The 1,131,121-nt window shown below is 40.1% G+C and overlaps 48 protein-coding genes, 5 long non-coding RNA genes, 1 other non-coding gene and 1 pseudogene across 121 annotated transcripts; 28 read left to right on the forward strand and 27 right to left on the reverse strand.

Annotated features, from left to right (window-relative positions):
• Positions 1–1,252: 1,252 nt before the first annotated feature.
• On the reverse strand, positions 1,253–4,490 carry LOC118279885 (uncharacterized). 4 transcript variants are annotated; one of them, XM_050702772.1, is made up of 4 exons: positions 4,352–4,490; positions 2,896–3,115; positions 2,206–2,421; positions 1,253–1,840 (listed from the first exon to the last, which is right to left on the reverse strand). In XM_050702772.1, exons 2-4 carry the CDS (start codon positions 3,103–3,105, stop codon positions 1,469–1,471), a joined length of 798 nt encoding a protein of 265 aa, XP_050558729.1. In that variant the 5' UTR covers positions 3,106–3,115; positions 4,352–4,490; the 3' UTR covers positions 1,253–1,468. The 4 variants fall into 4 exon arrangements, with proteins under 4 accessions (XP_050558729.1, XP_050558728.1, XP_050558731.1 ...); XM_050702771.1 differs by having other exon boundaries at positions 2,896–3,112; positions 4,352–4,480; XM_050702774.1 differs by lacking the exon at positions 4,352–4,490 and adding an exon at positions 4,112–4,329 and having other exon boundaries at positions 2,896–3,112.
• Positions 4,491–4,920: 430 nt separating this feature from the next.
• Positions 4,921–26,647, forward strand: LOC118279868 (protein ERGIC-53). Its single transcript, XM_050702746.1, has 12 exons — positions 4,921–5,139; positions 12,761–12,915; positions 13,518–13,690; positions 14,403–14,518; positions 19,086–19,250; positions 20,019–20,134; positions 20,667–20,795; positions 21,655–21,753; positions 22,343–22,428; positions 22,905–23,051; positions 23,618–23,746; positions 24,601–26,647. The coding sequence occupies exons 1-12, from the start codon at positions 4,974–4,976 to the stop codon at positions 24,635–24,637; spliced, it is 1,518 nt and encodes a 505-aa protein (XP_050558703.1). The 5' UTR covers positions 4,921–4,973; the 3' UTR covers positions 24,638–26,647.
• Positions 26,648–33,136: 6,489 nt separating this feature from the next.
• On the forward strand, positions 33,137–35,978 carry LOC118279731 (cytochrome P450 6B7-like). Its single transcript, XM_035599451.2, has 3 exons — positions 33,137–33,301; positions 34,112–35,545; positions 35,739–35,978. Exons 2-3 carry the CDS (start codon positions 34,183–34,185, stop codon positions 35,918–35,920), a joined length of 1,545 nt encoding a protein of 514 aa, XP_035455344.2. The 5' UTR covers positions 33,137–33,301; positions 34,112–34,182; the 3' UTR covers positions 35,921–35,978.
• A 481-nt stretch (positions 35,979–36,459) lies between these two features.
• Positions 36,460–42,182, forward strand: LOC118279837 (uncharacterized). 2 transcript variants are annotated; one of them, XM_050702765.1, is made up of 8 exons: positions 36,460–36,980; positions 37,864–37,982; positions 38,457–38,575; positions 39,139–39,229; positions 40,019–40,134; positions 40,662–40,743; positions 41,308–41,426; positions 41,790–42,182. In XM_050702765.1, exons 1-8 carry the CDS (start codon positions 36,832–36,834, stop codon positions 41,970–41,972), a joined length of 978 nt encoding a protein of 325 aa, XP_050558722.1. In that variant the 5' UTR covers positions 36,460–36,831; the 3' UTR covers positions 41,973–42,182. The 2 variants fall into 2 exon arrangements, with proteins under 2 accessions (XP_050558722.1, XP_050558721.1); XM_050702764.1 differs by having other exon boundaries at positions 36,537–36,980; positions 39,136–39,229; positions 41,790–42,180.
• A 2,344-nt stretch (positions 42,183–44,526) lies between these two features.
• Positions 44,527–48,919, reverse strand: LOC118279835 (cytochrome P450 6B7-like). The gene is made up of 3 exons (XM_035599646.2): positions 48,788–48,919; positions 45,881–47,305; positions 44,527–45,479 (listed from the first exon to the last, which is right to left on the reverse strand). The coding sequence occupies exons 2-3, from the start codon at positions 47,244–47,246 to the stop codon at positions 45,301–45,303; spliced, it is 1,545 nt and encodes a 514-aa protein (XP_035455539.2). The 5' UTR covers positions 47,247–47,305; positions 48,788–48,919; the 3' UTR covers positions 44,527–45,300.
• An 18,219-nt stretch (positions 48,920–67,138) lies between these two features.
• LOC118279613 (polypeptide N-acetylgalactosaminyltransferase 1) lies at positions 67,139–92,401 on the reverse strand. Of its 5 annotated transcripts, none has more exons than XM_050702680.1 (19): positions 91,878–92,401; positions 85,090–85,290; positions 84,217–84,376; positions 81,011–81,224; positions 78,204–78,295; positions 77,571–77,698; positions 76,816–76,911; positions 76,250–76,329; positions 75,434–75,744; positions 74,111–74,343; positions 73,473–73,530; positions 72,827–72,935; positions 71,952–72,158; positions 70,454–70,618; positions 69,687–69,935; positions 69,279–69,543; positions 68,519–68,706; positions 67,818–67,927; positions 67,139–67,650 (listed from the first exon to the last, which is right to left on the reverse strand). In XM_050702680.1, the coding sequence occupies exons 1-19, from the start codon at positions 92,278–92,280 to the stop codon at positions 67,524–67,526; spliced, it is 3,396 nt and encodes a 1,131-aa protein (XP_050558637.1). In that variant the 5' UTR covers positions 92,281–92,401; the 3' UTR covers positions 67,139–67,523. The 5 variants fall into 5 exon arrangements, with proteins under 5 accessions (XP_050558637.1, XP_050558635.1, XP_050558638.1 ...); XM_050702678.1 differs by lacking the exon at positions 81,011–81,224 and adding an exon at positions 83,024–83,237 and having other exon boundaries at positions 70,427–70,618; XM_050702677.1 differs by having other exon boundaries at positions 67,140–67,650; positions 70,427–70,618; positions 91,878–92,399.
• Positions 92,402–93,305: 904 nt separating this feature from the next.
• Positions 93,306–108,400, reverse strand: LOC118279622 (vacuolar protein sorting-associated protein 53 homolog). 2 transcript variants are annotated; one of them, XM_035599280.2, is made up of 10 exons: positions 108,185–108,400; positions 107,221–107,427; positions 106,615–106,833; positions 106,162–106,285; positions 101,505–101,623; positions 100,859–101,026; positions 100,249–100,372; positions 99,724–99,941; positions 99,211–99,379; positions 93,306–95,265 (listed from the first exon to the last, which is right to left on the reverse strand). In XM_035599280.2, exons 1-10 carry the CDS (start codon positions 108,308–108,310, stop codon positions 94,319–94,321), a joined length of 2,421 nt encoding a protein of 806 aa, XP_035455173.2. In that variant the 5' UTR covers positions 108,311–108,400; the 3' UTR covers positions 93,306–94,318. The 2 variants fall into 2 exon arrangements, with proteins under 2 accessions (XP_035455173.2, XP_050558691.1); XM_050702734.1 differs by having other exon boundaries at positions 106,144–106,285.
• A 258-nt stretch (positions 108,401–108,658) lies between these two features.
• Positions 108,659–155,760, forward strand: LOC118279689 (cilia- and flagella-associated protein 410). Of its 6 annotated transcripts, none has more exons than XM_050702754.1 (12): positions 108,659–109,239; positions 141,820–141,885; positions 145,543–145,783; positions 146,525–146,590; positions 147,394–147,489; positions 148,255–148,311; positions 151,868–151,939; positions 152,262–152,318; positions 153,403–153,497; positions 153,678–153,843; positions 153,923–154,005; positions 154,265–155,760. In XM_050702754.1, exons 1-12 carry the CDS (start codon positions 109,160–109,162, stop codon positions 154,296–154,298), a joined length of 1,113 nt encoding a protein of 370 aa, XP_050558711.1. In that variant the 5' UTR covers positions 108,659–109,159; the 3' UTR covers positions 154,299–155,760. The 6 variants fall into 6 exon arrangements, with proteins under 6 accessions (XP_050558711.1, XP_050558713.1, XP_050558715.1 ...); XM_050702753.1 differs by having other exon boundaries at positions 108,661–109,239; positions 147,391–147,489; XM_050702756.1 differs by lacking the exon at positions 152,262–152,318 and having other exon boundaries at positions 147,391–147,489.
• A 1,285-nt stretch (positions 155,761–157,045) lies between these two features.
• On the forward strand, positions 157,046–161,338 carry LOC118279972 (protein artemis). The gene is made up of 5 exons (XM_035599835.2): positions 157,046–157,335; positions 157,424–157,740; positions 158,309–158,544; positions 159,580–159,779; positions 160,517–161,338. The coding sequence occupies exons 2-5, from the start codon at positions 157,485–157,487 to the stop codon at positions 160,968–160,970; spliced, it is 1,146 nt and encodes a 381-aa protein (XP_035455728.2). The 5' UTR covers positions 157,046–157,335; positions 157,424–157,484; the 3' UTR covers positions 160,971–161,338.
• A 1,409-nt stretch (positions 161,339–162,747) lies between these two features.
• On the forward strand, positions 162,748–164,504 carry LOC118280046 (40S ribosomal protein S21). The gene is made up of 4 exons (XM_035599916.2): positions 162,748–163,055; positions 163,142–163,200; positions 163,825–164,016; positions 164,434–164,504. Exons 2-4 carry the CDS (start codon positions 163,151–163,153, stop codon positions 164,441–164,443), a joined length of 252 nt encoding a protein of 83 aa, XP_035455809.1. The 5' UTR covers positions 162,748–163,055; positions 163,142–163,150; the 3' UTR covers positions 164,444–164,504.
• A 3,663-nt stretch (positions 164,505–168,167) lies between these two features.
• LOC118279570 (uncharacterized) lies at positions 168,168–171,813 on the reverse strand (annotated as a pseudogene).
• A 10,856-nt stretch (positions 171,814–182,669) lies between these two features.
• On the reverse strand, positions 182,670–189,866 carry LOC126912091 (uncharacterized). Its single transcript, XM_050702450.1, has 2 exons — positions 189,862–189,866; positions 182,670–183,339 (listed from the first exon to the last, which is right to left on the reverse strand). Exons 1-2 carry the CDS (start codon positions 189,864–189,866, stop codon positions 182,670–182,672), a joined length of 675 nt encoding a protein of 224 aa, XP_050558407.1.
• Positions 189,867–193,149: 3,283 nt separating this feature from the next.
• On the reverse strand, positions 193,150–195,206 carry LOC126912092 (uncharacterized). The gene is made up of 2 exons (XM_050702451.1): positions 194,772–195,206; positions 193,150–194,664 (listed from the first exon to the last, which is right to left on the reverse strand). The coding sequence occupies exons 1-2, from the start codon at positions 195,204–195,206 to the stop codon at positions 193,150–193,152; spliced, it is 1,950 nt and encodes a 649-aa protein (XP_050558408.1).
• An 18,858-nt stretch (positions 195,207–214,064) lies between these two features.
• Positions 214,065–224,106, forward strand: LOC118279489 (mucin-2). Of its 2 annotated transcripts, none has more exons than XM_050702674.1 (11): positions 214,065–214,401; positions 214,612–214,746; positions 216,322–216,376; positions 218,114–218,244; positions 218,327–218,477; positions 218,571–219,132; positions 220,116–220,454; positions 220,544–220,876; positions 221,387–221,546; positions 221,631–221,691; positions 221,758–224,106. In XM_050702674.1, the coding sequence occupies exons 1-11, from the start codon at positions 214,184–214,186 to the stop codon at positions 223,171–223,173; spliced, it is 3,561 nt and encodes a 1,186-aa protein (XP_050558631.1). In that variant the 5' UTR covers positions 214,065–214,183; the 3' UTR covers positions 223,174–224,106. The 2 variants fall into 2 exon arrangements, with proteins under 2 accessions (XP_050558631.1, XP_050558632.1); XM_050702675.1 differs by having other exon boundaries at positions 221,390–221,546.
• Positions 224,107–233,616: 9,510 nt separating this feature from the next.
• On the reverse strand, positions 233,617–240,612 carry LOC118279919 (RYamide neuropeptides-like). 2 transcript variants are annotated; one of them, XM_035599771.2, is made up of 5 exons: positions 240,524–240,612; positions 235,593–235,723; positions 235,410–235,491; positions 235,000–235,167; positions 233,617–234,727 (listed from the first exon to the last, which is right to left on the reverse strand). In XM_035599771.2, the coding sequence occupies exons 2-5, from the start codon at positions 235,675–235,677 to the stop codon at positions 234,688–234,690; spliced, it is 375 nt and encodes a 124-aa protein (XP_035455664.2). In that variant the 5' UTR covers positions 235,678–235,723; positions 240,524–240,612; the 3' UTR covers positions 233,617–234,687. The 2 variants fall into 2 exon arrangements, with proteins under 2 accessions (XP_035455664.2, XP_050558738.1); XM_050702781.1 differs by having other exon boundaries at positions 235,593–235,761; positions 240,524–240,569.
• Positions 240,613–248,934: 8,322 nt separating this feature from the next.
• On the forward strand, positions 248,935–250,717 carry LOC126912132 (uncharacterized). The gene is made up of 3 exons (XR_007706774.1): positions 248,935–250,335; positions 250,414–250,490; positions 250,569–250,717. It is a non-coding gene; the product is annotated as an uncharacterized LOC126912132 (long non-coding RNA).
• Positions 250,718–250,756: 39 nt separating this feature from the next.
• On the reverse strand, positions 250,757–375,379 carry LOC118279625 (neogenin). Of its 6 annotated transcripts, none has more exons than XM_050702673.1 (27): positions 375,108–375,379; positions 265,443–265,632; positions 264,944–265,074; positions 264,580–264,761; positions 264,038–264,192; positions 263,298–263,398; positions 262,941–263,028; positions 262,340–262,648; positions 261,802–261,923; positions 261,051–261,219; positions 260,439–260,562; positions 259,946–260,098; positions 259,523–259,738; positions 259,171–259,389; positions 258,360–258,480; positions 257,753–257,908; positions 257,021–257,205; positions 256,559–256,769; positions 256,147–256,317; positions 255,394–255,849; positions 254,991–255,134; positions 254,169–254,282; positions 253,129–253,232; positions 252,092–252,212; positions 251,709–251,874; positions 251,197–251,447; positions 250,757–250,906 (listed from the first exon to the last, which is right to left on the reverse strand). In XM_050702673.1, exons 1-27 carry the CDS (start codon positions 375,190–375,192, stop codon positions 250,764–250,766), a joined length of 4,587 nt encoding a protein of 1,528 aa, XP_050558630.1. In that variant the 5' UTR covers positions 375,193–375,379; the 3' UTR covers positions 250,757–250,763. The 6 variants fall into 6 exon arrangements, with proteins under 6 accessions (XP_050558630.1, XP_050558627.1, XP_050558626.1 ...); XM_050702670.1 differs by having other exon boundaries at positions 255,400–255,849; positions 261,051–261,423; XM_050702669.1 differs by having other exon boundaries at positions 253,135–253,232; positions 261,051–261,423.
• A 626-nt stretch (positions 375,380–376,005) lies between these two features.
• LOC118280075 (mediator of RNA polymerase II transcription subunit 16) lies at positions 376,006–393,542 on the forward strand. The gene is made up of 20 exons (XM_050702291.1): positions 376,006–376,215; positions 377,046–377,223; positions 377,546–377,678; positions 378,158–378,287; positions 378,836–378,987; positions 379,523–379,711; positions 380,137–380,253; positions 381,001–381,068; positions 381,408–381,554; positions 382,010–382,108; positions 382,613–382,727; positions 383,367–383,493; positions 384,983–385,069; positions 385,657–385,816; positions 386,352–386,491; positions 391,003–391,166; positions 391,872–391,975; positions 392,743–392,843; positions 393,140–393,280; positions 393,415–393,542. Exons 1-20 carry the CDS (start codon positions 376,154–376,156, stop codon positions 393,449–393,451), a joined length of 2,451 nt encoding a protein of 816 aa, XP_050558248.1. The 5' UTR covers positions 376,006–376,153; the 3' UTR covers positions 393,452–393,542.
• Positions 393,543–394,607: 1,065 nt separating this feature from the next.
• On the forward strand, positions 394,608–407,129 carry LOC118279718 (DAZ-associated protein 2-like). The gene is made up of 6 exons (XM_035599426.2): positions 394,608–394,775; positions 400,535–400,627; positions 401,129–401,259; positions 402,021–402,161; positions 404,827–404,945; positions 405,497–407,129. The coding sequence occupies exons 1-6, from the start codon at positions 394,760–394,762 to the stop codon at positions 405,504–405,506; spliced, it is 510 nt and encodes a 169-aa protein (XP_035455319.1). The 5' UTR covers positions 394,608–394,759; the 3' UTR covers positions 405,507–407,129.
• Positions 407,130–413,080: 5,951 nt separating this feature from the next.
• On the reverse strand, positions 413,081–493,206 carry LOC118279909 (glutamate decarboxylase). 7 transcript variants are annotated; one of them, XM_050702297.1, is made up of 14 exons: positions 493,056–493,206; positions 457,093–457,182; positions 456,084–456,159; positions 445,248–445,357; positions 444,134–444,260; positions 434,024–434,221; positions 433,335–433,453; positions 432,457–432,597; positions 431,453–431,563; positions 426,346–426,413; positions 421,435–421,513; positions 417,755–417,904; positions 416,860–417,054; positions 413,081–416,367 (listed from the first exon to the last, which is right to left on the reverse strand). In XM_050702297.1, exons 2-14 carry the CDS (start codon positions 457,156–457,158, stop codon positions 416,185–416,187), a joined length of 1,623 nt encoding a protein of 540 aa, XP_050558254.1. In that variant the 5' UTR covers positions 457,159–457,182; positions 493,056–493,206; the 3' UTR covers positions 413,081–416,184. The 7 variants fall into 7 exon arrangements, with proteins under 7 accessions (XP_050558254.1, XP_035455644.1, XP_050558253.1 ...); XM_035599751.2 differs by lacking the exon at positions 493,056–493,206 and adding an exon at positions 457,513–457,735; XM_050702296.1 differs by lacking the exons at positions 457,093–457,182; positions 493,056–493,206 and adding an exon at positions 482,102–482,162.
• Positions 470,287–480,944, forward strand: LOC118280119 (uncharacterized). Of its 2 annotated transcripts, none has more exons than XM_050702303.1 (5): positions 470,287–470,387; positions 473,885–474,173; positions 476,762–476,911; positions 478,679–478,780; positions 479,184–480,944. In XM_050702303.1, the coding sequence occupies exons 2-5, from the start codon at positions 473,894–473,896 to the stop codon at positions 479,342–479,344; spliced, it is 693 nt and encodes a 230-aa protein (XP_050558260.1). In that variant the 5' UTR covers positions 470,287–470,387; positions 473,885–473,893; the 3' UTR covers positions 479,345–480,944. The 2 variants fall into 2 exon arrangements, with proteins under 2 accessions (XP_050558260.1, XP_050558259.1); XM_050702302.1 differs by having other exon boundaries at positions 470,381–470,469.
• Positions 493,207–497,169: 3,963 nt separating the features above from the next.
• On the forward strand, positions 497,170–498,704 carry LOC126912068 (uncharacterized). The gene is made up of 3 exons (XM_050702304.1): positions 497,170–497,272; positions 497,770–497,914; positions 498,565–498,704. The coding sequence occupies exons 1-3, from the start codon at positions 497,261–497,263 to the stop codon at positions 498,672–498,674; spliced, it is 267 nt and encodes an 88-aa protein (XP_050558261.1). The 5' UTR covers positions 497,170–497,260; the 3' UTR covers positions 498,675–498,704.
• Positions 498,705–498,990: 286 nt separating this feature from the next.
• LOC118279960 (gastrula zinc finger protein XlCGF26.1) lies at positions 498,991–502,768 on the forward strand. Its single transcript, XM_035599825.2, has 2 exons — positions 498,991–499,865; positions 500,460–502,768. Exons 1-2 carry the CDS (start codon positions 499,105–499,107, stop codon positions 501,346–501,348), a joined length of 1,650 nt encoding a protein of 549 aa, XP_035455718.2. The 5' UTR covers positions 498,991–499,104; the 3' UTR covers positions 501,349–502,768.
• Positions 502,769–503,678: 910 nt separating this feature from the next.
• Positions 503,679–505,825, reverse strand: LOC118279994 (gastrula zinc finger protein XlCGF57.1). Its single transcript, XM_035599857.2, has one exon. It carries the CDS (start codon positions 505,715–505,717, stop codon positions 504,098–504,100), a length of 1,620 nt encoding a protein of 539 aa, XP_035455750.2. The 5' UTR covers positions 505,718–505,825; the 3' UTR covers positions 503,679–504,097.
• A 1,218-nt stretch (positions 505,826–507,043) lies between these two features.
• Positions 507,044–510,806, forward strand: LOC118279969 (gastrula zinc finger protein XlCGF57.1-like). Its single transcript, XM_035599833.2, has one exon. It carries the CDS (start codon positions 507,160–507,162, stop codon positions 508,774–508,776), a length of 1,617 nt encoding a protein of 538 aa, XP_035455726.2. The 5' UTR covers positions 507,044–507,159; the 3' UTR covers positions 508,777–510,806.
• A 952-nt stretch (positions 510,807–511,758) lies between these two features.
• Positions 511,759–514,409, forward strand: LOC118279738 (oocyte zinc finger protein XlCOF7.1-like). The gene has a single exon (XM_035599463.2). The coding sequence runs from the start codon at positions 512,007–512,009 to the stop codon at positions 513,768–513,770; it is 1,764 nt and encodes a 587-aa protein (XP_035455356.2). The 5' UTR covers positions 511,759–512,006; the 3' UTR covers positions 513,771–514,409.
• A 2-nt stretch (positions 514,410–514,411) lies between these two features.
• Positions 514,412–517,529, reverse strand: LOC118279741 (zinc finger protein 567-like). Its single transcript, XM_035599466.2, has one exon. It carries the CDS (start codon positions 516,872–516,874, stop codon positions 515,051–515,053), a length of 1,824 nt encoding a protein of 607 aa, XP_035455359.2. The 5' UTR covers positions 516,875–517,529; the 3' UTR covers positions 514,412–515,050.
• A 3,660-nt stretch (positions 517,530–521,189) lies between these two features.
• Positions 521,190–525,414, reverse strand: LOC118279739 (presequence protease, mitochondrial). The gene is made up of 2 exons (XM_035599464.2): positions 525,225–525,414; positions 521,190–524,912 (listed from the first exon to the last, which is right to left on the reverse strand). The coding sequence occupies exon 2, from the start codon at positions 524,878–524,880 to the stop codon at positions 521,836–521,838; it is 3,045 nt and encodes a 1,014-aa protein (XP_035455357.2). The 5' UTR covers positions 524,881–524,912; positions 525,225–525,414; the 3' UTR covers positions 521,190–521,835.
• Positions 525,415–525,827: 413 nt separating this feature from the next.
• LOC118279740 (nucleolar GTP-binding protein 1) lies at positions 525,828–657,931 on the forward strand. 2 transcript variants are annotated; one of them, XM_050702293.1, is made up of 15 exons: positions 525,828–526,002; positions 526,111–526,263; positions 526,920–527,041; positions 527,678–527,813; positions 528,565–528,666; positions 529,311–529,403; positions 530,016–530,165; positions 530,846–531,003; positions 532,312–532,453; positions 533,231–533,408; positions 534,131–534,240; positions 535,510–535,628; positions 536,791–536,924; positions 540,041–540,173; positions 657,611–657,931. In XM_050702293.1, the coding sequence occupies exons 1-15, from the start codon at positions 525,955–525,957 to the stop codon at positions 657,678–657,680; spliced, it is 1,848 nt and encodes a 615-aa protein (XP_050558250.1). In that variant the 5' UTR covers positions 525,828–525,954; the 3' UTR covers positions 657,681–657,931. The 2 variants fall into 2 exon arrangements, with proteins under 2 accessions (XP_050558250.1, XP_050558251.1); XM_050702294.1 differs by lacking the exon at positions 657,611–657,931 and adding an exon at positions 541,437–542,093 and having other exon boundaries at positions 540,041–540,177.
• On the reverse strand, positions 544,325–668,218 carry LOC118279742 (protein daughterless). Of its 6 annotated transcripts, XM_035599472.2 has the most exons (15): positions 668,106–668,218; positions 638,725–638,777; positions 630,224–630,331; positions 564,971–565,136; positions 564,194–564,333; positions 563,646–563,828; positions 563,157–563,282; positions 560,810–560,875; positions 559,020–559,122; positions 558,614–558,700; positions 557,965–558,073; positions 555,946–556,059; positions 549,639–549,784; positions 549,022–549,131; positions 544,325–548,537 (listed from the first exon to the last, which is right to left on the reverse strand). In XM_035599472.2, exons 1-15 carry the CDS (start codon positions 668,185–668,187, stop codon positions 548,484–548,486), a joined length of 1,647 nt encoding a protein of 548 aa, XP_035455365.1. In that variant the 5' UTR covers positions 668,188–668,218; the 3' UTR covers positions 544,325–548,483. The 6 variants fall into 6 exon arrangements, with proteins under 6 accessions (XP_035455365.1, XP_035455366.1, XP_035455362.1 ...); XM_035599473.2 differs by lacking the exon at positions 630,224–630,331; XM_035599469.2 differs by lacking the exons at positions 555,946–556,059; positions 630,224–630,331; positions 638,725–638,777; positions 668,106–668,218 and adding exons at positions 550,712–550,807; positions 573,817–574,414; positions 589,510–589,690.
• Positions 668,219–668,821: 603 nt separating this feature from the next.
• On the forward strand, positions 668,822–692,700 carry LOC118279743 (ATP-dependent zinc metalloprotease YME1L). Its single transcript, XM_050702280.1, has 17 exons — positions 668,822–668,989; positions 669,093–669,274; positions 673,936–674,112; positions 674,768–674,916; positions 678,511–678,663; positions 679,536–679,668; positions 680,343–680,445; positions 681,063–681,273; positions 682,872–682,972; positions 683,791–683,919; positions 686,091–686,254; positions 687,388–687,553; positions 688,348–688,430; positions 688,970–689,070; positions 689,477–689,628; positions 690,404–690,510; positions 691,560–692,700. Exons 1-17 carry the CDS (start codon positions 668,954–668,956, stop codon positions 691,726–691,728), a joined length of 2,316 nt encoding a protein of 771 aa, XP_050558237.1. The 5' UTR covers positions 668,822–668,953; the 3' UTR covers positions 691,729–692,700.
• On the reverse strand, positions 683,931–685,383 carry LOC126912063 (uncharacterized). Of its 9 annotated transcripts, none has more exons than XR_007706678.1 (4): positions 685,229–685,383; positions 684,665–684,890; positions 684,214–684,439; positions 683,931–683,989 (listed from the first exon to the last, which is right to left on the reverse strand). It is a non-coding gene; the product is annotated as an uncharacterized LOC126912063 (long non-coding RNA). The 9 variants fall into 9 exon arrangements; XR_007706679.1 differs by having other exon boundaries at positions 683,943–684,101; positions 684,214–684,326; positions 684,665–684,777; XR_007706674.1 differs by having other exon boundaries at positions 683,943–684,101; positions 684,665–684,777.
• A 979-nt stretch (positions 692,701–693,679) lies between the features above and the next one.
• LOC118279744 (uncharacterized) lies at positions 693,680–703,788 on the reverse strand. The gene is made up of 10 exons (XM_050702283.1): positions 703,224–703,788; positions 701,318–701,459; positions 700,739–700,873; positions 700,150–700,363; positions 699,260–699,428; positions 698,183–698,331; positions 696,726–697,633; positions 695,563–696,071; positions 694,414–694,533; positions 693,680–693,827 (listed from the first exon to the last, which is right to left on the reverse strand). The coding sequence occupies exons 1-10, from the start codon at positions 703,400–703,402 to the stop codon at positions 693,701–693,703; spliced, it is 2,652 nt and encodes an 883-aa protein (XP_050558240.1). The 5' UTR covers positions 703,403–703,788; the 3' UTR covers positions 693,680–693,700.
• A 297-nt stretch (positions 703,789–704,085) lies between these two features.
• LOC118279965 (BTB/POZ domain-containing protein 10) lies at positions 704,086–721,390 on the forward strand. Its single transcript, XM_035599828.2, has 4 exons — positions 704,086–704,622; positions 715,997–716,193; positions 717,578–717,831; positions 718,328–721,390. Exons 1-4 carry the CDS (start codon positions 704,262–704,264, stop codon positions 718,662–718,664), a joined length of 1,149 nt encoding a protein of 382 aa, XP_035455721.1. The 5' UTR covers positions 704,086–704,261; the 3' UTR covers positions 718,665–721,390.
• Positions 721,391–722,058: 668 nt separating this feature from the next.
• On the forward strand, positions 722,059–722,377 carry LOC126912064 (cytochrome b-c1 complex subunit 9). The gene has a single exon (XM_050702284.1). The coding sequence runs from the start codon at positions 722,147–722,149 to the stop codon at positions 722,354–722,356; it is 210 nt and encodes a 69-aa protein (XP_050558241.1). The 5' UTR covers positions 722,059–722,146; the 3' UTR covers positions 722,357–722,377.
• Positions 722,378–724,208: 1,831 nt separating this feature from the next.
• LOC118279832 (uncharacterized) lies at positions 724,209–760,644 on the reverse strand. Of its 16 annotated transcripts, none has more exons than XM_050702475.1 (30): positions 760,476–760,642; positions 756,327–758,905; positions 755,240–756,160; positions 754,360–754,422; positions 752,386–753,726; positions 751,772–751,904; positions 750,770–750,812; positions 749,556–750,687; positions 748,969–749,064; positions 748,681–748,758; positions 747,838–747,918; positions 746,916–747,272; positions 746,196–746,411; positions 744,532–744,636; positions 743,745–743,863; positions 743,064–743,330; positions 738,835–742,805; positions 738,159–738,354; positions 737,456–737,570; positions 736,386–736,822; positions 735,794–735,991; positions 735,145–735,249; positions 734,389–734,493; positions 733,744–733,894; positions 733,275–733,364; positions 732,543–732,659; positions 731,884–732,011; positions 731,014–731,170; positions 730,327–730,446; positions 724,209–725,002 (listed from the first exon to the last, which is right to left on the reverse strand). In XM_050702475.1, the coding sequence occupies exons 1-30, from the start codon at positions 760,496–760,498 to the stop codon at positions 724,923–724,925; spliced, it is 13,524 nt and encodes a 4,507-aa protein (XP_050558432.1). In that variant the 5' UTR covers positions 760,499–760,642; the 3' UTR covers positions 724,209–724,922. The 16 variants fall into 16 exon arrangements, 13 of the variants coding, with proteins under 13 accessions (XP_050558432.1, XP_050558431.1, XP_050558434.1 ...); XM_050702474.1 differs by having other exon boundaries at positions 743,064–743,327; positions 750,770–750,816; positions 751,770–751,904; XM_050702477.1 differs by having other exon boundaries at positions 743,079–743,330; positions 750,770–750,816; positions 751,770–751,904.
• Positions 760,645–764,010: 3,366 nt separating this feature from the next.
• Positions 764,011–770,060, forward strand: LOC118279855 (uncharacterized). The gene is made up of 2 exons (XM_035599679.2): positions 764,011–764,312; positions 769,885–770,060. The coding sequence occupies exons 1-2, from the start codon at positions 764,127–764,129 to the stop codon at positions 770,041–770,043; spliced, it is 345 nt and encodes a 114-aa protein (XP_035455572.2). The 5' UTR covers positions 764,011–764,126; the 3' UTR covers positions 770,044–770,060.
• A 1,182-nt stretch (positions 770,061–771,242) lies between these two features.
• LOC118279886 (testis-expressed protein 9) lies at positions 771,243–777,787 on the reverse strand. Its single transcript, XM_050702595.1, has 6 exons — positions 776,908–777,787; positions 775,619–775,991; positions 774,859–774,976; positions 773,857–773,977; positions 771,913–772,080; positions 771,243–771,471 (listed from the first exon to the last, which is right to left on the reverse strand). Exons 1-6 carry the CDS (start codon positions 777,010–777,012, stop codon positions 771,262–771,264), a joined length of 1,095 nt encoding a protein of 364 aa, XP_050558552.1. The 5' UTR covers positions 777,013–777,787; the 3' UTR covers positions 771,243–771,261.
• A 453-nt stretch (positions 777,788–778,240) lies between these two features.
• Positions 778,241–842,530, forward strand: LOC118280034 (protein FAM214A). Its single transcript, XM_050702452.1, is given in 12 exon segments — positions 778,241–778,475; positions 834,303–834,488; positions 835,668–835,698; positions 835,767–835,849; positions 836,223–836,347; positions 837,227–837,358; positions 838,232–838,745; positions 838,747–839,687; positions 839,921–840,033; positions 840,754–840,917; positions 841,649–841,890; positions 842,097–842,530. Coding segments are annotated over 11 exon segments (2,823 nt in total). The 5' UTR covers positions 778,241–778,475; the 3' UTR covers positions 842,389–842,530.
• A 1,145-nt stretch (positions 842,531–843,675) lies between these two features.
• On the forward strand, positions 843,676–852,174 carry LOC126912093 (uncharacterized). The gene is given in 11 exon segments (XM_050702453.1): positions 843,676–843,750; positions 843,753–844,483; positions 844,713–844,840; positions 845,766–845,929; positions 846,663–846,904; positions 847,077–847,365; positions 848,529–849,265; positions 849,481–849,593; positions 850,192–850,355; positions 851,280–851,521; positions 851,741–852,174. Coding segments are annotated over 11 exon segments (3,162 nt in total). The 5' UTR covers positions 843,676–843,690; the 3' UTR covers positions 852,033–852,174.
• A 1,156-nt stretch (positions 852,175–853,330) lies between these two features.
• On the forward strand, positions 853,331–857,180 carry LOC118280035 (protein FAM214A-like). Its single transcript, XM_050702524.1, has 5 exons — positions 853,331–854,128; positions 854,369–854,481; positions 855,407–855,570; positions 856,305–856,546; positions 856,747–857,180. The coding sequence occupies exons 1-5, from the start codon at positions 853,335–853,337 to the stop codon at positions 857,036–857,038; spliced, it is 1,605 nt and encodes a 534-aa protein (XP_050558481.1). The 5' UTR covers positions 853,331–853,334; the 3' UTR covers positions 857,039–857,180.
• A 1,161-nt stretch (positions 857,181–858,341) lies between these two features.
• Positions 858,342–862,105, forward strand: LOC118280037 (protein FAM214A). Its single transcript, XM_050702525.1, has 5 exons — positions 858,342–859,139; positions 859,377–859,489; positions 860,170–860,333; positions 861,222–861,463; positions 861,672–862,105. The coding sequence occupies exons 1-5, from the start codon at positions 858,346–858,348 to the stop codon at positions 861,961–861,963; spliced, it is 1,605 nt and encodes a 534-aa protein (XP_050558482.1). The 5' UTR covers positions 858,342–858,345; the 3' UTR covers positions 861,964–862,105.
• A 1,246-nt stretch (positions 862,106–863,351) lies between these two features.
• On the reverse strand, positions 863,352–889,704 carry LOC118280039 (uncharacterized). The gene is made up of 7 exons (XM_050702531.1): positions 889,391–889,704; positions 878,658–878,781; positions 874,168–874,532; positions 872,438–872,553; positions 871,818–871,913; positions 864,626–864,724; positions 863,352–863,523 (listed from the first exon to the last, which is right to left on the reverse strand). Exons 1-7 carry the CDS (start codon positions 889,629–889,631, stop codon positions 863,431–863,433), a joined length of 1,134 nt encoding a protein of 377 aa, XP_050558488.1. The 5' UTR covers positions 889,632–889,704; the 3' UTR covers positions 863,352–863,430.
• Positions 889,705–896,324: 6,620 nt separating this feature from the next.
• Positions 896,325–918,674, forward strand: LOC118280061 (androgen-dependent TFPI-regulating protein). Of its 2 annotated transcripts, none has more exons than XM_035599931.2 (4): positions 896,325–896,585; positions 915,973–916,113; positions 917,440–917,660; positions 918,264–918,674. In XM_035599931.2, exons 1-4 carry the CDS (start codon positions 896,361–896,363, stop codon positions 918,559–918,561), a joined length of 885 nt encoding a protein of 294 aa, XP_035455824.2. In that variant the 5' UTR covers positions 896,325–896,360; the 3' UTR covers positions 918,562–918,674. The 2 variants fall into 2 exon arrangements, with proteins under 2 accessions (XP_035455824.2, XP_035455823.2); XM_035599930.2 differs by lacking the exon at positions 896,325–896,585 and adding an exon at positions 910,504–910,996.
• A 7,934-nt stretch (positions 918,675–926,608) lies between these two features.
• LOC118279834 (proteoglycan 4) lies at positions 926,609–985,991 on the reverse strand. Of its 7 annotated transcripts, XM_050702511.1 has the most exons (10): positions 960,946–961,074; positions 960,173–960,248; positions 959,860–959,997; positions 941,700–941,756; positions 937,866–937,993; positions 935,039–935,269; positions 934,246–934,379; positions 930,721–930,903; positions 930,033–930,101; positions 926,609–929,732 (listed from the first exon to the last, which is right to left on the reverse strand). In XM_050702511.1, the coding sequence occupies exons 4-10, from the start codon at positions 941,740–941,742 to the stop codon at positions 927,377–927,379; spliced, it is 3,144 nt and encodes a 1,047-aa protein (XP_050558468.1). In that variant the 5' UTR covers positions 941,743–941,756; positions 959,860–959,997; positions 960,173–960,248; positions 960,946–961,074; the 3' UTR covers positions 926,609–927,376. The 7 variants fall into 7 exon arrangements, with proteins under 7 accessions (XP_050558468.1, XP_050558471.1, XP_050558473.1 ...); XM_050702514.1 differs by lacking the exons at positions 960,173–960,248; positions 960,946–961,074 and adding an exon at positions 985,844–985,991; XM_050702516.1 differs by lacking the exons at positions 960,173–960,248; positions 960,946–961,074 and adding an exon at positions 985,844–985,990 and having other exon boundaries at positions 959,860–960,015.
• LOC126912107 (uncharacterized) lies at positions 932,325–933,942 on the reverse strand. 3 transcript variants are annotated; one of them, XR_007706742.1, is made up of 4 exons: positions 933,733–933,942; positions 933,081–933,404; positions 932,649–932,972; positions 932,325–932,540 (listed from the first exon to the last, which is right to left on the reverse strand). It is a non-coding gene; the product is annotated as an uncharacterized LOC126912107 (long non-coding RNA). The 3 variants fall into 3 exon arrangements; XR_007706743.1 differs by lacking the exon at positions 933,081–933,404; XR_007706744.1 differs by lacking the exon at positions 932,649–932,972.
• Positions 985,992–994,695: 8,704 nt separating the features above from the next.
• Positions 994,696–1,017,243, reverse strand: LOC118279895 (uncharacterized). The gene is made up of 6 exons (XM_050702586.1): positions 1,017,195–1,017,243; positions 1,002,969–1,003,098; positions 1,000,954–1,001,076; positions 999,187–999,297; positions 997,969–998,054; positions 994,696–994,940 (listed from the first exon to the last, which is right to left on the reverse strand). Exons 2-6 carry the CDS (start codon positions 1,003,056–1,003,058, stop codon positions 994,796–994,798), a joined length of 555 nt encoding a protein of 184 aa, XP_050558543.1. The 5' UTR covers positions 1,003,059–1,003,098; positions 1,017,195–1,017,243; the 3' UTR covers positions 994,696–994,795.
• An 8,228-nt stretch (positions 1,017,244–1,025,471) lies between these two features.
• Positions 1,025,472–1,032,145, reverse strand: LOC126912104 (uncharacterized). The gene is made up of 3 exons (XR_007706736.1): positions 1,032,082–1,032,145; positions 1,029,867–1,031,973; positions 1,025,472–1,027,075 (listed from the first exon to the last, which is right to left on the reverse strand). It is a non-coding gene; the product is annotated as an uncharacterized LOC126912104 (long non-coding RNA).
• A 7,267-nt stretch (positions 1,032,146–1,039,412) lies between these two features.
• Positions 1,039,413–1,062,009, forward strand: LOC118279871 (uncharacterized). Its single transcript, XM_050702580.1, has 6 exons — positions 1,039,413–1,039,589; positions 1,050,562–1,050,713; positions 1,057,691–1,057,793; positions 1,058,357–1,058,600; positions 1,060,009–1,060,094; positions 1,061,815–1,062,009. The coding sequence occupies exons 2-6, from the start codon at positions 1,050,648–1,050,650 to the stop codon at positions 1,061,904–1,061,906; spliced, it is 591 nt and encodes a 196-aa protein (XP_050558537.1). The 5' UTR covers positions 1,039,413–1,039,589; positions 1,050,562–1,050,647; the 3' UTR covers positions 1,061,907–1,062,009.
• Positions 1,062,010–1,064,319: 2,310 nt separating this feature from the next.
• LOC126912105 (uncharacterized) lies at positions 1,064,320–1,066,086 on the reverse strand. Of its 2 annotated transcripts, none has more exons than XR_007706738.1 (2): positions 1,065,402–1,066,086; positions 1,064,320–1,065,040 (listed from the first exon to the last, which is right to left on the reverse strand). It is a non-coding gene; the product is annotated as an uncharacterized LOC126912105 (long non-coding RNA). The 2 variants fall into 2 exon arrangements; XR_007706737.1 differs by having other exon boundaries at positions 1,064,320–1,065,045.
• Positions 1,066,087–1,067,352: 1,266 nt separating this feature from the next.
• On the reverse strand, positions 1,067,353–1,073,069 carry LOC118279492 (uncharacterized). Its single transcript, XM_035599126.2, has 4 exons — positions 1,071,321–1,073,069; positions 1,069,018–1,070,707; positions 1,068,268–1,068,556; positions 1,067,353–1,067,645 (listed from the first exon to the last, which is right to left on the reverse strand). The coding sequence occupies exons 1-4, from the start codon at positions 1,072,981–1,072,983 to the stop codon at positions 1,067,355–1,067,357; spliced, it is 3,933 nt and encodes a 1,310-aa protein (XP_035455019.2). The 5' UTR covers positions 1,072,984–1,073,069; the 3' UTR covers positions 1,067,353–1,067,354.
• A 709-nt stretch (positions 1,073,070–1,073,778) lies between these two features.
• LOC118279864 (uncharacterized) lies at positions 1,073,779–1,079,976 on the reverse strand. The gene is made up of 5 exons (XM_035599699.2): positions 1,079,809–1,079,976; positions 1,077,604–1,077,726; positions 1,076,611–1,076,696; positions 1,075,969–1,076,116; positions 1,073,779–1,075,070 (listed from the first exon to the last, which is right to left on the reverse strand). Exons 2-5 carry the CDS (start codon positions 1,077,712–1,077,714, stop codon positions 1,074,480–1,074,482), a joined length of 936 nt encoding a protein of 311 aa, XP_035455592.2. The 5' UTR covers positions 1,077,715–1,077,726; positions 1,079,809–1,079,976; the 3' UTR covers positions 1,073,779–1,074,479.
• A 12,502-nt stretch (positions 1,079,977–1,092,478) lies between these two features.
• Positions 1,092,479–1,094,474, forward strand: LOC118280019 (zinc finger protein 493). The gene has a single exon (XM_035599891.2). The coding sequence runs from the start codon at positions 1,092,591–1,092,593 to the stop codon at positions 1,094,199–1,094,201; it is 1,611 nt and encodes a 536-aa protein (XP_035455784.2). The 5' UTR covers positions 1,092,479–1,092,590; the 3' UTR covers positions 1,094,202–1,094,474.
• A 5,791-nt stretch (positions 1,094,475–1,100,265) lies between these two features.
• LOC118280007 (angiotensin-converting enzyme) lies at positions 1,100,266–1,125,241 on the forward strand. The gene is made up of 15 exons (XM_050702523.1): positions 1,100,266–1,100,693; positions 1,107,639–1,107,715; positions 1,108,883–1,109,102; positions 1,109,633–1,109,990; positions 1,110,684–1,110,875; positions 1,111,098–1,111,212; positions 1,112,354–1,112,506; positions 1,113,677–1,113,801; positions 1,115,672–1,115,756; positions 1,116,220–1,116,313; positions 1,117,891–1,117,965; positions 1,119,480–1,119,554; positions 1,120,284–1,120,417; positions 1,124,191–1,124,289; positions 1,124,828–1,125,241. Exons 1-15 carry the CDS (start codon positions 1,100,583–1,100,585, stop codon positions 1,125,000–1,125,002), a joined length of 2,088 nt encoding a protein of 695 aa, XP_050558480.1. The 5' UTR covers positions 1,100,266–1,100,582; the 3' UTR covers positions 1,125,003–1,125,241.
• Positions 1,114,743–1,114,814, reverse strand: Trnad-guc (transfer RNA aspartic acid (anticodon GUC)). Its single transcript has one exon. It is a non-coding gene; the product is annotated as a tRNA-Asp (tRNA).
• Positions 1,125,242–1,131,121: the final 5,880 nt, after the last annotated feature.

Raw genomic sequence — 1,131,121 nt, forward strand, 5'->3', positions numbered from 1 at the left:
CCCGAAACAACAACTTGTGGATCACGCAGAGTTGCTTTGTGCGGGAAACGAACCCGAGACACGTAGGACGGCAGCCAGTTGCCCAGCCACCTCGCCCACTGTGCAGTTACAGTCTACACGTTACGCGGCAGTCGGTCACCGTTTCCTTGTTAATATTTCATCAGAAACTTTTATATTTAGTGTCTCGTTAGACTAGCTGATGGATCACCTGATGGTAAGCAATGGACGCCTATGGACACCCGAAACTCTACAGAAATTGCAAGCTTCATAATCGAATATCTCTATAATATTATACACGCAATAAAGTAAACTTATTTATAATGGATAAAATAAAATTCTTTATTCATTTAATAACTTTATAATAGATCACTTTATACCAGAGACGGATTATACCCAGCGAGCGCCCTAGGCAAGCACCGCATTGGCGCCCCTATTGTATGTAGTCCCCACCGCCACACTATGGGCAGTCGAGCACGTGGGACTCGTGGCGCCATCTGTAACCTAGCGCCCGGCACTTGTCTAGTTCGCCTCAGGTATAATACGACCCTGCTTTATACATAATGTACTAAGTACTATGGCCAACATTTTGTGGTGGGTAACAAAACTATATGAGATCCAGACACTATTTATTTTATGGGACAAGAACGCCACATCCTCCCAAAACCGCTGCAACTCCTGTGCACCAGGATCTACAGTAGATACAACCATGAAAACACCGGAACACTAAAGTCCGGCGCGTCCCAGGGACATGAATGACTGTCTTGGATCCCGCAACGAAATAAATCAATTAAGAATATGACTGGTATTTCCTAAAACTGCAACCAATCGCCGTGGGATATGCAGTAGTATGCTTTAACTAAACGAATGCTATCTGTGATGCCCAAACATTGTGTTAAACAAATAAACAATGTGCTCATGTCTTGACTAGATATTTTATCAAATCAATAGATTTTTGTTTCTTTTCCTTGCACAAACCATCATCCAAGGCTTTCTTCTTGCGCAAACAACCAATATTTTCATTGCGCAAACTACATCACATCTTTTGCTTCGCAAACAAATTATCTTTTCCGTATTACGCCAACGACCGTCCTTTCGATTTTACCCTTTGCGTAAACCGACTTCTTCCATTCTTTCCACCTATTTCTTGTGAGCCATCAGACCACCACAGATGGGGCCCAGTAGAGCTGATGCCTGATCCGGAGCTGCCGACCACTGGGGCTCCGGCTCGAAAAGCAGGAGTAGGAACGGGGTGGTTTTTCGTCAGTAAGAATCTGACACTCCCTCTCGCCTCGCCCAAAGCGACTGAATCGACTGCATGATGTTCCCCCCTTAAAAAAAATCCTTTTTCTTGCGCAAACATCCTTCAGCTATCCCTTTTAGCGCAAAGCACTTTTATTTAATGCGCAAACAGTCTTTACATTGCGCAAAAGACTTCACAAAACTTGTTCCAGTTTAAAAACATTTACTGTTATAACTTCTTCAACTCTTTGACCATCAACTGCTTCTTCAACCTCAGAATAGACATCTCCATCTCATGTTTCTCTTTCTTAAACTTTTTCTCCATCTCAAACAACTCTTTCTGCTTTTTTAACTCAAACTCCACTAACTCCCTTCTCAATTCTTCTACTGATTTCTTCTCTTCTGTGATTAGGATCGGGTCTGTGTCCTGTTTCATTAAACTTATGTTGGGTTTGATGTCCGAGGGGGGTAAGTCTATGTGTTCAGTGACGGGGGATGACGTCACTAGGTAGTCGTCCTGTGATTGGTCGTCGGGTATGTCGAGGCCCCCGCTGTCGTCTATTTTTGTGTTTTTCTCTTTGATGTCCAGACCGTTGGTTTTCTGGAAATTAGAAAGTTGTTTTTTAATTTTTCATCAATGAAGACAAATTGTCGCTTGGAATACTACTTTAATAAAACGCATCAAATTTTAGGAGTGGGACCAAACCGGCCATTTCTACGTATAAAATGTACCTCAGGAGTGAATCAATATATCTTCGAAAATATTTGTTTCCGTAAGAATATAAAAAATACGTGTCTAATGTTTTAAAATAATTTGCAAGACGGACAAAAATAAATTGTAAACGAAACTATGATTGAAACTGAAAATAAATATTAGAGTGTGGTTACGTTTTCATGTTTTTCAAACACAATACCAGTCACAGATCACAATTATTTTTTATTTTCAACAACTATTATTCGACTCACCGCCGCTCCTTTCAATGGGTAATGCAAAGGGTGGTAGCTCTTCATCTGATGGTATACCGAGGCAGTGGGCAGCAGGTTCCCCTCCTCGTCCGTGAGGATCTTGATGATCCTCTCCTCCAGAGGGTTCAGGTGGACTGCGCAGTGGGTGCCCTCCGCCAGACATTTCTGTATAACGGCATACTTCCTCCTGATCTTGAATTTGAGATCGATCCAGTACTGAAACATGGTAATATATATTTTATTTAGTTTTTTTTATGGTATCAGTCGGTATACGAGCAGACGGATCACCTGATGGTAAGCAATCGCCGCCGCCCATGGACACCCTTTCGGGTGTCACTTGAAGCGTTACAAGTGCGCTGCCGACCTTTTGGGTGTTACGAATTAAAGGGTTGTTGGGGAATCGGAGATTGGGAAGATGGGGGGGGGGGGGCAATTGGTCCTCCGGTAATCTCACTCACACAACGAAACACAACGCAAGCGTTGTTTCACGTCAGTATTCTGTGAGGCCGTAGTATCATTCCGGTAGAGCCGGCCCAGCAGTGCCGAAGCATGCCTCTCCCACACTTCAGAAATCAGTCGTAGCTAATAAGTAAAAAAAGAATCACGCAAATCGGTCCAAAAACCTCGGCGTAATCGATAAGAACCTCCTCCTTTTTGGGAGGTCAGTTAATATATATTCTAAACACTCACCCTAGCCCAACACTTGCCACTCTTCGTAACATTCTCATCAATCCTATTCAGGGTCCGGGCGATCTTCTCCCACATCCTCTTGGACTGTATGTGCCCCTCCCGGGAGCGCGCACTGGCCAGCGCCAGCGGCGGGTAGCGCTCCATGTACTGAGCCAGCACCTCCAGGTGCTGCCGCGACACTTGGCGCCGGTAGAACATCTCCTCGGTCATGTCTTGTCTGCTGGAAAAATTTGATTGAAAATATATTTTTTTTATGAGATAAGCCGATAAACGAGCAGATCCATGGATATCCGAAATTAAATCCTTGGATACCAAAAGCGTTACAAGTGCGTTGCCAACAGGGACTGCATACCGGTATAAATTTCTGTACATACTTTTTTTTTCTGTATGACGTCATACCATAAAATTTCTATTATTCAAAAATAACAGTACAGATATATTATTCAAACAGAAATGATTTGTGTATCTTAATTATTCTTGTATCGTATGATTTTGGGGTTAGGAATTTAAGGGTTGTTGGGATTTTGAGGATTATTTTTTTTATTTTCTCATCATTACTATCATCATCAACAGTCTGTGACAGTTCATTGCTGGACCATGGACCTCCTCTATAAAAGGTGGGTTAAGCTTCATCGCTATGCTTAGGAAGAAGGTAGGAGATTGCAATTTAAAGTTTAAACAGATTAGGTTTATTAATAAAATATCATATGATAGTAGTAAAACTGCATTGTTGGTCACAAAAGGCAATGTGCCTCGGACGAATTCTCAGGATGTACAAAATATTACTAGACTTCTTTTCAGATTTACAAAAAATTCTCAGTAGTAGAACAGTCTACAGAAAATACTCCTGACATATAGCAATAGGCTCAACCTCTATCATATGGGACTTATAAAAAAAATGGCTCCCGGGATATAAGGTGTGACTATAGTTGATTTATAAAACCCTTCTATTACTGACGACTGACTGACAGTGAGTAGTCAGAACATATACAATGCTTATTGGAACTTATAGAGTATTCTGTGCTTATAGGGACTGACTAATAAGATAACAAAAGAATCACCTCCTTTTTGGGATGTCGGTTAAACAAATCTAGGTCATTGTGGATTTTAAGTTTTAAAAAAGAAGCAATGTATAAAACTATTTCAATAGCTTCGTAGATCGTAAGTAAGACTAAATGTGTCTAATAATTAATGCCAGTGCTCATAAAATTATTACCTAAGTTAATTTCAAGTCACAGAACTTTGTTTCGGTTCCTTAATCGGCAAATAATCGTAAATACAGCTACATTATCAAACTACTGAAACAATGAAAGTGAAACCTACTGGATTCTTATCGGAAATTTGATAGGAATTAACGCATAAAAAATCAAAACAAACTATTATAGCTGTTTTGATTTGAAACTACTCGTTTTCTACTGAAACTAGGTCATGAGCATGAATCAGAGATAATACCTACATTGATTATATATTATTATTTATAAGCAGTACCGCTTCATTTATTTCAAATTATATTCTAATTGGAATTTTGCGAAATTTTCATTTTTTCGCTCAACATTCCGACCGAGACACCAAGTACCTTTGACATTTGATTTGACGTCGATTGATTTTGCATTTCTTTCATTGAAACGTAGGCTTTTTGAAATGCCACGCCATACCAACGCCTTAATATCCGAACACAAAATCAATAACTTCATCAAAAGGTTACAACTTTTAAATATTAAAGAAGATGTACAAAATCTTAAATTTTATAATAAATACTACTTCTCATATAGACCTATCAACTCAATAACATTTTTTTTATTTATGTACAAGACATAGGCAACCCGTCTAAGCTGTCTGTACCTGTATAAGTAGACTCCAATCTTATACAATCTTATATACGTTTTGTCTTTTGTGTTGTTTGTGTACATAAAATTATAATTTCTAATAAGAAAATATTATATCAACAACTTTCCAATTTGAACATTTTTGTTTACGTGTATCCGAACGTTTCGCAGCTGACAAATCACGAACGAATAGCGATCAACAATTTTTTTGACTCTTGACGTGAGCGAGTACGGTTGTTATAAGCCGTCGATATGTCGTCGATTAAATTAAATTTAGTATTGTGCAGTGTAATATTATGCATTTTGGTGTGCGTCAACACACAGTCCGTGCACAGACGCTTTGAATACAAATATTCGTTCAAGCCGCCGTATTTAGCGCAAAAAGATGGATCCGTTCCTTTCTGGGAGTACGGAGGCAGTAAGTATAACCTAATTTCTCTTATTCTATCAATGATAAATGGTTTTTATTAGTTTTGAGCTTGTACAGGAACTTCTTAACTACATGTCTACGCTCATGCATACGTAAGTTATGTTATAAATACTGAATTAAAAATATAAAATCATTTGTTGTTTCGGTCCATACGATTTGACATCGACACGTCAGTGAAATCTGTCATGGATGAAAGGGACAGTGCTATACGTTTTTGCAGTTGTTAAAAAGAGAGATGAAATAGTTGCCGAGATCATGTTTTTTGGTTCCACGAAAGCAGTCGACACGGTTAAAAAAGCTTAAATAATTTTATCATAACATTAAAATTAAATAGTTATTGTTTTCGCAATTTGTTCGGTAATGATTGTGAACTATTATTTAATGCGCGTAGCTGTGTATGACACATTGCTGACATTGTTTTAGCAAATGTTGATAATTTCTTTCTTTCTCTCGATTTTAGCGAACTTTCTATATAATAAACGTGTCAGCATCGGCCTGCAGGCGGTTATTATCTTTAATGTCAAATTCGCAAGTCGACGCATCATTCACTTGTAGCGATAATTGCACTTACACTGCCTTCTTGAATATATTAATTTTGTTGAATATTTTTAATATTATGCATAACTTAAGTTATTTATTTATAACTAAGCAATCTCTACTTTATTTAACACAAAAATACAAATTCAATAATGTTATCTATTTTAGTTTACGTGGTAATCTTAAAAAAAATATATGTTTACCCTTTATTAATTGTTAATCTTCATAGACAATGCATTTTATATGTTTCTTAGTAATTCCTATTAGAATCCCATTAATTATCAATGAGTTTTCCTTCCTTCTCATTGGTAATAAAACATGCTTTACATTCTGATAAAAGTTATTTAAAACTTTATTATAGTATTATAGAATCAGTTCTATATAATCATTATATTCTATAGAATCAGAAATTATAAATAATTTCTCCCTCACTTCACCCAAGACGGGTGAGCCTTCTCCCTTGGACTGGATAATTTTTCCACCCTCAAAATAAAAAGAATTAGGTAATATTTTAGCATTGCGACTCTGCACACTACTAACTTATAATATTTCTTTTTTAAATCAACACAAGATTATTTGGGCACCACTGACAAACAGTGAAGGAAAACATAGTGAGGAAACCTGGGTTTATAATGTCTAATTGTAAGTTTCAAATTGCCAACCAGCATTGAGCAAGTGTAGCGATTAATGCTCAAATCTTCTCCGTGTGGGATGAGGCATTAGGTCAACAGTGGCTACTTACAAGCTGTTGAAGTAATATTATTCTTATTAGAAAACAGTTAGATGTATCCTAGCTACTCCTGTTTTATCCACTCTGCTCACCTCTTATTGGTTGCAGCCTGATGTTTTAGAGCCTTGCAGGATCTAGACACACGGCAGTGTGTCCGCCAAGTTCGAGCAAAAAAACCGACACACCGGCCGTGGGTTATATTACACGAACCATTTCGGGCCAAGTTCGACCCACCTATAACTCAAAATCTATTTTATCTACGCATATGAAATTTCTAGAATCTGTCAAGATCTACTTACTTATCTAAAATACAAAATTTCATTAATGTACCTATTGTAGGTCTTGAGATATTGACGTCAGAAAATCGCTATTTTTACTATACACTCACTGACTGACTGACTCACTCACTCATCAAAAACCTAGACCACTTCCAATGGTCGTATTGACTTGAAATTTGGCATGGAGGTAGGTCTTTAGGTCAAGGTAAAGGAAAAAATCTGAAAATGGCCAAGTGTGAGTCGGTTTTAAAAATAATGAAGGTGTAAATTCATACCCCTAAGGAACTAAAACAAAAAATTTATCTATATCTTCCAATGGTCATACCGACCTAAAATTCGTTACGAAGGTTTGTATTTAGTCAAAGTAAAGTAAAATAAGAAAAAGAGAAAATAAACCTTACAAAAATAAATGAAATCCCACCCAAAACATAAATGTGAAAGGCTGCCAAGTTCGATAATATTGGAATGCTTCGCCTATAAAAGAAGTGAGATCTAAATAAATACCAAGTTCCATACACAGACCTCAGTTAAAAATGATATAACTTGGCAAGTTTTAATAGAAAATTATATACTTGACTCATTGCGTTTAGTAGGTTTATAACAAAGTGTGTGAAAACTTGCCAACTTGTTATATCATTTTTAACTGAGGTCTGTGTATGGAACTTGGTATTTATTTAGATCTCACTTCTTTTATAGGCGAAGCATTCCAATATTATCGAACTTGGCAGCCTTTCACATTTATGTTTTGGGTGGGATATATATTTTTTTATTACTTTATAAAAAACATTGTCACACTAAGATTTTCTGTCTCTCTAGGTGCATTTATAAACATACTATTGTTATTGTGTGGGATAGTCTATTTATCAAGGAAGTCTATAAATCATGCTACAATCAATAAGATCAGAACGGCTGAAACCGTGCGGAAGTAGCTAGTATGTAAATATGCGTATTGACTGACATTACCACTCACTCAAACATCTTCATTGTGAAACAACTGGTATTTGAATATTGAATAACAATAACTAGTTAGTCAACATTAACATGACAATCAAACCGTTACAACTGTGCCTACTGAGCAGACTGTGTGTGCTTGTATGTTTGTTAGGCTGTTATGTGAAAACTGCTGAGCTAAATTTGATAAAACTTTGCAAAAGTGTTGGTTTTAGTCTGAGGTTTCAAGCCTGCCTATCAAAAACTATGTGTTTCTTAGTCAGTTACATAAAAATTGCTAAACCAATTTTGATGGAATTTTACAAAGTCTTGAGGAAGCTTGGTATATTATCTACATACACAGGACACTCTTAATTCCGAAGTATTAAAACATACATGCACTACAGTCTAAAACATCGAAAAGTTTTAACCAATTTCTCAAAAAAGTGCTTCCCAAAATTTTTCAATTACGCTGATGTTTTTTGAATTACCATTGGTATTCCACATGGCCCATATCAGCCAGTGTGCCTTCTGAGCCCTGTGCTTATTCATCCATGGAGCCAGTACTAATAATCTACATTATTATCAGAGTACTAAATGATACAATATTTATTACTCAATAAATAACGATAAACAGTCGTAAAGATTAATTCTACTGAGAACCTTTAGTTTTTATATATTTTTCTGTAGCAGGAAAAATATTGTATTTACTGACTACTCCCGCACTGGGTCACCCGCTCTATCTTATAGCCAAAAGCCTTCCTCGATAAATGGATCTATCCAACGCGTTTAAGCAAACAAAATTCTGGGGGCACGGCAGTGCCCCGCCAAGTCGAGCAAAAAAAAAACGGCACGGCCGTACCATCCTTTTCTCGAAGCAATTGGGGCCTTTTTCGACCCCCTATAGTTCGGTTGTGGATAAAGCAAGAAACCTGAATCTTCAGTAACTAATCCGGCATTGTATAAACACGGAATATTTAAAATTTCAGTCAATTTGAACCAGTAGTTTAAGAATGACAACTTGTTAAAGTTTCTAAATTTTGTCACTCACTGACTCACCGATCATCAAAAGTCCAAGGCACTTCTAGCAGACTTAGAAGCTTCATATTTGGAATACATATAGAGTTTAGTGTCTTAATCATGGGAAAACTTAAATATTTTGTAATTTCGGTCCAGTTTTCCAAATACACCAACTGCATCAATAACTTTGTAATCCCATATAAATATATGGGATTACAAAGTTATTTATGCAGTTGGTTATGTTCATCGCGAACAATTTCCCATATGTATAGCCTATGCTATAACTATACATAAAAGTCAGGGCCTAAGCCTAAGTAATGCGCTGATGGATATAGGTTCTGCAGTGTTCACATCCGGTCAAGCTTACGTGGCACTTTCGAGAGTTACAAGTCTGGGCGGTTTACATCTCATTAATGTCGACTTTGGAAGTATTAAAGCGCAGGAATCATCAATTTGTGAATACAACAGATTAAGAAGTATTTACCGTCCAGACTTGTCAAAAATTGAGACATCAAAGCCTCCGAGAAAAGCCCATAGAGACAGGGAGTGGGCTTTGAGAAAAACTGTGGCTGAAGCTCAAGAAGTAGTACCGGAAAAGAAAAAGAGGAAGACTACATATAAAAATAAGAAAATATCATAAGACCTTTAACAAAATTCGTTAGAAGTAGATGGTATCAAAAAGAAAGGCTCTACAAAAAGAAGTGAGATCCCATCAAAAACATCCTGTAAAAAACCCAAGTCTCGCAGCTCAGTCTTTCTACCGTCAAAAGTTGTGAGATCCATGTAATACCAAGTCGGTTAATCTATTTAGTGTCTACTTGAAGGACCTTCTGTCTTAAGTTATTACATAAGTTATTATCATGCCAATATTAAAAATATTTAACGTTTTAAACAAATAGATCGACTTGGACATCGCATGAAAACAAAATTAATATTACAATATTATATTAGATTCTTTAGTCTCTCGCGCCTCACGCGATTGAAACTCTCGTTCCTGTTGGTCGCTGGCCCGTCGTGCTGTGTAGTGTGATACATACTAATAATCAAATCAAGCGATGTCCAAGTCGATCTATTTGTTTAAAACGTTAAATATTTTTAATATTGGCATGATAATAACTTATGTAATAACTTAAGACAGAAGGTCCTTCAAGTAGACACTAAATAGATTAACCGACTTGGTATTACATGGATCTCACAACTTTTGACGGTAGAAAGACTGAGCTGCGAGACTTGGGTTTTTTACAGGATGTTTTTGATGGGATATGTATTTACTAGTTACTCCCGCACTGGGTCACCCGCTCTATCTTATAGCCAAAAGCCTTCCTCGATAAATGGATCTATCCAACGCGTTTAAGCAAACAAAATCAGATTTTTAATATAATAGCTACTTCCGAGACTCCCTCGCTTCGCCCAAAGCGCAAGAACTCATTGGATGACTTTCCCCTCTTAAAAATGGCTACTACCGAGCGATTTCTCCCGCTGCTTGTCTCCAATTAATCATAACATCAGCGTGATGTTTAATAGCCTAAAGCCTTCCTCGATAAATGGACTATCCAACACAAAATATAAATATTCACTTCGGATCAGTAGTTCCAGAGATTAGCGCGTTCACACTGATCAGCTTTATAATAATTGTATAGATTGTCAATTGCGGTAGCTACACATGTGTTTTGTTATCGCTCGTTATCAGTGTGCTACCAGTGAACACTGAGCGGGGGAAACTCAATGCACCTTACTTACCCAGCAGTCGATTCCCGAGTCAGACAAAATATATAACTTAAAATAAAGTCGCCCTTTATTTAGGTAGGTAAAACTCCACATTTTTAACCGACTTGAGGAGGAGGTTCGCAATTCGGGCGGTACCTTTGTCTTTTTTAATTTAAGTAATACCTACAGCGCGACAGGAGTGATACCACGGCCGAACAAAACATACCGACGTGAAACAACGCTTGCGTTGTGTGAGTGAGGTTACCACTTACCGGAGGCCCAATTACCCCCTTCCTAATCTTCCCAATCTCCGATTCCCCAACAACCCTTAAATTCCTAATCTATCGCAATCTCGCAACGCACTTGTAACGCCTCTGGTGTTTCGGGTGTCCATGGGCGGCGGCGATTGCTTACAATCAGGCGATACGTCTGCTCGTTTACCGGCTTATACCATAAAAAAATTGTGCTGAGTCTAAGCGCAAAGAAATAATAACTTATAACATTATTATAACATTTTATTATTTGATTAAATTATAACACAGTCCAAAGTAAAATAATTTACTCGAACACTGCATATTTAATCTATGAACCGTGGATAATTTTATCAAAATCGGTGTAGCTGTTTATGATGATTGTTACAACAGAGTGACATTCGTATTTATTACACATACGGTTTATGTGTTAATAATCTAATCTGTGACATAATTTATGGCGTTATTCTATCTACTGGGTATTTTTATTGTCACCTATGTACTACCAATGTATGTATAATTTAATTGTAAAATTATGAAATCGGCGTGCTATCATTGGCCTAGTATGATATTAAATTCTTAGGTCGGACAAAGTACTATTTTGTATTAAAAATTCTAGCTCAAAAAAGTCGATTCTATAGGTAATAGGAAGTAAGTTAAAGATTTTCTTATGAGATAGACCGGCAAACAAGCATATCACCTGATGGTAAGCAATAAACGTCGCCCATTGACACCCATAACAGTAGAGGAGTCGCATGTGCACCTTCTACCTACCCCTTAACTAGACATTTGAAAAGTCAAATTGAATTGTCCGTCCGTCAGTCTGTCTGTCAGTAAAACTAGGTGTTCGTTCCAAAGTGTAGCTTCGAATGGAGAAGAACGAGCAAGAAACTCCAGTCGTTACTCTTTTAAAAAAGTCGTATCATTAATTCCAACTCCAATATATCGCATAGATAACATAAAATATTGATTACTTATGTAAAAAAAATATATAAATCCATATTTATGATACGCACGATAATGTGCTCGCCGGGTAATAGAACCTGTTTCTCGTTAGGTCAAGGTTGTAGTTGTGCCAAAATTATCTAGGTTACTGGTTTTTGATGTATGCATTAAGATTTTTATAGTGCCCGTGGATGATCATGTGTTACGATAGTGAGTTCGGTATTAAATTAGGATGAACACAAATCACAGAAAACTGACGTGAAACAACGCTTGCGTTGTGTGAGTGAGGTTACCGAATAACCTGCTTCCCCAAGTCTTCCCAATACACAAACCCAAAAGTGTGGGAGAACCATGCTTCGGCACGAATGGGCCGGCTCGACCTGAGTGATACCACGGCCTCACCGAAAACCGACGTGAAACAACGCTTACGTTGTATGAGTGAGGTTACCGGAGGCCCAATTACCCCTCTTCCCAATCCCCAACAACCCCCAAATTCCTAACTCTCTTGAGGCCATCCATAGTATTCCATAGCACGCACCTTTCCATATAAAAATAGCTTAGCTAAGCGCTAAGCTATGTGTACCAATGAATATGATTAGTGGAAGCCAAACGCATCCACAGCAACATAGCATATCACATCTCTGGTGGTCTCAAATTAAACTTATGTCGCGACAGTAAGAGAAGCAACTGATGCAAAAAATACCAATCCCACTTTTACTAATATTCGCAGTAAGCAAAGCGGTAATAAAATGGAAGTAATCAGTAATTTATAAATGTGCAAATGTAGCGTGTCCGATATTTGAAGATATTGTACAATTGTATGACGAAGCATTACGTGTTCCACTGCTGAGCATTCATCAAATAAACTATTGTTTTATTTTTTCATAATAACTATCGTGAGACATACTAAATTAACTAAAAATCACGGTTTACTCACGTACGTCAATGGAGAATAGCTCTAACTACTAGTTTCGAGTCACAGAGGGATGTCTCTTCATCATGAGCAACGTCGCGCAGCATACATTTTTCCATTAATTTAACTATTTTTTTTTATTGAAAACCTTAATAAATTTTATTTGAAAGAACATTGTAATGACTGAATGAACAATGGGCTCACTAGGGTATCTGATTCTATTCACGAATTACTTGAAAAATGCTCTTGTCTTTTTGGGGTTCTAACTAGTCCTAACCCCAATCTTGTCCAATTCCAGATGCCATAGCATCAGGGGAGAGCGTCCGACTGGCGCCGTCGCTCCGCAGCCAGAAGGGGGCGATCTGGTCGAAGCAGCCGCTCAACTTCGACTGGTGGGAGATCGACATCATGTTCAAGGTCACCGGCCGAGGCAGGATAGGGGCTGATGGGCTGGTGAGTGGGTTTTTTCTTATGGTATCTAGGCTGGAGGCAACCGCAAGGGTTACTGGGACTCCGGCTCGAAGCAGGAGTTGCAACGGGGTGGTGTTTAGTCAGTAAGAGTCTGACACTCCCTTTCGCCTCTCCCGGAGCGAGAGGAGGCACTTAATAATGATGATGATGATTTTTGTCCCTCAAAAAAAAAGGATACTCTTCACTGTACGGTTGGTCCAATGGCAACCGGCTTCCATGCAACCTGTAGCCGGTTAGATTCTCGCACGGAACAACTCTTTGTGTGATCCACAAATTGTTGTTTTGAGTCTGTGTTAAGTATATGTGAAATTGTATGTTTTGTAAACGCACCCACGACACACGAGAAAATCCTAGATTTAAAAAAAAACTTAAATATAGTCACAGTATATTATTTCTCACTTCACCCCCTATTACATGGGACTTATATCAGAATGGTGAAAAGGGTAAACGCGGGCGCGGGTGCCTCGCTGCACAGGGTGTATATTGTATAGCGACATTAGGTGGCGTAATGTGCATCTCTACCTACCTCTTCAGGGATAAAAGGCGTGACGTTGCGTTAATCATATAATTGTTGTCTGTTCCAGGCGTTCTGGTACACGACCCAGCGTGGCGACTACACGGGCGAGGTGTTCGGCTCGTCGGACCGCTGGAACGGGCTGGCCGTCATCTTCGACTCGTTCGACAACGACAACAAGCACAACAACCCCTACATCATGGCCGTGCTCAACGACGGCACCAAGGTCTTCGACCATAAGAGGTGAGGGGACTCTATTGTTATTAGTATCATAGGATTCACTTAATTTTATTTCGTTGCGGGATCCAAGTCATTCATGTCCCTGGGACGCGCCGGACTTCAATGTTTTCGGTTGTATCTACTTTAGATCCTGGTGCATAGGAGTTGCAGCGGTATGGGAGGTTGTGGCGGGCTTGTCCCAATAAAAAAGGTTGCTTATAGGTGTTAGGTAGGCGAGCTCCATCGTCAGCAACATCATCGTTTACCACCAGGCAATATAGTGGCCAATCACTGAAAAATAACTTTTTTGAGCGGTTATCTGCACTGCCTCGTTGGTCCAGCTGTCGAAAATGCCACTGTTGGGCAAGAGCTACTTTCCCCGACCCGGGAATCTAGCCCCTATACCCCTTGCTCGGCAGATTTCTCAATTGCGACGAACTCGACTAACGAGGCATTCGGTAAAAAAAACTAAACACTGTTTTCTTTTAATTTCGTTCAGTGTATCTCGAATTTCTGTACCCTTAGTACGAGTCTTCGAAACGAGAGTGCGTTCGGCGCTCTCATTAGTTGGTTAATTTGAGTCGGCCAATCAGAGTGTTGGACGCGCTTTCGTCTCGATTAATTTAAACGTAAAGCAAACTCATACTAAGGGTTCAGATGACTACAACTCATTGCCAAACGAACACTCCTGCTTACCTTGGACATACATATAAATATATGCTCCTGTTGTCCCCAGCGACGGGTCCCAGCAGCTGCTGTCGGGCTGTCTGCGCGACTTCCGCAACAAGCCGTTCCCCACGCGCGCGCGCATCGAGTACTACCTCAACACGCTCACCGTCTACTTCCACAACGGTAAGTTATATAGCAGACTACTGCCACTGCTGCTGCCCTAGTACTTGTCTGTATACTTCCATCGAGTACTACCTCAACACGCTCACCGTCTACTTCCACAACGGTAAGTTATATAGCAGACTACTGCCACTGCTGCTGCCCTAGTACTTGTCTGTATACTTCCATCGAGTACTACCTCAACACGCTCACCGTCTACTTCCACAACGGTAAGTTATATAGCAGACTACTGCCACTGCTGCTGCCCTAGTACTTGTCTGTATACTTCCATCGAGTACTACCTCAACACGCTCACCGTCTACTTCCACAACGGTAAGTTATATAGCAGACTACTGCCACTGCTGCTGCCCTAGTACTTGTCTGTATACTTCCATCGAGTACTACCTCAACACGCTCACCGTCTACTTCCACAACGGTAAGTTATATAGCAGACTACTGCCACTGCTGCTGCCCTAGTACTTGTCTGTATACTTCCATCGAGTACTACCTCAACACGCTCACCGTCTACTTCCACAACGGTAAGTTATATAGCAGACTACTGCCACTGCTGCTGCCCTAGTACTTGTCTGTATACTTCCATCGAGTACTACCTCAACACGCTCACCGTCTACTTCCACAACGGTAAGTTATATAGCAGACTACTGCCACTGCTGCTGCCCTAGTACTTGTCTGTATACTTCCATCGAGTACTACCTCAACACGCTCACCGTCTACTTCCACAACGGTAAGTTATATAGCAGACTACTGCCACTGCTGCTGCCCTAGTACTTGTCTGTATACTTCCATCGAGTACTACCTCAACACGCTCACCGTCTACTTCCACAACGGTAAGTTATATAGCAGACTACTGCCACTGCTGCTGCCCTAGTACTTGTCTGTATACTTCCATCGAGTACTACCTCAACACGCTCACCGTCTACTTCCACAACGGTAAGTTATATAGCAGACTACTGCCACTGCTGCTGCCCTAGTACTTGTCTGTATACTTCCATCGAGTACTACCTCAACACGCTCACCGTCTACTTCCACAACGGTAAGTTATATAGCAGACTACTGCCACTGCTGCTGCCCTAGTACTTGTCTGTATACTTCCATCGAGTACTACCTCAACACGCTCACCGTCTACTTCCACAACGGTAAGTTATATAGCAGACTACTGCCACTGCTGCTGCCCTAGTACTTGTCTGTATACTTCCATCGAGTACTACCTCAACACGCTCACCGTCTACTTCCACAACGGTAAGTTATATAGCAGACTACTGCCACTGCTGCTGCCCTAGTACTTGTCTGTATACTTCCATCGAGTACTACCTCAACACGCTCACCGTCTACTTCCACAACGGTAAGTTATATAGCAGACTACTGCCACTGCTGCTGCCCTAGTACTTGTCTGTATACTTCCATCGAGTACTACCTCAACACGCTCACCGTCTACTTCCACAACGGTAAGTTATATAGCAGACTACTGCCACTGCTGCTGCCCTAGTACTTGTCTGTATACTTCCATCGAGTACTACCTCAACACGCTCACCGTCTACTTCCACAACGGTAAGTTATATAGCAGACTACTGCCACTGCTGCTGCCCTAGTACTTGTCTGTATACTTCCATCGAGTACTACCTCAACACGCTCACCGTCTACTTCCACAACGGTAAGTTATATAGCAGACTACTGCCACTGCTGCTGCCCTAGTACTTGTCTGTATACTTCCATCGAGTACTACCTCAACACGCTCACCGTCTACTTCCACAACGGTAAGTTATATAGCAGACTACTGCCACTGCTGCTGCCCTAGTACTTGTCTGTATACTTCCATCGAGTACTACCTCAACACGCTCACCGTCTACTTCCACAACGGTAAGTTATATAGCAGACTACTGCCACTGCTGCTGCCCTAGTACTTGTCTGTATACTTCCATCGAGTACTACCTCAACACGCTCACCGTCTACTTCCACAACGGTAAGTTATATAGCAGACTACTGCCACTGCTGCTGCCCTAGTACTTGTCTGTATACTTCCATCGAGTACTACCTCAACACGCTCACCGTCTACTTCCACAACGGTAAGTTATATAGCAGACTACTGCCACTGCTGCTGCCCTAGTACTTGTCTGTATACTTCCATCGAGTACTACCTCAACACGCTCACCGTCTACTTCCACAACGGTAAGTTATATAGCAGACTACTGCCACTGCTGCTGCCCTAGTACTTGTCTGTATACTTCCATCGAGTACTACCTCAACACGCTCACCGTCTACTTCCACAACGGTAAGTTATATAGCAGACTACTGCCACTGCTGCTGCCCTAGTACTTGTCTGTATACTTCCATCGAGTACTACCTCAACACGCTCACCGTCTACTTCCACAACGGTAAGTTATATAGCAGACTACTGCCACTGCTGCTGCCCTAGTACTTGTCTGTATACTTCCATCGAGTACTACCTCAACACGCTCACCGTCTACTTCCACAACGGTAAGTTATATAGCAGACTACTGCCACTGCTGCTGCCCTAGTACTTGTCTGTATACTTCCATCGAGTACTACCTCAACACGCTCACCGTCTACTTCCACAACGGTAAGTTATATAGCAGACTACTGCCACTGCTGCTGCCCTAGTACTTGTCTGTATACTTCCATCGAGTACTACCTCAACACGCTCACCGTCTACTTCCACAACGGTAAGTTATATAGCAGACTACTGCCACTGCTGCTGCCCTAGTACTTGTCTGTATACTTCCATCGAGTACTACCTCAACACGCTCACCGTCTACTTCCACAACGGTAAGTTATATAGCAGACTACTGCCACTGCTGCTGCCCTAGTACTTGTCTGTATACTTCCATCGAGTACTACCTCAACACGCTCACCGTCTACTTCCACAACGGTAAGTTATATAGCAGACTACTGCCACTGCTGCTGCCCTAGTACTTGTCTGTATACTTCCATCGAGTACTACCTCAACACGCTCACCGTCTACTTCCACAACGGTAAGTTATATAGCAGACTACTGCCACTGCTGCTGCCCTAGTACTTGTCTGTATACTTCCATCGAGTACTACCTCAACACGCTCACCGTCTACTTCCACAACGGTAAGTTATATAGCAGACTACTGCCACTGCTGCTGCCCTAGTACTTGTCTGTATACTTCCATCGAGTACTACCTCAACACGCTCACCGTCTACTTCCACAACGGTAAGTTATATAGCAGACTACTGCCACTGCTGCTGCCCTAGTACTTGTCTGTATACTTCCATCGAGTACTACCTCAACACGCTCACCGTCTACTTCCACAACGGTAAGTTATATAGCAGACTACTGCCACTGCTGCTGCCCTAGTACTTGTCTGTATACTTCCATCGAGTACTACCTCAACACGCTCACCGTCTACTTCCACAACGGTAAGTTATATAGCAGACTACTGCCACTGCTGCTGCCCTAGTACTGTCTGTATACTTCCATCGAGTACTACCTCAACACGCTCACCGTCTACTTCCACAACGGTAAGTTATATAGCAGACTACTGCCACTGCTGCTGCCCTAGTACTGTCTGTATACTTCCATCGAGTACTACCTCAACACGCTCACCGTCTACTTCCACAACGGTAAGTTATATAGCAGACTACTGCCACTGCTGCTGCCCTAGTACTGTCTGTATACTTCCATCGAGTACTACCTCAACACGCTCACCGTCTACTTCCACAACGGTAAGTTATATAGCAGACTACTGCCACTGCTGCTGCCCTAGTACTTGTCTGTATACTTCCATCGAGTACTACCTCAACACGCTCACCGTCTACTTCCACAACGGTAAGTTATATAGCAGACTACTGCCACTGCTGCTGCCCTAGTACTTGTCTGTATACTTCCATCGAGTACTACCTCAACACGCTCACCGTCTACTTCCACAACGGTAAGTTATATAGCAGACTACTGCCACTGCTGCTGCCCTAGTACTTGTCTGTATACTTCCATCGAGTACTACCTCAACACGCTCACCGTCTACTTCCACAACGGTAAGTTATATAGCAGACTACTGCCACTGCTGGTGCTCTAGTACTTGTCTAAACGAGTAGACGGATCACCCGATGGTAAGCGATCAGTCTCCACAAAGGTAAGTCATGTGATCCAACACTGTTCACTGCTCATGCTCTAGTACCTACTTGTACAGTAAACGAGTAGACGGATCACCCGATGGTAAGTAATCAAAGTCGCTCATGGACATTCGCAACACCAGACGAATTACAGGTACCGAATTTGGGGGTTAGGGATTTCAGGATAGGAAAGAAGACTAGGGGAAGAATTGGGCCTCCAGCAAGTCCCAGTACACGTAGGATCCGGAGCTGCGGACTGCCTACCGGGGCTCCGGCTCGAAGAGCAGAACATAAGCCTATCGTTTGACATCCATAATGGAAAAATATAAAAAGCAGCCATTTTATCCTGAACTCGCTTTGTATGATCTTGTCATACAATCGACGGTCAGTTTATAACTGGTCTTGCATAACTTCATATGTAGCCCTATATACTCTTGTATTAGTTGTAACAAAGTTTGTTTGTGTAAATCCCCAGGAATGACGAACAACGAGGCGGACTACGAGCTGTGCTTCCGCGCGGAGAATGTAGTGCTGCCGCGCGGCGGGTACCTGGGGCTGTCGGCCGCCACGGGCGGGCTGGCCGACGACCACGACGTCATCCACCTCCTCACCACCTCGCTGCACACGCAGCAACAGACTGGTACACTCACTCACTCACCTACTCACTTGTTTACTGGGGCTGTCGGCCGCCACGGGCGGGCTGGCCGACGACCACGACGTCATCCACCTCCTCACCACCTCGCTGCACACGCAGCAACAGACTGGTACACTCACTCACTCACCTACTCACTTGTTTACTGGGGCTGTCGGCCGCCACGGGCGGGCTGGCCGACGACCACGACGTCATCCACCTCCTCACCACCTCGCTGCACACGCAGCAACAGACTGGTACACTCACTCACTCACCTACTCACTTGTTTACTGGGGCTGTCGGCCGCCACGGGCGGGCTGGCCGACGACCACGACGTCATCCACCTCCTCACCACCTCGCTGCACACGCAGCAACAGACTGGTACACTCACTCACACACTCACTCACTTATTTATTTATTTTACCTCACACACTTATTTATTTTACCTCACACATTCACTCCCTTACTCACTCACTCACTCACTCATTCATTTATTCATTCGTTTACCCAACCGCGCACACACTCATTCTTTCGAGTGAGTGGGTGAGTTAGTGAGTACCCATTCAATCACTTACTCACATTCATTATAGTACCGAGCTATAAATATTGTACGTTGAATCTAAGTCCCAAAAGTTTAGATATATTTTTACTCGGAAAGCTTTTCAAAATACATTTTAATGTACATTTTTCATTTCTCACTTAGTTATTCACTCATTCATTCACTCACTAACTCGCCCAATCACACACCCACTCACTCACTCCCTCCCTCACTTGCAGGCGGCGGCCAGCAGATGAGCTCGGACGAGCAACAGAAGCTGTCGCAGGAGTACCAGGAGTACCAGAAGAAGCTGGAGCAACAGAAGGAGGAGTACAGGAAGGAACATCCTGATGAGGTATAGGACCGTCATTATTTTTTTATGGTATAGGCAGGTAAACGAGCAGACAAGTCACCCTGATGGTAAGCAATCAGCGCATAAGGACACCGGTAACACTAGAGGAGTTACAAATGCGTTGGCGGCCTTTTGGGGGATGGGGATTGAGTGGTTTGGGGATAGGGGATGGGGGAGGATTGAGCCATTTTAAACCTTATTGTAAACTGTGACAATGAATGATTTGTTCGATTTTAATAAAGAAATATACTTGTAATCCTATAAAAAAATACTTACTTTCTGACTTGAACATTATAAGACTTGAGTCGTATAGCTACCGATCCTAAAAAATGACATGAAATATCAAAAATATACTATATTACTCCCTGAAAAATATTTTTTCCAATGGTTAAAATACATTATAATCGGTCCAGTAGTTTCGGAGCATAATCAATACATACAAACAACCAAAATCTAACTATAAAACAAGCACAAACATTAAAAAACGTACTGAGAAACATATACCCATCTCCCTCTAACTGTATACAAATTGCAGGTGCGCGACAAGGACGGCGAGTTCGACGACTGGTTCGAGTCGGACGCGCAGCGCGAGCTGCGGCAGATCTTCCAGGGACAGAACCAGATCCACGACGTGCTGCGCGGGCTCAACAAGAAGATCGATGAGGTAACGTATCATACATCATACCAGCATCCTCATCATGGCCACCTCTCGCGAGGGGATTGGTTCAGGCCATGGTACGGTGCGAGGGGGACTGGGATGCCGTTTTTCCCCTTCAGCGAAGCAGTCATGCTAACTAAGGAAGAGGTGCCCGGAGGACACGGTAGAATGTACCGTGGCGATGTGCCCTGCGTGGGCTGAGCACCGCCAAGTCCTCAGGGATGTGGTCGGCGACGGCGACCTCTCCGCATTGGTACAAGCCATGGTGCGGAGCGAGGGGGACTGGGATGCCGTCTCCTCCTTCTGCGAAGCAGTCATGCTAGCTAAGGAGGAGGCGGGGCGCGTGAGAGAACGAACCTCCTCACGCCCCAGCCGTCGCGAGAGACACTCCGGGCGTCGGGGATCGCGAGACGATCTCCGGCCACCGTAAGTGCGGGCCTGCGGACGGCGAGCAAGGGTAGTTCGCCGCCCGAACAACGAATGGCTCAAAGAACCATCAGACCACCACAGATGGAGCTCAGTAGGGCTGATGCCAATCCGGAGCTGCGGACTACCTAGAGGGTTTACCGGGGCTCCAGCTCAAAAAGCTGGAGTAGAAACTGGGTGGTTTTTAGTCAGTAAGAGTCTGACACTCCCTCTCGCCTCGTGCAAGGCGGGAGATCTCATTGGATGATTATTCCCCCTCAAAAAAATAGCCTATAAGTCCCTTCAAAAAATTTCTAGCATCACTGAAATGATTTGAGCTTGTTCGAAAACTTTCGAGTATGACCGATTTTTCAATGAACAGAACGAACATTTGTTACTGTTTTATTATAATTATGTATAGATATATGGAGTGTATAATAATTGCTGATGTTTGTTGCAGGTGATAGGCAAGCAGATGAACTCGCTGTCGATGCTGACGGCCGTGTACTCGCACACGCAGGGACAGCCGCTGCAGCCCGGCGCCGCGCCGCCCGCGCAGGTATACTTACTAATTATTTAACACTCATCTTAGGTGGAGGTCACCCAGAAGGTGCCCTAGGCAAGCCCCTCGTTGGCGCCCTAGGCAACCCTCTTTTGACGCCCCTAAAGAATGTAGTCCCCGCCTCCACTCCATGGGCAGTTGGACACGCGTGTCTGTAACCTTGAGCCCGATACTTGCCTGATTTACCTGAGTTTATCAATTTAGTATTTTTGATCTAAAACGAAAATGAAACGAGACCGCATTTGGCGGTTTTGGCTCTGATTGGTTGGTTCAATCGTGCCGGCCAATCAGAATACTGAACGCGCTCTCGTTTCCTTTTCATTCAACGTTAAACAAACTCATACAAAGAGTAATGATTTGTTCGATTATTGGAGCCGACCACCAATCAGTGTGCCGAAAGCTTACCGCGTTTCGATTTCGCTAAACGTAAAATAAACTCTTACTAAGCCTTTAAAAAATAAATATACCAACGTTACACCTTTTATCCCTAAAGTGGTAACAAAGGTGCGCATTAAGACATACCCGTAAATAGCAAAATAAATGTATGTATATAAATAATATGTATGTATGTATGTATTTGTTCCAGATGCCGGCGCTGCCGATAGGGCGCCACGACTGGGACGCGCTGGTCGCCAACAACCAGGTCATGATCAACACCATCGCTGAGCTCAAGTGAGTCCACCACACTACTCGTACGGCCGGGTCCATTCCCGGGTCGTAATATTTTGTAATACATTACTGAGATATTTTAAATTAATAAGAGAAAAAGAAAAGCAATATTCTATGGACTACTATGGAGTTTCTTGCTCGTTCTTCTCCATAGAAATCTACAGTTAAGAACGAGCAAATAGAGCAACTAGAGGACTGACCGACAGACAGACATTTCGTTTTCTTTATATTGTAATAGTTGCTTTGCAAAAGTACCTTCCTGGGGACTTACTCTAATTCAAGGAAAATCGAAGCTTCGGACGAAACTTCGATTTCGAGAACCGGAGTAGACCTACTATTTGAAATAAATAATTTTGACTTAAGACTTATTTATAGCAATCAGTTTATTATTTAATTATTTTTTTCTGTTCCAAAAAAAAATCTGCCAGTGATCAAATGACTTATTGTACAATCAAAAACCACCTCTCTTCCTTCTACAGAGGCTTCATAATCGAGGTGTCCCGCAAGTCGGACGCGATGGTGGCGGGGGGCGGGGGGGGCGGTAGTGCCATCAACCCGCAGTTCCTCAACGAGATGAGAGACTCCATCAACACGGTCAAGGCCACCGTCGCCGGGGTCGCGCAGAGGTAACTGTACTTTATTTCTTACACTACACGGTTTTATTTAGCTTACCACGTTTATTTGTTTGGTTCTTTAGTATGTAATTCACACAAATTGAAAGTTTTTTGGTTAAAATATAAATATCATTAGGTTCGATTCAGCTTTTTATTCTGAACAAACTAATTTCTAGTTTCACTAAATTAATTTAAAAAATCACGGTTTTCTCACGTAAATTAATGGAGAAAAGCTCTACTAGTTTCGAGTCACAGAGGGACTCTTCATCATGAGCAGCGTGCGCAGACGCGGCGATGTCACGCAGCCTACTCTCTGTAGTAGCTCAGTCCCTCAGTGACTCGAAACTAGTAGAGCTTTTCTCTTGAATGTACGTGAGTAAACCGTGATTTTTAGTTAATTGGAATTGCCGCCGTATTCAAATTAATCCAGTTGTTAGCAATTGTTTTGGATATAAAATCGTTGCTAAGGAATGGCTAAAGTAATCATTAAATGACTCTGAGTACGACAGTCAGACTGTTTACTGCTATATTTTAAGTTTATCATAATATAATAAATAATGAATATCCCCCCCCCCCAGGATCCAGTCGGGCGCCCCCCAGCCGCAGGCGGTATCAGGCTGCCCGGAGGTGAGCTGCGTGAGCTTCACCGGGCTACTGGTCGTCGTCGCCGCGCAACTCACGCTCATGCTCTTCTACGCCATCTACAAGTACGTAGCATTCTATTATACATCTTTTTTATGAAACAAGCCGGTAATCGAGCAGACGTATTACCTGATGGTAAGCAATCGCCGCCGCCCATGGACACTTGAAACACCAGAGGCGTTACAAGTGCGTTACCGGCTTTTTGAGAGTTAGGAATTTAAGGGTTGTTGTTCGGGAATGGGGATGATTGGGAAGGGGGGAATTGGGCCTCCTGTAACCTCACTCACACAACGAAACACAACGCAAGCGTTGTTTCACGTCGGTTTTCTGTGTGAGTTACATCTATGTATCTGTTCACAACCCCCTCCCCCTCCTCCTCCATACCGCTACAACTCCTGTGCACCAGGATCTACAGTAGATACAACCATGAAAACACCGGAACACTGAAGTCCGGCGCGTCCCAGGGACATGAATGACTGTCTTGGATCCCGCAACGAAATATTAGAGGAGAAGAAAAAGAATATATCTATCTAGTTTTAGCTACACCCTCTACTCGGCCTATAAGCAGTATACGAGTAGACGGATCACCTGATGGTAAGCAATCTCCGCTCATGGACATCCGCAACACTAGTCTATCTACACCTGCAACGCCTGAAGAATATTGCTAGTGCGTTGCCCCCCTTTTCGGGGATTTGAGGATTATTGAGAATTTGGAAATTGGGCAAAAATAATGATAAAATTCAGAGAGAGTGGCAGACTCTGAGATACTGAGAAATTTGTCACATAATCGTCAACAATACTTTGTCTAACCCGAGAATCGAACCCGATTCGTGACTCGCGACCACTCAACCAACAAAGCTGTTGTTGTCGTAGCTTATTATATATTTAAATTAATAATGTTTTCTCTTTTTGTCCACAGAGAAAGAAAAGAAGCGCAAGCGAAGAAATTCTTCTAAAGTTATCGCTAGGAGTCGCTAGGTGGCGCCACTAGTTCCATGCAACTCACTCACCCCGGGCTTCCGTTTCCGTCAGAAATATTATGTTCATACTGTTATAATTATATTAGTATTATTATTTTTTTACTCTGGTCACACTTGCTAGTATGTTTTTTTAACTGGTCACACTTTTTCTTCTAGATTGTAATGTAGAGGTAAATTAGACTTTAATGCTTTAGTTACAGAGTCTATTCTTCCTTAGCAAAGTATTTAGTTATGCGAAAACCAACCTTAATTTTAAAGTAATAAGGTCTTATTTCCTATTGAAATGTCTTATTAGCTCTACTGTAGTATTATTAAGATTTAACAACAGTAGACACATTCAAAGACCAAATGTAACATATCATACATTTAATAATTATTATTATTTCAAATACGTATCAAGAATCGTAGCAATTGGCGTTCCATAGTCTCTGCCTACCCCCATGGGGGAAAGGCGTACGTATTGAATATGGGCTCAAATAATTAAATAAATATTCAATACAATAATTCCACATGAAATTTCAAATTGCTTATAAGGCTCTGTTTCCCTTGCTTTATATGTATTTAATTTTAGTACAAAATCTAGCATCGAATTGTCACATTTTTCAAACGATATTCGACCTTATTGCATAACTAGCTTTCTGTTCGGGACTTGACAGAAAACTACTGAATGGATTTGGATGGAATTTGTTTCAGAGATAAATACACATAAGTACCCTTAGTATGAGTTTGCTTTACGTTAAAAAAATCGAAATGAGGCGCTCTGATTGGCCGGCTCCAATACCTAAAGGTAGGCGTCCACAGACCCGCATCGTACGCATCGGACGAATCGCATCAAACGGATAAAATTTTCAGACTGCGTCCACTGTATCGGCAGCGATCGGATTGCCGACGCAAGTATTAGCAATCGGATTTTTGACATCGGCATTCCGTATGACGTCATCAGTACGCATCGCATGTAGGCATTGCCAATAAGCGGTCCGTACGATGCGGATCAGTGGACGCAGTTGTATGAGTTTCTATACAAGACAAACTAAAATCCGATGCGTACGATGCGTGCGATGGGCCAAACTGTGTTTCCTGATGGTAACCTGGGTGTCTTCAAAGCCCGAGTGAATAGGTTGCTTATGCGCAGACGTGCTCCATCGTAGGCCGCATCATCACTTACCATCAGGTGAGATAGCGGCCAAACGTCGACTCATTAAAATATAAAAAGAAAAACGCGTAAAGCAAACTCATACTAAGGGAAAAGGTACTTTTTATCGAGCGAAACCGCTAGTTAAAGCTAGTATGTAGTAAGATTGAATATTTTTTTTCTTAATATTTTTTTTTTCTCTCAAAGTGCAGTTCACAAGAATATAATATGTAATGTATGATCTCAGTATTGTCGGAACATCAGTCAGTTGCATGGAATTAGCGGCTGTTAGGTTTTTTTTACCAATGTGAGCGCGAGACTGTCTGTCTGTCTGTCTGTACATAATATATTTATACTGTTCCCTTGTTCCTTGATGTTTTATTATTTTAATTATTAATTTTTTTATGTAGGGATGGTTTTAACATCGATTTTGTCCCGAAAAATATTTGACACGTATTTTTTTATATGAAAAATAGAGTTTAAAAAGTTATAATTTGACTTCACGGTTGTCTCTGTGACTGGGTGATTGATATTATGTAGTGAATTCGATTCCTATACGATGTTAAAAAACTAATAAATAATCATTTTCAAAAAGTGAGTGCTTACTACATATTGCTTTTTTTAAAAAATACGTGTCTAATGTTTTTCTCAATTCAACTAGATGGACAAACAAACTAATATTATTATAAATAATTATATGAATCGTCCCTATGTCAAGAATTTTGTTATTTTTCTATTAAATGGTGTTGTCTCGCGATGTGCGCGCGCGCATGTGTGTGCGGATGTGTGTATGTGTGTGTGCGTCTGTGTGTATGTGTAAAGAGGTTGTAAGTAAAGATTATTTTTTGAGATTATCTCTGTTTGTGTTTTATTTATTATTATTTTGTATTTTTAGTGTCGATTTAAATCCTGACGTATTTTACCAATAATTTAGTTATAATACTAATCAGAATACTATTTATTAACGCTCTTGGTAAGGACGAAACCGAAAAAGGTGGATTTGTACTGCTTATTTTTATTATGGGGTAGACAAGCAGAAAACTCACCTGATGTTAAGCAATCGCCGCCGGCAATAGACACTCGAAACACCACAGCCGATTGTCGCGGAATGCTGCTCATGAATATGAGCCTCTAGCATGGCTTGAAACTAGTCGAGTTTCTCGAATTCAGAAGGAAGGAAGAGGAGTAAACCGATAACATAATAATTATATTTTTTAAGTCGAGATAGGTGAAGGAATAGACAATGACATAGGCTACGTTTTGTCTCTTCCTAACTCCCCGTTTACCTACAATGAGAGATGGTGGTTTGTATGGAGCATTTCGCAATTTTCAAGGTAGAAAGCTAAAAATTTATTAGCAGAATATATGATAATATTTATTCAGGGCAAAGGCGTGCTTACCCTACTTCCACTCCTCTCTGTACAGATCTTTCTGCGGCCAAACATCATGCATATTTGTTACCAACAAAAATAAAACATGGACATATATATATTTTTTTAATCTGTCTCATTCTCTTAAAATAACGCTGCGAAGCCGCGGGCAAAAGCTAGTTTCAACAATTTGTTTCAAGTAAATAAAGATAACAGTGTTTCGTTATCTATGTCGTATGTAAGAGGTAAATAAATTGTCGGGAAATCCGAAAGTAAATAAACAATTGAACATCAGATGGTTTGGGAATCCACAACGCTGGTATATTGTCGGCTTAACACTAATTGTGTGATGACTGAACGAGTATGACACTATTCATATCATGGGGGCCTACTTTAATTCAACGAAAAACGAAGTTTCGTCCGAAACTTCGCAGATTGCATACTACAATTCTATTTATTGCGAACTTTCGTGAACTAAAATGAACGAATGAAATGAAGATAAATAAATAGGTTTTGATATGAAATTAAAAATAAAACGTTATTTTAAGTAATTCTATTAGTAAATCAGGTCAGTAGGGGGGGAGCTAGGGTAAGGTTTGGTGGGAATCGCTGTTAGTGAGATCAGCATTGCCTATAAAATGCCAAGATGCCTTCTGCTGTACTCGTGGCGGAGTACCGTAACAAGCAGAGCCCTAGCCAGTCCGCGTCATCCACGTCCTCGCCGTCCTCCCTGGGACCTGCTGCAACCGCGCCGCCGCGCGACCGCCACCTCGAGTTGCAGCTGAGCTAACGGATGCAGGGCGCAAGGCGAGTATTCTGCGCCTTAAAACAGAATCGACTCACTAGGGAGGAAACCCGACACAAAACTGAGCATATCCGCAGGCTCTGAAGCGGCAGCCCCGCTAGCGGATTAAGGCACAGTGGGCTAATCACCTGCTTGCCCGACAATCATCGATTAAAGAAACTGACACAGAGATAAACCGGACCGATCACTTACCAACGACTTTTGGCATGAAAAAACGGACACGAATTGCTATTTGGAATGTGCGAACGCTTGTCGATGACAGCAGACTAGCCCAGGCAGAAGCAGTGATGCTTAGATACAATCTGCAGATACTCGGACTGAGTGAAGTTAGAAGAAATGGTTTCGGGGACCTGAGAACATCCGGGGGTTTGACCTTGCTGTATTCAGGTAAAGAGAGTGAGGAAGAGGTGCGTGAGCATGGAGTAGGGTTCCTACTTTCAAATGCAGCTAGGAAAAGCCTTTTGGATTGGAAACCGATCTCGGACCGGATCATATACGCTCGATTTAACTCAAACGTCCGCAAAATTTCAATTATCCAGTGCTATGCCCCAACAAATGCAGCAACAGAGGATACCAAAGATGACTTCTACAATGCTCTGAATGCTACCATCAAAAAATAAAGAAGCAGGACATTGTCGTCGTCATGGGGGACCTAAACGCTAAGGTTGGCAGCGACAACACTAACCTCACGAGGCATATGGGTACACACGGACTTGGGGTGTGTAATGAGAATGGTGAGCGATTTGTTGAGTTTTGCCAGAACCATGATCTGACCATCGGAGGGACATTATTTATTCATGGCGACCACCACAAATACACGTGGAATTCACCCGATGGCACCACGAAGAACCAAATCGACCACCTAGCCATCAGCTCCAAATGGCGCTCCTCATTGCTAGATGTCCGCAACCGTAGGGGAGCCGATATTGACAGCGATCACCACCTGGTTGTTGCTGAAGTTCGGCTTAAGGTCGCGGTGGCCCGCGCAGCTGGAGGACCTGGCAGGGTTGGGAAGAGGTTTGAGGTGGGCAAATTAAACGATCCAGAAACGCGCAAATCATTCCAACTTGAATTGCGCAATCGTTTTGCCACACTCGACACGGCTACTAACTCATTGGACGAGGAGTGGAATCGGATCAAAGTGGCCTATACAGAGACCAGCTCCATCGTTTTAGGGCGTAAGAGCACTCACTCAAAGGAGGACTGGATGTCGCAACGTACATGGGACCTGATAGAAGACAGACGGAGACTTCACCTGAGACGCCTCGAAGCCCATGATGACGCTGTTCGAGCCGAACTTAACGTGCAATACCGTCAAAAGCGCAAAGAAATCTATCGCAGTACCCGCAAGGATAGAAGGCAGTGGGCTGACGGTATTGCAGATCGTGCTCAACACGCTGCAAACACAGGCAACTTAAAGGAGCTATATAAAGCTACAAAATCCTTGGCGGGTGGCAGTAAGTCCAGGAGAAAAAAGCCGCTGAAAGCTAAAGATGGGCAACTCATTGTGACACCAGAGGGGCAGCTGGCACGCTGGCATCAACACTTTGTAGAGGTCTTCCGGTTACCTACGACATCGACACCTGGCGAACTTCAGTTTAATTCCCCACCACCACAGCTGCTCGATATTAATGTGGACCCACCTTCAGCCTTGGAAGTAGCTAAAGCAATCCATTCTCTGAAGGCAGGCAAAGCACCAGGACTCGACCTCATCACTGCGGAGATGCTACAAGCAGACTTATCTTCCGCTGTCGATGTTCTGACGCCTCTAATCGAGAAAATTTGGACTTCGGAGGAGCTACCGGATGACTGGAACAAAGGCCTTGTTATCACTGTACCTAAGAAAGGAGACCTTAGTATGTGTGACAACTGGAGAGGCATCACATTGCTCTCGATTCCTGCTAAGGTTTTCTGCAAGATCATCCTGGACAGACTGGCAACGGCCGTGGACCCTCTCCTCCGCAGGGAACAGGCTGGTTTCCGATCGAGCCGCTCGTGTACGGACCAGATCAACACTCTTCGTATCATACTGGAACAGGCATCAGAATGGCAGAGAGAGATTTACCTCACATTTGTTGACTTCGAAAAAGCCTTTGATACGTTGAAGTGGCCAAGCATCTGGTCTCGTCTACTAGAAATTGGAGTGCCACCGAAGATTGTCCGCCTGTTGGAGAGTATCTACAAAAAGTACTCCTGTAGAGTAACTCACAACGGTCTCATTTCGGAAGACATAGCGGTGCACGCAGGTGTCCGCCAAGGCTGCCTTCTGTCACCTCTGCTTTTTCTGGTCGTCCTGGACGGAATTATGCTTCGCATCACAGATAAACGGCGCCGCGGGATAGAATGGGGACTGTCCAACACATTAGAAGACCTGGACTATGCCGACGATCTTTGCCTGCTGAGTCACACCCATGCCGACATGCAAGCTAAGTTGGACGATTTGCGACAGGAGGCAGCAAAAACAGGGCTTAGAATTAATACCCGGAAGACCAAAGAAATAAGATCTGGCGTGGCGAATAATTCACCGTTGCTGATTGGCACAGAGGCAGTGGAGCGCGTCCACAAATTCACATACCTCGGGAGCGTCGTGTCGGAAACTGGAGGAAGTGAGGAGGACATCGCCTCACGGATCGCCAAAGCTCGAGCAACTTTCGCGCAGTTGAGACCAGTCTGGCAGTCCCGAAAACTGACCCGAAGGATCAAGCTCAAGATCTTCGGGTCCAATGTCAAATCGGTGCTGCTATACGGGTGCGAGACGTGGAAGGTAACGAAGGACATCTCCCGCCAAATCCAGGTCTTCGTTAACCGATGTTTGCGTCGCATTCTCGGTATTTACTGGCCCGAGACCATCTCCAACCTTGACCTGTTGGAGAAATGCCACGAAAGTCCTATCGATCGCCAAATAAAACGCCGCAAGTGGGGATGGATTGGCCATACTCTCCGAAGAGGCCCCGACCACATTCCTAAACAAGCATTAGAGTGGAATCCTCAGGGGAAAAGGAAGCGTGGCCGTCCTCGGCAAACCTGGCGACGTACTGTAGTGGCGGAAGCGGCGGGCATCGGCATGACGTGGAGCGAAGTGAAGCGGGAAGCTCAAGACCGATCGAAATGGAGGACCTCTGTCGACGCCCTCTGCCCCATCTAGGGGTCATAGGACCTTAAGTCAAGTAAGTCATTAGTAAATCAATAAAACCTACTGCCGAAGATTAAACGAAACTTCAGATTCGAGTACCGGAGTAGCCCTACAGTAAGGTATTCCGACGTTCGGTGGCTGGGCAACCGACATCACATCACATAAACAGCCTATAAAGGTAAGTGTCCACAGACCCGCATCGTACGCATTCCGTATGACGTCATCAGTACGCATCGCATGTAGGCATTGCCGATGATGCGGTCCGTACGATGCGGATCAGTGGACGCAGTTGTATGAGATTCTATACAAGGCAAATTAAAATCCAATGCGTGCGATGCGGGCCTGTAGACGCTTACCTCAAAGGCCTCTTCTTCGACACGAAAAAGGTTTGAGCATTATTCACCACACTTGCTTGTAGCAGTTCCGCTTCCCACACGGAGCAACTCATTGTGTGATCCACGAATTGTTGTTTCGGGCCTGGGTGTCATGTGTATATTTTGTAAATATATCCACAACACAATAGGAAATCTTGACATTTCACCTGACTTGATAATCAGTCCTGAATCAAACCCTTTGAAATCTGCAGTTGCCAACAACACGCAGTATTATTATCTTAAATCGAAAAGATAGGAAGTAAATAATGTATTTCATTCAATTGTTTATGTATTACATAAACATTTCATTGAAATTAGTCAGCGGGATTATCGATTACGATCAGTGAGACAGATTAATGGTGGCATTGCATTCCTAAATAATTAAACATACCTAGGTACGATTATGTTATTAAATCACTAGACAATAGGTAAACAATTAATACCTAGACATAATAATATTGGGCATTGGTCTATACTTGGTAGATGCTCAAACAAAACTATGCAGCAGCGCAAAAGGTAGCGTGTTCGATTCCCGCACGGAGCAACTCTTTGTGTGATCCACAAATTATTGTTTCGGGTCTGAGTGTCATGTGTACCTACCTATGTGGAATTATATGTATGCTTGTGAACGCACCCACGAATACGATCCAGGAAAAAATCTAGTGTGGGGCATCGTTTAAAAAAATATATACTTAATATTATTATATACTAGCAAAATATATTGCATGGTACCTGTAAGTCGGCAAACTAACAGACGGATCACCTGATAGTAATCAATCGCCGCCGCCCATGGAGGCTCGCAACATTAGAGGCGTCACAAGCGAGTTACCGGCCTTTTGAAGATTAGTGATTTCAGAATTGGGAATTTGGAAATTGAAGTGGAGTGGAAATGGGCGTTGTTTCACGTCAGTTTTCCGTAAGGCCATGGTATCACTCCGGTCGAGCCGGCCCAGCAGTGCAGAAGATCGGGACTCCCACACTTATAAATAATTATGTAATAATATCATCACAGAATACTATCACCACTTAGTACCTACTTACCCGAAATATGCCGAATGCCTGCAATATGCAAGAATAATAGTTTATAATACACATATATTATTTAGTTAGGCTTGCAAAATATGTGCAATTGATAATTTTAGCGAAAATCCTTCGAAAAGAAAGTTTGATTTTTGATAAAGTGCAAAAACTTTCTGCTAGTCAAATAAAATCCTTTTAAAATAAAAGTTTTGGTTTTTTTTTTGTTATAATTGTATTAGCGACATCTTAACAATGCATTTATTAAAATAAATTATAAAATAGGTATTTAGTTACTGTATTTATTTAGGTAAGACAATTAGTAGTAAATAGTTGTGGCAAAAATTATGACGGAATTTCATCTCGTTAAAATCACAATATTGACAAATCGAATAAAGTATTGAATTTGACTATTGAAATCCAGGATTTTCCGGTACAAAGAGTAAACATGGAATAATACAGTACAGCCAGACTTTTGCTGATCTTTGGACCCTCTTCAAGGACAAACAATTAGTCATTTTTTGATCTTTATTTTTATTATTTTTATCAAAAAAACAAACAAGTATTAGTCATTTTATAATGCCGTACGCCAATTAGTGAGTGCTATCTTGTTTGAACGACTGATACATAAATAAAGAGTTTTGTACATTAATATCTACAGCACATTCACATTTTGCATGTCAACGGCTCAAGTTCTAGTAAACTGTGAAATTCAGTGAATATTTAACTAAACTTGTTTATAATAAAGTTCGCCTTATGCCCCACTATTTTATTGTATTGTGTGCATTAAAGATTATATAAATATTAAGGTAAGTAACCGTTTATAAATATTTGTAAAACGCTTGGAATCAACTTTTTGAGCCAATCAAACTAAAGTACCTTTTTAAAAAAAATATCTTTTATGTAAAATATTAAACTTTGTATAAGTTTTAATAAATAAATATAAATGAGCTCTCTTAGACACAGTGGCATAAACAGGGTACAGTATATAATTCCTAACACCCAAAATACCGGCAACGCACTTGTAACGCCTCATACATGGGCGGCGGCGATTGCTTACGATCCGGTGAATCGCAGTCTGCTCGTTTACCGGCTTATACCATAAAAAAATATAATTTGATTGAATTCTGTTAGTTGGACACTTCAAAACGAGAGAATATTTTGTCACGTTTAGGAAAAATTACATTGAACAAAAGAATAGATCCCTCACTATTAAAAAACTACTCATTTATTCAAAACCACTTAGTAGTAAAACATTAACAAAAAATCTTGTCATTTTCTTGTGTATAAAAAATCATAATCGTTTTGCAAGTTTTAATCTATGTAATAACACATTACAATACCTGGCTCTATAACACAATGACAACAAATAAGATAACACTATCACCGGCTTATGCAGATATAATTAAGCAAGTTGTGGGAAAACGGTTCTTAATCGCATTGAAATTTTGGTGAAATAAGTAGGTACATAATTAATATATTTCAATCAAAATTTCCTGCCACGCTACTACCAAGTAAAGCTATAAAAGAAAACCTAAAAAATACAAGCGTTAATTCGTTTACGATTGTACTTAAATGGTTCGCTACAGCTTCATTGATAGACATTCTTAATGTTACAGATCACAACAACTCTTGGCGACGCACAGTGAAGTAGATTCAAGCACCATTTGTAGTAAGCAACGAACTAAACATGATTTTCATAGCTATAGCTGCAGTCCTACTGATCACCCTCTACATTTATGGAACAAGAAACTTCAATTATTGGGAAAAAAGAGGCGTCAAACATGACAAGCCTTATTTCCTTATCGGGAATAACTACAAGGAATATTTCGGGAAAGCCAGTATGACGCAAGTAGCAGACGAGCTGTACTGGAGGTATCCCAATGAAAAAGTCGTCGGATTCTTCCGCTCCACGCGTCCAGAGTTACTGATACGAGACCCAGAAATTGCGAAACGAATTCTGATCACAGACTTTGCTCATTTCTTTGAGAGAGGTTTGAATCCTCATAATACCGTGTTCGAGCCTCTGATGCAGAACCTGTTCTTTGCCGAGGGAGATCTGTGGAAGCTGCTCCGACAGAGAATGACGCCCGCCTTCACTACGGGCAAACTGAAGGCAATGTTCCCGCTGATCGTGGAACGAGCGGAGAAGCTGAAGACGCGAGCGCTGGCTGCGGCCGCTGAGGGCAAGTCTCTGGACGCGCGCGACTTGATGGCGAGGTACACCACCGACTTCATTGGAGCCTGCGGGTTTGGGCTCGAAGCAGACTCACTCAACGATGAGAACTCCGCGTTCAGACAGCTCGGTGTAAAAATTTTCAAAGTAACAACTATGGATATTGTAAAAGGTTTAGCAAAAGAATTATTTCCCGAATTGTTCAAAAATCTAAAGTTATGGACTAGAATAGAAAATGACATCAATGAGCTTGTCGGGGAGATTTTGAAGAAGAGAGACTACAAGCCCTGCGGCAGGGGAGACTTTATAGATCTAATGCTGGAGTGTAAACAGAGGGGGGTAATAGTCGGTGAGTCAATTCAAAATAAAAAGCCTGATGGCACTCCTGAAATTGCAAAACTAGAAATTGATGACGCATTAATTGCTGCTCAAGTGTTTGTGTTCTTCGCTGCTGGGTTCGAGACCTCGTCATCGGCGACCAGCTTCACTCTGCACCAGCTGGCGTACCACCAGGACGTGCAGAAGAAGGCGCAGGAGGAGATCGACCGCGTGCTGGCCAAACACGACGGCAAGCTGTCGTACGACGCGGTTAAAGAGATGCACTATTTAGAGAACGTGTTCAAAGAAGGGATGCGAATGTTCCCCTCTCTCGGGTTCTTGTACCGCCAGTGTACCAAAGGGTTCACATTCCCAGAGCTGAACTTTTCAATAGATAAGAGTGTGCTCGTGCTGATCCCACTGCAATCAATGCACAATGATCCCAAATACTTCCCCGAGCCTGAAGTCTTCCGCCCAGAGAGGTTCGATCCCGACGAGTTTGATTCCAACAACAAATACGTTTACATGCCGTTTGGGTCGGGACCGAGAGCTTGCATAGGTAAGTGACTTGTGGTTATACAGTTCTAAACAGTATAGTAAACTTATCCTATATCTATTTAAGTAGTCCTCACGTTGAATAAATTTGGAAAGAGCTTGATGAGGTTTAAATGCAAAATGCTCTCTATAAATGCCACTAAGTCGAGAAATTTGGCATCAGGTACATCGTATTATACTACCTTTTACTTTTCCAGGTGAACGCTTGGGTGCGATGCAGTCTTTAGCCGGTCTAGCGGCGATCCTGTCCTGCTTCACGGTGGAGCCCGCGAAGGAAACACTCAGGCACCCTGTCGTGGATCCCCATAGCTCCGTGGTTCAGTGCATTAGAGCTGGACTACCTCTAATGTTCCGCGAGAGGAGTAAACATGTGAATTAGTAGAAAACATTAGAATAAATAGTTGCAAAAATACCTAAATAAATAATATCTGTAAGTACCTATATGAATTTCATTTATTCCGGTAGCAGGTATACCATACCGGTTGCAGACTTAGGTACTTCTGTTAATCTTAGGTACTTACTTATATTTCAATATTTGAAAAATATGATAAATATATTTGTACGGTGTTCCTAAAGTAAGGCGGTAACAAAATATGGCACGCACTATACATAGGTAACAGTGTACCAGTTCATAAGAAATTAAAACGTAGGTCAATTAAACGCTGAGGTCGTATTTCGTTATCAGACTCTTACTGGACATAGAACAAAAACTTGTGTGTTTAGAGTCAAATACTGTCGCGCAATTTATAAACGCAGTAAAGAACATGTGCAGTATGTGGTACTTAACTGCGTTTATAAATTGCGCGGCAGAATATTTTACGAGTAAAATAAAAGTACAAATAGTGGAATATACAATAATATAAAGTCAGTTTGGATGTAATTATTTTATAACCATTTAATATAAAAGTTCAACGTGCATTTTATCGTGATAATATATTGGACGTAAAAAATAAGTTTTACTTTAATCCTGAACCACTCTGACCCAGAACAAGTGTGATTATTATAACGTCTTGTAATTACAATAGCCATAGCAAATAAACAATTAATATTTCTTCAGAAGAATTTCCTACTGGGTAGGCATTAAACTTAATTTTGTCCTAAAGTTTAAATCCTGTCTGTGTAAATAATCTATGACTGCTTGTGTTCTATTTATCTCTGTGGTGTAATTCTCTGTCAACATGGCGGTAATATAATTTTCAAATCTTCCGTAACTACCTACTAAATGTAAGAAATAAACAAAGTGTACAGTTACCACAAAGTTATTGTGATTTATGTTGTGTTATTTCCGAAATGGCTGCAAAATACGAAAAAACAAAGACTCAGCTGGTTGCTATTTACAAATTAGAGTTTTATAAAAACAAAAATAATTGGAAGCTGTTTAAGAAGAATGAGAGGGCGATCAAAGACGACTCGCGGTCGCAAACACCAAATAGTAAATTGTAAGTATCTTTACGAAACTAAGTAAAATAAATAAGTTATAACCAAGCATGTTTGACGAAACAACAATAATGTGTTTTGTTGTAAGAACTTTTCTTCTAATAACTAGGTCTGTTTGTTATTTATTGTAATGTTATGTTATGTATGAAATTGAATGAAAACTTGTGTTTGGACTTCCTACTATGCATCTACACCATGCTGCCAGACTCCCCCATTTGTGATAAAACAAAAACAATGACCAAGTTTCGATATTTAATTGGAATTCGTTTGGTCCACCAGTGCTAAGCTATGTGTACTAATAGATATGTTTAGTGGAAGCCAAACGCATACACAGTAACGTAGCTTAGCACATCTGCTGGAGTAGTAGCCTGCCTGAGACAGGTGACAGTAAGCAATATTTTTGGATACACCAATCTATAAGTGACACCTAAGAGCACAAGTTGGAATGTCAACAAATTAAGAAATAAATAATAGTCTGTCAGATTGTCTGTCTGTCCGTTAGTAAAGCTAGGTGCAAAGTGTAGTGTTCTCTATAAGACATCAGAAACTGTTTGTTTTTTTTTTTCATAGAATTTCTCATACTATCCTACTAATAGAATGCAAAAGTGAGTATGTGTGTATGTTTGTTACTCAATGACTTAAAAACAGCTGAAGGGATCTGAATGAAATTTCCTATAAAGATAGATTATACTCTGAAACAACACATGTGGTAGGTAATTTTTATCCTGAAAATGTGACTGAAGCCGCTGGCAGAAGCTAGTCTATTTAATGGTTTTGTTTGCTTACCATCATCCCACATAGAATTTCATCCCTTCATATTGTACCTATGTCCTTACCAAGAGAAACTTCTCTAGTATTTTCTACTGAATGTATATTTGTGTGTAGATGTGATTGCAGCAGACTGGACCAGACATACAGCGTGGAAGATCTGCGTGCAGGACCGGAGTATGATACAGAGCAGTCACCACTCAACAAGGCCTTCCTAGATGAACCTGGGGGGACAGGTATTCCATTATTGCATCTCCAAAAGTAATGAATATTCCAGCAGAGGATGATGCACTGCCAAAAGGTGGTCATGGCAGTGCATCATGCATTGCCATGACCACCTGTTTTTTTTGAGGTAAGAATCCATCCAATGACATCTCCCGCCTTGGGCGAGGTGGGAGGGAGTGTCAGACTCTTACTTACTAAAAACCACCCCGTTCCTACTCCTGCTTTGAACCGGAGCCCCGGTAAGACCGCTAGGTAGTCCACAGCTCCGGACTGCCATGGGCCTTGGGTGAACCCACTTTGCACCAGTTATGTTAGGGGCTCATGTCATACGGGTGTGTCTATTGCCATAATTCAGGAACAATTCTGGAATCTAGACTCCATAGTACTCCTAAGAATCTTCAAAGAACTGAAAACCCTATACATAACTAATACTAAACAAAATGGCAGTCTTAATATTGATCAATATTCCTATTTTCCACTTTCAGAAGACGAGGAGGCTCCAGACTTGCTGCCAGCGGAGTTTGACCTCCCCGAGCCGGCCACTCAGTGCCTGTTCCAGCACCAGTGGGGGGACCATGATGGGATGTGGCGGGATATACAGCAGGTAAGCCGCTCAGGAAACCAGCGAGATTCTATCACACTGCAACACCAGAGCCATCTGGTGAGAGTTGCTGACCTTGTGGGAAACAGTGTTTTGTTGCTCAACAGATGGCGTTAATATACATATTTTTTTATGAAATAAGCCGGTAAACTAGCAGACGGATCACCTGATGACTGATGATAAGCTATCGCCGCCGCCCATTGACATTTGAAACACCAGAGGCGTTACAAGTGCGTTGCCGGCCTTTTGGGGGTTAGGAATTTAAGGTTAGTTGGGGAACCGGGGATTGGGAACGGGCGTAATTTTGCCTTCGGTAACCTCACTCACACAACGAAAACGTTGTTTCACGTCGGTTTTCTGTAAGGCCGTGGTATCACTCCGGTCGAACCGGCCCAGTAGTGCCGAAGCATGGCTCTCCCACACCTTAAAGATACATAGAGGAAGATCTGTTTTCCTAATACTAAATTACACTAGGAAATTCTCTGTTGGACAAACATTACCTACCTCTCGCTACATAAGCACTACACCGGTAGCCTTCATTGCGTCATTGTTCCCTCTTGCAGCAGGATTGGTGCGGCGCGGAGGCGGAGGGCATGCCAGAGGAGCTCGCGTACGACCACTGCGACGGACCCTACCACCGCGACCTCTGGCCGCCAGGTACACTTTATTCCCTAGTTGTAAGGTTGAAAATCTTTTGAAGTTCAATGGAGTCGTTTAGATATGTATCCTAGCCTTCTAGACGACGAATGGTCATATCCAAATATATCATATAACATTTCTCCATGTCCTTCGAGCATGTAGGGAACTAAGCTTCATTCTTGTTTTGTTGTTGTTTCGTCTTGCTTAACTTTTATCAAAATGGGCGTATGGTGTATCCAAAATGTATATCAACCATTATCATGAGGCACGACTGATTTCAAATTACAAGAGGAGCCTAAAAAACCTTATTAATCATTTGTGAGTTAGCTGGCTGAATGACGCGATGTTTGCTGTGTCTTTTGCGCATACTAATCGTGATTATGGGGCTATCCATGGTCTGAAATGAATTGAGTCACCTTGAAAATATAGTTGGTCGAGTAGCGGACTCGTTGGTCGAGTGGTCGCAACTGCCGGACAAGGGGTCTCGGGTTCGATTCCCGAGTCGGGCAAAGTATTACTGGGCTTTTTTCGGTTTTTCGAAAATTTCTCAACAGGAACACGGTGTCTGGAATTGTGCCCAGTATATGGCAATTCACCCCCTATTACATGGGACTTATAACACAAATGGTGAAAAGTGAGTGTACATTGGTATTACGTGCCGTAATGTGCACCTCTGCCTACCTCTTTTGGGATAAAAGGCGTGACGATATCCTATCCTGAAAATATAATTTTTGCCCGTCTATTATTATTTTCCTTTCCTATCCTGATGCTCTTTACCTGATGATGCCTTAATGTGTACGGTTCCAGTATGCGAGGTCCCCCAGCCAGCCCTGCCCCCCGGCGTGTCCACCGCGGAGCTGCTCCGCGCGGCAGACTGCTGCCTGCAGGACACTCACTGCACCACTACTGAACTACATGATTCTGTGAGTCAATGATAAATTATATTTATTTTTGCATATAGGTTACAATGTAATTCTTTTACACGTCAATCTCTTAATTAACTAGATGAGTACTAGAGCGATATAGATTTTATTGTCATCTCTAGCTTCTGTCCATAGCTTTGCTTGCGTTCTCGTGCAATAAAAAGTAGCCAATGTGTTATGTTATTCCAGAGCATAATTATTTACCTCTGTTATTTCATTTCATTCCGATCCCTTCCGCTGTTTTGATGTGATTAATAAACATACACGCAAATTCATAGACATTCACAATAATATCATATAACTAGCGACCCGCCCCAGCTTCGCATGGGTGCAATAGTGATATACTATACATATGTATATTATACATGTCACCGGAAAATAACAAGAATTTACTAGAAAGTTTATAAACTTTCATAGGATTCTAAACGGGAGACAAATTGTAATATTTTACGTCCACATTTTCGTAAGGAAGAACGGAGAAAGCGGCTTTGTTGTATACTATGTGGTGATAGCTTTCAACCCCCCAGTTGGACGAGAGCGCGGAGTTCGCCCGCGGGGCGCACGCCGCGCCGCACTCCTCCGAGCTGGAACTGAGGGACTGTAGCCACGGTCGGTATAAAAAAAATCGTATATTATTATATACTAGCTACTTCCGCGCGGTTTCACCCGCTCTGCTCGGCTCCTATTGGTTATATCGTGATGTTTTATAGCCTATAGCCTTCCTTGATAAATGCACTATCCAACACAAAAACAATTTTTCAATTCGTACCCGTAGTTCCGGAGATTAGAGCGTTCAAACAAACAATCAATCAAACAAACTCTTCAGCTTTATAATATTAGTATAGATTATGTTTGTAGTATGTAGTGGCATTACTAGAGATATTTTATCATTATCTATATTAAATCTCTCTATCGCTACAGAGGATTTCCCATTAACCCATGGAGTGTCTCATGCACCACCGTCGGCGCATAAGACGGTATATTTGCCTAGGTCAAATATTCAATGGCTTAATCTCCATACTTGGCAGACGGAATTGGGACAATTGAGGATCATAGTTTGGTTGTCTAAATTGTACTGCTGCATATCCCTCGGCGGTTCCAAAATTTTTCTATAATCCCCAACCTGTCTGTCAAGTGTGGGGATTAATGGAAAACCTCCCTCCGTCCCCCCAGAGTGTGTGTGTGTGAGGGACCTGTGCTGGCGCCTGTCCACGGTGCAGCTGCAGCGCGCGCTGGCGGTGCACCGCGCCGCACTCGCCGCGCTACTGAGGGAGGCCGCCCGGAGGGGACAGGTACCCGTACACGCGTAGCTGCTCATTTATACCTTTTTTTCGAAAATGGTCGTTATTTTTTTATGGTATAAGCCATTAAATTTAACGAGATGCATCACCTGATGATAAGTAATCGCCGCCGCCCATGAACACCCGAAACACCAGAGGTGTTACAAGTGCATTGCCGTTTTTTTAGGGGTTAGGAATTTAAGGGTTGTTGGAGAATCGGAGATTGGGAATGAGGACAATCGGGCTTCCAGTAACATCACACAACGCAAGCGTTGTTTCATGTCGGTTTTCTGTGAGGCCGTGGTTAAATTTATTATCAGCTCTATATTCTACCACGATACAAAATAAATGTTCACTCTGTATAATATTCCACAGTTCACCCCATCACCCTCGCAGCCGACAGTCCCCCTGGACGTGCCAGTCCGCGACACCGACCCCCCCACCCCCCCGGACCCCGTCCTGGGGGGGTCGCACCGCGCCGGCAGGGGGCGCGGCAGGCTGCACCTACTCAACGATAACCTCGTCGGCTTCGGACGGGGGAGGCCCTTCTGGTTGTAATCATAACACTATAAGACTTTAAAAAATGCCATAATTATTATTTACCATCATCATGATCAGCCTGTAGCCTACTACTACTACTGGACAAAGGTTTCTCACAATGGGCTCTCCCACACAGAGATGTAGAAGCATTAATCACCACTCTTGCTCAATGCGGATTGGCGATTTCAAACTTATAATAAGACATTAAATAGTGTCACACCATTGGACGTTTAATATTCGACAGCTGTAGTGATTCGTAAACGTAGAAAGAAGGTATTTTGAAATACCTTCTTTCTACGTTTACGTTTAAAGTACGAGATTGCTTTACGTTTAAAATACTCGAAACGAGAGTGCGTTCGACGTTTTGTTTAGTTGGTTCGTTCGAGCGGGCCAATCAGAGTGCCGTACGTGCTCTCGTTTCGCTTACTTTAAGCGTAAAGCAATCTCGTACTAGGGGTACAGGGGGATCTAGCGTACTGGTAAACTAAACAACGCTAGCCCCCATTACATGGAGGTTGCAGGCAGGCGCTAGATGCAGATCGCTTGCAACCGTACTATGTGAGGCCGTGGACACACTGTGGCTGGTTGCATGATGATGGGACTGTATAAACCCAAAGTATTCTCATATTGTATTTTGTATGAGTAACATTTAGGCATAACATACCAGTTTCTTGTTATTTAGACCTCATAAAATACCTACCTGTATTTTTATTCTGTTTGGGATCGGATTTCCGATACATACATATATGTATATACGTACGTATGTACGTAAAATTCTATCTATAAAAGTAATTTGAAGGGAGGGGAGCGAAGGTACATACTTATCCTTTTGGATGGGAGTCGTTATAAAATGTATGACTTTTTTAAAGCTATTTTCTAACTATGCACGAAAATCACCTTTTTTCCCCAGGTTATGAAATTAGTTACTTAGTAATACTAAGTTGATTATGATTGTGTAATTATATGAATCAAAACATTTAAAAATGTGTTGGTAAAATTGTATACCGGTGTATCGGTATACGGTTGTATCGGAAATCCGATCCCGCTGTATATGTACCTATATATCTAACATTGTATATGTAGTATTAGGTAATCAGAGTGTTCCTATATTTAGTGAATAAATTGTGTAAGCGAAGTACAAAGTATTGAACAAAGTTATTCTAAATATATAGTTTATTACTTTAGTAAACAGATAGTCGTGGGGAAGATGACTGATTGTATTGATTATGTGTTTATAACCAGCTTTTGCCCACGGCTTGGCTCACGTCAAGAAGTATTATTAATGGAATTTATTAAAATCCTTTCTCAGGGTATGCCTTTCTTTAAAACTTAACTGGTGGAAATAACATACATAGTTTCAACCATTTTAACGCCGCGGTAGGTCAATTTTTAAGAATAAAGGATATAAATCTGGTATTCTGGGTTTATTTCAGGTTATTTCTACAAAACAAGAAAAATCTTGTTTTTAGTCTAAAAACATTCAACTAATATAATAAATACGAAAGTTGGTATGTTTGTTTCCACATCAAATCGACTGAAACAGTCGAGATGAAACTTGGAACAGGGGTAGATTATGGTCTGGTATAACCAGTTCACTTTTTATCCCACGGCAAAGCTGCTGGTAGAAGCTAGTCTTGTTTTCACTAGAAATCATCTTCCCGATGACAATTTGTTTCTGTATAGAAAGCTAAATGATATATGATTATGTGATTGTGATCTCATGTGTGATGTAACATGTTACAGTGTGACGTGAAATTGTGGTGATGTTACAAGTTAAAGTGATTTATGTCCGAATACTCAAACGCTACTCAATTTTAAGACGCTAAACTAGTTCTGTCCCTGTCAATTCTTTATAAGATTACAGAGATAGCACCATATTTAAGTACAACTTAAAATTGAGCAGCGTATTCGGGTGTTAATGTTACAAGTTAAAGTATTGTAATGTTTGAGTGTAAAGTCGCTAGTGCTGTGTGATGTGATTGTGATACTAGGTGCGTGGTGTCCTACTGTTGTGTCTTGCTGTTAATAAAACATTTATTTTTGTAGTTTGTGGTGTTTTATTTATTTATTTTTTTGAGGGGGGGAAAATCATCCAATTACTTCTCTCGCCTTGAGCGAAGCGGGAGGGATTGTCAAACTCTTACTGATTAAAAACCACCCCGATCCTATACCTTGTTTTTCGAGTCGGAGCCCCCGTAAACCCGCTAGGTAGTCCGCAGCCCCGGATTTATTTATTGCCTAGTAATGTATTTTCTTGGTATAAATCGATAAACGAACAGACAGATCACCTGACAACAATAAAATATCATTACTTTGCTACTGATAAAACTAGCATGTTTAATGAAAAATATCGAACTCGGCGCCATAGTAACTTTTATTCAACTCAACATTACCTATCCAATGAATACACATAGCTATTGGAAGGTTTGCATAGAAATTGGCATCATCCTTCACCGTCACCTATACCAATAGGTAGACAGGGTATGAGCTGACTTGTGTATAGGATACTTATTTTTTCCACGGGAATGTGGGCGAATCCGCTCGCACAAGCTAATAAAACAAAAATAAATGACAATATGACAGATGCTTTATTATACCTACATAATATAAGTTTAGTACAGTAACAGTATATCCGCTCTGTACAACATTATATTTTATCGCTAACTGCGATCACAATTACAAACATAATTACACATGTTTTACGAAGCATTTCATTGAAATTACAATATACCTAATGTACCTATATAGTTATAATAGTAACTAGCAGAGATAAATACCTAACTTAAAAATAAAATCTCATTTATTATAGTTTGGATCATTAATTTTATTTAACTCATTGAAAAACTAATGTTTTTTTTATTAAATTACGTTCACATACCTTAATGTATTTACGTTATAGATGCTATTTACAAAGGGAAAACCGGTTTTTTTTTAAATTATTTCACCAAATAGATTAACAATTGTAATTTTAATCAGTACTTAGAGACTGAGAGTACCTCATATAGATCACAATGCTTACTTATAATATTGCTATTTTTCTAGCGATCTTGTACAAAATTCCTAAAAACCAAAAAGTTAATTTAAATTTAAGTATTTATTTGGGAACATCCCTAATAATTACATTCATAGGTATAATACTTTACACTTACCTACTTAATTAATTGGACCTATTTAAATAAACTTAGTTCATGAATAAATTATTATTCAGGCTTGTTCGCAACCGTAGTCAGAGTCAATTACGATTTCGTCCCTACAAGAATTGCTAAGCACTGGGTTAAGTAACCATTCAAAGACTCTGAGTACGGCACCTCATTTATTACACAATCTTACGCATAACTCCGTCAGTTCAAGCATGTTTGCTTCTCTCGCGGAACATGAGCGGCAGTCCGGCCTTGATGCTCTGCACCACGCTGGAGAGCGGGTCCACCACGGGATGCCTCACCGTCTCCTTGGCAGGCTCCACCGTGAAGCAGGAGAGCACTGCTGCCAGGCCGGCTAGGGACTGCATGAGACCTAGGCGCTCACCTGGAATAGGAACATGCATTGTTGATAAATGATTCTAATATTATAGTAGTGTATGTTTGTTACTCTATAACGGCAAAACGATTAAAGGTATCGGAATGAAATTTGGAACAGGCATAGATTATGGTTTGGAATAACATATAGGCTACTTTTTACACGATGATAATGCGGGTAAAGTCGCTGGCAGATGCTAGTTTAGCCATAATTTATTAAAATGAAGAAACATTCGATTAAAAAAGTACTATTATATTGTGTGGGACGCCATGTATGTCAAAAACACTGTGTTCGTGAAACCTACACATACTTTATGCAAACTTGTTTAATAATATGTCTGCCTAAGTCGATATAAGTTTGCAAATCTGTTTGGACACTCACTATGTTATACAACAACAATGGTGACTTACCTATACAAGCTCTGGGTCCGCCTCCGAACGGTAAGTAAACATACTTGACGTTGTTAGCATCAAACTCGTCTGGCTCGAACCGCTCCGGACGGAACACGTGCGGCTCGGGGAAGTACTTGGGGTCGTTGTGCATCGACTGCAGCGGGATCAGCGCGCGCACGCCCTCGTCCACCGCCAGCCCCAGCTCCGGGATCGTGCAGGCGCGCGTGCACTGCCGCAGCAGGAACCCCAGCGACGGGAACATGCGCAGCCCCTCCTTGAACACGTTCTCTAAATAGTGCATCTCCCTGATCGCGTCGTACGACAGCTTGCCGTCGTGTTTGGCCAGCACGCGGTCGATCTCCTCCTGCGCCTTCTTCTGCACGTCCTGGTGGTACGCCAGCTGGTGCAGAGTGAAGCTGGTCGCCGATGACGAGGTCTCGAACCCAGCGGCGAAGAACACGAACACTTGAGCAGCAATCAGCGAGTCGTTGAACTCCAGCGTGACAGTCTCCGCGGTGCCGTCCGGCTTCTTGTTCTGTATGGACTCCCCGATCATGGTGCCCTTCTGCTTGCACTCCAGCATCAGGTCCAGGAAGTCTCCCCTCCCGCACGGCTTGTAGTCTCTCTTCCTCAGTATCTCTACGACGAGCTCGTTGATCTCTTTCTCCACTCGCGTCCATATTTTCAGGTTCCTGCACAGTTCTGGGAACAATTCCTTGGCAATGGCTGTCATTATTTCTTGAGGTCTCACTTTAAAGATTTTAATGCCGAGCTGTCGGAACGGAGAGTTCTCATCGTTGAGTGAGTCTGCTTCGAGCCCAAACCCGCAGGCTCCAATGAAGTCGGTGGTGTACCTCGCCATCAAGTCGCGCGCGTCCAGAGACTTGCCCTCAGCGGCCGCAGCCAGCGCTCGCGTCTTCAGCTTCTCCGCTCGTTCCACGATCAGCGGGAACATTGCCTTCAGTTTGCCCGTAGTGAAGGCGGGCGTCATTCTCTGTCGGAGCAGCTTCCACAGATCTCCCTCGGCAAAGAACAGGTTCTGCATCAGAGGCTCGAACACGGTCTTATGAGGAGTGAAGCCTCGCTCGAAGAAGTGAGCAAAGTCTGTGAATAGAATTCGTTTCGCAATTTCTGGATCTCGTATGAGTAGCTCTGGTCGCGAGGAGCGGTAGAATCCGACGACTTTCTCATCGGGGTACCTCCAGTAGAGCTCGTCAGCTACTTGTGTCATGCTGGAGCGGAACAGGTAGCCCTGCAGGTTGTTGCCGAACAGTGGGAGGGGCTTGTCATGTTTCACTCCTCTGACCTCCCAGTACTTGAAGTTCCTCGTGCCGTAGAAGTACAGAGTGACGAGCAGCACCACTACTACCGCGATCACGATCATCTTGGCAGCTGTCACTGCGCAGAGGGCAGCACTCGAGCTTTTAGGATGCACTGCACGATCTGTAACGTAACAATACTTGGATCAGACTTATCTTAATATTATTATAATTATAGCAAACCGTTTTGTTGTGTCATTGTATGTAGGTAATAAATGGTTGCGATAGCATTATCAATATTATACAAGGCGATGATAAAGTTGTTGATTGTATGACTGGAGAGTGTTTTATACGCACTTTGTAAAATTATGAATTTACAAAGGTAATTTTTTTCACATTAGGATTTTCTTGTGACATACAAGTTCACATAAACATGACACCCAGACTCGAAACAACAATTTGTGGATAACACAAAGAGTTGCTCCGTGCGGGAATCGAACCCACTACCCGTAGCGCGGCAGCCAATTACCCAGTCACCGCACTAACCGTGCAATCATGTTCACATAAAAGAACAAAGTATACTTGATATCCATATAGGTGGAGTTTCTTGCTCGTTCTTCTCCATTCGAAGCTACACTTTGGAACGAGCGCCTAGCTTCACTGACAGACAGACTGACGGACAATTCAATTTGACGTTTCAAAAGTGCCTTATTTAGGATTAATTGAAATAAATGCTTTGACTTTGACTTTGACTTTGTATACTTTGGCCGGGGTCAGCGATGCGTATCAATATCATTAAGTATAATATCATTAACTGCCGTACTCAGAGACAATTAATGATTACTTAAACTATTCCTTAATAACTAAACTACGGTTTTGTTCTGAAAATAATTGCTAAGGACTAGGTTAAGTAACCATTAAATGACTCTGAGTACGGCGGTAAGTATAAAATTATAAATATGACTTGACATTGAAACTTGCACTGATTGTTATGTTTACACGTTTAATTTTTAAACCATTTAAATACTTAGCTAATTGTATTTATAAACATTTCACGTCAAACTTATCAACAACAGCATAATATGGTTTCGAACAATAAGAAAAAACACCAACATTTCTGTAATTCTGAATTAAATAGCAATCATCTGTCTGTGTTTGTTAAATAATAAACAAAAACAAGACTAATGTACCTACCCAATAAGGAAGCACACCTACCTATATGCCTATATGTATAGCTTCTAAAACTGGTTATAACTTAGTACTCTACATTAAGATCAACAGCTTATAAGTGGCTACTGCTGACCAAAGGCCTCTTCTCACACGGAGAAGGTTTGAGGTCTCAATGCGGGTTGAACTTGGTACTTATCTACTCATTAAAACACAATAGGTGTAATCAAACACAAGGAAAATATCACACAGTGTCTACACTATTTAATTGCATGAAATTACAGCACTCTACTGTAAACCAAAACTGTGGTAACTTTGGTGGATACTACCTATATACAGTATATAGGTTCAGGATCCACAGCTAATGTAACAACGCTATTTGTAAACACAAAAAAGCTGTTTGTCTAATTAACAAAGTATATACTGATCTGTATAGATTTCTATAGCATGTGTATAATCTCGTATAAACTAATATACAAGTATCTAATAAAGAACTTACCAATAAAATGATATGTAAAACACAATATACTTAATGTAAACAATCACGAAAGTTTACTAGATACAAAATATTGCGCGTGAACTCGCGTGCTACGCCCGCGTCGGCAGCGAGCAACTGAGCGTGTTTGATGTAGTCCACAATAACAACGCGGGATATAAATAGCGCCGGCGTCGCGGAACCAGATAACTCGCAGATTATACCGATACACTGTATACTTGCACTTGTACCGAATGTTTTATCTGACACCTGTAGGCATCATGCTATTGATTTGTTACGCTAATCGGTACTTGGACGGGTTTGGGAGGATTTCGCGACATGACTGTGCATATTTCTATTTTTAATTAACTGCTTATGTTATGTATTTTGATAATATTTAGGCTGTAGTGTGGACTTTGGACTTGTAATATTAAAATTGCGAGACTGTTTTTATTTTTGAGAGGGGAAAACATCTAATGACCGCCCTTCCTGAGAAAGAGGAAATGTTAGACTCTTACTAACTAAAAACCACCCCGTTTTTACTTCTGGTTTTCGACCCGCAGACCTGGTAAACCCGCTAGGCAGTCCGAGACTAGTCTTTCGTCTGAAGCTTTACCCGCAGTACTCAAATCTTGACAAAGTTAACCATTGATTTTTTTAGGAAGGTCATCAATGGTTAATCTGCATCAAAATCGAATCAGCAGTTTTTGAGTTTGATAAACAAATGCAAAAGAAGACCTCTCCCTGGTTAGTTACACACTTGTGATGCCTCTAGAGGCATCACAAGTGTAGCACTAGTGCTACACTTGTGATGTACACACGTAAGTAGTAGTCACACCTGCAGCACTAGTGCTGCAGGTGTGACTACTACTTACACTACATCGGCTACGGTTTCGGTCTACCATCAGACAGTCTGTACCTAAGGTTTGTTGCTATGATAGATGAGATCATAAACTTCATTTCATACCGACCAACGCTCGGTACTCAACATTTGGACCCCTAAACATCATAACATATATCATAACATAAACACAACTTACATGTGTTCATTATTTAACAACGCTACGCAGTTTCGTCAGGTATCAAAGTCCAAAGCTCCGCCATTCATTACGACTGCCCAACAACTTGATTTGAAATGTAACGATGACTGTGCACAAACCGCAGGCTGTAAAATAAATTGCTCAGAGCTAAGTCCACGCAACTTTATTTGTTTTTGCATAGTTTGTCCTCATTGCACCATCCACACTGCTATTGGCTTATTGCACACTATATATACTTACTATTCCATAAGATTTTGAGATACTGAGCAAAGCAGAGCTGTATTATCTCTGAGGCGAACTAGACAAGTGCCGGGTGCCAGGTTACAGAGGGGCGCCGCGAGACGCATGTGCCCAACTACCCCTAGTAGAGTGACGGCACTAAAATAAAATACATAAGGAGCACCTACGAAGTCCTTGCCTAGGGCACACTCTAAGCTTAATCAGCCTACTATCTAGTGGGTTATCGGGGTCCGGCTCGAAAAGCAATGGGAACGGGGGGGTTTTTAGTCAGTAAGTCTGACACTCACTCATTCGATGATTTTCCCCATCAAAAAAGCTTAATCAGCCTTTGGAGGAAACCACAGCGTATCCATAACCATGATGTATCGTATCGCAGCTACTAGTGAACCTTTGTAAGACTTTGGGGGCACTGACGTCCCCTGTGACCCATCCCATCTCCCATCTCCCAGTCCCCTTTAGGCAGCACCCGGAGCCTGTAGTCGTACCTTACATTGAACGTATCAAGTTTTTTTTTCAGTTATCATCAGAAAATCATCCAGTGACTTCTCTCGTGGACAGAGGGACGGACGAGGCGAGAGGGAGTGTCAGACTCTTACTGACTAAAAACCACCCTGTTCCTACTCCTGCTTTTCGAACCGGAGCCCCGGTAAACATGCTAGGTAGTCTGCAGCTCCGGAGAACATATCAAGTAGCAATTGTATATGTAGACTATGTAGTTCGTCTGCCGTCTGTCCGTATGTCGACGATCAATACATGAGTCACTAATTGTACTAATTGGCCATACAATGTACAATCCCACAAATACACGGTTCGTCGCATCGTAATTGGTGTTATAATAATTCGTACTACAGTTCCACAACATAGTCGGATGGATACAAGACTAATGACTCAACAGATTTTACGAAACATAATTAATTTCTTTTAAAACCAGTTTAAGTACAAACAGGTACACTACGAGTCACTAGTTGCCTGTCCATCAGCCGGCGCGGCGGTCAGGAGTCGAGGTCGTCTGTGTAGAGATGTAATTGGGCGCGCGGTGTGTGTGGTGCCTGGGTATATACTCTGTTACTAAAGCGTAGATGACCACTTATGTCTGGTGAATTTAATAGAGCATATCAATTTTATGTAGGTACCTAAGTAAGCATGTACCTTATATGACACAGACTGTGTCAAATACTAAAATTTTTTATATAAGTATTAGGTAGATACACATTTTTTACTGCGAAAGATGGACTCGTGTACCTAGGTATAATGTATCCAATTATTTAACTTTTTTGCTTCACCTCGGAATATGCCATGACGAGGGAAACAGCAATTTTTGTGACCGAGTAAAATTAAGACTGCAGGTAACTCTTAACGACATTTTGGATTTAATCAACTTAACGAGCGTTAACGCAAGTAACTCTCAGTTGCCCGGAGCGGAGGAAAAGGGACTCTCTTATGCCTCCGTCTTAACTATGGCAAAGAGTAGTATAAAACTTGAGGAGCTGGGAATAGACGGCGTCCGCTTCCGCGAAACAGCCACAGGAGCTCGCCTGTTACAAATTCCAGGAGCCTCCAGTGGCCCTAAAGCTGATGCTCTCGCAGAAAAGCTTCGCACGGCTTTTCAATCTGATGACATCAAAGTGTCTAGACCCAGCATTAGCGTAAATGTGCGATTGTCGGGTCTAGACGACTCGGTGACCTCCGATGAAGTACGAGATGCAGTTGCACGATACGGAGAATGCTCCATTGACCAAATTAAGTTAGGGGAAATGTCTCCGGGTCGTAGGGGAATGCGTTCAGTTGTGGTCTCTTGCCCGGTTGCTGCGGCAAAGAAATTAGCCTCTGGGCAAAAGGTACTCGTAGGATGGGTTTCGGCTCAAGTCAAACTCCTTGAGCCTAGGCCTAGCCGATGTTATAGATGTCTGGAAGAGGGACACGTAGGCGTTAAATGCACTCACAGCGTCAATGTTGGTGATTTGTGCTACCACTGCGGAAAGCCTGGTCACAAAGCCAGTACCTGTGACGCACCACCGCACTGCCCCAAGTGCGAAGTGGTGGGCAGACCGGCAGACCATCGCGTCGACAGTAAAACATGCGCTGAAACTGTCAAGAAGAGGGGGAAAAAGAAGGCTGGGCCCTCTGCCTCGGGAGAAACCACGCAGTCAACCCAATCTGCCGTTGCTGCAGTTGGGCAACCTGCGGAGAGGACCCAAAACATGGATTGTCAGTAATGGCTCTGCGCGTCCTTCAAGCTAATATAAACCACTGCGCTCGGGCTCAAGATCTGCTGATTCAGAGCATGGCGCAGTGGTCGATAAATCTTGCGGTGGTCGCTGAGCCGTGGTTTGTACCAGTCAGGGACGACTGGATTTGCGACGTAGATGGCTTGGTGACGTTAATCTCGCGGACCGCAGTGGGTTCCCCGACATTTGAAGAAGTCGTCAAGGGACGAGGTTATGTCGCGGCGTTGTTTGGAGAGATAGTCGTTATTGGTATTTACTTCTCTCCGAACAAACCTCTCGCTGAATTCGAGAACTTCTTAACCGAGTTGGGCATTATCATCCGTCGTTATCATCCTCGTCCATTATTAGTTCTTGGTGATTTTAATGCCAAATCAGTTGCTTGGGGATCACCAGCAACCAACGCTCGAGGTGAAGAGGTCGAGGAGTGGGCCATTGAACATGGGTTAACCCTACTCAACAGGGGTTCCATTAACACGTGCGTGCGAATGCGGGGTGGATCGATAGTAGACCTCACGTTTGCTACCCCAGCTGTAGCACGTCGAGTTCAGAATTGGCGAGTTCTAGAGGAGGTAGAGACCCTATCAGATCATCGCTACATCCGATTTGATGTCTCTGCGCAGACCTCGCCCGGCCCAGGTTCAGTAGCTCCTATTGAGGTTGGTCCACGGTGGGCGCTGAAGAAGCTCAAACGAGAACTACTCCGAGAAGCCGCAATCGTCCAAGCTTGGGTGTCTGCACCAGATAGGCCTTCTGACATTAACGCAGAAACGCAGTGGTTCCAGACGGCGATGACGCACATTTGTGACGCGGCGATGCCTCGGCATCGAACACTGCCCCCGCGTACTCAAGTGTATTGGTGGTCTCAAGACATCGAGCACCTTCGTGCTGCCTGCATGGCGGCGAGGCGTCAGTATGCCAGATATCGGAGGAGACGGCTCCGCGCACCGGACGCGGACATCGTCGAGGCGAATCTTTATGACGCCTATAGGGCGGCGAAAAAGGAACTCAAAATTGCCATTGTGCGGGCCAAGGCCGAGGCCCACAAGCAGCAGCTTACTGCACTGAATCGGGACCCGTGGGGACGCCCATACCTTGCAGTCCGGGGTAAGCTTCGCCCTTGGGCGCCTCCATTAACCCAGAGTTTGCGACCTGAACTGTTGCAAAATATTGTGAGTGCCCTTTTTCCGGCTGGAGAAGCTCACATACCACCACCTATGGCTCCGCCTTCGGCGCCCATCGTGAGAGATGTCGAAATACCCGAGGTTACCCAGGTCGAACTAAGAACGGCAGTGCTTCGGCTCAAGGCAAAAAATACCGCCCCGGGGCCCGACGGAATTCCTGGTCGGGCATGGGTTCTGGCAATGGAGGCACTCGGGCCTCGACTGCGGAGTCTAATGAGCGCATGTCTGGAACAGGGACGGTTTCCACAGCAATGGAAATCTGGAAAGCTAGTTCTGATCAGGAAAGCAGGACGCCCGGCTGACTCTCCGTCTGCCTATCGGCCCATCGTACTGCTGGACGAGGTAGGCAAGTTGTTCGAGCGAATCATCACTGACCGCCTCGTCAAACACCTGTCATCAGAAGGGCCAGATTTGGCAGACAACCAGTTTGGATTCCGTCAAGGGCGCTCGACTGTGGATGCCATTATGCAAGTGAAGACCTTAGCGAATGAAGCTGTGTCCCGGGGTGAGGTGGTCTTGGCGGTGTCTTTAGACATCGCTAATGCATTCAACACCTTGCCCTGGAACTGTATCAAGGAGGCACTCCGGTATCATGGAGTGCCTACCTACCTGCGCTACACAGTCGACGCCTACCTATCGGAGAGGGCAATAATCTACCCGGGTGCTCAAACATGGGGTCGGCGAGAGGTATCGACCGGTGTTCCACAGGGATCGGTCCTGGGACCGCTCCTGTGGAACATCGGGTATGACTGGGTACTTCGTGGTGCTCTTCTGCACGGCGTTGTAGTTACGTGCTATGCGGACGATACACTGGTAACGGCACGCGGAAAGAGTTACCGTGAAGCTGCGCTACTGGCGACGGCAGGTGTTGCGCAAGTCGTGTCAAGGATCCGGCGTCTGGGGCTGGAGGTGGCTCTTAATAAATCCGAGGCCATTTGCTTCCATGGGGCTCGGCGAGGTCCACCGGCAGCTTCACACATTGTGGTTGGAGGAGTTCGTATCGCAGTAAATTCGACTATTAAATATCTTGGTCTAGTCCTTGACAGTCGTTGGAGCTTCGGACCCCACCTCCGGCAACTGGTTCCCAAATTGAGGGGAGCAGCAGCGGCGCTTTCGCGGTTGCTTCCCAATTTGGGGAATCCTAACACATCTTGCCGGTGGCTATACATGGGGATCGTGCGGTCAATGGCCCTCTACGGGTCACCAGTTTGGGCGGATGGACTGACGGCGCCCAATGTCGCTTTACTACGAAGTTCGCAGCGCGCGATGGCCATCAGAGTGATAAGGGGTTACCGCACGATCTCTTTCGAGGCTGCAAGCCTCTTAGCTGGATCCCCACCCTGGGACTTGGAAGCAAAGGCTCTCGCATCACTATATAGGTGGCGCGGGGAGCTGGCTGCCCGGGGCGAGCGATATCCACCTCGAGTTCTTGAGGCACGAAGGACTGAACTCCGTCGTGACACAATAACGGAGTGGAAAACACGACTTGCGCAACCTAGTGCAGAGCACGCCATTATAGCGGCAGTAAGTCCCGTCATGGAGGCGTGGATCGGCAGAGGGCATGGTGTCCTAACCTTCCGGATAACGCAGGTACTTTCCGGACATGGCTGCTTTGGAAAGTACTTTTGTCGCAAAGGCTAGGAGCAGACATCGGTGTGTCATCACTGCGATGGTGGGTTGGAGGATACGGCGCGGCATACGCTCGAAGAATGTTCTGCATGGGCAGAGCCGCGCCGTGAACTCATTGCAGTCACTGTCGACTGTTATACAAGCTATGGTCGACAGTGAGAGTGCATGGGACGGAGTCGCTTCCTTCTGTGAACAAGTAATGTTGGCAAACGAAGCGGCTGAAAGGAAGAGGGAATCAAGATCTTTTCCCTCCCGCCGTAGACGCGCCAATCGTCAGCGCCGTGAGGCGGCAGCCGATCTACGACCTCCATAGGAAAGGCCTGCGGGCGACTGACTGGGGGAGTCAGACGTCCGCTGTATAGGCGAGAGTAGGCGTTAGCGTAGTGTTCCACGCGCGCTACTCGAGGAAGGGAAGCAGCCTCCTAGGGCTACTAACGTGGCGGGACCTGCCGCAAACGAGCGGTAGGTCGAAGCCTGCCGGGTGCGGTGAATCCGTGAGGGCAGCCCGGATCACGGCCACTGAATTAGTAATTTAGACCAATGAAAAACGAATATACCCTTTGTTCTAGATTTTTATCGGTTGTAGGATTTGGATCAGTTTTCTGAATGCTACATTGATTGCTGCATCACGGCCGTCTCATTAAAATATTTACATTACCCTACATATATGTAGCACTAATGACACTAACTACATCGTCACTATGTCATGAGTCATGAGCTGCATCCATATTGTGGACTCTACACCGTTGACGTAGGATGCAGTTCCGTAGATCAGTAGATGCTGCAACTAGCGGACTGGTTCTGCAATACTAATTTCACCATGATTCTCGTTCATTCATCATTATTTCAAACAGTTACTTGTTAGTGTGTCCCGGTACTGGGATAAGTGGTGACAAGTATAGGTAATACTCGTATAATATATACTCAAGCATATAGATAATAATTTTAAACCTATAAGCTGATGGTAAGTGGTGAAGGCAAGTCTTTCGCTAACTATTAACAAATGTCGTCATATATACCTATCTAGACTAATAAATAAAATTTAAGTCTCTGTTTGCAATGTAGGGGCTCCGGCTCGAAAAGCAGTAGGAACGGGGTAGTTTTTAGTCAGTAAGGGTCTGACACTCCCTTTCTCCTCGCCCAAGGCGAAAGAAATCTTTTTTTTGCAACAGTAACAATAAACCGCTAGGTCGTCGCATGGCATTTCTTCTTTGTACTTGCTTCGTGAAGTGTAAGACTTTGATAACGCATAATTTCGCACCAAGGACGAATGTATCCGCCTAGATAACTATTCCAAATTTAGATTTATATTGTACGTGTATTATACTAACTGTTGCACGCGACATTGTCCGTGATAAATAATGAATTACTGCTGACAGAATTTTGCTTTTTTAAAATATTTTTTTTCTAAAATAAAAGTAGCCTAAGTTATTTCTTAGTACATCAGCTACCTGTCAATAAAATTCCTGTCAAAATCGGTCCAGCCATTTCAGAGATTAGCTAGAACAAACAGACAGACAAAAATTGCAGAAAAAAAAAAATTTGCTGTTATTTATCGATGTATGTTCATAATTATGCAACAACAATAAAACAACGTCACGCGTTTTTATCCCCGAAGGGACCTACCCCTTCGAGAGGTGCACATTACGGCACGTAATGCCACTGTACACCCACTTTTCACCATTTGTGTTATAAGTCCCATGTAATAGGGGGTGAGCCTATTGCCATATACTGGGCACAATTTCAGGCTCCGTGCTACTACTGAGAAATTTTCGAAAAACCGAAAATAGCCCAGTAATACTTTGCCCAACCTGGGAATCAAACCCGAGACCCCTTGTCCGGCAGTCACATTTGCGACCACTCGACCAACGAGGCACCAAAATTATGCATGGAGTAAAACGTGGTTATTCCAATGTTACAAACAGACACTCCAACATTATGTATCGGGTGTATATACAGGCGGATGTAGATATCAGTTCGTATATCAGATCTAAATATATCACGCTAGTACTGTTTACAAACACGGGCAGGTGGAGGGACATTGTGTCGTTATCAGGTATTATATGTTATCAGGTACTTTAATTCTATAGTGGCGCGGTGGCTTGCAATATTTTTGTCAAGTCACGTTACAGAGATGCATTCGAACAACCTACTGTCTAGATCTAGACTAATAAGTCTCTTGGCGAATTAGGAAAAGTCGTGTAATGAGAGCGTAGGAAGATTTTTATAATGAACTAGCAAACCCGGCGAACTCCGTTTCGCCACCAATGATTTTCCCTGTTTTCCTGCTTTTTTCTTGATTTTTTCCTGAATTTTCTTTGCTATAAACCTCACGGAGCCCGAGACCTTTCCAACGAATGCAAAACCGTGCAAATCGGTTCGTGCATTCTGGAGTTATAGCGTCAGGAAGGAAAACCCGACTTATTTTTACCCGACTGCGCCAGAAGGAGGGTTATGTTTTTCGAGAGTATGTATGTATGTATGTATGTATGTATAATTGTTTGGCACGCTCTGCAGCCTAAACGGCTTGATGGATTTTGACTTGAGAGGTGTCGTTAGATTCGTATTTACTGTGAGAGTGACACTGGATATATCAAAATGTTTAAAAAAACAAAATGGCGGATTATTGGCGCCAAATTCGAATATTGCTCACTCTCTAGCCTGAACGACTCGATGGATTTCAGCTTAATACTGTGAGAGTGAAACTAGATATATCAAATTATAATAAATAATAAAACTAAAAGAAAAGAAAATAAAAAAAGGTAATTTAAAAAACTAAAAAACCCGACTGCGTTTCTTTATAAAAGCAGTCGGGACCCATTCTAGAAAGCCAGCCGTATGTGCCCTCACTAAGTCTTCATAATATTTAGAATGGGTCCCGACTGCTTAAAATTTTCTTGTATTCTTGTTTTAGGGTTTTTTTCATTTTAATGTTATAAAGAAACGCAGTCGGGTTTTTTAGTTTTTTAAATTACCTTTTTTTATTATATCTTTATATATATATATAATTCTTCTGTACGTGTGTATGTCACTGAACTCCTCTTAAACGACTGGACCGATTTGGATGAATTTTTTATGTGTGTTCAAGAGGATCTGAGAATGGTTTAGATTCACAATTTTGTCCGCCGGACAATGTTTTTTTTAATTAACTTTTAATTTATTAGTAGTTGTTGATTTTGGAATGTTTTACATTGGATTCAACAGACGGAGCTACCATCGCAGTGTCAAATATTATGACGTTAGATATTGTCATAACATTTGAATAATAATTTTCATCAAAAAGGTCCAGAATGTTTTAGCTTATTAAAAAAATATTTTCAAATTAAAGACGTGTAGACAGGACAACGTCTGTCGGGTCCGCTAGTAATAGATAAAAAAATAAACACATGCGACGAAATAAAACACCGAAATAATTGTTTTTACAATATTTGTACGTCTGTCTGTCTGTTCTAGCTAATCTATGAAATAGCTGGAATAGTTTGGACGAACCTTCCACTGGAAGGTAGATAGCTGGTAACAAAAAAGAAATGTTCTAAAAAGCTGTGGACATTAGCTAGTATATTATTAAATACAGATTTACGGATAGAGTTTAGATATTGAACAGTTTTTTCAAGAGGTAGGGCGGTAAGTAATAAAACGCTAGGATGGTTTGCAATCAACTGAACTTTAATTTGAAATTAAATCCGTTCATTCAATAAATATTATAATCGTACAGTCATTCATATATATTTGACATGAATGATAATAGATGGCGTTAGCAGTAAGGGACTAGAGTATTTTGTTAATATTTATAACACCCTGACCTAACAAAATAATCTAAATTCCCAAAACAATATAATACATATCAGAAAATTACTTTTATCGCACATGTTTGACTAAATTACACTTTTGAAATACCCATCAAACTAAGAAATTTATAATGTTTATCCTTACAAAGGCTCTTGGTCAGTAAATCAGCTGGCATATTATTTGTCGACACATATTCAATTTTAACTTTATTTTCTAACACACATTCTCTTACATAGTGGTGCCTGATATCAATATGCTTAGTACGCTTATTGTGAAACAAGGGATTAGATGCCAATTTAATAGAGCTTTGGTTATCGCTATACAAACAAAGTGGCATATTCCTACACTGTACAAGCTCACCTAACATATTCTTCAAATAAATGCCTTCTTTACAGGATTCAGATAAGGCCATATATTCTGCTTCAGTACTAGATAAGGCTACTGTCTTTTGTTTCTTTGATTCATAAGACACTACAGAGTTAGACATAATGAAGCAAAATCCAGTATATGACCTCCTGTCTAAGGAACAAGAAGCCCAATCAGCATCTACAAAACCATGTAAATCATCAGTGGTTTTCTTATACACTAAACCAAAATCCCTAGTTTTCTTAAGATACTTCAATAAACGTTTCAAATGTTTCCAATGACTTTCATTAAAGAAATTGTTATACTGACTTAAGAAACTAACACTAAATGTAATATCTGGTCTTGTTAATACTGATAAGTACATAAGGCTGCCTATTAACTGTTGGTATGGATATTTCTTATCTAAGCTACTGTTAACACCTTTTTCCAATTTTAAATTAATTTCCATAGGAGTATCACAAGGTGAACAATCTGACATATTAAATCTCTTAAGAATAGTATCTATATATTGCTTTTGGTCTACAGTAATACAGTCTTTACATACATTTATATTCATACCTAGACACTGTTTCATCTGACCTAAATCCTTAATTCTAAATTTCTTAACTAATACATCTATCAGCTCAGTATATGCACTATTACAGTTATAAAATACAAAGAAATCATCCACAAATAGAGCAATGTAAATTTTAGTATTATCACAACTTTTTATAAAAAGACAAGGTTCATAGTTTGACTTTCTATAGCCTAATTTCAACAAACAATCTTCAACTCTTATGTACCAGGCTCTAGCTGATTGTTTCAGACCATATATTGCTCTCTTAAGCCTCAACACTTTGTTATTACAATTTTGAAATTCTGAACATTCTGGTACTTCCATAAACACAGTTTCACTTAGAAAACCATTAAGGAAGGCTGTTGGTACATCAAGATGGTTCATTTTTAAATCAAATTGAACACTTAAAGCTAATAACAATCTAAATGTTGAGTATCTTAACACTGGAGAAAATGTCTCATGAAAGTCAATACCTTTTTTCTGAGTAAAGCCCTTGGCCACAAGCCTGGCCCTGTACCGCACTTCACCATCACTGTTCAGTTTCTTTTTGAACACCCACTTGGCTTTCACCACTGTTTTGTCTTTTGGCCTATCTACTAACTCCCAAGTGTCATTTTCACTAAATGATTTCAACTCCTCTGTAATTGCGCACTGCCACTGTTCACTCTCTGAACTGTTTAACACATCACTAACACTAAGCTCTTCACCTGATATTTCCGCACACAAATTCGCCATATAGTAGTCTGGTTTACGCCTCACACGTTTCTCGGGCACATTTGTGTCAACCTGCATAGGAAGAAGATCAACATCCTCTGGCAGCAATGTGTCAGAGTAACATTCATCAGTGACACTCGAAGAATCATCTGGAACATATGTCTCATCCTTCTGTTTGTCACTCTCAGAAAGTTCTTGCTCCTCTACATCTTCAGATGGGCTGCTCTCATTTATGGTGATGGTTGTTGTTGAGCTGTCATCAATGTTCTCCATGATCACAACATCTCTGGCTACAATTACATCTCGTGCCACTGGGTCATATAAGCGGTATCCCTTGACATTTTCTGCATATCCAACTAGGAACATTTTCTTTGATTTCTTATCCCACTTTCTGCGCTTTTCTTTAGGGATGTGTACCATGACTGGGCTGCCAAAGATTCTCAGGTGATCCAACCTTGGCTTTCTGCCTGTCCATATTTCATGTGGAGTGGTACTTGGACTGATTCCTGCAGTAGGGGCACGGTTGATAATATAAACGGCAGTATTCACAGCCTCCGCCCATAGATATTTCTGGAACTGAGCATCAAACAGGAGACAACGAGCTTTCTCCACTATGGATCGATTGTACCTCTCACATAGTCCATTCTGCTCCGGAGTGTAGCTGTTTGTTTTCTGATGAACTATCCCACAATGGTTCAAATAGTTCTCCATTTCTGCTGAACAAAACTCACCGCCATTGTCAGACCTTAATATTTTAATTTTTCTCGATTGCTGATTCTCAACAAGCTCTTTATATTGCTTAAAGTACTTGAAGGTCTCATTCTTCTCTCGGAGAAAATAAACAGTGCACATCCTGCTAAAGTCATCAACAAACAATATGTAGTAACGAGCTTTTCCTAATGACAGATTCTCCATTGGTCCACATAGATCTGTGTGAACCAGTTCCAGGACTCCATGACTTTTACTAGCACTGTGAGGAAATGGAAGTCGTGTCTGCTTCCCTTCACAGCAAACTGTGCAGCTGTTCTTAGTGATGTCACATTTTTCATTATAACTGACACCATCAACCACTCCACTCTTCAATCTCTGCATATCAGTGGCATTCATATGTCCAAGACGTCTGTGCCAAGTTGTACTGGATACGCTTGCTGATGCTGCAAACACTTGCTCAGTTTTCACACACAATTTGTATACACCATTTTCCAATTTGGCCACTCCAATACACTCGTTCTGTGAGTTATAAATTGAACAACCACTTCGATCAAATTCGACTCTGTTTCCATTGGCAATTATTCTGCTCACTGAGAGTAAGTTAGTGGTCAGATTTGGTACATACAAAACATTGTTTACATTTATCTTGTGAAGTTTACTACCGACACACGTCGTAATCTGTAGATCTCCTGAGCACTCCACAGGCACTATCGTTTTATTTGCCACGATAATCTCGCTGATCTTGGGCTGATTACAAACATTCGACAATAAATTCCTGTTGGACACCAAATGAGTACTTGCGCCGGAATCCAAGTGCCAGTCGGTCTGACTGAACTGTTTTGACATAAAAACTGCACTAAATGCATTCGTCCTCATTTTTTCTGCGTTTGGACATCGGTTTTTAAAATGTCCAGGCTGCTTGCACTTATAACATCGAATTAGTTTTGTTTTCGGCGATGTGTTGTTGCCGCCATTACTGACATTTGAATGATTCGTTCTACTTTCGTTCATTCCGCTGCCGACGCCGCGCTGTGAGTGAATGGTACTTTTGCCGCCTTTTTGATGATGTTTTCCCGCCATGAATGCACCTTCCGACTTAATCTCAAAACTCATGTCCAACAATTTTGTCTTTATAGCGTCCGCGCTGATGTTGATACCTGAATGTTCGATTGCCATTATCATCGGCTCGAACTTCTCCGGTAATCCGGCCAACATCAGTGATCCGATCCACTGGTCATTTATTTCGAAACCAGTTCCTTGCAGTTTCTGCGCGGTTTCTATTAGCTGGCTGACGTAGCTGGTCATCGAATCGCAGTCTTCTAGACGTATACTGATGAGATGTCTGAGCAAACTAATTTTTCGTGAATAGCCCGAATCATCGAACATATTCTTCAATGTTTTCCACAAGTCGTACGTTGTTGCACACTGCTTGATATGAATGTACAAGGATGCATCGATGGTTAAAACTAGTTTAGCTTTCGCCTTCATATCATCAGCTTTTTGCACCGCTGTCGCCGTTTCCGCTAATGGTTGCTTGATAGCGTCCGCCATGCCTTCGAGCACTAGCACGTTTTCTGCCGCGAAACACCAATCGTCGTAGTTCTCACGACCTTTCAACTTCGGGACGTTCGCTAGATAATTAGTCGACATTTTTATCAAAAACTGCACAAATTGATCACTATATTTTTCGCGATAATGGGACTGGGCCCATAACCTAATAAAACGCTAGGATGGTTTGCAATCAACTGAACTTTAATTTGAAATTTAATCCGTTCATTCAATACATATAATCGTACAGTCATTCATATATATTTGACATGAATGATAATAGATGGCGTTAGCAGTAAGGGACTAGAGTATTTTGTTAATATTTATAACAGTAAGCAGACGGCTCATCTGATGGTAAGCAATCTGCTCCCATGGACACCCACAAAACTAGAGGAGTTACAATACAAGTGCGTTGCCGGCTATTTGGAGCTTAGGGATAGCGGGAAGGATTTCCGGTAACGTCACACGGCTTGACTTAACGACAAAAACGCAAAATCAGTAGTTTTTGAGGGACAAACATCCAATCAAACAAACTTTCACATTTATAATGTTAGTATGACAATAAACAAGCTTTGTCACTTCTCTCTGTTGATAGAGTCCGCGGGCGGCGCTGTGGGCTCATCATCAATTGTATAAAAATGGTATAATATATATAATAATAAAAGCAAACATTGGAAACAAACATATTATTTATTGCTTACAAATAGTTCACTGTACAAACACATTCAACTAACGCCGGACATACAACTCGCGGTGTGTAGCGTGGCGGTGCGCACGCGACACTGCGCCTTACTGCGTACAACATAAGGCACAGTTTAGGTAAATAATAACAACATATTAATGAAAATAAAGTATGAACGAGCTTTGAAGAACATAAAACGTCAGGAATTACAATATAGGGGCATTACAACATTAAACTAAAGAGGACATAATTCACAGTAAGGGACACAACTTTATTTCTTACAATTTGTAGTGTTCAACATACATACAGAAACGAAGCCACGAGCGGTTTTTCCAATTAAAAGAACCCTTTATAAGATTAAACAATATTTGTTTTACATAATAAAATGCTAACATTTTAAAGGCCAATAAATTGCGTTTCATAAGACATAGGTACTTGACCAATTATTAAAATACTTGTATCAGAAAATATTAATGAAGAAATTAAAAGGAAAAAACGCGCTAGTGGCTCCGTTTCTTTGCTTCCAAATGTATCTGTAAATAGCTAAATAAATGCATAATTATATGAAAATACGTATTACTATTTACTATATTTCATTTTAAAATGTGTGCCACTCCTGAGTAGCTAGGCGTACTGACGTGCGCACTGCACACTACATTACATGTTGCAACAATCTGAGATAAACTCTTTTATAACTAAACATTCCCTGCTACATATATACTTATACAATGAGGGCTGTCGTTTGTTGCCCACCAGGTAGCGCCACGTGTAGCGTGAGGTTTATTTGTCCCAATAATCAATTTTGATTCAATACTTTTGTTGGAATGCAAAAAACTATACTTTATTATGAATTTTGTAAATTAAATCATGCGTTCGACACGTTTATGACGTTCCGCGTTCTGATTGGCTGTTACAATCAACCAATCACACCGCGGTTACGATGCGTATCAAATGTGAAAAAAGACCTCGCACTAGGCACTCTGGTGGACACAAACACGGCAGATATACTAGCCAATACTACATATTATATGAATATAGAGAAATATTTCTAAAGTACAGGAACATTGGTCCGGAGCAAGCACCGGACACTTCAATAATACTAAACTCTAACATTTACAATAATTTGGCCCCTAGTTACACACTGTGTCGGTTGACTGGACTATCTCTATACATAGCTTGCAGAGACTGTGTGCTTCTTCAAACAAATTCGCGAAAATTATCCTCATTTTAGATTGAATCAAATGGTTTCAATAAATCGAGTGCCGTGTCATAGCTGTCGAATCGTGAATAATGTGGGGTAGAAAGCTCATGAAATATATGAACGGACGGACAAGCAGTCGTATTTAATTGTAATTATCTAATAATATTATGCTAACGTGTGGTTGAGCGTCGACTTATTGCAGGCCCTGAGTAATAGTAATAAGATACAGTATTCATAAGTCATCCATTCAGTTATGTTGTGAGCAATTGAGAATTTTCGTAAACAGAAAATACTCAATAATTTCTCAATAAACCTATTTAGAAGAATTTCAGAGTAATCTTAACATTGGAGGTTATATAACTCAGGGCCCTATACTTACTTACTTAAACACGTATTGAGCGAGTGTGATATGTCGTAGTGAGTCTATCTTACTAATATTATAAATGTGAATGTTTGTTACTCAATCACGTCAATATGGCTGAAGGGATCGGAATGAAATTTGGAACAGGGGTAGATTGTGGTCTGGAATAACACATAGGACATCCTATCACTATCACCCAAGTCAGCTTAAACTCTAACTGTATACTAACATCAAAATCCATTCGATAGTTTCAGCGAGATTGACGGACAAACATCCAAACACCGTTATTATATTATAGTTTATGCTAAGATATACTATAACTATCGGTAATTGCAACAAAACTGTTACATTATATTAAACAAATACAGTCACTGTGACACTGGGCCGTGAACCAATACTTTAATGGTAATCCATAAACCCATAACCTTGAAATCGATTTAAGTTTCATAAACTCTACATATAGTAAGTTGGTAAACTTAAAACAAACATAAATATAATATTTACTGTAACTTGAACATATATTATATATTGCAATATTAAATAATAATCTTACATACCATTTTTGGAGATGCTCGACTAATTTCGCCAACTCATGATTATGAGTCCCGGTATAGTTCGAAACTAAACGAGCATCCTCGAAAATTTACTTAAATAAATATTTTCTATAGTTATTTTTACAAAACCCTTATTCTACATCTAGCGTGTCTATAGTATTGTATAAACAGACCGACAGCGGTCACTGGACGGAACGTAGTTATACATTATAATATAGTTATATAAATGCAAGTTCCATAGACTGTAGAAGTAATTATTACTACTGTGATATGAATGTCAAGTAATTTCAACCAGATAAGAAACACTACACAGTGGCACTCTGCTACGATTTTATTTTAACACACAAATTACTGAAATGCTATTCAATTTTTAGTTGTACTTAAATATTGTGCTATCTCTGTCATTTATAAAGAATTGATAGTGACAGAACTAGTTTTGAGAGCGTATTAAAATTGAATAGCGTTTGAGTATTAGGACATTAGTATCTCTCTAGTTTTTAAAGGAAATAAAAACGTAAGTATTGTGCGCATGTTGACAAAACAAATTTTCCTCATGAAGGAAATGAATAAAATTCCTCGTCAGTGTTGCAGTGCGGTAGCTACGGTTGTGACGTCATCTGGCTGAAACCACTGCAGACAACACGCCGCATACGTTACTAACTACACTTGCTTCCATTTCATATCAAAAATATTATTATTTGGTTACCTTAGTGACGACAGTACCAGTTTACGCATAAACTAATTATCAATAAATGCAGCACTCTGTATATAACATGTCATGTTTTAAACCTGTATATAACATTATACAGCCTGTATATAACATTATACTCCTGTATATAACATTATACACACTGTATATAACATTATACACCTGTATATAACATTATACACACTGTATATAACATTATACACCTGTATATAACATTATACACTATGTATACAACATTATACAACATGTATATAACATTATACATCTGTATGACATAGACGTCAGATTATACATATATGAGAACAACAAATATAACTTAATACATACATACATAACCTCACGCCTGTCTCCTATGGGGGTAGGCAGAGACTATGGCTACGCATCTTACATATACGAGTAACTTAATAAATAAATATTTTATCAATAAAAGTATAATTTGAACCAGAACTTATACTAACTACTGTTTAATACAGGCTACACACCTAACGATTGAGAGTCGGTTCATATCTGACGTAAAGTACGTCGCGTGTATTATCAGTCGCACCAACGTACGTCGCATGTATCATCGGTTGCACTAAAGTACGTCGAGTGTGTCCTGTGCACGCGTACGATGATTGTACGCAGTTTTATCATATTTGTAATGCGATGTCAAATAAAACTGTACAGTTCAACAGTTTGCTGTATACACCTACAATTTAACTTAGGTGCACTCAGCCTAGCACTACACACCTTACTAAAAATGCACAGTTACATCGAGAAGTGTGTAGCGTGCATTACACAATTATTACGTAGATATAACTTTATAGGCACCTATACAGTTGCTGTTTCGCAACGGCACTATTATGGGGGAAACGGCAACTTCATAGAAACACATTCATTCACAAGAATGACAGAGGAACTGACGGACGGATAGCATTCTGTCATCAGTAACATTAGATATTAATTATATTTAAGTATATTTGAACTTGTAACGCGAGCATTGCTCGCTTGGCGCGGCGACAAACTATATATAGCAACACTGTCCGTGGTGGGGAGGTCGTGCGTTGTGTATTTTATTATTATTTCATGGATATTGCCACCATTTCACTTTAACATGAGCATAAGAAAACGAATTTGTATTGCAAGTTGAAGTAAAGAGAAAATATTAACAAAACACACAACACACGAACGTACCTATACGACAAACCTTGTCGCACGACATTGTCGCGCGCGTGACGTCATCACATGTAGCGGTGTGTAGTGACGTCACGCTCAGTCGCCGCTGCTGTCGGACGAGGAGTCCGAGTGTTGTCCACTGGTGGGGTCGGCGCGGGCCGTGCTCGCCTCGCCGCTCGTGGCGTTGGTGGGGGGGATGGCGAGCTCGCCGAGGAACTCACTCCTGTGCGGGAGAGGGGAGCGTTAGTACGGCTAGCTACGGCGACGTGTCACGGAAGCGAACCCGGACTACCCCCGAGGTGATGTGTATACTGGGGGACTACATACAATAGGGGCCCCCTGGGTTTACCCGGCGTGTGTAGGAAGTATAGAGGAGTAGCAGGCACTCACACGAGGTCGTCGGTGGCGCGGGTCCTCCAGGCGAAGAACTCGTCCCCGAGGTTGAAGGTGAGGTTGCTGCGCATCACCACCTTCACGGGCGCCGCGGACTGGTACTGCGGCTGCAACCATCCCCGCATGTACTACACACCCACTACACCCGAGCTACAGGCCACTTGTGGCTCCGATCGACTACGGCTTGGGGTGTTACCACACCGATCGATCGATCGACATCGGTCGATCCTTGGATCCTTTGGTGTGGTAGCTTTAATTGGTCGACTAATTAACTGGTCGATTGGTCTGGTAGAAACTGTCGATGGGAGTCGACCTATCCATTCTACAGTGGATCGATGGCATCGATCGGTCGGTGCGGTAACACCCTCACGTGGTTCCTGTGTGTGCTTCACGTGACACGTCAACTTATTGCATACAATACGGAGTGGAGTTCTATACACATATACACAGCTCTATATTTCAGTGTTTATGAAAATGGCGACATTTGTAATCAAATTAATCGTGTAGCTACTGAATACTTTACAAAACAATTAATATCAATTCGCTCAGAGGGCCTAGTGCGAGTTTGTATTACATTCTCTGATTGATCGATTAGTTTGGAACAGCCAATCAATGCGCTTCGATCCCTTTAATGTACAACAGTCGCACTAGGCCCTCAGTGATAAAGTATCGCTGGTACTAATATATAAGAGACTGACCTCGTCCGTAGTGTCGGACCTCCGCATGTAGTCCGTGTCGGGGTCGCGGGGGCGCGGGTCCTGGGGCGCGGGGGCGCGCGGCGCGGGGCGCGGCTCGCGGGGCGCGGCGCGCTCCACGGACTGCGAGTCGATGTCGTTGCGGCGCAGCGGCCGCACGCGCGAGTTGTTGCGCCGGAACCGAGACTCACCTGTTATAGTCGACATGGACACTGGTTATGTCTTTGACTGTCAATAGAAAACTGTTGAAGGCAAATCCTTCTACACGTCGGTCACCGATGACCACTCATGGCGTGAAACTCAATGTGGTAGTGAGGTTACCTAGGCGGCGGGTGAGTAGTGAGCGCTTTTACTCCCAGACATCTGAGTAACGTCTGGTGTTATCCACAGCATTGCTTCCATCGCCACTGTGTGTCGCATGCGTGGAAAACGTTAAGGTTTAACGCCACTCCGACCACCAGCAAATAGTCCGATAAACCTTTCGTGCTGCGTCGTTTCGTTTTCGTCCGAGTCCGACGTTATCGTGGCACGGTTCTTAAATGGCCGCATCTATACTATAGATATCACCGCTCGCCACCCACTTGAAGCGAACCACTATGGAGTGCAACTCTGTCTTCCGAGTAGAATCAGTCTTGTCTCGAGTGTAGGCGTGCCCCATCGTAGTGTGTATCTTTGCTTACCATCAGGCGAGATGGTGGACAAACGTCGACCCATTACAAATGAAAATAAATAGTGTGTAGGTATGATGGGTATATGAACTCACCGATAGTCCAGTCCTCGAGTCCGGCGGAGCGGTCCATGCTGTCCCCCTGCGTGGTGTCCTCCGCGGAGTCCTCCCTGTCTCTGTCGCTGGAGGAGTGCGAGTCGGAGTGCGAGTCGTCCAGGCGCTCGCGGAGCAACTCGTGCGGGGCCACCAGCGGGACCACGGCGGGGGGCGGGGAGGGGGGCGCGGGCGCGGGGGGCGGCGGCGCGGGAGGAGGGTACGCGGTCGTGCTGTGGTTGCGCTTGCGTTTGCGTTTACGGGTGCGCTGTAATACAAACATGATGTAGCTCAATACTCAACACGGTGTAAACAAAGTCTACGGCAAATTTCGTACATTTTTCTAAACAGAATGGATCACACGGTATCGCTAAACATGTAAAATACAAGCGTGACGTCACTGTACAGTACCTGCGGCTGTCCCCCCTTCTCCCCCTGTAGTGGTGCGGGCGAGGGAGTGAGTCGCTTCACCTCGACGAAGTCCTCGATGATAATCTTCTTGGCCTTGTGGGGGGTGTGTCGCGGGGGGAGGTCGATGCGGGGCGGCCCCCCCAGCGCGGACAGCCCCTCTATCTGCGCGAGCGCGTCGTTGACGGGCTCCTGCGTGATCACGGACTGCACGGCCGGGCTCTGTTTGGTCTTCTTTATTCGTTGCTTCACCTGATGGTACAAGGAGACTCGGTTATTGAGGAGATATATGAGTATCTAGTAATCTTTTATTATTTAGATCTAAACGTTAGTTTCGAAAGATGTCGGTCTCTAGTTGGTCTATTTGCTCGTTCTAAAGTGTAGATTCCTATGGAGAAGAACAAGCAAGAAATTCCATACGTTACTCTTTTTCAAACAGGGGTAGTTACATAAGAACAAGTGAAGATAGAGTTGTTTTGAGCACTCGAATCACCTGATGGTAAGCAACATTAGACGAGTTCTGAAGTACGTTGCCGACCTTTTGAGGGTCAGGGATTTGAAGACTGAGGAGATTTGGGTAATGGGAATGGAAGGACGGGGATTGGGACTGAGTGAAACTAAGTAACGTATGATGGAACTAGGAAGAAATGCAACATCACGCCTTTTATCCCCAAAGGGATAGGCAGACTACTAAGTACAAGGAAGAAAGTGGTATAAATACATGTTCAGTATTATCTACTGACCCCTTCCCGCATCTGAGCCATACCCACCTCGGGCCCCCGGATGCGGGGTCCGGGCTGGTGCCTGGGGGCGGGGGGCTGCGGGGGCGCGGGCGTGGGGGGGGGCTCGATGTCCAGCTTGTTCAGCACCTTCTGCGCCTGTTGTTCTAGCTCCGTCACCTTGTTGCGCTCGAACACGCGCCCGTTGTTTATCACCTGCCATAAATACACAACATCAAGTGTTTTACGTTACGTACTTTCTATCAACAATCAGGGGATAGGGGTAGGAGTAGATGTCAGGGACAGACTGCAGGGCTAACTTATAAACATGAAAGTTTCACCAATCCTATCTCCAACCGTTAAAGGAGATATAAAGTCCATTAAAGGTCTCTTAAGTACTGCTGGCGATAGTGATGAGGGGGAGAACGAGCACGAAGATCAATCGCTAGTTAGTAACGTCATGCCTCTTATTCCCGAAGGGGTAGGCAGAGGTGCACATTATGACATGTAATGCTACTGTACAATGTACATCTAATTTTCATAATTTGTGTTATACGTCCCATGTGGGGGTGAGCCTATTGCCGTATGCTGGGCACAATTCCAGACTCCGTGTTACTACTGAGAATTTTTTGGAAAAATCGAAAAAAGATCGAACCATAGACGTCTAGCCCAGCAGTCGCACTTGCGACCACTCGACCAATGAAGCGTGCAGTCGATTACTTATAAAGGGTGTCCCAACAAGAACGCAAGATTTAAATTTTAAATAAAACGCAGATATTTTTAAAAAAATCGTGAAAGCTTTATAAAGTAAAGTAGAGAGTATGAGGTTATCTATGGAACATACATCGGGTAGATGGCTGCCGCTGGTTTGCTGAAACATACGCGATCTTTGAATGAAATTTTCAATGACCGTTTTGCATAAATGCTGCGGTATTTCATTAATACAGCGTCCAATTTCCTTTTTTAAGGCTTGAGTCGTCGTCGGCTTATTCGCATAAACCATCGACTTTAAGAAACTCCAAAGAAAAAGTCTAATGGTGATAAATCACATGATCTAGGCGGCCAATTCTGATCTCCAAAACGTGAAATAACACGACCGGGACATGACTGATGCAGCAATTCAATTGTTTCTCTGGTTGTATGACATGTGGCACCATCTTGTGGAAACCACATGCCTTCCAAATCCATTTCTTCAATTCGAGGTACGAAAAGACTGGTTATCATTTTACGATACCGAACACCATGATTGACTGTTTGCGCTTGACCTGCTCATTTTTAATCATGTAGCGCTCCATTTTTACTAACCTCGTACCTTATACTAACAAAAAATAACACTTGTTCAAATGTCAAACAATGATACTTCGAATGCCGCCAAATTTAAATCTTGCGTTCTTATTGGGACACCCGTTATTTTAAAAAGTCACATTAACACAGTGTTAAATCATAATCCAATAGGAATGACGTCTACCACTGACATCGAGTTTCTGTAAATAGCGCAGAGATTTTGTATTAAAATGGAGTATTAATTTAAGTAATAATACTACAGTACCTTAACGTTCCTCTCGTTGAGTATGGTGACGAGGTCCCTTACGAAGGTGTTGTTGGGGAAGAGCTGGCGGTGCTTGCAGTGGATGTCCACCTCCAGGTGCTCCTCCGTGCCGTTCATCAGCGTGCGCGCGATCTTCAGGATGAACTTGTTCTTCGTGCGCTTCTTGCTGCGGCTGCGCTTGCGGCCGTGGCGCTTGTGGTGCTTGCCCTGGACACAGATACAGAACATTCGAAATGATTTTCTTAGATCTGACTAAAGCGTTTGACTCGATACGAAACCATTTTAATTTACTTTTTTAAACTGACATGGTACTAATAGCTATTATTAGATCCTATGACGGGTATTTACCATGTTTATTCATTTTGAAGTTTCCGATATTTAACTGTTGCAAGCGCTTGATGACGGATTAACTCATCTTGTCAAAATGAATAAACATGGTATATCCCGTCATAAGTTCTAATAATAATTTACTTTTGTCAACGTATCATGTGTGAATAATGAAATGGGTACGAATGGAAAGACAAGTAAATCGTGAATTAAAATTTTAAAGCTAACATTCAGGTTGTCTATCGACATCAATTGTGGAGTTCCACAGGGAAGTATATTCGGCCCTTCATTGTTTATGTGCTAATGTAATAAATTATGTGGAACGAATGATTGGAATAATTTAGTTGTCACATTAAATCGATACTTCAATATTATTTCTTTGATGTATAAGTATAGAAACCACAAAACAATATGATTATGATACAATTTAGTTATTGACTTTAAATTTTACCAAATTTAGGTTACTACAAGAATTTGTAACATACATAAAACTTTAAATGTAGTCTTTCAAAACTATAAATTAGTTGAACAACAATATAATTCCGTACCTTGTGTGAGTGCCGGCGTATGGTGGCGTTCCCTCCGTCCTCCCGGCGCGCGTCCTCCAGCAGGTTGGAGTTGGTGTCCGAGTAGGACAGTAGCGACCGGGAGATACGTCTGTGTAAATACAATATATATGAGTATTACGTAGTCTACTGCCGCATGGAGAGATATTTCACCAACCGTGAACATTCATGATTAGTAAACAGCTTAATCTATGCGTAATGATTGCAGTTTCGAGAACACATGCTAAGTGTACGGGTTAAGTAACCATCAAATGACGTTAATGCGGGAGTGGGTGCACAGACAGCGTAGAGAGCGCCAGTTTTTTTCTTAGTGGAAAGGCCAGCAACGCTCTCATAATGCCTCTACTGTTGCGGTTGTCCATGGGCGGGTTGCTTACCACGCAGGTGCCGTCAGTACAGCGTTTGCCGGCTATACCATGAGCCTGCTCTCGGGAATGCACACCAGCAAAATAACACTGCGAGTGAGGGCAGTTGAATAGATGTCAATCCCCAAAATTCTCAAATCCGTAACCCTAAAAGGCAACACACTTGTAACTCCTTTGGTGTTGCGGGTGTCGATGCACGTTTGCTGTTTATTCCATTACCTACAGGAACCACTACGAGTATGTCTATCAGTGCGAGTACATACCTCTGTCCGCGCAGCCTGTTGAGCCGCTTCTCCCGCTCCGCGCCGAACCTGAGGTCGTCTGGAACATGCAGTAACGTGGTTGTAGTACATCGCTAGCTAAGCTGAGTAGTCTATCTTGTAGAGAGTTTTATGTGTGTATGGTAAGCGAGTGATTGTAGTGAGTGGGAATGAGTACAATGGGTAAGTCTAAAGGAATAAGTAGCAGTGAGTACTAATAATTGAAGTAAGTAGTGAGTACAATTGAGTAAGTCTGTGGAAGTGAGGTAAGTGACTGCCTCAGTTGGCTGAGTGGGGTTGCAAGTGCAGTGACTACCGGGCAAGGGGTTCGATTCCCAGGTCAGGGCGAAGTATTACTGGGCTTTTTTCGAAAAAATTCTCAATAGTACGGAGTCTGGAAGTCTAGTGCCCGGTAAATGGAAATGCTCAGTAGTACATAGGACTTACAACATAAGTTGAAAAAGTAGGAGTACCTTGTACAGTGGCATGAAGTAATGTAGTGCACCTCAGTGGGCCAACCCCTTCGGGGAGTAAAGGCGTGACGTATATGGGGTATGTATGGGTGAAGTAAGTGTAGTGAGTACAGTTGGGTAAGTCTAGTGGGTGAAGTAAGTGTGTGAGTATGAGAGGTGGCGGCGTACTGGCGTGGAAGTTGTTGTCCTCGGTGTAGTCGATGGCCCAGGCCTGGCTGGGGTCTGCCGGGGCGCAGGGCGCGGCGCGCACGTCGGCGATGTCGCGCGGCGCGGCCAGGCACAGCCCGCTGGCGGCGTGCTGCAGGCGCCCGCCCGCCAGGCGCCGCCAGCGCTGCGACCGCTCGCCCGCCTTGCACGCCGTCATCACCACCGGACGGGACGCGTCCTCGCCCTCCGACTCTCTAACAGGACAGCGTATTATTTAGAAGGCAGCTGAGCCTTTCGATGCCGCGGAGGATGTTCACGCAGCAAGCGCGCTCGCCCGTTTGAACGAACCATCGCGGGGGTTAGCAGGGGGAGTGCATGGGCGAGTGCTCGAGCCACGAGAGAGTCGAGCAAGCAACGACCGCGCCCGCACGTCTACTTATGTACACGCGCCACATAATTATAACAATGTAAAGTTTAGTTTTAACTTTCAATTGAGAATATACTTCTACTACATAACGTACGTGTCAGTCATTCCATCCCCAACACAGACGTTTAATAATAATCTATTGCAACTGTTGGCCACATTTCGCCTCAGATCCCTTCAGATGTTCTCACGTAATGCAAGGGGGAGTAACAAATATACACTTTCGCATGTGTTATATTAGGTAAGAAGTTAAATGATACCTGGTCATCTTGACGACGGCGCAGTTGAACTCGTCGCGCAGCTCGCCGGCGAGCGAGAAGGAGAAGTACTGCGTGGCCTGCAGGTCGGGGTGGCAGGGGTAGCAGCCCAGGTGGAAGGCGGGTGGTTATTACCTGGTCATCTTGACGACGGCGCAGTTGAACTCGTCGCGCAGCTCGCCGGCGAGCGAGAAGGAGAAGTACTGCGTGGCCTGCAGGTCGGGGTGGCAGGGGTAGCAGCCCAGGTGGAAGGCGGGTGGTTATTACCTGGTCATCTTGACGACGGCGCAGTTGAACTCGTCGCGCAGCTCGCCGGCGAGCGAGAAGGAGAAGTACTGCGTGGCCTGCAGGTCGGGGTGGCAGGGGTAGCAGCCCAGGTGGAAGGCGGGTGGTTATTACCTGGTCATCTTGACGACGGCGCAGTTGAACTCGTCGCGCAGCTCGCCGGCGAGCGAGAAGGAGAAGTACTGCGTGGCCTGCAGGTCGGGGTGGCAGGGGTAGCAGCCCAGGTGGAAGGCGGGTGGTTATTACCTGGTCATCTTGACGACGGCGCAGTTGAACTCGTCGCGCAGCTCGCCGGCGAGCGAGAAGGAGAAGTACTGCGTGGCCTGCAGGTCGGGGTGGCAGGGGTAGCAGCCCAGGTGGAAGGCGGGTGGTTATTACCTGGTCATCTTGACGACGGCGCAGTTGAACTCGTCGCGCAGCTCGCCGGCGAGCGAGAAGGAGAAGTACTGCGTGGCCTGCAGGTCGGGGTGGCAGGGGTAGCAGCCCAGGTGGAAGGCGTCGGCCTCGCGCTGCAGCGTGTCCAGGCACATGTTGCTGGCCGCGTTGCGGAACCGCCCGTACCCGTACACGTCGCGCACCGGCACGAACTTCTCCTTGTAGATGTTGTCCAGGTACCACTGGAAGCTCTTGCACTTCAGCTTCTCGCGGAGTATCTTCCGATGGGTCACGTCGCCGATCTTTGGGTTGTTCTGTAAATGTAAGAGTATCTGATAGCTACTGAACCCTCCAATGACTTCTTCCGCCTTGGGCGAGGCGAGAGGGAGTGTCAGACTCTTACTGACTAAATACCACCCCGTTCCTACTCCTGCTTTTCGAGCCGGAGCCCCGGTAAACCCGCTAGGTAGTCCAAAGCTCCGGATCAGAGCTACTGAACCCTCCACGATGGGTTTGAAGTATATCAAGTTGGTTGACGAATAGTGTCCCCACGGAATGTTTAGGCAACATTTGTTTGGAGTCTGAAGGACCCCTTCCCCCTTCCTCCGTCCCCTTCAACGTGTGAGTGGGAGTGGGTGTGAGTGGGAGTGAGTGGGAGTGGGTGTGAGTGGGAGTGAGTGGGAGTGGGTGTAGGCATCATTTGCTTGGTGAATGCCGTCCCCACGGACTGTTCAGGCAACATTTGTTTGGAGTCTGAAGGACCCCTTCCCCCGTCCCCTTCAACGTGTGAGGGAGAGCGGGTGTGTGTGTATGACTCACCCGCAGGTCGGGGCGGTGCAGGTAGAACAGCTCGGCGTACTCGTCCATCCACACCTCGGCCATGCGCGCCGTGTTGATGCCTGCAACGCGACACAGAGGGCGTCACTAGCGCACACTATACAATGTGATAGGGGTGGGACTTCTAACCCGTTAAGGCTGAGTACTACATCTAATTTTATCGACAAAAAAATAATATGGGATGTTGAACCCCCAATTGAAAATATTGAAAAGTAGCGGTAATAATTATTCAGAACAAAAATTTTTCTCACCAAAATATTATCAAACATATGAAAAAAGTAATGAATTAGTTAGCCAAGGTTATTAGCTACCGTTTGTCGTTTTTTTGTTTCTACGACGCATACAACCTTTGATATCACATAAAGTAAAAAAAATATTAAAATAGCCATAATTTTTAGGGGGAGGGGGTTCAACCCCCCATATTATATTTTTTGTCAATAAAATTAGATGTAGTACTCAGCCTTAACGGGTTAGAAGTCCCACCCCTATCACATTGTATACATGTATTGTATAGTGGTGTACAATAACTATACAAGTGCGGTGGGTACCGTGCGTGTCGGTGTGCGCGGGCATCCCGTACGGGTGGAAGCTGCGGAACACGTGCCCCACGCGGGAGCACGGGATGGTCTCCAGGGTGCCGCCGCCTGCAACATTTCAGACAGACATCGTCAGATAATGTGTAGTTTAACTGTTTCAATTACACTTGTAGAATGGGAGGTTCAGCCATTCATCGTCGTCGGAGAATTAATGCATCATCATCGTGGACATGCAATCAGCCAAGTACTATCCACTGCCTCCCACAGTCCTCTCCCAATGACTACACATTGCGAGGTTGGATGCCACCTGTATCCAGCGACTGGTTCAAACCTTTATTATGTTTTTTTTTGAAGGGGAAAATCGTCCAATGTCTTCTCCCGTCTTACCTTTATTAAGTCTAGTGTCCACCTTGTGAACAGTCATCGTGAGTCCTGATCATATAAAAGAATAAAACAATACGTGGTAGCAATGAGTACAGTATGTATCTGAACAGGTCCGCTCAAACTGTTGTCGTACTTTCCTCTAAAGACCACCACAGAATCAACTTGCATGGTTCTCCGACATCTTTAATTGATTTTGTCTGGACTTCAAAAGAGACTATGGCCTTTGAGTTTGTTTCGGTATTTATTCTCAGAGTAACTAGTTGTATATGAAATGTCGGCCTCATTTAGTTATTTAAGAGATTGACGTGTAAAAGAGTTACATTGTAACCTATTTGCAAAATAAATATCATCTATCATTTATTTATCATTTATGAGTGACTAACACTGCCAGATCCGGAAGGACATCTCGAGGTTCTCCCCCCCCCAGCCCCCCATCTGCTCGTCGTACGCGCCCAGCTCCCAGAAGTACGTGCGGCTGATGGCGAACAGACCGCCCGCCATCGTCGGAGACCTAAACAACGACAAGCCATTTATTTCAAGTATACCAATAAAGGGCACTTGACGTTTAACAAATGAAAAAATGTCGAGTATGTCCTCTGGTGAAGCTATTCCAAAGTGTAGATCCTGTGGAGTAGAATAAGCAAAATCAACATACTCATACAAAAATATATTTTCTTTTATTAAAAAAACGTTGCCCCACATTAGTATTTTCTCCTGTGTCGTGGATGCGTTTACAAACATACAAGTTCACATACACATGACACCGAGACCCGAAACAACAATTTGTGGATCACACAAATAATTGCTCCGTGCGGGAATCGAACCCGCTACCCGTTGCGCGGCAGCCAGTTGCCCAGCCACCGCGCCAACCGTGCAGTCTATGGAGTAGAACAAGTAAAAACTACATAGTTAGGTAAAAAATATACCCCCGAGCACCGTACTAGGAACTCCTCTGATGTAACAGGGCTGCTTACCATCAGGTGATGTATAAACAATGAAGTAGCAATAATACTGACCACGTGGGCGCGATGTCGGAGCCGCGCCGCTTCTTCTCCCGCTCGGGCACGTCGGTCCACGTGAAGTGGCCCATGAACGAGAACCCGCCCACCTACACACACACACACACGATATAACATGCGCTCTGAAGTTAGCCGCGAGTGCGCAAAGTGACAGAGAAAGCAAAGCCTGTTGCCAACTTCAGAGCAGTTATTAATGAACACTAGCGCCTCTAGCGGATGTCAGGTGTAAGTAAAGCGCGCGAAAAGCTGTGATAGATTCCCAATAAGCTATGTAGATATGGATTATAGATTTAAACAGAAAGAACTTTTGAAATATTGAACCAGTCGCACCCCAGGCACGCCTGTAGAAGTAAAAAGAAAGGCGCTAGATGTAGTATTATTAGTTATTCAATGTTAATGATCGCACATTTTATTCATTTGTAAATATACAACAATGTCTTTAAATGTGCAACCATTTCCATCGAAATCACTCAATACTTTAGGGAAACTTAACAAACTATATATTAATAAAACATGAAGGTAAGCACGCTGTGCGAGTGAGACAACAATAGTTAGTGCTACACCGCTACCACCCGACTCTGTCTACATCCCAGCTACATGACACATACATTGTTTATTATTCTATCTAATTATATTATAGTATAGTAACTAACTAATACTATTTACAACTTAGTCTACCGAGTACAAAGTTCATGATTATGAGTCCCGGTTTAACTCGAAACTAGTCGGGCGCTCTCGAATAATGAATGTGAGTAAAATGTAAATATTATTTGAATTGAATGACATTGTCTCGTGTTTGTAGGTAGTATAGTATAAATATATGTATGTGTACCTCCATAATGGACTTAGATCATACTAAACACATAGAAACGTAAAGACAAGTTGAATTACTTATTGATATAATCATTGTATTTTATGTAATTGGTTGTAAAACATATTTCATCACGAATATTTCTTTCATTTGGTATCACATGCGTATTATAAGCACATACGTCATACACATTATATTAGTAGAATATTATATAGTCCTCGTATATACACTGGGTACACCTCCACCGATCAAGTTACTGTCATCATCACCAGCCCTGACACTGACGCTCAAACTGTCGCAGCTTTAAAGCACTTTCCATTGAAACTTCATTCTTCATTAAATGTTAGTATCGCTTGGCATTCCATGTTAATGATTATCAAGCACTTCACCAGAGACGGATTATGCCCAGAGAGCGCCCTAGGCAAGCACCTTAAAGGCGCCCCTACTTTATATTGGCGCCCCTCTGTAACTTGGCGCCCGGCACTTGCCTAGTTCGCCTCAGGAATAATACGGCCCTGCACTCCATCGTTAGTTCCTTGGCTAGAAGCTGGTGGTCCACCTGGAAGGTATCAGGAGCCTCGAACTCGAAGGTGGTTTGGTGTATGACGTCGATGATGGGAGTGATCACGGCGTCCCTCTTGTGTTGGATCCTCTGCAGCAGGGGCCGCAGCCAGTCCGCGCCGGCCTCGCAGTGCGCGTCCAGGAACACGAGCACGTCGCCCCGCGCCGCGCGCGCGCCCTTCAGCCGCGCCAGCATCAGGCCCTGGCTGCGGCATCATGGACCCATACACTCATCACCATCATCATAACCATTATCAATGGCGTTCGCATCGGTCGGTTGGAAACATGTTACCCCTGCATCCAGCGGGTTTCCACAAGTAGATACTAATCTCACAGTATCGTCTGTATCACTTCTATTATTCATTACTCTACGAAGACATGGGCATGCTACATACGTAACCTCGTCGGTTCCAATGGTATCACCATCAGTCTCTATTCCTACTGTACCGACGCTACTGAACAATACAATCGCTCCTAATTCTAGTTTCCTTACAAACTACGTATTATCTTAAAACGAAACCGAATAGACAGAGACCCGAGTAGAGTACCCAACATACACACACACACAGTATATGTAGACACACACATACACACGAGGCTGACGTCCGCCGACCCAGCGCAGCAGCTGCTGAGGATGTAAGGAGTCAGGGACACGTGGCACTAGCAGTAGATAGAGCACCACACACATAAACAGTAGAGAGAGGTAACAAGTAACATAACGTCCCAAGAATTAAAATAAGGAAACCAACAGAAAGCGGGAAGCAAACCTCTTCGTGTCAAGAGATCACACGCAGGAAACCAAACGGTAGAACAAAATTTGGATACACTGCAAACAAAGCGCGCGGGAGACACACACAGCGGGAGATCAACAACCACAGCATCGCACCAACGCAGGTCCAGTTACATTGGCCGGCCGTACTCTTGTTGTTATAATGAAGGGACAAAACCAATCAAAGAAGATCCCGCCCAAAGTTTACAGGGTTCCTGAGCCAAAAGCAAGTCCCTTGAGTGAAGACAACACACTCCTTGAGGCAAGTACTGAGTGGAAATAACAACCAGATGGAGGCGGAGCGGTACTACAGCGAGCGGTGCGGTGCAGGCATGGAGACACACGGGGGGGGGGAGCGTGGCAGATATTGCAGCAGGGGGTGGGGGGGGGCTGCAGCCAGTACTGTAGCTCGAACTTATACTTGAGTTGTTCGTAAAGAACTTTGAGCACAAATCAAAAGCGATAACTATGAACAATTTAATTGTTTTGTCATGTTCCTCGTGAGGTGTATTTGTTTACTCACAACGGCTACTACGATGGAGTGATCAATCATTACAACTACAGTTTGATGGTTCAATAGAATGGCTCGTAACTAAGTGCTGGCGGCAATGAGCTAGGTGTGCAAGCCCTGGTGCAGTAGCTGCCACCATCCCTGGCAGTAACCTGGAAGGTCTTGGTGTCGACCACGCTGTAGTAGAAGTTGTTGGAGTGGATCACGTCAATGATGGGGACGACGACGGCGTGCGGCTGGTCGCTGACGGCCTGCAGCAGCGGCCGCATCCAGTCGGGCTGCGGCTCGCAGTGCGAGTCCAGGAACACTAGCACGTCGCCCGCCGCGTGCCGCGCGCCCGCCAGTCGCGCGCGCGTCAGCCCCACGCTGCGACCACACACACGTCAACACAAGATTGAGGCCACGCCACGCGGCGCTTGTTGCAGCGACAGTTATACACATCGCGGGGAATGCTCTACCAATGTTGATACACAGCCCGTGGCTACACACACACACATACCTCCAGCGACAGTGCCAACCAGTGCTAGGTGTAACAAATGCAACATTTCAGTGGAATGAGCACATCGGGGTCAGCTCCCCGTGGTTTATTGAACTTTATTCCAAGAGACATAAGGTTGAATAGTCAGTGGCGCCCGCGTCTACCTCGTCACTCTCTAGGCTCTCGGAGAATAGGAAACTGCTGGGTGAGATAACGTCGATGGCGGGCACGACCACCGCCCGGCGGTTGTCGCGCACGCGCTGCAGCAGCGGCCGCAGCCAGTCCGCGACGGCCTCCGCGTGGGCGTCCAGGAACACCAGCACGTCCCCCGTGGCGACCCTGGAGCCCGCCAGCCGCGCGCGGATCAACCCCGTCCTAAGAACGAGCGCTAGATAGCCAACACGCCAGTATACAACAACATCTGCCGTGATGTCGTTCGTAACATTGCAAATAATTCAAGTAACACTAGTGACGGGGTTCCCCAGGGTACTATATTAGGTCCAACGCAAGTTAAGATTATTATTGTGCTTATGTTTCATTGTAACGTGACGCTAGATATAATTAGAAATTAACAAAAACACTAGTACAGATCAATACTGCACATATTGTCACGATTGAATGCATGGAGATTATGTACTCATTGTGAACTAACAACTTACAATCACAACAGACAGAGATCTCTCGCGACGAGATGTTGTTTGGTATCCACATGTTTGTACCTCGCGCTGCATTCTCATACCGGAGCTATATCAGCCTTCTACAGTACGTCGGAATATTCACTCCACTACTATCCGTATATAAAATATTAACTTTGAGGAGTATGTCCGTGTCACGTGTTATGTTTGTATATCTAGACATTGATGTGTTTCTGTCTGTCTGCATCGTTTGTCAGTCAGTAGATGATGTGGACTGACTACAGTCTACTTCCCTTACTGACTCATTGACATTATGTAATAATGTTAAATATGCATTCATTAATTACAAGATAACTACGGAAGAGTTAGAACAGAACGTCACGGAGTATCGTGCGACCAGAGTGCGCACGATGACACTACGTGGCAATGAGCTCACACTGAGCTCTCACTACGCTACCCCAGTAGTTACGCTACCGACATGTTTATACACTATATCCTCGTTACTGTGAGCCACTCGATTACTGTGAGTCTAACTACCGGTGGGAGTAGATGACGTTAGACACAGCGACACTGGAGTTGCCATCGGAGTGCGCGGCCGACGCGTGTACACACTGTTGGGACTCTGTGCGACATACTCTGTGGTTGTATGCTTATGTTTGGCCAAAACAGTTCAGCTTTTCACTTTATGACTTTGGGATGTAATTACCGACATTTCTTCTGTTTTATTGGCCGCAATTAAACATTCCGGTTTACTCACGTACCATATTGAGAACAACTCTAGTAGTTTCATGATTCTGCTCGTGAGGAACAGTCCCACTGTGACTTGAAGCGAAGTACTTTCCTCAATATTGTACGTGAGTAAATCGATATTTGTAATTAATTTAGTAGGTCTCGCGCTATTAATGGACATTGATAAGGTGATGCATTAACGGTAATCTAATCTAGAGACATTTCGCAATTTGGGTGTAGATAGTAAAGTATCGACAATAGCCCTCCAGTGTGCACACGTGTCCAGCCGAGCCCTGCGTCCGTTCCGTGGAGGGAACTCGAACCTCGAACTCGCTCCAGTCGCCGGGCTCGTACGCGAGGTTGGACTTCTCGATGACGTCAATGAGCGGCGTGACGACGTGGAAGTGGCCCTCCTTGATGCGGTGCAGCAGCGGCCGCAGCCAGTCCTGCAGCGCCTCGCAGTGCGAGTCCAGGAACACCAGCACGTCGCCGCGCGCCACGCGGCTGCCCGCCATCCTGGCCTGGGTCAAGCCTACCCTGGGTGTGGTACGACGTCTTAGTGAAACCACCACTCCCCACTCCTGCCGACTGCTGCTACACTCTACAGAGGATCCCTGCTTCTCCTGGTTGTATAGCCCCTGGTCATGTTTCACCAACTTCTCCGAAATTCTTCACCTTCCAACCCCCGTGGAAGGTGACCGCTAATGACATTTTGGCTGTTACCAATCCCTAAGTGACACCTAACACTAGTAGCTAAGAGATGGTTTAGGGATGATTGGTGAACACGGGCAGAAACAACGTGTCTGCCGATGTTGTTATCGTGTTTACTGTAAGCCAGAATTCAATGGATCGCCAGCGAACGTTCAGAGATGTCGAGTACGAGTACTATGGAGTAAGAATACCGAGTAAGAACTCACAATGATCGATTAATGCAGTACATTCCCCGAGCACTCGGCACAATCGAGTGAGGTAATCCAGTGCAGTGTCACTCAATCGAGTATTGTACGCGAGTGTGCTGGGACACCGTCAGACAATACTTGTTCCAATTATTGTTGTTGCACTGCTGGGCCGGCTCGACCGGAGTGATACCTCGGCCTCACCGAAAACCGACGTGAAACAACGCTTGCGTTGTGTGAGTGAGGTTACCGGAGGCCAATTTCCCTTTCCCAATCTTCCCAATCTCCGATTCTCCAACAACCCTAAAATTTCTAACTCCAAAAGGCCGGCAACGCACTTGTAACGCCTCTGGTGTTTCGGGTGTCCATAGGCGGCGGCGATTGCTTACCATCAGGTGATCTGTTCGTTTACCCGGCTTATACCATAAAAAAATGACGAAGTTTCGACTGTTGGCCTACAATTAATCGTAACGTGATGTTTTATCGCCTATAGCCTTCCTCGTTACATGGACTGTCGCACGCAAAAATAATTACTCAATTCGGATTAGCGGTTCCGGAGATTAGCGCGTTCAACCAAACAAAGTCTTCAGCTTATAATGTCTGGTGGTTCGTCTGCTTACCGGTCCGGCAGGCGCAGTATCCGGATGAGGTCGGGCGGCAGGCGCGTGCGCACGTAGTGGCTGAGCTTGCCCTTCAGCTCGGGCAGCGTGGAGTTGTCGTCCACCAGGATGATCTCCTTCAGGTACACGAACTTGGAGGTGGGGTCCTGCCCCGGGTACCCTGGGCCACAACAACAACAGGGGCCTTAGGGACAGTGCGAGAGGGACGGAGCTATACAACCTACATAGCTCCGTCCCTCTCGCACTGCTCAGTGATCGACCATTCTGACACAATTGTAATAGCAGACTAAGGCCCCAGCATTCATGCCCGAATACTCAAACGCTAATCAATTTTAAGACGCTCTCAAATATAGTTCTGTCACTATCAATTCTTTATAAAATGACAGAGATAACACGATATTTAAGTACAACTAATTTTTTTTTAAATGGGGTGGGGTGAGGGGTGTCCACACAGGCGCTTTATTATCGGTCGATAATATCGCATGCGTTACTGCCATATATTATGTTCTCTGCCTTACACGATTTCAATAAAAACAAGGAGGTTCTCTGTGTGTGGTAAAGTCAAAGTCAAAATTATTTATTTCAAATTGACCAGGAAGGCACTTTTGAACGTCAAAGCAAATATAATAATATTAATAACGTCTGTCTGTCGGTCAGTCCTCTAGTGAAGCCATTTGCTCGTTCCAATGTAGATTCCTATGGAGAAGACCGAGCAAGAAACTCCATAGGTTACTCTTTTTCAATCAGATTCACAACACAATTCTTCTGGATAATCACCTCCACTGGCCTCACTCACACACACGCCATTTTTCAAGCTTCTCTCTATTAAGCAATATTGAACTCTAATGTTGTTTGAATAAAGTACAAAGTCACCTGCAGCCATAAGCCTGCCGGTCTGGCGGTCGATGAAGTTGGCGTGCTTGTACCACGGCTGGCTGCGGCGCGCGCTGTTCACCACGCTCCATATCGTCCTTACTACCACGGAATAAGGTTCATTGTGGAATATCAGGATCACGGACGCCGAGGGCAGTTCAGCGTCGTACAGTACGCGCTTGCACGCCGGGTTGCGGAAGTCTGGAACAAGAAGTAGTTTTATACGTGAATCTTAACATAATATGACATGCAAGGCTCGGATACCGGTTAAATTTTCAAACCGTTATTATGTACTTGTACGCAAAACCTTTACATTGGGTTTCGTTCGCGAAACCGGTTTTTTTAAACCGGTATTTGGAACAGTATTTTCATAAAGGTTTTTTCGGATTAACCGGTTTAGAGCAATAAAAACCGGTTAATACGACGCACATCAAAGAAACGCCGCGCGCTGTTCAGCTTATTTCAATAATAATATTTCAACGCGTGTATCGACATGCCCCTCGTCGAATAAACCGGTTAATTTAGGTTAAAATAAAGTTCTTTAATGTTCACGTTCTTAAGAAAAGTTCGGAGGAAAACCGATATAAACCGGTATTAACCGGTATTTTTTAAACCGGTTCCGAGCCTTGATGACATGTTTTACATTATCTTTCTCTATGTAAGCGAAAATTTAAGTTCACTGTGCATATATACTGATTTAACTGCACGGTTGGTGCGGTGGCTGGGCAACTGGCTGCCGCGCAACGGATAGCACATTCCCGCATAGAGCAACTCTTTGTGTGATCCACAAATTGTTGTTTCGGATCTGGGTGTCATGTGTATGTGAACTTGTATGTTTGTAAACGCACCCACGACACAGGTGAAAATCCTAATGTGGGGCAACGTTTAAAAAAAATAGAGGTTCACAGCCTGGCAACTTCCTTTCCGCCCAGATCGAGAGAAGTAATTTTAATGACTTTCAATAAAATGGAGAAGCTAATATTGAACATGTGCAGCCGACATACACGATAGTAGGTACTTGCGACCACTCGACCATAATCCAGTGAAATAAATGTAAACACTGCCTGCATGCACTTCAAGTCGACAGTCATCACGTTTATACATCACTGCCAATTGCCAAGTGGCAGGATACAAGTGAACCGTGACGCGTGGAGTAACATACTTTACACACGTTCCGGTTACCGGTCCGTGCCGGGTGCCCGTCGCACTTACCGCTGGACACCCGACACCGACCGTCCGGCAGCCGGAGCGTGTGAAAAGGCGCATCAAAGAAGTGTCACTATCTCTGTCTTGAGTGCAGTCGGTTACAAAACTTTTCGTACATTTCGTTATTAGGCACTGTTGTTAATTTTCATTGTTAAGTTTTTAAGTATTTTGTTAATTTTTGTTAAGTTTAATATTTGGTTTATTTGTACTTCGTCACTGATTAAGGAATTTTTATTAGTACATTAGGTTTATAAAAAATTATATTGTAGTAAGTAATAATTTTGTTCACGAATGTACCTGCGCGAAAGTTCGCAAAGCCTAACTTCAGACGCGCCAAGTTACGTTGACGGTACTGTACGGTAGCTAAAACAACGGTTGCTTAAGTGTGGGAGAGCCATGTTTCGGCACTGCTGGGCCGACTCGACCGGAGTTATACGACGGCCAAGCAGGACATACCGGCGTGAAACAACGACAATGTTGTGTTTCATGGTATGAGTGAGGTTACCGGGGGCCCAATATTCTGCCGCGGTTGTTGACTAATCTCCTCAATCGCCAAATGTTCCAAATCACACTCCAAATCTATCCTGGAACCCCAAAAGACCGGCAACGCACTTATAATGCCACTGGTATTTTAGGTGTCCATGTGCGGTGCCGATTGCTTACCATCAGGTAATACGTCTGCTCGTTTGCCGGCAAAATCTTATAAAAAAACCGCTTACAATGACGGAGCTCTCTTCCCTTGAATTCACGTGTCATGTCGACCCAACAGAAACCCCTCGCTTGCTGCCACTTGGGATTTTATTGGAGTCTTAAAACACGGTGAAATAGTAGTTATGTAGGTACAACATAAAAGAATTTAACACATCGCAGAAATGATTGTGATTAGTGGTGTTTTATTGCCACAGAACAGCAGTAACTAGCGTCGTAAAGTACCGCTCGATAGCAACACTGGTTGATAACTCCACAGGGGTACAAGACCGTTCTACCTGCCGCCGGTAATTATACATAATTACATAGGCACCTATTTATAACTATTGTATAAGTAAAGACATTAATACGTGGCCACGACCACCACGGGTCTGGAAGTCGTTGTTCCATAGTTCCATAATACAGTATCACCCTCATAGGGTTGTCGAGGGCAGATAGCCCTCAACCGTCCAACACATTGAACAAAATACACAAGCTCCATGCCGATCCACACGTGTGGAAACTAGTAGGGAAAACACCGGAAGTATTGATTGTTTATTTTTAAGAGGGCAAAACCAACTAATGTCTTTTCCGCCTTGGACGAGGCGAGAGAGGGCGATAGAGTCTTACTGATTAAAAACCACCCTGTTCCTACTCCTGCTTGTCGAGCAGGAGCCACGGTAAACCCGCTAGGTAGTCCGCAGCTCCGGACGGAGGTATAAGAGTGTTAAAGTCTAGAAACTTGATAAACTTTTCTGCCGCGGTTGTTGACATTAAAAGTAGCGCGGTAGAAAGCATACAACGTCGTATTTCAAAACTTTTCCAATATCATATTGCGCGGGAACCGGCAGCTGTGTGCGTCCCATCAGCTCGTGTTGTATGGAAACCGACGCGTGAGAAGGTGATTGTGTGAAACATTATTTGTTACAATATGTCATTACGTTATGTGGGTCGGATATATACAAAATTACAAACACGAGTGTTTAATTTAATGACTGATGAGTCACGTGGACGCAGGCACCAGTACGTTTCCGTATGGGCGGGTCATTGCCAATAAATGACTGAACCCTGCATCTTGCATTCTATCAGCTACTGTCCACTGTTCTACACAGTCCTCCCCCAATGACTTCCAGATAGGTCGGTCGACTAGATAAAGCGAGTGAGGAGTGACCTTTCACAACAAACATCGTCACGTCAGTTTGTCTGTTCGCGTTCAGAAGCAGTTCAGAATGCAGAGTTTATGAGAAAGGATAGCGTTTTTAAAGTTTTATATGAATTGACAGACTGCACCAAACTTGAAATTCGGATCAGGCATCTCTGATATATTATAAACGATAATTAGTTCAGTCACTAAGAATCTGACCAATGTTCAGAACTTCAGATAGAGCAGTAACGACTGACGACGATGGTCAAGTAGAAGAACCATATTTACTCAAGTACCTTCTTCAGAGCTAGCTATAGTTCTGTACAATATCTACTATTAGTGACCAAGTACTAGTCATAGCTAGCCGCAGCCGCTACACACATAGGGTCCGTTATAAATATGAATTAAACAGGTGACCGTAGTTTTAGTGTGTGTGTGTGTGCTGTAGTAACAGTATACAGCGCACGCACACAGGCGCGCGTCTCATTTCACGGTGGTGGTCGCGGCGTCACATGCGCGTTACATGGACGGTACCACGCAATCCTCGCCGGCAACAGTCCAACAGTAGTTATTATAATCAGCATGCTAATCATATCACGCATGTCCTATTTTGCCAGAACGGGTAAGCAGAGAACGCACAATGTAACTTTTCGCCAGTTACATTTTGCGTAGCTTTTAATTAACACGTTATATATGAGCGAGGCTATCGCCATTACATCCAGATCCATAATCAAATTAAATTCAGAGAGCATCCTTGGCAAGCAACACATAGGCGCCCTTAATTTACTTTGGCGCCACCCTGTCTCTATAGGCAATTAGGCACGCGAGTATCGCGGCGCCCTCTGTGACTTGGCGCCCTATGCATTTGTGTGGTATGTCTTGGGGATAATACGGCTCTGCATAAACCAGACACCATTCCTGACTGTGTGCCGGGAATTGAACTACTAAGTATAACTTCTAGCTCGGCAGCCACACTAACAGCCACTTCACTAGCGGGGTAATGAACCTGGGAGTGGCGGGCAGTGGTTGGACGCGCTATTGGAGAGGCCTATGTCCAGCAGTGCAACAAGCAAGCAAACAAGGACTGATGATGATGATGAACAAACTATAAATGCTCTCAAATGCAGCATGATAGAAGTTATTGGTTAATGTTATCATTGTTTGTTGCCTAGGAAATGAACTCATTAATAACAAAATATAATAATGAGCTATTGCATGTGTCCCGAGACTACCTTGAACAACAGTTGTACAAACACAAACTTCATAACTTAACTAGCAAACCAGGCGAACTCCGTTTCGCCACCAATTTCCCTGTCTTCTGGCTTTTTTCTTAAATGTTTCCTGCAAATTTTTTTTTTTGCTATAAACCTCACGGAGCCCGAGACCTTTCCAACGAATGCAAAACCGTGGAAATCGGTTCGTGCATTCTGGAGTTATAGCGTCAGGAAGGAAAACCCGACTTATTTTTATATAATAGATATAATAGATTATTTACTTGTGTTTGCTAATTAATATTTAGTGTGGAAATCGACCTATACGTACTTTTGTCCTTTGAAAGAGAAATGTGTATAATGCATGCAACGGTAGTTTACCTTACTGATATTGGTCATTAGTTGCCTTTTGGCGCCTAAACTACTGAACCAATTCCGATGAATTTTGGCAAGAAAGTAGACAAATTAATTTAGTACAAACACAAGTATTAGTTATTGGGATTATTGATCATGAAAATGATTCTCCTCATCCACAAATAAACTACTCTAAGAAATGATCGAGGAGGAAACTCATACGGAAAATCAATTAGGTATTTGTACTGAGTAAGGTGGTCTTATCACAACCAGTTGTAGTTAGAAGCTATGTATTATATTATTTTTAAATTGGAACTCTGTATTTTTATATTTTTAATAAGCCAATTACCTATAACGTTTTTACTGTATCTTTAGTCACACTAGAGTGTGACTATTATACAATGCAAGCTTCAATATTCAGACTAACTACTCCCTCTCGGTTTCACCTACTGTTTGGCTCCTATTAGACATAGTGTGGTATTTTATAGCATGTAGCCTACCTCAATAAATTACACTATAAAACACAATAAAGAATTTTCCAATCGGACCAGTAGTTCTGGAGATACCATGGTTAATTAAAGCTCAAATAAAATTTATGTCACAACTGACAGAATCAACTTATTTTCATAATCAGAATGTAACTATTTTCATGAGAACACACCTCAATACTCTGTAGAAAAACTTATGGTGTACTTAATAAAAGGTATACTCATCCCTAACCAAAGAAAAATGTTATAAAAGTGGTCCTTGACAGAGAAAAGGTTGCCCTAGACTATAAACAAGTCAGTGTTTGACTATGGACCTCCTCTACTTAATAGTGGTTCGCCATAATCTGCACAAGTTTGGCAAGATCTCAGTTTAAGAAGTTCAGGTTTATCAAAGTGAGTCTAGTTATACAAATGTATAGTTAGTTTGTTAGTTCTGCGGACAGCCTACTGGACCTCCAACTCGAAAAGCAAGAGTAGGAATGGAGTAGATTTAATCAGTAAAGGTCTGAAAATCACTCTCGCCTCGCCCAAGGCGAGAGAGGGCATTGGATGACTTTCCACCCTCAAAAAAAAATGTTTGTTAGTTGTGGGTCCTATGACACTTGTCACAATAATAATATTCTGCTGTTCTGTCTCCATGTAGTTTACTCCCATATCAATGTGCAATATATAATAGGTATGTAATTCAATAATTGTAGCTGCTACCAATAAACTATACATTATTCTCGGTATACCCCTGTTATCAGGCTGTAACAAGCTGATTTACAATTAGACGCGGATTTAATGTCTGAGCTATCAGCTAGCACAGCCAATAATGTTCACGCAGTAATACTATGCATGGTGGAACTCAGCGCAATATGTATGGGAGTAGGTCTAGTATACTTGTGTGACACATCTACTTGTACGTAAATAGTTAAATGTTGGTACTTTAGGGAATAAAATTATACTGCCAACAATGAGGACTGCAAGGAAATATTTGATGTATAGTATAATATACATTTAAAAGAATAGAATTAGTAGCTGTTTTAGCAAACAGTGGGAGCAAAATAAACACATTACTAGCTAAAACCATTTTTAGTACTTTGTAAGGTACCTATTAATTATACTTCAGATATGAGTTTTGGATTTTTACGATAACTTTTCCTGCACAATAATGTAAACGTTAATAAATCCTCTGCATCTGATAACTAAATGGTTTTCTGTGTACTACTTTCTTATCAGAGTCTAATATTTTTTTTATCATTGATACAAAACTTATTTGTGTATCTTTAATTATGATTGCACTGATACGAGCGGTGTTCCATTTTTATACACAAAGTAAACTGGACTATAAGTCGAGTAAGCTCGTATTTTATAATTCTAAAGCAGGATAGCATTCGCCAGGTATTTGAATGAACAAACCAGTTCCTGCCTGTTAAGTTCAACAAAAATCGAAAGTAAGTGGGAGGAATGTGTAAAACTGAAATACTTTCTACAATGTAATTCATGAATCTAATGAGCATGCGTCTGATACAGCGCAGTACATGTAGAGCGCGGCGTGCACTGCCCACTGGCTGGACACCGAGCTGACCACACTTTCACTGCAAATACCAAACTAATCATTTGTATATGCGCGCTGTTACTCGCTGCACTCCTAGGAGCATGCATTATCATAATGTATGTAGCTGTACTCATTGGTAATCCGTCCCAAAGCCTCACCTCTCAGAGTTCTGTTGTACGGTATCCGGTCGCTCAGGTACACGTTGATGGCCAGCTTCTTCTCGGACTCCTCGCCCAGCTTCTTCTCCTCCCCGAGCAGGTGCGCGGCGGCGCCGCCCTCGCCCAGCCCGGGCACGATCCTCGCCTCGTCTTCCAATATCTCTCTCTCGTACTCAGCCTCCAACGGATCCGAGTACTCCGCTCGCGCATTCCTCTTGCCACCTCGCCACTGCTCGAACAGACCCAAGATTGTCACCACCAAAACTACCAACAACACCAACTTGGCCGCTTGGTAGCACTTTCGCACTGGAAAATGCACCATTCTCAAATATTTATAAACTAAGCGACGACACGCCGCGCCGCATTCGGCGACCGACTGATTTTGACGTTTCATTTCAACCATGTTTGTTTACAGTTTGACTTTTTAAAACAGGAAAGGCAACCGTAAACATGCTATTCAGCCTAATCTGGATAGGAAACTGTTTAGTTTTTATTTTCCATTTTATTGTATCTTATCGGGGCTTTTACAGCAATTTGCTTATTATTTGCAGTTCGCATTCATGCTTGTTGTTTATTGTACTACCTACTGTTCGCGGGTTTATAGTTATCCTTGAAAAATAAATAATCGTTTTCTCCCATTAAATAGCCTATTAGAGTGCACATTCTTGAGTGTATTGTTTTAAGTTAGAACCTGCTTGTTGTTTATTGAAGTACTGTTTGCGGGTTTATTGTTATTCTTGATAAATAAATAACCTTTTTGTCCTATTATTAATAAATCGCCCATTAGTTTGCTTTCTTCAGTGTTTAAGCTAGGACTTTCCCTATACTTATAGTACTCTTTGGTTAGGACTAGAGAGTTTTGCTGTTACTAGAACATTTTAATATTCGAATTCGAAACATTTTGTTTTTATTTCTGTACCAAAGGAGTATTATTTCTTTAGAGCGCTGCGCTGTACTCTCATAAAAATAAATGGAAACTCTTGATCAACACGACATAATACGATTATTAAATGAAATGTAATATTTGATTTGTAACACATGATGCTTGTAGCGTATTTTAAGTTATTACTTAGCAAGGTACCTAGCAGATCTGTCACTCACCTGCAATGTAAAGGAGACGGCCGTTGTTTTAGGGCCTAGCTGGAAGTTTTGTGAAACGAATAGCCATGAGATACTTACTTTCGACTGCACGGTTGGCGCGGTGGTTTGCAACTGGCTGTCGTACAACGAGTCGCGGGTTCGATTCCCACACGGAACAACTCTTTGTGTGATCTACAAACAATTGTTGTTCCGGGTCTGGGAGTGATGTGTATGTGAACTTGTATGTTTGTAAACGCACCCACGACACTGGAGAAAATCCTAATGTGGGGCAACGATTTAAAAAAATAAAAATACTAAATTAGGTATCTAAAATGAAACCAAATGCTGTATAGTTGTATAAAATTTATATTAGTTGTTCGATAACATTATTGCACATTACAAACATAAACATATTGATTAGTGGAATGTCAACATTATCACAAACTTATACACATATACTATGTCCAATTAAACACATTTATTAGGAAATTAACTAAATCTTACAAACACACGCGAATCTAGCCTCTATTACAATGAGGATAGGCACTTTCTGAGTGGTCAATTAGCTAAATATTTTAATTCATAGTTATTAACTTAATAATACAAAATAATCTAAGTACAGTCGTGAACATTAATACTAAATTAAAAAGAAACGAAAACAGACAAAATTAATAAAAGTACATAAATAATGAGGAAACAATACAGAGTGATTATTTTTACGAATCATTATTTCATAAGGCTTAGTATGAGTTTGTTTTTCGTTGAACGAGATCGTTTCATTACCGCAATGGGCGCTCTGATTGGCCAGCTCAACGAACTAACCAATCAGAGCGACCAATGCGATAACGTTTCGATCTCGTTCAATGAAAACAAGCTCGTACTAAGCTATAATCTTGACAAATTGTATATAGTAAGATGTGGTACATTGTACAATAATATTTAGCTAACTACACATACTATACACACATACGCTTGCAGGGAGCTTGTTGGTACTCTTAACTTGCAACCACCCCACATACATACAAACAGTCAATATGAACAAACCAAATTACCTACCAGACATGGGGCGGAGGAACAATTTATTTATTTACACATAGTTCATACTTCACACTTCTACTACAATCTCATTTCAGTCGATTTGCATTGATTTCATAACAAAATCACCGATACATAATATAGTCTTGTCTCTGTCACACGATTGACAAATTGTATGTGTGCGACAGAGACACACGCGCATTGTTTACACTTCGACTAGAGTATGTACGATGTTACTGACGGCGCGTGTACTCGTATGTAATGCGTTATACTGTCACAATCATAGGATTACTTGCTATATTACATGTATCTGTAGCGGACGTGTCTCACTTGCCGGAGTCTCCGCTGGCGTTCTTGGCGGTCTGCTTGAAGAGCGCGTCGAGCGCCGTCTGCTGCGCCTTGGTGAGCTTGGCGCCCTTCATGTCCAGCAGCTTGTGGAAGTCGGCCAGCGTGCAGTCCGGCAGCAGCTGCACGCACTGCGCCGCGAACCCGTCCAGCCCGTCCAGCGGCGCCATCACCAGCTTCAGGATCATCTCCGCCTTCGTCATCAGCTTGATCACCACCTTGGTGTAGGTGGCGGGGGCGGGGCGCCGCACCTCCGACCCCAGCCCCGGCAGCTCCAGCAGCGCCGTCTTCAGCATGTGCGTGTCCAGCAGGAGCTGCTCCGACCCCACCGTGGAGATGGGCTTGCACTTGTAGATGTTCTGGATGAACTTGGGGATGAAGGAGTTGGCGAACCGGATGCAGAACTGCGTGAAGTACTTGCGCGAGGAGGACAGGTTGTCCCGCAGGCGCGGCACCGTGTTGCGCAGCTGCATCAGGATCTGCGTGACGTACGAGGACTGGTCGCCCACGGCGTCCCAGTGCAGCCACGACACCTTCAGCATGGCGGCCAGCGCCGGCTCGCACGCCAGCTCCAGGTCCTGGACCAGCAGCTGGATGCAGGAGCTGATGAGCTTGTGGAACAGGTCCTGCTCGGGCGTGAGGTCGATCTTGTCGGCCAGCGCGGGCGCCACCTTCTCCTTGAGCTTCTGCTCGAGGTGCACGGTGGTCTCGAGGCAGTACTCGGCCGTGGTGATGACGCTGGTGAGGCGCGCCAGCTCGGGCGGCGAGTACCGCGCGTGGCGGCCGTCGTCGTCCCGCAGCAGCGTGTGCAGGTTGGTGACCAGCCCCCCCGCCACGCCCCCCGCCGGCAGCGCCGCGCGCGGGACCACCGCCTGCAGCACCGACCCCGCGTACTGCCGCAGGTACTTCTGGAACACTCCCGCCAGCTCTGGGGGGGGATGTTACAACAGTTAGTAATACGCGGCACGTGCGCTACTGTACACAAGGCACATGTGACCATGTCGCACGTGTGTGTGAGTGTCAACATGCAGGTATCGTGTAACGTCAACATCTACGGCGAGGCTCCGTCGCGTGCCGAGCGCGCTCTTACTACAAACAACTTTTGTTGTACCGAGTAACTCTACTATACATCTTGTATTGGATTATAGACTCTATATAACAGTTGTTCCCAACCAGTTGAAAATAATTTAATGATAAATGATATTTATTTCTGCAAGTTGGTTACAAAATAACACTTTTACATGTAAAAAATAAACACAAGACTACACCTCTATCCATTAAATAACAGTCCAACTGAGAGGAGCAACTGAGGTCAATAATCAGATTTATGAGTGAACGAGAAAATCTGAGTGTTACTTGTTTCATGTGGCCTTGTAACGAGTAATAATAATACTGATTGCGATGTTTCAGGTACTCGAGCCATCCGTCAATGTCTCGGCTCAACGACTCTCGGATCAGGTGCGGGTCATCCAACGCAATCGTAGATTGGACGAGGCTGCACTTGATCGGCTACGCTCAGAAGCACTGCGCAACCGTGTCGTCCCCGCCCCACCACAAGAGGTGGCACAAACACCTACAGCGTCACAAAATGTGACACCGACCACTCCTGCCGCTGGAGTGGAGGACGACAGGGTTGAACAAGTAAGTACTCAGTGCAATGAACGACTGAGGAGTGCTTTGGAGGATGCAATTCGTGAGTATAGATTTGCTCCTTTAAAACCAAAACTGCCACGTTTGCCCATGTGTGGAAGAAATAGGGCGCTGGTAAGCGCTCTGGATTCGCTACTTAAAACATATTTTGAAAGTAGCGAAAACCTCTATGATACACACTCGATTCTGTACTGTGGGGCGGTAGCAGCTTGTCGAGTAGCTAACGTCAGATTCTCGAATCTTGACGCAGCAGTCCGACCAAAACCAGCAGTACCAGCCTGGCAGTGCAGGATTGAACGTCGTATCAGTGAGGCCAGGGTGCTTATCGGCAAACTATCCTGCTTCAGGGATGGCAATACTCGTCCTAGAGTGACGCGCTTTGTAAGACGTGCATTTTTGGGGACTGAAACCAGTCCTCATGAATACATGTCACGTGTTACAGAGCGCATCGATTTCCTGAAGCAGAAAATCTACGCATGGGCAAATCGTATCAGGCGGTACAAAAAACGAGTAGAGCGATATACTCAGAATCGCATGTTCCAAAGAGATCAGAGATGGGTATATAGAAATTGGGAACGATCCAACCAAGATGTGACTGATGGGCGGCGACCGGATGATGAAGCCACTAACACATTTTGGCGCAACATCTGGTCGGTGCCTGTCAGCCACACAGAGGAAGACTGGATCTGTGATGTTGAGCGAAGGTGTGAAACTGTGCCAGAGATGGAGGAGGTGATAATCACCTCCTCTGATGTGAGCAGTGCAGCCTGTTCGGTCCCAAATTGGAAATCACCGGGGCCAGACGGGCTGCACAACTTCTGGCTCAAATGGTTCACCAGTTCACACGCTTGCTTAGCATCGCAATTCCAGGCAGCTTTAGAAGCTGGATCGTTGCCCCAATTTCTAACAACAGGCGTTACCCATCTGCTCCATAAATCAGGTAGTTCCACTGAACCCAAAAATTATAGACCAATAACATGTTTACCAACGGTCTATAAACTTCTTACATCTATTTTGAGAACAAAAATAACAAAACATATTGAAAAACATTCCATTATGTCTGTATCTCAAAATGGATGTAGGAAGGGGTCTCGTGGAACTAAGGAGCTACTCCTCATTGATATGGTTGTAAGCCAACAGGTTCGTCGGTCCCGAAAGAATTTGTCTACATGCTGGATAGATTATAAAAAGGCATATGACTCTGTGCCACATACATGGCTCATGAGGGTGCTGGAGTTGTATAAGATAGATGCAACTCTACGCGCCTTCTTGCAGTCATGTATGAGGCAATGGAATACTGTGCTTTGTTATCCGGGATGTAGACAAATCCAAGGGAGTGAAGAACCTGTAAGGATAGTGCGAGGAATATTCCAGGGTGACAGTCTGAGCCCACTATGGTTCTGCTTGGCCTTGAATCCTCTCAGTACTTTATTGGAGGCTTCAGGGCTAGGCTATCCTTTGCGGAGAAGGGGTCTAGTCATATCCCACTTGCTTTACATGGATGACCTCAAGTTGTTTGCTCCAAATAACAAACAACTGATGGAATTACTGAAAATAACTGAAAAATTTAGTAGTTCCATCAGAATGGAATTTGGAGTAGATAAATGTGCTGTCATGCATGTGAAGCGAGGAGGGATTGTGGAATCTGAGGGTCTAGAACTCTCAGATCTCACAAAACTAAGAGCACTCTCCGCAAATGATACTTACAAGTACCTGGGTATGTCAGAGGGATTAGGCATTAATGGACCGGACATGAAGCAATCGTTACGGGAACGCTTCTTTGGCCGCCTGAATAAAGTGCTGAAAAGTTCATTATCAGGCGGAAACAAGGTGCGAGCCTATAACGGTTGGGTCATGCCGGTTCTGATGTATTCTTTTGGTATACTCAAGTGGACTCAGACTGAACTTGACACCCTGGATAGGCGAGTCCGAACACTGCTGACTGCAAATCGTATGCATCACCCTCGTTCATCGATCATGAGGTTGTACATCCCGCGGAAATGTGGGGGTCGAGGCTTATTAAATGCTAAGACCCTTCATAACCGTGAGGTGTGCAACCTCAGGGAATATTTCCTGAAAGTAAACGAGGGTATGCATCGAGAAGTAGCAGCAGTGGACAATGGATTCACTCCACTATCTTTAGCAAAAGAGAACTGGCGCAAACCTGTGGTACTAAGCGTCAATGACCGCAAGGAGGTATGGCATAGCAAGGAGCTCCACGGACGCTTCTTCCGGGCCCTTCATGGACCCAGTGTAGATTTTCTAGCGTCTGTATCTTGGCTACGATTCAGTAATCTCTTTGGAGAAACTGAAGGATTTGTCTGTGCAATTATGGACGAAGTTATCCTTACGAATAACTACCGGAAATATATTATTAAGGATGGGACCGTTGACATATGTCGGGCATGTCATAGTCCTGGTGAATCCATAAGACATATAATTTCTGGTTGTGGTCGTTTGGCTAATGGTGAATATTTGCATAGACATAATCAGGTGGCCAAGATTATTCACCAGCAACTTGCTTTGCAGTACCAACTTGTTGAGTTTGAGGTTCCATACTACAAGTATGTGCCCGATCCAGTTCTCGAAAACGGCCATATCACGTTGTACTGGGATCGATCTATCATCACTGACAGGACTATTGTAGCCAATAAACCTGATATAGTGGTGATAGACCGACAAGCGCGCCGCACGATGATAATCGATATCACCATCCCTCATGACGAGAACCTCGTGAAAGCTGAAAAAGATAAACAAATAAAATATCTTGACTTGGCTCACGAGGTTGTCGACATGTGGAATGTGGATTCGGCTATCGTTGTGCCGATAGTCGTGTCGGCCAATGGATTAATTCCCAACAGCCTCGACAACCACCTTAGGAGGCTGGGGTTGGGCGGATGGATCAAGGGCCTGATGCAGAAGGCAGTACTCCTCGAAACGGCACGTATTGTGAGGAGGTTTCTGTCTCTGGAGCCCTAACCACCGGTGGCTTGGACCATGCTCCCGCTACTGGTCGGCTCCTATTTTTATATTTTTAAATATTATTTTATTTTATATGTGTAGTATTTAAAAATGTAAATCTAGAGAATGTTAAACAAATAAAAAAAAAAAAATACTGATTGAAATGTACTATTGTATTACATGGAAGTGATTTGATTTAGTCTCAAACTTGACAAGAATGATATAAAAGTGATCTTCGGAAAAAGGGTGGTTGTCAACTGACCGAGCATGGGTTCCCCGGTGGTGAGGCGCGCGCACTGCACGAGGCACTTCTTGTAGAACAGGAACAGGTCCGCGCACGACGAGATCACCGCGCCCCCCGCGCCCCCCGCACCCACCCCGCCCGCCGCGCTCGCCCCCCCACTGTCCGACGTAGCTGACGCCTTCGCGTCCTGCAATAGCACGAAGAAGATTGTTCCTTATACTATTTAACTTTATATTAATAAAAAGTGCAATGGCCCTTTTTCCACAACCACTCCTAAACTTTTTAATAAGTAAAGAAATACCTAAACAAAGACTTTACCTTTACCTTTGATATCACCTATAGGTTAATAAATGTCGTTAAGTGTCACTTAACCTACAGATTCCTCAAAGCATTTATTTCAACTAGACCATACACTTACTCATTTTGAAGCGTAAAAACGAATAGAAAACTCAAGTTTGCTTAGCGATAGGACATTGTATCTATCTTGTCCGATCAGTCTGAGATTATATGAGCATGTACATTGTACAGTACCTGTATGAACCGCTCCATGAGCTCGCTGAGGTTGGCGTCGAGCGAGCTGACGTACAGCGACAGGTACGGCTCGAAGCAGGCCCCGATGAGCCCCACCCACGCCGACCCCGCGGGGCCCGGGCCCCCGCCCGCGCCGCCCTGCCCCCCGTCCCCCAGCTCTGTCTGCGTGTCGGGCTTGTTCTCGGCGACGTCCAGGGGCTCCGCACCCAAGTCTGTACCTGTATACATGGGAGATTCTAGGTATTGAATTTGTACGCGAATATTAGTTATCGGACGTCAGGTTGCCAGTTTGTAAAATGTGTTGCCATATTTAATAATAACGGATTCGAATGATTGAATTTCAACCATTTCGATATTATTTTATTATCTTTTCACAGTCACATAATTATTTGTTATCCACTTCACAAGACTAGAATTCTGAATCGATTTTATTCCGGGCTAGTTTAATTTAGTGACATTAGACTGTGTTTATGTCACAAACAGTATATTAACTATACAGTAGAGGGTAGGCAGCAGTGCGGGTACCTGTGAACCGCTTGTGCAGCAGTAGCTCGAAGTTGTATGTCTTCTGTATGGCGTACAGCAGCAGCTTCACGTCCAGCTCGCCGCGCCGCGCCGCCAGCAGCGCGCCCAGCGCACTGCATGTCATCTGCCGTAACGATACACGGTGATGATATTATGTCAACTGGTTTTATTTGAATGAAGTATACAATAAACATTATAATTTTGTTACATATTAACAATCTGTATACCAGGCAGTGGCACACGGGGTCAGTAGTGGCAAACTATATCTCTGGTGTCATACTGTGTCATTGTTGTCAAATTGTGTTATTGTTGTCAGATTGTATCATTATTGTCAGATTGTGTCATTGTTGTCAGATTGTGTCATTGTTGTCAGACTGTTTCATTGGTGTCAAATTGTGTCATTTGTGTTAGACTGTGTTATTGGTGTCCTACAGAGTTACAGTCAGAATGTACATATAGTAGTGTCACTTCATACCGTATCACACAATCTCATGAATGTCATCGGCGTTACATTTTGTGTCCACGGTCATTAGTGTCACTGATGGCCACAGTGTCGGCTAGTGTCTGTCTGTATTCTGTATCACTCGCATATTTGGCGTGTCCCACGAACCTGACAGAACTGCTGCGCGATCCTCTCGCTGAGCCGCCAGGAGTGCGGGAAGAGCGCGGCCAGCGAGTCCTCGAAGGCCAGCAGGTGCCGCTTGAGCCACGCGTAGCGCCGCTCCACGTGCGACACCCACGCGTACTCCTGCTCGCCAGAGAACAGGTGCTCGTACTCCTGGAACCAAGCGACGGACACGGATGAGGAAATTTAACAATTTAAACATATTATAATCAATACCATATGGTCGGTTTTTTTATAAATGTAATAAATAGCTACAGCGTTAGTATTAATAATGTGATTAAAGTACTGATGGTGGAGTACTATAGGAGGTTCTATATGTATAGTTTCATTTGAAAATTCGATTAATCACATTTTTTCGTGAACAACTTAAAAGGCACTCTGATGGCTTATCATATAAAGTTTGAGGTGCATTGCGTTGTTGCGAGTTTACTTGCCTACTCGCTACAATACCATTGACAATGAGGGGGAGACTCATCCAATGACTTCCCCCGCCGTGAGTAAAACGAGAGGGGGTGTCAGATAGAGCCGGAGCCCCAGTAACCCGCTAAATGTGATGTAGTAATAGTATGAGTGTATTATGTAGTAATAGTATGAGTGTACTATGTAGTAATACTAAGCTCTGGATAAGTACCTGTAGTTGCATGTTGATGAACCACTTGAGCAGGTCTTGCTTGACGCGCGGCTCCAGGATGTCCACCACGCCGCACGCCTCCGACAGGGTGCGGTGCGACACCCCGCCCTTACTGCCCGCTGTCATACAGTCATATTATTACAATATACAGTATACATACAGTGTGGGGGGTCATGTACCAGTGTGGGGGTGTCATGTAACAGTGTGGGGGGGTCATGTAACAGTGTGGGGGGTCATGTGCCAGTGTGGGGGGTCATGTAACAGTGTGGGGGGGTCATGTAACAGTGTGGGCGGGTCATGTATTTATTTTATTTATTTATTTATTTCGTACATACATCTATCATTACAGTTTCCCAATGCGATAGTGTAGTAAATTACAGAATCCTTAAATTACAATAAACATAAAAAACATAAAAAAAAACAATAACACATGAAAAACAATAACATACTTAACACTAACAAATATACACATCAAAATCTCTACAAGTAACATAATACGTACAAAGTCACTCTTGTGAATTCGCTCTGTGAACAGGTGAGTACATCAATTCTCTCTGCAACTAGATTTAGTGTGCGCAACGCTCTCGTGAGAGGGAAGCTCTCCAGCAACTTGGTTCGACTGCGCGGCACCATAAACAAGGTGGGCTGTCGTCGACGTTGCACGTACTTATCGGGAACCCTCAAGCCCATCCACTGTAATATTCCCGGATTATGTAAGATCCCCCTAAATACCCTAAGTGTGTATGACGCCAGCGCTAGATCCCTCCTAGTTTCCAATTTGTTGTATCCCACCATGCCCAATACAAACAAGGTAGGATACATCAAAGGGTAGAAAGGATACACCCCATACAGCCTGAGGTACATGTATCGGGTGTATTTATTCTGAATGCGCTCCAACATGAGATTATATTTAGCCTCATGTGAAGCCCATATCGCTGCATTACACTCCAGCTGACTTCTTATTAGGGCGTCATACAATACCGATATGGCTTTCATGTTCGTGAACGATGCTGCTGTACGAAGTACAAAACCCAGACGTTTGTAAGCTTTTTTGCAAACACTTGTTATGTGTTCACGAAATCGTAACTGGGTGTCCATACGAACGCCAAGATCTCGCACCACCTCCTCCCGCTTCAATGGCGCGTTGTCCACTTTGTAGCTATAATGGAGTGGTTCTCTAGCTCGACTGAACGTAAGTACAGAACATTTGTTGACGTTAAATTGCAACTTGTTGTTTTGACTCCACTGAACTACGCGATCAATGTCCTGTTGAAGGTGGCGACAGTCATCCTCGCTTTCGATAGCCAGGAGCAACTTAAGGTCGTCTGCGAATAGTAGACACTTGGCATGTCTTACTACGTCCGGCAGGTCATTTATCATGATAATGAATTTTAACGGCCCCAAATTGCTGCCTTGGCTCACGCCCGACCTAGTACAATAAGACTCAGACCGGTATCCACTGTATTCCACGTACTGTTTCCTGTCCCTCATATAGCTCACAAAAAAATGGAGCAACTTGGGTGTGCAGCCCACCTTAGCTAACTTCGATAATAGGACATCATTATCCACCAGGTCAAATGCTTTCCTAAAATCAAAGTAGGCGGCGTCCACCTGCACCCCGGAGTCCATATGAGGAACCAAGTACGTCATAGCATTCAGTAGATTGCTGGTCGTGCTACGCTCCGGTCGGAAGCCATGCTGTGCATCTGATAGTTGTGATGCCACTTGCTGCTGGACGTCACGCTGAATGACCGCCTCAAACACCTTCGCTGGTGTTGACAGAATCGCCACAGGTCTAAAATCCTCAACCGCTGTACCATTTCCGCCTTTTGGTATAGGAATTACGCGGGTAATCTTCCATTGTGCTGGGAAATATGATGTTTCCAAACACAAGTTAAATATACACGTGAGTGGTTCCGCCAGTACCGATCGACAATCTCGCACGACAAATACTGGAATACCATCCGGACCTGCTGACCGCTTTGGTTTGAGTCGCGCCATTGCCGCTTGCACCTGATCAACTGTGAAGCGCGAGACATGCACACGCGCGCTGTGCACGCCTCCCGCTTCCACCGCTTCTTGCACCTCGAGCCTTGCCGGCTCCTTACTGTACACACTATAAAAATATTTTGCAAATTCCATCGCACATTCAGGATCGGTCAACACTGAGCCCTCTTTTATGATTTTACGATGGTTTCTAGCTTTCTCTTTTGATCTAATATAGTCCCAAAAAGCCTTAGGATCCCTCGCCATGTTATTCTGTAAACGCTCCTGATACTTTTGGTACTCTCGAGAAATACCTTTTTTAATTCGCGCCCTACATACAGAAAATCTATCATAATCAATACGCGACTGTGTAGATTTATATCGCTTATGATAACTTGCTTTCAATCGAATATCAGAAATGATCTCCCTAGTATACCACTCAGGATAGCAATACTTGCTGTTTATATGTATACTTCGTTTTTTGGGAACACAACCATCTATTACTGTATTAAATACACTGTAAAAGAATTCCAAAGCTTCCTCTGGTTGCTGAATACTATAAAGAGGGCTCCAATCAGCAGCCGCTAAAGATAAATACAGCAAATGAAAATCCGCTTTATTTAAGTTCCATTGCTGTTCAATTTGCCCTACGGGTACCTGTCTGTCCGCCGCCATTGACACGGCTGCTGTTGGTACTGAGGGATGCATCGCGCTTACAGCAATCTGTACGGTTATCGTGAGTGGCGGGTGATACGCGTCCACCGGTAGTACCAGAGAATCGTCCGCCCCGCATACTTTCCCGTATAACGATAGCGAACACAACACCAAATCCAATTGTCTCCCATCACAGTTAGGTACTGTATTTATTTGAGCAAACCCACAACAGGACAGAAAGAATTCGAAATAATTTACAATGTTCTCATTACAAGAGTATAGATTAAAATCACCTAACAATATAACATATTTATATTTTACACACATTTGTTCTAGAATTCTAAAAAATATCATATACTCCTTTTCATTAGTATTTGGGGGTAAATACACAACGCAACATAAAAACATAAACCTATCATTAACATGCACCGTCGCACAAACCAGTTCAAACGAGCAGTTATCTATGATGACGTCACTCGGTGTCACTCGTCGTAGCTCAAGCCCGTGTGTGGCCACGAGAAACGCTCCACCTTGCTTCCGCCCGTCCGCCCGGTCACATCTTATTATTTGGTACCCTGGTGGCACTATCTCCGCATCCTTTATAGAATCGTTACATCCGGTTTCTGTTATCGCAAATATGTCGGCCTTAAACGATTCTATATTATTGCAAAATTGACTTAACTTTGTCCGAAGACCTCTGACATTTTGATAATAAAAATCAAAACTCCTTATTTTCTTTCTTTGATCAGCTTGATGATTTGCGAAACCAAATCCATTCACTAAATTCTGTGTTGACAGGCCATATATCAGGTTGAAATAACTTTTCGTACGCTGATTCAGGTACAGTTATAATAAAAGATGCATAGTCTCTCTGGGTTTTATGCTTAATCTTCTCAATTTTGACAAAGACATCTGAGCCACACGTACCTTTTACATGCGATATAAGTTTTTCAACTGTGGTTTCTGTTGACAATCTCCAAACGTGAAGGTGCTTCTTTCTTTCTGTTGCCTGTATTCCAGCTAGATCCATATTTTTCCCCTTCAGTACAAATTTGGATTGAAAACGTCCTTTATTCCTTTGTACTTTAATCCACTCATGATTATCCATATTTTCTGCTTTATTGCAACTGTTCAAGTCATCTACTATCTCTCTATGAGGCTGATTCACAAGTTGGGACTGTTGAGACTCAGTTATCGGTGAGCGACCTGACGCTGTTTTCGTGGCCTCAATCTTTTTACTCACGCGGGTAGTAGTAGAATTTTTTAACTTATGGTCACCACGAGCCACCTCCGAGTATGTACTTGGGACTGTTAGTTGTGTAGTCACTTCCACACTTGATTTTAAATTCTGTGATGAACTATCACCACTTTCATCCGCATGATCCGCATGGTTGATAGAAGGCAACAACTCCTTTTGAACCAATTGGTCTTGAATTACCTTCATATTAGTTTTTAGCAATTCTAATTCTGTAACAGTGTGGGGTGTCATGTACCAGTGTGGGGGGTCATGTAACAGTGTGGGGGGTCATGTAACAGTGTGGGGGGTCATGTAACAGTGTGGGCGGGTCATGTGCCAGTGTGGGGGGTCATGTACCAGTGTGGGGGGGTCATGTAACAGTGTGGGCGGGTCATGTAACAGTGTGGGGGGTCATGTAACAGTGTGGGGGGGTCATGTAACAGTGTGGGGGGGTCATGTAACAGTGTGGGCGGGTCATGTACCAGTGTGGGGGGTCATGTAACAGTGTGGGGGGTCATGTAACAGTGTGGGCGGGTCATGTAACAGTGTGGGGTGTCAGGTACCAGTGTGGGGGGTCATGTAACAGTGTGGGGGGTCATGTACCAGTGTGGGGGTCATGTAACAGTGTGGGGGGTCATGTACCAGTGTGGGGGGTCATGTACCAGTGTGGGGGGGTCATGTACCAGTGTGGGGGGTCATGTAACAGTGTGTGGGGTCATGTAACAGTGGGGGGGTCATGTACCAGTGTGGGGGGTGATGTACCAGTGTGTGTGTGTGTACCGGTGAAGGCGTCCTTGAAGTCCTGCAGTATCTGCGCGGCGAGCTGCGCGCGGATGGCGGTGACCTGGTCGCGCAGCGCCGACAGCTCGCGGATCTCGCGGTAGCACTCGAAGTGTTGCAGCACCTGCACGGAGACGCAAGGGAAATCATTAGGACGGATGCACAGTATATTAACTGAACTAAATTTAAGACACGGACAAGGGGTTCGTGTTCGATCCCCGATTCCCATTAGGGGCAAAGTATTATTAGGCATTTTTCTCTGTAGTGGCAAGGGATCTGGAATTGTGCCCCATATATGGTAATAGGCTCACCCCCTATTACATGGGACTTATAAAACAAATGGTGAAAAAAGGCTGTACAGCGGCATTACGTGCTATAATGTGTACCTCTGCCTACCCCTTCGGGAATAAAAGGCGTGACGTTAAATAACAACAATGATGTAAGCCGGCATACCTCCATGATGGCCTGCATGGGCAGCACGATCTCCTTGTACTGCCGGCTGGCGGTCATGGCCCGCAGCGTGTGCACGCCGCCCACCAGCATGTGCAGGTGGTTGAGCGCCGTGATGGCGGCCGTCAGGTTGGACTTGGCGCAGTCCAGCTGCTTGATCTCCGACGTGATCTCGCGGACCATGCTCTCGCTGCGCTCCGCCTTCTTGTTTATGTCTGCTACCTGCAACCAGGGAACGATGGGATTCAAATATGTTCATATACAATGTCATTTTGATTGCTGAAAAGAAAGGCAGAGGTCAAGGTGCATGAACATGTTAAAAATGCGATAAAAGAAATTACATGATAAATGTCTACATTATAGGGAGTTAGGGAGTGACCCTATTACGTTACTTACCAGACCTGATCAGAATAATATTTAGAGAATTTTTTAAACCTGGAAATATTTAAATTATACTTTTTTAATATTATTACCTTGCCTAATGCTAGAATCACTCTCAACTCCTCTTGATCAGTAGTTGCGCTTATGACTACTCAATCAATTGAGACAATGTAGGTATATTTTATTATTATTCAGCATTCTCTCATTCTCTATTATAGGATCATTCACCTGTAGTGCCAGTTCCCCAATACAGCGCTGTGCCTCCAGCAGTGCCTGTTGCCCGGCGTCCCTCTGCTCGGCCTGCGCCCGCACGAGGCGGCGGATGTCGTGCTCCACGCCCGCCAGGTGGAACTCGCAGCGCGCCGCCGCGCTCTCCACGCCTGACAGAGACTGCTCCGTCGGGAACACTCGGTTGATGTATGCTACTGCATCAAACTGCAATTCAAAAATATAACCAATTTCATTTCTATTTATTTTGTGTTTAAATAATACTTTTTAGAAGATTTCAAACAAAAAAAAAAAAATTGTCTAGGGGAATACAAAATCTCAGTCCACTCTGAGCAACTTAATATAGTTAATCAGTTTCTTGATTTAAATAAGTCAAATCCAAATAAGTACAAAATCTTTCAAACAATAAAATTAGGATTAAGGATAGTCACAACAATTATACGACAACATAGTAGACAAACTGCAGATACTTTGAGTTAAACTGAGAATTTAACTGCACACACACAACTGTAATTCTTGTTAAAATTGACTGTCCTGCAGGTTTAAAAAAAAAACGATTTATCACCATTCTGAGGGTTATGTTGTACAATAACAGTAGTCTGTCAGGATACTTTACATAGGCGTCTTATACTGGGTTGAATGTTTACATATTAACAACATTACTTGTTAATATGTAAACATATCAATACAATTAGATAATTGTAAAAGTCAAAGCTTAGTCAACATACCAGTACTGTGACATTAACAGTACTTAAACTATTACAGTTCTCTAGTCTCAAACAAATTCCTTCAACCTTACAAATATAAGCCAATTTTCATCATCAAATTGCAAACTGTAATTAATTGATACAAGTGTATTCATCGTGTTAGTAAGACGGAATGATTGTACAAACGTAACATTAGTCCAACAGAGACAAGAAAGCAACAAAATTAATATTTTTATTAAAGAATATCCGAAACTAACTTCTGCACTATCGAACTGCTCCGTTCCTCCCATCATTTCTTCGATGCGGGTCATCACGGAGCTTGGGAAGTTGATCTGTACCTCTGGCCCACTATCCTTGTCATCTAATATATCGTTAGAATCCATATTTATATCACTTTTTGTTAAATAATCCACAAGTCCGTGCGACAACCGCAAATTCTGTTGACACTGTTGACGTCGAAACGTCACTATCGAAATTCAACAGTCACTGTCATTTTGACGTTTGACGCGAATGTAACCTGTCACTACTAACAATATAGTGAGATTGCCATCAATGAGATTAATTTTATATCTTCGTAGATTTTATTTTGATAGATTTCTTATTTAATTTATAAAAGAAAAGTATGTGAATAAACTATAGGATTAATTTTTCAAATACGAAAAAATAAACCAACCAAAGTGACGTTTCCTTCCGGTTTTGTTTCCATTGTTTTCTCAGAAACTGTCACTGTCACTGATGATTGACATCAGTGAAATGTCAAGAAGAAAATCGCATTTTCCGAGTTTTCCTCGCGTGTTTTAAGAATTTATTCATTCGAATGGATTAAATTTTACTGAAGTTTTTATGTGCTTTTAAGATTTAATTTGATCACGCTACATGTTAAATTGCTAGTTTCAAACGATGCTTTAAGTTTAAAATTGAAGTAGACGTTCCTTGGTTCACAAGTCGATGTTAACCATATCAGCTGTTAACATATCGCCGCGAGTCGTGAGTCAGTGGAAACGTCTACAGTAATTAAGTCGACCGCCAACGAACGTCAAGTGAGCGGAGTCGTCGCGCGAGATCGCATCGCTTGCTTATTGTTTTCAGTTATTTGGCCGCGCTCGGAGCGCGTTCTCGTCGCGTGTTCCGCCGCAATGTACTCCGCGCAAAGTTCGCCGTGAATACTAAACCTCAGTTAGTTCGGTCGCAGTTTTATTGTTGGAACACCAGTGTCAGTGCAGTGCGGGACCATGGCTCGTCTCACTGAAGAAATGGTGATCGCGCGCTCCAAGCAGTCGGACCTCACGGCGATCAAGAAGCTGAACTGCTGGTGAGTACATGAGTCAGGCTGTGTACTGTGTAGGGCATACAGCCGCCGCACTGGCTGGCCGCGGCGCGGACAAAGGAACATTCGAAAATTAAAATCTTCAACGGCCTAGTCTCGGCGTCCGTTCGTCGTGGTTTGTCGTAATGTGAAATCGCAGGCAGTGCAGTGCACGGAGGCGGAACGTAAACGTATTTGTTTGGTTTAACGTGCAGTTCATGGTCTTAAGGTTTATCATGTTTTCATTGGAGCAGCTGCACACTGATTGCTCTTTCACTTTTACGAACATTTGTGTCTGGTCCATGGAGCATGAGATTATGTTCCATTAATCTCTTTAATTGCACATTAATGGAGCTATGTCTATACTTACTGTGAGAAACATTCATTATGTTGTCTGTGGTCTACTGATGTACCTGTGTGTACTACATACTGCCAGTACATAGTGATCTCCTCTCATTCAAGTATTGATGGCATATTGTTTACTGGAGCCATTCCAGCTTAACCCCATAAAGGAGCTATATAACTAACCACCAGATTAATGATAAACTCTGGCATTTATCATAATGTAGAGATAAGCAGGACATTATTAGTTTATGATCATGTTGATTCTACTGACTTAGAATAATGTACACACACATTATCAATACAACTATTAGATTATAATAACTATATAATGATATCTTATTGTTATCAGATCATAAACTAGTTGGTGTAGGCCACAATAAATATGTCCCAAACACATTGATTTATAATCAGTATCCAGTAGGAATGTTATCAGTATAATGTAATAAAAACAATATTCCAATAGGAAAACTATTAATATCAATACAAATAGATAACTTCAGGTGTCAGATATTACATCAACTATCAGGTAAAATATAATAAAATATATAAACTCCATTACATTACATAAATAGGCTTCCATTATGTTAAGTAACACCTTTTACATAGACACTGTAATACATATTATACATAGTTTCACTGAATAATTTATTCTATCATATTATTCAATCCCAAACCGACTTCACGAACTGATGATTGATAGTAAACAGAAAACCTCCCCGTCGCTGGTGGCTGCTATTCCCTTATGGATACGTCCGGGGGGAAGGGCAGTACTGGCTGGTGCACCCTGGGTACGGGAAGGAGTCTCTCCTATCGCATGTATTACTGGGATAGGAGAGACTGCTCTCTGGAGCTAATTTCTGCTGGGGCGAAGGGTCGTCCCCGAGGGTTCTTCCATATGAACTCTACCGTTGTAGAGTGCAGTATGGAGGAGCGAGGAGTAGGCCGCGAGATACTTTACACCTCGCGGTTTAGGGATCTTGCGGCATTATAGCCAAGAGATCGGAGAGGAAGATAGGTCGTGAGATGTTTCACATCTTGTAACCTTAAAAATAAAAAATAAAAAATACAAAAAAATACAAAAAATATATAACAAAAACAAACAAAAAAAGACGTTTTAGAAGGAGAAAAACAGGGACCTCACCCTTTAAAGGATCTTATGAATGGCAAACGAGAAAAGTGTATATGTACCCCAGGGCGGTACCGGCTGCTCCGCAGTCGGAGAATCCGCCACGGAACCCTCGGGTTCCGTCTGCCCCTCGTACTCTGGGGGGGGCATCGAATGCCATCTGGTGTCCACACCAGCTGCCAGTTCAACTGGCCAAATTAATTATTTTGAGAGTTCTAGCCCCATGGGGGTTACTTTGTCCGACGGGGAGTCGGGCAACCCTTCCTCCAGGTTCTGGAGGAAGCGTACGCGCGATGAGGTTGTGGATCAGTCAGGATCAATAGGTCTCTCTTCTAGTGAGGAGAACTTATTAGCTGCAAAGGTGACGATAGCTCGTCGAGGGCGTGCTGCATCCGCTACGACAAATGTGTCACAGCGAGAGTTACGGCGGCGTTTTTTGCATCCCGATAGTTGCGCGCTTCCGCGCAATGAAGAGGATCAGGGCGAGAGCTCTGCCACATCGCTTATAAGTACTAAAGCAGAGCTTAACGCTGCGAAGCGGGAGCAACGTCGAGCCATTGCAGCCGATGAGGTATCGGAAATGGCTCGACGTGCTCGAGAAAGAAAAGCTGCGCAAGCAGCGGAAGGAGGAGAGATGTCAGCGGCAGCGCTAAGTCGTCAGGTGTTGGACGGTGTGGACGTGGTATTGAAGGTTGCCACAAAATCCGGAAACCTTAAGACCACATTCGTTCGTGCGCTCAAAGAGGCAGCTAGCGACATTAAAGATGCGGTTGAAGTTCTCCTAAATAGAACTACTTCTGATGAGGTCGCTAAATTGCAGGAGGAGAATAGCCGCCTTCGATCAGACCTTGAAGATCTTCGGCAGCAGGTTGCTGTGCTTGGTGTGCAGCAACAGAGACAGTCTACCCCTGCCCCTGAAGTTATAACACCTACACCGGCACCTTCATCAGTGCCTACGTTCACTCCTACTCCCGTGTCTGTTCATGCAAAGACACCGGTACTTACACGAGCGGACGATGAGGTGGAGCAAATCGTACGTATTTGTATGCTTCAATGTGGAAACATGATGAATGCGCGCCTCGAGGATATCACTCGGCGCCTTCCTGCCGAAAATCTTAGACCACCGCTTGCAGCAGATAGACGGAAGTTAGACAAGTCACCAAGGTCAGTGCTAGCAAGGGAAAAGGCTGCGGTGGTCATTCCATCGCAAAATTCTTCAACCGTGAAAGGATCTAAGGACGAGACCTGGGCCACAGTTGTAGGTAGAAAAAAGGCCCGAAAAGCCGCTAAAATGTCGTCGGCTGCAGCGCAAACATCTGCTGCAGCCACAAAAGTGGTACCTACCCAACGTGCCAAAAAAGGGGATCAACGGATTTCGCCAAAAATTCACGCTCCACGTTCTGAAGCTGTAACAGTCACATTACAGCCAGGAGCTATAGAAAGAGGTGTTACTTATAAGAGGGTGATTGCGGAGGCAAAGGCAAAAATTAAGCTGTCGGAACTTGGTTTGCCGTGTGTTAAGCTCAAAGTAACAGCAACCGGTGCAAGGTTGTTTGAAGTTCCCGGAGCATCTAGTTCCAGTGTTGCAAAAGCGGATCTTCTTGCTGCCAAATTGAGGGAGGTCCTAAATCTGGATGATGTTAAGGTCTCCAGGCCTACGAAGACTGCAGAGTTGCACATTCGTGGTCTGGATGACTCCGTAACTACAGAGGAGGTTGTGACTGCTGTAGCTCGTATTGGCGAATGTTCACCCGAAACTGTGCGGGCTGGTGACATTCGAACTGATGCAAATGGTCTTGGCATGGTCTGGGTGCAGTGTCCGACTATGGCAGCGAAAAAGGTCGCAGATAGCGGGCGTCTGTTGGTAGGATGGGTTGCAGCCAAAGTGAAATTGCTACAACCACGGGTTAGGCGGTGCTTCCGGTGCCTCGAGGAGGGGCACGTCCGTGTCAAATGCACCGCTGAAGTAGATCGCAGCAATTGGTGCTATCGCTGTGGTCAGCCCGGTCACAAGGCGGCTATGTGTTCCGCCGAGCCTAGTTGCAGCCTCTGTACAGCTGCAAGTAGGCCGGCAGGGCACAAATTAGGCGGTCAAGCTTGTGGCGCTGCTGTCAGCAATCACAAGCGCCCCAACAAGAGAAAAAAGAGGAAGGGCAAAACTGCCGGGGGAACCTTGCCACCCTCGCAGATCATAAGCCCCACGGCCGACTCCCGGCCTCAGACTGATATTAAGGAAATGGAATGTCAATAATGGCACACCTCCATTTACTACAGGGCAATATTAACCACTGCGCCAGAGCTCAGGATCTTCTGCTCCAGAGTATGGCGGAGTGGTCAATTCATGCGGCCGTAGTTGCTGAGCCATATTTTATTCCGACCCGAGATAATTGGGTAGGCTGTTTAGATGGCTTGGTGGCCATAATTAGTAGGAATATAGGCGAAGTGGAGCGGGGTCGCGGCTGGGTTGTCGCTGTCTCACATGGCATCGTCCTCGTGGGAGTATATTTCTCTCCAAATAAAAGTCTCGCTGACTTCGAGAGGTTTTTGGTTGAGTTAGGTACCGTTGTTGACCGATATCACCCTCGCCCTCTGCTGTTGCTCGGGGACTTCAACGCTAAGTCTGCGGCGTGGGGATCTCCAATCACAGATGCTAGGGGTGAAGTGCTGGAAGAGTGGGCAGTCACGACTGGCTTGATCGTTATGAATCGTGGCTCAGAACTCACTTGCGTGCGGCAGCATGGCGGGTCCATAGTGGACGTCACGTTCGCTAGCCCTGCTGTAGCAACTTGTGTCTGCGACTGGCGTGTCGCTGTGGAGGTTGAAACGTTGTCGGACCATCGCTACATCCGGTTCGACGTCTCCGTACCAACTGCAGTCAACCATAGGTCATCAACTACCAATCCTGACAGTCCACGCTGGGCGCTGAAGCGTATTGATAGAGAACTGCTCGAGGAAGCCGCTATGGTTCAAGCTTGGATTAGGGAATCGCAGGCGGATGGCCCCGTCGATGTCGAAGTGGAGGCGCAGTGGTTTCGAGGTGCAATGACAAAGATTTGCGATGCATCTATGCCCCGGGTTCGCTCACAGCCTATGAAGCGTCAGGTGTACTGGTGGACGGACGAGATAGCTCAGCTGCGTACTGCTTGTGTAGCAGCCCGTCGCCAGTACACTCGATATCGACGGAGACGTCGACGTGACACCGCTGAAGAAACAGCGCGATATGAGGTGTATAGGACGGCAAAGAAGACTCTGCAGCAGGCCATTGGTGAATCCAAGTCGCGAGCCAGGGAAGAGATGTTGGGCACCCTAGACCGAGACCCGTGGGGGCGCCCTTACCGGATGGTACGAGGCAAATTACGCCCCTGGGCGCCTCCACTCACTGAGAGTCTTGAACCACAGCTGCTGGAAGATGTGGTAGCAGCCCTCTTCCCTGAGCGAGCGGAACATGTTCCGCCACCGATGGCTTCGTCCTCTGTTGCAGAGTCCTTTACAGAAGGGGAAAGTGCCGATGTCCCTGAGGTTACACAAGAAGAGATGAGAGTGGCTATAGCCCGTCTTCGGGGGAAAAATACGGCACCCGGACCCGATGGCATACCCGGTCGAGCTCTTGTTCTCGCTCTAAAAGAGCTCGAGCCCCATCTAAGAGGACTCTTCACTGCTTGCCTGGCGCAGGGCCAATTTCCTAGTTTGTGGAAGGTGGGGAAATTGGTTTTACTCAAGAAGGAGGGGCGCCCTGCAGAATCGCCGTCTGCGTATCGGCCCATAGTGCTACTAGATGAGGCGGGTAAGCTCTTGGAGCGAATCATCGCACGTCGTCTAGTCAGCCACTTATGTACGGAGGGGCCAGACCTGGACGATTGTCAGTTCGGATTTCGTTGCGGGCGCTCCACCATTGACGCGATAAAGCGAGTAAGAGCCCTAGCGGAGGAAACAGTGTCCCGTGGCGGGGTAGTGTTAGCAGTTTCATTAGATATAAGCAACGCATTCAACACCCTGCCATGGAGTTGCATTAGGGAGGCCCTCAAATATCACCGAGTGCCTTTCTACCTTCGTCGCACAGTGGGGGCTTACCTGGATGGCAGGTGTGTCACGTATCGGGGACTTGATGGCTTACATCAGCGCGCCATGTCTTGCGGTGTTCCACAGGGCTCGGTACTGGGACCTCTGCTGTGGAACATCGGGTATGATTGGGTGCTTAGGGGGGAGCTCCCGCCGGGTGCAGACCTTACGTGTTACGCAGACGACACTCTAGTCACTGCCCGGGGGAGCTCCTACAGGGAGGCAGCGTTGTTAGCCACGGCTGCGGTTTCTCAAGTGGTGAGCCGAATCCGGCGCCTTGGTTTGGAAGTGGCTCTCAATAAATCGGAGGCCATTACGTTCCATGGCCCTCGCCGTGCACTGCCGCTGGAATCACATATAGTGGTCGGTGGAACCCAAATAGCTGTCGAGTCCACCATGAAGTACTTAGGATTGGTGCTCGACAGCCGTTGGAGTTTCGGTCCTCATTTCCAGCGGCTTGCGCCTAAGTTGATGGCTGCAACCGGCGCGCTTTCAACATTGCTTCCCAACTTGGGGGGCCCGAGCGCCGCCTGTAGGCGACTCTACGTGGGAATCGTGCGATCCATGGCCATGTATGGCGCCCCTATATGGGCGGCAGACCTGACGGCCGGCAGTATCGCAGTATTGCGAAAACCGCAAAGGGCGATGGCCGTCAGAGTTATCAGGGGTTTTCGTACGATATCTTATGAGGCGGCTTGTGTGCTGGCCGGATCCCCGCCCTGGGACCTTGAGGCGAAAGTACTCGCGTCACTGTACCGGTGGCGAGTGGAACAACGAGAACAGGGTGTCCAACTGATGCAACGGCAGATAGAATTGCATCGGTTGGAGCTTCGTCAGGTTTTAGTGGCGGAATGGCGGGAAAGGCTTCAACGCCCTACCGCTGGCTTCAACATCATCGAAGCAATCCGGCCAGTACTCGTTGATTGGCTCGGGAGAAGACATGGTTCCCTGTCATTTCATGTGACACAAGTACTTTCGGGGCATGGATGTTTTGGGAAGTTTTTGTGTCGTATAGGCAGGGAGCCAGACGCTCGGTGCCATCACTGCGTCCATTGTGAGGAGGATTCAGCGCAGCACACACTCGTGGAGTGTGTGGCTTGGGACGAACAGCGTCGTGCCCTCAAATCCGAGATCGGTGACGATCTGTCACTGCCGATTGTTGTCCAGAAAATGGTCAGCAGTGCAGAGTCGTGGGATGCAGTGGTGTCCTTCTGCGAAGATGTCATATCGCGGAAGGAGGCTGCGGAGAGGGATAGGGAAATAACAACTTTTGTACCTTCCCGCAGCAGGCGCACCGGGCGTCGAAGGAGAGCAGAAATTGCTCTCTTTCGACCCCCCTAAATGGGTCCGGGGACGGTGGACTTGGGGAAGTCCCCGTCACCCCGTTATAAAGGACCCGAGGTGGTGGCGCGTGTTGTGTCCACGCGCGCCTCCGAGACGTTGCACGGAGGAGATTAACACCTCACTTCTCTGTGCATATATTGAGGTGGGGCCTGGCAAGGCAGGCCGCCACGAGTTCGGGGGCTGCGGAAGAATTTCGTTTCTCGCTCCCTCGTACCCACGTGTGAGACGGGACACCGGGGTGGGTTTTAGTCAGTAGGAGTCTGACAGTCCCTTTCGTCCTCCCCAGACGACGGGGCTCCATGAGGATTTCCCACCTTGGGGTCAAAAAAAAAAAAAAAAAAAAAAGTAGGTACTATTCATTGACTTTTCTACCTTAATTGAATGACATTTGTCTAACAGATCATGCCTATGGTCAGTATATACCAACTTGCTATCAGACACACAGAAGTACCTCGATATAGTTAGTTAGTACCAAAAGCAACAGCCGATTGTTGCAACCGTCGTCACCTTGAGAACGGCTGGTGCGCCCCGCGGCCCCGCGGCCGGGGCCCGGAGTGAACTTACACAAGTGTGGCGTAAACTACAGTCATACAATAATTACAATTACACACTATCGACGAGGATACGCCATTGTTCTATACTTACGTTCTATTATATTTATCCTCGCTTGTGTATCTGTGCAACCTTATTGTAATCATTACTAACTACATAATCTTCTAATATATAAAATTCTCGTGTCACAGTTTTCGTTGCCATACTCCTCCGAAACGGCTTGACCGATTTTGATGATTTTTTTTTGTGCTTATCCGGTATCTATGAGAATCGGCCAACATCTATTTATCATCCCCCTAAATGTTAGGGGTAGTACAACCCTATTTTTTTAATTTTCCGCGGACGAAGTCGCGGGCAGAAGCTAGTTAACTATATAAACCTAGTCGCCAGCCTGATAGTGCACGCTCCGACATGTGTCGTGTTCGCTTCTTTGTTGATATTTGTAAGAATGCGTTGTTTCCCGTGTCGATGTGACTGTGTGTGATACCGGCTCGCAGCGGAGCAGTGTTCCCACATGGCATGGCAATGAACTTACTGTTTATTGTGCTGTGGGAAGTTATTGTTGGCACTAGTTAGTATGCCGTGTACGTGTGCCGGTGTCGACAGTCCTCTTCTTCCTCGAGCGAAGGAATACCACGCAATGTTCAAAGGCGGTGCTAATCGGTTACAATGTGGAGAAATGTGCCTTCTAGTTATTAAAAAAAAATCAGGCACAAAAATCGGAGTATAAACAACAAACGAGCTCACAACCTACATACAGATCTTGCCATCTCCTCTCGCGTTCCTTTCTAATAGTGTTTTCAGAAGGTAACTATCGCGACTACATGTTAAAGAACACTCGGAATATTAAAAAGAAAAAAACTAGAAAGAAACCATACCCTCAATGACCCCTACCTACTAGCATACATATGTGTAACCATCTCACAAGCCCACGCTTCACGTCCTTAATTTTGGAGAAATCATCAATTTCGTGCAATAAAGTTCAATGCGCTATTGCGCATGCGGCACCAAGGCTCTGCACTTTAATTTTATTCGTTCCTCCCAACGGAAGCAATCTGTTTGCGTGACGTCACAACGAAAATGCTCTAAAATAACAAAAACTAAGCAGGCGGTGTAATGTTACCTACACATAACAAGTTTGTCTACCATCGTCGCGACATTTGTGCAAACAGTAATAATATTATAATAGTTGTGATTCGCACAACCTTGATACTCCGCCATCAAGAACTTGTAGGTGTAGCATGCAAGCCTACCATGCTACACTCGTGCCTCGCGACTCACTTGAACCACGTAAACAATATGAATTATCCTCAGTTGGAAGACGTCCACCTTTACCATAGTCGCCCCACGCTTAGAATCCCTTAAGTCATTCAAAATTTAGAGGATGCTACTACCCATCACTAAGTTGGTGGCTGGCCGCAGTTTTAGGACATATTTTATGTCCACGCGAAGCCACATACGTAGTTTACCTGAACTATACAATATGAACGAGTCTGATGAGTCAAGTAAACGAGCAGCTGTTCCACAAAGAAGCGCCGGTGATGACATACGTAATGGCTAAGTTCCTGCTTGTGTGGGAGCACTGAGACCTGACTGTACTGACATTGTCACGCAAACGTGGCCAATTTGGCCAAAATGTGCAATTAGTTACTTCCCTAACCAGGACTCTACAATATACTTAACGATAGAACCGACTCTTATGACTGAACACAGTGGACACCAAATGTCATAGCTAAATATGCTAATTAATTGCTATGATGCATGTACGAGCTCAATAAAAACAATAGGTATTTCGAGCCATTTAGTCTAGAATCCAGTCCAAGGCCGTCCATTGATGCGGACGCTCCTCACCACCACGTAATAACTAACTATACACAATTATAAAGACGATCGTTTTCACTTTTACTCTAGCTAGCCAGCAGGCGCCGCACACGTCACTTTCGATTCGACACCGGCCGCCTCGTCCTTGAACATAGCGCGGGACTTATTTGTAGCTAGTGTGTCGCCTGCAGCTGTGTTGTGTAACTGTGTGCTCCGGAGAACAATACACTACTTGCATACAGAGTGACAGCATTGTGACTAGTGTGTCACACTGTCACACCTCCACTCGTGTTTGTCAAGCGACGTCTCGTGTTTTGGCAATGTGTTACACTTACAACTTATTGACTAACTTGACTTGCTTGACATTTTGAAATAGATCTTACTTCTTTCTTGCTCTGCAATTAGTTCAGCGATAATTGTTATACGTCCTCTGCTGAACGGCTTCTTTTATTTAGGACGGGTTTGCTGAATAGTCGTAATAGTTATCCACATTTGACAGAAGTCTTGGATTCCTATGCCATCCGACACAGTTAGATCAAAAGGATTCATCTGTCAGTGGCTGCAAGCAATTTTAGGTTTTAGTACGCAATTACAGACCATACAAGATACAAAGGACTATAGTTCCTAGAAATTAAACCGAAAGAGCTAATTAAAGTTATGACGGTTGAAAACTTGAAACCATATTCCTTTGAAGTAATTTTCTATGACTGTATGTACCTATTTAGGCTTCGAATTAGTATGTCTAGCCTGCAGCACGTACGTAAAGTGTATCGCGTCCACTGCCCACGTGCCCTGCGCGTGAGTCACCGCGCGGCCGAGACAAAGCGAACTGTATCTGCATTCAGCATTATGCAACGACTGTGTTTATGTCAGTACCGCCGCAATGTCAGCGCGCACTTAGTTGCATACTCCCACAGTTAGTGGGTGTTTAAGTGACCGATAGATAGGCATATTTTATTGTTAGGCGTTCAGAAGTCTCTTTTGGGTCCATCAACCAAAACTTGCAAGCACCTAGTTATATCACTTATTTAGACTCAGTTTTGATTTGGAGAATGGCATCTTGACGAGAACAACAATCCACTATGTAATAGTTATAGTGAGGCTGCCTCCCAGTACCCGAGTACTCTCAGCAAGTCATTACCTCAATTAGCAGTAGTCAGCCTGACCACCAGAGTGGCCGGCGGAGTCGTGCCGTGGCCGTTACGTCACCGCGGACCGTACGCGGCGCCATCTCGGCAGATTACCCGCCGATTCACTTTCACAGTTACGACATCCTTCCATTCATTATGAATGCTGCTGGCTGCTTCTGGGGCAATTAAATATCATGACGGAGACGTAATTCTCTGCTCTCGGACACAGCCCTACTGTACAACTAATATGCATTACTATAGTTAGTATCTCACTCCGAGAAGACCGTCTTGAACCTTTAACCGTTCGGTATAAAACGTTTCCATACCTCCCGTCCTTTCCTTCGGTCCCAAAGAAACCGTGGCAAAGACCCCATCAAATCATGCGCCGTAGTATCTGTTGTGTGTAGCCAATAATCGTACACTTGTGTCTGTCGGCGCGCTCCGGTCCCTGACTCGCGGCCGCGGACATTCATCTAATTAGAGAATTTGATTCATGCGCATGACTCAAACGCCTGCGCCGGATTCCGACCGTGCATTACCAATTACCACTGCGCTATTCTCAACTCTATCTCCATGTTATATGGTTGGTTGTCGTGTGTCAATAATTACGGCAATACTTTTAGTTTTAAAGAAATACTGATTTATATTGTTTAAAATGTTAATGAAGTTTCAGTGAAATGAATTACTTTCATTATATATATCTCTGTTCACTCAGTTATCTGTCGTGCAGTTGTTGAGGTGCATGCTATCTGCCATTGGCCCCTGTATCGCGGCGACAAACAGCCGATGTTGGTAATAAGTAATTTGTCTTCATTTACCTATTTATTGTGTGACGTCATGTCGTCTGGCGGTCCATTGTTTGTCCGTCAATGGGGGAGACAGGCGCCTCGATATGTCCGTATGTTCAAGTTTATGTGTTGTAATTAATTGAGTCTACATAGTCATTGTTCACGCATAAAGCCCTTCCTGGTCCTGCATTACCATACCTGTCTTGAAGTACTTGAGCTGTTCTCGCGACAACTTTGGAGAACCAGGAATCGGCAAACTACTGGTGTCGTCACCACGCCAGTGACGTCACAGTACATCGCCCAGGGCGCGCATACAGCCTTGTATGGTAGTGGCACGTGGGTGCTGCGGCCTCGGCACTCTTACCGCAGTGTAGCAGTGTAGGCATCCACTGATCCAATGTGATCCACTGACTGTACCAAGGCAAGTATTTGCTTTATGATTCGCACTGAGATATGCGGAAATGTCTTAATCAAGCTTGTGTATGCATAGCTCTTATAATATTTACTTTGTGACAAAACTAAAGCCATTCCTTATTATAGTATTCGTACCACAACTCCTACTGCTGTACCTCTTAAATGTAAATTAATTGGAAATTTTAACCGTATCTAATGGTGAGAATTGCTTAGAAATTGGGTCAGAAGTTCTAAAATCTGTTCTAAAATAATTCACCTCATTTCTCTATCATACTGGTTTCTACTCAACATTGTAAAATTACACAGTAAGTAAAGGCAGTTACGAGGCGACCCCATCACAAGTATTTTTATACCTTATTGGGGACGTCTCAATTATGTGTGCAGTATGCATGACAATGTTTGAGAAACAATTTTTTTTTTTAAAGTAGTTTGTCGTGCACAGATACGACGGAGGAAAATGACATGAATGATGATGAAGTGGACAGTTATTTTCGTGCACCATGTTCTAAGAATGCCAGGTCTAACCACAGAAAGATGTGGATGACGGAACTCAAACTAAAATCGTGTAGAATTAGATTGAGTCACTAGAAGTTATCGCGTTCCAAACCAGCATATACAGCGTGGGTCCTATCTCAATACAAACGTAGTAGTATTTGTTCGCGAACTATCTGATATTACCTGTACACAGATATGGAAGGACGCGCACTATCCAGGTCAGCGCCGCGCCCCGTGTGTGTGTGTGTGCCATCGATACTGTAATCTCGTCGAGTGCCCAAATTGTTTGATTTGCTTTATCGGTGAAAGCTGTTCACGGTTTATCTTATAGTATTGGTATAGGCCGGTCGGGCGCTTATCTGTGTGTACTATGCGACACTTGGTTGCGGTCAGCTTTTACTAATTAGGATTGATAATATTATGATAGCGTTGAGTTTTCCTGGTCAGATTTTGCACAGTAAAGTTTGCTGTCTGTGTAACAATAAGCTCACTGATGATTACATGGGTCTTCTATCTTCTTATAGTAAATGGTAGTCACTTGCGTTCCAAGACAATTTGGTTCCTGTCCCTAAGACAGGAGATTCGCTGTGTCGGTCGGTTTTTTGATTTGTACTGGTTATAGCTGCTGTACTTCTGAACTTACTGTATATCAATATTATGTAAATATAATAACTTCTTATTCGGTGCCCAAAACTATGGGCCCTTAGTTGAAACATATTACTGTATTGAAATTGTAGAACACACTGTACACTGGATGAAGTAAGATTTGATTTGAGAGCGCTTGGCGAGTTAGTAAAACGTCTGACTTCTTCGGGAAATAATGAATGATTGTTATTATCAATGACTTTTCAGATCAATATAGTTACTCTCTTGTTGTTAGCACCAACTTCGCTAATACTACCAGTACCTAGTAGAGCAGTAGTAGTTCGGCTTTCCACAATGATCTCTGGCTTGGTACCATTTGTTGTGTGGTCACTGTTTCCACCGGCCGCGGCCGCGGTGTGTCGCGTGTCGTAACGTTTGTTTGTTTCGGATCACTTTCAAATTGATACAGGTTCTGTTGTGATGCTGTTGGCTGGTGTGAGAATTACTTGTTTTTAATACTCTAGCAGTTATGTAAGCATGCGCGTCTTGTGTTAATATTATCTATTTTGCAAACTAATTCCTTGTCACCTGTCTGTTTACTTACAAGTTTATTACTTAGTACAAATGGTTTCAGTGGTCTACTCATTGTTTTGTCAATACTAGCGAGTAGCGCCCTTTGTTTTGTGTCAGGTTGTGCTTGTATCCTGAAACTATCGCGGGTGCATCTCATTACGGGAATTAAGTATATCTATATGGTAGTATCTTACTAATATTATATGTAATTGCAAATGTTTGTGAGTGAGTTTGTGTGTATGTTTGTTCCCCAAACACGTCGAAACGGCTGAAGCCATTGGGACGAAATTTGGTACAGGAATGTTCTGGAATAACACATTGGCTTTTTACCACACGGGAACATGGTCGAAGCCGCTAGAAGAAACTACTAGTAACTACATAGTATATTCTACCTTATTTATTGAAATGATGCCCTTAACCTCACCGCCTCAGTGATTACAAGACAAACAATGGAATTGAGCCACGTATTGATACTGATACAGATTACACACGGGAGTGTACATCTGTTCGCAGTAACAATACTACATTATGTACCATAGCGCTAATCGCTGCATTTTGCGTATTGCAAATTATACTCTGTACTTGCCAGGCAATAATGTACCTTATGTCAAGCTAGTAAGCTGTATAATTGCCCTTTACATTTTGCATAATGCAAGTTATACTCCGAGTTAAGCGATTATGAACCTTATGCTAATGAAGGTAAGGTGTGGTGTTGCGTTGTGTGTGGAAGTAAACAATGAGTATTGTCCGGAGGCGAGCCCGCTGAGTAACGCGCCTTGTAAGGCCACCTCCTGCCTGAAGGTCTCTGGTAGATGGTACTCCGGCAGCTACTGGTACTGGTGGCTACTGCTCACACCTTCCCAGGTTCTGTTGTTTTACATAAAGATGGGCAAAAAGACGCTATATTCACATTTGGCTTTGTTGTACGTAAGTACCACGTAAAGAACAGACGATATTATTATTGCGTGCTTCTACTGACAGTTTTGGGAAACCGATGATAATTTGGCTGACTCGGGAATGGAAGACGAGATTTTTCTCTCTGTACAATGTAAGTTGCTTTTGTGAACACTCCTCTCTCCACTACAGAAACTGTCGAAATGAACTATAACCGTTATTACTAAACGCATCAATATTTGTTGTTTAATCTATCACTTGACTCGTACCTGCGAAGGTTCCATTCAAGTAGAGTGCGGGTACTTCCAGCAAGGGGCAACGCGCAGTGATTACAGGGCGATGACCCCTGCGATAGTACCGCGCCCCCCGCCGCCCGCGCCCGCCGCCCGCGCCGTGTTCTGTTTATTGCTACAACTAATCACGGTCAACACATGGTGCTGGGAAGGGTTATTAAATGCATATTATTTTCTTCGTTTTTAAAATTTACCCCATACTCGTATCCTGTGTCGTGGGTTTCACAATGTCATATACAAATACACGTGACATGTACACCCAAAACAACAATTTGTGGAACACACAGGGTTGCTCCGTGCGGGAATCGAACCCGCTACACGTTGCGTGGCAACCGGAACGCACTAACCGTGTATTCAATGTTATTAAATGCATTTCATTTTGGGCGTTATGACTAAGATGATATGAAGGAAAGTTTTGTTTCATCGTCATAGTTCAGTCATTTGCCGTGACGCGGTTGTATTCCTAAACCGCAATTATACATAAATAAATGCAGTTATATTAAAGGTTAATGCTGACGTCACTTGCTATCCGTGACGTCATACCTTCATGTGAAATTGTTGTAGAAATCAACAGTACCTTGTGTTACTCAGCGCACCTGATTGCTGATGAAAGAATGCCAATGGATTACTCATTAGTTTTCAAAGTCACAGTCAAAGTTAAAATCATTTATGTCAAACAAAATATTAATAGTGTCATTCTGTCGGTCAGTTCTTTAGTTGCTTTATTTGCTCGTTCCAAAGTGTAGATTCCTATGGAGAAGAACGAGCGACAAACTCCATAGGTTACTCTTTTTGCAATCAGGTTCACAATACAATGGGGGCTTCTGTACCATTGCTCACCAGATTGCGCAATAGGGAATTATCTAGTGTCACACCATTGGACGTTCCATTTTTGACAGCTGCTGTGATTGGACAAAAAGACTTCTTGCTAGATTAGCGCCATCTGATGATCAAACCCACGGTAGCCTCCCATTCTTGGTTTAGCATAGTCCCCAGTCTTATTCAATGTAGTGATTGGTAAATGGATGTCAAAATTCGTAACAAATATTGCTAATCTTCTTTATTCCATCTTACACCAGATGTTGTCGCTAAAAGCGTCACTAATATGAACTAAACCAGTCCACCGGCCCACTGGCTGGACATAATAGGGAATATTACTTTATGAAGTGGACGGAATTTGTCTTTGTTTTCTATGGCGCTGTACGAGCTGTGCGTGGGCTGCCAACATAAAACATGGCCTGATGCCAATCGATATTCAATACACTGCCTTTTTAAAACGATATTGTTGAAGTCAATAGTTAAGTACATGGTAATGTTGAGTGTAAGGTAAACAAGGGAATGGTAAACAAACATGTCACAGTCATGCTACTAAAGCACGTCAGCTTTTAAATTAGCATTAGAGAGACTCTGGAGTCAGACCAGCTACAGGAGTAGTTTTACTTGTCTGTCTGATTGTCTAATTGTAACGGAAGCTGAAGAAATATGCTCAAATTCATAATATTCAGAACTGTACCTTTTTTTGAGTGGGGAAATCATCCAATGATTTCTCCCACCTTGGGTGAGGTGAGAGGAGTGTCAGACTCTTACTGACTAAAAACTACCCCGTTCCTTCTCCTGCTTTGAGCCGGAGCCCCGGTAACCTTTTACGTTGTCCGCAGCTCCAAGTTAGGTTACTCAGAACTGGAAGTGTGTAGGTTGTAGCAACCCATGCAACCAACATGAGTCACTCACCGGTAGCGACGTGGATGCTAAGTATAGAGCCTGCAGCACGGAACATGTGGTGGACTTCGTGGAAGTAGAACGTTTGTTGATGAATTGTTGCCATGCGGCTGGCCGGGACCTTGACCGCTCGCGACACACCGTGCAGGCGTGCAGTGCTGTAGGCTATGAGCTAGATATCATATTAACTAGTCCAATCGAGTCAATGTATATGAAATTGACTACAGTCGGCAAATTATACCTTATCTACAAAAGATCGGCTCCAAAAAGTCGACAACGCACTTGTAACTCCGGATGCTGCCTTTCGACGTGTGCATATGCGGCGCCTGCTTACTTATCATTTATCAGGCAACCCAGTCTGCTCGTTTGTCGGTTTATCTCACTAAAATATGTCTAAGTTTATTTAAGTTTTCTGTTCACAATTTGGGTATTTGTTTTATGGCACATCACACACGCCCACGCTTCAACCCGCTCCAATCCGGATTAAAAATACTTGTGACAGAACTTTTTGTGTTATTCTCCACAAAATAACCGCAAACCACTTATTGAATGTCCTATAAATAGTGTCGGAGTGTAACTGGTCATACATTGAGTACTGTATCTGCCTGTACTGCGAACTTAGCCCCAAAGGTGTCGTGGCCTTGTGCGTGTGACTCACGACGTTGGGCCGAGTGCCTTATAGGACCACGCTTTAGTACGCTCGTAAATAACAAGTCAGATACCAGCCGAGACAGCGTCTTGTATTATGTAGGTGTACAGCCATTGTGCCTGTGATATCCAGCAGCATAAATAAATAACCTCATAAACCTAAAGAAGATACACACGCCAGCACGTCAAGCTACCCCAGTCGATATCGAAAGATTTTAGACTGTATTCCATGAAGAATAAAGTTGGGAATGTATTGAAGACAATCGACAGATGGGATTAGGTTAGCCTGCTGTTAGTACAGCACACGTATTGCCTATAAAAGTGGAGGTGTGTGACTCCCAGTGCCGCACTGCTGTGCGAGTGGCATCTACTTCCGAGGTATCTCGCCAAGCAGGTCAGCGTACTGCCGCACTCACGACCCAATAGGATATCAAATGTATGACGTTATTTGGAGAACTAAACTATCTACATCGTGTGTAGATAGGTCATATCGCTCATTACCTAGTCTTAATTTGGAGTGTGGTGACGCAGAACGCCGTCATACTGGCCATACTGCTAAACGAGTGATTTACGTGGTCGAAGCATTATCCTCTCCCTGAAGACATTTATGGGTGTCCATAGGCGGCGCTGATCGCTTACCCTCATGTGATCCGAATGCTCATTTTCCATCTATTCCATAAAAAATATTGCTGAACAAGGGCCCCTAATATTGCTGGTGAGTAGTGAGCTATCGAGTACGGTTTCCTTTCTTCTAGATGCATCCAGTGATAATGATTTGTCTTCGCGTGTTGGAGTGACTGACTGCAGACTTCATCTATCTTCGTAGTGGAATTAAAGGGGCGGGACTTCTAAGAAGGCTGAGTACTACATCAAATTTTATTGACAAAAAAAATAATATGGGGGTTGAACCCCCAATTGAAAATATTGAAATATAGTGATTTTTTGGTAAAAATAATTCAGAAATGATTTTTTTTTTCACCAAAACATTATTAAACATATGAAAAAAGTAAGCCAAGGTTGTTAGCTACCTTTTGTGGTTTTTTGTTTTTGTTTCTACGACACATACAACCTTTGATATCACAAGAAGTAAAAAAAATTTAAAATAGCCATAATTTTTAGGGGAGGGGATTCGACCCCTTCGACCCCCGACTTTTTCGATAAAATTAGATGTAGTATTCAGCCTTAACGGGTTAAAGTCACATTGTATATTGCGCTAAGAATTGGTTAATACCATAACAAAGCCATTCTTTTATCACCAGGAACACAAAGACTGCAGACAGATCTTTGTTCTCGCGTTACATAACTATAAAGTTCATGATCATTTCAAAATGTTGGAATTGAGGTCACCACTGTCGGCACTGTCATGGTGTTTAGAAACCGTCCCCTTGGCCGCCTACTGCAGCATTGTTCTCCGCGGTGACGGGACCAGGCTGTGGTCGCTCGTGCAGGAACCGATGTTAGCGCCGATTGTGTCGATGTTGGAACTGATATCGTCGATATCTGCAATAGACCGACCATGCTTACTGACCATACTCACTGATTGCAGTTTACGATTTGCTCTTGGCTTTTGCTCAACCGGATGTCTTGTGGTATAAAAGCTTTCCGTGTTATCCTACTGCGGTCTTACATTGGTAATCTTAGGACTAACACACTTTATAAATATTCTAGTCATCCTGCAATATTTACCTAAAATAACTAAATGAATAATAGTAAGTATTGCTCACACCTTTATTTTTACTGTGACACTTTAGACACTCCCACACAGTTTCATAGAATTTGTCGACAAAAATACTCGATTGTATTCAGTAACACCTCGACACGTTTCCAGGAATCAGACGAGGAATAGCACGAGTGACAGTGTGGAGTAGTGGGTCATTAGTCAGCAGTGGAGAAGTAGGGCGCGGCGCGTGCCAAGTGCGGGCGCCGCGCGGGCCGCTCGCTGGCGGCGGGGCAGCGCCCGGCGTGCTGCGGCCCTGTGTGGGCAGGACATCTGTTGTTATTGATCTCTAATCTAGTCTGCCAATCAGTGCACGAGACTCCAGGACCAATAAAATTGGGTACTTGTCAATAGAGAGGTTTCCTTAGTCAAAATTAAAAGTTTACAACTTCTATCAGATTTCTTGACGAGAAAAAACGTCACAATTTTGCAATACCATACCATATTCATTGATATTGTATCGTTTTAGATATATCGAAAAAACGTATTGAATTTAAATAGTTTTTCGCGCTAGACAAAAGACATAAACGCTAACTCCTACGCTTCATAGAATAGAAAAGTATAGGACAGACGACTTTGTCCTAAGACCTTGTCCCATTCTTATATACTCCATAGACGTCAGTGACAGCACCACCCGCGTGGGCTTACAGTGGAGCGTGGGAGTTATTGCTGCGGCGGTGGAAGCTATCTGTGTGAGCTTGTAGCGGTCGATACGGAGAACAGCAACCAAGGTGTAACGGCGGATTTAGGTGAAGGACTGCTGTCATAATGTATCGCGAGGCCGACACCGCTACTGGCTAACTAATGTACTAGCTGCCAGTTTAGTTGGAACAGCAATATCTGTAATGAAGCCGCGTCCGTCCTTGTACGCGGGTGTATCTGCAGTGGCCTCACACGCACCGAGTTTTGTGGCTCTTGTTATGAATTCGGGACATTTTGGGAGCAAGGGAGGGAGTGAACTGATATCTTAATGGAATTGGGATTTATTTAGTCAAAAAACCAAGTTGTTTCAATATTGAACTTTGCGTGTAATATGACAGCCATTAACAACGTTCAAAGTCAAAGTCAAAGCATTTATTTCAATTAATCCTAAATTAGGCACTTTTGAAACGTCGAATTGACCGTCAGTCTGTCTGTCTGTGAAGCTAGGTTCCTTGAGTCGCCCGCGCCTGGCTTGATTAGAACAGATCTCGTCTCTTGTAATTGAGAGATTTTTGTAGCTGTATGAGAGAAACGTATGGTGACATCTCGATAAAAGTACTTATTGAATTTGATTGGTGGAAAATATTCCAATTATATTTTTGCATATTTAATTAGGGTGATGGTGGTGAATGGTTCGCAAATGACACGTCTACGTAACTCCGCATATAATATTGTATGAAGCTGTATTGCTATTATCTCATTAGTCTTGCCGCACGGATTATATTATTCTTCATAGTTAGCATTTCCAAAACCGCGTCCATTCGCCACAGCCGGCGGCGCGAGGATCCGCGCCCACTTCCTGGTACCATGCGTGGCCAATCTCGTTGCGAATTCTAAATTAAGCAAGAAATGTACGTCTTCCACCGATTCGACTTGCATTGAGCAGCTATACCTATAGTTAGGTAGTTACATCGCGGTGAATGTTGCTTAGTTTGTCCCATCTAAGCGCCGTCTGTGAACTGGGTATTTAGAATCTAGACACACGGCAGTGTGTCCGCCAAGTTCGAGCAAAAAAACCGACACACCGGCCGTGGGTTATATTACACGAACCATTTCGGGCCAAGTTCGACCCACCTATAACTCAAAATCTATTTTATCTACGCATATGAAATTTCTAGTATCTGTCGAGATCTACTTACTTATCTAAAATACAAAATTTCATTAATGTACCTATTGTAGGTTTTGAGATATTGACGTCAGAAAATCGCTATTTTTACTATACACTCACTGACTGACTCACTCACTCACTCACTCATCAAAAACCTAGACCACTTCCAATGGTCGTATTGACTTGAAATTTGGCATGGAGGTAGGTCTTTAGGTCAAGGTAAAGGAAAAAATCTGAAAATGGCCAAGTGTGAGTCGGTTTTAAAAATAATGAAGGTCTAAATTCATACCCCTAAGGAACTAAAATAAAAAAATTATCTATATCTTCCAATGGTCGTACCGACCTAAAATTCTTTACGAAGGTTTGTATTTAGTCAAAGTAAAGTAAAATAAGAAAAAAAGAAAATAAACCTTACAAAAATAAATGAAATCCCACCCAAAACATAAATGTGAAAGGATGCCAAGTTCGATAATATTTGAATGCTTCGCCTATAAAAGAAGTGAGATCTAAATAAGTACCAAGTTCCATACAAAGACCTCAGTTAAAAATGATATAACTTGGCAAGTTTTAATAGAAAATTATATACTTGACTCATTGCGTTTAGTAGGTTTATAACAAAGTGTGTGAAAACTTGCCAACTTGTTATATCATTTTTAACTGAGGTCTTTGTATGGAACTTGGTACTTATTTAGATCTCACTTCTTTTATAGGCGAAGCATTCAAATATTATCGAACTTGGCAGCCTTTCACATTTATGTTTTGGGTGGTGTCTTTATCATACGGAGTCTGTGTTTCCTGATGGGTATAACCTGGGTGTCTTCAAAGCCCGAGTGAATAGGTTGCTTATGGGCAGTCGTGCTCCATCGTAGGCCGCATCATCACTTACCATCAGGCGAGATAGCGGCCAAACGTCGGCCCATTAAATGTAAAAAAAAAATACATAGCACTGCACTGCACAAACAATGAATGTTGAGATTAGTTGGTGATTTAAGTATTTGGCGTCGCTTCGTGAGCAAGTGTAGTTCCTGTCTACTTCATTCACTGTTCGGTTGATGCGATTGTTTTACATGAAACATTTATTTCTATCGATTTTCGATGTATTGCCATTTGCATTAGCCACGGTGGTGTGCGTGCTGCACGCTATTTGTATAAGGCGGGCGTGTGCATGTGTGCGTGCGGCGCGAATGTAATTGTTTGTGTAATATCTGTGTACGGGCGGATGCATGCATTCAGACAGGATGGGAGACGCGTGGAACCGCGGTAATTACATGTATGGTAATCATTGGTCGTTTCATGGTGGGGTGATGGTGGTTAACTTGGTGTTGCACTACAGCGGTGTAAGGATTGAGGATCTATGGACCTTGGTAGAAATAGGTAGGTACAGTCACACTACAGTCATGTTCTGTTAGACAACAAAAGCAATACCGTTTAGTTTAGTTAATATTTCATGGCGTCCTGAGCGCCAAGCACGAATAACTATCGCATTCGTAATGTAAACGTATCGAGATGACGATACGTCATGAGACGTTAACGGAGTGTGGCAGCACGAAGCCTATTCTTTCAACTATCGAGAGCTCGCATCGAATTCGATAGTGACGTCATGCTAATGTAAACTAGAGAAGCAGCCAAGTGAACGATTTGAATGACTTGTTGGGCATAAAGATTTCGTCTGAAAACTAAATTAAATTTATATATATATTTCAACCTTTGTCTACACGTTTTATGAAATAATATTAATTAAATAAATATTAATTATGTGCAAAAAGTACTTAAAGCGAGTTAAGAGAAATATAACGTGACATTATCTATGAAAAAAAAGTACTTAGTTTCATAAATTTATAAATTTTTTTATGATTTCCGAACGTCGTATTTGACATTTGACATTTGCCGGTTGTTTGTTTGTTATTTTATCTTATGTAAATAAATAACAATTTTAACATGTTACATTTAAAATGAGGACGATTCAACTCCAATATGAGCTAATGGTGGAATTTATGCAAAAGTAAGTAAAGATTTCTAAATGTTTCTTTGATTAGCCCTTTTTTTATGTGATGGACAATAATTTAACGGAGATTTGTCTAAACCCTCTCCGGGGTGGCAGTTACATTCAGGCCAAATGGAAGGAGCTAGTGATTTGCACCGGAGCGAAATCTGGCGTACCGGTGAAATTCACCGGTGATTTGCCGATCTCCGGAGATTCACCGGTGATAACCGGTGATGAAAACCATTAATTTCAAATCAAGTTTTTATTAATTGAAAAACAAAACAGAATAGATAATAAAATTGGACTTCAACGAACCCTGAACTCTTTGGAAAGCTAGTAGCAAGGGAATTGAACCACATAAACGGCCAAGAGCGCTTTGAGTTGATGACCGAAATAAATAATATCATTCGAAAGAAGCAAATCAGTAAATAAATTATCTTAATTATGTATTAAATTAAAAACTGATGGTTAATAAATATTTCTATTATTTTAGTAGTATCAATATAGTATTGAAAAATAATATTTTTTTACATAAAAATATTCCATTTAGATATAATATGATCACCGGACTTTAATCGGTTAACAACCGATTGATTTCAATCGAGTACTTTTATCGGTTGTTCTCCGGTACTCACTGCTCCGGTGCAAACCCCTAGAAGGAGCCATTCAGGCAGCAGCGGATACTTAAACAATGTTTGTAATGTAATATTTGATGTATTATCTTTTTACAGATTGGAATATTTGTGGGACCAGTCCAATATTACTGGGAGCAGTGGGCCTACTGTATTCCTACCACACCACTCACTGTTCCTCACGAAGCCTACCCTTCGCCAGCGCCTCCACCAACACCACCGATCCTCCATCCGAGGAAGATAGCTGGAATCCTCCACCAGTGAAAAAACCTAAAGTGAGTTTGATTAAAATGTGTATAGAGAATGACAAGAATTTTATATTTATTTGAATTTTTCTGTTTTTATGTTATTTTAAAATATTATCAAAATATTGTTAATGGCATTGTATTTATAATAATTATTCTAACTGTGTCAATACTGTGAATGTGGTAACTACATGTCTATAATTGGCATTACCACATGATCTTGTGTCTTCATCTTGTTTTTCATTAATGTCTTATAATAATAAATAAATAAATTATATATTATTGGGATTAAGATTAGAATAAAATAGTTTTTAAGTTATTTATATATGTATATACATTTTATTAACTATAAAAAGAGGATTTTGTAGAAAAAAGTAATAAAACACTTGAAATAACTATGAAGTCTATTTATTCTGTCCACCAAAATGTTTTTAGTAGTAGTTTTCTTTACTTATTTCCTATTATTGTGGATTACATCCTTCGGCACGAATGGGCTGGCTCGACCGGAGTGATACCACGGCCTCACAGATAACCGACGTGAAACAATGCTGACGTTGTTTTGTTGTGTGAGTAAGGTTATCGGAGGCCCAATTTCCCCCTTCCTAATATTCTCAATCCCCGATTCCCCAACAACCCTTAAACGTATTCGTTGTTGTTGGTACAATCGTTGTTAACGATCGTAAGTACTTGTTGTACTTTGTTGGTACAAAGACGGTCTTGGCATTTTATAAAAATCACTGCAAGCACTCACTGACTTCACAATATAATATATTTTGTATTATTACAAATTTCGATACCATTCTCACCAACAAATTCTCAGTGACAAATGTTTCGACTCGTTTCGATAGCCAGCTTTCGAAATTTACGTTACCGTACGTCAAAAGCTCGTTCGTGCTTCCAATTTGTGTCAAAATGTTCTAGGTTTCGATACCAATACGATACGATTACTATACGATAGTTATCAAAAACATTCGTGCTTGCGATATTTAGTTCCTTTTACGCACGGTAGGGGCGCTGTTCAAATGTCATAAAAAATTCTGTCGATTGCGATACGAATACTTTCTCGATAGTTTTCGTGCTTAGCACACTGTATCATTGATCGAGTGGTCGCAACTGCGACTGCCGAACACGGGGTCTCGGGTTCGATTCCCGTGTCGGGCAAAGTATTACTGGGCCTTTTTCGGATTTTCGAAAATTTCTCGGTAGTAGCACGGAGTCTGGAATTGTGTCCAGTATACGGCAATAGGCTCACCCCCTATTACATGGGACTTATTACACAAATGGTGAAAAGTGGGTTACATTGTATAGTGGCATTACGTGCCGTAATATGCACTTCTGCCTACCCCTTCGGGGATAAAAGGCTTCGTTGTGTGTGTTCATGGCGTCCTATATTAGCTGTGCTTTATGTTACACGTATGACGTTGTGGTATGTTAACGAGTAGCTTGTAGGTGACCGATGGTAGTTAGCCATTACATGACATGTACATAGTGCTGTATATGTATGTACTATGTACATAGTTTAATGGTAACTAATAGATATATTGAATGGGTGCGTGACGCACGCGACACGCGACCGATGCCTAATGAGCCGCCGCCTGCAGCGCGGAGTACCCACAGCGTGGAGTGCAACGCTCGTCCATTCATACTGCAATTATTGTCTGGTGACTTATTAAAGATACTTAAGTACGTGTTTGGTTCTTAGTTTTTGCACAGTACACAGTGAAGTACAGACCTCCCTAAGACTCCTCTTCTCTTTGCTATAAAACTTTTTGCGCCAATCCTTGAAGAAGCTGTCAAATTGATTCCTTCATCTGACTTCCATTTTGTCTGCCGTGATATTTCTGACATTGAGTGGACTTAAATGAGTTTAGTCCACTGTTTATCACACATTTAGTCCAGTTCGATATCTTGAGTTTTTGTAACGTTTTTGTTCCAGTAGAAGCAGGTACTACTTGTACTAGCAGAGATGCTGATTAGATGATGATCTATTAGCTAAAGATATGTTTTTCTGTGTAGTTCTCCATGGGCTGTATACTCCGCGCGTCGAGGTGACACGGCTTGGCCGACTGGTGGAGTGGCGCGAGTGGGTCCGTCCCATCGATGAATATTACATGAATATTACATGCGCCCGACATTGATACATGGACGTCTTACATCATTACCACACTTTGTGTGTTTACTTACACACTCGATGTAATGCTATCTATAGATTATTCACAGATACATTTTGTATATTAAGTAATTCTTTCCGCTGTAAAATAACACGTCAAAGGCATCTGACCGTCACATTACCTATGCAGCGTCTATAAAGGTATACCTTATGCTTTTTTTGATGGCGGGGGAAACCTTCAAAAAGTGCCTAACTTTTTGGGTATAAAAGACTAGGGAGTGTAGGATTTTTACCTCACTAAACCACCCCGGTGGCCCTCAACACCTGTAAGGGGCACCGGGTCCTCTTAATAGACTTGCTCCGGAGCCTCAGCCCTATCACCTGGAGAAGTCGCAAGCTGCCTGGATACAGCACCTGTATGTAAACACCACGTGTCTAGTGTAGTTACGTAGTATTATAACATCGTACCCACGTGTGTATCTGTATAGCTCCTTCAATACACAATACATGCTCGTTCCAGAATGTTGCCACCGATTGCTCGTAGATATCGGTCAGGCGACGCTCCATGAGTTGCCGATGTTTTGTGCGCCGCGGCCGAGGGCAGGTGGCGCCGGGTCGCGGCATTGTACTCGCAGACAAATGGACTGCCGTGATAGGAAGCTAATTGTCTGCGCTATGACTTGCTGTTTACAATATAGGTCGACAAATCGATGCTTCAATAAACGATTTGGTTTGACCGCATTTGTTTGTATTGTTGCCTTAACCGCGCCGCAGGACGTGCTCTAATATCCGGAGCTGCGGACAATGTAATAGGTTACCGGGTCTACGGCTCAAAGCAGGAAAGGGAAGGGGGTAGTTTTTAGTCAGTAAGAGTCTGACACTCCCTCCCGCCTCACCCAAGGCGGGAGAAGGCATTGGATGATTTTCCCCCTCAAAAAAAGGACGTGCTGTAATATACTAGAAGTCATGTTCTCTTTGTAACAACTATTGAAAAGCCTAAATTAGGAAATCTTGCTAATCGTATGTCTGTTAGAGAAACAGCGAAATGTTCTGATGACAGCGCCCTCACCTTGTGATTCAATATAAGACATACATTAAACATTTAATATCATCAAATTGTATTATTAATTTCTGTTATGTGACAGCAGTGAGTGCCCCGCCCTGTGTCCTCCACGCGACTCGTCCGCTACGTCCGTGTGACCGCCATGTCCGATGTGACAGTGTGTCGACACAGTGTGACCATCCCATCGTCATGCACAGCTTGCCTAACTTGACCACGTCGCCGTAGGTCAGTCACCTGCCTTTGATGGGGGTATCTAGTGAGTGCTGCTCTATTGTACACAATCAAAAAACGAAGTTTTATGAACATCATCCGCAAATAATCAATTCCTAGAAAGATCTCTCACTTATAAGCTATAACTGCTCTGGTGTCAATGGACGGCGGGCGCAGCTTTGGTCACCTTTTGGTCACCGGTGTCTTTTGGTGCCCTATACAAAAACCAAACTGCTGCCAATTACAATATCTTCAGTTCCCCTGAGAGGATAAGTTTCCAAACATATAAGTAACACCCAGTGGCATTATCGATATGTCAATTTATAGATCACACAAATACTTGTTCCGTGTCGTGTCGCGCAGCAGCCGGTCTGCCATCCACTGCGCTACCCGCAGCGTGCTGCTTGTCATTATACAACAGTTATACAACCCGTGTGTACTCTTCCGAACCGATGCCCTGTCCGCTGTCGGTAGTTACTGCCAACTGCCAACTGCTGACTGCGGAGTGTGCGTGCTGTGCCACTCGCTGCGGCTGCAGTAAAATGATATTTTTTTTGCAAATAGGTTATAATGTAACTCTTTTACGCGTCAATCTCTTAAATAGCTAGATGAGGCCGGCATTTCCTATCGGACTACTCTGAGAAGAAATGCCGAAACAAACTCAGAAGTAGTAGTGCAATGTTGCTTCTCATTGTGTGTGCGGAATCGGTAATTACTGCTTAACAAATGCGTGTGTCGGCTTGTCGTGGGAGCTACTCGTATAGTTACCTGCTCAGTGCTGCCGTGACTCGTGACCGGGAGGTGGTTCGTGTTCGTGATGCAACTGCATAGTGGGTTGCAGGTTCGTGATATGGATGGATGGTAAGCTTCTGCAATTAGAGTGCACTTTTTAGTTTTTTTTTTTTTGAAGAGGGAAATTCATACAATTACTTCTCCCGCCTTGGGCGAGGCGAGAGACAGTATCAGGCTCTTACTGACTAAAAACCGTCCGTTTCTACTCCTAAACCCGCTAATGCTTACTTAGAGTGCACTTAAATTGGGTCTGAGAGTAATGTGTATGTGGATATGAAGTTTAAAAGCCCCCAGTACATTACGAAAACAACAACTTTTAATTCTTGTTTTTAAAGAAAACGAAATGCGAACCTCGCTTTGCGGTTGATGACAAGTTAATGTGTGACTGTGTTTTTAGAAGTTAGCGAAATGTGATCAAGTGTATCGAGTCGTAGCGAGCAGTCGTTGAGTCGGTGATTTGTTGTGTCACGGCATCATATTGTCAGATGTTACACATTATTCAATTCTTGGACCACTTCCAAGCGGACTCACTACACGGATCCCTAAGAAAAAGACCAAACTTCACTGTCAGCTGTCACATTCAATTCTCTACCTTATCTTAGATCAATACAAAGTTTACAATCAAATGCATTTGTTTCCATTACACTTGATATCCAGTATTCTGTCTTGTTGCGAAGTGAATAAGGTTGCAAATGCGATAGTAGTCTCGGTAGGGTTGTCGCGACGTTCCGCGCCGCCACGGAGGCGAATGACCCTGCAGCTACAATTGAGTCGAGTACTACAGTACTACAGTAGGTACTACTAGTTGCGATGTCGAGTGGTGCCCGTTACCACTACACTCAGTACTGGGGGACTCCTATCTACTAGATAGCTGTCTGTTTGTATGGCTCATTAGACAAGTGGTCGCAAGTCGCAAGAGTGAGGAATCTTGGGTTTGATTCCCAGGTTGTGTTGTAGAGTCTGTAATGGGGCCCAGTATAAAGCGACATACTAATATACTCATTCACTACTAGCTACCTAAGACTGGTTGATATATCTAACTGATGAATGGGTGCTTCTCCATATCGCGTATCTCCGTCTGCTTCTTTGACTGACTAGTAAGATTTGTGATGTTATATTGAGTTAGCATTCAGTGGCCTTCAACATCCAAGGAGCTCTCGACCAACGTCTTCTGTATCAAACTGATATTGTTTCATATTTGTCGTACAATTACCCCAGTTATTAACCAAATATAATCCACCAGTAGTTCGCGTGTCACTTGTTTGTTACTCAGTACACTCAGTCCCCACTGGTATAGCACCGAGTAGCCACTGACAGATTACCTACCAGTTTACCATGGTCTCGCTTTGTACGATCTCTCCGCACATCCGAAGGTCAGTTTACACTGGTATCGCACAGACACCGTTTCACTTTCGCCTGTCGATGACCCCGCGCCGCTGTACACTGCCGCATTTGTTCCGCAGTCAAACACTGTGACGTGTACTTACTCAGCAATGTACGCTGAATGAATACTTCGGTATACACTGCCGCATCAGTTCCGCAGTTACACGTGATGGCGTGTAGTTGCTGAGCAATGTATGCTGAACTAAAGCTATGTCCTCTACTCAGGTGATGAGTCAAGGTTATGCTATCACGAGCAGCGATGACGTCACTAAATGTTTGTGTGTGATTATGTGTTACAATGTTCATTGACGTTCTGTTACGTCATACTGTTATCATCGGCCGGAATACATCCACTTTTTTTTTTGAGGGTGGAAAATCATCCAATGACTTCTCCCGCCTTGGGTGAGGCGGGAGGGAGTGTCAAACTCTTACTGACTAAAAACCACCCCGTTCCTTCTCCTGCTTTGAGCCGGAGCCCCGGTAATCTTTTACGTTGTCTGCAGCTCCGCGGAATACATCCACTGGACCAATCTTCTTCACATTACGGGAATGCTCTTATACGGCCGGAGGGCTTCTACCTGGCTATTCCAACTGTAGGAGATGAATAGAACGCACTTGTAATGGCTCTGGTGTTTCGGGTGTCCATGGGCGGCGGCGATTGCTTACCATCAGGTGATCCGTCTGCCTGTATACCAGCTTAGGCCTTAAAAAAAGAATCAGTAAAAGTTGTTAGCGCTCGCTGTGTAAGGAACGCTTGTTGTGTAGACCTCGGTCGCACCTATACATGGGACTGTTGACACTTGACAGTAATCACACCAAATACTAAACTGTGGAACATCGCTTAATGAAATAGCAATAAACAATGCGTGTGGGAGTCTTGATAACCTGATTATGTCTCGGCTACTGTAAACTGAATCATACGCGTGTTGACATAGAGTGTGTAGTCGTGTGGCGAGGTGTGCGGGGTGTCGCAATGTATGGTGTGCTATAAGTGGCGCTAATGTCAAGACGGTGCAGTCACCCGCACGTAACTGTGCACACCAGTAACTAGCACTGCTCTTTGCTATATCATTACCATTTGTTACCTGGAGATTTGTAGCTTTTTTTTTTTTTTTGAGAAACGTTAGGATTTTCTCCTGTGTCGTGGGTGCGTTTACAAACATACAAGTTCACATACACATGACACCCAGACCCGAAACAACAATTTGTGGATCACACAAAGAGTTGCTCCGTGCGGGAATCGAACCCGCTACACGTTGTGCGGCAGCCAGTTGCCCAGCCACCGCACCAACCGTGCAGTCTAATATGTGACTAGACATAGACCAGGAGTAGAAACGGGGTGGTTTTTAGTCAGTAAGAGTCTGACACTCCCTCTCACCTCGCCCAAGGCGGGAGAAGTCATTGGATGATTCTCCATCCGTACAAAATAAAGATGCTACACCCCGGCAATTGGCAGTCATACACACACTTGTATCATTATTGAGGTAGGGCGACCAGGGTATGGCGGTAGTTTACTCAATGTTACTGCTATCGAGTTATTCGGTGAATGATGATATTACAAGCTAGAGTATTTTTTGTTAGGTTAGTTAAAATAAGATTGGAAACCTTTTTTTCGTGGATTGCGGTTAAACGGTTCAACGGATAGACGCATCACTAGAGGAGTCACAAGCGTGTTCCGGACCTGTCTGCGTCTTATAGTACATAGTCTCTGGGATTAGTACTGTATTGTTATTGATGCATTCCCGACTGTAGATCGATGGTTCGATACCGGCCGAGACGGCCACACCGCCGGCACGCGACCTTGCTTTGTGCGACACTTCCGCAGTGTGTGTATGTGTGTGTGTAGCGCCACGTAACACTATTACATATTGTTACACTGCCGGCACTACATCACTGTACGCCACGTGGTACGTACCAAAATGTAAACAATATCGTACATATTGAGGCGGATGGAAATTATTCCTTTTCGAGATAAATCTCGTTAAAGATCTGAGAGGGCCTACTCTGGTTCTCAAATCTGAAGTTTCGTTTAATCTTCGGCCGTAGGTTTTATTGATTTACTAATAGAATTACTTGAAATAACGTTTTAGTTTTAATTTCATATTAAAACCTATTTATTTATCTTCATTTCATTCGTTCATTTTAGTTCACGAAAGTTCGCAATAAATAGAATTGTAGTATGCAATCTGCGAAGTTTTTTCGTTCGTTCATTCGTTCGTTGAATTAGAGTAAGCCCCCTGATCTTCATGTGTCAGATGCGCTAAGCTTCATGCTTTCTCTCTGTTTTAAACTATGAGTTATAGTTGCTACTGTACAACGTACATGTTGCTTGGTGTACAGGAGCAGTGGTTGTAGTAGGCGTGTGATGTACCGACAGTCTCGTGGAGTCGTGTTCCCCTGTTGTGGCAACAATAACAATTATTCCGGGAATGTTTACATTCACACCGCACCGATGTACATACACGTCGTGTACTCCATGTTTGATCCAACGAGTTTTAAACTCTACAATAATAACTAGCTTACTTCATGGCGGTACCAATAGAAGCTCTGATTCATTTCCAAGTAGATGAAGTATGAATCTTGCCCCCAAGCATGTCCCTAGTCTACAAACAGCTTCTAGACCCTGGTGTCTATCTAGAAGCTGGTTGCAGGTATTTCTGTACCTTCCATGACCTAACTGCGACTGCGACACCCAAGCAAACTGCCAAGCGTGGGGTAATTCCCAATCATGAATCAAGATGTTTGCTATAATTTAACAATTACCTCGTTCGGGAGAGGTCTTTGGCCAGCAATGGGTGTAACTATTCCAGCTTGTCATAATGGTTGCAACCAACGAGACGGTAATGCATTGTACCCATTTGTAAGCTCACAATGTACCCGTGCGTACGGCGCGTAGCGTTCCGCGGGCACCTCAAAGAGCCATCAGACCACCACAGATGGGGCCCAGTAGGGCTGATGCCTGATCCGGAGCTGCAGACTACCTAGCGGGTTTACCGGAGCTCCGGTTCGAAAAGCAGGAGTAGGGACGGGGTGGTTTTTGTCAGTAAGAGTCTGACACTCCCTCTCGCCTCACCTAAGACGAGAGAAGTCATTGGATGACTTACCCTCCTAAAAAAAAAAGCTCACAATGTACCAGTGAATACAGCTCACCGAGCTTATTTCCAAAGCCTTCGTTAGTAAAATACAATTATTAGAATTATTCGGGACATGTCACCGGCGAGTAATTAGCGCGCCATGCTAATCGTGCCGCGCCGCTCCCATACAGCCGACGTCGACACACGTACTGTGTACATACATAATTATGTACGCCGCTGGTATCGCAAGTATTCCAGTACTTCATAGCTCATAATATCAAGGTTATTTATACTCAGTTCCTACAGCTATAACAAGCAGGAACCCTGGCTCCGTCTCACTGCACTGTCGGTACTCGTGCTGCGAATTCCGTAACATCAAAGGTTCTAACTTCGGATATCGCGGTTGTCGATACTTAACTAGTTAATGTGTTTCCTTGTGTAGTCTCGAGTGTGTGGAGAGGAAGCACTGTTTATTGAGCATTTGACATTTATGTTACACACGCTCATACCTTAGTTTAATAATTGCTGTACCAACTACAGACTCTGGGCCTACTAGGCTAGTCTGCTATTACAATTGTTCAGTGATCGACCATTGTGACACAATTGTAATAGCAGACTAAGGCCCCTGGTTGCCTACTAGGATCTTTAGGTTTCATTTTATTTATACATTGATAATTTCGGAGATCTTTTCAATGAGGTCGCCAAAATTATGTTATTCCTAGTAATAGATTACATCTGTGTGTGTTACAGCTAATTAATTGTATCTTTGTTTGTGTGCAGGGGTGCAGAGCTGGGCGACGTCAGTCTGCTGCGCAGGATGCCCAACGTGGAGGTGCTGGCGCTCAGGTAACACTCGACCATACTACACTAGCAATAAGGACACAATTACCGTAACAGTAGCGAGAGCGCACCCGCACCAGGTGTGAGGGCGAGGCAGCCATTACACCTTCGATCGATATTCGCCTTTATTTGTTCTGGCGATGGCGTCCAATACAGTGTACACTAGTACACGTGGTGTTTACTACCGGCTGTACCTATTATTCAGACCCGGGCCGTGACGCGCCGGTATCGACAGTGGCGCGCCCTTAGAGGCACCTCCCCACCCGGAGCTGCGGACAACGTAAATGGTTACCGGGGCTCCGGCTCAAAGCAGGAGAAGGAACGGGGTGGTTTTTAGTCAGTAAGAGTCTGACATTCCCTCTCGCCTCACCTAAGGCGGGAGAAGTCATTGGATGATATTCGCCCCTCAAAAAAAAAAAAAAACCTCCCCACACACAGTAGTGGGTGACCTCCGGAACAACCAGTCCCCAGCTCGATGCACTACAATACGAACTGGTTTACTGCGCGATCTGGTTCGGTCGGTACTTGGCACTATACAATACAAGTATCAAGTACCTACCTATAGATAGCTGTAGTCACTCGTAGGTACTGATGTGTAGTGAAGTAAGCGATAAAAACGTGTGCGAAATGGCGATCAAAGCTCGTCGGTTCCGCGCGACTGGGTCCGCGCCCGCGCCGCCATACCTCAGTACACTCAGTAGTCTCAGTCACCAAGCAACATAAGTACTGGCTCACTAGGAACTAAAGAGCTATACCAGAACGTAAAGGAGTCATTGTTTTGATGGAATAGGAGGCAAACGAGCAGACGGATTACCTGATGGTAAGCGATCAGCGCGACCCATTGACACCCGCAACGCCAGATAAGTCTCAAGTGCGAAGAGAAGTAGCCCATTTTGTACGTAAGATAAGAATTAATTCTAAATTAAGAATGCAATCTTCTTACTGTACCCTTCCACACTATCGGAGCTGCGGACTGCCTAGCGGGTTTACCGGGGCTCTGGCTCGAAAAGCAGGAGTAGGAACGGGGTGGTTTTTAGTCAGTAAGAGTCTGACACTCCCTCTCGCATCGCCCAAGGCGAGAGTAGTCATTGGATGATTTTCTCCCCTCAAAAAAAACCCCTTCAACACTAAAACATCGAGCAATATTGTCTCAGTACAACATGGTTGGTACTTGGCACGCTGGTGGCGCCATCGATCACTAACAGCGAGTCATTAGGCGGACAGTGCCGACACTGATTGTATGCTCGCGGTGAAAGCTGCCTCACTGCGCGATACAGTGAGCACTGAGTGGCTGCTGACACTTGTCACTCAAACTGAGTGATGAGTGACGAGTGACACTACTGCTGGCAGCTCTGACAGCTTTATGTAACTGTTTGACGGATCCCGGTGCAGTATGGAATATGGATGCAGTCTTATGGCCAAAATCAAGCTGATCTGTGATGTACTAAACTTTCACTGTTTTCATGGTTGTATCTACTGCCGATCCGGGTTAATAGGAGTTGCAGCGGTTTCGGGAGGTTGTAGCGGGCTTAAACCAATTGTATCCAATATTTCTGGATCGATCTCCGTTATTGGCATCAGTTAACTGAAGTTCTACACAACTACTGTCGTAAATAAATCTCTATCCAAATGCCTCGGTTGATAATTTCCTCTGATAGCATATAGTTTAGAGCTAGGTATAGCTCGACGATGCTTTCAAACAGCTGTCCCGTGTAATTGAGTTTCCTACATCCCTAAGCCGGGAGTGCCGGGCACACGGAGGTCGTGACCCGTCTGCCGCCACCCCTCGCAGCCCTCCCTCCCTCTGTCTGCTCCTCACACTCACGTAATTGGTTCTACAAGACAGCTGTTCCATTGTTGTCTACAGGCGATACTACATCAAGCTAGCTGTTTAATGCATTCTCAACTTCATTGTTTTGCAATTAAGTTTAAAATCGAATAATTCTGCTGCTACAGACAACAACGTTATGTTTTTTAGGGAATATTTCCAGCTTGTTGTTGTGTGGGAAAGTATTCGTTCGCAGTGTCTTTGGCCAATGTCACACAAAAAGTTGTATCACTTTATTACCGAAACAACTTCATTGCACAATAGACATTTAGGTATTTCTCGTTTATGTGATTTTATAATAAAAACATTTAATTTTGGCTTCAGCCAAGAGCTGTACGAGTAATATTTCCGATGGTTACGTTACAATGGCCATCTATCGATGGAGACATATCGTTAGTATGCTGTGTAGTTATGTAGGGCTGCAGTTTCTCGCGGAGTCTTGGGAGAAATCTCTGGTCCTTGTACCGTGGCCATTGTGCGGTGCGTAACGCACGCAGCTCGTGACGCATTGCAAGCACAACTACTTAGATTGACTGCACAGTTGGCGCGGTGGCTAGGCAACTGACTGCAACGTGTCGCGGGTTCGATTCCCGCACGAAACAACTCTATGTGTGATCCACAGATTGTTATTCCGGGTCTGGGTGTCATGTGTATGTGAACTTGTATGTTTGTAAACGTACCCACGACACAGGAGGAAATCGAAATGTAGGGCAACGTTTAAAAAAAAAGATGGTACTAGTCGACTATGTTACTTCGGTACGACACCTCAAGTGATCGCACGGTGCAACAACAAAGGATGTAAACAAGTACCGGCGACCGCGGCCGCGGAGAGTTGTGTAGTGTTGCGAATCGAAAGTACCGGAGTGGCGCCGGCACCGGAGCCGCGCACTGTCACCGCGCACAATGCACAATGGACAATGTGCCGCCAGTGGTCGGCTACTGGCCAGTGGTCGGCTACTGGCCAGTGGTCGGCCACTGGCAACCAGAGCGTGGCGCCACTGTTGCACAATGCTGGGCAAGCGCACCTCGCGCCGACTGTACTACTGCTTGCTGCCAATTACTACACTACGAAGTATAGTATTTTTTTAAAAAAAAAACGTTGCCTCACATTAGGATTTTCTTCTGTGTCGTGGATACGTTTACAAACATACAAGTTCACATACACATGACACCTAGACCCGGAACAACAATCTGTGGATCACACAAAGAGTTGTTCCGTGCGGGAATCGAACCCGCGACACGTTGCACGGCAGCCAGTTGCCCAGCCACCGCGCCAACCGTGCAGTCTATATAGCTGCAGTAGCTATATGTATGTATACGAACAATGGCAAGGTAACGCCGAGTGTACCACTCTCCCAGCCCACAAATGTTAGATTGTGTTGTTACTAACAACAACAGACAATGCTATCGTCTCCACTGACGATGCTATCGCACAAAGGTCGTCCTTTCACAATCCTTCATAGAGAGCGTACATTATACAAGTATACATAATATTCGTCTGTTAATTAATCAAACTAGCTACTTCCGCGCAGTTTCACCCGCTCTGCTCGTCTCCTATTGGTCATAGCGTGATGTTTTATAGCCTATAGCCTTCTTCGATAAATGCACTATCCAACACAAAAAGAATTATTCAAATTAGACCAGTAGTTCCTGAGGTTAGCGCGTTCAAACAAACAAACAAACAATATAGATATTCGTCTGTAATGTCAGTAATGTTACTGATAGCACTTGGCTAGCAAACTCTGGATTTGGAAACCGCGATATTATTGTACTCGAGCTGCGGATTGTTACTGACTGCACAACAACTACTGACTAGGCGTGTGTGACTGTTCCAGTATAAACAAGATCCGCACGCTGGGCGACTTCGCGGGCTGCCGGCGGCTGCGCGAGCTGTACGTGCGCAAGAACGAGATCAGCGACCTGCACGAGATCCGCCACCTGCGCCGCCTGCCGGAGCTGACCAGCCTGTGGCTGGACGAGAACCCGTGCACCTCGCAGCCGCACTACCGCATGACGGTGCTCAGGAACCTGCCCAACCTGGAGAAGCTGGACAACGTGCCCGTGCAGCCTGATGAGGTGACGTTACAGACTCCGTAGCACGCTCAGTAAAAGCAGGAGTAGGAACGGGGTGGTTTTTAGTCAGTAAGAGTCTGACACTACCTCTCGCCTCGCCCAAGGCGGGAGAAGTCATTGGATGATTTTCCCCTCACAAAAAAAGCACGCTCAGTAGTGTTCGCCATAACGCTACATAATGTAACTAGCTACTTCCGCGCGGTTTCACCCGCTCTGCTTGGCTCCTATTGGTCATAGCGTGATGTTTTATAGCCTATAGCCTTCCTTGATAAATGCACTATTCAACACAAAAAGAATTATTCAAATCGGACCAGTAGTTCTGGAGATTAGCGCGTTCAAACAAACAAACAATCAAACAAACAAACTCTTCAGCTTTATAATATTAGTATATATGTAGTTTGACTGCACGGTTAGCGCGGTGGCTGGGCAACTGGCTGTCGTGCAACGTGTAGCGAGTTCGATTCCCGCACGGAGCAACTCTTTGTGTGATCCACAAATTTTTTTGGGTCTGGGTGTGATGTGTATGTGAACTTGTATGATTGTAAACGCACCCATGACACAGAAGAAAATGCTAATGAGGGGCAACGTTTATTATTAAAAAAAAATCGTCCCAGATACATTGTAAAAGGGCACTCATGTTGAAAGGTTTAGAAAGATACACATTAAACAATATGTTGCTCTAGTCCCGGAGCAGCTGTTTAATATATACCTAACCATGTTCGTAACGCGCCATGTTGCCTGCAGGTGCAGGAGGCGATGCGGCGCGGGCTGCACATCCCCGACTCGGACGACGAGGGCTACCCGCAGCAGGTGAGCGCAGCATGCGATTCTTTATAGATTAACTTTATATCTGATGGATATAACCTGGGTGTCTTCAAAGCCCGAGTGAATAGGTTGCTTATGGGCAGACGTGCTCCATCGTAGACCGCATCATCACTTACCATCAGGCGAGATAGCGGCCAAACGTCGGCCCATTTAATATAAAAAAAAAAAAAAAATCCGTGCACTAACTGCCGCACTCAGAGTCATTTGATGATTACTTAAACTATTCCTTAGTAACAGATTCAGATTTTGTTCCGAAAACGATTGCAAAGGACTGGGTTAAGTAACCATTAACTGACTCTGAGTACGGCAGTAAGACCAGTCCTCAGGGACATGCCGCGTGGGTATCGTCAGGTTGCCATAATCCCCACGATTGGCTGACTGCTTGAGAATCAGTTTGGGGGCATTGAACATTTTTAGTTATTTCAGACGTCTTGATACATCCTGCTCTCTGTCTAGTTGGCCGAGTAGTTGCAAGTGCAACTGCCGGGCAAGGGGTCTCGGGTTCGATTCCCGAGTCGGGCGAAGTATTACTGGGCTTTTTTCGGTTTTTCAAAAATTTCTCAGTGGTAGCACAGAGTCTGGAAATGTGCCCGGTATATGGCAATAGGCTCACCACCTATTAAATGGGACTTACAACATAAATTGTGAAATGTGGGTGTACATTGGCATTATGTGCCGTAATGTGCACCTCTGCTTATCCATATTGTTGTTAATTTACAAGAAATAGTAACACCTGTGTTAATGTAATGTGGAGCGTGTCTGACGTGCCGGTGTATGCGTTGCAGCAGGAGAGCTACGGCCAGTACCGGCGGCAGCGCTCCTGCGAGTCCAGCCCCGAGCGGGAGCCGGAGCCCTACGTCGCGCGCCCGCCGCCCCAGCACGAGGTACATACTACATACATACTAACTATATATTGTCATCGTCATCGTCATCAGTCGGCATACATGTGGCGATAAAACGAGGGTTCGACTTAATCCCCACACTTGGCAATGTACGTGGGGATCACTAATTAAACTCGAGCGGTGCCATCAAAGTTACAGTGCATGCGTACAGGCATTACCTGTGGAATACAGAGTCCAGTGCTGCCATCTATCGGTGGACACTCGCAACACATGTGTTGTGTCTACCGACAAGTAGTTAATATAGAAATATGCATCCATTCGGTATATACTAGTTACTCTGTACAAGGTATACTACCACTAGCTATGGTTCCTGTTATCACCTGCAGTATATTGATAACAATGGTTGCTCCTATACTGTGTGTGTGTGTGTGTTGTGTGTGTTGTGTACTTTATTGTATTGTTTATTGAATAATTGTATGTGATGTAACAATGTGTTTATGTGATATACTTACTTACATAGTATTATGTACCTATATGTATAGTTATTACGATATCGTGCGAATTAACATAAACTACATAGTATGTATTATACCAAACGTTAATAACGTATGGGAATATGACACTGGGCTTTCTCGGAAATACATTTATTTTTTAATAAATACTGTAATTTAATGCTTTCCTCGCGAGAGAGCCCAATGTGTCCGTTTGTGTATTTATGTTTAAACAATGTATGTTTGTATGTATGTTTATATAATATACCCTAATACGGCATGTCTGTGTACTAACGCTCGTCGTGCGCCGGCGCAGGGCAGCGACAGCTCGGAGGCGGGCGCCGAGCCGGGGGAGCCCGCCAGGGACGCGCAGGTATATCGTACCCAGCTACCGTACCACTGTTACACTAGCATATATACTGCATCATTACACTACATGCCAGGGACGCGCAGGTATATCGTACCCAGCTACCGTACCACTGTTACACTAGCATATATACTGCATCATTACACTACATGCCAGGGACGCGCAGGTATATCGTACCCAGCTACCGTACCACTGTTACACTAGCATATATACTGCATCATTACACTACATGCCAGGGACGCGCAGGTATATCGTACCCAGCTACCGTACCACTGTTACACTAGCATATATACTGCATCATTACACTACATGCCAGGGACGCGCAGGTATATCGTACCCAGCTACCGTACCACTGTTACACTAGCATATATACTGCATCATTACACTACATGCCAGGGACGCGCAGGTATATCGTACCCAGCTACCGTACCACTGTTACACTAGCATATATACTGCATCATTACACTACATGCCAGGGACGCGCAGGTATATCGTACCCAGCTACCGTACCACTGTTACACTAGCATATATACTGCATCATTACACTACATGCCAGGGACGCGCAGGTATATCGTACCCAGCTACCGTACCACTGTTACACTAGCATATATACTGCATCATTACACTACATGCCAGGGACGCGCAGGTATATCGTACCCAGCTACCGTACCACTGTTACACTAGCATATATACTGCATCATTACACTACATGCCAGGGACGCGCAGGTATATCGTACCCAGCTACCGTACCACTGTTACACTAGCATATATACTGCATCATTACACTACATGCCAGGGACGCGCAGGTATATCGTACCCAGCTACCGTACCACTGTTACACTAGCATATATACTGCATCATTACACTACATGCCAGGGACGCGCAGGTATATCGTACCCAGCTACCGTACCACTGTTACACTAGCATATATACTGCATCATTACACTACATGCCAGGGACGCGCAGGTATATCGTACCCAGCTACCGTACCACTGTTACACTAGCATATATACTGCATCATTACACTACATGCCAGGGACGCGCAGGTATATCGTACCCAGCTACCGTACCACTGTTACACTAGCATATATACTGCATCATTACACTACATGCCAGGGACGCGCAGGTATATCGTACCCAGCTACCGTACCACTGTTACACTAGCATATATACTGCATCATTACACTACATGCCAGGGACGCGCAGGTATATCGTACCCAGCTACCGTACCACTGTTACACTAGCATATATACTGCATCATTACACTACATGCCAGGGACGCGCAGGTATATCGTACCCAGCTACCGTACCACTGTTACACTAGCATATATACTGCATCATTACACTACATGCCAGGGACGCGCAGGTATATCGTACCCAGCTACCGTACCACTGTTACACTAGCATATATACTGCATCATTACACTACATGCCAGGGACGCGCAGGTATATCGTACCCAGCTACCGTACCACTGTTACACTAGCATATATACTGCATCATTACACTACATGCCAGGGACGCGCAGGTATATCGTACCCAGCTACCGTACCACTGTTACACTAGCATATATACTGCATCATTACACTACATGCCAGGGACGCGCAGGTATATCGTACCCAGCTACCGTACCACTGTTACACTAGCATATATACTGCATCATTACACTACATGCCAGGGACGCGCAGGTATATCGTACCCAGCTACCGTACCACTGTTACACTAGCATATATACTGCATCATTACACTACATGCCAGGGACGCGCAGGTATATCGTACCCAGCTACCGTACCACTGTTACACTAGCATATATACTGCATCATTACACTACATGCCAGGGACGCGCAGGTATATCGTACCCAGCTACCGTACCACTGTTACACTAGCATATATACTGCATCATTACACTACATGCCAGGGACGCGCAGGTATATCGTACCCAGCTACCGTACCACTGTTACACTAGCATATATACTGCATCATTACACTACATGCCAGGGACGCGCAGGTATATCGTACCCAGCTACCGTACCACTGTTACACTAGCATATATACTGCATCATTACACTACATGCCAGGGACGCGCAGGTATATCGTACCCAGCTACCGTACCACTGTTACACTAGCATATATACTGCATCATTACACTACATGCCAGGGACGCGCAGGTATATCGTACCCAGCTACCGTACCACTGTTACACTAGCATATATACTGCATCATTACACTACATGCCAGGGACGCGCAGGTATATCGTACCCAGCTACCGTACCACTGTTACACTAGCATATATACTGCATCATTACACTACATGCCAGGGACGCGCAGGTATATCGTACCCAGCTACCGTACCACTGTTACACTAGCATATATACTGCATCATTACACTACATGCCAGGGACGCGCAGGTATATCGTACCCAGCTACCGTACCACTGTTACACTAGCATATATACTGCATCATTACACTACATGCCAGGGACGCGCAGGTATATCGTACCCAGCCACCGTACCACTGTTACACTAGCATATATACTGCATCATTACACTACATGCCAGGGACGCGCAGGTATATCGTACCCAGCTACCGTACCACTGTTACACTAGCATATATACTGCATCATTACACTACATGCCAGGGACGCGCAGGTATATCGTACCCAGCCACCGTACCACTGTTACACTAGCATATATACTGCATCATTACACTACATGCCAGGGACGCGCAGGTATATCGTACCCAGCTACCGTACCACTGTTACACTAGCATATATACTGCATCATTACACTACATGCCAGGGACGCGCAGGTATATCGTACCCAGCTACCGTACCACTGTTACACTAGCATATATACTGCATCATTACACTACATGCCAGGGACGCGCAGGTATATCGTACCCAGCTACCGTACCACTGTTACACTAGCATATATACTGCATCATTACACTACATGTCCACTGCTGAACAAACAGGGTGAGGGTCGCCATAATCCCCACACTTGGCTTGCGGGCTCATGTAGCACATGTCACCATCAGCCGCAACACACTCATCGTTGGGCAATGGCTTATAGTAGGGTGAAGGGTTGTCTTAATCCCCACACTTGGCTTGGTGATGGCAGTAAAGTTTAGGTTGTTCCGGGCTCCGTAGCTTCGAGCTATATTACATTGAATTAAGAATCATATTATGAAGTTAATATGTTCCAGTACACAACGTGTATATTGCACTTACTGTTCCTAATGTATGGTCACGTCTATACTCGCACTATGGAGACTCACGCTTACTCACTAACAACAACTTGTATGTACTTACTGCACCTGTATACTAACCTTATTTATTTGTTGTCATAATACACTGTTGAACAAACGTGTACCTTATAACAGTTAGTTTGCTATAATCCCCATACTTGGCTAGCGACTTGGGGATTATACAACAATTTAATTTGGACATGTAGTATTTGGGTGGTGGAGTACAGTACTCGGCCACCACTGCACTGTGCACTGTATACCGGTAGTATGTATGTATAATATAATATAATGTAACGTAACGTACGTATGTCGGTACAGTGGCCGGGCTCCCCGACGCGGCAGGAGGACGAGCGCTACGAGCACCCCGCCATGACGCGCTCCCACTACGACGTGAGTACCACTCCACCCCACTACCCCACCCCACTACCCCACAGACCCCCCCCAATACAGCACCCTACTATCGTACTACCTCATTATCCTCACAGACCCTACACTACTACTCGGCCCACGGACTACCATAAGTATTACCCCATTACCACAGCACCCTACCACCATACTACCTCAAAATTCAAAAATCCCAAAGACCCCACAGACCTGAGACCCCACTGCCTCACTACTACACTACTTGTTGATATTGCTGTACACACTACACCGTGTACTATATAATTGAATGTGTATCCGTGTGTCCATACATGACCAGTGTACGTTGCAGGCGCGGTCCCCGGACGCCGGCTCGCTGCGGCACTCGCTCTCCATGCACAGCGTCAAGGTATACACTCACTCTCTCACTCACTCACTCTCTTACTCTTGTATTGTTTAGTACGTGACATCAATTACTCACGTAATATTTGACAGGATTAATTACTATCTATGTAGTATTGAGTCTTCGTTACAAATATGTAGATCAATGCAAACATTTTAGCTAAAGTTATTCATCTTGGCCGACATTTTATTGATAAGGCTTATAGAAGTTCTAGACCTAATGTATTACACAAGAGGAGATGCCATTTATTTATTTATTTGAATAGAACGGTACAAACCAATAACACTATTCAATACCTTACAAAAAATTAAAACATATAAAATTTAGAAACTTAATATAAATATTAATTATTTAATATTCATTCATCCATCTCTTTCGCAAAACTTGAAACATTTCGACAAAAATAATCTTCTTTCATTCGAAAACACGTCACACTCTGGCTTTGAATCCAGGAATCGGTTTAAAAGTATCATAGTGCGCGGTAACCGAGACTTAACTCTACTGACTGGTCTGCAAGATGGTATAGCAAAGAACTGGTGCTTTCTGTTGCGACAGTAATTGTCAGGAGCAAAAATCCTGAGGAACTCATTATGCAGTTCAGGAGCGTCAATATGACCGTGGATAATCTTGTAAATGATTAAAATTTGTTGCATTTCCCGTCTAACTTTTAAAGAATTATACCCCAAACAACCAAGTAAAAATAGTGATGGGTATAAGTAAGGATAGTAATTATTTATACGTTTGTACATAATAATAATATGATAATATGATTAGGCACTGTGACACAAATACGGCCCTGTCCAATGATATTATTAGTAAAAACATAGGTACATAGGTTAAAAACGATCAGAAAGTGTCACATAAAAATGTGGACAATTGGCAACATGTTTGTAGTATGGGACCGCTAGATGGAACATAGAGAGGGGCGCGGTTTGTAACGTCCCGCGCTCCCCGTAACGTGTCACGCGTTGTGTTAAAGGTACATCCAGTTATGGCATCTCCTGTTTGTGTTTGCTTCATGGAATATTGTCAATTAGAAATGAACGAGTGTACGTTGTAAGTGTGCATGTATATGTGTGTGTGTGTGTAGGAGTACGGGTACGCGTCCAACGGCGAGTGCCGCTACCCGGCGGGGGGCGTCACGTCGCCGCCCTACCACGACACCTACTACGACCGGAGCGACAGGTACTGTGTCCCGTCTGTCCGTCCTTCCTGACGACATATCGATCACTCTTGATGTCGATGTCCACACAATATAATCAACTGCCTCCGTTACGGATTTCAAACGGAAGCTCTCGATTGGTAGCAGAGAGCTCATTAAACCCGTTGAACATAAATATGTGTTTGTATGGTGCGTGTGTCCAGGTCGGAGTCGTGCGGGCAGATGTCGCAGCGCGGCAGCGGCGAGGCGTGGGACGAGCGCGCGCGCCCCGACAGGGACAGAGATATGCCGCGCGACAAGGACAGCGCCTGCCACTACTCCGCCGTCATGCAGGAGCACCGCGGCTTCACGCGGAGGCCCGTCGCGCGGGTACGCTACACCCACCTCACTCACTGTACTATACTATACATGTAGTGATGTGACACTAACTCGTACGGTGTGGTTCCAGAACTCGAACCTGCTGTCGGCCGTGCTGTGCCTGGTGAAGGAGCTCGACTACCCGAGCCTGGAGGTGGCGGAGATGGCCGTCAGGTACCCCCCCCCCCACTGCGTACTGTCGCTACTGGAGCTACTGCTGCAGAGGAGAGGCTTGTCTGCTTGGAACACGGACAGGCCGTGCTACGCGCCAGACGCGTCCGCGACGTCCTCGCTGCGTACCCGCGGCGTGGTCGTCGCGCGTCCGCAACGTATCCGTCGCACGCTCCTCTACAAGGACGCTCGCTATTCGAATGCACATGATCTGTTCCCCATATTGTAGACATGTTCGTATACCAGTGTATGTGTGTTACAGATGTCGTATGGATGAGCTGGCGAACGCACAGTGACGTCGCGCGGCGCCCTCCGCGCCCCCCCACTCGCCGCCCGCGCCCTCCGCGCCTGCGCCCGCGCCCCCTGCGCCCCCCGCGCCCTGACGTGACGTCACGCGCCCTCTAGTCAGCGCCCGACACTGGGGCGCGCGCGCCCAGTGTCCGAGAGCCCGGTGTACACGAAAATGAACTTTATTGTAAATGACATAACGTGTGTTGTATATTTGTACCTGCCACGGCCGCACAGCGAATGCAAACACACGACACACACACACACACACGCACACGACGCTACACTAGTGCCGCTACATTGCTCCGACACTACATGGGTTCGTATGTCGGTCCCTTGCGTCGACTATACCTAATGCGCTCTAACAAGGTGCGGCTGACAGATGCCAGTATGACGTTGACGTCTCTCTTTAGGGATGGACATTAGAAAAATCTTTTTTTATCGCTATCGATACTCGCAGCATACATTTAATTCTCTTGAATTTTTTTATTAAATGTGTGTGTTATTTAGTTGTGCAGTCTAACTACGTGTATATACTTGTCAAAATAAATATTTTATGACCGAGCCCTGAGGTGTTTCAGAGTTACAGTTTTACAGAACCGTGAAGAAAACAAGGATATATTAGTTTGTATATGTTGGAATAGTACCACCACGCATTATCAATGGCGCCGGAAATGTCTAGAAAAATGCCTACTACATATTTCTGCTCAGATAATGTTACTGTGGTTTGGGCAGAGAGAGCCGCGTCTACAGTGGATTTACCCACATAATTAAAGGTTTTTTAAGAATGATAATTGAACGACGCACGATTTTCGTTTTTTATTCTAAAAAAACATCGATTACCTATCCATCGTAGGCGTACATCCCATCACTAAACACGACTATGGATTTACGTTATACGCATAACACTTTACTTTATTTTTCATTTCATTAGATTTTAATTGAATACTAGAACATTCCGGTTGGTTTTAATTTAATTAACTACGCATCCGAATGATTTAACATAATACGAATGTGATACAGCTAAAATATTAAGGCATAATTTTTAAATCGCAGCAACTTTCAAGAGTGATACGAAACGTTACTGAATCTGTCAGCCGCACCTTGTTAGAGCGCATTAGGTATAGCAATGTATTCAGAATGCAGTGAGCATTCAGTTGCAAGTGGTTCTAGTTTACGAGTGACAGCTCGCGATGTACGCGATGTACGCGGTGTACGCGGTGGCGTCTCCGCGTACAAAGTGTACTGAGCAATGGCGTTGTTGCAAATCGTCTGATGTTTTTTCTCAAACAAGTGTCCATCAAACGTGGACATTAAAAACGTAGTGACGATACAACGATACAAGTACTTGCAGGCGTCGTGTGGCGGGTGTGGCGTGCCCGTGTGGCCGCGTGTCGACTAATAAATTAATGTAATGTGTAATGTACTCGCGATCGATCGATTGCAATAAATTAACTTGCCGTAACATAAGTCTGGTTTTATTTTTTGTCTCCTGTCCGCTGTACTCTGTGCCACGCATTGTTCAACTAGTTATTCAGGACAATCCCTAACATTCCCCCTCCCCCCCACGAGAAACAAGTGGACGAAATAAACCGCCATTGATTTATTCAGCGTCATTATTTTTTTTTATAAGTTTAGTTAAGTCTGTGACTCCTGATGTAGTATTATGACAGGCAAACATAATAAATGTAATGTACTTACAACAAGTACCAAACGAAACGTCCCTATACACCAGGTAATGTTATGTCAATTGATGAATTAAGGAATCTAGACCGCGAGAATACTACCGGCTACCGGTGGCTACATTGGACGCAATGAGAGTGTATTTTTTGTTCGTCTCATTAGGAAGAGCCCAATGTTAAGGACGGAAACTGTTAACTGGAAGTATTCTGAGCAGACTTATCGAGACCCACTCATTCCGAGTTGAGTACATTTGAAACCCAATGTAAAGAATTCAAGGTAACTTACAGTGCGGTTGGAAGATATAAATTAAATAGGTAACTAAGGGGCACCATTGATCATGACTTGTTGTTATTTCCTACTAACATGACTCGACTGCAGCGGCGACGTTTGAGTTAGCTAGGCGCGGGCGTCGAGTCGCGGGAGCATACCGCGCGGCACCAGGACATGTTATATTGACTGCTAACTGAAGGTTTTATTCCCACACGGACCGTTTCAATGGATGATTCACAAACACATCGTGAATTCGGGTTTGGTGTGATGTATTGTGAATTGGATGTTTGTAAACGCATCCATCATACACAGAAAATTTTAGTGGCGGGCAACAACGTTCTCAAAGAAAAGAAAATATTTATCGTCGGTAAATATTCCGATAACGAGAGGGCCTAAAGTAAATATCAATGCTCCAGGCCGCTACAAGCTATAGCAGTCTAAAGAATCCTTCCATTATTGGCTATATAAAAGTTTAATAGTAGTGTCTATGTTATAGTTCTACTTACACGCATACATTTAATACATTTGGCATTTGGATTGGAAATTAGAAAATATCATGTCTTTTATTATGTAATCTATAACTTCAATGTGGAAGGACATAGTACTGATTATAACATTAGTATTAAGAAAAGGATTGTGAAAACAAGTTATTCCTTAAAAATGTATAATTTAATTCAAAGTCTATAATTTCTTGGGTTAGGGTACAGGACGTGGTACATGAGTCTTAAAAGCCTGTTTCTCAAATTTGTATAAACGACATTGACATTTTTGACGTTCAGATCTTGGTGGTAAATTTTGATGAGAGTTGGTAACACAGTAACACTGATTATGAGTCAGATGACGTCACAATGTGTATATAAATAAGAACCCCTTGTTTGTAATCTAATCAGAGATTTATTTTGTAATATGTACATTAAAGAATTAAATTAATATTTACGCGCATTTAAGAAAACGTTAAACGTTTTGCGTTGCAATTGTGTGTGCACATTTTACTGTTATGGAAACAGATTTGAGATCGATATTTCGTGTAAACGTTATAGCTGTTATCAAATTTTTAAAACATTTATTTATTTAATTGAATTGAATAGAACGGTACAAACCAATTACACTACTCAACACTTAATTTGACTACTGTAAGTAAAAATTTATATTAATATTCATTCATCCATCTCTTTTGCAGAACTTCAAACATTCGGAAAAAAATAATCTTCTTTCATTTTAAACACTTGAGGAGCAACAAAATGCAGCCTTCTTTTAATGGAAAATTAGAAGAAATACCGTTTATAAGCATTGACAATTTTTCTTACGAGAGGGACCATGTATCTGCATATTTCTTGAGCCATTTCCACGGAGACCACATTTCTGGCATAGAACGCTATGGTTTGATAAAACTCTTAGTAAAAAGGAAGATATATATCTACACTTCTGAAGTTACGGTTGCAATTATAAAAGTAAGGCATCCGGATTTAGAGCCACACTTGAAAAGCTTGGCGCTTGGTAAGTTGGATCTTTATTTATTTATTTCAGGCGACTACCTTTATAATAAAGTCAACAAAGCCATTTCAATTTGTCCAAATTTAATTGTAAAGCCAAAGTCCAAAATTGGCTGCTATCCCTGGATTATGAATCCACAGAAAGCCCCTTTAAATTGTGAGGTGTGACATTACTTTTTAGGCGTGACGTTAAAAGGTGTTACTCTTTCAAATCATCTCATAATAAATCATTCCAATTGTAGCCTGTGTGCAACATTGTAGAAGATCAGTTTGCAATATAGTACTTTCACACTAACACACACTCACACACAATGTTTTTTAATAAATGTAACCAAGTATTGTATTGTGAACCTGTTTGAAAAAGAGTAACCTATGGAGCTTTTTACTTGTTCTTCTCCATAGGAATCTACGCTTCGGAACGAGCAAATAGAGTAACAAGAGGACTGACCGACAGACAGACATTTTGTTTTTTTTTTTAATACTGTAATATTTGCTTTGAAGTTCAAAAGTGCCTTCTCGGTCTATTTGAAATGAATAATTTTGTGATTTTCAAATATTTTTTTCTCATGTAGGCCGTAATGCGTTATCAATTCAGACAAAGGATGCAGAAGAGTTTCTAGGAGTAACAATGTTGCCAGCTGGCCACTCGCTGGGCTCTGTCATGTTCCTGTTTGAATACAAAAACCAAAACATATTGTTCACTGGCGATTTCAGAATATCGAAAAACGACGTTGCGAAATATAAACATTTGCAAAACAATGGGGAACCCATTAAAATTGATGTTTTGTATGTCGATACGACCTTCCAAGTAAGTATACAACTACTTTCAACTAAAAATAGAGATGATGACAGGGTACGAAAATTAAAAATCTATTTAGTCCGCCAGTTAGAGTTGAAAAAATATTAACACGTATTTTTTTATTTTGTCATATAAGATAACAATACTTAGATAAAACGAATCAAAGTTAGTCCGGTCATTATACGATATTGAAATAAGAAAAATTCCGACAGAGCTGAATTTTGGTACAGACCTTTATTTTACTATAAAGATTCAAAATGTAAAAGTCCCCATCCATCCCATAAGTGCTTCAAAAGTGATTCGGGGTCAAAGGTCAACATTTTAGGTTTTTTGAGTTTTACTCAAAATCTCCCCCCCTTAACGTGTGACGTAATTATCTTTATATATATAATTCTTCTGTAAGTGTGTATGTCACTGAACTTCTCTTAAATGACTGGACCGATTTTGATGAAATTTTTTGTGTGTGTTCAAGGGGATCTGAGAATGGTTTAGATTCACAATATAGTCCGCTGGACAATGTTTTTTTAATTAATTTTCAATTTATTAGTAGCTGTTGATTTTGGAATGTTTTAGATTGGATCCGACAAATTTTCAAATTAAAGAGGTGTAGACAGGACAACGTCCGTCGGGTCCGCTAGTATTTTAATATTATCTTTGACATTACAAAATACCTTCCTGGTTTAATTTAAATAAATGATCTTGACATTATTTTTTTTATGATATAAGTCGGTTTACGAGCTGACGGAGCACCTGATGGTAAGCAATCACCGCCGCCCAATGGACACTTGAAATACCAGAGGAGTTACAAGTGCGTTAATGGCCTTTTGCGGATAAGGAATTTAAGGGTTGTTGGGGAATCGGGGATAGAAAAGTCGATAACACGAGCAGTCAGTGTATGCCTTTATTGACTAAAAATCTCCCCGCTCCTACTCCGGCTTTTCGAGCCGGAGCCCCGGTAACTCGCTTAGTAGTCCGCAGCTCCGGAGTCCATGTATAGCCAAAGACTCCTGTTTTGTAAAGAATGTTTATTTTATTTTTTCACAGGACCGGCCTTCTTTCCCAAAAAGGTCTGAAGTGGTCAGTGACCTGATACCACATATAAAACATTGGCTGGCTGACAACCCAGAGAATGTGGTTCTACTGAGCGTATCCGCCATGTTCGGTTACGAAGGCGCTTGTAATCAAATATATGACGAAATTAAAATTAAAGCTAACGTCAATGAAGACGATTGGAAGATTTTTAGGTAAGATTATATAATAAGGTAGGGTTTTTAAAATACCGGAGGCGTTACAATTGCTTTGCCGGCCTTTTGGAGGTTAGGAATTTAATGATTTTTGGGGAATCGAGGATTGGGAAGGGTACCCCCCTTCCCTTCCTTCTTCATATAACGAAAGCGTTATTTCACGTAGGTTTTCTGCTCGGCCGTGGTATCACTCCGGTCGAGCCGGCCCTGCAGTGCCGAGGCGTGACTCTCCCACACTTGATGTTATATGCTGACTTTGACAGGAAGTAATGATATTGGCTCGGGCTGTGTAGCTGATCGCGGGGAGGCGGCGATGCGCACATGCGCTTTGTCGCGGTGTTGTCGCATTAGGGGCCATCCATTAATTACGTCACACGTTAAGGAGGAAGGAGGGGGTGGACGAAATGTGACTTTATGTGAATGGAGGGTGGGAGGTGGTCTTAAATTTTGTGACGTCACATTTCAATTATTATAATCTAACTGGTATCTTATGTTAATTATACAAAAAAATATTTTTAATTGAATTACAACAAGTTTCGGAACTGCTGTTTTAATTAAATAATTATTTCTAGATGTAAAATTATAAAATGTGACGTCACACTAGGGAGGGGGTGGTCTCAGAAATGTGACCAATTATGACAAGGACGGGGGAGGGCGGTCAAAAATCATTAAATTCGTGTGACGTAATTTCTGGATAGCCCCTTACAATAGTTGAAAGACGAAAATTTTATTTGCAGGCAATTTCCGAAACAAATATACGGCGTGACGGATGAAGAGTCGAGGATTTTACTTAGGACAAGAAGAAGTAGCCACCTACCGCAAGTACCGCTACATAATATTCTTACTTTAGATTTTTCGGCATTGCATTGGACGTCACCTAATTTAGAAGAGGAGTTTTTAACAAAAGAAAGTGATAATAGAATCTCTGTCTGCTACTCCACGCACTGCGGGCGCGACGAGCTGATGCATTTCATCAACTACTTGAACCCAACAATCAAGAAAGGGTTTCCTAAAGATTTCAAGGAAAATAATTCTAAATTGACATTTTATTCCATCTTCACGAACCGTGATGGGGACGCGAAGGAAAATTACGAAATTTCACCCAAAAAGAAAAAAATCGTTAGGAAAAACGATGACAATCGGAAAAGCTCTGGTGGTAAAAGGAAATTGGCCGAGGTACTTGACTGGTGAAGTGGTAAATGGCAAAGTCAACATTACTTATTTCAAATAGACCAGGAAGCAACTTTTGAACGTCAAAGCAAATATAATAATATTAATAACGTCTGTCTGTCGGTCAGTCCTCTAGTTGCTCTATTTGCTCGTTCTTTTTCATAGGATCCTTCCTATGAAAAAGAACGAGTAAGAAACTCCATAGGTTACTCTTTAGGTTATAAAGTATTGTATATTGTATATATATTTTTTTACATTTAATGGTAGACCCATTAAATGTAAAAAAATATATATATATATAAATATAAATATATAAATACGTATAAATATTTTTATAATGAAATAAATATGAAAATAAAACGAATGTTTTTATTTTAATCTGTTTTCAACATTGTTTTTTTTTTGTAATCGAATAAGCTGGTAAACGAACAAACAGATCACCTGATGGTAAGCAATCGCCGCCGCCCATGGACACTTGAAACACCAGAGGCGTTACAAATACCTACATTGTCGGTCTTTTGGGGGTTAGGAATTTAAAGGTTGTTGGGAATTCGGGGATTGGAAAGGGAGGGCCTTTGGGCCTTCAGTAACCTCACTCACCCAACGCAAGCGATGTTTTACGTCAGTTTTCTGTGTGGCCGTGGTATCACTCCAGTTACTGTCTCTGTACTGAATCAATCTTTATTTTCTTACCTGTATACTAAATAAATTGGCTGAATGTACATACTTTAGACAATGCGTGTCAACTGCGGGGCAGCCATGCTTCGGCACGAAAGGGCCGTTCGGTGTTGCGTTGTGTGAGTGAGGTTACCAGAGGCTCAATTACCCCCCTTCCCAATCCTCGACTCTGCAAAAACCCTTAAATTCCTAATTAAGATTATTTTAAAACACTAGACACGTAATTTGTATTCTCTTGACCACTACAGAATCAACTTGCACGGTTCTCCGATATCTATGTATAATTGATTTTATCTGGACTTTAAACGAGACTATGACCTCTGAGTTTGTTTCGGCATATATTCTCAGAGTAACTAGTTGTATATGAAATGTCGGCCTCATTTAGTTATTTAAGAGATTGACGCGTAAAAGAGTTACATTGTAATCTATTTGCAAAAATAAATACCTATCATTTATCTTTTAGGTTCTATCTAGAATTATTATTTTAAAAAATAATCTTTTTATTTTTAGCTTGACTATTAAGTAATCGCTAGAATTAAAATACAATTAGATTGGTATACAAAATTACCAACTGTTCGTCAATGTAGGAAAATCACTTATATCCTGGTATCACTTTTATTTGAGAAATGTCAAAATAATGTCAGTCTGACTGTAGGTACTTATTATTCTGTGGTCTGACAATGAATGTTATAAGCAGTGTTGCCAACTAAGGAATTTTACCCTTTAGCTTAGGAGATAGGAATGTAAAAAGGGATATTTTGTGGGCCAATATTTTTTTTAGTTTTATTTGTACAATGAAACTGAAATTAAAATATCAAAATTTGCTTTAGCAATAGCATCACTGCTGTCTGTTTCTATGTTGAGTGTAGTAGTAAATATCAATGTTGATTTGTTATTTCTATATTACGAATACTTAAAAGCAAACGTAGCTATGTGAAATGGCACTGATTATCATTCTGCCGTGCAATTTATAAATGCAGCAAAGAATATGGCCGCATAATTCATAAACACAGTAAGTACCACTTACTGTGCATGTTCTTTATTGCGATCATAAATTGTGCGGCAGTATTATGGTGCGATGTTCCCTGATTCGATGTTACGGATCGTAAAAAATGTTTTCAATCATTTTTAATATTTTGAATTCAGTTAGGTACCTATAATATAATAATAAAGTCGGCCAATATTCTTCAACCTGCTCCTAAAACAAATACTTTTCTAAAAAACGCGAGATCATCGCCGACGAATATACATTCACACATACAGGTCAAAGTGAACCTCGTTTCTTTTTGAAGTTGGTTAAAATTACATTATAAGTATTATTCAGTGTTTTTTTGGGAGAAAAATCTTGGTAGTTCAGATATTGGCAAATTGGTGACTGGCAACACTGCTTCTTTCTTTCGCTTGTCATATCCGTGGCTAGTGTGCATTGTACGTGAATTTTGCAATAAATTATTATAAATCGGTGATATTTCACGAATATTCAGCTTGTGGTCACGTAACTGTTTGTGTTTCAGACATACAACATGCAGAACGACGCCGGAGAATTCGTTGACTTGTACTGCCCGAGGAAGTGGTGAGTGTGCTTTGAGGTTATTTTACATTGTTGACCACATTGCGCGCTGCGCGGCGTGCGGGACTCCCTACATGTGGAATATACGTCCTCACTAGTGCAATGCTAGTGTCATTAACATGTAACGAGCTGGTAGACTACTTGATTAGTATGTAGCTGTACAACATTGCACGAACTCATGGGACCTACCTAGTACATTAGCACGGAGTTCAGGATCTACTCGCTGGCTGTCCTTGTAGTGTAGGAAGGATTCTGATTTTGTTGTTTCTACGAGTCATTATAACAAGCAGTGTTGTAGTGAACTCTAATATTTGTTGACATAGTAAAGTTGTGTTATCTTTACTACACTAGTACAAAATACCTAGAAACTAGTTTGTTACAGCAAGATGTCTCTACCTCGGCTGTTTATTTCAATGTCAACACCGTCTCCTAACTTGAACAAATAATTTTGCACATCTTACAGCTGTTGTTGCCAGTGACTACCCATTTCAAACAAAGTTTGTGATCCTGGGGATGATCATTAAAATACATATTTTCAGTCAACAGTCAATCATTTTGCTAAATAATTCCCTCGACAAACATTCCTTACAATTATTACAACTAAACGCTTGACTTGTGACACTCCAGCTCGGCCAGCAACCGTCTGATCCACGCCAAGGACCACGCGTCCGTGCAGCTGGTGATCGCGGACGTGGACCCCGCCACGGGCCGCGCCGCCGACACCTCCAAGATGTACGTGGTGTGCGGAGCCATCCGCCGCATGGGGGAGTCCGACGACTGCATCGTCAGGCTCACCAAGAAGGACGGCATATTGGCTAAGTAAGTGATGTTACTGACTTTATATTAATGGATCGGGATGATTTGTTTATTGACATCCAATACAAAAAAATAAATCTATTTACAAATGTTTCATCCTTGCGTTAAGTTCCTGTAGTTAATCTTAGAGAAATTAGTTCATACTAAATGGTCCTCGAGATGTCAACACTATGTTAATTAATGTTTATGTTGGAACAGGTTCCCGAGTGTCCAACATGTTTTACTTGCACATTTAGTCACTGTCGCACTGATGTTGTTAGTTTTCTAATAGTTTTTGTCTGGCCAAACTAAATTGAGAACACAAACACCCTACAGACTGAGGGCCACTAGTGGGTGTATGTGCTGTATATATTGCATGTCCTACTGTGTAGTGCGATCACATTGCATATGTATTAATGTGTGTCTGTTTGTTTGTTGCAGGAACTACTGAAGTAACTTCTTAGTCAGTAAGGATCTAATTTTAAGGACACAATAAAAACACTTAAAAAATTTTACTTCTTTTTATTTGATATATTTTATAGAGTAAATATAAAGCTAATATAGAAAATATCACGAGTCAACAATGTGAGCGCTTGCAGCATTCGGACGCAGCGCGCCGTCACCGCGGCCGCCGTCGCTTGTAGTAGTTCTCTGTCGACAACAACACACTTGTAGAACCTAACATTATGACAATATGTCTTCGGAATATTCCCTGCTGATACAGAGCCGCGGCACACTTAACGAGTTGCCGGGGTGCCGGCTCCTACAGCAGGAGTAGCAACAACAGAACATTGGATGATTTCCCACTCGAATAAAATACACTCTCTGCTGGTATAAGTGGACCTATACAACATGCAGTATTGCACATTTCAACTACAAGTCCCAGTCCTATGTGATACAGACACTCGAAGTATGGCGTGCACACACTTACGTGTAAGGTCTCAATGTGTTTGTGTGTGTGTGTGGCTCCTTGTTCTCGAGGAAGACTTCCTGAAACATACGTCGAGTCACTCCCAACTTGTACTTGTTATTATGTGCTACTGCTCCCAACGCCTCACTCGACATTGAAGCGAGACTTGACACAATCATAAATTACGCTTACTGATACTAGTTACTTATTTTATTGGGACAAGTCCACCACACGTGAGGAACAACTTCCTCGCGCCGTAACAAGAAATAACTTTTGGTTTACACTTTTCTCCGAATCTCAGGTGAGATTAGCAGTAGGTAGAATATCTATCCAACCTGTTAGTGATCCCAAAGGGCAATTCTACGAAAATAACATGAAATATAAATCATTTGCATCAACCCCCTCTACGTTAGTAGGTCGCTACCTGCTACACAGTAGTCACTGCCTGCCGCGGCCGCCGCAGCCGGGCCGGCCGCCGGGCGGCGGGCGACACACCGTCTTCTTCTTGCAGCCGCGCGCGCCCACCGCGCTCAGCGCCACGCACAGCGCCCACCACCACAGCGACACAGCCCACTCGTACCACTGCACATACACGACCGCACTGGGTACTGACTACTGCAGCAGTAACGGCAGTAGCTGCCCAGCTCACACTGCGGGCGACTCACCATTACTCGGTCTCGATCACCAGTACTTGGGCTTGCAGCCGCCGGGGCAGCGCGGTGGCCGGCACGACGACTTCTTCTTGCACGCTAGAGCGCTGACCACCTGCGACACCAGCGCCCTCTTTGTATTACGTACACACTCAGTCTGCCCCCTCACAGTGCTAACAGAGAGCAGTGCAGAGCATGAGCTGGGCCATGGCTGAGCCTGGTGCCAACTATACATACAGAATGCTCTCAGTGGGTATAAAACGTTGTGCACACAAGTCACTAGCTCGTTGCGTTCTCTAGTTTGTGAGTAGGGCTTGTGGAGCTAGGGCCGCATAGGGTAGATGACTCATTTTTATTTCTATTTCCGTCTTATAGATTATGTATTTTAAAATATTAGACACGTATTTTTTATTTTCTTACGGAAACAATTACTTTCGAAGATATATCAATTTGAAATATCGCGTGACGTCACTTTAGAGTACGTTTTATACTAAAAAGTGACGTAGTTAGCTCCCACTCCTAAACTTTGATTTGTATTATCTAAGTATTATTATCTTATAATGACAAAATAAAAAAATACGTGTCTAATATTTTTTCATTACCTAATTGACGGACTAATTATATTTCTAATTTTCATACCCCGTCATCATCCCTATTATACTCGCAGATTGCGAACAATGTGTGCGTGTGCGCGACGTGGCCGCGGCGTATTCGTCGTGCGACCGTAGCGTATTGCGCGCCTGCTCGGCTGGGACGACGCTCGCTAGTATGATAAGGCCCTTACTTACTATTTAGTATACAAGTAGTGGTGCTTGCTACATAACATTTCATTGACTGACTTTCGAAAGTATATGGTGTCTTGGTATTCAATTCGCGGGGTGGATCAGAAACTCTTTCATTGCCGGCGTGGCGCTGTCCCAGCGACATCGTAACGGATACACAACGTGTCGTCGAACACGCCTTTCAGAGTAGGAGAGCACTATGTTATACATTTTCTTAAAATCGCGACAAAAACGGGAGATACAGAAATATTTAAATGAAATTAATAATTCTCGAGTTTGTAAATTGTGCACAACACCTTGGAAGAGACATAGAATGTATTTATCTACCACGCGACTACGGGACGTATTTACAAGCTGACAAGTAGCGAGCGGTGACAGATATCTACTCAGTAGGCAAGCGGACAGAGTATGCAGGCCTACATTCATGAATAACAGCATCCGTTCTACATAAACCGTTCAACACCGCGGGCCCTGTACTGTCGGTAGCAACGTCACAAGCCGAGATACATCCGCGCTGGCTACATCCGCGCTGGCTACATCCGCGCCGGCCACCTCCCCGGGGACGCACTGCACACGGTACCAGCACAGTCCGCGCGCTGACGGCGGGGGCTGGTGGTAGCGTCACCTGTATCAGTAGACAGAGCAGCCACCAGATGCCAGCGCTGAACTTATTCATATTTGTGAGGTTCTCGCAGTCTCGGGCGGGCAGCTCACGACATCGTGTCCACTATTGCACTTATATTTTAGATCTTTATTTTCACATGTAATTTTGATTCTGTCATGGCCAAAGTTTTCTTTTGTTCTGTTCTGTCATTGATTTAGTTTTCAGTCTAGGAAGGTTTTCAGCCAGAGCCCGCGCGACGTCCGTCACCAACGTCAGAACTCTGCGGCGATGTAGTCTGTGGCTGCCTGCTACCCACCTCCTTGGCACCTCGCGGGAGCCAGGTACAACGACACGTTGTCAGCACCCGATGTCCAGGCAAACGAGACGAGCACGTGTACTGATGTCCTTCTCTAACTTGAAATTAAACATTGAGGAACGAAACCAGGGAAGGAATATGGATGGGGCAGAAACTACAGAGCGCCACCGACTACAACCCCTTAGCTTCCATATATCATCACTAGGTTCCATAGTCATGCATCACAGGCTCGCCGAGTAAACGTACGAGAACTCCGTCGCGAACCTCGCCGGTGTCTATTCAGTAACTGAGATATTGTCTTGTTGGTAGCGGGAGCGACGCAACCCACTGCTCACGCTCCACCGCATCAACTTGCCAGAGTTGCGCTAGTAGGTACCTACCTACTGCGAGACCCCTGGCGGGCTGCACTGCAAGCGTTTGGTGGCGCCATCGCCATCGCACGCACACTTCTCTAGTTTACTGTAGAGTCTGCTGTCTACCATACTGTAGTCGTCCAGCACCTACAGCGTCCCCCCACAGGTTCCACTGCACCACTGCTGGTGCCCAGCGCGGGCCGCAAACATTGTACCGCTTGTACTACCCCCACACTTACACCGTCGCGTCATTACCCATCACATTCATGTAATCTGCCTACACAACTACCTAGGTACCGTACCTACAAGTCTGTGGAAACACTTTTTTAAGGGGAGAAAATCATCCAATCGCTCCTCCCGCCTTGAGTGAGGCGAGAGGGAGTGTCAGACTCTTACTGACTACAAACAACCAAGCTGGAGAAAGCTCCTGCTTCGAGCCGGAGCCCATTGTGCGCAGCTGTGTTCATGCTGGTACAGCTGCGGTCGCGGGGCAGTGTGGTGTGGTGGTGGAGGAAGAAAGCAAACTACTTCAACAGTAAGATATATTTGTAAGAATACAATTATAATCGAAGCACTAGTCGCGCGCACTGGCCGCTAGGCGGTGTCGGGGTAGCAGAAGAGCTGCGCGGCGAGGAAGTTGGTGAGCGCGCGCCAGTAGCCGCGGCACAGCGCGCACAGCGTGGTGCGCCCCCCCGCCGCGCCCCCCGCGCCCGCCGCGCCCCCGTCCGCCGCCGCGCCGCGCCGCGCGCCCTCCACCGAGCGCGCGCGCCTCATCGTCGCGGGCAGCGCTTGCAGCCGCTTCGCTTGCGAGTACAACTGGGCAAGTAACAAACAAATTATGTTTCTATTGAAATAAAGCTCCCCTCGTGCTCACGCCCCCCCACTCCATCCATTGTGCGCGGGGTGGTGCACAGCGTGTCGCACAGAGTCGCACTTACGTGCACGGGGTCCTCCAGGTCGAACCCGCAGCGCGGGTCCCCGCCGCTGGAGCCCGAGCCGCCGCGAGTCTCCCAGTGCGCCACACTGCACCAACAACACTCGTTCAGGACACAACGACACTAACTTGTAATTCTGAGACAATATTTAAATATTTGCCACGATGTCGTTAGGCCAATGGTACTGGAACCGAGCAAGCCCAGGTTGTATGTGTGTGTGTATGTGTGTGTGTACCTGTCGATGACGAAGTCGTGTCGCGGCAGCACGTCCAGCGCGCACGGGTTGTTGAGGCGCAGACTGGCCGCGGGGGGGGCGCCCGCCGCCCCGCCCTCCGCGCACCCCGCGCCCGACCCGCCGCGCACCTGCACACAGTACCGTGTTACAGCAACGTGTTGCACCGCCCAGTGTCTGCTGGTACTGTGGAGCGAGATGTACCGAGACTGTGTTGTGGTTGACTTGCAACGTGTTGCGCGGCTCGGGCTCGGTGGCCACCAGCTTGTCGGACACCGACACGCTGCCGGACGACGGCGCCGGCCGTCGCGGGGCGCGCGCCGCCGGGGACCGCGCGCGCGCCGCGAACAGCCGGTTCAGCTCGTCCAGCTTGTTCATTATAATCTTGTACGTCTTGCACTCCTCCGTCTGCAACACGACAGCGTTAGGCGCAGCACGCGCTGATACATGCGAGGCTATACACATTGTTGATTGTTCAACACCAAACTGTATACAAACACACTGTAGCTGAAGTAGGCGTCGTCAGAGATTACCAGGACCACTCGGTCTGGTCGGAGGATGCTCCCTGTATGGAGGCACCTCATTATCTTTGATATAAATGTAGTTAGTACAGTGTGTGCACCTCACACACACACACACACACACACCCGGTGCTTGTCCTTGCGGCGCTGGTCGCGCGTGCTGCGGCTGCTGGAGCTGACGTCGCTGGTGTCGGGCGACGCCGAGTGCAGCGAGCGGTCCGAGCGGCGGCGCGGGGCGGCCGCGGGGACCGGGGCGGGGGCGGGGGCGGGGGCGGGGGCGGGGGCGGCGGCGGGCGGGCGGCAGCTCGGGGCCCAGCGGCCGCTCCGTCAGGCGCTCGCACAGCTGCGCCACGCGCGCTATCTGCGCCTGCTGGTCCAGCAGCGCGCGCTCACACACCGCGCGGAACGCTCGCAGCGAGTTACTGGACCCGGCCGGGGTCCGCGGCCCGCGCCCCGTGCTCGCGTCGCCCGCGGGGGCGCGTCTGGACAACATAGCGCGTCAGTAGTAGCAGCAGCTGGCGCACGTAGCGAGGGAGGCGCGGCTCACCTGTGCGGGCGGTGCTTGCGGCGCGCGTAGCTGCCGTCCGACAGGCCGGAGTCGTGCGAGAACCGCTTGGCGTGCGGCGGCGGCCGGCTGCCGCTGCACGCGCTGCTGCTGCTGGGCGCCGACAGCGCGGGCGCGGGGGGCGGGCGGGCGGGGCGCCGCGCGGGCCAGCGACCCCGGCGCCCCCGCCGCCGCCAGCGGCACCACGCCGGGCTTGCGGTCCACGCCGCCAGCGTCCACCACCAGCTCGTCACTGCACCGCGCGACCACACCATCACTCTCTACAACTACTGCGATGTCTTGGGATCAATGTCGTTGGTGTGTGTTTACCAATTGACGATGTGCTTCTCCGGGCGCGCGGGGCGCACGGCGCTGCGCATGAACTTGTCCAGGTCGATGATGTCGGGGGGCGCGCCGCCGCCGCCCGACCAGGAGCCGGACGACGAGCGCGCAGACATCTTCGCAACACTACCTGCAACAAGCAACTCGGTCTGCAACCTGCAACACGCTACACCGTCCGTTGCTGGCTACACGCGCGACACGAGGGGGTGACGTCTCGCGCACATGTACCCGTGCGCGTGTGGCGGTGACGTATATTCGCGCGGGCGACACTACGAGACACGTGTTGCAGCGTGCGACTACCTCGGGAGCTATCGAGCGCGTCGTGCGCGTCCACAGCGAGAGAGTGGGGCGTGCGACGTCGCCGGTCGGAGGTTGACATCACAGTGATGACAGGCGAGGCAGGGGCGGGGGCGCCGGGGGCGCGGGGGCGGACGCTGTGGGCGCGCGCGCTCCGTCTGCATGGCGGACAGCGTTCCTCTGCGCCGCGCTGACATCTGTCGCCGCGACGTGTGTCACTGGACGCGCGACGGTTTCCATGTTCGAATGTTCGGAGCGAGACACAACTCCTTCACCGCAGTCCAAAGAGGAGCCATGCCTTGTCTGTGAGGTTGATGACTGTCGCAGCGATTGGTTGCAGGAAGGGAAACAAATAAATATTTGTTATCAAATGGTTATGTTAAATCCGCTATACTAAGATCACATTGACATGAAGGCACTGGTCTGTGTGATACAGGTATTTTCCTCGTACAGAGGACATTATGACTTGTATGGAATTAATGTATACTTGTGTACTTTATTGCGCAATAAAAATTTATTTAGTTTATTTATTTAATAAAAACGTTGTTTTTCCAAAGTTTGGGAGAGCCATGCTTCGGCACGAATGGGAGTGATACAACGGTCAACGCTTGCGTTGTGTTTAGTTGTGAGTGAAGTTATCGAAGGCCCAATACCCCCTTTCCCAATCCCCGATTCCCAAACAATCCTTAAATTCCTATCCTCAAAACACCGGCAACGCCCTTGCTTACCACGAGGTGATCCGTTTGATCGTTTACCGATGTTCCTTTAAAAAAACTTACCACCAGATGAGAGTGAATCAATTTAAACATTAACCTGAACCCTCGCGTCGCGGCGAGTATCAATAATTCTTGTATAATGTGGTCTGTGCCAAACTCGCTTTACAAACAGATTAGACGATGTCAAAATTTGACAGATTTGCAATGTCTTATGTGAAAGTTAATGTCAATATTGACATCTAAAGGTAAGCGTCCACAAGCACGCATCGTGCGCATTCCGTATGACGTCATCAGTACGCAACACATGCAGGCATTGCCGACGATGCGGATCGGTGGACGCAGTTGTATAAGTTTCTATACAAGACAAACTAAATGCCGTTGCGTGGGATGCGCACGATACGTACGATCCGGACCTGTTGGTCCGAGATCCCAGAGCCGTCAGACATATAATATTTTTACAAGCATTTACACTTTACACTTTCCATGGACCAAAACCTTTATCAGACGCTTTAAAGCTCTAAAAAATAGTGCGCCTTACAAAATTGTAATAGCAATATATGGTGCCCCTGTAATGCAGAACAGTAGTACAAATCATCATAGTTTTACCAGATGATTTGTACGAACGTGGTTACCATCGTGAATGTTACAAATGTGCTACTGCTTTGCCGAAAAGATATTTCTCTCCAATCTCACATATATTGCTATTACAATTTTGTAAGGCGCACTATTTTTTAGAGCTTTAAAGCGTCTGATAAAAGTTTTGGTCCATGGAAAGTGTCTGATTTTTTTAATATGATTTCAGAGTAATATTCTACAAAACATTTATAAAAATCAGACACAAAAATTTACTTTAAGTGAGTCTAATTTTTAGTTACCTTTCTCACCTGGTACCTGCGCAGGTGTCACTCGGCAAGCTTTAAAAACATTAAGGCATTAAAAAGTATATACAAGACTACTGTAAGCCGAAGGTTATATTATGCTTGTAAAAATATTATATGTCTGACGGCTCTGGGATCTCGCTCTATGTGGACGCGTACCTTAACACAGTCGAATGTTTTTAGATCGTTTGGCAGTTTTCAAGAATATTGATTGAGTATGTTGAAGCTGTTGCTCTTGTCTTGGTACATTGGAAATCTTGATTGAGTTACACTTGAAAAATAAAACTTAATGATTTGCATTTTTAACAAAATGATGAACTTCGTACAAAGTCCAATCGAATAAGACCGAGGACATTCGAGTCTTCGAGAACACAACACGAAAGTAATCGCGGGTCAGGTCAGGACGTGTCAGGTAGGGTCAGGTCAGGTGAGGTCTGGTTAGGACTGGGTTCGGCGGGCGGCTCCCTGGTTGTGAACAGGATCCACCGCCTGGGGCTGACGGTGGCGCTGCACAAAACAGAGGCCGTGTTCTTCCACGGCCCGAGGCAGCGCCCCCCTCCCGACGCCCACATCTATGTGGACGGCACCAGGATCGCAGTGGAGGGCCAGATGAAATATTTGGACCTCATCCTAGATAGCAGGTGGCGCTTCGGCCCCTACTTTGCCGAGTTGTCCAAGCGACTTTTAAAGTACGTGAATGCCCTCTCGTGGCTTATGCCAAATCTAGGGAGGCCCAGCGCACGATGCCGGCGTCTGTACGCCGGCATACTCAGGAGCATGGCCCTTTATGGGGCTCCGATTTGGGCGGACTCCCTGCACAGGAGGGAGAACATCACCAGCTTCGTGTGCCCCAAAGGGCTATCGCTCAGCGGGTGGCGCGGGTAGTTATTTCGTCTAAACATTTGTTGTTAAGTCTGAAAAGTCAAAGTTGCGACTGAACAGTCCCAGTTGCGACTAAAAAGTCGTAGTTGCGATTGAACAGTCGTTGCATATCAAGAAAAGTTACATTTGAACTGTAGTTATTTCGTCTAAAATTTCGTAGTTAAGTCTGAAAAGTCAAAGTTGCGACTGTACAGTCGCAGTTGCGACTACACAGTCGCAGTTGCGACTAAAAAGTCGTAGTTGCGATTGAACAGTCGTTGCATATCAAGAAAAGTTACATTTGAACTGTAGTTATTTCGTCCAAACATTCGTAGTTAAATCTGAAAAACAATTTTAACAAAAAAAAAACCGACTTCAAAAAATAAATATTCCAAAACAAATTAATATGCACTAAAAAGTAAAAGAAATAATTGCGTATTTTTCAACAACTTAATAGATCAACTAACTTTACTAACTGATCACACAGATTATAATGTAAGTAGGTACAATTATTGTTATTTCTGGAGTCGGTGTCAGCCAACTAAGATAGGTTTGTTATTTACCTATTATCACAACAAAACATTACAGTTTTACACCAGTTGTAAGTAGGTACTTAACCATCACTCCGCCCGTGCCGTGCCCGTGCCATGCTAGTTGTTGGCGTTTCCTAGGCTGACACCGACTCCAAAAATAACAATAATTGTACCTACTTACATTATAATGTGTGTGATGAGTTAGTAAAGTTAGTTGATCTATTAAGTTGTTGAAAAATACGCAATTATTTCTTTTACTTTTTAGTGCATATTAATTTGTTTTGGAATATTTATTTTTTGAAGTCGGTTTTTTTGTTAAAATTGTTTTTTACTAGTGGTCGCCTGGTGGTTGAAATTCAACCATATACGATTTAATTTACAATACCACTTAACATACGTTCAAGTATAATTTTTATTTAACTCAAACTCAAACAAACTCTTTTATAAAACTCTATTCATATGAGACGTCAATATCATCGCAATGTCTATCGATTTTGACGTTTTGTCAAATACGATCAGATACTATGCATGTGTGTGTAATGTTTTATTTATTGATTTAATGTACTTTATAAGCATTATTTTTGAAAAATATTAGCGTTCAGCACTTCTCCTACACATAAACTATAAGTGTACCAAATTTTATGCTCCTACGTCCGCGCAATTTTCGTAAAAAGCGGTCTAAAGTTTTTGCATCACGTATTAATATATAGATTGTTTTTTATTTCTTGATTTTTAGTGAATAACTTATTTGAGTATGGGTAGACCTATTAAACGCGCTGCTCATATGAGACAGCGCCGTTTAAATGAATAATATTAATATCTATCCATATTGACGCATAATTACATTATTTTCGAATGTATATTAACCTGATACCCTTACTTATGATCTGCTGAGCCGACAGCTAACAGTAACCTGTTCATAAGCCACATACATAGTCAGTTGTCAAACACACAAACAGATTAGATACCCACATAGGTATACAGTCATGTAACTCAGACAGCACATCAAGCTACCCATCATTCTATACCAGATATGCTACTATCTGTCCTGAATTTTATGGTTACTCAGAAAGATAAGCTAATATACATCACTTAAACTCAAACGCAGAGCACATTCTGTTCATTTTTGAGGAGTTCCCTGGATTATCTTCCACATTTATGGTCAGACTTTAAAAAAATTATATGGGACCACACTGACATCGTACTCTTTCAAACACAAAAAGAATTTCTCAAATCGGTCTATAACTGCCGGAGATATCGATTAACAGACATAAAAAAAAACGGTCGAATTGAGAACCTCCTCCTTTTTTTGAAGTCGGTTAAAAAGTCAAAGTTGCGACTGAATAGTCGCAGTTGCGACTACACAGTCGCAGTTGCGACTACACAGTCGCAGTTGCGACTAAAAAGTCGTAGTTGCGATTGAACAGTCGTTGCATATAAACAAAAGTTGCATCTGAACAGTAGTTATTTCGTCTAAAATTTCGGAGTTAAGTCTGAAAAGTCAAAGTTGCGACTGAACAGTCGCAGTTGCGACTAAAAAGTCGCAGTTGCGACTAAACAGTTGGAGCTGCGATTGAACAGTCGTTGCATATCAAGAAAAGTTGCATCAGAACAGTAGTTATTTCGTCTAAATATTCGTTAAGTCTGAAAAGTCAAAGTTGCGACTGAACAGTCGCAGTTGCGACTACACAGTCGCAGTTGCGACTACACAGTCGCAGTTGCGACTACACAGTCGCAGTTGCGACTACACAGTCACAGTTGCGACTAAACAGTCGGAGCTGCGATTGAACAGTCGTTGCATATCAAAAAAGGTGGATTTGAACAGTAGTTATTTCGTCCAAACATTCGTAGTTAAATCTGAAAAGTCAAAGTTGCGACTACACAGTCGCAGTTGCGACTAATAAGTCGATGCTGCGATTGAACAGTCGTTGCATATCAACAAAAGCAAGTTATTTCGTCCAAACATTCGTAGTTAAATCTGAAAAGTCAATGTTGCGACTGACCAGTCGCAGTTGCGACTAAAAAGTCGGAGCTGCGATTGAACAGTCGTTGCATATCAACAAAAGTTGCATCTGAACAGTAGTTATTTCGTCTAAATATTCGTAGTTAAGTCTGAAAAGTCAAAGTTGCGACTGAACAGTCGCAGTTGCGACTACACAGTCACAGTTGCGACTAAACAGTCGGAGCTGCGATTGAACAGTCGTTGCATATCAAAAAAGGTGGATTTGAACAGTAGTTATTTCGTCCAAACATTCGTAGTTAAGTCTGAAAAACAATTTTAACAAAAAAAAACCGACTTCAGAAAATAAATATTCTAAAACAAATTAATATGCACTAAAAAGTAAAAGAAATAATTGCGTATTTTTCGACAACTTAATAGATCAACTAACTTTACTAACTCATCACACACATTATAATGTAAGTAGGTACAATTATTGTTATTTCTGGAGTCGGTGTCAGCCAACTAAGATAGGTTTGTTATTTACCTATTATCACAACAAAACATTACAGTTTTACACCAGTTGTAAGTAGGTACTTAACCATCACTCCGCCCGTGCCGTGCCCGTGCCATGCTAGTTGTTGGCGTTTCCTAGGCTGACACCGACTCCAAAAATAACAATAATTGTACCTACTTACATTATAATGTGTGTGATGAGTTAGTAAAGTTAGTTGATCTATTAAGTTGTTGAAAAATACGCAATTATTTCTTTTACTTTTTAGTGCATATTAATTTGTTTTGGAATATTTATTTTTTGAAGTCGGTTTTTTTTGTTAAAATTGTTTTTTATTTCTTGATTTTTAGTGAATAACTTATTTGAGTATGGGTCGACCTATTAAACGCGCTGCTCATATGAGACAGCGCCGTTTAAATGAATAATATTAATATCTATCCATATTGACGCATAATTACATTACTTTCAAATGTATATTAACCTGATACCCTTACTTATGATCTGCTGAGCCGACAGCTAACAGTAACCTGTTCATAAGCCACATACATAGTCAGTTGTCAAACACACAAACAGATTAGATACCCACATAGGTATACAGTCATGTAAATCAGACAGCACATCAAGCTACCCATCATTCTATACCAGATATGCTACTATCTGTCCTGAATTTTATGGTTACTCAGAAAGATAAGCTAATATACATCACTTAAACTCAAACGCAGAGCACATTCTGTTCATTTTTGAGGAGTTCCCTGGATTATCTTCCACATTTATGGTCAGACTTTAAAAAAATTATATGGGACCACACTGACATCGTACTCTTTCAAACACAAAAAGAATTTCTCAAATCGGTCTATAACTGCCGGAGATATCGATTAACAGACATAAAAAAAAAACGGTCGAATTGAGAACCTCCTCCTTTTTTGAAGTCGGTTAAAAAGTCAAAGTTGCGACTGAACATTCGCAGTTGCGACTACACAGTCGCAGTTGCGACTACACAGTCGCAGTTGCGACTAAAAAGTCGTAGTTGCGATTGAACAGTCGTTGCATATAAACAAAAGTTGCATCTGAACAGTAGTTATTTCGTCTAAAATTTCGGAGTTAAGTCTGAAAAGTCAAAGTTGCGACTGAACAGTCGCAGTTGCGACTAAAAAGTCGCAGTTGCGACTAAACAGTTGGAGCTGCGATTGAACAGTCGTTGCATATCAAGAAAAGTTGCATCAGAACAGTAGTTATTTCGTCTAAATATTCGTTAAGTCTGAAAAGTCAAAGTTGCGACTGAACAGTCGCAGTTGCGACTACACAGTCGCAGTTGCGACTACACAGTCGCAGTTGCGACTACACAGTCGCAGTTGCGACTACACAGTCACAGTTGCGACTAAACAGTCGGAGCTGCGATTGAACAGTCGTTGCATATCAAAAAAGGTGGATTTGAACAGTAGTTATTTCGTCCAAACATTCGTAGTTAAATCTGAAAAGTCAAAGTTGCGACTGACCAGTCGCAGTTGCGACTAAAAAGTCGGAGCTGCGATTGAACAGTCGTTGCATATCAACAAAAGCAAGTTATTTCGTCCAAACATTCGTAGTTAAATCTGAAAAGTCAATGTTGCGACTGACCAGTCGCAGTTGCGACTAAAAAGTCGTAGTTGCGATTGAACAGTAGTTGCATATAAACAAAAGTTGCATCTGAACAGTAGTCATTTCGTCTAAAATTTCGTAGTTAAGTCTGAAAAGTCAAAGTTGCGACTGAACAGTCGCAGTTGCGACTACACAGTCGCAGTTGCAACTACACAGTCGCAGTTGCGACTACACAGTCGCAGTTGCGACTAAAAAGTCGTAGTTGCGATTGAACAGTCGTTGCATATAAACAAAAGTTGCATCTGAACAGTAGTTATTTCGTCTAAAATTTCGGAGTTATGTCTGAAAAGTCAAAGTTGCGACTGAACAGTCGCAGTTGCGACTACACAGTCGCAGTTGCGACTAAAAAGTCGTAGTTGCGATTGAACAGTCGTTGCATATAAACAAAAGTTGCATCTGAACAGTAGTTATTTCGTCCAAACATTCGTAGTTAAGTCTGAAAAGTCAAAGTTGCGACTGACCAGTCGCAGTTGCGACTGCACAGTCGCAGTTGCGACTAATAAGTCGAAGCTGCTATTGAACAGTCGTTGCATATCAACAAAAGTTGCATCTGAACAGTAGTTATTTCGTCCAAACATTCGTAGTTAAGTCTGAAAAGTCAAAGTTGCGACTGACCAGTCGCAGTTGCGACAAAGAAGTCGGAGCTGCGATTGAACAGTCGTTGCATATCAAGAAAAGCAAGTTATTTCATCCAAACATTCGTAGTTAAATCTGAAAAGTCGAAGTTGCGATTAAACAGTCGCAGTTGCGACTAATAAGTCGAAGCTGCTATTGAACAGTCGTTGCATATCAACAAAAGTTGCATCTGAACAGTAGTTATTTCGTCCAAACATTCGTAGTTAAGTCTGAAAAGTCAAAGTTGCGACTGAACAGTCGCAGTTGCGACTACACAGACGCAGTTGCGACTAAAAAGTCGTAGTTAAACATTTCTATATATTTACACTAGCTTTCCGCCCGCGGCTTCGCCCACGTGTAATTCGGTTATATATAGCGTTTTTTAATGATCTCGACAGGGCTTTTTCTTCCACAGGCTGAAATCTTGTTACAACTGGAATTAAATATAGCCTGTGTTACTCAGGGATGATGTAGCTTTCTAATGGTGAATGTTTGAAATAAAATTCGGGTGTTTTATTTATGCATACCGATTACGTCGAGATTTATGGACCGATTTACGTGATTCTTTTTTTGTTCGGTAGAGTATACTTTCAAGTTGGTCCCGTTGTTACCTAGTCAGGATCTGATGATGGTATTCCAGGGAAATCAAGGGCAAACCTCAAATTTACAGGCAATTACGTTTTTGACAATTTCATAGATCTGTTTAAGTATTTGCGTCTGATAGTCATCATCCCATGTGAATGAGCTGATGATGGAAGGTACAACTCCTCAACGGTTAGGAGTTGAAAGAAAATTCTTACGAAGTTATACGTACATGTGAGGCTATTAGGTTGACCTGATAATAAAAAGTAAATCTCATTAACGTTAAGAATTTAGGTGAAAATGGATGCGGACAAATTTCGTCTCTTCACTTGTTTCCTTTTAGCTGTTTGTATGGGTAGTGTTAACACAAAATAGGGATTTAAAGGCGTGATGTTATTAATGTTATGCATGTATGTACATAATTATGTATGTTATTATGTATGTTAAAGAGACGACTGAAAGTTGTCATACAAAGTCTTTTTTTTAAGGATGGGAAATCATGAAATGACCTCTCCCGCTCTGGGTGGAACGGAAGGGAGTGTCAGACTTTTACTGACTAAAACCCACCTCGTTCCTTCAGTTGCCCTTTGCGTTCCGGGGCCACGGTATCTCGTTAGAACTTTCCCGCAGCCCCGGCTCAGTTTATCCCGTTCCCCCCCTTGGGGGTTGACATTTCAAAAATCCCTTCTTAGTGCTCACTTATGTTACTAAAGGAACCTCTGTTCAAAATCTCAGACTCCTATACCGAGCGGTTTCGGCTGTGCGTTAATAAATCAGTCACCCAATCGCACCCCCTAAATCACGATTGGAGGGTAGTTTGAAAAAACTTATAATGTCAAACATATTTACTTGCCTATGTACGTGTTCATGCCAAGTTTCAAGTTTATAAACCCAAGGAATAAGATTTTTCATAGAAACGTTTTTACCCCTTTTCCCCCCCTGGGGGTTGAATTTCCAAACCAAATTTCAGCTGTCTACGACCAGTAGTTTCGACTGTGCGTTGTCTGTCAGTCAGTCAGTCAGTCACTCAGTAACGGAAGAGTTTTATATATATAGATTATGCTCTAACTTAATGAAAGACAGAGGCTTGCCAAGAGATCAGTTGTTCGCCTTTTGTCTGAAAAGTCAAAGTTTAGGTTAGGTTAGGTTCTGCGGACGAATCTGGACTCTGCGGATGAATCTGGACTCCCGCGCCCCCCCACGATCACGTGCCGAGTAGCCACCGGGGGGTTATAGCCGGTAAGAGTCCGGGTTTTTTTTTTTTTTTTTTTTTTTTTTAATAAACAATCCGCAGACATAACGTCCGCGCCCTTTTTCATGCATTTATTAGAAATTTAATTGCGTTGGTTACAATATTATTGTGTTCGGCTCTTTTTCTTAAAATCAAACTTATTAATCTACGTGAGTCCATTTTTTATTCTTAATTATTGTTTTTTTTTATATATTATTTTTTTTTTTTTTACTTATCATTAATTAATGCTTATACCACCACTAAAACTACCACTTATTACTCCTAGAGGACAATGTCTGCGTGGCAGAGAGTGTCGTTCAGATCCTCGAATGAGTGTGATCGACAGACTCTGTGGCGGAGTTACAATTTGATTTTATACTGGAGAGGAGGAAGAAAGGATGGAGTATACCAGGGACTCAGCTAGCTTTAGGGGCGCATCCATCGTCTTCGGCATCATCAGAATAATACACACAGCTGTTCGTGTGTCTTGGTTAGGTTAGGTTAGGTTAGGTTAGGTCTATTAGGGAGGCACTAAGCTACCATCGCGTGCCTTCCTACCTCCGCCGCGCAGTAGGGGCTTTCCTAGAGGGTAGATGCGTCATATATCGGGGACGTGACGGTGCAGGTCGGCACCTCGTATCTTGCGGTGTTCCACAGGGATCGGTCTTGGGACCGCTCCTGTGGAACATCGGCTATGACTGGGTGTTGCGAGGCGAACTCCCGCCGGGCGCTGACTTGACGTGCTATGCGGATGACACGCTAGTGACTGCCCGGGGAGCTCGCACAGGGAAGCGACGTTGAAAGCTACGGCTGCGGTGTCACAGGTGGTGAACCGCATCCGGCGCCTGGGCCTGGAGGTGGCCCTGAACAAGTCGGAGGCCATGGTGTTTCATGGCCCCCGGCGTGCGCCGGCGCCGGGATCGCACATCGTGGTCAGCGGGGCCCGCATAGCTGTCGAGTCTACCATGAAATACCTGGGATTGGTGCTCGACAGCCGATGGGAATTCGGGCCTCACTTCCGGCGACTGGCGCCCAAGCTGATGGGCGCCGCGGGCGCGCTTTCAACGTTGCTTCCCAACTTGGGGGGCCCGAGCGCCGCCTGTAGGCGGTTGTACGTGGGAATCGTGCGATCCATGGCCCTGTATGGGGCCCCTGTTTGGGCAATGGACTTGACGGCCAACACCCTCGCCATTCTGCGCAAACCGCAGAGGGCGATGGCCGTTAGAGTCGTCCGCGGGTATCGCACGATTTCCTACGAGGCGGCTTGCGTTCTGGCCGGATCCCCGCCCTGGGACCTAGAGGCGAAAGTACTCGCGTCATTGTATCGATGGCGCGAGGAAGAGCGCGCACGGGGCTCGACGCCGATTCAGCGGCAGATCGAGCGACGCCGAGAAGAGCTCCGTCAGGTCTTGGTGGCGGAATGGCGGCAAAGGCTTCTGCGCCCTACCGCCGGCCTCGCTACCGTCGAGGCGATCCGGCCAGTACTCGACGACTGGCTCGGGAGGAAGCACGGCTCCCTGTCGTTCAGGGTGACGCAGGTGCTATCGGGGCACGGATGCTTCGGCAAGTACCTGTGCCGCATAGACAGGGAGCCGGACGCTCGGTGCCACCACTGCGTCCATTGCGGGGAGGACACGGCGCAACACACGCTCGCCGAGTGTATAGCTTGGGAGGAGCAGCGTCGTGTCCTCACAAACGAAATAGGAGGCGATCTGTCGCTGCCGGCCGTCGTACGCAAGATGATCGACAGCGCGGAGTCGTGGGACGCGGTGGTGTCCTTCTGCGAGGACGTGATGTCGCAGAAGGAAACTGCGGAGCGGGAGAGGGAGATCTCGACTCCCCTCCCCGCCCGCAGTAGGCGCACCGGGCGCAGGAGAAGGGCGGACAACGCCCTCTTCCAGCCCCCATGAATGGGTCCAGGGGCGCGGGACTTGGGGAAGTCCCCGCCCCCTATTCCATGGACCCGAGGTGATGGCGTGCGCGGGTGTCGGCGCACGCCTCCGAGACGATGCACGGGGTAGTCCCGAGACGGTGCTGAGTAGACACCGGGGGGTTTTAGCCGGTAAGAGTCCGGCATACCCCTCCGCCTTTCCCCGGGCGGAGGAAGTCCATGAGGATTTCCCCCCGACAAAAAAAAAAAAAAAAAAAAAGGTCAGGTTAGGTCAGGTTAGGTCTTTTTTTTTTTTATATATTATACAGCAGGAGGGAAAATCCTCATGGAGACTCACACCTCCCCACTAGTAGAGAGGTGTGAGTACTGCCGGACTCTTACCGGCTAAAAACCCTCCTGCTGTTTCCGAAACCCCTGACATGGTCAAGGCCTGTGTTTACATAAATAACATTTTTAACATTTCTTTCTTTACAAAGTGCAGAGTAAGTAACAAAGTAGTTTCTTTCTTAACAATTGATATAATATTACTAGTGTTAGTTGAGTATAGTATAATTTTATTATTTGTTATCACAATCAGAATAATAATGTCTTAAGTTTTTTTTTTTTTTTTTTTTTTGCTATGTTTTGTTTTTTGCAATTACTTGACTGATGACATGTTTACAGAAGTCAAGTACTACATTTCTCGTCTTGGCCTTCTTCATATGCTCGTGAATGTCTTGTGGACTAAACTTCTCTCCTTCCAGGCGCTGTTCGACCTCATGTCTGGCACGCGCGTACACTGGACACGCGAATATCACGTGCGGGACAGTCTCCTCCACGGCGGAGTCGCAGACACACGATGGACTCCCCGAAGCTTGAAACGATACAAGTATTCGGAGAATCCACCGTGCCCGGTGAACAGCTGGGTGGTGATGCTGCTGGTCTCAATTTTCCTTACAGTGCTATACGCCGCGGCTGCACTGGGGAAGAATAACTTTGTGACTGAGGCGGTGTCACCGGATTTATACCTCGCGTCCCACTCGCTGATCGTGTCCATACGGATTCTCCCTCTGACGAATGAGACGGGGCATCGGTCATAATCCGGCCTCCTCTTCGATCGCAGCGCTGCTTCCTTCGCCAGGTAGTCGGCCCTTTCATTTCCCTCCAAACCTGCGTGGGCTTTTATCCAGAACAAGGAAACTCTCTTATTCTGGGAGGCGCAGTGGCGGAGAGCGTTTCTTGTTTCCACTGCCAGAGGATGGGGGGAGGTAGGGTTGGCGACAGTTTGCAGCGCCGCCATCGAGTCACTGAATATGCCGAACGTGGTTTTTTCGCTGTTGAGCGCCTCCCCGGCTGCTCTCTGTAGTGCCAACAGTTCCGCCTGGTACACGGTGCAGTAGGACGGCAGTACAAGTTTCTTCGACTTAATTTCGGTGGCACTATCCCACAAAGATAGCGCCGCACCGACTTTGCCCTCGATCTTGCTGCCGTCCGTGAAGATTCTCACGTCGTAATTAAAGGCGTGGTTATTGTATCCTAACCTAACCTAACCTAACCTAACCTAACCTAACCTAACCTAACCTAACCTAACCTAACCTAACCTAACCTAACCTAACCTAACCTAACCTAACCTAACCTAACCTAACCTAACCTAACCTAACCTAACCTAACCTAACCTAACCTAACCTAACCTAACCTAACCTAACCTAACCTAACCTAACCTAACCTAACCTAACCTAACCTAACCTAACCTAACCTAACCTAACCTAACCTAACCTAACCTAACCTAACCTAACCTAACCTAACCTAACCTAACCTAACCTAACCTAACCTAACCTAACCTAACCTAACCTAACCTAACCTAACCTAACCTAACCTAACCTAACCTAACCTAACCTAACCTAACCTAACCTAACCTAACCTAACCTAACCTAACCTAACCTAACCTAACCTAACCTAACCTAACCTAACCTAACCTAACCTAACCTAACCTAACCTAACCTAACCTAACCTAACCTAACCTAACCTAACCTAACCTAACCTAACCTAACCTAACCTAACCTAACCTAACCTAACCTAACCTAACCTAACCTAACCTAACCTAACCTAACCTAACCTAACCTAACCTAACCTAACCTAACCTAACCTAACCTAACCTAACCTAACCTAACCTAACCTAACCTAACCTAACCTAACCTAACCTAACCTAACCTAACCTAACCTAACCTAACCTAACCTAACCTAACCTAACCTAACCTAACCTAACCTAACCTAACCTAACCTAACCTAACCTAACCTAACCTAACCTAACCTAACCTAACCTAACCTAACCTAACCTAACCTAACCTAACCTAACCTAACCTAACCTAACCTAACCTAACCTAACCTAACCTAACCTAACCTAACCTAACCTAACCTAACCTAACCTAACCTAACCTAACCTAACCTAACCTAACCTAACCTAACCTAACCTAACCTAACCTAACCTAACCTAACCTAACCTAACCTAACCTAACCTAACCTAACCTAACCTAACCTAACCTAACCTAACCTAACCTAACCTAACCTAACCTAACCTAACCTAACCTAACCTAACCTAACCTAACCTAACCTAACCTAACCTAACCTAACCTAACCTAACCTAACCTAACCTAACCTAACCTAACCTAACCTAACCTAACCTAACCTAACCTAACCTAACCTAACCTAACCTAACCTAACCTAACCTAACCTAACCTAACCTAACCTAACCTAACCTAACCTAACCTAACCTAACCTAACCTAACCTAACCTAACCTAACCTAACCTAACCTAACCTAACCTAACCTAACCTAACCTAACCTAACCTAACCTAACCTAACCTAACCTAACCTAACCTAACCTAACCTAACCTAACCTAACCTAACCTAACCTAACCTAACCTAACCTAACCTAACCTAACCTAACCTAACCTAACCTAACCTAACCTAACCTAACCTAACCTAACCTAACCTAACCTAACCTAACCTAACCTAACCTAACCTAACCTAACCTAACCTAACCTAACCTAACCTAACCTAACCTAACCTAACCTAACCTAACCTAACCTAACCTAACCTAACCTAACCTAACCTAACCTAACCTAACCTAACCTAACCTAACCTAACCTAACCTAACCTAACCTAACCTAACCTAACCTAACCTAACCTAACCTAACCTAACCTAACCTAACCTAACCTAACCTAACCTAACCTAACCTAACCTAACCTAACCTAACCTAACCTAACCTAACCTAACCTAACCTAACCTAACCTAACCTAACCTAACCTAACCTAACCTAACCTAACCTAACCTAACCTAACCTAACCTAACCTAACCTAACCTAACCTAACCTAACCTAACCTAACCTAACCTAACCTAACCTAACCTAACCTAACCTAACCTAACCTAACCTAACCTAACCTAACCTAACCTAACCTAACCTAACCTAACCTAACCTAACCTAACCTAACCTAACCTAACCTAACCTAACCTAACCTAACCTAACCTAACCTAACCTAACCTAACCTAACCTAACCTAACCTAACCTAACCTAACCTAACCTAACCTAACCTAACCTAACCTAACCTAACCTAACCTAACCTAACCTAACCTAACCTAACCTAACCTAACCTAACCTAACCTAACCTAACCTAACCTAACCTAACCTAACCTAACCTAACCTAACCTAACCTAACCTAACCTAACCTAACCTAACCTAACCTAACCTAACCTAACCTAACCTAACCTAACCTAACCTAACCTAACCTAACCTAACCTAACCTAACCTAACCTAACCTAACCTAACCTAACCTAACCTAACCTAACCTAACCTAACCTAACCTAACCTAACCTAACCTAACCTAACCTAACCTAACCTAACCTAACCTAACCTAACCTAACCTAACCTAACCTAACCTAACCTAACCTAACCTAACCTAACCTAACCTAACCTAACCTAACCTAACCTAACCTAACCTAACCTAACCTAACCTAACCTAACCTAACCTAACCTAACCTAACCTAACCTAACCTAACCTAACCTAACCTAACCTAACCTAACCTAACCTAACCTAACCTAACCTAACCTAACCTAACCTAACCTAACCTAACCTAACCTAACCTAACCTAACCTAACCTAACCTAACCTAACCTAACCTAACCTAACCTAACCTAACCTAACCTAACCTAACCTAACCTAACCTAACCTAACCTAACCTAACCTAACCTAACCTAACCTAACCTAACCTAACCTAACCTAACCTAACCTAACCTAACCTAACCTAACCTAACCTAACCTAACCTAACCTAACCTAACCTAACCTAACCTAACCTAACCTAACCTAACCTAACCTAACCTAACCTAACCTAACCTAACCTAACCTAACCTAACCTAACCTAACCTAACCTAACCTAACCTAACCTAACCTAACCTAACCTAACCTAACCTAACCTAACCTAACCTAACCTAACCTAACCTAACCTAACCTAACCTAACCTAACCTAACCTAACCTAACCTAACCTAACCTAACCTAACCTAACCTAACCTAACCTAACCTAACCTAACCTAACCTAACCTAACCTAACCTAACCTAACCTAACCTAACCTAACCTAACCTAACCTAACCTAACCTAACCTAACCTAACCTAACCTAACCTAACCTAACCTAACCTAACCTAACCTAACCTAACCTAACCTAACCTAACCTAACCTAACCTAACCTAACCTAACCTAACCTAACCTAACCTAACCTAACCTAACCTAACCTAACCTAACCTAACCTAACCTAACCTAACCTAACCTAACCTAACCTAACCTAACCTAACCTAACCTAACCTAACCTAACCTAACCTAACCTAACCTAACCTAACCTAACCTAACCTAACCTAACCTAACCTAACCTAACCTAACCTAACCTAACCTAACCTAACCTAACCTAACCTAACCTAACCTAACCTAACCTAACCTAACCTAACCTAACCTAACCTAACCTAACCTAACCTAACCTAACCTAACCTAACCTAACCTAACCTAACCTAACCTAACCTAACCTAACCTAACCTAACCTAACCTAACCTAACCTAACCTAACCTAACCTAACCTAACCTAACCTAACCTAACCTAACCTAACCTAACCTAACCTAACCTAACCTAACCTAACCTAACCTAACCTAACCTAACCTAACCTAACCTAACCTAACCTAACCTAACCTAACCTAACCTAACCTAACCTAACCTAACCTAACCTAACCTAACCTAACCTAACCTAACCTAACCTACCCTAACCTAACCTAACCTAACCTAACCTAACCTAACCTAACCTAACCTAACCTAACCTAACCTAACCTAACCTAACCTAACCTAACCTAACCTAACCTAACCTAACCTAACCTAACCTAACCTAACCTAACCTAACCTAACCTAACCTAACCTAACCTAACCTAACCTAACCTAACCTAACCTAACCTAACCTAACCTAACCTAACCTAACCTAACCTAACCTAACCTAACCTAACCTAACCTAACCTAACCTAACCTAACCTAACCTAACCTAACCTAACCTAACCTAACCTAACCTAACCTAACCTAACCTAACCTAACCTAACCTAACCTAACCTAACCTAACCTAACCTAACCTAACCTAACCTAACCTAACCTAACCTAACCTAACCTAACCTAACCTAACCTAACCTAACCTAACCTAACCTAACCTAACCTAACCTAACCTAACCTAACCTAACCTAACCTAACCTAACCTAACCTAACCTAACCTAACCTAACCTAACCTAACCTAACCTAACCTAACCTAACCTAACCTAACCTAACCTAACCTAACCTAACCTAACCTAACCTAACCTAACCTAACCTAACCTAACCTAACCTAACCTAACCTAACCTAACCTAACCTAACCTAACCTAACCTAACCTAACCTAACCTAACCTAACCTAACCTAACCTAACCTAACCTAACCTAACCTAACCTAACCTAACCTAACCTAACCTAACCTAACCTAACCTAACCTAACCTAACCTAACCTAACCTAACCTAACCTAACCTAACCTAACCTAACCTAACCTAACCTAACCTAACCTAACCTAACCTAACCTAACCTAACCTAACCTAACCTAACCTAACCTAACCTAACCTAACCTAACCTAACCTAACCTAACCTAACCTAACCTAACCTAACCTAACCTAACCTAACCTAACCTAACCTAACCTAACCTAACCTAACCTAACCTAACCTAACCTAACCTAACCTAACCTAACCTAACCTAACCTAACCTAACCTAACCTAACCTAACCTAACCTAACCTAACCTAACCTAACCTAACCTAACCTAACCTAACCTAACCTAACCTAACCTAACCTAACCTAACCTAACCTAACCTAACCTAACCTAACCTAACCTAACCTAACCTAACCTAACCTAACCTAACCTAACCTAACCTAACCTAACCTAACCTAACCTAACCTAACCTAACCTAACCTAACCTAACCTAACCTAACCTAACCTAACCTAACCTAACCTAACCTAACCTAACCTAACCTAACCTAACCTAACCTAACCTAACCTAACCTAACCTAACCTAACCTAACCTAACCTAACCTAACCTAACCTAACCTAACCTAACCTAACCTAACCTAACCTAACCTAACCTAACCTAACCTAACCTAACCTAACCTAACCTAACCTAACCTAACCTAACCTAACCTAACCTAACCTAACCTAACCTAACCTAACCTAACCTAACCTAACCTAACCTAACCTAACCTAACCTAACCTAACCTAACCTAACCTAACCTAACCTAACCTAACCTAACCTAACCTAACCTAACCTAACCTAACCTAACCTAACCTAACCTAACCTAACCTAACCTAACCTAACCTAACCTAACCTAACCTAACCTAACCTAACCTAACCTAACCTAACCTAACCTAACCTAACCTAACCTAACCTAACCTAACCTAACCTAACCTAACCTAACCTAACCTAACCTAACCTAACCTAACCTAACCTAACCTAACCTAACCTAACCTAACCTAACCTAACCTAACCTAACCTAACCTAACCTAACCTAACCTAACCTAACCTAACCTAACCTAACCTAACCTAACCTAACCTAACCTAACCTAACCTAACCTAACCTAACCTAACCTAACCTAACCTAACCTAACCTAACCTAACCTAACCTAACCTAACCTAACCTAACCTAACCTAACCTAACCTAACCTAACCTAACCTAACCTAACCTAACCTAACCTAACCTAACCTAACCTAACCTAACCTAACCTAACCTAACCTAACCTAACCTAACCTAACCTAACCTAACCTAACCTAACCTAACCTAACCTAACCTAACCTAACCTAACCTAACCTAACCTAACCTAACCTAACCTAACCTAACCTAACCTAACCTAACCTAACCTAACCTAACCTAACCTAACCTAACCTAACCTAACCTAACCTAACCTAACCTAACCTAACCTAACCTAACCTAACCTAACCTAACCTAACCTAACCTAACCTAACCTAACCTAACCTAACCTAACCTAACCTAACCTAACCTAACCTAACCTAACCTAACCTAACCTAACCTAACCTAACCTAACCTAACCTAACCTAACCTAACCTAACCTAACCTAACCTAACCTAACCTAACCTAACCTAACCTAACCTAACCTAACCTAACCTAACCTAACCTAACCTAACCTAACCTAACCTAACCTAACCTAACCTAACCTAACCTAACCTAACCTAACCTAACCTAACCTAACCTAACCTAACCTTTTTTTTTTTTTTTTTTTTTGTCGGGGGAAATCCTCATGGACTTCCTCCGCCCGGGGAAAGGCGGAGGGGTATGCCGGACTCTTACCGGCTAAAACCCCCCGGTGTCTACTCAGCACGTGATCGTGGGGGGGGGCGCGGGAGTCCAGATTCGTCCGCAGCCCCACATCACATGCCGGCCAGGTCCGCCCTGACCTCATCTCTTGCACGGGGTAGGTAAGTTTGGACTACCCCGTGCATCGTCTCGGAGGCGCGCGCCGACACCCGCGCACGCCATCACCTCGGGTCTATGGAATAGGGGGCGGGGACTTCCCCAAGTCCCGCGCCCCTGGACCCATTCATGGGGGCTGGAAGAGGGCGTTGTCCGCCCTTCTCCTGCGCCCGGTGCGCCTACTGCGGGCGGGGAGGGGAGTCGTGATCTCCCTCTCCCGCTCCGCAGTTTCCTTCTGCGACATCACGTCCTCGCAGAAGGACACCACCGCGTCCCACGACTCCGCGCTGTCGACCATCTTGCGTACGACGGCCGGCAGCGACAGATCGCCTCCTATTTCGTTTGTGAGGGCACGGCGCTGCTCCTCCCAAGCTATACACTCGGCGAGCGTGTGTTGCGCCGTGTCCTCCCCGCAATGGACGCAGTGGTGGCACCGAGCGTCCGGCTCCCTGTCTATGCGGCACAGGTACTTGCCGAAGCATCCGTGCCCAGATAGCACCTGCGTCACCCTGAACGACAGGGAGCCGTGCTTCCTCCCGAGCCAGTCGTCGAGTACTGGCCGGATCGCCTCGACGGTAGCGAGGCCGGCGGTAGGGCGCAGAAGCCTTTGCCGCCATTCCGCCACCAAGATCTGACGGAGCTCTTCTCGGCGTCGCTCGATCTGCCGCTGAATCGGCGTCGAGCCCCGTGCGCGCTCTTCCTCGCGCCATCGATACAATGACGCGAGTACTTTCGCCTCTAGGTCCCAGGGCGGGGATCCGGCCAGAACGCAAGCCGCCTCGTAGGAAATCGTGCGATACCCGCGGACGACTCTGACGGCCATCGCCCTCTGCGGTTTACGCAGAATGGCGAGGGTGTTGGCCGTCAGGTCCATTGCCCAAACAGGGGCCCCATACAGGGCCATGGATCGCACGATTCCCACGTACAACCGCCTACAGGCGGCGCTCGGGCCCCCCAAGTTGGGAAGCAACGTTGAAAGCGCGCCCGCAGCGCCCATCAGCTTGGGCGCCAGTCGCCGGAAGTGAGGCCCGAATTCCCATCGGCTGTCGAGCACCAATCCCAGGTATTTCATGGTAGACTCGACAGCTATGCGGGCCCCGCTGACCACGATGTGCGATCCCGGCGCCGGCGCACGCCGGGGGCCATGAAACACCATGGCCTCCGACTTGTTCAGGGCCACCTCCAGGCCCAGGCGCCGGATGCGGTTCACCACCTGTGACACCGCAGCCGTAGCTTTCAACGTCGCTTCCCTGTGCGAGCTCCCCGGGCAGTCACTAGCGTGTCATCCGCATAGCACGTCAAGTCAGCGCCCGGCGGGAGTTCGCCTCGCAACACCCAGTCATAGCCGATGTTCCACAGGAGCGGTCCCAAGACCGATCCCTGTGGAACACCGCAAGATACGAGGTGCCGACCTGCACCGTCACGTCCCCGATATATGACGCATCTACCCTCTAGGAAAGCCCCTACTGTGCGGCGGAGGTAGGAAGGCACGCGATGGTAACTTAGTGCCTCCCTAATACAACTCCAGGGTAGGGTGTTAAATGCGTTGGAGATGTCGAGAGACACCGCCAGCACCACCCCACCCTGGGACACCGTCTCCTCCGCCAGGGTCCTCACGCGCATGATGGCGTCTATGGTGGAGCGCCCCTGACGAAACCCGAACTGGTTGTCGTCCAGGTTCGGCCCCTCTCTGCACAAGTGGCTGACGAGGCGATTCGCGATAATGCGCTCGAAAAGTTTGCCCGCCTCGTCGAGCAGCACTATGGGCCGGTACGCGGACGGCGAGTCCGCTGGGCGCCCCTCCTTCCTCAGCAGAACCAGCTTCCCCTCCTTCCACACACTGGGAAACTGACCCTGCCCGAGACATGCTGTGAAGATCCCTCTCAGCTGGGGCTCTAGCTCCTTCAGAGCAAGGACGAGAGCACGTCCAGGAACTCCGTCGGGTCCGGGCGCCGTGTTCTTTGCCCGGAGTCGCAACACGGCCGCTCTCATCTCTGCTTGCGTCACCTCGGGGACGTCGGTGCTCTCCTCTGCTGGAGAGTCTGTGGCTGAGGGCGGAGCCATCGCCGGGGGAACGTACTCAGCTCGCTCAGGGAAGAGAGCCGATACCACCGCCTCCAACAACTGTGGATCCATGCTTTGGGTTAGTGGGGGTGCCCATGGACGCAACTTGCCCCGTACCCAGCGGTAGGGGCGTCCCCACGGATCCCTATCTAGGGACCCAAGCAGCTCCTCCCTGGCACGCGACTTTGAGTCGGCGATGGCCCGCCACAGAGTCTCCTTGGACGTGCGGTACGCTTGGTACAGCGCGTCCTCCTCGACGGGATCCCGTCGTCGTCGTCTCCGGTATCGGGTGTACCGGCGGCGAACCGCGACACACGCTACGCGCAATTGCGCGATCTCGTCCGTCCACCAGTACACCTGGCGCCTTGCGGACTGTGGGCGGACGCGGGGCATGGACGCGTCACAAATTTGCGTCATCGCCCCGCGAAATCGCAGTGCCATCGCCTCGACGTCGACGGGGCCGGTCGTCGTCGACTCCCAGTTCCAGGACTGGACTAAGGCAGCTTCTTCGAGTATTTCCCTGTCGATGCGCTTGAGCGCCCAGCGCGGGCCGTCGTTAATCGGGGCTGTTGATTGGCGGCCGCTCGCGGTCCGGGCAGAGACGTCGAACCGGATGTATCGGTGGTCCGATAGCGTCTCCACCTCCACAGCGACACGCCAGTCGCGGACTCGGCCGGCGGCAGAGGGGCTAGCAAACGAGACGTCCACTATCGACCCGCCCCGCTGCCGCACGCAGGTATATTCCGAACCCCGATTCAGGACGACCAAACCAGTCGTGATCGCCCACTCTTCTAGCACCTCGCCCCGGGGGTCAGTGACTGGAGATCCCCATGCCGATGACTTGGCGTTGAGATCACCCAGTACCAGAACGGGACGAGGGTGATGGCGACCTACGACGGCGCCCAGCTCGACAAGGAAACTCTCGAAGTCGGCGAGACTCTTGTTGGGGGAGAAATACGCCCCCACAATGGCGATGCCGCCCGAGACCGCAGCAACCCAGCCGCGGCCACGAGACGGGTCGATCAGAGTCCCGCCAATAATGGCCACCAAACCATCAGCGCATCCCAACCAGTTGTCACGGGCAGGGATGAAGTATGGCTCGGCGACCACAGCGACGTCAATCGACCACTCTGCAATGCTCTGGACTAGGAGGTCCTGAGCTCTGGCACAGTGGTTGATGTTGCCCTGGAGGAAATGGAGTTGTGCCATTATTGACAGTCCATTCCCTCGGCAACAGTCCTGGACCGGGAGTCGGCCGCGGAGTTACTGGCCTGCGGGGGTGGCGAGGTTTCCCCGGCAGGCTTAGAGCTCCTCTTCTTGTTCTTTTTTCTCCTCGTTTGGGCCTTGTTGGTGGCGGGTGCACCACAGGCCCCTCCGCCCACTTTGTGTCCCGCCGGTTTCCCTGCAGCCGAGCAAAGGCTGCAGTTGAGCGCTGCGGAACACTGGGTCGCTTTGTGGCCGGGCTGACCGCAGCGATAGCAAAGATCACTACGGTCGATCTCGGCGGTGCATTTTGCCCGGACGTGCCCCTTCTCCAGGCACCGGAAGCACTGCAGAGCCCGGGGCTGCAGCAGTTTTACCCGCGCTGCAACCCAGCCAATCAGCAACCTGCCACTTTCAGCGATTTTCTTCGCTGACGCCACGGGGCACCGAATCCAGACCACGCCGAGTCCAGAGGCGTCAGCGCGTATATCGCCGGCCCGCACATTGTCTGGCGGACACTCACCACTTCGGGCAGCGGCCGCCACCACCTCCTCGGTGGTCACGGAGTCGTCCAAACCAGCAATCCGCAGCTCTGCGGTTTTCATTGGCCTGGAGACCCGGACGTCCTCCGGATTGAGGACCTCCCTAATTTTGGCGGCCAGAGCGTCCGCCTTTTTGGCACTGTCGCTTACAGCACCTGGCACCTTGAACAGCCGCGCACCCGTGGCAGCCTGTCTGAGGGTGACGGACTCGAGGCCAAGATCGGGTAGTTTGATCTTGGCCTTGGCCTCGGCAATGACAGACTGGTACGTTACGCCACGCTCCGCGGCCCCCGGCTGTAGCGTAAGCGTAACAGCCTCGGAGCGCGGGGCACGTATCTTTGGTCCTTTGCGTCCGCCTCTGGTAGTCTGCTGTGCAGGCTGCGCAGCCGCTTTAGCGGTCCTACCGGGGACGCGTGCGGCTGCTGCGGCCTTTTTGACGGCCTTGCGGGCTTTCTTGCGGCCCACGACTTTCGCCCAAGTCTCGCCCTTGGACCCGGCAGACGTGGGCTGGCCGCGCAGAGGGGCTCCTTCCGCCGGCTTCTCTACTGGAGGCCCTGGTCTCGGCCGCTCCTCAGTCCTCCGCGCATCGGCGGCTAGAGGAGGGCGGAGGGTTTCGGCTGGAAGACGACGAGAGATCGCTTCCAGCCGAGCATTGACCATGCTCCCGCACTGGAGCATGCAGAGCCGGACAATGCGCTCGACCTCTTCGTCGGTGCGAAGGCTATTGGGTTGCGGCGGCGGTGCAGGAGCAGGTACGGCATCATCAGCCGCGGGTCGCTGCTGAGAGCTTAACTCAGCGACTTGCCGCCGAAGGTCGTCAAGGTCGTTACGGAGGCGACTGTTTTCCTCCCGTAACTTGGCGACCTCGTCAGAGGTCGTCCTATTGAGGAGGAGGGCAACCGCCTCCTTGATATCTGCGGCAGCCTCTTTTAACCCACGGGTGAATGTGCCCTTCAGGCTGCCGGACTTGGTGGCAACCTTTAGGACCAAGTCCACCCCATCAAGAGCCAACTGGCTCAAGGCCACCGCAGATGGCTCTCCCCTTCCGCTGCCAAAGCGGCTCGCCGCTCGCGAGCGCGTCGGGCCATTTCCGACACTTCGTCGGCCGCGACGGCTTTGCGCTGCTCCCTTTTGGCGGCATTGAGATCCGCCTTTGAGCTCCCCAGTGAGGCAGTGCTTTCACCGCCATCACATGGGTCCTCTATAGTGACCCCAATGTCACTCTCTACCTCGCTAGCCGCCGGGGTATCGGAGCGCACGAAACGCCCGTGCCTATCCCTCCGCGGCTGCGAAGCACTCGCCTCTCTTGTTTGCCGTCGTCCCCTCCTCGAGGTCGGCAACTTAGGAGCCGGCAGGCCTTCCTCGTCGGATGACTTATTAACTGGACGCTTCCTGGTGGAAGACGTCCTACGCGAGCGATTTTCGCCGCTTTCTGCATGCAGCTCCGCTGCAGCTGCAGGCGAGCTGAGCTCACCTGCCCTCTCCTCCTCTTCTGTTGGTGGTGTTTGATTTAAATCCATACAAGTCCCACGAGTATGGGGGAAATAAACGGTCCACCCAGGCAGTGCCCCCTGTACCTGGGTAAGTGTACATTTGTTCCCAACTGGGGGGTCCACCGGTCCCCCAGCTGGGGGTGCGCTCAAGACTGACACTACTCCTCAGCCACGCATACCCTCGCCGCGCACCAGAACTTGGTATTGAAGGAATTTTTTATAGAGGTTATCTTCCTCGCGGTCCGGGCAATCAAGCCAAGACCCTCGTCCCGTTAGGAGTCATAAAACATGACCATGACCTCTTCCCGGATTACGATATCGGCAGTTGCAGTCGAGGACAGCCTGTGTCCCAATGCTACTAGTTGGCAGGGTAAGTGCGCAACGAGCACCGCCCTTGCCTCTCCGCCACGCTCTCTGCTAGGTTCAGAGAGACGGGCGGAGAAACGACCCTCGGTAGCGCGGGCTATGTGTAGCCCGCCGCTTCCAGAACCCATCTCGGGTTCGCCCGCCCTGTCCAGAAGTCTGCTACAGGTAATAGTCACTCCAACACTATCGCCCCCGTCAGGGGGACTATCACCTGTACCCAGGGTGCACCACGGGGAGGTCTTCTGGCACCGCACCCCAACCTAACCTAACCTAACCTAACCTAACCTAACCTAACCTGTTCAGTCTTAACTACGAATGTTTAAACGAAATAACTACTGTTCAGTTGCAACATTTGTTGACATGCAACGACTGTTCAATCGCAGCTACGACTTTTTAGTCGCAATTGTGACTGTGTAGTCGCAACTGCGACTGTTCAGTCGCAACTGCGACCGTTCTGTCGCAACTGCGACTGTGCAGTCGCAACTTTGACTTTTCAGTCTTAACTACGAATGTTTGCACGAAATAACTACTGTTCAGTTGCAACATTTGTTGATATGCAACGACTGTTCAATCGCAAATACGACTTTTCTAGACGCAACTTTGTCTAGTCGCAACTGCGACTGTGTAGTCGCAACTGCGACTGTTTAGTCACATTTTTGACTTTTCAGACCTAACTACGAATGTTTAGACGAAATAACTACTGTTCAGATGCAACTTTTGTTGACATGCAACGACTGTTCAATCGCAGCTACGACTTTTTAGACGCAACTGCGACTGTCTAGTCGCAACTGCGACTGTATAGTCGCAACTGCGACTAGACAGTCGCAACTTTGACTTTTCAGACTTCACTACGAATGTTTAGACGAAATAACTGCTATTCAGATGCAACTTTTGTTGATATGCAACGACTGTTCAATCGCAGCTACGACTTTTTAGTCGCAACTGCGACTGTCTAGTCGCAACTGCGACTGTGTAGTCGCAACTGCGACTGTTCAGTCGCAACTTTGACTTTTCAGTCGCAACTTTAACTTCTCAGACCTAACTACGAATGTTTAGACGAAATAACTACTGTTCAGATGCAATTTTGTTGATATGCAACGACTGTTCAATCGCAGTTACGACTTTGTAGTCGCAACTGCGACTGTGTAGTCGCAACTGCGACTGTTCAGTCGCAACTTTGACTTTTCAGACCTAACTACGAATGTTTAGACGAAATAACTACTGTTCAGATGCAATTTTGTTGATATGCAACGACTGTTCAATCGCAGCTACGACTTTTTAGTCGCAACTGCGACTGTCTAGTCGCAATTGCGACTGTCTAGTCGCAACTTTGACTTTTCAGACCTAACTACGAATGTTTAGACGAAATAACTACTGTTCAGATGCAACTTTTGTTGACATGCAACGACTGTTCAATCGCAGCTACGACTTTTTAGACGCAACTGCGACTGTCTAGTCGCAACTGCGACTGTATAGTCGCAACTGCGACTAGACAGTCGCAACTTTGACTTTTCAGACTTCACTACGAATGTTTAGACGAAATAACTGCTATTCAGATGCAACTTTTGTTGATATACAACGACTGTTCAATCGCAGCTACGACTTTTTAGTCGCAACTGCGACTGTATAGTCGCAACTGCGACTGTGTAGTCGCAACTGCGACTGTTCAGTCGCAACTTTGACTTTTCAGTCGCAACTTTAACTTCTCAGACCTAACTACGAATGTTTAGACGAAATAACTACTGTTCAGATGCAATTTTGTTGATATGCAACGACTGTTCAATCGCAGTTACGACTTTGTAGTCGCAACTGCGACTGTGTAGTCGCAACTGCGACTATTCAGTCGCAACTTTGACTTTTCCGACCTAACTACGAATGTTTAGACGAAATAACTACTGTTCAGATGCAATTTTGTTGATATGCAACGACTGTTCAATCGCAGCTACGACTTTTTAGTCCCAACTGCGACTGTCTTGTCGCAACTGCGACTGTGTAGTCACAACTGCGACTGTTCAGTCGCAACTTTGACTTTTCAATCTTAACTACGAATGTTTAGACGAAATAACTACTGTTCAGATGCAACTTTTGTTGACATGCAACGACTGTTCAATCGCAGCTACGACTTTTTAGACGCAACTGCGACTGTCTAGTCGCAACTGCGACTAGACAGTCGCAACTTTGACTTTTCAGACTTAACTACGAATGTTTAGACGCAATAACTACTGTTCAGATGCAACTTTTGTTGACGTGCAACGACTGTTCAATCGCAGCTACGACTTTTTAGTCCCAACTGCGACTGTCTAGTCGCAACTGCGACTGTGTAGTCGCAACTGCGACTGTTCAGTTGCAACTTTGACTTTTCAGACCTAACTACGAATGTTTAGACGAAATAACTACTGTTCAGATGCAACTTTTGTTGACATGCAACGACTGTTCAATCGCAGCTACGACTTTTTAGACGCAACTGCGACTGTGTAGTCGCAACTGCGACGGTCTAGTCGCAACTGCGACTGTAACGTCGCAACTGCGACTGTATAGTCGCAACTGCGACTAGACAGTCGCAACTTTGACTTTTCAGACTTAACTACGAATGTTTAGACGCAATAACTACTGTTCAGATGCAACTTTTGTTGACGTGCAACGACTGTTCAATCGCAGCTACGACTTTTTAGTCGCAACTGCGACTGTCTAGTCGCAACTTTGTCTTTTCAGACTTAACTACGAATGTTTATATGCAATAACTACTGTTCAGATGCAACTTTTGTTGATATGCAACGACTGTTCAATCGCAGTTACGACTTTTTAGTCGCAACTGCGACTGTTCAGTCGCAACTTTGACTTTTCAAACTTAACTACGAATGTTTAGATGCAATAACTACTGTTCAGATGCAACTTTTGTTGATATGCAACGACTGTTCAATCGCAGTTACGACTTTTTAGTCGCAACTGCGACTGTTCAGTCGCAACTTTGACTTTTCAAACTTAACTACGAATGTTTAGACGAAATAACTCCTGTTCAGATGCAACTTTTGTTGACATGCAACGACTGTTCAATCGCAGCTACGACTTTTTAGTTGCAACTGCGACTGTGTAGTCGCAGCTGCGACTGTTCAGTCGCAACTTTGACTTTTCAGACCTAACTACGAATGTTTAGACGAAATAACTACTGTTCAGATGCAATTTTGTTGATATGCAACGACTTTTCAATCGCAGTTACGACTTTTTAGTCGCAACTGCGACTGTGTAGTCGCAACTGCGACTGTTCAGTCGCAACTTTGACTTTTCAGACCTAACTACGAATGTTTAGACGAAATAATTACTGTTCAGTTGCAACATTTGTTGATATGCAACCACTGTTCAATCGCAGCTACGACATTTTAGTCCCAACTGCGACTGTGTAGTCGCAACTGCGACTGTTCAGTCGCAACTTTGACTTTTCAGACTTAACTACGAATGTTTGGACGAAATAACTACTGTTCAGATGCTATTTTTGTTGATATGCAACGACTGTTCAATCGCATCTACGACTATTTAGTCGCAACTACGAATGTTTATTCGCAATTGCGACTGTCTAGTCGCAACTTTGACTTTTCAGACATAACTACGAATGTTTAGACGAAATAACTGCTGTTTAGATGCAACTTTTGTTGATATGCAACGACTGTTCAATCGCAGCTACGACTTTTTAGTCGCAACTGCGACTGTCTAGTCGCAATTGCGACTGTCTAGTCGCAACTTTGACTTTTCAGACATAACTACGACGGTTTAGACGAAATAACTGCTGTTCAGATGCAATTTTGTTGATATGCAACGACTGTTCAATCGCAGCTACGACTTTTTAGTTGCTACTGCGACTGTCTAGTCGCAACTGCGACTGTGTACTCGCAACTGCGACTGTTCAGTCGCAACTTTGACTATTCAGTCGCAACTTTGACTTTTCAGACTTAACTACGAATGTTTAGACGAAATAACTACTGTTCAGATGCAACTTTTGTTGACATGCAACGACTGTTCAATACAGCTACGACTTTTTAGTCGCAACTGCGACTGTCTAGTCGCAACTGCAACTGTGTAGTCGCAACTGCGACTGTTCAGTCGCACCTTTGACTTTTCAGACTTCACTACGAATGTTTACACGAAATAACTACTGTTCAGATGCAACTTTTGTTGACATGCAACGACTGTTCAATCGCAGCTACGACTTTTTAGTCGCAACTGCGACTGTCTAGTCGCAACTGCGACTGTATAGTCGCAACTTTGACTTTTCAGACTTAACTACGAATGTTTAGACGAAATAACTACTGTTCAGATGCAATTTTTGTTGATATGCAACGACTGTTCAATCGCACCTACGACTATTTAGTCGCGACTGCGACTGTATAGTCGCAACTGCGACTGTTCAGTCGCAACTTTGACTTTTCAGACTTAACTACGAATGTTTGGACGAAATAACTACTGTTCAGATGCTATTTTTGTTGATATGCAACGACTGTTCAATCGCATCTACGACTTTTTAGACGCAACTGCGACTGTGTAGTCGCAACTGCGACTATGTAGTCGCAACTGCGACTGTTCAGTCGCAACTTTGACTTTTCAATCTTAACTACGAATGTTTAGACGAAATAACTACTGTTCAGATGCAACTTTTGTTGACATGCAACGACTGTTCAATCGCAGCCACGACTTTTTAGTCGCAACTGCGACTGTCTAGTCGCAACTTTGACTTTTCAGACTGTTTGCTTGTGAAACATAAGAGGGTCCTATTCTTGAGGTAAATAAAACCCGGGAACTTGATTTAACGTGTGTATACTTGAAAAAACTTGAAAATTACATGGAGCTGATGTGAACAGCGTAATGAGACGGTGAAGGAATATAAAACTAATAATTTGTATAGGGGGTATCTTCAAAAAAATTATACGTCAATTCTTGACGCCTAAAACATCACGATGAACAGTGGCTCGTTGAGATGCGCGTTGCTATAAATAAATATATTGGCGCTTCAGGCCGCGCCATGCTCCCCCCTTTGAAAGGCTTCTCTTTCAATAGAGACCTCTTCTTCTGGACCAGGAAGGGGACACAAGCGTACCAAAGCTCGTCGAAGGCAGTTGGTTGAAGTCCTTACATCTGCCACTCGTATCACTCCATCGGGTCCCGGAAACAATTTCGTGACTCTTCCTAGTCTCCAACACAGCGGTGGCAAGTTTTCTTCCTTGATCAGGACTAAGTCATCCACCTTGAGTTGTGGAGTATCCTTTAACCATTTCTGTCTTCTTTGTAATCTATTATATATACATATAATAAAATCGTAGAAAAGTGCTGTCTGTACATTGAAAATAAAAATAAAAAAAATAGCAGGGGTTATTGTTATGTCGATGTCGAACCCAAAAATGTAATTAACTTTTTTTTTGTCTGTTTGTCTGTTTGTCTGTTTGTCTGTTTGTCTGTTTGTCTGTTTGTCTGTTCGTCTGTGCGCGCTAATCTCAGAAACGGCTGATCCGAGTTGGATGCGGTTTTCACGAATATATTGTGGGATGCTTAAATTTACATTTAGTGTTTGTTTCATGTCAATCAGTTCATAAATAAAAAAGTTATGTCAAATTAAAGAATCACGTCGAACATTCTATGCTTATACCATTAATCTCCGCAACTATTTGACGGATTTGGTTGAAATTTGGTACAGATATAGTTTAGAACCTTAGAAAGGACATAGATATATTTTTATTTCAAAAATCAAAAAATAAAAATAAGAAAAAAATTATTTATAAATAATTCTATGTCGATCGTTACACGACTTCGGTTCATGTTATTGTTTTAATTCATCGAAAAAAAGTAAATAAATAGTAAAAAGGTATGAAAAAAATAATATCAATATAATAAAACATTTAGTACAAAGAAAATGCTCTAACGGAGTATAGATAATTCTATGTCGATCGTTACACGACTTCGGTTCATGTTATTGTTTTAATTCATCGAAAAAAAGTAAATAAATAGTAAAAAGGTATGAAAAAAATAATATCAATATAATTAAACTTTTAGTACAAAGAAAATGCCCGAACGGAGTATAAATAAATAATCCAAGTTGTCTTTATCCTCGATAGATGGCGTTGGGATCGAAATAGATCGCGCTATGGTTTCGTTACATTCATTTGGTTGGGTATCGGCCGAGCGCTTCGGTACTATCGTAGAAAAAGTGTATTATCAGTCGTATGATTATTTGTCTGTAGTGGTCCTGCTGTTTCGTATATTCTAAATTGGTTTCGTTGTATTTGTCAATTAATAAGTTTATTTGTTGGGTTTTCCTGGTTTTTTGGTTAAACTATTTAACGTAGGTTTAGTTTGATATCGATTATTAGTAGTTACTGTAGTTAGTTTTTTTAATAAAATTGTAAGTCTAATTTATAAATTAATTAGAATTAGATTAGATTTAAGTCGTTTCTTTTAAATTATTTAGTTTAAGCTTGGTTATTATAGCATAGAGGATAGGTTGTAATATAGTTTCTTTTTTAATTGTTATAAATTCGTAATTCGTAGCTTTCTTTAGTTTTAAGTTAGTTTAAGTCCGTTTTTAAACTATTTTTTCAATGCCCTAAGTGAGTATATATCTATTAAATTCAAACGCAGAGCTCATTATGTTGATTTTTGAAGAGTTCCCTGGAATATCTTCCACATCTCATTTTTGAAGAAATCCCGCGAGATCGGGAACTATGTGGTTAAAACCAAAAATTTGCCGGAAGTCACTATTCCACGCGAACGAAGTCGCGGGCAAAAGCTAGTTCATTAATATATTCATTTTGCCAACGACGCCAAAAATGCTGTCTAATTTGTTCCAATCTCTGAAACCGCTTTAGCTTATTGGGATCCACCTCTTCTATTTGTGGAGACAGGAACAAAGTTAGCGCTCTCCCTATGAGAAAGTGCCCAGGAGAGAGGGGAAGGAAGTCATTGGGACATAAGGGCCGACTGTTTAATATTGCCTCTACTTACGCAAATAAAGTCTGCAATTCTTCAAAGGTCAGGTGAAGATTGCCTATAACGCGTTTTACGTGGTGTTTTGCGGATTTGATGCCTGATTCCCAAATGCCGCCGAAATGAGGGGAGTAAGCAGGAATGAAATTAAATTTTATACCTTCTTGTGCAGCGAAGTCAGAAAACAAGTGGTTATGTATTTTTAAAAATGATCCTAGCTCCTTAGCCGCTGCTACAAAATTACGACCGTTATCGGAGAATATTTCCGCTGGCTTGCCTCGTCGTGCGATAAATCGTTTTAAAGTCATTAAAAAGTCATCCCTGGATAGGCCACCTACTGCTTCTAAATGTATGCACTTGTAGCGCATGCAAATGAATAAGCACAAGTAACATTTTGTCAGTCTCGCTCCTCGTCCTCTTCGGTTAACGATAAAGAACGGGCCAGCGAAATCCAGGCCAACTGAAACGAAGGGAAAGTTGACGGTAATACGCTGTGCAGGAAGATTCCCCATTTTGGGTTGCAGGGTCTTTCCTTGCACTCGTCTACATGTTGTACAGTTGTGTACTGTGCGACGAGCCAGATGACGACCGTTGATAGGCCAAATGGTTTCTCGAACGGTAGCTAGTAAAAGCTGTGGTCCGGCGTGCATCTGACGCACATGTTCTTTGCGAAAGAATAATTTAGTTAAATAATGAGAAGAGTCAAGAAGTATTTGATGCTTTCTTTCATAGGGAAAATCAGAAGCTTGAATTCTGCCACCAACTCTAATCAAATCATTGTTATCAAGAAATGGTGATAACGGTAAAATTTTGGATTTAGCGCTTAACGGTTTGTTTTGTTTCAACAGTTTGTACTCCACTGAAAATGTTTGTTGTTGAGCCATAAAACAGAGACTATAGAAAGACTGATTTAATTCATCTGTTGTTAAAAAGCCAATACGTGTTACATGTGGGTTTTTAGAATTATAAATAAATCTTTTCACAAATGCTATTACGCGTTGAAGTTTAGTAAATGATGAATAATTTTCAAAGTTAATTAACTGCTCAACAATAGTAGTGTGTAAATTAGTCTTCATTTCAGGTAAGTCTACTTTACTTGCAATATTTAAATTTAATGAAGGCCAACCTCACTCATCTTGGTACAAAAAACATGGACCATTCCACCATAAGTTTAACGTTTCCAGCTGACTTGGATTAACACCCCTTGAAATATGATCAGCTGGATTCTCTGAAGTGGGTACGTATCTCCATGATGATGGCTGTGTAATTTCTACGATTTCACCTATACGATTTGCTACAAATGTTTTTAAATTTCTAGGTACACTGTGAATCCAGGCGAGGACCACGCTGCTGTCACACCAATGGACTACGCGAGAATATTGGTATCGTATAGCACTACAAACTGTCCTGGTCAATCTAGCAGCGAGCAACGCAGCGCAGAGTTCCAAACGAGGAATCGTTACCGGCTTCAAAGGTGCAACCTTAGATTTTGCGCATAACAATTTAATACTGACCTCATTATTTTGGTTTACAGATTTGACATAAACACAAGCACCGTAGGCGCATTGTGATGCATCGCTGAATGCATGTATTTCAATAATTTTTGCGTTGTCGCAACTAACGTATCTTGGAATTTGGAACTTAGCTAGAGAATGTAAATTATTTACAAAGTCGTCCCAAGATTCTTGAATGTCTTGGGGAACAGGGTCGTCCCAATCTATTTTAAGAAGCCACAATTTTTGCAGCATAATTTTAGGTATGATTATCGACGGACTTAATAATCCTAGCGGATCAAATATTTTTAACGAATTTGACATTATGATTCGCTTTGTTAATTTACCACTAACTGTCAAGGGTTTGGTTGGAAAATGTAGGTTATCCGTAGAAGGATTCCATCCCAATCCGAGGTTGCTCATATTTCACGATTCACTTGTAATTAATTTATTCTGCTGAATGTGGGTGCTATCATGCAAAATGCTTGTCAAATTGCTTTTATATTTCCGCAAAGGAAAACATGCTGAATTTAATGCCTTTGCAGCTCGTCTGCATTATCAGATCCCGTGATGAGATCATCCACATAAAAGTCGTTTTGTAGTATAGATTTGATGAATTCGTCCCCACATTCTTCTCCGACCTGCCACAGGCATCGCGTACTTAAATAACTCGCACTTGCTGTACCGTAAGTGACGGTATTTAATTTATGGGTTTTAATTGGCTGCGACTCATCTTCTCTCCATAAGATCAGTTGTAGATTTTGATCATCAGTGTGACACGCCACCTGGCGGAACATCTTTTCGACGTATCCCGTGAGCAGAAACTTGTATTGTCTCGCCCTGATCAGAATGGAGAAAAGAGAATTTTGCTTATTAGGGCCTACCATTAGGATATCATTAAGTGAGCGGCCAGAGGAAGTGGGGGCGGAACCGTCGAACACTACTCGAATTTTGGTAGACTCACTTTCTTCCTTAAATACTGCATGATGACATAAGAAATAATTTGGAGTAGGTTTTGCAATAGGCGATTGAGATAAATGACCTAATTTAGCGTATTCATTAATAAATTCTGTGTATTGTGTTTTGAGTTCTGGATTTTTACGAAATCGTTTTTCCAAATTCAGTAATCGTATTTTAGCCAAATTATATGAATCACCGAGAGTATTAGGATTGTCAAGCAAGGGTAGCTTAACGCAAAACCTACCTGAACTTAAGCGTGTGGTATTTGCTATGAAGTGTTCTTCACACAACCTTTCACTTGGGGAAAGGCTGATCCTTTGGGGAAGTTCTTCGACCTCCCAAAATTACTTAAATTCTGCTCAATATTTGCAATTGAGTCAGATTTGTATGACTTGTTTGAACTACTTGAATGATTGCATTGAATATATTTCGAATAACTTGAAAACATGGGACCAGCTACGAGCCAGCCAAATTTTGAGCTTATTAATTTTGGGTTCTTGGGACCCAGGGAGTATTGTTCCGAACCTACAACATCCCAAAATATATCCGCCCCGAGAATAACGTCTGCCTTTGCTGGTACGTTAAAGCTAGGGTCGGCCAACTTCATGTAGTCGGGTAATTTAATATGTTTAATGTTAATAGGAGCCCTAGGTAGCTCTCCTGTTAGTTCATCAAGCACCAAACAGGATAAGGTAACACTGTATGGATTGTTCATTGATTTAAGTGTGATTTTACATGATTCTGTAACCTTATGACATAAGTTATTGCCTATACCTATAATATTTATTTCATTTGTTTGATTTGTATCTAATTGTAATTTATGTTTCAGGGCTTTAGTGATGAGTGAAGATTGACTGCCGCAGTCCAAGAGAGCGCGTACCTTCTCTGTGGCGTTGGTGAGCGGGTTCGACACTTCGATGACGACGGTGGACAGAAATACATGATCTGTGTATGGCTCTGAAAATGATGAAAGAACTTCAGCGGAGTTCGTTGATAGAACCGCACGCGATTGATGCAGAAGCGAATTATGTCGTTCATTGCATTCTTTAAAAATACAAGGTCCCAATGTGCAGTCCGCTGCTTGATGGCCTTCTCTCAAACAATTATGACACAGATTATATTTCTGAACATCAGCCAATCTTTCACTAACACTTTTGTTTTTAAATGTAGGGCATGAATACAGTTTGTGTGACTCATTACAAACGACGCAATTAATTCCCTTTTGTCTCTGTTGATTACTAATAAAAGATTTAACGTATGACTTATTGTTTTTGTTGTTGAAGTTATTATATTGTTTGCATGTTTGTTTATTATTTGCATGGGATTGATTTTGAGAACTCTGGCTAGGACGCGATATTTCTCTGGGCATTCTATTAGTACTGTCGGTTTTACTTCGGTTGATTGCTTCCAATACCCCAGCACGGTCCGTTAAAAATCTATGAAATTGAGTTAAAGTTGGCAGATCATCGTCAGCATCAAATGTATTTTGTAACTCTTCCCACTTCATTAAACTGTGACTATCTAACTTGGATGTCATCATAAATATGATGATATCGTCCCACTTATCGGTGGGTCGACCCAGGTTAGCAAGTGCTCGTAAGTTTTTTGTTACATGGTCCGCTAAAAATCGTAATGATCTTTCGGATTCATTGATGATCGGTTTTATATTAATTAATTCAGACAAATGATAATTAATGAGCAACCTCTTGTTGTCATACCGCGCACATAATAAAGACCAGGCCTCTTTATAATTTGATGATGAAACTTCAAGGTTTGAAATGATACGAGCAGCATCTCCTTCCAGATATGAGATTAAATAATGAAATTTATGAATATCAGAAATACGCTCGTTATTATGCACTAACGCCTGAAAAGTATCACGAAATTCAAGCCAGCGAAAATATGCTCCGTTAAACTTAGAAATCTCGATACGTGGCAACTTAAAACCAGCAGGCTCAGGGCTATGATTATGAGGGTGATGGCACGAGAAGTCTGAAGACTTTCGACGCGCTTCAGCTTGATTATTCGCGTCTTCAATAACAGTCTTTGCCGTAGCTATACATAAAATAATATCTTGCTCAATGCTATCACGCTCATCGATCTCTGAATCTAAATTTTTATGATTTAAAACTTCAATTTCAGTTTGAAGATCATCGAACTTGTTAGACAAACTTTCAAACTTACTTAACTTTAATGTTAACTCGACTAGTTGTATACTAGATAGTTGTACCGATTCTAAAGATGATAAGTAATTTTTAAACTTTGTTATTTGCCCTTTAATAGAACTACGTTTCAAACTTAATTCTCTAAACTTGATACTGTGTTTGTCTGACTCAGTGGTCATTGTAATGTTTTAATGCAAACAAATAAATAAAAACTTGTCCACTTAGCTGCACTTTGTTTACAATCACTAATTAGTTGTTATCGTTACTTCACTCCCGTCAGCTCGGCGACAGTTGCGGCGAAGAAACCGGTTCCACACTGCAGATCGCTCGAACTGCAGGCAGGGCCGTGTTCCGACGCCAATCCTGGAATTGTCGGCGAAGCGGATGAAAAACAAGAAACACTAATGTGCTAAAATTGGGAAATTGAATGGACTAAAACCTTGAAGTTATTCAATGAAATGATAATAAATTCGGGAATATAACTGTACGAACCAAAAATCTAATGTTGCGGAACGAATTATAGGTTTATAACGAATTATAGTTTATATTTAATCGTTAATAGGCAATCTATGTATCAAACATCTACGTTTAAACGACTTTCAACGATAAATACAATGAGTGACCTTTGTACCTTACAAGATTTAGACGGTGGAGGCAATATTATTGCGATTGTGGAAATTTTAATTATGCAAAGGAACAAAGGATTAGGACACTTATCTCTTGAAGGTTGCTGCCGTGGTCGTGACTAAGTCGTGCTGTAGCTTAGCCGCCGCTCCTGACGATCTTCAACCTCGATTGAGGCACGTCCTCCTGACTATGGGGAGTAGTGACTCGTCGATTTTAACTTTGATGAAATCCGTGTCCTGTCACGGTCGCCAATTTATGTTTGCTTGTGAAACATAAGAGGGTCCTATTCTAGACGTAAATAAAACCCGGGAACTTGATTTAACGTGTGTATACTTGAAAAAACTTGAAAATTACATGGAGCTGATGTGAACAGCGTAATGTGACGGTGAATGAATATAAAACTAATAATTTGTAGAGGGGGTATCTTCATAACAATTATACGTCAATTCTTGACGCCTAGAACATCACGATGAACCGTGGCTCGTTGAGATGCGCGTTGCTATGAATAAATATATTGGCGCTTCAGGCCGCGCCACAGACTTAACTACGAATGTTTAGACGAAATAACTACTGTTCAGATGCAACTTTTGTTGACATGCAACGACTGTTCAATCGCAGCTACGACTTTTTAGACGCAACTGCGACTGTCTAGTCGCAACTGCGACTGTCTAGTCGCAACTGCGACCATAACGTCGCAACTGCGACTGTATAGTCGCAACTGCGACTAGACAGTCGCAACTTTGACTTTTCAGTCTTAACTACGAATGCTTAGACGAAATAACTACTGTTCAGATGCAACTTTTGTTGATATGCAACGACTGTTCAATCGCAACTACGACTTTTCGGTCGCAACTGCGACTGTCTAGTCGCAACTGCGACTTTTTAGTCGCAACTGCGACTGTACAGTCGCAACTTTGACTTTTCAGTCTTAACTACGAATGTTTAGACGAAATAACTACTGTTCAGATGCAACTTTTGTTGATATGCAACGACTGTTCAATCGCAACTACGACTTTTCGGTCGCAACTGCGACTGTCTAGTCGCAACTGCGACTGTCTAGTCGCAACTGCGACTGTCTAGTCGCAACTGCGACTGTCTAGTCGCAACTGCGACTGTGTAGTCGCAACTATGACTTTTCGGTCTTAACTACGAATGTTTAGACGAAATAACTACTGTTCAGATGCAACTTTTGTTGATATGCAACGACTGTTCAATCGCAGCTACGACTTTTCAGTCGGAACTGCGACTGTGTAGTCGCAACTATGACTTTTCAGTCTTAACTACGAATGTTTAGACGAAATAACTACTGATCAGATGCAACATTCGTTGATATGCAACGACTGTTCAATCGCAGTTACGACTTTTTAGTCGCAACTGCGATTGTGTAGTCGCAGCTCCGACTTTTCAGTCGCAACTTTGACTTTTCAGTCTTAACTACGAGTGTTTAAGACGAAATAACTGCTGTTCAGATGCAACTTTTGTTGATATGCAACGACTGTTCAATCGCAGCTACGACTGTGTAGTCGCAACTGCGACTGTGTAGTCGCATCTGCGACTGTTCAGTCGCAACTTTGACTTTTCAGTCTTAACTACGAATGTTTGCACGAAATAATTACTGTTCAGTTGCAACATTTGTTGACATGCAACGACTGTTCAATCGCAGCTACGACTTTTTAGTCGCAACTGCGACTGTGTAGTCGCAACTGCGACTGTTCAGTCGCAACTGCGACTGTTCAGTCGCAACTTTGACTTTTAAGACCTAACTTCGAATGTTTAGACGAAATCACTTCTGTTCAGATGCAACTTTTGTTGATATGCAACGACTGTTCAAACGCAGCTACGATTTTTCTGACGCAACTGCGACTGTGTAGTCGCAACTGCGACGGTCTAGTCGCAACTGCGACTGTAACGTCGCAACTGCGACTGTATAGTCGCAACTGCGACTAGACAGTCGCAACTTTGACTTTTCAGACTTAACTACGAATGTTTAGACGCAATAACTACTGTTCAGATGCAACTTTTGTTGACGTGCAACGACTGTTCAATCGCAGCTACGACTTTTTAGTCGCAACTGCGACTGTCTAGTCGCAACTTTGACTTTTCAGACTTAACTACGAATGTTTATATGCAATAACTACTGTTCAGATGCAACTTTTGTTGATATGCAACGACTGTTCAATCGCAGTTACGACTTTTTAGTCGCAACTGCGGCTGTTCAGTCGCAACTTTGACTTTTCAGTCTTAACTACGAAATTTTAGACGAAATAACTACTGTTCAGATTCAACTTTTGTTGATATGCAACGACAGTTCAATCGCAGCTCCGACTTTTTTGTCACAACCGCGACTGTTCAGTCGCGGCTTTGACTTTTCAGACTTAACTACGAATGTTTAGACGAAATAACTACTGTTCAAATCCACCTTTTTTGATATGCAACGACTGTTCAATCGCAGCTCCGACTGTTTAGTCGCAACTGTGACTGTGTAGTCGCAACTGCGACTGTTCAGTCGCAACTTTGACTTTTCAGACCTAACTACGAATGTTTAGACGAAATAACTACTGTTCAGATGCAATTTTGTTGATATGCAACGACTTTTCAATCGCAGTTACGACTTTTTAGTCGCAACTGCGACTTTGTAGTCGCAACTGCGACTGTTCAGTCGCAACTTTGACTTTTCAGACCTAACTACGAATGTTTAGACGAAATAACTACTGTTCAGATGCAATTTTGTTGATATGCAACGACTGTTCAATCACAGCTACGACTTTTTAGTCCCAACTGCGACTGTCTAGTCGCAACTGCGACTGTGTAGTCGCAACTGCGACTGTTCAGTCGCAACTTTGACTTTTAAGACCTAACTTCGAATGTTTAGACGAAATAACTATTGTTCAGATGCAACTTTTGTTGACATGCAACGACTGTTCAATCGCAGCTACGACTTTTTAGTCGCAACTGCGACTGTGTAGTCGCAACTTTGACTTTTCAGATTTAACTACGAATGTTTGGACGAAATAACTACTGTTCAGATGCTATTTTTGTTGATATGCAACGACTGTTCAATCGCACCTACGACTTTTTAGTCGCGACTGCGACTGTTCAGTCGCAACTTTGACTTTTTAGTCTTAACTACGAATGTTTGCACGAAATAATTACTGTTCAGTTGCAACATTTGTTGATATGCAACGACTGTTCAATCGCAGCTACGACTTTTTAGTCGCAATTGCGACTGTGTAGTCGCAACTGTGACTTTTCAAACTTAACTACGAATGTTTAGATGCAATAACTCCTGTTCAGATGCAACTTTTGTTGACATGCAACGACTGTTCAATCGCAGCTACGGCTTTTTAGTTGCAACTGCGACTGTGTAGTCGCAACTGCGACTGTTCAGTCGCAACTTTGACTTTTCAGTCTTAACTACGAATGTTTGGACGAAATAACTGCTGTTCAGTTGCAACATTTGTTGATATGCAACGACTGTTCAATCGCACCTGCGACTTTTTAGTCGTGACTGCGACTGTGTAGTCGCAACTGCGACCGTTCAGTCGCAACTTTGACTTTTAAGACCTAACTTCGAATGTTTAGACGAAATAACTATTGTTCAGATGCAACTTTTGTTGACATGCAACGACTGTTCAATCGCAGCTACGACTTTTTAGTCGCAACTGCGACAGTGTAGTCGCAACTGCAACTGTTCAGTCGCAACTTTGACTTTTCAGTCGCAACTTTGACTTTTCAGACTTAACTACGAATGTTTAGACGAAATAACTACTGTTCAGATGCAACTTTTGTTGACATGCAACGACTGTTCAATCGCAGCTACGACTTTTTAGTCGCAACTGCGACTGTCTAGTCGCAACTTTGACTTTTCAGACTTAACTACGAATGTTTAGACGAAATAACTACTGTTCAGATGCAACTTTTGTTGACATGCAACGACTGTTCAATCGCAGCTACGACTTTTTAGTCGCAACTGCGACTGTCTAGTCGCAACTGCGACTGTATAGTCGCAACTGCGACTGTATAGTCGCAACTGCGACTGTATAGTCGCAACTTTGTTGATATGCAATGACTGTTTAATTGCAGCTACGACTTTTTAGTCGCAACTGCGACTGTTTAGTCGCAACTTTGACTTTTCAGACTTAACTACGAATGTTTAGACGAAATAACTACTGTTCAGATGCAACTTTTGTTGATATGCAACGACTGTTCAATCGCAGCTACGACTTTTTAGTCGCAACTGCGACTGTCTAGTCGCAACTGCGACTGTATAGTCGCAACTGCGACTGTCTAGTCGCAACTTTGTTGATATGCAACGACTGTTCAATCGCAGCTACGACTTTTTAGTCGCAACTGCGACTAGACAGTCGCAACTTTGACTTTTCAGACTTAACTACGAATGTTTAGACGAAATAACTACTGTTCAGATGCAACTTTTGTTGACATGCAACGACTGTTCAATCGCAGCTACGTCTATTTAGTCGCAACTGCGACTGTATAGTCGCAACCTCCTAGCACAGGTATTTATTTTACTTAAATGGAGGCCTCTATGTAATGCTTATATTTTGTGTAAGTTTAAGATGTTAACGAAATAAAATTTATTATTTATTTATTTAACTGCGACTGTCTAGTCGCCACTGCGACTGTCTAGTCGCAACTGCTACTGTTCAGTTGCAACATTTGTTGATATGCAACGACTGTTCAATCGCACCTACGACTTTTTAGTCGCGACTGCGACTGTGTAGTCGCAACTGCGACTGTGCAGTCGCAACTTTGACTTTTCAGTCTTAACTACGAATGTTTGCACGAAATAATTACTGTTCAGTTGCAACATTTGTTGATATGCAACGACTGTTCAATCGCAGCTACGACTTTTTAGTCGCAATTGTGACTGTGTAGTCGCAACTGCGACTGTGTAGTCGCAACTGCGACTGTTCAGTCGCAACTTCGAATGTTTAGACGAAATAACTACTGTTCAGATGCAACTTTTGTTGATATTCAACGACTGTTCAGTCGCAACTACGACTTTTCAGTCGCAACTGCGACTGTGTAGTCGCAACTGCGACTGTTCAGTCGCAACTTTGACTTTTCAATCGCAACTTTGACTGTGTAGTCGCAACTGCGACTGTTTAGACGAAATAACTACTGTTCAGATGCAACTTTTGTTGATATTCAACGACTGTTCAATCGCAACTACGACTTTTCAGTCGCAACTGCGACTGTGTAGTCGCAACTGCGACTGTGTAGTCGCAACTTTGACTTTTCAGTCTTAACTACGAATGTTTAGACGAAATAACTACTGTTCAGATGCAACTTTTGTTGATATGCAACTACTGGTCAATCGCAGCGACGACTTTTCGTTCCCAACTGCGACTGTCTAGTCGCAACTGCGACTGTTTAGTCGCAACTGCGACTGTTTAGTCGCAACTTTGACTTTTCAGTCTTAACTACGAATGTTTAGACGAAATAACTACTGTTCAGATGCAACTTTTGTTGACATGCAACGACTGTTCAATCGCAGCTACGACTTTTTAGTCGCAACTGCGACTGTCTAGTCGCAACTTTGACTTTTAAGACTTAACTACGAATGTTTGGACGAAATAACTACTGTTCAGATGCAACTTTTGTTGATATGCAACGACTGTTCAATCGCAACTACGACTTTTCAGTCGCAACTGCGACTGTGTAGTCGCAACTGCGACTGTTCAGTCGCAACTTTGACTTTTCAGTCTTAACTACGAATGTTTAGACGAAATAACTACTGTTCAGATGCAACTTTTGTTGATATTCAACGACTGTTCAATCGCAACTACGACTTTTCAGTCGCAACTGCGACTGTGTAGTCGCAACTGCGACTGTTCAGTCGCAACTTTGACTTTTCAGTCTTAACTACGAATGTTTAGACGAAATAACTACTGTTCATATACAACTTTTATTGATACGCAACGACTGTTTAATTGCAGCTACGACTTTTCAGTCGCAACTGCGACTATTCAGTCGCAACTGCGACTTTTCAGTCTTAACTACGAATGTTAAGACGAAATAACTACTGTTCAGATGCATCTTTTGTTACAGGATAAGATAAGCGACACTGTCGCCCACTTCCGCTGGAGATCGCACCGCGACCGGCGCATATATTCTTTGGGATCGTATCTTTATTGGTAAAATTGTATCTGGCCAGCAAGTATTGCGTATTTGTGTTAGTAACATTAAACTAATTAGTAAGTTGTAGAGGTGGTTTCATTTTCCTTCCGTAAGGAATGTAATTTTGCTAGACTGGCAACACCAAACGATGTCAGTGTCATGTCACTGTCAGTGTCAGCAGCAACGCTCGGCAGTCTGACAGAGAATGGGATTAAATAATAACATTGCTATGTTTTGGTGTAATAACATCTGAAGTAAACTAACGTTAGGTTTATAGACCACAATCATGAAGAAATCGAAAGCAATGCTTAAATTCAGTAGGAAACGGCTCCGTCATTTAAAGCTGCCCGAGGAGAGCGAGTCGGAGCAGCGCGCGCAGAGTTGCTGCGTGGTGTTGTGCACCAACACACAGACCAACAGCGACCTCACGTTCCACGCCATCCCCGACGCCGAGGAGGACACGGAGCGGGCGGACCGGTGGCTGAAGGCGATCCGCGCCGTCAAGTACGTCTCATACATGTGATACATGCACTGCCGGGGAGCGCGGGCTGCGCGCTCTGTGGGTTCGATACCGACGTCCCGTGTAGCTGCTGATGAGTTATCAAAGTCTGCCCCTCAAGTTGCGGCCTCGGCATGTCTCTCCACTCGTATTGAATGACCATCGTACTACGGAGCTAAGAGAACAGTGGCATTAATGTGTGTGTGTGTGTGTAGTGGTCGGTGGTGGCAGAAGTTCCCGCAGAGCGTGGTGTGCGCGGAGCACTTCGTGTCGGGCGCTCCGTCGCTGGACCCCGGCGACGTGGACTACGCTCCCTCCATCTTCCCTGAGGACAGCTCCGCAGCGAGGAGGTATGCCATCCTCTGTAACCTTAAATATAATAGTTTGTATTGCAAGCAAACAGTCCTAGAAATGTGGCTCACATACAGACTCCGAGCCTGTACATACATCACAAGTACATTGACACGGGATGTTGTTCACAGTTAGCAGAGCACTAGTTGTGTAGAATGGTACATTGATACTCCGCCCTTACATCGACCCACTGACCCATATTACGTTGTAATGGTACTATTATTTAGAAAAATAAAGTTAGATAAAGTGTGGCTATGACAATACTCAATAACAAATTAAATAATTGAGTGCACACAATGTCAGACTCTTTGTAAATTACTTCCACAACTACTAGGAGAGAAGTCATGCCATACTGCTCAAACAATGAACTTGGATAATTTTGTGTAACCATGAATTATTTTATAGTTAAACTATATTACAGGACAGTTGCTAGAATACACAGTGCTCCGAGACCAGTTCACAGACAAATAATTGCCATAACTAGCTCCATATTACATATTATAATATACTTTACCGACATTGTACCACATGCGGGGTTATTGTATGGTCTATAACTATTAGTACTGACACAGAAATATAAATGTTTTCCTTGCTTTTTCTCTATGTACAACAACAACAGCAAGGTATATGGATCGATTTGAGTGATTCTTATTTTTGTTAGATGTGGAACACCCCACATTAAATAAAAAAATATTTTGATTGGTTTAGTAGTTTTTATTTTATTAGCATTATAAGTACTGGAATGATGTAATTTTCACCATAAATGGTAGATTTGTACATCAATTACTTAACCATTTCTGATTGTTGTTTTTGTTTGGTAGGGTATATCTCAAGTTGGTACTGTTGCCACCTTCAAGTTGGTGAGCCTCTGTTGAGAAGATCCCAGGGATATCAAGGGGACCCACTAATTACAAGTTCTTATTGTTATTCTGACAATTTCATAAAGCTATCAAACCATTTGCTTCCAACTAATGATCATCATTTCATGTGGATGAGCTGATGATGGAAGGTAGACCTCCGCAATTGTTAGAAGATCAAAAGAAAATCCTTTCAAAATATACATACAGATGGATTGACGTTGGCATTGTGCGAGGGTACTACATACTATGTACTAGGTAGTAAGCAGACCAGATTTATATTTATGTGTAATTAGTTAGATGTGGTATTGATCTAAACCATGTACCTATTATATTAGTTAATGTAAAAAGCAAAATTATTAGTTTTAGTGTTTAATGTTTAAACACCATAAAGTATTTCAGGACTTGTGTTTATTGTCGAGCTTAGCAATAAATGATATAGCGTAAACAGTAATAGGATTCAAAATAAAACAACTAGTCATTGTGCCCTGGTTTGCTGGTTCGATAATTAGCCATTTATTTTGTAATTGATCAGTTGCCCCATCAAACTCATAAAGACAGGGCTAGGCAGTACTATGAACAATAGTTATTTTTTGGATTTTAGTTTTTTAGTCTATAGTTTTTAAAGTCGGTTTTTTAACCATAGTTATATTGTTACATTTAGTGTTTGATATTGTCCGTGCTTACATTGTGTACATCGCATACATTACACTGCAGCAGGGCGCCGCAGGCGGACAACTCGCAGCCGAGGCACGGGGCGTCGTACACCGCGGTGAGTCTACTAGTGTGTGTCTGTGTGTGTGTGTGTACAGTGAGTGTGTGTGAGTGTACTAGTGTGTGTGTGGGTGTGTGTGGCGGGGAGCTCGCTGTGTGTGTGTGTACAGTGTGTGTGTGTACAGTGAGTGTGTGTGTGCAGTGTGTGTGTGTGTGTGTGGCGGGGAGCTCGCTGTGTGTGTGTGTACAGTGAGTGTGTGTGTACAGTGTGTGTGTGTGTACAGTGTGTGTGTGTGTACAGTGTGTGTGTGTGTGTGTGGCGGGGAGCTCGCTGTGTGTGTGTGTACAGTGTGTGTGTGTGTACAGTGTGTGTGTGTGTGCAGGCGGCGCACGTGCTGGGCGCGCTGGTGGCGGGGGCGCGCGCGGGGAGCTCGCTGTGTGTGTGTGTACAGTGTGTGTGTGTGTACAGTGTGTGTGTGTACAGTGTGTGTGTGTGTACAGTGTGTGTGTGTACAGTGTGTGTGTGTGTGTACAGTGTGTGTGTGTACAGGCGGCGCACGTGCTGGGCGCGCTGGTGGCGGGGGCGCGCGCGGGGAGCTCGCTGTGTGTGTGTGTACAGTGTGTGTGTGTGTACAGTGTGTGTGTGTGTGTGTACAGTGTGTGTGTGTGTACAGTGTGTGTGTGTACAGTGTGTGTGTGTACAGTGTGTGTGTGTGTACAGGCGGCGCACGTGCTGGGCGCGCTGGTGGCGGGGGCGCGCGCGGGGAGCTCGCTGTGTGTGTGTGTACAGTGTGTGTGTGTGTGTACAGTGTGTGTGTGTACAGTGTGTGTGTGTACAGTGTGTGTGTGTGTGTGTACAGTGTGTGTGTGTGTGTGTACAGTGTGTGTGTGTACAGTGTGTGTGTGTGTGTGTGTGTACAGTGTGTGTGTGTGTATACAGTGTGTGTGTGTACAGTGTGTGTGTACAGTGTGTGTGTGTACAGTGTGTGTGTACAGTGTGTGTGTGTACAGTGTGTGTGTGTACAGTGTGTGTGTGTACAGTGTGTGTGTGTGTGTGTACAGTGTGTGTGTGTGTGTAATGTGTGTGTGTGTGTGTGTGTGTAATGTGTGTGTGTGTGTAATGTGTGTGTGTGTGTGTGTGTACAGTGTGTGTGTGTGTACAGTGTGTGTGTGTGTGTGTGTACAGTGTGTGTGTGTGTACAGTGTGTGTGTGTGTGTGTGTACAGTGTGTGTGTGTGTGTACAGTGTGTGTGTGTGTACAGTGTGTGTGTGTGTACAGTGTGTGTGTGTGTGTGTACAGTGTGTGTGTGTGTGTACAGTGTGTGTGTGTGTACAGTGTGTGTGTGTACAGTGTGTGTACAGTGTGTGTGTACAGTGTGTGTGTGTGTGTACAGTGTGTGTGTGTGTGTACAGTGTGTGTGTGTACAGTGTGTGTGTGTGTGTGTACAGTGTGTGTACAGTGTGTGTGTGTGTGTGTACAGTGTGTGTGTGTGTGTGTGTACAGTGTGTGTGTGTGTACAGTGTGTGTGTGTGTGTGTGTACAGTGTGTGTGTGTGTGTACAGTGTGTGTGTGTGTGTACAGTGTGTGTGTGTACAGTGTGTGTGTACAGTGTGTGTGTGTGTGTGTACAGTGAGTGTGTGTGTACAGTGTGTGTGTGTGTACAGTGTGTGTGTGTGTACAGTGTGTGTGTGTGTGTGTGTACAGTGTGTGTGTGTACAGTGTGTGTGTGTACAGTGTGTGTGTGTGTACAGTGTGTGTGTGTACAGTGTGTGTGTACAGTGTGTGTGTGTACAGGCGGCGCACGTGCTGGGCGCGCTGGTGGCGGGGGCGCGCGCGGGGAGCTCGCTGTGTTCCTCGCAGCTGTACCGCCGCGTGCTGCGCGACCTGCGCATCGGCGTCAACGTGGGCACGCTGCACGCCGCCTGGTGAGTGTAGTACACTGTCGTATACTGTAGTGTCGTGTAGTGTCGTGTCGTGTAGCTGTAGTACTACAGTGTGTGCCCGCAGGGTGGGCGCCCAGCGCGCGGCGCTGCTGCAGGTGCGGGCGGCGGGGCGGCGCGGGGACTGGGCGGGGGTGGAGCCGCCCCCCTTCGCGGCGCGCCTGGCGGACCTCGTGCTGCTACACACCGACGTCGACGGACACAGACTGCTGCCCCCCGTGCGTACCCCATACAGTTACTTGTATAACGCTGTATCGCGGCCGACTAGGTCTCTACAATGTACATGTGACACAGTGTGTGATGTGGTGCAGGCGAGCGAGTGGTGCGACGAGGAGTACCGCGCGCTGGGCACGCTGTGTCGCCTGGTGCGGAGACACGGCGCCGAGGTGGGGGGCAAGCCGGGGGTGAAGGCGACGGGGCGGGGGCTGCGCGGGGCCGAGCTGGAGCTGCGCTGGTCGCGCGTGTACGCCGGGTACCGCGCCACCGGCCGCACGGCCTCCGTCATCGTGCTGCAGCGGCGCTGGCACGAGCTGAAGCTGCAGGCGCGCGAGGCGGGCGCGCGCAGCCACCTGCACCGCGCCGTCGCGCGCCAGCACCCGCACGTGCTCCGCGCGCCGCCGCGCGCCTGGAGGCAGCTCGTGCTGGACGGGGACGTGCTCAAGCTGCCGCGCCCGCTGCCGGACGAGGCAGTGTCGGGCCCACTGCCGGCCGACCCGGGGCTGGACGACCTGCCGCCGCCCGGCGACCGCCCGCCGGACGAGGTACCGCCAGGCGATCCAGTGGACGGCAATGCCCTGCCAGTGGACGCTACTACGTCAGCGCAGCTCGACAACGCAGTGAAAATAGAATTCCAGCTGGAGTCCTCCCCGCCAGGTGAGTGCCGCTGTGTGTCCTGTGTGAGTGCCGCGCTGTATGTCCTGTGTGAGTGCCGCGCTGTATGTCCTGTGTGAGTGCCGCGCTGTATGTCCTGTGTGAGTGCCGCTGTATGTCCTGTGTGAGTGCCGCGCTGTATGTCCTGTGTGAGTGCCGCGCTGTATGTCCTGTGTGAGTGCCGCGCTGTATGTCCTGTGTGAGTGCCGCGCTGTATGTCCTGTGTGAGTGCCGCGCTGTATGTCCTGTGTGAGTGCCGCGCTGTATGTCCTGTGTGAGTGCCGCGCTGTATGTCCTGTGTGAGTGCCGCGCTGTATGTCCTGTGTGAGTGCCGCGCTGTATGTCCTGTGTGAGTGCCGCGCTGTATGTCCTGTGTGAGTGCCGCGCTGTGTGTCCTGTGTGAGTGCCGCGCTGTATGTCCTGTGTGAGTGCCGCGCTGTATGTCCTGTGTGAGTGCCGCGCTGTATGTCCTGTGTGAGTGCCGCGCTGTATGTCCTGTGTGAGTGCCGCGCTGTATGTCCTGTGTGAGTGCCGCGCTGTATGTCCTGTGTGTCCTGTGTGAGTGCCGCGCTGTATGTCCTGTGTGAGTGCCGCGCTGTATGTCCTGTGTGAGTGCCGCGCTGTATGTCCTGTGTGAGTGCCGCGCTGTGTGTCCTGTGTGAGTGCCGCGCTGTATGTCCTGTGTGAGTGCCGCGCTGTATGTCCTGTGTGAGTGCCGCGCTGTATGTCCTGTGTGAGTACCGCGCTGTATGACCTGTGTGTCCTGTGTGAGTACCGCGCTGTATGTCCTGTGTGTCCTGTGTGAGTACCGCGCTGTATGTCCTGTGTGTCCTGTGTGAGTGCCGCGCTGTATGTCCTGTGTGAGTGCCGCGCTGTATGTCTTGTGTGTCCTGTGTGAGTGCCGCGCTGTGTGTCCTGTGTGAGTGTCGCGCTGTACTACTCCCATAGCTTGCCCTCGCGCTGACGAGTCGCCGCTTGTTTCACAGATTGCATCAAACAGGAGCCACAAGACACGTATGAAGAAGAAGCGACTAGTGTAGAGGGAGAGCGCGTATGGCCGTCACAGACGGGTGCGAGCGAGACGGAGCACTCGAGCACCTTACACTTGCTGCAGTCACTGGACCCGAGCGCGATGCACACCGAGATATACTACGAGAGCGACGACGACGACGACGACGACGATTGTGAACCTAATGCGCTAGAGAATAAAGTCGAGGTTAAAGTGGAGCCGGCGCGCAGCGTGCGAGACTTCATAAAGTTCGAGGAGGACCTGGCGGAGAGTGACGTCACGCGGCTCGCGGCGGAGGACGCGGGCGGGGGGATTGGTGAGTACTGGGGGCGTTGGCGGAGGGGGCGGGGGTGGAAGTGGGGGGTGCGGGGGGTACGAGGCTCACACAGTGCGCGCGTGTTGCAGACCCCAAGCTGCTGATGGACGCGCGCGTGCAGCTGCAGCGCCTGCCGCTGGACCGGCTCGTACTGGGACCCAGCGCTCGGCCCGCGGCGGGATCCAGTTCCAAGCCCGCACCGGGATCCAATTCCAAGCCCGCAGCGGGATCCAATTCCAAGCCCGCAGCGGGATCCAGTTCCAAGCCCGCAGCGGGATCCAGCTCTGACCAGGGTGTAGAGCGCGGCTGGCGGCGCGTAGAGCTGCCAGTGAGTGGCGGGGGCGTGGGGGGCGCAGGCGGGGGGCGCAGCGCCCCCATGGCCGCGGTGCGCCCCATGCGCGTCTCTCCGCCCGCACATCCAGGTATGGCATGTCTCAAAACTGTCATTTATTAATTCATCCATACAAAGTACATGTAAACATTGTTACAATTTATTTAAACCAAATTATTAACACTTTTGAAACGTCCCGACAGTCGTTAGTCCGTCAGTCAGTCAGAATATAATTGCATGACTTACACCATGTGTATACTGTATTACCGCTGCGACGTTCAAACCTTCAAGAAATCTGTTTGTTTGCCGACTACTAACTCATGGAAAAGAGACAGGAAATATTGACGATAATGTCTTCTACTCGCGGTACTATCACTCGACAGTACGCTACTGTCCGGTGCGGGGACAGTTCTCATTGTGTGTAGGCAAGCTGCAAGCATTCGTCATTTGTAGGCGCGTATTGTTCGTGAAGGATGCATGCATTCGGCAAATGACGTCACGTGAACACACACACACACACACACCCACACATGTCACTTTTGAATAAGATTATGTTTGTGTGTGTGACATTAGTAGTTATCTAGTTGTGTTTCTGTCTCAGTAGAGTCGGACGACAACGCGGAGCCCGCGTCCAAGCGGCGGCGTGGTGAGGCCGGGTGTGACATACCCGCTGCACCGACGTCGCCGCCCCATGCAACATCGGCACCGACGTCAACGTCAGCGACGATGTCATCGGCAGCCGACACCGCGGCCGAGCACAGGTGAGGCAGTGTACCCGCCGGTGTAGTAACATGTATGTATGTACGTACGTTGTAATGTATTAATGTACGTGTCCGTGTGTACAGGCGTGCCGCGCGGCGCCGCCTGTGTCAGCTGTACGCCACCTTCGCCGCACTACTGCCCGAGGTCAGTCACACACACACACACACACTAGTTGCCTGTATTTGAATGAATAATATTGTGTACTTGCAGACAGTGACGTCGATACCGAGATCCCGCTCCGATACCGAGAGACCGCCGCCGTCGTCCCGCGCGGCCGCGGGTACATCCGACAGGAAGAGCAAACCCAGGCACCGAACCAACAACCCGCCACCCACCGGCCTCAGTACACCGTGCAGTACCAGTAGTCGTACAGACACCACGGAACCACTCGCGGCCGGTACAAGTACGCCAGAGAGCAGGACATGTATGCAGCTCAAACATGAAAGTACGCCAAGTAACGATACTCCGGAGTGTAGTGCAAGTACACCAGTGTCCCGGGACAGTAACATTATAAAACCTGAGCCCATGACTACGGCCACTGCAACTGCGCCAGCGACTGCTCGAAGTAAACGTACCAACAGTACAATATCTAATATTACAGAAACTGACAAAAGTACGCCAGTGTGCAGTACCAGTCCGCTGAACAACAATGAAGGTACGTCAGCGCCCAGCAGTAGCACAGCGGGCAAAGGTGAAGGAACGCCAGCGCTGAGTACACGTACGCCAACGAATCAAAAATTCACGCGGTTTAATGTTAAAAGTGCGCCGCCGCCCAGTAGTAACTCAGTAAACAGGGTAGGTACGCCAGTGCGCCGCAACGCGACGCTGATTAAGTCGACTGCTACTGTCGGGATCTCAGTGCTGGGCCCGATGACGCCCAATACTGCGCCGGCGTCCATCGTACTGGACACTACGCCGGCCTGCAGCAACACTGCGCCGGACACACCGAAGCCAAAGAACTCCACCCGCCGCGGCAAGCCACGCGCGGGGACCGCTCCGCTGCAGGCGGGGGTCGCAGTACAGAAGGCGCCGCCCGGCGACGTGACTCGTCTGGCCGGGTACGACGAGTGGCAGCGGCAGAAGGCGGCCACCGCGAAGTACTTCCACATCAACACCCCCACCAACGTCAAGCCCCCCCCGCCGCCCCCCACCACGGCGTCAGCGACTCCGGTCCCAGCGCCGCCCAAAATACCGGACTTGATCCCGCTACCGACTCGGGGCTCACTGCCGACCGGGGCCCCATTACCGACCGAGAGCCAGTTAACAATCAGGGCCCTGTTACCAGCTGAGGCCCCGCTACCGGCCGGTGCCCCGCTACCGGCCAGTGCCTCAATACTGCCTGTTGCCCCGTTACCGACCGCGTCCCCACTACTGCCTGGTGCCCCGCGACCGGCTATGACCCCGCTACTACCGGAGACCCCGTCAGCTCCTATGACCCCGCTGCAGGCTCTGGCCCCGCTGCTGGCCCCCGGCCAACCGGCCCCCGTCGTGGTGGTCATCCAGAACACCATTAACAACGTGTACGCCCCCGCCCCCGCCCCCGCCCCCGCCCCCGCCCCGGCCCCCGCCCCCAACACGAACACGCTGCGACACGGCGACTGCATCGAGATCTCAGACTCAGACTAGTCTCACACACACACACACACACACACACACACACACACACAAACACACACACACACACACACACTCTCTCTCACACTACAATATTGTTATAATGTAACATTAATGAATCACACTATAATATTATAAATGTGAAAGTTTGTTTGTTTGGATATTTGTCGGTCAATCACGCTGAAACTACTGAACGGATTTTGATGAAATTTGGTATACAGACAGGGTATGAGCTGACTTGGGTTAAAGGATATTTTTTATCCCACGGGAACGCGGCAGTAGCTAGTATACTATAAGTCAGTATAAATGTACTGTGAGTGACTGCGCGCTGACGTACGTGCGATACTTGCGGAATGTATGGCAATGTTTGTACAGGACGGTTGTGTAAGTAAATGATTATGTTGTAGTATGTTGGATCCAAAGGTTTCATTAGACATGTATCGCAATATAGTATAAGTATAGTAATCTCTGATCCGGAGCTGCGGACTACCTAGCGGTTTACCGGGGCTCCGGCTCGAAAAGCAGGAGAAGGAATGGGGTGGTTTTTAGTCAGTAAGAGTCTGACACTCCCTCTCGCCTCGCCCAAGGCAGGAGAAGTCATTGAATGATTTTCCCCCTCAAAAAAAAAAGTATAGTAAACTGCTGTCAGTAGTAAAATGGAGTGCAGCAGTACTGTGTACTGCGCGCTATCACGACGTGTGTTCATAGATAACACACACAACACACATACACGCGACGCAGGCGGCGCCGGGTGACATCGTAACATAAACAAAGCAATAACTCTCCACGGAACTGTCCCCGCGCTCGTGTCGCCGTCGCGTGATACCCACCGCTGGTAATGAATCGAGTCAATTGCTGTTAGACACAATAAATAAGATTTACTAATTAATTATTTAATATAACGAGTGATAATTTAATAATTATGGAATAAAGAACTTTACTGTACTTGAGTGTTTTATTATTTATACCTCTGCATGCTGTACAACTTGAAACCTAACAATGAAATAGAATGTACAGACACTGGATGTACCGCGACACAGTGGCGACACTACTGCTAGCATGAATATACTACACACATCGTGTACGGACGCCGGGTTACATTCAGTGCGCCATCAGGGGGTCTACTCTAATTCAACGAAAAACGAAGTTTCCTACGAAACTTCGCAAATTTCGTACTACAATTCCATTTATTACGATCCTTTGTGAACGAAAATGAACGAATTATATGAAGATAAATAAATAGGTTTTGATTTGAAATAAAAAATATAACTTTATTTTGAGTAATTTTATTAGTAAATCAATAAAACCTATGGCCGAAAATGAAACGAAACTTCGGATTCGAGAACCGGAGTAGGCCCCATGGTTATTGTTTATCTTTGTGTGAAGCGTATTTAATTTAATTTAGTTATTAAATAATTATGTGTGTGTAAAAAATGAAACAAAAATGAATTTATGTTGCTCTATGCTGCTCGTGTATATTTTCATGAAGATGGTCTCATTATTTTAATTAGATTAGATAAATACATGCGGTGCCCCGGAGGGTGGCGACCGGCGACATTGTTGCCTCATCCGTCATGTGTTAGTTCGAGGAACGAGTAACAGATGGCGCGCTTGACATCACCCAGTATCGTCCGAACATGGAGATGAGTATTATAATTATTATTCAGGGGGCCTACTCCCTTTCTCGAATCCGAAGTTTCTTTTAATTTTCGGTCATAGGTTTGATTGATTTACTAATAGAATTATCTAAAATAACGTTTTATTTTTAATTTCATATCAAAACCTATTTACGTATATTCATTTAATTCGTTCATTTTTGTTCACGAAAGTTCGCAATAAATAGAATTGTAGTATGGAATCTGCGAAGTTTGTTCGTTCGTTCGTTGAATTAGAGTAGGCGCCCAGGACTACATTTATAGTGACGCCCATCCGCTGCGAGCCTGCACAGCCCGCACTCCGGACTGGGATGTTCTCCCGTAACATATCAATACTACTACACTCAGTAAGTAATACAGGTGTCCCTGAAGTCGACGTCCCAGTCCCACTAGGTGATAGGTAAGGTTCCAACTGTTATTATCAGAAATAAAAGTCCTACAGTTTTTAAATTATAGTGACTTATGCGTTATCCACGGAAAAGTACATCTTGTGCCAGTCTTTTGACTCTTGTTGCCACAAATCTTTATTTTTTCGTCTGTAGTTTTGCTTAAGTCATTCTGTATAGTGCTTTATTAATATGCAATAATACATTCTGAGCCAACTGCTTTAGTTTGGAAAAGGATGTAATTTTTAGACGAACCAAGTACTCTGAATAAAATTTTCACATTACTTTAAGTGACTGTACTGAAAGAAAAATGTATTGAGCTATTAGTGGGTTTTACCAAAGTTAGCGCATTAAATGAGAATTCTAAAATGGTATACCACATTGCCGAAACTCCGTTTCGATCAATTTATTTAAACTTACTAAAATTACTTTTAGTGTAGGTACTCAAAGCATAACTTATACCCTCGTATTCCCTAAACAACACTTTGCACGCGATTTGTCATTATCATGTGGAAAATCAGTCTTGTTACGTATATTTACCACAAGCATTGACCATCGTTGCTGTCAGTACCTGCAGAGCGTAATATTCTAGATATAATATATATAAGATATAATAAGCATGTGTAGCGGTCCTCTGCTGGAGGAGTGTACATGTACCCACAATGTGCTGACACTGTGTCACGGCGCGATGTAAACACATTGTTCATGCAAACGCTCGCTCGGAGCAATCTGTCGCCTCTTTGTGCGCGTAAATGGTTATTTAGTCGCACGTGTCGCGGTCGCGGCGACTAATCGCATTGTAAAGAGTACTTCGTATTGAAAATGAAACGCTCTGTGACACGTCGTACAACGTGTAGCGGGTTCTATTACCGGTCGGAACAGATTTATACTTTGTGGTGACGATACATTGACTCGGGTAGTCCTGCCGGCCCCGTCGGCAGACGCGTGTGACGTGATACAGAGTGAATGGATGGGCGGGTCCCATGTGGCGCGGTGAGCGATGTGTCGCGCGGCGGCAGGTGGCGCCACCGTCGCTAATTGCTTGCGACGAGCTATCTGTCACCGCGTACATCGTGGCGTGGGCGACGCGCGGCCCGTACTATGTAGTATATACGTACATACATACTACTGTTGTACTGCGGGACTGTCTCACTGCAAGGCGCAGCGGCTGAGGAAGCTGATAACTGTTTTTTTATGGAATAGGTGGCAAACGACAGATGAGTCACCTGATGGTAAGCGATCAAAGTCAAAATTATTTATTTCAAATAGACCAAGAAAGCACTTTTGAACGTCAAAGCAAATATAATAATATTAAAAATGTCTGTCTGTCGGTCAGTCCTCTAGTGAAGCTATTTGCTCGTTCCGAAGTGTAGATTCCTATGGAGAAGAACGAGCAAGAAACTCCATAGGTTACTCTTATTCAATCAGATTTACAATACAATTCTTGGTTACATTGTTGATCAGCGCCGCCCATGGACACCCGCAACACCAGAGGAGTCACGGGTGCGTTGCCGGCTTTTTAAAAAGGAGTAACTATGCTCTTTTCTTGAAGGTTTGAAGGTCGTATCGGTTCGGAAATACCGCCGACGACAGCTCATTCCACAGTTTTGCTGTGCGAGGCAGAAAGTTTGGCGAGAAGCGCACAGTTTGTGGCCTGCCAACCATCTATAGGTATGTTGGTTTTAGTCTGTTAGTAAAGTGTCGCAGATTCGATTACTGCACAGAACAATTTTTTGCGTAATTCACAAGTTACGGGTCTGGTTGTGATCTATAATAATATTATGTGAAGTTGTATGTTTGTAAACGCACCGCATTTTTCAAATATAATGATGTACTTAGCCATTATGCCCTGTGTCAGTGTGAGTGGCCGCTACTATCGCTGCTGTCGGTCGCTGCGATCGATATGTTTCTATTTCGGAGTGGCCGGGGCTGCCATTAGTGCTCCGCCGCGGGCCGAAGCCCCGGCGCTGCTGCCCACACCGCCACAGTACATACACAACAGTAGTTAATAATTCCGTTTAGGGGTAGACCAAGACGCAGTTACGGGGGATCCGGCTCAAAGCAGGAGAAGGAACGGGGTGGTGTTTAGTCAGTAAGAGTCTGACACTCCCTTCCGCCTCACGCAAGGCGGGAGAAGTCATTGGATGATTTTCCCCCTCAAAAAAAAGGGTACGTGAGTCTCACGAAATAGAAGGTGAAGTCGCCTACCAAGCGTGGAGATTAGGTACGGAAAACACTTCTTTTGCAAAGATTCTCACGAGCCTTTGATGATGTGTTCATTTCAAGTCTCAGCGTAACAAAGTTCTAAGAATATAATAATCGCCGCTGACACCGCTTGCTTACATTGTACAAACAGTGACCAAAGTGCGACTACTGCGCACCCCGCGCTGTGGCGGCGGTACTTAACGTTCCGCGTATAATGATGTCTGAGATGTCGCCGCGACATTAATTTGCTTCATTTTCCAATGAGCTGCACCTACCTGTGCCCGGTACCCAGTACAGTAACTACCGATATATAGTGGCTAGTACTACACGGAGCTGCGATATGACGGCCTGCAGCTGCTCTCGCCACTCAGGATCGAGATCGCTGGCATTCATCATTCAATAAATAATTTTACTGACGCCTAATTGCATTGAACTATATCGGACAAGATGCAGTAGTGCAGTACATGATTATCTAGACTAATATTAGAGTGTCGGTTTGTAATGTTGAAATAACCGCTTTTTACTACATGTGAATATACATACGATACATACACCAAAATCACATTTTATACTTTTATATTTTTCACTTTTTTTCTGTCTGACTATCTGTTTGTTTTGGCTAATCTCTGAAATGGCTGGACCGACTTTGACGGGACTTTTATTGGCAGGTAGCTGATGTACTAAGGAGTAACTTAGGCTACTTTTATTAATCACAAAGTCAGTTTTCCACGCGAGTAAAGCCGCGGGCATCAGCTAGTACAATAATTGTCCCTAATAAGTTAATACTAATTATTAGTATGACAGACAGAGAGACACTCGCTAGGATCTGTGTACTGTGAACTAGTGTGTACAGAGACTGTGTCAGTCCTCGTTGTGTGAGTCTATCTGTACCTAAATAAGTAGAGACTATAGTTGCCACTCGTGTTCTAAATTAAGAACACAATCAGTCCGAGGTGATGTCGCGCCGGGGACGGTACCTGGAACTCCGGCCGATGAATTAGTAACGACTGAGTGATTGTGTAGTTGTTTGATCGATCACTCCACGGACGGCCGCGGCCCGGTCGAGTGGCGCGCGGCGAACAATGTCTACGAGTCTACGGGGCAGGAGACAGTAGTCGGCGCCTGAGTAGACAACAAACACTCACTGCTGGTGCTACTGAGTGCTGAGTGCTGACTCAGTGACTGCCCGCGCCGCCGCCGCCGCCGCCGACTGTCACACCGGAGCGGGGCAGGCACAAAGTGGACAATATGAATGATGAATAAGTGGGTTCAACCTTTATCTTTGATTGCACAGTTGGTGGCTACTGGATAAAGTATCCTGGTTTCGATAACTGCTCGAAATTGTGCTTTATTTCATATGCAATAAGTAATATTTTCATTTAACTTTAAAGGTATTATAGATTAGTTTTGTGAGACAGTTACTTTATGTAGGAAATTAAGATAAGCTGTACCTTGTTCCGAGATCACGACGTGGCGGCGTCTGCACACTCGTGAATAAGAGTCCCGTTATGACTTGAAACTAGTAGAGCCTTTCTCAATAAAATTACTTCACGTGAGTGAGTCGTAAATTATCATTTTGATTTCGCTACGATGTTTATGTAATGATTTTAGATCGACTCGCGAACATTCGTCCTCTACCTACATGTGTCGGTGTGAGCGGCGGCCGCGGCTGTATTGTCCGCCGAAACAATTCTGTTGTAAACTGTATTGTATAGCAGTGGCGCGCGAGTGGCGCCCTCTGTACTGTGGGCAGGGAACTGAGCAACTGTCTGTATCCCAATATACGTATAGATACATATTGTACATTGATATAAGTAGGAGAGAAACCAATATTTGACTGCAATCGCCAACGCTCGCTACCAACTCGCTTTGAGCAAGCGTGGTGATTAATCTCTATCGTTCTCCATGCGAGGCTCTCTTCACACACACACTGGTGTTCCATGTAGAAATTGAAGCACCTACCAATGATAAGTGGCGCTGTTGCTGATCGTCTATCCATAGTGCTAACGGCCAATGCCTTCTCTCGCCTTGGGTGAGGAGAGAGGAGTGTCAGATTCTTACTGACTAAAACCAGCCCATTCCTTCTTCTGCTTTGATCCAGAGCCCCGCTAACTGTTACGTTGGCCGCACAGCTCGGGATCGGGTATCAGCCCTACTGGGCCCCCATCTGTGGTGGTCTGGCACATTGAGGCGCGCGCGGAACGCGACAGTCACAGACAGTACGCACGGGTCTGTTTCAAGACGTTCTACAAAAAGTCAAAGCCTTTGGTCAGCAGTGGCCACTTATAGGCTGTTGATGTGAATCGCCAACGCTAAGGAGAATCAACAACCTGGCTAGTGAAGCAGTCAGTAGTAGTCGATGTAGGTACAAGCACCACTCCTCTTATAACAAGCGATAGAAAACGAAACAAAAATACATTCACTGGTCATTGATGGTTATTGAGCGACCGGAGCGCCAGTATCAGAGGATTCGCAATGTGAAAGTACGGTGGAAGTTACTAGGAGACTGTAAGCTGACTAGTAGGTAGGAGTGTGTGTAGTACATGTTGCAGGATACACTTGTTGTGCTGACGTTCTGTACAGATTGCACAATTACTACAAGTGTGTAACGAGTGCTGTACGAGTGGCAGCGAGTGCGGAGTGCCGAGTGCCGAGTGCTACATGTCGCGATAGTGCCGCCGGCCGCGCGCTGGAGGGCCGCAGATAACATCACTCTGTATGTTGTATGTCACACGTTGTATGTCACATATTGTATGTCACACGTTGTATGTCACACGTTGTATGTTGTGTGTCGCCGCGCACTGACCGCGACCGTGGCGCATGTGTTGCTACTATTTACCACTGGATTACTTTATCGACTGTCCACGCCACAGATTTGCAATGTGAGGCAGTTGATCACTGCCAACTTTCCAAATGATGTAAGATGGTATTGTCTGGGACAATGGCGATTGTATGCGACAGAGATCAACAGCCTATAAGTGGCCACTGCTGACCAAAGGCCTCTTCTCACACGGAGAAGATTTGAGCATTAACCACCACACTTGCTCAATGCGGGTTGGCGATTTCAAACTTATAATCAGAAATTATAAGCCTAGGTTTCCTCACGATGTTTACCTCCACCGTTTGCGAGTGGTGTCTAAGTAATCTTAGAAAGTATATATGTATAACTCGAAAAAAGTCACATTAGTATTTGCTGTTAGCGAACCCGCATTCTCATGCACGAGAAGCGGACGTCTTGAACCTCCGGGCCACAGAATGCACTGCTTGGCAACAGGTGGCTATACTTGTGTCATTCCTGGAAACAATGTATGCACCGTGTGTAGAAGTTGCGCAGTGTACCGCACGAGTGTGGAAGTCGTATGATGGAGTGCGGGCGACTGGATCAGTGCTCGAGTGGCGCTACACGGGGATTACACTAGGAGAGCGACACTCCACCAGTGTACCACTGTATTACTGTACCTACTGAATGATATAGAGTAGCTGGAGGATTGTAATGAGTTTAGTAATAATCTAATCGAATGTATAAAAGGTAAAAGAAAAATAAATAAGTACCTATTAGGTACATGTCTACTCCTACTAATATAAGTTTTTTAATTGACATGGTCACTAACACTAGTATTAGAACTTCATGATGAACACAGTTCATCCGTGATTACGGCGCTTGCAACAGTGCCGAAATATCGAAAACTCATAGACATAAATAAACAAGGTAAATATCCTCTCTCAAGTTCTAATACTAGTATTCTTACTAATATTACAAATGCGAAAGTTTGTGACGGATGTTGGTTACTCTTTTACGCACAAACTACTGAAGGGATCGGGATGAAATTTAGAATAAGGATAGATTATGGTCTGGAATAACACATTGGTTACTTTATATTCCACGAGAACGCGAGTGAAATAATATAAAAGAACTTATAATCTTGTCTCAATTCTTTCACTATTTCTATACAAACATAGAATGAAGAAATGTTTATAATGATATTTATATACAGAGACAGTGTCCGTCCACGGCCCGTTGGCTGGACTCTATATAGCGATGTATACAAGTTACGTGTATATGAATAGAAGTGAAGACAAATAAAGTAAAGAACTAATTAATTATGCAGTCGTGTCCGGGGGTCCGTGTTAATTTATTTACAATGACTGAACATATTTTGTTTAAGTACAATCCCCGAGCAAACATTGTGCATGCAACAAACTGCGGGACTGTTGTTGTTGCTCACTTGTTGCTGTTACAGCGGGCTGTGTGGTATCGGACGAGAGATTGAAGCCTACCGTTCTACCGCTTGACTGTCGGTAAGAGTCCGGGAGCACTCGACAAAATTCTCACTGTCTACAAGAATAGCTTTCCTTCTATTAACATGCACACACTCACATATTCACACACACGGGAGCTCCTAAATTATATTTGTTTGCTTGTTTTTACAATCCGTGTGTGATGTGTATACAAGACAACATACAAGTCGACGCCCACACTCCGCCCGACTCTTATTATTACAATATCTGGCTGTTAAGAATTTGGAGAACTTCTAAACAGTACCTATGCTTTTTTTTGGTGGGAGAATATCATTCAATGACTTCTCGTACCTAGGGCGAGGCGAGAGGGAGTGTCAGACTCATACTGACTACAACCCTCCCGTTCCTAAACGACAATCCCTGACTAAACTGTTGCGTGAGTACCTCGTGTTGTTCGGTCCGCGTAATGTCGCGGAGCTAAGAATCCATTACTTGGAGTTGGAGGCGGCATTGATCTGTATTTATAATGCATACCTATGGTCCACAATAAAGCTGATTTGATTTGATTTGTAATCTCGATGTAAATGTGACCAATGGCGCGTCACCTCGATTCAGTGTCAGGTAATGAAGTTGCTACACTTTAATTACCGGCCCGTGCTCACTGAGCCCGAGCTGATATAATTAAATCATTAGCCGCGAATACCTCCTCCATATTTATGAACTCGCCGACGAGTTTGTTTTATAAATAAATCTCAAATATTATTAATGCGAAAGTAAGTTTGTTTGTTTGTTCATTATTACGATTTATCTACGCAAGCAGAATTTTGCAACGTTACGCCATTTATCCCTGAAGGGGTAGGCAAAGGTGCACATTAAGGCTCGTAATGCCTTTCTACAATATACACCAACTTTTCACCACCAGTGTTATAGGTCCCATGTAATAGCCGGGGGTAAGCCTATTGCCATATACTGGGCACAATGTCATACTGCGTGCTAGTACTGTTTTTTTTTTCGAAAATCCGAAAAAAATCCCAGTAGTACTTTGTTCATCACAGGAATTGAACCCGAGACCCCTTGTCCGGCAATGGCGCTTGTGGCCACTTGACGATGACCACGACGTAAAATATGAAGAAGGATGTTGGCTAATTCACAGTGGCAGTTACCAGACGTGCTGTCTATACGTTCTGTACATTACATAGGACTCGTAACATAACTGGCGAAGAGTGGATGTCTCATTGTATATGAACAGTAACAGCCTACGCTCAGTATCCTGACGTAGGGAACTGATAAAATAAATGAGAAATACAGAAATCACTTACATGGTAAGCAGACTGCGAACTAGAACTAAGAATTAGCCAAGAACCGGGAATCGAACCCGAGATCTTTTGCTCGAGTCGGAGAATTGAATCCATTTGCAACCATCCGACGAATTGAAAACTACTATACATATATGACTTACAAACATCTTCGTTTTTAATACACGTTCCAAACACGCGCAGTGCATCATCCTCATCATCATCACATCAACAGCTTATTAGTGGCCACTGCTGACCAAAGGCCTCTTTTCGCACGGAGGTTTGAGCATTAACCACCGCGTTTGTTTTACGTGCAGTACATAGTACATTCTTTCTTTTTCTTTACTTCTTTCTGTACTGGGGTACCGCGTATCAAAGAGCAGGAGTAGGAACGGGGTGGTTTTTACTTAGTAAGAGTCTGACACTCCCACTCTCCTCACCCACGGCGGGATAAGTTATTGTATGATTTCGCCCCTCAAAAATACTGGGCAAGCAGGTTGGAGCTCGCAGTTTAAATAATGAGGGTGATAGGAGTCCCCTAGGCAGCTCTTAAGCACCCAACACCCACAAGAAGGATTGATATAACCAATGAATGTTAACATTGCAAATAATTTCCTCATTAGTGCGGCGCGTGGGAGGGGAGCGAGGTACCAGGGCAACAGAAATAACAAGGCGTTTGTCGTGAGCGTCCGTTTATATTGACTGATAGTGCTCGTACATCGTATACTTACTCACTACACTACATACATCGTACTCACTAACCACTAGTCACTACACTTACTGACTAGCCATCACTGTCGCTGCGAGTGGCGACACGAGGCGACACACATACTGACGACATTACAATATGAAGCTGTAGTGTACAGTAATGTCATACATTTGTTTATGGAGTGTAAAGTTTTATATCGGACTGTAACAACACTCCATGGAGCACTCGTTAACTATTGGACATTACGACCGATCACATATATAAACATGTCTGTATGTATGTATGTATGGTATAACAAACACTCTTATTAATTATATATCTCTATATTTAATTTGGCACAACATGTAAACTATACAAACAAACAATGTGTTCTACATTAGTAAAGTAACTGACACTGACTCCAACACCGCGGTGTGTAATGTGCCACTATCTTACAGTAAAGTAACAAATTATGATAATGCCACTCAACGTGTTCCACGCAACAACGCAACAAGATGGATGCCGCGACAATAGTTTACATACAATTACGCGGAGTTAGTGTCCGTTTACAGCGAGTTTCAGGAGGCAGTACATATTCAGTAACATTCAGTAACATATATGTTTCAGTAGCTCAGTACAGAGGTCGCCAGCGTGCAGCCCCGCGGCGCGCGCCCAGCCACACGCGCCGCGCGACGTGTCGCCGCGCCGTGTCGCCGTGTCGCCGTGTCGCCGTGTCGCCGTGTCGCCGTGTCGCCACGTCGGTGGCGGCGTCACGTGTCCCGCCCAGTACTTACAGAGAAGCGCCTGTCTAGTGTTTATTATGCTAAGTTTACGTAATATTAAGTATGTATATGTGTACAGAGCGGCGGCCGCGCGCGTGTGTGTGTGTGTGTGTATGTGTGTGTGTGTGTCTGTGTGTATGTGTTCGGTTTACAAGGTGCAATGTGTTAGGAGCGCTGACAATAAACACGGTTACTGGTCTATGTCTGTGTGTGTGTGTGTATGTATGTGGGTGTGTGCGTGCGGCCGCGCGGTTCCAGGTCGTGGTCGGCAGCTGGTTACTCGTCGTAGCGCTCCATCGTCTCCTCCGCACTCCTCCTGCACACACACACACACACACTGCTGTGAGAACTGGAGGTAGAGACATGACACACACAATACATTTTATAAAGTTTTTCAACTTAGGGACATCGAACTACATTTGAGCCTTTGATTCTGATCTGTAGAAAATGTATTACAGGAAAAAAGACATAATAAGAAAAAATATTAATAAAAAATAAGTATAAATGAATAGTAAAGTAAATTAACGATACTTGATGGTATGTTACATGTTACTCTATGGAAGTTGATACAATGGACCAGCGACTGACTTGTGATACAGCGGCGGCTTGTGCCGGCAGCGGTACAGCGACCACACGCCCGTGTACTCGCACACCAGCGCCTGCGCCGCGCCCCCGCCCAGCGCGCCCCCGCCCGCGCCCCCGCCCGCGCCCCCGCTGCTATCCGACCGCTTGCCGTAGCGCGTGCTCATGAAGAACCTGCACAGATGTGTGCGTTGTAGCACTCGTGTTATATTATCTTGTGTTAGAATAGTCTATGTGTCAGAATGTGTCTGTGTGTGTAGGTGTGTGTCAGTATAACAAATGTATGTGTAGTGTTGGGAGACAGTATAGAGACGTGTTCCTTTTATGATTACCTTCAATAAAGTGTTTAATATTATGCTTAAACGTTCCTTTTAGGGCAACACTACATGTGCGTGTGTGTGTGTGTGTGTGGTTACCTATCGTTGCGCGGCGCGAGGTGGCGCGCGGGCGGCGAGCTGCGGCCGTAGCGCGTCGCCATCAGGAACGGCATCGGAGACACTGCGGGCAGCGCACCATGTCAGTATACAGTACAATACAGTGCAGGCTAGTTACTATATACTCTCAGTATATAATATGTATGTATGTATGTATGTACTCACTCTCTGCGCGCTTGTCGTGCTCGGCGAGCACGAGGGCGAGCAGCAGCGCGCACGCGCACACGCACGCTCGCGCACGAACACACATAGCACACGAGTGTGTGTGAGTGACAACTGTGACACACTACCGCCACCTGCCGGACATACGTTAAGTTAAGCAGCTGACGAGTCTCTGTGGAAGTAGATAACAATTTAAGAATTACCAATAACTAAACAAACAGCACATTCCATTTCCACATGAAGCGTAGTGCTTCGTAGCACGTCGTAGCGCTACGAAATACTACGTGCTGTAGTCTTACTTATCGCTACGAAATGCTACGCGTCGTAGTCTACCGTAGCGCTACGAGTCGTAGCAACATGCGGTAGTGCTACAATCAAACGTAGTCATACTGAAGACATTGCCATCAGTGACGCGACAGGCTGTCACTGTCGGTGCGTTGGTGATTAAACAATTACTCCAACTACTGGGAACTAGCAGTTGGATTAGCACAAAGTTAGCGGCGGGGGCGCGGGCGGGGCGCGGGGCGCGGGGGGCGGGCGGCCGTTATCATAACATATAACTGCGTTACGAGAGTATGAATATTAAAACATTTGTTCCATCGCCCGCTACCTGCCGCCGCACGCGAACTTTTTGTTTTTATATCAAATCATTGCTCGGTCGGCGGATTTTATTACTCGAACGAAATAAATACAACTTTATGGAAACACTCTGTTGGTTAGTTAAAGGGCAAAGTTATAATTATAACGAACATACATACATACCTATATACATACATACAAACATTACATAATTATGCTAGTTTGGTTTGCCAACAATTATATTACTCGTGTAATTGTAATCACATGATGCATCCACAACTGTCACGCTTGGGATTTGAACTCACATCCCCTCCATACACTGTCTAAATTATAGAATCAGTTCACACAGTCCCAGCTGTATACGTGAGCAACTACTCGCTGAGCTATCGTACATACTTGTATCAGTTACATTGAGATTAGATACTGGAGTGACCAATGTCCGTCTTCGTTGAACACGACGTCACTATTCAATATACAATGTGATAGGGGCGAGACTTCTAACCCGTTAAGGCTGAGTTCTACATCTAATTTTATCGACAAAAGTCGGGGGTCGAAGGGGTCGAATCTCCTCCCCCTAAAAATTATGGCTATTTTAATATTTTTTTTACTTTTTTTGATATCAAAGGTTGTATGCGTCGTAGAAACAAAAAAAAAACAAAAAACGGTAGCTAATAACCTTGGCTAACTAATTCATTACTTTTTTCATATGTTTGATAATGTTTTGGTGAGAAAAAAAATCATTTGTGAATTATTTTTACCGAAAAAATCACTATTATTCAATATTTTCAATTGGGGGTTCGACACCCCATATTATTTTTTTGTCGATAAAATTAGATGTAGTACTCAGCCTTAACGGGTTAGAAGTCCCACCCCTATCACATTGTATATCTAGTTATATAATGTATAATATAAAAATAAGTCGGGATTTCCTTCCCGACGCTATAACTCCAGAATGTACGAACCGATTTCGGTTTTGGATTTTGGTTCGGACACGGTTTTGCATTCGTTGGAAAGGTCTCGGGCTCCGTGAGGTTTATAGCAAAGAAAATTCAGGAAAAATTCAAGAGAAAAGTAGGAAAACACGGAGGATCATTGGTGGCGAAACGGAGTTCGCCAGGTTTGCTAGTTATATATATTTATACGGTATAAAGATAGTATGAGTGAATGCTAAATGAGTGTCCCCGTGTGATGGCAACCTTGGCGCGCTCCAATCGTCCCTGCACGTGCTACGTTCGATATTTTCTTTATTTTTTCTGAAACTAGTTTGATGAGCGTATTCCTGAGACAGCGGTGCGAGTGGGACAGCACTATAGCTCAGCTAGCTCTGTCCCTGTCTGTGGCGCCGGTAATACAGTTTGTCGTGAATCCGGCAACAACCCGCGGCTGTCGCCGGAAGCGTGTTTTTGCCGGTCGTCCGGCGCGCGTCCGGCCCGGTCCGGCGGCTGTAGCAGTGTTTGTACAGAAGCCGGTGTTTGCCGGCGCCTCATTACAGCCGCGGGCGCCGCCCACGCTGCGACAACACGCCGCTATATATATACTATATGTGTACACTACACATATATATATAGCGGGGACTCACTTATTGGCCAAATGTTTAATTAAGATATTTGTCTTTTGCTAATAATATCAATGCGACACAAATAAAACGTTACGAGCGATGATTTCATTTGTAATCGTCAAATATTGTGTTTGTGTAAACTTGTTCAGTCGACACATCTCGGCGTGCCCAACGATTGTACCTCGACTGACACAGACACAGAGATTGAACTAGATCTACAAGTGGGTAGTTAAGGGCACATTATTTTCAGGGATCAGGCATTAACTGTATTGCAATTTTGATGATTTGTTCCATTTAACATCAACTCATCAAAAACGATGACTAATAAGTATATAGAGTACGTTATAAGTAGTTTAAAGAAGAGCATAACAACATAAAGAGACAAGAGACATACAGACAAATGTTCCTCTCCGAACTATCGCAGTATACTGTATGGCGAAACCTCTTATCACTTAATTTAAATCACACCTTGGCTGACGATATACGAAAAATGAGTGAAATAGGCCTAGTAGTTAAGCCAAAAAGCATGCATTATTCTCTTTCAGCTAATTTAAACCCTCTTTACATATACGGCATTGCAACAGACACATTCCTAGACAACTAGACAACTTACAACATTACCTACTACTCTCCTGTGCAAAATGGAGCTGTTCACACAGAATTTAATACTTGATTAATTTCATTATTTATTTTGTTTGAATATTTTTTGATGAAATATTTGGTTGTATTATGCTTCTGTAGACTAGTTATACTCGTAGTTTTATATAAGTCATATGAGTGATCTCCATACTGTATATATATACTTTTATCCTATTATAGTGAAGTACATTATAGTGTAGTAGTTGTAGTGGGGGGTCACCGGGAGATGTAACAACAGACTTTACTTTATAACCCGTAGAATTAAATTCCATCGTCTCACTTGTATGTAATGTGAGTAAAGTTGATATTTACAATATTTACGAACAAACAGCATCGCCGTGTAATATATTACATTATCTGGAAATTGTATCGATATATATAATGTTGTGTGATAAACAAACGACTTTCATAACGAAGCAGCGAGCGCACGCCGCGCGCGAACAAACACACAAACATTATTATATGAGATTATATTACTTCAAACAATACTTTTATTAGCGCGCCTCCCCCCCCCCCTGCCCCCGAGGCAGACTTACAGCAACATCTCCTAACACGAGCTACACCAACGTATGTCGTCGGCTAGTGACGAGATCAGTTAAATAATTTGTTTCAATAACACTAATTTGATTTTTAAAAGGGCATAGAACCGGTTAAAATTTTAATAATGGAAATTAATAAAAATACCATTAACCAATGGCATAATGTGAAACTGTTCGTGGTCGTTCTTTAGTTTGGATCAAGATTAAAAAACCCAAACGAATAAATTCCTCTGGAGAGTAACAAGCAAGCAGATCCATCGTCGCGCGAGTCAGACCCAACACAAGTATTGTTACAACTTATTGGGGCGGCCACAATGTTACACAGTTGTTGTAATTCTTTAGATATCAAGTAATATTGATTTTTTTAATGGTCACTCATAAAGTGAACCCCTCGCTAGCTCATGACGGACAGACGTCATCAGCTATATTTAACATTATAGACATTTGGCCACACGATGGAGTGATGACCTCGTCCTGCCAAGGTCATCAGACCGATGACCACTCCACTATCAGTAGTCCATTATATCACCTTCTCTCGTGTGATACACTTATCGTAACTCCCGAATATACCGGAGTACAGCCGCCGCCCCGCGCTGCGTGGAGCCAGCGCTAATAAAATGCGTATAAAATGTAATTTGATTGCACCGTAACCCGCGGCCGACACTTTCAAATTAAAACATTTGCTTTATTGTCCAATCGTACTGACGTCTGACGTCTGACGTCGCGACCTATTCTTGGACACAATACAACCTCCTTACTGCAATCATTATCAATAACTCATACACGACATATTTAATTGTGAAAACTCATACATTCGGAATGAAATTTCAAAATTCAACTTTAATGACTTAGTAATAATGTTGAGATTATCACAAACGATCAAATTAATATGTTTTTTACACTCATATAGCATGTATTAACATAAGCTATAATTTTAGTACTGGCTACAAATCTCGTAGCGGTCGTAGCCGTTGTTCGTAGCAAACAAAAGACATCAACGCGTGTCTCGGCTGTAATATTGTTAAGCCACGGATAAGTTTGCTGAACTATTTACATTAATCTGTTTCATTTAACTTTAATAATAAGATCATCAACGTATTATTAACTATTATTTAAAAGTAATGATATAGTGTACAGATGAATATTCTATATTGTATGCAAAACCATTTTAAGTAGAAAATGGAAAAACATATAAGTCTGATGACTTTCAGGTAATTTTTGTACCTGTAACTAAGTGGAGGCATTTCACGCCTGAATATAGTTGCCATAGTAGTTATTACGAGCGGTGAAAGTATGTCCCACGCAAGGAAACTCATTTTTTGTCGCCTTGTACTATATCGTTACGAATTTGATTAATTAAGTATTTAGTTTGCAATAAAAAATCTTTTTGAACAGCAGTTTTATAAAAAAAATTATAAACATACATATAGTTTATAAAATATATATCTCAACTTTTTTTGTAGTAATTAATTTTAAAAAAGTAGATAAATGAAACCGACGACATTAAAATATTGTGACATAAAAATGTTTGTTCGGAAAATTTCCTGCGAATTAGTTCATTGATAAGAAATAATAGTATTGATTATATTTATGATTTCTAAAAGATAATGAAGGTGTACCTGTATCGTTGAGCAGCTGAGCGTGGTCGGTGTGCGCGCTGTGTCGGGCGCGGAGTGTGGCGCGCTCGGCAGCGCCGCGCTATATATGCAGCGCCCGCCCGCGCCCGGGACACTTCGCGGAAAGAAACCATTCCTCCTCCGATATTTAGGGTTCTGCGAGGAAACATCTCGAGACACCTCGAGCAATAACAACAAGCAGCATCTCTCTCATTGTATGTCAGTCACAACATTAATGAAATAATAATGATGTTATTTTTCGATACTTACGCAGTGTTTTCGAACATCTACAAACATAATCTATTCTAGAGACACACACCCAACAAGTTTATGCGCCGTCAGTAACTGATACCCTGTCGCAGGACTAAAGAAGGCTCCACATACTAATAAACCACGGTGACACTGACACTACAGTGAGACAAACGTCGTGTAGGGCGCCCACCGGCTAGGTGGAGTGACGATGGCCGCAGGGTGGCTGGTAGTGGTTGGATGCGTAGAGCTGAAGATCGAGCTCAGTGGCGTGCCATTGGAGAGGCCTATGTCCAGCAGTGGACGAGAACAGGCTGATGATGGACTAACAAACTGCAGTGTGTGAGAAGTCACACAGGTCACTGACAGAGCTCCTCCCATGGACCACTCACTGAGCATTGTCACGTAGTGTTAAAGAATACGTTACATGTCAGCGATATGTCCTCCTCCTCACATCGTTTCCCTCACTACTCAGAGACGTGGTGCCTGTGAAAAGTATTATCTCGAATCTAATTAATACTGATCTAATGATTTTAACTGACAAACCGCCGTAATCAGAATCATTTAATGATTACTTAACCTACCCTTAACAATTGTTTTCAGGACAAAATCCTTACTAAGGAATAGTAAAGTAATCATTTAATATCTCTGAGTACGGCGGTAATACCCAAACATTTGCTATATGTTTGAATAGAGCTTGTTCAGGTACGACATTATAGAAAATAATAATTCTATGAACTTTGACGGAACCATCGACATTGTATGCAGTCAGTACTTGCGAGGTTTTATGATCGGTTCATCAGTGTTCAATGTGACTGCAGCCACAGAGGGACGGAGGGACAGTGAGGGACGGAGGGCTAATTATAATTTATTGACTATTACAGAGAGGTACTCGAGTAATATCGTCTGCATCACACAGTCATCTCCCTTCATACAGCGGCGACTACGTTTGTAAATAATTACACCTGCGTACATTCTATTTCTTAATGAAGTTTTTTTATATAGCTTCAGAGGGGTAGGCATAGGTTGACATTACGGCACGTAATGCCGCTGTACAATGTACACACACTTTTCTTAATTTACGTTGTCCCATGTAATAGGTGGTGAGCCTATTCAGAAGTTTTCGAAAAACCGAAAAAAACCCAGCAATACTTCGCACGACCCGGGAATCGAACCCGAGACGCCTTACCCGACAGTCGCTCTTGCTACCACCCGGCCAACGAGACAGTTAAGGAAAGTATAGTATTGAATCAATAGTTCGTCGTCTTTATTTACCTTGACACTATTCCTTCAGAAATAATCCGGCGCTAGCCGCAGGCTGTACCATCTGTAGGATCCGCGTCCAACACCTACTCCAGCATGTATTTACTTAAAATCATTACCTCACGTGGGTGCTAGTACATACGCACACTACACAAGAGCACAGTTACCCAAATCCAGTTTTTTTAAATGTTATGTTATAAGCTGGTAAACGAGCAGACGGATCACCTGATGGTAAGCAATCGCCGCCGCCCATGGATACCCGCAACAGAAGAGGCGTTACAAGTGCGTTGGGCGTTAGGAATTTAATGGTTTTTTGGGCAATCGGGGATTGGGTAGATTAGGAATGGGGATAATGGGACCTCCGGTAACTTCACTTACACAACGAAATAGAACGCAAGCATTGTTTTTCGTCGGATTTCCGTGAGGCCGTGCTATCACTCCGGTCGAGCCGGCCCAATAGTGCCAAAGCATGACATTCCCAAAAAAACTCCTAAAGATTTTTTTTTAGAATGGGAGTTGAAACTACGACACGTTGTGTGACAGCCACTCGTCCCGCCACTGCGCCCATCGTGCAGTCAATCAACTTGTATGTGTGTGTGTGTGTGTGTGACCACACTGACAATATTTGTGTACGCTGTGTGCTCACGGAGTCTCGCAGATTACTTAATATGAAGTTTGTTTAAAAAGTTTCGAACAAATTAATTAGCTTTATTTATAATTGTATCGACGCGGCGGTTCCTCTACGCGATACAATCCTACTTCATATTATAAATGCGAAAGTTTGTTTGTTTGGATGTTTATCCATCAATTACGCTGAAACTACTGAACGGATTTTGATGAAATTTGGTATACAAACAGGGTACTTTTTATCACAAGAGAACGCAGTCTAAGCCGCTGAAAGGAGCGAGTAATCTATATATCCCGCGGCTTTTAACAACTAACAGCAGTTACACTGGCGTACCGTACTGTATTGTAGCTGTGATAGTCACGTCTGGACGTAATACACATTTTGATAATATGAGAAGTGTTTCTAAACCAATTTAACATTTTGAGGTTGTGAACCAGTATATCAGAATACAGTAAACTGGCTATTACCGTAAATTAGAAGTACTGCCATCGTAGGCCGCATTATCACTTACCATCGAATGCAAAAAAAATCTGCGTTGTGTTGTGAGCGCCGAAGGGAATCCGACCAAACAAACATACTTCCTCAGTAATAATATAAGTAAGTGAGAATAAGGAAGTATTGATGAGCGCTGTTGTTGACTCAGTACAGACACGTGTACAGTTCCCTTAGTACGAGTTTGTTTTACGTTTAAAGTAATCATAATGAGAGCGCTTTCGCCTCTCTGATTGTTTGATTCCTTCACACCGGCCAATCCGAGCGCCGAACGCGCTCTCGTTTCGTTTTCGTTCAAATTAAAGTAAACTCGTATTAAACCCTTAGTATAAGTCTACTTTAATTTTACTGGTAGGTCACCTACCAATAGCTGTTCACGATTGTCTTCAGTAATGAGTCTCATCCTACAGTCGGCGAGCATTACTTACATATTTGGTATACAACCAACCATTAATATAAGAACTGCATTTATTTCTGGACTATTATTTCTATGGAAGCCTGTTCTCACATTCAAATCGAACTCAGGATGTCTATGCGGAGCTGTGGATAACCTAACAGGTTACCTGGGGCCTACTCTAATTCAACGAAAAATGAAGTTTCGTTCGAAACTTCGTATTTTTCATACAACAATTCTATTTGTTGCGAACTTTTGTGAACAAAATTATGAACGAATGAAATGAATATAAATAAATAGGTTTTGATATAAAATTAAAAATAAAACGTTATTTCAAGTAATTCTATTAGTAAATCAATAAAACCTACGGCCGAAATTTCGCATTCGAGTACCGGAGTAGACTACAAGGGGCTTCGGTTCTGAGCAGCAGTGGGAACAGGGTAGTTTATAGTCAGTAAGAGTCTGACACTCTCTCACCTCACTTAAGGCGGGAGAAGTTATTGCATGTACCTCCCCCCTTAAAAATGGGATGTCTAGCCATATTTTGACCATCGTTGTCTTAAATCAGAAATGTATTAGTTTCCGACCAGTGCGCTGTGTGCAGTGTTCTGGTCGAGTGCGGCAGATAGCGCGCGATACGAGCCAAGTGGCGCGACGCACAAATTGGATATTTATCTCACCACCGCCCACCGCGTACAATGTACAGCTACACGCTTCCGGCTAGCTCCTGTAATGAAACTACTCGCACGTGGGCGTAGGCAGAGTGTGTGTTAGACACACGCATCTGTGCACGACTCGGGAATCGAACCCGGACCCTTAGGATTATCGAGATAGCATTATGCAGCCGTGTTGTGAGGTATGTCAGTTTAATTACATTTAATTGACGTTACTCCAAGTTGAACCGAGAGTGGTATCGAACAGTTTTGGGCTTGCCACGTTTCGAACCTGTGACACGCACAGATAGGTGTTTATATTATCGTTGCGGGAGTTGAACCCACGTTACGTTGGTGGCATCTATCTCCACGTATTTACAGCTTTAGATGCCTTAACCTTTTGAACGCCAATGGCATGTATAGATGTCATGCGCAAGCGTGCCCTGTGCGCCACCGACATCTATAGATGCCAAGAAACAGATCACAGAGAAAAACAAAATAAACACATTAAATCATTACTTTCACGTGTTTTATTGATGTATCTTAAGAACTGAATACCCAGTTATTACATAATTGTACACAGTGAACAAAATTGCAATATAGTTATTCTAATATTTGATTGATAAAAACAACTTAAATATCGGCTAAAAAAGCATGTTCTCTCGCGCCAATGGCATGTATACATGCCTACTAGTGATGTAGTGTAATTCAAGTAATATTAAAACTTCAGCTAAATGACTCGCTTATTTTTTGTAATAACTATTAAAAAGTATATATATAACCTTAGTCTCTGAGAAAAAAGGTAAACTCGTGACGTCGTAAGCGCGTGCCGTGTTTTTAAATGCGGGGAAGTTGCAAAAAATATTTTATCTAGTACCTACATTTTAATTGCAAAAATGGCGAGTGAAGAGGTTTATAGTACAGAAGAACTATTGCGCATTCTAGATAATTATAAAATATTTTTGTAGGTTACTATCAACATCAGAATTTTTTGTTATTGATAATAATTATAAATAATATACAATTTAGTTTTAAATTTTACAATTCCAAGACTGTTAGTGAGCATAATGTTTTATAGGTACAATTGTTGATTTTTATATATTTTTAAGTTTCACGTAACCTTTTTCAATTACAAGGCTGTTAATGAGCATAATAAATAAATACGATTGTTGATTTTTTATATTTTTAAGTTTCATGTGACATTTTACAAATACAAGGCAACTATTTTAAGAATATGAAAGTGTATAAATAATATCACTAAAATCTACAGATTTTTTATATACCTATATAGATATTATAGATACCTATTTAGCAGTTTTCAAATTTGATTACCTAATACATAAATGAACTCGATAAGTTACATTATTCAGCTAACTACATCCCTAATCATAAACGAGAGATTAAAAAAAAATGGATAGTTGCCCGCGCCATTGGCATGTATACATGCCAATGGCGCGTAACTGATAGATAATAGTGCTGTAACTTGCTGCAATTTTATATGTATTTTTGTGTCTCAAAAGGTTGATATTTCATTGATAGTTGCTATTAATGTGGTCTTAAGTTTATTACAGTGGGAGATTAGGTTAAATAAATATTCTTTTTATGTTATAAGCAGTTTATTAAAAAAAAAATTCAGACGAAAATTATTACTCACTTTGGTTTATCGATAACATTTTGGAATCCCTAATATTTTCAAGGTTATTTCGTTGAATTTGTGTCTCGGCGTGGAGGGCACGGCGAAGCGTTTATGCTCTGGCGGTCAAAAGGTTAAAGAAATCTTTGCAACACAGTAGTATTTCTCCTGCACCGTGGGTGCGTTTATAACAATTTGTGGATAACTCAAAGAGTTGTTCCGGGCGGGAATCGAACCCGCTACACGTTGCGCACCAACTGTGCAGTATCATCATCATAGTTTAGGATTGAGGTACAGGGACAGGGACAGGAGATATGAAATAAAAGTGTGTGGTCAATAAATAATACAAGTATATTGTAGTGGTACACCCGCAGTGACGTCACGCCCACACCGCGCCCGTACAGCGATACTTCAGTACAATCAATATATAGTACACACACACAGCGTCACACAGCAACTCACATAGAACGTATCATTTATTTTGTGGGTAGGCAGAGATACACAATAAATAGAACATCTAGTTTTAGATATTCATTTCATAGCTTTCATTAAATATTTTTCTTATGTTTTTCATTTTTGTTTGGCCGAGCCAAGACACTAACTACTTTGTCACGTATATATTTACAAAGTACGCTGCACATGTAACCCGTGTGTTGCTGTACCACGCTGTGTATACATCAAGTAGTGAATTATAATCGATTGAGTTTGAGTTTGAGTAGTGAATTAATATCGAGTAGCCAGTGACCGCCCACGGCATTACTTTCATAGCTCTTCGAAACTGTTTGACCTATACTGATACACCTTTCGATCCAGAGCTGCGGACTACCGGGGCTCCGGCTCGAAGAGCAAGAAGAAGAGTGGGGTGGTATTTAGTCAGTAAGAGTCTGACACTCCCTCTCGCCTCAATCAAGGTGGGAGAAGTCATTGGATGATTTTCTCCCTTAAAAAGGCCTATAACACATTGACATTTATTTTATCAGTTCTACAATAGTGTACAATGTATACTAGCATTACTTAGGCCGTAAAACTGGGAAGATCTTATTCAAAACAAGAAAATATGATGTCATCGTAACATATGGGTCATTGAGCTCGTGCCGTGAGCTGTCACCCGCTACTGCGGACTCCAAAACAAAGTGTAAATGAATAAATCAGTCTGAGACGGTATCACTCAATAATTTGTCAGTTTATACAACATTGGTAGCAGGAGCAGGGAGGCAACATTACAAAGTCAGAATAATTTCATTTTGACTTTACTTATTTGTCCAAAAAGACATAGACGTAGAATCGAACCTCCTACTTGTACTACCAAACTTATTTATACAAAATCAATTCAATAGCAATTCCTTATACACAACCTGCCTTCACTGCTAAACACAAAGTAATATAGACTCTATGTAGTAGAGTATAGAGCAGAGAATGCTTGGGCAGCGGGTGTGAAGCGAGGTGTGCGAGCAGGACAGGGCTATGTACAACAGAGACACGAGATAAAGTTACAAGTTTATACAAAACTTGGGAACACTGGCCAGTCCACGCGACAGACTATAGTAATAATCACTAGGTAGGTTATACATCTCAATATAATCCATATAAAACGTAGCATCTCAATAATATTCTTAATCTGAGAGTCGAAATATTATCCTAGTTATAATATTTATTTTGTATAAATAAAAATCGTTATAAATAAAGTACTCAAAATCACAATTTGATTACAACGCCATCCAGTGGATCTTACAGAGAATAAACAGTCCAGCTGCTTTAAAAATTCAGAAAAATGTATCGAGACCTACTAAGAGCAATATTTATTGATTTAATTTTGGCTGAGCTATTAAATTCTCAGTAGCCAGCAGTCAGCGTGGACTGGTCAGTGTGCTCAGTGTTCAACAAACGTGGGTGCAGCCCGATATAATAGTAAAAATACGTGTCGTGTACCAAATGTACAAATATGTTACTTACATAATGTATCAAAAGATTTTTACAATAATTATATAAGAGACTTACGGCTAGCTTGAGAAATTGTTCAATATAGGAAATTTATATGGAGCGACCGCGGCGCCGGAGATACAAGTACCAGTATAACTAGACCCCTCACTGTGCATAAAGTGTACTTCATCAGAGTTCAACTTACATTGGTCGTTACAAATCTAGGGGTAATAACCAGTATAAGTGAACCCCTCACAATCCTTAAAGTTCAGTTTAAATTAGCTAGTATAACTCAACCCATTATACTGCATTAAGTGTACGTCAATAGAGCTGAACTTGCGCTGGCAATTGCAAAAGACCAGTATAAGTAAACCTCTCACAGAACATAAACTATACGCAACCAGAGTTCATCTAACACTGGTGTTTTCTTCAGTGTCGCGATCGCTCCGAACTTAGATTATAACGATACCACGTGACATTCAATGTATAGGCACACATTACGGGGCCAATATACGTAGAAATTCGAATAAAAATTTACTAAAAAACATGAAAAAATACGTAAAAATTGATAATATTTTACTAAAGTACAGTAACTTATGTATATATATGAGTACATTGTCCCCACAAGGCGTGCGTGTATGTGTGTATGTGACGCGGTACCTGCTTACCCTACTTAGGCGTAGTTTACATGACTAGCTCTTTACATAAACATATACAGTGAGCCTTCTCCATACACCCCGCACATTGCAACCAACAACATTCAAGCGATTCTCACCCCTATTCCTTATGGCATACAGTTGACATTGAAAGTCAGACAAAATATTTACAATACCAACTATTTGGTGCATTAATCATCACTCTTATTTTAATGGAATAGAGGCGGAAATCGTTTGTATTGTCGATAAATAAGGTTTGTTAGTTGAAATGTAGGAGTGTGTTGGAGGTTGAGCGAGTCAGAGCGGGGTCAGTGACCGCGGGCACAATATGGCCGCCGTGATACGTCACACACTGCAATATCACACTAAATACATAGAGAATAAAGTCCATTTTCCTAAGAACATACAAATTTAGTTAGACCGTCAATGTCTATAAATATATAGACGTTATTGACTAAAGAATAATTATTATAAAATATGTGAGAGTGCAGTGTGTGACAATCGTTAGCAATAATAATAAAATCAGTCAAAACAAGATAAACCTAGCTTAGGGGGCTACAGTATATGTACTAGGGTATATACAGTATATAGTCGCAATGTACAGTCGTCCGGTAAGTACCAGGGGGACACAACTAAACTAATTGTCATAAACTCATCTAAAAACAACTCTTTGTCTATGGAACTAAGATCAAGTCAGCCGTTTTATGTATAAAAAAATGTTTTTGACTTTGATAAAACATTTCAAAATGCCGCGTGAGGGTACTGGAAGACCAATTCCTCCAAATCTCCAAGAGGCCAGCAACACACTTGTAACTCCTCTAGTGTCGCGGGTGTTTATCGTTCTTAGTACCTATGTCCCATAAAGAAAATAATTGAATTATTTTTGTCAAATGCATCATTCGTTTAATGGCTCCGATGGATCACCTGATGGTAAGCAATCGCCATACATGGACACTCGCAGCACTAGAGGACTCACAATTGCGTCGCTTACTTTAAAAGGAGTATATAGTATTTCTCGAGACTTGCATTTGTTCAAATAATTTCATTTCAAAGGTATCAGTAGTTCCATAGACAAACAGCGAGTGTGGATATAAACGGATCTAAAGTAATAAAGCTAGGAATATGTCACACGTGTCGTACAACGCAGCGTTTGTAATCTGGCTGTCTGTCTGTTTGTCTGTCTGTACTCGCGACATTTCAGTCGATTCACTAAAATATTTGGTTCTTTTAATCTATAAGTGTACCATACCATCCATAGTCGAGAACAGTGTATAAACATCATAATATCATTTATATTCGATAAATCGAACATATCACTATTCGATTAAGTACTGTGATATTATTTATATCGCACTTCCAAGAGAGTAAGTTCTAAGTTCGACTTCTATGTTTGTCAGCAATTACCTCGTGATTAGCTGAACCGATTTTGGACTGATGTTCACATGAGTTTAGTGAATCGAATGAGATATCGGCGTGTAGTATGTTCTATGCACGAGTAGTATGATGCTAGCAGTGGAACTGTTGCTGCGTGATGGCGGAGAGGTCCTTCATGAGTCCTCCAGTGTATGTCGGAGTAGTGGGTGCTAGCAGTGGAACTGTTGCTGCGTGATGGCGGAGAGGTCCTTCATGAGTCCTCCAGTGTATGTCGGAGTAGTGGGTGCTAGCAGTGGAACTGTTGCTGCGTGATGGCGGAGAGGTCCTTCATGAGTCCTCCAGTGTATGTCGGAGTAGTGGGTGCTAGCAGTGGAACTGTTGCTGCGTGATGGCGGAGAGGTCCTTCATGAGTCCTCCAGTGTATGTCGGAGTAGTGGGTGCTAGCAGTGGAACTGTTGCTGCGTGATGGCGGAGAGGTCCTTCATGAGTCCTCCAGTGTATGTCGGAGTAGTGGGTGCTAGCAGTGGAACTGTTGCTGCGTGATGGCGGAGAGGTCCTTCATGAGTCCCTCCAGTGTATGTCGGAGTAGTGGGTGCTAGCAGTGGAACTGTTGCTGCGTGATGGCGGAGAGGTCCTTCATGAGTCCTCCAGTGTATGTCGGAGTAGTGGGTGCTAGCAGTGGAACTGTTGCTGCGTGATGGCGGAGAGGTCCTTCATGAGTCCCTCCAGTGTATGTCGGAGTAGTGGGTGCTAGCAGTGGAACTGTTGCTGCGTGATGGCGGAGAGGTCCTTCATGAGTCCTCCAGTGTATGTCGGAGTAGTGGGTGCTAGCAGTGGAACTGTTGCTGCGTGATGGCGGAGAGGTCCTTCATGAGTCCTCCAGTGTATGTCGGAGTAGTGGGTGCTAGCAGTGGAACTGTTGCTGCGTGATGGCGGAGAGGTCCTTCATGAGTCCTCCAGTGTATGTCGGAGTAGTGGGTGCTAGCAGTGGAACTGTTGCTGCGTGATGGCGGAGAGGTCCTTCATGAGTCCCTCCAGGTTCTGCATCTCGCGGTGCAGGCGCTCCGTGGACCGCGACGGCGTCAGCGGCTCCAGCTCGTCCGCGCAGTGCGGGACACTGCCGCCTGAAGGACCAATAACATACATTTATCTACTGTATCTTGTCACTCACACACGTACTTTCATTCTTATTCATACTCACTTATGTTCTTTCTGATTTATATTCATTCATCTACTCATGCCCATATAGTCACCTACATACAAAATGGATCTCACCCGTAAATATTTGTCCATTAATGCTCACAATCACGCACGCAGTTACACTCATATTCAGTCACACTTACATACGACCATACTTCACTCCTAATTATCCATTCACGATCATACATCACATATCACCATATGGTATACTGACCGAGCTGCAGTCGGTTGGGGATGTGCCCCGGCGAGGAGCTGGCGCTCTTCTTGTAGGGGGAGGTGTCCCGCTGGCTGGCCCGCGAGTGGGGGGGCGTGGACGTGTCGCTGGCGTTGTCGCTCACGAAGCTGTGCAGCCCGCCGCCGGGGCCCGCGCCGCGCCGCTGCAGGGACCCCACGCCCCCGCCGCCGGGGCCCACTATGCCCGGGCCCCCGCTGCCCGGCCCTGTCTCGCTGCTTAGCGAGTCGCGGCTGCAAGAAGGCATACAGTAGTTTATGAACCAATATTGGCGGGACTTGTCGAAATGCTACTTAAACTCTATAGGGATACATCATTTAATAGTTTCTCAGATTGACACACATTTCATTTGTATGGCTGAAATTGTTTCTTTGTTCTATTCAATAGGACTTTAAATGTAACGGAAAGACTTACTAGACTTTACAGAAATATTTTGAGATTCAATCAGAACTACAGCTAAAGTCATATGTATGTATTAAGATTAAGGTACTGACTGTGTGTAGTGTCCGAGCGGTTCGTACGCGACGTAGTGTCCCCGCTCGCGCGCCGCGGACGCGTAGATGTCGCCCACTCCTCCCACTCCCCCCACGCCCCCCACTCCCCCCACGCCCAGCGCCGGCCCCGCGCACGCCGCGCCCAGTGGACATGTGCCCGACCCACCTGCGATACAAATCATTATACACTTCCCTACCAATTTGTTATATAGAAAAAATATATATTTCAAGTTATGATATCTATTACAAGAGCTATATATTATAATGTCACAATGTGTACAAAACTCACAAAAACTCATATTTTTTTGGAATTTTTACAAAAGTACTTTTTGGGATCGACTAGTTACAAATAAGTTCGTTTTTCTAGCATGGTATATACTCACATGGCGCGGGCGGCGGATGTTGCGAGTGTTGTGCGTGCTGTGCATGTTGTGCGTGCGCCAGGGACCCCAGCGACGACTGCGGGGACCCCAGCGGGGCCACGCCCGCCAGCAGGGGGGTGCTCTGGGGACACATAACATAATATCAATATTATTTACTTAACAAAGTTAATATATTAGCGAAGCTACTTTGTAACTGTTACTAACTTCATTGTATAGACTATTGTTGCTAACTTCATTACAGTATAGACGGCAATACTGCGAGCTATTAGTAAACTATTTAACATTTCATTTCGAACTTTATCACAATCAAAATTTAATTGAAAATCTACTTAATGATTGAGTAGATTTGATATGGTAGCGTCTACACATAAATCCGGAGCTGCGGACAACGTAACAGGTTAAGCAGCTCCGGCTCCAAACGCCTCAAAGAGTCATCAGACCACCACAGATGGGGCCCAGTAGGGCTGATGCCTGATCCGGAGCTGCGGACTACCTAACAGGTTTACCAGGGCACCGGCTCGAAAAGCAGGAGTAGGAACGGGGTGGTTTTTATTCAGTAAGAGTCTATTACTCTCTTTCGTCTCGCCCAAGGCAGGAGAAGACATAGGATGACTTTTCACATTCTAAAAAAAGCGTCTTAACATAAAGTAAACCATTTTGTTTAAACAGGCATTAATCGTCGATATAATTAACATAAGACTCAACATGTATCGTACAGTAACTAAAGATTTCATTTGTTAGCATAAAGCCTTGTACTCATGGTAAACATTTTGTTCAGCAACATGGTTGCATAAGCATGTTGCGGGCAACACTTGTGTTGCGGAGTTGATCGCGCCATGCTGTACAGTTGACGCCCGGCGAGCGTAAACAACAGTTTATATTAGTTTGAACAAAGTTTCCAGCAGCATTCTCGCTATTCATCAACAACGTTGATTAACTGTTGCTAAGTAAAATGTTTACCATGAATACGAGGCTTTAATTTCAAGAACTACTCTAAACCACTTAAACTAGTAAATATATAAACAAGGAGTACGTACTCGTACCTGGTCGGGATGCGGCATGCGCGCGTGCGGGCGGCGCTCGCACGTGGCCGCGCAGCCCACGCCGCCCACGCCCACGCCCACGCCCATACCCGTCATCGCTGGAACACACGGACACAGCGTCACTACACCGTCACTACAATATCTATACTCTCTTTGAAATATAAGATTATTATAAAGGAAGATTGTTCCCAAAATGTTCTTCCATTTTGTGTACACTCAACAAAATGCACTCATGACATGTCCACTGTGTCCAATATCATAACTTGCCTTCCTATTAATTGAAGATTGTATCTTTTCTATAATCTTCGTATAAAAAATCTCACTACAGTGGTTAGTCACTACAACAACTACACACAAATACTGAGAATATTTAAGTTGACAAATAAATATTTAAGTTTATTCAAACCATGAATTAATAGAAAACAATGAAGTATTTATTTATGTTTATTAAGATAAATTTTTTAAAGTACAACACAGAAACAAAGAAAATGTCAAAACGTGTCCAATACGTCCGCGGCTCACGTACCAATGACTTACCACTTGAGTTACAATGACGTACCAATGACTCACCACTTGAGTTACAATGACGTACCAAGGACGTACCACTCTGTAACCGCTCTGTATGTGATAGTGCGATGATGTTAATGCACATGCAAATGTGTGATAGATCAAATACAAAATGTAATCTTACTGTAATTTCTAACCAGATGTGTAAAACTCAGTCACATTACGGTTACTTCAGGTGTCTAGGTAATGGAAATTCTTTTTTATGGAATAGTTGGCAAAGGAGCAGACTGGTCACCTGATGGTTAAGCGATCAGCGCCGCCCATGGACACCCGCAACACCAGAGGAGTCATAGGTGCGTTACCGGCCTTTATATACCGCCGACAGCGTTACAATGACATAATAATTACACATCCGCTTAGATTCTTACACAAAAACAATAGAATTATCTACCAAACGAGCTACAGTAGTATCGACTAGATCTACACACAAAGAAGCAGTGTACAGTAAGCAACGGAAAGAGTCTCACGTGTGGGCATATAGTCGCAGGCGCTGCAGGCGCGGCAGGAGTCGCAGGCGTCGCAGGCCGCGCAGCGCCGCGCCCCGCAGGCGTCGGAGCTGGTCGCCGACACCGAGCGCGACTCTACACGTATATACGTCACTACGGCTACTTTACTAGCGCTAGCCTAGTCATACACTACGCTACCTTACTTCACGAGCCTCGACTTACGTACACGTCGAGCTATGCAAAACCAGTATACACTGACTGTTTGTTATCAATACGGAAATCAAGAAACCATATAATCGATTTGTTTTACTCGTCGCTCGAAAGATGGCGTTGGGATCGAGGAACATGGCGATATGGTTTCGTTACATGAGTTTGATAGGGCAATTGATCGATTTACAAAATAAATGGCTATCCCACTAGACCACTTAATGCTGAGCCTGGCAATAAACATTGGTTCTTCGAGCCGGATATCAGACTCGGAACAGTCTGATTTTTTGGTACGTCGTACGTCGAATGTGCGGGGAGATCATACGAAGCGAGACCATGATACACTGGTTTTGTATAGCTCGATTTGTAGCTGTGTGTTGGTACTATCGACAAAAACAGTCATGACCCACTTTCATAAACAATGGTGTACAATTGAAATGTATTACGTGAATACTGTTCACTTAAACTGCTATAAGAGAGTGTGTAGTGGGTCATGATTACAATTCGTCGCTAGTACAGATGACAATGACACATATACAGGGGGTGATGGAACACAAAACGAATGGAATGGAATAATGTATGTATGTGTGTGTGTGTATGTATGATGTACATGCGCGTGTGTGCGTGTGTACGTACCGACGTAGGTGGGCACGTGGTGGCGGCGGTCGAGGGACGCGGGGGGCGGGGGGTGGCGCGCCGGCTCGTACTCCGCGGGGGGGGCGCGGCCCAGCGTCAGCGTCGACGACATCAGCCCGCCGCCCTCCACGCTGCCCGCTGATACTGGGGGGAGGTAGGGGGGGTGGGTAGTACGATATTGATGTATCACGTAATTAGAGAGATTTCTATTGCTACTGTTTGTAAAATATAAAATGTCATGAGAATAAAAAATAAATTGTGACAAAAAACAAGTGGCGGTTGAACTGTTTCGACTAAATGTCTTGTAAATAATAATTGTAGGTTGTATAGAACTATGTATAAGTTGTGTACAGTGTACAGTTTGTACAGTAGATGGGTAGTAGAGTGTATGTCGGAGTCGTACTCTTACTAGCGGAGCTGTGCAGCGACTTGTCCATGTGCTTGAGCTCCATCTGGTCGTGGTGGATCCACAGGTCGGGCGGCTTGATGGCGGCGGAGGCCGACGACTTCTGGTACGTGGACGTGTCGGGCGACAGCGGGGGCTGCGCCCGGCGGCAGCACAGCGACAGCGCCAGCGCCGCCGCCAGCCCCAGCACGGCCACGGCGCCGCCCGCGGAGGCCCACAGCCACGCCGACGTGGCGCTGGCCAGCCCCCCGCCCGACCCCGCCTCGGCCCCCGTGCTGTAGGCCACGGGCGCGCAGAAGGGGCCGAGCCCCTTGTTGTTCCGCGCCTGCAGCTTGAACAGGTAGTTGGTGCGCGGGCGCAGGCGCTCCACGCGGGCGCGGGGCCGGTCGCCGGGGGCCGCCACCGCCGTCCACTGCGGGGACGCGCCCGACACCGCGTACATTATCACGTAGCCTGCGGGGGATACGCAATATTAATTTATTTATTTTATTCTTCTTCTCTACTACATACTTCGACTAATTAGATTGTTATTCATGATACTCAAGTCAAGTTAATAAAACTGCACGAAAGTCCGTTCAATAGCTTTAAAGTTTATGTGGAGCAAACAAATATAAGATACCTTATTCTTTTTCAACGTTAGTTAAATAGAAACTAGCAAATTTTTAAAATATTTTGTTGCATTTCATTTCACTTAGAAAGGGTGAGGAGTTCGATCCCCCTCCCCCTGTAACGTTGACAAGATATACTGACCAGTAATGACCCCGTTAGGTTTGGCGGGGGGCTGCCAGGCGAGGTCTACAGCGCGGGCGGGGGACGCGGGGGGAGCGGCGGGGGACACCCGCAGCTCGCGCGGGGGGGAGCCGGGGGACGTCTCTAGCGTGGTGTTGGACACTAACATCGACCATGCCGACTCGCGACCTCCTGTGGGGGGAAACAGTATTATACACATTCACACTAAACAGATAATTTATTTATGTACAGAGTAGGAGTAGGAACGGGGTGGTTTTTAATCAGAGAAGACCGATAGAGGGAGTCCCCTTCCTCATCCTAATGATGAAGATTAGGGGTTGGAGATATGATGATTGAAGATTTGGGAATTAATAAAAAAAAATATTGATCATATTTCCCACCACCTACAATGAGGTGGAGGGGTACAACATACCCTTGATGAGTTTGACGGCGAACTCGTAGGTGGTGTATGGCTTGAGGTCGTCGAGCATGCAGTTGAGGTCGGTGGCGTTGAAGGTGCGGACCCGGCCCCCGGCGCTGGACCAGCGCACCACGTAGCGGCGCCCGTCCGTCGCCGTCTGCCCCTTGGACAGCGTGGGGTCCGTCCAGTACACCACCGCCGTCGTGCCGCTCAGCATTATCACCTGGGGGCACGCATGTACATGGTATCAGAGAACAACAGATTATGTGAGAGACAGTCCGATAACATAAACCATTGTAAAATGAAGAAAAAATATCTACAAGTAATAGATTTGAATCCCCTTCCCCCTTTCCCGACGACACATTTGTAATGTCTCTGGCATTTTGGGTGTCCATGGGCAGCGCTATTTGCTTACCATCAGGTAATTAGTCTGTTCGTTCCAGTAAGCGTAACTACTAATGTCCTCGCCCGTACCTTAACCCCCACGGGGGGTATGAGCGGGGGAGGCTCGTCCTCCTCGTCCTCGTCCTCGTCGTCGTCGTCGTCGGGCTCGTCCTCGTCGTCGGCGGGCGGCTTGGTCCGCACCGTGGCGTACACGGCGGGGCCCAGCCCGCGCGAGTTGCTGGCGCGCAGCGAGATCACGTACTCCGCGTTCGATTCTGTTGCAAACACATATTATTGAGGACTAGTTCCAATGGTATGTAACGTCACGCCTTTTATCCCTGAAGGGGTAGGCAGAGGTGCACATTACGGCTAATGCCGCTATATAATGTACGCCCACTATTCACCCATGTAATAGGGGGTGAGCCTATTGCCATATACTGGGCACAATTCCAGACTCCGTGCTACTATTGAGAAATTTTGGAAAAACCGAAAAAAGCTCAGTAATACTTTGCCCGACCCGAGAATCCGAGACCACTCGACCAACGAGGCAGTCAATTAATACACAATACACGAGTGACATAGTTACCGAGTCCCCGGATGACGTGCGAGTGTAGATGCGGGGGCAGCTCGCGGGCTGCATCGTCCGGCACCCCCAGCCCCCAGTAGTTGTGTGAGTATAATTATTACAGCAGTAGTATAGTTACCGAGTCCCCGGATGACGTGCGAGTGTAGATGCGGGGGCAGCTCCCGGGCTGCATCGTCGGGCACCCCCAGCCCCCAGTAGTTGTGTGAGTATAATTATTACAGCAGTAGTATAGTTACCGAGTCCCCGGATGACGTGCGAGTGTAGATGCGGGGGCAGCTCCCGGGCTGCATCGTCGGGCACCCCCAGCCCCCAGCCCAGCACGAGCCCCCGCAGCAGCACGCCCCCCTGCGCCGCGCCCCACCACACGCTGATCCAGTCGCGCCCCGCGCGGGCTGCAACCACACCACATATGTCACCACTAGCACTCTTACCGTGGGTAGCGTATTACAAGGACAGTGGTCTCTGATAAACCTGAATGTATTAGCTGTGATATGTTCTACGAACCAAATCATCGTTATATTAGCCTGGCGAGTATAACGTCAGTATACTGCCGGCATTCGGCCGACATTCTTCAAAGAAGCTATGGATGTTTCCAACCACTTCCTACGTTGCATTAGTTAAACAGTATTTATACACAGTAATACATAAACTATCATCGATCGAAAAGAAATCACTAAAAACATATTGTTTCATGTAACCAGTTGACGTATCGTATAATCCATTGCTGTACAACCGGCTGATACAGTTCTTTCTTCAATATATCATGCTAACTACATATATATTAGTCGAGTGTCCAACAGGTAGGAAATGAATACACATTAAAACAAGAAGTAGTGTACGTACTGGTGAGCGGGGGCGGCGCGGGCGGCACGGTGGTCTCGTCGAGGTCGTGGCGCTGCGTGGTGGCAGACACCCACTCGCTGAACGGACCCGACCCGTTCGCGTTTATCGCGCACACGCGGATCTGGAACCATACAACATAATATATCTACACCCACTCGCTGAACGGACCCGACCCGTTCGCGTTGATCGCGCACACGCGGATCTGGAACCATACAACATAATATATCTACACCCACTCGCTGAACGGACCCGACCCGTTCGCGTTTATCGCGCACACGCGGATCTGGAACCATACAACATAATATATCTACACCCACTCGCTGAACGGACCCGACCCGTTCGCGTTTATGGCGCACACGCGGATCTGGAACCATACAACATAATATATCTACACCCACTCGCTGAACGGACCCGACCCGTTCGCGTTTATCGCGCACACGCGGATCTGGAACCATATACCATACACCATACTATATACCAATACTACACAAGCTCGCTAGTTTATCTGACAGTGGAGATGCTCGTTTCAAAACCTATGAACTTACAAATTTCGAACGCCAAACGAAAATGATTGTAAAAATTTCGTTTCCTTGTCGGCTATGGCAAACAGTGACGGATTGGCTCAGTTTGTTTGTCGTCTATAACTGAATGAATAGCGTCTGTAGTAAAATGTTAAATTCGTAACAAATACGATAGCTTGTTTTTTAAGGTAATCATTTTTGACAATTATTTAGAAAAGTATATCACTCCCAAATACATAATGGGCTTTATATGATAGTTTTATATGATGGATTCCATTTTACATCATTACCTGATATGTAGTGGCAGTGTCCAGCCCCCTGAGTTCAGCTCTCCTCTGGTCGGCCGGCGTAGTGAGCGAGTCTGCCTTCTTCCTGTTGGCGGGCCCCGTGCCCGGCGTGGCGGGGCCCGGCGACGGGGCCGGGGATAGGGCGCGGTATCGGACTTTGTAGCCAGTCAGGGCCCCGCGGTGCGTGCGGGACGGAGGCGCCTCCCAGCGGACTAGGATCGACTGCGTAACAGAATGATTGTAATGTAGAATACTTAACAATTAATCCTATCAGACAAAAGACATATTATGATTTCTCGAATGTAATATAACTGCGACGACTGTGATTTGAGTATGACATTGGTTCCACAGTTACCGTGGCGCCGGTGGGTATGGCGGAGACGTTGGCGGGGGGCGCGGCGGGCACGTCCCCCGGGGTGCGCGCGCGCACGGCAGCGGGCGCGCCCCCGGCGGCCGCCACGCGGATGGAGTAGGCGGCGGCGGCGCGCAGCGCGCCCAGCGTCACGGCCTGCGCGCCCCCGCGCCCCGTGCCTGCCTCCACCCACTCCAACTGCTCGCGACCGCTCTCCTCCTGCCAGTACATACACGCATTAACACAACTGCTACCTGTATCTCAATATTATTATAATATTGCAACAAAATATTGTAAAAAGTGCATAATTTACCAAATAGGAACAGAATTTAATTTACAGATTTTTTTTAATGAATGCAAGCAAAGACTTCGAAAATGTGATAAGTTAGTATGTAGTATTAAAATAAGTAAAATTCCATTACTCACTTCAGTGTAGTGCACGGAGTACTTGGCGGGCGGCGGGGCCCCTACGGGCGGGCCCCAGGACACGCGCAGCGAGTGCGGCCCTGTGGCCTCGGCGCGCAGGTCCACCGGGGGCCCGTGGGACACTTCCTCTTCTGCCGTCACTACTTCTATCGTCTGTGTCACGTAATACAAATAAGTTTTCACTGATAAGTCTTGGATTAAGATAATGTTTCGTTACTTCAATGTTCCGGTGTTTGCATGGTTGTATCTACTGTAGATCCTGGTGCACAGGAGTTGCAGCGGTACGGGAGGTTGTGGCGGGTTTGTCCCAATTAAAAAAAAAATTTTCGTTACTTTCTGTATATTCTTACAGGGGAATAAATTCAAGAATTCGATTTATTATGGCCGAGATACGAGTATTATGGCTAATAAGCTACAGCATACAGCCCAGAAGTTATGCAGTTCTAGCACTTGTTCGTTATACATATAAAACAATGTAGGTATCAGTACGTACGTCGGAGAGCGGCGAGGTCCCCCGGGCGGTGTATGCGAGCACGGCGAAGGTGTAGGTGGTGTTGGGCTGCAGCGACGCCACGTTCATCTCGTGCCGCCCCGCGCCGCCGCGCCACACGCGCTCTCTGCGCGGACAGACAGACATAGTACATAACACTATACATACATACTGTATCGCATCGAGGTTGTTTAACGATACATTTATGACGTTCGGCCTGTGATTGGCTGCTCCAAGTGAACTAACCAATCAGAAGGTGGGGTGCCCACCGTGTTAACTTAACAATCTCGTGAGTGTTAAAGTAAATCGTGTCCTGTGTAACGAAGTCTGTTTGCCAAAACTGATGCTACGGTATAATGTGATAGATTGTTTGGTTTTAACACATTTTGTACCTGAATTACAGCGGTTTCTCCAAAATAGCGAACAATACTTGATCGATAAGAAAACTCATTAAAAAGCATAGAGTGAAACAAATAGAGAATAAATGATAAATCATATTTATTTCTGCAAATAGGTTACGAAATAACACTTTTAACACGACAATCTATAAAATAACTAGATGAAAGAAGGATACGTTACGTTGGTGGAAACATCTTTATTAATATTTTCACTGACCTCTCGCTGCCCTTGACCTTGTAGAGCACGGCGTACCCGGTGACGTCATCGTCGGGCTGCGGCGGCTGCCAGCTGAGCGTGACGAAGCGGTGCTTCACTATCACAGCGCGCAGCTCGCGCGGCGCCGCGCCCGAACTGTTGCCCGCGCGCAGCTGCTCCAGGTCCAGGCCTTGCGCAGCGTGCAACGAATCATCATCGTCAGTCCCATCACCATCGTCATACTCATCCATGTCCGAGTACTCCAGCGGCGGCGCCGTGTACGCTGACGACGTCTCTCCCAGGAAGTCCTCGTCCTCAGGTACTTGTGTGGTCGGGAGGGTCGGGAGGGCGTCGTGCGGAGTGCTCGGTACCTCTACTGTTATGTTGCGCATCTCTGGAAGGTAACGTTAGCGGGACGGGGGGAAATAAATAAAACGAAAATAAAAAAAAACAAAAAAAACATACGAAAGAAAAATGAAATAAAAACAATTGAAAATAAGAGCAACATGTATAAGGGACGGGAATACACACACAAATCGATTATTCATACAACAGTACAGGGTCGGATTAAGGAACACAAACAAAACAAAAATCGAAACAGGACACACAAACATGATCAGTTTCCGTACAACAAGCGCAAATAGACATCGTTGAAGTATTTTTTTAAACGTTGCCCCACACTAGGATTTTCTCCTGTGTCGTGGGTGCGTTTACAAACATACAAGTTCACATACACATGACACCCAACAGTAATTGAGTAAGTAATATCTACCGTCGTCAGGCGGCAGCACGAGTAGTCGTATGGCTGCGAGCGCGGAGCCGGCGCGGGAGTTGGCGGCGCACTGGAACATGCCGGCGTCCACGCGGAGCACGCCCTGGATGCGCAGCGACGACCTACGGACGAGGGACTAGGTTACAAGGGGCGAGCCAGTATATGCAGATTTAAGATAATAGTGAACGACTATGAACAATAGTCCTTCGGGAAACTGTCAGGGTTTTGTCTTATTCACAAGTCGAGGTTTGTACGAAAAGTAGCATAATAAAAGATCATGAATTGAATGGCTGATCAATCACTTGTAAAGTCTTGTATTAATTCTGCAACACCTTGTATAGTAACAGTGTACTATCATGGACACATCCGCCTGACCAGTTTAACTTTCATTTCTTAAATATTGCGCTAGCACTAAGCTACGCCTCCTGTGATAATTCATAAGTGTCTTACAGACTGGCTTATACCTACAGTCTATTTTTGATGATGGTGGGACGAAATCTATAATTGTAGATGCGTAAAGTATAAAGTATTAACATACCCATCCACAAGAGCGATGTCATGGTTATTGGGTGTAAGCGGATCTCCATCTTTCAACCAGGTGACGCTGGGCTGTGGGCGGCCGCGCACGTCGCAGCGCAGCGTGACGTCACCGCGCGCGCGCGCCGTGAGCGTGCTGGGGCGCGGCACGAGCGCGCGCGGCGCCGTGAGCACGTGCAGCTGCGCCGAGGAGTCGGCCGAGTCCAGGCGCGAGTGCGCGCGGCACGTGTACGCGCCCGCGTCCAGCGCGCGCGCCGTCTGCACGCGCAGCGACCCCGACCCCACCAGGTAGAACCGCGAGTCCAGGTCGCTGCAACATACGTGCGGGAGTCAGTCATATGATAAATGATATTTATTTCTGTAAATAGGTTATAAAATAACACTTTTACACGTCAATATTTCAAATAGCTAGATGAGGCCAGCATTTCCTATCCGACTACTCTGAGAAGAAATGCCGAAACAAACTCAGAGGTCATAGTCTCTTTTAAAGTCCAGACAATGAAATAGAGGATAATGTGAGAGAAGTCATTGAGTAATGTCATTTCACTAGTACTTGTTACGGCAATAGGAAGAGACAACCCCTTTGAGGGGGTTATACATACCTGAGGTCAATGGCGGCTCCGTTGTTGAGCCACGTGATCTCCGGCTTGGGGTTGCCCACCGCCGCGCAGTCGAACGTCACGGACGCACCTGTACATCGAGTTGTAACATCAACAACACTGTACCACTACTCGAGTACCGGAGCTGCGGACTACCTAGCGGGTTTACCGCGGCTCCGGGTCGACGGGCAGGAGTAGGAACGGGGTGGTTTTTAGTCAGTAAGAGTCTGACACTCCCTCTCGCCTCGCCCAAGGCGGGAGAAGTCATTGGATGATTTTCCACCCTCAAAAAAAAAACCACTGCTTGAGTGTCGATAATGATGATGACACAGTGAACAGTTGAAGTGTGTGGTACTGTACCTTCCATGACGGTGACAGGCTGCGGCGTGGCGATGAACCTCGGCGGGGACTCCACGTTGGGAGTCTCCGCACTCACGCGCAGCTCCGTCTCCTCGCTCGTCCTGGAAACAGGCAGGGGGGGTACTATAGTGGGGGATTGTATAATCACCTTCCATGGGCGTGTTCATTTGCAGAGCAAGTTTATTTTAAGGATTCGCTTTCTTTCAAGTTAAAGATTGTGAGTCTGTGGCCGTTTTCACAACCTATTTTACTTGGTAGTAAAGACTATGACCGTGACAGTTAAGTACTGTAAAATGTTGCTTATATGTTGGTGGAAATCAAAATGATACTAAATACGACATTACTCAAGCGTTCCTTTAAATTTAGGTGAGGCTTGTGAAAACGGACATGTGTTTTCTACTTCAAAGGGATTTGAGTTCTATAGCTTTTTTTAAATAAATGAAGCGGCAAAATAGTAGTCACATTAGACACCCGCTACACCAGACGAGCATTTTCGGTGCGAGAGAGCGATTACAAATGCAATGTCATCTTTTTGGGGGAAGGAGATATTGGGGATTAGGGATTGGGGATTGTGAATTAGGAAATTGGGGATTAGGAATTGTGGATTAGGGTTAGTGGGTTGGGAATTAATGCTTGGTGTTTGTGATTACGGTATGTGGATTGGGGATTGGGATAGGAGGATGGGAATTAGTGCTTCGGGATTGTAGTTTCTCTAGTGTATACACGTGGGGTTCACACACTTGTAGTGGTGCGGCGCGGCGGCGAGCGCGACGCGGCAGGCGTAGCGCGCGGCGTCGTGCGGCCGCAGCGGCTCCAGCTCCAGCGCGCCGCTCGGCGTCAGCGACATGCGCGAGCTCTCCAGCCGCACCGGGGACCCGTTCTTCAGCCACGTCACCTGTCCACACCATCCACATTCACAACTTTATTGCCAAGTGATAAAGTCCAAAATGTACTGTTAATGTGAATATACCAACACGTCAGCCAGTCTCTTGAGTCGATTTTAAGCTTTATTAATGGGTAATGATGAGGTTGAAAACCAATTGCAGATATCGAGAACATTCGAGTAGATTGCCATACTGATGTTTATGCTTTGCCTATGCGGATATTTCCATAAAAATTCAATGTGTTAGCGAATTACGAGAATAAATCTCATAAAAGGTTATTCTCTCTCTCTCTTCTCTTTCTCTCTCTCTGTCAAGCAACAGGCTCTAAATTACTCATACTGAAAAGTTCAGTTTTACATCGAATGTATTAACAGTGATAGTATAGTGTATGTACTTACGTTAAGATTGAGTACAGGGGGCGCGGCATGCAGTCTGGCAGCTCCGTACACGCGGCGGTCGGGGGGCGCGGCCAGCAGGCGCAGCGCGAGGCGGGCGGGGGCGCGGACTCCGCACGGTAGTAGCGCGGCGCCCCCCACCGCGCCCAGCACCGAGCGGGGACCGCCAACTACCTCTGGTACTTCTGCAGACATAGACAAGTTGTTATCGTACAAACTTGACACAGAACTATTAAATTAACAAAAAAATCGAGGATCCTCGATAAGTTTCGAGCCATATCAGGACTCATAATCAATTACTTTTTAGTCTAATCAATCAAGAAGTGAGTATTATTTTAAGCCCTAATAGTGTAGATGGTTGACTCACCGGCGAGGAAGAGCACGGCGACGCGGGACAGGATGGTGCCGACGCCGTCGACGCTGGCCACGCACTGGTAGTGGCCCGCCAGCGCCGCCGACATCGCCGAGATCCACAGCGACCCGTTCGACAACTGCTTCCTGCACACACATACAGAGAGATTAGTGGAGCATTGTATAAGGGGGCGAGATCAGGATCGAAGCTGACTTAGTATCCAATAGATGGCGTATGCTTTTGAAGGGGTATGAGGATTGTGATTTGGATTCTTTGTGGAAAGAGATGCAGTGAAGTGTGATACAGTATCTATATTTACTGCCACAGATGGGACCCAGTAGGGCTGATACCTAGCCGGAGCTGCGGATTTTCTAGCGGGTTTACCTCCAGCTCGAAAAGCAGGAGAAGGAACGGAGTGCTTTTTAGTCAGTAAGACTCTGATACTCTCTCTCGCCCCGCCAATGGCGAGAGAAGGCAATAGATGATAATCCCCCTTTAAAAATAAAAGCAGTACCTGTATTTATCGGTGTCGGAGATGGCGTGGTCCCGTGTGGGCGGCGCGGCGGCGCTGTGTCGCCAGTGCAGGCGCAGCGCGCGGCTGGACGCGGCCGAGCACGCCAGCAGCGCCGCCTCGCCCGCCGCCACCACCGCGTCGCCCGGCTCCGCGCTGAACCGCACGCCCGGGTCCAGCGCGTCCTCGCCGCCTGGAACCAACCACAACACATGTTACACATCGTGGAACATCACATATAAAGTCTGATAACATATGTTAATATTTTTCAATAAGGGTAACTGTTCACGTGACGTCATTTGACGAATGCATGCATCCTTCACAAACAGTAGGCGACCTATAAATGACAAATGCTTACAACTCTGTACACGTCACGGCAGCGATGATGAATAACCAAGGATTAAATAAAAATGTGCATTGTGTCGAAGTCCAAAACGCGGTAGAAAATATCGTTGTCATACAATAACTCATCAATCTGACTTCAGTACCCTTATTATGAGTTTGATTGGTTCTTTGGAGCTAACCAATCAGAGCGCCAAACACGCTCTCGTTTCGATCACGTTAAACGAAAAACAAACTGATACAATGTACAACCTTTGGTAGAAGGAGTTAATTCTTAATTGAAAATATTCTACATAGTATTTGTTCCCACTGATGACGCACTTGCCAACATCTGCGTATGAATACAGCAAGCTGCTGCTCCCTGTACCGGCGTCACACCGCGGAGTGTGTTTACATACAACATGTGCAACAACAAATACAGACGCCCTTGCACTGGCCTTGGAGACCGACCATAACAACACCACGTGTTCACCTCGCGATAGGAATTTAGGCGTACAATGTGTGTTGATCACAAACATTAACTACTCGTAGTAGTTTTCGCAACTGTATTTATTGAACCAAATAATTGTAGCAGGATTTGGCTGCTACACGATACTAGTTTGATTCCTGCATGGACCAGTTCTTTACTATTTTCAATTCTTGTTCATTTACTATTTTTATGGTATAAGCCGGTAAACGAGTAGAAGGATTACCTGATCCTTAGCAATCGCCGCCGTCCATGGACATCCGAAACACTAGAGGCGTTACAAGCGCGTTGTCGGCTTTATGGAGCTTAGAAATTTAAAGATTGTTGGGGAATCGGGGATTGGGAAGATTGAGATGGAGGGGAATTTGGCCTCCGGTAACCTCACTCACACAACGCAAGCGTTATTTCACATCGGTTTTCTTTGAGGCCGTGGTATCACTCCGGTCGAGCCGACCCATTCGTGCCGAAGCATGGCTCTCCCACCACACATAAAACTACATACAACTATGTCACGTTTTTGAAAATTACGAGACGCACTTACGTGACGGGCGTCATAGGAACGTGGGCACATGGTATCTATAAAAAAAAAATATACTACCACTATACTACTACTGCTACCTTCCATTTTATAGGGGATAGAGCTATAAACCATGTTATAGGTAACCCAACCATATACAACCATACAAACAGGTACACTATGCATGTATAGGGCAGTGACCTTCACCATCCGAATGACCCACATATGACCTGAGTACTCGCACACACATACATACATACATACACATATATGTACGCTCTACAGGTGATTATTGAGATAGCATCACAAATCTATGACCGAGATAGGCATTAACTGCCAATACTAATTACAATAATGGCGTGAGGATACCATCTCTGTCCTAATGATTATAATTTATAAGTATAGTATTGCATGCTGGATGCAGTATCATTACTCGTATGTAATGTTATCATGATGTGACTAGCTCCTGCCATCGGCTGGACCCGCATTCCCAGCATATAATGTAGCCATAATCATAGTAGGTATACAACTTCACAAGCTTTCTCATTATTCATTACTGTCTATGGTTGAGTGATCGCAACCGCGACTGCAGAGCAAGTAGAGTGAGGTTCCCGGTTTGGACAAAATATTATTGAAATTCCCAATAAAAGTACGGAATCTTAAAATTGCAAAAATGTCTCCTCCCAATACTTTATCACCCAACCCCCGAGTAAGATCACCATCCGTAGCTACGTCCCTACATGTCACCCCCGCCCCTGCAGCTCACCGCCCCGCACTATCGCAGTACCATCTGTTGACCCAGTACCCCACACACTGAGCAACGTATTTGTCTCCGAACACACTACACACATATATAGGCAGTAAACCCACTTCAAAAGATTGTTCATAAATTCAACTCAGAAACGAAATCGTGTATAAATATGTAATTTTATATGTAATTTTATACAATATATTTTTTTATAGTATAACCCGCTAAACGAGCCTCTCTGCCGCTATGGACATACGAAACACCAAAGGCGTTACAAGTGTGTTGCCGGACTTTTGGTGGTAAGGAATTTAAGAATGGGTGGGGAATCGGGAATTGGGGAGAGAGGTAAATAAGTATGTAAGGATCATAATAGGGTGCTTTGTGCTTCCTGCTTAAGCATTCACTAATGGAGTGACACGTGTATCGTAACTCGTCTATTTTATTGGCATGCATTAAAGATCCCAATGTGTCCCCGACGGTGGACCCGACGATGACGATGATAATACATAACATAATTTATTACAAAATTAATGAACATTACTATAAACCAACACGACACATAGCGTGCACCTTCTGACATGCCCTGCATAGTGTACGCGCCGGTATCCGCCCGCATGCGCCGGCGCATCTATAGTAAATCACTGCGAGCTGCATGTCGATCACAATCGATAGGCTCGAGTGTCGCGTGTCTCGGGACAGTGTGTGTGTGTGTGTGTGTGTGTGTGTTTATGATAGAGAATGGTTACACAACTATTGGTTACAAGTGAGTTTTTAAATAGCGGGACAGTTCGTTGATTGTAATCTATCAGTAATTTATTGTGTCATAATTGCTTTGTTAGTATCTAGAGTAAGGCGTTTTGAGTTCGATCCCCGGTTCGACAAAATTTTATCTTTTGGGTCTTACTGTCGTTCTCTTTATTGCGATAACGAAGACCCAATTTTAGCCTTATAGAAAATTGTGCGAGGGTGAAGGGTAGGTATGGTAAGCTTATTCCTACTATATGGGATATGGGTTCTGTTATAACCCATAGGCCATGACATGAGTGTTACATACATATATAACATCACACCTATCACCCAAGGGTGTAGGTAGAGACTATGAAACATCAATTCCTACGACTCTTACACAACTATTTCGCTTCAACAACAATCATCAGTATTTTCATGCTCGTCGGTTCAACCCTCCCAATCTTCCTCTTACAAAATTTGATTTTATAATATCGGTGCCTTCCGGGCAAAAGAGGGCGCTTACCTTTTTTTGCAATTTTAATTTATCTACATATTCAGAATCAGCAAAGTTTTTATTCATATAACTCAATAGCGCAAAAAAATTCGCTTGCCGTCTATTGGCCGGTAGCATCGATATGTTTTATGATGGGACCTCACTCACTCAATACATCTTTCCATACAGTCCCATCCAATATTTACAATACCTATCAGTCACTAAAGCTACCAACAGCTTGCATCCGCTGTTTGCACAGGATCTGTCTGCACTCATTCGCTACTATACTAGCATCACCACCCGACACTGTCCGCCACTGAGTCAACATGGCGAGACTGACTGACAAGTGACGAGCAGACAGACAATACCAAATATTTGGGCAGACAACCGCTTATCAAGCTACACCCATACTTTATTGGATAGTCAACTTTAGTACCTTTGACATATGGTTGAAAATTGATTGAAGTAATAAGATGGATTGCAGCCTATCAAGCTACTCCCGTGCTTTATTACATTTTCAACTTTATTGGTGTTTGGATTAGGTTGGATATCGATTGAAGGTATGTGATAGAGTAAGGAAGTATGATGTGCACGGATGTATGGTTATGTTATCTGCTTGTGTGAGGTAATCTTCCGATGATGGAGCGTGTTTGTATAGTCCGGACTGATATTCAGTCATCAGTAGTCGGCTGGCAGTTTACATGTCAGATAGATACAACTAGGAATAAGCTAATATTTAACTGTTGATGTAGTAATAGTAATTAAAAAAAAAACTGATTTTTTAAACATAAACTTAAGGTATTATATAAAATAATCACCGACAGACTAACTGGCGGACAATTTCTCACAAGGATAAGTAGAGACTATGAAACGCCAATTGCTACGAAACTTACACACCTTTTTCGCTTCATCAACAGTCATCAGTCTTTTCATGCATGCTCGTACTTTTAATTTAGCCCTTCTTTAATATATTGCCAATGTGGTCGATATAAATGTCCATCTAGACCTTCCTCTATCGGTCCTTTTCACACAATTCATTAGTCATACAATTTTTTCGAGTCTGCTATTTAAAAGCCTATGCCGTCAAATTTCCAATACCAAACACCGTCAGTATACTTCACTATCAAAACAACTTCAAACTATATAACAAAAACCCTAACTTTAAAAAGAAACAACCAAACTTTTTTATCCAAATCACACCCTACTCCCTACACTAACCGGCTGTCCTCTCCCTCTCACTCTTACCTCCAGACACATAAACTGTAACCACGTCAACTTTAACACAAAGTATTCAAAGATATATTCTTTCAGTATCTTACACCCCCTCCCCTCCCAACCCCCTCACGCGGCGCCCCCCGTAACACTTTCAGTTAGAAAAGTTGTAAGCCTATGCAAATCAGGCGGGCACTGGTCGATATACCGCGGTGTATATGTATGTATAGGCAGAAGGCAGGAGTGACCGACACTCCGTTGGGGGGCGAAGATAAGTTAAGACTTTGAGAGGTCTTACGCATGTTAAGTGATGTAATTTAAAAAATATTATTTTTTCCCGAACCTGAAATCAAACCCGAAACCCCATAGTCGCACTTGCAACTTCTCTACACGTCTTACTCCGACCACACTTGCTCAATGCGGTTGGCTATTTAAAACTTACAATTAGAAACTATAAGCCCAGGTTTATGTTTTCCTTCACCGTTTGTCAGTGGTGTCTAAATAATCTTAGAAAATACATGTAACTCGGAAAAAGTCACATTGGTACTTGCCGTTGGTAGGTTTCGAACCACACTCTCGTCTATGCATGAGAAGCGCGCGTCTTAAATGAATCAAAAGCCTTAAATAAAGAAGCACTTACTGAAATAGTTTGACGCCATTCATCTTACAGCTTCATTCCTTTCATCTTTACTCTCGCCATGAAAGCCTTACATGAGCTCCATTCAGTAACCACACACATGTAGCCACAGTTACTAGTGAATGCTTCATACAAATAAAATAAACAGTATATCTTCTAAACTAACTACTTCTATGGCAAGCACGACTGCCAAGCAAGGGCTTTGGATTCGATTACTAGGTCAAGTATTTCTTTTGTTTCACCACGTAACGCGTTTTTCATATAATTTACGAAACGACTGACTGGTTTGAATCTAATCTTTATCTTAGTGTTGGATAGTCCATTAATCAAGGAAAAATATCAATAAAAACAGATGAAACCGCGGGATGGGAGAAGTCTGTAATAAAAAATGTAAAATAAGGAGATAATAATGCATGCTACGGCGTAGCTGGCTGCGTAGCACGGCGTAGCAAGCTGCCGTAGTAGCGACTAACTGTGGACAAGTCACAGAATTATACGAATCATGTAACTTCATTATAATATTTCATGTGAACTGAACCAGAAGCAAATATTTGTCACTATTTGTCACACACACTATGACAAATAACTTTGTCATAAAACTTCTGATAATAAGTTTGTAAGAATCCGCCAACAGTTCAGTAGTGAGCTGCTGACGTAACAAGTTCGAATGTTGACTGCTGTCGGCTCATTCACGCGTAGATACTCGTACTAGTCGAACAAATTGTGTTAATATGGCGGAACTTTGTAGACGCAGGGGATCGAGCCTTGGCACTAAAGTACAATCAGGAACAGAATCTGATTTAGTGTACAGTCAGTAGCTGCGATTGCTTATAGAAAACTAAGTTTTGCACGCGTACAATAGGGATGCGATGCAACCATTGTGTAGATTTAAAGTTTAAAAAACGACTTTATACTAAGTAGTTTTTTTAAATAACCCCACACTATGTTTCTCCTGTGTCGTTTACAAACATACAATTTTACGTGTACATCACATAAAGAGTTGTTCCCGCGAGAATCGAACCCGCGACACGTTGCGCAGCAGCCAGTTGCCCAGTCACTGCGCCAACCGTGCAGTAGATAGTGATTGTATGCTTATTAACTAAAGCCATATTTTTATAACCGCTGGCTCAGTAGTCGGATGATGGTTAATGCTATAAACATTACGACATAGCGTTAATATGTCATAACAATAATTATGTAAGCAGAGTGCACACACACTTGTCTTCCCGTCAGATGGTCAATTATAATGAGTTTAACACATGTATCGTACATGTATTAAATTAGCATAACACGCGCTCTCTATGCGAGGACATCTGGAGCTGTCGTTAGCGAGGCTGAGAGCGCGGACACAATATAGTAACCGTGCCAGGTTTATATGTGTTGATTGTGGTACAAGACCACATGGTCATTGCATTCATATTCATTCTACATTCCCTACACATGATGTCATGACACATAATATGACAGTATGGAATAACCTCAAGTTTTATGGAATACGGAGGGCAAACGAGCATTCTGGTCACCTGATGGTAAGCGATCAGCGCCACCCATGGGCCACCACCATTGTGTCACTCCGCAACACCAGAGGAGTCACAGGTGCGTTGCCGGCCTTTTAAGAAGAAATACGCTCTTACCTTGATCGCTCATTCCACAGTTTTGCTGTGCGAGGCAGATTATCAATCTTTGTATAGTTTTTTTTTTAGTTTTTTTACATTTGTTCTCCCCGGACTCTTGGGTCTGTGCCCTTGTCATACAATTTGTTTTTTTTTTCTATAATAAATCTCATCAATATGGATCTTTGTAATGTTAGCATCAATGTACCTCGTCTTATCTTTATCCCATCTCATAGTTTTTTAAAGTAGAATTAACAAAAAGCTTCATCACGTCTCTATACAACCCGAGCCAAGCCTTTACCTTTACAAACCCTTTGTTCATGTCATCAAAGAATCGCGTATAAATAAAAAACGAAACTCCGAAATAGCAAACAAGAGGGCGCTACAGTCGGACAGATATTCTTCCAATAAGTGGTCGAGTTCATCTGCACAGCGCTGCATTCAGCGGCGACCTAAAAAGGCCCAATCTGTGTCACCGCTAGCGACACAAAGGCAGAATGGACGCGCGGCTTGATCACGAATCACGGTGGCGGGGAAAAAGCGGGCTGTCAAACAAAGCGCGCGGCCATCATTGAAATATACGGCTGCTCTATGCCGCATGTAGGACAACTACTGGACACCGGCATATGGGACTGTGATATTACCTGGGTTATGTAGATACTAGCTTCTGCCCGCGGATTTTAAGGGATTGGGCGCATTTTTTAAGAGACGAAAAGTAAGCCTATGTCACTTTCAATCCTTTCAACTATCTTCACTTAAAAAACACATCAATTCATCGCACCGTTATACCGTGAAAGATGGACAAACAAACACTCATTCACATTATATGGATATGGAATTGAAAAGTGAGAGAAACATTGTTAATGGCAACAAAAAAGTTAGTTAATTCGACGTTACTCAAACTATATAAAAAATTCAAAAAAATAACTATGAATAGATTGGAAGAAATTTATTCTAGATTATAATGCAAAAGCCAATATCTTCACACAACGAGACGGGATTCAAAACATTTAGTTCAATCAATGTACCAGGCGCCCATACGACGAAGGAGTTCACGTCACTAACTCGACCAATTTCCTCAATAGTTCGCGACGTGACGCACGCAGCTAACTATCCACGTGTCCCGGGTTCAAGTACCGCCAGTACTCTACACAACAACTAGAGTAGAAATAAAGCAGACACAACAAGCAGTCTCTCTCCAAATCCGTTACACTTCTTAGTATTGGCTTGTTATTGTAATAGGCTAGACGTAAACATCTTAATTTGACGGGACATTGCCCGGTAACTATACATCAATACACTGTATCTAAAGATTTGGTTACTTCTCTTCTGTACCCTTAGTGCGAATTTGTTTTACGTTTAAAGTAATCGAAACGAGAGCGCGTTCGGCGCTCTGATTGGTTGGTTTATTCGAGCCGGCCAATCAGAGCGCCGAACGTGAATGAAAGGTACGGTAACTTTATCTTCTTCGTAAAATATAGAACCATGAAACTAAAGAATACTTATGACATTCAATAAGTACATCTCTGCCTAGTCCCTCACGTGTATTTTAACAAAATGCTTTTCCAAACAATATCACCTACATAGATACTCCACTTCCTACTACTAACGTACGTGTGTAAACACTTGTATCATAATCTCATTCACCCTGTACTCCCCTGAGAGAATTGAGAAGGAATAGATTTGTTCGCACCTCCCGCCGTCTCCTGCTCCCCTGGTACCCAGCATTGTGTCTGTCTCGGAAACAGGATAAATCACGTATTCCAATCTCATAGAATGTGTGTAGGCAAACACTATTTGTGTCTCATAATCTAATTCACCCTTTCGTTGCGTGAGTGAGAATAGATTTGTTCGCACCTCTTATCATTTCCTGGTCCCCTGGTACCTGGTACATGCCTGGCAGTCTGTCTGGCAATCTCAGAAACATGATCGACTGCATGGTTGGTGTGGTGGCTGGGCAACTGGCTGCCGCGCAACGGGTAGCGGGTTCGATTCCCGCATGGAGCAACTCTTTGTGTGATCCACAAATTGTTGTTTCGGGTCTGGGTGTCATGTGTAAGTGAACTTGTATGTTTGTAAACGCATCCACGACACAGGAGAAAATCCTAGTGTGGAGCAACGTTTTTTTTAAAAGATAAGACATAATGATCAAACGTCTCCTGATATAGATTAACACCTCCTAATCTGATTCACCTTGTAGTTCCCTGGAGAAGTAAGCGGATAGATTTGTTCGCACCTCTCGCCGTGTCCTGTTCCCCTGGTACTTCCAGCCCGTCTGGCGGCCGTCTCGTCCCCGCCTCGTCCCCGCCTCGCGCCCGCCGACTAAATAGTTTAGTGGCACGTCGGCAGGTGCTCAATGTTCGCAACTATCGGTTTATAGGGCTGACACGATCTAGTCTAGTATTTGTTTTTTGTGAATGAAATTTCTCAGTAGTAGCACGGAGTCTGGAATTGTGTCCGGTATATGGCAATAGGCTCACCCCCTATTACATGGGCCTTATAACACAAATGGTGACAAGTGGGTGTACATTGTACAGTGGCATTATGAGCCGTAATGTGCATATCTGCCTACCCTTCGAGGATAAAAGGCGTGACGTTGAGAACTAACGCGCGAGTCAATAATTATTTATTGCCTTATATTATTAAATCTAAAGCTAATGTAACAAAGACGTCGCATGTTTCTCTGGTCCACTCGGCGGATACTCATCTAGTGAAGTTACAACGCGTCAGTCCACTGCGTGTTATTTGTGTCCGTTTTAATCCCGGCATTAAGTATGTCTGTGTTCCGTCGGACAGATTACTAATGTGAGACCCATGACACATCAGGATCTACGAAAACAGCTACATTTACTTATTCGGCCGAAACTTTACTTCCGTATTAAATACATTAAGGAGCGATTTTTTTTTAAACGTTACCCCACACTAGGATTTTCTCCTGTATCGTGGGTGCGTTTACAAACATACAAGTTCACATGCACATGACACCCAGACTCGAAACAACAATTTGTGGATCGAACAAAGAGTTGCTCCGTGCGGGAATCGAACCCGCTACACGTTGCGCGGCAGCCAGTTGCTTAGCCACCGCGCCAACCGTGCAGTCAGATTGTATTTACAGAGACCCTTTTTACTATAAAACCTTAACCGTTCTCTTAGAGGAAAATACAAAAAGTACTATCAAAAATCACAAATTTGAAATTCGTAAAGAAATATTCCAGTATCATGTATCGACAGCCCTAACTCAGCTAACGAAATCACAATCGAGTTATGTGAGGGCTGCTACCTGATTCAATCTGATTGAGCCGCGTCCGGCGCGCGTCCGTCGCGCGTCCGCCTCGCGTACGACACGGGTACGTGACGGTACGACCGCCCGCCGATACATCACGCCCTATAGTGGTGTAGGGGTGAATAGGAACCTATTGAGATTTATTTGATTCGACCTTATTCGCAGCGAGCCGTTACTCTGGTAACAAGCGACGATCTATCTTTCGGTTGGGAGTAAGATATAGCTTAGTTTAGTATGGTGTAGTTAGATTAATGAGAGCTAAGTGGTTAAAGGCAGCAAATTGCTTTAGTTTTAAACAGGCTTATTAGTGACTTGTCGAAGTTTCTATTAAACTTCCTTACGACTTAGTTTTGAAAATGTGACATTGACATAGATTTATTTTATGACAGTACCTACCTTGTTTTGTTTTGTTGATTTGTTTTTCAGCTGTCGTAGATTAAGAGCCAAATTGTGAGAGAATCAGTGAGATGACGTCATTAGATTCAACGTTTGGAATAGTCTACTTAAACTGATTCATGAAAATGAAAACTAACTCCCTCATCAATCTTAAAAGCTTTAAAATCTATTTATATAACACCAAATCTATTCAAGATTTGCCAGATTTCCACTATCAAAACAAAACTAGATGACAGTCCTCCTATAACACGTCACTCCACCGTCCTCCATTGCCCCGCTGTCACTCCGCCGGGCCACGTGTCACGACCTCCTCGATGGCGTCCCATCAAACACCAGACTGACCCGTATAGATTGCACTCTATCGCGCCGGTTACCGGTCGGTTACCGGTCGACTACCGGACGGCTACCGGTCACTCAGGTCAGCTGACTAATGTAGTGTCAGTGGGAGAGTTTGTAGGTTTGTTCCGACAGCGGCGATGGTGATTTGTTGAGGTATCAACAGACGCGTGTCGGGATCCCAATCTATTCAGTGTCGGTTAGATTTACAAGTCATTGATTTGTAAAAAACCGTTTCAGAGCAAAATGTTTTATTTATTGTAGATAATTAGAAACAAGAAAAGTCAAACTGAAAAATGGGGAATGGTTGACCTAGTGGGAAATGGTAGGCGCATGTAGATGTTGAACGAATCGTTGATTAAAGAGTACCTTGGTTAAAAGAGCAGATGGATCACCTGATGGTAAGTAGCGTCGCTCAAGGACACCCACAACACCAGATGAGCTAAGAGCGCGTTACTGGCATAGACCATAGAGTACCAGACCTGTTCCCATTGTAACGAAAACAATGTGCTTATTGTCCACATCAAGTAAATAATAAGGATGACACACAGACCCACTAACATCATGTCAACTGGGCTTCTCCCAGTTGTGCAGTCTCTTTTGTGCCTTAAGGCTTAAGTCATTCTGTCTTCTGCATTAAATTCACCGAGGGAAGTGGAAACTATCGTTTTCTTTTTCTTCTCCTCTAATAACATCTTCTGATTTGTTTCGTTGCGGGATCCAAGACAGTCATTCATTTCCCTGGGACGCGCCGGACTTCAGTGTTCCGGTGTTTTCATGTTTGTATCTACTGTAGATCCTGGCTTACAGGAATTGCAGCGGTATAGAAGGTTGTGGCGGGCTTGTCCCATTTAACATCATGTCACTAGTCCCACCATTGAGCCACTGAGCCGCAGTGCCCACGTGTGCAGCAGCACATTAGGCGCCATTTCCCGGGCGCCTGGCGTCGGAAGCTCCTTGCTGCCGGATATTGGCTCGCCGGCCGCTGGCCCGTCACTACTACACCACACCACACTACACTACACACTTAGTATATGGTGGTGTATAGTGTAAGAGTGCGCTTTTAACATCACGCCTGTTTCGGGGCAAAAGTGTGTCAGATATTACAAGTGAGGGAGCTTATTTACTAACCGACTTCAAAAAACATGAGGTTCTTAGTTTCTGTATGTTTGTAAGTTTGTGCGCGATTATCTCGCGTTTGGCTGAACTGACTTCGATGCAGTTTTCAGCATAGTATTTTACAGACTAAGGAGAAAGTTTTATGTTTTTAGTTTATGGTTTGTGAAGTCGGTTTATAAATATAGTTTTATATTAACTTGTAGTTGGTACAAAATTAGGTGGTTCCTCAGTCGAGTATACCGGTATACGACACCCATAGGGGGAGTAGGGGTGGTGACTAATGTATTATACTCTGCCGTAATGAGTCTTATGTTTTCAATAACCCGGCATTGCACACGTGTACAATGTAGTATCACGGTGACCATCACCACTACCATACATGTATGGTACAATGTCACCATCACGCCTTACACAGTACGACAGAGTAATACAGTTCACTCAGCAGCAATTTGTAAGGATTGCGTGAACCTGGCAGATCATTGTCCAGCAGATCAAAAATAAATGCGAGTTCTTTTCGCATGCAGCTGAGTTCTACAGTTCGTGATAGTTTTTAGCAATAGTTCTGACGTTTTTACCTTAAAAAAGCCGATTGACGAAATGATCTGCTAACTTCCCGTAGCAGATCATTTGGCAGCAGATTAAAAATAAATGCGAGTTCTTTTCGCATGCAGCTGAGTTCTACAGTTCCTGATAGTTTTTAGCAATAGTTCTGACGTTTTTACCTTGAAAAAAGCCGATTGACGAAATGATCTGCTATGGGAAGTTAGCAGATCATTTCGTCAATCGGCTTTTTAATACAGATAGGAGAGTTCTCTTACGAATTCAAAACAAAAAAAAAGTTCTAGCCTTTGACAATTATTTCTAGCGATGAAAAAATATTTTCCGACTGTTCAACTCGTCTAATATGATGTGCATAACGATTGTAACGGAACTCCATCGCAGAATTCGATTCCAGACGAAAAATACCTTCTTTATCGACGCAAATCATTCTTAATAGCTAGAACTCTTTAGTTTCTTGTGAATTTGTACCAGAACTCCAACACAGAACTCGATTCGAGTCTAGAACTCACGCCCCAATGCTAGCAGATCATGATAAACTGTTGAAAAAGTTAAAAAATATTGTTTTCAGAGATTCAAATTATTCTTAAAGGCTAGAACTCTTTTGTTTTTTATGAATTTGTACCAGAACTCTAACACAGAACTCGATTCGAGTCTAGAACTCACGTTCCAATGCTAGCAGATCATGATAAACTGTTGAAAAAGTGGAAAAATATTGTTTTTATTGTTTTCAGCGATTCAAATTATTCTTAAAAGCTAGAACTCTTTTGTATTTTATGAATTTGTACCAGAGCTCCCACACAGAACTCGATTCGAGTCTAGAACTCACGTTGCAATGCTAGCAGATCATGATAAACTGTTGAAAAAGTGGAAAAAGTTGAAAAATATTGTTTTCAGCGACTCAAATCGTTCTTAAAAGCTAGAACTCTTTTGTTTTTTATGAATTTGTACCAGAACTCCTACACAGAACTCGATTCGAGTCTAGAACTCACGTTGCAATGCTAGCAGATCATGATAAACTGTTGAAAAAGTGGAAAAAGTTGAAAAATATTGTTTTCAGCGACTCAAATCGTTCTTAAAAGCTAGAACTCTTTTGTTTTTTATGAATTTGTACCAGAACTCCCACACAGAACTCGATTCGAGTCTAGAACTCACGTTGCAATGCTAGCAGATCATGATAAACTGTTGAAAAAGTGGAAAAATATTGTTTTTATTGTTTTCAGCGATTCAAATCATTCTTAAAAGCTAGAACTCTTTTGTTTTTTATGAATTTGTACCAGAACTCCCACACAGAACTCGATTCGAGTCTAGAACTCACGTTGCAATGCTAGCAGATCATGATAAACTGTTGAAAAAGTGGAAAAATATTGTTTTTATTGTTTTCAGCGATTCAAATCATTCTTAAAAGCTAGAACTCTTTTGTATTTTATGAATTTGTACCAGAACTCCCACACAGAACTCGATTCGAGTCTAGAACTCACGTTGCAATGCTAGCAGATCATGATAAACTGTTGAAAAAGTGGAAAAAGTTGAAAAATATTGTTTTCAGCGACTCAAATCGTTCTTAAAAGCTAGAATTCTTTTGTTTTTTATGAATTTGTACCAGAACTCCTACACAGAACTCGATTCGAGTCTAGAACTCACGTTGCAATGCTAGCAGATCATGGTAAACTGTTGAAAAAGTGGAAAAAATTAGTTTTTATTGTTTTCAGCGATTCAAATCGTTCTTAAAAGCTATAACTCTTTTGTTTTTTATGAATTTGTACCAGAACTCCCACACAGAACTCGATTCGAGTCTAGAACTCACGTTGCAATGCTAGCAGATCATGATAAACTGTTGAAAAAGTGGAAAAATATTGTTTTTATTGTTTTCAGCGATTCAAATCATTCTTAAAAGCTAGAACTCTTTTGTATTTTATGAATTTGTACCAGAACTCCCACACAGAACTCGATTCGAGTCTAGAACTCACGTTGCAATGCTAGCAGATCATGATAAACTGTTGAAAAAGTGGAAAAAGTTGAAAAATATTGTTTTCAGCGACTCAAATCGTTCTTAAAAGCTAGAACTCTTTTGTTTTTTATGAATTTGTACCAGAACTCCCACACAGAACTCGATTCGAGTCTAGAACTCACGTTGCAATGCTAGCAGATCATGATAAACTGTTGAAAAAGTGGAAAAAGTTGAAAAATATTGTTTTCAGCGACTCAAATCGTTCTTAAAAGCTAGAACTCTTTTGTTTTTTATGAATTTGTACCAGAACTCCCACACAGAACTCGATTCGAGTCTAGAACTCACGTTGCAATGCTAGCAGATCATGATAAACTGTTGAAAAAGTGGAAAAATATTGTTTTTATTGTTTTCAGCGATTCAAATCATTCTTAAAAGCTAGAACTCTTTTGTTTTTTATGAATTTGTACCAGAACTCCCACACAGAACTCGATTCGAGTCTAGAACTCACGTTGCAATGCTAGCAGATCATGATAAACTGTTGAAAAAGTGGAAAAATATTGTTTTTATTGTTTTCAGCGATTCAAATCATTCTTAAAAGCTAGAACTCTTTTGTATTTTATGAATTTGTACCAGAACTCCCACACAGAACTCGATTCGAGTCTAGAACTCACGTTGCAATGCTAGCAGATCATGATAAACTGTTGAAAAAGTGGAAAAAGTTGAAAAATATTGTTTTCAGCGACTCAAATCGTTCTTAAAAGCTAGAACTCTTTTGTTTTTTATGAATTTGTACCAGAACTCCCACACAGAACTCGATTCGAGTCTAGAACTCACGTTGCAATGCTAGCAGATCATGGTAAACTGTTGAAAAAGTGGAAAAAATTAGTTTTTATTGTTTTCAGCGATTCAAATCGTTCTTAAAAGCTAGAACTCTTTTGTTTTTTATGAATTTGTACCAGAACTCCCACACAGAACTCGATTCGAGTCTAGAACTCACGTTGCAATGCTAGCAGATCATGATAAACTGTTGAAAAAGTGGAAAAATATTGTTTTTATTGTTTTCAGCGATTCAAATCATTCTTAAAAGCTAGAACTCTTTTGTATTTTATGAATTTGTACCAGAACTCCCACACAGAACTCGATTCGAGTCTAGAACTCACGTTGCAATGCTAGCAGATCATGATAAACTGTTGAAAAAGTGGAAAAATATTGTTTTTATTGTTTTCAGCGATTCAAATCATTCTTAAAAGCTAGAACTCTTTTGTATTTTATGAATTTGTACCAGAACTCCCACACAGAACTCGATTCGAGTCTAGAACTCACGTTGCAATGCTAGCAGATCATGAGAAACTGTTGAAAAAGTGGAAAAAGTTGAAAAATATTGTTTTCAGCGACTCAAATCATTCTTAAAAGCTAGAACTCTTTTGTTTTTTATGAATTTGTACCAGAACTCCTACACAGAACTCGATTCGAGTCTAGAACTCACGTTGCAATGCTAGCAGATCGTGGTAAACTGTTGAAAAAGTGGAAAAATTTAGTTTTTATTGTTTTCAGCGATTCAAATCGTTCTTAAAAGCTAGAACTCTTTTGTTTTTATGAATTTGTACCAGAACTCCCACACAGAACTCGATTCGAGTCTAGAACTCACGTTGCAATGCTAGCAGATCATGATAAACTGTTGAAAAAGTGGAAAAATATTGTTTTTATTGTTTTCAGCGATTCAAATCATTCTTAAAAGCTAGAACTCTTTTGTATTTTATGAATTTGTACCAGAACTCCCACACAGAACTCGATTCGAGTCTAGAACTCACGTTGCAATGCTAGCAGATCATGATAAACTGTTGAAAAAGTGGAAAAAGTTGAAAAATATTGTTTTCAGCGACTCAAATCGTTCTTAAAAGCTAGAACTCTTTTGTATTTTATGAATTTGTACCAGAACTCCCACACAGAACTCGATTCAAGTCTAGAACTCACGTTGCAATGCTAGCAGATCATGATAAACTGTTGAAAAAGTGGAAAAATTTAGTTTTTATTGTTTTCAGCGATTCAAATCATTCTTAAAAGCTAGAACTCTTTTGTATTTTATGAATTTGTACCAGAACTCTTACACAGAACTCGATTCGAGTCTAGAACTCACGTTGCAATGCTAGCAGATCACGGTAAATATATAAATATAAATAGCTTTTAAGAACGATTTGAGTCGCTGAAAACAATATTTTTCAACATTTTCCACTTTTTCAACAGTTTACCATGATCTGCTAGCATTGCAACGTGAGTTCTAGACTCGAATCGAGTTCTGTGTAGGAGTTCTGGTACAAATTCATAAAAATCAAAAGAGTTCTAGCTTGTAGGAATGATTTGAATCTCTGAAAACAATATTTTTCAACTTTTTCAACAGTTTATCATGATCTGCTAGCATTGGAACGTGAGTTCTTGTCTCGAATCGAGTTCTGTGTTGGAGTTCTGGTACAAATTCATAAAAAACAAAAGAGTTCTAGCTTGTAAGAATGATTTGAATCTCTGAAAACAATATTTTTCCACTTTTTCAACAGTTTATCATGATCTGCTAGCATTGCAACGTGAGTTCTAGACTCGAATCGAGTTCTGTGTTGGAGTTCTGGTACAAATTCATAAAAAACAAAAGAGGTCTAGCTTTTAAGAATGATTTGAATCGCTGAAAACAATAAAAACAAATTTTTTCCACTTTTTCAACAGTTTACCGTGATCTGCTAGCATTGCAACGTGAGTTCTAGACTCGAATCGAGTTCTGTGTAGGAGTTCTGGTACAAATTCATAAAATACAAAAGAGTTCTAGCTTTTAAGAATGATTTGAGTCGCTGAAAACAATATTTTTCCACTTTTTCAACAGTTTGTCATGATCTGCTAGCATTGGAACGTGAGTTCTAGACTCGAATCGAGTTCTGTGTAGGAGTTCTGGTACAAATTCATAAAATACAAAAGAGTTCTAGCTTTTACGAATGATTTGAGTCGCTGAAAACAATATTTTTCCACTTTTTCAACAGTTTACCATGATCTGCTAGCATTGCAACGTGAGTTCTAGACTCGAATCGAGTTCTGTGTTGGAGTTCTAGTACACATTCATAAAAATCAAAAGAGTTCTAGCTTGTAGGAATGATTTGAATCTCTGAAAACAATATTTTTCCACTTTTTCAACAGTTTATCATGATCTGCTAGCATTGGAACGTGAGTTCTTGACTCGAATCGAGTTCTGTGTTGGAGTTCTGGTACAAATTCATAAAAAACAAAAGAGTTCTAGCTTGTAAGAATGATTTGAATCTCTGAAAACAATATTTTTCCACTTTTTCAACAGTTTATCATGATCTGCTAGCATTGCAACGTGAGTTCTAGACTCGAATCGAGTTCTGTGTGGGAGTTCTGGTACAAATTCATAAAAAACAAAAGAGTTCTAGCTTTTAAGAATGATTTGAATCGCTGAAAACAATAAAAACAAATTTTTTCCACTTTTTCAACAGTTTACCGTGATCTGCTAGCATTGCAACGTGAGTTCTAGACTCGAATCGAGTTCTGTGTGGGAGTTCTGGTACAAATTCATAATATACAAAAGAGTTCTAGCTTTTAAGAACGATTTGAATCGCTGAAAACAATATTTTTCCACTTTTTCAACAGTTTATCATGATCTGCTAGCATTGGAACGTGAGTTCTAGACTCGAATCGAGTTCTGTGTGGGAGTTCTGGTACAAATTCATAAAAAACAAAAGAGTTCTAGCTTTTAAGAACGATTTGAGTCGCTGAAAACAATATTTTTCAACAGTTTATCATGATCTGCTAGCATTGCAACGTGAGTTCTAGACTCGAATCGAGTTCTGTGTGGGAGTTCTGGTACAAATTCATAAAAAACAAAAGAGTTCTAGCTTTTAAGAATGATTTGAATCGCTGAAAACAATAAAAACAAATTTTTTCCACTTTTTCAACAGTTTACCGTGATCTGCTAGCATTGCAACGTGAGTTCTAGACTCGAATCGAGTTCTGTGTAGGAGTTCTGGTACAAATTCATAAAATACAAAAGAGTTCTAGCTTTTAAGAATGATTTGAGTCGCTGAAAACAATATTTTTCCACTTTTTCAACAGTTTGTCATGATCTGCTAGCATTGGAACGTGAGTTCTAGACTCGAATCGAGTTCTGTGTAGGAGTTCTGGTACAAATTCATAAAATACAAAAGAGTTCTAGCTTTTAAGAATGATTTGAGTCGCTGAAAACAATATTTTTCCACTTTTTCAACAGTTTACCATGATCTGCTAGCATTGCAACGTGAGTTCTAGACTCGAATCGAGTTCTGTGTAGGAGTTCTGGTACAAATTCATAAAAATCAAAAGAGTTCTAGCTTGTAAGAATGATTTGAATCTCTGAAAACAATATTTTTCCACTTTTTCAACAGTTTATCATGATCTGCTAGCATTGCAACGTGAGTTCTAGACTCGAATCGAGTTCTGTGTAGGAGTTCTGGTACAAATTCATAAAATACAAAAGAGTTCTAGCTTTTAAGAATGATTTGAGTCGCTGAAAACAATATTTTTCCACTTTTTCAACAGTTTACCATGATCTGCTAGCATTGCAACGTGAGTTCTAGACTCGAATCGAGTTCTGTGTAGGAGTTCTGGTACAAATTCATAAAAAACAAAAGAGTTCTAGCTTTTAAGAACGATTTGAATCGCTGAAAACAATAAAAACTAATTTTTTCCACTTTTTCAACAGTTTATCATGATCTGCTAGCATTGCAACGTGAGTTCTAGACTCGAATCGAGTTCTGTGTGGGAGTTCTGGTACAAATTCATAAAAAACAAAAGAGTTCTAGCTTTTGAGAACGATTTGAGTCGCTGAAAACAATATTTTTCAACTTTTTCCACTTTTTCAACAGTTTATCATGATCTGCTAGCATTGCAACGTGAGTTCTAGACTCGAATCGAGTTCTGTGTGGGAGTTCTGGTACAAATTCATAAAATACAAAAGAGTTCTAGCTTTTAAGAATGATTTGAATCGCTGGAAACAATAAAAACAAATTTTTTCCACTTTTTCAACAGTTTGTCATGATCTGCTAGCATTGGAACGTGAGTTCTTGACTCGAATCGAGTTCTGTGTTGGAGTTCTGGTACAAATTCATAAAAAACAAAAGAGTTCTAGCCTTTAAGAATGATTCGAATCGCTGAAAACAATATTTTTTAACTTTTTCAACAGTTTATCATGATCTGCTAGCATTGGGACGTGAGTTCTAGACTCGAATCGAGTTCTGTGTTGGAGTTCTGGTACAAATTCACAAGAAAATAAAGAGTTCTAGCTATTAAGAATGATTTGCGTCGATAAAGAAGGTATTTTTCGTCTGGAATCGAATTCTGCGATGGAGTTCCGTTACAATCGTTATGCACATCATATTAGACGAGTTGAACAGTCGGAAAATATTTTTTCATCGCTAGAAATAATTGTCAAAGGCTAGAACTTTTTTTTTGTTTTGAATTCGTAAGAGAACTCTCCTATCTGTATTAAAAAAGCCGATTGACGAAATGATCTGCTAACTTCCCATAGCAGATCATTTCGTCAATCGGCTTTTTTCAAGGTAAAAACGTCAGAACTATTGCTAAAAACTATCAGGAACTGTAGAACTCAGCTGCATGCGAAAAGAACTCGCATTTATTTTTAATCTGCTGCCAAATGATCTGCTACGGGAAGTTAGCAGATCATTTCGTCAATCGGCTTTTTTAAGGTAAAAACGTCAGAACTATTGCTAAAAACTATCACGAACTGTAGAACTCAGCTGCATGCGAAAAGAACTCGCATTTATTTTTGATCTGCTGGACAATGATCTGCCAGGTTCACACACATATTTGTAAGCGGACATATTGTTAGAGTCGAATGTAGTTTTTGTGTGTGTGTGTGTATGTGTGTGTCTAGTAATTTAACCTTATACACTCGTTGAAAAGTTTCTACAAATTCATAGAATTAGATATTATTGATTGTAACTGAGCAGGGATTTGTTCGCACCTGTTGTGTGTATTTTATACTCCTAATTGTGATTATTACAATGTTTACTAGTCTTTATTACGAATTTATTACCTCCCCACTCCCACAAAAGACCGACAGTGCAGTTGTATCTCCTTTAGAGCTGCGGGTGTTCACGGGCAGTGCTGATTGCTAACTATAAGGTTAACCTTTTGAACGCCAGAGCAAAAACGCATGAAATTGCCCTCAACGCCAGGCCACAAATTCACCGCAAATACCTACGAAAAAAATAGGGATTCCAAAACTTCATCGATAATCAATTTTATTTTCATTTTCGTCAGGGTCACAAATACGTGACAAGCGAAAACTGTCCCTGAGCGCCAACGACACAAATATGTGACAAAAACACGAAATAAACTATTTAACCAGGTACCGAAATTTAAATGAAACTTAAATAATTAAGCAGTAGGTAACATAGCATAATTATTAAGAGAATGACATTATAAATCTATATACCTACCAAAGTTGTGCACTAAGTATATACCTAATTATTTAAACTCGTCATATTAAAATGAGTCGTCTTTATATGAGTACATATAAACTTACATCATACCTACTTGTATCTATATATTAACCCTAGACTGTACTCGTACTTACTATTAAAACATCTGACATTAAATTAGAATTAACTTACTCGCCATTTTTGCAATTATAATGTAGGTACTCGATAAAATACTTTTTGCAACTTCCCCGCATTTAAACGTAGTTTCGGTTGCCCTATCCCGTAAAAAAGGTCTAATAGATTAGTAAAATATCCTTTTATACAGTAATTATACAACAAATTCTGAACAGCTACACACCAAGTACCCATAGCAGGAACCTATCAAAACTCTTCAATAGATATCCAACCATATCACTTTACAATAAAGTACAATCTCCAATAACCACCCTCCTCAGTTCGGTATACATTGACATGCTGCCGCCTACACGAGACACAGTACTGCGAGCACTCGTCCGGCGAGTAGTGTGATGTGTGATGTGGCCGGATATTGGCGGAGCCTGTATACGGCCAGTGCGCCCGGTGACGTCACAAGACACAGTACTACGAGCACTCGTCTGGCGAGTAGTGTGATGTGTGATGTGGCCGGATATTGGCGGAGCCTGTATACGACCAGTGCGCCCGGTGACGTCACAAGACACAGTACTACGAGCACTCGTCTGGCGAGTAGTGTGATGTGTGATGTGGCCGGATATTGGCGGAGCCTGTATACGACCAGTGCGCCCGGTGACGTCACAAGACACAGTACTACGAGCACTCGTCTGGCGAGTAGTGTGATGTGTGATGTGGCCGGATATTGGCGGAGCCTGTATACGACCAGTGCGCCCGGTGACGTCACAAGACACAGTACTACGAGCACTCGTCTGGCGAGTAGTGTGATGTGTGATGTGGCCGGATATTGGCGGAGCCTGTATACGACCAGTGCGCCCGGTGACGTCACAAGACACAGTACTGCGAGCACTCGTCCGGCGAGTAGTGTGATGTGTGATGTGGCCGGATATTGGCGGAGCCTGTATACGACCAGTGCGGCCAGTGACGTCACCAGTACCATTTCCTCGATGGCTAGTTTCAAGGTTTTATACAGATGTATAGAGGGTTTATATGGTGGTGGGGGGAGTCAAGGACTCGACGAGTAATATTGGTAGGAGGGTTATGTTGTATTTATATATTTGTAGCATTACCCCAGACTTAGATCAACATAATACATGTAAATATTATGTATGTAAGCAGAAGTATCCATATATCTTTCGTTAATTAAGTAATATGTTAATTCACTATGTACCTAGTAGTCAGTGAAAGTACAGCCAGAAGAGCACATATTATTTAATGTAGGTTACTGCCCATTTTTCGTCAGAAATCAAAGATTTATAGTAAGTAGAATATAGGAGTCGAATACAGTAGGCTGTGTGTTTCGGAGCTGCGGACAATGTGAAAGGCCAGGTCAAAGCAGGAGAAGGACAAGGTTGTTTTTCAGTCAGTAAGGGTCACTGACACTCCCTCTCGCCTCACCCAAGGCGGGAGAAGACATTGTTGGATTTTCCATGCGCAAAAACAAATATTAAAACAAGTAGACTGTAGCCATAATTCCTAACTCAGCACTTTTAGAATTTTCTAAAGTTGAAAAGCTTTTATTTTATAATACATAATACTTTGCCCAACCCAATTAAATTCACCTGCTCGACAGTCGCACACAATAATGCTATTGAGTAGCAGTGAACTGAACTAGTAACGACTAGCAACAGCAACTCTACTATACACTATACATCATTTAAATTGAAACCTATTGATCCATTACAGACCACATTCCGAATGGTAATCACAATCAGCTATTGACACGATAAACATTGCATCGATCACAATTACAACTGTCATCGCACACGCTTACATGTGACACTGACAGCTGACAGCGTCTGTCAAACACACGTTCTGTCAAGTGGCCGCGTGATGGCGGCACGTCATCAACTGCCTCAGTTCTGTGTCTAGGGTTGCTAGGCGTTTCGATAATGCCTGATGTAATGTGTTCACATACACATGACACCCAGATCCTGACGATTTAACTATGCAGTTTTAGGTAACTGTATAGTCTTATCTACTCTTGATTCAATTTACTATATGTACAGTTTAACTAGACTGCACGGTTGGCGCGGTGGCTGGGCAACTGGCTGCCGTGCAACGTGTAGCGGGTTCGATTCCTGCACGGAGTAATTTTTTGTGTGATCCACAAATTGTTGTTTCGGGTCTGGGTGTCATGTGAAATTGTATCCCATCGCACCTACGACACAGGAGAAGATACTATTGTGGGGCAACGATTAAAAAAAATATTGATTGCCCGACCTATCTGGCTTTATAAATTAAACTAAATTTGCACAGGTCTAACATATACATATACACTCGTTCAGACATAATATACTCAATAATGCGAACTGTCCGGCTTTTTAACCAAATGTCAGGCCTGACTTGCAGATCTACCCGGCCGGAAAATCATCAAATACATAACTTCTCCCGCCTTGGGTGAAAAACCGCCTCGTTCCTACTTCTGCTTTGAGCCGGAGCCCCTATAACCCCCGGCTATGGCAACCTGGCAACCCTGCGTCAGTGTGTTGTCAGTAGTATGTCAGTGTGTTGTCAGTATTATGTCAGCGAGCGTCAGTTGACAATTGAATGGGCCTTTCAAGTGCTAAGTGGTTCCTGATGGATCGCATTGGCGGTGAAGTATTATGGCGTGTGGCGTGTGGCAGTACAACGCCCCGCGGCGTCGCCCGCACACTCATGGTGACCTACATACTATTGGAGTATCCAACCACTACTGAGCAAAGATTATTTCTCTGACGGAGTGGTGTAATATCAGCTAACACTGCTATGTTATTTTTTGTGGAATAGGGGGCAAAGGAGCAGGCATTTCACCTGATGGTAAGCGATCAGCCCCGCCTATAGACACCCGAAAAACAAGAGAAGTGACAGGTGCGTTGCCGGCCTTTTAAAAAGGAATACGCTCTTTTCTTTAATTATACGAAAAATTTAATTCTCTAAATAAATATCGAACGCCCATTTTCTCTCACACGCGACATTTATCCTTCTTAACTTAACACACAGCAGGCGAGCTTATTGCCAATAAAAAAATTAACTTGTATTGGTAATTGGCAGGGTTCAATGCCAAAGGCATACGACCTCTGGACCGCCACGATGCCTCCCACCAAGGATGTCGGCTGGACATGTCGGCAACATCCTTGTTGGCTGAACCAACACTAGTTGGTGTGTGTGTGCGTGTGTGTGGACATTAGTTATTGCTAACTACATATAAGGTATGTACCGGTATCGGCCTAAACGCAAATAACTTTATGGATGAAAGATAAAACGTTATTCTTGGTATTTTTTGCCAATAAGCAATTATTAACTTCACGCTTCGGCAAAAGTTCAATAACAATCTTCCCAATATGGGAATCGAATCCAAGACTTGTTCCTTGTTCTGCAGTGGTGGTATTGACTAGTAGTTTAGAATTCTCATCATCATCATCTCGTTTCCATCCTTTATAAGACACAGACCTCTCGCAAAGCACGTTCATTCGTATACAGTAAATAGGTATACAACAATACTAAATACTGAATTTCTACCTAAACCATTATTCCACAAAAGATTTCAACATTCACAAAGTATCCCTAATGCTAGTCCGACACAATAAAACTACAGAACGGACGTCTAGACGCGCGACAATTTGCCACTAATTGCGACCGAGTCGCGCGACTGCACCCGCCCTCACTTATCTCGGGAGTAAAATGTCGTGAATAAATTAAGAAGGATAAATGTCGCGTCGCGCGGAAAAAGAAGCACCGTCCCCCCCCCTCCCGCGCGCCGCACCCCGCCACCGCCCGCGCGTGGACTGTATAGTCAAAGAGCTCGCGCCACACTCGACGTTGACATCTAAACGGCGAGGTTTTGCATAACGTATGTGTAATTATCTTATATTATGAATATTCACTACATCTTACTTTTATACATATGTATTATGTGTTAAGTTCTTCGTATGACAGTAAAGACTCGTGCTAAGCTGTTTATATCTCAACGTTCTAGTTTTCTAAGTGCAATGTAGAGTTGTCGATACGAAGTTTTAGTATTTCCCATATAAAACTAAGTGTTGTTTTTAATAACTTTTTAATTTCTTGTTTTACTGAATGTTTTTAGTAAATTAATGGCGGCTCGTAAACAGCTGATATTAAAAACATTAAAAGAATTCTGTAAGTAACAGATTAAAGTAAAATAAACCTTAGTAATGAGATAATAAATATAATTATTGTAATTAAAACTTTGTATTTAAAACACTACCATAAGAATTTAAAGCCAAAACTAATAAAACGAAGTCTGCTTTAATTTAATCAGTATAACTTAGGTATAGGTATTCTTTTGACATTGCGGGTATCAAAAAGTGGCGTTGATTCTACCATCAGGCAGTCCATCTAGGACTGCCTGATGGCTCGTTGGCTTCTATCCTACATAAAAAAACCTTACTTTTATTTTATGATATAGGGGCAAACAAGCAGATGTGTCACCTGATGGTAAGCGATCAGCGCCGCCCATAGACACCCGCAACACCAGAGGAGTCACAGGTGCGTTGCCTTTTTTATCCTCTTTTAAACCTTCCCTGACCAGCACGCCTGCTGCCATGCCTTTTAAAAAGGACTTCTCTCTAATTCTACTAACATAGTGAATACAAACTACGTTACACACATGCCACAATCCTGCGATTGTATCATTACCATAGACATACACACACTGGAGGTGAGACACTCGCGAAATTTAATAAAGGCTGCGACAGCGGCGCCCCCTGGCGGCGCACTAGTAATAACGAATACTTTACTTACAGGATAATGTGCTCGCTTTGTATGTGTGTGATATACATATATGTTGCTCTGCCACGCATTGTTTTACGAGTTATGAAATCTTGAATTATGTATTAAATGTGTCGTCACGCCTATTATCCCCGCAGAGGTAAGCAGAGACGCCCATTACAGTATGTAAGCTCTCTGTATAATGTACACCCACTTTTCATAATTTGTGTCCCATATAATAGAGAGTAAACTTATTAGCATAAACTGGACAATGCCAGACTCCATGCTACTACTGAAAAAAATTCGAATCGAACCCGAGACCCTTTGCTCAGCAGTCCCAATAGCGACCACTCGACCAACGAAGCAACACAGCATGTATAAAATATGTAACATATATATTACGAGTATACACTATACACTGTACTGTTACTAGTACACTGGTAGTTAGGATGCAACTCTATGAACAAGAGGTTTCATTATAATTCCTTTACTCAGTTCCTGCTAACTTATTATTGACTTAGTCAAATACAAAATTATCAGTCAGTGACATCAAATGCCGTAAAATGTTGTCTTGCCTTTATTTTAGCAAGAAACCGATCATCATCATAATCATCAGCCTCATTATATCAGCCACTGATTCACAAGATAACAATCATTGAACAAAGATAAAGTTATTAAGAAAAAACTTATAATAGCGTCTTCGAGGACATGGAGTGGACAGGCGACATAAACTATTTCACATACGAACTCTACTCCATGTATACTAGACTCCCGACATCACGTAATACATGTCTCGACCTGTCAGACTGTTACGTACTAAGCTAAGCCCGACCTTCTGCGCGACCTCTAGCAAAATAATTCAATTTTACTTAAACACTCATAAAAATGCAAAGCTTTCATCTGCACTCCGACCACTCACCAACGTAAACTCTACCATAACTCTTCGTTTATACGGTTTAAAATCCTTTAAACGCAACTAAATGCATGGAACAGCTTTATGCGAGATTGAACGTAAAGCTAATTATCCCGATGTTGTATCATCATCTAAATAGCATTATAATGGTAGAACAATGCATTTGCAACTTTAAATTCAAGGTAGTAAGGTTGAAATAAATTTGTGTTATGTAAAAGCAAAATGTTTGTAGAGAAAACCAACTTTATTTAAAGAAAGTTAAGGTTGAATGTTGATTGTGTTGTGTGGTGATTAGAAAAGTAAATAGTTGCGTATGAAGGGTGGCTCATTTAATGAAGATATCAGTTCCACGCAGCGAGCTGTACTATGGCTGTATTATACTGAAATATTCAATATTATAATTAACTGCAGACATTTGCTTAAGATAATGCCAAGTTATTGCCAGTTAAGCTACCCTCGCCGAGGTCGGTGTATGGATGGGTGGCTGCACTTAATCTTTTACTTTATAAAGCTGTCTGCTACCGTTTGTCAAGGTACTACTGAAGAAAGATCTGTGACAGTCGTTACTGACAAGCAGAAGTTAGAAATTATGACTTCTAGTTAAAGAAAACTAACTGAATTGCTGGTGGAGATATGTGCTAATAGTATTTTTGTATAAAATACCGACATTCTCATTTCACTGACTGATGATGTTTAAAACGAAGAATTGATTTAAAATCTATCAAGATGGTTTATTTCAGACAACGATGTCTTTTTAAAATATTGTATCACAATCTATTGAGGTTTTCTCGATTTACTTGCAAATTATATGAAAGCAAATTTAATCAGAACAGATTCCTAAGAATTTTCTTTTAATACAGATTACATAGAATAACGAAGAAAAAATCTAAGCATCTCATCTCGTGCCTTAATCTGATAAGCAAAGCAGAACAAACTTCCCCAGAGCTATCTAAACAAAAATCTTTTTAAAATTAATCTCGGCCGAAATAGTTGCTCGGGCCTATCTCACTAAACAATTCAGTAAGGACGACCTCCCCCCCTCCCCGCCGCAGGGAGGGAGGGGATCAATTAATTTCACCCTCCCCTCACATTACACGCACACTTGTTAGTTAGACACGTAAGCAAAAAAACTTCCTCGGCTCCCCGACTATTCAAACACGAGATAAGCTAAAAGTAATCTTGTTTTTACAAGGAAAAGGTTGATAATTGTTTGTGTTGCGATGTTAGTTTAGACGGCAATTTCCTTTTATTAAGGTAATTTCAACTTTAATGTTTGGAGCGTAAGTATTTTATTCAATTATAATTTTATAACGTTAATAAGACAAATTATCTGACAGGTGGTTTATTCAAATGTCTATTTAATATCAGTGCGTATAAGGTTGAATGTGGCGTGCGTGTGAGTGCCGGGGGTCGCGCCCTCGGTGATGTAGTATACAGGTTGTTTGTTCGGCAGTAAGTCACAGGGTGCTCCGCAGCGAGACGCGGGGAGATGGTTAAGCTTGTTAATGTTTTTGTACAACATTTAATGATGAAGCCACAGTGTAGTACAATATAATAATAGTACTGTGCAGTACAGACAGACTCTGGTACTCGCACACAACATTGTTTACATAATGAAATATTAGACGAACTAAATAAATTCATGTTTATATTAACGGTGGAAGTTGCTAAATTATTTTCGTAGAAATATGCTGGATATAAACGTTATGCGAAGATGTAGCGAGAGCAATATTCCGTTGACTGGACATTTAGAAGGGACAGATGTGAGAGGTACATGAGGTAATAACGAAAGGAACCATTCATAAAGCGACACAAGATTATGAGGAAATACACTTACATTATATCGATGGTACACATCGAGGTCTATTCAGTTAAATGCAATTACACTTTCAATTAAACCAAACAAAATGTATTTCTTCTTTTAAACAAACATAGCCCCGCACTAGGACTTTCTCCTATGTAGTGGGTGCGTTTACAAATAGACCAGTTTATATACACATTACACCCAGCCACGAAACAACAATTTGTGGATCGCACAGAATTGTTTCGTGCAAAATCAAACCTGCTACACCGCGCCAACCGTGCAGTCAATACCTATAAGCAATGAGTCTCTAATCTCTTTATACACAAGATTGGTATTTGGTAAGATTGGTACCTAAGTATTCAATTCTACATTGATAACAATATGTCTAGTAGGAAGAAATACACAGCAAATATCTCAAATATTCCTACAACAATTAAAAATGTCCTTTCTCGTACTTCCCCGGTAAGCTAACTACAGCCACGCAATCATTGACGCCTCTCCATTCCATCCACGCATCGCATTCATCTTGTAACTCGAAGCGGATCTAACCGGCCGGCCATCGGCTATCGCCCACTATCGACCACTATCGGCTATCGTTTCAATCGGCTATCGGCTAATATCTCGGCTCGTTGAACCGTCGCCCCTCGACTTAAGGGTAAGTCGCCCCGTGACCGACCGCGTCGCGCTCCCATACACACACACAACAATATTGACGCAAAAACACTTGTATCTATGAAAATGTCGTTTGAGATAAGATATTTCTTAGTTTTGAGTGTTTTAATTATGGTTAGTAAAGTCAGATGTTGTATGTAAAATATGGTAGAAGAATAAAATACAATACTCAATACTCAATTCTTTATTGCATTCCACAATGTAGACTTAGGTGGTAAACAATTTAAAGGTACATTCCCATACTCATATGGTAAAGGTACATAAATCCTACAACATAATTGATCTAACAACGTGGCAATGGGCAATGGTAAGGAAAACTCCGTCGACTTCGTTCATAAAGTAAATTAATAATAACAAGGTTTTAGTCAAACTGTGGATTTTCCAGGAAAAGAATATTCTATCAAAAACATTCTGTAAATAATCCAAGTCTCGCTACATAGTGTTCCTACCGCAAAAAGTATGAAAGCTTTGGATAAACGATACCGCATTGATGGATATGTACGGAGACAGAATAATATTAAGGCAGAGTGCAGCAACCTTAAAGTACTAGTTACTAGTTCTTCCATTAAGAAATCTAACTATATACGAGTAGGTCAACAAACTAACTGCCAGCTCCTGTCCTACTTACTATTATGTAAAACTTCTAACTCAACACTACGATATCTCAAGAAACCATGAACTTGCAACAATGCGCGGCGGGCGCGGCGGCGGCCCCCTAACACACTGCCACACATTACAACACACACCCCGTCCCCCGCACCCCCTCGCACACGGGGGGGAGGGGGTAAGACATTGTTATGGGAATTAGGTAACGTGACTGCGCATTTCATTGCGATATTAACTTTTTTTGAACCAAAGTTGGCTGCCACAATGGGTGATGAGAACTTGAATAATGAGTAAGTTATAAAGTGCTTTTGTATTAGAATTTCTTACATTATTATAAGCAAAGAGTCTGGATATGTAGCAATATAGAATTCAGACGAAACTGTAATGCTTAATTCGCACATATCACTTCGCTTCAAGCTGCCTTATGCGAACTGCTAGGGAGTGGAATTCTTTGCCGGAGTCTGTGTTTCCTGATGGGTATAACCTGGGTATCTTCAAAGCCCGAATGAATAGGTTGCTTATGGGCAGACGTGCTCTATCGTAGGCCGCATCATGGCTTACCACCAGGCGAGATAGCGGCCAAACATCGACCCATCACTTATAAAAAAGAGTCCAACGCATCTTCGCAATAATTAACTCAACTTTAATTCACACAACTGTCAAAACTCCCGCCATATTTTGACACATGACATCAAACAGCGTGCCGCCATCTTGGATTAGTTCGGCGCTACATATCCTCAGTTGGGCCATTCTCCACTAACAACACAATGCCCGGCGAGTGCATCCCTCGCCTCGCCACGTGCACACACAATGCACATTATTGACTGCATTCGATATAATATTACACATTAATGAATGCAACTGTCGCTCTCACAATGTCACGTTTATTATTGCTTTTTTTATTCGAATAATGGTAATTGAATAATAAATTATGTTGAAGTGGAGCGTGGATGTAATTCCGTGTTATTGAATGTTATTTCATTATTGCGTTAACGACAGATCCACTCAAATATACGTTATTGTTTATTTTTATTTGAAACAGATAATAATTATAGGAAGAATTGTCTTCATGTGATTATATCAAGTCTTGAAATAAGCGCTTGTTTCCATTTTGTTCTCAGGGGCCTTAGTACGAGTTTACTTTACGTCCAACGACATCGAAACGAGAGCGCGTTCGGCGCTATTATTGGTTGGTTTATTCGTGCCGGCCAATTAGAACACGTATTCGTTTAAAAAAATTACTATCCTGATCCTAGTAAGACTGAAAATGATGAACTCATCTACATTACAAAATATCTATGTCTTAGATCTATGGATTAGTTTAGTTTGTTAGCAAATTCAATAGCTTGTACCTACCATGACACTAAGATCACCGACAATAAAACACAATCGTGCTACATCTGCATCTAACCAAATAGATGCATTACGTGGACGTGCATACAAGTGCAAGTATTGGGAGCGCATCACTCCGCGCTGCGGGCACAATGGGCGCGTGCCCTCGATGCAGTCGCATCAATATGTATGTGAGGAGATCGCGACACTCGCTCCGTGCAGTGTGTCGGTGATGATAATGATTCTGTCGCTTACTATTCGTCTCGATATTGTATCAGATCTTCTTAATCAAAGAAGATTCTTGTTGTGTGTAAAGTACTTAGGTAGCCAACTTTAAAATTATTTGTGTTAAGTCTCTTAGACGCCTGACTGATTACTGTGCGTGTCGTGAGTTCGATTCTCATACGGGACACAGATTTATGTGAACTAAGTATCCCACCCAAAACATAAATGTGAAAGGCTGCCAAGTTCGATAATATTGGAATGCTTCGCCTATAAAAGAAGTGAGATCTAAATAAGTACCAAGTTCCATACACAGACCTCAGTTAAAAATGATATAACAAGTTGGCAAGTTTTCACACACTTTGTTATAAACCTACTAAACGCAATGAGTCAAGTATATAATTTTCTATTAAAACTTGCCAAGTTATATCATTTTTAAATGAGGTCTGTGTATGGAACTTGGTACTTATTTAGATCTCACTTCTTTTATAGGCGAAGCATTCCAATATTATCGAACTTGGCAGCCTTTCACATTTATGTTTTGGGTGGGATTTCATTTATTTTTGTAAGGTTTATTTTCTTTTTTTCTTATTTTACTTTACTTTGACTAAATACAAACCTTCGTAACAAATTTTAGGTCGGTACGACCATTGGAAGATATAGATAATTTTTTTGTTTTAGTTCCTTAGGGGTATGAATTTACACCTTCATTATTTTTAAAACCGACTCACACTTGGCCATTTTCAGATTTTTTCCTTTACCTTGACCCAAAGACCTACCTCCATGCCAAATTTCAAGTCAATACGACCATTGGAAGTGGTCTAGGTTTTTGATGAGTGAGTCAGTCAGTGAGTGTATAGTAAAAATAGCGATTTTCTGACGTCAATATCTCAAGACCTACAATAGGTACATTAATGAAATTTTGTATTTTAGATAAGTAAGTAGGTCTCGACAGATACTAGAAATTTCATATGCGTAGATAAAATAGATTGTGAGTTATAGGTGGGTCGAACTTGGCCCGAAATGGTTCGTGTAATATAACCCACGGCCGGTGTGTCGGTTTTTTTGCTCGAACTTGGCGGACACACTGCCGTGTGTCTAGATTGTTTTGATTGATCCGGAGGTACGAACTACCTAGCGGGTTTACCGACGCAAAAAGCAGGGAGGAACGGCGTGGTTTTTAGTCTGTAAGAGGCTGACACTCTCTCTCGCCTCGCCTAAGGCGGGAGTCACTGGCTGATTTGCCTCCTCAAAAAAAACATTGTTTTGAAGCTGTGAACAATGAACAATACAAGTAGTATACAGCCTCCCATCTACACAACTAACCACAAAACTAGCCGTGTACTGTACTACTAAACCGTGTTAGCTGTAACGTAATCTATACAATATGAATATTCACGCGTCTCTCGTCACAACATATTGCATAAAAACATGGCCGCGAGTGAGTGCTCCGTTGTACAGACCATTATCCAGTTTATACTTTATACTGCCAATAGTGAGGAGCTGTGGGTGCATGGTGGAGCTTTATGAGAAGAGTCCTGCAATTTAAATAAATTTAATATATTTTAAGGTAATTATGGACAAATGGCAAACTAAATGTGTATGAGGAACGTATTAGGAGTGTACCTACTGCTAAACACCAGTAACATTTTAAGAGACCGGGAATTTCGAACGAAAGGTAGGATTTGACAGCACTGTTGGCGCGGTGGCTGGGTAACTGGCTGCCGTGCAACGTGTCGCAGGTTCGATTCCCGCACGGAACAACTCTGTGTGATCCACAAATTGTTGTTCCGGGTCTGGATGTTATTTGTATGTTCGTAAACGCACCCACGACACAAGAGAATATCCTAATGTAGGGCAACGTTTTTTTTATAAAAAAAGTTGAATCAATTCTTAGTCCGATATTAGGGTTCGAATTAAAACTACATTTGTTTACATTTGTGACCAAACAGTGACAGACTAGAATATAACATCATTACAAAATACATTAAAAATAAATAAACAAAATTGTTTGCATTTTATATGCGAAGAAAAGTGATGTATATTATGTTTTCCCCGAGAAAAATAAATTAAATTTATATTACGTAAAAATATAAAAAAACCAATGGAACATGGGCCACGAGCCGTGGGGCTCCCCCAGCGGTGGGCAGGCGATGCCGGGCGCCGCGGTTATGTGGCGCGGACACGACAAACTGCACTATATCATCAACTACACCACTTTGTGTACAAACACACTGTATAACTGTATATATTACTTACTATGGGTAACTAGCGCTGCGTAGTGTTATTGTATAATATTCATTCATTTTTTGCTGCAGAAATAATTCTACTTTTTATAGGGACTGAGTGAAAATAAGCTCGTTTTTATGGTATAGTCCTTGGCGTGTAAGTTACTTCAGTGGAATTCAACCATATTGTGCTAAATATGTTGCAATGTTACGCTTATTATGCTCGAAGGTGTAGGCAGACGTGCACATTACGGTTTTCCTAAATATTAGTTTAATTTACCCTCTCCGGTAATCAAATCAGAGTCCTCAATTTCTTTTCTTAACAATCGCACTCACTAACTAAGCAGAAAACCAATTAATAAATAAATATTGTCATTCGAAACTACCAACAACAAATCATAGAAGACAAAAATCCTTGTAAATAATTTCTCAAGACACATAATCATCAATATTTCTGTTTGTATAATTTGTGCTGGGTCCCGAGTAACGCCGGCTCCCCTGCCTCGATTGATGTCAATCAATAGCCTCGCCCACCGGCTCACCACCAACTGACAAACATGGCCGCCCTCCGACCCATTACTACCAAAATATAACAAATATCGTGGGCAGGAAAAGCTGCACACAATTTATTATAGCAGTCATTTTTCACCAGATTTTTTATGATATAAACCGGTAAACGAGCAGACGGATCACCTGATGGTAAACAATCGCCGCCGCCCATGGACACCTGTAAAACCAGATCGTTACAAGTTCGTTGTCGGCATTTTAGGGGTTAGGAATTTAAGGGTTTTTGGGGAACCAATTATTGGAAAGATTGAGAAAGGAGATAATTGGGCCCCACTAACACAACGAAATACAAAGCAAGCGTTGTTTCTCGTCGATTTTCTGCTCGGCCGGTGGTATCACTCTGGTCGAGCCGGCCCAGCAGTGCTGAAGCATGGCTTTCTCACACTAAACTTATCCGAATACTTGTTTTCAACACATATCCACCAATAGTAGGACTTCATTAAAAATATTGGATAACCGAAAAAAACTCAATTTTAGTTCCATTCAAGTACCCCAAAAATCTTTGCCCCACCTCGAAAAAAAAAACATCACAATAGAACAGACTGACTCCCCGTCCATCATAGAACAGTGTTTAGTTAATTAGGTGGTTAAGCAGAAAGTGTCCAGGTTTGACGCGGCGCCAGCAAACAGCGTGACGAGCAGAACGGCCGGGACAGGGGACATCCCTAATTAACCCCGCGGGGCGTGACGTCACGAGCGTGCCATTGTAACGGCTACAGAAACTTTAATGTCCCGTCACCCGTGACCTGTCATAGAGGAACTTGGCATTAATTTGTAAAATGATATTCAAACCGATGTCTTAATGATAATCATGAGTAAACAGTTTCTAAATTACATATTTAGGAAACAGAGAGTAAAGTTCCCTAAGAAAAGGAGTATCCTCCGACCAGGCGAGGTGATCGTGTCTGGCAGGCTTTCTGCCCAACTGTTGTTCGTTGGGATTGTCAATCCATGTTTATTCGCATGTAAACTTTACATTGCGATGTCGGATTTATGACGTCATCCGTTAATTTGTTCGTCGGTCGTCTATGTGCGACTTCTATCATCTGTCACTTGTCATGTGTCGCCACATAGTATACATATAACAAAACATAATGACCTTTGATCTTTCATACCCCGAAGGATATAATATAAAGGTGAGCGGATCCAAACAAAATTATATGTAAAACACATTTTCTGTTGTTATAGGCATTATAAGCTACATGTTATAAAGGACGAACACAATACCATTCTCACAAAAACGTAATAGTCCTGTATTTAATCCGGGAATAGAACCCGAGTCCCATGGAGTGATAATTAGTTACGTTTCCTTCACTCGACCAAAGAGACACTTACACTACACATGACCAACAAAAGGAAATAATAACATCCACGTATGTGCAAAGCACTAAAATCCGTTAATGTCACGAAACAGTTCTCAAAGCGTAACATAAAGTACTGAAATATTGTCTGCGTACAAAACAACACGTAACAGTTGTCACAAACTAATTTCGGACGGCCGAGGAAAAACGGGGGCCCACGGCGGGCGACAATTGTACGCAAACTTTTCTAATTACCTCCCAGACAGCGCGGGCACCGGCAACTTGTTACTACAATCTACGAATATTTACCGCAGCAACCGTAATTTACACATTTACCGCGGTAGAATTACTCGTCGCTCTCGTTACTCGTATACAAATGACGCCAATCAAAGAAGTACTAATACAACGTTTTGTATACAAAATGATTGATCGCTGTATTACAGCGGCGCACGACCTGCTTTACATATTTAGAATATTGCGGGAGTCCTGACAATGTGTGGCGTGATATTGAGCCATCAATGTGAATGCCGCGGTGACAGCCGGAACTGTATTAAAGTACGCGAAACTGCTTCGCCATTGAGAGCATTGTAAACGTTTATAAATTACAAAGTTCGAGTCGCGCTCGGTGACCCACATAGCTGGGAACTACATTTACATGCAAACAGACAAACTGAAGGTCAGTCGGGAATGGCGTCGGTCCCACGTCGGGCGCCAACACCTCGCCCCATAATTCATATTCGTAAAAACGAGAACATTCACTCATTCACTCGTGTGAGTAATGTCGGCGAGTGATCCGTCACGCGTGTGCCGTGTGTTTATGCTAGCGCCAGTCAGGAGTGACTGATGACAGGTCCCACTTGGGCGCCAATAAGCGCGCATTACTGAGCCCGGGGCACGTTGAGTAATGAATTCCTTGCAAAGATGGATGTACTTCCCTGAAATTAATGGAGAGCATGCAGTAAACAGGAATCTTTAAAAATAAAACATTTTTCATGTTCACTTGTAGCCTGCAGGGCTGCAGGGGGGCGGGGGAAAGCCGCAAATACGTAATTAATTTGTATTCGGTTATTACGTCGTCGTCCCTAAACTCAAACAAGATTTTGGCAACATCAAAGGCTGTGAAGGGAACGTAAAGAAGTGTGTACACAAGCCGTCACGTGGCCGGCGCGTGCAGCCTCCGCACAGTGAGGCTGGGGCTTTAGGAAGGGAGAAAGGAAACAGGAGGAAAGAAAATATTTTTCGTGATTTTCCAAAGTGGTGTTTAAGGCGCGTTTTGTCAAAACACCATTGTATAATGATGGATGATGGCGCTGCACCGCCATGTTGTGGCCGGAGTGTTTGTGTCGATGGCAAATGAACTTCGGCGGCTGGTGAAAAATGATCTCCAGCGCCGTGGCAATCGATCACAGTCGGAAAAATAGATGTTTTTCCAAATTCTATAGTGTTTTGGAGATATAAAATAATTTGACAAAATATTCACATCTTTTAAACGGGATTCATTGACCATATTTGTTTGAGTCAAATTTATAAATTGGTATTCCACCTATTCGGTATTCATACTTGAAGTCCAATTGACCTGATATTTGGTACACACTCATTATCTCGATGACCATACAATATAATGTAATTGTTTCCACAACTACCTCCATTATATCAAACGAAAGTACTTGATTGGTAGAATAGAGCTCATTTAAACTATTAAACATACAAATATTTGGGCGTCTATTTATATCTCATTATCGATGAGAGTGTACCATTTTTGAAACAAAACAAATAGAGGTTGTTTAGTAATGTATTTGTAGGTAGGTAGAGAATACTGGTGGGAACTAATTTCCGATTGAATTCGGTGAGTGAACAAACTTCATACAACTATAGTTTGGGAGTCAATGTGCGAACATATTCTTGCTCTACTTGACACACATAGTTCTAGATTGAGTTATAGAATCAACTGAAAGCATATGAAAGCAAATGCTCATACAAACGTAGTTTACGTTTAAAAAAACCGACATGAACCTCTTTCTATTTAAAAGTTAAGTCTAAAACTTGTTCCTAAGTGAATTAAATACTTTTCTGAATACCGCATCAAAATCAGTTTAACCAATCGCGAGATAAACGCGGACAAACAAACATACAGTACAAACTAATAACTTTCTTTTTTGAAGTCAGTCAATAAATGGAGCTGTACATCAAAGCAGTCGGTAAAATGTTTACTGAAACATATAATTCAAATATTTATGTAGACACCATCAAGAACGGCTCGGAAAATATTGGTGAAGTAACGTTTGGGACATGCGGCGATAACGATCGTTGGATCCTCACTGACGTGTAATTTACTTGTCTATGGGACAACTTTGTTATCATCCCCCTCCCCCCCAGGCGGCGGGGGGTGGGGGTGACAGTGCGTCGACCCCTCACATTAGTGTCGCGGTAGCTTGTCACGGTTTTTATCCAAACCGTGCGGATCACGAATTGATAGCTTTGATTCGATTTAAAAATGCTACCCGCAATTATTTGTCGATTTAAAATGTCAGCGCAAAAATAGCGTGTGGGTAGTTGTGAAATATGTTTAGTGAATAAACACGTTTGACTGACGATAATGTTTGGTTTTTAATTGAAATATTAAAGAGCGATCGGTTTTTGTCAATGCATTGGGTGGATAAAAACTAATTCTGCTATTCAGCAAAAAATACAAACGAACTAATTCAAACGGAAGAACTTGAAAAATTGACCGCTTTTCACAGTTCTCAAATAAACTAATCCTCAGGCGAGGTATTAAACTATCCCAAACCAAACTAAGATATTTAAGACAAGAATAATCAAATGAAATCTAAGATAACACTAAGATCTATAAACTGCTCAACGAATTGATAGAAATAAAGAACGCGAACAGAAGGAACTTTACATTAAATTAGGACTCAGTCTCCAGAGTCAATAACTCGGGACAAACTTACGGAGCTGATAATTACACTAATTGAAGTCAACTTACGACTTTACATTCTACAGCCACTGTGAATTAAAAATGGAGAGCGATGGTAGGCGAGTAACGAGAGAGTATTCAACTGGAACTAAGGGGGAGGTAATATTATTGAAAGTGAATTTTACTTTATACTTAAGTGTATTTTTTTGCATAACGTTGCCCCACACTAAGAGTTTCTCCTGTGTCGTGGGTGCGTTTACAAACATACAAGTTCACATACATATGTCACCCAGGCTTGAAACAACAATTTTTGGATCACACATAAATTTGTTTCGTGTGGGAATCGAACGCGCTGTAAGCTGCGGCAGACGGTTTCCGAGTACCGTGCCAACCGTTATGTCATATTCATGGAAGCCTAATGTTTATTCGACAGTTGCAAAAATTTTAAACCAAAAGAATTGAAGGAATATTTGTCTAAAGTCACAATGGACAGTGGAGTAGAGAATGCAAATCCGCCGTGTTTTGAAAATCCGGATTTTTAAGAACGGATTTTTGGTCCAATCCGGATTATCCGGATTTTACGGATTTTTCATGAAAATAAACAAATCTACTTATGTTAGTTTAATAATATGAAGTTTTTTATATCCAACATCAGAAATCGATGAAATATCCTGTGACTATAATGAACCTGTACTTCTTAATACACCAGAAATAAATCCGTTAGCGTCCGATCCAATCGATGTACCAAACTTAGGAGATTTTGAAAAATCCAGTATTTCTAGCAGTAATTAGGCAGAAAATTATTTTTGAGCAACAAATAAAAAAACTAAATGACTGCTTAGGAATTAAAAAAATAACTAAGCATAAAAAATTTAATTACCAAAAATTTATGTAAATAGCTGATTGAAAATTTTTAAATAGACCAGAGGGGGCCTACTCCGGTTCTCGAATCCGAAATTTCGTTTAATCTTCGGCCGTAGGTTTTATTGATTTACTAATAGAATTACTTGAAATAACGTTTTATTTTTAATTTCATATCAAAACCTATTTATTTAAATTCATTTCATAAGTTTATTTTGGTTCCCGAAAGTTCGCAATAAATAGAATAAAATTGTAGTTTCGTACTACAATTTGCAAAGTTTCGGACAAAACTTCGTTTTTCGTTGAATTAGAGTAGACCTACAGATTTTTTTAGTTATAAAGTGCACATTTATTTACTACTAGCTACTTCCGCGCGGTTTCACCCGCTCTGCTTGGCTCCTATTGGTCATAGCGTGATGTTTTATAGTCTATAGCCTTTCTAGATAAATGTACTATACAACACAACAAGAATTGTTCAAATCGGACCAGTAGTTCTGGAGATTAGCGCGTTCAAACAAACAAACAAACTCTTCAGCTTTATAATATTAGTATAGATAAAGAAAGATGATTGGGCTCGCTGTTATAGCAGCGGTAAGTCCCCTCTTTGAGGAGTGGCTAGAGAGGCGTCACGGCGCTCTCACCTACCGCCTGACGCAGGTGCTTACCGGACACGGAAGTTTCGGTAGGTACCTGTTTCGGATTCGGCGGGAGGAAACGCTCGGGTGTCGGCATTGCGAGGACCACCCGGAGGACACCGTGGAGCATACAGTAGCGGTGTGCCCTGCATGGGCTGAACACCGCCGTGTCCTTAGGGATGTGATCGGCGACGGTGACCTCTCGCGTCCGGCTCTGGTTCAAGCCATGGTGCGCAGCGAGGGGGAACGGGACGCAGTCTCCTCCTTGTGCGACACAGTTATGCTAGCTAAGGAGGTGGCGGAGCGGGTGAGAGAACGATCCTCCTCACGTCCTAGCCGCCGCAGTAGACACTCCGGGCGTCGGGGATCGCGTGACGATCTCCGGCCACGGTAAGTGCGGGTCTGCGGACGGCGAGCAAGGGTAGCTCGCCGCCCGACCAGAACCAGACCCGTGCGTACGGCGCGTCGCGTTCCGCGCGCGCCTCAAAGAGCCCGACCACCACAGATGGGGCCCAGCAGGGCTGATGCCCGACCCGGAGCTGCGGACAACGTAAAAGGTTACCGGGGCTCCGGCTCAAAGCAGAAGAAGGAACGGGGTGGTTTTTAGTCAGTAAATGTCTGACACTCCCTCTCGCCTCACCTAGGGCGGGAGAAGTCATTGGATGATTTTCCCCCCTCAAAAAAAAAAAAAAAAAAAGATAAAGAAAGATGATGAAAATTAAGTCTAATCTGACATTACTAAGCCTGAAAACCATGAAGGGAAGTTTCCAATCACTAAAATAACATTAACAGTATCATCAATAGTTGGCTATTAATGACTATTAACTGTTTTTAATCGATTTATTAGCCGAATTATATTAAGCGGAATAACCAACACTACCTCTGGAGGACGCGAGCCGAACATACGCGTGATAATGTCATTGCGAATTACGATTTCTTATTATTCAGAAAATCCGCGGATTTGATTTTCGAATCCGGATTGACAACTCGAGTAAAAATGTACGGATATCCGGATTTTTCGGATTACGGATAGTCCGGATTGCATTCCCTACAGTGGAGCATAACATAGTCCAAGAGCAATCACAAACTTAACCTACAATCTGTTTCAAAGTTGAAGTAGTAAACGAGTAGACACTTGTATCAATGTCGGACACATCGACAATTATACTACATAGTAGTGTCACGACAGCAGACTCCTAGACTAACGAGTGAGCGCGTCCGACACGACACGCCGCGCTAACAGGACGTGTAGACACATTGAGACGAACCACTTGCTAGCACTATCGATATAACGACAAACTTTCAGTTAAAACGTCTTTATTATTCTCGCTAGGATTTTCTCTTGTATATGTCAAAGTCCAAATCATTTATTTCAATTACACCAGGAAGGCACTTTTGAACATCAAAGCTATATACCAAAGTATAGATTCATATATACAACAATGAGCAACGAACTCTATAGGTCTTTTTCAATCAGGTTCTCAATACAATTCTTGGATTATGGTAACACTGGCTTCTGCCAGCGGCTTTGCCTGCATTCCCGTGGAATAAAAAGTAGCCTATGTATCATTCCAGACCATAATTTGTTATTTTTCATTTTTTCAATTTCATTCTGATGTGTACGTTTGTGTGCGATTACCTTGCATTTGGCTGAACCGCTTTCTTTGCAGTTTGCAGCATAGAGTTTTGCTGACATACCTAATATATCATCTACTTAAAAAAATTGAGATTCGCGCTTTAAAAAAGATTTACAAAGATACATAATGAATCTACAGCACATAAAAGTGAGAATCTCATCGTCAGTAGCGAGCTGTCCAATCAGTATAACAACCTTACAGGCAGGTCAATAATGCACGAGTTACATTACATTATCCGTTGATCGATTGATGACAGATAAGTCCAAAGTTATCCATTATTGAAATGACTACACACCGAATGGAAGCAATTCCATCAGCCTGTGGTTCCCGAAACAATAATAGGGAACAGTTGGCAGGCGCCCCGCCGCCGAGTATTGCCGAGTATCGCAGTATTGCTGAGCTCACACAAACAAGCATCGATCCGGCGCAGCGGCCGCGAGCGCCGCCGTCCCCCGGGCGCGCACAGTTCGGTGCTCACATTCAATTCCCGCAACTTTTCTACCAAATTTGTAATCTCCCAGTATTACTCTCGAAGGGATTACAGACTCTGTTTCACGATCGCGTGTAAATTCCATATACTTATGTTTTATTCAGGGCTTAGTTCAGAGCAGACGATAAAGGCCTGGCGTAAATTATTCTGTTTGAGATAATCAGACTACTTTATTTAAAGCTTAGAGACTATAAGTTAAAAGGAGCAGGGATTTAACGTAAATAAAAGTAATAATTTAACAACACTTTATTTCGATTCGAGTTATTTAATTACAGAAAAATGTAAAGCAAAACGAAATAAACATTCACAACACAGAACGGAATTAACGTAAACGAATGCTCCGCTGTGCAGGCTCGAGCTCGGAGCGAAAACATCAATAGGAGTTAATGGCGCCCACCGTGGGGCCGGCGACGGCTAGTGGCGCACAACGTGGGCCCGCGATAATGGCGCCCTCTGTATGCGGCGAGCAGTGAACGAGCCTCGCGGGACACCTGACCCTCACCGCGCGACATTCCCACTCACTGCTGGAGGAATTGACTACGTTTTTATTTTGTAAATGCAAGCGGGAACTTGTTCCCATGCGACCATTTACACATATAGCATATAGCTTGCTTCTTACAATATACACGTGTACAATAAAGACATTTGAGCTCAAAATAAAACTACCTTCATACAACGGCGTCGACACGTGAGATATTTATGCGTATAATTAAAGAACTAAGTGTACACACACACGATTACAGTAACGAGTAGTTAGCACGACATTTGGGAAGTGTCGGGAATTCAAACATTAACTGATTTCACAGCTGTAGCGAGTTAGATCATACATGCGGGAGCCATTACTTCGAGCACTACGATATAACTTTATTACATACATTGGAACTGACGCTTAGTACGCACTAGTTACTAATTTAATTACTATGAACTATTAAATTAACAGAACTAAAGTTAATCCCCGAAGGGGTAGGCAGTGGTGTGTTAAGTTTACAAAAGTCAAAGTCAAAGTCAAAGGATTTATTTGCTAATGAATACAGTTATATAAAAGGTGTTACAAAATGTTTATGAGTACAGTCATAATATAATGACATGCAAAATACATAATATATATCTTAAGTATACAATTATTTCGGGAACTTACATTGCAAGAATTCTTTAATGGAATAGAAGGGATTATCAATTAACCATCTGCGTAATGCCCTCTTAAACCGAATCATCGGTAGTTCCCGAATTTTGTCAGGAAGTTTATTATAAATTTGGATACACATGGGAAAACAACTTCGTTTGTACAGTTCCGTTCTCATACTTGGAAGAGTTAATTTGTTTGGAAATCTAGTTTTACAATTAGAGTTATCTCCCACTTTTTCAAACAAGTCAGAGTGAGATTTGGTAAATTTACAAATTTCTTCAATATAAATACAAGTTACTGTTAAAATTCCAAGTTTCTTAAATAATGGTTTACAGGATGTAAGTGGGTCGACATTACATATGGCACGTATACATCGTTTTTGGGATATTAGAGCCTTTTCGATATGCACCGAATTGCCCCATACCAATATCCCATAGCGTAATACTGAGCCAACATACGCATGATAAGCCTGTAACGTGGCTTGCTTAGTTGTGAGATTGGATAGGCGCCACAGAGCATAAGCAAACTTAGCAAGCTTTTCGCATACTTTATCAATATGGTTACTCCAGGAACATTTTTCATCTATCACTATGCCAAGAAAAGTTATATTATCTGTTTTTTCAATTAGTTTGTTTTCATAGGTTATTTTTAAATTAATTTTATTCCAGTTTTTGTTGGTAAATTGAATGTATTTAGTTTTTCCTATATTAGGTTTTAAGTTATTGCTCTCCATCCATTTTATAATTTTGTTGACTGTATTATTTATTTCTATATTGTAGTTATTATTTATTTTCGGGATTATAACCGACACGTCATCTGCGAAAAGGATGCAAGGATAGTTCGTAACTTCAATTAGGTCATTTATATATAGTAGGAACAGTAGGGGGCCTAATATACTGCCCTGGGGAACACCGGTGCGACTGTAACCTAAGCTAGACTTGTATACCAGTTCACTTTGTTTTGTTTTGTTTGCAGTGATTTCAACAAATTGTGATCTATTCGTAAGATAGCTTTTTAACCATGCATTTGCTTTGCCACGTATTCCATACCTTTCACATTTTTTTAGGAGCAAATCATGTGAAACAAAATCAAAGGCCTTTGACATATCAAAAAATATAACTGTTGTTGGAATTTTATTGTCAATATTTTGAGAAACTAGGTTCATTAAAGTAAATGCCGCTATGGTTGTTGATTTGTTTTTTTGAAAACCGTTTTGTTCCTTTTTCAGTATTTCGAATTTATCAATAAAACTGATCAATCTGGAATGCATAATTTTTTCATAGATCTTTGCGAGTATAGGTAGTAGAGCTATCGGTCTATAATTGTCAACAAGTTTTTTGCTTCCCTTTTTGTAAATTGGCTTAATTACTGATATCTTTAATTTATCAGGAAACACTCCCGTATATAGTGATAAATTTATAAGGTGTGCAAGAATAGGGGCAATGATAGGGCTTATGAATTTTATGATTTTTGTGGGTATTTGATCATAGCCTGTGGAATTAGTATCCTTTAGTGATTTTATTACTTTTTCTATTTCATTATAGTTAGTAGGCATTAGAAATATACTGGAATTAATTGAATTTATGTTATAATTGTTATTGTCTAGGTCGAAGTCATTATTTGTAATTTTAATGAAGTAGTCATTTATATAATTTGCAATGTCATTAGGGTTTTTTATAGATCCATTTTCTGTTTCAATTTCTTTAATATTCGATTCATTAGTATGATTATTATTATTAGAATTATATTTTATTAGATCCCATGACGCTTTACATTTATTCTTAGCTTTGTTAATGTATTTTGTGTAATGTAGTTTTTGAGCTTTTTGTAGACATTTCCTAAGTAACTTGTTATATTTTAAATATTTTAATTTATTTTCTGTATTGGGTTTAGTATAGTATTTAAAACGCAAGTCTCTCTTTGTTCTTGTCGAGGTTTTAATACCCCTAGAAATCCATTTCGTATACTTTTTTATGAGATTAATTTTAATAGCAATTTTTGGAAAACACAAATCAAAGAACAATACGAGTGTTTCGTGAAAGTTATTAAAGGCGTTGTTTGCTTCCTGATCATTATATATTTCTGACCACGAAAGACTTGATAAGCAATTATAGAATTTATCTTTATTTTCTAGGCTGAAATCATTTTTGTAAATGGTGCGGAAGCGTACAGGTGGATTTTTGTTTTCTATTGGTACCAATATCATTTGTGCTGTTTCATGGTCCGATAGTCCTAGTGGTATAACTTCGCATGTTGAGTTTTTACAATTACTTATTATTTGGTCTAAGCAAGCATTTCGTCTTGTTGGTTGTTTTATATGGATTTCTTTCTTTCTTTTTTTTACACTATTTGTCACCTATAGCATTAATTTCTGGAATAGTCAATTATCACGCATTATATTATGCTCTTTCGCCGCGTACCTATGGTTACCGGAGACCCAATTGTCAATCATTCTTAATCAAATATTTTTTACTTTGTTTGATTGTGAGTGCTTCGTTGGTCGAATGTTCGCAAGTGCCGATGCGACCGCCGGCCACATTGCCGGGCCGGGTGTAAATTGTACAGTGGCATTACGTGCCGTAGTCTGCCTACCCCTTCGGGGATAAAAGGCATGTCGTGACGTTGCTAGCATTCGAAATGGACTGCAGAAGAGTTTTCACAGAACCCACTCTCAATTGTACCAGGTAACTGCACCCATCTCTGTCTCTGAGCTCGTCATCATCAGAGCCACCACATTAGAGTGCCGCCGTGTCTCCCCGTAACGCGTCTCTGGCACGCAACACACGGCACTGTTGTGACTACCCTCGCAATTACGGCGAACGAGTGTTTCATAGCGGTCGGTAATTGATTCCCCTGTTTATTTTATATCGCTTTAACGACCACTAGTTATTCGTTGTGTTTTCCATGTTCATTCAGTGGGTACGGAACGTAACGAATTTTAATCCTTGAGGGAATCTACTGAAGCCTTTGATCTTTGGCAAACGGGCGAGTGTGGGAGATGCGCAAAACCGTCAGTTTGATTGTGAGTCCCATGTTTGTTACATGGTAGAGAGCATGTACATAGTATCAAATTGTACAGTTTACCAGTATTGATTAGATGCGTGAAAGTAATTATAATTTAATCTTTAATTATAACTCAAAATCGCTACATTCAATAATTTCTACCGACCTGGGAATCCGACTCGAGAGCATACATCTGAGTATACTCTATCCGTTATACCAACCTCCTAAAATTTTAAGGAACTAGTAACCTTAGATAGGTGGCATATTAAACGACATTTTGGTTTTCACTATCCTATAAGCAACACCTAACAGTGCAAGTAAGGGGTTGGTTTAGGTGCACCCATACGCTAAGTAACTTTTAGTTAAAGATAGTTTAGGGGTGGTTGGTAAAAAGGCCAGAATTAATTATAAAGACTTGATTAAATATAAACAAACTACATACACACCTGTAGTTGTAATGCCCGCACAGATTGGGTCTGTATCGTAATAACAGCAGTAACAGTACTGCCAGTGTAAGCAAGTTTTAATTAATATTTAGTCTAACTTCTAAAATATTAATAAACCTCTGCATACAAATTTTGTCTGTCTCAGTAATATTGTTTTAATTTCATACAACTTGATTACGCAAGTTTTAATATCTTTAGATATAATTTATTTAGATAATTGTAAACAAACACTTTATACGCGGCTAACGACACCGGTTGTAACTTTGCGGCACCCACACACATACATCGACTTAAACACCCATACAATACATCTGTGTGCGTAGACACAACCTCACAGATCTTTACACATCTCAATACCTACATTGACCTGTTTTTTTTTTATAAATCTTAGCCTCACTCATTTATCAATAGCGGTTTATCGGAGACTTATTTACATGAAGATGAAACATGCGCTTAGACTATTAACATCAATTTAAACCACACAAATAACAGTGCTCTGTCGACGACACAACGCTAACCGTACAGAATATTCTACCATTTTTATAGAAAGTGTTGAGTCCCTACAATGTCTGTGTGTGATGTCTGAATGGTTTGTGTAGGGAATTATAGTAAAAGTCATTGAAGCACTGCACTATGTATATTACGTTCGTTCTACTACAGCTCAGTAAGGACTGACGCACTACACACCTTAATGTACAATCTGCCGCGTTAGCACCCACAGAAAGTTACTAAAACTCAACGTTTGCATCTATCTACCCCAAAAACTGCAAGAAAATCCTAAAAACAAATCGCCAACACCCCATTACATACGTTCCAGTGATACAAATCGAGTCGCGAACACATCGCTCCCTCCCTCCCTGTGACAGGGGTACCTACAAGACGGGGGCGGTCAAGAGGGCGCGTCGCAACCTTTTAAAGTGGCCTCAGCAACCTCTGCCAGAGAGGGTCGGACAGGAACCCGGCACATTACAGTCGACGACTTCCTGGACTTGTGTCGAGTGTGTGTCTGTCTGAGTGCTTGTGATACAGTATTCATTTGTTAATATTTGCATTCATATATTTATACGTTTCAATTGTTACACTCCACGGACTCGACTCCATTCTTAACAGATGTTCAGAATAAAAAGCTTAAAAACAATAATGTTGAAAATGTAATGAAAAAAGATCAGAAAGGTTGATGTGCTAGCGCCTGTACAAACCGACAGCTAATACCATACCTTGAGCTAATACCATCTCATGTATCAAAAATATGTCTATTAATATACATATTCGCTGTAGATGAAGGTAAGGAGGATCATCATTAACGGCCTATGACAGCCCACTGCTGGACTGTGGGCCTCATACATACATACACAACCCCATGCCTGTCTCCCATAGGGGTAGACAGAGACTATGGAATTATGGATTTACTCCACGAAAGGAAGATTTGCCATAATCTCTTAGCAAGCGTGTCGGAGATCGCAGTTTAAAAAGTTCAGGTTTGTCAGAGAGCGCTACTGCCCGGTCTCTGTCAAATGTATAGTCTCTTAATCAGGTATACGACACCGGCGGGAAGAGTAGGACCAATATATTCTACTATGTCGTCACCAGACAACGAACTTAAGTAATACATTCAGAAAGAAATATGTTCTAGCAAGAACACTGAATAAATGAAGCTGAGACAAAATGAACCGGGTCAATAAGACCCGGCTGCTATTAATTATTCATCTGCCGAGGCTCGCATAAAACGCGCGGAATCACGACAAGGACAACGAAGATAGTGCTTTATTTAAATATAGATAGAGTTCATTCCAAAGAGTTACATTTTCGATAAGAGGTTTACGATTGACCTCCAATTTGGTGAAAGCTATAAAATGTCTCCTGGAATCTGGAAGATAAATATAAAACTATTCAAGTTTGATTTTTTTAAAGATTTGAAAACTTTCATTCTATTCAAAAGCCTATTATCATCAACCTCTCCTTTAAAGCGACCCCTTTTTTAAGGGGGAAAATCATCCAATGACTTCTCCCGCCTTGGGCAAGGCGAAAGGGAGTGTCAGACTTACTGACTAAAACCACCCCGTTCCTACTCCTGCTTTTCAAGCCGGAGCCCCGGTTAACCCGCTAGGTAGTCCGCAGCTCCTGTTAAAGCGATCCCTAATCTACATTACATGACAATTAACGTCATTTTTACAACCAAATTAAAAGTGACACCTAACAAGTACAACTTAGGTGTGATTTTAGGTGCTTCGTCAGCTCAGTCACTTTTAAATAAGTGACAGTTTCAGAATGTTTGCAATGCAGGTTAAAACGGCTGAAGGGATCGTGATGAAATTAGGAACAGGGGTAGATTATGGTCTGGAATAACACATAGGTCGGGCGTTAGGCGTCTATTATAGTATAACAGCTCACATACAAACAAAATGGGACATAAACCAAGTAATGCGGGGCTCACGACACACGCCACACTCACTCCAGGTGCGTCTGACTACATAACTCACGCCGTAAGTGTATCGTAAACAATAAAACGGTTTCACAATATTATTCCCTTCACACGGACACGCTACACATCAAGTTACACAGAACCAGTATAAGCTGACCTTCGAATGTGCTGTAGTTGAATACAAAGCGAGACCATGATACACTGGTTCTGTATAGTAGAGAATTATCCTTTATAACGCCTACGTCACGAGTTGGCGCGGTGTTGGCGCCCAGCGTGGGACCGCCGTAAACGCATTGTTCGCTGCCGACTCCCGAGGGACACCTGACCCTGTGTAATCCAATGTGCCTTTAGTAGCCTCCTACCCACCTTCTGCCCACAACGCTTGCTTTCACGAAGTTAGGAGGCCGGGAATATTACTTTTTGTAAGCTGATATTTGCTAGTATGAATTTCATGAAAAATTACATTTATTTACTGACTTCAAATAAAAAGGAGGTTTTCAGTTTCACCTGAATGTTTGTATGTATATTTGTCCGCGATTATCTTGCGATTGCCTGAATCGATTTTGATGCGGTTTTCGAAAAAGTGTTCCTTACAGGTTACTAAATGACATCAAAAACGAAAGTTGAACTGGATTTTTGAAAGACCGTTAATAGAATACTACTTATACTACCAAGTAAAATCATATAATAATTTAATAACTCAAAGCGAATGCCATTTAGAAACCAACACCAAACACACGTTATTCAATTACTTCCAGAGTTCCAGCCGTTCGCGTACTGAAACAGTTTCCATTCACTCGGGAACCGTAGCGAACGTAAAATATATTTGAAAGCTGAACATTTCTCGTTCACGACACACACTGAAAGAAGGCATCAAATATCGCGAGCTTGGCTAAATAAAGCCTTAACCAAGACGTAGGCAGTAACTTAACTTACTAACTTAGTTCTTGTTTTATTAAAATTATAAATTCTAACAATGGCGCGCGGAGCCTTCGCAGAATACCATTACGCGTACAATGTCTCAATTTCTTAATTATGCAAAACAATTTACTACGACAAGTTTATTCAAACGAATATTGTTCCCACTCTGAATACTGAACGAGGACACTCCGTCATGTTTGCTCTCTCTTTCTTTCATAAATAAAAAGCGAGCGAGTTGGCGCCCAGCGTGGGACCACCCCTCGAGCAAACATCTTTTATTCGTGAATCGTTTCAACACTTCCTCAAATCTGTTCTCACATTATCGCGACCCTTTCTGTAAACTAAATTCTTAACAAGCGTTCAATATTCTAGCTACGGTTTGCAGCTAAAAGTTAACTGGCTCGTTTAAATGCCATCGACAGTTAGTCGGGTGCATCATCAACTCTCCCTCGACACGCTATGTACCTAGCTGTACAGCTGGAGGTTGATGTCATCGCTCTGTTGATGGTCCGCTCCAAACATTAAAGTGCAATTCCAGTCGGGGGATGGTTTGAAATATTGTCAATAGACATCGTACATTACATTATCTACTGGCAATCGATGCATTAAACATTATTCAACGTAGCAATGTAATGTTTGCCACAAAATCTGATGGTTGGAACCAAACATTTATTTCCAAAATTCCTTCGTAACAAGTCCGGCGAGCATTTAATTCTTTAATGTCATAACACACGATTCAGGAAGGACAATATTTACTGACCATTATCGGAACTATTTCCCCTGAGCCGGCATTGAACACACCAAACAACACACAAGCCAACCTAAATACAACTTTACTGTTTAAAAAATAAAGTACAATTGCGGATGCTATTAAAAAGCTCCAGGTGCTCGTATAATTTCGACCTTATTACGTGCGCAATAAAACGTATTAACATTTAAAACAACAGAATGAGGGGCACAGGGATCATTAACGTCGGCTAAGTGATAAGCAAATATGAATTTTAAAGTTATGGAGTCGTAGAGTGCAGGATTACTTGGGGTTTTAACAGAGGGTGGACGGGCCAATGTTTTGTTTGACAATTATATTAAGAGCTTCTGCGTTTCATGTAGCCCTGGTACCCGGTACCCGGTACTTAGCAGGTGACATTTTATCTTTTTTATTCGCTTGCGTTGTATTTAGGATTTATGTCGTTTTGCTTAGTTCCTTGTGTTGCTGTTATCCTGGTAGAATGGACGATATTTTCTTGTTTTTAGGGAGAATTATTTTGTTTTTTTGTAAATATGGCGAGGTATGCTCGGAATGGTAGTATCTACTTATTTACTGTTGACTAGGAATGTATGTGAGTATATTATGAGTTATTCATCAAATATGATAGTGATATTATAACATGGTGTGGTAAAACCCAAACCCTCAATCTCCCCAATCTGAAGTTCCCAATCCCCAAATCTCCAAGACCTGTGGTGTTACGGGTATCCACGGAGCGCCGATTGCTTACCATCAGGTGATCCGATGTTCGTTTGCCGACCTATCCCATAAAAAAATCCTGACAATGATTTGCCTGACCCGGGAAAAAGTCTGATTCCCTTGATCAGTAGTAGTTAGAAGTATTTATGTTCACATTGAAATACAATTTCGCGAGTACACCATCATCCAATCACGAATGTATCGATAAAACATTACGGTGTTCCCAAAAAGAAATCACAATGACCATTTGGCGATTCTCGAGTGAGGCTCGATATAATTTTAAACGAAACCCGTCATAAAGATGATCCGCGCTCAATGGTCGGAATTAGGGGACGACATTTATGGCCGGTATTGGGGCGCGGCCGGATTCAGGCGCAAGGAGCCAGTGGAACGGTCCACGTCTGCACGTATTAGGACCCTCATTAGTGTCACATTCATTATTTCGTAATATTAGCGGCAGCGGGCACATAAACTTTTATTTTCATTGAAGCAAAATCCGTGTATGAAATGAAACAAAATTATGGCGCCAAGTTATTCACCAAAAAGGTTAATATTGAAATAATCTTGTAAGTTGTAACTACAAACGTTGTTGTCTAGCTCACAGACAAAAGAAAACCTCAAACCAAACCTCCACATGTTTGTTTGTTTGTATGTTTGTCAATCACGTTGAAACTACAAAACGGATTTTGATAAAATTTGGTATACAGACAGAGTATGAGCTGACTTGGATAATAGGATACTTTTTATCCCACGGGAACGCGGACGAAGCCGCTGGCAGAAGTTTTATAATCCCCAAAACCTCTTTCTACTTAATTATAACAATGAATTCTTTGAACTAGAATGGACCTTTCTTCATAAAACAACCTAAACTTTGCGCAAAATCTTTAAACCCAATCTCCGCGCAGCTGACTGGAGCCATAAACAATAGAGACGCTATCAGGCAGTACCTGCCATCCACACCCAGCCAAACTGGAGCCGACACTACAATGTATAATGCACACCAACCGCTCGTCACCTCGCTCACAACTGGAGCGAAGTCGTAGGAAACTGTTATCAAATGCAAGAACCTTTGTTATCAATAAATAAAATACATCTACAGCACTCCTCCCAAGAGTACAGTACACAGTACAGGTGTATCCATCGCTCACTATATGTCGCGTTATCATACAATATGTACGAGTACATACAGTGGCGCCCTCTACTGTATTTATTGCTGTATCTCACACGAGTAGTTTAGTTTGTAATCTAATCGTAGTTGTTTTATAGTGGAGCAGCTTTTACTGGTCGGTAAGTTAGTGTTTAGTTGGAATATAGCTAGCATCATACTTTGTAATTCACAAGGGGTAGGTAGAGATGTCATGTTAAAAGTGCTATGTAGTGGTACTTGTACTTCTTACTATCATCGAGAATTTTCATAAACGGCAAAAAGTCTCAATATATCTGCCCACACCAGGAATCAAATCCAAGACTTTCTGAAGTATCCTTCCTATTATGCCACTATTTAGTCAACGAAGCTGAATCAATCTTCCTAATCCCCAACAACCCTTAAATTCCTAACCCCCAAAAGGCCGGCAACACATTGTAACGCCTCTGGTGTTTCAGGTGTCCATGGGCGCCAGGGATGTCTTACCATCAGCTGATACGTCTGCTCGTTTACCGGCTTATACCAAAAAAGAAACAATGTATCCTACAAAAATACCTCATATTCTACCATACTATCCGACCATTCCATTCTACCACAGCGCCGGCCATGCATACAAACATACAACCAAACAGCGCTGCACTCTCCAACTATTTGTCGATACACCTTTACTGCAGCGGGATACACTACAGGGCACTTCCCAGCTGTGCAGCGGGTTATATTTAATTCCGAGCGGTGGCGCTGCTAGTCAATACTGCATGTATGTCTGTATCAAACTTGTATGTTTACTGGAGACCCGGTGCTCGCGATACACACGGGTGATCTGTGCAACCGGTCAGAAATATTTGACTGAGCCTAATCAGAAATCATATAGTCGAGTTAGTGACATGAACTCCTTCGTCATATGGGCGCCTGGTACATTGATTGAACTAATTTGGCTTTTGTGTTATAATCGCGAATAATTTTTTTCCCATCTAGTATTCATTGTTTTTTTTTTTTTTTTGAGGGGGGGAGAATCATCAATTGGCTTCTCCCGCCCTGGGTGAGGCGAGAGGGAGAGTCAGACTCCTACTGAATAAAAACCACACCATTCCTTCTCTTACTTTTCAAGCTAGAGCCCCGGTATACCCGCTAGGTAGCCCGCAGCTGCGGATATCATACAATGCTAGAAGATTTACCAGCTTCATAAGCCTAATTCCACTATATAAATAAAGCTTCTTTGTACACTTTGGCACCAATTTTCTCGTTCAGTTTATGTAATTCCTCAAAATACAACGGCGGCGTCGAAAGCTGTGATCTAAATTGTATATTTTATTCAACTATCGAGTAACAGTTAAATCTTTAGAACTAAACAAACTCACACAACGCTTTCTTAATAATTAATATTTAAAATCTGCACCTTCATAATTTACAAACCAAGAAACTACACCTTACCTACTCGTGTGTCACCTCCTTGTCACAATGTGACATTTTCATCAGCCGGCAGTCAGCGGGGACTGAGGGAGCAGCCAGTAGGTACTGGTCCCAGTAGTCAGTGGGGACACGTTAATCAACATACTTGATTACAAGCAGTGAGCAAGGGAAACTAAACTCTGTTATTCATATGCTGCACTTACGTTACGGTAGCAACGAAATTAACAAGTCCACAATATTGGCTTACATAGTTATTTCAATATCTGTCAAAAACCTTAGATAAATAAAAATATTCAGAGATTCTGGATCAAATTATTTATGAATCTTATTAATGTCGGCCATTACATCATACGCTGCCAAATATTTATTCCGTGCTAAAAAAAATAATATTCTTACATTTTGAAAACCTACTTTTCACTGAGATCTCCAGAACGCCACTACTCATGCTCAGCTATGATCACGTCGTGTCTTAGAGGAAAAGATAGATCTTTTAAATAAAAATCGAACCCAAGACATTATTAGACAGCGCCTACCAACCTCACAAGACGACAATACCTTCCCATTGTTCCAACGACACGCTTAGCTAATGTTTAATGAGGTGTAACAGACAACGGACATCTGTAGCGCGTGCCATTGTTGCTGCAACTAGTGGCGCGCAACGCGTTGCAGCAACCGATGCACGGACTGATAGAACAATGTGTTTACTGGCGACACGAGCCAATGGGTAACTGTGTCTTATACAAAATTAATGTATGTACCTACACTTATTTATATCTATACTCTATACTAATTTATAAAGCTTAAAAGTTTATTTGAACGCGCTAATCTCCGGAACTACTGGTCCGATTTCAATCATTCTTTTTGGGTTGGATAGTGCATTTGTTGAAGAAGATAATAGGCTATACCCAAACAGAGCAGGTGCAATCGCGCTGAAGTGGCTAGTTTATAATACTGTAAACTGCTGTGACGACAGTACCTGAAACAAAAAGAAAATAACTAATTAGATTTTGTCAACATACACTTGATTTTATCACATAGTAAACTTAACATAGGTAACTGGTTACATGTAAATATATGCATCTCTGTCTAGAGCTTCAGAGATTATAAAGATGTTACACTTTATAGGCATCATAGAGTAAGTCCGTGTCTATGGCATCGCGTTGGCGGCGCGCCAGTCAGTCGCGCGGCGGCCGCGGTGCCGTGCGCACGTCCCGACATTATGCAGCGGCGGAGCGACGCCCGATAACGAGCGCACCGTTTTATTTGCACACCGAATGGCTTTTAATCTGGAAACGCATTTAAATGGGTATTTGTTTAACCGAGGGAAGTGTCGCCAATTCACTGGAATTAGGATAATGGTTACTTGGATTTTGTTTAAGAATTAGTTTAGAAGGCACCAGCACACGCCTTTCTTTCAAAAAAGTGCTACAATAGGCATGTTCTACTCAATAATTCAGCATATACGAGTACATATTATTATATAACACAATACCCATTCCAAAATAGTTTAAAAAGGTTTCAAACTAGAGCGAACTTTAATTAAAACCCAATCGTTAATATGAAATGAATGTCCTAAAACAATAAAGGCGGTATTTGATTAAACGAGCCATTATTGGTTGAGAGCCACAAGGAGTGTGTCGACACGAACATATTGTGTGTGTGTGACAGTTCCATTAACATCTATATTGTGTATGTGTGGGTTATGGAGGCTAGTCCCGGGCCCCTAGGGGTCGCCAGATAAAGTCTAAATCATTAGGGTGCTTTTCCAGAGATGTGTTATGTAGCTATACTACGAAGATGTAATAGCTAAGCTGTGACACTATGTGACCGTTTCCACCGATACTAAGCTATGTAGCTGTGCGAGAAAGATGCGCAGCTCGAGTATGCGATGTATCGATAGTATGAAAGCCATCCATACCATATTCCATATAAAAAATACCTTAGCTGAGTCCATTTCCACCAGTGTTAAGCTATGTGTACCAATGAATATGATTGGTGAAAGCCAAACGCATCCACAGCAACGTAGCATAGCACATCTCAGCTTGGTAGAAGGCACCCTTCTAGACCTAAGAGTATCTATCGTCATTTATTACAGTTAGACTGAGGAGGACCTCTAAACAAGACTGTTTAAATATGCTGATACTAAGACTACCACATTGGTCGAGTGGTCGCAAATTCTACTGGTAAACAGGGGGTCTCGGGTTCGATTAGGTAATGCAAAGTATTACTTCAGCCTGTAAACTTTTTCAAAAGAATATCTACCTTACTCCTTTGCCCTAAAGTCCAACCTCCAATCTACAGAGAGAGTATAGCTTGATCTGCCGCCGTCTACCACACAAAAGACGTTATAATTCGCACGCAATTACTAGGAAATCATGTACCAGTACTACAGCGGCCATTATTCCGTGAAGTCGTAGGCAGCAGGTACACGCCCACTGCTGGACGATTATGTTATTAGCAGTATTGTTGCAGGAAGTCAGCATATTGCTGTACTGGACGCAATTACTCTAGCTTTGTGATATTACTGGAAGATTCCAAATGGTCTTTTTTTTAAGGGGGTAAATCATCCAATGACTGCTCACGCCTTGGGTGAAGCGAGAGGGACTGTCAAACTCTTACTGACTAAAAACCACTGTTGATGTGATAACAGTAAAAGAGCACACGGATTAAACCGATCTGATGGTAAGCAATCCGCACCGCACATGGACACCCACAACACCAAAGTTGTTACAAGAGCGTTACCAGCCCTCTACTGATGGCTCGCCCACGTGCAAAAAAAGGTAAAGACAAACGCCGCAACCGCTAAGGAATATAAAAATAGAAATATGTCTCGCTCCAAGAATAGAACGGATAATTCAGTCAGTACTTGGAAGCCGCGACACGTTCCTCAATAATTGACTTTACAACTCCTCGCGGGAGACATTCATCTAGACTCGAGATACATTCACTCTTGGCTGCCAGTTGTATTAGAGTTAACCATTGTTTCTACTGCGTGAGTACACCCGCTACAACAGAGACACCACGAGAGCGTTGCCGGTAACCATGTCAGCAGTTGTATTAGTAGGCACACCCCTAATTAAATGTGCGGGTCTGCGGACGGCGAGTAAAGGTAGCTCGCTGCCTCAAAGAGCCAAACTACCGCAAGTGGAGCCCAGTAGGGCTGATGACCGCCCCGGAGCTGCGGACAACGTAACAGATTACCGTGGCTCCGGCTCACATCAATAGAAAGAACGGGGTGGTTTTCAGTCAGTAAGAGCCTGACACTACCTCTCGCCTCTCCCAAGACAGGAGAAGTCATTGGATGATTTTCCTCGTTTAGAAAAACCTTTATTAAATTAACCCTTTACACCTAACCTAAAAAGCCCAGTAAGTGAAATACTCAGTTATGCACTGTAGGTACACCTCTTCTTAACCTTGCCGTAGAATAAAACTTGATGTTATATTATACCGGGCGGCGCTGCGTGGCCGCTGCAAGTAATAGACAATGAAATGCAAATGTTACGAGTACAGACAGACAGACTAATGTCTGACTCCGTATATATTTACTGAAGCAATACTCTGTAGTGTACAGCATCTATACAACATCTGCGCAAGACGAATGTTTTAAGACAATACGTATTAGGTTGTTGAACTCTTACAAGTCAGAAATGTCAAGATACAACACATCACATCACAGGTATTCGAGCAGACGTATCACCTGATGATGACACTTGAAACCCCAGAGGCGTTACGAGTGCTTTGCCTGCCTTTTTGGGGTTAGGAATTTAGGGGTTTTGGAGAATCGGTGATTGAAAAGATAAAGAAGGTAATTGGGCATCTGGTAACCTTACTCACACAACGAAACACAACGCAAGCGTTGTTTCATGTCAGTTTTCGGTGAGTTCGCCGTATCACTCCGGTCGAGTCGGCCCATTCGTGCCGAAGCATGGCTCTCCCACACTTAAATCAATGAGTATAGTTCCCTAACAAAAGGAGTATCCTCCGATCAAGCGAGGTGATCGTGTCTGGCGGGCTTTCTGCTTTAAGATGATATCTTAAATTGTGGGAACTATTATATATAATTCATAAACTTTACTGGCTCGAAATTCTTTAATTTAATTTCAACTTTCTTGCGTAAAACTAAGGTTAAAATTCTATTAAAAACCTGACCTGAGGCCTGAGACTTGACTCATAGCTTTAATATTGTAACACCACTCAGAAAATTAACCAACTAAGTTGTGATTGTTCTATGTAGGCTGAATATTTTTACTTTTGTACCGAAAGTGATTTTTTTAATTAAACTAGTTTAAGCCATAAATTAATCAAACCTTTGTTAAAAAAGGGAACCGCCTTCAATTTTCTTTACCGCCTCCATCTTTTTAAATCTATATACCTAAAACCTTCACCTAAGTCTAAAAGATACTATGCTGAAAACCGCACCAAAATCGATTCAGTCAAACGCGAGATAATCGTGCACAAACAAACATACATACATACAGGTCAAACTGAGAACCTCCGTTTTTTTGAAGTCGGTTAAAAAGAAAAGGACTACACCTACTGATATTCAGCTGAATTACATGAAACATACAATCAGGAGATAAGTAGGACCAAAAGCTGATGAGAACTCCCACGCTGGCTACCGTCCGACTCAAGTCAAAACAAAAGAATAGTCCAGCAAGAATGGGAGCAGTGTATAAATCATCCGAGTGCATGGAGGCTGGGAGCCGACGAAGCGTGCGCCTAATTAAGATAACTGCTATCTGCGGCGCCATAACTCTCGGGGTATCGCCGGCCACCGCGCTGTGTTGTCAATTATACCCGGGACATGGGAACATACACCATGTACCATATCAAGCGCTCTATACCTACATACTCGCAGATTTGGCAACATGTACCTTCGAGACACTTCGAGACACAACGAGACACACAAATGTGATTTTTTAAACATAATATAAACCATGTGCGTTTTAGAAATTCGCTTCCCACTCGCACTCGATCTTAAAAATCATTTGTTTTATAAGTGCGATGTAGGATTTATAACATCATCCGTTGATTTGTTCATCGATCGTCTATTTGCGGCTTCTGTCATCTGTCACTTGTCATGTATCGCCACAGTCATCTACTCTATTACTGTCTGGAACAACACATTTTTTATCTAGGTATAAACGATTAAACGTACATTACATCTATGATATTTCTGAACTGTAAACAAGGACCACCTATCATGGCTGGAAGCAGTGACTAGTAGCAAGGCATTCGCTCCGACCCATTACCTCCCAAGTATATGACCAACTTCTGCAGTTATGACAGGAGAAAGCGATGTCCTTGTAAGGTCGCACCACAAACATGTGTATTGATGACAACACGTCACATAATCTTAGTAATATTATAAATGCGAAAGTTTGTGCGTGTTTTTATCAAAACGGCTGATGACAAATACGATGTCAAAACGATTGCGATGTTTGGAACGGGATAAATTATGGTCTGGATCTTTTTATCCCACAGGAACGAAGGGGAAGCCGCTGGCGATAAGTAGTCTGTATCACAGTATAAATACAATACATAATAAAAATAATGCACAGCCCCTCACACTTCCTCTAGAAAACTCCATAAGAGGGGTTTGCGTTGGAGGTAAGAGATCGTAGTTTATAAGGTTTAGGTTAATCAGAGAACGCTGCTACCCGGTTTCTGTCAACACTGACTCTTACGACATCTTTTTTCATTAAGGGGGAAAAATAATCCCATGACATCTCCCGCCTCGGGCGAGGCGCGAGGGAGTCTCAGACCACCTATCCTACTCCTCTTTGAGCCGGAGCCCCGGTAAACCCGCAAGGTAGTCCGCAGCTCCGGATCTGGCATCATCGTGTTTTGCTCTTTCAAGCAAAACGCGACGCGCCTTACGCAAGTTCTGGTCAAGCGGTGAGCTACCCTTGCTCGCCATCCGCAGATGATGATGGGTAGCTTTGGGGTGGAGTCTTTGACAAAAGCATCCTACTCTGTCGTTAGCACACAGAGAAATAAACACATATATAACAATATATTTGCCGTACAATGTGTGTATAATATACATACATACATTATGTAGCAGGGATGTAACTCCGCACTAAGCTACGTACATGTCCCATCTCATTAGCTAAGCAACAAGAGTTTACTTAAGTAAAACTAATTACCCAGCAGAGTGCTAAGTTACTTAGGAACACGGCGCTAAGTAGCTCTAGGATAGCTAACTGTAGCTAGCGTGCGTAGAAGTTTGCCATTAAAATGTACTTTGGATTTCAATGTACATATTATAACCTCTTAGTATTTTCTGGTAACCTAGTCATTTGTGGTATTGAAATATCAATGTATTTTGTGTATTAATTATGTCACAATGTATGGAAAAACTATTTATTTACTAAATTGTTACCCGGCTTCAAAACACAAAGAGGTTCTCAGATTTATACGCATGTATGTTTGTCCGCAATTTCCTCGCGATCGGTTGAACCGATTTCGATGCTACATAAGTGTTTGTTACACTTAGGAGTAGGTTTTAGTATACCTATAACCTTATTATATTAACCGACCAAAAACGGGAGTCGATGTTACTATCCGTTTTGGTGAATGTAGCTTGTAGGATCAAGAAATGCCTGGTATCCTAGTCACAACATTTAAACACCAAAACAAAAGTTGTATAAACTACGTATATTTAAATCACAATAATATCAAAAAGGAAGGAAGGAGAGCTCACTCTAAAATAATTCCGATAACTCAAAAGCATTCAGATAAAAACAATAAGAGACCCAAACAATACGAGTAGATCGGCACGCGAACAATGCGTCCGATGAAAAAGTACCAGGCGCCTATAAGTTGCCGGGAGTTGCAAATAGTAGAAAGCCGTGCAGCGGCGCGCGGCGCGTGGGCGGGCCGGTGTGAAAGGGACTGCGCAACGCTATGCGCTCCTGGTGGCGACAGCCGATGGTCTAATGTATCAAACGGTTGATATTTCTGTGTTTCTATCGGTTCGGAAGATAGTTTTATATTGATGGCGTTGTAAATTACAATAATGGAAGTTTCTTTATAATTTATTTATTACATTGTATTACTCAATTTGATACATAAAAGTTTTTGAAAAAACAAAAGCGGGATTAGCATTAGCCGTTCTCCGGCCGACCTATCGAATAAGAAAAGCTATTGACCTCTGAGTTTTGTTTCGGCATGCCGACATGCTGCCGTCGGAAATGCCGACATTTACATTATTTTTTAAAATAATTTTGCTGTTTGAAATTGCTCTTTTGTAGCCGATTCGCAAATTAAAATCCTAATTAGACACTACAATAATTTTCATTAAACTACGTTTCGAAAATCCGACATCAACCTCTTTTTTAAGTCGGTTAATATATCTACAATTTATAGCAAACACTTTTTTACACCGCATGAAAATTGGTTTACCCAATCGCAAGATATTTTGCAGACAAACATACATACAGGTCAAACTGAAAACCTTTTGAAGTCGGTTAAAAAGTAAAATCTTACAAATTTACATTTAACTTCATTACATTATTTAATTACATTACATTTTACATTTAATTTCATTACATTACAATTAATGACATTGAAATTAATCTTATTTTCACCACTAACTACTTCAAATACCTTCTTGAACAAACCAATCAAAACAGAATCGCCACAAGCCTAACAGCGAATCAAAACAGATTAGTTCGCGCCTAAACTAATATTTGCGTCCACCGCGCAGTGCGGCGTGTAACCGATAATGTCACGGATGGTAATCGAACCCGTCACTGATAGCTGTCGCCGCTGATCTCCGTAGATTTACGTAGCGAGACAAACCCGAAGGAATTAACTAGGCTTCCAAGGGTATTATCTACAATTCTACATGTATATGTAACCACAATTCGTGATAGGCCACGGCTGGACTATGGGTCTCCTCTACATAAGAAGGGTTAGTCATAATAATCACGCTTATCAGGCGGGTTGTTACAAGGGACAAGCCCGCCACAACCTCCCAAAATCGCTGCAACTCCTGTGCACCAGGATCTACAGTAGATACAACCATAAAAACACCGGAACACTGAAGGTCCCAGGGATATGAACGACGTTTAGAAGGTTGAGGTTTATCAGAGAGCGCTGCTGCCCGGTCTCTGCTAAGTCTTTAGTCGGGTATACGACACCCGCGGGAATAGAAAGGTTAGTGACAAAAGTACTCTATGCTGCTGTCACCACACCACACTATCGAACAAGTCAAACCAATTTTCCATACAAAATGTAATGTTATAGTGGACTAGCTAATTGCGCGCGATTTCACCCACTCTGCTCGGAACCTATTAGATGTAGCCTGATGTTTTATAGCCTATAATAGCATTCCTCAATAAATGGACTACCCAACACAAAAAGAGTTTTTCAAATCGAACCAGTAGTTCCAGAGATAAGCGCGTTCAAACAAACAAACTCTTCAGCTTTATATAATAAAAAAAAAGTATAAGATAGCTTGCAGGATTCAAGTTTGCCACGTTGCAGTATATCTGTATGTGCTGCCAAAGTAAAATCGTTCAATACATTTACAACCTTAACATACTAGCAGTAAGGTTGAAAATCGATAAAACATTCTGGTGTAGGTTGACGTGCCATAGCATGGAGTTGGGCTGTGAAGTGTCCAAGGTAGATAAAAGTATTGGGAGCGTGGCAGGGATCAATGGCGTCAATGGCTGCACACAGCTCTCGGTACAGAAACAAAACAAGTCAGTTCCAATGCACTGTGCACGCAACTGAATAATTGTTGCGCGAAATAGGAATATATTGGAAACGGATTCATATTCATACACATTGTATATACTCGTAGATATTCGATAACTATGATATCTATAAAGCTGAATTTTCTTCCATATATAATATGTTAAACTTTATTAAAAATACACGTTATTAATAATGATTGCACGGTTGGTGCAGTGGCTGGCAAACCGGCTGCCGCGCAACGTGTAGCGGGTTCGATTCCCGCACGGAGCAACTTTTTGTGTTGTGTTAAATTATGTGAACTTGTATGTTTGTAAACGCACCCTTCGACACAGGAAAGCGAGAGAGTAAACACTAATATTAATTACAGTTGGTTTATTTGGATGTTCGTCCGTCAATCACCCTGAAACTACGGAATGGATTTTGATGAAATTTGGTATTCAGATAGGGTATGAGTTGACTTGAGTGAAAAGATACTTTTATCCTACGGATTCCTGCGGGCGAAGTCTCTGGCAGAAGCCAATTAACATAATTATAATACTCCTTTCAGTAGAACACGACGGTGTCTAATTTTAGACACGATATAAAGCTGGCTTCTTAGAAAACACAAGCCCATGTAATAACTAACGAAGAGCAAATAATTAAAATTAGACAGAGAACAACGCATACATCTATCTCACTCGTTACTCACACGCGTACAATAACACAATACTTTAACAATTTTATTTCAGAAACACATTCCGCATGTAAATTCAATTTCTGTCAAATAAAAAATAAATGAAATGAAATATTTACATATTCCACTTTACTTCGTGAAAACATGTATTTTTATAGGCTCGCAATATCGTGAAATAACATGGTACCGTGGATTTACTCGTACGTGATAAAACAACTCATAGCGTAGTGATAATATTAAAAGCTAAGGTTTGAGTTCACCAAATAATTCTAAGTGTGGGAGAGCCATGCTTCGGCACGAATGGGCCGGCTCGACCGGAGTGATACCACGGCCCATCAGTACACCGACGTGAAACAACCACAGCGTTGTGTTTCGTTGTGTGAGTGAGGTTACCGGAGGCCCATTTCCCCCTTCCCAATCTTCCCAATCCCCGATTCCCCAACAACCCTTAAATTCCTAACCCCCAAAAGGCCGGCAACGCACTTGTAACGCCTTTGGTGTTTAAAGTGTCCATGGGCGGCGGCAATTGCTTAAAAAAATACAACTGATGTAGCGAGCATAAATGGGACAAGCCTCGCCAACAACCTCCCATACCGCTGCAACTCCTGTGCACCAGGATCTACAGTAGATACAACCATGCAAACACCGGAACACTGAAGTCCAACGTCCCAGGGACATGAATGACTGTCTTGGATCCCGCAACTAAATAAATCAAAAGATATTATTAGAGGAGAAGGAAAAGAGGTAGCAAGCATGCATGAAAAGACTGATGACTGTTGATGAACCGAAAGAGGTATGTAAGAGTCGTAGCAATTGGCGTTCCATTGTCATTGTCTTTACCTACCCCCCATGGGAGACAGGCGTGAGGTTCTAGTTGTAGTAATCACTGTGGCTCTGTCAACAGTCCCATGTGTTGACACTTGGAAATTCTCTAGAGGTAGCATTGCGTGCTTAACTGATGACGTCATAAATCCTATATAGCACATATGAAGTTTACATGCGAATAAACATGGATAGACAATCCCAACGAACAACAGTTGGGCAGAAAGCCCGCCAGGCATGATCACCTCGCCTGGTCGGAGGATACTCCTTTTCTTAGGGAACTTTACTCTCTGTTCCCTAAACTATCAATAAATGATTATAAAAAATAACTTTTTAAACTTATACCAACAATGTAACACATGCTAGTTCAGTACATACATACTACATTGTGTATGTGTGTGCGTGCACTCCGGATGATTGTGTCTATTGTGTGTTTCCTTAAAAAAAAGTACACATTTCTCTTAATGCTTTTATTATTTACTTTTATACTACCATTTGAGAAATAAATGACATAATAAACTCGACTCGACTTGACAGATACAAGAAAGGAAGTTTTCAAGATTGCAACTTGCCACAACAGTACGGCGCGGCGGTCCTGTAAGCATTCTAGAGAGGATGGAAAACAGTGTGATGTGCCAAAATCGATGGCATGGGCTGCACGGGCTTACACTCGAGGCAGCAAGAGAGACAGTTCGAGATAAGGAGATACTTTTATTTATGTATTTAAAGTAGCACCAATGACTTATTCTCAATATTTGATACATTAAATTTTTTCACCAATTTGCTGTATAATTAATTGTGAAATGTACACCAACTTTTCACAATTAATGTTGTAAGTCCAATGTAATAGGTGGTGAGCCTATTGCCATATACCGGGCTTATTCCAGACCCCGTGCTACTAATGAGAAATTTTCAAAAAACCGATAAAAAGACCCCTTGACAGGCAGTCGCACTTGCAACCATTCGGCCAACGAGGCAGTCAAGTGTCATTATTTCTCATATGCATAACGTCAAGCAATCAAAATAAAGACTATTTAGCCAGCTACATCACCCTAATTAACCACAAACGCAACAACAAAGTCACAACAAAGCGAAGAAGAAGACACCTTGACAAATGGACGCTGACTGTCCAAACCGTCTGACAGCTGACTGTCAGACAGCACTGTCAAACCGCGTCCATCAGTCGCGACACCCGATACGTGCGCACACGCACATGTGCGGGATGTGGGGAGGAAACACAGAATCGAAGGTGGGATGATGCGCTTTTGTTTTTCAGTAATTGTACTAGAAACGTACCTAATATAAAATTAAAAATATGTATGTAAGATTCGTAACAACTAGCGTTCCATTATCTCTGCCTACCTCATGGAAGTCAGGCAAAATTAGTGTTGTATTTATAACAGAGCTTGTGGCGGGTTGTTTATCGCGGGTTGTCCTACGACTTGGAGGCCCAAGTCGTAGGACAACCCGCGATAAGGAGGTATTTTGCCCAGTATTCAGACTGATGATGACGATGGGCTATTTTTATAGCTGTCAACACTCAGTTGGTATGTCAACATAGCCTGAATTTCATAGAGGCATCAGACAACTACAGATGGGATCCAGTAGGGCTGATGTCCGATATAGAGCCGAAGAAGACCTGACGGGTCCGGCTCGAAGAATAGTAGTGGGACCGAGATGGTGTATAGTCAGTAAGAGTCTGACAATCCATAGCCTACATAGCAGTGTTACATTGATGGAAACTGCAATCAATGAAATGACTTAAGTCCAAAGAGTATCATCATCAAAATATTTCATTGAAGTTGTTACTCGACCACAATATTCCAAGTAGCACATAACACAATGCCCTTATACTTCATGAGTTACGATCTCTATACAATATGGGCTTATAAATAACAATGCATATCAAAACTAATGGATCATATTCATTTTGTCAGTGAGTGACATAGGCTATATATGTAATACCCGTACTAAGCCAGTGCGGGCCGCCATGTTTTTATATACAAAGTTCACAGTTTTTGTGTACTGTATTTAATATCAGTAGGTACCTAGGTATAGCACCCGTGCGAAGCCGGGGCGGGTCGCTAGTGTAATATAAGTCGGAAACCGTAAAGCAAAGCGAGATAACCAAATGTGACATTGGACCTCAAAATCAAATCTGTTCAAACCAAACCGACAAAGGCTGCTCTTGCTAACTACATCTTATTATCTTGTACCCATCAGTACGCGCATACACTACAGTAGAGCACGCGCGCACAGATGTTCCGCCGCTAACAATAGCCGCGCATCAGTGCGCGCCGGAGCTGTGCGCGCCGGTGACGGACAGCGCGCACGTGTGCAGGCGCGGTGTGGGTAGTAATGGAAGCAAAACAACATTATGTGATCTGTATTCTACTGATTCTCGGTGTAAGTTTATTGTTTTAGTGCGTCAAGTCGAAGGAAAGTTGTCTATTAGCAAAAGATATATCATGACAGGTTGCTTGGTCATATGATCGCAAGAGCAAGGGGTTTTTTAAGGGTGAAAATCATCCAATGGCTTTTCCCGCCTTGAGTGAGGTGAGAGAGAGTGTGAGATTATTACTGACTAAAAACCATCCCATTCCTACTCCTGCATTTCTCGGTAACCCCGCTAGGTTTGCAGCTACGGGTAAAAGCAAGGGGTTAGGTTTAATTCCTAAGTAAAGTGAAATATTATTTAGATTTTTTCTACTTATCGCCTATAATTTTATGAATTCCATATTATAGCTAATATTAAGATTTTTGAACACCATTTAAACTTTAAGCGAAATCTGTTAAGCCATACCAACATACCTACATGGTAACAAAACCAAATTAAACATACATCTTCTTTATTACCACATCTCTCTCGGCAGGCTGCACAGTAAAAGCATTTAATGCACACAGACAGTACGGTGTCACTGCATTCATGTTTTCGAAGCGGATCCTCGCGCATGCGCGGCCGCCACGTGCACACCAGGTGCGCGGGCGCTGGCCCCGCCCACTACCCGCTAGGGCTGCCAACTCACCGTAGAACTATGCCATGTTTTAATACATACAAGCACACGACATATTGAAGTACATATATTTTAATACTAGCTACTTCCGCGCGGTTTCACCCGCTCTGCTTAGCTCCTATTGGTCATAGCGTGATGTTTTATATAGTCTATAGCCTTCCTCGATAAATGCACTATTCAACACAAAAAGAATTATTCGAATCGGACCAGTAGTTCCGGAGATTAGCGCGTTCAAACAAACAAACAAACTCTTCAGATATAATATTAGTACCTATAGATAGATAATCTTTGTTTACATAAAATGTGGTTAAGTATAATGATGTGTTTACACTGGGTATGATCACACCTGTTTTATATTGAAGGGTTCAAGTATTTATAGTGATGCATCTGGTGTTTTATAATTAGTTGGGCACGGGTCTATTGATGGCGGGCAATCAAACATTTGAAATCTGTGCTCTTTCTTTATTTGTTTTTGTACAAAGATTGATAGTTACGTACTATTAATTCTTCTATTAATATGAGGTGAGACAAATTGACACAAAGGGAAGTGTGGGAGAGCCATGCTTCGGCACGAATGAGCCGACTCGACTAGAGTGACACCATGGCCTCACCGTAAACCGAAACCACCGTGAAATTCTTGCGTTGCATTTTGTTGTGTGATTGAGGTTACCGGAAGACTAATTACCCCCAATCTTCTCAATCCCCGATTCCTCCTTAAATTCCTAACGCCCAATAAGCCGGCAACGGCATCAGATGATCCGTCTACTCTTTTACCATAAAAAATAGGTATACATACAATACAATATACAATACATGTTTCTACCCCTTGTTTAAAAAATACAATTACACATTACACTTGTGTCTTCGTCGTCGATGTTCATATTATATAAACGATCTATCTACTTTTCCCAATTACATTTGTAGCCATAAAACTTGAGAAATTTCAGATTTCGTGTCATTTCTGAACACTAAATCTAAACACATACTGGACTACGCTGTTTGTGAACCCTCTACAACTATTACACCTGGCGTGCAAATTGACGCTGCCAAACAAACAAACAATACCCGCAGCAACCCTACTCCCACTAGGGCAGCCTGATGCGCGCGCGCAGCGTCACATCTGCGCGCTGGACAATTGACCAGCCATTGTATTGTGTGCACTGTGTCGTACAGTGTGTACACATCCTTATACAGGGGACATCTCGAGTTACTGTTTACATGTTGTGTTGTAGAGGTGAAGTTTGTTTGTTGATGTGTTATAAGGGCAGTAGTACACGGTCGGTTAGTTATACGTGCGTTACGATACGTTTAATAGTGGTTGCTCCCACTCCTAAATTTTGATTAGTTTTATCTAAGTATTGTTATCTGTACACCATCCATCATCTATACACTTAGTTGCAATAAACGCTTTAACTTTGACTATCTTATGGGACAAAATAAAAAATACGTTTCTAATATTTTTCCATTACAACTGATCAACTGACACCAGCACAGCAGCATAGAAGCTCAAACTCAATACAGTAACAAATAAGGCGACATTCTTCACATACCATTCTACTACGTATTACCAAACCGCAGCACCGAACCTACTGCCCTACAGGCGAGAGGTCACACACCCGACACTACACACAATAGACACAATCAGACGGAGTGCGCACACACACACACACACACACATATAGTGTATGTACTGGACTAATGTGTTAAATGTATGGGTTCATGTTTGGACACGTTTAAAATGTGATTATATGATTTATTGATAGTTTATTGTAATGATAAGTCCTCGGGACAAACTCAGGTGCTATAGCCTTAGTATGAGTTTGCTTTAAGTTTAGAGTAATCGAAATGAGAGCGCGCTCGGCGGTCTGATTAGCGGGCTCGAATAAACCAACCAATCAGAGCAATTTTTACCAGATCTTTCGAATTAAAAGTTCAATGTTTGGTATGGTTGTTTAGCCAGATGACTGCCATTATAGTAGAGTCATTATTGTATTTCGCATTAGTTGTGACTTAAACTAAAAATTTAAACCGGAACGCAGGGCTTTAATTACTAATTTATAAAAAAAAACAGTGTAAGCACCGATTAGCAACTATTAAATTATCATAATTTGCCGAAACAAGATGGCAGTTGCGGATTCCTATTACTCACCACGTAGGCTGTCCTTACCAATTACACGATCCTCCTACAAGATATCTAACTAGTGTAATTACCGCCAACACTGCACTCTTAGGTACCCACGACACAACCTCAGCGAGCCCACTACTTACACTCCTGCTTACCCACAAACAATACACACTACACCCAAAATTCCCCACCCCCAGTCATTCAAATAAACACCTAAACATCATTACCATAAAACCCAAAACGCATTGTTAGCGCCACGTACGCATTCGACCCAGTTACTCGTAAACAAATCAAAATGTTGCGCAAATGTGAACTTTATGCGCATAAAAATAAAGTTGAGTAACATAGGTATCAGGGGGATATTGGAAGGTGAGCTTTATTTTTATGGTCGTAAAGTGTATTTTGGATTGGGGTGCGTGGGAATTTATGTGGATGGTAAGAAAAGGAGTACGGTCGCGTACAGTCAGCAACTACTAATGCGGACGGAACAATGACTTGTGTGCGTGACTGTACCGCGGACGGGATGTATAGGGTGTAGTTTGTCTATAGTAATAGCTATTTTTGTACTATAATTGATATTTTTATATATCTATCTACGTGAATATAAAATACGCAATGAAATGTTATGTCTAGTTTAATAAATAAGATTTTATAATTATACAACCACCCTTTTAACTGTAACTGTTAAACCCTCCAATCATCCCTAAAGCGTCACTTAACTAAAAGTCACTTTTTTTGAGGGGAGAAAAATCATCTAATGTCTTCTCCCAAGAGCTGCGGACAACCTATCGGGTTACCGGAGTTCCAACTCGAAAAGCAGGAGTAGGTTCGGGGTGGTTTTTAGTTAGTAAGTGTCTGACACTCCCTCGCGCCTCACCCAAGGCGGGAGAAGTCATTGGATGATTCCGACCCTCTTAAAAATACAGTGTCGTATAGAGGCCGAGAATAGACGAACATAGAAGTCAAAATCAAACTACATAATAATATTAATTTAGACAAAACACATCATTAATCTACATAACAGCTTTAACAGAAATATAAACCAAAGCTACGTAGCCGTTCAGTATTTCACGCCACACTTTCAAAAACATTTGAAATGAATACATGAAATAAATTAGAACAAAACAAATTATACGAAACATTATGGGAATTCTCTCTTTTATCCCAAATTCCGGGCAGCCGGGCGTCCTTCCGTGATTATACGCATTCCATTCCCCGGTCAGTGTGACGACACCTAATGTCAACATGTTCAATACTAGCTGCGCCTGTGGCTTTGTCCGTCTTTAATGTTAATTGTGGTGAAGTCAGAGTCGTATATACATTTATTTATTAATCGCCACCACTACTCTTCCCGCGGGTATCGTAGCAGAACAATTCTTAATAATATGTATTATATTAATATATAAAACTGAAGAGTTTGTTTGTTTGAACGCTTACATTAATCTTCGGAACTACTGATTTGAATTTAATAGTTCTTGTTTTGTTGGATACTCCATTTATCGAGGAAGGCAATATACAGGCTATACAATATCACGCTACGATCAAAAAGAGCCGAGCAGAACGGGCAGCATTTCGTTTCCCGGAATAAAAAGTATTTAAGACTAAAATCTATCTCTGTAACAAATTCATTCCAAATCGACACAGCAGTTTTTGTGTAATGCCTATACATACAAACATACATACATACAAACACACAGACAGACAGACATACATTCTTATTACATATACATACAGAGAGAGAACTCGTAACATAAATATCAAAACTGCAGCATTTGTTTCCCTAACATCTCACACGGCGGGCCGAAGCCAAATAAACAAAAAGCATCGGCCGGTCATCGAACCCGCGTCCCACCAGAGCGCTGTATACGCATAAATAATAACATCGAACCATCGGATCGAACACTTTATGCAGATACCAGTATTATATTATACCTCTTGAGTTTTATTTTGATTTTGTAAAGGTTCGCGGCGCAGAAACAAAGTCATTTTAAAATATTTCGCATAATTTAATTAAATTCGATTTGTTTTGCTTTACCGATTCCGTTATTGCGGCATTACCGAAGACAGGGATTTGACTCCCGGGTCGTCCATTATATGTCGTCAATATTTCAGGGTAACGAAAAAAAAATATTTTTTCACACATGTATAATTTATTGTATATTAACTAGGTATGTGTGAAACGTCAAGAAACTTCCGTGTTAGAATCGAATACACACACCGTAGAGTAGAAACCAATCGCTTACCCATTGCGCCAACTGTGCATACACAGCTTTAAACCACTAGAAGTGATTATAGCTCAGATTGAAGAGTAATTTTTTTTCGGTTTTTCGATAATTTCTCAGTTTTAACCCGGTGTCTGGAATTTTGCCCGGTATATGGCAATAGGCTCATTCCCTATTACACGGGACTAACAATACAAATGGTGAAAAGTGGGTGTACATTGTATAATGGTATTATGTGCCGCTGTCTGCACCTCTGCCTACCCATCGGAGGTAAACCGCGTGAAATATTTACTAATTGTTGCAAAATAAGTTTTACTGCTAGTTCTACCTACCCCTGTAAACAACGGCAGGCGCTCGCTGTCGTGACAGTGTTAAGTAAATGACATTTGTTTTTATTTAGCGAACGATAATTCGGACAATGGATTGAGTAACGTTAATTGAATGAATATTAATGACCGCACTAAATCATCGCGTATACGGAGTGTTCACAGTATTCGTCTTTATTTATTTATAATTCATGGAGAATTGTATAAGTGTGGGAGAGCCATGCTTTAGTACGAATGTCCCGAGTCGACCAGAGAAATACCATGGCCTCACAGAAAATTGGCGTGAAACAACGGAAGCCCAATTACCCTTAAATTCATCACCCCTAAAAGGCCGCCTCTGGTGTTATGGGTGTCCATTAGCGGCGGCGATTGCTTACAATTAGGTGATACGTCAGCTCGTTTGTTAATAAAAAAAATACTACCTATACCATGTTGATTACCAAAACAATTCCCGCATTTTTGAAGTATGGGTCACTAAAAATTGTTTTACAAAAAATTTGCTTATGTGAAACATTATCAATTTCGACTTAAATCTTACTCGGACACACCAAAAACTGCTACCTCAAAAAAAAAGTACTAGTCGACCCCATCAGCCCACATTTCGCAGCAGCCTGTACACTGTACACTGCGCGAACTGTCGAGACGTCACTACAATTATGTCACACACTGACAGCTGTCACTGAGCCGTGACGTCACCGAGCGAGGCGCGCCGCGTGCCGCCAATTACTAATGAATTTAGGTGCCACCACCAATATAACTTGACCTCGCTTTACATACACTATCTATGAACAGAGAGCTCAACTTATAATGGCACTAATATAGGGAGCAACCACCAGTATAACCTGAACCGTACTTCAAGTACTACGTCTATTAAACGAGGGTTCAACTTATATTGGTGGTGTAGCTTGACGAGCGCTCGCTTTGAACAGTTTCGCGAAGTCATCGCCGTGACTTTGATTATTGTGGCCAGTTGTATAATTACACGCAGTCATTGTGACGTTTTGGAAACGAATTTACATCATTTCCGCGTTTTATACGAAAGTTTTACTAACGATATTTTACTCGTATGTTAGTCGTGCCTTTAGTAATCCACTATTAAATATACTGCAAACATCTTAACATACTCTTTTCGACTTTTCTTGGAAATAAGAGCGTTATCTTCTAAACATCTAGAAGATAACGCTAAACATCTAAAAAATATAATTAGAGTGTCTATATGTACTATTGAAATACGATACTTTACAATATACACTAAACAAAATACATTACAAACATTTTTGTTGGTTTTGTTTGTTCTGCCTAATCTCTGAAATTGCTGGACCGATTCTGACAGGGATCTTTATTGGCAGGTAGCAAATATACTAAGGACTTACTTAGGCTACTTTTATTAGTCCAAAGTAAAACTAAAGCAATCCATGCGAGCAAAGCCGCAGGGATAAGCTAGTACAATATAAAAATCATAACAGTATAACAAAACTGATAAAAACACCTATACCCATCGTTTCTAAGGAAAACGAGCGTAATATTACATTATAATAAACATATTCTGCCTACCCCCTATTACATTTCACGTCGCAATATTACAAAAAAAAAGATTCAATCTAAAAAAGTCATACGTAGCTACGGCGTAGCGTCGTAGCGCTACGTGACTACGGCGTAGCGGGTCGTTTGCACGTGATGTATTGCCGGTTATGTAGGCATGATGTCGGCGTGACGGCGAGGCGGCGCGGTAATGGATCGATAAATATGTGATGACACTATTTGCATTGAGTACCGCCTGCTTTTTGTAGGGATTTTGTGATGGTTAGCTTTCATGTTTTTTGAGGTTAAGATTATGATATATCAGAGAAAGTGTAACATACATTTTTATTAAAGAGTAACGATGGTGTTTCTTGCTCGTTCTTCTCCATTCGAAACTACACTTTGGAACGAGCACCTAGCTTCACTGACGGAAAATTATTAATTTTTTTATTTGACAAAAACTAAATATTTATGGTTTAATTGCAATAAATAATTTGACTTTGACTTTAATTATTTTTATTTCACAGTAACTTTTTGAGTATTTATTTTCATCATCCCTAACAGGCCGTAGGAGTCCACTACTGGTCTATGGGACTGATCTCCACACTTGCGGACTACCTAGCGGGTTTACCAAGACTCCACCTCAAAGCAGGAGAAGGTCACGGCCTCTTTACTTACCCTAGGCGGGAGAAGTCATTGGATGGTCTTCTCCCCTCAAAAAAAAAGAAACACGGCAAACGGTTGGTATAATAGGTACATCCACACGAAGAGTAGAGCTGGTAAGAAATATATTCAACTCAATCATTACTAAACGTCACAGCAAGACTTATACAAATATACATCAGTATAACCTTGCTCTTACATCGCTCAGCTCCTCTCAGCTTCCCAATCCTGGTAAGCCAGTAAATCTCCCGTGGGTAATACTCGCAACAATTACAATATTATTCAAAGCACACGCTGGTTTTATTTGCACAAAGTTGGTGTTCCAGTGTTCCAGTGAGTGAGTCCTTGGAACTCTGTAATCACAGCGTTTTGTTTTCGAATCAAATTATATGAACACAGCGCGGCTTACGGAGTTTGGAGTTACGGCGAAGAAATATATAATGCTGTATACAAGTAGCTGTATAACTTTGTTTATACATACTGTTTCTTGTGCTAATATCGTCACGCCTTCTATCCCCGAAGGAGTAGGCAGAGGTGCATATTATGGCACTGTACAACGTACACCTACTTTTTCACTATATATGCTGTAAGTCCATAACGGGCACACTTCCAGTGGCCCAGCTACTACTGAGAAATATTATAAAAGTGAAAAAAAATCCATCATTACTTTGCCCGACCCGGGAATCAAACCCGAGACCCCTTACCCGATAGTCGCACTTCGACCACTCGGCCAACAAGACAGTCTTGAGCTAAGAAATATCGTAATGTACCAAATTATGGAAAATTTATTTAATAATTTGGTCCCATTACATGGGACTTACAACATAAATAGTGAAAAGTGGGTGTATACAGTGGCATTACGTGCCATAATGTGCAAATCTGCCTACCCCATCGGGGATTAAAGGCGTGACGATATGTATGTATGTATGTAATTTGATACCACAATCGGTTCTTATTTTCTGTCGCTTCCAACCGGCCGATCTAGGAGTCATTGCAAGAAAGCCTACGTTCAGCAATGAACGTCATGTGACACAAAATATGATAAAATATTATAAGTTACGCATTACGTTTCAGCATCAAATCCTGAATACGCACAGATTCCCTGTAACACACACACGCACACACACATGTAACCGCAGACGTAGGGGAGACCCTCCCCCCTCCGTGTAGAGGCCAGACACTCGTTAATATTGTAACACAAGTCATTTGACTGTAATACAGGTAACTGTTGCTGAAATGTGCGTCGACGCTGTGAAAATAGACCTTCATGAGTTGCTTTGTTTTTTTTTACAAAAGTACTTCACTTCACTAGTACCTCAATGGTTTAATATAAATAAATATTAAACCACTGAGCTATAAGTACTTTTGTACCGTCAACTTGAATTGTTTATTTACCCATTTATTCGTCAGTGAAGCTATATTATGTAATGCCTGCCCTGCAATATATTATTCGCACCTGTGCACTTTTTTAAAGTGGGGAAAATCATCCAATGTCTTCTCCCGCTTTAGGCGAGGCGAGAGGGAGTATCAGAATCATACTGACTAAAAACCACCCCGTTCCTACTCCTGCCCTTTGAGCCGGTAAACCCGCTAGGTAGTCCGGTGCGCTTAGGTCACGGTGTCCGCTTACTATAAGCAATGATTTCAGCTCGAACAAACTAAAGATAGTTGGTTTTCTTTTCGACGTTTTCCAAAGATATTTTTTTCTATCATATAGCCGTCTGAATTTGTTAATCACAATTTCATTTTATCATTCTACCCGACCACACACACAGCTTCAATATGCACTTAAAAATAATTCACCACCAACATAAAATCTGAAGACACAATCACCTACATACGAGTAGTACATAGCCCACATACATACATACATAACATAGTATATAGACTACATAATACATAGGTCTCTCGCGAAACAGTAAAGCGCGCGACAATTTCCAAAGTGATTTCGTTCGTCGCCGGCTGTAATGTCACGCGTAATGGTGGCGCCCTCTGTGTCACGTGTGAGTGAACTAAAGAATTAAAGCTAAACTTAGAATGTAGGAGTTATTCTTAGTACTTTGTACTGGAGTACTGTGTTCGAGATTTACAAAGAGATGTGCTCTGGGAATAGTAAATAAGAAAGTTAGAGCAGTCACAATTTTTTATTTCATTGGGGAAAATCATCTAATGACTTATCCCGCCTTGGGGAGTGTCAGACTTTTACTGACTAAAAACCACCCCGTTCATACTCCTGCTTTTCGAGCCGGAGTCCCCGGTAATCATTAGGTAGACCGCAGCTCCGGAGCAGTCATAAGTAAACCTATCAACAGATTAACTTATTTCGTAGAAAAAGTGACATTGGTACTTGCCGTTGGTAGGTTTCAAACTCGCACTCTCATGCATGAGAAACGAATCTTAAACCACTGGACCATTTCACCTCATAGACCACAAAATGCATCAGGTGTTATGCACTTGACATATATACATCTAAGTTTCATTAACACTACACACATGGTACCTACATACATACATACATACATACACACCCACATTCCACGCTGCCACCTGCACACAACACACAGCACAGGTGTCGCGGGTTCTCACGATACATAAACTTTATCAACCCATTGTCATATTGTAAACTGACATAAATGATAAATGATAAATGATATTTATTTTGCATAATATACTGCTATCTACTAGATAGTGGACAGGGGACACTTTAGTCATACAATTCATTATTATTTTGTGTATCATATCATACAATGCAAATATAATATCGCTAATATCTTTTTATTTATTTATTTAGCTATTTTTATCGAGCTCAGTGGCGTGCCATTAGATAGGCCTATGTCAAGAGAACGACCGATGATGATGATGATGAATATCTTTTTAGGGAACAGTGAGTAAAGTTCCTTAAGAAAAGGAGAACCAGGCGAGGTGATCGTGTCTGCCGGGCTTTCTGCCCAACTGTTGTTCTATGGGGTTTTCTATCCATTTGTATTCGCATGTAAACTTCATACGCACGATGAAGGATTTATGACATCATCCGTTAATTTGTTGTCACTTGTCATGTATTGGGTCGATACATCTTTTTCCTATAAGATCCCATGTTTTTTTTTATTTTTCCGAAGAGTAAGGTTACTATGATAAATTTTAATGCAAAACAAACTATTTTCATTCACAGAAACGCCAAGAAACATGTATTGGAAGTCGTTATTATAATAATACAAGAGTAGTGACAACTGACAAACAGACAGACATCGTGTTAGCAACTGCACAGTGTGTGTGTCAGCAGACGACAGCTCGTTATGTCGCACAATGCAGACGGTGCCGCGGGGCGAGCCTGTGTTATATTGTGCAACTTTATGCAAGTCTAACTGGCTAAGTTAGGGAATTCAATGGGGTAGAAAAATGTTAATGCGATATCACATTCATTTTAAAAGGTTTAAGTTTATTAGATAGCGCTGCTGTTTTATTTTTTTCTATGAAATACGCCGGTCGAGCAGACGGATCACCTGCGTAAGCAATCGCCGCCGTCCATGGACACCCGAAACACCAGAGGCGTAACAAGTGCGTTCCCAGCCTTGTGAAGGTTTAGGAACTTAAGGGTTATTGGAAAATCGGGGATGGGATGATTGAGAAGGGTAGAATTAGGCCTTCCGCAATCTCACTTACACAATGAAACACAACTAAAGGTATCACTCCGGTCGAACCGGCCCATTCGTGCCTAAGCATGGCTCTCCCACACTTAAATGTAATCAAATATAACAAAATGACTTTGCCAGTTTGAAAAGTCGTCTTTCCAGCAACCTACGTGTACAACATCGATATCGCGGTCCTAAAGATGGCCGTGTTATAAAACTTAGGTTCAGATCTAGATCGACATGAGTTTTAATCCATGACACACAGAGTGTCTTTAACCATGTACAATGTAATAACATACATGTAAGTACATTGTACATCTCAAAATTACTTGATACAGAGAAACACTATGAAGTCCATGAACGAGGTACGGAAGTATATCTACCCATCCCTCGGAGAACAATAGCGAGATAGTTATGATACAACTCACAGTACATATACATACTGTGTATAAAGCGGGTGTGTGTCTGTTGGGTTGTTCGTCGTACACGGCATAACGAAGTGACAAATTGACATGATTTCTTTAACACTTTGAACACCGTGGTAGTTACCGGTGACCGACGTTAGCGGAGGATTTGTCTTCAACAGTTTTCTATTGGCAGTCAAAGACTTAAGTGGCGTAGTTGTAGGGATGGAGAGTGACATAGGCTACTTTTTGTCTCTTCCTAAACCCCCCACTTCCATAAAATGGGGGATGGAAGGAAGTTTGTATGAAGCATTTCGTAATTTTTAAGTTAGACAGCAAATAATTGGTATGCAGTATATTTGTGAGTAATAAAAAAATAGTGCATCATATTTTTGTTGTAAATGTCCCCCAGTGCGCGAGCAAACCCGCGGACCAAATCCAGCACACACATAAACTAGAGACATTGTCTCGAGGACGCAGTAACGAACATAAACTAATGAATATGTAAACTCAGTTACGGCACTGGCCGACATTAGGCGACTCGCTAACTAACCCGTAACTGTTACATTGTCAGTTTATAATGTAATCAAATATAGGTTTGTAGCTAAAGTTTTTACGAGAGTACAAGGGTAGGCACATTGAAGGGTCATCAAATAAGTTAGACATGATACCCTCGAGGTCGTTAACGATAGAGGAACAAGGCGTGAGTTACTTTATAGACACATACTAGCTGGTGCCCGCGACTTCGCACGTAGAGAGATAGACTGACAGACAAAACATTTCGTATGTAGGTTGTTCGCAGCTCCGGATCTCTTAATTTACCTTGGTGGTAGCCATGTTAACGTGAAATTCAATTTACCTGTGAACAAAACAAAGCATAATATTAGTTGTTATTACATTCTATTAAATTACACACATACAATTATTAAATTATTAGATAGAATATGTAGTTTCGACTTTGATGACGAATAAAAGATTTACGATGCATTTTTGCTTTCAATTGTAAGCATCGAGCACAACTAGCAAGCATAAGATCCGGAGTTCAATTTCCGGGTCGGGCGAAGTACTGTTGGGTTCTTTAATTTACCGTATCTAATATCAATCCTTTCGGTATAATGCTAATATATGATAAATGTGAAAGTTGGTTTGTTTGGATGAAATTTGTAATACAGACAGGGTATGAGCTTGGGTGATAGGATACTTTTTATCCCACGGAAACGCAGGCGAAACCGCTGGCAGAAGCTAGTTATATATACGATAACGTCTACCTTTAGAACTGTCTTTTTCATCTAGACCTACATCATCTCATTTAGTATCAACAGCTCATATTCCGTACAAATATTATGACGTATAAGCCACAGGGCTGCCGCAGGGCTCGCACCTCGGGCCCGCGGCGCTCCACATCGGGCCGCGGCGCTCCACAGCGCGGTGACTTATGAAGTGTCGATAACACGTTAATGCGTTCGGACACGCGATTCCGAGCTTACAGGGTGAGGTGCTACTGTCAGCGGTACGGGGGATTAGCGGTGTGTAAATGTGACCATTAATATTAAACTTCTAATAGGCGTTTGACTAGTAATACGGATATTATACAAAAATACACATTTTCAAGTATTTGATTTCAATAGACATGTCTAGAAAGAAATGGTGGGATGAACTCGATGCCTATGAAAAGGATTGGTCACAGAAAGCTCTACAGAGTGAGGAGTGGAATGAGGGTAGGGAGGCCTTTGCCCTGCAATGGGACGACCATGGCTGAAAATAAATAAATAAAATAGATAAGTATCGGATGGAATTAGGCCATGAAATGTTTAATAATTTACACCCAAAACCTCGTGATGTAATTAAAAGATCATAGGAAACGATGTTTATAACCAAATTACTGATTAATGGGCCTGAAACGTAATAAACCTTGACATATCAATGTTTTAAAGGCAAAATTATCATTGATGTAATGACATTCACTCATAATACAAACATTCCTTTCCCCGCTGTAACTGGCACCACACCCTAACATCCCTTAATCGCTGCCATTGCGAAAGAATAATTATTTCGTAAACCTTACGTCTTCAGACTAATATCAACTTAATTTTGTTACACATTGGGTATATTTTCCAGTGAATATTGGATCGTAATAGTAAAAAATTACTCCAATATATATTGCATGGAATTTGAATGGAAATTAAGAGAAATACACAAACTATAACGGAGGGGGAACGGGGCGGTGCGGGGCGGGGCGGGGCGGGGGTAATTAAGAAATGTTTAGTTAGCCATTTTAATTAACATTTATTCGTTGCTAGTTGTGGGAATGATGTATTATTTATTCATACTTCATTTAGAAACAAAAAGAAACAAATGGTTGCTGTGAAACAGTGACCATGTTTTAGATTTTTAAACGACTTTATTTAGCTTGCTCCGTTTGTTTATTTGTGTCAAATGTAGTCAGTAGAATTGCACCCCTTCCTGACGATAGATCGACCAGAGGACTTACTCTTGAATCTAAGTCACCATCGATCGATATTGATATTGTGTAATTTTGTGCTCTTGAGTTGCAACTTCTGTATTGCGTTGGCTTTACATTCTGTAACTACTCTGAATGCTATTTTAATAACTACGATTGGATTTGTATAGTTTTGACATTCAATGATATAGAAATTTTATTGGATTTAAATTGCGTTGACATTGAGAAAGCGCTCTAATATTTGGTACACACTCTAAATCTTGATAACCAAACAATACATATAATGGAATTGTTTACACAACTACCTGCATTATATCAACGAAAGGACTTGATTGGTAGAATAGTAGAAGTTGCTTATTAAAACCATTTTTCTTATATTACTTTACAGCTAATAACTAGGCACTCTTGAAATCAACTGAAGTCTAGTTACAACTGAATATGCGACTTTGAATGAACCACTTTCATATAAAACATAAACGATTCCTTCATGAAAATATGTTAAATATTTTATCAGCACGATGTAGACAAGCAAGGACCTCTTCACATCAAAGTTACCGCTCGACAGAAGTGGCGACATTCATACTGTGCGCTTTGCATTTAAACTGAAATGCCATTTTATACACAAGTTTTTGTAGAAACGTATTTTTACGTAAACAGTATTATATTTTTAACTGGCAAAAGCCTGCGGCTTCGCTCGTAATATAAAAAGTTACCTATGTGTTTTTACAGACCATAATCTATCCCTGTTCCCAAATTTCATCACGACCTCTATTTGAGCTATTTTGACGTGATTGAGTAACAAACATACACACAAAGTTTCGCATTTATATATTAATAGGACTAATTGAAATAAATACTTTCACTGACACTCGATTTCTAAACGCTGTATTTTGTTCCTTATGGGTGACTGGTAATTAGTGAAGGATATTTAAACACGTGATTGTACTGATGATGAATTCTTGAATATTTCAAACATTATAATCTGAAAACTGCAGTCCTCAGCTCGCCACTGAATGTTCCCAAACCCTGCAAAGCTAATCAGCTGACAATGAACGCCTGCATTACACATTACACAGGATTACGTGACGCGAGCTAATGTAATGTGATTTGATGAGGTATTACTGTACACGCGACACATCAAGCTACACACGACCAGTGTAAACTGACCGTCCAATGTGCGGAGAGATCGTACGAAGCAAGACCATGGTTTTTTTTGAGTGGAGAAAATCATCCAATGACATCTCCCGCCTTGGGCGAGCCGAGAGGGAGTGTCAGACTCTTACTGACTAAAAAACCACCCCGTTCCTACTCCTGCTTTTCGAACCGGAGCCCCGGTAAACCCGCTAGGTAGTCCGCAGCTCCGGATCAGGCATCACCCCTACTGGGCCCCATCTGTGGTGGTCTGATGGCTCTTTGAGCGCGCTCGCTTCGCGCCGCACGCACGCGTATGGTTCTGTTCGGGCGGTGAGCTACCCTTGCTCAAAGCGAGACCACGATACACTGGTTTTGTGTAGTAGTGTGTCTGTGTGCTGTGACGTAATCCGCGTAATTAATGATAAGATAATTAAGTGATGTGACGTCACTGGATGCTGCTGTTCGGGTAGAGGTAATTAATATTGTATGGAAGGACTATTCTCGCCAGTTATGTCTTACTATCCTACTAATATTATAAATGCGAAAGTTTGTATGTTTGTTAGTCCTTCACGTCAAAATGACTGAAGGAATCGAGATGAAATTTTAAACAGGGGTAGATTATGATCTAGAATAACAAGTAGGCTATTCTTGTCTCACGAGAACGCGAGAAGTTAAAGAATAATTTCCCCCGTCAAAAAAAAAAATGTCAGAGAGAATAGTTTTGTCAAATGTGTGGTTCCACAGTCAGCTCTTACGACACCTGCATGAGGAGAGGTGATTCTTATTATATTTCTCTCTACTGTCACTCATCACCTAGTACCACAATAATATGTACAACACAACACCACATGTAAAATGTAAGGAAAGCAGAGAGTTCACACGCGTGTCACATAACTACATGTAACGTTCCGGTCCACCGCTAGTTCCCGCACTGAGCCTGTATACTTGCGAAACTGAAGCTGTAGGTATCATGTCTATAGATGAAGGTATCGCAAATTAAGCAATAGCATCAATAATATTATATATTAACAAAAAATCTCGGTTTACACACGTACATTAATGGAGATAAGCTATACAAGATCGAATCACAGAGGGACTCTTCATCATGAGCAGCGTGCGCAGACGCGGCGACGTCTCCGTGTTTTTTTAGTTAATAAAAATCTTGCTTGTTAACTTAGAGTGATGGAACTTTAACAATATATTTCTCCAACGTCCAAATTGCACTGAGCTTAAAACCAATCTCTTAATGTTGACAGATACCTAATACATTATAATAATATAACGATTAACTACAACAAGATTAACTCAGCTATCACATCATAATACTGAGCGTAACTAAGTACAAATCATTATTAATTCCATTACTCAATCACACAATAGGGAATTAATTCACGCTAAGTACACATCCGCCATCTTTGATCGAATACAACTATAGAATAGACTATAGAGTAGAATGGCGGTTGAATAAAGACGAAAGACTTTTTGCATGTTTGTATGTACCATATAAACTCTGAAACTCCTGGACGAATTTTAGTAATTCTTGGAACATTGGAAAGCTTACTTTACAGGGAATAACTCAGGATACTTTTCATCTTAATATTTTTACAGGATCGAGACGTGATTTATCAACTTTATCATCAACAAAAACAACCTGTGGGAGTCCGGATTGTTTAAAAGAACTAGGCTAGGATAATCAAGAAAATGCTGCTCCCTAATCTTTGTTAAATACGTAGTCCCTTAGTCGACTCTTAAGACTCCCGCAGGAAGAGTAGTAGTAGTAGTTTCTTCTCTCGTAAGTGCCAAATATATTCATTATACTCTGCCTAAACGGATCTGCCGACAAGAACACGAGACCTATTTACCAGAAACCTCTCAAGACGAAGGCAAAGTCACAGGCGCCAATATAGTCGCAATATTATTACAATAACCACGATACGGGGAGCGCATTAATATTCCCAATAATTGCTGTGACACGATTGTCCATGCGGCACGGACGCGGCGCGGTGACGGCGGGGTGACGGCGCGGTGACGGCGCGCATCCGGCGCTGTGAGGAATATTGCTATTTATAGAGTCACGGACAGGAGACGGTGTGCGGCCACCTTCGTTTGTTTTGTAATTATATAATTACCCAGTGATTCACACACACGGACCGCTCTCGCTCTCGAAGCTGCCATTGATAACTATTACAGTAGTTAGCGTAACTGCTCGAGCAGTCTGTGAATGTAGAAGTTTTAGTTCAGTATGCAGCCGCAGGTAGAAGTAGTTGATCTGTAGACGGGCCCTTATATGCATAGCAATTGGTTCTTTGTTTTTGCCACAGTGGATGTTAAGTTCTGAATGTTTTGATTTTGTGTGTAGGTGGATTTTTACTATGGAGGTTCTCGCTCGTTCTTCTACATTGGAATCTACAATTTGGAATGAGTTAATAGCTTGCTATTAGAAGACTGCCTGACACATTTAGGTATCTTTCAAACTTTCTCAACTTTTTAAAAGTAGGGTTTGCCATAATCTCCTCGCTTGGCAACTGTGTTGAAGATCGCATTTTAATCAGATTGATCAGAGATCGCTGCTGCCTGGTCTCTGCAGAATAAACATTTCAAATTCACATTACTGTAACACCATCACACTACAAACTGTCGAGCTGTAGATGTGAGGCTCGCGTCAGTCACAGTTGTGTCGCATCCGGACACCGAACGCGTTACACAGGACACACGTGCTGCCTGGCAATCTATCATTGTACTGACCCGGTAGGGTGGGGCGCGAGATACCGCGGATTTATATCCATGTAGAGCTTCCTAACGGCATTGAAGAAATATTTAAAAACAAACCATGAAATATATTCTTTACATACCAGCTTTACAACAACGACGTTCAACAAACTACTGAACTATGAACCTTCTCTGTATAAGAGGGTTTCCTATAACGTGTCTTCACGTTGGGCAGATAATAGACTAGTCATTGATCAGTTTAAAAGGTTTAGGTTTATTTAGAGAGCGCTGCTGTGCGATCTCCGTCACATGTAATAATATGTATTGTGTAGTCCCTTCAGCTGGTCGCTGTCACTGGCACCACACCCGCTCGCACACGACCCGCGCCACAATGTAACCGCGCACTTTGACAGCACCGCGAGAAGACTCCAGTCAGACCACACTGCAGTCACAAACAGTAAACCCACTTCTCCTACTCCCCACACACAAATTGGCCCCAAAAGGCATATGCACTTATAGCTTCTTTCATTGCAGGAGTCTCTGAGCGGCTTCGATTGGTACAATCAAGTGATCCGTCCGCTCGTTTGTCTGGTTACCCGAAAAAACAAAAACTTGCTAATAAAATTCACAAACAATTTTTATTTATAAAATCCCAGAACCATACATTCTAATAGAGCTTTCGTTAACCCTTCGAAGTGGACCTTCTGCACCATCTCTACTATATGTATGCATCCGTTACTACCCCGGAGTAGTAAAACGCGAATAGTTCCCGGGAGTAACATGTGACATGAAAGCGAGTTAATTTACACTCCACTATAATATCGCGCACTACCGACATAGCTGTGCAGCTGTGCACGTCACGATGTCTTCATCTGGTACAAAGTAAAGCACTTTGAAGTTAGGTACTTCATTTAGTTATGAAATTGGGGGTAACCCAATAGTCGTATCACCTGATGGTAAGCGATCAGCGCCGCCGTTGCCGTTGCCGGCCTTTAGATAATGAAGTAGATGACTAATTTTTTTATTTTAATGTCCTTCTCGTAGATTATTTTATAACATTAAACACGTATTTTTGATCCCTTGACAGAACTTCTTTGACAGAACCTAAAACTATACAAAAGTAGGTTAAACCCAAGCTCCCTTGAATAGTCCGTTACACGACCGGTGCCGGTGGGTCGGGCAAACAATGAGCCAAGTAATTATCATACATTAACACGCGCGGGTGCGAATCTTGCGCCGCGGTAATGCCGCCGAGCGACGCAGCGGCACGGAGTTTGGAACTAATGAAATGCTCACAACAGTTTATGATGTAGTCTTAGAAATTATGAACGAACTTATTTTAATGTTTATTCGTTATTATTGTTGAAATAGGATCTTTTTTGTGTCTTATATTTTAAGTGTGGACAAGACGGCCGGCTCGATAGGAGTGATACCACGGCCTCACAGAAAACCGACGTGAAACAACCGAAGCGTTATTTTTCATTGTGTGATTGAAGCTTCGATTCCCCCACAACCCTTAAATTACTAACCCCCTAAAGTTCAGCAACGCAATTGTAAAGCCTCTGGTGTTTTGGGTGTCCATGGGCAGCGGCATACCATCAGGTCTACGCGTTTACCCGACAACTAACGCCTAACAACTATGCATTATGCCTGTAAAGATGCCACAACTGTACAAACTTCAATACATTTTCAACATTATTACAAAACAATAAAGTTTAATTCAGACTACACAGTTTAATTAGCTGACGTACGTTTTGTTTGATCACTCCATCCTATGCATACTCAGTGGTATAAGTTTGAAATAATATTGATTTTAAACAAGTCGTGACTATCACGTTAATAGTCTTTAATTAAAAACTAAAATCTGGTAGGATTATAGTACGCAATATTGTCGTAATAACTTATGATCATTTAGAGAGAGAAGTGATGTTGCAATTCTTATTGATTTGCATCGCCAATATCAGTACCCTTAGTACGAGTTCAGTATACGTTTAACGAAAACGAAACGAGAGCGCGTTCAGCACTCTGATTGACTGGCGGGAATGAACCAACGAAACAGAGCGCCGAACGCGCACATTTGTTCAACGTTTTATCATATATAAATCTTCACCCAATACACCCAAGGTGTTACAAGTACGTTGCCGGTCTTTTAGGGGTTAGGAATTTAAGGGTTGGTAATCAGAGATTGGGAAGAGGGATAATTGGGCCTCCGGTAACCTCACTCACACAAGGAAACACAACGCAAGCGTTGTTTCACGTCGTTTTTCTTTGAGGCCGTGGTATCACTCCGGTCGAGCCGGCCCATTCGTGCCGAAGCATGGCTCTCCCACACTTATTGTGTGCATGTATCTAAATTAACCCAGTTGCCATTTAATGAATAGCTCTGACTAAACAAAGTTAAAATAAGTTTTATCAGTAGTTCCATCTGCAGTCTAAATATAAGGGCGCGGCCACCGTGCGCGCTGTCGCCGCGACACGACCAACACGACCAACACGACACACGAGACAGTAGCCTCACAGCTCTGCATTTAGTTGTGATTGTCACACTGTCACAGCGGTTCTGAAGATCAAAGTAAAACAATGGCAAACGTTGACCGACTGCCGGGCAAGGGGTCTCGGGTTCGATTCCCGGGTCGGGCGAAGTATTACTGGGCTTTTTTCGGTTTTTCGAAAATTTCTCAGTGGTATCACGGAGTCTGGATATGTGCCCGGTATATGGCATTAGGCTCACTACCTATTACATGGGACTCACAATAAAATTGTGAAAAGTGGGTGTACACAGCGGCATTACGTGCCACAATGCGCACCTCTGTCTACCCTTTCGGGGATTAAAGGCGTGACGATATGTATGTATGTATGTATGTGTACAGGGTTTATTTAAGTGTATGTTGTAGTTGTTACAAATTGCACCTTATCGAGTTACGTTAGGGTTCTCATCAATAACTACCTAATAAAAATCACGGTAACTATACTCAGCAAATCTCTGCTAATTTCGAGTTACAGAGGGACTCTTCATCATGAGCAGCGTGCGCAAATGCGGCGATGCCACGCATTCTACCATTGCCGGTGGCTCGAAACTAGTAGAGCGTTCCTCCATTAGTTTACGTGAGTAAACCGTAATTTTTTAGTTATACTAAATTCAATAATACTAAATTCAACAAGACTATAGGAACCCTTGATACCGGTAACATCCTGACGACCCAAGGATCACAATCAGTGACGTTACCCTTCGATCTGACCGATCTCAGCCGTCGCACAGATCGGCGGGATGAGACGCGTGACGTCACGACAGATGCGATGATACCCGCTTACTGATAGTATCGCGTAACTTCTGCCCTTTGGAGACATTTTGTATAGCATATTAAAAAGTTTAGCAGGTATAGAAGTCTGCCTGTATGTATGTGTTTGTGCGTGGGACAATGTTATTGGGCTTATTATAAAGTTTGCATTTAAAACGGGATTTCGATGAAACTTTCTATTTAAGCTTTTTTTTAAAGGGGGAAAATCATCCATTGACTTCTCTCGCCTTGTGCGAGGCGAGAGGGAGTGTCAGACTCTTACTGACTAAAAACCACCCCGTTCGTACTCCTGCTTTTCGAGCCGGAACCCCAATAAACCAGCTGGGTAGTCCGCAGCTCCAGATCAGGCATCAGCCCTTTTCATACTGATTTCCCTTTGGGTGGGTTTTGTTTCTGTATTTTTATAGCAAGCAATATTTATTTTTTATTCATTTATTTCAGGTTTAATAGGCCTATATCAAATACTATAAACAAGTATATTAAAAATAAATACTATACATAAATTATGTAAAGTAGCTTATTCTTTGTATTTCTTTCTCAGCGGAGTCGCTCCCACTCCTCAATTAGACCACATCGAAGTGATGTATCTCAGGAACTGCGGATGATGTGATAACCTCGGCAGATATCAGTACAAACATAGATAGTGTTCGTTATCAATGCTGGATGCGCCCTCTCGTGCATACAAGCGATGACAGGAAATACAAGGAAATAAACATTATGAATTGAGACGAATATTCCTGCTGTCAGATAACATTTTGATGTCATTAAACGTAAATAAATCTACTTTTCGAGTTTGGGACGTCATATACATTCATAGATGCTTGTAGAAAAGTAACCCGTCTTTTATCACAGTATTATATCTTTGGCTTTTAGTCATTATCTCCAAAAGAACACGTTTCGACTACATGTTTGCAGAAGAAAACACCTTTTTTTAAATCGTTGCCCCACTCTAGGTTATTGTTTGGGTGCGTTTACAAACGTACAATTTCACATGCACATGACATCCAGACCCGGAACAGTAATCTGTGGATCACACAAAGATTCGTCCCGTGCGGGAATCGAACCCGCTATACGTTACACGGCAGCCAGGTGTCCAACCACCGCGCCAATTTGTGCAGTCATCGTTTTAATATCAACACATTTCTAAAAAAGATTATCCCATACATACATCTACATGTACCACCACCACCGTGGGAGCGTCCACAATCGCAACCATATCGAATGCTAATCTGTTATCCCGATAACTAGATAGATGTAACTCCCAACCACCACAACTGGTCCAAACTGGTTCCAACTGGTAACACAGCCAGTAGCCACCGGTCTAGAAGGTACTACTAGTTAATTAGATACAAGTCTTTAATTAGAAACTATTCGGAAAATGAGAAGCGTTGCTGACGTGTGGACAGCAGCAGGTCAACCTACACTAATTTGTAGATATTTTTCATTCGATTTTCGACTGTATGTCAAAAGACTAAGGTTGAAAATCTAAAGACTGTGTATTCTACCTGTTATAGTAAATGATCTGCTTGTGTGGTCACTTCTGATATCCAGTCTCTTGTTTATACTTGGACGAAATTTCTGCGAAATGGTATGGCGAGGTGTGAGTATAAAGGCGGCACGTCAAGCTATCCTAAACTATCAATGGATTGTCAGCTTTATAACTTTGTAATTAAGTCGAAAATCTAAGACGCAGGTTGGAGTAACTTGATGAGCTGGTGTCTATGCAATATGCTGTCAAAGAAATTACATAAAAGTAATTCTTTGACGTTTCTTTAGTCTTTATATTAATCAGCAAACACCATTACAATCGCTCAACTCTTTTTTTAAGGGGGGAAAATCATCTATTGACTTCTCCTGCCTTGGGCGAGGCAAGAGGGAATCGCTCAAACCGTTGATTTACTCGTCGATAGTCTATGTGCGACTTCTGTCATCTGTCACGTGTCGCCACAACTTTATTTTTATCACCAAAAACCCCAAACATTGACCAATCAAAATAAAAAAAAATACAAAAAGCAAAAATTAACGTTTCAGCAACAGATACTAACTCATGAAACCACAATAATATATTCAGGCCGATACAAAAATACAATCGGTCCACTGAACAGATCACACATTAACACAAAAAGCAATATGGCCGCCCACGACAAAATGGCGGAGCAGGACAAAATGGCGGGCACCAGGCTAAATATTCCTGCGAGACACGGAGACCTTATAAATAACGGGAGGTGTCACCTCGGAGGGACGCAGGAATTATACAGGGCCAGTTTGGAAATCAAATGATTTAGGTTAAGTACCAATGGAGGTGATTTCGTGGGACTATTAGGGCACGTGTAAATTTTGTTTATGTTGTACCTATGGGGAGTAATTTGCTATATTATGGCATCTAAATTTGTCTTGTCATTGAGTGGATATGAAGACCATGATGGTAAGGATGCTTTTCCACCAGAGGTGTGCTATGCTACGTTGCAGTGGATGCGTTTTGGTCATTGGTACACATAGCTTAGCACTGGTGAAAACGGACTCAGCTAAGTAATGTACATATTTTGTACCGAAAAAATCCTAATAAAACTTTGACCGACTAGGAAATCGAACCCGGATCCTAAACAAATAACTTAATTCAACAAATAACTTAATAAAGCAACAGATTACCAAATTGGCCATCGTATAGGCACATCAACTAACCGCAGCACCGCCCCAACACCCACGTAATTGGGAGTCCATCCTCCTTGATGGGCACGTCCACGGCAACACGCCGGAGTATTAATTACCAGCCGCTGATTGATCGCGAACCTTCGCCAAAGGATCCACTATTGACTCGCACGAGCTGTATTTACGAAGGATTAATTATTTTCATGTTTCACCAGGGCCGTATTATCCGTAAGGCAAACTAGGCGAGGATCGGGCGCCAGGTTACAGAGAGGCAACGCTTGCGTTATGTATCGTTGTGTGTGGTTACCTGTTCCCCTTCCAAATCTTTCCAAACCCTGATTCCCCAACAACCCTTACATTCCTAAATCCTAACCTCCAAAAGGCCGGCGACACACTTGTAACGCCTCTGGAGTTTCGGTTGTTCATAGATGGCGGTGATTGCTTACCATCAGCTGATCCGGCTTATACTATAAAATGGGGCGCCGCGCCGCAAGATGCACACGCCCAACAGCCTAAAGAGTGGTGGCAGGGCCAAAAAAATTAATGGCGCCTTGTCGAGGGAGCTGTCTAGATGTAATCCGCCTCTGTGTGTGACGATATAAGCGTTTACATTTCCATCGCAGTGACGGATGGGGTTGTGCATGGCCGCCGGCGATGTGTGAACGGGAGCGCGGTATATTGACCAGTAGTTAATGGTAAAAGTCAGGTTGTCTATATTGCTAATCTGCTGTTATTGATTTCTCTAGAGAATTTTGAATACTGACTTGGAGACGGAAGATTTTTGTCGATTTAAATATTCACAGAGAAAGATAGAGGATGGTATGAACAACAATGCGCATTAGGCCTTGGGCCAAAAATACCAAAGCAAATACATATAGTATTACAATTAACGGTATCTTAGGATTATCTGAGAGATATGACTTAGCTTACTACTAAAAAGCAGTAAGCTAAGTCATATATTATAATTGGTTTACTATTAATAACTTGGCGCTTAATGAGAAAAAAACCAAATGTATTAAATTTTGCTTGCCAAACGTACAAAATAGCGAATGTTATGTTGCTTTGAACGGACAAAACTTGGAATTTGTTAAGGAGACTATATTTTTGGGTATCACACTAGATGACAGATTACAATGGGGGCCCCACATAAAAGCACTTTCGGGGAGACTAAGCTCCGCTGCTTATGCAGTCAGACAAATTAGGCAGCTAACGGATGTAAATACAGCAAGGCTTGTTTATTTTAGCTATTTCCACAGCATAATGTCTTACGGCATTTTGCTGTGGGGTCGGGCCGCGGATGTAGAATCAATTTTTATTTTGCAAAAGCGAGCTATTCGAGCAATATATAACTTGCCCCGTCGTGAATCTTTGAGAGAACTTTTTAAAACTATAAATATTCTTACAGTGCCTTCTCAATTCATTTACGAAAATATTATGTACGTAAGAAAAAATCAACAATTGTTTGAAAAAAGAAGCGACAGACACAATTTTAATACGAGAGGTAAAAATAAGTTGGCTATACCGCAATTCCGATTGTCCAAAGTGCAGAAATCCTTCATGGGTTTTTGTGTTAAATGTTATAATAAACTACCAACTACCATACTGAATCTGAACGAGAAAAAATTTAAATCTTGTATAAAGCGTGAACTGTGTAAACAGGCATATTATAAACTGTCAGATTATATTGAGGATAAAAATGCGTGGCAGCATGTTGGTCCGGCTCCACTGGACACTCGCTCACACTAGACAATGCTCAAATACGATCACTAGTTACACGTTAACTTAAAGTATTAATTTATTCCAATGCAGTCTAGGGATCCTGTGGCATCAAGCAGATATTTTTTTTTATGTGAAAGATTAAATTATATATTATTATTATTTGTATAGAAGCATTATTTCAAAATTGTAAGTGTACATATGTGGGCACTATGTTTGAAATAACCCGCTATTTTATTTTCTTTACAAATTGGGTGGAATCCCGTTAGTTTTGACGTATTGTAGTTACATTGTTCCTACATATATATACAATAGATAAATAGTGTATCAGAGAAATTGTAAAAAACTTCTCTTTTAAAAGAGTAACGATGGAGTTTCTTGCTCGTTCTTCTCCATTCGAAGCTACACTTTGGAACGAGCGCCAAAGTGCCTTATTTAGGATTAATTGAAATAAATGCTTTGACTTTGACTTTGAAGCAAACCACAATAAGACCCCCAATTTTTCCATAGAAGAGACCTAAACTTTTCTTTGAGAGGGGAAAATCATGCAATGACTATTCCCGTCTTGGGCGAAGCGAGAACAAGTGTCAGACTCTTACTGACTAAAAACCACCCCGTTTTTACTGCTGCTCGAAAAACTGCTGGCGTTATTTCTAATGCTATAACTAACCACAACAAACAGAAACCCCGAGCCTACTAATTTCCACATCCATATAATAACACCCGTTTACATTATAACCGGCAGACGTTTAGCGAGCTTTCAATTAGAGTCGCCCCCAATTATGGAGCCTGCAGCCCTTTGTAAGCGGAGCCCGAGTTGTGAACGATGGGACATCAAATTGTCGCCGGGCGATTAACTCCAACAACTGGGTGATACTTTTGGACGAGCAGCGTTTAAGTGGCGCTCACTTTTTGGAAGCTCTTATTATAAGGCCGTAATGTGCGCCTCTACTTACCCCTTCGGGGATAAAAGGCATGATGTTGCTTATTATAGTTAATGTCGTGGTAGTTCAAAGGTTTATATTAATCGTTTCTCATGTATGAGAGTGAATGTTAAGAGTTCTAAAGATAGTTTGGAAGCTGTTTCACATGCTGCTACTTATGCACCTTGAGGTAATTTCTCCCAATACACCATCAACAGACTAACCACTACTATTGTCATCTGTGACTTATCATTTATATTGAACAATCGACTAGCCTGCTAGATCGTGATATAACTACCAGGGACACATAAGACTAGGCAGTTTTACTGATGTTTTGTGCATAGTCTGTGTGTGTGTATGTGTGAATTTATTATGAGCAGTATCCCTTACACAGTAGGCGTACTGAATTAAAATTAACCGATTTACTTTCAACAGCATAAAACACAATCCCTGACAGACAGGAGGCACCGTACTAAAGGCAATGATTAAGAAATAAGTTATGCAGATAGTGCGAGTGAATGCAAATACTAAGTATCGATAATTATGCATGCAGCAGCAAGCAAGCGAGCTGTGCCACCCAGCCATCGGCCCGTAATGCGTAATGTCGCAAACATCTTAATTGCTTTATTTGCCTATCTACTTGAGGAATTAAAGGTACTTTAGCTTTTGCACACGTCTTTCTTCCGATAAATATTATGAGACGTATAGTGTATAACAAAAAGACTGAGCAAGCCACAACTGTGCGCTTCTCACGAAACTTTCTGCCAAACTGTGGAATGAGCTGTCGTCGGCGGTATTTCCGAAGATTATCTTTCAAGAAGAGAGCGTACTCTTTTTAAAATACTGGTAACGCACCCAGACTCCTCAGGTGTTACCTCCATGGGCGGCGATGATCGCTTACCATCAGGTGGCCCGTGTGATCGATCGTTTGTCCATTACTTCTCAAAAAAACAGAAAGATGATCGAGGAATATGTTGTCTAATTCCCTATAGGTAGTCAAAAGTGACTAAGAGAACATTGTCTGCCAATCACCAACCAAGGTCCTTTGACCAAGTTCAAAGCATCGTGGAATACTGATTTAATTAGATCTTTGTTTATAAAATAACATTACTCTCTCGCAACTTACCGCATACAATCTTTTCCATTTTACTCGCCATAATTTCCCAGACAGAATAGATCACTTTCTCTTTCGATCAAAGCACGTGAGTTCACTCTACAGCACAAAAATCCACCAATAAGAACTCCTTCCCAGTCCATATATCAGCCACTTCATTAGCAATCAGCAAGCAGCTCGCAGCACTGTCTCCCAATCCACTATAATTGATAAAGCAGTGTACCGCGGGCCCTCCTCAGCTCTCCAGGGAGGCACGTGACCACATATATCAAAGGATCAATTTCGTCCTCGCGCCCACACGTATGTAGTCGCCAAATGAAATGGAGACCTCCGAGGATAAAGGGTCTGCAGATGATTTCTTGTCTTTATTATTTTGGCAGTTTTGTGGTTCAGTATTCTTTTATTTTGGACATGTTTAAACATTTTTTTGTATCATCCATTGACTTCTCCTGCCTTAGACGACGTGAGAGGGAGTATCACACTCATACTGACTAAAAAACATCCGTTCCTACTCCTGCATTTCGTGCCAGAGCCGCGGCAACCCGCTTGGCAATCTTTAGCAGTTTGTAACTGCTATAAACCAGAATTTACATATCTACAACACCGAAACGTTTAAAATTCGTAAGTTTTAAAACACACCCCCCAAAAACACCCTCGGCGATGTCAAAGTTCATGATCCGCTAGCTTGGTTCTCCAATGACGTTTGCCTAAAACTTATGCTTTTATAAACGCACTCAAACTTTTAATAGATGTCCCACACAATAAGTAAAAATCTACATGAATCTTGTAAAAGAAAATATCTAAAATCCATTACAATTTAACCACGAGCTCCAATTATGTAAGGTGGTACCAAATAACTACACGTCTTGACCATAGAAGAATGAATACAAATCACACTGCTTTAGCTTAAGGTGTTCAAAGAAACAAACAAACTCTCGAGCGCCATTATAACAACACTCCTCTCAACAACAATAGGAAATGAGCAAAAATTGACTGTTCTAACCGCGGAACCCGAAACCGCCACGTCACAAGAGGTTCCTCGTTTTATTAAAATTCAGATCGCAACCGGACTCCGCAAACTTAAAGAAGCCGCTAAAATATTCCCTAATACGAAGGGTATTAGTTTCAAATCTCTTTGGATCGGTCGCGAGAAGTAAGTTTGTGCGGACGTGCGGCGGGGCACAATGAGCGCCGCTTACAAAATGATTCCTTTTCCGATACTTTCATAAAAAGCACAAAGGCTGTGTACTGGCGGGTCAATGTCGTATGCCTTGTTTGTGGGCGGACGTCTCCGGAGGGAAAACTATGTTAGGTATATTGTATACACTGTCGTGATGGCCCTTAGGTTTAAGATGCCCGCTTCTCATTCATGCATGCATGGGTTCGAAATCTACCAACGACAAGCACCAATATAACATTTTCTGATTTATACGTACTTTCTAAGATCATTTAGACACCACTGACAAACGGCGAAGGAAAACATCGTGAGGAAACCTGGGCTTTTAATTTCTAATTATAAGTTTAAAATCGCCAACTCGCATTGAGCAAGCGTGGTGATTAATGTTCAAACCTTCTCCGTGCGAGAAGAAGCCTCTGGTCAGCAGTGGCCACTTATAGGCCGTTGCTGTGTGTTGTGGGTTTCAGTATAAAAAGAAGCGTGGATCACTCTCTGGGCTATAAATATACCTGTCCCCTACACAAGATGGTTGCGGTCGTAGTGTAATAGATACACTGTCATAATATTGCTACTGAACAAATCCAGTACCCTTAGTACGAGTTTGCTTTACGTTTAAAGTAATCGAAACGAGACCGCGTTCGGAGTCCGGCTCGAATAAACCAACCAATCAGAGCGCCAAACGCGCTCTCGTTTCGATATGAATACGTGTACTGAAACTTAAGACTCATCACAGACAATGACACTGATTAATGTGGGAACCCTTAAAACCCCAAAATCCCTGCGCCTGACTCACTCTCGATAACAATAAACCGTTGAAGATAAACCTGACTCATCGCTCCAGAAATACACGTCAAACACACACCATCTGCATCCATTACCCGTACTGTCTCCATATTTCCATTACTCTTTAACGCGTGGTGACGTCACAGTAGAATATAATTGTCACCAGTCCTACTCTTCCCGCGGGTGTCACCGGCAGACCGGGCAGCAGCGCTCTCTGATAAACCTGGGTGCTTACTCTTAAAACCTATCTATCAATACCCATGCAATTTAAATCAGATCAGAATCAGAGTAAGCCCCCAGATACTTTTAAACTGCGATCCCAGGTTTGGACATTGTTGATCCGGAGCTGCGGACTACCTAGCGGGTTCCCGGGGCTCCGGCTCGAAAAACAAGAGTAGGAACGGGGGGGGAGGTTTTGGTTAGTAAGAGCTTGATAATCTATCTCATCTCGCCCACCGGGGTGGGAGAAGTAAACCGATGATTTAAAAAAAAGAGTGCGAAATTTCACAATATCAATGTCAATCAAACGGAATTGGATTCAACAGTAGCCCCTAGCTTCTTTGAAACTGCGATCTCCCAACGGGTTGATACTATTGCAAACCCCTTTGTCGAGGAGACCTCTAGTCCAGTAGTGAGTGACAACGATGATTGATGATTACTCCGCCAGATTCCTCATTGGTCACCCTGTGTATTAATCCAGTTGGCAACAATTTGAGAGACACTTCATTAAATCGTCCGCTAACAGAATACAATGAACATGACTTAAATACCTTGTACTTGAGTACAAGAAGATAACTTTGGACCAAGTTGGTATAATGAGCCACAAACTAGAAGTTTTGCCAAACATTTTGGACACGACTGCGGACTATTGGGGGGTATTCTGTGGTTAATGAAGGGCAGGCACGTGGTTCAATACACGTGGGGGAGTCTGCGTTACTTGGGAAAGTTGGTAACTTATCTTTGAATGTGAAGAATTAGGTTAATTATTAATATTAACATAACTACACAAGACCAAAATCCTTTCAATATTCAAAGGTAATGTCATAATTATGCCTAATTTTTCTGGATTTTCCTGTGTAGTTAAATAAAATATTCTATAAGGTTCATCGTACAACTGCGAAATTAACAGTAGATAACCTAAATGAACTCGACTTGCAGCGCGACAATCGCCGTGCGTGTTGCGGAATGCTGCTCATGAACATGAGCCTCTACTATGGCTTAAAACTAGTTGAGTTCCTCGTCAAACAGTGAGTAAGCCTAATTCTCTGCCTGTATAAAAAATACCATTCGGTGTCCCCAACCAAAACCTTAATTACCAACCAAAAACAAATCGAAAACATTTCTCACCGTCAAAATTAGACAAATACACCTCAGCCTACATTAGGAACAGTTAGTCACAAGTTGTCATTGTCAAGCCTCCGCTGACACAGTTGACAGAAAGCGCGCAGTTTGTCGAGGCGGCGAGAAAGTAACAACTTCGGGTAGCAATGAACAGCAGCAATTAACGAGGCTTACTACGCGAGGAGAAACGTGCCCAGCTCAGTATCCTGAGCCAGGGGTCTTAGGTATTAGAATGGTGTACCGAAATTTGGAGGTGGACCAGTGGAAGAAGGTCTATTATTATTTGTTGCCTCCATTTTTATCTGAAGAAACAGAACAATTTGGCAATTAGAAGTGCCTAAATACATACAAAGCTTGTTAGTTGACTATGTAGCTATTAATAGTTAGATATATTCTTATCATACCCGTCTTATAGTTATACAAAACCATGGAAGACATAAATATGCCTAATCATTATAACTATTTATATCCAAAACACTCTTGATCTCTGCTCATCACAAACCATTAAGATACCATTAGTTGTCCAAAAATAGACCATAATATGACTCGTCATCACAGTTATATTAACTAAAGTTTGTTTGTTTAGATGTTTATCCGTCAATCATGCTGAAACTACTGAACGGATTTTGATGAAATTTGGTATACAGACAGAGTATGATCTGACTTGGGTGATAGGATACTTTTTATCCGACGGGCACACAAGCGGAACCGCTCGCTGGCAGAAGCTAGTACAACAATAATACTAAATAACCATTTACCGTAGAAAACGTAATATCTGTTCCCATCAGAACATAGCTTACAAAAAGCCACGATTACGTATTACATCGCTACAAGTGTGATCATTACCAGGTAACATTATACCTTGGAGCACACACCAGTAGCTGAGCAGGCAGCGGGCACTGCCCACCCATCCGATCACATACCTCCCCTTACGCACACAACTGGTTTGGCGACATAAATAGTTCGTTCAACCGCGGCCTTCATTCAGCTGGGCCACATTTCACTAATCATATAATAGCGGCGATGTAATTACTGCCCGTGGCCGGTTCCACATCCGCTCCTAATGGATCCTTGCACGCTTTGGAACTTAAAAAGGATATTTGGAGTGACCAGAGCCCCAGGTTATGGATTATGCTATTGAGGGTAAAAAGTCAAGTTATGATATAACTAAGCATGGTAGGACAGTACTGCAGAATCACAACCTTAATTTTATTCGAGTCTATACTACGATACGCCAAATCTCTTCTTGGTGTTTTTGGTACTGATGGTAAGCAATCACCGCCGTCCATGGACGCTTGGAACACCAGAGGCATTACAAGTGCATTACCGGCCTTTTGGGGGTTAGGAATTTAAGGATTGTTGGGGAATCGGGTATTAGGAAGATTGGGAAGGGGGAATTGGGCCTCCGGTAACCTCACTCAACGGGAGCGTTGTTTCACGTCGGTTTTCGGTGAGGCCGTGGTATCACTCCGGTCGAGTCGGCCCATTCGTGCCAAAGCATGGCTCTCCCACACTTCTTGGAATCACCGAGGGTACTATTACCATGCGTACTTTATAAGTGTCTTTAAATTAACGAAAAGCTGTGCTTGCAACAAAAACTGTCATAAGTAATTTTTACCAATCGATCTATTTACAGTTTCAAAAGCACCGAGCAAATGCTATAAAACTACAACTAGATACCTCCCTATCTTCCCCATCAACAAACATTACATTTTTTCCCTCTGTTTCTTAGCTACGGCATTATAAAAACTAGCTGCAGCACGCGACATACCTCTCGCTCCTCAACTATGTCCCCGGCTTCCATACTAAACACTGAAGCAATATCATACGTAGAATGGCAATATTAGACACTGGCAGTTTGGCCACGTGTCTGTGGCATCCGACTCACTTCGTTATTGCTGCGAATGCCATAACAGCCTCCATGGTGGCTCGAAACGTGACGCGAATAAAACAACATCGTTCCTTTCTCATTTCTATTTTATTTAGGAATTGGACGACAATATTTGTTCATGGTTTGCATTTTTGGAAGGTTGTGTAGTGTAGAGCCATATTACACGGGTCTATTGTTCATTCAACATGTGTTTGTGTGTGTGTTATGACATGGGATGCAAATGTGGAACATGGAATTGATTTATTTATCCCCCTTGCTTTCGGAGATGTTTTTTTTACAACGTTACTCCTTTTATCCCTGAAGGGGTAGGCAGAGGTGCACATTACGGCCGCTATACAATGTACACCCACTTTTCACCATTTGTGTTATAAGTCCCATGTAATAGGTGAGCCTATTGCCATATCACTCACTCACTCACTCACTCATCAAAAATCTAGACCACTTCCAATGGTCGTATTGACTTGAAATTTGGCATGGAGGTAGGTCTTTAGGTCAAGGCAAAGGAAAAAATCTGAAAATGGCCAAGTGTGAGTCGGTTTTAAAAATAATGAAGTTGTAAATTCATACCCCTAAGGAACTAAAACAAAAAAAATATCTATATCTTCCAATGGTCGTACCGACCTAAAATTCGTTACGAAGGTTTGTATTTAGTCAAAGTAAAGTAAAATAAGTAAAAAAGAAAATAAACCTTACAAAAATAAATGAAATCCCACCCAAAACATAAATGTGAAAGGCTGCCAAGTTCGATAATATTGGAATGCTTCGCCTATAAAAGAAGTGAGATCTAAATAAGTACCAAGTTCCATACACAGACCTCAGTTAAAAATGATATAACTTGGCAAGTTTTAATAGAAAATTATATACTTGACTCATTGCGTTGAGTAGGTTTATAACAAAGTGTGTGAAAACTTGCCAACTTGTTATATCATTTTTAACTGAGGTCTGTGTATGGAACTTGGTACTTATTTAGATCTCACTTCTTTTATAGGCGAAGCATTCCAATATTATCGAACTTGGCAGCCTTTCACATTTATGTTTTGGGTGGTATACTAGACACAATTCTAGACTCCGTGCTACTACACCCAGTAATGCTTTGCTCGACCCGGGAATCGAACCAGAGACCCTAAGGATAAAAATCTGTCGTAGATCACTTTATAAACATGGACATTAATGTAGAATCAATTTTCAGTTCCCAACAAAAAGCTAAGCCTTCTTCTAATCACGTAACAAATGGGAGTTTTTTCATCAATTTCCATTAACCTTGTTAGAGCTCCGTCCATTTAACTTTTAATCATCCATTGCGCGCTCACCTCCCGGCTGCCGGGTCAGCGTCAGTAATGAGCGCGCAATCTAACGCTGATTAGCCGAAGATATTAATTTTTAATTATCTCCCATCGGGGCGAGCTGCATCAATCATTAATCAGGCTTCGGGTTAAGTGGATTAATCGTTTCTTTCCGGGGCGGCCATTACTTTAATTAAAAGTAGATTTTGTAAAAAGGGTGATAAAGTAACCCGTTGGGGCGCCTTGCGAACTAATGGGAGAGCGTGCCACACTTTTGTTTGAGAACTTAAAGATCCCGTAATGGTCATTTTTAGGGGTTTCATCTAAAAGGTACGCGTCCACAGGCCCGCATCGTACGCATCGCACGCCACGGATTTTAGTTTGTCTTGTATAGAAACTCATACAACTGCGTCCACTGATCCGCATCGTACGGACCGCATCATCAGCAATGCCTACATGCGATGCGTACTGATGACGTCATACGGAATGCGTACGATGCAAGCCTGTGGACGCTTACCTTTAGTTAGTATTGTGCCACCCGTATACCCCAAAAAATGTTAAATGCCATTAAATCCACACCTCTTACGTAACAAACCAAATCCAGCAAACAAAAAGAGACTACGGTAGAAACAATACGGCAACATTGACTTTGTTAATTGGAAGTGAGGAGGTTACTCGTGTCGTCACATTCACCGCGAGCGTTACGTATGTGGTTGCCCATAAAATCCGCAGTTACAACGAGAACAAACAAGCGAACATCACACAGCATACACGACGCTGTTTACGAAAACGAGAAACCTAATCAAACGCGAAGCTTCACCAATTTACATTTAATGCCGCCCCTAGCGCGCGTAAAATGTAAATTTCAAATTCAATCAAGTATTCGCAGGGCTGCTGCGAGACCGTTTCACAAGTAACGCTCCAGATGTATTTTTAAAATGAAATATACTCCAACTATATTGAGAACAGCTTTCCGTGACCTTTACGAGTTTACTTCGATTAATTTAAATAAATATAACACGGTTTAGACGAAATTGTAAATGGATTCGGTGGGATTTAATCCAGTTTTCAGCTTCAACAAACATTAACTGCTTACCTTTTGCCTTTTGTTCAACAAATAATCTTCGCCTTTAATAAATGGAAACTAAAGTTTGCAAATGAAATTATTTGTGTTAAAATGGAGGGTATTGTAACGGTGCCGAGGTAGCAAGCGTCGAACAGGTTTCATTAATTAACTTTGCAAACAAAATCAATACATCGCGAGCTCGCGTTACAGCCAGCATCCCTGACATAAACCCAGCGCTTTATCGAGCACAACTCGAGCACCATTCATCCTCGACCACCGATCCAAAGATACAGGCCCGGCACAATAAACGCGGGAACATGCGAAAATGGCCGCCATTATGTCAGCCGCGAATAATTTACGCGGGAAACACTAGATAATGTGGTTTTTTCTGGCATATTTGTATGATTTTATGTTTCCGATTTCCGTAAGTTATGTGTCTACACTGCGAGGGGGAGGGGGGCTGCACAAACAAACCGCGGAACGTTAAAAGACTGTTTATGATATTGTTATGTTGTGTCTACTGTCGCGTGGAATTGTTTTAGCTTTGGAGATTCCTCGGAAACACGACAGAGGAGCGTCTTTAGAAGATGACTTCTCAGAAATAAATATTATTAAGCCACTGTCTTTGCTCTCTATGGCTAATGGAAAATGTCTGAGCGGAGTGGGATTCTGAAAATATCTTGTGTGTTTTATGTGTCAATAAAGTTAATTTTCATATTGAGAGACTGGGTACAGCTCTCGAGGATGCAGACCACGTTACTGGGTCAACTGGATACCAGTAATGGCTTCCTCTAATTACTTCTCCATACAGAACGAGCAATTGACTGACAATTAGAGCTCGCATTAAGTCTTGTCGCTAACTAATGCTCGCCGAACGAGTTCCTCCATGCGAGATATAGCCATTTTCTAGTTTTCTGTTAAATTAGTTTCACTCGAAGCTCGGAGCCATCAACATTAAACGTGTTTAAAGTTAATAGAACGTGCTATTGCGTCGCTTTGTGGAGTCTATTAGACAATACTGATCACTACACATAGTTACACTTAAAATATTTAAATTGAAAACATTAAATATTCCTTGTCATACTAGAAAATAAATATGTATATTCAATTGCTCCAGTTCAATAATGGAATGATTTTACACAATTCTCTCTGTCGAAGACTGCAGCAATCGCAAACCTCTTTTAATAATTTAAACTTGCGAACAGCGCACTCCTTCGACCCTGTTCTGAATTGAATCGACTTTTAAATTGACGCTTTATTGAATCAAACACCGTTTTATTCAACGCCGGAGACGTCATAAGTTTGCTAGCTTTACTAAAGTAAAGAAACCCTTGTAACTGTACAGAATTTTAACTGCAGTTTACGAATCTATTTTTGCTTATAACTTAAAGCCGACACACACAAAGAAATGTATAGTTAATATAACAAAGGTTTGCTTTAAACTTACAATATAGTTAAAAACAACGTCTTCGTAAGCTAACAGCATCTACAACACAAACAACACAATACAAATACGTAAATGCATTGTATCGTTGATTTACTCGGCGGACGTGAGCGCGCGAAAACGACGCATCGCCGCCATCACGGTGACAATTTACGCGGGAACGGCTCGCTGTATTTATTCAACACGACTTGTGTTTATTGACGAGTACACGCGCTGACTAAGCATGGCTTCTGTGATGATGAACAAATTGACGCCGGTAAACGAGCAGACGTATCACCTGATGGTAAGCAATCGCCGCCGCCCATGGACACTTGAAACACCAGAGGCGTTACAAGTGCGTTACCGGCTTTTTGGGGGTTAGGAATTTAAGGGTTGTTGTTCGGGAATTGGGAAGATTGGGAAGGGGGGAATTGGGCCTCCGGTAACCTCACTCACACAAAGAAACACAACACAAGCGTTGTTTCACGGCGGTTTTCTGTGAGGCCGTGGTATCACTCCGGTCGAGCCGGCCCATTCGTGCCGAAGCATGGCTCTCCCACACTTTAATCTGCTGTCTGATATACCAACAACTGATGTGATTGGTCAGCCAATGAAACTGAGACCTGTCTAAAATTGACGTGAGGTTTGACAGCTGATGCGAGCCGGTGCATGGTGCATTCTGTTGGTGTTGATCGAATGTTTAGGAAGCGAGGGTGGACTATAAATAGAGAGATAAATGTGCTGTATGAGGAAGTTTTCTCGTTGTTCCTTATAATTAATTAGTTAGTTACGTTGAAATATTTCTTTAACAAATTGAGCAAGAAAATAGTGTAATACTTCATTACTTTTTTTATAATAACTATCGTGAGACAAACTAAATTAACTAAAAATCACGGTTTACTCACGTAAATTAATGTGCACGCTGCTCATGATGAAGAGTCCCTCTGTGACTCGAAGCTAGTAGAGCTTTTCTCCATTAATGTACGTAAGTAAACCGTGATTTTTAGTAGTTATTTAGTTACAATTACTTTTACTTAGGTACATGTCCATTTATTGTGTAAGAAAGACGTAGAACAAGTTAACAGCCGGATTTTTCACTACACTTAACTATTGGAAATTTCATACCTACCACCCGGAGCCTCCAAAACCCTCTATTCTTTCTCAATTTCTCCAAATATCGGACCTCAACTCCAGCCTAACAAAGGCAATATCAAGTGACCTTCACCACTTTGTCCACCGGTGACCCTGAGCGAGGCTTTGCTTAACTGGACTTGTTTGCTTGTTAGTTGCCAAACCTTTGAGCCTCACTCCCGAGGTCATATCGGGCTTCCATTAATGCCTGGATTTAGGAACTTTAGGCCTAAGGCCTAGTGGACATTGTGGCGCGTTCGTAATTAAAGGAACTAAAGCTTTGGGTATTTGTTACGTCAAATAAACGATGTAACTAAATCAATCTTTGAAGCTCAAGCATTATCATCAGTTGGCCTTTTTGGTCTTAGTTATTGAAAATTAATATTTGGACATTGATAGAAAATATCGTTTCTGACGTTTCGAAAACAGTATTGAATTTGACTAGTTAATAGAAAACTTGCCTATTGTCACATTTTGCATAGAGCTTAGAACGAATGAAGACAGATCGACTAATTAACACGATCCGTTAGCATGCGTAACTTCACACAATATTAGAAAACTTGTGAGAACTATGTAACCATGGCAACGGTGTTAGAAATCTAACCAGTTATGCTACGACAGTTAAGTCGGTGGACAACAAAGGGTAACAGAATAGCCAACCGCTGGGTTAGTGCACTGTGAGTTTACAGCGTTTTGGTTGTAACCGTTAACCCGTTAATCCTTTATGATGTTTCTTTCTCAGTGCATGGTTTCATGGTTAATCAATGAAACTTTATTGCACATAAGATGGTTTGCCATAATCGCCACGGTTAATAAGCGGGTTGGAGATCGCAGTATAAAAGGTTCAGGTTTATCAGAGAGCGCTGCTGCCCGGTCTCTGTCTAATGTGTAGTCGGCTCTTACGACACCCGCGGGAAGAGTAGAGCTGGTGACAAGTGTATTCTACTGTGCTATCTATCACACGGCTTATCCGAGATCAGGTAGTTTCTGCAATGCGAATGCCGAATGTTTTTTGTACTTAGTTACTAGCGACTCCGACGCGGTTTCACCCGCTCTGCTGGGCTCCTATTGATCGGAGCGTGATGTTTTATAGGCTATAACCTACCTCGATAAAAGGACTATCCAACACAAAAATATTTTTCCTAATGTAACCAGTAAAATTAGCGCGTTCAAACAAACAAACTTCAGCTTTATACAAATAGTGTAAGTTGTAAGTCTTGTTTTAGATTCGCGGATCGGTCAAGGCACTAAATCTCAACTTCGTTCGTCGTGTTCAGGATACCACGCTAGTTAATGGTTTTTCAATTCCTAGAATTTTATTGTAGTTATAGGTGTTTGACAATATTAACATAACTGGCAAAAAGTGTGTTTCATTGTAAGCACACATCTGCCTTCCGCTGTGGACTGTGAAGGATGCCGGACATAGAACTAGTTATGATGAGCAAATATGTACAGTCAAACCCTTGGCAAAATTTTAAAGAAAAGTATATTGACTACAAATTGTTCTAAACTTCGTATTGTCAATCTTTAAGACAGTTATTTTTATTTTACAGTAGCAGTAGTATCGTAGTATCCTAAATATTTTTTTATGTCCATCTTTTTTTTGAGGGGGAAAATCATCCAATGACTTCTCCCGCAATGGGCGAGGCAGATTATTTTAAAACATTCGACAGCTATTTTTATTTTCTTACAAAATCAAATACTTTCGACAATAGTTAACTAACTAACTATATTGATTTGTCCGGCTCAAAGCAGGAGAAGGAACACGGAGGTTTTTAGTCAGTAAGAGTCTGACACTCCCTCTCTCCTCACCAATGGCGGGAGAAGTCATTGGATGATTTCCTTCCTCAAAAAAAAAAAGAATCTACAGTAACTATCTACAGGCAGACGTGCTCCATCGTAGGCCGCATCATCACTTTACCATCAGGCGAGATAGCGGCCAAACGTCGGCCCATTTAACATAAAAAAAAAAAACTAGTTAGTTAGTAAAGCAATGTAATGCTTAGTTGCCTATACATATTTAAATGCACTACTCGTATTTGGTAGACTTTCTGCCACATTTGATTTATTTAGACTACGTTTAACTACTTTTGTTTCCTATTTAATTGCGTTTGACCTCTATTCTGTTTCATTCATCGTAAAATGGTTTAGTGTTTAGATAGCCTATAAAGCTCTACAAACATTAAATGAATCATTAACTTCGTTCAGTTACTTACGGGTTTTCTTAAAATAACTAACTAATTGTGGCGAGTTCATTCAAATAAGCATTTTTCTTGTTGTTCGTTCGTTATTTTGATAGACAATGGTCACAAGAGGGTTAGGATGACACTGTTCTTGCTGTCAAGTAAGTTGCAAATCCAAGCTGCGGACTGCCTGGCAGGTGACCGTGGCTCCGGTTCGAAAAGCAGGAGTAGGAACGGGGTGGTTTTTAGTCAGTAAAAGTCTGACACTCCCTCTCGCCTCGCCCAAGGCGGAGGAAGTCATTGGATGATTTTCCACCCTCAAAAAATAAGTTAGGTTGGAAATATGATTAGATATAGTAGTTAGTTACTGTCGAGAGTCATAATCACCCTTTAAGTATTTGAATTGATACTATGCTTGTATTATGATTTATGTTAGGTAGTTACCTACTTCGTGTACGATCCTAGTTATTAGATTTAGATTTAGATTTCAGCCATGGTCATCATCTGATAATGACCATCATTTCAATCTTTGTCTTGCGATCTGCGATAGTTATTAGTTAGTTGTTCTCCTTCACGTCAATACGGCTGAAGGGATCAAGATGAAATTCAGAATAGGGATAGATTATGGTTTGGAATAACACATGGGCCACATTTTATCCCACGGAAACACGGGCGAAGCCACTGGCAGAGGCTAGTTTGTTTATAAATCTTATAACTAACCCTGTAACCTTTTAGTTATTTATTTTTACTTTTAACACATTTTAATGGACTCACCAATATTTTAAGCTCTGTAACATGAGTAAGTGCATTATTTACACAGGACTTTGAATTCGTCATGGGCCAGCGGTACCAGGCGCGCAGATTTCGAAACAGGTCGAATTTAGTAAGTAGGTAATTGTTACCAAACTGGGCCCGCGGTGGTGTTTTAATCCGAAATCATTGTGCATTGTGCAGCTCATAAACTTGCATTACGTTGAAAGGAGGTCTTAATTTGCGTGGTGTGGATTATAAGTAGTGGGAGTGGGAGGATCATTATTTCTTCGAGTTTTGAAGTTTAGTTTAACATTTCTTTCTGGTGACATGTTGCATCATGCTGTTGCCGTTTGGAATTTAAAAAACTAGTTCGGTACTTAAATAATAAAACTACGACAATAAAGAATTGAGTGTTGAGTAACTATTAACTAAGTTACTACTTCGACTTACATAAACTTTCATATTGCATTTTATGATATTCCAATAAAAAATAAGATTAAAAAACCTCTTAAACATAGCTAGGTATTTCAATCATTTATTGGCATACCATCACTAACTACTTTAATAAAATTACTTTAACTATAAAGATGAACCTTAATCAACTAGACTATAGATACTAGACTACTTCTAGAATGCTTAAAAACCGCATTGTTTCTTTTAAGATCACAATATTAGGTAAGTTCTATTATAAATAGTTATGCGTGTCTAAACAGTCTTGTACAAGCTTTTTCACTTCTCAAATTCTTTAAAATTAACTAGTACACCGTGCGTCCTATTCTTCGTGTATCTTCACCTTTGACACTGGTTTCCCAGGCATTTAGTTACACGATTAATCGCATTGTCGATCAGTCGCAGTCGCAAGTCAGTCGCGTAAATATCCTAAATACCTCGGCGCCAAAGTCCGAGGTAAGCAATATGCATAGTTGTGGAGGAATGTACCAGATTGACTATAGATGCGGTTGCGTAGTGACTGTGGCAGAATTCCTAGCTGCAGCTTTCTAAATACTTGGAAGCTTGCTTGGCTATTGTCAACTAACTATTGTTAGCCAGTAACTAGTTACAAATAGGTAGCTCTCGTTACATTCGGAACTTTGGTTGTCGATTGAGTGACTAGTTAGTTACCTACTGCGTAAAGTTACGGGGGTGTCGATTCCCGCTCGAAACAACTCAGGCATTGGGACCTAATACAATATGGAATTTTGACTGGGACAAGCGCGCCACAACCTCCCATACCGCTGCAACTCCTGTGCACCAGGATCTACAGTAGATACAACCATGAAAACACCGGAACACTGAAGTCCGGCGCGTCGCAGGGAAATGAATGAATGTCTTGGATCCCGCAACAAAAGGAACAAAATAGGACAATATGGAATGCCAAATGATACGATTTTGGCATGATTCCTACGGCATACGCTTCATTTAGGCTTTCTATGACATTCATCAATCTACATGCATCTTCGTTCGTGTAAGAAGCATGTCGCAATGTAATTACTAATTATTTATAGTTAGGTCTTACCGCCGTACTCAGAGTCACTGAATGGTTACCTAACGCAGTCTTTAGCAATTGTTTTCGGAACAAATCGTTTCTAAGGAATAACTAGTTTAAGTTACCATTTAATGTCTCTGAGTACGGGACTTAAGGGTGTTTTCTTTTTATTTTTCTTTTTATTTGGCTCTCTTTTAACCCGCATTTCACATTAGGCATTAGACGAGTAAAACGTAAATAAAGAGAAACCAAGTAAAAAACAAGTAGTTAGTTAGTTAAATCTAACAAACAGCCCACAATAGGTAGTTACCTAGACGTTGGACAAGCGTGAACGTGTGATGAACTAATGACCTAGACCTTAGATAGCTTACACAGAGATAAAACACTAGTTTTTGTTTCGATACAGCTGAATAAAGATTATGAAATGCCTAATTAAGTAGGTACGGAACGAAGGAGTTTCATTAATAACTTTCAAAAGTTTTAGGTATAAAGTCGTTTGTTTAAAATAAGTAGGTAAGAATAAATAGTCTATAATTCAGTTGTATTTAAAGAAACCGACCATTCCAATGGCAACAACCCACATATCGACACAACACTAATCCGAAGTAATCACTAAATTAACTAAACAACCATAATGAGAAACATTTGGACCCATTCCAATAGGAATCGTTAAACTTTACAAACTGTTTACAAACCTAATTAACCCGACGCAGTCAATAATGCGAGATTTATGGACGGGGGCGAAGGGCCGCCGCCGGAGCCCTGAATGCAATAAAAAAGGACCAAAAAATACGCATGCCGCATTGACAAGATGCAGGATAAACACAACCACTGCCTAAATTGGACAGAGTTAATAAGAAATAAATGAAATGAACGAGAATATAAATTAACTACAATACTTGCTAAAGCTCGGCTCGGTCTATAAAACAATAAAGTAAGTCCTGTATAATAATATGTATATGCAAGTTGTACAGCGTCGAGTCGGGAGAAATCGACTCCGATACCGATTTCAACTTTAAAATGATACATCTGATACTTACGTTCAAGTATTTAAATATCATCTAGATGCAATTTCTGCATAATTACACAGATCCTGTTATTAGCGGCAGTTTCAAGACCAACGATCGATAGCAAATGGTAATATTTATAAGGAGCTTACCTTGAGCGTATGTAAACAAATGGAGACAGGCGAACAAGAATATCCAGTTCCCGACACCGAAACGACACATCCCTGTCCGGCACATGTTGCAAATCACTTTAACAACACTACACAATATGTTTTAATTCATACGAATCACATTTTCACATAAAATTCACGAATATTTTGTGATTATAATCACAAAGCTTAATGTCGATGTTACTCCGGACGGTCCGCCATCTTCGAGCGAGTACCGCTGCGTTCGGAAACACAACTCAATAATGAAAGGGCAATGTCCGGCAACTTCATGTAGCGTGAAGCTCGCAGCGTTTGAGGGTTATGTGACTTGAACATAGTCACAGGAATAGTGCAGCTCTTCCTTGTCGACGAAAAGCTCATTTTTAATCGATTATATTTAAACAATAAAAGCTTTTAAGATAACTTTTAAGTCAAGTAGTTGCTTAGCTTTATAGGATAGAATGATTTGGAAATTGATTAAAATGTGTATTCGATTCATACAAAAAGTAATCTATAATGGACAGAAGTAAAAAAAGAAATTGTGACTTTAATTAAAACGCAAGTTTGTGAGAATGTTTTATTGGATGGAAGAATCACTACATAGTATAAAACAAAATCACTGTTTATGTCTGATTGTCTGTATGCTTAAATCTTTAAAATTACGCAACGGATTTTGATGCGGTTTTTTGTAATAGGTAGAGTGATTCAAGAGGAAGGTTTATATGTATAATATATTATCACCATTGCACCCATGCGAAGCTGGAACGGGTCGCTAGTAATAAACAAAGCAATATCATTCAGTAGAAAGCTTTCAAACAAAATAATTAAAATTACTAAACTAAAACGTTTAGTAACATCAACGTTACAACATTTGATAATGACATGATCTGTGACACTGACATTTGCAGTTGTTGATTGTGACTGTCACAGTTTGGCTTGCTTTCGCTCGAAAGTTTTCGTTGCAAATGCATTATTTACTTATTTTGTAAAGAAATACCAAATGTAAATAGTATTAATATCATTAGTGAAACTTAAACCTATCTTACAATATGGATTTAATATACTCCATGAGGCGAAAGCCTCTGAATTGCGAGCCGCCACACTTCGAAAGGTAACACGATTTGTTTTCGTTCGATTTCTAAGTATTTTCTTAGATAGTGGAGTATTTTATACAGTTATATTTCTGTTCGACTGGATAACGGTATCTATTGTGCAAGAAAATTGATATTTGTAGCCGTTACTTGCAGCAAAATAGATTTAACAACTCCATCGTGCACACAACTATTCTGTTTAGTATTGTTATCTTATACCTTGATGTTTACATTAATTGTACTCTCATTTGTTGAGTAGACAAGATTAGTATTTGTACCAGCACCTTCTGAATGTCTTTACATCATAAAATAATTCAAAACATCATTTCTGATCCCACTGTATCTGCCTCTCACTGATACACTAATATGGCTGTATGTATTTACTAGTAGGCATTGTTTCTCAGATTGTTTACTACTGTTATAGAGATACAGTGTCTCCGTACCACCTAAAAGTAGATAAGGAATAAGTCAATCTGTTTTACAGTTTTACCATATATATACCTACTTGAAACATTAACCTAAATAAAGTCTTTTATCAGGGTGAATTCACAATATCCTACTTTATAAAAAACTGGTATAATTAATTATTATGTTATCTGCTTGCTCACTTAACTGACTAGAAACTAGATTCATGAGTTTCAGCAACACATGTTGTGGCGATTGTTTACTAACATAATAATTTATTTAGTATGCTTGTGTCTGTGAGTTATATTAAAACTGGTATAATTACTTATTTTATCCAGTCTCTTTTATTGTCACTTTTATTCCATTTTAATTAATCTAAAAGTGCTAAAGCATTCACCTTTTATTCAAATCTGCCTTTATTTACAATGAAATAATACTTTCCCAGTGTAACAGACCATGAAGTGGTCCGTCCAATCTGCACGATATCAACTTGCAACATCATTGCATTCTCCTCCCCCACGGAGCTGAATGACACGGAGGGGGACACGTGGGGGGGACATGTGTATGTGTGTGACCTGGACACTCCCTGGGACAGTCACAGGGTTACAGGGAGTGCTTATCCTGTGAGTATGCTTCTGTTTTAATGTAAAGAATTTGCTAATAATAATATTATTACCCAAATAATAATTTCTTACCAAGGTATTTTGAGACTACGATTATTATTGTGAATGATGTAATTCTTATTACATTACATATTATAGCTTGATCTATAATCAATTAACAAAAAAAAACATGGTTTACTCATGACTCTTCATCATGAGCAGCGTGCGCAGACGCAGAGACGTCACACAGTACTGTCCTGACTGATGCATAATCCATCATGTGACATGAATGAAACTAATTTTAAATTTTAGTAATATCACCTAATTTTAATATTCCCTTCAGATATCAGTGCTGGAATGGGACATAGAAGGCAAGCAGCTACTGGTGGCCAACACAGTGGGGGAGGTCTCCGTGTTCACACAGAAGGACTACCTGCTCAATGAATGGACCTGCATCTATACTGCCAGCTTCCCAGGTATATACCCACATGTTTTATTATGACAGCTAATAGAGAAGAATACATATTTTTACCTTTATGGCATAAGCTGGCAAAAGAGCTGACAAATTACCTGATGCCTTTTTTTAATGAGATAGACCTGGAAATTAACAGGTGGATCACCTGATGGTAAGTAATCGGCGTTGCCAGTGGACACCCGAAACACCAGAGATGTTAGAAGTTAGTTACTGTCCTTTTGGGGGTTAAGAATTTGAGGATTTAGGAGAAGGGTAATTGAGCCTCCGGTAACCTCAATCACAAGTTGAAACACAACGCAAGGGTCGTTGCACACCATTTTTCTATAAAGCCGTGGTCCACTCCGGTCGAGTCGGTCGACTCGTGCTGAAGCATGGCTCACCTACACTATAATTTGGTCACCACCGCTACTTTTTGCGAGTAGATTATGGTGACACAATTACTTATAATGAACTAATGACCTATTTCATTGTACCAACCAGGGGAGCACATAATCGGCGCGTCGTTCTTCCACAACGGGCGGCGCACGGTGATGGTGGACAAGAAACCCGACGCGCCCATCTCCGAGCGGATACAGATGCTCAGATGTGCACCCACGCTCAAGGGATTCGGGTAAGTAACATTCTGGTTAGAGTAGTTGCTGTCTGATAGTTATCAGAGGCGGATTACATCTAGAGAGTGTCCAAGGCAACCATTTTACAGGTGAATATAACATTTTGGGACACCGTCACTCTATGGGCAGTTAAGCACGCGCATCTTGCGGCGCCCCTCTGTATCCTGGCGACATTTGTGTCTTAGGGATAATACAACTTGTTTCCATTATTTAATGTGAAGCAAACTCATACATATACTGATAACAATGGTTACATTTTTTAATGTTACGTTAAACTGTTACGCTGTCTGCAGCTCCGGAAGTTTCGCTTCCTTGGTCCACTAGTTTCGCTATTGTTACTATCGACTGTCTGCGCCTTATCAGGTATCATATGCAAAAGTGGATTACATGTAGAGAGCGCCCTAGCAAGCCCCTCATAGGTACCTAAATATTTTTTGGCGCTTTGCTGTTCCTTGCTTACCCGCGTCTCCTGGTTCCACTCTGTAACCTGGCGCACTAGGCACTAGTTTGCCTACGGTATTCTGACGTGTATAATGTATTGTTGTAGCGGCGTGGCGGTGGAGGGCGCGTGCGTGGTGTCTGCGACGGGGCTGGTGGGCGCGCTGACGGCGCCGGCCGAGGGCACGCGCGCCGCCGTCACCACGGACTGTCTGCGCCCCACCAGGGACCACATCACCGCCGTCAGCATCGCGCACAAAAGTCAGTATCAGTATATTGGCACACTAATCGATCCTTTGTAAAATGGATAAGTCGACGTTGATAACAGGGGGCCTACTCTAATTCAACGAAAAACGAAGTTTCGGACGAAACTTCGCAGATTGTATACTACAATTCTATTTATTGCGAACTTCCGTGAACAAAAATGAACGAATGAAATGAAGATAAATAAATAGCTTTTGATATGAAATTAAAAATAAAATGTTATTTCAAGTAATTCTATTAGTAAATCAAAAAAACCTACGGCCGAAAATTAAACGAAACTTCGGATTCGAGAACCGGAGTAGACCCCAGTTTCTACCAGACCAATCATGAGACCGATTTTTTATCCAATCACTGCAGCTGTCAAATATTGAACATCTAAAAAGCTTATTCCCTATTGGACGAAAAACCGATCCCTAGAAGTTTATATCTAATGATGATGATCAATGATTGATCGATTGGTGTGGTAACATCCCAAAGTGGAATTGAAATGTTCTGTTAATGAATATGTAAGCTAATTACACATACCCCCCAGACGGCAGCCTGGCAGTAGCGATGGTGTGTCGCGGCGGGGGTGGCGGCGGGGGCGGCGTGCGGCGCTGGTGCGTGCGCGTGGTGTGCGTGGGGCTCACGTCGGGGGGGCAGGGGGGAGGGGGGGCGCCGGGGGGACTCACCATGGAGCCGCTGCCCACCATATATCTACCGGTGCAGGACGCGCAGCCCGGTAAGTTCCAAAATATTGTCACACTATAGCTTCTGCCAGCGGCTTCGCCCGCATTCCCGTGGTATAAAAAGTAGCATTTGTGATGTTCCAGACTACAATCTATACCTGTTCCAAATTTCATCCTAATCTTTATTATAACTTTCGTGAGACATACTAAATTAATTATTATGTTACTGGCTTACTCACGTAACCGTTGTTAACAGTATACTAGTCGAGTTCCTTGTCAATCAGTTACGTGAGTAAGCCGGTAACATAATAATTAATTCATCCTAATCCCTTCAGCCAAAAATTTCAAACTGAAAAAGTCAAGAAATATTTGTCCTGAACCGGGAATCGAACCTGAGGCCCCTTGATAGTCGCAATTGCCAACAAGGCCAATGAGGAAATGATAATGTATAACCAATGTACCAATATCCCCCCTCTAGTATCAATATCGTGGTGCGGTCGCGAGGAGTGCGACTCCCTGCTGGTGGCGGGGGCGGCGCTGTCGCTGTGGAAGTGCACCGAGCGCGCCCATCAAGTACACAAGCTCTTCGCTAAAGGTATGGGAATCATTAAATTGTAATATTTCGGGATTGCTCGATTTGTTTCGGGAGCTAAGATTACGGGCCACGGCTTAGATCGAAACTAGTCAAGCTTCTAGATTACTCATAGGAGTAACTCGACATCCTGCGTGAGCGATCTAGACGCGAAGACGTTTCGGTGTGGCGCGGCGCGACAACAACAAACTGTCACAATATATTGACGTGTTCTACGTCACACATCGCACGTGGGATGCGGTGAGACACGATGCGGCGCGGCGAGAACGCTATCTATTAGCTTGATATCGTCGCGCGAAGTGGACGTGGGGCCGACACGTTTTTGTTTATAATGTTGGAAAACAGAAACAAAACGAAACATTTCACATGCACATAGGGCATAGCCGCCGCGTTGAATTCGCGTGTCTTCGCACCGCTTCGCGTTCGTTTCTAGATCGCTTACACAGGACGTCGCGTAGTACATATTGTAATTGAAATTCTCTGCTTGACAGATTGGTCATTTCTTGCATCGGTTGGAATATATGTTCCTCTATCTTCTAAGATAATGTGAATAACTACGATTTCACCGTACTTCTTGTTATAATAACTATCTTGAAATATACAATTATAAAATGTTCATACGACTTACTCGCATTATTGTATAAGGGAAATGCTCAACTAGTTTCGAGACCGAACGGAGCCCTTAGTAACGATCATATGCTATTTAATCACTATTTGGAAACCTCATAAATATGTTTTCTCCTTACTTAGGTCCTCTACAAGGCAGCACTACCCCGGGCGGGGGGCCCAAACCTGGCCTGGACTGCTTCAGCACTCTCGTAAGTTAAACACTTGTTGGATTTTTTATGGAATAAGTCGGTAAATCACACGGATCACTTGATGGTAAGCAATCGCCGCCGCCCATGAACACTTGAAACAGCAGAGGCGTTACAAGTGCGTTGCCGGCCTTTTGGAGGTTAGGAATTTAAGGGTTGTTGGGGAATCGGTGATTGGGAAGATTAGGAAGGGGGAATTGGGCCTCCGGTAACCTCACTCACATAACAAAACACAATGCAAGCGTTGTTTCACGTCGGTTTTCGGTGAGGCCGTGGTATCATGGCTCTCCCACACTTGTTATTTGTATGTATGTCCATATTAATTAGCACGTTGTCTCGCAGGCGTGGCAGAAGACGGCGGCGTGGGGCGTGGAGGGCGGGGAGCGCGGCGTGTGCGCGGCCAGTACGCGCCACCCCGCCGCGCCTCCGCACGCCGTGCTCGCCACACCCAGGGCCTTACATCTACTCGCCAGAGACACGCATCATTACGTAAGTCTTTAATATATTTCCTACAGCACGGCAAGCTTTTTTCATAGGTTAAGGCATCAAACGACCGAAGCTGCGGACTACCTAGCGGGTTTACCGGGGCTCCGGCTCGAAAAGCAGGATTAGGAACAGGGTGGATTTTAGTCAGTAAGAGTCTGACACTCCCTCTGGATAAGATAGAGGAGTCATTGGGTTTCAACCCCCCTTAAAAAAGCATCAAATGAGCCGACGGATCACTTGATGGTAAGCAATCAGCGCCGCCCATGGGATACTCACAACACTAGATAAGTGGTTTGTAGGCCTTTTGGGGATTACGGAGTTGAGGATTGGGAATTTGGGGGATAGGGAGGAAGATTGGGTCTCCGAAAAACAACACAAGTATTGCTTCATTCTGGTTTTTCGTGATATCACTTTCTTCTTATTTTTTTCAGTTATTAAACTAAAATATAATTGTTCAGATATGCAGTCGTGCAGTGGTGACTACAGGCGGTCTGTCCGCGGTGGAGGCAGCCTCCACGCCGCCCAAGAAGACCAAGTACGGACCCAACGGCGCATCGGTGAGTCGCACAAACATACATTCTAGTACAGGTCGTTTAATAGCTATTTTTTTTTATAATACGTCGACAAACGAGCAGAAGGTTAACCTGATGGTAAGCAATCAGCGCCGCCCATGGACACCTGAAACACCAGAGACGTTACAAGTGCGTTGCCAATCTTTTTGGGGGTTTGAGACTAGGAGATTTATGGGGGAGGGGGGACTTCGGTAACCTCACTTACACGGCGAAACGCTTGCCTTATTTCACTCTGGTTTTCTGTGACGCCGTGGTATCGCTCTAGTCAACGCTTGTTATTTCACTCTGGTTTTCTGTGACGCCGTGGTATCGCTCTAGTCAAACTGGCTCATTCTTTTCGAAGCATGGTTTCCTAAACAGATTTGGGTATAACATTTTGTTTTTATAAATTCAGCTACATATGTACATATGGACAGAATATTCTTTCCATTGTAGTTTCTTGTATCCATGTATAAAATCACCGTGTCTAAGTATAGTCCTTGTGTGTAGGGGTGCGCGATAGTGTCGTGCGTGGAGATGTCCCACCTGGGCGGGGTGCTGGTGGCCGTGGACACGCACGCGCAGCTGCACGTCTACCGTCTGCCGCAGCCCTGGTCCGACATACGTGAGTATTGCCTTCACTTTACCTTCAAGCCATTCAAGTTACTTCATAATAATTATAATTTTTATATGTTACTAGCTACTTCCGCGCGGTTTCACCCGTTCTGCTCGGCTCCTATTGGTCATAGCGTGATGTTTTATAGCCTATAGCCTTCCTCAATAAATGGACTATCCAACACAAAAAGAATTATTCAAATCGGACCAGTAGTTCCGGAGATTAGCGCGTTCAAACAAACAAACAAACAAACAAACTCTTCAGCTTTATAATATTAGTATAGATAAGCCAGTAAACGAGCAGACGGATCACCTGATGGTAAGCAATCGCCGTCGTCCATGGACACTTGAAACACCAGAGGCGTTACAAGTACGTTGCCGGCCTTTTGGGGGTAAGGAATTTAAGGGTTGTTGGGGAATTGGGGATTGGGTAATTGGGCCTCCGGTAACTTCACTTACACAACGAAACACAACGCAAGTGTTGTTTCACGTCGATTTTTGTGAGGCCGTGGTATCATTCTGGTCGAGGTGGCCGAGCAGTACTTAAATGCTTAAACCTTCTCCGTTTGAGAAGTAACTTTGGGTAGGAGTGGCGGCTGGTATGAATAGGCTGTTGATATGATGTGATCGACATGTGAATACATTGCAGCGACCCCTTTGGCGGTGCAGCTGGCGACGGGCGTGCTGGAGTGGGCGCTGGTGGCGGGGCGCGACCCGCTGGACGTACTGCTGGCCGCCGCGCCCTGCCACAACGTACTGGAGCTGCTCTACGACAGGTACGTACTGGGGGGGGCTGGGGGGGGCCGCGACCCGCTGGACGTACTGCTGGCCGCCGCGCCCTGCCACAACGTACTGGAGCTGCTCTACGACAGGTACGTACTGGAGGGGGGCTGGGGGGGGCCGCGACCCGCTGGACGTACTGCTGGCCGCCGCGCCCTGCCACAACGTACTGGAGCTGCTCTACGACAGGTACGTACTGGAGGGGGGCTGGGGGGGGCCGCGACCCGCTGGACGTACTGCTGGCCGCCGCGCCCTGCCACAACGTACTGGAGCTGCTCTACGACAGGTACGTACTGGAGGGGGGCTGGGGGGGGCCGCGACCCGCTGGACGTACTGCTGGCCGCCGCGCCCTGCCACAACGTACTGGAGCTGCTCTACGACAGGTACGTACTGGAGGGGGGCTGGGGGGGGCCGCGACCCGCTGGACGTACTGCTGGCCGCCGCGCCCTGCCACAACGTACTGGAGCTGCTCTACGACAGGTACGTACTGGAGGGGGGCTGGGGGGGGCCGCGACCCGCTGGACGTACTGCTGGCCGCCGCGCCCTGCCACAACGTACTGGAGCTGCTCTACGACAGGTACGTACTGGAGGGGGGCTGGGGGGGGCCGCGACCCGCTGGACGTACTGCTGGCCGCCGCGCCCTGCCACAACGTACTGGAGCTGCTCTACGACAGGTACGTACTGGAGGGGGGCTGGGGGGGGCCGCGACCCGCTGGACGTACTGCTGGCCGCCGCGCCCTGCCACAACGTACTGGAGCTGCTCTACGACAGGTACGTACTGGAGGGGGGCTGGGGGGGGCCGCGACCCGCTGGACGTACTGCTGGCCGCCGCGCCCTGCCACAACGTACTGGAGCTGCTCTACGACAGGTACGTACTGGAGGGGGGCTGGGGGGGGCCGCGACCCGCTGGACGTACTGCTGGCCGCCGCGCCCTGCCACAACGTACTGGAGCTGCTCTACGACAGGTACGTACTGGAGGGGGCTGGGGGGCCGCGACCCGCTGGACGTACTGCTGGCCGCCGCGCCCTGCCACAACGTACTGGAGCTGCTCTACGACAGGTACGTACTGGAGGGGGGCTGGGGGGGGCCGCGACCCGCTGGACGTACTGCTGGCCGCCGCGCCCTGCCACAACGTACTGGAGCTGCTCTACGACAGGTACGTACTGGAGGGGGGCTGGGGGGGGCCGCGACCCGCTGGACGTACTGCTGGCCGCCGCGCCCTGCCACAACGTACTGGAGCTGCTCTACGACAGGTACGTACTGGAGGGGGGCTGGGGGGCCGCGACCCGCTGGACGTACTGCTGGCCGCCGCGTTGGTTAGTTCATTCGCATTGGCCAATCAGAACGCCGAAAGCGGTCTCATTTCGATTTTGTTAAACGTAAAACAAAGTCGTACTAAGAGTACTGGGCTCTACTATAAATCAGAACTTTTGACGCTAGATATATCTGATAACCTAATTAGTTTATATATGTTTATATTTCCAGGATAACGGAGTCGTTCCAGCGCCAGCCGCCCGCGTTCCAGCAGTATTACTACCACAACTGGTTGAAGCTGAGGATAGCACTCTGCAGGTATGTGTTTTATGTTTATTACTAAATTAATTCAGATCATTCATCTACACTTCGGAACAAAACCTACACACACTGTAACGAGTCGTAGGTTTTATTCCTAAGTTGGACAAAAAGTGATCATTATTATGTAGCTGACAGCTAATTTTCAATAATGAAGTACTTTGTCGAATAGAATAAATATAATAAATATGTTAGATGATGATGTGCTATATAGCTACGCTTTGAAGATTTGTTATAGCTAAGCTATGAAACTATGTGATCGTTTCCACCGATACTAAGCTATGTAGCTGTGCAGCTCGAGTATGCGATGTATTGATAGTAGGGAAGCCATCCATAGCACACATCTTTCCATATAAAAATATAGCTTAGCTGAGTCCGTTTCCACCAGTGCTAAGCTATGTGTACGAATGAATATGATTGGTGAAAACCAAATGCATCCACAGCAGCATCTGATGGAAAAGCATCCGAATAGCTAGATTTGTATACTATTTTAGCTATCTTTAATGATGGCTTACTAAGGACGATGTTACATGAACTAAATTCTAATTTCACTTCACTTTATCACTTTATGTTACAATGTCCCCCAGGATGATCCCGGGCGCGCAGAGCAGCGCGTCGTGGCTGACGTGCCTGCAGTCGCTGTGCGCGGGCTGGGCCGCCGTGTCGCTGGCGCTGCGCCCCGACGACAAGCCCGACGCAGCGCTACTCGCCGCCCTACTGGACGACCACGCGCATGACCACGAAAAGGTATCACACTAATATTATAAATGTTAAAGTTTCTTTGTCTGGAGGATTTATTGTCCGTAATTTTTTTAAGAAAGAAAGATTTTTATGAAATTTGGAAACTGACAGCTGACTTTTTATCACACGGGAACGCGGGCGAAGTCATTGACAGAAGCTAGTTTTAGTTAAATCTTAGGCTTTTGTAAATAAAATATAAATTAACTACTGCATGGAATTTTGCTTGTATTCTTGTTTTGAATATAACTTATGTGTCATTTCCAATTATAATCCCTCTCTAGGCAACACATGACACGTGACAGATGAACGATCGATAAACAAATCAACGGAAGACGTCATAAATCCTACATCACACATGTGAAGTTTACATGGGAATAAACATGTATAGAAAATCTTAACGACCAACAGTTGGGCAGAAAGTCCGCTAGCTACAATGACATCGCCTCCTAAAATGCATTAAGAGTTTTAGTTTTCTTGAAATGTAATAAGTTATCCAAGTATGTATATAATTGGTACTTACCCCACGATGTGCACCTGGCAGAGCCTGCTGGCGCTGGAGTCGAAGCCGGAGGCGCTGGTGGAGGCGGCGGCGCTGCAGCCGCTGCGGCGCTGCGTGCAGCGCGCGCTGGACATAGGGCTCACCGCGCTGCTCGCACTCGCCGCGCCGCACCACCACCACACGTACGTACACTATACACCGCGCCGCACCACCACCACACGTACGTACACTATACACCGCGCCGCACCACCACCACACGTACGTACACTATACACCGCGCTGCTCGCACTCGCCGCGCCGCACCACCACCACACGTACGTACACTATACACCGCGCCGCACCACCACCACACGTACGTACACTATACACCGCGCCGCACCACCACCACACGTACGTACACTATACACCGCGCTGCTCGCACTCGCCGCGCCGCACCACCACCACACGTACGTACACTATACACCGCGCCGCACCACCACCACACGTACGTACACTATACACCGCGCCGCACCACCACCACACGTACGTACACTATACACCGCGCTGCTCGCACTCGCCGCGCCGCACCACCACCACACGTACGTACACTATACACCGCGCCGCACCACCACCACACGTACGTACACTATACACCGCGCCGCACCACCACCACACGTACGTACACTATACACCGCGCCGCACCACCACCACACGTACGTACACTATACACCGCGCCGCACCACCACCACACGTACGTACACTATACACCGCGCCGCACCACCACCACACGTACGTACACTATACACCGCGCTGCTCGCACTCGCCGCGCCGCACCACCACCACACGTACGTACACTATACACCGCGCCGCACCACCACCACACGTACGTACACTATACACCGCGCCGCACCACCACCACACGTACGTACACTATACACCGCGCCGCACCACCACCACACGTACGTACACTATACACCGCGCCGCACCACCACCACACGTACGTACACTATACACCGCGCCGCACCACCACCACACGTACGTACACTATACACCGCGCTGCTCGCACTCGCCGCGCCGCACCACCACCACACGTACGTACACTATACACCGCGCCGCACCACCACCACACGTACGTACACTATACACCGCGCCGCACCACCACCACACGTACGTACACTATACACCGCGCTGCTCGCACTCGCCGCGCCGCACCACCACCACACGTACGTACACTATACACCGCGCCGCACCACCACCACACGTACGTACACTATACACCGCGCTGCTCGCACTCGCCGCGCCGCACCACCACCACACGTACGTACACTATACACCGCGCTGCTCGCACTCGCCGCGCCGCACCACCACCACACGTACGTACACTATACACCGCGCCGCACCACCACCACACGTACGTACACTATACACCGCGCTGCTCGCACTCGCCGCGCCGCACCACCACCACACGTACGTACACTATACACCGCGCCGCACCACCACCACACGTACGTACACTATACACCGCGCTGCTCGCACTCGCCGCGCCGCACCACCACCACACGTACGTACACTATACACCGCGCCGCACCACCACCACACGTACGTACACTATACACCGCGCCGCACCACCACCACACGTACGTACACTATACACCGCGCCGCACCACCACCACACGTACGTACACTATACACCGCGCCGCACCACCACCACACGTACGTACACTATACACCGCGCTGCTCGCACTCGCCGCGCCGCACCACCACCACACGTACGTACACTATACACCGCGCCGCACCACCACCACACGTACGTACACTATACACCGCGCCGCACCACCACCACACGTACGTACACTATACACCGCGCCGCACCACCACCACACGTACGTACACTATACACCGCGCCGCACCACCACCACACGTACGTACACTATACACCGCGCTGCTCGCACTCGCCGCGCCGCACCACCACCACACGTACGTACACTATACACCGCGCCGCACCACCACCACACGTACGTACACTATACACCGCGCCGCACCACCACCACACGTACGTACACTATACACCGCGCTGCTCGCACTCGCCGCGCCGCACCACCACCACACGTACGTACACTATACACCGCGCCGCACCACCACCACACGTACGTACACTATACACCGCGCTGCTCGCACTCGCCGCGCCGCACCACCACCACACGTACGTACACTATACACCGCGCCGCACCACCACCACACGTACGTACACTATACACCGCGCCGCACCACCACCACACGTACGTACACTATACACCGCGCCGCACCACCACCACACGTACGTACACTATACACCGCGCCGCACCACCACCACACGTACGTACACTATACACCGCGCCGCACCACCACCACACGTACGTACACTATACACCGCGCCGCACCACCACCACACGTACGTACACTATACACCGCGCTGCTCGCACTCGCCGCGCCGCACCACCACCACACGTACGTACACTATACACCGCGCCGCACCACCACCACACGTACGTACACTATACACCGCGCCGCACCACCACCACACGTACGTACACTATACACCGCGCCGCACCACCACCACACGTACGTACACTATACACCGCGCTGCTCGCACTCGCCGCGCCGCACCACCACCACACGTACGTACACTATACACCGCGCCGCACCACCACCACACGTACGTACACTATACACCGCGCTGCTCGCACTCGCCGCGCCGCACCACCACCACACGTACGTACACTATACACCGCGCCGCACCACCACCACACGTACGTACACTATACACCGCGCCGCACCACCACCACACGTACGTACACTATACACCGCGCTGCTCGCACTCGCCGCGCCGCACCACCACCACACGTACGTACACTATACACCGCGCTGCTCGCACTCGCCGCGCCGCACCACCACCACACGTACGTACACTATACACCTCGCCGCACCACCACCACACGTACGTACACTATACACCGCGCCGCACCACCACCACACGTACGTACACTATACACCGCGCCGCACCACCACCACACGTACGTACACTATACACCGCGCTGCTCGCACTCGCCGCGTCGCACCACCACCACACGTACGTACACTATACACCGCGCCGCACCACCACCACACGTACGTACACTATACACCGCGCCGCACCACCACCACACGTACGTACACTATACACCGCGCTGCTCGCACTCGCCGCGCCGCACCACCACCACACGTACGTACACTATACACCGCGCCGCACCACCACCACACGTACGTACACTATACACCGCGCTGCTCGCACTCGCCGCGCCGCACCACCACCACACGTACGTACACTATACACCGCGCTGCTCGCACTCGCCGCGCCGCACCACCACCACACGTACGTACACTATACACCGCGCCGCACCACCACCACACGTACGTACACTATACACCGCGCTGCTCGCACTCGCCGCGCCGCACCACCACCACACGTACGTACACTATACACCGCGCTGCTCGCACTCGCCGCGCCGCACCACCACCACACGTACGTACACTATACACCGCGCCGCACCACCACCACACGTACGTACACTATACACCGCGCCGCACCACCACCACACGTACGTACACTATACACCGCGCTGCTCGCACTCGCCGCGCCGCACCACCACCACACGTACGTACACTATACACCGCGCCGCACCACCACCACACGTACGTACACTATACACCGCGCCGCACCACCACCACACGTACGTACACTATACACCGCGCCGCACCACCACCACACGTACGTACACTATACACCGCGCCGCACCACCACCACACGTACGTACACTATACACCGCGCCGCACCACCACCACACGTACGTACACTATACACCGCGCCGCACCACCACCACACGTACGTACACTATACACCGCGCCGCACCACCACCACACGTACGTACACTATACACCGCGCCGCACCACCACCACACGTACGTACACTATACACCGCGCTGCTCGCACTCGCCGCGCCGCACCACCACCACACGTACGTACACTATACACCGCGCCGCACCACCACCACACGTACGTACACTATACACCGCGCTGCTCGCACTCGCCGCGCCGCATCACCACCACACGTACGTACACTATACACCGCGCCGCATCACCACCACACGTACGTACACTATACACCGCGCTGCTCGCACTCGCCGCGCCGCATCACCACCACACGTACGTGGACTACGTATTCGCATACAATTAGGTTTTTTTACCCCCACCCCACTCCCCCTGTAAGACAAGTAACGTATTTTGTAAGCCCCTCGCTCTGCCCCTGTAAACGTCAAACGACTATTTTTATTCTAAAATTACAAAAAGTTATGTAATAGTTTTTATCCTTGGTATACTTTTAATTGCCTTTGCCCACAATAATACTAAATAAAACAAGACATTTTTAATGGGCAACACTAGCTGTTTTTTAATAATATATTTTTATATTACGTAATGTGTAGTAAGAAAGACGTACGAGCGTGGAAATTATGCCAATCTTTTAAAATGTAGAGGCATAGCTGGATGTTCACGATTAGTTAATGATTGTTTATCTTTGGAGTTAATAATATTTACCCACTTGTAATACAAGTTCAAAAAAACATCATTATAGAACATAAGATAGACTACTGTAATGTGTAGATGGAGTAAAGTAATATTTCCCCTGGTGTATGTGTAGGTACGAGGTGATATCGGACGGCGCAGCAGTATCCCTGGTCCGTCGTCTAGCGGCGTTGGCCCGCGCGGCGCGCCCCGCCGCCCGCGCCGCCGACCTGCTGGCGCGGCCGCTCGCGCGCCTCGCCGCCGCGCCGCCGCCTCTGCCGCCCAAACAGGACCTCGTCGGTCAGTATGGGTGGACCAAGCAAATACATAGAGGAGATGCCATAATGTGATTTTGCACTGTGACACAAAAAAATGGCCATGCCCAATGATGTTATAAGTAAAAGCGTGTAGATAGGTTATAAACGGTTAGAAAGTGGCACATTAAAATGTGGACAATAGGCAACGTTTTTGTAGTATAGAACCGCTAGATGGAAAACAGAAAGGTGTAAACTCACACTCCTCGTCAAATGTCACACATTTTACTATAGAAAAATCTAATTATGATTTCTCTATCTTTATATGCCTATGCTTCATGGTTGTATAAACAGTATTTTTCATGGAAATAGGTCGATAAACAAGCTGACGGATCATCTGATGGTAAGCATTCGTTACTGATAGACATCCGCAACACCAGAATAGTTACAAATGCGCTACCGACCTTTTAAAAATGAGCGGTTAGCAGTAACGTTGGAATTTCTTGCTCTAGGTTGACAAATCACAACATTACATTGATGATAACAACAACCGAATACTATAACTACTGCTATAGTAATAACACTTTATTAATTCAATTAGATTAGATTAGATTTCAGCCATGATCCTCCTACTGCAGGGCAAAGGCCTCCCTATCTTCCTTCCACTCCTCACTGTTTAAAGCTTATTAATTCAATTACTACAACACAATTTACATGTAATTAAAATGAGTGTAACTATGTGTGTGTACAGAGGAGTGCGCGGTGCTGGGCACGCAGTGGACGGGCGCGCGCGTGTGGGAGTCGCTGCCGCGCTGCGCCGTCTCCGCGCCGCACGGGAAGCACTGGCCGCTCTACGTACGTACTATACCACTATACATACATATACATACCATCACACGGTGTTAATACATCATTTAAATTATTACCTTTCATTATCTGTCTACTCTCCTTTTGCTCAATAGGGTAGATGACTCATTTTTATTACAATATCCGTTTTATAGATTAAAAAAATCGACATGACTTTGTATTTTCTAACTAAAACAAATACTTATTACAATATATTTTGATTTGAAATCAAACGCGTGATTCCACTTCTAGGTACGTTTTAGGTATACATAAAAATGACGCATTGACTCCCACTCCTAAGTTTTACTCAAGTATTTTTAACTTATATGACAAAATAAAAAAATACGTGTCTTATATTTTTTCATTACCTTAAATACTGCTGGTCTAAATAGATGATTAATTTTCCGATCCCGTCATCATCACTAATTTATTGTATTTTATCTTTACATAAAACTACCATGTATTACTTTATCCATGTTATTCTGCACTCGTTAAAACTCTCGTACCGTTAACAAATATTGTAAAACTGGTTTTCAATTTTATTATTTTTGACAAATCAGTTTATTAATTCTAATTTCCCGCCCAAACTTTTAAAAAGTATTGATTTGTTACAGAACTAGTGATGTCCATAACTTATAATTAGTCGACTAATTATCAAATTATAATTTTATATTTTAAACTCGACTTTTGTATTAATTTAGTTTTTTTTTAATATAACTATTGTAATTAGACATAAATAAGAATCTTATTTATATTTTTTTATCTCTATACTCTAGTTGGAGTACGGTGTAGAGCCTGAGGCGTTGCGGTACAATCCCGACCCACCAGTGTACGCACAATGCGAGACAACGCCTTCGATTACAATGGACGCAATACGGTAAATATATTACTCGTAGATTTAGATGATTTAATCTAGCTCAATAGTCTCTTGGATGTTAATCCAACAAATGATCTGTTCGTGGATGGATGGAAGGAGATTTTGTCGGAATGCCTGAAGTACTGCGAGGCGAACTTATGAATGCTGTTAATTCCTGTTTAATTATGTTTTAGTTATGTATGTAAGTTGCTTTAATTGGTTGTATACCGTTGTAACTTTTGAACTAAATAAATAAATAAATAAATGATTTTATTACTTATTAATGTCTAAAATGTGCAATTATATTCTCTGCCCAGCTACATGTATGTAGGTGGCGGTCTCCGACCAGCTCGGTGGCGGCAGTGTGGGCGCTGTGGGTCCCGCGCCCTCGCCGCCTCGCAGCCAAACAAGCATCCGTTGCAGTGCGCCTATGATGGACGGTTTCTAGCTGACTGCAGGTAATACATCTATTTATACTGAAAGAAAATGATACTAATTGAAATAAAACTCAATTTAACTAAAGTTTTATGTTGAAAAATGTTTGTATTAGTTGCGTTAAAACAATGTTAATGTTATTTTCTATTTGTTACAGATGCGGAGGAAAATGGACCTTATTTTCAAACATTTAAGACTCTCACTAGTTTGTAAGAAATAAAAATAGTTAATACCTATTATAAAATATTGTTGTTGTAATTGTAAATAAATAGTTTTATACTTTAATATTCTGTTAATTATTTCTATCAACCTACCTACCATACATTAATTTACAGACATGACTTCTGCCATATAGAAATAATAATATTACTACATGAACTGTTTTCCTAATAAGAACTCACTTTTGGATTAATATACACTATCGAATGGGATCGCTCTACTGTACCCTTAGTATGAGTTTGCTTTACGCTTAAAGAAATCGATTTATTCGAACCTGCCAATCAAAGCGCCTCTTGTTTCGATTACTTTAAACGCAAAGAAAACTCATACTAAGGGTACTGAGTATACAAAATGAAATAAGAAAAAAACGAACGGGTAAAAACCTGACACGAGAATCGACCCCAAGACAGTCACTGCTTACGACTAATAATATAGTTAAAGAGACATAAAGCATAGCATCGTAATAAAACTTAGATCACAATTAATATTTAATCATATCAATTTTACGAAAACAATAGACATATCAAAAGATTTATTTTTCATTCCGAATCAAGTAATCATGCATATTCCGTTAAATACAGAAACTACAATACCAGTAGCGTTGCTATCTGAGATTGTTTACATTATACTAGACGGTAGATGGGTAGGCATGCAGCGCCGCCCACTGCACTCCGCGCATGTCATCCTGCAATTCGTAACGTATAGCTATTGTACAATAGACAGCTACCGCTTAACGCCAGCGTCGATCGATTTACGGCGAGATTTACGAGGTCAATTAGAGACGTAACTGCCATTGTTTTGTAAATAGTTTGTCGCTTTTCTTAGACGACACGAGTTGTACTATAAAAAGGAAGGGATTTAATCTCATTTTTTTTGGATTAGTTACTATTGGAAATTCTGCAGACAGAAATATTATTTCGAATTACAATTTACGAAGCAATTTATAATGACAAGTTCTTATTTCTTTTGAATTTTATTCAAACAAATCTAATATTGAATGCTTGTAAAATATTGTAGTTTACAGTACGCATCGTATTTATGATCATTATTTCAAATTAAAATAAATTTGTTTTATAATCGACTAAAACTATTGTGTTTATCGATTGGCTGTGAAATGACAGAACGTATTTGACATAATTTCACTTCACTAGTTGTCGTTGCGAGAATCGTTGCGAAGCGTTTGCTGCGACTGCGTCCAAGTTTAATTGCGAATTTCCTGTATTTCTCGCAACGTAACACAGTTTATTAACGTTTTAACCAATATTTACATAGTAAATACATAAATGGCTGACAAAAAAGGTATTTATACTGTTGATTTATTATTTTCTTTGTTCTTTTCTTTTAATACGTTTTGACATGAGTAACGTCACGGTAGGGCCTTGGAATACAAGTTTTCGCTAGTAAAACAATGATTTAATCCCCCGACGCGAGATTATTGCGTCGGAAGAGGGTTATTTCGCGTCGATTTATCTGTAATATTGATATTACAGTGTTGCGCGGTAGATCGATACTCGCGATAAATTCAAGATGGTTGACCACCCCTAGATTTGCGAGGCGGGATCTATTTGTTCTAATTTTAGGTCCATTCATTACTACAACTGATTCATGAGCCCTAATTACTCCTGCTAATGGGCGCTTTCAGCAATACTTTACGTTGGGACCTATTTAAATGAATAAAACATGAACATCTGTTGTGAATTTTAACTTTGCTCCCTACCTACCATTGCAGAAAATATAGAATTGTGTCAGCAGGTTTGCCTGTAATCCTTGATCGATTTGGGCAGTAAATATTGTAACTCCTGTTGACCTTTTAGGAAGTAGGTCAAACCAGCCATATAGCTGTGGCACAGTGCAAACATTACAGTCATCTGCATAAATAATTAATTATTCAAACAACATGGCTCTTGTAAGAACTCAGCTCTATATCTCGAGAGTAATGACCCATTTCTATAATTATAATTCAATCTCATAAAGTAAAACAAGATTGAGTAATCAGAACTCAACATTTTTCCCAGAGAATTCTTTTTTTGGAATTTCATTTAATATCCTTAAATGGGTAAATTCAACTATGAATAAAATAAAATGAGCATCCATTTTATATAAAGAATTTAATCAATCCACATTTTGGTGTGTTTGTATAACAAATCCATTCAACTCAATCAGGTATAATGAATTCTGACAATTCTTAGCAAAACAATAGAACATAGCACACCACTATGTATTGAGATGTTGGTTACATAATGTGGCCAAACATTACATATAATTACACATTTAGTATGCAACCTTGTGGCGTTACACCTGTCAGAACAGCGTCCAACTCCATACAATAAGCTTCGTAGTTCCATTACGTTCCAAATATACAAATATTAATAACTTTAAAGACACCAGATATATGCAGAATACTTGTGTCGCAAAACATGGGCCTAATGTTGGCTGTATAATATTTGACAAACATTTTACGGTAGCCAATGTCTGTTGGTGACCAATGTTGGTTGCGGAGAAACCTCACTCATATTGCTGAATGAAATGATGACTCATCATGTTGGTCCAATGTTGGCTCTGGTATAGTTGGAGATCAAACTTGATTTATCTTAAGTTTCTGCTCTGCATTAGCTTATTATTTCTGAATGCTTGTTCCGACTTGATCTCCAGCCGCACTGGTGTAGAGCACTGAGTAAGTAATGAGCAGTTGTTGGCTGGTATGGGTGAGGTCTCTCCGGCAGAGAGTATGCCAGTGCTGAGTGTGCGCGGCATAAGACATGATGATAATACAAGTTACCCACGCCCCCTCCCGCTCCCAGCCGCTGCCCCCCCTCTACAGGAGCCGCGCGTCCGTCGGCGCAGTCGTCGCGCGCCTGTCGACTAATCGCTATCATGTAATGAAATCATATAGAATTTTTCTTTCTTTATTTTTCTTTTTTTTGGAAACATAGTTAAAGAGAGACAAATATATGATATGTGCGTATCGGCGTGTGGACGATCGTATGTGTTATTAATTCGATTGTAACCCATTCGGTGGGGCTCGGCTGCCGTAATCGTAGCGAGGTAATAATTGCCAACAATCTAATTAGACAGATTGTGGAAATGCACAATAGTCAATACAGTTACATGTTAGAAAAGACAGCCTTGAAGGAGATTATAGCAGACGAGTCACTATTATGTTTTTCTATACAAATCCGACGAGCATCCATGTTTGAGACAATAATATAGTTTTTGCTGGCACTAGTTTTTGTTTGTGTACAATATTAGTTAAGGTGTTTGTCCACAAGTCCTCACGGATGTAATTGACTTGAAGCTAAATGGTTGGCTGTACAGTAGATGTCTTTGGCTTGATACTATTTGTATAGTGTTATGAGATACATCCTGGATTTGTGGCTATAAAAAAAAACATGTACACTCGTCTGGTTTCCTAGTTAACCATGTTTAAAAAAATAAGTTGTTCTAAGACGGAGAGTTCTATCTAATAACATATATCTATATTTACTGATATAATTATATTACGATGGGACTCTTTCCTTTTTCTTTAAAACCTGTGTCTTAGCTATCTGGTATATTTTGTTTATGTTCTCAATATTTAGTTTACAGCTTATTTTTTTATTGTTTTTAACACTCAGTTTTACGCTGTAATCATTGCTGAGTTTTATTGGCACTCTGAATATTATTTTTTAATTAATTAAATTATTAAAAAGTAATGATTACAGCTGGTTCTGTGCACCCAAAAGTAACAATGAGTCAATGTGATATTATTATGTTTTTTTATATAATATTCATTGTCTCCGTTACAAAGCTTCCCTATTTATTTTTTTTGAAAATTTGACCGTAATAGGGATGTCTTGTGTTTGTTTTATTTTCGTTTTTCTTTATTTAGACTAAGCTAACTTTTTAGCGTTAATTTTTAATGAAAATGAATGACGTTTGAATCATTTAAACCCAGAAATTAAAACATAGAAAAAATCGTCATTTATTTCAGTATTGTTCTAGATTCTTTAAAAAAATCTAGTAACAAAAGACACAAAAAAGCTAGCTACTTTTTGTTACTGACAGTTAGACGCGATTTTTACTTCCCTTCACTTATTCACAAAAAAAAAAAACTTAAAAAAGTGGTAAAAGTCGCGTCTCTTAATGTAAGGTCGTGTGTTTAAATACTAACCAACGAAATCATGCAAAATAGTAATTGCAAGACAAAAAAAATAGTTTTTCTAAGTAATAGTAAAAATTGTAAATAAAAAATTACTATTTTGCATTGAAAATGTTTACAAATGTATGTTTGTGGACATATTTGATGTAAGGTGATGGTGAAATTGGCAATAACAGTTATTTTAAATTAAAAACTAAGTTATTGCCAATTTTTCTAGTTGTATGTCTAATTTTACACAATGTTTACTAACGTTTTAGATGCCGTATCTAAGATACACAGTCTAAGATGTGACGTTTAATCCTTGTTTGTTTTATTATATTATTTATTTACTCCTCGGGCTAAAACAAAGGATTTTGGGTCAACACAGATCAATATGTTAACAGGAATGACACAATGTTAGTGCGTGTGTGAATAGATTTAAGATCACAAATACATATCACCAATTTAAATTGACATGAAAATAAGACTTTGTCATAGTCAATTGGTCATTATGAGCCCCTGTTGTGGCTTGAAACTTGTTGAGAATAGTCGAACAATTACGTAACGAAGTACAAAAACATATTTTTTTGGATTTTAGACATTTTTAAATAATGTTTTGGTGATGTGTATTTGTAGAATGTTGCCTTTACAACAGCCACAGTGGTACAGGCAACACTGCATGCAAACATAAGCTTAACCGAAGGACAGGGAAGTATGCCAGTTGTGAGGGCCCCAACTACCTGGCGGCCAGGCCAGACACTATCACGGACCTTATGTTCCAACACCATAAACTAGGAACCACATTTTTACAATTTTTATTTTTATTATTCTTTTTCTCAACTTATTTTGGTCTTCTCTATTCTTTGAGTCTTTTCAGGGATCCGGATGTTGATATTTAATTACATTTTAATTCACAGCAGTCATAACATGCGTTCTGCGGTTTGCTGTTATATCCGTTCGATATGGCAGTAAACCACCCTGCTTGTTGCAATTCTATAATTAATTAAGCTTTTACAAACATTTGACAGTATTTTGTGTTCGGCCATATTGAAATTTTTACTACGGTCACAGTAATTTTAACATAAAGAAAATATAAGTACCGATGTGTGCATTAATTTCAGTATGGGCTATAATTTAGTAATTAATGTTTAGGTGACGGTTGTGTCCAGGTTTTTTGTGTTTTGCGTTCATGAATTAACTTATATATATAATATGAGAATTTTGCTGTTTGATAGCAGTTCGGTTGTTTCTTTATTTTGTAACAAGCATGCGTTAGTTGCTGCGTTACGTTTGAAGCTTTTCTATTTGTTTGGTGTTTTAGCTAGTCCGTAGTCTGCGGTTGCATTTTATAGTGACATAAGTTTATTTTAGTAGTGTTGTTGCATGGTTATTGATTGTGTTCCGTTGTGTTGTCACCGTGCATGCTTCTGTGTCCTTCAACGCACTGATATCATAGCTCTTTTTGATTTTTTTTTGCTTTTCCTGCATCAAAATGCTTTGTTTTAGATATAAACAGCAAAATATCGTATACATAACGAGGTAATCGACAAAAATCTTGGTACACTTGTTGAATAGTTAGTATATGAATAGAATATGAATATATTTTTTTTATTCAAGGAATGTTCACATCATGTATACACGTTTGGTCGTTTTGTCGATCAATTGCTATGACTCTGAACTTGGTCAAAATATAATTACCTATACATAATTACTTAGAAACATTAATATTTCAATATGAGAGCTTTCTCAGCCCAAGATGGCGGCGCTAGGCCGCGCCCAAAGAGTTCACGGTCATATTATAAATAAATATTGTATTTTTTAAAAGGTTCCTTATCGTGTGATGATTGTTTTGTTATTTAAGAATTCGTAATGACAGTACGTGGTGGTCACACTAGCTTACTGCACAAGGCTTGATACCTTCACTGATTATATGGAAGTTACAGATTTGAAATAAAAAAGAGTATTTTATATAGATAGTTTGAAAATATAGTAGATTATTCAGTTTTATGGTCGATTTAAACGCGGATTGTTGTGATAGTGGCTTCATATACTCAGTGCAGCTAGGGTGACCATTAAAAATAAGGAATGCATTGTAAATAACTAATTTGGTAGGCTCTCAGCACTCACTGCGTGTTGGACCATAACACGGCCTACCAAATTGACTGTATACGTTCCTTCGGAGGGGAAATTTAAATATTTTTTCTTGAAAAGATATTTACATTTGTCGCGCCGAAGTGTTGTCGCCGACGGGGCTCTCAGAGCGCATCTAGTTGATGTGTTGAGAGCCCGCGTTCGGCACCGCGTTGTATGGGCATCGCTTGTCGTTAACACTGACGTATGTGAATACTGTGTGGGTGAAAACTGTATACGTAGACTTAGAAATAACTATGGCACTGCATAATGTATAGATTTAGATTTATTTGTGAAATTTCAATGATTTTCACCCACGCTCTAGTCGTGTAAACAATAATGCTATAGTCGCCATTGTCTCTTTTTTACATTCCCCAGTAGATATGTAAAAACGAGACATTCAAATATTATTACTAAAAAAAAAACTAAATTCAAAATTGCCACTGAAAAATGAACCTTACGGCTATAGCGTTTAATGTGTGAACTCGACTGCACCACTGCGTCCAGCGTGAATGCTCGGGCTTGGGTTGCGGCGCGCAATCGCGCGACATCGCGCCGCACACACTGACACACTACACACCACTATACTTGTATACATGGGTATTTTAATTCCTGCATTCAGTCTACAGGTTGTTACAAAAAATATTCTTGAGTTAATAGAATTTTTAGTTTGTTTCTCAATGTATATTAAACTACCCATATTATGTAAATGAGTGGGACATTAGTCCTCGTTTGGTAGTGGTGTGCGTGGTCAGTGCGTGTGTCGCGGCCCCCCAGTGGGGTCCCGCGTTAGAGCTGTGTGTTGTTGCAGTGACCCCGCCGCTGGGCGCGTACCCCCAACCGCAGCCCCCTCAGGGGCCCTTCCTGCCGGCACCGCCGCATCAGGCCGCGCCGCAATATGGAGGTAAGAACTGAAACTACTTGACTTCTTAATTTCATAACAGTGTCCTTTACACATTTTAGCAGATATAGGTCTTACTTTTTCTTGCTTTTGGAGAAAAAGTAGTGGGATTTCCCCTCAATAAAATTACCTCAGTGGCTACCTATAAGGAACACTGCGTCATCTAAATTGACCAATTCCGGAGCCTCATAGTGCAACGTCTGTTACGACAAATCCCTTGGAAGATTCTAGTTGCTTGGTTTATAGAAATGGCGGTGAATGAGCAAAATGATATCCCGATGGTAAGCGCTCGAAGCCACCCGGACCTCTGGTAACATCACTCACACTGGGTCGCTGTGAGGCCGTGGTATCACTCCGGTCGAACCGGCTCATTCGTGCTGTCGGGTTTAAAGAATTTATTTTTCATAAGAACATATACATTGTTTACTTAAAATGAGATACAGAGTGTTCCTTATCTTCTATGACAAATATAGCACTTATAACCATGTAATTTTGTACGTGTAGTGGCGGGCGGATCCCCGTACGGCGTGACGTTCGGCGGCGCGGGCGCGGGCGCGGGCGGCGTGTACGCGCCGCCGCCCTACGAACAGCTGCAGCACCACCAGGCCATACCCGCGCTCAGTCAGCAGCTACCGGTACGTATTATTATGTTTTTTACTGACATAGCAGGTGGATCACCTGATGGTAAGCAAACGGTACCACCCATGTACATCGCAACACCAGAGGAATTCAAGGATTACGCTCTTTTCGTATGAGTTTGGAAATACCGCCGAAGAGCAAGCAATGTTTTCAGTTTTTTTTTTATTCCAACTGTGTCGAAATATCGGAAACTCATAGAACTAGAAAAACTTTGTAAATATCCCATTTTAAGTTACAATTCTAGTTTTCAAATTACGATGCACTAGACACAAAGAGATTCTCTATGTTTGAATGCCATCACACAACAAACTTCATTGTCAGATATTCTTCTATTATTATTAGGATATTATTCTCAACCAACCAATCAGCACCCAACGCGCTCTCGTTTCGGTTTCGTTCAACGTAAACAAACTTGTTATAAGGGTACTTTACTACAAACGAACAGATGGAACACCTGATGGTAATCAGTCCCCACCAGTGAACACCTGTAACATCAGAGGAGTTACAAGTGCTTTACCACCCTCTTGGGGATTTGGGGATAAGGGGAGCGAAATACGAGTTATTAATAACAATTTTAATGCGTTGATTTACGCCGGTGCATAACTCATAACAAAGCATAATTCTAGGTGCGTTTTCTGGTCGATATTGTCTGCCAAACATCCCACTAAAGGAAAACATGTTGTATATCTATTATAGCAAATATTTTTGTCTGTCTTTGAGGGAGTATAATACTTGAACACGTATTGTCCCCCTTTAGATGTACAGCCCGGCAGCGGCGATGTACGCGGCGGCGGCGGGCTACCCCGGCTACATCGGCTACCCCGTGCAGTACTACCCCTACTACCCCACCGCCGTGCAGCCCTCCATACAGCCGCTGCGGCCCACCATCATGATCCCCGTGAGTTTTACTTTATGTTATAAATACATGTGTATCTTTAGTAGTATGTATTGATTAGAATACAGTTAACCACTTGTATGTCGGTATATAAGACACAATAGAAAACACATTGTGTCTCGCGTAGATCTGCGTTCCGACAGACAACCCGAAACAACAAATTGACTGCACGGTTGGCGTGGTGGCTAGGCAACTGGCTGCCGTGCAACGTGTTGCGGGTTCGATTCCCGCACGGAACAACTCTTTGTGTGGTCCACAGATTGTTGTTTCGGGTCTGGGTGTCATGTGTATGTGAAAATGTATGTTTGTAAACGCACCCACGACACAGGAGCAAATCCTAATGTTTAAAAAAAAAGTTAGAAGTATGTAACATAGGTTAGGTACTTTATAAATATTGACTAGAATACAATTAATGTAACAAATTATATGACAAGGGAATGGACCCTGAATTAGTAAAGAACTATTATTTAAACTTCCTCAAATTGTTGAATTATTGCAATATTTTTTTTTTTTTTTTTTTTTATTGTTAAATGGGACGACGTTTGGCCGCTATCTCACCTGATGGTAAGTGATGATGTGGCCTACGATGGAGCACGTCTGCCCATTAGCAACCTATTCACTCGGGCTTTGAAGACACCCAGGTTATACCCATCAGGAAACACAGACTCCGGCAAGGAGTTCCACTCCCTAGCAGTTCGCACAAGGAAGCTTGAAGCGAAGCGCTTCGTGCGTGTGGGTGGGATATCCACCATGAATCGGTGACGCCTCGCCGATTGTCTTGTGGTTCGATGATGGAAAGGACTAGGAGGAATCAAGTTGTGCAATTCCCCCGCACACTCTCCGAAATGTATCCGGTAAAAAACGGAAAGGCTTGCGACCTTGCGCCTGTGTTCAAGGCTTTGAAGCCGGGCCTCCACAAGCGCATCATCGTTGATGAGCTTCTTGGCACGCCTTTCAATGTGTTCGAGCGCATCCAGCTGGCATTTAGCCGAGCCGTCCCAAAGGTGAGAACAGTACTCCATACATGACCGAACCTGCGCTTGGTACAGGCTCAGCAGTTGTTCTGGTGTGAAGTACCGTCTCACCTTCGAGAGGATACCCAATTTCCTACCAGCCAGATGCGCCTTTGACTCTATATATGAGCCGAAGTTTAGCGTTGGCGATAGAGTTACGCCAAGAAGCTCTAGATGATCCGATACTGGAACAGATACATTTCGGAAAGTAGGAGCCAGCGGAAATTGACTCCGTTTGGCGGAGAATAGACACGCCTGGGTTTTGGTAGCGTTGAACTTGACCAAGTTGGCGTCTCCCCAATCGGAGACCGCCTTCAAGGACGAGTTCAACCGTTCGACCATGGATTCTCTTAGAGACTGGATCTGTGTTCCGCTAGTCCGCGCATCGGACACATACCTTTCAACAACTGTGCTGTCATCTGCATACCCAAAGATACCGGGCTTAAGCAGGTCGTTGATGTGCAGCAAAAAGAGCGTTGCTGAAAGTACTGACCCCTGAGGAACTCCGGCGTTGATGCCAAATTGGTCAGACGAGCAGCCATCGATGACTACTCGAATTGACCGATCCCTCAGGAAGTCTGCAATCCATTTGCACAGATCAGCGGGAAGTCCATATGCAGGAAGCTTGCCGATAAAATATTTATTCACAATTCACATCACATGAATGGTCCATAGCAGTCCACTGCTGGACTATATGGGCCAATGCCTAGCCTTAAACGAGGGGTTTGCCATAATCTCCATGCTTGGCAAGCGGATTGGAGATAACAGTTAAATAATTATACTAACTAAACTTCAACTACTCAAAATGTTATGCTGTATCTATAGCTTTCGATATTTCTATGCCTAATAAACTTTTATTTATATTACCATGACATTACTATATTTATATGAAGCAAGAAATAAATATTTATGTATAGTTTTCAATAACATAAGCGTTCCACAGGGTTCACTATTGGGTAAACGACAGTTTCCAATACTGCGACAATAATCCAGTACCGCAGGAAGTTAGGCAGTTGTCCCACCAACGGCGAGAAAACGACTAACTATCGGCTATTTTCTCGCTCAAGAAACGTACAATAGATATACTTTCCGTGTAAACAAAAGAGATGCATATACAAATAGTTGATCGCCGACTGTTCACACTGCCGGCGAGTGCTCGCTTCACTAGTTTGTCGCTGAGCGACAAGAGCTATGAAAGATAACACTCGCTCGGCGACACTCGCCAAGCGATTAGAACTTACGCCAGAGAACAACCAGTGGTCATTTTACAGTGCGTATCGTACTGATGCGAGTAATCGCCCGCCTCACTCGCACACTCGCTTATAGCTGAGCTACACAAATATCGGAACTATGCACTCGCGCCACGCGTCTCGCTAACTCGTTGCTAGTTCTAGCTCTACTCGCTACTCGTTAATCGTTGCCGGTGGGACAACTGCCTAATACTGGGTCCTACACGATTGTTTTCAATGTTTTTTATAGTTTTCATTTCCAATTGTACATAGTAAAACCTAATAGTAATCTTTATGTATTATAGATATTATTATTTATATTGTCAACATTTCTATATATTTTTACTATCTTTAAACAATAGCAGGGTGTGCCTCAAGGCTCGATATTGGGACCAATCTATATTATGGTTATTGTATCGTGCACAGAACGGGTTCGAGGCGGGCGGTAGGTTCGAGGGGCTGGCGCAGACGCTGCTGCCCCCCGCGCCGCCCGGCGTGCCCCCCTCCCCCGCGCACCTCGCCGCCATACAGCCGCACCAAGTGCTGTGAGTATCGCTTCAACATTTATTCTTCGCTATAACATTTCAGTATTCGGGCGTATGAGAATTATGTGTAATACACATAATACTCTACCATAGCCTGATCAACATACACAATTTGTATGTTGATCAGGCTATGTGAATACTGAAATGTTACTCAATTTTAAGTTGTACTTAAATATCGTGCTATCTCTGTCATTTTATAAAGAATTGATAGGGACAGAACTAGTTTTGAGAGTGTCTTAAAATTGAGTAGCGTTTGAGTATTCGGACAATAGAATTGTAAGTTGCTATAGAAGTTAAGTATATAATTATAAACAAAATGTCAAAAATCCCTATTGATACCACTTTTGCCAAAAAAGAAAAAATTCTATACTTTTTTTTTTTAAATGACAAAAATAGTATTTGATTTCTCTTCCTCAGTGATTTTGTACGAGATAATTGATTTCCATCAATATTATATCAGCCACATCCCCTGCCTCACAAAATCCTCTCCCACTCCCCCCAATGAGTTATAGACCGGTGAGAATTGACATATTCCCCTTTACAATTTCCAGGTGGCGCTAAACAAGGCCGCGGTAGCTAGCCCGACGTCGGAGATCGCCCGCAATACACATGCCTTACTCCAGTGAGTGAACACTACCTCACTCACTCACTACACTCACTCAGTGAGGCGACTGATCACTCATTCCCAAACACTACTCAAATCACTGATTTATTTATAAGTTATTTTTTATCTTATAAAATTGTCGGTTTTTCAACGAAAATTTCTTCATATCCGGCAACGCACTTGTAACGCCTCTGGTGTTGCGGGTGTCTATAGACGATGCGGATTGCTTACCATCAGGTGATCTGCTCGTTTGCCAAATATTAAAGTTAAATCAACAGTTTCATAGGTACAAAATAGCTTATAATAAATGCTGGTTAAACTGCCGTATTCAGAGACATTTAATGATTACTTAAACTATTCCTTAGTAACGATTTTGTATCGAAAACAATTGCTAAGGACTGGGTTAAGTAACCATTAAATGAATCTTTAAGTACAGCGGTAGGAAAATAGAATACAGACATGGTTTCTTATTCTATGGGTCAAGCATTTATACGTTTAAATCAGTGATTTTAAAACAAAAAGTGAATAAATAAATAGGATTTGTTTCAAATGAAAGTAAACTTTATAGTAATAATTATAACGTTCATAATATCACGAGTATTGTTGTTCGAAATATGTGGTTGCTATATATGTGTTGTAGATTTAATATATATAGGTTATATATATAACATTAGTTATACATAGTTAAACAAAACAGTCGCCTCACTATATATTCTGTGATTTTACAAAAAATCTACGGGGAACGAGTTATTTGTACGTAAAAATGTACTTTTATTATAATTTCCTGTAAAATTTATTTATTTATACAAACGAATATAATATAATTATATGTAGTTATGAATATAATTCTCTCATTTAGTTCCTATCAAAATTATCTGTGTATAGATGGCGTGAGCGTAGTTTTAAGACGACTATTCATTGTTTAATGCGATGCTATCGCCTCTATGATTAAAACTATCTATATTTTTGCCAAATTCAAGATCTGTGGACATAACTACTATAATTATATGTATTTGTATGTTTGTTTGTCTGTGAACAAGTGTCTTAAGGAAATATATATATGTATAAAGAATATATACGGACAAACTTTACTTATATACAAAATTTCTTTAATATTGGAAAATATCATCAATTGAAATATTACTTTATATACTATATTTCCTAAGACAATTGTTCAAGAAATGATAAGTATATATATATATAAATTATAACAATATATATATAACTATAATATATAATTATTATATTATAAGGGCGTGTCACTACGTCGGTGCCTAGCCTGAATATTGACTGTGATGACGTTTTCACTCGCTAACTTTGCCACCACTGAGAATCGAACCTAAAACCATCGAATAGGAAAAATCAAGATCTTGATATACAAAATTGAGTCTTATAGCATTAGGAATAAAGTTTAAAAATGATCTGTTATGGAATATGTTTACCAAAATGCTCTCTAATTTAGTTTTTACGTCTTATATTATACAAGTAAATCGATCTGAAATTAAAACAAACAGCAAATATTAAGTTTAGTCATAATCCCCACACTTGACTATTGACTTGGGGATTATTGATCACCAACAGCTACCTATCAGTAACTTAGCCACAGCTTTTAAAAGCGAAATTCTTTAAAAAATTACCTTAAATATGAATAACCGTAATTGTAAATGTGCGTGGTGAAGTCTGCGAGTGTCGATGTAACAGCCGTCGGCTGTCGCAACGCTATAGTATTAATATCGCCGACACATGAGTAAGACTAGCTTAGATACGGCGGCGGCTCGGGTAAGCAGAGGTGTATTCTAAATCTACCATATTTTACTTACACGGGTCTTATAAACCTCTACAAGTACTATAAAGCACTTTTATAAGTCAAAAAAGTGTCTGTCTGTCTGTCAGTCAGTCCTCTAGTTGCTCTATTTGCTCGTTCCAAAGTGTAGATTCCTATGGAGAAGAACGAGCAAGAAACTCCATAGGTTACTTGGTTATAGTTGAAACTATTGTCATATATGTATGTGTTAAGCATAACTTTAAAAGTTTAATAATTTATTTCAATATAAGAAATCTTTAAAACAAAGCAAATATTTTGGTCTATAAGAGTAATCACTTTTAATAGATTCTAAAGACCCTTAGTATGAGTTTTTAAAATAATCTAAACGAGAGAGCGGTCGGCGCTTGATTGGTTGGTTTATTACGAGACGGCCAATCAGAGCAGCGACCGCTCTCTCGTTTAGATTATTTTAAACGTAAAGCAAACTTATACTAAGGGTACTGATTGGCGCTACGTGAATAATACTGACATACAGACAAATTAATATATTACAAAAAGGGGGGAATCTTTGCATATCTCAAATACCGTATTAAGTAGTTCTCGAATCAACTAAATTATTATCTTAAAAATAAATTCTTCAGTTTTAATACCTTATGCTTATAATCATAAGGTTAAAAATCCCAAAATGTGAGGTGACGCACAATTTATCAGAGGGGCCGCCGCCGCGATTAGTTATTATAAATAAATAAATAAAAAATATAAACAAAGCGGTTGTGCGTGACGCGAGTGAGAATGAGTGAGCGAGACGGACATATTTCTGTTTGTTACGTTTGTAAGGGGCGTGGCCGGGGGCGGGGTTATCAGGAAGTTACTGAAATATTATTAAAATAGTAGATTTTTAAGGAAAATGTGTTTGAGAATGTCCATTTTGCGTGTTGAACAGACTATTTGAAATTCTATTGGAAAATAAAGTATTAAAACGTAATTGTTAGTTCCCTGCCTACGACCCTACGAACGCGGCGCAATGATATAATATGTATATTTCAGCATGGTACGGTAGTTTAAATCCAAACTCGTTTATTCGTTCGACTGCCATTTTCTTACATGGCAACACTAAACGAGTGTTGCCACTTAAAACAAAAAAAAAACAGTATTTTTGAAAATACAAAAATAAAATATTCTTGAAAAATATTTTTACTATACAATGCCAAATATTGTGTTGGCAATACTCGTGTTCAGTGTTGCCATGTGTGAATATTAAATGAACCGTTAGGTGTATATTTGGAAAGACTTTGGTTTGTAAGCTTGGTTCGTTGTAGACGGATGGAAGAATCTCAATTTATTATTATTTATATCGAGGAAGAGACATTACAACTTATATTTAGACAGACTACAATACAATATGTATAAAAGACGCATTTTACTACAAATATTGAGATAAGTAAATGCGTTGCTAAAACTAAAAAAATCGGTTCACAAAAACCTCCTCCTTTTTTGAAGTCGGTAATGAACGATACTTAACTAGAAAATAAAATAAAGATTTATAAACAAGAGTAAATAAGTGATTTATTATCCAAACACAATATTATATGTATCAAAAGCATTGAAAAAGTTAAAAACTTGATACATATACTATTATAATATATCTCTTATATTGAACGGTAGTCTGGTCCGAACTATAAGTTGTAATGTCTCATTCCTACATGTCACTAGCAGTTTGTCTCATACATCAGTACAATCTGTTTTAAAATTACACATCCAAATATGTAGGAATCTCTGTAATACATAATACTGGACTATTTTCAATTATTAGTTCAACATATTCGAAAAAAAAAATATTGTAATACTTGAAGTTGAATAGAATTGCTATTTTGACCAACCTCACCTAAACTATTAACTGCCGCACTTATAGCCATTTAATGATTACTTAAAACTATTCCTTAGTAACAATTTTGTATCGAAAACAATTGCTAAGGGTTAGGTTAAGTAATCATTAAATTACTCTGAGTACGGTGGTAACTGAGAGTTATATAGAGTGACGTAGCATCTAAACTAGACCCTAACTTAAACTGTTAGGTGTCACTTAAAGACCGGTAAAAACCACAACGTTGTTAAAAGGTCACCTATCTTAGCTTATCCTTAAAATTTAGGTGATGTTGGTGAAAATAAGCATACGTCTATTGAATTTTAAGTCTAAATTCGATAATGATAAAGTCTATAATGAGTTTTGTAAGCGTAATGCAGTAATTATTGTACTATTTTTCAACTTAAGTCAGTGTTTCCTACATTTTAAATAGAACATCGGAGCGTAGCGGGACCTTACAGTTGACTGACAAAAATATGTATATACAAGGAATTATCTTAGAAGAAAAAATGATTAAATTGTCAAAAGTATTTAAAAAATTACGTATTTTTGTCTGCAACTGTATTTTGAACATTAATTTCGAATCTACATTCCCCGTTACGCTTCTATTCTCTCAAAAATAAGAAAATTTTCTCAAAATATAAGCTGACAGTGTTACAAGCACTAAAATAAACCGAATTCAATGATTATTTTTTCGAAAATAATGTTATGAAGTTCAAATGATGAATTTTAAGCATTTTGTTATGCGTTTAAAATGATATCGATGTGAATGTTACAGTTATTCGCGAATTTATTAACACTTGTATATGTAGGAAGGAAATAGAGAAAAAACATTACATATTTTCCTAATTATTACTTGATCGTTCGGATATTTGACAACCGGCTATCAGTTTTACCAGCCCAATGTTCTAATGTCTCTCTGTAGATACTATGGTTGCGCCACTAGTCAGATGGCCAGTTTTAATAATGATTACTGCCAGGCTACTGAGGAACACAACACAAAAAAAGTAAGAGGCGCTATGAAGTGTTTGCCTAGCACTCTTTAGGTACAATCCCCCTCTTGATTACTGCTCATACTAGTTTTAATACACTTCGCGAGTAACTGTCTACATTACACCAGATACGTTATTTTAATGTGAGATTCTTAGGCAACTATGGAATTATATTGTTGTGGGGCGATCTGACCATGTGTGCCCAAACGATCTTGCCTACAGTATCTTTGAAATGAAGCATATCCATTAGTAATGTTTGTTTTAAAGACGTCGTTGGGCGATGGTCTCCTTGCCTCGAACAATGGCCCGGCCGTGGGCGCGATCTTTTGTACTAGTTTATATATTGAGCCTTTTTGATTATATTGCATTTTTTGTTGATTAAATCATGTTATTTGATTGTCGTAGCGACGGAGCGAGTGTCACGGCTCCTGTTAGTGATTGCACTTGCCAAATATGTTTTCAAAACATTGACTTTCAAAGCATTTTTTATTCGGACTCGAAATGTAATGTGTTTGTGGAATCACTAACACGACCGTAGGAGAGTACCCACTGTGGTAGTTTTATATTCCCGGAGAGAGGGACCAGAGGGCGTTCGATGTCTTGGTGAGGCCTATCATGTATCACACGTGGTACTTGTGGCCATCACGACATGCGAGCCATTGATTAAAATGAATTTTTGTTTCCAAAACCCAACTTGCAAGTTGAGCATCTCATGCCATCTTCACACCAAGAGATATAGTCCAACTGACTCGGTGGACTGCATTTTATTTTTTATTTTTACTCTGGTAACACTGTATCGTTCGATTATATCTCTGGTGTGGCCAGCGCTAAAGTTGAAATTTTATCTTATACAATTGTAATATTTATCTGTGTTACTTATAAAATTTATTGACAAAAAACGATGTTTTGACTATAAACGAATGTCAGTATCCAATGAATTCGAATTTAATCGATTAAAATGAATTGTAAACTTCTTTTTAGAAGTCGATTAACTTTTTTGATAAATTAAATGAAAATCTCATCAATTCGTACGATATCAAGATGAATAGTATGATTGTACTAAACAAATCAATTTCAGCTTCAGCGCGAGAGATGCTCTAATACAACACCTCATAACTTTTTCATAGAAAATGATATTTTATTGTTTTAAGTCAAAGATACAGTTTTATCAACAACTTTATATAAAACAATGATTTTAAACGTAAAACGGAAGGGACTGCTGTAATCATTAGTTTGCAAACAAATCTATTTTTAAACCAGAAGAGATGTCTTGATATTTTTAACGAAATGTTCAATAATGCATGTAATGATTATGCAGTCTCTTCATATTTTCTTGTAATGAGTTATAAGTGAACCCTGGTGGCAAGTATAGTATTGTTCGCGTACTAGTCTAAGTGATACAGCGCAGCGCATGTCTATATTTGTCCACGAGGATGCTCCGATATACAGAATGTTAAAATGTTTAGTTAGAACGACTTTGTATGGAAGTCGGCTACGACTCGGGTACATAGTAAGTAAAAGTGGGTTTTGCTCAAAGTGTGGATCTATATTAGCAAGTCACGTGCAATATATAGCATAATTATTATTTTGTTTCCAATAAAACTATTAAAAATCGATTTTTTTGTGTTTCTTTTTATTACCTTATACCTTTACATCACACAAAAGAAATGGTCAATGATACTGTAGTTAGAAATAAACCTTCGACTCTCGAGAAGTCGAACCTCCTGGTAATTCAAAGTTCTCACGAGGTCCTTAGAAAATCACTTTATATTTCGTAGTAAATTAATACACCTTATACACGTATCCCTGGTTTCTGAAGATACCAGTTATACTGTCACTAACTATCGATTGAATAAAGTTATGGAAAAGAGAAGAGAAGATTTAAAGTTCACCAAAAATTATGACATGACACATCTTACGCAGTCGCCGCGTCCACTCTATTCCACTCTGGGCTTAGTTACTGCCCATTTCATGGGGGGTCTCAATACACAAAACCCCAGGTCTGGTCAAATACATACAGGTAGCTTTTTACTAGCTTAATCTAACTAAAGAAGTATTGAAGTTTATTTTTAATATTTGAAAATCTTACAATATCTCAGAATCCTAAAAGACTACTACATGTCATGCATATTTTTGTTGATTGACCTTAGCTGTTATGGTACCGTTCATATTCTATGAATTCAGTAAGTTTAAAAGGTAAAACGGCGTTAATATTATTTATTTGTTTAAGACCTGTTTCGCCAGCGGATAAGACCCATTAATGACTATTAAACTCCCCAACGCAAACTGCATACAGTAAAACGGGGTGAATGGGGATCGAGAGGTGAATAGGGACAGAAGAGAGGTGAATAGATACTACGAAGAATTTTCCTATACCTATTCACCCCTCTTCTGTCCCTATTCACCTCTCGATCCCTATTCACCCCATTTTACGGTACTTGTATTTCCACCAACATATAGTCCGATGAATCAAATGTGATGCTCGCTCGACAAATCAAATGATCAAGTCTTTATTGGTGGTTTTTTTCCTGTTTTTTGCTATGATATAAGCCATTGAACGAGCTGACGGTAAGCAATTGTTGCCGCACATGGACACCCGAAACACCAGAGGCGATACAAGTGCGTTACCGGCCTTTGGGAGTTAGGAATTTAAGGGTTGTTGTAGGAATCTGGAATTGGGAAGGGTTGTAACTGGACCTTCGGTAAGTTCACTTAAACAACGCAAGCGTTGTTTCACGTCTGTTTTCGGTGAGGCCGTGGTATCATTCCGGACGAGCCGACCCATTCGTGCTGAAACATGGCTCTCCCACACTATAAAAGGATTGCGTGTTGCTAAGCACTTCTCGCTCATTAACCCTTCCCCGGTAGAAGTCTTTATTACTGTAGGATTAAATAAATAAAACGACCACAAACTAACAACAATACCATTTATTTGGTTATACAGATTTTTACATATAGCAACAATATTAGGATAGTTTTACTAATCTTGTCTCACATTATAAGTGATCAAAAAGTGAACAGTATATTGCCTCTAAATGCTAAACCTTTCGAAACACTAATTTATATATCTAATACGATACATACGTCTATATATCCATATTATATTCCAAATTAAATCAACAAACATTCAATAAATGGAAGACATTTTGGAAGACTTTGAAACTATAATCAATATTTAGTATTTTGACATTGAAAATATATTTCCCTTATTTTATATTTACTTACAAACTACGCAAAATGGAAGCACTTAGATTTTTTTGTTATAGTGACATCTATGGATCGAGAAAGTAAACTACACCGCTAGCGCACTGCCATCTGTTATCGGATAGAAGAAAGAGCAAGAATGTCACTTGACGGAATTTTTAAAACGAAGCACGTAGCTAAACTAATTAGCAGTAACCGCGCTACATATTTACACGTATTAATTTATTAATTTGACTGATAGTGCCGTTTCAATTTAGAACTAAATACATATTATAATTTTTCACAATCTGCTATTGATCGCTAGAATGCTAACACGAAACAAAAGCCAAAGTACTATTCTCTATCTTATATTAAGACATCACTCATCACTCTCATTCTCACTCACTCATCCTCTCACACACTCAAACGGAGATAATTTTTCTCCCTCACAAATTATTCTACTGTTTCTATTGTCATCGTCACATCGTATTTTTTCGTATATGTACATTCTTATCTTATAATTAGTTTACACAACTCAAAAATAACAATAACAAAATAAGTAATATGAAATAAGTGACTATCAGTAAGCATTAAGAGAAAACAGAAACTATCTTATGCGTTGTATAATTCAGAAATGAGAAATAAATTAATTTTTAATACATAGAATACACTAGGAAATGTGCTTAAATAGAAAAACTCAACAATGAATAAAACAGTTTAACTAATTATTCTAAACTTACATCTAAACATCGAGACACAGTTCTACAACACTGATAAAAAGAAAATTCATAATTTATTGCGTTGTTACACATGAAATCATCCATCTTATCATTATTTAATATACCGCCATCTCTTGCTGGAAATTAAAACTATTAGTTTAACTATACAGCAACAGATGGCGCTACCAATTTTATTAAAGTATTTTTTATTTTAATTTAAATGTCTCCGAGACGTGCCTTTGGCTGTAAAGAAAAATATTTTATTATTTTCAACAAGCACCGAAAAGCTGTAGTACTACAATGCGCTTTACAACATATAAAATTTAACAATACTCTTTTAATTGGCAAAACGGGAGATATGTCTTGTATATAACGTGATTTTGACATCAATAAATATATATTTATACTTAACATACATGTTTATACAGAGTGAATGATATAAAATAACAGTTTTTGATATTTTATCCTAAACAAACGTATCATTCACTTCGTACGCTACGCGTTTTAATTTGTCTAAATAGATAAATAGTTTGCAAAATATAATTTCCTAGCTCTCGACATAAAACACTCTCATATTTCAATGTATAGCTATCGATCTTTGAATCCTGTCTGTTGGACGATCTTACATATAAATGGTGGGCAGTTTACCGACACACGAAGCTGATGTTTTACAAATACTTTCAAGTCAACGATCGATGTCTATTTATTTACATTTAATCTCTTATTAAGTACATAAATAGGGATTATTCGTTCCAAACTATAATAACTAGAGATCACTCATTCACCACGCACCGTGCATCACTCGTACACACTCACAGACATAAACATATATCTACTACAATAATATAATAATATTTTTTTTCAAGTTCAACAACATTACCAATAAACAGTCAACCGAAACAACTACACATACATCTGGCCAACACGACATATTGAGCTTAACACCACTTTAATATTATATACCTCCTATATCATAATACTTTATCGTCTAACAATATTTTAATCGAAAATTTATTTTCATTGTCAACATATTAACGTCAAAATATTATATATCATATATATATTTATATGGGAAGAGAACCAACAATATTCAATAAATATATTCTTTAATAATTTATAACGAAGAGACGGCTTGAGACTCTCTTATATAACATTCTAAGTTAGAATTAAGTTGTTTGGATACAGTGGACCGCTAGAAGAAGGAGGTGAAGAGATTTCGTGTGAATTCTTAAATACATCGATACAATGTTGTAAATATCAAGACAATGTCGCTATTTAATGTTGCTGAATTATTCTAATTTATTAACTCGAACAATGTCAATACACATCAAGTTGAGGACTGGTCAGAGAAGCGGGGTATCGCTATTTTACATTAAAATTAAATAAATGTCGTTGTTGATTTTACTAAAATACTCTACAACGACACTCCAAAACATGTCGAGTTGCTAATCAAATAATATTACCGAATGTATTCCTAAACGTTTCTAAAATTAGCTAAGAATTTAAAATTTCCTTATTCGAACGAACAAGACACATTCGGCTAATATAAAAATCCATTCAAAAACCAATCAATTCCATTGTCTAGTAAAACGTTCAAATCGACAGTAAAATATTCAATTTTAGTAAAATTACATGAAACTTAGTTGAGCTACTCCTCAATAGATGGCGTTAGTGAAGCGTGTTGAGTTATGAGTGAAAATTCTGTCCAGTCTCCAATGCACACCTAATGCAGCTATGCGTTTTTACAGCAGATAACACCTAGACAAATAAATTACTATATCATTCGATACATGTACGTAACATATAATATTAATTCATGGTTATAATTTTGGTATCGGCGGAGAGACGCTTCGCAAACACACCACACTTCAGTGTGATGTAAGGGATATCTAGACACAGAGATAATTAGACACGTCACATGTACGCTCCAACATCCACGGTAGACCATTTTCCACTCAATACCTTTGCTTATAAGACTCAAAACTGGTTAACCATTAGCTAACTACATTTCATTCAGTTACCAAAATCTCTCATTCAATCAGTTTTAACATGTGACACAAAATGAAGGTAAGTCTCCGCCGTAAAACCAAAATACGTTTAGATTTAAAGCTTTTAGTCAACAACGATGTCTTGGCCTAGACGATCCATTTCTGAGAGCATGAAATCGACGTCTTTCTCGGTGACGGCTGCTGAGGATATGATGCTGCGGAAGAAGTTGGGACGGCGGTCGTCGGGCTGGTAGCCCACCATCAAGGTACCGGACTGCATCATTTTGCCCTTGAGCTTGGCGCATACCTGGAAAAGTTTGCGGTGTCAGATACTAGATGGCGTTAAATGTGTTTTTTGAAGACGTCATATTTTATTTCACGATTGCATAAAATACAGTTATGTTATGCGTGTCTATAAACAATTTAAGTTTATTTTTACATTGCCCGATCTAGGAATGAAACCTTCACTTTAATCAGTAATTCCATGGAGCTATTAGTTTTCTTAGGCATTTTAATCACGCAGAATTTCATACTCTTCAACTAATGGTGTTTTAATGATGTACAATAAAGTCTATTCTATCTATATACAAAAAGAAGATACATCAGAATTGCTATTAAATTTTGCAATTCAGTTTCATATAAAAGTGTACGAAAATGAAGTTAAAATATGCCATACTTTTTTTATATATTTTTATCTTTTTTTTTTAGGGTAATTTTGAACGGATTGTGATCCTTTTTCGTTTGTAAAAACATGTCTTTATACACTTAAACAGAGATAAACAATAGATCACCAACATACCTTGCCCAGCTTGATCTCCTTGTGCGCATCATGCGGCAGGCCGCGCAGCTGCTTGGGCAGGTACCAGAAGGAGACGTTCACCATCTCGGGCTCCAGGATGAGGTGGAACTTGTCGGGCTGCTCCTTGATGCGCCGCACCTGGTACTCGGCCAGCTCCATCAGACGGTCCATGTGGCGCTCGAAGCCTGATGTGCCCTGGGGAGTTGAAGGTTTTTGTGGAGGTCGGGTAAACAAACAGACATGACGAATCTATAAGGGTTCCGCTTTTTGCCATTTGTCTACGGAACCCTAAAAAGGTAGACTTATAACGATACAAATGTTTATTTTTATGTTTGAATGTAATTTTTACCATAATTTCGATTTAGCCACAGTCTATTATAATATCTCGTGCTGTGCTCTCTCAAAATATTGAACAAAGCTGTCAGAGCTAATAGCTTGTCTTTAAGGAATACAATAGGTAGAATTTTGGGTAAGAACTTCAAAAATAGTAGATACAAAAGTGCAATTTCAACTAAAGTAACTAGTTGGGATTAAATTGCGTATTGCACATTAACAAGTATGGAGAAAACTCTTGATATTATTTTACCTATGTATGTAGATTTTTGCGTATATGTATGGGTACGATGTTTTATAAAAAAAGAAACAGAAGTAAGACTGCTTCACCACCAGAGTTGTGTTATGCTTCGTTGCTGTGGATGTGTGTGGCTTCCCTGATATCGATACATCGCATACTCGAGCTGCACATCCTCCTCAGCTTCCACGCACAGCTTCATAGATTAGTATCGGTGGAAACGGTCACATTTTGTAGCTTAGCTATTACATCTTCGTAGCATAACTACACAGCACATCTCTACTGGAAAAGCTCCTACAGACTGGTAAGATATCCCCTGCCTACCTTGCCGCGCCACTGCAGCCACAGCTTGAAGATGTCGTTGTGTCGCCCGCACTGGATCACCTTGTCGCCCGTGTCGTACTTGGGGTCGTAGATCTTGTCCGTCATGAACAGGTACTCGGCCGACATGGCGTTGCAGTTCAGCAGGATGCCCTGCAACACGGGGATTGGTAATGAAAGGAAGAAAACAGATTTATACATTGGGATATGGCGGCAAAGAAATAGACAGATCACCTGTACACTTAGCACAAGTTTGCTTTACAATTAAAGTAATCGAAACGAGAGCGCGTACGGCGGTATGATTGGTTGGTTTATTCGAGTCGGCCAATCAGAGTGCCGAACGCGCTCTCGTTTCGATTACTTTAAACGTAAAGCAAACGCATACTAAGGGTACTGATTAATTATGAGCCTTTGAAACTCGCTACACTAAAGAAGTAACGTCTAAGGAGTGACAAGTGTGTTGCCTGCCTTTGGCGGAGGATGGAGTCTCTGGAAGTGCAATCTTACAGCGAAACACATAAGCGTTGTTTTACAATAAAATAGTTTTTACGCTTTTGATTTTTCGCCAAACTGTCGTGTTATCCCGATCAAGGCAACTATAAGACGAAGCCCAATACGCAAGTTAAAAGATTTAGATACGTAGCCAGCAGTTCTTACCTAAAAAAAAGGGAAAACGTCCCTAAAAAAGAAATGTAAATAATATAAAACTTTATTTTCAGTTAAATCAAAGGTAATACCACAAAACTAGACGCTTAATCCTCTTATAAAACAAATATTAATCAACTATGCATAATCTACATAAAATAATCCTAACAACCACTACCCGTACTAATAAAATTCATAATTTAAACCACAAACAAACAGATTTAAACTCCAAAATCAGTGTTTGTACAGCCCCGTCGAGTGTACCGAGACTACACAGTATTATGTAGATGGGGTATCTGTCGCGACCAGCTGTTTGTCGAGTATTTATATGCTAAACACGGCACACCCCTGCTCATCCCCTACTCGAGTGAGGGAAGATAGATAGGTGTTAGTTGAATGAGGTGATGGGACTGATAGAAGGGAAAATATGCGATTTTTTTAAAGTAAACTACTTTTAAAAAAACCTCTGTTTAAATCACTTTGAAAGCTTTTGTTATCAAATAAGCTGGTAAACGAGCTGATGGATCAACTGATGGTAAGCAATCGTCTCCGCCCAATGGACACTTGAAATACCAGAGAGGTGTTACAAGTGCGTTTCCCGCCTTTTGGGGGTTAGGAATTTTTAAAAGGTTTTTGGGGAATCGGGGATTGGCCAGATTGCGAAGGGGGTAATTGAGCCTCACTTGCACACCGACACAAAACGCAAAGGTTTCGTTATTTGTCCAATGTGGTAGGAGATAAGTCAGATACCTATTAACGTTTATAACGGCTACACTCTTTTTTACAATTTAGGTAACGTGCAGTTTTGACTGTCCAGTTAAAAATGCTTCTCAAATTCGGACTGTGAAGTGAAATCGGAATCGATTTAATTTAGCGAAAATAACATATTCTAGAAAAAATATTTTATTTCGAACAGAAAACCAAATTCTGTCCACGCGGACAGCTAGTTGACTACTATACCATTTCAAGAGATACCCAAATATTTATTCAACAACCAGTGAAACAGCCAACAATCCGAGGGTAACTTCTCACCAAACGCAGCCTTTTCAATAAACAATAAATTGCAGAAAACCTAATAAATGACTGCTCAGTGACTCGGCAAGCGATTATAGACCTTATTGTCTAGCGAATTGTGGCTATTTAGCCTGCAAGTTATGGAGCACGTCAGCACAATATGGTTCATGATAAATTCCCGCGGCCCCGCCCACACGCCGCGCTGTTACTGTAGGGATGGGGTGGTGTCGATGTCGATAGACTGGTTCCGAAGTTATTTTGAAAAGAAAACAAGTATTTACATAAAATTTACTGCCTCGTGTTATCGAGTGGTTGGAAGTGTGATTGCCGAACAAGGGGTCTTGGGTTCGATTCCCTGTTAATGATGTCTATCCATATTTATTCACATGGAAACTTCACATGTGCGACGTAAGATTTATGACGTCATCCGATGATTTGTTCGTCTATGTGCGAATTCCGTCATCTGTCACTTGTCATGTGTCGACACAGCGACAATGCCTTCTATACGTATGACAGTAAAATCCATTTATATCGATATTGTCATGAAAATCCAAACTGTTTCGTTGATCGTGTGACCCTCGCAAGTGCGACTGCCGGATAAGGGGTAGCGGGTTCGATTCTCGGGTCGGGCTAAGTATTACTGGGCTTTTTTTCGGTTTTTCGAAAATTTCTCAGTAGTAGCACGAAGTTTGAGATTGTGTCCAGTATATGGCAATAGGCCATATGGCAATGGCCATAAATAAATAAAAATAAAAAAATAAAATAGGCTCACCCCCTATTACACGGGACTTATAACACAAATAGTGAAAAGTGGGTGTACATTACGAGTACATAGCGGCACATTATGTGTCCTAATATGCACCTCTGCCTGCCCCTTCGGGGATAAAGGCCGGGACGTTGTATGTTGTGTGTCACGATAAAAGGAAACTATCGATATATCTACCCTGGCTACATCCCTAGTCGCGTCACGCGGTACATTTAATTAAATTCCTCTTTACGACACTTGCAAACATGTGTTGCCAATTTGGGTCTACCCTTATAACAGCTACAGAGGGAAACCAACCCTCTTGCATAGGAAATAAGGCATGGAATTGAATTAGTAACATTTATTATTAGAGAGGATTACTTGTTTCTTGGATTATATACTTTCTGCTAAGAGAAATAAGGTTGATATTACTTTGAATGGAGATTTGTAAAGGAATTCACTTATTTGTTTTCTTAACAATATTAATTTATTATTTTGTGTGGGATTTATATCCGGAACCGGAATCGTGAATAAAAAAGATTTTATTCAGCCAACAGTGAAATTATCTTATTCATATTATAAATGCCAGAATTTGTATGTATGTTTGTCACACAATTTAGTCATAACGGCTAAAGGGATTTGTCTATGATCTTCCAAGGTGGTATCTTGTAATGTCAAAAGTAAATCAAATCATTCTGTCATTCATTCAGTAAATTCGTTCAAATTACTCATTTTGCGAGTAAAGTAATTTTCTTGCTTCGTTTTAAAATAATATTTTTAGGCTGAAAAGTAATTAAATGAAGTAACTACTGCCGCAATTTACGTTGTCTACTGTGTTGTGTAGTTATGAAAAGTTAGTAAATATAATTGAGATTTAAACAGGCATATAGATTGTTTTTTTGTTACTTACCTACCTATTTATTTGTGATTTGCTTATATTACGATGCACATAAACTGTTATTTAACCCACTAAACAAACTTTGAGAAATTGATTTTTTGGAATAGAGGGAGGCAAACGAGCGGAGGGATCACCTGATGGTAAGCGATCGGCGCCACCCATGGACTGGAATCCATTTCAGATTGATCACTAGCAAATTAACATACTTTAGGTCCTACGAATTTACCTTTCATCCCAACATTGTAGACCTGTGACCCTTTTATTTCTTATTTAATTAGATATTTTTATCTAGAAAGGTATGACTATCCTATCGTATCTTTACAGTAAGTATTACATACAACTAGTAGTTAAGAATGAGACATATTAGTGAATGCTACTAACCTCGTACTTGAAGTGCACGGTGGAGCACTGCAGCAGCGTGCCCATCAGCTTGTGAGGGTTCCACGTCACGGAGTCAGCCCTGTAACAATGTAGACACGTCAGTAACGAAGTTCAATTGCCAAACCGGCTTCCACCAGTGCTGTACTGTAGAGAGTAGAGTAAAAAAAGTAGAAAAACAGTAGAGACACTATATGTTAACTCATAATATATTTTTAAAAGAATAAGGAATCTAGTTTCTTGCTCGTTCTTCTCCATTCGAAGCTAGTTACTACACTGACGGTTGGTGCGGTGGCTGGGCAAACGGCTGCCGCGCAAATTGCAGCAGGTTGGATTCCCGCGTTTGTGTGATCCACAAATTGTTGTTATGAATCTAGATGTCATGTGCATAAACTTGTATGTTTGTAAACGCACAAACCTACGACTCAAGAAAAAATCCTAGTTTGGACAACGTTTTTTAAAAAAATATCTCATTGCATCAACCACCTCAAAATCACAATTAAAGGAGATGGCTAAATGACTGACCCAGGCATAATAACAAGAATACGAATTTCACGCTAACCCGTATCATTTAAATATTCACTTATGAATTATTTTGTGTTTAACTAATTCTTATAACTTGGTGAACAAAAATTAACAAAAATAAGTTTCATAATTGATTTTTTTCTGTTGTGGTTTGACATGACAACACGGAAGTAAGTACTGCAAGCTATTATTAGGACATTAGTTTCCCCGAAAATCAATTCGAAATAATTAAACGAACATCAATTTTTAATAACGGTAATATAATGACTTTTTTCTGAAACCAAATAATTGTAAATGTTTTGATCGACACAAAATATATATTTTGTATAAGATTGCACAATCTTACTATATATTTTGTGTCTGTCCTTGGTTACTTTGTGTTCATTATCTAGTATAAGAACTGTTTACCTATCTACCTCATATATAAATAACTTTCGGCTTAGGTACCTCAAAACGCCTTGGAAAAGTTCAGAGCAATGTTATATTTTGAAGTTTTTGTAACGTTGTTTGACGTAGGAGCGCTACTTTATTTTCAGGATTGCGCAGATATGCCAAGTTTCTGGACCTTCTTAACTACAAAATATCAATCTTTAATTTATGCGGCTTTATTTATTGCTAGGTACCATATTTATTCAATATTTATTTGTACGGGTTACGACGTCCATACTTTGGTTTAGCTATGTCCTTTTCCAACTATTAAACATGAGCCCACTAATGCACCCCACAGCCGCACTCCAACAATTATTATGCAAATAAATGTTAATTCAATGTGAAATACAATTTGTTGTTGATTTTTGACAAACCCAAGGTCATTAGTCAATTCACCCGCCGGGGAGTCGAACCTGGCAATTTGCATAATGCTATAATCAATTGCGAATCAACTTACCCCACGTTACCCCTTTCTATTTGCTCGAGGGGTGACAACGAATTAGTTTGATGGTAAGCAAGGGCAATGTGTGATGGGCTAGAAAACAGTCGTAGATTGCAGATTTGGAGATTATTTTTTATGAGGGTATGAGTGAAATAGGGTATAGTAAAGAGGGCGCGTTATTATTTTCTTTTTCAATGAAGGGGTAATTTTGGCGTAGTTTTGGTAATATTTTTGTTAGTTTTTTGACAAGTTAATTGTTGTTATTTTATTCTGTTAAATATTAAAATCAGTGAATCAAAGACGGATTTGTTAAAATAACTATTGTTAACTCTTCTATTGCTCTTATAATGAGCAGCGTGTGAGGACGCGACGACGTTGCTCAAACTACTCATAAGAGTCCCTCTATGATTCGAAACTAGTAGAGCTTTTCTCAGAATATTTACGTGAGTAAACCGTTGTTTTAGTTAACATTTTTTTTATATACATATCACGGGAATTAAATCAAACAACAATATTTCCTAAACGCATCAATCACTCTGCCTATAAAATACTAACATTTAATTACTTCAAGATGACAATTTACTGCCAAACTAAACGTAATTCCTAAAAACATTTTCCTTTAATTCCTTCACCGTCCCTCCCAAACAACCACTTTAAACTAAAAGTGCCAAGTAAATGCAAAATAGATCGCTGTGACACGGCAGCGAGCGAGCTAAGTACAAAGTTAAACAGAGAGTGTATCGTGCGGGCACAGTGGCGCACTCTGCCGGCGCTTTGGATTTCGATAATCCTCTGTTGTCACAGCTTTGAGGGTCGCATGGGGAGGCTGTTACACCGTAGTGTGTACTATTACAATAGTAAAATGTTAAATGTAAGATTTTTTGAAAAATTTTAAACTAGTCACAGGGCTGCGATTTTTTAAAACAGTTATGGCCTGTCACCGATAGTAGCCTTTTAGATATAGTTACGGAGTATGGGGTTATTGGGGAAACCTATGCTTCCTCTAGAAAAGAAAGGTTTGCCATCATTTCTACGCTTAGCAGTCAATTTTGAGTGTTAAATGATCAGACGCTATTGCATTATGTTGAAAAATATGTTGTATGTGACAAATAGGGATGTTTACGAAGTATAAAAATTAAAAACTCCCATTTAGTCCATTAGTCAAGTTATGAAAAAATATTAGACACGTATTTCTTTATTTTCTCATATAAGTAAGATTACAATAAAACGAATCAAAGTTTAGGAGTACGGCAAATACGTCATTTCTTCCTATAAAACGTTCATAGACGTGACGTCACGCGATATTTCAAATAAAAATACCGTCGATAGTATTTGTTTCCATAAAAAAATACGTGTCTAATGTTTTAAAATAATCTACATCTAGTCATCTACCCTATTTGTATTCTACTATTAGAGCGTTCTAATACGCTACGGTGCAATAGCCAGTACATTTGAAACTGTGGGCCGTGATAAATGAGCCCCACACAAGTGCAGACGGATGCACCGACCGACCGTTTTTTGTTTTTTATTAGTCGCAGTGTGGGGGAGTTTTAATTAATCTCTAAAGAGGTCGCATCGCTTCAGTGAGAGGGTAAGCACGGAGGGTAAGAAGGGTACTGTTTGGAACTTTTTTTTTGGGAGGTCTTTTTTGGTGTAGTTTTGTAACTAATTGGTTTTTCTTTTTGGTGATTGGATAATTATTTCAGGGTTTTTTAATGTAACATTACATTTTTAATAACTGAATAGAAGCTTTTTAAAAGCCAGTTATAATATTATGAGTCCTATGCTATGATACTAAAATTACCGTGTTTACATAACCTAGAACTGTCTCCTTTTTCAACTCGAATATCGAACCCAAGGCTCCTTGCTTCCTATTCGAAGCATAAAACGTCGCACTCTTAAGTTGCTTATTATTGTTTTATAAAATCTTTGTCTACTTTTTCTCTCTGAGTTGGAAATCGAACCCAAGACTTCCTGCTTCCCATTTGAAGGTTAAAACATCGCACTCTTAAGTAACTTTTTATCATTGTATAATATCTTTAACATTAACAAACTGAACGCCGTGGTGGTCACCAGTGACCGACGTTAGTGGAGAATTTGCCTTCAACAGTTTTCTATTGGCAGTCAAAGACTTAATAATAATTTTCTCTCTATAATAAAATACATAAACACAGCACCTCTCTCTCCACACCCGGGCACCGGATTAACGCGATCAGCTGTAACGTTCTACCCGACATCGGGAGTAACTCGCGAGATTGACATGTGAACTGCCGGCCTGCTACGAACGCTACGAGTGCTACGACCGTAGCCGCTACGAGCTACGCGTAATCCCTGACGGGTAATGTAGGGTTGGCGATATGATTTTTGTGTGTAATTATTATTTGATTAATTAATGTTGAGTTTCATCCCATTACTATAAGATTTTTTTTGTTCCACACTCAAATATGCATACATTGACATTCACATATTTTTAGTTAGGTTTTTTAATGCGTGGCACAATTTTGATTAAGAAAATCCTGATTTTAATCTTCACCTTCTCATTAAGTATTAGATTTCGTAATTATTTTAGGCTAATATAAATTTATTTTATACCTAAAGAAAATTAAGTGACCAAATACTGGTCACACATTACATGTCTTGTATTGAATCCAAGACACATTTTGACACACAAAACCTAAAAGATAACCTAAAATATTACTCCAACAATATTTTACTACACACATTTTCCGTCTCGCACCAACCCTACAACATGTGTCACACGGTCCAACGCGCGCGTCTGCTGCATTTAGCTAGATTTCCCCCCTACCCCGTCCCCCGTCCCCCTCGCTACCCCCGCCGGGCTTAGTACGAGTATACATCGGCATTTAACGCGGGACACTCATGATTGATAGGCGGTAATGGCAGCTTGGATTAATAGGGGGATAATGAGCCAGGTTCCCCGATTGTAGCCGATTGTACTTATTTCGGCTCGGGTTTGTATCGAGTGCTGGGGCAATTAGATGTGTAGGCATTAAGAATGGAGTTCTAATTGGGTGGGTGTTAAAGAAAATTGTTAGGAGTTTTTTGTTTAATGATTTTTTTAAGTAAATGGAAGAAGAGGATTTATGGTTTTTCGATGGTTTGCTAGACGAAGAAATGCCGTCGCAAACATTGGTTGTATCAATCATATATAATAATCAAAACAATTTACTTGCCGAAAAAATTTTAGCACATGACCAGGATGTTATATTGTTTAAGTTAATATAAATCTCTTTATTCCATCCAATAGGCATGCAAATATTGGGTGCATAATATTTAATTAGCTTCATACCCAAAAAAACCATAAATTTGTTATTATATTAGAAAAAAACTAATTCTTTGCCCGACCCGGGAATCGAAACCGAAACCGCTTATCCAGCAGTCGCACTTTGGACTTGATCAACGAAACCAGTGAAAGTAACACGTACCGTAGTAACTTCGACTGTGAAAAACAAACTCATATTTCTGTTAACACTTAAATGAATAATATAATATCTCACCTCTCGACGCCAGTGAGACGAGGATGGCGGTACTTCTTGGAGAACAGCAGACCGCCGCCCCACGCAGCCTGCGACAACATGGCAATGTTTTATACTTAGTATAGTAATCATATAACATGACAGCAGTCTACATATTACATGAGAAAAATGTTTACTTCAAAACATGTGCAAGTGTATCACGGTTTACTCACGTAAGTATACTGAGAAAAGCTCAAGTCAAAGAGGGACTCTTCATCATGAGCAGCGTTTGCTGTCCCTTAGTGCAGTTGAAACACTAAGGGACAGTAAACGCGTAGAGCTTTCTAAATTAAGGTTTTTTTTATGGAATAGTGGGCAAACGAGCCTATGTGTCACCTGATGGTAAGCGATCAGAGCTGCCCGTGTTGCCGTGAGTAAACCGTGATTTTTAGTTAATTTACTTATTATAAAAATACATGTAAAAGTGTGTTTGTTTCTTGGTTTGTCTTTCTTTAGATTGCAACTAAACGATTTTTGGTTTTTCTTTTTTATCTAGTTATGTAGGCGGAGAGTGATAGGTATAGGCTACGTATTTTTTATGGTATGGTAGGTATTTCACGGTCAGTTTTCTGTGAGGCCTTAGTATCACTCCGGTCGAGCCAGCCCATTCGTGCCAAAGCATGACTCTCCCATAATGATAATGATAAATGATAAATGATAAATGATATTTATTTCTGTAAATAGATTATAAAATAACACTTTTACACGTCAATATTTCAAATAGCTAGATGAGGCCGGCATTTCCTATACGACTACTCTGAGAAGAAATGCCGAAACAAACTCAGAGGTCATAGTCTCTTTTAAAGTCCAGACAAAATCAATTAAAGATGTCGGAGAACCGTGCAAGTTTATTCTGTAGTGGTCTTTTGAGGAAAGAACCACAGCAGTTTGAGCGGACCTGTTCAGATGGCAGCACGCATGTGTCAGTTTACAATGAGCTCAGCTGACGGCTGTTGCTGAATGATCCGACGAACAATACCAACCAAAAGAACATTTGGGTAGGCCACACAAATGCTCACACTGTCAGAATATAATTAACTAAAAGTGAAATGACTAGGCAAACTCTCGCACGGTCCTCAAACTAACAATTTTAAAAATAATATGTGAAAACAAAAAAATATCGAATGATATTAACGTATATCATGTCAAATTGTATAAAAATGTAACTTGTGTTACAAACATGTCAACATGACCTGTGTGGACATTATAGCGGCTCACTCCCAAGCCTGACTATCATCTAAGTAGTCTTTAATTTTATAAAAAGCTTTACTATTCAGTTTTTCTTTAATAACATTTTTAAATTTATTCAGGCTCAAACTTTGAATATCGCTGGGAATTTTATTGTAAAAGCGTATGCATTGACATCTGAACGAACCACTTATTTTCTTAAGTCTAGTAGTGGGAACAATATATTTGTTTTTACTTCTAGTGTTTATATTATGTATATCACAATACTTTTTGAATAAATTAATGTTTTTGTGAGCATACACTACATTTTCATAAATGTATTGAGAAGGAACAGTCAATATATTAATTTCTTTAAATAGTTCCCTAAGAGAGTGCCTCGGACTAAGATTATAAATTGATCGAATGGCTCTTTTCTGCAGCACAAAGACAGACTGAATGTCAGCAGCATTTCCCCACAGGAGGATACCATATGACATGATACTATGAAAATAACTAAAGTATACTAATCGCGCTGTATTTACATCGGTCAAATTTCTAATTTTTTTAACGGCATATGCTGCAGAGCTGAGTCTTTTCGACAACTTATCTACGTGTGGAGCCCACTGTAGCTTAGCGTCCAGAGTTATACCTAAAAAGACAGTTGAATCTACAGGGTCCAACTCCTCGCCCTTGATTAGCACGCTGGTTTTCACATGTCTAACATTTGGTGTTGTGAATTTAATGCATTTAGTTTTTGATTCATTAAGTAATAAATTATTGGCACTAAACCAGCGTACTATTTTTGAGAGAGCACTATTTACATGATCACTGACTAATTGTCCACGTTTGAGTTTAAACAATAAAGATGTATCATCAGCAAATAGTACTATCCCATGGTTATCCTTCACAAGGTAAGGTAAATCATTAATATAAATAAGAAAGAGAAACGGGCCGAGAATTGACCCCTGCGGAACACCCATCCTAACAATAGACCCGGAGGAAACTTTTCCGTTAATGTCGACTCTCTGAATCCTATCACTCAAGTATGAAATAAGAAGATCCAGAGAGCTGCCCCGTATTCCATAATGGGATAGCTTCCTGATCAGTGTTTCATGAGAGACACAATCGAACGCCTTGGATAAGTCACAAAAAATACCCAATGCGTCGGCCGAGTCCTCCCATGCATCATAAATATTATTAAGAAGTTCAACACCGGCATCAGTTGTTGAACGACCCCTTGTAAAACCAAACTGGTTTCCATGTAATAATTTATTTCTATTAAAGAATCTTTGCAACTGATATAGAATAATTTTTTCAAAAATTTTACTGAATGTAGGTAGTACTGAAATAGGTCTAAAGTTAGTGGGGTCAGAAGTACTACCCGATTTAAATAACGGAGTTATTTTACTATTCTTCATGAGATCAGGAAACACACCACGATCGACACAGTTATTAAAGATTAGAGCTAATACGGGTGCTACAATATCTATTACAGAGCCGGTAATGTACACAGAATTACCCCACAGATCTGCAGTCTTTTTCTTGTTCAAGGTATGGAACGTTTTAACAATATCTGCATAATCTATGTGTTCGAAAGAGAAGCCTAAATTGCAAGCTGCAACATTTTCTTTTAGTAAAGATTCTGCAACTGTGGGAGATGAGTTCAAAGACTTAGTAGTGGATACAGGAACGTCCGAAAAGAAGTTTTCAAATGCAGCTGCGACTTCTGCATCCGTTTTAATTATATTATTATCAATTATAAGACTAAATTCACTACTCTTCTCTTTAGACCTCCCTGTTTCACTGTTAATAATACTCCAGGTCGCTTTAATTACATTGTCACTGTTTTTTATTTTAGAGCTCAAGTATAACGATTTTGCAATTGAGCAAACTTTTTTAAATAATTTAGAATATTTCTTTACATATTCACTAAATTCAGTTGTATTAATATATGTTCTCTCGTTATAAAGTTCATATAGGCGTTTCCTACTCTTATAGATGCCAGTAGTTGCCCATTGATTGAAAGACGCATTGCCATGAGCTGGTATGGTTTTAGGTGTGAAGGTGGACTTAAACTCGGTATGGTAAATGTTAAAAAATTCATCACACAAGTTATTAGAATTTTTATTCCTTAATAATAAAGGTATTTTGTCAGTGAGTTTAGATTTGAAAGTTTCAATGCGTCTTTCAGTCTTTGGGTTAACAATAATATGTGGTTTCGACACTTTATTTACTTTATTTGTTATTGAAATTAATTGTCCACAATGATCTGAATCAAGCAATGATATTATTTGTTTATTAGTTGGTACAATGTCTGTATAAATATTATCTAGGCAAGTGGCACTAGTAGGAGTTATCCTAGTGGGCTCCAGAAACAGGTTCGTGAGGTTAAATGAGGCAAATAAACTTACAATTTTTGTACTTAAACTAGAATTTTCTAACAAATTTACATTAAAATCGCCACAAGTAATGATGAATTTATTTGAACTACTGAGTTTATTTAGTACTTCATCTAATACTGTTTCAAAACAGTCATACAAACCAGTAGGTGGTCTATACACACTTAAAACAATAAACCGCTCTAATTCCACACAGGCTATTTCAACAGTACGTTCAACAGAGTAACTAACTATATCCTTGCGTTCTTTAAATTTAAGTTTGTTATTTAGTAAAATTAGTGAACCACCATGTATAGCGTTCTCCCTGCTGAACGAGCTACCAATCTGATGATTACCAAAGTTGAACATTAGTTGATGAGATTTCAACCAATGCTCAGTAATGCACAGAATATCAATACTATTACAATTTAAAAATAGTTCTATTTCTAATTCCTTACTCAAAAAACCTTGAATATTTTGGTGAACCAGATTGATAACATTACTGTTATATTTGCAAGAGGTGGACTCTCTTGTCTTATTTTTTAATTTAAATTATGGGGAATGTCAATACTAATAGAATTATTTTGAGCTATGTCAATATTTGAATGTTGCTCAATAGGAGCAACCTGTTTAGCCAAGTTTTTGGCTGTTATATTAATAAAATATGATAGCGACACAGCTATCTGTCTTAAATAATACCTGGAAAGATAGTACCTATCTTTCGTCAAATATACATGTTTACCAACATAATTGTTGGTGTCAATAATATGTACATTTGTGTAATTGCATAAATTATAATTTATGCAATTACACATTGCAACATTTAATTTATATCTATGGTTATTTTCTTCCTGTGGCAAGCTATTGCTGTAAGGCAATGTAAACAAAATTATTTGCTTTAGTTTAAGTGCTACAAGTGAACTATGATATTTAAGAAAATTATTTTTATTCAAACTACCTCTATTTGCACAAATAATTATGAGGGTAGCATCATGATTAAAATTATAATTAATAATTCTCTCCAAAATATTACCAAAAGTACAGCCGGGCATACAGTGATTTATTATTGATTGTCCAGGGTATTTACTTGTCAATAAGGAACCTAAGTTTTTTCCAATCTCTCTCATCACTGAAGATCACAACATTATTGTTATTACAACTAGAGTTATTATTACATTGGCTAGGAAGTAATAAACTGGCACCATGAGGCAAGGTGGTATCACATGGTGGCAAAGTACAAGCAGGCAGTACATTGCTAGAATCACATTTCTCACATTGGTTCTCCTGTGATTGTGACCGCACTAACTCATCCATCGCCAACATGTATTCTCTCATTTGTTTTTCAGATGCACTATATTTGTTGGTCATGGTGTGCAACTTTGCAGTTAAATGGTCTAGTTCTAACTGTAGGTTGTTGGTGTCAGTTTCATACTTCCTGTTATTTTTATTTAATCTTGAAGAGTAAATATTTAGTTGGTTTAGAAACCTTTCCCTTCTCACATTCTCCCACAATATTCTTTTTGTATGTATGTGTGTGTACTTACATCAACATGCATCCACATGTCGTACTTCTGGCAGATGTCGGCGATCTCCTCGAGCGGGTCGAACGCACCCAGCACCGTGGTGCCTGACGTCGCGTTCACGAAGAATGGAACCTAATGTGGAAGGAAATAGAGATTATTTTTAGACGACAACATAATATTCATATGATTTTTTTAGAAAGCAGAGGTGCTATTACAGACTAGTGACAGATGACAAAAGTCGCACATAGACGATCGACGAACAAATCAACGGATGACGTCATAAATACTACATCACACATGTGAATAAACATGGATAGCAAATCCCTAACCAACAACAGTTGGGCAGAAAGCCCGGCAGACACGATCACCTCGCCTGGTCGGAGGATCCTTCTTTTCTTAGGGAACTTTACTCTCTGTTCCTTTAAGTAGTTTATATGCTCCGTGTGGGAATCGAACCCGCTACATGTTGCGCGGCGGTCGGCTACTCTACCACCGCGCCAACTGTGCAGTCAAAAGATTTTACACTACATTTTAGTCATTATCAAATTAATCATGTTTGTTTTTTTTTCTTTCTTTTTTTTAATCATTGCCCACATTACCCACACTACGATTTTTTCCTGTATCGTGGGTTCGTTTACAAACATACAAGTTCACATACACATGACATCCAGACCAGAAACAACAATTTGTGGATCACACAAAGAATTGCTCCGTGCGGGAATCGGACCCGCTACATTTTGCACGGCAGCCACCGCACCAACCGTGCAGTCCACCCACACGCACGAAGCGCTTCGCTTCAAGCTTCCTAGTGCGAACGGCTAGGGAGTGGAACTCCTTGCCGGAGTCTGTGTTTCCTGATGGGTACAACCTGGGTGTCTTCAAAGCCCGAGTGAATAGGTTGCTTATGGGCAGACGTGCTCCATCGTAGGCCGCATCATCACTTACCATCAGGCGAGATAGCGGCCAAACGTCGGCAAATTTAATATAAAAAAAAGTCAATTTAATATAAAGTTTATGAGACTCACATTGCCCCTATCCTTGTGGTACTTGACAAGCCTCTCCAGCTCGGTGGGTATCATGCGCCCGCGCTCATCGGAGGGCACACAGATGCAATAGTCCGTGCCGAGACCGCACACCGACGCACACGACTTCACGGAGTAGTGGCACTGTTGGGACACAATATTTTATGAAACATGTTAGTTTTATTAGGTTTAAATCTAGAAGGGAAGTTCTAGATTTAAACGTATAAAGTATAAAGCGGAAATATCGTTAATATTTTAAAAATACAAAAGTTTGGGTGCTTTTCCAACAGAGATGTGCTTTGCTACGTTGCTGTGTTGCTGTTACACATTGTATTAATTTCTGTTGCACATTCATTGGTATAAATAGCTTAGCACTGGTGGAAACGGACTCAGCTAAGCTATGTTTTTATATGGAACGATGCGTGCTATGGTTGTGTGCTATGGATGGCTTCCCTACTATCGATACTTCGCATACTCGAGCTTCATCTTCCTCCCACAGCTACATAGCTTAGTATCGGTGGAAACGGTCACATAGTTTGAGCTGTATAGTAGCATACAGTTACATAGCACATCTTTGGTGGAAAAACACCATTACGTTCTTCATCAACATGGATATCATATTGCCTTTTTTTTTTGAGGAAAATCATCCAATGACTTTTTCCGCCTTGGGTAAGGCGAGAGAGAATATCAGACTCTTACTGACTAAAAACCACCCCGTTCCTACTCCTGCTTTTCGAGCCGGAGCCCCGGTAAACCCGCTAGGTATTCCGCAGCTCCGGATATCATATTGCCTGACAATAGGGTAGACGGCAAATTTTTATTTTAAAATGAACCTGTGAAATGAGTAAGATATTACAAGTACCAAGAGAACCCTGCCTGACCTGGTCGGAGGTGAACATGACGAGGTGTCCGGGGATGCTGGAGAGCCCCTTCTCCTTGTACTGCGGGAACTTGTGGTGGCGCGCCGCCAGGAACGCGTACAGGTTCGAGATGGAACCGCCTGCGGGGAGGTAGATGTTGGTATAGGGAGTTATGGAGACGGACATTTTTACATGGGTAGTTATTATAACAGTATTGACAATAGTTGGATGGATATAGAGTATTATAGAGATATAGGGCTCAAGGTAAGAGTCGATTTCTGGACTCCGTGGTACCTTTTTTAACGGTGGAAATCATCCAATCACTTCTCCCGGCTTGGGTGAGGCGAGAGGGAACTGCTTTTCGAGCCGGAGCCCCGGTATCCCACTAGGCAGTCCACAACTCCGGATCAGATCTTATTACCCTTAGTCCTAAAGTATGTCTCACGATACACAACGTCACGCCTTTTATCCCCGAAGGGGTAGGCACATTAAGTCACGTAGTGCAACTATACAATGTACACCCACTTTTTACCATTTGTTTTATAAGTCCCATGCAATAGCCATGGGCACAATTCCAGACTCCGTGCTACTACTGAGAAATTTTCAAAAAACCGAAAAAAGCCCAGTAATATGTCTCACAATAGTTATAACAAAAATCTTCTGAATTATAGAACCACTAAAACTATTGCAGAATTAAACTCCCCACGTACCAGGAGCGAGAATAGAGTCTCCGGTCCTCCATCCGATCATGTTCCGCATCTTCTCCAGCACCACATTCTCCATGAGGATGAAGACGGGCGCGATCTCGTACGTGAACATGTTGGTGTTGGCGGCCGCCGTCAGCCACTCGCCCGCCAGCGAGATGATGTCCAGCCCGCAGGATAGCTGGTTGAAGAAGTGGGGGTGGCCTGGGGGAAGAAGGCGGTGGGTTAGAGTTTTGGAGGTATTGTAGATTGTATATGAAGGTGGTTGTGTCATGTTCAGTGAGTATGTTAATAATTTTAACCTCAGCTACACAATGATTACTTGTTTAAAATGTAGTCCAAGTCTAAAAAAGTAGTAAACTGTTCCTTTGTTCCGAAATAGTGGCTAGGGACTGGGTTAAGTAAACATTAACTGTGACTCTGGCAGCAGTGTCAGTTTGATTCAATCTTTAAAAATTATATTCACTGCAACATTCTGTGTCGTGGGTACGTTTACAAGATACATTCTATGGATAACATAAATTATTGTTTTATACGAAAATGAAACCCGCTACACGTTGCGCGCTAACCATACAGTCACATTAAAATACTACTTTTATTAATTGATTTATTAAACGGAAAAAATAAAAAAGTATGCGATGGACCAAGTCTCTACCCTTAGTACGAACCGGCTCGAATAAATCAACCAATAAGAGCGCCTAACGCGCTCTCGTTTTGATTACTTTAAACGTAAAGCAAACTCATACTAAGTGTACTGTTACCGTAGGTACAAATAGCCCAAAATAATATTATTTTCGTCAAAAAGTGTCAATAACAAAGCGAGCCGGTTATCCCGGTCGAATGGCGATGTCATTCGGCCCCGGATGTAATCCCACACGCCGATGGACCGGGCGATAGCTTCCGGTACAACGCCGGATATGTTTCTGTTTGTGGTCGGTCCGGGTAAGTATTGTGATATTGTTATTTTGATCCAGATTTAGTGTATTTAGTTTATCAAATCTAATAAATGGTCTATTGACATTGAATGTGATGCGTTAAATCTGCCATGCTAAATACTCCCTGTTGTTAATTGAAACAATGTAACCAAGAATTGTATTGTGAATCTGATTGAAAAATGAACTTTCTTCTCCATAGGAATCTATACTTTTGGACGAGCAAATAGAGCAACTAGAGGACTGACCGACAGACAGACATTTTAATATTTGCTTTGACGTTCAAAAGTGCCTCCCGGTCTATTTGAAATAAATAATTTTGACTTTAATTTGTTACTTTTGATATAATACAGATTTTTAAACCGAACGACTTTTCCTGATTCGGGATTAAGAACCCGAAATCTTAGACATTCGCACTTCCGAAATCTTCACACCTGTCTCCCATGGTAGTAGGCAGAGACAATGGAACGCCAATTGCTACGACTCTTACACATCTCTTTCGCTTCATCAACAGTCATCAGTCTTTTCATGCATGCTCGTCGGTTACGACTTTTAATATCTATAAAACATACCCCACAATGGTAATTCAATACGCCCCCATAAAGAAACAAGATAAATATGTCTACAACAGCCGCCAAACGCCACAAAATACAGAGATAAGTCTCTGCCCCCCCTCCCACACTGTTTATCACAAACTCATTCTTTTTTGTGACGTCACAACCGGGTCGCAGATAAAAAATATAAATGAGAGAGAGAATTGAGAACAGCGCCCTCTAGGGACGAGGGCGTTATGATAAACTGAGCATTTTATCGCGTAATAGAAATGTTATGACAGGTTTGTATAAAGGGAGCTCTTTGAATAACCAATACGGAGAATCTGGGATTTTTTAGGGTCTATAACTAATATGACCAAGATTTTATGTCGTCTTTTTGTATGGCATAAACGCAAACGAGCTTACGGTTCACCTGATGGTAAGCCATTAGTGTCGCCCATGGACACCCGCTACATTAGAGGAGTAACAAAAACATTGCCGACCTTTTTTTTATCGAATCCCTATTCGACAAACGAGCAAACGGATCACCTGATGGTAAGCAATCGCCAACGCCCATAGACACCCGCAACACCAGAGGTGCCACAAGTACGTTGCCGGCCTTTTAAAAAGGAGTGGGCTTTTTTGAAGGTTTGAAAGTCGTATCGGTTCGGAAATACCGCCGACGACCGCTCATTCCACAGTTTTGCTGTGCGAGGCAGAAAGTTTCGCGAGAAGCGCACAGTTGTGGCCTGCCAACCATCTATATGATGGGGATGGAAGTGCTGTTTTTAATGATTTGAAGCGCGTATAGCTAGTACTACACTGTGCTAAACATGTAGTAAGTCAATTTGTTACACTCTAGCTATGAAGAGTACACAAACATTGAATTGATAAGCTGTGATTGTGTTTTATCTGTAGTATTTTATTGATTTTAAGCGAGTAGATTAGATCAGCGACATGTATTAGTCCGAGAGGATCTATTGCTTTACACCGGTCACAATAGGCTAGTTTCCTACTAGTCAAATTCAATACTTTTTTCGAAATATCAAAAACGATATTCTCTATGAATTTTGTATGAAATAGTGCGTTATGATGTCATCAGATTTTTACGTCAAATAGCAGACTTATTTCTAGAAAATTGGCTAAAATGATATAAAAATTAATTAGACCATCAAATCTATGAATGAAAGTGTGATTATTTTTTAATATTTTATTGTATTAAAAAGTTGAAATAATTTATTTTTGACTGAGGAAACTACCCAATTTAAGACTCGCATTTAATATGAAATTATTAAAAACAACAGAAACTACACAAAGATATATAATACTCTTCATTTTCATCTCCATCATTTGCAACTACTCTATCAATCAATGAGACAATAATAAATCCCACTTCTAACCAAAGTACCTATAAAATAATTTCCCCAAAAAAAGAGCATTGCATGAAGTATGAATAGATGGAGCCCTCAATCCCCCCTCCCCCCAGGGACGGTTTATCACGCCGCCGCAGCTGGGCCGCAGCCGTCAGCGGGGCCCACACCGCCGTCCACTGGGACCCAGGATTAGGGAGCTTCAATTGTTTTTAAACTGATTCCGTGTTTATGTTTAAACTGTGTTTTATTAGGCTGTTATGTTAATATTGTTTTAGGTGGGAGAAAAGTGGGACAAGTTGACTGATGGTCGACATATTTTTCTAGTTTGTGTATGCTAACTTTAATTTAATTATATGCTAGCTCGTTTCACGATTTCGATGAAGACAATTTTGTTGAATGTTGGTTTTTTTTCTGTTTCTTATTTCTAGAATTTTAAATTTTAAGTTTATCTTTTAATCATTGCACTTGTAACGCCTCTGGTGTATCGGGTATCCATGGGCGGCGGCGATTGCTAACCATCAGGTGATCCGTCTGCTTGTTTACCGGCTTATGTCATAACAACACATTGTTATTATATATTTTTTTTAATATTCATTCTTATTATCATACATACTATGCATGACGTATACATTAAAACAAGTTCATTACCAAACGAGCATGTAATCTCGTGACTCGCGACAGAATATGACCAAATGTCAAGGACAGACGACGTAGTATTTATACATATAATTATAGTAATTTATATATATCAGTCTATTCTATCTAAAAATGTACTTAAAAAGCGGTTGGGTTTGAATTGGTAATTTAATCTTTAGGAAGGTTATTTACCTTTTTTTTAATTAAAAATATTGTAATTTTGTTATTGTCTTATTTAAATTATCTACTTCCGAGCGTGGCGTGATGTTTTTTATAGAGCTATGTGTGCTTCTGAAAACATAGAAACGACATTCAATGTTTATTTAGTCATAAAGTCTAATCATTTTATCACAAAATAATGTCAAATAATTTAAAGAATTCAAAATTGACTGTACGGTGGGCGCGGTGGCTGGGCAAGAGGCTGCCGCGTAACGTGTAGCGGGTTCGATTCCCGCAAGAAACAACACTTTGTGTGATCCACAAAGAAGAAAGAGAAAATCCTAGTGTGGGGCAACGTTTAAAAAAATGTAAAAAATGTATTTTCTTTATATATTCTTACAGGCTTACTAACCTAACCTATTTTATAAATAAACCAAACCTTATAGCCTCCAGCCATTGCCCTAATCTCGCGCCAATACTAAAATCCCGGCATTAACTATAAAAACTCCCCCGCGCAAGTGGCGCCCTCTCAGATTAAAGCCCCATTACATCACACCTGACTGAAGCCCCATCTGCCGGGGCGCGCCGGGATTAAAACGAAATTCCTTTTGACATATTAATGTGTATGAAAGTCAAGTTATTGTTGTTTGGTGTAATTTTAATTATTAAGAATTGGGGGTTATGATTTTGAATTAATTTGTTGGTTTTCGAAAATTAGATGCTCTGGACTGGTAACTAAAGTATTATTTTTAAATGTTCAGTAGAATGTAATCTTTATCATCAGTCCAGCTATTTCCTGATATGATATGGATTTACTTTTTTAAATTATAGTCAAACTAACTTCTGCTAGCTGCTTCGCCCGCGGTCCCGTGGGATAAAAAGTATCCTATCACCTAATTCAACTCATACCCTCTCTCGCATTCACGGACAAACATCCAAACAAACAGAAAAACAACCATGAAAGCTAAAATATAGCCGAGCAGTCTAGTGTTTTATAATATTTTATAAAAGGAAAAACTAATTTATTTTAGCGGCCTGCCGACGCCTTTGACGAAATAAATCGACTCTGGTGTTTCGGTTGTCCATGGGCGGCGGCGATTGCTTACCATCATGTAATCCGTCTGCTCGTTTACCGGCTTATACCATAAATAAAACCAATGCAAACACTCGCATAATAATAATATAAAACAATAACCCAACAATTAGCACTCTCCACCACAAGTAACAAGTAGGGTGACCACACAAACTGTTCAGTATGCGACAAGTCTCCATTTGATTCAATTTGAGCGCACGTGATCACTGACGAGAGCCATTCAAACTAACATCCGGACGTATCCGGTTTAATCCAGTTTGTACCGGTGTAGGGCGGCGGGAACCGCAATCAGAGCTATTGTTTTGAAGTTTATGTTGCATTTTATGAATACTGTTGATGGTGTATGTGTGTGTGATATCAGTATATGGTGCGTGGATATTCAACTATTGTTACAAATTGTATATTATAGGTAATAGTGCGTTTAGTTTTATGTGGCAATTTTATTAGATTTAAATACACACAAAACTTAACTGCATTCTATAAATTACTTAGTATTTGAAATATAAGGTAAATGTTAAATAAATGATACATGAGGTTTATTTTCCTGATAGGTTATACACGCACACAAAATTCAAGAAATTAATTATTATGTTATCGGCTTACTCACGTAACTGTTTTGACGAGGAACTCGACTAGTTTCAAGCCGTGCTAGAGGCTCATATTCATGAGCAGCATTCCGCGACACACGACGCGGCGATTGTCGTTGCTACTGTACTACTGTGTTACTGTATGTGTAGAGTAGCAGCGCGACAATAAAACAGCCGGTAACATGATATTTAATTAAGTATGTCTTACGAAAGTTATAATAAAACTAAAGTGATCAAGATCCCATAAAAAAAAAAAAACAAGAAATTCATTTGATTATACGTAATAGGTACTCAAACTAGCTATCTCACAACTCACAAGCCCACCAAACATAAGATAACGAAAACTTTAAAAACCCACCAATCTATCGCCCCTCCTCACATTTCCATAGACCCGCATTATCCCACTCACAGGGTGTATAAAAATCAATCCATAACAGTGGAATGCTAATCTGCGGCCAACAATGGCCGGCGGGGGATGATCCATCACACTCTGATAATACGGCCGTGATGGGGATGGGGTGGGGCGGCCATGGAGTCTGGGTTTGAAGGGATAGTGGAGTGATAAGAATATGTTAGTTGAAAATTTTTGATGAATATTAGGTTTGTAAATCGTGTTTTGGTTTTGAGGCATTAAATTCAAACAAAATTGCAACAGCCAAAACTACCTCAGCTTATTTCTTGATTAAATAGGTACTTAGTCTCTAAAAACTGTACGGTAGTCTATCACGTCTTGATTTTGGTAATACTTTGAAAGGTTTCAGAATGTCGTTAATATATTTTTTTTGTTTACCCTGACACTGAGATTTTTCCTGTGTCGTGTGTTTCTCGGGTGCGTTTACAAACATACAAGTTTACATACACATCACACCCAGACCCGAAACAACAATTTGTGGATCACACAAAGAGTGTCTCCGTGCGGGATTCGAACCCGCTACACGTTATACGGCAGCCGCAAACCGTGCAGTCAAAGGCGTATTGCGTATAAATTTATTCTCGAAATTATATTTATTTCATAATAGACCAACATGATAATCTATTTAAAAAAACATTTAAAAACCAATACCAGTCTCCAAACCACCCTCTCACATGTACACCGTACACCCTGAGCACTGTAATCCAATGATTTGCGTGACATTACCGCGCCCCGCCACTTACTCGCGAGTCTACTGTTTTTATAGCCTCACAGTACAGCCTCACCCCTCCCTTAATAGTTTATAGACTTCGAGAGTAAAGCCTATAAGTCTATCGGAATGGGAATTTATTTTGAATACGTTTTAAATCTTTCAGTTACTTTAGAGATGGAGTGGTTGGATCGGTCAAAGTAATGTGTTTAGTAGTTATCGAGCGCAGATTGCAATTTCAAGTATAAGCCGGTTAATGAGCAGACGGATCACCTGATGGTAAGCAATCGCCGCTGCCCATGGACACCCGAAACACCAGAGGCGTTAGAAATGAAATGTTGGCCTTTTGGAGGTTAGGAATTTACGGGTTTATTTTTTAACGCTTTTAATTTCATTTTACTTCAGTTTTCTTGTTTTACAGTTTTAGTATGTTTAATTGATTAATGTATTTGGTGCACGAATGCCCTTTAGGTTACGAATTTAAAGGCTGTTAGGGAATCGATAATGGGGATGATTGAAAAGGGGCCTAAACGCAACAACGCAAGTGTTGTTTCACGTCGGTTCTCTGTGTCGCTACTCTGGTCAAGCCGGCCCTGTCATGCACAAGCATGGCATCTCCCACACTTAAATTGAAAATTGTCTAACTATTTCCAACATTAAAAAATCCCTTATAAATATTAAAACAAAAACAAATTCCACTGCACTACTTAATCTTTAAAATCTAAAATCCCCCTGTTTTGTAAAAGCATTCCAAAATAATTCTTCAGTGGGAGCTCAACAATCAATCCATTCAGCGGGGCACGTCGCTCGGCGGTTGTGTAACGCTCGGCCGAGCATGTGATTCGCAGGGCCGTGCGTTTGATGCCCGCCATGTCAGCTGTGAGTGGAAGTGACGGGGAATGGTTGATGTATGGAGATATGAAGTGGTGTAGGGATTTGTGTGGAATTACGGTCAGTTTTTGTTGTGGAGAATCTTTGAAACAAGACTAATTCTTATTTCGCAAGATGGACTAGGTTTTACTGACGATATCGTATGATTTTAAGAAAAATGGGTATGAAAATCGACATAAAAACGGGCTGTTAGCTGTTAAGATCAGACCGATATCAATGTTAACTATAATTATATTATCATCATTTAATATCCGAGAACTAAGTCTTTCTAAGTGATTTAGAAAGTCATTGTTTGGGCTTTATCTTATTTTATTAAGTACGTTCCCATGTACACAAATTCTGATTAAAAGGGAAACATATTACTAGCCTCAATCTTTGTAATAATTTGAGCGAAACAAGCTACTAAGCATCAATTCACATAATTGCATTTTAGTCGAAAGTAAAAGAGTATTTAAAAACTACTTATTTAAAAAAATATGACCATTTTATCAATATATCTATTGATATTTCTACACACTAATTTAAAGAATTTCCTACTTTCCTATAGCAAAAAATTCAAGAAGAAAAATCTCTCTCTTGCCACCCAACAAGAAAAATATAGAAAAAAAAAAACACAAAGATACCTAATTTAAATTCCAAATTCCGAACGCTCCACAAGGATCTAAACTCTACAGTTTTATGATCGGCAATTTCCGAGTACAGCCGAGCGTTGCCGACCACTCCCGAATGTGGCCGACCGTCCCCTCCGCCGCCAATGCGGTATCAAACAATTCAATTATGTCCTCAAATGTATCGGAATGATTGCCACCCTACCCGCATCAAATCTTGCTACTATTGTAACCTATACAGCGTGTAACAAAATACCCATATACATCAAGAAGCACTGAAGGATACAGGTTGAATAGAATCTCTACACAAAACTTCAGCTTAAAATACGTAAAAAAAATATTGGTACCAAATACTTGGTGCCGCATGGTTCTTGATTTCAAATCATACAAACGTGTCACAACACTACAGGGTCACTCGCTTATAACGAAACATTTCTTCTGTAAATCTGATCGCCTAGTATGTACTAGACCTGAAACGAATCGAAACTGAACATCAAAATTAGGTAGATACACCTGTAATCATTATTTAGTAAGTAAATTCCTAACCCCCAAAAGGCCTACAAAGCTCTTATAACGCCTCTGGTGCTTCAAGTGTCCATGGGCGGCGGCGATTGCTTACCATCAGGTGATCCGTCTGCTCGTTTACCGACTTATACCATAAAAAAAAGTAGTAACCGATCTCCTCCGACCTCTCCCTCTCCCCTCAGCAAACAATTCAATTACTGAATGAAATGTGTTGGAATAATAGTTGAGATACCCCCAGTCGACTGAACATGACTGTACACTGTTCAGTGTTCAGTCTGAGAGTAATTACATTCTTAAGCGATTCGATACAGTGAGTTAAATGGCGGGTGGTGGGTGGAATTGGTAGTTAAATGTGAGGTATTTGTTCATCCGTACTTGTGGGGTTTAAAGTGGCATTCTCTTGGTGTTTCTTTTTTTATTAATACAGAATTTTATGTATTCGTTTTAATTTTGAATTAACTGACGCTACGCTAAGATACGTATGTATTGTACAAATCTTTTTTGTGATAAGTATTTCTCCATAGCCGGTAAAACTCAGCTAACTTGACTATCTAAAAAGAGCTATTATGTTTTATTTTAGTTCAGTCTCTCTAGAGTAAAGTAGTTCTAACTGCTGTACTGATTTTCAAAATTCTTGCCTGATCTGGTGGTTTACCTTTTCGGAATTAATCTAAATTTATATATTATTTATTATAAAAAAAAGCGTTGCCCCCTCTTGTATTTTCTCCTGTGCCGTTGCGTATTATACAAGTTCACAACACATACGCAACGGATTGATGCGGTTTTTTTAATAGATAAGTTATTCAAGAGGAAGGTTTATATGTTGTATAATATATGCATAATATATCACCGTTGCACCCATGCGAAGCTCAGGTACTAAAATGTAATGTCCAACTCAAATCTCTACAATAATATCAAGACCTAATTTATGGGCCGACGTTTGGCCTATTGCACTTGATGCTAAGTGACGATGCGGCCTACGGTGGAACACGTAGTCAACTACAGCGCTGCACCTGTACATCAATGAGAAGGTTTAAATAAACGTTACCCCATACTTGTATTTGCTCCTGTGTCGTGGGTGCGTTTACAAACAAGTTCACATACACATGACCTCCAGACCCGAAACTCCAATTTGTGGATCACACATTAAGAGTTGCTCCGTGCGTTCACTACACAGCCTCTGAGCATGGCTCCAAACTAGTCGAGTTCGTCAATCAGTTACGTGATAAGCCGATAATGTAAACAAATAATGGTAGTATACCTCATAGAAAGTTATAATAAAATTCAAATCATCTCACGCCTTTTTTTTTACAATTGATGGGTCGACGTTGGTCTGTGAGCGACTATCTCGCCTGTATGGTACAGTCGACTGGCTCAACGGATCTTGGCAGGTCTGATACTACTGTTGCATAGGGCTGCGCAATAAGTCTTTGGAAGAACCAAATGGTGGCATGACGGCGAGGTGCGGGGGCGCCGACTAGGCTAGAGATTGGAAATCATTTCTAAATACAACTGACCCTTTACACTTATTGCGCAGCCTTCTGCACGTAAGTTCAGACCTGCCAAGATCCGTTGAGAGTAACTGTAAGTGATGATGCGGCCTACGATGGAGCACGTTATGCTGCACCTGTTTAAATCAATGCTACGGTGGTACTCACCAGTTTTGACCTGGTACTTGAGCGCCAGCTTGCAGTCTTCCAGCAGCTGCTTCAGCGGCAGCGGCTCGTCGTGCAGCTGGAAGTCGCACATCTTGCTCATCTCCTCCGGCATGCGGAACTCCAGGATCTGCAGCCGAAGAAGATATATGATAATGCAACGTCTCGCCTTTTATCCCCGAAGAGGTAGGCAGAGATGCACATTACGACACGTAATGCCGCTATACAATATACACCCACTTTTCACCATGTCAATAGGGGGTGAGCCAATACGGATACATTTCCAAAAATCTCCAGTTTTTTTAATACATTTTGCCAGTGACTCTCCAGTAAATACGAATCTAACGAACCCCAAGAAATCCATCCCGTTTGTTCGGCAGTCGCACAATTTGCATACCACTCGACCAACGAGGCAGTCATTGATACATATTTACTTGATATAAAAGCGCTAGTTCAAGCTATCCAAGTTTAGTTTCCCATACGGAATTATGACTGAAGCTTGCTATTGCAAATGTTTTTTATGGTACTTATAAACCGTTTTATAACTTGTTTACCATACGATACTGATTTAGCTGCTGCAAAAGAAATTACTGTCAAAGTTTCAAAAGAGTATTTGACTAAATACGATCCACAATAACCTCACTCTGCAATGCAGTATTAACGATGACATCAATAAGAACATAGCCATCCACCATCACATATCCGATCTACAATCAACCTTACCACCCTCGACACAAGGTAGCTACTCCAACAGACCCACCTTCTCATTCCTATCGTTGACCTGGTGGATGAAGTCCAGCAGTACATCCACCATCACACATACGATCCACAATCAACCTTACCACCCTCGACACAAGGTAGCTACTCCAACAGACCCACCTTCTCATTCCTATCGTTGACCTGGTGGATGAAGTCCAGCAGTACATCCACCATCACACATCCGATCCACAATCAACCTTACCACCCTCGACACAAGGTAGCTACTCCAATAGACCCACCTTCTCATTCCTATCGTTGACCTGGTGGATGAAGTCCAGCAGTACATCCACCATCACACATACGATCCACAATCAACCTTACCACCCTCGACACAAGGTAGCTACTCCAATAGACCCACCTTCTCATTCCTATCGTTGACCTGGTGGATGAAGTCCAGCAGTACATCCACGACCCTGGCCAGGAACTCCCGCGTCTGAGGCTGCGCGTCCTCGCGGTATGGGAGGATCGCTGTGGAGGAGGAAAGAGGTTAATATCATGGTTGTATTAATTTAATGCAATCTTTCTCTTACCGCTGTACTCAGAGTCATTTAATGGTTACTTAACCCAGTCCGTAGCAATAATTTTCGGGACAAAATTGTTGGTAAGGAATAGTTTAAGTAAGCATTGAACGTCTCTGAGTACGGCGGTATGTGTTGATTTGGTGAAATTAAAAATAAAGTATTTTATTCTTTGACGTGAAAATGTTACATCAGATGAAAGTATTCTCTGATATAAGTAAACTTTAAACCGCCTGCCAAATGTGGAGATTGTGGCAAACCTTTTAGGGTGCTTTTCCACCAGAAATGTACTATGCTACGTTGCTGTGGATTAGTTAAGCCATTCTATATGATCAGGGCTGATGCCTGATCCGGAGCTGCAGACTACCTAGCTAGTTTACCGGGGCTCCGGCTCGAAAAGCAGGAGTAGGAACGGGGTGGTTTTAAGTCAGTAAGAGTCTCGCTTAGAACAAGGCAGGAGAAGTCACTGCATGATTATCTGCCCTCAAAAAAAACTGTTCTGTAATTATCAATTTGAAACATTTGAACTGTGCTCGATCGCATTCTCGCCCGTCATTTGTCGAGGTTATTTTCACAACCAATGACATTGTAGACAGCGAAAGAGCTCGATTCGAATGTTTCGAATTAACAATTACAGTTTAGGGAACAAAGTTCCCTAAAAAAAGGAGTATCCTCGTACCAGGCGAGGTGATCATGACTGGCGGGCTTTCAGCCTAACAGTTGTTCGTCGGGATTGTCTATCATCATTTCATATGTGCGATGTAGGATTTACGAAATCATCCGTTGATTTGTGCGTCGATAGTCTATGTGCGACTTCTGTCATCTGTTACTAGTCATGTATCGCTACAACTGTATAGCCTAGCAGAAAGGCCCAGTAAACAAAGCGCTATAGAAAATTCCTAAACAGAGCTATCAAAACAAGAATCTCCATCTTCCCTTCAGATCCTGTCAAAGGGCAAGTAATCATTCAAAACGAGACAAAAACTTGACTGATCTACTGACAACACACATATACACTTGACACATACCAGTATCAACCTTATTCCCTACTAGTTAAGGCTCAAAATCCATTTCCTTAACCGCAAATATAAGTTTGCCTGCTCATAATATTGAAAATCAAAATGCTATAGGTATTGTTTGCAGAATTGGTCATGTGTTATGTTTGTGCGATATTGTGCTTTGTTGTGTGGGCGTAAGGTTCAGATTTGTATGGGGTTGGGAAAATTGTAGACATCTGTGTTTAACGTGCAATATGGCGAGATGTAGGGTGACCATCGTTTTGGGAAAATTATGGGAAAAAACTTACGATTTCTGACCTTTCTTTTTCTTTTTTTATGGAATAGGTGGCAAACGAACAAACGAGTCACCTGATGGTAAGCGAATAGCGCCGCCCATGGACACCCGCAACACCAGAGGAGTCACAGGTGCGTTGCCGACCTTTTAAAAAGGAGTACGCTCTTTTCTTGTTTGGTTTGGAGGTTGTATCGGTTCGGAAATACCGCCGACGAATGACTTGACATGAAAGACTTTAGAGTTTGGTGTTTAAATATGAATTTTACTATACCATAACAATTCGATTTCCAATCATCATCAACAGCCTATAAGTGGCCACTGTTGACTAAAGCCTCTTCTCGTACGGAGAAGGTTTGAGCATTAATCACCACGCTTGCTCAATGCGGGTTGGCGATTTCAAACTTATACTTAGCCACCTCACGATGTTTTCCTTCACCGTTTGTCCGTGGTGTCTATTTCCATTCTGAATATCTATATTTTTTTCAGTTTTTCACAAATCAGTGTTTTCAATAACAGTGTTTGGTATTTTCAGTAGGAAGAGAAAATCGAAAAGATTACTTAGTAATGATGTTATTCCCTTTTATTCGAGCTCATCACCGTAAATTATTCTACGTATAATAAAAATTAACTAGGAATGTTCCTCATACTACCACAATGCTAGTCACCCTACTCCCCGGAAAATTCCTGGACACAGGGGCTGGATATTAAAAGCAGTGACTTTTTAATCAGAGCCCCTTTGTAGCGCAAGGGGGTAAGCACAGATGTGTGAGGAACAGGTTCGTCTTACTTGGTATGAGTTTGCGAACTGCGATTAATGTTTTTTTTTTCACCTAAACAAATGTTGTGTGTAGATCGTTTTTTTTTAATGTAATTTTTTTCTTGAGGTCCCTAGCTGTATACTTGTTATTTGTAAGGTCTTTATACTCTTAATTTGTTAACAAGTAAACAAATTCGCGAATTTTACGGAAATAAGCAACTTTTTACTTTCAATTTGTTTTTAAGTAGCAGACAGCTATAGATAAACAATTCAAATAGCCAGCCTGATGAAAGAGGTATGTAAGAATCGTAGCAATTAGCGTTCCATAGTCTCTGCCTACCCCCATGGGAGACAGGCGTGAGGTTATGTACATATGTATGTATGTATGTCAAATAGCCAGCCTTCTGTGTTTGGTCACGTGTAGAGTTGATAAGATTACGCACAATATTTTTAAAACCTTTTTCTTATTTTTTTATTTATTGAAGTTGTATATTTATTTATTCGTTATTTAAGTTTTTATTTCATGTTTAATTTATTTAGTTATAGTCCTTCTTACTTAACAAATTTTCCTTACACGGTTTTCAGTTAGGAAAATCCGATATTTAGTAAGTAGTAAGTTACATATTACATTTTCAGTTAGAAAATCGCATGCATTGCAATGGTGAAACTCGAATATCAAACTTGAAGAATGCGACAAATACTTTTAACTAAGCAAATAGCCCTCCATTCTGTAATCCCTCTCAGACACCATTTATCAGTCACTCTCAGGGACCCTCAGTGGCCCTCTGTGACCCTCAGCGACACTCAGTATACGCATCACTTGATAGTATTTGTCAGTCTGTCTGTTGCACGCTTACATGAGAATTTTGTGATATAAGATATTAAGATAGGAGATTTATATGTGATTTTTTTATGATATAAGCTGGTAAACGAGCAGACGTATCACCTGATGGTAAGCAATCGCCGCCCATGGACACTTGAAACACCAGAGGCGTTACAAGTGCGTTGTTGGCCTTTTAGGGGTTAGGAATTTAAGGGTTGTTGAGGAATCGGGAATTGGGGACAATCTGATAAATTATGATTTTATCAACTCAGAAATCGAACCCAAAACCCTCACTAAATATTTTTGAACCATTCCACCACTCATTCAAAGCATAATCCTTTGTAAATCACTCTGTATCTATAATCCCGCAATTCCCACGCGGGGTAGGCAGGACTGTAGCTAACATTAAGTACACACTGCCCAAGCTATAAACAACCACTATAAAGAGACCTTTGAATGTATGGAAAGGTCAAACAAAGCGAGACCAAGATACGCTGGTTTTGTATAGGTCGACATGTAGCCGTGTAGAAGTACATTCCCCAGCCATTTGAGTCATCCCTCATCAACAATATATTAAAAGCCCTCTATGTCACTCTCAGGCCAAAATCCTCTCACACACATACATTGAAAACACAACCTTAATATGTTAGAAATAGATGTCAATTTCCCTTAACTCACATTTGAGGGGAACATTTTGTTCTGGTTTGAGGGAATTTCAACCTTACGGCGTTAGATTTAAGGTATGTTTTGCTCTGTTAAGTTAAAAGGTAAGTGTAAGTACTCTCAATAGTATTTGCAAAGCATTACATCGCATTCCAGATGTTATTTGCTGACAATTTTCTTTCAGCATTTTGCTAAAGGAATTTCAACCTTATCCCTTTGCAATAAAGGTTACCTTAAGTGCAAATAAAAAGTGGTTGTCACTCGTGAACAATTTTCATAGAACATTATGTTAAAGGAAATTCAACTCTATTGCAATGACATAAGGTCTACGTAAAGTGCAAATAAAAGTTAGTTACTTTAGTGTTGGGAACAATTTTAATTTTGATAACCAAGTTAAAGGAATTTAGACCTTATGTCTATAGTAATAAAGGTGGTATTAGTGTATATAAAAGGTAGTCGTAAAGATTAGTGTGAAAATAATGTTTTTGACATTATAAGCTGATTGTCGGTGCTTGTGCACTTGGCTACACATTATAAACCAGTGTATCTTGGTCTCGCTTTGTATGATCTTTCCATATATTGGAAGGTCAGTTTATACTGGTTGTTTTTAACATTTTCTGTGATTTTGTCTATTTGTCTGTCTATAAGGTGTCCTGCTTATACGTGTTTGATATAAACGGTGTGATGGTATGAGAGAATTCCTACTAATATTTTAAATGCGAAAGTTTGTGAGTATGGATGTTTGTTGTTCTTTCACGCAAAAACTACTGAAGGGATCGGGATGAAATTTAGAATAGGGATAGATTATAATCTGGACTAGATTATACTCTTCTAGTTTTTATCTCACGGGATCACGGGCGGACCCGCGTGCATAATTACTCTATAAGTAATAAGTATTAGATAATATAATTGCTGCAATATACCTAATTGCAGATTCTTTAAAATAAATTATTATTACTAGCTTCTGCAAGCGGTTACGTCCGCGTTTCCGTGGAATAAAAAGTATCCTATCATCCAAGTCAACTCATACCCTGTCTGTATACCAAATTTCATCAAAATCCGTTCAGTAGTTTCAGTGTGATTGATGAACAAACATCCAAACAAACAAACTTTCACATTGTGTTTAAAACTGCCTACACAAATGACTGAAACTAAACTCTTTTTAAACTGACATGGTCACTAACACTATTATTAGAACTTATGACGGGATATTTACAGTGCCGAAATATCGGAAACTCGTCGAAGTGAATAAACATGGTAAATATCCCGTCATAAGTTCTAATAATAGTGAAACTAAACTCATTTATATTATCATATCTAACTACTCCCGAGCGGTTTCACTCTCTCTGCCCGGCTCCTATTGATCGCAGCGTGATGTTTTATAACCTATAACCTACCTCGATAAATGGACTATCCAACACAAAAACAATTACATATTTAATTCGAACCAGTATTTCCGGAGATTAGCGCATTTAAACAAACTCTTCAGCTTTACATATATAAAAAAATAATAATAAATGATTATTTCTCTAAAAAAATGTGTGCTATTTCAATTAGTAAGACGATGGGTAACCCTCCATTGCCGGCGTGCAGTAAACACAGGCGGCGCGCCCGGGACGTTTTGATCCGCGCGGTAATGACCCGGTCTTACACTGGATCCCTTATTTGTGAGGATCACTGAGCCGCTGTGTGGAGAGGAGTGAGCTACTTATTGATATTTTGAGAGGAAATCATATGGGTTAGGTTTGATATAGATGGTCATTGAGTCCCGGTTTAACTTAGTTTTTATAATAAGTATCGTGAGACATACTAAATTAACTAAAAAAATCCCACTTTACTCATGTACGTGTTAGTTTAATGGAAAAGCTCTACTAGTTTCGAGGTGAGAGTAGGCTGTGTGACGTCACCGCGTCTGCGCACGATGCTCATGATGAAGAGTCCCTCTGTGACTCGAAACTAGTAGAGCTTTTCTCCATTAATGTAAGTGATTAAGCTGTGTTTTTTTCTAGTTAATTTAACTTATAGTGTGTGTACATAGTAAATTTTACAGATTCTCGCAAAATTAACATTTTAACCAAAATGTTGATTTTTAATGTACTTGTTTTTAAAGAAAATTTTACACGTATTATGTACTGGATAAACTGATTCATATTTTGTATTTCATGTTCACATTTCATACTCAAAAATATTTTTTTTAATGAAAAACATCACTCATACCAAAAAAATCCCACTCCACATTAGAAAACAAAGAAAAATACAGAAAAAATATTCTATTTCCCGACTGAATCCCTTAATGCCGCGAGTCTATCAATTGTATCCGGCGGGCTAACGGATGGGCCGGCTCCTCCGATGCGGCGTATAGACGGGCTTATAATACCTCTCGAGAAATGAAGATGGCCGATTATAAATGGCGGGCTTAACTATCTGACAGCGCGGTAATAAAGAGAATTTGGATTTTATGAGTTTAATTTGTTTGCGACTATTTATGGGTACTTTCGGGTCGCTCAGGCTGGTTAGGGTTCGCTGAGATTTTCTATTGTTTGTGTGTGAAAGTCTGTTGTTTTTGAGTGAGTGTTATTTTTTACTTTTGATGGGTCGACGTTTGGCCGCTATCTCGCCTGATGGTAAGTGATGATGCGGCCTACGGTAGAGCACGTCTGCCCATAAGCAACCTATTCACTCGGGCCTTGAAGACACCCAGGTTATACCCATGAGGAAACACAGACTCCGGCAAGGAGTTCCACTCCCTAGCAGTTCGCACATGGAAGCTTGAAGCGAAGCGCTTCGTGTAAATAGGCGGTGTTTCTTTGCGAAATAATAAGTTTTAGTTATCTTTTCTCATTAGTTTTACTTTTCCTAATTGATTAAAAACATATCTTCATTGTACAATCTTAAACTATTTTATTTATATAAAGCTATGTTGATATCATAACTAGTTTCAAGCCAAGCTAGAGGCTCATATTCATGAGCAGCATTCCGCGACACACGACGCGCATTGTATAAAGCTGAAGAGTTTGTTTGTTTGAACGCTCTAATCTCCGAGACTACCGGTCCAATTTAAATAATTATTTTTGTGTTGGACAGTCTATTTACCGAGGAAAGTTATAGGCTATAAAACATCACGCTCCAAAAGTAGGTAAGTGTAAAAAAAAATACGTTTCTTAAAATTTTACTGTAGTGCATCTTTTCATCCCTTACATTAATTAAACTCTCTGCCTACTAATATGTAAGTACCTAATAATTCATAAAACCGCTCAATAATACTTTACTAGTCGTACTCCACAAAAAAAACAATTGGCACTATAAAATTATAAACATACATAACCTAATCACAATCCCAACCCGACACACTCACTCTCACAAAAAAACAGATTTAAATAAAACCAACATTAAAATAACACACACGAGGGCAACATTATGAAAACCAATATCCAACCCTAAACCGAAGCGGGTGGGTCGAACGGACCACCGCCGCATTACATCGACTTACCAACACTATCCCGAATCCCGATTTATCAACACAAACATACGTACAGTGGAATTTTTAATTAAATTCCTGGCGGCGGCTGTAAACTGCAGCTGTGCATTGTTCAATATTGGGCACGCGCGTGTAACTAATCGGAGCGAGGGGTTCGGTTCCCGGCCGAGGGACGCAGCTAAAGGGCCGTGAGATGACAATAAGTCACTGATACGTATGAGAGTCTTGAAATATGTTTTTTTGATAATGTCTGTTGATTATTTTGTATGGTTTTTATAACATTAAACAACAAAATATATAACAAATATTTACTGCTCTTGAACAAAAAATACTTTCTTTTCTTTTTCTTTTTAAAAAAATACGTTGCCCCACACTAAAATTTGGAAAGGACTCCTGTGTCGTGTGTGTCGTTTAGAAACATACAATTATACATACACATCCCACCAAGACCAGAAGCAACAATTTAAGGTTATAAGGTGTTGCTCCATGCGAAAATGAAACCCGCTAAACGTTGTACGGCAGCCAGTTGCCCAGCTACCGTGCCAACCGTCGACAGAATCAATCCGTCGGTTTGTATACCTATATTTATCTGTCAATTTAACAATATTACATTTAAAAAAATATCCAAACTAAATCACTATACCTCACACTATCAGTGATATTTCATCGTATACAAACATATAGTGCACAATAAATGCCATCGTCGGGTCGTATAGACCCCGCGGTCGCAAAAGAGGATTGAGTATGAATGCTTGGACCAAATTATTTGTAGTATGAGATGCCGAGAATATCTGTAGTCAAGTATTTTGTATTTTGATATGTTAAATATTTGGTGGATTGATGTTGTAATAATAATATTTTGTTGGCATTTTAATAATGTGTCTTTTATGGGATGTTAGCTTTTGCTCTCGGCTTCGTTCAAGTATTAGTATTAATGAAATTTATCAAAATCTGTTCTTGACGGGACCCAGTAGGGCTGGTGCCTGATCCGGAGCTGCGGACTACCTAGTAAGTTTACCGGGGCCCCGGTTTGAAGGGTAGAAGTAAGAACGGGGTGGTTTTTAGTCAATAAGAGTCTGACACTCGCTCTCGCCTCGCTCAAGGCGGGAGAAGTCATTGGATAATATTCCCCCGTTAAAAAAAGGTTGCTTAAAAAATCCATTAAAAGCCCAAAACAGATAAATGAAGTTTATCTGTTCTGTGATTAAAAGTACCCACTTTTGAAATGTCAGCAATAAAGAAATAAATAACAGTCTGTCAGACTATCCGTCAGTGAAGCTAGTTGCAAACAAAAACATCAAAACTCTATCCGATTTCAGGATCCAACACATCACATTCACCAGTTGTACTTGAAACATACTACCACAACGAATCAAAAGCAACCATTTTGTAAACACCACCTCCCTTTCTCTATCTACACATCTGTCACGCCACCTACCGACAGTTTCTAGGAAGTATACCGTCAGACATGATCATCTACCCTTGTAATACGACTCTCCAGCCGCGCGTCATTTCCGCCGGTCGGAAGAGGCGCCCTCTGCCGGATGCTAGATAAGACGCGAGCGGTTAAGTTTTAATCAGTAGGGATTTATGATTTGAGTGTCATTTTTCGTTGATGTGATAACGGGATTAATCAAGATTTTTTGTTAGGAAACAATTCTTATTGAATTATAATATGCATAGGTGGAGATATGTGAGAGCCATGCTTCGGCACTGCTGGGCCGGCTCGACCGGAGTGATACCACGGCCTCAAAGAAAACCGACGTGAAACAACGCTTGCGTTGTGTTTCGCTGCGTGGGTGAGGTTATCGGAGGCCCAATTTCCCCCTTGCCAATCTTCCCAATCCCCGATTCCTCAACAACCCTTAAATTCCTAACCCCCAAAAGGCCAGTAACACACTCGTAACGCCTCTGGTGTTTCAAGTGTCCATGGGCGGCGGCGATTGCTTACCATTAGGTGATACGTCTACTCGTTTTCTCGCGCTCGTGTTCCATAAAAATAAAAAATAGGCTGAAAGTTCTAAAACAGTCTGTTACTGCTGGACTATTGGCAAACTGTGTATAAGAGGGGTTAGCCATACAGGTTCATGTTTACCAGAGAGCGCTGCTGCCCAGTGTCTGTCAAATATATAGTGTTTTTTTTTTCATTTTGAAGTGGGAAAATCATCGAATAACTTCTCCCGCCCTGGATCAGGAGTAAAACCCAGCAGAAGTGCCCGACTGTGGGAATCGGATTCGAGACCCCTTGCTTAGGAATCAAACTTGCAACCACTCAACCAACGAGGCAGTCTTTTACCTATCTAACATTATACTTGGCACTTACGACTAATCTAATTTCAAAATCAACGGTCAAAACGCAACAGTTTCAACCACCCAATCATTATCAGAACCAAATCATTTACTTCAATTAAACCACATACAAGCACTTTAAAACATCAATCCGTGGACTGTATAGAAAACACTGCGAACAAAAGCCGAATGTGTTGGCAGTAATTAATCAAGTGGTTTAAAACCCGCCGCCGTCACGCCGCCGCCACGCCGCCGCCACGCTACCGTCAATTAAAGTGTAAAGTTGATTTCCATGTTCACGATGTAAAGGATTAATTCATTCATTTAGCTAGTCATTGGCAGTTAAAGTCAAAGCGTTTTATTCATTAACAAGCGGATTTGAGACGATCAAATTGCACTGTCCGTGGGAAGGGAACCATATTTTATGGAAAATTGGTGTTAAATTGTTCTTACATAGTTAAAGCAATCGAAATAATGTAAAAGAATTGTATTGTGAATTGTGAACTTGATTGAAAAAGAGTAACCTATGGAGTTTCTTGCTCGTTCTTCTCCATAGGAAAGTGTAGATACATTTTGGAACGAACAAATAGGGCAACTAGAGGACTGACCGACGGACATTGATAATATTATTATATTTGCTTTGACGTTCAAAAGCGCCTTCCTGTTCTATTTTAAATAAATATTTTTTACTTTGACTTTGGTTACCTAGCTTCTATGACAATCACCTAGCTTCAAAGGGTATATGAAGAATAATGGACCAAAATATCCAAAGATTTCTAGTTTTAGACCGAATTACTCAAATCGTGTATTTGAAATATTCTTTTAGAATCTGTGCATGCTACATAATATCGTATCACATAATAATACGATTGATAACATTTTTTATATAAATGTCCGTCGTGTAGATTATTTTAAAACCTTAGACAAGTATTTTTATTTTGTGACAGAAAGAAGTACTTTCGAAAATACCGATTTGAAATGTCGCGTGAATTTTGAAACGTGATTATAGAATTCTCCATCAATCGGTGGTTCCTAAATGAAATTAGGTAATATTTATAAAAGTAAATAAAATACTTGGAAAGCCTCGCTGACTAGCCTGTAGTTGCAAGTGTGACTGCCGGGCAAGGGGTCTCGAGTTCGATTCTCGGGTCGGGCGATGTATAGCTAGGCTAGGAAAAGTTGTCAGTAGTAGCAGGGAGCCTGGAAATGCGCCCAATATATGGCAATAGGCTCACCCTTTACTACACTTATAACACTACGTACCGTGATGACAAATAGCGTGACGTTATTTTATTTATTATACTGTGTCCGTTTCTAAAGAAGAGTGTTTCTCTCTCGTATCGCAAAAATAAGAATAAAAGTAAAATACTCACAGTCATAGTACAGGTTGCCGACGGATGAGGTAAGCTTCGGAGTGCCCTGCCCGGATAGCGACGCCATTCTCTCCCCCTACACACACAAACATACATTAAAATACTACACTATATGTACAACATTGCTGCGTAGTTCGAAGATGTTAATAAAGCTGTCCAGATGGCGCTGCAGTCGTTTTTGGCGCATGTTGAAGAAAACAGTGGAAGGAAATATCAGCTTTATGATTATTTGATCAAGAGTCTTTTTTTCTTTGTAGTTAGGTTAATTTATTAGTCATTATATTATTATTTTATTTGGTTATATACCGAAACCAATTTGATTTTTATAAAGGAAATAAAATAGCAATAGCCATGTCCTCTTTTAGGTCGCATTACTCTCAAAGTATAGTAAAGTTAGCAGCAAACAGCTTTAGAGAATTAAGCTAATACTTCATTAAATATGCAAATTATATAAAATGTATTAATTTTTGTATAATAAGACCTCACCGTTAACAAGCGAATTATACGTAATCTAATGTACTTAATAGTAAAATTACAACTAAAACTAAAACTGACACCAAAGGAAAAACTAAAACAATAATTACCTGAATGTATATATGTCAACCATATAAAAACAATAAAAAAACCAAAATTCACAATCTAACAATAAATTTAAAGCTTAAACCGCCGTACTTAGAATCATTTAATGATTACTTAACCCAGTCCACAGCAATTGCTTTCGATACAAAATCGTTACTAAAGAATAGTTTAAGTTATCATTAAATGTCTCTGAATACGGCAGTAAAACCACTAAATATAAAAGAAAAGAACGAAAAAATATATATGGCATATCTAAAACAAAGAATTACAAAGAAAATCATGTAAGGTTAATTAAAAAAACGAAGCGAATCATGCATCAGCATTCAAATAGAAAGAAAAAAGTAGAAAATAAAATGTCATGCGTAAAGTACAAAGGGCGTGTCAAAATTTCAAGATGGCGGATTATAATAGATGGAAATATTGAACGAACCAATTGTATATGTTCTGCTATTTGCTTGCAGTAGGAAAAAAAGCCGTCCAAACTCAGCTTTGACATTTTTACTCTATTTTCTATAAAGTTCTGTGAACAGACAAACAAGAAATACTTGATTAATGATTCTGACATTCTACCAAAGTACATTGTTGTCAGAGTTAAAAAAATGTTTTTATACTAAAGTAGCAATATTATTTTTTTGTTGGTAACTTTCTGCCGACGGCGATGTATTTTTTTTTTTGGTAATTACGTAAATCGTACGGTTTTTTTTTATATAAATGAGCGATGAGAAAAATGTGATGCAGATGTTTGCTAGAATGAAAAAAAATAATTTAGAAAAATTAAAAATACTAAACACTACTGAAACTAACGAATTTATATATAACAAAATATACATATATATGTTCAAAAACGTACCTTTACAACAGCTCCCACAAAGAACTACTTGTAAGATATATTTTTAGTTGAAAAACAAATTACTATATGCCTCAAATCGAGTATATATTTAATGAAATATAAATCGCGAAGTACTGAACTAGAATATATCATATATGTGAGAGAAATTTTTGAAACTGAAATATTTTCAGCCTGAAAACTGAACGGCTGGTGCTACGGTTTTAGGCAGACTGAAATCTGGGCTGTAGGAGGATCCAGGGTTGGTGGCTGGCGCATGCGCGGTTTAAAGGTCGTGGGGGGTGACATTTGGGGCGAATGGGGGGTGGGGGCTGGTCAATATCGAGAATCAGGTCATCACTGTGGGCGTAGGTCTCTCGTGGTGTAATGCAGCGCTAGGTAATAGATGGAGATTTGGTTCAGGTGCTGGATAAGGCTGAATTTTCAAGATATTTCTTTGTTTAAGACTATTTTCAGTGATAGAACTAAGCCTGATACAATCGGTCTGCAATTGAAATAAGGTGTCTACCTAGCCATTCTAGATATAAGAGGCGTAATTATATGTTTATAAAGGACCACAAGTTATTTTGTATAATCAAATAGAATATCTCAAGCAACAGTGAAATAATTATGATCAAGGAGTAAACCCAAAGGCAATCAATATAGAACCGCGACTCCTTTGTTCCAATCGTCTAATTGGGTCACTAGTAAATAATAATGTCATTACAGTACTATATAATAGTAAGACTTCTATATTACGCTTATATTCACAAAAGAGGTAACAGAAATATTATAACTTATACTGATTATAATATTATTATCGTATCGTCACGCCTTTTATCCCCGAAGGGGTAGGCAGAGGTATACATTACTCGTACGGCACGTAATGCCACTGTAAAATATACACCCACTTTTCACCATTTGTTATAAATTCCATGTAATAGGGGTTGAATCTATTGCCATATATTGGACACGATTTTAAACTGCGTGCTATTACGGAGAAACAAAAATTCAAAAAAATAAATATAAAACTTTACTCGACTCGGATATCAAACCCGAGACCCCTTGTTCGGCAGTCGCATTTACAGCAGTCAGTTGTTGAATGTCAGTGTTTATTTATCCACATAGCTCATAATCTATACATATAATAAAATTATAACAACTCCATGTCTGTACATTACAGATATTTAAGAAAAAATAAGATGGGGGATCTTTATTCAACCAACAGAAGCGAAAAACATGATTTAAAAAATTTTTGTCTGTCTGTCTGTCTGTTTGTTGTTCGCTTTTCACGCAAAAACTACTGGACGGATTTTGATGAAACTTTTTTGTTATATAGCTATTAGTCCTCGCTAACATATAGGCTATCCTTTTTTTGGAAATTCGCCCTTTAAGGGGGTAAAAAGGGGAGGAGTAAGTTTGTATGAAACTCCGTCAGTTTTGAAGCTAATTCGATTAAAATTAATATTCGGCTATTTGGTTACAAATTAAGAATGATGCAATGAGGATTTTTGGAAAATATGCCTAATAGGGGCTGAAAAAGGGGGGGTAAGTTTCCATGAAACTCCGTTAATTTTGAAGCTAAATCGATGAAAATTAACGCTTTTTACGTGAATTGCCCTTCGTTAAATTATAATTATATTATAATTTTACCGTCGTATTACACGTACAATAAGCAACAAGGAGTATTTAATAGACGCCGACGGGGACAGCCGGTGGAGGGGTTTCCAGGAGTATATCGCGAGCATGCACTAGGACGAGTGTACACGATTCATCCGAGTAATAATGAATGTTATTACTTGCGTCTTTTACTGCACACAGTCCGGGGAGCTACTTCTTACACATATTTAAAAACTGTTAATGGTGTTGAGCATTCCACCTTTCACGAAGCTTGCAGCGCATTGCGTCTGCTAGATGACGATCGAAATTGGGACGACACTCTTGAAGAGGCCGTAGTCAGCGACACTCCCATCCGATTGCGACATTTGTTTGCAATCATGATAGTGTTCTGCGGACTTGCCCATCCAATGCAGCTATGGGAAAAATACCAACGGCATCTATCCGAAGATTTTCGTTTTGCGGCTAGGCGCGCTGATGGAGATAGTGTGGCAGAGTCTGACGAGCGTATTATTAATCGTTGCCTTTGTTCACTTCAAGATATTGTGATTTCAATAGGTGGCAATCCTTTGAGTCATTATGGTCTTCCAGAGCCGCAGGAAACCACTGAAGTTCGGCGTGTTGGTCGAGAGTATGCAGCGGAGACAAATTATGATCGTGCCGCGATGGCCGAAATCGTGAACAATAATATTGGCACCCTCACAAATGAACAAAAGTCTGTGTATGAACGAATTTTGAGAAGTGTCAGTCAACAGGATGGTGGAATATTTTTTCTTGACGCCCCTGGTGGTACAGGAAAAACGTTTTTAACTAGACTGCTACTTGCTGAAGTGCGAAGACAAGAAAAAATAGCACTAGCAGTCGCCTCTTCGGGTATTGCAGCCACTTTACTTCCAGGAGGTAAGACCGCCCATTCCATGTTTAAGATACCTTTGGACCTAGATATAAATGAAACACCAGTTTGTGCCATATCCCGAAATAGCGAAAAGGCAAAGATTCTTGCAGAGTGCAGCCTAATCGTTTGGGACGAGTGTACGATGGCGAACAAAAAGGCCGTGGAAGCCGTTAATCGCACTCTACAAGATATCCGGCGAAATGATCACGTTATGGGACGGGTTACAGTTTTATTTTGTGGCGATTTTCGTCAGACTCTACCCGTGATTACCAGAGGAACTAGAGCTGATGAGGTCGGGGCATGTCTAAAACGCTCCGTGCTTTGGCCTCGGATAGAAAAATTGAGCTTGACGCAGAACATGAGGGCTCACTTAGGTGGAAACCCCAGTGCGCAGGAATTTTCTGGAGTTTTATTAAAAATCGGCGAAGGCTCATTTCCCGAATCAAGTAATTCAGTAACTCTACCCGACAACCTATGTAAAATTGTTGCTTCGGTGGAGGAACTCATTGATTTGGTTTATGGTGATGTTTCCCAATTAATAGGTCAAGACAATTCATGGCTTTGTGAGCGAGCAATACTTACGCCCAAAAATGACCAAGCCGCTGCCATCAACCAAATTATTCTAGAGCGAATTGAAGGAGACCAAGTTGTATACCGGTCTATAAATACAGTGGTAGATCAAATGGATGTTACAAATTACCCGGTTGAATTTTTAAACTCTCTCGCTGCACCTGGACTCCCCGCACATAATATTACTTTAAAAGTAGGCATTCCCATAATGTTGCTTCGTAATTTAACACCCCTAAGCTGTGCAATGGAACTCGGCTAAAAGTAATTGCACTTCGAAGTAATATCATAGAAGCCGAAATTCTCACGGGTTGTGGATCTGGTGAAGTAGTATTTATACCACGCATACCGCTAATCCCAAATCATTTCCCATTTCAATTTAAGCGCGTGCAGTTTCCCGTTACTCCATGTTTTGCGATGACCATTAACAAGTCACAAGGTCAGACACTTCGAGCCGCTGGTGTCGATCTTAGGACGAGCTGTTTTTCACACGGACAGCTTTATGTGGCTTTCTCGCGTGTCACTAGCTCCGATAATTTGTTTGTATTGGCTCCTACAGGTAGAACATCAAATGTGGTGTATAAAGAAATTCTTTAGGCTTATTGCGATGTATTTCGACGTTCGGTATGGTGGAAGTACAAAGTGTCCTGATCAACATATATGAGAAGTGGTTATTTAACTGGCATGCAACACCTTCACTTTAAAAACATACGGAAATGACTCTATTATAATAGTTTTTTATCTTCTGTTGGCGCATTAACATCTCTTGGCGAAACGGAGTTCGCGGGCACCAGCTAGTATCTAGAATAAAGATTCACTTATGTAGACATAGATGTAGGCTATCCTATTCCATCGTCTTAACAAGATGTCATAATATGATGATAGCTTTGCTACGCGACAATTATGTGTTTAAAACACCATAGGTTTTGTAAAGAAGCACATAGAATTGTTATGAAAGAAGTGTTTAAAAGATCCCATAAAATTCTAAAACATGACACAAAATTCTTACAAAAAATAAAAATGTTCGTAGTCGCAAATCGTTCGTAGCAAACACTCGTAGCGTTTCGTAGCAAATCGCGTAGGCGTGCGTAGCAGGGGTGTAATATTTTTACAGGATTACATGGTACGACTGAAACGTGGGAGTATTGTAGGCGGATGTCGTGGGTAGTGTTGTAGGCTGTAACTCATGACCTTTGCGGTCTGTGGGTGTTGTATTAATGGGGGTATTTGATAAGGAGTTTCTGTACAGTTGCATTTTATCGGTATAAAGGTTATGCTCGTTAATTTAGCCGCGTAGTAGAAAATTTTTTACTTTTTTAAATATTTTTACTCCATACTAGGATTTTCTCAGGTGTCGTGTGTACGATTACAAACATACAAGTTCACATACACATGACACTCAGACCCGAAACAACAATTTGTGGATAACACAAAGAGTTGAATCCAACCCGTTACACCACCAGCCACCACGCCAACCCTGTCGTCAATATATATGTGACCACCCCTTCTCTTCTAGTGGGTGTCACACACACGTGAGTGTCTACATATTTAAAAGAGACGGGACAGCACGAAGCACGGTTTGGTTTTTAGTCAGTAAGAGCCAGACACTCCTCACCTCGCCCAAGGTGGGAGAAGTCAATGGATGATTTTTCCCCTCAAAAAAAAAGGGATGGCCCTTACTTCAGCAGTAGACTCTTACGGGCTATTGATGATGATGAGGTTCTTATTTAAAACGAGTCAAATAAACGTACTTATCAATAACTAAATATCAACTTTATAAGTATCTTAAGTATAGATAAGTACAGTACAGATAGAGATCTAAAGTTCCAGTAACACAAATGAAGACTCGCGACAGTTAAATTGAAAAACTTAATAGTTTGTCGGTTTGATCAAGATCGAGATAATGAAACATTGTTGGCTGTATGATATACGTAAGAACCTACTGAACTAGTTCTGAATAAAGACCGTTTTATGTATTTTTATAATAGCTATCGTTAGATATACTAAAACGTCACGGTGTACTCGTATTAATGGGGAAAATATCTACTAGTTTCGAGTTACAGAGGGACTCTTCATCATGAGCAGCGTGCGCAGAGACGACGATGTCAGTAGGCTGTGTGACGTCGCCCCTTCCAAATCCCAGATTCTCCTTCCAAATCCCCGATTCCCCAACAACCCTTAAATTCCTAATCACTTACCATCAGGCAAGATAGCGGCCAAACGTCGGCCCATTTAACATTAAAAAAAAATATCCCCAAAAGGCTGACAATGCACTTGTAACGCCTCTGGTGTTTCGGGCGCCCATGAGTGGCGGCGATTGCTTACCATCAGGTGATATGTCAGCTCATTTACCGGTTTATACCAAAAAAAATGCATTAGGTACTATAACAATTAAATTATTCTACCAATTTCTTAAATATTAGGTCTAATATTACAACAAATAGGTTACAAAACCCCCTTACACGCAGAGGGCGCCACCGTCTTTATTGATCGTCCTAGATATTGCACGGGCTGCATTGTCGGAATTAGGTCAGACGCGCCCCAATACCGGACCCAAACTGCTGTACTGTGTAATGATTTATTAGGATCCTAATTTTAACTGAGAGTAAATAGAAATATATTTAAAGTGACGATGATAAATCTGCTGAGTCATTGGTGAATGAGTGACTGGCATATAGCTTTAACTCTAATTTTGCTGTAACTTTGGTGAGACATATTAAATTAATTATTATGTTATCGGCTTACTCTCGTAAATGTTGCTGTCCAGTAGCAGCGCGAATGCGGAATGCTGCTCATGAATATGAGCCTCTAGCATGGCTTGAAACTAGTCGAGTTCCACGTCAAACAGTTACGTGAGTAAGCCGATAACATAATCGTTAATTTAGCTTTAACTCGTTAGAAAATGTTGTAAGTTCCTAAGGTTAAAGGAACAACAGGGTTTGGTCTGTAAATATAACATCATATTTATGGTAAACGAGGTCGGTAAACGAGCAGACGCATCACTTGATGGTTTAAGCCATCAACGTCACCCATGGACGCGCACAACACACTAGAAATTCGAGGATTTTTTGCGTAAGAAAAATAATGCGAAAAGCCAAAGACTAAAGGGTAAAAGCTAGTCTTACTGATATTATAAATGTAAAAGTTTGTGAGGTTGTGTGTTTGTCTGTATGTTTGTTACTCAATCACGTCAAAACGGCTGAAAGGATCGGAATAAAATTTGGAGCAGGGGTAGATTATGGTCTGACATAATACATAGGCTACTTTTTATCCCACAGTATGGGTGAAGATGTGGGCAGAAGCTAGTCATGGATACTTTTCAGTTGGAACAACATATCATATCATTGTGCCCAGTATACGGCAAAAGGGTCATCCCCATTACCCATTACATACAAAAGTCGGTGTACATTGTATAGCGGAATTACGTGCTGTAATATTAACCTCTGCCTACCTCTCTCTTCGGGGGCAAAAGGTGTGACATTGAATAGAAACAACATATATTATTATATCTTTCAAAAACAAACTAAAAATATTGAAAGTCTGAAAAAATACAACCAACCACCTGGCGTGTTCTATCTAAAATTATATTTCCAGATAGACAATCTTTAATCAAGTATTGGAGCGTTGCCCAAGGAGGCTGTATACTAGCTGATGACGTCACAGCCTCATTCTAGCCTAAAGATTCCAGCCTAGATATAAATCTAGTGCTTGCCAAATTGTGTTTGATTAAAGCCGCGGTCGGGAGAACAACACAGCTGTTTAGTACTTTAGTTAGTGCTTGATTTACAAGATTGTTTTTGATCAGGGGTTCCCAACTTTTTCTTAATCAAGGAGCACTTTTTATCATCCTTGTTAGATTAGAGACTGATAGGCTGCTTTTCCACCATAGATGTGCTTTGCTACGTTGCTGTGGATGCGTTTGGCTTCCATCAATCATATTCAATGGTACAGATATCTTAGCACTGGTGAAAACGGACTCAGCTAAGTTATGTTTATTTATATGGAAAGATGCATACTATTTGTACATCGCTAACTCGAACTGCGCATCTTCCTCGCATAGCTACATAGCTTAATATCGGTGGAAACAGCTACATAGTTTCACAGCTTAGCTATTACAACTCCGTCGCATAGCTACATAGCACATTTTTGTTGAAAAAGCAACCTTCCAATTACTTTTGCCATGTGGTCCAGACTCGTGTTATCGTTCTCATAAGAATAGTGACTTGGATTATTGAAATCAGTTGCTCCTCTCAGTTGTCTCCTTTGAAATAAGTTTAATTCCAGCTTCAACCGCACAAAGTATTGGACAGCGGTATTGCTTTTTGTTAAATACATTATTTGTGCTGTTAAGCTGGCCACTTATAAGAGTGGAAACTATTTATGATCTTCTTTTGTTTTTGTGAAATATATTCAGTGTCAACATCATCATCATCATATCATCAGCCGAGAGACGTCCACTGCTGAACAAAGGCCTCCCCCTTAGCCCCTTAGTCCTCCAAGTAGAACAATATTTAGTGTGCTTCTGACTATTTGTTTAATCCACATATTGAAATTATTTCGGCTATATATCTGCAAAATATATAACACTTTATTTCATCTTCTTTTATGGTCTTTCATTCCGTGGACCATATTTTGCCTTCTGCGGACCATCGGTTGGGAACCACTGGTTTAGACGTTACATTAATTGCTTATAATAAATTGAAAGTGGTTCTAGTTGAATGCGGGTTAGGCACAATATTATTGGATACTAAACGGTCTTATTTAGTTTGCTTTAATAGGCATTCTTGATGACGGGATATGAAAATTAAAAATCCGTCCGTAATATTTATTATCGTAATATTTAGTGCGTTAATTTGGTAATGAAAAAATATTAGACACGTATTTTTTTTATTTTGTCATATAAGATAACTATACTTTGATGAAACGAATCAAAGTTAAGAAGTGAGAGCTAATAATATAGTCCAGTCAATTTAGGAATTCACCTCAGAATGCGAGATACCCAGCTGTAATTTTGTATATACTTGCATATTGACACCCTAAAACTTGTCTCAAAACCTACATATGGTAGGGTGTAAGCAACTATTAAATTTTAAGGTCCAAAGGTCCCAAAAATCGTTTTTTTGCGCTTTTTTGGAAATATCTCATTTTCTATGGGTTTTTGGTATTTGCATTTAATACCAATATTGTAGAATATAAAATTGTCTACAACTTTTGTGTAAACTTTTTTTTATACGGTGAACCGTTTTCGAGATAGAGGGCGGAGAGCGCGCGGTCACTGCATCTCTTATTGATGAAAAGAATTGAGGAAGTGGAAAATTAAGTGTGTTCTTTTTAAAATGTATCAATTCTTAAAAACTAATTATGATATCTCGTTCAAACCAATTTTCGTTGAAAGTTTCCATTAAAATCTACAGCATATATTTTTTTTAGTTTTCTTACTCACTTATTTTAAAAGTTAGAGGGCAGGACACATTCTATAAACCTCATTTTTCCACTTTGGAAGCGTCTATCTTTCAAACGATTGATTTTGACGAAAAATGGTTTTAGGAACCATGACATATTTTTTAATGTCCTATCTATAGACAACGATCACGGATAGGTTAGAAGAAAAAAAAATTTTTTTGAAGAGATGCAGTGACCGCGCGCTCTCCGCCCTCTATCTCGAAAACGGATCACCGTATAAAAAAAAGTTTAGACAAAAGTTGTAGAGAATTTTGTATTCCACAATATTGCTATTGAATACAACTACCAAAAACCCATAGGAAATGAGATATTTCGAAAAAACCGCAAGAAAACGATTTTTGGGCCCTTTGACCCTGAATTTTAAGGGTTGCTTACACCCTACCATATGTAGGTTTTGAGACAAGTTTTAGGGGGTCAATATACAAGTATATACAAAATTACAGCTGGGTATCTCGCATTTCGAGATTCTTACCTAATTTTGCCTTATTTGACTGGACTAATATGTCAATTCTACGTATAAAATGTAGCTAGAAGTGACGTCACGTGATATTTTAAATATATCTATATTTTGTATATGAAAGTACATAAACACACTTTACTAAAATCCTCCTACTTTACAATAAGAGGTAGCATTCCTTAAAAATGTTCCCTCGCCCACGATTTCACCATTTTTTCCTACCTCTTTTGTTTCAACCGAAAAACACAGCAAAACGAACTATACCATTTTTACCAATATAATGTACTTGATTCTAGACCTTATTACATGGGTGTAAAGTATATATTCTTTTGTAGCATAGTGTATAGGTTGATATGCGAACCTATATGTAGCTTATACAACTACTGTTTTAAAAGCACAGCCAGCACTACAAACTATACCATTTTCTCAATATAATGTAAATGATTTTCAACCGTATTACAGAAGAATAAAGTTGAAAGTAATATGCAAGGTGGTGTAGGTTGATGTGCGATTCTGTATATAGGTTGAAAAGTCCATTTTTCTTTGTAATAGCGTACTTTAAATAAATGAGAGTCAAGTGTTACAAAAGGGAAAAGTTAATGCGAATTTTTTTGGCTATTATTAGGAAAAATCTCCTCTATATGTTATAGCTTCTGCCAACGGCTTCGCCCGCACGTTCGTGAGATAAAAAGTATCCTATCACCCAAGTCAGGTCACCCTGTCTGTATACCAAATTTATACCGTATGGGGGAAACCTCTTATGACTTAATTTAAACCACATATTTGTTATCATCTTGGCTGGCAATATACGAAAAATTAGTGAAATAGGCCCAGTAGGTGAGTCAAAGAGCGCATAATTAGCGATGGAGTTTCTTATCCATTCGAAGCTACACATTGGAACGAGCACCTAGCTTCACTGACAGACAGACTGACGGACAATTCAATTTGATGTTTCAAAAGTGCCTAATTTAGGATTAATTGAAATAAATGCTTTGACTTTTATTCTCTTTGAGGTAATTCGAACACTCTTTACAAATACGGCATTATAACAGCCGCGCCGCATGTCCGTAACATTCCTAGACAACCTGCAACATGGAACATGGAACATGGCTCTTCTGTGGTCAAGGTACATGGAACTGTTCATACTGAATTTAATACTTAATTTATTTAATTCGAAAATTTCATTTTTTTAATTTTTGGTTTTCGTTGATACTCTTAGTTGTATTAATATGCTTCTTTCTGTGGACGAGAAATACTTGTTGTTTCATTTAAATCATGTGAGTGATCTCCATACTGTATTGTTATGAATTAGTGATTATTTTATAACTAGGCAATGTGGTCATGTGGTGGTATATTAAAGTTTGGTGGTATATTAAACTTAACAAAACAAAATAATAATATACCTATTATATGACGAAAATCTATTTCTGAACCCACAATCATAACTCAAATATCACCAAATCTCCAACAGCCGTGGGATAACAAAGCCAATTCCATCTCGACACGACCCATCATCTTACAAAACCCGAGCTTCAAACCTGCGAATAATTTGTCCAACAGAATATTCGCTCAATCCAAACGCTTTTAGTGGGGGGTCGACCCCCAACTCCCAACACCACCCACACCTACCTACCCCCTAATGGAGGAGGCGTATGACGTCAACACCACGCCCAGAGAGGAGGGGGGGAAATGCGCAGATACCGACACACACACACATAAAAACACACACACAAAGACACATATAGTGTTTATACGCAGTTTTTTTTTTCATGTACATAGTTAATTTAGGTATTCTTTTCCAGTAAATATGTACCTAGTCGTGTTTTCTTCTTTAATACATAATGGTGTGGACGGGATTGTGATTTATCATCTGATGCGATGAGATATCGACACCTATTTCGTCTCAGACAATGTTTGATCTTGTTATGTAACACCTATTTCCACCAAATACTTTTTTCTTAGGGCTTTCAGAGATACCTAATGTATTTTTGCTTTACCTTTGAATCTTACTACGAATTTTTTTCTGCAAGTAGGTTACAAAGTAACACTTTTACACGTCAATATTTGAAAATAGCTAGATGAGGCCGGCATTTCCTATCCGACTACTCTGAGATGAATAGCCGAAACAAACTCAAAGTTGAAGTAAGTGGACTTAAGGGTTTTTCCACCAGAGATGTGCTATGCTACGTTGTCTATGCGTTTGGCTTCCACCAATCATATTAATTGGTACACACAGCTTAGCATTAGTGGAAACGGACTTAGCTAAGCCGTGTTTTTTTACATGGAAAGATGTGTGCGATGGATGGATTCCTTGGAACTCTAAATAAAAAATGTTGGCCTTCTCTTCTCACTTCAACTTTTTTAATCCGTGCTACCTATTAGGTATAGTTTTTGTAACTGTAGATTGCAATACACAAGAGTCAAAAAATCATATCTGAATACCAAAAAATACGAAAATAACTGGAAAAACTACAGGAAAGCTTATGAAACTAAATGATATATTGTGGAAAATAAGCCGTGACCGCTAGATTGGGTGCCTGCTATCAGTTAAAACGTTTCCCACTAAAGCTAGGTGTCAACACAATCTTATCGAGATTCGTTGAGTGCTACAGAGTAGGGGGATAATGCAGAGACTACAGGATACAATACTAATATCACCTTTATTGCGTTCCATTGTCTCTGCCTACCTCCATGGGAGACAAGCGTGAGGTTATGTATGTATGTTAAAGTAATAAAACATACAAGGAACTTTAAAATTATCTGGCACTGATTTAATGGGAGATAGAGTTGTGTTCGAAGATTACAATCGTAAATATCTATAATTGATTATAAGTTTTTTTTTCCATACAAAATATCTCCGTGTGAATTTGTTATACAACTGTTTCACTGTCTCTGTCGCTTCGTCAATGAAAACAATTGATAACAAATTATTTTTATTGATAGATACAGTGAAAGAAATAGCTCTTTTATATCAAATTCATACGTAGATTTTTTATATGAAATAAAAATTACTCGTCATTAATAATTTATATTCACTATTGTAATCTTCAAACACAACACTACCTCCCATTAAATCCGTGGCAGATACTTTTAAACTTGTATATTAAAGGACTATAAAGAATGTCGTTTTGTTTACATTACAAGTTGTAGGCATCGTCACGTCGTCGGTAAACAAAAACGGTTACATTACACCTACGCAATCGATAGATCATTCGCTTCTGTTATGTTAGCAAACATTTTATAAAACGAGGGTACAACATGTAAGTAAATTGGTAAATGATCGCTTAAAGTTTAGGAGACCCTTTATTTAAATTTATACTTATTAGATCCCCTGTAATTGGTATAATTTAACATCCTATACACCAAATACATTAATCGAATTACATAGTAAAATTATAAAAAAGAAACTGAAGTAAAATAAAATTAAAAATGTCAAAAGTAAACAACAACCCGTAAATTCTTAACCTCCAAAAGGCCGACATCTCATTTGCAACGCCTCTGGTGTTTGAGTGTGGAGGGCGGCGATTACTTACCATCAGATGATCCGTCTACTCGTTTACCGACTTATACCATAACCAAAAACAAGAAAAAAAAGGGTAAAACTATAAAACATTAGATACACATCATTAGTGACGGAGTAAACCCGCTAGGTAGTCCGCAGCTCCGGATTTCCACCAGTGCTAAGCTATGTGTACCAATGAATATGATCGGTCGAAGTCAAACGCATCCACAGCAACGTAGCATAGCACATCTCGGGTGGAAAAGCATCCTCCCATTGTATATCTACGTTTCTGTTTTGACACTACTCTGTGGCAACCACTTGAAAGCGTAATGAGGGACAACGGGAGCCGAGTTTATTAGGCAACATCAACTGTACCACTACACACAGCTAGGAAGACGGTGAGTACCCTTTGTTGTATACTTAATTATTTTAATTTATTAGGCAACATCAACTGTACCACTACACACAGCTGGGAGGAATGTGAGTATCATTTGTTGTATACTTAGTTATTTTAATTACAAGTATTTATATTTCTTTTACGTATTCTATAATTATACGAAAAAACAAAATGATGATCTTTTCACAATGTAACACTAAGTTTTATGAATGATAAACAATTCTTGGTCACATTGTTTCGTCTTTTATTTATAAACGTTTTTTTTTTTGTTCATACAATATTTGTTTTACTATATTGCTTTGAAATTTGAAACGTTATTTTTAATGAATAGAAATGGTTACTTTTAACGATTTTGTAATTATAACTTAATAGAATACAGTTGATCGAACTTCTTTTGTTTTAAACGTTGCCCCACGCTAGGATTTTCTTCTGCGTCGTGTGTGCGTTTACAAACATACAAGTTCACAATGGTCACATACACATGACAATCAGATCCGAAACAACAATCTATGGATCACACAAAGAGTTGTTTCGTGTGGGAATCGAGCCCGGTACTACCACCAGCCACCGAGCCATGTGTAGTGCAGCATTTATAATATTTATTTTAGTAAATCTGTATTTTTTTTTGCCCACCAGACCGGTAAACATTACAATGTTCCCTTTAATATTGAAGAAACTCCAAATATTTTGATTAGTCACCCACACCCATCTTACAACGTATATACTAATTCGAAATTCCAACCAATTATTTGTCTATCTGGCTGTAATTTTACTTGGTTGTAATACTGATAGCAATTCAATTTACTATCTTACATACACATACACACACACAAATACATCGACATTTTCCTTCAACAATATGATGCTTCCACACTGGTGTTAAAAACTAACATTGCCATTATATATTTATAACTAATTATAACTTTCGCGAGACATACTAAATTAATTATTATGTAGTAGTTTGTAGCTATGTAGGTTCTACATCACTCCAAATAACTCTTAGTTGAAGGTCGTTTAGGAGTGATAGGTAATTTTTCTTTATAAGTCGGTAAACGAGCAGACGGATCATCTGATGGTAAGCAATCGTCGCCGCACGGCGACGCAGACACTTGAAATACCAGAGGCGTTACAAGTACGTTCCCAGCCTTTTAGAGGTTAGCAACTCAAGGGTTATTGGAACACAACGAAACACAAAGCAAGCGTTGTTTCACGTCGGCTTTACTGTGAGGCCGTGGTATAACTCCGATCGAGCCGGCCCATTCGTGCCGAAACATGGCTCTCCCACACTTCTACTCTCCCATTCTCTAGTACTATTTAGAGAATCAAAATATTGATATGTAAACATTTTCAACTCCCATATAAAAGCATCCTTACCCACACTAGTACATAAACCAAAGTACATAAGCCCCGTTACATAACCAGACAGATCAATACCGGATGCTCCATCCCTTTCGCTCACACCTCTCTTTCCTACCAAGGCTTTTATAACTGTATAGCACACTGCACAGGGGACCTAGTGCGAATTTGTTTTACGTTTAACAAAATAGAAACGTTACAGCGTCTTGCCTTCTGATTGGTTGGTGCGTTAGAGCCGGCCAATCAGAGCGCCGAAAGCAGTAACGTTTTGATTACGTTATAAGTGAAATAAATTCGTACTAAGTTCTGGGGTGTATGGATTTTCGCTCAGCAAAGTTTGGAGGTATAATTTAGGTTGTATGGGCGAAGGGGGTAAGCAGAGGAGGTAGTTAGTATTGATTGTTGTTTGTCGAGATGATGGGTTGTAATTTAATGGGCGTTTTGGATTATTGTTGAGATTTCTATTAGTTACGGATTCATATTTAATATGGAGTCTCGAAATTGTGATTGGTTTATGTAATATTTCACATTTATAATTACGTATATGAGTGATTTTCTACTAGAGATGTGCTTTGAAGGTATGCTACGATGATGTAATTAGCTAAGCTGTGAAACTATGTGATCGTTTCCACTGATACTAAGTTATGTAGCTGTGCGAGGAAGATGCGCAGCTCGAGTAGGCGATGTATCGATAGTAGGGACTAGTAATAGCCATCCATAGCACGCATCTTTCCATATATGGAAATGTGTATAATAATATGGCCTTTTGGGGGTTATGAATTTAAGGATTGGAAAGGGGGTAATTGAGTCTTCGTTAACCTCACTCACACAACGAAACACAACGCGAGCCTTGTTTCACGTCGGTTTTCTGTGAGGCCGTGGTATCACCCGAGCCGGCCCATTCGTGCCGAAGCATAGCTCTGCCACACTTAAAAAATTGGTCATTATAGTTACTTAAAACCTCCGTCATTAAGTTACGGTTAATTAGTAACATTTAACCAAGCCTGTCAAGTCCCGTCACTGACGAGATAAAAGGTGTCAATGTCGTGCCGATACGAAACGCAATTGTTTTGGGAGAGATAACTACAATGGCAGGTTTCATAGTGGTACTTAAACAGCGGAAATTAAAAACTACACGTTAATTAACTTGTATGGAATATTCTATTCTATATCTTAAGGTAGGTTTTTTATACAAATTAAGCTAACTAATTCAGTTCAATTTTGTCCTCAACGTGCAATTTTTTTACTTTGTGGTAAAAAAAGATTTAAATGTAGGCTTGCCATGCTTCCGCACGAATGGGTCGGATCGACCGCAGTGATACCACGGCCTCACAGAAATCTGACGTGGAACAACGCTTGCTTTGTTTCATCGTGTGAGTTAAGTTACCGGCGGCCCTTCCTTCTTACCCTTGTTACCCTTCCCAATTTTCCCAATCTTCGATTCCTAATCAACCCTTAAATTCCTAACCCCCATAAGGTCTGGTGTTTGGGGTGCCCTGGGCGGTGGCGATTACTTAATATCAGGACGATCCATATGTTCGTTTACCGGCTTATACCAAGGCAAAATGGTGCAATCTCCAATTAGTTTTCCGTGTGTGGTAATTATGGTAAACCCCTCTTTTGTGGAGGAGGGACATGATCATAGTCCAGCCAGACAATTGATAACAGAACAGTTAAATTAAGATCGCCTCATTTTTTTATCATTCATAGTTAGTCAACTTTACAGCAGCAGATTTCTTAATTCAGATATTTTGTACGTACCTTACCTACTATATTTTGAATAAAAAATTAATTATATTTTTTTATTCTTGGTGATACTTTTCCTTAGAATTTCATAATTGGAAATGTGTAACTGGCTAGCAAATAGGTTCTTAAGGTAAAAAAATAATTTCTGAATTGGAATATACACTTTTAATCATCAGTAGGTATTTATTATTTTGATAAAACAATAAGATACAAGAAATATTGCAATACCTTCTCACCTGACCAACCTCATCTTTTCATTACAAAAAAAAAAAACAACAAAACAAAGATTTCCTTTCAAAAACCTAGATCCTAAGACAAAAGCAATATTGAAAAACTTAACTCAAGCGTAACTTTAATCTGAACAAAAAACTAACTTGAAAAACCTTTTGCTTACAGATAATAAAAATGAAAATATTCACCCTCCTATTGGGCGTGATCATTATAGGGGTAGCGGAGATCAAAACCGACGAATCAGAGAGCACCTTCCCCGATGCCGGACCAATCGCATCGCAAGAAAATAACATTGAAAAGAGACGGGTAGATGTTCCTGAAGTGGTTTTGCAATTGAAATATGATAAAGGGGAACTGAATAGGATATATTTGACGCAGTTTCGGAAGGATTCTGTAGCGTGGGTGCCGTCAGTGTCTGCCCGGAGCAACCTGTGTGCAGACTTGTGCCACGCAGGTACTAGGCTGTATAGCGCTGTGTCCGTTGCCTCGTAAAAAGCGCGCGGTTTGTTTACGCGCGCGCGGCCATGTTGGTTTTCGTGATGTGACGTTTTGTGTTTGTGTGTGTTTGTTTTTTTAGTTTTTTTGTGTTTTTCTTGTGTTGCTGTGATGGGATTTGAGGGGGTAAGTACTGTTTATTAGTTTTTAATGACGTAGCCTTTTTTTAATACGTTCAGATACTACTTTAACTAGTACTAACTTTAACATCTATTTTTTAAAAGAAAAGAAAAGAAAGAAAAACAGTTTATTTGCACCGTTGCTTACTCATTCTTCTCTATTCGAAGCAACACTGACGTATAGACTGACAGTCTATTATTTATTTCTTTCTTTGTTGACGTTTCAAAAGTACCTAATTATTTTATGGTTTAATTAGAATAAATGATTTGACTTTAAAATTAATGAATTATAGTTATTAGAATGATTCGGGCCGCTCTGGTTGGACCCAGTTTCTTAGTTAATGACAAAATGAGAGTTCATATAATTAGGTACCTATTTGACATGATTTCAAACCATAACACGTGAACTTTTTAAAGCCAAAAATAGAGAAATGTAATCTGCTCCTTATAGAAACTTCTCAATAACATAGAGAGTTTTGAATGGTGGTCGTGCATGGCTATAGGCAAATACATTGATCCCCTTTTCTATTTTAACCGATTTAAAAAAGATATGTTTCACGATTTCATATAAAAAATAAGGAATCCTTAATAATAGAAATTCAATAAGCCAAGGTGTAAAAAAGTGCCATAAATGCTTTTATCCCCGAAGGGGTAGGCAGAGGTGCACAATACAGCACGAAATGCCGCTATACAATGTACACTCACTTTTCACCACTTGTCTGGTTAGTCCCCTGTAATAGGAGATGAGTCTATTGCCATATACTGGGCACAATTCCAGACTGTGTGAAACCGTTAAAACCCGGAAAAGCCCAGTAGTACCATAAAATATCTTTCATATAATCTGGACATCGAACATAAAAACCCTTGTTTACCAACCACGCTTGCAACAATTCAACCAAACACTCCTAAAAAACTAAATAAACTAAAAATCACCATTTATCTGTCACGTGAATTGAATCCAGATCATCGAGAGTCAAGACCACATTAATAACAAAAACCCGTTTGGTATTTACATGAAGTGATCAGCTGATGTCATTATAAAGAGGACAGTCACGTGTGGCTGCTACTAGAGTTATAAACCATAGCTGTTAACCAGTTTGATGACATCTATTCTATCTGTACCTACTTAATATAATATATAGTATGGAGATCACTCATATGATCAGTGCCGGCGTGAGGGCCACTGATACCCCGGGCGAAAATATTGTGGCGCCCACTTGAGGGAAGCAATATCAAGTGTTAGTCTTTTGCTGATCCCATGCACAGAGCGTAGAGCACAGTTCTGAGGGTTTGCACCAGCAGAGGCAAGATACTCCAGTTTCAGACCTTTGCGCCCCCAAAATTTGTCGCCCTCGGCCATCGCCCCATCATGAACTAGTCTACAGAAGCATAATACAACTAAATATTTCAACGAAAACTGAAAATTAAAAATTTCTAACAAAATAAATAATTAAATTAATCAAGTATTAAATTCTGTGTGAACAGCTCCATGTTCCTTGACCACAGAAGAGCTGTAGTGTTGTAGGTTGTTTAGGAATGTTACGGACATGCGACGCGGCTGTTATAATGCCGTATTTGTAAAGAGTGTTCGAATTAGCTCAAAGAGAATAATACACTTTTTGGTTTACTTACTGGGCCTATTTCGCAAATTTTTCGTATATCGTCAGCCAAGATGATAACAAATATGTGGTTTAAATTAAGTCATAAGAGGTTTCCTCATACGGTATAAAGCTGAACATTTTGATTGTTTGAACACGCTAATCTCCGGAACTAGTGGTCCGAATAGAATAAGTCTTTTTGTGTTTACATCAACATCTTTTATGGCAATTACTCCTATAATCATCCTATGTCTTTGTTTTTTAACTGACTTCAAAAAGAAGAGGTTGAAGTCGGTATTTTTAAACATAGTTTACCGATTGTGTTGGATTTTCTCCAGCGTTGTAGGTTTAACATAATAAACACAGTGCGAACTTAAACCGAGAACAAGTAAAATTTAATTTGTAAAACTAAACTACAGAAGTCAACGACAAAAATTGCACGCCGAGTGGAAAAAGATAATTTTATGGCATACTAGCATAAATAGGTTCTCGATTTTGGGTTTTTTTAATGATATAAGCCAGTAAACGAGTCACCAGATCACCTGATGGTAATCAATCGCCGCCGCACATACCTACACACCCGAAACACAAGAGGCGTTACAAGTGCGTTGCCGGCCTTTTGAGGGTTAGGAGTTTAAAATGTTGTTGGGGAATAGGGCCCAAATACTCACATAACGAAACACAACGCTAGTGTTGTTTCACGTCGGTTTTCTGTGAGGCCGTGGTATCAATCCGGCGCATTCGTACCGAAGTATGGCTCTCCCACACTGTAGTTATTAAGCATCCTATTTCTATTTCTCCCTTGTATCCTCTTTTTATTTCTCCCCTAGGACTTGGTGGCGAGGCGTGCGGAGTGAACATCTGTTCGCAGCTGGTCCCCATAGGGCTGCAGAAGGCCCTGACGGAGACCAACCAGAGCGACGTCACTTACGGAGTGCCGCGGTACAACGTCTGCCCTGCACTGTGCCAGAATCAACTTGGTAAGGCATTTTGTTTATAGGTTTTAAGGGGGGAAATTCATCTTCTCTGGCCTTGGGCGAGGTGAGAGAGAGAGAAAGAGGACTGTTACTGACTCCCTGGTAACCCGCTAGGCAGTCCGCAGCGCTGGATCATTTTTTTATACGATAGGCTGGAAAACGAGCCGACAGTTCATCTGATGATATCTGCACCGTGCATGGCCACCCGTAACACCAGAGGATAGGAGGATTGTGGGGATTACAGCAACTCATTTATTGAATTAGATATATGCTTTTCTTTCATGAAAATCTTCATATAAAAATAACAAACACAACAAAAAAGAATTAACGATTAATCGGTTGAGCTGCTCTGCGAGATTTACGAATGATTTAACAACACATTAACTGTCGCACTCAGAGACATTTAAAGATTACTTAAATTATTTCTTAGTAACGATTTTGTTCCGAATACAATGACTAAGGACTAGGTTTTAAGTAACAATGACTCTGAGCACGGCAATAAGCGATCCATTTTTGTATTATGTTAAAATCGTTTTTAAGATAAGCGTCAAGATCTATACTAAGGAAAGTTTAATTACGGTATTTAATATCTTCTATATTGAAGAAGCAAAACATTTTTTGATTATTGAGGAAAATGCTTAGTAATAGCTATTAATTAATTTATGAATATTGAAATTTCATCACGTGATTTTGTATTTTATGAGGTTCCTGTGTAAACAGAGATATAGCATCTCATATAACTGGTTTTATCAAAAGCAGGAAACTATAAAACAGTTTTTGTATTTTGGAAAGCCCGACAGTAAAATATACACGGTTAAAGGAAAAATAATATTGCTACTATAAGTATATATTTTAATATTATATTATATATTTTAAGGGGCCACCAGTTAAAAAGCGATCAGCACCATCCATGGATAACCGTAACTCTGAAGGAGTCACAAATACATTGACGAACTTTAAAACACGAGGAATACACTCTTTGCATAAAGATCTTTTTTTTGAGGATGGAAAATCATCCAGTGACTTCTCCCGCCTTGGGTGAGATTGAGAACTGACTAAAAACCACCCCGTTCCTACTCCTGCTTTTCGAACCGGAGCCTCGGTAACTCGCTAGGTAGTCCGCAGCTCCGGGTCGGACATCAGCCCTACTGGGCCCCATCTGTTGTGGTCTGATGTATGTTTAAGGCACTTACGTGGCTTTTTTGAGGGGGAAAACCATTCAATGACCTCTCCCGCCTCGGGTGAGGCGAGAGAGAGTGTCAGACTTACTGACTAAAAACCACCCCGTTCCTACTCCTACTTTTCGAGCCAAAGCCCCGGTAACCCGCTAGGTAGTTCGCAGCTCCGGATCGGTATCAGCCCTACTGTGCCCCATCTGGGGTAGTCTGATGTATGTTTAAGGCACTTACGTGGCTTTTTTGAGGGGGAAAATCATCCAATAACTTCTCCAACCTTGGGTGAGGCGAGAGTGAGTGTCAGACTCTTACTGACTAAAAACTACCCCGTTCCTACTCCTGCTTTGCGAATCGGATCCCCGGTAAACCCGCTAGGTAGTCCGCAGCTCCGGATCGGACATCAGCCCTACTGGGCCCCATCTGTTGTGGTCTAAAGGCTCTTTGAGGCCTTTATGTGGCTAATGTAATGATACACGATAACCGGCTAGGTAGTTCGCAGCTCCGGATCGGTATCAGCCCTACTGGGCCCCATCTGTGGTGGTCTGATGGCTCTTTGAAGCGCTTATGTGGCTAATATAGTGTTGTTGATGAACAGGAGCTCCACTATGCAACTGCAGAGAGCGCACTACGGAGCACCATGCAGTCAACTGGAGCGAGGTGTGCGCCGCCTTCTGCTACGACGGATACACGCTTAGCGGTAAGCAAATATATAAATTCTATGCATATCTTTATTCATAGTATAAGCCGGTAAACGAGTAGACGGATCACCTGATGGTAAGCAACCGTCGCCGCCTATGGACATCTGAAACACCAGAGGCGATACAATTGGGTTTCCGGCCGTTTGAGGGTTAGAATTTAAGGGTTGTTGGGGAATCGGGGATTGGAAAGATTGAGAAAAAGCGTAATTAGGCCTCCGGTAACCTCACTCACACGACGAAACACAACGCTTCGTTTGTTTCAAGTCGATTTACACACATATAGTAAGGGAGCCTACAAGCGCGTCAGATTTTTAAATGGAGAATGGATTTCCAAGTAACAACTGATTCTATTCTATATAAATGGGGAATAACTACTATTTCTAAATCTACTACTGCACTTAGGTTGCCCAACGTGCGAGTCATCAAGCACGGAATCTACAGTGAGCCTGCAATCATCGCGGGTGCTGTCCACCTACGAGGGGTGGGCTGCATGGTGCAACGTGCAGTGCAGGCAGGGCCAGGGCGGTGCTGCATGCAACTGCGATCGCACCCCGTTCCAGTAAACCCCAAAGAAGAAAACGCCACAAAAATTATACAACAAGATCGTATGTATAACTAATTTTAAAAATATGTATGTATGTATAACGGTTATTCTTTCCAACTTTTTGAAAAACTGCCGAGTCATACTTGCATAGGTACCAAATTACTTGGTTGAGTTTTCCTATGTTAACTTTATCAAATAGCAACGAAACACCACAACACAAATGGACAAAAAAATCGTATGTATAAATTAAAAAAATGTGTATTATTTTTCAACTAGGTAAGTCTCGATATTGATAGCGACATAAATCGATCGTTAAGTCATAATTTCTTTTTTGTAATTCGACATAAATAGCGACAAAATTCGAACGTTAAGTCGTGCTTTCTTTTTGTAATTTGCAAGCATTTTATGCTTTTGTTTTAGAGTTGAAAAGTCGAATAATGGAATGTATGGCTTAATAATAGTTTTGTCGTAATCATTGTCGAGACTATCAGCTGTAAATCATTGGTAATATCACAAGATTGCATTGAAACAAGATCGTTTAATGTATGGTTGTTAGATATTCACTGGAAATGCCACAATAACTAGACAACAAGATTCGTTATTGTATATTTCTACTATTTTTGGTTACATATACAACCCGTTTCTTTTTATTAGCAGCCAATTTTTGTTCTGAGAGTTAAATAGATATCATTCAAACATTCCATTTTTTGAATAAATAAAATAACTTTTTACACTAAAATGGTAAAAATAACTTTTATTACGGAAGTCGATGTTAAATAAGAAACAATAATGAGAAACATCGACTTTTGAAATCAAAGTCAATTTGATCCTTTTAACTGTTTTTTTAACCGTCTTTTTTCAGTGAAGTCGGTTATTCTTCTTTGTAAAAAGGTAACTCTCAGAAAAAATTGTCTGTATTTTTTATTATTCAAGATGAAATGGCAATATGATATGTATAATTCATTATATATGTACGTATTATCTATTTATATATTGCTTAAAGCAGGCAATTGTGTATGTAGGTACAGAAGAGTGGGGGAAAACACAGAAATACATATATTTTAATTAATATATTATCGCACAATGAAAATTCAAGTAGTATTACATAAATTACTACATTACTTATTTAATTTTTACCTATTTAATTCATCGTGAAAGGAATAAAATTTTCATTTATTCGTTTAAATGAATGTATTTATCAAGTTTAAATATTGATACATATTATTATAGAATATAAATTAAATAATATGCACCGTAATTATTATTATAATTAATTAATTGTCACAATAATATTATAAGGATTTATTCTAAATATACCATTCACAATTTAAGATCAAAATTATAAAGTACATGGCTGCATAAATATATTAGATAATAAGCGTTTAATATTGTTTTTAATTATTAAATTCATTTAATTCTAAGTGTACTGTTTAATCAACGTATATTTTAAGGTATGATTATTACTTATATTTAATCATTAAATAATAATTGTAATTAATAATAATAAGAAATGAAAAATCTGCGCGCAAGACAATACTACGAGTAATATTTAAATGTAAAATTCCATTTAATGTGATTATTTACATTTAATTTCGGTATTAAAGTTTATTTTTCATTTATTTTGGTTTTTTATTTTTTGTTTGTTTTGTTTATTTTTTTCACCTTTTAATTTCGAACCTACCAGTCAATTATTGATTTGACTCCCTAAATTTTTCAATTTTAATGATTCGTGTTGTTAAAAAATAGTAAAAGAATGTGTAGTGTTATGTCGTGTAGTCAGTGTCGTGAAATTGTGTGTAGTATTGCAGAAAGGAGATTTTAATCGGAAAATTTTAAGAGTTTGTATAATGTCTGAGAAAATCCCAGAATTATTTCATCCAGTATTTTAAAAGCGTTTTATTTTCTTAATACACCATATACATATTAGGTACATCGTGTGCAAAATTATTTGATTAATCAGTACAAAATTAAACTTATTGGTTTATGATATTTTGAAAAATACGTGTAAACCTCACAACCACCCATAGCTCAACCAAAATTGATACGATTAAAATCATTTTCTGAATATATTTTTGTTATTTTCATAAATAAGATTTAATAAAAAAGCTGTATATAATAAATTTAAAAATAAAAATAGCCAGCAAGACTAGCCTAACATAATAATTATTAATAGCTATAATAGTAATAAGATACTATTTAATAATAGTATTATTATATTCACGCAATAAATTCATAAAATTACGTTGAAGCTCTAAAACTCGTAACATAATAATATGTAAATAGTAAATCAAAAGTAAAATACAAAATTGTAGCATTTACATATATATTTAATAAATTTTTCTACATATTATAGCATTTGAGAAAGAATGCATCGTAAAAGTAATTTTAAATTCAAAATAGTTTACATAAATAATTAATTCATGTATATTCGTAGATAGATATTTGTTGATACGTATTAAAAAGTAATAATGACTCATAACTTCATGACATACATAAATAACTTTTTAAACATATCTCTTTATGATAGTCTACATTTTATTCTTTTAAAAGCAAATTTTAATTAGATTGTGAACGTAATAAAAAATTGGCGACATAACGACTTAATTTTGTCGTAATTGTGTCGATACTATTTATTTATTTATTATGATAAAATACAGCATTTTATTTAAGACAATCTCCCACAAAACGGTTTAGCGGTTTGACAACCTTCCCCTATTTCTATAAATATTTTGATGCATTTTTAAAAATAAATTAAAATTATACAACAACAACATACCTTTCCGAAACCCAACTTTAAAAGCAGAATTGACAGCGACATTGTAAGATTTTCAATACAAAACACGATAAATCCAGTTAATAAACAAACACTCATTAAATGTCTTAATTACAATTTACAATATTTAACTTAAAAAAAAAAACAAAATTTTGTAACACAAACAAATCTTCTTCACTCTTAAAAAAACTCACTGTTTGAGCTCGTATTTCTATTTAATAGCTCAAATTAAACAGTGCTGAGAGAAAGCCAGTATTACATACTAAAGAAACAATAGTTTGTATTATCAGATAAAACAATTGTAGCATCGTAAAGCTATGTATATACTGGTTTTTTCTATGTCTATATACTAGTTTACAACTAACCGATGGCCGTGGCTTCCCTTGCGTGGATAACGGAGTCTGTGACTAATAAAAGTAAGCCTAAGTTACTCCTTAGTACATCAGCTACCCGCCAATAAAAGTTTCTTCAAAATCGATGCAGACTTTTCAGAGATTAGCCAGAACCAATAGATAGATAGACTGACAAAAATTAAAAAAAATATTACTCGGTCTGATTTAAATAATTCTCTTTGTGTTGGATAATGCATTTATCAAGAAGGGTTTAGGCTACAAGTACATAGTAAGTTTTATAATTAAAATCTATTAAAGCTATATTATGTATTAGAATAATTAATTGGCGTATACAATGTGAGAGGGGTGGGACTTCTAACCCGTTAAGGCTGAGTACTACATCTAATTTTATCGACAAATAAATAATATGGGGGGTTGAACCCCTAATTGAAAATATTGAAAAATAGTGTTTTTTTCGGTAAAAATAATTCACAAATGATTTTTTTTCTCACAAAAACATTGTCAAACATATGAAAAAAGTAATGAATTAGTTAGCCAAGGTTATTAGCTACCGTTTGTCGTTTTTTTTTGTTTCTACGACGCATACAACCTTTGATATCAAAAAAAGTAAAAAAAATATTAATATAGCCATAATTTTTAGGGGGAGGGGATTCGACCCCTTCGGCCCCCGACTTTTGTCGATAAAATTAGATGTAGTACTCAGCCTTAACGGGTTAGAAGTCTCACCCCTATCACATTGTATATGTATAAAAGAAAATTGTAAGTACTTTCCAATCTGCCTACGAGATAGTTGTATAGTTAACTAAATGTGTAAATAAAACATATAGATGTATATTTTTAAAACGTATCATTATATTAATATGTTTAATTATAAGCAGTAATGATATATATTTAACTAGTACATAAGGTATGTCTGAGTGAATGTGTGTGAGTTTGGTTTTAGATCTTTTTTTTGTTTAGACAGATATAATAGACAATAGTTTGACAATTCGTCAATGAAACATTTTTGTAAATAGGTTGCAAAAGAGCACTTTAGTCTCTTACTGACTAAAAACCACCACGTTCCTACTCCTGCTTTACGAGCCGGAGCCCCGGTAAACCCGCTAGGTACCTAGTCCGCAGCTCCGGGTGCAGATTGATGTTAGGTGCACTACTCTTTACTGAACACAAAATAGATCTAAAACTTATTTGAGTAAGAACGTTAAAATATGTACGAAAGGACATTGTGCCAGGAATGCAAGCATGAAATGAATTGACTCTTATTATTTTATCAAAAACGAAAAGGTTTTCAGTTTGACGTATTTGTATGTTAGTCCGCGATTATTTCGTGATTAGCTGAACTGATTTTGATGCAGATCTCATATCTCTCTCTATATATATCTATCTAGCTCGTTTTAGTATATTAACTGACTTAAAAAAGAAGGTCGAGGTCGGTTTTTGTAACGTACGTAATAAAAATATTTATGCCCATTTTTGAGAGAGGAAATTCATCCAAAGACTTCTACCGCCTTGGGGGACTAAAAACCACCCCGTTTCTTCTCCTGCTCTGGGAAATATTTATGCCTATCGATAAAAAAAGAATAAACATCTACTTGTAAAAATACCCAAAAGAACACCATTATAAATTGAACATTTTAAACCAGAAAAAGTGTACCTATCTACAACACAAATAACTTTCAGTTTTCAGTCACATGTTTCATAAAAGGATTTAATGTTCCTATTGTGTACTTTAATCGAAGCGTTGCATTACTTGCATGCTTGCATTCAATGGAACATGCTGTGTGTGTGTGTATGTGTGTGTTTGTACGTGTGTGTGTGTGTGTGTGTGTGTGTGTGTGTGTGAAAGAAACCCCTCTCAGTCTCAACTAGATTGAACTAGTCTAATAAAGGTCAGTTTGGTACAGTGACCAGCTGTTTGACTTGCTAATCTGTCGCTAAGACGTTGGTTTTATTAATAGATTTTCAATTTTATGGATAAATATTAAGGTTGAGAATCTATTTACAACTTAACTACCCAATAACGCATGTCTCACTTAATTTTCATGCAATTTTGGGATTTTATTTTGTTATGAAAACGTGGCGTAATATATGTATGCCAATTAAAATTACGTATTCGTAGGAATAGCAAAAAAACTACGGCTTTATGAAAGAGGGAAAGAATGATAAAAAACACGCGATAATTTGATTTTAGTAAACATTATGAATCGAAATACGAATATATGAGAGCCCAGTGCTGTTAATTTTCTGTGGGGGATCAGATTCGCCTAATTCATTTATAAAAAAACCTGTCTCTTGTCCTAACCCAGCAAATATTTTGAGATTATATCCCATTAATGTGTCATCTAATGAAAGAGAATGCATAGAAGTAAAAGAATGAATGTACACGAATATATGGATGGAAGCGTGTGTGAAAGTACAGTGGGGGACAGATCCGCCTGATCATTTTAAAATTGTATTGCTTGAACACAGCACAAACTTTAAGCCACACTCCATAAATGTATCATCTAATAAAAAAGCGATAACGTTGCAGCTTAGTGACGTAATACATGTAATTCGTTAATCAAGAGTGCGTTTGATGTTGTCCTCCACCATCCATCACCCCGCTTCTTTCGTTAATTTAAGGCCATAGGGCTAGAAAGCGGATCTTAAGTCAAATTCAAATAATTTCTTTGCTAATATAGGTAAATTACATTAAGTTATTAATAAAAGAATACTGATCTCATTAGGTACGAGTACACATTAACTTAGTAGTGGTCAGGCGCATGTGACCGCCTTTGTACGTGAATGTATGAGTGAATAAGTGTTTAGTTATAGTCCAACCAAGAATAATCACGACAAACAATATCACAAAGGTCTTCCATTAATTAAGGAGTAATTTGTAAATAATTTAGTTTAATAAATAAGTAGAAAATAAGAAAAAATATATTTTATGTATAAGTCAGAGAAAATATTATATATTTTTCGTAATACTTCGATAAACCTCGTTGATGTTAGATTTAAGATTAATTCCATTATAATAATGTAAATAAAGTAAACATATGTTAAGATTTCTCTCGTGAAAACTAAAATGTTATATTATATGATTAAAACGTACCTATTTCAAAATACTTCAACCCAGTTATTACATACTTCTATATTAGATTTTTTTTCTTTTTTAAGAAACATATACATTATATAAAGAATATTTTATTCACTTTACTAAAATCTAGGAAAAAAATGGAGTCAAAATCAAAATTATTTATTTCAAAAAGACCGGGAGGCACTTTTGAACGCCAAGTCAAGCAAGTAGTACCAAATTATTGTATGGTACTATATCTTTTATCCACTAAACTTCGAGACACTAAAAAACTAGCTATTAGTCTTTTTAAATATAAAAATAACATATATAATATATAATAACATATAATTAATAAGCTTCATAGCTTACATCACAATGTCTTATACAATTACTATTTACTTAACTGACAAATCTTACTAATATTATAAATGCGACAAACCTCCAAAAGGCCGGCAACGCACTTGTAACGCATCTGATGTTTCTTTAAGTGAAACATTAGAGGTGTTGTTGTTAGTTTGACCTCGGGCGGCGGCGATTGCTTACCATCAGGTGATCCGTCTGCTAGTTTACCGACTCAGTAGTAGCACGGAGTTTGGAATTGTGTCCAGGATATGCATTGCCAAATCCTGGACACAATTCCAAAAATAGGGGGGAGCCTATTGAGGCTCACCCCTTATTACATGGGACTTATAACACAAATGGTGAAATGAGCACATCTGCCTACCCCTTCGGGGATAAAACGGCGGCGTGACGTTATGTGTGTGTCAATTACGGTAATATAAACTTGATAAGACATTGTGAGATAGGCCTTTATATAAAAAAGTACATAGAATTATAGCGCGCTTTATGTACATACGATTGAAATGTAACGCACAATTTGTTCGGTAAATTGATAGGCAGATGTCATTTAAAATAACATTAACTTTAGAGTTGAATGTATTTATGACAATACAAATGCTACAAGCTACAATGTTTAAATTGAAATCATGATCTTTGAATATCTTGTGTTATCGGTATTTTTTGCACATCAATTTTAAAAAATATAAAGAACAATTTTATTAAGGTAAGCGTCCACTGTCTTGCCCGCATCGCACGCATCGCATCAAACGGATTAATTTTTCAGACTGCGTCCACTGTATCGACAGCGTTCATATTGCCGACGCGAGTATCAGTAATTGCCGATGCTACTTGTCTTTCACTTGAATTTTTTGGCATCGGCATTCCGTATGACGTCATCAGTACGCATCGAATGTAAGCATTGCTGATGATGCGGTCCGTACAATGCGGATCAGTGGACGCAGTTGTATGAGTTTCTATACAAGACCAACTAAAATGCGTTGTGTGCGATCTGTGCGATGCGTGCGACGCGGGTCTGTGGACGCTTACCTTAATACGTAACTTTTTTTACAGTTATCAAATTGTTAACTTTTTTTGTCAATATTACATAAATCTTTTTTCTTTTATCAATTATCGCAAACAAAATTGATTAAATATTATATAAACAACTGAGTGAATGCGTCTAAATTATAAACTATCTAACTAATAACAATTATAAAAATATAAAAATGTCACTATCGTGGTTGTATAAAATATTTCGCGCCATTTCTATATAAAAAAACAACATGGCGGACTCAACATGTCTTCCTTAAGGAAAGCATACACAGAAACGTACGCATTCCGTATGACGTCATCAGTACGCATCGCATGTAGGCATTGCCGATGATGCGGTCCGTGCGATGCGGATCAGTGGACGCAGTTGTATGAGTTTCTATACAAGACAAACTAAAATCCGTTGCGTGCGTTGCGTGCGATGCGTACGATGCGAGCCTGTGGACACTTACCTTAAGATGTCGGTTTTTTATTAAATGTTTAAAATAATGTAAAATTATCGCCATTGATTGTTGTCTGTTGATATTTTAGATGTCAAAATGTTTACCTATTAACTAATTTTATCTTAGAATTTAAGTAGATATTATGTATTACCAAAGCTAATATATCGCATTTTCGTAGCGTAGTGGTATCAAAACCATATCAAAATTATTCTTTTAATACTTATTTATTTAGTATAGAGCTAGATACATAAGTAGGTGTTACAACTAGAAATAGGAATAAAATAATTAATATAATATAATATAATCTGTATAATAATATAATATAATAATATAATATTTTAATATAATCTGTAATATACATGTGGAGATTGGAAAAGAAGGAGTATGAGTTAAATTGGCTTACTCACGTAACTGTTTGACGAGGAACTCGACTAGTTTCAAGACATGCTAGAGGCTCATATTCATGAGTAGCATTCCGCGACATATAACGCGGCAAAAATCGCTGCTACTGAGCCTCTAGCGTGGCTTGAAACTAGTCGAGTTCCTCGTCAAACAGTTACGTGAGTAAGCCGAACATAATGATTAATTTATAGTATGTCTCACGAAAGTTATAAAACAATTAATTATAATGAGTTTAAGTTTAAAATACTTTTCTTTTACACCTAAATAAACAAAGTCTCAAGCCCTACAAAGCTTTACGTGGGTTGACATTCTCGTTAAAATAATACAAGATTACATAGTTATTACAAAAAACGTCTTAATTAACTCCCATACTCAGACACATTAAATTATTACTTAAACCATTTCTTAGTAACGATATTATACCGAAAAGACTAGGTTAAGTAACCATTAAATGACTCTAAATGCGGCGTAGTAAAGTATCTAAAAGTGTGGGAGAGCCATGCTTCGGTACGAATGGGCCGGCTCAACCGGAGTGATACCACACCAACTTGCGTTGTGTTTCGTTGTGTGAATGCGGTTACTGGAGGCCCAATTAACCCCCCTTCCCAATGTCCGATTCCCCAACAACCCTTAAATTCCTAACCCCCAAAAGGCCAGCAACGCATTTGTAACGCCACCGGTGTTTCAAATATGGTCAACGGCGATGGCTTACTATCAGGTGATAAGTCTGCTCGTTTACCGGCTTATACCATATAAAACATATCAATTTCTTTTTCTTGCTATTTGGCGCCACTTGTGTATCAAGTTATACGACTAATACGACTCTTACTTTTTTATTGTCGTTGAATGACATCAGAAGATTATTACATAGATTATTATTATAATTATATATATTTTACTTTTAAACTGTGAAGCACGTGTGTGTCATCCCAAACAAGGATGATACGACCAAACGACTTTAATTCAGGTTTTGTTAGGTACATTTCATAATTAATTTCATATGACCACTTTGTTAGGTAGTTACATTTGAAACAGAAGGTCAAATGTAAGGACAGATATGTAAGATTTCTTTAATTAATTTCGGATTTTTTAGGTTTTTCGAAAATTTCTCAGTAGCAGCACGGAGTCTGGAATTGTGCCCAGTATATGGGAATAGGCTCGCGGTCTATTACGTGGGTCTTATAACACTAATAGTGAGAAGTGGGTGTACATTGTATACTAAACATTAAGTATACTAAACATTTTTCGTTTCTCAGCAACAGATCACATATAAGCCTCTCGATTATTTCACGACTACCAACAGACATTTTTTTTAAATAAACAAGGCTTCGTCTGTGATCAGCCTTCGTTTCAAAAACCAGTAGAATCAAAACCACAGATGACTCATCTTAAATCAATGCGCATATCAATTGGACCGCCGCTATCCTTACCTATACTTATGTCATTGTATAATTTCTTTAAAATATACATACATACATATCGTCACGCCTTTAATCCCCGAAGGGGTAGGCAGAGGTGCACATTATGGCACGTAATGCCACTGTGTACACCCACTTTTCACAATTTATGTTGTAAGTCCCATGTAATAGGTGGTGAGCCTATTGCCATTTATCGGGAACATTTCCAGACTCCGTGCTACCACTGAGAAATTTTCGAAAAATCGAAAAAAGCCCAGTGATACTTTTCGCCCGACCCGGGAATCGAACCCGAGACCCCTTGCCCGGCAGTCGCACTTGCAACCACTCGGCCAACGAGGCAGTCAATTCTCAACAATAATAACAGAAAATATATATATAATAAATAACAGAAAAAATCAACGAGTTTCTTTAAAATATACGATTATATAATAAAAATATGTATAAACACGTGTTTATGTAACAGCTACCGACCCAAGGTGGACTAATGACCTAAGCAAGGCCGCGGAAATTGTATCGTTTGTATTTGATTATCTGTGGTTGCTAGTTACCCACGAAAAGCGTGGGAAATGCTACATTTGACATTTTGATTTTACAATAATTGGGTAGTTTACTCAGTCAAAAATTAATTATTTCGATTTCTCAAAACAATAAAATATTCAAAAATAATAATACTTTAATTCATAGATTTGATGATCTACTTAATTTTCGATTTTTTCTAGTTAATTTTCTAGAAATAAGTCTGCTATTTGACGTAAAAATCTGATGAAGTCATAATGCACTATTTCATACCAAATTCATAAAGAATATAGTTTTTGACGTTTCGAAAAAAGTATATAATTTGATTAGTAGGAAACTAGGCTATTGTTACTTTTTTAAATTACTGTAATGTGGAATTATTTGCCGGTGATGAGGTATAATCATCATAAACAGCTCGTGTCATGGGTGAACTTAGACCTCTCCTCTACATAAGGAGATTGCCTGCCCAGTCTCTATCATATGTGTAGTCCCTTTGATTCTTACAAAATCGTAAGAAAGTCATAGGTGCGACTAAAATGTATTCATTTGCGATAAAATTAATTCTTAAATATGCGCTTAGCAACTGATTAAACGATTCATTTTATTTTTTATAAATACAGCGACGTTTTTCAACATATTCCATTGACAAGTGAAAAATTTAGTATGACTTTTAGTTATGAAATAAATCTAAGAACATAATTAAATTAAGAACCGGGTACTATGTGAAAAAATAAAACAACAAATAAATAAACTAAACGATAATAATTTTTATTCAATGATATGAAAAAATACGAAAATTAAACATTGACAAAAATAATTATTTTCAAAAACGCTTTCAATTTTCGATTCAGATATTCGTTCGACTAACATTTTTAAATGCCAATTAAGTATCTGGGAGAACTAGGTAAGTGTGTAATAAAAAAAACCCAATTTATATGTTAAATTTAATCATTCATGTTTAAGCATCGCTTCATCGCGTGATGAGTTTATATGTAGGTATACCTACAGATTAGCAATAGGTACAAAATCCCGAATATCCATAAAATACTTGTTTAGACACGGCATACAGACAAAATATAGTTAATAAAAGATTGGCTAACTAACTGGCTACCGCGTAACGTGAGTGGCTTCGATTCCCGCACGGAGCAACTCTTTGTGTGATCCACAAATTGTTGTTTCGGGACTAGGTGTCATGTGTATGTGAACTTGTATGTTTGTAAACGCACCCACGACACATGAGAAAATCCTAGTGTGGGCCAACGTTTTTCAAAAAGAAAATCATTAAATGACTCTGAGTGCGTTAGTTAGTCGTAACCTTAAATGGTTTCCACATCACACGTAGATCCGGAAAAATTAATTATAGATCAAAACTAATGTTTGTTCCGTGCGGAAAACATAGTTTAACACAATTTTTAATTTATATCCAAGCCTATGCGTACAAATTAGTTAATTTATTCCATTTGACATTACGCATATATGTTAATCTCGTTATCTGAACTCGTTTCTGTCGGTAACAAGGCAGCAATCAATTATATATAGTCTATTAAAGTACCAGCCTAACCGTGTTTACCTTATTTTTAAATTAAACAAGAAATAAGGTAAATATAACCTCTTGGAGCACGCTACTAGTGAATGCACAGGGGAATGTTGGGACTTAAATCTCTCGTAACTTCACGCCTTTTATCCCTAAAGGGGTAGGCAGAGGTGCACATTATGACACGTAATGCACACACAATTTTCACAGTTTGTGTTATAAATCCCATGTATTAGGGGGTGAACCTATTGCTATATACTGAGCACAATTTGACACTCCGTGCCACTGCTGAGAATTTTTAGGAACCCCCAACCCAAGACCCCAAGACCCCTTGTCCGGCAGTCGCAATTGCGACCACTGGACCGACGAGGCATTCAAACAGATTGAAACGGTTTAAATTCAGTTTCTTTTCGTAATTGGGAAACCATTTAAGTATCTAACTGTAGAGAAACAAACAACAACTAAACCAGATGAGACCGTCATTTCCTAGGTCACTCTGAACTCTGAAAAGAAATACCGAAACCAACTGAGAAGTCACAGTCACCTTTACCACCATACTCAGTTATTTAATAGTTACTTAATCCAGTCCTTATCAAAATCGCCACTAAGAAATAGTTTAAGTAATCATTTAATATCTCTGAGTTTGGCAGAGTTAAAGTCCAGGAATCAACAACTAACATAGAGGTGGAAAGCCGATCAAATCTATATATTTCAGCGGTCTTTTAAAAAAGTAGCACACTATACTTAATTCTTATAATTAGTTAGGTAATTGTTGTAAATGGATTTTTTTGTTGCTAAGCAACAGAAAATAATAAAAAAAAGAATTATTAAAATGCCTATCTTATCTTCTCTTCTTTCATTTATATTTCGCTTAAATGAATCTAATTTAAAATATTGAATCAGTCAGCCTACTGGAGTTGCTGATTTTGTTCTTGTTTTAGTTGTTGAATTACTTGTACTCGCGTAAAACAATCACATTGAGAGCGGCGTTGTTAAGGTTTTAGCGTAAAACAACCAGTTTATGAGAGCGGCGCTGTTAAAAAAAATAATAACAATAATCGATTTAAAAATCTAAAAAGTAAAGCCTTGAACACAGGCGCAAGGTCGCAAGCCTTTCCGTTTTTTACCGGATACATTTCGGAGAGTGTGCGGGGGAATTGCACAACTTGATTCCCCTAGTCCTTTTCATCATCGAACCACAAGACAATCGGCGAGGCGTAACCGCTTCATGGTAGATATCCCACCCACTCGCACGAAGCGCTTCGCTTCAAGCTTCCTTGTGCGAACTGCTAGGGAGTGGAACTCCTTGCCGGAGTCTGTGTTTCCTGATGGGTATAACTTGGGTGTCTTCAAGGCCCGAGTGAATAGGTTGCTTATGGGCAGACGTGCTCCACCGTAGGCCGTATCATCACTTACCATCAGGTGAGATAGCGGCCAAACGTCGACCCATTAAATGTAAAAAAAAAAAAAAAAAAAAAAAAAAAAAAAACTCCTGCTTTTCGAAAAAAAAAGTAACAATAACTTATGTCGAACAAACTAAACCATAAAAAAATAATATTGTTTACAAAATATTGTATTAACGGATTTTCATCACGTATTATTAACTTTTAGATTTTGCACGAGATCGCGAAAACAATTGCAATATTTTTTTCATTTTTTGTCAACAATGCACTGTACGTCAAACTGCCTTACTCAGACTCATTTAATGGTTACTTAACCCAGTCCTTAGCAATTGTTTTCGATATAAAATCGTTACTAAGGAATAGTTTAAGTAATCATTAAATGACTCTAAGTACTGCAGATAGTAAATATTCGTTCACTTTAATAAAAAATAAGTAACTCACCCGCCGAGGCACTGTAGCCGAATCGATTAATTAAATTTTTCAATTGACAAGTCGACAGTCGTTTTTATACCACGCTTAACGTTAGGAACTTGTTCTATTGAGAATCGACCAATCACAGTACAACGTTGCTGTTGTATTTTGGTGAAATTTTTCGTTCAACACTTGTATTAATTAACAGTTGTAAAACTAAAACTAAACAACGTCAAGCCTTTTATCCTCCTGGGGTAGGCAGAGATGCACATTACGGCACGTAATGCCGCTATACAATGTACATCCACTTTTTACCATTTGCTTATAAGTCCCATGTAATAGAGGGTGAGCCTATTGCCATATACTGGACACAATTCCTGACTCCGTGCTACTACTCAGAAATTTTTGAAAAACCGAAAAAAACCTGGTAATACTTTGCCCGACACGGGAATCGAACCCGAGACCCCTTGCCACTTCATTAAGAAATGGTTTAAGGGTTTCCCAATTCCTTAGTAACGATTTTGTTTCGAAAACAATTGCTAAGGACTGGGTTAAGTAAACATTAAATATCTCTGAATACGGCAGATAGACTTATATGGTCATTAAATTATGGTATAAGTAGGTAGAAAGTACATAGTTACTCTCTAACTGTTTGGGCTGGGAAGTTTTTAAATTAACTTTAGGTATTATACAAATTATAACTAGGCATTAATGCTTTCCAAATAGCTGCTGCACCTAATGCCATCTAGCGGTGAAAACTGATTACTAACGCTGGACTTTAAGAAGTTCCTTTTTTTGATTTCAATGTGAATGAAATGAAATATTTGTGTAAATAGGACTTTATATAAAATTGTGTCATGTACTTATCATTAAGAGTGTATATGTATAATGTATTTAAACGGGCTATGTTGCAAGTATTTTAAGAATTGGCAAAATTATTATTTACGTAAGAGATGTATTACAATATTTTAATCAATAATTCTAGATCTTAAGGATTGTAAAAATAGATATAAAGATGATTACCTAAATGTATGAAAATCTCAATGAAAACTGTTGTGCAGACAATAAGCAACATTTACTTACGATTATTTATCGATAAGTTAAGATACGATATGTTAAGCTACCTAAGGTAACATTATTCTACATAATATTAAAGCTTACTTGTTTGTAATAATGTAGTAATATTTAAATGAAAAATAAGTAGGTATCTGACTGCTGTACTCAGAGACATTTAATGATAACTTAAACTATATTTTTATAATAACTATCGACTATCGTGAGACATACTAAATTAACCAAAAATCACGGGTTACTCACGTAAATTAATGGAGACAAGCTCTACTAGTTTCGAATCAAGGAAGAATTCTTCATCATGAGCAGCGTGCGCAGACACAGCGATGTCGCGCAGCCTACTATGCAGTAGGCTGTAGTTGTCGCTTTTCTAACGATTACAGCTTTTCTCTATTAATTTACGTGAGTAAACCGTGATTTTCAGCTAATAACTTAAACTGTTACGTAGGAACGATTTTGTTCAAAAAACAATTACTAAGGACTGGGTTAAGTGAGCATTAAATGACTCTGAGTACGGTTGTAAAGAAATAGGTAACTAGGTAAGCTACATTAATTACTTACATAATATTTAATGCAAGGCACTTGATGGTTCCATTACTTGTAAGTCTTCCAAATACATTGGTCAAGTTACCTAGAGCTAAATAAATGTTCGTATTGTTGATTCAAATTACGTATAAGCTTATTACAAGTAACTAACTTAAGTGATATATTAAAAATGTCTGTCGGTCAGTCCTCTAGTTGCTCTATTTGCTCGTTCCAAAGTGTAGATTCCTATGTAGAAGAACGAGCAAGAAACTCCATAGGTTACTCTTTTTCAATCAGGTTCACAATACAATACTTGGTTACATTGTTTCGATTGCTTCAACTATGTGAGAACAATGTAACACTAATATTTAGTCTCTAAGGACGCAAAGAGCCCTATCGCTTACCTAAATACTTAGCCTGGTTAGGTAGCCTAGTTTTACCTAATCATTAAACTAGAAGGCAGTCAATGTCTATACCTAGATATTACTAAGAGTCAAAATATATGTAAATAATAATCTACGTGTTCTAGCAATGTTTTCTGTAAATATCTATAACATATAATATATAAGCGATCGATGTTAGTATGTGTTTCTTTTTAAAAATCCTGTGATATTTTAAGTTCTTCTGTGGTAATGTTGTCTAGTATAGTCTATTGTTATTGCTTGTTGGTAAATGCAAAATGGCGGACGTAATTTGGCGCGAAAAGGCAACAAATGTCATTTTTGGAGGTTATATCTCATTGCTCTTGAAAAATATTGTATTAGATATTATTATAATCAAATAAATCTTTTTGTGGAAAGTATCTTCATGTATTAATGTAACAAAACAATATCTCCCACGAATATTTTACGAAATAAAATTCAATAGGTAGGTACATTTTTTGTAGAAGAATGAAAATGTTTGTCAGCCTCCTATATAAAATATTTCTGCTTACACAACTTTAAAGCTTACTAAGTGTGATTGAATGTTTTAAAATCGTTGTAAACTAGTTAAAAAGTCGTTGTAAAGCCATTTCCTTGATATTTTCCTGCTCGAAGCAAAATGTATCTGTTTAGAATTAGATTGTAAAATAAATGTGTAATGTTATTGTGCAGTTTTATTACCTGTTTATTTTGTACATACCATAGAATCAAATCTGACTTTTTTTATGCTACACGAACAGACGTATCACCTGATGGTAAGCAATTGCCGCCGCCCATAGACACCCGAAACACCCGAGGCGTTACAACTGCTTTGCCGGCCTTTTGGAGGTTAAGAAGTTAAGGGTTGTTGGGGACTCGGATTGGATAGATTAGGAAGGGGAGTAATTGGGCCTTCGGTAACCTCACTCACACAACAAAACACAACGCAAGCGTTGTTTCACGTCGGTTTTCTGCGAGTCCATTCATGCCGAAGTATGGCTCTCCCACACTTGTGATGTGAGAATATGCAAAAAATAATCAATCAATAATGCTCGATGTGAATAATAAAAGTCGAGATTGACTTGACTACAAGTTTAGATACCTACTTAGTCAATCACTACTCAGGCACTCAGCGAGTTTCCACGAGTTAAGTTATAAGTCCCATTTAATATAAAGCCCGTGGTGTATTAGGACTTGTTTGTCGAATGGGGTTCGATTCCCGGGTCGGGCAAAGTATTTCTGGGCTATTTTCGGCTTTTCGAAAAATTTCTCAGTAGTAGTATGAATCTGTAATTATGTGCTCAATTATGGCAATAGGCTCACTCCTTATTACATGGGACTTATAACACAAATGGTGAAAAGTGGGTTTACATTGTACAGCGGCATTACGTGCCGTAATGTGCTCCTCTGTCTACCCTACCATACCTATACAGGTTGGCTATACAGCCAACAATACAAATGAATCCGAAACCCATTCGGGAAACTGTAGTCTATGAATATCTTAGTATCCACGAACTAATATGTCGCTACTTTAAACACAAATTTCGTTCTGGTGGCGCCATCTCCATCTTGCGTCTGGCATTTTTTCCACCCTCTACCTTCGTAGTACAAATAAGAATAAACCCAGTTTTAACAATTTAACATGTCAGACACTCTCACTAGATGTCACTAAAGTACATTTTCTTTTATTATTTTTTAAAAAACAACGTAAAACGTTGCCCTACATTAGGATTTTCTCCTGTATCGTGGTTGCGTTTACAAACATACAATTTCACGTGCACATAACACCCAGACTCGAAACCACAATTTGTGGATCACACAAAGAGTTACTCCGTGCGGGAATCGAACCCGCTACACGTTCCACGGCAGCCAGTTGCCCAGCCACCGCGCGAACCGTGCAGTCAAGTTTTGTTATATCATTTCGAATCAGCGAAACGCTTTATACGAGTGTGTGAAATATCCTTCTACAATTTCGCTTTACCTTTTGTCTAGTTGTCCACACAATTAAACATAGAGTTCAATGGACCTGTCCTATTTACCACCAAACCAATTAAGGTCTTACTAAAACCTCATTACAAACAGGATTGCCTAAAGCCAAGTACATTAGATACTAAATACTTTAGTAGTCAGGTAAGGTCATTAATTAAATTCACATTACTAATTGATAAGTTGAAGTATATAAGCTTGGTGCAGTGCTGCAGTGGACATTGTGTGAACAGCTCCGATACAATACCAACTATGAAGACCATGGTAAGTTCTCTTCTTTATCTTCATAATCGGCTTTAAAGGCACCCACTGCTGAACAAAGGCTTCTCCCAATGACTATATCATTAGAACTTGAGACGGGATTAACCTGTGAACTGTCAGTTAATCTGATCATGGCGCTTGCAACAGTGCCGAAATATCGGAAACTCATAGACATTAAATAAACATGATAAATATCCCGTCTCAAGTTCTAATGATAGTTTCAAAACTCTCCCAATGAGGTCCAATGATTTCCAAATCAACGACCTTTGTCACAGTACGGTTGCAAGTAGCCACTGAACTCAGGTCGCTTGCAATTGCAACCAATTGATCAGAAAGTCATTTTTTTTTCTCTTTTTGAGAAGTTTGTTTTTTGGCTGTCTATCTACATTGTGGATTGTGGATTGACTATCTGGAACTAGATATATCCCTATCTAGACCTACTTTACTCCATTTTTGGCTATAAGGTCTATTACCTAATTCTGTATCGTTTCCTTCAACAGATCGTTGTCGCAGTCCTGGCCTTCCTGGCGGTCGCCAGCGCCAAGCCTTTCCTCGGCGAGTTAGGAGCCGGTCTCGGAGAAGTAGGAGCTGGTATTGGAGCCGGCCTTGGCAACATCGGAGCTGGGTTTGGTGCTGGACTTGAAGGTAACATTTTATTACCTTTAATAGGCTAGTTTCCTACTAGTCAAATTCAATACTTTTTTCGGAACGTCAAAAACGATATTTTCTATGAACTTTCTATGAAATACTCTATTATGACGACATCAGATTTTTACGTCAAATATCAGACTTATTTCTAGAAATTTAGCTAGAAAAAATGGAAAATTAAATAGTTCATCAAGTTTATGAATGAGAGTGTGACTATTTTTCGATATTTTATTGTATTGAAATGTTGAAATAATTTATTTTTGACCCAGTCGTCATCCTTTTTAACCCAACCTTTCGGGAATGGTGCGAATAATATACTATTAATAGGTGCTAAGGTAGCAATCTTTGTCACCACTCCATACATACATGACCTCACGCCTGTCTCCCATGGGGGTGGGCAGATATAATGGAACGCCAATTGCTACGATTCTTACATATCTCTTTCGCTTCATCAATAGTCATCACTCTTTTCATGCATGCTCGTTCGTTAAAGGTACTTTTAATTTGGCTTTTCCCCACTGTTATTCTTATTATACACATGCACGTCTGCTGAGAAAATTTTGGTTCGGGTTAAGCAAAGAAATTCAATGAAATATTTTTGATATTATTTCCAACATCAAAATATTTAATATTATGTTATTTTCCAGGTATCGGAGCTGGTCTTGGCCTCGGTGGGCATGGTGGCGGTGTCGGAGGCGTGGGTGGGATTGGCGGCCTCGGCGGTCGGGGTGGCCTGGGGCTTGGAGGCCTACTATAAAAACCTCATCAAGAAATAACGGTCTTACAAATAAATGTTTTGACTTGACTACTTAAATATATTTTTTTCTTATACCGAATATGCCTGCATCCTGTCTAACTAATTTGTAATACAGCAGAAAATAGGGAGGCTCTTGATATAATATTTATTTTTCCTATAAAAATATTTTAGTTAACTGTAGCCTACAGTTATCCATCAATATGGAATAAGAAATAAAAATCCGTAATTTCCGATAATAACCCAAAAGGTAATACACTAACTTCACTTCCCTTTGAAAAATTCAAACACTTGTCTATGAGCCGCTAATCTCGATGGTCTTTTTTGACAAAAAAGAGTTTGACAGCTTACAGCTACTGTTGCTGTATGATGCGATTTGTTGAATTTTAGTTAAAAAAACACTAATTGGAATGGGGTAATCACAATTAAAACAATGGATAACTTCTACTGCCGCTTCTGCGCCGAGCTTAAGAGCTCTGAAAAGCTCCTTAACTTTCAGGACGACTCGGAAAAACACGACGAAATAGTATTAAAACTTGCGTTTGTTAATGCTGTGTATGTGAACGTAACAAACACTGATACATTGCCGAAAACTGTTTGTTTGGTATGCTACAACAATCTGAACAAAGCCTACGAGTTCCTGGACGGCGTGAAGCGCGCACAAGACGTATTAAGCAACATATTCACCGAATCGACAACAGACGACAACAAATGCGATGTCTCCGATGACGATAGATGCACAACTTTTGACGATTTCCTTTGCAATGAGGACTCTTCTACAGTCAAATTGGAAGAGACCAAGTATGAGGAACCGCCCCAAATAGATATAAGTTTGGAAGTTAAGCATGAGATGAAGGAAGAGCCTGAATTGGATGATCAGGCGTACGATGACTCTTTGAACGTGCAGGCAATACTTGACGCCGCTATATGCAATGCCTCCTTCAGCGCCAACGTCACTATATTCGCTAAAGAGCTCTCAGACTTGAGTAAAAAGGTTGTAAAGTCATGGAAAGATTATCCGTGGGTGTGTGGCTATTGTAATATTGAGTTTTTAAACATAGATATGCTAAGGTCCCACTGTAAGGTGGTGCACGGGAAGTGTTCTGCGTTTATGTGCATAGATTGCAAAGCTGGAAGGAATGAGGAGTTCACCAGCTTCGTTAAACATGTTCGGAAACATAGGAAGATATTGAGGTATGTATTAATTCAAATAACTTTATTTGTAGATCATAATTATAAAAGATGTTACTAGATTTATGTTGACTAGCTATATCTTACCATCAGGGGTGTACAAATATATCTAAGTAATATTATCTTTATCTTTGTATCACTAGCAACCTCAATAACTATCTCCAGACTCACAGAATCACATTATAAAATAGTTGAAAGACAAACAAACAAATGCAACATTTATAACCTACTTCTTATTTGTTTTTAATATAAAATTTAAATTTTCTTTCAAACCTGCTCTATAATAGTTATTAAGTATCTTACTATCTATATTTTTACAATAGCCTATGTATAAGCTTTAATTTTTAGTAAGTTCATACATAAATAGTTCTATATAATGACAAATTATTTATAAAAGACAGACATAATGTATTTATTTTAATTAATTCTTCAATTAGATTTTGAAATGACAGCCTAAATTGTCTGTCAGTATGCTTTGCTTGTCCATAGTTTAGCTTTGAATGAAGCAGAACAAGCAAGAAACTCTATTGGTATTCTAAATAATTATGTAGGTAATTAGTTACAATAATATTAAACCCGTTACTTCCATATTTCCAGGAACCATTGCTACTACTGCGACCTGGAAACAGACAAAACGGAGAAACTCACAGCTCACATAAAGGAACACTTCGTCAAATCCGAACTACCATGTCCACTCTGCGGCGAAATACTTAAAAACGAGGATTCACTTAAAATACACTTACAAGACTATAATATAACTAAACAGAAACGCAGACCGAGAAGGAAACCTGGGACCCCGATCACCATTGAAGATCTAACCTGTGGATTATGTAAGAAGGTATATAAAAACCCTAACAGTCTCCGAGATCACATGAAGTTACATACGATAGACCGTAAGAGAAACTACACCTGTGACCGATGTGGCAAAATGTTTTACAACAAAGGTACACTGACATCTCACATCCTGTCTCATGATAAAAACCGTCCACACGTATGTAGAATTTGTAATAAGTCGTTTTTGTACCCAAATATGTTACGGAGACACGTTGAGATGCATTCTGGAGTGAAACCATTCTCCTGCGAACAGTGCGGTAGATGCTTTAGGCTTCAATATCAGTTAAATGCCCATAAAATCATTCACACTGACTCAATGCCTTACGTATGTTCATATTGCAACAAAGCGTTTAGATTTAAGCAGATTTTAAAGAATCATGAACGACAGCATACCGGTGCAAAGCCCTATTGTTGTCAGCAATGCGGTATGGAGTTCACAAACTGGTCTAATTATAATAAGCATATGAAGCGGAGACATAATACGGACACTTCGAAGAAGAAGATCACTCCGGAAGGTGTATTTCCTATCAATCCGGAGACTGGTCAGATAATGCAGGTCCAAGATCCGGTTGGTACCGAGGAGTGGAAGAGTAAGATCATGATCCCGGGGAAGAGAGGGAAGAAAAAGGTTATAAAACATGAGGATATTTAGCTAGTACTACGGTTTCAGTTTATATATGATAGTCGAAAAGTAACTTTAAGATGAAGGTTATAACGAACATTTTGCAATGGTTGTCTTTATTAACTTGCGCCATTTTTTTTATGGATTTTTTTTTTCTCGTTAATTATTTTAAAGAACACATTAAATCAAGTTTTCTAAGTCAAAGCCAAAGTACTTAACTACTTTTGAAACGTCAACAAAGAAAGAAATAAACATTAGTCTGTCAGTCTGTCCGTCAGTGGAGCTAGGCGCTCGTTTCAAAGTGGTGTAGCTTCGAATGAAGAAGAAAGAGCAAGAAACTCCATTAGTTACTCTTAAAAAAAATCTACATTCTGTCATAATACTTCAATAGATTTCCATTTCCAATCTTATTTTTATGTTTATAGAGTTGAAATTATATTGAAAAATGATTAAAAGCCAATTGAGCACATTGCTACTGCAAATAGCAACTTATTACTGTGAAAATAAGGTTTATAATCACTGCCAATTCATGCCTGTTGTTAATGTATTGTTAATAGGAAATGTACTTATTTTATCGTTATGTATATGTTTGTTATAAGTATATAATGTACTCAAACACTGCTGGGCTGTATATGAATGGATTTTCAGTCTTATGCTTTTGTGATAAGATTGAAAATGAAAGTTCAGATATAGGTACTTATTTCTGTCTTAAAAAAAAAGTGAGAAGTTGTATAGAATTAAAAAAATCACAAAATGTACTTATGTAAAGATTATTTATGTTTCCTCAATCCTTATATTGTATTTTTAATAAAATTTCAGACATTGGTACTTATTTCTGTTTGAAAAAAGTGGGAAGTTGTATAAAATTAAAAAAATCACAAAATGTACTTACGTAAAGATTATGTTTCATCAATCCTTGTATTTAATTTTTTTTAAGTTGTTGATGGTACTTAGAACAAGCTCCGAATACGTCCAATTCTCCTCAAATCCCCAAAAGGTCAATAACGAACTTGTAACTCCTCTGGTGTTGCGGGTGCGCTCGGTTGAGCCACTTAAAAACACGTTTTTTATGGAATAAGCCGGTAAACGAGCAGCGGATCACCTGTTGGTAAGCAATCCCCGCTGCCCATCGACACTTGTAACACCAGAGTCGATACAAGTGCGTTGCCGGCCTTTTGAGGGTTAGGAATTTAAGGGTTGTTGGGGAATCGGGGATTAGGAAGTGAGATAATTGGGCCACTTAATGAATCCACTGTAAAATAATGATAGTTTAATAGTATTATTACTTAAATTAAAGTGATTTATTTATGTCATAGTTTGTACAATAATAGCCATGTAAGTCGCACAGCTTTGCAGTAAGAAATGCAATATTATATTATATTTTACTATGAAAATAATTAACTAGTGTAAAGCACACGATTCTGTGAATAAATGAGTTTAGTTACTTAAATATGTTTTTTAATGGTCGCACCTTTTATCGACGATCTCCGGTCACCGTAGATACTGGTCTGCCGACGGCGAGCAAGGGTAGCTCGCCGCCCGATCAGAACCAAATCCGTGCGTACGTAAAGAGCCATCAGACCACCAAAGATGGGGCCCAGTAGGACTGATGCCTGATCCGGAGCTGCGGACTACCCAACTACTGGGGTTTCAGCTCGAAAATCAGGAGTAGGAATGGGGTAGTTTTTAGTCATTAAGAGTTTGACACTCCCTCTTGCCGGCACACAAGGCAGGAGAAATCATTGAATAATTTTCCACCTTCAAAAAAAAGGGCAGCAATTTTCACCAGTTATTAACTAAAAATCACGGTTGGACCACGTTAATATAAAAAGTTCTTAATTTAGTTCTTAGATAGTTATTATAAAATCTTCACCAGCTATGAATCCCATGTAACAAGGGCCCATCAATAAAACAACACCAAATTCTGTGTTGTGAATTCTGGGGGCGATGGCCCAGGGCGACAAATTCTGGGTGGCGTCAAGGTCTGAAGTTGAAGTCTCTTGCCTCTGCTGGTGCAAACCCTCAGAACTGTGCTCTACGCTCTGTGCATGGGATCAGCAAAAAACTAACACTTGATATTGCTTCCCTCAAGTGGGCGCCACAATATTTTCGCCCGGGGTATCAGTTACGCCGGCACTGCCTCAGCGTTCCAATGACTTCACAGCGCGAGGTGCATAGTTAATTCATATGGGTTGTAACCGCTTATGAATATACATACGATACATACACCAAAATATATTTATTTTTAATTTTTGTCTGTCTGTCTGTTTGTTCCGGCTTATCTTTGAAATGGCTGGAGCGATTTTGACGGGCCATTTATTGGCATGTAGCTAATGTACTAAGGAGTAACTTAGGGTAAAGAAAGAAAAAATATTTATTTTGCAGCTGGCACGATGCACCAAAAAACAAATCAAAAATTAAACAAATATAAAGTATTACAAACATTAATAACTTTTATTTTAGAAAATTAAGTTACATAGTCCATACCTCACGCGAATGAAGCTGCGACCAGTTAGAAATAAACTCTGTTACTTCACATGCATTAAAATATACAAAATAATCCATTCAGGATCTGATACAAAGCAGTATTGGACAAACTATTGTAAATAACACTTCACAAGAGTTGAGAAATTTTCAACCGAATTGCACTTAAAGCACCCAGCACCGATAACAACAACTAGTTATAAATAAATTAAACATTGTCTATGTAACACTTCCAGATCTTTATAATTCAATAAAGAAATAACTTATTAACACATATAGTTAATATCTATTCCAACTAATGTTCATTCACCGTTTGATCATTATTCACTAAACTTACTTCTTTATTCGTACTTTGCGTTACTAAGTCAGTGTCAGTTGGCTTAATCCTACCTCTCGGTCTTATTATTTTATAATCCTTCATTTTTTTCCTCCACTCATTTAGTTTCTCCTCCTCGGGGTACATAATCTGTCCGGTGATAGGATCAAGAGGATACGTGCCTGTGGAGGTACGTTTTGTCTTGCACATGTCCGTACCATGTCTACGTTTCATGTGCTTGTTATAATTCGGCCAGTTTGTGAAGTCCCTTTGACAAATAGTACAAGAATATGGCTTGTCCCCCGTATGTAGACGCACATGTTCAATGAGAGTTCTTTTGAAACGGAAACGTTTACTGCAGTACGTACACACATAAGGCCGAGAGTCTGAGTGGACTATCATGTGGTTCTTTATTTGAGATTTCAGTCTAAAGCATCGTCCACATTTGTCACAAGAAAACGGTTTCCCTCCGCCATGTATACCAGCATGATTACGTAAATACCTTGGAGTTTTAAATGTTAACTTGCATATTTCACATTCATGAGGCTTTGCGTCCGAATGTTGGATCATGTGATCCTCTAAATTCGTTTTATAAGGGAAACACTTGCCACAAACCTCACAAGTGTGGATTCTTTTCCTGTTATGTGTTCGCATATGTGCGGTCAAACTCTGTTTAGATTTGTATAATTTGTGGCAGACTGTGCAAGTTAGACTATCACCGATCTCCATCTGTTTCGGTCCCACTTCACCTCGAAACTGTCTTACATACGTATTAACATGTTTATTCAATTCTTCCTCATTTTCAAAACACATATTGCATCCGGAACATATGTGTTCAGATGATTTATGTGCATATCTGTGTTTGTTAGCGTCAAATAACCTCGGGAACTTCATGAAACATTTATAACAATGGAATTTTAAGTAATGTCGGTGCCTTCTGACATGTGCTAAGAATTTGTCGAGACGTAGCTTCCTCGTCTTGCAGTCTATGCAGTAAAATGCGTTGCAGACGCTGTGGTACTGCATGGAATGGCTCTGTAGCTCGTCTAACGTAGGAAACTGAGTTTCACAGTACGCACATTGCCAGATGAAGTGCTCCCACGTCAAATTCAACTCGGATAAAGGTAGTTCATCTAAAGCGTAACATAGTTTTTTGACTTGTTTATTTGTTACTGTATTTGTACTGTCATTAAGTTCAGTTTCGCTTGTAGGTGGCTGTTTCTCCGTTTCTACTTTAATAGTGCTATCCGATTCATAAGCCGCTGTCTCTGGCGGTTCGTACTCGTAGATTATATAGGGTTCATCGTCGGACAACATCTCTTCTTTTTGTATTTGTTTTTTCAAAACAACCTCGTTTAGAGTCGTTTGAGCGAGCTCCACGCCAGTCACGAAGTCAAACGCATTATTTAACGCATTAACACAAGTGAAACAAGTCGTTTTTGGCAGTATTTCGTCGTTAAAATCCATTTGCACATTGAATCGGGACAACTTGTTGACAATGTCGACGTATTTTTCTTTGTCATTTTGAAGATTAAGTAGTTTGTTGAGAGGTTTTAGCTCGGCACAGAGCCTGCAGTATATATTTTCATTGGAATCCATCGTGAAATAACGCTGTTATTCATTTATATGAGACAAACATTGTCACTTTACGAACTCAAACCACTTTCGTAGGTAGTTTTGTTGATGATTGTTTGACACAAAGACACAGATGACAGGAGAACATTAATGACATTGTGGTGTGTGTCAAAATATTCCACGACTGTGTGAAAAGGAACGATTTTTTTTATTCTAGATCGATTATTTTCTTATTGATTCATACTTCACATACTTGGTTTCACATACACGCTTAAAATTAATTCAACATTCCGCTAGCCCACACAAAAGCATTCAGTTTTTTTTAGTAAAAACCGGAAAATGAATAATGGGTACAACACTAGTACCTGTAAGGGATGTGCTAAAGCAGCTAAGGGTACAGACCAGACTCCAGCCTGTGCTGAGCTCAGTTGATCAGCGTCTTTTTATGGGATTCATAGCTGGTGAAGTTGCCTTGTGTGCCGGCACACAAGGCAGGAGAAGTCATTGGATAATTTTCCACCTTCAAAAAAAAGGGCAGCAATTTTCACCAGTTATTAACTAAAAATCACGGTTGGACCACGATAATATAAAAAGTTCTTAATTTAGTATGTTTCACGAAAGTTATTATAAAAACTTTACCAGCTATGAATCCCATGTAATAAGGGCCCATCAATAAAACAACACCAAATTCTAAGAAGTGTTGTAGAAAGCAAAAATAAAATACTGACTGCCTGACCATGAATCGAACCCAAGATCCCATGTTCAGCAGTCACGTCATTGACTGCCACTACTAGCAGTACCTACCTTGGTACACTGGTACTACTAGATTGTCATCTCTAGAATTTCTAGAAACTTCAGCAATATTTAGAATCCCATCTTCTATAAGAGTTTATAATTAGACTGAGATAAAGGCTAGCAACGCATTTGTGACTCCCCTGATGTAGTGGGTGTCCATGGGCGACACTGATCGCTTACCATCAAGCGACCCGTCTGCTCGTTTGCCCCCTATTCCATAAAAAGACGCTGATCAACTGAGCTCAGCACAGGCTAGAGTCTAGTCTGTACCCTTAGCTGATTTAGCACATCCCTTATAGGTACTAGTGTTGTTCCCGTTATTCATTTTCTGGTTTTTACTAAAAAAAAAACTGAATGCTTTTGTGTGGGCTAGCGGAATGTTGAATTAATTTTAAGCGTGTATGTGAAACCAAGCGTGTATATGCACATAATGTGAAACCAAGTATGTGAAGTATGAATCAATAATAAAATAATCGATCTAGAATAAAAAAAAAATACATTTCTTTTCACACAGTCGTAGAATATTTTGACACACATCATAATGTCATTAATGTCATCCTGTCATCTGTATCTTTGTGTCAAACAATCACTAAAACTACCTACGAAAGTGGCTTGAATTCGTAAAGTGACAATGTTTGTCTCATATAAATGAATAACAGCGTTATTTCACGATGGATTCCAATGAAAATATATACTGCAGGCTCTGTGCCGATCTAAAACCTCTCAACAAACTGCATAATCTTCAAAATGACAAAGAAAAATACGTCGACATTGTCAACAAGTTGTCCCGATTCAATGTGCAAATGGATTTTAACGACGAAATACTGCCAAAAACTACTTGCTTCGCTTGTGTTAATGCGTTAAATAACGCGTTTGACTTCGTGACTGGCGTGGAGCTCGCTCAAACTACTCTAAACGACGTTATTTTGAAAAAACAAATAAAAAAAGAAGAGATGTTGTCCGACGAGGAACCCTTTATAATCTACGAACCGCCAGAGACAGCGGCTTATGAATCGGATAGCACTGTCAAAGTAGAAACGGAGAAACAGCCACCTACAAGCGAAACTGAACTTAATGACAGTACAAATACAGTAACAAATAAGCAAGTCAAAAAACTATGTTACGCTTTAGATGAACTACCTTTATCCGAGTTGAATTTGACATGGGAGCACTTCATCTGGCAGTGTGCGTACTGTGAAACTCAGTTCCCTACGTTAGACGAGCTACAGAGTCATTCCATGCAGTACCACAGCGTCTGCAACGCGTTCTACTGCATAGACTGCAAGACGAGGAAGCTACGTCTCGACAAATTCTTAGCACATGTCAGAAGGCACCGACATTACTTAAAATTCCATTGTTATAAATGCTTCATGAAGTTCCCGAGGTTATTTGACGCTAGCAAACACAGATATGCACATAAATCATCTGAACACATATGTTCCGGATGCAACATGTGTTTTGAAAATGAGCAAGAATTGAATAAACATGTTAATACGTATGTGAGACGGTTTCGAGGTGAATTGGTACCGAAACAGATGGAGATCGGTGATAGTCTAACTTGCACAGTCTGCCACAAATTATACAAAACTAAACAGAGTTTGACCGCACATATGCTAACACATATGGGCAGGAAAAGAACCCACACTTGTGAGGTTTGTGGCAAGTGTTTCATTCGTAAAACGAATTTAGAGAATCACATGATCCAACATTCGGACGCAAGGCCTCATGAATGTGAAATATGCAAGTTAACATTTAAAACTCCAAGGTATTTACGTAATCATGCTGGTGTACATGGCGGAGGGAAACCGTTTTCTTGTGACAAATGTGGACGATGCTTTCGACTAAAATCTCAATTAAAGAACCACATGATCGTCCACTCAGACTCTCGGCCTTATGTGTGTACGTACTGCAGTAAACGTTTCCGTTTCAAAGGAATTCTCAATGAACATGTGCGTCTACATACGGGGGACAAGCCATATTCTTGTACTATTTGTCAAAGGGACTTCACAAACTGGCCGAATTATAACAAGCACATGAAACGTAGACATGGTACGGACATGTGCAAGACAAAACGTACCTCTGCAGGTACGTATCCTATTGACCCTGTTACCGGACAGATTATGTACCCGGAGGAAGAGAAACTAAAAGAGTGGAGGAAAAAAATGAAGGATTATAAAATAATAAAACCGAGAGGTAGAATTAAGCCAACTGATACTGACTTAGTAACGCAAAGTACTAATAAAGAATCAAGTTTAGTGAATAATGATCAAACGGAGAATGAACATTAGTTGGAATAGATATTAACTATATGTGTTAATAAGTAATTTCTTTATTGAATTATAAAGATCTGGAAGTGTTACATAGAAAATGTTTAATTTATTTATAAATAGTTGTTGTTATCGGTGCTGGGTGCTTTAAGTGCAATTTGGTTGAAAATTTCTCAACTCTTGTGAAGTGTTATTTACAATAGTTCGTCCGATGCTGCTTTGTATCAGACCCTGAATGAATGGTTTTGCATATTTTAATGCATGTAAAGTAACAGTTTATTTCTCACTACCTGGTTGCAGCTTCATTCGCATGAGTTATGGACTTTGTAACTTAATTTTCTAAAATAAAAGTACCCTATGTTACTCCTTAGTACATCAGCTACATGCCAATAAATGTCCCGTCAAAATCGATCCAGCCATTTCAAAGACAAGCCGGAACAAACAGACAGACAGACAAAAATTGAAAATTATGTTGTTTTGGTATATGAATCGTATGTATATGTATTCATAAGCGATTACAACCCATATGAATTAACTGTGCACCTCGCCCTGTGACGTCATTGGAACGCTTTTTTTTTGAGGGGGGAATGTCATCCAATAACTTGTGATTGGACTACTGTGCGCTTGTGGGGGGGCAGCGGGGGAGGGGTTTCACAGTTGATTCGTACGAGTTGTACCTATATCAATATTACAAACAGACACTCCAATTTTATTTATTAGTTTAGATTAAGTCTGACTGCCAATAGAGAACTGTTGAAGGCAAATCCTCCGCTAACGTCGGTCACCGGTGACCACCACGGCGTTCAGTGTCAATCAATGTGTTAAAAGTGTTGATTTATTGTCTACTGTTATTCTAATAATGCATGTTTAACTGTTGATTTTTTTGCAATCATTCCACTGTTTTTGTTTGTGTTGTGTTTGTATCAGAAATTAAAATGTCTTAAAATTGTTAATAGAAAAAGAAAAGTGTTGATTGCTAAGAATAAGGATGTGTAAATAAAATATAAGTACATAAATGTGGCATTAAGACCACTTTTCGCACCCTTGTGAAAGTGTCAATCCATAGCCCATGTCAATCTATAGACTGTCAATCTATAAATTGACCTGAGTATATAGGCTGTCAATCTATAATCTGTCATTCTATAGACTGTCAATCTATATTCCATGTCAATTAAAAGTCCGTCAATCTATAGACTGTCAATGAAAGTGACCGTATCCAAAAACTGCTTGTTCTTATGAATTAGTTCTTTTGTTGTAGAGTATATTTTATAACATCGAATGTTGCAGAAATTTGAGTTAAGTCACTTTCATTTTAAGGGCGCGTTTTGTGCCATTTCTCTTGGTTACATTCATAATATTAAAATTTATAATATGGTTTAAAAAGAGTGTCCTGTCCAAAGCGAATTAAAATTCGCGCGTATTTTTTGTTCTTTCTCACGTGTATTTTTAACGCATGCGTAACAAAATTGCAAAATTTTATATCACTGTACGCACACGCACTTATATGCTTGCTCGAGCTATACGTACATTTCTTCGAACAACGATAGTCAATCCGTTTCGAGTTAAACCAGGAGCCTGTAAACATGAATAGTTTGCGCAACAATCAACGCGTCCAGTGTCTCGTAGTTAAATTGTTTTTCTTTATTTTTTCCCAATAAAATCAGGACCCTCCTGTCTTGGCCCTGTTGTGGCCTTGAATAGTTACACTATATACTACTTCACTTTATTTTTATAATAATTATTGTGAGACAAATTAACAAAAAATCACGGTTTACACACGTACGTTAATAGAGAAAAGCTCTACTAGTTTCGAGTCACAGGGGGACTCTTCATCGTGAGCAGCGTGCAGCCTAATTTACTTACTTAATTGATTTTGTTTAAAGTTTTTTTTTTTACTTTTATTCAAAAGTTTAGGCACCTAATAGTTGGCTAGGTATTGTTTTGTGGTGCAATACTTATATTTCTAAATCATAGTACCTAGTACGTACTAATTAAGTACTTAAAATAATATATTCTTAATGTTACTTAATAAATGTATAAAATACTAAAAAGAGTTTTAACTTGTCGTGTCAAGTGTCAACCCTGCCTGTGTGTAGTCAAAAAATCCCTCTTGGTTTCAGAATAGATTCCTGAGTCGAGCAAAGCATTTTTTTTATGAAACACGTAAACTGTAAACGAGCAGATGTATCACCTGATGGTAAGCAATCACCGCCGCGCATGGACACTTGAAATACCAAAGGCGTTACAAAAGCGTTGCCGGCTTTTTGAGGGTTAAGAATTTAAGGATTGTCGTTTGAGAATCGGGGATTGGGAAGGGGGGAAATGGGCCTCCGGTAACCTCATTCACACAACGACGCAATCGCTATTTCACGTCGGTTTTCTGTGAGGCCGCGGTGTTACTCCGGTCGGGCCGGCCCATTCGTGCCGAAGCATGGCTCTATAAATTGGTAATTTTATGTTTCAAAAGTTTATGTGGTAAGGTAATCAGCTCACCCACTGTTACATCCAACTCTTGACCTGGATGCGGTTGGCATCTATCCGGCTTTAGCGGACATGACCGCTTTAACAAAAAAGTTTGTCTATAAAAGAAAGATGTTTAGCCTAATGTCAAGTGCGCCCTACATGGGCTGAGCACCGCCGTGTCCTCAAAAATGTGGTCGGCGAGGGTTATCTCTCGCGTCCAGCGTTGGTTCAGGCCTAGTACATAGCCGGTTTACTGGGACTCCGGCTTGAAAAGCAGGAGTAGGAACGGGGTGGTTTTTAGTCAGTAAGAGTCTGATAAGAGTCATTGGATTTTCCCTGCATAAAAAAAACCCTTGGCCTGGGGCGTTATACATTATAGTTTAGTTGTATTATTAAGAAATTCACAATTTGGAGTAAACTGCCTTTCTGCGTGACCTAATTAACTAACAATTTTGTAATCTGTGTTTAAAACATTCCAAACATTATTTTATCACTGTTCTGTCAGTTGAAGTTGACACTAAACAGTTTGACAGAACAAACAATGTTTTGTTTTGTTGATTGTTTATTCTCGATTTCTCGTTTCATACGATCATGTTATCGTGTGTTTGTGACTAAAGCAACGGAATAAAACAATATAGGTACATAAACAAAAGATATTAACGTAATTTAGACTCAAAAGTTTAGACAAATAAGGTTTATATTACCTTAAACAACATGATGCAGTTTGGATTGATGTGATAAACTTGCTAGTAAACAGAATTTACACAGATTCTTCTCAAATCATAACAATGAATCCAACAACCTGGTACTGCCGGCTCTGTGCTGGATTAAAATTACGCGCCAAGTTAGTAAACTTGCAAGCCCACGAGGATTTATGCCAAGAAATCATCAACAGACTCTCAAGGTTCCACATAACAATGGACTTCCAAGACAACATATTACCTAAAACTGTGTGTCTAGTCTGTATAAAGTCATTGGAACAAGCTTTTAAGTTTATTTGCGCTGTTGACGAAGCACAGGGCTTTCTAAGTGATTTTGTAATGGTGAAATACAATGAGAGAGAATTGGAACAAAATCCCGTCTCCTACGAACTGATTGGTACTGATAACTGTACTCCCAAACCTTTAGAGAGTGCTCAGGATCCTATGGAAGTAAATGTTGAAGATTGCCATTCAACTGACCAAGTTAAATGTGAAAAAGACAGTGATGATGACTGCAATGATTATGTTATTAAAGAAGAGCCTGAGAATGAGGGATTTATGCCTGTTGTTACCAAAACCTGTATAATTGATGATACTGTCACCAAGCCTGTCTATATTGAGATAAATGTACCAGTGAATAACATCCCGGTAGATAATATTGATAGTAAAACAACAATAGTTACAAAACATGAGGAAGATATTAAAAATCATGTCATAAGTCAAGATGAAAATACTGATACACATGCCAATGAAACCGCAGACCAAGAAACCACAATCAAAAAGGAAAAAACTAAGAAAATTAAGGTAAACACACCACTAAAGAAAACTACTGAAGCAAAGAGTGTTTCGAACACTGGAATCTATTCAGAAACTGAAGTAAAAGAATTAATTGAAAACTTAGGCTATGTGCCTGAACAGTACATCACAAAGACCTGGCAGGACTGCCTCTGGCAATGTTCTCAATGTGGAACCCAATTCACAAGTATGGAGGACCTCCAGAAACACTCCATGGAGTTTCACAGTAGCTGTAACCCTTACAAATGTGTTGATTGCACCACTCGGAGCTCAAATCTCAAGATTTTCCTTAACCATGTTCAGAGACACCACAAATACCTTCGCTACTCATGTTACAAGTGTTTTAAGATATTCTCTGATCCAGCAGATGTATTAAAACACAGAAATAAAACTCACAAGCTCCCCAACATGTGTAAAGGATGCTATAGCAACTTCCCCAGTAAAGAACAATTAAAGAAACATACAGACAAATATTACAAAAAAATATGGGATGCAAAGAAATACAACAGTTTGAGAACTGATAATGCAACATGTAGAATATGCCATAAAACTTTTAAGGAATACACATGTTATAAAAACCATTTTGTGAGTCAACATACTGAGCAGAGTCGCGATAATATGTGTGATGTATGCGGCAAGAGTTTTAAAACTAAAGCTAGTCTTAGTAAACATGTTGCGATACATAATAATCTGAATAAGTTTCACTGTGATATTTGTGATCAACAATTTAAAAGTCGGCACGGTCTAGCGTATCATAAGGATGCATGCCATAACACGGGCAAATTATTCATTTGTGATGTTTGTGGCAAAAGTTTCCGAGTGAAGAGTCGAATACAAGCGCACATTATAATCCACAGTGACAAGTTTTCATATTCCTGTAGTGTGTGTGAAAAGAAGTTTCGTAACAGCACTAATTTGAAGAACCATATGGTGCAGCATAGTGGGGCGAAGCCCTACCCTTGTAGTATTTGCTTGAAAGATTTCGCGAATCTCTCCAATCGTAACAAGCACGTGAGACGGAAACATGGTATTGAATTGGCAAAGAAGAGACGATAGGAACCAGCGGCCAGTGACTAACGAAAACCAGGAAATAACAGAAGCAGAAACCAGCTCATAGCTATTACTGCCTCGTTGGTCGAGTGGTCGCAAGTACGACTGCCGGATAAGGGATCTCAGGTTCGATTCCCGGGTCGGGCAAAGTATTACTGGATTTTTTTCGAAACATTCTCAGTAGTGTCACGGGGCCTGGAAATGTGCCCAGTATATGGCAATAGTCTCACCCTCTATCACATGGGACTTATAACACAAATGGTGTACATTGTACACTGGCATTACGTGCCGTAATGTGCACCTTTTCTAACCCCTCGGGGATAAAAGGCGTGACGTAGTGTTGTAAACTGAAATTGTAGTTACCATCAAAAACTTAGATCGATTCATTTTGGTTTGAGTTTGGTTTTTTGGTACAAATTGCTTAGCACTGGTGAAAACGGACGCTACATAACACATTTCTGGCGGAAAAGGACCCAAATATTGTTAGAAATGTGGGTACCTACGAATAACATCAATCCCAACTTTCTGTATCTGTATAAAATTTATTTAGGGCAGTCAATACGTCGTCGTGGTACGTGGTAGTACCTATGTGGATACTGTTTTATTTTAGAGAATTAGGTATGTGAGAAAATAAAACCCATTTCATAAGAAGTTTATATTGTTTTATTGGACACATTGAGACTTATTACAACTTATTATTGAGGTAAGTGACACAACTAAATACAATTAGTAAAAAATGTTTATAATAAAAAGACAGTCCAATCAATGGTATGTATGTACTATTTTGATACAGAATTGTAATTAAACAAAAAATCACAGTTGGATTCTTCATGTTAGCTGCTCATGATGAAGAGTCTCTATGGGACTCAAAACTAGCTTACTCAATTAATGCACCTGACTAAACAGTGATTTTTAGTAGGATAGTTACTATAAAAATATAGAATTTTAATTTGTTATAATCTATTCATACCTTAGTATGATTTTACTTTGACACCTGTAGGAGTCCATAAAAATCAAATAGGTTCAAAAAAGATCTTAAAGCCTAGAAAAATATAAAATTTCTTATCCACCTTACAAGAGCATCTATGAGCAACATAAACCCTAATAAAATGTACTGAGTACTTACAAAAAATTATATAAATTAGATCACAATCTTTAATCACAAAATTATCTTTGATTTTCATTCCTAAACGTAATATTAATATGTTTTTTGAAATAATATGTATTAAATACATAAAAAAATTAATGTCTCCCTACCTTACCAGACCTCTTAGGTTTTTATTCTATTAAATAATTAAATTCTTATAAACCATTTTAAATAAATCCTTACAAATTAGAATAGTTACCATAAAATAAAAAATATTATCAAAAACTTTTAAATTACTTCCCAAACCTGTATCAGTATGAATTTTTGAATCACTCTTTTGCATATTTTTTTTTGCTTTTATCCGATTTCTTTGGCCTGCCCTTTTTCTGCGGTTCCAAAATGTTGAATCCCCATGTAATGACTTCTCCCTATCTTTACCTTTGCTAGTTTTCTTCCTTGCACAGTTCTTTCCATGCACACCTTTTGAATGTCTGTTGTAATTTGGCCAGTTTGTAAATTTCTTCGAACATATCTTACACTTGTACGGTTTAACTCCGGTGTGTATACGGATGTGCTGCGATAACAAATGTTTGTAGCGAAAGGCTTTGTTACAGTAATCGCAGATGAACGGACGAGTGTCTTTATGTATCTTGCTGTGCACTATCAGTTCTTTCTTCAACCGAAACCTCTTCCCACATCGGTCACAAGTAAACTGCTTCATTTCAAAGTGTTTCAAAACATGTTTCCTAAGATCAGATTTCATCTTAAATGGGAAATCGCATATTTCACACTTATGAGGTCTTTTCTCTGAGTGTACGACCACATGTTGAGTTAGTTCCCGTTTAGTATAGAAACGCTTCTTGCAAAGCTTACACGGGTGATTACGTTTTCTGTCCGTATGAATTAACAAGTGTCGATTCAAGAGGACCTTGGTTTTAAGAATCTTTTTACAAATAACGCAGATTAAGATTTCATCATCTTTGAATGGTGTCATGCGTATTGTAACGTTCTTGTAGAAATTGTTTTTGTGATTTTCCAATTCTTCTTTGGTTTGAAAGGTCATGCCACAAATGTGAGTAAATCTATGGAGTTTATGTACTTTTTGTTTATGTTGTCTCAATTCCACTGTTGTGCTGAAGTCCGAAGAGCATATGTGACAAATTAATGTTAAGTTTGGGTGATGTTTAACAACATGCATGATAAATTTGTCTATGTGGGAGCCTCTAGCTCTGCAGTCCAAGCAGCGGAAAGGGTTGCAGATGTTATGGTACTGCATGCTGTGTACTCTTAGTTCGCTCAGACTGTAGTAATAGCCGTCGCAATACGCACAGATCCATTTGTACGTCTTCCAAGTAGGGGTTAACTCGGAACTTATTAACGTTCTTAAAGATTTCTTTCGTCCTCTTCTTAATTCTACGGTTTCAGTCTCCTCGATGTCTCCTATTGACTCAGCTTCTGTTCTCTTCTTTTTTAAATTAGTTTTCTTGATAGGCTTCTCATATTTCGCATTCTTTGATGCATTAAGTCTTTTGGATCGTGTATTTGGTCCATCATCACTTTCTGTAGATTCTTCATCGTCAATTGATCCTGTATCTTCCTTATAAACTTCATCTATGTTAGATATCTCTTCGTCATCCTTCTCGCAATCTTCATTTACCCCAGACATATCATAATCATCTCCTACAGTCATTTCTTCACTTATCTCACTGTCCTCAGCGGAGCAGACATCAAGATAAACACTGTCATCATCATTTTCACCATCCGAGGACGATACACAGTCTTCAAAAGCTTTCTGTGCAAGGTCTAGGAAACTCACAAAGTCGTAAGCTTGTTTCAAAGAGCTTGTGCATGTAGAACAAACTGATGTAGGCAGGTTCTTTTCTAAATCCAAAGTTATATTGAATCTTTCCAGCATTGTGTTGATACTTAGAAGTTTTTCGGTGTCAATTAATAAGTCAATGAGATCGCTGTTTTGTTTCAAGTCGCCGCAGAGACGACAGAACTCTTCTTCTGTAATATCCATCGCTGAATATATCCTTTATTTTATATTTCGAGAACTAAATGTTGAATTACAACTTGTAAAGAATACATATCTGTGTGATTTCGGCGTCTAGGTGAAGTAATCAAAGCTGTAACACAATTGGTTGAGTATCATTATTGTGTATTTATTCAGTTTTTTCGACTGTTGTTTAGTTTGATTCCGCGTAAATAAATAAAACCCAATAACACAACAAGAAATCATAATATTGATTGTGACTTTGACATTAAATTTGACACTACTGAAGTGCTGACAGTTGTTCAATAATTGCAAGACTAGTGTTGTACCTAGTTGTGACATTAAAATCGGTTTTTGCAAAAGTTTATTTTTGTTAAGCGATTCTCCTAGGTATTTTGAAGACCTGGATTGCGGACTAGCTAGCGGGTTTTAGGTACCGAGGCTCCGGCTTGAAAAGCAGGAGTAGGAACGGGGTGGTTTTTAGTCAGTAAGTGTCTGATACTCCCTCTCGCCTCGTCCAAGGTGAGAGAAGTCATTGTATGATTTTCCCCCTTTAAAAAATAAGGATTTTTCAGGGCGTGAAGTGTGTTTATGTGGTAAATTAGTGGCTATGAGGAGGAGGAGATCAAGCTCAATAGTACACATTTCAGCATTTCCATTTCACATATCATTTCCATGGTTGGATGGTAGGCAGACTCAAAATAAATAAAATTAAAACACCATTTTCAATAATTCACTTCTTTACTTATAAGCTAATAGAGCTAAACAGCGCGGCGATGTATTTACATTCAATATCTTTTTGAATTCGCAATGTTTCACGCCTTTCTCTTTTAAATAAACCAATCTGTCGTATAGCACAAAGTTCTCAATTACAGGCTGCAAATAATTTTGTAGTAAAATGAATATTCCCGCCTTTTTAAACGTCACTTGCGCCATTGAATTCCATAATGTCATAATTTCTTCTACACATAACATGGGATTTTCAACTTTATCGAAGTCACCCGAAGATTCATTTTTGATCAAATCAAATCCATTTGTAACAGCATCTTGCAGATATGTTTCGAAATTTTTGTCCATGTTTTTAGTTTTAACAGCTTTTCTCTTTTTCCTTTTTAATTTGCAGTTTTCTGTGAAAACATGAAAAAATACAATTTGTTAGTGCATTTAATAGCCCTGCTAAGCATGAAATCATCATCTTATTTTTAGGGTCCGGAGCTGCAGACAAAGGTAGAGGTTACCGGGGCTCAGGATCAAAGCAGGAGAAGGAACGGGGTGGTGTTTAGTAACAGTAAGAGTTTAGAAGACATTGGATGATTTCCCCCTCTTAAAAAAGGGGTACGACTCTGGGTTCTTATTCCAAAAGGTGGTCTCGAGTAGACCACATACTTACGTTTAAATGCATATTCTTGCAAAACAGCTCTGGATAACAAATTAAAAACTAAATCTTCTAATTTTTCATCTACGGAAGGCGGTTGAGCAGCAACTCTTAAGAATGGGACTTTTAAATATTCTGATCCATTATATTTTCTGAAAATATCTTTAAGGCAGATACTGAGAGGGAAATTTTTGAAAGAATTACAATTTTCCACCATTTTATGATAACAGCATGGCATTATAACGAGAGCTTTTGCCTCATCCATCTTTAAAAATAAATTGATTGCGTCTATAGTCAGATCAGCGCAAGCATGGAGGCCGGTTATACAAAATTGTCTATGGTCTTCAAACTTTTCTTGAACAAATCTTCGAATATTTTCGTCTGAATTTTCTTTTACAGTATGTTTTATGTATTTCACATAATCAATGGAGTTTGGATGGTACTTCCGCTGCCTAACTTTAGCGCCGACATAGTGGCTCTCGTTACATTCAATTCCTAATATTCTGTAATTTGTTTTCTCAAATAACAGTTGATCTAGATAACCCTGAAAAAATAAAAACGTATGATACAAATCTTGCATGCATTTACTTATACATAAATACTTGACAATTTACACATCGGTAGGTACAATTTTATATGTAGGGAAGATAAAAATTATCTACCTTAACTACGCCTTTTATCCCCGAAGGGTTTGGCAGAGGTGCACATTTATAGTATTTTTAGAACGTTGCACCACACTAGGATTTTCGTGGATGCGTTTACAATACTCATTCATGTGTATGTACACTACATATCTACACGGGACATCAAATTGTGTGGAAAACTTGTGTCGTGCGGGAATCTATTTCAACTCGCAACAGGTTGCACAGCAGCTGGTCGCGCAGCCACTGCGCTATCCACGCAATCCCGAACAATATATGTAACATAAAACTGCACGGTTGGTGCAGTGGCTTGGCATCCGACTGACGTGCAATGTGTAGCGGGTTCGATTCTCGCACGGACCACTCTTTGGGTTCACAAATTGTTGTTTCGGGTCTGGGTGTCATGTGTAGGTATGTGAACTTGTATGTTTGTAAACGCACCCATGACACTGGAGAAAATCCTAGTATAAGGCAACGTTTAAATAAAGAAAAAAAAGTAAATAAATATGCTTACCAAACCAGAACCGAAGTCTACCACAGTTTCACACTCCACCTGTTCACACATTTCTTTGATTTCCTTCACCAGATATATTATTTCATGTTGTTTCTTACGACTAACAGCAATATTTACACACCAATCCAAATCGTGTTCAACATCTTCATGAAAAACTTCTAAACGTTTTAGTTTTATGAAAAAATTGTTCAAAAATTCATCATCTACAGCCGTTACGTCGAAATTTTCATCAAAAACTTGAATATTTTCATCTTTTATTGTGATTTTCTCTAAAATCCTGTATATGAGTACATCTGTGTTTGGTTGACTGAATAAATATTGATATTCTTGAAAGAACTGAAGGCATTCTTTGAAATATTCTTCAGGAGTCTCGAAGTGCGGTGGTAGCGACATTTTTACCTAATAACAAGAGAATTCATTAAAAATAACTGCTTACTAACGTGAAGCGTTTGAGAAAACTTTCACTAGTTTCAAATCACAACGGAACTAGCATTCACAAGGAGCGTGCACAGTTCGGCAAGAGGTCAGGAGCGTGCATGGTTCGGCAAGAGTACAGAAGCGTGCACGATTCGGTAAGAGGTCAGGAGTGTGCACGGTTCGGCAAGAGGTCGCACTGTCAACTTTTGTTTTTGTGAGTTTAGTTTGGTTTTCTCAAACAGTATTTTTTTCATTTAAATAAATCAGTATGACTTACTTTAAAGATTTTTTCAATAAATATAGAAGAGTAATCCATCCATACTAAATAAAGCAGTGGCTTACGCAACCAATTACAAATGTAACATCAAAAAAACCATTTAGAGATCCTCATTCCCAGGAAATACATTGAAAAATCAAACAAATAGAATTAAAAATAATATTTATTATATAACAACAGTCGCGGCATTACACTCCGTAATAAATACACGTATGGCCGCGTATCGAGTCAACGATAATTATTTCCAAATGTTACACATTTTACACGTAGGTACACTACAGTAACTTCAAACCTTTTACACAGGTGCACAATGCATATACCTAATGGGGCTACTTGTATATTTGCTCACCAGACACAAACTCGTACTAAGGGTTAATTGAAACGAGAGCGTGTTTTGCGCTCTGATTGGCCGGCTCGAATAAACCAACCAATCAGAGCACCGAACGCGCTTTCGTTTCGATTACTTTAAACGTAAAGGCAAACTCGTACTAAGGGTATAGATGACTAGTGTGAACCTCCCGTTCTTCGTCCAATAGGGATGATGAAGGGGTATGAAAATTAAAAATCTAATTAGTCAGTCAGTTAGGTAATGAAAAAATATTAGACACGTATTTTTTTATTTTGTCATATAAGATAACAATACTTAGATAAAACGAATCAAAGTTTAGGAGTGGGAGAAAATACGTCTTTTCTATATAAAATGGCATGCCATTGTCTCTGCCTACCCCCATGGGAGACCGGCGCACAGTGTTTTAGAAACCCTTGGGGGAGGACATTTTTAGCTAATAGCGTATATCGATGTAGTTAGTCCTAATAACAAAAATTGCAAAAGAAACCCCATGTCAATTATTTTTAGTTTTCGAGAAAAAAAATACTAAAGTTGCTAATTCAGAGTGTGGTTTAAATAGGTTTTTTTAAAAATTTTCTTTTATCTTTAAAATAAAGAGCAAAACTTGATATCCGGATTTTATCACATATATTTATGTGTTATTCAAGCTTTACAACACGAATGAATTGTAACTAGGTACAAAGATATTTGCAAAAAATCCAATTTTAGTTTCTATTTTTTATGGTTTTATTGACATAGTTTCCGCACGAAATCGGATATATCACCTCATGGTAAATGATAGTTAGCCTTTTGTACTATGTACTTAAATTAAATCAGCCACATAATCCGTGGTATTACAAAATTATGTACAATTGAAAAAAAATCTAAGCGCCTTTATTATTACAAATAGCAAAGTCAACAATCAGCACTTTGCTTTTTAAATGATACCATAATTTTATCTAGAGAAGTCGACATTTTAGAAGATGATGCTTAAAATAAATTCTTAGTTAATGTCCTCCCCCAAGGGTTTCTAAAACACTGTGCGGCGTGAGGTTGTGTAGGTATGTGTGTCTACATAAAATGTACCTAGAAGTGACATCACGCGACATTTCAAATGAATATATATTCGAAAGTGTTTGTTTCCATAAAAAAATAAAAACAACGTGTCTAATATTTCAAAATAATCTACAAGACGGACGTTAAAATAAAAATTAGTCATCTACCCTATTAACTAATAACACTATTGGACGTTTAATATTCGACAGCTGCAGTGATTGGTCAAAAAAGAACTTGCTACACTTGTGTCACATGGTGAGCAAAAAACGGCCCTATTATAATTATGTCTTCATACTTGAATATATCATCGACATCGCATTCTCTACTAGAGATACCTAGTCCTACTACATGAGTCACTTGATTTCCTGAAAGCTTCAAACCTATTGCTGTGGTCCATTGATGATTTCCCATTCCTCATTTTCCCCCTTAAGATCCTTCGAACCCTCACCAATAACACATTTGCCGCTCCATTTATCTTTCACCAAATACTTGTGACACACTTCAATCAAATCTTCTTTCTTCACAGCTAAAACCCTTTCCCTTTGAGTCTTCCAAATGTCATAGGACAATCCGTAGAGGAATAGGTCGATGCCTTTCATGTACTCCGCGATAGGCTGGTCCATTTGCTGCAGTATCGATAGCTTCGCTTCAAATAGATTCTGTTCATCCACAAGACTTGTGTTTTTAGCCATCCAGTGCGTCGTCTCATCGAAGACATTTAGGGTGACTGATGAATTTGGGTCTCTATACGAATAGAAGTTGAAGACTCCGTCTAGAGTTAACATGGCGCCGCCGCCGTACGCTCCGTTCTGCTCTCTGACCACCGGGTGTAAATATTTGGATGTAAGGAACCGTGACAACACACGTAGCTTGGCGTAGTCAGGGTCAGTGTACGGTATCGTGGGGATGACTTTAGCGCAGAAGTTAACAGGAATGTTCATCTGAATGTGGACGCCGCGGTTTTCCTCCGGCATCTTCTTCGCGTCGGTCCAGTTGATCCTGTTCATCTCCTTCTGGTCCGCATTGTCACACAGTTCTTTGCAGAATTTCTCCACATTCGCGTGAACATTCTGGTTGGTATTACAGTAATGGAAGGCTGCTCTCAAGTTACTGCCTTTTAAGACTGTGCTGCCAATCTTGTCGACGGTGGATTGGATATCTTCAATCTTTTTGTTCTTTAATATCTCTTGCATGTTCATTATGTGTTGGAGGCCCATTAGATTCTCTTTGCACTCGTCCACTGAGGTGACCAGTGCCCGCGCGGCCTGCATGGCATACGTGTGTCCGCTGTCCACTATACCGTTACTTAAAGCTGAGCAGTAGTTTGTGAGAAGCATTTTCAGCCTTTCGCTATTACTGAAATTCGGTTTGTCGAAGATCTCTTTCCATATATCCATCATTTTCGGAAGGTTCTCGTCTAAACAGTGGCTGCTGATCAAGATACCTTGTTCATACTGCCCAGGTTGATCGATGTGTTCCGTAATATGACTCACGAATCCCAAACCAGATGTGGATTTACTAATGAACTTGTCAAAGTCCCTGTAGTTGTACTTTTTCGTGTCAAACTTGTTTACAATGTATTCAAAGAATGGTAGCAGTTGCCTCTGTTCATCGTTCAAGCAATCTGTTCCTATGATTCCCTTGAAGTAAGTGACACCATTGGTATTGGCCATGCACATCTGCAGTGGGATGGTAGCAGCGACCGAATGCTGCAGAGGCGGTGCAGTCTTAGTAAGAACAATATCTTCAAGCTTCAGACAAGGAAGGATGTCTAAATTCTGTACTTTCTTCTGAGCTGTAGAGAGTTCTATTCCTTCCTTGTATATCTTCTCTCTGTCTTCTTGAGTCAAGGCTTTTACTTTTTCTTTTAACAGAGTGCCCTCAGCTGTATTAAACGTGTCGTCGAACTTCGGATCAGGTACCATTGTCATAGTTAGTTTGTGTTTGTTGTTAATGAAGTATTTCTCAATAACTTCCTTCACGTACTTGGGTTCCATCAAGTTTGTTTTAAGCTGATCTAGGAGCTGATTGACCTTCAGAGCATTGATGATGGGACCGTTGTGGATCCATAGAGGCATCAGGTTGAAGAGTAAGTTGAGGCCGAATTTTGGAGACTGATGCTTAATTGATAATTCGAATCCGTGTAGGACGCTCTGTATATGATCCTTTTCAAAGCCCTTATCATAAATGTCTTGAAGAGTTTGGTTCACAATCGATTCTACCATCTCAAACTTTGATTTCTCAACATCCCGTAGTCCAACCACAAATAAAGTGTCTCTAATTTGATTATCATATCCTGTGAGGGAGTTGTATCCTCCCGAGATATTTTTCTCAATCAAACTCTTATAGAAAGCTGAGTTCGGTCCAATAATCATGAGTTCAGTCATTGCCATCATCATAAACGTCTCGTAAATGCTTGTAATATCAGACATTACATAGCCTATCGCAATTTGATTTTGTTTTTCTATCGGAACACCGTATTGGTCAAATCGGCAAGCTATTTCATTTCGTTTTGGCTCTTGCCAACGAGGTTGCTTCTCTACTATTGAGTGGTTTGGGTCCAAATATGTGTACTGCGATAAGTACGCTTCATTGACAAACTTCAAATTCTCTTCTAAAGGAAAGTTTCCATATGAAAAAATCCTTGCATTACTTGGGTGGTAGTACGTAGAGTGGAAATTCTTTAAATGCTCATGTGTTAGTTTCGGAATGCATAACGGATCACCACCTGAGACGTAACCATATGTGCCTCGTGGCAGTATACTGTTAATGAATTTTTGTCCAAACAACGAACTTGTTTCTGAAAAAGCACCTTTCATCTCATTGTACACAACACCTTTGAAAGTTAAGTCTGACTTCTTATCTTCTATGTTTGTGTGTTCTAACCTCCATCCTTCTTGTAGAAAGTCTAGCCTAGACAGATTAGGTTTGAAAACCGCATCAAGGTACACTTTTTGCAGATTTTGGTAATCAACCTCATTTTGAGACGAGAATGGGTAGAATGTATAGTCGGGGCCAGTCAACGCATTCATGAACGTAGCCAGTGATCTATTCAGCATTTTGAAGAACGGATCTCTGACCGGATACTTCTCGGAGCCACATAGAACTGTGTGCTCAAGTATATGTGGAGTGCCCATGGAATCTAACGGAGTGGTTCGAAACCCAACGGAGAATACGTTATTGGTATCATCCCTTTCTAAATGCAGGTACTCTGTCTTTGTTTTCTCGTGAACTAGGAAATATGCCGTCATATTGTATTCCTTGATTGCTTGTACTTCATTAACGATGAAGCCATGCATCGTTTTGCCAGGCTGTAACGCTCGTAGTGCGGTGTCTTTTTTGAGAATGCCACTGCTGTACATGTTGCTGCATTGCACCAGGCGGTGGTTGACGCCGGTCCGCAGGTTGCACAGTCTTCCATACATTTTTGTTTTAATTTAATTCTTCCAATCTTGTCCTGCAATGCACATATACCACTCACTAATTATATATTTATGAATGAATACGGTGCGGCGATGTTTTATTTCAGAAAAAGGCTTAATATTTAACAGGGGCAATGTTAATTAAATAACATTTTTTTCAATGGTTTTGTCTAAGGTTATATTTACGATTTGTTTACGTTTTCGTAAATTTTACGTAAAATACAACTACCGGAATACTCGTAGAAATAAAATAAAAATAATTCTTAACACAAGTCATTGATATTATGTAAAGATTTTTTCGAAAGAATGACAAAAACAAATGAAAAATGATGCAATATTTTACTTACAATAAATCAAGTAATTTTGTTGGCTTGTATATTGTGGTGCATAGAATATTATTGTATTCAGTATTTTCTAGTTACTGTATAACTTCTAATAGAGTAACCGGCATTTTTTTCTAATAAATTACAATACAAATTCAGCATAACCTCCCTTAGCCATTTGCTATCGGAATCTTGACGTTTCACAGTGCTGTATTACCATATCAATATTTTTTTTTTTGACGGTTTTGATGTAAGGAGAAAAAGGAGCTATGTTCTGATTTTAGGCAAATTCTTTTGCGATAATATTTTTTAATGCTATGTAGGTTTATATGATAAATGTAATTTTATCTTAATAAAACTATATGAATCCAATGAGTAATATTCTACATGGCAACTATGATTGTAGATTGCGTTATGTACCATGCTCCGAAACAAAATATAATTTAGAGCCGTCCATGGACCTACAATTTTATAAAATATTTTCTGTTCATTTACTTATTTAAAAATATTTAAATAAGCAAGTAATTAAAAGTACAAAATATTTTGATGAAATAAATTACAAATGACAAGAGAAGTAACTTTTTCATTTTGCGCTTGTAGTGAACAAAACGTTATCTGTATTAAAAAGGTTTTGACATTGACAACTATCATTTCACTCGTTCACTCGTTGAATTTTCCTTTTAAAAACACGTGTTTACGTGTTGAGCTCATGTTGAGCTCTGTTTTATTTATAAGTGTAATAAAATAATCCAAAATGAGTTTATATAATTTCAAAAAGATCGCTGTAGTCCCTACAGCAAAGGTAAGTAATCAAATTTGGTAAAAATTCAGTACATGTTTACTTTTTACGAAATGTTTTATATTATCATGTGTTGATAACCTTACATTTACGCACAATTTTGTATTTCAGGACTTTATTGACATAATTTTGTCAAAAACACAAAGAAAGACTCCAACTGTTGTACATAAACATTACAAAATATCGAGGATTCGTGCGTTTTATATGAGAAAAGTTAAATTCACACAACAGAACTTCCACGATCGTCTTTCTAGGATTATACAGGTAAATAACTTTTCATAATATTCCAAATAAATATTAATATAATCAATAATACGTATATTTTAAGATAAGACCTTATTTCAGTAATATTTAGTGTATTCAACACCTTATTTCATGAATTGCGCAATATTTTTGTGTATCACAAGATTTTGTGTAAAGCAAAGCATATGTCACAATTATGTGCAAACTGATGTGTACTTGAATCATGATATTCTTTGCTTACATATTTACAAGGACGAAAGTCCCACACAAAAAGATAGGCTCTCAAACTTTATTATATGATAGTTTTAACATAATGGGGGATGGGTTATATTATGTTGCTTTAACCCTCTAAAATTATCTAGACCCCACTTCCAAATGCTTAACCATTGTGAGGAACCAAATAATCTTTTGATAATTTAAAAAAAAATCTTTTGGTCAAAGTCAAATCATTTATTCCAATTAAAACATAAATAGGTACTTTTGAAATGTCAACAAATAAATAATATTCCACATTGAACAAATATAGAAATAATAGTCGGTCAGTCTGTCTGCAAATGAAGCTAGGTGCTCATTCCAAAGTGTAGATCTTTTTATGATATGATATGACTTTGCATCTAGCGATCATGGACACCTGCTCATTGTATAAAAATATTAAATTAAAATGAATCTCTTTACAGGAATTCCCAAAACTAGATGATGTGCATCCATTCTATGCAGATCTTATGAATGTGCTGTATGACAAGGATCACTACAAGCTTGGTCTCGGACAACTCAACACTGCTAGACATTTAATTGACACGTAAGTCTTATACAATATTTATTATAGGTTTTTTCATCTTACTGATATTATGATAGTGAAAGTTTGTCAGTTTGTGTGTTTGTCTGTATCTTTGTTACTCAATGACATCATCAGTACGAAATGACTTGAAGGGATCACAATAAAATTTGGAACAGAGGTAGGAGTCAGGAATAACACTGGATACTTTTTATTTGATGCGAAACTTGGTGGTAGCATGGAGTCTGGAATTGTGCCCGGTATATGGCAATAGGCTCACTCCCTATTACATGGGACTTATAACAAATATGGTGAAAAGTGGATGTACATTGTACAGCGTCATTACGCGCCACAATGTGCACCTCTACCTACTTCGACGGGGATAAAAAAGCGTGACAAACTGGCGGACTGACTCATTGTATTTCTTGTTGACAGTCAAAAATGCCTTCTTGGTTTTATTTACTTTGTAAACTTGGTTTAATAAGACTTCACGGTTGGCGCGGTGGCTGGGCAACTGGCTGCCGTGTAACATGTAGCGGATTCGATTCCCGCACAGAGCTACTCTTTGTGTGTCTAAATATAAGTGTGGGACATGGTAATTTATAAAAAAAATATAGGGAAATAAATGACTTTGACTCAAATATGTATTTTTGTTCACAGAGTAGCGAAAGACTACGTGCGTTTACTGAAGTACGGCGACTCGCTGTACCGATGCAAGCAGCTGAAGCGCGCGGCGCTCGGTCGCATGGCCACCATCATGAAGCGACAGGCCGCCAACCTTACCTACTTGGAACAGGTTAGAATACAGCTTATGCTGAAAATAGGGTGTTCTTGCTTGGTTATTCTGTAATTTTCGATACATTCGAAATGAAATTTAGTATATAGTAGATAGTAAAATTGTGTTTATGAATAAGTATTTTTGTAATAATAATAATTATAGTTGTGGTTAATTGTGGTAACATAGGCACTATAAATATTGATTAGATTTATCATAAAAGAATATGACAAGGGCACGGACCAAGAGAACAAATATAAATAGAAAAAAAAACAAACAAAATAATTATTTTGTTATCGGCTTACTCACGTAACTGTTTGAGGAGGAACTCGACTAGTTTCAAGCCATACTACAGGCTCATATTCATGAGCAGCATTCTGCGACACACGACGCGACCACTGTCGCTGCTACTGGCGACCGTGAGTGTCGCGCCCATCGCGCCCTCTGCCTGGAATTTGTGGACGTAGTTAGTACTTCCGGAGATTAGTGTGTTCAAACAAACAACTCTTCAGCTTTATCTATACTAATATTATAAAGCTAAAGAGTTTGTTTGATTGTTTGTTTGTTTGAACGCGCTAATCTCAGGTACTACTGGACCGAATTGAATAATTCTTTTATTATATAATGATCATTTATTTATTTGTACACACTATTATTATTAAAAGAATGCATGTTTTAAATATCTTATTTATTATGTTAGAAATTTAATTGTATTCTTTGGGAAATAAAAGGCTTATTTATTTATTAATAAAGTTGTCACAATTCTGCCCAGGTCCGCCAACACTTGGCCCGCCTGCCGTCCATCGACCCGTACACGCGCACCATCATCATCTGCGGGTTCCCCAACGTCGGCAAATCCAGCTTTATCAACAAGGTATGTACTACAGTCTATTTTGTAAATGAGCAAACATATCACCTGATGGTAAGCAATCGGCACCGCCCATGGACACCCGCAGCACTAGAGGCGTAACGCTATGGTAGTGGTATGATGCTTATAATCTCATCAATAGTCTTATAATCTCAGCAAATAGCTTCACTAGAGGACTGACCGACAGACAGACGTTATTAATATTATTATATTGGCTTTGACGTTCAAAGTGCCTTCCTGGTCTATTTCAAATAAATTATTTTAATTTTTGACTTTGAGCCTATAAAAATCCAATATTGGACTATGTGCCTCCTCTTGAATCCAAATCCGATCGATCAACATTGATATTGTGAAATTTCGTATTCTTGAGTTGTAACACTAGCGCCCATTGCATCCGTTTTGCGTGGATATTGAATGAACTAAATGGTATTGAGTTTGGCTTTATATTCCGTACTCTAAATCTACGATTGGGGTTGTATAGTTTTGACATTGAATAAGTATTGAGGTTTCAAGAGTAAGTGCTCAGGTATGCTAGGTTGTTTGCTATCTGTTCTATGTTAAAGTAGACTTGTTCCGGTATACGACACCCGCGGGAAGACTAGGAATGGTGATACAAATGTATGTAATATAATTTTATGTTTTGTTAACAGATCACTCGCGCTGACGTGGAAGTACAACCGTACGCGTTTACCACAAAGAGTTTGTACGTCGGACACACTGACTACAAGTATTTGAGATGGCAGGTTGGTTGTAATCTTATATTTAACTTGCTTCTTCCAGCGGCTTCGCCCGTATTATTATAAAAAGTAACCTATGTGTTATTCCAGACCATTATCTACGCCTGTTCCATCTTCACCAATTTCATCTCGATCGCTTCAGTCGTTTTGACGTGATTGAACAACAAAATTACAGACAATCATGTCGTTAAAGTAGTCTAATAGCTAAAAAATACTACAAAATATGAAAATGAATTAATAGAATTATGGTAAAATCTAATATCTAATATTAGATTAGATATTAGATAAATATAATCTAATATCTAATAATAATTTAATATAGTTTTTACTAACCAAACTACCTAATTTGAAGCCCAGTTTTTAACAGTTTTAAAAACAACTACGCATAAAATATAAGAGAGACAGCGGTAAGCGATTGTTTTACTCTATGTAGTTTTAGGGAACAGAGAGTAAAGTTCCCTAAGAAAAGTGTGCGTGTGCGATGTGGGATGTAGTGCGATGCAGGATATCTATGACGTCATCCGTTGATTTGCTCGTCGATAGTCTATGTGCGACTACTGTCATCTGTCACTTGTCAGAGTGTCGCCACATAGTGATTAATAAATTGTAAATTCGCAGGTAATAGACACGCCGGGTATCCTGGACCACCCGCTAGAGGAGCGCAACGTGATCGAGATGCAGGCCGTGACCGCGCTGGCGCACCTCCGCGCCGCCGTGCTCTACTTCGTGGACTTGTCAGAGCAGTGCGGCCATAGTATACAGGAACAGGTATATACTATTATATTGATTTCTGTAAATTTCCAGTCCTCAAAATCTCAAATCCCTAAACTCCCAATCCCCAAACCTCCAATCCCCCAATCCCCTAAACCTCCAATCCCCCAATCCCCTAAACCTCCAATCCCCCAATCCCCTAAACCCGCAATCCCCAAACGCCTAATCCCCCAACCCCCAATCCCCTCAACCTCCAATCCCCCAATCCCCTAAACCCCCAATCCCCTAAACCTCCAATCCCCTAAACCTCCAATCCCCCAATCCCTTAAACCTCTAATCCCCCAATCCCCCTAAATACCAAATCCTCAATTCCTAAAAGGCTGGTACCGTACTTGTAACTCTATTAGTATAGCTGATGCGAATTGGATAGCACTGTTGGCAACATATTTTGGGTTCGATTCCAGAGTGGAACAAGTTGTTGTATAATCCACAAATCAATTATTATATTTTTGAAACTTGACTAGTTTCAAGTTATACTAGAGGCTCATTTTCATGGCCAGCTTTCCATCGTATTTCAAATAGTTATAATTAAAGTTATAATAAGATCTAGAAATTGTTGAACAAAAGTATTTTTTTAAAGATCATTCTTTCATTTTTATTCCTTAAAACAATATCATTTAATAATACATTCCATGCAAAATTTCTTTATTATTAATTCTCTATATTCTTCATTCCAGATCTCCCTATTCGAGAGTATAAAGCCCCTGTTCAGCAACAAGCCTCTAATCGTGGTGCTGAACAAAATGGATGTGCTGACTCCTGAGGATCTGCCGCCCAACAAAAAGGAGATCGTTGACCAGCTACTTGAGAACTGCGCTAAAGGAAATCTTGTCAAGTAAGTTAATATTTACACACAACCTAATTCCCAATCTTCCCCATCCCCATTCCCGAACTACAACCCTTAAATTCCTAACTCCCAAAAAGCCGGCAACGCACTTGTAACGCCTCTGGTGTTTCAAGTGTCCATGGGCGGCGGCGATTGCTTACCATCAGGTAATACGTCTGCTCGATTATCGGCATGTCTCATAAAAAAAAAACACCCGCACACACACAACTTCACGCCTTTTATCCCCGAAGGGGTAGGCAGAGGTGCACATTACGGTGCGTAAAGCCGCTATACAATGTACACTCACTATTCCCCATTTGTGTTATAAGTTCCATGTAATAGGGGGTGAGCCTATTGCCATATCCTGGACGCAATTCCAGACTCCGTGCTACTACCGAGAAATTTTCGAAAATCCGAAAAAAGCCCAGTAATACTTTGCCCGACCCGGGAATCGAACCCGAGACTCCTTGTTCGGCAGTCGCACTTGCGACCACTCGACCAACGAGGCAGTCAATATTTACTGTGCTATAAAAGAGAACAGTTTGTTTTTTTTTATGGAACACGTTATTATTTATAACTTGCTACTTCCGCGCGGTTTCACCCGCTTTGCTTGGCTCCGATTGGTCATAGCGTAATGTTTTATAGCCTATAGCCTTCCTCGATAAATGCACTATACAACACAAAAAGAATTATTAAAATCGGACCAGTAGTTCTAGAGATTAGCGCGTTTAAACAAACAAACAATGAAACTCTTCAGCTTTATAATATTAGTATAGATTTCGCCCGTTCGAAGTTGTGTACAGTAACATACTGTAGTACAGTCAACTCGGGCACACAGCGACAGCTTGGCATAAGGTCGCCGGCAGAGCTAGTGCTCTAGCAGGCATTACCCATGTCAAGGACAAATAAATATATAAAATAATTTTTATGGTACGAGTATAAGCCGGTAAACGAGCGTACGTACCACCTGATGGTAAGCAATCGCCGCCGCGCATGGACACTTGAAACACCAGAGGCGTTACAAGTGCGTTGCCGGCCTTTTGGTGGGAATCGGGGCTTGGGATGATTTGGAAGGGGATGCATACATACATAACCTCGCGCCTGTCTCCCATGGGGGTAGGCAGAGACAATGGAACACTAATTGCTACAAATCTCACATACCTCTTTCGCTATTCTGTCATGTTAAAGTTAACATTAAAATTCCGGGGTTGTTAACAATAATGTGTAAAAAATCCGGATATGTTAACAATGAACATCAAAATAAGTGTTTAGAAACGTTTTCGACTATATTATTAATACTGTTGTTTGTGTCCACAGCGCGGATCCGAACTCCGACCTGTCAGTGGTCCCTGTGATGCGCATGTCGACCATCACGGAGGAGGGAGTGCAGGAGGTTAAGATTGAGGCCTGCGAGAGGTTACTCGGACACAGGGTCACTGAGAAAATGAGGACTAAGAAGGTACATATATAGTTTTTTTTAATTTATTAGTTACTCCCAAGAGCCATCAAACCACCACATATAGGGCCCAGTATGCTGTAGGGCTGATGCCTGATCCGGAGCTGCGGAATACCTAGCGGGTTTACCGGAGCTCTGGTTCGAAAAGCAGGAGTAGGAACGGGGTGGTGTTTACTCAGTAAGAGTCTAAGGCGGAACAAGTCACTGGGTAATTTACCCCCTCAAAAAAAGTCAAGCCTTTTCGACATTGACATGTCTATTTTGTAATTACAAAAACTATACTTATTTTATCAATTTATTTATTTCTTGTTTCGCATACTCTATGAGTAATAATTTTTAAATAATATATCCTTATAATATCACTAACTTCTGCCAGTGGCTGCGTCCGCGTTCCTGTGATGTAAAAGTAGCCTATGTGTTATTCCAGACCATAATCTATCCCTGTTCCATGTCTGTATAAACCTCACGGAGCCCGAAACCTTTCCAACGAATGCAAAACCGTGGAAATCGGTTCGTGCGTTCTGGAGTTATAGTGTCAGGAAGGAAAAGCCGACTCATTTTTATATTGTGGACTAGCTACTTCCGCGCGGTTTCACCCGCACTGCTCAGTTCCTATTGATCGTGGCGTGATGATTTATAGTCTATAACCTTCGATAAATGCGCTATCCAACGTAAAAAGAATTATTCAAATCAGTCCAGTAGTTCCTGATGTTAGCGCATTCAAACAAACTCTTCAGCTTTATAATATTAGTATAGATGACAATATCATGATCTCCGCAGGTGGACGGCATCCTAAACCGTCTCCACGTGTCAGTGCCAGCGCCGCGCGACATCAAGGCGCGGCCCGCCGTCATCCCCGCCTCGGTCCTGGCCAAGAAGCAACAACAGGCAGACAAGGCACGCAAGAGGAAACTCGAGAGGGACATAGAGGTTGAGGAGGGCGATGACTATGTGCTCGGTGAGTGCCTTTTATTACAATCTTGTGCAAATATACAGATATGCACATATACATATCATATATTAGCTACAAATAGATAGAAGTGCACATTATACATAGTAGTACCCAGACTAGTTATGTTATGCTTTTCCTAATATAAGATGAAAAATTGAAATGAAATTAAAATAAAAATAAAAAATATAAAATAAAATTAGGGATTGAGTCATAGATTTGCGGACTCCATGTTATTACTGAAAAACTCGACAATAATTTTATTATAACTTTTGTGAGACATACTAAATTAATAATTATGTTATCGGCTTACTAACGTAACCGTTCGACGAGGAACTCGACTAGTTACAAGCCATGCTAGAGGCTCATATTCATGAGCAGCATTCCGCGACACATAACGCGGCGATTGTGCTCAAAACTAGTAGAATTCCTCGTCTCGAATTAAGAACAAGTTTATTAGTTCTAAGCATAATATTAATAAGTTATGGAAGAACGGTGTCTCCCAATACAGGCTGTCTATGCTTAACGGGAGGCTCCAATCACAATCTTTTTTGTACAATCCTTTATGAACTAATAAATATTTTTCATTTTTCATTTTCATTTCATTTTTTCAAAGCTAGATTGGAATAAATTAGAAAGAAAGAAAGAAGGAAGGAAGGAAGGAAGGAAGGAAGGAAGATAAATAATTTATTTATCACTTTTAATGAATTGACTTTATTATTTATACACAGACCTACAGAAGAACTACAGCGAGATCCCGGAGGAGGAGCGCCACGACCCCATTCCGGAGTTCTGGGAGGGACACAACATTGCAGACTACATCGACCCCGACATATTCGAGGTGAGTTATTATTTGATATAGCATACTGCACGATCCAAGATTTCCTTAATTGTTGGCCAATTATTTATTCTACTGTGTTTTGAAATGTATTAGTATTGACCTATAACAATTCCAAATTCTAATGCCAATACCTACCTATGTAATTATTGTATGCCTATTAGGCAGGACATATTGATACTTGAATAATATATTGTTGAGATCTGTAACTTACATATTACAATAAAGATACTTTGACTTTGACTTTGAGTACATACAATACTTTGTTGTCCTGAAGGTTATTTTCTTTTTCCATCACTTTGACTGAATATTAGTTTTACATTGTTCTCACAGTTGAAGCAATCGAAACAATGTAACCAAGAATTGTATTGTGAACCTGATTGGAAAAGAGTAACCTATGGAGTTTCTTGTTAGTTCTTCTCCATAGGAATCTACACTTTGGAACGAGCAAATAGCTTCACTAGAGGACTGACCGACAGACAGACGTTATTAATATTTGCTTTGACGTTCAAAAATGTCTTCCTGGTCTATTTGAAATAAATGATTTTGACTTTAACTTTGAATATAGGTTGGGCAGTAAGCTCGCCAGACATGATCACCTTGCCTGGTCGGAGGATACTCCGTTTCACTAATATGTCGAGGGTTCAATTCCCAGTTTGAGCAAAGTATTGTTGTGTTTTATTATTCGCCCGTTCGAAGCTGTGTACGGTGACATACTGTAGTACAGTCAACTCGGGCACACAGCGACAGCTTGGCATAAGGTCGCCGGCAGAGCTAGTGCTCTAGCGGGCATTACCCATGTCAAGGACAAATAAATATGGAAAATCTTTTTTATTGTGATACTGGTTTGGTAAGCAATCACCGCCGCCCATGGATACCGAAACACCAGAGGCGTTACAAGTGCGTTGCCGGCCTTTTGGGGGTTAGGAATTTAAGGGTTGTTGGGGGATCGGGGGAAAATTGGTTATTGGGGCTTTGGTAACCTCACTGACACAACGAAAGTCGCGTCAGTTTTCTGTGAGGCCGTGGTATCGGCCTCATCTTGTTATTTAAGAGATTGACGTGTAAAAGAGTTACATTGTAACCTATTTGCAAAATAAATATCATTTATCATTATCATTTATCACTCCGGTCGAGCCGGCCCATTCATGCCGAAGCATGGCTCTTCCACTCTTGTTACACTTGGTTTTAGTATTTTAACCGACCTCAAAAAAAGGCAAGGTACGCAGTTTCACGCATATGTCTTTAATATTTATGTATAATATGTTTCAGAAACTGGCGGAGTTGGAGCGCGAGGAAGAGTTGCGCGTGGAGGGAGGCATGTACGCCGTGCCCAAGATCGAGCTGGACGACACCATGAAGGAGATCCGGGAGCTCGCCAGGCAGATACGGTACGTACTCTTATATAGACATAAAGGTTATTGTTGCATGCTTTGGGTGATGAGATCACAGATGCCCAGCCCGGCTTCAAAGCCTTGAACACAGGCGCAAGGTCGCAAGCCTTTCCGTTTTTTACCGGATACATTTCGGAGAGTGTGCGGGGGAATTGCACAACTTGATTCCCCCTAGTCCTTTTCATCATCGAACCCAAGTTCAAGCGGTGTAGGCGTACCGCTTCTGGTAGATATCCCACCAACTCGCACGACAGCGCTTCGCTTCAAGCTTCCTTGTGCGAACTGCTAAGTGGAAATTCCATGTTTGTATTTCCTGATGGGTATAACCTGGGTGTCTTCAAGGACGAGTGAATAAATGCTTATGGGCAGACGTGCTCCATCGTTGGCCGCATCATCACTTACCATCAGGCGAGATAGCGGCCAAACGTCGACCCTTTTAACATAAAAAAAGATGCATTTCGTTAGAAAATATATTTTGATTGCAAGGTTTGCTTCGAGCAAGTCTTTGTGTGATCCACAAATTGTTGTTTCGGGTCTGGGTGTTATATGTATGTGAACTTGTATGTTTGTAAACGCACCCACGACACAGGAGAAAATCTCTGTGTAAGGCAATGTTTTTTTTAAAGAACATATCAGATTTTCTGATATTTTAACTCAAAACCGTATGGCATTTAGTCCGCCTTATACCAATATGTACACAATTAATGACTATAGTTTTATTATATCTTTTGTGAGACATACTAAATTCAAGAGCAGCATTCCGCGACAATCGCCGCGTCGTGTGTCGCGGAATGCTGCTCATGAATATGAGCCCTAGCATGGCTTGAAACTAGTCGAGTTCCTCGTCAAACAGTTACGTCAGTAAGCCGATAACAGTTTTAGGGAACAGCGAGTAAAGTTCCCTAAGAAAAGGAGGATCCTCCGACCAGACGAGGTGATCGTGCCTGGCGGGCTTTCTGCCCAACTGTTGTTCGTTGGGATTTTCTATCCGTGTTATTTCGCATGTAAACTTCATATGTGCGATGCAGGATATTTGTCACGTCATCCGTTGATTTGCTCGTCGATAGTCTATGTGCGACTTCTGTCATCTGTCACTTGTTACTTGTCAATGTGTCGCCACAACATGAATGCCTAAATAAAATGTAATATTCCTATGCAGCAACAAGAAGGCGATCCTGAAGGACGAGTCCCGCCTGGTGAAGCAGTCCACGAAGCCGGTGATGCCGCGCACCAGCCGCGCGCGCGCCCGCGACCGCTCCACCGGGAAACTCAGGGAGGAGATGGAGAAACTCGGTATGTGCCATGTTTATTACTATTTGTTATTGTTTATTTGGCAATAGATGTTAATTTTATTTATTTAATTCAAAAGTTACAACGGTAGACAACCACTTAAAGCAACTTACATACATAACTAAAACATAATGAAATAGGAATTAACAACATTCATAAGTTCGCCTCGCAGTACTTATGAATTTATCAGGCGTTGCGTTTCATTTTGTTCTGAAAGGCGATTGACCAACTTATATGGGACTTTGGCTATTTTTAAACAAGCAGTTTAGCTAATAATATATGTTTGATTTAATTAGTAGTGTTATTCATGTACAATTCTTACACTGGCTTCATACGGCGAAACAATCAGTCATCATCATCATCAGCCGAGAGACGTCCACTGCTGAACAAAGAGCCTCCCCCTTGGTCCTCCACGTAGAACGACAAGCCGCCACCTGCATCCACTGGCTCCCCGACTCAGACGATGTCGTGAACACCTAGTGGGAGGTCTGCCCACGTTGCGTCTTCCGGTCCGCGGTCGCACTGTAAACTTCCTGGCCAGCGGCCATCAGTCCTTGCGACGTCATGCCCATTGCCATTCAGCCTGCATATTTTGAGACTATGTCTGTAATCTTGTTCATTTGGCGACTTTCCATATGTTCGGATTTTGTCGCGCAATAGATATCCGAGCATATCTCTCCATCGCGCGCTGGGCGACTCTGAGCCTGCCAGCAGTTAGGTGAACCATGTCTTAAACCGGTCATCACGCAACACACAGTACATCCTGGTCTTCAGACACTGCGGGATTTTTGACGAGAAACTTCATGCAACTTCTGAAATGCTGCCCATCCGTATTGGATTTTAGCGACCTCTTTCTCGATGTTTATTTACCTAGCTGGATGATCTACCCATATGTGTATGGTCTACAACTTTATATCGTTCCCAACGACAACCGGTAGTGCAACATGGACATTTGGCATGATTTTCGTCTTGTCCATGTACATTTTAAGGCCCACATGTTGGGAAACGGTATTGAGGTCGCTGACATGGTGTTCAGCTCTTCCAGCGACTCTGCCATTACGACTATGTCATCGGCTACCACGGAGATGAGTGATGTTTCGCCATTAATGAAAAAAGCCGCGATCCGCTCCACCAAGAGCTTAAAAACGTCCTCCAGTGCGTTCGGCAGTTTCGGAGATATAACGTCTCCCTGTCTCACGCCCTTCCGCAACTGGATTGGCCTCGATATTTAATTAATTAGTAGTGTTATTCATGTACAATTCTTACACTGGCTTCATACGGCGAAACAATAAAGTTGATATATTTAATTAATTAGTAGTGTTATTCATGTACAATTCTTACACTGGCTTCATACGGCGAAACAATAAAGTTGATATATTTAAGCAATTAGTAGTGTTATTCATGTACAATTCTTACACTGGCTTCATACGGCGAAACAATCAGTTGATATATTTAATTAATTATGTAGTGTTATTCATTACAATTCTTATGGCTTTATACGGCGAAACAATAAAGTTGATATATTTATTTAATTAGTAGTGTTATTCACGGTACAATTCTTACACAACTTCATACGGCGAAACAATAAAGTTGATATATTTAATTAATTAGTAGTGTTATTCATGTACAATTCTTACACTGGCTTCATACGGCGAAACAATAAAGTTGATATATTTAATTAATTAGTAGTGTTATTCATGTACAATTCTTACACTGGCTTCATACGGCGAAACAATAAAGTTGATATATTTAATTAATTAGTAGTGTTATTCATGTACTTACACAGCTTCATACGGCGAAACAATGAAGTTGATATGCTTAAAATCCCGAGATTAATTTTAAAAAGCAGAAAAAATCCCGAGTTTTTTTTTTAAGTTTTTACTTGTACACAATTTAAACTACTGCACGCATGACGTTTCCGAACTTACATCAATGACATCGGATGTCCAAAGTTGCAAAATACCAATATGCGCGATGTTGCTACACTTGTAATTATGTCTATCTCTGATGTTCTTATTATTATTTAGTTGTAATATTGTTAGCCACACGGGATTGTCCATTAGAAATCCCGGAGTCCACATTAATATTAACATTTCGATGCAAGTACATACATAACTCTACCTAATTTCGATATTATAAGGAATCCTTACAGAGAATAATATATCGAGATAGAGTTTCGTAGATAATCCTTGTGGATTAGTTATATTATTATTGATAATTTCTTATTATTCGCCCGTTCGAAGCTGTGTACAGTGGCATACTGTAGTACAGTCAACTCGGGCACACAGCGACAGCTTGGCATAAGGTCGCCGGCAGAGCTCGTGCTCTAGCAGGCATTACCCATGCCAAGGACAAATTATTTATTATATTTTAAGAATATCGGTAAGATCGGGTTTCTTTGACTCTAGGGGCTTAAAAAGCAGGAGTAGGAACGGGGTGGTTTTTAGTCAGTAAGAGTCTGACACTCCCTCTCGCTTTTCCCAAGGCGAGCAGTCATTAGACGATTCCCCCCCCCCTCAAAAAAAGGGGGGGGGGGTAACTTTGACCCAAATTCTATAATCAATAGGAGTCCAGAACAAAGTGTATATTAGTTTGTCATTGGCCTATAAGTTTGGGTCAAATTTACCCCCTAGGGTCAAAGAAACCCAATCTTACGGTACCTATTTATTTCTTTGTAACTTTGAACAATAATATAACGCCGAGTAGTCCTTTAATGGATACTCGAACCTGTCCTTAGCTATGATTTTCAAAATAATTAAAATCTTTACTAACTAATGTTTTAATAATTGGCCGCGAAACTTCCTGACTCCGGGCCAAAATGGGCGTTTTACTAAGAAAATGCTATCATCACCTTTTTAGCCCGACACAGGAATCGAACTCGCCATCTCTCGCCATCAAACGTTACAGTTGGGCGAGTCTAGATTTAAGGCCACAATATAAGTAAAAATGTTTGAATAAAATTATTAAGAAAAAGAACCCGCGACACGTTACGTTATTATTGTTCTAGTTAGAAATTTACTGCATATTTATGTGTTCGAGGAATAACTTATAATGCAGTATGGAGTTCACTCATTGCATTAAATTAACTACAAGTTGTAGTCGTCCTCAGAACTCCCCAGGCGTGGATATGTCGGACACGAAGGACGCGCACTTCACGCGGTCCCGCTCGCGCTCCGCGTCGGCGCCGGCCGCCAAGCGCGCGCGCGCAGACTCCCGCGGACGATCCGTCAGCAAACCCGCCCGGGACACAGATTTAGCTAGAAAAAATCGAAAATTAAGTAGTTAATGAAATTTATGAATGAGAGTGTGATTATTTTTGAATATTTTATTGTATTGAAAAGTTGTAATAATTTATTTTTGACCGAGGATACTACCCAATATTAGCTTTAGAAGCATATTCCAAGTAAATATTTAACAAAATCCGAAAATTAAACAATTGAAATTTTGAAAAAAATTAAGTAAATCAAGTATTAAATTCTGTGTGAACAGCTCCATGTACCTTGACCACAGAAGAGCTGTAATGTTGTAGGTTGTCTAGGAATGTTACAGACATGCGGTGCGGCTGTTATAATGCCGTATTTGTAAAGAGTGTTCAAATTAGCTCAAAGAGAATAATGCAGTTTTTGGTTTACCTACTGGGCATAATTCGCTCATTTTTCGTATATTGTCAGCCAAGATGATAACAAATATAATATAGTTTAAATTAAGTCATAAGAGGTTTCTCCATATGGTATAATGTATTTATAAATTGTGTTTGATTATTCGCCCGTTCGAAGCTGTGTATAGTGTACCATACTGTAGTACAGTCAACTCGGGCACACAGCGACAGCTTGGCATAAGGTCGCCGGCAGAGCTCGTGCTCTAGCAGGCATTACCCATGTCAAGGACAAATTACTATTTACATATTAAATACTTTATTTTTGACTCATGCTAGCGGCATTTTGTTATTTAATGAATGTATATAGTCCATTATTATTTTAATTTTGTATACTTGCTTGTTTGAACCTTAAGTAGTGTTTTTTTTAAGGTAGTTTTTTTATTATCTACTTGTGGTTGGGTGACCGGCTGCTCTGCAATGTGTTGCGGGTTCGATTCCCGCGCCAGCTATAAAAAGTGATAATGGCATTTTCTGAGTATAATGAACATTATTAGCCCGGAGTTAGCAAAATCAGCGGTATTGCACCCCCGTGCCTCGGAAAGCACGTAAAACCTGACCTCTCCGGTAGTGTCGGTCTGCCGTCCCGTCGGGTTCAGAGAGTGAGGGAACAGAGAGTGTACCTGTGTTTGCGCACACACTTGTACACTATAATATCTCCTGCATAGTGAGTCCAGGTCTAGTCTAGTTGGACAGACTGGCCACCGTGATCGAAATCTAAAGTATATTTACTTATATACATTTAAAGTTTACTTTTTCATAAAGAAACCTTTACTTAAACTTGTAATAAGTCTAAAATTGCCAACTCACCCTGAATGTTATAATTATAGACTAAATAACTAATTGTTTTATTTTAACAGATGCAAAGGAAAGCGAAGAAGCTCGCTCATGTCGCGATCGCGAAGAAGACCAAACGCATGGGTCTCAAGGGAGAAGCAGACAGGTTCATCGGGACGAAGATGCCCAAACATCTGTTCGCGGGCAAGCGAGGAGTGGGCAAGACGGACAGGCGATAGGCATTGCCCGGGCAACCCCTGGACATATACTAGACGTATTCGAGTCGTGTGCAAATATATTACAAATGTGTTTAAAGTACTTTTTTCTGCATTAAGATTAAAATATATGTTTGTTCTGTGAAGTTTGCGTTTTACTAAAGTATCTGAAAGCTCCAAGCGTGGAGATTAAGGAAACAAACATATTTCAAGTTAGTTAATAAAATATGTATTTATAATGTGAAGTTTTGTGTTTTATTTTATCTTGTATCTCCAACTGGCTTGTCCAGTGTGGGAATTGTCATATTATACCGGCTTATGTAGAGGCTGTTGATGATTACTTGTCTTTATTTTTTGATAAATGCACGCGGCTTCGTATAATTATTATGTAAATATTATTATTATACTTAGGTATTTTTTTTTTCGGAAAAATGGCGCGAAACGATATTTTTGATGTTTCAACAACAGTGGAGAAATCGCTCAAATTGTATCGAGAGCTGATTAGAATAAATTACACTTATTTTATTTGTTGGTTTTATTTTTGTCTTATTCATAGTTTCTCATGAACTCTCCTATCTAAACACTGCGGCAGCGTGTCAAGCAGAAGAACTGGCTGATTCATGGTAAACATTTGTTTAGCAACAAAGTTGAATCAACGTGTTGCGGAGTTGCAGTCAATATGTTGCTAGCAACACTGCGTGTTGCAGAGTGTGTGTTTTTGGTTTAAACATAGTTTTTTTTTTTTTTTTTTTAAATTACACGTTGCCCCACACTAGGATTTTCTCCTGTGTCGTGGGTGCGTTTACAAACATACATGTTCACATACACATGACACCCAGACCCGAAATCAACAATTTGTGGATCACACAAAGTGTTGCGCCGTGCGGGAATCGAACCCGCTACACGTTGCGCGGCAGCCAGTTGCCCAGCCACCGCACCAACCGTGCAAACATATAGTTGCTAGCAACATTCTCGCCGCTCACCAACAATGTTTAGCAACTGTTGCTTAACAAATGTTTACCATGAATACGAGGCTTAAGGAACGCCAGCGCCGCATTTAATATTACACGAACCATTTGGTACAACTTCTTAGCCCTCCAGAACTCCAAACCTATTTAATGTAAACACATGAAACTACGTGTGTTTCATTATTTCCTTATGACCAAGTCAAATCTTACCTACTTTAAGAACTCACATTTTAAATTACAAATTGTTATAGGTATCCAATAAAACATAGAAATAGTTTTATGCTTGTTCATAATGTTATTTGGTTCCTATAAATACAGTATACTTGGCACTCATTTAGATCTCCATTCTTTTTAACAACTAAGCATAGGACTAAGCTTCCCTTATTTACATTTATGTTTTTGATGGGATAGCTTGCTGACCCGGTGGCGGCCACTCGGTACAGAAGTATCCGCGACTCGCCACTTGTGGTCGCTACAACCCACACAAGAAGTATGTTATGTTTAACTGTAGGACCAGTTAAGAATCATTCCTGCTCGTCCACACTGCGGATGACTGGGAATGCTGCGTTCTGTACGTCTACGCTGTGGACGAACAGAACACATTATTCCCAGACGTCCACACCCCGTCATGTCACGTCTAGTCTTTCTTTAGAGTTAATACCCAGTGAACCAGGGTGTAAAATTAAAATGTGGAACATTCGTATGCGCATTTAGTATAAAACACGCAAGAACCTTTATTAACTCTTAAAGACTAGGCGTGAAATGACGGGGTGTGGACGAGCGAGAATGACTTCCAATTAACAATGGATGTAGTCAATGTTGCCGGCGGTGGTGTCTAGTCGTCTGTGTACTAATGATAGTTCAAGCGAATTTTCCGTGTTTGTGTCCATCGTAAGACAGTACAGCACAGATTATTATATGTAGCAGCGGTTTCCCAACATCGGTCGCTGACGCTCGCTCCCTATACTGTTACAAAAGAGGCCGAAGCGTGCGATAGCCACCGGTGGTTGCGGTCGGTGGCCCGTCTGCGACAAGCCTAAGTAAGATATGAATAAATTCTTTGTTTTTACCCGACTTTGCCAGAAGGAGGGTTATGTTTTTCATGTGACAAGCTAAAGAAGTATGTAAGGGTCGTAGGAAGCGCTCTGTAGTTTCTGTATACCATCAGATATTGCATGTGGTACGCTATCATGGAAATTTTGCCTCTTTGTTGCTGTGTTCACATAAACCACCTTCGCGGACGAAAGCCCCTAAGGGTCGTGTATAGTGAGGATGCGTGATACCACGCCCGACCCCTGGTTCATAAGGGATTCTAAAAAAATCTTTGGTTTGAAAACTGCAGCCTGATATGAGTGAGAAGGAAAACACATTACATATGTACATTTGGTTTACATCTCGCTCTGTAGTTTCTGTATACCATCAGATGTATGAATGTGGTGGAAGCTAAAGAAGTATGTAAGGAGCGTAGTAGGTGGCGCTCTGTAGTTTCTGTATACCATCAGATGTATGAATGTGATGGAAGCTAAAGAAGTATGTAAGGAGCGTAGTAGGTGGCGCTCTGTAGTTTCTGTATACCATCAGATGTATGAATGTGATGGAAGCTAAAGAAGTATGTAAGGAGCGTAGTAGGTGGCGCTCTGTAGTTTCTGTATACCATCAGATGTATGAATGTGATGGAAGCTAAAGAAGTATGCAAGGAGCGTAGTAGGTGGCGCTCTGTAGTTTCTGCAATATCCCATGGGACAAAGATGTGATAAATGTTTCAAAAAGGTAAAATAAAACACAAAATTAGCAAAATGAATGGCACATTTATATTTAATTAATATTATTCATTTTTATAATTAGACCTTTCTTGTAGTTATATTTTAATCTATGCATTTGAACAGGAAAAGGAAACAAATGCTCTATGTTACACAGGCTGCTGGGGTTGCCATTGACAAAAACAAAAATAAAATAACAAAAAAGCCTCATTTCGTGCACAATCTCCAGGATTATGGCATTGTCTGATAATTTGAACCATTCATAAGACGACCAGTTGCGAATAAATTACGGGCGAATGCGTACATATCAAAAAATCTTAAAATAGACTTATACAGTACGCATAGACAACAAATTATAGATAATTAATAATAATAAAAAACGTAATTATAGCTAAATGGAAGAGGAATCAACTAAACTAAACTAAAGGTCGACAGACTTACAACTAACGTAGTACTAAACAATATATTTTCCAAATGTTGCAAGATCGTCCGAGTTTGAGTAATTAAGTCAAATTATACATAGTTCATTGACAAATATATAATCATTGATCAAAGAATATACTCTATAATTATTAGCCCGAATAATTCTCAAACCGAAATCAATTTCATAATACATATCTTCAATTTGATCACACATTTGTCAAAAAACCATTTACATGATTAAAAAAATCAGTTTTTTATACAGAACAAACGAAAATACTTCATATTATATATATAATTAGAGAGAGACAGAGAAATAATTCGGTATTTTATATATTTATAGTCCATTGTCGAACGCAACCAAAGAAATGAGCAATTACTTTTAGCATTGTAAAATAAAAAATGGCGGATTTATAAAGTACATATAATTCATTATGGCCAGCATGAGATATTTCACTGATTGTCTAATTAGTTTCTGAAAAACTGAACATATTTTTTCAAAATATTTTTAGACACTGAAACTTAGCACTAACGAAAACTATCATACTCAGAGAAATTTAATTGTTACTTAAACTATTCCTTAGTAACGATTTTTTATCGAAAACAATTGCTAAGGATTGGGTTAAGTAACCATTAAATAACTCTGAGTAAGAATATGTTTCATACTCGTTCATTTTATATTATTCACTCTTTCAGAAACTAATTAGTTTATGATTAATTCAAATTAATATAAACATAATCAATTGTGTTGGTTTTATCGAAAAGAAATCAAATTTAATTATAATAATCTTATAAAGAGTCAAATCAAAAATACTGAGATATTTCAAACTCTAAAGCACAATTTACTTTCAAGAAAATTACAATTAAATTTGACATCTTTCCACAAAATATACACGATTCATGATTCAAGGGAAAATCAACCTTAAACCTATATAATACAGAGTACTATGTAGTTAGGACTAATAACTAAAAAATGGATAGATTTGAATCGGGCGTAAGCAGGCACATTGCAATTGAAATATCATTAGAATCCCGAATTTTAATAATTATTCAATTACAATGTACTTGAATTACTTTTAACGTCGAATTTTAAAGTGAATTACACTGAGTGACTGCGCAAATTTATGAGCAAAATTTGCGCAGCAGTTGCGCAAAAAAAAAACACATTTTTAAAAGAACTGGGTTAAAATCTCTCTCTTTTATACTAATTTAATTAGTCAATGTCATTTAGTTAACTGACTAAAAAATTCGACTAAGCCCAACACAGTCGAAACAACTAAAAATATTATACTATGCTCATTACATAAGTAACTATGACAGTACGTATAATAGTTGTTTCGAAAAATAATTGAATAATAATGTCATGAAATAATAACAAATAATAATAAAATAATAATTTAGTTCAAAGTTACGTCAGTATCGAATTATTAAGTCATTGAGCGGACTTCGTGTAAAATATACTTTTATTTTTGTAATAATAATATATACAAAATGGAATATTGATATTTCGATTTTTTAATTTACAAACTTGATGTAAAATTATTATGTCAAAATTAGATTAATCTTTATTTTCGATTAAATAAAGAATCTGATTTCATTACGTAAACCTGAATAATCAATTTTCCAAAACGAAAAAAAGAGAAAAATAAACGATATCATTTGCTATTTCTTCCGTAAGAGAGCTAAAGAAAGAAATACCAAATATAAAGTTTTATATAAACAAAAAAAAATATATAGCAAATAACAAATATAATATATAAAACTTATACAAAAAAATCCTGTATAAGTACATTCCAATCTCCAAGCGAAATAGCTACCGACAACATATTCTAAAAAAGAAATTAATAGAAGGAGAAAGAAATTATTTAATAATATTTAAAATAAAAAAATGTACGTACTATACTACGTAGATCTCATGGTGTGGCGTGTCAACATACACATAAGTTTAACTGTCAATGAGTTCACTGGAGTTTTAGTACAACGGATATTGATTAAGTACGTTTTCATAAGTTAGCAGCCATACATCTTTATAATACTTTACAATATTCGTAAAACTGTAAACTTTTAGTAACCAAAAACGATTTCAAATAGTAAGAAACACAATTACTATAATTATCACAATAAGTACTAAAATTTCATAAGTTTTTGTTTAAAACGGATCTCATACTAATTTTTTGTTAAAAGTCTACAATTTTACGAATTATTTTATTTTTTATAAACGCACCACTAGTTTAAGAGATGAGGATGGACAAACGAACAAACATTTATTGTCTAGCTTTTCAAAACTCAATATAAAGCGGTAGTGGTCTATGGCAGCAAAAGATTTACGATTAAAAATCAAAAATGTAATTTAAAAATATGTTTTTCCTTATTTCAATTATAACTATCATATAACTATATATGCTAAGTTAATATTTTACACAGATTATGTCTTTGGATATAAGACATAGTATTTTTCGTCTGATGTTTAAGTTTTTTATATAAAACTATTCTCTATATCTAATAATATACACACTTATGAAACTACAGAGTCCGGAAATTTTCACTACGCACTGCTGTTAACCGTTTGTTAAAATATTTCTCAGTTAAAATATCTTTGGAACTCATTTGTCGTGTAATTTAGTAGTTTGGTGTTAAAAGTACCAAGTAGTGACGTCACACGACAGTGTTACCCATTGTTAAGGCGGACTCCGATGTTGTCAGAGTATAAAATGGGTAGGTAACAAGAATTTTAATTGTGTAACTGTCGGTGGTTTTAAGTTGTATGTTAAAATCGAAAATTATGACTGCAATAGAAAAATAAAACTGGTTATAATTGCTGAGACATAATGACGTTAAAAATTATATTTGTAAATGGACCAAAAGTCACCCGATAAAGACAAAAGATTCATTTACAAATATAAATCATAAAAAACGTATGAGAGAGCTTTTAAACAGAATAAAAATATCGGTATTTTTAACACCAAACCACAGTCACTGGGTTACGAAAAACGTTGAATTTTCCATTAAAAAATATGAAAATTAAAAGTGTGTACTTATTTATTTATAATTAAAACCTTAAAAAAGACTATGGCGTCCCATTGGTAAGACAGTGGCCCATCCCTGATCAACAGGGTCGAAGAAATAATAATTATTATGAATAAAATGCAATAAAATTTGGTTTACACGCGTTTGTTAACAAACATTCCTATTTTAACATTCTTTGTTAACGATTGAGTAACACTGAGTAATTAACATTTAGAAAATGTCTTTTAGTTTAACTGTCATAATCTTTTTTGACATAGTATGTCAAATTATATGTCAATTAAACTAAAAGAAACTTAATGAGACATTTTACATTTTATTTAGTTTATCATACAGTTGATGTTTTAAGTTATCTATTAATTTTGATTTCCATGCTAGTTCATGCAAGATTTTTATCTTTTTATACAATAATTGAATTATTAAATCATCATAATCATATCATTTGGCGATAACTTATTTAAAGAAAGTTTAAAAACATCAAACTGTATATTAAAAATTGCCAAAAAATCAGTAATACAGTATTTCTTTTCTATTAAAAGTCACAGTAAATAAAATACAAAAAATAGTACCAAATTATTATTTTTATTAACCTCAAAATGTTACTCATACCAACTCACATGTTACTCAATCGCAACTCATCCAAACTCACTCTATGTGAGTTTTATCGCGTGTTCCACGGGCCGGTGCCGGCAGAGTCCCGGGTTCGGTGCTGTCGCAGTGCGTAGTTAGCGTGCAGCGCGTCGCTATTGCGGAGGGGGGCCTCCTGTGGGGGGTTGGCCTGGCAATTGACCCATGCCCTGTGAAACAAATTAAAAATATGTTATTGGAACATAAGACTATAGTTTTAATCAGAAAATAATAGGAATTATTATAATTTTATATTAATTGTTTTGATATAGGGGCAAATACGCGCCTATACCCGCCACACCAGAGCCACACCAGAAAAACCACCAGTGCATAAGTGACATTTTCTCTTCTCTTGAATGTTTAGAGTATAAGGTTTTTGCCAGTTTTTATTTATATCGGGTATTATTAATTTATATTTGGTCAGCTACAAGATTTAACGAAGTTGTTTGCCAAACCGAAATAAACTTTATCTTGGCTTGTTTTTCATACTTAATGGGATGGATTTTGGCCACTAGTTCGGCTGGTGGTGAGCGATGATGTGGCCGACGATGGAGAGAGATAGAGCCTACCTATGAGCAACCAAAAAAGGGAGAACGCTTCACGATCTGTCGTGTCATACTTGCTCAAGGCTTGTTTATAAGGTGCAATACTGACCGGCATGGGTTGGTAGTGCTGTAGGGGCGCGGGCAGCAACTTGGGCGCTTCCTCCGCCTTCTCTTCCTCGCGTCGCTTCAAACACGCCGCCTTCGGGTTCAGGTTGCGTTCTGAAGATTAAACAATTCATGTTATACCAGATATATACTGTTGTCACATAAAGATTTTTTACCGTGAATCTTAGAATTCAATAAGTACGGTAAAACGGGGTGAATAGAATTCGATGTGTGAATAGATAGAGAAGAAGGGTGAATAGATGTTGGGAAAATGTTCTAACATGTATTCACCCCATTCTTTTATCACTTTACTCTTTGAATTTTTTTCACCCCGTTTTATGGTACTTTAATTGTAACGCATTATTGCATTATTGTATACGACATTATGGTATATAATTTATTTTTCATAAAAGTTTGTTAGACAAAGCCAATTGAATCCAAATTGCGTTGAGTAATAATTCTTGATGAGACACTTTTAAGAACATTTGTATACTGCCTAACATGACACTCATTCACAAACATCTATTTCAAACAAAACAAATACTCATCACCACTCATCCAACACTCAACCAAACTCACTAAATACTAAACCAAACTCATTAAATACTCAACCCAACTCACCTCTGACTTGTTGCTCAAGCGTCATAATGACCTCGACCGCCATATTGAGTATCCCGAGCTTTGTCTGTGGCTTGTCACTCTTTAGGTGAGTCATACACATTCTGCCCAGCTCTTTAAGCGCTTCGTTTATATCTCGTATCCTTATCCTGAGGGGGTAGGCAGGGGTATTAGTGTTATATGTAAAGATAGTGCTGAAATGGCATGTGTATATTAAGTTGTTGTGCCTTACCGCCGTACTCACAGTAACTTAATGATTACTTAACCCAGTCCTTAGTAATTGTTTTCGATATAAAATCGTTAAAAAGGAATAGTTTAAGTTAAGTAATCATTAAATGTCTCTGAGTTTGGCATTTAGAATAGAGGTGTATTTTAAGTATAGATAACAGTAAAATAAATAATTTCAAAGTATATCAAAATATATTCAACCGTATTTCGTAAATAATAAGGTTGAATATGATTATAGAACATACAACTTAATATACACACGCTATCTTGTATGTTGATAGTAATATATGTATGTGTATAATTGCAGCACATTGCATAATAATACAAATTGATAATTCTACATGGGTCACAGTGTGTAAATTACCTGAAATAAAATAAGGGGGTTATTCACAAAACTAGTTTATATTATAAAAGTGATATTTTAACCAAAAATTTTTTTCTAACAATCAATGTTGGAATACATTCTAAAAGAATACGAGTCAAGTTTATTCTGAAATATGTAAACATAACTACTGTGATGAATTTTAACAAACAAAAGTAAACTTTGTAAAATGTTAAGTAACTACAGTTGAGATGCAAAGTTTGAATTAACTAAACAAATCACGGTTTACTCACGTACATAAATGGAGAAAAGCTCGTGTTTAATGTGTCTTACGATATTATTATAAAAGTTTGAATTGTTTGTAAATAAAATAATTAATCCTCTCTCATTATTAAATCTAACATTACAAAATTAAAATCTTTGCAAACTGTCTTTTCCTATTTCTCTGCCTTACTTACTCACTTTCTGACTAAAACTCTGCCAAACTCACTTTCTCGCTAAAACTCAGCCAATTTCACTCTCTTACCTTTCTCTCGCGTTGTTAGCCTGCCGCCTCTCTTTCTCTCGGAGCGCCTTGGCCTGAGGGTCCGCCTCGTCATCGCCTTCGTCCGCGGAGGAACAACTAGTACCCAGATTTGTGGGTTAGATTCGAGGCTATACATATGTATGTATGTTTGTTTGTATATAGCTATAGGTTTGGAGACGATGAAAATGTGTCATTTTTTTCTATTTATAATGGTTTTTTTTTATTATTAACTGTTTTTGATTATTTGTTATTAATGTTTCTTGGGGGAAAAGCTTTAAACAGAGAAGAGTGGAGGGATTGTAGGAGGGCCTTTGTCCTGCAGTGGAACGATCATGGCTGAAATCTAAATATAAGGTTTCTTGGAGAAAGGTGTGAAAAAGTTATATTTAAAAACGGAAAACTTAATAGTTTACATATTGACATTAGTTTTATTCTGTAAACTATATAATTTGTTTCCAGCTCAAAAACTGTTTTGAAAACAAGTTCCATTCTCTTATTACTATTATTATTTTACAAAATAGCTATAAAAACTATTAATCCTTTAACACGTTAAACGCCATGGGGGACACCAGGTGACCGACGTTAGCGGAGGATTTGCCTTCAACAGTTTTCTATTGGCAGTCAAAGACTTAAATATTACTATCTTAAATCCAAAGTATACTTTTACGTGCTCCACCGTAGGCCGCATCATCACTTACCATCAGGTGAGATAGCGGCCAAACGTCGACCCATTAAATGTTAAAAAAAAAAAAAAAAAAACTTTAAGATAAAATGATTACAATTTCCATCGCGTCCAAGCCCACAAAACTAGACCAACCTGCCCTCGTATCTATTTTACTAACAACTAAATTAAAAAATAATGAAAAGTACAAATACCCAGTGTCAGGAACACGTCGGCAGCGCGGGAGAGAGTTCTGCTTACCCTGTTTACTTAAATCTAGCGTAAAGATAACTATTTGAACGAACACACTTGAGCTTGAGTGAAGTTGTAAGGAACGAATGATGTGAACGATTGAATGAATGAATAAGTGAATGATTTAGAAGCGAATATTTACAAGATAGCCCACATAATTTAAATTAAAATATGAACTTATTATTAATTATGACTGTAAATGTTTTTTAAGTATTTAATAAGCTTTGCTTGCTTATTTACAAAATTAAAAATAAATACGTCTAGAATCAGAAAAAAGGTGGAATTGAAGTAAAAGATTTATTTCAGAATAATTCTGGAAAGTATTATTCAATTTTTTTTTTCAATTTTTTTGGGTGGATCGAACACATATAGTAGTTTAAAGTGTTTATAGATACATTAGGCGTCAAGGATTTGTGACCAGCTCCTCGATCACCGGTTTACTGCATAGATAGGGACCACTCGAAAGTATTATTCCATACCTTTATTAGAACTATACATTAATCGTTAAAGGAACCCGAGAAAATTTAACAAAATTCTTGTATAACGCGTATAAAAAGCTCAAGTGTGCCCATAAAATGAAGCGTGTATCCTATAACTAGAGATGGGCGATATTTCGGATAAATAAAAAAAATAAATAAAAAAAAAATCGCATAAGTAAACCGCATTTTTAGTTGATTTACGCCCGAATACTGAAACAACACTCAATTTTAAGTTGTGCTTAAATATCGTGCTATCTCTGTCATTTGCAAAGAATTTGTAGTGACAGAAATGCTTTTGAGAGCGGCCCAAAGTTGAGCGATGTTTGAGTATATGAACATTAGTATGCCTTACGATAATAATTATAAAAAGAAAAATCAGTATTTATCCGAAATATCGCCCATATACCTAGAACCGATTAATAAAGCAAATGACTGGATGATGTGTTAATATGAACGAACGATGAACAAGATTTCGTTAGCTATTTTCTTCCTAGAATAATATTTACAAGATTTTTTGGGATGAAGATAAAATAAGATTTGTAAATGTAACCTATTGAGTTTCTAGTTCGTTCTTCTTCATAGGAATCTACACTTTGGAACTGATATTATAACTAATACAATGTAATAATTGAATTGAAATAAATCCTTTTTGACTTTTTAATGCCAACATAATTATCTTTTTAACATCATGTAATATAATAATTTAATTTTGTAACAATGCGAAACTTTAATAGTCCACAACTATTACTTTATTAATTTAATTCATTAGGAAACAAATAGCTTCACAAGAGGACTGACCGACAGACAGATATTTTGTTTTCTTTATATTGTAATATTTACTTTAACGTTCAAAACTGCCTTCCCGGTCTATTAGAAATAAATAATTTTGACTTTGACAAACGCTAATATCAACATTTTAAAAATATTATTGTACAATTCATATTCAATATAAATTTTTATTCAAACCATCATGTTCACATGAACCAATATAGACTAAAATACTAAAATTTCCTAAAAAAACAACACTAAAAAAATGAAATATTCTGTAAAAAATCATTAACATTCTCAAACTACAAAACTTACCTCTCGCCTACCTAGGAGTGCCACACAAAAATGAACTTTATTCATATAGAAAATAAGGTATAAAAATAGACAATTGTACACACTGTGACCCAGTTAGAATGGCGTGCTGAAACTATAACACAATGTTAGTATATTATGTACAGATATATATGTATATATATGTGATAGGGGTGAGACTTCTAACCCGTTAAGGCTGAGTACTACATCTAATTTTATCGACAAAAAAATAATATGAGGGGTTGAACCCCCAATTGAAAATCTTGAAAAACAGCGATTTTTTCGGTAAAAATAATTCAAAAATGATATTTTTTTCTTACCAAAACATTATCAAACATGAAAAAAGTAATGAATTAGTTAGCCAAGGTTATTAGCTACCGTTTGTCGTTTTTTTTTGTTTCTACGACGCATACAACCTTTGATATCACATAAAGTAAAAAAAATTAAAATAGCCATAATTTTTAGGGGGAGGGGGTTCAACCCCCCATATTATTTTTTTTGTCGATAAAATTAGATGTAGTACTCAGCCTTAACGGGTTAGAAGTCCCACCCCTATCACATTGTATATGTGTATGTATATAGACTGTGACATGTATGTGTGTAGTAGGACTGAAGTATCTAAGAACATTATCGATGAGGTAAAGAAAATTCAACCGTATAGAAAAGTGTTTAAGATATGTTATTGAATAATAATCATATTTTGCTAAGGTAAAAAAGATTAAAATGAAATGTAATTAGATATTTCAGTCAAGAAAGACCCCGTATCTTTGGTGGCGTCCATTAATCACGTGGGGTAAAATTAGGAGATTAGAAAAAAAAACATATTAATATTTTTACGTTTCCGTCCAACGCGGTAAAACGGGGTGTAGTGTGGATCTATTCTACTTTCTAATCCATAAAAGAGTATACAAATTATAATTCTAAACTTTAATCAAGTCAGATATTTTATAAGTGGACAGACGTGGTTTTACAAGTGGGTTATTATTTTATACGTATAAAAAAATACGTGATATCGAGTGGGGTTGGGGGGGTTAATCTAAAACCTCACCATATACAGTGAAACCTCGTTAAGTGAGACATCAAGGGACCTTCAAATTGGTATCACTTATAGAGGTATTCCACTAACCCAGTGTCTCAGATAACCAGGTATAAATAAACATTTGTCTCATTTACAGAGGGTTCTATTAATGGAGGTGAACATACGGGTTATTTCACATAAAGAGGTGTGATTCTTAAATAAAACAATGTGTTATGTGCACATTATAAATGAATAAGAATAAGTAAATCAACAAACAAAACGATGTTGTCTCAGTTACTGAGGTTTACGCATTAAAATTCACTTGCTGTCTCAGTTATAGAGGTAATTAAGATGATAAATCGAAAGAACGAATCCCAGATATAGAGGGTTGTTTGTCCCACTAATAGAGGTAATTCAGTGCCAATGGGTAGGGACCTCAGTATGAGTTCCAGTTGTGGAGTTTTCTCACTTATCCAGGTCCCACTTAACCAAGTTTCACTGTACCACCAAGGGGGAAGGTCTAAAATATACTAAACAAAAACCTTACGTGATTAAAAGACAGTATATTATGTACGTGATGGCAAACAAACACATAATTTATGTATATAAAAAACCATAAATAGGAAATACCACATAATTTATAGAAGATTTATTTTTACAAAAGAGAAGTATATATGACGATGATAATATGTGTTCACCATAGTACATAAAGCTTATGTGAATTTCCATGTAAAAGTATGTATGTATATATAGGACGAAAGACAAATTTCTAATACACTCTTTTTTACGCAGTCGGGTAAAATATTGCTAAGTATTATTAAAGTTATAAAACTACTGGATTAAAGTAAAAATTCGAAATGTATGTTTTGTCTTTCGTTATAAAAATTGGATTTTAAATCCCAAAATTATCATTAAAAAGGAGACATTAATGATAATTTTGGGAATTAAAACATAAAGTGTGTATACGAATTAAAGTATAAAGGAACATGTTATACGCTGCCAATTTGTTTAAGAAAGTCATATTTATAAAAATATCACAAATAAAAATGTATCCATATGTACTATGCGATTAGATTCTAAGAATAAAAATTCAATAAACCGGTAATATTATGAAACTACGTATGTATACGTAGACGAAATAGAATATCGGCAAAGTGAATTTATAAAATGAAGTTACATTAATAAAGTAGCATTCTGATATTTTTTAAAGTCCGCCTGGTATTTTCTTTTCTTCCAAAAAAATAAGCTTTCAATGGTACGTTAATTTGAAATATCTTGTGACGTCACAATTTACTACATTTTATACGGTAACCTGACGTAACGACCTTCTACTACTAAACTTATACGACAAAATAATAAAAATATTTTAAAATTATGTAACTGATGGACTAATTATTAGATGTTTAATTTTCATACTCTGTTTACTACTCCATTTGTATAATAGGCTACTTTCCTACTAGTCAAATTCAATACTATTTTCGAAACGTCAAAAACGATATTTTCTATGAACTTTGTATGAAATAGTGCGTTATGACGTCATACGTTATTGACGTCAAATAGCAGACTTATTTCTAGAAATTTAGCTAGAAAAAATCGAAAATTAAATAGTCCATCAAATTTATGAATGAGAGTGTGATTATTTTTTAATATTTTATTGTATTGAAAAGTTGTAATAATTTATTTTTGACCGAGGATAGTACCCAATTGGCAGCGCACAACAAACGCTAGGGGTAACAAACCGCACCTCTCTCTAACATTGTTAGCCTGTCGCCTCTCTCTCTCTCGCGCCGCCTTCGTGTCGGGGTCCATATCATCTTCATCAGCAGACGAACAGCTGGGCATTGCAGGGTTGGTCGAGCTTTGAGAGGATCCACTTGTATCACTTATATAACTCTTATTATAGCATTTTTAATAGTCATAGGAGTCACTTATATACATATGACTCTTATGGCATTTTTATAGTCATAGAAATATCTTATATATGACTCCTATAACTTATTCTAACTGATACTGACTTTTAGGTGTGATGGGGTAGGGGGTTTTAGGGGGGGGGGTTAGATAAATGGTTTAACAGGGTTGTCAGCACAGTCTAGTCGATTGGTAGCGTAATTGTAGATGATTATATGACTTTATTTGAATATTATACAATAATGTATAATTTAAAGAAATTTTAAATATAATCTAGTGTATAAAACGTTTATTTTACTATGTATATATGTATACATATGAATATCATCTGCAATTACTGTTTATACATCGTTTATTAAGCATTAGACAGTATGAAAGTGTATATGAACCTTTAACATGGCTTGAAACTAGTCGAGTTCCTCGTCAAACAAATACGTGAGTAAGCCGATAACAAATAATAATTAATTTAGTATGTCTCACGAAAGTTATAATACAAAAACAATATTAATTAAAATATTTCCACATTAATTTTAATTAATGTTAAATATGGACCAATGTGTAGCCTTTGTATGGCTTTTACATATGAGTTAAATATCTAATGCTGATAATAAACAAGGTAACCAATCGACTGGATATATAAAACTATTAGATTAATCTAAAATAAGTGATGCAAGTAGACATCTCAAATGTTAGAGCAATCTTAACTAAATACTTTCTATATACTAAGTATAGATGACAGCACTATAGCTGGGTTTTAAAAATTATGTATACCTATTTGAAAATACATATCTGTATCTGCTAATCAGAGTCAAGTTGAATACACTTACAGATATGTCAAAAACTAAACTTTTCTATTTGAATTTTGTATGAAATACCAATAAATAATGCTATTTAACGCAAAAATATGATGACATCATAGGTTGTTCATTTATTTTTTTTAAATTAGCTAGAAATAATTCAAAAAATAATTATATCTTCAAATGAATGAATTATGAGGAGTAAAGAATTTCTAACCGAAACCACCCAATTCAAAATTGTTTTGTACCAAGCTAGCTATAGTGTTGCCATATATATCCATCCATCCACTATTATTGTCAATGTAAACGTCACAGCAGTAAGATGGTCATACTGCATAAATGTATACTTGACGTGATTTCTTGTTAAAATTGTTGTATATACAATATATTGTTAGATTTATATTGATTTACTAAATATTTTGATGGTAGGTAACTTTAATAAAATAACTTCAAATATACATTGGCGACTACAATTTATATATGAGAGATATATTTTCCCCATTCATCGTATAAATAAAAACAAATATATGATCAACATAAGTAGTAGTAGTAGTAAAGTACCGCTCGCTTTAGTAACATGTAACACATTGCACGGTAGGCGCCGTGCAATGTGCAGCGGTTTGAATTCCCGCACGGAGTAACTCTTTGTGTGAACCACAAATTGTTGTTTCGGTTTTGGGTGTCATGTGTAAGTGAACTTGTATGTTTGTAAACGCACACACGACACAGGAGAACATCCTGCAGTGGGGCAATATATCATTTAAATAATGGAATGTGGGCGGGAATCGTTAAAATTTTGTGTTGTGTTGGGTGGTGCTTATAAAACCACCCATGTCTTGTCATAATGGAAAACAACCATCTATGTCGGTTTCAACTACGGCGATTGGGCTCTTTTATTTTTTATTTTAAGAGCTTTGGACTTTGGTGTTGTCTTTGTAGAATATACAAGGCAAAAATTACTTTATACAATGAACAGGGAAACTTGTCTCTCAAACCTCACTCACTTTCATACATATACTATGTATAAATATATAATGACTAATACATAAGATACTCACTATCGCCTCGAACGTTTGCTGTTCGGCGGTTTGTTCGCGAGCGCGTCCGCTGACCCTGACGATGACGGCTTCGATTCCACGCCCGAGTCCGGTGGCTCTTTGCGTTTCTCTGTAAATATAGAAAATAGTTTAACACCCGAATACTGAAACGCTACTCAAATTTAAGTTGCACTTAAATCTCGTGCTATCTCTATCATTTACAAAGAATTTGTAGGGACAGAACTATATTGTATTTGACCCTATGTGATGGTATTATAAATATTATGCAATACTAGCTTCAACCAGCGACTTCGTCCGCGTTCCCGTGGGATAAAAATGACTTAAGTGTTATTACAGACCATAATATACCCCTGTTTCAAATTTCATCCCGATCCCTTCAGCCGTTTTCACGTGAAAGAGTAACAAATAAACAAACATACAAACTTTTGCCCCGATTCCCTAACAACCTTAAAGTTAAAATTCCTAACCCCCAAAAAACAGGCAACGCACTTGTAACGCCACTGGTGTTTCGGGTGTCCGATTGTTGGATGTTTGTCCGGGTGGGCGATTGCTTACCATCAGGTGATTCGTCTGCTCGTTTACCATAAAAAATAGCGTGATAATGTTCTATGTGATATGTATAAAAATAATAATGAATGAATATACTGACTAGTATTGGGAAGTACGTGGCGCTCCATCTTGACGGGCGGCTCCGATTGCAGCAGCGCGCCCCCCACTCCCAGCCGGGACACTGCCGCTGTACGGGGACAAAGTTAGGTTTTTTCAATATGTTTACGTGAGTAAACCGTAATATATATTTAGTTAAACTAATATATATTAAGATATGACTTTACATATAACCATCTATGGATGATTTTTCCCCCCTCATATAACCATATTCTCTTTTTTTTTTCTCTTTAATAAAATATTCTTATATTTATTCCCCAATTAGATAAAATGCTTTCTATTATACGTCTAGTATTATATCCCATGCATTGCTCTTGGTACACCCTCTCAGAAATTCTATTGGCTTTCCATCATGACGTTACTGGGAAGCCTCTGGCTTCCCCCCTTACCTGGCGGCTGATGATGCAGGTCCTGCGGGTAGAGGTCGGGCGCCTCGGCGTGGTTGCGCAGCACGTTGATGGCGTCGTCCAGCCGCTCCTCCATGCGAGCGCCCTGCGTGTACGCATACACTCACTTCACTGTGTCTTTACTTATATGTAAATGTATAAATATAAATATATTATACTAGCTACTGCCGCGCGGTTTCACCCGTTCTGCTTAGCTCCTATTGGTCATAGCGTGATGTTTTATAGCCTATAGCCTTCCTCGATAAATGCACTATTCAACACAAAAAGAATTATTCAAATCGGACCAGTAGTTTCGGAGATTAGCGCGTTCAAACAAACAAACAATCAAACAAACTCTTCAGCTTTATAATATTAGTAAGTATAGTATAGAAGTATAGATAAATATATAACTAGGGACCGGCCCCAGCTTCGCATGGGTGCAAAGGTGATATATTATACATGTATTATACATATACTTCCTCTTGAATCACTCTATCTATTAAAAAATACCGCATCAAAATCCGTTGCGTAGTTTTAAACATTTAAGCATACAAAGGGACATATGGACAGAGAAAGCGAATTTGTTTTATACTATGTACTATATGACATATAACCTATGAGATAAATGAACTATAAAATCAGCCAGCTACTGGTCAGTAGGCTGCGCGACGTCGCCGCGTCTGCGCACGCTACTCATGATGAAGAGTCCCTCTGTGACTCGAAATTAGTAGAGCTTTTCTCCATTAATATCGTAAAAATATCTCAATTTTGCGCACAGCTTGTAGTTGAATGAAATGCGCAAAAAGTTATGTAGAACAGATTAATATTATACAGAAAATAATGCATTGTATAACTTCACAAAGGTAGGCACAAGATGTTTATTACAGAAACATATTTAAGACTAAACTAAATAGGGAACATACCAGTTATATTTAAACATAGTAACTACGTATAATTTTATAAAAACACATACAAAAAGCGTATAATTCAACATACAGTAAAACCATGCCACGACAAATACATACAAATATATAGAAATATCATACATATGTACACACTAACAATCTATATACCTTTGCAAGAAAGAGACAGATTCATGTTTCTTCTACTTTTTAATTTGCGTTAAATGTTGTTGTCTCTTTCTTGCATAGGTGTAGGTAGATTTATTTTTTAATTTAAGTAAGCAATGTTTTATTCTTATGTGCTGTGGGTTTTTTATGATATAAGATTATAATTGTATTGTTTCTGCGTACCCCAACCAGAGACAATATGTATATAAGTATGTATATACTATCTAAAAATATGAATATAAAATAGTTTCTTAATTTTTATAATAGAATTCAATTGGAATTATTTTTAGACCAGTTTCTTACTTTGAGAAGTACAGAAATATAAACCCTCTTACTTTATTACCCTATTACTTTTTGAATTTTAGTAACCTTACTAGGCAACATTACGCCTTTTATCCCCGAAGGGGTAGGCAAAGGCGCACATTACGGCAGCTAATGCCGCTGTACAATGTACACCCACTTTTCACCATTTGTGTTATAAGTCCCATGTAATAGGGGGTACCTATTGCCATATACCGGGCACAATTCCAGATCCGTACTAATACTGAGAAGTTTCCGATATTTAGTAGCCTTATATATATATATATAAAATTAAATGAATAAGGCGTCGTTCATTCACATAACCAGACAAAAAATCCCGACAAACAATTCAAAAATCCCGATTCTTTTTATACCCACACCCACAGCACAATAGTAGTTGGTGTAGCATGAACATATACTCACACAGTCGGTATGCTCTCGAAGGAACACCATCGCCTCGTCCAGCTGTCGCTGCTCCGCCGGCGCGCCCTAACCAAGCCACGGTCAGCGGGGGGCGGGGACTCGCCACAGACACGAGATACAGGGGGGAGGGGGATGGGGGACTGATATCCGTGAATTATACAGATTTTTAGTACTTCCGAAACTGTTTTGTTAGACAACCGATTTTACCATTTTAAAATATGGTAGACAGGGTTTTAAGTAGACTTGTAAAACTAAAGGACGTACTCGCTCAGCACAGAGTTATTAAGAGGGAAGCATTGATGTTTTTAACACAAATATTGTGACTTTTAGTTCCTTTTGGATAAGAGAAACGTGGATTACACGTAGAAAAAAAATTATTGCAATATTTTGGGATGAAATTTCGCGCATATCGTTAAAAGGACAGGAATCACGCTTAATCTAAAATCGCGCGATACAGCGGACATTTTAATAATCTCTTATTAATCTAAGAAAAAAACAGTTCATTCAAAACAGCCAATCGAAATAAAATCTACCAAAAAAATGCACACTAGGTTTTTTTTTCAAAAATCTACCAAACTACACACTATTAAAAAAAACTCAAGTCTATGGCTAGTCCTCACTCCTCGCTATTAAACACAACATAAAACACAAAAATTTACACAAAAAACAAAATGTATTACGAACATTTTTCGACACTGGCAATACTTGAAAACAAATGTCAATGTCAAATTATGAATCATTGCAAAAACGACTTTATTTGTTGAGTTTAAAGATCGATTTTTGTTCGTATTACATTTCAAAAAATATTAATTGAAACAAAAAGAAAAATGGTAAAAATCCAAAGCTTCAAAGTAGTTTATGAACAAAACAAAAAATTACGGGGAAATTTGTATAAAATTAGTAACATCCATGCGATAGGTAACATGCTTAGAGTACAATTCTCAAAAATGGCAATTATGTTATGAATTCATGATTTTGGTCAAGTTTATCTGTTGTCAAATTGTTCTATACACAAAAAGTTGTTTGTAGGTAATTGGGTCTATCTTGATATTCATACGTTTCTAGAGGGTTCGAAACGAGAAGTTTCGATCTTGTGAAATGTAGAACAAACTCATACTAAGCTCTCAATACCCTCATGGTCTCAATTTAGTGCAAGAGAAAATCTCCACAAAAAAATAATCTTTGTATTATTTTTTGACTTTGCACGAAGAACCAAAGAAGTGATTTTTTGTAGTATTTGTTTTCCTTTTGTAATATTATTTTTAATGATAACTGATAAATGACAATGGCAACATTAGATTTACTTGATTAAAAAAAGCAGGCCGCATTACAATTGTATTCTAAAATGTTCACATGAGTCCCTCTGTGACTCGAAACTAGTAGAGCTTTTCTCAATATATTTATGTGAGTACACCGTTATTTTTAGTTAATTTAGTATGCCTCACGACAATTATTACAAAAATCTAGTTGTAACGTCACGCCCTTTATCCCCAAAGGGGTAGACATAGATGCACATTACGGCACGTAATGCCGCTATACAATATACTCCCACTTTTCACCATTAGTTGTTATAAGTCCCATGTATAGGGTGTTAAAATTGTAGTTAATTAAAAATTTTGTAGAACGTTTGACTACAGATAAAATTGACCATCAACTATCATGAATTCCAAAACATATTATGTATTATTTAGGAATATATATGTGACTAACTTCCTTCTCCATCGCTTTGTTCGCGCTATTGTAAAATGCTGGCTAAAGTCGAGCAGGCAACACTTGTATATGTATCAATATAATATATGTATGTATATGTATAGGGACCTTATTTATATACAGTGGGGGTGAAGATATCTGCGGCTGTGTGGAGGTTTAGTTTTACATTGAGATTTGCTTCATTTTGCTCATTTGTTTTTTAAAGCAAGGACTCATGAGACATTTAAACTATACATCACCTTAAAAAAGATCAAAATTACTAATTGTAATGGCCGTCTTGTAGATTATTTTAAAATAATTATATAATAGACACGTATTTTTTATTTTCTTACGGAAACAAATACTTTCGGAGATATATCGATTTGTAATAGCGCGTGACGTCACTTCTAGGTACATTTTATACGAAGAAATGACGTATTTGCTCCCATCACAAAACTTTGATTCATTTTATCTAAGTATTCTTTATCTTGATATAACAAAATTAAGAAAATACGTGTCAAATATTTCTCATACCCCGTCATACATCACACTTGATGTTTATACACTTAAAACCCGTAATATATAAAACTAAACTCCACACAACCACAATACTATCACTCCAAGATCTAGCAAGACGTCTGGGCAGCACGGTACTCACCATTCCAGTGGGCTGGAACACGGGCATCGGCGCGTGGTGGCCGTTGGGTAGGACGGGCGCCGCCAGCGCGTGGGGGGTCGACGCCGACGGAGGGGACGACACCCCTGATGATACCCAGTTTGATTGCTGGAATGCGGGGTAAGGGGGATTAGTGAATTATTTTTTTTATGTGTTACGTACACAATGTTGCTGTGTTTTATCTAGTAGATAACAGTTCTGAATGCTCAAGTAGCTGATTACGTCAAACTACGATTTTATCTTGTATCGTGTTTTTAAAGAAGAATTTGTAAATCAAACAAAGACTTGCTCCACGCGGGAATCGAACCCACTACACTTTGCTCGGCAGTCAGTTTCCCAGCAACTGTGCCAAATGTGCAGTCATTCGTTTGATACCTCTCTGGTGTTACAGGGGTCCTTAGGCTTACCATCACTAACTACTAATAGTAACTACTAAAAAAGATACATGAGAAGCTTTTTAGTAATCCCCACCTGCCCATTGTGGTGATGATGATGGTGCGCGGTATGTTTGAGCGGGGGGTAGAGCCGTGCGTGTAGCGGCGGGGGGGAGTGCACGGGGGTGGAGGGGGACGAGCCGTACGACGACAGGCTGCCCGCTGCCTCCGCGCCGCCCACCGCGCCCACCGCCGGGGTCGTGCTCGCGCCGCCGTACATCTGTCGACATTAATGTTAGATTGTTTAATAAAAGAAGAAATAAAGAGACAGAGTGAGATAGAGAGAGAGAGAGAGAGTAATGACAGTAAATATACTGGAGTGATACCACAGCCTCACAGAAACATCGGCGTGAAACAATCCTTGCGTTGTGTTTCGTTGTGTGAGTAAAGTTACCGAAGGCCCAATCAACCCTCCCCCATTCTTCCCAAAAGGCCGGCAACGCGTTTGTATCGCTTTTGGTGTTTCGGGTTTCCATGGGCGGTGACAATAGCTTACCATCAGATGATCCGTCAGATCGTTTACCAACTTATACCATACAAAAAAATTATCTGCTCATTTATACAAAAAAAGAAACTTAAACTTACAGGCTGTAAAGGCGGCTTGGCAACCAGCATGGGGTCTGTAGGCGAGTGGTGGGGCGCGGCCGCCCTGAATGAGGACATCGGGGGCAGGGGGAGCTCCGCCCCGCCGCCGCCCGCCTCGCCCACAGGAGCACCCGCTATACCTGGAACACAAGGTAGATGGCGTTAGAAAGACTGCAGAAGATCGCAGAAGATTGGGTTGTAGAAGACCAGTTCATAGGTAACTAGTGCATAAAAGACCAAGTTAGAGCCAACCGGTTCGTAAAAGACCATTTCAGAGGCAATCAATTAATATAACATCACTTATCAATGATTCGTTTAAAGAAGTTTCAAGAATTAATATTAGTAGCGAAAAATATGGGACATTCTAATATTTATATTATTTCTTCTCAAAAGACCTTAAAAGACTAAATGTTGATTTGATTAGTCTCGTATTGTATATCACGGCCATATTAACATATCATGTAGACAGTCAAATTCTCAGAGCCTCTATAACAGATTGTCATTTGGCATCAGATTTTTTGTAGTGGCTCTGAAGCCCTTGCTTGACTCAGTTAGAGAAAAAAGGTCTTTTAAAGCATTAACTGAAGGCAAATCCTCCGTTAAGCGTCAATCACTGGTGACTAGTATTTTTTTAGCCAAGGTCCTAAGGTCTAGCCAGGATCTACAGTAGATACAACCACGAAAACACCGGAACACTGAAGTCCGGCGCGTCCCAGGGACATGAATGACTGTCTTGAGAAGAAAGACCTATTATAAAAAAATCCTTGATCAGCTTACCTGGCGACGTAGCATAGGGGTCGTGCTGGTAGGCCGGCGGCGGCTGGTAGTAGGGCGCGCCCCACTCACCGCCCGCGTAGTACTCCTGGTACGGAGCCCCGGCGCCCGCCCCCTTGGGGGACGCGTACCGGCTCGGCGAGTCGTGCCCGAACTCATCGCTGCCGTACTGCGGAAGACAAGAGAAGATACGGTTAGTTTTTGTATATGGTTAGGTCTTTTTTAAGTAGAAGACCATTTTGGTCTATTATTTATCGGAATTGTATTCGTGTCTTAAGGTCACGGAGGAGGATCGGAGGATCACGGAGGATCACGTCCAGTATAAGTGGTGTAGATAGTAACTTAAATAAAATAATCACACTAGAAATCGTAAAATGGAAGATCCACGTACATTTCTTTTTGTTTATACCACGACGGTAGCAAGAAAGCACACGGCACACCTGATGGTAAGTGGTTACCGTGGCCTATGGACGCTTGCGACACTTGGGGCATTACATGCGTTTTGTGATCCTTTGAGTTCGCTAACCAATATGACATGACTGCAGAAAGATAAGGAACTAAGGACCAACGTAATATCATTATTATTATGGAGAAGAACGAGCAAGAAACTCAATGAACACTAATTTCCCATCAATACAACAATTTAATTTATCCCCTCGAAACAAATCATCACAAAGGTCATTGAAATTCGCTAAAAACAATAAATAAAACATTATCATACAGAGATAACATTAAAAAAACTGCATTAAAATGTAACACGAGATTGATAGACAACCTGTGAGGCGGCCACAGATTATACAATATTAACGAGACGCCATATTTAAATATTTATACATGTCTCTGACAATTTTGACAGCTGACCGCCTAGACGCAGATTTGATTAACAAAATTGTAACTATTGTTAAATGTATGAGGATCTGTCTCCTGACGTGAGATTATGGCATAATTGGTTGAGTTTAATATAAGCATTTAGCATAGGCTGAGGTGCACACACATATTAAGTGGAAATAGCATATAAAATCATTTTTAACTTGAGTTATAGGTGGTCTATCGAATGTTAGTTCCTCGTTCTCAGCAAACGCAATTGTGACTTCTTACGGTTTACATTAATAAACAATCCAATCCAGAATCTTACTACCGCACTCTTTAATTATTACTTAAACTGTTCCTTAGTAATTTTGTACAGAAAACAATTACTAAGGACTGGGCTAAGTAACCAATGATTATGAGTATGGTGGTTAGAGTTTTTGTCAAAATCTTGGATCGATCCAAAATGTTAACAGGTAACAGTTAACTAATCATACCAAATATATAATCAAGAGTTTAATATACAAAACATAAAAATCGCTCGCATTTTTATTTATGTGTCTGAAAATAGTAGGTTTAAATATGACAAAGACAACTATTTCCTTTCGACGATACAGGCAAAGCCAAAGTTTGAAGTTACCCTAAAGCTATGTATTGCAAAACCTAGTGTTCAAATTAAGATAACCTTAAAATATAGGACTATTGTCGCTAGTACCTGAACAATAGGGACCAAGTCTTAGTCATTGCAGTCGGGAGTAATTCAGCCGATATGATGACTAATTCAATTATTGGAAACCTATATTTGGATCGCCTTGAACTGAACTGATCTTAAGGAAATATTACAAAAACTGTATTAATATAGGTAGAGTAAATAATGTATTTTTAATTGCGGTGTTTTACACAGTTATTCTTTAAATATTTGGTAGTAATAAGTTCTGGGAAAGTTCTTGTAGTTCCTGAATCGGAAAAGCAATTTTTGATTTTCAAATGTATTCATAATAGGAATTTGGTGTAAAACAACAACAACAGCCTCTGATTACACGATGAAAACTGGGTTTTAAAAACCTCCTCACTGGGTCTTAAAGCCCGTATTCCTGTGGGATAAAGAGTAGCCTAAGTCTTATTGTAGACCACAATCTACCCCAGTTCCAAATTTGATCCCGATCCTTTTAGTTGTTTTGACGTGAAGAAGTAACAAACATAAAAACATTCGCATTTATAATATTTTAATGGATAAATAACTTAATTCAGAGTGAGGAATCATCTTAATTATAGGTTCGATTCTCTGAATTGTACGTTAGTAATATGCGAGAGTGCTCAAAGTACCTACAGTAGCAAAGTACATGATCCAAAATGCGTCACTGTTTTTATTTAGTAATTTCGAACTACATACCAAAAGTAAAGTATTTTATTCCATATAATAAGGAATGAGTCTATTGCCATATACCGGGCACAGTTCTAGACTGTCCTGTAAAACAATCAGATCTACGTAAAATGTGTTTTGTTTGACCTAGGAATCAAACCTAAAGCAGCCAACAGCCAAAGGAGTAGATAGGTATAGTTCTTACTAATATTAGAAATGCTGAAATCTGTATGTTTGTTTGTTACTCCACAACGTCACGCCTTTTTATCCTCGAATGGGGTAGGCAAAGGTGCACATTACGGCGTAACGGCAAACCGCATGGCACGGCTGAAGGAATCGAACGAAACTCATCGAAATAAATAAACATGGTAAATATCCCGTCATAAGTTCTAATGTTAGTGTTAGTGACCATGTCAGTTTAAAAACTTATATGAAGGAATCAAGACGAAATTTGGAATAATTTTTAGTATGGTCTCAAATAAATAATATAATACCAGTAATTTTTCACACTAATACTAAGAATGGAAGCCAAAATTAAAAAAAACTGGTCTAAAAACGGCCAAGTTAGATTTTTCAAATCCTTTATTAAGGGGATATCATCCCTCCCACCCCACAACCCTAACAAACAGCCCACGGCAATTACCAAAGCACGCAGTCTATCAGGTATCGAGACATTTCATAAACCATCTCCGTGTAAGTATCGGCGCACAACCGCGCACAGTCGCGCACCTGGCGCGATACCGGTCGCACTAATTGTAACACCATAACGGACTAACAAAGGGACAGGTCGCAAGTGTGCGCCCGATCTTAGCCAATTGCGACAGATGAGAAAGTCTTTGTGATTACGATTATTGTGTCGCGAATTTGGTATCTTTGTAATTGTTGTTTGTAGAAAAGGTATCTTACTAGTATTATAAATGGAAAAGTTTGTGAGTTTATGTGTTTGTGGCGGCGTGGTTTCAATCACTCTGCTCGGCTCCTATTAATCGTAGCTTGATGTTTTATAGCCTATAAACTTTCTTAATAAATTGACTATCAAACACAAAAATAATTATTCAAACCAGTACAGTAGTTTAGGCGTAAAGAAGTGACATAGACGGAAATTACTTTTGTATTAACATAGTTTATCACCCCCCGCTCCTTTTGGTTATAATGATGTTTTATAGCCTTCCTTGATAAATTAACTATCCAACATACAAATTCTTCCCTTCCCAATCTTCTCAATCCCCGATTCCCCAACAACCCTTAAGTTCCTAACCCCCAAAAGGCCGGCAACGCACTTGTAACGCCTCTGGTGTTTCAAGTGTCCATGGGCGGCGGCGAGAGCCTACCATCAGGTGATCCGTCAGCCCTTTTACCAGCTACCATAAAAAAAATAATTATTCAAATCGGACCAGTAGCTTTGGAGATTAGCGCGGTCAAATAAACAAGCAAACAAACTCTTCAGCTTACAGAGATAGGTGTAGATTTATAATAGATTCCCATTTACCATATACCAAGCCCCACCAGTATGGTTTCACCCCATACCTGCATATCACCATAAAGGTGCACTCCTAAACCGTCTCCAGAACAATGGTATCTCCGATTGTCGGCCATATTTGTTGTGTGTCGAAAGCTTTTACTCACGTTGTTGCTTTGGTCTTTAAGCTTAATTGTTGAGTAAGTTGAGTATTAGGTTCCCAAAAAGAGTATTTTTGTTAGGACTAGCTTCTACCAGCGCTTTAGCCCACGTTTCCGTAGGATAAAAAGTGGTATGTGTTATTCCAGACTATAATCTACCCCTGTTACAAATGTCATCCTGATCTCGTCAGTTATTTTGACGTGGTTGATTAACAAACATACACACAGACAGAATGAATTTTGACAGTAATTTCACTTTTCAATACATGAAACTTATGTTATTAGTTAGTTAATGTCGTGGTGGCCCGGAGGTTTAAGACGCTCCTCATGCATGAGTGCGTTCGAAACCTAGATTTGTATATTACTCTCCCGTCGGCAGTAGCACCCGGCATAGCCTAAATTTTTTAGGACCAAAAGTCATATGCTTTTGTATGCGTCTCAAAAGTACCGTTCGCCAATGGTCCTTGGGTCTGCGCTAACTGTACGTGCGAATTAATTAATGAATTATACATTGCTTGTTAATAAGAATGCTGGAGTGCAGCCATTAGAAGCTAGCAGGACTTGGAACGTGTCGCGTGATGTACTTTCACATTCCCCACGAAAGGAGAAGGGAGAGGGTTTTATTACTTTTGTATAATACGCTAGTTTCCTACTAGTCAAGTTCAATACTTTTTTCGAAACGTCAAAAACTATATTTTCTATGAACTTTGTATGAAATACTATATTGACGTCATCAGATTTTTACGTCAAACAGCAGACTTATTTCTAGAAATTATGCTAGAAAAAAGAACGAAAATTAAGTATTTCATCAAATTTTTGGATGAGAGTGTGATTATTTTTGAATATTATATTGTATTGAAAAGTTGTATTAATTAATTTTTGACCGAGGATACTACTCAAGGTATTTATAATATCTACATATTTAGAGTTTAAGATCACTCAATTTGTAAAGAATTAACATCGCTTTTACTTTGACTTCTTTATATCATATTAATAATTTTAGATACCACATTATAAGATTTTTCTATTTATTACCTACATACAATATGAATGAACGTCTGCCCTGGGAACAAAGATCCATTGAGTCATCATCCAGTCGTCTCGACGCGCCTATCTATTAATTAGTTTATTTTTATGTATACGTAGCTATGTTTGTAATGCGGATGTAAGGGATTCCTGAAGATCCTTACTGTGTATAAATTATAGTTTATCGCGTTCTCGTTTCGTTTTCTTTGGACGTAAAGCAAACTAATGCCAGTGGTACAGAGTCTACGTAATCATGTAATACGAAATAATCTTAAACCACAAATGAGAAGGCACTGGGGCGACAAACACAAACTTTTATTTTATTAAATTAGCTAAAAAGTAGATAATTTAAGAAAAAAATGAAAAGGTCACTTTTTAAAAACTTACCTACATCTAAACTTGACTTTTATGTTAGTAAGAAACAAATCTTGCAAACAAAACAAAATATTTTTTTAATCCATAGACAATGAACGCAACAGATGCCAATTTTTTTTCTACAACTTCAATGCACCTTTGTACGTTCGACTTTCGAACACGATTCCCGCCAAACACATTTGTAATGTCGATACAACATGGCGGCGGGTATCATGTAACAAAAATCCATTAAGCTATGTCAAAAGTGACGCCGGAGTATAGAATTACCTACTCAATAGTAAGTATTGGACAAAAATGGGACATTTTAAAAGGAATCATTGTTAATTTTAAGTGATTTTGGCTTTTTAATGTAATGGAAAGTGGAGTTTTGTTGTGATACCTACAATTAAAATTATGTTGATTTGAAAAGTTTTTCGTCAATCTATGTGTGTTGCATCTAAATTTGCTCTGCGATTTTAGCATTTTGGATATACAAACATATTTACCACTAAATTAATTACTATGTTATCGGCTTACTCACGTAAATATTATTGCTCCTGGTAGCTGTGTGCATATGAGTATCAAGCCCTGCTAGAGGTAGCATGGCTTGAAACTAGTCGAGTTCCTCGTCAAACAGTTACGTGAGTAAGCCAAGCCAATAACATAATAATTAATGTTTTTATTTCATTTTAAGAAGTATGTTATTTAAGGTTTTTACCTATAGATTATTTTCTATTACTGAGAATACTGGTATCTAGATTTACACCATTTTATGATTGACATAGTATTTATATTATATCTTATCATACATAGTAATATTAGATTTATCACTTTTATCGTATATGACTCATGATCGTCACAAAATCTTGATAATATTTTATATATCTATTATCTCATAAAAAAATACCAAGCAGTGTTTGGTCAGTAAGAGTTGGACACTCCGTCTCATCTCACTCAAGGCGAGAGATATCATTGCAAGATTTTCCGGCATTTTTGAAACCATCAAATTAGGACTTAGTCCGTCAGTCTGTCCATTTTAATTTCCTACTCCATACTGGTATAAAGCTAGCACATAGATACATATATTTGGGAGCACTAAATGTTTGTATGTTTGTTTGTGACGAGTATAATTGACTGTGCCTAAATTTAAACAGCGTGGGTCGAATTATCTAATAGCAGCAAAGATAGTACGGACCGTGAGCAACTACTGATGAATGACATACGCAAACAGAGTTATACAGAACCAATATACCTTGGTCTCCGCTTTGTATCACGTTCAGGTATTTTCAAAGTTCATTTTATACTGGTTTTGTCTGGCTTGATGTGGAGTCGTCTGAGTAATTATTCGGTGGAAGTAATTATTTTACTTTTTGTTATTTTTCCGTTGCCAAGTTTTGAGATAGTCTTCATGGTTGATGTTCGAGGTGGTTGTTATGAGTAATGTTTTACGAAACAATGTTAATTGTTTTCTGTGATGACGTTTGGTGCGTACTTTCTGTGATATTTTTGTGATTAATTTTTAACACATTGAATGCCGTGGTGGTCACCGGTGACCGACGTCAGCGGAGGATTTGTCTTTAACAGTTGTTTATTGGCAGTCAAAGACTTAATAAATACTAACGTTTCTGGGACCGTTGTTTCTTATAATTTTGGTTGATATTAAGTTGCAGCTTTATAATGATGGTAGATTAACTAAAAAACACGGTTTGCTCACGGAAATAATGGAGAAAAGCTCTACTAGTTGAAACGTGCGCTGACGCAGCGACGTCGCGCATTCTACTCCTGCTTATGATGAAAAGTCCTTCTGTGACTGGAAATTAGTAGACGTTTCTCCAATATTTTCGTAAGTAAAACGCGATTTATATTTAATTTACTTTCACGATAGTTATTATAAAACTAGCTTTTGCCCGCGACTTCGTTCGCGTGGAATAGTGACTTCCGGCAAATTTTTGGTTTTAACCACATAGTTCCCGATCTCGCGGGATCTCTTCAAAAATGAGATGTGGAAGATATTCCAGGGAACTCTTCAAAAATCAGCATAATGAGCTCTGCGTTTGAATTTAATAGATGTATACTCACTTAGGGCATTGAAAAAATAGTTTAAAAACGGACTTAAACTAACTTAAAACTAAAGAAAGCTACGAATTACGAATTTATAACAATTAAAAAAGAAACTATATTACAACCTATCCTCTATGCTATAATAACCAAGCTTAAACTAAATAATTTAAGAAACGACTTAAATCTAATCTAATTAAAAAAATTAGACTTACAATTTTATTAAAAAAACTAACTACAGTAACTACTAATAATCGATATCAAACTAAACCTACGTTAAATAGTTTAACCAAAAAACCAGGAAAACCCAACAAATAAACTTATTAATTGACAAATACAACGAAACCAATTTAGAATATACGAAACAGCAGGACCACTACAGACAAATAATCATACGACTGATAATACACTTTTTCTACGATAGTACCGAAGCGCTCGGCCGATACCCAACCAAATGAATGTAACGAAACCATAGCGCGATCTATTTCGATCTCAACGCCATCTATCGAGGATAAAGACAACTTGGATTATTTATTTATACTCCGTTCGGGCATTTTCTTTGTACTAAAAGTTTAATTATATTGATATTATTTTTTTCATACCTTTTTACTATTTATTTACTTTTTTCGATGAATTAAAACAATAACATGAACCGAAGTCGTGTAACGATCGACATAGAATTATCTATACTCCGTTAGAGCATTTTCTTTGTACTAAATGTTTTATTATATTGATATTATTTTTTTCATACCTTTTTACTATTTATTTACTTTTTTTCGATAAATTAAAACAATAACATGAACCGAAGTCGTGTAACGATCGACATAGAATTACATACATACATAACCTCACGCCTGTCTCCCATGGGGGTAGGCAGAGACAATGGAACGCCAATTGCCACGGTTCTTACACACTTCTTTCGCTTCATCAACAGTCATCAGTCTTTTCATGGATAGAATAAATACATAGAATATACATAGAATTATTTATAAATAATTTATTTCTTATTTTTATTTTTTGATTTTTGAAATAAAAATATATCTATGTCCTTTCTAAGGTTCTAAACTATATCTGTACCAAATTTCAACCAAATCCGTCAAATAGTTGCGGAGATTAATGGTATAAGCATAGAATGTTCGCGTGATTCTTTAATTTGACATAACTTTTTTATTTATGAACCGATTGACATGAAACAAACACTAAATGTAAATTTAAGCATCCCACAATATATTCGTGAAAACCGCATCCAACTCGGATCAGCCGTTTCTGAGATTAGCGCGCACAGACGAACAGACAAACAGACAAACAGACAAACAGACAAACAGACAAACAGACAAAAAAAAAGTTAATTACATTTTTGGGTTCGACATCGACATAACAATAACCCCTGCTATTTTTTTTATTTTTATTTTCAATGTACAGACAGCACTTTTCTACGATTTTATTATATGTATAGATAATTATGGCATTCACGAGATCGTTTTACTTTCACACCATATAAGTAGATTCCACATAATTAAATAGGTATTGAATTTATTAATAGAATATTAACACGAGCAAATAACCAATCATCTGCAAACGATTTAAGATCAATTCCATTCTTCAATTTCAGTAAACTTACCCCACTCTCCTGACTAGTAGTCGCCGGTGGCTGTAGACCGTGCTCCTCATTGTATCTTCTCCTCGCTCGATGCCTCAACAGAGCCGAGGCATCAGGCTGCCCAAACTGGAAGATCTGCTCATCCTTAGCACTCAAAAACACTTTCTGAGCATTCGTTTCATAGTCTTTACCAGTAAAGTCTGTACTAACATACTCTGATCGCACACCGTCAAGAATCTCCGAAGACAACCGAAGGCTGTCCGAAGTTTGCCGAAGATTAACGTCCGAATCACTCCGATAGTTCTCACATATCTGGTTGAATGTGTTAAAGTACTCTGTGGCTAGGTCTGTCCGTGGTTCGTATATGATTTCGGAGATTGGGGGGGGATCCGCGGGGAGGAATGTATTGTCCATGTTCGTGACGTCATGCCTGAGGGCCATTCTCAATTATCGAATCATTTGAATTTAAATTTCTTGCATTTGTTTTTACGCATCACTTTTTTTTTTGGTTATAAACACTATTTTTCGGGATTGTCACTTCACTTTGTTTTTAATTTAAATTACACTTTTGTTTAGATTGTTTTTGTTTTAAATCGTTTGTAGATTAATGTTTGTGGACCTAAATAAAATAAAATAGAGAAAATCTTTAGCAAAGAAGTAACTAAACTCCAAATGCTAACGTCAAGTCGTGCGGATCATTGAAACACAAGAACAAATCTGCCATCTTCTCACAAAAAAATCACTTTAAAAAGCATCCTCTCTTAGCACACATACACTCAAAAAAATCAATCAAAAACGGACTTCCTCTCGCAACCAAAACAAATTCAAACAAAAGCTACAATTTTCAACATGATTGCACATCTAATCACATACCATAAGGACCACCCTAACGAAATCGATCTTCAATCTAACCGCACATAGACAAAGCCGACAAAATCAGGACCAAAAGAAAAAATTGCACGCTCTACGATCCCATAGAAAAATATTTAGCACCTTGCTTTAAACCCATGGGAACGAAGAACCAAAAGCTATTGGCCCGAAGGACCAGGTAAAATTTGCATTAACAATTTCTCTATATGGAAAGGGTTCAATTGTAATTCTTTGACAAGTGAATGCTTTTTGGGCGAAATCTAAGGCGCAAGGTGTGTTACTGTATTGTTAGATTTTTGGATTGTTGCTCCATCAATCTCCGATTGAGAGTGATGTGTGGTGAATTCACTGTCAAGTCTTATATGGAGTATAATAGAAATAATTGTGATTTTTCGTTTGTTCGTTGAGTGACCGATACTGTTAATGCTGGATATTATGTTTTAGGTTAAAACACAAATAAAAGTTGTCAAATGTTGTGGAATTGTAGCGGCAATATGGCCTTTTGGCAAAAAGTGGATGTATTATAGACATATAGGTATCTAACTAAATATTTAGCTTTAGTCATGATGCAGCGTGGATCATCAGACTGAGGTAGAAGACGTTCTGTGTCACCACAAAAACTTTACTGAGTGTTTGAGATTTCAAATGTCTACCTAGACCCCAAATTATGCCATGTCACTGTTCCATTGTCATTCCAATATCCTTGATATAAAACTTATCAAATAAAATCTTGACATTGGACTCTAAAACTAAGTGATAGCAAGATAAAGAAATTATAATTAAAAATAATCATAATCTACTACGAATTCTGTTTGTTGGATAATTAGTACCTAAAAATTACATTGTAAGTTTCATTTTGGATCTAATCTTCAGGTAGGTGGAGTTGAAATTCTAGATACCTCTAAGGATTAATTTTAACACATATTTATCGCAAATCATGTGACCCCATGTGACAGGAAATGATAGACTCATATTACAGAGAATTTTTAAAACAGGAAATGATTATAACAGTACTTCGACCGAATCAAGATTTCGACCTAAAGCCCCTTTCGTAATGGTAATAGCACTTTTCTTGTGACTTTTGTATTGATTGTCTGTCTTACTAAAATAAATAATTATCAATATCATTAACAGCCTATGAAGAGTCCACTACTAGACTATCGGACTCCTCTTGGGCAACTTGTAAGCAGGTTGGAAATCGCAGTTTAATACGTTCAGGTTTATCAGAGAGCGCTGCTGCTCGGTCTCTATCCAATGTGTAGTTCCTTAGTCGGGTATACGACACCCGTGGAAAGAGTAGGTGACTAATGTATTCTACTCTGCCATCACCAAACGGTAAAACAATAACTAAATACACAAGTACACACAAAACTTTACCTTTGAATACAGAAACGGTATAAAAGTGAAACTCGCAAGAACTCTTTGTGACCATATTAAGACCGTTTTTGCCCTCAATTTAAGAACTTCTTGCCCAAATTGTCCAATCTCATGATAATTACCGGCCATATGATGTTGTTTTTGTGGACAACTCGGTTGATTACATCGATGTGGGTATAAGGTTTCTTTGCTAAGTGCAAGTTCTCAGTGTGTCAGATTCTGGTCCTTTGAGCCTTATATTTTATGGCTTCCAAATATTCCAGATATGCATCATAAAGTTTGGTATCTAAGATTATGCTGAATGGCAATGAAGAAAATTGGGATGATATTTTCTATGATATCATTTATAGATTATCACCTTATAGTCAGTTATCACGATCAATATGAGTTGCACAGAACGCAGACGAGCCTTCATATTACCAGAATCTCTCCGAAACCTTATATTTTGCGCAAATATTTTCGAAAACGCAAATTTTCTTAAAAATGGCCCGGTTTATCCTATTCCTCAAGAATACTAACTATTTAATTGACCACAAATTTATATCGTAACTAAATTTGTAAGTGTAAAGTAATCACAAACCAAAATCCCACCATCAAGATCTTCCCATCTAAAATTCTTCAACCAACCAGACCCCCTAATACACTGCAATGCACAACCATGCTCACAACCCATACACGTACCCCTTAGCTTGCACTATGGGTGGTCGCCACCGTGGTCGGCAACCTGATACTCATTCAATCAGCTGATTTTCATGTATGCACACGGTTGCACATCGAGTTATATAAAACCAGTTTATCTTGAGCCCGCTTTGTATGATTCTTCGACACATTCGACGGCCAGTTTATACTGGTTCTGCATAGCTTGATATATGTACATATTATGTACTACGAATGTATTGTATGCATCCTTTGTGTTCACGGTGTCACGTTCACGAAATACGGGCTGAATTAGGTTTAGGGAGTTTAGTCTTTATGTTGGGTTAGACATAAGGTATTATTTGGTTTGAATCATGTCTGTGTGACTAAATGAAGAAGAGATTTAAGTTTCCATCTTGGGATTGAGTACATAAGAATTAAGCTTTTCAATAAAACTGCAGATTCTTAATATGTATTCAATGTTTGGCAATAGCAAACCTTAAGTATAGCATAAGACAAAAGAACCACAACCACAGCACACTTTTTGGGTTTTTCGATCCAAATTACAAAAAATATTAGATAAAAATCAATTTACTTATATAATTTTCCAAACGCATGACAAACTAAAAAATCTTGACTATAGGACAAAAGGACCACAACACAACAATTTGGTCCTTCGATCCAAACGTCCAAAAGAATTCAATAAAGACCAATTGCAAAAAGTATTCAACTATCCACCCTAACCTACAAAACACTAGTCAGGGCCCTAGAATAAAACGTAATAAAACTTGAGAATAGATAATACAATTATTTGTTAATCAATTTCTCCCCCTCCCGATTACGTATCGTAGTCGTGACCCTCCCGTGAGCGTTACGTCATGTTCCCCTTTTATAATAACGTGGGTGGTATTGAAAAATGGTTATATTACTCGTATAAGTACTATTCTATTAATGGGTTTGCGTAAGATAATGGGTTTTTAGTTTGTTTTCAATCAGAGAAACGTCTCTTGACTTTCAGTTTTTTAGGTGTAGGTTAAGGACCACCTATCTTAGTTTGGCAGTTTCCTAAAACAGAGAGATTTTTTCTTTTTTAAACTTTAATTTTCTCTAGTGTTGAGGGTATGGGTGTACCCGAAACAGCAAATTGTGGATCGCATAAAGAGTTGCTCCGTGCGGGAATCAAAATCCGCTGTACGTTGCACGGTAGACAGTTGCCCAGCCACCGCGCCAACCGTGCAGTCGATTGGTGAAAACTACCATCAGAATTGCTTCAAGTACTATCTTCAAGTTTTAATCGAAATATAATAACGCAATTATGTATTTCAATACCAAAACACATATGGGACATATTCTGACAAAATGTGAAATTTGTCGGACTCTAAATACTGTCAGAAACGAAACTGATTGACACGTGTATAAAATAAAACACTATTAGGTATTATACAAATTATAGAGTACTAAGTATTCTAGGATAGGACAGAAGACACTAAAATATACTAATCATATACCCAATTTTCAAGACCTATATTATCGAAAGAACAATTACTCTAGAAAACTAACCACAGGCTCTTTTTAACCGACTTCCCAAAAAGGAGGAGGTTCTCAATATGGCCGGTATGTTTTTAATCGAAAGAACAATTACTCTACAAAACAAACCGCGGGCTCTTTTTAACCGACTTCCAAAATAGGAGGAGGTTCTCAATTCGTTTTTAACTTTTTCAAAATCACAAATATCTAAAACCAGTACCAAATAATAATATTCAAAGGACATGAGTATTTCGAAAATGCAATAAAAACGTATCGCCCGGGCGCCGAACCCGTGCCCTTGACCTTACACATCTGCTCAGCCACCTGTCATATGGTGCCGTGGTGCTATGCTACGCATACCAGTGGTACACTGTGTTTGTTTCCAAAAATACTGTATTTATTGTAGATAGATTTAATTTGGGTTGTTCGATGATGAACATGAGGATTTGGGTATTTTTTTAACGTTGCTTCACACTATAATTTCCTTCTGTGTCGTGGGTGCGTTTACAAACATACATATTTCACATACACATCAGCAGACCCGAAATAATAATTTGTGGATCACACAAAAAGAGTTGCTTCGTGCGGGAATCAAAACCGCTACACGTTCCACGACAGTCAGTTGCCCAGCCACCGCATCAACCGTCATATATCAGATTAGGTAGTTTTTGAGGTTTTTGGTAAGGACCAGAAAAATGGTCTTAAACAGTAAATTAGCCCTCTATTGCAATGGGATTTTAATGAGGAGAACAAACAACAATTGAAAGTATACCTGCTTCTGTCTATCCGTACAGGGGATAATTCTACTAGTGGTTTCATCGATTAAAGCGTTTTCGGGAGGAAAAGTGTCCCATGTGTTATTTAAACCTATAATCTTTATCTATCACTCAAATCCTTTCAGTATTTTTCATAAAACATAGTCTGTCACAAAGCTTTACATGTATAAAAGCAAAGGATGTATTGATGACGTTTTACATGCGAAAATATATAATTTCAATCCAACAGATATGAATGAGAGGCTCTTGCTCCCATTCATAAGATTATTAACTCTAAAATATGAGTCTGCTATAGTAATTGTATAATTATGATCTCATTCTTATACCACGACACCATTATTTTTATCTATACTAGCTTTTGCCAGCATCTTCACCCGCGTTTTCCTGGGTAAAAAACCCATGTGTTATTTCAGACCATAATCTATCCCTGTGCCAAATCTCATCCCAATATCTTCAGGCATTTTGACATGATTGAGTAACAAACATACACACAAACTTTCGCATTTTAAATACATATTAGTAAGATACACCACAAGAAATTATAAATTTCAATTATTAAACACAGAATTTAAAATATAATAATATGTATGTATAAAATACGTAATTACAAACAATTTTAATGTAAAACGATTAAGCCCTTTCCTTTAAAAGGTCCTCATTAATGAATCAAAGTAAATTACACATGATTGTAATACTTTTAGATTTGAACCCCGCCCCTGATATTATAGTAGTCTATTCAATTACATGTTATAAAAAAGTAAATAGCTACAATCATGGCAGTGAAAATATAGAATTTCGTTGGAAAATATTATTGTTAAAATGTTAAAGAGTAGATAGAATTAGATTTATGTTTGTAGGTTTTGAAGATAGATATGATGAAATGTGTTGGTGATCTTACTAATATTATAAATGCGAATGTTTGTGAGTTTATGTGCTTTTGTGTATGTTCGTTACTCAATCACGTCAAAATGGCTGAAAGAATCGGGATGAAATTTGGATCATGTGTAGATTATGGCCTGGATTGACATATAAGCTACTTTTTAACCCGCGGGCAGGAGCGGCTCGAAAAGCAGGAGTAGGAACGGTTTAGTAAGAGTCTGACACTTCCTCTCACCCAAGACGAGAGAAGTCATTGGATGATTTTCTTGTCGTAAATACGTGTTTAATATTTTTTAATTACCTAACTGTATAAATTAGTTTTTTAATTTTCATTACCTGTCATACCTCATTCTAAATTTCATGATAAATGTCAATTTTGAATTGAAAAATCCAATAAAACTTATACAAGTTCTTCGTCACACTTGCAACCACTTGATCGACGAGTAATTCAATACTACAAATATCCATTAAATGACTCATCAAGACCCCTCCTCTAATTAATATTCCTAAAACAGACAGATCATCTTACATTGGACGTCACAATCAAGTATTGTCAAGTGTACCAACGCCAGCAAATCAACCTACTCCTTTCTGACATATTAGATTTTCAACTGTATCCTTAATATAAATAAAGTCGATAATTAAACGAAAACATTAATAGATTTAGTTAGGTTGACCTGGAGACAGGGAGTTACAAAACCAGTTTACCATGGTCTCGCTTTGTATGATCTTTCCGCACATTCGACGGTCAGTTTATACTGGTTATATAGCAGTGTGTGTGTACACCCATATTATTTAAATATGGGGCTGATAGAATGACGTGGTACTCTCTCAATGGCCACCACAACCCCTCAGTAACACTGACGTGTCTTTGTCAAATATTTGAATAGTAAAAAAAGAAATATTAAATAAAAAGAAAAACAATAAGCTATCTTTTCACCCTTATTTTTTGGGGTCTGTTGCTATAATTATGTATTGATACTGTATTTATTTGGTCATATTTTTTTGATATGTGAATAAAAATACATTATAAGTAGTCACGAACGCTTTCTATAATAACAACAGTACAGTCCTAATATTCGTAACATTATTAGACAGTAAAACGTAAGTTAATTTGATCAACCACAAACAGACTCAAAGCAATGCTAAAAATATCTTCCAACGCAAAAAAAAACTGCCTTAAATATTGATTCTTAACGAACCAAAGCTATTGTACATAACCTATATTTAAGTTAAAAGCTTCCAATACCCAAATACATACTTAATATTATAATTACAGGCTATTACTGAGCATTGAATACACACCTGTTGCTTTCGTACAAAAGGACCGATTTCTCAAGTTGACCATGTTGGTCCTTCGGTACATACATATTGTAGGGAGAAAACGTGTATACTCACTTTGTTCATTTATTGCCCTCGTTTTGTAATGTAGTTGGGTATCTGGTTTGAAATTATACACGCCATTTTGACTTTTAGGGATAGACAGAGCGTGTGTCAATCAATCTTAAGGACCATAGTTTCCAAAGATAGGTTATAAGTGTCATTAAAATGAAATGTGACAAGTTTGTGGCACTAGTGGCTTCAAGTAACTATCTAGACTACTCCAGATTCCTTTGCTTCTACCGAGAAACAAATTCAAAACACATAACTATACTTTGTTTGACTGTAAGTCTATGACCACGTGGCAGAATCGGACTTGCTTCACAAAAGAGACAGACATAAGCCCGCGCGAAATTTTCACACTTTTTTTCTCAACACGAGGATCGACATCCTTTGTTGTCGTTGCTTGCTTGAATCTCTTGGTATTTACTTAGCCTTACTTCTTCATAACTTCATAAGCATCTATACTTTGTTACGAGCAAATAATTTTACTTCAGGATTGACAAACATATTTGTATTGTTTGGTTTTCAAAAGTCTATTAACTAAAATACCCAATCCAACTTTGATTTTGGTCCTTTTAACCGAAGTATCAGTAGAATTCTCAAATAATATTTAAAACAAAACCTTTTCCTATAATATTCGAGCGTGGTACCACCGTTACATGCCACGATCGAGCAACACCTGCCCATTGGGCAGACCGGTCGGCGCAGGCGCACCTAACTTTACGATTATTTTGACCCGCTTACCGAATATTTTTGGTAGCTTTTCTAAAACTGTATTTGTGAGTATTTGAAAGATGATTTTTGTATTTTTCTTTGTATTTACTGAACATTAGTTACTAGCTTTTAATTTTTAAGATGACTTAAGTATGTACTAAGATATATTTTATTTCAATGATATAAAACAAAGCTTTGATTGAAATTTTGTGACATAAGACTAGCCCTTTCTTACATAAGACTAACTACAACATAAAAAACTATACTTCGCCCTCTATCTATCAAAGCAAAATAAACTTTATCAAACAACAATGTAGACGCAATTTCAATTAACCAACAAACCAATAAACAATATTGATACGATAACTACAACTACAATTAATTATTAATTTCTGCTAAATTTTAACTGTATCGGACCTTCAACCTTTCTAACATTAATAGTACATACAGAGTGATAGCGTATCGACCTTATTACGCACTTATTAGACCTATTTGATAAAATTACTATCGACATACGATAGTTCAGTTACAACTACTGCGCAGAAAATTACATTTAAGGCTTGGTTCAAACGAATAGTTTAACTCGTATCTAGTTTTATTAACGGATTTCTATTTTGAGGTTGCAAAAGTGTCTGTAAATTAGATTTTTATATTATTTAGTTATCAGTGATCAGTGTAAAGGGCATAAATGTTACGAAAAATGTTGACGTAAGCTTAGACAATCCTGTCCATCCAGTCCATTGGACTTTTTTAAGTTATTACAGCAGTATTTATTAGTAAATCCGGAGCTACGGGCTACCTAACGTGTTTACCGGGGCTCCGGCTCGAAAAGCAGAAGTAGGAAAGGGATGGTTTTTACTCAGTAAGAGTCTGATACTCCCTCTCACCTCGCCCAAGGCGTGAGAAGTCAATTAATGATTTTTCCCATTTAAAAAAAGCATTTATTAGCAAACGAAATTAATTAAGCCTAATTTATTTCATAAGACCCTCATTTAAACAATATTTTGAGTTCCTAACTTGATCAGAAAACCACACAACACAGTTTAAGAAACAAACTCAAAACCTATTTACTTAGCGGACCTTTCAGTCACAATTTTAATGTCCAGACAAATTAATCATCCACAATTAAACTGATCAGTCGACTGATGGTTTGTACGGAGCCTTACACTGGTATGCGTAGTCGCAGACTGCGTGCCGCCGTACTGACGCAGCCCGGATGTGACTTGTATAATGTATGCTGATACATTCATGATGGTATCTTCGGTTTAAGCGATACAACACGTCTGTAGTTGATTTGATTTTTTTGATTAGAGGCTGGTCTTTGGAGACGAATAAAATTGTCAATTGAGTTTGGCCGAAATTAATCTGAAGTAACTAGTTTTTCTTCATGTGTCGCGGGATGCTGATCTTGAATATGAGCCTCTAGCATGGCTTGAAACTAGTCGAGTTCCTCGTCAAACAGTTACGTGAGTAAGCCGATAACATAACATAACAGAAAAAGTACTATATCAAGCCAAAACTTTGTATTAATAGTATATGATAATGATATTGAAATAGTATGTTTTTGTTATTTTCAATTATATACATAGTTACTATCAAATATCTATATCTTAAAAGCACCAGAGCGATCACACGAACACGCCCGTTTTGGCGATAGACCCTTTTTTTTGAGGGGGAAATATCATCCAATAACTTCTCTCGCCTCGGCCAAGGCGAGAGGGAGTGTCAGACTCTTACTGACTAAAAACCACCCCGTTCCTACTCAAGCCTATCGAGCCGGAGCCCCGGTTAACCCGCTAAATAGTTCGCAGCTCCGGAGACGATAGATCCTTTTTTTTTTTTTTTTTTTTTGGGGGGGAAAATCATCCAATGACTTTTCTCGCCTTGGGCGAGGCGAGAGGGAGTGTCAGACTCTTACTGACTAAAAACCACCCCGTTCCTTCTCCTGCTTTTCGAGCCGGAGCCCCGGTAAACCCGCTAGGTAGTCCGCAGCTCCGGATCAGGCATCAGCCCTGCTGGGCCCCATCTGTGGTGGTCTGATGGCTCTTTGAGGCGCGCGCGGAACGCGACGCGCCGCACGCACGGGTCTGGTTCTGTTCGGGCGGTGAGCTACCCTTGCTCGCCGTCCGCAGGCCTGCACTTACGGTGGCCGGAGATCGTCTCGCGATCCCCGACGCCCGGACTGTCTCTCGCGACGGCTGGGGCGTGAGGAAGTTCGTTCCCTCACGCGTCCCGCCTCCTCCTTAAGTAGCATGACTGCTTCGCAGAAGGAGGAGACGGCATCCCAGTCCCCCTCGCTCCGCACCATGGCTCGTACCAGTGCCGGGCGCGAGAGGTCGCCGTCGCAGACGACGATAGATCCTACTGTGACATTACACAATAAAAGCTACAATACTTAACAAAGAAAAAAACTCAAGTGATTTTATCCCCCACAATATTTTGTCACACCATCCAATATTGCGAGTCAGCACTCTCGCGAAGGTGTCGGGTTCGATTCCCGGTAACGTGACACGCTTGTCGGGAACTACTTCCGTTAGCTTTCACGTCCGGTCGAACTTTGTGGAGGTAGGTAGATGTCTTTTATTAATAAATATAAATACCGTGTGATAGTATCGAGATATTTGACGTTAAAGGTGTCAGACATTTTGAAAAGTTTAAGAGTGTAATTTTATATGGAACGGCTTTGTGTTGCGATGAGATTGTGTGGAACCCGTTTTTAATCCATACTTATCAATTTAGATGATCTTAATCTGTGAGATTTTTGACATGATCTTGAGCTAGATAATTTTGTATTAAACGTTATGTATTTTGTTCCGCTACTAATAAAATCTACAGGCAGAAGTGGTGACGAACATAATTTCCAGTCTTTAATTTGATTCTAAGATTAATGAAAGCATTATCAAGTCATTTTTTAACCAGCTTCTTTCTGCCAGTGGCTTCGCTTGCGGTCCCGTAAGATAAAACGTGTCCTATGTGCTCCAGACCATAATCTACTCCTGTTCCAAATTTCATTCCGATCTCTTCAGCCATTTTGACGTGATTGTGTAACAAACATACACATAAACTCACAAAGACTTAGTAAGATTAAGCCGAAAAACATGTCCATTCTTTGGCAATATAAACTCGAACCCTTTTAAAATATAGACACGATAAAAAAACTGTCCAAAAATGCACTTTATAGACAATCCTACCTACCCCTCATAGCGAACAGTGGGCATACAAATAATTATGCGTCCATGCACCCCAAGTACCGCGTATAGAAGGACCGAATTATATTATCATTAGAGTTATTATGTCCGCCTGTCTGTCCTATGATCGACTTCATAACGACTACCATAGGTACGCAAACTGAATATTTATTATTTAATATTGTATACAGTACGTGGCGATAAATACTGCACATCGACTTTTCGAAAGAGATTTATTTTAATGGTATAGGAAGGAAAACGAGCTGATGGATCACCTAATGGTAAGCAATCGGCGTCACCGACAACCTGAAACACTACGGCGTTACAAGTGCGTTGGCGTTGCAAACCTTTTGGGGGCTAACCCCTAAAATCTTGCGGAGGGGAGGAGATTCGGGTCTTCGGGTAAAACACAATGTAAATGTTGTTTATGTGAGGCCATAGTATCACTCTGATGGAACTGGCTTAATAATGTCGACGCAATGGCTTTCCTACATGATCACACTTTTATGTGTTTTTATCATTTATTTGTACAAAAACTTGTCTTATGATTCGAGTACAGTGCCTGTCTAGCTTTGACGACTTATAATTATGAGCAAGTATACACATTGACATCTTTTATTATTATTTATCTTACTTCCACACAGGTAAGAATCTTATAAACTAAGCCCCACAAAACCGTTGCAATCGTTTGACTGTGCTGTGGGGTCGATGAGCCTATTTAAGTGCAATATGCAATATTGACTGCACGGTTGGCGCGGTGGATGGGCAACTGGCTGCCGTGCAACGTGTCGTGGGTTCGATTCCCGCACGGAACAACTCTTTGTGTGATCCATAAATTGTTGTTTCGGGTCTGGGTGTCACGTGTATGTGAACTTGTATGTTTGTAAACGCATACACGACACAGGAGAAAATCCTAGTGTTTGGCCCCTTTTTTTTTTAAAGAAAACAATATTGCTAAGGTTCTTGGCCGATTGTTCCTTTCCAAAGGTGGATGTGCAATATTTAAAGCCAGATAGTGTAATGTAGTGCTTAGCATTGGAACAGAATTCGGTGGCCGAGTAGAGGCCGCGTGGGTTCGTGCTACATTTTAATGTGTCTGGATTTGTTGCTACAACTAGATTGTTTTGTAATTAGGATTATACGGAATTATTTTGGTCTTTTGAGGCGAGAAATAAATGTTTTGGGTTACCATGGATTTATTAATTCTGAAAGCCATTTTAAATGAGTATAAATAAATTAATAACCGAAATATTTCGGGTTTTTTCAAAGCAAGTCTTAAACTTCGTATAGAAGGACCAACTTAGGACCAAAATAAGCGCCGATAAAAATAAATAAAAGAGATCGCTCAGAAACAATTCCAACAAAAAGATATTGCATGAAAATTGGACGCTAGACAAGACATAGAAAATACATAACTAATCAATTTTCTAACACAACGCAGCCTTCTAAGAATCGAACACACAGTTCTAACACCATATATTTTTTTATAAACAGACACATTATTATGCCACCTCACCCACACTTATGCCATAAAAAATGCACCATCACTTGACGCGTCTTCTAATTATTTCTACTCGCGAGTCACATCGATTTTTTCGCGACATCGGTTAGCATGAAATATTTATTGCCAAGTTGAGCTGACGTGGCTTTAGCCTAGTTGTGAGGCCCTGGACGTTTGTCACTGGCTAGTAATTTTCTAGTATTATAGGCTAGTAATTAGGGTCGGTTATGCGCTGTAGAATAAAGTATTGTGTCTTTGAAGCGCATTGGAGTTATGGACTAGAATCTATTTTGCTATTTAGCTGTGTGGTGACAGCAGAGTAGTATACATTTGACACCGGCGCTGGTCTTTCCGTGGGTATCGTAAGAGCCGACTAAAGGACCACATATTTAACAGAGACAGGGCTGCAGCATTTTATGATAAAGTTTATCACACTAGTACTATAAATGTGATTTTTGTTTGGACGTTTATCTGCCAATCACGCTGAAACTATTGAACGGATTTTGATGAAATTTGGTATACAGACAGGGCTAAAAGCTGTCCCTGTCGGTATACCAAATTTCATCAAAATCCGTTCAGTGGTTTCAGCGTGATTGACGGACAAATATCCAAACAAAGAAACTCTGACATTTATATTAGTAGTATATTAGTGTATTGGCCTATATGATCATACTATCCTACAAATATTATAAATGCGAAAGTTTGTGAGGATGTAATCATAATTTGTTACTTTTTCACGCAGCAACTACAGAACGGATTGTTTAACACAGAAATAGACTATGGAATAACCCATTGGTTGCTTTTTATTCGGGCGATGAAGTCGCTAGCAAAAGTTAATCTGTTATGGGACTTGAGTGAGTAATTCAATATCGAGTTGTTTGGTATTTTAGGGCGCGGTGTGGTTTCAAATCTATGGTTTATATTATAGTGAGTATTTTGTCTCAGATACATTTAATGACTACTTAAACTATTTCTTCGGAGCTGCGGACTATCTAGCGGGTTTACCGGGGCTCCGGCTTGAAAAGCAGGAGTAGGAACGGGGTGGTGTCGCCTCGCCTAAGGCGAAAGACATGATTTTCCCCCTTTAAAAAAGCAAGGAATAGTTTTTCTGAAAACAATTGCTAAGGACTAACTATCTCGCGTTTGGCTGAACTGAACTTATTTTGATGAGGTTTTCAGCTTACTATTTTTCAGACTGAGGAGAAGGTTTTAGGTATAAAAACCGACCAAAAAAAAATTGAAGGTCGCATTTTAAATGTTGAAGGCGGTCCCCTTTTTTGACCCACATCCCAAAAAAGAGGAAGATTTCTATTCAGCCGGTATGTTTCTTTTTAAATAACGTTTTATTGAAGTCGTTTTAAACTGATATTATGGTGTCTTACAGTTAACAATCTTAACATTGAATACATACATATGATAGGTACCATCTCAAAAACATCTGGATTGAGGTAAAATCTAGTGCATGTTGCATTAAATGACATAATTGTTATTGTAAGACGCGTTAGTCATCCGAAGGTCACGCGTGCATCGCCAGGGTTAAGTGATGGCGTGCAAGGTTTGGAATATGATGGGTGTGCGATTTTTTCTTTGAGTTGTTGTTAAATGTAATTTTGTTGTTGTTTTTGATGATGTGTGATTGTATATTTACTGTATTGAGAGAGAAAATAGTTATTTTAACCTTTCATGTACCGAAACGTGGATTTACGAATGACACAATGTATTTTCTATTATATCTTACATACATAGAGGTTTAAGATATCTGTAGTTTTATTTACCAAGTTATTCATTTAAAAAATCTCCAATAATTTGTCTATAATAGACATTATTTTCAAAATTGATTTATAAACTAAAACTTTTGCACACTCTGCTAAGCACAAGGTACAAGATACAATGTCTGCATGTTGCAAACTCTTAATTTGCATTTCACCGCCGTACTCAGAGACATTTAATGATTACTTAAACTATTCCTTAGTAACGATTTGTCCTGAAAACTATTGCTAAGGACTGGGTTAAGTAATCATTAAATGAATCTGAGTACAGCGGTAAAACACAAATTAAGAGTTTGCGAGACTCGCACATTGAATCTTGTACCTCGGGCTTGGCATTGTATGCTTTGCCTCGTGGCAAACATATAAGACAAGATATCTTTTTCCTTAAAAAAAATAGATAATGTATATCGTAGATAACAAACAAATACATTTTAAACTACGTGTTTTCTATTTTTATAGAAAAGATAAACACAGTTTGATAATTCAGACTAAAAAAATTAGCATTGAACTAAAATCTTGCTAACCAAACGTCTTAATTTTAATAGAAAAATGAATAAATTCCAAAATTACCTTACGTCCCTCAAACAAATTAGTTTCAGCGAGTTTGGAACAAAAGAAAAACTTAAATTTTCATTATAGTTTTCCAAACTTAAATTGGTATTTAAAACTATTTGCCTAATTCTTTCGAAAACTTATCTCATAAACAAATTAGTAGACATACACATTACGAAAATACCAAAACAACAAAAAGGAAAGATTTTTTAGCCAAAACAAAAAAGACGTTACCGAAAAATTCCATTCGAATAAATTTCAAAATTCAAAAAAAAATCCATTCAAAATACGACACTCCTGCGTAAAACGGCCATCAGAAAAAAAAAACTTCTAAACACAAAAAATCCGTACATAGGTAATAATCGAACAGACAAGAAAAGCCTTTGTCACCGAATGCATTCCAGAAAAAAAAAAAAACAAACCACACAGACACACTAGCGACACATACACTTCCAAATTCGAACACTTTAATAAAAATCTTCATCTAATCCGCACGTCTTGGGCGCAAATTAATAAAAAATATTAAAAAAGAAATTATGTACACTATCGCGGGTTTGGCTGGACGTGGAACAATCATGTGCAAACGTAAACATGCGAGACAATGCTGGCTGTAAAGTCAACACTAGATAACAAGTCACTTTGTTACATCACACAAACTTTGTACGTGTTTCGCGACGGAGCGCCGTACGTCCGCGCGGCGCGGCGGCGGGGATACTACTGAACCGCCATGGCCGCTTGCCGCTCACTTAGCGGGCAGTGTTGCTATATGCGATTGGTTAATCTCCCTGTTCATAAGGGATTTTTGGTTCGAAGTTTCGTTTTTGATTAGTGTTTTGGGGTTTTGGTTGGATGTTGTGGGGAAGATTTAGATTAATTAAGTGAGTAACATCAAAATATAGAAAAACTGCTTAACTATAATAAATAAAAATAAAAAATAAAAATGATTTTATTGTTTCTCAAACATTGTCATGCATACACGTGATTGAGACGTCCCCAGTAAGTTATAAAAATACTTGTGATGGGGTCGCCTCGCAACTTCCCTCTCTTACTTACTAATTTTACAATGTTGAGTAGAGTCCAGTATAATAAAGAAATAAGGCGAATGATTTTAGAAAAGAGAATTCGGCAGCTCGGTTAGTGTGCGTGTATGTATATGTGTGTGTGTGCATGCTGTTATGCAGTGTGCGTGTGCGTGCAGTTATGCAGTGTGCGTGAATGTGTATGAATAGGATAGGTGTGTGTAAGGGTGTGAATTTGCATCAGTGGATGTGGTTTGAGTAATTCTGTAAGTTACGTTTTGGTGTTTAACAGATTCGGGTTAAGATTAATTCTATTTCCTCATAACTTTGTGTTTTTAGCCAGTCCGTTACCGTCTTTTTGCAGTCATATAGTAACATAGGATACATATTCAATTTAAGGTTGAGTTTATTATATATATATGTCGATTGTGTGTTATACTGTCGTCTAGCAAAGACAGTACGAACCGTTGGGGAGTGGGCCACAATATCTTTCCGTCTCCTATCAAGATTTGCTGGGTTAAAAAACAGTGTTTTATGCAGGTCTAAAATTATGTTCAGAAGATACAATTTTCTAACAGTCAGCAGACCGCTAATCCTATAAAGATTATCTGTAGAGTACTTGTAAGGTTTAAAATACATGACCTTGATGAGAGACCTCTGTGCTCTTTCTACATCCAAAAATTTGATTTTTGTGGCACCTCCCCAGATCGGAATACAATATGTTATCACTGACTGGGCCAGGGCAACATATATTTTATTGAGTATTTGTGCTGGCATTATGTGACGCAGCGCTTTAAAAATCCAGATAAGCTTTCTAACCCTGGTCATAATAATTTCAATGTGAGGGTGCCAGGACAATCTTTGGTCAACTGTTATACCCAGATATCTAGTGGAACTCACTTGCTGGATGTTTTGACAATTACAATTAGATATCTGTAGTAGGTTGGCACACCCATGAATCACGATCCCAAAGTCAGCACCTGGCTGTGTCCTTTGATTAGGTGTGAAGCAGATAAAGTTAGTTTTATTTATATTGAGGGTTAAAAGATTTGCATTTAGCCAACTAGCTATTTCCTTTAGACCAAGTTCAGCAGTAACTTTCAAAGTATTCCATGATGTACCAGTAAAAACTACCGCAGTGTCATCAGCATAGGAGAAGATCCGCCCGCCACTGCTCCGAATATTACATAACTCGTTAATATAAATCAAGAACAGTGTCGGGCCGAGCACACTTCCCTGCGGGACTCCGTAGGTTATGTTTTCTTCGTCACTTATCAGGTTACCAATTTTAACTTGTTGTATTCGATCACACAGATAGCTTTTGAAAAGTGACAGAGCCACTCCTCTGATGCCGATGGTTTCAAGCCTGTGCAGAAGGATAGGGACAGAAACGGTGTCAAACGCTTTTTTAAGATCTAAAAAGACTGTTAGGCATTTGTTTCCTTTATCCACATTGGTAATGATTTCATTAGTCAAGGCCTTAACAGCATCTTGTGTAGATCGCCCCCGCCTAAATCCGTATTGAGAGTTGGATAAGATATCGTGTTTGTTTAGGTAACTGATAAGTCTGTTATTTAATTTTTCTATTATTTTAGAGAAACTTGTTAGTACGGATATCGGTCGGTAGTTATTGACATCGCTCATATCCCCCCCCTTGTGCACAGGAGTAATCAGTGATCGCTTAAAAGAGCTTGGAAATTTTCCGGTTGCAAAACATAAATTAGCTAATTGGCATATTAATGGTACAATAAACTCCCTAGAGATTTTCAAGAACTTGGTCGGAATACCGTCCCAGCCAGGTGAGCTCCCAGAATCAAGACCCATCAGTATGCCATCCACTTCTTGTGGGTCGGTGTCAAGTAGTACAAATGAGGCAGCCTGGGAGTGTGAGTTTAATGTTCTGTTAGGGGGACCAAATTTGTTAATTATATCTTCAGCTAAGATTTTACCTATTTTTACAAAGAACTGATTAACACGATTTATTGAATCAAGAGGGTGCGGTGTAATATTTAAAAGATAAGCATTAGAGGATTTGGGGGATGTACATTGTGTAAATTCATTGATTTTTTGCCAAAGTTGTTTAGGGTTTTTCATTGATACTGATAATTGATCTCTTTGATATTTTCTTTTTAATCTTTTAATTAAGTTCACACAAAAATTGCGAAAACGTCTAAATGTGATTTTTAGGATTATATTATGCGGTTCTTTCCTTGATCGTATTTGCATTTTATTACGAAGTTTTATACAGCGCAATGCCCCTACTGATATCCAAGGCTTTAGTGTACGCTTACAACCAGAAATTAACCTAGTCGTAGTATTGGGAAGCAGTGACATTTTGATCGCATGTATCAGTTTATCTGCTATGCTAAGAAAGAAGATGAAAATCATAAGGAAAACCTGAAGAATCCCAATTACTTTGTTCTAGTTATGAAGTTTAGCTACTGATGCTGTAAAGTGATCTTCATTGGGCAAAATATCAGTCTCTGAGATTTTTTAAATAATATTTATAAGCATCCATTTATTACTTCGTAATTTTGAAACTTAATCAAATGAAACACCTAATTAAATAAGACATTTCATTCACAACACAATCTCTCGCCAATCGAAGCAACAGGCAATCCTAATAAAATATCTCAAAATGACAAAAATCCCTAACAAAACTTAAGACGCAGTTAACCACATTAATTCCCAATCTCCCTAAAACCGAGCAACGAAAGCTCTCTCGACGCTGGCAACCGGCTACAAAAAGCGACGTTGCCAATTCTCCGCAGGGGCGCGGGACGCGAGCGTAACAATAAAATGAGGTTAAAGTTTCCGAACACAACTTTACAACGAGTACTTTTTTCGAATTTCGAACTCGATAAACGGTTTCGTTTCATAAAGAATTATATTTTTTTATTTATTTTTTTACTTAGTTGTTCTTTTTTCGAAAGTTTTCGTTCGGAAAAGTTTTCAAAGTTAAGGAGTTTGTATAGTTTGGTTGAATAAGTAAATGTTACGATTATATGTAGTTAGAACAATAGTTTGGAGTTTCTAAGTTGGTGGGTGAGTGTCTATTCAATGTCTTGTACTTTCTAGGCGTGTCTGTGGTGGGACAAAGTTAATAGACATCTAAATAATAAGGCCTATAGAATTATTCAACAAAATACTAAGTTTTACTTATCAGAACAACCTAGACAGGACTTTAAATGTAAATGCTTCCGTGACTCTGTAGTTTCTGTATACCATCAGATGTATGAATGTGGTGGAAGCTAAAGAAGTATGTAAGGAGCGTAGTAGGTGGCGCTCTGTAGTTTCTGTATACCATCAGATGTATGAATGTGATGGAAGCTAAAGAAGTATGTAAGGAGCGTAGTAGGTGGCGCTCTGTAGTTTCTGTATACCATCAGATGTATGAATGTGGTGGAAGCTAAAGAAGTATGTAAGGAGCGTAGTAGGTGGCGCTCTGTAGTTTCTGTATACCATCAGATGTATGAATGTGATGGAAGCTAAAGAAGTATGTAAGGAGCGTAGTAGGTGGCGCTCTGTAGTTTCTGTATACCATCAGATGTATGAATGTGATGGAAGCTAAAGAAGTATGTAAGGAGCGTAGTAGGTGACGCTCTGTAGTTTCAATCTACAATGGGATACGGAAATAATTTTAAGAATGAATGTACATATGTGGTAAAAAGGAAGAATTATGAAAATAAACCTAAACACTGGAGTAGGTAATACGAAAAAAAAAGATTAAAACAAATGCCAATCTACGTGTAGATAATGTAGATAAGGCTGGAAATACGGACAATGATGTAGACAAGGAATCGTCAATACAAATAATTAGGTATGAATCACTGTGTGTTTGTTACTATGCGTTAAACTCAAGAACGGCTGGGCCGATTCGGGAAAACACTTTTTTTAGACCAAAATACGCGTAAATCGTCGAGAAAAATTGTGTGTGATGAAGAGGCAATTTGGGAGATGTAGAAACCAAAATAAGTAGAAACAAAAGTAATAGTTAAATAAAAATCAAAACTAAATAAAACAATACAGCTCCAAATATGATCAATAAACTTAGATTCAAGAGATCTTGCGACAAGACCGCCCATTTTTATCTATTATCGTGACAAAAAACAACAAAAATATCCTGAAATCCTGCAAACCATTTGACCATCAACAAAAAGAAAAGAAACATGAATAGAACCCGATATCTCGGCAACAACTTACAAACAAACACAATCAAAGGAGTACGAGATTAACAAAAATAATCCTGTAGATAATTTGACTAAAGATTACAGTTGCCAACACTTTCAATCAAACATGTCGTGTACGAATATTGATTAATTGCATCACCTGAGAATAATGGTGATAGCCACTGACAATCATAGTAACAGATTATTACAATGTAAGAAACTTAATAATAATAATATCTTAGCAAGCAAGGAAAACCCAATTATAAATGATACGTCAGAAATGAAGAGAGTTAAGAAAGAAAGACAAATAGAAAAAACTGTTATTTGGTACAACACCATGCACAATGGATGGACTTGGTGAGCCATGCTTCGGCATTGCTGGGCCCGCTCGTCCGGAGTGATACTAAGGCCTCACAGAAAACCGACGTGAAACAATGCTTGCGTTGTGTTTCATTGAGTGAGTGAGGTTACCAGAAGGCCAATCACCTAATCACTTCCCAATCTTTCCCAATCCCGATTCCCCAAAAACCCTTAAATTCCTAACCTCCAAAAGGCCGGCAACACACGTCTCTGGTGTTTCGAGTGTCCATGGGCAGTGACGATTGCTTACCATCAGGTGATCCGTCTGCTCGTTTACCGGCTTATACCATAGTAGCATTTAGCAGCAGCATTACGCGACACGCGACACGGTGTCAGCCGCGCTGCTATCTACTTTACTATTATATTTTTTGCCAATTTTTCCTTCACGATTCAACGAAAAACTATAGATAAAAGAAACGTTGATATAATTTGTAGAAGTGCACTACATCAGTGGGCCATCAAACCATAAATAAGTCGAGTTTATAGTTGTTCCAGAGACAATAAAACCGATGGAATTAGATACTCGTTTAATCTGCTCTCCGGCATTCAGACGGTAAATAAACAAATCGAATTTTGTCTTTGGAAAATCTATTATCAACTGATGATGAAACAGTTTATTGAATTTTATTGTAACTTTCGTGAGAAAATTTTTGTTAACAGGAGAAAAAAAACGTTTTCGCTCTTACAGGTAATGAACGTAAACTTTTTGTAACAAATATTACAGTGATAGACTAACAGACCCCAGATCTGAAAACTAGACATTCTGCTGCTTAAAATTATTAATTCCTTGTATTTATTGCATCATTCACAAAACTGCAAGTAACCATGCCAATCCTTCTTACAAAGATTAATCAATCATTAATGAAAACTATCACATTTGGAAAAACTAATCATTTCCTGATTAAATGCTGATCTCAAAAACATTGATAAAGGTTGAGGTTTTGCATGGTAAACGTGTTCTAGAGTGGAGACCGCGACTAAGCAAGCGTAGTGTAGGGCGCCCTCCAGCTAGGCGGAGTGACGATATCCGCAAGGTGGCTGGTAGTGGTTGGATGTGTAGAGCTGAAGATCGAGCTCAGTGGCGTACCATTGGAGAGGCCTATGTCCAGCAGTGGACGAGAACAGGCTGATGATGATTACTTTACTTACGGAATCGAAACGAGACCGGCATTCTGATTGGTCAACTATAATGAAACAACCAATCAGAGCGCCGAACGCAGTCTCGTTTCAATCACGTAAAACAAATTCGTACTAAGCTCTGAAACAAACCTTTTCTCAAACACCTATTTAACATTACATCACAGTAATATGTAAGTATGTACCTATATGCTATGTGTTTGACAGACGTGTGACGGAGGCACCCTACCTGCCACTACCACATCACAGGCAGGACTTAATATCGACATTATATTCTTTTATTATTTTGTCACGGACATTTTGTATGCCATACGTAACTTTCCGATTAATTTCCCAGTAAATGTCGCAGCCTGTATAATCTTAACTGGACATCTACACTACATGAGCTGCTGTTTACATGTGAACATTAGCTCATGACGATACCTAAGTACGTGTGTCGCCTGGACAGTCTACGCTACATGCTTGTTGACTGGACAATCTCTGCACTACACGAGCTGCTGTTTACATGTGAACATTAGCTCATGACGATACCTAAGTACGTGTGTTGCCTGGACAGTCTACGCTACATGCTTGTTGACTGGACAATCTCTGCACTACATGAGCTGCTGTTTACATGTGAACATTAGCTCATGACGATACCTAAGTACGTGTGTCGCCTGGACAGTCTACATCATTGAAAGCTAGAAACTACATGAGCTGTTTCATCCAAATTCATTCTGCAGTTCACGTTTATAAAACTATCCCATATTAAATATGTCAGATAACAAAATGAATCACTTAAAATCATAGAGAGAGCTATACATCCAATTGTTGACTGGACATCTACAGAAAACTACATGACTGCTGTTAAATAAACATGTGAACATTGAGCTCATACGATTACCTAAAGTACGTGTGTCGCCTGGACAGTCTACGCTACATCCTTGTTGATCTGGAGCACGGATCTCTGCACTACATGAGCTGCTGTTTACATAAGAACATTAGCTCATGACGATACCCAAGTACGTGACACATGGATGGGTGTAGTCATTACGCTACATCCTTGTTGACTTTACATAGCTGTTTTTACAATCTCTAAGCAACAGCACTTACAATGAGCTGCTGTTTACATGTGAACATTAGCTCATGACGATACCTAAGTACGTGTGTCGCCAGGACAGTCTACGCTACAACCTTAAAAGCTAGAAACCATAAGAGCTGTTTCATCCAAATTCATTCTGCAGTTCACGTTAATAAAACTATCCCATATTAAATATGTCAGATAACAAAATGAATCACTTAAAATCATAGAGAGAGCTATAAAACAAAAAAATGGGACGCGGCAATTGACCTAGAAACTGGACAATTAATTTGTTTCCATATAGAATAACAGAAATCCTTCAACACTGTAACACGATAGTAGAATTTAACTTTAAATTAAATAAATCGCTTATCAATACAGATTATAATGGTGATGTCATCCACTATCATGGATATTATTTCTAATTATTCGTGTTAGATATGGTATCAGCATTTTTCGTCAACGTTCCTGTGTCGTGGGCAATGAAGTTCACATGATTTCATATTATACATAGCTTTATTTATCGGGCAAAGTATCACTGGGTTTTTTTCTGTATTTTCGAAAAAAATCTCAGTAGTAGCACGGAGTCTAGAATTGTGCCCAGTATATGGCAATAGGCTGACCCGCCTATTACATGGGACTTATAACACAAATGGTGAAAAGTGGGTGTACATTGTACAGCGGCATTACGTGCCATAATGAGCACTTCTGCCTACCCCTTCGGGGATAAAAGGCGTGACGTTGCTTTACATAACTATTTTTATCTTTTAATGTGCTTAGAAAGATCGACTGTAAGCAACAGTCACTTGCCGATCATGTGAATTAAAAAAACAATACGTCATAATTATGAACTGTCAAAATTTGGCGCCATTTAAACTAATATAAACTAACAGCGCTGCCATTCGTTCTAGATGTTTCGTTATAGTTAAAAAATGTAAATATTGTTTAACCAAATTGGGAAATTATATTAGAATATGCAAAATTTGAATATACTACTAAGATTTTCGATAAACAAAAACAATTTCAACATCGTATCAGTGATGAAAGATCACTGTTTTTTTTACAACAAATAATCTATTTGTCCATTTTTATCCTGCAGTAATCTGTGCTTCATAGTAAATTAAGCCATACATACATAACTTCACGCCTGTCTCCCATGGGGGTAGACAGAGACAATGGAACGCCAATTACTACGAGTCTTACATACCTCTTTCACTTCATCAACAGTCATCAGTCTTTCCATGCATGCTCGTCGGTTAAATGTACTTATAATTTTGCCCTTCTTTAATATTAACAACGAATTAATTGAAAACAAAGTCCTATAAATAAAACACATACATACTACGTCTTAAAACTACAGGAATTAATACTAAAAGACGCAAATCACGGAATCCTCTCCGACTCCTTGGAAACACGAGCGAATTTGTTTACAATATAAAAATGTTTTAAGTGGATTATTACCTATTACACATCTATTGTCTGGATTATAAACCGCACAAATTAAGAAGTCGATCAAAACGTGTTACGTCGTACTACAACTGAGTGACTTCTGAACTTAGCCGGCTTATAGTCGGTTTGAGTCACTGACGCGACGTTGCCAGACCGCTCCCCCCGCTTTGAAAGACAGAGACAGATATAGTGCAAGGAGCGAAGGGAGCTTTACTATTACGAGGATAATATTTATAAGAAAAAGTTTTCAGTTTTTGACAAGACGAATTTCTATGAGCTGACATTTTGAAATGCTAACAATGAATGATAAAATGTTTTCATTTATTTTGTTTGTGATGTGTAATTGTTTTGTAACTGATATTATAACACTAATGTTATAAATGTGAAAGTTTGTTTGTTTAGATGTTTGTCCGTTAATCATGCTGAAACTACTGAACGGATTTTGATGAAATTTGGTATACAGACAGGGTATGAGATGATTTGGGTGATATATCCTATCACTGATAAGTTACTTTTTATCCCACGGAAACGCGGGCGAAGTTAATGGCAGAAGCTAGTTATTAATATGGCTAATATACGTACTGAATGATTAATTATGACGTTAGACACGTTTAATAATTACTTAAACTATTCCTTAATAACGATTTTGTTACGAAAACAATTGCTAAGGATTGTAAAAACTCTGTAATACTATTTTTTTCCTATATAAAACTTTTTCCTTTTACTATTTCCTATATAAAGTGTGGGGTAACACACTAGGATTTACTCCTGTATCGTGGGTGCGTTTACAAACATACAAGTTCACATACACATGACACCCAGACCCGAAACAACAATTTGTGGATCACACAAAGAGTTACTCCGTGCAGGAATCAAACGCGCTACACGTTGCACGGCTGCCACAGCACCAACCGTGCCGCACTTTTATCTATCGAAGCACTTTTTTCAAAAAGACGATTAAAAATAAATGTAACGAAACCATTGCGTCTCCCCCCTACACACACCATTAGCGAATATCGTAGATATGAGGCAATGTAATAAAAAATGCAGAAGCTATCGTGTTGCACGGCGCGAGCTAGAAACTTTGGCGCGCCAACTTTGTTACATGGCGAAGTTAGCAGTGAGTTGTATTACGTATTGTTATGGGAAGTGGTGGCTATGGCTTTTAGATAGCAATCTTTAGGAAATATGTTTTTTTTATGGTATAGTGAGCAAATGGACAGACAGATCACCTGATAGTAACCGATTATAGCCAACCATAGACACCCGTGTCACCGGAGGAGTTACAAATGCATTGAAGTTGTTTGTTTTATTCCATTGAGTTCAGTAAGAAGTATAGGTTCAAGTACATGGATGAAGTACATGAGTACAGCGATTTATGATGTATTTATAGATTTAAGCAGTTTGTGATAGCAGAGAATTGGGATCAGAGTTTGAAATAAGCTCACCACTAAACACTTGAAAGTCTGCAGACTTAAAAATATTACAAACAAAGTAAAAAATCTACGATCAGCAGCTCATTTCAATCTCATTATGCTACATGTTTTTTTTAAGTGGGTTAAGCCCGCCACAACCTCCCACACTTCTGCAACTCCTGTGCGCCAGGATCTACAGTAGATACAACCATGAAAACACCGGAACATTGAAGTCCGGCACGTCTCAGGGACATGAATGACTGTCTTGGATCCCGCAACGAAATTAATCAGAAAATTTTATTAGAGGAGAAGATATGCTGCAATAAAACAATTAATTAAACTTTCCTAACCACACAATCAACCTAACAATTCCAAGAAGAAATAACCAGATATAATATAACCTCGCAGAACACCCACAATAAAAACAAGTCTCCTATCACCACATGAATGAATCACGAACCTGACAAAATGATACAAAGAATTAATTTAAAAGAAACAACGAATTAATGCCCATATAAAGTAAATATTGAGTGCGAAGCGGTGGGCGTCGGTTGACCAACACCGCCCACGACACATGAGTGGACTCTATTTTAAGAAGTTCTATAACAAATACTGAATGAATAACAATACTAATCATTGGGACATGAAAATTGAAAACTGGAAAGGATTGAGTAATAGAGTAGTGGGCTGTGGACTACCTAGCGGGTTACAGGGCCGGAGCTGCGGACTACCTAGCGGGTTTACCGGGGCTCGGTTCAAAGCAGGAGTTGGAACGGGGTGGTTTTTAGTCAGTAATAGTCTGACACTCACAGTCACTAATCATTATTAAATATCGGAGGCCCAATAATCCCCCTTCCTAATCTTCCCAATCCCTAATTCTGTAACAACCTTAAAATTCCTAACGCACTTTGTAAAGCCTCTGGTATATTGAGTGCCCATGGGCATTGCTTACCATCAGGTGATCCGTCTATTCGTTTAGCGGGTTATACCATAAAAAATGACAATGACAGTACCAATCTCTATTAGCACACGCAATAAGAACTTGACAACATCGATTGAATTCGTGAAGTGGTTGAAACTTAGTTTCCTACTGTTTCTGGGTTCGTGTCTCGATTGACGACTTTTAGCTGACTATTCAGTCACTTTGCTTTGATATATTGAAAATTTTCAACCTTTCTTTACTATTTCAAAATTTGATATACCAGATTTTATGTACTGTATAAACCGCCGTACTCAGAGTCATTTAATGGTTACATAACTCAGTCCTTAGCAATTGTTTTCGATACAGAATCATTACTAAGGAATAGTTTAAGTAATTATTGTATGTCTCTGAGTATTGCAGTTAGTATTTTACATATAATATTATTTAACATATAAGCCCAATCAGTAGATACATCTGCTCATTTGCCTCCTATCCCAGAAAAAAAAGGAAGATGCACTAATACCATTCTACTTAAAAGCTATTCTAAAGAGGTGATGTTATGTTACAGATACGAAAATAAAACTAATACAGAAATACGAAAAATAGGGCATACTAGTACTCAAGTATAGAGCTAGGTCATTGGTCTAATGCCTAGATTGCCTAGCACGGGAATGAAACATTCAGCTAACAATTACTGAGCTGTTTCCAAACACATTAGCTATTCCACGATACACTACTTAGGCAGTTGTCCCACCGGCAACGATGAACGAGTAACGAGTAGAGCTAGAACTAGCAACGAGTTAAGCGAGACGTGGCGAGCGAGTGTGTAGTTCTGATATTTGTGTAGCTCGGCTATAAGCGAGTGTGCGAGTGAGGCGGGCGATTACTCGCACTACGATACGCACTGTAGAGAAATGACCACTGGTTGCTCGCTCGGCGTTTGTTTTAATCGCTTGGCGAGTGTCGCCGAGCGAGTGTTATCTTTCATAGCTCTTGTCACTCAGCGACAAACTAGTGAAGCGAGCATTCGCCGGCAGTGTGAACAGTCAGCGATCAACTATTTGTATATGCATCTCTTTTGTTTACACGGAAAGTATATCTATTGTACGTTTCTTGAGCGAGAAAATAGCCGATAGTTAGTCGTTCACTCGCCGTTGGTGGGACAACTGCCTTAGATTGGGTTTAGACAACGAAATATGAAAAAAAGGATAGCCATGCTTAAGCACGAATGGGCCGGCTCGACCGGAGTAATACCACGGCCTCACAGAAAACTGACGTGAAACAACGCTTGCGTTGTGTGATTGAGGTTACCGGAGGCCTAATTACCTCCTTTCCTTATCCCCGATTCCTCAATAACCCTAAAATTCCTAACTCCCAAAAAGCTGGGAAAGCACTGGTAACGCCTCTGGTGTTTCAAGTGTCCATGGGCGACTGCGATTGCTTACAATCAGGTGATCCGTCCAATCGTTTACTGGCTTGTTTAATAAAAAAAGTATCTTAGTCAATAAAAATCCCTAAAAAATTCTCATGTCTGAAAAATACTATGCTGTAAATCAGTTCAGCTAAACGCGAGATAATCGTGCCCATACATACATACAGGTCAAACTATGAACCTCCTTTTATTTTGAAGTCGGTTAAAACATCAACCAATACGTTTCTACGTGTGAACCGGGCGCAGTATTAGCAATGCGCGTTGATATTTACTTCTTTGATTGCCTTCTACAGTGGTCGGAATTCGATTAGTAGTGGACTGTATAACGCTAGCGTTCGTGCGGGGTAGGTCATGGTGTTTTTTTAATTATACAGGGTTTCCTTAAAAAATTTCAAAGGTAAATATTCAAGGTATCGTAGCAATTGGCGTTCCATAGTCTCTGCCTACCACTGACAGACAGACTGACGGACAATTCAATTTGACGTTTCAAAAGTGCCTTATTTAGGATTAATTGAAATAAATGCTTTGACTTTAACTTTGACTACCCCAATGGGAGACAGACGTGAGGTTATGTATGTCTCTACTACAACGTCCCGCCTTCTATCCCGGTAGGGGTAAGCAGAGGTGCAGATTACGGCTAATGCCACTACACAATGTACACCCACTTTTCACCATTTGTGGTATAAGTCCCATGTAATAGGGGGTGAGCCTATCGCTATATACTGGGCACAATTGCAGACACCGTGCAACTATTGACAAATTATCGAAAATTCGAAAAAATCCTAGCAATACTTTGCCAGGCCCGGGAATCGAACCCGAGACCCCTTGCCCGACAGTCACACTTACAACCACTCGACCAACGAGGCAGTCAAAAAAAGCTTCCGTTAACACTTTGTTTTACCGGCGAATCGAACTCAAAACCGACATATACGTTACTGAGACTATCCGGTAACCTACCATAGTAAAATAATCACTTAGATACCTACACTACCCCCCATCCCTACCATTACATTACCCAACTCGTGCCATAGATCACCGCTCACAATGGGGTAGCTATAGATACCCATAGACACCCGCTTGCCCTTCCCCGCGGTGTGACGTCACAAAACAAAATGGCGGACGATTCCTTGCTATCTTGTTAGATAATGTTATTGTGAAGCTGATTTAAAATTGTTCAGTAATGTGTATGTTTGATAGTTGATCGAGGAGTTACGGGTTCGATTCTTAGCTTTGGAAAAAATTAGGCACTTGATACGAATGTTTCATCATTGCAAGACCGAATTATGGAATTGGTTAAATCAAATGGGTATATGAATGTTTAAATGCCTCTGTGGTTAAGAGGTTTTAGATTCGATTCCCGGGTTGGGCAAAGTATTGTGTTTTATTATAACTTTCGCGAGACATACTAAATTAATTATTATATTATCGGTTTACTCACGTAACTGTTTGACGAGTGATGACTGAATGCTGCTCATGAATATGAGCCTCTAGCATGACTTGAAACTAGTCGAGTTCCTCGTCAAACAGTGACGCGAGTAAGCCGATAACATAATAATTAATAAAGTATTGTGTTGTTAAAAACTGAATCTGCAATTGCGCATTGCGTATGGTAAGGAAAAAGCCCTAAAACATAGGCTCAATAACTGGTAAAAAGTAGGTTTTACATTTAATACGAGGTCTCTGCTTATCGCCTCAAGCTATACGAGTAATAGAAAGCCAGGAAACGTTTGATATGAAAAATGGTGCATCAAGGTCCGCCTAGCTATTAATTTTCTATCATTTGTGTCAATCAAAATAAACGCTCAATACTATAACACTAGAATTATGTCCTATAGAGACTTAAATAAAAGATATTCAAGGAAACTGTAAAAATGGAAAATAGACGTGAAATACTACTTACAAGAATTTTACTAACACAAATGCGAAAGTTTGTATGTATATTTGTTACTCAATAACGTCAAAACAGCTGAAGGGATTGGAGTGAAACTTGGGACAGGGGCAGATTAGGGTCTAATGGTGGTGGAATAACACATAGGCTAGTAGTAGCTAGTAGAAGCTAGTATTGGATAATTCTTTCTGATCCACAAATACCGTATGTGTATGTGATTTTGTATATAAAAAACATCCACATCACCACATCAACAGTCTATAAGTGGTCACTGCTAACCAAAGGCCTCATCTCACACGGAGAAGGTTTGAGCTTTAATCACCACTTGCTGATCATGACTGCACGGTGGCTGGGCAACTGTCGTCTAATCGTGTCGCGAGTTAGATGGCATAGCACGGAACAACTCTTTATGTAATCCACAAATTGTTGTTTCGGGTCTGGGTGTCATGTGTATGTGAACTTGTATGTTTGTAAACGCATCTATGATATTGGAGAAAATCCTAGTATGGAGCAACATTTAAAAAATAATGTGGGTTTAAAAAAAATAAAAGGCCTTGCTCTATAAGGGATGGCGATTTCAAACCAAAAAAGAAAAAATATTTAAACACAGGACATATCCTAGTAAAGAATACGAATGCAACCTATATTCAGGCTATTTTCAGGCTCCCTCTAATCACGCTATTACATAATAATCAGGGAATAGAAACACGCATGTCTTGTAACTTAGTTTCATGTTCCATGCATCGCTTGTTATCGTGTAATTCAGGCTTGCAATGGAGACACAAGAAATAAAATGGTCCTGAAATTGAAAGAGGCATTTTCAATGAGTAGGATTATCTAGATTATTGAGGAGATAGGATTTATGAATGTAGTTATTCTAAGCATTGAAGTAATATTGTAGGCGTATAGTGACGATTGGTTGCTACAAAATTACTTTTTTTAATAATCCTGGAGAGCTTAATCATTACTTTTATTGAAAACGTTAAAAAAGGAACTGCATTCAAAAGTCAAAGTGTAAAAAACCTTATGAAGTCCAGTAATATAATTAAAGCCTCCAAAGTCTGAAAAATACTACGCTGTAAACATCAAAATTGGTTCAGCTATACACGATATAATCGCGTACAAACATACACACATACATACAGAAAGAGATGATGAGATGATTGAATGAATATTTATATTAATCGTCAAAATTTTATATATTTTTACTTCGTCCATTTTTAATTTTTGTAAGTTATTGAATACTGCCATTGATTTGTACCGTTCTATCCAAAAAAATTATAAAATACAACTGAGAACCTTCTTTATTTTGAAGTCGGTTAAAAACCTAAACTTCACACATTCAGAAACCAACACAAACAAGATGTACAAACTGAAGCCAACCTTATCATCAACACCTAAAAACCTTAAATAACCTCAGAAAATCTTATCATAACCCCACACTTTTAAGGTCATCGTCCCATTCAAATGTACATACATTCCTTCATACATATATCCCCCCTTTTTTCCACCCCACACCACCTGTACAAATCTTCGATCATACAGGTTTTGTGCGCACGCGCCGCCCGACAGATGTTCGCGTTCGGCCACCTTCGGCGGACTTCGGAAACGTTCGGGGTTTTTGTTAAAAGGATATGTATATTTCTTAAGGGTGATCTTGGAAGTGAAGTAAATCTTTTTTTTTATGTTTAGTCGTTTATTTTTATTGTATATGGTGTATGTTTAATGATTTAAGTGAATTATTTATCAACATTTTTGTATGTATGTATTAAAGGAACAAGCATTTATTTACGAAATGTGTTTAAATAAAAATGGCAATGCTAAAGTAAAAAAAAAAATAGTTTTTTTTTAATGGGACAAGCCCGCCACAACCTCCCATACCGCTGTAACTCCTGTGCACCAGGATCTACAGTAGATACAAACATGAAAACTCCGGAACATTGAAGTCCAACGTCCCAGGGACATGAATGACTGTCTTGGATTCCGCAACGAAATAAGTCAGAAGATATTATTAGAGGAGAAGAAACGGGAAAACTTATTAAATTGGCACAAAATTAATACAGAGCAGGTATTGCACATAAACACACACATACTTTCCACCCTTGCCACACAAGAATGGCGCAACGAATAAATAAGCTACTAATCACCGTTAATTAGTTTAACTTTGTAGTTTTTCTACACGTATATATAAACCTCGGACTTATTAAACCTGTCATATTCAGGCTTCGTAATTATATCTACGTATGGGTATATAATATAATAATATCTCTAGTTAGTTAGCCAGGCTCACCGATTATATATAAATAATATTTTCTTCTATCTTTCCGCTTCTGGTGTTAAAATTTTATATTAGTGTAGAGAGTGATACCACGGCTTTACAAAAAACCGACGTGAAGCAACGCTTGCATTGTGTTTGTTGTGTCTTGCACTCATAAAACGTATGAGTGAGGTTACCGGAGGCCCAATTCCCCCCTTTCCAATCTTCCCAATCCCGGATTCAACAAGAACCCTTAAATTCCTAACCCCCAAAAAGCCGGCAATGCACTTGTAACGCCTCTGGTGTTTCAAGTGTCCATGGGCGGCGATTGCTTACCATTAGGTGATACGTTTGCTCGTTAACCGGTGTTTCATTAAAAAAATGTGTGAGGCGTTACGAAGTTTGGGAGGCCGGCTAGTATAAAATAAAATCTTCCACCACCAAAACAAGAATAATTCCATTTGTCCTTGACAGCACCCCAACGTGAGTTTGTCTATAAGTCTACAATACAAATAATCCACTACCTCCCCACTTTTATACATATGCTAATTAGATCCACCGTCTTCCCCCCTATACGGCGCGGTATTAGAGGGCTTAGTACGAATTTGTTTTAGTTTTAAGGCTTTTTGTTTAAAGTAATCAAAACGAGACCACATTCGGCGCTCTGATTGGCCTACTGTAATGAACCAACCAATCAGAGTGCCGAACCAATTCTCATTTTGATTTCGTTAAACGTAAAGCTAACTTGTAGATACTAAGGATACACAGGACTAAGCGCATTAACATTTCAATCTCTTACACGTAAAACCAACTCGTACTAGGCCCTTAGGTGCGTCGGCGCAAGGGGTCCGTACAATTCGCCATACAAAGCCGCCCCTCGTTCCTCTTTATGTCACGGTCATTCAACCTGGCTCCTTTCATGGGATCACCATGGTTAAACTGTCCCGTGGGTTAAGACTATGGGTGTAGTTGTGTTTAGAAATGTAAATGCTTTTTATTTATTTATTTAAAAAAAAACGTTGCCCCACTTTAGGATGTTCTCCTGTGCCGTGGGTGAGTTTACAAATATACAATTTCACAAACGCCCACATGACGCCCAGACCCGAAACAACAATTTGTGGATCACACAAAGACTCGCTCCGTGCGGGAATCGAACCCGCTACACGTTGCAAGGCAGCCAGTTGCCGAGCCTCCGCGCTAACCGTGTTATGATTACTTAACCCAGCCCTGAGCAATGGTTTTCGGAACTAAATCGTTACTAAGGAATGGTTTAAGTAATCATTAAATGTCTCTGAGTACGGACTGAAAGAGCTAAATATAGATTCCTAGGAGAAGTAAGCAAGGAAGAGCATAGCACACTAAATACGTTTTGACAATTCGCTTTTAACTTTAGTTATGTAAAAGAGGCTGCATTGCCAATATAAGGCAATCCTCATTCAATTCTAAAAGGGAATATAAAAATTGGTGATTTGTCCCCCAACGCCACATTCGCATTGTTGCTACCCTTTCCTAAGTATTTTTATAAAAAAAAACAAATAATATTTATAACATTCCAATTACGAAGCACGTCACATCTCCCACATAACATAACATGTAAAGCCACATCACACTTAATCCACTCCTGCGCAGCTCGTACGAAATGAAACAGGATTCGGCGCGCGCGCACCTGCCGCCCCGACCAATCACCATGTCATACGCTTTTATTTAGTTTCTCGAGTGTTTAACGCGCGTTAGCTTTAGAGGGGGTGGGTACATGTCGGGGATTTCTTAGTTTGAAGATAAATCAAGAATTTTACATTTGCTATACACCAGGCGCAATTCCAGGTTTCATGCGAATTTGTGAGTTTTTTGAAAAACCGAAATACTATTCAAAATTTTTTTTTAGAATACAGTTCTAATCACTACATAGTATGAAACAAAGTCGCTTTCTCTGTCCCTATGTCCCTTTGTATGCTTTAATCTTTAAAACTACGCAATGGATTTTGATGCAGATTTTTTAATAGACATAGTGATTTAAGAGTAAGGTTTAAATACAAGCATAATATATCACCATTGCACCCATGCGAAGATGGGGCGGGTAGTACATATAATATAATTTTATTATAAGTTTCGTGAGACATACTAAATTAATTATTACTTTAGTCAGCAGCGCGACAAATGCCGCGTCGTGTGTCGCGGAATGCTGCTTATGCGTATGAGCCTCTAGGATAGAAACTAGTCGACTTCCTCGACAAACAGTTACGTGAGTAACCCGTAACATTAGAATTAGAAATATTATAAGTACCTTAATAAACTTATTATTGAAATCGAATCGATCAAGAAAATAACATTAAGAAAACAACACAACTGACGTCAACGGACACAAAATCCCGCCAATATGACATGACAGACGGGACAAATCTGTCAGCTCAATACAATATGTATTGTAAGGAAATTAAAAAGTCAAAAGATACTAGGAACCTGTCCATCTAGACAGAGCCAGTCAACAGAACGAAGATAAATGGCGATAAATTGCAAATCAGTGAAAAATTAGAATATACTAAAGTGAAAAAATGCATTTATACTGTTTTTTTGGCGTCCGCCTAACATCTGGAACGGCCGCCATATTGGAAATTGAATAAACAGCGTCTTTTTTTTCTCTCTCTCTCTAATCCTGCAATGATCTATGCGTAGACGCATAAATGTGACTGACTTTCGAAATTTTGCATAGACAATCAACAAACAACTTTTATTTATTGGTGTCGAGAAAATTTTTACGGCTTTTTTTGTTTAGAATATTGTTTTTTTTTTTGGTAAAATACATCCGTGTGGTGACAGCAGAATCGTTGTTTCGGGTCTGAGTGTGAACGACACAGGAGAAAATATAGTGTGGGACAATGTAAAAAAAATCATAAAAAACATCACATTTGTCACCATCCCTACTCTTTCCGCGGGTGTCGTATACCCGACTAAGGGACTACACATTAGACAGAGACCGTGCAGCAGCGCTCTCTGATAAACCTGAACCTTTTACACTGCGATCTCCAACCAAAAACATAAAAAAAAAATAGTCAAATGAACTTTTTTTTTAAACGCATATTTTTCTAGTCTTTCTTCTCTTAAAATTTGAAAAAAAAAACCAGACATTTAATTTAAAATGGTCTATAAATCGATTTGATTATTACGGTATTTTTGTTTATCGAAAACTTGATTTTTTGCGAAGTTCAACGCGTGCTACGAATCTAAAATTAGGGTCCGTACAAGTTATATTTTTATCGAATACAAGAAGCAAATATTTGTTCGATGATAATACCAGTATGAGGTGCATGACATGTGTGGTCAAATGGTGTACCTTCGGACTTGGGGTAATAAGATATAGAAGTTTTGGAAGTGTAAATGTCGGAGAGCCACGCTTCGGCACTGGGGCCGGTTCAACCGGAGTGATACTCACAGAAAACCGACCTGAAGCAACACTTGCATTGGGTTTAGTTGTGTGAGTGAGGTTATTTGAGGCCCAATTACGCCCCTTCCCATTCCCGATTCCCCAACAACCTTTAAATTCCTAACCCCCAAAAGGCCGGCAACGCATTTGTAACATCTCTGGTGTTTCGGATGTCCATGGGAGGCGGCGATTACTTACCATCAGGTGATCCGTCTACTCATTTACCGGCTTATACCATAAAAAGTATCATATAACCTAAGTCATCTCATACCCTGTCTGTAGGTATACCAAGTTTCATCAAAATCCGTTTAGTAGTTTTAGCGTGATAGGAAAATATTATATGGTTCCAAAATTTTAAATATTTGCTGACTAGTTTCGAACTGCTGTTGGTTGCAAATTGCCGTAACAACATCTTTGTACGGCAAAGACCTCAAAATAAATAAAATTCTTATACTAGTTATAGACCAATTAATTACTTTAAAACTATGTTCAATTCAAGTCCACATACCACAGAATCCCGTCACAGGACACAACACAACTGACGGACGGACGGACGGACACGAGTCATTGTTTCTATCACAATGTACCAGAGCAGCATACTTACGGAGTAGTCTGTCAAGTTGAGAACATCTGCCTAACGAGTATGTAGCTTGACGTACGAACAATAGAGGTCGTTTTTTAATTTATATTTAGACTATAGACTAGCTCTGCGATGGACTAAGGGTGGTAAAAAGTAACCTAGTTGTTATTCCAGATTATAAGCTATATCTATGCCGAATTGCATACAAATCCAGTCAGTTGTTTTTGAGTGAAAGAGTTACAAACACATATTCGTATAGAATTTTGCATTTATGATAGCAAAGTGAGACGGATAGATTGTGTGAAGAGTAAGTACAGGAGTGTGATAAGTTAAACGGTTGGCGCGATTTGATTTCTGTGCGGAGCAACTGTGTGCGATCCAGAAACTGTTGTTTCGGGTCTGGATGTCATATGAATGTGTGTAAACGCACCCACGATACAGGAAAAAAATCTTAGTGTTAATTTTGGATTATTATCCATTGAGTACTGCCGCCTTGGGCGAAGCGAGAGGGAATGTCAGACTCTTACTGACTAAAACCCCCCGTTCCTACTCCTGCTTTTCGAGCCGGAGCCCCGGTAAACCCGCTAGATAGTCCACAGCTCCGGAAATTCCTAGTGTAGGGCAAAGTATGAAAAAAATATATTTTGAGAATTTCCCTCAAAAATCCACCTTGAACTTCAACAACCTAAAATTTTTCACACACAACATTACACATATGTATAGTATAGGTATATAAATAACATTACATAACTCTTAGACGAAGTGTGTAGTAACACGATAGCCCAAACCTCTCGATTGAATATAAATGTGGCCATTATAACGCGATACCGAATATATTGACGGAGAATCATCCGTGATCTAGTTACTATGGAAACTCGATTTTAAGAAAAATTTTATCGATGTGATGTGCGATCGAGTTTTAAGTTTTTGGTGACAAAAATTCGACATTTAATTTATTTCATTCTTTTTTCAGGGGCAAACGAGTAGACAGGTCACCTGATGGTAAGCGATCAGCGCCGCCCATGGACACCCGCAACACCAGTGGAGTAACAGATGCATTGCCGGCCTTTTAAAAAGGAATCGCGTATGCTAAATACTATGATAAAATCGATTCTGGCAAATAATGTAGAAACGCTTAGATGTATATGGTGTTGTGCGCCATGAACGAAGGAACCACCAAAAACGGCGATGGTGGCATCTATCTTGTTATGAAACCACAACATTGAGTACCATCATTGTTTACTACCATAGAAGATAACGTGTAGCAAAATTTGCTTTTTGAGGGGAGAAAATCATGCAATGTCTTGTCCCGCCTTGGGCGAGGCGAAAGGGAGTGTCAGACTGTTACCGACTAAGAACCATCCGTTCCTAGTCCTAGTTTTCGAGCTGGAGCTTCGGTAAACCGACTAGATAGTCCGCAGCTCCGGAGCCATATTAGCTACGCTACAACAGAAGACGTGTTATGTCACTAAACCCAAACCCACCACAACCTCACAAAAATCACGACACCATCTCACCAAAAACTCACTCATCGCCTCAAAAAAACCGATAGTATCGTCAGAAACTGACGAAAAATCGCCACAAAACGGTATGTGTGTCTGTATATGCAAATATTGTGTCCAGGTGTCTCGGGCCATCGATAATTAATACAATTCATGTGGATATTGAGACGAGCTCACAACCAGGCAAGATGGAGTCTAGGGCAATGTCTCTTAATTTGTCAATGTCACACCTAAACGGTGTTAAATATGTATGTCTGTTTGTCTGTTTTGTGTGGCTAAATTGATGAGGTGATTGTGATGTGGTTTAGTGTGGACTTATATTCACAACATCACATCATCTCATCATATCATCAGCCTATAAGTGGCAACTGCTGACCAAAGGCCTCTTTCCGTATGATGATTTGCTTGCGTTCCGTATGACGGAGATGATTTGCCGGCCTTTTGGTTAGGAATGTCGATTTGGAAAATCAATGCGGGTAGGCGATATCAACCTTATAATTAGAAATTATAAGCTCAGGTTTCCTCACGATGTTTTCCTTCACCGTTTGTCAGTGGTGTCTAAATAATCTTAGAAAGTACATATAACTTGGAAAAAGTTACATTGGTACTTGTTGGTAGGTTTCAAGCCCGCACCCTCATGCATGAGAAGCGGGCGTCTTAAACCTCCGGGCCACCACGATATCAAAACTCCGCATAGCCGTTTTCAAATACTACCTAAACAGACAGACAGACAAGCAAACATGATATTATAGACGATAAGCCAGACAGGATACACAGACCTCATAAATCAGATTAAAATAGAGGTCGTAGAGCCTATTAAACAGTCGAAACGTAACAAATTAACAATATTCTTCAATTCTTTCCAAATGACCGTCGACTTTTCTATTATAATACTAATCACCTTTGTAACACGTAGTATTTTAGCATACACGATAATACTAGCTTTTCATTCGTTGGTTCACCCGCGATAAACATAGATGATGTTTTTTTATGGTATAAGTGAGTAAACGAGCTGACGGATCACTTGATGGTAAGCAATCGCCGCCGCCCGTGGACACTTGAAACACTAGAGGCGTTACAAGTGCGTTGCCAGCCTTTTGGGGGTTAGGAATTTAATGGTGGTTGGGGAATCGGGGATTGGGAAGATTGGGAAGGGGGTAATCTCACTCACATAACGCAAGCGTTGCTTCACGTCGGTTTTCTATGAGACTGTGGTATCACTCCGGTTGAGCCGGCCCAGCAGTGCCTAAGCATGGCTCTTCGGTCGACTCGGAGCCTATTCAACGCAAACAAACGAACAACCAAATCCTTCCTCCATATTGTTAATAGAGACACAGATTTCTGGTTATCAAATTAATTAATTAATTAATTAAGCCACTGTATAATCTACAGCAGTGTGATGTAAAACACTTTGACATTTGTTTTGTATATTTACAACAACGGCCTTGTTATTTTAATTCCAATGCCGAGACAATGCACAATGCTCGGTTTCGGGGATGTTGCAACCAATTGATAAGCAGTAGCTTAAATGTGCTACTAAAATTGCCATTTTTGGCAATATGTGGCTAGGTAATTCCTTAAGAAGCTCACATCTTTTTCTTTTAAAACGTTGACCCACATAAGGATTTTCTCCTGTGACATGGGTGCGTTTACAAAGTTACAAGTTTACATGCACATCACACTCAGACCCGGAACAAGAATTTGTGGATCACACAGAGTTACTCCGTGCAGGAATCGAACCCGCTACACGTTGCACGGCAGCCAGTTGCCCAGCCACCGCTTCAACCGTGCATAATACATCAGCCACAAGACGTCCACTGCTGGGCTATGAGCCTCCTCTACACAAGAGGACTTGTGAACTCGTTATTTCTTCGTTTGACAGTCCAATTGCAGATCGCAGTTTAAAAGATTCAGGTTTATCATATAGGTATTCTCTTAAAAAGTCCTGATGTAACTAGAAAGTTAAAACTAGAAGACTCATTCTCAAATTGTCCACGTCAATAAACCGTATATTTCAATGAATTTTGTATATCTTACCATAGGTATTACACAATACGTATGAATGAAATAGAATTTCACAATAATTAGCAACGAATCCGGTACCTCCTCCCATTGGCAGCGATAGTGTATCTTATCCAACTGGATACTCAGCACGTGTTACTTGAGTCACTGCTAATATTTCAACTGGTTATTTACTTTTAAATAATCATCATCAACAGCCTATAAGTGGCCACTGCTGATCAAAGGCCTCGTCTCACACGGAGAAGGTTTGAGCATTAATCACCACGTTTGCTCAATGCGGGTTGACGATTTCAAACTAAGTCTAATCCCAGATTTCCTAACAATGTTTTCCTTTACCGTTTGTCAGTGGGGTCTAAATAATCTACAAAAAGTACCTACATGTAACTCGGAAAAAGTCACATTGGTACTTGCCGTTAGTAGATTTCGAGCCCGCACTCTCATGCATGAGAAGCTTAAAAGCTAGCTAGCTAAAGTCTTAAACATTAGGGAGAGTTTTTTTATTTTTCTGCCCTAGAATTTTTCTAGACCATAATCTACCCCTGTTCTAAATTTCATTCCGGTCTAGGAGGATAGGATACTAGGGTATCTTTTTGTACCAAAATAAGACTTAACTTACTACACAAAAGAACCTTAAACCTCTAGACTTGCGCTCGCACATCAAAAACAAAGAGATCGTGCCATTCATTCGGATCGCGTGCGCGTGCGGTTCGGACGGCTGTGTGTGTTTATGTAAGTACACTGTACACATACGCACACTTAAGAAGAAAGGAGTTAATTGATTAGGATGCAAAGTTATAATCACATCTTTTAATCCCCGAAAGAGACAGAGTAATACATATAAGTATGTATATGTACTATATAAATATAACATACACTTTCACCAATAGGGATGATGACGGGGTATGTAATCAATATAATCAAAGTTTAGGAGTGGGATACATACGTATAAAATGTACCTAGAAGTGACGTCGCACGATATTTCAAATCGATATATCTTCGAAAGTATTTGTTTCTGTAAGAAAGTAAAAAATACGTGTGTAATATTTTAAAATAATCTACAAGACGGACATTCAAATAAAAATTGGTCATCTACTCTATTATGTTATGGGTCTCTTATAATAGTCCAGAATCCGTACTATTAAGTAAGATTTTTTGAAAATCCGACATAACCTCAATAATACTTTGCCTAACCCGGGAATTGATACCAACCTCTTGCTTCTAGCGACCACACGACTAACAAGTCAGGTCTCCTAATTCTACATTATTTAAATACTTTTTTTTTAATATTGTGTCTTCGCATCAACAAAGCATTCACACACCCGCACACACATACAAAGTTACGATGCGCGCACGCAAGCGTACGAACGAGTGAGCGAATTTTTCGCGCAGGTTCTTGACCGGGGCTATTTCCGGCACGGGAATCGAAACGGGGTTTTATCGCCCCGAGCGAGTGTATCGACGTGGGGAATGAGTCATAGGCGTATAGCGATATTTATTCTTCATTGATAAAATCATAACTTAGTGGTTAATGTGATAACTAGTTTTCTCTAGTTATGTTATAATTCCCATGTAATAATGTAATCCTTTTGTCATAAAATACCAAGTTCACTTAAACAAGACAAAGAATTTAACACATTTAACGGATGATTTGATGATTTAACACATTTTTTATATGATATAAGCCGGTAAACAAGCAGACGGATCACCTGATGGTAAGTAATCGCCGCCGCCCATGGACACTTGAAACACCAGAGGCGTTACAAGTGCGATGCCGGCCTTTTGGGGGTTAGGAATTTAAAGGTACGATTGGAAAGGGGTGTAATTGGGCCTCCGGTAACCTCATTCATACAACGAAACACAACACAAGCGTTGTTTCACGTCGGTTTTCTGTGAGGCCGTGGTATCACTCCGGTCGAGCCGGCCCCTTCGTGCCGAAGTATGGCTCTCCCACACTTCATTACATGAAGATATAATCTCCACTTTTAAAGTAGCGATAGTACTCCGAATATAAGAATGTAATTAACATCGAATCGCAGAAGCTTATGAACTAAGCCTGCCCGCCGGATACGCTCACTATACACTCCACAATTAATTGTCCTGGACATCTGTTCATGTCTATTGCTAATCATCAATAAATATTGTTGCATACTGACAAATAAGTGGTACATTGTAAGGGACGTCTTAATTTTTACCCGACTGCGCGTTAGAGGAGTTTATCAGTAAGAGCGTGCGTTTAGTCTAATCATGTACGGTAAAACGGAGGTGAAAGAATTCAAAGGGTGAATAAGTACATTTTCCATTTATTTACCCCTGATCTATCTAACCCTGTTTTACCAGTGTTTTGCAAGATGAAGAATAAAACCATATTCAACAGTATAGCAATCGATTGTAAGATAAAAAACCCCTAAAGATTCTTTATCTATTTTAATTAAAAATGGCACCCGTTTTACGCGTAGTGTTTTGCAATGATGAAGAATAAAACTTTGGCATATTCTTAATACTAACTCTAGCCCTAATCGATTGGGCTAAGTAACCGAAAACATCTAGTTTTTTTTCTAAATCGCAAACACATGATGATAATCGCTACCGCTCATGACTTACTCCACATCACCGGATGTGTTAACTGCACCGCTACACTCCTGCCGACGTCCTTACGACTACAGCTTAATGATACCATACCTTTAGTATAGCCACGGAATTATTATGAAGACTTACCTGAAAATAGGGAAAGGACAAAATATTAGTTTCATAGGATATAACAAGTTTGACAAATTAAATACAAGACCGTGTGACGATTATACACAATCTGGTTTTCGTGCATATTTAGTGAGATTAGTCTCGTTTTTTGTAATCAATGTAGAAACTCTTTATATTTATTTGTGTCTTAATTTATTAGTTCTTAAAATGTTTATTTTAATGCAATGATTCTTAAACAAGGCAAGAAGGAATGTAACTCTGACTAAACAGCCCTAATTTTCGAGCCGGAGCCCCTAACGCTAACCAGCAAAACACTAGTTGTTTATTTGCTAAAACTCAAACACATATGAAAATCGCTACCGCTCATGACTTACTCCACATCACCGGATGTGTTAACTGCACCGCTACACTCCTGCCGACGTCCTTACGACTACAGCTTAATGATACCATACCTTTAGTATAGCCACGACATTATTATGAAGACTTACCTGAAAATAGGAAAAAGGACAAAATATTAGTTTCATAGGATATAGGGTTTCTTTTATTTCAAGTTTGACAATTATTAAAGGTGTGGTCAAAGGATCCTTCTTCGAATGGGCAGAACTGAACTAAAGAGAGACATTTCGTTACTAATATTTTAATCTTACGTGTGACGATTATACAATGCAATCTGGAACTCCCGAGATCTCGTGCATATTTAGCCGGACTTTAATTAGTCTCGTTAGCCTATTAAGTTTAAGATCATTAGCCAGAAGAGCAAAGAAGAACATGGCTAGAAACTCCATTAAACTTGTTATTACTCTGAATTCTTTTCGAATATGTACTTATTTTAAGTCTTAATTTATTAGTTCTCAAAATGTTTATTTTAAGGCGAGAAAATCATGCAATGGCCTTCTCCCACTAGCAACAAGCAGATATAAGAGGGAATATCAGACTCTTACTGACTAAAATACCTATATTAAACCCCATTTCATAGACTACCTAAACTGTTTTCGAGCCGGAGCCCCGGTAACCCATGAAGGGTTCCGTAACAGCATCATTATTTAATCTGGAATTGATTATGTGACCACGTGTTCTACTAACTAAACTACTTATTGGAGTGCCCATTTAATTTTTAAATTTAAAATTTCTATTAGAATAGCGGTTATCGAAATACATCAACCTAAAGTTTCAATAAGGCCCAATATTTCGGAAAAAACAAATCTCACACAGACAGACAACAATCTATAAGGGTTCCGTTATTTGCCATTTGGCTACGGACAAAAATTATCTCAAAAATCTAAAAGGCAAAACTAATAAATTTTTAACTGGAAGCAAAAAAAAAATCCAAAAACGCCTGATCCTACACTACACTGCGACGAAAAATAGAAGATTCGCCTATCAATCGTTATTTCGTACCTGTTCATCGACCATATGCTAAGGTCTTAAGCTCGCATCCATTGTTATTCGAAGCAAAAGAAAAAAAAAAGTAAAAAAAAAACATTCAACAAATCTACAAAACATCTGGCGTTTCGAACACCCTCGTACCCACCCCCGATGTCGGAGAGACAGAGACAGATATATACGAAACGTACAGGAGTGAAAGAGATAAACAAACAAAGCGCCCTAGATGAAAAAATCAAATGCGCCCGCGCCGATACTCGTTCCGTTTCCGAATTTAATTTTGAATTTTGATGGGATGAGCTTGTTTTGTCGGGGCTTAGGGTTCCTTTTATTTCTTTTAAGGAAATTTCTTTGACAATTATCCGTAATGCCGAAGTTAGGTATGGTCAAAGGATCCTTCGTCTTTAGTTAAAGTTCCATTAAAGGGACCCGCAACAGTTTTGTGCAACGTCTTTAAATTTAATGGAATATTAGCGATAATGACGGATTAACTAATGTCGATTTTAAAGACAGTTTTGTGCAACTGACTGTTATTGTGTTAAGTTTAATGTCAAACTTTAGGATTAAGATAAACCTATGTCTAATGATGCTTTTCCATCAGAGATGTGCTATGCTACGTTGCTGTGGATGCGTTTGGCTTCCACCAACCATATTCAATGGTACACATAGCTTAGCACTGGTGGAAACGGACTCAGTTAAGCTATGTTTTTTATATAGAAAGATGCGTGCTATGGATGGCTTTCCTACTATCGATACAACGTCGATGGTTCCGAAATAGATTCAAGAGTAAGCCCCCCAGGTCCTTAACAACGTCTATAACGAATTTTATTATTTTTAATTATGGTCAAGGATTGTGATTCCAATTCAAGGTCAAATAAAACAATTCAGCATTACCATAAAAAACAAAAATCGAAAAAAGTTTAGACGACATCCTTAGCTAACTACAGATATCTCCAAAACAATATACTTTAAAACTATCTTCTTTCTACCAAAATCCATCAAAATCGTTTCAGCAGTTTACGAGAAAGCGTAACAAACACAGTTTAGCAGTTGCATATAAGTTCAGTATTCACAACGCAAGCTTAGAAAGTTTATGCCTCCAAATATCTGGACAGGTTTACTAACAAAAGAAATTGAATACTAAGACCAATTTTAGACAATTAGAGTATCAGTTATTCAAACACGCGATCTTAAAGAACTATTAGCATTCCTTTTGGAAGTTATACGAACACCTATGTATTTTTATATGGTACAAGCCGGTACACGAGCAGACGGATATGAAACGAACCCAGAGACACCCGAAACATCAAAGGCGTTACAAGGGCGTTGCCAGCCTTTAGGTGGTTAGAGATTTAAGGATTGTTTGGGAATCGGAGTTTGGGAAGGGGGTAATCGGGCCTTTGGTAACCTCACTCATGCAACGAAACACAACGCTAGCTTTGTCTCACGTCGGTTCTCTGCTCGACCGAGCCGACCCATTGGCATGGCAGCACGGCTCTTCCAAACTTAGAAAAGTAATTAAAAAAACTCACAATTATACTAATTTTGTAGCCTATTTACTGTCCTATTTAACAAACTAAAAAACTATTTCATCATCAACATACACGACAAACTCAAAAAAGCAAACCTAATCATCTACCTTCACACCAAATCCCATCAAAATACGTCCATCTGTTTATGAGTTAAACGCAACAAGACAATCAATGTCACACAGATTATAAACACAGCTATTTACATTTACAAAAATGGGTGTATATTACACCTTTTAAACTATAAAAGAATGGTCAGTTAGGTAATTATATTATGAACAATAAGTTTTACCTTGCAAGTTTAACTTTTATCGTAAACAAACTGTTAGTTTTGACAATTAGTTACAAACATCTGGTGTCTTTGTGAGTTAATGGGCACTGGACAGTTATGGCGTCTTGTAGGGATTCCATGGGAAAATGCTGCCATGGAATCTGTCATTTTATGGTGGGTATTCTGTCAGGTGTTTTTATGCGAAAATATTAAACAAAATTGGAAATATTCTTTTACTGTGCGATTGTCTAAGCACGTGGCTTACGCCCGAATACTGAAATGTTACTCAATTTTAAGTTGTACTGAAATTGTGTTTTGTATATAGTACTGAACTGTGTCGTGTTATCTCTGTCATATTATAAAGAATTGATAGTGACAGAACTAGTTTTGAGAGCGTCTTAAAATTGAGAAGCGTTTGAGTATTCGTATATAATGATATTCAGTCAGTCAGTCCACTGCTATTCTATGAGCCTCCTCTACATAAGAGGATTTGCCCTCAATCTCCACTCCTGACTGGATAGGAGATCGCAGTGTAAAAGGTTCAGGTTTATCAGAGAGCGCTGTTGTCCGGTCTCTGTCTAATTTATGGCTGGGTTTTCCCGCACGGTGCATTTGTGAGATCCACAAATTGTTGTTTCGGGTCTGGGTGTCATGTGTATGTGAACTTGTATGTTTGTAAACGCACCCACGATACAGGACAAAATCCTAGTGTGGGACAACGTATTTAAAAATAATGTGTAGTCTCTTAGCCGGGTATACGACACCCGCGGGAAGAGTAGTGGTGGTGATTAATCAAAAGAAAGCTTTGCAATTTCAATATTCTTTTTTATATTGACGACATATCACACATACCTAGCACAGGACATACTTTATCAAAAATAACTTCGTATCTCCAACCTGACCCGGTTGCCCAAACATGGTGGAGTATGGTTGAACAAGTAGATCCCGATATAGCCTGGTGGCTGGTAGAATGTCACGGAGTCGTGGTGAGGAGACAGTTCCCACGAGCACAGGAAGTGATGGGTAGAGAGAGTCGGGTGGGGTCGTAGTGATAGCGGGAGGGGGAAGTTGAAAGTTGAGGTTGCAAGAAGTTTGAAGAAGGAAGAAACTATGAGAGTCAAGATTACGAAAGGGAAATTGGATAGTAGTTTTGCAGTAAAGAAATGTTTTTAAAGAAACTTTGGAAGTGTAATGAGGGATTTGTAAATACAGAAAAAAAATTTCATGATATTTGTAATAAGCTTATATGTTGTCACTAGTTTTCTGACTGGACACCGTATAATTTCAAGTTGTAGATTTTATAAATAATATTTTGTACGGAATTTGAGATTATATTGGATATATGACGAATGAGTAAAGGCCTCCCTTAATTTTGCGTGATTTGGATGAACCATTATGATAGGAGGGGTCATTTAACACGTACCTAAGTCTTTATCTCCTTTATCGTAGCTTTAAACATGCCAAATTATATTAAATATCTAAACCAAATACTAACTAAAACAAACATCCTCACACTCCAACACTCTTTCACCAAAATGTCGCTCCCGCCACAAGCGTATCGCCTATGTAAACCGCTGTCACTCCGCCCACACCTCAAAAAAAATTCTCCCGCATACAAAAGCGAATACTTTCCGAACATCTGTCAGTATAGGGGACTTGTTCCATCCCTTTCCAACACCATACAATAACATATCGCTGTCTCACTCTAATGTTAGCAGGTAAATAACCTGAGTTTCGCGTTTATAACACTGGGTTACTGGTACGGTTAGGTAGTTTTTGATATGCGAATATAGACCTTAATGTAATAGTGATAGAGTCTGTTTGTAATGGGGTTTGAAATTGATGATCATCTTGGGATTTCAAAATGCATTTTTTGAAATCAACTTTGCAGTCGTGTTTAGTTTAAGATGCATTGTATCCTGTCTTGTTGTTAGTATTATTAAAAATGGGTAATGATTTATAAAATGACTGCAAAAATTATCATAGAAATATGTTAACAGCAAACATAACTATAGCTTTCTGCCATAGACTTCGCCCGCTTGATTTAAAGGCAAAAACAAAAGCCTATCAATACGCATGTGTGTTTCTCCTAAAGATTTGTATATCTCCAAAACGACTGCATCAAAACAGGGTAAGTAATTCCTAAAGTCATAGTCAAGTTATTTATTTCAAATAGACCAGGAAGGCACTTTTGAACGTGTAAGAAAGTTAAAAATGTCTGTCTGTCGGTCAGTCTTCTAGTGAAGCTTTTTTTGTCTACAATAGCGATCACGAGAAATCTTGCAAGATAGTAAAATTAACTTATATTGCTAATGTAAATTAATGGTCAAAATATAAAGCCCAAGATAAATATATAAAAATCTAATGGTACTATTAGCTGATTCAAAAAAGTCTATTCCTACTGAGAAGAACGAGCTAAAAACTCCATAATCAGATTTCTTCAGTATAAATATCAGAAGTAAATCTTCATATACAATTGTCAGTGCAACAAATGCACCGTAGAATGCACCATACACGATGCACTGCACCCCATCCACGGTGCATTACCCTGCAAGGGTCGCACGCGCACCCCAACACACACACATCTATCCCTTTCACTCCTATAGCCAATGACCTTGGAATATCATTCTGTCTCGCTCACACAGCGTTAGGTGCGCGGGAGTAATGTTTTTTTGTTGTTATTGAGAACTTTGAAAATGGTTGAAGAGGGATATGTAGGATTCTGAATTTATTATTGAGAGTATGTTAGCTCCATACATTTTATAAAAATGCCGTAATGATCTTTTTTCCGTGGTGCTTGGCGACTGGACTTCTCCAAGTTGTGCAGAGTCTTTTGTGCACTTTAGGCTTAAGTCATTCTGTCTCCTGCATTAAATTCACCGAAGGAAGTGGAAACCATCGTTTTCTTTTTCTTCTCCTCTAATAATATCTTCTGATTTGTTTCGTTGATCCCCAGTTGAGGGAAATCTTTGTCAAAGTAGAATGAAGCCTGTACTGTAAGAATGAACACGACCGACACGAGTGATGAAGAAACCAGAAAAACAATAATCCACTATTAAAAATAATCAAACCAATAGAATTTACTCTTCAACAAACAAAATTGCTACCATACCAAGATTACTTAAACATCTTGAAAAAAAACGTCGATAATTAAGATAAAATTAGTTATAGTATAAAACACACAATTACAAGACTAATTAGCAACACAACAGATAATCGACAACTAATAAACATTAGCAAAAGAACGCACTATCGATTTTATTTTTACAAAAAAACTGCTTAGTGCCACCTGTCGGCAATCTTATAGAACTAGTATTCACAATGGCCGACTGACATTGGCGGGAAAATGGCAGGATATTGTGGTCTCTAAACAGTGGCTAAATAATTATTATACTAGATAAAGGCTAATTTAAGAACAACACACGTACTTAGGTATCGTCATGAGCTAATGTTCACAAGTAAACAGCAGCTCGTGTAGTGCAGAGATTGTCCAGTCAACAAGCATGTAGCGTAGACTGTCCAGGCGACACACGTACTTAGGTATCGTCATGAGCTAATGTTCACATGTAAACAGCAGCTCATGTAGTGCAGAGATTGTCCAGTCAACAAGGATGTAGCGTAGACTGTTCAGGTGACACGTACTTAGGTATCGTCATGAGCTAATGTTCACATGTAAACAGCAGCTCATGTAGTGCAGAGATTGTCCAGTCAACAAGGATGTAGCGTAGACTGTCCAGGCGACACACGTACTTAGGTATCGTCATGAGCTAATGTTCACATGTAAACAGCAGCTCATGTAGTGTAGATGTCCAGTCAACAAGCATGCAGCGTAGACTGTCCAGGCGACACACGTACTTAGGTATCGTCATGAGCTAATGTTCACATGTAAACAGCAGCTCATGTAGTGTAGATGTCCAGTCAACAAGGATGTAGGAACACACGTGCTTTACGCACCATTAAATAGGTAGTTATATTTTTTTAATCCTAGCCTTTATGAACTAGCTTTCTAACCAAGATTCGCTTGGTATTTACAATATTAAATTCTTGCTTAACCTAACCAAGACATAATTCAGATATATCTTCAACAAAATGCCGACAAGTATGCAAGTAGCCACGGCCACATACGTGTGCGGTGGGTAAGCGCTGGGGCGCGCGGGCGCACGCGATTGGCGTGGCACGCGCCAGGTGCGCGGGAGTCGGTCGGGCGGACCCTTGCACCCCGTACCCCGCTACACCCCCTCGCATATAGGGAAATGGGATTTTATGAGAAATAGGGATGGTATCGTTAAGGGTGATGTGATGATATCGAATATCGATAGATTTTTTGGAATATTTGAAAAGTATTTTTGATATAGAATAGAATCAGGCGTTACTTTGCAAAAATCCATGCTACACCAACAATACATTAAATTAGTTTAAATAATAAAAAAGACTATAAGCGGTATTAAAACTAAAAATCGAATGTAAGTGTTAGTGAAGTATTTTTGCAAATAATGAACATTGTTGTGAACATTGTTTTGTTTTTCACTTTTCACTATTCAAAATGTATGTTTGTCTCACTGCTTTTGCTTATTTTACACAACATTTGAAAACACAACGTGTTTCTTCAACCAACATGATACCTCAAAACTTGACCGTCTATGTGTATTCCTCACACACACACACAAACACATTTAGTCTTTATATTACGACTTTAACACCTTTATTACAATGCAATAAGATGCATTTTCCTTTGGAATTGTTTTGATTGCCACGTGTTATTGATTGCCAATAATCGTGCCCTATTTACTGATGGACAGCTTATTATCAATTGCAATACGAACGGAGTGTACGACTGTATATTACACTATGTTAAGTGTGGGAGAGCCATGCTTCGGCACGAATGGGCCGGTTCGACCGCACAGAAACTTGACGTGAAACTACGCTTGCGCTGTGTGAGGTTACCCAATTACCCCCGTTCCCAATCTTCCTAATCTCCGATTCCCCAACAACCCTTAAATTCCTAATCCCCAAAAGACCGGCAACGCACTTGTAACGCCTTTATTGTTTCGGGTGTCCATGTCTAGCGGCGATTGCTTACCATACCATCAGGTAATCCGTCTACTTGTTTACCGGCTTATTCCATAAAAAGTGAACACTGGGTACCTATGTCATTAAATCTTCATTTAACTTTACTTTTGTGGGACTAAAAGGAATGCTGTTATATTTATTATAAGATAATACAGATCGCTTTATCGTTAGACAAAAAAAAACAATGTTAAGATTACTACAGCCAAAAAAAGCAAACTCTATCGATATCACAAACCATCGACACATGTACCCATCACTAGCCAACAAAAAAAAATGGTACGTGCCTCTACACACAGGTATAGATGACAGAAATAGGTGGATATAGATTATAATCTACATTTCTATGGAATACACGCTTGCGCTATTCATTCGAAATGGTGTAAGCAGAACTGTAAAGTTGCGTAAAATTGTCTGATAGCATAAAACACGTGGACATGCCACGTGTTTTAGGAGGTCAAAAATTTACTTTAACAACACATCAGTAGTTTTTTTTTTAATGGGACAAGCCCGCTACAATCTCCTATACCGCTGCAACTCCTGTGCACCAGGATCTACAGTAGATACAACCATGAAAACACCGGAACACTGAAGTCCGGCGCGTCCCAGGGACATGAGTGTATTGTATCCCGCAACGAAATAAATCAGAAGATATAAGTTTTTAAACTGACATGGTCACTAACAATAGAATACCACTTACACAATACTGGAAGTTACAACAGGATATTTACCAAATCAGAAGACAGTATTAGAGGAGAAGAACCACATCAGTAATTACCTAGTTATATTAGCATGTGTGCAAACGACAGAGTACATCACATTTGTCATCACATCTACTCTTTTCGCGGGTGTCATATACCCGATTAAGGGATTACACATTTGACAGAGACCGGGCAGCAGCGCTCTCTGATAAATCTGAACATCTTAAACTTCTATCACATCACGCCTAAAAGAACCATCAGACCACAGATGAAGCCCAGTAGATATGGAACGGTGAAAGACTTAAAGGGTCAATAAGACTGACTCTCCCTTTCGCCTTGTCTAAGACGGGAGAAGCCACTAGACCATTTTCCACCGCTCAAAAAAAGCCAATTCATACCGAAGCATGGCTCTCACACGTGAAAATAAAAAAAAATACTGTAACGTTACGGAGATCACGTGTCCCCAGACATGCAGACCACTCGTCCAAACACGAGTGACGGACAGACAGACATTGCGACATTATTATACATTATAGCAATAGCATACAAGTAATGCAACTGATTGCGTTTAGAGGGGACAGTCACGTTTACTGGGTGACTGGTATGGTTGCACTTATTCATTTGTAAGTAACTTAATCAAGGTCAAATATGACGTGGTCATCATTCATTAAACTACATAGTTCTCTGGATAGTGCCCGTTTTTGGCAATTGTCTTGGAGATAGTCAAATCACCGTATTTATAAACATGAAGTCGTGACACTAGGACTTTTTTTCTCCTGTATGCATCTACAAACATACAATTTGACATGCACATGATACCCAGACAAGAGGCACCAATTTGTGGATCACACAAAAAATTGCTCCGAACGGGAATCGAACCCGCTATTCGTTGCAGGTCCACGGTGGGTCAAAATTTAAGTCCATTTGGACTTGATAGGGTCTCGAACCTCATACTATCAACCGCATTATTTCTAGCATATGATCATCTGTACCCTCAGTACGAGTTGGTTTTATGTTGAACGAGATCAAACAGCATCGAACGCGCTAACGTTTCATACTCGTTAAACAAACTTATACTCAGGCCTTTTATTTTCCAAAGAAGCGAAGATAACGGTGTGGCTGCCCACCATTAATGTTATGACTACCATGTAATATGGGGGTGATATTATTGCCATACTTCTTACAGAACAACTTTCTTCGACAACAAAAACTATTTGTGGTTCACAAATTGCTGTTGACATCAGGGGGTTTACTCTTGAATCCAATTCCCATCGATCGACATTGATATTGTGTTTCATACTCTTGAGTTGCAACACCAGCGCCCATTGCATCCGTATTGCGTAGATATTGAATGAACTAAATACACACACCGGCAAAATTAGGGGAACACAAAAAAAAGGTCTTTTTTTTCTGGAACTTGTGAGTGATTTGTCAAGTGGTTCATTTATTTATGATATTACCCTTGTACAACACAATATTTTGAGATATTTTGACATTTTTCAACAATCTAACAGAAATTATACGCTCTTAAGTGTTTGTTGAGCGTTAGCGCTTTTAAGTGTTTTTGATAAGGATTTTGTTGGAGTCATCAATAGTGGCTCTAGCTTATTTTGTTGTTGTTATTCGAAGAGTTAACATTGTATTGCATACAAAATGATTGATTTGCCAGCTACTGAAGTCGCTAGAGCTGTGACAATGATCGACGAAAGTCACCATACCGTTCAGTGAGTCGAACGTTGGGTGTATCAGTATCTGTGATCCACCGTTGTGTCAAACGATACAGACAGACAGGATCTTACGTACGAAGGCGGGGACAAGGCAGAAAACGTGCAACCAATGCCGTAGATGAACGTTTCATAAGGGTGCAAACGTTGAGAAACCGTCGTCAAACAGCTGTGCAGACCCGAAACCTTTTAGAAGAAGTGCGTAATGTGCGTGTAAGTGAACGAATAGTGAGAAGAAGGTTAAACGAATGTGGTTTAAAGTCGTACGTCCCAGCAAAAGCGCCTAAACTTGAGGCAAGTCACCGAGTCTCAAGATTAGCGTTCGCTCGTCAGTACCAAGATTGGTCCGATTAATGGGGTCGTGTTTTATTCACTGACGAAAGCCGATTTTGTGTAAATTTCATCGACGGGAGGGAAAGGATGTGGAGGTATCGAGGAGAACGGTACCATCAAGCCAATTTTACCGAAACGGTGTCTTATGGAGGAGGGTCCGTTATGGTGTGGGGTGGCATTACTTTAACAGCCCGCACAGCATTGGTCATCATTGCAGGCGGTTCTCTGACTGCACACAGGTACATTACCGAGATCCTGGAACCCCATGTAATGCCTTTTGCTCCATTTATAAGGCCAGATTTTGTGTCTATGCACGATAACGCACGGGCGCACACTGCTCGCGTGGTTCGCGATTACTTAAATGATATTGGAATTACCCAAATGGACTGGCCAGCACGATCCCCGGACATGAACCCGATAGAGCATGTCTGGGACATGATTGGACGCAAAGTACGAGAGAGGATTCCACCTCCTAGGGATGTGGAGGAATTAAAATTGGCGTTAATTGAAGAGTGGGCCAATTTGCCCCAGGAAATGATAGACAGTGTCATTAGAAGCATGAGCAGACGTATTCAAGCCCTAATAAGAGCCCGCGGTGGCAATACGAGGTATTAAATCGGTCGATTAATAAAAATTTTAGTGATAATTAAAATTAAAAAATTACTAAATAAAATCTAAAAGTCTCACATTTCAATTTTTTTGTAATTATCCATAAATAAATAATGTTTAACCCTAGTTTCTATTGTGTCATATTTATTTTGAATATCCTAGCCTAAATGAATCGAAAAAACATTCATAAAAAGCTAATAATTAAAAAATCGCCGTCTTTTTTTTGTGTTCCCCTAATTTTGCCGGTGTGTGTAGTATTGAGTTTGGCTTTATATTCCGTACTCTGAATGCTATTTTAACAGCTACGATTGGGGTTCTATAGTTTTGACATTGAATAATTTTAGACATTTTATTGGACTGAAATTCAATTGATACTGAAATTGGTTTCACGAGTAAGGCCTTTTTTTTGAAGGAGGCATGTCATCCGATGACTTCTCCCGCCTTGGGCGAGGGGAGAGAGAGTATCAGACTCTTACTGATTAAAAACCATCCCGTTCCTACTCCTGCTTTTCGAGCCGGAGCCCCGGTAACCAGCTAGGAAACTCATGCATGAGAAGCCGACATCTTAAACCACTGAGCCACCAAGACATCGACATACATTATATAAACAATACTAATTAATTAACAGGAACTTTATTACGATTTAGCAATAACACAGTTACTGTCACAGATAGAGCACGTAGGGGGGTGGGCAGAGTCCTCGGTGATTGCAATATTATTGTCCAATGGTGGTGATGACTAACAAACAGATTAATCACACACGTGTCTGCTTATGACCTTCAAAATTGATTGAATAAGTACAAAATTATGTATTTATTTTGCCAATTATTGATTTTTGACCCCTTGACCAGGGGCCTTAGTCTGCTATTACAATAGTGTCAGAATGGTCTATCATTGAGCAGTGCAAGAGGGATGGAGCTATGTTGCGCGGTGCAACAGGGACGGAGCTATACAATCTACTGACCTACCAACGAGACTGTATTAATTCCTCAGTTACTTTAAAATAACGTAACATCACACGCTTTACTACTAAAACACTAATAAATTGATCAAAAATATCTTAAAAACGAATAACATAATGACTCAACTAAGATTAAAGGCGACAAGAAAACAAACTCGAGTTACTACGTCACATTTAACGATATACACAATAACAAAACTATAAGAAATATTAAAAACAAAACACCAACTACACACACTAAGACATAACACGTATACGTACACAACACATGGTAAAACACACACACATAGACAAAAATAGTGTAGATAATATAGACACCACAATTTGCTAAAAACAAAAATTTTAAAACTAATAGATTTTCACTAATTTCTAAGTACTACAAACAGTAAAATCCCACTAAAATGCAGTCAAATAAAAAAAAGAAACTGCTCTAAAAAAAGGGGAAAAAATATAAGTAAACCACTAGACTTTAATTTAAAACAACCAAACGACTAAAAGCGTAGATAAAACCTTGGTTCCTTTACTTAGTGAAGATTTTAACTTTGTGAAATTCTCTTACTAACTGCCGTACTCAGAGTCATTTAATGATTACTTAAACCATTCCTAAGTAACGATTTTGTATGGAAAACAGTTCCTAAGGACTGGCTTAAGTAACCATTACTTAAATGACTCTGAGTGTGGAGGTTAGGGACATTTACTGATTACTTAAAGTATTCCTTAGTAACAATATTGTTCCGAAAACAATTGCTAAGGACTGGGTTAAGTAACCATTAAATGACTCCGAGTACAACGGAAAGCATATCAATAACAAAAGAAAACGTTTTAACCAAGGAAAAAATATCAAATTTGACAGCAAGTGCCATCTTAAATCTGCAATTCTGCATCTAAGGAACAGAAAAAAGTGCGAACCTTCCACAACTAACGCCATCTATATTTTACCTCTACGAAACATAAAAAACCAACGATTATATTTTTCAGTAACTTATTTATCTGTAGATTTCCTTAATAGAGATACAATGTTGAATTGTTGACTCAGTTATTAATTTCGCCCAATATTAAGCAAATCTACAAATAGAAAAGATTTATTATATCTAAATTAAATTATTATGTTATCGGCTTACTCACGTAACTGTTTGACGAGAAACTCGACTAGTTTCAAGCCATGCTAGAGCTTACATTCACGAGCAGAATTCCGCGACAAACAGTTACGTGAGTAAGCCGATAATATAATAATTTAAAATATGTAGATAAGTCTCCAAAAAAAGCGAACAAAAAAACAAACACAGGTGCAAGAAACTACACACAAGACAAACACACAGGGTGCTGTAAGTTTGTAACGGCGGCTCACCCATTGTGGTGGCACGTCAGCGTGTTGGTGGTGCTGGTGGTGGTGGTGCCGTCGGTCCGGCTGATGGTGACCGTTCGACGCTGCGCACGATGTGGCCGCCACACCGTACTGGTGCAGAAATACACGGGTGAACGGTGCGAGGTGGTACAGTGGGACAAATACTGGTACACATGGTATAAACAGTGGTTGTTAGATTGTGTTCGAATCAATAATTAATGTAATGTAGGGTGTTGACAATTACTACGGATAGAAACACAGTTATAAATAAACATAGAGGAACTTGTGTGTAGGACAAAATCTGGATGTTTTGTGTAAGAAGACAATAATAAGATAGAAGATAAATCTCAACACCATTCTGTTTACAAATATTTTTTATTCCAGTAAAGTGGTCACTAGGGCCAGGTTAGTGTAAAAAAAATTGCGAGTTTCCGATATTTCATGATATAGAAAATTATTGTTACTTTTTTATCTTTTACCTGAAAATAACCTAAATATCATTTTACAACTAGTAACTTAAAGATTTAGAATTTTTATCTCGCAGTCCCGACGCTGAAGAGGTAGGACATGTAATATCCGCCATCGCCATCTAAGTCCACAGTGCAACATTTTCAATGAGAAAAATATCACTTCATAATGTTTCTTTTTGAAACTTTAACACCCGTATTCAGCCTCTAAGTAAAGTACGCATATAACGCTCACAAACCTATAATAAAATAACTTATGTCATTACAATCAAGGGATAAGTTTAGGTGCCACGTCACAATGATTGAAGTTGGTCTTCCACCGGTAGACATTAAATCAAAATCATTTTTTCACCAACAAACAACCGTTTAATTTAATTACACATCTAACCCAACGTATGAAGGGAGGTAGGTCCCCGCGATCCCATCCACAATGCTCACTTAGGAGTAGGACCCTCTGTGAGGTAATAAAACTTAGTAATTGTATACCGGAGGTCGTGAGGTTCCGAGACATGGACGATTGGAGTTTTTAATATACATAGTGTGTACTATACATTGACATGTTTTTTTAGAGATGTTCAAACTATGAAGAAGTTCCAAAAAGCCTATAATAATTTCATTTTTTAAATCTTAACAATTAAACAAAACATATTTGTTCCTCAGTTGCAATTGCAATACTATTGTCCATAGCAAAAAAGAATCTGCAAAATTTATAGCCCAAAATAATAGACATTAGAAGCCAAAATACGTGTACATTCAGTTTAGTTGTACTACTGTCTGTCTGTCAGCTGGTAGCAGAAGCACTCTCCACTCATCATCATCAATAGGCGGAAGACGTCCACAGCTGGATAAAAGCCTTTCCCTTAATCCTCTACCTAGAACGACAGTAAACTGGACGCATGTACTAGCTTTTGTTCAAAAATCTCGAATTCATCCCTCAAAAAACGGAACATCAGAAACCACCTCTCGACTTCCAAAATACTTGTCCTCTCATCGTTCGCTTATTTCCACCATGACAACTAGTAGAGTAGAGTAGCTACTCTCCGACATATAAACATATGTACGTACGTACTAGCTACTAGCGCGGGCCACTCGTACGAGTTGCCGCTTCACTTTTATAGCCGGACGACTGTCCTGGGGTACTGTCGCGAACAAAACTGATAAATAAGAAAAACAAGGAAATTTTTTGGGAAATTAGGTTGAATCCGTAGAATTTCTAAGGCATACAAGTAGACGGACCACGGGGCTTACTCTTACAGATGGGGCCCAGTAGGGCTGATGCCTGATCCGGAATTGTGGACAACGTAACAGGTTACTGGGTCTCCGGTTCAAATCATCCAATGTCTTCTCCCGCCGTGATTGAGGCGAGAGGGAGTGTCAGACTCTTACTGACTGAAAACCACCCCGTTCCTACTCCTGCTTTTAAAGCCGGAGCCCCTGTAACCCGCCCGGAGCCTTTAAACTCAACGATCACACTAAAAAGACGAGACAACTTCTGATAAACAAAAATGAATAACTCAGATTAATATAGATAATAATATTACATAGGTACCTATACGAAAGTCATTCAATAATTTCAAAGACAGATATTAAATAATCGCGGTTTCGATTTCTGATTACACACCTATTACAGGTTTGGGAAAACCCGAATATTATCGCTAATGTGATAAAAATAGTCTTAAGCTAGGATGACTAGGATTTTTGTGACATTCATGAAACAGGTAGGTGTCATTATTAATGGGGTTCCAAGTCCAATTCATACTTTCTATTTGTTTTAAAAGATTACTATGACTATTTAAATAAATTATAAGACATAGTACAATCGTTATAAGTACACGATACTGAATTATAATTTTGTATTGCTGAAACAACCTAAAATTAATTATACTTTTCATTTCAATCCTTCACTCTTTACTTTAACTTATGAGCCTAATAAAATCCTATTTTAATAGTTTTGCCATACACCGGGTGCTATTTTAGACTCCGTGTTGTCATAGAAAACACACTGTATATTATAAAAACAAATAACGTTGTAGATTAATTGATAATCCCCATAATATGTGACCAGACTTCGATATACACTCCCCACTATTCAACCAAAATCAGTATGAATGAAATCAGTATCAACTCCATGTACAAACAACAACACACATTAACCATTACATAACGTAACCCTACCCTTTAAAACACTACCCAAATAAAAACCGACTCCAATCCCCTCCAATTAACAACCACGTCTCAAAAACAAAAATAAACAAAAAAAACTAAAGCCCATCTTATTTAAACACTTCTGTAGACAAATGTACGTCTTCAAACTAAGAGGCAACAAAGACAATGCGGCGAATTAAAAGCAACTTAGACCCCCCCCCTACCCCGCGTATCCCCCCTCCCCCGTCCCCACTTAGGGCGCAAATTCCGCCCCCTTTTATTGCCTTTCACTGCCGCTATAAATAGATACGTTGCGAGTAGTTATTTACGGGGCACTTTTGAAGGTTGTGGCGCTTGTGTAGTTTTTTGGGATAAAATAGGAAGAGATGCGCGTACCTAGTTAATAGATGTCGCTACGGTATGGTTATTTCTTAAGAAACAAATTTCGTGTGATGTAATTTGTTTTCTGTTTATGCTATTAGGTAACGGTAGCAACAAAGCTATATAGTTGGCCTGCTAAGCAAACACCTTAGTCTGAAAACACTTTTTTTCTTTTGAGAAAATCGAAAATCATCCTATGTCTTTTCTCGCCTTGGGCGAGGCTAGAGGGAGTGTAATTCTCCTACTGACTAAAACCCACCCCGTTCCTACTCCTGCTGTTCGAGCCGGAGCCCCGGTAAACCCGCTAGGTAGTTCGCAGCTCCGGATCGTCTAAGAACACTTGCAACACCATTTTTGTTGATAAAAATTTTATTATTTTTCTGTGAGTCGCTCTTATAATACTCATTTGAACTATCTCTGTGTTACTACTAAGAGTTTTTTAAAGAATTTTGAGTGCCAACAAAATGATTCAATACGAAAATTCTGTCTTATTATTTAATCATAAATAGAAATAAAAATAAATGCCTATATCGATTATAAGACTACGAAAATGATTTATTACATTTTTGCAAAAACAAAACCTTGAATACGAATTGAAAATTGTTTTTAAAGCGCAGAAAACAGCAGGTAGGAATTAGCTTTTTGGCTAAAAAACATGTCCTAATTAGGCAGATCTGAGATTAGCCTATTAATTAAAAAATATATATGAATATTCACAACAACTAATTAAAAATGTTTATTCCTTTTTAATATATTTCTTCTTTCGTTAATTAGTTCTTAAGATGGATCAATATGATAATTAATTGTATATTCACGCTATCAAACCGCGGGGGGTAAGTATCAAGGTGAAATCCATTTAATTACTATGTAACGTGGCATATGGCATTTCTTGTTTTATTAATATTTCTTGTAGTTTTTGTAATCTGTTCATTAATATCTTTTTTTATGGTATAAGCCGGTAAACGAGTAGATGGATTGCCTGATGGTAAGAAATCGCAGCCGCCCATGGACACCCGAAACACTAGAAACGTTACTAGTGCGTTGCCGGCCTTTTGGGGGTTAGGAATTCAAGGGTTGTTGGGGAATCGGGGATTGGGAAGATTGGGAATCGGGGTAATTGGGCTTCCAGTAACCTCACTAAACAACACAAGCGTCGGTAAATCATGCCATAGTCTTCCAGTTTCATAGATAGAGCTAACTATACAGAATTGTAAATCAACGCCATCTACATTTCAAACACGGAACTAAACGTTATCATTACACGAGAACGAGACGTTATGTCGTCTTACAGTCTGGCATAAATACCTAAAGCAGACATATTAGCGTCTATTTAAATGATCAACTTGTAGGCAAACGTCGAATAATTAGCATACAATAATATAATCAATTTAATTTATAATTATAGTAACATATCATTGTCATTGTAGAACGCAGATCTACATAATTATAGATAAAATAAAATAAAATGTCACATTTGTAAATTCAAATTTAGACGTGTCTGCTGTAGATTTTCTGTTGTTTTTTTAAAGCCATTGCCATTTGACAAATTATGTATCTCTTTTTTAATCGAACAACAAGGCAGTCTGTGCAGACGTGGCTTTAGTTAATCTATAATATAGAAATAAGTCGGCTTTTCCATCCTGACGCTATAACTCCAGAACGCACGAACCGATTTCCACGGTTTTGCATTCGTTGGAAAGGTCTCGGGCTTCGTGGGATTTGTATTCGCAAAGAAAATTCGGGAAAATTCAAGAGTAAAACAGGAAAACAGAGAAATTAATTGGTTTGCTAGTTTTTTCTACGACGTTATGTCAACGCATTTATTTTGAGATCAGTGCTTACAATTATAGGGGTCTACAATCTACTTCTAGCGTGATGTCGTAATGATCCGGAGCTGCGGACTACCTAGCGCGTTTACCGGGGCTCCGGCTCGAAAAGCAGGAGTAGGAACGGGGTGGTTTTTAGTCAGTAAGAGTCTGACACTCCCTCTCGCCTCGTCTAAGGCGAAGAGAAGACATTGGAGAATTTCCCCTTAAAGCGTGGACGTAATAAGATGTTGAGTTTCTTGCTAGGTTCGTCTTTGACGAATCGACGCTTTGCAAATATGCTATTGGTTTTAACTAAGTCTAATCGACTGAACAGTTATCAGTAACTCTTTTACGCCCGAATACGGACATACCTAATACTAAATTTTCAGTTATACTGAAATATCGTGTTATTTCTATCTTTTACAAAGAATTAGTAGCGACAGAAATGCTTTTTAGGTCAAAATCAATAGAATTCTAAATCATAACATAATTTGTGAAATATAAAATATTTGCGTATTACAAACAGGCCCCGACGTTTAGCAGATCTAACGTGACATACAAGCTGACGTGACGTCACGGTAGGTACACCTTCCGACCACCTGTCCACGGTACGACCGGACGACACAGACCAACCGGTTCCGATATACGGCACACGGGTTATTTAGCTAATGAAGTGATTAAGGAAAAAAAATAATTGTAACTTTCGTGAGACATACTAAATTTATTAGCTAGAGTAGCAGCGCGACCGTCGCTTCGTGTGTCGCGGAATGCTGCTCATGAATATGAGCCTCTAGCATGGCTTGAAACTAGTCGAGTTTATTTGTCAAAACGTTAAATGAGTAAGCCAATAACATATTATTTAAAAAAAATGTTAAATAATGGACAGCTATTGGTAAATATTTGAATGGCAAGCTCGGTATGCTTCAAAGAAGTTTAGGAGAATACACAATCATGTGCCATCATACCAACCCATGTGACAATTTTTTTGGTAAGCTTTGGTAAGTAAAACTCAAAAACTCCTCGCTCTTTGAGAGACTGGAAAATTGAACCGTCTGAAGTTACATGCATTATCCCACCGGGAAATCTAATACACTGAAGTTACTTATCGTTGAAAATTCTTCTTTAAAGTTTAGCCCGCAGTAGTTTTTTCTCTTTCTCTTTCTATGTTGTGGGTGCGTTTACAAACGTAAAAGTTCACTTACACATGACACCCAGACCCGAAACAACAAGTTTTGGATCACACAAAGAGTTGCTCCGTGTGGGTATCGAACCCGCTACACTGCAGTCAATTACACACTTATCTAAGACCTATCTTGAATTCGTGACTTTACTCTTTGTGAGTTCTCCATTCGCTCAATACTCCGTGACATGACATAAAAATACAATCGAGCATCGATGTGTTTATTATATCCATAAATATAGAAATATATCGTTCGTGAATTAATTAGTATCTCATTAATATAATTATGTTATAAATTACACATAATCTTTTTATACAAACACTATAATTTACTAGTTTATCTCAGTAAATCCAACGAAAAAAATCTTCAGTAGGATTTAGGTAAAATCTTAGCTCAGCAACTTATCCTTAATTCGGAGCTGCGAACTACCTAGCGGGTTACATGTGCTACGGCTGGAAGCTGGAGTAGGAACGGGATGGTTTTTAATCAGTAAGAGTCTGACACTAACTCTTGCCTCGCCATAGGCGAGAGAAAAAGAATTTATCTATACTTCTCTTCAGCTTTAAGATATAAAGCTGAAGACTTTAATAATTTAGACACGCTTTGCGTCTTCGCGCACTCTGAAACTACTGGTGCGATTTGAATAGTAATTTTTGTGTTGGATAGTCCATTTATAGAGAAAACCTTGAAAACGATGATAGGAGACAACTATTATAGGAGAAGAGCAGTAATACTGCGCGGGACAAGCTAGTGGCGACCTGCATTGAAAATAAGTTCGAGAAAAGATATACAGATGGCGCTTCGCTTAGAAGAAAAAATTAACACTATCAGCTACTAACTAATATGCTTAGTGTTCGGTGATGTCTGCTTGTTTGGTCACTTATCCCATGAAATAGTGAGTTTCTTGCTCGTTCTACTCCATTCGAAGCTACAAATTGGAACGAGCTTCACTGACGAACAGTCTGACAGAGTATTATTTATTTCTTTATTTGTTGACGTTTAAAAATTACCTAATGTATATATATGGTTTAATACTTTGACTTTGAAAAAACTAATGTTTAGTTTTAAAAAAAATACAAATCTTCCGAACCAAATTTCAACGTCATGGCCAAACAAATAAAAACACTATCCTATCATATTTTTATAAAACTACGCAACAACAAAAATATTACGCTGCAATACCAAAACACAAATATATTCGTTCACGAATCTGATTTATTCGATTCCTGCTCATCCCTTTTTGTTGTACGGTCAGCAAAACATGATGTAGCCTCCATATCTCGGATTTGAATTTGTATCCTTTTTTTGCTGACGCTATATGTGAGTTATAAATATTACAGACTAGTTTGTTCTTGTGGCTTCGTCTGTTCGTTTTTATTCTAGTTTCCTATTGGTCAGTTTGCAAACTAAGTCTTAGTACATATTTTAGAATATTTATACATTCAGGCTCTTTTTTATGTATCCGGAGCTGCGGACAACGTAACAAGTTTACCTGGGCTTCGGCTCAAAGCAGGAGTAGGAACGGGGTGGTTTTTAGTCAGTAAGAGTCTGACACCAACTCCCGCTTTACCCAAAGTTTTCCCCCTCAAAAAATAAAAAATAATAATTTATAGAATACTAACTAATAGGGATATAAAAATGATATTCTACCTAAGACCAAACAAATTGGTAAAAATCGAATGTCACATTTCATTTTGCCTCTCTTCTTTCGAGGAAGAAAGCCGTTTAAAAATACTAACACATGTTCACGACACTACAGAATTAAGTACCAGCAGTACTGTTACTACCAGAAGGCATGGCAATAATTATTAAATGAGCAACATTTAATAATTATTGCCATGCCTTAACATTTCTCAAACAGCTGATACGAAGCAGTCATTTTACGGTATTAAGATGATTTTATAACATTTTTGTGTACCAAGAGAATTGTGTACCATAACGCCCGCGTGGACGAAACTATAAAAATATAAACAAATTGCCGTGCGAAATAAAAATAAAGTTGATAAACAAAGTGATCCAAAAATAATTACTTACCTTCTTAAGCAAAACAAAAATAACACAACATAAATATGTGATATTCTGTGGAAATATTATAACAAAGTAAAACTTTACTTTTATGCAGCATTGATATAAAAGTAACGTCAAAAAAGTATGATAATAAAAAAATAATAAGAACCTTTTACACGTCAAAATTATTATAAAAACAGAAAATTTTGGTGACCAATTTAGATATTAAACGGTTTTGTCCGCTAATGACAAAACAATGAAAAAATAAAACAAATAAAAAAAAAATTAAACGCACTCGCTTAAAACTAGAATTAAACACTGACTGCCGTACTCAGATACATTAATTGATTACTCAAACTATTCCTTAGCAACGAATTTGTTCCAAAAACAATTGGTAAGGACTGGGTTAAGTAACCATTAAACGACTCTGAGTACGGCTATAAAACATAAAAGCACAAAATAGAGAAATAGACAACACATAATACACTATTAAAATTAAAAAAGAAATAACTTACCATTCCATTGTCCATGCCCCCATATGGCGATTGGTACCCCGCCTTCTCTGTGACTGCAAGAGATTTACATTATGCACATTATTTATTTGAACTAGCAAAAATATATGTATATAAAATATAACTAGTCGGCCGTTTGCGTTCCTCAAACACTAACGGGGTGAAGTGTTTCGTTTACGTGTTATGCCATTTTAAATAAAATACCATTACCTATACATAAAAAAAAACTTTTGTTCGATAGTCCCGCTAAAACTCGAGAACGGCTGGACCGATTTGGCTAATTTTGTTTTGTTCAGAGGGGATGTAAAGCCGATGGAACTGATTTTCATAATCTTACATATTATTTTTTAACACAAGTTTTGGTAAGTCAAAAGCACAAAACAGATGATGTGTCTAACCAAGAAAGACTAAAGCGTGTTTTAGTCAACCTCTCTTTTTTAAGGAACCATTAAACTAAGATTTTGCTTGACAATGAAGTATAAGTAGGAGATACTTAAAGGTAAGTAAACCTCTTGCTAAGTAACCCTTACTTAAGCGAAGGTTTAGGTACGGTTGGTGCAAGCGCGAATAAGTACCGTATACAAATTCAATTGAGAAAGATGATAAAAAATTAAAAATTTTGGCGCCCAACATGGGACACATAAAAATAACCAAATTATTCCATACCACATTGAAAATTAATAGTTCGGAAAGCAATATAAATGTTAACAGTATAATCCTATTACTCAAATTGTAACAATAATAACGTAACAATAAAAATTCGACCCTAATCCCACACAATAAAATGGGAATTAAAAATCGCACTTTCAAAAAACGCATTAAAAAATATCTTTTGTAAACTTACATAGGGTACCAAGTTCATATTGTCAGTCGGTTAAAAAAGGGTTAATATTTTAAAGTTGGTTTGTCATTGAGCTGAATGATATACTGGTTATAAGTGTTCATTATACATCTATAAAAGCTTTAAAAAGATAGTCTTGTTGGTCGAGTGGTCGCAAGCGCGGCTGTCAAACAATAGGTCTTGGGTTAGATTGCTGGTTCAGACAAAGTTATGTTAATATACTGTACAGTGTAATAATTCATTCTCATTTACCCCAAATGGAGAAAATGGGAATTTCCGTGACATCCGCCATTTTTGCAGATTTTTTTATGAAATGTACAAAGTTAACTATAAATAACGGTTTATACACGTACATTAATGGAGAAAAGCTCCAATAGTTTCGAGTCACAGAGGGACTCTTCATCATGAGCAGCGTGCGCGGACGCGGCGACGTCGCGCAGCCTACTGACAGTGTAGGCGTTAATGTACGTGATTTTTTGTGAATCCGTAATTTTTTATTGATTTTTTTATGCCAGTGCTTCATCACAAAACCTCTATTTCCTTAGTAAACCTTACAGAAACCCCCAGCTATTGTCAAGCCAAATGACACCTTGAAAACCTAACAGTCTCACTCATAATGACTTCAATAATTGAAGTACAGAGACGCCACATTAAATTACTCGCAAAAGGCTTCGAGTAAACAAAGGCTGATGATCTCTATTACAATAATTAATGAGTTTTGTTTAATAACCCTCTTTTCAGACAGAGTCGGATTGGACTAAGACAGCGCCCTACGCAAGCACTTCATTGGCGCCCTTAATTTTTTGGCACCCTCGCCACTCTACGGGCAGTTGAAAACGCGCGTCTCACAGCGCCCGTCTGTTTTATGGAATAAACCGGTAAACGAACAGAAGTATCACCTGATGGTAAGCAATCGCTGCCGCCCATGGACAATTGAAACACCAGAGGCGTTACAAGTTCGTTGCCGGTCTTTTGGGGGTTAGGAAATTAGGGATTGGGAAGATTGGCAAAGAGAGTAATTGGTTCTGCGGTAACCTCACTCACACAACGCAAGCGTTGTTTCACGTCGGTTTTCTGTAACGCCGTGATATCACTCCGGTCGAGCCGGCCCATTCGTGCCGAAGCATGGCTCTTCCACACTTGAGAACTTGATTCACCTGGCGCCTTAAGCCCATGCCTAGTTTGCCTTAGGAATACGGCCCTGTCTCCGTAGGCGTTAACGCTCAGCAATTATAGAATTAATTTGAATAATTCTAAGCAATGCCTTCGAGTAATTTCGTGGGAGATGAGACCAGACTTCTGTCTCGTTCTTGGCGCCTTTTTTAACGGTTTTGTTTTGTTTTTGGAATTAAATAGAGCCTCCTAATTGGTGGTTTTGTGTTGTTGATGATGATTTGTTCTATTTAGAGAAAAGAGGTACCTAAATGTTAGTTGGCAACTGTTAAAGTTAAGGTATCCAGTTCTCCAGAGCTGCGGACTACCTAGCGGGTTTACCAGAGCTCCGGCTCGAAAAGCAAGAGTAGGAACGGGGTGGTTTTTAATCAGAGAGAGTCTGACACTCCCTCTTGCCTCGCCCAAGGAGAGAGAAGTCACTGGGTGATGTTCCCCCCTTAAAAAAAGATATCCGATTAATATTCGGAGAAGTAAAATTAGAAAAAGTATACTAGTCCGGTCAAATTAGACATTCGGTGCTACATAAATTCGCAACAAGCTGAATTTCGGTACAATTGTTCAAAACACGATTATAAACAATAGCTGAAAGTTCCCCATCATTCCCGTGTGTGGAAAAAAAGTTATTCAAGTTTAAATGTAAAAAAAATGAGTTTTTCGCGATTTTCAGCAAAACGGTAAGTTTTATCAGAAAAATACCTCAGTAAATACCTCTTAAATTATCTATAAAAAATATATCAATACTTTTTTTCTCACGAGACACCGTTTCGGAGATATCGCAGTGTAAAAAGTTGTAACAGTTGCAATTATCATAAAATGCACACGTTTCCACGCCACCTATGAGGTAGTGTACTTAGCGCGTTTTTTAGGGTTCCGTAGCCAAATGGCAAAAAACGGAACCCTTATAGATTCATCATGTCTGTCTGTCCGTCCGTATGTCACAGCCATTTATTTCCGAAACTGTTGGGTCTACATAGTTGAAACTCTGTAGGTTGATGTATTTCGATAACCGCTATTCGAATTTTGAATAAAAATTTATAAATTTGGAAATTAAAGGGGGCACTCCATACATGGAACTGATTCAAAAAAAATAATTTCAGCTAACATATCCGTTATGGGTGTCTATGGATAGGTCTTTAAAAAAGACATTAAGGTTTCTAAAACCATTTTTCGTCGAAATCAACCGTTTGAAAGTTAGACGCTTCCAAAGTGGAAAAATTAGTGTCGGGGTGACACTCATTTTTCCACTTTGGAACTAGAACTAGATAATTTAATGATCTACAATTTTAGTCTGAGGTATTTTTCTGATAAAACTTACCGTTTTGCTGAAAATCGCGAAAAACTCATTTTTTTGACATTTGACCTTGAATAACTTTTTTTCCACACACGGGAATGATGGGGAACTTTCAGCTATTGTTTATAATCGTGTTTTGAACAATTGTACCAAAATTCAGCTTGTTGCGAATTTATGTAATTTCACCCTAATTTTTTGGTCTAATTTGACCGGACTATACATTTGTTTTTGAAAGTTTCTGAAATAGCAAAAGACTGCAGTATATTAAAAAAACAAAAGATAAATTGATAACCTAAAGCAGATACTACGACGAATAGTTTTATTGTAACTTTCGTCAGACGTGAGTAAGCCGATAACATAATAATTAATGACAAATAGTTATCGCGAATTGTTTTCCAACTGTTAATTTGCATCAATAAAACCACCATTCCAAGCAAAGGACCAATCACAAAAGAGTTTTAATGATATCGTTTTTTCATATCTACCCTCCATATTTTTATAGAATCCCTATCATTTCGAATCTGTCATTGCTGTCAAAAGAATGACGTAATTTCTAGTACACAATAGTACCCCACGTTACAAAGCGAATGGTTAATCCAAATTATACAGTGACCGAAAGAGGGTAGGCAGGAGTAGTGATTTGTGACATTTTTTTTGTAGTTTATCGATCTTTTTTGGAAATAGGGAGGGTAGTTGTAGATGTGTTTGCAGTTTTAGGGATGGATTTTGTAGTGTAAAATAAGAGGATTTTTGTTGTAGGAGATAAAATGGGTTGAGCTATTGTGACCGTTAAGCTGGACGTTTGATTCCACGGTTGGTGCAGTAGCTAACTAAGAGGTTCTTTTTTATAGTGCAAGCCGGTAAACGAGCAGACGGATCACCTGATAGCAAGCAATCGCCACCGCTCATGGACACCCGAAATACCAGAGGCGTTATAAGTGTTTTTGGCGAATCGGGGATTGGGGTGGTTGTAATTGGGCCTTTGGGAACTTCACTTACACAGCGAAACATAACGCAAGCCTTGTTTCACTTCGGTTTTCTATGAGGCCGTAGTCCGGTTGAGCCGGCCCATTCGTGGCGAAGCATGTCTCCCACACATTGATGCCTTTTATAATTCCTAAAGTATAATATATCTAGACCAAAACCTGTCTGAACGCACCCCATTGTCACGGACATACATACAATCTTTCCGCTCGAGTAACAACCGAGGGGTTCCATATTTTGCCGTCACAAATTACACGGTACCAAGCTTGCAGGCTGAGGGGTGACTTCGTGACGATTTGCTAATTATTTTGTTTTATATAAGGGCTGCCAAAACTAGTGCAAAGTTTGGCTTTAAGTGCCAAAAATTTTATGGCAAAGTTTTTGTTTCGGAAAGTATAAGTGGATTTGGAAGCTTTCTCTAAAAAAATGCCTCTCACTTACTTCTAATTGTCTTTTCTAAGTAGGTGAAACCCAAAATATCGTTAAGTCTCCCCTATCATAGCTTAGGGGTTTCTTAAAATCTAAGAGAGGATAAGAGTGAAACCAAGCATTATATGCGTAATATACATTAGGTAATTCCAATACAAACAAAGAATTTTGAAAATCATCAACAATTCTACGCCAAAAAAGCAAGCCCTAAAACACCTACGCGTGCGACACAAAAAATGGTCCTTGAAGTGCAGACTACATAATGATATAAAAGCTTAATAAATAAGCTTACCATCGTAGTAATAGAACTCCAGCTCATCAAATATGTCCATGAAGTGATGGCACTCGTCCATAATTACGACAATGACCGACTTTTGAAACTATCAATTAATTACAGACCAAATTATCCGCTTCAAAACCCTCAAATACTAAAAAAAAATCGAGGATTCCCTTAAAAGAAGCGATTAGGAGATCTTTCAACTCCAAAAAATGGTCAAAATGGTGATATTTTTGATAGAAACCAATCCACACGACCGTCTTCTTGGGTTGAACTTATATAACTGAGCTGGAAAATAGAGCAATAAGTCCATTTTGCATGAAATTTCTACAATAATAGCCCATGGAATAAGTAATTCAATAGTTGTTCGATAGCCGCCAGAAGTTACGGTGGCGGCCTGAAAGGTAGATACAAATTATACACTACTTCATAAACTGAAGTATTGGGGGTTTGGAGCAAGTTTGAAACTGACAGCGGTGTAGAAGAAAATAGAAATACACCTTAAAACAATGAACATAAGAGAAGTTTTCGAATAATCTTCGATGACATTAAAAAAAAAACACTGTTCCATTTCGACTAAATTCGACGGTGAGTTTGATTGTTAATGTACTCTACTCCTGATCCAAAACGATTTAGGATTCGATTCGACTACCTATCATAGAACCAAGATACGACGTACAGACAGAGACTAGTTGAAACACTCCCTGATAAACCTCAACTTTTAAAACTGTGATCTCCAATGTACAACCCGCTTGAAAAGGGAGGAAATTCGGTCAAACATCTCTTTGTTCATGATGTATAAGAGGCTCTTAGTCCAGCAGTGGACGCTCACGAGCTACTACATAAATCCAATAAACGACAAGAGTACAGGGTGCAATCACACCCGCTACTCACTCGAAACTTAACCCCCACCCTAACAGATCGATAACAAATTGCAGTTTTACATTGTAATGAAAAAGACATCGACTGGACAGGCAATACAAACGTAGCCAATTGGCTCCAGACGTAGTAATTACATAAATACATAATAGTTGCAGATGTCATGACAAAGGATTATTAAATTGGAAATAGAAATGTAAAGAAAATTTTCTATTTTTCTAGTACTCGATAGAGTTATTAACTTACTAAGCATAATTTATTGAGACACGGAGCTGATACTACCTAGCGGGTTTACAGGAGCTTCGGCTCGAAATACAGGAGAAGGAACGGCGTGGTTTTTAATCAGTAAGAGTCTGACACTCCTTCTCGTCTCACTCAAGGCGGGAGAAGTCATTGGATGTCCCCCCCCCCCAATTGAGTAAACTAGAGACAAAAAATTTCATAATATAAAAATCCTGCTCCATAATTAATTAATTCAGGAAAATTTTCTATCAACAAAATGATGTCTAGCCGCCGTACTTAGATTCATTTAATTGTAACTTAACCCAGTCCTTAGCAACTATTTTCGGAACAAAATTTTTACTTAAGGAGTGCTGCAGTAAGTCTTTTAAACTACAAACCCCCAAAAAAACATTAAACAACCAAACAAAATGTCCCTCTACCCCGCCGAAAAAAATTAAAAATCCCTACACAATCACTTCAAAAACTAAACATAAATGTTCGCACGCCATGATCCACATAGCAGAGCCCCTCAAATCAGACATGGTTAACAAATTACTGACATATGAGCACTTGAGGTGCCGCGCGACCGCCACGCGACCCGAAACCGACCAATTTGTTAGTATGAACAATTAACCGTGGTAAGTAATTGTCAATATGTCACATTATGGGTTGTTGAACATGGTTAAAGAGGATTGAAGGTTGGGTAAAGAATTATTGCAGATTTTTTGGATATTTGGAAAGATTCTCTCGCTTTAGGCACAATACAAGTTCAAATTTTAAGTCAGAATTTTCGAAAAACCGTAAAACAAAGCTGTTGGTTTGGGCAAACAATTATTAGGTTTTTTTTAATGAAACATTTACACATCGGGTACAATACCAGTCCATAAATATAAGTGAAACAATTTCGGACAAACACAATAAAAACCCCAAAATTCTACTTAACCAAAATCGAATTGCAAAAAAAAAACAATAGATATTTTATTTTTAATAAGCATAAATAACAATACAGTAAAGAAAATTTTCAGGCATTAAAATTAATATTTAATAAAAGACATTAACTAAGTCATCAGCCATTTTGAAAATATGACATTGACATTTCTAATTGGAATCCGATCCATTTCATTTGATGTCAAAGATGAGGCCAGACAATTATATTCCGTTTTGAAGTAAAGCTATTATTTTGATTTCTTATTGAATATTTAAATCGTACCTGAATACATTTTAAATGTAGGGTAACTTGTCCTTTAGATACATTGAAACTATTTGATTTAGTTTTCTGGGGACGTTCCCCAGTGACAGTGATGCGGACGAGTACTTCGACGCCTGATAGAGAGATTTTGTTTTCCTTATTTTAGTTTTAAGTGATAGTAAGTTGTGCATATTTATTCATTACTTATTTAAGTTGTTATTTCTGGTTAATAACATAATTGTAATAGTTTGATTATACAGTCGAAATTGAATTACACTAACTTCTCTCAATTTAAAATCATTAAATCAAGAATTCCTCAAATCCCTAGGGCCCTAAAGTTTGGCAACGCCCTTCAAACTCCTCTGGTGCCCATGGGTGCCGCCGATTTCTTAGCTCGTTTGACAGTCTATCCCACAAATAAAAGATAGATTTTTACAAAGATAAGTAAGTTAAATAAAGTTTATGTCAAAAACTTAGATTAACAACCGAATAGTGTTTTCGTAAAAAAGAACAATGAAGACAAACTAATCAAAGTTGTAAAAAATCCTCAGCATGATTTAAATAAAACCAGACAGACAACCCTTTGAAAACTTGAAGCTCAATATTAATCAAATGCAATTAAAAAATAAATATAAAGCCACTCAATAAATCCACTATACTCACTCACCCTCTAAATCAGTGGTTCTCAATCTGTGTGGGTCGGGGAAACCAAATAATAACTAGTTAACACAGCCATGTGAAAATCGATAGTAGATAATATAAATAAATGATGACTTGCATATAGATATTTTTATTTTCTTTTTATAAACGTTGCCCCATACTAAGACTGTCTCCTGTGTCGTGGGTACACACAAACATACAAGTACACATACCTACACATGACACCCAGACCCGAAACAACAATTTGTAGATAGAGTTGCTCCGTGCGGGAATTGACCCCCGTTTTAAGGCCCCGTTAAGGCAAACGCAAAAATCTCATTTTTTTCGTTTCACATTAAAAATCTAGGTATTACAGTATAAATCCGCCTAGAATTTTAATTTATCTAGTTATTTAGGTAGTAGAAATATCTGCTGGAGAAATCACATAATTACGTAATTTTTCAAACATTATTATTCAACTACTTATTTTAATATAAGTATCCTTCGAATTTTCATTTATTAGTTCAGTTTATTTTTAATACTCGTCCAAATATTTAAAAATAATGATACAAAACCGAGCCTCAACCAAGAAAAGATTGGGAACCGCTGACTGTAAATCATCCCTATGCCAGAGATATGAATCTATGTAGTAATACATCATCCCCATAGTTTCACGGTGGATTGGGCAGAGATCTGGTTTATTACCGGCCACCCTTGTATTTATTGGCGGGGGTAATGGTATTAAATAATGTGTTATTTATATGAGGGTATATTGAAAAAGGTTTGCGCTAAAATTGGTAATTTTTAGAAGTTATGAACATAGAAGGAAAATACTGGTTAAGAAGATGAGTTTGAGAATCGTTTACAAAATAAACTCAAAGCTTTTAAAGCTTCAAAACTAATGACAGTTATAGCTTTTAATCTCAGAAGGGGTAAGCAGAGTGCACATTCTCATCTCATTTCATTCTCTCATCTGATTTTTTATAAGGGGGAATATCATCCAATGACTTCTCTCACCTTGGGTGACGCGAGATAGAGTATCAGACTCTTACTGACTAAAAACCACCCCGTTCCTATACCTGCTCTTTGAACCTGAGGCCCGGTAACCCCGCTAGGTAGTCCGCAGCTCGGGGACATGGTTCTGCCGGTGTCATAAAAACCCGACTGACTAAAGGACCGCACAATTAATCGCTTTTTTTACCTAAAAATTCACAGAAATTGCACATGCGACTACTACAACGGCAGTCAAAGAAAACGTTTCTCCTACTCCTCAAAAAAAAAGTACATAAAAGTGCCCATTAGCGAGTGCACGGTGCACGGTGATTGCACGCAAATTAACGCACGATGCACGACGCGGCGCGGCCATGTTTCCAGTGCAGTTAACTGAAATTACGTCACGGGCGACACGCACTGTCACATTAAAGTAAACTGCAGAAGTATCACACCACTAAAGAAGTAATCTACTCACTTGTTATGATGAGATGAGATTTGTCAAATATGTAAGACTAAAAAGACATGCTTACTAGGTGAAAAGAGAACCTCCTCCTTTTTGGGAAGGCGGTTATAAAGAGGTCAGACAACAGCAACGACTTAAAGTGATTGCTATGTTATCTAATTAGGGGTCAATCAAAGTGTATTCCCTTTTTACCCAATCCGAAAGAAAAACCTAAAACTATACAAAAAAAGTTAACGAAAGAAATGATCAACGCATAGAATTTTAGGAAATTAATATAGATAATAGTAATGTATAGCCGAAGCCTTCTAAAAAAGTGGCGTTTTGCATTTATAAAAAATATTTCTGGATTTGCAACAAAACTAGAAGTTCTATGACAAAAAATAAACGGTTAAATTGAAGATGGTAAAAATTAAAGACTTCACACTTTTTTAAATGACCTCGAAATTACTTATACGACATTTATTCAATGAACCTTCTGCCATTTCTATAACATGTGACAAGGGGTACGCACGTTATAGTGTGGGGTACAGTCGACGCGGTCTTGTCGGTAATGTTACAAATATTGTCGACCGTGAACCGACGCCGTAGAGGGGGCGCGGCGGTGTATTCATAGTCATGTAGTGTAAATTAAAAATTATTGCTGTTTAGCTTGATTATTTGCTAGCTAAGATATCATTTAAGCGTTTTAAGGAGAAAGCCGTACAAAAAGAGTGGGTTGGCCGCCTGGCTGCAATCTAAACCTGGTTTTTAGAAGTACAGGTAATATGCCAACATTGAACCAAATTGAAATAAATCTAATAAATCTTTTTGGGTCTTAGAGAGAAATCTAATACAAACAGGCATATCTAGTACCTAAATAATAATTCTAATATTAACTACGCGTAGCGAAATCAAAATTTTAAACTTTTTTACTTCTTTCAGCAAATAAAAACAAGTGTGTCACAATAAAAATCATGTCACGACCAGACTATGAATACAGCACACGACACAGCTACCCTCGCGAGTCTAATATGATTAATCGGTAAAACGTAACGCTGTCGCACTCGACTGTACTCAATACAAACGATGCTCGGATTATGCAGTACTGTTGGAGTACAGTGGCGAAGTAAAGTGTTTTCGAAAGCTATGATTTGAGTACCCCGGGGGAGTTTTTAACGCCACTGTACTTATAAGGGATTGGCTTTTTGGGGATGTAGTGTGAAAACTGTGAAATGAAAGTTAGAAGGAATATATTTTTTTAATGTTTTGGCGTAATTTTTCAGCTCAAGATTTTTTTTTTAATAAATATATTAATTGTATTTACAATCAGACCCAGGACTATGAGCAAATTGGTTTTGTGGTGTTTAAATCTAATAAAGTTTTCAAGAATGTTTTTTTTTATAACTCCCATGTAATAGGCGGTGATCCTATCGCCATATACCGGGCACAATTCCAGACTCCGTGCTGCTACTCCAAATTATCTAAAACGACCCGGGAATTGAACCCGAGATCCCTTTGTCCGGCAGTCGCACTTGCAACCACCAATAATACACGATAATACCAAAAATCCAACCAAAAAAGATTAGAATCCTACCCCAACCAACAAAAAATCATCTAGGTGCTCAATTAAACCCCTCTTTAGGTTAGGGAGTAAACAGTAAACACTACTCTTTGCAGAGGGGTAGCGAGTCAATATTGGACGAACAAATAAAGGGGTGGGGTGGCTCCATCTATTTGCGTAACGATATAGTTTTAAATACATAGTACCTTTTTTTAAGTGTTTTGTTATGATTTAGTGTGGGATCTAGTCGATAGAGGCGGTCGGTTCAACGTCGCGCCTTTTATCCCCAAAGAGGTAGGCAGCGGTGCACATTAGGGCACGTAATGCCGCTATACAATGTGCACTCACTTTCCACCATTTGTGTAATAGGTCCCATGTCATGTGTCGATTACATGTTATAAGTCATTAATGATCTTTTTGATTAAAAAAATTACATATAGTTCTCTGATAATAACACAAATCACCTGCACTTGATGGTACACAATTACCGCCGGATCTCATAAGAGATAGACGAAGAAAGTAAACGAGCAGACAGATCACCTAATTGTAAGCGATCAGGCGCCGCCCATGGACACCCGAAACACCAGAGGCGTTACACGTATTTTAATCTCGTTTGGGAGCGATGTAGTAGTGTTTAGGATAAATAATTTATTTAAATATAGCTAATAATTTTGTAGTAGTAAGCTGATAATTTTGATAGAAATACTTGAAATACAAAAAAAAATACATCTTCACTGATCACGCGGCCATTACAGAAAAAATCCAAATAACTAATTTTCTTATTTTTATAAACAGCAATTACATAAATAGTTTCTCATCTCCATAAATAGGCCTAACGCATCAATATAATTTATATTCACATAATGCGCCATTACCCAGCAAGCCAAGTAAATAAGTATTAGTAACGAACCAAATAACTATGTAAATGTGATAAAAAATCGACGCAGGCGCATCTTGTAGCAAAGTGCGAAACGCTGTGTTCGATGTTAAGTAATTATCTTGTCCTTTTTTCCTATTTTCTGTTTTATTGGTAATGGAATAAGGTTTGTAGTCAAATGAGGGTTATTTTTTTTAGTTTGTAATGGTAAGTTAGGTTTTATTCGGTTAGGGTCTTTTGCTATTAAATAGTAGTTTGACAAGAAATTACTGTAAGTTGTAGTATTTAAGAGAATAAAAATAAAACATGTATATTACATTTTGACGAGGAATTCGGACTAGTTTCAAGCCATGTAGCAGCACGACAATCGCTGCGTCGTGTGTCGCGGAATGCTGCTCATGAATGAGCCTCTTGCATGGCTTGAAACTAGTCAAGTTCTTCGTCAAACAGTTACGTAAGTAAGCCGATAACATAATTATCAATTTAGTATATCTCACGAAAGTTATAATAAAAACAATGATTCAGTTTGTTACCGAACTTCAAAAATATACTATTAAATATCACTGTGGTGGACAAGCCCTCAACGATACAAAAAAAAAAACGATTAAACCAAAATATTTTTAGCAGTTTAAAGTGACCGATAGCGGTTCGAGGTGTTATCAGTCAACAAGGATAATAACCGAAGTATATCTACAAGGCACCAGCTGAAGAAACTAACATCTAAATAGTTACTACACATGTGCCTAAAAAAAATTATCAGATACTAGTTCAACTTTGAACGAAAAACTCCATTTAGAAAGAGGGTTTGCCGCGAATAAACTAACGGGTTACCGCGGCTCCAGCTCGAAGCAGGAGTAGGAACGGGGTGGTGTTTAGTCAGTAAGAGTCTGACACCCTCTTTCGCCTCACCCAGAGTAACCTAACGTGGTGGGAGCAACTAATTAACCCCTTTTAGGTGTCACTTATAGGTCAGTGAAAACCAAAATGTGAAATTTAAAAGAGGTTGGTGAAAAGCAATCAATCCAATTTTGATTCTGGTTCTGGAGCTGCGGACTATCTAGCGGGTTACCGGGGCTCCGGCTCAAAAAGCAGGAGAAGGAACGGGGTGGTTTTTAGTCAGTAAAAGTCTGACTCTCCCTCTCGGCTCGCCCAGAGTTACTTAGCGCGATGGGAGCAACTTAACCCCATACCTACACTTTTAGGTGTCACTAATACGTCAGTGAAAGCCAAAATGTCACCAGTCTAGGAGTTCCTTGAAACTTGTCTTAAAAGAGGAGGAAAACAATCATCCCTATTCTGATTCTAGGTCTTATACTCAAACTAAGTAACCTTAGATTTAGATATACCACGTCTAATTAATCGTATGTGTGAAAACAACTGACACACGCCATATAGGACGGTCTCTTGTCATTCAGTAAAAAACGGTTTGAAGTTTTTGTAATAAATTATACGCAGCTTGTTAGTGATCTTATATTCTACGAGTATGCGTCCATTCATTACTTAGGTCTCCTGCTGTATTAGTGATTTAATTTAAATCACATTAAGAATGTAAAGCTTATTGAAATTGCTTACTATTTATCTACCAAAGTTGTCATATGAACGTGAATGAAACGCAAAAAGCAAATCTGTTAGGTAAAGAATTTAACGAAAAATATAAATCCTGATTATAGAATCATACTGACCAGTTTAAGACTGACAATAAGGTCTAATTATTGACCCCATGAGACGTAAAATGAGACTAAGACATGACCTTATATAATGTAGTCCCCAAAAAAGGATTTACTCCTGCCCAAGGTGTGTTTTGAAAAATAAAATCACATACACATCACGCCTAGGGCTCAGAACAACAATTTGTGGATCACACAAAGAGTTGTTCCGTACGGAGAAGCTCTAGTTACGTATCTAATAATTAATCTACCACTAAGTGGACCGACGACATCGTCAGAGTTGCGGGAAGCCAGTGGATGCAGGTGGCGGCTTGTCGTTCTACGTGGAGGACTAAGGGGGAGGCCTTTGTTCAGCAGTGGACGTCTCTCGGCTGATGATGATGAAATAATAATTGACTCAGCAATAAAACAAGCAACCAAACCGTTTAGATGACGACAAGACCGACTGCTAGTCGTCAACAAACAAATTATTATCAAATGGGGGACGCCCAATCAGGGGATAACGTTACAACTTCGTCATTGATCTGTTTTTAAACTGATAACTACTTTATGAAGTTATTATTTCAATCTATATTTGTATAAGATTGTGTTACTGATTTCATGGTCGAGTGGTCCCATTAAACATTAGATTCTAATGGATAGTTGATCAGTATTCAATAACAATAAAAATATCGTCAACAGCCTGGGATAGTCCAGGGATCTTCAGGAAGGACGGAGCTATGTAGGTTGTATGGCTTCTTCCCTCTTGCACTGCTCAATGATCGACCATTCTGACACAATTGTAATAGCAGACTAAGGCCCCTGTACAGTACCCTTAGTATAAATTTGCTTTTCGTTTATAAAGTAATCGAAACGAGAGTTCGTTCGGCGCTCTGATTAGCCGGCTCTAATAAACCAACCAATTAGAGTGCCGAATGCGGTCTCGTTTCGATTACTTTAAATGCAAAGTAAACTCGCACTAAGGGTACTGAGCTATCATACGAGTCTCCTCTACATAAGAGGTGCTTACTTCACCATCTCTACGCTTGACAGACTGGTTGAAGATCAGTTTAAAAGTTTTTCGTTTATCAGAGAGCGCTGCTGTCCGGTCTCTGTCAAATGTCCCTTACTTGGGTATACGACACCCGCAGAAAGAGTGCGATTAATAGCGAAGACAATTGTAACTAACTACAGAAAAAAAGAAATACAGGTTGTAACTATTACTTTGATTATCAGAAATATTTGGTCTTTATACAATCGTTATCAAAATAATCTGCCTAAAAATCATGATAATAAAATACAGTGAAAATAACAAAAAAAAATACATTTCTAAAACATGAGTAAATAAAAATACCAAAGATACTTGTCGTACGTCATTACAACCCAATTCGTATCGTATACGTGTATTTGCTCAGCTGCGTGTGCGCCGATACCCCATTGGTGGCGCGCGCGCCAATGACAGCGGTCCAATTTCGAAATTTCATTTAATTTTCTTTGATTAATTTTTATCTTTGCCGTTTATAAATGAAATGAGATTGGATTGGGTATGATATTCTTTTAGCAATTTTTATGAATGTAATAGAATATTTAATCATGTCGTGAACCACTTTTATTTCAGATCTAGCGTACATTTATTATATTAATTCTATGTGCAAATAAAATATCTTATTCTTAACATTTCAATCATAGATTAACATCTTATCTATAATATAAAAATAAGTCGGCTTTTCCTTCCTGACGCTATAACTCCAGAACGCACGAACCGATTTCCACGGTTTTGCATTCGTTGGAAAGGTCTCAGGCTTCGTTTCGAGAAAATTCAGGAAAAATTCAAGACAAAAGCAGGTAAATAGGGAAAATCATTAGTGGCGAAATGGAGTTCGCCGGATTTGTTAGTATTATTAAAATTTTCGAAGAATTTTTGATATTTCTGCCGTAATTTCCCAAGGCATTTATAGTTATAAATGATAAATGATATTTATTTCTGCAAATAGGTTACAAAATAACAGTTTTACACGTCAATATTTCAAATAGCTAGATGAGGCCGGCAAGAGTTAGGTATATGGCTCATTTCGGTTTTTGATTAGCATCAAGCAGTACATGGCAACCAGCTACCGTGCAACGTGTAGCGGTTTTGATTCCCGCACGTCAAAGGTGTCAAATGTATGCGAACTTGTATGTTTGTAAACGCACCCGCGACTGTTTCCTAGCAAATTTTTACAAGGAAAAAAGTTACAAGGGAGTTCATAAGAGTTCCCTAATTTTCTGGAAGGTAACTAGGTACGGTGAAATCGTAGAAATTATTCATAATAGGTACGTTTTTTCCTTGATCACGTTTTCAGAAACTGGCTACTGCGTCTAACTTAATTTGAAGTAACAATCACTTTTCCTTCAAGACTTTTCTAGTACCTTCACGATAAAAAAATTATGGAATATTTCCAGTCTTGCGAAGAGTATCACACTAATATTATTTATTAATGTGAATCTGGTCTAAAATCTTGGTTCATAGTTATGTAGTAAGTAATTAGTAAGATCGATCGATTTTTTTTAACCCTAGAGGTAAAAAAAGTACGTAGTACATTTTATCCAAATTCTAGATTTGGATAAAATGTGAAAGTTTCTTTGTTTGTTTGGATGTTTGTCCGTCAATCACGCTGAAACTACTGAACGAATTCTGATGGCATACAGAAAGGTTAAGAGCTGACTTGGTTGATATATAATGTATCGTGGGTGTTGGATACTTTTTATCCCATGGGAGAGAGAGAGTAGCCTTTATGCGCGATATCTAACCCGTCTGACAACCCTGCTTCCAGATTTTTTAAATCATAAAGTATCCACCATGGATAGCATAGGACTTGAATATTAGCGATTTTTTTTTCGCTCGGACACCACTCCATATTTTAAAATGAAAACAAAACATCATCTTTATATTGTCACAATAAAGGAATTTTAATAAAACAAAGTGTCGTGTAATTGAATTATTATCGACCGAGCTTCGAACCCGCTATCTCTTGTTTACGAGTGACACTTGACTTCGTTGTTTTGTTATTATATTACAATAATGTTATGTTATTGTGTAATTAATTGGTTTTTTATCTAAAAATCCTTTTTTTATTATATAAGCCGGTAAACGAGCTGATCACCTGATGGTAAGCAATCCGCCTATGGACACTCGAAACACCAGAGGGTTAGGTATTTAAATTGTCTGTATACCAAATTTCATCGAAATTCGATCAGTAGTTACTTAGATAAAACGAAATAAAGTTTAGAAGTGGCAGCAAATACGTCATTTCTACGTATAAAACGTACCTAGAAGTGACGTCACGCGGTATTTCAAATCAATATATCTCCGAAAGTATTTGTCTAATATTTTAAAATAATCTAGCACCGACGGGCATCGAAATAAAAATTAGTCATCTAATTTATTACTTAGTTAACATATAAGATAACAACCAATCGTGCCAATCTAAAGGAACAAAGGAACACAACTATCTCGTGTCTGGCTGACCCACGACACGGGGGGCGTTAGGTTATCGTTGCCATGTAAGGCGGAGCTTTAATTGTGATTTATGACCCCTTTATTGTTGTTTCAACACTGATTATAGCGCTATTTGGGGCTACGCATATTTAATATATTGGTCACCAAACCTACTCTTCCCGCGGGTGTCGTATACCCGAGTAGGAGACTACACATTAGACAGAGACCGGACAGCAGCGCTGTCTGATAAACCTGAACCTTTTATACTACGATTTCCAAATCGCCTCTCAAGCGTGGAGATTTGGCGGCTGGGCAATGGGCTGACGTGTAATTTGTAGCGGGTTAGATTCCCACACGAAGCAACTGTTTGCGTGATCCACAAGTTGTTGTTTCGGGTCTGGGTGTCATGTGTATGTGAACTAAACGCACACACGACACAGGAGAACATCTAAGTGTGGTGCAACGTTTAAAAAAAAAGGGGGAGGTCTATAGTCCAGCTGTGGACTGTCACGAGCTGATGATGAAAAGCAAAACGATAAGTATTTTGTAATTCTCACCAATGTACGAGTAGTTAGTCATCTTTTATACCAAACACTTACAAAATCATAGGTGAAATCAACAAGACATCAGCAGGTAAACCTACACCAATCTGCCAATAATTTCCCTTCAATTTCCAACTTTTTCCCAAAACAAATAAAGACGAAAATCGAATACCACAAAGGTGTAGTGTGACCTGCTGTTGTAGTTGGTATGTCCGAAAAAGTATGGACTAAAGAGATCAGCAAATGACCTGACAACACGACAGACGACCGAATATGATTAATACCCTGCCAGTACCACTTACAATAGCTGACGTGACTACTATATTTGGTAGGGTTATAATACAGGATGGGAGAACAAAATATTATATTATTTTGTTCCTAAAGTTAGTCCGGACTACGTATTATAAGTAGAAAGTACAAGGAACCCTACCCTTTATCTGAAGGGGGAAAATCATTGAATGACTTCTTCCGTGTTTTTGAGGGGGGGAAATCGTCCAATGACTTCTTTCGCCTTGGGCGAGGCGAGAGGAAGTGTCAGACTCTTACTGACTAAAAACTACCCCGTTCCTACTCCTGCTTTTCGAGCCGGAGCCCCGGTAACCTGCTAGGTAGTCCGCAGCTCCGGATCAGGTTGTAGCTATGCTACGAAGATGTAATAGCTGCTAGGCTGTCAAACTGTGACCGTTTCCACTGATACTAAGCTATGTAGCTGTGCGAGGAAGATGCGCAGCTCGAGTGTATGCGATGTATCGATAGTAGGGAAGCCGCATAGCACGCATCTTTCCATATAAAAAAAAACATGGCTTAGCTGAGTTCGTTTCCACCAGTGCTAAGCTATATGTATGTTGGCTGGAAGCTAAACGCATCCACAGCAACGTAGTATAACACATCTCTGATGGAAAAGCGCTCTTACTGACTAAACACCACCCCGTTCGTCCTGTTTCGAGCTCACGATTCACCTTTAACTAAATAACTATCTTCATAAGGCTATCTACGCGAAAATGGGCTCGCTGTCATCGCAGCGGTAAGTCCCCTCTTTGAGGAGTGGCTAGAGAGGCGCCACGGCGTCCTCACCTACCGCCTGACGCAGGTGCTTACCGGACATGGGAGTTTCGGTAGGTTCCTGTTCCTTATTGGGCGGGAGGAAACGCCCGGGTGTCATCACTGTGAGGACCGCCCGGAGGACACGGTAGAACATACGGTGGCGGTGTGCCCTGCGTGGGCTGAGCACCGCCAAGTCCTCAGGGATGTGGTCTTTATAGACGGCTACCTCTCGCGCCCGGCACTGGTTCAGGCCATGGTGCGGAGCGAGAGGGACTGGGATGGCGTCTCCTCCTTCTGCGAAGCAGTCATGCTAGCTAAGGAGGAGGCGGGGCGCGTGAGAGAACAAACCTCCTCACGCCCCAGCCGTCGCGAGAGACAGTCCGGGCGTCGGGGATCGCGAGACGATCTCCGGCCACCGTAAGTGCGGGCCTGCGGACGGCGAGCAAGGGTAGCTCACCGCCCGAACAGAACCAGACCCGTGCGTGCGGCGCGTCGCGTTCCGCGCGCGCCTCAAAGAGCCATCAGACCACCACAGATGGGGCCCAGCAGGGCTGATGCCTGATCCGGAGCTGCGGACTACCTAGCGGGTTTACCGGGGCTCCGGCTCGAAAAGCAGGAGAAGGAACGGGGTGGTTTTTAGTCAGTAAGAGTCTGACACTCCCTCTCGCCTCGCCCAAGGCGAGAAAAGTCATTGGATGATTTTCCCCCCTCAAAAAAAAAAAAAAAAAAAAAAAAAAAAAAAAAAAAATCTACGCGAAAAATCAACAACAATTTTCCTGCATGACTTGGAAAAATCCTATAAAATACGCAAATAATTGTTCGTATTTAAATATAACACTTAATATGTTAATTTTGTAGCATATTCATTGGCTGTGCGTTGCACGTTGTTAGAATTCTTTTCTATGACGAACCTCTTGAGTTATGCGTGTACTGGACGGTTTCTAGGCGATGTGGTCGCGTTTGGACTCACTTTGGTAAAGATATAAGTAAATAATAGGGAATTAATTTCGAGAAAATAATAAATCAGCCTTGCTGACATTCACAATACTGGGCCAAGGCGTCTTATCAAAAAAAAATCTTACAAGTGGAAAAGTATGACCCTAAAAAAAATTCTAATCTAACTCTTAACTTGAAGTATTTTTTATTTTTGGTCTGGCCAAAAAAATACTTCAATTATCCTTTCTTCATTTCCAAAAGACAGAAAACCACTTGAAAAAAAAATTTAGTTAACTATAATTTTTCCCAACGCCCTGTATAGTCTCGTCAATGGTATAAAAGTAACTCAATGTAACATAGTAATGTGGCACATTAATTCATATGGCACTCGTACTGTGTTGTACAATGTGTAGGGGACGAGTCATAAGCTGTAGCGATTGTTGCAGAATCGCTGTAAACTGTTGCTTGAACCATACAGGATTTTGGTTGAGATTGCTTTCTTTAATAGTATAGATTTGGAAGCAATATTTTAGTTATAAAATAAACTATAGAAGTAGATTTCAATGGACCGAAGAAATGAAATAGGGCAGATAACTAGGTAATTTTAATTTTTAATGTACGTCTTATAGATTATTTTAAAATATAAGACACGTATTTTTTATACACGTATGATATATCGATTAGAAATATCGCGTGACGTCACTTATATTGACGTGTAGAAGTGTTATTTTATAACCTATTTACAGAAATAAATATCATTTATCATTTAGGTAAAGAACATCGGGCATTTTTGTATGGGACACTTACCTACGGCGAACAAAAATAAAATTAGGTACGGTGGATAGGCAATTAAATCTAGTTCACAATGGTATAGTTCCCATATCTGTGGGTCGTGGCAATAAGGAGAAATTGGACATTTAAAAAATATTTATAAATGTTTTTGGGCAATAATTGAAGAGGAAAAAGGGAATCAAAAATAATTAAAACAACATATTTTTCTCTTAACTTTTGGCGAAGGACTGCGATGATGATGACGAAGGACTGCGATGTAGTAAGATAAGCTAGCTACCTGCGCGAGCGCAACATAATACCAGTTTTAAGACTATGGGCGAGAGTGAGAACGAAATATGCACATCAACTTGACGGATTTAGTCTGATTGGGTTTATAAAAATACCACGGAGTGATATTTTAACTTACTGAGCGGTCGTTTAGTAATTAGGAAAAATAGTCAACTTAAAATATCATTTTCATTTTACTAATTATTTCCATTTTCCCATTATTGTGAATCAAAATAACTACACAATATTAAATATGATTGCAAACACTATCATTTAAAAATATTTTGGTTTATGTTCGCGACTTTTAAAAAATCGGGTAAAAAACGCCCGATGTCCTTTTATACGTAGTAATGACGTATTTACTCCTGACTCCTGAATAGAACTGATTCCTGAACTTCTAAAAACAGTAAAAGCAATTACTGCACAGTTGGCGCGATGGCTGGGCAATGGGTTGCCGTGAAACGTGTAGATGGGTTCCCGCACGGAGCAACTCTTTGTGTGTTCCACAAATCGTTGTTTCGGGTCTAGATATCGTGTGCATATGAAATTGTGTGTTGGTAAACGCATCCACGACACAAGAGAAAATCCTAGAGCGAGGCAACGGAGTTTTCTTTTTAAATGAACGATGTTAGGTTCACAAAATCGCTAAACGCTACCGCCCCTAACTTGTACCGTACGCAACTAACGGGTACAATCATAATCCCGCACCTAATACGGTGAGATAGTTCAATGTCGATTGTCCGTGCGTTTGATTGATTGAAATCGGTAAACATTACATTTGCTGTGTGTCTGTGTGACAGTCCGCGGGTATTTCTTAACAAAGTTACTTTGTATCGTGGGAATCTGAGGTTTTTGAGGAAAACCATACGTTTGCTGTGTTGAAGCATGTTCTTAATTATTATGTTAGATTAATTTACTTACCGCCGCACTCAGACTCATTTAATGGTTACGTAACCCAATCCTTAGCAATTGTTTTCGATACAAATCTTTACTAAGGAATAGTTTGAGTAGTCATTAAATGTTTCTGAGTACGGCAGTTAAGGAGTTTTAAAAGTATCTGCCACGGCTTTAATTGGAGGTGGTGTTGTGTTTAAAGATTACAATAGTAATACTACTTAGGTATTGTGATAATCAAAATCGCTTTAATAATGCCTTTTTTAGGGGGGGAAACCATCCAATGGCTTCGGTGAGGCGAGAGGAAGTGTCAGACTCTTACTAACTAAAAACCAAGCCGTTCCTATTTCTGCTTTTCTAGATTCCCGGTAAACCCGCTAGGTAGTCCGCAGCTCCGGATTTTAATAATGGCTTGGTTTTAAAATAAACAGTAGGTAGATAAGTACCAAAACCTTTTTTTGTGACACAAATAAAGTTTCCAAAAGGCAATCATCACGCTTCAAACCAAATACGGCGAGGCAGATCAGAAACTATTGTCAACGTGATTGATTGATAGATAGACAGACATCTTTTGACCAATTTTCTAAAAGATCATTATTCTATGAATTTTTTGCGCAATTCGGCCAATTTCGTCACTATTTCATCTGATAACATAAGATATCATCTAATCAATACTCTTCTACGTGTATCTAGCGAGATAAATTTGATTTTACTAGTTCATATATCATATCAATCGGAGAAATGAAAAATATAAACTGTGAGTCAGCCATGACAGTAGCATCATTTAATAAATGGCGGGAAAACATCTGTCATTGGTTGAATTTGGATTAATTGTGATGTTGACATCTCATTCATCGAATCAAAATCAAGTAACATAATACCCTAATTTAACAACCATATTGCACTTTAAGATCATAATTATTTAATCCATTATAATAGACTAGCGACCCGCCCCAGTTTCGCATGGGTGCAATGGTGATATACTTAATATGCAGGTAAACATACAAACATACCTCTTCAACCACTCAATCTATCAATAGTTTTAAACATTAAAGCATACAAGGGGACATAGGGACAGAGAAAGCGACTTTGTTATATACTATGTAGTGATAGAGATTTGTATACAAAATTAATTTGCTAATTATAGAAAATCAAGCAGACTTTCCGAAAGCTTAGGCCATAGAATAACAAAACAAACTACTACTCAACAGTCCATCGCTACTTCACGAAAAAAACTAACGATTCTATCTAAAAATTTACACAAACTGAAAACCATTATTATATAGTGTACCAAAATAGATATAGTCTGCTGACACTAAATCAATTTAACGGGACGCAGCGCACGTAAAATTTGTGCCGGCAGAAAAATATATCGATACATCGACTAACGCGCGATCGATTCGGCGATTATGCAATGTTAAAACTCGACTACATAAACTGAAATATATGTACCTATGATAAGTCATACTGCGTCTCTTGTTAATAGTGACTGAATATGTAGTTAATCTCAGATAGAGTTATTGGGAAATATGTTTTTGTGCTGAAGATGGTTGAATGAAATCCTAATTAATTGAACACGTATGTATTTGTAGGTTATACGATGTCGCGGTGACCTGGAGCTTTAACACGACCACTTTTCTTGCATGAGGGTGCGGGTTCGAAACCTACATACAAATTTTTTCCGAGCTATATGTACTTCCTAAGATTATTTAGACACCACTGACAAATGGTGAAGGAAAGGCCACCCGCATTAAGCAAACGTGGTGAATTGGTGATAAATGCTCCAACCTCCGTACGAGAAGAGGTCTTTAGTCAGCAGTGGACACTTAAAGGCTGTTGATTTGGTGTGATTTGTAGGTTTGGTTGGTTTTACCAGCAGCTAGTGTCACTTACAGACAGACAAACGGACAATTAATTTGAAGTTTCAAAAGTGCCTAATTTAGGATTCATTAAAACAAATGCTTTCACTTTGATTAGTCCAGGACAATAGTTAGTCACATACTTAATAATCGCCACTACAGTTACAAAAACAATTAAAAAAGAAACAGCTTATTCATAACAAGACATAAATTAAAGTACTTCAAGATGGCCCTATTTAAATAGGGCAGCATGGCAATAAAAGAAACAACCGGATATGTAACTAGTGACGTGTGCGAATAGGAAATGGAGTGTTAAGCAATCACCGTATCGTATCAATCATCTTCGTATCTTGAGATAAAATATAAAACCCTCCAATATTATTAGGTAATTAATTTACAAAGTCAAACGATATCTAATATGTTTCGCTAATTTAATTATTATTTCGATAATTCGGAAAGTGATTTTGTTGCCGTACCTACACATAATCCGGAGCTGCGGACTACCTAGCGGGTTTACCGGGGCTCCGGGTCGAAAAGCAGGAGAAGGAACGGGGGGTTTTTAGTCAGTAAGGGTCTGACACTCCCTCTCGCCTTGCCCAAGGCGGGAGAAGTCATTGGATGACTTCCCCCCTCAAAAAAAAAAAACCTAGACATATTAACACAACATTTTTTTTTGCGGGCGAAAATTCATCCAATGACTTAGACTGACTCCCGCCTTGGTGAGGTTTGGGAATGTTAGACTCTTACTGACTAAAAACAACCCCGTTCCTTCTGCTTTGAGCCGAAGCCCCGGTAACCTGTTACGTAGTCCGCAGCTCATCTTGACTTTTAATCCACGAAAGAATTAAGCTTATCCCCGAAAGAATTAATAGTTAGATAAATGTGCACTTAAGTTTACAATGATAACATCCACTCTTTATGAGTCATTGTTACAAGTGCTTGTAAAAGGGGTCAATACCCCTACAATTTTAGAACCTTATGTTACTTTTGCTAATATCGAAAAAAACTGCTAAAACTAACCCCTTGCTGTAGTAGCACTTGCGATCACTCAACCCAACCAACGAGGAACTTATAGGTTACCATAGAAAGGGCATACATTGAGAATTTCGTAAGTCAATAATACTTTTCTGAAAGAAACAACGCCAAAACCACATGTTCAGTAGCAAGTCAGTTCAAACCGTATATTTGTTACATTAAAAGTAAGTACATAAACACTCTCAAAACCCAAAAAATACAGAACCGCTAATTCCATAAAAAAGAACTCTTAAATTAATCAAGATGCAACAGATATAAAGTGTTGAACGGTAAACAATAACATCTGCTCGATGCTCGATACGACAGGAAGTCGATTCAATTTGAAAATCGACTAACCTGGTTATGGGCATAAATTATATATTTTTTTAGAGGCCAACTCTCAAGTCTTTTGTCTGTGACCGGTTCCATTGAAGTTGAATAGTGAATTTGCGAATCAATTGAAAGTTTTTATTGAAACGGGGATTAATCTTCTTCTAGTTAGTTATGTTAAATTGAAATTATTTGGGATCCGTAGCAAATCTTTAAAAGAATGCATTGCCTATATCTTTTTAGGAAGGTTGTTATTTTTTTGCCAGTCAGAATTAGTTTTGAAAACCATACTTTCCTAAACCGACTTACATTTTCGCCGAAACTAACTTTTTAATTTACGCCAAAAGAATTAGGAGATTCTATCTCATTGGAATATCCTTCTAAATTAGGATTCCCCCCTATTACATGGGACCAAAAGTGGGTGTACAATGTATAGCGGCATTACGTGCCGTAATGTGCACCTCTGCCTACCCCATCGGGGATAAAAAAGGCGTGACGTTGATTAGGCTTCCGTAGCTTCTATTCTCTTCTTAGAAATGGGGGTCGATACTAAACTAATCATTCGTTTATCCGTCGTAATCTCTCAATTTAACGACTGCCTCCAGATTTACTATACTACCTATTTAGTGGCTTAACTATTGTATTTTCCCCAAGAAAAAGATACATGTCTATATTTTTGCGAATTTCTCTTTTCTACTGCAAACGTAATAATTGAACACGCTAATCTCTCAAACTACTGGTTCGATTTGAAAAAAAAAATTTGTGTTGGATAGTCTATTTATCGAGTAGATAAAACATCACGCTACTACCAATACGAATCTAGCAGAGCGGGAAACTGTGAAACCGCGCGGTAGTAGTCTAGTTAGTAAAATGACAGAGTTAAAACGATATTTAAGTACCTACAATTCAAAATTGAATAGCATTTCAGTAAAAATAATTACAATTACATACATAATTCAGTACGTACTCGAGCGTTTTTTTTTATTTATTTTTTTTTTTGGGGGACAATCATCCAATGACTTCTCCGAAGGCAAGGCGAGAGGGAGTGTCAGACTTACTGACTAAAAACCACCCCGTTGTTACTCCTGCATTTCAACCCGGAGCCCCGGCAACCCTCTAGGTAGTCCGCAGCTCCGGGTCAAGCATCAGCCCTACTGGGCCCCATCTGTGGTGTTCTGATGGTTCTTTGAGGCGCGCGCGGAACGCTACGCGCCATTCGCACGGAAAATGACGAGTTAGAATAATAATATTTAAGTACCTACCACTCAAAATTAAATAGCATTTCAGATAAAATAACTGACTGCCTCGTTGGTCGAGTGGTCGCAAGTGCGACTGCCGAATAAGGGGTCTCGGGTTCGATTCCCGGGTCGGGCAAAGTATTACTGGGCTTTTTCGGATTTTCGAAAAATTTCTCAGTGGTAGCACGGAGTCTGGAATTGTGTCCAGGATATGGCAATAGGCTCACCCCCTATTACATGGGACTTCACAAAATGGTGAAAAGTGGGTGTACATTGTATAGCGGCATTACGTGCCGTAATGTGCACCTCTGCCTACCCCTTCGGGGATAAAAGGCGTGACGTTGTGTGTGTGTGTGTGATAAAATAATTAGGTACAATTACATAATTCAGTATTTGGGCGTTACTAAACTAAATCACAAGACACAAATAAATATAAAGCGTAACAATTCAAGCGAATAACTGTGAGAATCGTATTAATTGATATAATACGACCGTTGACTCACGAGTTACACTAAAAATACAACTAATAGGCGTTTCTAGGTCACACGGACGATTCGAAGCATTTTATTGCTATCAATATGTTTGTTTAGTGCACACAAATCTCGGGAAGTGATGGGACAGAGGTGACGAGGTTTTGTCACAGTTAGCTTAGACAAAACATACACAAAGAAATGTAGGCTTGTATCGTTTTTTATTAGGGATATAGTTAATCTCATGTAAGCGTCTTTTGTTAGTTTTATGGGAGCAAATGTATCGCTTGATGGTAATAAGATGGTAAATAAGATCAGCGCCATCTAGAGGACGAGATCAGAGATTACCTAATTCACTAGCGCCATCTCGTAAGTGCAAAACCAAAAATTTTATTTTTGAAATACAGAATGCAGGTTAATACTGAGTGAGCTACAGCAAGTTTCTTTGGTTAGTAAAACTTTTCTAAAATAGCAAAATATCAGATTAGTACTGTGGTGGACAACTTGCTACTGCACAACATTGTTATTGCACATGTGATTCCTGCACAAAAGTCAAGATGTAATATAACATTACGCTTTTTAATCTCGAAAAAGTAGGCAGAGAGGCAATAGTGCTCCTTAACATATAACGAGAATTATAAAAGTATTACTTGATCAGCTAAAGATTGGCAATGCCCAGCCTACTCAAACTATCTTCAATGAAAGCAAACTGCTAGTGTGGAACTCTCTGGGGGAGGCCTATGTTGAGCGTGGACGTCTTGTGGCTGATATGATGATGAATAATAGTGCTATTACGTCGGAATTTTCACTTTAGGGTGTTTTTTCACGAGAGTTGTGCTATGTAATGTAGCTATGCTTTGAAGATGTAAAAGCTTTTTTTTGTGTGGGTAAAATCATCCAATCTCTGCTCAAACCTTGGGTGAGGTGAGACGGAGTGTCAGACTTTTACTGACTAAAAACCACTCTATTCTTACTCCTGCTTCTCGAGCCAGAGCCGGTAAACCCGCTAGGTAGTCCGCAGCTCTGGATAAAATGAATTTAGTTAGGTATGTTATAATCAACGCCTAAATATGAGACAAATACAGACTGATACTAATATCCACACACTAATTACAATAGTCACAATAATTCAGCTTTTGGAAACCATAGAAAATTATATACTGGAATGTTCAATCCCAACATTTACTCTAAACCCAACCTTATAGCAGTATTACTAAGGTACAGTTTCAAATGTAACCAGCCGTTTATTTACTTTGTAAGTATATATTTACTCAAGTGTGTGCTGCTAATAACAAATTCAAAATCCACAATGATTTACATTTAGATATAGCTTGTCTTTGCCCTATATACAACATTTTAATACATGATAATTATTTTATAGTCTATGGCAAGTAAAATTGTAGGTTAGAAAAGTAAAAAAAATAGCTTTAACTAGACCTAAGTGGTACTTTCAGGTCTAAATAAAATAGATCTATCTATTAGCTGCTTAGAATATGTAGTTAGCTTATTTTAAAATAATGTCACTATTACCAACAGCATGTGAAAGTCCACTGCTGGTCTGTGGGCCTCCTCTACATAAGAGGGGTTTGTCATACCGTCTAGAATGTTAATATATAGTATGATAGAAGAATGACAGCAAAGATATTCTGATATTATTATTACATTTTTAAACCAATAGGATTCATGATTGACTTATTAATTTAGTAAGTTTTTTTTTAACAATAGATTCCATTGAAGTTTGTAGATAAATATCTAGCTTTCATGTAGATTGTGATAAAGATATTGAAATAAACATTATACATATAAGAGTCTTGACCTGTACCACAATAAATTCAAAATTATTTCATATCATGGTCAGTGGGTCGATTTAGGGGGGAATTATTAATGTATTCTTAAATATTATAATAATTGGTATTGTCACATTGAGAAAATTCCAATATAATGCCCTTGAAACATTATCTTTTGTTTCAATACATAATTATTTTATCCAACTAGAAATTAATGTTTGTTTTTTAGGTATTTAGGACCATGAGTCTATTTAAATGGTTATATTATCTCCTAAATAACAGTAAATAACATAACCTTTAAATTTGAAATGTGACTGGTTAGTGACTAATAAGAATAAGCTTTCATAACTATAAAATATTTTCATTATAATAAAACATTATTTGTCAAAGAAATCCAAACAACAGTTAGTTTAAACTTTAATGAATCATAAACTACCATACTTTACAATAAATTGACTGAATCATATCATGACACAAATAGATCAATATCAAATTGCTGTAATTGTGCATTAAAAATGGTCAAAGGACATAGCATGAGCATTTATTCATCAATTTTATTCCATTACAGAAAATTCCTAACATACATCGTAAGCTAGTTTTTTTTTATAGAGCATGCCTAACATTCGATTCCATAGACGCTTCGAGCCCGCGCCTTACGTGTGTAAATAAACAAAAAAATTACGCTGTAAACATTGGCACAAAGAGAACATGAAAACAACGGATCGCGAACTAAATACCCATGTACACCTCTACACAGCAGGCTGACAACGTTGTGTCCATTGATACTTGCGAACAAGAAAAAAAAATGCATCATGAAACTTGCATACGACAAGACCATGTCTTTCTTGAGATGCCTATCCGAATTACTCCCTTTTACATTTTCTTATCGATAAGTTTACCTTATTCAGTTGTGAGCGGAGGCTGTAACGTAAATAAATCCCGTAAAACAATTCAGATTAGCACTGAAAACGCTGTAGCACAATGGTACAGGCACATTGATGTCGTAGTATACGATCAAAACATAGCCTTTGTACGCCTAAAATGCGTACTTACGGCATCCTACATAATTAAAACGCATACATTAATGATTGCAGAAGGTTAGCAACTGCTTATACTACGCGTAGGTTGTACTATTCGAAAGTATTTTGAAAAAATGCTGTTGCTTTTCAACACAGTAATGGCATAACACGCAAACACTATGACTGATATTCACAATGAAACACTTCACTGAACCGCGATAGATTGTTCGAGGAACGCGAGACGAGCCACGGTATGCATTTTCTCACTCACCTTGTTGTTTATTAGCTATTTTATTGAAACAGTTTTGAAAAACTTCATATAAATGCATAGGCTCGTCATCGCTCGTCGCCATTTTGGATTCTACTGTCCAAATAAAGCATAGACAATATAGAGTATAAAGATGACTGCCTGTTCAAAAACCAAATACATTTTTTTAACAGCACTTCTAAGGCTTAAAATGTTATTGCTTGTTGCGCTATTGAAACATTTGAAACTGAAGTAAATAAGGTTACAATATAAGCCAAATGATTAGATTATTCTTTGAAACTTAAATTTATCCCAGGAAGATTATTAATTTTAATTTATCGTTGTATTTGAACTAAACTTCACCATAAACAATTTTGTGGAATTGAAAGAAGTCAAGTATCTTTAAATCGACTAATAATTTTATGAAATACTACATTTCAATAAAACTGTCTAACATTTAAGGCAAACTACGTTACGGTAAAGATTACGGCAAATAAATGGCCATATATGACAGATAAGTAGACTTTAAAGTATACAAGTTTTGTTATGAATTCACAAGTTACAATAGTTGTCTTCCTTTTTTTGAAAATAAAGAATTTTGTTGGGTTGTAAATTTTGAAAATCTTCTCATTAATATTTCATTTATGTATCAATACCACTGCAATTCACAAATAAAACTACATAACATTGACCAATTAAAAAAATCTAATAGTAACTTTAGTCAATCGTCTAAATATGACACTTTTCTTGGTCTCAACTCTATAGCCATTTTTTTTTCACTGCGAAAATTAAGTTTGACGTGAGAGCCTACAAAATTTTCGAGTGCACTACTTCTTACAGAAAAATACACTCAATAACCATCTACATGTAACATGTTCTCATTGAATTCTTTAAACACCCAAAACCAGGTAAACAGCCACTATCCGCGGTCTATAACTGCAAAAAACATGGACTAGCAAGTGTAAATGAAAACTGTTTTGTCATTAATAATATAACCTTTTGTCATTGCAGATTTTAGTTAGTTTTAGCCAATTATCTTCAAGATACTCAAGTGTTTTCCGACATCGTAAGCAAAACAGTGGGAAAAGTAAAAATGTGAGGGGGCAAGAAAGCTCGGCAGCAGTGTATGACGCAATAATTTGTAAGGAAAGTCTTGAAGAAACTATCAGGAACTTTGATAAGAATGTCTTAAGGTATGTACAGTACACCGACAAGGCTGAATAAGATATTCCAATGCCTGTTATATAAAATAACATGAAATTGTCTTTAGTATTTCCTAGTGATTGATTTCAGAGTAATAATCCTTAAAAACATTACTGAATGTGCAGTAAAATTCAAATAAGACTACAGTATTACATAAGTAAGGTTATGTTATTAGTACGAGGCGTTGTTTTCATTGTAAAATATGTAAACAGACTATTGTTAGTTATGTTCTCATTTTAAAACAAACAATCGACAAGGTAGACCATTCATAAGACTGGCAAAGGCAACTGTATCACGGAGCCTGTGTGTAAACTCTTTAGATGTAATAATTTTGCTAATTTTGTTGGCCTATTCCAATAAGATTGCTATTGGCACTGAGTCAATGAGATCTGACTAAACATTGGTATTTTAAGAAAATGTTTTAGCACAGTGTTTGATATTAACACAATCAAATCCCTTCTGTCCATTGATTGTTGATATCTATCTTATTAAAATAGTAATATCCAATTAGATTATTTTCTAATTGGCTAAATGCTCAGTATAAAAATTGTATGTAGTGGAATTTACTCTGAATATATTCTCCTGCGTCGTGGGTGCAAACATACAAGTAAATATACACATCACACCCAGACCCAAAACAACTGTTTGTGAATCACACAAAGTGATGCTCTGTGTGGGAATTGAACCCGTTACATGTTGCATGCCAACCACTCCGTCAGTCTGCGATACTCATACAGAGCTGAATAAACAATAATATTTTTTTATAATTGGCTAAAAGCTCAGTAGAAATTAATGTAATGGACATTGTGTACCTTGTTAAGTTATAATAAAAGAAAAAATGGATTACACATGCACGTTGCACATGCACAATACAGATGAATTAAATCTAATACTCAGTTAATAGACATACAACACAAGAAAAAACCTAAATAAATACAATATTAAACTTAACATTGAACTTGGAACATTAACCAAGGAATATAAACAAAAATTATGCAAATTTTGACATTGTCTGAGAGGTGTGAGATTCAAAGTCAAGGCATTTATTTCAATTAATCCTAAATTAGGCACTTTTGAAACATTAAATTGAATTGTCCGTCTGTCTGTCTATCAGTGAAGCTAGGTGCTTGTTACAACATATTTTGGGTTCAATATATCTACTTTACCATCCTCCCCCATCAAATGTTAGAAATGAACTTTTCACCACTTGACTTTCGGTATAAGACACAATAGGAAATGCAATTGTATCTCATGTAGATCACGTTCTGACATAAAACACATGAATTATCTTTTATCAATAGACTAAAAGTTTCTTAAAAAGAGTTTTTGACATCCGAGCCTCCTACTTTATCATTTTCAATTATTTACAGATTTTATTCTCATAATCTTGGGTCCAATATCCAATAGTTATAGGTAAAATGTGTTATGTAGATGGTTCCAACAAACATGTAGTTCTATCCGTTGATTGACTCTCAATCAAAAATTGTATGAAAAAAACTCATAATTATGTTTACTCATAAACTCAAAATTATTTAATCTTTAAACTAGTTAAAATCCAGGTCTATCTCAATGGTTTTAGGCCCTTGACTTGAACCCCAGAACCCAAAATATGTATGTTTAAAAAACAAGCAAGTCGACAACTCATTCGTAAAGAACTCAACCAAGAAGTCTGTGTTATGATTTGAAACTCAGATATAGTGTTATTTATTTCTGAATTTTGACAAATCTTTTCTTCTTTTTTAATATCATACATGTTAAAACATTTTTAAAACACTTATATTTAAAGTATTTCACACTAGCTAGTGTATGTATTTGTACAAGAAATTATGTTTTTTATGTAAATTCGTGTAGAGGTGATATTGACCTAAGTGCACAGCAGTTTAATATTATTCATATGTAATGTGTATAGTAAACAACTTTAACTAAAGGTCATTGACTTATTGCTTACTAATAATTATATGTAAACAAAAATACGAACCTTAGCGTGCTTTTCTGAGCTGTGGACTACCTAGCGGGTTTACCAGGGCTCCGACTCGAAAAGCAGGAGAAGGAACGGGGTGGTTTTTAGTCAGTAAGAGACACTCCCTCTCGCCTTGCCCTGGACAGAGAAGTTATTGGATGATTTTCCCCCCTGAAAAGAAAAGGTTGCTTTTCTACCAGAGATGTGCTATGCTATGTTACTGTGAATGCGTTTGGCTTCCACCAATCATATTCATTGGTACACATAGCTTAGCCTGGTTGAAACGGACTCAACCTTGACCAAGAAAAGGTTGGTGACCCCTGGTCAAAGTCAAAGTCAAGTCAACGTCTTTAATAAATAATATTGTAAATAATCTCGACGTATGCGAGTGGGTTGAAGATCGCAGTGTAAAAGGTTCAGGTTTATCAGAGTGCTGCTGCGCGGTCTCTGTCTAATATGTAGTCCCTTCTTAGGGTACGCGTCCACAGACCCGCATCGTACGCAACGGATTTTAGTTTGTCTTGTATAGAAACTCATACAACTGCGTCCACTGAATGCATCGTACGGACCGCATCATCGGCAATGCCTACATGCGATGCGTACTGATGACGTCATTTGGAATGCGTGCGATGCGGGCCTATGCACCTTTAGTCGGGTATACGACACCCGCGAGAAGAGTAGAGGTGGTGATACGTGACTATTAACTATATTGTACCGTTATAATATGCTAATATTGTATGTAAATATAGAATATAATACTTGTTATGTCTGTTTATCTGAGTGTGACAAGCTTGGCAAGATAACTAGTAAATACAAAATAGTGACGTCATCGTTGTCGACTATCCGTGTTTACTTTCTATGTAGATTACAATGTTTTTATATTATAATGGTTCTTTTATTCTTTCGCGTTTTGAGGATTTGTGTGAAGCGAGATTAATTTTATTTATGTGTAGTTGGATTCTGCCCGGAGTCCAAAGGTTTAGGACGCTCGCTTCTCATGTAACTTTTCCGAGCTATATGTACTTTCTAAGATTATTTAGAAAGGAGAAAAAAAATTGGTGTTTAATATTTTATGACTGTATGTATGTATCAGTAGCGTTGCGTGCCTTGTGGCGGGACCCGTATAAAAAATTGTTTGGGGTACCCATTTTTCATTTACTTGTCGCCCAAGCCTCAAAGAAAAAACTTACATATGCTATAACAGCGAGCCCGTGTTTGCTAACTTTTGAACGCAAGCTTTACGCGAAAAAAAAAGAAATTCATTATTTGGATTTTTATAATTTCTGAAATGAAATAATAAATTCGGAACTATTTATTTTTTGTACACCCACTTTTCACCATTTGTGTTTTAAGTCCCATGTAATAGGGGGTGAGCCCATTGCCATATCCTGTACAGCGGCATTACGTGCCGTAATGTGCACCTCTGCCTACCCTTTCGGGGATAAAAGGCGTGACGTTGTGTGTGTGTGTATTTATTTTTTGCTCACGCACGTTGGGGCCCCCGTAGCTCGGAGACCCCGTATAATTGATAAGGCAGATACGGCTCTAACTACGCCCCTGGTATGTATCTATATTAGTGTACTCGCTTGACATAAAGATAGGAATCTGGTTGAAACTAAATAATGACCCCAACCTAGTTGATAAAAGGCTAACAAAGATAAGAGGTAGGCAGAGGTGCGTGGATTTTTTATAGCTATGATAATGTAATTTCACTACACAAACAAGAGCTATTTAAGAAATACTCAAGATGAATGAGAATGGATGATAATAAATCACTAGGAACTACAGTATCTTTGCTTACGAGATGACGCTAGGTCGGATGACACTTTCTTCAAGCATGGAAACAACTATAACTTTGCTCACGAGATTTCGCTAGTGTGGTCCTATCGTTCTTCGTCCAATAGGGAATTAGCTAGTATCATATCATTGGACGTTAAAATTTTTAACAACTGCGTGCGACAGTGAGCTAAAGCCAATCTCCGCTCCGCTTCAATGAAAAAGATTTCGAGCATAGTGATTGGTCAATTCGTGCACCGCTAAGCTCCTCTCCGCCCCGCTCTACGTCAGTGGAAACGCGGTCTGATTGGTCAAACAGACTTCTGCTAGTTTTGCGCTATCCGGTGACCAAAAAATACGGCCCCATTGTGTTATTGTAACTATTGGTTAAATGAGTAAATAATGTAGATGGCGCTCCGCTCGAGTTAAAGGACCTACTTTAATGATTTAAAACCATCATATCAGCCACACTATACCGGAACCGTGGACTACCTAGTGGGTTACAGGGGCTTCGGCTCGAAGAACAGGAATAGGAACCCTCTCGCCTCACCCAAGGCGGGAGAAGTCATTGGATAATTTTCCTCCCCCTTAAAAAAAGCCACTCTGTCCACGGATGGATTGTATGGCGGATGGATGATTCCCCTCTACTAAAAAAAACACCACTGCCTCACACAGTCTTCTCCCAATGACTTCCACATCAGCTAGTTGGAAGTGATCTACTTCTATGTATTTTTAGTCGTTGTCGTCCCACTGCAGGGCAAAGGCCTCCCTACCCTCCTTCCACTCCTCTCTGTGCAGAGCTTTCTGCGGCCAATCCTTATCTTAGGTGTCCAGTTCGTCCCATCAACTCCTGGGCATGCCGCGACGCCTGCTGACGTTGACTTTTATGTATAAAATCCTTTTTAATTGTTCCAGTGAGATGAGAAGCATAGAGCTTCGTACTCTCGCGAGTAAGGCGTGCCGTCCGCGTCTCCGCGAGCTAGCGTCCTCCCGCAAGGTGTCCCACGTCTCCGCAGACACCTTCGACAAGAACAAGAATGGCTGGTCACAGCTACCCACCGTCACTGTGCATCTCTCCAAGAAGAATACCAGGTAACTACAATGTCTAAATAAAAAAGCATTTATTACAACTAAACTATATCGTATTTTAGAAATGGCAAAAACGTAAACGAGGAAAATATGTGGTTTTCATAATGGTAGATCACTGATATCTGGTAAAGCGCTATTAATTTTTTTTTATGATATAAGTCGGTAAACGAGCAAACGGACCACCTGATGGTAAGCAATCGTCGCCGCCCATGGATAACTCAAACATCAAAGGCATCACAAGTGGGTTGCCGGCCTTTGGGGGGGTCAGGATTTTAAGTATTTTTGGGGAATCGGGGATTAGAAAGATTGGGAAGGGGGTTAATTAGGCCTCCGGTAACCTCACTCACTCGGAGATTGACGGAGATTGCTATAAATTAGATTTTCAATTGTCTCCACTCTTATTTTATTTTATCTTATTGATTAGAGCCAAAAAACAGTTACATGCTAAGGTACTAATTACAATAAGAAACTAAAGATGACTCTTGGTATGCGAGTTGCGAGTTCAGATCGCAGTATAAAAGGTTCAGGTTTATCAGAGAGCGCTGCTGCCCGGTCTCCGTTAATAGTGTAGTCCCTTATTCAGGTATACGACACCCGCGGGAAGAGTAGAGCTGGTGCCATAATCATCTATTTTAACTATCAACCATTCTGCTTCCAGGTTCAGCTTCACAGACAACTTCGTGGGCCTGCTGGCGCGCAGCATGGAAGGGCCCAGCTTCCAGTACGCGGTGCAGGTGCGCGGGTTCAAGACCGAGCGCGCCATACACGCAGACCTCAAGCGGAACCCCAACATTATCAATAGATTACGTAAGTTATTATTAGATTAATAACGAGACAGGTAGAAATAAACCACGTAATGTTGAATTTAATTTAAATACTGAAAACGGACGCATCAGTACAAATTTAAAAGTTGCTCAGGAATTCGAAAGTTTCTTTAAGAATATTCCGCTAAAAACTACGGAAGCATTGAAATCGTCTCCATCTCTTTCTATCGAGCTTCTTAAAAGTAATGTTAAAGAATGCACTTCTGATTTCCGATTTCAATACACAAACCCACAAGCAGTCATCAAAGCATTTAAAGATATTAAAGTTAAGTAGACTGAAGATCTCTGGGGAATGTCGGTTAGGATATGTAGGTCTTTTATAGAGACTATAGCGCCTCATCTAGCTTTAATTTTTAACAAAAGTGTAGATCAAGGAGTTTTTCCAAATTTAATGAAACATAGTAAAGTAGTTCCATTATTTAAATCCGGTGATAGTGCAGAACCCAATAACTATAGGCCGGTCTCTATTTTACCAGTACTCAGTAAAGTATTTGAAAAACTGATACTTACTCAGATGCTGCGTCACTTTAACATGAATTCTATCTTTCATGATCAACAATACGGGTTTACCAAAGGACGCTCTACTACTGACGCGGGGGTAGCTCTGATTAAACGGATTTTCGCCTCGTGGGAAGAAGCTCAGGACGCTATCGGAATATTTTGTGACCTTTCGAAGGCATTTGACTGTGTTGAGCATGGGACTTTGTTGCTGAAGCTAGAACACTACGGCATTCGAGGGGTATCGCTAAATCTATTAAAGTCATACCTTCAGGATAGGCAACTTAAAGTTCAAATAAACAAAGTAAACTCACATGGGGCTAGCGTATCTATGGGTGTACCTCAGGGATCAATACTAGGTCCATTCCTATTTTTGGCATATATAAATGACTTGCCCCATTTATTCAAAAATGAACCTCAAATGGTATTATTTGCTGATGACACATCTCTAGTTTTTAAAATAAACAGACGAACAAATAATTATGACGACGTAAATGATGCTCTAATGAAGATTCAGAATTGGTTTACAGCCAATAACTTAGTCTTAAACGATAAAAAGACAAAATGTATTAGATTTGTTTTGCCAAATGTTAAAAGTAATAAATGTGACATATTATTGAATTGTGAAAAATTAGAATTTGTAAAAGAGACTACTTTCCTGGGAATCACCGTAGACGACAAATTGCAATGGGGTCCTCACATTACATCTCTAGCGGGACGATTAAGCTCTGCAGCTTATGCTGTCTGGAAAATCCGACAGTTAACCGACATAGACACGGCAAGACTAGTGTACTTCAGTTACTTCCATAGCATCATGTCGTACGGCATTTTACTGTGGGGACAGGCTGCTGACATTGAGTCTATTTTTATTTTACAAAAGCGCGCCGTCAGAGCTATCTACAATCTTGGTCGTCGCGAATCTCTCAGGGAAAAGTTTAAGGAGATCAATATTATGACCGTTCCATGTCAATTTATCTATGAAAACATTATGTATGTTAGGAAAAATCTAAACTTGTTTGACAAAGTGTCTGACAGACACAATTATGAAACTAGACATAAGGATAGATTGAGCCAGCCATTCTTTAGATTGTCAAAAATAAGTAAGTCGTTCATGGGATTCGGTGTTAAATGTTATAACAAAATTCCAGAGGCAATAAAACACCTAAATGAAAGACAATTTAAATTATGTATTAAAAAAACGATGTGTAGATTAGCATACTACAAATTGAATGATTATATAGAGGATAAAAATGCTTGGAGGCAGGCTGGTCCAGCTCCACAGGGTAACGAAAAAATAAAGTAATTCCAATAATGTAATAATAAAACCATGTTATTTCAATTTGTTCTGTTAAATTAGATACAATCATTGTAAATGTGAGAGCCCTGTAATTAGCTAAAACTGTATTAGACTAGTAGAATGCACTTGTGTCAGCTTGGAGTTGTCATGCTCACTCAAAGGTCTCATTGGCGGTGGCACGGGCATTGGATCGCTCGATTCCCTGCAAGATGGTTGAGTTGGGCGGTGCTGGTGTACGTGTCATGTTCGTGAACGGGCGCTGTCAACTGGGACTGGTCAGCTCCGGACTGCATTAAGATTGTTGTCCTCAGGGTTATTTTCTTTTTCTATCACTTTGACTAAATATTAGTTTTACATTGTTCTCACATAGTTGAAGCAATCGAAACAATGTAACCATGAATTGTATTGTGAATCTGATTGGAAAAGAGTAACCTATGGAGTTTCTTGCTCGTTCTTCTCCATAGGAATCTACACTTTGGAACGAGCAAATAGCTTCACTAGAGGACTGACCGACAGACTGACGTTATTAATATTATTATATTTGCTTTGACGTTCAAAAGTGCCTTCCTGGTCTAATTGAAATAAATAATTTTGACTTTGACTTTGACTTTGACTTTTGACTTTAGAACTTATCACGGGATATTTACCATGTTTATTCATTTTGGTGAGTTTCCGATATTTCGGCACTGTTGCAAGTGCCATGATCACGGATTAACTGGTATATATATAATAGTGTTAGTGACAATGTCAGTTTAAAAACTTAGATTACGTAAGTTGTTCTGTCCCCGTGCGGCTCAAAGAGCCATCAGACCACCACAGATGGGGCCCAGTAGGGCTGATGCCTGATCCGGAGCTGCGGACTAACTAGCGGGTTTACCGGGGCTTTGGTTCGAAAAGCAGGAGTAGGAACGAGGTGGTTTTTAGTCAGTAAGAGTCTGACACTCTCTCTCGCCTCGCCCAAGGCGTGAGAAACATTGGATGGTTTCCCCCACAAAAATTGTTCTGTCCGTTTATTTGTAGATTATTTGTTTCGAGTAGACCTTTTTACCTCTTTTGATGGTCTGAAACTTTCAAAAAGCTTAGGTTTCAGATATACTCCTCAAACTCCTAACCACCAAAACAATCCACCTTCCCCCCTAAACACTAAAACGATCCCCCCTAACCACCAAATCGTTGCACCCTCCCCCCCTAACCACCAAAATGATTCCCCCAACCACTAAGGCCGGGACTCCACCAAAGCGGAGACGAGACGAGCGGAGAGGAGATGTTTTTTAAACAACCAATAGAATTGAGTTATTGACACGTCTCCTCTCCGCTCAGCTTCAGTGGAGATCGCTGTGCGGAGATGTGTAATATTTGTATGTCGCGATGGAAGCGGAGATGTGAGCTGAGCGCGGACGACGCGCAGTGGAGACGAGAGATGTGAGCGGCGTGCAGTGAGCGATGTCACCCTCCCCCCTCTCGCCCGCTAGCAACCCGCAGAACCCCGCGCGCGCGCCGGCCGGCCATGTCAGAATGCGTACTGAGCACTCAACGCCCCGCACCCGAGCTGAAAAACATCTCTTCTCGCACAGCACACAGCACACCGCACACATCTCTGCTTTGGTGGAGTTCCGGCCTAAAACGATCCACCCCCTCCCCCTAACCACGAAAACGATCCCCCCTCCCCACCTAACCAACAAAACGATCCCCTCCCCCACTAACCAACAAAACGATCCCTCATTTATTTATCATTTATCATTTGATGTATAAAAAGTTAATGGTACTGGTGTTCGGTTCCAGGCCTAGGCACGCAGGACCCCGTAGATAAACAGCAGCCCCCGAACCCCGAGGTGGCCCCCAGACTAGAGAAGCTACTCAACGAAGACTCCTCACACCTCACGCATCAACAGAAGGATAAGATCAAGATCGCCTTCGCTGAGGGGTACCTCGCAGGTATGTGGGAGGGGGGGGGGGGTTAAGTGATGGTTTTTACGAAACTGTCTAGTTATTCGACTAATGTGGCAATCTGACGGTGATTTTCCATTAGATATGTGCTATGCTACGTTGCTGTGGATGCGTTTGGTTTCCACCAATCATATTCATTGGTACACATAGCTTAGCACTTGTGGAAACGGGTTTAGCTAAAATATGTTTTTGTATAGAAAGATGCATACTATGGATGAATTCCCTACTATCGATACATCGCGTACTCGAGCTGCGCATCTTCCTCGCACAGCTACATAGCTCAGTATCAGTGGAAACGGTCACATAGTTTCACAGCTTAGCTATTACATCTTCGTAGCATAACTACATAGCATCTCTGGTGGAAAAGCGTTTTTCGGGAGCATTCCGTTTGCACCTTGTATATTCAGTCGTTTCTTTCTCGCAGGTACCTATGTAGACTTTTTAATTGGAATCATAAGCATAATATTCAGAATTTCGCAAAATTGGTAGTCGCGGGTGGTAGTGACGTCGTTGGTCGAGTGGTCGCAAGTGCAACTGCCGGACAAGAGGTCTCGGGTTTGATTCCCGAGTCGGGCAAAGTATTACTGGGCTTTTTTCGGTTTTTCGAAAATATGTCAGTAGTAGCACGGAGTCTGGAATTGTGTATCTCACCCCCTATTACATGGGACTTATAACACAAATAGTGAAAAGTGGGTGTACATTATATAGCGGCATTACGTGCCATAATGTGCACCTCTGCCTACCCCTTCGGGGATAAAAGGCGTGACGTTAGTTTTCTTTTTTGTTATTTTTATGTGAGTTGTTTTACACAAACAATAATTTTACCATATTCTATCCTTTTATTCTATTATTCCCCACAGGTTCTCACCCAGACAACGTGCGCGGTACGAAGGCGTCCAAGTACCTGAAGCTGGTGCAGCAGCTGCTCACCATCGTGCTGTTCCTCGCCATCTTCGTCAGCCTCATGGCCTCCGTCAGCGGCACCGTCTTCCGGTCAGTCAGTCTGCTTAACCCATTGATAGATAGATAGATAGATAAAACATTTATTCAGTACTAAACAATAACAGACACAAAGAATTTCACAGACACAATTGAACGCCGTGGTGGTCACCGGTGACCGACGTTAGCGGAGGATTTGTCTTCAACAGTTTTCTGTTGGCAGTCAATGACTTAATAGCTAGGATGCAATAGAGTTAGAAAACATTCAAGTATATGCTAAAACTATGGGCCCCTAGCGTAGCTTGAAACTAGTCGAGGTTGCATAAAATACTCCTTCACGACACTACGTTAATGTCACTTTGACTTTTGTCACGTGACTGAGCGGTGGCTGAGCAACCGGCTGCCGCGCAGTGTGTAGCGGGTTCGATTTCCGCGCGGAGCAACTCTTTGGGTGATTCAGAAATTGTTGTTTCGGGTCTGGGTGTTAGGTGTATTGTTGTAACTTGTATGTTTGTAAATGCACCCACGATACGGGAGAAAACCGTAGTGTGGGACTAAGTTTAAAAAACCCATTCGTTTCGGCATGACTCCCCCATACGTTACGTTATACGTTTCGCACTAAGCGTGACTATCTAACCTTTTCTGGGTATATAAGACATGATGTTTACAATACAAAATGAGAATTTCACAACACTGCCTCCTTGTCAATATACCCGTCATAATTCCAGGATCCAGTTGGGCAACCAAGTGGAGGTGGACCCGGAGGACATCTCCGTCACATTCGACGATGTCAAGGGAGCTGATGAGGCGAAACAGGAGCTTAAAGATGTCGTAAGTACCTGCATTAATTATATAAAAAAATACTATGTAGAATAATAGGAATAATCCTACATTGTACATATTACGAACTTTACATGCGAATAAACACGGATAGAAAATCCTTACGAACAACAGTTGGACAGAAAGCACGCCAGACACGATCACCTCGCCTGGTCGGAGGATCCTCCTTAGGGAACTTTACTCTCTGTTCCCTAAAATCTTATAAAAGTCATTTGAAATACGGAGCAACTCTGTGTGAACTACAGATTGTTGTTCCGGGTCTGAGTGTCATGTGCATGTGAACTTGTATGTTTGTAAACGTACACACGACACAGGAGAAAATCCTAGTGTGGGGTAATGTTATTAAAAAAATACTGCTATCGTATCGGCATTTAATTTAATTCTGGGATCACGCTAAACATTATAAGAATTTTGCAATTGAAAAATATTGTATAACGTTTAATATATGCGCAAGCAAGACTTGATAAGTAAGTAAGTAAAGAAGAAATAAAAGAAGTTCAAACACAATTTCTTTAAATGTTTAATTCTCATTTCATATTCATAATAAAACACAATACAGAAAAGACCCTCTTAAATATGTATTACTTATTCTTATTTCCTACCCGCAGGTTGAATTCCTAAAGTCCCCGGAGAAGTTCTCAACACTAGGCGGCAAGTTGCCGAAGGGCGTGCTCCTGGTGGGCCCGCCGGGCACGGGCAAGACGCTGCTGGCGCGCGCCGTGGCGGGCGAGGCGCGCGTGCCCTTCTTCCACGCCGCCGGGCCCGAGTTCGACGAGATACTCGTCGGACAGGGCGCCCGCAGGGTGCGGGATCTGTTTAGTGAGTCGGTTTGGTGATTTTTGGGGGATTTGAAACGTGTTTTGTGAAGGCAACGGGTGCGGGATCTGTTTAGTGAGTCGGTTTGTGGTTTTATGGAGGTTTTGAGGGATTTTAAACGTTTTTAAACTGACATGGTCACTAACACTATTATTAGAACTTATGACGGGATATTTACCATGTTTATTCGTGATCATGGCGCTTGCAACAGTGCCGAAATATCGGAAACTCATGAAAATTAATAAACATGGTAAATATCCCGTCATAAGTTCTAATAATAGTGATTTTAAACGTGTTTTGTGAAGGCAACGGGTGCGGGATCTGTTTAGTGAGTTGATTTCCTGGTTTTATGCGGGTTTTGGGTGTTTGGAACGTGTTTTGTGAAGGCAACGGGTGTGGGACCTATTTAGTGAGTCGGTTTTGTGGTTTTTGGGGTGTTTTGTGCAGGTTTTGGGGTGTTTGGAACGTGTTTTGTGAAGGCAACGGGTGTGGGACCTATTTAGTGAGTGGGTTTGGTGATTTTATAAAGGTTTTAGGGGATTTGAAACGTGTTTTGTGAAGGCAACGGGTGCGGGATCTATTTAGTGAGTCGGTTTTGTGGTTTTTGGGGTGTTTTGTGCAGGTTTTGGGGTGTTTGGAACGTGTTTTGTGAAGGCAACGGGTGTGGGACCTATTTAGTGAGTGGGTTTGGTGATTTTATAAAGGTTTTAGGGGATTTGAAACGTGTTTTGTGAAGGCAACGGGTGCGGGATCTGTTTAGTGAGTCGGTTTTGTGGTTTTTGGGGTGTTTTGTGCAGGTTTTGGGGTGTTTGGAACGTGTTTTGTGAAGGCAACGGGTGTGGGACCTATTTAGTGAGTGGGTTTGGTGATTTTATAAAGGTTTTAGGGGATTTGAAACGTGTTTTGTGAAGGCAACGGGTGCGGGATCTGTTTAGTGAGTCGGTTTGGTTGTTTTTGGGGTGTTTTGTGCAGGTTTTTTGGGGATTTGGAACGTGTTTTAGGGAGGCAACGCATTTGTTTAGTGTTTCAAGTGTCCATGGGCGGCGGTGATTGCTTACCACCAGGTGTTACGTCTGCTTGTTTGTCGGCTTATTCCATAAGAAAAGTCGTTATATGTGTTTTCGGAGTTACTACTCCTTATTTGAGAGATTGAACCTCCATTTTGGGGAATGGGTACCTCTTTTTGAGGTAATTGGTCTCATTTTGTGGACAATTTCAAATAAAAACTGGCTAGTCTCAGAGTTAACTAACACCACACAAAACAATACTTTAGTGATCCACAAATTATGAAATCAAATCTACTAGTAATGTGATATATTTTTTATGGAATAGAACGATAAACTCATTGATTCAATAAATCTGATAGTAAGCAATCAGCACCGGCAATAGACACCCGCAACATTAAAGGAGTTGCAAGTGTGTTGCCTTTTAGAGGGCTGAGACAATTAAGCCCCTATTTGTGTATCATGATATAGGATACTATTTCTAATGTAGATTAATGTATTTTATTGTTTTTCCGTATGTACCACTATGTAATTGTATTGTGTACATTAAAGATTAAATAAATAAATTAATGTGTAATTGTATGTCTGTTTGTCCAGAGGCGGCCAAGGAGCGCGCGCCGTGCGTGATCTTCATCGACGAGATCGACTCCGTCGGCGCCAAGCGGACCAACAGCGTACTGCATCCCTACGCCAACCAGGTATACCTTCACAACGATCTCATTAGCATAACACGTCTATAATGCAGCTTTTAAACAGATTTTCTTGTAATAACTATCATGGGACATAATAAATTGGCATTAAGTCCGCCATCGTATAATTGTACATCATACAAGCGTAAAATAAAAATATCATTCGTAAACCAATCTGACACTTTACGACGTTCCTACACGAGTTCCCTATCGTTTAATCCAAGCAAATCCTCTACAAAGAGCGGGGTCTCAAAGGCAGCCGATACGAAAAATCCCGAGTTATAAAGATTTACTATACAGGGATAGATAAATAAATAATTTAAAAAACACGGTTTACTCACGTAAATTAACATGTCGCTAGCGGCTTTGCCATCAATAGATTTTTGTTAGCAGTCAAAGTCTTAATGGAGAAAAGCTCTTCTAGTTTCGAGTCACTGAGGAACTCTTCACCTCGAGCAGCGTGCGTGGGCTACGTCGCGTCGCCTGCGCACGTTGCTCGTGATTAATACTCCCTCTGTAATTTTTAGTTAAGACTTTCTTGTCTTTAAGATGTCAAAATTTGTTTTATGGGTGTTTTTGGGATTTAAAATAATTATATGTATATAATTCTGACAACTATATTTCTTTATAACATCAATCAAAATCCAAATATATATCATAAATGAATTTGTTGTTACCAAGTTATGATCTAACCAACATATATTATTAGTTTATTACACATACATTTAAACCGTGCCATAATATGCACCTCTGTCTACCCTTTCGGGGATAAAAAGCCTGACGTTTGACATACATGTAAATTAACAAATATTCTAAATTGTTTGCAGACAATAAACCAGCTCCTGTCGGAGATGGACGGCTTCCACCAGAACGAAGGAGTCATAGTCCTCGGCGCCACCAACCGACGGGACGACCTCGACCAGGCGCTACTGCGGCCCGGACGGTTCGATGTCGAGGTGGGCCAATATATATATTATTATATTACTAGCTACTTCACTGCTCGGCGCCACCAACCGACGGGACGACCTCGACCAGGCGCTACTGCGGCCCGGACGGTTCGATGTCGAGGTGGGGCAATATATCTATTATTATATTACTAGCTACTTCACTGCTCGGCGCCACCAACCGACGGGACGACCTCGACCAGGCGCTACTGCGGCCCGGACGGTTCGATGTCGAGGTGGGGCAATATACTTGTTATTATATTACTAGCTACTTCACTGCTCGGCGCCACCAACCGACGAGACGACCTCGACCAGGCGCTACTGCGGCCCGGACGGTTCGATGTCGAGGTGGGGCAATATTATAATAGATTATATTACTAGCTACTTCACTGCTCGGCGCCACCAACCGACGGGACGACCTCGACCAGGCGCTACTGCGGCCTGGGCGGTTCGATGTCGAGGTGGGGCAATATTATAATAGATTATATTACTAGCTACTTCACTGCTCGGCGCCACCAACCGACGGGACGACCTCGACCAGGCGCTACTGCGGCCTGGGCGGTTCGATGTCGAGGTGGGGCAATATTATAATAGATTATATTACTAGCTACTTCACTGCTCGGCGCCACCAACCGACGGGACGACCTCGACCAGGCGCTACTGCGGCCCGGACGGTTCGATGTCGAGGTGGGGCAATATACTTGTTATTATATTACTAGCTACTTCACTGCTCGGCGCCACCAACCGACGAGACGACCTCGACCAGGCGCTACTGCGGCCCGGGCGGTTCGATGTCGAGGTGGGGCAATATTATAATAGATTATATTACTAGCTACTTCACTGCTCGGCGCCACCAACCGACGGGACGACCTCGACCAGGCGCTACTGCGGCCCGGACGGTTCGATGTCGAGGTGGGGCAATATTATAATAGATTATATTACTAGCTACTTCACTGCTCGGCGCCACCAACCGACGGGACGACCTCGACCAGGCGCTACTGCGGCCTGGGCGGTTCGATGTCGAGGTGGGGCAATATTATAATAGATTATATTACTAGCTACTTCACTGCTCGGCGCCACCAACCGACGGGACGACCTCGACCAGGCGCTACTGCGGCCCGGACGGTTCGATGTCGAGGTGGGGCAATATTATAATAGATTATATTACTAGCTACTTCACTGCTCGGCGCCACCAACCGACGGGACGACCTCGACCAGGCGTTACTGCGGCCCGGACGGTTCGATGTCGAGGTGGGGCAATATACTTGTTATTATATTACTAGCTACTTCACTGCTCGGCGCCACCAACCGACGAGACGACCTCGACCAGGCGCTACTGCGGCCCGGGCGGTTCGATGTCGAGGTGGGGCAATATTATAATAGATTATATTACTAGCTACTTCACTGCTCGGCGCCACCAACCGACGGGACGACCTCGACCAGGCGCTACTGCGGCCCGGACGGTTCGATGTCGAGGTGGGGCAATATTATAATAGATTATATTACTAGCTACTTCACTGCTCGGCGCCACCAACCGACGGGACGACCTCGACCAGGCGCTACTGCGGCCCGGACGGTTCGATGTCGAGGTGGGGCAATATTATAATAGATTATATTACTAGCTACTTCCGCGCGGTTTCACCCGCTCTGCTCGGGTCCTATTGGTCGTAGCGCAATGTTTTTTAGCCTGTAGCCTTCTTTGATAAATTTCATATCAAATAGAAAGATTTTAATAAATGCGATATATAAATAGATGCGATAAGGTGAGAAACGAGCAGGTATATCACCTGACAGTAGGCAATCAGCGTCGCCCATGGACCCACGCAACATAAGTGGAGCTACAAAATCCATTGCCGGTTTTTTGGGGTTCGTTTTGGGAAGTTCATTGGATTGGTTCGTGTTGGTGTTCTGCGAGGCCGTGATATCAGTCCAGCCAAGCCGTTAAGAATTATACTAAAAATATTTGACTACAGAAGCATAGCTATAAAAATGAATCGCTAAATGTGTTGCTAAGCGCAAATCTCGAACCGATTTCGATAAATTTTTTTTTGTTGGATTTGTTATTGTTACGAAAAGGTTCTTATGTAAAAAAATAAAGACCCACAGAAAAATGTCCTAGGCGAAACAAAGTTCGCGGCGTTCAGTTCACTAGTCACACATAGCCGAATGATTATACCTTGCAGGTGAACGTCCCGACCCCAGACTACGGCGGGCGGCGCGAGATCCTGGAGCTGTACCTGGCGCGGGTCCGCGCGCACCAGGACGTGGACCCCGACGTACTGGCGCGGGGGACCACCGGGTTCACCGGGGCCGACCTCGAGAACATGGTCAACCAGGCCGCGCTCAAGTAAGTAGGGGGGTATTACTGGCGCGGGGGACCACCGGGTTCACCGGGGCCGACCTCGAGAACATGGTCAACCAGGCCGCGCTCAAGTAAGTAGGGGGGAGGTATTACTGGCGCGGGGGACCACCGGGTTCACCGGGGCCGACCTCGAGAACATGGTCAACCAGGCCGCGCTCAAGTAAATAGGGGGGGGGTATTACTGGCGCGGGGGACCACCGGGTTCACCGGGGCCGACCTCGAGAACATGGTCAACCAGGCCGCGCTCAAGTAAGTAGGGGGGGGTATTACTGGCGCGGGGGACCACCGGGTTCACCGGGGCCGACCTCGAGAACATGGTCAACCAGGCCGCGCTCAAGTAAGTAGGGGGGGTATTACTGGCGCGGGGGACCACCGGGTTCACCGGGGCCGACCTCGAGAACATGGTCAACCAGGCCGCGCTCAAGTAAGTAGGGGGGGGGTATTACTGGCGCGGGGGACCACCGGGTTCACCGGGGCCGACCTCGAGAACATGGTCAACCAGGCCGCGCTCAAGTAAGTAGGGGGGGGGGGGGATATTGGCATAAGTAGTGAATGTTTTGGTGTAAGAAATGAAATTGCTGGTACAGGAAATTAAAATTGTGTTATAACTAATGTGAATTTGGGAATAAAAATGCATTTTTTGGAATCACAAAATAAATATAATAAAAATGTTACCTTCAAATGGAATTCTTGGTATATTATATTATGGAAATCTTGGCTAAAGGATCTGAAACGAATTTTTCACATAAGAAATAAAAAAATGGCAAATAAAATTAAAATTGTGAGCGCGTGTACAACATGTAGAGGCTTGGATTCCCGCACGGCGCAACTCTTCGTTTCATCCACAAATTGTAGTTTCGGGTCTGTGTGTCATGTGTATGTGAACTTGTATGTTTGTAAACGCACACACGACACAGGAGAACATTATAGTGTAGAACAGCGTTCAACACTTTGAACGCCGTGGTGGTCACCGGTGACCGACGGTAGCGGAGGATTTGCCTTCAACAGTTTTCTATTGGCAGTCAAAGACTTAACAAAACACTTTAGCATAAAGACATGGATTTTTTAGTGGTTGGTATGATTATAGCTTGCTAACCATTACCTATCTTCACTCCCAGGGCAGCGATAGACGGTGCGAAGACAGTGTCGATGAAGTACCTGGAGGACGCGCGCGACAAGGTGCTGATGGGCCCGGAGCGACGGTCGCGGCTGCCTGATGAGGAGGCCAACACCATCACTGCTTACCACGAGGGGGGACACGCTATCGTCGCCTATTTCACTAAGGTAGGCTCACATTTGCTTGGCAGAAGTAAAGAATTTTGTGAAACCTAATTAGTAATGTGAATAAACCCTTTTTCATTTTCATTCATTTCATTTCATATTGCAGTTTTCGGAATTATTTATTGTTAGTAAATAGGAACGCAACCGTATTAGTATTTTGTATCTGTGGCGCTGTCTACATGTAATGTTTTTTTTTTTTGTCATGTTTACTTTCTTTTGTTTTGCCGCGTTTTTTTCACAAGTGAAAATAAACTTCCACTTAAATGTTAAATACGTTTTAATTATTTACCACAACCACGATTCATATTCCTTTATTTATGGGCCCTGGTTGGGCTCGAAAGTAGTTGAGCGTACTTGTAGTACGGTTTAGATCTTGTTTGTAAATGATCTATAGGTCATTTTTGGGTTCGAAAGTAGTCGGGTATTGTCTGTAATGTGACGAGTCCTAAAGTCTGCTCTATAACTAAGAAAATCAAAAATCTGAGTGCCTTACATTGTGTATAACCTGGGAATTGTATTCTTAAGTCAATTCGAAACTCGAATCTAACTATAACTATTGCCAAGAAAATTTTATCTAAAAAATCTCGATAAATTTTCATCATCTTTTACTTAATTGTCAAACCACTCCACGTTTTGCCTTTTTTTTTTTGTTAACATCGTATTGAACAAATAAGTGTCTCCTGAAAAAATTGCTCATAAGGAACTGGTTTGTTAATTAAGGTACCGATATATCAATAATGCGAATAAGAATAAATTTATTTTAAATGAATAATGTTATGTATCCCCCCTCCCCCCAGGACTCCCACCCGCTGCACAAGGTGACCATAATCCCGCGCGGCCCGTCACTCGGACACACCGCATACATACCCGCCAAGGAGAGGTAAGCAGGGATACTACTGTATTCTATGTAGACATATACACTAAAACCTGCTCCTAAGTGTAATAAATACATTTCTGAAAACCGCTTCAAGATCGGTTTAACAAATTGGGTAGTTTCCTCAATCAAAAATAAAATATTTCGACTTTTCAATACAATAAAATATTCAAAAATAATCAATCACACTTTCATGCATAGATTTGATTAGCCACTTAAATTTCATTTTTTTCTAACTAATTTCAAATTCATAGAAAATATCGTTTTTGACGATTCGAAATAAGTATTGATTTTGACTAGTAGGAAACTAGCCAATCGCAAAATAATTGCGAACATACATTTATTTATTTATTTATTTATTTAAAGTAAAATAGTACAACATAATTCACCCATCTTTTTTTAAACTCGGTTAAAGAGAGATTCTTTGTTTTAAAAACCTTATCTAATTTGCGAGACAACATATGGGCCACGATAACGAAAGATTTACCCTCACCAGTTTTTTGTCCCCATTCAAAGAGTTAATATTTATTTCCTACCCCCCTCAGATACCACGTAACAAAACAGCAGCTTCTGGCGATGATGGACACCATGATGGGAGGCCGCGCCGCTGAGGAACTCGTCTTCGGACCCGAGAAGATCACATCAGGTTGGTTATCAAAGTCAAATCATTTATATAAGAAAAGTATAAGTATTTTTAGTCATTTATTGCTGATATAGAATTAGGTGATTGAGGTTAATTAATGCAGTTTTCATCTACAAAGCAATCTCGTATTGCAACTCAGGGATATAGTAAATGAGAGATGTAACAGATCGACGATCGACGAACAAATTAACGGATGACGTTACAAGCGAATAAACATGGATAGAAAATCCCAACGAACAACAGTAGAGTAGAAAGCCCGCCAGGCACGATCACCTACCTACCAAAAGTAGGATTCTCCGACCAGGCAGGTCGCAGAATCCTACTTTTTAGAGACTGTTAGACGGACTTTTGACCCACAGAAAGAGCGGAGTTGGTAAATAATGCGCAATAATAAATGTTATGTACCCAGGAGCGTCTTCAGACCTGAAGCAGGCGACGGCGATAGCGTGCCACATGGTCCGCGAGTGGGGCATGAGCGAGAAGGTCGGGCTCCGAGCACTCGAGCCCGCCAGGCCCGCGCTACATGGCGCCGAGCAACTGGGGCCCTATACTAATGAACTGGTAACTATAACTAGTAACTTCAAAGCCCGAGTGAATAGGTTGCTTATGGGCAGACGTGCTCCATCGTAGGCCGCATCATCACTTACCATCAGGCGAGATAGCGGACAAACGTCGGCCCAACTAACATAAAAAAAAAATCTATACACATAGCTACATATAGCTTGCTTATAGTTTTTATTATTATATCATCACGCCTTTTTATCCCCGAAAGGGTAGGCAGAGGTGCACATTATGGCACGGATTTCCACTGTACAATGTACTCCCACTTTTCACAATTTATATTGTAAGCCCCATGTAATAAGGGGTGAACCTATTGCCATATACTGGGCATTTTTCTAAACTCTGTGCTACTACTGAGAAATTTGCTATAAACCGAATAAAGCCCAGCAATACTTCGAAACTTCTTACTAACATTAAATATGCGAAACTTTGTGTTTATGTTTGTTACTTAATCACGTCAAAGCGGCATAAGGGATCGTGATGAAGTTTGGAATAGGAGTATATTATGGTCTGGAATAACACACAGGGTTTTATCCCATGAGAACGCGGGCGAAGCCGCTGACAAAGGCTAGTCTAACTACAACGCAAATATTATAAAGCTGAATGTTTTGTTTACACACACTAATCTCCGGAACTACTAGTTCGAATTGAATAATTATTTTTGTGTTAGATAGTCAATTTATCAAAGAAGGCTATATGCTATAAAACATCACGCTACTATCAATAGGAACCGAGTAGCAGACTAATCTAATACTGAATAACTTGTCCTTAACAGGTGGACGGCGAGATCAAGAAGATCTTGTCGGACAGCTACGAGCGTGCCAAGGCGATACTACGCAACCACGCCAAGGAACACAAGGCATTAGCAGAAGCATTACTAAAGTGAGTTACATAGTTATACTTTTAGGGAACAGAGAGTAAGGTTCCCTAAGAAAAGCAGGATCCACCGACCTTTCTGCCCAACTGTTGTTCGTTGGGATTCTCTATCCATGTTTATTCGCATGTAAACTTCATATGTGCGATGTCGGATTTATGACGTCATCCGTTGATTTGCTCGTCGATAGTCTATGTGCGACTTCTGCCACTCACTTGTCAGGTATCGCCACATAATATACTAGCGACCCGCCCCAGCCTCGCATGGGTGCAACCGTGATATATTATGCATGCATTATACATATAAACCTACCTCTTGCATCTCACTATCTATTATAAAAACCGCATCAAAATCCGTTGCGTAGTTTTAAAGATTTAGGCACACAAAGGGACATAGAGACAGAGAAAGCGACTTTGTTTTATACTATGTAGTGATGCCATCAGAATACGTCTGCTCATACTGTTGTGGTTCTTTCCTCAAAAGATAGCTACAGAATCAACGTGCACGGTTTTTTCACATCATTATTTGCCCGGACTTTAAAAGAGACGTTGATGACTTTTGAGTTTACGTTAACATTTCTTCTCATAGTAGTAAATTGTTGCTTTGCCGCCAAAGAAAGTGTTGCTTTGTAACCCTTTTGCATACATTAAAAAGGATTAGTAGTATAAAATTAATTTCACGTGAGAAAATCATGCTTTGACTAGCGTCATACCCATGCATGGCAAAGTCGTCTTACGTTTAAAATTTTTAATAACCAACGTCAAAAAAGGAGTTTCTCATATTGATTTGTATGTATGTTTGTGCGCGATTTTGTCGTGTTTGGTTGAACAGATTTTGATGCGGTTTTCAGCATAGGATTTTTATTTATTTATTTAACTCTTTATGCGTATAAATGTGTACCTAAGGTGCGCAAAATGCCGTAGGCATTTTTTTTGCTAGCCAAACCTTTTTTCAGACTTAAGAGAAGGTTTCAGGTATATTACCCGACTTAAAAACATGACATAGGCACTTTTGAAAGCGGTTTTCTTTATTTTTTAAAGTTTTATTTTGTCAACAGATACGAAACATTAGACGCAGACGACATAAAAGCCATTATGAACGGCGAGAAAATCAAAGTGGAGCGGCACGGGCGGCCGAGCAAGGAGCCGGCGCCCAGTTCGGCCCCGTCGGGCCCCGCCGCGCCCGGGCCCGGGCCCCTGCTGGGCGCCGCGCCCGCGCCCGCGTAGCCACCGTGACAATTGGAAATTTTGCAGGCCACTGTTAACATTTTAAATAAAAATAAGTAAAACATGCAATTGAGTTAGTCGACGTTTGATTGTAGATAGTTTTGAAACGGAGATGGCGGTTTTTATGTGATATTGGGCCGCGTTACGGTTTTTTTTTGGATGGTTTACCGCGATACAGCGAGGTTTACCTACTACTGTTATTGAACACGTGATATTTTCAATCTGAAGTCCTAAATTTTCTAAATTACAAATTTTGTAGCAACTTTTTTTGTTATAGTATTTCAAGTTGTTTTTCATCAAACCGCGGTTAATAAATACCGCTGCGGTTTAACCGTAATGCGGTCTACGCCTTAGAGGTGATTGGACGGCCAAATGTTGACAAAAAAATTGACGTCACAATTAAAATAACTTCCTAAACTTAAATGACTAGTCCCGAATTGTGATTGGCTATCTACTAAAGCGAAGAAAGTGCTGCCATCTTTCGCCAGTTGTTGGAAAACTTCATCGGAAAAGTACTCAAATATATTAATTTTATAAGTTGTATATTGCTACTGGGTCCCTTTTGATACAGAAGAGACGATGGGAGCTTATAAACTATTTATAAATAATGTTATATTCATAAAACGATAATAAAATAACAATGTTACAACTAAACAACATAGATTCTTCGTATTTTCTACTTCTGTTCGGGTCATATTGGTCATAGCGTGATGTTTTATAGCCTACAGCCTTCCTCAATAAATGGACTATCCAACACAAAAAGAATTATTAAAATCGGACCAGTAGTTCCTGAGATCGCGTCTACGTAAAAAATAATCTTTACAATTCACAATATTAGTAAATTTTGAAAGAAAAATAGACTCTATTACAAGTGACAGTGTGTTTACAATCGTTTTATGAATATCACAATCGACATATAAACTTACTAAGTGATTATTTAGTTTTGAAAATAAAATTTTAAACATGTACAGACATACGATTTCATTATTTTCAATCCCTCTAACTTATTTATTTAGAATCACAAACTAATTTACTTTGACTGCTTACTAACGCACCTGTACCTGATTATAGGCCCCGACGTAGCTCGAAATTAGTCGAGCTACCTCCTAATGTGAGTAAACCTTACATTATAAATAATTAATTCAATGTCAAACTAAAATAGTATCTTTGGTATTTAAAGCAAGCGAGAATACAGAGTTCCAAGTTTGATTACTGAGTCAACTATGCACTTAGCATTGTACTATTATTCAAATATTTACTACGTTTTTTTTCTATGTCGTTCTTGCTGTCTCCTAAACGGCTAAACTGATTTTGATGACACAATGTCTGATTGGAGTCTCGAAACAAGATCAGTCGATACCGAACTCCCAACTACTATGACTTAAGAACTCGTTATCCAGTTAGTTCACATTGCTTCACAGCTTAGCTATTACATCTTCGCAGTATAGCTACTTAATACGTCTCTTGTGGAAAACTATCCTCAATATTCCTTAATTTGCCGACGGTAAGTTTATACTGGTTTCAGTGTCGGCGTAAGAACCACTGATACCCCAGGCGAAAATATTGTGGCGCCCACTTGAGGGAAGCAATATCAAGTGTTAGTTTTTTGCTGATCCCAAGTAAAATTATATTAAGAATTTCATCTTTCCTTTAGCGTTACCCAAAGCTAACGACGGGGCCCCATCTGTGATGGATCCTCAAAATCCTAACCCTAAAAATACCAGCAACGCATTTGTTATTCCCCTAGTGTCGTGGTTATCCATGAGCGACGCTGATTGCTTACCATCAGGTGATCCGTCTGCTCGTTTACTGACGTATAGAAAAAAGACCTATTTATTATTCTTAGGTAACCTAAGACATTTACTGTTATTCCCGAGCATACGTTCACTTATTTCTCATCTACAAAAAAGGGTATAAGCAGAGAGGTATAGAAATAAAACACATATATAGAAAAGATCAGTATGTGTGTTTATTATAGCGTGACGAGTTGGTGTCGCTTGGCGGCGAGGTCGGCGGCGGTGAGCATGCGCGCGCGCACGTTCTGCATGGCGCCCGTGTACACGTGCCGCGCGTACACCGCCGCGCGGGACGACGACGACCTGGAAACATATACATAGTTATTATGTTAAATATTATAAAAAAAATGGTGGTTTTAAGCTCGAATGTATAGTGACTATGCAATCATACACCAATTAGTCTTTTAGTTATTAAACTTTCGACTTATGGTAAAAAAATAAAGCAAGAGGACCCTCGACGATTCCCAGGTCGGGCAAAGATTTACTGGGTTTTTTATGGTTTATCGAAAAATTTTCAGGAGTAGCACAGAGTTTAGAATTGTGCCTGGAATATGGCAATAGGCTCACCCCCTATTACATGGGACTTATAACACAAATGGTGAAAAGTGGGTGTACATTGTATTACGTGCACCTCTGCTTACCCCTTCGGGGATAAAAGACGTGACGTTGCATAGCATATATATCGTGTACTAGCTTCTACAAGCGGCTTCGTCCGCATTCCCGTGAGATAAAAAGTACCCTATCACCCACGTCAGCTTGTACCCTGTCTGTTTACCAAACATCAAAATTCGTTCCGTACCTTCAACGTGATTGTCGAACAAACGTCCAAACAAACAAACATTCACATTTACAATATTATTGTGACAATAATGTACATAAAGTAACATACCCAGCCCACACAGTAGGCGTGGCGAGCTCGCTGTCCTCGGCGAGCTTGACGGCCAGGCCGCCGCGGACCAACTCCTCCGCGAAACTACGCATCGCCGACACTAGCACCGCGTGCACCGCGCTATAAAGGGGGAAATATATCAATAGGGTATTATCCTACTAGTCAAATTCAATACTTTTATCGAAATGTCAAAAACGTTACTATTCTATGAATTTTGTATGACATTGCAAATTATGACGTCATATTTTTTTTGCGTCAAATAGCATACTTATTACGCAAAAAATAGCAAGAAAAATTAAATAAATAAGTATATCGTCAAATGAATGAATGAAAATACGATTATTTTGGGATATTTTATTATATTGAAATATCAAAATGATTTATTTTTGACCTAGGAAACTACCCAATAGGGATGATGACTGGATCAAAAATAAATCATTACAACTTTTCCATACAATAAAATATTCATTAAATAATCACACTCTCATTCATACATTTGATTGAACTACTTAATTTTCTATTTTTTCTAGCTAAATTTCTAAAAATAAGTCTGCTATTTGACGTCAAAAACTTATGACGTCATAATGCACTATATCATACAAAGTTCATAGAAAATATTGAAAAAAGTATTGAATTTGACTAGCAGGAAAGTAGCCTATTATTGCCATAATCAAATGGCATATTCTATTAGTGTGGCCCTAGCATAACAAACTGTTGCCCTTGTCACACAGTCAATAATGTCGCGGCGATGTCTCCAGGGGAGACATGTCGCTCGACAAATATTCCTAGGGGGACGAGGCTTTAAGGTAATATAATAATTATTTTTTTATGCGACTTCTGTGCACCAGGTTCTGCAGTAGATACAACCATGAAAACATCGGAACACTGAAGTCCGGCACGTCCCAGGGACATGAATGACTGTCTTGGATCCCGCAACGAAACAAATCAGAAGATGTTATTAGAGGAAAAGAAAACGAAATACTTTTCACTTCATCAGTGTTTTTTTTTCTTTGTGCGTGTAACTAACACGTTTCTGATAATCGCATCAAGAACGGTTCAGCCAATCACGACATATTCGTGGACAAACATACAGGTAAAACTGACAACCTCCTTTTTTACAAGTCGGTTAAAATATAAAATATAACTCACCTATAAGAACACCCATTGCCAACATCCTCGTTCCTCAACTCGATCCCGATATCAGCACATTTTCGCTCCACGAACAAAAACCGGAGCCTGTCGTCATCATCTTCCACCGGCAGCACCGTCAGCCCCCCACTGTCCCCCACCACGACGCCCCCCTTCCCCCGTCCCCCACACGAAATAACATCCACCTCCTCATCATCAGAAACCACTTCAGTCACCGAATTAGAGTTCCGATTTCTCGTGGAAAAATTGGAAATATCGAAAAGCGATAGAGTGTTTATGTCTGAAGGGTTTGGGTATAATTCTTTGATGCTGGACTCCATTTTCCTGGTTTCCAGGTCATTCCAGGATGACCATTCATCGGCTTCGGATTTTATTTGCATGGCTTCTGATCTGATTGGGTAGTGGCCGTGCAGTCGGCTGTATGCCAAGATTTGTTTCGTCCGCCATATTGGCTCCGTACTTGTTATATGGTCGGATAAGATCCTATTTATTAATTTCGCTCTGGACCACTGGAAAAGAGGGGTAAGAGGGGGTGTTAATGTTGTAATATTTAGTATGTTGGTTAATATGGACTGTGAATGATATAGTATGGAGATCGGTTCCTGTCTTAGGTAATCTTTGTAAATGTAAATTCCATCTTTGGATTAAGCTGGACTTTTGACATTAGTTATATGTATAGTCATACAGTAGTAGTAGTGGTAATAGTAGTAGTAGACATTTTTTGAGGGGGGAGACTCATCCTTTGACTTCTCCCGCCGAAATTCTCAAGCTAGTAAAAAAAACGTAACTTTATTCTATAATAACTGCTGTCAATCACTGTTTCGTTGTCCAAAAACACAAACGCTTAGAAAATATTGGTGCCAGATGGCCTGGATCGGGCAACTGTTTATTTCTTTTTATTAAAAATGTTGCCTTACACTAGGATTTTCTCCTGTTAATGCACCCGCGATGGGTGCGTTTACAAACATACAAGTTCACATACACATGACACCAAACCCGCAACAACAATTTGTGGAACTCACAAAGAGTTGCTCCGTGCGGTAATCGAACCCGCTACACGTTACCCAGTCCCCATACAGTCATTTTGAGATTTACGATAGTCTCGCTTTGCAGACACAATACATTATAATATAAATGTTTATATGTCAATAAGAAAAACTCACCTCAATATTCCTTCGCTTAGCAAAATCTAGTTTCCAGTACCTCTCTTCCGATTCAACGACAAACGGGAAATTCTTCACAAAATCCGCGTCCCTTGCTAGATCCGTGATCAAAGGGATCTTCCTAATTAAATAATTAACGCCACACCGCACATTATTCAACCTAGCAACACTAGCACACAAACTATCAAACAAACTCTTCTCTTTTTTAATTTCTACACTAGCAACACTGTCCACCTTCCTCGGTGTTGCCAGGTAACAGTGATCATTTTCTATATGCGCAAAATTGTGTTGTAGCTTCAAATTTTCAGTGTTTTTTAACATATTCTTCACTTCAGGCTTTAGTAAGGAAACACCTTTCTTTTTTCTAAACGTTTTCAACCCATTTGACTTAATAGGACTTATTTTGGCAGTTTTATTATTTATAACTATTTCTTGGACCTTGCTTAGGTCTAAAGCCCTATCCATTTCTAGGTAATAGATTTTGCCTGTGTTTGGGTCTATATATTTGACTATGCGTTTTTTTGGTGAAGCTGGTTGATTTAAAATCTCATTGGGTAAGTCGTTGTCTATAACTTTATAGTCTATTTTCCACTGTTTATCGTTCTCACTTTGGGGGGTGTTACATTCTTCTTCTTTAACTTCTGTCCCTTCTGCTATCTTCTCTTGTGTCTCTTTCTTCACTGGTTTAATGATCATTTCATCTACATCTACTTCTGAAGGTCCTTTCGAGAAGAATTCCATCCAGTTGTCCGTATGTGTATTGTTTTCCTGTGTACTTTGTTCCGTATTCTCTATTGGTGTGGGTTCGATTACTGTTTCTGTATTTTCCGTTGCTGTATCCTCTTTGTATTCAAATTCTAACATTTCTGGTGTACTGTATAACCATACGTCGATTAGGGTTTCGGCGCCTGAAAATATTTATTACACAAATATTAAAACATAAAATCAAACTTAGAATATAATATATTCTATATAACTATATTATGTATAACTAGCTATTTCGGTGGTTTCACAAGCTTTGCTCGGCTCCTTTGGAGATGTTTTATGGCTTAAGAACGGCGATTATTGGCGAAGATTGAAGATTAGCTCGTTCATATTAATGTAGATTATATAAAGAAGAAAAAAATGGTCACAGATGTGGACAATAGCCAACATTAATCTATATCAATACGAATATTATAAAGCTGAAGAGTTTGTTTGTTTGATTGTTTGTTTGTTTGAACGCGCTAATCTCCAGAACGAATGGTCCGATTTGAATAATTCTTTTTGTGTTGAATAGTGCATTTATCGAGGAAGGCTATAGGCTACAAAACATCACGCTATGACCAATAGGAGCCGAGCAGAGCGCGTGAAACCGCGCGGAAGTAGCTAGTTCTTTATAAAATGACAGAGATAGCACGATATTTAAGTACAACTTAAAATTGAGTATCGTTTCAGTATTTGGACGTTAGACTCACCCAACATCTGCATCCCAGTATAGTTTCTGTCCAATTTGATGGTGTGCTCCACTGTGGCCGGCCTGTTCCGCTCCGGTAGGGCAAAGTGTAATTCTATTTTAGCCGGGAACTCCCCCCAGCCGCGGCGGGACACGTGGTATGGGGGTTTGCTGGGGGAGAGGGGCAATATTATTAACACGTTAGCAAAGGATTTGCCTTCAAGTTTTCTATTGGCAGTCAAAGACTTAATATTGATAAAAATACATACATAAAATTATGTATATCTGTGTAGTTCGTAGTAGTCTCAAGTACGATTCCGGGATTGAGCAAAGTATTTTTTGCGCGGATGCAAGTCGCTTCCAACCAGCCTATCTGGAAGTCGTTGAGGTAGGCCTATGTTCAGCAGTGGACGTCTTATGGCTGATATTACGGAGGCCCAATTACCCTTCCCAATCATCTCAATAATAATTCCCAACAACCCTTAAATTCCTAACCCCCAAAAGGCCGGCAACGCACTTGTAATGCCTTTGATGTTTCAAGTGTCCATGAGCGGCGGTGATTGCTTACCATCAGGTGATACGTCTGCTCGTATACTAGCTTATTCCATAAAAAAAAAACTTAAAAAGTCTTTTTTATATGTTAAATGGGCCGACGTTTGGCCGCTATCTCGCCTGTTGGTAAGTGATGATGCGGCCTACGGTGGAGCACGTCTGCCCATAAGCAACCTATTCACTCGGGCTTTGAAGACACCCAGGTTATACCCATCAGGAAACACAGACTCCGGCAAGGAGTTCCACTCCCTAGCAGTTCGCACAAGGAAACTTGAAGCGAAGCGCTTCGTGCGTGTGGGTGGGATATCCACCATGAAACGGTGACGCCTCGCCGATTGTCTTGTGGTTCGATGATGGAAAGGACTAGGAGGATCTGTTAATTACATATTACATAAATTGTTTTTTCGTCATGTATGAAGGAAGGTTTTTTTTGTTCCCATATTTAATGTGTTCACTTTCTTGAACCCCTCCCGAAATGAAAACCTGGCTAGGCCTATGTACTGGCTTATTCCATAAAAAAAGAAACTTAAAAAAAAATGTAACTCACTCGATATGCACGGTGTGGTGCGGCGCGTAGGAGTGGTGCAGGCGCACGGTGACTGCAGTGAGCAGGCGCGACACGTCGGGCGCCGCGGCCGGCCCGCGCACGTACAGCAGCCACTTGTGCGTCGACCGGTCCGCCGCCGACGCCGCCGGCGCGTACTTCGACGTGTTGCCTGGAACAAAAAAAAATCTTTATTTAGTCTCTTCAATTTACACAACTCAAGTGCTCAAAACAGCCCCTGTTTAATAACACTTGTGTTGGGGTTGTCTCGCTAATGGAATAAAAGATTATTCATTTATTACGGCCTCATCTAGTTATTTGAAAGATTGACGTGTAAAAGAGTTGACATTGTAACCTATTTGCAAAAATAAATATCATTTACATTGAAATTGACTGCGTCGTTAGTCGAATGGTCGCAAGTGCGACTGCCAGATATTCGATTCCCAGGCAAAATATTACTGGGCTTTATTAGGTTTTTTGTTAATTTTTCAATAGAAGTACGGAGTGTGGAATTGTGTCCAGTGTATGGCAATAGGCTCACTCTTTATTACATGGGACTTATAATAGAAGATCGAGCCCAGTTGGACAGAAAGCCCGCCAGGCAAGATCACCTCGCATCATATCTACATAGCACATCTCTGGTGGAAAAGTATCCTTATGGTCCTATCTCCAATACTAAAAACCGTGAATGCTTGTAATTTTTCTGGTGTTAAGGGTGTCCATGAGTGGCACTGATTTTTTTTATGGAATAGGTGGCAAACGAGCTAGTGAGTCACCTGATGGTAAGCGATCAGTGCCGCCCATGAACATCCCCTGATTGCTTACCATCAGGTTCTGCTCGTCTGGCGCCCTTTATATGTCTGTATAAAAACCTGATGTGAAATACCACATACCAATAACAATCCTGTACCGATACTTCATCTTGTTCCTGGTGACTTCGTCCAGAGTGACCACGTTCATGATCTTGGGGTCCAGGTGTCGCGGCACCTTCTTCGGCCGGCTGCTGCAGGGCTCCTCCGGCGGGGCCTCCTGCTCGGGCTTCTTGTCCGGCCTGAGAGTCTTCGTGGTGTCCGCTGATATCGTATAGTTACGTTTCTGTAGCATCGCCTGTGGAACAGGAGTGTTGGTTTAAATCTATACTGTGTGAAGCTGAAGAGTTTTTTGTTTCTTTGAACGCGCTAATCTCATTCCTTCTCCCTGTGAGAAGAGTGAGAAAGCTGTCGCGTGGTCGCAAGTCCGACTGCCAAACAAGGGGTCTCGGGTTCGATTCCCGAGTAGGGCAAAGTATTACTGGGCTTGCCGGCACACTGTATGGCAATTGGCTCAGCCCCTGTTACATGGAACTTATAACAGAAATGGTGAAAAGTATAGCGGCATTACGTGCCGTTATATGCACCTCTGCCTGCACCTTCGGGGATAAAAGGTGTGACGTTGGACAACTAAATTATTCAGTCATTAATTTAGTCAAAAATGTAGACTCACAGAGTAATCCTTCCTGGATTTGTTCCTGGGCGCTCGTGTCTTGAAGATCTCGTCGAGGTCGACAGTCTGCTTGCCGAGCAGCTTGCGCACGGACGGGTGCAGGCGACGCTGCCCATCGCGGAGCACGGCGGATACCTGGTGGAAAATGGGGAGATGTTTAACCTATTGCGGTGAATAGAGGAGTATGATATTCGTTATTTAGAGTGACTGGTAATTAATCAAGGATATTTAAACACGTGATTGTGTTTTTATTTGTGGATCACTCAAAGAATTGTTCCGTGCGGGATTCTAAACCTGCTATACGTTACGTGGCAGTCAGTTGCCCAGCCACCTCACCAACCATGCAGTCTTCTAAAAATTGTATGGTGTGGGTAACTGAAATAAGGCCCAATTACGCCCCTTTCCAATCCCCGATTCCCCAACAACCATTAAATTCCTATCCCCCATAAGGCCAGCAACGCAATTATGAAGCCTCTGGTGTTTCGGGTGTCCACGGGCAGCGGCGATACTGGCTTATACCATAAATAAAATAAGAGCTTCCTTTTGGAAACTCAAGGAAGTATATTTTAAGCTACTCACCTCAGCCCTAGCTCTGGGTTCATGCTGTGCAGCAATCTCGTCCTGTATCTGTCCGTTGGTGAGCATCAGCTTCTGGTCCTTGTAGTAACTGTTCACCAGGGCATACCGGAGCCGGTGCAGCAGGCGGCGGGATGTCGACAACCTGGTGGTGGAGAGAAAAGATATACTACCTGTAACTACTGTAGATTATGAAACTGAAGTTTGTTTGTAAACCCTAGACACCTAACCTTCACCGATTCGACGAACATACAGCAGAAAATTTGCTATTATTTATTGGTGTGTGGGATTTATCACAGCAAAATTGCTTGTCAGTGGAGCCATTTCGAGATATTTACAGGTTCATAGTTAAGATACATATTAGAAGTGCAATCGTTTTTGAGATATTGAAATGTTTTTTTAGGGGTATAGCCAAACATTAGGATTCTTGTTTTAAAACTTGCCTAATCTCTAAACTACTGGTTTGAATTTAATAATTTGTTTCGGTTAGTCCATTTATAGAGGGAGGCTATATAGCCTGTAAAACATAATGGTGTGCTTTGAATAAGATAAACTGTGAATAGGTGAAACTGCACAGGAGTAGCCATTATAACATAATTTGTGTACATGAAATACAGAAGAATTTGATCATCTAAATACTTAAATTTGACACATGTTTCTGTCTATTGTCCACTGCTGAACATAGTCTTCCACAATAGAACCGCAAGTCGGACTAAAGTGACCAGTGTTGTAGCTGCTTATATCCTGTCCGACCTGCTTTGAGGTCTGACACAAATACTAAATAAGGACATTAAGGGTGCATTACTACCAGAAATGTGCCATGCTACGTTGCTGTGGATGTGTTTGGCTTGCACCAATCATATTCATTGGTACACATAGCATAGCACTGGAGGAAACTGACTAAGCTAAGATATGTTTTATGTAGTTATTGTTTTTATATGGAAAGATGCGTGCTATGGATGGCTTCCCTACCATCAATACCTCACATACTCGAACTGCGCCTGTTCCTCGCACAGCTACAGAGCTTAGTATCGGTGGAAATGGTTACATAGTTTCACTGCTTAGCTATTAAATCTTCGTAGCATAGCTACACAGCACATCTCTGGAGAATGAGAGTCGGTAACTAACACTATTCAATCAGTCAGCGGCTTTGCCCATGACTTAATACTAACTTTCTTCATTTCTCCAGTCATTCTTTACTTGTATAGTCTTGACAAACATTCGCATTTATAATTTGAACAGGATATTTAATTTTAATAAATGCATTATGGCTAAACAAACCAAAAAAGAACAAAGTAAAATATGGTAAACAAGAAAGTTTGCATACAGAAGAGAAACATTGTTTAAAAATGTAATGTTTTAACTATCAAAATCAATTTAGAACCTAATATTTGATCATTATGTTGTTTGGTTAGATAGCAACAGATGTTTTCATTGTCAAATCAACAGCAGCTCAGCATGTTTTCAAGTTCATTGTCTATTTGTGAATTTAATGTTACTATGACAAGTTAATAATGAAATTTTTGAAAAAAATGTAGTCATAGATAATAATAACAATAAAAGAAAACGGCTACCATAGTCTCATGGTTGCTAACAATGGCATAACCCCCATAAAATGACAGACAGACAATTATTATTATTAGTAAACTATCCCATGTGAGCTAAGGTACGAATATACCATGAATCATAAAAAGAAACACGTCTAGCGAATTTCCTTTGCCTTATAACAGGTTAAAAACATCGTAGTTACTTTTTTAAATTCAAACAGTAAACAATGTGACGCATCAACACGAAAACATGACAAAAAACACCACATGGTCAAAACAATGACTTGTTTCAACTATTTCACGCAGTAAATAACCTCAAACACTAGTTATAAATAGATGAAAACCAAGAAAACACAACAAACCTTTGGTCTATAAGCATAACTTCATTTTCTCGGATTTCAAGCTCGTTCAAAAATTCCCGCCGGATAATTTCCTTTATTTTATCAACTTTCTCATCTTCTGTCAGGCTTGGAGGCTCCTCCTTCACGCAGACCGGAGCCTCAGGGTAGTCAGGATCATGATATTCCTGTTTAGGTTCCATTTCTTGCAATTTTTACGGTAAAAAATGAGTAACGCCCAACAAGCGTCGTCCTATAGTTACAATATTTTACACTAATCTTTGAGTCACGGCACTTTTGTTTTTGGTTGTTTATCACATTTATTCACAGCACGATAAGGTGGGATGTTTAAACTAACACTGTTTTGTAAAAAACTCTTGTAGTATTTAACCAATTTCCGCATTTGACAGTGAAAAGGTCAACAGCCGATTCATTCAAGTTTTCAGCTTTTTTTTTAATATATTCGAGACAAGGCACTAGACAACCTATAGATAGACAAATATTATCGAGGATTTTTTGTGATGTTATCACTCGCTTTGAAATAGAGGAGTGGTTTGAGTACTTCTTGCACAGATTGAGTCGTTCACCGTTCGAGCAGTGAACTCAAACAACAATGCAACAAAATTGCAGCAAATTATTCTATTAAGCGGTCAATAAAACCAGCACATGGCTGCGACACGTGCTGGTTGTTCCTAAGTAAACTGTTACAGTAATCACAATTTTTATTAACCTCCATTACACTTCTTTATTTCAAAAAACAAACTAATGTAAACTATGAAATAAATACCACAAAACGATTTTGTTCTCAAAACTTTCCAAAACAATGTTATTTCACAAGAATATTATTAACTGGCAACACTGATGTTTTCGCAACAATTTTTCTCGTAGACAACAATTCTAGAAACTGTCAAGTTTGTTACGTTGACGTTTTTGTGAAAATCCTTTCTTTATTTTATTAGAATTGTAATAAAATCTAAAACGGCCTCCAGTAACGGGTCGCCGTCGCGTGGACAAAGGAGCATCGACCGTGATGTGAAGGCTCGCGGGGACGAGCACGCGCCTATGTCAGACTCGCAGACACAGGGCCCCGAGGCCATGAGTGAACGACGTCCCTTTTTCTATCCAGATAGTAGTAGTGATACGGAGGAGTACAGAAGGGACGAGGAGCGTCGCAAGCGACTATCTAAGCGCACTGGTCCGAACATTCGAACGCGTCCTACGATGCCACCTAAGAATTTGAGCACGAATGCTCCCACACCATCGACATCGACGGCACAGGAGCCTCCGAGGAATGGACAGAAGAGTCAGATTCAGCTTGGCGAGGACCGGATTACTCTGGTGGTGGACAATACGAGGTTCGTGGTGGACCCCGCGCAGTTTACCGCCCATCCGAACACCATGTTAGGCAGAATGTTCAGCTCTGGTGAGTTCCTTATTTGAATTTTTCCAACGACAATTTATTGTTGTTTTTTAAACGTTTTCAACGTAATTTCGTGATTGTTTCGTAATGAACTTGGAATGTTTACACAGATTATTCTAACATTTTAAAGTTTCTTTGTAACTTTATTTGGGATTTCAATTTTACTTCACTTTGCATAAACTTTTGAAACTTTACTTTGTGACATAGTGTACAAATTATTTAACTTTTTTTATATCTTATGTAGTACTTTGAAACTTTATTGCATATTTCTATCAATATTTAAACAACTTTTAATTACAACCGAATTACAATTATTTAAAGTCTTTAATGAATCAATTTGAATATTCAATTGTGTTACAAACTCTTTAAACATAATTAAGAAACAATTAGAACAATTATTTCATAATACATATTATGAAACTCTAAACTTATAGTTATTTAACAAATTATTTATAACATTTATAAAATGTCTGTTAATCTATTTTATAATTTAATTAGAACTTTAGTTGTAAGTTTATAATATTTATTAAATGTCTGTTAATCTATATTAAGATTTAAATAGAACTTTAATTGCTAAATCTATGTAACAATATTTAAAATTTTAATTATTTCAACAACTTATAATTATTGTATGGTTTTCGTTTATAATATTAGTAGGTCTAGCTTCTGCCAATGGCTTTGTCTGTGGGACATTCCATTGGGATAAACCATAGCCTATGAGTTATTGCAGACTATAATCAACCCCATTCCAAATTTCATTCTGATCCATTCAGCTGTTTTGATGTGATTGAGTAAAAATTATTGTACATAATCTCACAATCTACACTTGGTTATCCGAAAATACGTATTATACAATGGACAAAGTTGACATTTGACCATTACTAGGCAATATTTGCTTACATTTGTGTGCATAGGAAAAATGCCCGTAAATAGGAAGTTTGCCACAGGATTTTGTTTAAAAACTGTACCATCATAAACTTAACCGGTAGTACAGAGAAAGATCCGGAACTGCGGACTACCTAGCAGGTTTACTGGGGCTCCGGCTCGAAAAGCAGGAGAAGGAACGGGGTGGTTTTTAGTCAGTAAGAGTCTGACACTCCCTCTCGCCTCGCCAAGGGCGGGAGAAGTCATTGGATGATTTTCCCCCTACAAAAAAAAATACAGAGAAAGAAAAACACAATTAACTAGTTAACGTTATATTTATTTATGGAATTTTCCAGTAAATTGAATGTGACAACGAATGTTAGTCATGGTGTAAATGATCCCAATTCTGAGTACCTACTTAAACATGAGTAATTGGTTAGAGAAAGTGGTGTGACTCAGTTTAACAACTATGGTAGGTGTTTCCCCCTTAATTATAATATATCACGCCTTCTATTCCCTAAAGGGGTAAGCAGAGGTGCACATGTATTTTGTGACATGTACTTTTCACCTCTTAATAAAAGGGAGCCTATTGCCATACTGACTGCACGGTTAGCGCAGTGGTTGGGTGGCTGGTTGCTCTGCAATGTATTTCGGGTGCGATACCCATGCTGGCTACAAGCAAAATGGTATTTTCTGAATAAAATGCGCATTATTAGCCCGTAGTCAGGCGGTTTGGCACTGTGTCACCCACATGCAACAGTCTTTGCTCATCAAAAAACAAATCTACTGCCGGGTCGCTGTCAAATGTGTAGGAGTGTGTTCCTAAATCGGGTATACGATACCCGACGGGAAGAGTAGTGGTGGTGACACACGTATTCTACTCTATCATCACCACACGGCACGTATTAATTATTTCCCGTTAATTGCACCATTTCTCAACTCTGTATGAGTTTACAATTAACAATGACTCATTTGTAGGTCAGAAATGTTTACCAACGGTTCATTGGTCAGAGACAATACTCGCCTTTGCTTCGACCTAATTAATCTATATTTTGTTTATGGTTTTTTTTTTCTTAAACGTGTTTTTTAATTACGGCTACATCCTTGTTGACTGGACATCTAACATGAGCTTTTTTTTGAGGGGTTAAATCATTCAATGAATTCTCCCGCCTTGAGCGAGGCGAGAGAGAGTGTCAGACACTTACTTTTAAAACCACCCCGTTCCTTCTCCTGCTTTGAGCCGCAGCCCCGGTAAATTGTTACGTTGAGGCACGCGCGAAACGCGACGCGCCGTACGCACGTGTCTGGTTCTGGTCGGGCGGCGAGCTACCCTTGCTCGCCGTCCGCAGACCTGCACTTACGGTGGCCGGAGATCGTCTCGCGATCTAAGCTGAGCTGCTGTTTACATGTGAACATTAGCTCATGACGATACCTAAGTACGTGTGTCGCCTGGACAGTCTACGCTACATGCTTGTTGACTGGACAATCTCTGCACTACATGAGCTGCTGTTTACATGTGAACATTAGCTCATGACGATACCTAAGTACGTGTGTCGCCTGGACAGTCTACGCTACATCCTTGTTGACTGGACAATCTCTGCACTACATGAGCTGCTGTTTACATGTGCTAATTTAATTATATCGATTCATCACGACAGAAGATACGTGGACCGAAAATAGAGTAGGACAAATCTTCTACTATTATAATATTTATAATACACGAATACAATTCGAAACTTTCATGAAGTATGTTTGTTACTTATTCACGTCAAAATGGCTGGGAAGGTTTAACTACCGCACTGATAGATTAAGTCAGTACTATAACGTTTAACGACTTAGGGTCTACGTTTTTTTTTTGTTGAGGGGAAAACATCATCCAATGAGCTTCTCCCGCCTTGGGCAAGGCGAAAGGGAGTGTCAGACTCTTACTGACTAAAAACCTACCCCGTTCCTGTCTCCTGCTTTTCGACCCGAAGTCCCCGGTAAACCCGCTTGTCCGCAGCTCCGGATCAGGCATCAGCCCTACATGGGCCCCATCTTGGTGGTCTGATGTGCTCATTGAGGCGCGCGCGGATACGCTAAGTACGCGCCGCACGCGGGTCTGGATCTGGTCGGGCGGCGACATCCTTGTTGACTGGACAATCTCTGCACTACATGAGCTGCTGTTTACATGTGCTAATTTAATTATATCGATTCATCACGACAGAAGATACGTGGGCCGCAAATAGATTAGAATATATAGGATGAATCTTCTACTATTATAATATCTGTGATATACGAATACAATTCGAAACATTTCATGAAGTATGTTTGTTACTTAATCACGTCAAAATGGCTGGGAAGGTTTAACTACCGCACTGATAGATTAAGTCAGTACTATAACGTTTAACGACTTAGGGTTTAGCGCTTTTCCACCAGAAATATGCTATTTTACGTTGCTGTGGATACGACTAATTTTTTTTATGGAACACGCCGAAACGTAAACGTCATCTGATGGTAAGCAATCGCCGCCGTCCATGGACACTTGAAACACCAAAGGCGTTGCCGGCCTTTTGGGGGTTAGGCATTTAAGGGTTGTTGGGGAATCGGGGATTGGGAAAATAGGGAAAGGGGGAATTAACCTCACACAACGAAACACAACGCAAGCGTTGTTTCACGTCGGTTTTCGGTGAGGCCGTGGTATCACTCCGGTCGAGCCGGCTCATTCGTGCTGAAGCATGGCTCTCCCACACTTATTACCAATCATATTCATTGGTACACCTAGCTTAGCACTGGGGGAAACGGACTCAATTAAGCTATGTTCTATGGTTGCTTACTATCAGGTAATACGGATATTTATTTGCCCTCCTATTCTATAAACAAATATCATTGGTAATCTTATTTTCGTTCTCGTAATAGATATACTTACCTATACTTTCTATTCTTTTTCTAGAATAGATTTGACAATATCAGGTAAAGCACGAATTCATCTAAGTCATATGACAATAGATATAGATAAATCTGTTATCACCTGGTCCACTGGACTGATTTAGTTATTTGTAAATATGTAATATCATCTTGACATAATGTTGTGTTACATATTTCTATTTTTATCTCGAGTTCGCAAATATGTAGTGCAAACAGATTGTGTCAAATCGATCAGTTCTAAGCGCTTTACAGATTTTGCATAGAGTCAAGTGTGAGAGAGCCATGCTTCGGCACGAATGGGCTAGCTCGACCGGAGTGATACCACGGCCTCATAGAAAACCGACGTAAAACCACGCTTGCGTTGTGTGAGTGAGGTTACCGTAGGCCCAATTATGCCAATCTTCCCAATTCCCGATTCCCCAACAACCCTTAAATTCCTAACCCCAAAAGGCCGGCAACGCCCTTGTAACGCCTCTGGTGTTTCGGGTGTCCAAAGGCGGTGGCGATTGCTTACTATCAGGTCCTTTTCTATGAGGGGAGAAAATCATCTTCTCCCGCCCTGTGTGAGGCAAGAGCGTGTTTTACTGACTAGAAAGCTTCCCCGTTCCAACTCCTGCTTCGAGCAGACGCACCGAGGCTCTATGGGGGATATAAATGAATGTTACTTTAATATGTACATCGACGATACATCGGTGAATCACACCTTATTTAAAAAAGTAGTAAGCACATAGTATTTTCTAGAAATTAGTCCATTCACGTCGTCTTCTAACCAATTTGTCAAGGTCGTGAATCGATTCTGTATGTTTGTATGGGAACTGTTAACGCACACTGCAAACATCGGGAGTTATTAATACTGTACTTTTTGACATTGTCGGGTAAAAATAGACGGTAATGTAAATATGTTGCGTTTATGTGTATCGGTAGCCATTAATCACCACTGGTTCTGCACTTTTTGTCTGATTAAAAGACAAATCTTCGGGTTTTTTAACCGACTTCAAAAAATGGAGGTTCTTAGTTTGATCTGTATGTGTGTATGTTTGTGCGCGATTATCTCGCGTTTGGCTGAACCGATTTTGATCTGGTTTTCAGTATAGTATTTTTCAGACTTAGGAAAAGGGATATTCATTGACTCGAAAAAGCAAAATTGAATTTATATGAGCAGATAGATTACTCTATGATAAGCAATCAGCACCGTCCATGGACACCCGCAATACCAGAGGAGTTACAAATGCGTTGCCAGCTTGTTTGGGCTCTCTTCGGCAACATTTGCTCGTTTGCCGTCCTGTCCCTTAAAACTAACAAATTATGTATCTTAAACTATAGGTACTTTCTTACTCGTTCTTCTCCATACTAGATAATCAACATTTCGAAACGAGCACCTAACTTCAGTGACAGAAACACTTACGAACAATTCAATTTTATCTTTACAAAAGTATTTGTAACTGCACATGTGATTTAATTGAAAAAAAAAACTTTATTAATAAAAAAACAAATATCCCAAATTCCAAACTAAATGTTCCAGACAGTCCCCTAAGCGAATGAACTCGCGAACTCGTAACTTTGAACCCTGTGTTATGTGAGGTAAGGTCTACAGTCGAATGACCTTAGTGCTGGAGATTTTTCTTAAAAATGGCGCCCGATTTTGGAGGGAATTGTTGGTGAAAACTTGATTTTGTGTGAATGGCTTTTGTTGGATGTTTTATCTTGAAATGTGTCTGTGATTAATGGTAGAATTATTTTGAAATATCTCTTGAAGATGACCTAGTAAAAGTCGCAGGGAGACGCCTTTTTTCATTTAGAAAATCGTCCAAAGACGTCTCCTGCGCTGGGTGAGGCAAGAGGGAGGGTCAGACTCTGACTACTAAAAACCACCCTGTTCCTACTGCTGCTTGTCCAGCCGGAGCCCCGGTAACTTGTTAGGTAGTCCGCAGGCCGGAGCCGCTGGAGGCTGGATGCAGGTCGCTTAATCCGGAGACATCTTCATCAGCTTTGCCACTGGTGAAGAAAGACCGATTGTCACAGTTCTCGTTCTTACACGGAGAAAAAGGGAATTTGTGTCCAATATTTCCAAGTATCGAATTAAGCGTTAACTTGCTTATCTTTTTGTAAAACCGTTAGTCCACACTAGGATTTTCTCCTGCGTTTACAAACATACAAGTTCACATACACATGACACCCAGACCTGAAACAACAATTTGTGGTCACACGAGGAGCTGTTCCGTGCGGGAATCGAACCTGCTACACGTTATCCAGCCACTGCTTTAACCGTGCAGTCGACTATTAATGCCAAGTTCGAATCCCTCGGGCAGACTAGGGATTCGAACTTGATACAATCTGTTTGAGCTTTCAAGTTAAAGTTATAGCTAGCCCTCTTACGTAGAGGAGCCACATAGTCCAGCAGTGGACGGTCACGGACCTTTAACCCATTAAACGCCATCAGGGGCAAAAGTGACCGGTGCTATCGGCGGATTTGCCTACAACACATTTTTATTTGCAGTCAAACTCTTAATGACATGTGACTTGCAAAACCGACCGTAATCGTTCTGCTGACCTTTTTAAAGGCCCGTTCATAGTGTTAGCACATTAACCCTAACCGAATGAAGCCGCGCCTGTAGCCGACCGGTCGTTGCCGTGGGGGTGCCTTTACCCGGCCACCCGATATTGGGACTTCGGGACGCGCCTAAGATCAATCTCGGGTTACAGAATAGTTTGTACACGCTAATTGATGTTGGATCTTTGTTTTAAAAGGGGTAGGCAGAGGTGGTATAATGTGTTTGTATGTAGATTTTGGTCATTTCTTAGTCGCGTACTGATGATTGAGTAGAATACTTTTGTAACTATCTCTACTCTTCCCATGGGTGTCGTTAGCCGTCTTAAGACTGAAATTAATAACCAATTTCAATCTAAAATGTCGTGGTGGCCTGGAGGCTTAAGACTTCTCATGCATGAGGGTGCGGGTTCGAAATCTACCAATGGCAAAGTACCAATGCGACTTTTTCCGAGTTATATGTACTTTCTAAGCATATTTAGACACCACTGATTGGTGATGAAGGAAAACACCGTGAGTCTGGGCTTGAAATTTCTAATTATAAGTTTCAACTTTTTGGGGGTTAGGAATTTAAGGGTTGGTGGGGAATCGGGGATTGGGAAGTTTGGGAAGGGGGTAATTGGGCCTCTGGTAACCTCACTCACACAACGCAAGCTTTGTTTCACGTCGGTTTTCTGCTCGGCCGTGGTATCACTCCGGTCGAGCCGGCCCATTCGTGCCGAAGCATGGCTCTCCCACACTTCTTCTATTTAACGGACTATCTTCATACTCGTCAAGCGGATTGATGCGAATATTAACGCATAGATAATACAAATATTATGTATTATCCATTTTGTTTATTCTATGACGTAAATTGCGATAGAAAACGTGTGTCGTTGCGTCATGCAGCATGCGTGGTGTCGCGTCCTATGCGCGTGGTTAACACGGAGGTCAGAGATGTGTTCTCTAGTATATTAATTATGTTTATTCTATAATACCACGTCCTATATGGGTGATTTTGTACCAAGTTTTCCGATATTTATGCGAGTTTCTTCCAAATGTACTTTGTTCTAAAGATAAGGTAAATTTCATATTATGTGTAATAGGCATGTTTCTACTCGTCAAATTCAATACTTTTTTCGAAACGTCAAAAACTATATTTTCTATGAAGTTTGTATGAAATACTCTATTATGACGTCATAAGTTTTGACGTCAAATGACAGACTTATTACTAGAAATTTTGCTAGAAAAAATAAAAAAATAAGTAGTTCATCAAATTTAAGAATGAGTGTAATTATTTTTGAATATTTTATTGTATTGAAAAGTTGTAATAATTTATTTTTGACCCAGTCATCATCCCTATTCTTGTCCAGACATGTTTAATGAATGTATCATCATACTCATTATCAGCCGGAAGACGTTGAACAAAGGCCTCCCCCTTCTTCTGATTAATTTCGTTGCGGGATCCAAGACAGTCATTTCCCTGGGACGCGCCGGACTTCAGTGTTCCGGTGTTTTCATGGTTGTATCTACTGTAGATCCTGGTGCACAGGAGTTGCAGCGGTATGGGTAGTTGTGGCGGGGTTGTCCCATAAAAAAGGGGGAGGCTCTTAGTCTTCCACCTAGAACGACAAGCCGCCACCTGCATCCACTGACTCTCAGTTTCTATAATGAATGCGATGAAAAGGAATTTTATCTTATTCGGCCCAGTTGTTATGGAGATTGGCGCGCACAAATATATCTGCGATTTATTTTTATTTGTTGAATTGGAATTGTTACGTATTCGGATATTTATTTTCTTATAATTATTATACACGAGGCTCATAACATACCTATCGATACATGTTTGTAAACACTTCTCCGGGAAATAAACGACGTGACGGTTTGGTATTTATAAATATTATAAAACAACAAAAAACTGCTGATAGGATTTGAATAATTGGCTTTTTTTTGAGCGAGGAAAATCAGCCAATATCAGACTCTTACTGACTACAAACCACCTCGTTCCTTCTCCTGCTTTTTGCGTCGTAGGCCCGGTAACTCACTAGACAGTCAGTTCCTGGGAATAATTGGCATAGAGATAACTCATATATCTAGCTAGATAATATGGAAGTTCGTGTGGTGACATGTATTCACTACTCATAGTCTTCTCGCGGGTGTCATTAGCGAACTAAGGGACTATACATTTGACAAAAACCAGGCAGCAGTGCTTTCTGTTAAACCTGAACCCTTTTACACTGCGATCTGCAACCCTACCACCACAGCAGGGGGAAAATTGTCCAATGGTTTTTCCGCCTTCGGCGAGACGAGAGTGAGTGACTCAGACTCTTAATGACTAAAAACCATTCCGTTCTTTCTCTTACTTTTTGAGCCGGAGTCCCGGTAACCCGGTAGGTAGTTCAATGACTTCTCCCGCCTTGGGCGTGGCGAGAGAGAGTGTTAGACTCTTACTGACTAAAAACCACCCCGTTCCTACTCCTGCTTATCGAGCCGGAGCCCCGGTAATCCGCTAGGTAGTCCGCTTATGGTCTGCAATAACACATAGGTAGGCTAGTTTTTATCCCAGAAACGCAGGAAAAGCTGCGTGTAGCAAGCTAGTGTATTTATGAATGTATTTTCCTCAACAAATGATTTGTACTATCAATCTGTGTCGGCTCAGATTGCAGATAATCAGATAACAGTGACTGATCGCTCTGTATTACTTGAATAATGATTTTGTTTCCACTTCACACGGAAATTTATTTATAGATACTATTTTTGTAGTACAAAGTTTCCTGGTTTTATTTTTGTATGGAAATTGTTACATGTTATGACATATAGCGACCAGATTGGCGATATATTAAAGAGCATGCATGAAAAGGCTTATGACTGTTGATGAAGCGAAAGAAGTGTGTAAGATTCGTGGCAATTGGCGTTTCATTGTCTCTGTCCACCCCCATGGGGGATAGGCGTGAGTTTATGTATGTAATGTATTATATTTTTAATTGGCTTCCACAAAAGGGAAGGTGTTATTTGTATTGTGGCTATCGTGATACTTGATATTATTATGAGATCTTAAATTAATCAGGTTATACAGCGCATTCGAAGAGATTATAAGCCCAATCATGGCTTGAAACTAGTCGAGTTACCTCGTTGAGAAATCACTTTAGTAATCCGTATTACCCCAGCTGAATATTACGAGAATCGAACTTTTGTATACTAAAATAAAATAAAAACAAACAAGCATTATAGAAATACCAATACTCCATTAAATTCTTACGCTACCCTTGTCAGTTACGTGTTGGAATTCGGCCGGCAAGATGGCCGCTCACCCTTACCCAGCTGTCTAGGCGATAGGTGAATGACCTAAGATGCTAAACCCCCAGCGGGGCGGTTAAAAGTCTAATGGGAATACGGGTGTTTAATATACATGTATTTTTTTGATATTATCATTTTGCAGAGGTATAAAAAAATATGTATGTCGGAAATGTCATTAGTATCCGACATCAGAAGTGGGATACCACCTTATCTTCGACATGTATATTAGTTCCATAAAATAAATATGTAGAAAAGTAGGGTCGCGCATCAACAATATAAGTGGCTACTGCTGACCAAAGGCCTCTTCTCACACGGAGAAGGTTTGAGCATTAATCACCACACTTGGTCAATGCGGGTTGGCGATTTCAAACTTATAATTACAAATTATAATAAAATTGTCAGTGGTATATTTTACTTTAACATTTTTTGGTTTATCGAAAATTTCTCAGTATTAGCACGGAGTCTGGAATTGTGCCCAGTATATGGCAATAGGCTCATCCCCTATTACATGGGACTTATAACACAGGTGAAAAGTGGGTGTACATTGTACAGTTGTCTATTCTGCCGTCCCGTTCTATCGTCGTTTTTTTATAAAAACCTTAAAAAAGTTCGCATTTTCGTAAACCAATTTGTCCCAGGTCGTTGCTCTCAAAGTCAAGCATTTATTTCAATTAATCCTAAATTAGGCACTTTTGAAACGTCAAATTGAATTGTCCGTCGGTCTGTCCGTCAGTGAAGCTAGGCGCTCGTTCCAAGGTGTTGTTTCGAATGGAGAAGAACGAGCAAGAAACTCCATCGTTATGTCAAGATAAAGTATATGTATTCTATTTTGCTGTCCCGTTCTGCCGTCGTTTTTTTATAAAAACTTTAAAAAAAATCGCATTTTCACAAACCAATTTCTCCCAGGTCGATGCCCTTTAGGGGGCTGGGCAGACATCGTTACCCCGACATCAGTGTGTCTCTGGTCTCGGGTCGTTCACTCCCAGACGGGCAAGCAGACGAGCGCATAGAATGAATGAACCTTTACTATCTTGTGAACGATGTTTGGGAGTAGAATTTGCGTTTAGAATTCGACGTGAGATGAAATTGCGATTTTTTTGAACTGTACCTTTGATTTTGTGTAAGGTAATTTTGGTGGATGTGGGAGGGTTTTTTGATTATAGTAATGATTGGGAATCTAGAATGAATGTTTTATTAGTAGTTATAAGTATTGATTGATTATATTTTTTTAATCATCTCTTTATCTGTACTTTAAGTAATACGTGAATTAACATTTATTAAATATATCTTTTACCTTAGTTAATACAGTATGTTTTGTAATTACACAGGGTGACTTGTTATTCGAACTATTCCTCTCGGGAGGTGATACAACAACTAATTTAAACCTACAAAATTAGCCCTGAGGTCCCTGGTCCGAAGGTCTAATTGCTGATACATTTTTCATTGGCGAAAATGAAATGATGCATTGATGTCAATCTTACGTATTAGAATTAACGACATAGGTATAATTCTAAACTAGATTACTTAGTGGAATTCTTTGCCGGAGTCTGTGTTTCCTGATGATTATAACCTGGGTTTCTTCAAAGCCCGAGTGAATAGGTTGCTTATTTGCAGACGTGCTCCATCGTAGGCCGCATCATCACTTACCACCAGGCGAGATAGCGGCCAACGACGACCTATCAAATGTACAAAAAAAAAAATTCTTGTTTGTAATTCTGTTATCTGGTAGCACAGTTATAAATGTAGTGCTTCGAGTCTTAATTTTCCTTCATCTGGTTCCAGGCCTAGAATTCACCCACCCAAACGAGCGAGGGGAGTACGAAGTCGCAGAGGGCATATCAGCAACGGTGTTCCGCGCCATCCTGGAGTACTACCGGCTGGGCAGCATCAGGTGCCCGCCCACCGTCTCCGTGCAGGAGCTTCGGGAGGCCTGCGACTATCTACTCGTGCCTTTTGATGCTAATACTGTGCGCTGTCAGGTAAAGTATATAGTTTTTTTATTGTAACTTTCGTGAGACATACTAAATTAATTATTATGTTATCGGCTTACTCACATAACTGTTTGACGAGGAACTCGACTAGTTTCAAGCCATGCTGGAGGCTCATATTCACACACGACGCGGCCATGGTCGTCCTTCTACTGGCCCAGCTGCTAGAGCCGCGTCGTGTGTCTCGGAATGCTGCTCAAGAATATGAGCCTCTAGTATGGCTTGAAACTAGTCGAGTTCCTCGTCAAACAAATACGTGAGTAAGCCGATAACATAATAATTAATTATAGTCTTTGCATTTTACTAGTAAACGACCAAATTGATTTTATAAAATTTTCTTAAGTGAAGATATAATTCAAAAATAAATTCAGATATCGGTTCAGCCGTTTACGCGTGATGAGATAATATGGTATTTGACTGTTAAGAATTAGACTAAAATCCATTGTTGATACAATGTCATCATTTTCCTGCGAATAAACTATTTCTATTTAAATAAAAGTCATGTCTTATGCAGATCCTCTGACCGACAGACTGTTACTTTTAAATTTTTTGTTTGACGTTCAAAAGAGGCTTACTCTTGAATCCATTTCTGATCGATCAACATTGATGTTGTGTTTCATGCCCTTGAGCTGCATCACTAGCTTCCATTACATCCGTACTGTGTGGATATTGAATGAGCTAAATGGAATCGAGTACGGAATATAAAAACTATACAAAATGCAACCCCAATCGTAGCTGTTACAATAGTAAGGGGACTTAGACATTGAATAATTATTGGATTGAAATTAAATTGGCATTGGTTTCAAGACTAAGCGTCCTGGACTTGACTTGATTTTCACTTTGACCGTGAAGTTTCTCCGTCGTGTTTTGTCCAGTGAGATAATTCCGCTTCTAAACTGTATACTATTTGTCAGAAATAAAATTCGATAAAAGAAAACCTCAAATATTTTGGAAAACCACTTGATAAGCAATAACAATACAGTACGTATTATGCTTTAACCTTTTAACTATGGGGTTTCTTGCTCGTTCTTCTTAATAGAAATCTATACTTTGAGCAACTAGAGGACTGACTGACAGACAGACAGACACTTTTTAATATTATAATACTTGCTTTGACGTTCAAACGTGCCTTCCCTATTATTAGAACTTATTACGGGATATTTACCATGTTTATTCAATTTGGTGAGTTTCCGATATTTCGGCACTGTTGCAAGCGCCATGATCACGGATTAACTGGTGCCTTCCCTGTCTATTAGAAATACAATACATAATTTTAACTTTGCCTTTGACTACATACATATTTTTTGGTTACTCAACATGGAAAAACCACTTTTATTCATTCTTTTCTAAAACGTATCTCCTCCCCACCTTCCAGAATCTTCGAGGGCTCCTCCACGAGCTATCAAACGAGGGTGCTCGTCGCCAGTTCGAGTCGTTCCTCGAGAGGCTGATCCTGCCCCTCATGGTGGAGTCCGCGCAGAGAGGGGACCGGGAGTGCCACGTGGTGGTCCTCCTGGACGACGACTCCGTGGAGTGGGACGAGCAGTACCCCCCACAAATGGGGGACGAGTACTCTCAGACTGTGCTGTCCACCCCGCTTTACAGGTTCTTCAAGTATATTGAGAATAGGTGAGTTTGGATGCTTTTGTGATTCATTGTTTATTTTACTGTTGCTTAATAGCGAAAATATGGTTAAAAACTGGGAATTCGGCTCTACTTCAGAAGATTTTGACTTTGAAATATCTTTCATTATTTTTCCAATCTGGGTATGGATAGCGAATCAATTTTAGGTGTGGGAGGGCTTGCTTTGGCACTAAAAGTTCGGCTCGTCCGGAATGATAATGTGGTATCATTCCGGACACCTCACAGAAAATTCATGTGAAACAACGCTTGCGTTGTGTTTCGCTATGTGAGTGACGTTACCGGAGGCCCAATTATCCTATCTTCCCGATCCCCGATTCCATAACAACCCTTAAATTCCTTACCCCCAAAACGCCGGCAACGCACTTGTAACACCTCTGGTGTTTCAAATGTCCATGGGCAGCGGCGATAGCTTACCATCAGCTTATTCCTTATTTACCGGCTTTAAAAACATATATCTAACAAAAACCTCATTACTTTCCAGGGACGTAGCAAAACAAGTGATGAAAGAACGCGGCCTCAAGAAAATCCGCCTTGGAGTCGAAGGATACCCGACATACAAGGAAAAAGTGCGCAAACGACCCGGTGGGCGCGCGGAAGTCATTTACAACTACGTGCAACGTCCATTCATACACATGTCTTGGGAGAAGGAAGAGGCCAAATCACGCCATGTAGACTTCCAATGCTTTAAGTCGAAGTCAGTGACTAACCTTGCTGAAGCCACAGCGGACCCAGTCATAGAATTGGACGCGAATAGAGTAAGAGAGGACGAAGTACCAGAGCTTCTACCCGAACCAGAAATCGAAGCTGAAGCCCAGTGATTAGTGAGCCGCTCTTCTAGAGCGGTTGTCAGGATGTTGTCTGCATTATTCTGCTGGGTCTGACAGGAGAACCTTGTGTGAGTGGGTTTTTAATCAAGAAGTCGTTGGCTTACTTTTTTTGAGGTTAGAAGTCGTTGACTTAACTGTTTTAGAGGTTAGAAGTCATTGGCGAAGTGTTGTTTGGAAGTCGTTGACTATTGTGTAAGTGCGTTTGGCATAAGCAAGTCCATTTATGTAGCTGTTTATTAAATTGGAAGTCAGTGGCATACTTATTGATTGGAAAACGTTGAGAGAACATTAAAAATGGAAATTGCAAGGAAACAGAAGTTAGAAGTCATTGGCTATTCTGTTCGGAAGAATTAGAAGTCTTGTGATTACTTTTTTTAATTGTTTTTTTTGTGAAGTGTCACTCACACATGGGTAAATTGGAATGTGGTTTTACTGTGGCAGGTGTAAAAGACTTTTGTACTTATAAATATTGTTTACGGTTTTACGTGCAATGGCGTGCATTTAAACGGGTATCTGACGTGCTAGAGGAAAATAGCAGCTGTGTTATTGTCTGAAGAGTCAAATTGCTTTGGTTATTGTCTGGTAACTGTTTTAAGATTGTGATGTGTATTTTCTTTTTTTATATAATAACTATCGTGAGACATACTAAATTAAATGAACTAAAAATCAGATGCCTACTGTAGGCTGCGCGATGTTGCCGCGTCTGCGCACGTTGCTCATGATGAAGAGTCCCTCTGTGACTCGAAACTAGTAGAGCTTTTCTCCATTAATTTACGCGTGTAAACTGTGATTTTTAGTTAATTCTTATTTATTTTCTTTTTTCTGTCTTTTTTGTTGAGTTGTCCTAATAAAGTGCAACTGCAAATCAAAGTCTTGGGTTCAATTCTCGTATCGAACAAGTTTAGTAATGAATGTAATGTAACATGTGTTTAAAATAATTGAATTTTGTAATTTTTTCGATATTTTAACATATTTTTTTTAGTAAAACATTATGTTTTTTAAATATGATAATTTAAAATTGTTTCCAAAATAAGAATTAATGTTTAATTCTGTGATACATGTTTGTGGACCCGTTTCCAAGCACGCCACTGTACACGATCGTAATAAATAATAAATAAACAATATACTTAGTTAACCAAAATATACCGATGTTATACGCGTTCTTATTTCTATTTAACGATATAGTTTTGTCCTATGTCTTTACTCGCTTTTCGTGTACCAATAACATTTAAAATTAAGACAAATGTTGTCGATTTTTTATGGAGTGTAGAGGTAATGAGGTCATTATTATTGCTTATCTACTAATAATAAATTGGTCGCTAGATGGCAATAGATTAGCAAACTGTCAATTCGTCCAATCAGCTGTAGGTGTTATTTTAGCCAATTGATGTGACACTCGCTGATTCCCTATTGGACGAAAAAACAGGAAGTTGTAATAAAATACAATTATGAATAATCAAGTATGAAATTCTGTGTGAACAGCTCCATGTTCCTTGACCACAGAAGAGCTGTAATGTTGTAGGTTGTCTAGGAATGTTATGCCGTATTTGTAAAGAGTGTTCAAATTAGCGCAAAGAGAATAATGCAATTTTTGGTTACTGGGCCTATTTCGCTCATTTTTCGTATATTGTCAGTCAAGATGATAACAAATACGTAGTTTAAATTAAGTCATATGAGTTTTCTCTATACGGTATTTTTTTAATTGTCTATTTAATTTTACTGTCTGGGATCTACGTACAGTTTTTAAACATAAACTATGCTTTCTTACCTCTATCCTCCATAAAAATGTTTGCCATCTAATAAATTACACTGGCGTGCAAAAATATCAGCTCATTCATTAAGAAAATTATTACAAACCGCACTGAGACATTCCTATAGAAGATTGGCCTGGTATTCTGGCTCGCCAGTGTATGCTATAGTGTGTAATATGGCTTATAACATATATACATATAGGATACACGTTTCTTCCCCCTTTTTTTATCACGTGTAAGGTACTATTTTATTAAAAATTTGGAAAAAAGTAAAGAAATAACCACCAGACATTTCAAAGACAAGAATCGACCCCAAAAACCCAGAATCGACCCCAATAACTCAGAATCGACCCCAAAAACCCAGAATCGACCCCAAAAACCCAGAATCGACCCCAAAACTCAGAATCGACCCCCAAAACCCAGAATTGACCCCAAAACCCAGAATTGACCCCAAAAACCCAGTGTTTTGTAAAGTAAAAACTTCATACACACTTTTTATGCAAGTTGAGTGCTTGTAAAATTCGATGGGTCTGGTAATTGAGCATTCGTAAGAGTGACTTCTGAGTAAAAATCCTTTGGTTTCTCGGTCGGGCAAAGCTTAATTGTGTTTTCAGTTTCTGAAATTATCAAGAATTTATTTTGCCCTCCCATAAAATGGATTTAAATAACATAACTGTTGAAATGTCTAATGAAAGTTCCATCTATCTTTACATATAAAAATATTTTGTACGTTTTACTTGTTTGTCCTCAACAAACTCTTTTAATAAGATAGTGCCTTACATTTACTCGGGATTGAAGGTAATTATTCAGAAATCGATATAAAATATAAACTAATGCAAAAGATCACGAATTGAATTGTTATTCGTAAGACTATTACTGTATTTAGATTTTATAAAATACTTAGCGTTAATTTGTACGGGACTTATGTTAGATTTTGTATTAAAATTATACATATCTCCATTATAATTGGGTTTTATTTTAAAACTAGCGACTCCGGCGTGCTTTCAGCCACTCTGCTTGGCTCCTTTTTGTTGTAGCGTGATGTTTTATAGCCTATAACCTTCCATGATTAATGGAATAACCAAAATAAAAAAATATACAATTCGGACCATGATGATGCGGCCTACCATTGAGGTCTGCCCATGAGCAACGTTCTTATCGAGAGTAGTCATTCATTATTGAAATGGTAACTCAGTCCTTAGAACTATACTACAGCTACTTATCTTTATTTATTTAAAATTCTCTAAAATTACATTTTTAAATACTACTTACAAAATACAAAGTAATATTTAAAACTAGGAGCCGACCAGTAGCGTGAGCATGGTCCAAGCTACCGGTGGTTAGGGCTCCAGAGACAGGAACCTCGTCACAATACGTGACGTTTCGAGTACTGCCTTCTGCATCAGGCCCTTGATCCATCCGCCCAACGCCAGCCTCCTAAGGTAGTGGTCGTGGCTGATGCTTATTATTATACCAAGTGTTACAAGCGTTCATAGGCCACGGTAACCACTTACCATCAGGTGGGCCATGTGCATTAAAAATAATACTTTTTGGGAATGGGTAAGACTCCTTGTCCACCAAAAAAGTTAGCAAAAAGAGACTTGTCTATGATTCGCTGTCAAATCATGTTGACAGTTACTTTTAAATAAAACTATCTCGAAACTGCATTCAATGCGTTATTATTTTACATAACAAACGATAAAAGAACAATAATAATTAAAAATGGCGATTTGGGCACCCGTAAACCGTGCCTTTTTCAAGAGAACATCGACATATTTCCTTGTGGCGTCCCTGTGCACATTTTTCTTCGAAAGGGGCGTCGATGTGATCTCCCTGTATATATTTGAGAGCTTGAACCAGAACAAACTGTGGAAGGACGTCAAAGACAGGTTTAAAAAGAAAGAAAAAGTAGAGGAAAAGAAGATTTGTTAATAAATTGTGTTTTTGAGGTTATTTTGCCGTTTTATTCAAAACTTAAACCGAGTGAATAGGTTGCTTATGGGCAGACGTGCTCCACCGTAGGCCGCATCATCACTTACCATCAGGCGAGATAGCGGCCAAACGTCGGCCCATTTAACAATAAAAAAAAAGAACATGCAACCCATCCCAGCTTCATCATCATATTATCATCAGCCGAGAGACGTCCACTGCTGAACAAAGGCCTCCCCCTTAGTCCTCCACGTAGAACGACAAGCCGTCCCAGCTTCGCATGGGTGCAATGGTGATATATTATGCATGTATTATACATATAAACCTTACTCTTGAATCACTCTATCTATTAAAAAAACCGCATCAAAATCCGTTACATAGTTTTAAAGAATTAGGTGCGTGGCTGGCCTTAGGAATAAGGCTCTTTTCTTGAATGTTTGAAGGTCGGAAATACCGCCGACTAGTCATACCACAGTTTTGCTGTGCGAGGCAGAAAGTTTCACATATGGAAAGCACCTTTGCTGTTTGCCCCCTATTGCCCCAGGGTATATGTTCCTCCGTTCACCTGCGACTCCGTGATAACTTTCAAGGACGTGACATATTCAACTAGCTTCTCCCGTGCACTTTCGATTAAGATGAGTAACTACTGGCTCGTAATACACAACAACGAGCCACTCTATGATAGGTATGCTCTAGTGTATACCATTCTTTTACGAACTAATTAGGAAACTGAGTGTTTGCCTGTATGTTATCACTCGTAAGAAGGTTAGATTACACAGAAATGCTGCAGAAAGTTTTGTAATAATTTTTTTATTTGTATTTTGAAAATTTTATCGTCAACAGTGTTGACGAAATGGTGTCATGGTGCTCCCACACAGCGGTTATATAACGTTATACAACAATGTGTAACAATTGTGTTTAAACAAATTATAACAGTGGTTGTAGAGTATGTTACATGCTGTTACAAATGTTACACAATGTTGTATAACGTTATATAACTGCTGTGTGGGAGCACCTTTACCGAGCGGGAATAACCCTACTCACCTAATCGACTTCCTCGATAAGTACTCGTACCTATTCGTTTAAATAAGTTTGAGACAGAAGAAGTCAATCGTCAATCACAGATCCTTCATCAATTACAGCTCAGGTACAGGTACAGGTACTTTTAACAATAAATTTATCATCATTGGTAGTTTGTGGCGTGCAACTGTTCGGAGTAAGATCATCCAATAGGGACTCACGACCCTCGCTTAATGAGGATAACGACGTGAGGAGGACGAGGAGGTAGTTTGTGGAAAAAAGCAATGGAAGAGGACGACAAAAAAAGAGTTGATCAGTAGACGCTGATCACTTGGGAGCTGTTGAGTAGATGCTGACTCATGAGAACTGATTAGGGAGTTGACATGTTGAAGCTGATAGGTTAGAATTCATTTGAGTGATTTTGTTTTGGCGGACCCTAGGCCTGGTGCGACTCTTGGCTAACTAGGGTTCCTACCCGCGGGGTTTAGGTCCAGAGGTTCTGACACTAAAGCCTCGTATTCATGGTAAACATTTTGCTTAGCAACAGTTGATCAACGTTGTTGATGAATAGCTATAAACTGATGTTTTCGTTCGCCGGGCATCAACTCTGCAGCATGGCGCGATCAACTCCGCAACACAAGTGTTGCCCGCAACATGTTTATGCAACCATGTTGCAAAACAAAATGTTTACCATGAATACAAGGCTTAAAAATCCGGCGATCTGATTAGTCGATTCATTCGAGCCGGCCAATCAGACCGCCGAACGCGCTCTCGTTTCGATGTGGTTAGATAAAGCAAACTCGTATTAAGGGTGGTAATGAAATAAAACGCCTGGTAACACCACTGAACTTTATTACAACTTACCAAAAGCCTCAGTGCGGACGACAAAAGAATACTTATAAAATATAACATAACTACAGCGCTTCCTTAAAATACTATATCTAAAAGTATTAAAATACACTTAAATACAAAATGGCTTGTACACAGTTATTATAAATATTGTGTTTCGGCAAATTATCAAGTGCGGTATGGCGAAAGATCATTGGCAAAGCTACTTACATTGACCACATGGTTTTCAAGACTTATGAGCAAAAACGTTTCTAGAAATGTCGATATTCCTTAACAACCAATCGGCAGGACGAATCTTTAATTACAGTACAGTTTTAAATCTTAACGCCTTAAGTAAAGACAGCAAATCACGCTACAACCTGTTCAATTTCTTTAACAGATTTTCAACTCAAATGCTTTTCAAATAAAGTCCAAAACCCTATAAAGGTAATTTGACAGTTTGGAGGGTCTCGGGAGTGCTGATTCAACTGTACGTGTCCGTGAGATTAAAACACGAAATCCGACCATGAATTGATTGTACAAAATACAAACATTGCGTCATATTTCGGGGAAAAGTGTGTCCTCATCTATTAATGATTGATAAATCAATCAATCAATTTGCCTAAATTCTAAAATTATTATTTCAAGTCACAATTGCTTGGTTTGACGTTTACAACTGTCACTGTCATTTCGACGGTGGCCGAACAAAATGGCGGCAGTTTCAAATGTCAAAATCGATTGGCGGCAACGGTGGCGGAATGTTTCTTTCTTTCCATAGCTCGAACTTCGTCTCTTGGGAATCTGCGAACGAGGAAATTATTTTGAAACGCATCTTGAACATTAAAGGTTTATACCACGGCCTCACCGAAAACCGACGAGAAACAACGCTTGCGTTGTATTTCCTTGTGTGAGTTAGGTTACCGGAGACCCAATTCTCCCTTCCCAATTTTCCCAATTCCCGATTCGCCAATAACCCTTAAATTCCTAACCCGCAAAAGGCCGGCAACGCACTTGTAACGCCTCTGGTGTTTCAAGTATCCATGGGCGGCGGCGATTGCTTACCATCAGGTGATACGTCTACTCGTTTACGTCACGGCTTTTAACCCCGAAGGGGTAGACAGAGATGCATATTACGGCACGTAATGCCACAATACAATGTAGACCCACTTTTCACCATTTGAGTTAGTTCTTGTACTCGAAAGTGTGAAGACGTGTTGCAAGTCGCGCTGTGATTTAAGTGAAGTGCTTTGCTACCAGTGTTGTGATTGGCTTGCGTCCATATTTTCGATTCCTTGTTGCTCTTGCAGTGTTTTTACCTGAGGTCTACGCCCAATAGGCGGAGTCTGACAGAGATAGACGATTTTTGTGAGCCCGTACCTCAATTCTATTTCTAAAAATCTTCTCAAAAAACGTTGAAAAAATTTTGCGGCCGCCCGGTTGCGAACCTGGGTCCGTTGAACGCGGGGCGGTGTGTGTCTCAACTCGACCACCAGTGCACTCGGTCTAGCGCTTGAAATACTTAACCGCTATCTTTTGCTAAGGCGTATCCACGTCCGTCTGCGTGCTGTATTAAGTAGTTGCTTTTTCACCCATATAACCAACATGCCTCGCATGATGCGCTCGCCTCCGCAAAGCTCACCCGGCAATTGTGCACTATTGGAAACGCAATCGGAACCTGATCTCTCCCCTATCGTCACGGCATCTGAATCTAGCTCCCGTGACTTGGGCAACGTTACTACAAGACCAAGTAACAAACGTTTTCGAGGCGATGACAGCTGGACGGAACCGGACAAGTTTGTGGATTTGAAAAATATGCTGCTGTCGTGGAAATCCGACCAAGATATCATCTTGAATAAATTGGTTACTGAAGTTTCTGAGCTTAAACAACAGGGCCTCAGTATTCAAAAGACTAATACAGAGATTGAGAAAACAATTCAATTTTTCAATAAAAGTTATGAAGACATGAGGGCACGTGTTGAAAAATTAGAGAAGGAACATAAGGAATGTGAGAAGCGCATAAACGACATGACTAACAACAGTAGCGGACAGACGATAACCAAACTTGAAGCGAAGATCGACTCGATGGAACAACAGGCGCGGCTATGTAATGTCGAAGTTTGTAACTTGCCCGAGAAGCGAAATGAGAACTTGTTGGCAATTATCGAAGCAATAGGCAATGCAGTAAAATTTCCTTTATCACAAAATGACATTGTCGCCATCCACAGAGTCCCGCATGCACACCAGAATGACAAAAAGCCCAAAAACATAATAGTTAAATTGAAATCACTGGTCATTCGTGACAACTTACTGAGCGCCTATCGAAAAAGTAAAGGCATTAAGACCGACCAAATAGGAATCTCAGGCGCTTTGACTTCAATTTACTTAAATGAACATCTGACATTAAAAAATAAAACGTTATTTCGTGAGGCCAGAAAGCTTGCCAATGAATATGGTTTTAAATATGTTTGGGTACGAAATGCTACGATACTCGTGCGCAAGCAAGATGGAACCTCTGCATTTGCGATACGTTCTGATGTTGATCTGGGTAAAATTGTTAATGGCACGAAGACCCCTACCGATACTGTTGCTAAATAACTTTAGATATTTTAATGGTTGCTGGACATGTTGCCTTAGCCTGTTGTTTTCAACTTTTTCAGATGTACTAATCCGCGCCTCCGTATTAAGATTATTATACTTTTGTTTATTACATTTTTTATTATCGTATTGTGAATTTCTCTACCCTATGTCAGTAAGCGATTGTGTAGAAGTTAAAAACATATACTCGTATGTACAACGGATTAATCAGTACTTTTTCTATTTAAAAGTTCGGTACTGTTTTCATTTTGATGTTTTGCTGGATTGCTCCATTATTATTGTGTCGGGATGTGCAAAGTGTATAAAAATGTTGTATGTTATACAGATTTATTGTTTTGTATTATATAATGGCTTTAAATAATATAGTGATATATTACCAGAACTGTAGAGGAATACGCACAAAGTTACATACACTTTACATGAATATATTATCATGCTCTTATGACGTCATTGTGTTGACGGAAACCTGGCTTATTCCCAGCATTCAGGACAGTGAATTTATTGACGACCGTTACATCGTCTTCAGATTCGATCGTGACCGCTTAGCGACTAAAAAACGCGAGGGGGGAGGCGTTCTAGTGGCTGTCCTTCGTGAGCTGAGACCCACCAAAATAATGACACACTTCATCCACTCTGAAGTGGAACAGATTGCGATACAGTTGCCTTCATCACGACAAAACTCACACCACATTATTAGTGCCACATACATACCACCACGTACACATGAAGACATATACTTACAGTACTTCGACATGCTACAAGATCTGGCTAATGACACTTCCTGTGACTCATATTTCTTTCTTGGAGATTTTAACATCCCGGACATAGACTGGTTAGACCAAGGTGGTGATGCAATTGCTCAAGTTTCCAGTTCGATTGGGCGCGGCTTATTAAATCTTATGGGACTTGTTAATGGCACTCAATACAACGCCACTAAAAACAAATTAGGTCGAATACTGGATTTGCTCATTTCTAACGTAGATTGCCAGACAATATCCTGTAATACTCTACTAGACCCCGACAGCCACCATCCCCCTTTCTCTGCAATAACTAGTCTAGGGATGCTATTTGCTCCCATGAAATGTCACTCGGTCCAAAGATACAATTTCCATAAAGCAGATATGGATGGGATGGAGCGTGACCTATGTAAAATCAACTGGGTTAATGCACTATCCCACCTATCTTCTGAGGAAGCTGTCGATACTTTCTATGAAACAGTATATGGCATTATAAGACTGCACGTTCCATTAACTCGCATTAAAAACGCTAACTATCCTGTATGGTTCTCTCCATCTTTGATACGTATTTTAAAGAAAAAAGAACGTGCATGGGTCAGATGGAAGATCTATAATAATCTCTCAGACTATTTAACCTTCTCCAACTATCGCAATTTGTTCCACAATCAGTGTGCTAGATGTTATCGGAACTATATAGAATCTGTTGAAAACAACATTCCAAAAAATGTTAAGTACTTCTGGTCTTTTATATCGGCTAGAAAGTGCAAGGCCAAACTACCCTCCAGCATGTTCTTCAGAAATGTTACCTCAGACGACCCCACAAATATCTGCAACTTATTCTCAAATTACTTCTGTTCCGTCTACGAACCCTCTTCTTTTAATCCAAATACCTGGCAGCCACCTACTGCCTGCTTGGAAAATGCATCAAGCGTATCAGACATTTTCTTGACTGAAGATGTTATAAGTATGTCTTTAAAGTCGCTAGATCCTTCCAAAGGAGCTGGCCTGATGGATTGCCACCTAGTTTCTTCATTAAACTATATAAAAGCCTCTGTACACCCCTGTACATAATATTTAATAAATGCATACGAGAAGGTGTTTTTCCCGCTGTCTGGAAAAAAGCCTTTATTACTCCAGTCTATAAAAGTGGCGATAAAAGTAATGTGGAGAATTACCGCCCTATCTCAATACTTTCTACCTTGTCTAAGGTTTTCGAGAGACTGGTGCATGGATCATTATATCCTCATATTCATCAACATATTATCCTTGAACAACATGGATTTGTTAAACGTCGTTCCACCACAACAAACCTCATGGTTTTCACTAATTATTTATTTGAACACATGGATCAACGAATTCAAGTAGACGCCGTATACACAGACTTTCAGAAGGCTTTCGATAAGGTGGATCATAAAATACTCATGGATAAAATAGCCTTCAACGGTATACGCGGTAATTTATTGCGCTGGTTTATGTCATATATTTTTAACAGAACCCAGAAAGTTGTCGTTAATGGGTATGAATCTGACGTTGTAACTGTTACGTCTGGAGTTCCACAAGGATCCATTTTGGGTCCTCTTCTCTTTATTTTATTTATAAATGACATTAAACAATGTTTCATCAACTCTCGTTTTCTAATGTACGCAGATGACATTAAAATCTATACTCCTTGCAAAACGATAGAGGATTGTTTACTACTACAAGACGACCTTAACAGACTACACACTTATTGTACTGTTAATAAGCTCTTTCTTAGTCTTCCAAAATGTCATGCTATTTCCTTCACTAAGAATAAAAATAAAATCAACCATATTTATTCCATTAGCGACGTACCCCTAAAGACTGTGCTATCTGTACGTGATTTGGGTGTAATACTTGATTCCTGTCTACACTTTGATGTTCACCATAATGCAATAATAAATAAAGCATTTCAAATGTTCGGTTTTGTCATGAGATCCTCTCGTGACTTTGTGCGTCCCTCTACGTTCTTACTGCTTTACAAAACATTAATCAGATCTCAGTTAGAGTACGCTTCTCCCATCTGGAATCCTTTATACGAAAAGTATATTTCTGGTTTAGAAATGGTGCAGAAAAAGTTTCTGCGTTCTATGAACTATAAGTGTTATCACTCAAAAACTCCATACACACAATTGTTAGAAAAGTATAATATATTGAGCCTACAGCACAGACGAATGCTATTATCGGTTATGATGCTACATGGTTTGTGTAACAATAGATTTGACTGTACTGACTTAACCAATAAATTATGTTATACGGTACCCAGAACTGTCATCCGGCGAGAGGTGCGCGCCTCTCATCTGTTTTATATTGAGTCCTGCAAAACGAATGCTGGAGTGCGTGTGCCTCTTCGCCGTATTGCGGACATATATAACTCGCATTTCACACAACTCGACATATTTAATCTAGCTAACAATCAGTTTAAAATAAAAGCTGTTAAACTTTTGTCTGAAATTGTAATTGGAGGCTAATCAGCCGCGAATCTATTACCTTTATATATTTTATTTATTTTCTGTAATGTGTTTTCATACTTTCTTTGTCATTTCTTTTGTTAACTTGTGGACAATGGTATGGGTTGCATGATTGTTACTTAGTTTTTAATACGTACTTTATTTGTTATGTTTAATTATGTAACTGTTTTTTGTCCCTTAATAAATAAATAAATAAATAAATAAATAAATAAGTCCCATATAATAGAGGGTGAGCCTATTGTCTGCCTTTGATTTAATTATTTTGTAAAATTCCTATACATTTTATACAAAATAATATACTTACCGGTGGCTCGCGAAGAGGTGAGGGAGGGCCTGAAGAACCGAGGGAGGATGACGCGCGAGGGCGAGAGAGGTCGGGTGTGGGTGTGCACGTACGCGGCCATCACGCTGGTCGCCGTCTTCGCTGCAACAGTATTCATGACGAGCACACTACACGTTAGGTGTAGAATTAAATACATGGAAAAATAAGCCAAGTGCTACAATATTTGGACGATTGTGTAAAGAAATAGGCAAGGTAAGGATAATGGTAGGTGGCAGGCGGTCTGTACTTTTTGGCTAGTCTAGCTAGAAATTGAGAAACGAAGCAAGTATTCTAAATAAAGGTAAATTGATATCTTATAGGACAAATAGCAATGGAAAATGAGTAATATAAGGACTATCAGAAGAACATTCTTCTTTAACCTTTTATAAGGCAAAAAACTTACCAAGTTAAACTAAAACTCTTTGTGGTTTATTAAAATATGCTTTTTGTAATATTCACTGAACTTTTCGTTGAAGCAAACATAATGGTAAAAATACTCCATTTGCCTTATAAAGAGTTAAATGATTTACAATAGAACTCCAGCCAATATAGTCCTCAAACACAAGTATGTATTTCATAATAAGTTACTTCAACCAAATGCAGTTACATCTGCCTAAAACTGGTGTCGGGAGAAGTCATTGGTTCATTTTCTAACTACAAAACACTCACGTGTCCGTGCCGGCCCGCCGTCACTGGACGCGACCTCCACAGGGTCCACGTCTCTGGAGAACAGGTGCACGATCACAGACAGCAGGACACACACGGAGCAGCCAAACGCGACGCTACAACAAGCCACCATGTACCCGCAAGGAGGATACCACCACCACTGCACAGAAAAATTCAAGTCATCTTCAAATATGCGAGGACAATGGTATTATTAAAAGTGGCCCTCGAAATGTCCAGGAAATTATTAGTTTGGATCTGGCAACCCTAGTGTCTCCACCGTTATGGCAACTGCATTTTTGACAAAGAAACCGCCACTAATTATTCCGTGGGTTTTGTAACGGTCCACTACGAGTGTTTTTAGTATCCTGCGGATTGCCCCGAATGCGGGGCTGTTAGCATGGATCACATCCTGTACCACACGAGTATTTATTTTTAAACGTTGCGCCACAGTAAGATTTTTTCTGGGTCGGTCTTTCGTCACCTTGGTAGGTGCTTTCATAAACAAGTGCGGAACAACAATTTGTGGATCTCACAAAGAGTTGCTCCGTGCGGGAATCGGACCCGTGACACGTCAAGCAGTTGTTGATACTTATTATGATAGACTATGTTTATATCTCACTAGCTGACCCGCCAAACTTCGTACCGCCTCAACATTATTCTCTCACCATTTAAACCTTCCCTCTGGACTTCTTCTTAAAGACCAAAATTTTCCAAATCGGTCCAGCCTCGATAATTCTCGAGTTTTACCGAGACGAACGAACAGCAATAGATTTTTATACAATACAGAGACAGAGATTACTCAACGATACTCGAAGCTAGTCCGAGCACAAACGAAGCCGGTAGCACAGCTTGTTATGATGTAAAAGTACGTACATCATACCTTCGCGGGGTAGTTTTGACGGCTTGGCACTGAGAGGCTCCGGGTTCGGCTCTCGTGCCGCGCGGGCAGGTCCTGCAGGTGTTGTCTCCGCGCTTCGAGCTCGTGTTTGGGGGGCAGGATGCTGTGAGGAATGGTGGAGGATTAGAAATGCTAGGAGAAATTTTGAGGTATCTAATTTGGGATACTCAGATGTATTCTAAAGGCAGAGAGACACCAGGGCTATACAACCTACATAGCTCCGTCCCTCTTGCACTGCTCAGTGATCCACCATTCTGACAAAATTGTAATAGCAGACTAAGGCCCCAGGTCGAGTACAGCCTGATCACTGGCCTTTTTGCACCGTATTGCTTATTTATCTACTTTTAAATTATTTTCCTTTTGCCTGCAATATTTTATAACGGTGCAAATAAATTGTTTTTCTTTCTTTCCTTCTACAGGAGATTGCCTGAGGAGACTATACTGGTGTATCTACAGTGTATACACATCCTCCCTGTCTGAAACTGACAAGAGAGAGACAAGAGAAACTGACTTCGATCCCGCGACGAAAAAAAACAGAAGATATCTTTAAAGGAGAAGAAAATCTAATAGTTAGGTAACACAGTTCAATTGGTTGGAGTCCAGTGCAGGAGACAGACAATCTATGTATACTTACAGCAGACTTTAGACTCGGGCAGCAGGTAGTACCCAGCCGGGCAGTTCACCACCACGTCCACCTTGCCGGGAGACAGCGTCGACACCAGCTTGTGGTACTCGCGGTGGCCGTTCGTGTCTGCAGAGAGCCACAAATGAATTAGCATCATCAAGACAGAGACGCCCAGTCCAAAGTCAAAGCATTTATTTCAATTAATCCTAAATTAAACACTTTTGAAACGTCAAATTAAATTGTCCGTCTGTCTGTTTGTCAGTGACCTTCAGTCTACCTTACGAAGGCCGCCTGCAATGACTTCTACATTGATCGGTTGGGAATGACCCGATTGTCTTGGTTGGAACCTTGGTTAGGTTATCCATCTACCATACCATTTGGACGATGATAGTAACTAATAATAACCATAAGACAGGAAACTCCTGCTTGAATATATGGATATGGAGATAGATATATAAGATAAATATGAATAATAATAATATGTATGTGATAAGTTTTTGTTTTATATAAAAAAAGTATTAAAGTAGATAAGTACATAATAATATAAAGGATATAAGAATAAGAATTGTAAATTAAAGAGTGCCATTATCGCCAACAAACTGACTCACAGTTTGGCGATTTTTGTATGTATTTTTATATGTACGACTGTACGTATTATGTGAATAAACGATTAAAGAAAAATGTGTTTTAGTCTATTCTGTTAAAAACTAAAGATGCTTATGAAAATATGGTGGATATTACCTTTCTTCCTGAGAGAATGTGTGATGACGGGTCTGACGAGATGCCTCCACGGTCTCAGAGTCTCGTTGACCCCATCCTTCGACAATACCACTGGAATAGAGGAAGGATTTTAAACTCGTCAGCTAAATATAAGAAGATCTTTAAAAGTAAACTAATGATTTATTAATGATTCAATATGTAGTCTCTCTATACACCCGAGAAGAGTAGAAATGGCAACAAATATATTACAATCCGCCATCAAGCAACAGCTTTTTTAAGGGTGAAACTCATCGAACGAAGTCTCCCACTTTGGTCGAGGCGAGAGGGAGTGTCAGACTCTTACTGACTAAAAACCAAACCCGTTCCTACTCCTGCTTTTTGAGCCAGAGCCCCGATAAACCCGCTAGGTAGTCCGCAGCTCCGGATCAGGCATCAGCCCTACTGGGCCCCATCATCACTACACAGCTAAAGATTTTAAACCAGCATTTACCAGCAATATCAGCGAGGTACGGAGTGTTGACGGCCGATAGCATGACTAGAGAGGAGGCGATGTCTCGCCGGCACTGCAGGCTGCAGTTCACGCGGTGGTTCGGCGACATCGAGATCACTGCCGTCGACCGCAGGATCGAGCTGTTCGTGCCCTGGAGGGAGAGAGAGATTCTTTAAGAGATTATTCACAGTTATTGAAGGAAGTCGTAGAAGAAGTAGAAGAGAATGAAGTCCATCGTCCAGAGTCGCAGTCGCATTTTTTCTGCCCCGACGAGGAGACGATTCTGTGGAGCGTCTTGTGTGTAAGGGAAGGTTAAGGGCACAAAAGCGCGTGGCGGGTCACCGATGCGATGGGTGAATCAAATTAAAACTGCACTCATTCAATTCACCAATGCACGAGGATGGCTGCAGCACGCGTGCGCGTTGCATGGTTGTAAACGTACCCACGACACAGAAGAAAATACTAGTGTAGGGAAAAAGGTTTAAACAAAAATTCACAGTTTATAATTTAGAATTTTTAGTTGGAAATTCCAATGCTACAACTTTAAGGTTCCCATAAAAAAAGAAAACTACCAAGACTAATAAAATAATACTTCATGCAACAATCAAGTAAACTGTCATAATAAATACGTCAAACCAATCTTACCCTGTCTCTTTGGCAGACCGGCTCGTCTATCCTTATGGAGCAGGTCTTGCCGCATCTTGACTCCTTACTCATCAGAGGGCCCAGATCCTGGATAGCTTTCAGGTCCTACGATAGAACAGCACATGAAAGAAAATTTTTCCTCGATAGAGGGAAATGAGCAGACGGATTGCCTGATGGTAAACAATCAGCCGACCTGAGGAGTTACAAGTACATTGCCCGCCTTTTAAGAAATATAAAAGTTTCATTATAACTTTTGTAAGACGTACTAAATTAATTATTATGTTATCAGCTTATTCACGTAACTGTTTGACGAGGAACTCGACGAGTTACAAATCCATGTAGTTGAGTTGCAGCGCGACAATCGCCGCGTCGTGTATCGCGGAATGCTGCTTATGAATATGAGCCTCTAGCATGGCTTGAAACTAGTCGAGTTCCTCGTCAAACAGTTACGTGAGTAAGCCGATAACATAATCTATTATATAAAAATAAGTCGGGTTTTCCTTCCTGACGCTATAACTCCAGAACGCACGAATCGATTTTCACGTTTTTGCATTCGTTGGAAAGGTATCGGGCTTCGTGAGGTTTATAGCAGCAAATTCAGGGAAAATCATTGGTGGCGAAACGGAGTTCGCCGAGTTTGCTAGTAAGTAATAAAAGTAGAAAGAAAATGGGAGAATGTAAACAACAAAACGGTATTCCAAGAAGCAGAAGATAAAGAAGAAGAAGAGGACAGCAGTGGCAGTATAAGTGACATACATCATAAGAGCAGGTATCTTCCGTCTTGTAGACGGGCGTGAACACCACGTCGTACTCCGGTATCGCCATCACGACCAGCCGCACCTGCCTCTGCACCGCTTGCTCCTGTCAACATGAGGAGGAGGATGAGGAGTTACTATCTGGAGAAATCACTTTCTTTTCAAACGGGGAAAATCATCCAATGACCTCTCCGCCTTCGGCGAGGAGGAGTATTAGACTGTTACTGACTAAAAACCACTCCGTTCCTACTCCTGCTTTTCGAACCGGAGCCCCGGTAACCCGCTTCTGGAGAAATCACTTGAATTTATAAATTGTATTCAATAAGGCCTATCAGGAGTGAAGATTATGGGAAACCCTTTGCATTAGGCGTCAAAGTACTCCTCCGCATCACTGTCATTAGGAGACGTTCTCAAAAGACTGGTCACATTGCCACGTTGAATGGCAATGCTTGTCTTCTAACCGAAGAAATCGTTCAATGGCAATCTCTTCTCATCTTCTCATCAAAGAAATAGCCAGCCTTCTGGTCACGTGTAGAGTCAATTGGCTTATGTGCAATCCTTTAAAAACAATATGTGCACCGGGACTCCATGGCCCAAGTGTATCGACCCCAATAGTTAATTATAATAGACAAAAAGTTTGAGGATCTTACCAAGCTACAGGTATAGCCTCCCATATTCTTGGGCTCCGCGTTCCGTATGGTCATCTTAATGCCTTCCACCTTCACGTTGTCATGAGTGAGCATCCGTTTCCTCTCAGTATGCCAGTGGAACTTGTTGGGCGACGCTATGGGCACGTACGGCACGCAGTCCAGGGTAATCGAGTCTCCTACCATGATGTATATCTCATTCTGAAACGGTGGAAATAAGTTCATTATATTTTAGGGTTTATCTAATGGGTGTGTAGCTCAATACTTCTAATAGTTATGAGCCCCCTTTTTTGAAAGTAGGGAAAATCATCCAAAGACTTCTCCCGCTTTGGACGAGGCCAGATGGAGTGTCAGTCTCTTACTGACTAAAAGCCACCTCGTTCTTACGCCTGCTTTTCGAGCCGGAGCCCCGGTAGCCTGCTAGGTAGTCCGCTGCTCCCGAGTTATAAGCTCCTAGACTAGCTTGAAACTAGTCGAATTACTTCTTCAAATGGTTAAACATGAAATCGGGTGGAAATAGTTTATTCAATGACAATATCATTATTAAGCCGTCTGGTGGAAGTAATGGCCCACGCTCCCGCTCACACCAACTTACCTCTGCTGGTCTCAAAGGCGGTATATTCCTCAATCCCACATCCAAAGCTCTCAAACTAGCTCCTCTCTTTCTCCTCGTAATCATTTTATAAATCCCATCGTCTCCTTTAACGTACTTCTCAAACGAATCATTCGAATCATCATCAAATCTCACGACATCGAATAGATCGTCAACATCAGGATAGTCATCATTGACTTTCGCGACTTGTACTCTGAGGCACCTCTTATTGCGGATCCAATCCCACCGCTTCCCCGTCTTTTGGTATGGAATAAAGAATTGTTGTTCAGGACTTTTGTATTTGTAGCAAGATATATTTTTGACTAAGATCTCGAAAGCTTCCGGCGGTACTTTCGTTTGAAGTAGCCTGATGTGGTCAATGGTGGCCTGTATGTCACAAATCTGACTTGTTTTGGGTGTCCGACGAGTATCACAGGCCTCTTGAAACAAAGCACGTGTGTTAAATTCGGGAAATATAATACCACTACCTTCCTTTGCCGATCTGGGGAAGAAAAACAACTGTGAGATGTTAGGGTCAGTTGCTTCTCGTCCTGAGAATCGACTGAAGGGGGACAGCCTCCGGGAATGGTCCGTCGCCTCGCTCGCAAGGTCCTGGAGACAGTGGGAGCATTTGCGGGGGCTGTCTTATAAACAAAATAGGGTAAATAAACACAATGGACTCGTAAGTTATTATGTTAAAAAAAATCAGATAAAGACATTATTTTTGAAATAAAAAATATGCATGAGTCCATCACATTATCATTTAAAGGGGGTGTGATAAATACAACTCTAGATTACGTATTTGAGTATACGAATTGTATATAGACTATTCGCTTATGACAACGGCTTTGCCCGCGTTCCGGTGGGATAAAAAGTGAACTATATGTTATTTCAGACCAAATTTGGAACAAGCGGTATACCAACTGGGGTAGATACCCCTCTTCCAAATTTCGTCTCGACCAAAGGGGTCGAAAGCCATTTTGCCATTTTGTCATGAAAGAGTACCAAACGAACAAACAAACTTTCACATTTATAATATTAGTAGGCTAACGTTAATATAGATGATATCTTACTTTCAGTGACCGGCATAGTGGAGGGATCCATCTTCCAGCTGTTCAGCTTCAGGCGTCGCTTCCTATTCAGCTTCTTGCGGCTGCCCACTTCTCTTACGGTAGGCTTCTTCACTGCCTTTGAACAACCAAAGTTAAAAGATACCACAAAGGCAGAAGACTGAGGCGGTCTTTTGTAAAAAAGACAGTAGACCGTTTTGGTCTACTGCTTTTTTACTCTAGATAGTGGTGTTATGTAAAGAAAGAAAGAAAGAAAGAAAGAAAGAGGTATGTAAGAGTCGTAGCAATTGGCGGTCCATTGTCTCTGCCTACCCCCATGGGAGACAGGCGGGAAGTTGTCTTTATGAGAAGTCCAATACCAGATATTTCTCTTTAACACTTTGCCTAATGCTGATATCGAACCTAATATATGCTATGCGATCGATAGACACCTGTCTAGAATAACAAATGAGTATCTTCGGAAAAAAATCTAATTAGATTTTACACAACTCGTCAATCAACCATCACTCATAATAAGCATTCAGCTACTACCATCAGAGAGACAGTTGGATTAGGAAAACAAACCAGCAGACAGATCACCTGATGGCAAGCAATCGGCGCCGCCCATGGACACCCGCAACACCAGACGCGTTACAAATGCCTTGCCAGCCTTTGAGGGTTAAGGATTTTGAGGATCAGGGATTTAAACTTACAAATGATGTTTTACCTGCTTTTTCTCGGGAGCTACAACTTTAATTCCCATTTTGTTTACAATCTTATTGAGTAGACCTTCAGGTTTATGAGGCTTTGCCGTCGGCTCCGGTAGCTCCAGGTTCTTCAGAGCCTTCATACCCTCGATAAGATCGTACTCCTCGTCAGGAGCTGTTATCACTTTTTGTTTTGGTTTCGGCTTCTTCTTCGGTCTGAAAATATGGGGACCAAGAACGAAGAAATAAGATGAAAAGAGGGATTTTAAAAGAATATGAGAAGAAAATAGTGTATAAAGAGAATGATTGAGTGGGTCGTTAACGCCATGAGGCGGCAGTCGATCTACAACCTCCATAGGACAGGCCTGCAGGCGACTGACTGGGAGAGTCAGACGTCCGCTGTATAGGCGGGAGTAGGTGTTAGCGTAGTGGAAGGCCACTCGAAAAGGGAACAGCCTCCCAGGGTCACCAAAGTGGCGGGACCTGCCTTGCGGCAGGTCGAAACCTGCCGGGTGTAGTGATTCCGTAAGGGTAACCCGGATCATGATAACAGACAGTGGAGGAAAACCGCAGTGGTTTTAGCCAGTAAGAATACGGCCCGTCCGCACGATATGGGAAGTTCATGAGGATTCCCATCGCGACAGACAAAAAATAACGTTACTTAAAATATTAATGTAAAACTTACACAAAACTTACTTGGTTGTAGTTGTAGGTGGAACTCTACTTATCTGCGAGACGCTTCTTTTGTAACCAACCTCTTCTCTCTCCGGATCGCCGTAAGCAATTCTATGCCACTCATCATTCAGCTTATTGGTTTCATACTGTATTATGGACAGCAACAGATTTCTATACCCATCCGCATCTTTGTTGGGGTCGTTCAGAATCTCGCTGTTAATCTGATTGTCATACTCGTTGATAATGACAATAGTCGGACTCATACGAGTTGTGATTTGCGTATCATCGAAATACATAGGGTCAGTCTCCGTGCTACTGATCTTATCAATCGCTCGCGTTGTCATAGTGGTTTCAGAAGTGGTAGTAACAGTGGAGGTCGACGATTTCTGAGGATGTCTCGGCCTTTGTGTGACGCTGTCGAAAAATTTCAACGTAGCCGTCTTCAGTTTGCCGAAGAAACTGCTTGATGCTTTCGTCGTAGTGGCTTGTGGTATAGTTTCTCCCTCGTCGAATGCAGGTGTTTTAGGCTCCGTGAATTCTTTCGTTGAAGTCGTTTCAATTTTTGTACTCTTAGTTGTGCTTATAGTGGTGGACATGCTTCCAACTTTGGTAGTTTTAGTGTTACTCGCTTTTCTATCCACCATCACTCTGGTTGATCTTATGATTATATTTTCGCTGGCATTCTGGGCATTTTGTTGACACTTTTTTTGTTCACATTTAGGCTTTTTAGGTTCAGGTGCCGTGGTTGCGTTGGTTTTGCAGTTTGGTAACCCGGTTTCCATCTTCGATTCTAAATTGTCCAGCGAATCAAAGCTAGTGTCCAAACTAGTCGTCAAGCCATCACTTAGAAAAAATTGTTTCTCGTTGTCTTCAGAAGGCTTTTCTGTTTGATCAAATTGTTTGCTTTTTAGTTCAGACAGTTTATCATTTTGTTCAAATTGTTTATAATTTTGTCCAGATTGTTTTTCTTGTATTTCAATCGGTTTATCTACTTGATCTGGTTGTTTTTCATTCTGTTCAAATTGTTTTTCTCTAAGATCAGATTGTTTGACATCATGTTCAGATTGTTTGTAGCTTGGTTCAAATTGTTTTTCTTTCAGTTCAGACGGTTTATCAATTTGATCGGATGGTTTTTCATTTACTTCATATTGTTTTTCTTTCAGTTCTGATGGTTTGTCAATTTGCTCGGATGGTTTATCAATAATTTCTATCTGTTTTTCTTTTAATTCAGACGGTTTATCGATTTGTTCAGCCGGTTTATCATTTAGTTCTTGTTGTTTTTCTTTCAGTTCAGACGGTTTATCCATTTGATCGGACGGTTTATCATTAATTTCCATTTGTTTTACTTTTTGTTCGGCAGGTTTGTAATTTTGTTCAAACTGTTTGGCTTTTAATTCAGAAAGTTTATCATTTTGTTCAAATTGTTTTTCATTTTGTCCAGATTGTTTGTCTTTTAACTCCATCGGCTTCTCGTTTGGCTCTATTACTTTTTCTTTTAACTCCGGTTCTTTTATATTTGGTTCTGCATGAGTTTCTTTTAGCTCAGTATCTTTATCTTTTATTTTTTCTTTTAATTCATTAGCTTTATCTTTTAATTCATTAGCTTTATCTTTTATTTCATTAGCTTTATCTTTTTCTTCAGTTGTCTTATCCGTGTGTTCAGTAGTCAGTGTAGTTGTTTGTTGTGTTGTCGTTGTTTTAGTCCTCGGAGTAGTTGTAGTTGTCGTATCTTCACTTTTATAATGCATTTTAGTTTTCACCTTCTTAATACATTTCGTTGACTTTTTTTCTAGCGTCACTTTATCAGATTCAGAATTAACCTTACTCGTGTGATCATCTTTAAGCTTCGCCGTGTGGTTTAGAAACATCGTGGACCTGTTAGAGTTCTTGTTCATAGTTTCTATGTCCTGTAGGCTCCCAAACAGTTGCAGCAACTGATTGATGTTGTGCGACAAGTAATCGATCGTCGTTGTTTCTGTAACATCCCTAAAATTTCTCTTCGGAGTAGACTTCACAGTCATGAACATGGTGTTCGTAACTGGACGGCGAAGTGAATTCTCCATTATATTTTGTATTTTCGGCAAACCATTCGCCTCTTTCTGCACCACAGCGATCTGAATGGACTTATCTTGCTTCGATTCTCTGGCCACGCGGGCTTCGTTAGTGCTGGATTTTATGTAATCATACCAGAATGCGCCACCACCGTCAGATATCAAAGGTGTCACCATGCCGTAGTTCACCTGCCGCTTGAAGTGTAGACGTGGTCGCTTTGTGTAATCCGACGTGTAATACGTGAAGAACTTCTTTTTACTCTTACGCGGAAATAACTTCTTTAAACCTTTGCGCTTCTTGTGTTTCGGTTCAATGACGTAGTCGAAGAGCGGATCGTTGATATGTGGTGACGTCACCACGTCCTGGTGAGGTGTGAATGACGACGTGTGCTCAAACGTTTCAGATGAAGAAGAACTTTCCGGATTACAAATGATGTTAACATTGATGTTATCGAGGGAGTAAACGTTTTTGATCAATTTCTTCTTCGGAGGTGTGGGAGGCGCCGGCGGGTTGGCTCGCTTCACGATGTTATGTCTCATGATACATTTGTTTATCGTACTCATAAACTTGTCGCCTTCTTCCACAAGTTTCTGATTGAAGCAAGCTTGCATGGACACCGTTTTCTCCAAGTCGTCTGCGAGGGCTGCCAACTCATCGTTGATATGCGTAAAAGAGTCTGGTTTGGTCTCTTTCGAAGTTTTCACTAAAAACAATTGTCTCTTGTCAATGTAAGTAGTGAAAGTCTTGCAAGTCCTTCCTTGGCATTTGCCTTTGACTCTCTTGTAGTAGTCGGCCAAACTCTTGTCGATCTTGCTGACCGAGTCTCTCAGCTTCTGCCCCCCACCAGGGTTCATCCAAAAGAACGTTTGTATTTCCGTGCAGTGATCCTTCATGTACTGCCCAATGTTGTCAAACTCGAATATAAGTTCGTCTATGACAGCGTCGCTGGCCGCGCACGCCTTACACATGGCCTTGTCGGTCCTACACTTGCAGTTGCAAACTCTATCGTGGCCAAAATACTTTTTCACTGCGTCCCAGTCGATGCGTCTCTTGAAGACATATTTGTCTTCGTCTGTGGGAGGTTCCTCCGTCACTGCCTTGATCTCTCGAGACTTCCAAACATGCCTCTCACTGCGCGGCTTATGAGAGTTCAAGTTCGCTTGGCTGACGTTTTCGTACATCTGAATCAGTTGTTTATTGAACGCCGCTATGAAATCTTTACTCAGCGTCACTCTTGCTACGCTCTTGGTTTCCTCTCTAGATTCAGTTGGTTTCGACTCTGACATACTAGCAGTGGTCGCTGCTACTTGCCGCGTTTTTAGATCGGACAAATTAATTCTACCTTTGATTGGCTTGAGGGCGAGACCAGACTTTGGTTTGTCGACTAAGAGATACATGCCTGGTGACAGCGCTCCTTCTACGCTTACGTGGGAGGTGACAGCAGCAACGCTGGAGCTTTTGCTGGTGGTGGTCTCACTATGTTCTACTGTGGTGGGATCGACAGTGCCCTCAAACGAATGGACCTGGTATTCTAGATCGACAGGCGTTGACATCTTGGCTGAGAACACCTTCCTCACTCTCACTGGATCGAGGGGAGATCTCTTCTTGCCTGTTTGGAAGTCGAAGGGAATAGCGATGTGGACTTGGATGGCATTTGTGCTGTCGTTGGATGGATGAATGGATTTTGTAGCGTGAGGCAAAGCCATGTAGTTGTTGGTTTGGAAGACGCTGGCTATGTCTTTCTCCTCATAGCTAAGGGTGTTCTTCATGAGGTCTACAATAACTTCTAGGGCTGCGACGTCTTTAGCTGTGAAGGTATTCTGCTGGGTTTGAACGTCTCGCTTGATCTCGATGTGATTGCTGAAGAAGTTGGCCTCGGAGGAGCAGGGCGGTGCTGGAGGAGTGGGAGGGTCGTGCTGCGGCCCTAGCTCATAATACACCTAGAAAGAAAGAAAAAAAAAAACATTAACTATCATTGATACCGTTAATTTTACAACAGTTACAAGGGTTATACCTAACTGATAATGACGGGTGTAATTGACCATATAACAGTAACAAATTCATCGCAAGTAGTGTCTGTCCATGTCGAACCGATATTAGAACAGCGCTGGGATCAGATTCAGCAACTACAAAAACAAAACAAGACTTGTTTGACATGAAAAGATAATACAATAAATAAGGGAAATTGTCAAAAATACCTTTGTTGGCCTCACCTGGTCGTTGTAGGTGTCAGGCTCTATGTAAATGGGTTCGTTGGGTAGGTCGTGGACCACATGGCCCTTGTGATTCAAGCACTTATAGTGTGGTGGCTTCTCCGGCTCGGTCGTCGTCTCAGACTCTACCTCGCAACCCGGCTTAGCATTAATCTTGTGTTGTATCGTTGTGGTGGTCGTCGTTTTCGTGTTAATAGTGGTCGACACGGACGGTGAATCAGTTTTCTTCCCACACTTCGGATCCTCCTTCTGCTATCAACAATGATCGGAATTAGTGAGCTGTTCGACAATCAACTTTACGTTTACCTAACACTAAGGTTCATTTTTGGATACAGATTGATGAGTTGCAAATGGAGGTAGGAAAAGGTTTCGGTTCATGGTATAAAATGGTATAAAGGAGCTCACCTAATTCCGATCATTGGCAAAGGAAGGGAGTCACCTGAATCTTTCGGAGTGCCATGATCCCGCGAGAGGAGAGTAGCATCTATATCTCTATCCTCAGGGTAGAACTATCTTCAGGAAATTCTTCGGTTTTTCAGGCTTATGGTGTGTATTTGTTTTTTTAGAATCTTCCTTTGATTTTGATTTTGATTTGGACTTATTTTTAGGCTTGTCTTTATTTTTAGAATGACTAGCTTCTACTTTCATAGAAATAGAGTGATCTACCTCTGTGTTTTCTTTTGGCCCGCATGTAAAGCTAATCCCTTCAGCCTTCAAATCTTCTCTTTCGTCTTCCTTTTCTTTCTTCTTTGCTCTTTGCTGTTGCGTGGTTTGGGTTGAATCACCTGCAATTGTAAATAACAATCAATAAATATAATTACGGAAAACTCTATTGTTGTGGACTTTTCATTGATGACTTAGAGGCAAAATCCCGCCCTGGTAAAGCGAGAGGGAGTGTCATACTTTTATTGTCTAAAAACCACCCCGTTTCTACTTCTGCTTTTCGAGCCAGAGCCCCGGTAAACCACTAGGCATTCACTGAAGACTTGAAAGTCGAATGCTCACGGGCAGAAATTATGTCATCACTAATGGGTAGGTAGTGGAGGACAGATGTCAGTCGCTACAAGTACAATATTGACACACAGCAGCTGGGTAAGACTGGCCTACAGTTAAATACAGTAGTTTCCTACATTTTATTTGAATTTCCTTCTAATAGATTAAATTAAAACATTAGACTCGTATTCATTCTGTTCTTACAAAATTAAATACTTTCAAGGATACGATTAACTTGAAATATCATGAGACGTTACAATTTACTACATTTTATGACTGCTCCTAAACCTAACCCCGTTTGATCTAATATGATGACAAAATAAAAAAACACGTAACTAATATTATTTTATTATCATGTAACTAACATACTAATTAATTTCCACATGTTTAATTTCCATATCCTATCAACTAGCTAGCTACCTATAGGAAAAGACCTGAAGATAAGTAAGTTCTGACTTACTTTTCGAATCAGCTTTTGTCGTGTGCTTTGTTGACGAAATCGTAGCGTTGGCACGCTTAGCTGTCGTCAAGTTTTTCACAAGACTCTTGAATTTGTCATGTAATACTGAAAACAATAAATACCAAAGTGAGATCAAATGTTCTTTCTTTCCCCTGGTCTTTTCCTAACGACAACTTTTGACTGTCGAGCAAAAAAGCGGCACGGCCGTACCATCCTTTTCTCGAAGCCATTCAGGCCAATTTCGACCATGAAGTTATAGGTATAATAACTTCATTGTGGATAAATTAGTATTACATAGTTGAAGCAATCGAAACAATGTAACCAAGAATTGTATTGTGAATCTGATTGAAAAAGAGTAACCTATGGAGTTTCTTGCTCGTTCTTCTCCATAGGAATCTACACTTTGTAACGAGCAAATAGCGAAATTAGAGGACTGACCTACAGACAGACATTTTTAATATTTTGAGAGTGGTTCCGTAACTAGAGGCTTTTTACGGGTAATGTCAGGCTCTTACTGACTAAACACCACCCTTTTCCTACTCCTGCTTCGTCAACCTATTAAATCTTCCTTGGCTTTGCATTGGGCATCAGCCCTATTAGACCCCATCTATGGTGGTCTGATGGCTATTTGAGACGCGCGCGGAGCGTGTCACTCTGCCCTGTACCCTCAAGGACACGCGGCTAACATAGCTTTAGGCCTAACAGAATATTTTCTGAAGATCAAGTCATAAATCAGTAAAGTTGTAACAGCTAAGCTGATTGAACTACTAGGATCTTTCTAGAACCATTTCGTGAAGCAAAATGGAAAACCCTCTATAAGTTTTAATCGAGTCTTATCCAGAATCTGTATGTCAATATTATATTGGTATATGAAGCTAATTAGCACATTGTCTGTCCTCCATAAAAGGTAGTCCTCTCTTGCTAAAGGAATCAGGTTCCTTTAGCTTTTATTGGGCATCAGCCGTATCTAATCTAGCCAGATTAAATACGACGTTTTCTATACGACAAAATATGATGATGCCTTCTCCGACAATATTAGCCGCTCTTTTAGCTCCACGGTAGTTTGTAGTTAAGCGTCCACGAACCCGCATCGGAGGTATCGCACGCAACGGATTTTAGTTTGTCTTACAAAACTCATACAACAGCGTCCACTGATCCGCACCGTGAGGATCGCATCATCGGCAATGCGTACCGATATGATACCATACCGAATGCCGATTTCAATTTCAAAATCCGAGTGAAAGTGGTATCGGCAATCCGATTGCTGATACTCGCGTCGGCAATCCGATCGCTGTCGATACAGTGGACGCAGTCTGAAAAATTAATCCGTTTGATGCGATCCGTCCGATGCGTACGATGCGGGTCTGTGTACGCTTACCCTTGACCAGGATAATATCACAACCTCACAGTACCGTAAAACGGGATGAATAGAAATCGAGGGGTGAATAGATACAGGAACGGGGTGAATAAAATGTTGGCAAAATGTCCTATCTATTCACCCCATTCCTGCATCTAATCACCCCTCGATTTCTATTCACCCAGTTTTACCGTTATACCGTACTCTGGTGTTGTAGAAGTCCACAGGTAGCGCCGATTGCTTACCATCAGGTGATCCGTCTGTTCATTTTCTGTACTATACTAAAGATACATAATAATCTACTTACGTGCAGAAATCTTGAACAGTCTCCTATGTCTGTCTTTGTCCTTGGTTCTCTCCTTGTCTGGCGCGGGCGAGGTTCGGCGAAGGTGCTTGAGGTCGTAGACCAGGGAGCCACGCTGTGGGGTGCCCTCCGTGGAAGACACCGATGCTGTGAGGGCCGACACTGACGCTGATGCCGACGGGCTCGGTGACAATGAGACGCTGGCAGATCTTGGGCGACCTGGAGATCAGAATGTATGGTTTTGGAAGCACAGTATAGTGTGATTGTGCAAGAGAATTTAGGGAAATTGTCTTGGCTGTGAAGGTTAATTGTTTGTAATGTTTTAAGGACAGATTCATAATCTCCTTCTCTCTCTCTCTCTCTCTCTCTCGTTATCTCTATCTCTTTCTCGTTATCACTCTCTCTCTCTCTCTCTCTCGCGCTCACCCAGGGACCTCAGGGAAGACGATAGTACAGTGGTCACGTGCTGCCGTGCAACTAGCATAGCGAGGCTCATGGGAGACGCACGTCTCCTTAAGAATGTGCCGTAACAGGCGTTACAACGTGGGGGCTCCGGAGCAGATCTACTAAGAGGACTCGGTGCCTCTTACAGGTATTTAGGGTGGCCACCAGGGTGGTTTTAGTGAGATCAAAATCCCACACTCATTATCATCATTATTATCATTTATCCCCAAAAATCTAGGCGTCTTTTGAAGATTTAAAAAAAAAGCAGTTCTCTCTAACCTGAACCTGTTACAGCAGCCATGATGGCGACATCACGTTGCGTGGAGATTTCACGGAGTATGGTGATGTCAGGATCCACGGTGATGGCGGCGGTGTTGGGCTCCACGGTGGCAACAACGGTATTGGGCTCCACAGTGGCTACCACGGTATTGGGCTCCACTGTGGCCACAACGGTATTGGGCTCTACGGTGGCCACAACGGTGCTGGGTTCCTTGGACTCCAGAGAGGACCGTGCCTCCTTCTGAGTGATGTGGTCGTCTGGATTCTCTCCCGGAGCTGACAGCCCCCCACCAGGCTTGGGCTTGCAGCCGCGCCACGTGAACAGTCTGTGCTTGTGTGGGGCTTCTGTGTCTGAAACTGTTTAAGCTTATGTTGTTATGCTGTGCTGTGTTGTGCTGTGGTGTCTTGTGCTTGTGCTGTTTTGTGTTGTCTTGTGTTATTCTGTGTTGTGCAGGATCATGTTTCGTTACTGCTGCTGAACTAAGCTAAGCTGGTATAATAATTTGCTGTGATCTGTCTATGTTGTATATTGTGTTTATTGCCCAGTTGTTTTGAACTGATTTGGGGAGCTATTGGATACGAGTGCGAATTGTCGTTCGATGTGATTACCCAAGGGAGCTAAGCGGGAGCTTTTTTTACAGCATTGGACGTTTTTATGCTGATGACAACGATCTGACGAGCTGAGTGTGTTGTATCGTGTCTTGTTGTGTTGTATTATGCTGTGTTGTGTTGTGCTGTGTTGTGTTGTGTTGTGTTCTGATATGCTGTGCTGTGTTGAGCTGTGCCTGGTTGTGTTCTGTTATGCTTTGCTGTGTTGCGCTGTGCCTGGTTATGTTATGTTGTGTTGTGTTGTGTTGCGTTGCGATGAGTTGTGTTGTGCTATTATCATATCATATTAAAATAAGTGTCAAACTGAACTCACCCCTCCTCATGTGCCTGCTCCTCCTGGCGGTTCGGTCGAATTTCCGGATTACTTCAATCTTGGTATCGCCTTTTCTAAAAACTTTACACGAGTTACTTATTCGTGACAGTTTCAACAATTTGGTGACAAGACTATATTAAAACAATATCAGAAAATAGAATGGTGCGTCCGTATTTGGCTAATATCATTATCATATTAAAGTTTGTGTGTATATTTGTTACTCAAACACGTCAAAACGGCTGAAAGAAGGATGCAAATCCTGGGGGTCTACTCTAATTCAACGAAAAACGAAGTTTCGTCCGAAACTTCGCAAATTTCTAACTACAATTCCATTTATTGCGAAGCTTTGTGAACAAAAATGAACGAATGAAATGCAGATAAATAAATAGGTTTTTAATGTAAATTAAAAATAAAACGTTATTTTAAGTAATTTCAAATCAATAAAACCTATGGCCGAAAATTAAACGAAACTTCGGATTCGAGAACCGGAGTAGGCCCTCTGGTCTCACCTTTCAATAGCTATGTGTGGTACATCATTGGATTGGATTGGATATAAAGCACAAACGAAATTATGACAGAAATGTGGACACACCATTAATGTCCGAATATTCAAACGCTACTCAATTTTAAGACGCTCTCAAAACTAGTTCTGTCCCTATCAAATCTTTATAAAATGACAGAGATAGCACGATATTTAAGTACAACTTATAATTGAGTAGCATTTCATTATTCAAGCGTAAGTCATTTACCATTTTCTGATTGGAAAAGCAAGAGGCAATGTTTAAGAAAATAATCTTTAATTGCAAATTTCAAAGAAGTAATTAAGCTAAATATTACACTCACTATCAGACGACCTGAGGTAGTTGTCTCTCAGTTGAGATCTCTTTCCTAAGCCAAGCGCGGAGCCTTGCTTTCCTCGAACTAAGAACAAAAAAACATTTAGAGGATCTGACAAAGTAACAATAGGGATGATGACTTGCCTATAGATATGTGAAATATATAAAGATTTTAATAATTCTCTTTGTGTTGAATAGTGCATTTATTGAGGAAGGCTATATGCTATACAACATCACGCTATGACCAATAGGAACCAAGCAGAGCAGGTGAAACCGCGCAGAAGTAGCTACTCACCAGGAACAGATGGGTGACGGAGCACGACCATGTTGTCTCGTAGCTGTGATCTCTTGTCTCCTACTGATATGGCTTCGAAAGGCGATTTCGTGCGAACTGGGAAAGAACATGAAAAATAAATTAATAAGTCATAGTACTTACCATGAAGCAAGTACAAAGAGGAGATGCCATAATGTGATTGTGCACTGTGACATAGAAAAAAATACCCTGCCTATAAGTAATAAGAGGGAAGATAGGTTATAAGCGCTCAGAAAATGGCACATTAAAATGTGGACAATTGGCAACATTTATGTAGTATAGGACCTAGTCTTTCTATAACGCGGGTGCGGGCGCCTCGCTGTTAACAGCTGAACATACGAAAACACGCGGGCGCGCGAAATTTGGTTGTTTTGTTATTGTAATAAAAATAAAACTAATGAGTATACAAAAAAAGTTTCTTTGGAAAAGTTATTTCTAATCATGAGTACAATCACGTGTTTAAATATCGTTCCCTAATTATAATTAGTGAACATTATATGGTAATTATCAGTCACCATATATATGTATAATAATAAATCAGTCTCAAAACTGTGAGTGTTGATACTTACAGTCAAACCCAGACTTCACAATCTTCCTGTTGTCATCGTAGAAGATATCGTACTTATAGTGGTGGCTACTGATCTGAACCCGCTTCGGAGCAGCATTGAAGTTCTTCACATGAGGCATCTTCCCCAGAATATTCGGGTACAGCTGTGGTATCTTCTCAAACGGGTATCTTATCTTAGCCGTGGACGGAGTCTCATTCATCGACGGATCCACATATTCAGTCGTACTCTTACTCTCCTGTGTAGAAAACTCTGTTGATGTCGTAGTTGTCTTATCACGCTCCCTAAATATGTCTTTGTAGAGCAAACCATTGTGCATCTCATCTTTCACTGCAAAGTCAAATTTTGGGGCGATCTCAGGCGTTGTAGGCGGTGAAGCCACTGTAGTTTCTGGTTTCTCAGTTAATCCTGTGTATGGAGGCATGGTCATCACATTATCCTCCTTCTTATACGAAGGTAACGCATAAGTTTCATAAGTCTGCGCAGTAGTCAGCTTTTCAATATCATCAAAGTTGATTATAGTGATTTCTACTTCTTTGTTCTGAGGACCAACAGTCACTGTGTCGTGATGCGACGCATGTTCTGCTTGCGTGCCTTTCTTCTCGAAGAGTCGTTCTTTCATTTTCTTCTTTATCAAGTTATAGTAATTATTGTCTTCTGGAACCGCTTTATCTGGTTTCTCTGACGCGACTCGTGGCACTTTGCTAATCTCACTGTACCTCTTGTGTCGGTCAAAATCGTCAATTGAATCATCATCGAAGGACTGCTTCTTACTGTTCACCTGTGGCCGCGGGGAAGGTTTAGCTTTCACCATGAGCTGGTTGGTGTAGTTGATAGATTTCAACAGCTCACTGTTCATCTTCTTCAAGCTGTCTATTTTCGCTAGTTTCCGAACACTTGCCTTAGTTACTGAGACGCGAGGCTTCATGTTTGTGCTGTGTGGAGAAGTGGGCCGTTTGTGTGCTCTAGTGGCCCAGTTATCGTTGAAGGTCGGTAGCTCCAGGGTCGGCGAGGTAACAGTCTCCACGTCCATCATATGTTCTTTCAGAAACTTGTTGAATTCGTTCGGTTTCATCGGTAGCGGTGTCGTAAAGTACTGCATTGGTGGTTTGTTGGTCTTCAAAAATGGTGTCAACTATAAAATTGAATTCATTGTTCATTGTATACGTTTATTAGTATAATAGTAAATAATATAAATTACTAAAACTTAAACTTACCTTACTTAGCTTCTTAGGAGTCTTGCTGGCTTTCTGTGAATCTCTAGCTGTAAATAACAAGTCAATAATCTTTACCAAGAAAAGGAAACAATTCTTGCAAGTTACAAAGTTATCGACTGGACAACCTCTGCACTACATGAGCTGCTGTTTACATTTGAACATTAGCTCATGACGATACCTAAGTACGTGTGTCGCCTGGACAGTCTACGCTACATGCTTGTTGACTGGACAACCTCTGCACTACATGAGCTGCTGTTTACATGTGAACATTAGCTCATGACGATACCTAAGTACGTGTGTCGCCTGGACAGTCTACGCTACATGCTTGTTGACTGGACAATCTCTGCACTACATGAGCTGCTGTTTACATGTGAACATTAGCTCATGACGATACCTAAGTACGTGTGTCGCCTGGACAGTCTACGCTACATCCTTGTTGACTGGACAATTTCTGCACTACATGAGCTGCTGTTTACATGTGAACATTAGCTCATGACGATACCTAAGTACGTGTGTCGCCTGGACAGTCTACGCTACATGCTTGTTGTCTGGACAATCTCTGCACTACATGAGCTGCTTTGTGAACATTAGCTCATGACGATACCTAAGTACGTGTGTCGCCTGGACAGTCTACGCTACATGCTTGTTGACTGGACTTCTGCACTACATGAGCTGCTGTTTACATGTGAACATTAGCTCATGACGATACCTAAGTACAAGTGTCGCCTGGACAGTCTACGCTACATGCTTGTTGACTGGACAATCTCTGCACTACATGAGCTGCTGTTTACATGTGAACATTAGCTCATGACTGTACTTAAGTTCGTGTGTCGCCTGGACAGTCTACGCTACATGCTTGTTGACTGGACAATTTAAATGACTACATGTGAACATGTAGATAGTACGTCGCCTGGACAGTCTACGCTACATGCTTGTTGACTGGCCATCTACACTACATGAGCTGCTGTTTACATGTGAACATTATGTTTAGTATACTTACACAGTTTCTTGACTTCTAACCCTTTGGTTATGGTATCAGCGTCATCGTCGTATGCCATAAGAGTGGTATCGACCAGGATCGCAGGCTCCTTCGTCTCGTAGAACGAGGAAGAAGGATCTAACAGGTCGGGGCTACCTAAAATTGAAATACTAGAAATGTAGATAGACATAGTTCTTGCATTATGTAGCAACTAACTAGTGAATTTTTAAGATCTGAAGATTAGTACAGTGAGATGCTAGAAGAGAGTGCTATGTTCAGTAGTCAACGTCAGGTCAAGTCGCTTAGAAGAGAAATTCACTCTGTAAGAAGATTAGAAGAAAATTCACTTAGTAACATACTGAATAGAAAAAAATCTTTGATAGGTCCTGGTTTTTATCCCAAGGAGTGTGCTATAACAGGAGTTGCACCATAGGGGCTCCGAAACAGGTCTAATAAGAGGACTTGGTGCCCTTTATCGGTTTTGATACCAACCAAGGTGGTTTTAGTGAAGTAAAAATCCTACACTCCACAGTCTTTTATCCCCAGAAAGCTAGGCGCCTTTTGAAGGTTTCCCCCCTCATCTACTACTAAATGAGAGCTACTCTAATTCTACAATGACAATGAATCTTTACCATACCTTTGATCAGTTTTTCATCATCATAAGCGTTCAGTCTGTTCAGTTTCTTGATAAAATCACTCGACTTTTTCCTCTTTCCAACTAGGACAGGCTTATTATACTGGTAGTACTTGGCCTCACCTTTGATCAGGAAATCTTTGCTCGTTACTATCGTGTTATCATCCATGGCCACGCTCCTTATCACACTCTGCCTATTCAAACCAGGACTCTTCCTCAAGTCAGTAAACGCCATGTGTAAATACGGCTCCATTTTCTGTGAATTATTTGAAGATGGCTCAATCGAAGCTAAGTCTGCTTCAGCCAAATACTCGTTCATTTCCTTTAATTCCCTCATGATCTCGCTCATGTTTGGAGTCGTGAAACTGTCTACAGGGTTCGACTGGACATTCTGCAAGATATCATTCCACACTGGGCTTGGTACTCTGTCCAGGTTCAGTATATCGTTGTGCCACATCACCAGGTCATTGAAGAAGTCAGTGTACTTCTTGTTCGCCTTGTCTTTGAGCGTAGAAGAATAAAATTGGTTGGATTTTCCAGGAATCTTATTATCAGTCACTGAATTCCTATTTCTTAAGTCACGTGGGTATTCCTTTAGCTGGTCATCATTGATATCGGGGTATTCGCTTCCATCTTCTACTGGAAATTCGTCCATGCTATTCACTTTGTATTGCCGCTTCGATATCGGGAACTTCGCGATTCTTGTCAATTTGGTCTTGATCGTTAGTTCCTCAATCTCCCTTGGGGGTTTAGGAGTCAATATTGTAACGGCATGGTGTTTCTTGCCAGCCATAGTACCTCGTTTGAAGAAACTCGTTGATAATTTCGGATACTCCGTGGACGTGACCTTTTGAAGTTTGTGCTGAATGTTCCGTAGTATGAGGTTCATGTCGTCTAGCGTCATGAGTGGCGTGGCATCTGTGTCGACCAGGTCTGTGGAGTCAGTTTCGTATAGGTCCGAAGGATTGGTCCTGAAGAGTTGAGCGGGGGGTTCGGCCTTGAAGAATTCAGTGGATTGTGTCGTGGGAATTGGGGTTGTGGTGGTAGTGGTAGTGCTGGTTGTGGTACTGCGTTTGGTGACTCTTGACACTGGTGGGACTTTGGTGGCTTTCGTTTTGAGTGGCTTCAACGTCTTCAAGTTAACAGTCATCACATTGTTTGGCGGTTGCTTCGGCTGTAGGGTCGTTTTCAGGGTCTTAGAGACTTTATTGAAGGGAATGTTGCCCTTGTTCTCCGACGGGCTGATGGTGGTCGTGGCTTGGGTAGATGTGGTAGACTTCGTGGTGGCTGTCGTTGTGGTTTTATATGCTGGTGCTGGTGTTAATGCTGCTGGATCCTTTGGAGCTGTGAACAGATTTTTTGTGTTTGTAAAGATAAGATAGATAGCTTATTAGAGCCACCCGGTACCTGATCAGTACCGCGTCGTCGGTTGGCGTCGACGCGTTATCGATAGGTGGTCCACAGGTGGACGATTCGTGGTCAATGAGCAGACGTCGCGCGGTAGAGCTTCTTCGATATATTTTATTTATTATTCATTTTGAAAAAAAAGATTCGACCACCGATTTATGTTTCGTCCGACTGTTCGAAAGAAAGGCTGACAATGAAGCTAAAGAGGAAAGCTGCGCATTGCCAACGAGTCGTCCTCGATTTAAACCTTTGCGGGCAGCGCGTGGTTCGAGGCGAGGGGGTGCAGGTCTTGCCCCGGGTAGCTCTAATGAGCTTTAAAACTTTAAACGTTTTGGTAGTATGAACGTCTTGTGTGTATTTGGGATTTTGGAAATGCTCAGTGACAGCATGGAGTTGTCAAATATAAAGCAATAGGATTAGGTGATATTATTGCTCTATAGCTGGTCCAACTATCCCATATAGTCGCACAGTCACAAGGAAGAGTGCGCTATACAGAATTGATAATAACTTATACATACGTTTCACTGATATTTCCAAATTGCTTGAGTTAGATCTAGTTTAAATATTTACCTGCTTTCACAGTTTCACCGGAGATTGCAACAGCTACCTCACGCCAGTCACCAGTTGGTGCGTCTACCAAACGAATACAATTTTTTAAAGATTATATTAATAACATATTATAGATCTTAGCACAGGCAGAGCCGGATTATTCCTAGGGCAAGGTAGGCAACTGCCTAAGGCCTAGGCCACCATGTTACAGGGGCCCGTCCCAAGACAAGTGCCCTAGCTTTGCATAGGGTCGTGAGACGATCTCCGGCCACCGTAAGTGCGGGTCTGCGGACGGCGAGCAAGGGTAGCTCACCGCCCGAATAGAACCAGACCCGTGCATGCGGCGCGTCGCGTTTCGCGCGCGCCTCAAAGAGCCATCAGACCACCACAGATGGGGTGGAGTAGGGCTGATGCCTGATCCGGAGCTGCGGACTACCTAGTGGGTTTACCGGGGCTCCGGCTCGAAAAGCAGGAGTGGGAACGGGGTGGTTTTTAGTCAGTAAGAGTCTGACACTCCCTCTCGCCTCGCCCAAGGCGAGAAAAGTCATTGGATGATTTTCCCCCTCAAAAAAAAAAAAGCTTTACATAGGGTGGCGGGAGCGCCAAACAAATTTGGGTATATGCGCTTTAAGATTCTTTGGAATACAACTAAAGATAAAAGAAACGGTTGTTTCACAAAATATTTAGACAGAACCAACTCATACAAATAGATTCTTTCTCAAACATATTTTTTAAGGGGGATAATCATTCAAATACTCTTACTGACTAAAAACCACCCCGTTCCTACTGTTGCTTTTCAAGCTGGGAACCCGGTAAACTCGCTAGGCAGTCCGCAGCTTCGGTTCTCAAACATTTAAGATGGACATAACTATTAAAAGAAGATATCAAGCAAGAAACATACCCAATATTTGTGGTGTCACTTGTGGAGCCTGTGGAGTGTACTCCTTGTGATCAGGCAACGAAGGCATCGGTGATTGCAAGGCAGGATCATTGGACAGCAGGGCGCGGTCACTCTCGTCCAGCCGATAATGGTACAAATTGTTCGACGTCGTCGGCTTCGTGACCAAGGCATCAATATCACTGATGTTCGGAATCTGCCTTTGCATCTCATCAATCGACATCGGCTTGTCATACTTCACTGGTTTGAACGTGTCTATGTGTGACGTCACCATGTCGTAATCTGGCATATTTGGGGGTAAAGCATACCCTCCACCTGAAGGCTCTTCTTTACCAGTCTCAGGTTTCACGCGAAACATATCCTTCAGCTTCTTTATAGGGTTGAATCTTGAATGCCTGTGTCCATAGCTGTAGGCATCATCCCCGTAGTAGCAGGACCGCTTCTCATGTTTGGTCTTTGTTTTATTCCTCTTGAAATGGAACTTTTTAAAGAAGTTTTTGAATCTGCTCTTCTTCGGGTTTTCCCGTAGTTTGACAACTGCCGTTTGTCGCGGCACTAGGTCGATGTCCACGTAGCCATATTTGTTCGTTTCTTTCGTTTTAATGGCTGGTTCAGCAATTTCTTCCTTCGATACTGTAGTTGGCTTTTCTTCTAAGTCTTTGTTCATAAAATCATCCATTATAGTGACGCTACCTTTAGCTGTTCTCTTCAATCTATTCAATGGGTTCTCTGTGTACACATCTTCTACAGGTGACCAATCGTCTAAATCCGTCCAGTTGTTTGCTGGATAGGCCTGTCTTCGCTTCCCTCCGAAAAGCTTTCCCATGAAATTTTGTGGCAACATTCTGATTTGCAGAATTGCATCTTCTGTGGCGGTGCTATTGGGCGTTGTCGCCATATAAGGCCTGCTATGGGTCTTCAAACCTAGAACGAAAAAAATAATGTTAATGATTAAAATAATAAGCATACTTCTAGACTGCGATTATATGCCATTATCTATTTAAGTAAGCCAATTTGAGTCGACAGCCGCACATCCAACTGCTCAACCAAAGTGACAATAAGCCAAAAAAATCATAAAAAATATTCGTACCTTTGAAATAAGGGCTTATAGTTTGCTTGCTCTTGAGTGAATCCAAAATCTTCGCGAGATCTTCTAAACTCATCGATGCCGTATCCATAGTGGTTTTAGCGGTTTCATCCGCACCTATTTTGATGTAGACTTGGTCGTTCTGTTCATGCCGAGGCATAGGATTCGTCATATATGCCTTCGACGATTCAGTTGCAGCAGATTTCAGTTCTACAGTCTGAGCAGTGTGGAACTTCTTCGGTGGACCATTGTCGATGAAGAGGTAAAAGTGCTTCTTGAACCAGGAATCGTCGCTTTTGGTGGTAATCTCTTGGTAGTCCATGTCAGTCTCATCTAAAAATCTTCTTCCTCTCAAAGAGGGCAGCGGAGGAATCTTGTTGAGAATAAACTTACCGATATCATCGACACTATGGTGCCTGTGAGCTTGGTACTTCACTAAATTGGAGAAGTTCTGATTATTTTGCTCTTTTTGGAATTTCAAGTAGTGTCGGTAACCGTTCACAAAGTCGTTGTACGATATCTTGTTGCTCAAGCCTTCCAAGCTGGTGTCGGACAGGTCTTGCTCAGTACCAGGGATAGTTGACGAGGTGCCTGAATTGTGAATGTGCTGCTCTGGTTCCGCCATAATTCCCTCTGGTACCACCACGGGCTCTAGGGACCCATTATCTAAATCTGGCATATCAGGAGGATGCATCGACGTATTCACGTTCGCTGACGGCTCAATATAATCATACTCGGGCATGTTACCGCCATCATCGTACAATTTCTCAACCACTTCCCTGAGATTGAAATTAGAGAGTGTCTCAGGATTTCTCTTCGACAACTTGATATGATGTCTCCTCTTCTTGGCAGGTGTCACGTTGGAGGTCGCAAGCATTTTCCTAACGTTTTCTTCGTGAGTTTTTGCCAGCATCTCTTCGTATAGAGTCAGCATCACATAGTCATCATAAGTAGTCCTAGCGAAGTCTAGTTCCGACTTCTCAGTAGCCCTAAGTGTCGGTGTGTCTCTTGCATGTCTGGAGGTAGCCTTTTCCTTCTCAGTAACAGCAGTTTTGCGGCTTGGACTCAGTTTCGGCTTCGTTGTAAGAGTAGTCATCCTTACTGTTGACTTCGTGGTGGTACCATTGTTACATTTACCGCAGCTACTTATTTTATTAAGACCCTCTTTAATCGTGCATTTAGCTTTGTTAATTTCTTTGCGGAAATCGCTGGACACCTTATGTTTGACTTTATTGTAAATGTTCTTCAGTTCCCTCTGTAACATATCTTCGACATTGTGGGCCATGGTTATTGTATCTTCCTTGATCGACCGAGCAGCTATGTAGTGAGGATCTGTACTTGGGCCATTTTGATATATATTTTCATCCTCAGACGATACGGTCCTCTTAGCTTTGTGATGGGACATATCATTGGCTGACACGGTAGCGTCCCTGTGATAACCGGGCGTAGTGTGCGAGAGGATGGGGTCAGCTTCAAACGTCGCCTCAGTAACAGTGTTGGTGATAATGTCGGTCACCATGGGGCTCTCTTGACTAATCCTCGCCATGGCTTTATGTTTGATATCATTTAGTAACTCCTCTATTTGTGCCGTGCCACCAAAATCTACCTCAGTAGCCGTCGTACTTTTTCGAGTCGTCGTATCTGATCCGAATTTTGACACTGATAGAGTGTACGAAGCAGTGGCTTTAGTCAATCCATATTTTTCTTTTAGATGCGCCAGCTGCGTAGATATAGTATCTAAAGAACCGCTGTCGGAGGTAACTGCCTGCGACGTCTCTCCTAATACCTCCGTTGTTTGCGATACCCCCGTAGACACCGATGCCTCCGATGTGACCGACGTCTCGACCGATGAGCCCAGGACTCTCTCCGTCATCTTGTAAGGTTCTACAGTTTTTATTCTGAATTTATTTTTCTGCATGTTGTCGAATTGGGGCGTGATGCCGATTCGTAGCTTGCAGTTGGTGCGAGTCGAGTAAGGATCATTGGTCGATAGAGGCTCATTGGTGGATAGAGGCTCAGTGGTCGGGATAGACTCGGCGGTTGTGGAAGGCACATTTTCTGTGATAGCAGTATCGAGGTCCCTCTTGACATATTTGCCGTCTGGTGGGCGTGGGGCCGATGTATCTTTATTTTTCCTTTTATTCTTGACCTGGCTGGAGAGGTACGTGGTAGTGGCGGTGTACTTTGGTGCTAAATCTCGATTCTTCGGTATTCTCCTACTCCTTGATATGTTTTCATGTTTGAGTTTTTTATCTTTGCCTCTGAATTTCCTCCAGAAACTACCAACTCTTCGTTTCGGTGACTTGTGGTGTTTCGAGTGTTCGGGGGAAGGTTTCGGGCTCAGTTTCTGGGTGGTCCTGTCTGTGTTGGAGTAGAGCTTGGTATCCTGGAAGACATACTCGGGCCTCACGAATTCATCCTTGTAGTCTCTATACTTCTGTTGTAACCTGTCCCTCTTCAGCTTGGGTCCTCTCGTGCGCTCTAAGTCGGTGATAGAGTCAAATATTTCATCTACTCTTTCGTCGTTATCAATACTTTTAGATATAGTGTGGCTGTCAACATGCACCATCAGATATAATAAACTGAAACAGAAGATTGGTTCTGTTAGGTTAGGTTAGGTTAGATTTATGGCTCATCGAGTCCTGCTAGGTTATTCTGTAATTTTCAATCCGAAACATTCGAAGTGAGCTTTATAGTCCGCCATATCATGACGGGCGAGAATGCGATGGAGCTTACTTGGAATGTTTCGGATTGACAATTACAGAATAGCCTAGCAGAATTCGATTAGCCAAAAGGTCGCTTTCATTAATTACTTTCATTAATATTATTAATTTCTGTACTAAAGTACAATATTATGTTAATTTTTTACGTCACCTTCGGTAATAAAACACTTGGAATTATGTTGATATATTTTATTTATTGACAAATATAAAAAAATATACTAGCTACTCCCGCGCGGCTACACTCTCTGCTCGGTTCCTAAATTGATTGATGCGTAATGTTTTGTAGCCAGACAAACAAATTATTCAGCTATATATCTACAACCTGATTTTTTTATCACCAGCCAATATTTTTCTGAGTGATAGGTATTATAGGAGAGAGAGCGCAGCAGTAGTTTGCCCGACGTAGCAGTCACACTTGCGACCACTAGACCAACGAAGCAGTCAGTGTTCTATAGTTTAGTTGTAAATATTATGTTATAAATAAATCTAACAATAATTTTATAAGGTACAGGCAGGTTCTCAAGGTTGTACATGTTTCCTCAATTATTATGAGTTGCTGAATGCAACGTGTTTGATTATAAGAAAATGTATGAATACAGGTAATATAAGAAGGTTATACAGTATAGAGATCACTCATATGATTTAAATGAAACTACAAGTAGTACTCGTCCACAGAAGCATAATACAACTAAATATTTCAACGAAAACTGAAAATTAAAAAATATTAATTTTCAAACAAAATAAATAATGAAATTAATCAAGTATTAAATTCTGTGTGAACAGCTCCATGTTCCTTGACCACAGAAGAGCTGTAATGTTGTAGGTTGTCTAGGAATGTTACGGACATGCGGCGCGGCTGTTATAATGCCGTGTTTGTAAAGAGTGTTAAAATTTTCTCAAAGTTAAATCATAAGAAGTTTCTCTATATGGTATTGTTTGTATTTAAAAATACCTTTTGTTTAAAGTATATTTAAAAACGTAGAACTATATACTATTGTTAGCCCAGCTGTGACATAGGCAAGAATCTTCATTTCTTATGTGTCACTGGTGCGTCTACATCACACTCAGACGAGGAGCAACAATTCATGGATGACACAAGGACTAGCTCTGTACGGGAATCGAACCCGTGACGCATCACCAGCAGCCGGCACTCTTGCTAAATTTCAAGAGACACCCTCAGAGGTCATAGTTTCTTTTCAAAATCAAACTTTGACATGTCATTGGGGAATCGAAGAGGTCCATTTTTGAAATGGTCTATCCAAGTAACTGTCAAAATTTTGAAAAGACCGTAGCTGAAAAAATTGCCTAGGAAAACCCGGATAAAACTAGTCTAGATACAATTAATATTACGCTAGGTGGAATATGAGAAACGGTTGGACCAAAAGGCCTAAGATTATGAGATGGAAAAAATACAGAAGTCCGGACTTACCATAAAAAATTGATAAATAACATTGGCTACTAATTATACAATTCGCTCCTTGCATGATACCATGTATATGTCGATGAACAATCAAATAAAAACTTAAAATTATTACACCACGATCGCACTACGATATGCTCTTGTTTTTCTTTCTGTCATCTCCAGATGTCATTTCAAAGAATTTGGTTTTCTTAAACGTTTTGTCTGTGGCGTCCCCACGGAGGTCGACTGGAGTTTCTTGCTCGTTCTTCTACGTTAAAATCTATAGTTTGGAATCAGCAAATAGTTTTACTAAGTAATAGACGTTGATTTTGTTTTAATTATCTAATACGAATGTAGGTATGTAAGGTCTGATGTCCGTGACGTGTCATTTGACGAAGCCTCTTTTTTTCTCGAGAAGGCTCCAGAAGATTTAGCAGAAGCCTATTGCTGTTGATGTTAGATGTGGATTCTTCGTTTAGTGTGCTTTTCCACCAGAGATGTGCTGTGTAGCTATGTTACAAAGATGGTATCTAAGCTATGAAACTATGTGACCGTTTCCACTGATACTAAGCTATGTAGCTGTGCGACATGTGCTATGAAGATGCGCCGCCGCGAAGTTGAGTATGCAATCACACATTCATAGCCCGTATCTATAGCAAGCATCTTTCCATTTAAAAAACATAGCTTAGCTGAGTCCATTTCCACCAGTACAATGCTATGTGAACCAATGAATATGATTGGTGGAAGTCAAACGCATCCACAGCAACGTAGCATAGCACATCTCTGGTAGAAAAGCACCCTAAAGGCCTAACTCTTCATGTGAGTCAACTAAGGGACTACGCGTTTGACACAGACAAAACAGTAAACTTAATCCTTATAAACTGCGATCTCCAACCTTCTACAAGCATCAGGGTGTGTGAGGGAACCAACTCCTCCTCACTGCGAGACACTCCGGGCGTCGGGGATCGCGCGACGATCTCCGGCCACCGTAAGTGCGGGTCTGCGGATGGTCAGCATCCCTTGCTTGTAGCCTGAACAGAACCAGACCCGTGCGTGCGGCGCGTCGCGTTCCGCGCGCGCCTCAAAGAGCCATCAGACCACCACAGATGGGGCCCAATAGGGCTGATGCCTGATCCGGAGCTGCGGACTACCTAGCGGGTTTACCGGGGCTCCGGCTCGAAAAGCAGGAGTAGGAACGGGGTGGTTTTTAGTCAGTAAGAGTCTGACACTCCCTCTCGCCTCGCGGGAAGAAGTCATTGGATGGTTTTCCCCCCTCAAAAAAACCTTCTACTAAGCATGAAGATTTTGGCAAACACTTTTATGTAGAGGAGATCCGTAATGCAGCAGTGAACTGTCATAATCGGTTGATGATCTAATGAAAAAATATATTTAGTTTGTAACCTTTAATCATAGTAATCTTGTTTACATTAAATTCCAAGCGATTACATTTAGAATAGTACCGAGTACTCCATGACACAATGAGATGACTCATGCTACACAGAAATATTGAACTAACCGATTGACTTCTGAACTTTTAACTGGAATTGATTAGAACATACATAACAAAACGTCATATCGTATCTAGACACACGGCAGTGTGTCCGCCAAGTTCGAGCAAAAAAACCGACACACCGGCCGTGGGTTATATTACACGAACCATTTCGGGCCAAGTTCGACCCACCTATAACTCAAAATCTATTTTATCTACGCATATGAAATTTCTAGTATCTGTGGAGATCTATTTACTTATCTAAAATACAAAATTTCATTAATGTACCTATTGTAGGTCTTGAGATATTGACGTCAGAAAATCGCTATTTTTACTATACACTCACTGACTGACTGACTCACTCACTCACTCACTCACTCATCAAAAACCTAGACCACTTCCAATGGTCGTATTGACTTGAAATTTGGCATGGAGGTAGGTCTTTAGGTCAAGGTAAAGGAAAAAATCTGAAAATGGCCAAGTGTGAGTCGGTTTTAAAAATAATGAAGGTGTAAATTCATACCCCTAAGGAATTGAAACAAAAAAATTATCTATATCTTCCAATGGTCGTACCGACCTAAAATTCGTTACGAAGGTTTGTATTTAGTCAAAGTAAAGTAAAATAAGAAAAAAAGAAAATAAACCTTACAAAAATAAATGAAATCCCACCCAAAACATAAATGTGAAAGGCTGCCAAGTTCGATAATATTGGAATGCTTCGCCTATAAAAGAAGTGAGATCTAAATAAGTACCAAGTTCCATACACAGACCTCAGTTAAAAATGATATAACTTGGCAAGTTTTAATAGAAAATTATACTTGCCAAGTTTGTTTTACTTTCTATGTACAAGTTTTCACACACTTTGTTATAAACCTACTAAACGCAATGAGTCAAGTATATAATTTTCTAATAAAACTTGCTAAGTTATATCATTTTTAACTGAGGTCTGTGTATGGAACTTGGTACTTATTTAGATCTCACTTCTTTTATAGGCGAAGCATTCCAATATTATCGAACTTGGCAGCCTTTCACATTTATGTTTTGGGTGGGATTAACACTACTTTGAACATTAGTTTGATCGAGCAGAGAAAAGTAAAAGGACCCAGATTACCTATGCGCTTTTTTTTTGAGGGGGAAAGTCATCCAGTGACTTCTCCCGCCCTGGGCGCCGCACGCACAGGCCTGGCTCTGGTCGGGCCCCGAGCTACCCTTGCTCGTCGTCCGCAGGCCAATATTAGACACGTATTTTTCTATTTTGTCATAAATATAAGATAACAATAGGTACTTAGATAAAACGAATCAAAGTTTTTTTTATGGAATAAGTCGGTAAACGAGCAGACGGGTCACCTGATGGTAATCAATCGCCGCCGCCCATGGACACCCGAAACATCAAAGGCGTTACAAGTACGTTACAATTTTAGGGTTGGGAATTTGAGTCTTATCCATTGATAAACTAAATTGCACGATATGTCCGCCTTCTAAAGTTAATTTTCAAATGTAGTGTTAGTTGTATTAATGCTATTGTATGTTGGTACGTAGTATGTTGCAGTATTATTATTTTAATGGATTTTCTTGTGATAACCGTTTTATCTTCTTTTCTTTTGCGGGGTTTTACAATTATGCAACCTCACTTTTTATCCCCTAGAAATGCACATTACGGCACGTAATGCCGCTATACAATGTACACCCACTTATCACCATTTGTGTTATAAGTCCCATGTAATAGGGGGTGAATCTATTGCCGTATACTAGACACAATTTCAGACTCCGTGCTAGACTGAAAAAAGCCTAGTAATACTTTGTCCGACCTGGGAATCGAGCCCGAGATCATGTCCGGCAGTCATACTTGCGAGACCACTCGACCAATGAGGCAGTTGCCCAGTTACCTTTAGGCTAATGTGGCTCTGGTAGGGACAAATAAAATATATGTATTCTGATGACACATCCCACGTGTCGTCGTGCATCACACACACGACACGACGTTTATCTTAAAAATAAGGACAACACACAACTTTCCGAATAACTAACTTAAACTACGACCGCTCCGATCTCTATTATATACGTTAATAACAAATTGATAACTCATGAACTCGTCACTATCGCGCCGGACTCCAAGCAAGACGTGTCTTACATAACATAACATTAAATTATAACATTACTCAAAGAATATAACATTACTTTAAATCAAAATGAAGTCATTATTAGTTTTGTTTGTAGTTTGTTTGTCAGTGGTATACGCAAACCATTTAATAGTAGGAAATATAGCTAATAGAGTTATTTTGGCGAACCAAGCCAGGGTGGAATATAATGCTATACCGTTTATCAAGAGGGTCAAATACTTCTTCTATTCACAACCGGATAACCGGCTAATTCAGGTAAGATTTGTTTTATTATAACTTTAGTGAGACATACTAAATTAATTATTACGTTATCGGCTTATTCATGTAATTGTTTGACGAGGAACTCGATTAGTTTCAAGCCATGCTAGAGGCTTATATTCATGAGCAGCATTCCGCGACTCACGCCGCGGCGATTGTCGCGCTGCTACTGGATTTATTAGAAGATCTAGACACACGGCAGTGTGTCCGCCAAGTTCGAGCAAAAAACCGACACACCGGCCGTGGGTTATATTACACGAACCATTTCGGGCCAAGTTCGACCCACCTATAACTCAAAATCTATTTTATCTACGCATATGAAATTTCTAGTATCTGTCGAGATCTACTTACTTATCTAAAATACAAAATTTCATTAATGTACCTATTGTAGGTCTTGAGATATTGACGTCAGAAAATCGCTATTTTTACTATACACTCACTGACTGATTGACTGACTGACTGACTCACTCACTCATCAAAAACCTAGACCACTTCCAATGGTCGTATTGACTTGAAATTTGGCATGGAGGTAGGTCTTTAGGTCAAGGTAAAGGAAAAAATCTGAAAATGGCCAAGTGTGAGTCGGTTTTAAAAATAATGAAGGTGTAAATTCATACCCCTAAGGAACTAAAACAAAAAAAATTGCTATATCTTCAAATGGTCGTACCGACCTAAAATTCGTTACGAAGGTTTGTATTTAGTCAAAGTAAAGTAAAATAAGAAAAAAAGAAAATAAACCTTACAAAAATAAATGAAATCCCACCCAAAACATAAATGTGAAAGGCTGCCAAGTTCGATAGGAATGCTTCGCCTATAAAAGAAGTGAGATCTAAATAAGTACCAAGTTCCATACACAGACCTCAGTTAAAAATGATATAACTTGGTACTTATGAGGTCTGTGTATGGAACTTGGTACTTATTTAGATCTCACTTCTTTTATAGGCGAAGCATTCCTATCGAACTTGGCAGCCTTTCACATTTATGTTTTGGGTGGGATTTATATATTACTATCTTCTGTCAGCGGCTTCATCGTTCTCAGGGGTATAACCTATGTGTTATTCCAGACCATAATTTACCCCTGTTCCAAATTTCATCCCGATCCCGTTTTGACGTGTATGAGTAACAAACAAACATACAAACTTTCGCATTTATAATATTAGTAAGATAGTAAGACTATTGTTATTCATTATCAACATTAAGCATGCTTTTCTAATTTCTATTACTAATCGTGAAAGCCTGTAGCTAATTGACTCTTTGTCATATGTATATGGCATTATTCTTTATCAAAAATTGCAAAGCTGTTAGTTTTCTAAGTAGGTATCTAAGTAAATCAATGTACGGCCAGTGCCAGTCAACTGCTGGACTATGAGCCTCCTCTACATAAGAGAGGTTTTCCATAATCTCCACAGTAGGGAGACAGGTTAAAACCAGAGCTGCGGACAACGTAAAAGGTTACCGGGGCTCCGGCTCAAACCAGGAGAAGGAACGGGGTGGTTTTTAGTCAGTAAGAGTCTGACACTCCCTCGCCCAAGGCGGGAGAAGTCCTAGGATGATTTCCTCCCTCAAAAAAAGGGTACAGAGCGCCGAACGCGTTCTCGTTTCGATTTCGTTAAACGTAAACACATATGTAACCTTCAGTAAAGGCTTAGAGTTTGAGCTAGCAGTTAGGTATTGCAATCCGGTCCGGCGGATCCGGTAATCCGGCGGATCCGGCGTGTTTTTGGATCTACCGGATCCGGTGAGTCGGCGCCGGATCCGGTGGCGGATCCGGTAAAGCAAAAAATACGCGAACGCGATGAAAATGTGACAGAAACAGCAGACGAAAATATAGATTCCAATTCCGATTCTGATTCCATGTCATTATTGCCGAGAGAAAATACTTAAAAAAGAAATGACTGCGTATGAAGTAGAAGGAGTAAAAGGAAAACACATTTTGCTGATCTACAGTTACTTGATGGCGATTAGGCCAACCAGTGTTGAGGCAGAAAGGGCCATTTCTGCCGCAGGTTATATTTGTAGTGCCATCAGAAGCAGACTAGGAGACAGTACAATAAACACTATTTGTTTTCTTAGATCGTTTTTTCGGGCACAGAAATAATTTTCATTTGAATTTTGCATTGCAAAAAATAAATGCTTCTTGTTTTGTTTCTTAGTATTATGAACTGAAGTTGTTGATTTTATAAGTACAAAGGGGTTTGGGTAAAGTTGGCGTCGTTTTGAAGTTGAGCGGCCAGTAATGAAACTTAAATATTATGAAAGAACAGAATACAGCGATCAAAAGCTATTATGGCCATATTTCTCTAAACCATATCGGAACTGAGATATTTGGTTTTATATTGGTAATTGAAATCGAAGAAGTTATTAAATGTTATTGCACTCTTTTGGGTGTCTGCCATATTTTTTTAGGAATGCTAAATAAAATAATTCAAATACAGTGACGTAGATGAATCGAACGGACCCCCAATGTCTTTTATCTATGGGCCGATGGTGTTTAGTAACAGTAACAGTAACAGCTCGTCCCTTACTGTTGTGTGTTACTTTTTACGCTTCTAATCTCTCGTGGACTTGTGGATAGTTATAACGACTTGGCATTTCATTGGACGTTTCATTGACAGACCCAACATACAAAAAAAAAAAAATTACGGTGCATTTTGTATCTATTGCCGACGCAGCTTAAATCGTGTTGGCGGCACTCGTCGTAGATTGTATAATTTGACAGGCTGCTGTTCGCATATAAAGTCCATTATATGGTACATGGGATGGGGCAGATATCAAAATAATCTGACTCCGCCGGCACAATTTTTAGTTACCATTATTCGACATGACATTGAGAACGAAATGGACGAACAAAGTTAATATGTAAATGTGTTTTTAAAAATCATGTAATAAATGCAACAAGTTATAATACTGTGTTTTTATTATTTCCTAGGGTCCAATACTAACGTCACATTGACAGACGAGAGGTCGAGAAACAGTAAAGCCAATAACTAATATCAATCTTCTAATAATATACAATAACTAAGATTTTTTTCACACAGGACGTTATTTGAAGTATTTATAGAGACTACATTTTATATTCTTCAAACTCAAATATCTCAGCTTTGATACAACTTAGGATAAAAATAATTGAACATATATGTGTAATGAACACAGCAGAACAAAGTAACATGAAAATTATTGGTGGCCGCTGAAAAAAAAAATGACGCCACAAGTCCATACAAAGTTACTCAAACCCCTTTAAAAGACTGTTTTGTTATATAACTGTGTAGATTATTAATAAGAGTTTAATAGTATTATTATTACTTTTTTTCGTACTTTCAGATACTTACATAAATAGGTACAGCAATAAGTGAGAGTCAGACTGATTACTTTATTATTAAAAATAGTTTCATAATTTTAAATTTGAATAATTTAAAATTATGAAACTATTTTTTTTGAATTAAAATAAATTTTAATTTGTATTAAACAAATAGTACCAAAAATTACAATTAATACCAAAAAATATAAAAAAAGGTATTTTATTTTCTTTTTATACATTATTATCAAAACTAAAAACCACCAAATACTAGGTTCTAAGTAAATTTAAAATCCGGCCGGATCCGGACGGATCCGGCCGGATTAGCATCAATCCGGTAAAATCCGGCCGGATTGAAAATGATACCGGATTGCAATCCCTACTAGCAGTCTTAACTGAAGGCCCTTCAATAAATACAGCTGTGTTGACAGAAGGTATTGTACCTACTATCTATAGACCAAATAAATAGACTGTATCAATGTTAGAATGCGCGCAAGTTAAGGGTTTAACAAAGGATCTCGGATTGATTCGGTCGAGCAGTATTAGACATTATTTAGTTTTTTTTTCTAAGTTTTCTCGGTAAGTTTGGAACCGTGCCCGATATAATAATATAGCAATAGGCTCACCCTCTATTACATGGGACTTGATGACACAACATGACTGGTGAAATGGCTCATGTACCAATGAATATGATTGGTGGAATCTAAACGCATCCACGGCAACGTAAAATAGCACATTACACGTAACGTAACGGATACCGGGGCTCCGGCTCAAAGCAGAAGTAGGAACGGGGTGGTGTTTAGTCAGTAAGAGTCTGACACTCCCTCTCGCCTCGCCCAAGGCGGGAGAAGACTGGATAATTTTCCAATGTGAAAAAAGGGGTGACGTTATTCTTGTAAAAAACAAACGTCTTTAATTTCGTTGATCTGGTTATTCCATCGGGGAAGTACACACGATAAATATATTATATACTTATTTATGTATTTGTGTTAGATCTATAAGATTCGTGATTCGTCGAATTTCTATCGCTTATAAGAGGAGGAAAGACACGGAATGTGAGTCAGGGGGAAACCCGAAACACATGCTTAATGAATGATCGTTACTACAGTCAATAGTACAATATTTGTATGTCTGTCTGTCTGTCTGAGTGAGGAACAAAAACGATTTGGTACATATTTTTTGTTTGTAAAACGTTGCTCTACGCTGCGATTTTCTCCTGTGTCGTGGGTGCGTTTACAAATGCGTTTATGTGTTTATGTGCGACATACTAAATTACCTAAAAATCACGGTTTACTCCCGTACATTAATGGATAAAAGCTCTACTAGTTTCGAGTCACAGAGGGACTCTTCATTATGAGCAGCGTGCGCAGACGCGGCGACGTCGCATACCCTCTTTTCTAGAATATTTTTGAACATTTAGGCATTGTTACACTTAAATTGTACATATAACTTTAACATATTGTAAGATTATCTTTAACCCGACATTGAACCTATGCCCCTGAGCGTAACTGATAAATTAGATTCGTAGTATAAATGGTACAACTTTATATATGTATTTATAGACATTATTGTAATTTATAACAAAAGATATATACATTTTATAAACTAGCTGGGCCGGCAAACTTTGTATTGCATCCAACATTCTTTTTCTCACCTTTTGAACCTTCCCTGCATCTACACAAATAATTCAAAACTTTGCCAAATCGGTCCAGCAGTTCTCGAGTTTTAGCGAGACTAATGAACAGCAAGTCTATTCTATAATTTGGACTTTGGAAGTCTATTCTATAATTTGGTCTATCTTTCAAACAAATGGTTTTGACGAAAAATGGTTTTAGGACACCAATCACTCATAGGTTTTTTTTTTTGAGGGGGAAAATCATCCAATGACTTCTCCCGCCTTGGGCAAGGCGAGAGGGGGTGTCAGACTCTTACTGATTAAAAACCACCCCGTTCCTACTCCTGCTTTTCGAGCCGGAGCCCCGGTAAACCCGCTAGGTAGTCCGCAGCTCTATATTAGGCTTTATATTAGGTGACCTACCCTCTACCAAGAAATCTCTAATAATGTAATTATTAGATATATTGTCCGGAAATTCCTCTCTCTTGAGCCCTGACCGCCGGTAGTTTGGATTTATCCCGTTACTGGTGGGCTACTACTTTTTATATTTTTAATTTTTTTATTTTTTTTCTAATTAAATATTTAAAAATATAATCAATAAGTAAGGTAATTACATAAATGAAAATAAATAATGAACGACCTATTTCTCTCTATTCCAGGGTATCCAAGCTTTAGACACGCTACACAGTAAGGCCTCCATCAACATTACTGCGGGAGGAGTCGGCTACTCCTACGTCAACCTTCGGCTGAAGAGTGAGCGAGGCAGAGGACTCGCCTACGATATAGGAATCTATGTACAAGACTCATTCTATAATTAAATGTTAAGTTTTATTTATTTTGTTGTGGTTTTATTCTCCTTTAGTTTTAGTTTTATGAGATACTGCTAGGGAGTGGAACTCCTTGCCGGAGTCTTTGTTTCCTGATGGGTATAACCTGGGTGTCTTCAAAGCCCGAGTGAATAGGTTGCTTATGGGCAGACGTGCTCCACCGTAGGCCGCATCATCACTTACCATCATGCGAGATAGCGGCCAAACGTCGACCCATTTAATATAAAAAAAATACAGTGGCTATTGAGCAGACAGATCAAAATTAACTAAAAATCACGGTTTTCTCACGTAAATTATTGGAGAAAAGCTCTAATAGTTTCGAGTCACAGAGGGACTCTTCATCATGAGCAGCGTACGCAGACCTTTCCTCCTTTAATTTACGTGCGTAAAACATGATTTTTAGTTAGTTTAGTATATCTCACGATAGTTATCATAAAAATACTTATAGCAGACAAATCTACTGATGATAAGAAATTGTGCAATAAATAAATCTCCCGACCGATTTCGATCACGGTGGTCAGCCTACCTAACTAGACTAGCCCGCTACGCAGGATGGGGTAGTCTGCACAGTTTATGTGGTGGCTGGGCAACCGAGTGCCTCGTTACGTGTAGCGGGTTCGATACCCACACGGAGCAACTTTTTGTGTGAACCACAAATTGGTGTTTCGGATCTGAGTGTCTGTAAAACATACAAGTTCACATACACATGTACGCACCCACGATACAAGAGATAATCCTTGTGTGGGGCAAATCTCATGATCGATTTCGATCACGGTGGCCAGTCTGTCTAACTAGACTAGCTCACTACGCAGAAGATATTATAGTGCACAAGTGTGTGCGCAAACACAGTTGTATTCTCTGCTCCCTCACTCTCTGAACCCGATGGGACGGCAGACCGACATGACCGGAGAGAGGTCAGACGTAGGACCAACGACTTTATGTGCTTTCCGAGACACGGGGGTGAAACACCTCCGAACTCTCCTGACTCCAATCCAATAATCGACAGTTTATATTCAGAAATTGCCACCGGAGTAGTTACAAATGTATTGTATTATCTGAAATTGAGTTAACTAATCCGGGGTACATTTCTTCACTATTGTAATCTTCAAACTCAACATTAGCTCTCATTAAAGCCGAGGCAGATAATTTTAGAACACCTTATTATTTAGAGTAGTAAATAATAAAACAAATATCTTTAAAAACTATTTATTACAAGTCTTGATTTAAATAATCACAGTACTCTCTCTCAAGAGTCTTTAGAGCGCCCTCTGTCGGCAGTAGAGCGTTTTGTTTCCTTAAATTATCGATCAACGCCATCTGTCGGTCGCTCCGTGTATTTAATACTTTGATGTGCGCTTCTAGCCGAGAGATGGCGTTCTGGTGTGATGTTGAGAGCTTGCGGGATGATTCTCGAAACTCCTGGAAAGAAAAGAGGACCAGTTTACATAACTGTTTCAGTAATCAATAATATCTAAAATCCTGGTGAACCAGGATCACCTTGATCACCTTGGCAGGTGGGTTGGAGATCCGGAGCTGCGGACTACCTAGCGGGTTTAACAGGACTAGAAAAGCAGGAGTAGGAACGGGGTGGTTTTTAGTCAGTAAGAGTCTGACACTTCCTCTAACCTCGCCTAAGACGGGAGAAGTCATTAGATGATTTTCCACCCTCAAAAAAGGCGGGTTGGAGACTTGAAGATCTTAGTTTAAAAATTTTGAATCAGATGCTAACCGATCTCTGTCAAGGGTGGTAACGCATTTGCCTCTGGTGTTGTGGGTATGAGCGACGCCTATTGCTTATCATCAGGTGATCCGTTTACCGGCCTATCCAAAAAAAACATACTTTAATATACCAAGACCCACCTTCTCAGATCGCCTAGCAGTCTCCAGTTGCTGCCTGAGATTGTCGATGGTTTCCTGCTGGGACGCACTCTTGGCCTCGGCGCTGGCACACTTGAACCTGTGCCTCTTCAGCTCACACGTCAGCTTGTCCGTCTCTGCTCGCTGTTCCTTGTACAGTCTTTCTTTTTCCTGAAAGAGAAGAAAATTAATTAATTTTTGAGTTTAGGAAATAGAAAATGAATCTGATTTAATGTCAACAAACAAAGTCAAAGTCAAAATCATTTATTTCAAGTAGACCAGGAAGACACTTTTGAAAGTGAAAGCAAATATAATAATATTAATAACGTCTGTCTGTCGGTCAGTCCTCTAGTGAAACTATTTGCTCGTTCCAAAGTGTAGACTTCTATGGAGAAGAACGAGCAAGAAACTCCATAGGTTACTCTTTTTCAATCAGATTTACAATACAATTCTTGGTTACATTGTTTCGATTACTTCAACTATGTGAGAACAATGTAAAACTAATATACAGTTAAAGCGATCGAAAAAGAAAATAACCTACAATAAAAATTATAATCTATACTAATATTATAAAGCTGAAGAGTTTGTTTGTTTGATTGTTTGTTTGTTTGTTTGTTTGTTTGAACGCGCTAATCTTCCAAACTACTGGTCCGATTTGAATAATTCTTTTTGTGTTGAATAGTGCATTTATCAAGGAAGGCTATAGGCTATAAAACATCACGCTATGACCAATAGGAGCCAAGCAGAGCGGGTGAAACCGCGCGGAAGTAGCTAGTAGGACAATAAAAATTAATGCAGTCCGGAGCTGACCAGTCCCAGTTGACAGCGCCCGTTCACGAACATGACACGTACACCAGCACCGCCCAACTCAACCATGTTGCAGGGAATCGAGCGATCCAATGCCCGTGCCACCGCCAATGAGACCTTTGAGTGAGCATGACAACTCCAAGCTGACATAAATGCATTCTACTAGTCTAATTTGATTTTAGTTAATTACAGGGCTCAAAAACAGCCAAAGGCCTGATGGTAAGCGATCAGTGTTGCTCTTGGACTTTACTTGGACATTGGGAACTAAAATATGATTATTAAGAAAAAGTTGAGTCCATGTCCAGTCAAGCAGTCCACTTGCCTTATTAACTAGTTGGGTCCAGGCAGGTATGTATCGGTGTTCCGGCTCGAAGAGCAAGAGTAATAATGGAGTGGTGTTTAGTCAATAAGAGTCTGACAGTCACGCCTCACCCAAGGCAGGAGAAGACATTAAAATTTGATGAGGCATGTGAATGGGAGGAAGATTTCTTAAGTTAAGATAGGTATCTTTCTGCTATGATGTCACTGATGTGTGTCTTTCTCTTCCAATCCCCGATTCCCCGACAACCTTTAAATTCCTGATCTCCAAAAGGCCGGACTCCAAAGGACCGAAACACCGTTTTGTAACGGCTCTGGTGTTTCACATGTCCATGGGCGGCGACGATTGCTTACCATCAGGTGATCCGTCTGCTCGTTTACTAGTTTCACTACATTACTTACATAGTATAAAACAATGTCGCTTTCTCTGCCCCTGTCCATTAGTATGTATGGTTAAATCTTTAAAACTAAGCAACGGATTTTGATGCTGTTTTTTTTTTAATAGATAAAGTGATTCAAGAGGAAGGTTTATATGTATAATACATGCATAATTAATATATCATCATTGCACATAGGTGCACATAGGTGCAATGATGATATAGCGTAGCCCAGGGCGGGTAGTTTGTATACCATAAAAACAAGTCACTATATTTTTATTTATTTAACTTCATCACAAATACAGTGAATGGCGGACTTAATGCCTTAAAGCATTCTCAAACAGTCAACCATAGGGTAGTGCAGAGAAATGAAGCGGATTGATGCTAAGTCATAACACAAGCACAAAAGAATAAATATATGAATACAATATATCATGTTACTCACGTTGAGTTTAGCCAGCAGCACCAGGTGCTTCCCTTTCATGTCAGCGGTGGCTGACGCCATGCTGTTCATCTTACATTGCAGCGACAGGCGCTCTGACTCGTACTCTGCTAGTTTGACGTCAAATAGCAGAGTCAAATATAATTTATGAATGAAGTGTGATTAAATTTTTTAAGTTGTAATAATTTACGACTGAGGATCGCCCTGGGCCATCGCCCCATCACGCCCCCTAACGCCGGCACTGCATATACATACATATGGATGTTAAAAAATGTGTTTTACCAAAATTGTTTTTATAAAAAAACTAGATGACCCGGCAAACGTTGTTCTGTCTTGTAAATTATTTAGTCAGAATATAAAAAAAAATCTTTAAACAGAGAGGAGTGGAAGGAAGGTAAGGAGGCCTTTGCCCTGCAGTGGGACGATCATGGCTGAAATCTAAATCTAAATTTAATAAAAAAAAGGTGAAACAACCCTTATCACTTAGGGGTACTTATGGAAAATAGATAGTATCCGATTCTCAGGCGTACTGAATATGGTAAAAATCGGTAAAGCAATTTTGGAGTAGTACGGTAACTAACATTGTGACATAGAAATTTTATATAGGTATTAGATTACAACGTCACGCCTTTTATCCCCGAAGGAGTAAGCAGAGGTTTACAATATGGCACATAATGCCTACTTTTCACCATTTGTGTTATAAGTCCCATATAATAGAGGGTGAGCCTATTCCCATATACCTACTGGGCACAATTCCAGACTCCGTGACTATAGAGAAATTTTCGAAAATCCGAAAAAAAAACAATAATATTTTGCCTTTAGAATTGAACCCGGGACCCTTATCCAGCAGTCGCACTTACGACCACTCGACCAACGAGGCAGGCAGCATAGAAAGTAATTTAATTAAAACAACTTTAACAGTTGGGACCCAATATTAATACATATGTTCGGTTTTTCTGAAAATTCTCAGCAGTAGCACTGTATCCGGTGTATTTCTCTGATCTCTGCTGGTCTGCATCACCTACCTTCTGATCCAGGGTGCCCTGTAGCCTGTCAATCTGATCCTGCATCAGCTTCACCTTGGATGACAGGAACTTGCATACACTCTCTATTGTGGGACGTTCTGAAATTATAAATAAGAAAATGAAAGTCTATATTAATTTTAATCTAAAAAGTAAAAATAAGTATTGCATAGTATAGCATATACTAGCACGGAGTCTGGAATTGTGCCCAGTATATGGCAATAGGCTAATCCCCTATTACATGGGACTTATAACACAAATGGTGAAATGTGGGTGTACATTGTATACCGGCATTACGTGCCGTAATGTGCACCTCTGCCTACCCCTTCAGGGATAAAAGACGTCACGTTACATAAATATAAAAACTCAGGCTCTTTTCATGATTACAGTCACACATAGTCAAGTGGTTTCTAGAGAAACTGTTGAGCTAACGGTCTCAGTTTCAAATCCCGTGTCAAGGAGTCTTATTAGGTTTTTTTGTATTAGATTTGACATTTTCAAAAGTAATATGGAGTTTAGAATTATGCCCCATGTACAAAAATGGACTAGCCCTCTTTTGTAGGTATGGTTTTCCACTAGTAAAAAATATAAGTTAGTAGACAAATAGGATAGAAGGGCTTTGCCCTGCAGTGGGACGACCATGGCTGAGAAAAAAAGAAATAATATGTGGGTTTAGTTTTACACCTCTCGACCTATAAACAGAAAAAAGGGACAGTAAGTATGTCTAAATATGCATAATTTACCTTTCAAAAACGACTGCGGCAAAACCTTTTCTTTAACATTAACAGATACAAAAGCGTACAAAAATTCATCATCATTTCCAATTCTACCAACATTCAAATTGGCACAGCAGTTGCAAGTATTCAAACTCTTTGGCACAACCTCTTCGCTGTTCACAATGCTACCAACATCAGGACTAAGTGTTCCATTTTCAATTTTCCCGCTTTGATGGTCCGGTGTTGTCTGTGGCTTTTTCTTTTTTTGTGTTGGCTTTGGTGGAGGCAAAGGTGATTCTGTGTTAGGCTTATTATGGCTTTCACAACTATGTTTTTTTATTGTATGTACTGGTGATAATGTGAGACTTGGTGAGAACTCGGAGAATATGTCTTGTTTTTGCTGTAAATAAAAGAAAGATTTAATTAGTAATGAAAATAATTTGTAATGTTAATATTGCAACAGTTTTATTGGTTCTTAAGTTTTTTTTAAATCTTTATTAAATAAATTGGAGGGTTTAATCACACAGTGATTATGTCACCCTCATAGGACCCTTAACAAAATATACACATTATAATTAAAGAACTTAATATCTTAATTATTATGTTATCGGCTTACTTCTCTCGCCTTAGCCGAGGCGAGAGGGAGTGTCAGATTCTTACTGACTAAAATAAAAATCACCCCATTCATACTCCTGCTTTTCAAGCAGGAACCCTAGTAAACCCGCTAGGTAGTCCGCAGCTCCGGATCAAGCATCAGCTTTACTGGGCCTCATTTGTGGTGGTCTGATGGCTAAATAGTAAAAGGATGGCAAGTTGGTTTCCCGGATCTGGTAGTAAAGAAACTAATAATGAGTGTATTTGGTTTTAAAAAAACTTAGTACTACTGTACCATGAAGTAAAGTAACACCTATTTTTAATCAATCTTGTTATGAGTCACTTGTAATAGGGTAGGGAAAGGCGATAAGACTAACTATCATTGCCAAAATAATTTGTAAAATAATTTTTCATATTTTTTGTATGAATTACTAATTATGATTTCTAATTCTTTTTCTGGACTTTAAGGCTTATTGGGGCGGTTTCTTTTCTCTAATATTCAAATACTTTTGTACACTATTATGTGCAACAACAGCACCTAAAGCATAAATAGAAAAATGTTTACAAGCCTAAAAAACCTATGTAAACTTTGATTATCTTTCGTAATAATGAAATGTAAGTAATATTTAAGAATAAATGATACTATTTCTTGATATATTTACACGTTATTGTCTCAATTTTATATATAAAAGAGCTTAGAATATAGCCACAACAAAACCAACCATAGCTTGTTCAATTTCCTTCATTAAACTTTCTGTTTTCTTCTCGAGTTGTTTGTTGAGTTTCTTGAACTCATCTTCTCGCGCTAACAAGTCCAATGAGTCCATTTTATTGTGATATTTATAACTTAAACGATAAGAAAAACAAGCAATGACATACGCACAGTTACAACTACAGATTAACTTGCAAAATAAAGGAGTCGTTCTTTTACGTAACGTTGTAATATTTACATCGTCTCCGCAATTTGGTCGTGTTTTAATGTCATCAAATAAACTCCGTTGCTATGGTTACGTGATGCAATTTGATCAAACAAAGTCCCATACTATTCGTTTGTGCACTCAATTGAGTTACTTTTTTCAGCTAAAACGCCAGTAATGGATTAAATTGAGTAATCGTTAGTGTGTAAGACTGTATTTAAAAGCAAAATGAATTGATAATTTAAAAGAAATACCTACAAACAGCTGTATTATTTGGTGTTAATGAGAACATGCTGCCATCTAGTGATCAAGCAGCGACAACAAAAAAGACCTCGGTCGTGTCAAAAACAGCTGTATTCCAACCAATCAGGAGAGCGCTACGATTGTCAATATGTTTTCTTTGTTGCATACACACACATACAAATACTTGTTGACACATTGCTTTGTTTCCCATATGATTTAGATTGGAAAGATCCGAATACTTATCGTCAAATAAATACGATACACTGATAGCTAGGTACAAAAACAGACGATTAGGCTTGAGGCCGGCTCCACATGTTGGTCCCAACGCTCGTACCAACGTTGGACTGCAAACTCGGTGAGGCGTACACACGTTGGCTAATAAACTAGTTCTATCCCGTCAACGCCAATGTGAAGATGTCCGATACAGAAATCGAAACTGCTTAGCGCGTTTATAGTAATGATGATGCACATTTATATTTGTTATGTCCAAGCCGGTGACGATTTTGTGGATGAGAAAGCCATTCTCGCTGACGTATGCACTCGCTACGTGTTGTAACAGAACTGAGCAAAGCGCCAACGTGTGGACAGATCGCGAGTGTTGGCGCAGATTCCTTTGATGAAACCGACACGAGCCGGCCAACTACCAACGCTCGCCCTAACGTTGGGACCAATGCCATTTTCTAGATCCACACGTTGGATGAATAGCGTTGGGGCCAATATTGGGGCCAACGTGTGGAGCCGGCGTAAAATTGTTAAAAAATATTGCGCGGATTACCTTAAAATCTTATCAAGGTCGTTACACTATGAGCGAGAGGACGGATGAGAGAAAGAGAGAGCGATACAAATTAAAGTGTGCTACAGAGATTTTCAATCGATTTACCAATGAGAACAAGCTGAACCCAGCTGACATGTTAGTGTGCTATTGTCGCGGGCGGATACAGGACGCTCGCTCTTGCGACAACCGAATTTGCATTAAAAAATCTCAAATTGGACTGCGTTTTCGCGTCCGGGCATTGATTTAACAGTGTAATAATGTATTTTAAGAGAAAAAGAAACGATTACCGGAGTGTTATATTATAGCCCAGGTGTTTGAAAGTGGAGTTGAACGACTTAGTTTGCGGCCGAAAAAGGTAATTCAGTTGTATCATTAAACATATGTTTGGCTATTTCTTTTTTCTTGTTTCGTAAATATGTATCGTAATCCTGCATTTTAGAAAGTTAATTGACATGTACATGTGTGTTATAACGCGATTAATGTATGGTGTTAACCGTAATACTTGATATACTAAGTTGGAAAGTGTATTTTTAAATCGGTTGTGTTTTCAATGGGTAGAAGTTTATTATGTTCGTAGTTATTGCGTAAATAAGTTAGGATATACAGTATATTGTTAGGAAATAAACTTTAATTATGTGATAATTTAATATAATGATAATAAAAATCAGCTGTTTCAATGGTACGCCCTCAAAAGTGCTTTGTGGTATGTTTTTTTTTTAATAAACAAGTTTCGACTGGGCTCAGGTCGTGTTGGGTTCGGCTTGTACCGTTAGAGATGTGCAAGTATCGATTTTTTTTGTGTATCGATGCGCTTACCGTAACTTTTTCTTTGTTCTTATTGTATAGAGCTACAGTGTGGTAAGAATCGGTTTTAAAAGCGTGCAATTGCGTTTTACAATGATGTCATAATCTTCTTATACGAAATTTATTTTATAAAATTAATTTTCCGTGATTTTTTGCTACTATATTGGTTATGAAAATCATTATGATAATTGGTTTTTTAGTTTTGTTCCTTATCGTTGGCAGAATTTATTAAGATTAGATCGATTATATTATTATATTTTTCCAGTCATGTGTTGAAATAAATAAAATATCACACCTAACTATTATTGTTATTATGACATTAAAACTGACATTAGACCCCACATGTAGACCGATATGTATAGGTAATAGATAATATCATATTAATAAAACTAATAGCATAGCTTAAAAATACGATCGAAAAAACCTCCACTTAAGTTAAAAATATGCAACTGCTCAGTAAAAGATGCATTCATAATGTATGCTTTTTAAATATAAGTTCAATTTTTCATATTAATCTACCATATGGCATTAAGTTCGCCTTATGTACCACTATTTTATTGTATTGTGTACATTAAAGATTAAATAAATAAATATAACTTGACAGATCTCATGACAGATCTATGCATATCGTCACAGTGTTGCTAGGTACGGCACTTGCATATACAACATTAAATTGTCATTAATTTTCCATTAAACAAACTGTAAAACAAACTACAAAGTGACTACTAGGAATTCAATAATTAAATAGAGGTAGGTTGATGCATAAACTGATTCCAATTTGAATTCTAAATTTTGAATGTAACGGAAAACAATATGGCGTGTTGCCGCATCAAAAAATTCACTTTCACACAATGTTCGCGTGTTAGAACATCAGCATTATATACTTTCTAGTTTTTGCGCGTCGCATAGGGAAAAAATATGTTTGTTCATTTCATAGCCGAGGCTGAGTTCCATACTTTATGTTATATTGTTTAAAGTTTTGTTGCTTTTTTATTAAAACTGCAACGCATCTGTGGCTTCTCTTGTGTTGCGGGTGTCCCTGGCTCACTTGCCACCAGGACATGTCTGCTCGTTTGCCTCCTATTCCACAAAAAACCTCGTATTACTTATTCGTTATTACCTCGTTTTTTAGTAAACCTAGTTTGTTTACACATAAGGGCAATACAAAAATGAATGCGTGGATACCTATTACAAAATTAAACTGTGTAAAGACAACATTGTAATACCCAACTAACATTTATCAAATATGAATTACCTATTTGCTAATCTATAATATAAAAATAAGTCGTGTTTTCCTTCCTGACGCTATAACTCCAGAACGCACGAACCGATTTCCACGGCATTACAGTCGTTGGAAAGGTTCGGGCTCCATGAGGTTTATAGAAAAGAAAATTCAAGAGAAAAACAGGGAAAATAATTAGTAACAAAACGGAGTCTGTCGGGTTTGCTAGTAATAATCTATCTAAAAACCTATTTTTTACAACATAACCTAACCTAACTCAACACTTCAATTTAGCAGCTCGTAGTATAAAGTATACTGCAAATAAAACTCCACAAAAACATGTAAATACAGCCCAAATCGCAAACAAAATGGCCTCCCCACAAATAAGTGTATCGTCGTGTCGGAAATAGGTACGATAGAGCATCAGTTCCCGACTCAGTCAGTGTTGTTGCTATGCATTTATCTATTACCGTTCGCTGCATGCGCTCCCTTGGTGAACAAAATTTTGATTCCCTTCGTGACGTCATCTGTCACACTCTGCGGGTTACCTCAGGGCTGAGTGACAATGAAACCAAATGCCACGATCCCTGTCTTTGTGTTAGCCACACTCAAAGACATTTAATGATTACTTAAACTATTCCTTAGTAACGATTTTGTATCGAAAACAATTGCTAAGGACTAGGTTTAGTTACCATTAAATGACTCTGAGTGTGGCGGTGTGTGAGATTTGGACATTTCTAGTTACTAGTATAGAAAAAAACTTGTCAAGTTATCATTTTTGAGTTTGTTATAAAAGGAATAATGTTGAATTTATAAATAATGGTTTGTTTAGTAAACTAGGGGTTTACCCTAGTTTGTTGTTATTGTTTTTTTTGTCACCTATTTTTGTATCAAAATTTATCATTGTTAACTCAGCTGTTTAGGATGTCATGTTGTCTAGTTGAAATAGGTTATTGGGTAGGTTTCTCAGTCAAAAATAAATTATTTCGAATTTTCAATACAATAAAATATTAAAAAATAATCACACTTCATGATCTATTTAATTTTCTAATCTTTCTAGCTAAGTTTCTAGAAATAAATGTGCTATTAGACGTAAAATTCTGATGACGTCATAATGCACTTTTTCATACAAAATTCATTCATTCAACGAAGACTAGTAGGAAACTGGCCTAGCGTCGTCAAACGAAGCTTTTCGGAGTTGTATAAAGTTCTTCATTATTGTATTATAATTTGCTATAGACCTATAGTTAATGATCCACTCATTAAGTTTATAAAAGTGTCCTCCAATCCTAAACGCGATGATCTCTAGATATGATTGCTATTATTGCCATATCACGATTGAAAAGGTATGTTTTAGCTCGTTATCTTTGACATAAATTTTCCTATTTTATCTAATTTCATCAGTAATCAGTTTCGAAATATACCTATAGATAGGTATTGGAATAAATACATTGCAGTTTCGAATTGTATGTTGCAAATACATACTTTGAACATGTCAAAATAAAGTTCATTTTTGTCTTTTTAAAAACAAAATGGCGCCTGGCGTAGGAGTCGTCAGCTCAAGCGTCAATTGTGTGAAAGATTCCTTTCAATTTTGGGGTCGGAAAGAGAATTTTTGAGCCGATCCCTTCACATGATACTAATAACACAGATGACGATAGAGCACCCTCTTTTACGTTACTCTGCTTACCCCTCCCGCTTCACCCCTCCCACAAGGCCACAAGAATATACGGAAATATAATTTTATCAACTGCGCATCAGTAGCAGTATTTTTAACCTCGAATTTGATCCTTATTGCTACGACATAAAGATAATGTGAATGCTAATTTTCTTGCACGCTCGAAAATAATTTTAGGTAAATTGTTTGAACCAAACCTTCAATTTGGGAGACTGTTGTTTAATGGGCCCTAATTATAATGTTTATAGAAAGAGTTTCACTTTTCGTGTCCGACACACTTTTCTATATTTTAATAACTAGTGACGCACCACAAACCGGAAAACGTAACGGTAAAAATATCGATAAAACAGTATTTGCACGATTAATCGTCGATGTTTACCGATCGGTTAAAATATTTGCTAATTATAAACAGTTGTTACGTGTGGGCCATTGTCAAACAGTACGAAGGAATACTAAAATAATGCATAATATGAATAACATTCATTGTAAGCAAATTCGATTTATAAATACTAGTTTAAAACGCGACACTACTGCCATTGTTCTTTTGACGGATAATTTGGGAACTAAAACCAAACGTTTGGACACATCACCATCAACAGTCTGTGACAGTCCACTGCTGGACTATAGGCCTCCTCTACATAAGACGGGTTTGCCATAATCTTTCAGTAGACGTATTGGAGATCGCAGTATAAAAGGTTCAGGTTTATCAGAGAGCGCTGCTGCACGGTCTCTGTCTAATGTGTAGTCCCTTAGTAGAGTCTTACGACACCCGTGGGAAGAGTCAAAGTCTTGGTGACAAATGTGATCTACTCTTTTCTTGGAGGTTGGTAAATCATCCAACGACTTCTCTCACCAGGGCAAAGCGAGAGGGAGTGTCAGACTCTTACTGACTAAAAACCACCCCGTTCCTTCTCCTGCTTGTCGAGCCGGAGCTCCGGTAAACCCGTTAGGTAATCCGCAGCTTCGGATTAGGCATCAGCCCTACTGGGCCCCATCTGTGGTAGTCTGATGGCTCTTTACGGACGCACAGGATCATGTGATCAGCTCTGCCAATAACACACGGCTTTGGATACACCTGATTTATTTGTTATCGATTTTGTATGCAGCCTTTGCATGGCAACCAACCTTGACTTAAATCGCAAACATGTGTATAGAATTGACACAGTTATAATGCAAATATCAGACTCAATTTTCTACAAACAACTGATTTTAAATTCTATATCCATAGTAAATAAGTTTAATTCGGTTTAGCTAGAAGTTCTGGTATTGAAAATGGCGGAAATGTATGGCCAATTAGCATTGTTTCTAAAATTCTAGCGAAGTTTTTAACGTTTTCGTGTTAATTGGATGTAATTTGCAAATGTATTATAGTTATTAGAAAGTCTTAATTCACTTTCATTATTATGGACGTGTTTGCATTCAAAATTTCACAAAGCATTTGTGTCCTCTGGTGTTGCGAGTGTCCATCGGCGGTGACCACTTACCATCAGGTGATCCGTCTGCTTATTGGACGCTTATCCTACAACAAACCGCCTGTTTGGAGGTTGGAGATCGCAGTTTAAAAGGTTCAGGTTTATCAGAGAGCGCTGCTGCCCGGTCTTTATGTAGTCCCTAGCGATCTACTCTTTTTTTGAGGGTGAATAATCATCCAATGTCTTCTCCCGCCTTGATCGAGGCGAGAGGGAGTATCAGACTTTTACTGACTAAACAACACCCCGTTTCCACACCTGATTTTCGAGCCGTAGCCCCGTTAAGTTGTCCATAGCTCCAGTTAGTTACTCTGGCCTTTGAAACATGTAATATGACATATTCCAGTAGCTATAATCAGCTTCATCTTACAACAATGTAATTCTTGAGATTGTGTAGGTATTCTTTGTGCAATGACTCATTTAATTTCCTTTGTCTGCAAGCCAGACATGCTGCGTATTAAACTGGAGTTTAATTCAACTGATATTAATCAATCATTGCTACTGTATGAAGAGATATGATTAAGTATTATTCATAATTAACAGCCTGTGACGGTCCATTGCTGGATTGTGAGCCTCCTCTACATAAGAGGTCAAAAATTAACACCGCGATTAAATTTAATTTTAAAATTAGTTTTAAGTATTATTGTAACTTTAAATACATGATAATATGTGAATTTACGTATATAAGTACTAGTGGCAGTGTTATCTTTGTGAAATTGACGAAACTACAACCACAAAATCGAAAAGTTCCTGCGAGCTGTCAACGGCCAACGGACGAAACAAATATTCAATTTAAAACATAAAACCAGGGGAGTATTAGCGATAATCATTACATAATAATATAAAAACCACCGTAATATTAATTAAAATCATACATAACTGTCCTCAGTTTGCGTGAAAACTTATAAACACGACGATAAGAACTTTCACCAGTAACAAAGAAATATTACAAAAACTTAACAAAGTTTGTTACTTAAGTGTGAAATTAGGTAATAGCACTACTAGTAGTGTTATTAATGTTGTTAGGGCTTATTTATACCTAGTTCAAGTTTAAATAACTAAAATTTAAATATAGTTCCTTAGTACCTACCCACTACCTACATTATTAAATTATAAATTAATACTCATCATACTTGTCTAAAAATTTAAATTAAAGCTTTCAATCTACTTTTTTTCCCAGTTCTTCTTATAAGATCTTGTAGATAAATCCACTAATTTCCATAATTTCCATTATTTCAAGTCATTTTCCCTATCTTTTTGCTGTTCTTTTTCTTTTACTTTCAGTATCTCATCCATATTCAGTATGATGACCAGAGGAAAGGAAACCGAGGGCAAACTGAGAGCAGCACTTAAGGAGCTGGAGTCATCCAAGCACCTTTGTAGTCAGCTGTTACAGGAACGTGACGACAGTGAAGTGGAAGTTACAAAAATTATTAATAAAAACACTAAACTTAAATCGGAATTGGCTGAACTTCATATGTGTCACACAGACCTACTGCAACAACATGATTTATTGATTCAAAAGGTTACTACCTTCCAGCAGTGCACCGACACTCATGAACATGCCTTAACACGCATTTCACAACTAGAGCATGAATTAAGAGAAGCTTACAACTCAATACGTTCATTAGAGGCAGTTAAACAGTCAGTAGTGACAGACAACACTCAAAGTTTATATGAGGAGTTAGTCGGGAGTGGGTCTGGTGACGCATGTGAGCCAGCCATTGTGATAGACTTAACGGGTGATGATGCCATTACGGTGCCGACCGCATGCCCCATGCTAAACGGCCACAATAAAATTAAAAAATATATTAAATTAAACAAAACTATTAAAAAACTTAAAAAGAGGCAAAATCTATCTAAATTAAATCTAACTTTAAGAAAACAAAAAGTACAACTAATTAAGAAAACAAAAAATGAGATAAAATCTTGTCATAATGAATTAGAACAAAGTAAAACTATATATGACTTAGATATTCAAGCTCTCAGACAAGAATTACTACAGAGAGAAATGTTCCTAAATCAGATGTTTGAAAAATATGAATCCGCTCAATCAGAAATTAATAAACACATGATTGAGGCGGGTAAACTAGTAGACTTAGTAACTTATAGTGCTGAGAGATATGAATCACTGGCAAATAACCTTTCTTGTAGTTGTACCCACACCCTGCCTCCTGAGCCGGAACATAATACATCTGTTCCACATATGGTTACCCGGCCAGGTACTGATAAGAATGCTTGTGTATTCACTGACTCAATAGGAGCGGGTATTGGGTCTCTTATTTCAAATTGCCTCAATTATAATTATAGTATGACCAATTACTGTTATAATGACATCAAATTTTCACAGATGATACAAAAAATAAAACAACAATGTATCACACAAAATCAGCCTATAGTGTTATTGATGGGTGATAGTACTGGGGTTAAAAAGCGGGATGTATTGGATGGTATCGAAACCTTATTGAATTTAGATATAGGAATGAGGGTAATATGTGCCTTCCCATATTCTGACACTTTGTCAGAAACACAAAACAAAAATATTCATTACCTGAATAATTTAATGTTCACATTGACATGTTGTCATAAGGACAAATTATTGTTTTTCGACACTAACAAATTTGTTAGTGGATTTAATTTGACAAAGGAATATATTCATATTCCTAGGAAATGTAAAGTATTACTTGCTAGATTGCTAGCAAATAATATTAATTTAGTTTTAGATAATTTAAGTGACAAATCTATATTATATAGACAATCTAATAATATAGAGATAAGTAGTATATATAATAGTACGAAGGAGACTCATCATTTGATGGCAAATGTGGGTGGCACTCCTGATAATATTTTAAACTAAATTCTAAGACAACAGAAGATATCAAATTAAATTCTATGAATGTTACATGCATTGGAAAGGTATCTTCTGGCAGTTTAATTAAATCTAAATCTAAGAAAATAGTACATAAGAAGAATACACAAGATAATTTGTTACAATTGTTTTATCAAAATATGCAGGGCTTTTCATCAAAAACTCTAGAAATTGAATTGTTTTTAGAAAAATTTAAGTATGATATTGTTTGTATAACTGAACATTGGCTGAAAAGTTATCAAGTAGAATCTATTAATTTTAAAAACTATTGTGTTGGCAACTTTTTTTGCCGTCAATCAATGATACATGGTGGTAGCTTGATCTTAGTGAAAGAGTCAGTGAAATATAAAGAAAGACAAGATATTACATTACTATCAGTAGAGCACACAATAGAGTTGTCCTGTGTTGAGCTGGATAGGCATATTGTAGTGTGTGTTTATAGGCCTCCTATTTTGCAGAATCTTAGTATTTTCAATTCAGTAATGGAAGATGTACTACAGAAAACATGTTCCAGTAGTAAACATGTTATAGTATGTGGCGATTTTAATGTTGATCTCCTGGAAAAGAACAATAATTGTACTAATTTGTTGAGTCTCTTTAAATCATTTGATTTGTCTAATATTTTCCTAGAGCCCACCCGAGTAACATCCACCTCGGCGACATGTATAGATAATATTTTTTGCAACTGTGATTATTTACATAAGGACATTGTAAATAGATTACCATCTGATCACAGTGGGCTGACAGTCAACTTTAACACTGTCACGACTGTACAAAATAGGGAAATTATGTTCAGACAATTCACAAATAAAAAAATGAGTTATTAAATCACAACTTAAAAAATGAATTAGGCAACCAAATACATGCTAGTGAATACCCGAGTGAGATTTATGACAACTTATTATCCATTATTAAAACACAGTATGATAAATTGTTCCCTTTAAAACGTAAACACATTCAATGTAAGTTTGTTTTTTGTGACTGGGCTACACCAGGTATTCGTATAAGTAGGGAAAAGTTGTTTGAACTTTACGGCATGAAACCATTTAATAGTAGTGAGGCTTTCCACAGTCATGTCTCCAGGTACTCAAAAATATTTAAATCGGTTTGTAAGCATGCTAAAGCACTTCATATTAGCAGTAAAATTAAGACCGCGGAAAACAAAATAAAAACTACCTGGAATATAATTAATAACGAGACAGGTAGAAATAAACCACGTAATGTTGAATTTAATTTAAATACTGAAAACGGACGCATCAGTACAAATTTAAAAGTTGCTCAGGAATTCGAAAGTTTCTTTAAGAATATTCCGCTAAAAACTACGGAAGCATTGAAATCGTCTCCATCTCTTTCTATCGAGCTTCTTAAAAGTAATGTTAAAGAATGCACTTCTGATTTCCGATTTCAATACACAAACCCACAAGCAGTCATCAAAGCATTTAAAGATATTAAAGTTAAGTCGACTGAAGATCTCTGGGGAATGTCGGTTAGGATATGTAGGTCTTTTATAGAGACTATAGCGCCTCATCTAGCTTTAATTTTTAACAAAAGTGTAGATCAAGGAGTTTTTCCAAATTTAATGAAACATAGTAAAGTAGTTCCATTATTTAAATCCGGTGATAGTGCAGAACCCAATAACTATAGGCCGGTCTCTATTTTACCAGTACTCAGTAAAGTATTTGAAAAACTGATACTTACTCAGATGCTGCGTCACTTTAACATGAATTCTATCTTTCATGATCAACAATACGGGTTTACCAAAGGACGCTCTACTACTGACGCGGGGGTAGCTCTGATTAAACGGATTTTCGCCTCGTGGGAAGAAGCTCAGGACGCTATCGGAATATTTTGTGACCTTTCGAAGGCATTTGACTGTGTTGAGCATGGGACTTTGTTGCTGAAGCTAGAACACTACGGCATTCGAGGGGTATCGCTAAATCTATTAAAGTCATACCTTCAGGATAGGCAACTTAAAGTTCAAATAAACAAAGTAAACTCACATGGGGCTAGCGTATCTATGGGTGTACCTCAGGGATCAATACTAGGTCCATTCCTATTTTTGGCATATATAAATGACTTGCCCCATTTATTCAAAAATGAACCTCAAATGGTATTATTTGCTGATGACACATCACTAGTTTTTAAAATAAACAGACGAACAAATAATTATGACGACGTAAATGATGCTCTAATGAAGGTTCAGAATTGGTTTACAGTCAATAACTTAGTCTTAAACGATAAAAAGACAAAATGTATTAGATTTGTTTTGCCAAATGTTAAAAGTAATAAATGTGACATATTATTGAATCGTGAAAAATTAGAATTTGTAAAAGAGACTACTTTCCTGGGAATCACCGTAGACGACAAATTGCAATGGGGTCCTCACATTACATCTCTAGCGGGACGATTAAGCTCTGCAGCTTATGCTGTCTGGAAAATCCGACAGTTAACCGACATAGACACGGCAAGACTAGTGTACTTCAGTTACTTCCATAGCATCATGTCGTACGGCATTTTACTGTGGGGACAGGCTGCTGACATTGAGTCTATTTTTATTTTACAAAAGCGCGCCGTCAGAGCTATCTACAATCTTGGTCGTCGCGAATCTCTCAGGGAAAAGTTTAAGGAGATCAATATTATGACCGTTCCATGTCAATTTATCTATGAAAACATTATGTATGTTAGGAAAAATCTAAACTTGTTTGACAAAGTGTCTGACAGACACAATTATGAAACTAGACATAAGGATAGATTGAGCCAGCCATTCTTTAGATTGTCAAAAATAAGTAAGTCGTTCATGGGATTCGGTGTTAAATGTTATAACAAAATTCCAGAGGAAATAAAACACCTAAATGAAAGACAATTTAAATTATGTATTAAAAAAACGATGTGTAGATTAGCATACTACAAATTGAATGATTATATAGAGGATAAAAATGCTTGGAGGCAGGCTGGTCCAGCTCCACAGGGTAACGAAAAAATAAAGTAATTCTAATAATGTAATAATAAAACCATGTTATTTCAATTTGTTCTGTTAAATTAGATACAATCATTGTAAATGTGAGAGCCCTGTAATTAGCTAAAACTGTATTAGACTAGTAGAATGCACTTGTGTCAGCTTGGAGTTGTCATGCTCACTCAAAGGTCTCATTGGCGGTGGCACGGGCATTGGATCGCTCGATTCCCTGCAACATGGTTGAGTTGGGCGGTGCTGGTGTACGTGTCATGTTCGTGAACGGGCGCTGTCAACTGGGACTGGTCAGCTCCAGACTGCATTAAGATTGTTGTCCTCAGGGTTATTTTCTTTTTCTATCACTTTGACTAAATATTAGTTTTACATTGTTCTCACATAGTTGAAGCAATCGAAACAATGTAACCATGAATTGTATTGTGAATCTGATTGGAAAAGAGTAACCTATGGAGTTTCTTGCTCGTTCTTCTCCATAGGAATCTACACTTTGGAACGAGCAAATAGCTTCACTAGAGGACTGACCGACAGACTGACGTTATTAATATTATTATATTTGCTTTGACGTTCAAAAGTGCCTTCCTGGTCTAATTGAAATAAATAATTTTGACTTTGACTTTGACTTTGAGAGGTTGCCATTGCTGGCGAGTAGACCGCAGTATAAAAGGTTCAGGTTTATCAGAGAGCGCTGCTGTCCGGTCTATGTCTAATGTATAGTTTCTTAGTCGAGTTTTACGGCACACGAGGAAAGAATAGCGGCAATGTAAAAGTCATTTGAACATCATCGTAGAAACACTAGATAGGAAAATCTTGCTTTGTCGTGATCAGCTGGTTGTATATTTATTATCTTTGTAACCCGATAGCATAAATGTTGGTCGTATTCTCTACGTGGTTTACGCAAAAACCAATAGTTTGGACTCCAAAAAGCAGATATTCCACCGAATCTTTTCTCCTTGTTACATGGGACTCATAACATAATTAAACTGGCGAAAACTGAATAATTATTCCATTAAAAATAACCACATCAACACTTGAGTAGACGCAAAAAATCTGCTAAAGCTAAAGATTGCTCGCTGCAACCTACTTGGGAAAAAGCCAGAAAAAAAAGCGAAAAAATATCACGAACTAATTACATTATCGGACGAAAATACGACAAATTATGTCAGTAATGCGAAGCCCATTTGTTATTGATAAACAATCATTGTGGAAGCCAAGCGAAGTCTTATCTAAGTCGTTAATGATTTCTTTAATTATCTCCCCAAGTATGGAGTAATTAAGCTAATGATCCTAAATTGATGGTTATTGTTTCTTTAATATAATTAAAGGATTTTAGAAATTAAGTTTGTTTTAAGATAATTATTTGTTGCCAACTTTCCCCTTTGAAGATTTGCCTTTGACAAGTCCTGTTCCTTTAAAGTAGCCTGTGTTACTTCCCTGAAAAGTAAGCCAAAGTGCTATGTAGTTAGATAGACTAAGAAGATATAGTAGCTGTGCGAAGAAAATGCGCAGCTCGAGTATGCGATGTATCGATAGCTAGTAAGGAAGCCATTCATAGCACGCATCTTTTCATACAAAAACAAAACATTCAGCAACTTAGCATAGCACATCTCTGGTGGAAAAGTATCCTAATGCTGTAGGATTTTCAAAACGGTCCAGTAGTTTCGGAATATATTAGTGCAAACTCATGGTCTTCAACAGGGTTTCCATAATCACCATTCCTGGAAAATGGATTGGCAATGGCAGTATAAAAGGTTCAGGTTAATCAGAGAGCGCTGCTGCACGGTCTCTGTCTCATGTGTAGTCCCATAATCAGCCCTTACACAAATGTGTTCTATTAGAAACGGTTATATCTTCAACTATAGCATCTATAAATCAGCCCACGACAGTCTATAAATGTCTTATCAGCCACAAACAAGGTGTGGAAGTCAAAAAGGTCATAAACGATTTCACAATGTTATGCAAAACTGTCACTTCCATCTTATGTGACAGTTACACAACTTCTAATCAAAATCGCATTTTCTCTAGTGACCTTAAAACTCGTGTGGGTCGACATCGCATTGATAGTTTACTTTCCAGATAAATTCTAGTCATTTTGTAATGGATTAGTCCGGATTTTAAGTCTTTGACTGCCAACAGAAAACTGTTGAAGGCAAATCCTCCGCTAACGTCGCTAAATGTTAATATCAGATAGAAGAACACAGAAGACAAAAAGATGAGTCTAGTTGGTGCTAAAAAAAGTGTTTTAATAACAGACAAAATGAAGGATGGGTTTATTTAGTGCTACAAAAGTGGTTGTATGTGGTTTCATTGAAATAAATGCTTTGTTTTTTACTTTAATGGGTCCAGCTGAGTACGTATTTTTTAGCAATTAGGGTCCTTTTCCACCAGATATGTGCTATGCTATGTTGCTGTGGACGCATTTGGCTTCAACCAATCATACCCATTGGTACACATAGCTTAGCACAGGTGGAAACGGACTTAGCTAAGCAATTTTTTTTATATGGAAAGATGCGTGCTATAGATGATACATATTTATTACATCTTCATAGCACATCTCTGGTGGAAAACCACTCTTAGATCGCTGTTTAAGTCAAAAGTAGATTATTTCGATATATTTCTTCATAACTTTGCAATAAACTCTCTCACAGCATTCCCTGAGGACGGTATCTACGATAAACTCCGTTACCGGTGACTGAATGAGTGACAGACAGACATACTACTGCTCGCACCACAGTGTTGAGCGAGTATTTCCCAAAAATCTGAAAACAGAAACATAAATCTTGAAATTGGCGACAAGTCTAGTGTAGTACAACTTTGTATCATTATCATAAAACCTATTGACAGCAAGATAATTAACACAGTCAATACAGATTTAATTATAAATGAACTTTCTTTTATCAGAGTGTCATAGTCCAACCATACAGTCGTAAATACGTGTCGGTCTGCCACGACGCGGCGCGAATTGTTCAACAATGCATTTGTAATATTAATGAGATATTATTATACGAAACTGATAAATACTTGGGCTATTGTAACTAGTCGTTTGGACGTGACATTCAAAGGTTTCTTTTAACCCTGAAGGAGTAAACAGAAATACACATTAACACTAAAAATGTCCATCACGTAAATTAATGGAGAAAATCTCTAGTCTAGTAGAAAGGTTTGCGCACGCGTCTCATGATGAGTCCCTTTGTGAATCGAAACTAGTAGTGATTTTTAGTTAATTTAGTATGTCTCACGACATTTATAATAGAAATACACATTATTACGGCTTCAGCCTTCAAGAAAAGTCACCTGATGGTAAGCAATCAGCGCCACCCATGAACACCCGCTACACCAGATGAGTCACAAGTGTATTATCGCCTTTTTAAAAAGGAGTATGGTCTTTTGTTTATGGTTTGAAGGTCACTTTTCACCAGTTAATGTTGTAATAGAGTATAATGATGAGCCTATTGTCATGTATCGGGCACTATCTATTAACTAAAATCAATTTAATACAACGTCTTCTAGATTATGTGCGCCTAGTAGCGAATTCGCCCGCAACATTAAAGTACTTACAAGTGCATTGCCGGCCTTTTTGAGAGTATTGGCCCTCCGTTACTGCTTACAATGCAACTGTTGTTTCATGCCGGTTTTCCGTGAGGCCGTACTATCACTTGTCGAGCCTATTCGTGCCAAAGCATGGCTCTCCCACGTGTAAAGATTTATCTATAACCGTTTGTTCTTCTAAATGAATGAACAATACTTCAATAGTATATTGTTAGGCAATAGGAATTATAAACATAATAAACATCATGTCTTTTATTGCCCTAAGGACTAAGCGTAGCTGTGTGCAGAGCCACCACATCGAAATAATTGTGGAATTTCGCCTTTAAGTGGTTGTGATAAAGGCTCTCATTTTTCACCAGTTATTTTATTAGATCCACTGTAATCCCTAACATGATCATCAGACCCTGACACTTGACAGTCTACTTCATAGTCCAGCAGTTCGATTCCTCAACTACCCTTAAATTCCTGACCCCTAAAAGCTCGACAATGCATTTGTAACACTTCTGGTGTTTCAAGTGTCCATTGGCGGAAGCGTTTGCTTACATCAGGTGATCCGTCTGCTCGTTTGCCGGCTTATTCCATATAAAAAAGAATATATACTTAACAAAATTCAGCACTATTAACTACTGAGATTTCTCAAAATGGAACATTGAATAACCCTTTGTCTTTCATCAGAATCGAATCTCCAATCTCATATTTACAAAACAATATATTTATGACAAGACAAGGTGTTGTCTAACTATTTATGTCGATCACCATAAAAGGGTTGAAGGTAATCGATGCAAATGATATGTTAATTTTATATACGACGCAATAATCAGTGGGTGATGAGTACAAAAGATCTTTGTCCCTTTTTACTGTGACTTCGTTCTTCATAGTAGTAGTTCTAACTGCGGTTCTCAAAGAGCAGGAGTAGGATTACAAAGACGAGATCAAAACAAGAACGCGTTTGGCATTCTGATTGGCCGGCTCGAATAAACCAACCAATCAGAACGCCGAATGGACTCACGTTTCGATTACTTTAAACGTAAAGCAAACTCGTACTTAGGCTACGGGCTCAAAGAGCAGAAGTAGGAACGGGGTGGTTTTTAGTCAGAGTCTGACACTCCCTCTCGTCTCGCCCAAGGCGGGAGAAGACATTGGATGATATTGCCCCCTTAAAAATTGCTTCTGTTCTTAATAAAGGTCGCTGACAGCTAGATGCAGCTCGCTTCCAAACAACTGATGCGTGTGTGTAGAGGATGAGGACTATGTGAGGCAGTGGACAGAGTATGACTGATTGCATGATGGTGGACTTCTCGTAAATTGCTCATTTGTGTCTCTAGTGAGCTATATGTTACACAGCTTGCTACGCGCGGTAGTTAGTTACAGCTGTGTTGTCACCCAGTCACCAGTAATGAAAGTGTTTCCTAGTTCTAAATCTTCGACCAGAAACCTAGAGAGGCAAGAGGCTTGCTTTAAATTTTAAGCAACCTTTCTGCGATTCTCAAGCTGCCTGCTAAGCATGAAAATTAAGGCAAATCCACTCTTTAAGATGAAGGCCTTTGTTCAGCAATAAATTAGATACACTTCAAACAATCTGCTGACTTTGGGAATTATGTGGAATTCCCTCATAAAAGAGGTTTTTACTCCGACTGATGAGAGTAATACGTATCTGACCTTTTTAAAAAGTCTCAGAGATATAAATATAAACTGACAATCGCACAAAAATAATTGCAATCCAAATATATTTAGTGCTGCGAGTGAATAAACTCTTCATATGTTTGAAAGTGATTCAAAACGCATGCGTCACTTCCTGACCGCACCTGAGCGGAGTGATTCGTTTTTATACCTGAGTTTGTAAGCGAGAATGTTGTGTTTAATTGCAGATTTTTTACAGATTCTGGTAATATTTTATAGAGTGTAATTTTTGGTGCCTTCTGTGGAGTACCTGAAGTGAATGCAAGTACTACTGCCTAGCAAAGGATTCATAAATCGAGAAAAATGCGGCTCAAAAAGCCATCAGACCATCACAGATGGGGCCCAGTAGTAGGGCTTATACCTGATCCAGAGCTCCGGACTACCTAGCGAGTTTACCGGGAACCCGGCTCGAAGGGCAGAAGTAGGAACGGGGTGGTTTTCAGTCAGTAAGAGTCTGACTCTCTCTCGCCACGCCCAAGGCGAGAGAAGTCAAGTTTTTCCCCCTAAAAAAAGAGTGTTTTGAAATATTTTCACTAATAGCTAGAAGTTTGGATGAGTTACTGGTGCGTACAATAGGCTCGTCTCCATTGAACTTATAACTCTTGAATAGTAGGTGTGACTTCTATGTACCTAAAAATATTCACATTATATCTCCAAAAAGTAGCACAGGTCGGCGAGACATTACAATGCTAACAAATATCCAGTCGGCATCAAATATCAGAACTACTTTAAAGGAACAACACGTGCAATATGGCTGGCTCCCTAAATGGAGTCATACGTGAAGGTATTCCTAATTAAAGGATCAAGTTCAAGGTACTATGCAGGATGCAGTTGTCTGAGGAATGGAGAATGACCTTCAGAGACCTTTATAATCATCATTATGGAGACTGACTTTGAGCAACAACCCTTATAATCATCATCACACTTCAAGACTATGAACATCCTCCTTAACATTTATCATTTTAAGGAACAGAGCATAAAGTTTCCTAAGAAAAGGAGTGTCCTCCGACCAGGCGAGGTGATCGTGCCTGGTGGGCTTTCTGCCGAACTGTTGTTCGTTGGGATTGTCTATCCATGTTTATTCGCATGTAAACTTCACATGTGCGATGTAGGATTTTTATGACGCCATCCGTTGATTTGTTCGTGGATAGTCCATGTGCGACTTCTGTCACTTGTCATGTGTCGCAACACCATTAACGCCTCGTTGAAAATCACTGTTTAAAAGGTTCAGGTTTATGTATCGTTATCTCATTTGGCTTAGCCAACTGCTCAAAGGCTAAGGGTTTGCCACAATCTGCACTCTCACCAAGTGGGCTGGATATCGCATTTAAAAGAGTTCAGGTTTATCAGATAGCGCTGCCGCCTGGTGTGTGTAAAATGTGTAGTCCTTTCATTGGTTACTATGATGATCCTGAGAAGAGTAGGTTGGTAAAAAGGATTTGCTGTCACTACATGGCTAATATGATGAGTCAACAAAGCTATTTTATTAAAAGAGTACGTTTTTCGGAAACCAATCTTACTTGGCATTCTCGCGATATGACTTATCTTCTATGAGTCATGAGTCGTTTCTTTTCTGGATAATATTTGGGAGCATCTATGCGTCATAGTGCATTCAGTAATTTAGGTAGTTAAAGTTGTTTTTCAGAACGTCTAATTATTCAGTAGGATGCGTGACGTCGCTGCGTTTGCACGCTGCTCATGATAAAGAGTCTCTCTGTGACTCAACTCGAAACTAGTAGAGCTTTTCTCCTTTAATTTACGGGAGTAAACCGTAATTTTAAGATGTATAGATGTCTCTTTCGCATAAAAACTATAATATGATACATACTCTGAAATTAAACATGGAGTGTTTATTATTAAGATAACGTCGGTAAAGCCACTGGCAAGTCAGCCACAACCTCCCAAAACCGCTGCAACTCCTGTAAACGAGGATCTACAGCAGATAAAACCATAAAAAGCCACTAGCAGACGCAGACAACTTCAAATCATGTATACGCCAAAGATATTCCTGTGGAAAAATGCAATAATACTTTACCCAACCTGGGAATCAACTCATCCTCAGCAATCGCAGTTTGCTGTCGGTCTACCTAGCGGGTTACCGGGGCTCCGGCTCAAAAAGCAGGAGTAGGAACGGGATGGTGTTTAGTCAGTAAGAGTCTGACAGTCCCTCTCGCTTCGTCCAAGCTGAGAGGAGTCATTGGATGATTTTCCTCCCTTAAAAAAAGCAATTACAGTTTGCAAGCAGAAAGTTAATTATGTATTTAGTTTAAAAGTTATCAGCTCTGACCTTGACAATTTGGGAGGTTTGTGCTCAATAATTATCTTACAATGCATTTTTAAATTAGGTTTTAATGACACTGATAAGGAGCCTAGACTCTTTTTTTATCTACACAGCATCTGTGAAGGTTCTTCCCCTTAGCTGTCGTAGTCTGATCATCATAATTTTTAAAAAGAGAAACGATGGAGTTTTTGCTCGTTCTTCTCCATTCAAAGCAACACTTTGGAACGAGCGCCTAGCTTCACTGACTGACAGACTGACGGACAATTCAATTTGACGTTTCAAAAGTGCCTAATTTAGGTTAAATTGAAATAAATGATTTGACTTTTACATTATCATCAATTTATCATAAAGAGTCTTGGTTTCATTATCATAAATTGTCTTTGCCGAAGTTTAGACTTACTTTCGTATATAGAGACTTTTAATGATTACTTAAACTATTCCTTTGTAACGATTTTGTTCCGAAAACAATTGCTAAGGACTGGGTTAAGTAACCATTAAATGTCTTGGAGTGTGGCAGTTTGACTGTGATTTTAGAGAAAAGGCATAATAAGACTAGTACAAAGAATTTAAATACTAGCTTCTACCAGCAGCTTCATAAAAAGGCGGATAAAAAGTATCCTATCACCCAAGTCAGCTCTTACTCTGTCTCTATACCAAATTTCATCGAAATCCGTTCAGTAGTTTCAGCATGATTGGTGGACAAACATCAACAAATAAAAATCCTTCTTATTTATAATATTAGTGTGATAGTGTGATTTGACGACTTGGGTGCCACTATTGGGTTAAAATATAAAAAAATAAAATATTAGGTATAGCGTATGTGGAATTTTCGATTTTCTAAAACTCTCAGCTGTTTAAAAAACAATTGACTTATAACATGTTACATAACTGGCCAAAATATGACTTTAATTACACTTCTGCCTACCCCACCACGGAACAACACGCGTTCTATTATATTTTAACAAAGAATCCCAACAAAAACCATCTAACCAAACTCCAAACTACAAAAGTGAACCGATCAAACAGGTAGTTGCGCCCGCGCAAACTAAACTACCTTTTTTTTCATTAGAAAGCAGACACACACACACACACACACACACACACATAGACGTTGCTTCTCGTACGTACATCTATAACAAGTAGAATATTACCACAACATGTCTTCTTAACATAGGGTTTGCTATAATCCTCATGCTTACTAATTTACTTGGGGATTACAGCAATGTCACCAAAAATTCAGATGATGTCGCTGCCTTTGGCTTTTTTTTGAGGGGCGAGAATCATCTAGTGACTTCCCCCGCCTTGGGTGAGGCGAGAGGGACTGTCAAAATCTTACTGACTAAAAAGCAGGAGTAGGAACGGGGTGGCCCGTTTCTACTCCTGCTTTGCCCGGACTGTAAGCAGTTTTAAGATATGCGCATACGCACACATGCACAGATTATAATGTATGGTACTCTTATACAAAATAATAAAAATAAAATTAACTATTTGTAGAAATCTTTGTTGTGCTTAATTGGTATGTAATTAAGTTTTTGGGTTAAAATAATTTGATATGAAATGTTTTGATTTATTTGATATAGCTCTCAAAGGCGTGTGGTGACGACAGAGTAGAATACATTAGTCACCATCCCTACTCTCCCCGCGGGTGTCATATACCCGGCTAAGGGACTACATTTTAGACAGAGACCGTGCAGCAGCGCTCTCTGATAAACCTGAGCCTTTTATACTGCGATCTCCAATTTTTGCCAAGATTTTTGTAGACCCCTCTTATGTGGAGTTCAGAGTCCATAGGCCAGAAGTGGACCAAAAAATCGAGTGACGACACTTCTAGGTACATTTTATACGTAGATATGACGACTCCTAAACTTTAATTCGTTTTATCTAAGTATTGTTATCTTAAAAAAATACGTGTCTAATATTTTTTAATTACCTAACTGAGGGACTAAATACATTTTTAATTTTCATACTCCGTCATCATTCCTATTGGACATACTTTAACACCTCTGCTTATACAGCAAGCGTTGTGTTCATGACATGTATTCGAAAAGAATTTTAAAACAAAAGTATCATTTACACACACACAGGTACACAACAGTTAAACGGAATCCATCGATATAATTCACGGAAGTTTATCGATCATGTTCCCCGCACTATTGTAATCGGAACTGCATGTCACAACACTAGCCGGGTCTCTGACCTTTTGGCAGGTTTTTCAACTTTGTTTCGCGAAATTTCGTTTTGTGTGACCTCTTTTGCGTTTTTGGATTCATTTTATAGGTAGCTGATTGCATTGCTTAAATAGTGGTGCTGAGCAACAAGTCTTGGGTTGGATCCCAACTTGGAAACTGTCAGATTTCTCAGTAATAACACGGAGTTTAAAATTGTGCCCGGTATAAGAATGATTTGCACCCAGAGATGTGCTATAATTATAGCTGTGCTAGGAAGATGTAATAGCTAAACTATGCCGGAGATGTGTACAACCTAGCGGGTAACCGTGGCTCCGACTCGTAGCAGGAGTAGGAACGGGGTAGTGTTTAGTCAGTAAGAATGAAACTCTCTCTCGCCTCACCCAAGGTCGAAGAAATCATTCGGTGATTTTCCTCCTCAAAAAAAAAGGGTGGTGTTGAGTGAAAATTCTCCATCTTTGACAACGACATTAATTGAGTATCAATACACAAATGTTACTAAATATTTCTCGTTTAACAATATCTTCGGTTTCCAGCTTTGCCTTACATTATTTGTAAATAGAAAAACTAGGTGAAAAAAAACAGTAGATTACGCATCGCCATAATTTTTTGTTCGACAAACGGGCGAACGTCCTTTCCAACCGCCCAGTGTATCTTGGCACGCGGCGAAATGAGGAACTACATTCAAATTTGACTATTCATAATAGACACTAGCGTCACACTAAATTTTGATTCGAACAGCGCACTTATCACGTGGAAAATAAGGTTGGTTTTTGTATGTTTTTTTATCATGAGTGTCAATGTAATTTGGTCAGTGTCTTGTATATGTTTTTTGCTGCAAAACCTTCTAAAAGTCATGTTGCTACGTGTTTTTTTGGGAAAAAACTGGTTGGGAAGCGAGGCGTGACTGTTTTGTTTTGATAGGTGTTTTCCGTCAGCTTTAGTTTACAATCGCCTTATTATAAAGCATGGCGATAATGCTTGCCAAGTTTGGAGGTTATCTGCGGACTACCTAGCAGGTTTACCGGGGCTCCGGCTCGAAAAGCAGGAGTAGGAACGGGGTGGTTTTTAGTCAGTAAGAGTCTGACACTCTCTCTCGCCTCGCCCAAGATGGGAGAAGTCATTGGATGATATTCCCCCCTTAAAATAAAAGCTTGGAGGTTATAGCAAAACCTTACCTTCTTATGTAGAAGCTATAGTCCAATAGTGGACGATGACAATGCTGGCATTGTTTATCTGCTTCAAATTGAAAAACCACATGGTTTTACGGTGGCAAGAATGACATCGCTCCTTTTTTACATGGCAGAGTAAAATCATCGGATTTCCCGATAGTTCGGTATAAAAATATAAGCGATGAGTGTTTTTTCCTGTAACTTCGCCCATAGTAACCAAATCGTCAGGAATTATACATCCAAATCTTCCTCACGGATTAGTCTATTCAGTATAAAATTGCATAAAAATCCGTTCAGTAGTTTTCGAGTTTATCGCAAACAGACATGATCGAGCACTTTGTTTGTTACGAGACTACTTAATAAAATCGATTTTCATGCATGCGCAAGAGTGTAAAAAAGGTTCCAAAACCACGATAAAGGCGACCGAAACTGTTTGTAAAAGCAAAGTTTCATTTTAAAAGACAAACAATAGGAGGTGACGTCATGGCATTCTATCTGGATCTCATTACTGTGTGTTTGTAAACATACAGTGGTATCTGATGAATGTGCGTACAAGCAGACATTTTTATTATTATTCTGTTCACTAGACAATCGGGCGTAACACCGTCTGCTCTGACGTAATTCTGTAAAAGTATTGTAACTATGTTAGATGGATGTTCACAGCTCATGTAGTGCAGAGATTGTCCAGTCAACAAGCATGTAGCGTAGACTGTCCAGGCGACACACGTACTTAGGTATCGTCATGAGCTAATGTTCACATGTAAACAGCAGCTCATGTAGTGCAGAGATTGTCCAGTCAACAAGCATGTAGCGTAGACTGTCCAGGCGACACACGTACTTAGGTATCGTCATGAACTAATGTTCACATGTAAACAGCAGCTCATGTAGTGTAGATGTCCAGTCAACAAGCATGTAGCGTAGACTGTCCAGGCGACACACGTACTTAGGTATCGTCATGAGCTAATGTTCACATGTAAACAGCAGCTCATGTAGTGCAGAGATTGTCCAGTCAACAAGGATGTAGCGTAGACTGTCCAGGCGACACACGTACTTAGGTATCGTCATGAGCTAATGTTCACATGTAAACAGCAGCTCATGTAGAGCATAGTATATGATGTTATGTAATAATATGTACATAATTGAGTTATATGATGCAAGTTTATCTCTTATATGCCTTCCATACTAACTACTTTGTATGTTAATAGGCACACGCATATTTATTCACTAAGATTAGATTTATTCTAGATCGTAGTCACATTTATATTGCTCTTGTTACTCGATGACTCGGAAACGGCTGAGCCGAGATGGATATTTAAAGACAAACGGTTTTCTATAGAATTGGGGGTAAATGAGCATGCGGATCACCTGATGGTAAGCGATTAGCGCCACCCATCGGCTCTTGGTAAACCATTGTTTTTATTTACATGACATAATGTCATATTTTGTTGATAAGAGTGGCTAAAGTGCTCTTTCACCAGAGATGTGCTATGCTATGTTGCTGTGAATGCGTTTGGCTTCCACCAATCATATTCATTGGTACACATAGCCTTGCACCGGTGAAAAAGGACTCCACTAAGCTATGTTGTTTATGTGGAAAGATGCGTGCTATAGATGGCTTCCCTACTATCGATACATTTCATACTCGAGCTGCGCATTTTCCTCACACAGCTACATAGATTAGTATTGGTGGAAACGGTCACGTAGTTTCACAACTTAACTATAACATCTTCCTAGCATACGAGTAGCTACATCTCTGATGGAAAAACGCTTTAACGGACTACACATTAGACAGAGACCGGGCAGCAGCGCTCTCTGATAAACCTGAACCTTTTATACTGCGATCTCCAACACGTCTGCGGAGATTTTGGTAAGCCCTCTTATGTAGAGGAGGCCCATAGTCCAGGAGGGGACTGTCACGTGTTGTTGATATGTTAATGATGTTTTAAAAAACAGTCTAATCATTCTTACGTTTGTCCAACGTTTGTTCTAAAACGAAGTTCACGGTCGTATGTTTGTCAGTTTTTGCGTCAGTTTTTTAGTCCGCAAGACTAATTGTGGTTACAAAAATATCCGTGTGTCGCCTACGCAGGTGTAATGGAAAATTATTTCGCTAATAACACTCTGTGAAGAGTGTGGATAGTTTTCTTTGTAAAATATACTGTACTAGCATTCGCCCGTGGCTTTGCTTGTGTTAACAAGTATTATATTATTGTTAATGGGATTTATCAAAATCTTTTCTCTGAAGATGCCATCACGAGACATACTCAATTAAAATAGAGGCGCTTTACTATGACAGATGCAGCGAAATCGTTACGTCTGTTCCTGATTTATGAGCTCCTATCATGGCTTGAAATTAGTCGGGATACTTCGAAAACTTGCGTGTGTAAACCGTTTTGTTTAAACCGTTGTGTAAACCGTTTTTGGTGATATTTAATAATATCACACTAATACCATAAATGTGAAAGTTTGTTTAGATGTTTATCCGTCAATTACGCTGAAACTACTGAACAGATTTTGATGAAAATTGGTATACAGACAGAGTATGAGCTGACTTGGATGATAGGATAGTTTTTATCCCACGGAAACGCAAGTGGAGTCACTGGCAGAAGCTAGTAAAGTATAAGTATCATCTTCAACCCATCTTTGGAACAGTGTATCGACAAAACGAGAGGCGTTGACCCACAGAGTATTATTACAGTCCCAAAATGAAGTGAAGAGCTTTTAATAAAAATGAAGCTTGTTTCCTTCGGTTTTATGTGAAATTTTCAAAAGCAGACATGCTTTTTTTAAGGGGGAAATCATCCAGTGTCTACTCCCGCCTGGGGCGAGCTGAGAGTCTCAGACTTACTGACTAAAAACCACCCCGTTCCTACTCTTACTCTTTGAGCTAGAGCCCCGACTAGATCTGGAGCTGCGGACTACTTAGCGGGTTTACCGCGGCTCCAGCTCGAAAAGCAGGAGAAGTAACGGGGTGGTTTTTAGTCAGTAAGAGTCTGACACTACCTCTCGCCTCGCCCAAGGCGGGAGAAGTCAATTGATGATTTTCCCCCTCAAAAAAAAAAAAAAAGAAAATAGCCCCGATATTGTTGCACGGATGAACATGAAGAAGTCAGCAAAAGACGTTAATTTGCATCCAATGACCTGTATGACCCCAAATTGTATCCATTTTTTTATAACCTCCCAAAACATAATAACCTTCCAAGAATGCATTTTTTTGCATCACCTCTCTAAATAAAGGGTATTATATAGGGTGTAAAAAAAAAGGGGGTATACATATCAAGTGCACGGTTTCTAGATAACATAACAAACGATACGGGAAGGGTTTCTTAAACTCATGTTTTCATGGAACGAAGTTATGAATTTTTCCAATACATAAAATTCCAGAAACCGAACATCAAAATTAGGTAGTTACAGGTACTAGGCGATCAGATTTACAGAAGAAATGTTTCGTAATTAGCGAGTGACCCCTGTAGTGCTGTGATACGTTTGTATGATGATTTAAAATCAAGAACCATGCGACATCAAATATTTGTTGCCAATTTTTTTTAAACGTATTTTAAGCTGAAACTTTGTGTAGAGATTCTATTCAATCTGTATTCTTCAGTGCTTCTTGATGTATATGGGTATTTTGTTACACCCTGTATACCCTACCTATGACCTTAGCAACCTTTCTAAAAGTCGTCCAATCAGGTCCAGGATACGATACCGGAGTGGAGTCACCAACCTGACCAAGGCCGTTGGGGGGCAACGCACTTAGTGGCAATACCCTGCTCGAATTGTGCGCTTGCGCATGTTGACTTGCTATTATTAGTACGGTAGGTTCTCGTCCTGTTGGGTTATCGATCAGATTCGGACCAGGTGGCTGTGTCGCCTTTTTGGTCTACTTAAATGATAGACAGTTATTATTTCCGATTTAAAATTAATGTATAATAAAATTTTGCTTGACCAAGAATCGATCCTGTGAACTCTTAATCTCTCGTCGACGCAACGGAGTGATACGAAAATATTTTTAAATTTTATGTCAGTTCGTTTTAAGATTGTGACTAATAGGATTTCCAAAACGCATAAACTGAAAAAAAAAATAAAAAAAAAACCATTACCACCTTTTACCCAACCCGGTAATCGAACCCACACCGTCCCATCAACAACATAACAGTAGTGCCTACAAAACAAAATCCCGTGTAACATCAGTGTACAACAACTATTTTTTAAAACCTAGACTTAGACTTTTACCAGTTAAATACTCTCGTAAACACTAGGTTTTCGAAGTAGGTCAAATGACCTAGTTTCCAACCGACCTTGTGTTCGAAAGCGTAGTTGCAGTTTTTGGTATATTTTTAAACAGTCTATAAATAGACTCGAATGGTAGTCTTGTTGGTGTAGTTGGGGAAAGTTCGACTGTCGGACTAGGGGTCTTGGGTTAGGTCAAATATTAATGGAGATTTTCGTAATGTATTAATGGTTACAATATGGAGTCTGATATTGTGTCCGGTGTATGGCAAAGGGCTTACCTCTTAGTGGGAATCGTATCATAACTTTTTTATGGTATAAGCCGGTAAACGAGCAGGCGGAAAATCTCATGGTAAGTAATCGCCGCTGCCCATGGACACCCGAAACACTAGAGGCGTTACAAGTGCGTTGCCGTTTTGGAGGTTAAGAATTTAAGTGTTGTTGGGGAATCAGGGATTGGGAAGATAATTAACCTCACTCACACAACGCAAGCCTAGTTCCAGGTCAATTTTCCTTTAGGCTGTGTTATCATTCCGGTCGATTGAGCTCATTCGTGCCGAAGCATGGCTCTCCCCACACTTGAAAATATAACTAGATGTTACATCGCCCACCTCTGCTTAACTCTTAAGCCTAATTTTTCTAGCCTATAAAATGTATCATCCAAATCCGTTTAGTAGTTTTTGCGTAAAAGAGTAACAAACACACATACACTCTCACAAACTTTCGCATATACATATAATATTAGTTAGGATAACTGACCTCACCCAACCCCAATTATATTATAGGTCACTCAGGACATTTAACTTAGAAACCTTTACACTTAGCTAATTCGATTTAAAGTTAACTTTACGCATGGTTAAGTTTTTAAAGTCATTTATAGATGATGGTCTACTAGCTTCTTACAGCGGCTTCGCTCGCCGTTCCCGTGGGGTAAAAAGTAGCCTATGTGTTATTCCAGACTGTAATCTACCCTCCAAACATCCCATACCTTTCAGCAAAATCTGTCATATAGAAAAGAAGTCCCCTGACGCGTATGTCTACAAACAGAGAGATACATACATATGTATGTATGTATGAACGCGGTAAACTCAAAAACTACTGGCCGGATTTTTGTACGATTGTCACCATTGGATAGATAGTGTGATACCTGAAGACTAGTACAAGAGCCGTGCCCTCAAAGAGCCATTAGACCACCACAGATGACCCAGTGGGGCAGTGAATAGAAAAGTATAGTTATTATTCTGAAAATGAGTTTTTAGTTGTGCCCGGTATATAGCAAAAGCTTGTCCCTTACTGTAATACATACTATACCTGTATTTTTGCCTTTTGTTGCTAATTTCTTTGTGTGGATAATACTCAATTAGTCTAAAGATATACCTTGTCCATTTTTTCAAAAGGGATCATTGTCTGTATATAGTATTTGACAAAATTCTTGCACATTGAATAGCTTGCGCTTACCTACAGAGGTGTTTGTAATGACAAATGGAAATGTAACTTAAACCTTTAACAATAGAACTTCAATTCCAATAATTGTTTTTTTGACAATGGAGTTTCTTGCTCGTTCTTCTCTATAGGAATCTACACTTTGGAACGAGCATCTAGCTTCATTGATAGACTATTATATTTTGACGTTTTAAAAGTGCTTGTATGTTCATGTGACTGAGGATACCAGAAGCACATTCCCAAACCTCAATACTATAACTCCCCCAAAAGGGCAGCAATGCAGTTGTAACGCCTCTGGTGTTGCGGGTATCCATGGGCGCCGCTGATAGCTTACCATCAGGCACTCCATCTACTCGTTTACCGAGCTATTACATACTACATTCATTTTTTATAAATACTTTCGCAGTCACCAGTCTTCATTTAAAATTGAACTTTAACATTTACAACATAAAATATGTTTTTATTTAACTTATCCTAATAACTAAACTATAGCATTTAACTTTAAAAAGTTAAATTGACCAGTTTTGTTTTAAACCAAGGTTTTATACCTGTTACTGGTATACAATTAACTCTTAACAATAAGTTAAACTTGTTTGGTTTTTTTTTATAACATATGTACAGAATGCATATAACTTGACTCGGAGGTTTAAGAGGCCCGTTTTTCATGCATGAGAGTGCGGGCTCGAAACCTACCAACGGCAAGTACTAATGTGACATTTTCCAACTTATATGTACTTTCTAAGATTATACTCACTCCCTATTACATGGGACTTATAACACAAATTGTGAAAAGTGGGTTTACATTGTATAGTGGCATAATGGCATTGCTGTAATGTGCACCTCTGCCTACCCCTTCCGGGATGAAAAGGCGTAACGTTGTTGTCTAAGATTATTTAGACACCACTGACAAACGGTGAAGGAAAACATTGTGAGGAAACCTGGGCTTGTAAATTCTAATTGTAAGTTTGAAATCGCCAACCCGCATTGAGCAAGCGTGGTGATTAATGCTCAATTCTTCTCCGTGTGAGAAGAGGTCTTTGGTCAGCAGTGGCTACTTATAGGCTGTTGATGATGATGTTGACTGGTATACAGTTAAGTTTGGACAATAAGTTTAAGTTGCTTGTTCTTTTTTTTTTTCTTTTTTATGACATACAGGGTGTTAATTTGTTGTTTTAGTGCGAAGTGGTTTTTTTATGGTTTTTGAAAGTGTTGAAATGATTTTTTATTGTGGTTATTAGAGTGAACGACTCATTGGTTGTAAGTGTCATTGTAAAGTATGAGGTCTTCAGGTACAATTTCCTTCTTGTGCGATTTTGCTAACTGTGGTATTATTGTATTTCATGGGACTTGTAGTAAGTGTACCTAATGTGCCGTAGTATGCACTTCTGTCTACCCCTTCGAGGATAAAAGGCGCGATATTGACGTCATAAATTAACGAAAAGCGAAAAGTGAATTTAATAATTATGTCATTTCAGCTTCAACCTTCATGGATAAAGAAACACAATGTTGTGTCTTTTATCGAGTGTGGAAAATCATTCAATGACATCTCCTGCCTTGGGCGAGGCGTGAGGGAGTGTCAGACTCTTACTGACTAAAACCCAACCCGTTCCTACTCCTGCTTTTCGAGCCGGAACCCCGGTAACCCGCTAGGTAGTCCGCAGCTCTGGGTCATCAGGCGGTTAATCTTTTATTTGCATAGATTTAGATTTCGAAAGTGGTTTCCGTTTGTGTTAAAAACGGACCGGTTTGACTAATGTTTGTGTAAACACAGAGGTTCTGGTTTTTTTTTTAATGAAACCTAAAAATAGGTGTGTCTTTGTGTATGTAGGTTCTTAATTTGATGTAGGGAATCTGGTGCTGCGGACAATCTAAGGGTTTACCGGGGCTCCGGTTTGAAGCAGGAGTAGGAACGGGATGGTTTTTAGTCAGTAAGAGTCTGACAATCCCTCTCGCCTCACTCAAGGCGCTAGAATGTGGAGAAGTCAGAGAAGATATTCACCTCCACCTGCGCTCCTAGGTCTGTCAGACAATGTTGCTGATTTATCTGTAGTCTGTGCTGAGCAGTGTCATCATCATCATCATCATCATCAGCCGAGAGACGTCCACTACTGAGCAGTGTACCATTATTTAAATCGACTTTTTATGACCATAAAATAGACAATTATTTTAAACAACTGCCAATTCGCATTGAGCAAGCGTGGTGATTAATGCTCAAACCTTCTCGATGCGAGAAGAGGCTTTTGATTAGCAGTGGCCACTTAGGCTGTTGATGTGATACACAACTTACAACTGTTTGCAAAAGGCAGCTTGAAGTTATAATGAAGTTATAAACCCTTATTCTTCTGCACACGAATCTATACTTGAGGTACAGAACGAAAGGCTTTGAATCGAAATAGGTACATTTACAAAATTAGATCGAAACTTATTTAGATTTTATAAACGTTCAATATTGCCTCCATCTTTACAAATATATACATACATAACCTGACGCCTGTCTCCCATTGGGGTAAGCAGAGACAATGGAACGCTAATTGCTACGGTTCTTACATACTTCTTTCGCTTCATCAACAGTCATCAGTCTTTTCATGCATGCTCGTCGGTTAAAGGTACTTTTAATTTGGCCCTTCTTTACAAATATGTACATATTTTTCAAATTACTATTGCTAAAATAACATTTTCTATTCATATACCGTACGTTGTAAATATTGAAAAAAAAAAAAATACTGTCATATACAAAAAATGTTTATTTTACAACCCAATAAAAACTATATTAGTCCTTTCAATACACGAACATCTGATTTCATTCACAAGGTTTTTGACCGTTCTTTGTTGGCGGTGATTGGGCGCAAAATCTTTTTCAAAAGTGCATAGACCCGACCTCCCGCACCCCCGCCCCCACCCGTCTAGACAACCTGTAGGTAGTTGTAAAAAAAATGCCACAATATTTATCAGTTTGCATCGAGACGCCGAACCGAGCGGACGTGTATCGCTCTTTCGATATTTGAAAGTTTTACGTATACGCGTCGTCTGTGATAGTTAGTGATATTTGTATTGTGATTTTTTGATAGTTTCTCTTTGATTATTATCTGTGATAATTAATTTTAAGTGATGTTTTGTTTGTTCAGTGCTAGTAAGTAGAATTTTTTTGGTGACTTTTTATAGTTTAATAGCCGCACTCAGAGACATTTAATGGTTGCTTTAACTATTCCTTAGTAACGATTTTGTTTTGAAAACAATTGCTAAGGACTGGGTTAAGTAACCATTAACTGACTCTGAGTGTGGTGGTAGTTTTAATTAGTAATTGATTTGTTTAAGCTTAAAGTTAATACGTGGTAATAACACTTATAAATAAAATATGATTATCGCATTTAATAGCCTAGTTATAAGGAACATTTAAGGCTGAAGTTTAAAGATTTTTGATATTTTCTTTGTGTCGAGACAAAATACCACGTGGGTTACAATAACAATGCAAATGAATTGTTTGTTTACTTCGTGATAATCTCAAGAATTATTTATCAGTCAATTTTTAAAGCTTTTAATTCAAGCCTGATTCCAAATTATCACGCATTTATAATTACAAGGTGGTGGTGTATAATACATGCATAATATATCACCATTGCATCCATGCGAAGTTGGGGCGGTTAGTAACTTAGAAGTCCCATGTAATAGGGGTTGAGCCTATTTTTTTTTTCAACAATAAGACAATGCTTTGTCGTCATCGTTTCTCAAATATTACTGGACCGTTTTCAATGCGATTTTTTTTGTTGGCGATCTTTTTTTGTTTCGTTTGTATTATTTTTTTGGCAGGTTTTTGTAGTACGTAGGTACTTATGGTAGTGTAGTGAGTCAGCTTGTATTTTGGGTGTTGATTTCTTTATGTTATATGTATTTGTTGATGGGGTAAGCAGAGGTGTAGGTGAACGTATGTAAATATGTAGTTATACACATGTGTTTAGTTTTTAAACCCCATTGTAATAGAAGGTAAATCTATTACTAGTTAGTATTAATTAACTTTCAACAGCCTATAAGTGGCGACTATTGACCAAAAGCCTCTTCGGTTTTTACGGAGAAGGTTTGAGCATTAATCACCACGCTTGCTCAATGCGGATTGAAGATTTCAAACTTATAATTAGAAATTATCACTCCCGTAATTATAAGACAAGTAACTCGACTAGTCAAGCCATGCTAGAGGCTTATATTCATAAACAGCATTCTGCAATTTTTTTATAGAATAAGCCGGTAAACGAGCAGACGGATCACCTGATGGTAAGCAATCGCCGCCGCCCATAGACATTTGAAACACCATTGATTCGAATACTAGAACTGTAAGGTTTATCTGAGATGAATCATGCCGGGTTAGTCCGGGTTTATCCGTGCCCTGACCTGAATGTATGAGGTCATAGGGACTGTTCTACTATCTGAATAATTTTTGAATACATTGAACTCGATAAAACGATAAAAATATTAAATCTGCGACGACTGCCAGGGTCTCAGGTTTGATTTCCGGGTCGGGCAAATTATTACTGGACTTTTTTTCACGGTCTTTTGGAAAATTCTCAGTGGTTGTAGCATGGGGTATAGAATTATGCCCGGTATATGGCAATAGGCTCACCCATGGGATTTAATTAACACAAACTGTGAAGAAAAATACATAATGCATGAAAATCAGAATACTAAATAGATACAATGTTCAACGCGGAAATCATACCTTGTACTTGTAACCTTCATGCTAGGAAATCTATTGAAATTTTCATGCTTAATGTAACTATACTATGTAATTTATTTCACTTGTCTTACAAATAAAAACATCGACCTGTAAAAACCAGTTTACCATGGTCTCGCTTTATATCATCTTTCCGTACATTAGACGGTCAGTTTAAACTGGTTCGTTGAGCTATAACAACCAATTTATCTTGATCTTTCTTTGTTTCATCTTTCGGCACATTCGACGGTCAGTTTATAATGGTTCATTGAGCTATATACAACCAATTTATTATGGTCTTTCTTTGTACCATCTTCCCGTTCATTCGACGGTCAGTTTATACTGGTACAATCTATACTAATATTATAAAGCTGAAGAGTTTGTTTGTTTGATTGTTTGTTTGTTTGTTTGAACGCGCTAATCTCCGGAACTACTGGTCCGATTTAAATAATTATTTTTGTGTTGGATAGTCCATTTCTTGAGGAAGGCTATAGGCTATAAACCATCACGCTATGACCAATAGGAGCCGAGCAGAGCGGGTGAAACCGCGCGGAAATAGCTAGTGAGCTATATATAACCAATGTATCCGGGTCTCTCTTTCTATCATCTTTCCTCACATTCGACGGTCAGTTTATACTGGTATTGTCTAGCTTGATATTATGTAGCCGTGAAGGTGCTTTTCCACCAGAGATGTGCTATGCTACGTTGCTGTGGATGCATTTGGCTTCCACCAATCATATTCATTGGTATACATAGGTTAGCACTGGTAGAAACGGACTCAGTTAAGCTATGTTTTTTATATGGAAAGATGCGTGGTATGGATGGCTTCTCTACTATCGATATGCGCATCTTCCTCGCACAGCTACATATCTTAGTATCACTGGAAACGGTCACATAGTTTCACAGCTCCCTAGCATAGCTACATAGCACATCTCTGTTAGTAAAGCGCCCTTTTATAATTCGTTTTCATTGTACTAAATTAACGTTTTTGTTTTTAAAATAAACATTTACTTGATATATTCAATAATTATGACCTCCTCAAACAGCTGATTAAACAAGTAATTTCCATTTGTACTATATTGTAAAAGGCATGTGGAGAACAAGTGCTTCCACTTTACTTCTATTATTCTACCCGTGGGTAAGTCAAAGTCAAAATTATATATTTCAAATAGACCAGGAAGGCACTTTTGAACATCAAAGCAAATATAATAATATTAATAACGTGTGTCTGTCGGTCAGTCCTCTAGTTGCTCTATTTGCTTGTTCCAAAGTGTAGATTCCTATGGAGAAGAACGAGCAAGAAACTCCATAAATTACTCTTTTCCAATCAGGTTCACAATACAATTCTTAGTTACATTGTTTCGATTGCTTCAACTATGTGAGAATAATGTAATGGTAAGATGTTAGAGTCTATTGGATTATTTACCTCTTTTATAATAAGTCCATGGGCGGCGCTGATCGCTTACCATCAGGTACCACGCCTACTCGTTTGCCCCCTATTCCATAAAAAGTCATATAAAAAGGTTTTTGCAGTAATCACCACTCTTGGTAAATGAGTTGGAGTCTGTGGTAAAACTTTACAGTTCACTAAAATGATAAACCTTCTTTAAATATTTACCTTTTAAACCTTTACCATGATCTTCAAACTTGGCAAAATAATTGGGGATATAATATAAGACATCACAGTCCAATGCTAGAAGCCTTAACTACATTAAATTACTTTACCATAATCTCCACTCTTGACAAACGGATTGGAGATTAATAAAACAATATCACAGACATTTTTCGTCTCTTCAATTTTCATTTCCGAGATGGTTACACATAAACATACATACATAGGGTGCAGGTGAACGTTCCGTAGCGCCTTTGTCGTCTGAACATTGACCTAGGTTAGGTACAGCTCTGTCTAGACCCAGTCTAGACTTCCCCCCTGCCGCCGAAACCAATTTAGGGAGGGATTATTACAATTTTGATTTTCAAACTTTACTTCTAAGATGCGCTTGCCTTTCTAATATTGTTTTCTAATATTGTAAATGCGAAAGTTTGTGTTTGTATGTTTGTTTGTTACTAAATTACGTCGAAACGGCTGAAGCGGTCGTGATGAAATTTGGAACAGGGGTAGATTATGGTCTGGAATAACATATAGGTTACTTTTTATCCTATGGGAATGCGGGCAAAGTCACTGGCAGAAGCTATAGTTTTGATGTTTTTAAAGATTTTGTGTTGGCTATTTGTATGATTGAGTGGTCGTGTGTTTGCTGAGTAAGGGGTTCGATTATCGGGTTGGGCAAAGTGGTATTGGGATTTCTGTTCAGTATTTCTTTGCATTAAGCCTGGATTAGTAGGTTTACTCGCAAATTTCGTGATAAAATCGTAAAATTAAATCTAATTTACCTTGTCTAGGGAAAAAAATCCAAAAAGTTTGACTACATAATCGAATTCAAGACTTCTTGGGTCTACAGTAGATCTATATTTAAGTTGCCTACCGAGCGCGATCGGTGATTCGAACCCGATACCTCTACCACGGCAGTGCGACTCACATCCACTCAACCTACGCTACAGGAAGTAACTACGAAACATAACAGTAGGTCTAAAGTCCTTGAGCCCTATTTGTGAGTATCAAGGGACGCGCCCAAACCACGCTCGCGAGGCACCTAATGATCTGAATCGGCTCAATTAAGGCCGCTACAAAAATTACTCGTAATTTATAACTTAATACAATCATGTTATGGTTTATTTTCCTTTGTTTGATATTTAAGTATCTATTATATTAAAATATAAGTCGGCTTTTCCTTCCTGACGCTATAACTCCAGAACGCACGATCCGATTTCCATGGTTTTGCATTCGTTGGAAAGGTCTCGGGCTCCGTGAGGTTTGTAGCAAAGAAAATTCAGGAAAAAATTGAGAGAAGCTATGTTAAGCTATGTTTTTATATGGAAAGATGCGTGCTATTGATGGCTTCCCTACAATCGATATAGGTACTACATATGTAGCTTAGTATCAATGGAAACGGTCACATAGTATCACAGCTTAGCTATTACATCTTCGTAGCATAGCTACATAGCACATCTCTGGTGGAAAAACTCCCTCAACAAAGCTAAATATATCTCTTTTGACATTTAATTCAAGATTATTTGATTAAATGCATATTATAAATGACATAACTTTGACTTTAAAAACACGTTATTAATTTTATTAATATGTAATGAATTTCAACACCTCCACAATACATTTTTGTATGAAATTAATTCAATTAAACTTCAGTATTTTTTAACCTTCAGCCGAATTCGCTACTAGGCGCATATAATCTAGAAAGAGTTGTTTTATATTGATTTTAGTAAATGAATTTATAGATTCGTGCCAGATATATGGGAATAGGCTCATCCCCTATCAAAATTGAAACTTTCAAGAAAAGAGCATACTCCTTAAAAGGCGACAACGCACTTGTAACACCTTTGGTGTTGCTGGTGTCCATTGGGCGACGTAGATTGCTTACCATCAGGTGATTTGTCTGCTCGTTTGCCGCCCTACGCCATAAAAAGTGTAATTTTGATACAAGTTCGGCAACGCACTTGTAACACCTTTGGTGTAGTGGGTGTCCATTTACGGCGCTGATCGCTTACAATCAGGTGATCCGTCCGCTCCTTTACCGCACTATTCAATAAAAATATTATGTTATCAATGTTATGTTAATATATTACTTAAAATGTAACCTTCAGCCAAATTGCCTACTAGGCGCGCATAATCTATAACAAGTTGTACTAAATTGATTTATTTTTGTTCTTTACAGGTGAGTGCGTGAAGCCCGATACGTGTGACGATGAAAAGGTAGAAAAAGAGGAAGTAAGTTGAAACTCCTACGGGCTTATGACAGCCTGGTACTTGTAAAATTATTTACACTTATATTAATATTTTGTTTACTTGGAAATCTATATATTAATACGTGATGCAAAAACTTTCGGAACCTTTTTACGAAAATTGCGCGGACGTAGGAGCATAAAATTTGGTACACTTATAGTTTATGTGTAGGAGAAGTGAAAAATGCTAATATTTTTCAAAAATAATGCTTATAAAGTACATTAAATCAATAAATAAAACATTACACACACTACCATGCATAGTATCGTATTTGACAAAACGTCAAAGTTGATAGACATTGCGATGATATTCTCACGTCTCATATGAAAAGAGGTTTCTCATTGAAGGAGGTTTGGTTATTCATGATCCGCCGGATTATATTAATTTGAATTTCACAAAACTAATAGCAATTTGTTAAATAAAAATTATCCTTGAACGTATGGAAAGTGGTATTGTAAATTAAATCGTATTTGGTCGAATTTCGACCACTAGTATAAGTTAAAACTCCTACAGTCTTATAATTGCCTTGTACTTGTAAAATTATTTAAATTAGGTGTATTAATATTTTGTTTTACTGGAAATATGAGTTAAAACTCCTACGGTCTTATGAATGCCTGGTACTTGTAAAATTATTTAAATTAGGTATATTAATATTTTGTTTTGCTGGAAATATAAGTTGATACTCCTACGGTCTTATGAATGCCTGGTACTTTTAAAATTATTTTCAATTATAAATATTAATATTTTCTCTAGTTGGAAATATTATTGAATTTATGCAGAAAATTAAATTAGTCAAATGACATCATTTGGACATTTTGACCTTGAATGGTTTGTAAATGGTTTTAGGTTCGATTGTCGTGTCGTTAAATAACGTATTGTTTGCAAGAAACGACTGCTGAAAACGTAGTAGTATGTTCCATTCTCGGATGATGAATACGACTGTCATAGATTTGAGTCTCCAGTTCGATTCCTGTGTCATGCAAATCATTGTTAAGATTTTTGTTTTCGAAATTCTCACCTATCTTGCTCAGTGGTTGCAAACGCGACTGCTATATTCCAGTTACCAGTTTAGGAACAGTGAGTAAAGTTCCCTAAGTAAAGCAGTATCCTCCGACCAGGCGAGGTGATCGTGGCTGGCGGGCTTTCTGCCCAACTGTTGTTCGTTGGGATTGTCTATCCATGTTTATTCGCATGTAAACTTCATATGTGCGATGTCCAATTTATGACGTCATCCGTTGATTTGCTCGTCTATAGTCTATGTGCGACTTCTGTCATCTGTCACTTGTCATGTGTCTCAACACTAGGTTCAAAAATCGCAATTTCACTTTGCTCGACCCATGTAAGTTTCTTGCAAAAATTCTTTTAAACTTCTCGACCAACGAGGCGGTTCATATCAGTTTCGAAACGATATATGTATTGAACAGCGGATTACCTTTCTTTCGCTGCTCAAGGTAACAATTTCAGACCAGTCACGGCTTTGAGAATGGTGAAAGTCTACATTAAGTATCAATATTGAATTTCATCATGCAATCAGCCACGTACAGTCCACTGCCCCCCACAGCCCTCCCCCAATGACTACACATCACGAGGTTGGAAGCGACCTGTATACAGGGACTGTTTGCGACCCTTTACCAATTTTGGATTTAAGATCTGGGAACCGAAACCGCACCTTTTTCATTTCGTACCTTGTAAGCCATGTGCTGATGACACTTTTGTCAGCATCCCTACTCTTCCCGCGGTGTTGTATATCCCACTAAGGGCCTATAATGCTCCCCGCCTGACCAGAACCAGACCCGTGCATATGCCTCAAAGAGCCGTCAGACCACCACAGATTGGGCGCAGTAGGGCTGATGTCTGATCCAGAGCTGCGGACTACCTAGCGGGTTTATAGGGGCTCTGGCTAGGAAAGCAGGAGTAGGAACGGGGTGGTTTTTAGTCAGTAAGAGTCTGACACTGCCTCTCGCCTCGCCCAAGGAGGGAGAAGTCATTGGATAATTTTTACCCCTTAAAAACTCTATGAGAGATAGGCGTGAGGTTACATATGTTAGCAGACAAAGTCACTGGTAAAAGTTAGTTATTATATTAGCGTTGTGTAATGTAAAATATTATGATAACAATGTGGTTTGTGTGCGATAATGTTGCATTATCTGACCGCTGTGTTATCAAGTGTCCATATATGCCATATAATGTAACTTCACGTGTACAAAGTCCCTAGAAGGGTGAGCAGAAGTATACATAGCTAGATTCTGCACGGAGGTTTAAGACGCCCACTTCTCATGCATGAGTGTTCGAAACCTACCAACGGCAAGTACCAATGTGACTTTTTCCGAGTTACATGTACTTTCTAAGATTATTTAAACACCACTGACAAACGGTGAAGGAAAACATCGTGAGGAAACTTGGGCTTATAATTTCTAATTGTAAGTCTGAAATTCACCAACCCGCCTGCAAGCGTGGTGATTAATGCTCAAACCTTCTGAAGAGAAGAGGTCTTTGAATTTGCGAGTACGACTATTCACGACAGTTTATAAAAATACCAAAATAATATATGAAGTTTCGAATGTATAAATCTATACATATAATAAATCTGTAGAGAGGTCAATTCTGTATATGAAATATATTTCCAAAATAACTATCAGCGGGTGATTAGTGATCGATACTGACGCCAGAAATGCAATCAGATTTTTTTTTGTCTGTCTGTCTGTCTGTATGTTCTTTATAGAAATAAAAACCATTCGACAGATTTCAATGAAATTTGGTACAATTGTTCTTCATACTCCTGGGCAGGTTATAGTATACTTTTCATCACGCTACGATCAATAGGAGCAGAGCAGAGAAGGGAAATATTGAGAAAACAGGAGAACTCACTCCATTTTTAAGCTTCCGTCGCGTGTGCAGCCTTAATGGTTAAAGCTCCACAGAAATAATGTATGACGGAAATGTTCTCCTTAAAATTGTTTAAAAATTATTCCACGACAGCAAATGTTTATCTCTTATGGTTGACTCACAATAATACGTATAACTCCAGATAGCTTAGCAGTATGGAGCTTTCTGATTATATTTGTCTACTCTTACGTTTATAACACTCTCATTCATTCAATCATTCATTCATATTCATTCATTCATATTATAATAAATCTGAAGAAGGGTCAATTCTGTACATTGAAAATATTGAAAAAATAAATATGTACTAAAAAATAAATAAATACTGGATCGATACCAAACCCAAATATGTGATACATTTTTTTTGCCTGTCTGTCTGTATGTTCTGGCTTCACGTGAAAACTAACGGTTCGATTTCGATGGAACTTGGTATAATTATACCTTTTTATCCTGGGCATAAAATAGGATACTTTTTATCCTGGAAAAATACGTAGAAATAATCTTTATTTTTCAGTTTTATTCTACAGAACGCGAGCTCAACAGCAGTAGCTCAATATAGGGATCTCCCTAATTATTATGGGCCTCGCCGTATTTGGGTCCAATAGATATTTATAAGATGTCATTGTCAGAGTTACTCAAAATGGAGAAATAAAACTTCCACGCGAAGACCGACATCCGCGCGGACGGAGTCGCGGGCGGAAGCTAGTAAATCATATATTATGTAATCAAAAAGTTAATTTTAAAACAGTATGTATGTATGTATGTTATCGTTGTCAAGTAACTAAATTAAAAACGAAATGTAACCATTCAAATTGGTAAACTAAAAATATAAACAACACGCGATCAGTTTATTAAACCTTAAAATTGAACTTAAACTAAAAACAAATTAAATTTTAGTTTAATTATTGACTAACTATTAATATTAGTTACTTTGTTGGTTAGTTTTTTAACCTTGGTTTTTCTTACAATAAAATATTTTAATGGAAATAATAAAAAAGTTATAAATGAACAGTAATTGACTAGTAATGTACTAGGCTAGCATAAATGTGAGAGAGTGACGTCATATTTGAAACGGTATCGAATGCTTCGGGACTGCTTGAGTTTCTTCGGGACGCTGAGAAGTACTGTTGGATATTATGAAATGCATTATTTACGTTTGAACGCAATTTCGCCTGTTAATACTAAAAACCTTCTTCAAACATCTTAGTATGGGCTGTTTTTCACCAGAGAATGCATGTAGATATGCTACGAAGATGTAATAGCTAAGTTGTGAAACTATATGACCGTTTCCACTGATACTAAGCTATGTAGGTGTGCGAGGAAGATGCACAGCTCGAGTATGCGATGTATCGATAGTAGAGAAGCCATCCATAGCATGCATCTTTCCATATAAAAAACATAGCTTAGCTGAGTTCGTTTCCATCAGTGCTAAGCTATGTGTACCAATGAATGTGATTGGTGGAAGCCAAACGCATCCACAGCAACGTAGCATAGCACATCTCTGGTTAAAAAGCATCCTAAGTAAGTAGTTTTTTACATTAAATAAAATAACAAAACTGTTTTTAAAATAAGCCAATAAAATCCCCATCAATATTTATTTTCTACAATAAATCCATGGCTTATTAAAATTAGTAAGAATCACCGTGACTGGACGAGCTGACATTTGAAGCGTGAGTCAGCAACGGAGTACCAGGGCACCATAAATTGATGACGTAATTTCTTATTTATACTACGTTTGTTGATAAATACGTCATACTGTTTTGTTCTGTCATCTGATCCTTTGCAACTTATGGTTGCCTGGTAGCTCGTAATTGGGATTGCAATGTCAAAGTTAATTTATTTAGTTTTGATCAAACTTGTTGCTCTTGTTTTGCAAATATTTGTTGTATGGGCATCGGTTCCTATGATGATTTCGCTTGTTGATTAAAAAGGGGGGGGGGCTAGTGAGAGAGTGAAGATCTTGTGGTTAATGATGATGATGATCAGTTCGTACCAAAGTGTAGATTACCTTTGGAGAAGAACGAGTAAGCAACTTCATGGTTACTCTCATTCGATCATTTTTAGAATCGATTAGGATTCGATTTTAGAATCGATTTTATAGCTAAATGTTTTCGATTTACGATGCCTGCATTACTATGTCAATGCAATGACCTTGTCTCCAAAGAAGAGATCTTCAGTTCGGTTCTCTTCGTGGGTAGCGGCAGACCGCTATTTTTAAGGTGGGAAAATCAAACAATTATTACTCTCACCTTGGGCGAGGCGAGAGAGAGAGTCAGACTCTTACTGACTAAAAACCACCCCGTTCCTTCTCCTGCTTTTCGAGCCGGAGCCCCGGTAAACGCGCCAGGTAGTACGCAGCTCCGGATCAGGCATCAGCCCTACTGGTTTCTATCCGTGGTGGTCTGATGGCTCTAGTATGGGACCGCTAGATATATTTTTTCGAAAAAACATCTCAGTGTTAGCACGGAGTCTGGAACTGTGCCCAGTATATGGCAATAGGCTCACCACCTATTACCTGGGACTTATAACACAAATGGCGAAAACTGGGTGTACATAGTACCTATAGCGGCATTACGTGCCGTAATGTGCACCTCTGCCTACCCCTTCGGGAAACAGAGAGAGGCATGTCTTGTATAATGTTACAATTTAATACCTTCATAAGCAACTAAAACTATAAATCGAAAATTATTAATACACGTCCATTTGAAATCGTGATCGGCATTACAAACGGTGCCAAGGTTCGAATCTAGTGTTGCGTCAATTCCTTTTACGCACGCCTTACTAGCGGTGCACGTGAATCGACTTTTTTATCGATCACTGTGTTTAGAATCGATTATTTTATTTGTGTTGCTTAATATTTGAGAATGGGTTAGGTGTGCTTTGTAACTCATACTCTCATGCATGAGAAGCGGGCGTCTTAAAGCTTTGGGCCAAAATATTTATAATAGTATCTATTTTAAACCTTTCCAATCCTTTCCTTTTTTAAAACCATAAAAGGACCGTCGTAGCAAAATAAAGTGTGGGAGAGCCATGCTTCGGCACGAATGGGCCGGCTCGACCGGAGTGATACCACGGTATCACAGAAAAACGACGTGAAACAACGCTTGCGTTGTGTGAGTGAGTTTACCGGAGGCCCAATTACCCCCCAATCTTCCCAATCCCCGATTCCCCAACAACCCTTAAATTCCTAATCCCCAGCAAGGCACTTGTAACGCCTCTGGTGTTTCGAGTGTCCATGGGCGGCGGCGATTGCTTACCATCAGGTGATCCGTCAGCTCGTTTACCGGCTTATACCATAAATAAGTTGTTCCAAGCTTAATAAACGTTTGTCCCTTAAGTGTCAAAGGGTTTTTAGGTCAATAGGCATTTTATCTGTTAATGAATGACAGCCATTAACACGTGCCAGCTTATTAGTGATGTGTAGAGGTCAAAATGTTTATGTTTGATATCGATGATGATAATAATATCGATATATTGTTTTATAAGATTATAAGTAGTATTTTAAAAATGTAATTTTAGACGATTTTTAATTAATATCGATTAATGTATCGATTAATCGGTATTTTGCATAGGAATTGATTCTACACATTGCACATTGTAAACGGTTTTTACATACATAATTTAAGTGAGTAAACTGTGATTTTTAGTTAATTCAGTATGTCTCACGATAGTTATTAAAAGAAATACATAGTGTCATATAACATCATGACAGAAGCGCATCTAATAAATAAATGTAACATTTCAAATAGTGTTTGACGAAAGCAAAAACAGCAATTATGTTTAATATTCATTCCAAAATATAGATTCCTATGGAGAAGAACGAGCAAGAAACTCCATAGGTTACTCTTTTTAATTCGTTTGTCTTGTCTACGCTATTAATAGAAAACGTTCAATATTGGATTTCTTACACGTTCCCTTTAAATATAGTTTTTTTTTTCTATATTAGGAATGAGTTACTATGGACAGACGAGTCGTCAGTAAATTTTGTTATGTAGACATTTGAAAATATCTTTAAATTATACTCAGTACTAATTTTGTATCGTTTTCCTAAAGTATTACTGGGCTTTTTTCGGTTTTTCGAAAATTTCTCAGTAGTAGCACGGAGTCTGGAATTGTGTTTGGTATATGGCAATAGGTTTACCCCCTATTACATGGGACTTATAACACAAATGTTGAAAAGTGGGTGTACATTGTATAGCTGCATTACGTGCTGTAATGTGCACCTCGGTCTACCCCTTCGAGGATAAAAGGCGTGTCGTTAAAGTTTGAAATCCTACTATAATATTCCAAATGCGAAAGTTTGTGAGTATGTATGTTTGTTACTCTTTTACGTCAAAACGGCTGAAGGGATCGGGATGAAATTTGGAACAGAGGTAGATTATGGTCTGGAATATTACATAGGCTACTTTTTATCCCACGGAAACGCGGGCGAAGTCGACGGCAGAAGCTAGTTGGTAATATAACTGATTTAACTGTTATATTTAACATAACCTCTTTAAATAACGTAACATTCTTTGTACTTACTTATAATAATACAAAATGTTCTATAGAAAAGTTTTCGTGTCGTGTGAAGTAATTTATTTAATAACACCTTTATTGCATCACGATAAGGGCTAGTTTCGTACTGCAATCTCTTTCATTCGTAGTTATTTTTTTGCTGAATCAGACCTTAGTTTTTTACCGAGTGAAAGTCTACTGTGCTCATTTTAAAGTGGAAGAAATTAGATCGCCAACATTCAACATTATAATCGAATAAACTAGAATCGATTTCATAAAACGATTCTAAGAAAGCACATCACTAGTTATAAGTCTAGACCAACCGACGCCATATTGTAAAAATGACTCGATGACCATTCAGCGAAAACATCGCGCTAACAACATTACATAATTAGACACTTGTTAGCTTCAATCGCTGGATTTACAAATGTCTTGCTTCATAGATTCTTTGTTTTGTTCCATTAGACGGCCGCGCTGTATGAAGCGCTTTTCGCTGCAGTGGTGCGATATTTTCCGCTTGACGACAACCTATCTGGGTCAGAAGGGCTCGGGGAGGTATGACGTCACACTGCATTCGAACACCGGCCCCGTTTTAAAAACGTCACAACCTCCCAACCCGCCCGTTCTAATTTTAACTCTATTCCCCTACATATAAAGATGTAAATTTAATTTTCTAATTTAATAACGAATTACCTTGCTTCTATTTTATTAACCAAAGGTCGTATAAGTCGTTTGTTTAAATTGGATCTTATCTGCGAAGGGATTTGGTTGGTATTTGATTGGCGTTTGTCTATTGCGTTATGTTGGCATGTTATGAAGGTCTTATTAACATACAAAAGCTCTTTGAGCGCTATGTACTCCTAGTACTTTGTCGGTAATGTGAGCGGTGAAGCGTGATCTGTAATTTACTGTTTATTCATTCATTTTGTTATTATGGCTTGCCCTCGAGTGCCCAAAAGAGGGACAGTCCAAAAATGGGGTAGGCAGAAGTGTTCGAATTATTTGCATCCGCTCTGTAGTTTCTGTATACCATCAGATGTATGAATGTGATGGAAGCTAAAGACGTATTTACCCCCAAATGGGGCAAAAGCGTGAGGTTTTTTACTAGAGAAAGAAGTGAATTCAATTTTTTATCAACTTTTTTAACATTTTACAAATGTAGGGCAGCCCAGGTCATTGGGTCAGACCACGCCTATCTTTTTAACTTTCAAAAAATGTTACTGTGAGTGAAACTGAACATAAAATCTAAAGGGATAGGCAGAAATATTATATTGTAAGTCCTATGTTATATGTCTAATTACTGAACACATACATTAAATGCCTGTCTCCCATGGGAGTAGGCAGAGACAATGAAACGCCAATTGCTTCGAATCTTACATACATACATACCTCTTTCGTTTCATCAACAGTCATCAGTCTTTTTATACATGCTCGTCAGTTAAAGGTACTTTTAATTTGGCCCTTTTTTAATATATCGCCAATCTGGTCGCTATATGTCCGTCTAGGGCGCCCTCTACCGACGGTCCCATTCATATCTGTTCTGTATACTTCTTTCGTAAATCTGCTTTTATTCATCCTTTCTACATGTCCAAACTATTATAGTAAAATTAAAAAAGAATTCCGTTATATACCGACTTAGGAATCGAATCCCTCAAATCGAGATGACGTATTTTAGCATACGACATCAATATAACAGTACACAAATTTTATTACCAAAACATGTTTTTATTTTTTTATTATGACAACACTACAAGCGTTATACAGAATTATGAGCAAAAATAATCGTGTCTATTTTTATTCTGTCACTATTACGCTACACATTGGAATTTAGACCGTATTTCGTTTAAAATAAAGTACATTTTGCCTTGTGATTCAATCCGAAGGTTTATTCAAATTGTATACTTCTTGATTTCCTGCTCGCCTAGTACTTTTCTGCGCGGTTGCGTAATAGATAATGCGATTTCTTAACACCTGTTGCTTGTTACGACATTATTGTAATTTAGAGATCACCTCGTTGGATGAGTGATCTTGACTGTCGAGATTAGGATCACAGGTTCGATTCTTGCTGCGGACTGCCTCGAAAAGCAGGAGTAGGAACGGGGTGCTTTTTAGTCAGTAAGAGTCTGACACTCCCTCTCGCCTCGCCCAAGGCGGGAGAAGTCATTTGATGATTTTCCCCCTCAAAAAAAAGGTTCGTATCTTGATTCTCGTTTCTCAAGTGAGACTGTCAAGCTAATGATTTCATGGTTCAGTTTCTTAGTCTAGCCGTTTTTACCAACCATCTATTAATTAAGAGTTTTTTAGCGAGAGGGACCACCTAAATCACCCCTTACTTTTATCTCTAGATGTCACTTATGAGCTGGTCAAAACCAAACTATCATAAGTGTCAACTATCTTAGCTAAAAGGTCCCTAAAAATTTAAGCGAGATTACTGAGACGCTACATTTATTCCTCAAGAATCAGTCTATCCATAGATGAATATTGCATCAAAATGCATTCAGTAGTTTCTGAGTTCATCACGAATAGAATACCAACGTGATGAGATGACGAAACGAACAGTTACTGCGATATGCTAAGTGAGAGTTCTGAATGTCAAATTCGTTTTTGAGGACTCGCCGCACCCGAATACGATGGCGCAATTATTACCGTCACGCCTTTTATCCCCAAAGGGGTAGGCAGAGGTGCACATTATGGCACGTAATGCCGCTATACAATGTACACCCACTTTTCACCATTTGTGTTATAAGTCCCATGTAATAGGGGTGAGCCTATTGCCATATACTGGGCACAATTCCAGATTCTGTGCTACTACTGAGAAATTTTCGAAGTAAAATACATTTGTCACCAAATTGTACTCTTAGATCTTGTGTCGTATATCCGACTAAGGGACTACACATTTAACAGAGACCGGGCAGCAGCGCTCTCTGATAAACCTGAACCTTTTATACTGCGATCGCCAAGCCTGAATATTATGTCAAACCCTTCTAAAGTTGAGGATGCTCATATAAGTTTTTAAACTGACATGGTCACTAACACTAATATTAAAAGTTAAGACGGGATATTTACCATGTTTATTTTTGTGTATGAGTTTCCGATATTTCGGCACTGTTGCAAGCGCCATGATTACGGATGAACTGGAGTATATGTTGGTGTGTCGAACAGTGTGTCCAACAGTGCCGAAATATCAGAAACTCATAGACATAAATAAACATGGTAAATATCCCGTCTTAAGTTCTAATGACAGAGGATGCCCATAGTCCAGCAGTGGACTGTCACAGACTGTTGATCATAACAGTGATGGCCATGGGAGAAAGACGTAAGTTTACGTACCTACTTACTCGTATGTTTATTTATCTCCCAAAATAGAAAATCTCGTGCATCAGTAATAACGTGACTGGGAGATCATCAACTTGATTTGACAGCCGCCTGGCTTACACCCAGCATCACCATAGCAACCGCGACTTGGCTCGAACCATGCTTTCTACGTCCATAGAAATTGGATGGACGTCAATTTCTAAGAAATCTGTTTACTGACATAATATGGTATATCGTATAGAGTCGTCAAAAGAACGCGACAGTCCACTGCTAGACTATGAGACTCCTCTACATAAGAGGGTTTGCCATAATCTTCACAAGCAGGCGGGTTGGAGATCGCAGTTTATCAGAGAGACCCTATTCCCCCCTTCCCAATCTTCCCAATACCTGTTTTTCCAACAAACCTTAAATTCCTAACCCCTAAAAGACCGGCAACGCACTTGCAACGCCTCTGGTGTTTCAAGTTTCCATGGGCGGCGGCGATTGCTTACCATCAGGTGATACGTCTGCTAGTTTACAGCAGCAGCAAAAAAATCTCAGCAAACAGGTGGGTTGGAGATCTTAGTTTAAAAGGTTCAGGTTTATCAGAGACCGCTGCTGCACGGTATTTGTCTAATTTCATATAATAATCTTAATAATCGGCTTCTTGACACCTGCGGGACGAGTAAAAGTGGTACCAAAACAGCAAAATAACATTTCATTCAATATTTTTAACCGGAGTATTGAACCTGTGGTATCCGTCTCACACAGTGTAACCGGGACATTACAGATAAAACAAAACAATACGTTGGATTCCGTTTAATTAAAAGATAAACTTAACTTTAATAACATATTTAGTCTACAGTTAATAATCTTATGACCTTAAAATTTTACAATATTTAGATTAAGTAAACATTGAAATCTAAGTAATCTTTTGAACCTGGGTAGCCTTAAACTCGCCGTATAGTGACAGCGTAAAAAAAGCAACGTCACGCCTTTTATCCCCGAAGGGGTAGGCAGAGGTGCTCATTACGACACGTAATGCCGCTATACAATGTACACCCACTTTTCACCATTTGTGTTATAAGTCCCATGTAATAGGGGGTGAACCTATTGCCGTATACTGCACACAATTCCAGACTCCGTGCTACTACTGAGAAATATTCGAAAAACCGTAAACACCCCAGTAATACTTTGCTCGACCTAGGAATCGAACCCGAGCCCCTTGTTCGGCAGTCGCACTTGCCACCACTCGACCAACGAGGCAGTCAATAAATAACAGTTAAAGGTAAGCGTCCACAAGTCCGCATCGTACGCATCGCATGTAGGCATTGCCGATGATGCGGTCCGTACGATGCGGATCAGTGGACGCAGTTGTATGAGTTTCTATACAAGACAAACTAAAATCCGTTGCGTGCGATGCGTACGATGCGGGCCTGTGGACGCTTACCTTTAGGGATGACACATTTGGATTTTTCACAAATCGGTCTGTACTTAGCGACAAATGACAAGTGACAGATGACAGAAGTCGCACATAGACTTTCGATGCATAAATCAACGGAGGACGTCATAAATCCTACATCGCACATGCAAATAAACATGGATAGAAAATCCCAACGAACAACAGTTGGGCAGAAAGCCCGCCAGGCACGATCACCTCGCCTGGTCAGAGGATACTCCTTTTCTTAGGGAACTTTACTCTCTGTTCCCTAAAGGTCGAGTAGTTTTAGAGCTTAGGTTTTCAATGCAAACTAACAATCAAATCTTTACTCTTTATACTAAATCTATAAATGTATCTCTCAATAGATATCTGCTTAACCTTTTTCTCTAAAATAAGGTTATTATATCACATTATAAAATTATAAATGCAAATAAAAACAATATAAAAAATCATAAAGCCCACACGCAACAGCGCTACAATTTTACAAATGCGGGCGGTGAAAATCGGAACTAAAATACACCAACAAAATTACTTCACAAAAATCTCGTTACAAAGAAACCATTGACATTTTCAACTGCAAAATTAAATTTGTACCTATCATAGTAACGTGATGTGTTAAAAAACAATTTGGTAAAGGCGAGAAAGGGACGGGAGATGATGAGTAATATGTTAGAAAGAGATAGAGGAATGTTTGTCAACACGGCGTTGCTATATTTAGATTGTTTCCGCGTGCTGAACAATTTAAAGGTTGATATGTTTTTGTATGTTGTATGTTTCTACGTTTTTAATCTCATATAGGTTAGTAGGTTAACTGATATAGTGGTAATTGAAAAATATTTGTGTTATCTCCTATTTTTTTTTTGTGGGAAATTGTTTTATCAACGTAATAGGTTAGTTTCCTACTACTAGTCAAATTCAATACTTTTTTCGAAACGTCAAAAACGATATTTTCTATGAAATAGTGCGCAATGACGTCATCAGATTTTTACGACAAAAAGCAGACTTATTTCTAGAAAATTAGCTAAAAAATATAGAAAATTAAGTAGATCATCAAATCTATGAATAAAAGTGTGATTGTTTTTGATTTTTTTTTTATATTGCAAAGTCAAAACTATTTATTTTTGACTGAGGAAACTACCCAATTCACTCCTTACTGAGTGACAGGAAATCCTCTCTTAACACTCCTCTTGACTGTCCACTGCTAGAGTGATTCTGCATTAAATTCACCGAAGGGCGTGAAAACTATCGTTTTCTTTTCTTCTCCTCTAATAATATCTTCTGATTTATTTCGTTGCGGGATCCAAGACAGTTAGTTGTTCATGTCCCTGGGATGTACTTCGGTAGGACTTCAGTGTTCCGGTGTTTGCATGGTTGTATCTACTGTAGATCCTGTTGCATAGGAGTTGCAGCAATTGCTAGGCCGTATTCCTTCACTCATCTGGTGTTGTCTGTGTCCATGGGCGGAGCTGATCGCTTACCATCAGGTGACCCGTATGCTCGTTTGCTTCCTATTCCATAAAAAAAAAACCGTAGACTTATCTCTACATAAAAGGGTTTGCCATAATCTCCACCTAAGTCAGGTTGTAGATCGCAGTGTAAAAGGTTCAGGTTTATCAGAGAGCGCTGCTGCCCGGTCTCTGTCTAATGTGTAGTCTCTTAGTCAAATTTTACGACGGGGGGAGATGAGACGGTGACATAAATGATGAATTATAAACAATCGTAGTACTCCAAAATTAATTCTATTACGCAGTTATCCCTTTATTAGTACAACGCGAACATCTAATGCGTAGTTTGAAAACAAATATATTCTATAAAAAAACTCGTTCGTTCCATTCCATGTAAATGGCGTTCTCAATTAATTACGTATTCAATAGGCGCGCGTGCGCGATGATCACACTCAAATACGCAAACGATTTGACAGCTGTCAGATTTGACAGGTGTCAGTGTCAAATATGTGTTCTTTCGTCGCCTTGTTTGTGAAATTCTATTGCTTATCTACGATTTTTTTTATGCGTGGTTGAAAGTAATTGTAAATATGAATAGTTACATATAAGTACGTGTCATTTAATATTGCTGTTAAGTGCGTTCCTACTCCTATTGCCAAATATCAGTGAAAGTATGATTCTGTATATCGTTACGCCTTTTATCCCTAAAAGGGTAGGCAGAGGTACACATTTCCGCACGTAACAATGTATACTTTTCACCATCTACATATGTTATAAGTCTCATGTAATAGGGGGTGAGCCTATTGCTATATACTGGGCACAATTCCAAACTCCGCGCTACAACTGAGAAATTTTTCGATAAACAGGAAAAAGCCCAGTAATACTCTGCTCGACCCGGAAATCGAACCCGTGACCTGATGCACGGGAATCGCACTTGCAATGAATCGACCAACGAGGTAGTCATTCTGTATAGTACAGAGAATTTGGAAAGTCAAAGAATCCACTTATACTTTGCCCAATTTGAAAATCCAAACTAAAATCCTCTAGCTGACAACCGCTTTTTTGACTCATAAACTAGAGTCAATAAACTATTGAGTTAGAAATCGAACCCATTTCAATACAAAAATATTTGTGCTATTTTCCACAAAGATACGTAGTATAACTACTTACCTTGCTACGATAAGCCAATCAAACGATAATTCATAGCGTTGATAAGCTAAATCGGTACTCGTGTCAAAATCAGCTGTTTTTAAAAACATGTGACTGTATTTATTTCTCTTTCATTCATTCATAATAATCTCTTTGTAATTTATGTTGCCCTAGTACTTTTTGTCCAAGCGATTTGCAAATGTACGCGACTTTGTACGCATAGTAAAATGATTCCCGTGCGAATTTAAGGAAATTCTTTCTTACCGCCATACTCAGAGTGATTTAATGATTACTTAAAACAATAGGAATGATGACTGGGTCAAAAATATCAGACTCTTACTCTTACGGATACTTACGGATTGTCAGACTATTACTGACTAAAAACCACCCCGTTGCTACTCCTGCTTTTCGATCCGAAGCCCCGGTAACCCGTTAGGCAGTCCATAGCTGTACTACGTACTTAAGTATGTCTTTTTCTTTCCGTGATTATTGTCAATTTATGAATTTCTTTGTACCAGGACTTCATGTCTTCTCATTGCATTATCACAATAAGAAACTCTTTTATCATCAAGATATTATGTAATTCATATTCAGTATATGTATTTGTATATAATGCAAATACCTAATTCAGTTTTGTTATCAAACATAGACGTCCTTGCGATACCATAGTACAACTGTTGATAAGTCACTGATAACATATCGATTTCTTAGCATATAGGTTAGGAACCAAATGTGTACTAAATACAAATGCATCTTGACGATACCTAAGTACGTGTGTCGCCTGGACAGTCTACGCTACATGCTTGTTGACTGGACAATCTACACTACATGAGCTGCTGTTTACATGTGAACATTAGCTCATGACGATACCTAAGTACGTGTGTCGCCTGGACAGTCTACGCTACATCCTTGTTGACTGGACATCTACACTACATGAGCTGCTGTTTACATGTGAACATTAGCTCATGACGATACCTAAGTACGTGTGTCGCCTGGACAGTCTACGCTACATGCTTGTTGACTGGACAATCTACACTACATGAGCTGCTGTTTACATGTGAACATTAGCTCATGACGATACCTAAGTACGTGTGTCGCCTGGACAGTCTACGCTACATCCTTGTTGACTGGACATCTACACTACATGAGCTGCTGTTTACATGTGAACATTAGCTCATGACGATACCTAAGTACGTTTCGCCTGGACAGTCTACGCTACATGCTTGTTGACTGGACAATCTACACTACATGAGCTGCTGTTTACATGTGAACATTAGCTCATGACGATACCTAAGTACGTGTGTCGCCTGGACAGTCTACGCTACATCCTTGTTGACTGGACATCTACACTACATGAGCTGCTGTTTACATGTGAACATTAGCTCATGACGATACCTAAGTACGTGTGTCGCCTGGACAGTCTACGCTACATCCTTGTTGACTGGACATCTACACTACATGAGCTGCTGTTTACATGTGAACATTAGCTCATGACGATACCTAAGTACGTTTCGCCTGGACAGTCTACGCTACATGCTTGTTGACTGGACAATCTACACTACATGAGCTGCTGTTTACATGTGAACATTAGCTCATGACGATACCTAAGTACGTGTGTCGCCTGGATAGTCTACGCTACATCATTGTTGACTGGACAATCTTTGCATTACATGAGCTCTTTACGTAAAAAGTATACTATGTTTTGGTGTCATATATTATGTTGTAGTGTTAAGATGATAGTACAGGAGTATATATCAACACTTGTTCCGTCAGTTTAGTCTTGGAATATAAATAAATAAACGTTCGCCACGTTTTTGGCTGTCCTCCAAATATGTGTGAGGAGTAAAATAGTATTTCGTATAGTTAAATTTTGTGTTTATGTTACGTTAGTTCTGGTTAAACGTGCGAGGTTGAGTTTAGATGCGTTGGGTAACCGGTACATTCTTAACGTTGAAGTATTTATGTTTCAAATCTTTTTTTACCCGACTGCATGGGTAGGAAAGGAGGGTTGTGTGTGTGAATGAATATATGTGTATGAAAGTATATTTGTTTAGTTGTAAAATGAGTGTTGCACGAGATGTGGCGTTCGATTTCCGGGGTGGGTGAAGTGTGTTTCTTGGTTCTTGTTTCCGAAATCTTTAGTTTAAAGCTTAAAGTCAGTTTGTCAAAATCATTATGCTTAGCAAACGACAAGAATTGCTTATAGGTTTAAGAAAGTAAATTATGGTTTCAGTTCTGTCCATATCTTGGTCTATATTGGACCTGAAATCGTGCCTGCTCAACGCAAGCGTTGTTTCACGTCGGTTTTCTGCTCGGCCGTGGTATCACTCCGGTCGAGCCGACCTTTTCCTGCCGAAGCAAGGCTCTCCCACACTTAATATAAACTATGATATAAAATATTTGACTGCCTCGTTGGTCGAGTGGTCGCAAGTGCGACTGCCGAACAAGGGGGGGTCTTGGGTTCGATTCCCGGGTTGGGCTATCACTGGGCTTTTTTCGGATTTTCGATAATTTCTCAGTAGTAGCACGGAGTCTGGAATTGTGTCCAGTATACGGCATAAATACGGCATATAATTGAATAAATTCTCAATACTAATGCTGTATCGTTTGAAATCCTAAAGTATTTACTGGGCTTTTTCGGTTTTTCGAAAATGTTTCAATAGTAGCACGGGGTCTGGTATTGTGTCCAGTATATAGCACCCCCTATTACATGGAACTTAAAACACAAAAGGTGAAAAGTGGGTGTACATTGTATAGCGGCATTACGTGCCGTTATGTGCACCTCTGCCTACCCCTTCGGGGATAAAATGGCGTGAAGTTGTTGTGATATATTTATGAAAGGTATCTTTTTAAGTTCTTACTCTTAAAGGCTTTTCCTCCACTAACATCGGTCAACGTTTTCCGATATGGCTTCGAATGTGTTAAAACTAAACTTAAATATTTCCTAAAACACAGAATACCTACTACAGAATGTAAAAACCGATAAATATGAAAGAGTTACCATGCATTAGTGCACGCGTAATGACGTGTGGCTCACGTAACGTGTCGCTAACCAATGAAATCGTCGCTCTACTGCAATCCTTGAGACATATCTCTAAAATGTATTCAGTCACGTTCTTGAAATTCGTTTTGATAATGATAAATACATTCTTTTGTCGTTTCCTACTTACAATTGAAGTTATTGTGTAAATATATGTAGGTGATACGAATTTTATATGAGTCACTGTGAAACATTAGCTCATGACGATACCTAAGTACGTGTGTCGCCTGGACAGTCTACGCTACATGCTTGTTGGCTGGACATCTACACTACATGAGCTGCTGTTTACATGTGAACATTAGCTCATGACGATACCTAAGTACGTGTGTCGCCTGGACAGTCTACGCTACATCCTTGTTGACTGGACAATCTCTGCACTACATGAGCTGCTGTTAACATGTGAACATTAGCTCATGACGATACCTAAGTACGTGTCGCCTGGACAGTCTACGCTACATGCTTGTTGACTGGACATCTACACTACATGAGCTGCTGTTAACATGTGAACATTAGCTCATGACGATACCTAAGTACGCGTGTCGCCTGGACTGTCTACGCTACATACTTGTTGACTGGACATCTACACTACATGAGCTGCTGTTTACATGTGAACATTAGCTCTTGACGATACCTAAGTACGTGTGTCGCATGGACAGTCTACGCTACATCCTTGTTGACTAGACAATCTCTGCACTACATGAGCTGCTGTTTACAACTATACCAAACTACTACATGAGAAGCTTTGCTGAAAACTTGCACGTTTTCAATCCACTGTGAGAGAACAAAGGAATTGGGTGGAAGATACGTTCATCCCTACACAAAGAGCTTCGGATCCGGGCCAGCAGGGTAGTAGGTCGGTGGGGGGTGGGGCGAGGTTGCATCAGTAAAGTGGGTCAAGGGTTGCCCCGCCTATAATGTACGGTACGATGTACTGAGTGAATTACTGTGGGATGATTGTAATGAGGTATTGTGAATGGGTGGTGTTTAATTAAAATATGTAGGTGTCTGCTGTAGTTGGTATTACTTATAGTGGTTTAAAGGTTGAGTTAGAGAGAGTTAAGTTATTTAGGTTTTATAGTTTAATTGTTGTATCAGGTGATTAGTTTTGTGGGTATTGCATATTTCTCTATTAATATGACTGTCTCGTTAGTCGAGTGGTCGCAATGTGAATGGCTCACAAGAGGTTTCATGTTCGATTTCCGGGTCGGGCAAATTATTACTGGGCTTTTTTCGGTTATTCGAAAATTTCTCAACAGTAGCACGGAGTCTGGAATTGTGCCCAGTATATGGCAATAGCAGATCGCAGTATAAAAGGTTCAGGTTTATCAAAGAGCGCTGCTGCCCGGTCTCTATCTTTGTAGTTATACCCACGGGAAGAGTAGGGATGGACAGAGCGACAAACGTCTTATATTCTGCTGTAAGTTTTTTTTCCGGGGCGAAAGTCATCCAATGACTTCTCCCGCCTTGGGCGAGGCGAGAGAGAGTGTCAGACTCTTACTGACTAAAAACCACTCCGTTCCTACTCCTGCTTTTCGAGCCGGAGCCCCGTAACCACACAGCTAAGGCTTTATATTGAAATTTAATTTTACCTGTAACAGGATTCGTTCACCTTTCGACCCGGGTGTCCTAGTTGCTATATGGGTCACCTAGTGTTGGAGTGGACTCGTCCTGGCCGCTTGGGCTATTTATAACTAATGGTACTTTAACCTGATATAGCTATTGGTTTGGTTGATTATTATTATGGGTATTTGGGTTCGATTAGGTGGTTGGGAGAGTTTTGTTTTTTAGTTTAGGTAGATAGAGTAGTACCTATTGAAGGTTTTCATGAAGAGGGGACTTTACAAGAGTTTCAAAAATGTATAACAATTTGTCTTGTGCAGGAATCAAAATTGAATCCTTAAGTTCAGGTGTAAACTTATGACATACTAGCTTCTACCAGCGGCTTCGCTCACGATCCCGTAGGATAGGAATTAGCCTATGTATTATTCTAGACTATAGTATACTGCTGTTCCGAATTTCATTCCGATCCCTTCAGTCGCATAAACACACAAATTCACAAACTTTGTAATATTTTATGTCTGTGGATTAAAATATTTGACATTAGTTGTATAAAATTACTGTAAAAAATCGAAATCCACAGAATTTTGATTTGAAGTAGGTTATGAATTCAAAGTCAAAATCAATTAAGTATATATTATATTAAAATTAATCCTTAAACAGATAGTTTTAAAACGTCAAAATTTAATCGTCCGTCTGTGAGGCTAGGTTATTTTTTTACCAATATCAAATAAACTAATTTAGTATATTTTCTTTAATTCCAGATGCACAGTTGCGATCCAGTGCCGGTGGCGCCGCCGGCGTCGGGGCCCAATCTGCTCCTGCAGCTGGGCCGGCTGATCGTCCGGTCTCGCAGCACCAGCCCCGCTACCCGCGCCCCGCCACACGACCGACTGATCCACGCCAAACTACTGGCTACTAACCCTTCTACTAGTACACAGTCTACACAGGTATGGGGCCCTGGTACTTGCTTTAGATTAAAAACAGAAAAAAAATTAAGTCATGCTTCGGCTCGACCGGAGTGATACCGACCGACTGATCCACGCCAAACTACTGGCTACTAACCCTTCTACTAGTACACAGTCTACACAGGTATGGTGCCCTGGTACTTGCTTTTGATTTGTAACAGTAAAAAAATTAAGTCATGCTTCGGCTCGACCGGAGTGATACCGACCGATTGATCCACGCCAAACCACTGGCTACTAACCCTTCTACTAGTACACAGTCTACACAGGTATGGGGCCCTGGTACTTGCTTTAGATTAAAAACAGAAAAAAAATTAAGTCATGCTTCGGCTCGACCGGAGTGATACCGACCGACTGATCCACGCCAAACTACTGGCTACTAACCCTTCTACTAGTACACAGTCTACACAGGTATGGTGCCCTGGTACTTGCTTTTGATTTGTAACAGTAAAAAAATTAACTCATGCTTCGGCTCGACCGGAGTGATACCGACCGATTGATCCACGCCAAACTACTGGCTACTAACCCTTCTACTAGTACACAGTCTACACAGGTATGGTGCCCTGGTACTTTGCTTTTGATTTATAACAGAAAAAAATTAAGACATGCTTCGGCTCGACCGGAGTGATACCGACCGGCTGATCCACGCCAAACCACTGGCTACTAACCCTTCTACTAGTACACAGTCTACACAGGTATGGGGCCCTGGTACTTGCTTTTGATTTGAAACAGAAAAATCTTTAAGTGTGGGAGGGTCATGTGGAGTGATACCACGGCCTCACAGAAAACCGACGTGGAACGCTTGCGTTGTGTGAGTAAGGTTACCGGAGGCCCAATTACCCCCTTCCCAATCCCCGATTCCCCAACAACCCTTACGTGAGACTTGCTGCCAATCCTATTACTATGATGCCCTGGTACTTCGATGCTGAAAAAGATACTCTATACATCAAGTTAGTGTTCGTGCGGTCGTAGTTTTTTGTCTATCGTCTTTACACTTATGAAGCCCTGGTACTTTTTATATTGAACTAGTGACCCGCCCCAGTTTGGCTTGAGAGAGCGTGTCTATCTCTCTGATAGATATGCAAGCCTGATACTTGGTATTTTTCTTTTGTTATAAATCTTTAATAAGCAATAATAAATAATTGTTTATTATCGATTTTCCAGGTCCAGACTCAGCCGAAACCAGCCGGCAGGAGCATTTGAGTGAGGTTAACGCATCTGCTGTTACGGGTGTTCATAATCGGATCGCTTACTACTTATCAGGTGATCTGTACGTCAGTATAAGCCAGCTGCAACCTTCCAAAACCGCTGCAATTTCTGTTAGGATCTACAGTAAACACAACCTTGTACTTAATACTCTTTATACAGAAGCGTTTGGTATATTTTGAACTTTTAATTTGATAAATAAATAAAATAAATGCAAACACCGAAACACTAAAGTCCATGTCCTAGAAATTTATATAAAATATGTACTAGTATATAATTCAATTGTATGTAATATCTATGTATAGTATTTTTCTATGGGCCTTTGATGCCTGAAGTAAATAAATAAATAAAATAAATAAAAAATAAAAATAACTGTCTTAGATCCCGCAACAAAATATCAAAAGATATCATTTGAGGAGAAGAATGCAAATAGTTACCACTTCCATTCGGCATTTTTTTCGCGCGGCTATCGTTCCATCAAGTCTGATAAATTCCTTGGTTCCTCAATTCCAGGTGTTGCTAGCTCCGGACTGCCAGGAGTGCTACTCCTCGCTGTCCCGCGACGGCGACTCGTTCGAGAAGCACGCGCACCGCGCCCTGCTGCTCGAGCGGTGGACCATGAGCGCCTGTGTCAAGAAGTACGTACTGTTCTAATATCATCATCATCATCATATCAGTCTGGAGCTGTGGACTACCTAGCGGGTCTACCAGGGGCCTTAGTCTGCTATTACAATTGTGTCAGAATGGTCGATCACTGAGCAGTGCGAGAGGGACGGAGCTATGTAGGTTGCATAGTTCCATCCCTCTTGCACTGTTCAGTGATCGACCATTCTGACACAATTGTAATAGCAGACTAAGGCCCCAGGGCTCTGGTTCGAAAAGCAGGAGTAGGAACGGGGTGGTTTTTAGTCAGTAAGAGTCTGACACTCCCTTTCGCGTCTTTCAAGGCGAGAGAAGTCATTGGATGATATCCCCCCCCTTAAAAAAGCCTCAAGACCTTCAAACCTTCATGAAAAGAGCGTATTCTTTTTTAAAAGGCCGGCAACGGACCTGTGACTCCTCTGGTAATGAGGGTGACGATGGGCGGTGCTGAAAAATGAATAAAAATTGGTACAATTCATATACGAAGGATTATTATAAAAAATAAGTTTATTCAACGTCACGCCTTTTATCCCCGAAAGGGTACACAGAGGTTCACATTACGGCACGTAATGCTGCTATAGAATGTACACCCACTTTACACCATTTGTGTTATAAGTTCCATGTAATAAGGGGTGAACCGATTGCCATATACTGGGCACAATTCCAGACTCCACGCTACCACTGAGAAATTTTCGAAAAACTAAAAAGAGCCCGGTAAAACCCGACCCGGGAATCGAACTCAAGACCCTTGTCCAGCAATCGCACTTGCGAACACTCGACCAACGAGGCAGTTACAATGATTTGATTAATCACCGAATTCTCCACCACCAATCAGTTTCGACATCGCAGTATAAGTGTGTACCTACTGTTTGCAGGGGGGACCACAGCCCCGCGTTCAGCACGTCGCAGTGGCTGCTGAACGCCGTGCGGTCGCAGCTTCACTTCTCGCAGCTGTCCGCCTGGCTGGCGCGACTCAAGAACACGGATGAAAGTCCCACCGAACGCAGGTAGTTTACTTGTTACATACTGGTTTTTTGCTCTCTGTACTTTAAACGTAAAGCAATTATTTTATAATATACACATAAACATAAAGCAATTATGTTATGCATAAACATAAAATAGACATAAATCACTCAAATTAAATCAAACTTATACTAAACAAGTTTACTTTACGTTCAAAGTAATCGAAACGAGAGTGCGTTCGGCTCTTTGATTGGCTGGCTTGAATAAACCAACCAATCACTACCCTTAAGTACCTACGAGTTAGCTTTAGGTTTATCGTAATCGAAACGAGACCGCTTTTTTTTATTGTTAAGTGGGCCGACGTTTGGCCGCTATCTCACCTGATGGTAAGTGACGATGGGGCCTACGAGGCTCTGATTGGTTAGTTCATTCGCGCTGGCCAATCAGACAGCCGAGACGTTTACACAATCGGAACGAGAGTACGCTCTCGTTCCTCGTCTCGTTTATATTAAACGTAAAGCAAGCTCGAAGACATTAAAACATAGTCTGAACTTCCACTTCCAAAAATAGTTGTACAGATATTAATTTACCAATGTTTTTAATTACTAGCTGGCCTCAAAAAATGTTTTTTCACCTTTAAACCTTCTCCGAACTTCAAATAATTCAGGACCAAAAATTTGCTAAATCGGTCCAGCCGATCTTAAGTTTTATCGAGACTAACGAACAGCAATAGATTTTTTTATATTATGTATTATAGATATTTCTTTTCATTAATTAATTAAAATACTAAACTTTTTCTGTATGGATAATATAAACCGGGAGTTCTTCGACAATTGCAGTTGCGATTGCTATTATTTAACTTCAAACTGAATCAGTATTTAAAAACCTAAATCTTAAATACTGTCTTTATCTTCCAGACGCAAGCTAAGCCGGGAGTCCTGCAACTACAAGAAGATCGAAGCGAACTGTGACGACGACCAATCTGATCGCAAACTGAACGTCGTTTACTCCATACATATATCACGGGACAGCTATAAAAAGTCCGACTTCGTCCGACCACCCAACGACCATAAATTTCCAGTCACCGACATTGGCAATAACATGTACCTCAATATTATATTGGAGAGTCTACCCCGGCTCGACGATATCCCACACATCAAATGCACCTGTCCAAAACGGAAAACTAGCAAGGATACCCCCCCCAATATACATGACGAAATTGTCGGCAAACTCAATGATCTCACTATAGGTAATAAGTTCGATAGCGCAGACGTCGTTGACGACAGAATGCTCACGCCGTGCAGCGAAAACGGGAAACACAAATGCAATTGTGACGAGGAATCAGACGGGAATCGACCTAAGAAACTCGACGACAAACGGCTCAAGGAAATCGCAAAATACAAGCGACGGATCAGAAAGGAATGCAAGATTAAAGAAGTTACACGACAGCACTTCATCTGAGGGCGACGGGTTACAGAGAGCCAAGGAGACACACACTTCTATACCCATACTCCAAGCTTCGAGGTTCGATAGGTTCAGGGCTATAGGGTGCTACAGAAACCAAACGTACCTCACACTCCCGGCCACCAGGATCGAAACCAAGTCACCATTCGTCGACACTGACATACCACCACCAGCTGAGTTCAAAAAAACCAACACGGTATCTACCCAAACAGAAGAATTGTCCTGCCAATGTGGCAATCTTCTGCAGATGACCTGTGACTCGTGTAGCGACAGGGGCATGGTCAGGTCTGAAGGAAACTACAACCTGGCGTCCGTCAGCCCACAGAGTGCGAAAGAAGATGAAAAGAAGATAAAGAAGCATAAATGTGATACATATTGTGATAATAATCATAGTATTAGTGATAATAGCGACATTATAAAGCGACCTAAGCTGCGGAGGTTCTTCCCGATTGTGGACAAAATCGAGAAGATTGTGACGGATCGGTTTGCGCAGAGGGAGAACGATATCCAGGAGTTGCAGTTGGAGAAAGAGGACACGGTGTTCTCTCGGCCGCGGGAGTCCAAGAGACAGAAGACTTATTCTATAAACGATGACGACTATGTGTTTTACGAGAAGTGTGACTACGGGACGTTTGACCGCGCGGAGAACGTTGAGGAGTCCCCTAAAGAGGAGTCCCCCCCGGAGGTGTCGGACAAGGGGTTCAAGTTCCCTGATCCGAAGAAGCAGGACAATCAGGTGCCGTCCCCCACTGAGATGGATAGGTTTCGGTGGCGGTTCGATTCTGCGGCTTCTATGGTGTTCCATACGAAGACTGGTCTGCCGCTGACCTCGAGTCCAGCGCCGCTGCGGAGGGGGAACAACTGCTTCGATTTCGATGATTCGATTAATGGCATTTCGGGGATCAAGAGGTATGTTGTAGTTAGATTTGTTCTTATATATTAATATTTATTTATTACTCTTTGTATTTGAAAATTAAAACGTTTAATTTAATACATTTTTAATAAAGTAGAATTCGTCATAATTTGTAAACAAACCTAAGAAATTTTGTGATAGTTTTAAACCTGGTAAAAGTCAATAGGAGTAAACATATATTTAAATGTAAATGTTATAATAATGTATTTGAAAGTGCATCCCCCCGCAGCGCCCTGTTCGCCCCCCGTCCCCCCGCGGCCCCCCCGGCCAGCGCGGCGCCGCCCCCGCCGCCGACCCCCCCACACGCCAACATCAAGATGCGGCCTAGCACTGGGTTACTTGGTTAGTATCAAACTATTAACTAGTTTTGTCTATATCTAATATTATACTTATAAATGCGAATGTTTGTGAATTTATGTGTATGTTTGTTACGCAACATCACGCCTTTTATTCCCGAAGGGGTATGCTCATTACGACACGTAATGCCGCTATACAATGTACACCCACTTGTCACCATTTATGTTATAAGTCCCATGTAATAGGGGCTGAGCCTATTGCCATATACTGGACATAATTCTAGACTCCGTGCTACTACATACTGAGAAATTTTCGAAAAACCGAATAAAACCCAGTAATACTTTGCCCGACCCGGGAATCGAACCAGAGACTCCTTGTCTGGCTGTCGCACTTGCAACCACTCGGTCAACGAGGCAGTTTGTGAGTTTGTGTGTGTATGTATGTTTGTTACTCATCGCATACTAGAGCTGCGCATTTCTCACAAAGTCAAAGCATTTATTTAAATTAATCCTAAATTAGGCACTATTGAAACGTCAAATTGAATTGTCCGTCAGTCTGTCTGTGAAAGTAGGTGCTCGTTCCAAAGTGTAGCTTCGAATGGAGAAGAACAAGCAAGAAACTCCACCACTCCAAAACATAGTTACATTGCTTAGTATCAGTGGAAACGGTCACATGGTTTCACATAAGCTATTACATCTTCGTAGCAGCTACATAGCACATCTCTTATAGAAAAGCACCCTCAATTTCCAATATTGTAATTTACAGGTAGTTTCGAAGAATCAGCTCTGAAGGGTCGTTTGGAGCCCGTGGCGACGGTGCACGGGTTCACGGCCGAGTTGGGCGCGTACGGGTCATTCTGTCCCCCCCACAAACGTCTGCCCGTCACTGTGTTCTTCTACGCACCGGGGGGTACTAATGCACCGTATATGGTAAGGGATAGTTGTTTTTTTTATGGTATAAGCCGGTAAACGAGCAGACGGATTACCTGATGGTAAGCAAACGCCGCCGCCCATGGGCACTCGAAGCACTAGAGCTGTTACAAGTGCGTCGCCGGCCTTTTGAGTGACCCGGTGACCTAGCATCAGTGGAGGATCTGTCTTCAATGGTTTTTTAATAGCTGTTAAAGGCTTAAAATAAAAAATAGAGATATAATAAGGTGTCGTCTTTTAATTACGTGAGGCTTTTTTATTGTTCTTTAGACCTCCCCTTTCCCCTTGGTGATATACGGTGAGGTATTAGATTAACACCCCACTCCCACCACAGAATTGGAAATTGTAGGTGGTTTTCTTACAATGTTTTCCTTTATTGTTTGTCAGTAGTATTATTTAACACCTTAAACATACACAACGTCACGCCTTTCATCCCCGAAGGGGTAGGCAGAGATGCTCGTTACGGCACGTAATGCCGCTGTACAATGTACACCTATTTTTCACCATTTATGATACATCCATGGCAATAGGCTCACCACCTATTACATGGGACTTACTACATAAATTGTGAAATGTGGGTGTACACAGTGGCATTACGTGCCATAATGTGCACCTCTGCCTACTCCTTCGGGGATTAAGGGCGTGACGATATGTATGTATGTATGATATATCCATGTAATAGAGGGTGGTCTATTGTTTTAGTATTTAACCCTATATTTTCCTTGTCACAGGGCCACATAAACCTGGGCGCCCGCGGCTACCGCGTGGCGCGGTCGGGCACGGTGCAGGTGTCCCTGTTCAACCCGCACGGCACCCTGGTGAAGATGTTCGTGGTGCTGTACGACCTGTCGGCCATGCCGGGCGGCGCGCGCACGTTCCTGCGCCAGCGCACGCTGTACATGCCGGCCGCCGCCGCCGCGCGCCCGCCGCCGTCCCACGCGCACAAGTGGCTGCGGTACCTCATACATCTGCGGTGTGTCAACTCTATTCTATCTATTATAAAACATTTTTATACATACTACATAACATAGTATTTTTTACAATTCAATTTAAACAATTAACCACAGTCAAATGTCTGTCTAATAATGTTAGTCTAATAGTATATTAAATATTCCTTTTTAACTAAAACCCACATTTCACCATTTATATTATAACTAATTTTATTTGTTTCTCTTTCAGATTCATGACATCGAAATCCGGTAAACTGTACCTGCACACGGACATACGTATAATTGTGTCTAGGAAAGCCGATCTCGACACGGCCACAGCCCATTCCGCCTTATTCCGACCTCTGCCGACTAATTCCGAGCCGAATTCGTCCGAAACCGATCCGAATTCTTCTGACCGAAAACCGAATCGAGTTTTCGGCGGTTGTTCAGACTATGACGACTATGAAAACCAGAACGGTGTTTCGTACGAGCTTAGGAGTTTCACCTATGCGCCGGACAATCCGAAATATTCTCCCCGATAATTCGGACGATTTCGGTATTTTCGGATTTTTCCGTCATTCTAGTAGTTTGGTGGTTGTCGGTATTTTCGTTTTAGTCCCTGTATGTAATGATTGTTTAACTGTATGTATTAATGAGAAAATATATTTTTGGTTTTTATAATAATTTTCAACTTTTTATTTCATTCCTAACCCGTTTATGTCCACTGCTGGTCATAAGTATCTCAATCTTAATTCTTATTTATGTGTTCCTTAATAATATGATATGAAATAAACTATGTTTGTCGTCAACGTCACGCTTTTTATCCCCGAAGGGGTAGGCAGAGGTGCACATTACGGCACGTAATGCTGCTATACAATGTACACCCACTTTTCACCATTTGTGTTATATGTTCCATGTAATAGAGGCGAGTCTATTGCCATATGCTAGGCACAATTCCAGACTGCGTGCTACTAATGACATTTTTTGAGAAACAAAAAAAGCACAGTTATACTTTGCTCAACCCGGGAATTGAACCCGAGACCTTTTGTCCGGCAGTCGTACTTATGTTTGCCCTTAACCATAATTTGGCAAGGAGGTATTATTTTCTTTATTTAGTTTTATATAGGTACTTGGTTTATTATCTACAGATAAGGGGTATCACAAAAAGACAAAATATTAGAAATAATAATTTATTAAAAAATAAATAAAGGCATACACACACATTCACACAAATAAATTAACAAACACACATATGGCCACTTAATTAATAAAATCTTATTTAATAATTATACTTAAATCTTAGGTATAATTTTATATAATTGCAACACCAAACCTTTTTGCTTGCAACACTCGACATTATTGTTGAACTAAATTATTTGATACTTTCGACAACAATTATTTGTAAAAACTTATTTTTGTGACAACTTATCTTCGTGTATTTCTTTAAATTAACTCGACTCAGGAATCGAACCGAAACTAACAAGACACGTTCATTAATTTATTATTAACAACGTTGCCTCATAGGATTTTCTCCTGTGTCGTGTGTGCGTTTACAAACATACAAGTTCACATACACATGACACCCAGACCCGGAACAACAATTTGTGAATCACACAGAGTTGCTCCGTACGGGAATCGAACCCGCTACACGAATTATTATTTAGTTCGATTATTTATACAAAAAGTAAACCTAAAAGTACCAAAACCATTCTTTACCAATACAATGCGAATTTCAATCTTACCACATTCATAATAAAACACATTATCGTTTAAAATCAATTTCAAAATGTCGTATCTGTCCAAATAATGTCAACTGTCAAGCAAGCGTTTATAGGTTATGTTCTATGACTGAACTGACTGAAACCAAGTCACCATTCGTCGACACTGACATACCACCACCCGCTGAGTTCAAAAAACCAACACGGTATCTACCCAAACAGAAGAATTGTCCTGCCAATGTGGCAATCTTCTGCAGATGACCTGTGACTCGTGTAGCGACAGGGGCATGGTCAGGTCTGAAGGAAACTACAACCTGGCGTCCGTCAGCCCACAGAGTGCGAAAGAAGATGAAAAGAAGATAAAGAAGCATAAATGTGATACATATTGTGATAATAATCATAGTATTAGTGATAATAGCGACATTATAAAGCGACCTAAGCTGCGGAGGTTCTTCCCGATTGTGGACAAAATCGAGAAGATTGTGACGGATCGGTTTGCGCAGAGGGAGAACGATATCCAGGAGTTGCAGTTGGAGAAAGAGGACACGGTGTTCTCTCGCCCGCGGGAGTCCAAGAGACAGAAGACTTATTCTATAAACGATGACGACTATGTGTTTTACGAGAAGTGTGACTACGGGACGTTTGACCGCGCGGAGAACGTTGAGGAGTCCCCTAAAGAGGAGTCCCCCCCGGAGGTGTCGGACAAGGGGTTCAAGTTCCCTGATCCGAAGAAGCAGGACAATCAGGTGCCGTCCCCCACTGAGATGGATAGGTTTCGGTGGCGGTTCGATTCTGCGGCTTCTATGGTGTTCCATACGAAGACTGGTCTGCCGCTGACCTCGAGTCCAGCGCCGCTGCGGAGGGGGAACAACTGCTTCGATTTCGATGATTCGATTAATGGCATTTCGGGGATCAAGAGGTATGTTGTAGTTAGATTTTTATTCTTATATATCTATTACTCTTTATATTTGAAAATTTAAAACTAAATTTAATTGATTTAATACATTTTTAATAAAGTAGAATTCGTCATAATTTGTAAACAAACAGATTAACTTAAGAAAAGATTGTAATCATTATAAACCTGGTAAAAATCATTAGGAGTTAACACATATATTTAATTGTAAATGTTATAATAATGTATTTGAAAGTGCATCCCCCCGCAGCGCGCTGTTCGCCCCCCGTCCCCCCGCGGCCCCCCCGGCCAGCGCGGCGCCGCCCCCGCCGCCGACCCCCCCACACGCCAACATCAAGATGCGGCCTAGCACTGGATTACTTGGTTAGTATCAAACTTTTAATTAATGTTGTTTAGTATCTTACTAATATGAAAAATGTGAATGTTTGTGAATTAGTGTGTATAAGTTTTTAAATTGACATGGTCACTAACACTAGTATTAGAACTCGAAACGGGATATTTACCATGTTTTTCTATTTCTATAAGTTTCCGATATTTCGACACTGTTGCCAGTGTCATGATCACGGATGAACTGGAAACAACTGAACTAGAAATAGAAAAACATGGTAAATATCCCGATTCGAGTTTTAATACTAGTTTGTGTGTATGTTTGTTACTCATCACATGCTCGAGCATTAATTTTAATCAATCCTAAATTAGGCACTTTCGAAACGTCAAATCGAATTGTCCGTCAGTCTGTCTGTCAGTGAAGCGTAACATAAATTACAAATGATAATTATTTTGCAAATAGGTTACAATGTAACTCTTTTACACGTCAATCTCTTAAATAACTAGATGAGGTCGGCATTTACTATCGGACTACTCTGAGAAGAAATGCCGAAACAAACTCAGAGGTCTTAGTCTCTTTTAAAGTCCAGACAAATCAATTAAAAATGTCGGAGAACCGTGCAAGTTAATTCTATAGTGGTCTTTTGAGGAAAGAACCACAACAGTATGAGCGGACCTGTTCAGATGGCAGCGCGCATGTGTCATAGCTTAGTATCAGTGGAAACGGTCACATAAAAACAGCTTAGCTATTACAATCTTCGTAGCATAGCTACATAGCACATCTTTGGTAGAAAAGCACTCTAAATTTCCAATATTGTAATTTAATTTTATTATTATTAGAACTCGAAACGGTATATTTACCATGTTTTTCTATTATTATATGAGTTTCCAATATTTCGGCACTGTTGCAAGCGCCATGATCACGGATGAACTCTTAATTTTATTTAATTGTAATTTACAGGTAGTTTCGAAGAATCAGCTCTGAAGGGTCGTTTGGAGCCAGTGGCGACGGTGCACGGGTTCACGGCCGAGTTGGGCGCGTACGGGTCATTCTGTCCCCCCCACAAACGTCTGCCGGTCACTGTGTTCTTCTACGCACCGGGGGGTACTAATGCACCGTATATGGTAAGGGATAGTTGCTCTTTTTTATGGTATAGGCTGGTAAACGTGCAGACGTATTACCTGATGGTAAGCAAACGCCGCCGCCCATGGGCACTCGAAGCACTAGAGCTGTTACAAGTGCGTCGCCGGTCTTTTGAGTGACCCGGTGACCTAGCATCAGTGGAGGATCTGTCTTCATTGGTTTTTTAATAGCTGTTAAAGGCTTAAAATAAAATAATAATAATAAGGTGTCTTTTAATTATGTGAGGCTTTTTTATTGTTTTCAAGACCCCTTTTCCTCCCCTTTGGTGATATGTGATGAGGTTTTAGATTAACCCCCCATCCCCACTTAATAATTAGAATTTATAAGCCCAGGTTTTCTCACAATGTTTTCCTTTAATGTTTGTCAGTAGTATTATTTAACACTATATACATACACAACGTCACGCCTTTCATAACCGAAGGGGTAGGTAGAGGTGTACGTTACGGCATGTAATGCCGCTATACAATGTACACCTATTTTTCACCATTTATGATATATCCATGGCAATAGGCTCACCACCTATTACATGGGACTTACTACATAAATTGTGAAAAGTGGGTGTACACAGCGGCATTACGTGCCGTAATGTGCACCTCTGCCTACCCCTTCGGGTATTAAGGGCGTGTTGATATGTATGTATGTATGATATATCCATGTAATAGAGGGTGAGTCTATTGTTGTAGTATTTAACCCTATATTTCCTTTGAATGGCAGGGCCACATCAACCTGGGGCCCCGCGGCTACCGCGTGGCGCGGTCGGGCACGGTGCAGGTGTCCCTGTTCAACCCGCACGGCACCCTGGTGAAGATGTTCGTGGTGCTGTACGACCTGTCGGCCATGCCGGGCGGCGCGCGCACGTTCCTGCGCCAGCGCACGCTGTACATGCCGGCCGCCGCCGCCGCGCGCCCGCCGCCGTCCCACGCGCACAAGTGGCTGCGGTACCTCATACATCTGCGGTGTGTCAACTCTATTCTATCTATTATAAAACATTTTTATACATACTACATAACATAGTATTTTTTACAATTCAATTTAAACAATTAACCACAGTCAAATGTCTGTCTAATTTAACTAAAACCCACATTTCACCATTTATATTATAACTAATTTTATTTGTTTCTCTTTCAGATTCATGACATCGAAATCCGGTAAACTGTACCTGCACACGGACATACGTATAATTGTGTCTAGGAAAGCCGATCTCGACACGGCCACAGCCCATTCCGCCTTATTCCGACCTCTGCCGACTAATTCCGAGCCGAATTCGTCCGAAACCGATCCGAATTCTTCTGACCGAAAACCGAATCGAGTTTTCGGCGGTTGTTCAGACTATGACGACTATGAAAACCAGAACGGTGTTTCGTACGAGCTTAGGAGTTTCACCTATGCGCCGGACAATCCGAAATATTCTCCCCGATAATTCGGACGATTTCGGTATTTTCGGATTTTTCCGTCATTCTAGTAGTTTGGTGGTTGTCGGTATTTTCGTTTTAGTCCCTGTATGTAATGATTGTTTAACTGTATGTATTAATGAGAAAATATATTTTTGGTTTTTATAATAATTTTCAACTTTTTATTTCATTCCTAACCCGTTTATGTCCACTGCTGGTCATAAGTATCTCAATCTTAATTCTTATTTATGTGTTCCTTAATAATATGATATGAAATAAACTATGTTTGTCGTCAACGTCACGCTTTTTATCCCCGAAGGGGTAGGCACAGGTGCACATTACGGCACGTAATGCTGCTATACAATGTACACCCACTTTTCACCATTAGTGTTATATGTTCCATGTAATAGAGGCGAGTCTATTGCCATATGCTAGGCACAATTCCAGACTGCGTGCTACTAATGACATTTTTTTGAGAAACAAAAAAAAGCACAGTTATACTTTGCTCAACCCGGGAATTGAACCCGAGACCTTTTGTCCGGCAGTCGTACTTATGTTTGCCCTTAACCATAATTTGGCTAGGAGGTATTATTTTCTTTATTTAGTTTTATATAGGTACTTGGTTTATTATCTACAGATAAGGGGTATCACAAAAAGACAAAATATTAGAAATAATAATTTATTAAAAAATAAATAAAGGCATACACACACATTCACACAAATAAATTAACAAACACACATATGGCTACAACTTAATTAATAAAATCTTATTTAATAATTATACTTAAATCTTAGGTATAATTTTATATAATTGCAACACCTAACCTTTTTGCTTGCAACACTCGACATTATTGTTGAACTAAATTATTTGATACTTTCGACAACAATTATTTGTAAAAACTTATTTTTGTGACAACTTATCTTCGTGTATTTCTTTAAATTAACTCGACTCAGGAATCGAACCGAAACTAACAAGCCACGTTCATTAATTTATTATTAACAACGTTGCCTCATAGGATTTTCTCCTGTGTCGTGTGTGCGTTTACAAACATACAAGTTCACATACACATGACACCCAGACCCGGAACAACAATTTGTGAATCACACAGAGTTGCTCCGTACGGGAATCGAACCCGCTACACGAATTATTATTTAGTTCGATTATTTATACAAAAAGTAAACCTAAAAGTACCAAAACCATTCTTTACCAATACAATGCGAATTTCAATCTTACCACATTCATAATAAAACACATTATCGTTTAAAATCAATTTCAAAATGTCGTATCTGTCAAAATAATGTCAACTGTCAAGCAAGCGTTAGTCCGTCCGTCAGCCCACAGAGTGTGAAAGAAGATGAAAAGAAGATAAAGAAGCATAAATGTGATACATATTGTGATAATAATCATAGTATTAGTGATAATAGCGACATTATAAAGCGACCTAAGCTGCGGAGGTTCTTCCCGATTGTGGACAAAATCGAGAAGATTGTGACGGATCGGTTTGCGCAGAGGGAGAACGATATCCAGGAGTTGCAGTTGGAGAAAGAGGACACGGTGTTCTCTCGCCCGCGGGAGTCCAAGAGACAGAAGACTTATTCTATAAACGATGACGACTATGTGTTTTACGAGAAGTGTGACTACGGGACGTTTGACCGCGCGGAGAACGTTGAGGAGTCCCCTAAAGAGGAGTCCCCCCCGGAGGTGTCGGACAAGGGGTTCAAGTTCCCGGATCCGAAGAAGCAGGACAATCAGGTGCCGTCCCCCACTGAGATGGATAGGTTTCGGTGGCGGTTCGATTCTGCGGCTTCTATGGTGTTCCATACGAAGACTGGTCTGCCGCTGACCTCGAGTCCAGCGCCGCTGCGGAGGGGGAACAACTGCTTCGATTTCGATGATTCGATTAATGGCATTTCGGGGATCAAGAGGTATGTTGTAGCTAGATTTATTCTGTTATGTTAATATTTATTTATTACTCTTTGTTTTTAAAAATTAAAACTAAATTTGATTGATTTAATACAGAACTTAAACCTATAAAAAAATTGTAATACTTTTAAAACCTGGTAAAAAATCATTAGGAGTTAACACATACGTTTAAATGTAAATGTTATAATAATGTATTTGAAAGTGCATCCCCCCGCAGCGCCCTGTTCGCCCCCCGTCCCCCCGCGGCCCCCCCGGCCAGCGCGGCGCCGCCCCCGCCGCCGACCCCCCCACACGCCAACATCAAGATGCGGCCTAGCACTGGATTACTTGGTTAGTATCACACTTTTAACTAGTTTTGTCTATATCTAATATTATATGTAAATGCGAATATGTGCGAGTTTGTATGTATGTTTGTTACTCATCGCATACTCGAGCTGCGCATTTCTCACAAAGTCAAAGTCAATTTTATTGTTACTTTCGTGAGACATACTAAATTATTTATTACGTTATCGGCTTACTCATGTAACTGTTTGACGAGAAACTCGACTAGTTTCAAGCCCTGCTAGAGGCTTATATTCATGAGCAGCATTCCTCTAGCATGGCTTGAAAAAACTTTAAAAAACTTTTACAAGTCAATCTCTTAAATAACTAGATGAGGCCGGCATTTCCTATCCGACTACTTTGAAAAGAAATGTCGAAACAAACTCAGAGGTCATATTCTCTTTTAAAGTCCAGACAAATCAAATAAAGATGTCGGAGAACCGTGCAAGTTTATTCTGTAGTGGTCTTTAGAGGAAAGAACCACAACAGTCAATCAGTGGAAACGGTCACATAGTTTTACAGCTTAGCTATTACATCTTCGTAGCATAGCTACATAGCACATCTTTGGTGGAAAAGCACCCATTAATTCCAATATTATAATTTACAGGTAGTTTCGAAGAATCAGCCCTGAAGGGTCGTTTGGAGCCCGTGGCGACGGTGCACGGGTTCACGGCCGAGTTGGGCGCGTACGGGTCATTCTGTCCCCCCCACAAACGTCTGCCCGTCACTGTGTTCTTCTACGCACCGGGGGGTACTAATGCACCGTATATGGTAAGAGATAAGTTAGCCCTCAAATTTGCAACGCCTGAAAAAGGCAGTTAAGATGTACTTAACATTTAAATTAAATTAAGACCTGTACCTACCTTAACTTGCAAATAAATATTTTGAGTTTGAGTTTGGATACACGTTTTTAAACTGACATGGTCACTAACACTATTATTAGAACTTATGACGGGATATTTACCATGTTTATTCATCCGTGATCATGGCGCTTGCAACAGTGCCGAAATATCGGAAACTCATCGAAGTGAATAAACATGGTAAATATCCCGTCATAAGTTCTAATAATAGTGGTAAGGGATAGTTGCTCTTTTCTTTGTATGGTATAAGCCGGTAAACGAGCTGGTGGATCATCTGATGGTAAGCAATCGCCGTCACCGATGGACACTTGAAACACATACACACATGGGGTTAGGAAGTTAAGTTGGGGAATCGGGGATTGGGAGGATTGGGAAGGGGGGTAATTGGGTCTCCAGTAACCTCACTCACACAACGCAAGCGTTGTTCACGCTAGTTTTCTGTGAGGCGGTGTTATCACTCCGGTCGAGCCGGTGTAGTGGGTTCGATTCCCGCACGGAGCAACACTTTTTGTGATCCACAAATTGTTGTTTCGGGTCTGGGTGTGATGTATATGTGAACTTGTATATTTGTAAACGCACACACGACACAGGAGAAAATCCTAGTGTGGGGCAGCGTTAAAATAAAAAAAATATAATAAAGGGCCGACCATTCATCTTGTAAGGCAGTCTATTTTTTATTGTTTTTTAAACCTTTGGTGATATGTGGTGAGATTTAAGATTAACACCTCGCTCCCACCACATAATGAGAAACTATAAGCTCAGGTTTCCTCACGACGTTTTCCTTAACAGTTTGCCAGTAGTATTATTCAACAGCATATTTTCCTTTGACTGGCAGGGCCACATAAACCTGGGCCCCCGCGGCTACCGCGTGGCGCGGTCGGGCACGGTGCAGGTGTCCCTGTTCAACCCGCACGGCACCCTGGTGAAGATGTTCGTGGTGCTGTACGACCTGTCGGCCATGCCGGGCGGCGCGCGCACGTTCCTGCGCCAGCGCACGCTGTACATGCCGGCCGCCGCCGCCGCGCGCCCGCCGCCGTCCCACGCGCACAAGTGGCTGCGGTACCTCATACATCTGCGGTGTGTCAACTCTATTCTATCTATTATAAAACATTTTTATACATACTACATAACATAGTATTTTTTACAATTCAATTTAAACAATTAACCACAGTCAAATGTCTGTCTAATAATGTTAGTCTAATAGTATATTAAATTAACTTTAACTTTTCTCTTTTTTAACTAAAACCCACATTTCACCATTTATATTATAACTAATTTTATTTGTTTCTCTTTCAGATTCATGACATCGAAATCCGGTAAACTGTACCTGCACACGGACATACGTATAATTGTGTCTAGGAAAGCCGATCTCGACACGGCCACAGCCCATTCCGCCTTATTCCGACCTCTGCCGACTAATTCCGAGCCGAATTCGTCCGAAACCGATCCGAATTCTTCTGACCGAAAACCGAATCGAGTTTTCGGCGGTTGTTCAGACTATGACGACTATGAAAACCAGAACGGTGTTTCGTACGAGCTTAGGAGTTTCACCTATGCGCCGGACAATCCGAAATATTCTCCCCGATAATTCGGACGATTTCGGTATTTTCGGATTTTTCCGTCATTCTAGTAGTTTGGTGGTTGTCGGTATTTTCGTTTTAGTCCCTGTATGTAATGATTGTTTAACTGTATGTATTAATGAGAAAATATATTTTTGGTTTTTATAATAATTTTCAACTTTTTATTTCATTCCTAACCCGTTTATGTCCACAGCTGGTCATAAGTATCTCAATCTTAATTCTTATTTATGTGTTCCTTAATAATATGATATGAAATAAACTATGTTTGTCGTCAACGTCACGCTTTTTATCCCCGAAGGGGTAGGCAGAGGTGCACATTACGGCACGTAATGCTGCTATACAATGTACACCCACTTTTCACCATTTGTGTTATATGTTCCATGTAATAGAGGCGAGTCTATTGCCATATGCTAGGCACAATTCCAGACTGCGTGCTACTAATGACATTTTTTTGAGAAACAACAAAAAGCACAGTTATACTTTACTCAACCCGGGAATTGAACCCGAGACCTTTTGTCCGGCAGTCGTACTTATGTTTGCCCTTAACCATAATTTGGCAAGGAGGTATTATTTTCTTTATTTAGTTTTATATAGGTACTTGGTTTATTATCTACAGATAAGGGGTATCACAAAAAGACAAAATATTTGAAATAATTATTTATTAAAAAATAAATAAAGGCATACACACACATTCACACAAATAAATTAACAAACACAAATATGGCCACAATTAATAAAATGTTATTTAATAATTATACTTAAATCTTAGGTATAATTTTATATAATTGCAACACCAAACCTTTTTGCTTGCAACACACGACATTATTGTTGAACTAAATTATTTGATACCTTCGACAACAATTATTTGTAAAAACTTATTTTTGTGACAACTTATCTTCGTGTATTTCTTTAAATTAACTCGACTCAGGAATCGAACCGAAACTAACAAGACACGTTCATTAATTTATTATTAACAACGTTGCCTCATAGGATTTTCTCCTGTGTCGTGTGTGCGTTTACAAACATACAAGTTCACATACACATGACACCCAGACCCGAAACAACAATTTGTGAATCACACAGAGTTGCTCCGTACGGGAATCGAACCCGCTACACGAATTATTATTTAGTTCGATTATTTATACAAAAAGTAAACCTAAAAGTACCAAAACCATTCTTTACCAATACAATGCGAATTTCAATCTTACCACATTCATAATAAAACACATTATCGTTTAAAATCAATTTCAAAATGTCGTATCTGTCCAAATAATGTCAACTGTCAAGCAAGCGTTTATAGGTTATGTTCTATGACTGAACTGACTGAAACCAAGTCACCATTCGTCGACACTGACATACCACCACCCGCTGAGTTCAAAAAAACCAACACGGTATCTACCCAAACAGAAGAATTGTCCTGCCAATGTGGCAATCTTCTGCAGATGACCTGTGACTCGTGTAGCGACAGGGGCATGGTCAGGTCTGAAGGAAACTACAACCTGGCGTCCGTCAGCCCACAGAGTGCGAAAGAAGATGAAAAGAAGATAAAGAAGCATAAATGTGATACATATTGTGATAATAATCATAGTATTAGTGATAATAGCGACATTATAAAGCGACCTAAGCTGCGGAGGTTCTTCCCGATTGTGGACAAAATCGAGAAGATTGTGACGGATCGGTTTGCGCAGAGGGAGAACGATATCCAGGAGTTGCAGTTGGAGAAAGAGGACACGGTGTTCTCTCGGCCGCGGGAGTCCAAGAGACAGAAGACTTATTCTATAAACGATGACGACTATGTGTTTTACGAGAAGTGTGACTACGGGACGTTTGACCGCGCGGAGAACGTTGAGGAGTCCCCTAAAGAGGAGTCCCCCCCGGAGGTGTCGGACAAGGGGTTCAAGTTCCCTGATCCGAAGAAGCAGGACAATCAGGTGCCGTCCCCCACTGAGATGGATAGGTTTCGGTGGCGGTTCGATTCTGCGGCTTCTATGGTGTTCCATACGAAGACTGGTCTGCCGCTGACCTCGAGTCCAGCGCCGCTGCGGAGGGGGAACAACTGCTTCGATTTCGATGATTCGATTAATGGCATTTCTGGGATCAAGAGGTATGTTGTAGTTAGATTTTTATTCTTATATATTTATTACTCTTTATATTTGAAGATTAAAACTAAATTTGATTGATTTAATACAGAACTTAAAGTAGAATTCGTCATAATTTGTAAACAAACAGGTTTAACCTAAGAAAATTTTGTAATAGTTATAAACCTGGTAAAAAATATTAGAAGTAAACATACATTTAAATGTAAATGTTATAATAATGTATTTGAAAGTGCATCCCCCCGCAGCGCCCTGTTCGCCCCCCGTCCCCCCGCGGCCCCCCCGGCCAGCGCGGCGCCGCCCCCGCCGCCGACCCCCCCACACGCCAACATCAAGATGCGGCCTAGCACTGGATTACTTGGTTAGTATCAAACTTTTAATTAATGTTGTTTAGTATCTTACTAATATGAAAAATGTGAATGTTTGTGAATTAGTGTGTATAAGTTTTTAAATTGACATGGTCACTAACACTAGTATTAGAACTCGAAACGGGATATTTACCATGTTTTTCTATTTCTATAAGTTTCCGATATTTCGACACTGTTGCCAGTGTCATGATCACGGATGAACTGGAAACAACTGAACTAGAAATAGAAAAACATGGTAAATATCCCGATTCGAGTTTTAATACTAGTTTGTGTGTATGTTTGTTACTCATCACATGCTCGAGCATTAATTTTAATCAATCCTAAATTAGGCACTTTCGAAACGTCAAATCGAATTGTCCGTCAGTCTGTCTGTCAGTGAAGCGTAACATAAATTACAAATGATAATTATTTTGCAAATAGGTTACAATGTAACTCTTTTACACGTCAATCTCTTAAATAACTAGATGAGGTCGGCATTTACTATCGGACTACTCTGAGAAGAAATGCCGAAACAAACTCAGAGGTCTTAGTCTCTTTTAAAGTCCAGACAAATCAATTAAAAATGTCGGAGAACCGTGCAAGTTAATTCTATAGTGGTCTTTTGAGGAAAGAACCACAACAGTATGAGCGGACCTGTTCAGATGGCAGCGCGCATGTGTCATAGCTTAGTATCAGTGGAAACGGTCACATAAAAACAGCTTAGCTATTACAATCTTCGTAGCATAGCTACATAGCACATCTTTGGTAGAAAAGCACTCTAAATTTCCAATATTGTAATTTAATTTTATTATTATTAGAACTCGAAACGGTATATTTACCATGTTTTTCTATTATTATATGAGTTTCCAATATTTCGGCACTGTTGCAAGCGCCATGATCACGGATGAACTCTTAATTTTATTTAATTGTAATTTACAGGTAGTTTCGAAGAATCAGCTCTGAAGGGTCGTTTGGAGCCAGTGGCGACGGTGCACGGGTTCACGGCCGAGTTGGGCGCGTACGGGTCATTCTGTCCCCCCCACAAACGTCTGCCGGTCACTGTGTTCTTCTACGCACCGGGGGGTACTAATGCACCGTATATGGTAAGGGATAGTTGCTCTTTTTTATGGTATAGGCTGGTAAACGTGCAGACGTATTACCTGATGGTAAGCAAACGCCGCCGCCCATGGGCACTCGAAGCACTAGAGCTGTTACAAGTGCGTCGCCGGTCTTTTGAGTGACCCGGTGACCTAGCATCAGTGGAGGATCTGTCTTCATTGGTTTTTTAATAGCTGTTAAAGGCTTAAAATAAAATAATAATAATAAGGTGTCTTTTAATTATGTGAGGCTTTTTTTATTGTTTTCAAGAAACCTTTTCCTCCCCTTTGGTGATATGTGATGAGGTTTTAGATTAACCCCCCATCCCCACTTAATAATTAGAATTTATAAGCCCAGGTTTTCTCACAATGTTTTCCTTTAATGTTTGTCAGTAGTATTATTTAACACTATATACATACACAACGTCACGCCTTTCATAACCGAAGGGGTAGGTAGAGGTGTACGTTACGGCATGTAATGCCGCTATACAATGTACACCTATTTTTCACCATTTATGATATATCCATGGCAATAGGCTCACCACCTATTACATGGGACTTACTACATAAATTGTGAAAAGTGGGTGTACACAGCGGCATTACGTGCCGTAATGTGCACCTCTGCCTAGTCCTTCGGGGATTAAGGGCGTGTTGATATGTATGTATGTATGATATATCCATGTAATAGAGGGTGAGTCTATTGTTGTAGTATTTAACCCTATATTTCCTTTGAATGGCAGGGCCACATCAACCTGGGGCCCCGCGGCTACCGCGTGGCGCGGTCGGGCACGGTGCAGGTGTCCCTGTTCAACCCGCACGGCACCCTGGTGAAGATGTTCGTGGTGCTGTACGACCTGTCGGCCATGCCGGGCGGCGCGCGCACGTTCCTGCGCCAGCGCACGCTGTACATGCCGGCCGCCGCCGCCGCGCGCCCGCCGCCGTCCCACGCGCACAAGTGGCTGCGGTACCTCATACATCTGCGGTGTGTCAACTCTATTCTATCTATTATAAAACATTTTTATACATACTACATAACATAGTATTTTTTACAATTCAATTTAAACAATTAACCACAGTCAAATGTCTGTCTAATAATGTTAGTTCCTTTACTTTTCTCTTTTTTAACTAAAACCCACATTTCACCATTTATATTATAACTAATTTTATTTGTTTCTCTTTCAGATTCATGACATCGAAATCCGGTAAACTGTACCTGCACACGGACATACGTATAATTGTGTCTAGGAAAGCCGATCTCGACACGGCCACAGCCCATTCCGCCTTATTCCGACCTCTGCCGACTAATTCCGAGCCGAATTCGTCCGAAACCGATCCGAATTCTTCTGACCGAAAACCGAATCGAGTTTTCGGCGGTTGTTCAGACTATGACGACTATGAAAACCAGAACGGTGTTTCGTACGAGCTTAGGAGTTTCACCTATGCGCCGGACAATCCGAAATATTCTCCCCGATAATTCGGACGATTTCGGTATTTTCGGATTTTTCCGTCATTCTAGTAGTTTGGTGGTTGTCGGTATTTTCGTTTTAGTCCCTGTATGTAATGATTGTTTAACTGTATGTATTAATGAGAAAATATATTTTTGGTTTTTATAATAATTTTCAACTTTTTATTTCATTCCTAACCCGTTTATGTCCACTGCTGGTCATAAGTATCTCAATCTTAATTCTTATTTATGTGTTCCTTAATAATATGATATGAAATAAACTATGTTTGTCGTCAACGTCACGCTTTTTATCCCCGAAGGGGTAGGCACAGGTGCACATTACGGCACGTAATGCTGCTATACAATGTACACCCACTTTTCACCATTTGTGTTATATGTTCCATGTAATAGAGGCGAGTCTATTGCCATATGCTAGGCACAATTCCAGACTGCGTGCTACTAATGACATTTTTTTGAGAAACAAAAAAAAGCACAGTTATACTTTGCTCAACCCGGGAATTGAACCCGAGACCTTTTGTCCGGCAGTCGTACTTATGTTTGCCCTTAACCATAATTTGGCAAGGAGGTATTATTTTCTTTATTTAGTTTTATATAGGTACTTGGTTTATTATCTACAGATAAGGGGTATCACAAAAAGACAAAATATTAGAAATAATAATTTATTAAAAAATAAATAAAGGCATACACACACATTCACACAAATAAATTAACAAACACACATATGGCCACAACTTAATTAATAAAATCTTATTTAATAATTATACTTAAATCTTAGGTATAATTTTATATAATTGCAACACCAAACCTTTTTGCTTGCAACACTCGACATTATTGTTGAACTAAATTATTTGATACTTTCGACAACAATTATTTGTAAAAACTTATTTTTGTGACAACTTATCTTCGTGTATTTCTTTAAATTAACTCGACTCAGGAATCGAACCGAAACTAACAAGACACGTTCATTAATTTATTATTAACAACGTTGCCTCATAGGATTTTCTCCTGTGTCGTGTGTGCGTTTACAAACATACAAGTTCACATACACATGACACCCAGACCCGGAACAACAATTTGTGAATCACACAGAGTTGCTCCGTACGGGAATCGAACCCGCTACACGAATTATTATTTAGTTCGATTATTTATACAAAAAGTAAACCTAAAAGTACCAAAACCATTCTTTACCAATACAATGCGAATTTCAATCTTACCACATTCATAATAAAACACATTATCGTTTAAAATCAATTTCAAAATGTCGTATCTGTCAAAATAATGTCAACTGTCAAGCAAGCGTTTATAGGTTATGTTCTATGACTGAACTGACTGAAACCAAGTCACCATTCGTCGACACTGACATACCACCACCCGCTGAGTTCAAGAAAACCAACACGGTATCTACCCAAACAGAAGAATTGTCCTGCCAATGTGGCAATCTTCTGCAGATGACCTGTGACTCGTGTAGCGACAGGGGCATGGTCAGGTCTGAAGGAAACTACAACCTGGCGTCCGTCAGCCCACAGAGTGCGAAAGAAGATGAAAAGAAGATAAAGAAGCATAAATGTGATACATATTGTGATAATAATCATAGTATTAGTGATAATAGCGACATTATAAAGCGACCTAAGCTGCGGAGGTTCTTCCCGATTGTGGACAAAATCGAGAAGATTGTGACGGATCGGTTTGCGCAGAGGGAGAACGATATCCAGGAGTTGCAGTTGGAGAAAGAGGACACGGTGTTCTCTCGCCCGCGGGAGTCCAAGAGACAGAAGACTTATTCTATAAACGATGACGACTATGTGTTTTACGAGAAGTGTGACTACGGGACGTTTGACCGCGCGGAGAACGTTGAGGAGTCCCCTAAAGAGGAGTCCCCCCCGGAGGTGTCGGACAAGGGGTTCAAGTTCCCTGATCCGAAGAAGCAGGACAATCAGGTGCCGTCCCCCACTGAGATGGATAGGTTTCGGTGGCGGTTCGATTCTGCGGCTTCTATGGTGTTCCATACGAAGACTGGTCTGCCGCTGACCTCGAGTCCAGCGCCGCTGCGGAGGGGGAACAACTGCTTCGATTTCGATGATTCGATTAATGGCATTTCGGGGATCAAGAGGTATGTTGTAGTTAGATTTGTTTTTATATATTAATATTTATTTATTACTCTTTGTTTTTGAAAATTAAAACTAAATTTTATTGATTTATAAAGTAGAATTTGTCATAATTTCTGAACAAACAAGTTAACCTAAGAAAATTTTGTAAACGTTTTAAACCTGGTAAAAATCATTAGGAGTAAACATACGTTTAAATGTAAATGTTATAATAATGTATTTGAAAGTGCATCCCCCCGCAGCGCCCTGTTCGCCCCCCGTCCCCCCGCGGCCCCCCCGGCCAGCGCGGCGCCGCCCCCGCCGCCGACCCCCCCACACGCCAACATCAAGATGCGGCCTAGCACTGGATTACTTGGTTAGTATCACCCTTTAATGATGTCTAGTATCTTGATAATATTATAAATGCGAATGTTTGTGAGTTTGTGTGTATGTATGATACGCAACGTCACGCCTTTTATCCCCAAAAGGGTAGGCAGCTATGCAGTGTACACCCACTTTTCACCATTTGTGTTATAACTCCCATGTAATAGGGGTGAGCCTATTGCCATATACTGGATACAATTCCAGACTCCGTGCTGAACTGAGAAATTTTCGAAAAACCGAATAAAACCCAGTAATACTTTGCCCGACCCGGGAATCGAACCCGAGACCTCTTGGCAGTCGCACTTGCAACCACTCGGTCAACGAGGCAGTTTGTGAGTTTGTGTGTGTATGTATGTTTGTTACTCATCGCATACTCGAGCTGCGCATTTCTGACAAAGTCAAAGTCAAAGCATTTATTTCAATTAATCCTAAATTAGGCACTTTTGCAACGTCAAATTAAATTGTCCGTCGGCTGTCAGTGAAGTTAGGTGCTCTTTCCAAAGTGTAGCTTCGAATGGAGATGAACGAGCAAGAAACTTCTCCACTCCAAAACATAGTAACATAGCTTAGTATCACATAGTTTTACAGCTTAGCTATTACATCTTCGTAGCATAGCTACATAGCACATCTCTGGTGGAAATATCACTTAATTTTCAATATTGTAATTTACAGGTAGTTTCGAAGAATCAGCTCTGAAGGGTCGTTTGGAGCCCGTGGCGACGGTGCACGGGTTCACGGCTGAGTTGGGGGCGTACGGGTCATTCTGTCCCCCCCACAAACGTCTGCCCGTCACTGTGTTCTTCTACGCACCGGGGGGTACTAATGCACCGTATATGGTAAGGGATATAAGTTTTTAAACTGACATGGTCACTAACACTACTATTAGAACTTATGACGGGATATTTACCATGTTTATTCATCCGTGATCATGGCGCTTGCAACAGTGCCGAAATATCGGAAACTCATCGAAGTGAATAAACATGGTAAATATCCCGCCATAAGTTCTAATAATAATGGTAAGGGATAGTTGCTCTTTTTTACGGTATAAGCTGGTAATCGAGCAGACGGATCACCTGATGGTAAGCAATCGCCGCCGCCCATGGACACTTGAAACACTGGAAGCGTTACAAGTGCGTTGCCGGCCTTTTGGCCTACATTAGTGTAGCATTTGTCTTTAATAGCTTTCTAATAGCAGTTAAAGGCTTAAAATAAAAAAATATATAATAAGGGGTCGTCTTTTAATTACGTGTGGCGTTTTTTAGACCTCCCCTTTCCCCTTGGTGATATGTGATGAGGTTTTAGATTAACCCCCCATCCCCATCATATAATTAAAAATTATAAGCCCAGGTTTCCTCAAGATGTTTTCCTTCACTGTTTGTCAGTAGTATTATTTAACACCATATACATACACAACCACACGCCTTTCATTCCCGAAGGGGTAGGCAGAGATGCTCGTTACGGCACGTAATGTCACTATACAATGCACATCCACTTTTCATCATTTATGATATATCCATGGCAATAGGCTCACCACCTATTACATGGGACTTACTACATAAATTGTGAAAAGTGGGTGTACACAGTGGCATTACGTGCCATAATGCGCACCTCTACCCCTTCGGGGATTAAGGGCGTGACGATATGTATGTATGTATGATATATCCATGTAATAGAGGGTGAGTCTATTGTTGTAGTATTTAACCCTATATTTTCCTTGATCGCAGGGCCACATAAACCTGGGCCCCCGCGGCTACCGCGTGGCGCGGTCGGGCACGGTGCAGGTGTCCCTGTTCAACCCGCACGGCACCCTGGTGAAGATGTTCGTGGTGCTGTACGACCTGTCGGCCATGCCGGGCGGCGCGCGCACGTTCCTGCGCCAGCGCACGCTGTACATGCCGGCCGCCGCCGCCGCGCGCCCGCCGCCGTCCCACGCGCACAAGTGGCTGCGGTACCTCATACATCTGCGGTGTGGCAACTCTATTCTATCTATTATAAAACATTTTTATACATACTACATAACATAGTATTTTTTACAATTCAATTTAAACAATTAACCACAGTCAAATGTCTGTCTAATAATGTTTCTCCTTTTTAACTTTAACTTTTCTCTTTTTTAACTAAAACCCACATTTCACCATTTATATTATAAGTAATTTTATTTTTTTCTCTTTCAGATTCATGACATCGAAATCCGGTAAACTGTACCTGCACACGGACATACGTATAATTGTGTCTAGGAAAGCCGATCTCGACACGGCCACAGCCCATTCCGCCTTATTCCGACCTCTGCCGACTAATTCCGAGCCGAATTCGTCCGAAACCGATCCGAATTCTTCTGACCGAAAACCGAATCGAGTTTTCGGCGGATGTTCAGACTATGACGACTATGAAAACCAGAACGGTGTTTCGTACGAGCTTAGGAGTTTCACCTATGCGCCGGACAATCCGAAATATTCTCCCCGATAATTCGGACGATTTCGGTATTTTCGGATTTTTCCGTCATTCTAGTAGTTTGGTGGTTGTCGGTATTTTCGTTTTAGTCCCTGTATGTAATGATTGTTTAACTGTATGTATTAATGAGAAAATATATTTTTGGTTTTTATAATAATTTTCTAGATTTTATTTCATCACCATCCTGTTTATGTCCACTGCTGGACATAGGCCTCTCAATATCTCTCAATATTCCTTATTGTGATAGCGTGATGTTATAAAAGGTACTATAAGCTATAATGTTATTAAAATATAAAGTTTTTTAATTCAAAAATAATTATTTAAATTGGGCTTGGACTAAGAGCAGATCAGGGGCCTACTCTAATTCAACGAACGAACGAAAAAACTTCGCAGATTGCATACTACAATTCTATTTATTGCGAACTTTTGTGAACAAAAATGAACGAATTAAATGAAGATAAATAAATAGGTTTTGATATGAAATTAAAAATAAAACGTTATTTCAAGTAATTTATTAGTAAATCAATAAAACCTACGGCCGAAGATTAAACGAAACTTCGCATTCGAGAACCGGAGTAGGCCCCCAGGAATCTTAAGGGTCACTTTGGCAAGGAGGTATTATTTTATTTCTTTAACTGCCGAGATTCTTAATGATATTTGGTAATGATAATGGTTACTTAACCCAGTATTTAGCGATTGTTTTCTATAGATACAAAATCATTGCTAAGGAATAGTTTAGGTAATCATTAAATGTCTCTGAGTATTACTTGGTTTATTATCTACAGATAAAGGGTAATAAAAAAAACAAAACATTAGAAATAATAATTTATTAAAAAATAAATAAAGGCATACACACACATTCACACAAATAAATTAACAAACACACATATGGCCACAACTTAATTAATAATGCCTTATTTTTTAATTATACTTAAATCTTAGGTATAATTTTATATAATTGCAACACCAAACCCTATTGCTTGCAACACTTGACATTATGGTTGGACTAAATTATTTGATACTTTCGACAACAATTTTTTTGACAACTTATCTTGTATTTCATTAAATTAACTCGACTCAGGAATCGAACCAAAACTTTCATTAATTTATTATTTGAAAAATAACAACGTCGCTTCATAGGATTTTCTTCTGTGTCGTGGGTGCGTTAACAAACATACAAGTTCACACACACATGACACCCAGACCCGTGCATCTCACAAAGAGTTGTTCCGTACGGGAATCGAACCCGCTACACGAATTATAATTTAGTTCCATTATTTATACAAAAAGCAAAACTTAAAAGTACCAAAACCATTTTTTTACCAATACAATTCGAATTTTAATCTTACCACATTCATAATAAACCACATTATCGCTTAAAATCAATTTCAAAATGTCGTATCTGTCAAAATAATGTCAACTGTCAAGCAAGCGTTTATAGGTTATGTTCTATGACTGGAGTGAAAGAGACAGCGTTATATATTATACCCTCGTTAGATAAGGACGGCTATAGACTAATGGGCTTCTCTCTTGCGCCTTGTAGGGAGATACTTCGCTCACGTCTGCCTCGCTTTCCTGTTGGGTAAAGAGAAATTATGATATTTTATTTATATTTCATAGATAGGGATTATTTCCTACTGTTTCGCTAGTTTTGGTATGAGTCCCATGTAATAGAGGGTGAGCCTATTACCATATACTGGGCACAATTCTACGCTCCGTGCTACTACTGAGAATTTTTTCGAAAAACTGAAAATGCCCAATGATACTTTATCTGACACAGGAATCGAACCCGAGACCCTTTGCCTAGCAGTCGGTATTGCGAACACATAACGAGGCAGTGTTTTAAATTTCATCCCGATCCCTTCAGCCGTTTTGACGTGATTGAGTAACAAACAAACATACAAACTTTCGTATTTATAAAACATATAAGGTTAAAATTCAATCTTTACAAATATGCAAATAGATATAACAACAGTTGAGTAGATATCGCTCACCTAGCAATATATTGGCACATCTGCAAAAAATGCGAAATTGACTTTATATTGGTTTACGTGTTTAAAAGTACATATTAATCTATTTATTTCCATATTCATCGAGAGAGGTCGTAAGTGTCATTATACCATTATTGTAGTTTCCCCCCTCACGCACGTAAAACAACGGTTCATTGGTCAGTAAACTAAAAACTAAACAAGTCAGGTAAACTATGAAAACTGTAAATGTGCCAATATACGAGGTGTGCGATATAAGTTCCGTCATGGCTTGAAATCAGTCGAGTTACCTTGATAACTGTTATTGTGAATACGATCTATTTTTTTATGGAACATGCCGGTAATCGAGCAGACGTATTACCTGATGGTAAGCAATCGCCGCCGCCCATGGACACTTGAAACACCAGAGGCTTTACAAGTGCGTTACCGGCTTTTTGGGAGTTACGAATTTAAGGGTTGTTGTTCGGGAATGGGGATGGGGAAGATTGGGAAGGGGGAATTGGGCCTCCGGTAACCTCACTCACACAACGAAACACAACGCAAACGTTGTTTTACGTCGGTTTTCTGTGAGGCCGTAGTATCACTCCGGTCGAGCCGGCCCATTCGTGCCGAAGCATGGCTCTCCCACACTATTTATTTATTTAGACTGACTTTCTATACGGTGAAGGTGTACCGACCTCCATACTCACATCATCAGGCAGTATACTCCTGGACCATGGCCCCCAGCCGTGCTCCTCCTCTTCATGGTCGTAGTGGTGCTGATGCTGAGCGTGCTCGTAGTATATTATCTGGTGAGAGAAGAGTATATGTTAAACAGTGATATAAAACAACAGCCACAAGATGGTCAACGGTTAAAACATAGGTCTTCCATAATGGCTACCACATCTATCGGTTGGACAGACCGGACACAATACAATAGGGAAGATGTCTAATTTTTATTTTAATGTCCGTCTTGTAGATTATTTTAAAATATTAGATACGTATTTTCTAATTTCTTACGGAAACAAATACTTTGCAAGATAGGTATATCTATTGGAAATATCACGTGGCTTCACTTCTAGGTACGTTTTTTTACGTAGAAATTACGTATTTTCTATTTTTGATTCGTTTTATCTAAGTTTTGTTATCTTATAAGGCAAATGAAAAATACGTATCAAATATTTTTTCATTACCTAACTGACGGACTAATTTACATTTTTCAATTTCATACCCCGTCATCAACCCTATTCGTAATTAGAAGGTAAATCAACAATAAAAAATATATCCCTATGAAATCAAGTCGTATCATCATGGTCATCAGTTCGTGTTCGTCCACTGCTAGACATAGGCTTCTCCAAATCATATAAATAATAATAAAATTATGATAAACCCTAACAATTTTTTATCACCATGTCTAATCTGTTTTTCAAAAGACCTATCAGCCTACCTAGATTCTAGACTAGATACACATTTCTCCAAGATTTCACTGATAGGCAAATCTAGAGAAGCGTGCCCACAACACTTGATTTGCATAACTTTACTTAGATTGCAATCGAGGGCATCAGATCTGGTTTCTAATGAAATGCTGATCTAGTCTGGCTGGGAGTTACAGGTTTTTTATAGCCTCGTCTAAGGTCTTAGATAAAGGAGAAAATGTTTACGAGAAATGATCGTGATAACACAGTTTTATACTCCAAAGGGATTGGCAGAAATGTCCCAATAGAATATAACACAATATAAGAAGCAATGAAAACTTCAGAATAATTTATTTCATTTCAGAAATCGCTAAAGTTCAATAATCAATTCCTTTTTTCGCGTATAAAGTATGCCTTCAAAAGTTGGCAGCACCTTTGGGTTTCAATTTTTAAAGTTAACTTTAACATGGGCTCACTGTTATGGCATCGGTAAATCCCCTCTTTGGGGCTTGAGAGGGTGGGAAAGGTCATTGGATGATTTACCCCTCAAAAAAAAAAAAAGAAAATATAGCTCCCCCAATCAAATTTGTATACCGGGCCCCGCTAAGGCAAGGCAAGCTATGTTTCTGGTCCAATATTATCTTACCCGCGACCGTTGACAAATAAGTCAAAATTCTCATATCGAAAAATGACCCAAACGAATTTTCTCTTTACAATTTCTAAATCGAAAATACATTTTATAAACACAAATATTATGTAGAAATCACCATCGCCTCGCATGAGACAGACTGTATAATATTATCTTCCCTATTTAAATAACATTAACCTTGCTAACACAATGGGCTGGGCAGAGGAGTAACTTTCTCCCTGACCTAAAGAGTACTGACAATAAGTTATTTGTAAATTATACCTATAGGTATTATGTGCTACAGGTGTAAAGGTGAAGCTACACTCGCCTGCACGAGACTTATGCATTGTGCATTATTTTACATAAGTAAGTAGCATGCATAAGGTTACGCTTTTGTTCCATGGTAGGCAAAGCCTTTAACTTAGAGGTGGATTAAAGCTAGTGAGCGCCCTAGGCAAGTATCTCATCGCGCACGCCTTAAAGAACCATCTGATCAGCAAAGATGGGGCCTAGAAGGGCTGATGCCTGACTCGGCACTGCGGACTACCTAGCGGGTTTACCGGGGCTTCGGCTCGAAAAGCAGGAGTAGGAACGGGGTGGTTTTTAGTATTCTTTCGTCACCGAAAGACACACACAGGGACTAAGATGACTAATGTTACTTAAATTTTATTGTTTGTGCTTAAGCGCGTTTGTAGCTATACTTTAATGAAGTTAAGTGTGGGAAAGCCATACTTCGGCACGAATGGGCCGGTTCGACAGGAGTAATAGACAGCCTCGCAGAAAACCAACGTGAAACAACGCTTGCGTTGTGTGAATGAGGTTACCGGGAGGCCCAATTACCCTCCTTCCCAATCTTCCCAATCCCCGATTCCCCAACAACCCTTGAATTCGCAACGCACTTGTAATGCCTCTGGTGTTTCAGGTGTCCATGGGCGGCGGCGATTGCTTACCAAAATGGTCATGGCTACTTGTCTTAAAGTTCCCACGAAATCGCTTTCTTTTTTATTTATTTTTAAATCTTAAAACAAATTACTTAAAGAAGGTCAAAGTAATTTACTTGACGTACGCCTCTACCCATAATTTAACCCATAAAGGTTAAACACAGTTTCTTTTAACCCATGAATTATGGCAAAATAATTTCTTATGCGTTTTTTTATGGTATAAGCCGGTAAACGAGCAGACGTATCGCCTGATGGTAAGCTATCGCCGCCGTCCATAGACACTCGAAACACCAGAAGCGTTACAAGTGCATTACCGGCCTTTTGGGGATTTAGAATTTAATGATTGCTGGGGAAGATTTAGAAGGAGGGTGATTGGGACCTCCGGTAACCTCACTCACACAACGCAAGCATTGTTTCACTCCAATTTTCTGCTCGGCCGTGGTATCACTCCGATCCAGCCGACCCATTCGTGCCGAAGCATGGCTCTCCCACACTCAAAACGATATGAAGAAACAGGTGAAGCCGGGTTAGGTCGCTAGTACTGAATGCAAACGAGACCTGCACCCTACCGGTACGGTGTTAACCCGTCGCCGCCGCGGGTCACTTTCACTGCGACCCACACGGATGTCAATGACCTTAATCGTGGTATTTCCCGCCGACTGTATTCATTACCGATGTAGGGTTGGCGATTTATAACTTGAGCTTGCGTATGCGCAGACAGTGTAGTTTGTGGACTTATGAACTACATATACTGTCTTGTATTACCTATGTGTGACTACTGAATAAGAGGTCCTCTGCCATTAGTAAGAGTTTGCCTTAAGTTGAACGAAAACGAAACGAGAGTTCGTTCGATTCTCTGATTGGCCGGCTCGAATAAACCAACCAATCAGTATCTTTAGTACAAGTTTGTTTTACGTTTAAAATAATGGAGACGAAAGTGCGTACGACGTTCTGATTGGTCAGCTCAAATAAACTAACTAATCTGAGTGCCAAACGCGCTCTCATTCTCGTTTATCGTTAAGCAAACTCGGTCAAAGAGTACTGGTGTCAATAGCCTGGTAGGACAAAGTATTATTGGGTTGAGGTTGAGGCAACATTTTTAGGAAAATAACTAATTTTACTGGTCTACATGTAAAATTTTTCAGCTTTTACGGAGTTTGGGCTATCACAATTAGGTTATAATTACCTCATACTTGTTTGAACGCCAATTAGGGCCATTTGGGGCTAATACTTATAACTGGACAAAAGAGGATGATACATTTAATTTCTGAGAAATAAATTCATAGAACCAATTAAAACTCACTTGAGAATAATTGAACTCAAGAAAGACTTCGAGAAATAAGTACAGAAAACTGACCTGATCTTTAAAAAATACGGAACCTTAAAAAACGAATAAATATATAATTCTACTGAAAAAAAACCACAAAATCATACACCAGTGGCGACCCTACACGAGTGATGACTAGATCATGTTCCGAGAAACCGGCTGCAAGACAAACAAACAGTCTCTACAACCGCGGTCGTGCTCAACAGTTGCCGAGTTAATGACAGATTAACACACTCATTAATTATCACAAGCACATCATTATAAAGTAGATTACATCTGTCACCATTTCAACTCTTCCCTCGGGTATCAAACACCGCAGTAACTAGACATAATCATGCAAAAAAGCCGTGAGTAGCAGAGTAAAATCTCCACATCTTATCCTATACTAGCTACTTCCGCGCGGTTTCACCCGCCTTGCTTGGCTCCTATTGGTCATAGCGTGATGTTTTATAGCCTATAGCCTTCCTCGATAAATGCACTAACCAACACAAAAAGAATTATTCAAATCGGGCCAGTAGTTGCGGAGATTAGCGCGTTCAATCAAACATACTCTTCAGCTTTATAATATTAGTATAGATTCTATATATACTATGTTTCTGGGTAATTCATCAACTCGTCCCAAATTTCTACGGCCCATTTAGGACGACTTGTAGAAAATCAAAATAAATATTATTTTCATTTTTTCTTCGGCACGAATGGGCCGGCTCGACCGGAGTGATACCACAGCCTCACAGTACATCATCGTGAAACAACACTTGTGTTGTACGAGTAAGGTTACCGGAGGCCCAATTACCCCCCTTCCCAATCTTTCCAATCCCCAATTCCCCAACAACGCTTAAATTCCTAACCCCCAAAAAACCCGCAACGCACTTGTAACGCCTCTGGTGTTTTGGGTGTCTATGGGCGGCGCAGATTGCTTACCATCAGGTGATTCGTATGCTCGTTTACCGGCTTATACCATAAATAAAAGCCGTGATGTTATATTTTGTATCACTTTAACTGCCTCAGTTAGGAATGTAATGAAATGTATCAAGGTGCGTGCGTGACGGTATGTCCGTCTGTCACCGACTGATCTATTAAACTATTTAATATTGATGAGAGTTAGCTTCACTTTCCGCTTACTGTGTGACGATAAATGAAAGATTGAAGATTATAGAAAAAAGAAATGTTAAGAAAAAATTACAAGTGATAGTAGAAAACCAGATGTATAGCTTCTGCCAGTGGCTTTGCCTGCATTCCCATAAGATAAAAAGTAACCTATGTGTTATTCCAGACCATAATCTACCCCTGTTCTAAATTTCATCCCGAGAGAATTTGAACTGAAGAGTAGTGTGTGGAGTGAGTAGTAGTAGCGAGAAATCGCAACAAATGTATTCTTCTCTCTTTTTTACATTTCCCATATCACCATATCATCCAATGACTTCCCCTGGCTTTATATGATCTTTCCCCACATTCTACGGTCAGTTTATAGTATTTTATTGAGCTATACATAAACCAATTTGTCATAATATTGCTTTAATCTTTCACCACTTTCGACGGTCAGTTTATACTAATTTATTGACTTATACAAATACCATTTTATCATGATCTGACTTTGTATAATTTTTTCCCACGTTTGCCGGTCAGTTTATACTAGTTGTATAGCTTGATAAGTTACCATGTGTACATCTCATATATATCTACATTAATAAATAGAAACATGAATAAACTTTTACTTGACGTAGTAAAAATGTGAAAACAACATCAACCTCGTTTCAAGTCGGTTAAAATAAACTGGTTCGCGGTTTGATGCGATAGTACGATTAAAACAACTTCATTTAATGATATGTTATATGTTTTAATGTGTAAACGGCATATCAAAGTAGTCTAAATTCGATATTGTTAAGTGTATGTGCGCTAGAAAGTGGCGGTAGCGGAGAATACATTTCCGGAGCTGCAGTCTATCTGGGTTTACCGAGGCTCCGGCTCGAAGAGCAGGTGTAGGAACGGGGTGGTTTTTAGTCAGTAAGAGTCCGGCACTCCCTCTCGCCTCACCCAAGGCGGGAGAAGTCATTGGATCATTTTCGCATCATAAAAAAGTGTTTGCTTGCGAAGCGACGTACTGTGAGACCAAGGTATCACTCCGGTAGAGCTCATTCATGTCGAAGCACGACTCTCTCACACTTGTCATGCAATTTTTCAACATGTGAGTCTCACACTCCCTCTCGCCTCACCCAGGGGAGTTCACGTCAGTTTTCTGTGAGGCCATGGTATCACTCCAATCGCAAAGCATGGCTCTCGTACACTTCCTTAGTTTCTATATTAAATTTTAATCTAAATTAATATTACCTACAAAGCTGAAGAGTTCGTTTGTTTGATTGTTGTTTGTTTAAACGCGCTAATCTCCGGAACTACTGGTCCGATTTGAAAAGTTATTTTTGTGTTGGATAGTCCATTTATCGAGGAAGGCTATAGGCTATAAAACAACGCTATTACCAATAGGAGTCGAGCAGAGCGGGTGAAACCGCGCGGAAGTAGCTAGTTAACTATATGTATTAGTATACTTAGTTCAAACTAGGTTAATCCAATATTAGATTTAGTCTTTAAAACGACTGACTCACTGAATGAAAGTGAGCGTCGCTTTCATTAGCTAAGCGAGATGATGGCTCATTAATTTATGAGATGTCGACACGGTATAACACCTGTTTTTGAAAGAGGGTAAGCAGGGCTGTCGGCTTATTATTTTCTTTTTACTTAGGTTATTTAAACAATGCAGGAATGACATTAATCTCCAATTACTTTTAAATGTTTAAAATATAGTGGTTTTGCAACTTCTGGACTCCAGATTAATTTTAGAAGTTATTAATAACTTTAAAAGATTTATGGAACGGCCTCCAAAAGTTAAAGTGCGAATCTCAATTTTTTTAAATCGGGAAACATACCTAAGTCCTTCTACTAAGTTTGAAAAATACTACGCTGAAAACCGCTTCAAAAACCGTTCAGCCAAACACGAGATAATCATTAACAAACATACATAGAGGTCAAATTAAGAACCTCTTTCGTTTTTGAAATCAGGTAAAAAGAAATTAAATTAAACAATTTCAATTTCGTTTAACCTGGGAATCGATTTCCAAACCTGATTGCTATAATTGCTAAAATGTATCTTAATTGGCCAGACTAATTAAGAAAAAGTAATTCAATGAATCATCCTCTGATAGACGAGAGCTTAGCCTGACCCAAGCATCGAATGTTATACATAGATACATATCGTCACGCCTTTAATTTCCGAAGGGGTAGGCAGAGGTGCACGTTATGGCACGTAATGCCGCTGTGTACACCCACTTTTCACATCTGTACTTATTAATATTATAAAACTGAAGAGTTTGTTTGTTTGAACGCGCGTATCTCCAGAACTACTGGTCCGATTTGAATAATTATTTTTGTGTTTCATAGTGCATTTATCGAGGAAGGCTATAGGCTATAAAACATCACACTATGACCAATAGGAGCCAAGCAGAGCGGCTAAAACCGCGCGGAGGTAGCTATTTTGCTATAAACTCACCACTCATTAGAATATTTATACTTTACAATAATAATTAGAGTTCTGCTTACCTTCTGCGGTTGTTGGCTGTGTTTGTTCTTCAGGTCGATCCAGAGTCTGGCCAGGTTGATTGCCAGACCCAGCACCGCTACTATGAAGAACTTAATCTGGAAATTACAATAAAAGAAACATATTAATAAGTAAAAAAAAATAGTAGGTCTAAAGAAATATAAGTAAAATAGGTAATAATTAAAGTCTTTCTAAGATAATAAAAATACTTTATCATAAAAATAAAAAAAGTTAAAAGGTTTCAAACACTATTTTCATACAAATGTCCGTCTTGTAGATTATTTTAATATATTAGACACGTATTTTTTATTTTCTTACGGAAACAAATACTTTCGAAGATACATTAATTTTTAATATGCATGACGTCACTTCTAGGTATGTTGCATTCGTAGAAATTACGTATCTAATACTCCCACTTACCTAACGTTACGGATCTAAACAGTATTGTTAATCCTAATACCCCGACAAAATAAAAAAATACGATGTGTAATAAAATCTTTAACACATTGAACACCGTGGTGGTCACCGGTGACCGACGTTAGCGAAGGATTTGCCTTCAACAATTTTCTATTGGCAGTCAAAGACTTAAATTAGAATATTTTTATTTGTGTAAAAGCCTTACCTGTAATTTGTACGTGAGGATTTGCAACAGAGTCCCAATCTTCGCCTTGATGACAGCTCCCAAGATCAACAGCTTGAGGATAGCCTTCTTTTTCTTCTTTTTCTTACCTCTTTGTTCTAGAAACATAAAGAAATACGTTAAAATAATAATAAAACTAACAAAAATAAAAACAATAAATCTTACAAAATAAATCTAACAGAAATATATGTATAAGTCATGCTCGAACTCATTTAAAGTTAAATTAAATGCTAAATCATGCTATTTTTAATGCTCAAATAAATAATAATTTAACTAAAAATATTATGAATGAATTTATGCTACAAAATAAATAATTCGTGCTAATTTAATGCTTTAAATAAAATAATTCTACCATTATTTTTCACTATTAAAAATGTAAAATAAAATGAATATCATGCTCATATGCTTCAATTTAATGCTCATGCTTTTTCTGGCATGCTCCTGCTTGCAATATATTCTACAAAATAATAATAATTCAATGAAACATTCCATGCATACAAAATGCATAATTTATAAAAATATTATGTTTTTACCATAACTGTAGACATTTTAAAGGATTCTGCAATGTTAATAAATATATTAGCAAAATCAAATATACGAACAGAAAATATACGAAAAATTAACGAAATCGGTCCAGTAGGTAAGCCAAAAAGTGCATCATTATTATCTTTAAGCTAATTTACTCTTTACAAATACATACGGCATTATAACAGCCGCGTCAAATGTCCGTAACATTCCTAGACAACTACAACATTACAGCTCTTCTGTGGTCAAGGTACATGGAGCTGTTCACACAGAATTTAAAACTTGATGAATTTTATTTAAGTACTTTGTAATTTTAATTTTCTATTTTGTGTTCTCATCGAAATATTGAAATATTGTAGGTTGTTATGCTTCTGTAGACTAGTAATACTTGTGGTTTCATTTAAATCTTATGGGAAATCGAACTCAAAACCCCATTAATCATCAACCCACCATAACACATGACGAATATCACTTTCGAAATACCATAACGAGACGTCATAATCGCATCTGCTCACACTAAAACTCCCCATGACGAAATACCATCAGAATCCCAATCTACACGGCAAAATGAACAACTATATACAAATTGTAGTTAACATATCTGATTAGTCACAAAAATAACTGGTTTTTTTTCGCGAAATCATCTCTCACCGTATCTGGTTTAAGGCGCTTTCTTCGATAACTTTCACTTGTGCACCGTAAATGTCAAAATTTCATCATTTCTGTGCAAATTTATGATCTGCCTGATATGGGTTTTTATGTATTGATGAGAGATGGTGTGTCTGTTATGGTGTTTACTGGTTGTTGTAGGTAGCTTTTATGAGAGTTTAAGTGTGGGAGAGCCATGTTTCGGCGTGAATGGGCCAGCTCGACTGCATTGATACCAAGGCCGAGCAGAAAACCGACGTGAAACAACGCTTGCGTTCCTTCCTAAACTTTCTAATCTCTCATTTCCCTAACAACCCTTAAATTCATAATCCACAAAAGGCCGATAACGCACTTGTAACGTCTCTGATGTCTCTGGTGCTCATGGGCGGCGGCGATTGCTTACCATCAGGTGTTCCGTCTGCTCGTTTACCAGCTTATTACATAAAAAAATCACGTCTCTTAACTTTAAACGACAACACTTTAAAAGAGAACCTGCAAAAAACCCATCACCAGAAACTATCTAACCACCAGCCACCAACCTTCAACAGAACTCCTATCCTTAATTCCATTCTCCAGATTCTCATTCTCAACCACATGCTCAGCCAGAGAGTCCAGAGCATTCTGGCCCATCGCCCAGAAATCGGTCACTAGGCCCCTGGAAACTTCAGTCGCATTCTCCTGGGCAGGCAAAGACCTCTCTCCTATCACCCAAGATTGGACACCGGAGCCGAAATTGCGACCTTTCTCTTCCTTAGGAGCCTTCCTTAGAGGCATCATGACTGGATGGATGAGGTGGATCTTGGGCGGTTTGGTCTTCTTTTTCTTCATCTTTTTCTTGTCTCCCCCAGTTGAGATGGTGATGCTGTCTATTCCACCACCTTCGTGGTGTTTCTTGCCAAGTGCTCTGTGGAAGAATTTGTTTTATTAGCAAAAGTTATGTAGGAAGTCGGTGGCAGAAACTTGTTGCAAATGGTAAAACAGTTTGTCTGATCCAGAATACATAATAATATATGAAATGTCACGCCTTTTATCCCCGAAGGGGTAGACAGAGTTGCACATTACGGCACGTAATGCCGCTATACAATGTACACCCACTTTTCCTCATTTGTCTTATAAGTCCCATGTAATAGGGGTGAGCCCATTGCTATATACCGGGCACAATTTCAAACTTCATACTGAGAAATTTTCGAAAAACCGAAAAAAGCCCAGTAATACTTTGCCCGACCCGGGAATCGAACCCGAGACCTCTTGTCCGGCAGTCGCACTAAAGATATTTTAGTTAGCGGCAATCAAAACTACATTACAATTGATTAATTTTAACTTTTCCTAAACTACAGTTAGTTTTAACTAGTCAGTTAGCAAACAGCGGTTAACTAAAGTGTGAAGTAATGTTTGTCGAGTGAAAACTATGTGAGATATGACGAGAAAGTTCGTTTGTCCGTTTATTAGATGACATCTCAGAAACTGAGGATTTTCATCTCATAGTATTATGCGAAGATTTTTGTTTTTAATGAGTGAAAGAAGCGTTTATTAAGGCTTAGGATGGGTAGGTAGAGTTATACCTATTTATGTATATACGGTTCTTTTCATTTCTTTTTTTGTGGAATAGAGGGCTAAGGAGCAGACGGATCACCTGATGGTAAGCCATCAGTGCCGTCCATGGACACCCGCAACACCAGAGGAGTAACAAGTGCGTTGCCGGCCTTTAAAAAAGGAATACGCTCTTTTCTTGAAGGTTTGAAGATCGTACCGTTATGTGTTAATGGGTTTTTTGCCATGTTCAAAGTCAAAGTCAAAGCATTTATTTTAAATAATCCTCAATTAGGCACTTTTAAAACGTTAAAAAATATTAACCTGGAGCTGCGGACTACCTAGCGGGTTTGCCGGGGCTCCGGCTCGAAAAGCAGGAATAGGAACGGGGTGGTTTTTAGTCAGTAAGAGTCTGACACTCCCTTTCGCCGAGGGAGAAGTCATTGAATGATTTTTCCCCCCTCAAGAAAAGTTTAAAAATTACTATGCTGTAAACCGCATCAAAATCGGTTCAACCAAACGCGAGATAAACACGCACAAACATACATACAGGTCAAACTGAGAACCTTATTTTTTTAATACGTTTAAATATATATATGACAATTCTTACATAATTTATTAAACTGAGAAGTCAAAAGAATATCTATTACATAAAAATAAGTCGGGTTTTCCTTCCTGACGCTATAACTCCAGAACGCACGAACCGATTTCCACGGTTTTGCATTCATTCGAAAGGTCTCGGGCTTCGTGAGGTTTATAGCAAAGAAAATTCAGGAAAAAAAAAACAGGGAAGATCAATGGTGGCGAAACGGAGTTCGCCGGGTTAGCTAGTACTATATATTTTTGACTGCGTAAACTATTGAAATATTCCGTGTGAAATCCGAATCACTATGCATTATTTTTTCTTTTTTAAAAAACGTTGCCCAGACAAGAAACAACAATTTGTGGATCACACAAAGAGTTGCTCCGTGCGGGAATCGAACCCGCGACACGTTGCGCGGCAGTCAGTTGCCTAGCCACCGCGCCAACCGTGCAGTCAAAAACTGTTATACTAAACCGTGCGAACAAAATAGAAATGGAAATGAACTCGTAACACCGCATACACCTGCCAAACTGCCAATCACATGACCATTGCTCCAAATTACTATGTAGGCAGTATTTACAAAACCAGATTCTGTTGAACATTGTTTTAAGCAAAGTGTCTCACATATGTAGGTGAGTGAAAGTCCCTGGTTCGATGTCCGGTCCGCACACGTGGTGTGAATAATTTCACTCGGCATTAATTGATTTACTTTAATGTCTATGCGAGACTGTTATGGAGGCATGTTGGCATTTGTTACCAACGCTACTCTTCACGCGGGTATCATATACCCACTGTAGAGATTATGAAGCAAGTACAAAGAGGAGATGCCATAATGTGATTGTGCTAAGTGACACTAAAAAAAAATAGAAAAACGTAAAGAAAGCCCAGCAATACTTTGTCCGACCCGGCAATCGAATCCGAGACCCCTTGTCCGGCAGTCGCACTTGCGACCACTCGACCAACGAGACAGTCACACACATCTATGGTATATAATATTCATATAGTACCTCGAAATCATCGTTACATGTGTAATTTCTTTACAATAGCTACCTAACTGTATATAAAAACGTGAGATTTCATATATTTTTGTCTGATTATAAGAAAAAGTAATGAATTTAACGCTTGGTCGTGACCTAACCTGCTTAGGAGTTCTGATCATCATGACATTGAATTTAAATGTCCAGTCATACGTAATCTTAACATACTTTTAATATGGACAATAGGAAACCTAATTGGGTTCGGTGAAAAATGTGATCTTAGGTACTTCTTACTAATATGTATTAGTAAAATGCGAAAGTTTGTGAGTCAAAAGTCGTCAAAACTAATAAAATTGGAATGAAATTTGGAGCAGGGTTAGATTACAAGGAGCTGCGGATTGCCTAGCGGGTTTACCGTAGCTGTAGGAACGGGGTGGTTTTTAGTCAGTAAGAATTTGACACTCTGTTTTGCCTCGCCCAAGGTGGGAGAAGTCATTGGATGATATTCCCCCCTTAAAAACGAAGCAATAAATAGGGGTAGATTATGGTCTGGAATAACACATAGGCTACTTTTTTATCCCATAGGAACGCGGACGAAGCCGCTAGCAGAAGCTAGTACAAGTTCATTATAGTTAGCATCATTAGAGCTAATATACACTAGAGGACTGACAGACAGCTATTTCATTAAAATTATAATAATTTGCTTTGACGTTCGAAAGTGCCTTTCCGGTCTAGATTTGAAATAAATAATTTCGAATTTGAATTTGACTTTGGTTTTATAGAGAGCACCTAGCTGCACTGACAGACAGACTGACGGACAATTCGATTTGACGTTTGACTTTGACTTTAAGGTACTATGTTAAATACAATGAAATAAAGATACTTTCCATATCTAAGTAAAAGTTAAAAGAAAAAAAATATTATTCCAATAAAAAAAAAACTATTTTATATCATAAGCATTTTGTAACGACAACGTATTAATGTTATTTTATTACTTATCATCTCACAAACCACATGACAATTACATTTATCTTTATTATAACAATAAAATATTACATTTAAGAAAATAATAAAAATGAAATGTAATTTACCTCTTTATATGAAAGCTAGCCAATGACGTTGTTGGAATTTATAATGCGATGAAATCTTACTATGTATTATATTAATATTACAAATGCGAAAGTTTGTGTGTATGTTTGTTACTCAATCACGTCAAAACGACTGAAGGGATCGGGATGAAATTTGGAACAGGGGTAGATTATGGTCTGGAGTAACACATAGGCTACTTTTTATCCTACGGAAACGCGGGTGAAGCCATGTGCAGAAGCTAGTTGGTAATATGAATAAAAAAGTGAAAACTACAATTAAATTATGTGTGTTGTAGTTGAAAGTTATGTTTTGTTATTTAATTTTATTGTTTTATGTAATTAAAATAATCATGATAATATAATATGTGATGTTGTGTAGTATATTATACTTTATAAATCTTAGTTTGCTCAAAGTTTTGTTTTCGATGTGGAAAACTGTGGGAGAGCCATGCTTCGGCACGAATGGGCCGGCTCGACCGGAGTGATACCACGGCCTCACAGAAAACCGACGTGAAACATTGTGCGTAACGCGTTGTGTCGTCGTTGAGTAAGTGAGGTTACCAGAAGCCCAAGTAACACCCTTCCCAATCTTCTCAAACCTCGATTCCCCAACTAGCGAAGCAACTCTTTGTGTGATCCACAAATTGTTGTTTCGGGTCTGTGTGTCATGTGTATGTGAACTTGTATGTTTGTAAACGCACCCACGACACAGGAGAAAATTTTAGAGTGAGACAATGATTAAAAAATTGAATACTATGTGTTTTGAAACGTCAACAACGCATCTATGCATCCTCTAGTGTATCGGGTGCCAATGGACGGCGCCTACTGTTCATCACTAGGCATGTATTTACCTGGCCATTCCTCGTTCGACGATAGTGGTTAAGGAGCCTAGTGAGTCGGTGATCTCCCGGCCTATCTTCGAAGGCATCTCCTCAATGGATCGACCTGATGTCCTGATCTCTGCATCAGCCTCCTCTGTGAAAGAAAGAAGATAGGAATTATTAAAAATCACGGTTTACTCACGTACATTAATGGAGAAATGCTCTCCTAGTTTCGAGTCACAAAGGGACTCTTCATGACTGAATACTTCTAACTGACTACTCATGACTGAATCTCTCGCGGAAAAGTACTCTAACAGACGAAATTCGAACCGATCTTAATACAAAATCTCGGAATCAATATAAGTTTTTTATAGGACCTCCATACAACTATTAGAACGAATGCACAAAGTCGATTTCAATCGAGATCGCTTATCGCTATTCGAAAATGACGGGGCATGGTTATTAAACCAACATTATACTATGTTAGCTGACCTTAGCATTGAACCGGATACCTCACGATCCGAAGCCACTGGGTCAATTAGACAATTACGATGCCAATACATTCAATACTCGATGGGAGAGCCATGCTTCGGCAATACCGGGCCAACTCGACCGGAGTGATACCACGGCCTCACAGAAAACTGATATGAAACAACGCTTGCGTTGTGTTTCGTGATGTGAGTGAGATTACCGGAGGTCCATCTACTCTCATTTCTCTAATCCCAAAGCCAAACCTCAAATCGTTGATCCCTACAAGGTAGGCAACACATTTGTAACTGTCCTTTAGGCTTAAGTCATTCTGCATTAAATTCACCGAGGGAAGTGGAAACTATCGTTTTCTTCTTCTTCTCCTCTAATAATATCTTCTGATTGATTTCGTTGCGGGATCCAAGACAGTTATTCATGTCCCTGGGACGTTGGACTTCAGTGTTCTGGTGTTTGCATGGTCTCATCTACTGTAGACGCTCGCTAAAGGAGTTATAGCTTGTCATCTGACTCTGGTGTCTAACTGAGATACAGAGCAGCTGTGTGATATGTAATGTAGCGCGGTTATGGTAAGAGAGTTCCCAGTTTAAGTGTGGGAGAGCCATGCTTCGGCACTGCTGAGCCGGCTCGCCCGGAGTTATACCACGACCTCGCAGAAAACCGACGTGAAACAACGCTTGCGTTGTGTTTCGTTGTGTGAGTGAGGTTACCGGAGGCCCAATTCCCCCCTTCCCAATCTTCCCCATCCCCAATTCCCGAACAACAACCCTTAAATTCCTAACTCCCAAAAAGCCGGCAACGCACTTGTAACGCCTCTGCTGTTTCAAGTGTCCATGGGCGGCGGCGATTGCTTACCATCAGGTAATACGTCTGCTCGATTACCGGCTTGTTTCATAAAAAAAGAGAGTGCTAATTTTCAAAAACTTCAATGAACAAGAACTACCGGTGACTTCATTAATAGAGGTCGCTGTATGCAGGTCGCTTCCAACCTCGCGATGTGTAGTCATTGGGGGAAGACTGTGTGAGGCAGTGGACAGTACGTGGCTGATTGTATGATGATCATGAAAAGCTACAAATTCAAGTTTGAAAACATAATGGTTACACATTGTCTGTTACTCTCAGAAGATTCCCACACAGGCGAAAGTCTAATCACTCGCTTGTAATATTTACTATAGTAAACACTGAATATATTCCCATACATACAAACAGATAGATAGACAGACAATAGCACAATGTATCTGTAATATAATGCACTAAGATTTTCTACGTTCAATCATTTTCTTCACACACTTTATGCTGTTTAATCTGTGTTCTTTATGCTTGATTTGTCATTTAATATTGTCGTTTTAATTTAAGGAGAGGTAGGTAGAGATGTATAAACTTTTTAGGTATACATTAATTAATCTTTATTGTAATCTGAGCCACGGCTATTGCAATTAAGAGTCCCCCTTTTTACCCGACTGCGCCAGAAGGAGGGTTATATTTTTTATAAGTCGTCATCGCACCTGTATGGGCTCTTTTCCACCAGGGATGTGCTATGCTATGCTACGTAGATGTAATAGCAAAACTGTGAAACTATGTGACCATTTCCAATGATACCTGCGAAAAGAGTGGGGATGGTAATCTACATTGCTGTCACCACATTGCTAATAATAATACTTAATAATTACGTTATTAACATCTTGATTTAGCTCATGAGGTTGTCGACATGTGGGATGTAGATTCAGCAATCATTGTGCCGATAGTCGTATCTGCAAATGGCCTCATAGCCAAAAGCCTGGACCAACACCTGAGTAGGCTAACGTTAGACGATTGGATCAAGAGCCTGATGCAGAAGGCAGTACTTCTGGACACAGCGCGTATTGTCCGGAAATTCCTCTCTCTTGAGCCCTGACCGCCGGTAGCTTGGATTTCTCCCGTTACTGGTGGGCTACTGCTTTTTATATTTTTTAATGTTTGTTGTTTTTTTCTAGTTAAATATTTCAAAATGTAATAAACAAGTAAGATAAATAAATAAATGACATTATTAAAAAAAGAAAGTCACAATTATTCAAAGATAAGTTGCTTTTACCTCATATCCCGATGAGATAAAATAGTAAAAGTTAGTTCCGACTTTTTGAGTAGATATGAAAGAAACCAGTTGTTTGAAATGAAGAGTGAAAGTATTCAGATGGTTAGGATTATTATTTAATCACTATGTTTTGGTCAAATGGTCGCGCGTGACTGTCGGACTAGATATCTTGAGTTTGATTACCGGGTCAAGCAAAAGTGTTATGCGATTGTAGTTGGACAAAGCCTCGGTATTTGTATGTGCTGTTAAGGTAAACGCAGCTATTAACGACCCATCGAAAATCTGCAGTTAATACCGACCTATAAAAGGTTTTCGAAATCTTTACGTTTCCAGAACTATTCTAGCTATAGGTAGGCAAAGTTACACACGCGTTTATTCCTTGAGCATCATATACTTTTACGTTAGCATGAGTAGCTGTGCAGAAAATAGATAAAATACGTCATTTACTACGGGGCAGCGTGGACGCAGGACATGGCGTACTGTTCCCTTGTTCCTTCAAGTAAGTACGTGACTTTTCTATTTAAGACATTTATACAAACAAATGACGTCTATACTTTATCTTATATTACTAAATGTATTCATTTAAGTGTCAACTTTTGATTTCTTACGACATTTTATTAATAAAAAGTAATTTGAAACGATAAAACTTTAAATTAAAAAGGGGCGGTGTTAGCTTCATCAGTTTTAGTCGTGGCAGCTATCAACGACCCATAAGTCGGCAATGGCAGCAACGTAACTTTTCATTTTATTTTCCTTTTATGTTATTTTATCACACTAACACAAGTATTTTTAAGAACCAGTTTAAATCTAAGCTATCAGTCTTTATAAAAATCTATTAGCGACTAAACTTTTTTGCCTAGTTTTTACCTTTTAGCGTTGTCAATTTAACCAAAGTTATGATATTTTTCGAGGATTGATATTGAATAGTTACAGTACAAAATTATTGTTTTTGTGTTTAAAACAGTGTGCATTTGTTCATATTTTTTGTGACATTAATCGACTATAATCTAGTTTTTACTTCGAAGGTCCATTGAATTTAAATAACCATTTTTTTATGAGTCGGTAATACAATTTATGTTTATACTTACATACTTTATTACCGATCCATAAGGGTCGGCAATACCAACTATAAGATGCTATTACCGATCGTATATAGATTAATTAATTTCTCACCTACTTTTATAACATAATAGGTACCTATTAATCAATGCTACTTCTAGGCTAAAGCAACATAAAACATACAATTATATTTTTTTCCAGAAGTATGGAGCCACAAAAGCAGCAAAGCGTCGCGTGCTTTGTAACAGTGAGTTAGAAAATGAATCTACAAAAGGGCATGAACATTCTAATAGTACCTACTTTAATTAATGATAGAGATTCTTTTGAAACAGAAACTACCGTACGTCTGTTAGAGTCTCTAATGTGTTGTGACTCTGCATGAGAGCTTGCAGAGTCACAACACATTTTAAAGTTTATAATTATTTAGCTCATAAGTTCATTACTATGAAGTACCAATTTGTTTTATTAAAAAGAACGACAATAAAAAAATACGAATAAGTATTTGCATTTTTATTTTGTTGTATTTTATTAAGATCGGTAATCACCATCTCTAGCTTATAAACATGCCATTACTGGAAAAAGGCCTCCTATCATACACGATCGGTAATAGCTGCATAAAAATCGTTAATAGCTTCACAGCCGTTTTTATGGGTCGGTAATTGCAACAATCGACTAAGTCACATTATAAATTATTTTTTACAAGATAATCCTCTATTTAAATCTATTTGATTCAGTAAATACATATTTTATACATAACACTAGCATATAAAATGAAACTATTAGTCTTCAGAGGAACCAGTGTACTAAAAAAATAGGGTTGATTTTAAAATTGTCTTAGGGGGGTCGTTAATACCTGCGTTTACCTTATGTTAGATAATTTTAACTCTTAACTCATGGGTTCTTTGTGTGCAAAGGGCATCATATTCGTATGATTTGATTTTGAAACATTCGAAAATGAGGAGGCATTAGTCACTTTGAGCTAATTTGAACACTCTGTACAAATACGGCATTATAACAGCCGCGCCGCATGTCCGTAACATTCCTAGACAACCTACAACATTACAGCTCTTCTGTGGTCAAGGAACATGGAGCTGTTCACATAGAATTTTATACTTGATTTATTTAATTATTTATTTTGTTTTTAATTTCCGTTTAGTTAAAATATGTAATTGCATTATGCTTCTGTGGACGAGTACTACTTGTAGTTTCATTTAAGTCATATGAGTGATCTCCATACTGTATATACATATATGTATGTGCGTATGTACTTATGTATTTAGAGAGTATAACGAATGTTGTCGTAAGTGTTTTAATTCGTTATCTTATAATTATAACCGAGATAAAGCACGTGTTACTTGTAATGAACACTATAATTAATTTGTAGAAAGTATCATTATTGCAGTACCTACTGGGTTTTGGTACTCGCTCTCAGTGTCATTTAATGGTTACTTAACCCAGACCTTAGCAATCCGGAGCTGCGGACTATCTAGTGGGTTTACCGGGGCTCCGGCTCGAAAAGCAGGAGAAGGAACGGGGTGGTTTTAAGTCAATAAGAGGCTGACACTCCCTCTCAAAAAAAAAAGACCTTAGCAATAGGGATGATAACGGGATATGAAAATTAAACATTTATTTAGTTCGTCGTTTAGGTAATAAAAAATATTAAACACGTATTTTACTACATACTTAGATTAAATGAATTAAAGTCTAGGAGTGGGAGCTAACTACGTCACTTTTGAGTATAAAACGTAGCCAAAAGTAACCTGATGCGAATGAGGATTTGTTCTTCAAAGAAATTGACTAAAAGTATCGGAATAAAATTTGAAACAGGGATAGATTATGGTCTGGAATAACAGATACATACTTTGGAACGAGCACCTAGCTTCACTGACAGACAGAATGACGGACAATTCAATTTGACGTTTCAAAAGTGCCTAATTTAGGATTCATTGAAATAAATGCTTTGACTTGGACATAGGCTACTTATTTCCCACAAAAATGCAGGCGCTGGCAAAGGTTAGTCTTTTTTTTAAGTGGAAAATTATCCAATGCCTCTAGTTTTGACATACATATATACATACTAGCTTCTGCCCGTGATATCGAAAATTAAAAAAAAATGGGTAGTACTACCCCTAACATTTAAGGGGAAAAAATTCATCAAAATCGGTCGAGCCGTTTCGGAGGAGTATGGCAACGAAAACTATGACACGAGAATTTTATATATTAGATTATGTAAGTAATATAATTTATAATAATAATTTACTAAAAGAAACTCGAGAGAACCCAGTACGCATCACTAGTACATTTATAAATAACAAGAGATATCGTGTTGTAAATCGGTTAATAGTGTGACATCTACCATTATGGCAGTGGGTTCGAAGCCCGGTTCGGGCTGACACGGATACTGTGGCCATAAGCTTGTGGTTACTACTGTTACACCTCTTACTCAGAATAGGGGTGGCAGAGATGTAAAAAAATGTGCTTAGAATGGAACATAATATAACATTACATCTTTTTTATTGTATAAGCCAGTAAACGAGCAGACGGATCACCTGATGGTAAGCAATCGCCGCTCATGGACACTTGAAACACCAGAAGCGTTACGTTAGTGGTTTGTCACGCCTTTTATCCCCGAAGGGGTAGGCAGAGGTGCACATTACAGCACGTTATGCCACTGTACAATATACACCCAATTTTCACCATTTGTGTTATAAGTCCCATGTAATAGGGCTGAGTCTATTGCCATATACTGGGCGAAATGCCACACTCCGTGCTACTATTGAGCAATTTTAGAAAAACCGAAATAAGCCCAGATAGACAAAATACTTTGTCCGACCCGGAAACCGAAACCGAACTCCTTTGTCCGGCAGTCGCACTTGCAACCACTCGAGGTACACTACTAATAAAAGCTTCTTTTAAAAGTGCTAAAGCCAATGAAAAAACGAGAAGGAGTGTCAGACTCTTACTGACTAAAAACCACCCCGTTCCTACTCCTGCTTCGAGCCGGAGTCCCAGTAAACCCGCTAGGCAGTCTGCAGCTCCGGATACCTGCACGATACAACTCTTTGTGTGATTCACAAATAGTTGTTTCAGGTCTGGGTGTCATGTGTATGTGAACTTGTATGTTTGTAAACGCACCCACGACACAGGAGACTAACTCGTTAGATAGATAGCGCACAGGGGTCAGTGCGAGAGGGACGGAGCTATGTAGGTTGTATAGCTCCGTCCCTCTCGCACTGCTCAGTGATCGACCATTCTGACACAATTGTAATAGCAGACTAAGGCCCCAGGGGCAGTGCAGTGTGGTATTGTGAAATGAAGATGTATTTCAGAAAAACCACTTCTCTGACCATTGGCTATCGAACCTAATACATACCATATACACACTAGTAAAGTTTACTATAACTCATTACAAGTCAAAACTAGCTATTATTATTGACAGACTAACTGTTGCTCGCGACTTCGTTAGTGTTAATGACTTCTGACATAATTTTATTTTTTTTTTAATTAAATAAGTCTATGTACATCAGCTATCTGCCAATAAATGTATCCTCCATTCGTTTCTAAATATTTGTTACAAAATAAGAGTATCCTAAGTTACTCCTCAGTACATTAGCTACCTGCCAATAAAAGTCCCATCAAAATCGGTGCAGACATTTCAGAGATAAGCTAGAACAAACAGACTGACAAAAATTGTAAAAAATAATATTTTTCTAATGTCTGATGTATGTTTATTTATAATTATACATGTAATAAAAAGCAGTTATCTTTAATATTACAAACATACACTCCAATTTTATAATTATTAGTTTAGTTAACTACAAACAATACACAAATTAAAACAACATCACTATTAAACATAAACATTATAAACATACGCACAACCCTATAATTGTTGTATACAAGTAAGGTGCGCGCGCGCAAGTAACTGTGACTGCTAAATCGGTGGTAAATTATCACGCTTACACATCAAGGCTATGGGTAGAAAGGTTGAAATTGTGTTAGAGATTTTGTTTTTTAAGGTGACTATGGTAGGAAGATGGGAGTTTTGTATTTTGACATATTTTTTTAGACATTGTCCCACATATATTTTTAAGAAGAGGGGGAAGATCATCCAATGTTTGTGTGAAGCGAGAGGGAGTGTCAGACTCTTACTGACAAAAAAAACCATCCCGTTCTTTGTCCTGCTTTTTGAGCCGGATTTTAGAGTAAACGAACTAGGTTTAGGCAGTTCTGGTATTAGGATTCGATTCTCCGATAAATAATATATTTAGTTCACATACAGGTTCTCAGTTTGACCTGTATGTATGTATGTAAGTCTGTGCGCGATTATTTCGCGTTTGGATGAACCGATTTTGATGTGGTTTTCAGCGTAGTATTTTTCAGATTTAGGAGATGGTTTCAGGCATATTACGCGACTTTAAAAAATGGATACGTGCTGTAATGTGCACCTTTGCCTATGCCTTAGGGGAGTTTAGGCCCACGTTTTAAAAATATAACTATGGTTCGACAATTTTAAACGTGTTTAAACTTAAAATAGTTATTGTGTTGAAGTCTGTAAAAAAGAAAATGCTTTTTTAAACGTAGTTTTTAAACAATATATTGTGTGATATGATTGATATTCGGTCAACAAAAATGATTTAGTAGCGATTTATATTAAGTAGCAATACCGATAGCTTTTCTCTTCATAAATTATGTATGTTTATATGTTTTCTCCTGCGCCTATAGATAATTAATATTATGCCTAAATATGTTAATTTTCTACACATATAATGAATTATTATTATGCGAAAACGTTTCCCTTTTGTGTCTAAACATTTTCTCTCATTTCGATTTGTAGGTAAAAGTATTATTGGGTGTTTTTGATTTCGAAAGTCTATTTATGGATGGATTTGGGCGTTTCCATTGTGCCTGTTTACACTAATACGTACTAAGTTGTGTAGTTGTGCGAGGAAGATGCGCAGCTCGAGTATGCGATGTATCCATAGTAGGGAAACCATCCATAGCACGCATCTTTCCATATAAAAAACATAACTTAGTTGAGCCCGTTTTCTCTAGTGCTATGCTATGTGTACCAATGAATATGATTGGTTTAAGCCAAACGCATCCACAGTAACGTAGCATAGCAGATATATAAGTGTGGGAGAGCCATACTTCGGCACTGTTGGGCCGGCTCGACCGGAGTGATACCACGGCCTCAGAGAAAACCGACGTGAAACAACGCTTGCGTTGTGTTTTGTTGTGTGAGTGAGGTTACCGGGGGCCCAATTGCCCCCTTCCCAATCTTCTCAATCCCCGATTCCCGAACAACAACCCTTAAATTCCTAACCCCCAAAAAGACGGTAACGCACTTGTAACGCCTCTGGTGTTTCAAGTGTCCATGGGCGGCGGTGATTGCTTACCATTAGGCGATCCGTCTGCTCATTTACGCCGTGTTTCATAAAAAAAGATCTCTTGTGGAAAAACACTCTAATTAGAATGAACAATTTTGACTTTGTTGACGAAGCGACTGACAGAATAGTCGCTGGCACATAAAAAATATTTGAAAGGAAAAGTCAAAGAAGATTACAAGTTTATTTAGCGAGTCGATGTTAAATACCTAAGTGTTGCATATTTTGTCACTTTCCTTTTCTTTCATTACGTAAGATATCGAGATATTTCCTCCTTGACTGAGCGATTGTGAGCACTTCGGAGTAGTAACAATTATATTACGTCTCATTTTCAATTTCTTCGTTTCATCATAAATACATATTAAGCTCATATTAAACAACATATCAAGCATCATATTACCGGTACAGGTGAACCTACATCAACAGTTTAAAAGTGGCCACTACTGACCAAAGGCCTCTTCTTACACGGGGAAGGTTTGAGTATAAATCACCACGCTTACTCAATTCGGGTTGGCGATTTCAAACTTATAATTAGAACTTATATGCCCAGCTATGTAATAGGACCCCTATTACATGTATGGGACTTAGCTTAGCCTATTGCCAAATTCTGGGTACAATTATTCCAGACACCGTGTTACGTGCTGAAGTCCAGCAATACTTTGACCGACACGGAAAACGAACCCGAGACCTCTTGCCCGGTAGTCGCATTATTGACATTCCAAAGTATGTTTAACACGCTTTTATTTTATAATTGAAATAAATGTTTTTTTTCTTGAAATATATGGTTTAGTTTACACTTTTTGAATCACATGGTTTCATTGGAATAAATGATTTGACTTTGACTTTGACTTTGACTTTGAAAGAAATGGTTTAATTTTCACTTTTTGAATCACAGACGCGATTCTACTATTTGATATTTCTTTTTGAAACAAAATATATTTGCTACAATAAGATAAATTGCTAGTAAGTTATGTTGTCTAATTTCTACATTCGCGTGACTATAATTTCTATACGTCATTACATTACAGTTAATATATATCGCCAATGACTATATTTATAGTATAAAAAAGTATACTAAAACATGCAATTTGTTTTATAATGTTTCTCAATCTCTTTAATGTGTAGTTAAATCTTTGAAATAAAAGAATTTTCACACAGTTTGTACTCGCTTATCTCCTAAATTACTACACTGAATCAGATAATTCTTTTTTTACGTAATGTTCACTAAAAATGTCCAACAAATGGATTGAGAAAGCCGGGTGTTAATTCTAAACTTGGTGTTTTGAATGAAAACATTCGATACTTAAATCAAAAAAAGTTATTTAAAATTGGCTTGATCATGGAATAGAATCTAGAACCTCATGCTTAGATGTAGCGTCAAAGTCCACTATTGTCCATAGTGGGATTTTTTACTTTTTTTTGTTAATTATTCATTTTATGTAAGTATTTAATAATAAACAATGCAAAAAAATTCATACCGATCTCCTACGAACAAATTTTTTTTTGTAAAACATTTTAAGGTGTAATTTTCTTTAAAAAAATGTATGTGAGTCTAAAATGTTTCAAGTGTTCTTAGATTTCTAATCTTCTTAATTACATACACAGAATTAAATAATTCCCAACTTTTCAAACAGCACCTCATAACATAACATTACCGGCAAAAAAACTACACCACTGCTCAAAGACACACTTTCAAAGAACTACACCCCTTTTCTCTACTTAAAATGATTACCACAGCAAAAAAAAGAACATGAACTTACCTTCCCAACTTCTCCTCTCTTTTTCCACCTCATCTTCAAAGCCGTCCAGCATCTTCCCTGCTTTCTCCCGAGCACACTGCCAAGCCTCATTCTGACCCACACATTCTAATATCGACAGCAAATTCGGAGCCAAATTCTTGCCCAAATTCACAAAATACTCGTAACCCTGTTCCAAAATCGATACACTCTGGACTTCATAACAAAATAGCAATAAAAAAACTAACAAATACTTAGACGCCATGTTGCTTTTTTCTTTATTTTTTTACATGTGGCAACTCTCGTTCGCGCGCGATGTTAGACTGAGAAGCGCGGGTTTACGAAGCTTGTTTTATTGACTATGTGTACTTTCTTTTTTCGGGGGGGCGGGTTAAGTTAAGGTCTGGAATTTGATGGGTGGGCATCCGCGGGTCGTGTGTGCTATGGGTATTTTATGGAAATTGTGCGAAACTTTACTTTTTTTTTGCGCAATTATTGGAAAGCATGGAATGATTGTCACGCCATTGTTTTTTAAGTTAAGTGAGATTTTTGTTAAATTTGATAATGTGTTTATGGTATTTTAATTGTTATAAAAAAGTCGTAATGTTATATTATATTGCAGTGTAATGTTACGTTAGTTATTTAAAAGTAAAAGCTAGTTTATATCATTAGGAGGAGAAAATAACTTTTTGATGCAACTGGGAATCGAATCTTGTTTAAGTAGGTCACATGTTCACTGCATCAATGAAGTGGTTTTTAATTGACATCTTATGCTGACCGACTGGTTTCTGTCACCGTATTGGACTTCGTTTTTGAGTCTGACACTCCCTCTCGCCTCACCCAAGGCGGGTAAAGTCATTGGATGGAGCTACACTTTGGAACGAGCGCCTATTTTCACTGACAGACAGACAGACGGACAATTCAATTTGACGTTACAAAGGTGCCTTATTTACGATTAATTATTGAAATAAATGCTTTGACTTTGATGATTTTCCCATCAAAAAAAAAAAAAAAACTCCCAGTATATGTCAATAGTCTCACCCCCTATTACATGGGACTTATAACACAAATTGTGAAAACTGGGTGCACATTGTATAGCGGCATTATGTGCTGTAATGTGCACTTCTGCCATCCCCTTCGGGGATAAAAGGCGTAACGTTGCGTGCATGTAAAAAAACTGTTATTTATCCTGGTTTAGTTAAAGACGGTGGCAGAAATTAGATCAGCATAATAATAAATCAATTAAAAATCACTTCATTGATATAGCAAACATATAACCTACTTAAACAAGTTAGCAGGATAAATAGCAGCCTTTTGTAAGGGGGGAAAATCATCCAAATACTTCTCCCGCCTTGGGTGAGGCGAGAGGGAGTGTCAGACTCTTACTGACTAAAAACCACCCCGTTCCAATTCTTGTTTTCGGTAGTCCGCAGCTCCGGATCAGGCATCAGTACTACTGGGCCCCATCTGTGGTGGTCTGATGGCTCTTTGAAAACCATAACTTTCGCTGAAATAAATTAATAACAGATTAATATTTTACGTTGGTTTTATGTGAGGCCGTGTTATCACTCTTTACATTTAGAAAAAACTGTTGAAGCTTTGAATACAATCAACAGTTTAATAAAGAAGTTTTTAGTTACATACTCTCAATATTTACATGGAGTTTGTAATTGTTCATTGAATTTTCGCTTGGTAAAAAACTTATTTCATACTATTTTGTGACTATTAACGTAACTAGCGTAAATGTAGGTTTAAGTAAACACAATGAGCTTGATATCTGCTAACCCCTTTCTGAACAAAAAGCAATTTGTTATGAATCAAACATGCATCTTGCGTGACATACAATTCGATTCAAAACTTTTAAACATGAATGAAGTAGCCCAACGCCATCTATTAAGACGAAGACGAACTAAGTAATTACACAGTTACGCCGCTTCAAAACTAGATGTCGCTACAAACACTGTAATTTCCTATTACTGTTTTGGGTCATTTGTTTTGCGTGAATATGCAACACGTAATAATACATTGTGGGTTATAAAAAGTAAAAAAAGGCATGGAAAGTATTGCTAATTGATACTATGTAATTGTTAGTGATTATATGTAATAGTCCGGCAGAGACGCTTGGCAGAAAACGCCCAGAAGGATAAATTAACATAATGAACAGTATTATAGACTAGATTTAATTTTTTTTTTTGAGCGGGGATAGTCATCTTATGTCTTCTCCCACCTTGGGTCAGGCGAGAGGGACTAGACTCTTACTGACGAAAATCTTTCCTGTTCCTACTCCTGCATTGAGCCGGAGCCCAGGTAATCTGTTACATTATCCGTAGTTCCGAATACAGTGCACTATATACCTCGTTTACATAAAAAGATTTGTCATAATTTCCACGCTCGGCAAACAAATTGGGGATCGCAGTATAAAAGGTTCAGGTTTATCAGAAAGCGCTGCTGCCCGGTCTCTGTCTAATGTGTAATTGTGTAGTCTTATATTTCCTTATACTTATAATGTTAAGCTGAAGAAGAAAGCTGTCATTTATCGAGAAAGGCTATAAAAACTTACGCCTGACGAAGTAGCTAGCCTGTTGTAAGAATGACTTCTCCCGCCTTGGGCGATGCGAGAGGGAGTGTCAGACTCTTACTGACTAAAAACCACCCCGTTCCTACTCTTGATTTTCGAGCCGGAGCCCCGGTAACCCGCTAGGTAGTCCGCAGCTCCGGATCAAAGTCTATTCTAAGAATTAGACTTCTGCAACCAACCTGTCTAACGCAAAGGATACAATCGCGAATCGCGTTGGTTTTCGGAACGAATCCAAAACAAGTCGGTCTGGTTGGCCAAACCAGTCGGTGCTAGGCCTAGCTATTGTATTAGAAAACTATACACAATAGGAAATATATTTACACAGAGAGAGTGGAATTCTTAACCTATGACCAATGTTGTTAGAACAATAGGTACACCTGTCCCTTGTTTGAATCGGTAATCGAATCCGAAAGCCTTTTTTTTTTGAGGGGGAAAATCATCCAATGACTTCTCCCGCCTTGGGCGAGGCAAGAGGGAGTGTCAGACTCTTACTGACTAAAAACCACCCCGTTCCTACTCCTGCTTTTCGAGCCGGAGCCCCGGTAAACCCGTTAGGTAGTCCGCAGCTCCGGATCAGGCATCAGCCCTACTGGGTCCCATCTGTGGTGGTCTGAAATTGGAAAGCCTTAGCAAGTGTCGGTGACAAGGATGAGTAAGTTACTCATAAGTAACTGACTGTCTGATTGAAAAGCAGTGTTTACACGGTTGGCGCGGTGGCTAGGTGACCGGCTGCCGCGCAACGTTAAGCGGGTTCGATTCCCTCACGGAGCTACTCTTTGTGTGATCTACAAATTGTTCATCGTTTGTAAACGCACCTACTACACAGGAAAAACCTAATGTGGAGAACGTAAACGTTTTCTTTTTTAAAGAAAATATATAACATCTTACTCAGGCCTGTCGTTCCGTGCGCGAATTGAACCCGCGACAGTTAGCATAGTAGCCAGGTGGTTAGTCAGACATATTTTCTTTAAATACGAGAAAACAGAAAAATACATATTAACAATAATTTATGAATGTATACTAGCCACTCTTCCTGCAGTTTGGTCTTGAATATAAAAACTATTCAAACAGGTTTTGCAACGTGATTTTATTGTAACTTTCGTGAGACATACTAAATTAATTATTATGTTATCGGCTTACTCACGTACTGTTTTGACGATTAACTCGACTAGTTTCAAGCCATGCAAGAGGCTCATATTCATGAGGAGCATTTCGCGACACACGACGCGGCGATTGTCACGCTGCTACTGACGACTCGAGTTTCGCGCCCATCGCGCCCTCTGCCTGGAATCGCGCGTACTATACGGCGCGTGCGACGTTGTTGGCTCGTTAGACTCGTTCGCCGGCGGCTGCGTAGGTGTTGGGTTCGATTCTCGGGTCGACGCAAAGACGGTGCTGCATACCGCGCTCACTGTGTCACACTCCAGACCCGCAACATTGTAGGCTGACGCAGATTGTAGACTTGGCTTCCAGGCAGGAGGTAATGCCCAGCCACCGTCTCTGTTGAAGTTGGGACAACCGGGCACTGAACCTGTGTGATCCCCAGTACATTGACGCGGAACTTGATCACCTTCGACGGGTACTGGAAACTAATGGGTACAACTGGCGCCAATGTACTCGACTGGCGAGCTCATCGTGTAAAAGACGACCGGCAGTTGCGGAGCGGACTCCAGCATTTTTACCCTATGTGAAAGGAGTAACCGACACCATCGGACACCTGTTACGCCGAAGATACAGCATCAGGACGATCTTCCGCCCACCCGGTCAATTACGAAACTTATTACGCTCGCCTAAGGACAAGGATCCACTGGCAGTTCCCGGGGTATACATGATACCGTGCGACTGTGGCTCGAGTTACATCGGGGAAACTCGCCGCAACATCACAACCAGACTAAAGGAACACATACGCAGTGTGAAGAACATGGACACCCATACATCTGCAGTAGCCGAGCATGCTTGTAGCGCGGGCACGACTCACTTCCTCCGTTTCGACAAGGTCTCCGTACTAGCGAGGGAGAAATACTTCGTACCGCGGAAAGTACGTGAGGCCATCGAAATAAGTCGTCGTCCCAACTTCAACAGAGACGGTGGCTGGGCATTACCTCCTGCCTGGAAGCCAAGTCTACAATCTGCGTCAGCCTACAATGTTGCGGGTCTGGAGTGTGACACAGTGAGCGCGGTATGCAGCACCGTCTTTGCGTCGACCCGAGAATCGAACCCAACACCTACGCAGCCGCCGGCGAACGAGTCTAACGAGCCAACAACGTCGCACGCGCCGTATAGTACGCGCGATTCCAGGCAGAGGGCGCGATGGGCGCGAAACTCGAGTCGTCAGTAGCATCGTGACAATCGCCGCGTCGTGTGTCGCGAAATGCTCCTCATGAATATGAGCCTCTTGCATGGCTTGAAACTAGTCGAGTTAATCGTCAAAACAGTACGTGAGTAAGCCGATAACATAATAATTAATTTAGGTTTTGCAACAACTGGATTGAAGTGCACACTGCAGTCATGCAGTCATGCACGTTGGATGCGCCGACTGTTGACCGACTGCGAAATATGAGGTTATGCATTCGCAATGGTAACACCGGAATTAATTGCTGAAAAAAAAATTTAATACATACAAACAAAATTTTCAAATAATAAGTGAAGGCTTTTGAAGTGTCGGTAATCCACATTACTTTACTAAAGGGTATACGACGTTGGTGAAAAATCTTTGATAAAAGTCCCTAAAAAGATTTAGATAAAAAAAAAAAAATACATTATTATACAAATATTCAAAAATTAACTCCCATCATCTGCGACACCCCCTGCAGGTGTATGGAGCTCCTCTATCCGCATTATAACCTCGCCAGGTCGGAGGATCCTCCTGGTCCGATCTTAAGAAACTTTACTCTCTGTACCGTGTTAAGTGTAGGAGTATCCACTGGAGTGATACCACGGCCAAAGATTATACCCTTATTCGGGAACCACGGCTTCACAGAAAACCGACGTGAAACAACGCTTGTGTTGTGTTTCATTGTGTAAGTGAGGTTACCGGAGGCCCAATTACCCTCCTTCTCAATCTTCCTAACCCCGAATCCCCAAAATCCCTTAAATTCCTAATCCCCAAAAGGCCGGCAACGCACTTCCAAGTTCTCTGGTGTTTAGGGTGTCCATGGACGGCGGTGATGGCTTACCATCAGGCGATTTAAAACTTACGATGTGGTTTCCTCACGATGTTTTCCTTCACAGTTTGTCAGTGGTGTCTGAATAATCTTTAACTCGGAAAAAGTCACATTGGTACTTTACCGTTGGTAAGTTTCGAAGCCCTCAAGCATGGGAAACCGACACCGATACGACAGTAGTACATATTTAATGAGAAAAAGTTAGTTTCATACTTTATAAACAGAGAAATTAAAGTATCCTTTGAATAAATAATACAAAAAGTATCTACATAGACGTAGACACCTTTGGATGCGCGTCATTGATACCATGTACCTATATTGTGTTGTATAATACAGGTTTTGAGTTACAAGTTATATACTGGTAATTATATACTGGTCCCGTATAAGATTAAAAGGTAATACTTAAAATTTTAACCGGTTAGTCGTGTTTTATAGTGGTCTCTTCATCATCTAGAGTCCAGTTCTTTTTGAGAGGGTAAAATCATCCAACGACTTCTCCCTAAGGTGAGGCGAGACGAATGGGCCGGCTCGATCGGAGTGATACCACAGCCTTACAGGAAACAACCCTTAAATTCCTAACCCCCAAAAGGCCGGCAACGCACTTGTAACGCGTCTGGTGTTTCGAGTGTCCATGGGCGGTGATTGCTTACCATCAGGTGATCAATATGCTCGTTTACCGGCTTATATCAAAGAAAACCTTAGTAGAAGTTATGTTATGAGTTCTCTGTAATAAATATTGACATATAGCCAATAGCGATTACAATCTCAGATTTTAAGCTTGACAAAGATAATTTCGAATAATCAAAAAATTCGGAATAATACTGTGAACAACTCAGAAATCGAAACCCGAGACATCTTTAATGACAAAGTTGCATTTTAATCACGATATTAATTAATAATAAGATACAATTTACATCAATCCGAACGTGATTTTTCACAACTACTAAGGAATTCTAAAATCATTGATACATATACTGACCGATCACATAATATGTCGCGGCCTCAACCGGTCCGCACGTTTTAAAAACCACACAACACAACAAAATAATAATAATAAAACAAACTTAAAATAAAAATAAAACAAAAGTGAAATAAAATAAAGACATAAAATAAAATAAAAACAAAAACAAAAGTGAAATAATAAATAAACGAACCAATAAATAAATTAATAAAATAAAATAAAAATAAAACAAAAGTGAAATAATAAAATAACCAAACAAAAAAATAAATAAAATAATAAAATAAAATAAAAATGACTGAAGTGAAGATTACAGTGAGTGGTGACAAGGGAAAACGGACTACATTGCGTTATTATTTAAGGTTATTTTTCCATGCAGCGGCTTGTGGTCTGTTTCATTCAGTGGTAATATATGGTGTGTGTTTGTGGGTGAGAATGATGAACAGGACGGACTTGACGGACCCCCGGATTGTGACTGCCAAATGGTTTATGCCTTGCTATCTTACAAATTGGAACTTTGTAAGTACCTATATGAATATTTTTATTATTCTATTCTAGCTTGGCTTTGCAAAGGTGCCGTTTAAAAAAATCGTTGCCGCCGAAAAGGATTTTTTCCCGTGTCGTGTGTCCGTTTACAAACATACAAGTTTACATACACATGACACTCCGACCCGAAACAACAATTTGTGGATCACATAAACAGTTACTCCGTGCGGGAATCGAACCCTACTAGAACCGACTGTTTTTATTCTTCTAGCTAGGCTTGACAAATGGCAATTTATCCCCGAAGGGGTAGGTGCACATTACGGCACGTAATGCCATTTTAAATAAAATACTACTAAATATTACTGGGCTTTTTCGGTTTTTCGAAAAATTCTCAGAGTATGTGGCACAAAAGGTCAAAAGTGGTATGTACCACTTTTGACCTTGTGCGTTATAAGTCCCATGTAATAGGGGGTGAGCCTATTGCCATATACTTTCACGGTCGGTACGGACACAATTCCAGACTCCGTGTTACTTACTGAGAAATTTTCGAAAAATCCGAAAAAATCCCAGTAATACTTAGTAGTATTTTATTTAGGTTTATTTAGGTATTTATTTATACAAATATAAATAGAGTAAAATCGCGTTAGTTCAGTATCTAGCTAGCATCACTATAAAAGGCTCCCATTCCTCTAACCTCGTGCTTATACACGTGAACTGGACTATGGTCGAGGTATCAAGTATCATTAGATGACCAACGAGCTATTAACTTTTATATTAGTCTAGTTCTTTATAAAACAGGATTCGAACCAGCTACACTACACAGCAGCCTGTATCAAACGTGTAGTCTTGTAATATTATTGAATGTTTTAATTTTTGAAAATGGGTTTTTTTAATACGTCACGCTTTTAATCCCCGAAGGGGTAGGCAGAGGTGCACATTATGGTACATAATGCCAATGCACACCCACATCTCACAATTTATGTTGTAAGTCCCATGTAATAGGTGGTGTAAATTGGGTGTAGTACAGATTTTATAATTGGCGTTACCGGCCTTTTAAAGGTTATGAATTTAAGGGTTCTTGGGGAATCGGGGATTGGGAAGGGGTGTAAATTAGGCCTCCGGTAACGTCACTCACAGAACGAAACACAACGCAAGCATAAAACAAAAATAACGTATCTTGTTTACCTTTAAATCTTTTGACGTTCACATTTCCTAGTCTCCAAAATATTATTTTGGTATTTCCTCATGGCCATTTTGGAAAAAAACATACAATCATACTAATTTGTGGTTTTATTGTCCATTTTATGTTGTTAATTAATATATTATTTCATAGAACGCTTTTAATCTATGATATAAAAATAAGTCGGTTTTCCTTCCTGACGCTATAACTCCAGAACGCACGAACCGATTTCCACGGTTTTGCTTTCGGTGGAAAGGTCTCGGGCTCCGTGTGGTGTGGTTTATAGCAAAGAAGATTTGGGAAAACTTCAAGAGAAAAGCAAGAAAACGGGAAAACCATTGGTCGCCAGGTTTGCTAGTTACTACATGTAAAATGTATGACTGATTAATAACAACATAAAACTCGTTTAATTTCCGTATAGTTATTTTTTTATATGCCGAAAACAAAATGGTATTCCATAATTGGTTACTTTACTCTACATAGTTTTTTATTATTTTTTTTGTTTTTGACTGCACGGTTGGCCCGGTGGCTAGGCAAATGGCTGCCGCGCAACGTGTAGCGGGTTCGATTCCGAACCTGGGATTGTAATTTCTAATTATAAGTTTGAATTCGCCAACCCACATTGCGTGCACGTGCGTTGCACAAACGTGGTGATTAATGCCCAAACCTTCCCCGTGTGAGAAGTGGCCCTGGAGGTTTACTGTAGTAGCAAAATTTATAGTCTAAGTAATGACTTTGATAATAGATTGCTTATAAAACGTAAGAACTTTTCAATTTATGCCAACTTCCTAGTACATAATTATTGTCAATGTCACCAAAACTATACTTTATTACTGCCTACTGACTGCCTCGTTGGCCGAGTGGTCGCAAGTGCTACTGCCGGGTAGGGGGTTCGATTCCCAGGTCGGCCAAAGTATTGCTGAGATTTTTTCGAGTTTTCGAGAATTTTTCAGTAGTAGCACGGAGTCTGGAATTGTGCCCAGTATATGGCAACAGGTATATGGTATATGGCTCACCCCCTATTACATGGAACATACAACATAAATTGTAAAATGTGGGTGTACATTGTATAACGGCTTTACGTGCCCCAATATGCACCTCTGCCTATCCCTTCAGGGATATAAGGCGTGCCGATAGACAGATGTATAGAATTTTTCAAAAATCGCCGACTTCCTAGTACATAAGATAGTCAATGTCACCAAAACTAATAAAATTACATTATGTAAAATATTTTTGAGAATCGACCTTAGACCGCTATGTATATGCCGCCGTCAAGGTTTTTGCCAAAATGTTCTATCAATTATAAATTCATGTATATACATAATATATTACTTAATTAAATATACTAAATATAATATAATCAGACTCTTACTGACTAAAAACCACCCTGTTCCTTCTCCTGCTTTGAGCCGGAGCTCCGGTAACCTTCCTGTGATGTGTATGTGAATTTGTATTGTGAACGCACCCACGACACAGGAGTAAATACTAGAGTAGGGAATTTAAAAAAATAGTTACCACAATAAAATATGGATGGTGAGATGCTGCATTCCTAGCTAGGTAATTGATTACCTGTGTTAAGGAATACAGTGCCGGTCCCCAAGGAAAGATATGATAAAACCGCACTATTACAATACTATTACTTATTCTGAGCTATTACTACAAATTCCGTATAAAAACTATTTTAATATTATAGTTAAAATTTAAAAAAAACGTGAAATTTATACAAAAACTAAGTAAAAAAAAACAAGAAAAGTTTCGGGTAACTTGCATATAAAAACAGTAAATAATTGAAGTGGGTAGTAGGTGAATATTTAGTTATGAGTACATATACAATGGGTAGATATAACAATTTAATAGGTATCAGTAGAACATAACGTTACGTGATCTTATTACAGAGATCACGATAGTTTGCGATAAATTAAAAAATAAATCATTATATTTTCATACGTGATTCGGCCTCCGTAAGATTAATTATTATATGTACGTGTTTTCTCAACAAATACTTGGAAATAGAAGGATTCAGTGCAGAGATAACTACTGCATATTTTTTATGGTATAAGCCGATAAACGAGTACACAGATAACCTGATAGTAAGCAATCGCCTCCACCCATGGACACTTGAAACACCAGATGCGTTACAAGTGCGTTGCCGGCCTTTTGGGGGTTAGGAATTTAAGGGTTGTTGGGGAATTCTGGATTAGGAAGATTGGGAAGGTAGAGAATTGGGCCTTCGGTAACCTCACTTACACAATAAAACACAACTCAAGCGTCGTTTCACGTCGATTTTCTGTGAGGCCGTGGTATCACTCCGGTCGAGCCGACCCAGCAGTACCGAAGTATGGCTCTCCCACACATGCAACACTGATGCTGTTTAGTAAATACTAGATCCCAGAGAATTCGTGTGTATATCTGTTTATCGATTACGTGAAAACAGCTGCAGGGATCGGGATAAAATTTGAAAAAGGGGTAGATTATAGTCTAGCGTAACACATAGGCTACCTTTTCAAATTCAAATTCTTTATTGCTTTCCTTAATATGATGTAAGTTCTTAAATAATATTAAGGACCCTGTTGGGCATGTAACTTTTATCCCACGAGAACGCGGAGAAAGCCCCTCGCAGAAGCTAGTCACCAACAATTACTGTTCTGGCTTAACATTCGTTTCGACCAATCACTAGGCTGCACCGACGATGACGTCGTACGGTGGAACGCGAATCGCGTTGCATTTTGTCGCACGTAGTATTAAGTTTTATGTTAATTTTTATCGGCCATTACATTCTTTGCTCTCACGCAACCAACATCTTTTTATTCATCTCTTCAAAACCTCAAACGTCATCATCCATCAGCTTCCTTACGAAAAGCCACTCACCGCTGCTGCTACAATTACTATTACTAACACATAAAAGATGTCTTTAAACATGTTTAGAGAATTAATTCCTCTTATATTACTACAGGCAGTGAGTGGTAACTAATTGTAGTTAGCCAAGGTTAAGGTTTGCATGTTTGTAAATAACAAGGTTGGGTAATGAAGTTACTCTTGAGGCGGTAGTTGTATTATATCTAATAAACAAGTCAATGTACTTATCATTGTTAGTTTGTTTTTACAAGAAGAAACAGAAAAATACGTGTCGTTTTTTCAAGCGGAAAATCATAAAAAAAATTGGATTATCTGATTACCGAAACACCTCAAGAGTTACAAGTGCGATGACGGCCTTTTGGGAGTTAGGAAATCGGGGATTGGGAAGATTATGAAGGGGAGGCCTTAGGCAACCTCATTGACATAACGCAAGCCGAAAGGTCATTATAAGGTTAAGCCGAAAACTTTGCTTGATCATGAAATCGGACCAGTCAATTATATTATGAGTACCAAACTTCTGGTACTCATAATATAATTTAAGTCTTTGACTGCTAATAGAAAACTGTTGAAGGCAAATCCTCCGCTAACGTCGGTCACCGGTGACCACCACAGCGTTCAATGTGTTAAAAAACAAACTAGACTATACCTACCTACCGAGTTATATCATATTGAACATAAAATATATTACTAGTTTCTTTTAGCAGCTTCGCCCGCGTTCCCGTGGGATAAAACATATCCTCTCACCCAAATCAGCTCATACCTTGTGACCAAATTATATCGAAATCCGTTCAATAGTTTCAACGTGATTGACGGACAAACATCCAAACAAATAAACTTTCACATTAATTTATAATATTAAAGTGTGATTATAAAAGATATATTACACTTCCAATTACTTTAGGTATCATAATTAATAACTACGTGTTCGTAATAATTAAATTAGTATTCATATTTCTCATGTTTGAAAACGTCAGTGGCAAATTAAAAATTACTGACTAGAACTCATTAGAAATAAACGCCAAAAATAAACTCATTACCTCTATTCATTACTCAATGTTTCTTTAGATGAGTTACAAGTGTTTTAAAAACTAAATCAAACAATTGTGAATTAAAAAATTAATAAATTAATGAAATAATCTTGTGGTGTTCAACAAATAAACGAACAAAAATGAATTAATAAATAAATGCATGCAATAATTTCGTGGAATTCAATAAATTGGTTCAATTTTAAATAAATACAGTTAAAAATGAAAAGAGAATTGAAAATACAAGTGGATAATGAACATCACAATGGAAATAAGACTTTAAAACGATTGTATTTGAGGATATTTTTCCATTTTCTGTTTTGTGCGATATTTTTCTATGGACACCTGGTCTATTTTACCCATCTCTGGGTTTTCTTGAAGCATGAAGTGATTGATCCAGACCTCTGGGTGACAGTGGCGTTTGCACCAGCTTTTGTTACCAATTGGAATGTTGTAAGTACCTGCAAATACTTTTTCTGGATAGATTAAATTTAAAGACTGCTTCGTTGGTCGAGTGGTTGCAAGTGCGATTGGGCTTAATTTCTCAGTAGTAGCACGGTGTCTGTAATTGTGCCCAGTATAATGGCAATAAGCTCACGCCCTATTACATGGGACCTATAACACAAATGGTGAAAAGTGGGTGTTCATTGTACAGTGACATTACGTGCCTTAAATATGTACCTCTGCCTACCCCTTCGAGGATGAAAGGCGTGACGTAGCTGTTGATTAAATTTAAAACATGCGAGAGCCATGCTTCACACGAATGGCCTCACAGAAAACCGACGTGAAACAACCCTTGCGTTGTTTCGTTGTTGTTTGAGGTTACCGGTGGCCCAATTACCCCCCTTCCCGATCTTCCCAATCTCCGATTCCCCAACATCCCTTAAATTCCTAACCGCCAAAAGGCCGACAACACACTTGTAACGTCTCTGGTGATTCAAGTGCCCATGGGCGGCAGCGATTGCTAACCAACATTTCTATTCTACACGTTCTATTCTACAATCTGCTCGTTTACCAGCTTATACCATATATAAAAAATAAATACGTATGTATGTAGGTACAAAGTCAACTACATCAATTAACTACTACAACTATTAAATACGTCACAATGTTCGTTTGTACGTCAGAAAAACAATTAAAAGCAACTTATTCTTGAATTGTATTTACTCAACAAAACAAAAAGAATTCTCAGTTAACATTGAACCTTGCTATGAGTTCAAAATACTCCGTTAATTACTTAGTTCAGTTTAAAATAACTTCATAACTTATTATGCTATGCAGTATGGAGATCACTCATATGATTTAAATGAAACTACAAGTAGTACTCGTCCACAGAAGTATAATACAATTAAATATTTCAACGAAAACTGAAAATTAAAAGTTTAAAGGTTTTGACTGCCTCGTTGGCCAAGTGGTTGCAAGTGCGACTGCCGGGAAGGGGTATCGGGTTCCCGGGTCGAGCGAAGTATTACTGGGCTTTATTCGGTTTTTCGAAAATTTCTCAGTGGTAGCACGAAGTCTGGAAATGTGCCCGGTATATGGCAATAGGCTCACCACTTATTACATGGGATTTGCAATATAAATTGTGAAATGTTGGTGTACATTGGCATTATGTACATTAATGTGGAAAATGTATGTAAAATTAATGGTAAAACCCCTTCAGGGATAAAAGGCGTGACGTTATATAAAAAAAGTTTTAAATTTTCCAACAAAATAAATATTTATATAAATTAAATATTAAGTTCTGTGTGAACAGCTCCATGTTCCTTGACCACAGAAGAGCTGTAATGTTGTAGGTTGTCAAGGAATGTCGACCATATTAACTTTATAAACTGATTTCATGCCAAATTTCATCCCGATCCCTTTAGCCGTTTTGAGGGGGGAAAATCATTCAATGTCTTCTCTCGCATTGCCTCTTACTGACTAAAAACCACCCCGTTCCTACTCCTGCTTTTAGAACCGGAGCCCCGGTAACCCGCTAGGCAGTCCGCAGCTCCGGAACGCGTGTATAAGCTTGGATGATAACAAATATGTGTTTTTATCTGACGGAAACGCGGACAAAACCACTGGCAAAAGTTAGTACAACATAGGTAATTAAGGCTTTAATAAAACTACAGTCTTCGTAATGTTAGTTTTTAATACAAAACAAATTTGACCTTATGAGTTGTGTTCGAAAAAACTGAAAACTGGTTTGAGTTATAAAGCAGTCTTTATAGCATTTTTTTAAGATTATAATATTATAGTTGTATTTTGCTTTTATTACGTACGTAAAGTTGTCGGTAGAATATTTTTTGACTAACTTTTTATTAGGGTAGATGACTATTTTTTTATTTTTAAGTCCGTCTTGTAGATTAGTTTAAAATATTAGACACGTATTTTGTATTTACAATCAATACTTTCGAAGAGATTTTTTTTCAATACCGCGTGTCGTCACTTCTGTGTATATATTTTGTACATAGAAAATGACGTATTTGCTCCCACTTCTAAATTTTGATACGTTTCATCTAAGTATTGTTATCTTATTCGACAAAATAAAAAATACGTGTCTAATATTCTTCATTATTTAACTGTTGTACGAAATATATTTTTAATTTTCATACCCCATCTTCAACCCTATTGTATGAAACTGAGATCGATCCAGAGATTTTGGATTAGGATTGTTTATTAATTTCAAACATAAAGGACTACACATTTGACAGGGACCGAGCTGTTCTCTCTGATAAACCTGTTGCATGGCTCTCACACACATACACGGTGTAACAAAAAGAGGGTAAACATATCAAGTGCACAGTTTCTAGATAGCATAACAAACGATACGGGATGAGTTTTTTAAACTCATGTTTTCATGGTACGGTATGGATTTTTTCAATACATAAAATTCCAGAAACCGAACATCAAACTTAGGTAGATACAGGTACTAGACGATCAGATTGACAGAAGAAATGTTTCGTAATATTAGCGAGTTTTTTTTTTAAATCGCCACATTAGGATTTTCTCCTGTGTCGTGGGTGCGTTTACAAACATACAAGTTCACATACACATGACACCCAGACCCGGAACAACAATTTGTGGATCACACAAAGAGTTACTCCGTGCGGGAATCGAACCCGCTACACGTTGCGCGGCAGCCAGTTGCCCAGCTACCGCACCAATCGTGCAGTCAAATTTAAAATCAAGAACCATGCGACACCAAGTACCAATTTTTTTAAACGTATTTTAAGCCGAAACTTTGTATAGAGATTCTATTCAACCTGTATTCTTCAGTGCTTCTTGATGTATATGGGTATTTTGTTACACGTTGTAGATATACTTATACGATAAAAAATAATATTCTGGTCGTCCTTAATCTTTGGACTTGACAACGTAATCTAAACTTAATGAATAGTTAACTGTAAGGTTAAAAGTGCATTGTTATATCTATTATATTTTATTTTAACTTGTTCAGTATCATATAAGTATCGGGCTAAATTGTATGTTTTACGGCTTTGCCACACTCTCATCGCTTGGCAGGAGGGTTGGAGATCGCAGTATAAAAGGTTCAGGTTTATCAGAGAGCGCTGCTGCCCGGTCTCTGTCTAATGTGTAGTCTCTTAGTCGGGTATATGACACCCGCGGGAAGAGTAGGGATTCGATTCACCAATTATTATGAAGGAGTTTTATGAACATAAAAAGTACATAATATATATGTAGGTATGCATGACTGTCTCGTTGGTCGATTAGTCGCAAGTGTGACTCTCGATTCTCAGGTTCGATTCCTGGGTCGAGCAAAGTATTGCTGGGCATTTTTCGGCTATTCGAAAATTTCTCAGTGGCAATAGGCTCACCCCCTATTTCATGGGACTTATAAACAGAAATGGTGAAAATTGGGTGTCGTACATTGTACAGCGGCATTACGTACCGTAATGTGCACCTCTACCTACCCCTTCGGGGATAAAAGGCATGACGTTGCTTTTTTAAAATACATAATAGATTTTATTTACTAAGAAAGACACGTGACTTCTTATTGTCTTCCGAGAAATACATAATAGTAAATAGATAATTATATATGCTAGCAGGTCAACCTGTACTAATAAGTTAGGAATTATCAACCTTAGAACTTTGTAATAGGGTAGAAAATCTATTGTAGGTATTGGATTAACTTGATATGCTGTATGGGCAGTATACTTATGTAGGAAATTAATACGTAGGTACATAGGTTCAGAATATTTCAACCTTAACACTTTGTAATAGGGTAGAAAATCTATTGCAGGTATTGTATTATATTGATATGCTATACTTATGAAATATAATACGTAGGTAGGTTCAGAATATACTATTTTTAGATTTAATAATCGATGTTGGAAAACCACTTCTCTTTATTTCTCAGGTCTATAAGTAAGACTGCAGCTTCGTTCAGGTGTAGGTTGCTTTTCCACTAGAGATGTGCTATGTAGCTATATACAATGTGATAGGGGTGAGACTTCTAACCCGTTAAGGCTGAGTACTACATCTAATTTTATCGACAAAAGTCGGGGGTCGAAGGGGTCGAATCCCCTACCCCTAAAAATTATGGCTATTTTAATGTTTTTTTTTTTACTTTTTTTGATATCAAAGGTTGTATGCGTCGTAGAAATAAAAAAAAGACGACAAACGGTAGCTAATAACCTTGGCTAACTAATTCATCACTTTTTTCATATGTTTGATAATGTTTTGGTGAGAAAAAAAAATCATTTGTGAATTATTTTTACCGAAAACATCACTATTTTTCAATATTTTCAATTAGGGGTTCAACCACCCATATTATTTTTTTTGTCGATAAAATTAGATGTAGTACTCAGTCTTAACGGGTTAGAAGTCCCACCCCTAACGCATTGTATACTGCGAGGATGTAATAGCTAAGCTGTGAAACTATGTGACCGTTTCTACTGATACTAGGCTATGTTGATATAAACAGATATACAAATATATTTTATTTTTTTATGGGACAAGTCCGCCACAACCTCCTATACCGCTGCAACTCCTGTGCACCAGGATCTACAGTAGATACAACCATGCAAACACCGGAACATTGAAGTCCAACGTCTCAGGGACATGAATGACTGTCTTGGATCCTACAACGAAATAAATCAGAAGATATTATTAGTCTAATAATCTAATAAAATAAATAAATAATAACGATAGTCTCCATTTCCCTCGGTGAATTTAACACATTGAACGCCGTGGTGGTCACCGGTGACCGACGTTAGCGGAGGATTTGCCTTCAACAGTTTTCTATTGGCAGTCAAAGACTTAATGCAGGAGACATACAAACATATATGTTCTCAGTATTTTGAGGGTCAAACCAGATTTAAATAAATGGTTACATTCGTAGCCTCTGTATAACATTTCCGGATTTAGGCATTAACCTTCTAACGGGTCATTTAACAAAAAACTAACTAACTTAGGCAGATCATTAATTATTCATTAACATTTGTTATTTAATCTTGTTTGTGATGTAACATAATATCTCGCTTTTTATTTTTCAATGACTTCTCCCACCATGGGCGAGGCAAGAGTGTCAGACTCTTACTGACTAAAAACCACCCCGTTCCTACTCCTGCTTTTCGAGCCGGACCCACGGTAAACTGCTAGATAGTCCGCAGCTCCGGATCAGCACTACTATTTCCTATCTGTGGTGGACTGATGGCTCCTTGATGCCTTGTAATTGGCTGGACCGATTTTGACGGAACTTTTCTGGCAGCTAGCTAATATATTAAAGAGTAACTTAGGCTACATTTTTTTTTATTCTAGAAAAATTATTTCATTTCGCATACTAGGCACAAAGCTCGTATGAATATAAACTAAAATCATTGTCGGCGGTATTTCCGAACCGATACGACCTTCAAAACTTAAAAAAAAAATGCGTCTTGCTTTTGCCGGCAACGCGTCTGTGTTTCCTCTGGTGTTGCGGGTGTACACGGGCGGTGCTGGTTGCTTACCATCAGATGGCCTGTCTGCTCATTTGCCCCCCTATTCCATAAATAAAAACTATTTTCGGTAACTTTCGTTTTCAAAGAGTTTTATTATGGTTTATATCACTTTCTTTTCTTGTCGATATGAAGAGTAAAAGTTATTTTTATTGTTTTACGTTATTGTATATAACTTATCTTTTATGGTATTACGTATTTGTAATACTACTATCCCATTATAATATTATAAACGCGAAAGTTTCTATATTTGTTTGTTAGTTAATCCTTCACGTCAAAACGGCTGAAAGGATCGAGGTGAAAATTGGAACAGGGGTAGATTGTGGTCTGGAATAACACATAGGATATTTTGAAGATAGCCAAGCCAGCCAGTTATAATTCCGGAGCTGCCTACTACCTAGCAGGTTTACCGGGGCTCCGGCTCGAAAAGCAGGAATAGGAGAGGGGTGGTTTTTAGCCAGTAAGAGTCTGACACTTCCTCTCGCCTCGCCCAAGGCGGGAGAAGTCATTGGATGATTTTTCCCCCTCTAAAAAGCCCGTTATAATATAATATTTAGTAATACACATTACCTTTGAGTATTATTAAAATGAACTATTATTTCGTCCGTGTGTTATTAACAGAGCTGGGTAATTATTTTAATGCATTACTCGCGAGTTTTTGTCAAAGATGTTTTTGATATTTTTTCCTTGGTACGAACATTCCATTTTTTATTAAATATTAACGTACTAATTAGATTTACGAATGGGGAGTTCCGTAGTGTATTTTATTTTGAATTAGAAGTACAGTATTATAGTATAACAATAGGTGATCTAGCTGCTCAGGTTTTATTCGTAAAAGTACCTTTAACCGACGAAGATGCATGCAAAAGACTGATGACTGTTGGTGAAGCGAAAGAGGTGTGTAAGATGCGCAGCAATTGACATCCTAGGTTACCGGGGCTCCAGCTCAAAGCAGGAGAAGGAACGGGGTGGTTTTTAGTCAGTAAGAGTCTGACACTCCCTCCCGCCTCACCCAAGGTGGGAGAAGTCATTGGATGATTTTCTTCCCTCAAAAAAAACATTCTATTACTCTATTATTGACATTCTATTACCTCTGCCCATGGGATCCGACGTGTTATGTATGTAGGTTTTATTCTCAGGTGGAAAAAACGTCTAGTTACGGGTATTATCCTTTCGGAAAGTAAAAGGAGTGATGAAGTGAGTGTCCTTCTATCTGAGACACAACTAGTGACCCCTAAATCGTACTAAAAATGAATCAGAATCGTGAACTAACATATGTTTTTGTGTTTCTACGTCATAATGAAACAAAACAAGTTCTTTGTAGTAAATATCCTTGAAGTTTTAACTTTATTAAAGCATTAGCAACTCGTCTGTATTTCCCAGTAAAGGTAAGCAGTGGTGTTACTTAGAGGACTATGAGTTCTCCTTTTTTATGGCGTTTTTAAGGGGGGATAATCATGCAATGACTTCTCCCGCCTTGGGCAACGCGAGAGGGAGTGTCGGACTCTTACTGACTAAAAACATAAGTCTGAAATCGCCAACCCGTATTAAGCAAGCGTGGTTGATCAACGTTTATTTATTTATTTAATTCAAACGTTGCAACGGTAGACATCCAATTATAGCAACTTACATACATAACTAAAACATAAACAGGAATTAACAGCATTCATAAGTTCGCCTCGCAGTACTTCAGGCATTCCGACAAAATCTCGATCCGATTCCGATAAAAGATCGATGATTAATACTGAAACCTTCTCTGTGTGAAAAGTGGTTTTTGGTCAGCAATAGCCACCTATAGGCTGTTAATGTGATGATGAAGCTATCAGCGCCGGCCATGGATACCCGCAACGGCGGAGGAGTTATAGGTTCGTCGCCGGCTTTTTTGGCGTTAGGGATTGAAAATACCTAGATAGGTAAACTAATCTTTACTGTACCCTTAACCGACGAGCATGCATGAAAAAAGTGATGACTGTTGATGAAGCGAAAGAGGTATGTAAGATTCGTAGCAATTGGCGTTCCATTGCCTACCCCGCATGGGAGACAGGCGTGAGGTTATGTATGTATGTCTTTACTGTACACTATTAATAAAAAAGAAACAATAATTAAAATAATGGACATAAAGGCGGTATTATCACTGATAGTGGTTTCTACCAGACCACCTTTGGGTAGGTATAAATTGCAAAAGATTTTTTTATACGGGATGTGTACTCCAGTATCGGGTATTTGGGGATAGAGGCCATTACTGTAATTCTGCACATACGATTTTATGTTTGTGTAGTCACTGACTTTAATATAAAACACTGAGCAAATGCACTCAATTAACAAACTTTGCCTGTCTTATATTTTTAGGCGTTGAAACTCATGAACTACAGATACATCAATAAATAGAAAACATGGAATATTTTAATGACTAATTATGACTTACTAGTCTCTGTCAGCGGTTTCTCCCGCGTTCCCGTGGGATAAAAAGTATCCTATGTGTTATTCCAGACTATAATCTACCCCTGTTCCAAATTTCATCCCGATCCCTTCAGCCGTTTTGACGTGATTGAGTAACAAACATACTTACAAACACATAAACTCACAAACTTTCGCATTTATAATATTAGTAAGATATATGAAGAAGTGTTAAGCATTAATAAATCTAATGCTTAGGAAGATTGGGAAGGGGGTAATTGGGCTTCCGGTAACCTCACTCATACAACGAAACACAACACAAGCGTTGTTTCACGTCGGTTTTCTGTGAGGCCGTGGTATCACTCCGGTCGAGCCGGCCCATTCGTGCCGAAGCATGGCTCTCCCACACTTCAAATACATTAATTAATTATTATCTTCGTCTAAAATGTTTATATTGAGGGTAAAATGAATATGATTATTGATAAAGTAATAAATATATTTACACAAATAGTGAGATACCGTCCAACTAATTACTTTTACAGTAATTATCAACTAGTCGCCCTAAACCGCCACGGGAATCGGGCGTCTATTAGCATAACATAATTTAATTAATAATTATTATTTTATACTATTAATCTAACATAAAAATATTATTTCATTATAATAGTGAATAGTGAAAATAGAAATAGAAATAGAAAATAAGTGAATTATTATTTAGAAATAAAAGTGTTATTCTTATTATTATATATTATTAAAGCGGCGTAATATAACCAATTATTAATTATTAAAATGGAAGAATTAATTTGGAAAAATAGTAATATATTTTATAATGTTCTGTGTTTTTTAATAACGGAAAATGAGAAATTGTTTGATAGAAGTGATGCGAAATTATATTGGACCACTGTGTATCATCTTTTTGGGGTCTTTCATAACGTTTACATAACCATATTTGCCGCTGGGTTGGACATTAGGAGCAGCCCTATTATCGATATCGATAATCTATACAGATTTAAGGCTGGATACCTGACTGGGTGGAACTTTGTGAGTATCTTTGTCATGTTGTTGTACCCGCGATTTACAATTGTTTTTGGGATTTATAAAGCACTAGCGACCCGCCCCAGCTTCGCATGGGTACATTTTTTTTAATTAGCTTAATATTGTTTATAAATTATAGTTTGTATGTTTTAATGGCATGTTTAAAATGTTTATTGAAACATGTATTATTATTACTTTTTATCCGAGAAAGTGAACAAATGTTTAAATATTGCAATCAAAACCATGCACATAATTATTTATTTTATGATGCTATTTTCTCCCAATTTTTATTTTATTTCTAACTAGCTACTTCCGCGCGGTTTCACCCGCTCTGCTTAGCTCCTTTTAGTCATAGCGTGATGTTTTATAGCCTATAGCCTTCCTCGATAAATGCACTATTCAACACAAAAAGAATTATTCAAATGGGACCAGTAGTTCCGGAGATTAGCGCGTTCAAACAAACAAACAAACTCTTCAGCTTTATAATATTAGTATAGATATTTAATTTTTTTTATTAGTTATATATTATAACTGTCTTCTACCAGCGGCTTCGGTTATATGTTATTCTGCGTTAGCTTAGCCTATATGTTGTTCTAGATCATGATCTACCCCTTTTTCCAAATTTCAAGCCGAATCCTTCAGCCGTTTTGACGTGAATGAGTGGTGAACACAAACACATAAACTCACATACTTTCGCATTTACAATATTAGTAGTATATAATGTTACTATATGGCCATTAGCCCACCCCTTATTACACTTTTAACACAAATGGTGAAAAGTGGGTGTACATTGTATAGCAGCATTACGTGCCGTAATGTGCACCTCTGCCTACCCCTTCCAGGATAAAAAGCGTGACGTTGTGTCTATTCTATTCTATAAAAAACCCAATATCCAAATATTAACCTACAGAGTCCAAAGTTTGAACTCGATCAGACATAATTGACTGCACGGTTGGTGCGGTGGCTGGGCAACTGGCTGCCGCGCAACGGGTAGCGGGTTCGATTCCCGCACGAAGCAACTCTTTGTGTGATCCACAAATTGTTGTTTCGGGTCTGGGTGTCATGTGCATGTGAACTTGTATGTTTGTAAACGCACCCACGACACAGGAGAAATTCCTAATGTGGGGCAACGTTATTTAAAAAAAAAAAAAAAAAAGAAAAAGTCCAAAAAAAGAATTATATGAGTTATCTCTTTCATAATTACTTCTTATAAATAAGTTTCGAAACAGACAAATATTTTATCTATTTATATAAACTTTACACGTGTTATTGATATACCTAATTATATATTTAATTACTAGTTGTATACCGCGAATTTACCTGTGTAATAAAAAAAAATGTGTCATGTATATGGTAATAGGTAATGCAACGTTACGGTTTTTATCCCCGAAGGTGTAGACAGAGGTGCTCATTAATACACGTAATGCCGCTATACAATTTGACTTTTTGACTGCCCGGTTGGTGCGGTGGCTGGGCAACTGGCTGCCGCGCAACGGGTAGCGGGTTCGATTCCCGCACGGAGCAACTCTTTGTGTGATCCACAAATTGTTGTTTCGGGTCTGGGTGTCATGTGTATGTGAACTTGTATGTTTGTAAACGCACCCACGACACAGGAGAAAATCCTAGTGTGGGGGCAACGTTTTGGCAAAAAAAACAAAACAATGTACACCCACTTTTCACCATTTGTCCCATGTAATAGGGGGTAACACTATTGCCATAAACTGGGAACAATTCTAGTCTCCGTGCTACTACTTAATGAGAAATTTTCGGAAAACGAAAAATCGCCCAGCGCTTAGAATTCGAACCCAAGACTTTTTGTCCGGCAGTCGTACTTAAAGATTTCGAGAATATATTCTGTGTAAAACATACAAACATACAATTTCACATACACATCCTATTTGGACCCGGAATAAATATACATAGATCATCTAGTCACTATACTAATCCAATCAAACCCAAGATACGTTTTCCTTCATCTAATTCAAAGTGTAGTAGATCGCACGTTGCATGCGTGTGCGCACGCTGCTATCGCGAGTCACATTGGAGTCACGTATCGCGTGATCATCGGAATATGTCGACGTAACGGAGAAATAATAAATAAATAACAAGATTCATTGAATACATATATATTGCTACTTATAATATTATAAATGTGAAAGTTTGTTTGTTAGTTCTATTTTTAGGGTTCCGTAGCCAAATGCCAAAAAAAACGAAACCCTTATATGTATAGTTCCGTCATGTCTGTCTGTCCGTTCCGTCCGTCCGTCCGTCCCTATGTTACAGCCATTTATTTTAATGTTGCTGAACACTAGGATTTTCTCCTGTGACTTGTATGCGTTTACAAACATACAATTTCACCAACACATGACACCCAGACCCGAAACAACAATTTGTGGATCACACAAAAAGTTGCTCCGTGCGGGAATCGAACCCGCTATACGTTGCACAGCAGCCAGTTGCCCAGCCACCGCGCCAACCGTGCAGTCAAATTGTTTGGCAGCACCCTTGATCTTTCAGTGGGTGTCGTAGATCAGACTACTGCTCTCCGATAAAGGAAGATTGCCAGGCTGGGGGACAGATGCCAAGTCGATTGCCCTTTGTGATGCTTATATCTAAACCAACTTTCAACTACAACTTACTTATTCACGTCAAACAAACACACTGAAGGAATCTATGATTAACATTTGAAGTTTGGAAAGGGAGTATCAGAATGTTACTGACTAAAAACCACCCCGTTCCTACACCTAATTTTTATGCCCACAATGTCGAAATATCGGAAACTCATAGACATAAATAAAAATGGTAAATATCCCAAGTTTATGATATTAGTAAAGAAATCTGTCACGCCAATGAGATAAAACTGAAGAGACAAACTCTTCAGTTTTGAATGCCTTTGAACGTCCAATGACTCTTCCCGTCTTGGGCGAGGCGAGAGGGAGTGTCAGACACTTAGTGACTAAAAACTACTGCGTTTCTACTCCTGCTTTTCAAGCCAGACCCCGGTAAACCGGTAGGTAGCCCGCAACTCCGAGTTGACATCAGCCCTACTGGGCCCCGTCTACTTTGTTCAGCGTCCGCAGACCCGAAAACATCGCGCTATGATCTATAGAAGCCGAGTACTAGACTAGTTTCGTGAATTTTTTTTTTGAAACCCCCCGGTAATCGAGCAGAAGTATCACCTGATGGTAAGCAATCGCCGCCGCCCATGGACACTTGAAACACCAGAGGCGTTACAAGTGCGTTACCGGCTTATTGGGAGTTAGGAATTTAAGGGTTGCTGGGGAATCGGGAATTGGAAAGATTGGGAACGGGGAAATTAGACCTCCGGTAACCACACTCACACAACGCAAGCGTTGTTTCACGGTTTCCCATGAGGCCGTGTTGTCACTCCGGTCGAGCCGGCTCATTCGTACCGAAGCATGGCTCTCCCACACCTAAATAAAAATGAATAAACAACAATAACACCAGTCTCGTGACCACTTGCACGTTGCAGCACCCATTATCGGCGGACGTTCAAAGTTCGGTCACGTGCGTGTCCCTAATTTATGTCGTATCAGTCCGGATATATTTTGACAGTGTTATCTAGGGCGGCCCTCGGCGGCCATTTGATAAGGTGCTACTGCAAGCGGGTTGAGGAGCGGAAAGTGGTCGTATCATGTGGAGAGTTGCGTCAAAACTTCAAAAGATATGTAGGAATGGGTCGATGTTTGGTCGCTATTTCGCCTGGTGGTAAGTGATGATGCGGCCTACGATGGAGCACGACTGCCCATAAGCATTTGACTAATCATCACATCACACCAACAGTCTGTAAATGGTTTTTGGGCAGAAAAATGCCTTATCTCGCACGGAGTAGGTATTGAGCATTAATTACTACGCTTGCTCAATACAATTTCAGGTTTCCTTGTGATGTTTTCCTTCACCGTTTGTCAGCGTGTAATAAGAGAGTGAGAGATTAAGTCTTTGACTGCCAATAGAAAACTGTTGACGGCAAATCCTCCGCTAACGTCGGTCATCGGTGACCACCACGGCGTTTAATGTGTTAAAAATGCTTCTAATATTTAAACGGTTGAACATAAATTGCCCGGTCTCTGTCTAATGTGTAGTCCCTTACGCCCGAATACTGAAACGCTACTTAATTTTAAGTTGTACTTAAATTTCGTTCTATCTCTGTCTTTTATAAAGAATGCGTTGTGACAGAACTATTCTTGAGTGACGTGTGAGTATTTGACCATTAGTCAGCTAACGACACATAAGGTACCAATTACCCCCCTACCCAATCTTCCCAAGATATAAACCTCTTTAACAACACACCACCATGTTCAATAACCATTTAAACCGTAACCTAATCACGTCTGGCCATTATGGCCGGAGTCTGGCCTGAACTTTGTCTGCCCGATAACAGGCAGACATCACATGACCTGTCACCTTTATTAATTGTCCGCTTCAATTAATATCGTGTCGTAATGAAGGAATGTCTAATGAGGCTTATCTTCTTATTGAAATATATTGAAACTTCACGGTTTATTCTTTAGTTAGTGATGTAAAAATATTTTTTTTTAGTTTAGTTTGAACATGGAAGTCTTTTCCTAAGTCTGAAAAAAAATACTATGCTGAAAATCAGTTCGGTCAAACATGAGATAATCGCTCATTAACATACATACATACTACTATTTTGTCGGTTAAAAACACGTTTTTTATGATACATCCACGTATCTAATGAGCCCAAACTTGATATGTTTACTAGTAGGTAGCCCAAGGTTCCAATTCGATCGTCGTATCAAGCCAATGGTCCCATAATATATATCTACACACAACTGCCAAGTTTCATGACGACACAACAATTTAGAAGTGTGTGTAATTCAGGCTCTTAGATTTTATTACATGTTCCGTAAACTCGTTTACCGGCTTTTACCATAAATGGTATAGAGAACCTCCCAATCTTTTTCAATCAATAAAACTAATCTCCTGTCTCTCTCCCACAGCTGTTCCAAACGATATTCCTGACTATGTCGCTGGTGTATGACCTGATGGAGTGGCTGGACCGACACGACTCCAGCCTCGGCAGGAAGCTGCGGTTCGCCAGGGATGTCATGTTCTCTGGTCTCGTGGTGCCTTTGACCCTGGTGAGTATACTTGAAGACTAATATCACACACACACCGTCACGCCTTTTTATCCCCGAAGGGGTAGGCAAAGGTGCATGTGGCTATGCTATGAGGATCTAATAGCACCCAACCTTTGTGTTATAAGTCCCATGTAATAGGGGGTGAGCCTATTGCCATATATTTTTGGCACTATTTCAGCTTCCGTGTTACTACTGAGAAAATTTCAAAACACCGAAAAAAAGTCCAGTTATACTTTTCCTGACTCGGGAATCGAACCCAAGACCCCTTTTCAGGCACTTGCGACCACTCGACCAACGAGGTAGTTGAAGACTAATATGTGGGGTGCTTGTTCACCAGAGATGTGTTATGTGGTTATGCTACGAAGACGTAGTTAAGTTTCTACTGATACTAAGCTATGTAGCTGTGCGAGTAAGATGTGCTATGAAGATGCGCCGCCGCAATTTCACTGTGCGAGCAAAATGCGCAGCTCGAGTATGCGATGTATTGATAGTAGAGAAGCCATCCATAGCACGCATATCTATACTTCTATACTTAATATTATAAAGCTGAAGAGTTTGTTTGATTGTTTGAACGCGCTAATCTCCGGAACTACTGGTCCGAATTGAATAATTCTTTTTGTGTTGTATAGTGCATTTATCGAGGAGGGCTATAGGCTATAAAACATCACGCTATAACCAATAGGAGCCGAGCAGAGCGGGTGAAACCGCACGGAAGTAGCTAGTTCAGTATATTTACTATCACTGATTTTACCGACATCGCCGTCAGTAGGCTGTGTTGCCGCACCCGCTCACGCTTCTCATATCCTATAAGAAGTAATAGCTAAACTGTGAAACTATGTGACCGTTTCTACTGATACTTAGTTATGTAGCAGTGCGAAGAAGATGCGCAGCTCGAGTATGAGATGCATCGATACTAGGGAAGCCATCCATGGGACACGTCCATAGCACGCATCTTTCCATATAAAAAACAGCTTAGCCGAGTCTGTTTTCATCAGTGCAATCATATATTGGTGGAAGCCGAACGCATCCACAGCAACGTAGCATAGCACATGTCTGGTGGAAAAAGCACCATAACAGTCAAGAGTTTCAGAAATCTCCTAATAATAAATTGTCATCATCAAATAATGAATAAATATGACCTCTGAGCCTCGGCATTTCTTCTCAGAGTAGTCCAAAAGTAAATACCGACTTCATCTAGAGATTTTTATATAAGAATTTTTGACGTGTAAAAGTTCTCTTTGGTAGCCTATTAACAATAATAAATTTATATCATTTCATTTCAAATTGCTATCCATCAATAACCATCTTCTACCTATCTCCTTCCAGTTCATATCATCAATGTTCTGGACGCTGTTCTGGATCGACCGGGAGCTGGTGTTTCCCCAAGTCTACGACCAGCTCGTGCCGTGGTGGTTCAACCACTGCGTCCACACCAACATTGCCATTGTGGTGCTGATCGAAACGCTGCTGCAGGCCAGGAGACATCCCACCCATTATAAGCTGGAGCTCTGGCTGACAGGCGGCGCTGGAGTGTTGTATGCTATTGTGTGAGTAGCTTATCTATAATATAAAAATAAGTCGGGTTTTCCTTCCTGACGCTATAACTCCAGAACGCACGGACCGATTTCCACGGTTTTGCATTCGTTGGAAAGGTCTCGGGCTCCGTGAGGTTTATAGCAAAAGAACATTTACGAAAAAAAAAATCAAGGGAAAAGCAGGAAAATCATTTGTGGCGAAACGAAGTTCGCCGAGTTTGCTAGTTATCTAAACTTTTTAAATTATAATGCTGAAGAGGTTATTTATTGTATGTTTGAACGCGCGAAATTCCTTAACTAAATTAAAGTGCTTACTTAACTGGAATTAAACTGCTGTTGGGGATTCGGGGATTAGGAAGATTGAGAAGAGGGTAATTGGGCCTCGGGTAACCTCACTTACACAACGCAAGCGTTGTTTCACGTCGGCTTTCTGAGAGGCCCTGGTAGAAATTAGGTGGAGATCTATGTTCAGCAGTGAACGTCTCCACCTAATATGATGATGTGTGGCTGATATGAAGACGATGATAATGATGAGATAAATAAAAATGTAAAAATGGTAGGACTAATGTGGTAAATATTCCATTATTCCAACTAACTCAAAAAATCTCTTTACAGGTACTACTCAATCTATTTCTCCACCCACCGCTGGCTGTACGGAGTCTTCGGCATCATGACCTGGTGGCAAGTCTGCCTCTATCAACTCCTGATCTGGTCTTCCACCTTCCTCTTCTACTACATCCAGTTCCCCATCAACAGGATATTCCACCGAGAAGATACTTCTACAGAGAAGAGTGTGACCCACGAGCCAAAGACTGGCACGCCAAACAATGGCTATGAAGAGCCTTCGTCTGGCGTGCCAGAGTCTTGGCTGAAACAGCGACCAAAAAGTCAGATTGAAAATTCTAGTTTTTGATTTAGTTTACCTAGGTTTTGGTTTTAAAATATGGTTTTTGGATTTCTCGCCCACCTTGAGATAGTATGCTTTAAAGATTTGAGTATATGGTATAAAAAAAATGTTTTTTTTTTAACATAACTATCGAGAGACATAGTAAATTAACTTAAAATCACGGTTTACTCACTTTCACCCGAATACTGAAATGCTACTCAATTTTAAGTTGGACTTAAATATCGTGCTATCTCTGTCATTTTATAAAGAATTGATAGGGACAGAACTAGTTTTGAGAGCGTTTTAAAATTGAGTAGCGTTTGAGTATTCGGACATTTGAATGCCAGAAAAAATCTGTTGAAGGCACATCTTCCACTAACACCGGTAATTTTTGCCTCCCATGGTGGTTAATAAGTTAATGGAGAAAAAGGTTTTACTAGTTTCGAGTCACAGAGGGACTCTTTATCATGAGCAGCGTGCGCAGACACGGTGACGTTGCGAAGCATACAGTAGGCTAAATAGTAGAGTATTTCTCCATTAATATACGTGAGTAAACTGTGATTTTTAGTTGATATATTTTTGTATGGGAGGTGGTTAGCGAATGACAAATCTGAAATAAAGCGGTTTTTTTTTTAAGTTCATCATCATCATCAGCCGAGAGACGTCCACTGCTGAACAAAGGCCTCCCCCTTGGTCCTCCACGTAGAACGACAAGCCGCCACCTGCATCCACTGGCTCCCCGCCACTCTGACGATGTCGTCGGTCCACCTAGTGGGAGGTCTGCCCACGCTGCGTCTTCCGGTCCGCGGTCGCCACTCAGTCACCTTCCTGGCCCAGCGGCCATCAGTCCTCCGAGCGACGTGGCCTGCCCATTGCCACTTCAGCCTGCATATTTTGAGAGCTATGTCTGTAACTCTTGTTCTTTGGCGAATTTCCATATTTCGGATTTTGTCGCGCAAAGATACTCCGAGCATAGCTCTCTCCATCGCGCGCTGGGCGACTCTGAGCCTTTCTAAAAGGCCAGCAGTTAGGGACCATGTCTCGGTACCGTACGTCATCACTGGCAACACACACTGGTTGTACATCCTGGTCTTCAGACACTGCGGGATTTTTGACGAGAAGACTTCATGCAACTTCCCAAATGCTGCCCATCCGAGTTGGATTCTTCGAGCGACCTCTTTCTCGAAGTTGGACCTACCTAGCTGGATGATCTGACCCAGGTATGTGTAGTGGTCTACAACTTCGAGTATATCGTTCCCAACGACAACCGGTATAGGTGCAACATGGACATTTGACATGATTTTCGTCTTGTCCATGTTCATTTTAAGGCCCACCTGTTGGGAAACGGTATTGAGGTCGCTGAGCATGGTGTTCAGCTCTTCCAGCGACTCTGCCATTACGACTATGTCATCGGCGAAACGGAGATGAGTGATGTATTCGCCATTAATGTTGATGCCGCGTCCGCTCCAGTCCAAGAGCTTAAAAACGTCCTCCAGTGCGTTCGTGAACAGTTTCGGAGATATAACGTCTCCCTGTCTCACGCCCTTCCGCAACTGGATTGGCCTCGTAGTCTCTTCCTGGAGTCGGATGCGCATGGTGGCGTTGTTATACAAACACTTCAAAACCTCGATGTATCTATAGTCGATGTGGCACCGCTGGAGAGACTGCAGCACCGCCCAGGTTTCGATTGAATCGAAGGCTTTCTCATAGTCCACAAACGCCAAGCATAGTGGCAAGTTATACTCCTCGGTCTTCTGTATAACCTGCCGCAGCGTATGAATGTGGTCTATGGTACTGAAACCTTTTCGGAATCCGGCTTGTTCGGGAGGCTGGAAGTCATCAAGCCTGCGTTCGAGACGGTTCGTGATGACCCTCGAAAACAGCTTATACACATGGCTCAGAAGTGAGATAGGTCTGTAGTTCTTTAGCAGACAGTTGTCGCCTTTTTTAAAGAACAGAACCACCACACTCCGTTGCCATGCTACCGGCGTGGTTCCCTCGAGTATGACGGAATTGAATAGCTTCTGGAGGACTAAAAGTATCGGTTTTCCACCCGCTCGCAGAAGTTCCGACGTGATTCCGTCATCGCCCGGCGCCTTGTTGTTTTTAAGCTGTTTGAGAGCCATCCTAATCTCGTACAGGCTGATGTCTGGGATATCCTCAGTGTAGTGCCGCGTCAGTTTAGCTCTTGGGTCCCGAGCTGTACCGACGATGGGTTGCCGTGTTGAGGTGTATAACTGTCCGTAAAACCTCTCGAGCTCTCCGAGGATCTCGGACTTCGACGAGATGACGCTGCCATCCTCGGTCTTCAGCCTCGTCATTTGGCTTTGCCCAACAGACGAATTCTTTGCGAAGACTTTTGAGCCCTTGTTTCGCTCAATTAAGTCTCTGACTCTTGCGGCGTTATAGGCCCGCAGGTCACGTCGCATGTATTTCGAGATTCGTCTATTGAGCTTGCCGTATTCAGACATATCGTCTGAAGACTGCAGCCTCATCTCGCTACGATCCTTAAGAAGTTTTAAGGTTCCGTCGGAGAGCTTTTGGGGCCTGTTTCGGCGGGGGTCTTGAAGAAGTCTGACCCCACTGCTCGGACAGTTTCCACCAACCCATTATTTATCTCGTCCACGTTTCCACAATCAGCTAGACACTGGAAGCGATTTTGCAGTTGGAGTTGGAACTGCTCGGGGTTTTGGATCTGGGCACGTCCAGGGCGGAGCGTGGACTTCACCAGGCGTGACCGCTCTAGTTTTACATTGATGTTCAGTGTGCCCCTGACAATACGGTGATCGCTACCGGTTTTCACCTTCGCTATCACAGAGACATCACTGAATATACGTCTTTCGGTCGCCATGATGAAGTCGATCTCATTTTTAGTAGAACCATCAGGGCTTATCCATGTCCACTTCTTGGCCGGTCGCTTCTGGAAGAAGGAGTTCATCAAATAGAGTCTCTCCCTCTCCATAAAGTCGACCAGCCGCTGGCCCCGATGGTTTCGCTGCCCATATCCAAATGGCCCTATTCTCAACTCATCGCTATTCCGTGTGCCCACCTTTGCATTGAAATCCCCCATCACAACGGTGAAGTGTGTTTCGGAGGAGTGTATGGCTTTTGAAATTTCCTCATACAGAGCCTCTACTTCGTCGTCACAATGTGTCGAGGTCGGCGCATATACCTGTATGACCTTCAGCGAATACCGGTTAGATATTCTGAGTATAAGGTACGCTACCCTGTTCGACACACTGTCGACCTCACACACGTTGTTGACGAGAGACTTGCGGACGAGAAATCCGACACCACCCTGGGATTTACGGTCTCCTTCCCGGAAGAAGAGCAAGTTGCCGGAATCTAGGATTATCGTATCCTGACCCTCTCTTCGGATTTCAGATAGTCCCAAGATGTCCCACCGCATTTTGCTCAATTCTTCCTCCAGCTCGACAATCTTCTCATCAGTCCGCAGTGTGCGGATGTTGTGCGTTGCCAGGGCCAAAGTTCGTCGGGGGTGGTAGCGCTTTCTCTGCCGGGGATTCTTAGCACCCCCTGCTCCGCCGTTACCTGATCCGCTACCTAGATCAGGAATAGCGGAGCTGCCGGGGACTGGGGGCCGTGTAATTTTGTTGTCGCTCATAGTGAAAGGGGGGGGTTGCCATAATCCCCACGCTTGGCAGGCGGCTTGGGGATCGCAGTTAGGTCACCGATAAATTTTGAGAATGCTGCTGCCCATTCCTCGGTGGCTGGTCGCAGTTTTAGGACGTACCCGGGTCGCGTTTTAGGACGTACCCGGGTCGCATTTTTTTAAGTTAAACGAGATGAAATATTTTGATACAGGATTTTCAATCTTATTTCATCATACGAATTCAGAAGTTTTTACAATGAAACAGTTACGAATATCGATTTTTTTAATAAACTTTCTTGTTTGTTAATAAAAAATACAGAAATATGAAATGTGCAAATTACATATTAATTCAATTATTTAGTTATATGAAAAGATAATATCGTTCATCTAGTAATAATATTGGCACATCTGCAAAAAATGCGAAATTGACTTTATATGGTTTACGTGTTTAAAAGTGCATATTAATCTATTTATTTCCATATTCATCGAGAGAGGTCGTAAGTGTCATTATACCATTATTGTAGTTTCCCCCCTCACGCACGTAAAACAACGGTTCATTGGTCAGTAAAGTAAAAACTAAACAAGTCAGGTTAACTATGAAAACCGTAATTGTGTCAATATTACTTATTACTAGGTGTGCGATATGTTATATGAGAGTTTTAAACATGACAGTTAGCAAATTTTATTATATTCCTTATAAAAAATATTATATTATTAGTTATGTATTTTTTATAATATAATTTAACTAAAATATATATGTTTAATGTAAGTAAATAAATATTATTTTTGTATTTTTTATAAAATAAGATTAAACGATTAAAATAAAATCAATGAAAATTGTGTTTTCAACACAATTTTCATTGATGGGTTTTTTAGTGTCGTTCAACGTATTTTTGGCGATTTCAATCTTTGTAATTACTAAATGTATTTTGCCAAGTGCTAAATAACTAAGTACTGTGGACGAAGCAGGAGAAGGAACAGGGTGGCGTTTAGTCAGTAAGAGTCTGATACTCCCTCTCACAATATCCAAGGCGGGAGAAGACTTTGGTTGATTATCCTTTACAAAAAATAAGTAGGAACGTGGCCTCATCGGTAAAAATAAATAAAAATGCATTAGCCACATCTATTTTCAAAATGCCAAAAAATACATTTACATTTATTTATCTTTAGTATATATTAGTAGTCTTAAATGTCAAATAGAGCATTTATATAACTAATATTATAAATGCAAACGTTTGTGTGTTTATGTATATGTTTGTTACTCAAACACGTCAAAACGGCTGAAGTTATCAAGATGATATTTGGAACAGGGGTAGATTATGGTGTGGAATAACACATAAGCTATTTTTTATCCTTCGGGAACGCGGGTGAAGGTGCGGGCAGAAGTTAGTATGGGATTAAAATAAGATACAAAAATTCGTTTATTTAATTGCCTAGATGAATAGATACAGTAATTAACTTAACATGTTATTTGACATTCAAGAACGTTTGATTTTTGATCATAACGTCATTGCTATTTATGTCTCAAATCAATAGTTATTTTTGCTATAAAAAACCATTTTTAGACGTCACTACTTTAAAATTGAGCTAGATAAGGCCACTTCCAAACTGGAAAATCTTTTTTTTTCTTTTTTTTTTAGTAACGTTCCCCCACATTAGGATTATCTTCTATGTCGTGGGTGTGTTTACAAACATACATATGACACCCAGACCTGAAATAATAATTAGTTGTTCACACAAAGAGTTGCTTCGTGCGGGAATCGAACCCAGGTTGTCCAGTCACCACGCCAACCGCACAGTCACAATTCTAAAAAGAAACACCGAAATTCAGTGGTTGTAAAGTGTAAAGTCCAGACAAATAAAGAATCACATCACATCAACAGCCTAGAAGTGGCTATTACTGATCAAAGGCCTCCTCTCACACGGAGAAGGTTTAAGCATTAATCACCACGCTTGCTCAATGCGGGTTGGCGATGAAATAAAGTTGAAGAACTATCTCAAATTAAAACTCCAAGGATTTTTAATAGAAATTATATCACTGTGGAGGACTAAGGGGGGGGCCTTTGTTCAGCAGTGGACGTTTCTCGGCTGATGATGATGATGACTTCACTGTTTTGTTCTTGAGGGGATAAAATCATCAATTGCATCCTTAGGTAAGGTGAGAGGGAGTGTCAGACTCTTACTGACTAATTAAAAAAATAGCGCTCTCAAAGTTAAAATTATTTATTTCAAATAGACCGAGAAGGCACTTTTGAACGGCGAAGTCCTTTTATACTCATTCCTGGCTGGTACTACACAGAGCGATTGGCAGATGTTTTAAGATTGAAATCGTTGAATAAAACAATATTATATTTTAAGAATGTGTATTTAGAAATATATTTTAGTAGAGATAAGTAAGGCAAATATAGTGAAATATAATTTATAATTTTGATGTTGTTTTATTTATATTTTCCGCAGGGTACTAAATACTAAGTTAGTAAATATACATATACCTATAATGTATTTAATTGTATGGTATAAGCAGGTAAACGAGCAGACGGATCTCCTGATGATAAGCAATCGCCGCCGCCCATGGATACTTGAAACACTAGAGGCGTTACAAGTGCGTTACCGGACTTTTTGGCATTAGGAATTTAAGGGTTGTTGGGAAATTGGGGTATTTGGGCTTCCAGTAACCTCACTTAGGGCGTGTCCACGTCTCCACGTAACGACGTCGTCAACGTGAAACGGTGCGGTAACGTGGTACGGTACGTTGCCACGATGCGCAAATTATGTTAACTTACCAGACTACTGAGTTTTTTTCGTAAAACCGAAAAAAACGCCTAGCAGTACTTTGCTCGTCTCGGGAATTGAACCCGAGACCCCTTGCCGAGTCACACTCGCAACCACTTGATCAACAAGCCAGTCAATGTAACTTCAGCCAAAATGATTAAAATGTTACAGATGGAATCAAGGTAAATAAAAAGTAAAAATAAAAAATAAAAGAAAAAAGAAAAATTTACACATTTTTTTATTATAGGAAAAGGTTTCCTTAAAACTAATCAATTGTGTACAAAGTTAAAAAAAATGTTTCGTATTTATAAAATGTACAAAAATGGTATTTTTCGATTGTTTTTGTGATCGGGAAAAAAACCAACCACTTTTAACCAGTAAAAAAAACTGAGCCAGACACACTATGTTTATAATACCAGACACCACGTATTTTGGTTTTTTTAAATAATCAATTTCTCCTGTGTCGTGGGTGCGTTTACAAACATACAAGTTCACATACACATGATACCCAGACCCGAAACAACAATTTATGGATCACACAAAAAGTCGTTCCGTGCGGGAATCGAACCCGCTACACTTTCCACGGCAGCCTGTTACCCAACCGTACAGTTGTGACCACTGAGAATTTCGACCTTAAAACTCCAAATAATTCTTTAACCGACTCAGTAATGCCTTATTTTTAGTGGTAGGTATATTTTTCTCCCGATCACAAACACATTCATATATCTTCTTAAAACATATAGGTAACTTAGAGTATTTTAATACATATTTAATTACTATAATTTATATAGAAATTGGCAGTGTAACTAGAGTATCCGAATTAGATCATTTATTTACCTAGATGGAGTGGCAAAAGATTTTTAAAAGGATTTCCTCTTACAAACATAAAATTTTTACACCTAGCCTGTTGTTGTTGTAAATGTTTTATGTAGTATAAATTATAGTATACAATCCCAAAAATACAATTATTTTGCAGTATAAATTATTTTTTTTGCCTATTTAATATGTAATATGAGTATTTTTTCAGTATGTTTTATTTAACACACATGGTCCTTATCATAAACTACTAAATAAAAATGTTGTGACAAAATCTCCACTAGGTGTCTGGCACTTTATGCCTGAAACTTACTGACATGTGAAAATAAAATAATATTGTTAAGCGATCCGCTCATGGGCAGCCGCAACACCAGAGGAGTTACAAGTGCGTTACCAATGTATTAGGGATTGGGAATCTGGGGATTTGTGATTGGAGATTTAAGGATTGGGAATGAGGTTGTTTTTTTATGGAATAAGCCGGTAAACGAGCAGCCGGATCACTTGATGGTAAGCAATCGCCGCCGCCGGTTGTTGCCTGTGTGTTGTGTGTTGCCGGCCTTTTGGGGTTAGGAATTTAAGGGTTGTTGGGGGATCGGGGATTGGGAGAGGAGGTGTAGTTGGGCCTCCGGTAAGATCACTCAAACACAACGCAAGCGTTGTTTCACGTCGGTTTTTTGTGAGGCTGTAGTATCACTCCGGTCGAGCCGGCCCAGCAGTGCTGAAGCATGGTTCTCCCACACTTAAAGAGGAGGTTGGAAGAGGATTAAGTGTGTTTTTAATTTTTTTTTCAGTCCCACAATCCATCTAGATAAATAAATAGATCTAAGGTAGTATATAAAGATTTTCGATGTTACCGAATTGATAATTTAGTTATTTTGACTTATAAAATTTTAATGTACTTTTCTATACGAAAACTTGTAGGGTAAGAAAATAATATTGGTATCTACTAAATTTACCAATCTTTGCAAACATTTTTTTTTGTTGTATAATATACATACATAACGTAGTTTTTTGCGTTGTATAATATCATACAATATTATATACAATTTGATCGAAGTTATAGTTAAATTATTTGTTTTTTTTTTTATTAGAGATCATTTGCTGTCCTTTTTTATTTAAATACAAAATGAGTATAGAGTTTTCTGATACATACTAAATTAATTATAATGTTTAGATTTACTCACTTAAGTCACACACATGACGCGTCGTGTGTCGCGAAATGCTGCTCATGAATATGAGCCTCTAGCATGGCTTGAAACTAGTTGAGTTCCTCGTCAAACTGTTACGTGAGTAAGCCGAAAATCTTCTGGTCTGTTACTTAATATATAAAAGCATAGAAAAATATAGATTTCTAATATACATACATACACTCTAAGCGCCTGTTTTTTAGAGAGAGTCTAGCTTTGAGCAATTTCTATCACAATGTATCAAATTATTTGCAAATAAAAATAAACTAAAACATGATAAAACCACAAAACTTATTTCAACCAAACTGTCAAATAAAACAATAATTAAACACCTTTTACTTCACAAATATACAATTTCGACAAAAAAAAAATACGTATTAATTTTTTTGTTAATATAAAAAAAATGTCGCTCTCTCCAGACACCCTACAAGTTTTCATAAAACAAAATTTTAGTCTAATAAAAATCTACAGGCCTATAATACAACTGTCTAGGGTACCTGTGAGCAGGATCTTCTTGGTACACCAGCCTCTGAGGCTGGAGGTAATACGAGGAAGGTGTTCTAATACTAACGCCAGACACCGGTCTTTTCCTCACTTGAAAACTGCTGACATCTGACGCAGCATATTGCGGATCTATCGGCTGTATGTTATTCCTGAATCTAGAGAACGTGTAGTCTCTATCTGACGGTATCACGAAACCCGACGGTATTCGGTTAGCCGGTAAAGTCGGTGTTAATGCCTCGTTTAGTCTGACATCATAATCATTTTCTATGCTGTCGGCTAAGTTCTGTTTTATGGATATGTTTTCTGGTAGTAGCGGTTTTCCTGTTGCTGTGTACGGTTTGGATATGTCAGGTTTGGGTTTTATTTCTTTTTTGTAGGTCGGTATGGGTTTGAAAGGGTTTTCGGGTGGTGTTGCTGTGGCTAGGTAGGGTTTTATGTAGTCTCCGGGAGCTAGTGTGGATTCTAGCTTACCTCTGATAGCTTCATAGTTGTCATTGTATACTTTCAGGACTTTTGAGGCGAGGTTTTTAGCTTTCTGCTCAGCGTCTAGCGGGTCTGGTGTGGGTACGGCTACAGTGGTGGTGGTGATTTTAGGTGTTGTTATAACAACTGTTGTAGTTTCTTTGTTCTTGTCGTAATCTTCTTCTTCTTCATCATAATATTCTTCTTCATATTCTTCTGTTGTTGTTCTTTCTGTGGTGACAGTTGTTGTTGGTTTCTCTGTAGTAACTGTTGTTGTTGGTTTTTCTGTGGTTGTCGTTGTTGTAGTGGTGGTAGAAGTGGTAGGAGAAGTGGTAGTGGGCGTAGTCGTAGTCGTGGGTTTAGGAGAAGTGGTGGTGGGTTTCGGGGTGGTGTTTAGTGGTGCTGTGACATCCCTGCCGGCGACGGGTTGCAATCCGCGCGGTAGGTACGGGCTTCCACCCCTAGAGGGTAAAAAAGGACGCTTAACTACTTTCACGTTAGGTCTCAAGTCTTTTATTTTACTTGTTATGTCTTCTCCTGGTCTTATTCTTTCTCTTTCTCTCTTTTCATCTTCATAATCATAGTACTCATCATCTGCTGGCGCTGGTTTGGGTTTCACTCTCTCTTCTTTAGGCCTTGGAGTGTAAGCAGTGTACTTCTGGGCTTTCACCGGCTCATCATATTCTTCTTCATAGTCTATCGGTCTTTTGGTCTTTCGGCCTTTTGTTGAATAATGAGGTCTTGTAGGCTTAAACCGTTCCTTTTCTACTGGTTCCACTTTAGGTCTTTGTTGTACGATGCTGGTCTTTCCAGAAGACGACGGTCTACTCGTGTCGTCTTCTTCGTAATCATAGTATTCATCGTCATCGACCTTCGGAGGAGCTTTTGTGGTGGCAACTGGCACGTAGTCGTACTTTTCTCTTTCATTTATAGGTACTGGTCTCTTGATTTTTGGTGGCATTCTTGGCTGACTGAAAAGACCATGGCCGTTAGGTTTGACTAAAGCTGGGGCTGTAGCTGGCGCTTCAGGAGCTGTTGGTGCATCCCTTCTGTCATCTTGAGTCCTGTCATCATACGCTCTTTGGTTGAGATCTGATTTACCATAAGGTCGGTCTTCTCTAGATTTGTAAGGGGTGTCGCCTCTGTACCTTCTGCCTTCTGAGAATCTGTCTTCTCTTGGCCTCGATGGTCTAGGTTTTTCTGCGTCTTCTCTGTAAGGTCGTCTTTCGGGTCTGGCGACTTCGTCTCTTGGTCGGATTTCGTCACGTGGTCTAATTTCGTCCCTCGGTCTGATCTCATCACGAGGCCTTACTTCATCGCGAGGCCTAATTTCGTCTCGTGGTCTCACCTCATCCCTTGGCCTTATTTCGTCTCTGGGCCTAATTTCATCGCGAGGTCTAATTTCATCTCTAGGCCGAATCTCATCTCTTGGCCTTATCGGTTCCCTTGCCCTCACCTCATCACGAGGCCTAATTTCATCTCTTGGCCTCACATCATCGTCTACTCTCGCTTCATCTCTCGGTCTTGCAACCTCGTCTCTGGGCCTGACTTCATCTCTGGGCCTGTATTCATCTCTCGGTCTCGGCCTTTTAGGCCTCTCTTCCCTAGGAGAATCTCTAGCCCCAACCCTGGGCCTTTCTTCATCATCAGGTCTGTATCTATCTTCGTCTTCATCCCTGGGCCTTGGCCTAGGTCTTCTGGCAGCAGGCCTTCGGTCTTCTTCGTCATCATACGGTCTTCTTTCGGGGTATGCTGGTCTTTTCGCTGGTCTTCTGTCGTAAGGTCTGCGATCATCGTAGTCGTCAACTGGATCCTCGTCCCTTGGTCGTGGGCGACGTTCGTATCTGGAATGTGTTTTAGATAATCTTTGTCAAAGAGAATAATACTATATATACATAATACATATTTAACTTCACGCCTGTCTCCCATGGGGATAGGCACAGACAATGGAACGCCAATTGCTACGAATTTTACACACCTCTTTCGCTTCATCAACAGTCATCAGTCTTTTCATGCATGCTCGTCGGTTAAAGGTACTTTTAATTTGGCCCTTCCATAATTTATATTGCCATGATCTGGTCGCTATATGTCCGCCTACACAGGTCCGAACAGTAATTATAAATTTATATTGTCTACTATCATACCTGTCGTCTTCATAGTCGTCTACTGCTGGTCGCTTCTTCTTGCCTGGTCTGCGGGGCCGAGGTCTTCTCCTGGAAACATGCAGATACAGCCTTAGTAATACATATTAAAAAGAAATATCCCAAAAGGTTCGCATCGTCGTTAGCCATTTTTCTAAGCTCGTTGCCCCATACTAGGACGCGAAACAAAAATTTGTGGATTACACTAAATAGCTGTTGCGCACAAGATCGAGATCGAACCCACTACACGTTGGCAGCAGTTGCTTAGCCACCGCACCAGCCAGGGTATTGATATTGATATAGCGTTGATCGACTCCATGGAATCAAATCGACTTTGACATTATTTTATATTCATTATAGTATAAGCCGGTAAATGAGCAGACGGATCACACAATGGTAAGCAAAGAACTCTTGAAACACCAGAGGCTTTACAAGTATGTTGCCGGCTTTTTTGGGGCTAGGGATTTAAGGATTGTTCGGGAATCGGGGATTGGGAAGGTTTGGAAGGTGAATAATAGAGCTTCTGGTAACCTCGCTCACACAACCCAAGCGTTGTTTCTCGTCAGTTTTCTGCTCAGCCGTGTTATCACTCCAATCGAGCAGGCCCATTAGTGCCGAAACATGACTCTCCCACACTTAAATAAACTTTAGTTTTGGCCTGTACTTTGACCAGAACTTAGTAATGTCTTACCTGTCCTCATAATCATAATCATCCCTGGCATAGTAGTAGTCATCGTCATCATAATCGTATCGGTAGGCGGGACGCCTGCGGCCGGGGCGGTGCGGCCTCTGTGTGGTAGTGGTAGTGGTAGTGGGCGGTGGTGGTGGCGGCGCCGGCGTGGTGGTCGTCGTCGCTTGGTACAGAGCGTCGTTCCTGGAAGGAGTAGGGTGATGAGCCTAGTTTGATTTTGGGGTAAGCTGTGTTGAAGCGCCTAGCCGTTGCTTCATAGCAACCTTTCCAACGGCCTATTTAGGCTCGTAATTTTAAAACTATTAATGCACGTTAATAACGTCACTTGCTTGTCATCATTTGCACTGTTAACAACAAATTGCTATAGCATCTCCGTTGTTTAAGTATTACTACAGTTAAATGACTCCTGCAAGACGTCATAGTTCCTCTATTTCTGGGTAAGTGGGTGAGCTGTACAGATTTTGTTTTTTCTTCAAGTCTCGATTGATTTCGAGGTAAGCTGTGTAGTGGGTGAGTTACATTTTTCTTTTTTGTTTTTTTTACGTGTCTCGATATGGCTGTTCCAAGAACTGATAAGACTGGGCATCAGCGCTCTCTGGTAAAACCTGTGATCCTTAATCAAGAGTGAGAAACATGTTAATGTAGATGTAATGTTCATAGCCCAAATGTTTATTGATAACCTTAACCCGTGTTCGGAACTGTGGATTGCCTAGCGGGTTTACCAGGGTTCCGGCTTGAAAAGCAGAAGTAGGAACGGGGTGGTTTTTAGTCAGTAAGAGTCTGACACTCTCGCCTCGCCCAAGGCGGGAGAAGACGTTGAATGATTGTCGCTTCTCCAAAAACAACCTTTAATCGGTGAATGAAATTTCGTTGAAATACTGAATTCAAATATTTTCGCATTCAAAAGTACCTAATGTAGTGTTTGTAGTTTACAGTTACAGTATTCAAATAAAATACTCCATTTTAGTATAAAATGCGTCTAAAACGTTACACTATTTGAAACAGCATTAAAGTACCTCTCAACACATCAAACTGTAAAGATGTGCACAAGCATAGCATATCATTATTTGCAAACTCACGCTTATTCGACTCACGAACTTGTATTGAAAGTACCCTTCGCTTCGTCTAGGCAAGGATTTTGGATTGTAACATACAGATAGACGTTCCCTTTTATATAGTATAATAATATTTACTGTATGAACAATAGCTCATGACAATGCCTGAGTACAGAGGAGGACAGATCCGCTTGATCATTTTAAAATTGTGTTGTTTGAACCCAGCAAAAATATTAAGCCACACCCTATAAATGTCTCATTTAATAGAAAAGCGATAACGTCGCAGCTTAGTGACGCAACATGTGTAATCCAGTATAAACAATAACCTAAATGCCCACCACCCCGCTTCATTCGTCAATTCAAGTGCATGAGGCGGGGCTAACGGGCGGATCTCATCAGGTGTACAAGCAAACATTAAGGTGATCAGACGCATTTGACCACCATAGTACGTGTGTCGCCTGGACAGTCTACGCTACATCCTTGTTGACTGGACAATCTCTGCACTACTTGAGCTGCTGTTTACAAGTGAACATTAGCTTATGACGATACCTAAGTACGTGTGTCGCCTGGACAGTCTACGCTACATGCTTGTTGACTGGACAATCTCTGCACTACATGAGCTGCTGTTTACATGTGAACATTAGCTCATGACGATACCTAAGTACGTGTGTCGCCTGGACAGTCTACGCTACATCCTTGTTGACTGGACAATCTCTGCACTACATGAGCTGCTGTTTACATGTGAACATTAGCTCATGACGATACCTAAGTACGTGTGTCGCCTGGACAGTCTACGCTACATGCTTGTTGACTGGACAATCTCTGCACTACATGAGCTGCTGTTTACATGTGAACATTAGCTCTTGACGATACCTAAGTACGTGTGTCGCCTGGACAGTCTACGCTACATGCTTGTTGACTGGACAATCTCTGCACTACATGAGCTGCTGTTTACATGTGAACATTAGCTCATGACGATACCTAAGTACGTGTGTCGCCTGGACAGTCTACGCTACATGCTTGTTGACTGGACAATCTCTGCACTACATGAGCTGCTGTTTACATGTGAACATTAGCTCATGACGATACCTAAGTACGTGTGTCGCCTGGACAGTCTACGCTACATCCTTGTTGACTGGACAATCTCTGCACTACATGAGCTGCTGTTTACATGTGAACATTAGCTCATGACGATACCTAAGTACGTGTGTCGCCTGGACAGTCTACGCTACATGCTTGTTGACTGGACAATCTCTGCACTACATGAGCTGCTGTTTACATGTGAACATTAGCTCTTGACGATACCTAAGTACGTGTGTCGCCTGGACAGTCTACGCTACATGCTTGTTGACTGGACAATCTCTGCACTACATGAGCTGCTGTTTACATGTGAACATTAGCTCATGACGATACCTAAGTACGTGTGTCGCCTGGACAGTCTACGCTACATGCTTGTTGACTGGACAATCTCTGCACTACATGAGCTGCTGTTTACATGTGAACATTAGCTCATGACGATACCTAAGTACGTGTGTCGCCTGGACAGTCTACGCTACATGCTTGTTGACTGGACAATCTCTGCACTACATGAGCTGCTGTTTACATGTGAACATTAGCTCATGACGATACCTAAGTACGTGTGTCGCCTGGACAGTCTACGCTACATGCTTGTTGACTGGACAATCTCTGCACTACATGAGCTGCTGTTTACATGTGAACATTAGCTCTTGACGATACCTAAGTACGTGTGTCGCCTGGACAGTCTACGCTACATGCTTGTTGACTGGACAATCTCTGCACTACATGAGCTGCTGTTTACATGTGAACATTAGCTCATAACGATACCTAAGTACGTGTGTCGCCTGGACAGTCTACGCTACATGCTTGTCGACTGGACAATCTCTGCACTACATACATGAGCTGCTGTTTACATGTGAACATAAGCTCATGACGATACCTAAGTACGTGTGTCGCCTGGACAGTCTACGCTACATGCTTGTTGACTGGACAATCTCTGCACTACATGAGCTGCTGTTTACATGTGAACATTAGCTCATGACGATACCTAAGTACGTGTGTCGCCTGGACAGTCTACGCTACATGCTTGTTGACTGGACAATCTCTGCACTACATGAGCTGCTGTTTACATGTGAACATTAGCTCTTGACGATACCTAAGTACGTGTGTCGCCTGGACAGTCTACGCTACATGCTTGTTGACTGGACAATCTCTGCACTACATGAGCTGCTGTTTACATGTGAACATTAGCTCATGACGATACCTAAGTACGTGTGTCGCCTGGACAGTCTACGCTACATGCTTGTTGACTGGACATCTACACTACATGAGCTGCTGTTTACATGTGAACATTAGCTCATGACGATACCTAAGTGCGTGTGTCGCCTGGACAGTCTACGCTACATGCTTGTTGACTGGACAATCTCTGCACTACATGAGCTGGTCTGCTTACCTGCTGAAGTAATTCGGCGAGTTCTTGCAGTCTACTTCGGAGACGAAATGACAGATGAAAGTCTTCTGGTCGAAGGCGGTGTAGTTGGCACAGAGGAAGTCGTATCTGGTCCCGAACAGACAATGATGGTACACCTGGAATGAGAAGGTGGTTTTAAAGTTATCGTAAAAATCGCGCGTGCGGTTGCGGGTGACACGCGAATTCAACGCGATGCGATGTAGCACGGCGGTTATGTCCTACGTGCGTGTGATTTTTTTGATTTTGTTACTTTTTCCGATGTTATACATATTATGTTAACTAACAGAGGGCGTTCCTTTAAACTCATTAATCTATATTCTATAGATATCATTAATAGATTAAAATAAAAATATCAGCATAGTAAAATAGGCAATAAATTGGAACGTTGCCTTCTTTTAACTACGCGTGCACAGTGTGCATAAAATTGTTTTGTTTTTGAATGGTATATTTTTTAGCATGTATGGATGCTATACTATTGCGTGTTAACAGGAGCGCCCTCTGTTAGTTTTCATACTGTATAATTATAATAATGTGACGGCACTGTGTCCAGTTTGCGCAAAAATATCAAGCCAATTGATTGCCGCACCGCACCGCGCACCTCACGTGAATATCTTGTTGCCGCACCGCACCGCACCGCATTGCCTTCGCGTCCTAATCTCTCACACAGGGCGGTGCTAAACATCAAATTAAGATTTCTTTTCCAGTAATTGTTCTTTATTTATTGGTAGATATTTTAATGTATTTTAAATTAAACATAACTTAACCCTCAACTCACCTGACACTTATGTGGCACAGAAGCATAAAACCCATCATGTAGCCCATCGCATTTGAAGTCAATAGTTTCGGGCTTCGGCACAGTTTCGTAGAACGGGTAGTCGGACAAGTTATACCCGTTCAGTTCCCGGGGCAGGTTGGGGTCGTAAATGTAGTCTATTTGCGGTATCCCGGTCAACTTGGAGTTGGTCGTCGAGTTCGTTGACTCTCCACCTTCAGCTGTTGTTTCGGGCTGGAAATTAAAAAAAAATAGTTTAGAAAACAAAGCAAAGTTACGTCTTTTATCCCCGAAGGGTTAGGCAGATGTGCACATTACGGCACGTAATGCCACTGTACAATGCACACCTACTTTTCACTATATAAGTCCCATGTAATAGGGGGTGAGCCTACGTATCGCCTATCGTCTCTGATGTTTCGGATGTCCATGGGAGGTGGCGATTGTTTACCATCAGGACTTTTACTGGCTTATCCTATAAAAAATGTCACTTAAGTCTTTGACTGCCTATAGAAAACTGTTGAAGGCAACTCCTCCGCTAACGTGGGGCACCGGTGACCACCATGTCGTTCAATGTGTTAAAAGTATGCCTGACCCGAGAATCGAACCCAATCACCCTTTCTCGGTAATGCATTTTAGACATTATAAAACCGAAATAATCAATCTTGCAACCACAGCACAGTAAGAACAATACTGTTTCTAAGTAATTGGAATATTATATGACCTATCACGCTACACGGATCTACATTGAGTGGGTTTATAGTTTAGTATTGAGAGGTAACTTAAAGTACAAGGATGAGAGGAGTGAACGTGTCCTCAGTGAGGTACAGTCTAAACTTATGAAGCTATGGTAGCCCGGAGGTTTAGGACTCATCCATGAGAGCGCGGGTTCGAAACCTACCAACGGCAAGTACCAATGTGACTATTTCCGAGTTATATGTACTTTCTAAGATTATTTAGACACCACTGACAAATGGTGAAGGAAAATATCGTTGCGAAAAGCAAAAGTTGCGAGCTTTTGTCAGCAAAACTTACAACTTTACTAGCTTAATTATAATGTTATCGGCTTACTCACATACTGTTTTGACGAGGAACTCGACTAGTTTCAAGCCATGCTAGAGGCTCATATTCATGAGCAGCATTCCGCGACACACGACGCGGCGATTGTCGCGCTGCTACGCGCTGAGTAAGCCGATAACATTATAATTAATTTAGTATGTCTCACGAAAGTTACAATAAAATAAAAGTTTACTAGCGTAACTTTTCATCAGTAGCTGAAAAATTACATTGACTTATAAGAGCATCTCTACCTATTCCCTTTAATCAAAAAAGGTATAATATTATTAAGTTAACAAACAACTTAAGGTATCTAATTAAATCAGTGTCGCTACAACTTTCATTTTAACTCGCTTAGCCTAACTTAATACATATTTCATGAGTGTCATAAATCATCAAAGTACCTCTTTTATTCATCATAAATTATGTCTATTTCTACAAAAAATATGTCGTTTCGCCAATCTATTTTCACTTATAAGCAAGACACACATCACATCATCACATCAACAGCCTACAAGTGGCCACTGCTGACCAAAGGCCTCATCTCACACGGAGAAGGTTTGAGCATTAATCACCACGCTTGCTCAATGCGGGTTGGTGATTTCAAACTTTTAATTAGAAATTATAAGCCCAGCTTTCCTCACGATGTTTTTCTTCACCGTTTGTCAGTGGTGTCTAAATAATCTTAGAAAGTACATATAAGTGGGAAAAAGTCACATTGGTACTTGCCGTCGTTAGGTTTCAAACTCATTTTTTTTAAGGGGAAATCATCCAATTACTTCTCCCGCCTTGGCCGAGGCGAGAGAGAGTTTTAGACTCTTACTGACTAAAACCTTCCTACTCCTGCTTTTCCGTAGTTCCGGATCAGAGGTTTCGAACCCATACCCTCACGCATGAGAAATGGGCATCTTAAACCTCCGGACCACCATGACAAACACACGCTCGCCCTAATAATACTAGTACGGAACTATGTACGCACACACATGTAAAAATATGTACATAATATAAAAGTAAACAGCCTTGGTGTGTAAGGTGTATCCGGGTGGTACTCGTAGTATCAGGAAATAGTTTGTGTAGTCTGGGATTTATGTCCAAATTAGTTAAATAATAATAACTGTATAATCTACGAAAAAAAAGACGTCAATCTCCTTTTTTAAGAAATTAGAAGGTATTAAATTCGGTTAGTATACTAAAACCTAAGTGTAACAATCACTTTTATGAAAAGCGCATCAAAATTAGTGCAGCCAATCGCCAGGTAATGCTGACATGCTCATCATGAAGAGTCCCCTGTAACTCGAAACTAGTAGAGCTTTTCTCCATTAATGTACGTTAGTAAACCGTGATTTTTTTGTTAATTTAGTAAGTCTTACGATAGTTATTATAAAAATAATGCTGACATACATAAATTATGTAGGTACAAAGGGGAACCTACTTTTTTATGTAGTCGTTTAAGAATTGACTCATTCCCATAATGTAATGGGACCTCATCTGACCTGGGAGAGGTCCGGGACAGAATCAACTTTACACATTCTGCAAATAACTCGCTAATGGCAAATCCATTAGCGTTCTTGCAGACTTAGCTTTTTGGTCTTAAATTCGGAAAGGTCAAATAATTTGATGCATTCTGGTCATTAGACTTACGAGGAACTAAGATTAAGGTCTACTATGGTTCAAAACGATTTATTATCAAAAAGTTAAATTCCACCACGGTCTACTGGTCTACTAGTCTACTGGTCTACTCGTCTACTAGTCTGCTAAGGTCTTCTGGTCTACTAACCTCAGCTCCATCTTCGGCTACTTCTTCTGGCGCTGCTGTCGTGGAGGTGGTCTTCGAGAAGATCAGAGAAGTGGCTTTTACGGCTGATGTGGTGGGCAAGTCGACTGCTAGAAGGGTTAGGGAGATACCTGGAAAAAGAGAAAGAGGGGATTAGGATGAAAATTGTGATAAGTATTATCTTTACATATTATTAACAGAAGTTCCTTTATGTATCTGTCTGTTTGATCGCATATAACTCAAAAAGTACTGGATGGATTTTTACGTGTAAATTTTATATGGCTGTTTAGATTTTTACCTATTTATAGTTTTATTCCTGTAATATAGGAAAACAAAATAGTAGTCGTTCGTCAATTGGTCACAAAGGAGACTGTTGATTCAAAAGTATCAACTTCGATTCCCAGATTAGGCAAAGTATTATTGAGAAAAAAACGGATACCTATAACACTACCAGTTACAAGGTATTTCCAAAAAACCCACCGATCACTGCGGTTTTGCAAACATTGATATATTTCTGAGAAACATTGTTTGAACTGTGAGGATAATGTCAACATGAGCTGTGAAGGCCGTGTCGCTATCGCAACGTATTTCATATTCCAACCAAGTAATACTGGTGAGTCGAACTTTGAGCTGGTGAAACAAGCATGGATTTAAGACAGAGAGAAAATAATACCAAACTACTTATATTTAGTAGTCCTTGTCCAATCCCCACTGCTTCCAAATCCCCTATTCTCAAAACCTTGAAAAGGTTGGCAGCGCAGGATTGTAACTCCTCTGGTGTTCCGCACAACTGGGCCGGCTCGACTGGAGTGATACCACGGTCTCACAGGAAAACGAGCAGATGGATCACCTGATGGTAAGCAGTCGCCATCGCCTCGCCCTATGGACACCCGAAACACCAGAGGCGTTACAAGTGTGCGTTCAGCAGTGCTGAAGCATGACTCTCACACTTTATATCCTACAGGACTGTAGGTGAAGTCCCTGGTAGAAGCTACTTCATCATAGTTTATTAAGCAATCCATCAATGCTATTCCTATGTTAATTTTACCTCATAATATTGTATATATTTGCTAAATTATGTGATCGATGCTAATTTTGACATTTATGCCTAGGTTTCATCATTTAATACCTAAGTCCTTGACTTTTACTAGATATAGTGTTGCAACTCTTCGGTTTTATGTCGATTAATATTATATAGGTTATGAAGTAGGGATGGGGGCTGTCGATAAATTTATCGATATAAATATAATTACCGATATCATTATTTTATTGGAGTAGTTTGCTCAAAGTCTGGAGGTAGGCGAAATTATTGTATAATGCGTTTTTTTATCTAGAAATTTGGCCCTTGAAATAAGAGAACATCTAGACGTGTTTTATTGGCAATTTTTAGGTCAATAAATTTTAAAAGCATAGCATATTATTACACGTTAAATAAGACATCTTAAAAAATGGAGTTACTAACTAATTAGACTATTTCTAATAACTGTAATTATAGTATTTATAATATTATCTATTTGACGTAGATTTTATTTTAGTTTTTTGTATCACAAAATTTTCAATTCAAACTCATAAATTATGGGTACAAACACATCGATAAAATTAATCGACAACAGAACAACACTATGCACTTATCAGATCACATAATTTATTTCACAATCACAACCATTTATAGAAACTAGAAACAATGAATTTATAGAAAAACATTGGATTTTAGTATATATTTCTATCTAAGTATATAGGTAAACTATAAATATATATAAACAACTTGTTTATAGGTGAAGGTTACATAAAGTATATAATGTCACGTTATTTCTATTTATATAACATAACATCATGTCTGAATACCGTGATACAATTTGAAAAAAGTGAAGTGACAATTATTTTTAAACTTCAAAGTTAAAGTCAAAATTATTTATTTCAAATAGACCAGGAAGGCACTTTTGAACGTCAAAATTAACGGTTAATGACTAATGCTGTAGTGTCTTTCTAGTTTTTATTATTAAAAAGTTTTATTTAGCATGACCTGATTAAGCGCCATAACTGATGAAAAAATTTGTTTTGTGTATAAATTTTTACCTTTATCTATAGACTTCTTTTATTTTTGATACACATTCTTCGGCTCTAGGATTTGTCTCTGAGTCATGAGTGCGTTTACAAGCACATCATTTCATATGCACATCACACACAGACCCGGAACAACAATTTGTGGGAGAGAATGTTGCTCAATTGTGAATGTCGCTCAAAAACACGCCTAGCACTGGGTACAATGATGTATCTACAAAAAACATAAAATACGTCACGCCTTTTATCCCTGATTACTGTTTGGGTTATAAGTCCCATGTAATAGGGGTGAGCCTATTGCCATATATTCCAGACTCCGTGCTACTGCTGATAAATTATCCAAAATATCGAAAAAACCCTTTAGAAAAAACCCTTTAACCCTCGACTTGCCCGGCAGTCACACTTGCAACCACTCGACCAACGAGGCAGTCATCATTATTGCACCAATATTGAGTCTTATTAATTTGAGAAGAGAGCAAGGTACATTTCCAAGTGAATTAAAATCACTATTATTAAACCAAACTGCTTTTTAAGAAAGGTAACAGATAAAATATATCTTGTTATAGACCTACAGCGTTAGTTGTTACGTTGTGCCACACCAGGAATTTCTTCTGTGGAATCACAGGAAAAAGAAGAACATACATACAGTTTAATATACATATGACACTCAGATCCGGAACAACAATTTTTGGATCACACAAAGAGTTGTTCCTTGCGGAAATCGAACCCGTGACACTCTCAATTGCACAGCCACACATTGTAATTGAATTCAAACACATACCAGCTGTCACTTAACCGACCAATCGACAAAACACAATCTAATACCAGATTAAGTCGAATTTTAATTCGAAACATATTCTAGAATATTCCAAGGTCTGTATGCGTGTGCGCATAAAATATAGAAATTAGATTGTTCTGCCCGATTTCCTATGAATAAACCTTGAATTGAAGATTTTGTTTCAATTTAATGATCACATTATCTATTCTAATATATAAATTCTATTCTTGTTTTTTAGTTTGAACGCGCTAATCTCCGGAACCACTGATCGGATTTGAATCATTCTTTTTGTGTTAGATAGTGCATTTATCGAAGATTGCTACAGGCTATAGAACCTCACGCTACGATCAATAGGAGCTGAGCATAGTGGGTGAAACTGCACTGAAGTAGCTAGTATACTATATAAAGAGTTAGGTATCTGATTTGATTAAATAAATAAATTATGTATTTTAGTTGAATAGTTAAAATATTTTCATTAGTGTTGCAATAATGCAGATTTTTCTTAATTTTTTTTATTGTTTTAGATTTTATTAGTTTATTTCATATTTATGACAGGTCTCTTAAAGTATTATTCATTTTATTTCTGCTTTTTTTAAGGAATTGATGGTAAGCGATCAGCGCCGACCATTTTAACATGACGTCTTTAAATTTTCGAGAGGGGTACGTCCTCATAAAGTAAAATGTATTTTTTTCACAATTGTACCTACACTTTAACTAAAAATGTCATGAGTTTAATGTATTAATGGTGATGACCTTGTAGCAATACACTGGTGCAGGGAGATTTCCGAAAAAGAAATCAGTAGAAGGCAATACTTTGCCTGACCCGGGAATTAAACACGCAGACCATTCTTTATCCTTATTCAGAACTCTCCCACTTGTCCATTCGCCTGCGATGTGGGATCCACTAATCTTTTCTTCCATTTTGGATGCAATAAATTCCGACATTGAGTATTTAGCAAACTACAGAAAAATAAAGTAAGAAATATGTATATACTTACAAAATAAACTAAGTCCAACCCATCTGTGTCGCGATCGCTTCATTTTGTCGCTTCCACCTGCAAACAAAGAAATAAAACATTGTTATTTTTTAAAAATACCTCTGAGTTTGTTTCGGCATTTCTTCTCAGAGTAGTCCGATAGGAAATGCCGGCCTCATCTAGTTATTTCAAAGATTGACGTGTAAAAGAGTTACATTGTAACCTATGTATTTGCAAAAATAAATATCATTTATAATAATAACCATTAAATCCCCTGAAGGCAATATAGAATAAGTATGTGGTAGACAAAGTGTAGTTCGAAAGAATTTTCTGAAAAAAATAATACAGGAATGAGAAACAATATATCAAGGCTTAGTTTAAAAATATTCAACGATCTACGGTTGCTTTTCCACCAGAGATGTGCTATACTACGTTGCTGTGGATACGTTTGGCTTCCATCTATCATATTCATTGGTACACATAGCTTAGCACTGGTGGGAACGGACTCAGCAAAGCTATGTTTTTTATATGGAAAGATGTGTGCAATGGGTGGCTTTCCCTACTATCGATACATTGCATACCTCATACTTATTATGAATCTTAAATTAAAGTTTTTAAACCCAACTAGTGGTCGCCTAGTGGTCGAAATTCGACCATATACGATTTAATTTACAATACCACTTAACATACGTTCAAGGATAATTTTTATTTAACTCAAACTCAAACAAACTCTTTTATAAAACTCTATTCATATAAGACGTGAGAATATCATCGCAATGTCTGTCAGTTTTGACGTTTTGTCAAATACAATCAGATAGGTACTATGCATGGTAGTGTGTGTAATGTTTTATTTATTGATTTAATGTATTTTATAAGTATTATTTTTGAAAAATATTGGCGTTCTGCACTTCTCCTACACATAAACTATAAGTTTACCAAATTTTATGCTCCTACGTTCGCGCAATTTTCGTAAAAATGAATACAAAGTTTTTGCATCACGTATTAATATATAGATTAATCTGCATTTACCATCAAGTGTATGTACAATACTATGTATAGGTATAAACACAGCACTCCCTTTACTCCGTAGTTGGATAAAGTGAAATGAAAGACCTTGCGTTGTTGTTAATAGTGATGGGACACGCGATTGTCGATAAAACAGCATTTAATTGTTATGTGTAATTGAAAATTTGTTTTTTTATGCTGTGAACAGATGTTTTTATTACGTTGTTCTGTGATTAGACAAAACGGCATCTACTTTCAGTTTATGAATTTGTAGTACCATACAGAGATGCTGGTTTTGTATAAATAGTTAAATAAATACTTGTAATTTATCTTATTTTTCGTTAAAAATTAATAAACTATGAAATGAACGATTGGTTATTACAATGAAAATTTATTTATAATATCATACCTTAATCAATAACAAAAGAAATTATTTGACAAAACACAAAGATTTTTAACTCAATATAAATAAAGGGCACCTCGTTCTCATTAAAGTAGGTTAAAATCGTAGATCTACTAAAGATCCAAGGAAGACAATATATCGATAACTTTTCATCGACACTATCCCATCACTATTAAAGACAATAGACATGATTATAGCAGCGGTCATTTCCTACGATTGTTAAGTAGACATACCTACTTATACAGACGCAACTCAAGTTACACTATTTTAGCGAATTACTGCATAGAATTTTCAGTCTTATTCCTTTTGTAGTTAAGGTTGAAAATTGTTTGGCATGTTGTTGTAGTAGGTTGACTAGCTGTTGTCTTAATAGTGAGATTATTAAATAATAATGTTATGTACATTGTTAATAATAGAATTATTATATAATGGTTGAATCTGTTAATGCATTTGTGATTTATTATTCGGTGGATTCGGGTTCGATTCTTGACCTGGGTGGAGTATTTTTAATGTTTTTAATTATGTAATATGTCAAGCCAATATGTTAAAGTTTAAATAGAAAGGTTTCGAGTTCGATTCTCCAATTTTTCTCAAAATTTTTAAGACAACTGCGTTTTTTTTTTAAGTCTGGACCTTTAAACTGCGATCTCCAACAAATCTGGCAAACGTGTAGCGGGTTCGATTCCCGCACGGAGCACCTCTTTGTGTGATCTACAAATTGTTGTTTCGGGTCTGGGTGTCATGTGTATGTGAACTTGTATGTTTGTGAACGCACACACGACACAGGAGAAAATTTTTGTGTGGGGTAAACCTTTAAAAAATACAGCTTGTATTATTCCAGACTATAATCTACTCCCATTCCAAATTTCATCCCGATACCTTCAGCCGTTTCGACGTGATTGAGTAACAAACATACATATAAACTTTCGCATTAAAATATTCTAGTAAAAATAATTTCTTGGCTTTTATATGTATACAACCAGTATTTTAATGTAGTATATATTGTTTATAATATTAATACAGATACTTTCTTTGCTTTTATACAAAAGTAGGTAGTATTTTAATGTAGTATACCTATATATTGATACAACCCGTTCAATAATGCAACAAAAGGTAAAAGTATATGACAAGGACATACCAAGGTGAACGCCCTAGGCTTGCGTTCTCGCCTTACATACATACATACATATATACATGTATATAGGTATCTACCGACCCTGCATTGTTTGCAGTTTTATATATAAGTAAGTAAGTAAGTATATATAAGTAGCATTTATTGTGTTATAAAGTAAAAGGAGCAAAGGCTATCGTTTTTTTTACAAAACGTTGCCACTGCCTCTCTTTGATTTTCCCCTGTGTCGTGGGTGCGTTTACATACACACAAGTTTACATGCACGTCACACTCAGACCCGAAACGATAGTTTGCGGATCACACAAAGAGTTGGTCCGTGCGGGAATCGAACCCGATACACGTTACGCGACTACCAGTTGCCCAGCCACCGCACTGACCGTGCAGTCAAAAAATTTGATTCCCGAGTTAGGCAAAGTTAGGATGCTATGCAAACGTCACGCCTTTTATCCCCGACGGGGTAAGCAGAGATGCACATTGCTGCACGTAATGCCACTATACAATGTACACCCACTTTTCAGACGAAGACGTATCACCGTATAGTAAGCAATCGCTGCCGCCCATGGACACCCGAAACACCAGAGGCGTTACAAGTGCGTTGCCGGCCTTTTCGAGGTTAAGTATTTAAGAGTTATTGGAGAATCCAGGATAAGAAAGATTGGGAATTGGGTCTCCGGTAACCTCACACACACAACACAACGCAAGCGTTGTTTCACGTCGGGTTTTCTGCTCGGCCGTGGTATCACTCCAGTCGACCCGGCCCATTCGTGCCGAAGCATGGCTCTCTCACACATTTCAATTGACATTTAACAACCAATTTTCACCAGGAAACGGAGCACCTTTAAAAGGCAAAAAGTATCACATTTGATATATCACCTTTTCCTTCAAAGAGAATGCTACAATAAAAATATCAATGTCCAATTTAATAATCGTAAAACATGATTTACGAATGCAACTTACTACTAATACTGAAGGTCGTATATGACGCATTACATAGCTGGACATGCTTCACTGCCTACCCAACTTTCTCTGCGCGCTTGATGTTAGACACAGCAGTATTGTTGCATACGAAATGGTATGGTTCTGTTATTATATCATAATCGTTGTTTTATTTAGGTATTATGGTGTACAGTGAGGTAATTTTAAGTTTTGTTGGGAGTTCGGGTGTAGTATAGAATGAATTATGTTATTTTATAGCTTCTGCCAGGTCTCGCTCGCGTTCTTTTGGGATAAAATGTATCCTATCACCCAAGTCAGTTCATACCCTGTCTCTATACCAAATTTCATCAAAATTCGTTCGGTAGTTTCAGCGTGATTGACGGACAAATATCCCAACAGTAACAGAAGTGTAATAGTATATCAATTTCCTAGTATATTTTCATACACAATTTTTTAAAATACAAAAAGTAATGTAGGTGATCAAACTTGCAAGTGGGACAAAAATGGGACGGTGGCTTTTTTATGGTGGTATACGCCGCTGAATGAGCAGACGGGTCACCTGATGGTAAGCAATCGGCGCCACCCATGGACACCCAAGTCACCAGAGGCGTTACAAGTTCGTTGCCGACCTTTTAGGGATAAGCAATTTAAGGGTTGTTGAGGAATCGGAAATTGGAAAGGAGGGTGATTGGGGGTAAATAAACCTACTCACATAACGCAAGTGTTTTCCTGTGAGGCCCTGGTGTCACTCCGGTCGAGCCGGCCCATCTTAAAATGCAGCTTATGTAGTATTAATAAATAGGTGTAACATTATGTCTAAAAATATATTTATTAACAATGCCTTTTTACACGCAAATTCGATTCAACTCAAAAAACTATTTGCCATTTATACACCTGATAGACAAAATATCATCAATTTCTCACGAACATTAATCAAATATATACGTTATGTATTATTATGTTTGTATATACACATATATGTATGACAGATGATGTACGGTATCTGTATGTCAAATAAATTAGACACGGATACAGTAGACACATCACACATCACATCACTGCTGACCAAAAGGAGAAGATTTGAGCATTAATCATCACGCCATGCTAATTTAAACCTAACCTAAGTCTAACCTTAACCTAACCTAAACCTAATCTAAACGCAACTTAAACTTAATCTAAACCTAACCTAACATTGATTTTGTTGTCCTCTAGGTTATTTTCTTTTTCTATCGCTTTGACTGAATATTAGTTTTACATTGTTCTCACATAGTTGAAGCAATCGAAACAATGTAACCAAGTATTGTATTGTGAATCTGATTGAAAAAGAGTAACCTATGGAGTTTCTTGCTCGTTCTTCTCCATAGGAATCTACACTTTGGAACGAGCAAATAGAGCAACTAGAGGACATTTGCTTTGACGTTCAAATGCGCCTTCCTGGTCTATTTGAAATAAATAATTTTTGATTTTTGACTTTGAAACCTAAAGTAACCTAAATTTAATCTAAAACTTCGCCTAACCTAAACCTAACAGGAATACCAGCTCCGGTTATACCGGACCCGGGATTCAATCGGCAGCCGGGACATATCACAAAGTTATTACATAAAAAAAACTAGGTCGTTTCTGACACGTCTGTCCGTCCGTCTGTCCCTTACATAACGGTAACAAAACGTGTTGAGAAATTATTATTTTATGCATTGTATTCAAATATCGTTACGTGCTCGCTTTTACCCCTGTGGTATAAGCAGGGTTCTATAAAATTATGGTTAAATGGTTCTATAAATATTCTATAAAATGATGGTAGTTGCGGACTACCTAGCGGGTTTACCGGGGCTCCGGCTCGGAAAGCAGGAGTAGAAACGGGGTGGTTTTTAGTCAGTAAGAGTCTGACACTCCCTCTCGCTTCATCCAAGGTAGGAGAAGGCATTGAATGATTACCAGAACAGTCGGTAAACGCCATTAACACTGAACGCCGTGGTCGTCACCGGTGACCGACGTTAGCGGAGGATTTGCCTTCAACAGTTTTCTATTGGCAGTCAAAGACTTAAATAAACGGCAGTAGTAGTCCACTGCTGGACTATGGGCCTCCTCTACATAAGAGGGTTTTGCCATAGTCTCTCCAGTCAGGCGGGATGGAGATTGCTGTATAAAAGGTTCAGGTTTATAAGAGAGTGCAGCTGCCCGGTCTCTATCAAATACCGGGTTCGAAACCTACCAACGGCAAGTACCAATGTGACTTTTCCGAGTTATATGTACTTTCTAAGATTATTTAGACACCACTGACGAACGGTGAAGGAAAACATCGTGAGGAAACCTGGGCTTATAGTTTCTAATTATAAGTTTGAAATCGCCAACCCGCATTGAGCAAGCGTGGTGATTAATGCACAAACCTTCTCCGTGCGAGAGGCCTTTGGTCAGCAGTAGCCACTTATAGGCTGTTGATGAGATGAAGTGAAGAATACAGTTAAACATTTTTAAACCGTACAAATTAAACAGTTAAGACGAATTATCATCACGTTTATTCTAAAAATCAACTTAGTTAGCATATGGCTATTTTTAATTCTGTATTTAAAGGTTACTGGACAAACGACATCTTGATAATTAAGTAGACTTAAGAATAAATTATATAATACTGGTCTAACCGACTTTGTTAGTAATAGAAGTTATGTGTTTTGTGAAAAAAACTATGATTTATGGTTTTATTAAGGTTGACTAGTGTCTGGTTTGATTCCTGATTAGTTAATATTGCTTTTTTAAGCATTTTACTTCCGTAGTAAAAAATATTTTACAATTTAACCACATGGAAAGTGGAAGTTAAAACCATGACAAATGGAGTAGATGACTAATTTTTATTTTAATGTTCGTCTTGTAGATTATTTTAAAATATTAGACACGTATTTTTTGTTTTCTTACGGAAACAAATACTTTCAAAGATATATTGATTTGAAATATCACGTGACGTCACTTCTGGGTACGTTTTATACGTAAAAATTACGTATTCGCTCCCACTCCTAAATTAGACTTTTGATTCGTTTTATCTAAGTATTGTTATTTTATACGATAAAATAAAATGATACGTGTGGTTAGGTTGCTTATGGGCAGACGAGATCCATCGTAGACCACATCACCGTTTACCATCAGGCGAGATACTGGACAGAACCCATTACCAATAAAAATATATACAGGTATGTACATATTATGTGTGTATGTCTAATCATTACTAACTCTACACTGTCAACTTCAATTTGACCTTGTCCAACCTGCACGAGTCAACAAGGACGTTTACTCAATTATTACATAATAACGTCGCGTTTTATACGTAAAGGGGATAGGCAGAGATATACCAAGTGCTATTATTAATTGGAAGTAGCTTCTGCTAGCGGTTTTTAGGATAAAAAGTAGTGTTAGATGTGTTGTTTTGGATTTAGCGACTGTCATTACATTATACTACATATATTGTGTCATTACATGTGCGGGTCTACGGACGGCGAGCAAGAGTAGCTCAAAGTCCGATAAGAACCAGACCCCGGATGCGTACAGTGCGTCGCGTTCTGCGCGTTTTGCCCCCTGAAAAAAAAAGGGTCATTGTCAGCCATCCATAGCACACATCCATAAAACGCATCTTTCAATATCAAAATTATAGCTGAGCTAAGTCCGTTTCCACCGGCCCTAAGCTATGTGTACCAATGAATATGATTGGTGGAAGCCAAACTCATCCACAGCAACGTAGCATAGCACATCTCTGGTGGACGAACCAGCAACACACTTGTATCTCCTCTATTGTTGCGGGTGCCCATAAGCTGCACAGATTGCTTACCATCAGGTCATCTACATAAAAAGCTACAAGTACCTTTGTATTTATGTTATGTTACAACTTTAAAAATAACATAACATTACACAAAAACGTACTAACAATATCTCATTAACATCTTTACGTTTTTGTCTCTTGACCGACTTTACCGCAAAGTGGTATTATGTAACCAAATGTCAGATAAATTCCATCGAAATGTAAGTTTGTTTGTTCTATTGTGTAAATATTATGTTAACACTAGTGTTTTGTTAGTGGTTTTGCCTGAGGCTGATAATTGGTAATGGTTATATTAAGATTGCTTTGTCGAGTGGTCAAAAAAGCGTGATTGGTACTAAGTTGGAGCATATTTGATGCCCAGTTAGGCAAAGTAAGATTATTCGGTTTATTTTTTGTTACACCACCAGAGACCACATTTTTTATGGAATAGAGGCAAACGAGCAGACGGGTCACCTGATGGTAAGCCATCAACGCCGCTCATGGACACCCGCAACACCAGAGGAGTTACAGACCCGCTGCCGACCTTTAAGAAAGGAATACACTCTTTTCTTGAATCTACATGTATATTGTATAACAGTAGTCTCGTCCTCTAGTGACCTTATACCCAACCCAGGAACCAAAACCGAAACCTATCGCTCCATAATCAGGCAAAATGCAAATACTAGACTAACGCAACCAATTTCAAAATCAAAACCGCAGTAACACAATCCGACCCAAGAATCGAACCCAATAAGCAATATATTAGAATATAATATAAGGAAATGTCAACAAAATTATTTGAACAACACAAGTAGATGTATATTATCAAAGTAAATAGGAGCTATGTGGGTCAGCAGGTCGTGTGCTCGACCGTAGTCGTAAATTGGCACCTACACGCAATGTTATAAAGCATTTGTTTATTTATTTAATACTAGCTTTTGTCAGCGGGTTTGCCTGCATTCGCGTGGTATAAAAAGTGTTCCTATGTGTTCCAGACCAAGTCCTATAAAAGGGGAGAGCCATGCTTCGGTACTGCTGGATCGGCTCGACCGGAGTAATACTACGGTCTAATAGAAAACTGACGTGAATAACGCTTGCGTTGTATTTCATTGTGTGAGTGAGGTTACTGGAGGCCGAATTACCCCCTTCCTAATATTCCCAATCCCCGATTTCCCAACAACCCTTAAATTCCTAACCCCCAAAAGGCCGGCAAAGCACTTTTAACGCCTCTGGTGTTTCGAGTATCCATGGGCGGTGGCGATTGCTTACCATCAGGTGATCCGTCTGCTCGTTTACACGTTCCATAAAAAAACTAAATTTATAAGTTACAAATATATCTGAGAGCGTCGCTGTCCAGTCTTTGTCAAATGTGTTCCCTTGGTCGGGTATACGACACCCGCGGGAAGAGTAGGGGTGGTGACAAATGTATTCTATACGGCATTTTGTAATTTCAATCTACCATGAGACAAAGGCTTACGTGATCTTATATATTGACGATCATAAAAACATATAGTAAAATCATTTCTATAGCCTGTCTCTCAGGAATTCTGTCATAGTATATATCTATTACATGACATATTGCAAAACGGCCACGTAATAGCTTAGCCAATTATATATGACTATGTTGCGTGACGCAATGAGATCTATGTGTAGGTTATTCACTTGCGAAACTTTAGAATTTGAGCTAGACCCGGTCTAGGTGATAGGTTAGGTCATATGTTATAGAGCTGAAGATTTAGTGGGTTACCGGAGCGCTGGCTCGAAGAGCAGGAGTAGGAACGGGGTGGTGTTTAGTCAGTAAGAGTCTGATACTCGTTCTCATCTCACTTAGGGCGGGAGAAGTCATTGGATATTTTTTTTATAAAAATCTATCTAACCTCTTCGGGTATTAAAATACATACATACAATGAAGGATATAAGGATACTTTACTGAGAATTTAACCAATGAACGATAATTTAATTTCTTCAGTAAATAAATTCCAAAAGCAGATAGATAGACCAGCTACCAAAAAAAAAAACGGAACAGAATCAAATTCGATATGCAACCTCTTAGTAACTAAGGATACAGTCTAGAAAAACCAGCTTAAAAAATAGTCATCCGAACAAAGAACCTCCTCTTTTTATAAGCCGGTAAACGAGCAGACGGATCACCCGATGGTAGGCAATCGGTTCTGTTGACATCCAAAACACCAGACGCGTTACAAGTGCGTTGCCGAGCTTTTGGGGGCTAGGAATTAAATGTTTTTTGGGAATCGAGAATTGGGGGCCTCCAATAACCTCACTAACACAACGAAACATAACGCAAGTTTTTTCACGTCGATTTTCTGTGAGGCCGTGGTATCACTCCGGTCGAGCCGGCCCATTCGTGCCGAAGCATGGCTCGCCCACACTTATATTTTTGCAGTCGGTAAAAAACAAGCTTATGCCATAATGAGCTGCTTAAAACGTAAACAGTAAAATAAGAAATCTTCATCCCAATATGGCAGGGAGGTCAGGCAGACTTGTTAACATAAATAAAAGTAGTCACAAGTCCATCGTCCACAAACTGGTTTTGTCTTTAATTAGGTAGCTTCGTTTAGTTATTTCTTATATGTGTGCTGTAATATATAACACACACACACACAACTTCACGCCTTTTATCCCCGAAGGGGTAGGCAGAGGTGCATATTACGGCACGTAATGCCGCTATACAATGTACATCCACTTTTCACAATTTTCGGAGTCCCATGTAATAGAGGGTGAGCCTATTGCCATATACCGGACACATTTCGAGACTCCGTGCTACTACTGAGAAATTGTAGAAAAACCTAAAAACGCTCAGCAGTACTCTGCCTGACCTGGGAAATGAAACCAAAACTTCTTGCACGGCAGTTGCACTTGCGACCATTGGACTAGGCCAACGAGGCAGGAATGTGCTTTAATATATCATAAATATATAAAATCACTAGCTTCTGTCAACGAGTTCACTTGCGTTCCCGTTGGATATTATATTACACCACATCAGTTCAACAGCCTATAAGTGGCTACTGCTGACCAAAGGCCTCTTCTCACACGGAGAAGGTTTGAGCATTAATCACCACGCTAGCTTAATGTGGGTTGGCGATTTCAAACCACAATCGAAGGCGAAGACCTTCACCGTTTCTCAGTAGTGTCTAAATAATCTTGGAAAGTATATATTATAACCGTTGATAAGTGTCTTAAAACTACGGGCCACCAAGACTATCGGCCACTGGTATATAAGAATATTCCAGACCATAAGCTACCCTTTTTATTCAGGGGGGAAAATCATGCAATGACTTCTCCCGTCTTAGGCGAGGCGAGAGGCAGTGTCAGACTCTTACTGACTAAAAACCACCCCGTTCTTACTCTTGCTTCGAGCTGGAACCCCGGTAAACTCGCTAGGCGGTCCGTTGCTGCGACTATACGAGTAATTTACCCTTATTCCAAATTTAATCCCGATTCTTTCAGCCGTTTTGACGTGATTAAGTAACAAACATACACACAATCTATATGATTTGTCCGACAAATATTCTTAAACATTTCTTTGTCTTCTCTGACTACAAACTAAGAATACTAATGTATTGACTCTCAATACTAAACGTACGTAGCTGTAGTAGCTACTGCTATTGTGTATTGTATTTGTTGTTTATCTGTTTTTTATATAAATATAAACAATATAGTATGATTGTAAGCAGGCCAGGTGTGGATGCGTACGTCTTGGGTGAGAGGGAGTGTCAGACTCTTACTGACTAAATACCACCCCGTTCCTACTCCTGCTTTGAGCCGGAGCCCCGGTAACCTTAACCTTACATTGAAACTGCCTCGTTGGTTGAGTGGTCGCAAGAGCGGCTGCCGGACTAGGTGTTTTGGGTTCGATTTCTGAGTCGGGCAAAGTATTATTGGGCTTATTTCGGCTTTTTGAAAATTTCTCAGTATTAGCACGGAGTCTAGAATTGTGCTCAATATATGGCAATAGGCTCACCCCCTATTACATGGGACTTATAACACAAATGGTGAAAAGTGTACATTGTATAGCGGCATTACGTGCCGTAATGTGCACTTCTGCCTACCCCTTTAAGGATAAAAAGGCGTTATTACATACATAGTTAAATATTTCATGTACAAACACAATAGTGTTGTAAAAATTTCTTTTTTTTTACATTATCTGTAGCTCGTGCATCGTATGGACGCACCGGTGCGGAACCTCGCTACTTTCATTCGGGTGCAACGCTTTTCATTCACTCATTCATGAACATTCATTATATACTTATGTTGTGTGAACTAATCGCTGTGATGATTTGCTAATTTAACATTTTTTTATGGTATAAGCCGGTAGAGTAGATGGATCACCTGATGGTAAGCAATCGGTGCCGCCCATGGATACTTGAAACACCAGAGACGTTACAAGTGCGTTGCCGGTCTTTTTGTGGATTAGGAATTTAAGGGTTGTTGGGGAATCGGGGATTGGGAAGATTGGGAAGGAGGTAGTTGTGCCTCCAGTAAACGCACCCAGACCCCATCTTGGCACCAGGTGATTGGTAAAGTTCCAATAGTTATCAGAAAAATATTAGCAGAACCTTGACTTTAGGTACACCCCTTTTTAAGTCATACTAGTGGTCGCCTAGTGGTTGAAATTCAACCATATACGATTTAATTTACAATACCACTTAACATACGTTCAAGGATAATTTTTATTTAACTCAAACTCAAACAAACTCTTTTATAAAACTCTATTCATATGAGACGTCAATATCATCGCAATGTCTATCGATTTTGACGTTTTGTCAAATACGATCAGATACTATGCATGTGTGTGTAATGTTTTATTTATTAATTTAATGTACTTTATAAGCATTATTTTTGAAAAATATTAGCGTCCTGCACTTCTCCTACACATAAACTATAAGTGTACCAAATTTTATGCTCCTACGTCCGCGCAATTTTCGTAAAAAGCGGTCCAAAGTTTTTGCATCACGTATTAATATATAGATAAGTCAACAATAAAATATCTTTGTTCGATCTTAAAAACAATAATATAGGTACGGTAGTAATATTCAAGGAATCGATAAACAAACACATTGATCATTCAAGTCTTGTATTGTAAAGGTTCTTTGACCCTAACATTTTACTTATAATTCTAGTGTTTTCAGAATTTATAGCCTTTATTGACCACACAGTGACACGTCAAACTAAATAAAACCAGTATACACAGACCTGCGAATGTAGGGAAATGACATACAAGGCGAGTCCATGATAAACTGGTTTTTATGTATTAGGGTGAATGCACCTGTATACGCCCATTGAATTTGATTGCGGAGAAAATATTTAAAAAATGACTAATATATTGGAATTTTCTTTGTATTATATTGTAAAGAATGGATTTATTTTGTATATTTTACAGATTTTTTATCTTTATTTTACATCATGACAGTCCACTGCTTGACTAGGGACGTCCTTTACATAAGCCAATACGATTAATTCCAAGTCTTCGAGAATAGAACTTATTCCTTTTTAAAAGGCCGGCAAGGCTTTGTGACTCTTCTATTATTGCGGGTGTCCATGGGCGGAGGTTGTCGCTTACTATCAGGTGACAATTCTGCTCGTTAGTCCCCTATTCCATAAAAAGAGGGTTCATCACAATCTACGCTTAGCATTCGAGTTGAAAAGCGCAGATTAAGAATGCCAGGTTTTTCTAACGCTAAAAAGTGACCTATGTGTTATTCCAGATCATAATCTAAATTCTGTTGCAAATTTCATCCAGATCCCTTCAGCCGTTTTCACGTGAGTGACTAAATAAACAAACATACACACAAACTTATACTTTATACGTACATATTATTATATATTTATAAATGGTCGATGCCCTCAATGTACCGTGAATATACTAAAACTGTTATATAACAATAAACGGGTCAACCACCGAGTGCCGAAATATATTTATTTTACATAAAAATGGCACCTTTTATAAGAATAAACCAGAAATATATTTTTTATTGCATCATTGGAGATCGTTGATCTAAACCTAACTGTTATTTATTTTGTAATAATGTACCTATCCTTATAACATTTATATATTTTACTACTAGGATCGAAGAACCGAAAAAAGCCCAGTAATACTTTGCCGGACCCGAGAATCAAACCCGAGACCCCTTGTACGGCAGTTCTTTTTTTACATTTAATGGGTCGACGTTTGGCCGCTATCTCACCTGACGGTAAGTGATGATGCGGCCTACGATGGAGCACGTCTGCCCATAAGCAACCTATTCACTCGGGCTTTGAAGACACCCAGGTTATACCCATCAGGAAAACACAGACTCCGGCAAGGAGTTCCACTCCCTAGCAGTTCGCACAAGGCAGTTGCAGTCGTAACATTAATTTTAAGAGATGAGTTTAAGGGTAGTTGAATAAAATGGCCATAAGCCAAAAGAAAGCATTTCACATCATTATGCAACATTAAAAATATGTCCCTTACTCTACTTTCACACGATGAAAAGAAAATCGATTCAATAAGCCAACACTACTAATCGATTTCGCAGTAGTGTCGTTGTAAATCGTTTGAAAGCTGACGATTAGACTGTGTCCAATCGATTCTAAACGATTATAACAATCGCTTCTGCTATTTCATAATAGCTATCGGAGTATCGATTCTGTTTCGTCAAACCGTGTTTAGGGATTGCATTTATTTGTTTAGTTTATGCTTAGCCAACTTGGTTTTGTATGCAGTTTCGAAAATGATGCGTATTTCTACATTCTGGTAGGAAATTCTGTGAATTCTTACGACTATCTTGTTGGTCAATTCTTACTTTGGTTGAGCGGTCGCAAGCGCACCGCGCGTGAAAGAGTACGACCTTTTAAAAAAGAGCGTATTCCTTTTCAAGTGGCCGGCAATGCACCTGTGACTCCTCTGGTGTTGTGGGTGTTCGTGAACGGCGCTGATCGCTTACCATAAACCCTTCTGCGAAAAAAAAATGTTGGGGCGGTAGCTGTGTGCTGCTTAGTTCGATTCCCGCAACGCAACGGTCAACTTTTTGTGTGATTCACAAATTGTTGTTTTGGGTCTGGGTGTCATGTGTATGTCAACTTGTATGTTTGTAAACGCACCCACGACACAGGAGGAAATCCTACTGTGGGAAGACGTTTATTTAAAAAAAAAATCTGTCGAACTAGAGATACTGTGACCGTTTCTCGAGTCAGGATAAGTATTGATGGGGATTATTTTTCTTTTATTTCGATTTATATAAAGAACAATATAATAAAAGTAATGTTTAAGTTTGCGAAAGTCTTGCTTCAGTACGAATGGGCCGGCTCGTCGGAGTGATACCACGGCCTAACAGAAAACCACCGGAGGCCCAATTAATCTTCCCAATCCCCGTTTCCCCAACACCCATTTAATTCCTAACTCGCAAAAAGCCGGTAATACACTTGTACCGCCTCTGGTGGTTTGGCTTGGCTTACCATCAGGTGATCCGTCTGCTCGTTTACCAGCTAATACCATAAAAAAATCAAACTCATAAACTACCCAAACAGAGAATCGAACCTATACCTTCGACCAACAAGACACTATAAGCATGAAACTATGTTACTTTTCAGACACACAAGGCCAAAAGACCAATGACCCTAAAACAACAGGTCACCAACTAACCTACTTCAAAAAAGGGAGGTTATGAGTTACCCAATCCTTTTACACTGGCGACAGAGAGGCGACATGAATATGTAATTAGTAACGGCATTTTGTAATCTAGTGCACGGTGATAGAGGTCAAATTTGATTGTAGATGTGACCTATTTGTTTGGGAGTGAGTGACAAGACACAACTGTAGCAAGCTATGTCACGGGAATCGAACCCATGGCCCTTACGGTGCTTTTTCACCAGAGATGTGCTATAGACTGCCTCGTTGGCCGAGTGGTTGCAAGTGCGACTGCCGGGCAAGGGGTCTCGGGTTCGATTCCCGGGTCGGGCGAAGTATTACTGGGCTTTTTCGGTTTTTCGAAAATTTCTCAGTGGTAGCACGGAGTCTGGAAATGTGCCCGGTATATGGCAATAGGCTCACCACCTATTACATGCGACTTACAACATAAATTGTGAAAAGTGGGTGTACATTGTACAGTGGCTTTACGTGCCATAATGTGCACCTCTGCCTACCCCTTCGGGGATAAAAGGCGTGACGATATGTGATGTGTGTGATGTGATGTATAATATCACTAGCTTCTAATTACGACTTCACTTGTGGTCCTATTGGATAAAACATCACATCAACAGCCTTTTTCTTTGAGGGGTAAGTAAAATCATCCAATGTCTTCTCCCGCCTTGGGTGAGGCGAGAGGGAGTGTCAGACTCTTACTGACTAAAAACCACCCCATTCCTACTCCTGCTTTGAGCTGGAGCCTCGGTAATCTGTTACGTTATCCGCAATTCCGGGTCCCGAGACCCCTTGTCTAGCAGTGGCACGTGCGACCACCAATATAATGCTACTGATAATTCTAAATCAGCTGATACAGGGCTGCTATTGTGCAGTAACTGAGAGCGGCCATTGTGGCCCATTGACCTCAAATGGTTATTACTTCCGACTTACTGCTGTGTACAGCGTGCTTGTAATTCTATTAGTGAAAGAATTTTTAATTATTGATAAAAAATATAAGTTCGACTATCGATTAAGAAGTTCGATTTCTGGGACGAGCAACATATAGCGTAATTGAGCCACATTTCTTTACATTTTCCCAACATAAAGCTAAAAATGTTTCCTAATCTATTGCTTAAATTTTAATGAGAAAACAGAGAACCGCGATTAATTTTGCGTATGTGAACGCAAAGTTAATGAGTGTCATGTATATTTGAACTTGTATGTTTGGTAAACGCACTCACGATACAGGAGAAAAGCCTAGTGTAAAAATATTCCGAAACTTTTTTTTAAGTCACGTAGTATCCCTAATGCATTCTTCTAAGTCTTTGAAAAATAACATATTTTTATAAAATACAAATCGGTTCAGCCAAATGCAAGATAATCACGCACAAATATATGCACATACAATACAGGTCAAACTAAGAACCTCATTTTTTAAAGTCAGTTAAATATGATCAAGGTGGAAAAAAATCACAACACGCTGTATTCGCACTCAGACGTACCGAAGATGTTTATGCAATTAAAAAGTTTGCTCGTCGCTTTTATTACGATAGCCCGCGGGCAAAGCCGGTAATAATAACTAGTATAAGCCGTAATCTAGTCTATAATTATTATATCAGTATTGTATAAAAATGTTTTGTTGTTAGTTTGTTTGTTTGTGCCAAATATACTCTGAAACTGCTGGACCGATTTTGTTAAGATCGGAGTCACAATTTTATAATCAAAGTCAAAGTCAAAATTATTTATTTAAAATAGACCGTGGAGGCACATTTGTCAAGTCCACTGCTGGACTATGGGTCTCTTACAATAGATACTCTTGCCTTAATCTTGGCGCTTGTTAAGCCAATAGGAGAAAAACAGAAAAAGGCAGCATATGTATAAAGATCTGATTGGTTGGTCCATTCGCACCGGACAATAACCCTCCTTCTGGCGCAGTCGGGTAATCATAGCGCTGAACGCGCTCTCATTTCGATTACTTTAAATGTAAACTCGTACTTAGGGCTTGTCCTCAGGGTTATTTTCTTTTTCTATCACTTTGTCTGAATATTAGTTTTACATTGTTATCACATAATTGAAGCAATCGAAACAATGTAACCAAGAATTGTATTGTGAATCTGATTTGAAAAGAGTAACCTATGGAGTTTCTTGCTCGTTCTTCTCCATAGGAATCTACACTTTGTAACGAGCAAATAGAGTAACTAGAGGACTGACCGACAGACAGACGTTATTAATATTATTATATTTGCTTTGACGTTCAAAAGTGCCTTCCTGGTCTAATTGATATAAATTATTTTGACTTTGACTTTGTACCAAAAATGCCTTGAGTCGTTTCTCACGACACCCATGACAAGAGCAAAGCTGAAGACAAATGCCTAATCCTTCGAAAGTATCCACAAAGCACCTACTTTCTCAAAACTTTATTCAACGCGACCGAAGCCGCGGCCCACAGTTAGTATCTATTACAAATAATAAAACTAGTCGGTACATGTTGCAACCTCGATATATATAAAAGTAATAATAATAGCTGTCATTACATCACAGACGTCGGTTGAATTGTAAGTGTGTACTGGCTAGTAAGGAGGTTGCAGTTCGATTTGTTGGGTAAAAGACTATTCGGCTTTTTGCAACGTCATACCTTTTATCCCCGTAGAGGTAGGCAGAGATGCACATTACTGCACATAATGCTATGCGGGCTCTTTGGTGTCTTATATAACCTCCCAAAACTGCTGCACCTCCTGTAAGTTAGGATCTACAGTAGATACAACCATGAAAACAACGGAACATTAAAGTCTGCTGCGTCCCAGGTACATGAGTATCAGAGTTGCTGACTACCTAACGGGTTTACCGGGGCTCTGGCTCGAAAAGCAGAAGGAAGAACGGGGTGGTTTTTAGTCAGTAAGAGTCTGACACTCCGTCTCGCCTCGCCCAAGGTGGGAGAAGTCATTGGACGACTTTCCCCGTCAAAAAATGAACATGAATCCCGTCCCCGGACGAGAGATCCCGAACGGGATCTTTGAGATGAATTTACTGCAGGAGCAAAATTACTTAAGCCATGAAAGAGACTGAAGGCACTTATGAACATCAAAACTTTAAAATAATTTTTAAAATGTCTGTATGTCGGTCAGTCCTCTGGTTGCTCTATTTGCTTGTTCCAAAGTGTAGATTCCTATGGAGAAGAACGAGCAAGAAACTCCATAGGTTACTCTTTTTCTCTTCTTATTTCATTAGTGTCACCACGACTTGAGTAATACCTAAACTAAAAACTAAAAAAAAATAGTTGCATGACAAAAGTTAACTTACCAATATCGCCTAGTCCAGATAAAAACAGTAAAAAAAAAACTAATTCACACTTCAAATGTCACTGGGTCTGTTTAGTTTTTTAATTTAACAAAACATTTGTCTCAAAACACTGTTTTAACACTCACTTAGTTCACATTTCTATTAAAAAAACACACACTATTAATAATTAGGTATTATTATTATAAAAATAATGATTATTAACCAAAATAATGATTATTAACCAAAATAATAATCGTAGAAATAGAATACAATATAAATAATTACGGCGTAAAATGCGAATTTAAAATAGAGATAAAAAATGTCTTTTATGTACGGGATGATTTTTTGGGCAAAACCCCTCTGGTCTGGTGTATTATTATACATTTATTAAAGGTTTGACATCATTTTCCCTGGAATTATACATTGTGTATTATTGTATGTGTTTTTTGTGTATGGTTCTCATGCAATGTTGAGAATTTACAACACAATAGGAGCTAAAGACTTAACAGGAGGTCGTGAGTTTAATTTATTTAGTTATTGTCGTGTTTTGGCGGATTTTCGAGGTCCTAGCTTCGATTACCGGATTGGGTATTACATAAGACTTTTTAAATCAAAATTTGCCGTACCAGAATTGAGTTAAAAACAAGTGCCTGGGGCATGGCAATGACCTTATAAAAATAGGTATTTAACTCATTTCATAACCTGGTTAAATTCGGTCTACTTTTGCATATAGAACTGCTTATCCCTTCGAGAAATAAGAAGCGTAATGTTAACGAATAAAAACTAAATATAAAACATTCTAGAACATTTTAAAATAGAACTCGAAACTACAAGATTGACGGTACCCACATCAAGAAAAAAGGTATGCAAAAATATTTGGAAAATACCCAAGTATTGAGATATAGTAAAAGCCTACATATAACATAATATATGTATAATGTATATCTACGAATCACAGAGTCACGTAATAAAAAACCAACGAAGCGATTAACTTAACATAGAAACTCATACAAACAAACATACACACATAAAACACACAAAACACACTCGAAAAATCAGCACCAAAACACAAAATAACACAGAAATAAATAAAAATAAAACACATACACATAAAAACACACACAGAGAATTTTAAAGATGGAATGGAAATTAAGTATCGGAGTTAAAAAAGAAATGAAATCGTGTCTGAGACCGGCGCGTGCGCCATTCCAACTGGCTGGTTTACGCGAGAAGGGGGGAGAAGGGGGGGGGTAGTATCAATGAGGCAATATTACGGAGACAGGTCGTCAAGGTTGTATCGGCTGTGTTGGAAACCTATGGATAGTGATTTTACTTGTATGTTGGTACTGTACTGAGTTCAATTTTATTATTTATTATTATTTATTATTTTATTCTTCATCACAAAAAAAAAAAACAGTGAATGGCGGACTTAATGCCTTAAGGCATTCTCTAACAGTCAACCATAGGGTAGTGCAGAGAAATGAAGCGGATTGATGCGAAGCCAAAACACACAAAATAATTATATAAGAATACAATATATACAATACATATACATATATAATACATATAATAATTATCTTGATTTTAAATCATACATCCGTATTACAACACTACAAGGGTCACACGCTAATTACGAAACATTTCTTCTGTAATTCTGATCGCCTAGTACCTGTCTACCTGATTTTAATTCGCATGAAAAATAAAAAAATATTGGAAAAATAACTTAAACTAACTTAAATCGTGAGTTTAAAAAACCCTTCCCGTATCGTTTGTTATGTTATCTAGAAACCGTGCACTTGATATGTATACCCCCTTTTTGTTACACCGTGTATATTTTGTATGTTGTCTTGTATGTCTGTAAACGCACCCACGATATAGGAGAAAATCCTTACGTGGAGCAATGTTTAAAAAAGTAATATGGTATAAGCCAGTAAACAATAAAAAAGTAAGCAATCGCCGCCGCCCATGGACACCCGAAACACTAAAGACGCTACAAGTGCGTTACTGGTCCTTTGGGGTTATTTTTTGAGGAGAAAAAAACATCAAATTACTACTCCTGTCTTGGGTGAGGCGAGAGGGAGTGTCAGATTCTTACTGACTAAACACCACCCCGTTCCTACTCCTGCTTCGAGCTTGAGTCCCGTTAATATTTTTAAAGCTTTGATAAACTTTTAATCCAATTAAAATAAATGTTTTGACTTTGACTTTTTGTCTACGAATTGTTTTTTCCGTGATTGCAACAATAATAATAAAAATAGATTATGTCATTTATTAATATTTAACGATATTACAATTACCTATAGTCACCCAATTAACTTTATGTAAATTGAATTAATTACGTTTTATAGTTTTATTATAGACATATTTATATGAATGGGGTACTTTTAAATTAGTTAAAATGCAATAATAACTGTTTTGAAATATCAAAATGCATTGGTTTTTTTTTTATGAATTTTGAATGAAATTGCGAGAGTATGTTATAAACACAACAACCTTTTTGTCTTTCTTTCATATTGAAAAAGCCGGTTTACACATAGTACTCGAGAGTAATTTATTAGTTACTTAACGCTAGTCCTTAGCTAATTGTTCCATTCGAAACAATATCGTAAAGGAATAGTTTCCAGTAATCATTAAATATCTCTAAGAATACGGGAGTAGGGGAAGCATTTCCACCAGCATACGTGCTATGTAGCTATGCTACTGGAAGATATAGCACCCGTAGAATAATGATTTTGATACGATGCGGGTATTTTACAAAATGAATGTAATATTTTCAAAACTTATCTTTAGTTTTATAAATGAATGATTCTACAAGTACGCGATGCAACGATAAGGAAGTTATATAATAGCATGCATCTGTAGGACGCATCCATAGCACGCATCTTCCCATATAAAAAAAACATAGTTTAGCTGAGTCCGTTTCCACCAATGCTAAGCTATGTGTACCAATGAATATGATTGGTGGAAGCCAAACGCATCCACAGCAACGTAGCATAGAAACATCTATGGTAGACAAGCAGCCGTAGAATAATGATTTTGATACGATGCGGGTATTTTACAAAATGAATGTAATATTTTCAAAACTTATCTTTAGATTTATATATGAATGATTCTACATCTCGCTAGTAAAGTTTGTTTGTAATATAAAGTGTATAATAATGCATGTTTGGCCAATGTTGGTGACGATCATTGTCAGGTTGGCAGATTCTGCCAATCTAACAGTGGACGTTTACCGGCTTTTGATGATGATGTATGATTATGACTGCAAGGTTGGCGCGGTGGCTGCCGTGCAACGTGTAGCGGGTTCGATTCCCGCACTGAACTTTGAATGAACTCTTTGTGTGATTAGTTTTTCGGGTAACTGTATTTGACTATTTCAAACAACGGCTTATGTTGTAAACACGTTAAAATAAAATTGTATACAATTTTTGTCTGTCTATCTGTTTCTACTGGCTAATCTCTGAAACGACTAGACCCATTTCGACAGGTATTTTATTAGCCTGTAGACTAAGAAATAACTTAGGCTACTTTTATTTAAAAAAATAAAGCCACAAACGTATCGTAATCCACGCGAGTGAAAGCTGCGGCCATAATATAGTAGAAGGTACTTATTAAGTAAATATCTTTTGCAAAAATTCTACATCGCGCAATCAAAGTTTTGTTACCATTTGACTTACATATAATTAAATATGTCACTAGAAGTGGTCGGTACCCTTATTAGATAGTTTTAACTAGTATACAACTATCTGAGACAGGTTCCGCCATATTTACATTCTATATAGGTACTTTTTTATGAAATAGGAGGCAAACTAGCTGACGAGTCACCTGATGGCATGTTTTGTTTGGTTATTTGATTTTCAACCATATCATTTTGAAATAATATCTTAAATCTAATGACGAAATTAGATAAATAAATCGAACTATATTGAATGATTAATTTGACATCAGTACAATAATTAAATTTTAAATAATTTATAACTAATCGGGTAGTTTTAAACACATTTTATCACACTACCTACTTTATGAAAAAAATCTAGCTACTGCCGCGCAGTTTTACCCGCTGCTCAACTTCTATTAATTAAAGCGTGATGATTTATAAACTATGGCCTTCCTCGATAAATAGACTATCCAACACAAAAAGAATCATCCAAATCGGACCAGCAGTTTCGGAGATTAGCGCGTTCAAACAAAACAAACTCTTCAGCTTTAAAATATTTCAGCTTTAGATATTTAGATATGAAATTAAATAATTACACAACCGGTATTGAACCGCCACTTATCCACTCGAACCTAACATCGCGTGCCAATATACTTCCTTTGCCACAACTAAGCCGATTCGATCGTGCGAAAGAAAAAAACAATTTCCGGAAAGAAAAAAAACGAATTTCCTTCATACTTTTGCGATTTCCACCGGAAATTTGTGGTTTATGTAACATCACGCTTGCTTTACATTTTAGGGGTAATTAAAATTAGAATAATAGACTCTGAATGGTATAAAGCCTCTTGTCCCTTTTTTTTGCAGGGGAAAAATCATCTCTATTTCATTGTCTGGACTTTAAAAGAGACTATGACCTCTGAATTTGTTTCGGCATTTCTTCTCAGAGTAGTCGGATAGGAAATGCCGGCCTCATCTAGCTATTTGAAATATTGACGTGTAAAAGTGTTATTTTATAACCTATTTACAGAAACTAGTGGTCGCCTAGCGGTCGAAATTCGACCATATACGATTTAATTTACAATACCATTTAACATACGTTCAAGGATAATTTTTATTTAACTCAAACTCAAACTCTTTTATAAAACTCTATTCATATAAGACGTGAGAATATCATCGCAACGCAATGTCTGTCAATTTTGACGTTTTGTCAAACCGATAGATACTATGCATGTGTGTGTAATGTTTTATTTATTAATTTAACGTTCTATATAAGCATTATTTTTGAAAAATAATAGCATTCTGGACTTCTCCTACACATAAACTATAAGTGTACCAAATTTTATGCTCCTACGTCCGCGCAATTTTCGTAAAAAGGCTTACAAAGTTTTTGCATCACGTATTAATATATAGATAAATATCATTTATCCAATTACTTCAGTAAGTCAGTGTCAGACTTTTACTGACTAAAAACCACTCCGTTCCTACTCCTGCTTTGAGCCTGAGCCCCGGTAACCCGCAAGGGAGTCCGCAGCGGATATTACAAATAACATTTACAACAACTTAATAGTTTTAACTTTTAACAATATAACTACACAGATGGTTAAACTTTTTAAACCGTTTCTTTAACAATGTAGCAACACAGTTAACTAACTACCACTCACGACAAGGTTAACTTGGTAACCTGACTCCGTATTGAAATAACTGTTCACAGTTTATTTATAAATAATAGTTAAACTGCGTGTGGTAATGTAACAGTGTGGCTATTATTCTATTAAAGGTGAGGCAGATATATCCACTTTTGATTTATTTCATCTATCTATCTATACGTATAAAAAAAATCAATTGCTGTTCGTTAGTCTCGCAAAAATCCTTATCCTTATCCTCTATTTCATTGTCTGGACTTTAAAAAAGACTATGACCTCTGAGTTTGTTTCGGCATTTTTTCTCAGAGTAGTCGGATAGGAAATGCCGGCCTCATCTAGCTATTTGAAATATTGACGTGTAAAAGTGTTATTTTATAGCCTATTTACAAAAATAAATATCATTTAAAACTTGAAAACGGCTAGACCAATTTGGCTAAATTTGGTCTTGAATTATTTGAGGAAACCTGGGCTTATAATTTCTAATTACAACTTTGAAATGGGTAACTCACATTGAGCAAGCGTGTGAATGAAAAAGTGGTGAGTGAATGCTCAGAAGTTTTCCGTGTGCGAAGAGGCTTTGGCAGTGGCCACTTATAGATTGATGAATATATGTACATATTATGAATGTGATGGAAGATATATGCAAGAATTCGTGGTACACTATATTTTATGTATACCCCCGATATCTATCTAATATAATATCTTCTGATTTATTTCGTTGCGGGATCTAAGACAGTCATTCATTTCCTTGTGCGCGCCGGACTTCAATATTCCAGTGTTATCATGGCAGTATCTACTGTAGATTCTGGAGCACAGGAGTTGCAGCGGTATGGGAGGTTGTGGCGGGCTTGTCCCATAAAAAAAATACCCCGAAGCATGATTTTATAGAATGTACGTACGTGTGTTTGTATGAAGCATTACATCATGACATATAGACACGTTTTTTCAGTGATTTCAACCGTAACATAGACAGGTGAAAACTAATGAAAATTCATATTTTCTTTTGATATGTAGCGCAGTTATATAATACTGTTTTAATTTTGGTTTACGTAACATATAGCGATGGTCAATGCTTTGAAGGTAAAATGGGTAGCAACGGGTGTTTACTTTATTTATGGTATAAGCTGGTAAACGAGCAGACGGATCACCTAATTGTAAGCAATCGCCGCCGCCTATGGACACCCGAAACAACAGTGGTGTTACAAGTGCGTTGCCTGCCTTTTGGGCGTTACGAATTTAAGGATCGCCAACCCACATTGCTGCTCAAACCTTCTCCGTGTGAGAAGAGGCCTTTGGTCGGCAGTGGCCACTTATAGGCTGTTGATGTATGACTTGAGAAGAACTGAAATCCTCCTCCTTTTGGGGATACGGTTAAAAAGATAGGATGACTTCTGTGCACGGGTAAAACTGTGAGTAAAAAGGTAGTAATATAATATTTTTTCAGGTTTTCTAATGATGGTTGATGATGTTATTTTATCTATTCTAGTACACCTATCGTATAATTAGAAACACTAACCGAGAATCAAACCAGTAATCAAGCTACCATTACAATACTTGTAACAACTGAGTAAGAGATCATAAAACATAATTCCTATGTATTTTATTTTCCTTACATAATTGTCTTTTATTAGTATATTTTCTCGTTTTAATTAGGATTATGTAATTTTTTTAAAACCTTTCTCTTATATTCTTGCGTTATATACCTAAGTATACATAATATATACATATGTATTATTTTATAACTCAAGACATATTTATGTAAAAAGGTTTTAAGTTAATTTATGTTTTTCACGGTCTTGTTAGTTCACGTAATTTGTTAATTAGCTAGCTGAAGTACACATCACATACATCAACAGCCTATAAGTGTCCACTGCTGACCAAAGGCCTCTTCTCACACGGAGAAGGTTTGAGCATTAATCACCACGCTTGCTCAATGCGGGTTGGCGACTTCAAACTTATAATCAGAAATTATAAGCCCATGTTTCTTCCTATCGGCGCGTCGCGTTCCACGCGCCTCAAAGAGCCATCTGACCACCACAGTTGGATTCCAGTATTGCTGATGCCTGATCCGGAGCTGTGGACTACCTATCGGGTTTACCGGGCTCCAGCTCGAAAAGCAGGAATAGGAACGGGGTGGTGTTTAGTCAGTAAGAGTCTGACACTCACGCAAGGCAGGAGAAGTTATTGGACGATTTTCCCCTCTCAAAAAAAGGTCTACTCCGGTTCTCGAACGCGAAGTGTCGTTTTAACATACGACCGTAGGTTTTATTGATTTACTAATAAAATTACTTAAAATAACGTTTTATTTTTAATTTCAAATCAAAATCTATTTATTTATCTTCATTTCATTCGTTCATTTTTGTTCACGAAAGTTCACAATAAATGGAATTGTAGTACGAAATCTGCGAAGTTTCGGACGAAACTTCGTTTTTCGTTGAATTAGAGTAGACCTCCTGAGCATTAATCACCACGCTTGCTCAATGTGGATTGGCGATTTCAAACTTATAATCACAAATCATAAGCCTAGGTTTCCTCCTATAGTTCAGCAGTGGCCTATAATTATTGATGACAAACAGCAATTCAGTAAACAATGAAAGAGAAAGCCATTACTATTATCCAGATATAATCATAGTGACAAGAATGCGACAATATGAAGTAGATAGTATATGTTGTATGTATATATGATACAAATGTATCATGAAACAATAACAGCGATCTAACTAACTGTTTAATTGGTGCGATTGTTAAACATTAAGAGTTTAATGTAAACATTGAACCTGGCGCTGTCTGCCTTTCTAAATCGCGCAGTTTTGTATAGAAAGCATGTTGTTACGTACTATTTGTGAGGTAATGTTGTTTAGGCGCCTGCGTCGTTGGCTGCAAGCGCCGGCAGTCGCGCATGAGGTCTCGAGTTCGATTCCCAGGTCGGGCAAAGTCTGAAATTGTGCACATTATGTGGCAATAGGCTGGGTGTACGTTTCAAAGTGTAGCATCGAATGGAGAAGAACGAACAAGAAACTCCATCGTTAGTCTTTTAAAAAGAGTAGGCTGAGGTACACATTACGGCACGTAATATAGAATGTACATCCACTTTTCATCATTTATGTTATAGATCCCATATAATAGGGCGTGTGCTTATTGCTATATACTGGGCACTTTTCCAGACTCCGTGCTACCACTGAGAAATTTTTCGATAAACCGAAATTAGCCAAGCAATATTTTGCTCGATCCGGGAATTAAACCCGAGACACCTTGCCCAGCAGTCGCACTACGACCACTGGGCCAATGAGGCAGTAAAATCTAGTATCCAAAAAAAGCTAGATTAAGAAATCCCTAGACATTGTTAGATCCAGATTCTCATGTCATGGGACGTCAGTATGATAATCTTTTTATCGAAATAAAAACCTTTATTACTGCAATATCGATAGCATGAGAGGTGTAGTGTTGCGTTATCGTATTATCACGGGTTTGATTCTTGCGTGTTGCTTGTAACTTGTAACCTAGTTTGGAAAAGACCCTAGTTACATCATCCCATTAGCCACAAGAGGTCCACTGCTGAACCTAAGCCTATTAGGCCTCCCCCAATGACTTCCAGATAGGCCGGACTTTCAGATGAGCCGGTTGGAAGTGATTGAGGGTGCTTTTTCACATGAGATGTGCTATGTAGCTATCCTACGAATATGTAATCGCTTGGCTGTGAAACTATGTGACTGTTTCCACTGATACTCGGCCATCACAATACGATTGAATAATAATTTGGATTTATTTTATATTCAACGTAAACGGTGTAATATTTAAGTGTGGAAGAACCATGCTTCGGCACTGCTGAGCCGGCTCGACCCGAGTGCTACCACGGCCTCACAGAAAACCGAAGTGAAACAACGCTTGCGTTGTGTTTCGTTGTATGAGGTTACCGGAGGCCTATCCCCTTTCCCAATCCCCGATTCCCCAACAACCCTTAAATTCGTAACTCCCAAAAGGCATCGCACTTGTAACGCCTCATATATTTCGGCTGTCCAAGGGCGGCGGCGATTGTTTACCATCAGGTGATCCGTCTGCTCGTTTACCGTAAAAAAAGAGTAGCTTCGAACCTACACAACACAATTCAACAGCCGCACGCCCAGCCAATCCTACACTCTGATCCGGAGCTGCGGACTACCTAGCGGGTTTACCGGTGCTCCGGCTCTAAAAGCAGGAGAAGGAACGTAGTGGTTTTTAGTCAGTAAGAGTGTGACACTCCCTCTCGCCTCGCCCAAAGCGGGAGAAGTCATTGGATGATTTTCCTCTCTCAAAAAAAAGCCAATCCTACACTCACCACCCATAATATCAAAGCAACAGCAACTGTTCTAATTGAATCTTGTATGCAAGTGACGCCGGCGCGCATTGTAATGCCAGGAGCGAGTCGTTCGCTTTACTTTTGCGCAACAAGAGAAAGTCGCTTACGATTGTAAAACAATTTTCGGTTAAGTCACTTTTGTTCGCGTACTTTAAAGGTGTTTTTTTTATAGGAAATTTGAATGGTATATGGTGTTGTGTTCCCATGGGAGGTAGGGTAGATGTGTGTGATGTTGTGGTAGTAGGATTTTGGAGGTTATGTTGGTTTCTTTTGGTGATATTCGTTGTAGGAATTAAATTCGCGATTGTACGATTCAAAATTTTGATATTAGAAACTTAAGTAGAATGTAATTTTAGGGTAAAATTAAAGGTTCCGTCAGAGATGTGCGACCAATCATATTCATTGGTCCATATAGCTTAGCACTGGTGGAAACGGACTCAGCTAAGCAATCCACAGCAACGTAGCATGGCACATTTCTGGTGGAAAAACACCCTTAGTCATACCCTAAAATTATATTCTATTAAAGTTTCTAATATCAAAATTGTGGAAAAGCACCCTTAGACATGGACATAATTCCAAATTCCTAGTGATTTTTATAATATTTTTAAAAACAGAAATACACTAAATTTTTTTGGCAATCGTAGGACTACAATCCCATCGCGGGCCTCCGGAGCAGGTCTATTAGAGGACCCGGTGCCCCTTACAGGTGTTGAGGGTGGCCACCGGGGTGGATTTAGTGAGGTAAAAATCCCACACTCCCTAGTCTTTTATACTCAAAAATCTAGGTGCCGTCATCAAAAAAAGGACTACATTCCCACTAGTTACACCGCGAATTACGATACCAAAGCCAGCCGATTAATTAACACTTAAACATAATTTAAATGTAAACCATTACTACATAACAATTACTTAACTACGACCTTGAATAATGACAACATACTATCAAGTATTACCGCCGCCATATTTGTTCTGCAATGACCACCTTAACAGGTTGTTTGCAGGTCGCTTCTGACCGACCAATGTGTAGTGATTGGGGGAGAACTGTGGGAGGCAGTGGACGGTACGTGACCTTGGTTGATTGGTTTCCCGGAGCTGCGAACTACCTTTTCTTTGATGAGGGGGAAACCTTCAAAATGATGTGGTATTGTTACCTCAAGTGGTTTGTCCGGGGCTTCGGCTCGAAAAGCAGGAGTAGAGACGGGGTGGTTTTTAGTCAGTAAGAGACTCTTTCGCCTAACCCAAGACGAGAGAAGTCATTGGATTTTATCTCTTAAAAGAAGCTTATTGGTTTAATGGTTACTGGGTTAGGATCTTAGTTTTCTGTCGTTATTGTATATTCAATGCTATTTAATTAAGTGTGAGATTTTAGGTTCGATTTTCGGATTGGAAAGTTAATGTTTTTTTGTCCTTTGCATTAAATGAAACCGCAATACGTCATTATTTGTGGCATTAGTATTTGGACATAATTTTTTAATTTGCATAGTGCCTCTAAACGTATAACTACTCTAACTCCTAATAATGCACCCCTAACGCTACACGGATCCTTTGCACTACAATAATTTAAAAAAAATATCTTGAACTAGTCCCAGGACTCAAACCCCCGATCACTAGCAAAACTGTTCCACTGTCAACCATGACACAACGATACCTATACCTACATACACATAACATTGCACACACACACACACACACACACTATTACAAAACATTAAACAAAGTCAATGCAAAAACTAAGTTACCACAGACCAGAGAAAGTAAGTGATACAAAACACCACTCTAATAAGACCTCTACTTGAATTGAAATCTAAAACAATTGTGGTTTATCTTACACTGGACACAACACCCACTTTATGTTGACCCCTACCTTAATAGAAACGTTACGCAAATGTAGCTCAATTTAAATTGGACGGTGCAGATCTAAGTAATAACCAATTTACATTGACCTCTGTGCGAATTGAAGTGTTACGTAAATGTGGGTCGTTTTATATTGGTAGGCGTAGTAGGCATAATAACCAGTTTAAATGAAACCCTGTTTGAATGTAGTTACTAGGTGAACGTGGTTGGTTTTATATTGGTTAGTGGCAGGTAATTGATCTATGCAATTTTCTTGCGTTCCCGCGGTTTTAAAGTAACCGTGGTCTATCGTTTAAAACTGTTTAATATGAATACAAAAAAGAGGTAAGCAGAGGTAAAGGTATACAATGTACTCCCACTTTTCACCATGTTATGTTATGAGTTCCATGTAATAGGGGGTGAGTGTAGGTATTGCCAAATATCGGGCACAATTCTAGACTCCGTTCTGCTACTGAAAGTTAGAGAAACCGAAAAATACTCAATAATTAATTTGCCCAACCTGGGAATCGAACTCGACACCCCTTATATGAAATTTCAAATTCAATATTAGAATTGGAACTAGCATATCTGTTATAGGCACACTTCTGCCCACCCGTTCATGAATTCAAAAGCGTAATGTTATGAACGTACAATAAACCATTCACTAAGACCAACTTTTTAAACCAATAAAATGATAATAATATAAAATATTCGCAAAGAATTTCACAAAAGAAAGTATTCTTCAATAATATACATCTTTCCGTAAATTACTAAAATTCCTTTTCATTGTAATGCAAATAATAACGTCCTCCATATAACATATATTATATTATATACGACTCATAAAATTATCATCATGCAATCAGCTATGTACTGTCCACTGCCCCCGACAGTCCTCCCCCAATGACTACACATAGCGACGTAGGAAGCCATCTGCTTACAGCTACTGTCACAGACCTTTACCAGGTCATCTGTCATTGTGGGCGGACACCGTAATACATCAAGAATACGGAATCCCGTATTCAGGATTTAGCACTACGGACGACCTAGCAGATTACCGGGATCCGGCTCGAAACAGTTGTTGGGCAATCGGAGATTAGAAAGATTAGGAAGCGGAGTAATTTGGCTACCGGTAACCTCACTCATACAACGAAACACAACGCAAGCGTTGTTTCACGTCGGTATCACTCCGGTCGAGCCGGCCCAGCAGTGCCGAAGCATGGCGAGCCCACACTTGCTTGCTACTCAATTACGTCAAAACGGCTGAAGAGAATGCGAAGAAATTTGGAACAGGGGTAGATTATAGTCTGGATTAACATATAGGCTACTTTATATCGACAGACGAAGCCGTTGGCAGATGCCAGTATATAATATATGTATGTTGAGAAGATATTTTAATAGTTTAAAGTACAGTATATATGACTGCCTCATTGGTCGAGTGACAAGGGGTCTCGGGTTCGATTCCCGGGTCGAGCAAAGTATTACTGGTCTTTTTTCGGATTTTCGAAAATTTTTCAGTAGTAGCACGGAGTCTGGAATTGTGTCCATACTGGCCTTATTTCGGATTTTATAATTTTCTTAGTAGTAGCCGGTTATATGTGCCCAGTATATGGCAATACGCTCACCACCTACATGGTACTTAAAAGTGGGTGTACATTGTACAGTGGCATTATGTGCCATAATGTGCACCTCTGCCTACCCCTTCGGGGATTAAAGGCGTGACAATATGTATGTATGTATATTTGAATAATAATAAAAAATAACAAAGATATTGGCTCGTAACGTCCAGTTTGTATTTGGGGTCAACAACCGGTCACTGACTTCGGGAAAACGAGTGAGAGGTATTGTTGTTTATATAGCGCCGTCCCGCTCTAATTTGTGGGCAAAAGGATTTTAAACTGCAAGTGAAATTGCTATAGACCATAGTCTCTAAAGATAAGCTCTATTGATATCTGTTCTATGGTCGTGAGCAAGCGCAAATGTTTAGTATCTTTACTCAGTCAGTCTTAGGTTCGAATCTTGGGTCAAGAAAAATAGATCGACAAACACATTAAACGCCATGGGGGGCAGAAGTGACCGGCGCTAGCGGAGGATTTGCCTTCAACTGATTTTTGTTGGCAGTCAATGTGTTAAGAAAAATCAAGCTTTTATGCAGCTTAGCATTTATGGTATAATTGTAAAATTCCACTTCACGCATACAAACACAGACACACACACACGCGTACATACATTTCCTATTAAAAAAGCTTGTAAAATATTTTGTCAATATTATGGATGGTATAGAAATATTAAAATGACGACGATAAAGTCTTAGGTACAATTCCTGAGCCAGGCAACAATTACAATAACAGAGGCAAGCCTTGATACTATGTAGTATCTTTTTTAAATTAATTATTTTGTTACCAATTTCGGTTATGCTGTAATCTGCAGTTAAACCTACACATCTACCCACTACACGAAATAAAACAGAGTTTTATAGCAAAACGTTCATTTTCTAACACCATAATGGTAGAAACAAGCCTAATTAGTTGAAACTAATTTAAATAAATGCATTTTAGTGTACATTGTATAATAAAGCCATGTTTAGAATACAGATGTTTAAAAATAAAACTTTATGTGGGACAAAATGGTTGCCCATATTGAGGTTATTTTAAAAATAAAACTTAAAAAGAAGGTTCTAATTTAATTTAGTTAATTATACAATTATATAAGTGTGGGAGAGCCATGCTTCGGCACGAATGGGTCGGCTCGACCGAAGTGATACCACGACCTCACAGAAAACCGACGTAAAACAACGCTTGCGTTGTGTGAGTGAGGTTACCGGAGACCCAATTACTCCCCTTCCCAATCGTCCCAATCCCCGATTCCCAAACAACCCTTAAATTCCTAACCCCCAAAAGGCCGGCAACGCACTTGTAACGCTTCTGGTGTTTCAAATGTCCATGGGCGACACCGATTGCTTAACATCAGGTGATCCGTCTGCTCGTTTACCGGCTTATACCATAATAAATGAGATAATTTGAAAGTAAAACTTTAATAGTGTTCTAATTTAATTTAATTGGTTATACAATATTGATTGTATAAAAGCGGATTTGGGTCACAAAGATTACCAGTCCGTGACAGTCCACTGCTGGACTATGAACCTCCTCTACATAAGAGGATTTTGCTATCGTTTTACTCTCTTCGCTTAATTACCGGGTTGGTGATCGCAGTATAAAAGGTTCAGGTTTATCAGAGAGCGCTGCTGCACGGTCTCTGTCTAATGTGTAGTCTCTTAGTCGGGTATACGTCAACCGCGGGAAGAGTAGGTGTTGTGACAAATGTATTTTACTCTAATGTAACTACAAAAACAGTCACATATGTACCATTTTGATTATGTGAATATAACGGCACAAATGGGCCGGCTCGACCGGAGTGATACCACGGCCTCACAGAAAACGGACCCAATCTTTCCAATCCCCGATTCCCCGACAACCCTTAAATTCCTAACCCCCAAAAGGCCGGCAACACAATTGTAAACGTCTCTGATGTTTCAAGTGTCCATGGGCGGCGGGTGATTGCTTACAATCAGGTGATACGTCTGCTCGTTTACAAAAATACGTCAATAATTTTATGATTCGTCAGAAAAATGCAAGGAATTGTTTAAAAAAAAAACAATGTTTGACATCGTTGAAACACTCGCTTCGCCTACTATCTGTGATACTATTGCGACATCTCCCCCAGTGGGGGTCGGCACAGACGCGCTGTGAGAATGAGAATGATTTTATAACAAAGCGCTCTTATGTTTGTGAATAACTACTTAAATGCCTAAGTTTGGTTCCCAGGTTAGGCTTGTTTCCTTATCTTTTAGTTGTGCTGTGTTTTTGAATTTAATTGTTTTAATTGTGGTTATTGTGTGCCAGGTGTGAAGTTCGATTTCCTGAAACGCAATTTCCGGAATTCTTTCAGAATTATTTTAGAAAAATTGTAGAAAATTTTCAGTAATATTTTGCGCGACTCGGAAATTGAATCCGGTATCCGTTGCTCAATAGTGATATCATTATTACATACTGTAATAAAATTCCGGAATTCGTTTAGAATTATTTACGAAAAAAGTTCAGTATTATTTTGCACGACTCAGGAATCGAATCCGAAACCCGTTGCTCAACAGTCATCCTATTATTACATACTTTAATAAACTATCACTATTAAAATAACTATATCTGTTTAATAGAAAATAATAAACAAATAAATAATCCTTTTATCGCACCATTAATTGATTCAATTTAATTAGAAACCTTATAATTTACAGTCCAATACTTGAAACACCTTATAATGACAGTTATATATAGAAATTACAGGATTCCAAGGAAATTATAAAGGGTAAAATTAAATGAACACTCATATAAACCTTTCTCCATACAAAAGACATCAACGCGTGTACACTTTTGTTGGAACAAAAGAAGCTTGATTTTGAAAAATTCTTTTTCTTTTATTTTTTTTTTTATTTTTTTTTTTATGCCCCACACTAGAATTTTCTCCTGTGTCGTGGGTGCGTTTACAAACATACAAGTTCACATTCACATGACACCCAGACCCGAAACAACAATTTATGGATCACACAAAGAGTTGCTCCGTGCGGGAATCGAACCCGCTACCCGTTGCGCGGCAGCCAGTTGCCCAGCCACCGCACCAATCGTGCAGTCAAACTTGAAAAACACTTACGATTAGAGTAAGCCGATAACATAATAATTAATTTAGTATCTCACACGAAACTTATAATAAAATCACTAATCGAACCCAAAACATTACTTAATACAACAAAAAATAAACTAATCAACAACATTAACAAACACTAAACAATAATTTATGCAAAAACACAAACTTTCCAAGCACAAAAAATGCTTTAAACAAAATGCCTTATCAGAAACGAGCACAACTCGTGACCTGCACGCACGAAATTTGTGGCAACAGCAGCCTTAATATAGAATAAATAAACTAGCTGATACCGCGGTTTCACTCGCTACTCAGCTTATATTTTATATCTTATAGCCTTTCTCAATAAATGGACTATCTAACATAAAAAGAGTAATTCAATTTGAACCACTAGTTCAAGTCAAAAGAGTAATTCAATTTGAACCAGAGATAAACGCGGCCATAGAAATAAACGAACCAATTATTTTCAGTTAATATTTCTTTTACAGTTATATAAAATTATATTCGAATAATTCCTAGCCTCTCCAATCTCCCTAGTGCTCAAACCCTAACCCCCAAAAGGCCGGCAACGCACCTGTAAGCCCTCTAGTGTTATGGGTGTTCATAACACTCATCAGTTTATTGGTAAAATAAGTAAGTAACACATAAAAATATGTTTTATTTAACGGTTTTAATGATCTCTATTCTACCAATCAAAACCTTTTCGTTTTATATCTGTTCAATGGATATAATTGGGGAAAAATATAGTCTTATATTTTAGAGTCATCAAGATAAAGAGTGTCTACCAGATATCAGATCGATCGGACATCAGGAAGGGGGTAAAATTCCAATTACTACCAACTGCAAATTTACTTTTTAAATTAACTACTACATACAATTACTACAAATTTTGTTCCAAACATACAAACAGACTGTTCAGCTTTATATATTAGTATAGGTAACCTAAATACGTGCACCGGTGACAGACAGACGAACAAAAAAGCAACTAATACAAAACGAGTTATCGATATTTATATCTGTTGCGTAACGTCGCAACACTAGCTTGTGTAATGTCTGTGGTAAGTCCTGAGTAGTGAGGGGACGTTGTCGATAATTATGTCGATAGATTTTAATTTATTTATTTTTTGTGAGAAAATGCCTAAAAGTTGATAAATCTAGTAGTCGCAATAGGTTCAATGCCTGGATGATGAAATTTTTTTTGTTTCTTTGTTGTTTTTTTTTTCTGCCTTGTCACTTGTCAGCCGTTAGTGAGGCTGTTATATCAGAAGTCTTAGGTTTCATTCTTATTCTGAAATCTAGACTTAGAATTTTGCACGGTGTATGTAATAGGCTCAATTTTTTATGGCCATAAGCCGGTAAACGAGCAGACAGATCACCTGATTGTAAGCAATCGCCGCCGCCCATGGACACTTGAAACACCAGAGGCGTTACAAGTGCGTTGCAGGCCTTTTAGGGGTTAGGGATTTAAGGGTTGTTGGGGAATCGGGGTTTGCGAAGATTGGGAAAATTGGGATTCTGGTAATCTCACTCACACATCGCAAGCGTTGTCTCACGTCGGGCTTCTGCTCGGCCGTGGTATCACTCCGGTCGAGCCGGCCCATTCGTGCCGAAGCATGGCTCTCCCACACTTAAATGAGATTTATTATACAAGTACTAGAACATAAGTTAGTTACTTTTTTAATAAGTGTAAAAGGATTTTAATTATAAATTCCATTGTCTAAGCTATAGGGAAGTTGGAATCGATTTCTTGGCTAGTTAGTATATTGATTGACAAATTGGACAAACTTCACGCTTCGTCCGTTTCGAGGTGAAAGCAGAGATGTACAGCAGTGTTTAATCATTGTATTTTAGGTTTTTTTTTTGTTTTGTAATATTATTATTTGGTTTAAGAGGTTATGAATTATGATGTAATAATTTTCTCTTTTCACTTTGTTTTATTAACTGATTTAAAATAAAGGAGGAGTCTCTATTTTTGCTGAATTACACACTTGCCGCCATACTCGGAGACATTTAATGATTACTTTAAGTATTCCTTACTAACGATTTTGTTAGGAAAACAATTTCTAAGAACTGGGTTAAGTAACCATTAAATTACTTTGAGAACGGCGGTTAATGCCTTAAGGATAGCTTTGCCTCTTAATATATATACTTCTGCTTATCTTTTTTGCGGTGTGAACAGTTTAATTTTAATGTACTTTCATTATATCCCAGATAAATTTTTTATCGACTCTTCAATTTTATCTATATAGATAACGTCTCAACACTAGTACGTGCTAGGAAGTAAGCGGTCTAATAAATTGGAGCATTTACTCTTGTAGATAGAGTTGTATTTATATATAGTGTACACTATAAAGTTAAGTACTGGTGTAAGTCTTAGTTGAATTCTGTGGCAATATTAACTATGTACTTCTATACTATTCTAACTTATATTATGATAACGAAAGTGAGTTTATTTGTTACTTCTTTAAGTTCTGTAATTACTCCATATGAAACAATGAATTTATTTCTGTAAATAGGCTACAAAAGAGCAGTTTTACATGAAACAATTTTTATATAAAAATCTAATCTACATATTTCTTAATTATAAATATTCCTTAATCAATAATTCTTCCGAGAAGAAATCTCGAAACAAACTTAGAGAGCATTGTCTAATCATTAATTAGAAATTTTAGATACATATATTAAGCAAACGTGGTGATAAATGCTCAAACCTTCTTCGTGCGACAAGTCTTTGGGTTAACGGTAGTAAAAATATACGATGACTTCTGTGCACAGGTAAAATTGCGAGTAAAATGTAGTAATATAATATAGAGGACATTTTGTGGTTTTCCGTAAACACAATATGTTTTTTAGCGTTGATAAGTCTGCCTTTGGCCACCAACCCGCTTACTGCCAGGACGGCGAAGCGAAGATGTGGCCGAAGATGGAGCACACAGACTTAGAAAGTACCTATTCACTCTGACCTTGAAAAGATCCGGGTTGTAGTTCTCAGGATAAATAGAAGCCCTCAGATTGTTCCAATCCCTGGGTGCACGGATTAGGAACAAGTCTTTTAGGAATAAGATCATGATAGAAATTTAGGTGATCAGAATGGTGGCCTCCAACATACTTCGAAGAAATAGTTTAATGAGTATTAATTATGTGTTCCATGTAGTTAGGGGCACATCCTTGTTTGGACCATCCGTCAAAAGTCAAGATCGTGTTGCACTTCTGAGAATGTCGAAACTGAAATCCTAATTTAGAAATAAACAGAAATGCCAAGGTCCAAGTCTGGACAATCTCTGCACTACATGAGCTGCTTTTTACATGTGAACATTAGCTCATGACGATACCTAAGTACGTGTGTCGCCTGGACAGTCTACGCTACATCCTTGTTGACTGGACAATCTCTGCACTACATGAGCTGCTGTTTACATGTGAACATTAGCTCATGACGATACCTAAGTACGTGTGTCGCCTGGACAGTCTACGCTACATCCTTGTTGACTGGACAATCTCTGCACTATATGAGCTGCTGTTTACATGTGAACATTAGCTCATGACGGTACCTAAGTACGTGTGTCGCCTGGACAGTCTACACTACATCCTTGGTGACTGCACTACTTAAATTTAATCTGCTTTTTGTAAAAATATTTCTACTTTAATTACAACAGTGTCTTTTCAATTATAATGCCACGCCAGGCAAAAATTTAATTTAATTTAACTACGCTTTTTATTTAACAAACATAAAACATAATTTTTACTACTAAAGTAAAGGACTTAAAAACTCAATTTTAATTTATTTAATTTCGTAAAAAGTTTAGAAGTTGAATGCTTTGTCGGATAGTAAATTAAAATGTAGTTTAGTTAGCTAACTCGTAGTTAGTTTCGTGTTGCTAAAGAAACGGTTTGCCTCACAACTATTGCTAAAGAATTATTTGTAACTGACTCTTATATACTTTAAAATAAATATTTTTATTCCAGTGATAAGTGATTGACCTTTGCGGTTGAGTGGTTGTGTGTTTTTCCACCAGAGATGTGCTATGTTACGTTGCTGTGGATGCGTTTGGTTTCCACCAATCTTATTCATTGGTACACATAGCTTAGCACTGTTTGAAACGGATTCAACTAAGCTATGTTTTTAGTATGAAAAGATGTGTGCTATGGATGGCTTTCCTACTATCGATACATCTTCCTCGCACAGCTACATAGCTTAGTATCAGTGGAAACGGTCACAGCTTAGCTATTACATCTTCGTAGCATAGCCACATATCACATCTCAGGTGGAAAAGCACCCAGTTTCTACTGATACTAAGCTATGTATCTGTGCGAATAAGAAGTTCTATGAAGATGTGTCACCGCAAGGTCGCGTACGAGGAAGATGCACAGCTCGAGTTTACCACGTTTCAATACTAGGGAAGCTATCCATACCGCGCATCTTTCCACGTAAAAAACATAGCTTAGCTTAGTCCGTTTACACCACTACTAAGCTATGTGTACCAATGAATAAGATTGGTGGAAGCCAAACGCATCACAGCAACGTAGCATAGCACATCTCTGGTGGAAAAGCACTCAAACTTTTAATTACGATACACAACAAGAATAGTTGTAGTATATAAGTATTATAAGTGAATTCAATACATAAAGACTCCGTACATGAACACAAGTATATAGTATAGCATGTACGAATGCAATATAGTTTGTTTTAGCGCTCGCACTGAAACGCAACATTGCAGGAAATCCGCATAGTTACACAAACATGGGAAATATTGTTCGGTTTACAATGTCTATTAATACGTAGAACTACTTCGTTTCATTTAGTGGTTTTAAGTGAAACTGTTGAGCTAGGATATTTGAGTACATTTTTATGGTATACTAGCGACCGGCCCCAGCTTCGCATGGGTGCAATTGTGATAAATTATGCATGTATTATACATATAAACCTTCCTCTTGAATCACTCTATCTATTAAAAAAACCGCATCGAAATCCGTTGCGTAGTTTTAAAGATTTAAGCATACAAAGGGACATGGGGACAGAGAAAGCGACTTTGTTTTATACTATGTAGTGAAGTCGGTAAACGAGCAGACGGATCACCTAATGGTAAGCAATCGCCGCCGCCCATGGTCACTTGAAACAACAGAGGTGTTACAAGTGCGTTGCCAGGCTTTTGTTTCGATTACTTCAACTATGTGGGGTTAGGAATTAAAGGGGTAATTGGGTCTCCAGTAACCACACTCACTCAATGAAACACAGCGCAAATGTTGTTTCATGGTTTTCTGTGAGGCCGTGGTATCACTATGTATAATAACGTAGTTCCGAAGGCGGGTATACCACACCCACGGAAAGAGAATAGGTGGTAAAATTATATTCTAGTTCATCACTAACAAACATCATGGGAAAACAAAGGAGTGGGTATACGATACTCACAACAAGATTGATGGTGGTGACATTCTACTCCCCCTATACAGTTAGAAATGGTTATAGTATTGATTAGTTTCCTAACTCGCTGCTCGGTTATCCAACGATGTTGAAATCAGTTGACAAGCGCCGACCGCTCACTCAGGTATATAGATACATAGATGGTATATAGATAGATAGTATACAAAGGTGTTCTAAAAGTATTTACCACGGCTTTGCATTGATTTTGTTGTCCTCAGACCTCATGAAGACCCTTCTATTACTTTGACTGAAATATTAGTGTTACATTTTTCTCACATAGTTGAAGCATTCAAAACTATGTAACCAAGAATTGTATTGTGATCCTGATTGAAAAAAAATTACTTATGGAGTTTCTTACTCGTTCTTCTCCATAGGAATCTACACTTTGGAACGAGCAAATAGAGTAACTAGAGGACTGACCGACTGACAGACGTTATTAATATTATTATATTTGCTTTGACGTTCAAAAGTGCCTTCCTGGTCTATTTAAAATAAATAATTTTGACTTTGACTTTAATAGGAAGTAGTGTTTTGTTTGAAGAACTCCGGGTGAGCCGGCCCATTCGTGCCGAAGCATGGCTCTCCCACACTTAGCTACCACGGCCTCACAAAAAAACCGACATGAAACAACGCTTGCGTTGGGTTTCGTTGTGTAAGTGAGGTTACCGAATGGCCAATTACCCCCTTCCCAATCCCCGAATCCCCAACAACCCTAACCCCCAAAAGGCATACTTGATATTATAATTGTATATTATCTTAAATATATCATACACTATATCTTATACTCATTATACATATAAAGCAGAAGAAATTGTTTATCTGAAAGCGATAATCTCCGAAACTACAAATCTGAAATTAATCATTATTTTTGTGTTGGATAATCCATTTAATGAGAAATATTATATGCTATAAAACATCACGCTACAATCAACAGGAGCCGAGCAGAGCAGGTGAAACCGCGCTGTATATGAAGTAACTAGTACATAAATAACTAGACGGGAAAGTTAAGTATTCACAGAGTCTTTGTCAATCTTGTTACTATGTATATCACCTTCACTATCGAAGGAAATACACACACATAACGTCACACCTTTTATCCCTGAAGGTGTAGGCAGAGGTACACATTACGGCACGTAATGCCGCTATACAATGTACACCCGCTTTTCACCATTTGCGTTATGAGTCCCATGATTACATGGGACGCGAAATAGGCTCACCCCCTATTAAGGGCCTTATCCCTATTAAGGGGGTGAGCCTATTTCCATATTCTGGACACAATTCCAGACTTCGTGCTACTACCGAACACATTCGAAAATACGAAAAAAGTCCAGTAATACTTTGCCCGCCCCGGGAATCGACCCCGAGACACCTTGTTTGGCAGTCGCACTTGCTACCACACGGCCAACGAGGCAGACAATAGTAAATAAATAAATAGACGCGAAAGTTAAGTGTTTACTAAGTCTTTGTTAATCTCGTTACTATGTATATCACCTTCACGATATAAGGAAATAGTTTCAATAAACTCCGTCTGTACAGTCTCGCCTTGGTTTGTAGAATGTCGCTTTAATATATCTACCTATATTAACATATATATATATACAATATATATAAGTTTAAAAAAGAATATGCGGCCTCATAGAAAACCGACGTGAAATAAAACTTGCGTTGTGTGATTGAGGTTATCGGACGCCCATTTAGTCCCCTTCCCAATCTTCCCAATCCCCAACATAAAATTCCTAACCCCTAAAAGGCCGACAACGCGCTTGTAACTCTTCTGGTGTTTCAAGTGTCTATGGGTGTCGGCAATTGCTTACCTTCAAGTGATCCGTCTGGTAATTTACCGGCTTATACTAACTAAAATATTATGTCCTCTATGTATTCAGAATTTAATGATGATTTTAGAGTATTCGAGAATTACCCAAGTGAATCCGTGATATAAACCTATAGATAGTCTTTGAATGATAGTATTATATAAAAAGTCAATGTTTACACTAAAACTCAAACTCAAACTTAAATTATTTATTGCATGTGTACACTTAGATATTACATAATTAAGCACTAGTCTAAGTGCACTAGCAGTCTAGGTTTTTAGCATTTTAAAAGAGCTTTATATACACGGTGTAACAAAAATGGGGTATACATATTATCAAGTGCACGGTTTCTAGATAACATAACAAACGACACGGGAAGGGTTTTTTAAGCTTGTGTTTTCATGGAACGAAGTTATGAAATTTTCCATTTTTTTTTTAAATTTGGTAAATAGGTACTAGGCGATCAGATTTACAGAAGAAATGTTTCGTAATTAGCGAGTGAAACCTGTAGCGTTGTGACACGTTTGGTTGATTTATAAAATCAAGAACCATGCGACACCAAGTATTTGGTACCAATGTTTTTATCGTATTCGAAGCTGTAACTTTGTATAGAGATTCTATTCAACCTGTATTCTTCAGTGCTTCTTGATGTATATGGGTATTTTGTTACACGCTGTATATATATATTGGTTATAAGCACATAATATACTTTTTGTTCCACTACACTTATGATTAAGTGATTGAACAGGATATAGTTGAAACTACTGCTCATAAAAAGTATTTATTTAACCCAAGAATCGAACCTCAAAATACATAACACGACACGCAAGTAATAGCTGATTGACTGTGGTGGCTGGGCAACAGGCTGCCGTACAACGTGTGACAGGTTCGATTCCAGCATAGAGCAACTCTTTGTGTGATCCACAAATTGTTGTTTCGGGTCTGTGTATCACTTTTTTTTAATATCCCCGAAAGGGTGGACAGAGGTGCACATTATGGCACGTAATGCTGTTGTACAATGTACACCTACTTTTCTTAATTTATGTTGTAAGTCCCAAGTAATAGGGGATGAGCCTATTGCCATATATCTGGGTGTCATGTATATGTGAACTTGTATGTTTGTAAACGCACCCACGATACAGGAGAAAATTCTAATGTAGGGTTTTTTTTTACAGAAAAGAAAAGAAAAAGATAATAGCTCAACAAGACACCCAATACAAAAGTAAATTAATAATTATTTTCTTTTCTGTGTCAATTCAATATCTGACACAAAATTAGCCAATATACAAAGAACAGGTTGAAAAAATTGCCACACACTCGCTGGTCGACTGGTCGAGCTTGCAACGGCCTCTGCCTACCCCGCTACGAATAATAAGTGACTGATGTAACACTAACACTACTTAGAAAATTATTTAGACTAAGCTACACTTTGGAACGAGCGCCTAGCTTCACTGACGGACAGACTGACATACTATTGTTTATTTCTTTCTTTGTTGACGTTCCAAAAGTACCTAAGTATATGGTTTAATTGGAATAAATGACTTTGACTATGTAGATACTGGGTGACAAGGAGGTGTTATAATGTGATTGTCTGGTTGTGCACTGTGTGCACACAAAAAGTCCTGCTTAATGAGTAAAAAGGTGTAAATAGGTTATAAGACGCTCAGAAAGTGCCACATTAAAAAGTGGATAATTGGCAACGTACTAATGTGATAAAGGCGACTATTGGTTGTTTAGTTTGTGTGTATGTTTGTTACTCATGATCACGTCAAAACAGCTGAGAAGAGAAGATTATGGTCTACAATGTGACATAAGTAACTTTTTGCCTCACGGAAAAATGGGCAATATCACTAGCAGAAACTAGTAGATGAAATATTGGCTAAGTTTCATTGCAAAAGGCTCAGCCGTTTTCAAGACAAATCCCAACTCAGAACTAACATTTAAAACATTAATTTAAAACGTTCCTAAACAATTCATTACACCTTTTAACTGATTACAACGAAGCTAAAATGAGAGTTAAAATTTTGTAATACGTGTAAAAAGGTTTTAATCATCATATTGCTGGTTAAATTGAACTATCTTTAAATACATAGAAAATGATTTATAATGAAACTAAATACAATCTATATGCAACACCTTTTTTCCCTAAAGGGGTAGGCAGAAGTGCACATTATGACACTTAATGTCGCTATTTAAACTACACACACATTTCACCATATTTGTGTTATAGGTCGTATGTAATAGGTGAACCTATTGCCTTATACTAGGCACAATTCCAGACTCCGTGCTACTAATTTTTAGCCCGACCTGACAAAATACAATTATCGTTAAACGTGTAGAAATAACTTTTTAAGCAAAAAAGATAGAAAAATTCAAATATTTTTGTACTTATAAGAAAAATGATGTCAAAAATACACAAATATATAGGTAGGTAAGGTATTCTCTGTCCATACGTCACAGAGGTAGCGTGAATATACAAGAAAACCGTGTTCTGATTACAAAACGAGTTTCGATTATTACGTTACGTTACCAAAATAACGATACAGCCGCCGCTATGCTATTGCATAACGAAACGATACTTCATAAAAATAACGAAAGCATTTCATTTACCGTTACAAACTCGTTGTCGAAAAAAATAAACACTGATTTTTTTCACGACACTTTTTTTTGAACACTTTGTTTTAAGGAACACTACTTTTTTTTCTTTTGTTTTTTTTTAACGCCACGTCTGGTCGTGGCAGTGGTGTGAAGCTTACTGGCTGTGTCGCCCCTCCAGATTGCTAGAGTGACGGTAAGTAGGCTGTATGCAGATTGGCGGGGGATTTTCAAGCGATTTTTTTGTCGTCGCAAGGCTGCTCTTGCTGTTTGGTGATATTTTTGTTTTATTGATTTTCTTTTATAGTTTTTGTACATTTAATCAAAGGTGGATTAAATGCCAATTTGGTTTTCTCTAACAGTCAACCTTAGGGTGATGCAGAGAGACACAACAGTAGATGTTTAGTATTTCGTCTTTAATTAAGACGACACGCCTTTTATCCCCGAAGGGGTAGGCAGAGGTACTCATTATTATAGCAATCGGCTTTTTTCGGTTTTTCGAAAATTTCTCGGTAGTAGGAACCTGGAATAGTGCGCAGTATATGGTAATAGGCTCACCTATTACATGGGACTTATAACACAAATGTAAAAACAGGTAAACATTGTATAGCGGCATTACGTGCCGTAATGTGCACCTCTGCCTACACCTTCGGGGATAAAAGGCGTGAGGTTGCATATTGCATTAATTAATTAATTACAATAATGTACAGGTGGTCGGGGATGTGGATATGATTTTAATTTGGACATCTTATTCTTGAATACTATGTGTCCTCTGCCTTTTTCTCTTTCTCGCAAAATTTTCCTTGATAATCATGTGTTACCACTTTCCATACGTCTTTCTATAAGAAGCAAACCTTTTATACATAATTCTAAATTACATGATTTTTTTTCTTGTATTCATTTCAAGAAATTCCACTAATACTCAAATGCCTTAATTTTAAATACTGAGCATTTTATTATGGTATTAATTTCCAGTGACTCGATTAATAATAATTTACTAAAACCTCAATGATCAAATTATTTTATTTATTTATTTATTTATTTATTTATCACACTTAAATCTATCATTACAGGTTTAACCTAATGTGACAGAAAAGCTACTTATTATATTAAACACAACATGCAAACAAAGTTAATAATAGCAATATTATACCTTAAACAAAACATACATACAAATCACAATTAATAATAATATAATTAAAAAGAAACTACAATACTAAATTATCCTAATAACCTTAATAACATATCACGGAATATGCTACCCTTGTGAAGTCATTCACCGAACAGTTAAACAAATCGATCTGCTCTGCTATAGCATTGAGTGTGTGCAGCGCGCGTGTCATCGGAGCTTGCTTCAGAAGCTCGGTGCGAGCTGTTGGTACCACCAACAACCGCGGCCGTCGCCGACGCCTCACGTACCCATCCGGCACGCACAGCCTAAGCTCACCCAGTATCCTCGGATTGTGACATTTTCCGCGTAAGACATTATACAAATAAGTAGCCAGCATTACTTCTCGTCGCGCTTCTAGTCTGTAATAACCCACTGTACCCAGCAAATACAACGTCGGGTACAGCAGCGGATATCCCGGGTACACTCCATATGTCTTTAAGTACAGAAATCTCACGAATTTGTTTTGAATTCGTTCCAACATGGTTGCGTATTTGGCTTCGTTGGGACTCCATATAGCCGCATTACATTCCATATGACTTTTAACTAATGCTTCATACAAAGCCTTTAACGCCTTGATATTGTTGAAGTCATTGGCCTGTCGCAGAACAAAGCCTAGATTGCGATAAGCTTTCCTACATACTTTTGTGATGTGCTTCCTAAAAGTTAGATCCGCAGTGAAAGTTATCCCCAAATCTCTAACCTCTGTCACACGTTGTATGGGTTGCCCTTCCATGTGATATGAACAATGACTAGGGGTACGAGCACGAGTGAATGATAAAATGGAACATTTTTCTATGTTAAAATATAATTTATTCTGCCTACTCCAATCCATAACCCTATCCAAGTCCCGCTGCAGCAAACCATGATCCGTATTTTTATCTCTGATAACCCTGCTTAGCTTAAGATCATCGGCAAAGAGTAGACATTCGGAATCCTTAACCATTTTAGATAAGTCATTAATCATGAGGACAAATAGTAACGGACCCAGATTACTCCCTTGACTGACACCAGATCGTGTGAAGTAAGGCTCCGAATGATATCCGACACAGTCGACAAATTGACGTCTATCGCTCAAGTAGCTGGCGAAGAATTTTAGCGTGTGCGGGGTGAAACCCACATCCGCCAGCTTACAGAGCAAGACATCATTATCGACTGTGTCGAAGGCTTTCCGGAAGTCCAGGTACGCGACGTCTACCTGTAGTCCAGCATCAACTGCCGGAATGACAGTCGCCATCTGATGCAGTAGATTAGTTGTCGTACTCTTTCCCGGGCGGAAACCGTGCTGTGCCTCGGATAGGTAACTACGAACCTGTGTGTACATATTGTTGTGTATAGCAGATTCGAATATTTTTGCAGGTGTTGAAAGAATAGCCACCGGTCTGTAATCACTAGCTTCTCCACCTACTTTGCCCTTTGGTATTGGTACTACCCGTGTCAGCTTCCAACGGTCGGGGAATTTCGCCTTTGCAATACATCTGTTAAATATATGCAACAACGGATCGACCAATGTCATTCTACAATCCTTAAGTATAAAAGGAGGGATGCCATCTGGTCCAACCGAGCGCTTAGCAGGAAGATGTGCAAGCGCGCGCCGCACCTCTGACCGGTCGAGGCGGCCGAGATGCGTCCACGCACCGGCACCGTTCTGCGTCCCCAAAGCACTCGCCGCCGCCACATCTAGAGTGGCAGGTGTCGTGCTGTACACTGACTGGAAGAATTGTGCGAACTCGCTTGCCCACTCGTGGTCTGCCAGTAACTGTCCTCCCTTGATTAATTTATATTGGCTAGTGTTGCTCCGTTTCGATCTCATAAAGCTCCAAAAAGCTTTGGGATCCGAAGCCAGGTTCTGCTGTACGTGGTCACGATAACAATCATGCGCCGCCCTAGTGTCAGCTTTAACTTTGGCCCTGCATCGCGAAAACGCCTCATAATCCACAGGTGACTTGGTCTTTTTATATTTTTTGTGAAGACGGTGTTTATGGACAATAGTTTTAATAATCTCCGATGAATACCAAACTGGATACATTCGTTTGTTACATTTAGAATTCCTATTTTTAAGAGGTATACATGTGTTAAAAACATCTGTGATTTTATCATAAAAGAAATTGAGAGCCAAGTCGGGATCCTCAATGTTGTATATATCATTCCAATCTACAGTTGAAATTAAATAATACAAATAACTATAATCAGCTTTGGCAAAGTTCCACCGCTCAAACAATACACGGCGCTCATGAGTGCTACTTAGAGAAGTAGAAGGCGGCGAGGATGATAAGACCGCAGCCGCGGAGACCCCGACGACTACCGCGAGCGGTGGGTGATACGCGTCCACTGGTTGTAAACCCTCTCGCTCTGCCTCAACCGTTACATTACTGCGCCCGCTCAAAACTAAATCTAACTGCCTGTTATTACAATTTGGTACCCTGTTACACTGAATGACTTCACAATAGGCAGCAAAATACTCATAACAATTACTTATATTATTATTGCACGAAAATAAATTAAAATCTCCTAATATTATTACGTTATTATTATATTTGTTACAAATTGTTTCTAATATTCTAAACATTAACAAGTACTCATCTTCATTCGTTTGTGGTGGAATATATACTACACAACAAGTAAACAGAAACCTGTTCTGCTTATAAACATTAGCACAAACTACTTCAAACTTATATTTACTAATGTCAATACTATCTGGTATTTGTACCTGGCGTATTTCAAACCTCGGTGTGGCCACGAGAAGCACGCCGCCGTGTTTGCGTCCGTCGGTACGGTCACACCTCAATATGTGGTATCCTGGTAATATTAACTCAGCGTCATAGATAGACTCATTACACCCGGTTTCTGTGATCGCAAATAAATCCGCATCTGAATCTTCCAGTAGGACTAAAAATTTAGAAATTTTTGTTCTGAGTCCTCGAACGTTTTGGTAAAATATCTTCAAAGTTTTACTACATTTTTGTTTGTGCATAGGTTGAAATTGGAGTTTGGCGTCGAAAAAAGATCCATTCACTAAACTCTGTGTTTAGTGGCCATACGTCTGAATTACACAATTTGTTAAAATCACTTTCTATTACACCTATTTTAAACGAAGCATAGTCTCTTTCAGTCTTTGGTTTTAGTTTCTGAATAGTTATTTCTGTATCATTTCCCAGTAATTTCTTAATGTACTCTAATAAATTATCTTCCGTTGTAGCTTTATCTAATCTCCAGACGTGTAAATATTTCTTACGTTCAATTCCTTTTATTGACATAACTAAACTGTTTTCACCTCTTCTAATCGGATTTTTCCTTTTTACTTCTGTCCAACTATCATAAGCTTCCGTTTCCGCTGTATTCCTGGCCACCGAAGCATACGTAATATCGCACGGCGCGAGCGATGGCTGGAGCGGCGATGTCGCGCGCGGAGACGCCGCGCGAGGGGCCGCCGCGCGCGGGGGTGGCGCGGTGGTGGTCGCGGCTGCGGTAGGCGCGAGCGGGCTAGCCCGGCTAGCGCTAACGGTGTCGCTTATTTTGGTGCGCGACTGCGTCTCTTGTTGTTGTACGATATTTCTCCTTTCCACTTTAAGAGCTTTAATGGTCTCTTCCAAACTGACACATTTCCTACTAGCAATATCCAAATCTTGTCTTAGTTGAGTGTTTTCAAGCTCCAATTTTGATACTGTAGTTTTAAATTCGCAAATAAGTTTAGTTTCCAAAGCCTTTATGTTTGTGGCAACAATACTTTCAATCATTTCTTCAAAACTTGACATGTTATTTTGGATTGCATTCTGTACAGCTAACGTGATTCCCTCCATGCTGACCTTGTTATCCGAAGATGTTTTGGATTCTTGTTTTTCCAGACCTGATCTAGTACTCATCCCTCGAACTGGAGTATCATCTGTTACTCGGACTCGTTGTGTTATATTAGCACATGAATCGCATTTGTAATTGGATTTTAATTGCGACTGCTTTTCTAGGTAGTAAGCAGAGGTAATATTCAAGCAGGAATAATGGAATCCAGTCTTACATCCAGTACATTTGAGCATCTGCCCAAGTTCAATCTTGTTTTTGCACACAAAACAATTCATTATTAATTAGGTAGGTATTAATTTCGCAAAACCGAGTGACCGAGATGTATAGATTGACTTTCTTCTAGGGTGAAAGAGATAGCGATAGCTCGCGCGCCGCGGCTCGCGCGCCGCTGACCGTCCCGCGTAAACACTTATTCACTGGAAACTTTAATGTCTAATTATGGAGAAAATCCTTTGAATTAACACTGTACTCCATTTGTGGGATTTTATAAACAGTCAATTAACACTTTAAACATATTTACACTTCATAATAAGTCTTTTTTACTCAAATAAACAAATTAATTCACGGACGCGAGCGCGGTACGTCTGCACCGCACCGTGCGGGGGAGGGGATTAATCTTTAAAACCACTAAACAAACGACAACGACTATAAATCGCAGTTTACAATCGCAGATTACAATCGCACACATTCACCAAACGCTATCTAAACACACCTTTACAACACACACATTGACAAAGAATGCATTTGCATGTACACGTAGTATGCATGTGTGCGTAGAATGCAATATAAATATTAAATACTTGCTTGCCGTTCTCTGCATACCCCTTTCAAGGCTAATGCTTGAAGATACTAGTTGTATATAAGCTTTAAAATGTCACTTCTGTCTCCTTTTGTCATAAACTAGTGGTTTTTATAAAAAACACTAAATTTTATAATAAGTTGGTAGAATTTTTATGGCAAATTAAGATATTTAATTGATATGTGTTTTACAAAATGGGTGTTAACGAACATATTCTAATTTGACGAAACTTTACATAACTTCACGCTTTTATTTGTCGAAGGGGTAGGTAGATCTCAAAAGCACAAAAAATTCCAAAAACTAGTTTGGCTTCGTATATTTAGGAAGTCGAACTTGAGAGAGTTCGGTACTTTGCATTATTTGTATATAAGGATTAAAATATCACTTCTTAGTCCTTTTGTCATAAACATAGTGGTTGATTCGCGGTTTTACTTTTATTTCAAATAAAAGACGAGCTTCTGCCAGCGGCTTCGTCCGCGTTCCCGTGGAATAAAAAGTGGTATATGTGTTATTCCCAATTCCAGAGCATAATCTGTTCCAAATTTTAGCTCGATCTCTTCTATCAGCTGTTTTGACGTGATTGAGTAACAAAATACAGATACTAAATTAACTAAAAATAGAAAAGATTGTCTGAAGTTTGCGCACGCTGTTCACAATGAAGAGTCCCTCTGTGACTCGAAACTAGTAGAGCTTTTCGCCATTAATGTACGTGAGTAAACCGTGATTTTTAGTTAATTTAGTATGCCTCAGACTTCTTCCACCTTGTGTGAGGTGAGAAGGAGTGTCAGACTCTTACTGACTAAGCACCACCCCGTTCCTACTCCTGCTCTTCGAGCCGGAGCCCCATTAATCCTAAATCCATAGGTTATCAATAGGTAGTAGGTATCCATAGTATCTAGGAGGTAGTCCGCAGCTCCGGATCAGACATTAGCCCTACTGGGCCCCATCTGTGGTGGTCTGATGGCTGTTAAAGGCGCGTGGAATGGATGCTTAAGAAAAGATTGTATATTATAGAAAATAAAACAACTATACATAATTATTTTAATTTATAATTAGGTACAAAAATATAGTTACAATATAATTTTATTTATTTATATTTACACACATAAAATCCACTAATTTTATAATAAGTTGATAGAATTTTTATGGCAAATTAAGATAATTGATATATTTTACAAAATGGGTACAGAAAACATATTCTAATTTGACGATACATTACATAACTTCACGCTTTTATTTGTCGAAGGGGTAGGTAGTCATGGTCAGTTGTATTTTCTAAAGGACTATTACTACGACGTCCACGATTGACGCGAGTAGCGGGTTCGATTCCCGCACGCAGCAACCCTTAGATGAATGGTTGCAAGTTTTGTTTAAAACTAAAAAGACGTAGTCTAGCTGAAAATCTAGCCGTCTAAAATCTAGACATTTCATAATGTAATTTATTGTCGGAAGAAAGCTGTTAATTTTTGCAAATTTATATTTATGCTGAGGATTTATCGCTCATATTTACTTTCACGAGGATTTTAATTAAAATTAATGTTAATTGGCGTTGTCAAATAGCTTTTGTTGATATAATAGAGAACACATTATTATGAGAACAAATTATTATGTATCATTATCTTATATACTTATTATATAAAGTTGAAGAATTTGTTTGTTTGAACGCGCTAATCTCCGTAGCTAATGGTCTGATTTGAATAATTCTTTTTGTGTAAAGACTACACTAAAAAAACATGTAGTTTTCTTTCACATGACGGTATTTTATTACAACAACACAACAAAACGTCACGCCTTTTTTATCCCCGAAGGGGTAAGCAAAATGTACAATACAGCACGTAATGCCGCTATACAATGTGCACATACTTTTCTCCATTTAGTGTGATAAGTCCAATGTAATAGGGGGTGAGCCTATTGCCGTATACTGGACATGTTTCTAAACTCTGCTACCACTGAGAAATTTTCGAAAAACCCAAAAAAGCCCAGCAATACTTTGCTCGACCTAGGAATTGCAACTATTTTATTGTAAATAATAATAGTGGCACCTAACCCAACAAGAATGATAATAAAAGTGGTCTTTGATCAGGCTATAATTGGGTAATATTTGTGGCGTTAATCAATCGAAATCAATTGATTATGTAACACAATTGAAATGTCCTTGTCAAACACATTGTGTAGTCATATTGCGCTATAAAAATATAAATCTGTGTCAGGTATAGTACTTTGATATCATTCATTTACTTGTACCTACCGTATTCTTATTTTTTTGACAACAATCCTGAATATTCGTCGTCTTTACAAAACTATTTCATGTATCTGTCAAATTCATAATTATTATTACTGAAAATAATTGAGAGTATTTTATAGTTATTTACTATTCACATATCTGTTTGTCTAGTGGCAAAATATATAATAGAAATATTATCCATTATGTACATATAAAATTGCCATTTTGAATAGGGTAGATGACTATTTTTTATTTTAATGTCCGTCTTGTAGATTATTTTAAAATATTAGACACGTATTTTTTCACGGAAACAAATATTTTTTATTGTATTGACGGAAACGTGATTCACTCTATGTACGATTTATATGTATGAAATGACGTAGTGTACTCCTATACTTTGATTCGTTATATCTAAGTATTGCTATCTTTTATACAACAAATAAAAAAATACGTGTCTGAAAATTAAAATTCTATTTAGTCCGTCGGTTACCTAATGTTAGACACGTATTTTTTTGTCATATGAGATAACAATACTTAGATAAATGTTCAAAGTTCAAGTAGGAGCAAATACGTCATTTCTACGTATAAAATGTGCATAGAAGTGACGTAAATTTACCTTCGAAAGTATCTGTATCTGTAAGAAAATAAAAATACGTGTCTAATATTATTTTTTTTAAACTTTGCCCCGCATTAGGATTTTCTCCTGTGTCGTGGGTGCGTTTACAAACATACAAGTTCACATGCACATGACACCTAGACCCGAAACAACAATTTGTGGAACACACAAAAGTTGCTCCGTGCGGAAATCGACCCGCTACCCGTTTTAAGCCAGTTGCTTAAGCCACCGCACCAACCGTGCAGTCAAATAATTAAAATAGAAATTAGTCATTTACCCTATTCACCAATATATTACACTCTCTTTTAACAACAAAAAAATTAAAACAGTCAGTCAATACAGTCTCCTATACACTGTGGTCTTTAGCTAGATTTTGTCAAAGTTTTATTTTTTCTAACTTGTATGTCATTGTTGTCAGAATGTCGTGTCCGTCTCGTCGCGTGCTCGTGTCGTTTGCGTCTGGCAGTCAGTCGTCGTTTGTCGTAAATATTGTTGTATGAATTGCCCCTGTAAATTGGTAAGTTGTGTTAAAAATATACTGCATAATGTAGCTTACTCTCGTAACTGTTTGAGGTGTCTCGACTAGTTTCAAGTCAAGCTGGGAGCTCATGGTCATGACGCGGCAAGCGTGTGAAATTAGTCGAGTCACCTTGTCGAACAGTAACGTGAACAAGTTGTTTTTTTTTATTTCATGCCTTTCATACAAAAGTTATGTTTTAAAAGAGGCAGTAGGCCAACCTACTGCAATAGGGTAGATGACAAATTTTTATTTTAATGTCCGTCTTGTAGATTGTTTTAAAACATTAGACACGTATTTTATTTTCTTAAGTAATCAAATACTGTCGAAGATATATCGATTTTAAATATCGTGTGACGTCAGTTTTATGTACATTTTATACGTAAAAATGACGTATTTGCTCCCACTCTTAAATTTTGATCGTTTTTCGTTCGGTTTATCCAAGTATTGTTATCTTATACGACAAAATCCGTGTCTAATATATCTTCATTACCTAACTGACGGACTATAGAGATGTTTAATTTTCATACCCCGTCATCATCCCTATTCTATTGAAGAAAAACAAATAAATATTACATTGATTTGCCGCTAATTTTATACAATTATATCAAAAATCCTAGTAGAAACAGAAATTTTACCAAAATAACATTAATTGGTATAATATTTGATTCAGAAAGTGACCATTATTGCATCCGGTGTTACCTCGCAAATGGACGAAGTTATGCAAAAATACTCCTTTCGATATTTATTTAGAGAGAGAAACTAGATTTTAGTATTTTTATTGATGTACTGATCACAAATCAAAAATACTATAAAATGTATAATTGGCTGAGAAATAAGAAATAAAGTAAAAACTAGCTTTTAGTCATAATTATATCATGTCCACTGATACTAAGCTATGTAGCTGTGCGAGGAAGATGCGTAGCTCGAGTATGCGATGTATCGATAGTAGGGAAGCCATCCATAGCACGTATCTCTTCATATAAGAAACATAGCTTAGCTGAGTCCGTTTCCACCAGTGCTAAGCTGTGTGTACCAATGAATATGATTGGTGGAAGCCAAACGCATTCACAGCAACATAGCATAGCACATCTCTGGTGGAAAAATACCTGATAATATTCAATCAATAATCCCATATTTTTTTTTTTTTTTTATATTTCATTTCTTTTTGTACATTTATTTATTTGCTAATGGTAACTTTTGTTGTATTTTGGTAACTATGTCTTTATTTTGTTAATTGTAATACTTTTATATGACTAACTGTCCGCACTCAGAATAGACATCTAATGATTACTTAATCGATTCCTTAGTAACGATTTTGTAATCCGAAAACAATTGCTAAGGACTGGATTACAGTAAATTAAATGAATTTGTACTAAGTATTTGTTACAATTAAAGTATAAACGTATGGTTAATTGTATCACATAATTATTATATCTAATTTAAATCTATATATTCGATTTTTTTACGTATTTAATCATTTATATTAAGGGAACAGAGAGTAAAGTTCCCTAATTTTATAAATTAGGATCCAAAACCAGGTAGGTGAAATGCCTGGAAATTTTGCCCAAAATTGTTCGTTGGGATTTTAATATCCGTGTCAATTCAGCGTGTAAACTTTATGTGCATCAGGATATTTATGACGTCATCCGTTGATTTGCTCGTCGATAGTTATGCGAAATGTCATTTCACTATGTTACTTGTCAATGTGTCGCCACAACTCCCCCCAAGACCGGAGGTCGATCCTGGTGATGACGGATGTCAAATCAAAGATGAGCTGCCAAAGTGTAGAATTGGCTAGAATCCAGTGAGAACTGTGCCGCTGAATGCCCAGTGAGTCAAAAGCTGCAGGGCTTACTCCAATCGGAGTAGTGATAGCTCGCATGTCCCACTGAGTATGAATAGATGCTGCGAGGGTAGATGCGTAGTCTGGCGATTGCGTTGACGGTAGGAAGACATCCTAGCACCGTGTGCAGAGTCTGTGCCTAGACGCTGATGAGCCTTAGGGAAGAACCAGGTTGCATATCTTCGATGTAGCGTGTGGTGGTCCCTGATGAGGCCGAGGATGCTGGTTGGCTGCGACATTACCGCTCAGCGGAGAAGTGATGGGTAGGAGATGGCGATAAGGATGACGGTGCTGATCTGCTCCATGAAGGTTGGTTTCAATCACGTCGGGGTCACCACTTTAGGGAACAGAGACTAAAGTTCCCTAGAAAAGGAGGATCCTCCGTACCAGGCGAGGTGATCATGCCTGGCGGGCTTTCTGCCCAACTGTTGTTCGTTGGTAATTTTCTATCCGTGTCAATTCGCGTGTAAACTTCGTATGTGCGATTGCATATATTAAAGTATGACGTCATCCGTTGATTTGCTCGTCACATAGTCTATGTGCGACTTCTGTAATCTGTCACTTGTCACTTGTCAATTGTCGCCACATATATAAAAAATTACTGTGAATTGACTAATTTTGTCAAAACGCTGTTTTGTTTTTCTATATTTTATTCAAACTGATTTGTAATCAAATTTGTAATTTTTTTTTATTATAGGTATTAATACAAATGTAATTGTAGAAAAAATATTTAAAATTATATTTTATCTATTTTCCTTTTATAATTTTTGTACTTAAATTAGTTTAATAAAAATAGTTGTACTTAAATCTGTAAATATTTTCCTATATAAGTGATGTACCCACTATTCATATTAGTAACCAATTCAGATTTCTTTAAATATAATTAGTCGATTTTATCGATATTATATTTTATTACGTATTTTTAAGTGAAGTTAATTTTATGGTACATGGTACGTCAAAGTTTTGAATAGTAAATGTCAATTTCTTAAACTAAATCAATCTAAAATGTTTGAATTTAATCAATGGTTATTAATTTTAGCTACACTTAAAACCCTCTTTAAATAAGTTTTACTAACTAATATAGCTCATCCTTATTAGTTTAATCGATACAATCGACTAATCAAACCGATTGCTAACTAAATAGGAGGTACATCACTATCGCTAGGATCTACTTTTTGCCATTGATGTAGTTTCCAGCCTCGTCCTTATACAGGTCTTCGTTGATGCCGTAGAAGGCTGGCGCGTTGGGGCAATCCACCTGGAAAGAGTAAATTACCTTTACTGCCACACTCAGAGACATTGAATGATTACTTAAATTCATTCTTAGTTACGATTTTGTACCGTAAAATAGGGTGAATAGGGATCGAGAGGTGAATAGGGACAGAAGAGGGGTGAATAGATACTATGAAGAATTCTCCTATACCTATTCACCTCTCTTCATGGTGTATACGGTAAAATGGGGTGACCCTATTCACCCCATTTTACCGTATCGAAAACAATAGCTAAGGACTAGGTTAAGTAACCATTAAATGACTCTGAGTGTGGCAATTAGACATACAGAAACACTTAGTATATTGTAATGTAATTTATATGGAAATTGAATAAATAAATAAATAAATAAATAACGCACTCATAAGTCCGCATGTAAGCAATCGGCGTCACTCGTTTTTATTTCATTGAAAAACTATGTTCAACTTCACGCCTTTTATCCCCGAAGGGGTAGGCAGATGCACATTACGGCACATAATTCCGCTATAAAATGTACACCCACTTTTCACCATTTATGTTATGAGTCCCATGTAATAGGGTGAGCCTATTGCCATATTTTAGTTTTTAGTATCACTTTTAAATGTGGGAGAGCCATGCTTCGGCACTGCTGGGCCGGCTCGACCGGAGTGATACCACGGCCGAGCAGAAAACCGACGTGAAACAACGCTTGCATTGTGTTTCGTTGTATGAGTGAGGTTACCTGACCCAAATCCTCAATCCCAAATCTTGAATCTCCAAATCCCCAAAAGCCAGCAACACACTCATAACTTCTCTCGTGTATCGATTGTCTGTAGACAATTGCTTACCATCAGGTGATCCATCAGCTTGTCTTATTTCATTCCGGTCTCATCTAGTTATTTAAGAATCATATTGTAACATTTAAGGCAGATTCCATAGCACGGTTCTAAACCTTAGTGGTTTTTTGGTTGCTATTTGTTATTTATTGTATTATTATGTATTTTGTGTAAATAATAAATAAAAAAAAAGAGATTGACAGTTACATTGTAACCTATTTGCAAAATAAATATCATTTATCATTATCATTTGTGCAAGGTTTATGAATTTGATATAGTTAGAAAAATAGTGAGGAGTCAGGTTTTTAAAAAAATCTTAAAGGATACCTTGAAGAACCAGTCGCAGACCCTGGTCTTCTGGTTGAAGACTGTGCCAGCTCCGCAGACGAAGGAGTACATCACGTTCCCGCCGATACTCGGGACGCACCAGTGCCAAACCTGGGAATATGAGGTTGCTATGAGATTTTGTGTAGGCGCTGTTGTCTTTGAGCAATGTTGTCAGAGAGGTATATGTTGCTGTGAAAAGTTTAGTAGGCGCTAAACAAATAATTATAATTTGTACATTTATTAACCCTTCTTATTTTTAACTAGCTTCCGCCCGCGACTCCGTCCGCGCGGATATCGGTCTTCGCGTGGAAGTTTTGTTTCTCCATTTTGAGTAACTCTGACACTGACATCTTATAAATATCTATTGGACCCAAATACGGCGAGGCCCATAATTAAGGAGATCCCTCTTTTGAGCTACTGCTGTTGAGCTCGCGTTCTGTAGAATAAAACTGAAAAATAAATGCGTGATGCCTGAACATATAGACAGACAGACAAAAAAAAATCACATATTTGGGTTTGGTATCGATCCAGTAACACAGGAGGTGCTATTTATTTTTTCTATATTTTCAATGTACAGAATTGACCCTTCTACAGATTTATTATAATATGAATGAATGAATGAATGAATGAGTGTTATAAACGTAAGAGTAGACAAATATAATCAGAAAGCTCCGAACTGCTAAGCTATCGGGAGTTATACGTGTTATTGTGAGTTAACCATAAGAGATAGACATTTGCTGTCGTAGAATATTTTTTAAACAATTTTAAGGAGAACATTTCCGTCATACATTATTTCTGTGTAGCTTTAACCATTAAGGCTGCACACGCGACGGAAGCTTAAAAAATAGAGTAAGTTCTCCTGTTTTCCCAACATTTCACTTCACTGCTCTGCTCCTATTGATCGTAGCGTGATGAAAAGTATACTATAACCTGCCCAGGAGTATGAAGAACAATTGTACCAAGTTTCATTGAAATCTGTCGAGTGGTTTTTATTTCTATAAAGAACATACAGACAGACAGACAGACAGACAGACAGACAGACAGACAGACAGACAGACAGACAGACAGACAAAAAATTTTCTGATTGCATTTTTGGCGTCAGTATCGATCACTAATCACCCGCTGATAGTTATTTTGGAAATATATTTCATGTACAGAATTGACTTCTCTATAGATTTATTATAAGTATAGATTAATAGGAAGGAAAGAGGAACTATGATTATGTTAGAAATTAAAAAATGATTATTATGGATTGTTTCGCTAAGATGCATCCATATCTAGGAGGAAAATAATAATAGTTGGTGTGCAGTCACTGTTGTGTCGTAGGATCGACCACGCAGAAAAAAATTGTGTGATTCATAAATTGTTTTACAGGCTGTAGGTGTGGTTGGTCATGAAATTGTACATAACAGTATCAACGAGTAGGTAAAGAACCTAATTTATTTTTCCTTTCCTTAAAAAATAAACTCTCAAGCTTAGATAAAAGACACTTAACGACATTTTATTTTTTTTATTCACCAACAATTTTATAGGTGACAAGTAGCAGTACCTCTTGTTTTTAGCAACTTATAAGTGACACCTAATAGTACAAGTAAGGAGTTAATTTAGGTGCTCCTTCACACTAAGTATTTTTTTAAGTAACGAGTGTGTTAGTTATGGGTCATTAGTAATTTAATTTAATAAGCAGAAAATATGATTGCTAAGACATTTTCAACAGGCGCAATAATAATTTTAGTCTTAGTGCATAGAAATAACCTAGATCCTTACCTGGCACATAGTCTCCGGATCAGCATAGTACCCTGGAATCTTGTCATCACATGTGAAAGATAGGCCCTGGGGCACCTCTGTGTACACCGGGTAGTCTTCGCCGGGAATATAGCCGTCTAGAGCCTGAAATATAATGAAAATACAATATATGGCCATTATACACGGTGTAACAAAATGGGGGTATACATATCAAGTGCACGGTTTCTAGATAACATAACACAGGATACGGGAAAGGTTTTTTAAACTCATGTTAAAAAACCCTTCCTAATGTTTAAATATTAAAATATTTACAAAAAATTGTAAATCGATACGTAAAAGAAACTCTGTGCACGCGTAATTAAAGGAAGGCAACGTTGCAATTTATTGCTTATTTATCTATGCTGATATTTTTATTTTAATCTATTAATGATAGATTAACGAATTTAAAGGAACGTCCTCTGTTAGTTAACATACTGTATACTTCTTTGTACATACTCTACATTCGTGTCCACCTATATACCACCTATGTACTAGCTAATTATTGTAATGTGAATGTGGTTAGTACATAGCGCGGAACTTTCATTTCCTTGCGTTGTTAAATGAAGCGGCGCCGCGTGCATTCATTATGCCAAACTCTAGCGGGTTCGATTCTAAGTAGTGTAATGTCCGACTTATTTTACCTACATTGCTATAGTGAATAAGTATTGGTTGATCAAGTGATTTGTGGCAAGGGATTTTGGGTTCAATTCTTGGGTGCCTGCTCATCTTCATCGCACAATTACATAGCCTAGTATCAGTGGAAACGGTCGCATAGTTTAACAGCTTAACTATTACATCTTCTTAGCATTGCTACTTAGGACATCTCTGGTAGAAAATTATCCTAACTGTCGCACTAAGAGACAATTAATGATTATACTTAGACTATTCCTTAGTAACGATTTTGTTCCGAAAACAGTAGCTAAGGACTTTTTACTGAAAATCATCCAATGACATTTCCCGCCTTGGGTGAGGCGAGAGGAAGTGTCAGACTCTTACTGACTAAAAACCACCCCGTTCCTACTCTTGCTTTGAGCCGAAGCTCCGGTAACCTGTTACGTTGTCCGCAGCTCTGGATCAGGCATCAGCTCTACTGGGTCTCATCTATGATAGTTTCACAGCTTAGCTATTACATCTTCGAAGCATAGCTACATAGCACATCTCTGGTGGAGAAGCACTAAGAGTCTGACACTCTCTCGTCTCACCCAAGACGGGACAAGTCATTGGATGATTTTGACCATACTTAGGCGATTCGATTGTATTAAAACCACGCGATAATATAACTATTGTATTAAACAGGTTTTTTACCTAAGTAGGTTTAATGAGAGTGTAATCATAGTTTATATCATTCTTTAATTAACTCATACACAAGTAATTAGCGAGATTATCTTCCAAGAAAATCTAATTCACAATACAGTCATTACAGAACTACCTATATAGGTATCCTAGCTTCTTTAGGCTTTTTTATAGTATTCTAGATTCTTCCAACTTCGCCTGCGTTTCTCGTTGGATAAAAGGTAGCCTATGTGTTTATTTCAGACCATAACCTACCCCTGATCAATATTGTATCTTTATATCTTTAGCCGTCGTAGTCTTTAGGCGTGAAGAAGTAACAAACAAACAAACATACAAACTTTCGCATTTATAATATTATTAAGATTTGGGATAAACGAGTAGACGGATCGTCCTGATGGTAAACAATCAACGTCCGTGGACATCCGAAATACCAGATGAGTTATAATTGCATTATCCGCTTTTAAGGTTAAAAACGTGAGGATTTGAAGATTTGAGGATCTTTCTCTATCTCTACCCCTTACCTGACTCGGGAATCAAACCCGGCCTCATTGCTCGGATTCTAATGTTAGAATAGTCCACATACTACCTAGGTAATAACCTCTATAAGATGCATGGGACTCATAACATAATTGGTGAAAAGTGAGCTATATTACATTTATATGAACACCTCTGCCTACCCATTTAAGACTTAATAAGTTACTTACAGCTATGGATCGGTCTATTAAGTAGAAGAATACAGTGAGCAGTCCCACGGAACCCAGCCTGAGGCCACATAGTCGCCGTTGTGGAGTCATTGTTGATGTGGAACCCTAATTCTATGGGTTAGTATCGAACCTGGAACAAAGAGATATTTGCTATTAGTCTTATTTCCTTGCTTATCACGGGACCACAGGGGCCTTTGGAAGGCGTACGAGGAGCCGAAGCCAACTCGCAGAGGCCCGTTGAACAATTTTTATCTAAATGTATTGGGACATCAGCCGGCGATTATCCCTGTATGCACTATGTTTATATATATTATTAAGTTAAGGTCATGGTGAAAATTTCACCATGTTATGTACGGCAAGTTAGCCACAACCTCCCATGCCGCTGCAACTCCTGTGCACCAGGATCTACAGTAGATACAACCATGACAACACCGGAACACTGAAGTCACAGGGACATGAATATTATTAGAGGAATTCACTGAGGAAAAAGGAAACGATAGTTTCCACGTCCCTCAGTGAATTGAATGCAGGAGACAGAATGACTTAAGCGTAAAAGCACAAAACAGACTGCACGACTGGGAGAAGCCCAGTCGCCTAACATCACGGACATTATCCCCTTAGGGGATAAAACAACCAGAGCTGCGGACGGCGGGAGAAAACATTAGGTGACTTCTCCAAAAAAAAATGCTGACAAAACTTATGATATTTTATATGGTAAACTAGCTTCCGCCCGCGACTCCGTCCGCGCGGATGCCTTCGCGTGGAAGTTTTATTTCTCCATTTTGAGTAACTCTGACAATGACATCTTATAAATATCTATTGGGCCCAAATACGGCGAGGCCCATAATAATTAAAGAGATCCCTCTATTGAGCTACTGCTGTTGAGCCCCCGTTCTTTAGAATATACCTGAATAATAAATATATTTTTTTCTACGTATTTTTCCATGATAAAAAGTATCCTATTTTATGACCAGGATAATAAGGTATAATTATACCAAGTTTCATCGAAATCAAACTGTTAGTTTTCACGTGATGCCTGAACGTACAGACAGACAAAACAATTTTTAATCACATATTTGGGTTTGGTATCGATCCAGTAACACCCCCTGCTATTTATTCTTTCAATATTTTCAATGTACAGAATTGACCCTTCTACAGATTTATTCTAATATGAATGAATGAATGTGTTATAAACGTAGACAAATATAATCAGAAAGCTCCGAACTGCTAAGCTATCGGGAGTTATACGTGTTATTGTAAATCAACTGTAAGAGATAGACATTTACTGTCGTGGAATATTTTTTAAACCATTTTAAGGAGAACATTTCCGTCATACATGATTTCTGTGTAGCTTTAACCATTAAGGCTGCACACGCGACGGAAGCTTAAAAATGGAGTAAGTTCTCCTGTTTTCCCAACATTTCCCTTTACTGCTCTGCTCCTATTGATCGTAGCGTGTTGAAAAGTATACTATAACCTGCCCAGGAGTATGAAGCACACTTGTACCAAGTTTCGTTGAAATCTGTCCAGAGGTTTTTGATTCTATAAAGAACATACAGACAGACAGACAGACAGACAAAAAAATTCTGATTGCATTTTTGGCGTCAGTATCGATCACTAATCACCCGCTGATAGTTATTTTGGAAATATATTTCATGTACAGAATTGACCTCTCAACAGATTTATTATAAGTATAGATAGGCCGGCAAACGAGCAGACATATCACCTGATGGTAAGCAATCACCGCCGCCCATAGACACCCGCAACACCAGAGGAGTCACAAGTGCATTACCGACCTTATGTGTTATTAGTAAATAGCACTGAAGTATATTAATGTCTGTGAATTTGTAAATAAAAACCGCGACAATGTCGTTACAATACAGTCGAGTTATTCGTTCGGAAAGAAACGACAAATATTTGATTACAATCGTAATTGGACTTGCACACAACTGACAATCATTATGCAAAATTAATTATCTACCTATGTCTATGTGAGAGCCATGCTTAGCACGAATAGGCACTGCTGCCCGGTCTCTGTTTAATATCTACCCCCTTAGGGTGCTTTTCCACCAGAGATGTGATATGTAGCTATGCTGTGAAGATGTAATAGCTAAGCTGTGAAACTATGTGACCGTTTCCACTGATACTAAGCTATGCGAGTAAGATGTGTTATGAAGATGCGCCGCCGTAAAGTAACTGAGCAAGGAAAATGCAAATATGCTCGAGGGAAACCATCCATAGCACACATCTCCATATCCATATAAAAACATAGCTTAGCTGAGTCCGTTTCCACCAGTGCTAAGCTATGTGTACCAATGAATATGATTGGTGGAAACCAAACGCATCCACAGCAACGTGGCATAGCACATCTCCGGATCGGAATGAAATTTAGAACAGGGGTAGATTATGGTCTGGAATAACACATAGGCTATTTATCCCATGGGAACGCGACCAAAGCCTCTGGCAGAAGCTATATAATTACATAAAATAAACTTAACATTAAACTGATAATTAAAAAATCTGCTTTTTGTAACAATATGAGAGAGATGGTAATCTGGTTCATTTAAACAATGTGATTACAACATAGTTACAAGGTTTTGACCTACGCCTGACACAGATATAGGCGTGATGATACGATCAATGATTGGTGGGTGAGCAGTAGTGTGTTATAATTGTAGCTGTTTTTGTTTTAAGTGTCCTTGTTTGTGATGAGAGGTCGTTTAATGTAGAGATGAGTTTTTTGTTAACTTCACTCCTTTTATATTATTCCCCGAAGGGGTAGGCAGAGGTGCACATTACGGCATGTAATGCCGCTATGCAATGTGGTATACACTTTTCACCATTTGTGTTATAAGTCCCATGTAATAGGGGGTGAGTCTATTGCCATATACTGGGCACAATTCCAGACTCCGTGCTATTACTGAGAAATTTTCGAAACACTGAAAAAAGCCCAGTAATATTTGTAGAGATGAGATTCTTGGTTTGGATTTTAATTTTTTAAATTGGATTTGTTAGTATTGAGTGTATTTTTTATTGTTTGTTTTAATGTGGAACTTAGTTTTTCTTATCTATTATGGTCTTATGACCATGAACACCCGTAAATAAGCGGCGCTGATCGCTTACCATCAGGTGATCCGTGTGCTTGTTTGAACCCAATTCTATAAAAAAAAAGTTTTCCGAAATGCACCTTTATCTTAGCCCTTAATTTCATCTCTACCTACATAATCATAATAGTATACTAAGTTACTACACACACAAAACACAGAACTGCACTTTCCTGCTAATTTAACCGTTGTAAGCGCAGTTAAAATTAACCCGTAAATTAAGTTACGACATACTATTTAACTTGAAGCCACGAATACTATTAACTTTAACGCAGTAAATGTAACAATTACAAGTTGCATAACTTATAATTTTGTTGTTGAAGTTATTTTGATACTGAAGAGAAGTTGTTAGTTGATGGTAAGGTATCAGGTTCGATTACTATTTGCCGCATTCAGAGACATTTAATCCTTAGAAACGATTTTGTTCTGAAAACATTTGCTAAGGGCTGGGTTAAGTAACCATTAAATAACTGAGAAAACATCAACAATAATTAGTCTATTAATTATTATGTTATCGGCTTACTCACGTAACGTTTTGACGAGGAACTCGACTAGTTTCAAGCCATGCTAGAGGCTCATACTCATGAGCAGCATTACGCAACACACGACGCGGCGATTGTCGCACTGCTACTGGCGATTCGAGCTACGCGCCCATCGCGCCCTCTGCCTGGAATCGCGCGTACTATCCGGCGCGCGCGACGATGTTGGCTCGTTAGACTCGCTCGCCGGCGGCTGCGCAGGTGTTGGGTTCAATTCTCGGGTCGACGCAAAAACGGTGTCACATACCGCGCTCACTGTGTCACACTCCAGACCCGCAACATTGTAGGCTGACGCAGATTGCAGACTTGGCTTCCAGGCAGGAGGTAATGCCCAGCCACCGTCTCTGTTGAAGTTGGGACGACGACTTATTTCGATAGCCTCACGTACTTTCCGCGGTACGAAGTATTTCTCCCTCGCTAGTACGGAGACCTTGTCGAAACGGAGGAAGTGAGTCGTGCCCGCGCTACAAGCATGCTCCGCTACTGCCGATGTATGAGTGTCCCTGTTCTTCACACTGCGTATGTGTTCCTTGAGTCTGGTTGTGATGTTGCGGCGAGTTTCCCCGATGTAACTCGAGCCACAGTCGCACGGTATCATGTATACCCCGGGAACTGCCAGTGGATCCTTATCCTTAGGCGAGCGTAATAAGTTCCGTAATTGACCGGGTGGGCGGAAGATCGTCCTGATGCTGTATCTTCGGCGTAACAGGTGTCCGATGGTGTCGGTTACTCCTTTCACATAGGGTAAGAATGCTGGAGTCCGCTCCGCAACTGCCGGTCGTCTTTTACATGATGAACTCGCCAGTCGAGTACATTGGCGCCAGTTGTACCCATTTGTTTCCAGTACCTGTTTAAGGTGATCAAGTTCCACGTCAATGTACTGGGGATCACACAGGTTCAGTGCCCGGTTGATTAAAGTACGGGGAACAGAGGCAAGGTGGGAGGGATGATGGTGTGAGTCGGCTCGTAGGTACCGGTCCGTGTGTGTCGGTTTACGGTAAACCGTGTGTGACAGGCGGCCGTCCGTTTCACGCCTCACGAGCACGTCTAAGAACGGTAACATTCCCTCTTTTTCCTCCTCAGTGGTGAACTGAATGCTACCGTGCACCGAGTTTAGGTGTCCCACGAATTCAGCCACATGTTCCCGGTTGATGACGGCGAATACGTCATCAACATATCTCCACCAGATAACATAATAATTAATTTAGTATGTCTCACGAAAGTTACAATAAAATAATAATTAGTCTTTTCATGCATGCTCGTCGGTTAAAGGTACTTTTAATTTGGCCCATCTTTTTTATGGAACAAATCGGTAAACGAGCAGACGTATCATCTGATGGTAAGCAATCGCCGTCGCCTATGGACACTTGAAACACCAGAGGCGTTACAAGCTTTGGGGGTTTGGAATATATGGGTTGTTGGGGAATCAGGGATTGGGAAGATTGGGAAAGGGTAATTGGTCCTCCGGTAACCTCACTCACACAACGAAACACAACGCAAGCGTTGTTTCACGTCGGTTTTCGGCGAGGCCGTGGTATCACTCCGGTCGAGCCGGCCCATTCGTGCCGAAGCATGGCTCTCCCACACTTCTTTAATATATCGTCAATCTGGTCGCTATATGTATGTCTTAAAAATACATTAGTTCCCTGTACATTCGACATATATATATGTATGTATATGACACGTGATTGACATACAGACAATAATTAATTATTCCCCGGAACAATGTGCCTGACAGACAGACAGACTGACAAAAACATTATGTATGTATGTATGTGCAAGAAACGTAATTACATTTATAATTGTTGTGATATTGAAATGTTTAATTGTAGACGTGGGAACATATTCGTGGTTCGATTCCTGTGTTAGGCAGAGCAGAGACTTTAAACGGTGATACAAAGAGATGGGCAGCAATGTTGTTTAAATTTTGGTGATCTAACTGTAATCCCCAACCCCATCTGCCAAGAGTCGGGATTATGGGAAATCGATTTTAAGATTATAAGTTTAGCAAGTGATGTAATTGTTATCACCAAGCCTTCCGCCAAGAGTGGGGATTAAGATAGAAGTTTAAGTTCAACAGTAGGTATACGGTTTCCGGGGTAACAGCGTTCTTTATTATTTTTTATGACTTAACTATAGTCCCCAACCAGTTTACCAAGTTTGGGGATTATGTCCGGAACCGCGGTCTACCTAGCGGGTTACCGGGGCTTGAGCTCGAAAAGCAAGAGTGGAAACGAGGTGGATTTTAGTCAGTAAGAGTCTGACACTCTCTCTCGCGTCGCCCAAGGCGAGAGAAGTCATTGGGTGATTATCCTGCCTAAAAAAATATTATTCCCCCAAAAAAATTAATAACTCATACCCTGTCTGTATACCAAATTTTATCTACATCAGTAGTTTCTGCATGATTGACGGACAAATATCCAAACAAACTTTCACATTTATAATATTAAAGTGTGATCAGTTAATCTGTCTATCGGTAAAGCTAAGTCTAGCTTAACTAACTGTAACTGTTTAACAAGGAACTCGACTAGTTGCCATAATGTGCACCTCTGCCTACCCCTTTAGAGACAAAAGGCGTGACGATACGACAAACCTGTAACCTCAAGCCCAACAGCCGACAAACTAACCACCAAACTACCATTCCACATAAATAACAAATCAACTAGAATGTATGAGAAACAATGGTTGTGTACACGATTGCCCAACCCAGGAAAGGAACCCGCGACCGCATTGGCCAATATGATAGATCATGTATCATTTATGAATGAGACATTCTGTAGATTAAGATTTTACATACATACATACATAATTATTACATGTGACTGTAGAGTAGAAAGCATTTGTCACCACAGCTACTCTTATGGTGGGTATCGTATACCCGACTGCTCGTTTAAAGGTATTAGATTTGCTACCATATCCCTACTCTTCCCGCGTTATAAGAAGGGACTAAGGCACTACACATTAGACAGAGACCGGGCAGCAGCGCTCTCTGATAAACCTGAACCTTTTATACTGCGATCTCCAACCTGCCTGCTGAGATTATGGCAAACCCCTCTTATGTAGAGGAGGCTCATAGTCCAGCAGTGGACTGTCACGGGCTGTAGATATTGAATTCCATTTAAGTTAAAATCTCACATTTGAAAGTGAAGAATATTCTAAAACTAATTTCTACCAGCGACTTCCCCCGCGTTCCTGTGGGTAATAAAGTAGCCTATGTATGATTCCAGACCATAATCTACCCCTGTTCCAGATTTCAACCCGATTCCTTCATCCGTTTTGACGTGTTTGAGTAACAAGAATACGATATACGTAAAATTATCGAAATACGCCCAGTAGGTAAGTCAAAAGTGCATTATTCTCTTTGAGCTAATTTGAACACTCTTTACAAATACGGCATTATAACAGCCGCGCCGCATGTCCGTAACATTTCTAGACAATCTACAACATTACAGCTTTTCTGTGGTCAAAGTACATGGAGCTGTTAATACAGAATTTTATGCTTGATTTATATTTTGTTTGAAAATTTCATATTTTTAATTTTCGGTGTTCGTTGAAATATTTAGTTGTATTATGCTTCTGTGGACGAGTACTACTTGTAGTTTCATATAAATCATATGAGTGATCTCCATACTGTATTTCTGTCAGTCGATTCCTTATTAAAACTTATTTGCTCACACCAAAGTGTAGATTCCTATGGAGAAGAGCGAGCAAGAAACTCCATAGTAACTTTACTGTGTGAAGAATGGAAGATGGTTACTAAAGATTAAAATATAACAATGTTAAATACGTTACAAAATATTCACACAGCTACTTAAAAACGTTGCAGAATTGTTGTACAAAACAAAAAACTATTATATTTTTTATGTTGTAAGTTAGTTACCGAAAATTCTTTACATAATATACTCATGAGTTTGTGTTAATAAATGTTTCTTTAAAATTATTAAAGTTAATGTTATGAGTACCACATCTCATCATATCAACAGCCTATAAGTGTCCAATACTGACCAAAGGCCTCTTCGCACACGGAAAAGGTTTGAGCATTAATCACCACGCTTGCTTAATGTCTTAATTTTACCGTATAACTATTTGGCAAATCGCGTCCTATATTTTTTTAAGGTAGAAGCCGGTCAACGAGCCTACGGATCACCTGATGGTAAGCAATCGCTGCCGCCCATGGACACTCGAAACATCAAAGGTATTTTAACTGCGTTTCCAGCCTTTGGGAGTTTAGGAATTTAAGGGTTGTTGGGCAATCACGGATTGGGAAGATTTGGAAGGGGGATAATTGGGCCTTCGGTAACCTCACTCACACAACGCAAGCGTTGTTTCACGTCGGCTTTCTATGAGGCCGTGGTATCACTCCGGTCGAGCCGGCCCATTCGTGCCGAAGCATGGCTCTCCCACACGTACATAAAATATTACATAGTACTCATAACATAACTGGTGAAAAGTGTATGTTACATTGTATATGTTATACCTATTATGATAAAATATTGCTTACAGATAAAATCATATCGTCGACTGTTACATTTAACAAAACTCCCAGGATGTTACAACATAGAATGTAACAAACGATATGTAACACATGTCTCATTCACTCGCATAATTAGAAAGGTATTCGGGAAATATTAACTAGTTCTAATGCACGGCTTTGTCTGTCTTTCCTTTAGGTCACAATTGACCGGAGCTGTGGACTGCCTAGCGGGTTACCGGGGCTCTGGCTCGAAAAGCAGGAGTAGGAACGGGGTGGTTTTTAGTCAGTAAGAGTCTGATACTCCCTCTCGCCTCGCCCAAGGCGGGAGAAGTCATTGGATGATTTTCCCCCTCAAAAAAAAAAAAAAAATCACAAAATAGCTTCTACCAACGGATTCGCCTGCGTTTTAGTGGGATAAAAAGTAACTGATGTGTTATTCAAGACACACAAATACATAACCATTCGTATTTATAATATTAGTAAGATGCGACAGTTTGTGTGTATGTTTCTTACTCAATCACGTCAAAACGGCTGAAGGGATCGGGATGAAATTTGGAACAGGGGTAGATTATAGTTTTTTTTATGGGGTAAAATCATCCAATAATGACTTTTTTTCTAATTCTAATAATGACTTCTCTCGCCAGGGCGAAGCGAGATCCCTCTCGCGTGTCAGACTCTCGCGTGTCAGACTCTTACTGACTAAAAACCACCCCGTACCTACTCCTGCTTTTCGAGACTAAGCCCCGGTAAACCCACTAGGTAGTCCGCAGTGCCAGTAGATCGACACCAGCAATTTATACTGCGCTAACTCAAAAAGCGTACTTTACAGTAGAGGCGTTTAAAGGGAAAAACGTGATAACTTTTACATTAATTAAGATATTTTTTTGAAATTTGGTATGCTTAATATTTAATTTATTCATTGTAATATCTCATATTTATATTTTCTTAATTATTTCTATTTTTTGATTTAGCGCAAGTTAGCCGTATATAAGCGTAATTCATCAAAAAAAAATTACATCTTATACACGTCTAACTTATGTTAGCGTAGTGTAGTATGGGACGTCGTAGTGCATGATCAATCATCTGATGCATATTTCAATATTTTTACAAAGAACATGTACTTACTTACAAAAAGAATAGTCAACGTACCAATAATAAACTAATTAATACGTTAACACATAAGTATTTACTATGTAAAAGTCGCTAAGTCGTTCATTTTACAAACGAACAAGTATACACACGAACACACTAAACTACGCTAACTATGAGTTAGTGCAGTGTTGCACGGACTTTGACCAAAGTGACCCCCGCGCACACTCCGCTAATAATAGTTGGCGTAATATAAATCGAGTGATTTCAAAAAGTACCTTTACTTAGCGTTTTATAAGATTTGTAACTTTCTTATTTTTGCATATTTCTTCTCAATTTTTTTATGACGTATGTAAACACACATTTTAAGCAACTTGGCATAAAAAAAGTTTTTTCCAAATTTCGAGTTAGCGTAGTATAAATTGCTGGTGTCGAGATTATGATCTAGAATAACACACAGGCTAATTTTTATCCCACGGGAACGCTAGCGAAGCCGTTGAGAGAGGCTAGGGACCCATAAACCTCGAACGGGTATACACTTTTTTTTTTTTTTTTTTTGAGGGTGGAAAATCATCCAATGACTTCTCCCGCCTTGGGCGAGGCGAGAGGGAGTGTCAGACTCTTACTGACTAAAAACCACCCCGTTCCTACTCCTGCCCGTCGAGCCGGAGCCCCGGTAAACCCGCTAGGTAGTCCGCAGCTCCGGATTAGGCATCAGCCCTACTGGGCCCCATCTGTGGTGGTCTGATGGCTCTTTGAGGCGCGCGCAGAACGCGACGCGCCGCACGCACGGGTCTGGTTCTGGTCGGGCGGCGAGCTACCCTTGCTCACCGTCCGCAGACCCGCACTTACGGTGGCCGGAGATCGTCGCGCGAAACGGGTATACACTTAGAGGCAGAAGTGTGAATTATAAATTGTAACATACATTTTTCATATTCTTTATGTAAGAAAAGTGACCTATGCGTTAGATAAGGTTAGGTAACTTTTGTTAAATTGTCCATGAGAGCATAAACATCACATTTAACCATAATATTTAACCATTACTTAACTACAGCATAATAGCATAACACCTTTCATTACCCATATGGTAAATAGAGGTGCACTATATACAATGTAATCCACTTCTTCCCAGTTATGTTATAAGTCCCATGTAATAGAATAGGGGTGAGGAGCTGCGGCCTACCTAGCGGGTTTACCGGGGCTCTGGCTTAAAAAGCAGGAGTAGGAACGGGGTGGTTTTTAGTCAGTAAGAGTCTGACACTTCCTCTTTCCTCTTGCCTCACCCAAGGAGAAGTAACTGGACGATTTACACCCTTAAAAGTGCCCCTTACAGTTGCTGAAGGCTGAGGGTGGCCCACCGGAGTGGTTTTAATGAGGTAAAAATCCCACACTCCCTAGTCTTTTATCCAGAAAGCGAGGCGCATGAAGGTTTCCTCTCTTTAGAAAAAAATTAGATACCTTATTACGTAAGTATGCTAAAATTAGAAATTTTAATATGTATGAATTAACATAATAATGGAAAAATTAAGATTCATGTACTTTAAGATAACTTAGAATTTAATTTACTGGTTCGATAGTTAAGTAGGTGCTAGTACCTACTATTAAGTACTTACAAGGCCCCAGGTTCAATTTCCATTTAAGTAGGTAGGTACATATATGAATAACAAAACTAGGTTCCTCGTTTGTCGATTTGGAAGTGGCATTGAAGTTCATTTTCCGGTCCTAGCAAAGCATTATTTGTTTTTTTTTTTAATTTTCATAATGTAAAAGATCTCGCAACAGTAGCAGAGCGACAATCGCCGCGACTTGTGTCGCGGAATGCTGTTCATCATTGTTCATGTATATGAGCCTCTAGCATGGCTTGACCCTAAACTGAAGACTATCTAAAGTAGTAGTAGGAACAGTGTGGTTTTTAGTCATTAAGAGTCTGACACTCTCTCTCGCCTTGCCCAAGACGGGAGAAGTCATTGGATAATTTCCCCCCTCAAAAAAAAGGATGGCTTAAAACTAGTCGAGTTCCTCGTCAAACAGTCACGTGAGTAAGCCGATAACATAATAATTAGTATTAATATTACAATATGACAGCCTCGTTGGTCGAGTGGTCGCAAGTGCGACTGCTGAACAAGGGGTCTCGGGTTCGATTCCCGGGTCGGGCAAAGTATTACTGGGCAGTAGTAGCACGGAGTCTGGAATTGTGTCCAGTATATGGCAATAGGCTCACCCCCTATTACATGGGACTTTTAACACAAGTGGTGAAAAGTGGGTGTACATTGTATAGCGGCATTACGTGCCGTAATGTGCTCCTCTGCCTACCCCTTCGGAAATAAAATACGTGCAATATTACAATAATATGTAACAATATCTAATATCAACTTTGTAACATTACACGCTACCCACACTCCTGCCTGCTACATCCGTGACTAAATAGCGTGATGATACAAGTTCCTCAACTTTCCAATTAGCTGCAATATTTGTTCAGCTTATTCAGCTGGAAAATTTTCATGAACCTGTCAGTCTGTCTGTCAGGATTTGAAAAAAAAAGATGTGACTTAATTGGAACCTGCTTTCGGCACTATTAAATTTAATTAGTTCAACGCGGTCATTAATCCCGCCAAACGTGGTGATTAAAGAACCTTCTGCGGGTGAGAAGATGCCTATAATACATCCATAGCATAGCACATATCTGAAGGAAAAGCAGACTATTAGACAGAGACCGTGCAGCAGCGCTCTCTGATAAACCTGAACCTTTTATACAGCGATCTTCAGCATGCCTGCGGCGCTACATAGCTTAGGTAGTGTCGGTGAAAACGGTCACATAGTTTCACAGGTTAGCTATTACATCTTCGTAGCATAGCTACATAGCACATCTCTGATGGAAAACCAAACTTAGTCGGGTATATAATACCCACGGGAAGAGTAGAGGTGGTGACAAAAGTATTCTACTTCGCTGTCACCACACAACTGATTATGTGATCACCCACTTAATATTACGAAGTACGTAAATAAACAAAGAAAAAATGACAAAGTCATGATAATTTCGTAATGTCATTGTAAAAATTGTACGATCATCATTTTTTTATAAACTTTCAAAACTTGGTTTCGTTCACACATTCAGTCATCGTTGATGATTCGCGTGACAATTTACTTGGTGGCTGTGTTGTAATGATTAGAGCTTGCGAAAGGTATGTTGTAGGTTCGAACCCTGACCGTGAGATGAAGATGCATGAATGGGAGAAGCTAATCTTTTATCTAGTAAAGTGTATTACATATTTTGTAAAGGTAGTGGCTTCGAGCTTAATTTTATGGAACACGAGTAAAACGTAAACGAGCAGACCTGTCTCCTGATGGTAAGCAATCGCCGCCGCCCATGGACACTTGAAACACCAGAGACATTACAAGTGCGTTGCCGGCCTTTTGGGGGTTAAGAATTTAAGGGTTGTTGGTGAATCGGAGATTGGGAAGATTGGGAATTAGGTTTTCCGGTAACCTCACTCACACAACGAAACACAACGCAAGCGTTGTTTCACGTTGGTTTTCGGTGAGGCCGTGGTATCACTCCGGTCGAGCTGGCCTATTCGTGCTGAAGCATGGCTCTCCCACACTTAAAACTATTGAAACTGAGGTGAGACGACCAACGGCAGTTTCTAAGCAGTGTCTATGGGCGCAAGGAATTGCTTACCAGCAATGTTGCAATAAGGTGTTTTAAAAACTTAAGGTTCTCTCAAACTACAATAACACAGTGAGACAAAATTAAGCGAAGTTTTTTTTAACAATTACAATGTATTGTTTGACGACCAAAGAAAGTGTTTTGCTTTCCCTAAATAAGAGATTAATCTTAACATCACATGAACTAATGTTCACATTCATGTAAACATTAAGTGTGGGAGAGCCATGTTTCGGCACGAATGGGCCGGCTCGACCGGAGTGATACCACGGCCTCACAGAAAACCGACGTGAAACAACGCTTGCGTTGTGTGAGTGAGGTTACCGGAGGCCCAAATACCTCCCTTCCCAAACTTCCCAATCCCCGATTCCCCAACAACCCTTAAATTCCTAACCCCTAAAAGGCAACGCACTTGTAACGCCTCTGGTGTTTCCAATTTCCATGGGCGGCAGCGATTGCTTACCATCAGGTCCGTCTGCTCGTTTACCGGCTTTTAACATAAAAAAAAACAGCAGCTCATGTTGTTCCTGACCAGGAGCTGAGGACTACCTAGCGGGTTGCTGGTGCTCCGGTTCAACGAAAAACAAAATTTCGTCCGAAACTTCGCAGATTGCATACTACAATTCTATTTATTGCGAACTTTCGTGAACAAAAATGAACGAATTAAATGAAGATAAATAAATATTGATGTTATTTTTAGTAATTCTATTAGTAAATCTATAAAACCTACGGCCGAAGATTAAACGAAACTTCGCATTCGAGAACCGGAGTAGCCCCCTGGAGTAGGAACAGTCAGTAAGAGTCTGTCACTCCCTCTCACCTCGCCAAAATTCAAGTTTTCTTTTTTTACTAGATCAACATTAATGAATGCTAAATGATTGAAGGTCAAGGTAAATTTTTTTTATTAAATATACGCGTGTTTTGACTAATTTGGTAATATTTTAAATTAATTGATTTAGGTAGTTAATTAATAAATAGCCCGTAATTACATATCTAGTAATCAGCCGTAATAATATGACGTTCACTGCTGAAAAAGTTTTTTTTTCAGTTTTAGAATATTTTAATCTAATAATTAATCAGATTCACATTTTTTGTGCCAATCGTATGAAGACATTATAATTAATTTGGTCCTTTTTCAATTAATGTTTGTTTTACATTAAAATTTTCAAAATCTACCTGACTCTGGAATCGAACCTCGTTATTAAAATCGACCAACGATCAGTCCCATCTTCCTTGATAAACCTACTTTTATGTACACACACTTCTTCATAACACTACCTTAATAAAATTGACCTAACCTAATTTTGAGTCCTATATTTAATGAAACCTAATTAATAATGTAATGGCACTACATACCTAATAAAGCACTGTAACACTGTACACTGTGTAGATCACTGAACTAAACTGAAATGTGAACTCACGCGCAACTCCGTTTTATACGCAGCGTACGATTTGTGTGGATACGACACACGACAATAAGGTTTTGGTTTCAAATTTGAAACAAAATCTGCATTAGGTGTCGTAATATGCACCTCTGTCTATCCCTTTGGGGATAAAAGGCGTGACGTTGCATTTTTTGTTTGAAAATTGTCTATGGTGTATTAAAAATTTTTAACTTTAAAGTGTTTCGAGTGCAACTGTCAAGCAAGGGGCTTCGAGTTCGGTTTCCAAATGAGGTATAGTGTGTACTGCTAAATTATTTTGTAACTTTCAATCCGAAATATCGATGTGAACTCGATTGCAGACTGCATTGGTTGTGAGAATAATCTCGACCAATGAGAGGCGAGAATGCGATCGGGTTCTCTTCGAAAGGTATTGAGATAGGAATTCTGTAACTATGAATCCAATTCATAGTTACAGAATAGCTTTGCTGTTCAGATTTTCTAGTCCAAAAATAAAATATAGGTAATAATTAATTTAGTGTTTAGAATTATACCCATATTGTGTGATAGTCGTGGCGGCCAAGGACCTGATCCCTTAAAGCCTCGACACCCATCTTAGGACGCTGACGTTAAGCAGATGGATCAAGGGGCTGATGCGCAAGGCAGTTCTCTCGTGGAAATGGCCAGCACTGTGAGGAGGTTCCTCTCTCTGGACTTTGGAGCCTTAACCACCGGTAGCTTGGACAATGCTCCCGCTACTGGCTGGCTCCTACTTTTATATTTTTAAACATTCTTTTATTTTTTACTATTTTAAAATCAATGAGCATTATAAATTCCATTAATTGTTCATCAAAAACGATACCAAAAGATGTTTATTATTCCGACTTGAGCTAAATTACTTACCCTTAAATACTGACATGCTTCTCAATTTTAATACCGTGCTATCTCTGTCATTTTACAAAGAGTTTATGGAGACAGAGCGATTTAAAATTGAGTGGCGTTTGAGTATTCGAACATTAACCTCCTAAATTTTAACTACTATTATACATTATTACGTATTCCTGCTAACTCACGTTCGCTGTGAGAAAGTGTTTGACTGACCGATCGTAGAATTTAACGTTTATTTGTTATATTATTAGTTAAATATTATGTCAGATAGTATGTTTGTCTGTATTCGGAAGTAATACTTCTAAAGTAGTATGTTACTTCCTCAATATGTGTTGAAGTGTTACAAATTTTTATCTTTCTTTTCATTCGAGTATCTGGGTCACCTGATGGTAAGCGATCAGCGCCGCCTATGGATACCCCCTTCCCAATCCCCGATTCCTCAAAGGCACTTGTAACACCTCTGGTGTTTTGAGTGTCCAGAGGCGGTGGCGATTAATCACCATCAGATGATTTTTATGCTTGTTTACCGGCTACCATTAAAAAGGTTGTATGTTATAATGTTGATTTACATCAATTATAGGAATGTGGTGAAACTACGGATGAGTTTGGAGTACACCCTGGACTCATGCTGATACGATTACCGTAGATCGAAGCATAATTCTTGGTTCTATAATTTTTCTTCTGAGAAGTTTCAGAAATAACCCAAACTGCATCGAAAAGTCGAAAAAAAACTAAAAAATATTTTATTCTAACCGGGCATCGGACCGGAAACCTCCAGATCGACAGTCACACTTACAATCACTCGTCCCACAATACACTACCAAAACACCTATCACCCAAAAAATAAACATTTTTAATACCAAAATATTCGCACCCGCCTTATCCATACTAAAACAACACATTTCCCACGCTAACTGGTCACCGTTGTGTGCAACTCAATAAAAAACTATATTAAATTGTCTATGGCTAGTGTTGCCACACTTATATGGGAATGCGTATTAAATTGTTGCTAATCATAATTAATTTATTTATTGTACGTATTGTAACCTTTTTTGATGGCGGACCTACTTTTTTGAGGTTTTTGGTGACATTTTGGTTTTTTAATTTTTGCAGTTTATAATAGAGTAACTCGTTGGTCGAGTGGTTGCAGGTGCGACTGCTGGACAAGGGGTCTCGGGTTCGATTCCCGGGTTGGGCAAAGTATTACTGGACATTTTTTGGTTTTACGAAAATTTCTCAGGAGTCTGGAATTGTGCCTAATATATGGCATTAGGGTCACCCCTATTACACGGGACTTAAAACACAATTGATGAAATATGGGTGTACATTGTATAGCGGCATTACGTGCTGTAATGTGCATCTTTGCCCACCTTCGGGGATAAAAGGCGGGACGTTGACGACGAATAATAACCACTAATAAAATTAGTATTTGGTATATTGAGGATCTGCAGACCTTGAGGGTTACCGGGGCTCCGGTTCAAAAAGTAGCAGTTGGAACGGCGTGGTTTCTAGTCAGTAAGAGTCTGACACTTCCTCTCGCCTCGCCCAGGGCGAGAGACGTCATTGGATGATGAATAGAAGAATAAGAAACGCCTCTAGTGTTTCGGGTGTCGCGTTTACCGGCTTATACCATAAAAAATAACATAATTCTTAATTCTGTATTACTAAGTTTTCAAAACACCAAAAAAAATCCAAAATACTCTGCTCGACCTGGGAATTGAATCTCATCATTCGGTCATTCGACCACCGAACCAGTTAATGGACAAAGTATTGTTGACTCCCATTGTTAACATCATAATAAATGGTCATTAAAGTACCCAATACATCGTGATGCGCAAATGTTCTACGACCATAAGAACTATCATTACAAATTGTTGCCAAAAGGTCAATACGGACTAATTATACGGCTTAACTTAGGGTCCACGACCGTACCATCTTCTATGGGAACCTTTTGACCCAAATACCTGGTTGAAATTATTGACCTCAAACTTTTTTAAGTATTAGTGAATTTGCTGTTATGAAATTCTTGTAATATCTGTCTCGATTGACTCGGTTTAGTTAAGGTAACGTTCGATTTCTGAGTGAGGAAATGTATTTTTGAGATTTCGATTTAGAAATTCTTGTTGACTCATTTGTGACCTGACTTATGGTCGCTGGATCAGGACAATGAGCGACTAGCGAGCGTGGACCCGAAGACGTAACGTGGGCAGACCTCACACTAGGTGGACCCACAATATCTTCAGAGTCGCGGGAAGTCTAAAGCTAGCGAAGATAAAAAAAAGCCAGTGGATGCAGGTGGCAGCTTGTCGTTCTACTAAATGGGGAAGCCTTTGTTCAATAGTGGACGTCTTTCGGTTGATGATTATGGTGAACCATAGGTACCTGCCAATCATGAAGATGTGATGAAGATTGTTTCAAACCACTTGTGAATAGAGGAGGTCCTTTGTCCATCAGTGGAATGTCACGCCCCTCACGGGCTGTTTTTGATATTAATTCCATAATGAAATGGAATCTGATAGAGTCTACCTTATCTATCTAACTAATATTATAAATGTGAAAGTTTGTGGGTAAGTTTGTCACTCAATCACGTCAAAACGACTGAAGCGATCAGGAGGAAATTTGGAACAGGGGTAGATTATGGTCTGGAATCCCATAAACGCGGGCAAAACCACTGTTAGATACTGTTAGTTACCCTGATCCGGAGCTGCGGACTAACTAGTAAGTTTACCGGGGCTCCAGCTCGAAAAGCTAGTAGGAACTTGGTGGTTCTTAATCAATAAGAGTCTGACACTCCCACTCGCCTCGCCCAAGGCGGGAGAAGTCATTGGATGATTTTCCCCCTCAAAAAAAAAAGGTACTAGTTACCTCAACACCAACTTTTTGATCACTTGTCCAGCAAGATAGGTATCAAAAGCCTATATGACCTAGTATCCAAAGGTTTACAGCGTAAAGCCTAAATGTCAGTAATTGTAACATTCTCCTCGCATAAAGACGTTCTCTCGAAAGGTCTGAAGGTCTGTGAATGTCGCGATGACCCCACGTTATACTGAGTTACGTAAAATTTTGTGTAGTTTGGTGACCTTGGGTAGAAAGATCCAATTTTAAGAGATTTTTTTTTCATTAAAAATATTACAAAAGAACAAGAGTAGGAACGGGGTGGTGTTTAATCAGTAAGAGTCTGACACTCCCTTTCTCCTCCAGATTTTCCATCCATACAAAAAAGTATCTGCTAACTGTGACTGCCTCGATAGCCAATTGGTCGCAACTATCGGGCAAGGAGTCTCGGGTTCGATTTCCGGGTCGGGCAAAGCTTGCTAGTTTTTTTCGGCTTTTCGAAGTTAGTACGGAGTCTGGAATCGTGTCCAGTATATGCCCACCCCCTATTACATGGGACTTATAACACAAATGGCGAAAAGTGGACATGTAAATGTACAGTGGGCATTGCGTGCCGTAATGTGCACCTCTGCCTACCCCTTCGGGGATAAAAGTCGTAACGTTAGATATGTGATAATAGAAACTATGGCCAAGTTATTAAGAGTAGATCTTGATCAGCTGTCGCGTGAAGGTTGGTGAAGGTCGCGCGAGATGCGCAAGCGCCGCCTTTATCGTTGTTCCCATAACAATTTGTTTGCAAAACAAACTGTGATTGTGTGAGTGTCAGTAGTTTTGATACTTTAAAATATTTTTTTAGTTATTCAGTCATAGTTTCGTTTGTGGTCGAGTGGCTATAAGTGCGACTGGTAAACAAGGGTTGTCTATAAGATTTAACTCCTGAGTCAAATCACACTGATATTATAAATGTGCAAAAATATACAAACAAACTGTTTAAATGTTTTTTTTATGAAACACGCCGAGAACTAGCCGACGTACCACCTGATGGTAAGCAATCGCCGCCACCTATGGACGCCCGAAACACCAGAGTTATTACAAGTGTGTTACCAGCCTTTTAGCGGTTAGGAATTGAGATTGGAAAGATTGGGCGTCCGGTAACCTCACTTACACAAAGCAAGCGTTGTTTTACGTCGGTTTTCTACTCGGCCGTGGTATCACTCCGGTCGAGCCGGCCCAGCAGTGCAAAAGCATGGCTCTCCCACACTTATACTTGTTTTTAAAATCATTCAATGTCTTCTCCCGCCATAAGCGAGGCGAGAGAGTGTCAGACTCTCACTGACTAAAAATCACGTTCCTTCGAACAGTAATAGTAAAAGTATAATATTCTTTTAAATATCTTATAAATTTCACTAAAACAAAGTATCAAAACTACCACACTCCACCCACAATACTACTACGCTCATAATCACAAGCTAACAGAACATTGGCCGGTTCCCGCGAGCTTACAACACTACTGACCCACTAATCGCCTCGCTTTGAATATATCTAGTGTTGCCCAGCAAGAGTCTTGCAAGTCTCGCATTTACCAATTAACCAACTTTAATTTTTTATACGACTAGCTACTTCCGCGCGGTTTCACCCGCTTTGCTTGGCTCCTATTGGTCATAGCGTGATGTTTTATAGCCTATAGCCTTCCTCGATAAATGCACTATTCAACACAAAAATAATTATTCAAATCGGACCAGTAGTTCCGGAGATTAGCGCGTTCAAACAAACAAACAAACAAACAAACAAACTCTTCAGCTTTATAATATTAATAATAATAATAATATATATATATATATATATATATATATATGTATATCATAATCTATAGTATAGATTATGATTTAACTGTAGTATTAACTGTATTGTGCAGATTTAACTATACAGTTATATTGTAAGGTGTGGCCGCTATTAAACAACCTCAAAATATAGTATACTAGCTACTCTGTTTCGTCATTGTAAGATCAAAAGCACCTAACATATAAAAAATAGCATTAGGCTAATAGGTATTTGTGAGACTAGCAAGACTCTTGCCGGGTAGTTAATACAGTTAAATCATAATCGTATAAAAAAATTAAGTTGACAGTTGGCTAATTGGTAAATGCGAGACTTGCAAGACTCTTGCTCGACAACACTAAATATATCGCCACTGTAATCAAATGTAATGGGGATTGTTGGGACATTGCTGGTGATTATCAATGTGATGTTAGTTTTGTTTAGTTTAGAAGGTGTAAGGCATTGTTTTTTGTTGTGTTGGGTAAAGGTTAGTTAAGATTTTTTTGTGTAATGTCATGTGTTTTTATCTGCGAAGGGGTGGGCGCAGAGGTGCACGTGTACATTACGGCACGTACAATGTTTACCCACTTTTCACTATTTGTATTATAAGTCCCATGTAATAGGGGGTGAGCCTATTGCGATATACTGGTCACATTTCTAGCCCAGTAATCCTTTTGCCCAACTAGTGAATTGATCCCGAGACCCCTAGTCGCATTTACGACCAACAAGGCAGCCGATTAAGTTTTTATTTAAAAGAAAAAATCTGGATTGCCTCGCTATGATGTGGTGAATTAAAAATAGTTTACTCCCACTGAACGGGTGAATGGTAGAAGACTAACAAAAAGGGTGTATCGATTGAGGATCGACCATGTTTGGGGTAGTCGGTAGAGGACGCGCGTGTATGGAGTTTCTTGCTCGTTCTTTTCATAATGAAATACTGTTCATTTTTCTAACATAGGTACTGATTCTTCTCCTTTTCCTACCTAAATATATTTTATTCTTGTAAAAAAGTTAGCTACCTTAGACCAGAAATTAAAATTATAACAAATCCGGGGGCCGGCTTGCAAATCTGACTAATAAATACAGTTCACTTTTTACTTGTGTCCCTAAGAAATAAACATTGGTAGCTTATAATACAATTATTATAATTAATGCCCATTCAAGTAAGTAATTCATAGGAAAACTACTAATTACATTACTAGAAAAACAATAAAAAAACAAAACAATAATATACTTAACTGACCATAGCCACTTGACAGTTGATACCAGAGACAATAGATAGTGTGACCAATTAATTAATTATTATTTGTAATTACTCTCATTACGGAGAGATAATCGTATTGATTAATACATTATAATTATGGGAATTCTATTTTTTATTATACAGAAAAGAAATGTCACGTTTTCATACATACATAATATGTGATACACATAACTGCACGGTTGGCGCGGTGGCTGAGCAACCGGCTGCCGCGCAACGTTTAGCGTGTTCGATTCCCGCACGGAGCAACTCTTTGTGTGATCCACAAATTGTTGTTTCGGGTCTGGGTGTCATGTGTATGTGAACTTGTATGTTTGTAAACGCACCCACGACACAGGAGAAAATCCTAGTGTGGGGCAACGATAAAAAAAAGATCTACAGTCCGTGACAGTCCACTGCTGGACCATGGGCCCCCTCTACCTAAGAAGGATTTGCCATAATCTTTCAACAGGCGGGTTGGAGATCGCAGTATAAAAGGTTCAGGTTTATCAGAGAGCGCTGCTGCCCGGTCTCTGTCTAATGTGTAGTACCTTAGAGTTCTTTGTCACCAGATTTGCTATGTAGATATGTTGTGAAGATGTAATAGCTAAGCTATGAAACTATCTGACACTCCCTCTCGCCTCGCCCAAGGCGGGAGAAGTAATTGGATAATTTTGCCCCTCAAAAAAAAAAAAAAAAAAACCGTTTTTACTGATACTAAGCTATGTAGCTGTGCGAGTAAGATGTGCTATGAAGATGCGCCGCCGCAAAGTAACTGCTGTAGGAACTGTGCTCTGCACATCTCTGCACACTACTCACGACCATCTATAGCACACACCATAACATGCATCTAAAAAATTTATCTTAGTTGAACCCGTTTTCACCAGTGCTAAGCTATGTGTACCAATGAATATGATTGGTGGAAACCAAACGCATCTACAGCAACGTAGCATAGCACATCTCTGTTGGAAAAGCACTCTTAATAGATTTTTACAACAGTCGCGGAAAGAGTGGCTTCTAAATCGACCTGTTGAGAAGATACATTGAGGAATATTGCAAAAATATATTATGAGATGAGCGATGCCAGAGCCAGTGTAGAATGTCCCTAGTTCCAGTGAGTCGGAACTGTGCCGCTGAATGCCCAGTGAGTCGGGTGCGCGGTGCAGGGCGATACTCCAGTGAGTCGGCGTAGTCACATTAATTTCTCCAAACAAGGAATTATAAACAGACCACCATCGATTAAAATGCCACCATTAACTACCGCAGACAGTGAAAAATACAATAAACAATCAACACGCGACGAATCGCAAGTAACGCCACGTGACAAACAAATGCGAAGCCAATTATTTCATTAACAATTTTACTATGACTCGTACGTAACATGCACTGGTAAAACCATTGTCGTGTTGGAAATAGATAGTTAGTATCTATCTATACTCGCAAACACGTGAGGAATAGCCATCGGTATCGCCTGGACAGTCTACGCTACATGCTTGTTGACTGGACAATCTCTGCACTACATGAGCTGCTGTTTACATGTGAACATTAGCTCATGACGATACCTAAGTACGTGTGTCGCCTGGACAGTCTACGCTACATGCTTGTTGACTGGACAATCTCTGCACTACATGAGCTGCTGTTTACATGTGAACATTAGCTCATGACGATACCTAAGTACGTGTGTCGCCTGGACAGTCTACGCTACATCATTGTTGTCTGGACAATCTCTGCACTACATGAGCTGCTGTTTACATGTGAACATTAGCTCATGACGATACCTAAGTACGTGTGTCGCCTGGACAGTCTACGCTACATGCTTGTTGACTGGACAATCTCTGCACTACATGAGCTGCTGTTTACATGTGAACATTAGCTCATGACGATACCTAAGTACGTGTGTCGCCTGGACAGTCTACGCTACATCCTTGTTGACTGGACAATCTCTGCACTACATGAGCTGCTGTTTACATGTGAACATTAGCTCATGACGATACCTAAGTACGCGTGTCGCCTGGACAGTCTACGCTACATCCTTGATGACTGGACAATCTCTGCACTACATGAGCTGCTGTTTACATGTGAACATTAGCTCATGACGATACCTAAGTACGTGTGTCGCCTGGACAGTCTACGCTACATGCTTGTTGACTGGACAATCTCTGCACTACATGAGCTGCTGTTTACATGTGAACATTAGCTCATGACGATACCTAAGTACGTGTGTCGCCTGGACAGTCTACGCTACATGCTTGTTGACTGGACAATCTCTGCACTACATGAGCTGCTGTTTACATGTGAACATTAGCTCATGACGATACCTAAGTACGTGTGTCGCCTGGACAGTCTACGCTACATGCTTGTTGACTGGACAATCTCTGCACTACATGAGCTGCTGTTTACATGTGAACATTAGCTCATGACGATACCTAAGTACGTGTGTCGCCTGGACAGTCTACGCTACATGCTTGTTGACTGGACAATCTCTGCACTACATGAGCTGCTGTTTACATGTGAACATTAGCTCATGACGATACCTAAGTACGTGTGTCGCCTGGACAGTCTACGCTACATGCTTGTTGACTGGACAATCTCTGCACTACATGAGCTGCTGTTTACATGTGAACATTAGCTCATGACGATACCTAAGTACGTGTGTCGCCTGGACAGTCTACGCTACATCCTTGTTGACTGGACAATCTCTGCACTACATGAGCTGCTGTTTACATGTGAACATTAGCTCATGACGATACCTAAGTACGTGTGTCGCCTGGACAGTCTACGCTACATCCTTGTTGACTGGACAATCTCTGCACTACATGAGCTGCTGTTTACATGTGAACATTAGCTCATGACGATACCTAAGTACGCGTGTCGCCTGGACAGTCTACGCTACATCCTTGATGACTGGACAATCTCTGCACTACATGAGCTGCTGTTTACATGTGAACATTAGCTCATGACGATACCTAAGTACGTGTGTCGCCTGGACAGTCTACGCTACATGCTTGTTGACTGGACAATCTCTGCACTACATGAGCTGCTGTTTACATGTGAACATTAGCTCATGACGATACCTAAGTACGTGTGTCGGCTGGACAGTCTAAGATACATGATTGTTGACTGGACAATCTCTGCACTACATGAGCTGCTGTTTACATGTGAACATTAGCTCATGACGATACCTAAGTACGTGTGTCGCCTGGACAGTCTACGCTACATGCTTGTTGACTGGACAATCTCTGCACTACATGAGCTGCTGTTTACATGTGAACATTAGCTCATGACGATACCTAAGTACGTGTGTCGCCTGGACAGTCTACGCTACATCCTTGTTGACTGGACAATCTCTGCACTACATGAGCTGCTGTTTACATGTGAACATTAGCTCATGACGATACCTAAGTACGTGTGTCGCCTGGACAGTCTACGCTACATCCTTGTTGACTGGACAATCTCTGCACTACATGAGCTGCTGTTTACATGTGAACATTAGCTCATGACGGTACCTAAGTACGTGTGTCGCCTGGACAGTCTACGCTACATCCTTGATGACTGGACAATCTCTGCACTACATGAGCTGCTGTTTACATGTGAACATTAGCTCATGACGATACCTAAGTACGTGTGTCGCCTGGACAGTCTACGCTACATGCTTGTTGACTGGACAATCTCTGCACTACATGAGCTGCTGTTTACATGTGAACATTAGCTCATGACGATACCTAAGTACGTGTGTCGCCTGGACAGTCTACGCTACATCCTTGTTGACTGGACAATCTCTGCACTACATGAGCTGCTGTTTACATGTGAACATTAGCTAATGACGATACCTAAGTACGTGTCGCCTGGACAGTCTACGCTACATCCTTGTTGACTGGACAATCTCTGCACTACATGAGCTGCTGTTTACATGTGAACATTAGCTCATGACGATACCTAAGTACGTGTGTCGCCTGGACAGTGCGGTACACGATTATTCGATTTAATTAATTTTCTTAATTGATATCCGTGCTGTATATGGCGTGATCAACTTGCAACGGTTACTTTGTAAATAATGCATTATTACACAATGTATGTGTGAAGTTTTGTAGTTCGTTTTGGTCGATTAAACGTAAAAGGAAAGGATTACCTTTTTTATTTTCAGAATAGTAGAAAGTTTTTTTACAATATTGATACCTAATCGTTTGTAACTGACAGAGACAGTTTCTAATTATTGCTAATTTTAATGACATTGACAGTTTGACATTTGTATGCGCACGAGTCGATGAGGCGCTGTAATTATTTTGTTTCGATTCATGAATATTGTTTTTTAATTTTGAATTGAAGTAGATTATTGATTGAATATCATTGGAACGATGGTAACACACAATTACACGTATATGAATAACTGGCTTACATAAGCTTAACCAACATTTTTATAGCTGAGACGGTGAACGTCGAAGTGTGGGAGAGCCATGCTTCGGCACTGCTAGGCCGGCTCGACCGGAGTGATACCACGGCCTCACAGAAAACCGACGTGAAACAACACTTGTGTTGTGTGAGTAAGAATACCGGAAGCCCAATTACCTCCTCGCCAATCTTCCCGATACCTGATAACCCTCCAATCTTTAAATGCCTAACCCCCAAAAGGCCGGGGTGCGCCTCTGGTGTAACGGGTGTCAATGGTGGGTGATCACCATCAGGTGATCCGTCTGCTCGTTTACCTGCATAAACCATAAAAATACGTTCGATTTAACTCATTATTACATAAATAAATATGTCGCCTACACAAGCGCCTACAGAAATAGTGATTGCTACAAGTAACCGATACTCAACTTTGCTCTATTCATTACGAAGGTACCAGTTGGCATACACTGGGTACAATTCCAGACTCCGTTTAATTAAGTTTCAGAAAAACCTAAGAATACTTTACTCAACACTGAAATCGTACTCTTTATCAATTAATACAAGTAACAGACGAATGCTAAAAGCGTTACGGTGCTTTTCCACCAGAGATGTGCTGCGTTTGGCTTCCACCAATCATATTCATTGGTACACATAGCATAGCACTGGTGAAAATGGACTCAACTAAGCTATGTTTTTTATATGGAAAGATAAGTGATTTTATATGGAAAGATAAGTGATTTTATATGGAAGATGCGCAGCTGCATAGCTTAGTGCTTAGCTGACAGTAGAAACGGTCATTTTATAACCTATTTGCAAAAATAAATATCATTTATCATAGTTTCACAGCTTAGCTATCACATCTTCGTAACATAGCTACATAGCACGTCTCTGATGGAAAAGTACCGTTACAAAAACACTTTAGTAGGTTTTCCACCCATTACATTAACAAACATCCAACCCATTAATTTCCTAAGTGATCTATAATTATGAGATGAGCGATGCCAGAGCCAGTGTAGAATGTCCCTAGTTCCAGTGAGTCGGAACTGTGCCGCTGAATGCCCAGTGAGTCGGGTGCGCGGTGCAGGGCGATACTCCAGTGAGTCGGCGTAGTCACATTAATTTCTCCAAACCAGGAATTATAAATACACCACCATCAACTAACATGCCACCATTAACTAACGCAGAAGGTGAAAAAACAATAAAAAATCAACACGCGACGAATCGCAAGTAACGCCACGTGACAAACAAATGCGAAGCCAATTATTTCATTAACAATTTTACTATGACTCGTACGTAACATGCAGTGGTAAAACCATTGTCGTGTTGGAAATAGATAGTTAGTATCTATCTATACTCGCAAACACGTGAGGAATAGCCATCGGTATCGCCTGGACAGTCTACGCTACATGCTTGTTGACTGGACAATCTCTGCACTACATGAGCTGCTGTTTACATGTGAACATTAGCTCATGACGATACCTAAGTACGTGTGTCGCCTGGACAGTCTACGCTACATGCTTGTTGACTGGACAATCTCTGCACTACATGAGCTGCTGTTTACATGTGAACATTAGCTCATGACGATACCTAAGTACGTGTGTCGCCTGGACAGTCTACGCTACATCATTGTTGACTGGACAATCTCTGCACTACATGAGCTGCTGTTTACATGTGAACATTAGCTCATGACGATACCTAAGTACGTGTGTCGCCTGGACAGTCTACGCTACATGCTTGTTGACTGGACAATCTCTGCACTACATGAGCTGCTGTTTACATGTGAACATTAGCTCATGACGATACCTAAGTACGTGTGTCGCCTGGACAGTCTACGCTACATCCTTGTTGACTGGACAATCTCTGCACTACATGAGCTGCTGTTTACATGTGAACATTAGCTCATGACGATACCTAAGTACGCGTGTCGCCTGGACAGTCTACGCTACATCCTTGATGACTGGACAATCTCTGCACTACATGAGCTGCTGTTTACATGTGAACATTAGCTCATGACGATACCTAAGTACGTGTGTCGCCTGGACAGTCTACGCTACATGCTTGTTGACTGGACAATCTCTGCACTACATGAGCTGCTGTTTACATGTGAACATTAGCTCATGACGATACCTAAGTACGTGTGTCGCCTGGACAGTCTACGCTACATGCTTGTTGACTGGACAATCTCTGCACTACATGAGCTGCTGTTTACATGTGAACATTAGCTCATGACGATACCTAAGTACGTGTGTCGCCTGGACAGTCTACGCTACATGCTTGTTGACTGGACAATCTCTGCACTACATGAGCTGCTGTTTACATGTGAACATTAGCTCATGACGATACCTAAGTACGTGTGTCGCCTGGACAGTCTACGCTACATGCTTGTTGACTGGACAATCTCTGCACTACATGAGCTGCTGTTTACATGTGAACATTAGCTCATGACGATACCTAAGTACGTGTGTCGCCTGGACAGTCTACGCTACATGCTTGTTGACTGGACAATCTCTGCACTACATGAGCTGCTGTTTACATGTGAACATTAGCTCATGACGATACCTAAGTACGTGTGTCGCCTGGACAGTCTACGCTACATCCTTGTTGACTGGACAATCTCTGCACTACATGAGCTGCTGTTTACATGTGAACATTAGCTCATGACGATACCTAAGTACGTGTGTCGCCTGGACAGTCTACGCTACATCCTTGTTGACTGGACAATCTCTGCACTACATGAGCTGCTGTTTACATGTGAACATTAGCTCATGACGATACCTAAGTACGCGTGTCGCCTGGACAGTCTACGCTACATCCTTGATGACTGGACAATCTCTGCACTACATGAGCTGCTGTTTACATGTGAACATTAGCTCATGACGATACCTAAGTACGTGTGTCGCCTGGACAGTCTACGCTACATGCTTGTTGACTGGACAATCTCTGCACTACATGAGCTGCTGTTTACATGTGAACATTAGCTCATGACGATACCTAAGTACGTGTGTCGCCTGGACAGTCTACGCTACATCATTGTTGACTGGACAATCTCTGCACTACATGAGCTGCTGTTTACATGTGAACATTAGCTCATGACGATACCTAAGTACGTGTGTCGCCTGGACAGTCTACGCTACATGCTTGTTGACTGGACAATCTCTGCACTACATGAGCTGCTGTTTACATGTGAACATTAGCTCATGACGATACCTAAGTACGTGTGTCGCCTGGACAGTCTACGCTACATCCTTGTTGACTGGACAATCTCTGCACTACATGAGCTGCTGTTTACATGTGAACATTAGCTCATGACGATACCTAAGTACGTGTGTCGCCTGGACAGTCTACGCTACATCCTTGTTGACTGGACAATCTCTGCACTACATGAGCTGCTGTTTACATGTGAACATTAGCTCATGACGATACCTAAGTACGCGTGTCGCCTGGACAGTCTACGCTACATCCTTGATGACTGGACAATCTCTGCACTACATGAGCTGCTGTTTACATGTGAACATTAGCTCATGACGATACCTAAGTACGTGTGTCGCCTGGACAGTCTACGCTACATGCTTGTTGACTGGACAATCTCTGCACTACATGAGCTGCTGTTTACATGTGAACATTAGCTCATGACGATACCTAAGTACGTGTGTCGCCTGGACAGTCTACGCTACATCCTTGTTGACTGGACAACCTCTGCACTACATGAGCTGCTGTTTACATGTGAACATTAGCTCGTGACGATACCTAAGTACGTGTCGCCTGGACAGTCTACGCTACATGCTTGTTAACTGGGCAATCTCTGCACTAAATGATCTGCTGTTTACATGTGAACATTAGCTCATGACGATACCTAAGTACGTGTGTCGCCTGGACAGTATACGCTACACGATTATTCGATTTAATTAATTTTCTTAATGGATATCCGTGCTGTATATGGCGTGATCAAGTTGCAGCGGTTACTTTGTAAATAATGCATTATTACACAATGCAAGTGTGAAGTTTTGTGGTGCGTTTTGGTCGATTAAACATAGAAGGAAAGGATTATCCTTTTTTATTTTCAGACTAGTAGAAAAAAGTTTTTACAATATTGATACCTAATCGTTTATAACTGACAGAGACAGTTTCTAATTATTGCTAATTTTGATGACATTGACAGTTTGACATTTGTATGCGCACGAGTCGATGAGGCACTGTAATTATTTTGTTTCGATTCATGAATATTGTTTTTTAATTTTGAATTGAAGTAGATTATTGATTGAATATCATTGGAACGATGGTAACACACAATTACACGTATATGAATAACTGGCTTACATAAGCTTAACCAACATTTTTATAGCTGAGACGGTGAACGTCGAAGTGTGGGAGAGCCATGCTTCGGCACTGCTAGGCCGGCTCGACCGGAGTGATACCACGGCCTCACAGAAAACCGACGTGAAACAACACTTGTGTTGTGTGAGTAAGAATACCGGAAGCCCAATTACCTCCTCGCCAATCTTCCCGATACCTGATAACCCTCCAATCTTTAAATGCCTAACCCCCAAAAGGCCGGGGTGCGCCTCTGGTGTAACGGGTGTCAATGGTGGGTGATCACCATCAGGTGATCCGTCTGCTCGTTTACCTGCATAAACCATAAAAATACGTTCGATTTAACTCATTATTACATAAATAAATATGTCGCCTACACAAGCGCCTACAGAAATAGTGATTGCTACAAGTAACCGATACTCAACTTTGCTCTATTCATTACGAAGGTACCAGTTGGCATACACTGGGTACAATTCCAGACTCCGTTTAATTAAGTTTCAGAAAAACCTAAGAATACTTTACTCAACACTGAAATCGTACTCTTTATCAATTAATACAAGTAACAGACGAATGCTAAAAGCGTTACGGTGCTTTTCCACCAGAGATGTGCTGCGTTTGCCTTCCACCAATCATATTCATTGGTAAACATAGCTTAGCACTGGTGAAAATGGACTCAACTAAGCTATGTTTTTTATATGGAAAGATAAGTGATTTTATATGGAAAGATAAGTGATTTTATATGGAAGATGCGCAGCTACATAGCTTAGTGCTTAGCTGACAGTGGAAACGGTCACATAGTTTCACAGCTTAGCTATTACATCTTCGTAACATAGCTACATAGCACGTCTCTGATGGAAAAGCGCCGATACAAAACCAATTAAGTGGTTTTTCACCCATTACATTAACAAACATCCAACCCATTAATTTCCTAAGTGATCTATAAAAGAGTGTTCAAAAGTCGGTAGTTCCCTAAAAACATGGCAGGTGGCGTTACTATCGAAGTTCCGGTTATATAACCTTAATGAAGACGAAAGCAATTAGTCGGTAAAGTGTGTTCCGACATTTCAGTGATAAATCATTCAATAGTAGGTATGCTTGGATTTCCTAAGGAGTAGAGTGCTTTTCCACCAGCGATGCACTTAAGTGTGGGAGAACCATGCTTTGGCACGACGTCGCGTTCCGCGCGCACCTGTCATCAGACCACCACAGATGGGGCCCAGTAGGGCTGATGCCTAATCCGGAGCTGCGGCCTACCTAGCGGGTTTACCGGGGCTCCGGCTCGAAAAGCAAAAGTAGGAACGGGGTGGTTTTCAGTCAGTAAGAGTCTGACACTTCCTCTCGCCTTACCCTGGCGAGAGAAGTAATTGGATGATTTACCCCCATGAAAAAAAAGGGTTAACTTAATTATAACTACTTACTATTGACTGTAAGGTTGGTGCGGTAGCTAGGCAACTGGCTGCCGTGCAACGTGTAGCGAGTTCGATTACCGCACGGAGCAACTCTTTGTGTGATCCATAAATAAACTTAGTGACTCGATACTAGTAGAGCTTTTTCTCCATTGCGTAAACCGGGGTAATTTAGTATGTTTTTTGTTAATTTAGTATGTTTATATTAGTTACTAGCTTCTGCCCGCGACTCCGTCCGCGCGGATGTCGGTCTTCGCGTGGAAGTTTTATTTCTCCATTTTGAGTAACTCTGACAATGACATCTTATAAATATCTATTAGACCCAAATACGGCGAGGCCCATAATAATTAAGGAGATCCCTCTATTGAGCTACTGCTGTTGAGCTCGCGTTCTGTAGTATAAAACTGAAAATATAGATTTCTTTTTCTACGTATTTTTTCAGGATAATAAGGTACAATTATACCAAGTTTCATCGAAATCGAACGTGTATGTTTTTTTAAAACAAAAACAGCCTATGTATAACCCTATTCACTCAACCATATAAAACTAAAAAAAAATACACAACCCTTGCATTTTCTCCACCCATGAGAAAACAGTGACATTTTGCAAAAATACACGTGCGTTACTTACTCGGGCATTGAACCCGCGGCAGACGGTGTTAAACCACCGAACCATAGCGGCTGGTTAAAAGGCTGTTATTTATAATAATTTATTTCTTTTTGTGCCTGCCTCGTTGGTCGAGTGGTCGCAAGTGCGACTGCCGGACAAGGGGTCTCGGGTTCAATTCCTGTATCGGGCAAAGTATTACTGGGCTTTTTTCGGTATTTCGAAAATTTCTCAGTAGTAGCACGGAGTCTGGAATTGTGCCCAGTATATGGCAATAGGCTCACCCCCTATTACATAGGACTTATAACACAAATGGTGAAAAGTGGGTGTACATTGTATAGCGGCATTACGTGCTGTAATGTGCACCTCTGATTACCCCTTTGGAGATAAAAGGCGTGACGTTGCTTAGTTGCTGGGACGTGATTTAGTAAGATTTTCTGGCAAGTTTAAGATTCAATTCTGGGCTCCGACTCGAAGCAGGTGTAGGAATGTGGTGGCGTTTAGTCGGTAGGAGTCTGACACTCCCTCTCGCCTCGCCCAAGGCGGGAGAAGTCATTGGATGGATTGGATTTTTCCACCTCAAACAAAAAAGTTTAATTAGAGAGCTGGGTAAACAGTTATTAGGTTTTTTATGGTATGAAATGGGCAGATGGATCACAACATGAATATCAGACCCACAACACCAGAGAAGTTACTAATAATTTACCCACGCTTGGGGGTGAGGGATTAGGATTTAGATTTAACCTCATTCACAATACGGCTGCCCACAACGTTTTGGTAGACACCATCCCTACTCTTCCCGCGGGTACCATATACCCGACTAAGGGACTACACATTAGACAGAGACCGGGCAGCAGTGCTCTCTGATAAACCTGAACCTTTTATACTGCGATCTCCAACCCGCCTACCTGCGGAGATTATGGCAAACCCTCTTATGTAGAGGAGGCTCATAGTCCAGCAGGGGACTGTCACTTGCTAAGAATTATAACGTCACGCCTTTAATCCCTGAAGGGGTAGGCAGAGGTGCACATTATGGCATATAATGCCAATGTACACCCACATTTCACAATTTATGTTATAAGTCCCATGTAATAGGTGGTGAGCCTATTGCCATATACCGGGCACATTTCCAGACTCCGTGCTACTACTGAGATATTTTCGAAAACCCGAAAAAAGCCCAGCAATACTTTGTATTACCCGGGAATTGAGCCTGAGACCCCTTGCCCGGCAGTCGCACTTGCAACCACTCGGCCAACGAGGCAGCTGCTAAGAATTACTTAACACATATTCTCCAATTTATTATCCCACCTCTCACCACCACCCTCAAAACTCGACGCGGGCATCGAACCCGTGTCAGACGGCTTCTAACCACTGAACCATAGTGTTTCGTGAACCGTGCACAGGTACTAGTGTGTGATACGTCATGCGTGACGAGTATGTGTGGGTTAGTACGCCTGGTGGAGCGCTCTACTTTAATTTGTTTTTGTAATAGGGATGATGACTGGGTCAAAAATAAATTATTACAACTTTTCAATACAATAAAATATTCAAAAATAATCACACTCTCATTCATAAATTTGATGAACTACTTAATTTTCGATTTTTTCTTTCTAGCAAAATTTCTAGAAATAAGTCTGCTATTTGATGTCAAAAACTTATGACGTCATAATAGAGTATTTCATACAAAGTTCATAGAAAATATAGTTTTTGACGTTTCGAAAAAAGTATTGAATTTGACTAGTAGGAAACATGCCTATTAAGTCTTTGACTGCTAACAGAAAACTGTTGAAGGCAAATCCTCCGCTAACGTCGGTCACCGGTGACCACCGCGGCGTTCAATGTGTGATTGGGCTGGTTTTTGTATGGTAGATAGTTAAATTGAATAGATATAGAAACGTAACGGCTTTTAATACTTGATGATATAACGGATAGGATAGGCAGAGGTGTAAAGTACTTAAAAAAATGTAAGTTAAGCTAGTTAAGTTAGTAATTATAGTAGTTAGTATTTAGTTAGTAAGTATACTAGTTAAGTTATGAGATAAATATAAAGGCAGGTGATCCTTTTGTCATACATTAAGATACTATTTCGAGAAAACTGACAAAGACCTTGCCATTTCGGGAATCAAACCTAAAACCTCATGCTCAACAATCACACGACCCATCCTCTAGTTTAATGTTAATAAACAAAATTGACATCACTTATTTCATTGCATTACAAAATAAATATAAAAAAACACTAAATAGAGCCACTTACATGTCACAATCACGCATCACCTCGCCCACACAATATCCGTATGTTACACACTTACACACACACATACAAACAGTTCAACAGGTGTAACACATGGACACGTGGATGTACAGGCTGTTGTTTTGTTATACAAACATTTTCTGCTCGTGTGATATAATGCTAAAAACTTAAATAATTAACTTTTCGAGTTGAGAGAGATAACAACTGTTTCAATTTCTATTCCTAAGTCAGGCAAGGTTAACACCAAGTCTAGATATTCCAGTGTAAAGCATTAAAATTGACTTCATCACTAATATATGAGGCATAATGTATTACGACATTACATTTAAAATTGATACCTATGCCAAACCCTTTTCCGAAGTTGCGGACTACCTATCGGGTTTACAGGGGCCCCGGCTCGAAGGACAGAAGTAGAAACGGGGTGGTATTTAGTAAGTAAGAGTCTGATACTGCCTCTCGCCTCACCCAAGAGAGAAGTCATTGGATGATTTTCACTCTTAAAATAAGCCAAACCCTTTAAGAGATATATCACGTGATATGTTATTCTTATTTTTTCATTACGTGCCCTATTACCAACATATTATCTATCTTTATCTTCATACAGAATCACGCGCTAGTATCATCTTAGAACGTGATTTTAAAAACAATTGAATTGGTCACGTCTCACCGTGATCTTATTTTAATGGGTGTTTTTATAACTTCAAGCGGAAAAATAAAATAAAAAACTACGATTTTGAACCATTTACGATAACAGCTAGAACCCAATATATTATTATCATTGCTTGATTGTAAACGCTAAAATAAATCCACTGTGAACCTATGGGGCTCCTCCACATAAGAGGATTCTCCATCATCTCCCCACTTGAAATAATATATGGGTTAGATATTGCAGTTTTCGATAGAAATGCACTATGTAGTCCCTTATTGCTTATGTAAGTGTTCTTTTTTTTCGGAGAAAATCTTCCTATAGGTACCTTCTCCCACCTTGGGTGAGGTGAGAGGGAGTGTCAGACTTTTACTAACTAAAAACCATCCCGTTCCTGCTTTTCGAAACCGGAGCCCCGGTAAACGAGCTAGGTAGTCCGCAGCTCCGGGACTGTATTCTACTCAGCCGTCATTATATGTTTAAAATAGTACCTATACCTACAAGTTATAACATTTTATAGACATCTGAACAAGACCTACCTATACAACTAATAAAACTTCATAAACATTTGAAAATACCTTGCTAAATCCTGTTTAGTTATTTTTCACTAAAATACTTTCACAGATAACAGGATATCTATTTTTGAAACGTTACACAATAAGATCATCCTTCCCCTGAAGTCTCGCCTGAAATTCAATTTGAATTGGAATGTAAGACATTTCCATTTGTACTGAAATACAGGGGCAAGTCGTTTTTCAGGAACTGAAATTTAACGTCGCTTTTTGTCTTCATTTATATAGATATTTGAACTGAATAAGTAGAATAGAATAGAATAATCTTTATTGTATACCATTATTCAAAAGAATACAAAAATAGAAATATTAAGGTGAAGAGGCTTTGCATGTTTACTTTCCGAAATTTACATGTAAGTAATTATAAAGTTGCATGCTTTTGCTCACACGTGATTCCGCCTGTATCCTAAAGGAAAAAGGGGCCAACTCCAACTGTCTAATTCTATTTAATCAGACACAAAAATCTAGACCAGTACATGAAATGTACATATTTACGATACATACACTAAAATAATATTTTTTTAATTTTTGTCTGTCTGTCTTTATGTTCTGGCTAATGCTTAAAATGGCTGGACCGATCTTGACAGGACTTTTATTCGCAAATAGCTAATAAACTAAGGAAAAACTTAAGCTACTTGTTTTAGTCACCAAGTCCGTAATCCACAAGCGAAGCAAGGAGTAACTTAGGTTACTTTTATAAGTCACTAAGTTGAGCGAAACCGCGGGGATCAGCTAGTCGTTTCATAACATCCAGTCTGCCTATCGATCAATCAAAAGATATGACCAATATGTTAAATTGGTGTTTGACAAGTAAAAATTAAGTACATGACATTAAAATAAAACATATTCTTTTAATTATAATTTTGTATTTTTCATGTTTAATTTTGTTCTTATCAACAGCAATCAAAAACATAACATTTTTTATTAGAAACAAAATTTTTATCAGCCTGTATATCTTATCACTACTCTACCTTGCCATATGAGCAATCTACCAAATTACATTGACAGTCAATTTTATCTAAAAACAACCTTAACTCAACCACATAAAGTCCAAACTCTTATTATTGAACTGCTAATAAAACTTGGTAGGGACGTACATTACGACCAATTTACGTTGACCTCCCTCGCCCCCCGTTCCAATGTTAAATTAGTAGAGCAAAGGTGAATCGCATATAATTTGAGAGGTCAATTGTTACTGGTCACATCACGTTCGGATTTTGAAAACTTGAATTAGTTATTCATTCGCGAGTCGGACGTCGCGAGCGTCGGCCATATTGTTTTTTTATTTTTTTTATTTATAATCTGTGTCACATCGGTCGTGCTAAAGACAGTTTTCGGAGGGAAATATTTGTGGATTTTTGTGTTAATTTTTACGAAAAAAATAGTGTTTTTATGGAATTTTCTGTGCATGTAAGTTTGTTTACTTTATTATTTCGTGTTTTTCAATGCGTAATGCTGATTGCTAAAGTGTTCGTGTATATTTTTAGGCGACTAATGTTTTATCATAAACTTGAGTTATCTACTAAAAATCAAGGTTGATTAACGTCATTGGTTTAGGTATTCTTACGTATACTTATATCAACAGGCCGTGACAGTCCACTGCTAGACAATGTAACCAAGTATTGTATTGTGAACCTGGTTGAAAAAGAGTAACCTATGGAGTTTCTTGCTCGTTCTTCTCCATAGGAATCTACACTTTGGAACGAGCAAATAGAGCAACTAGAGGACTAACCGACAGACAGACGTTTTTAATATTATTATATTTGCTTTGACGTTCAAAAGTGCCTTCCTGGTCTATTTGAAATAAATAATTTTGACTTTGACTTTGATTTTGTGAGCCTCCTCTACATAAGAGGGATTTGCCATAATCTTGTAGCGAGTTGGAGATTGCAGTATAAAAGGTTCAGGTTTATCAGAGAGCGCTGCTGCCCGGTCTCTGTCTAATGTGTAGTCCCTTAGTCGGGTATGTAACACCCGCGGTGAAGAGTAGTGGTGTTGACAATATGTCTTCAAAGACAAAGTCTTTCAAAGACATTTAGGAACAATAAGAATGAAATATTAACGCAATCTCTCATCATATCTTACTAATATTATAAATGCGAAACTTTGTCTGTATGTTTGTTACTCAATCACGTCAAAACGGCTGAAGGGATCGGGATGAAATTTGGAACAGGAGTAGATTATAGTCTGGAATAACACATAGGCTACTTTTTATTCTCCGAAAACGCGGGCGAAGCCGGCGGCAGAAGCTAATACATAATTTCATAACATTTAAATTATTTTATTTAGCTATGACTCATGGAAAACATATTTTTCAATATGCTACAGACAATAATTAGCGTGGCATAATGAATTAGGTATGTTAAAATAGAACCTATTTGTAAATTCCTTAACTAAAAATGTCTTTCTTACATAATATTCACATGTAAACAAGGGCATGGTGACAAAAGACTAGGGATGCTTTTCCACCAGAGATGTGCTATGTAGCTATGTGACCGTTTCCACTGATACTAAGCTATGTGAGGAAGATGTGCAGCTCGAGTATGCGATGTATCGATAGTAGGGAAGCCATCCATAGCACGCATCTTTCTATATAAAAGACATAGCTTAGCTTAATATGATTGGTGGAAGCCAAACGCATGCACAACAACGTACCATAGCACAAATCTGGTGGAAAAGATAAGGGTTTATCTGCCGTTTTTAACGACAGTGTGGATTACATCTATCTCCACCCCTATTCCCGCGGATGTCATATGCCCGACTAAGGAAATGTCGTTCTTTGAAAAACCTGAACCTTTTATACTGTGATCTCCAGCCCACCTAATAAGAGAGATTATGGCAAACCCCTCTTATGTAGAGGAGGCTCATAAGCCAACAGTGGACTGTCACGGGGCTGGCTGTTGATTCCGGAGCTGCGGACTACCTAGCGAGTTACCGTGGCTCCGGTTCGAAAAGCAGGAGTAGGAACGGGGTGGTTTTTAGTCAATAAGAGTCTGACACTCCCTCTCGCCTCGTCCAAGGCGGGAGAAGTCATTGGATGATTTTCCCCCCTTTAAAAAAATGGGACTGTTGATGAGCTGATGATGCAGGTACCGTAATGGCATTGGTATGTTATGATGCATAATTTGTATGCATTATGCTGTCATACCCGTTCTAACTATAGTTCTGATATCATCGAGTTATTTTTCCTGATAGCTAAATAGCTAATTGGTTAGGTACAAATAATAATTACTATCAGATGTACTTATTATATTAAACTAACTAACTGATGCCCGCGGCGTCACTCGCTTGGTTAACGGACATTTGTGACTATAAATAATTTCAAATTAAAATACCTACCTAATGCAATTTTTTGCACAGTTTCATCAGCATAGAATATGAATTTTAGTATATAACTTTTTATATGTTCCAATTTTCGAATATAAAAGTAGCATAAGTTATTTCTTAGTACATCAGCTGCCTGGCAATACACTTCCGTCAAAATCGGTAAAGCTATTTCAGAGATTAGGCGGAAGAAACAAACAGATAGACAGATAGAAATTGTAAACATGTGATTTTGGTATATGCATGTAGTAAAAAGGTTATTTCAATATTACAAACTGACACTCCAATTTAAGAGTAACGATGGAATTTCTTTCTCATTCTTCTCCATTCGAAACTACACTTTGGAACAAGCACCTAGCTTCACTGACAGACAGACTGACGGACAATTCAATTTCACGTTTCATGTCAAAAGAGCCTAACTTAGGATTAATGAAATAAATGCTTTGACTTTGACTTTGAAATACGATAAATAGACTATACATTATACAACGCAAAAAGTATTTTCAAATTCAATTCAGTAATTCCGGAGATTAGCGCGTGCAACAACAATAAGATTCATCAATTGAGGGCCATCCAATTGTTTATTTATCATAATTAATAATTAATTACCTGTTAATTGTTTTATTCTAGAACTATTTAAGTATGCCTTAATTGCATAATAAGGACATTGGACAATGATAACACATATTTCACCAAAGAATTGACATAATTCCTCGCTTTTGTAATCTCCGAAGGGATATGCAGAGGTGCACATTACGGCACGTAATGCCGCTATACAATGTACACCCACTTTTCACCATTTGTGTTATAAGTCCCATGTAATAGGTGGTGAGCCTATTGTCATATACTAGGCACAATTCCAGACTCCTTGCTACTACTGAGGAATTTTTGAAAACTGACAAAAAAAATGTTTCGGTTATTTTTTCACCAAAATATCGACATAAATTCTCGCTTTGTAATTCCTGGAGAGGTAGGCAGAGCACTTATACATTGTAACACCAATTTTTTCTATATACCCTGTACCGAAGTACGCTTTATTAAGTAAACGTTTTATCCAAAAATGATTTACAATTAATAAAAATAGAGGAAAACATTAATTAGGCCAAGTATTGATACGAGTGTTACTACGGGCAAAAGCTAGTATTGCCGAAATGTCAGTCGTTCCCCCTTACTTAGTAATTAGGTCAGATCTTATGGGTATTTTTATAGCGTCTTTTAGAGGTTCATTTCGGGTTTATGGGGAATTATACGCATCATTGACTTAGTCGTAATATAGATACGAAGTATTTACGTTTTTTTTTTCATGATATGTTTACATGGTAGCCGGTAAATGAGCCGACGGATCACCTGATGGTAAGCAATCGCCGCCGCCCATGGACACCCGAAACACCAGAAGCGTTACAAGTGCATTGCCGGCCTTTTGGGGGTTAGGAATTTAAGGGTTGTTGGGGAATCAGGAATTGGGAAGAGGGGTAATTGGACCTCCAGTAACCTTACTTACACCAAGAAACACAACGCCGGGTCAGTGCACGCTGCTCATGATGAAGAGTTCCTCTGTGACTCGAAACTAGTAGAGTTTTTCTCCATTAATATACGTGAATAAACCGTGATTTTTCGTAAACAAATGTATTAACTGTTCATCAGTAGAACACGTTAACCTCATTGCAAAAACCACACAACCAACATCACAATAAAATGGCAAGTTAAAAAATAATAATACCGTGTTCCATAGCCTTATCTCTTATCACTCTACGATAACAGATATCAAATATAGATAACTAGAATTGTCATTGTCTAGGCACTTGTGGGCTTCGGCATTTAACCGTACACTGGGAGTGTAATCCTTTTATCTATATAAAGCTGATACATTCACAAAGACCTACCGACCTTTACAATGTAAACAGCAATTCATGTGCCAATGTGATCGGCGACGGCGACCTCTCGCGTCCGGCATTGGTTCAGGCTATAGTGTGGAGTGAGGGGGACTGGGATGCCATCTCCTCCTTCTGCGATGCAGACATGCTAGCTGAGGAGAGAATGAAACTCCTCACGCCCTAGCCGTAGCGAGAGACACTACGGGCGTTGAGGATCGCGCGACGGTCTCCGGTCACCGTAAGTCACCGTAATCTGCGGACGGCGAGCAAGGTTGGCTCGGCGACCAGAACTGGCCATCAGAACACCACAGATGAGGGGCTACTTAGTGGGTTAACGAAGCTCTGGCTTGAAAAGCAAGAGTAGGAACGGGGTGGTATTTAGTCAGTAAAAGTCTGACACTGTCTCTCGCATCGGACGACACATGTACTTAGGTATCGTCATGAGCTAATGTTCACATGTAAACAGCAGCTCATGTAGTGCAGAGATTGTCCAGTCAACAAGCATGTAGCGTAGACTGTCCCGGCGACACACGTACTTAGGTATCGTCATGAGCTAATGTTCACATGTAAACAGCAGCTCATGTAGTGCAAAGATTGTCCAGTCAACAAGTATGTAGCGTAGACTGTCCAGGCGACACACGTACTTAGGTATCGTCATGAGCTAATGTTCACATGTAAACAGCAGCTCATGTAGTGCAGAGATTGTCCAGTCATTTGGGTGCAGCAAGGTGGACTGTCCAGGCGACACACGTATGGATGTACTAAGATATACTGATATATATCTATACATATAAACGGAAGCTTTACAAACAAACCAATCAATCAGATATGATGTTTATCACAAAGATCGATATAAAGAATTCTCTGAAAAATCTACTATTTTACTAAAAGAGAGATCTTATCAAGTTTTGATCGTTGTAATTAAGTTTAGGTATATGCAATATGCAACGTCACGCCTTTTATACCCGAAGGGATAGGCAGAGGTGCACATTACGGCATGTAATTTCACCATTTGTCTTATAAGTCCCATGTATTATACTGGTCACAATGCCATACTCCATGCTAATACTGAATAATTAAAATGATGTTAGTGTAAGCTATACGCAAGAATTGCTCTTTAAAGATTTGCCATCATACCGAACCGACGTGAAACAACGCTTGCGTTGTGTTTCATTTTGTGAGAGGAGGCCTAATTACCCCCTTCCCAATCTTTCCAAGCCCCGATTCCCCCACAACCTTTAAATTCCTAATCCCCAAAAGGTCAGATATACAATAATAACAGTTATTCTTTAGTTTTAGGATGTTTTAAAACGTAGTTTTATTTTTATTTCCAAATTATTTTGACAAAATTACGTTCAAGGTGACACCGAGATTAATTGGAGTAGAGATTAGCAATAAATATTAACTTTTTGATAGTATAAAGATTATGATAACAATTATCCGAACCACCATGGGCGGTGATATGGAAAATCCAACCTTAATCCGTCGAGATAGGGATGTTTATATGCGGTTGATTGCAAAATTTATTAATATTTTGGAAAATTTTCTATGAAAATTGATGTCAAAAGTGCATGATGCATTAGGCTAATATTTGGTGCTTATAATTAGGTATAACCTTGGTTTCTTCTGTAAAAAATAAGACAGAACCTTCCTTTTTGTCATAGTTGGGTAAAAATTGCTTTTAATGTCTTAGCTATAATATCAAAATAGGGATGATGACGGGGTATGAAAATTAAAAATCTATTTAGTCCGTCAATTTGATAATGAAAAAATATTAGACACGTATATCTTTTATTTTGTCATATAAGATAACAATACTTAGATAAAACGAATCAAAGTTTAGGAGTGGGAGCAAATACGTCATTTCTACGTATAAAACATACATAGAAGTGACGTTACGCGTCACTATATTTAAAATCGATATATCTCCCAAAGTATTTATATGTTTCCGTAAGAAAATAAAAAATACATGTGTAATATTTTAAAATAATCCACAAGACGGACATTCAAATAAAAATTAATCCATTGAGTGTAGTTTTATTTATATAAAATAATAAATTATAATAATTGATAAGGCAAAACCAAAAAATATTTTGATTTACCCTGATATCAATATTTAATAATCGGATAATCCAAAAAATGACTTTGGTTTGTCATAATTTATTTTTACAATACTTTTGATGCCCTCTTTATCTAAAAGGCAATAAGTATATGAAGTGACGTAACAAATATTATCTACCGATATATTCATTGATATCATTTTAGTTCGATGACACATCGGTAACACCGCGTGACAGTCCACTGCTGGACTATAAAGGCACGCGTCCACAGGCCCGCATCGTACGCATCGCACGCAACGGATTTTAGTTTGTCTTGTATAGAAACTCATACAACTGCGTCCACTGATCCGCATCGTACGCATCGCACGCAACGGATTTTAGTTTGTCTTGTATAGAAACTCATACAACTGCGTCCACTGATCCGCATTGTACGCATCGCACGCAACGGATTTTAGTTTGTCTTGTATAGGAACTCATACAACTGCGTCCACTGATCCGCATCGGACGCATCGCACGCAACGGATTTTAGTTTGTCTTGTATAGAAACTCATACAACTGCGTCCACTGATCCGCATCGGACGCATCGCACGCAACGGATTTTAGTTTGTCTTGTATAAAAACTCATACAACTGCGTCCACTGATCCGCATCGTACGCATCACACGCAACGGATTTTAGTTTGTCTTGTATAGAAACTCATACAACTGCGTCCATTGATCCGCATCGTACGGACCGCATCATCGGCAATGCCTACATGCGATGCGTACTGATGACGTCATACGATGCGGTGTGAACGCTTATCTTAAGCCTCCTGTACATGAGATGGCTTGTCATAATACACGCGCTTGACAGGCGGGTTGGAGATCGCAGTTTAAAAGGTTCAGGTTTATCATAGAGCGCTGCTGCTCTGTCTCTGTCAAATGTGTAGGTAGTCCCTTAGTCGGGTATATGACACCCTTGGGGAGAGTGGAGGTAGCGACAAATATTTTATTCATTACCTTCTCAACATAATTTTAATACTATGACAATAATAAAAAAAAATTAGATAAAAAAGGGAATCGCCTTCAACATTTCAAATGCGAACTTTTCTCCTAAGTCTGAAAAATATTATGCTAAAAACCGCATCAAAATCGGTTCAGCCAAACGCGAGATAATCGCGCACAAACATACATATATACATATAAATCAAACTGAGAACCTCATTTTTTGAAGTCGGTTAAAAATATAACTTAGTCTGACTATAAAAGTAAAAAGAACTCATTAGTTTTGTAGTCAGTTAACCGTATGACACAATGTATTTATGTTTAACTGTGCAAATGGTTTCGCATCTGTGTAAACTAACTTTAGTTAAAATGCAACAGTTTTATTTTAACCTTGTACATCTAGTTTATACTAGTAGTTAAAACAATTGTTTTTGTAACGCAGTCATGTATACGGGCGAGATATATTATGTTAACATTTTTATATATAACTTAGTACTATACTGTATATACTTTTTTGTTTACCCCCAAAAGGCCGGCAACGCACTTGTAACGCCTCTAGTGTTTCAAGTGCCCATGGGCGGCGGCGATTGCTTATCATCAGGTGATACGTCAGCTCGTTCATAAAAAAATATGTTTCATATGTTATTCATATGTTTCATAAAAAAATAACTAACGGGTGGGCAGAAGTATTAAGGCTTTTTTGTTTTAAGGGGCAAAAACACTCAATGTCTTCTCCCGCCTTGGGTGAGGTGAGAGGGAGTGTCATACTCTTACTGACTAAAAACCAACCCCGTTCCTATTTCTGAAATAATACGACTTATTGGTTTTATTTTTTCGACATACATCATACTAATATTAATAGCAATGTGAAAATTTGTTTGTTTGCATAAATTTGTTCATCATTCACGCTGAAACTACTAAACAGTTTTTGAAGATCTTTGGTATATACATAATACATTTTTTTTATTTTTATATTTTTATACCATTAACACAAGTTTGCGTTACGTTTAACGAAATCGAAACATTGTCTCTGCCTACCCCCATGGGAGACAGGCGTTAGGTTATGTATGTACATATGTAAATACTTTTTACCCGACTGCGCCAGAAGGAGGGTTATGTTTTTCGAGAGTATGTATGTATGTATGTATGTATGTATAATTGTTTGGCACGCTCTGCAGCCTAAACGGCTTGATGGATTTTGACTTGAGAGGTGTCGTTAGATTCGTATTTACTGTGAGAGTGACACTGGATATATCAAAATGTTTAAAAAAACAAAATGGCGGATTTTTGGCGCCAAATTCGAATATTGCTCACTCTCTAGCTTGAACGACTCGATGGATTTTGGCTTGAGAGGTGTCGTTAAATTCGTATTTACTGTGAGAGTGACACTGGATATATCAAAATAATAAAAAAAACAAAATGGCGGATTTTTGGCTCCAAATTTGAATATTGCCCACTCTCTAGCCTGAACGACTCAATGTATTTCAGCTTGATAGAGGTCGTTTGATTCGTATTTACTGTGAGAGTGACACTAGATATATCAAGTATAATAAATAATAAAACTAAAAGAAAATAAAATAAAAAAGGTAATTTAAAAAACTAAAAAACCCGACTGCGTTTCTTTATAACATGAAAATGAAAAAACCCTAAAACAAGAATACAAGAAAAATTTAAGCAGTCGGGACCCATTCTAGAAAGCCAGCCGTATGTGCCCCCACTAGGTCTTCATAATATTTAGAATTAAATTTCTCTTGTATTCTTGTTTTAGGGTTTTTTCATTTTCATGTTATAAAGAAACGCAGTCGGGTTTTTTAGTTTTTAAATTACCTTTTTTTCATTTCAACTCAACTCATGACTTATTCTACCTACCCTACTACTGTTATAGTATGAAGCTATTCATTCCCGCTCGATATGACCTTGCCATGTACAACGCACACGGGTTTCGGATGGGTGACCGCGATGAATCAGTTTTTCATTACATTATACCGCGCTTTCATTTCCGCTCGTAAACTAGCTGTGTGTGGATAAATATCAAACTCTAAACGTGCAGAGTAACTATACATTAGCTACCAACCCTACTCTTCCTGTGGGTGTATTATACCGATATATATACGAGACTGAGAACAGAGACCGAACAGCAGCGTTCTCTGATACACCTGAACCTTTTAAACTGCGATCTCCAACCCGCCTGCCTACTGATATTATGGCAAACCCTCTCATGTAGAGGAGACTCATAGTTCAGCAGTGGACTCCCAAGGACTGTTGATGTTGATCACAAACTCCTTCATATAATATCATATCAATATAAATATATCTCTAACTTGATATTCTTCAAACGAATCAAAAGGCCGATAAAGCATCTATATCATTAGTATAAGTTTGCTTTACGTTTAAAGCAATCGAAACGAGAGCGCGTTCGGCGCTCTGATTGGTTGGTTTATTCAAGCCGGCCAATCAGTACCCTTAGTACAAGTTTGCTTGACGTGGTTTACATGGTTTACATGATTTGTTCATTGGCGCCGATCAGTCAGCCGTCTATCAGTAATCAGTTTCGATTTCGTAAAATAAACCACCAGGTGACCTTTCTCTTCGTTTGCCCCCTATTCCATAAAAAATACACTCATACTAAGGGTACAGACGGTATCTCATCTAGTGTTAAGGCGGCGGCGATTGCTTACCATCAGGTGATCCGTCTGCTCGTTTACCGGCCTATACCAAAAAAAAAAGCGTCACGTTTTTTGCGTATACGCACCTGTTCCCCTGTTTAAATTTAGGGGAACACAGTTGGCTCGACCGTTACGAAATAAAACAGGTGTAATCGCAATGCGTATACGCATCGCGTTTTAAAATCAAATGGAATTAATACTAGCTTTTGCTTGTGACTTCGCTTGGTTTAGGTTTGTATTATTTCGTAAACTAAATTGTTCTGTGTGAGCAGACAATAGGACATTAAAAAATGTATTGCATACAAAATGTTCTATACTGCTTCGTTAATCGAGGCGACTGGGGTCTCAAGTGCGACTATCGAGCATGGGATTTGATTCTCGGGTTGCAACCCCGGTGTTTTTTACAATTTTTCGAATATAAGTTTTTAAACTGACATGGTCACTAACACTATTATTAGAACTTATGACGGGATATGGCACTTGCAACAGTGCCGAAATATCGAAAACTCACCAAAGTGAATAAACATGGTAAATATCCCGTCATAAGTTCTAATAATAATTTTTCGAATATTTCTCATTTCGGTATTTCCGAACCGATACGACCTATAAAACTTCAAGAAAAGAGCATCTTCCTTTTTAAAAGACCAGCACTTGTAACGCCTCTGGTGTTTCAAATGTCCATGAGCGGCGGCGATTGCTTACCATCAGGTGATACATCTGATCGTGTTCCATAAAAAGACTAAAATCAGGAAATATTATCTAGGTAGATAATTAAGTGTTCGAGTATCTACACACACGACGGAATAGCTGTAAACAGCACGTTCCCACATACTATGTATGTAATGTAGATTGATAACGCGATAGCCGTAACCTTGAGTATCGTATGAAAAGAAATTCTTACGTTTATTACTTCATTTTATTATATTATTACGTGTGTGTGTATGTAATATATTTTTAAATTGCTTTTCTGCCAGATATGTGCTATGTAGCCATGCAGCGAAGATGAAATAGCTACCTAAGCTGTGAAACTATGTGAGCGTTTCTATTGATATAAGCTATGTAACAAGTGAGATGTACTGTGAAGATGCGCTGTCGCAAAATGGAACATGCGCAGCTCGAGTATGCGATGTATTGATAGTAGTAAAGCCATCCATAGCACACATCCATAGCACGCATTTTTCCATATAAAAACATAGCTTAGTTGAACCCGTTTCCACCAGTGCAAAGCTATGTGTACCAATGAATATGATTGGTGGAAGCCAAACGCATCCACAGCAACGTAGCATAGCACATGTCTGGACGAATATCACTCTTAGGTGAGGAAAGAGGGAATATCAGACTCTTACTGACTAAATACCACCTCATTCCTACTTTTACTTCGACCTGAAACCCCTGTAAACCGCTAGGTCGCCACCAATAGCTCCCTGTAAAGTAAGATTTTACATATCAATAATCAAATTCTTTCTTTATTTACAGGTAAAATAATGTGAAGCCAGAAAACTATGAGACAGATATAAATTAACTAAAAGACTGAAAGTGATGTAAAGACAATATATATCACAATGTCTGAAAAAGAGGAACATAAGGAAGGTCCTGTGACGGCTGAGGATCTGCCTATGACATTTCAAGTAAGTTACCTTTATAATATACTATGTTCTGCTAGCGGATTCGCCCGCAGTCCCGTGGAATATAGAGTAGCCTATGTATTACTCTAGATAATAATCTACCCCTGTTTCAAATTTCATCCTGATCCCTTCAGCTGTTTGGCGTGATTGAGTAACAAACATACACACAAACTAATAATCAAATACTTAATTTTATTTTTTATAATTACATAACTAACCCAACAATAGGTAGGTACTATAAATGTGATGTACTATAAGTATGTGCAGCTGTATGCATGTTTGTATCAAAGTAGACTATGTGTGACTCTAGACCATAATCACCCCTGTTTCAAATTTCATTTTTATGTTTCAGCCGTTTTGACGTGATTGAGTAACAAATTTACAAATAAACACACAAACTGTCGCATTTATATCAAACTACCTTCTGCCGGCGGCTTCGCCCACGATCTAAATGTATTTTATGTGTTATTCTAGACCATAATCTACTACTGTGCCAAATTTCAACCCGATCCCTTCAGCAGTTTTGACGTGATTGCGTAACAAACATACACGCAGATTAATAATCAAATACTTAATCTTATATACATACTTAAGGTAACAGGTGAAATTAGGTATATGTGTAGATGTATGCATGTTTGTTCAAAGTCCAAGTCAAAATTATTTATTTCAAATAGACCAGGAAAACATTTTTGAACGTTAGAGCAAATATAAATAATATTAATAAAGTCTGTCTGTCGGTCAGTCCTCTAGTTTCTCTATTTGCTCGTTCCAAAGTGTAGATTCCTATTTAAAAGAACGAGCAAGAAACTCTATAGGTTACTCTTTTTCAATCAGATTCACAATACAATTCTTGGTTACATTGTTTCGATTGCTTCAACTATGTGAGACTGTGTTACTTTTTCACGCCAAAACTACTTAACAGACTTGAATAAAATTTGCCACAGAGATAGATTTTATACTGGCAGAAGCCAGTGACTCACAATTTATTGTGACATGGTCGAGTCGTGTTAATTGACATTATTAAACATGATTAAGTTAGTAACGACTACCACATTAATTGGGTACACCATTGCCTACCCATTTGTAATAATCTTAGTAAGTATATATAACTTAGAAAAAGTCGTATTGGTATTTTCCGTTTAATGTTTCGATTCCTCGCATTCATACATGAGAAGCTCAGAGGCTGCGGACTACCTAGCGGGTTTACCGGGGCTCCGGCTCGAAGGGCAGAAGTAGGAACGAGGTGGTTTTTAGTCAGTAAGAGTCTGACACTGTCTCTCGCCTCGCCCAAGGCGGGAGAAGTCATTGGATAATTTTCCTCCATTAAAAAATGCATGTGTGTCATCCAGTGGCTTCTCCCACCTTGGATGAGGCGAGAGGGATTGTCAGACTCTTACTGACTAAAAACCACCCCGTTCCTACTCCTGCTTTTCGAGCCGGAACCCCGGTACACCCGCTAGGTAGTCCGTAGCAGGCATCAGCCCTACTGGGCCCCATCTGTGGTGGTCTGATAGCTCTTTGAAGCGCGCGTGGAACACAACACGCCGCATGCACGGGTCTAGTTCTGGTCGGGGACTATCCTTGCTCGCCATCGGAGATCGTCTCACGATCCCCGAAGCCTAAAGTATCTCTCGCGACGGCTGGGGCGTGAGAAGTTTCGTTCCCTCACGCACCCCGCCTCCTCCTTAGCTAGCATGACTAACCTAACGCCCTAGGCACTTGCCAAGTTAGCTAAGTTAGCCTCTTTTTTTGTTGACGGGGTTTTTTTCTTGTATATCTAATTTTGCAAGCCTTATGGTAGGATATGGTCAATGCTCCTTTTGTCTATAAGATCTACATGTATGTACCCATATTCGCAGAAATAAATTACATAATTTGAATTTGGGGAAACCTTCAAAATGCGCCTAGCTTTTTGGGAAAAAAAAATAGGGAGTGTAGAATTTTTACCGCACTAAAACCTCCCCGGTGGTCACCATTGCCGTATTATTCCTTTGCCTAGTTTGCCTTAGAGATAGTCCGGCCCTGCATACAACTGTAACACATATAGACTGCACGGTTGGCGCGGTGGCTGGGCAAGTGGCTGCCGTGCAACGTGTCGCGGGTTCGATTCCCGCACGGAACAACTCCTTGTGTGATCCACAGATTGTTGTTTCGGGTCTGGGTGTTATGTGTATGTGAACTTGTTTGTTTGTAAACGCACACACGACACAGGAGAAAATCCTAATGTGGGGCAACGTTAAAAAAATACCATAAAATGTACCAACATTACAATACTAGCACACTGATGCTCATTATGCATAGTAGACTGACGTCACTTCCTCCCACAACAATGGTGCTCGGTATAATTGGGTTTATTTATTATCTATGCAACATAGATGAGATACACTTGATATATTGTACTCTAGTTTGTTAATCTACATTCGTATATGAATGGAACAATTTAAATTGCAATCTCCAATCTGTTCGCCAAGTGTGGAGATTACGGTAAATCCTGTTGTTAATATTATTATCATACACTAATTTATTTTTATAGTCTGATATATGTAAAGTATCCTTTTGAACGGCTATCTCCAATCTGTTGGCCAAGTGTGGAGATTAAAGCAAATCCTGTAGTTGATATTATTATAATGTACTAATTTATTCATATAGTTTGGCATACCAAGGTTTTGTTGTTGTTGCAGTCAAAAGGTTTCTTTACATATGTGTATCTAATAAGTTTGTCAAGTGTGGAGATTATTAGAAACTGTCTTATACTGTATGACTGGTGAGATACGTTCAATACTTATGGAGAGTACTCGGTACTCGATTCTCGTTAACTTGATATAAAAAAAATAGGTGCTTAATTTTTTATCGAAATGTCTCTAAAAATCGATGTAGGTAGGTAACAGCAGTACAGTGTTGTAGGTATCTATGTATTCTGTGTTGAGAGCGACCCGTGCGTCCGCGCGGTGTCCAAGTATTCCGCAGTTAAATAAATAAATACTGGACTCTCGGTGTACTGTGTACGAAGTTTACTAAGAAGTTATTTAATATTTCATTTTTATGTTATTTTATTTCATAATATATGTTCGCATACTATCACGTCCTCAAATATTGAATGTATCTCACCAGTTAGTCTGTATAGAAGAGGCCTATAATATATTTTTGACTACCAGACGAATAGCAAAATATCACCGTTATTATAAAAAAAAAAAACAACTTAGTTCATAGAAGTAACATTTCACTATCATTACGACTAATTAAAAAACCGCGCACGCCTGTATAGTTCCGTTGGTTGTACCTTATTGGGGAATGGGTCAGGTAACATAACTTCACGCAGGGGTAGGCAGAGGTGCACGTTCGAAGTCTTAACATCCTTTTGTCATTTATTATGTTTTTTATTTATACTATTTGGTGATGTAGAGAAGGTTCATTTCGATATAAGTGTTTGTTATAATCTCCAAGCTTGACAGGCGATTGGATATTGCAAAAGGTTCAGGGGGTCTATTCTAATTCGTCGAAACTAAGCAGATTTCATACTACAATTCTATTTATTTAATTTAACTTAACAATATAACAATTTAACTTTCGTGAACAAAAATGAACGAATAAAATGAAGATAAATAAATATATTTTGATTTCAAATTAAAAATAAAACGTTATTTTAAGTAATTTTATTAGTAACTAGCTTTTGCCCGCGACTTCGTTCGCGTGGAATAGTGACTTCCGGCAAATTTTCTTCTCTTCAAAAATGAGATGTGGAAGATATTCCAGGGAACTCTTCAAAAATCAACATAATGAGCTCTGCGTTTGAATTTAATAGATGTATACTCACTTAGGGCATTGAAAAAATAGTTTAAAAACGGACTTAAACTAAAGAAATATTATAATCTTTCCGAACTTAAGATGAAAACTAACTTAAAACTAAAGAAAGCTACGAATTACGAATTTATAACAATTAAAAAATAAATTATATTACAACCTATCCTCTATGCTATAATAACCAAGCTTAAACTAAATAATTTAAAAGAAACGACTTAAATCTAATCTAATTAATTTATAAATTAGACTTACAATTTTATTAAAAAAACTAACTACAGTAACTACTAATAATCGATATCAAACTAAACCTACGTTAAATAGTTTAACCAGAAAACCAGGAAAACCCAATAAATAAACTTATTAATTGACAAATACAACGAAACCAATTTAGAATATACGAAACAGCAGGACCACTACAGACAAAAAAAATCATACGACTGATAATAGTACTTTTTCTACGATAGTACCGAAGCGCTCGGCCGATAAATGAACGGCCAACCAAATGAATGTAACGAAACCATAGCGCGATCTATTTCGATCCCAACGCCATCTATCGAGGATAAAGACAACTTGGATTATTTATTTATACAGTAGAAGCTCTTTATTCGCGGGGTATGCGTTCCGTAAATATGCCGCGAATACAGAAACCGTGATCGCCATCTGTATGTCCGGAATAAATTTATTTCTTATTTTTATTTTTTGATTTTTGAAATAAAAGTAAAAACTATCCTATGTCCTTTCTAAGGTTCTAAACTATATCTGTACCAAATTTCAACCAAATCCGTCAAATAGTTGCGGAGATTATTGGTATAAGCATAGAATAGTGTTCGACGTGATTCTTTAATTTGACATAACTTTTTTATTTATGAACCGATTGACATGAAACAAACACTAAATGTTAATTGAAGCATACCACAATATATTCGTGAAAACCGCATCCAACTCGGATCAGCCGTTTCTGAGATTAGCGCGCATAGACAAACAGACAAACAGATAAACAGACAAACAGACAAACAGACAAAAAAAAGTTAATTACATTTTTGGGTTCGACATCGATATAACAATAACCCCTGCTATTTTTTTTATTTTTATTTTCAATGTACAGACAGCACTTTTCTACGATTTTATTATATGTATAGATTGAATAAAACCTACGGCCGAAAATTAAACGAAACTTCCCATTCGAGAACTGGAGTAGCCCCCCAGGTTTATCAGAGAGCGCTGCTGCCGTGTCTCTGTCTAATGTGTAGTCCCTTAGTCGGGTATACTACACCCGCGGTAAAAGTGTTTGTGTGTGCTGTGGTGGCTCGGAGGTTTAAGACGCCCGTTTCTCATGCATGAGAGTTTGGGCTCTAAACCTAACAACGCCAAGTACCAATTAGACTTGTTCCGAGTTATATGTACTTTCTAAGATTATTTAGACACCACTGACAAACGGTGAAAAAAAAAAACATCGTGAGGAAACCTGGGCTTATAATTTCTAATTATAAGTTTGAAATCGCCAACCCGCATTGAGCAAGCGTGGCGATTAATGCTCAAACCTTCTCCGTGTGAGAAGAGGCCTTTGGTCAGCAGTGGCCACTTGTAGGCTGTTGATAAGTATGTGTTTTCCTATTAATAAGATTTTTTGTCAAGTTGGGAAAATCTTTTTGCCAATCATTGAGGCAGCTTAGTCATTAAAAGGAGTGTTTTGTTTTCTTGTCTATACTTAGTAGATAGCAAAGCGATTAGAAAAGTAAGGGTGCTTTTTCACCAGAGATGTGCTATGTAGTCATGCTACGAAGATGTAATAGCTAAGCTGTGAAACTATGTGACCGTTTCCACTGATATTAAGCTACGTAGCCGTGCGAGGAAGATGCGCAGCTCGAGTATGCGATGTATCGATAGTAGGGAAGCCATTCACAGCACGCATCTTTCCATATAAAAAAAATAGCTTAACTGAGTCTGTTTTCACCAGTGTTAAGCTATGTGTACCAATGAATATGATTGGTGGAAGCCAAACGCATCCACAGCAACGTAGCATAGCACATCTCTACCACATTAGGGCTGATGCCTGATCCGGAGCTGCGGACTATCTAGCGGGTTTACCGGGGCTCCGGCTCGAAAAGCAGGAGTAGGAACGGGGTGGTTTTTAGTCAGTAAGCGTCTGACACTCCCTCTCGCCTCGCTTAAGGCGAAAGAAGTCATTGTGTGATGTTCCCCCTTTAAAAAAAGCATAGCACATCTCTGGTGGAAAAGCCACCTTATACTCATGAGATAGCAAAGCGATTAGAAAAGTAGAGAACTATACGTTATAAGATAAAATACTTAGAGCTGAACATATTGATAAGATTATTAATTACTATTGCAATTGAAACAGTACGTTCTATTATAATGCTTGTGAGTATTTTAATATAATAATTAATAATTATCTTTAGAACGATTTAAATCATTTATTTATTTATTTAGTACATGGAGGACTTACAGCTAACAAAAACTTAATAAAAAAAGGAGGCAATAGTCACCAGAAAGCCAATTACAATCATTTGTCGTTGTTCATAGTCAAACTTAACTAAATAATTTATTTGTTTGTTGTCTAAGTTATTCAAAGAACTTGGTTCGTCTAAAAATGACATCCTTTTCCAAACTAAAACAGTTGGCTTATAAGTTATCATAGTTTAATACTGAAGCACTATGCAGGATAACGTAAGCAAAAATAAGGATTTGTAGTAATAAGAGTCAAAAAACTGTTATGTCGCCGACGACCAGAACCAGACCCGTGTGGGCGGCGCGTCGCTTTCCGCTCAAAGAGCCATCAGACCACTACAGATGGGGCCCAGTAGGGCTGATGCCTGATCCGGAGCTGCGGACTACCTTGCGGGTTTTCCGGGGCTACGGCTTGAAAAGCATGAGTTTCCCTCTCATCTCGCCCAAGGCGGGAGAAGTCATTTTACCCCTTGAAAAAAGGGTGTAAAAAAAACTTTTACGTGGATAACACATAAATTTCTGTAATGCAACAGGATTGAAACTGTAGGATTTAGATTTTTTTTTCTACTTTTTTCTGATAATAATTGGAACCTTGCTGATCACCTATTGCCACTTGGACGTTAGAAATACCGAAGTCATTAGAGGTTTAAAAAAACTCAGAGGCAAAAATGTTTAAATAATTTTATTAATTCCTTAATTGGTCTCACTTTCAGGTAAAATACTTGGGACAGAGCGACGCACGAGGACTATGGGGCATCAAGCACACGAGGAAACCAGTCGACCTCATGGTGTCTGCAGCTAAGGCATTACCTCCAGGTAACTCTAGATTTTAGAAACATTAATTACTTATTATAAAACTGTAGTTAGAGAGAATAATTGTGGGAGAACCATAATAATTAGGCACGAATATAATAATATAAAACAATTTTATGAGATAGATCAGATGGATCAACGGATACTTTTACCTTTTTTATAGTGTAAGCGGGGAAAAGAGGCGGATACCTGATGAAGGCAATCGCCACCGGCCATGGACACCTGAAACACCAGAGGCGTTACAAGTATGTTGCCGGCCTTTTGGGGATAAGGAATTTAAGGGTTTTTGAGGAATCGGACCATCCATCGGCATGGCCATGGGCCGGCTAGACCACGGAAAACCGACGTGAAACAACGCTTGCATTGTTTGAGTGAGGTTACCGAAGGCCTAATCAGCGATTCCCAACAACCCTTAAATTCCTAACCCCTAAAAGACCGGCAACACACATGTAACGCCTTTAGCATTTCAAATATCCATATGCAGCGGCGATTGCTTACCATCAGATAATCAGACTCGTTCACCAACTTACACCATTATTTATTTTTAATCACTCCTTTCTTTTCAGGCCAAGCCTTACCAATAGTAAAACTGATGATAGCATTAGATGGTGTCCACCTAGAACCAGTCTCCCATGGAACAAAAACTGACGAATTTGACCAGATGTCAGTGTTCTTCAACATAGAGTCCATCTCCTATGGAGTTCAGGACCTGGTGTACACCAGGGTGTTCTCCATGATAATAGTCAAGGATACTGCTGATGTCAAGGGTCTGAATCCGTTTGAATGTCATGGTTTTGTTTGTGAGTCCAGGTAAGATGGCTTTTTTTATTATTATTTTTTTTTTAAGTCTTTGACTGCCAATAGAAAACTGTTGAAGGCAAATCCTCCGCTAACGTCGGTCACCGGTGACCACCACGGCGTTTAATGTGTTAATAACTGCCTCGTTGGTCAAGTGATTGCAAGTAAAGAGTGTCGGGTTCGATTCCCGGTTTGGGCAAAGAATTGCTGAACTTCTTTTTCTTTTCGGTTTTTCAATAACTTTTTAGTACTAGTAGCACAGGATCCGCAATTGTGCCCGATATATGGCAATAATTGCTTTTTTTGTCTGACTGTTTGTTTGTTCTGACCAATCTCTGAAATGGCTCGGTTGATTTTTGGCAGGTAGCTGATGTACTAAAGAATAACTTAAGCTACATTTATGTTAGAAAAAACTGTTATTTTAGAAAAAAATAATACCCCAAAATCTATCGAAAGTCAGTATTCTACGCAGAAGAAGTCGCGGGCAAAAGCTAGTTTCATAACAAAAACAAAGATTACTTAAATTAAAAAAATATATCTCTAACCGCATTAGTCAATAACGAAATTCCCAGACAAGTTTTAAAAATGTCAAGAGATTACGAAAATAGATAGTAAGAGCTAACATGTAATATCTTCGAAAGTATTTCATCATTATATCGATTCGAAAGATACTTCACATTCTTGCACTATCTCATGTGAATCAGGTCAAAACATGTTGAGATAAGATGAATTCTGATATCTATCAATCATTTTGGAACGCGCCGGTAGACGAGCAGACGTATCACCTGATGGTAAGCAATAGCCGCCGCCCATGGACACTTGAAACACCAGAGGCGTTACAAGTGCGTTGCCGGCCTTTTGGGGGTTAGGAATAGATATCCCACCCACTCGCACCTGGGTGACTTCAAAGCCTGAATGAAATTCGTCTCGAAAAGCTGGAGTAGGAACAGGGTGGTTCCTAATCAGTAAGAGTCTGACATTCCCCTCAAGTCGCCCAATGCCGGAGAAGTCATTGGATGTTATTCCTGTTCAAAAATAGGCCACACCTCCCCACATTTAGCAGGCAGATTATAACTTTAAAAGGTTCAGGTTTATCAGAGAGCGCTGCCTAGGCTCTGCCAAATGTGTAGTACCTTAGTCGGGTATACGACACTCGCGGGGAGAGTAGCAATGGTGACATATGTAAACTACTTTTTGTTCAGGGGGAAAATTATCCAATGACTCTCGCTTTGGGCGAGGCGAGAGGGAGTGTCAGACTCTTACTGACTAAAACCACTCTGTTCCTACTCCTACTTTTCCGGTAAACCCGCTAGGTAGTCCGCAGCTCCAGTGTGTGCCGTAACGTCTTGGCTTACCATATACCTAACATTAAAACATGCATCAATGAAGTTAATCAATGGGTTTTGTATAATAATTTCAGGAACGCAGCGAGACGTTTGACGTACGCGTTAGCAGCAGCCTTCCAAGACTATTCTAGAAGAGTGAAGGCGTTACAGGCTAACGCTGGTAAGTCTCTTCTGTCATAATAATAATCTTAAGATGGAGAGCCATGCTTCCACATTAAAGCCGGCTCGACTGGAGTGATACGGCGGTTAGAGTTGTTGGAGAATCGGGGATTGGGAAGATTGGGAAGGGGGTAATTGAGCCTCCGGTCCTCACTCACACTGTCCTCTGAGTTTGTTTCGGCATTTCTTCTCAGAGTAGTCGGATAGGAAATGCCGGCCCCATCTAGTTATTTATGAGATTGACGTATTACATTGTAACCTATTTGCAAAAATAAATATCATTTATCACACAACGCAAGCGTTGCTTCACGTCGGTTTTCTGTGTGGTCTGTGTTCTTTCTGTGAGGATTGGTGGAAGCCAAACGCATCCACAGCAACGTAGCATAGCACATCTCTGGTGGAAAAGCAAGCTTAAAACTCTTTATGTATGTAATCTTACATCTAGTAAACTCTCATTTCATTTCATAACGCGTCACTCACGCCTTTAATCCCTGAAGGGGTAAGGCAGAGGTGCATATTATGGCACGTAATGCCGCTATACAATGTGGGTGTATATTGTACAGTTGTACATTTCACCATTTATGTTGTAAGTCTCATGTAATAGGTGGTGAGCCAATTGCCATATACTGGACACATTTCCAGACTCCGTGCTACTACTGAGCAATTTTCGAAAAACCGAAAAAAGCCCAGCAATACTTCGCCCGACCCAGGAATCGAACCCGAGACCCTTTGCCCGTCTAGTAACTAATCCTACAGTCTAGTAAACTCTATCCCGGTATATTTCAGATGACGGTTGGCTGTCTCCAATTCGAATCCTACAAAGGAAGATGACTGGGTAATTCTTCTCCGTTTCTGGAATATTTCCAAAATCTTTCCAATTGTTGGGTTGGTTACGGTCTTCTGAAGATGTGTGTCTTCTTCTGTCTATTATTGTAGCTCCAAATTTTGGTCTTTTCTTCTCTTTAAAGTGGTTCCGATTTATGAGTCTGATACTTTTGCGTTTTTGTTTGTTCGGTCTTCTGAAGATATCTGTTTTCGTCTGTCCATTGTTCTGATTCCAATATTGGATATTCTCTTTTCTCAAGTCTGATACTTATTTGGCGGTTTTAATATTGTTCTTGATGTGATGTCAAAACTTCAAAAAAATAGAATTGTGCGTTACTTAGCGGAAATCCATGCTACACTAACAATACAATGAATATTTAGTTTTATTCCGTTTAAAGATGTATTTCCAGCTGTGGTATGCAGCACTGCCCTCCCGCCTGCAATTAAATGCTCACGCAGTACGAGGTGCAGCACAAAAACACACCCACTTTTCACCATTTATGTTATAAGTTCCATGTAATGGGTGGGCCTATTGCCTTATACTGGACACAAATCAAGACTCCGTGCTACTACTGAGAAATATTCGAAAAATCGAAAAAAACCAGTAATACTTTGCCCGACCCAGAAATTGAACTTGAGACTCTTGTCTGGCAGTCGCGCTTGCGAAGATTCGACCAATGAGACATATAAGAGAGTTATTCATAATTTCCATGATTGGATTGAAATCGCAGTTTAAAAGGTTCAGGTTTATCAGAGAACGCTACTGCCCGGTCTCTGTCTAATGTGTCTCTTAGTCGGGCATATAACTCCCGCGGGGACAGTAGGGGTGATGACAAAACTTAAATCATTGGGTTTTTTATATTCTTCTTTATAACAAAACCGTATTCTTCTTTCAGAGTATGAAGAGCCAGTTCCCCCAAAGATGAGGTTTGCAATAGACCTGCGCACTCCAGAAGAAATAGAGGCGGACTTGGAGACGGAGGCGTAGTTACTGATAGCTATTTATATATTCTTCTGTATTCTGGATGAACTGGGTAATTGTTTTAGATTAATCTTACAAGTATTATAAAATGCGAAAGTTTGTGTGTATATTTGTTACCTACTACAACTAGCGTCACTGACTGACAGACTGACAGACAAGTAAAATTGACGTTTCAAAGTGTTTAATTTAGGATTAATTGAAATAAATGCTTTGACTTTGACTTTGTTACTTAATCACGTCAAAACGGCTCATAGGGATCGGTATGAAATTTGAAACAGAGGTAGATTACGGTCTAGAATGGTTGCCCAGTTTATTCAATTTACACATAGATTTACATAAGAAAACTGTTACGGGAATATATAATATAATAATGGTGCTATTTTAAAACAAAATAAAACTATAAAACAATGATTATTAAAAAGAAACATAAACTAGTTCTAGTGGCACATACTGGCGCACACACTGACAAAGTGACATGATTACTTAAACCATTCCTTAGTAACGATTTTGTATAGAAAACAAATGCTAAGGACTGGGTTAAGTAACCATTAAATTACTCTGAGTACGGTGGATAGATGATCGACGAATAAATCAACGGATGACGTCATAAATCCTACATCGCACATATGAAGTTTACATGCGAATAAACATGGATAAACAATCCCAACGAACAACAGTTGGGCAGAAAGCCCGCCAGGCTGAACACCTCGCCTGGTCGGAGGATCCTCCTTTTCTTAGGGAACTTTACTCTCTGTTCCCTAAACTAGTATTAGTCATACAATATTTGCTACATAGGTGCAGTAGCCAAAACTGAGGCAATTGATCGTACGCTCCAAAATTCTATGGTATACTAAATTAAATTATTATGTTATCGGCTTACTCACGTAACTGTTTGACGAGGAACTCGACTAGTTTCATGCCTACGGCTGCTCATAAATATGAGCCTCTAGCATGGCTTGAAACTAGTCGAGTTCCTCGTCAAACAGTTATGTGAGTAAGCCGATAACATAATAATTAATTTAGTATGTCTCACGAAATTTATATGGTACTAATTTATTCCCATAACAGTTAGAAAAGGACCATTCCATTAGATATTTAATATAACATAACATCACGCCATTTATTCTCCAAAGGGTTAGGCAGAGGTATGTATATTAATCGCCCGAATACTCAAACGCTACTCAATTTTAAGTTGTACTTAAATATCGTGCTATCTCTGTCATTTTATAAAGAATTGATAGTGACAGAACTACATTTGAGAGCGTCTTAAAATTGAGTAGCGTTTGAGTATTCGGGCATAATATTATAAACTAGCTGCTTCCGCACGGTTTCAACCGCTTTGCTCGGTTCCTATTGGTCGTAGCGTGATGTTTTATAGCCTATTACATTCCTCGATAAATGCACTATCCAACACAAAAATAATTATTCAAATCGGACCAGTAGTTCCGGATATTAGCGCGTTCAAACAAACAAACTCTTCAGCTTTATAATATTAGTATAGATGTGAAAGTTTGTTTGTTTGGATGTTTGTCCGTCAATCATGCTGAAACTATTGAACGGATTTTTATGAAATTTGGTATACAGATAGGGTATGAGCTGACTTGGGTGATAGGATACTTTTATCCCACGGGAATACGGGCGAAACCGCTGGATGAAGCTAGTATTATTCATATACTTACCTCTCCCTAACCTAATAAGGGCTTACCTTATTCAGTCCACAGGCCTACATCGTACGCATCGCACGCATCGTACGCATTCCGTATGACGTCATCAGTACCCATCGCATGTAGGCATTGCCGATGATGCGGTCCGTACGATGCGGGCCTGTGGACGCGTACCTTTATACGAAATAACTAGTTGGAAATTACGAAATATTTCGTACGTATGTTTGTATTATATAAGTTAAATGCATAATATATCATTATTTAGTTACTATAAGTATACACTAGAGTCCTATTTTGTAAGATATAAATAAACCTATTTTATATGTATATGGCATATAAGTGCCTCATTAATCCTAAATGCGATTACTAAACAAGGAAAAAGTGAAAAGCTCTACTAGTTTCGAGTCACAGAGGGGCTCTTCATCATGAGCAGCGTGCGTAGACGCGACTAATAGAGCTAATAAACCATTAATGTACGTAAATCGCGTTTTTTAGTTAATTTACTATGTCTTACGATAGTTATTACAAGCCATAGTAAGAGCGCGACAATCGCGTCGTGTGTTACGGAATGCTGCTCATGAATATGAGCCTCTAGCATGGCTTGAAACTAGTCGAGTTCCTCGTCAAACAGTTACGTGAGTAAGCCGATAACATAATAATTAATTTAGTATGTCTCGCGAAAGTTATAATAAAATCATTAGTCATATAACATTTTCTTTATTACTAAAATAGGTTTATTTACTATTTTATTTATAATACATAAAAAGGACTATGTAAAGTTTGCACATAAGAGGCTTAAAAGTAAGTGAATATATGCATATTTATATATTTTTAGGCGAAAATATCGCCTTGTACCAAATGAGTGAGGTCAAAATTTTGACTTTTTAAATCATAATCCGAGCCATAATGAAATTTTAAAATAACCTATGGAGTTTCTTGCTCGTTCTTCTCCATAGGAATCTACACTTTGGAACGAGCAAATAGAGCAACTAGAGGACTGACCGACAGACAGAAATGTGTACAATGTATCAATTGTATGATTTTCAAAAGTGTTCAACATTCATTTTAAATTTAATTGTCATAATAATTTTTGGAGTCCTCTCTCGGCCCTCCCCTACATTCCTCGTAGCGCGCTACATGTCACACAGCTTGCTACGCGCAGTAGATACAGCTGTGTACAGTCTGTCACTCTCTCAGCACTCCCCTACACTCCCCTAGCGCGCTACATGTCACACAGCTTGCTACGCGCAGTAGATACAGCTGTGTACAGTCTGTCACTCTCTCAGCACTCCCCTACACTCCCCTAGCGCGCTACATGTCACACAGCTTGCTACGCGCAGTAGATACAGCTGTGTACAGTCTGTCACTCTCTCAGCACTCCCCTACACTCCCCTAGCGCGCTACATGTCACACAGCTTGCTACGCGCAGTAGTTACAGCTGTGTACAGTCTGTCACTCTCTCAGTACTCCCCTACACTCCCCTAGCGCGTTGCATGTCACACAGCTTGCTACGCGCAGTAGATACAGCTGTGTACAGTCTGTCACTCTCTCAGCACTCCCCTACACTCCCCTAGCGCGCTACATGTCACACAGCTTGCTACGCGCAGTAGATACAGCTGTGTACAGTCTGTCACTCTCTCAGCACTCCCCTACACTCCCCTAGCGCGCTACATGTCACACAGCTTGCTACGCGCAGTAGATACAGCTGTGTACAGTATGTCACTCTCTCAGCACTCCCCTACACTCCCCTAGCGCGCTACATGTCACACAGCTTGCTACGCGCAGTAATTACAGCTGTGTACAGTCAGTCACTCTCTCAGCACTCCCCTACACTCACCTAGCACGCTACATGTCACACAGCTTGCTACGCGCAGTAGTTACAGCTGTGTACAGTCTGTCACTCTCTCAGCACTCCCCTACACTCCCCTAGCGCGCTACATGTCACACAGCTTGCTACGCGCAGTAGATACAGCTGTGTACAGTCTGTCACTCTCTCAGCACTCCCCTACACCCCTAGTGCGCTACATGTCACACAGTTTGCTACGCGCAGTAGTTACAGCTGTGTACAGTCGTCACTCTCTCAGCACTCCCCTACACTCCCCTAGCGCGCTACATGTCACACAGTTTGCTACGCGCAGTAGTTACAGCTGTGTACAGTTTGTCACTCTCTCGCAGCACTCCCCTACACTCCCCTAGCGCGCTACATATCACACAGCTTGCTACGCGCAGTAAATACAGCTGTGTACAGTCTGTCACTCTCTCAGCACTCCCCTAGTGCGCTACATGTCACACAGTTTGCTACGCGCAGTAGTTACAGCTGTGTACAGTCTGTCACTCTCTCAGCACTCCCCTACACTCCCCTAGCGCGCTACATGTCACACAGCTTGCTACGCGCAGTAGTTACAGCTGTGTACAGTCTGTCACTCTTTCAGCACTCCCCTACACTCCCCTAGCGCGCTACATGTCACACAGCTTGCTACGCGCAGTAGTTACAGCTGTGTACAGTCTGTCACTCTCTCAATACTCCCGTAGCGCGCTACATGTCACACAGCTTGCTAAACGCAATAGTTGCAGCTGTGTACAGTCTGTCACTCTCTCCCCTAGCGCGCTACGTGTCACACAGCTTGCTACACGCAGTAGTTGCAGCTGTGTACAGTCTGTCACTCTCTCCCCTAGTGCGCTACTTGTTACACAGTTTGCTACGCGCAGTAGTTACAGCTGTGCGCTACTTGTTACACAGTTTGCTACGCGCAGTAGTTACAGCTGTGTACAGTCTGTCACTCTCTCCCTTAGTGCGCTACATGTTACACAGCTTGCTACGTGCAGTAGGTACAACTGTGTACAGTCTGTCACTTTCTCAGTCACGGGAGAGTTTTAAATAAAATATTGAATAATTATATAAACACAAGATTTGTATACCAAAATAATACCTACATGTGATAGATACCTAGATTAGTTATAAATGTAATTGTAAGTAGCATTGTATAGAATTGTTTTTAAAATAAAGTTTGTTTTTGAAAAATTGGTTGATTTATTTTTACTTAGTACACTTTTAGCCGGAGTTTACTGTTAGGACAAAGCAAGGAAATAGATATAAGACCGAATTGCAATCGACTTGCTAGCAATATTTACCTTTATTAGACTTATGTTTTTTATATGGAAAGATGCGTGCTATTGATGGCTTCCCTACTATCGATACATCGCATACTTGAGCTGCGCATCTTCCTCGTACAGCTACATAGCTTAGTATCAGTGGAAACAGTCACATAGTTTCACAGCTTAATTATTACATCTTCGTAGCATAGCTACATAGCACATCTCTGGTAGAAAAGCACCCTGAACCTTTCCTTACTGACTAAACACCACTCCTATCGTAGGAAACAGGAGTCTTAACAGAAGAATTAGTTCTGCTTCGAATCGAAGCCCCGGCAACCTGCTTGCAGGATTGAAATGCGGATTGGATTTGAAGTGTGGGAGAGCCATGCTACGGCACGAATGAACCTGGTTTAATACCACGGCCTCACAGAAAACCGAAGTAATGTTTTACGTTACTCTTGCGTTGTGTGAGTGAGGTTACCGGAGGCCCAATTACCCCCCTCCCCAATCTTCCCAATCCCCGAATCCCCAACAACCCTTAAATTCCTAACCCCCAAAAGGCTTACAACGCACTTGTACGGAATTTAATGTTTCGGGCGTCCATGGGCAGCGGCGATTGCTTACCATCAGGTGATCCGTCTGCTTGTTTACCGGCTTATACCATTATAACATAAAAAAATGAAAGACAAATACATTATCGAACTAATTTATTATATTCATCCAAAATCTGCATTACAAATATAATTTCATCTAAAGTTCTTTTTGCTTCTTTCTTATTCTTCTTCATGTACAATATGTAGTTATCTTCTAAACCGTGCTTAGTGCCTTCTTCTATCAGCACAAATACTCTAAGAACTGTCATATGGAGAAGTAGTTCAAGAAGATTCTTATCTTCTGTATTTATATAAAGGTCTTTTAAGTTGTCGTACCAATGCTGATTTTTGTATTTCGTTATTTTTGCTACGTTCTTCACTGCATCATGCAACTGGAATACAGAAGGAAATATTTTAAGAAAACATGTTTTTTTGTGTCTCCTGTGCACCAAGATCTACAGTAGATACAACCATGCAAACACCGGAATACTGAAGTCCAACGTCCCAGGGACATGAATGACTGTCTTGGATCCCGCAACGAAATAAATAAGAAGATATCATTATAGGAAAAGGAAAGGAAATAGTTTGCTCTTCTCTCCACTTTTTTTTTTATAGGTGACAGAGTAATATTAAGAAGAAAGAATAAGTCTATTACAGTCTTTAAAGTCACGAAAAAGACTGTTTGACTGGGAGGATAGACAATATACTTATCCCTTATACATAGTACAGGTACTTATCCTACTTAATATTATAAATGCGAAAGTTTGTATATTTGTTACTCCTTCACGTCAAAACGGCTGAAGGGATAGAAATGAAATTTGGAACAGGAGTAGATTATGGTCTAGAATTACACATAGGGTTACACTTTATATCCCATGGAAATGCAGACTAAGCCGTTAGCAGAAATTAGTCTCTTATAATGGGACTTATAACATAACTCGCCAAAGCTACCACATCCAAAAATCTGCAGCTATCCTTTCAGAAAGAGAAGACCCAAGTTTCAAGCCAACATACCTCAAACAGTCCATCTTCAATACTCATCAAGAACTTATTGAGTTTCCTCATGGCTCCTATCTCATGTACATCAGGAACCTTCTTCCTAAGATACAGCCAAACTTTGTTTATCAAACCCTTGTCCTTTAGAACACTCTTGTTATTTCGATTGAGTACCAAATTCTTCTTCAACTGCGCTCCAAAATCATTTGCCTGAATTATTTCTGTCGCCAGTTTGTGAAGGAAGAGCACGTATTTTAAGAGTTCCATGTCTGCTGGATGGACCTTGCGTCGAGCTGTTACTAGACCGCTGAAAAGAAAGTAAAGTATTACATTATTGTGTCCTAATTTAAAAAAGTTAAATAAGGACATGTGGTGCGGAGCGAGAGGGACTTCGATGCCGTCTCCTCCTTTCGCGAAGCAGTCATGCTAGCAAAGGAGGAGGTGAGGCGCGTGAGGGAACGAACTTCCCCACGCCCCAGCCGTCGCGAGAGACATTCCGGGCCTCAGGGATCACGCGATGATCTCCGGCCACCGAAAGTGCGGGTCTGCGGACGGTAAGCAAGGGCGAAAACCCGACCTAGCGGGTTTACCGAGGCTCCGGCTCGAAAAGCAGTAGTAGAAACGGGGTGGTTTTTAGTCAGTAAGAGTCTGACACTTCCTCTCATCTCGCCCGGGACGGTAGAAACCATTTTCCCCTCAAAAAAAAAACGGTCTCTGTTTTCCAACACACATAGAAGAACTAGAAATAGTACCACATAATATACTTACGTCAAGTCAAACATTTTCTGCAAAGCCGACTGTATATCGACCGTGGAGCCTAACCAATCATACTGTTTCAACGCATTACTATCAGTATTGATCATATCTTTCAGCACTTGTAGATAAACACCTAGCTTGACTCCATCCTTTCTTCTGCTATTTATATTTAAGTCTTCTCCTCCAGGCAATTCTTTAAGCAACGCTGATTTGATTTCTTGCTGGTTATCAAGCGGATCTATGTCGTCTTGAGCCTTAGTATCAGTTCCAGGGATAACAATTTCTGGTAAAGGCTCTTGAGGACCGTCTTCTGCATATTTGTTGATTCCCCTCAGTTTCTTTTCTTCTTTTCTTTTAAAAACATGTTTTTTATTGGCGTTGTATGCTGAAAAGCTTTGCATATTGCCAAAACTATTTATGCTTGAGAGTCTATGTGTATCCCCACTTAGTTCTTCAATTGCTAACTCGTTACTGTGTATTTCTGTAATATTTTCTGGTTCTGGATTAGGTACAGGTACATATTCTAATACTGGTGGTAATACTGGTGGGGGTGGCGGGGGTGGTGAAGGTGGTGGTGGCAGTGGCGTGGCTGGCTTCAGTTCATTGTAGTCATTCTGTCTTTCTTTCCTTTCTTTTCTCTCTTTCTCTACATTCTGATCCTCTACGTTCTTCTGTATATACTTCTGGACATTCTTCTTGAAATAATCGTCTATTACGTATAGTTCTTTTGTGCCGTTGTTACTCTTTAAGTAACCAACCTTTTTTATATGTTCATCTTTCTCTAGAATGTCGTCATCTTTAGTTTCAGTTTCCAATATAGTTTGGTTTTCTATTTCAACTTTATGTTGCTTCTGTTTTTTAGCTGTCAGTTGTTTTTTATTCTTATAACCATCACGATCATGTTTGACTTGTTTCTCAGGTACAGGCTCACCAGATCTTAAAGCCTTATGTTTCTTCTTATACCTACCTACCTCGAGTTGTCTTAAACCTGATTTATGATGATTAGAACGATCTTCCATACCTTCATGACCGTATTTATCTTTGTCTAGGAGACCGAAAGATTTTTGATGGAACAGAATATTTCTGACTGCTCTGACATGGTCTTTGAGACTACCTTCCTGTATGCTGTGAGCAGGATGATCATTTTCATTGGAATTCGGGAAGTTTTTATGCTCGTCTTGATTAACTCTCCGTTTATAATTTCTGAGGCCGAAATAATAATCATTATCTGCATAATCTTCAGGGTTTACTTGGTAGCTATGTTTTTTATGATCGTGATTACTTATGTATTGTTTGTGATTAAACAACGGTTGTTTATGAATACTGTGTAAATGAAAAGTGTCTCCCTGTTTACTGCCAAATTTCTTTCGTTGGTCATCGAAATCTGAGTCGTTGTATTCCATATCAACAGGCTTTTGGTTATTATTACTTGGTTCCTCTTCATCATCGCTTTCATCAGAGTCATCAGAATTAGCAGAATCATCAAACTTTTCTGATTTCGCTCTTAAAGTTGGTGGTCTTTCCTCAGCCTCATCGTCACCTTCAACATCTTGCTTTTCTACGCTGGCATCGCCTGGATTTGGGCCTAGACGGTTTTCCGGGTTAAAGTAAGCGTTGTTCGGTGAATAGTTGTATATTGGAACGTAATATGGCTGCTCTACCATCGACAGTTCTTCTTTTATAAATGGTGTTTTGTCGGCACCTGTAATAGAAATTGTACTTTAGTATTTTTCTTTGTTAATTTTTGCTGTAATACAATTAGTACGTACGTAAGCAGAAAATCTATTGAAGGGTGCAAATATCAACCAAGATTGCAATGTTTTACTTAGCGCAATACTATTCTGGTGTAAAAACCCAATGCACACCAGTGGAGGGGTCTCATCCTTTTTCATGCCTAACTGACGGACTAAATCGATTTTTAATTTTCATACCCCGTCATCATCCCTATTGTATAACATTATCTAACCCACTGTTTTGCACCAAAAGAATTGACGTAACCTACATGATCAGCAAGGCTTGGTAACCTTTTCCTATCAGCAAATCGTGAGGTTTGTTACTACAAAAATTAGCGTTACAACTCTACTTACCAATTTACCTAAAAATTACGCGGACGTGGCGACGTCGCGCAAACTATAGGCGTACATTAATCAGTATTTAGGCTGCGTGACGTCGCCGCATCTGCGCACGCTGCTCATGATGAAGAGTCCCTCTGTGACTCGAAACTAGTAGAGCTTTTCTTCATTAATTTACAGAGTAAACCGTGACTTTTAGTTAATTTAATGTCTCACGATAGTTATTTCACAAAAAAAACTTACCAATCTCATAAACTTGATAGGTATTCCCTTTTTTAACTTTATAATTATTGTCATAATAAACTTTCTCCAGTTCAATAAAATTCTTATCTGGGTTCGGTTTTTCTATAACATCGCCTTCTTCTTCTTCTGCTTCTGCTTCCTCCTCCTTCTGACCTTTTGGTCCTAAGAAGACCTTCTCAAGCTTATGCAATTTGATTCTAGCATTTTTTTCTGTTCCCGTCTCAATGTATTTGCCACTGTCTTCCATAATTTGAGGGGAGAATTCTTTTGATTGGTCTAAAGCCCTCTGGTTGATCACTTTTTTACCATCTTTGCTTCTAACTTTTTTCTTTTTAAGCTTTTTCGGTGGTGAAGTGAATTCTTCTACTATAATCTTCTTTTCTGTTGTTTTATTGGTCGATTCTGTTGTTAGTGGATCACTGGTTGTTGATTTTTCGATTTCAGTTGTTACAGGAACAGGTTTCGTTGTTCTTTCAGCGACAGTTGTTGTTGTTGATGTATTCTCTGTTGTTGTAACTTCTTCTTTAGTATCTGTTTCATTGGTAGCTCTCATTTTGGGTTTATCTAGTCCATCTTCTTTGACTGTCGTAAGATTATTGTTTGCGGATTCTACTTTATTTATTTCTGTAGTAGTTTTAGTGTCCTGTTCATCAATAGTAGTAGTTTCTTCACTAGATTTATTATTAGATTCATCTAAGTTCTTTTCTGCAGATTTAAGACCAAATAATTCTATAGCTGAAGTAGTAGCTGTTGTGTTATTAATTTCTGTTATATTAATTTCGCTGTTTGATCTTCTTGACCATGACTCTTCAGCGTCACTTATATTGCCTTCTGCTTCAGTCTCTTGAGAACCACTGTTTCTGCCTTTTGCTAGTTCTGTGTGATCTTTATCTTCTGTTGTTACTGCTACAGTTGTAGTTTCTTCTTTCTCAGTGACTTTATTGTCAGTCTCCGTTACATCAGTAGTGTTTGTGTCTTCTTCCAAATGTTCACTTTTACTATCTGTAGAAGTTTCTGGTATCAAAGTTGTTGAGTCTACAATAGTTTCTGTCGTCGTTCGCGTTGGTGCTACAACAGTACTATCGCCAAAATTTTCCGTTTTTATATTTGAGGTTACATTTGAGGTCACTCTGTCTAAAACCTCTGCTGAGGTCTCGTCACTCTCATCATTTTTAGTAGGAGCATCTTCCTGGATTGACCTCTTAATAATAGGAGGTTCATCAGTAATGATCTCAACTTTGATGTAATCGTTAGAATCTGAAGGATTGGCGTTACCTCTCCTATCGTTACGTAAAGTCAGATCAACTTGTCCAGCATCATCATCATCAGGGACAGCTTTTTTCTCACTATCAAAAGCATTACCAGTTTCATCAGAAGCTGGTTTATCTAATTTATCTTTCTCACTCTTCCTTCTTCTTACATATTCCGATTCTTCTTTCAAAATAGCTTTGACGTATTCATTGTGTTTCTTAAGCATTTCATCATCGATTTCTTTGCTTGTCGCTTCTGTTTTATTCTCCTGACTTTGTACATCTTTTAATATACGTCTAGCTACTTGCTGTATGAACTGTAGTTTCTCATCTTCTGGTAAGAAGTCGACGTATTTATTCTCATCACTGTCAGCGGTCACAGAAGAGAATAGTATTAGGAGGAGCACCAACATTTTATTTCATTTTGCTTTTAACTTGTGTAATTTTGTTTCAGAACTAATATCTAACTTAGTTAGTGGTGCCAATCAGGCGTGTAGTTTGATTGTTTGTATGATAACGATAATTAGTTTTTGTCCAATGATATATGGTTGGAAGTTGAATTCATTTCAGTTTATGGCTTCGAGAGATGGTGTGTGTAATAGATGGTGAGATTAGATGTATGTGGCGTGACGAGTTTGATTGCTTTTGAGTGTTTGTTGGGTAACATGTGCATGTTCATAGTGCTAGGGAAATGTAAAGGTTACTAACGGTTTCGCTCATTCGCGTCCCGTATGGATCAACCCTTTTTGTGATCGATTAGTTATTAATATCTGTAGGTGTGATTAAAAAAATATGTTTGCTTATATAGCGATGAAACATGACAAAATCTCATATTTTGGGATAAAAAATCAGTTTTACCTGTATGTTTGTCAGCCACCTCACCCTCAGCCCAGGTCACCTTGGCCGACAGATTGGCTCGACCAATTTCTATGTGTTTTTCAGAAAAGTATTTGTTATACTTTTTTTTTAAGGAGATTAAATCATTCAATGACTTCTCCCGCTTTGGATAAGGCGAGAGGAAGACATTTTCAGAAAGAGTGACACTTTCTCTCGCCTGGTGAAAATCAAAATGTAAATTAAGTATGACCTGTCTTAGCTTCCCCTAAGCTAAGACAGGTACTTAATTACATTTTGATTCCTTAAAATTTAAGAGAGGTGCATGAATATAGCCATTAGCTTCCTAGCTAGTTAATAAAATAAAACCAGTATTTCAATCAAATGAACGTTTTCATTTATTTCGTCTTAGTTATGCTTTTTTATTTACAAATCATTAATCTTAACTTAATGTGAACTTAAGTCTAACTTAAATATTACTTGTTGGCCACGTCGGTAACTTAATATCTATATAAAAGAAATCATCGTTTCATTTTGTTCAATTTTTGGTCTAACTTATTTTCAAAACAGTAATATTATAAATGTGAAAGTTTGTTTCATCACGCTGAAACTACTGAACGGATTTTGATGAAATTTGGTATACTGACAGGGTATGAGCTAGCTTGGGTGATAGGATACTTTTTATCTCACGAAAACGCAAGCATAGCTGCTGGCATAAGCTAAGGGTAAAATGTAACTCCCACTTTTCACCAGTTATGTTATAAGTCCCATGTAATAGGGAGTGAGTCTATTGCCATACACAGGGCACAATCCCAAACAATAAAAAGTCCTACAAAGAATTTCCAAAATCGAAACTTTCTATAAAACTTTTTCTAGCTCAAGAATCGAACCTGAAACCTCAGCAGTCGCATTCAACAACCAATGAGAAAATAAGAGATTTTTGACATATAAAATCTTTAATAATGTTTCCCGATGCGAGAATCAAACTTAGGACCTCATACTTGGTTGTCGCAATACAACTATTTGACGAGGCTACTGAAAATAGCGATAGACCAAAAATTAAAAATATCAGAAATTAAACATCACTCCTGAACCTAAAAGTCTGTCTTCTTAAAACCCTCTCATTCCTCATTACTTCCCTCTTATTCTGCAATTCCCTTCCATCATCAATATCCCTCTCATTATAACTATCTATTCCATCATTATCATTATCTACCCTGTCATTATCGTTATCTCTTCTGTCATTATCGATACCTCTTTGCTCATACATATCTTTCATGTTTCTCATATTCTTCTCCATTACAATTCTGTCTAATTCTTCTTCGTTTCTTTGTTCTAATTCTGCGTCCTCTATTTCAGAATCTATGTTCTCGATTACGGCTTCTAGAAGAACAGGTGCCTCATTAGGATTTTTTGACAAAATAGGGCTTAAATGTTCTTTTAAATTCTCCTCAATATCTCTCATTTCTTCTTCCATTATCGAGTTATGCATTATGATATTCTCTCTCCTCTTCTCTGGCTTTCTCTTCTGGATTTTCTTGTTGTTCTCTTTTTTCGATTCGTCTGTTTTCTCCTGTTCTTTTCCTATTTCCATGTTTAGGTGGTAGAAGTCTGGTGAGTCCTTGCAGTCGATTGAGTCAGCTGTTAATGTGCAGGTTAGGACTTCCTGTAATTTTAAAATGTATAATTAATATTCATGTCATTTTGTCTGTAGTGTTTAAAAATATTACCAAAGGATGGCCAAAGGTTGAGGTCATAGATACCACTTTACTAGATCGTCAACTAGTTGTATAACGTCTCACCTTATATTCCAGAAGGGTTAAACACACATCTACTTTTCACTAGTTGTCATAGGAAATAAGCCTTATTACCTAGCACCGGGCACAATCCTAAACTCCCCGATCCCTAATCCCCAAAAGGCCAGCAACACACTTGTAGTGACGCCTATGGTGTTTTAGGTGTCCATCGGCAAGGGCTATTAATTGCTTACCAACACTGATACGTAAGCTCATTAACGGCATATAACATACATAAAACCACACACACAACGTCACGCCTTTTATCCCCGAAGGGGTAGGCAGAGGTGCACATTACGGCACGTAATGCCGCTATACAATGTACACCCACTTTTCACCATTTGTGTTATAAGTCCCATGTAATAGGGGGTGAGCCTATTGCCATATACCAGGACACAATTCCAGACTCCGAGCTACTACTAAGAAATTTTCAAAAATTCGAAAAAAGCCCAGTAATACTTTGCCCGACCCGGGAATCGAACCCGAGACCCCTTGTTCGGCAGTCGCACTTGCGACCACTCGACCAACGAGGCAGTCCATAAAATACATAAAACCAAAATCCAAAAATTCTCTTATTCCTTTGCCCAACTCGGGACTGGAACTCATCATCATCTGCTCAGTACTCCCACTTACAAATACACAACCTACAAATTAAGTTTTTTTTAGTTTTAAGTTATAGTAAGTTGTACAATTTATTCATTACTAAAAATAAATACCAACAAGACATATTCACAAATTAAAAACATAACAAATATTATTATATCTTACCTGATTAAAAACTGTTTGGTTGGGACATATGAAGCTCCACCGGTACGTAACATTACGACCTGAAGGCGTCTGGGAGGGTAGGCAGACGTGGAACACTTGGCAGTCGTTGTCCACGTCTGCGTAGTAGCCGTAGGTTCGATTCTCGCAACTGTCGACAAAGGTGTGGACTAATTAGAGATAATGTTTAAATTTCATATCATTGTATACAGTATGGAGATCACTCATATGATTTAAATGAAACTACAAGTATTACTAGTCTACAGAAGCATAATACAACTATAAATATTTCAAAGAAAACCGAAAAATTAAAATTGAATATTTCACACAAAGTAAATAACAGCTCCATGTACCTTGACCACAGAAGAGCTGTAATGTTGTAGGTTGTCTAGGAATGTTACGGACATGCGGCGCGGCTGTTATAATGCCGAATTTGTTGAGAGAATAATGGACTTTTTGGTTAACCTACTCTATCCACTGGGCCTACTTCGGTAATTTTTCGTATATCGTCAGCCAAAATATGTGGTTTTTTAAATGAAGTCATATGAGTTTTCTTCTTACCGTACAATGTAACACCCACATTTCACCAGTTATGTTATAAGTCCCATGTAATAGGGGGTGTTAGTAAAGACTGTAAATCCTCACCTGAAAGTATCAGTGATATTTTCCCTGATAGATGAAGCGTTTGCTGGTAAATTCAGTGTGTCAGCCTTTGTACCGTTCATCGCCTCCTGAAAATTATGAAAATTCTGTAAAATACATGTAACGTCACGCCTTTCATCCCCGAAGGAATAGGCAGAGGTGCACATTACGGCACGTAATGCAGCTATATAATGTACCCATGTACACCATTTATAAGTCCCATGTAATAGAGATGAGAATCTGAAAAATACACTACTGTAAATAATTAGTTTAGCTAGTATCTCTTCCGATGGTAAGCGATGATGCTGTAAGAATCGTAAGCGATGGAGCACATCTACATAAGCAACCTATTTACTCGGGATTTAAAGACAACCAAGTTGTACATTTTTGGAAATGCAGACCCCAGAATACTACGTAATGAAGAAATATTAGACACATATTTTTTATTTTGTCATATAAGATAACAATACTTAAATAAAACGAATCAAAGCTTAGGAGTGGGAGCAAATACGTCATTTCCACGTATAAAACGTACTTAGAAGTGACGTCACGCAATATTTCAAATCGATATATCTTCGAAAGTATTTGTTTCCGTAAGAAAATAAAAAATACATGTCTAATTTTTTAAAATAATCTACAAGACGGACATTGAAATGAAAATTAGTCATCATTTAAGTGTGAGAGAGCCATGCTTCGGCTCAAATGGGCCGGCTCGACCGGAGTGATACCACGGCCTCACAGAAAACCGACGTGAAACAACGCTTGCGTTGTGTTTCGTAAGTGAGGTTACCGGAGGTCCAATTATGCCCCTTCCTAATCTACTCAATCCCCAATTTCCCAACAACCCTTCAATTCCTAATCCCCAAAAGGCCGGCGGCAATTGCTTACCATTAGATGATACGTCTGCTAGTTTATCGGCGGTGTTGCATGAAAAAATCTACCCTATTGACTGGTGATGAATAAATATTTTTTCTTTATTTTTTTTCTATTACTTACCCTCAAATTATTGATGGGAACGATTTCCCTCATCTGTACATTTACTCGTTCACTCTGCACGAACGTTATTAAAAGGAGGATCAGCAGATATCTAGGTCGAATCAACGCCATTTTATTTCACTCCTGTAATTAATTAGTAGTTGTTGATTTTGGAATGTTTTACATTGTATCCGATCAGACGGCGCTACCATCGCAATGTCAAATACTTGAATGACGTTAGATATTGTCATAACAATTTGAATAACATTATTTTCATTAAAAGGTCCAGAATGTTTTAGGCACTTATTGAAACGCCAAAGTTTAAAATTTTCAAATTAAAGACGTGTCTGACAGTGAAGCAACGTCTGTCGGGTCCGCTAATGAATAAAATATAAAAATTAAAGGATATTTTTGTAAAGAAGTATAGTATTGTTCACAATTTTCATATTTTAAAATAATTTAAAAGATAGTTTTTCAGGCAAATAGTATATTTTTGCGAGAAGATTAGCGAAATAAATAAAATTGAGTTAAGAACACATATTTTTCACCCGTCATATATTTTTTTATAGATAACCCTATTGCAAAACACAAGGCTTTACATTTTATAAAAAAATGTTAGCAATACCTGCTCAAATTTTCTAAATAAAAAAATTGGATAGTAACTTTTTATTTCTATTTTTATAATTTTTACAATAAATACAGGCTAATTCCTACGTATTTAACAACAATCAAAAACCACTAAGGTTTAATTTTGTGCTACCACAAGTCTATTTTAAAATAAAAAAAACTGGATAGATCTGGTATAAAAAATGGGGGGAAACCTGGACACATTAATACAATAATATTACTAAACCTTTTATAGGATTAAAAAAAACTAAATTCCAACAACAAAAATACAAAATACAGTACTTTACCCTATATTAACACTAGAACTAAAAACTCAACACTAACTAACAACCACTTATTACAACAAAAATAAAATATAATATATACCAAAAATTTTCACAACCACTTTTTATCAAAAAACCACTTTAAAAAAATTTACTATTTACTAAAGATATGTGTGCACTCTACCCCGTTTTTCAGGTCAATGGTACGTCGAAAGTAACAATAGCTATTATATATGCAGCTCAAAATAGCACTAAATTCCTATAACATTATAGAATCAAAACATTTATGAAAAAAATAAAGCATTTCGCGAAAAAAAATTCATTCTTTCGAACATAGACCTATTGTCTTATACTCATGAATGAGATAGACCAAACTTGGGACTATTGAAGCGCCATAATGGCTTAAAATAGCTAAAGAAAGACTAGGTCATGTTCAAATATAATTATATCATCGAATGAATCATGTAACATTAACATCATCATTTGTGGTGTGGGAGAGCCATGCTTCGGCACGAATGGGCCGGTTCAACCGGAGTGATACCACGGCCTCATAGAAAACCGACGTGAAACAACGCTTTGCGTTGTGTTTCGTTGTATAAGTGAGGTTTCTGGAGGTTTAATTACCCCCTTTCCCAATCTTCCCAATCCCCGATTTCCCAAGAACCCTTAAATTCCTAACCCTCAAAAGGTGTATGTGTGCATGTTTCTCCCATACTTGCTCTTGGATTATGGACCTCCTCTTCATTGGCTATTGCTACAGTGGCATTACTACCGTAATGTGCACCTTTGCCTACCCCTTCGGGGATATAAAGACGTGACGATACGAAGCACACTTATGTTACGAGTTCCAAGGAAGTTCAAGAGCGCCTATTGCCATATATTGGCCATAATTTCGTGTTCTAAGAAAATCAATCTTCAAAAGACTGATTTTGATAATACTTTGCTTGATCCAAGAATCGAACTCGGGCAGTCAAACAACGAGACAGTCATAAGCACGCAACGCAATCTACTAATCAATGAATAAAAAGTTATTTTTTTAATAAAGATGGAACCCTCTTCATTATACCGCCTCCATTTTTTAAGTCAGTAAATATCCCTAAAACCTTCTCCTAAGTCTGAAAAATACTATGCTGAAAACCGCATGAAAATCGGTTCAGCTAAACGCAAGATAATCACGCATAAACATACATACAAATCAAACTAAGTACCTCCTTTTATTATTGAAGTCTTTTAAAAACACACTCTTCTATCCATTCGAAAAATAAAATAAAAAAACCATATAAAAACATATTTTCCAAAAAAAAAACATAAAACAAGAAATCTAAAGACTACCTACCTCCAACCTCACCACTTCGAAAATAAATCAAAAATTTTTCACAAAACACTTTACTTTTACACACAAAGTAATATGTAAACCACTGCTCTATCAATACTACTGTGTACACCCGGATTCTCTCACAAATTCTTATGTATAGACAGGGCAGTTACCGCGTCCGTCTTTTATAAACGTCTTAAGCGAACCTTACCTTAGGAATTTGCAATGATTTTGTATGGTCAGCACAAAAATCTAGTATATTTTTTATGGGGTCTACATATTTTTTTAATTATTTTATAAGAAATATTGGCTTTTTTCATGGTATAAGCCGGTAAACGAGCAGACGGATCACCTGATGATAAGTAATCGCTGCCGCCCATGGACACCCGAAACACCAGAGGTGTTACAAGTTTGTTGCCTTTTGGGGGTTAGGAATTTAAGGATTGTTGGGGAATCGGGGATTGGGAAGTTGGGGAATGGGGTCATTGGGCCTCCGGTAACCTCACTCACACAACGAAACACAACGCAAGCGTTGTTTCACGACGGTTTTCTGCTCGGCCGTGGTATCACTCCGATCGAGCCAGCTAGCAGTGCCGAAGCATGGTTCTCCCACACTTCAACTGTGAAATATTCTTTTAAAATACTTATTTAAATTTTATTTGTTTGGTAGTTAAACAAAATAGTCAAAGTATTATCATTAATTTACGTAAGTAAACCGTGATTTTTAGTTAATTTAGAAGAAGGTTTTAGGTATAATACTCAACTAAAAAATTTAGGCTCGCAAAACAACGGCTGGAGGCGGTCCCCGTTTTAAAAAATAAATGTTTTTGAGCACAATTTTTGTCAATTTTTCACACTATTGTGTAGTTATTGTAAGTACACAAAATGTTGACACTAATATTCTTTACTAGCTCCGTTATAAAATAAAATAAATGAACATAATACCAAAGTCAAGTAAATACTGTTTTCTCCGACCCAGTCATCGAAAAAAGTGCTTCTGTTCGTAATATTATGGTTGGCGCAGTATTTGGGGGCAAGACTGGCCAAAAATTGTATAGTTAAAACACCATCATAACTTATAATCAGAAATTATAAGCCCAGGTTTCCTTACGATGTTTTTCCTTCACCATTTGTCAGTGGTGTCTAAATAAACATTGAAAGTACATAATATACCTAACTCTGAAAAAGTCACATTGGTACATAAGAAGCAGGCTCCTTAAACCTTCCAGCAACCACGACATTTACAAAAAAATTAAAAACAATAATAAAAAAAAACACAAACTATTTTAAAACTTTGTCTACCAACCGTACTCTGATCTTGGCTTTGGCAGTGCTGTTGATATGTGACATGAAATGTTAAAAAATGGCGACAAAAAACAGAACCAAATGTACGTATGAACCGTTTACATTCTGTAGATACCTGCACGTCCCGCTAGACATAACATCACGCCCGCTCGTAGCAGGGATAAGCACGTAGGTAATTAAATGGAACAGTCACTTTTGACCAGTTATAGTTAGAGTCTCATGTTCATTATGAGTCTTTTTTTTAAGGGGGGAATATCATCCAATGACTTCTCCTGCCTCGGATGAGGCGAAAGGGAGTATCAGACTCTTACTGACTAAAAACCACTCCGTTCCTACTCCTGCTTGTCGAGCCGGAGCCCCTGTAAACCCACTAGGTAGTCCGCAGCTCTCATTACGAGTTTAACATGTAATGAAGACAATCGCTGACATTGTTTTTTAAAGGTTTTTTTTAAGGGGGAAAATCATCCAATTACTTCCTCCGCCTTAGGCTAGGCGAGAGGGAGTGTTAGATTCTTACTGACTGAAATTAGATTTTCCAGCCGGAGTCACGGTAAACCCGCTAGGTAAGATTCCCGGATATCGTCGCGCGATCCCCGACATGGTCCCCCCCCTCAACCCCCGAGATTCGTTCCCTCACCAGCCCCGCCTCCACTTTAGTAGCATAACTGTTTTGTTTTTTACGGGAAAGGGCGATAAGCGAGCAGACGGATTATCTGATGGTAAGCAATCGCCGCCGCCCATGGACACCAAAAGCGTTACAAGTGCATTGCCGGCCTTTTGGGGGTTAGGAATTTAAGGGTTGTTCGGGAATTGGGGATTGAAAAAGTGGGGAGGGAGGGTAATTGAAGGGCAGTTGTTTCACGTCACTTTTCTGCTCGGCCGTGGTATCACTCCGGTCGAGCCAGCCTATTCGTGCCGAAGCATGGCTCTCCCACACTTAAAATAAAAAATAAAACTACATTACCCAATTTCCCTTGCCGAGACCTCATGGTTCCACAGTCGCATCACTCAACCAACCAAGAAATCATCATCAGCATCAACAGCCCCTGACAGTCCACTGCTGGACTATGAGCCTCCTCTACATAAGAGGGGTTTGCCATAATCTCTCTTAAATGGGCCGACGTTTGGCCGCTGTCTCGCGTGATAGTAAGTGATGATGCGGCCTACGATGGAGCACGTCTGCCCATAACCAACCTATTCACTCGGGCCTTGAAGACACCCAGGTTATACCCATCAGGAAACACAGACTCCGGCAAGGAGTTCCAATCCAACTCCAGGCGGGTTGGAGATCGCAGTATAAAAGGTTCAGGTTTATCAGAGAGCGCTGCTGCCCGGTCTCTGTCTAATGTGTAGTCCCTTAGTCGGGTATACTGCACCCGCGGGAAGAGTAGAGGTGGTGACGAATGACAAATGTGTTCTAAACGGTCGTCACTATGCGGCAGTCAGTTATATAATATGGGATTTATTCAATTGTTATGGTCTATGGTCTATGGGTCTATTCATTAATGTTTGTTTTGAGTTAAGATTTCCGTCTGTAATTTCCGGAGTTATTGTTATTATTGTGCTATTTAAAAACATTCGTCCTGACTTCCGGAACGTTTGTTTTTTTTCAGGACAATAGATATTAGCGGTTACCCGTAAACATGTAAGAAAATCCCATGTGATCCGTAGATATTCCTTTGATATTGGCATTTTACATTTTAAAAGGATCTTGTGAGTTGAGTTCATTCATTTCGACATTTATTTAAACGTTAAGTTAGTAAGGGAGTTTCCACATTCACACCCTTAATAGTACTCCCAGTACTATACTAAGTACCCAGTACTACAACTCCTTTACTGCTGGATGGAATGAGATAGAGAGAAGAGAGAGAGAGAGAGAGAGAGAGATATAGAGAGAGAGAGATATAGACGTCATAGTAAAACCGACAAAACATCCAATGGACACTAAATAAAGTCCTTAAAGATATCCTAATAAATAATACTACGAAAGACTTAGCAGGTTACCGCGAATCGACTCGAAACAGGAGTAGGAACGGGGTGGTATTTAGTCAGTAAGAGTCTGACACTCCCTCTCTTTCGACTCCTCCAAGGTGAGGTATCATTTGGTGAATTTCTATCCTTTTTTTATGGAATTGGGGGCAAACGAGCAGACGTGTCACCTGATGGTAAGCGATCAGCGCCGCTCATGGACACCTGCAACACCAGAGGAGTCACAGGTGCGTTGCTGGCCTTTTAAAGAGCAATACGCTCTTTTCGTAAAGGTTTGAAGGTCGTATCGGTTCGGAAATATACCGCCGACACCGACAACTCGTCATTGCAAAGAAAGCGTACTCTGCCTACCCCAAATGATTACCAAGCGTGATACACCTTCAATCCACTACAAAAGTGATAAATAAAGTTAACAGTTGCAGATACAGTTATACGCTTTGTTGCAAAAAAATACCTTTTGCAAACCGCAGATCGACATATACTAAAACTTCCAAATATCTTCAAAGGATTCTCATCCTTATTTCTTGTAATAAGGTTGATAACAATAGGCAGAGTAGTGTAACTTTATGTGCAATCGTCTGAGCTACAGCGTGTTTAGAATAAATAAAATCTCAGTTTTGTTTTAGGGTTCCGTGGGCAAAGGTGAAAAACCCTAAGACTATGCTGTCTATCTGTTAATAAGCTATATCTTATGAATTGCTCAGCTATATGTGAACACAGATCATGAATTTCTATTGTCACTTTTTTATGATATAAGCCGGTAAACGAGCAGACTTATCACCTGATGGTAAGCAATCGCCACCGCCCATGGACACCCGAAATACCTAAAACGTTACAAGTGCGTTGCCGGCCATTTGGGAGTTAGGAATTTAAGGGTTGTTGGGGAATCGGGGATTAGGATGTGAGTAATTGGATCTCTAGTAACCTCACTCACACAACGAAACACGATGCAAGCGTTGTTTCACGTCGGTTTTCTGTGAGGCCGTGGTATTACTTCGATCGAGCCAGCCCATTCGTGCCGAAGCATGGCTCTCCCACACTTGAAACTCGTAAACACTAACTCAAAATCAGTATCTCCACAATCACACTTGAGTCCAATCAACCAGTACAGTAAATCAAAATAATGATACAGAACCCTTTACACTTAAGTCCGACTCACACATAACTCGATTTTTTTATTTAGAATGAAAAATACGGGATTTTTTTATTGTTGTCCCGAATTGAGGTCTCTGGGTACCTTGTGAGATGGACGTTTTAGGGTTACGTGAGCTGTGTGTTCAAATAAACCCATTCATGTCATGCGGTTAGGGTTAAGGACGATTTTTTTAATAGCGGGATCGTAAAAGAAAGTGGTATGGACATTTTAACCGTTGGCTTAGTAGCTGAGTAAGAGGCTTTTGAGCAACGTGTTGTAGGTTTGATGTTTTAAATGATAGAAGTCTTTTTTGAGGGAGGATATTTATCAAATTCAAATTCATTTATTTCTGCGAATATGGGTACATACATGTAGATCTTATATTATTTAACAAAAGGAGCATTGACCATATCCTACCATAAGGCTTGCAAAATTAGATTCAACTATTAGATACAGAAGAAATAGATAGAGGCAAATATACAAAGCAATTTTGGATAGAACTACGGTATTATGTTATAATTTATCTCCTAAAAATTCTCTTATCCAATGACTTCTAGAAAGAAAGAAAAAAAAGATATTTATTTAGCACCGGGCACGATGCACAAAAAAAAACAAATGAAAAATTAAAACAAAATAATGCATTTTTTTAAATAAAAAATCAATAATCTTCTCCGCTTTGGGCGACGCGAGAGGGAGTGTCAGACTCTTACTGACTAAAAACCACCCCGTTCCTACTCCTGCTTTTCGAGCCGGAGTCCTTAGGCCACTTAGGACACCTAGATACAGTTTTAATTGTCTTCAAAAAACGGGCAAACTCACATGAAAAAAAATTGTAACAAAGTACCGCCAAATAACTTCACAGACTTCACTAATCTAACATCTAAGCCTGTTTTTCTACCAGAGATGTGCTATGCTACGTTGCTGTGGATGCGTTTGGCTTCCACCAATCATATTCATTGGTATACATAGCTTAGCACTGGTGGAAATGAATTCAACTAAGCTATGTTTTTTATATGGAAAGATGCGTGCTATGGATGCGTGCTATAGATGGGTGCTACGGATGCGTATAATGGATGCGTGCTATGGATGCGTGCTATGGGTGCGGTCTATGGGTGCGTGCTATAGATGTGTGCTATGGATACGTGCTATGGATGCGTGTTATGGATGTGTGCTGTAGATAGCATCTCTACTATCAATACATCGCATACTGGAAAAGCAGCCTAAGACTTGAACCTGTGTAATGTATAATGCACATCTTTCTTTTTTCTAGTGTTTGACTAAAATCTAGACACGTCTCATCCTAGATCTGTCGTCTAAATCTAACGAACTAAGACTCCTAAAAAAAAATGACTCATAGTTTTTTTAAACTTTGATGTAATCTTTTCTTAGAAAAGTAATGGAGTAAGAATAGCGTATTTTTTATTGTTTTGTGTTGTTAAAAGCAATTGTTTCCCCACTAGGATTTTCTCCTGATCGTGTGCGTTTACAAACATACAAGTTCACATAATGACACATCTAAAACGACAATTTGTGGATCACACAAAGAGTTGTTTCGTACGAGAATAAACTCGCTACACGTTGCACGTCAGCTAGTTGCGCAGCCACCGGGTATACCCTACAGTCAAATTAGTTGTCAAGATTCTTTAACCATCCATCAACAGTTCCTGATGGCCGACAGTCCACTGCTGCACTATATGACTTCTTTACATATAAGAGAGTAATGTCTAAAGACCTATCAAAGCGTCAATTTTTGAGACGCTCTCAAAACTAGTTCTGTCCCTATTTGTTTATAAATTATTTTAGAGATAGCACGATTTATTTAAGTACAACTTAAAATTTAAAACAAACGTTGCCCCACGCTAGGATTTTCTCCTTGTGGAGATCGCAGTATAAAAGTGTTCAGGTTTATCAGAACATACTGCTGTTTTCGGTCTCTGCCAAATGTGTAGTCCCTTTTTTTCAAAGAAAACATCCAATGACTTTACCGTGGGTGATCACACAGTGTCAGATTGTTACGTGACTAAAAACCACCCCGTTCCGAACTCCTGCTTTACGGATGCCACGGTAACCTTTTACGTTGCCCACAGCCGGATCCATCAGTCCTACATAGCTGCAACAGTAGTTTTTTTTAAATCAGTAGATCTCATTATGTTATCGGCTTCCTGAGTACCGAGTAGCAACGCGACAATCGCCGTTCGTGTGTCGCGGAATGGCTTATGAATAGAGCCTCTAGCATGGCTTACTATCGACTCCTCTCAAACAGTTACGTGAGTAAGCCGATAAATACACACACACACACAACATCACGCCTTTTATCACCAAAGGGGGTAGGTAGAGGTGCACATTACGGCACGTAATGCCGCTATACAATGTACACCCACTTTTCACTATTTGTGTTAATAAGTCCCATGTAATAGGTGGTGAGCCTATTGCCATATACTGGGCACAATTCCAGACTTCGTGCTACTACTGAGAAATTTTCGAAAAACCGAAAAAAACCAGTAATACTTTGACCGACCCAGGAATCAAACCCGAGACCCCTTGTCCGGCAGTCTTTGAGACCACTGGACCAACAAGGCAGTCATATTTTCAAAATAGTACTATCTCTTTTCTGAAACTACTAGAAGAGTCGTCTCCACGCATTTCGGTCTAGCGTAAATGTTATTGACCCTGTATTTAAATAAAACATGCTGCATATAACTCCATTTACTGTCGTGTGTGGAATACACTGAGTACATACATATTATGTATACATAGGCTAATATACGGACTAGTATTACATAGTACATAAACTATTTGTACTATGTTCTAACTCTGTACTCTCTGTCTCTGACTGCCTCGTTGGTCGAGTGGTCGCAAGTGCGACTGCCGAACAAGGGGTCTCGGGTTCGATTCCCGGGTCGGGCAAAGTATTACTGGGCATTTTTCGGATTTTCGAAAATTTCTCAGTAGTAGCACGGAGTCTGGAATTGTGTCCAGGATATGGCAATAGGCTCACCCCCTATTACATGGGACTTATAACAAAAAATGGTGAAAAGTGGGTGTACATTGTATAGCGGTATTACGTGTAATGTGCACCTCTACCTACCCCTTCGGGTATAAAAGGCGTGAAGTTGTGTGTGTATGTGTGTGTGTGTCTAACTCTGTATTAAGATGTGGCGACACCTGACAAGTGACAGATGACAGAAGTCGCACATAGACTACCGACGAGCAAATCAATGGATGACGTCATAAATCCGACATCGCACATGTGAAGTTTTACATGTAAATAAACACGGATAGACAATCCCAATGAACAACAGTTGGGCAGAAAGCCCGCCAGACACGATCACCGCCTGGTCGGAGGATCCTGCTTTTCTTAGGGAACTTTACTCTCTGTTCCCTAAACATACATCAAATATAACAGGACATCTTTGTACTGAGCAGGCTGCTTCCAATCGACCGATGGGAGGAGGACTATGGGAGGTAAGTGTGGGAGAGCCATGCTTCGGCACAAATGGGCCAGCTCGACCGGAGTGATACCACGGCCTCACCGAAAACCGACGTGGAACAACGCTTGCGTTGTGTTTCGTTGTGTGAGTGAGGTTACCGGAGGCCCAATTACACCCTTCCTAATCTTTCTAATCCCCAATTCCCCAACAACCCTTAAATTCCTAACCCCCAAAAGACCGGCAACGCACTTGTAACGCTTCTAGTGTTTCTAGTGTCCATGGGCGGCGGCAATTGCTTACTATCTAGGTGATCGACCATCAGGTTTACCGGCTTATACGCGTCCACAGGCCCGCATCGTACGCATCGTACGCAACGGATTTTAGTTTGTCTTGTATAGAAACTCATACAACTGCGTCCACTGATCCGCATCGTACGGACCGCATCATCGGCAATGCCTACATGTGATGCGTACTGATGACGTCATACGGAATGCGTACGATGTGGGCCTGTGGACGCTTACCTTAAGCTGCCAAAAATCTATCGTGTTTACTGCAAAATTCCACGTAGACACAATAAAAATACCTGCACGGAAACAATTTGCACAGTAATCGTCGAATATTTAGCCAAAAATCGATCGTAGTCATCTATTTTGACTTTTATTCGTTTACCCGTGGGATAATTTCGAAAAGTATTTTGCTATTCGCATGGTTGTATCTACTGTGTCCGTGTAAATTTTACCAAAATTTGAAGTACTAGATATATTTTTTAAATAGCAGATTCTTTACTACATAGTATAAAACAAAGTCGCTTTCTCTGTCCCTATGTCCCTTTGTATGCTTAAATCTTTAAAACTACGCAACGGATTTTGGTGCGTTTTTTTAATAGATAGAGTGATTCAAGAGGAAGTTTTATATGTATAATACATGCATAATATATCACCATTGCACCCATGCGAAGCTGGGGCGGGTCGTAAGTACAAACTAAAAACCACCCCGTTCCTATTCCTGCCCTTCGAGCCGGAGCCCCGGTAAACCCGCTAGGTAGTCCGCAGCTCCGGATCAGAAGTACCTACTGTATATTTCGAAAATATAGAAACGGGGCCAATGGAAATAAAGATCGTAAACCTTGGAAATGACTTGGCCTACTAAAAATCAAAATAATAAGCTTCTTAAACAGTAATGGCCAAATTACTTACTTATACACTTAAATAGATTTATGATAATATAATAAATGCGAAAGTTTATGTGTTTGTTTGTTACTCAATCACCTCAAAACAGCTGAAGGGATTGGTATGAAATTTGGAACAGGGATAGATTATTGCTATGTTTTTTTATATGGAAAGATGCGTGCTATGGATGGTTTTCCTACTATCGATACATCGCATACTCGAGCTGCGCATCTTCCTCGCACAGCTACATAGCTTAGTATAAGTGGAAACGGTCACATAGTTTCATAGCTTAGCTATAACATCTTCGTAGCATAGCTACATAGCACATCAAAACAATGTAACCAAGAATTGTATTGTGAATCTGATTGAAAAAGAGTAACCTATTGAGTTTCTTGCTCGTTCTTCTCCATAGGAATCTACACTTTGGAACGAGCAAATAGAGCAACTAGAGGACTGACCGACAGACAGACGTTATTAATATTATTATATTTGCTTTGACGTTCAAAAGTGGCTTCCTGGTCTATTTGAAATAAATAATTTTGACTTTGACTTTGACATCTCTGGTGGAAAATCAACACACAGCGTAGTTCGTGGGTTAAGAACTAGAGTAGCGTAAGGGCAAAAACTCAAAAAAAAATTTTTTTTCACTATTCGCTTTTTCAATCCCCATATTTGTATGTGCCGAAAAACTGGAACGATGTAGTGTGTAGATTGCTTAGTACAATAATAACGCATAAAAAGAAAAGAAGTTTGTTTATTGCTAAAAGGAAGTATTTCTACTTACAATAATCTTGACATTATTTTGTCAATAAAGTTATGAGCACAACGATTGTAACTCGACTTACGAGCGAATAGGACACCGAATTATGCCTACAATGTAATCGCTCAAATGGCGTATCTTGTCATACGTTATTAACGCAGAAAGTTTGATTTTGTAGCCTTGTCATTTTTCTCCGTGCCAAAAAAACGTAAGGGTGGGTTACGCTACTATTGCACTAAATAATTAAAGTAATGCAGTCCGTTATTATGACGTATGTCAACCAGTTTTAGAAAAATATATATTTTTAAATGAAACCGTTTTTTTATTGACCATGAATTTACAGTATTCTGTAGCCAATAAATAAAGCTTTATTTTAAGTAAAAAACAGATATACAGATACTATAGATTTTGCCATAAAAGACCTACAAGTTGACGGTAGGTAAATTTGAATTGTTTTTCGGCTCTCCTGAGAAGTTGTCATTTTGCCCTTACGCTACTCTAGTTCTTAACCCACGAGTTACAGCCTTGCTTTGAGTTGGTCACCGAATAAGTATTTTATTATGGTCATATAAAATAACTGTAGTTACAAAGGTATAAAGGACTCATACATACATACATACATAGGTAGGTATATATCTACTATACATAATGTATTTGTGTCAATGTGACTAACTATACAAAAATTGTGAAAGTTTTTTTTTGGAAATATTTTATAGAGGTTTTTACCGTAACCGCAAAATCTGATTATCTTTTTAAGGGGAAGAACAGACAAATATAAGTAAGTACCTACTATAAAATGGCTACAAGTCTTCGACAGAGACCGGGCGGCAACGCTCTCTGGTAAACCTGAACTTTTTATACTGCGATTTTCTACCCGCCTGCCCATCGTGGATAATAGCAAACTCTCTTATGTAGACAAGACCCACATAGCTCAGCTCTGGAGTACGGAGTTAAAACAAAAAAAATGTAGGCCCAAATTCCAGTCTACCAGAAATGGATTGTTGATGTAGATATTGACAGTGTCCATTCTCGTTATTTTTCTCATCAAACATTTTCACCTAATATTATAAATGCAACACTTTACGTGTTTGTGTGTATGTTTATTACTCAATCACGTCAAAACTACTGAAGGGATCGGAATGAAACTTAGAACAGGAGTAGATTATGATCTGCAATAACACATAGGCAACTTTGTATCCAACAGGAACGCGGTCAAACCTGCGGACAGAAGCTAGTTTTTAGATAAACTTAAATAATAGCAAAATAACTTGGGGACGTGGGTTCAATGGCTCGAAGGCCCTGTTTAGTATGCCAAGCGGGTATATATTGTAATTCTCGTACACATTGAATCCAAATAGATAGTATGTTATTTGATACCATCGCTGTTGGGTGCTATAATACATGTATTGGTCTGGAAGATTTCGAATTATTTCGCATGGCGGCGCCCGAGGATGAGAGTTCAGTGTTGCCATTTTGTGAAGGTCATGAGAATAGGGTAGATGGGTAGATGACTAATTTCTATTTTATTTTAATTTCCGTCTTGTTATTTATATATATTATTATTTTGCTTGCGGAATCTAATACTTTCAAAGATATATTTAATTGATTTGTAATGTCGCGTGACGTTATTTCTAGGTACATTTCAGACGTAGAAATTACGTGTTTACTTCTAAATTTTGGTTCATTTTATTTAAATATTGTTATCTTAAATGAGAAAAAACTAATTATTTTTTCATTACCTAACTGACGGACTAAATTGATTTTTAATTTTCATACATCGTCATTATTTCTATTGTACTTTTTTAGGATCAAAAATAACTAATGTATCTATGGTACCAGATAATATATAACATACTTAAGTTTTTATATAGCTGTAAGTCTTCCATATTGTAATAAATAAATAAATACTAGCTGACACCCGCGGCTAGCTCACATGGATTACGAACTTTGTGACTAATAAAAGTAGCTTTATTTATTTATTTATTTATTTATTTATACTTCATCACAAAAAAAAACAGTGAATGGCGGACTTAATGCCTTAAGGCATTCTCTAACAGTCAACCATAGGGTAGTGCAGAGAAATGAAGCGGATTGATGCGAAGCTAAAACACAGGTACAAAAGAATAAATATAAGAATACAATATACAATATATACAATACATATACATATATAATACATATTATATACATAGGTATACATACACATAATACAATATATATCTACTGCTAAACGACTACATATACTGCATAAATAATAAAATACACATAATGAAGAAATAAGTTTCCTCAATTGTTTTGCGACTGCCAATCCTTAAATATATTTACTATTTAATACATCAGCTACCTGTCAGTACCTATAATTCCTGTTGAAATCAGTCCAGCCATTTCAGAGATTAGCCGGACAAAAATTGTACATTAGAATTTTATGAATAAAACGCAAAATATTAAAACAGGGTGAAGCGAAATGTATTTTTACTTCAAAGTCAAAGTCAAAAGCATTTATTTCAACTAAACCATTAACAGGTACTTTTGGAACATCAACAAATAAATAGTCCTTGACGTATCCTTCCAAATTTTAGCTTCGAATGGAGAAGAACGAGCAAGAAACTCCATTCGTTACTCTTTCAATAAAATATATGAATTGAAACAAAAATCATAACGCTGCCATCTAGTGATACGATAATAAACTAATAAAACAACATGTGATGCAAAGTTCAGCTAACAGATGGCGCTGTTCATCGCTACAAATAAAATGTAGCTTTTCGAGAACCTGATTTATTAAAGTTTAAAATTAAAAAATAAAGTAAATTATAACTTCATTCTAATTTTAAGAATATCAATTTCTAATATTAATTGTTTTCTCATTAAAAACCGTTTTAATGAAAACTATGGCAACACCGTCGCGTCTTGTCAAAATGGTTGTTTATCATTGTATTGGAATCGGAAGCTTTACATTTTTGTGAGAAAAATAAACAAATTATCCAATGTTAAGTGGATTCAGTTGATAATTAAAGATGTGCGACGAAGGGGAAGACTACTGCCGGCTGTGCGCGGAGCCAACGACGAAGGAAACGCTAATATCACCGGACGGAGATGTGGGAAAAAATTCCAAAATAACCACTAAACTAGAATGGATAAACGTTGATATTTCTACCACAGATACTCTTCCTAGATGCATTTGTTTCTCATGCTTCGACCTTCTAGAACGTACCTGGTCGTTTCTACACAACGTAAGGATAGCACAAGCGAAATTAAACTCGATATTCCTAAAGAAAAGCGACAGCGAAAATTCCGATACCGATGTTAAAATCTCGGCAAATGATGATGGAAAACCGATTAATATTGATTGGGAAGACTTTGAGAACATGAAGACGGAGGTAAAACCCGAAATTGTTAATGAGACGCTACAAATAGTTACTGTAGACCCTAATACTTTGTTAGATTTAAATGCTGTTAAAATTGAGCAAGCTAGTGATGACGACGGGGGCCCAGCGTCTGATGGCTTCAATTCTACGGACAGTGACACTCCCCTCTACATGGCCGCTAAGAAAAAAAAGCTTAAAAAGAAGAAAAAACTTAAAAATGTAGAGTTAGCAATTGATCCCGATGACCCAAAAGGCACTATCCCGTTCCCAGCCATAAGTTGGGATGAATACATGTGCCGCTGTGCCGAATGTGATGCGCAATGCAAGAACATTATGTCCCTGCGCTTACATGCGTTACAAATTCACACTCGGTGCTGCATATTCAAATGTTCGGATTGCAGCAAAGTTATAAGCAACTACAAGTCTTTTGTAAACCATGTACGGTCACATAAGAAGCTCTTAAGATACTGCTGTGAGTTCTGCAATAAGCGGTTTGATACCGCATCAGGCTTGAAAAAGCATAGAAACACATTCCACTACAACGCATACAGAATTACCTGTCCGAATTGCGGATCAATGTTCGAAAACGAAGAACAGTTGCAGGACCATATGATATTATATACAAAGTCTTTCAGGCGTCGGACTGTAAAATGTGAAAAGATGGAGTACGAGTTAAAATGTGAGCATTGTCAAAAAGAATTCAAGTCACGTAGTAATTTGCAGCAGCATAAACTCGTTCACACGGAGCGCAGTAGAGATTTTTCATGTCATATTTGCGGTAAAATGTTCTTCACGAAAGGCACTTTGAGTACACATATGATGACTCATGATGATACGAAGCCGTTCAAGTGCAAATTCTGTCCGATGGCCTTCAGAGCACGAGGGAATCTCCAATCTCACATCAGCCTCCACTCCGGTGCTAAACCTTTTGTTTGTGAACAGTGCGGTAAAAGTTTCCGAGTGAAAAGACATTTGAAATCTCATTCTATAGTGCATACGGACTTAATGCCTTACGTATGTGAGTATTGTAATAAGACTTTTAGATTTAAAACCCGTTTAAACCTACATTTGAGACAGCATACCGGTGCGAAGCCGTATAAATGTGTTTATTGTCAACGGGACTTTACAAATGGGTCTAATTTTAAGAAACATATGAAACGGAGACATAATATTGATACTTCGGTGCGTAAACGGTATAATAATGTTGTAGAAAATGAAGCTAGTATGGATGGGAGCGAAGTGGAGACGAATCAAACATAGTAACTAATAATGTAGATATTGTTTGGTTGTTTTTTTAATTGTTTATTGTTATCTTCAAGCGTTTCTTTGATTTGTAATTGTGGGCTGAAATTAATAACTGATTCTAAATAATCTAGGTTTTTGATAGAAACGCAAGAATAGAAATAATCACAAAATAAAAAAAGTTAATTTAAGTTTTAACTGTTTCATTATTAAAAGGACTTGACATCCTTTTATTCTGAATAATATTTTGTAAAATTCTATTAAGCTTTGTTACTATGTATCACATCAACAGCCTATAAGTGACATAGTTCGGAGAAGGTTTGAGCATTAATCACAATGGTTGGTTGATTTTATTCACACTTGCTCAATGCGGGTTGGCGATTTCAAACTTACAATTAGAAACTATAAGCCCAGGTTTCCTCACGATGTTTTCCTTCACCGTTTGTCAGTGGTGTCTAAATAATCTTAGAAAGTAGTTACATATAATTTGGAAAAAGTAGATTTTATTCGATTGAAAGAATTACATTGACATTTGTTTCAATAAGTGCCCAGAATACAGTAAGGAAAAGCTTGAAGATACCAAATGTCTGATATTATTATGTAAACTAATCAGTGGAATTATGTACTAAAACTATAATAAAATACCTTCCACTGAATTGTGATTATATGAACACATTGGTAACTATGGACATGTAAACAGCAGCTCATGTAGTGCAGAGATTGTCCAGTCAACAAGCATGTAGCGTAGACTGTCCAGGCGACACACGTACTTAGGTATCGTCATGAGCTAATGTTCACATGTAAACAGCAGCTCATGTAGTGTTGAGTTTTTTAATAAATGTGTTCTTCCCAAATTGTATATACGTATTATAAATATAGTATTAAAGTTATTACTCTTCCCTATATACAGTACCTATGTTAATGAAATAAAGCAATATTTTATTATTTACTTTAATCTTTTATTTCTAGTACCTATACTTTCCAAATAGTCAAATTCAAATATCATATCAGCCACACTCTGCCTACCCCCTAACATAGTCCCCCGTCCCCCAATGATCCCCAACGACACGGTTTGAAGCAATCTGCATTCCTAGGTTGACTTGGTGGCTGGGCAGCTGGCTGCCGTGCAATGTGTATTCGGTTCGATTCCGACACGGAGCAACTCTTTGTATGTTTCACAAATTGTTGTTTCGGGTCTGAGTGTCATGTGTATGTGAACTTGTATGTTTGTAAATCCACCCACGATACAAGAGAAAATACTAGTGTGGGGCAACGTTTAAAAAAAATAGATAACTACCCTACAACCATTTCAAATTCCATTACATATGTAAGCATTTCCCTGGAGCTGCGGACTACCTAACGGGTTACCGGGGCTCCGGCTCGAAAAGCAGGAGTAGGAACGCGGTGGTTTTTAATTAGTAAGAGTCTGACACTCCCTCTCGCCTCGCCAGTGGTGGCAGAAGCCATAGGATGACCCCTCAAAAATAATGTAGGCATTTCGAAATGTTGATAATTCAATGAACTATAACCGCATCATAATCGGTTCAACCAATCGCGAACAAACAAACATACATACAAGTCAAACTGAAAACCGTTTTTTGAAGTCCAGTTGAAACGTAATTTTTATGATATTAAATATTGACTGTGTCTAACGTAAGCGTCCACAGGCCTGCATCGTACGCATTCGATATGCCGTCGTCATCAGTACGCATCGCATGTAGGCATTGCTGATGATGCGGTCCGTACGATGCGGATCAGTGGACGCAGTTGTATGAGTTTCTATACAAGACAAACTAAAATCTGTTGCGTGCGATGCGGGCCTGTGGACGCGTACTTTAAATGTGGTGCCCGCTTAATAACATTTTAATTTTAAAGCCACGACCTCCTACAGACTCCTACCGTTTCCATAGTAATTTCTCGCTCTGATTATACTAAACCAAAACTGCGACTACTGCTTAGTACCTTATGACAATAATGAGTAACACGACACTGATACGGTGGGTAGTCTCATTGTGAGGGCGGCGACAGATTGTTTTAGCTCTCGACTGGACTAAACCTTACGCCCAGAGGCGTAGCTAGCGCCGTAACTGCCGTCTCAATAGGAATGATGACGGTGTATGAAAATCAAAAATCTATTTACCGTTAGTTAGTTAATGAGAAAATATTAAACACGTATTTATTTTATTTTGTCATATAAGATATTTTAACAATACTTAGGTAAAGCTAATCAAAGTTTCGAAGTGAGAGCAAATACGTCATTTCTACGAATAAAATGTACCTAGAAGTGACGTTATGCGATATTTCAAATTGATTTATCTTCGAAAGTATTTGTATATACGTAAGAAAATAAAACAATCGTGGCTAATGTTTTACAATAATCTACAAGACGGATATTAAAGTAAAAATTTGTCATCTAGCCTATTATAGGTACGGGTGCACCCATCGAACGTGCGTGAGCATGAAACAAAATCTTCCCAATTTTTTATATCATTTCAGAAATTACAAAAGTCCAAATAATCAATCCCTTTTTTTGCGTAAAGCATGCGTTCAAAAGTTGGCAGCAACTTTAGAAAAATTAACGTTGTCGTAAGGGCCCCCAAACATGGGCTCGCTGTTATAGCATCGGTAAGTTCCCTCTTTGAGATTTGAGAGACCGGGTAAGAAAACTCATTGGATGTTTTTCTCCCGTCAAAAAAATACCTTTTATACGGGGCTCCGACAAGACACGCTACGCCACTGCTTACGCCTTTTAATTTCTTCAGAGGTCAACATGTAAGCCTTACATGTTGGTAACATGTTACATTGTAAGGTAACCATTGATACCATTAACTGTTATGTTATGAGTCCCATATATGAAAGGAATGAGCGTATTGCATTACATCGGGCATAATTTGAAGAAATCCTAATTGGAAGAAATTACCATTGTGTGATAAAACCGCCCATTATACGCATATTACTTATAATGTTTGTAGCCCAGGCTACTTAACCTTTTGAACGCCAGAGCAAAAACGCATGAACTTGCCCTCAACGCCAGGCCACAAATTCACCGCAAATACCTACGAAAAAAATAGGGATTCCAAAACTTCATCGATAATCAATTTTATTTTCATTTTCGTCAGGGTCACAAATACGTGACAAGCGAAAACTGTCCCTGAGCGCCAACGACACAAATATGTGACAAAAACACGAAATAAACTATTTAACCAGGTACCGAAATTTAAATGAAACTTAAATAATTAAGCAGTAGGTAACATAGCATAATTATTAAGAGAATGACATTATAAATCTATATACCTACCTACCAAAGTTGTGCCCTAAGTATATACCTAATTATTTAAACTCGTCATATTAAAATGAGTCGTCTTTATATGAGTACATATATAAACTTACATCATACCTACTTGTATCTATATCTATACAGTATATTTACCCTAGACTGTACTCGTACTTACTATTAAAACATCTGACATTAAATTAGAATTAACTTACTCGCCATTTTTGCAATTATAATGTAGGTACTCGATAAAATACTTTTTGCAACTTCCCCGCATTTAAAAACACGGCATGCGCTTACGACGTCACGAGTCCGACATCTATACATGTCAATGGCGCAGAAGGGATTGCATATCGGTAGTATGCTAGGGATGCGCATGATTGGCGAAAAGGGGATGTCGATAATATTGAAAATATAGTAAACTAGCGGACCCGACAGACGTTGTCCTGTCTACACGTCTTTAATTTGAACATTTGTCGGATCCAATGTAAAACATTCCAAAATCAACAACTACAAATAAATTAAAAATTAATTAAAAAAAACATTGTCCAGCGGACAAAATTGTGAATGTAAACCATTCTCAGATCCCCTTGAACACACACAAAAAAATCATCAAAATCAATCCAGTCGTTTAAGAGAAGTTCAGTGACATACACGTACAGAAGAATTATATATATAAAGATATGCTATTATACCCAAGAATTTTTCAGTTTAAAATATAGTATATTTACCTTTTTTCTCAGAGACTAAGGTTATATATATACTTTTTAATAGTTATTACAAAAAATAAGCGAGTCATTTAGCTGAAGTTTTAATATTACTTGAATTACACTACATCACTAGTAGGCATGTATACATGCCATTGGCGCGAGAGAACATGCTTTTTTAGCCGATATTTAAGTTGTTTTTATCAATCAAATATTAGAATAACTTTATTGCAATTTTGTTCACTGTGCACAATTATGTAATAACTGGGTATTCAGTTCTTAAGATACATCAATAAAACACGTGAAAGTAATGATTTAATGTGTTTATTTTGTTTTTCTCTGTGATCTGTTTCTTGGCATCTATAGATGTCGGTGGCGCACAGGGCACGCTTGCGCATGACATCTATTCATGCCATTGGCGTTCAAAAGGTTAAATATGTACAATAAAGTATAATTATATAAAAAACCTGAGATTTTTTCATCTGTTCTTCAATTTTCCTCTTCTATTTCATCCAGAAGACCTAGCTGACCAAAACCGCCACTACTGACATCTAGCGGCGTTGTCCTTTACTATCTGGAGTGGCGTGCGTCATGTTATTTAATCAGAACGTATCTTAATAGCTATACATCAATCGGTAAGCGCTCTCTAAGCAGGCGTAGACCTACATAAATATGGGCAAAGATTAGTTTGAAGATGTGACAGGTTTTATACCTACAGTGATCTGAAGCTGATTACCTCGTTGGCCAAATGGTCGCAAGTGCGACTGCCGGGCAAGGGGACTCGGGTTCGATTTCCGGGTTGGACAAAGTATTACTGGGCTATTTTCAGTAGCACGGAGTCTGGAATTGTGTCCAGTATATGGCAATAGGCTCACACCCTATTACATGGAACTAACAATACAAATGGTGAAAAGTGGGTTTACAGTATACACTGGCATTACGTACTGCACCTCTGCCTACCCCTTCGGGGATAAAAGGTGTGACATTGCTTGCTTGGTCTGAAGCTGGTCTATTTAGAACTAACTTCTGCCAGCTGCTTCGTTCGCGTTCCCGTAGGATATATAGTAGCCTATGTGTTATTCTAGACCATTTTTTTATAGTATAAGCCGGTAAACGAGCAGACGAATCACCTGATGGTAAATAATTACCGCCGCCCATGGACACTTGAAACACCAGAGGCGTTACAAATGCGTTGCCGGCCTTTTGGGGATTAGAAATTTAAGGGTTGTTGGGAAATCGGGGATTGGAAAGGAGGGTAATTAGGCCTCCGGTAATCTCAGTCACACAACGCAAGCGTTGTTTCACGTCGGTTTTCTGTGAGGCTGTGGTATCACTCCGGTCGAGCCGAAACATGGCTCTCCCACACTTAGCAAATACCATAACCTAGCTCTATTCCAAACATCTATAGTGTCTTTCTACATAAATGGGTAAAAGCCATTGTACCTACCTATCCATAAGTGAAATAATGTCAAGTCTACAAGACATTAGTCTTGGTCTAGTATGTCGCAGTAACGCACGCGATGGCGCGTCGCCTGCGCCGGCGCAGCTCGGTGCAAATGAGGTAACTAGCGTAAGATGTGTCTTACGATATAATTGTGTTTGGAAAATAGCTGCATGGGGTATATTTCTCTGGGAATTACCTTAGATAGAATTAGATATAGGTATATAGATTAGATAGAGTATAATATATTTTCTAATAAAAATGCTCCGGTTCGAAAAGCAGGAGTAGGAACGGGGTGGTTTTTAATCAGTTAGAGTCTGACACTCCCTCTCGCCTCGCTTAAGGAGGAAGAATTGGACGATTTCCCCCATCAAAAAAAGCTGTTGGTACCTATATAAGTACATTTGAACCTAAATTAAGTTGCTCTATATTATTACTCAATTTTTGGACAAAAAAGGCACAAGTTTAAGAGAAATTGGTATCTAAAAATGTAAGTTACTTGTTTTTTATTAAGTTATGTATCTTTAAACACAATTGTAAAACGATCTTACGATAAATAAAACAGATCTTGGCTCGTGCCGCTCCCTCGCAAGCCACGGCGTGTTCATCAAAGCATGCAGAAAACAAAAGCAACGGAAATATTACTCCAGTCGACGACAAGAAAGCCCGGAGGACAGTTTTCTATACAAACACTTATTTAATATCATAAAATTAACATTTAAATAAAACCTCGGCTGTGTGTTTCAATACCTTTGCCTAAAATAAAACTTTAATTAAAAAAAAAACCTGTCAAAAGTTACCGCCAAAAATTTTTATTGCAAAAATACAATTTAATTTTTTTTTTAATATAAAAGTTGTAAAATTAAATTTATATTTATTGAAATGTCGTTTATAAAACAGTTTATGTGTTTATTAATTAGTTAGAACGTAACAACGAGAGTTTTTGTTACAAAAAGTGTTGAAATTGATGTTGCGAAATGACAGTTGGGATTTATATTGCAAAGATGGAAGTGAAATATGGCGTCTCGTTTTTAATGGTTTTTGCTTTCTTCACAAGGCATGCGTTATCTCAGGAGTACTTTAGAATGGTAAGTGCACCAATTAAATGCATCTTCATTTCAAATTTTCACTGTTTTCTACATTTTCTATGCAAATTTTATGCACACGAAGTTTTTTTGTTGCGTAAAATTCGCTCGAGTTAAATGCATTGTGATAGTTTGTGTTTAGAATCTTACATTGACGTAAGATTGTTAAGAATTGCAAAAGATACATTATGTTATGTTGCTATTGTTTTAAATATAACGATCTTTATGACGTCACGTGAGGAAAGATTCCCTCCCGTGTTTATCTACACAGTGTAACATATTTGTGTACATATATGTAAATGTAACGTCACGCCTTTTATCCCCGAAAGGGTAGGCAGAAGTGCACATTACGGCACGTAATGCCACTGTACAACTTACACCCACTTTTCACTAGGTATTTGTGTTATAAGTCCCACGTAGTAGGGGGTGATCCTATTGCCACAAACCGGGCACAAATTCCAGACTTCGTGCTGCTACTGATTAATACTGAAAAATGCCCAGCAGTATTTCGCCCGACCCGGGATTCAAACCTGAGACCACCCGGCCAACGAGGCAGTTTAACTTATTTCTGTCAAAGTCAAAATGATTTATTTCAAATAGACCAGGATGGCACCTTTGAACGTCAAAGCAAATGTAATACTTATTAAAAATGTTTGTCTGTCGGTTAGTCTTCCAGAGAAGCTATTTGCTCGTTTCAAATCAGGATGATAGAAATTTTAAGTGTGGGAGAGCCATGCTTCGGCACGAATGGACTAGCACGAGTGATTTTGGGGGTTAGGAATTTAAGGGTTGATGGGGAATCAGGGATTGGGAAGGGGGAATTGGGCCTCCGGTAACCTCACTCACACAACGCAAGCGTTGTTTCACGTTGGGTTTCTGTGAGGCCGTGGTATCACTCCAGTCGAGCCGGCCCATTCGTGCCGAAGCATGGCTCTCCCACACTTAATATTTCAATCATCCTTATTGAGACGATTGTACTTGCATCTATTGCTAGACTATTGTACTTGCAGCCAACGTGCTAATTAGATTAATTTTAATTACTTTTGCATAGGTATAGAGAAAAACTATCTGACATCACACGCGATAATGACATCGCGTGAAATGTTATTGAATAAAGCAATCTTTAAAACGTTTAGTTCATTGCCTGCACGGTGGGTGCGGTGGCTGGGCAACTGGCTGCCGCGCAACGGGTAGCGGGTTTGATTCCCGCACGGAGCAACTCTTTGCGTGATCCACAAATTGTTGTTTCGGGTCTGGGTGTCATGTGTATGTGAACTTGTATGTTTGTAAACGCACCCACGACACAGGAGAAAATCCTAGTGTGAGGCAACGTTATTAAAATATATATTCATCATCTTTGCCTCGTTGGTCGAGAGGTCGCAAGTGCGGCTGCCGGGCAAGGCGTCTCGGGTTCGATCTCCGGGTCGGGCAAAGAATTGGTAGGCTTTTTCGAAAGTTTCTCAGTAGTAGCACGGAGTCTGGAATAGGCTACTTTCCTACTAGTCAAATTCAATACTTTTTCGAAACGTCAAAAACGATATTTTCTATGAACTTTGTATGAAATAGTGCATTATGACGTCATAAGTTTTTGACGTCAAATAGCAGACTTATTTCTAGAAATTTAGCTAGAAAAAATCGAAAATTAAATAGTTCATCAAATTTATGAATGAGAGTGTGATTATTTTTTAATATTTTATTGTATTGAAAAGTTGTAATAATTTATTTTTGACCGAGGATAGTACCCAATTGTGTCCAGTATATGGCAATAGGCTCACCCCCTATTACATGAGACTTACTTACAGTATAAATTGTGAAATGTGGGAAACATTATACAGTGGTATTAGGTGACGTAATGTGCCTACTCCTTCGGTGATAAAAAGGCGTGACGATTATAGTCATCAAATAGTTGATAAATGATAAATGATAAATTATATTTATTTCTGTAAATAGGTCATAAAATAACACTTTTACACGTCAATATTTCAAATAGCTAGATGAGGCCGGCATTTCCTATCTGACTACTCTGAGAAGAAATGCCGAAACAAACTCAGAGGTCATAGTCTCTTTTAAAGTCCAGACAATGAAATAGAGGATAATGTGAGAGAACCGTGCAAGTTGGTTCTGTAGTGCAAGTTGGTAGCAATTAGTACTCGCGATATTACATTACTAGCTACCGTGCGCCTAGAATTGCGGACTACCTAGCGGGTTTACCGGGGCTCCGGCTCGAAAAGCAGGAGAAGGAATGGGGTGGTTTTTAGTCAGTAAGAGTCACTCCCTCTCGCCTCGCCCAAGGCGGGAGCCCCGGTAAACCCGCTTGGTAGTCCGCAGCTCCAGACCAGGCATCAGCCCTACTGGGCCCCATCTGTGGTGGTCTGATGGCTCTTTGAGGCGCGCGTGCCGCACGCACGGGTCTGGTTCTAGTCGGGCGGCGAGCTACCCTTGCTCGCTGTCCGCAGACCCGCACTTTTCACGGGTATACGGGAATCAAACCCCACACAAAAACTAACAAACCTAATCTACATAACACCACAAATGTAACCCAAAACCGCGAACCAGAACGGCAAACACCATTTAAGATGATTTTCGACATTCATCAAAAAAAAACCAAATTGGCTCAAAATGACTCTTTGTGCTTATGGTGACCAATTCCAACCATCTTGGTCATGCATCGTAGTTCTTGAAGGTTTTAACACAAAAAAAATGTCACACAGGTAATGGTGTGTGCGTGTGTTTGTGTGTATGTGTGTGTGTGATCCCGTGCGTGACGTTTAGTTAGACAATGCAACGAAACTGGGTCATTGTTTATAAAGTCTTTTTTTGAGGTAGGTAGGTGTGTTGAGATTCAGGTGTAGATGGGAGTAGCTTGTGACAATAATGGGTTATATTGGGTTATTTTTCATCCCCTAAAAGGAGGGATCTTTTCTATACTTTCTTCCTTCCTTCCTTCTTTCTTTGAGTGTGGGAGAGCCATACTTCGGTACGAATGGGTCGGCTCAAACGGAGTGATACCACGGCCTCACAAAAAACCGACGTGAAACAATGCTTGCGTTGTGTGAGTGAGGTTACCGGAGGCTCAATTACCACCCTTCCCAATCTTCTCAATCTCCAATTCCCCAACAACCCTTAAATTCCTAACCCCCAAAAGGCCAGCAACGCACTTGTAACACCTCTGGTGTTTCGAGTGTCCATGGGCGGCGGCGATTGCTTACCATCAGATGATCCGTCTGCTTTAATTGAAACGAGCCATGATTATAACCAACATCATTCTTTAACGATTACAATATAGTTCATAAAAACACATTTTCTTAATATGTATTATTTATGACGCCTGTCACTTTTATACACGCAACCAATAAAGATGTGTAAAGTTGTAAAACATTGCTATCTATATAATTTATTAACTACTCCCGCGCGGTTTCACCAGCCTTGCTCCCCGCCTTCTTCGTAAATACCTAAATAAATAAACAATTAATTCAAAAAAGCATATAAAGAGAAATTACCTTTTTAGTGATCATTCTACATTAAATATTGCTATCCATAACACAAAAATAATCATTCAATTCGGACCAATAGTTTCGGAGATTAGCGCGTTCAATTAAACAAACAAACTGTTCAGCTTTATAAAGCATGGAGATCACTCATATGACTTAAATGAAATTACTAGTGATACTATTCCACAGAAGTATAATACAACTAAATATTTAAACGAAATCCGAAAATAAAAAGAATATCATACAAAATAAATAATCAAGTATTAAATTCAATTTGAACAGCTCCATGTTCCTTAACCACAGAAGAGCTGTAATGTTGTAGGTTGTCTAGGAATGTTATGGACATGTGGCAAGGCTGTTATAATGCCGTATTTGTAAAGAGTGTTGGAGAGTAGTTATGGTCAAATACTCAAATGTCACTCAATTTTAAGACGCTCTCAAATATAGTTCTGTCCCTACAAATTGTTTGTAAATGACAGAGATAGCACGAGATTTAAGTACAACTTAAATTTGAGTAGCATTTCAGTCACAATGCATGAAAAGCGGGTATCTTAAACCACAGAATAGGTAATCAAAAATTCACTCTCTTCAAAATATATTTAAAATAAACGTAAAAAGATATTGACAGTGACGTCGCCAAGTTTCCACTTTCATTGATCCATTGTTTCCGAGGTTGTAACAGACAGACGGATGTACCGGACAATGGACACTTTCGCTCGTAAAGTGCTAGGTTCTTAATTAAATTGGGAAGTAATTAGGTTGTGGTAGTCTTGTAGTTGTACGTTTTTATAGGTAGCAGGTTCTATTATCCGGTTTTGCAGTCAAAAATATGAATTTTGATAAATATTAGAACTTAAGATGGGATTTATTCATTTATTTAATAGGTACATCTACAATATTAATACATTTTTCAATTATTTGACTAATACAATTCTTATATGTACATATATCTTTTATAGATGGACACAACATTCTTTGCATGTAAATTTAAACATAAAAAAGCAGGATAGAATTAAAAAAAAGGTTAGGTTAATTAGTTAGGAAAATTACAATGGAGACAAAAATTCATATTGACAAATATGAGACAAAAATCAAGTCAAATAAATGGGATATTTACCATGTTTATTTATGTCTATAAGTTTCCGATATTTCGGCACTGTTGCAAGCGCCATGATCACGGATGAACTGGAGTATATGCGGGTGGATGTTTAAGAGCAGACGAATCGGTCTACCCTCTTTCTAGTTCGTTTTTTGCTGACACCGCTACCGTAAACTCATAGACATAGATAAACATGGTAAATATCCCGTCTCAACTTCTAATATTACATAGTGTTAGTGACCATGTCAGTTAAAATAGTTATATTTTGAAAAATGTTACGTAAATTTTGATATTGGGCTTTTATTCCCCGAAACTCTTTGAATTTTGAAAAATGTAATGATGAACGAATTGCCGTAATATGCACCTTTGCCTACCCCTTCGGAGATAAAAATCGTAACGTTGCATTTGCAGAGATTGTGGCTGGCTTGCCCAATAAAAAAATGTAACCTTGTTGGAATAAACCATGAAGCAAATACAAAGATGAGATATCATAATTGGATTTCCCTTTAACATAATGCGTGACACTTTACGGGGAGCGCGAGACGTTACAAACCACGCCTCTCTCTATTTTCCATCAAGCGGTTCCAGACAGAATTTAAGCGGTTTTGGGAGATTGTGGCGGGCTGGCCCCATTTAAATAAAATTGAATTGCACAACTTGATTCCTCCCAGTCCTTTCCATCATCGAACCACAAGACAATCGGCGAGGCGTCACCGTTTCATGGTGGATATCCCACGCACGAAGCGCTTCGCTTCAAGCTTCCTTGTGCGAACTCCTAGGGAGTGGAACTCCTTGCCGAAGTCTGTGTTTCCTGATGGGCATAACCTGGGTATCTTCAAAGCCCGAGTGAATAGGTTGCTTATGGGCAGACGTGCTCCATTGTAGGCCGCATCATCACTTACCATCAGGCGAGATAGCGGCCAAACGTCGGCCCATTTAACATAAAAAAAATAAATAAAAGGCGTTCCATAGTCCAGCAGTGGACTGTCACGGGCTGTTAACGACTGATGATACTTTATCCTCGGAAAATCCACAATGATTTAGATCTGTAACAAAACTTAAAGTAATTTAGTACAAAAGTTAATGATAGTAATATTATTTCTTATGTCAGTGAATCGGCGGAAATTGCAGAATGCTTGCCATTAGACGAATCAGAAGCGTTACATGGAGTGTCGTGATGTGCGGGTGACCTTCAGGACTGTAAAGGCTATTGTTTTCAGCAAACCTTTTATGTGTAATGTGTGTGTAACCTTGTTGCCATACCTATTATTGGAAGCAAGTATAACAGCTCACACATAAAAATAGAACCCACTTAGTTTCAAGTCATTCTGTCTCCTGCATTAAATTCACCGAGGGTAGTGGAAACTATAATTTTCTTTTCCTCTAATAATATCTTTTAAATGTGAGAGAGCCATGCTTCGGCACGAATGGGCCGGCCCGACCGGAGTGATACCACGGCCTCACAGAAAACCGACTTGAAACAACGCTTGCGTTGTGTTTCGTTGTGTGAGTGTGGTTACCGGAGGCCCAATTACCCCCCTTTCTAATCTTTCCAATCCTCGATTTCCCAACAATCCTTAAATTCCTAACCCCCAAAAAGCCGGCAACACACTTGTAACGTCTCTGGTGTTTCAAGTGTCCATGGGTGGCGGCGATTGCTTACCATCCAGATGATACGTCAGCTCGGTTACAGGCGTGTTTCATAAAAAAATCTTCTGATTTATTTCGTTGCGGCCTCCAAGACAGTCATTAATTTTCTTGAGACACGCCCGACTTCAGTGTTCCGGTGTTTTCATGTTTGTATCTACTGTAGATCCTGGTGCACAGAAGTTGCAGCAGTGGAAAAGGTAGCGGCGAGCTTATCCCATAAAAAAATTAACCTTGTTAGAATAAACCATGAAGCAAATACAAAGAGGAGATGTCATAACTGGATTTCCTTCTAATATAATGCGTGACACTTTAAAACAAACCACGCCCTTTTCTATTTTCTAACTAGCGATTCCAGACGGAAATTAAATGTAACACCTCATGATATAGGGGATGATCTTAAAAACTGTATAATCAAAATCATACACCCGTTTTAGGGAGGAAAATCATCCAATTACTTCTCCCGCCTTGGGCGAGGCGTGAGCCAGTGTCAGACTCTAACTGACTAAACGCCACTCCGTTCCTACACATGGTTATCGAGCCACAGTCCCGGTAACCAGCTGATTGGTTGATTCATTGGAGCTGGCCAATGGGATCATCAAACCAGGTCTCGTTTCGATTTCGTTACACGTAAATTAAACTCGTATTAAGCCAACTGTTAAGTATGATATCTTTACTTGAAGAATAAAAACTTAAAACCTTTTGTTTCAGGGAGTGAACACTAACTCAGCAGAGGCATCGCAGTTCCTCCGCGAGTATGACAGAGAGGCTTCTGGGATGTGCTACAGGTAATGATAGACTGATATCTACCCATGAGCATCAGCTCGCAGACAAGCAGGGGGTAGGCTTTCAGTAATCAGCAGTGATGGGAATAGGTAGTGCTTATTAGCCTAATTTCGAAGAACAGAGAAAGAAAAGTAGACTACAAAGACTACGTTATTATAGTTTTAGGAATAACAAATCATTTAGAAAATGTTTCCCAACAAGAAAATGTTCAGAAAAGTTGATAGTTGTAACGACTGTTTTATATTATGTTATTTCTAGTCGCAAACTTTAGGTTTACAACACAAACTTATAATAACTTATATTAAAAACATATTTTTTCAATGTCTGGGAAAAAATATAGTACTAAGGAAGTCTCCGTTTTCTTTCTTTTTTCTATTCTTCAAAGTTTAGACTAATAAGCACTCCTTATTATTATCACTGGTAATCAGGCTCACACTGTGAACACATTGCAAGTATTGTTTCGAATCGGTTATCTATGAGGCTTGACTCTCCCTCAATATTTATACCATTTTTAAGTAGTCAAACTCATTTTTTATTTGCAAAAAAAGATAATTTTTAGTTTTGGCCAAACATAGGTACATACATACATAACCTGTCTCCCATGGGGGTAAGCAGAGACAATGGAACGCCAATTGCTACGATTCTTACCTCTTTCGCTTCATCAACAGTCATCAGTCTTTTCATGCATGCTCGTCGGTTAAAGGTACTTTTAATTTGGCCCTTTTTTAATATATCGCCAATCTGATCGCTATACAACGTGTAACAAAAAGGGGTATACATATCAAGTGCACGGTTTCTAGACAACATAACAAACGATACGGGAAGGGTTTTTTAAACTCATGTTTTCATGGTACCAAGTTATGAATTTTTTAAATCGCGCCGCCGCGGGTATCATAATTAGGTAGACAGGCACTGGGCGATCAGATTGACAGAAAAAATGTTTCGTAATATTAGCGAGTGACCCCTGTAGTATAGTGACACGTTTGTATGATTTATCAAGTATTTGGTACAATTTTTCTTTATATGTAAACATATTTTAAGCTGAAACTTTGTGTAGAGATTCTATTCAACATGTATTCATCAGGGCTTCTTGATGTATATGGGTATTTTGTTACACGCTGTATATTTTGGCCAAACCTATTACTATTTTTTTCAAAATCTGCTTTCAGAGTGACAATGTCCCAATGGAAATTCGTGACCAACATCACGGAGTACAATCGGCGACGGATGCTGGAGGAACTGGCTCTCAGCTCCAAGTTTGAGAAGCTTTCCTGGAGGAAGGCAGCTGCCTTCGACTCCTCGAGGCTGTCAGACCCTGAGGGCAGACGGCAGCTGATGAAGATCGTGCTGTCCAGCAGAGCTGCGTTGCCTGATGATAAGTTTTCTGAGGTAAAATGAATTTATATTAAAAAACTAAAGGCGATATTTTTTTATAATAATTATAAGCCAAATTATAGGCCAAACGAGCAGACGGATCACCTGATGGTAAGCAATCGCCATCGCCGATGGACACCCGAAACACCAGTGGTACTACAAGTGCGTTGCCAGCCTTTTAAGGGTTAGGAATTTAGGGGTTACTGTGAAATCGGGACTATTGGGAAGATTGGAAAGGAGGCAATTGGGCCTCCGATAACCTCACTCACACAACTAAACTCAGCGCAAGCGTTGTTACACGCCGGTTTTCTGTGAGACGGTGGCATCACTTCGGTCGAGCCGGTCCATTCGTGCATGACTCCTCGAAGTATGGCACTTAAACTTTTGCATGTAGCTTGAAGATCGTAGTTAAAAGTCCCTATCAAATAAGTAGTCCCTTACTCAGCTCTTACGAAAGCCGCGGGTAGAGTAGCGATGGTGGCCACTATATTCTACCCTGCCTTCACCACAGCCAGATCATAACAAACCACCTAATTTTCTTTCAGCTCCAACAACTAATATCAGAAATGAAAGAGGTCTACAACTCAGCGAAGATCTGTCCCTATGGCCAGAAACCTTACGACCCTCATATACCACGGATCCCGTACAGCCATGAGTATCAGGACCAGGGCTTCCAATTGGCCAACGAACCATACCAGCACTACCAATCCTATACCGAAAGTTCAGAAACGAATTACTGTGATATGCAGTTAGATCCAGAAATATCCAGGATTTTGGCCCATTCGAGGATTGAGAGTGAACTGCTGTATGTGTGGAAGAGTTTCAGGGATCAGACTGGACCGAAATTGAGGAACAGGTTCATGAGATATGTCCAGTTGGCTAATCAGGCTGCTGTTGCTACTGGTAAGTGGATCGAAGGTCTTGAGATTATCAAGGAGTATGATGAGGTTTTTTTATGGAATAGATGGCAAACGAGCAAACGAGTCACCTGATGGTAAGCAATCAGCGCCGCCCATGGACACCCGCAACACCAGAGGAGACACAGATGCGTTGCCGGCCTTTTAAAAAAGAGTATGCTATTTTCTTGAAGGTTTGAAGGTCGTATCGGTTCGGAAATACCGCCGACGACAGCACATTCCACAGTTTTTCCACAGTTGTTTTTGAACAGAAAGTTTCGCGAGAAGCGCAGAATTACTGTGACGATTTTTAGTCAGTTGTGTTATGAGTCACATTTTTGTAATTAGAGGAGTCATATCATATCTCACTCCAGTCCTCCCCCAATGACAAATTTTCGAAAAACCGAAAAAGCGCAGTAAGACTTCGCCCGACCCGAGAATCGAACTCGAGACCCATTGCCCGGCAGTCGCACTTGCAACCACTCGGCTAACGAAGCAGTCAAAATTTAAGTTACTTTCGTTATCATTTGTCTTTTACTGGGGTCACACTAATGGAATATGCCATTTGATTATGGCGATAATTGATGTTTGTACGAACATTTAAAGATCACAACCGTTCATTTGTTCTCAAAATCAATGGCATATTCCATTAGTGTGGCCCCAGCTTAAGTGTGATCTTCAAACTATCCCAATTTTGTAGGATACAGGGATGCCGGAGATCAGATGCGAGCAGCCTATGAGGACCCTTCCTTCAGAGCCAGTGTGGAGGAGATGTACAATCAGATCCAACCACTGTACAAGCAGCTGTTCACGTACGTGAGGAGGAGGCTGGTGCAGAGGTACGGAGAGACCAGTGTCAGGTCTGATGGACCTATACCAGCTCATTTGTTGGGTAAGTCGTGATTCTATTTAGTGTTGAAAGGTGTGTAGGTTTTGCAGGTATCAAGGTCACGCCTTTTATCCCCGAAGGAGTAGGTAGATGCTTAATCTTGCTCCAAGATTAAGGCTATATGACTTTTTCTAAATTATAAGGATTTTTGGGCTTTTTCGGCTTATTTCTGCTGGATTCGGCTGGATTTCAAATTCAATAGGCTAATTGTTTTTTTATTTCCAGGTAACATGTGGGCACAGAATTGGAAGTCGATCATGGACCTGGTGATGCCGTTCCCTCAGTCTCCTAACGTGGACGTCACAGCAGAGATGTTGAGGCAGGGATTCACACCGCTCAGGTAAGGATGAACATCAGAATTTTTTTTATGGATAGGTGGCAAACGTGCAAAAAAGTCACCTGATGGTAAGCGATCAGCGCCGCCCATGGACACCAGAATAATCCTAAGATTTTTTATGGTATAAGCCGGTTAATGAGCTGACGGATCACCTGATGGTAAGCAGTTGCCGCCCAGGGACTCCCGAAATACCAGAGCTGTTACCAGTGCGTTGCCGGATAGTGGGGGTTAGGAATTTAAGGGTTGTTGGGGAACCCATACTCTTACCCATGAAGAGTAAAGTTGATTGAAAAAGAGTAACCTATGGAGTTTCTTGCTCGTTCTTCTACATAGGAATCTACACTTTGGAACGAGCAAATAGAGCAACTAGAGGACTGACCGACAGACAGACGTTATTAATATTATTATATTTACTTTGACGTTCAAAAGTGCTTTCCTGGTCTATTTGAAATAAATAATTTTGACTTTGACTTTAAAAGTTAAAGGTAAAAATAATTTGACTGCACGGTTGGCGCGGTGGCTGGGTAACCGGCTGTCGCACAACGTGTAGCGGGCTCAATTCCCGCACGGAGCAACTCTTTGTGTGATCCACAAATTGTTGTTTCGGGTTTGGGTGTCATGTGTATGTGAACTTGTATGTTTGTAAACGCACCCACGACACAGGAGAAAATCCTAGTATGGGGCAAAGTTTGTTTAAAAAAAATGCCAGGAAACCAGGGGCCTTAGTCAGAATGGTCGATCATTGATCAGTGCAAGAGGGACGGAGCTATACAACCTACATAGCTCCGTCCCTCTTGCACTGCCCAATGATCGACCATTTTGACACAATTGGGTAGTATCCTCGGTCAAAAATAAATTATTACAACTTTTCAATACAATAAAATATTAAAAAATAATCACACTCTCGTTCAATTTGATGAACTACTTAACTTTCGTTTTTTTTCTAGCTAAATTTCTAGAAATAAGTCTGCTATTTGACGTCAAAAACTTATGACGTCATAACGCACTATTTCATACAAAGTTCATAGAAAATATCGTTTTTGACGTTTCGAAAAAAGTATTGAATTTGACTAGTAGGAAAGTAGCCTATTGTAATAGCAGACTAAGTTGATGGATAAACCCCAGAAAATAAACTTTTGTCCAGAATGTTCCAAATGGCCGAAGAGTTCTACACGTCCATGGGTCTGAAGCCGGTGCCTCCGGAGTTCTGGCGCGGGTCCATGCTGGTCCGTCCTGCACAACGCAGTGTGCAGTGCACCGCTAGTGCATGGGACCTTTGCAACAGGATAGACTATAGGTATGTACTAATAGCCTGTTTTAATATGGAATTTCCTCATGGAAGCCCTTTTTCTGATTAAAAACTGCAGTGTCTGTTATATTCCTTTGAGTTTTCTCACAGAGAGTCCGACAGTCTCCTTAATTGTCTCAAATCAGGAAACACTTTCAAGATGTAATCATCTCAATTAAGGAGACTGTCGGTCTCCCAAATGATAATTCATTTCGCGCATAATACATATTTATAAGTATTTGCGAAATGACCAACAATTAAAACTCCCAGTGGTTTCGTCCATGTGAAATTTGCCATGTTTTTGTCATATAGAGGTTACCCTAGACGCTAAAATTTTGCCTTTCTCACATCAGCGGCTCGTCAGGAAAGCTCGTCAGTCCATTTTGGGAAATCATCCAATGACTTCTCCCGCCATGGGCGAGGCGGGAGGGAGTGTCAGAACAGTGCTTTTACTGACTAAAAACCACCCCGTTCCTACTCTTGCTTTTCGAGCCGGAGTCCCGGTAAACCCGCTTGGTAGTCCGCAGCTCTGGACTCTGAACTATGTATCTTCTTCATCAAAGGCTTTGTCACAATTCCCACATTTTGATGGTGGATAATCAACTTAAAGTACACGGTCGACGCAGTGGTTGGGTGACCAGCTATCGCACAACGTGCAGTGGGTGTATTCGAATCTGGGTGTCATGTGTATGTGGACTTTGTATGTTTTTAAACGCACCCACGACACAGGAGAAAAGCCTAGTATAGGGCTTTTTTGAAGTGTGAAAAATCATCTAATGACTTCTCCCGCCCTGGGCGAGGCGAGAGCGAGTGACTCAGACTTTTACTGACTAAAAACCACCCCGTTCCTACTCCTGCTTTCCGAGTTGGAACCCCGGTAAACCCGCTAGGTAGTCAGCAGCTCCAGATCAGGCATCAGCCCTATTGGGCCCCATCTGTGGTGGTCTGATGGCTCTTTTAGGCGCACGGAGAACGTGACGCACCGCACATCATCAACATCATCAGACAAGCCGCCACCTGCATCCACTGGCTCCCCGCCACTCTGACGATGTCGTCGGTCCACCTAGTGGGAGGTATGCCCACGCTGCGTCTTCCGGTCCGCGGTCGCCACTCACGCGCCGCACGCATGGCTCAATTTAAAATGAAAAAATATCAAAATCTCTTTCACCTCTCCCCCAGAATCAAGCAGTGCACCGAGGTGACGATGCAGGACCTGGTCTCCACACACCATGAGATGGCCCACATCCAGTACTACCTGCAGTACTCCGACCAGCCGCAACTCTTCAGGGATGGAGCCAATCCTGGTAAGTCTACCTCCATCTTTTTTTTATGGAACACGCCAGTAAACTAGCAGACGTATCACCTGGGGCCTTAGTCTGCTATTACAATTGTGTCAGAATGGTCGATCACTGAGCAGTGCGAGAGGGACGGAGCTATGTAGGTTGTATAGCAGACTAAGGCCCCTGATGGTAAGCAATCGCCGCCGCCCATGGACACTTGAAACACTAGAGGCGTTACAAGTGCGTTTCCGGCTTTTTGGGGGTTAGGAATTTAAGGGTTGTTGGGGAATCGGGGATTTGGAAGATTGGGAAGGAGTAATTGGGCCTCCGGTAACCTCACTCACACAAAGAAACACAACGCAAGCGTTGTTTCACGTCGGTTTACTGTGAGGCCGTGGTATCACTCCGGCGCATTCGTGCCGAAGCATGACTCTCCCACACTTAACCTTTTAATGGTTGAAATCATTAAATGATTCCTCCCCCCTCACTCAGACTTTTTTTTGAAGGGAGGAAATCATCCAATGACTTCTTCTCTCGCCTTGGGCGAGGCGAGATGGAGTGTCAGACTCTTACTGACTAAAAACTACCCCGTTCCTACTCCTGCTTTGAGCCTCGGTAACCTTTTACGTGTCTGCAGCTCTGGAAAAACTGACTCAGCTAAGCTATGTTTTTTATATGGAAAGATGCTTGCTATGGATGACTTCCCTACAATAGATACATCGCATACTCGAGCTGCGCATCTTCCTCGCACAGCTACATAGCTTAGATTTGAGTCGATAGATCGCAAAACAATCTAGGTATTGGTAATGAATTAGGTATCAGACCTAGTAATAGTAAGATGGTATCCACAAAAAAAAAGTAAAAAAAAAAAGTTATTATCTTCAAATAATTATAAAATAATACTACTAAAGTAAAATTAAGTCTAAATAAAATATAACACAAACAATAGAAATTCCAAAAAGAATCTCTCCGGCGGGGAATCGAACCCCGGTCTCCCGCGTGACAGGCGGGGATACTTACCACTATACTACCGAAGACTTGCTCAAAGTGACGAAATTAGCTACCTGTTGATACAACATGTAAAGTTAGTCTATAATATAAAAATAAGTCGGCTTTTCCTTCCTGACGCTATAACTCCAGAACGCATGAACCGATTTCCACGGTTTTGCATTCGTTAGAAAGGTCTCGGGCTCCGAGAGGTTTATAGCTAAGAAAATTCAGGAAAAAATCAAGTGAAAAGCAGGAAAACAGGGTAAATCATTGGTGGCGAAACGGAGTTCGCCGGGTTTGCTAGTATGTTCTATAAAAACATTTTAATAAATGTCAATATTAAGAATTAGTCATGTTTATAGAATATTTATTTAATTTTATGTATCTTTTGTTATGTAAATACAAGTGTTAGCTATTACGACGTAATATTTTCTATATTATGTTTAAAAGTATTGTACATAGAAGAGTTTAGTGTAATTATTAATGGGCTGCATCTTCTCTATGCCAGAAGAGATCTTTTGGTCAACAGTGGCCACTAATATAAGTATGTATATTTTATGGTATAAGCCGGAAGACGAGCAGCCGGATCACCTGATGGTAAGCAAACGCCGCCATCCATGGACACCCGAAATACCAGAGGCATTACAAGTGTATTGCTGGCCTTTTGGGAACTAGGAATACGGTTGTTGGGATATCGGGGATTGGAAAGATTGGAAAGGGGGGTAATTGAACCTCCAGTAACCTCACTCACATAACGCAAGCGTTGTTTCACGTCGGTTTGTCTGTGAGGCCGTGGTATCACTACGGTCGAACCGGCCCAGCAGTGCCGAACCATGGCTTTCTTTTACCAGTTATATTGTAAGTCCCATGTAATATAACTAAATGCCTGTATCTCTTATTCCAGCATTCCACGAAGCTGTAGCTAATGCCGCGACTTTGTCTGTGTACAATCTACCTCATCTGCAGAGAGTGGGGCTCTACCAGAATAAGTAAGTAGAAAATATAGGTACATATATAACTTAGGAACCGCAGGGCAGACTCTGGACATGTGTTCTACTTCACCCTAGGTGTCTTCAAGTCTTGAGTGAATAGGAATAGCAGGTGATCCGTCTGCTCATTTGCCGACCTAATTCCCCTTATTTTTGACTGCGTTGGCAGGGTGGCTGGGCAACTGGCTACCGTACAATGTGTAGCGGGTTCGATTCCTGCAACTTTGTGAACAACTTTTTCTGTGATCCAAAATTGTGTTTTCGGTTCTTCACCCTCCATTTTCAATATCACTACTATCTTCCACCAAAAAAATCCATTTTGCCATCAACTACTATTTTTACTTTGTTTAAACTAGGTAATAAGTACAAAATATCTTGTAAGATTACTACTCTATCGAATTGCATTTATTCTGTAGTGTAGTTATAAAAATATAGTTAAAACTTTCTGTGCCTAATGTTCCAGGAGCCACGATTCCTACGAGGTGGGCATGAACTTCCTGATGACGATGGCGCTGGAGAAGGTGGCTTACCTACCCTTCGCGTTCATGGTGGATCAGGTAATGGGATTATTTTAATTACTAGGTACTTCCGCGCGGTTACACCCACCCTGCTCGGCTCATATTGGTCGATGTTTTATAGCCTATAGCCTTCCTCGATAAATACACTATTCAACACAAAAAGATTTTTTCAAATCGGACCAGTAGTTCCGGAGATTAGCGCGTTCAAACAAACAAACAATCAACAAACTCTTCAGCTTTATAATATTAATAAGTATAGATTTTGGAGTAGTGAGTTTTGCGCACCGCTCGTCCGACATGCGGCAGACGTGACCAGTCCAATTCCACTTCAAACTAGCGGCTTTATAACCAACGTTGGTGATTTTAGTCGTGTAGCGTAGCGTTTGTGTTTCTTAGTCTATTCGACAGTCGAACTCAACGTCCACAGACGTCGCGGCAGGCCCAAAAGGAGATGGCGGGACGAACTCAACAGCTATGACAAGGATTGACCGCAAAAAGCTTTAAACAGAGAGGAGTGGAAGGAAGGTAGGGAGGCCTTTGCCCTGCAGTGGGACGATCATGGCTGAAATCTTAATCTAAATCTAATTTTTGAGTATTTGAGGTAAAGGGCCAAGTCCGCCACAACCTCCCATACCGCTGCAACTCCTGTGCACCAGGATCTACAGTAGATACAACCATGAAAAATCCAGCGCGTCCCACGGACATGAATGACTGTCTTGGATCCCGCAACGAAATGAATCAGAAGTTTTATTGTAACTTTCGTGAGACATACTAAATTAATTATTATGTTATCGGCTTACTGTATTTGTTTGACGAGGAACTCGACTAGTTTCAAGCCATGCTTGAGGCTCATATTCATGAGCAGCATTCCGCGACACACGACGCGGCGATTGTCGCGCTGCTACTGGCGACTCGAGTTTTGAGTGATTATTTTATTTTATTTTTATATTTTGTAGTATTTGAGGTAAAGGGGCAAGCCCGCCACAACCTCCCATACCGCTACAACTCCTGTGCACCAGGATCTACAGTAGATACAACCATGAAAACACCGGAACACTGAAGTCCAACGTCGCAGGGACATGAATGACTGTCTTGGATCCCGCAACGAAATAAATCAGAAGATATTATTAGAGGAGAAGAAAAAAACGATAGTTTCCACTTCCCTCGGTGAATTTAATGCAGGAGACAGAATGACTTAAGCCTAAAGGCACAAAAGAGACTGCACAACTGGAAGAAGCCGAGTCGCCAAGCACCACGGAATGTTAATTAAAACTAAGTGGATCCTATGTGTGATCTCCATATTTGCTTCCAATAATAAGTATGACAGAAACTAAACGAGGGGTATTTGGGGTAGATATTTAAAGTACAAATGGTTTTCCATACCATTTTTAGCAGTGATTTTTTTTTTTGAGGGGGAATAACATCCAATGACTTGTCTTCTCCCGCCTTGGGTGAGGTGAGAGGGAGTGTCAGACTCTTACTGACTAAAAACCACCCCGTTCCTACTCCTGCTATTCGAGCCGGAGCCCCGGTAAACCCGCTAGGCAGTCCGCGCTTGCTTTGGGAAAGTGTAGCAACGCTAGAAGACATAATGTACTGAAATATTCTGTTTGCAGTGGCGCTGGTCCATATTTGAAGATGGAGTTCAAAACATGAATACACGGTGGTGGCAGATGAAGCTTAGATATCAGGTAAGAAATATTCATCAACTGGGGCTGGTCAGCTCAAGACTGCATTCAAAAGTCAAAATTATTTATTTCAAATAGACCAGGAAGGCACTTTTGGACGTCAAAGCAAATATATTAATAACGTCTGTATGTCGCTCAGTCCTCTAGTTGCTCTATTTCGACACCAGCAATTTATACTGCGCTAACTCAAAAAGCGTACTTTACAGTAGAGGCGTTTAAAGGGAAAAACGTGATAACTTTTACATTAATCAAGATACTTTTTTGAAATTTGGTATGCTTAATATTTAATTTATTCATTGTAATATCTCATATTTATATTTCCTTAATTATTTCTATTTTTTGATTTAGCGCAAGTTAGCCGTATATAAACGTAATTCATCAAAAAAAAATTACATCTTATACACGTCTAACTTATGTTAGCGTAGTGTAGTACGGGACGTCGTAGTGCATGATCAATCATCTGATGCATATTTTAATATTTTTATAAAGAACATGTACTTACTTACAAAAAGAATAGTCAGCGTACCATTAATAAACTAATTAATACGTTAACACATAAGTATTTACTATGTAAAAGTCGCTAAGTCGTTCATTTTACAAACGAACAAGTATACACACGAACGCACTAAACTACGCTAACTATGAGTTAGTGCAGTGTTGCACAGATTTTGACCAAAGTAATCCCCGCGCACACTCCGCTAATAATAGTTGGCGTAATATAAATCGAGTGATTTCAAAAAGTACCTTTACTTAGCGTTTTATAAGATTTGTAACTTTCTTATTTTTGCATATTTCTTCTCAATTTTTTTATGACGTATGTAAACACACATTTTAAGCAACTTGGCATAAAAAAGGTTTTTTCCAAATTTCGAGTTAGCGTAGTATAAATTGCTGGTGTCGATTTGCTCGTTCCAAAGTGTAGATTCCTATGGAGAAGAACGAGAATCGCATACAGCGACTATCTGCGACCTTTGTCAGGTCAATATCAGGTCCTCACGAAGCCCAGTAGTGGTCCATAGTCCATTTCGTAGCTTTTTTTTTTTTTTTGTGACGGGGCGAAACCTTCAAAAGGCGCCTAGCTTTCTGGGGATAAAAGACTAGGGAGTATAGGATTTTTACCTCACTAAAACCACCCCAGTGGCCACCCTCAACACCTGTAAGGGGCACCGGGTCTTCTTAATAGACCGGCTCCGGAGCCGCCACGATGCAACGCCTATTACGGCACATCCCTAATGGCGCGTTTACATTAGGTCGGTTACCGAACGCGGCGGCCGCATTCGGTTTAACAGAAACCGAATTAATACGGCCAAACCGAATACGGCCAAACGAATACCTATTTATATTAGTTGGTGAATGGTGACCGAATACGGCCTGCAGCCGAATACGGTCTAACCGACTAATGTAAATGCGCCATAAGGAAACCTGTCTTCCATTAGCCTCACTGTGCAAGTTGCACGGCAGCACGTGACCACTGTACCATTTCGTACTTAATGTATTTTATTCATTGTTTATTTCAGGGTGTTATTCCACCGATTCCAAGACACGAGAGTGACTTTGATCCTGGCTCCAAGTACCATGTTATTTCCGATCAGGTGAGGTATTTCATTGTTATCTTCTACTCAAAAGCAGAGGCGAATTATATTTTATGTATAGCAATTATGTTTGTGAAATATGTATTAATAATTTTTATGGTATAAGCCGGTAAACGAGCAGACGGATTATCTGAAGGTAAGCAATCGCCATCGCCCATGAAAACTTGAAACACCAGGCGTTACAAGTGCGTTGCCTTTTGGGGGTTTGGAATTTGAAGGGGGGAATTGGGCCTCCGGTAACCTCACTCACACAACGAAACAGAACGCAAGCGTTATTTCATATCGGTTTTCTGCCATGCTTCGGCACTGCTGGGCCGGCTCGACCGGAGTGATACCACGGCTTCACAGAAAACCGACGTGAAACAACGCTTGCGTTGTGTGAGTGAGGTTACCGGAGGCCCAATTTCCCCCTTCCCAATCCCCGATTCCCCAGCAACCCTTAAATTCCTAACCCCCAAAAGACCGGCAACGCACTTGTAACACCTCTGGTGTTTCAAGTGTCCATGGGCGGCGGTGGTTGCTTACCATCAGGGGCCTTAGTCTGCTATTACAATTGTGTCAGAATGGTCGATCACTGATCAGTGCGAGAGGGACGGAGCTATACAACCTACATAGCTCCGTCCCTCTCGCACTGCTCAGTGATCGACCATTCTGACGGAATTGTAATAGCAGACTAAGGCCCCAGGTGATACGTCTGCTACATAAATATAACATTCTCTCCGTCTCCAGGAGTACATCAAGTACTTCCTGGCGACGATCCTGGAGTTCCAGGTGTTCGAGCAGCTGTGTGCGGTGTCAGGACATACAGGGCATCTGTACGAGTGTGATATCTATAGGAGCAGGGATGCTGGGCGGGTGCTCAGGTATAATATATATGTTACTGTGTGAGACATACATCTGTACGAGTGTGATATATACAGGAGCAGGGATGCTGGGCGGGTGCTCAGGTATAATATATATGTTACTGTGTGAGACATACATCTGTACGAGTGTGATATATACAGGAGCAGGGATGCTGGGCGGGTGCTCAGGTATAATATATATGTTACTGTGTGAGACATACATCTGTACGAGTGTGATATATACAGGAGCAGGGATGCTGGGCGGGTGCTCAGGTATAATATATATGTTACTGTGTGAGACATACATCTGTACGAGTGTGATATATACAGGAGCAGGGATGCTGGGCGGGTGCTCAGGTATAATATATATGTTACTGTGTGAGACATACATCTGTACGAGTGTGATATATACAGGAGCAGGGATGCTGGGCGGGTGCTCAGGTATAATATATATGTTACTGTGTGAGACATACATCTGTACGAGTGTGATATATACAGGAGCAGGGATGCTGGGCGGGTGCTCAGGTATAATATATATGTTACTGTGTGAGACATACATCTGTACGAGTGTGATATATACAGGAGCAGGGATGCTGGGCGGGTGCTCAGGTATAATATATATGTTACTGTGTGAGACATACATCTGTACGAGTGTGATATATACAGGAGCAGGGATGCTGGGCGGGTGCTCAGGTATAATATATATGTTACTGTGTGAGACATACATCTGTACGAGTGTGATATATACAGGAGCAGGGATGCTGGGCGGGTGCTCAGGTATAATATATATGTTACTGTGTGAGACATACATCTGTACGAGTGTGATATATACAGGAGCAGGGATGCTGGGCGGGTGCTCAGGTATAATATATATGTTACTGTGTGAGACATACATCTGTACGAGTGTGATATATACAGGAGCAGGGATGCTGGGCGGGTGCTCAGGTATAATATATATGTTACTGTGTGAGACATACATCTGTACGAGTGTGATATATACAGGAGCAGGGATGCTGGGCGGGTGCTCAGGTATAATATATATGTTACTGTGTGAGACATACATCTGTACGAGTGTGATATATACAGGAGCAGGGATGCTGGGCGGGTGCTCAGGTATAATATATATGTTACTGTGTGAGACATACATCTGTACGAGTGTGATATATACAGGAGCAGGGATGCTGGGCGGGTGCTCAGGTATAATATATATGTTACTGTGTGAGACATACATCTGTACGAGTGTGATATATACAGGAGCAGGGATGCTGGGCGGGTGCTCAGGTATAATATATATGTTACTGTGTGAGACATACATCTGTACGAGTGTGATATATACAGGAGCAGGGATGCTGGGCGGGTGCTCAGGTATAATATATATGTTACTGTGTGAGACATACATCTGTACGAGTGTGATATATACAGGAGCAGGGATGCTGGGCGGGTGCTCAGGTATAATATATATGTTACTGTGTGAGACATACATCTGTACGAGTGTGATATATACAGGAGCAGGGATGCTGGGCGGGTGCTCAGGTATAATATATATGTTACTGTGTGAGACATACATCTGTACGAGTGTGATATATACAGGAGCAGGGATGCTGGGCGGGTGCTCAGGTATAATATATATGTTACTGTGTGAGACATACATCTGTACGAGTGTGATATATACAGGAGCAGGGATGCTGGGCGGGTGCTCAGGTATAATATATATGTTACTGTGTGAGACATACATCTGTACGAGTGTGATATATACAGGAGCAGGGATGCTGGGCGGGTGCTCAGGTATAATATATATGTTACTGTGTGAGACATACATCTGTACGAGTGTGATATATACAGGAGCAGGGATGCTGGGCGGGTGCTCAGGTATAATATATATGTTACTGTGTGAGACATACATCTGTACGAGTGTGATATATACAGGAGCAGGGATGCTGGGCGGGTGCTCAGGTATAATATATATGTTACTGTGTGAGACATACATCTGTACGAGTGTGATATATACAGGAGCAGGGATGCTGGGCGGGTGCTCAGGTATAATATATATGTTACTGTGTGAGACATACATCTGTACGAGTGTGATATATACAGGAGCAGGGATGCTGGGCGGGTGCTCAGGTATAATATATATGTTACTGTGTGAGACATACATCTGTACGAGTGTGATATATACAGGAGCAGGGATGCTGGGCGGGTGCTCAGGTATAATATATATGTTACTGTGTGAGACATACATCTGTACGAGTGTGATATATACAGGAGCAGGGATGCTGGGCGGGTGCTCAGGTATAATATATATGTTACTGTGTGAGACATACATCTGTACGAGTGTGATATCTATAGGAGCAGGGATGCTGGGCGGGTGCTCAGGTAGTATTCATATAATTATCATATTCATAATACTAGCTGGCCCGGCAAACTTCGGACTGCCTCAAATATTTATTTCTCACCTTCAATCGAATGGATCACTTGATGGTAAGCAATCGCCGCCGCCCATGGACACTTAAAACACTAGAAGCGTTACAAGTGCGTTGCCGGCCTTTTGGGGATTGGGTTGCCCCAATCCCCAAAAGGCCTTCGTCCGTCGGTTCGTTCTTTAGTTAGTCAGTCAGTCAGTCAGACAGTCAGACAGTCAGACAGTCAGTCAGTCAGTCAGTCAATCAGTCAGTCAGTTAGATAGTTGTGTATTTTTGGTATATCGCGTCCGGTGTCGAATGCCCAAACTTTTCAAGTTCTTTCAATTGAGTTTTGAGGCCAATGGTCATATCGACATATTGATGGGAAAGTATAGAAACGATGCAAGGATTTCTAAATTGAAAAATGTAAAGAAAAAATTAATATCTCTAAAATTTAATAAGTGGGTACTTGGGTAATCATCAAAATGTAAGCACTTTTCACTTTTCATTGTAAATTACTGTACGATAGACGCGTTCATTCAAGTGGATACATAATTATCGAGGTACCTAAGCACTATTTTTTGTGTGTAAAGATTTGCATAAGATATTATACTGATTGACTGACTGGCAATGAAAAATATTATATACTTGTATGCAAAAATTAAGTGTTATTAAGTATGGGAGAGCCATGCTTCGGCACGAACAGGCCGGCTCGATCGGAGTGATATCACGGCCTCACAGAAAACCGACGTGAAACAACGCTTGCATTATGTTTCGTTGTGTGAGTGAGGTTACCGGAGGCCCATTTCCCTCTTCCCAATCCCTGATTTCCCAACCACCACTAAATTCCTAACCCCCCAAAAAGCCGACAACGTATTTGTAACGCCACTGGTGTCTCAAGTGTCTATCGGCGGCGGCGATTGCTTACCATCAGGTAATAAGTCTGCTCCTTTACCATCCATGAAATAAAATTTAAAAATATCCGGGTTCACTTTCAACAAGGGTGCAGCTTTTTTGAGGGGGGACAATCATCCAACCACTTCTCTCGCCTTGAACGAGAGAGTGTCAGACTCTTACTGACAAAAACCACCCCGTTCCTACTCCTATTATTCGAACCGGAGGCGATTGGCATTTTCAAACTTTAATATAATTAGATATTACTAGCAAACCCGGCGAACCTTGTTTCCCCACCAATGATTTTCTTAATTTTCTTTGCTATAAACCTCACGGAGCCCGAGACCTTTCCAACGAATGCAAAACCGTGGAAATCGGTTCGTGCGTTCTGGAGTTATAGCGTCAGGAAGGAAAACCCCACTTATTTTATATTACAGATAAGCCCAGATTTCCTCACGATGTTTTAGTAGGTAGGTACTAATATTAATTTTATTTTTTCAGTGAAATCATGCAAGTTGGTGCCTCAAAGCCGGCTGCAGAAGTCATCAAATCAATGACCAGGGGAAAGACCAACAAAATATCGCCTGAAGCACTCGTCAAGTAAGTTTAGTTCCAAATTCAATAGGGTAGATGACTACATTTTATTTTGAAAGACTTGTAGAATAGATTATTCTAAAATATCGAAAAAATACTTTCGAAGATATATTGCTTTGAAATATTGTGCGAAGTCGTTTCTAGGGACGTCTTATACGTAAAAATGACGTATTTGCTCCTACTCCTAAACTCCTACTTTGATTCGCTTCATCTTTTTTTTTTTGACGGGGGAAGTTATAGGATGATCCTATAACTTCTCCCGCCTTGGGTGAGGGCGACCAAATAAAAAACAACGTTTCGGGTCTGGGTGTCATGTGTATGTGAACTTGTATGCTTGTAAAAGCACCCACGATTCAGGAGACAATCCTAGTGTAGGACAATGTTTATTTTTTTAAACAAACAAAATACAGGAATTAGGCAACGCGAAACACGGGGCAGAAACAACAATAAACCCATTATATCAATATACATTTTCACCTTAAAATCCTTAAATAAACACCACTACCGGACTTAAGCTCTCCTAATACCAGTCACCATTTTTCAGGTACTTTCGTCCACTAGAGTTATGGCTGCGAGTCCAGAATCGCGACGAGCCCCTTATAGGCTGGAGTTCCAATTACCACGATGTCGCCCTATTCGCCCCCCAAAGGGGAGCAGCGTCTACCTTTAAAATGTCCTATTTAATCATCCTATTGAGCCTAATTTTACCGTTTTTGTAAATTGTTATAACATAAGAATAAAGTGTCTTTTTGTGCTTATACCAGCAAATTAAAGTAGCTGCAATTATTTAAATAAATCAAAAATTGTATTTGTAAAATGTGTTTCTATGTGCATATAACTCGAGAACGGCTGAACCGATTTTGATAATTCTTATTTTCACAAAAAAAAAACTGATTTTAAGAAAGAAAAAGCTAGAAAAATTACTAGGATGGGACGGGACGATACTTTGAAAAAAGTTAAAATAGATAGGATACTTTAATTTGCTGGTATTTGTGCTAATAAATAAAATAATATGTCTTTTATTTGTTCCTTTTTTTATTGTATGAGAAGACGGATCACCTGATGGTAAGCAATCGCCGCCGCCCATGGACTCCCGAAACACCAGAGTCGTTACAAGTGCGTTGCCGGCCTTTTAGGTTTAGGAATTTAAGGGTTGTTGGGAAGCGGGGGTAATTGAGCCTCCGGTAACCTCACTCACACAACGCAAGCGTTGTTTCACGTCAGTTTTCTATGAGGCCGTGGTATCACTCCGGTCGAACCGGCCCATTCGTGCCGAAGCATGGCTCTCCCATACTTAATCGGGTATACGACACCCGCGGTAAGAGTAGTGGTGGTGACAAATGTGTTCTACTCTAATCTGTTGTCACCACACGGCTAATATAAAGTGGAAAGTGGATAAACCGAAAAATAAGTGTATAAAATTCAAATAGTTTTTGAAACTGCAAAGAGATTAGGTTGCTAAATCCAATTTCCTTTTTGAAACAGTGAAAGTGGTCTGTGGTTGAAAACGGTTTAAAATTACCTCCAAACGGTGGTTAGGTCTTAGGTCTTACAGTAAAATGAGCGAGTTTTGAGCTAGAACAAGTTAGGATACCTAGTTAGTAGCATATTTTAAAACCTAAATGTTAAAAGTGTGGGAGAGCCATGCTTCGGCACGAATGGGCCGGCTCGGCCTCACAGAAAACCGACGTGAAACAAAGCTTGCGTTGTGTTTCGTTATGTGAGTGAGGTTACCGAAGGTCCAATTACCCTCCCCCTTCCCAATCTTTCCAATCCCCGAATCCCTAACAAACCTTAAATTACTAACCCTCAAAAGACCGGCATCGCACTTGTAACGCCTCTGGTGTTTCGGGTGCGTCGAAAAAAACCGTAAAAAATGTATGATATTTTTCTTATTTTTATGAGATACTAGCAGTTACCCGCGACTTCGTCCGCGTACAATAACTTGTGACAGAATTTGGGCTTTTGAATTTGTTATAAACCTCACGGAACCCGAGACCTTTCCAACGAATGCAAAACCGTGGAAATCGGTTCGTGCGTTCTGGAGTTATAGCGTCAGGAAGGAAAACCCGACTTATTTTTATATAATAGATGGCCAGCAAATGAACAGACAGTTCACCTGATAGTAAGCAATCGGTATAGCACATGGACTCTCGCAACACCAGAGAAGTTTCAAGTGCGTTGCCAGCCTTTAAGGGAAGGGGAGGATTGGGCCTCCAGTTTTACGCCAGTTACCCCTTTTTTTAAAAGAGGGAAAATCATCCAATGCCTTCCTCCGCCCTAGACGAGGCGAGAGGGAGTGTCAGACTCTTACTGACTAAAAACCACCCCGTTCCTACTCCTGCTTTTCGAGCCAGAACCCTGGTGACCCGCTAGGTAGTCCGCATCTCCGAAGGCCTTTTAGGGATGAGAGAGGATGGGCTCCAGTTTCATGCCAGTTCCTTCTGAGGCTGCGGTATCACTCCGGTTGATCCAGCCTATTCGTGCTGAAGAACATGGCTTTCCAATAAACCATATAATTAAGTACTTTTGAAACGTCAACAAAGAAAGAAATAAACAATAGTCTGTCAGTCTGTCCGTTAGTGAAGCTAGGTGCTCGTTCCAAAGTGTAGCTTCGAATGGAGAAGAACGAGCAAGAAACTCCAATCGTTACTCTTTTAAAAAATATATATGTTTACAATTTCTCTGATACATTTTTTTCAATCAGTAGTTTCTTGCTTGTTTTTCTTCATAGGAATTTAAACTTTGGAACGAGCAAATGGCTTTACTAGAGGACTGACCGACAGACAGACGTTATTAATATTATTATACATTACATTACATTATTTGTTTTGACGTTCAAAAGTGCCTTCTTCGTCTATTTGAAATAAATAATTTTGACTTTTTTGAGTAATAGTACATATATGTGAGAATTAATAATTACCAAGAAACAAATAGCCGCTGGGTGTAGGTCGCTCTCTACCGGACATTACAGACTCATTAATACAATAAAAAGTTTATGAAATCGAAAATAGCTGTTTTTTTTTTATGGTATAAGCGGGTAAACGAACAGACGGATCACCTGATGGTAAGCAATCGCCGCCGCCCATGGATACTTGAAACACCAGATGCGTTAAAGTGCGTTGCCGGCCTTTTGGGGGTTAGGAATTTAAGGGTTGTTGGGGAATCGGGGATTGGGAAGGGGCCTCCGGTAACCTCACTCACACAACGAAGCGTTGTTTCACGTCGGTTTTCTGTAAGGCCGTGATATCACTCCGGTCGAGCCGGCCCATTCGTGCCGAAGCATGGCTCTCCCACACTTATATAATTTTAATGACTTTGTGTATATAATTTTATACTCTCCGGGAAATTAATATCACATACTAAGTTTTATTTTCAAAAGCCGCTTCGTTAACCATGAGACCTAACCTCACTCAAAAGTTTTGCTCCAAATACATAGTAGCTTTTTATGTACATTTATTTTACACATAGGTTCTCGTACATTCACTTTTTCTAACATTTTTTGTTAACTGCAAATTTTTGGACCGACAATTTTAACACGTCTGGGCACCGAATTCACTGTCTATGCACTTGAAACCAGTTTCAAATGCTTAATCTATACATATAATAAATCTGTAGAAGGGTCAATTCTGTACACTGAAAATATTGAAGGAATAAATAGCGGGGGTGTTACTGGATCGATACCAAACCCAAATATGTGATTAATTTTTTTTTGTCTGTCTGTTCAGGCATCACGTGAAAACTAACGGTTCGATTTCGATGAAACTTGGTATAATTATACCTTATTATCCTGGGCATAAAATGGGATACTTTTTATCCTGAAAAATACGTAGAAAAACAAAATTCTTAATTATTCAGTTTTATCCATAGACGTTGTTCACAGCAGTAGCTCAATAGAGGGATCTCCTTTATTATTATGGGCCTAGCAGTATTTGGGTCCAATAGATATTTATAAGATGTCATTGTCAGAGTTACTCAAAATGGAGAAATAAAACATCCACGCGAAGACCGACATCCGCGCGGACGGAGTCGCGGGCGGAAACTAGTTAATAATATAATTATAGTTTGTAGATTGTTAAATTCTTATTATATTTACTTTGATAAGTTATTAATTAAAATTTGCTGTAAGTAAAAGCATGTAACTGTTTCGTTGGTCGAGTAGTCACAAGTCCTACTGCTTTAAAAGGGGTATCAAGTTTGACTCTCACGGATAAGCTGATTTTTTTTTATCAGATCCATGTATGGAGCGCCCCCCTTTAATTTTTACATTTATTATTTTTTATTTGAAATTCGAATAGCGGTTACCAGAATACATCAGTCTACAAAGTTTCAACTATATAGGCCCAACAGTTTCGGAAATAAATATCTGTGACATACGAACGGACGGACAGACAGATATGACGAATCTATAAGGGTTCCGTTTTTTGCCTTTTAGCTACAGAACCCTAAATAACCCAACTTTTGTCAAAAATCATTATTATAACGCAAACGAAGTAACTCGCGGGCAATAGTTATAGTAGCTTATATCGACGGTTAAAAAGAAATAGGGTACGAGCGAAATGAAATGTTTAGGAGAGCCGTTTAAACTCGTCGGTTGTTGAAAGAATACTAGGAAAATATTTTTTTTTTGCTAGAGTTTAAACGCCAAAAATGTCACCGTAGAGCCATGAGAGTAAGCGCTTTCGAAAGAGCGGAAAAAATTACGTAGGGTCAGGTCATAATAGGCGACATTTTGGTCAAAAATGAGTTTATTATGCTAATAAACTCATTTTTGACCAAAATGTCGCTTATACCCTATTTCCTTTTAACCACCGATAAACAGAAAAAGCCGCAAGCATAAAGTTAGTTTAAAAAAAAAACGCAGACAGACTTAATAGTTAACGTTTGGAAGCTTAACTGTCAGTTAGATTAAACGATAGCTCTCCACTCCAGTAATTTAGGTCTAGACAGGATACCTAGATTTTTTGCTAGCCTAGCTCTTTAATCACAGTACGCGTCGTTACATCGACTACTTGAATGAGCTTTATATTTTAAGTTGAAGCAAAAAAACAAGTGGTTAAATAAAGCTTGCACTTTCTAAATTTTAAGTTGTTTAGTCGTTTTTTTTTATGGTATAAGCCGGTAAACGAGCGGACGGATCACCTGAGGGTAAGCAATCGCCGCCGCCCACACCAGAGGCGTTACAAGTGATTTGCTTTTTGGGGATTAGGAATTTAAGGGTTGTTGAGGAATCGGGGATTGGGAAGGACCCATTACCCAATGGGTCCTCCGGTAACCTCACTCACACGACTAAACAGGGGGTTAGAAATTGTTACGATTTACACCCGAAACACCAGACACCCGAAACACCAGACACCCGAAACACCAGAGGCGTTACAAGTGCGTTACCAGGGGTACACTAGAGGCGTTACCCTTTTGGGGGTTAGGAATTTAAATGTTGTTGGGAAATCGGGGATTGGTAAGATTGGGAAGGGGGACCTCCTTTAACCTCACACAACGCGTTGTTTCACGTCGGTTTTCTGCTCGGCCGTGGTATCACTCCGGTCGAGCCGGCCCATTCGTGCCGAAGCATGGCTCTCCCACACTTGAGTTATGCCCCACACATCACCAGACACATTCTTGTAATGAAAAGAAAAGTGTATTCACAAAAAATCCTACCTCTTACTTTCGATAGTATAACTACTCTAGTATAATCTCCAATTACACTTGACCCATGAAGTAGTCAATCTGTACATTCTATTTTATTTTATTTTATTTCAGAGAGACTTATTAACGTTCTCTTTTTATTAATAATAAAATGTTTAACAAACTAATTAAGTTTATACTGGGGTGCGGTGACTCTGCAAATCACAGGCTTAGTGGTTGTTATAAACCAGAGATGTGCTATGCTACGTTGCTGTGGGTGCATTTGGCTTCCACCAATCATATTGATGGGTACACATAGATTAGCACTGGTTTGGCAATGTTTTTTTATATGGAAATGCGTGCTATCGATGGCTTCCGAACTATCGCCACATCGCATACTCGAGCTGCGCATCTTACTCCCACCGCTACATAGCTTAGTATCGGTGGAAAAGGTCACATAGTTTCACAGCTTAGCTATTACAGCTTTGCGGCATAGCTACATAGCACATTTCTGGTGATGAAGCACCCTTATGGTTTCGATTCTCGCACGGTTCTTTATGAGAACCACAAATTGTTGTTCCGGATTACTCTTGAATCTAATTCATATTTTAGGAAACAGAGAGTAAAGTTCCCTAAAAAAAGGAGGATCCTTCAACCAGGCGAGTCGATCGTACCTACCTAGGGCTTTCTGCCCAACTGTTGTTGATTCATCATCAGCCTATTCTCGGCCACTGCTGGACATAGGTCTCTCCAATGGAACGCCACTGAGCTCGATCTTTAGCTCTACGCATCCAACCACTACCAGCCACCTTGCGGATATCGTCACTCCACCTAGCTGGAGGGCGCCCTACACTACGCTTGCCTAGACGCGGTCTCCACTCTAGAACACGTTTACCCCAACGGTCATCGGTTCTTCGACAAATATGACCGGCCCACTGCCTTTTCAGCTTGCTAATCCTTTGGGCTATGTCGGTAACTTTAGTTCTCTGTCGGATCACCTCGTTACGGATTCGATCCTTCAGAGAGACTCCGAGCATAGCTCTTTCCATAGCTCGCTGCGCAACCTTAAATTGGTGGACTAGTCGCACTGTTAGTGTCCACGTTTCGTCTCCGTATGTCATATGTATACAACCTACATAGCTCCGTCCCTCTCGCACTGCTCAATGATCGACCATTCTGACACAATAATTGTTATAGCAAACTAAGGCCCCTG

Source organism: Spodoptera frugiperda, chromosome 22, assembly GCF_023101765.2.
Source record: "Spodoptera frugiperda isolate SF20-4 chromosome 22, AGI-APGP_CSIRO_Sfru_2.0, whole genome shotgun sequence".
Taxonomy (NCBI): Eukaryota; Metazoa; Arthropoda; class Insecta; order Lepidoptera; family Noctuidae; genus Spodoptera; species Spodoptera frugiperda.

Bases quoted from the DNA above. Each gene is read 5' to 3' on its own strand.
- LOC118279885 (XM_050702772.1), bottom strand. From the start codon at position 3,105: ATGACCGAGGAGATGTTCTACCGGCGCCAAGTGTCGCGGCAGCACCTG. The intron at 2,422-2,895 runs GTGAGTGTTTAG...ACCATGTTTCAG, and splicing joins GTGGCAAGTGTTGGGCTAGG to TACTGGATCGATCTCAAATT. The intron at 1,841-2,205 runs GTGAGTCGAATA...TCTAATTTCCAG, and splicing joins ACCCATTGAAAGGAGCGGCG to AAAACCAACGGTCTGGACAT.
- LOC118279868 (XM_050702746.1), top strand. From the start codon at position 4,974: ATGTCGTCGATTAAATTAAATTTAGTATTGTGCAGTGTAATATTATGC. The intron at 12,916-13,517 runs GTGAGTGGGTTT...TGTCTGTTCCAG, and splicing joins GGATAGGGGCTGATGGGCTG to GCGTTCTGGTACACGACCCA. The intron at 23,052-23,617 runs GTAACTGTACTT...CCCCCCCCCCAG, and splicing joins GTCGCCGGGGTCGCGCAGAG to GATCCAGTCGGGCGCCCCCC.
- LOC118279731 (XM_035599451.2), top strand. From the start codon at position 34,183: ATGATTTTCATAGCTATAGCTGCAGTCCTACTGATCACCCTCTACATT. The intron at 35,546-35,738 runs GTAAGTGACTTG...TTACTTTTCCAG, and splicing joins GGGACCGAGAGCTTGCATAG to GTGAACGCTTGGGTGCGATG.
- LOC118279837 (XM_050702764.1), top strand. From the start codon at position 36,832: ATGGCTGCAAAATACGAAAAAACAAAGACTCAGCTGGTTGCTATTTAC. The intron at 36,981-37,863 runs GTAAGTATCTTT...ATTTGTGTGTAG, and splicing joins CAAACACCAAATAGTAAATT to ATGTGATTGCAGCAGACTGG. The intron at 39,230-40,018 runs GTACACTTTATT...GTACGGTTCCAG, and splicing joins CCGCGACCTCTGGCCGCCAG to TATGCGAGGTCCCCCAGCCA.
- LOC118279835 (XM_035599646.2), bottom strand. From the start codon at position 47,246: ATGATCGTGATCGCGGTAGTAGTGGTGCTGCTCGTCACTCTGTACTTC. The intron at 45,480-45,880 runs GTAAGTCACCAT...TTCCTATTCCAG, and splicing joins CGGACCCAGAGCTTGTATAG to GTGAGCGCCTAGGTCTCATG.
- LOC118279613 (XM_050702678.1), bottom strand. From the start codon at position 92,280: ATGGTTGAAATGAAACGTCAAAATCAGTCGGTCGCCGAATGCGGCGCG. The intron at 85,291-91,877 runs GTGAGGCTTTGG...TTCTTGTTCCAG, and splicing joins GTACAACAGAACTCTGAGAG to ACTTCCGCAACCCGGCGTGC. The intron at 67,928-68,518 runs GTCAGTCTCTTA...GGATGGTTGCAG, and splicing joins GGTCCGACACTACGGACGAG to CCGCAGTACCAGTCCGCGGC.
- LOC118279622 (XM_050702734.1), bottom strand. From the start codon at position 108,310: ATGGATTCTAACGATATATTAGATGACAAGGATAGTGGGCCAGAGGTA. The intron at 107,428-108,184 runs GTTAGTTTCGGA...TTTGAATTGCAG, and splicing joins AGCAGTTCGATAGTGCAGAA to TTTGATGCAGTAGCATACAT. The intron at 99,942-100,248 runs GTACCCGCACTG...CCATGTATACAG, and splicing joins GCTGCACAAGCGGTTCACAG to GTACAGACTTGGGTGCGGAG.
- LOC118279689 (XM_050702753.1), top strand. From the start codon at position 109,160: ATGGCTCGTCTCACTGAAGAAATGGTGATCGCGCGCTCCAAGCAGTCG. The intron at 141,886-145,542 runs GTAACACTCGAC...TGACTGTTCCAG, and splicing joins GTGGAGGTGCTGGCGCTCAG to TATAAACAAGATCCGCACGC. The intron at 151,940-152,261 runs GTGAGTACCACT...TGTACGTTGCAG, and splicing joins TGACGCGCTCCCACTACGAC to GCGCGGTCCCCGGACGCCGG.
- LOC118279972 (XM_035599835.2), top strand. From the start codon at position 157,485: ATGCAGCCTTCTTTTAATGGAAAATTAGAAGAAATACCGTTTATAAGC. The intron at 158,545-159,579 runs GTAAGTATACAA...ATTTTTTCACAG, and splicing joins ATGTCGATACGACCTTCCAA to GACCGGCCTTCTTTCCCAAA. The intron at 159,780-160,516 runs GTAAGATTATAT...TTTTATTTGCAG, and splicing joins GACGATTGGAAGATTTTTAG to GCAATTTCCGAAACAAATAT.
- LOC118280046 (XM_035599916.2), top strand. From the start codon at position 163,151: ATGCAGAACGACGCCGGAGAATTCGTTGACTTGTACTGCCCGAGGAAG. The intron at 163,201-163,824 runs GTGAGTGTGCTT...GTGACACTCCAG, and splicing joins TTGTACTGCCCGAGGAAGTG to CTCGGCCAGCAACCGTCTGA.
- LOC126912092 (XM_050702451.1), bottom strand. From the start codon at position 195,206: ATGGATTTAAATCAAACACCACCAACAGAAGAGGAGGAGAGGGCAGGT. The intron at 194,665-194,771 runs GCCCGACGCGCT...TTGGTCCTAAAG, and splicing joins CCGACGAAGTGTCGGAAATG to GTTGCCACCAAGTCCGGCAG.
- LOC118279489 (XM_050702674.1), top strand. From the start codon at position 214,184: ATGAAGAAATCGAAAGCAATGCTTAAATTCAGTAGGAAACGGCTCCGT. The intron at 218,245-218,326 runs GTGAGTGTAGTA...GTGTGCCCGCAG, and splicing joins GGCACGCTGCACGCCGCCTG to GGTGGGCGCCCAGCGCGCGG. The intron at 218,478-218,570 runs GTGCGTACCCCA...GATGTGGTGCAG, and splicing joins GACACAGACTGCTGCCCCCC to GCGAGCGAGTGGTGCGACGA.
- LOC118279919 (XM_035599771.2), bottom strand. From the start codon at position 235,677: ATGTGTGTTCGTGCGCGAGCGTGCGTGTGCGCGTGCGCGCTGCTGCTC. The intron at 235,492-235,592 runs GTGAGTACATAC...CGCTGCCCGCAG, and splicing joins GCACGACAAGCGCGCAGAGA to TGTCTCCGATGCCGTTCCTG. The intron at 234,728-234,999 runs GTCAGTCGCTGG...GTGTGTGTGCAG, and splicing joins AAGCCGCCGCTGTATCACAA to GAGGAGTGCGGAGGAGACGA.
- LOC118279625 (XM_050702668.1), bottom strand. From the start codon at position 375,192: ATGTGCCGGACAGGGATGTGTCGTTTCGGTGTCGGGAACTGGATATTC. The intron at 264,193-264,579 runs GTAAGTACATAC...TGGTGTGGACAG, and splicing joins CCCCTGTACTCAATCTTAAC to GTGACGTGGCTGAAGAACGG. The intron at 259,739-259,945 runs GTGAGTAATGGA...ATGTACTGGCAG, and splicing joins ACTCCGTGCACTACACTGAA to GAGGAGAGCGGTCGCGAGCA.
- LOC118280075 (XM_050702291.1), top strand. From the start codon at position 376,154: ATGGATTTAATATACTCCATGAGGCGAAAGCCTCTGAATTGCGAGCCG. The intron at 376,216-377,045 runs GTAACACGATTT...ATACTTTCCCAG, and splicing joins GAGCCGCCACACTTCGAAAG to TGTAACAGACCATGAAGTGG. The intron at 377,224-377,545 runs GTGAGTATGCTT...TATTCCCTTCAG, and splicing joins TTACAGGGAGTGCTTATCCT to ATATCAGTGCTGGAATGGGA.
- LOC118279718 (XM_035599426.2), top strand. The intron at 401,260-402,020 runs GTACGTATTATT...GTCCCCCTTTAG, and splicing joins CGCTCAGTCAGCAGCTACCG to ATGTACAGCCCGGCAGCGGC. The intron at 402,162-404,826 runs GTGAGTTTTACT...TATCGTGCACAG, and splicing joins GGCCCACCATCATGATCCCC to AACGGGTTCGAGGCGGGCGG.
- LOC118279909 (XM_050702297.1), bottom strand. From the start codon at position 457,158: ATGTCAAAGCTGAGTTTGGACGGCTTTTTTTCCTACTGCAAGCAAATA. The intron at 432,598-433,334 runs GTCAGGCAGGGT...GTGTCCCAACAG, and splicing joins TCATGTTCACCTCCGACCAG to TGCCACTACTCCGTGAAGTC. The intron at 416,368-416,859 runs GTATGTTGGTGA...AAACTTTTCCAG, and splicing joins AGGAGATCAAGCTGGGCAAG to GTATGCGCCAAGCTCAAGGG.
- LOC118280119 (XM_050702303.1), top strand. From the start codon at position 473,894: ATGAAAATATTCACCCTCCTATTGGGCGTGATCATTATAGGGGTAGCG. The intron at 476,912-478,678 runs GTAAGGCATTTT...GTTGATGAACAG, and splicing joins ACTGTGCCAGAATCAACTTG to GAGCTCCACTATGCAACTGC. The intron at 478,781-479,183 runs GTAAGCAAATAT...TACTGCACTTAG, and splicing joins CGACGGATACACGCTTAGCG to GTTGCCCAACGTGCGAGTCA.
- LOC126912068 (XM_050702304.1), top strand. The intron at 497,915-498,564 runs GTAACATTTTAT...GTTATTTTCCAG, and splicing joins GTTTGGTGCTGGACTTGAAG to GTATCGGAGCTGGTCTTGGC.
- LOC118279960 (XM_035599825.2), top strand. From the start codon at position 499,105: ATGGATAACTTCTACTGCCGCTTCTGCGCCGAGCTTAAGAGCTCTGAA. The intron at 499,866-500,459 runs GTATGTATTAAT...CCATATTTCCAG, and splicing joins AAACATAGGAAGATATTGAG to GAACCATTGCTACTACTGCG.
- LOC118279994 (XM_035599857.2), bottom strand. From the start codon at position 505,717: ATGGATTCCAATGAAAATATATACTGCAGGCTCTGTGCCGAGCTAAAA.
- LOC118279969 (XM_035599833.2), top strand. From the start codon at position 507,160: ATGGATTCCAATGAAAATATATACTGCAGGCTCTGTGCCGATCTAAAA.
- LOC118279738 (XM_035599463.2), top strand. From the start codon at position 512,007: ATGAATCCAACAACCTGGTACTGCCGGCTCTGTGCTGGATTAAAATTA.
- LOC118279741 (XM_035599466.2), bottom strand. From the start codon at position 516,874: ATGGATATTACAGAAGAAGAGTTCTGTCGTCTCTGCGGCGACTTGAAA.
- LOC118279739 (XM_035599464.2), bottom strand. From the start codon at position 524,880: ATGTATGGAAGACTGTGCAACCTGCGGACCGGCGTCAACCACCGCCTG.
- LOC118279740 (XM_050702294.1), top strand. From the start codon at position 525,955: ATGAGTTTATATAATTTCAAAAAGATCGCTGTAGTCCCTACAGCAAAG. The intron at 527,814-528,564 runs GTTAGAATACAG...AATTCTGCCCAG, and splicing joins ACCTTACCTACTTGGAACAG to GTCCGCCAACACTTGGCCCG. The intron at 531,004-532,311 runs GTAAGTTAATAT...TTGTGTCCACAG, and splicing joins GCTAAAGGAAATCTTGTCAA to CGCGGATCCGAACTCCGACC.
- LOC118279742 (XM_035599467.2), bottom strand. From the start codon at position 574,236: ATGGCCCTCAGGCATGACGTCACGAACATGGACAATACATTCCTCCCC. The intron at 565,137-573,816 runs GTAAGTTTACTG...TGTCTTCCGCAG, and splicing joins CTACTAGTCAGGAGAGTGGG to TACGGCAGCGATGAGTTCGG. The intron at 548,538-549,021 runs GTCAGTATTGCA...TTTGTTTCACAG, and splicing joins AGCACTACCAACCCATGCCG to GGCATGGGTCAATTGCCAGG.
- LOC118279743 (XM_050702280.1), top strand. From the start codon at position 668,954: ATGTTCTCATTGAATTCTTTAAACACCCAAAACCAG. The intron at 668,990-669,092 runs GTAAACAGCCAC...TTGTCATTGCAG, and splicing joins CTTTAAACACCCAAAACCAG to ATTTTAGTTAGTTTTAGCCA. The intron at 678,664-679,535 runs GTATGTGGGAGG...TATTCCCCACAG, and splicing joins CGCTGAGGGGTACCTCGCAG to GTTCTCACCCAGACAACGTG.
- LOC118279744 (XM_050702283.1), bottom strand. From the start codon at position 703,402: ATGGAACCTAAACAGGAATATCATGATCCTGACTACCCTGAGGCTCCG. The intron at 699,429-700,149 runs GTATGTGGTATT...TTTTTGTTCCAG, and splicing joins TCGGTACAGGATTGTTATTG to GCAACACGTCGAAGTACGCG. The intron at 694,534-695,562 runs GTGAGTTATATT...CCCCCTTTATAG, and splicing joins GGCAATGGGTGTTCTTATAG to CGCGGTGCACGCGGTGCTAG.
- LOC118279965 (XM_035599828.2), top strand. From the start codon at position 704,262: ATGTCAGACTCGCAGACACAGGGCCCCGAGGCCATGAGTGAACGACGT. The intron at 704,623-715,996 runs GTGAGTTCCTTA...ATCTGGTTCCAG, and splicing joins AGGCAGAATGTTCAGCTCTG to GCCTAGAATTCACCCACCCA. The intron at 717,832-718,327 runs GTGAGTTTGGAT...ATTACTTTCCAG, and splicing joins TTCAAGTATATTGAGAATAG to GGACGTAGCAAAACAAGTGA.
- LOC126912064 (XM_050702284.1), top strand. From the start codon at position 722,147: ATGGCGATTTGGGCACCCGTAAACCGTGCCTTTTTCAAGAGAACATCG.
- LOC118279832 (XM_050702473.1), bottom strand. From the start codon at position 760,498: ATGTTATTTATCAATTTTTTATG. The intron at 734,494-735,144 runs GTATGTCACTTA...GTTCTATCGTAG, and splicing joins AAGATACCTGCTCTTATGAT to GACCTGAAAGCTATCCAGGA. The intron at 733,365-733,743 runs GTAAATGCTGGT...CCTCTATTCCAG, and splicing joins GTACCTCGCTGATATTGCTG to TGGTATTGTCGAAGGATGGG.
- LOC118279855 (XM_035599679.2), top strand. From the start codon at position 764,127: ATGAAGTCATTATTAGTTTTGTTTGTAGTTTGTTTGTCAGTGGTATAC. The intron at 764,313-769,884 runs GTAAGATTTGTT...TCTCTATTCCAG, and splicing joins CGGATAACCGGCTAATTCAG to GGTATCCAAGCTTTAGACAC.
- LOC118279886 (XM_050702595.1), bottom strand. From the start codon at position 777,012: ATGGACTCATTGGACTTGTTAGCGCGAGAAGATGAGTTCAAGAAACTC. The intron at 775,992-776,907 runs GTTGGTTTTGTT...TTTTATTTACAG, and splicing joins AGGAAATTGAACAAGCTATG to CAAAAACAAGACATATTCTC. The intron at 772,081-773,856 runs GTGAGTAACATG...CTTCTCTTTCAG, and splicing joins TGCTGCTGGCTAAACTCAAC to GAAAAAGAAAGACTGTACAA.
- LOC118280035 (XM_050702524.1), top strand. From the start codon at position 853,335: ATGACTGAACTGACTGAAACCAAGTCACCATTCGTCGACACTGACATA. The intron at 854,129-854,368 runs GTATGTTGTAGT...ATCCCCCCGCAG, and splicing joins GGCATTTCTGGGATCAAGAG to CGCCCTGTTCGCCCCCCGTC. The intron at 854,482-855,406 runs GTTAGTATCAAA...TGTAATTTACAG, and splicing joins GCCTAGCACTGGATTACTTG to GTAGTTTCGAAGAATCAGCT.
- LOC118280037 (XM_050702525.1), top strand. From the start codon at position 858,346: ATGACTGAACTGACTGAAACCAAGTCACCATTCGTCGACACTGACATA. The intron at 859,490-860,169 runs GTTAGTATCACC...TGTAATTTACAG, and splicing joins GCCTAGCACTGGATTACTTG to GTAGTTTCGAAGAATCAGCT. The intron at 861,464-861,671 runs GTGTGGCAACTC...TTTCTCTTTCAG, and splicing joins CGGTACCTCATACATCTGCG to ATTCATGACATCGAAATCCG.
- LOC118280039 (XM_050702531.1), bottom strand. From the start codon at position 889,631: ATGGCGTCTAAGTATTTGTTAGTTTTTTTATTGCTATTTTGTTATGAA. The intron at 864,725-871,817 runs GTAAGCAGAACT...TTCTCTCACCAG, and splicing joins ACAGCCAACAACCGCAGAAG to ATAATATACTACGAGCACGC. The intron at 863,524-864,625 runs GTGAGTATGGAG...TTTACCCAACAG, and splicing joins GGAGTATACTGCCTGATGAT to GAAAGCGAGGCAGACGTGAG.
- LOC118280061 (XM_035599930.2), top strand. From the start codon at position 910,745: ATGGAAGAATTAATTTGGAAAAATAGTAATATATTTTATAATGTTCTG. The intron at 910,997-915,972 runs GTGAGTATCTTT...TCTCTCCCACAG, and splicing joins ACCTGACTGGGTGGAACTTT to CTGTTCCAAACGATATTCCT. The intron at 917,661-918,263 runs GTGAGTAGCTTA...ATCTCTTTACAG, and splicing joins GGAGTGTTGTATGCTATTGT to GTACTACTCAATCTATTTCT.
- LOC118279834 (XM_050702514.1), bottom strand. From the start codon at position 941,742: ATGAAGCGATCGCGACACAGATGGGTTGGACTTAGTTTATTTT. The intron at 930,102-930,720 runs GTAAGACATTAC...GCATGTTTCCAG, and splicing joins GATTATGATTATGAGGACAG to GAGAAGACCTCGGCCCCGCA. The intron at 929,733-930,032 runs GTATGATAGTAG...AACACATTCCAG, and splicing joins GACGACTATGAAGACGACAG to ATACGAACGTCGCCCACGAC.
- LOC118279895 (XM_050702586.1), bottom strand. From the start codon at position 1,003,058: ATGACTCCACAACGGCGACTATGTGGCCTCAGGCTGGGTTCCGTGGGA. The intron at 1,001,077-1,002,968 runs GTAAGTAACTTA...ATTATATTTCAG, and splicing joins TAATAGACCGATCCATAGCT to GCTCTAGACGGCTATATTCC. The intron at 998,055-999,186 runs GTATCCTTTAAG...TACTCTTTCCAG, and splicing joins TCTGCGACTGGTTCTTCAAG to GTGGATTGCCCCAACGCGCC.
- LOC118279871 (XM_050702580.1), top strand. From the start codon at position 1,050,648: ATGTCTGAAAAAGAGGAACATAAGGAAGGTCCTGTGACGGCTGAGGAT. The intron at 1,050,714-1,057,690 runs GTAAGTTACCTT...TCTCACTTTCAG, and splicing joins ATCTGCCTATGACATTTCAA to GTAAAATACTTGGGACAGAG. The intron at 1,060,095-1,061,814 runs GTAAGTCTCTTC...TTCTTCTTTCAG, and splicing joins GGCGTTACAGGCTAACGCTG to AGTATGAAGAGCCAGTTCCC.
- LOC118279492 (XM_035599126.2), bottom strand. From the start codon at position 1,072,983: ATGTTGGTGCTCCTCCTAATACTATTCTCTTCTGTGACCGCTGACAGT. The intron at 1,070,708-1,071,320 runs GTAAGTTTTTTT...TTTCTATTACAG, and splicing joins CTATCAAGTTTATGAGATTG to GTGCCGACAAAACACCATTT. The intron at 1,067,646-1,068,267 runs GTATGTTGGCTT...TCTGTATTCCAG, and splicing joins TTGAAGATGGACTGTTTGAG to TTGCATGATGCAGTGAAGAA.
- LOC118279864 (XM_035599699.2), bottom strand. From the start codon at position 1,077,714: ATGGCGTTGATTCGACCTAGATATCTGCTGATCCTCCTTTTAATAACG. The intron at 1,076,697-1,077,603 runs GTAAGTAATAGA...CATAATTTTCAG, and splicing joins TTCCCATCAATAATTTGAGG to GAGGCGATGAACGGTACAAA. The intron at 1,076,117-1,076,610 runs GTGAGGATTTAC...CTTTGTCGACAG, and splicing joins AATATCACTGATACTTTCAG to TTGCGAGAATCGAACCTACG.
- LOC118280019 (XM_035599891.2), top strand. From the start codon at position 1,092,591: ATGTGCGACGAAGGGGAAGACTACTGCCGGCTGTGCGCGGAGCCAACG.
- LOC118280007 (XM_050702523.1), top strand. From the start codon at position 1,100,583: ATGACAGTTGGGATTTATATTGCAAAGATGGAAGTGAAATATGGCGTC. The intron at 1,115,757-1,116,219 runs GTAAGTAGAAAA...CTAATGTTCCAG, and splicing joins GTGGGGCTCTACCAGAATAA to GAGCCACGATTCCTACGAGG. The intron at 1,119,555-1,120,283 runs GTGAGGTATTTC...CTCCGTCTCCAG, and splicing joins ACCATGTTATTTCCGATCAG to GAGTACATCAAGTACTTCCT.